This window comes from Triturus cristatus, chromosome 4_2 (assembly GCF_964204655.1).
Source record: "Triturus cristatus chromosome 4_2, aTriCri1.1, whole genome shotgun sequence".
NCBI lineage: Eukaryota > Metazoa > Chordata > Amphibia > Caudata > Salamandridae > Triturus > Triturus cristatus.
Window position 1 is genome coordinate 202,866,328 of NC_140586.1, and position 1,133,259 is coordinate 203,999,586.

At 48.9% G+C, this 1,133,259-nt stretch overlaps 2 protein-coding genes across 10 annotated transcripts; one reads left to right on the forward strand and one right to left on the reverse strand.

Annotated features, from left to right (window-relative positions):
• The first annotated feature begins 434,103 nt into the window (after positions 1-434,103).
• Positions 434,104-823,405, forward strand: LOC146833388 (single-pass membrane and coiled-coil domain-containing protein 3-like). Of its 8 annotated transcripts, XM_085601195.1 has the most exons (5): positions 434,113-434,197; positions 484,504-484,599; positions 491,854-491,955; positions 794,447-794,818; positions 822,300-823,405. In XM_085601195.1, the coding sequence occupies exons 4-5, from the start codon at positions 794,450-794,452 to the stop codon at positions 822,396-822,398; spliced, it is 468 nt and encodes a 155-aa protein (XP_085457321.1). In that variant the 5' UTR covers positions 434,113-434,197; positions 484,504-484,599; positions 491,854-491,955; positions 794,447-794,449; the 3' UTR covers positions 822,399-823,405. The 8 variants fall into 8 exon arrangements, 2 of the variants coding, with proteins under 2 accessions (XP_085457320.1, XP_085457321.1); XM_085601194.1 differs by lacking the exon at positions 822,300-823,405 and having other exon boundaries at positions 434,104-434,197; positions 794,447-795,993; XR_014960579.1 differs by lacking the exon at positions 794,447-794,818 and having other exon boundaries at positions 434,158-434,197.
• Positions 778,952-974,811, reverse strand: LOC146833389 (uncharacterized). Of its 2 annotated transcripts, XM_085601191.1 has the most exons (5): positions 974,740-974,811; positions 972,770-972,937; positions 950,809-950,958; positions 781,697-781,967; positions 778,952-780,870 (listed from the first exon to the last, which is right to left on the reverse strand). In XM_085601191.1, the coding sequence occupies exons 4-5, from the start codon at positions 781,827-781,829 to the stop codon at positions 780,107-780,109; spliced, it is 897 nt and encodes a 298-aa protein (XP_085457317.1). In that variant the 5' UTR covers positions 781,830-781,967; positions 950,809-950,958; positions 972,770-972,937; positions 974,740-974,811; the 3' UTR covers positions 778,952-780,106. The 2 variants fall into 2 exon arrangements, with proteins under 2 accessions (XP_085457317.1, XP_085457318.1); XM_085601192.1 differs by lacking the exon at positions 950,809-950,958.
• Between the last annotated feature and the right edge of the window lie 158,448 nt (positions 974,812-1,133,259).

Sequence of the window (1,133,259 nt, forward strand, 5' to 3'; positions counted from 1 at the left end):
TGGCGTAGTGAGCACGGGACCCACGTCTGGGCATACCCATCCCACTTAGGGCGAAAAGTGTTACAACAAACAAATGATGGACGGAATGCTGACAATGCAGACATTCTCCCCCAGTCAAGAGATCTGAGTTAAATCCATCGTTCTTTTGCCCACTACGCCACCCCAGTTCAGACATGGCCATATGCAAATCAGTCTTGACCCTGTGCCTCATGGGAACAGTCCAGCCCGAACTGCCAAGCCATGTCTTCCCTGGACCGGAATCAAGCATCCTAGGACCGGTTTCTGGCTATCAGCCGTCATCAGCCAGGATAGCTTGACTCCAGTGGCGTAGTGAGCACGGGACCCACGTCTGGGCATACCCATCCCACTTAGGGCGAAAAGCGTTACAACAAACAAATGATGGACGGAATGCTGACAATGCAGACATTCTCCCCCAGTCAAGAGATCTGAGTTAAATCCATCGTTCTTTTGCCCACTACGCCACCCCAGTTCAGACATGGCCATATGCAAATCAGTCTTGACCCTGTGCCTCATGGGAACGGTCCAGCCCGAACTGCCAAGCCATGTCTTCCCTGGACCGGAATCAAGCATCCTAGGACCGGTTTCTGGCTACCAGCCGTCATCAGCCAGGATAGCTTGACTCCAGTGGCGTAGTGAGCACGGGACCCACGTCTGGGCATACCCATCCCACTTAGGGCGAAAAGCGTTACAACAAACAAATGATGGACGGAATGCTGACATTGCAGACATTCTCCCCCAGTCAAGAGATCTGAGTTAAATCCATCGTTCTTTTGCCCACTACGCCACCCCAGTTCAGACATGGCCACATGCAAATCAGTCTTGACCCTGTGCCTCATGGGAACAGTCCAGCCCGAACTGCCAAGCCATGTCTTCCCTGGACCGGAATCAAGCATCCTAGGACCGGTTTCTGGCTATCAGCCGTCATCAGCCAGGATAGCTTGACTCCAGTGGCGTAGTGAGCACGGGACCCACGTCTGGGCATACCCATCCCACTTAGGGCGAAAAGCGTTACAACAAACAAATGATGGACGGAATGCTGACAATGCAGACATTCTCCCCCAGTCAAGAGATCTGAGTTAAATCCATCGTTCTTTTGCCCACTACGCCACCCCAGTTCAGACATGGCCATATGCAAATCAGTCTTGACCCTGTGCCTCATGGGAACAGTCCAGCTCGAACTGCCAAGCCATGTCTTCCCTGGACCGGAATCAAGCATCCTAGGACCGGTTTCTGGCTATCAGCCGTCATCAGCCAGGATAGCTTGACTCCAGTGGCGTAGTGAGCACGGGACCCACGTCGGGACATACCCATCCCACTTAGGGCGAAAAGCGTTACAACAAACAAATGATGGACGGAATGCTGACATTGCAGACATTCTCCCCCAGTCAAGAGATCTGAGTTAAATCCATCGTTCTTTTGCCCACTACGCCACCCCAGTTCAGACATGGCCATATGCAAATCAGTCTTGACCCCGTGCCTCATGGGAACAGTCCAGCCCGAACTGCCAAGCCTTGTCTTCCCTGGACCGGAATCAAGCATCCTAGGACCGGTTTCTGGCTATCAGCTGTCATCAGCCAGGATAGCTTGACTCCAGTGGCGTAGTGAGTACGGGACCCACGTCTGGGCATACCCATCCCACTTAGGGCGAAAAGTGTTACAACAAACAAATGATGGACGGAATGCTAACAATGCAGACATTCTCCCCCAGTCAAGAGATCTGAGTTAAATCCATCGTTCTTTTGCCCACTACGCCACCCCAGTTCAGACATGGCCATATGCAAATCAGTCTTGACCCTGTGCCTCATGGGAACAGTCCAGCCCGAACTGCCAAGCCATGTCTTCCCTGGACCGGAATCAAGCATCCTAGGACCGGTTTCTGGCTATCAGCCGTCATCAGCCAGTATAGCTTGACTCCAGTGGCGTAGTGAGCACGGGACCCACGTCTGGGCATACCCATCCCACTTAGGGCGAAAAGCGTTACAACAAACAAATGATGGACGGAATGCTGACAATGCAGACATTCTCCCCCAGTCAAGAGATCTGAGTTAAATCCATCGTTCTTTTGCCCACTACGCCACCCCAGATCAGACATGGCCATATGCAAATCAGTCTTGACCCTGTGCCTCATGGGAACAGTCCAGCCCGAACTGCCAAGCCATGTCTTCCCTGGACCGGAATCAAGCATCCTAGGACCGGTTTCTGGCTATCAGCCGTCATCAGCCAGGATATCTTGACTCCAGTGGCGTAGTGAGCACGGGACCCACGTCTGGGCATACCCATCCCACTTAGGGCGAAAAGCGTTACAACAAACAAATGATGGACGGAATGCTGACAATGCAGACATTCTCCCCAGTCAAGAGATCTGAGTTAAATCCATCGTTCTTTTGCCCACTACGCCACCCCAGTTCAGACATGGCCATATGCAAATCAGTCTTGACCCTGTGCCTCATGGGAACAGTCCAGCCCGAACTGCCAAGCCATGTCTTCCCTGGACCGGAATCAAGCATCCTAGGACCGGTTTCTGGCTATCAGCCGTCATCAGCCAGGATAGCTTGACTCCAGTGGCGTAGTGAGCACGGGACCCACGTCTGGGCATACCCATCCCACTTAGGGCGAAAAGCGTTACAACAAACAAATGATGGACGGAATGCTGACAATGCAGACATTCTCCCCCAGTCAAGAGATCTGAGTTAAATCCATCATTCTTTTGCCCACTACGCCACCCCAGTTCAGACATGGCCATATGCAAATCAGTCTTGACCCTGTGCCTCATGGGAACAGTCCAGCCCGAACTGCCAAGCCATGTCTTCCCTGGACCGGAATCAAGCATCCTAGGACCGGTTTCTGGCTATCAGCCGTCATCAGCCAGGATAGCTTGACTCCAGTGGCGTAGTGAGCACGGGACCCACGTCTGGGCATACCCATCCCACTTAGGGCGAAAAGCGTTACAACAAACAAATGATGAACGGAATGCTGACAATGCAGACATTCTCCCCCAGTCAAGAGATCTGAGTTAAATCCATCGTTCTTTTGCCCACTACGCCACCCCAGTTCAGACAAGGCCATATGCAAATCAGTCTTGACCCTGTGCCTCATGGGAACAGTCCAGCCCGAACTGCCAAGCCATGTCATCCCTGGACCGGAATCAAGCATCCTAGGACCGGTTTCTGGCTATCAGCCGTCATCAGCCAGGATAGCTTGACTCCAGTGACGTAGTGAGCACGGGACCCACGTCTGGGCATACCCATCCCACTTAGGGCGAAAAGTGTTACAACAAACAAATGATGGACGGAATGCTGACAATGCAGACATTCTCCCCCAGTCAAGAGATCTGAGTTAAATCCATCGTTCTTTTGCCCACTACGCCACCCCAGTTCAGATATTGGCCATATGCAAATCAGTCTTGACCCTGTGCCTCATGGGAACAGTCCAGCCCGAACTGCCAAGCCATGTCTTCCCTGGACCGGAATCAAGCATCCTAGGACCGGTTTCTGGCTATCAGCCGTCATCAGCCAGGATAGCTTGACTCCAGTGGCGTAGTGAGCACGCGACCCACGTCTGGGCATACCCATCCCACTTAGGGCGAAAAGCGTTACAACAAACAAATGATGGACGGAATGCTGACAATGCAGACATTCTCCCCCAGTCAAGAGATCTGAGTTAAATCCATCGTTCTTTTGCCCACTACGCCACCCCAGTTCAGACATGGCCATATGCAAATCAGTCTTGACCCTGTGCCTCATGGGAACAGTCCAGCCCGAACTGCCAAGCCATGTCTTCCCTGGACCGTAATCAAGCATCCTAGGACCGGTTTCTGGCTATCAGCCGTCATCAGCCAGGATAGCTTGACTCCAGTGGCGTAGTGAGCACGGGACCCACGTCTGGGCATACCCATCCCACTTAGGGCGAAAAGCGTTACAACAAACAAATGATGGACGGAATGCTGACAATGCAGACATTCTCCCCCAGTCAAGAGATCTGAGTTAAATCCATCGTTCTTTTGCCCACTACGCCACCCCAGTTCAGACATGGCCATATGCAAATCAGTCTTGACCCTGTGCCTCATGGGAACAGTCCAGCCCGAACTGCCAAGCCATGTCTTCCCTGGACCGGAATCAAGCATCCTAGGACCGGTTTCTGGCTATCAGCCGTCATCAGCCAGGATAGCTTGACTCCAGTGGCGTAGTGAGCACGGGACCCACGTCTGGGCATACCCATCCCACTTAGGGCGAAAAGCGTTACAACAAACAAATGATGGACGGAATGCTGACAATGCAGACATTCTCCCCCAGTCAAGAGATCTGAGTTAAATCCATTGTTCTTTTGCCCACTACGCCACCCCAGTTCAGACATGGCCATATGCAAATCAGTCTTGACCCAGTGCCTCATGGGAACAGTCCAGCCCGAACTGCCAAGCCATGTCTTCCCTGGACCGGAATCAAGCATCCTAGGACCGGTTTCTGGCTATCAGCCGTCATCAGCCAGGATAGCTTGACTCCAGTGGCGTAGTAAGCACGGGACCCACGTCTGGGCATACCCATCCCACTTAGGGCGAAAAGCGTTACAACAAACAAATGATGGACGGAATGCTGACAATGCAGACATTCTCCCCCAGTCAAGAGATCTGAGTTAAATCCATCGTTCTTTTGCCCACTATGCCACCCCAGTTCAGACATGGCCATATGCAAATCAGTCTTGACCCTGTGCCTCATGGGAACAGTCCAGCCCGAACTGCCAAGCCATGTCTTCCCTGGACCGGAATCAAGCATCCTAGGACCGGTTTCTGGCTATCAGCCGTCATCAGCCAGGATAGCTTGACTCCAGTGGCGTAGTGAGCACGGGACCCACGTCTGGGCATACCCATCCCACTTAGGGCGAAAAGCGTTACAACAAACAATTGATGGACGGAATGCTGACAATGCAGACATTCTCCCCCAGTCAAGAGATCTGATTTAAATCCATTGTTCTTTTGCCCACTACGCCACCCCAGTTCAGACATGGCCATATGCAAATCAGTCTTGACCCTGTGCCTCATGGGAACAGTCCAGCCCGAACTGCCAAGCCATGTCTTCCCTGGACCGGAATCAAGCATCCATGGACTGGTTTCTGGCTATCAGCCGTCATCAGCCAGGATAGCTTGACTACAGTGGCGTAGTGAGCACGGGACCCACGTCTGGGCATACCCATTCACTTAGGGCGAAAAGCGTTACAACAAACAAATGATGGACGGAATGCTGACATTGCAGACATTCTCCCCCAGTCAAGAGATCTGAGTTAAATCCATCGTTCTTTTGCCCACTACGCCACCCCAGTTCAGACATGGCCATATGCAAATCAGTCTTGACCCTGTGCCTCATGGGAACAGTCCAGCCCGAACTGCCAAGCCATGTCTTCCCTGGACCGGAATCAAGCATCCTAGGACCGGTTTCTGGCTATCAGCCGTCATCAGCCAGGATAGCTTGACTCCAGTGGCGTAGTGAGCACGGGACCCACGTCTGGGCATACCCATCCCACTTAGGACGAAAAGCGTTACAACAAACAAATGATGGACGGAATGCTGACAATGCAGACATTCTCCCCCAGTCAAGAGATCTGAGTTAAATCCATCGTTCTTTTGCCCACTACGCCACCCCAGTTCAGACATGGCCATATGCAAATCAGTCTTGACCCTGTGCCTCATGGGAACAGTCCAGCCCGAACTGCCAAGCCATGTCTTCCCTGGACCGGAATCAAGCATCCTAGGACCGGTTTCTGGCTATCAGCCGTCATCAGCCAGGATAGCTTGACTCCAGTGGCGTAGTGAGCACGGGACCCACGTCTGGGCATACCCATCCCACTTAGGGCGAAAAGCGTTACAACAAACAAATGATGGACGGAATGCTGACAATGCAGACATTCTCCCCCAGTCAAGAGATCTGAGTTAAATCCATCGTTCTTTTGCCCACTACGCCACCCCAGTTCAGACATGGCCATATGCAAATCAGTCTTGACCCTGTGCCTCATGGGAACAGTCCAGCCCGAACTGCCAAGCCATGTCTTCCCTGGACCGGAATCAAGCATCCTAGGAACGGTTTTTGGCTATCAGCCGTCATCAGCCAGGATAGCTTGACTCCAGTGGCGTAGTGGGCACGGGACCCACGTCTGGGCATACCCATCCCACTTAGGGCGAAAAGCGTTACAACAAACAAATGATGGACGGAATGCTGACAATGCAGACATTCACCCCCATTCAAGAGATCTGAGTTAAATCCATCGTTCTTTTGCCCACTACGCCACCCCAGTTCAGACATGGCCATATGCAAATCAGTCTTGACCCTGTGCCTCATGGGAACAGTCCAGCCCGAACTGCCAAGCCATGTCTTCCCTGGACCGGAATCAAGCATCCTAGGACCGGTTTCTGGCTATCAGCCGTCATCAGCCAGGATAGCTTGACTCCAGTGGCGTAGTGAGCACGGGACCCACGTCTGGGCATACCCATCCCACTTAGGGCGAAAAGCGTTACAACAAACAAATGATGGACGGAATGCTGACAATGCAGACATTCTCCCCCAGTCAAGAGATCTGAGTTAAATCCATCATTCTTTTGCCCACTACGCCACCCCAGTTCAGACATGGCCATATGCAAATCAGTCTTGACCCTGTGCCTCATGGGAACAGTCCAGCCCGAACTGCCAAGCCATGTCTTCCCTGGACCGGAATCAAGCATCCTAGGACCGGTTTCTGGCTATCAGCCGTCATCAGCCAGGATAGCTTGACTCCAGTGGCGTAGTGAGCACGGGACCCACGTCTGGGCATACCCATCCCAATTAGGGCGAAAAGCGTCACAACAAACAAATGATGGACGGAATGCTGACAATGCAGACATTCTCCCCCAGTCAAGAGATCTGAGTTAAATCCATCGTTCTTTTGCCCACTACGCCACCCCAGTTCAGACATGGCCATATGCAAATCAGTCTTGACCCTGTGCCTCATGGGAACAGTCCAGCCCGAACTGCCAAGCCATGTCTTCCCTGGACCGGAATCAAGCATCCTAGGACCGGTTTCTGGCTATCAGCCGTCATCAGCCAGGATAGCTTGACTCCAGTGGCGTAGTGAGCACGGGACCCACGTCTGGGCATACCCATCCCACTTAGGGCGAAAAGTGTTACAACAAACAAATGATGGACGGAATGCTGACAATGCAGACATTCTCCCCCAGTCAAGAGATCTGAGTTAAATCCATCATTCTTTTGCCCACTACGCCACCCCAGTTCAGATATTGGCCATATGCAAATCAGTCTTGACCCTGTGCCTCATGGGAACAGTCCAGCCCGAACTGCCAAGCCATGTCTTCCCTGGACCGGAATCAAGCATCCTAGGACCGGTTTCTGGCTCTCAGCCGTCATCAGCCAGGATAGCTCGACTCCAGTGGCGTAGTGAGCACGGGACCCACGTCTAGGCATACCCATCCCACTTAGGGCGAAAAGCGTTACAACAAACAAATGATGGACGGAATGCTGACAATGCAGACATTCTCCCCCAGTCAAGAGATCTGAGTTAAATCCATCGTTCTTTTGCCCACTACGCCACCCCAGTTCAGACATGGCCATATGCAAATCAGTCTTGACCCTGTGCCTCACGGGAACAGTCCAGCCTGAACTGCCAAGCCATGTCTTCCCTGGACCGGAATCAAGCATCCTAGGACCGGTGTCTGGCTATCAGCCGTCATCAGCCAGGATAGCTTGACTCCAGTGGCGTAGTGAGCACGGGACCCACGTCTGGGCATACCCATCCCACGTAGGGCGAAAAGCGTTACAACAAACAAATGATGGACGGAATGCTGACAATGCAGACATTCTCCCCCAGTCAAGAGATCTGAGTTAAATCCATCGTTCTTTTGCCCACTACGCCACCCCAGTTCAGACATGGCCATATGCAAATCAGTCTTGACCCTGTGCCTCATGGGAACAGTCCAGCCCGAACTGCCAAGCCATGTCTTCCCTGGACCGGAATCAAGCATCCTAGGACCGGTTTCTGGCTATCAGCCGTCATCAGCCAGGATAGCTTGACTCCAGTGGCGTAGTGAGCACGGGACCCACGTCTGGGCATACATATCCCACTTAGGGCGAAAAGCGTTACAACAAACAAATGATGGATGGAATGCTGACAATGCAGATATTCTCCCCCAGTCAAGAGATCTGAGTTAAATCCATCGTTCTTTTGCCCACTACGCCACCCCAGTTCAGACATGGCCATATGCAAATCAGTCTTGACCTTGTGCCTCATGGGAACAGTCCAGCCCGAACTGCCAAGCCATGTCTTCCCTGGACCGGAATCAAGCATCCTAGGACCGGTTTCTGGCTATCAGCCGTCATCAGCCAGGATAGCTTGACTCCAGTGGCGTAGTGAGCACGGGACCCACGTCTGGGCATACCCATCCCACTTAGGGAGAAACGCGTTACAACAAACAATTGATGGACGGAATGCTGACAATTCAGACATTCTCACCCAGTCAAGAGATCTGATTTAAATCCATCGTTCTTTTGCCCACTACGCCACCCCAGTTCAGACATGGCCATATCCAAATCAGTCTTGACCCTGTGCCTCATGGGAACAGTCCAGCCCGAACTGCCAAGCCATGTCTTCCCTGGACCGGAATCAAGCATCCTAGGACCGGTTTCTGGCTATCAGCCGTCATCAGCCAGGATAGCTTGACTACAGTGGCGTAGTGAGCACGGGACCCACGTCTGGGCATACCCATCCCACTTAGGGCGAAAAGCGTTACAACAAACAAATGATGGACGGAATGCTGACATTGCAGACATTCTCCCCCAGTCAAGAGATCTGAGTTAAATCCATCGTTCTTTTGCCCACTACGCCACCCCAGTTCAGACATGGCCATATGCAAATCAGTCTTGACCCTGTGCCTCATGGGAACAGTCCAGCCCGAACTGCCAAGCCATGTCTTCCCTGGACCGGAATCAAGCATACTAGGACCGGTTTCTGGCTATCACCCGTCATCAGCCAGGATAGCTTGACTCCAGTGGCGTAGTGAGCACGGGACCCACGTCTGGGCATACCCATCCCACTTAGGGCGAAAAGCGTTACAACAAACAAATGATGGACGGAATGCTGACAATGCAGACATTCTCCCCCAGTCAAGAGATCTGAGTTAAATCCATCGTTCTTTTGCCCACTACGCCACCCCAGTTCAGACATGACCATATGCAAATCGGTCTTGACCCTGTGCCTCATGGGAACAGTCCAGCCCGAACTGCCAAGCCATGTCTTCCCTGGACCGGAATCAAGCATCCTAGGACCGGTTTCTGGCTATCAGCCGTCATCAGCCAGGATAGCTTGACTCCAGTGGCGTAGTGAGCACGGGACCCACGTCTGGGCATACCCATCCCACTTAGGGCGAAAAGCGTTACAACAAACAAATGATGGACGGAATGCTGACAATGCAGACATTCTCCCCCAGTCAAGAGATCTGAGTTAAATCCATCGTTCTTTTGCCCACTACGCAACCCCAGTTCAGACATGGCCATATGCAAATCAGTCTTGACCTGTACCTCATGGGAACAGTCCAGCCCGAACTGCCAAGCCATGTCTTCCCTGGACTGGAATCAAGCATCCTAGGACCGGTTTCTGGCTATCAGCCGTCATCAGCCAGGATAGCTTGACGCCAGTGGCGTAGTGAGCACGGGACCCACGTGTGGGCATACCCATCCCACTTAGGGCGAAAAGCGTTACAACAAACAAATGATGGACGGAATGCTGACAATGCAGACATTCTCCCCCAGTCAAGAGATCTGAGTTAAATCCATCGTTCTTTTGCCCACTACGCCATCCCAGTTCAGACATGGCCATATGCAAATCAGTCTTGACCCTGTGCCTCATGGGAACAGTCCAGCCCGAACTGCCAAGCCATGTCTTCCCTGGACCGGAATCAAGCATCCTAGGACCGGTTTCTGGCTATCAGCCGTCATCAGCCAGGATAGCTTGACTACAGTGGCGTAGTGAGCACGGGACCCACGTCTGGGCATACCCATCCCACTTAGGGCGAAAAGCGTTACAACAAACAAATGATGGACGGAATGCTGACAATGCAGACATTCTCCCCCAGTCAAGAGATCTGAGTTAAATCCATCGTTCTATTGCCCACTACGCCACCCCAGTTCAGACATGGCCATATGCAAATCAGTCTTGACCCTGAGCCTCATGAGAACAGTCCAGCCCGAACTGCCAAGCCATGTCTTCCCTGGACCGGAATCAAGCATCCTAGGACCGGTTTCTGGCTATCAGCCGTCATCAGCCAGGATAGCTTGACTCCAGTGGCGTAGTGAGCACGGGACCCACGTCTGGGCATACCCATCCCACTTAGGGCGAAAAGCGTTACAACAAACAAATGATGGACGGAATGCTGACAATGCAGACATTCTCCCCCAGTCAAGAGATCTGAGTTAAATCCATCGTTCTTTTGCCCACTACACCACCCCAGTTCAGACATGGCCATATGCAAATCAGTCTTGACCCTGTGCCTCATGGGAACAGTCCAGCCCGAACTGCCAAGCCATGTCTTCCCTGGACCGGAATCAAGCATCCTAGGACCGGTTTCTGGCTATCAGCCGTCATCAGCCAGGATAGCTTGACTCCAGTGGCGTAGTGAGCACGGGACCCACGTCTGGGCATACCCATCCCACTTAGGGCGAAAAGCGTTACAACAAACAAATGATGGACGGAATGCTGACAATGCAGACATTCTCCCCCAGTCAAGAGATCTGAGTTAAATCCATCGTTCTTTTGCCCACTACGCCACCCCAGTTCAGACATGGCCATATGCAAATCAGTCTTGACCCTGTGCCTCATGGGAACAGTCCAGCCCGAACTGCCAAGCCATGTCTTCCCTGGACCGGAATCAAGCATCCTAGGACCGGTTTCTGGCTATCAGCCAGGATAGCTTGACTCCAGTGCCGTAGTGAGCACGGGACCCACGTCTGGGCATACCCATCCCACTTAGGGCGAAAAGCGTTACAACAAACAAATGATGGACGGAATGCTGACAATGCAGACATTCTCCCCCAGTCAAGAGATCTGAGTTAAATCCATCGTTCTTTTGCCCACTACGCCACCCCAGTTCAGACATGGCCATATGCAAATCAGTCTTGACCCTGTGCCTCATGGGAACAGTCCAGCCCGAACTGCCAAGCCATGTCTTCCCTGGACCGGAATCAAGCATCCTAGGACCGGTTTCTGGCTATCAGCCGTCATCAGCCAGGATAGCTTGACTCCAGTGGCGTAGTGAGCACGGGACCCACGTCTGGGCATACTCATCCCACTTAGGGCGAAAAGCGTTACAACAAACAAATGATGGACGGAATGCTGACAATGCAGACATTCTCCCCCAGTCAAGAGATCTGAGTTAAATCCATCGTTCTTTTGCCCACTACGCCACCCCAGTTCAGACATGGCCATATGCAAATCAGTCTTGACCCTGTGCCTCATGGGAACAGTCCAGCCCGAACTGCCAAGCCATGTCTTCCCTGGACCGGAATCAAGCATCCTAGGACCGGTTTCTGGCTATCAGCCGTCATCAGCCAGGATAGCTTGACTCCAGTGGCGTAGTAAGCACGGGACCCACGTCTGGGCATACCCATCCCACTTAGGGCGAAAAGCGTTACAACAAACAAATGATGGACGGAATGCTGACAATGCAGACATTCTCCCCCAGTCAAGAGATCTGAGTTAAATCCATCGTTCTTTTGCCCACTACGCCACCCCAGTTCAGACATGGCCATATGCAAATCAGTCTTGACCCTGTGCCTCATGGGAACAGTCCAGCCCGAACTGCCAAGCCATGTCTTCCCTGGACCGGAATCAAGCATCCTAGGACCGGTTTCTGGCTATCAGCCGTCATCAGCCAGGATAGCTTGACTCCAGTGGCGTAGTGAGCACGGGACCCACGTCTGGGCATACCCATCCCACTTAGGGCGAAAAGCGTTACAACAAACAATTGATGGACGGAATGCTGACAATGCAGACATTCTCCCCCAGTCAAGAGATCTGATTTAAATCCATCGTTCTTTTGCCCACTACGCCACCCCAGTTCAGACATGGCCATATGCAAATCAGTCTTGACCCTGTGCCTCATGGGAACAGTCCAGCCCGAACTGCCAAGCCATGTCTTCCCTGGACCGGAATCAAGCATCCATGGACTGGTTTCTGGCTATCAGCCGTCATCAGCCAGGATAGCTTGACTACAGTGGCGTAGTGAGCACGGGACCCACGTCTGGGCATACCCATTCACTTAGGGCGAAAAGCGTTACAACAAACAAATGATGGACGGAATGCTGACATTGCAGACATTCTCCCCCAGTCAAGAGATCTGAGTTAAATCCATCGTTCTTTTGCCCACTACGCCACCCCAGTTCAGACATGGCCATATGCAAATCAGTCTTGACCCTGTGCCTCATGGGAACAGTCCAGCCCGAACTGCCAAGCCATGTCTTCCCTGGACCGGAATCAAGCATCCTAGGACCGGTTTCTGGCTATCAGCCGTCATCAGCCAGGATAGCTTGACTCCAGTGGCGTAGTGAGCACGGGACCCACGTCTGGGCATACCCATCCCACTTAGGGCGAAAAGCGTTACAACAAACAAATGATGGACGGAATGCTGACAATGCAGACATTCTCCCCCAGTCAAGAGATCTGAGTTAAATCCATCGTTCTTTTGCCCACTACGCCACCCCAGTTCAGACATGGCCATATGCAAATCAGTCTTGACCCTGTGCCTCATGGGAACAGTCCAGCCCGAACTGCCAAGCCATGTCTTCCCTGGACCGGAATCAAGCATCCTAGGACCGGTTTCTGGCTATCAGCCGTCATCAGCCAGGATAGCTTGACTCCAGTGGCGTAGTGAGCACGGGACCCACGTCTGGGCATACCCATCCCACTTAGGGCGAAAAGCGTTACAACAAACAAATGATGGACGGAATGCTGACAATGCAGACATTCTCCCCCAGTCAAGAGATCTGAGTTAAATCCATCGTTCTTTTGCCCACTACGCCACCCCAGTTCAGACATGGCCATATGCAAATCAGTCTTGACCCTGTGCCTCATGGGAACAGTCCAGCACGAACTGCCAAGCCATGTCTTCCCTGGACCGGAATCAAGCATCCTAGGAACGGTTTTTGGCTATCAGCCGTCATCAGCCAGGATAGCTTGACTCCAGTGGCGTAGTGAGCACGGGACCCACGTCTGGGCATACCCATCCCACTTAGGGCGAAAAGCGTTACGACACACAAATGATGGACGGAATGCTGACAATGCAGACATTCACCCCCAGTCAAGAGATCTGAGTTAAATCCATCGTTCTTTTGCCCACTACGCCACCCCAGTTCAGACATGGCCATATGCAAATCAGTCTTGACCCTGTGCCTCATGGGAACAGTCCAGCCCGAACTGCCAAGCCATGTCTTCCCTGGACCGGAATCAAGCATCCTAGGACCGGTTTCTGGCTATCAGCCGTCATCAGCCAGGATAGCTTGACTCCAGTGGCGTAGTGAGCACGGGACCCACGTCTGGGCATACCCATCCCACTTAGGGCGAAAAGCGTTACAACAAACAAATGATGGACGGAATGCTGACAATGCAGACATTCTCCCCCAGTCAAGAGATCTGAGTTAAATCCATCATTCTTTTGCCCACTACGCCACCCCAGTTCAGACATGGCCATATGCAAATCAGTCTTGACCCTGTGCCTCATGGGAACAGTCCAGCCCGAACTGCCAAGCCATGTCCTCCCTGGACCGGAATCAAGCATCCTAGGACCGGTTTCTGGCTATCAGCCGTCATCAGCCAGGATAGCTTGACTCCAGTGGCGTAGTGAGCACGGGACCCACGTCTGGGCATACCCATCCCAATTAGGGCGAAAAGCGTTACAACAAACAAATGATGGACGGAATGCTGACAATGCAGACATTCTCCCCCAGTCAAGAGATCTGAGTTAAATCCATCGTTCTTTTGCCCACTACGCCACCCCAGTTCAGACATGGCCATATGCAAATCAGTCTTGACCCTGTGCCTCATGGGAACAGTCCAGCCCGAACTGCCAAGCCATGTATTCCCTGGACCGGAATCAAGCATCCTAGGACCGGTTTCTGGCTATCAGCCGTCATCAGCCAGGATAGCTTGACTCCAGTGGCGTAGTGAGCACGGGACCCACGTCTGGGCATACCCATCCCACTTAGGGCGAAAAGTGTTACAACAAACAAATGATGGACGGAATGCTGACAATGCAGACATTCTCCCCCAGTCAAGAGATCTGAGTTAAATCCATCATTCTTTTGCCCACTACGCCACCCCAGTTCAGATATTGGCCATATGCAAATCAGTCTTGACCCTGTGCCTCATGGGAACAGTCCAGCTCGAACTGCCAAGCCATGTCTTCCCTGGACCGGAATCAAGCATCCTAGGACCGGTTTCTGGCTCTCAGCCGTCATCAGCCAGGATAGCTTGACTCCAGTGGCGTAGTGAGCACGGGACCCACGTCTGGGCATACCCATCCCACTTAGGGCGAAAAGCGTTACAACAAACAAATGATGGACGGAATGCTGACAATGCAGACATTCTCCCCCAGTCAAGAGATCTGAGTTAAATCCATCGTTCTTTTGCCCACTACGCCACCCCAGTTCAGACATGGCCATATGCAAATCAGTCTTGACCCTGTGCCTCATGGGAACAGTCCAGCCCGAACTGCCAAGCCATGTCTTCCCTGGACCGGAATCAAGCATCCTAGGACCGGTTTCTGGCTATCAGCCGTCATCAGCCAGGATAGCTTGACTCCAGTGGCGTAGTGAGCACGGGACCCACGTCTGGGCATACCCATCCCACTTAGGGCGAAAAGCGTTACAACAAACAAATGATGGACGGAATGCTGACAATGCAGACATTCTCCCCCAGTCAAGAGATCTGAGTTAAATCCATCGTTACTTTGCCCACTACGCCACCCCAGTTCAGACATGGCCATATGCAAATCAGTCTTGACCCTGTGCCTCATGGGAACAGTCCAGCCCGAACTGCCAAGCCATGTCTTCCCTGGACCGGAATCAAGCATCCTAGGACCGGTTTCTGGCTATCAGCCGTCATCAGCCAGGATAGCTTGACTCCAGTGGCGTAGTGAGCACGGGACCCACGTCTGGGCATACCCATCCCACTTAGGGCGAAAAGCGTTACAACAAACAAATGATGGATGGTATGCTGACAATGCAGATATTCTCCCCCAGTCAAGAGATCTGAGTTAAATCCATCGTTCTTTTGCCCACTACGCCACCCCAGTTCAGACATGGCCATATGCAAATCAGTCTTGACCCTGTGCCTCATGGGAACAGTCCAGCCCGAACTGCCAAGCCATGTCTTCCCTGGACCGGAATCAAGCATCCTAGGACCGGTTTCTGGCTATCAGCCGTCATCAGCCAGGATAGCTTGACTCCAGTGGCGTAGTGAGCACGGGACCCACGTCTGGGCATACCCATCCCACTTAGGGCAAAAAGTGTTACAACAAACAAATGATGGACGGAATGCTGACAATGCAGACATTCTCCCCCAGTCAAGAGATCTGAGTTAAATCCATCATTCTTTTGCCCACTACGCCACCCCAGTTCAGATATTGGCCATATGCAAATCAGTCTTGACCCTGTGCCTCATGGGAACAGTCCAGCCCGAACTGCCAAGCCATGTCTTCCCTGGACCGGAATCAAGCATCCTAGGACCGGTTTCTGGCTCTCAGCCGTCATCAGCCAGGATAGCTTGACTCCAGTGGCGTAGTGAGCACGGGACCCACGTCTGGGCATACCCATCCCACTTAGGGCGAAAAGCGTTACAACAAACAAATGATGGACGGAATGCTGACAATGCAGACATTCTCCCCCAGTCAAGAGATCTGAGATAAATCCATCGTTACTTTGCCCACTACGCCACCCCAGTTCAGACATGGCCATATGCAAATCAGTCTTGACCCTGTGCCTCATGGGAACAGTCCAGCCCGAACTGCCAAGCCATGTCTTCCCTGGACCGGAATCAAGCATCCTAGGACCGGTTTCTGGCTATCAGCCATCATCAGCCAGGATAGCTTGACTCCAGTGGCGTAGTGAGCACGGGACCCACGTCTGGGCATACCCATCCCACTTAGGGCGAAAAGCGTTACAACAAACAAATGATGGATGGAATGCTGACAATGCAGATATTCTCCCCCAGTCAAGAGATCTGAGTTAAATCCATCGTTCTTTTGCCCACTACGCCACCCCAGTTCAGACATGGCCATATGCAAATCAGTCTTGACCCTGTGCCTCATGGGAACAGTCCAGCCCGAACTGCCAAGCCATGTCTTCCCTGGACCGGAATCAAGCATCCTAGGACCGGTTTCTGGCTATCAGCCGTCATCAGCCAGGATAGGTTGACTCCAGTGGCGTAGTGAGCACGGGACCCACGTCTGGGCATACCCATCCCACTTAGGGAGAAAAGCGTTACAACAAACAATTGATGGATGGAATGCTGACAATTCAGACATTCTCACCCAGTCAAGAGATCTGATTTAAATCCATCGTTCTTTTGCCCACTACGCCACCCCAGTTCAGACATGGCCATATCCAAATCAGTCTTGACCCTGTGCCTCATGGGAACAGTCCAGCCCGAACTGCCAAGCCATGTCTTCCCTGGACCGGAATCAAGCATCCTAGGACCGGTTTCTGGCTATCAGCCGTCATCAGCCAGGATAGCTTGACTCCAGTGGCGTAGTGAGCACGGGACCCACGTCTGGGCATACCCATCCCACTTAGGGCGAAAAGCGTTACAACAAACAATTGATGGACGGAATGCTGACAATGCAGACATTCTCCCCCAGTCAAGAGATCTGATTTAAATCCATCGTTCTTTTGCCCACTACGCCACCCCAGTTCAGACATGGCCATATGCAAATCAGTCTTGACCCTGTGCCTCATGGGAACAGTCCAGCCCGAACTGCAAAGCCATGTCTTCCCTGGACCGGAATCAAGCATCCTAGGACCGGTTTCTGGCTATCAGCCGTCATCAGCCAGGATAGCTTGACTCCAGTGGCGGAGTGAGCACTGGACCCACGTCTGGGCATACCCATCCCACTTAGTGCGAAAAGCGTTACAACAAACAAATGATGGACGGAATGCTGACAATGCAGACATTCTCCCCCAGTCAAGAGATCTGAGTTAAATCCATCGTTCTTTTGCCCACTACGCCACCCCAGTTCAGACATGGCCATATGCAAATCAGTCTTGACCCTGTGCCTCATGGGAACAGTCCAGCCCGAACTGCCAAGCCATGTCTTCCCTGGACCGGAATCAAGCATTCTAGGACCGGTTTCTGGCTATCAGCCGTCATCAGCCGCGATAGCTTGACTCCAGTGGCGTAGTGAGCACGGGACCCACGTCTGGGCATACCCATCCCACTTAGGGCGAAAAGCTTTACAACAAACAATTGATGGACGGAATGCTGACAATGCAGACATTCTCCCCCAGTCAAGAGATCTGAATTAAAACCATCGTTCTTTTGCCCACTACGCCACCCCAGTTCAGATATGGCCATATGCAAATCAGTCTTGACCCTGTGCCTCATGGGAACAGTCCAGCCCGAACTGCCAAGCCATGTCTTCCCTGGACCGGAATCAAGCATCCTAGGACCGGTTTCTGGCTATCAGCCGTCATCAGCCAGAATAGCTTGACTCCAGTGGCGTAGTGAGCACGGGACCCACGTCTGGGCATACCCATCCCACTTAGGGCGAAAAGCGTTACAACAAACAATTGATGGATGGAATGCTGACAATGCAGACATTCTCCCCCAGTCAAGAGATCTGATTTAAATCCATCGTTCTATTGCACACTACGCCACCCCAGTTCAGACATGGCCATATGCAAATCAGTCTTGACCCTGTGCCTCATGGGAACAGTCCAGCCCGAACTGCCAAGCCATGTCTTCCCTGGACCGGAATCAAGCATCCTAGGACCGGTTTCTGGCTATCAGCCGTCATCAGCCAGGATAGCTTGACTCCAGTGGCGTAGTGAGCACGGGACCCACGTCTGGGCATACCCATCCCACTTAGGGCGAAAAGCGTTACAACAAACAAATGATGGACGGAATGCTGACAATGCAGACATTCTCCCCCAGTCAAGAGATCTGAGATAAATCCATCGTTCTTTTGCCCACTACGCAACCCCAGTTCAGACATGGCCATATGCAAATCAGTCTTGACCCTGTGCCTCATGGGAACAGTCCAGCCCGAACTGCCAAGCCATGTCTTCCCTGGACCGGAATCAAGCATCCTAGGACCGGTTTCTGGCTATCAGCCGTCATCAGCCAGGATAGCTTGACTCCAGTGGCGTAGTGAGCACGGGACCCACGTGTGGGCATACCCATCCCACTTAGGGCGAAAAGCATTACAACAAACAAATGATGGACGGAATGCTGACAATGCAGACATTCTCCCCCAGTCAAGAGATCTGAGTTAAATCCATCGTTCTTTTGCCCACTACGCCACCCCAGTTCAGACATGGCCATATGCAAATCAGTCTTGACCCTGTGCCTCATGGGAACAGTCCAGCCCGAACTGCCAAGCCATGTCTTCCCTGGACCGGAATCAAGCATCCTAGGACCGGTTTCTGGCTATCAGCCGTCATCAGCCAGAATAGCTTGACTCCAGTGGCGTAGTGAGCACGGGACCCACGTCTGGGCATACCCATCCCACTTAGGACGAAAAGCGTTACAACAAACAATTGATGGATGGAATGCTGACAATGCAGACATTCTCCCCCAGTCAAGAGATCTGATTTAAATCCATCGTTCTATTGCACACTACGCCACCCCAGTTCAGACATGGCCATATGCAAATCAGTCTTGACCCTGTGCCTCATGGGAACAGTCCAGCCCGAACTGCCAAGCCATGTCTTCCCTGGACCGGAATCAAGCATCCTAGGACCGGTTTCTGGCTATCAGCCGTCATCAGCCAGGATAGCTTGACTCCAGTGGCGTAGTGAGCACGGGACCCACGTCTGGGCATACCCATCCCACTTAGGGCGAAAAGCGTTACAACAAACAAATGATGGACGGAATGCTGACAATGCAGACATTCTCCCCCAGTCAAGAGATCTGAGATAAATCCATCGTTCTTTTGCCCACTACGCAACCCCAGTTCAGACATGGCCATATGCAAATCAGCCTTGACCCTGTGCCTCATGGGAACAGTCCAGCCCGAACTGCCAAGCCATGTCTTCCCTGGACCGGAATCAAGCATCCTAGGACCGGTTTCTGGCTATCAGCCGTCATCAGCCAGGATAGCTTGACTCCAGTGGCGTAGTGAGCACGGGACCCACGTGTGGGCATACCCATCCCACTTAGGGCGAAAAGCATTACAACAAACAAATGATGGACGGAATGCTGACAATGCAGACATTCTCCCCCAGTCAAGAGATCTGAGTTAAATCCATCGTTCTTTTGCCCACTACGCCACCCCAGTTCAGACATGGCCATATGCAAATCAGTCTTGACCCTGTGCCTCATGGGAACAGTCCAGCCCGAACTGCCAAGCCATGTCTTCCCTGGACCGGAATCAAGCATCCTAGGACCGGTTTCTGGCTATCAGCCGTCATCAGCCAGGATAGCTTGACTCCAGTGGCGTAGTGAGCACGGGACCCACGTCTGGGCATACCCATCCCACTTAGGGCGAAAAGCGTTACAACAAACAAATGATGGACGGAATGCTGACAATGCAGACATTCTCCCCCAGTCAAGAGATCTGAGTTAAATCCATCATTCTTTTGCCCACTACGCCACCCCAGTTCAGACATGGCCATATGCAAATCAGTCTGACCCTGTGCCTCATGGTAACAGTCCAGCCCGAACTGCCAAGCCATGTCTTCCCTGGACCGGAATCAAGCATCCTAGGACCGGTTTCTGGCTATCAGCCGTCATCAGCCAGGATAGCTTGACTCCAGTGGCGTAGTGAGCACGGGACCCACGTCTGGGCATACCCATCCCAATTAGGGCGAAAAGCGTTACAACAAACAAATGATGGACGGAATGCTGACAATGCAGACATTCTCCCCCAGTCAAGAGATCTGAGTTAAATCCATCGTTCTTTTGCCCACTACGCCACCCCAGTTCAGACATGGCCATATGCAAATCAGTCTTGACCCTGTGCCTCATGGGAACAGTCCAGCCCGAACTGCCAAGCCATGTCTTCCCTGGACCGGAATCAAGCATCCTAGGACCAGTTTCTGGCTATCAGCCGTCATCAGCCAGGATAGCTTGACTCCAGTGGCGTAGTGAGCACGGGACCCACGTCTGGGCATACCCATCCCACTTAGGGCGAAAAGTGTTACAACAAACAAATGATGGACGGAATGCTGACAATGCAGACATTCTCCCCCAGTCAAGAGATCTGAGTTAAATCCATCATTCTTTTGCCCACTACGCCACCCCAGTTCAGACATGGCCATATGCAAATCAGTCTTGACCCTGTGCCTCATGGGAACAGTCCAGCCCGAACTGCCAAGCCATGTCCTCCCTGGACCGGAATCAAGCATCCTAGGACCGGTTTCTGGCTATCAGCCGTCATCAGCCAGGATAGCTTGACTCCAGTGGCGTAGTGAGCACGGGACCCACGTCTGGGCATACCCATCCCAATTAGGGCGAAAAGCGTTACAACAAACAAATGATGGACGGAATGCTGACAATGCAGACATTCTCCCCCAGTCAAGAGATCTGAGTTAAATCCATCGTTCTTTTGCCCACTACGCCACCCCAGTTCAGACATGGCCATATGCAAATCAGTCTTGACCCTGTGCCTCATGGGAACAGTCCAGCCCGAACTGCCAAGCCATGTCTTCCCTGGACCGGAATCAAGCATCCTAGGACCGGTTTCTGGCTATCAGCCGTCATCAGCCAGGATAGCTTGACTCCAGTGGCGTAGTGAGCACGGGACCCACGTCTGGGCATACCCATCCCACTTAGGGCGAAAAGTGTTACAACAAACAAATGATGGACGGAATGCTGACAATGCAGACATTCTCCCCCAGTCAAGAGATCTGAGTTAAATCCATCATTCTTTTGCCCACTACGCCACCCCAGTTCAGATATTGGCCATATGCAAATCAGTCTTGACCCTGTGCCTCATGGGAACAGTCCAGCCCGAACTGCCAAGCCATGTCTTCCCTGGACCGGAATCAAGCATCCTAGGACCGGTTTCTGGCTCTCAGCCGTCATCAGCCAGGATAGCTTGACTCCAGTGGCGTAGTGAGCACGGGACCCACGTCTGGGCATACCCATCCCACTTAGGGCGAAAAGCGTTACAACAAACAAATGATGGACGGAATGCTGACAATGCAGACATTCTCCCCCAGTCAAGAGATCTGAGTTAAATCCATCGTTCTTTTGCCCACTACGCCACCCCAGTTCAGACATGGCCATATGCAAATCAGTCTTGACCCTGTGCCTCATGGGAACAGTCCAGCCCGAACTGCCAAGCCATGTCTTCCCTGGACCGGAATCAAGCATCCTAGGACCGGTTTCTGGCTATCAGCCGTCATCAGCCAGGATAGCTTGACTCCAGTGGCGTAGTGAGCACGGGACCCACGTCTGGGCATACCCATCCCACTTAGGGCGAAAAGCGTTACAACAAACAAATGATGGACGGAATGCTGACAATGCAGACATTCTCCCCCAGTCAAGAGATCTGAGTTAAATCCATCGTTACTTTGCCCACTACGCCACCCCAGTTCAGACATGGCCATATGCAAATCAGTCTTGACCCTGTGCCTCATGGGAACAGTCCAGCCCGAACTGCCAAGCCATGTCTTCCCTGGACCGGAATCAAGCATCCTAGGACCGGTTTCTGGCTATCAGCCGTCATCAGCCAGGATAGCTTGACTCCAGTGGCGTAGTGAGCACGGGACCCACGTCTGGGCATACCCATCCCACTTAGGGCGAAAAGCGTTACAACAAACAAATGATGGATGGAATGCTGACAATGCAGATATTCTCCCCCAGTCAAGAGATCTGAGTTAAATCCATCGTTCTTTTGCCCACTATGCCACCCCAGTTCAGACATGGCCATATGCAAATCAGTCTTGACCCTGTGCCTCATGGGAACAGTCCAGCCCAAACTGCCAAGCCATGTCTTCCCTGGACCGGAATCAAGCATCCTAGGACCGGTTTCTGGCTATCAGCCGTCATCAGCCAGGATAGCTTGACTCCAGTGGCGTAGTGAGCACGGGACCCACGTCTGGGCATACCCATCCCACTTAGGGAGAAAAGCGTTACAACAAACAATTGATGGACGGAATGCTGACAATTCAGACATTCTCACCCAGTCAAGAGATCTGATTTAAATCCATCGTTCTTTTGCCCACTACGCCACCCCAGTTCAGACATGGCCATATCCAAATCAGTCTTGACCCTGTGCCTCATGGGAACAGTCCAGCCCGAACTGCCAAGCCATGTCTTCCCTGGACCGGAATCAAGCATCCTAGGACCGGTTTCTGGCTATCAGCTGTCATCAGCCAGGATAGCTTGACTACAGTGGCGTAGTGAGCACGGGACCCACGTCTGGGCATACCCATCCCACTTAGGGCGAAAAGCGTTACAACAAACAAATGATGGACGGAATGCTGACATGGCAGACATTCTCCCCCAGTCAAGAGATCTGAGTTAAATCCATCGTTCTTTTGCCCACTACGCCACCCCAGTTCAGACATGGCCATATGCAAATCAGTCTTGACCCTGTGCCTCATGGGAACAGTCCAGCCCGAACTGCCAAGCCATGTCTTCCCTGGACCGGAATCAAGCATCCTAGGACCGGTTTCTGGCTATCAGCCGTCATCAGCCAGGATAGCTTGACTCCAGTGGCGTAGTGAGCACGGGACCCACGTCTGGGCATACCCATCCCACTTAGGGCGAAAAGCGGTACAACAAACAAATGATGGACGGAATGCTGACAATGCAGACATTCTCCCCCAGTCAAGAGATCTGAGTTAAATCCATCGTTCTTTTGCCCACTACGCCACCCCAGTTCAGACATGGCCATATGCAAATCGGTCTTGACCCTGTGCCTCATGGGAACAGTCCAGCCCGAACTGCCAAACCATGTCTTCCCTGGACCGGAATCAAGCATCCTAGGACCGGTTTCTGGCTATCAGCCGTCATCAGCCAGGATAGCTTGACTCCAGTGGCGTAGTGAGCACGGGACCCACGTCTGGGCATACCCATCCCACTTAGGGCGAAAAGCGTTACAACAAACAAATGATGGACGGAATGCTGACAATGCAGACATTCTCCCCCAGTCAAGAGATCTGAGTTAAATCCATCGTTCTTTTGCCCACTACGCCACCCCAGTTCAGACATGGCCATATGCAAATCAGTCTTGACCCTGTGCCTCATGGGAACAGTCCAGCCCGAACTGCCAAGCCATGTCTTCCCTGGACCGGAATCAAGCATCCTAGGACCGGTTTCTGGCTATCAGCCGTCATCAGCCAGGATAGCTTGACTCCAGTGGCGTAGTGAGCACGGGACCCACGTCTGGGCATACCCATCCCACTTAGGGAGAAAAGCGTTACAACAAACAATTGATGGACGGAATGCTGACAATTCAGACATTCTCACCCAGTCAAGAGATCTGATTTAAATCCATCGTTCTTTTGCCCACTACGCCACCCCAGTTCAGACATGGCCATATCCAAATCAGTCTTGACCCTGTGCCTCATGGGAACAGTCCAGCCCGAACTGCCAAGCCATGTCTTCCCTGGACCGGAATCAAGCATCCTAGGACCGGTTTCTGGCTATCAGCTGTCATCAGCCAGGATAGCTTGACTACAGTGGCGTAGTGAGCACGGGACCCACGTCTGGGCATACCCATCCCACTTAGGGCGAAAAGCGTTACAACAAACAAATGATGGACGGAATGCTGACATGGCAGACATTCTCCCCCAGTCAAGAGATCTGAGTTAAATCCATCGTTCTTTTGCCCACTACGCCACCCCAGTTCAGACATGGCCATATGCAAATCAGTCTTGACCCTGTGCCTCATGGGAACAGTCCAGCCCGAACTGCCAAGCCATGTCTTCCCTGGACCGGAATCAAGCATCCTAGGACCGGTTTCTGGCTATCAGCCGTCATCAGCCAGGATAGCTTGACTCCAGTGGCGTAGTGAGCACGGGACCCACGTCTGGGCATACCCATCCCACTTAGGGCGAAAAGCGGTACAACAAACAAATGATGGACGGAATGCTGACAATGCAGACATTCTCCCCCAGTCAAGAGATCTGAGTTAAATCCATCGTTCTTTTGCCCACTACGCCACCCCAGTTCAGACATGGCCATATGCAAATCGGTCTTGACCCTGTGCCTCATGGGAACAGTCCAGCCCGAACTGCCAAACCATGTCTTCCCTGGACCGGAATCAAGCATCCTAGGACCGGTTTCTGGCTATCAGCCGTCATCAGCCAGGATAGCTTGACTCCAGTGGCGTAGTGAGCACGGGACCCACGTCTGGGCATACCCATCCCACTTAGGGCGAAAAGCGTTACAACAAACAAATGATGGACGGAATGCTGACAATGCAGACATTCTCCCCCAGTCAAGAGATCTGAGTTAAATCCATCGTTCTTTTGCCCACTACGCAACCCCAGTTCAGACATGGCCATATGCAAATCAGTCTTGACCCTGTGCCTCATGGGAACAGTCCAGCCCGAACTGCCAAGCCATGTCTTCCCTGGACCGGAATCAAGCATCCTAGGACCGGTTTCTGGCTATCAGCCGTCATCAGCCAGGATAGCTTGACGCCAGTGGCGTAGTGAGCACGGGACCCACGTGTGGGCATACCCATCCCACTTAGGGCGAAAAGCGTTACAACAAACAAATGATGGACGGAATGCTGACAATGCAGACATTCTCCCCCAGTCAAGAGATCTGAGTTAAATCCATCGTTCTTTTGCCCACTACGCCACCCCAGTTCAGACATGGCCATATGCAAATCAGTCTTGACCCTGTGCCTCATGGGAACAGTCCAGCCCGAACTGCCAAGCCATGTCTTCCCTGGACCGGAATCAAGCATCCTAGGACCGGTTTCTGGCTATCAGCCGTCATCAGCCAGGATAGCTTGACTACAGTGGCGTAGTGAGCACGGGACCCACGTCTGGGCATACCCATCCCACTTAGGGCGAAAAGCGTTACAACAAACAAATGATGGACGGAATGCTGACAATGCAGACATTCTCCCCCAGTCAAGAGATCTGAGTTAAATCCATCGTTCTTTTGCCCACTACGCCACCCCAGTTCAGACATGGCCATATGCAAATCAGTCTTGACCCTGTGCCTCATGGGAACAGTCCAGCCCGAACTGCCAAGCCATGTCTTCCCTGGACCGGAATCAAGCATCCTAGGACCGGTTTCTGGCTATCAGCCGTCATCAGCCAGGATAGCTTGACTCCAGTGGCGTAGTGAGCACGGGACCCACGTCTGGGCATACCCATCCCACTTAGGGCGAAAAGCGTTACAACAAACAAATGATGGACGGAATGCTGACAATGCAGACATTCTCCCCCAGTCAAGAGATCTGAGTTAAATCCATCGTTCTTTTGCCCACTACGCCACCCCAGTTCAGACATGGCCATATGCAAATCAGTCTTGACCCTGTGCCTCATGGGAACAGTCCAGCCCGAACTGCCAAGCCATGTCTTCCCTGGACCGGAATCAAGCATCCTAGGACCAGTTTCTGGCTATCAGCCGTCATCAGCCAGGATAGCTTGACTCCAGTGGCGTAGTGAGCACGGGACCCACGTCTGGGCATACCCATCCCACTTAGGGCGAAAAGTGTTACAACAAACAAATGATGGACGGAATGCTGACAATGCAGACATTCTCCCCCAGTCAAGAGATCTGAGTTAAATCCATCATTCTTTTGCCCACTACGCCACCCCAGTTCAGACATGGCCATATGCAAATCAGTCTTGACCCTGTGCCTCATGGGAACAGTCCAGCCCGAACTGCCAAGCCATGTCCTCCCTGGACCGGAATCAAGCATCCTAGGACCGGTTTCTGGCTATCAGCCGTCATCAGCCAGGATAGCTTGACTCCAGTGGCGTAGTGAGCACGGGACCTACGTCTGGGCATAACCATCCCAATTAGGGCGAAAAGCGTTACAACAAACAAATGATGGACGGAATGCTGACAATGCAGACATTCTCCCCCAGTCAAGAGATCTGAGTTAAATCCATCGTTCTTTTGCCCACTACGCCACCCCAGTTCAGACATGGCCATATGCAAATCAGTCTTGACCCTGTGCCTCATGGGAACAGTCCAGCCCGAACTGCCAAGCCATGTCTTCCCTGGACCGGAATCAAGCATCCTAGGACCGGTTTCTGGCTATCAGCCGTCATCAGCCAGGATAGCTTGACTCCAGTGGCGTAGTGAGCACGGGACCCACGTCTGGGCATACCCATCCCACTTAGGGCGAAAAGTGTTACAACAAACAAATGATGGACGGAATGCTGACAATGCAGACATTCTCCCCCAGTCAAGAGATCTGAGTTAAATCCATCATTCTTTTGCCCACTACGCCACCCCAGTTCAGATATTGGCCATATGCAAATCAGTCTTGACCCTGTGCCTCATGGGAACAGTCCAGCCCGAACTGCCAAGCCATGTCTTCCCTGGACCGGAATCAAGCATCCTAGGACCGGTTTCTGGCTCTCAGCCGTCATCAGCCAGGATAGCTTGACTCCAGTGGCGTAGTGAGCACGGGACCCACGTCTGGGCATACCCATCCCACTTAGGGCGAAAAGCGTTACAACAAACAAATGATGGACGGAATGCTGACAATGCAGACATTCTCCCCCAGTCAAGAGATCTGAGTTAAATCCATCGTTCTTTTGCCCACTACGCCACCCCAGTTCAGACATGGCCATATGCAAATCAGTCTTGACCCTGTGCCTCATGGGAACAGTCCAGCCCGAACTGCCAAGCCATGTCTTCCCTGGACCGGAATCAAGCATCCTAGGACCGGTTTCTGGCTATCAGCCGTCATCAGCCAGGATAGCTTGACTCCAGTGGCGTAGTGAGCACGGGACCCACGTCTGGGCATACCCATCCCACTTAGGGCGAAAAGCGTTACAACAAACAAATGATGGACGGAATGCTGACAATGCAGACATTCTCCCCCAGTCAAGAGATCTGAGTTAAATCCATCGTTACTTTGCCCACTACGCCACCCCAGTTCAGACATGGCCATATGCAAATCAGTCTTGACCCTGTGCCTCATGGGAACAGTCCAGCCCGAACTGCCAAGCCATGTCTTCCCTGGACCGGAATCAAGCATCCTAGGACCGGTTTCTGGCTATCAGCCGTCATCAGCCAGGATAGCTTGACTCCAGTGGCGTAGTGAGCACGGGACCCACGTCTGGGCATACCCATCCCACTTAGGGCGAAAAGCGTTACAACAAACAAATGATGGATGGAATGCTGACAATGCAGATATTCTCCCCCAGTCAAGAGATCTGAGTTAAATCCATCGTTCTTTTGCCCACTACGCCACCCCAGTTCAGACATGGCCATATGCAAATCAGTCTTGACCCTGTGCCTCATGGGAACAGTCCAGCCCGAACTGCCAAGCCATGTCTTCCCTGGACCGGAATCAAGCATCCTAGGACCGGTTTCTGGCTATCAGCCGTCATCAGCCAGGATAGCTTGACTCCAGTGGCGTAGTGAGCACGGGACCCACGTCTGGGCATACCCATCCCACTTAGGGAGAAAAGCGTTACAACAAACAATTGATGGACGGAATGCTGACAATTCAGACATTCTCACCCAGTCAAGAGATCTGATTTAAATCCATCGTTCTTTTGCCCACTACGCCACCCCAGTTCAGACATGGCCATATCCAAATCAGTCTTGACCCTGTGCCTCATGGGAACAGTCCAGCCCGAACTGCCAAGCCATGTCTTCCCTGGACCGGAATCAAGCATCCTAGGACCGGTTTCTGGCTATCAGCCGTCATCAGCCAGGATAGCTTGACTACAGTGGCGTAGTGAGCACGGGACCCACGTCTGGGCATACCCATCCCACTTAGGGCGAAAAGCGTTACAACAAACAAATGATGGACGGAATGCTGACATGGCAGACATTCTCCCCCAGTCAAGAGATCTGAGTTAAATCCATCATTCTTTTGCCCACTACGCCACCCCAGTTCAGACATGGCCATATGCAAATCAGTCTTGACCCTGTGCCTCATGGGAACAGTCCAGCCCGAACTGCCAAGCCATGTCTTACCTGGACCGGAATCAAGCATCCTAGGACCGGTTTCTGGCTATCAGCCGTCATCAGCCAGGATAGCTTGACTCCAGTGGCGTAGTGAGCACGGGACCCACGTCTGGGCATACCCATCCCACTTAGGGCGAAAAGCGGTACAACAAACAAATGATGGACGGAATGCTGACAATGCAGACATTCTCCCCCAGTCAAGAGATCTGAGTTAAATCCATCATTCTTTTGCCCACTACGCCACCCCAGTTCAGACATGGCCATATGCAAATCAGTCTTGACCCTGTGCCTCATGGGAACAGTCCAGCCCGAACTGCCAAGCCATGTCTTCCCTGGACCGGAATCAAGCATCCTAGGACCGGTTTCTGGCTATCAGCCGTCATCAGCCAGGATAGCTTGACTACAGTGGCGTAGTGAGCACGGGACCCACGTCCGGGCATACCCATCCCACTTAGGGCGAAAAGCGGTACAACAAACAAATGATGGACGGAATGCTGACAATGCAGACATTCTCCCCCAGTCAAGAGATCTGAGTTAAATCCATCGTTCTTTTGCCCACTACGCCACCCCAGTTCAGACATGGCCATATGCAAATCAGTCTTGACCCTGTGCCTCATGGGAACAGTCCAGCCCGAACTGCCAAACCATGTCTTCCCTGGACCGGAATCAAGCATCCTAGGACCGGTTTCTGGCTATCAGCCGTCATCAGCCAGGATAGCTTGACTCCAGTGGCGTAGTGAGCACAGGACCCACGTCTGGGCATACCCATCCCACTTAGGGCGAAAAGCGTTACAACAAACAAATGATGGACGGAATGCTGACAATGCAGACATTCTCCCCCAGTCAAGAGATCTGAGTTAAATCCATCGTTCTTTTGCCCACTACGCAACCCCAGTTCAGACATGGCCATATGCAAATCAGTCTTGACCCTGTGCCTCATGGGAACAGTCCAGCCCGAACTGCCAAGCCATGTCTTCCCTGGACCGGAATCAAGCATCCTAGGACCGGTTTCTGGCTATCAGCCGTCATCAGCCAGGATAGCTTGACGCCAGTGGCGTAGTGAGCACGGGACCCACGTGTGGGCATACCCATCCCACTTAGGGCGAAAAGCGTTACAACAAACAAATGATGGACGGAATGCTGACAATGCAGACATTCTCCCCCAGTCAAGAGATCTGAGTTAAATCCATCGTTCTTTTGCCCACTACGCCACCCCAGTTCAGACATGGCCATATGCAAATCAGTCTTGACCCTGTGCCTCATGGGAACAGTCCAGCCCGAACTGCCAAGCCATGTCTTCCCTGGACCGGAATCAAGCATTCTAGGACCGGTTTCTGGCTATCAGCCGTCATCAGCCAGGATAGCTTGACTACAGTGGCGTAGTGAGCACGGGACCCACGTCTGGGCATACCCATCCCACTTAGGGCAAAAAGCGTTACAACAAACAAATGATGGACGGAATGCTGACAATGCAGACATTCTCCCCCAGTCAAGAGATCTGAGTTAAATCCATCGTTCTTTTGCCCACTACGCCACCCCAGTTCAGACATGGCCATATGCAAATCAGTCTTGACCCTGTGCCTCATGGGAACAGTCCAGCCCGAACTGCCAAGCCATGTCTTCCCTGGACCGGAATCAAGCATCCTAGGACCGGTTTCTGGCTATCAGCCATCATCAGCCAGGATAGCTTGACTCCAGTGGCGTAGTGAGCACGGGACCCACGTCTGGGCATACCCATCCCACTTAGGGCGAAAAGCGTTACAACAAACAAATGATGGACGGAATGCTGACAATGCAGACATTCTCCCCCAGTCAAGAGATCTGAGTTAAATCCATCGTTCTTTTGCCCACTACGCCACCCCAGTTCAGACATGGCCATATGCAAATCAGTCTTGACCCTGTGCCTCATGGGAACAGTCAAGCCCGAACTGCCAAGCCATGTCTTCCCTGGACCGGAATCAAGCATCCTAGGACCGGTTTCTGGCTATCAGCCGTCATCAGCCAGGATAGCTTGACTCCAGTGGCGTAGTGAGCACGGGACCCATGTCTGGGCATACCCATCCCACTTAGGGCGAAAAGCGTTACAACAAACAAATGATGGACGGAATGCTGACAATGCAGACATTCTACCCCAGTCAAGAGATCTGAGTTAAATCCATCGTTCTTTTGCCCACTACGCAACCCCAGTTCAGACATGGCCATATGCAAATCAAACTTGACCCTGTGCCTCATGGGAACAGTCCAGCCCGAACTGCCAAGCCATGTCTTCCCTGGACCGGAATCAAGCATCCTAGGACCGGTTTCTGGCTATCAGCCGTCATCAGCCAGGATAGCTTGACTCCAGTGGCGTAGTGAGCACGGGACCCACGTGTGGGCATACCCATCCCACTTAGGGCGAAAAGCGTTACAACAAACAAATGATGGACGGAATGCTGACAATGCAGACATTCTCCCCCAGTCAAGAGATCTGAGTTAAATCCATCATTCTTTTGCCCACTACGCCACCCCAGTTCAGACATGGCCATATGCAAATCAGTCTTGACCCTGTGCCTCATGGGAACAGTCCAGCCCGAACTGCCAAGCCATGTCTTCCCTGGACCGGAATCAAGCATCCTAGGACCGGTTTCTGGCTATCAGCCGTCATCAGCCAGGATAGCTTGACTACAGTGGCGTAGTGAGCACGGGACCCACGTCTGGGCATACCCATCCCACTTAGGGCGAAAAGCGTTACAACAAACAAATGATGGACGGAATGCTGACAATGCAGACATTCTCCCCCAGTCAAGAGATCTGAGTTAAATCCATCGTTCTTTTGCCCACTACGCCACCCCAGTTCAGACATGGCCATATGCAAATCAGTCTTGACCCTGTGCCTCATGGGAACAGTCCAGCCCGAACTGCCAAGCCATGTCTTCCCTGGACCGGAATCAAGCATCCTAGGACCGGTTTCTGGCTATCAGCCGTCATCAGCCAGGATAGCTTGACTCCAGTGGCGTAGTGAGCACGGGACCCACGTCTGGGCATACCCATCCCACTTAGGGCGAAAAGCGTTACAACAAACAATTGATGGACGGAATGCTGACAATGCAGACATTCTCCCCCAGTCAAGAGATCTGATTTAAATCCATCGTTCTTTTGCCCACTACGCCACCCCAGTTCAGACATGGCCATATGCAAATCAGTCTTGACCCTGTGCCTCATGGGAACAGTCCAGCCCGAACTGCCAAGCCATGTCTTCCCTGGACCGGAATCAAGCATCCTAGGACCGGTTTCTGGCTATCAGCCGTCATCAGCCAGGATAGCTTGACTACAGTGGCGTAGTGAGCACGGGACCCACGTCTGGGCATACCCATCCCACTTAGGGCGAAAAGCGTTACAACAAACAAATGATGGACGGAATGCTGACAATGCAGACATTCTCCCCCAGTCAAGAGATCTGAGTTAAATCCATCGTTCTTTTGCCCACTACGCCACCCCAGTTCAGACATGGCCATATGCAAATCAGTCTTGACCCTGTGCCTCATGGGAACAGTCCAGCCCGAACTGCCAAGCCATGTCTTCCCTGGACCGGAATCAAGCATCCTAGGACCGGTTTCTGGCTATCAGCCGTCATCAGCCAGGATAGCTTGACTACAGTGGCGTAGTGAGCACGGGACCCACATCTGGGGATACCCATCCCACTTAGGGCGAAAAGCGTTACAACAAACAAATGATGGACGGAATGCTGACAATGCAGACATTCTCCCCCAGTCAAGAGATCTGAGTTAAATCCATCGTTCTTTTGCCCACTACGCCACCCCATTTCAGACATGGCCATATGCAAATCAGTCTTGACCCTGTGCCTCATGGGAACAGTCCAGCCCGAACTGCCAAGCCATGTCTTCCCTGGACCGGAATCAAGCATCCTAGGACCGGTTTCTGGCTATCAGCCGTCATCAGCCAGGATATCTTGACTCCAGTGGCGTAGTGAGCACGGGACCCACGTCTGGGCATACCCATCCCACTTAGGACGAAAAGCGTTACAACAAACAAATGATGGACGGAATGCTGACAATGCAGACATTCTCCCCCAGTCAAGAGATCTGAGTTAAATCCATCGTTCTTTTGCCCACTACGCCACCCCAGTTCAGACATGGCCATATGCAAATCAGTCTTGACCCTGTGCCTCATGGGAACAGTCCAGCCCGAACTGCCAAGCCATGTCTTCCCTGGACCGGAATCAAGCATCCTAGGACCGGTTTCTGGCTATCAGCCGTCATCAGCCAGGATAGCTTGACTCCAGTGGCGTAGTGAGCACGGGACCCACGTCTGGGCATACCCATCCCACTTAGGGCGAAAAGCGTTACAACAAACAATTGATGGACGGAATGCTGACAATGCAGACATTCTCCCCCAGTCAAGAGATCTGATTTAAATCCATCGTTCTTTTGCCCACTACGCCACCCCAGTTCAGACATGGCCATATGCAAATCAGTCTTGACCCTGTGCCTCATGGGAACAGTCCAGCCCGAACTGCCAAGCCATGTCTTCCCTGGACCGGAATCGAGCATCCTAGGACCGGTTTCTGGCTATCAGCCGTCATCAGCCAGGATAGCTTGACTACAGTGGCGTAGTGAGCACGGGACCCACGTCTGGGCATACCCATCCCACTTAGGGCGAAAAGCGTTACAACAAACAAATGATGGACGGAATGCTGACATTGCAGACATTCTCCCCCAGTCAAGAGATCTGAGTTAAATCCATCGTTCTTTTGCCCACTACGCCACCCCAGTTCAGACATGGCCATATGCAAATCAGTCTTGACCCTGTGCCTCATGGGAACAGTCCAGCCCGAACTGCCAAGCCATGTCTTCCCTGGACCGGAATCAAGCATCCTAGGACCGGTTTCTGGCTATCAGCCGTCATCAGCCAGGATAGCTTGACTCCAGTGGCGGAGTGAGCACTGGACCCACGTCTGGGCATACCCATCCCACTTAGGGCGAAAAGCGTTACAACAAACAAATGATGGACGGAATGCTGACAATGCAGACATTCTCCCCCAGTCAAGAGATCTGAGTTAAATCCATCGTTCTTTTGCCCACTACGCCACCCCAGTTCAGACATGGCCATATGCAAATCAGTCTTGACCCTGTGCCTCATGGGAACAGTCCAGCCCGAACTGCCAAGCCATGTCTTCCCTGGACCGGAATCAAGCATTCTAGGACCGGTTTCTGGCTATCAGCCGTCATCAGCCGCGATAGCTTGACTCCAGTGGCGTAGTGAGCACGGGACCCACGTCTGGGCATACCCATCCCACTTAGGGCGAAAAGCTTTACAACAAACAATTGATGGACGGAATGCTGACAATGCAGACATTCTCCCCCAGTCAAGAGATCTGAATTAAAACCATCGTTCTTTTGCCCACTACGCCACCCCAGTTCAGATATGGCCATATGCAAATCAGTCTTGACCCTGTGCCTCATGGGAACAGTCCAGCCCGAACTGCCAAGCCATGCCTTCCCTGGACCGGAATCAAGCATCCTAGGACCGGTTTCTGGCTATCAGCCGTCATCAGCCAGAATAGCTTGACTCCAGTGGCGTAGTGAGCACGGGACCCACGTCTGGGCATACCCATCCCACTTAGGGCGAAAAGCGTTACAACAAACAATTGATGGATGGAATGCTGACAATGCAGACATTCTCCCCCAGTCAAGAGATCTGATTTAAATCCATCGTTCTATTGCACACTACGCCACCCCAGTTCAGACATGGCCATATGCAAATCAGTCTTGACCCTGTGCCTCATGGGAACAGTCCAGCCCGAACTGCCAAGCCATGTCTTCCCTGGACCGGAATCAAGCATCCTAGGACCGGTTTCTGGCTATCAGCCGTCATCAGCCAGGATAGCTTGACTCCAGTGGCGTAGTGAGCACGGGACCCACGTCTGGGCATACCCATCCCACTTAGGGCGAAAAGCGTTACAACAAACAAATGATGGACGGAATGCTGACAATGCAGACATTCTCCCCCAGTCAAGAGATCTGAGATAAATCCATCGTTCTTTTGCCCACTACGCAACCCCAGTTCAGACATGGCCATATGCAAATCAGTCTTGACCCTGTGCCTCATGGGAACAGTCCAGCCCGAACTGCCAAGCCATGTCTTCCCTGGACCGGAATCAAGCATCCTAGGACCGGTTTCTGGCTATCAGCCGTCATCAGCCAGGATAGCTTGACTCCAGTGGCGTAGTGAGCACGGGACCCACGTGTGGGCATACCCATCCCACTTAGGGCGAAAAGCATTACAACAAACAAATGATGGACGGAATGCTGACAATGCAGACATTCTCCCCCAGTCAAGAGATCTGAGTTAAATCCATCGTTCTTTTGCCCACTACGCCACCCCAGTTCAGACATGGCCATATGCAAATCAGTCTTGACCCTGTGCCTCATGGGAACAGTCCAGCCCGAACTGCCAAGCCATGTCTTCCCTGGACCGGAATCAAGCATCCTAGGACCGGTTTCTGGCTATCAGCCGTCATCAGCCAGGATAGCTTGACTCCAGTGGGGTAGTGAGCACGGGACCCACGTCTGGGCATACCCATCCCACTTAGGGCGAAAAGCGTTACAACAAACAAATGATGGACGGAATGCTGACAATGCAGACATTCTCCCCCAGTCAAGAGATCTGAGTTAAATCCATCATTCTTTTGCCCACTACGCCACCCCAGTTCAGACATGGCCATATGCAAATCAGTCTTGACCCTGTGCCTCATGGTAACAGTCCAGCCCGAACTGCCAAGCCATGTCTTCCCTGGACCGGAATCAAGCATCCTAGGACCGGTTTCTGGCTATCAGCCGTCATCAGCCAGGATAGCTTGACTCCAGTGGCGTAGTGAGCACGGGACCCACGTCTGGGCATACCCATCCCAATTAGGGCGAAAAGCGTTACAACAAACAAATGATGGACGGAATGCTGACAATGCAGACATTCTCCCCCAGTCAAGAGATCTGAGTTAAATCCATCGTTCTTTTGCCCACTACGCCACCCCAGTTCAGACATGGCCATATGCAAATCAGTCTTGACCCTGTGCCTCATGGGAACAGTCCAGCCCGAACTGCCAAGCCATGTCTTCCCTGGACCGGAATCAAGCATCCTAGGACCAGTTTCTGGCTATCAGCCGTCATCAGCCAGGATAGCTTGACTCCAGTGGCGTAGTGAGCACGGGACCCACGTCTGGGCATACCCATCCCACTTAGGGCGAAAAGTGTTACAACAAACAAATGATGGACGGAATGCTGACAATGCAGACATTCTCCCCCAGTCAAGAGATCTGAGTTAAATCCATCATTCTTTTGCCCACTACGCCACCCCAGTTCAGACATGGCCATATGCAAATCAGTCTTGACCCTGTGCCTCATGGGAACAGTCCAGCCCGAACTGCCAAGCCATGTCCTCCCTGGACCGGAATCAAGCATCCTAGGACCGGTTTCTGGCTATCAGCCGTCATCAGCCAGGATAGCTTGACTCCAGTGGCGTAGTGAGCACGGGACCCACGTCTGGGCATACCCATCCCAATTAGGGCGAAAAGCGTTACAACAAACAAATGATGGACGGAATGCTGACAATGCAGACATTCTCCCCCAGTCAAGAGATCTGAGTTAAATCCATCGTTCTTTTGCCCACTACGCCACCCCAGTTCAGACATGGCCATATGCAAATCAGTCTTGACCCTGTGCCTCATGGGAACAGTCCAGCCCGAACTGCCAAGCCATGTCTTCCCTGGACCGGAATCAAGCATCCTAGGACCGGTTTCTGGCTATCAGCCGTCATCAGCCAGGATAGCTTGACTCCAGTGGCGTAGTGAGCACGGGACCCACGTCTGGGCATACCCATCCCACTTAGGGCGAAAAGTGTTACAACAAACAAATGATGGACGGAATGCTGACAATGCAGACATTCTCCCCCAGTCAAGAGATCTGAGTTAAATCCATCATTCTTTTGCCCACTACGCCACCCCAGTTCAGATATTGGCCATATGCAAATCAGTCTTGACCCTGTGCCTCATGGGAACAGTCCAGCCCGAACTGCCAAGCCATGTCTTCCCTGGACCGGAATCAAGCATCCTAGGACCGGTTTCTGGCTCTCAGCCGTCATCAGCCAGGATAGCTTGACTCCAGTGGCGTAGTGAGCACGGGACCCACGTCTGGGCATACCCATCCCACTTAGGGCGAAAAGCGTTACAACAAACAAATGATGGACGGAATGCTGACAATGCAGACATTCTCCCCCAGTCAAGAGATCTGAGTTAAATCCATCGTTCTTTTGCCCACTACGCCACCCCAGTTCAGACATGGCCATATGCAAATCAGTCTTGACCCTGTGCCTCATGGGAACAGTCCAGCCCGAACTGCCAAGCCATGTCTTCCCTGGACCGGAATCAAGCATCCTAGGACCGGTTTCTGGCTATCAGCCGTCATCAGCCAGGATAGCTTGACTCCAGTGGCGTAGTGAGCACGGGACCCACGTCTGGGCATACCCATCCCACTTAGGGCGAAAAGCGTTACAACAAACAAATGATGGACGGAATGCTGACAATGCAGACATTCTCCCCCAGTCAAGAGATCTGAGTTAAATCCATCGTTACTTTGCCCACTACGCCACCCCAGTTCAGACATGGCCATATGCAAATCAGTCTTGACCCTGTGCCTCATGGGAACAGTCCAGCCCGAACTGCCAAGCCATGTCTTCCCTGGACCGGAATCAAGCATCCTAGGACCGGTTTCTGGCTATCAGCCGTCATCAGCCAGGATAGCTTGACTCCAGTGGCGTAGTGAGCACGGGACCTACGTCTGGGCATACCCATCCCACTTAGGGCGAAAAGCGTTACAACAAACAAATGATGGATGGAATGCTGACAATGCAGATATTCTCCCCCAGTCAAGAGATCTGAGTTAAATCCATCGTTCTTTTGCCCACTACGCCACCCCAGTTCAGACATGGCCATATGCAAATCAGTCTTGACCCTGTGCCTCATGGGAACAGTCCAGCCCGAACTGCCAAGCCATGTCTTCCCTGGACCGGAATCAAGCATCCTAGGACCGGTTTCTGGCTATCAGCCGTCATCAGCCAGGATAGCTTGACTCCAGTGGCGTAGTGAGCACGGGACCCACGTCTGGGCATACCCATCCCACTTAGGGAGAAAAGCGTTACAACAAACAATTGATGGACGGAATGCTGACAATTCAGACATTCTCACCCAGTCAAGAGATCTGATTTAAATCCATCGTTCTTTTGCCCACTACGCCACCCCAGTTCAGACATGGCCATATCCAAATCAGTCTTGACCCTGTGCCTCATGGGAACAGTCCAGCCCGAACTGCCAAGCCATGTCTTCCCTGGACCGGAATCAAGCATCCTAGGACCGGTTTCTGGCTATCAGCCGTCATCAGCCAGGATAGCTTGACTACAGTGGCGTAGTGAGCACGGGACCCACGTCTGGGCATACCCATCCCACTTAGGGCGAAAAGCGTTACAACAAACAAATGATGGACGGAATGCTGACATGGCAGACATTCTCCCCCAGTCAAGAGATCTGAGTTAAATCCATCGTTCTTTTGCCCACTACGCCACCCCAGTTCAGACATGGCCATATGCAAATCAGTCTTGACCCTGTGCCTCATGGGAACAGTCCAGCCCGAACTGCCAAGCCATGTCTTCCCTGGACCGGAATCAAGCATCCTAGGACCGGTTTCTGGCTATCAGCCGTCATCAGCCAGGATAGCTTGACTCCAGTGGCGTAGTGAGCACGGGACCCACGTCTGGGCATACCCATCCCACTTAGGGCGAAAAGCGGTACAACAAACAAATGATGGACGGAATGCTGACAATGCAGACATTCTCCCCCAGTCAAGAGATCTGAGTTAAATCCATCGTTCTTTTGCCCACTACGCCACCCCAGTTCAGACATGGCCATATGCAAATCGGTCTTGACCCTGTGCCTCATGGGAACAGTCCAGCCCGAACTGCCAAACCATGTCTTCCCTGGACCGGAATCAAGCATCCTAGGACCGGTTTCTGGCTATCAGCCGTCATCAGCCAGGATAGCTTGACTCCAGTGGCGTAGTGAGCACGGGACCCACGTCTGGGCATACCCATCCCACTTAGGGCGAAAAGCGTTACAACAAACAAATGATGGACGGAATGCTGACAATGCAGACATTCTCCCCCAGTCAAGAGATCTGAGTTAAATCCATCGTTCTTTTGCCCACTACGCCACCCCAGTTCAGACATGGCCATATGCAAATCAGTCTTGACCCTGTGCCTCATGGGAACAGTCCAGCCCGAACTGCCAAGCCATGTCTTCCCTGGACCGGAATCAAGCATCCTAGGACCGGTTTCTGGCTATCAGCCGTCATCAGCCAGGATAGCTTGACTCCAGTGGCGTAGTGAGCACGGGACCCACGTCTGGGCATACCCATCCCACTTAGGGTGAAAAGTGTTACAACAAACAAATGATGGACGGAATGCTGACAATGCAGACATTCTCCCCCAGTCAAGAGATCTGAGTTAAATCCATCATTCTTTTGCCCACTACGCCACCCCAGTTCAGATATTGGCCATATGCAAATCAGTCTTGACCCTGTGCCTCATGGGAACAGTCCAGCCCGAACTGCCAAGCCATGTCTTCCCTGGACCGGAATCAAGCATCCTAGGACCGGTTTCTGGCTCTCAGCCGTCATCAGCCAGGATAGCTTGACTCCAGTGGCGTAGTGAGCACGGGACCCACGTCTGGGCATACCCATCCCACTTAGGGCGAAAAGCGTTAAAACAAACAAATGATGGACGGAATGCTGACAATGCAGACATTCTCCCCCAGTCAAGAGATCTGAGTTAAATCCATCGTTACTTTGCCCACTACGCCACCCCAGTTCAGACATGGCCATATGCAAATCAGTCTTGACCCTGTGCCTCATGGGAACAGTCCAGCCCGAACTGCCAAGCCATGTCTTCCATGGACCGGAATCAAGCATCCTAGGACCGGTTTCTGGCTATCAGCCGTCATCAGCCAGGATAGCTTGACTCCAGTGGCGTAGTGAGCACGGGACCCACGTCTGGGCATACCCATCCCACTTAGGGCGAAAAGCGTTACAACAAACAAATGATGGATGGAATGCTGACAATGCAGATATTCTCCCCCAGTCAAGAGATCTGAGTTAAATCCATTGTTCTTTTGCCCACTACGCCACCCCAGTTCAGACATGGCCATATGCAAATCAGTCTTGACCCTGTGCCTCATGGGAACAGTCCAGCCCGAACTGCCAAGCCATGTCTTCCCTGGACCGGAATCAAGCATCCTAGGACCGGTTTCTGGCTATCAGCCGTCATCAGCCAGGATAGCTTGACTCCAGTGGCGTAGTGAGCACGGGACCCACGTCTGGGCATACCCATCCCACTTAGGGAGAAAAGCGTTACAACAAACAATTGATGGACGGAATGCTGAGAATTCAGACATTCTCACCCAGTCAAGAGATCTGATTTAAATCCATCGTTCTTTTGCCCACTACGCCACCCCAGTTCAGACATGGCCATATCCAAATCAGTCTTGACCCTGTGCCTCATGGGAACAGTCCAGCCCGAACTGCCAAGCCATGTCTTCCCTGGACCGGAATCAAGCATCCTAGGACCGGTTTCTGGCTATCAGCCGTCATCAGCCAGGATAGCTTGACTACAGTGGCGTAGTGAGCACGGGACCCACGTCTGGGCATACCCATCCCACTTAGGGCGAAAAGCGTTACAACAAACAAATGATGGACGGAATGCTGACATGGCAGACATTCTCCCCCAGTCAAGAGATCTGAGTTAAATCCATCGTTCTTTTGCCCACTACGCCACCCCAGTTCAGACATGGCCATATGCAAATCAGTCTTGACCCTGTGCCTCATGGGAACAGTCCAGCCCGAACTGCCAAGCCATGTCTTCCCTGGACCGGAATCAAGCATCCTAGGACCGGTTTCTGGCTATCAGCCGTCATCAGCCAGGATAGCTTGACTCCAGTGGCGTAGTGAGCACGGGACCCACGTCTGGGCATACCCATCCCACTTAGGGCGAAAAGCGTTACAACAAACAAATGATGGACGGAATGCTGACAATGCAGACATTCTCCCCCAGTCAAGAGATCTGAGTTAAATCCATCGTTCTTTTGCCCACTACGCCACCCCAGTTCAGACATGGCCATATGCAAATCGGTCTTGACCCTGTGCCTCATGGGAACAGTCCAGCCCGAACTGCCAAACCATGTCTTCCCTGGACCGGAATCAAGCATCCTAGGACCGGTTTCTGGCTATCAGCCGTCATCAGCCAGGATAGCTTGACTCCAGTGGCGTAGTGAGCACGGGACCCACGTCTGGGCATACCCATCCCACTTAGGGCGAAAAGCGTTACAACAAACAAATGATGGACGGAATGCTGACAATGCAGACATTCTCCCCCAGTCAAGAGATCTGAGTTAAATCCATCGTTCTTTTGCCCACTACGCAACCCCAGTTCAGACATGGCCATATGCAAATCAGTCTTGACCCTGTGCCTCTTGGGAACAGTCCAGCCCGAACTGCCAAGCCATGTCTTCCCTGGACCGGAATCAAGCATCCTAGGACCGGTTTCTGGCTATCAGCCATCATCAGCCAGGATAGCTTGACGCCAGTGGCGTAGTGAGCACGGGACCCACGTGTGGGCATACCCATCCCACTTAGGGCGAAAAGCGTTACAACAAACAAATGATGGACGGAATGCTGACAATGCAGACATTCTCCCCCAGTCAAGAGATCTGAGTTAAATCCATCGTTCTTTTGCCCACTACGCCACCCCAGTTCAGACATGGCCATATGCAAATCAGTCTTGACCCTGTGCCTCATGGGAACAGTCCAGCCCGAACTGCCAAGCCATGTCTTCCCTGGACCGGAATCAAGCATCCTAGGACCGGTTTCTGGCTATCAGCCGTCATCAGCCAGGATAGCTTGACTACAGTGGCGTAGTGAGCACGGGACCCACGTCTGGGCATACCCATCCCACTTAGGGCGAAAAGCGTTACAACAAACAAATGATGGACGGAATGCTGACAATGCAGACATTCTCCCCCAGTCAAGAGATCTGAGTTAAATCCATCGTTCTTTTGCCCACTACGCCACCCCAGTTCAGACATGGCCATATGCAAATCAGTCTTGACCCTGTGCCTCATGGGAACAGTCCAGCCCGAACTGCCAAGCCATGTCTTCCCTGGACCGGAATCAAGCATCCTAGGACCGGTTTCTGGCTATCAGCCGTCATCAGCCAGGATAGCTTGACTCCAGTGGCGTAGTGAGCACGGGACCCACGTCTGGGCATACCCATCCCACTTAGGGCGAAAAGCGTTACAACAAACAAATGATGGACGGAATGCTGACAATGCAGACATTCTCCCCCAGTCAAGAGATCTGAGTTAAATCCATCGTTACTTTGCCCACTACGCCACCCCAGTTCAGACATGGCCATATGCAAATCAGTCTTGACCCTGTGCCTCATGGGAACAGTCCAGCCCGAACTGCCAAGCCATGTCTTCCCTGGACCGGAATCAAGCATCCTAGGACCGGTTTCTGGCTATCAGCCGTCATCAGCCAGGATAGCTTGACTCCAGTGGCGTAGTGAGCACGGGACCTACGTCTGGGCATACCCATCCCACTTAGGGCGAAAAGCGTTACAACAAACAAATGATGGATGGAATGCTGACAATGCAGATATTCTCCCCCAGTCAAGAGATCTGAGTTAAATCCATCGTTCTTTTGCCCACTACGCCACCCCAGTTCAGACATGGCCATATGCAAATCAGTCTTGACCCTGTGCCTCATGGGAACAGTCCAGCCCGAACTGCCAAGCCATGTCTTCCCTGGACCGGAATCAAGCATCCTAGGACCGGTTTCTGGCTATCAGCCGTCATCAGCCAGGATAGCTTGACTCCAGTGGCGTAGTGAGCACGGGACCCACGTCTGGGCATACCCATCCCACTTAGGGAGAAAAGCGTTACAACAAACAATTGATGGACGGAATGCTGACAATTCAGACATTCTCACCCAGTCAAGAGATCTGATTTAAATCCATCGTTCTTTTGCCCACTACGCCACCCCAGTTCAGACATGGCCATATCCAAATCAGTCTTGACCCTGTGCCTCATGGGAACAGTCCAGCCCGAACTGCCAAGCCATGTCTTCCCTGGACCGGAATCAAGCATCCTAGGACCGGTTTCTGGCTATCAGCCGTCATCAGCCAGGATAGCTTGACTACAGTGGCGTAGTGAGCACGGGACCCACGTCTGGGCATACCCATCCCACTTAGGGCGAAAAGCGTTACAACAAACAAATGATGGACGGAATGCTGACATGGCAGACATTCTCCCCCAGTCAAGAGATCTGAGTTAAATCCATCGTTCTTTTGCCCACTACGCCACCCCAGTTCAGACATGGCCATATGCAAATCAGTCTTGACCCTGTGCCTCATGGGAACAGTCCAGCCCGAACTGCCAAGCCATGTCTTCCCTGGACCGGAATCAAGCATCCTAGGACCGGTTTCTGGCTATCAGCCGTCATCAGCCAGGATAGCTTGACTCCAGTGGCGTAGTGAGCACGGGACCCACGTCTGGGCATACCCATCCCACTTAGGGCGAAAAGCGGTACAACAAACAAATGATGGACGGAATGCTGACAATGCAGACATTCTCCCCCAGTCAAGAGATCTGAGTTAAATCCATCGTTCTTTTGCCCACTACGCCACCCCAGTTCAGACATGGCCATATGCAAATCGGTCTTGACCCTGTGCCTCATGGGAACAGTCCAGCCCGAACTGCCAAACCATGTCTTCCCTGGACCGGAATCAAGCATCCTAGGACCGGTTTCTGGCTATCAGCCGTCATCAGCCAGGATAGCTTGACTCCAGTGGCGTAGTGAGCACGGGACCCACGTCTGGGCATACCCATCCCACTTAGGGCGAAAAGCGTTACAACAAACAAATGATGGACGGAATGCTGACAATGCAGACATTCTCCCCCAGTCAAGAGATCTGAGTTAAATCCATCGTTCTTTTGCCCACTACGCCACCCCAGTTCAGACATGGCCATATGCAAATCAGTCTTGACCCTGTGCCTCATGGGAACAGTCCAGCCCGAACTGCCAAGCCATGTCTTCCCTGGACCGGAATCAAGCATCCTAGGACCGGTTTCTGGCTATCAGCCGTCATCAGCCAGGATAGCTTGACTCCAGTGGCGTAGTGAGCACGGGACCCACGTCTGGGCATACCCATCCCACTTAGGGTGAAAAGTGTTACAACAAACAAATGATGGACGGAATGCTGACAATGCAGACATTCTCCCCCAGTCAAGAGATCTGAGTTAAATCCATCATTCTTTTGCCCACTACGCCACCCCAGTTCAGATATTGGCCATATGCAAATCAGTCTTGACCCTGTGCCTCATGGGAACAGTCCAGCCCGAACTGCCAAGCCATGTCTTCCCTGGACCGGAATCAAGCATCCTAGGACCGGTTTCTGGCTCTCAGCCGTCATCAGCCAGGATAGCTTGACTCCAGTGGCGTAGTGAGCACGGGACCCACGTCTGGGCATACCCATCCCACTTAGGGCGAAAAGCGTTACAACAAACAAATGATGGACGGAATGCTGACAATGCAGACATTCTCCCCCAGTCAAGAGATCTGAGTTAAATCCATCGTTACTTTGCCCACTACGCCACCCCAGTTCAGACATGGCCATATGCAAATCAGTCTTGACCCTGTGCCTCATGGGAACAGTCCAGCCCGAACTGCCAAGCCATGTCTTCCCTGGACCGGAATCAAGCATCCTAGGACCGGTTTCTGGCTATCAGCCGTCATCAGCCAGGATAGCTTGACTCCAGTGGCGTAGTGAGCACGGGACCCACGTCTGGGCATACCCATCCCACTTAGGGCGAAAAGCGTTACAACAAACAAATGATGGATGGAATGCTGACAATGCAGATATTCTCCCCCAGTCAAGAGATCTGAGTTAAATCCATTGTTCTTTTGCCCACTACGCCACCCCAGTTCAGACATGGCCATATGCAAATCAGTCTTGACCCTGTGCCTCATGGGAACAGTCCAGCCCGAACTGCCAAGCCATGTCTTCCCTGGACCGGAATCAAGCATCCTAGGACCGGTTTCTGGCTATCAGCCGTCATCAGCCAGGATAGCTTGACTCCAGTGGCGTAGTGAGCACGGGACCCACGTCTGGGCATACCCATCCCACTTAGGGAGAAAAGCGTTACAACAAACAATTGATGGACGGAATGCTGAGAATTCAGACATTCTCACCCAGTCAAGAGATCTGATTTAAATCCATCGTTCTTTTGCCCACTACGCCACCCCAGTTCAGACATGGCCATATCCAAATCAGTCTTGACCCTGTGCCTCATGGGAACAGTCCAGCCCGAACTGCCAAGCCATGTCTTCCCTGGACCGGAATCAAGCATCCTAGGACCGGTTTCTGGCTATCAGCCGTCATCAGCCAGGATAGCTTGACTACAGTGGCGTAGTGAGCACGGGACCCACGTCTGGGCATACCCATCCCACTTAGGGCGAAAAGCGTTACAACAAACAAATGATGGACGGAATGCTGACATGGCAGACATTCTCCCCCAGTCAAGAGATCTGAGTTAAATCCATCGTTCTTTTGCCCACTACGCCACCCCAGTTCAGACATGGCCATATGCAAATCAGTCTTGACCCTGTGCCTCATGGGAACAGTCCAGCCCGAACTGCCAAGCCATGTCTTCCCTGGACCGGAATCAAGCATCCTAGGACCGGTTTCTGGCTATCAGCCGTCATCAGCCAGGATAGCTTGACTCCAGTGGCGTAGTGAGCACGGGACCCACGTCTGGGCATACCCATCCCACTTAGGGCGAAAAGCGTTACAACAAACAAATGATGGACGGAATGCTGACAATGCAGACATTCTCCCCCAGTCAAGAGATCTGAGTTAAATCCATCGTTCTTTTGCCCACTACGCCACCCCAGTTCAGACATGGCCATATGCAAATCGGTCTTGACCCTGTGCCTCATGGGAACAGTCCAGCCCGAACTGCCAAACCATGTCTTCCCTGGACCGGAATCAAGCATCCTAGGACCGGTTTCTGGCTATCAGCCGTCATCAGCCAGGATAGCTTGACTCCAGTGGCGTAGTGAGCACGGGACCCACGTCTGGGCATACCCATCCCACTTAGGGCGAAAAGCGTTACAACAAACAAATGATGGACGGAATGCTGACAATGCAGACATTCTCCCCCAGTCAAGAGATCTGAGTTAAATCCATCGTTCTTTTGCCCACTACGCAACCCCAGTTCAGACATGGCCATATGCAAATCAGTCTTGACCCTGTGCCTCATGGGAACAGTCCAGCCCGAACTGCCAAGCCATGTCTTCCCTGGACCGGAATCAAGCATCCTAGGACCGGTTTCTGGCTATCAGCCATCATCAGCCAGGATAGCTTGACGCCAGTGGCGTAGTGAGCACGGGACCCACGTGTGGGCATACCCATCCCACTTAGGGCGAAAAGCGTTACAACAAACAAATGATGGACGGAATGCTGACAATGCAGACATTCTCCCCCAGTCAAGAGATCTGAGTTAAATCCATCGTTCTTTTGCCCACTACGCCACCCCAGTTCAGACATGGCCATATGCAAATCAGTCTTGACCCTGTGCCTCATGGGAACAGTCCAGCCCGAACTGCCAAGCCATGTCTTCCCTGGACCGGAATCAAGCATCCTAGGACCGGTTTCTGGCTATCAGCCGTCATCAGCCAGGATAGCTTGACTACAGTGGCGTAGTGAGCACGGGACCCACGTCTGGGCATACCCATCCCACTTAGGGCGAAAAGCGTTACAACAAACAAATGATGGACGGAATGCTGACAATGCAGACATTCTCCCCCAGTCAAGAGATCTGAGTTAAATCCATCGTTCTTTTGCCCACTACGCCACCCCAGTTCAGACATGGCCATATGCAAATCAGTCTTGACCCTGTGCCTCATGGGAACAGTCCAGCCCGAACTGCCAAGCCATGTCTTCCCTGGACCGGAATCAAGCATCCTAGGACCGGTTTCTGGCTATCAGCCGTCATCAGCCAGGATAGCTTGACTCCAGTGGCGTAGTGAGCACGGGACCCACGTCTGGGCATACCCATCCCACTTAGGGCGAAAAGCGTTACAACAAACAAATGATGGACGGAATGCTGACAATGCAGACATTCTCCCCCAGTCAAGAGATCTGAGTTAAATCCATCGTTCTTTTGCCCACTACGCCACCCCAGTTCAGACATGGCCATATGCAAATCAGTCTTGACCCTGTGCCTCATGGGAACAGTCCAGCCCGAACTGCCAAGCCATGTCTTCCCTGGACCGGAATCAAGCATCCTAGGACCAGTTTCTGGCTATCAGCCGTCATCAGCCAGGATAGCTTGACTCCAGTGGCGTAGTGAGCACGGGACCCACGTCTGGGCATACCCATCCCACTTAGGGCGAAAAGTGTTACAACAAACAAATGATGGACGGAATGCTGACAATGCAGACATTCTCCCCCAGTCAAGAGATCTGAGTTAAATCCATCATTCTTTTGCCCACTACGCCACCCCAGTTCAGACATGGCCATATGCAAATCAGTCTTGACCCTGTGCCTCATGGGAACAGTCCAGCCCGAACTGCCAAGCCATGTCCTCCCTGGACCGGAATCAAGCATCCTAGGACCGGTTTCTGGCTATCAGCCGTCATCAGCCAGGATAGCTTGACTCCAGTGGCGTAGTGAGCACGGGACCCACGTCTGGGCATACCCATCCCAATTAGGGCGAAAAGCGTTACAACAAACAAATGATGGACGGAATGCTGACAATGCAGACATTCTCCCCCAGTCAAGAGATCTGAGTTAAATCCATCGTTCTTTTGCCCACTACGCCACCCCAGTTCAGACATGGCCATATGCAAATCAGTCTTGACCCTGTGCCTCATGGGAACAGTCCAGCCCGAACTGCCAAGCCATGTCTTCCCTGGACCGGAATCAAGCATCCTAGGACCGGTTTCTGGCTATCAGCCGTCATCAGCCAGGATAGCTTGACTCCAGTGGCGTAGTGAGCACGGGACCCACGTCTGGGCATACCCATCCCACTTAGGGCGAAAAGTGTTACAACAAACAAATGATGGACGGAATGCTGACAATGCAGACATTCTCCCCCAGTCAAGAGATCTGAGTTAAATCCATCATTCTTTTGCCCACTACGCCACCCCAGTTCAGATATTGGCCATATGCAAATCAGTCTTGACCCTGTGCCTCATGGGAACAGTCCAGCCCGAACTGCCAAGCCATGTCTTCCCTGGACCGGAATCAAGCATCCTAGGACCGGTTTCTGGCTCTCAGCCGTCATCAGCCAGGATAGCTTGACTCCAGTGGCGTAGTGAGCACGGGACCCACGTCTGGGCATACCCATCCCACTTAGGGCGAAAAGCGTTACAACAAACAAATGATGGACGGAATGCTGACAATGCAGACATTCTCCCCCAGTCAAGAGATCTGAGTTAAATCCATCGTTCTTTTGCCCACTACGCCACCCCAGTTCAGACATGGCCATATGCAAATCAGTCTTGACCCTGTGCCTCATGGGAACAGTCCAGCCCGAACTGCCAAGCCATGTCTTCCCTGGACCGGAATCAAGCATCCTAGGACCGGTTTCTGGCTATCAGCCGTCATCAGCCAGGATAGCTTGACTCCAGTGGCGTAGTGAGCACGGGACCCACGTCTGGGCATACCCATCCCACTTAGGGCGAAAAGTGTTACAACAAACAAATGATGGACGGAATGCTGACAATGCAGACATTCTCCCCCAGTCAAGAGATCTGAGTTAAATCCATCATTCTTTTGCCCACTACGCCACCCCAGTTCAGACATGGCCATATGCAAATCAGTCTTGACCCTGTGCCTCATGGGAACAGTCCAGCCCGAACTGCCAAGCCATGTCCTCCCTGGACCGGAATCAAGCATCCTAGGACCGGTTTCTGGCTATCAGCCGTCATCAGCCAGGATAGCTTGACTCCAGTGGCGTAGTGAGCACGGGACCCACGTCTGGGCATACCCATCCCAATTAGGGCGAAAAGCGTTACAACAAACAAATGATGGACGGAATGCTGACAATGCAGACATTCTCCCCCAGTCAAGAGATCTGAGTTAAATCCATCGTTCTTTTGCCCACTACGCCACCCCAGTTCAGACATGGCCATATGCAAATCAGTCTTGACCCTGTGCCTCATGGGAACAGTCCAGCCCGAACTGCCAAGCCATGTCTTCCCTGGACCGGAATCAAGCATCCTAGGACCGGTTTCTGGCTATCAGCCGTCATCAGCCAGGATAGCTTGACTCCAGTGGCGTAGTGAGCACGGGACCCACGTCTGGGCATACCCATCCCACTTAGGGCGAAAAGTGTTACAACAAACAAATGATGGACGGAATGCTGACAATGCAGACATTCTCCCCCAGTCAAGAGATCTGAGTTAAATCCATCATTCTTTTGCCCACTACGCCACCCCAGTTCAGATATTGGCCATATGCAAATCAGTCTTGACCCTGTGCCTCATGGGAACAGTCCAGCCCGAACTGCCAAGCCATGTCTTCCCTGGACCGGAATCAAGCATCCTAGGACCGGTTTCTGGCTCTCAGCCGTCATCAGCCAGGATAGCTTGACTCCAGTGGCGTAGTGAGCACGGGACCCACGTCTGGGCATACCCATCCCACTTAGGGCGAAAAGCGTTACAACAAACAAATGATGGACGGAATGCTGACAATGCAGACATTCTCCCCCAGTCAAGAGATCTGAGTTAAATCCATCGTTCTTTTGCCCACTACGCCACCCCAGTTCAGACATGGCCATATGCAAATCAGTCTTGACCCTGTGCCTCATGGGAACAGTCCAGCCCGAACTGCCAAGCCATGTCTTCCCTGGACCGGAATCAAGCATCCTAGGACCGGTTTCTGGCTATCAGCCGTCATCAGCCAGGATAGCTTGACTCCAGTGGCGTAGTGAGCACGGGACCCACGTCTGGGCATACCCATCCCACTTAGGGCGAAAAGCGTTACAACAAACAAATGATGGACGGAATGCTGACAATGCAGACATTCTCCCCCAGTCAAGAGATCTGAGTTAAATCCATCGTTACTTTGCCCACTACGCCACCCCAGTTCAGACATGGCCATATGCAAATCAGTCTTGACCCTGTGCCTCATGGGAACAGTCCAGCCCGAACTGCCAAGCCATGTCTTCCCTGGACCGGAATCAAGCATCCTAGGACCGGTTTCTGGCTATCAGCCGTCATCAGCCAGGATAGCTTGACTCCAGTGGCGTAGTGAGCACGGGACCCACGTCTGGGCATACCCATCCCACTTAGGGCGAAAAGCGTTACAACAAACAAATGATGGATGGAATGCTGACAATGCAGATATTCTCCCCCAGTCAAGAGATCTGAGTTAAATCCATCGTTCTTTTGCCCACTACGCCACCCCAGTTCAGACATGGCCATATGCAAATCAGTCTTGACCCTGTGCCTCATGGGAACAGTCCAGCCCGAACTGCCAAGCCATGTCTTCCCTGGACCGGAATCAAGCATCCTAGGACCGGTTTCTGGCTATCAGCCGTCATCAGCCAGGATAGCTTGAATCCAGTGGCGTAGTGAGCACGGGACCCACGTCTGGGCATACCCATCCCACTTAGGGAGAAAAGCGTTACAACAAACAATTGATGGACGGAATGCTGACAATTCAGACATTCTCACCCAGTCAAGAGATCTGATTTAAATCCATCGTTCTTTTGCCCACTACGCCACCCCAGTTCAGACATGGCCATATCCAAATCAGTCTTGACCCTGTGCCTCATGGGAACAGTCCAGCCCGAACTGCCAAGCCATGTCTTCCCTGGACCGGAATCAAGCATCCTAGGACCGGTTTCTGGCTATCAGCCGTCATCAGCCAGGATAGCTTGACTACAGTGGCGTAGTGAGCACGGGACCCACGTCTGGGCATACCCATCCCACTTAGGGCGAAAAGCGTTACAACAAACAAATGATGGACGGAATGCTGACATGGCAGACATTCTCCCCCAGTCAAGAGATCTGAGTTAAATCCATCATTCTTTTGCCCACTACGCCACCCCAGTTCAGACTTGGCCATATGCAAATCAGTCTTGACCCTGTGCCTCATGGGAACAGTCCAGCCCGAACTGCCAAGCCATGTCTTCCCTGGACCGGAATCAAGCATCCTAGGACCGGTTTCTGGCTATCAGCCGTCATCAGCCAGGATAGCTTGACTCCAGTGGCGTAGTGAGCACGGGACCCACGTCTGGGCATACCCATCCCACTTAGGGCGAAAATCGGTACAACAAACAAATGATGGACGGAATGCTGACAATGCAGACATTCTCCCCCAGTCAAGAGATCTGAGTTAAATCCATCGTTCTTTTGTCCACTACGCCACCCCAGTTCAGACATGGCCATATGCAAATCGGTCTTGACCCTGTGCCTCATGGGAACAGTCCAGCCCGAACTGCCAAACCATGTCTTCCCTGGACCGGAATCAAGCATCCTAGGACCGGTTTCTGGCTATCAGCCGTCATCAGCCAGGATAGCTTGACTCCAGTGGCGTAGTGAGCACGGGACCCACGTCTGGGCATACCCATCCCACTTAGGGCGAAAAGCGGTACAACAAACAAATGATGGACGGAATGCTGACAATGCAGACATTCTCCCCCAGTCAAGAGATCTGAGTTAAATCCATCGTTCTTTTGCCCACTACGCCACCCCAGTTCAGACATGGCCATATGCAAATCGGTCTTGACCCTGTGCCTCATGGGAACAGTCCAGCCCGAACTGCCAAACCATGTCTTCCCTGGACCGGAATCAAGCATCCTAGGACCGGTTTCTGGCTATCAGCCGTCATCAGCCAGGATAGCTTGACTCCAGTGGCGTAGTGAGCACGGGACCCACGTCTGGGCATACCCATCCCACTTAGGGCGAAAAGCGTTACAACAAACAAATGATGGACGGAATGCTGACAATGCAGACATTCTCCCCCAGTCAAGAGATCTGAGTTAAATCCATCGTTCTTTTGCCCACTACGCAACCCCAGTTCAGACATGGCCATATGCAAATCAGTCTTGACCCTGTGCCTCATGGGAACAGTCCAGCCAGAACTGCCAAGCCATGTCTTCCCTGGACCGGAATCAAGCATCCTAGGACCGGTTTCTGGCTATCAGCCGTCATCAGCCAGGATAGCTTGACGCCAGTGGCGTAGTGAGCACGGGACCCACGTGTGGGCATACCCATCCCACTTAGGGCGAAAAGCGTTACAACAAACAAATGATGGACGGAATGCTGACAATGCAGACATTCTCCCCCAGTCAAGAGATCTGAGTTAAATCCATCGTTCTTTTGCCCACTACGCCACCCCAGTTCAGACATGGCCATATGCAAATCAGTCTTTACCCTGTGCCTCATGGGAACAGTCCAGCCCGAACTGCCAAGCCATGTCTTCCCTGGACCGGAATCAAGCATCCTAGGACCGGTTTCTGGCTATCAGCCGTCATCAGCCAGGATAGCTTGACTACAGTGGCGTAGTGAGCACGGGACCCACGTCTGGGCATACCCATCCCACTTAGGGCGAAAAGCGTTACAACAAACAAATGATGGACGGAATGCTGACAATGCAGACATTCTCCCCCAGTCAAGAGATCTGAGTTAAATCCATCGTTCTTTTGCCCACTACGCCACCCCAGTTCAGACATGGCCATATGCAAATCAGTCTTGACCCTGTGCCTCATGGGAACAGTCCAGCCCGAACTGCCAAGCCATGTCTTCCCTGGACCGGAATCAAGCATCCTAGGACCGGTTTCTGGCTATCAGCCGTCATCAGCCAGGATAGCTTGACTCCAGTGGCGTAGTGAGCACGGGACCCACGTCTGGGCATACCCATCCCACTTAGGGCGAAAAGCGTTACAACAAACAAATGATGGACGGAATGCTGACAATGCAGACATCCTCCCCCAGTCAAGAGATCTGAGTTAAATCCATCGTTCTTTTGCCCACTACGCCACCCCAGTTCAGACATCGCCATATGCAAATCAGTCTTGACCCTGTGCCTCATGGGAACAGTCCAGCCCGAACTGCCAAGCCATGTCTTCCCTGGACCGGAATCAAGCATCCTAGGACCGGTTTCTGGCTATCAGCCGTCATCAGCCAGGATAGCTTGACTCCAGTGGCGTAGTGAGCACGGGACCCATGTCTGGGCATACCCATCCCACTTAGGGCGAAAAGCGTTACAACAAACAAATGATGGACGGAATGCTGACAATGCAGACATTCTACCCCAGTCAAGAGATCTGAGTTAAATCCATCGTTCTTTTGCCCACTACGCAACCCCAGTTCAGACATGGCCATATGCAAATCAGTCTTGACCCTGTGCCTCATGGGAACAGTCCAGCCCGAACTGCCAAGCCATGTCTTCCCTGGACCGGAATCAAGCATCCTAGGACCGGTTTCTGGCTATCAGCCGTCATCAGCCAGGATAGCTTGACTCCAGTGGCGTAGTGAGCACGGGACCCACGTGTGGGCATACCCATTCCACTTAGGGCGAAAAGCGTTACAACAAACAAATGATGGACGGAATGCTGACAATGCAGACATTCTCCCCCAGTCAAGAGATCTGAGTTAAATCCATCGTTCTTTTGCCCACTACGCCACCCCAGTTCAGACATGGCCATATGCAAATCAGTCTTGACCCTGTGCCTCATGGGAACAGTCCAGCCCGAACTGCCAAGCCATGTCTTCCCTGGACCGGAATCAAGCATCCTAGGACCGGTTTCTGGCTATCAGCCGTCATCAGCCAGGATAGCTTGACTACAGTGGCGTAGTGAGCACGGGACCCACGTCTGGGCATACCCATCCCACTTAGGGCGAAAAGCGTTACAACAAACAAATGATGGACGGAATGCTGACAATGCAGACATTCTCCCCCAGTCAAGAGATCTGAGTTAAATCCATCGTTCTTTTGCCCACTACGCCACCCCAGTTCAGACATGGCCATATGCAAATCAGTCTTGACCCTGTGCCTCATGGGAACAGTCCAGCCCGAACTGCCAAGCCATGTCTTCCCTGGACCGGAATCAAGCATCCTAGGACCGGTTTCTGGCTATCAGCCGTCATCAGCCAGGATAGCTTGACTCCAGTGGCGTAGTGAGCACAGGACCCACGTCTGGGCATACCCATCCCACTTAGGACGAAAAGCGTTACAACAAACAAATGATGGACGGAATGCTGACAATGCAGACATTCTCCTCCAGTTAAGAGATCTGAGTTAAATCCATCGTTCTTTTGCCCACTACGCCACCCCAGTTCAGACAAGGCCATATGCAAATCAGTCTTGACCCTGTGCCTCATGGGAACAGTCCAGCCCGAACTGCCAAGCCATGTCATCCCTGGACCGGAATCAAGCATCCTAGGACCGGTTTCTGGCTATCAGCCGTCATCAGCCAGGATAGCTTGACTCCAGTGACGTAGTGAGCACGGGACCCACGTCTGGGCATACCCATCCCACTTAGGGCGAAAAGTGTTACAACAAACAAATGATGGACGGAATGCTGACAATGCAGACATTCTCCCCCAGTCAAGAGATCTGAGTTAAATCCATCGTTCTTTTGCCCACTACGCCACCCCAGTTCAGATATTGGCCATATGCAAATCAGTCTTGACCCTGTGCCTCATGGGAACAGTCCAGCCCGAACTGCCAAGCCATGTCTTCCCTGGACCGGAATCAAGCATCCTAGGACCGGTTTCTGGCTATCAGCCGTCATCAGCCAGGATAGCTTGACTCCAGTGGCGTAGTGAGCACGCGACCCACGTCTGGGCATACCCATCCCACTTAGGGCGAAAAGCGTTACAACAAACAAATGATGGACGGAATGCTGACAATGCAGACATTCTCCCCCAGTCAAGAGATCTGAGTTAAATCCATCGTTCTTTTGCCCACTACGCCACCCCAGTTCAGACATGGCCATATGCAAATCAGTCTTGACCCTGTGCCTCATGGGAACAGTCCAGCCCGAACTGCCAAGCCATGTCTTCCCTGGACCGTAATCAAGCATCCTAGGACCGGTTTCTGGCTATCAGCCATCATCAGCCAGGATAGCTTGACTCCAGTGGCGTAGTGAGCACGGGACCCACGTCTGGGCATACCCATCCCACTTAGGGCGAAAAGCGTTACAACAAACAAATGATGGACGGAATGCTGACAATGCAGACATTCTCCCCCAGTCAAGAGATCTGAGTTAAATCCATCGTTCTTTTGCCCACTACGCCACCCCAGTTCAGACATGGCCATATGCAAATCAGTCTTGACCCTGTGCCTCATGGGAACAGTCCAGCCCGAACTGCCAAGCCATGTCTTCCCTGGACCGGAATCAAGCATCCTAGGACCGGTTTCTGGCTATCAGCCGTCATCAGCCAGGATAGCTTGACTCCAGTGGCGTAGTGAGCACGGGACCCACGTCTGGGCATACCCATCCCACTTAGGGCGAAAAGCGTTACAACAAACAAATGATGGACGGAATGCTGACAATGCAGACATTCTCCCCCAGTCAAGAGATCTGAGTTAAATCCATTGTTCTTTTGCCCACTACGCCACCCCAGTTCAGACATGGCCATATGCAAATCAGTCTTGACCCTGTGCCTCATGGGAACAGTCCAGCCCGAACTGCCAAGCCATGTCTTCCCTGGACCGGAATCAAGCATCCTAGGACCGGTTTCTGGCTATCAGCCGTCATCAGCCAGGATAGCTTGACTCCAGTGGCGTAGTAAGCACGGGACCCACGTCTGGGCATACCCATCCCACTTAGGGCGAAAAGCGTTACAACAAACAAATGATGGACGGAATGCTGACAATGCAGACATTCTCCCCCAGTCAAGAGATCTGAGTTAAATCCATCGTTCTTTTGCCCACTATGCCACCCCAGTTCAGACATGGCCATATGCAAATCAGTCTTGACCCTGTGCCTCATGGGAACAGTCCAGCCCGAACTGCCAAGCCATGTCTTCCCTGGACCGGAATCAAGCATCCTAGGACTGGTTTCTGGCTATCAGCCGTCATCAGCCAGGATAGCTTGACTCCAGTGGCGTAGTGAGCACGGGACCCACGTCTGGGCATACCCATCCCACTTAGGGCGAAAAGCGTTACAACAAACAATTGATGGACGGAATGCTGACAATGCAGACATTCTCCCCCAGTCAAGAGATCTGATTTAAATCCATTGTTCTTTTGCCCACTACGCCACCCCAGTTCAGACATGGCCATATGCAAATCAGTCTTGACCCTGTGCCTCATGGGAACAGTCCAGCCCGAACTGCCAAGCCATGTCTTCCCTGGACCGGAATCAAGCATCCATGGACCGGTTTCTGGCTATCAGCCGTCATCAGCCAGGATAGCTTGACTCCAGTGGCGTAGTGAGCACGGGACCCACGTCTGGGCATACCCATTCACTTAGGACGAAAAGCGTTACAACAAACAAATGATGGACGGAATGCTGACAATGCAGACATTCTCCCCCAGTCAAGAGATCTGAGTTAAATCCATCGTTCTTTTGCCCACTACGCCACCCCAGTTCAGACATGGCCATATGCAAATCAGTCTTGACCCTGTGCCTCATGGGAACAGTCCAGCCCGAACTGCCAAGCCATGTCTTCCCTGGACCGGAATCAAGCATCCTAGGACCGGTTTCTGGCTATCAGCCGTCATCAGCCAGGATAGCTTGACTCCAGTGGCGTAGTGAGCACGGGACCCACGTCTGGGCATACCCATCCCACTTAGGGCGAAAAGCGTTACAACAAACAAATGATGGACGGAATGCTGACAATGCAGACATTCTCCCCCAGTCAAGAGATCTGAGTTAAATCCATTGTTCTTTTGCCCACTACGCCACCCCAGTTCAGACATGGCCATATGCAAATCAGTCTTGACCCTGTGCCTCATGGGAACAGTCCAGCCCGAACTGCCAAGCCATGTCTTCCCTGGACCGGAATCAAGCATCCTAGGACCGGTTTCTGGCTATCAGCCGTCATCAGCCAGGATAGCTTGACTCCAGTGGCGTAGTAAGCACGGGACCCACGTCTGGGCATACCCATCCCACTTAGGGCGAAAAGCGTTACAACAAACAAATGATGGACGGAATGCTGACAATGCAGACATTCTCCCCCAGTCAAGAGATCTGAGTTAAATCCATCGTTCTTTTGCCCACTATGCCACCCCAGTTCAGACATGGCCATATGCAAATCAGTCTTGACCCTGTGCCTCATGGGAACAGTCCAGCCCGAACTGCCAAGCCATGTCTTCCCTGGACCGGAATCAAGCATCCTAGGACTGGTTTCTGGCTATCAGCCGTCATCAGCCAGGATAGCTTGACTCCAGTGGCGTAGTGAGCACGGGACCCACGTCTGGGCATACCCATCCCACTTAGGGCGAAAAGCGTTACAACAAACAATTGATGGACGGAATGCTGACAATGCAGACATTCTCCCCCAGTCAAGAGATCTGATTTAAATCCATTGTTCTTTTGCCCACTACGCCACCCCAGTTCAGACATGGCCATATGCAAATCAGTCTTGACCCTGTGCCTCATGGGAACAGTCCAGCCCGAACTGCCAAGCCATGTCTTCCCTGGACCGGAATCAAGCATCCATGGACCGGTTTCTGGCTATCAGCCGTCATCAGCCAGGATAGCTTGACTCCAGTGGCGTAGTGAGCACGGGACCCACGTCTGGGCATACCCATTCACTTAGGACGAAAAGCGTTACAACAAACAAATGATGGACGGAATGCTGACAATGCAGACATTCTCCCCCAGTCAAGAGATCTGAGTTAAATCCATCGTTCTTTTGCCCACTACGCCACCCCAGTTCAGACATGGCCATATGCAAATCAGTCTTGACCCTGTGCCTCATGGGAACAGTCCAGCCCGAACTGCCAAGCCATGTCTTCCCTGGACCGGAATCAAGCATCCTAGGACTGGTTTCTGGCTATCAGCCGTCATCAGCCAGGATAGCTTGACTCCAGTGGCGTAGTGAGCACGGGACCCACGTCTGGGCATACCCATCCCACTTAGGGCGAAAAGCGTTACAACAAACAAATGATGGACGGAATGCTGACAATGCAGACATTCTCCCCCAGTCAAGAGATCTGAGTTAAATCCATCGTTCTTTTGCCCACTACGCCACCCCAGTTCAGACATGGCCATATGCAAATCAGTCTTGACCCTGTGCCTCATGGGAACAGTCCAGCCCGAACTGCCAAGCCATGTCTTCCCTGGACCGGAATCAAGCATCCTAGGAACGGTTTTTGGCTATCAGCCGTCATCAGCCAGGATAGCTTGACTCCAGTGGCGTAGTGAGCACGGGACCCACGTCTGGGCATACCCATCCCACTTAGGGCGAAAAGCGTTACAACAAACAAATGATGGACGGAATGCTGACAATGCAGACATTCACCCCCAGTCAAGAGATCTGAGTTAAATCCATCGTTCTTTTGCCCACTACGCCACCCCAGTTCAGACATGGCCATATGCAAATCAGTCTTGACCCTGTGCCTCATGGGAACAGTCCAGCCCGAACTGCCAAGCCATGTCTTCCCTGGACCGGAATCAAGCATCCTAGGACCGGTTTCTGGCTATCAGCCGTCATCAGCCAGGATAGCTTGACTCCAGTGGCGTAGTGAGCACGGGACCCACGTCTGGGCATACCCATCCCACTTAGGGCGAAAAGCGTTACAACAAACAAATGATGGACGGAATGCTGACAATGCAGACATTCTCCCCCAGTCAAGAGATCTGAGTTAAATCCATCATTCTTTTGCCCACTACGCCACCCCAGTTCAGACATGGCCATATGCAAATCAGTCTTGACCCTGTGCCTCATGGGAACAGTCCAGCCCGAACTGCCAAGCCATGTCTTCCCTGGACCGGAATCAAGCATCCTAGGACCGGTTTCTGGCTATCAGCCGTCATCAGCCAGGATAGCTTGACTCCAGTGGCGTAGTGAGCACGGGACCCACGTCTGGGCATACCCATCCCAATTAGGGCGAAAAGCGTTACAACAAACAAATGATGGACGGAATGCTGACAATGCAGACATTCTCCCCCAGTCAAGAGATCTGAGTTAAATCCATCGTTCTTTTGCCCACTACGCCACCCCAGTTCAGACATGGCCATATGCAAATCAGTCTTGACCCTGTGCCTCATGGGAACAGTCCAGCCCGAACTGCCAAGCCATGTCTTCCCTGGACCGGAATCAAGCATCCTAGGACCGGTTTCTGGCTATCAGCCGTCATCAGCCAGGATAGCTTGACTCCAGTGGCGTAGTGAGCATGGGACCCACGTCTGGGCATACCCATCCCACTTAGGGCGAAAAGTGTTACAACAAACAAATGATGGACGGAATGCTGACAATGCAGACATTCTCCCCCAGTCAAGAGATCTGAGTTAAATCCATCATTCTTTTGCCCACTACGCCACCCCAGTTCAGATATTGGCCATATGCAAATCAGTCTTGACCCTGTGCCTCATGGGAACAGTCCAGCCCGAACTGCCAAGCCATGTCTTCCCTGGACCGGAATCAAGCATCCTAGGACCGGTTTCTGGCTCTCAGCCGTCATCAGCCAGGATAGCTCGACTCCAGTGGCGTAGTGAGCACGGGACCCACGTCTGGGCATACCCATCCCACTTAGGGCGAAAAGCGTTACAACAAACAAATGATGGACGGAATGCTGACAATGCAGACATTCTCCCCCAGTCAAGAGATCTGAGTTAAATCCATCGTTCTTTTGCCCACTACGCCACCCCAGTTCAGACATGGCCATATGCAAATCAGTCTTGACCCTGTGCCTCATGGGAACAGTCCAGCCCGAACTGCCAAGCCATGTCTTCCCTGGACCGGAATCAAGCATCCTAGGACCGGTTTCTGGCTATCAGCCGTCATCAGCCAGGATAGCTTGACTCCAGTGGCGTAGTGAGCACGGGACCCACGTCTGGGCATACCCATCCCACTTAGGGCGAAAAGCGTTACAACAAACAAATGATGGACGGAATGCTGACAATGCAGACATTCTCCCCCAGTCAAGAGATCTGAGTTAAATCCATCCTTCTTTTGCCCACTACGCCACCCCAGTTCAGACATGGCCATATGCAAATCAGTCTTGACCCTGTGCCTCATGGGAACAGTCCAGCCCGAACTGCCAAGCCATGTCTTCCCTGGACCGGAATCAAGCATCCTAGGACCGGTTTCTGGCTATCAGCCGTCATCAGCCAGGATAGCTTGACTCCAGTGGCGTAGTGAGCACGGGACCCACGTCTGGGCATACATATCCCACTTAGGGCGAAAAGCGTTACAACAAACAAATGATGGATGGAATGCTGACAATGCAGATATTCTCCCCCAGTCAAGAGATCTGAGTTAAATCCATCGTTCTTTTGCCCACTACGCCACCCCAGTTCAGACATGGCCATATGCAAATCAGTCTTGACCTTGTGCCTCATGGGAACAGTCCAGCCCGAACTGCCAAGCCATGTCTTCCCTGGACCGGAATCAAGCATCCTAGGACCGGTTTCTGGCTATCAGCCGTCATCAGCCAGGATAGCTTGACTCCAGTGGCGTAGTGAGCACGGGACCCACGTCTGGGCATACCCATCCCACTTAGGGAGAAACGCGTTACAACAAACAATTGATGGACGGAATGCTGACAATTCAGACATTCTCACCCAGTCAAGAGATCTGATTTAAATCCATCGTTCTTTTGCCCACTACGCCACCCCAGTTCAGACATGGCCATATCCAAATCAGTCTTGACCCTGTGCCTCATGGGAACAGTCCAGCCCGAACTGCCAAGCCATGTCTTCCCTGGACCGGAATCAAGCATCCTAGGACCGGTTTCTGGCTATCAGCCGTCATCAGCCAGGATAGCTTGACTACAGTGGCGTAGTGAGCACGGGACCCACGTCTGGGCATACCCATCCCACTTAGGGCGAAAAGCGTTACAACAAACAAATGATGGACGGAATGCTGACATTGCAGACATTCTCCCCCAGTCAAGAGATCTGAGTTAAATCCATCGTTCTTTTGCCCACTACGCCACCCCAGTTCAGACATGGCCATATGCAAATCAGTCTTGACCCTGTGCCTCATGGGAACAGTCCAGCCCGAACTGCCAAGCCATGTCTTCCCTGGACCGGAATCAAGCATCCTAGGACCGGTTTCTGGCTATCAGCCGTCATCAGCCAGGATAGCTTGACTCCAGTGGCGTAGTGAGCACGGTACCCACGTCTGGGCATACCCATCCCACTTAGGGCGAAAAGCGTTACAACAAACAAATGATGGACGGAATGCTGACAATGCAGACATTCTCCCCCAGTCAAGAGATCTGAGTTAAATCCATCGTTCTTTTGCCCACTACGCAACCCCAGTTCAGACATGGCCATATGCAAATCAGTCTTGACCTGTACCTCATGGGAACAGTCCAGCCCGAACTGCCAAGCCATGTCTTCCCTGGACCGGAATCAAGCATCCTAGGACCGGTTTCTGGCTATCAGCCGTCATCAGCCAGGATAGCTTGACGCCAGTGGCGTAGTGAGCACGGGACCCACGTGTGGGCATACCCATCCCACTTAGGGCGAAAAGCGTTACAACAAACAAATGATGGACGGAATGCTGACAATGCAGACATTCTCCCCCAGTCAAGAGATCTGAGTTAAATCCATCGTTCTTTTGCCCACTACGCCACCCCAGTTCAGACATGGCCATATGCAAATCAGTCTTGACCCTGTGCCTCATGGGAACAGTCCAGCCCGAACTGCCAAGCCATGTCTTCCCTGGACCGGAATCAAGCATCCTAGGACCGGTTTCTGGCTATCAGCCGTCATCAGCCAGGATAGCTTGACTACAGTGGCGTAGTGAGCACGGGACCCACGTCTGGGCATACCCATCCCACTTAGGGCGAAAAGTGTTACAACAAACAAATGATGGACGGAATGCTGACAATGCAGACATTCTCCCCCAGTCAAGAGATCTGAGTTAAATCCATCGTTCTATTGCCCACTACGCCACCCCAGTTCAGACATGGCCATATGCAAATCAGTCTTGACCCTGTGCCTCATGAGAACAGTCCAGCCCGAACTGCCAAGCCATGTCTTCCCTGGACCGGAATCAAGCATCCTAGGACCGGTTTCTGGCTATCAGCCGTCATCAGCCAGGATAGCTTGACTCCAGTGGCGTAGTGAGCACGGGACCCACGTCTGGGCATACCCATCCCACTTAGGGCGAAAAGCGTTACAACAAACAAATGATGGACGGAATGCTGACAATGCAGACATTCTCCCCCAGTCAAGAGATCTGAGTTAAATCCATCGTTCTTTTGCCCACTACACCACCCCAGTTCAGACCGGGCCATATGCAAATCAGTCTTGACCCTGTGCCTCATGGGAACAGTCCAGCCCGAACTGCCAAGCCATGTCTTCCCTGGACCGGAATCAAGCATCCTAGGACCGGTTTCTGGCTATCAGCCGTCATCAGCCAGGATAGCTTGACTCCAGTGGCGTAGTGAGCACGGGACCCACGTCTGGGCATACCCATCCCACTTAGGACGAAAAGCGTTACAACAAACAAATGATGGACGGAATGCTGACAATGCAGACATTCTCCTCCAGTCAAGAGATCTGAGTTAAATCCATCGTTCTTTTGCCCACTACGCCACCCCAGTTCAGACAAGGCCATATGCAAATCAGTCTTGACCCTGTGCCTCATGGGAACAGTCCAGCCCGAACTGCCAAGCCATGTCATCCCTGGACCGGAATCAAGCATCCTAGGACCGGTTTCTGGCTATCAGCCGTCATCAGCCAGGATAGCTTGACTCCAGTGACGTAGTGAGCACGGGACCCACGTCAGGGCATACCCATCCCACTTAGGGCGAAAAGTGTTACAACAAACAAATGATGGACGGAATGCTGACAATGCAGACATTCTCCCCCAGTCAAGAGATCTGAGTTAAATCCATCGTTCTTTTGCCCACTACGCCACCCCAGTTCAGATATTGGCCATATGCAAATCAGTCTTGACCCTGTGCCTCATGGGAACAGTCCAGCCCGAACTGCCAAGCCATGTCTTCCCTGGACCGGAATCAAGCATCCTAGGACCGGTTTCTGGCTATCAGCCGTCATCAGCCAGGATAGCTTGACTCCAGTGGCGTAGTGAGCACGCGACCCACGTCTGGGCATACCCATCCCACTTAGGGCGAAAAGCGTTACAACAAACAAATGATGGACGGAATGCTGACAATGCAGACATTCTCCCCCAGTCAAGAGATCTGAGTTAAATCCATCGTTCTTTTGCCCACTACGCCACCCCAGTTCAGACATGGCCATATGCAAATCAGTCTTGACCCTGTGCCTCATGGGAACAGTCCAGCCCGAACTGCCAAGCCATGTCTTCCCTGGACCGTAATCAAGCATCCTAGGACCGGTTTCTGGCTATCAGCCATCATCAGCCAGGATAGCTTGACTCCAGTGGCGTAGTGAGCACGGGACCCACGTCTGGGCATACCCATCCCACTTAGGGCGAAAAGCGTTACAACAAACAAATGATGGACGGAATGCTGACAATGCAGACATTCTCCCCCAGTCAAGAGATCTGAGTTAAATCCATCGTTCTTTTGCCCACTACGCCACCCCAGTTCAGACATGGCCATATGCAAATCAGTCTTGACCCTGTGCCTCATGGGAACAGTCCAGCCCGAACTGCCAAGCCATGTCTTCCCTGGACCGGAATCAAGCATCCTAGGACCGGTTTCTGGCTATCAGCCGTCATCAGCCAGGATAGCTTGACTCCAGTGGCGTAGTGAGCACGGGACCCACGTCTGGGCATACCCATCCCACTTAGGGCGAAAAGCGTTACAACAAACAAATGATGGACGGAATGCTGACAATGCAGACATTCTCCCCCAGTCAAGAGATCTGAGTTAAATCCATTGTTCTTTTGCCCACTACGCCACCCCAGTTCAGACATGGCCATATGCAAATCAGTCTTGACCCTGTGCCTCATGGGAACAGTCCAGCCCGAACTGCCAAGCCATGTCTTCCCTGGACCGGAATCAAGCATCCTAGGACCGGTTTCTGGCTATCAGCCGTCATCAGCCAGGATAGCTTGACTCCAGTGGCGTAGTAAGCACGGGACCCACGTCTGGGCATACCCATCCCACTTAGGGCGAAAAGCGTTACAACAAACAAATGATGGACGGAATGCTGACAATGCAGACATTCTCCCCCAGTCAAGAGATCTGAGTTAAATCCATCGTTCTTTTGCCCACTATGCCACCCCAGTTCAGACATGGCCATATGCAAATCAGTCTTGACCCTGTGCCTCATGGGAACAGTCCAGCCCGAACTGCCAAGCCATGTCTTCCCTGGACCGGAATCAAGCATCCTAGGACCGGTTTCTGGCTATCAGCCGTCATCAGCCAGGATAGCTTGACTCCAGTGGCGTAGTGAGCACGGGACCCACGTCTGGGCATACCCATCCCACTTAGGGCGAAAAGCGTTACAACAAACAATTGATGGACGGAATGCTGACAATGCAGACATTCTCCCCCAGTCAAGAGATCTGATTTAAATCCATTGTTCTTTTGCCCACTACGCCACCCCAGTTCAGACATGGCCATATGCAAATCAGTCTTGACCCTGTGCCTCATGGGAACAGTCCAGCCCGAACTGCCAAGCCATGTCTTCCCTGGACCGGAATCAAGCATCCATGGACTGGTTTCTGGCTATCAGCCGTCATCAGCCAGGATAGCTTGACTACAGTGGCGTAGTGAGCACGGGACCCACGTCTGGGCATACCCATTCACTTAGGGCGAAAAGCGTTACAACAAACAAATGATGGACGGAATGCTGACATTGCAGACATTCTCCCCCAGTCAAGAGATCTGAGTTAAATCCATCGTTCTTTTGCCCACTACGCCACCCCAGTTCAGACATGGCCATATGCAAATCAGTCTTGACCCTGTGCCTCATGGGAACAGTCCAGCCCGAACTGCCAAGCCATGTCTTCCCTGGACCGGAATCAAGCATCCTAGGACCGGTTTCTGGCTATCAGCCGTCATCAGCCAGGATAGCTTGACTCCAGTGGCGTAGTGAGCACGGGACCCACGTCTGGGCATACCCATCCCACTTAGGACGAAAAGCGTTACAACAAACAAATGATGGACGGAATGCTGACAATGCAGACATTCTCCCCCAGTCAAGAGATCTGAGTTAAATCCATCGTTCTTTTGCCCACTACGCCACCCCAGTTCAGACATGGCCATATGCAAATCAGTCTTGACCCTGTGCCTCATGGGAACAGTCCAGCCCGAACTGCCAAGCCATGTCTTCCCTGGACCGGAATCAAGCATCCTAGGACCGGTTTCTGGCTATCAGCCGTCATCAGCCAGGATAGCTTGACTCCAGTGGCGTAGTGAGCACGGGACCCACGTCTGGGCATACCCATCCCACTTAGGGCGAAAAGCGTTACAACAAACAAATGATGGACGGAATGCTGACAATGCAGACATTCTCCCCCAGTCAAGAGATCTGAGTTAAATCCATCGTTCTTTTGCCCACTACGCCACCCCAGTTCAGACATGGCCATATGCAAATCAGTCTTGACCCTGTGCCTCATGGGAACAGTCCAGCCCGAACTGCCAAGCCATGTCTTCCCTGGACCGGAATCAAGCATCCTAGGAACGGTTTTTGGCTATCAGCCGTCATCAGCCAGGATAGCTTGACTCCAGTGGCGTAGTGAGCACGGGACCCACGTCTGGGCATACCCATCCCACTTAGGGCGAAAAGCGTTACAACAAACAAATGATGGACGGAATGCTGACAATGCAGACATTCACCCCCAGTCAAGAGATCTGAGTTAAATCCATCGTTCTTTTGCCCACTACGCCACCCCAGTTCAGACATGGCCATATGCAAATCAGTCTTGACCCTGTGCCTCATGGGAACAGTCCAGCCCGAACTGCCAAGCCATGTCTTCCCTGGACCGGAATCAAGCATCCTAGGACCGGTTTCTGGCTATCAGCCGTCATCAGCCAGGATAGCTTGACTCCAGTGGCGTAGTGAGCACGGGACCCACGTCTGGGCATACCCATCCCACTTAGGGCGAAAAGCGTTACAACAAACAAATGATGGACGGAATGCTGACAATGCAGACATTCTCCCCCAGTCAAGAGATCTGAGTTAAATCCATCATTCTTTTGCCCACTACGCCACCCCAGTTCAGACATGGCCATATGCAAATCAGTCTTGACCCTGTGCCTCATGGGAACAGTCCAGCCCGAACTGCCAAGCCATGTCTTCCCTGGACCGGAATCAAGCATCCTAGGACCGGTTTCTGGCTATCAGCCGTCATCAGCCAGGATAGCTTGACTCCAGTGGCGTAGTGAGCACGGGACCCACGTCTGGGCATACCCATCCCAATTAGGGCGAAAAGCGTTACAACAAACAAATGATGGACGGAATGCTGACAATGCAGACATTCTCCCCCAGTCAAGAGATCTGAGTTAAATCCATCGTTCTTTTGCCCACTACGCCACCCCAGTTCAGACATGGCCATATGCAAATCAGTCTTGACCCTGTGCCTCATGGGAACAGTCCAGCCCGAACTGCCAAGCCATGTCTTCCCTGGACCGGAATCAAGCATCCTAGGACCGGTTTCTGGCTATCAGCCGTCATCAGCCAGGATAGCTTGACTCCAGTGGCGTAGTGAGCAGGGGACCCACGTCTGGGCATACCCATCCCACTTAGGGCGAAAAGTGTTACAACAAACAAATGATGGACGGAATGCTGACAATGCAGACATTCTCCCCCAGTCAAGAGATCTGAGTTAAATCCATCATTCTTTTGCCCACTACGCCACCCCAGTTCAGATATTGGCCATATGCAAATCAGTCTTGACCCTGTGCCTCATGGGAACAGTCCAGCCCGAACTGCCAAGCCATGTCTTCCCTGGACCGGAATCAAGCATCCTAGGACCGGTTTCTGGCTCTCAGCCGTCATCAGCCAGGATAGCTCGACTCCAGTGGCGTAGTGAGCACGGGACCCACGTCTGGGCATACCCATCCCACTTAGGGCGAAAAGCGTTACAACAAACAAATGATGGACGGAATGCTGACAATGCAGACATTCTCCCCCAGTCAAGAGATCTGAGTTAAATCCATCGTTCTTTTGCCCACTACGCCACCCCAGTTCAGACATGGCCATATGCAAATCAGTCTTGACCCTGTGCCTCATGGGAACAGTCCAGCCCGAACTGCCAAGCCATGTCTTCCCTGGACCGGAATCAAGCATCCTAGGACCGGTTTCTGGCTATCAGCCGTCATCAGCCAGGATAGCTTGACTCCAGTGGCGTAGTGAGCACGGGACCCACGTCTGGGCATACCCATCCCACTTAGGGCGAAAAGCGTTACAACAAACAAATGATGGACGGAATGCTGACAATGCAGACATTCTCCCCCAGTCAAGAGATCTGAGTTAAATCCATTGTTCTTTTGCCCACTACGCCACCCCAGTTCAGACATGGCCATATGCAAATCAGTCTTGACCCTGTGCCTCATGGGAACAGTCCAGCCCGAACTGCCAAGCCATGTCTTCCCTGGACCGGAATCAAGCATCCTAGGACCGGTTTCTGGCTATCAGCCGTCATCAGCCAGGATAGCTTGACTCCAGTGGCGTAGTGAGCACGGGACCCACGTCTGGGCATACATATCCCACTTAGGGCGAAAAGCGTTACAACAAACAAATGATGGATGGAATGCTGACAATGCAGATATTCTCCCCCAGTCAAGAGATCTGAGTTAAATCCATCGTTCTTTTGCCCACTACGCCACCCCAGTTCAGACATGGCCATATGCAAATCAGTCTTGACCTTGTGCCTCATGGGAACAGTCCAGCCCGAACTGCCAAGCCATGTCTTCCCTGGACCGGAATCAAGCATCCTAGGACCGGTTTCTGGCTATCAGCCGTCATCAGCCAGGATAGCTTGACTCCAGTGGCGTAGTGAGCACGGGACCCACGTCTGGGCATACCCATCCCACTTAGGGAGAAACGCGTTACAACAAACAATTGATGGACGGAATGCTGACAATTCAGACATTCTCACCCAGTCAAGAGATCTGATTTAAATCCATCGTTCTTTTGCCCACTACGCCACCCCAGTTCAGACATGGCCATATCCAAATCAGTCTTGACCCTGTGCCTCATGGGAACAGTCCAGCCCGAACTGCCAAGCCATGTCTTCCCTGGACCGGAATCAAGCATCCTAGGACCGGTTTCTGGCTATCAGCCGTCATCAGCCAGGATAGCTTGACTACAGTGGCGTAGTGAGCACGGGACCCACGTCTGGGCATACCCATCCCACTTAGGGCGAAAAGCGTTACAACAAACAAATGATGGACGGAATGCTGACATTGCAGACATTCTCCCCCAGTCAAGAGATCTGAGTTAAATCCATCGTTCTTTTGCCCACTACGCCACCCCAGTTCAGACATGGCCATATGCAAATCAGTCTTGACCCTGTGCCTCATGGGAACAGTCCAGCCCGAACTGCCAAGCCATGTCTTCCCTGGACCGGAATCAAGCATCCTAGGACCGGTTTCTGGCTATCAGCCGTCATCAGCCAGGATAGCTTGACTCCAGTGGCGTAGTGAGCACGGGACCCACGTCTGGGCATACCCATCCCACTTAGGGCGAAAAGCGTTACAACAAACAAATGATGGACGGAATGCTGACAATGCAGACATTCTCCCCCAGTCAAGAGATCTGAGTTAAATCCATCGTTCTTTTGCCCACTACGCCACCCCAGTTCAGACATGACCATATGCAAATCGGTCTTGACCCTGTGCCTCATGGGAACAGTCCAGCCCGAACTGCCAAGCCATGTCTTCCCTGGACCGGAATCAAGCATCCTAGGACCGGTTTCTGGCTATCAGCCGTCATCAGCCAGAATAGCTTGACTCCAGTGGCGTAGTGAGCACGGGACCCACGTCTGGGCATACCCATCCCACTTAGGGCGAAAAGCGTTACAACAAACAAATGATGGACGGAATGCTGACAATGCAGACATTCTCCCCCAGTCAAGAGATCTGAGTTAAATCCATCGTTCTTTTGCCCACTACGCAACCCCAGTTCAGACATGGCCATATGCAAATCAGTCTTGACCTGTACCTCATGGGAACAGTCCAGCCCGAACTGCCAAGCCATGTCTTCCCTGGACCGGAATCAAGCATCCTAGGACCGGTTTCTGGCTATCAGCCGTCATCAGCCAGGATAGCTTGACGCCAGTGGCGTAGTGAGCACGGGACCCACGTGTGGGCATACCCATCCCACTTAGGGCGAAAAGCGTTACAACAAACAAATGATGGACGGAATGCTGACAATGCAGACATTCTCCCCCAGTCAAGAGATCTGAGTTAAATCCATCGTTCTTTTGCCCACTACGCCACCCCAGTTCAGACATGGCCATATGCAAATCAGTCTTGACCCTGTGCCTCATGGGAACAGTCCAGCCCGAACTGCCAAGCCATGTCTTCCCTGGACCGGAATCAAGCATCCTAGGACCGGTTTCTGGCTATCAGCCGTCATCAGCCAGGATAGCTTGACTACAGTGGCGTAGTGAGCACGGGACCCACGTCTGGGCATACCCATCCCACTTAGGGCGAAAAGTGTTACAACAAACAAATGATGGACGGAATGCTGACAATGCAGACATTCTCCCCCAGTCAAGAGATCTGAGTTAAATCCATCGTTCTATTGCCCACTACGCCACCCCAGTTCAGACATGGCCATATGCAAATCAGTCTTGACCCTGTGCCTCATGAGAACAGTCCAGCCCGAACTGCCAAGCCATGTCTTCCCTGGACCGGAATCAAGCATCCTAGGACCGGTTTCTGGCTATCAGCCGTCATCAGCCAGGATAGCTTGACTCCAGTGGCGTAGTGAGCACGGGACCCACGTCTGGGCATACCCATCCCACTTAGGGCGAAAAGCGTTACAACAAACAAATGATGGACGGAATGCTGACAATGCAGACATTCTCCCCCAGTCAAGAGATCTGAGTTAAATCCATCGTTCTTTTGCCCACTACACCACCCCAGTTCAGACCGGGCCATATGCAAATCAGTCTTGACCCTGTGCCTCATGGGAACAGTCCAGCCCGAACTGCCAAGCCATGTCTTCCCTGGACCGGAATCAAGCATCCTAGGACCGGTTTCTGGCTATCAGCCGTCATCAGCCAGGATAGCTTGACTCCAGTGGCGTAGTGAGCACGGGACCCACGTCTGGGCATACCCATCCCACTTAGGGCGAAAAGCGTTACAACAAACAAATGATGGACGGAATGCTGACAATGCAGACATTCTCCCCCAGTCAAGAGATCTGAGTTAAATCCATCGTTCTTTTGCCCACTACGCCACCCCAGTTCAGACATGGCCATATGCAAATCAGTCTTGACGCTGTGCCTCATGGGAACAGTCCAGCCCGAACTGCCAAGCCATGTCTTCCCTGGACCGGAATCAAGCATCCTAGGACCGGTTTCTGGCTATCAGCCGTCATCAGCCAGGATAGCTTGACTCCAGTGACGTAGTGAGCACGGGACCCACGTCTGGGCATACCCATCCCACTTAGGGCGAAAAGTGTTACAACAAACAAATGATGGACAGAATGCTGACAATGCAGACATTCTCCCCCAGTCAAGAGATCTGAGTTAAATCCATCGTTCTTTTGCCCACTACGCCACCCCAGTTCAGATATTGGCCATATGCAAATCAGTCTTGACCCTGTGCCTCATGGGAACAGTCCAGCCCGAACTGCCAAGCCATGTCTTCCCTGGACCGGAATCAAGCATCCTAGGACCGGTTTCTGGCTATCAGCCGTCATCAGCCAGGATAGCTTGACTCCAGTGGCGTAGTGAGCACGCGACCCACGTCTGGGCATACCCATCCCACTTAGGGCGAAAAGCGTTACAACAAACAAATGATGGACGGAATGCTGACAATGCAGACATTCTCCCCCAGTCAAGAGATCTGAGTTAAATCCATCGTTCTTTTGCCCACTACGCCACCCCAGTTCAGACATGGCCATATGCAAATCAGTCTTGACCCTGTGCCTCATGGGAACAGTCCAGCCCGAACTGCCAAGCCATGTCTTCCCTGGACCGGAATCAAGCATCCTAGGACCGGTTTCTGGCTATCAGCCAGGATAGCTTGACTCCAGTGCCGTAGTGAGCACGGGACCCACGTCTGGGCATACCCATCCCACTTAGGGCGAAAAGCGTTACAACAAACAAATGATGGACGGAATGCTGACAATGCAGACATTCTCCCCCAGTCAAGAGATCTGAGTTAAATCCATCGTTCTTTTGCCCACTACGCCACCCCAGTTCAGACATGGCCATATGCAAATCAGTCTTGACCCTGTGCCTCATGGGAACAGTCCAGCCCGAACTGCCAAGCCATGTCTTCCCTGGACCGGAATCAAGCATCCTAGGACCGGTTTCTGGCTATCAGCCGTCATCAGCCAGGATAGCTTGACTCCAGTGGCGTAGTGAGCACGGGACCCACGTCTGGGCATACTCATCCCACTTAGGGCGAAAAGCGTTACAACAAACAAATGATGGACGGAATGCTGACAATGCAGACATTCTCCCCCAGTCAAGAGATCTGAGTTAAATCCATCGTTCTTTTGCCCACTACGCCACCCCAGTTCAGACATGGCCATATGCAAATCAGTCTTGACCCTGTGCCTCATGGGAACAGTCCAGCCCGAACTGCCAAGCCATGTCTTCCCTGGACCGGAATCAAGCATCCTAGGACCGGTTTCTGGCTATCAGCCGTCATCAGCCAGGATAGCTTGACTCCAGTGGCGTAGTGAGCACGGGACCCACGTCTGGGCATACCCATCCCACTTAGGGCGAAAAGCGTTACAACAAACAATTGATGGACGGAATGCTGACAATGCAGACATTCTCCCCCAGTCAAGAGATCTGATTTAAATCCATCGTTCTTTTGCCCACTACGCCACCCCAGTTCAGACATGGCCATATGCAAATCAGTCTTGACCCTGTGCCTCATGGGAACAGTCCAGCCCGAACTGCCAAGCCATGTCTTCCCTGGACCGGAATCAAGCATCCATGGACTGGTTTCTGGCTATCAGCCGTCATCAGCCAGGATAGCTTGACTACAGTGGCGTAGTGAGCACGGGACCCACGTCTGGGCATACCCATTCACTTAGGGCGAAAAGCGTTACAACAAACAAATGATGGACGGAATGCTGACATTGCAGACATTCTCCCCCAGTCAAGAGATCTGAGTTAAATCCATCGTTCTTTTGCCCACTACGCCACCCCAGTTCAGACATGGCCATATGCAAATCAGTCTTGACCCTGTGCCTCATGGGAACAGTCCAGCCCGAACTGCCAAGCCATGTCTTCCCTGGACCGGAATCAAGCATCCTAGGACCGGTTTCTGGCTATCAGCCGTCATCAGCCAGGATAGCTTGACTCCAGTGGCGTAGTGAGCACGGGACCCACGTCTGGGCATACCCATCCCACTTAGGGCGAAAAGCGTTACAACAAACAAATGATGGACGGAATGCTGACAATGCAGACATTCTCCCCCAGTCAAGAGATCTGAGTTAAATCCATCGTTCTTTTGCCCACTACGCCACCCCAGTTCAGACATGGCCATATGCAAATCAGTCTTGACCCTGTGCCTCATGGGAACAGTCCAGCCCGAACTGCCAAGCCATGTCTTCCCTGGACCGGAATCAAGCATCCTAGGACCGGTTTCTGGCTATCAGCCGTCATCAGCCAGGATAGCTTGACTCCAGTGGCGTAGTGAGCACGGGACCCACGTCTGGGCATACCCATCCCACTTAGGGCGAAAAGCGTTACAACAAACAAATGATGGACGGAATGCTGACAATGCAGACATTCTCCCCCAGTCAAGAGATCTGAGTTAAATCCATCGTTCTTTTGCCCACTACGCCACCCCAGTTCAGACATGGCCATATGCAAATCAGTCTTGACCCTGTGCCTCATGGGAACAGTCCAGCACGAACTGCCAAGCCATGTCTTCCCTGGACCGGAATCAAGCATCCTAGGAACGGTTTTTGGCTATCAGCCGTCATCAGCCAGGATAGCTTGACTCCAGTGGCGTAGTGAGCACGGGACCCACGTCTGGGCATACCCATCCCACTTAGGGCGAAAAGCGTTACGACAAACAAATGATGGACGGAATGCTGACAATGCAGACATTCACCCCCAGTCAAGAGATCTGAGTTAAATCAATCGTTCTTTTGCCCACTACGCCACCCCAGTTCAGACATGGCCATATGCAAATCAGTCTTGACCCTGTGCCTCATGGGAACAGTCCAGCCCGAACTGCCAAGCCATGTCTTCCCTGGACCGGAATCAAGCATCCTAGGACCGGTTTCTGGCTATCAGCCGTCATCAGCCAGGATAGCTTGACTCCAGTGGCGTAGTGAGCACGGGACCCACGTCTGGGCATACCCATCCCACTTAGGGAGAAAAGCGTTACAACAAACAAATGATGGACGGAATGCTGACAATGCAGACATTCTCCCCCAGTCAAGAGATCTGAGTTAAATCCATCGTTCTTTTGCCCACTACGCCACCCCAGTTCAGACATGGCCATATGCAAATCAGTCTTGACCCTGTGCCTCAAGGGAACAGTCCAGCCCGAACTGCCAAGCCATGTCTTCCCTGGACCGGAATCAAGCATCCTAGGACCGGTTTCTGGCTATCAGCCGTCATCAGCCAGGATAGCTTGACTCCAGTGGCGTAGTGAGCACGGGACCCACGTCTGGGCATACCCATCCCACTTAGGGCGAAAAGTGTTACAACAAACAAATGATGGACGGAATGCTGACAATGCAGACATTCTCCCCCAGTCAAGAGATCTGAGTTAAATCCATCATTCTTTTGCCCACTACGCCACCCCAGTTCAGATATTGGCCATATGCAAATCAGTCTTGACCCTGTGCCTCATGGGAACAGTCCAGCCCGAACTGCCAAGCCATGTCTTCCCTGGACCGGAATCAAGCATCCTAGGACCGGTTTCTGGCTCTCAGCCGTCATCAGCCAGGATAGCTTGACTCCAGTGGCGTAGTGAGCACGGGACCCACGTCTGGGCATACCCATCCCACTTAGGGCGAAAAGCGTTACAACAAACAAATGATGGACGGAATGCTGACAATGCAGACATTCTCCCCCAGTCAAGAGATCTGAGTTAAATCCATCGTTCTTTTGCCCACTACGCCACCCCAGTTCAGACATGGCCATATGCAAATCAGTCTTGACCCTGTGCCTCATGGGAACAGTCCAGCCCGAACTGCCAAGCCATGTCTTCCCTGGACCGGAATCAAGCATCCTAGGACCGGTTTCTGGCTATCAGCCGTCATCAGCCAGGATAGCTTGACTCCAGTGGCGTAGTGAGCACGGGACCCACGTCTGGGCATACCCATCCCACTTAGGGCGAAAAGCGTTACAACAAACAAATGATGGACGGAATGCTGACAATGCAGACATTCTCCCCCAGTCAAGAGATCTGAGTTAAATCCATCGTTACTTTGCCCACTACGCCACCCCAGTTCAGACATGGCCATATGCAAATCAGTCTTGACCCTGTGCCTCATGGGAACAGTCCAGCCCGAACTGCCAAGCCATGTCTTCCCTGGACCGGAATCAAGCATCCTAGGACCGGTTTCTGGCTATCAGCCGTCATCAGCCAGGATAGCTTGACTCCAGTGGCGTAGTGAGCACGGGACCCACGTCTGGGCATACCCATCCCACTTAGGGCGAAAAGCGTTACAACAAACAAATGATGGATGGAATGCTGACAATGCAGATATTCTCCCCCAGTCAAGAGATCTGAGTTAAATCCATCGTTCTTTTGCCCACTACGCCACCCCAGTTCAGACATGGCCATATGCAAATCAGTCTTGACCCTGTGCCTCATGGGAACAGTCCAGCCCGAACTGCCAAGCCATGTCTTCCCTGGACCGGAATCAAGCATCCTAGGACCGGTTTCTGGCTATCAGCCGTCATCAGCCAGGATAGCTTGACTCCAGTGGCGTAGTGAGCACGGGACCCACGTCTGGGCATACCCATCCCACTTAGGGAGAAAAGCGTTACAACAAACAATTGATGGACGGAATGCTGACAATTCAGACATTCTCACCCAGTCAAGAGATCTGATTTAAATCCATCGTTCTTTTGCCCACTACGCCACCCCAGTTCAGACATGGCCATATCCAAATCAGTCTTGACCCTGTGCCTCATGGGAACAGTCCAGCCCGAACTGCCAAGCCATGTCTTCCCTGGACCGGAATCAAGCATCCTAGGACCGGTTTCTGGCTATCAGCCGTCATCAGCCAGGATAGCTTGACTACAGTGGCGTAGTGAGCACGGGACCCACGTCTGGGCATACCCATCCCACTTAGGGCGAAAAGCGTTACAACAAACAAATGATGGACGGAATGCTGACATGGCAGACATTCTCCCCCAGTCAAGAGATCTGAGTTAAATCCATCGTTCTTTTGCCCACTACGCCACCCCAGTTCAGACATGGCCATATGCAAATCAGTCTTGACCCTGTGCCTCATGGGAACAGTCCAGCCCGAACTGCCAAGCCATGTCCTCCCTGGACCGGAATCAAGCATCCTAGGACCGGTTTCTGGCTATCAGCCGTCATCAGCCAGGATAGCTTGACTCCAGTGGCGTAGTGAGCACGGGACCCACGTCTGGGCATACCCATCCCAATTAGGGCGAAAAGCGTTACAACAAACAAATGATGGACGGAATGCTGACAATGCAGACATTCTCCCCCAGTCAAGAGATCTGAGTTAAATCCATCGTTCTTTTGCCCACTACGCCACCCCAGTTCAGACATGGCCATATGCAAATCAGTCTTGACCCTGTGCCTCATGGGAACAGTCCAGCCCGAACTGCCAAGCCATGTCTTCCCTGGACCGGAATCAAGCATCCTAGGACCGGTTTCTGGCTATCAGCCGTCATCAGCCAGGATAGCTTGACTCCAGTGGCGTAGTGAGCACGGGACCCACGTCTGGGCATACCCATCCCACTTAGGGCAAAAAGTGTTACAACAAACAAATGATGGACGGAATGCTGACAATGCAGACATTCTCCCCCAGTCAAGAGATCTGAGTTAAATCCATCATTCTTTTGCCCACTACGCCACCCCAGTTCAGATATTGGCCATATGCAAATCAGTCTTGACCCTGTGCCTCATGGGAACAGTCCAGCCCGAACTGCCAAGCCATGTCTTCCCTGGACCGGAATCAAGCATCCTAGGACCGGTTTCTGGCTCTCAGCCGTCATCAGCCAGGATAGCTTGACTCCAGTGGCGTAGTGAGCACGGGACCCACGTCGGGGCATACCCATCCCACTTAGGGCGAAAAGCGTTACAACAAACAAATGATGGACGGAATGCTGACAATGCAGACATTCTCCCCCAGTCAAGAGATCTGAGTTAAATCCATCGTTACTTTGCCCACTACGCCACCCCAGTTCAGACATGGCCATATGCAAATCAGTCTTGACCCTGTGCCTCATGGGAACAGTCCAGCCCGAACTGCCAAGCCATGTCTTCCCTGGACCGGAATCAAGCATCCTAGGACCGGTTTCTGGCTATCAGCCGTCATCAGCCAGGATAGCTTGACTCCAGTGGCGTAGTGAGCACGGGACCCACGTCTGGGCATACCCATCCCACTTAGGGCGAAAAGCGTTACAACAAACAAATGATGGATGGAATGCTGACAATGCAGATATTCTCCCCCAGTCAAGAGATCTGAGTTAAATCCATCGTTCTTTTGCCCACTACGCCACCCCAGTTCAGACATGGCCATATGCAAATCAGTCTTGACCCTGTGCCTCATGGGAACAGTCCAGCCTGAACTGCCAAGCCATGTCTTCCCTGGACCGGAATCAAGCATCCTAGGACCGGTTTCTGGCTATCAGCCGTCATCAGCCAGGATAGCTTGACTACAGTGGCGTAGTGAGCACGGGACCCACGTCTGGGCATACCCATCCCACTTAGGGCGAAAAGCGTTACAACAAACAAATGATGGACGGAATGCTGACATTGCAGACATTCTCCCCCAGTCAAGAGATCTGAGTTAAATCCATCGTTCTTTTGCCCACTACGCCACCCCAGTTCAGACATGGCCATATGCAAATCAGTCTTGACCCTGTGCCTCATGGGAACAGTCCAGCCCGAACTGCCAAGCCATGTCTTCCCTGGACCGGAATCAAGCATCCTAGGACCGGTTTCTGGCTATCAGCCGCCATCAGCCAGGATAGCTTGACTCCAGTGGCGTAGTGAGCACGGGACCCACGTCTGGGCATACCCATCCCACTTAGGGCGAAAAGCGTTACAACAAACAAATGATGGACGGAATGCTGACAATGCAGACATTCTCCCCCAGTCAAGAGATCTGAGTTAAATCCATCGTTCTTTTGCCCACTACGCCACCCCAGTTCAGACATGACCATATGCAAATCGGTCTTGACCCTGTGCCTCATGGGAACAGTCCAGCCCGAACTGCCAAGCCATGTCTTCCCTGGACCGGAATCAAGCATCCTAGGACCGGTTTCTGGCTATCAGCCGTCATCAGCCAGGATAGCTTGACTCCAGTGGCGTAGTGAGCACGGGACCCACGTCTGGGCATACCCATCCCACTTAGGGCGAAAAGCGTTACAACAAACAAATGATGGACGGAATGCTGACAATGCAGACATTCTCCCCCAGTCAAGAGATCTGAGTTAAATCCATCGTTCTTTTGCCCACTACGCAACCCCAGTTCAGACATGGCCATATGCAAATCAGTCTTGACCTGTACCTCATGGGAACAGTCCAGCCCGAACTGCCAAGCCATGTCTTCCCTGGACCGGAATCAAGCATCCTAGGACCGGTTTCTGGCTATCAGCCGTCATCAGCCAGGATAGCTTGACGCCCGTGGCGTAGTGAGCACGGGACCCACGTGTGGGCATACCCATCCCACTTAGGGCGAAAAGCGTTACAACAAACAAATGATGGACGGAATGCTGACAATGCAGACATTCTCCCCCAGTCAAGAGATCTGAGTTAAATCCATCGTTCTTTTGCCCACTACGCCACCCCAGTTCAGACATGGCCATATGCAAATCAGTCTTGACCCTGTGCCTCATGGGAACAGTCCAGCCCGAACTGCCAAGCCATGTCTTCCCTGGACCGGAATCAAGCATCCTAGGACCGGTTTCTGGCTATCAGCCGTCATCAGCCAGGATAGCTTGACTACAGTGGCGTAGTGAGCACGGGACCCACGTCTGGGCATACCCATCCCACTTAGGGCGAAAAGTGTTACAACAAACAAATGATGGACGGAATGCTGACAATGCAGACATTCTCCCCCAGTCAAGAGATCTGAGTTAAATCCATCGTTCTATTGCCCACTACGCCACCCCAGTTCAGACATGGCCATATGCAAATCAGTCTTGACCCTGTGCCTCATGAGAACAGTCCAGCCCGAACTGCCAAGCCATGTCTTCCCTGGACCGGAATCAAGCATCCTAGGACCGGTTTCTGGCTATCAGCCGTCATCAGCCAGGATAGCTTGACTCCAGTGGCGTAGTGAGCACGGGACCCACGTCTGGGCATACCCATCCCACTTAGGGCGAAAAGCGTTACAACAAACAAATGATGGACGGAATGCTGACAATGCAGACATTCTCCCCCAGTCAAGAGATCTGAGTTAAATCCATCGTTCTTTTGCCCACTACACCACCCCAGTTCAGACCGGGCCATATGCAAATCAGTCTTGACCCTGTGCCTCATGGGAACAGTCCAGCCCGAACTGCCAAGCCATGTCTTCCCTGGACCGGAATCAAGCATCCTAGGACCGGTTTCTGGCTATCAGCCGTCATCAGCCAGGATAGCTTGACTCCAGTGGCGTAGTGAGCACGGGACCCACGTCTGGGCATACCCATCCCACTTAGGGCGAAAAGCGTTACAACAAACAAATGATGGACGGAATGCTGACAATGCAGACATTCTCCCCCAGTCAAGAGATCTGAGTTAAATCCATCGTTACTTTGCCCACTACGCCACCCCAGTTCAGACATGGCCATATGCAAATCAGTCTTGACCCTGTGCCTCATGGGAACAGTCCAGCCCGAACTGCCAAGCCATGTCTTCCCTGGACCGGAATCAAGCATCCTAGGACCGGTTTCTGGCTATCAGCCGTCATCAGCCAGGATAGCTTGACTCCAGTGGCGTAGTGAGCACGGGACCCACGTCTGGGCATACCCATCCCACTTAGGGCGAAAAGCGTTACAACAAACAAATGATGGATGGAATGCTGACAATGCAGATATTCTCCCCCAGTCAAGAGATCTGAGTTAAATCCATCGTTCTTTTGCCCACTACGCCACCCCAGTTCAGACATGGCCATATGCAAATCAGTCTTGACCCTGTGCCTCATGGGAACAGTCCAGCCTGAACTGCCAAGCCATGTCTTCCCTGGACCGGAATCAAGCATCCTAGGACCGGTTTCTGGCTATCAGCCGTCATCAGCCAGGATAGCTTGACTACAGTGGCGTAGTGAGCACGGGACCCACGTCTGGGCATACCCATCCCACTTAGGGCGAAAAGCGTTACAACAAACAAATGATGGACGGAATGCTGACATTGCAGACATTCTCCCCCAGTCAAGAGATCTGAGTTAAATCCATCGTTCTTTTGCCCACTACGCCACCCCAGTTCAGACATGGCCATATGCAAATCAGTCTTGACCCTGTGCCTCATGGGAACAGTCCAGCCCGAACTGCCAAGCCATGTCTTCCTTGGACCGGAATCAAGCATCCTAGGACCGGTTTCTGGCTATCAGCCGCCATCAGCCAGGATAGCTTGACTCCAGTGGCGTAGTGAGCACGGGACCCACGTCTGGGCATACCCATCCCACTTAGGGCGAAAAGCGTTACAACAAACAAATGATGGACGGAATGCTGACAATGCAGACATTCTCCCCCAGTCAAGAGATCTGAGTTAAATCCATCGTTCTTTTGCCCACTACGCCACCCCAGTTCAGACATGACCATATGCAAATCGGTCTTGACCCTGTGCCTCATGGGAACAGTCCAGCCCGAACTGCCAAGCCATGTCTTCCCTGGACCGGAATCAAGCATCCTAGGACCGGTTTCTGGCTATCAGCCGTCATCAGCCAGGATAGCTTGACTCCAGTGGCGTAGTGAGCACGGGACCCACGTCTGGGCATACCCATCCCACTTAGGGCGAAAAGCGTTACAACAAACAAATGATGGACGGAATGCTGACAATGCAGACATTCTCCCCCAGTCAAGAGATCTGAGTTAAATCCATCGTTCTTTTGCCCACTACGCAACCCCAGTTCAGACATGGCCATATGCAAATCAGTCTTGACCTGTACCTCATGGGAACAGTCCAGCCCGAACTGCCAAGCCATGTCTTCCCTGGACCGGAATCAAGCATCCTAGGACCCGTTTCTGGCTATCAGCCGTCATCAGCCAGGATAGCTTGACGCCCGTGGCGTAGTGAGCACGGGACCCACGTGTGGGCATACCCATCCCACTTAGGGCGAAAAGCGTTACAACAAACAAATGATGGACGGAATGCTGACAATGCAGACATTCTCCCCCAGTCAAGAGATCTGAGTTAAATCCATCGTTCTTTTGCCCACTACGCCACCCCAGTTCAGACATGGCCATATGCAAATCAGTCTTGACCCTGTGCCTCATGGGAACAGTCCAGCCCGAACTGCCAAGCCATGTCTTCCCTGGACCGGAATCAAGCATCCTAGGACCGGTTTCTGGCTATCAGCAGTCATCAGCCAGGATAGCTTGACTACAGTGGCGTAGTGAGCACGGGACCCACGTCTGGGCATACCCATCCCACTTAGGGCGAAAAGTGTTACAACAAACAAATGATGGACGGAATGCTGACAATGCAGACATTCTCCCCCAGTCAAGAGATCTGAGTTAAATCCATCATTCTATTGCCCACTACGCCACCCCAGTTCAGACATGGCCATATGCAAATCAGTCTTGACCCTGTGCCTCATGAGAACAGTCCAGCCCGAACTGCCAAGCCATGTCTTCCCTGGACCGGAATCAAGCATCCTAGGACCGGTTTCTGGCTATCAGCCGTCATCAGCCAGGATAGCTTGACTCCAGTGGCGTAGTGAGCACGGGACCCACGTCTGGGCATACCCATCCCACTTAGGGCGAAAAGCGTTACAACAAACAAATGATGGACGGAATGCTGACAATGCAGACATTCTCCCCCAGTCAAGAGATCTGAGTTAAATCCATCGTTCTTTTGCCCACTACACCACCCCAGTTCAGACCGGGCCATATGCAAATCAGTCTTGACCCTGTGCCTCATGGGAACAGTCCAGCCCGAACTGCCAAGCCATGTCTTCCCTGGACCGGAATCAAGCATCCTAGGACCGGTTTCTGGCTATCAGCCGTCATCAGCCAGGATAGCTTGACTCCAGTGGCGTAGTGAGCACGGGACCCACGTCTGGGCATACCCATCCCACTTAGGGCGAAAAGCGTTACAACAAACAAATGATGGACGGAATGCTGACAATGCAGACATTCTCCCCCAGTCAAGAGATCTGAGTTAAATCCATCGTTCTTTTGCCCACTACGCCACCCCAGTTCAGACATGGCCATATGCAAATCAGTCTTGACGCTGTGCCTCATGGGAACAGTCCAGCCCGAACTGCCAAGCCATGTCTTCCCTGGACCGGAATCAAGCATCCTAGGACCGGTTTCTGGCTATCAGCCGTCATCAGCCAGGATAGCTTGACTCCAGTGACGTAGTGAGCACGGGACCCAGGTCTGGGCATACCCATCCCACTTAGGGCGAAAAGTGTTACAACAAACAAATGATGGACAGAATGCTGACAATGCAGACATTCTCCCCCAGTCAAGAGATCTGAGTTAAATCCATCGTTCTTTTGCCCACTACGCCACCCCAGTTCAGATATTGGCCATATGCAAATCAGTCTTGACCCTGTGCCTCATGGGAACAGTCCAGCCCGAACTGCCAAGCCATGTCTTCCCTGGACCGGAATCAAGCATCCTAGGACCGGTTTCTGGCTATCAGCCGTCATCAGCCAGGATAGCTTGACTCCAGTGGCGTAGTGAGCACGCGACCCACGTCTGGGCATACCCATCCCACTTAGGGCGAAAAGCGTTACAACAAACAAATGATGGACGGAATGCTGACAATGCAGACATTCTCCCCCAGTCAAGAGATCTGAGTTAAATCCATCGTTCTTTTGCCCACTACGCCACCCCAGTTCAGACATGGCCATATGCAAATCAGTCTTGACCCTGTGCCTCATGGGAACAGTCCAGCCCGAACTGCCAAGCCATGTCTTCCCTGGACCGGAATCAAGCATCCTAGGACCGGTTTCTGGCTATCAGCCAGGATAGCTTGACTCCAGTGCCGTAGTGAGCACGGGACCCACGTCTGGGCATACCCATCCCACTTAGGGCGAAAAGCGTTACAACAAACAAATGATGGACGGAATGCTGACAATGCAGACATTCTCCCCCAGTCAAGAGATCTGAGTTAAATTCATCGTTCTTTTGCCCACTACGCCACCCCAGTTCAGACATGGCCATATGCAAATCAGTCTTGACCCTGTGCCTCATGGGAACAGTCCAGCCCGAACTGCCAAGCCATGTCTTCCCTGGACCGGAATCAAGCATCCTAGGACCGGTTTCTGGCTATCAGCCGTCATCAGCCAGGATAGCTTGACTCCAGTGGCGTAGTGAGCACGGGACCCACGTCTGGGCATACTCATCCCACTTAGGGCGAAAAGCGTTACAACAAACAAATGATGGACGGAATGCTGACAATGCAGACATTCTCCCCCAGTCAAGAGATCTGAGTTAAATCCATCGTTCTTTTGCCCACTACGCCACCCCAGTTCAGACATGGCCATATGCAAATCAGTCTTGACCCTGTGCCTCATGGGAACAGTCCAGCCCGAACTGCCAAGCCATGTCTTCCCTGGACCGGAATCAAGCATCCTAGGACCGGTTTCTGGCTATCAGCCGTCATCAGCCAGGATAGCTTGACTCCAGTGGCGTAGTAAGCACGGGACCCACGTCTGGGCATACCCATCCCACTTAGGGCGAAAAGCGTTACAACAAACAAATGATGGACGGAATGCTGACAATGCAGACATTCTCCCCCAGTCAAGAGATCTGAGTTAAATCCATCGTTCTTTTGCCCACTACGCCACCCCAGTTCAGACATGGCCATATGCAAATCAGTCTTGACCCTGTGCCTCATGGGAACAGTCCAGCCCGAACTGCCAAGCCATGTCTTCCCTGGACCGGAATCAAGCATCCTAGGACCGGTTTCTGGCTATCAGCCGTCATCAGCCAGGATAGCTTGACTCCAGTGGCGTAGTGAGCACGGGACCCACGTCTGGGCATACCCATCCCACTTAGGGCGAAAAGCGTTACAACAAACAATTGATGGACGGAATGCTGACAATGCAGACATTCTCCCCCAGTCAAGAGATCTGATTTAAATCCATCGTTCTTTTGCCCACTACGCCACCCCAGTTCAGACATGGCCATATGCAAATCAGTCTTGACCCTGTGCCTCATGGGAACAGTCCAGCCCGAACTGCCAAGCCATGTCTTCCCTGGACCGGAATCAAGCATCCATGGACTGGTTTCTGGCTATCAGCCGTCATCAGCCAGGATAGCTTGACTACAGTGGCGTAGTGAGCACGGGACCCACGTCTGGGCATACCCATTCACTTAGGGCGAAAAGCGTTACAACAAACAAATGATGGACGGAATGCTGACATTGCAGACATTCTCCCCCAGTCAAGAGATCTGAGTTAAATCCATCGTTCTTTTGCCCACTACGCCACCCCAGTTCAGACATGGCCATATGCAAATCAGTCTTGACCCTGTGCCTCATGGGAACAGTCCAGCCCGAACTGCCAAGCCATGTCTTCCCTGGACCGGAATCAAGCATCCTAGGACCGGTTTCTGGCTATCAGCCGTCATCAGCCAGGATAGCTTGACTCCAGTGGCGTAGTGAGAACGGGACCCACGTCTGGGCATACCCATCCCACTTAGGGCGAAAAGCGTTACAACAAACAAATGATGGACGGAATGCTGACAATGCAGACATTCTCCCCCAGTCAAGAGATCTGAGTTAAATCCATCGTTCTTTTGCCCACTACGCCACCCCAGTTCAGACATGGCCATATGCAAATCAGTCTTGACCCTGTGCCTCATGGGAACAGTCCAGCCCGAACTGCCAAGCCATGTCTTCCCTGGACCGGAATCAAGCATCCTAGGACCGGTTTCTGGCTATCAGCCGTCATCAGCCAGGATAGCTTGACTCCAGTGGCGTAGTGAGCACGGGACCCACGTCTGGGCATACCCATCCCACTTAGGGCGAAAAGCGTTACAACAAACAAATGATGGACGGAATGCTGACAATGCAGACATTCTCCCCCAGTCAAGAGATCTGAGTTAAATCCATCGTTCTTTTTCCCACTACGCCACCCCAGTTCAGACATGGCCATATGCAAATCAGTCTTGACCCTGTGCCTCATGGGAACAGTCCAGCACGAACTGCCAAGCCATGTCTTCCCTGGACCGGAATCAAGCATCCTAGGAACGGTTTTTGGCTATCAGCCGTCATCAGCCAGGATAGCTTGACTCCAGTGGCGTAGTGAGCACGGGACCCACGTCTGGGCATACCCATCCCACTTAGGGCGAAAAGCGTTACGACAAACAAATGATGGACGGAATGCTGACAATGCAGACATTCACCCCCAGTCAAGAGATCTGAGTTAAATCCATCGTTCTTTTGCCCACTACGCCACCCCAGTTCAGACATGGCCATATGCAAATCAGTCTTGACCCTGTGCCTCATGGGAACAGTCCAGCCCGAACTGCCAAGCCATGTCTTCCCTGGACCGGAATCAAGCATCCTAGGACCGGTTTCTGGCTATCAGCCGTCATCAGCCAGGATAGCTTGACTCCAGTGGCGTAGTGAGCACGGGACCCACGTCTGGGCATACCCATCCCACTTAGGGCGAAAAGCGTTACAACAAACAAATGATGGACGGAATGCTGACAATGCAGACATTCTCCCCCAGTCAAGAGATCTGAGTTAAATCCATCGTTCTTTTGCCCACTACGCCACCCCAGTTCAGACATGGCCATATGCAAATCAGTCTTGACCCTGTGCCTCATGGGAACAGTCCAGCCCGAACTGCCAAGCCATGTCTTCCCTGGACCGGAATCAAGCATCCTAGGACCGGTTTCTGGCTATCAGCCGTCATCAGCCAGGATAGCTTGACTCCAGTGGCGTAGTGAGCACGGGACCCACGTCTGGGCATACCCATCCCACTTAGGGCGAAAAGTGTTACAACAAACAAATGATGGACGGAATGCTGACAATGCAGACATTCTCCCCCAGTCAAGAGATCTGAGTTAAATCCATCATTCTTTTGCCCACTACGCCACCCCAGTTCAGATATTGGCCATATGCAAATCAGTCTTGACCCTGTGCCTCATGGGAACAGTCCAGCCCGAACTGCCAAGCCATGTCTTCCCTGGACCGGAATCAAGCATCCTAGGACCGGTTTCTGGCTCTCAGCCGTCATCAGCCAGGATAGCTTGACTCCAGTGGCGTAGTGAGCACGGGACCCACGTCTGGGCATACCCATCCCACTTAGGGCGAAAAGCGTTACAACAAACAAATGATGGACGGAATGCTGACAATGCAGACATTCTCCCCCAGTCAAGAGATCTGAGTTAAATCCATCGTTCTTTTGCCCACTACGCCACCCCAGTTCAGACATGGCCATATGCAAATCAGTCTTGACCCTGTGCCTCATGGGAACAGTCCAGCCCGAACTGCCAAGCCATGTCTTCCCTGGACCGGAATCAAGCATCCTAGGACCGGTTTCTGGCTATCAGCCGTCATCAGCCAGGATAGCTTGACTCCAGTGGCGTAGTGAGCACGGGACCCACGTCTGGGCATACCCATCCCACTTAGGGCGAAAAGCGTTACAACAAACAAATGATGGACGGAATGCTGACAATGCAGACATTCTCCCCCAGTCAAGAGATCTGAGTTAAATCCATCGTTCTTTTGCCCACTACACCACCCCAGTTCAGACCGGGCCATATGCAAATCAGTCTTGACCCTGTGCCTCATGGGAACAGTCCAGCCCGAACTGCCAAGCCATGTCTTCCCTGGACCGGAATCAAGCATCCTAGGACCGGTTTCTGGCTATCAGCCGTCATCAGCCAGGATAGCTTGACTCCAGTGGCGTAGTGAGCACGGGACCCACGTCTGGGCATACCCATCCCACTTAGGGCGAAAAGCGTTACAACAAACAAATGATGGACGGAATGCTGACAATGCAGACATTCTCCCCCAGTCAAGAGATCTGAGTTAAATCCATCGTTCTTTTGCCCACTACGCCACCCCAGTTCAGACATGGCCATATGCAAATCAGTCTTGACGCTGTGCCTCATGGGAACAGTCCAGCCCGAACTGCCAAGCCATGTCTTCCCTGGACCGGAATCAAGCATCCTAGGACCGGTTTCTGGCTATCAGCCGTCATCAGCCAGGATAGCTTGACTCCAGTGACGTAGTGAGCACGGGACCCAGGTCTGGGCATACCCATCCCACTTAGGGCGAAAAGTGTTACAACAAACAAATGATGGACAGAATGCTGACAATGCAGACATTCTCCCCCAGTCAAGAGATCTGATTTAAATCCATCGTTCTTTTGCCCACTACGCCACCCCAGTTCAGACATGGCCATATCCAAATCAGTCTTGACCCTGTGCCTCATGGGAACAGTCCAGCCCGAACTGCCAAGCCATGTCTTCCCTGGACCGGAATCAAGCATCCTAGGACCGGTTTCTGGCTATCAGCCGTCATCAGCCAGGATAGCTTGACTACAGTGGCGTAGTGAGCACGGGACCCACGTCTGGGCATACCCATCCCACTTAGGGCGAAAAGCGTTACAACAAACAAATGATGGACGGAATGCTGACATGGCAGACATTCTCCCCCAGTCAAGAGATCTGAGTTAAATCCATCGTTCTTTTGCCCACTACGCCACCCCAGTTCAGACATGGCCATATGCAAATCAGTCTTGACCCTGTGCCTCATGGGAACAGTCCAGCCCGAACTGCCAAGCCATGTCCTCCCTGGACCGGAATCAAGCATCCTAGGACCGGTTTCTGGCTATCAGCCGTCATCAGCCAGGATAGCTTGACTCCAGTGGCGTAGTGAGCACGGGACCCACGTCTGGGCATACCCATCCCAATTAGGGCGAAAAGCGTTACAACAAACAAATGATGGACGGAATGCTGACAATGCAGACATTCTCCCCCAGTCAAGAGATCTGAGTTAAATCCATCGTTCTTTTGCCCACTACGCCACCCCAGTTCAGACATGGCCATATGCAAATCAGTCTTGACCCTGTGCCTCATGGGAACAGTCCAGCCCGAACTGCCAAGCCATGTCTTCCCTGGACCGGAATCAAGCATCCTAGGACCGGTTTCTGGCTATCAGCCGTCATCAGCCAGGATAGCTTGACTCCAGTGGCGTAGTGAGCACGGGACCCACGTCTGGGCATACCCATCCCACTTAGGGCAAAAAGTGTTACAACAAACAAATGATGGACGGAATGCTGACAATGCAGACATTCTCCCCCAGTCAAGAGATCTGAGTTAAATCCATCATTCTTTTGCCCACTACGCCACCCCAGTTCAGATATTGGCCATATGCAAATCAGTCTTGACCCTGTGCCTCATGGGAACAGTCCAGCCCGAACTGCCAAGCCATGTCTTCCCTGGACCGGAATCAAGCATCCTAGGACCGGTTTCTGGCTCTCAGCCGTCATCAGCCAGGATAGCTTGACTCCAGTGGCGTAGTGAGCACGGGACCCACGTCGGGGCATACCCATCCCACTTAGGGCGAAAAGCGTTACAACAAACAAATGATGGACGGAATGCTGACAATGCAGACATTCTCCCCCAGTCAAGAGATCTGAGTTAAATCCATCGTTACTTTGCCCACTACGCCACCCCAGTTCAGACATGGCCATATGCAAATCAGTCTTGACCCTGTGCCTCATGGGAACAGTCCAGCCCGAACTGCCAAGCCATGTCTTCCCTGGACCGGAATCAAGCATCCTAGGACCGGTTTCTGGCTATCAGCCGTCATCAGCCAGGATAGCTTGACTCCAGTGGCGTAGTGAGCACGGGACCCACGTCTGGGCATACCCATCCCACTTAGGGCGAAAAGCGTTACAACAAACAAATGATGGATGGAATGCTGACAATGCAGATATTCTCCCCCAGTCAAGAGATCTGAGTTAAATCCATCGTTCTTTTGCCCACTACGCCACCCCAGTTCAGACATGGCCATATGCAAATCAGTCTTGACCCTGTGCCTCATGGGAACAGTCCAGCCTGAACTGCCAAGCCATGTCTTCCCTGGACCGGAATCAAGCATCCTAGGACCGGTTTCTGGCTATCAGCCGTCATCAGCCAGGATAGCTTGACTACAGTGGCGTAGTGAGCACGGGACCCACGTCTGGGCATACCCATCCCACTTAGGGCGAAAAGCGTTACAACAAACAAATGATGGACGGAATGCTGACATTGCAGACATTCTCCCCCAGTCAAGAGATCTGAGTTAAATCCATCGTTCTTTTGCCCACTACGCCACCCCAGTTCAGACATGGCCATATGCAAATCAGTCTTGACCCTGTGCCTCATGGGAACAGTCCAGCCCGAACTGCCAAGCCATGTCTTCCCTGGACCGGAATCAAGCATCCTAGGACCGGTTTCTGGCTATCAGCCGCCATCAGCCAGGATAGCTTGACTCCAGTGGCGTAGTGAGCACGGGACCCACGTCTGGGCATACCCATCCCACTTAGGGCGAAAAGCGTTACAACAAACAAATGATGGACGGAATGCTGACAATGCAGACATTCTCCCCCAGTCAAGAGATCTGAGTTAAATCCATCGTTCTTTTGCCCACTACGCCACCCCAGTTCAGACATGACCATATGCAAATCGGTCTTGACCCTGTGCCTCATGGGAACAGTCCAGCCCGAACTGCCAAGCCATGTCTTCCCTGGACCGGAATCAAGCATCCTAGGACCGGTTTCTGGCTATCAGCCGTCATCAGCCAGGATAGCTTGACTCCAGTGGCGTAGTGAGCACGGGACCCACGTCTGGGCATACCCATCCCACTTAGGGCGAAAAGCGTTACAACAAACAAATGATGGACGGAATGCTGACAATGCAGACATTCTCCCCCAGTCAAGAGATCTGAGTTAAATCCATCGTTCTTTTGCCCACTACGCAACCCCAGTTCAGACATGGCCATATGCAAATCAGTCTTGACCTGTACCTCATGGGAACAGTCCAGCCCGAACTGCCAAGCCATGTCTTCCCTGGACCGGAATCAAGCATCCTAGGACCCGTTTCTGGCTATCAGCCGTCATCAGCCAGGATAGCTTGACGCCCGTGGCGTAGTGAGCACGGGACCCACGTGTGGGCATACCCATCCCACTTAGGGCGAAAAGCGTTACAACAAACAAATGATGGACGGAATGCTGACAATGCAGACATTCTCCCCCAGTCAAGAGATCTGAGTTAAATCCATCGTTCTTTTGCCCACTACGCCACCCCAGTTCAGACATGGCCATATGCAAATCAGTCTTGACCCTGTGCCTCATGGGAACAGTCCAGCCCGAACTGCCAAGCCATGTCTTCCCTGGACCGGAATCAAGCATCCTAGGACCGGTTTCTGGCTATCAGCCGTCATCAGCCAGGATAGCTTGACTACAGTGGCGTAGTGAGCACGGGACCCACGTCTGGGCATACCCATCCCACTTAGGGCGAAAAGTGTTACAACAAACAAATGATGGACGGAATGCTGACAATGCAGACATTCTCCCCCAGTCAAGAGATCTGAGTTAAATCCATCGTTCTATTGCCCACTACGCCACCCCAGTTCAGACATGGCCATATGCAAATCAGTCTTGACCCTGTGCCTCATGAGAACAGTCCAGCCCGAACTGCCAAGCCATGTCTTCCCTGGACCGGAATCAAGCATCCTAGGACCGGTTTCTGGCTATCAGCCGTCATCAGCCAGGATAGCTTGACTCCAGTGGCGTAGTGAGCACGGGACCCACGTCTGGGCATACCCATCCCACTTAGGGCGAAAAGCGTTACAACAAACAAATGATGGACGGAATGCTGACAATGCAGACATTCTCCCCCAGTCAAGAGATCTGAGTTAAATCCATCGTTCTTTTGCCCACTACACCACCCCAGTTCAGACCGGGCCATATGCAAATCAGTCTTGACCCTGTGCCTCATGGGAACAGTCCAGCCCGAACTGCCAAGCCATGTCTTCCCTGGACCGGAATCAAGCATCCTAGGACCGGTTTCTGGCTATCAGCCGTCATCAGCCAGGATAGCTTGACTCCAGTGGCGTAGTGAGCACGGGACCCACGTCTGGGCATACCCATCCCACTTAGGGCGAAAAGCGTTACAACAAACAAATGATGGACGGAATGCTGACAATGCAGACATTCTCCCCCAGTCAAGAGATCTGAGTTAAATCCATCGTTACTTTGCCCACTACGCCACCCCAGTTCAGACATGGCCATATGCAAATCAGTCTTGACCCTGTGCCTCATGGGAACAGTCCTGCCCGAACTGCCAAGCCATGTCTTCCCTGGACCGGAATCAAGCATCCTAGGACCGGTTTCTGGCTATCAGCCGTCATCAGCCAGGATAGCTTGACTCCAGTGGCGTAGTGAGCACGGGACCCACGTCTGGGCATACCCATCCCACTTAGGGCGAAAAGCGTTACAACAAACAAATGATGGATGGAATGCTGACAATGCAGATATTCTCCCCCAGTCAAGAGATCTGAGTTAAATCCATCGTTCTTTTGCCCACTACGCCACCCCAGTTCAGACATGGCCATATGCAAATCAGTCTTGACCCTGTGCCTCATGGGAACAGTCCAGCCTGAACTGCCAAGCCATGTCTTCCCTGGACCGGAATCAAGCATCCTAGGACCGGTTTCTGGCTATCAGCCGTCATCAGCCAGGATAGCTTGACTACAGTGGCGTAGTGAGCACGGGACCCACGTCTGGGCATACCCATCCCACTTAGGGCGAAAAGCGTTACAACAAACAAATGATGGACGGAATGCTGACATTGCAGACATTCTCCCCCAGTCAAGAGATCTGAGTTAAATCCATCGTTCTTTTGCCCACTACGCCACCCCAGTTCAGACATGGCCATATGCAAATCAGTCTTGACCCTGTGCCTCATGGGAACAGTCCAGCCCGAACTGCCAAGCCATGTCTTCCCTGGACCGGAATCAAGCATCCTAGGACCGGTTTCTGGCTATCAGCCGCCATCAGCCAGGATAGCTTGACTCCAGTGGCGTAGTGAGCACGGGACCCACGTCTGGGCATACCCATCCCACTTAGGGCGAAAAGCGTTACAACAAACAAATGATGGACGGAATGCTGACAATGCAGACATTCTCCCCCAGTCAAGAGATCTGAGTTAAATCCATCGTTCTTTTGCCCACTACGCCACCCCAGTTCAGACATGACCATATGCAAATCGGTCTTGACCCTGTGCCTCATGGGAACAGTCCAGCCCGAACTGCCAAGCCATGTCTTCCCTGGACCGGAATCAAGCATCCTAGGACCGGTTTCTGGCTATCAGCCGTCATCAGCCAGGATAGCTTGACTCCAGTGGCGTAGTGAGCACGGGACCCACGTCTGGGCATACCCATCCCACTTAGGGCGAAAAGCGTTACAACAAACAAATGATGGACGGAATGCTGACAATGCAGACATTCTCCCCCAGTCAAGAGATCTGAGTTAAATCCATCGTTCTTTTGCCCACTACGCAACCCCAGTTCAGACATGGCCATATGCAAATCAGTCTTGACCTGTACCTCATGGGAACAGTCCAGCCCGAACTGCCAAGCCATGTCTTCCCTGGACCGGAATCAAGCATCCTAGGACCCGTTTCTGGCTATCAGCCGTCATCAGCCAGGATAGCTTGACGCCCGTGGCGTAGTGAGCACGGGACCCACGTGTGGGCATACCCATCCCACTTAGGGCGAAAAGCGTTACAACAAACAAATGATGGACGGAATGCTGACAATGCAGACATTCTCCCCCAGTCAAGAGATCTGAGTTAAATCCATCGTTCTTTTGCCCACTACGCCACCCCAGTTCAGACATGGCCATATGCAAATCAGTCTTGACCCTGTGCCTCATGGGAACAGTCCAGCCCGAACTGCCAAGCCATGTCTTCCCTGGACCGGAATCAAGCATCCTAGGACCGGTTTCTGGCTATCAGCCGTCATCAGCCAGGATAGCTTGACTACAGTGGCGTAGTGAGCACGGGACCCACGTCTGGGCATACCCATCCCACTTAGGGCGAAAAGTGTTACAACAAACAAATGATGGACGGAATGCTGACAATGCAGACATTCTCCCCCAGTCAAGAGATCTGAGTTAAATCCATCATTCTATTGCCCACTACGCCACCCCAGTTCAGACATGGCCATATGCAAATCAGTCTTGACCCTGTGCCTCATGAGAACAGTCCAGCCCGAACTGCCAAGCCATGTCTTCCCTGGACCGGAATCAAGCATCCTAGGACCGGTTTCTGGCTATCAGCCGTCATCAGCCAGGATAGCTTGACTCCAGTGGCGTAGTGAGCACGGGACCCACGTCTGGGCATACCCATCCCACTTAGGGCGAAAAGCGTTACAACAAACAAATGATGGACGGAATGCTGACAATGCAGACATTCTCCCCCAGTCAAGAGATCTGAGTTAAATCCATCGTTCTTTTGCCCACTACACCACCCCAGTTCAGACCGGGCCATATGCAAATCAGTCTTGACCCTGTGCCTCATGGGAACAGTCCAGCCCGAACTGCCAAGCCATGTCTTCCCTGGACCGGAATCAAGCATCCTAGGACCGGTTTCTGGCTATCAGCCGTCATCAGCCAGGATAGCTTGACTCCAGTGGCGTAGTGAGCACGGGACCCACGTCTGGGCATACCCATCCCACTTAGGGCGAAAAGCGTTACAACAAACAAATGATGGACGGAATGCTGACAATGCAGACATTCTCCCCCAGTCAAGAGATCTGAGTTAAATCCATCGTTCTTTTGCCCACTACGCCACCCCAGTTCAGACATGGCCATATGCAAATCAGTCTTGACGCTGTGCCTCATGGGAACAGTCCAGCCCGAACTGCCAAGCCATGTCTTCCCTGGACCGGAATCAAGCATCCTAGGACCGGTTTCTGGCTATCAGCCGTCATCAGCCAGGATAGCTTGACTCCAGTGACGTAGTGAGCACGGGACCCAGGTCTGGGCATACCCATCCCACTTAGGGCGAAAAGTGTTACAACAAACAAATGATGGACAGAATGCTGACAATGCAGACATTCTCCCCCAGTCAAGAGATCTGAGTTAAATCCATCGTTCTTTTGCCCACTACGCCACCCCAGTTCAGATATTGGCCATATGCAAATCAGTCTTGACCCTGTGCCTCATGGGAACAGTCCAGCCCGAACTGCCAAGCCATGTCTTCCCTGGACCGGAATCAAGCATCCTAGGACCGGTTTCTGGCTATCAGCCGTCATCAGCCAGGATAGCTTGACTCCAGTGGCGTAGTGAGCACGCGACCCACGTCTGGGCATACCCATCCCACTTAGGGCGAAAAGCGTTACAACAAACAAATGATGGACGGAATGCTGACAATGCAGACATTCTCCCCCAGTCAAGAGATCTGAGTTAAATCCATCGTTCTTTTGCCCACTACGCCACCCCAGTTCAGACATGGCCATATGCAAATCAGTCTTGACCCTGTGCCTCATGGGAACAGTCCAGCCCGAACTGCCAAGCCATGTCTTCCCTGGACCGGAATCAAGCATCCTAGGACCGGTTTCTGGCTATCAGCCAGGATAGCTTGACTCCAGTGCCGTAGTGAGCACGGGACCCACGTCTGGGCATACCCATCCCACTTAGGGCGAAAAGCGTTACAACAAACAAATGATGGACGGAATGTTGACAATGCAGACATTCTCCCCCAGTCAAGAGATCTGAGTTAAATTCATCGTTCTTTTGCCCACTACGCCACCCCAGTTCAGACATGGCCATATGCAAATCAGTCTTGACCCTGTGCCTCATGGGAACAGTCCAGCCCGAACTGCCAAGCCATGTCTTCCCTGGACCGGAATCAAGCATCCTAGGACCGGTTTCTGGCTATCAGCCGTCATCAGCCAGGATAGCTTGACTCCAGTGGCGTAGTGAGCACGGGACCCACGTCTGGGCATACTCATCCCACTTAGGGCGAAAAGCGTTACAACAAACAAATGATGGACGGAATGCTGACAATGCAGACATTCTCCCCCAGTCAAGAGATCTGAGTTAAATCCATCGTTCTTTTGCCCACTACGCCACCCCAGTTCAGACATGGCCATATGCAAATCAGTCTTGACCCTGTGCCTCATGGGAACAGTCCAGCCCGAACTGCCAAGCCATGTCTTCCCTGGACCGGAATCAAGCATCCTAGGACCGGTTTCTGGCTATCAGCCGTCATCAGCCAGGATAGCTTGACTCCAGTGGCGTAGTAAGCACGGGACCCACGTCTGGGCATACCCATCCCACTTAGGGCGAAAAGCGTTACAACAAACAAATGATGGACGGAATGCTGACAATGCAGACATTCTCCCCCAGTCAAGAGATCTGAGTTAAATCCATCGTTCTTTTGCCCACTACGCCACCCCAGTTCAGACATGGCCATATGCAAATCAGTCTTGACCCTGTGCCTCATGGGAACAGTCCAGCCCGAACTGCCAAGCCATGTCTTCCCTGGACCGGAATCAAGCATCCTAGGACCGGTTTCTGGCTATCAGCCGTCATCAGCCAGGATAGCTTGACTCCAGTGGCGTAGTGAGCACGGGACCCACGTCTGGGCATACCCATCCCACTTAGGGCGAAAAGCGTTACAACAAACAATTGATGGACGGAATGCTGACAATGCAGACATTCTCCCCCAGTCAAGAGATCTGATTTAAATCCATCGTTCTTTTGCCCACTACGCCACCCCAGTTCAGACATGGCCATATGCAAATCAGTCTTGACCCTGTGCCTCATGGGAACAGTCCAGCCCGAACTGCCAAGCCATGTCTTCCCTGGACCGGAATCAAGCATCCATGGACTGGTTTCTGGCTATCAGCCGTCATCAGCCAGGATAGCTTGACTACAGTGGCGTAGTGAGCACGGGACCCACGTCTGGGCATACCCATTCACTTAGGGCGAAAAGCGTTACAACAAACAAATGATGGACGGAATGCTGACATTGCAGACATTCTCCCCCAGTCAAGAGATCTGAGTTAAATCCATCGTTCTTTTGCCCACTACGCCACCCCAGTTCAGACATGGCCATATGCAAATCAGTCTTGACCCTGTGCCTCATGGGAACAGTCCAGCCCGAACTGCCAAGCCATGTCTTCCCTGGACCGGAATCAAGCATCCTAGGACCGGTTTCTGGCTATCAGCCGTCATCAGCCAGGATAGCTTGACTCCAGTGGCGTAGTGAGAACGGGACCCACGTCTGGGCATACCCATCCCACTTAGGGCGAAAAGCGTTACAACAAACAAATGATGGACGGAATGCTGACAATGCAGACATTCTCCCCCAGTCAAGAGATCTGAGTTAAATCCATCGTTCTTTTGCCCACTACGCCACCCCAGTTCAGACATGGCCATATGCAAATCAGTCTTGACCCTGTGCCTCATGGGAACAGTCCAGCCCGAACTGCCAAGCCATGTCTTCCCTGGACCGGAATCAAGCATCCTAGGACCGGTTTCTGGCTATCAGCCGTCATCAGCCAGGATAGCTTGACTCCAGTGGCGTAGTGAGCACGGGACCCACGTCTGGGCATACCCATCCCACTTAGGGCGAAAAGCGTTACAACAAACAAATGATGGACGGAATGCTGACAATGCAGACATTCTCCCCCAGTCAAGAGATCTGAGTTAAATCCATCGTTCTTTTTCCCACTACGCCACCCCAGTTCAGACATGGCCATATGCAAATCAGTCTTGACCCTGTGCCTCATGGGAACAGTCCAGCACGAACTGCCAAGCCATGTCTTCCCTGGACCGGAATCAAGCATCCTAGGAACGGTTTTTGGCTATCAGCCGTCATCAGCCAGGATAGCTTGACTCCAGTGGCGTAGTGAGCACGGGACCCACGTCTGGGCATACCCATCCCACTTAGGGCGAAAAGCGTTACGACAAACAAATGATGGACGGAATGCTGACAATGCAGACATTCACCCCCAGTCAAGAGATCTGAGTTAAATCCATCGTTCTTTTGCCCACTACGCCACCCCAGTTCAGACATGGCCATATGCAAATCAGTCTTGACCCTGTGCCTCATGGGAACAGTCCAGCCCGAACTGCCAAGCCATGTCTTCCCTGGACCGGAATCAAGCATCCTAGGACCGGTTTCTGGCTATCAGCCGTCATCAGCCAGGATAGCTTGACTCCAGTGGCGTAGTGAGCACGGGACCCACGTCTGGGCATACCCATCCCACTTAGGGCGAAAAGCGTTACAACAAACAAATGATGGACGGAATGCTGACAATGCAGACATTCTCCCCCAGTCAAGAGATCTGAGTTAAATCCATCGTTCTTTTGCCCACTACGCCACCCCAGTTCAGACATGGCCATATGCAAATCAGTCTTGACCCTGTGCCTCATGGGAACAGTCCAGCCCGAACTGCCAAGCCATGTCTTCCCTGGACCGGAATCAAGCATCCTAGGACCGGTTTCTGGCTATCAGCCGTCATCAGCCAGGATAGCTTGACTCCAGTGGCGTAGTGAGCACGGGACCCACGTCTGGGCATACCCATCCCACTTAGGGCGAAAAGTGTTACAACAAACAAATGATGGACGGAATGCTGACAATGCAGACATTCTCCCCCAGTCAAGAGATCTGAGTTAAATCCATCATTCTTTTGCCCACTACGCCACCCCAGTTCAGATATTGGCCATATGCAAATCAGTCTTGACCCTGTGCCTCATGGGAACAGTCCAGCCCGAACTGCCAAGCCATGTCTTCCCTGGACCGGAATCAAGCATCCTAGGACCGGTTTCTGGCTCTCAGCCGTCATCAGCCAGGATAGCTTGACTCCAGTGGCGTAGTGAGCACGGGACCCACGTCTGGGCATACCCATCCCACTTAGGGCGAAAAGCGTTACAACAAACAAATGATGGACGGAATGCTGACATGGCAGACATTCTCCCCCAGTCAAGAGATCTGAGTTAAATCCATCGTTCTTTTGCCCACTACGCCACCCCAGTTCAGACATGGCCATATGCAAATCAGTCTTGACCCTGTGCCTCATGGGAACAGTCCAGCCCGAACTGCCAAGCCATGTCTTCCCTGGACCGGAATCAAGCATCCTAGGACCGGTTTCTGGCTATCAGCCGTCATCAGCCAGGATAGCTTGACTCCAGTGGCGTAGTGAGCACGGGACCCACGTCTGGGCATACCCATCCCACTTAGGGCGAAAAGCGTTACAACAAACAAATGATGGACGGAATGCTGACAATGCAGACATTCTCCCCCAGTCAAGAGATCTGAGTTAAATCCATCGTTCTTTTGCCCACTACACCACCCCAGTTCAGACCGGGCCATATGCAAATCAGTCTTGACCCTGTGCCTCATGGGAACAGTCCAGCCCGAACTGCCAAGCCATGTCTTCCCTGGACCGGAATCAAGCATCCTAGGACCGGTTTCTGGCTATCAGCCGTCATCAGCCAGGATAGCTTGACTCCAGTGGCGTAGTGAGCACGGGACCCACGTCTGGGCATACCCATCCCACTTAGGGCGAAAAGCGTTACAACAAACAAATGATGGACGGAATGCTGACAATGCAGACATTCTCCCCCAGTCAAGAGATCTGAGTTAAATCCATCGTTCTTTTGCCCACTACGCCACCCCAGTTCAGACATGGCCATATGCAAATCAGTCTTGACGCTGTGCCTCATGGGAACAGTCCAGCCCGAACTGCCAAGCCATGTCTTCCCTGGACCGGAATCAAGCATCCTAGGACCGGTTTCTGGCTATCAGCCGTCATCAGCCAGGATAGCTTGACTCCAGTGACGTAGTGAGCACGGGACCCAGGTCTGGGCATACCCATCCCACTTAGGGCGAAAAGTGTTACAACAAACAAATGATGGACAGAATGCTGACAATGCAGACATTCTCCCCCAGTCAAGAGATCTGAGTTAAATCCATCGTTCTTTTGCCCACTACGCCACCCCAGTTCAGATATTGGCCATATGCAAATCAGTCTTGACCCTGTGCCTCATGGGAACAGTCCAGCCCGAACTGCCAAGCCATGTCTTCCCTGGACCGGAATCAAGCATCCTAGGACCGGTTTCTGGCTATCAGCCGTCATCAGCCAGGATAGCTTGACTCCAGTGGCGTAGTGAGCACGCGACCCACGTCTGGGCATACCCATCCCACTTAGGGCGAAAAGCGTTACAACAAACAAATGATGGACGGAATGCTGACAATGCAGACATTCTCCCCCAGTCAAGAGATCTGAGTTAAATCCATCGTTCTTTTGCCCACTACGCCACCCCAGTTCAGACATGGCCATATGCAAATCAGTCTTGACCCTGTGCCTCATGGGAACAGTCCAGCCCGAACTGCCAAGCCATGTCTTCCCTGGACCGGAATCAAGCATCCTAGGACCGGTTTCTGGCTATCAGCCAGGATAGCTTGACTCCAGTGCCGTAGTGAGCACGGGACCCACGTCTGGGCATACCCATCCCACTTAGGGCGAAAAGCGTTACAACAAACAAATGATGGACGGAATGCTGACAATGCAGACATTCTCCCCCAGTCAAGAGATCTGAGTTAAATCCATCGTTCTTTTGCCCACTACGCAACCCCAGTTCAGACATGGCCATATGCAAATCAGTCTTGACCTGTACCTCATGGGAACAGTCCAGCCCGAACTGCCAAGCCATGTCTTCCCTGGACCGGAATCAAGCATCCTAGGACCCGTTTCTGGCTATCAGCCGTCATCAGCCAGGATAGCTTGACGCCCGTGGCGTAGTGAGCACGGGACCCACGTGTGGGCATACCCATCCCACTTAGGGCGAAAAGCGTTACAACAAACAAATGATGGACGGAATGCTGACAATGCAGACATTCTCCCCCAGTCAAGAGATCTGAGTTAAATCCATCGTTCTTTTGCCCACTACGCCACCCCAGTTCAGACATGGCCATATGCAAATCAGTCTTGACCCTGTGCCTCATGGGAACAGTCCAGCCCGAACTGCCAAGCCATGTCTTCCCTGGACCGGAATCAAGCATCCTAGGACCGGTTTCTGGCTATCAGCCGTCATCAGCCAGGATAGCTTGACTACAGTGGCGTAGTGAGCACGGGACCCACGTCTGGGCATACCCATCCCACTTAGGGCGAAAAGTGTTACAACAAACAAATGATGGACGGAATGCTGACAATGCAGACATTCTCCCCCAGTCAAGAGATCTGAGTTAAATCCATCATTCTATTGCCCACTACGCCACCCCAGTTCAGACATGGCCATATGCAAATCAGTCTTGACCCTGTGCCTCATGAGAACAGTCCAGCCCGAACTGCCAAGCCATGTCTTCCCTGGACCGGAATCAAGCATCCTAGGACCGGTTTCTGGCTATCAGCCGTCATCAGCCAGGATAGCTTGACTCCAGTGGCGTAGTGAGCACGGGACCCACGTCTGGGCATACCCATCCCACTTAGGGCGAAAAGCGTTACAACAAACAAATGATGGACGGAATGCTGACAATGCAGACATTCTCCCCCAGTCAAGAGATCTGAGTTAAATCCATCGTTCTTTTGCCCACTACACCACCCCAGTTCAGACCGGGCCATATGCAAATCAGTCTTGACCCTGTGCCTCATGGGAACAGTCCAGCCCGAACTGCCAAGCCATGTCTTCCCTGGACCGGAATCAAGCATCCTAGGACCGGTTTCTGGCTATCAGCCGTCATCAGCCAGGATAGCTTGACTCCAGTGGCGTAGTGAGCACGGGACCCACGTCTGGGCATACCCATCCCACTTAGGGCGAAAAGCGTTACAACAAACAAATGATGGACGGAATGCTGACAATGCAGACATTCTCCCCCAGTCAAGAGATCTGAGTTAAATCCATCGTTCTTTTGCCCACTACGCCACCCCAGTTCAGACATGGCCATATGCAAATCAGTCTTGACGCTGTGCCTCATGGGAACAGTCCAGCCCGAACTGCCAAGCCATGTCTTCCCTGGACCGGAATCAAGCATCCTAGGACCGGTTTCTGGCTATCAGCCGTCATCAGCCAGGATAGCTTGACTCCAGTGACGTAGTGAGCACGGGACCCAGGTCTGGGCATACCCATCCCACTTAGGGCGAAAAGTGTTACAACAAACAAATGATGGACAGAATGCTGACAATGCAGACATTCTCCCCCAGTCAAGAGATCTGAGTTAAATCCATCGTTCTTTTGCCCACTACGCCACCCCAGTTCAGATATTGGCCATATGCAAATCAGTCTTGACCCTGTGCCTCATGGGAACAGTCCAGCCCGAACTGCCAAGCCATGTCTTCCCTGGACCGGAATCAAGCATCCTAGGACCGGTTTCTGGCTATCAGCCGTCATCAGCCAGGATAGCTTGACTCCAGTGGCGTAGTGAGCACGCGACCCACGTCTGGGCATACCCATCCCACTTAGGGCGAAAAGCGTTACAACAAACAAATGATGGACGGAATGCTGACAATGCAGACATTCTCCCCCAGTCAAGAGATCTGAGTTAAATCCATCGTTCTTTTGCCCACTACGCCACCCCAGTTCAGACATGGCCATATGCAAATCAGTCTTGACCCTGTGCCTCATGGGAACAGTCCAGCCCGAACTGCCAAGCCATGTCTTCCCTGGACCGGAATCAAGCATCCTAGGACCGGTTTCTGGCTATCAGCCAGGATAGCTTGACTCCAGTGCCGTAGTGAGCACGGGACCCACGTCTGGGCATACCCATCCCACTTAGGGCGAAAAGCGTTACAACAAACAAATGATGGACGGAATGCTGACAATGCAGACATTCTCCCCCAGTCAAGAGATCTGAGTTAAATTCATCGTTCTTTTGCCCACTACGCCACCCCAGTTCAGACATGGCCATATGCAAATCAGTCTTGACCCTGTGCCTCATGGGAACAGTCCAGCCCGAACTGCCAAGCCATGTCTTCCCTGGACCGGAATCAAGCATCCTAGGACCGGTTTCTGGCTATCAGCCGTCATCAGCCAGGATAGCTTGACTCCAGTGGCGTAGTGAGCACGGGACCCACGTCTGGGCATACTCATCCCACTTAGGGCGAAAAGCGTTACAACAAACAAATGATGGACGGAATGCTGACAATGCAGACATTCTCCCCCAGTCAAGAGATCTGAGTTAAATCCATCGTTCTTTTGCCCACTACGCCACCCCAGTTCAGACATGGCCATATGCAAATCAGTCTTGACCCTGTGCCTCATGGGAACAGTCCAGCCCGAACTGCCAAGCCATGTCTTCCCTGGACCGGAATCAAGCATCCTAGGACCGGTTTCTGGCTATCAGCCGTCATCAGCCAGGATAGCTTGACTCCAGTGGCGTAGTAAGCACGGGACCCACGTCTGGGCATACCCATCCCACTTAGGGCGAAAAGCGTTACAACAAACAAATGATGGACGGAATGCTGACAATGCAGACATTCTCCCCCAGTCAAGAGATCTGAGTTAAATCCATCGTTCTTTTGCCCACTACGCCACCCCAGTTCAGACATGGCCATATGCAAATCAGTCTTGACCCTGTGCCTCATGGGAACAGTCCAGCCCGAACTGCCAAGCCATGTCTTCCCTGGACCGGAATCAAGCATCCTAGGACCGGTTTCTGGCTATCAGCCGTCATCAGCCAGGATAGCTTGACTCCAGTGGCGTAGTGAGCACGGGACCCACGTCTGGGCATACCCATCCCACTTAGGGCGAAAAGCGTTACAACAAACAATTGATGGACGGAATGCTGACAATGCAGACATTCTCCCCCAGTCAAGAGATCTGATTTAAATCCATCGTTCTTTTGCCCACTACGCCACCCCAGTTCAGACATGGCCATATGCAAATCAGTCTTGACCCTGTGCCTCATGGGAACAGTCCAGCCCGAACTGCCAAGCCATGTCTTCCCTGGACCGGAATCAAGCATCCATGGACTGGTTTCTGGCTATCAGCCGTCATCAGCCAGGATAGCTTGACTACAGTGGCGTAGTGAGCACGGGACCCACGTCTGGGCATACCCATTCACTTAGGGCGAAAAGCGTTACAACAAACAAATGATGGACGGAATGCTGACATTGCAGACATTCTCCCCCAGTCAAGAGATCTGAGTTAAATCCATCGTTCTTTTGCCCACTACGCCACCCCAGTTCAGACATGGCCATATGCAAATCAGTCTTGACCCTGTGCCTCATGGGAACAGTCCAGCCCGAACTGCCAAGCCATGTCTTCCCTGGACCGGAATCAAGCATCCTAGGACCGGTTTCTGGCTATCAGCCGTCATCAGCCAGGATAGCTTGACTCCAGTGGCGTAGTGAGAACGGGACCCACGTCTGGGCATACCCATCCCACTTAGGGCGAAAAGCGTTACAACAAACAAATGATGGACGGAATGCTGACAATGCAGACATTCTCCCCCAGTCAAGAGATCTGAGTTAAATCCATCGTTCTTTTGCCCACTACGCCACCCCAGTTCAGACATGGCCATATGCAAATCAGTCTTGACCCTGTGCCTCATGGGAACAGTCCAGCCCGAACTGCCAAGCCATGTCTTCCCTGGACCGGAATCAAGCATCCTAGGACCGGTTTCTGGCTATCAGCCGTCATCAGCCAGGATAGCTTGACTCCAGTGGCGTAGTGAGCACGGGACCCACGTCTGGGCATACCCATCCCACTTAGGGCGAAAAGCGTTACAACAAACAAATGATGGACGGAATGCTGACAATGCAGACATTCTCCCCCAGTCAAGAGATCTGAGTTAAATCCATCGTTCTTTTTCCCACTACGCCACCCCAGTTCAGACATGGCCATATGCAAATCAGTCTTGACCCTGTGCCTCATGGGAACAGTCCAGCACGAACTGCCAAGCCATGTCTTCCCTGGACCGGAATCAAGCATCCTAGGAACGGTTTTTGGCTATCAGCCGTCATCAGCCAGGATAGCTTGACTCCAGTGGCGTAGTGAGCACGGGACCCACGTCTGGGCATACCCATCCCACTTAGGGCGAAAAGCGTTACGACAAACAAATGATGGACGGAATGCTGACAATGCAGACATTCACCCCCAGTCAAGAGATCTGAGTTAAATCCATCGTTCTTTTGCCCACTACGCCACCCCAGTTCAGACATGGCCATATGCAAATCAGTCTTGACCCTGTGCCTCATGGGAACAGTCCAGCCCGAACTGCCAAGCCATGTCTTCCCTGGACCGGAATCAAGCATCCTAGGACCGGTTTCTGGCTATCAGCCGTCATCAGCCAGGATAGCTTGACTCCAGTGGCGTAGTGAGCACGGGACCCACGTCTGGGCATACCCATCCCACTTAGGGCGAAAAGCGTTACAACAAACAAATGATGGACGGAATGCTGACAATGCAGACATTCTCCCCCAGTCAAGAGATCTGAGTTAAATCCATCGTTCTTTTGCCCACTACGCCACCCCAGTTCAGACATGGCCATATGCAAATCAGTCTTGACCCTGTGCCTCATGGGAACAGTCCAGCCCGAACTGCCAAGCCATGTCTTCCCTGGACCGGAATCAAGCATCCTAGGACCGGTTTCTGGCTATCAGCCGTCATCAGCCAGGATAGCTTGACTCCAGTGGCGTAGTGAGCACGGGACCCACGTCTGGGCATACCCATCCCACTTAGGGCGAAAAGTGTTACAACAAACAAATGATGGACGGAATGCTGACAATGCAGACATTCTCCCCCAGTCAAGAGATCTGAGTTAAATCCATCATTCTTTTGCCCACTACGCCACCCCAGTTCAGATATTGGCCATATGCAAATCAGTCTTGACCCTGTGCCTCATGGGAACAGTCCAGCCCGAACTGCCAAGCCATGTCTTCCCTGGACCGGAATCAAGCATCCTAGGACCGGTTTCTGGCTCTCAGCCGTCATCAGCCAGGATAGCTTGACTCCAGTGGCGTAGTGAGCACGGGACCCACGTCTGGGCATACCCATCCCACTTAGGGCGAAAAGCGTTACAACAAACAAATGATGGACGGAATGCTGACAATGCAGACATTCTCCCCCAGTCAAGAGATCTGAGTTAAATCCATCGTTCTTTTGCCCACTACGCCACCCCAGTTCAGACATGGCCATATGCAAATCAGTCTTGACCCTGTGCCTCATGGGAACAGTCCAGCCCGAACTGCCAAGCCATGTCTTCCCTGGACCGGAATCAAGCATCCTAGGACCGGTTTCTGGCTATCAGCCGTCATCAGCCAGGATAGCTTGACTCCAGTGGCGTAGTGAGCACGGGACCCACGTCTGGGCATACCCATCCCACTTAGGGCGAAAAGCGTTACAACAAACAAATGATGGACGGAATGCTGACAATGCAGACATTCTCCCCCAGTCAAGAGATCTGAGTTAAATCCATCGTTCTTTTGCCCACTACACCACCCCAGTTCAGACCGGGCCATATGCAAATCAGTCTTGACCCTGTGCCTCATGGGAACAGTCCAGCCCGAACTGCCAAGCCATGTCTTCCCTGGACCGGAATCAAGCATCCTAGGACCGGTTTCTGGCTATCAGCCGTCATCAGCCAGGATAGCTTGACTCCAGTGGCGTAGTGAGCACGGGACCCACGTCTGGGCATACCCATCCCACTTAGGGCGAAAAGCGTTACAACAAACAAATGATGGACGGAATGCTGACAATGCAGACATTCTCCCCCAGTCAAGAGATCTGAGTTAAATCCATCGTTCTTTTGCCCACTACGCCACCCCAGTTCAGACATGGCCATATGCAAATCAGTCTTGACGCTGTGCCTCATGGGAACAGTCCAGCCCGAACTGCCAAGCCATGTCTTCCCTGGACCGGAATCAAGCATCCTAGGACCGGTTTCTGGCTATCAGCCGTCATCAGCCAGGATAGCTTGACTCCAGTGACGTAGTGAGCACGGGACCCAGGTCTGGGCATACCCATCCCACTTAGGGCGAAAAGTGTTACAACAAACAAATGATGGACAGAATGCTGACAATGCAGACATTCTCCCCCAGTCAAGAGATCTGAGTTAAATCCATCGTTCTTTTGCCCACTACGCCACCCCAGTTCAGATATTGGCCATATGCAAATCAGTCTTGACCCTGTGCCTCATGGGAACAGTCCAGCCCGAACTGCCAAGCCATGTCTTCCCTGGACCGGAATCAAGCATCCTAGGACCGGTTTCTGGCTATCAGCCGTCATCAGCCAGGATAGCTTGACTCCAGTGGCGTAGTGAGCACGCGACCCACGTCTGGGCATACCCATCCCACTTAGGGCGAAAAGCGTTACAACAAACAAATGATGGACGGAATGCTGACAATGCAGACATTCTCCCCCAGTCAAGAGATCTGAGTTAAATCCATCGTTCTTTTGCCCACTACGCCACCCCAGTTCAGACATGGCCATATGCAAATCAGTCTTGACCCTGTGCCTCATGGGAACAGTCCAGCCCGAACTGCCAAGCCATGTCTTCCCTGGACCGGAATCAAGCATCCTAGGACCGGTTTCTGGCTATCAGCCAGGATAGCTTGACTCCAGTGCCGTAGTGAGCACGGGACCCACGTCTGGGCATACCCATCCCACTTAGGGCGAAAAGCGTTACAACAAACAAATGATGGACGGAATGCTGACAATGCAGACATTCTCCCCCAGTCAAGAGATCTGAGTTAAATTCATCGTTCTTTTGCCCACTACGCCACCCCAGTTCAGACATGGCCATATGCAAATCAGTCTTGACCCTGTGCCTCATGGGAACAGTCCAGCCCGAACTGCCAAGCCATGTCTTCCCTGGACCGGAATCAAGCATCCTAGGACCGGTTTCTGGCTATCAGCCGTCATCAGCCAGGATAGCTTGACTCCAGTGGCGTAGTGAGCACGGGACCCACGTCTGGGCATACTCATCCCACTTAGGGCGAAAAGCGTTACAACAAACAAATGATGGACGGAATGCTGACAATGCAGACATTCTCCCCCAGTCAAGAGATCTGAGTTAAATCCATCGTTCTTTTGCCCACTACGCCACCCCAGTTCAGACATGGCCATATGCAAATCAGTCTTGACCCTGTGCCTCATGGGAACAGTCCAGCCCGAACTGCCAAGCCATGTCTTCCCTGGACCGGAATCAAGCATCCTAGGACCGGTTTCTGGCTATCAGCCGTCATCAGCCAGGATAGCTTGACTCCAGTGGCGTAGTAAGCACGGGACCCACGTCTGGGCATACCCATCCCACTTAGGGCGAAAAGCGTTACAACAAACAAATGATGGACGGAATGCTGACAATGCAGACATTCTCCCCCAGTCAAGAGATCTGAGTTAAATCCATCGTTCTTTTGCCCACTACGCCACCCCAGTTCAGACATGGCCATATGCAAATCAGTCTTGACCCTGTGCCTCATGGGAACAGTCCAGCCCGAACTGCCAAGCCATGTCTTCCCTGGACCGGAATCAAGCATCCTAGGACCGGTTTCTGGCTATCAGCCGTCATCAGCCAGGATAGCTTGACTCCAGTGGCGTAGTGAGCACGGGACCCACGTCTGGGCATACCCATCCCACTTAGGGCGAAAAGCGTTACAACAAACAATTGATGGACGGAATGCTGACAATGCAGACATTCTCCCCCAGTCAAGAGATCTGATTTAAATCCATCGTTCTTTTGCCCACTACGCCACCCCAGTTCAGACATGGCCATATGCAAATCAGTCTTGACCCTGTGCCTCATGGGAACAGTCCAGCCCGAACTGCCAAGCCATGTCTTCCCTGGACCGGAATCAAGCATCCATGGACTGGTTTCTGGCTATCAGCCGTCATCAGCCAGGATAGCTTGACTACAGTGGCGTAGTGAGCACGGGACCCACGTCTGGGCATACCCATTCACTTAGGGCGAAAAGCGTTACAACAAACAAATGATGGACGGAATGCTGACATTGCAGACATTCTCCCCCAGTCAAGAGATCTGAGTTAAATCCATCGTTCTTTTGCCCACTACGCCACCCCAGTTCAGACATGGCCATATGCAAATCAGTCTTGACCCTGTGCCTCATGGGAACAGTCCAGCCCGAACTGCCAAGCCATGTCTTCCCTGGACCGGAATCAAGCATCCTAGGACCGGTTTCTGGCTATCAGCCGTCATCAGCCAGGATAGCTTGACTCCAGTGGCGTAGTGAGCACGGGACCCACGTCTGGGCATACCCATCCCACTTAGGGCGAAAAGCGTTACAACAAACAAATGATGGACGGAATGCTGACAATGCAGACATTCTCCCCCAGTCAAGAGATCTGAGTTAAATCCATCGTTCTTTTGCCCACTACGCCACCCCAGTTCAGACATGGCCATATGCAAATCAGTCTTGACCCTGTGCCTCATGGGAACAGTCCAGCCCGAACTGCCAAGCCATGTCTTCCCTGGACCGGAATCAAGCATCCTAGGACCGGTTTCTGGCTATCAGCCGTCATCAGCCAGGATAGCTTGACTCCAGTGGCGTAGTGAGCACGGGACCCACGTCTGGGCATACCCATCCCACTTAGGGCGAAAAGCGTTACAACAAACAAATGATGGACGGAATGCTGACAATGCAGACATTCTCCCCCAGTCAAGAGATCTGAGTGAAATCCATCGTTCTTTTGCCCACTACGCCACCCCAGTTCAGACATGGCCATATGCAAATCAGTCTTGACCCTGTGCCTCATGGGAACAGTCCAGCACGAACTGCCAAGCCATGTCTTCCCTGGACCGGAATCAAGCATCCTAGGAACGGTTTTTGGCTATCAGCCGTCATCAGCCAGGATAGCTTGACTCCAGTGGCGTAGTGAGCACGGGACCCACGTCTGGGCATACCCATCCCACTTAGGGCGAAAAGCGTTACGACAAACAAATGATGGACGGAATGCTGACAATGCAGACATTCACCCCCAGTCAAGAGATCTGAGTTAAATCCATCGTTCTTTTGCCCACTACGCCACCCCAGTTCAGACATGGCCATATGCAAATCAGTCTTGACCCTGTGCCTCATGGGAACAGTCCAGCCCGAACTGCCAAGCCATGTCTTCCCTGGACCGGAATCAAGCATCCTAGGACCGGTTTCTGGCTATCAGCCGTCATCAGCCAGGATAGCTTGACTCCAGTGGCGTAGTGAGCACGGGACCCACGTCTGGGCATACCCATCCCACTTAGGGCGAAAAGCGTTACAACAAACAAATGATGGACGGAATGCTGACAATGCAGACATTCTCCCCCAGTCAAGAGATCTGAGTTAAATCCATCGTTCTTTTGCCCACTACGCCACCCCAGTTCAGACATGGCCATATGCAAATCAGTCTTGACCCTGTGCCTCATGGGAACAGTCCAGCCCGAACTGCCAAGCCATGTCTTCCCTGGACCGGAATCAAGCATCCTAGGACCGGTTTCTGGCTATCAGCCGTCATCAGCCAGGATAGCTTGACTCCAGTGGCGTAGTGAGCACGGGACCCACGTCTGGGCATACCCATCCCACTTAGGGCGAAAAGTGTTACAACAAACAAATGATGGACGGAATGCTGACAATGCAGACATTCTCCCCCAGTCAAGAGATCTGAGTTAAATCCATCATTCTTTTGCCCACTACGCCACCCCAGTTCAGATATTGGCCATATGCAAATCAGTCTTGACCCTGTGCCTCATGGGAACAGTCCAGCCCGAACTGCCAAGCCATGTCTTCCCTGGACCGGAATCAAGCATCCTAGGACCGGTTTCTGGCTCTCAGCCGTCATCAGCCAGGATAGCTTGACTCCAGTGGCGTAGTGAGCACGGGACCCACGTCTGGGCATACCCATCCCACTTAGGGCGAAAAGCGTTACAACAAACAAATGATGGACGGAATGCTGACAATGCAGACATTCTCCCCCAGTCAAGAGATCTGAGTTAAATCCATCGTTCTTTTGCCCACTACGCCACCCCAGTTCAGACATGGCCATATGCAAATCAGTCTTGACCCTGTGCCTCATGGGAACAGTCCAGCCCGAACTGCCAAGCCATGTCTTCCCTGGACCGGAATCAAGCCTCCTAGGACCGGTTTCTGGCTATCAGCCGTCATCAGCCAGGATAGCTTGACTCCAGTGGCGTAGTGAGCACGGGACCCACGTCTGGGCATACCCATCCCACTTAGGGCGAAAAGCGTTACAACAAACAAATGATGGACGGAATGCTGACAATGCAGACATTCTCCCCCAGTCAAGAGATCTGAGTTAAATCCATCGTTACTTTGCCCACTACGCCACCCCAGTTCAGACATGGCCATATGCAAATCAGTCTTGACCCTGTGCCTCATGGGAACAGTCCAGCCCGAACTGCCAAGCCATGTCTTCCCTGGACCGGAATCAAGCATCCTAGGACCGGTTTCTGGCTATCAGCCGTCATCAGCCAGGATAGCTTGACTCCAGTGGCGTAGTGAGCACGGGACCCACGTCTGGGCATACCCATCCCACTTAGGGCGAAAAGCGTTACAACAAACAAATGATGGATGGAATGCTGACAATGCAGATATTCTCCCCCAGTCAAGAGATCTGAGTTAAATCCATCGTTCTTTTGCCCACTACGCCACCCCAGTTCAGACATGGCCATATGCAAATCAGTCTTGACCCTGTGCCTCATGGGAACAGTCCAGCCCGAACTGCCAAGCCATGTCTTCCCTGGACCGGAATCAAGCATCCTAGGACCGGTTTCTGGCTATCAGCCGTCATCAGCCAGGATAGCTTGACTCCAGTGGCGTAGTGAGCACGGGACCCACGTCTGGGCATACCCATCCCACTTAGGGAGAAAAGCGTTACAACAAACAATTGATGGACGGAATGCTGACAATTCAGACATTCTCACCCAGTCAAGAGATCTGATTTAAATCCATTGTTCTTTTGCCCACTACGCCACCCCAGTTCAGACATGGCCATATCCAAATCAGTCTTGACCCTGTGCCTCATGGGAACAGTCCAGCCCGAACTGCCAAGCCATGTCTTCCCTGGACCGGAATCAAGCATCCTAGGACCGGTTTCTGGCTATCAGCCGTCATCAGCCAGGATAGCTTGACTACAGTGGCGTAGTGAGCACGGGACCCACGTCTGGGCATACCCATCCCACTTAGGGCGAAAAGCGTTACAACAAACAAATGATGGACGGAATGCTGACATGGCAGACATTCTCCCCCAGTCAAGAGATCTGAGTTAAATCCATCGTTCTTTTGCCCACTACGCCACCCCAGTTCAGACATGGCCATATGCAAATCAGTCTTGACCCTGTGCCTCATGGGAACAGTCCAGCCCGAACTGCCAAGCCATGTCCTCCCTGGACCGGAATCAAGCATCCTAGGACCGGTTTCTGGCTATCAGCCGTCATCAGCCAGGATAGCTTGACTCCAGTGGCGTAGTGAGCACGGGACCCACGTCTGGGCATACCCATCCCACTTAGGGCAAAAAGTGTTACAACAAACAAATGATGGACGGAATGCTGACAATGCAGACATTCTCCCCCAGTCAAGAGATCTGAGTTAAATCCATCATTCTTTTGCCCACTACGCCACCCCAGTTCAGATATTGGCCATATGCAAATCAGTCTTGACCCTGTGCCTCATGGGAACAGTCCAGCCCGAACTGCCAAGCCATGTCTTCCCTGGACCGGAATCAAGCATCCTAGGACCGGTTTCTGGCTCTCAGCCGTCATCAGCCAGGATAGCTTGACTCCAGTGGCGTAGTGAGCACGGGACCCACGTCGGGGCATACCCATCCCACTTAGGGCGAAAAGCGTTACAACAAACAAATGATGGACGGAATGCTGACAATGCAGACATTCTCCCCCAGTCAAGAGATCTGAGTTAAATCCATCGTTACTTTGCCCACTACGCCACCCCAGTTCAGACATGGCCATATGCAAATCAGTCTTGACCCTGTGCCTCATGGGAACAGTCCAGCCCGAACTGCCAAGCCATGTCTTCCCTGGACCGGAATCAAGCATCCTAGGACCGGTTTCTGGCTATCAGCCGTCATCAGCCAGGATAGCTTGACTCCAGTGGCGTAGTGAGCACGGGACCCACGTCTGGGCATACCCATCCCACTTAGGGCGAAAAGCGTTACAACAAACAAATGATGGACGGAATGCTGACAATGCAGACATTCTCCCCCAGTCAAGAGATCTGAGTGAAATCCATCGTTCTTTTGCCCACTACGCCACCCCAGTTCAGACATGGCCATATGCAAATCAGTCTTGACCCTGTGCCTCATGGGAACAGTCCAGCACGAACTGCCAAGCCATGTCTTCCCTGGACCGGAATCAAGCATCCTAGGAACGGTTTTTGGCTATCAGCCGTCATCAGCCAGGATAGCTTGACTCCAGTGGCGTAGTGAGCACGGGACCCACGTCTGGGCATACCCATCCCACTTAGGGCGAAAAGCGTTACGACAAACAAATGATGGACGGAATGCTGACAATGCAGACATTCACCCCCAGTCAAGAGATCTGAGTTAAATCCATCGTTCTTTTGCCCACTACGCCACCCCAGTTCAGACATGGCCATATGCAAATCAGTCTTGACCCTGTGCCTCATGGGAACAGTCCAGCCCGAACTGCCAAGCCATGTCTTCCCTGGACCGGAATCAAGCATCCTAGGACCGGTTTCTGGCTATCAGCCGTCATCAGCCAGGATAGCTTGACTCCAGTGGCGTAGTGAGCACGGGACCCACGTCTGGGCATACCCATCCCACTTAGGGCGAAAAGCGTTACAACAAACAAATGATGGACGGAATGCTGACAATGCAGACATTCTCCCCCAGTCAAGAGATCTGAGTTAAATCCATCGTTCTTTTGCCCACTACGCCACCCCAGTTCAGACATGGCCATATGCAAATCAGTCTTGACCCTGTGCCTCATGGGAACAGTCCAGCCCGAACTGCCAAGCCATGTCTTCCCTGGACCGGAATCAAGCATCCTAGGACCGGTTTCTGGCTATCAGCCGTCATCAGCCAGGATAGCTTGACTCCAGTGGCGTAGTGAGCACGGGACCCACGTCTGGGCATACCCATCCCACTTAGGGCGAAAAGTGTTACAACAAACAAATGATGGACGGAATGCTGACAATGCAGACATTCTCCCCCAGTCAAGAGATCTGAGTTAAATCCATCATTCTTTTGCCCACTACGCCACCCCAGTTCAGATATTGGCCATATGCAAATCAGTCTTGACCCTGTGCCTCATGGGAACAGTCCAGCCCGAACTGCCAAGCCATGTCTTCCCTGGACCGGAATCAAGCATCCTAGGACCGGTTTCTGGCTCTCAGCCGTCATCAGCCAGGATAGCTTGACTCCAGTGGCGTAGTGAGCACGGGACCCACGTCTGGGCATACCCATCCCACTTAGGGCGAAAAGCGTTACAACAAACAAATGATGGACGGAATGCTGACAATGCAGACATTCTCCCCCAGTCAAGAGATCTGAGTTAAATCCATCGTTCTTTTGCCCACTACGCCACCCCAGTTCAGACATGGCCATATGCAAATCAGTCTTGACCCTGTGCCTCATGGGAACAGTCCAGCCCGAACTGCCAAGCCATGTCTTCCCTGGACCGGAATCAAGCCTCCTAGGACCGGTTTCTGGCTATCAGCCGTCATCAGCCAGGATAGCTTGACTCCAGTGGCGTAGTGAGCACGGGACCCACGTCTGGGCATACCCATCCCACTTAGGGCGAAAAGCGTTACAACAAACAAATGATGGACGGAATGCTGACAATGCAGACATTCTCCCCCAGTCAAGAGATCTGAGTTAAATCCATCGTTACTTTGCCCACTACGCCACCCCAGTTCAGACATGGCCATATGCAAATCAGTCTTGACCCTGTGCCTCATGGGAACAGTCCAGCCCGAACTGCCAAGCCATGTCTTCCCTGGACCGGAATCAAGCATCCTAGGACCGGTTTCTGGCTATCAGCCGTCATCAGCCAGGATAGCTTGACTCCAGTGGCGTAGTGAGCACGGGACCCACGTCTGGGCATACCCATCCCACTTAGGGCGAAAAGCGTTACAACAAACAAATGATGGATGGAATGCTGACAATGCAGATATTCTCCCCCAGTCAAGAGATCTGAGTTAAATCCATCGTTCTTTTGCCCACTACGCCACCCCAGTTCAGACATGGCCATATGCAAATCAGTCTTGACCCTGTGCCTCATGGGAACAGTCCAGCCCGAACTGCCAAGCCATGTCTTCCCTGGACCGGAATCAAGCATCCTAGGACCGGTTTCTGGCTATCAGCCGTCATCAGCCAGGATAGCTTGACTCCAGTGGCGTAGTGAGCACGGGACCCACGTCTGGGCATACCCATCCCACTTAGGGAGAAAAGCGTTACAACAAACAATTGATGGACGGAATGCTGACAATTCAGACATTCTCACCCAGTCAAGAGATCTGATTTAAATCCATTGTTCTTTTGCCCACTACGCCACCCCAGTTCAGACATGGCCATATCCAAATCAGTCTTGACCCTGTGCCTCATGGGAACAGTCCAGCCCGAACTGCCAAGCCATGTCTTCCCTGGACCGGAATCAAGCATCCTAGGACCGGTTTCTGGCTATCAGCCGTCATCAGCCAGGATAGCTTGACTACAGTGGCGTAGTGAGCACGGGACCCACGTCTGGGCATACCCATCCCACTTAGGGCGAAAAGCGTTACAACAAACAAATGATGGACGGAATGCTGACATGGCAGACATTCTCCCCCAGTCAAGAGATCTGAGTTAAATCCATCGTTCTTTTGCCCACTACGCCACCCCAGTTCAGACATGGCCATATGCAAATCAGTCTTGACCCTGTGCCTCATGGGAACAGTCCAGCCCGAACTGCCAAGCCATGTCCTCCCTGGACCGGAATCAAGCATCCTAGGACCGGTTTCTGGCTATCAGCCGTCATCAGCCAGGATAGCTTGACTCCAGTGGCGTAGTGAGCACGGGACCCACGTCTGGGCATACCCATCCCACTTAGGGCAAAAAGTGTTACAACAAACAAATGATGGACGGAATGCTGACAATGCAGACATTCTCCCCCAGTCAAGAGATCTGAGTTAAATCCATCATTCTTTTGCCCACTACGCCACCCCAGTTCAGATATTGGCCATATGCAAATCAGTCTTGACCCTGTGCCTCATGGGAACAGTCCAGCCCGAACTGCCAAGCCATGTCTTCCCTGGACCGGAATCAAGCATCCTAGGACCGGTTTCTGGCTCTCAGCCGTCATCAGCCAGGATAGCTTGACTCCAGTGGCGTAGTGAGCACGGGACCCACGTCGGGGCATACCCATCCCACTTAGGGCGAAAAGCGTTACAACAAACAAATGATGGACGGAATGCTGACAATGCAGACATTCTCCCCCAGTCAAGAGATCTGAGTTAAATCCATCGTTACTTTGCCCACTACGCCACCCCAGTTCAGACATGGCCATATGCAAATCAGTCTTGACCCTGTGCCTCATGGGAACAGTCCAGCCCGAACTGCCAAGCCATGTCTTCCCTGGACCGGAATCAAGCATCCTAGGACCGGTTTCTGGCTATCAGCCGTCATCAGCCAGGATAGCTTGACTCCAGTGGCGTAGTGAGCACGGGACCCACGTCTGGGCATACCCATCCCACTTAGGGCGAAAAGCGTTACACCAAACAAATGATGGATGGAATGCTGACAATGCAGATATTCTCCCCCAGTCAAGAGATCTGAGTTAAATCCATCGTTCTTTTGCCCACTACGCCACCCCAGTTCAGACATGGCCATATGCAAATCAGTCTTGACCCTGTGCCTCATGGGAACAGTCCAGCCCGAACTGCCAAGCCATGTCTTCCCTGGACCGGAATCAAGCATCCTAGGACCGGTTTCTGGCTATCAGCCGTCATCAGCCAGGATAGCTTGACTCCAGTGGCGTAGTGAGCACGGGACCCACGTCTGGGCATACCCATCCCACTTAGGGAGAAAAGCGTTACAACAAACAATTGATGGACGGAATGCTGACAATTCAGACATTCTCACCCAGTCAAGAGATCTGATTTAAATCCATCGTTCTTTTGCCCACTACGCCACCCCAGTTCAGACATGGCCATATCCAAATCAGTCTTGACCCTGTGCCTCATGGGAACAGTCCAGCCCGAACTGCCAAGCCATGTCTTCCCTGGACCGGAATCAAGCATCCTAGGACCGGTTTCTGGCTATCAGCCGTCATCAGCCAGGATAGCTTGACTACAGTGGCGTAGTGAGCACGGGACCCACGTCTGGGCATACCCATCCCACTTAGGGCGAAAAGCGTTACAACAAACAAATGATGGACGGAATGCTGACATGGCAGACATTCTCCCCCAGTCAAGAGATCTGAGTTAAATCCATCGTTCTTTTGCCCACTACGCCACCCCAGTTCAGACATGGCCATATGCAAATCAGTCTTGACCCTGTGCCTCATGGGAACAGTCCAGCCCGAACTGCCAAGCCATGTCTTCCCTGGACCGGAATCAAGCATCCTAGGACCGGTTTCTGGCTATCAGCCGTCATCAGCCAGGATAGCTTGACTCCAGTGGCGTAGTGAGCACGGGACCCACGTCTGGGCATACCCATCCCACTTAGGGCGAAAAGCGGTACAACAAACAAATGATGGACGGAATGCTGACAATGCAGACATTCTCCCCCAGTCAAGAGATCTGAGTTAAATCCATCGTTCTTTTGCCCACTACGCCACCCCAGTTCAGACATGGCCATATGCAAATCGGTCTTGACCCTGTGCCTCATGGGAACAGTCCAGCCCGAACTGCCAAGCCATGTCTTCCCTGGACCGGAATCAAGCATCCTAGGACCGGTTTCTGGCTATCAGCCGTCATCAGCCAGGATAGCTTGACTCCAGTGGCGTAGTGAGCACGGGACCCACGTCTGGGCATACCCATCCCACTTAGGGCGAAAAGCGTTACAACAAACAAATGATGGACGGAATGCTGACAATGCAGACATTCTCCCCCAGTCAAGAGATCTGAGTTAAATCCATCGTTCTTTTGCCCACTACGCAACCCCAGTTCAGACATGGCCATATGCAAATCAGTCTTGACCCTGTGCCTCATGGGAACAGTCCAGCCCGAACTGCCAAGCCATGTCTTCCCTGGACCGGAATCAAGCATCCTAGGACCGGTTTCTGGCTATCAGCCGTCATCAGCCAGGATAGCTTGACGCCAGTGGCGTAGTGAGCACGGGACCCACGTGTGGGCATACCCATCCCACTTAGGGCGAAAAGCGTTACAACAAACAAATGATGGACGGAATGCTGACAATGCAGACATTCTCCCCCAGTCAAGAGATCTGAGTTAAATCCATCGTTCTTTTGCCCACTACGCCACCCCAGTTCAGACATGGCCATATGCAAATCAGTCTTGACCCTGTGCCTCATGGGAACAGTCCAGCCCGAACTGCCAAGCCATGTCTTCCCTGGACCGGAATCAAGCATCCTAGGACCGGTTTCTGGCTATCAGCCGTCATCAGCCAGGATAGCTTGACTACAGTGGCGTAGTGAGCACGGGACCCACGTCTGGGCATACCCATCCCACTTAGGGCGAAAAGCGTTACAACAAACAAATGATGGACGGAATGCTGACAATGCAGACATTCTCCCCCAGTCAAGAGATCTGAGTTAAATCCATCGTTCTTTTGCCCACTACGCCACCCCAGTTCAGACATGGCCATATGCAAATCAGTCTTGACCCTGTGCCTCATGGGAACAGTCCAGCCCGAACTGCCAAGCCATGTCTTCCCTGGACCGGAATCAAGCATCCTAGGACCGGTTTCTGGCTATCAGCCGTCAACAGCCAGGATAGCTTGACTCCAGTGGCGTAGTGAGCACGGGACCCACGTCTGGGCATACCCATCCCACTTAGGGCGAAAAGCGTTACAACAAACAAATGATGGACGGAATGCTGACAATGCAGACATTCTCCCCCAGTCAAGAGATCTGAGTTAAATCCATCGTTCTTTTGCCCACTACGCCACCCCAGTTCAGACATGGCCATATGCAAATCAGTCTTGACCCTGTGCCTCATGGGAACAGTCCAGCCCGAACTGCCAAGCCATGTCTTCCCTGGACCGGAATCAAGCATCCTAGGACCGGTTTCTGGCTATCAGCCGTCATCAGCCAGGATAGCTTGACTCCAGTGGCGTAGTGAGCACGGGACCCATGTCTGGGCATACCCATCCCACTTAGGGCGAAAAGCGTTACAACAAACAAATGATGGACGGAATGCTGACAATGCAGACATTCTCCCCCAGTCAAGAGATCTGAGTTAAATCCATCGTTCTTTTGCCCACTACGCAACCCCAGATCAGACATGGCCATATGCAAATCAGTCTTGACCCTGTGCCTCATGGGAACAGTCCAGCCCGAACTGCCAAGCCATGTCTTCCCTGGACCGGAATCAAGCATCCTAGGACCCGTTTCTGGCTATCAGCCGTCATCAGCCAGGATAGCTTGACTCCAGTGGCGTAGTGAGCACGGGACCCACGTCTGGGCATACCCATCCCACTTAGGGCGAAAAGCGTTACAACAAACAAATGATGGACGGAATGCTGACAATGCAGACATTCTCCCCCAGTCAAGAGATCTGAGTTAAATCCATCGTTCTTTTGCCCACTACGCCACCCCAGTTCAGACATGGCCATATGCAAATCAGTCTTGACCCTGTGCCTCATGGGAACAGTCCAGCCCGAACTGCCAAGCCATGTCTTCCCTGGACCGGAATCAAGCATCCTAGGACCGGTTTCTGGCTATCAGCCGTCATCAGCCAGGATAGCTTGACTCCAGTGGCGTAGTGAGCACGGGACCCACGTCTGGGCATACCCATCCCACTTAGGACGAAAAGCGTTACAACAAACAAATGATGGACGGAATGCTGACAATGCAGACATTCTCCCCCAGTCAAGAGATCTGAGTTAAATCCATCGTTCTTTTGCCCACTACGCCACCCCAGTTCAGACATGGCCATATGCAAATCAGTCTTGACCCTGTGCCTCATGGGAACAGTCCAGCCCGAACTGCCAAGCCATGTCTTCCCTGGACCGGAATCAAGCATCCTAGGACCGGTTTCTGGCTATCAGCCGTCATCAGCCAGGATAGCTTGACTCCAGTGGCGTAGTGAGCACGGGACCCACGTCTGGGCATACCCATCCCACTTAGGGCGAAAAGCGTTACAACAAACAATTGATGGACGGAATGCTGACAATGCAGACATTCTCCCCCAGTCAAGAGATCTGATTTAAATCCATCGTTCTTTTGCCCACTACGCCACCCCAGTTCAGACATGGCCATATGCAAATCAGTCTTGACCCTGTGCCTCATGGGAACAGTCCAGCCCGAACTGCCAAGCCATGTCTTCCCTGGACCGGAATCAAGCATCCTAGAACCGCTTTCTGGCTATCAGCCGTCATCAGCCAGGATAGCTTGACTCCAGTGGCGGAGTGAGCACTGGACCCACGTCTGGGCATACCCATCCCACTTAGGGCGAAAAGCGTTACAACAAACAAATGATGGACGGAATGCTGACAATGCAGACATTCTCCCCCAGTCAAGAGATCTGAGTTAAATCCATCGTTCTTTTGCCCACTACGCCACCCCAGTTCAGACATGGCCATATGCAAATCAGTCTTGACCCTGTGCCTCATGGGAACAGTCCAGCCCGAACTGCCAAGCCATGTCTTCCCTGGACCGGAATCAAGCATTCTAGGACCGGTTTCTGGCTATCAGCCGTCATCAGCCGCGATAGCTTGACTCCAGTGGCGTAGTGAGCACGGGCCCCACGTCTGGGCATACCCATCCCACTTAGGGCGAAAAGCTTTACAACAAACAATTGATGGACGGAATGCTGACAATGCAGACATTCTCCCCCAGTCAAGAGATCTGAATTAAAACCATCGTTCTTTTGCCCACTACGCCACCCCAGTTCAGATATGGCCATATGCAAATCAGTCTTGACCCTGTGCCTCATGGGAACAGTCCAGCCCGAACTGCCAAGCCATGTCTTCCCTGGACCGGAATCAAGCATCCTAGGACCGGTTTCTGGCTATCAGCCGTCATCAGCCAGAATAGCTTGACTCCAGTGGCGTAGTGAGCACGGGACCCACGTCTGGGCATACCCATCCCACTTAGGGCGAAAAGCGTTACAACAAACAATTGATGGATGGAATGCTGACAATGCAGACATTCTCCCCCAGTCAAGAGATCTGATTTAAATCCATCGTTCTATTGCACACTACGCCACCCCAGTTCAGACATGGCCATATGCAAATCAGTCTTGACCCTGTGCCTCATGGGAACAGTCCAGCCCGAACTGCCAAGCCATGTCTTCCCTGGACCGGAATCAAGCATCCTAGGACCGGTTTCTGGCTATCAGCCGTCATCAGCCAGGATAGCTTGACTCCAGTGGCGTAGTGAGCACGGGACCCACGTCTGGGCATACCCATCCCACTTAGGGCGAAAAGCGTTACAACAAACAAATGATGGACGGAATGCTGACAATGCAGACATTCTCCCCCAGTCAAGAGATCTGAGATAAATCCATCGTTCTTTTGCCCACTACGCAACCCCAGTTCAGACATGGCCATATGCAAATCAGTCTTGACCCTGTGCCTCATGGGAACAGTCCAGCCCGAACTGCCAAGCCATGTCTTCCCTGGACCGGAATCAAGCATCCTAGGACCGGTTTCTGGCTATCAGCCGTCATCAGCCAGGATAGCTTGACTCCAGTGGCGTAGTGAGCACAGGACCCACGTGTGGGCATACCCATCCCACTTAGGGCGAAAAGCATTACAACAAACAAATGATGGACGGAATGCTGACAATGCAGACATTCTCCCCCAGTCAAGAGATCTGAGTTAAATCCATCGTTCTTTTGCCCACTACGCCACCCCAGTTCAGACATGGCCATATGCAAATCAGTCTTGACCCTGTGCCTCATGGGAACAGTCCAGCCCGAACTGCCAAGCCATGTCTTCCCTGGACCGGAATCAAGCATCCTAGGACCGGTTTCTGGCTATCAGCCGTCATCAGCCAGGATAGCTTGACTCCAGTGGCGTAGTGAGCACGGGACCCACGTCTGGGCATACCCATCCCACTTAGGGCGAAAAGCGTTACAACAAACAAATGATGGACGGAATGCTGACAATGCAGACATTCTCCCCCAGTCAAGAGATCTGAGTTAAATCCATCATTCTTTTGCCCACTACGCCACCCCAGTTCAGACATGGCCATATGCAAATCAGTCTTGACCCTGTGCCTCATGGTAACAGTCCAGCCCGAACTGCCAAGCCATGTCTTCCCTGGACCGGAATCAAGCATCCTAGGACCGGTTTCTGGCTATCAGCCGTCATCAGCCAGGATAGCTTGACTCCAGTGGCGTAGTGAGCACGGGACCCACGTCTGGGCATACCCATCCCAATTAGGGCGAAAAGCGTTACAACAAACAAATGATGGACGGAATGCTGACAATGCAGACATTCTCCCCCAGTCAAGAGATCTGAGTTAAATCCATCGTTCTTTTGCCCACTACGCCACCCCAGTTCAGACATGGCCATATGCAAATCAGTCTTGACCCTGTGCCTCATGGGAACAGTCCAGCCCGAACTGCCAAGCCATGTCTTCCCTGGACCGGAATCAAGCATCCTAGGACCAGTTTCTGGCTATCAGCCGTCATCAGCCAGGATAGCTTGACTCCAGTGGCGTAGTGAGCACGGGACCCACGTCTGGGCATACCCATCCCACTTAGGGCGAAAAGTGTTACAACAAACAAATGATGGACGGAATGCTGACAATGCAGACATTCTCCCCCAGTCAAGAGATCTGAGTTAAATCCATCATTCTTTTGCCCACTACGCCACCCCAGTTCAGACATGGCCATATGCAAATCAGTCTTGACCCTGTGCCTCATGGGAACAGTCCAGCCCGAACTGCCAAGCCATGTCCTCCCTGGACCGGAATCAAGCATCCTAGGACCGGTTTCTGGCTATCAGCCGTCATCAGCCAGGATAGCTTGACTCCAGTGGCGTAGTGAGCACGGGACCCACGTCTGGGCATACCCATCCCAATTAGGGCGAAAAGCGTTACAACAAACAAATGATGGACGGAATGCTGACAATGCAGACATTCTCCCCCAGTCAAGAGATCTGAGTTAAATCCATCGTTCTTTTGCCCACTACGCCACCCCAGTTCAGACATGGCCATATGCAAATCAGTCTTGACCCTGTGCCTCATGGGAACAGTCCAGCCCGAACTGCCAAGCCATGTCTTCCCTGGACCGGAATCAAGCATCCTAGGACCGGTTTCTGGCTATCAGCCGTCATCAGCCAGGATAGCTTGACTCCAGTGGCGTAGTGAGCACGGGACCCACGTCTGGGCATACCCATCCCACTTAGGGCGAAAAGTGTTACAACAAACAAATGATGGACGGAATGCTGACAATGCAGACATTCTCCCCCAGTCAAGAGATCTGAGTTAAATCCATCATTCTTTTGCCCACTACGCCACCCCAGTTCAGATATTGGCCATATGCAAATCAGTCTTGACCCTGTGCCTCATGGGAACAGTCCAGCCCGAACTGCCAAGCCATGTCTTCCCTGGACCGGAATCAAGCATCCTAGGACCGGTTTCTGGCTCTCAGCCGTCATCAGCCAGGATAGCTTGACTCCAGTGGCGTAGTGAGCACGGGACCCACGTCTGGGCATACCCATCCCACTTAGGGCGAAAAGCGTTACAACAAACAAATGATGGACGGAATGCTGACAATGCAGACATTCTCCCCCAGTCAAGAGATCTGAGTTAAATCCATCGTTCTTTTGCCCACTACGCCACCCCAGTTCAGACATGGCCATATGCAAATCAGTCTTGACCCTGTGCCTCATGGGAACAGTCCAGCCCGAACTGCCAAGCCATGTCTTCCCTGGACCGGAATCAAGCATCCTAGGACCGGTTTCTGGCTATCAGCCGTCATCAGCCAGGATAGCTTGACTCCAGTGGCGTAGTGAGCACGGGACCCACGTCTGGGCATACCCATCCCACTTAGGGCGAAAAGCGTTACAACAAACAAATGATGGACGGAATGCTGACAATGCAGACATTCTCCCCCAGTCAAGAGATCTGAGTTAAATCCATCGTTACTTTGCCCACTACGCCACCCCAGTTCAGACATGGCCATATGCAAATCAGTCTTGACCCTGTGCCTCATGGGAACAGTCCAGCCCGAACTGCCAAGCCATGTCTTCCCTGGACCGGAATCAAGCATCCTAGGACCGGTTTCTGGCTATCAGCCGTCATCAGCCAGGATAGCTTGACTCCAGTGGCGTAGTGAGCACGGGACCCACGTCTGGGCATACCCATCCCACTTAGGGCGAAAAGCGTTACAACAAACAAATGATCGATGGAATGCTGACAATGCAGATATTCTCCCCCAGTCAAGAGATCTGAGTTAAATCCATCGTTCTTTTGCCCACTACGCCACCCCAGTTCAGACATGGCCATATGCAAATCAGTCTTGACCCTGTGCCTCATGGGAACAGTCCAGCCCGAACTGCCAAGCCATGTCTTCCCTGGACCGGAATCAAGCATCCTAGGACCGGTTTCTGGCTATCAGCCGTCATCAGCCAGGATAGCTTGACTCCAGTGGCGTAGTGAGCACGGGACCCACGTCTGGGCATACCCATCCCACTTAGGGAGAAAAGCGTTACAACAAACAATTGATGGACGGAATGCTGACAATTCAGACATTCTCACCCAGTCAAGAGATCTGATTTAAATCCATCGTTCTTTTGCCCACTACGCCACCCCAGTTCAGACATGGCCATATCCAAATCAGTCTTGACCCTGTGCCTCATGGGAACAGTCCAGCCCGAACTGCCAAGCCATGTCTTCCCTGGACCGGAATCAAGCATCCTAGGACCGGTTTCTGGCTATCAGCTGTCATCAGCCAGGATAGCTTGACTACAGTGGCGTAGTGAGCACGGGACCCACGTCTGGGCATACCCATCCCACTTAGGGCGAAAAGCGTTACAACAAACAAATGATGGACGGAATGCTGACATGGCAGACATTCTCCCCCAGTCAAGAGATCTGAGTTAAATCCATCGTTCTTTTGCCCACTACGCCACCCCAGTTCAGACATGGCCATATGCAAATCAGTCTTGACCCTGTGCCTCATGGGAACAGTCCAGCCCGAACTGCCAAGCCATGTCTTCCCTGGACCGGAATCAAGCATCCTAGGACCGGTTTCTGGCTATCAGCCGTCATCAGCCAGGATAGCTTGACTCCAGTGGCGTAGTGAGCACGGGACCCACGTCTGGGCATACCCATCCCACTTAGGGCGAAAAGTGTTACAACAAACAAATGATGGACGGAATGCTGACAATGCAGACATTCTCCCCCAGTCAAGAGATCTGAGTTAAATCCATCATTCTTTTGCTCACTACGCCACCCCAGTTCAGACATGGCCATATGCAAATCAGTCTTGACCCTGTGCCTCATGGGAACAGTTCAGCCCGAACTGCCAAGCCATGTCCTCCCTGGACCGGAATCAAGCATCCTAGGACCGGTTTCTGGCTATCAGCCGTCATCAGCCAGGATAGCTTGACTCCAGTGGCGTAGTGAGCACGGGACCCACGTCTGGGCATACCCATCCCAATTAGGGCGAAAAGCGTTACAACAAACAAATGATGGACGGAATGCTGACAATGCAGACATTCTCCCCCAGTCAAGAGATCTGAGTTAAATCCATCGTTCTTTTGCCCACTACGCCACCCCAGTTCAGACATGGCCATATGCAAATCAGTCTTGACCCTGTGCCTCATGGGAACAGTCCAGCCCGAACTGCCAAGCCATGTCTTCCCTGGACCGGAATCAAGCATCCTAGGACCGGTTTCTGGCTATCAGCCGTCATCAGCCAGGATAGCTTGACTCCAGTGGCGTAGTGAGCACGGGACCCACGTCTGGGCATACCCATCCCACTTAGGGCGAAAAGTGTTACAACAAACAAATGATGGACGGAATGCTGACAATGCAGACATTCTCCCCCAGTCAAGAGATCTGAGTTAAATCCATCATTCTTTTGCCCACTACGCCACCCCAGTTCAGATATTGGCCATATGCAAATCAGTCTTGACCCTGTGCCTCATGGGAACAGTCCAGCCCGAACTGCCAAGCCATGTCTTCCCTGGACCGGAATCAAGCATCCTAGGACCGGTTTCTGGCTCTCAGCCGTCATCAGCCAGGATAGCTTGACTCCAGTGGCGTAGTGAGCACGGGACCCACGTCTGGGCATACCCATCCCACTTAGGGCGAAAAGCGTTACAACAAACAAATGATGGACGGAATGCTGACAATGCAGACATTCTCCCCCAGTCAAGAGATCTGAGTTAAATCCATCGTTCTTTTGCCCACTACGCCACCCCAGTTCAGACATGGCCATATGCAAATCAGTCTTGACCCTGTGCCTCATGGGAACAGTCCAGCCCGAACTGCCAAGCCATGTCTTCCCTGGACCGGAATCAAGCATCCTAGGACCGGTTTCTGGCTATCAGCCGTCATCAGCCAGGATAGCTTGACTCCAGTGGCGTAGTGAGCACGGGACCCACGTCTGGGCATACCCATCCCACTTAGGGCGAAAAGCGTTACAACAAACAAATGATGGACGGAATGCTGACAATGCAGACATTCTCCCCCAGTCAAGAGATCTGAGTTAAATCCATCGTTACTTTGCCCACTACGCCACCCCAGTTCAGACATGGCCATATGCAAATCAGTCTTGACCCTGTGCCTCATGGGAACAGTCCAGCCCGAACTGCCAAGCCATGTCTTCCCTGGACCGGAATCAAGCATCCTAGGACCGGTTTCTGGCTATCAGCCGTCATCAGCCAGGATAGCTTGACTCCAGTGGCGTAGTGAGCACGGGACCCACGTCTGGGCATACCCATCCCACTTAGGGCGAAAAGCGTTACAACAAACAAATGATGGATGGAATGCTGACAATGCAGATATTCTCCCCCAGTCAAGAGATCTGAGTTAAATCCATCGTTCTTTTGCCCACTACGCCACCCCAGTTCAGACATGGCCATATGCAAATCAGTCTTGACCCTGTGCCTCATGGGAACAGTCCAGCCGAACTGCCAAGCCATGTCTTCCCTGGACCGGAATCAAGCATCCTAGGACCGGTTTCTGGCTATCAGCCGTCATCAGCCAGGATAGCTTGACTCCAGTGGCGTAGTGAGCACGGGACCCACGTCTGGGCATACCCATCCCACTTAGGGAGAAAAGCGTTACAACAAACAATTGATGGACGGAATGCTGACAATTCAGACATTCTCACCCAGTCAAGAGATCTGATTTAAATCCATCGTTCTTTTGCCCACTACGCCACCCCAGTTCAGACATGGCCATATCCAAATCAGTCTTGACCCTGTGCCTCATGGGAACAGTCCAGCCCGAACTGCCAAGCCATGTCTTCCCTGGACCGGAATCAAGCATCCTAGGACCGGTTTCTGGCTATCAGCCGTCATCAGCCAGGATAGCTTGACTACAGTGGCGTAGTGAGCACGGGACCCACGTCTGGGCATACCCATCCCACTTAGGGCGAAAAGCGTTACAACAAACAAATGATGGACGGAATGCTGACATGGCAGACATTCTCCCCCAGTCAAGAGATCTGAGTTAAATCCATCATTCTTTTGCCCACTACGCCACCCCAGTTCAGACATGGCCATATGCAAATCAGTCTTGACCCTGTGCCTCATGGGAACAGTCCAGCCCGAACTGCCAAGCCATGTCTTCCCTGGACCGGAATCAAGCATCCTAGGACCGGTTTCTGGCTATCAGCCGTCATCAGCCAGGATAGCTTGACTCCAGTGGCGTAGTGAGCACGGGACCCACGTCTGGGCATACCCATCCCACTTAGGGCGAAAAGCGGTACAACAAACAAATGATGGACGGAATGCTGACAATGAAGACATTCTCCCCCAGTCAAGAGATCTGAGTTAAATCCATCGTTCTTTTGCCCACTACGCCACCCCAGTTCAGACATGGCCATATGCAAATCGGTCTTGACCCTGTGCCTCATGGGAACAGTCCAGCCCGAACTGCCAAACCATGTCTTCCCTGGACCGGAATCAAGCATCCTAGGACCGGTTTCTGGCTATCAGCCGTCATCAGCCAGGATAGCTTGACTCCAGTGGCGTAGTGAGCACGGGACCCACGTCTGGGCATACCCATCCCACTTAGGGCGAAAAGCGGTACAACAAACAAATGATGGACGGAATGCTGACAATGCAGACATTCTCCCCCAGTCAAGAGATCTGAGTTAAATCCATCGTTCTTTTGCCCACTACGCCACCCCAGTTCAGACATGGCCATATGCAAATCGGTCTTGACCCTGTGCCTCATGGGAACAGTCCAGCCCGAACTGCCAAACCATGTCTTCCCTGGACCGGAATCAAGCATCCTAGGACCGGTTTCTGGCTATCAGCCGTCATCAGCCAGGATAGCTTGACTCCAGTGGCGTAGTGAGCACGGGACCCACGTCTGGGCATACCCATCCCACTTAGGGCGAAAAGCGTTACAACAAACAAATGATGGACGGAATGCTGACAATGCAGACATTCTCCCCCAGTCAAGAGATCTGAGTTAAATCCATCGTTCTTTTGCCCACTACGCAACCCCAGTTCAGACATGGCCATATGCAAATCAGTCTTGACCCTGTGCCTCATGGGAACAGTCCAGCCCGAACTGCCAAGCCATGTCTTCCCTGGACCGGAATCAAGCATCCTAGGACCGGTTTCTGGCTATCAGCCGTCATCAGCCAGGATAGCTTGACGCCAGTGGCGTAGTGAGCACGGGACCCACGTGTGGGCATACCCATCCCACTTAGGGCGAAAAGCGTTACAACAAACAAATGATGGACGGAATGCTGACAATGCAGACATTCTCCCCCAGTCAAGAGATCTGAGTTAAATCCATCGTTCTTTTGCCCACTACGCCACCCCAGTTCAGACATGGCCATATGCAAATCAGTCTTGACCCTGTGCCTCATGGGAACAGTCCAGCCCGAACTGCCAAGCCATGTCTTCCCTGGACCGGAATCAAGCATTCTAGGACCGGTTTCTGGCTATCAGCCGTCATCAGCCAGGATAGCTTGACTACAGTGGCGTAGTGAGCACGGGACCCACGTCTGGGCATACCCATCCCACTTAGGGCGAAAAGCGTTACAACAAACAAATGATGGACGGAATGCTGACAATGCAGACATTCTCCCCCAGTCAAGAGATCTGAGTTAAATCCATCGTTCTTTTGCCCACTACGCCACCCCAGTTCAGACATGGCCATATGCAAATCAGTCTTGACCCTGTGCCTCATGGGAACAGTCCAGCCCGAACTGCCAAGCCATGTCTTCCCTGGACCGGAATCAAGCATCCTAGGACCGGTTTCTGGCTATCAGCCGTCATCAGCCAGGATAGCTTGACTCCAGTGGCGTAGTGAGCACGGGACCCACGTCTGGGCATACCCATCCCACTTAGGGCGAAAAGCGTTACAACAAACAAATGATGGACGGAATGCTGACAATGCAGACATTCTCCCCCAGTCAAGAGATCTGAGTTAAATCCATCGTTCTTTTGCCCACTACGCCACCCCAGTTCAGACATGGCCATATGCAAATCAGTCTTGACCCTGTGCCTCATGGGAACAGTCCAGCCCGAACTGCCAAGCCATGTCTTCCCTGGACCGGAATCAAGCATCCTAGGACCGGTTTCTGGCTATCAGCCGTCATCAGCCAGGATAGCTTGACTCCAGTGGCGTAGTGAGCACGGGACCCATGTCTGGGCATACCCATCCCACTTAGGGCGAAAAGCGTTACAACAAACAAATGATGGACGGAATGCTGACAATGCAGACATTCTACCCCAGTCAAGAGATCTGAGTTAAATCCATCGTTCTTTTGCCCACTACGCAACCCCAGTTCAGACATGGCCATATGCAAATCAGTCTTGACCCTGTGCCTCATGGGAACAGTCCAGCCCGAACTGCCAAGCCATGTCTTCCCTGGACCGGAATCAAGCATCCTAGGACCGGTTTCTGGCTATCAGCCGTCATCAGCCAGGATAGCTTGACTCCAGTGGCGTAGTGAGCACGGGACCCACGTGTGGGCATACCCATCCCACTTAGGGCGAAAAGCGTTACAACAAACAAATGATGGACGGAATGCTGACAATGCAGACATTCTCCCCCAGTCAAGAGGTCTGAGTTAAATCCATCGTTCTTTTGCCCACTACGCCACCCCAGTTCAGACATGGCCATATGCAAATCAGTCTTGACCCTGTGCCTCATGGGAACAGTCCAGCCCGAACTGCCAAGCCATGTCTTCCCTGGACCGGAATCAAGCATCCTAGGACCGGTTTCTGGCTATCAGCCGTCATCAGCCAGGATAGCTTGACTCCAGTGGCGTAGTGAGCACGGGACCCACGTCTGGGCATACCCATCCCACTTAGGACGAAAAGCGTTACAACAAACAAATGATGGACGGAATGCTGACAATGCAGACATTCTCCCCCAGTCAAGAGATCTGAGTTAAATCCATCGTTCTTTTTCCCACTACGCCACCCCAGTTCAGACATGGCCATATGCAAATCAGTCTTGACCCTGTGCCTCATGGGAACAGTCCAGCCCGAACTGCCAAGCCATGTCTTCCCTGGACCGGAATCAAGCATCCTAGGACCGGTTTCTGGCTATCAGCCGTCATCAGCCAGGATAGCTTGACTCCAGTGGCGTAGTGAGCACGGGACCCACGTCTGGGCATACCCATCCCACTTAGGGCGAAAAGCGTTACAACAAACAATTGATGGACGGAATGCTGACAATGCAGACATTCTCCCCCAGTCAAGAGATCTGATTTAAATCCATTGTTCTTTTGCCCACTACGCCACCCCAGTTCAGACATGGCCATATGCAAATCAGTCTTGACCCTGTGCCTCATGGGAACAGTCCAGCCCGAACTGCCAAGCCATGTCTTCCCTGGACCGGAATCAAGCATCCTAGGACCGGTTTCTGGCTATCAGCCGTCATCAGCCAGGATAGCTTGACTACAGTGGCGTAGTGAGCACGGGACCCACGTCTGGGCATACCCATCCCACTTAGGGCGAAAAGCGTTACAACAAACAAATGATGGACGGAATGCTGACATGGCAGACATTCTCCCCCAGTCAAGAGATCTGAGTTAAATCCATCGTTCTTTTGCCCACTACGCCACCCCAGTTCAGACATGGCCATATGCAAATCAGTCTTGACCCTGTGCCTCATGGGAACAGTCCAGCCCGAACTGCCAAGCCATGTCTTCCCTGGACCGGAATCAAGCATCCTAGGACCGGTTTCTGGCTATCAGCCGTCATCAGCCAGGATAGCTTGACTACAGTGGCGTAGTGAGCACGGGACCCACGTCTGGGGATACCCATCCCACTTAGGGCGAAAAGCGTTACAACAAACAAATGATGGACGGAATGCTGACAATGCAGACATTCTCCCCCAGTCAAGAGATCTGAGTTAAATCCATCGTTCTTTTGCCCACTACGCCACCCCAGTTCAGACATGGCCATATGCAAATCAGTCTTGACCCTGTGCCTCATGGGAACAGTCCAGCCCGAACTGCCAAGCCATGTCTTCCCTGGACCGGAATCAAGCATCCTAGGACCGGTTTCTGGCTATCAGCCGTCATCAGCCAGGATATCTTGACTCCAGTGGCGTAGTGAGCACGGGACCCACGTCTGGGCATACCCATCCCACTTAGGACGAAAAGCGTTACAACAAACAAATGATGGACGGAATGCTGACAATGCAGACATTCTCCCCCAGTCAAGAGATCTGAGTTAAATCCATCGTTCTTTTGCCCACTACGCCACCCCAGTTCAGACATGGCCATATGCAAATCAGTCTTGACCCTGTGCCTCAAAGGAACAGTCCAGCCCGAACTGCCAAGCCATGTCTTCCCTGGACCGGAATCAAGCATCCTAGGACCGGTTTCTGGCTATCAGCCGTCATCAGCCAGGAAAGCTTGACTCCAGTGGCGTAGTGAGCACGGGACCCACGTCTGGGCATACCCATCCCACTTAGGGCGAAAAGCGTTACAACAAACAATTGATGGACGGAATGCTGACAATGCAGACATTCTCCCCCAGTCAAGAGATCTGATTTAAATCCATCGTTCTTTTGCCCACTACGCCACCCCAGTTCAGACATGGCCATATGCAAAGCAGTCTTGACCCTGTGCCTCATGGGAACAGTCCAGCCCGAACTGCCAAGCCATGTCTTCCCTGGACCGGAATCGAGCATCCTAGGACCGGTTTCTGGCTATCAGCCGTCATCAGCCAGGATAGCTTGACTACAGTGGCGTAGTGAGCACGGGACCCACGTCCGGGCATACCCATCCCACTTAGGGCGAAAAGCGTTACAACAAACAAATGATGGACGGAATGCTGACATTGCAGACATTCTCCCCCAGTCAAGAGATCTGAGTTAAATCCATCGTTCTTTTGCCCACTACGCCACCCCAGTTCAGACATGGCCATATGCAAATCAGTCTTGACCCTGTGCCTCATGGGAACAGTCCAGCCCGAACTGCCAAGCCATGTCTTCCCTGGACCGGAATCAAGCATCCTAGGACCGGTTTCTGGCTATCAGCCGTCATCAGCCAGGATAGCTTGACTCCAGTGGCGGAGTGAGCACTGGACCCACGTCTGGGCATACCCATCCCACTTAGGGCGAAAAGCGTTACAACAAACAAATGATGGACGGAATGCTGACAATGCAGACATTCTCCCCCAGTCAAGAGATCTGAGTTAAATCCATCGTTCTTTTGCCCACTACGCCACCCCAGTTCAGACATGGCCATATGCAAATCAGTCTTGACCCTGTGCCTCATGGGAACAGTCCAGCCCGAACTGCCAAGCCATGTCTTCCCTGGACCGGAATCAAGCATTCTAGGACCGGTTTCTGGCTATCAGCCGTCATCAGCCGCGATAGCTTGACTCCAGTGGCGTAGTGAGCACGGGACCCACGTCTGGGCATACCCATCCCACTTAGGGCGAAAAGCTTTACAACAAACAATTGATGGACGGAATGCTGACAATGCAGACATTCTCCCCCAGTCAAGAGATCTGAATTAAAACCATCGTTCTTTTGCCCACTACGCCACCCCAGTTCAGATATGGCCATATGCAAATCAGTCTTGACCCTGTGCCTCATGGGAACAGTCCAGCCCGAACTGCCAAGCCATGTCTTCCCTGGACCGGAATCAAGCATCCTAGGACCGGTTTCTGGCTATCAGCCGTCATCAGCCAGAATAGCTTGACTCCAGTGGCGTAGTGAGCACGGGACCCACGTCTGGGCATACCCATCCCACTTAGGGCGAAAAGCGTTACAACAAACAATTGATGGATGGAATGCTGACAATGCAGACATTCTCCCCCAGTCAAGAGATCTGATTTAAATCCATCGTTCTATTGCACACTACGCCACCCCAGTTCAGACATGGCCATATGCAAATCAGTCTTGACCCTGTGCCTCATGGGAACAGTCCAGCCCGAACTGCCAAGCCATGTCTTCCCTGGACCGGAATCAAGCATCCTAGGACCGGTTTCTGGCTATCAGCCGTCATCAGCCAGGATAGCTTGACTCCAGTGGCGTAGTGAGCACGGGACCCACGTCTGGGCATACCCATCCCACTTAGGGCGAAAAGCGTTACAACAAACAAATGATGGACGGAATGCTGACAATGCAGACATTCTCCCCCAGTCAAGAGATCTGAGATAAATCCATCGTTCTTTTGCCCACTACGCAACCCCAGTTCAGACATGGCCATATGCAAATCAGTCTTGACCCTGTGCCTCATGGGAACAGTCCAGCCCGAACTGCCAAGCCATGTCTTCCCTGGACCGGAATCAAGCATCCTAGGACCGGTTTCTGGCTATCAGCCGTCATCAGCCAGGATAGCTTGACTCCAGTGGCGTAGTGAGCACGGGACCCACGTGTGGGCATACCCATCCCACTTAGGGCGAAAAGCATTACAACAAACAAATGATGGACGGAATGCTGACAATGCAGACATTCTCCCCCAGTCAAGAGATCTGAGTTAAATCCATCGTTCTTTTGCCCACTACGCCACCCCAGTTCAGACATGGCCATATGCAAATCAGTCTTGACCCTGTGCCTCATGGGAACAGTCCAGCCCGAACTGCCAAGCCATGTCTTCCCTGGACCGGAATCAAGCATCCTAGGACCGGTTTCTGGCTATCAGCCGTCATCAGCCAGGATAGCTTGACTCCAGTGGCGTAGTGAGCACGGGACCCACGTCTGGGCATACCCATCCCACTTAGGGCGAAAAGCGTTACAACAAACAAATGATGGACGGAATGCTGACAATGCAGACATTCTCCCCCAGTCAAGAGATCTGAGTTAAATCCATCATTCTTTTGCCCACTACGCCACCCCAGTTCAGACATGGCCATATGCAAATCAGTCTTGACCCGGTGCCTCATGGGAACAGTCCAGCCCGAACTGCCAAGCCATGTCTTCCCTGGACCGGAATCAAGCATCCTAGGACCGGTTTCTGGCTATCAGCCGTCATCAGCCAGGATAGCTTGACTCCAGTGGCGTAGTGAGCACGGGACCCACGTCTGGGCATACCCATCCCAATTAGGGCGAAAAGCGTTACAACAAACAAATGATGGACGGAATGCTGACAATGCAGACATTCTCCCCCAGTCAAGAGATCTGAGTTAAATCCATCGTTCTTTTGCCCACTACGCCACCCCAGTTCAGACATGGCCATATGCAAATCAGTCTTGACCCTGTGCCTCATGGGAACAGTCCAGCCCGAACTGCCAAGCCATGTCTTCCCTGGACCGGAATCAAGCATCCTAGGACCAGTTTCTGGCTATCAGCCGTCATCAGCCAGGATAGCTTGACTCCAGTGGCGTAGTGAGCACGGGACCCACGTCTGGGCATACCCATCCCACTTAGGGCGAAAAGTGTTACAACAAACAAATGATGGACGGAATGCTGACAATGCAGACATTCTCCCCCAGTCAAGAGATCTGAGTTAAATCCATCATTCTTTTGCCCACTACGCCACCCCAGTTCAGACATGGCCATATGCAAATCAGTCTTGACCCTGTGCCTCATGGGAACAGTCCAGCCCGAACTGCCAAGCCATGTCCTCCCTGGACCGGAATCAAGCATCCTAGGACCGGTTTCTGGCTATCAGCCGTCATCAGCCAGGATAGCTTGACTCCAGTGGCGTAGTGAGCACGGGACCCACGTCTGGGCATACCCATCCCAATTAGGGCGAAAAGCGTTACAACAAACAAATGATGGACGGAATGCTGACAATGCAGACATTCTCCCCCAGTCAAGAGATCTGAGTTAAATCCATCGTTCTTTTGCCCCCTACGCCACCCCAGTTCAGACATGGCCATATGCAAATCAGTCTTGACCCTGTGCCTCATGGGAACAGTCCAGCCCGAACTGCCAAGCCATGTCTTCCCTGGACCGGAATCAAGCATCCTAGGACCGGTTTCTGGCTATCAGCCGTCATCAGCCAGGATAGCTTGACTCCAGTGGCGTAGTGAGCACGGGACCCACGTCTGGGCATACCCATCCCACTTAGGGCGAAAAGTGTTACAACAAACAAATGATGGACGGAATGCTGACAATGCAGACATTCTCCCCCAGTCAAGAGATCTGAGTTAAATCCATCATTCTTTTGCCCACTACGCCACCCCAGTTCAGATATTGGCCATATGCAAATCAGTCTTGACCCTGTGCCTCATGGGAACAGTCCAGCCCGAACTGCCAAGCCATGTCTTCCCTGGACCGGAATCAAGCATCCTAGGACCGGTTTCTGGCTCTCAGCCGTCATCAGCCAGGATAGCTTGACTCCAGTGGCGTAGTGAGCACGGGACCCACGTCTGGGCATACCCATCCCACTTAGGGCGAAAAGCGTTACAACAAACAAATGATGGACGGAATGCTGACAATGCAGACATTCTCCCCCAGTCAAGAGATCTGAGTTAAATCCATCGTTCTTTTGCCCACTACGCCACCCCAGTTCAGACATGGCCATATGCAAATCAGTCTTGACCCTGTGCCTCATGGGAACAGTCCAGCCCGAACTGCCAAGCCATGTCTTCCCTGGACCGGAATCAAGCATCCTAGGACCGGTTTCTGGCTATCAGCCGTCATCAGCCAGGATAGCTTGACTCCAGTGGCGTAGTGAGCACGGGACCCACGTCCGGGCATACCCATCCCACTTAGGGCGAAAAGCGTTACAACAAACAAATGATGGACGGAATGCTGACAATGCAGACATTCTCCCCCAGTCAAGAGATCTGAGTTAAATCCATCGTTACTTTGCCCACTACGCCACCCCAGTTCAGACATGGCCATATGCAAATCAGTCTTGACCCTGTGCCTCATGGGAACAGTCCAGCCCGAACTGCCAAGCCATGTCTTCCCTGGACCGGAATCAAGCATCCTAGGACCGGTTTCTGGCTATCAGCCGTCATCAGCCAGGATAGCTTGACTCCAGTGGCGTAGTGAGCACGGGACCCACGTCTGGGCATACCCATCCCACTTAGGGCGAAAAGCGTTACAACAAACAAATGATGGATGGAATGCTGACAATGCAGATATTCTCCCCCAGTCAAGAGATCTGAGTTAAATCCATCGTTCTTTTGCCCACTACGCCACCCCAGTTCAGACATGGCCATATGCAAATCAGTCTTGACCCTGTGCCTCATGGGAACAGTCCAGCCCGAACTGCCAAGCCATGTCTTCCCTGGACCGGAATCAAGCATCCTAGGACCGGTTTCTGGCTATCAGCCGTCATCAGCCAGGATAGCTTGACTCCAGTGGCGTAGTGAGCACGGGACCCACGTCTGGGCATACCCATCCCACTTAGGGAGAAAAGCGTTACAACAAACAATTGATGGACGGAATGCTGACAATTCAGACATTCTCACCCAGTCAAGAGATCTGATTTAAATCCATCGTTCTTTTGCCCACTACGCCACCCCAGTTCAGACATGGCCATATCCAAATCAGTCTTGACCCTGTGCCTCATGGGAACAGTCCAGCCCGAACTGCCAAGCCATGTCTTCCCTGGACCGGAATCAAGCATCCTAGGACCGGTTTCTGGCTATCAGCCGTCATCAGCCAGGATAGCTTGACTACAGTGGCGTAGTGAGCACGGGACCCACGTCTGGGCATACCCATCCCACTTAGGGCGAAAAGCGTTACAACAAACAAATGATGGACGGAATGCTGACATGGCAGACATTCTCCCCCAGTCAAGAGATCTGAGTTAAATCCATCGTTCTTTTGCCCACTACGCCACCCCAGTTCAGACATGGCCATATGCAAATCAGTCTTGACCCTGTGCCTCATGGGAACAGTCCAGCCCGAACTGCCAAGCCATGTCTTCCCTGGACCGGAATCAAGCATCCTAGGACCGGTTTCTGGCTATCAGCCGTCATCAGCCAGGATAGCTTGACTCCAGTGGCGTAGTGAGCACGGAACCCACGTCTGGGCATACCCATCCCACTTAGGGCGAAAAGCGGTACAACAAACAAATGATGGACGGAATGCTGACAATGCAGACATTCTCCCCCAGTCAAGAGATCTGAGTTAAATCCATCGTTCTTTTGCCCACTACGCCACCCCAGTTCAGACATGGCCATATGCAAATCGGTCTTGACCCTGTGCCTCATGGGAACAGTCCAGCCCGAACTGCCAAACCATGTCTTCCCTGGACCGGAATCAAGCATCCTAGGACCGGTTTCTGGCTATCAGCCGTCATCAGCCAGGATAGCTTGACTCCAGTGGCGTAGTGAGCACGGGACCCACGTCTGGGCATACCCATCCCACTTAGGGCGAAAAGCGTTACAACAAACAAATGATGGACGGAATGCTGACAATGCAGACATTCTCCCCCAGTCAAGAGATCTGAGTTAAATCCATCGTTCTTTTGCCCACTACGCCACCCCAGTTCAGACATGGCCATATGCAAATCAGTCTTGACCCTGTGCCTCATGGGAACAGTCCAGCCCGAACTGCCAAGCCATGTCTTCCCTGGACCGGAATCAAGCATCCTAGGACCGGTTTCTGGCTATCAGCCGTCATCAGCCAGGATAGCTTGACTCCAGTGGCGTAGTGAGCACGGGACCCACGTCTGGGCATACCCATCCCACTTAGGGTGAAAAGTGTTACAACAAACAAATGATGGACGGAATGCTGACAATGCAGACATTCTCCCCCAGTCAAGAGATCTGAGTTAAATCCATCATTCTTTTGCCCACTACGCCACCCCAGTTCAGATATTGGCCATATGCAAATCAGTCTTGACCCTGTGCCTCATGGGAACAGTCCAGCCCGAACTGCCAAGCCATGTCTTCCCTGGACCGGAATCAAGCATCCTAGGACCGGTTTCTGGCTCTCAGCCGTCATCAGCCAGGATAGCTTGACTCCAGTGGCGTAGTGAGCACGGGACCCACGTCTGGGCATACCCATCCCACTTAGGGCGAAAAGCGTTACAACAAACAAATGATGGACGGAATGCTGACAATGCAGACATTCTCCCCCAGTCAAGAGATCTGAGTTAAATCCATCGTTCTTTTGCCCACTACGCCACCCCAGTTCAGACATGGCCATATGCAAATCAGTCTTGACCCTGTGCCTCATGGGAACAGTCCAGCCCGAACTGCCAAGCCATGTCTTCCCTGGACCGGAATCAAGCATCCTAGGACCGGTTTCTGGCTATCAGCCGTCATCAGCCAGGATAGCTTGACTCCAGTGGCGTAGTGAGCACGGGACCCACGTCTGGGCATACCCATCCCACTTAGGGCGAAAAGCGTTACAACAAACAAATGATGGACGGAATGCTGACAATGCAGACATTCTCCCCCAGTCAAGAGATCTGAGTTAAATCCATCGTTACTTTGCCCACTACGCCACCCCAGTTCAGACATGGCCATATGCAAATCAGTCTTGACCCTGTGCCTCATGGGAACAGTCCAGCCCGAACTGCCAAGCCATGTCTTCCCTGGACCGGAATCAAGCATCCTAGGACCGGTTTCTGGCTATCAGCCGTCATCAGCCAGGATAGCTTGACTCCAGTGGCGTAGTGAGCACGGGACCCATGTCTGGGCATACCCATCCCACTTAGGGCGAAAAGCGTTACAACAAACAAATGATGGATGGAATGCTGACAATGCAGATATTCTCCCCCAGTCAAGAGATCTGAGTTAAATCCATCGTTCTTTTGCCCACTACGCCACCCCAGTTCAGACATGGCCATATGCAAATCAGTCTTGACCCTGTGCCTCATGGGAACAGTCCAGCCCGAACTGCCAAGCCATGTCTTCCCTGGACCGGAATCAAGCATCCTAGGACCGGTTTCTGGCTATCAGCCGTCATCAGCCAGGATAGCTTGACTCCAGTGGCGTAGTGAGCACGGGACCCACGTCTGGGCATACCCATCCCACTTAGGGAGAAAAGCGTTACAACAAACAATTGATGGACGGAATGCTGACAATTCAGACATTCTCACCCAGTCAAGAGATCTGATTTAAATCCATCGTTCTTTTGCCCACTACGCCACCCCAGTTCAGACATGGCCATATCCAAATCAGTCTTGACCCTGTGCCTCATGGGAACAGTCCAGCCCGAACTGCCAAGCCATGTCTTCCCTGGACCGGAATCAAGCATCCTAGGACCGGTTTCTGGCTATCAGCCGTCATCAGGTCAGGATAGCTTGACTACAGTGGCGTAGTGAGCACGGGACCCACGTCTGGGCATACCCATCCCACTTAGGGCGAAAAGCGTTACAACAAACAAATGATGGACGGAATGCTGACATGGCAGACATTCTCCCCCAGTCAAGAGATCTGAGTTAAATCCATCGTTCTTTTGCCCACTACGCCACCCCAGTTCAGACATGGCCATATGCAAATCAGTCTTGACCCTGTGCCTCATGGGAACAGTCCAGCCCGAACTGCCAAGCCATGTCTTCCCTGGACCGGAATCAAGCATCCTAGGACCGGTTTCTGGCTATCAGCCGTCATCAGCCAGGATAGCTTGACTCCAGTGGCGTAGTGAGCACGGGGCCCACGTCTGGGCATACCCATCCCACTTAGGGCGAAAAGCGGTACAACAAACAAATGATGGACGGAATGCTGACAATGCAGACATTCTCCCCCAGTCAAGAGATCTGAGTTAAATCCATCGTTCTTTTGCCCACTACGCCACCCCAGTTCAGACATGGCCATATGCAAATCGGTCTTGACCCTGTGCCTCATGGGAACAGTCCAGCCCGAACTGCCAAACCATGTCTTCCCTGGACCGGAATCAAGCATCCTAGGACCGGTTTCTGGCTATCAGCCGTCATCAGCCAGGATAGCTTGACTCCAGTGGCGTAGTGAGCACGGGACCCACGTCTGGGCATACCCATCCCACTTAGGGCGAAAAGCGTTACAACAAACAAATGATGGACGGAATGCTGACAATGCAGACATTCTCCCCCAGTCAAGAGATCTGAGTTAAATCCATCGTTCTTTTGCCCACTACGCAACCCCAGTTCAGATATGGCCATATGCAAATCAGTCTTGACCCTGTGCCTCATGGGAACAGTTCAGCCCGAACTGCCAAGCCATGTCTTCCCTGGACCGGAATCAAGCATCCTAGGACCGGTTTCTGGCTATCAGCCGTCATCAGCCAGGATAGCTTGACGCCAGTGGCGTAGTGAGCACGGGACCCACGTGTGGGCATACCCATCCCACTTAGGGCGAAAAGCGTTACAACAAACAAATGATGGACGGAATGCTGACAATGCAGACATTCTCCCCCAGTCAAGAGATCTGAGTTAAATCCATCGTTCTTTTGCCCACTACGCCACCCCAGTTCAGACATGGCCATATGCAAATCAGTCTTGACCCTGTGCCTCATGGGAACAGTCCAGCCCGAACTGCCAAGCCATGTCTTCCCTGGACCGGAATCAAGCATCCTAGGACCGGTTTCTGGCTATCAGCCGTCATCAGCCAGGATAGCTTGACTACAGTGGCGTAGTGAGCACGGGACCCACGTCTGGGCATACCCATCCCACTTAGGGCGAAAAGCGTTACAACAAACAAATGATGGACGGAATGCTGACAATGCAGACATTCTCCCCCAGTCAAGAGATCTGAGTTAAATCCATCGTTCTTTTGCCCACTACGCCACCCCAGTTCAGACATGGCCATATGCAAATCAGTCTTGACCCTGTGCCTCATGGGAACAGTCCAGCCCGAACTGCCAAGCCATGTCTTCCCTGGACCGGAATCAAGCATCCTAGGACCGGTTTCTGGCTATCAGCCGTCATCAGCCAGGATAGCTTGACTCCAGTGGCGTAGTGAGCACGGGACCCACGTCTGGGCATACCCATCCCACTTAGGGCGAAAAGCGTTACAACAAACAAATGATGGATGGAATGCTGACAATGCAGATATTCTCCCCCAGTCAAGAGATCTGAGTTAAATCCATCGTTCTTTTGCCCACTACGCCACCCCAGTTCAGACATGGCCATATGCAAATCAGTCTTGACCCTGTGCCTCATGGGAACAGTCCAGCCCGAACTGCCAAGCCATGTCTTCCCTGGACCGGAATCAAGCATCCTAGGACCGGTTTCTGGCTATCAGCCGTCATCAGCCAGGATAGCTTGACTCCAGTGGCGTAGTGAGCACGGGACCCACGTCTGGGCATACCCATCCCACTTAGGGAGAAAAGCGTTACAACAAACAATTGATGGACGGAATGCTGACAATTCAGACATTCTCACCCAGTCAAGAGATCTGATTTAAATCCATCGTTCTTTTGCCCACTACGCCACCCCAGTTCAGACATGGCCATATCCAAATCAGTCTTGACCCAGTGCCTCATGGGAACAGTCCAGCCCGAACTGCCAAGCCATGTCTTCCCTGGACCGGAATCAAGCATCCTAGGACCGGTTTCTGGCCATCAGCCGTCATCAGCCAGGATAGCTTGACTACAGTGGCGTAGTGAGCACGGGACCCACGTCTGGGCATACCCATCCCACTTAGGGCGAAAAGCGTTACAACAAACAAATGATGGACGGAATGCTGACATGGCAGACATTCTCCCCCAGTCAAGAGATCTGAGTTAAATCCATCGTTCTTTTGCCCACTACGCCACCCCAGTTCAGACATGGCCATATGCAAATCAGTCTTGACCCTGTGCCTCATGGGAACAGTCCAGCCCGAACTGCCAAGCCATGTCTTCCCTGGACCGGAATCAAGCATCCTAGGACCGGTTTCTGGCTATCAGCCGTCATCAGCCAGGATAGCTTGACTCCAGTGGCGTAGTGAGCACGGGGCCCACGTCTGGGCATACCCATCCCACTTAGGGCGAAAAGCGGTACAACAAACAAATGATGGACGGAATGCTGACAATGCAGACATTCTCCCCCAGTCAAGAGATCTGAGTTAAATCCATCGTTCTTTTGCCCACTACGCCACCCCAGTTCAGACATGGCCATATGCAAATCGGTCTTGACCCTGTGCCTCATGGGAACAGTCCAGCCCGAACTGCCAAACCATGTCTTCCCTGGACCGGAATCAAGCATCCTAGGACCGGTTTCTGGCTATCAGCCGTCATCAGCCAGGATAGCTTGACTCCAGTGGCGTAGTGAGCACGGGACCCACGTCTGGGCATACCCATCCCACTTAGGGCGAAAAGCGTTACAACAAACAAATGATGGACGGAATGCTGACAATGCAGACATTCTCCCCCAGTCAAGAGATCTGAGTTAAATCCATCGTTCTTTTGCCCACTACGCAACCCCAGTTCAGACATGGCCATATGCAAATCAGTCTTGACCCTGTGCCTCATGGGAACAGTCCAGCCCGAACTGCCAAGCCATGTCTTCCCTGGACCGGAATCAAGCATCCTAGGACCGGTTTCTGGCTATCAGCCGTCATCAGCCAGGATAGCTTGACGCCAGTGGCGTAGTGAGCACGGGACCCACGTGTGGGCATACCCATCCCACTTAGGGCGAAAAGCGTTACAACAAACAAATGATGGACGGAATGCTGACAATGCAGACATTCTCCCCCAGTCAAGAGATCTGAGTTAAATCCATCGTTCTTTTGCCCACTACGCCACCCCAGTTCAGACATGGCCATATGCAAATCAGTCTTGACCCTGTGCCTCATGGGAACAGTCCAGCCCGAACTGCCAAGCCATGTCTTCCCTGGACCGGAATCAAGCATCCTAGGACCGGTTTCTGGCTATCAGCCGTCATCAGCCAGGATAGCTTGACTACAGTGGCGTAGTGAGCACGGGACCCACGTCTGGGCATACCCATCCCACTTAGGGCGAAAAGCGTTACAACAAACAAATGATGGACGGAATGCTGACAATGCAGACATTCTCCCCCAGTCAAGAGATCTGAGTTAAATCCATCGTTCTTTTGCCCACTACGCCACCCCAGTTCAGACATGGCCATATGCAAATCAGTCTTGACCCTGTGCCTCATGGGAACAGTCCAGCCCGAACTGCCAAGCCATGTCTTCCCTGGACCGGAATCAAGCATCCTAGGACCGGTTTCTGGCTATCAGCCGTCATCAGCCAGGATAGCTTGACTCCAGTGGCGTAGTGAGCACGGGACCCACGTCTGGGCATACCCATCCCACTTAGGGCGAAAAGCGTTACAACAAACAAATGATGGACGGAATGCTGACAATGCAGACATTCTCCCCCAGTCAAGAGATCTGAGTTAAATCCATCATTCTTTTGCCCACTACGCCACCCCAGTTCAGATATTGGCCATATGCAAATCAGTCTTGACCCTGTGCCTCATGGGAACAGTCCAGCCCGAACTGCCAAGCCATGTCTTCCCTGGACCGGAATCAAGCATCCTAGGACCGGTTTCTGGCTCTCAGCGGTCATCAGCCAGGATAGCTTGACTCCAGTGGCGTAGTGAGCACGGGACCCACGTCTGGGCATACCCATCCCACTTAGGGCGAAAAGTGTTACAACAAACAAATGATGGACGGAATGCTGACAATGCAGACATTCTCCCCCAGTCAAGAGATCTGAGTTAAATCCATCGTTCTTTTGCCCACTACGCCACCCCAGTTCAGACATGGCCATATGCAAATCAGTCTTGACCCTGTGCCTCATGGGAACAGTCCAGCCCGAACTGCCAAGCCATGTCTTCCCTGGACCGGAATCAAGCATCCTAGGACCGGTTTCTGGCTATCAGCCGTCATCAGCCAGGATAGCTTGACTCCAGTGGCGTAGTGAGCACGGGACCCACGTCTGGGCATACCCATCCCACTTAGGGCGAAAAGCGTTACAACAAACAAATGATGGACGGAATGCTGACAATGCAGACATTCTCCCCCAGTCAAGAGATCTGAGTTAAATCCATCGTTACTTTGCCCACTACGCCACCCCAGTTCAGACATGGCCATATGCAAATCAGTCTTGACCCTGTGCCTCATGGGAACAGTCCAGCCCGAACTGCCAAGCCATGTCTTCCCTGGACCGGAATCAAGCATCCTAGGACCGGTTTCTGGCTATCAGCCGTCATCAGCCAGGATAGCTTGACTCCAGTGGCGTAGTGAGCACGGGACCCACGTCTGGGCATACCCATCCCACTTAGGGCGAAAAGCGTTACAACAAACAAATGATGGATGGAATGCTGACAATGCAGATATTCTCCCCCAGTCAAGAGATCTGAGTTAAATCCATCGTTCTTTTGCCCACTACGCCACCCCAGTTCAGACATGGCCATATGCAAATCAGTCTCGACCCTGTGCCTCATGGGAACAGTCCAGCCCGAACTGCCAAGCCATGTCTTCCCTGGACCGGAATCAAGCATCCTAGGACCGGTTTCTGGCTATCAGCCGTCATCAGCCAGGATAGCTTGACTCCAGTGGCGTAGTGAGCACGGGACCCACGTCTGGGCATACCCATCCCACTTAGGGAGAAAAGCGTTACAACAAACAATTGATGGACGGAATGCTGACAATTCAGACATTCTCACCCAGTCAAGAGATCTGATTTAAATCCATCGTTCTTTTGCCCACTACGCCACCCCAGTTCAGACATGGCCATATCCAAATCAGTCTTGACCCTGTGCCTCATGGGAACAGTCCAGCCCGAACTGCCAAGCCATGTCTTCCCTGGACCGGAATCAAGCATCCTAGGACCGGTTTCTGGCTATCAGCCGTCATCAGCCAGGATAGCTTGACTACAGTGGCGTAGTGAGCACGGGACCCACGTCTGGGCATACCCATCCCACTTAGGGCGAAAAGCGTTACAACAAACAAATGATGGACGGAATGCTGACATGGCAGACATTCTCCCCCAGTCAAGAGATCTGAGTTAAATCTATCGTTCTTTTGCCCACTACGCCACCCCAGTTCAGACATGGCCATATGCAAATCAGTCTTGACCCTGTGCCTCATGGGAACAGTCCAGCCCGAACTGCCAAACCATGTCTTCCCTGGACCGGAATCAAGCATCCTAGGACCGGTTTCTGGCTATCAGCCGTCATCAGCCAGGATAGCTTGACTCCAGTGGCGTAGTGAGCACGGGACCCACGTCTGGGCATACCCATCCCACTTAGGGCGAAAAGCGTTACAACAAACAAATGATGGACGGAATGCTGACAATGCAGACATTCTCCCCCAGTCAAGAGATCTGAGTTAAATCCATCGTTCTTTTGCCCACTACGCCACCCCAGTTCAGACATGGCCATATGCAAATCAGTCTTGACCCTGTGCCTCATGGGAACAGTCCAGCCCGAACTGCCAAGCCATGTCTTCCCTGGACCGGAATCAAGCATCCTAGGACCGGTTTCTGGCTATCAGCCGTCATCAGCCAGGATAGCTTGACTCCAGTGGCGTAGTGAGCACGGGACCCACGTCTGGGCATACCCATCCCACTTAGGGCGAAAAGCGTTACAACAAACAAATGATGGACGGAATGCTGACAATGCAGACATTCTCCCCCAGTCAAGAGATCTGAGTTAAATCCATCGTTCTTTTGCCCACTACGCCACCCCAGTTCAGACATGGCCATATGCAAATCAGTCTTGACCCTGTGCCTCATGGGAACAGTCCAGCCCGAACTGCCAAGCCATGTCTTCCCTGGACCGGAATCAAGCATCCTAGGACCAGTTTCTGGCTATCAGCCGTCATCAGCCAGGATAGCTTGACTCCAGTGGCGTAGTGAGCACGGGACCCACGTCTGGGCATACCCATCCCACTTAGGGCGAAAAGTGTTACAACAAACAAATGATGGACGGAATGCTGACAATGCAGACATTCTCCCCCAGTCAAGAGATCTGAGTTAAATCCATCATTCTTTTGCCCACTACGCCACCCCAGTTCAGACATGGCCATATGCAAATCAGTCTTGACCCTGTGCCTCATGGGAACAGTCCAGCCCAAACTGCCAAGCCATGTCCTCCCTGGACCGGAATCAAGCATCCTAGGACCGGTTTCTGGCTATCAGCCGTCATTAGCCAGGATAGCTTGACTCCAGTGGCGTAGTGAGCACGGGACCCACGTCTGGGCATACCCATCCCAATTAGGGCGAAAAGCGTTACAACAAACAAATGATGGACGGAATGCTGACAATGCAGACATTCTCCCCCAGTCAAGAGATCTGAGTTAAATCCATCGTTCTTTTGCCCACTACGCCACCCCAGTTCAGACATGGCCATATGCAAATCAGTCTTGACCCTGTGCCTCATGGGAACAGTCCAGCCCGAACTGCCAAGCCATGTCTTCCCTGGACCGGAATCAAGCATCCTAGGACCGGTTTCTGGCTATCAGCCGTCATCAGCCAGGATAGCTTGACTCCAGTGGCGTAGTGAGCACGGGACCCACGTCTGGGCATACCCATCCCACTTAGGGCGAAAAGTGTTACAACAAACAAATGATGGACGGAATGCTGACAATGCAGACATTCTCCCCCAGTCAAGAGATCTGAGTTAAATCCATCGTTCTTTTGCCCACTACGCCACCCCAGTTCAGACATGGCCATATGCAAATCAGTCTTGACCCTGTGCCTCATGGGAACAGTCCAGCCCGAACTGCCAAGCCATGTCTTCCCTGGACCGGAATCAAGCATCCTAGGACCGGTTTCTGGCTATCAGCCGTCATCAGCCAGGATAGCTTGACTCCAGTGGCGTAGTGAGCACGGGACCCACGTCTGGGCATACCCATCCCACTTAGGGCGAAAAGCGTTACAACAAACAAATGATGGACGGAATGCTGACAATGCAGACATTCTCCCCCAGTCAAGAGATCTGAGTTAAATCCATCGTTCTTTTGCCCACTACGCCACCCCAGTTCAGACATGGCCATATGCAAATCAGTCTTGACCCTGTGCCTCATGGGAACAGTCCAGCCCGAACTGCCAAGCCATGTCTTCCCTGGACCGGAATCAAGCATCCTAGGACCAGTTTCTGGCTATCAGCCGTCATCAGCCAGGATAGCTTGACTCCAGTGGCGTAGTGAGCACGGGACCCACGTCTGGGCATACCCATCCCACTTAGGGCGAAAAGTGTTACAACAAACAAATGATGGACGGAATGCTGACAATGCAGACATTCTCCCCCAGTCAAGAGATCTGAGTTAAATCCATCATTCTTTTGCCCACTACGCCACCCCAGTTCAGACATGGCCATATGCAAATCAGTCTTGACCCTGTGCCTCATGGGAACAGTCCAGCCCGAACTGCCAAGCCATGTCCTCCCTGGACCGGAATCAAGCATCCTAGGACCGGTTTCTGGCTATCAGCCGTCATCAGCCAGGATAGCTTGACTCCAGTGGCGTAGTGAGCACGGGACCCACGTCTGGGCATACCCATCCCAATTAGGGCGAAAAGCGTTACAACAAACAAATGATGGACGGAATGCTGACAATGCAGACATTCTCCCCCAGTCAAGAGATCTGAGTTAAATCCATCGTTCTTTTGCCCACTACGCCACCCCAGTTCAGACATGGCCATATGCAAATCAGTCTTGACCCTGTGCCTCATGGGAACAGTCCAGCCCGAACTGCCAAGCCATGTCTTCCCTGGACCGGAATCAAGCATCCTAGGACCGGTTTCTGGCTATCAGCTGTCATCAGCCAGGATAGCTTGACTCCAGTGGCGTAGTGAGCACGGGACCCACGTCTGGGCATACCCATCCCACTTAGGGCGAAAAGTGTTACAACAAACAAATGATGGACGGAATGCTGACAATGCAGACATTCTCCCCCAGTCAAGAGATCTGAGTTAAATCCATCATTCTTTTGCCCACTACGCCACCCCAGTTCAGATATTGGCCATATGCAAATCAGTCTTGACCCTGTGCCTCATGGGAACAGTCCAGCCCGAACTGCCAAGCCATGTCTTCCCTGGACCGGAATCAAGCATCCTAGGACCGGTTTCTGGCTCTCAGCCGTCATCAGCCAGGATAGCTTGACTCCAGTGGCGTAGTGAGCACGGGACCCACGTCTGGGCATACCCATCCCACTTAGGGCGAAAAGCGTTACAACAAACAAATGATGGACGGAATGCTGACAATGCAGACATTCTCCCCCAGTCAAGAGATCTGAGTTAAATCCATCGTTCTTTTGCCCACTACGCCACCCCAGTTCAGACATGGCCATATGCAAATCAGTCTTGACCCTGTGCCTCATGGGAACAGTCCAGCCCGAACTGCCAAGCCATGTCTTCCCTGGACCGGAATCAAGCATCCTAGGACCGGTTTCTGGCTATCAGCCGTCATCAGCCAGGATAGCTTGACTCCAGTGGCGTAGTGAGCACGGGACCCACGTCTGGGCATACCCATCCCACTTAGGGCGAAAAGCGTTACAACAAACAAATGATGGACGGAATGCTGACAATGCAGACATTCTCCCCCAGTCAAGAGATCTGAGTTAAATCCATCGTTACTTTGCCCACTACGCCACCCCAGTTCAGACATGGCCATATGCAAATCAGTCTTGACCCTGTGCCTCATGGGAACAGTCCAGCCCGAACTGCCAAGCCATGTCTTCCCTGGACCGGAATCAAGCATCCTAGGACCGGTTTCTGGCTATCAGCCGTCATCAGCCAGGATAGCTTGACTCCAGTGGCGTAGTGAGCACGGGACCCACGTCTGGGCATACCCATCCCACTTAGGGCGAAAAGCGTTAAAACAAACAAATGATGCATGGAATGCTGACAATGCAGATATTCTCCCCCAGTCAAGAGATCTGAGTTAAATCCATCGTTCTTTTGCCCACTACGCCACCCCAGTTCAGACATGGCCATATGCAAATCAGTCTTGACCCTGTGCCTCATGGGAACAGTCCAGCCCGAACTGCCAAGCCATGTCTTCCCTGGACCGGAATCAAGCATCCTAGGACCGGTTTCTGGCTATCAGCCGTCATCAGCCAGGATAGCTTGACTCCAGTGGCGTAGTGAGCACGGGACCCACGTCTGGGCATACCCATCCCACTTAGGGAGAAAAGTGTTACAACAAACAATTGATGGACGGAATGCTGACAATTCAGACATTCTCACCCAGTCAAGAGATCTGATTTAAATCCATCGTTCTTTTGCCCACTACGCCACCCCAGTTCAGACATGGCCATATCCAAATCAGTCTTGACCCTGTGCCTCATGGGAACAGTCCAGCCCGAACTGCCAAGCCATGTCTTCCCTGGACCGGAATCAAGCATCCTAGGACCGGTTTCTGGCTATCAGCCGTCATCAGCCAGGATAGCTTGACTACAGTGGCGTAGTGAGCACGGGACCCACGTCTGGGCATACCCATCCCACTTAGGGCGAAAAGCGTTACAACAAACAAATGATGGACGGAATGCTGACATGGCAGACATTCTCCCCCAGTCAAGAGATCTGAGTTAAATCCATCATTCTTTTGCCCACTACGCCACCCCAGTTCAGACATGGCCATATGCAAATCAGTCTTGACCCTGTGCCTCATGGGAACAGTCCAGCCCGAACTGCCAAGCCATGTCTTCCCTGGACCGGAATCAAGCATCCTAGGACCGGTTTCTGGCTATCAGCCGTCATCAGCCAGGATAGCTTGACTCCAGTGGCGTAGTGAGCACGGGACCCACGTCTGGGCATACCCATCCCACTTAGGGCGAAAAGCGGTACAACAAACAAATGATGGACGGAATGCTGACAATGCAGACATTCTCCCCCAGTCAAGAGATCTGAGTTAAATCCATCGTTCTTTTGCCCACTACGCCACCCCAGTTCAGACATGGCCATATGCAAATCGGTCTTGACCCTGTGCCTCATGGGAACAGTCCAGCCCGAACTGCCAAACCATGTCTTCCCTGGACCGGAATCAAGCATCCTAGGACCGGTTTCTGGCTATCAGCCGTCATCAGCCAGGATAGCTTGACTCCAGTGGCGTAGTGAGCACGGGACCCACGTCTGGGCATACCCATCCCACTTAGGGCGAAAAGCGGTACAACAAACAAATGATGGACGGAATGCTGACAATGCAGACATTCTCCCCCAGTCAAGAGATCTGAGTTAAATCCATCGTTCTTTTGCCCACTACGCCACCCCAGTTCAGACATGGCCATATGCAAATCTGTCTTGACCCTGTGCCTCATGGGAACAGTCCAGCCCGAACTGCCTAACCATGTCTTCCCTGGACCGGAATCAAGCATCCTAGGACCGGTTTCTGGCTATCAGCCGTCATCAGCCAGGATAGCTTGACTACAGTGGCGTAGTGAGCACGGGACCCACGTCTGGGCATACCCATCCCACTTAGGGCGAAAAGCGTTACAACAAACAAATGATGGACGGAATGCTGACAATGCAGACATTCTCCCCCAGTCAAGAGATCTGAGTTAAATCCATCGTTCTTTTGCCCACTACGCAACCCCAGTTCAGACATGGCCATATGCAAATCAGTCTTGACCCTGTGCCTCATGGGAACAGTCCAGCCCGAACTGCCAAGCCATGTCTTCCCTGGACCGGAATCAAGCATCCTAGGACCGGTTTCTGGCTATCAGCCGTCATCAGCCAGGATAGCTTGACGCCAGTGGCGTAGTGAGCACGGGACCCACGTGTGGGCATACCCATCCCACTTAGGGCGAAAAGCGTTACAACAAACAAATGATGGACGGAATGCTGACAATGCAGACATTCTCCCCCAGTCAAGAGATCTGAGTTAAATCCATCGTTCTTTTGCCCACTACGCCACCCCAGTTCAGACATGGCCATATGCAAATCAGTCTTGACCCTGTGCCTCATGGGAACAGTCCAGCCCGAACTGCCAAGCCATGTCTTCCCTGGACCGGAATCAAGCATCCTAGGACCGGTTTCTGGCTATCAGCCGTCATCAGCCAGGATAGCTTGACTACAGTGGCGTAGTGAGCACGGGACCCACGTCTGGGCATACCCATCCCACTTAGGGCGAAAAGCGTTACAACAAACAAATGATGGACGGAATGCTGACAATGCAGACATTCTCCCCCAGTCAAGAGATCTGAGTTAAATCCATCGTTCTTTTGCCCACTACGCCACCCCAGTTCAGACATGGCCATATGCAAATCAGTCTTGACCCTGTGCCTCATGGGAACAGTCCAGCCCGAACTGCCAAGCCATGTCTTCCCTGGACCGGAATCAAGCATCCTAGGACCGGTTTCTGGCTATCAGCCGTCATCAGCCAGGATAGCTTGACTCCAGTGGCGTAGTGAGCACGGGACCCACGTCTGGGCATACCCATCCCACTTAGGGCGAAAAGCGTTACAACAAACAAATGATGGACGGAATGCTGACAATGCAGACATTCTCCCCCAGTCAAGAGATCTGAGTTAAATCCATCGTTCTTTTGCCCACTACGCCACCCCAGTTCAGACATCGCCATATGCAAATCAGTCTTGACCCTGTGCCTCATGGGAACAGTCCAGCCCGAACTGCCAAGCCATGTCTTCCCTGGACCGGAATCAAGCATCCTAGGACCGGTTTCTGGCTATCAGCCGTCATCAGCCAGGATAGCTTGACTCCAGTGGCGTAGTGAGCACGGGACCCATGTCTGGGCATACCCATCCCACTTAGGGCGAAAAGCGTTACAACAAACAAATGATGGACGGAATGCTGACAATGCAGACATTCTACCCCAGTCAAGAGATCTGAGTTAAATCCATCGTTCTTTTGCCCACTACGCAACCCCAGTTCAGACATGGCCATATGCAAATCAGTCTTGACCCTGTGCCTCATGGGAACAGTCCAGCCCGAACTGCCAAGCCATGTCTTCCCTGGACCGGAATCAAGCATCCTAGGACCGGTTTCTGGCTATCAGCCGTCATCAGCCAGGATAGCTTGACTCCAGTGGCGTAGTGAGCACGGGACCCACGTGTGGGCATACCCATCCCACTTAGGGCGAAAAGCGTTACAACAAACAAATGATGGACGGAATGCTGACAATGCAGACATTCTCCCCCAGTCAAGAGATCTGAGTTAAATCCATCGTTCTTTTGCCCACTACGCCACCCCAGTTCAGACATGGCCATATGCAAATCAGTCTTGACCCTGTGCCTCATGGGAACAGTCCAGCCCGAACTGCCAAGCCATGTCTTCCCTGGACCGGAATCAAGCATCCTAGGACCGGTTTCTGGCTATCAGCCGTCATCAGCCAGGATAGCTTGACTACAGTGGCCTAGTGAGCACGGGACCCACGTCTGGGCATACCCATCCCACTTAGGGCGAAAAGCGTTACAACAAACAAATGATGGACGGAATGCTGACAATGCAGACATTCTCCCCCAGTCAAGAGATCTGAGTTAAATCCATCGTTCTTTTGCCCACTACGCCACCCCAGTTCAGACATGGCCATATGCAAATCAGTCTTGACCCTGTGCCTCATGGGAACAGTCCAGCCCGAACTGCCAAGCCATGTCTTCCCTGGACCGGAATCAAGCATCCTAGGACCGGTTTCTGGCTATCAGCCGTCATCAGCCAGGATAGCTTGACTCCAGTGGCGTAGTGAGCACGGGACCCACGTCTGGGCATACCCATCCCACTTAGGACGAAAAGCGTTACAACAAACAAATGATGGACGGAATGCTGACAATGCAGACATTCTCCCCCAGTCAAGAGATCTGAGTTAAATCCATCGTTCTTTTGCCCACTACGCCACCCCAGTTCAGACATGGCCATATGCAAATCAGTCTTGACCCTGTGCCTCATGGGAACAGTCCAGCCCGAACTGCCAAGCCATGTCTTCCCTGGACCGGAATCAAGCATCCTAGGACCGGTTTCTGGCTATCAGCCGTCATCAGCCAGGATAGCTTGACTCCAGTGGCGTAGTGAGCACGGGACCCACGTCTGGGCATACCCATCCCACTTAGGGCGAAAAGCGTTACAACAAACAATTGATGGACGGAATGCTGACAATGCAGACATTCTCCCCCAGTCAAGAGATCTGATTTAAATCCATCGTTCTTTTGCCCACTACGCCACCCCAGTTCAGACATGGCCATATGCAAATCAGTCTTGACCCTGTGCCTCATGGGAACAGTCCAGCCCGAACTGCCAAGCCATGTCTTCCCTGGACCGGAATCAAGCATCCTAGGACCGGTTTCTGGCTATCAGCCGTCATCAGCCAGGATAGCTTGACTACAGTGGCGTAGTGAGCACGGGACCCACGTCTGGGCATACCCATCCCACTTAGGGCGAAAAGCGTTATAACAAACAAATGATGGACGGAATGCTGACAATGCAGACATTCTCCCCCAGTCAAGAGATCTGAGTTAAATCCATCGTTCTTTTGCCCACTACGCCACCCCAGTTCAGACATGGCCATATGCAAATCAGTCTTGACCCTGTGCCTCATGGGAACAGTCCAGCCCGAACTGCCAAGCCATGTCTTCCCTGGACCGGAATCAAGCATCCTAGGACCGGTTTCTGGCTATCAGCCGTCATCAGCCAGGATAGCTTGACTCCAGTGGCGTAGTGAGCACGGGACCCACGTGTGGGCATACCCATCCCACTTAGGGCGAAAAGCATTACAACAAACAAATGATAGACGGAATGCTGACAATGCAGACATTCTCCCCCAGTCAAGAGATCTGAGTTAAATCCATCGTTCTTTTGCCCACTACGCCACCCCAGTTCAGACATGGCCATATGCAAATCAGTCTTGACCCTGTGCCTCATGGGAACAGTCCAGCCCGAACTGCCAAGCCATGTCTTCGCTGGACCGGAATCAAGCATCCTAGGACCGGTTTCTGGCTATCAGCCGTCATCAGCCAGGATAGCTTGACTCCAGTGGCGTAGTGAGCACGGGACCCACGTCTGGGCATACCCATCCCACTTAGGGCGAAAAGCGTTACAACAAACAAATGATGGACGGAATGCTGACAATGCAGACATTCTCCCCCAGTCAAGAGATCTGAGTTAAATCCATCATTCTTTTGCCCACTACGCCACCCCAGTTCAGACATGGCCATATGCAAATCAGTCTTGACCCTGTGCCTCATGGTAACAGTCCAGCCCGAACTGCCAAGCCATGTCTTCCCTGGACCGGAATCAAGCATCCTAGGACCGGTTTCTGGCTATCAGCCGTCATCAGCCAGGATAGCTTGACTCCAGTGGCGTAGTGAGCACGGGACCCACGTCTGGGCATACCCATCCCAATTAGGGCGAAAAGCGTTACAACAAACAAATGATGGACGGAATGCTGACAATGCAGACATTCTCCCCCAGTCAAGAGATCTGAGTTAAATCCATCGTTCTTTTGCCCACTACGCCACCCCAGTTCAGACATGGCCATATGCAAATCAGTCTTGACCCTGTGCCTCATGGGAACAGTCCAGCCCGAACTGCCAAGCCATGTCTTCCCTGGACCGGAATCAAGCATCCTAGGACCAGTTTCTGGCTATCAGCCGTCATCAGCCAGGATAGCTTGACTCCAGTGGCGTAGTGAGCACGGGACCCACGTCTGGGCATACCCATCCCACTTAGGGCGAAAAGTGTTACAACAAACAAATGATGGACGGAATGCTGACAATGCAGACATTCTCCCCCAGTCAAGAGATCTGAGTTAAATCCATCATTCTTTTGCCCACTACGCCACCCCAGTTCAGACATGGCCATATGCAAATCAGTCTTGACCCTGTGCCTCATGGGAACAGTCCAGCCCGAACTGCCAAGCCATGTCCTCCCTGGACCGGAATCAAGCATCCTAGGACCGGTTTCTGGCTATCAGCCGTCATCAGCCAGGATAGCTTGACTCCAGTGGCGTAGTGAGCACGGGACCCACGTCTGGGCATACCCATCCCAATTAGGGCGAAAAGCGTTACAACAAACAAATGATGGACGGAATGCTGACAATGCAGACATTCTCCCCCAGTCAAGAGATCTGAGTTAAATCCATCGTTCTTTTGCCCACTACGCCACCCCAGTTCAGACATGGCCATATGCAAATCAGTCTTGACCCTGTGCCTCATGGGAACAGTCCAGCCCGAACTGCCAAGCCATGTCTTCCCTGGACCGGAATCAAGCATCCTAGGACCGGTTTCTGGCTATCAGCCGTCATCAGCCAGGATAGCTTGACTCCAGTGGCGTAGTGAGCACGGGACCCACGTCTGGGCATACCCATCCCACTTAGGGCGAAAAGTGTTACAACAAACAAATGATGGACGGAATGCTGACAATGCAGACATTCTCCCCCAGTCAAGAGATCTGAGTTAAATCCATCATTCTTTTGCCCACTACGCCACCCCAGTTCAGATATTGGCCATATGCAAATCAGTCTTGACCCTGTGCCTCATGGGAACAGTCCAGCCCGAACTGCCAAGCCATGTCTTCCCTGGACCGGAATAAAGCATCCTAGGACCGGTTTCTGGCTCTCAGCCGTCATCAGCCAGGATAGCTTGACTCCAGTGGCGTAGTGAGCACGGGACCCACGTCTGGGCATACCCATCCCACTTAGGGCGAAAAGCGTTACAACAAACAAATGATGGACGGAATGCTGACAATGCAGACATTCTCCCCCAGTCAAGAGATCTGAGTTAAATCCATCGTTCTTTTGCCCACTACGCCACCCCAGTTCAGACATGGCCATATGCAAATCAGTCTTGACCCTGTGCCTCATGGGAACAGTCCAGCCCGAACTGCCAAGCCATGTCTTCCCTGGACCGGAATCAAGCATCCTAGGACCGGTTTCTGGCTATCAGCCGTCATCAGCCAGGATAGCTTGACTCCAGTGGCGTAGTGAGCACGGGACCCACGTCTGGGCATACCCATCCCACTTAGGGCGAAAAGCGTTACAACAAACAAATGATGGACGGAATGCTGACAATGCAGACATTCTCCCCCAGTCAAGAGATCTGAGTTAAATCCATCGTTACTTTGCCCACTACGCCACCCCAGTTCAGACATGGCCATATGCAAATCAGTCTTGACCCTGTGCCTCATGGGAACAGTCCAGCCCGAACTGCCAAGCCATGTCTTCCCTGGACCGGAATCAAGCATCCTAGGACCGGTTTCTGGCTATCAGCCGTCATCAGCCAGGATAGCTTGACTCCAGTGGCGTAGTGAGCACGGGACCCACGTCTGGGCATACCCATCCCACTTAGGGCGAAAAGCGTTACAACAAACAAATGATGGATGGAATGCTGACAATGCAGATATTCTCTCCCAGTCAAGAGATCTGAGTTAAATCCATCGTTCTTTTGCCCACTACGCCACCCCAGTTCAGACATGGCCATATGCAAATCAGTCTTGACCCTGTGCCTCATGGGAACAGTCCAGCCCGAACTGCCAAGCCATGTCTTCCCTGGACCGGAATCAAGCATCCTAGGACCGGTTTCTGGCTATCAGCCGTCATCAGCCAGGATAGCTTGACTCCAGTGGCGTAGTGAGCACGGGACCCACGTCTGGGCATACCCATCCCACTTAGGGAGAAAAGCGTTACAACAAACAATTGATGGACGGAATGCTGACAATTCAGACATTCTCACCCAGTCAAGAGATCTGATTTAAATCCATCGTTCTTTTGCCCACTACGCCACCCCAGTTCAGACATGGCCATATCCAAATCAGTCTTGACCCTGTGCCTCATGGGAACAGTCCAGCCCGAACTGCCAAGCCATGTCTTCCCTGGACCGGAATCAAGCATCCTAGGACCGGTTTCTGGCTATCAGCCGTCATCAGCCAGGATAGCTTGACTACAGTGGCGTAGTGAGCACGGGACCCACGTCTGGGCATACCCATCCCACTTAGGGCGAAAAGCGTTACAACAAACAAATGATGGACGGAATGCTGACATGGCAGACATTCTCCCCCAGTCAAGAGATCTGAGTTAAATCCATCGTTCTTTTGCCCACTACGCCACCCCAGTTCAGACATGGCCATATGCAAATTAGTCTTGACCCTGTGCCTCATGGGAACAGTCCAGCCCGAACTGCCAAGCCATGTCTTCCCTGGACCGGAATCAAGCATCCTAGGACCGGTTTCTGGCTATCAGCCGTCATCAGCCAGGATAGCTTGACTCCAGTGGCGTAGTGAGCACGGGACCCACGTCTGGGCATACCCATCCCACTTAGGGCGAAAAGCGGTACAACAAACAAATGATGGACGGAATGCTGACAATGCAGACATTCTCCCCCAGTCAAGAGATCTGAGTTAAATCCATCGTTCTTTTGCCCACTACGCCACCCCAGTTCAGACATGGCCATATGCAAATCGGTCTTGACCCTGTGCCTCATGGGAACAGTCCAGCCCGAACTGCCAAACCATGTCTTCCCTGGACCGGAATCAAGCATCCTAGGACCGGTTTCTGGCTATCAGCCGTCATCAGCCAGGATAGCTTGACTCCAGTGGCGTAGTGAGCACGGGACCCACGTCTGGGCATACCCATCCCACTTAGGGCGAAAAGCGTTACAACAAACAAATGATGGACGGAATGCTGACAATGCAGACATTCTCCCCCAGTCAAGAGATCTGAGTTAAATCCATCGTTCTTTTGCCCACTACGCAACCCCAGTTCAGACATGGCCATATGCAAATCAGTCTTGACCCTGTGCCTCATGGGAACAGTCCAGCCCGAACTGCCAAGCCATGTCTTCCCTGGACCGGAATCAAGCATCCTAGGACCGGTTTCTGGCTATCAGCCGTTATCAGCCAGGATAGCTTGACGCCAGTGGCGTAGTGAGCACGGGACCCACGTGTGGGCATACCCCTCCCACTTAGGGCGAAAAGCGTTACAACAAACAAATGATGGACGGAATGCTGACAATGCAGACATTCTCCCCCAGTCAAGAGATCTGAGTTAAATCCATCGTTCTTTTGCCCACTACGCCACCCCAGTTCAGACATGGCCATATGCAAATCAGTCTTGACCCTGTGCCTCATGGGAACAGTCCAGCCCGAACTGCCAAGCCATGTCTTCCCTGGACCGGAATCAAGCATCCTAGGACCGGTTTCTGGCTATCAGCCGTCATCAGCCAGGATAGCTTGACTACAGTGGCGTAGTGAGCACGGGACCCACGTCTGGGCATACCCATCCCACTTAGGGCGAAAAGCGTTACAACAAACAAATGATGGACGGAATGCTGACAATGCAGACATTCTCCCCCAGTCAAGAGATCTGAGTTAAATCCATCGTTCTTTTGCCCACTACGCCACCCCAGTTCAGACATGGCCATATGCAAATCAGTCTTGACCCTGTGCCTCATGGGAACAGTCCAGCCCGAACTGCCAAGCCATGTCTTCCCTGGACCGGAATCAAGCATCCTAGGACCGGTTTCTGGCTATCAGCCGTCATCAGCCAGGATAGCTTGACTCCAGTGGCGTAGTGAGCACGGGACCCACGTCTGGGCATACCCATCCCACTTAGGGCGAAAAGCGTTACAACAAACAAATGATGGACGGAATGCTGACAATGCAGACATTCTCCCCCAGTCAAGAGATCTGAGTTAAATCCATCGTTCTTTTGCCCACTACGCCACCCCAGTTCAGACATGGCCATATGCAAATCAGTCTTGACCCTGTGCCTCATGGGAACAGTCCAGCCCGAACTGCCAAGCCATGTCTTCCCTGGACCGGAATCAAGCATCCTAGGACCGGTTTCTGGCTATCAGCCGTCATCAGCCAGGATAGCTTGACTCCAGTGGCGTAGTGAGCACGGGACCCATGTCTGGGCATACCCATCCCACTTAGGGCGAAAAGCGTTACAACAAACAAATGATGGACGGAATGCTGACAATGCAGACATTCTACCCCAGTCAAGAGATCTGAGTTAAATCCATCGTTCTTTTGCCCACTACGCAACCCCAGTTCAGACATGGCCATATGCAAATCAGTCTTGACCCTGTGCCTCATGGGAACAGTCCAGCCCGAACTGCCAAGCCATGTCTTCCCTGGACCGGAATCAAGCATCCTAGGACCGGTTTCTGGCTATCAGCCGTCATCAGCCAGGATAGCTTGACTCCAGTGACGTAGTGAGCACGGGACCCACGTGTGGGCATACCCATCCCACTTAGGGCGAAAAGCGTTACAACAAACAAATGATGGACGGAATGCTGACAATGCAGACATTCTCCCCCAGTCAAGAGATCTGAGTTAAATCCATCGTTCTTTTGCCCACTACGCCACCCCAGTTCAGACATGGCCATAAGCAAATCAGTCTTGACCCTGTGCCTCATGGGAACAGTCCAGCCCGAACTGCCAAGCCATGTCTTCCCTGGACCGGAATCAAGCATCCTAGGACCGGTTTCTGGCTATCAGCCGTCATCAGCCAGGATAGCTTGACTACAGTGGCGTAGTGAGCACGGGACCCACGTCTGGGCATACCCATCCCACTTAGGGCGAAAAGCGTTACAACAAACAAATGATGGACGGAATGCTGACAATGCAGACATTCTCCCCCAGTCAAGAGATCTGAGTTAAATCCATCGTTCTTTTGCCCACTACGCCACCCCAGTTCAGACATGGCCATATGCAAATCAGTCTTGACCCTGTGCCTCATGGGAACAGTCCAGCCCGAACTGCCAAGCCATGTCTTCCCTGGACCGGAATCAAGCATCCTAGGACCGGTTTCTGGCTATCAGCCGTCATCAGCCAGGATAGCTTGACTCCAGTGGCGTAGTGAGCACGGGACCCACGTCTGGGCATACCCATCCCACTTAGGGCGAAAAGCGTTACAACAAACAATTGATGGACGGAATGCTGACAATGCAGACATTCTCCCCCAGTCAAGAGATCTGATTTAAATCCATCGTTCTTTTGCCCACTACGCCACCCCAGTTCAGACATGGCCATATGCAAATCAGTCTTGACCCTGTGCCTCATGGGAACAGTCCAGCCCGAACTGCCAAGCCATGTCTTCCCTGGACCGGAATCAAGCATCCTAGGACCGGTTTCTGGCTATCAGCCGTCATCAGCCAGGATAGCTTGACTACAGTGGCGTAGTGAGCACGGGACCCACGTCTGGGCATACCCATCCCACTTAGGGCGAAAAGCGTTACAACAAACAAATGATGGACGGAATGCTGACAATGCAGACATTCTCCCCCAGTCAAGAGATCTGAGTTAAATCCATCGTTCTTTTGCCCACTACGCCACCCCAGTTCAGACATGGCCATATGCAAATCAGTCTTGACCCTGTGCCTCATGGGAACAGTCCAGCCCGAACTGCCAAGCCATGTCTTCCCTGGACCGGAATCAAGCATCCTAGGACCGGTTTCTGGCTATCAGCCGTCATCAGCCAGGATAGCTTGACTCCAGTGGCGTAGTGAGCACGGGACCCACGTCTGGGCATACCCATCCCACTTAGGGCGAAAAGCGTTACAACAAACAATTGATGGACGGAATGCTGACAATGCAGACATTCTCCCCCAGTCAAGAGATCTGATTTAAATCCATCGTTCTTTTGCCCACTACGCCACCCCAGTTCAGACATGGCCATATGCAAATCAGTCTTGACCCTGTGCCTCATGGGAACAGTCCAGCCCGAACTGCCAAGCCATGTCTTCCCTGGACCGGAATCAAGCATCCTAGGACCGGTTTCTGGCTATCAGCCGTCATCAGCCAGGATAGCTTGACTACAGTGGCGTAGTGAGCACGGGACCCACGTCTGGGCATACCCATCCCACTTAGGGCGAAAAGCGTTACAACAAACAAATGATGGACGGAATGCTGACATTGCAGACATTCTCCCCCAGTCAAGAGATCTGAGTTAAATCCATCGTTCTTTTGCCCACTACGCCACCCCAGTTCAGACATGGCCATATGCAAATCAGTCTTGACCCTGTGCCTCATGGGAACAGTCCAGCCCGAACTGCCAAGCCATGTCTTCCCTGGACCGGAATCAAGCATCCTAGGACCGGTTTCTGGCTATCAGCCGTCATCAGCCAGGATAGCTTGACTCCAGTGGCGTAGTGAGCACGGGACCCACGTCTGGGCATACCCATCCCACTTAGGGCGAAAAGCGTTACAACAAACAAATGATGGATGGAATGCTGACAATGCAGATATTCTCCCCCAGTCAAGAGATCTGAGTTAAATCCATCGTTCTTTTGCCCACTACGCCACCCCAGTTCAGACATGGCCATATGCAAATCAGTCTTGACCCTGTGCCTCATGGGAACAGTCCAGCCCGAACTGCCAAGCCATGTCTTCCCTGGACCGGAATCAAGCATCCTAGGACCGGTTTCTGGCTATCAGCCGTCATCAGCCAGGATAGCTTGACTCCAGTGGCGTAGTGAGCACGGGACCCACGTCTGGGCATACCCATCCCACTTAGGGAGAAAAGCGTTACAACAAACAATTGATGGACGGAATGCTGACAATTCAGACATTCTCACCCAGTCAAGAGATCTGATTTAAATCCATCGTTCTTTTGCCCACTACGCCACCCCAGTTCAGACATGGCCATATCCAAATCAGTCTTGACCCTGTGCCTCATGGGAACAGTCCAGCCCGAACTGCCAAGCCATGTCTTCCCTGGACCGGAATCAAGCATCCTAGGACCGGTTTCTGGCTATCAGCCGTCATCAGCCAGGATAGCTTGACTACAGTGGCGTAGTGAGCACGGGACCCACGTCTGGGCATACCCATCCCACTTAGGGCGAAAAGCGTTACAACAAACAAATGATGGACGGAATGCTGACATGGCAGACATTCTCCCCCAGTCAAGAGATCTGAGTTAAATCCATCGTTCTTTTGCCCACTACGCCACCCCAGTTCAGACATGGCCATATGCAAATCAGTCTTGACCCTGTGCCTCATGGGAACAGTCCAGCCCGAACTGCCAAGCCATGTCTTCCCTGGACCGGAATCAAGCATCCTAGGACCGGTTTCTGGCTATCAGCCGTCATCAGCCAGGATAGCTTGACTCCAGTGGCGTAGTGAGCACGGGACCCACGTCTGGGCATACCCATCCCACTTAGGGAGAAAAGCGTTACAACAAACAATTGATGGACGGAATGCTGACAATTCAGACATTCTCCCCCAGTCAAGAGATCTGAGTTAAATCCATCGTTCTTTTGCCCACTACGCCACCCCAGTTCAGACATGGCCATATGCAAATCAGTCTTGACCCTGTGCCTCATGGGAACAGTCCAGCCCGAACTGCCAAGCCATGTCTTCCCTGGACCGGAATCAAGCATCCTAGGACCGGTTTCTGGCTATCAGCCGTCATCAGCCAGGATAGCTTGACTCCAGTGGCGTAGTGAGCATGGGACCCACGTCTGGGCATACCCATCCCACTTAGGGCGAAAAGTGGTACAACAAACAAATGATGGACGGAATGCTGACAATGCAGACATTCTCCCCCAGTCAAGAGATCTGAGTTAAATCCATCGTTCTTTTGCCCACTACGCCACCCCAGTTCAGACATGGCCATATGCAAATCGGTCTTGACCCTGTGCCTCATGGGAACAGTCCAGCCCGAACTGCCAAACCATGTCTTCCCTGGACCGGAATCAAGCATCCTAGGACCGGTTTCTGGCTATCAGCCGTCATCAGCCAGGATAGCTTGACTCCAGTGGCGTAGTGAGCACGGGACCCACGTCTGGGCATACCCATCCCACTTAGGGCGAAAAGCGTTACAACAAACAAATGATGGACGGAATGCTGACAATGCAGACATTCTCCCCCAGTCAAGAGATCTGAGTTAAATCCATCGTTCTTTTGCCCACTACGCAACCCCAGTTCAGACATGGCCATATGCAAATCAGTCTTGACCCTGTGCCTCATGGGAACAGTCCAGCCCGAACTGCCAAGCCATGTCTTCCCTGGACCGGAATCAAGCATCCTAGGACCGGTTTCTGGCTATCAGCCGTTATCAGCCAGGATAGCTTGACGCCAGTGGCGTAGTGAGCACGGGACCCACGTGTGGGCATACCCATCCCACTTAGGGCGAAAAGCGTTACAACAAACAAATGATGGACGGAATGCTGACAATGCAGACATTCTCCCCCAGTCAAGAGATCTGAGTTAAATCCATCGTTCTTTTGCCCACTACGCCACCCCAGTTCAGACATGGCCATATGCAAATCAGTCTTGACCCTGTGCCTCATGGGAACAGTCCAGCCCGAACTGCCAAGCCATGTCTTCCCTGGACCGGAATCAAGCATCCTAGGACCGGTTTCTGGCTATCAGCCGTCATCAGCCAGGATAGCTTGACTACAGTGGCGTAGTGAGCACGGGACCCACGTCTGGGCATACCCATCCCACTTAGGGCGAAAAGCGTTACAACAAACAAATGATGGACGGAATGCTGACAATGCAGACATTCTCCCCCAGTCAAGAGATCTGAGTTAAATCCATCGTTCTTTTGCCCACTACGCCACCCCAGTTCAGACATGGCCATATGCAAATCAGTCTTGACCCTGTGCCTCATGGGAACAGTCCAGCCCGAACTGCCAAGCCATGTCTTCCCTGGACCGGAATCAAGCATCCTAGGACCGGTTTCTGGCTATCAGCCGTCATCAGCCAGGATAGCTTGACTCCAGTGGCGTAGTGAGCACGGGACCCACGTCTGGGCATACCCATCCCACTTAGGGCGAAAAGCGTTACAACAAACAAATGATGGACGGAATGCTGACAATGCAGACATTCTCCCCCAGTCAAGAGATCTGAGTTAAATCCATCGTTCTTTTGCCCACTACGCCACCCCAGTTCAGACATGGCCATATGCAAATCAGTCTTGACCCTGTGCCTCATGGGAACAGTCCAGCCCGAACTGCCAAGCCATGTCTTCCCTGGACCGGAATCAAGCATCCTAGGACCGGTTTCTGGTTATCAGCCGTCATCAGCCAGGATAGCTTGACTCCAGTGGCGTAGTGAGCACGGGACCCACGTGTGGGCATACCCATCCCACTTAGGGCGAAAAGCGTTACAACAAACAAATGATGGACGGAATGCTGACAATGCAGACATTCTCCCCCAGTCAAGAGATCTGAGTTAAATCCATCGTTCTTTTGCCCACTACGCCACCCCAGTTCAGACATGGCCATATGCAAATCAGTCTTGACCCTGTGCCTCATGGGAACAGTCCAGCCCGAACTGCCAAGCCATGTCTTCCCTGGACCGGAATCAAGCATCCTAGGACCGGTTTCTGGCTATCAGCCGTCATCAGCCAGGATAGCTTGACTACAGTGGCGTAGTGAGCACGGGACCCACGTCTGGGCATACCCATCCCACTTAGGGCGAAAAGCGTTACAACAAACAAATGATGGACGGAATGCTGACAATGCAGACATTCTCCCCCAGTCAAGAGATCTGAGTTAAATCCATCGTTCTTTTGCCCACTACGCCACCCCAGTTCAGACATGGCCATATGCAAATCAGTCTTGACCCTGTGCCTCATGGGAACAGTCCAGCCCGAACTGCCAAGCCATGTCTTCCCTGGACCGGAATCAAGCATCCTAGGACCGGTTTCTGGCTATCAGCCGTCATCAGCCAGGATAGCTTGACTCCAGTGGCGTAGTGAGCACGGGACCCACGTCTGGGCATACCCATCCCACTTAGGACGAAAAGCGTTACAACAAACAAATGATGGACGGAATGCTGACAATGCAGACATTCTCCCCCAGTCAAGAGATCTGAGTTAAATCCATCGTTCTTTTGCCCACTACGCCACCCCAGTTCAGACATGGCCATATGCAAATCAGTCTTGACCCTGTGCCTCATGGGAACAGTCCAGCCCGAACTGCCAAGCCATGTCTTCCCTGGACCGGAATCAAGCATCCTAGGACCGGTTTCTGGCTATCAGCCGTCATCAGCCAGGATAGCTTGACTACAGTGGCGTAGTGAGCACGGGACCCACGTCTGGGCATACCCATCCCACTTAGGGCGAAAAGCGTTACAACAAACAAATGATGGACGGAATGCTGACAATGCAGACATTCTCCCCCAGTCAAGAGATCTGAGTTAAATCCATCGTTCTTTTGCCCACTACGCAACCCCAGTTCAGACATGGCCATATGCAAATCAGTCTTGACCCTGTGCCTCATGGGAACAGTCCAGCCCGAACTGCCAAGCCATGTCTTCCCTGGACCGGAATCAAGCATCCTAGGACCGGTTTCTGGCTATCAGCCGTTATCAGCCAGGATAGCTTGACGCCAGTGGCGTAGTGAGCACGGGACCCACGTGTGGGCATACCCATCCCACTTAGGGCGAAAAGCGTTACAACAAACAAATGATGGACGGAATGCTGACAATGCAGACATTCTCCCCCAGTCAAGAGATCTGAGTTAAATCCATCGTTCTTTTGCCCACTACGCCACCCCAGTTCAGACATGGCCATATGCAAATCAGTCTTGACCCTGTGCCTCATGGGAACAGTCCAGCCCGAACTGCCAAGCCATGTCTTCCCTGGACCGGAATCAAGCATCCTAGGACCGGTTTCTGGCTATCAGCCGTCATCAGCCAGGATAGCTTGACTACAGTGGCGTAGTGAGCACGGGACCCACGTCTGGGCATACCCATCCCACTTAGGGCGAAAAGCGTTACAACAAACAAATGATGGACGGAATGCTGACAATGCAGACATTCTCCCCCAGTCAAGAGATCTGAGTTAAATCCATCGTTCTTTGGCCCACTACGCCACCCCAGTTCAGACATGGCCATATGCAAATCAGTCTTGACCCTGTGCCTCATGGGAACAGTCCAGCCCGAACTGCCAAGCCATGTCTTCCCTGGACCGGAATCAAGCATCCTAGGACCGGTTTCTGGCTATCAGCCGTCATCAGCCAGGATAGCTTGACTCCAGTGGCGTAGTGAGCACGGGACCCACGTCTGGGCATACCCATCCCACTTAGGGCGAAAAGCGTTACAACAAACAAATGATGGACGGAATGCTGACAATGCAGACATTCTCCCCCAGTCAAGAGATCTGAGTTAAATCCATCGTTCTTTTGCCCACTACGCCACCCCAGTTCAGACATGGCCATATGCAAATCAGTCTTGACCCTGTGCCTCATGGGAACAGTCCAGCCCGAACTGCCAAGCCATGTCTTCCCTGGACCGGAATCAAGCATCCTAGGACCGGTTTCTGGCTATCAGCCGTCATCAGCCAGGATAGCTTGACTCCAGTGGCGTAGTGAGCACGGGACCCATGTCTGGGCATACCCATCCCACTTAGGGCGAAAAGCGTTACAACAAACAAATGATGGACGGAATGCTGACAATGCAGACATTCTACCCCAGTCAAGAGATCTGAGTTAAATCCATCGTTCTTTTGCCCACTACGCAACCCCAGTTCAGACATGGCCATATGCAAATCAGTCTTGACCCTGTGCCTCATGGGAACAGTCCAGCCCGAACTGCCAAGCCATGTCTTCCCTGGACCGGAATCAAGCATCCTAGGACCAGTTTCTGGCTATCAGCCGTCATCAGCCAGGATAGCTTGACTCCAGTGGCGTAGTGAGCACGGGACCCACGTGTGGGCATACCCATCCCACTTAGGGCAAAAAGCGTTACAACAAACAAATGATGGACGGAATGCTGACAATGCAGACATTCTCCCCCAGTCAAGAGATCTGAGTTAAATCCATCGTTCTTTTGCCCACTACGCCACCCCAGTTCAGACATGGCCATATGCAAATCAGTCTTGACCCTGTGCCTCATGGGAACAGTCCAGCCCGAACTGCCAAGCCATGTCTTCCCTGGACCGGAATCAAGCATCCTAGGACCGGTTTCTGGCTATCAGCCGTCATCAGCCAGGATAGCTTGACTACAGTGGCGTAGTGAGCACGGGACCCACGTCTGGGCATACCCATCCCACTTAGGGCGAAAAGCGTTACAACAAACAAATGATGGACGGAATGCTGACAATGCAGACATTCTCCCCCAGTCAAGAGATCTGAGTTAAATCCATCGTTCTTTTGCCCACTACGCCACCCCAGTTCAGACATGGCCATATGCAAATCAGTCTTGACCCTGTGCCTCATGGGAACAGTCCAGCCCGAACTGCCAAGCCATGTCTTCCCTGGACCGGAATCAAGCATCCTAGGACCGGTTTCTGGCTATCAGCCGTCATCAGCCAGGATAGCTTGACTCCAGTGGCGTAGTGAGCACGGGACCCACGTCTGGGCATACCCATCCCACTTAGGACGAAAAGCGTTACAACAAACAAATGATGGACGGAATGCTGACAATGCAGACATTCTCCCCCAGTCAAGAGATCTGAGTTAAATCCATCGTTCTTTTGCCCACTACGCCACCCCAGTTCAGACATGGCCATATGCAAATCAGTCTTGACCCTGTGCCTCATGGGAACAGTCCAGCCCGAACTGCCAAGCCATGTCTTCCCTGGACCGGAATCAAGCATCCTAGGACCGGTTTCTTGCTATCAGCCGTCATCAGCCAGGATAGCTTGACTCCAGTGGCGTAGTGAGCACGGGACCCACGTCTGGGCATACCCATCCCACTTAGGGCGAAAAGCGTTACAACAAACAATTGATGGACGGAATGCTGACAATGCAGACATTCTCCCCCAGTCAAGAGATCTGATTTAAATCCATCGTTCTTTTGCCCACTACGCCACCCCAGTTCAGACATGGCCATATGCAAATCAGTCTTGACCCTGTGCCTCATGGGAACAGTCCAGCCCGAACTGCCAAGCCATGTCTTCCCTGGACCGGAATCAAGCATCCTAGGACCGGTTTCTGGCTATCAGCCGTCATCAGCCAGGATAGCTTGACTACAGTGGCGTAGTGAGCACAGGACCTACGTCTGGGCATACCCATCCCACTTAGGGTGAAAAGCGTTACAACAAACAAATGATGGACGGAATGCTGACATTGCAGACATTCTCCCCCAGTCAAGAGATCTGAGTTAAATCCATCGTTCTTTTGCCCACTACGCCACCCCAGTTCAGACATGGCCATATGCAAATCAGTCTTGACCCTGTGCCTCATGGGAACAGTCCAGCCCGAACTGCCAAGCCATGTCTTCCCTGGACCGGAATCAAGCATCCTAGGACCGGTTTCTGGCTATCAGCCGTCATCAGCCAGGATAGCTTGACTCCAGTGGCGTAGTGAGCACGGGACCCACGTCTGGGCATACCCATCCCAATTAGGGCGAAAAGCGTTACAACAAACAAATGATGGACGGAATGCTGACAATGCAGACATTCTCCCCCAGTCAAGAGATCTGAGTTAAATCCATCGTTCTTTTGCCCACTACGCCACCCCAGTTCAGACATGGCCATATGCAAATCAGTCTTGACCCTGTGCCTCATGGGAACAGTCCAGCCCGAACTGCCAAGCCATGTCTTCCCTGGACCGGAATCAAGCATCCTAGGACCAGTTTCTGGCTATCAGCCGTCATCAGCCAGGATAGCTTGACTCCAGTGGCGTAGTGAGCACGGGACCCACGTCTGGGCATACCCATCCCACTTAGGGCGAAAAGTGTTACAACAAACAAATGATGGACGGAATGCTGACAATGCAGACATTCTTCCCCAGTCAAGAGATCTGATTTAAATCCATCGTTCTATTGCACACTACGCCACCCCAGTTCAGACATGGCCATATGCAAATCAGTCTTGACCCTGTGCCTCATGGGAACAGTCCAGCCCGAACTGCCAAGCCATGTCTTCCCTGGACCGGAATCAAGCATCCTAGGACCGGTTTCTGGCTATCAGCCGTCATCAGCCAGGATAGCTTGACTCCAGTGGTGTAGTGAGCACGGGACCCACGTCTGGGCATACCCATCCCACTTAGGGCGAAAAGCGTTACAACAAACAAATGATGGACGGAATGCTGACAATGCAGACATTCTCCCCCAGTCAAGAGATCTGAGTTAAATCCATCGTTCTTTTGCCCACTACGCAACCCCAGTTCAGACATGGCCATATGCAAATCAGTCTTGACCCTGTGCCTCATGGGAACAGTCCAGCCCGAACTGCCAAGCCATGTCTTCCCTGGACCGGAATCAAGCATCCTAGGACCGGTTTCTGGCTATCAGCCGTCATCAGCCAGGATAGCTTGACTACAGTGGCGTAGTGAGCACGGGACCCACGTCTGGGCATACCCATCCCACTAAGGGCGAAAAGCGTTACAACAAACAAATGATGGACGGAATGCTGACATGGCAGACATTCTCCCCCAGTCAAGAGATCTGAGTTAAATCCATCGTTCTTTTGCCCACTACGCCACCCCAGTTCAGACATGGCCATATGCAAATCAGTCTTGACCCTGTGCCTCATGGGAACAGTCCAGCCCGAACTGCCAAGCCATGTCTTCCCTGGACCGGAATCAAGCATCCTAGGACCGGTTTCTGGCTATCAGCCGTCATCAGCCAGGATAGCTTGACTCCAGTGGCGTAGTGAGCACGGGACCCACGTCTGGGCATACCCATCCCACTTAGGGAGAAAAGCGTTACAACAAACAATTGATGGACGGAATGCTGACAATTCAGACATTCTCACCCAGTCAAGAGATCTGATTTAAATCCATTGTTCTTTTGCCCACTACGCCACCCCAGTTCAGACATGGCCATATCCAAATCAGTCTTGACCCTGTGCCTCATGGGAACAGTCCAGCCCGAACTGCCAAGCCATGTCTTCCCTGGACCGGAATCAAGCATCCTAGGACCGGTTTCTGGCTATCAGCCGTCATCAGCCAGGATAGCTTGACTACAGTGGCGTAGTGAGCACGGGACCCACGTCTGGGCATACCCATCCCACTTAGGGCGAAAAGCGTTACAACAAACAAATGATGGACGGAATGCTGACATGGCAGACATTCTCCCCCAGTCAAGAGATCTGAGTTAAATCCATCGTTCTTTTGCCCACTACGCCACCCCAGTTCAGACATGGCCATATGCAAATCAGTCTTGACCCTGTGCCTCATGGGAACAGTCCAGCCCGAACTGCCAACCATGTCTTCCCTGGACCGGAATCAAGCATCCTAGGACCGGTTTCTGGCTATCAGCCGTCATCAGCCAGGATAGCTTGACTCCAGTGGCGTAGTGAGCATGGGACCCACGTCTGGGCATACCCATCCCACTTAGGGCGAAAAGCGGTACAACAAACAAATGATGGACGGAATGCTGACAATGCAGACATTCTCCCCCAGTCAAGAGATCTGAGTTAAATCCATCGTTCTTTTGCCCACTACGCCACCCCAGTTCAGACATGGCCATATGCAAATCGGTCTTGACCCTGTGCCTCATGGGAACAGTCCAGCCCGAACTGCCAAACCATGTCTTCCCTGGACCGGAATCAAGCATCCTAGGACCGGTTTCTGGCTATCAGCCGTCATCAGCCAGGATAGCTTGACTCCAGTGGCGTAGTGAGCACGGGACCCACGTCTGGGCATACCCATCCCACTTAGGGCGAAAAGCGTTACAACAAACAAATGATGGACGGAATGCTGACAATGCAGACATTCTCCCCCAGTCAAGAGATCTGAGTTAAATCCATCGTTCTTTTGCCCACTACGCAACCCCAGTTTAGACATGGCCATATGCAAATCAGTCTTGACCCTGTGCCTCATGGGAACAGTCCAGCCCGAACTGCCAAGCCATGTCTTCCCTGGACCGGAATCAAGCATCCTAGGACCGGTTTCTGGCTATCAGCCGTTATCAGCCAGGATAGCTTGACGCCAGTGGCGTAGTGAGCACGGGACCCACGTGTGGGCATACCCATCCCACTTAGGGCGAAAAGCGTTACAACAAACAAATGATGGACGGAATGCTGACAATGCAGACATTCTCCCCCAGTCAAGAGATCTGAGTTAAATCCATCGTTCTTTTGCCCACTACGCCACCCCAGTTCAGACATGGCCATATGCAAATCAGTCTTGACCCTGTGCCTCATGGGAACAGTCCAGCCCGAACTGCCAAGCCATGTCTTCCCTGGACCGGAATCAAGCATCCTAGGACCGGTTTCTGGCTATCAGCCGTCATCAGCCAGGATAGCTTGACTACAGTGGCGTAGTGAGCACGGGACCCACGTCTGGGCATACCCATCCCACTTAGGGCGAAAAGCGTTACAACAAACAAATGATGGACGGAATGCTGACAATGCAGACATTCTCCCCCAGTCAAGAGATCTGAGTTAAATCCATCGTTCTTTTGCCCACTACGCCACCCCAGTTCAGACATGGCCATATGCAAATCAGTCTTGACCCTGTGCCTCATGGGAACAGTCCAGCCCGAACTGCCAAGCCATGTCTTCCCTGGACCGGAATCAAGCATCCTAGGACCGGTTTCTGGCTATCAGCCGTCATCAGCCAGGATAGCTTGACTCCAGTGGCGTAGTGAGCACGGGACCCACGTCTGGGCATACCCATCCCACTTAGGGCGAAAAGCGTTACAACAAACAAATGATGGACGGAATGCTGACAATGCAGACATTCTCCCCCAGTCAAGAGATCTGAGTTAAATCCATCGTTCTTTTGCCCACTACGCCACCCCAGTTCAGACATGGCCATATGCAAATCAGTCTTGACCCTGTGCCTCATGGGAACAGTCCAGCCCGAACTGCCAAGCCATGTCTTCCCTGGACCGGAATCAAGCATCCTAGGACCGGTTTCTGGCTATCAGCCGTCATCAGCCAGGATAGCTTGACTCCAGTGGCGTAGTGAGCACGGGACCCATGTCTGGGCATACCCATCCCACTTAGGGCGAAAAGCGTTACAACAAACAAATGATGGACGGAATGCTGACAATGCAGACATTCTACCCCAGTCAAGAGATCTGAGTTAAATCCATCGTTCTTTTGCCCACTACGCAACCCCAGTTCAGACATGGCCATATGCAAATCAGTCTTGACCCTGTGCCTCATGGGAACAGTCCAGCCCGAACTGCCAAGCCATGTCTTCCCTGGACCGGAATCAAGCATCCTAGGACCGGTTTCTGGCTATCAGCCGTCATCAGCCAGGATAGCTTGACTCCAGTGGCGTAGTGAGCACGGGACCCACGTGTGGGCATACCCATCCCACTTAGGGCGAAAAGCGTTACAACAAACAAATGATGGACGGAATGCTGACAATGCAGACATTCTCCCCCAGTCAAGAGATCTGAGTTAAATCCATCGTTCTTTTGCCCACTACGCCACCCCAGTTCAGACATGGCCATATGCAAATCAGTCTTGACCCTGTGCCTCATGGGAACAGTCCAGCCCGAACTGCCAAGCCATGTCTTCCCTGGACCGGAATCAAGCATCCTAGGACCGGTTTCTGGCTATCAGCCGTCATCAGCCAGGATAGCTTGACTACAGTGGCGTAGTGAGCACGGGACCCACGTCTGGGCATACCCATCCCACTTAGGGCGAAAAGCGTTACAACAAACAAATGATGGACGGAATGCTGACAATGCAGACATTCTCCCCCAGTCAAGAGATCTGAGTTAAATCCATCGTTCTTTTGCCCACTACGCCACCCCAGTTCAGACATGGCCATATGCAAATCAGTCTTGACCCTGTGCCTCATGGGAACAGTCCAGCCCGAACTGCCAAGCCATGTCTTCCCTGGACCGGAATCAAGCATCCTAGGACCGGTTTCTGGCTATCAGCCGTCATCAGCCAGGATAGCTTGACTCCAGTGGCGTAGTGAGCACGGGACCCACGTCTGGGCATACCCATCCCACTTAGGACGAAAAGCGTTACAACAAACAAATGATGGACGGAATGCTGACAATGCAGACATTCTCCCCCAGTCAAGAGATCTGATTTAAATCCATCGTTCTTTTGCCCACTACGCCACCCCAGTTCAGACATGGCCATATGCAAATCAGTCTTGACCCTGTGCCTCATGGGAACAGTCCAGCCCGAACTGCCAAGCCATGTCTTCCCTGGACCGGAATGAAGCATCCTAGAACCGGTTTCTGGCTATCAGCCGTCATCAGCCAGGATAGCTTGACTACAGTGGCGTAGTGAGCACGGGACCCACGTCTGGGCATACCCATCCCACTTAGGGCGAAAAGCGTTACAACAAACAAATGATGGACGGAATGCTGACATTGCAGACATTCTCCCCCAGTCAAGAGATCTGAGTTAAATCCATCGTTCTTTTGCCCACTACGCCACCCCAGTTCAGACATGGCCATATGCAAATCAGTCTTGACCCTGTGCCTCATGGGAACAGTCCAGCCCGAACTGCCAAACCATGTCTTCCCTGGACCGGAATCAAGCATCCTAGGACCGGTTTCTGGCTATCAGCCGTCATCAGCCAGGATAGCTTGACTCCAGTGGCGTAGTGAGCACGGGACCCACGTCTGGGCATACCCATCCCACTTAGGGCGAAAAGCGTTACAACAAACAAATGATGGACGGAATGCTGACAATGCAGACATTCTCCCCCAGTCAAGAGATCTGAGTTAAATCCATCGTTCTTTTGCCCACTACGCAACCCCAGTTTAGACATGGCCATATGCAAATCAGTCTTGACCCTGTGCCTCATGGGAACAGTCCAGCCCGAACTGCCAAGCCATGTCTTCCCTGGACCGGAATCAAGCATCCTAGGACCGGTTTCTGGCTATCAGCCGTTATCAGCCAGGATAGCTTGACGCCAGTGGCGTAGTGAGCACGGGACCCACGTGTGGGCATACCCATCCCACTTAGGGCGAAAAGCGTTACAACAAACAAATGATGGACGGAATGCTGACAATGCAGACATTCTCCCCCAGTCAAGAGATCTGAGTTAAATCCATCGTTCTTTTGCCCACTACGCCACCCCAGTTCAGACATGGCCATATGCAAATCAGTCTTGACCCTGTGCCTCATGGGAACAGTCCAGCCCGAACTGCCAAGCCATGTCTTCCCTGGACCGGAATCAAGCATCCTAGGACCGGTTTCTGGCTATCAGCCGTCATCAGCCAGGATAGCTTGACTACAGTGGCGTAGTGAGCACGGGACCCACGTCTGGGCATACCCATCCCACTTAGGGCGAAAAGCGTTACAACAAACAAATGATGGACGGAATGCTGACAATGCAGACATTCTCCCCCAGTCAAGAGATCTGAGTTAAATCCATCGTTCTTTTGCCCACTACGCCACCCCAGTTCAGACATGGCCATATGCAAATCAGTCTTGACCCTGTGCCTCATGGGAACAGTCCAGCCCGAACTGCCAAGCCATGTCTTCCCTGGACCGGAATCAAGCATCCTAGGACCGGTTTCTGGCTATCAGCCGTCATCAGCCAGGATAGCTTGACTCCAGTGGCGTAGTGAGCACGGGACCCACGTCTGGGCATACCCATCCCACTTAGGGCGAAAAGCGTTACAACAAACAAATGATGGACGGAATGCTGACAATGCAGACATTCTCCCCCAGTCAAGAGATCTGAGTTAAATCCATCGTTCTTTTGCCCACTACGCCACCCCAGTTCAGACATGGCCATATGCAAATCAGTCTTGACCCTGTGCCTCATGGGAACAGTCCAGCCCGAACTGCCAAGCCATGTCTTCCCTGGACCGGAATCAAGCATCCTAGGACCGGTTTCTGGCTATCAGCCGTCATCAGCCAGGATAGCTTGACTCCAGTGGAGTAGTGAGCACGGGACCCATGTCTGGGCATACCCATCCCACTTAGGGCGAAAAGCGTTACAACAAACAAATGATGGACGGAATGCTGACAATGCAGACATTCTACCCCAGTCAAGAGATCTGAGTTAAATCCATCGTTCTTTTGCCCACTACGCAACCCCAGTTCAGACATGGCCATATGCAAATCAGTCTTGACCCTGTGCCTCATGGGAACAGTCCAGCCCGAACTGCCAAGCCATGTCTTCCCTGGACCGGAATCAAGCATCCTAGGACCGGTTTCTGGCTATCAGCCGTCATCAGCCAGGATAGCTTGACTCCAGTGGCGTAGTGAGCACGGGACCCACGTGTGGGCATACCCATCCCACTTAGGGCGAAAAGCGTTACAACAAACAAATGATGGACGGAATGCTGACAATGCAGACATTCTCCCCCAGTCAAGAGATCTGAGTTAAATCCATCGTTCTTTTGCCCACTACGCCACCCCAGTTCAGACATGGCCATATGCAAATCAGTCTTGACCCTGTGCCTCATGGGAACAGTCCAGCCCGAACTGCCAAGCCATGTCTTCCCTGGACCGGAATCAAGCATCCTAGGACCGGTTTCTGGCTATCAGCCGTCATCAGCCAGGATAGCTTGACTACAGTGGCGTAGTGAGCACGGGACCCACGTCTGGGCATACCCATCCCACTTAGGGCGAAAAGCGTTACAACAAACAAATGATGGACGGAATGCTGACAATGCAGACATTCTCCCCCAGTCAAGAGATCTGAGTTAAATCCATCGTTCTTTTGCCCACTACGCCACCCCAGTTCAGACATGGCCATATGCAAATCAGTCTTGACCCTGTGCCTCATGGGAACAGTCCAGCCCGAACTGCCAAGCCATGTCTTCCCTGGACCGGAATCAAGCATCCTAGGACCGGTTTCTGGCTATCAGCCGTCATCAGCCAGGATAGCTTGACTCCAGTGGCGTAGTGAGCACGGGACCCACGTCTGGGCATACCCATCCCACTTAGGACGAAAAGCGTTACAACAAACAAATGATGGACGGAATGCTGACAATGCAGACATTCTCCCCCAGTCAAGAGATCTGATTTAAATCCATCGTTCTTTTGCCCACTACGCCACCCCAGTTCAGACATGGCCATATGCAAATCAGTCTTGACCCTGTGCCTCATGGGAACAGTCCAGCCCGAACTGCCAAGCCATGTCTTCCCTGGACCGGAATCAAGCATCCTAGGACCGGTTTCTGGCTATCAGCCGTCATCAGCCAGGATAGCTTGACTACAGTGGCGTAGTGAGCACGGGACCCACGTCTGGGCATACCCATCCCACTTAGGGCGAAAAGCGTTACAACAAACAAATGATGGACGGAATGCTGACATTGCAGACATTCTCCCCCAGTCAAGAGATCTGAGTTAAATCCATCGTTCTTTTGCCCACTACGCCACCCCAGTTCAGACATGGCCATATGCAAATCAGTCTTGACCCTGTGCCTCATGGGAACAGTCCAGCCCGAACTGCCAAGCCATGTCTTCCCTGGACCGGAATCAAGCATCCTAGGACCGGTTTCTGGCTATCAGCCGTCATCAGCCAGGATAGCTTGACTCCAGTGGCGTAGTGAGCACGGGACCCACGTCTGGGCATACCCATCCCAATTAGGGCGAAAAGCGTTACAACAAACAAATGATGGACGGAATGCTGACAATGCAGACATTCTCCCCCAGTCAAGAGATCTGAGTTAAATCCATCGTTCTTTTGCCCACTACGCCACCCCATTTCAGACATGGCCATATGCAAATCAGTCTTGACCCTGTGCCTCATGGGAACAGTCCAGCCCGAACTGCCAAGCCATGTCTTCCCTGGACCGGAATCAAGCATCCTAGGACCAGTTTCTGGCTATCAGCCGTCATCAGCCAGGATAGCTTGACTCCAGTGGCGTAGTGAGCACGGGACCCACGTCTGGGCATACCCATCCCACTTAGGGCGAAAAGTGTTACAACAAACAAATGATGGACGGAATGCTGACAATGCAGACATTCTTCCCCAGTCAAGAGATCTGATTTAAATCCATCGTTCTATTGCACACTACGCCACCCCAGTTCAGACATGGCCATATGCAAATCAGTCTTGACCCTGTGCCTCATGGGAACAGTCCAGCCCGAACTGCCAAGCCATGTCTTCCCTGGACCGGAATCAAGCATCCTAGGACCGGTTTCTGGCTATCAGCCGTCATCAGCCAGGATAGCTTGACTCCAGTGGTGTAGTGAGCACGGGACCCACGTCTGGGCATACCCATCCCACTTAGGGCGAAAAGCGTTACAACAAACAAATGATGGACGGAATGCTGACAATGCAGACATTCTCCCCCAGTCAAGAGATCTGAGTTAAATCCATCGTTCTTTTGCCCACTACGCAACCCCAGTTCAGACATGGCCATATGCAAATCAGTCTTGACCCTGTGCCTCATGGGAACAGTCCAGCCCGAACTGCCAAGCCATGTCTTCCCTGGACCGGAATCAAGCATCCTAGGACCGGTTTCTGGCTATCAGCCGTCATCAGCCAGGATAGCTTGACTCCAGTGGCGTAGTGAGCACGGGACCCACGTGTGGGCATACCCATCCCACTTAGGGCGAAAAGCATTACAACAAACAAATGATGGACGGAATGCTGACAATGCAGACATTCTCCCCCAGTCAAGAGATCTGAGTTAAATCCATCGTTCTTTTGCCCACTACGCCACCCCAGTTCAGACATGGCCATATGCAAATCAGTCTTGACCCTGTGCCTCATGGGAACAGTCCAGCCCGAACTGCCAAGCCATGTCTTCCCTGGACCGGAATCAAGCATCCTAGGACCGGTTTCTGGCTATCAGCCGTCATCAGCCAGGATAGCTTGACTCCAGTGGCGTAGTGAGCACGGGACCCACGTCTGGGCATACCCATCCCACTTAGGGCGAAAAGCGTTACAACAAACAAATGATGGACGGAATGCTGACAATGCAGACATTCTCCCCCAGTCAAGAGATCTGAGTTAAATCCATCATTCTTTTGCCCACTACGCCACCCCAGTTCAGACATGGCCATATGCAAATCAGTCTTGACCCTGTGCCTCATGGTAACAGTCCAGCCCGAACTGCCAAGCCATGTCTTCCCTGGACCGGAATCAAGCATCCTAGGACCGGTTTCTGGCTATCAGCCGTCATCAGCCAGGATAGCTTGACTCCAGTGGCGTAGTGAGCACGGGACCCACGTCTGGGCATACCCATCCCAATTAGGGCGAAAAGCGTTACAACAAACAAATGATGGACGGAATGCTGACAATGCAGACATTCTCCCCCAGTCAAGAGATCTGAGTTAAATCCATCGTTCTTTTGCCCACTACGCCACCCCAGTTCAGACATGGCCATATGCAAATCAGTCTTGACCCTGTGCCTCATGGGAACAGTCCAGCCCGAACTGCCAAGCCATGTCTTCCCTGGACCGGAATCAAGCATCCTAGGACCAGTTTCTGGCTATCAGCCGTCATCAGCCAGGATAGCTTGACTCCAGTGGCGTAGTGAGCACGGGACCCACGTCTGGGCATACCCATCCCACTTAGGGCGAAAAGTGTTACAACAAACAAATGATGGACGGAATGCTGACAATGCAGACATTCTCCCCCAGTCAAGAGATCTGAGTTAAATCCATCATTCTTTTGCCCACTACGCCACCCCAGTTCAGACATGGCCATATGCAAATCAGTCTTGACCCTGTGCCTCATGGGAACAGTCCAGCCCGAACTGCCAAGCCATGTCCTCCCTGGACCGGAATCAAGCATCCTAGGACCGGTTTCTGGCTATCAGCCGTCATCAGCCAGGATAGCTTGACTCCAGTGGCGTAGTGAGCACGGGACCCACGTCTGGGCATACCCATCCCAATTAGGGCGAAAAGCGTTACAACAAACAAATGATGGACGGAATGCTGACAATGCAGACATTCTCCCCCAGTCAAGAGATCTGAGTTAAATCCATCGTTCTTTTGCCCACTACGCCACCCCAGTTCAGACATGGCCATATGCAAATCAGTCTTGACCCTGTGCCTCATGGGAACAGTCCAGCCCGAACTGCCAAGCCATGTCTTCCCTGGACCGGAATCAAGCATCCTAGGACCGGTTTCTGGCTATCAGCCGTCATCAGCCAGGATAGCTTGACTCCAGTGGCGTAGTGAGCACGGGACCCACGTCTGGGCATACCCATCCCACTTAGGGCGAAAAGTGTTACAACAAACAAATGATGGACGGAATGCTGACAATGCAGACATTCTCCCCCAGTCAAGAGATCTGATTTAAATCCATCGTTCTTTTGCCCACTACGCCACCCCAGTTCAGACATGGCCATATGCAAATCAGTCTTGACCCTGTGCCTCATGGGAACAGTCCAGCCCGAACTGCCAAGCCATGTCTTCCCTGGACCGGAATCAAGCATCCTAGGACCGGTTTCTGGCTATCAGCCGTCATCAGCCAGGATAGCTTGACTACAGTGGCGTAGTGAGCACGGGACCCACGTCTGGGCATACCCATCCCACTTAGGGCGAAAAGCGTTACAACAAACAAATGATGGACGGAATGCTGACATTGCAGACATTCTCCCCCAGTCAAGAGATCTGAGTTAAATCCATCGTTCTTTTGCCCACTACGCCACCCCAGTTCAGACATGGCCATATGCAAATCAGTCTTGACCCTGTGCCTCATGGGAACAGTCCAGCCCGAACTGCCAAGCCATGTCTTCCCTGGACCGGAATCAAGCATCCTAGGACCGGTTTCTGGCTATCAGCCGTCATCAGCCAGGATAGCTTGACTCCAGTGGCGTAGTGAGCACGGGACCCACGTCTGGGCATACCCATCCCAATTAGGGCGAAAAGCGTTACAACAAACAAATGATGGACGGAATGCTGACAATGCAGACATTCTCCCCCAGTCAAGAGATCTGAGTTAAATCCATCGTTCTTTTGCCCACTACGCCACCCCATTTCAGACATGGCCATATGCAAATCAGTCTTGACCCTGTGCCTCATGGGAACAGTCCAGCCCGAACTGCCAAGCCATGTCTTCCCTGGACCGGAATCAAGCATCCTAGGACCAGTTTCTGGCTATCAGCCGTCATCAGCCAGGATAGCTTGACTCCAGTGGCGTAGTGAGCACGGGACCCACGTCTGGGCATACCCATCCCACTTAGGGCGAAAAGTGTTACAACAAACAAATGATGGACGGAATGCTGACAATGCAGACATTCTTCCCCAGTCAAGAGATCTGATTTAAATCCATCGTTCTATTGCACACTACGCCACCCCAGTTCAGACATGGCCATATGCAAATCAGTCTTGACCCTGTGCCTCATGGGAACAGTCCAGCCCGAACTGCCAAGCCATGTCTTCCCTGGACCGGAATCAAGCATCCTAGGACCGGTTTCTGGCTATCAGCCGTCATCAGCCAGGATAGCTTGACTCCAGTGGTGTAGTGAGCACGGGACCCACGTCTGGGCATACCCATCCCACTTAGGGCGAAAAGCGTTACAACAAACAAATGATGGACGGAATGCTGACAATGCAGACATTCTCCCCCAGTCAAGAGATCTGAGTTAAATCCATCGTTCTTTTGCCCACTACGCAACCCCAGTTCAGACATGGCCATATGCAAATCAGTCTTGACCCTGTGCCTCATGGGAACAGTCCAGCCCGAACTGCCAAGCCATGTCTTCCCTGGACCGGAATCAAGCATCCTAGGACCGGTTTCTGGCTATCAGCCGTCATCAGCCAGGATAGCTTGACTCCAGTGGCGTAGTGAGCACGGGACCCACGTGTGGGCATACCCATCCCACTTAGGGCGAAAAGCATTACAACAAACAAATGATGGACGGAATGCTGACAATGCAGACATTCTCCCCCAGTCAAGAGATCTGAGTTAAATCCATCGTTCTTTTGCCCACTACGCCACCCCAGTTCAGACATGGCCATATGCAAATCAGTCTTGACCCTGTGCCTCATGGGAACAGTCCAGCCCGAACTGCCAAGCCATGTCTTCCCTGGACCGGAATCAAGCATCCTAGGACCGGTTTCTGGCTATCAGCCGTCATCAGCCAGGATAGCTTGACTCCAGTGGCGTAGTGAGCACGGGACCCACGTCTGGGCATACCCATCCCACTTAGGGCGAAAAGCGTTACAACAAACAAATGATGGACGGAATGCTGACAATGCAGACATTCTCCCCCAGTCAAGAGATCTGAGTTAAATCCATCATTCTTTTGCCCACTACGCCACCCCAGTTCAGACATGGCCATATGCAAATCAGTCTTGACCCTGTGCCTCATGGTAACAGTCCAGCCCGAACTGCCAAGCCATGTCTTCCCTGGACCGGAATCAAGCATCCTAGGACCGGTTTCTGGCTATCAGCCGTCATCAGCCAGGATAGCTTGACTCCAGTGGCGTAGTGAGCACGGGACCCACGTCTGGGCATACCCATCCCAATTAGGGCGAAAAGCGTTACAACAAACAAATGATGGACGGAATGCTGACAATGCAGACATTCTCCCCCAGTCAAGAGATCTGAGTTAAATCCATCGTTCTTTTGCCCACTACGCCACCCCAGTTCAGACATGGCCATATGCAAATCAGTCTTGACCCTGTGCCTCATGGGAACAGTCCAGCCCGAACTGCCAAGCCATGTCTTCCCTGGACCGGAATCAAGCATCCTAGGACCAGTTTCTGGCTATCAGCCGTCATCAGCCAGGATAGCTTGACTCCAGTGGCGTAGTGAGCACGGGACCCACGTCTGGGCATACCCATCCCACTTAGGGCGAAAAGTGTTACAACAAACAAATGATGGACGGAATGCTGACAATGCAGACATTCTCCCCCAGTCAAGAGATCTGAGTTAAATCCATCATTCTTTTGCCCACTACGCCACCCCAGTTCAGACATGGCCATATGCAAATCAGTCTTGACCCTGTGCCTCATGGGAACAGTCCAGCCCGAACTGCCAAGCCATGTCCTCCCTGGACCGGAATCAAGCATCCTAGGACCGGTTTCTGGCTATCAGCCGTCATCAGCCAGGATAGCTTGACTCCAGTGGCGTAGTGAGCACGGGACCCACGTCTGGGCATACCCATCCCAATTAGGGCGAAAAGCGTTACAACAAACAAATGATGGACGGAATGCTGACAATGCAGACATTCTCCCCCAGTCAAGAGATCTGAGTTAAATCCATCGTTCTTTTGCCCACTACGCCACCCCAGTTCAGACATGGCCATATGCAAATCAGTCTTGACCCTGTGCCTCATGGGAACAGTCCAGCCCGAACTGCCAAGCCATGTCTTCCCTGGACCGGAATCAAGCATCCTAGGACCGGTTTCTGGCTATCAGCCGTCATCAGCCAGGATAGCTTGACTCCAGTGGCGTAGTGAGCACGGGACCCACGTCTGGGCATACCCATCCCACTTAGGGCGAAAAGTGTTACAACAAACAAATGATGGACGGAATGCTGACAATGCAGACATTCTCCCCCAGTCAAGAGATCTGAGTTAAATCCATCATTCTTTTGCCCAATACGCCACCCCAGTTCAGATATTGGCCATATGCAAATCAGTCTTGACCCTGTGCCTCATGGGAACAGTCCAGCCCGAACTGCCAAGCCATGTCTTCCCTGGACCGGAATCAAGCATCCTAGGACCGGTTTCTGGCTCTCAGCCGTCATCAGCCAGGATAGCTTGACTCCAGTGGCGTAGTGAGCACGGGACCCACGTCTGGGCATACCCATCCCACTTAGGGCGAAAAGCGTTACAACAAACAAATGATGGATGGAATGCTGACAATGCAGACATTCTCCCCCAGTCAAGAGATCTGAGTTAAATCCATCGTTCTTTTGCCCACTACGCCACCCCAGTTCAGACATGGCCATATGCAAATCAGTCTTGACCCTGTGCCTCATGGGAACAGTCCAGCCCGAACTGCCAAGCCATGTCTTCCCTGGACCGGAATCAAGCATCCTAGGACCGGTTTCTGGCTATCAGCCGTCATCAGCCAGGATAGCTTGACTCCAGTGGCGTAGTGAGCACGGGACCCACGTCTGGGCATACCCATCCCACTTAGGGCGAAAAGCGTTACAACAAACAAATGATGGACGGAATGCTGACAATGCAGACATTCTCCCCCAGTCAAGAGATCTGAGTTAAATCCATCGTTACTTTGCCCACTACGCCACCCCAGTTCAGACATGGCCATATGCAAATCAGTCTTGACCCTGTGCCTCATGGGAACAGTCCAGCCCGAACTGCCAAGCCATGTCTTCCCTGGACCGGAATCAAGCATCCTAGGACCGGTTTCTGGCTATCAGCCGTCATCAGCCAGGATAGCTTGACTCCAGTGGCGTAGTGAGCACGGGACCCACGTCTGGGCATACCCATCCCACTTAGGGCGAAAAGCGTTACAACAAACAAATGATGGATGGAATGCTGACAATGCAGATATTCTCCCCCAGTCAAGAGATCTGAGTTAAATCCATCGTTCTTTTGCCCACTACGCCACCCCAGTTCAGACATGGCCATATGCAAATCAGTCTTGACCCTGTGCCTCATGGGAACAGTCCAGCCCGAACTGCCAAGCCATGTCTTCCCTGGACCGGAATCAAGCATCCTAGGACCGGTTTCTGGCTATCAGCCGTCATCAGCCAGGATAGCTTGACTCCAGTGGCGTAGTGAGCACGGGACCCACGTCTGGGCATACCCATCCCACTTAGGGCGAAAAGTGTTACAACAAACAAATGATGGACGGAATGCTGACAATGCAGACATTCTCCCCCAGTCAAGAGATCTGAGTTAAATCCATCATTCTTTTGCTCACTACGCCACCCCAGTTCAGACATGGCCATATGCAAATCAGTCTTGACCCTGTGCCTCATGGGAACAGTCCAGCCCGAACTGCCAAGCCATGTCCTCCCTGGACCGGAATCAAGCATCCTAGGACCGGTTTCTGGCTATCAGCCGTCATCAGCCAGGATAGCTTGACTCCAGTGGCGTAGTGAGCACGGGACCCACGTCTGGGCATACCCATCCCAATTAGGGCGAAAAGCGTTACAACAAACAAATGATGGACGGAATGCTGACAATGCAGACATTCTCCCCCAGTCAAGAGATCTGAGTTAAATCCATCATTCTTTTGCCCACTACGCCACCCCAGTTCAGACATGGCCATATGCAAATCAGTCTTGACCCTGTGCCTCATGGGAACAGTCCAGCCCGAACTGCCAAGCCATGTCTTCCCTGGACCGGAATCAAGCATCCTAGGACCGGTTTCTGGCTATCAGCCGTCATCAGCCAGGATAGCTTGACTCCAGTGGCGTAGTGAGCACGGGACCCACGTCTGGGCATACCCATCCCACTTAGGGCGAAAAGTGTTACAACAAACAAATGATGGACGGAATGCTGACAATGCAGACATTCTCCCCCAGTCAAGAGATCTGAGTTAAATCCATCATTCTTTTGCCCACTACGCCACCCCAGTTCAGATATTGGCCATATGCAAATCAGTCTTGACCCTGTGCCTCATGGGAACAGTCCAGCCCGAACTGCCAAGCCATGTCTTCCCTGGACCGGAATCAAGCATCCTAGGACCGGTTTCTGGCTCTCAGCCGTCATCAGCCAGGATAGCTTGACTCCAGTGGCGTAGTGAGCACGGGACCCACGTCTGGGCATACCCATCCCACTTAGGGCGAAAAGCGTTACAACAAACAAATGATGGATGGAATGCTGACAATGCAGACATTCTCCCCCAGTCAAGAGATCTGAGTTAAATCCATCGTTCTTTTGCCCACTACGCCACCCCAGTTCAGACATGGCCATATGCAAATCAGTCTTGACCCTGTGCCTCATGGGAACAGTCCAGCCCGAACTGCCAAGCCATGTCTTCCCTGGACCGGAATCAAGCATCCTAGGACCGGTTTCTGGCTATCAGCCGTCATCAGCCAGGATAGCTTGACTCCAGTGGCGTAGTGAGCACGGGACCCACGTCTGGGCATACCCATCCCACTTAGGGCGAAAAGCGTTACAACAAACAAATGATGGACGGAATGCTGACAATGCAGACATTCTCCCCCAGTCAAGAGATCTGAGTTAAATCCATCGTTACTTTGCCCACTACGCCACCCCAGTTCAGACATGGCCATATGCAAATCAGTCTTGACCCTGTGCCTCATGGGAACAGTCCAGCCCGAACTGCCAAGCCATGTCTTCCCTGGACCGGAATCAAGCATCCTAGGACCGGTTTCTGGCTATCAGCCGTCATCAGCCAGGATAGCTTGACTCCAGTGGCGTAGTGAGCACGGGACCCACGTCTGGGCATACCCATCCCACTTAGGGCGAAAAGCGTTACAACAAACAAATGATGGATGGAATGCTGACAATGCAGATATTCTCCCCCAGTCAAGAGATCTGAGTTAAATCCATCGTTCTTTTGCCCACTACGCCACCCCAGTTCAGACATGGCCATATGCAAATCAGTCTTGACCCTGTGCCTCATGGGAACAGTCCAGCCCGAACTGCCAAGCCATGTCTTCCCTGGACCGGAATCAAGCATCCTAGGACCGGTTTCTGGCTATCAGCCGTCATCAGCCAGGATAGCTTGACTCCAGTGGCGTAGTGAGCACGGGACCCACGTCTGGGCATACCCATCCCACTTAGGGAGAAAAGCGTTACAACAAACAATTGATGGACGGAATGCTGACAATTCAGACATTCTCACCCAGTCAAGAGATCTGATTTAAATCCATCGTTCTTTTGCCCACTACGCCACCCCAGTTCAGACATGGCCATATCCAAATCAGTCTTGACCCTGTGCCTCATGGGAACAGTCCAGCCCGAACTGCCAAGCCATGTCTTCCCTGGACCGGAATCAAGCATCCTAGGACCGGTTTCTGGCTATCAGCCGTCATCAGCCAGGATAGCTTGACTACAGTGGCGTAGTGAGCACGGGACCCACGTCTGGGCATACCCATCCCACTTAGGGCGAAAAGCGTTACAACAAACAAATGATGGACGGAATGCTGACATGGCAGACATTCTCCCCCAGTCAAGAGATCTGAGTTAAATCCATCGTTCTTTTGCCCACTACGCCACCCCAGTTCAGACATGGCCATATGCAAATCAGTCTTGACCCTGTGCCTCATGGGAACAGTCCAGCCCGAACTGCCAAGCCATGTCTTCCCTGGACCGGAATCAAGCATCCTAGGACCGGTTTCTGGCTATCAGCCGTCATCAGCCAGGATAGCTTGACTCCAGTGGCGTAGTGAGCACGGGACCCACATCTGGGCATACCCATCCCACTTAGGGCGAAAAGCGGTACAACAAACAAATGATGGACGGAATGCTGACAATGCAGACATTCTCCCCCAGTCAAGAGATCTGAGTTAAATCCATCGTTCTTTTGCCCATTACGCCACCCCAGTTCAGACATGGCCATATGCAAATCGGTCTTGACCCTGTGCCTCATGGGAACAGTCCAGCCCGAACTGCCAAACCATGTCTTCCCTGGACCGGAATCAAGCATCCTAGGACCGGTTTCTGGCTATCAGCCGTCATCAGCCAGGATAGCTTGACTCCAGTGGCGTAGTGAGCACGGGACCCACGTCTGGGCATACCCATCCCACTTAGGGCGAAAAGCGTTACAACAAACAAATGATGGACGGAATGCTGACAATGCAGACATTCTCCCCCAGTCAAGAGATCTGAGTTAAATCCATCGTTCGTTTGCCCACTACGCAACCCCAGTTCAGACATGGCCATATGCAAATCAGTCTTGACCCTGTGCCTCATGGGAACAGTCCAGCCCGAACTGCCAAGCCATGTCTTCCCTGGACCGGAATCAAGCATCCTAAGACCGGTTTCTGGCTATCAGCCGTCATCAGCCAGGATAGCTTGACGCCAGTGGCGTAGTGAGCACGGGACCCACGTGTGGGCATACCCATCCCACTTAGGGCGAAAAGCGTTACAACAAACAAATGATGGACGGAATGCTGACAATGCAGACATTCTCCCCCAGTCAAGAGATCTGAGTTAAATCCATCGTTCTTTTGCCCACTACGCCACCCCAGTTCAGACATGGCCATATGCAAATCAGTCTTGACCCTGTGCCTCATGGGAACAGTCCAGCCCGAACTGCCAAGCCATGTCTTCCCTGGACCGGAATCAAGCATCCTAGGACCGGTTTCTGGCTATCAGCCGTCATCAGCCAGGATAGCTTGACTACAGTGGCGTAGTGAGCACGGGACCCACGTCTGGGCATACCCATCCCACTTAGGGCGAAAAGCGTTACAACAAACAAATGATGGACGGAATGCTGACAATGCAGACATTCTCTCCCAGTCAAGAGATCTGAGTTAAATCCATCGTTCTTTTGCCCACTACGCCACCCCAGTTCAGACATGGCCATATGCAAATCAGTCTTGACCCTGTGCCTCATGGGAACAGTCCAGCCCGAACTGCCAAGCCATGTCTTCCCTGGACCGGAATCAAGCATCCTAGGACCGGTTTCTGGCTATCAGCCGTCATCAGCCAGGATAGCTTGACTCCAGTGGCGTAGTGAGCACGGGACCCACGTCTGGGCATACCCATCCCACTTAGGGCGAAAAGCGTTACAACAAACAAATGATGGACGGAATGCTGACAATGCAGACATTCTCCCCCAGTCAAGAGATCTGAGTTAAATCCATCGTTCTTTTGCCCACTACGCCACCCCAGTTCAGACATGGCCATATGCAAATCAGTCTTGACCCTGTGCCTCATGGGAACAGTCCAGCCCGAACTGCCAAGCCATGTCTTCCCTGGACCGGAATCAAGCATCCTAGGACCGGTTTCTGGCTATCAGCCGTCATCAGCCAGGATAGCTTGACTCCAGTGGCGTAGTGAGCACGGGACCCATGTCTGGGCATACCCATCCCACTTAGGGCGAAAAGCGTTACAACAAACCAATGATGGACGGAATGCTGACAATGCAGACATTCTACCCCAGTCAAGAGATCTGAGTTAAATCCATCGTTCTTTTGCCCACTACGCAACCCCAGTTCAGACATGGCCATATGCAAATCAGTCTTGACCCTGTGCCTCATGGGAACAGTCCAGCCCGAACTGCCAAGCCATGTCTTCCCTGGACCGGAATCAAGCATCCTAGGACCGGTTTCTGGCTATCAGCCGTCATCAGCCAGGATAGCTTGACTCCAGTGGCGTAGTGAGCACGGGACCCACGTGTGGGCATACCCATCCCACTTAGGGCGAAAAGCGTTACAACAAACAAATGATGGACGGAATGCTGACAATGCAGACATTCTCCCCCAGTCAAGAGATCTGAGTTAAATCCATCGTTCTTTTGCCCACTACGCCACCCCAGTTCAGACATGGCCATATCCAAATCAGTCTTGACCCTGTGCCTCATGGGAACAGTCCAGCCCGAACTGCCAAGCCATGTCTTCCCTGGACCGGAATCAAGCATCCTAGGACCGGTTTCTGGCTATCAGCCGTCATCAGCCAGGATAGCTTGACTACAGTGGCGTAGTGAGCACGGGACCCACGTCTGGGCATACCCATCCCACTTAGGGCGAAAAGCGTTACAACAAACAAATGATGGACGGAATGCTGACAATGCAGACATTCTCCCCCAGTCAAGAGATCTGAGTTAAATCCATCGTTCTTTTGCCCACTACGCCACCCCAGTTCAGACATGGCCATATGCAAATCAGTCTTGACCCTGTGCCTCATGGGAACAGTCCAGCCCGAACTGCCAAGCCATGTCTTCCCTGGACCGGAATCAAGCATCCTAGGACCGGTTTCTAGCTATCAGCCGTCATCAGCCAGGATAGCTTGACTCCAGTGGCGTAGTGAGCACGGGACCCACGTCTGGGCATACCCATCCCACTTAGGACGAAAAGCGTTACAACAAACAAATGATGGACGGAATGCTGACAATGCAGACATTCTCCCCCAGTCAAGAGATCTGAGTTAAATCCATCGTTCTTTTGCCCACTACGCCACCCCATTTCAGACATGGCCATATGCAAATCAGTCTTGACCCTGTGCCTCATGGGAACAGTCCAGCCCGAACTGCCAAGCCATGTCTTCCCTGGACCGGAATCAAGCATCCTAGGACCGGTTTCTGGCTATCAGCCGTCATCAGCCAGGATAGCTTGACTCCAGTGGCGTAGTGAGCACGGGACCCACGTCTGGGCATACCCATCCCACTTAGGGCGAAAAGCGTTACAACAAACAATTGATGGACGGAATGCTGACAATGCAGACATTCTCCCCCAGTCAAGAGATCTGATTTAAATCCATCGTTCTTTTGCCCACTACGCCACCCCAGTTCAGACATGGCCATATGCAAATCAGTCTTGACCCTGTGCCTCATGGGAACAGTGTGAGAAAGTGCCATCTTTCTTGCATGGTATGCCCCCACTTTTTGCTAAATTGCTGAATGTACTTCGATTGAGTGTACCCTGGGTTCCTGCCAATCAGGTGCCCAGGGCCTATGTTCCTTCCTTAAACCACACAAACTCCAAATTGGCAAACCCTAGCCACATGTCAGCCCCTAGTAAATGGTACCCTAGGTACCCAGGGCCTTGTGACCAGGGAAGGCCTCTAAGGGCTGCAGCACTCATTGTGCCACCCTCAGAGGCCCTGTACCCTTACACACACACACTGCCCTTGCAGGCTGAGTGTCTGGGTGCAGGACAAAACAAAGAGTCGACATGGCACACATCACTGTGTACCATGCCCATCACCTACACTGCCAAGGCATATGTCAGCCACCCCTCTAGCTGGGTGCATTACGCCTATGGTGTGGGCACAGGAGCAGGAGCCCTGTGCCCCTACAGTACCCGGGTCCATTCCTGGGCACTGTAAGTGCAGTGCTGTCATTTAAGAATACATGGTGCTGAGAGCTTGTCAAACACGAGCTCCACAGCACCATATTGGCAACACTGAAGCCTGGGAAGTTTGGTATCAAACTTCTCAGCACATTGAACCCACACTGATGCCAGTGTAGGATTTAATGTACTAAGCAACCCAGAGGGCATCTTAGAAGAGGCCCCCTTACAGCTAACTTGCAATCCACGTCTGCTCTGAGGCTGCCCAGGCTGCCACACAGCAGACACGTTGCTGGACCCCTGGGTGGGAGAGCCCCTGCTCTCCCGGGCCTGCAACAATGCACATCCTGGGTGAGGTGAGAAATCTCCTCCCCCAGGATGAGCAAAGGGAAGCTTCAAAGGCATGCCGCCAGTTGGAGTTTCCCCAGGCCACTGCAACCCCCCACTCTGGCGGGAAGCTTGGCCGGAAACCCCATACAAGGACAGGGGATGTGCCAGCCTGCCCACCCCACCCCTCAGGTGGGGGAGGCGAGGTGAAGCACATCTCCGGGCTCTCGCCATCTTGAAGATGGGAGGCCCTACCCTATCAGGATTAGGCTACTGCCCCCCTCCCACAGGAGAGAGGCAGGATAGGGGGTGTACCCACCCCAGGACAAGGACCCATTGGTCCCTGGCCTTCACCTACCTGTAACGCCCCTAAATCTAGTATTTAGGGGCCCCCTGAACCTTCCTTCCTCAGATTCCAGATAGAAAAACGACAAGAAGAGCAAGAAGAACAAAGACCTGCCCTGCAGCTGCTAAAAAGAGAAGAAGACACCAACTGCTTTGGCCCCAGCCCTACCGGCCTGTCGACTCTCGAACCTGCACCAGCGCGGCATCCCACGTGGCCAGCAACCTCACCAACCCCGGAGGACCTGGCTACCCTTTAGCTCTAAGCCCCTGGGACTCCCACGAGTAGAGGCTCTACTCAAGAAACCTACTTGCTATCCCTGGCACCAGCCCGGGACCGCGGACCCAACACACTCTGCACCAGCCAAGCCTGGCCAGTGCCGGAGTGGACAAAGACCCCGAGGACGACCCCACGGCGACTGTGACCCAGAGTCCGGCACCCAAGGACCCCCCTCGACATCCCGGAAGAAGCCTGCAGCCTCAGAACCAAGTGCCACCCCAGCCGCGATCAACCAGAGGGTAAGATTCCCGACGTCAAAAGGCACCCCTGCACCCGGCGCCCTGCGACCCCCTGTGCCCAATCCCGGGGTACCCACCTAACCTACAACTACCCAACTTACCTCTCGAAGTGGTGGTGGCACCTGAAACATCCTCGTCCCCGAGCCTGCAGCCTCTTTCCAAACCGGAACATTCCCATTGATTTCCATTGAGCGCCCTAAGGCTCAAAAGCACCCTGCACCCAGCCGCCCGAGTGGCCCTGGCAGTGCCCTCTCTACTCTAACCTACTTCCCCACTTGCCCTGAGTAAGTGACCAGGAGCTCAGCTCCCACAGCCGCGTGGCTTGCCAGACAGCAGCCACCAACCGAGGCCCCCCTATCCCTCATAGGATAACATTGGGCCCAACTCTCTCTGCACCCGGCCGTCCTGAAACCGCTGAGGGTGAACCAACTGTACCTACCTGACACTGGGGGACCCCTGAGTCCATGCCCGGAATTTCAACACTACCAGTCGAGTACTTACCCTTAAACCGCTAACTTCATTTTCCTCATAGGGTAACATTGACTGGCTTTTTCTTCAAAAATCTTCTAAGTGTGAACTTTTCAAAACTGCAAAAATTCACCAAAAATCAGCCAAGTGACAAAAACGAATTTACTCACCTGCTCCTAGGTGAGCTCCCAGTGCTGGATCTTGGTGCCCAGCCCTGACTCTGAAAAGTGTTCACAACTATACTTACTTCTAACTCATTTTTCTCCCATAGGAAACCATTGTCTGCTTTTCTGTGAAATTTCTTCTAAGTGTCTACTTTTGCAAATTTGAAATATTCTTTTAAAATCGTACCATTTCTGCAAACGAAATTACTTACCTGCTTTTGATAAGGACCCCAGTCCTGGGTCTAGGCACCCAGTCCTGGATTACTAAAGTAACGATAAAGTACTCTACCTGCAATTTGAATTTCTTGCCATAGAGATCCATTGAATGTTTTCTGTGAAATATTTTCTAAGTGCTAACTTTTGAAATAGCTAAATATTATCTAAAATTCATTACAGTTATTAAGTCGACTTTCATCACTTGATTCTGAATACTGACCCCAGGCTGGTTCTAGGATCCAGACCTGGAATTCCAAAAGTAATCTGAAAAGTAATTTATTACAAATAACCTGAATTTACCATTGAGCTCAATGCATTGTTATGTTTAGGAAATAGGATTGTTTATTGCAACCAACTGTGACTGTTTTACAAATTTATTGCTTGAAACAAAAGTATTTATATTCAACCTCTCATTCTGAGAAAGTATATTTTTACCCCCTTGTGGTTCTAAAAATAAAACAAGCATATATTTTATATATACAAATCATTGGCCTAGAGTTCAGTTATTGAGTGTGTGAAACCATTTGCTGACTGAGTGTGTACAATAAATGCTTTACACTGTCCTCTGGTACTGCCTTACTGCTCGACCAAGCTACCACTTTTGAGAGTAAGGTCATACCTAACTTTGACCTCTATCAGCCTCTGGGGGACTGTGGACTCTGTACACCCTGTACCTATTAGGGAACAGTATATACAGAGCCACTTTCTCACATTGGTGGATCAGCGGTGGGATACAAACTTGCATTTGTTGGACTACTTGGTTACCATCTGATCACACGACAGAACTCTTAAAAATTGCCTTTAGAATTCTGATTGGTTTTTCCAAAATTACTAAAAGTCTTGCTAGGGCCTTGCTTAAGTCCCATTAGAATTTTAGAAAAATAAAAGTCACTATAGTCAGGGTAGAGGGTTAGAACTGTCAGGTTAGAATGTCTCAAACAAACCCAGCTATTAGTGATAATAATAACATGGACCTGGTGGAGGAGCTCGACCTCACACCTTACTTACACTTGTCTTTCAAGGAATTGAGGTCCTTATGTAAACTCAAAAATTTACAAATGGGTCAGCATCCATCCAAACAAGGGCTCCAGGAGCTCCTGGCTGAGTATGCTAAAGACCACCCATCTGAACATGGTGATGGCCAGTCAGATGAGGAAAGGGAAACAGGGGAGGAGGACAGCAACCTCCCCATACTATTCCCTAGGGAGGAGATGGCACCCATACCCTCCAACTCAAGACATAGCATCTGGGCACCTAGAGACCACACAGGTGGCTCTGGTCCCAGAGACAACACTGGGGGACCCCCCAGTGAAGAGGACAGCCTTGTGAGGCTGGCCAAAAGAATAGATCTAGAGTCCAGGCTGCTGGCTCTAGAAAAGGAAAGGAGAGAGATGGGTTTAGCACCCATCAATGGTGGCAGCAATAATAAAAACAAGGATAGGGAGGAAACTTCTGACCTTAAAATCCCCAAAGGGATTGTCCCTAAATTTGAGGAAGGTGATGATATCACCAAATGGTTCACAGCCTTTGAGAGGGCTTGTGATATCAGGAAAGTAAAGAAACCTCTCTGGGGGGCACTCCTGTGGGAACTGTTCTCTGGTAACTGCAGGGGCAGGCTTCTGACCCTCTCTGGGCCAGAAGCAGGATCCTATGACCTCATGAAGAAAGCTCTGATTGAGGGATTTGGATTCACCACTGAGGAGTATAGAATTAGGTTCAGGGGGGCTCACAAAACCCAGACCCAGTCCTGGATTGATTTTGTAGATTTCTCAGTGAAGACACTGGATGGTTGGTTAGCTGGACATGGTGTGCAGGATTTTACTGGATTGTACAATTTATTCATGAAGGAACATATTTTGAGTAACTGCACAAATGAAAAGTTGCATCAGCATTTGGTAGACCTAGGTCTAATTTCTCCCCAAGAATTGGGAAAGAAGGCGGACCACTGGGTCAAGACTAGGGTGACCAAGACAACCACTGGGGGTGACCAAAAGAAGGTGGTCACAAAACCTCCCCAGGGGAAAGGTGGTGAGAATCCCCAAGATAAAAAGTCTGAGTCTTCCAAAGGGCCCCAAAAACCTGTTCAGGTGGGTGGGACCCAAACTACTCACTATGTGCCCCAACCATATAGGGGGAAGAACTTTGATCCCTTAAAGGCCTTTTGTAATACCTGTAAGAAGCAGGGACACCTAACTGTATCTTGCCCCCAAACCAAAGCCCCTAAGGCACCCAGTACAGCCACTCCTGGGGCAGCAAGTATACAAATGGGATCAGAGGTGTACCCTGAGCAAATCTGGGAACACACTGAAGCAAGTTTAGTCTCCTTGGGAGAAGTGGAGTTTGCCACTGTGGCTGTGTGGCCCCCCAACTTGAAGAAATACTTACAGTACCCCTGGGTGAATGGAACTAGGGTAGAAGCTCTGAGGGATACAGGTGCCAGTGTCACTATGGTGAAAGACACACTGGTTTCCCCTGAGCAATACTTGATTGGGAAGTCTTACCCAGTCACCAACGCTGACAGTGTCACCACTAGTCATCCCATGGCCATGGTAACATTAGGCTGGGGGGGGGGTTACTGGCCTGAAACAGGTAGTGGTCTCTCCAAAGTTGCCAGCTGCATGTCTGCTTGGAAATGATCTGGAAACCTCAGCCTGGGCTGAGGTTGAGTTAAAGGCCCATGCAGCCATGCTGGGCATCCCTGAATTGGTGTGTGTGCAAACCAGAGCACAGAGCAAGAGGAAGGGCGAAAAAGTAGGTTTGGAGCCTGGACTAATGGCCCAACCAACCAAGAGGAAGGACAAGAAGACTGGGGGACCAGCTTCTGTACAGCCAAACACTCAGAACCCCTCTCCCCCTGGAGAGGATGTAGATACCTCTGAGGGAACTGAGTCCATGGAGCTTGACCCTTACCAGGTTGAACTCTTGGGCCCAGGGGGACCCTCTAGGGAAGAGCTGTGCCAGGGTCAGGGAGACTGTCCCACTCTTGAAAGCCTGAGACAACAAGCTGCTTCAGAAGCCAGGGGAGATGTCAGTGGTACCCACAGAGCTTATTGGGAAGAGGGATTACTGTATGCTGAGGCAAGAGACCCCACTCCTGGAGCCACCAGGAGGGTGGTAGTGCCACAGAAGTACAGGGAGTTCCTCCTAACTTTGGCTCATGACATCCCCCTAGCTGGACATCTGGGGCAATCCAAAACTTGGGAAAGGTTAGTGAGTCACTTTTACTGGCCCCAGATGCACCAAAAGGTGAAGGAGTTTGTCAGCTCCTGTGTTACCTGTCAGGCCAGTGGCAAGACAGGTGGCCACCCAAAGGCCCCCCTCATTCCACTACCAGTGGTGGGGGTCCCCTTTAAAAGGGTAGGTGTGGACATTGTGGGTCCACTCGAACCTCCCACAGCCTCAGGGAACAAATTCATTCTAGTAGTAGTGGATCATGCTACTAGGTACCCTGAAGCAATTCCACTTAGGACTACTACAGCTCTTGCAGTAGCCAAGGCCCTCCTGGGTGTCTTCACCAGGGTGGGTTTTCCTAAGGAGGTGGTTTCAGACAGAGGTTCCAACTTCATGTCTGCTTACCTAACACACATGTGGAAAGAGTGTGGAGTGCAGTACAAGTTTACTACACCCTACCACCCACAAACCAATGGCCTTGTTGAGAGGTTCAACAAGACATTGAAAGGTATGATCATGGGACTCCCTGAGAAACTCAAAAGGAGGTGGGATGTCCTATTACCATGCTTGCTTTTCGCCTACAGGGGAGTGCCACAGAAGGGAGTAGGTTTCTCACCCTTTGAACTTCTGTTTGGTCATCCTGTAAGGGGACCACTGTGTCTTGTAAAGGAGGGCTGGGAGAGGCCTCTCCAAGAACCCAAACAGGACATAGTGGACTGTGTGCTTGGCCTAAGGTCCAGAATGGCTGAGTATATGGAAAAAGCATCCAAGAACCTTGAGGCCAGCCAGGAGCTCCAGAAGCACTGGTATGACCAAAAAGCTGCACTGGTTGAATTTCAACCAGGGCAACAGGTGTGGGTTTTGGAGCCAGTGGCACCAAGGGCTCTCCAAGACAAATGGAGTGGCCCTTACCCTATCCTAGAGAGAAAGAGTGAGGTCACCTATCTAGTTGACCTGGGCACTAGCAGGACACCCAAAAGGGTCATCCATGTGAACCGCCTTAAACTCTACAATGATAGGGCTGACATCACCATGCTGATGGTGACTGATGAAGAACAGGAAGCAGAGAGTGAGCCACTCCCTGACCTCCTATCCTACAGCCCAAAAGATGGGTCAGTAGATGGTGTGATTTTCTCAGACACCCTCTCTGCCCAACAGCAGACTGACTGCAAGCAAGTCTTGCAACAATATGCTAGCCTCTTTTCCCTGACCCCTGGTCTGACAAGCTGGTGTACCCATGATGTGGACACTGGTGACAGTGCACCTGTCAAGAACAAAATCTATCGACAGTCAGATCAAGTCAAGGAAAGCATCAAAGCTGAGGTCAGCAAGATGCTGGAGTTAGGGGTCATTGAGCCTTCAGAGAGCCCCTGGGCTAGCCCAGTGGTTCTGGTCCCCAAACCTCATCAACAGGGTGAAAAGAGAGAGATGAGGTTCTGTGTGGACTATAGAGGGCTCAACTCTGTCACCAAGACAGATGCTCACCCTATCCCAAGAGCAGATGAACTGATAGACAAATTGGGGGCTGCCAAATTTCTCAGTACCTTTGACTTAACTGCAGGGTACTGGCAGATTGGCATGGCCCCAGGAGCAAAAGAAAAGACAGCATTCTCCACCCCTGATGGGCATTATCAGTTTACTGTGATGCCCTTTGGGTTAAAGAATGCCCCTGCCACCTTCCAGAGGTTGGTGAACCATGTCCTGACTGGGTTGGAGTCCTTTAGTGCAGCTTATCTTGATGATATTGCTGTCTTTAGCTCCACCTGGCAGGATCACCTGATCCACCTTGGGAAGGTTTTAGAGGCTCTGCAGAGTGCAGGTCTCACTATCAAAGCATCCAAATGCCAGATAGGGCAGGGCACTGTGGTGTACTTGGGCCACCTTGTAGGTGGAGGCCAGGTACAGCCCTTACAACCCAAAATCCAGGCCATCATGGACTGGATAGCTCCAACAACCCAGACCCAAGTCAGGGCATTCCTTGGCTTGACTGGGTACTACAGGAGGTTTGTGAAGGGGTATGGGTCCATTGTGACCCCTCTCACAGAACTCACCTCCAAGAAAATGCCCAAGAAAGTTAACTGGACAGTTAGTTGTCAAAAGGCTTTTGACACCCTAAAAGAAGCAATGTGCTCAGCACCAATTCTAAAAGCTCCAGATTATGCCAAGCAGTTCAAAGTGCAGACTGATGCCTCTGAGCTAGGGATAGGAGCGGTCCTATCCCAGACCAATGATGAAGGCCAAGACCAACCTGTTGCTTTTATAAGCAGAAGACTACTCCCTAGAGAGCAGCGTTGGAGTGCCATTGAGAGGGAGGCCTTTGCTGTGGTTTGGTCCCTGAAGAAGCTGAGGCCATACTTGTTTGGCACTCACTTCCTAGTTCAAACTGACCACAGACCTCTCAGATGGCTAATGCAGATGAAAGGGGAAAATCCAAAACTACTGAGGTGGTCCATCTCCCTACAGGGAATGGACTTTGAAGTGGAACACAGACCAGGGACTGCCCATGCCAATGCAGATGGACTTTCCAGGTTCTTCCACTTAGACAATGAAGACTCCATAGGACAAGGTTAGTCTCATCACCTTTCGTTTGGGGGGGGGGGTTGTGTGAGAAAGTGCCATCTTTCTTGCATGGTATGCCCCCACTTTTTGCTAAATTGCTGAATGTACTTCGATTGAGTGTACCCTGGGTTCCTGCCAATCAGGTGCCCAGGGCCTATGTTCCTTCCTTAAACCACACAAACTCCAAATTGGCAAACCCTAGCCACATGTCAGCCCCTAGTAAATGGTACCCTAGGTACCCAGGGCCTTGTGACCAGGGAAGGCCTCTAAGGGCTGCAGCACTCATTGTGCCACCCTCAGAGGCCCTGTACCCTTACACACACACACTGCCCTTGCAGGCTGAGTGTCTGGGTGCAGGACAAAACAAAGAGTCGACATGGCACACATCACTGTGTACCATGCCCATCACCTACACTGCCAAGGCATATGTCAGCCACCCCTCTAGCTGGGTGCATTACGCCTATGGTGTGGGCACAGGAGCAGGAGCCCTGTGCCCCTACAGTACCCGGGTCCATTCCTGGGCACTGTAAGTGCAGTGCTGTCATTTAAGAATACATGGTGCTGAGAGCTTGTCAAACACGAGCTCCACAGCACCATATTGGCAACACTGAAGCCTGGGAAGTTTGGTATCAAACTTCTCAGCACATTGAACCCACACTGATGCCAGTGTAGGATTTAATGTACTAAGCAACCCAGAGGGCATCTTAGAAGAGGCCCCCTTACAGCTAACTTGCAATCCACGTCTGCTCTGAGGCTGCCCAGGCTGCCACACAGCAGACACGTTGCTGGACCCCTGGGTGGGAGAGCCCCTGCTCTCCCGGGCCTGCAACAATGCACATCCTGGGTGAGGTGAGAAATCTCCTCCCCCAGGATGAGCAAAGGGAAGCTTCAAAGGCATGCCGCCAGTTGGAGTTTCCCCAGGCCACTGCAACCCCCCACTCTGGCGGGAAGCTTGGCCGGAAACCCCATACAAGGACAGGGGATGTGCCAGCCTGCCCACCCCACCCCTCAGGTGGGGGAGGCGAGGTGAAGCACATCTCCGGGCTCTCGCCATCTTGAAGATGGGAGGCCCTACCCTATCAGGATTAGGCTACTGCCCCCCTCCCACAGGAGAGAGGCAGGATAGGGGGTGTACCCACCCCAGGACAAGGACCCATTGGTCCCTGGCCTTCACCTACCTGTAACGCCCCTAAATCTAGTATTTAGGGGCCCCCTGAACCTTCCTTCCTCAGATTCCAGATAGAAAAACGACAAGAAGAGCAAGAAGAACAAAGACCTGCCCTGCAGCTGCTAAAAAGAGAAGAAGACACCAACTGCTTTGGCCCCAGCCCTACCGGCCTGTCGACTCTCGAACCTGCACCAGCGCGGCATCCCACGTGGCCAGCAACCTCACCAACCCCGGAGGACCTGGCTACCCTTTAGCTCTAAGCCCCTGGGACTCCCACGAGTAGAGGCTCTACTCAAGAAACCTACTTGCTATCCCTGGCACCAGCCCGGGACCGCGGACCCAACACACTCTGCACCAGCCAAGCCTGGCCAGTGCCGGAGTGGACAAAGACCCCGAGGACGACCCCACGGCGACTGTGACCCAGAGTCCGGCACCCAAGGACCCCCCTCGACATCCCGGAAGAAGCCTGCAGCCTCAGAACCAAGTGCCACCCCAGCCGCGATCAACCAGAGGGTAAGATTCCCGACGTCAAAAGGCACCCCTGCACCCGGCGCCCTGCGACCCCCTGTGCCCAATCCCGGGGTACCCACCTAACCTACAACTACCCAACTTACCTCTCGAAGTGGTGGTGGCACCTGAAACATCCTCGTCCCCGAGCCTGCAGCCTCTTTCCAAACCGGAACATTCCCATTGATTTCCATTGAGCGCCCTAAGGCTCAAAAGCACCCTGCACCCAGCCGCCCGAGTGGCCCTGGCAGTGCCCTCTCTACTCTAACCTACTTCCCCACTTGCCCTGAGTAAGTGACCAGGAGCTCAGCTCCCACAGCCGCGTGGCTTGCCAGACAGCAGCCACCAACCGAGGCCCCCCTATCCCTCATAGGATAACATTGGGCCCAACTCTCTCTGCACCCGGCCGTCCTGAAACCGCTGAGGGTGAACCAACTGTACCTACCTGACACTGGGGGACCCCTGAGTCCATGCCCGGAATTTCAACACTACCAGTCGAGTACTTACCCTTAAACCGCTAACTTCATTTTCCTCATAGGGTAACATTGACTGGCTTTTTCTTCAAAAATCTTCTAAGTGTGAACTTTTCAAAACTGCAAAAATTCACCAAAAATCAGCCAAGTGACAAAAACGAATTTACTCACCTGCTCCTAGGTGAGCTCCCAGTGCTGGATCTTGGTGCCCAGCCCTGACTCTGAAAAGTGTTCACAACTATACTTACTTCTAACTCATTTTTCTCCCATAGGAAACCATTGTCTGCTTTTCTGTGAAATTTCTTCTAAGTGTCTACTTTTGCAAATTTGAAATATTCTTTTAAAATCGTACCATTTCTGCAAACGAAATTACTTACCTGCTTTTGATAAGGACCCCAGTCCTGGGTCTAGGCACCCAGTCCTGGATTACTAAAGTAACGATAAAGTACTCTACCTGCAATTTGAATTTCTTGCCATAGAGATCCATTGAATGTTTTCTGTGAAATATTTTCTAAGTGCTAACTTTTGAAATAGCTAAATATTATCTAAAATTCATTACAGTTATTAAGTCGACTTTCATCACTTGATTCTGAATACTGACCCCAGGCTGGTTCTAGGATCCAGACCTGGAATTCCAAAAGTAATCTGAAAAGTAATTTATTACAAATAACCTGAATTTACCATTGAGCTCAATGCATTGTTATGTTTAGGAAATAGGATTGTTTATTGCAACCAACTGTGACTGTTTTACAAATTTATTGCTTGAAACAAAAGTATTTATATTCAACCTCTCATTCTGAGAAAGTATATTTTTACCCCCTTGTGGTTCTAAAAATAAAACAAGCATATATTTTATATATACAAATCATTGGCCTAGAGTTCAGTTATTGAGTGTGTGAAACCATTTGCTGACTGAGTGTGTACAATAAATGCTTTACACTGTCCTCTGGTACTGCCTTACTGCTCGACCAAGCTACCACTTTTGAGAGTAAGGTCATACCTAACTTTGACCTCTATCAGCCTCTGGGGGACTGTGGACTCTGTACACCCTGTACCTATTAGGGAACAGTATATACAGAGCCACTTTCTCACAAACAGTCCAGCCCGAACTGCCAAGCCATGTCTTCCCTGGACCGGAATCAAGCATCCTAGGACCGGTTTCTGACTGTCAGCCGTCATCAGCCAGGATAGCTTGACTACAGTGGCGTAGTGAGCACGGGACCCACGTCTGGGCATACCCATCCCACTTAGGGCGAAAAGCGTTACAACAAACAAATGATGGACGGAATGCTGACATTGCAGACATTCTCCCCCAGTCAAGAGATCTGAGTTAAATCCATCGTTCTTTTGCCCACTACGCCACCCCAGTTCAGACATGGCCATATGCAAATCAGTCTTGACCCTGTGCCTCATGGGAACAGTCCAGCCCGAACTGCCAAGCCATGTCTTCCCTGGACCGGAATCAAGCATCCTAGGACCGGTTTCTGGCTATCAGCCGTCATCAGCCAGGATAGCTTGACTCCAGTGGCGTAGTGAGCACGGGACCCACGTCTGGGCATACCCATCCCAATTAGGGCGAAAAGCGTTACAACAAACAAATGATGGACGGAATGCTGACAATGCAGACATTCTCCCCCAGTCAAGAGATCTGAGTTAAATCCATCGTTCTTTTGCCCACTACGCCACCCCAGTTCAGACATGGCCATATGCAAATCAGTCTTGACCCTGTGCCTCATGGGAACAGTCCAGCCCGAACTGCCAAGCCATGTCTTCCCTGGACCGGAATCAAGCATCCTAGGACCAGTTTCTGGCTATCAGCCGTCATCAGCCAGGATAGCTTGACTCCAGTGGCGTAGTGAGCACGGGACCCACGTCTGGGCATACCCATCCCACTTAGGGCGAAAAGTGTTACAACAAACAAATGATGGACGGAATGCTGACAATGCAGACATTCTCCCCCAGTCAAGAGATCTGAGTTAAATCCATCATTCTTTTGCCCACTACGCCACCCCAGTTCAGACATGGCCATATGCAAATCAGTCTTGACCCTGTGCCTCATGGGAACAGTCCAGCCCGAACTGCCAAGCCATGTCTTCCCTGGACCGGAATCAAGCATCCTAGGACCGGTTTCTGGCTATCAGCCGTCATCAGCCAGGATAGCTTGACTCCAGTGGCGTAGTGAGCACGGGACCCACGTCTGGGCATACCCATCCCACTTAGGGCGAAAAGTGTTACAACAAACAAATGATGGACGGAATGCTGACAATGCAGACATTCTCCCCCAGTCAAGAGATCTGAGTTAAATCCATCATTCTTTTGCCCACTACGCCACCCCAGTTCAGATATTGGCCATATGCAAATCAGTCTTGACCCTGTGCCTCATGGGAACAGTCCAGCCCGAACTGCCAAGCCATGTCTTCCCTGGACCGGAATCAAGCATCCTAGGACCGGTTTCTGGCTCTCAGCCGTCATCAGCCAGGATAGCTTGACTCCAGTGGCGTAGTGAGCACGGGACCCACGTCTGGGCATACCCATCCCACTTAGGGCGAAAAGCGTTACAACAAACAAATGATGGATGGAATGCTGACAATGCAGACATTCTCCCCCAGTCAAGAGATCTGAGTTAAATCCATCGTTCTTTTGCCCACTACGCCACCCCAGTTCAGACATGGCCATATGCAAATCAGTCTTGACCCTGTGCCTCATGGGAACAGTCCAGCCCGAACTGCCAAGCCATGTCTTCCCTGGACCGGAATCAAGCATCCTAGGACCGGTTTCTGGCTATCAGCCGTCATCAGCCAGGATAGCTTGACTCCAGTGGCGTAGTGAGCACGGGACCCACGTCTGGGCATACCCATCCCACTTAGGGCGAAAAGCATTACAACAAACAAATGATGGATGGAATGCTGACAATGCAGATATTCTCCCCCAGTCAAGAGATCTGAGTTAAATCCATCGTTCTTTTGCCCACTACGCCACCCCAGTTCAGACATGGCCATATGCAAATCAGTCTTGACCCTGTGCCTCATGGGAACAGTCCAGCCCGAACTGCCAAGCCATGTCTTCCCTGGACCGGAATCAAGCATCCTAGGACCGGTTTCTGGCTATCAGCCGTCATCAGCCAGGATAGCTTGACTCCAGTGGCGTAGTGAGCACGGGACCCACGTCTGGGCATACCCATCCCACTTAGGGAGAAAAGCGTTACAACAAACAATTGATGGACGGAATGCTGACAATTCAGACATTCTCACCCAGTCAAGAGATCTGATTTAAATCCATCGTTCTTTTGCCCACTACGCCACCCCAGTTCAGACATGGCCATATCCAAATCAGTCTTGACCCTGTGCCTCATGGGAACAGTCCAGCCCGAACTGCCAAGCCATGTCTTCCCTGGACCGGAATCAAGCATCCTAGGACCGGTTTCTGGCTATCAGCCGTCATCAGCCAGGATAGCTTGACTACAGTGGCGTAGTGAGCACGGGACCCACGTCTGGGCATACCCATCCCACTTAGGGCGAAAAGCGTTACAACAAACAAATGATGGACGGAATGCTGACATGGCAGACATTCTCCCCCAGTCAAGAGATCTGAGTTAAATCCATCGTTCTTTTGCCCACTACGCCACCCCAGTTCAGACATGGCCATATGCAAATCAGTCTTGACCCTGTGCCTCATGGGAACAGTCCAGCCCGAACTGCCAAGCCATGTCTTCCCTGGACCGGAATCAAGCATCCTAGGACCGGTTTCTGGCTATCAGCCGTCATCAGCCAGGATAGCTTGACTCCAGTGGCGTAGTGAGCACGGGACCCACATCTGGGCATACCCATCCCACTTAGGGCGAAAAGCGGTACAACAAACAAATGATGGACGGAATGCTGACAATGCAGACATTCTCCCCCAGTCAAGAGATCTGAGTTAAATCCATCGTTCTTTTGCCCATTACGCCACCCCAGTTCAGACATGGCCATATGCAAATCGGTCTTGACCCTGTGCCTCATGGGAACAGTCCAGCCCGAACTGCCAAACCATGTCTTCCCTGGACCGGAATCAAGCATCCTAGGACCGGTTTCTGGCTATCAGCCGTCATCAGCCAGGATAGCTTGACTCCAGTGGCGTAGTGAGCACGGGACCCACGTCTGGGCATACCCATCCCACTTAGGGCGAAAAGCGTTACAACAAACAAATGATGGACGGAATGCTGACAATGCAGACATTCTCCCCCAGTCAAGAGATCTGAGTTAAATCCATCGTTCGTTTGCCCACTACGCAACCCCAGTTCAGACATGGCCATATGCAAATCAGTCTTGACCCTGTGCCTCATGGGAACAGTCCAGCCCAAACTGCCAAGCCATGTCTTCCCTGGACCGGAATCAAGCATCCTAAGACCGGTTTCTGGCTATCAGCCGTCATCAGCCAGGATAGCTTGACGCCAGTGGCGTAGTGAGCACGGGACCCACGTGTGGGCATACCCATCCCACTTAGGGCGAAAAGCGTTACAACAAACAAATGATGGACGGAATGCTGACAATGCAGACATTCTCCCCCAGTCAAGAGATCTGAGTTAAATCCATCGTTCTTTTGCCCACTACGCCACCCCAGTTCAGACATGGCCATATGCAAATCAGTCTTGACCCTGTGCCTCATGGGAACAGTCCAGCCCGAACTGCCAAGCCATGTCTTCCCTGGACCGGAATCAAGCATCCTAGGACCGGTTTCTGGCTATCAGCCGTCATCAGCCAGGATAGCTTGACTACAGTGGCGTAGTGAGCACGGGACCCACGTCTGGGCATACCCATCCCACTTAGGGCGAAAAGCGTTACAACAAACAAATGATGGACGGAATGCTGACAATGCAGACATTCTCTCCCAGTCAAGAGATCTGAGTTAAATCCATCGTTCTTTTGCCCACTACGCCACCCCAGTTCAGACATGGCCATATGCAAATCAGTCTTAACCCTGTGCCTCATGGGAACAGTCCAGCCCGAACTGCCAAGCCATGTCTTCCCTGGACCGGAATCAAGCATCCTAGGACCGGTTTCTGGCTATCAGCCGTCATCAGCCAGGATAGCTTGACTCCAGTGGCGTAGTGAGCACGGGACCCACGTCTGGGCATACCCATCCCACTTAGGGCGAAAAGCGTTACAACAAACAAATGATGGACGGAATGCTGACAATGCAGACATTCTCCCCCAGTCAAGAGATCTGAGTTAAATCCATCGTTCTTTTGCCCACTACGCCACCCCAGTTCAGACATGGCCATATGCAAATCAGTCTTGACCCTGTGCCTCATGGGAACAGTCCAGCCCGAACTGCCAAGCCATGTCTTCCCTGGACCGGAATCAAGCATCCTAGGACCGGTTTCTGGCTATCAGCCGTCATCAGCCAGGATAGCTTGACTCCAGTGGCGTAGTGAGCACGGGACCCATGTCTGGGCATACCCATCCCACTTAGGGCGAAAAGCGTTACAACAAACCAATGATGGACGGAATGCTGACAATGCAGACATTCTACCCCAGTCAAGAGATCTGAGTTAAATCCATCGTTCTTTTGCCCACTACGCAACCCCAGTTCAGACATGGCCATATGCAAATCAGTCTTGACCCTGTGCCTCATGGGAACAGTCCAGCCCGAACTGCCAAGCCATGTCTTCCCTGGACCGGAATCAAGCATCCTAGGACCGGTTTCTGGCTATCAGCCGTCATCAGCCAGGATAGCTTGACTCCAGTGGCGTAGTGAGCACGGGACCCACGTGTGGGCATACCCATCCCACTTAGGGCGAAAAGCGTTACAACAAACAAATGATGGACGGAATGCTGACAATGCAGACATTCTCCCCCAGTCAAGAGATCTGAGTTAAATCCATCGTTCTTTTGCCCACTACGCCACCCCAGTTCAGACATGGCCATATGCAAATCAGTCTTGACCCTGTGCCTCATGGGAACAGTCCAGCCCGAACTGCCAAGCCATGTCTTCCCTGGACCGGAATCAAGCATCCTAGGACCGGTTTCTGGCTATCAGCCGTCATCAGCCAGGATAGCTTGACTACAGTGGCGTAGTGAGCACGGGACCCACGTCTGGGCATACCCATCCCACTTAGGGCGAAAAGCGTTACAACAAACAAATGATGGACGGAATGCTGACAATGCAGACATTCTCCCCCAGTCAAGAGATCTGAGTTAAATCCATCGTTCTTTTGCCCACTACGCCACCCCAGTTCAGACATGGCCATATGCAAATCAGTCTTGACCCTGTGCCTCATGGGAACAGTCCAGCCCGAACTGCCAAGCCATGTCTTCCCTGGACCGGAATCAAGCATCCTAGGACCGGTTTCTAGCTATCAGCCGTCATCAGCCAGGATAGCTTGACTCCAGTGGCGTAGTGAGCACGGGACCCACGTCTGGGCATACCCATCCCACTTAGGATGAAAAGCGTTACAACAAACAAATGATGGACGGAATGCTGACAATGCAGACATTCTCCCCCAGTCAAGAGATCTGAGTTAAATCCATCGTTCTTTTGCCCACTACGCCACCCCATTTCAGACATGGCCATATGCAAATCAGTCTTGACCCTGTGCCTCATGGGAACAGTCCAGCCCGAACTGCCAAGCCATGTCTTCCCTGGACCGGAATCAAGCATCCTAGGACCGGTTTCTGGCTATCAGCCGTCATCAGCCAGGATAGCTTGACTCCAGTGGCGTAGTGAGCACGGGACCCACGTCTGGGCATACCCATCCCACTTAGGGCGAAAAGCGTTACAACAAACAATTGATGGACGGAATGCTGACAATGCAGACATTCTCCCCCAGTCAAGAGATCTGATTTAAATCCATCGTTCTTTTGCCCACTACGCCACCCCAGTTCAGACATGGCCATATGCAAATCAGTCTTGACCCTGTGCCTCATGGGAACAGTCCAGCCCGAACTGCCAAGCCATGACTTCCCTGGACCGGAATCAAGCATCCTAGGACCGGTTTCTGGCTGTCAGCCGTCATCAGCCAGGATAGCTTGACTACAGTGGCGTAGTGAGCACGGGACCCACGTCTGGGCATACCCATCCCACTTAGGGCGAAAAGCGTTACAACAAACAAATGATGGATGGAATGCTGACATTGCAGACATTCTCCCCCAGTCAAGAGATCTGAGTTAAATCCATCGTTCTTTTGCCCACTACGCCACCCCAGTTCAGACATGGCCATATGCAAATCAGTCTTGACCCTGTGCCTCATGGGAACAGTCCAGCCCGAACTGCCAAGCCATGTCTTCCCTGGACCGGAATCAAGCATCCTAGGACCGGTTTCTGGCTATCAGCCGTCATCAGCCAGGATAGCTTGACTCCAGTGGCGTAGTGAGCACGGGACCCACGTCTGGGCATACCCATCCCAATTAGGGCGAAAAGCGTTACAACAAACAAATGATGGACGGAATGCTGACAATGCAGACATTCTCCCCCAGTCAAGAGATCTGAGTTAAATCCATCGTTCTTTTGCCCACTACGCCACCCCAGTTCAGACATGGCCATATGCAAATCAGTCTTGACCCTGTGCCTCATGGGAACAGTCCAGCCCGAACTGCCAAGCCATGTCTTCCCTGGACCGGAATCAAGCATCCTAGGACCAGTTTCTGGCTATCAGCCGTCATCAGCCAGGATAGCTTGACTCCAGTGGCGTAGTGAGCACGGGACCCACGTCTGGGCATACCCATCCCACTTAGGGCGAAAAGTGTTACAACAAACAAATGATGGACGGAATGCTGACAATGCAGACATTCTCCCCCAGTCAAGAGATCTGAGTTAAATCCATCATTCTTTTGCCCACTACGCCACCCCAGTTCAGACATGGCCATATGCAAATCAGTCTTGACCCTGTGCCTCATGGGAACAGTCCAGCCCGAACTGCCAAGCCATGTCTTCCCTGGACCGGAATCAAGCATCCTAGGACCGGTTTCTGGCTATCAGCCGTCATCAGCCAGGATAGCTTGACTCCAGTGGCGTAGTGAGCACGGGACCCACGTCTGGGCATACCCATCCCACTTAGGGCGAAAAGCGTTACAACAAACAATTGATGGACGGAATGCTGACAATGCAGACATTCTCCCCCAGTCAAGAGATCTGATTTAAATCCATCGTTCTTTTGCCCACTACGCCACCCCAGTTCAGACATGGCCATATGCAAATCAGTCTTGACCCTGTGCCTCATGGGAACAGTCCAGCCCGAACTGCCAAGCCATGTCTTCCCTGGACCGGAATCAAGCATCCTAGGACCGGTTTCTGGCTATCAGCCGTCATCAGCCAGGATAGCTTGACTACAGTGGCGTAGTGAGCACGGGACCCACGTCTGGGCATACCCATCCCACTTAGGGCGAAAAGCGTTACAACAAACAAATGATGGACGGAATGCTGACAATGCAGACATTCTCCCCCAGTCAAGAGATCTGAGTTAAATCCATCGTTCTTTTGCCCACTACGCCACCCCAGTTCAGACATGGCCATATGCAAATCAGTCTTGACCCTGTGCCTCATGGGAACAGTCCAGCCCGAACTGCCAAGCCATGTCTTCCCTGGACCGGAATCAAGCATCCTAGGACCGGTTTCTGGCTATCAGCCGTCATCAGCCAGGATAGCTTGACTACAGTGGCGTAGTGAGCACGGGACCCACGTCTGGGCATACCCATCCCACTTAGGGCGAAAAGCGTTACAACAAACAAATGATGGACGGAATGCTGACAATGCAGACATTCTCTCCCAGTCAAGAGATCTGAGTTAAATCCATCGTTCTTTTGCCCACTACGCCACCCCAGTTCAGACATGGCCATATGCAAATCAGTCTTGACCCTGTGCCTCATGGGAACAGTCCAGCCCGAACTGCCAAGCCATGTCTTCCCTGGACCGGAATCAAGCATCCTAGGACCGGTTTCTGGCTATCAGCCGTCATCAGCCAGGATAGCTTGACTCCAGTGGCGTAGTGAGCACGGGACCCACGTCTGGGCATACCCATCCCACTTAGGGCGAAAAGCGTTACAACAAACAAATGATGGACGGAATGCTGACAATGCAGACATTCTCCCCCAGTCAAGAGATCTGAGTTAAATCCATCGTTCTTTTGCCCACTACGCCACCCCAGTTCAGACATGGCCATATGCAAATCAGTCTTGACCCTGTGCCTCATGGGAACAGTCCAGCCCGAACTGCCAAGCCATGTCTTCCCTGGACCGGAATCAAGCATCCTAGGACCGGTTTCTGGCTATCAGCCGTCATCAGCCAGGATAGCTTGACTCCAGTGGCGTAGTGAGCACGGGACCCATGTCTGGGCATACCCATCCCACTTAGGGCGAAAAGCGTTACAACAAACCAATGATGGACGGAATGCTGACAATGCAGACATTCTACCCCAGTCAAGAGATCTGAGTTAAATCCATCGTTCTTTTGCCCACTACGCAACCCCAGTTCAGACATGGCCATATGCAAATCAGTCTTGACCCTGTGCCTCATGGGAACAGTCCAGCCCGAACTGCCAAGCCATGTCTTCCCTGGACCGGAATCAAGCATCCTAGGACCGGTTTCTGGCTATCAGCCGTCATCAGCCAGGATAGCTTGACTCCAGTGGCGTAGTGAGCACGGGACCCACGTGTGGGCATACCCATCCCACTTAGGGCGAAAAGCGTTACAACAAACAAATGATGGACGGAATGCTGACAATGCAGACATTCTCCCCCAGTCAAGAGATCTGAGTTAAATCCATCGTTCTTTTGCCCACTACGCCACCCCAGTTCAGACATGGCCATATGCAAATCAGTCTTGACCCTGTGCCTCATGGGAACAGTCCAGCCCGAACTGCCAAGCCATGTCTTCCCTGGACCGGAATCAAGCATCCTAGGACCGGTTTCTGGCTATCAGCCGTCATCAGCCAGGATAGCTTGACTACAGTGGCGTAGTGAGCACGGGACCCACGTCTGGGCATACCCATCCCACTTAGGGCGAAAAGCGTTACAACAAACAAATGATGGACGGAATGCTGACAATGCAGACATTCTCCCCCAGTCAAGAGATCTGAGTTAAATCCATCGTTCTTTTGCCCACTACGCCACCCCAGTTCAGACATGGCCATATGCAAATCAGTCTTGACCCTGTGCCTCATGGGAACAGTCCAGCCCGAACTGCCAAGCCATGTCTTCCCTGGACCGGAATCAAGCATCCTAGGACCGGTTTCTAGCTATCAGCCGTCATCAGCCAGGATAGCTTGACTCCAGTGGCGTAGTGAGCACGGGACCCACGTCTGGGCATACCCATCCCACTTAGGACGAAAAGCGTTACAACAAACAAATGATGGACGGAATGCTGACAATGCAGACATTCTCCCCCAGTCAAGAGATCTGAGTTAAATCCATCGTTCTTTTGCCCACTACGCCACCCCATTTCAGACATGGCCATATGCAAATCAGTCTTGACCCTGTGCCTCATGGGAACAGTCCAGCCCGAACTGCCAAGCCATGTCTTCCCTGGACCGGAATCAAGCATCCTAGGACCGGTTTCTGGCTATCAGCCGTCATCAGCCAGGATAGCTTGACTCCAGTGGCGTAGTGAGCACGGGACCCACGTCTGGGCATACCCATCCCACTTAGGGCGAAAAGCGTTACAACAAACAATTGATGGACGGAATGCTGACAATGCAGACATTCTCCCCCAGTCAAGAGATCTGATTTAAATCCATCGTTCTTTTGCCCACTACGCCACCCCAGTTCAGACATGGCCATATGCAAATCAGTCTTGACCCTGTGCCTCATGGGAACAGTCCAGCCCGAACTGCCAAGCCATGTCTTCCCTGGACCGGAATCAAGCATCCTAGGACCGGTTTCTGGCTGTCAGCCGTCATCAGCCAGGATAGCTTGACTACAGTGGCGTAGTGAGCACGGGACCCACGTCTGGGCATACCCATCCCACTTAGGGCGAAAAGCGTTACAACAAACAAATGATGGACGGAATGCTGACATTGCAGACATTCTCCCCCAGTCAAGAGATCTGAGTTAAATCCATCGTTCTTTTGCCCACTACGCCACCCCAGTTCAGACATGGCCATATGCAAATCAGTCTTGACCCTGTGCCTCATGGGAACAGTCCAGCCCGAACTGCCAAGCCATGTCTTCCCTGGACCGGAATCAAGCATCCTAGGACCGGTTTCTGGCTATCAGCCGTCATCAGCCAGGATAGCTTGACTCCAGTGGCGTAGTGAGCACGGGACCCACGTCTGGGCATACCCATCCCAATTAGGGCGAAAAGCGTTACAACAAACAAATGATGGACGGAATGCTGACAATGCAGACATTCTCCCCCAGTCAAGAGATCTGAGTTAAATCCATCGTTCTTTTGCCCACTACGCCACCCCAGTTCAGACATGGCCATATGCAAATCAGTCTTGACCCTGTGCCTCATGGGAACAGTCCAGCCCGAACTGCCAAGCCATGTCTTCCCTGGACCGGAATCAAGCATCCTAGGACCAGTTTCTGGCTATCAGCCGTCATCAGCCAGGATAGCTTGACTCCAGTGGCGTAGTGAGCACGGGACCCACGTCTGGGCATACCCATCCCACTTAGGGCGAAAAGTGTTACAACAAACAAATGATGGACGGAATGCTGACAATGCAGACATTCTCCCCCAGTCAAGAGATCTGAGTTAAATCCATCATTCTTTTGCCCACTACGCCACCCCAGTTCAGACATGGCCATATGCAAATCAGTCTTGACCCTGTGCCTCATGGGAACAGTCCAGCCCGAACTGCCAAGCCATGTCTTCCCTGGACCGGAATCAAGCATCCTAGGACCGGTTTCTGGCTATCAGCCGTCATCAGCCAGGATAGCTTGACTCCAGTGGCGTAGTGAGCACGGGACCCACGTCTGGGCATACCCATCCCACTTAGGGCGAAAAGCGTTACAACAAACAATTGATGGACGGAATGCTGACAATGCAGACATTCTCCCCCAGTCAAGAGATCTGATTTAAATCCATCGTTCTTTTGCCCACTACGCCACCCCAGTTCAGACATGGCCATATGCAAATCAGTCTTGACCCTGTGCCTCATGGGAACAGTCCAGCCCGAACTGCCAAGCCATGTCTTCCCTGGACCGGAATCAAGCATCCTAGGACCGGTTTCTGGCTATCAGCCGTCATCAGCCAGGATAGCTTGACTACAGTGGCGTAGTGAGCACGGGACCCACGTCTGGGCATACCCATCCCACTTAGGGCGAAAAGCGTTACAACAAACAAATGATGGACGGAATGCTGACATTGCAGACATTCTCCCCCAGTCAAGAGATCTGAGTTAAATCCATCGTTCTTTTGCCCACTACGCCACCCCAGTTCAGACATGGCCATATGCAAATCAGTCTTGACCCTGTGCCTCATGGGAACAGTCCAGCCCGAACTGCCAAGCCATGTCTTCCCTGGACCGGAATCAAGCATCCTAGGACCGGTTTCTGGCTATCAGCCGTCATCAGCCAGGATAGCTTGACTCCAGTGGCGTAGTGAGCACGGGACCCACGTCTGGGCATACCCATCCCAATTAGGGCGAAAAGCGTTACAACAAACAAATGATGGACGGAATGCTGACAATGCAGACATTCTCCCCCAGTCAAGAGATCTGAGTTAAATCCATCGTTCTTTTGCCCACTACGCCACCCCAGTTCAGACATGGCCATATGCAAATCAGTCTTGACCCTGTGCCTCATGGGAACAGTCCAGCCCGAACTGCCAAGCCATGTCTTCCCTGGACCGGAATCAAGCATCCTAGGACCGGTTTCTGGCTATCAGCCGTCATCAGCCAGGATAGCTTGACTCCAGTGGCGTAGTGAGCACGGGACCCACGTCTGGGCATACCCATCCCACTTAGGGCGAAAAGTGTTACAACAAACAAATGATGGACGGAATGCTGACAATGCAGACATTCTCCCCCAGTCAAGAGATCTGAGTTAAATCCATCATTCTTTTGCCCACTACGCCACCCCAGTTCAGATATTGGCCATATGCAAATCAGTCTTGACCCTGTGCCTCATGGGAACAGTCCAGCCCGAACTGCCAAGCCATGTCTTCCCTGGACCGGAATCAAGCATCCTAGGACCGGTTTCTGGCTCTCAGCCGTCATCAGCCAGGATAGCTTGACTCCAGTGGCATAGTGAGCACGGGACCCACGTCTGGGCATACCCATCCCACTTAGGGCGAAAAGCGTTACAACAAACAAATGATGGACGGAATGCTGACAATGCAGACATTCTCCCCCAGTCAAGAGATCTGAGTTAAATCCATCGTTCTTTTGCCCACTACGCCACCCCAGTTCAGACATGGCCATATGCAAATCAGTCTTGACCCTGTGCCTCATGGGAACAGTCCAGCCCGAACTGCCAAGCCATGTCTTCCCTGGACCGGAATCAAGCATCCTAGGACCGGTTTCTGGCTATCAGCCGTCATCAGCCAGGATAGCTTGACTCCAGTGGCGTAGTGAGCACGGGACCCACGTCTGGGCATACCCATCCCACTTAGGGCGAAAAGCGTTACAACAAACAAATGATGGACGGAATGCTGACAATGCAGACATTCTCCCCCAGTCAAGAGATCTGAGTTAAATCCATCGTTACTTTGCCCACTACGCCACCCCAGTTCAGACATGGCCATATGCAAATCAGTCTTGACCCTGTGCCTCATGGAAACAGTCCAGCCCGAACTGCCAAGCCATGTCTTCCCTGGACCGAAATCAAGCATCCTAGGACCGGTTTCTGGCTATCAGCCGTCATCAGCCAGGATAGCTTGACTCCAGTGGCGTAGTGAGCACGGGACCCACGTCTGGGCATACCCATCCCACTTAGGGCGAAAAGCGTTACAACAAACAAATGATGGATGGAATGCTGACAATGCAGATATTCTCCCCCAGTCAAGAGATCTGAGTTAAATCCATCGTTCTTTTGCCCACTACGCCACCCCAGTTCAGACATGGCCATATGCAAATCAGTCTTGACCCTGTGCCTCATGGGAACAGTCCAGCCCGAACTGCCAAGCCATGTCTTCCCTGGACCGGAATCAAGCATCCTAGGACCGGTTTCTGGCTATCAGCCGTCATCAGCCAGGATAGCTTGACTCCAGTGGCGTAGTGAGCACGGGACCCACGTCTGGGCATACCCATCCCACTTAGGGAGAAAAGCGTTACAACAAACAATTGATGGACGGAATGCTGACAATTCAGACATTCTCACCCAGTCAAGAGATCTGATTTAAATCCATCGTTCTTTTGCCCACTACGCCACCCCAGTTCAGACATGGCCATATCCAAATCAGTCTTGACCCTGTGCCTCATGGGAACAGTCCAGCCCGAACTGCCAAGCCATGTCTTCCCTGGACCGGAATCAACCATCCTAGGACCGGTTTCTGGCTATCAGCCGTCATCAGCCAGGATAGCTTGAATACAGTGGCGTAGTGAGCACGGGACCCACGTCTGGGCATACCCATCCCACTTAGGGCGAAAAGCGTTACAACAAACAAATGATGGACGGAATGCTGACATGGCAGACATTCTCCCCCAGTCAAGAGATCTGAGTTAAATCCATCGTTCTTTTGCCCACTACGCCACCCCAGTTCAGACATGGCCATATGCAAATCAGTCTTGACCCTGTGCCTCATGGGAACAGTCCAGCCCGAACTGTCAAGCCATGTCTTCCCTGGACCGGAATCAAGCATCCTAGGACCGGTTTCTGGCTATCAGCCGTCATCAGCCAGGATAGCTTGACTCCAGTGGCGTAGTGAGCACGGGGCCCACGTCTGGGCATACCCATCCCACTTAGGGCGAAAAGCGGTACAACAAACAAATGATGGACGGAATGCTGACAATGCAGACATTCTCCCCCAGTCAAGAGATCTGAGTTAAATCCATTGTTCTTTTGCCCACTACGCCACCCCAGTTCAGACATGGCCATATGCAAATCGGTCTTGACCCTGTGCCTCATGGGAACAGTCCAGCCCGAACTGCCAAGCCATGTCTTCCCTGGACCGGAATCAAGCATCCTAGGACCGGTTTCTGGCTATCAGCCGTCATCAGCCAGGATAGCTTGACTCCAGTGGCGTAGTGAGCACGGGACCCACGTCTGGGCATACCCATCCCACTTAGGGCGAAAAGCGTTACAACAAACAAATGATGGACGGAATGCTAACAATGCAGACATTCTCCCCCAGTCAAGAGATCTGAGTTAAATCCATCGTTCTTTTGCCCACTACGCAACCCCAGTTCAGACATGGCCATATGCAAATCAGTCTTGACCCTGTGCCTCATGGGAACAGTCCAGCCCGAACTGCCAAGCCATGTCTTCCCTGGACCGGAATCAAGCATTCTAGGACCGGTTTCTGGCTATCAGCCGTCATCAGCCAGGATAGCTTGACGCCAGTGGCGTAGTGAGCACGGGACCCACGTGTGGGCATACCCATCCCACTTAGGGCGAAAAGCGTTACAACAAACAAATGATGGACGGAATGCTGACAATGCAGACATTCTCCCCCAGTCAAGAGATCTGAGTTAAATCCATCGTTCTTTTGCCCACTACGCCACCCAGTTCAGACATGGCCATATGCAAATCAGTCTTGACCCTGTGCCTCATGGGAACAGTCCAGCCCGAACTGCCAAGCCATGTCTTCCCTGGACCGGAATCAAGCATCCTAGGACCGGTTTCTGGCTATCAGCCGTCATCAGCCAGGATAGCTTGACTACAGTGGCGTAGTGAGCACGGGACCCACGTCTGGGCATACCCATCCCACTTAGGGCGAAAAGCGTTACAACAAACAAATGATGGACAGAATGCTGACAATGCAGACATTCTCCCCCAGTCAAGAGATCTGAGTTAAATCCATCGTTCTTTTGCCCACTACGCCACCCCAGTTCAGACATGGCCATATGCAAATCAGTCTTGACCCTGTGCCTCATGGGAACAGTCCAGCCCGAACTGCCAAGCCATGTCTTCCCTGGACCGGAATCAAGCATCCTAGGACCGGTTTCTGGCTATCAGCCGTCATCAGCCAGGATAGCTTGACTCCAGTGGCGTAGTGAGCACGGACCCACGTCTGGGCATACCCATCCTACTTAGGGCGAAAAGCGTTACAACAAACAAATGATGGACGGAATGCTGACAATGCAGACATTCTCCCCCAGTCAAGAGATCTGAGTTAAATCCATCGTTCTTTTCCCCACTACGCCACCCCAGTTCAGACATGGCCATATGCAAATCAGTCTTGACCCTGTGCCTCATGGGAACAGTCCAGCCCGAACTGCCAAGCCATGTCTTCCCTGGACCGGAATCAAGCATCCTAGGACCGGTTTCTGGCTATCAGCCGTCATCAGCCAGGATAGCTTGACTCCAGTGGCGTAGTGAGCACGGGACCCATGTCTGGGCATACCCATCCCACTTAGGGCGAAAAGCGTTACAACAAACAAATGATGGACGGAATGCTGACAATGCAGACATTCTCCCCCAGTCAAGAGATCTGAGTTAAATCCATCGTTCTTTTGCCCACTAAGCAACCCCAGTTCAGACATGGCCATATGCAAATCAGTCTTGACCCTGTGCCTCATGGGAACAGTCCAGCCCGAACTGCCAAGCCATGTCTTCCCTGGACCGGAATCAAGCATCCTAGGACCGGTTTCTGGCTATCAGCCGTCATCAGCCAGGATAGCTTGACTCCAGTGGCGTAGTGAGCACGGGACCCACGTGTGGGCATACCCATCCCACTTAGGGCGAAAAGCGTTACAACAAACAAATGATGGACGGAATGCTGACAATGCAGACATTCTCCCCCAGTCAAGAGATCTGAGTTAAATCCATCGTTCTTTTGCCCACTACGCCACCCCAGTTCAGACATGGCCATATGCAAATCAGTCTTGACCCTGTGCCTCATGGGAACAGTCCAGCCCGAACTGCCAAGCCATGTCTTCCCTGGACCGGAATCAAGCATCCTAGGACCGGTTTCTGGCTATCAGCCGTCATCAGCCAGGATAGCTTGACTACAGTGGCGTAGTGAGCACGGGACCCACATCTGGGCATACCCATCCCACTTAGGGCGAAAAGCGTTACAACAAACAAATGATGGACGGAATGCTGACAATGCAGACATTCTCCCCCAGTCAAGAGATCTGAGTTAAATCCATCGTTCTTTTGCCCACTACGCCACCCCAGTTCAGACATGGCCATATGCAAATCAGTCTTGACCCTGTGCCTCATGGGAACAGTCCAGCCCGAACTGCCAAGCCATGTCTTCCCTGGACCGGAATCAAGCATCCTAGGACCGGTTTCTGGCTATCAGCCGTCATCAGCCAGGATAGCTTGACTCCAGTGGCGTAGTGAGCACGGGACCCACGTCTGGGCATACCCATCCCACTTAGGACGAAAAGCGTTACAACAAACAAATGATGGACGGAATGCTGACAATGCAGACATTCTCCCCCAGTCAAGATATCTGAGTTAAATCCATCGTTCTTTTGCCCACTACGCCACCCCAGTTCAGACATGGCCATATGCAAATCAGTCTTGACCCTGTGCCTCATGGGAACAGTCCAGCCCGAACTGCCAAGCCATGTCTTCCCTGGACCGGAATCAAGCATCCTAGGACCGGTTTCTGGCTATCAGCCGTCATCAGCCAGGATAGCTTGACTCCAGTGGCGTAGTGAGCACGGGACCCACGTCTGGGCATACCCATCCCACTTAGGGCGAAAAGCGTTACAACAAACAATTGATGGACGGAATGCTGACAATGCAGACATTCTCCCCCAGTCAAGAGATCTGATTTAAATCCATCGTTCTTTTGCCCACTACGCCACCCCAGTTCAGACATGGCCATATGCAAATCAGTCTTGACCCTGTGCCTCATGGGAACAGTCCAGCCCGAACTGCCAAGCCATGTCTTCCCTGGACCGGAATCAAGCATCCTAGGACCGGTTTCTGGCTATCAGCCGTCATCAGCCAGGATAGCTTGACTACAGTGGCGTAGTGAGCACGGGACCCACGTCTGGGCATACCCATCCCACTTAGGGCGAAAAGCGTTACAACAAACAAATGATGGACGGAATGCTGACATTGCAGACATTCTCCCCCAGTCAAGAGATCTGAGTTAAATCCATCGTTCTTTTGCCCACTACGCCACCCCAGTTCAGACATGGCCATATGCAAATCAGTCTTGACCCTGTGCCTCATGGGAACAGTCCAGCCCGAACTGCCAAGCCATGTCTTCCCTGGACCGGAATCAAGCATCCTAGGACCGGTTTCTGGCTATCAGCCGTCATCAGCCAGGATAGCTTGACTCCAGTGGCGGAGTGAGCACTGGACCCACGTCTGGGCATACCCATCCCACTTAGGACGAAAAGCGTTACAACAAACAAATGATGGACGGAATAGTGACAATGCAGACATTCTCCCCCAGTCAAGAGATCTGAGTTAAATCCATCGTTCTTTTGCCCACTACGCCACCCCAGTTCAGACATGGCCATATGCAAATCAGTCTTGACCCTGTGCCTCATGGGAACAGTCCAGCCCGAACTGCCAAGCCATGTCTTCCCTGGACCGGAATCAAGCATTCTAGGACCGGTTTCTGGCTATCAGCCGTCATCAGCCGCGATAGCTTGACTCCAGTGGCGTAGTGAGCACGGGACCCACGTCTGGGCATACCCATCCCACTTAGGGCGAAAAGCGTTACAACAAACAATTGATGGACGGAATGCTGACAATGCAGACATTCTCCCCCAGTCAAGAGATCTGAATTAAAACCATCGTTCTTTTGCCCACTACGCCACCCCAGTTCAGATATGGCCATATGCAAATCAGTCTTGACCCTGTGCCTCATGGGAACAGTCCAGCCCGAACTGCCAAGCCATGTCTTCCCTGGACCGGAATCAAGCATCCTAGGACCGGTTTCTGGCTATCAGCCGTCATCAGCCAGAATAGCTTGACTCCAGTGGCGTAGTGAGCACGGGACCCACGTCTGGGCATACTCATCCCACTTAGGGCGAAAAGCGTTACAACAAACAATTGATGGATGGAATGCTGACAATGCAGACATTCTCCCCCAGTCAAGAGATCTGATTTAAATCCATCGTTCTATTGCCCACTACGCCACCCCAGTTCAGACATGGCCATATGCAAATCAGTCTTGACCCTGTGCCTCATGGGAACAGTCCAGCCCGAACTGCCAAGCCATGTCTTCCCTGGACCGGAATCAAGCATCCTAGGACCGGTTTCTGGCTATCAGCCGTCATCAGCCAGGATAGCTTGACTCCAGTGGCGTAGTGAGCACGGGACCCACGTCTGGGCATACCCATCCCACTTAGGGCGAAAAGCGTTACAACAAACAAATGATGGACGGAATGCTGACAATGCAGACATTCTCCCCCAGTCAAGAGATCTGAGTTAAATCCATCGTTCTTTTGCCCACTACGCAACCCCAGTTCAGACATGGCCATATGCAAATCAGTCTTGACCCTGTGCCTCATGGGAACAGTCCAGCCCGAACTGCCAAGCCATGTCTTCCCTGGACCGGAATCAAGCATCCTAGGACCGGTTTCTGGCTATCAGCCGTCATCAGCCAGGATAGCTTGACTCCAGTGGCGTAGTGAGCACGGGACCCACGTGTGGGCATACCCATCCCACTTAGGGCGAAAAGCATTACAACAAACAAATGATGGACGGAATGCTGACAATGCAGACATTCTCCCCCAGTCAAGAGATCTGAGTTAAATCCATCGTTCTTTTGCCCACTACGCCACCCCAGTTCAGACATGGCCATATGCAAATCAGTCTTGACCCTGTGCCTCATGGGAACAGTCCAGCCTGAACTGCCAAGCCATGTCTTCCCTGGACCGGAATCAAGCATCCTAGGACCGGTTTCTGGCTATCAGCCGTCATCAGCCAGGATAGCTTGACTCCAGTGGCGTAGTGAGCACGGGACCCACGTCTGGGCATACCCATCCCACTTAGGGCGAAAAGCGTTACAACAAACAAATGATAGACGGAATTCTGACAATGCAGACATTCTCCCCCAGTCAAGAGATCTGAGTTAAATCCATCATTCTTTTGCCCACTACGCCACCCCAGTTCAGACATGGCCATATGCAAATCAGTCTTGACCCTGTGCCTCATGGTAACAGTCCAGCCCGAACTGCCAAGCCATGTCTTCCCTGGACCGGAATCAAGCATCCTAGGACCGGTTTCTGGCTATCAGCCGTCATCAGCCAGGATAGCTTGACTCCAGTGGCGTAGTGAGCACGGGACCCACGTCTGGGCATACCCATCCCAATTAGGGCGAAAAGCGTTACAACAAACAAATGATGGACGGAATGCTGACAATGCAGACATTCTCCCCCAGTCAAGAGATCTGAGTTAAATCCATCGTTCTTTTGCCCACTACGCCACCCCAGTTCAGACATGGCCATATGCAAATCAGTCTTGACCCTGTGCCTCATGGGAACAGTCCAGCCCGAACTGCCAAGCCATGTCTTCCCTGGACCGGAATCAAGCATCCTAGGACCGGTTTCTGGCTATCAGCCGTCATCAGCCAGGATAGCTTGACTCCAGTGGCGTAGTGAGCACGGGACCCACGTCTGGGCATACCCATCCCACTTAGGGCGAAAAGTGTTACAACAAACAAATGATGGACGGAATGCTGACAATGCAGACATTCTCCCCCAGTCAAGAGATCTGAGTTAAATCCATCATTCTTTTGCCCACTACGCCACCCCAGTTCAGATATTGGCCATATGCAAATCAGTCTTGACCCTGTGCCTCATGGGAACAGTCCAGCCCGAACTGCCAAGCCATGTCTTCCCTGGACCGGAATCAAGCATCCTAGGACCGGTTTCTGGCTCTCAGCCGTCATCAGCCAGGATAGCTTGACTCCAGTGGCGTAGTGAGCACGGGACCCACGTCTGGGCATACCCATCCCACTTAGGGCGAAAAGCGTTACAACAAACAAATGATGGACGGAATGCTGACAATGCAGACATTCTCCCCCAGTCAAGAGATCTGAGTTAAATCCATCGTTCTTTTGCCCACTACGCCACCCCAGTTCAGACATGGCCATATGCAAATCAGTCTTGACCCTGTGCCTCATGGGAACAGTCCAGCCCGAACTGCCAAGCCATGTCTTCCCTGGACCGGAATCAAGCATCCTAGGACCGGTTTCTGGCTATCAGCCGTCATCAGGCAGGATAGCTTGACTCCAGTGGCGTAGTGAGCACGGGACCCACGTCTGGGCATACCCATCCCACTTAGGGCGAAAAGCGTTACAACAAACAAATGATGGACGGAATGCTGACAATGCAGACATTCTCCCCCAGTCAAGAGATCTGAGTTAAATCCATCGTTCTTTTGCCCACTAAGCAACCCCAGTTCAGACATGGCCATATGCAAATCAGTCTTGACCCTGTGCCTCATGGGAACAGTCCAGCCCGAACTGCCAAGCCATGTCTTCCCTGGACCGGAATCAAGCATCCTAGGACCGGTTTCTGGCTATCAGCCGTCATCAGCCAGGATAGCTTGACTCCAGTGGCGTAGTGAGCACGGGACCCACGTGTGGGCATACCCATCCCACTTAGGGCGAAAAGCGTTACAACAAACAAATGATGGACGGAATGCTGACAATGCAGACATTCTCCCCCAGTCAAGAGATCTGAGTTAAATCCATCGTTCTTTTGCCCACTACGCCACCCCAGTTCAGACATGGCCATATGCAAATCAGTCTTGACCCTGTGCCTCATGGGAACAGTCCAGCCCGAACTGCCAAGCCATGTCTTCCCTGGACCGGAATCAAGCATCCTAGGACCGGTTTCTGGCTATCAGCCGTCATTAGCCAGGATAGCTTGACTACAGTGGCGTAGTGAGCACGGGACCCACGTCTGGGCATACCCATCCCACTTAGGGCGAAAAGCGTTACAACAAACAAATGATGGACGGAATGCTGACAATGCAGACATTCTCCCCCAGTCAAGAGATCTGAGTTAAATCCATCGTTCTTTTGCCCACTACGCCACCCCAGTTCAGACATGGCCATATGCAAATCAGTCTTGACCCTGTGCCTCATGGGAACAGTCCAGCCCGAACTGCCAAGCCATGTCTTCCCTGGACCGGAATCAAGCATCCTAGGACCGGTTTCTGGCTATCAGCCGTCATCAGCCAGGATAGCTTGACTCCAGTGGCGTAGTGAGCACGGGACCCACGTCTGGGCATACCCATCCCACTTAGGACGAAAAGCGTTACAACAAACAAATGATGGACGGAATGCTGACAATGCAGACATTCTCCCCCAGTCAAGAGATCTGAGTTAAATCCATCGTTCTTTTGCCCACTACGCCACCCCAGTTCAGACATGGCCATATGCAAATCAGTCTTGACCCTGTGCCTCATGGGAACAGTCCAGCCCGAACTGCCAAGCCATGTCTTCCCTGGACCGGAATCAAGCATCCTAGGACCGGTTTCTGGCTATCAGCCGTCATCAGCCAGGATAGCTTGACTCCAGTGGCGTAGTGAGCACGGGACCCACGTCTGGGCATACCCATCCCACTTAGGGCGAAAAGCGTTACAACAAACAATTGATGGACGGAATGCTGACAATGCAGACATTCTCCCCCAGTCAAGAGATCTGATTTAAATCCATCGTTCTTTTGCCCACTACGCCACCCCAGTTCAGACATGGCCATATGCAAATCAGTCTTGACCCTGTGCCTCATGGGAACAGTCCAGCCCGAACTGCCAAGCCATGTCTTCCCTGGACCGGAATCAAGCATCCTAGGACCGGTTTCTGGCTATCAGCCGTCATCAGCCAGGATAGCTTGACTACAGTGGCGTAGTGAGCACGGGACCCACGTCTGGGCATACCCATCCCACTTAGGGCGAAAAGCGTTACAACAAACAAATGATGGACGGAATGCTGACATTGCAGACATTCTCCCCCAGTCAAGAGATCTGAGTTAAATCCATCGTTCTTTTGCCCACTACGCCACCCCAGTTCAGACATGGCCATATGCAAATCAGTCTTGACCCTGTGCCTCATGGGAACAGTCCAGCCCGAACTGCCAAGCCATGTCTTCCCTGGACCGGAATCAAGCATCCTAGGACCGGTTTCTGGCTATCAGCCGTCATCAGCCAGGATAGCTTGACTCCAGTGGCGGAGTGAGCACTGGACCCACGTCTGGGCATACCCATCCCACTTAGGACGAAAAGCGTTACAACAAACAAATGATGGACGGAATGCTGACAATGCAGACATTCTCCCCCAGTCAAGAGATCTGAGTTAAATCCATCGTTCTTTTGCCCACTACGCCACCCCAGTTCAGACATGGCCATATGCAAATCAGTCTTGACCCTGTGCCTCATGGGAACAGTCCAGCCCGAACTGCCAAGCCATGTCTTCCCTGGACCGGAATCAAGCATTCTAGGACCGGTTTCTGGCTATCAGCCGTCATCAGCCGCGATAGCTTGACTCCAGTGGCGTAGTGAGCACGGGACCCACGTCTGGGCATACCCATCCCACTTAGGGCGAAAAGCGTTACAACAAACAATTGATGGACGGAATGCTGACAATGCAGACATTCTCCCCCAGTCAAGAGATCTGAATTAAAACCATCGTTCTTTTGCCCACTACGCCACCCCAGTTCAGATATGGCCATATGCAAATCAGTCTTGACCCTGTGCCTCATGGGAACAGTCCAGCCCGAACTGCCAAGCCATGTCTTCCCTGGACCGGAATCAAGCATCCTAGGACCGGTTTCTGGCTATCAGCCGTCATCAGCCAGAATAGCTTGACTCCAGAGGCGTAGTGAGCACGGGACCCACGTCTGGGCATACTCATCCCACTTAGGGCGAAAAGCGTTACAACAAACAATTGATGGATGGAATGCTGACAATGCAGACATTCTCCCCCAGTCAAGAGATCTGATTTAAATCCATCGTTCTATTGCCCACTACGCCACCCCAGTTCAGACATGGCCATATGCAAATCAGTCTTGACCCTGTGCCTCATGGGAACAGTCCAGCCCGAACTGCCAAGCCATGTCTTCCCTGGACCGGAATCAAGCATCCTAGGACCGGTTTCTGGCTATCAGCCGTCATCAGCCAGGATAGCTTGACTCCAGTGGTGTAGTGAGCACGGGACCCACGTCTGGGCATACCCATCCCACTTAGGGCGAAAAGCGTTACAACAAACAAATGATGGACGGAATGCTGACAATGCAGACATTCTCCCCCAGTCAAGAGATCTGAGTTAAATCCATCGTTCTTTTGCCCACTACGCAACCCCAGTTCAGACATGGCCATATGCAAATCAGTCTTGACCCTGTGCCTCATGGGAACAGTCCAGCCCGAACTGCCAAGCCATGTCTTCCCTGGACCGGAATCAAGCATCCTAGGACCGGTTTCTGGCTATCAGCCGTCATCAGCCAGGATAGCTTGACTCCAGTGGCGTAGTGAGCACGGGACCCACGTGTGGGCATACCCATCCCACTTAGGGCGAAAAGCATTACAACAAACAAATGATGGACGGAATGCTGACAATGCAGACATTCTCCCCCAGTCAAGAGATCTGAAATAAATCCATCGTTCTTTTGCCCACTACGCCACCCCAGTTCAGACATGGCCATATGCAAATCAGTCTTGACCCTGTGCCTCATGGGAACAGTCCAGCCCGAACTGCCAAGCCATGTCTTCCCTGGACCGGAATCAAGCATCCTAGGACCGGTTTCTGGCTATCAGCCGTCATCAGCCAGGATAGCTTGACTCCAGTGGCGTAGTGAGCACGGGACCCACGTCTGGGCATACCCATCCCACTTAGGGCGAAAAGCGTTACAACAAACAAATGATGGACGGAATTCTGACAATGCAGACATTCTCCCCCAGTCAAGAGATCTGAGTTAAATCCATCATTCTTTTGCCCACTACGCCACCCCAGTTCAGACATGGCCATATGCAAATCAGTCTTGACCCTGTGCCTCATGGTAACAGTCCAGCCCGAACTGCCAAGCCATGTCTTCCCTGGACCGGAATCAAGCATCCTAGGACCGGTTTCTGGCTATCAGCCGTCATCAGCCAGGATAGCTTGACTCCAGTGGCGTAGTGAGCACGGGACCCACGTCTGGGCATACCCATCCCAATTAGGGCGAAAAGCGTTACAACAAACAAATGATGGACGGAATGCTGACAATGCAGACATTCTCCCCCAGTCAAGAGATCTGAGTTAAATCCATCGTTCTTTTGCCCACTACGCCACCCCAGTTCAGACATGGCCATATGCAAATCAGTCTTGACCCTGTGCCTCATGGGAACAGTCCAGCCCGAACTGCCAAGCCATGTCTTCCCTGGACCGGAATCAAGCATCCTAGGACCGGTTTCTGGCTATCAGCCGTCATCAGCCAGGATAGCTTGACTCCAGAGGCGTAGTGAGCACGGGACCCACGTCTGGGCATACCCATCCCACTTAGGGCGAAAAGTGTTACAACAAACAAATGATGGACGGAATGCTGACAATGCAGACATTCTCCCCCAGTCAAGAGATCTGAGTTAAATCCATCATTCTTTTGCCCACTACGCCACCCCAGTTCAGATATTGGCCATATGCAAATCAGTCTTGACCCTGTGCCTCATGGGAACAGTCCAGCCCGAACTGCCAAGCCATGTCTTCCCTGGACCGGAATCAAGCATCCTAGGACCGGTTTCTGGCTCTCAGCCGTCATCAGCCAGGATAGCTTGACTCCAGTGGCGTAGTGAGCACGGGACCCACGTCTGGGCATACCCATCCCACTTAGGGCGAAAAGCGTTACAACAAACAAATGATGGACGGAATGCTGACAATGCAGACATTCTCCCCCAGTCAAGAGATCTGAGTTAAATCCATCGTTCTTTTGCCCACTACGCCACCCCAGTTCAGACATGGCCATATGCAAATCAGTCTTGACCCTGTGCCTCATGGGAACAGTCCAGCCCGAACTGCCAAGCCATGTCTTCCCTGGACCGGAATCAAGCATCCTAGGACCGGTTTCTGGCTATCAGCCGTCATCAGGCAGGATAGCTTGACTCCAGTGGCGTAGTGAGCACGGGACCCACGTCTGGGCATACCCATCCCACTTAGGGCGAAAAGCGTTACAACAAACAAATGATGGACGGAATGCTGACAATGCAGACATTCTCCCCCAGTCAAGAGATCTGAGTTAAATCCATCGTTCTTTTGCCCACTACGCCACCCCAGTTCAGACATGGCCATATGCAAATCAGTCTTGACCCTGTGCCTCATGGGAACAGTCCAGCCCGAACTGCCAAGCCATGTCTTTCCTGGACCGGAATCAAGCATCCTACGACCGGTTTCTGGCTATTAGCCGTCATCAGCCAGGATAGCTTGACTCCAGTGGCGTAGTGAGCACGGCGCCCACGTCTGGGCATACCCATCCCACTTAGGGCGAAAAGCGTTACAACAAACAAATGATGGATGGAATGCTGACAATGCAGATATTCTCCCCCAGTCAAGAGATCTGAGTTAAATCCATCGTTCTTTTGCCCACTACGCCACCCCAGTTCAGACATGGTCATATGCAAATCAGTCTTGACCCTGTGCCTCATGGGAACAGTCCAGCCCGAACTGCCAAGCCATGTCTTCCCTGGACCGGAATCAAGCATCCTAGGACCGGTTTCTGGCTATCAGCCGTCATCAGCCAGGATAGCTTGACTCCAGTGGCGTAGTGAGCACGGGACCCACGTCTGGGCATACCCATCCCACTTAGGGAGAAAAGCGTTACAACAAACAATTGATGGACGGAATGCTGACAATTCAGACATTCTCACCCAGTCAAGAGATCTGATTTAAATCCATCGTTCTTTTGCCCACTACGCCACCCCAGTTCAGACATGGCCATATCCAAATCAGTCTTGACCCTGTGCCTCATGGGAACAGTCCAGCCCGAACTGCCAAGCCATGTCTTCCCTGGACCGGAATCAAGCATCCTAGGACCGGTTTCTGGCTATCAGCCGTCATCAGCCAGGATAGCTTGACTACAGTGGCGTAGTGAGCACGGGACCCACGTCTGGGCATACCCATCCCACTTAGGGCGAAAAGCGTTACAACAAACAAATGATGGACGGAATGCTGACATTGCAGACATTCTCCCCCAGTCAAGAGATCTGAGTTAAATCCATCGTTCTTTTGCCCACTACGCCACCCAGTTCAGACATGGCCATATGCAAATCAGTCTTGACCCTGTGCCTCATGGGAACAGTCCAGCCCGAACTGCCAAGCCATGTCTTCCCTGGACCGGAATCAAGCATCCTAGGACCGGTTTCTGGCTATCAGCCGTCATCAGCCAGGATAGCTTGACTCCAGTGGCGTAGTGAGCACGGGACCCACGTCTGGGCATACCCATCCCACTTAGGGCGAAAAGCGTTACAACAAACAAATGATGGACGGAATGCTGACAATGCAGACATTCTCCCCCAGTCAAGAGATCTGAGTTAAATCCATCGTTCTTTTGCCCACTACGCCACCCCAGTTCAGACATGGCCATATGCAAATCGGTCTTGACCCTGTGCCTCATGGGAACAGTCCAGCCCGAACTGCCAAGCCATGTCTTCCCTGGACCGGAATCAAGCATCCTAGGACCGGTTTCTGGCTATCAGCCGTCATCAGCCAGGACAGCTTGACTCCAGTGGCGTAGTGAGCACGGGACCCACGTCTGGGCATACCCATCCCACTTAGGGCGAAAAGCGTTACAACAAACAAATGATGGACGGAATGCTGACAATGCAGACATTCTCCCCCAGTCAAGAGATCTGAGTTAAATCCATCGTTCTTTTGCCTACTACGCAACCCCAGTTCAGACATGGCCATATGCAAATCAGTCTTGACCCTGTGCCTCATGGGAACAGTCCAGCCCGAACTGCCAAGCCATGTCTTCCCTGGACCGGAATCAAGCATCCTAGGACCGGTTTCTGGCTATCAGCCGTCATCAGCCAGGATAGCTTGACGCCAGTGGCGTAGTGAGCACGGGACCCACGTGTGGGCATACCCATCCCACTTAGGGCGAAAAGCGTTACAACAAACAAATGATGAACGGAATGCTGACAATGCAGACATTCTCCCCCAGTCAAGAGATCTGAGTTAAATCCATCGTTCTTTTGCCCACTACGCCACCCCAGTTCAGACATGGCCATATGCAAATCAGTCTTGACCCTGTGCCTCATGGGAACAGTCCAGCCCGAACTGCCAAGCCATGTCTTCCCTGGACCGGAATCAAGCATCCTAGGACCGGTTTCTGGCTATCAGCCGTCATCAGCCAGGATAGCTTGACTACAGTGGCGTAGTGAGCACGGGACCCACGTCTGGGCATACCCATCCCACTTAGGGCGAAAAGCGTTACAACAAACAAATGATGGACGGGATGCTGACAATGCAGACATTCTCCCCCAGTCAAGAGATCTGAGTTAAATCCATCGTTCTTTTGCCCACTACGCCACCCAAGTTCAGACATGGTCATATGCAAATCAGTCTTGACCCTGTGCCTCATGGGAACAGTCCAGCCTGAACTGCCAAGCCATGTCTTCCCTGGACTGGAATCAAGCATCCTAGGACCGGTTTCTGGCTATCAGCCGTCATCAGCCAGGATAGCTTGACTCCAGTGGCGTAGTGAGCACGGGACCCACGTCTGGGCATACCCATCCCACTTAGGGCGAAAAGCGTTACAACAAACAAATGATGGACGGAATGCTGACAATGCAGACATTCTCCCCCAGTCAAGAGATCTGAGTTAAATCCATCGTTCTTTTGCCCACTACGCCACCCCAGTTCAGACATGGCCATATGCAAATCAGTCTTGACCCTGTGCCTCATGGGAACAGTCCAGCCCGAACTGCCAAGCCATGTCTTCCCTGGACCGGAATCAAGCATCCTAGGACCGGTTTCTGGCTATCAGCCGTCATCAGCCAGGATAGCTTGACTCCAGTGGCGTAGTGAGCACGGGACCCACGTCTGGGCATACCCATCCCACTTAGGGCGAAAAGCGTTACAACAAACAAATGATGGACGGAATGCTGACAATGCAGACATTCTCCCCCAGTCAAGAGATCTGAGTTAAATCCATCGTTCTTTTGCCCACTACGCAACCCCAGTTCAGACATGGCCATATGCAAATCAGTCTTGACCCTGTGCCTCATGGGAACAGTCCAGCCCGAACTGCCAAGCCATGTCTTCCCTGGACCGGAATCAAGCATCCTAGGACCGGTTTCTGGCTATCAGCCGTCATCAGCCAGGATAGCTTGACTCCAGTGGCGTAGTGAGCACGGGACCCACGTGTGGGCATACCCATCCCACTTAGGGCGAAAAGCGTTACAACAAACAAATGATGGACGGAATGCTGACAATGCAGACATTCTCCCCCAGTCAAGAGATCTGAGTTAAATCCATCGTTCTTTTGCCCACTACGCCACCCCAGTTCAGACATGGCCATATGCAAATCAGTCTTGACCCTGTGCCTCATGGGAACAGTCCAGCCCGAACTGCCAAGCCATGTCTTCCCTGGACCGGAATCAAGCATCCTAGGACCGGTTTCTGGCTATCAGCCGTCATCAGCCAGGATAGCTTGACTACAGTGGCGTAGTGAGCACGGGACCCACGTCTGGGCATACCCATCCCACTTAGGGCGAAAAGCGTTACAACAAACAAATGATGGACGGAATGCTGACAATGCAGACATTCTCCCCCAGTCAAGAGATCTGAGTTAAATCCATCGTTCTTTTGCCCACTACGCCACCCCAGTTCAGACATGGCCATATGCAAATCAGTCTTGACCCTGTGCCTCATGGGAACAGTCCAGCCCGAACTGCCAAGCCATGTCTTCCCTGGACCGGAATCAAGCATCCTAGGACCGGTTTCTGGCTATCAGCCGTCATCAGCCAGGATAGCTTGACTCCAGTGGCGTAGTGAGCACGGGACCCACGTCTGGGCATACCCATCCCACTTAGGGCGAAAAGCGTTACAACAAACAAATGATGGACGGAATGCTGACAATGCAGACATTCTCCCCCAGTCAAGAGATCTGAGTTAAATCCATCGTTCTTTTGCACACTACGCCACCCCAGTTCAGACATGGCCATATGCAAATCAGTCTTGACCCTGTGCCTCATGGGAACAGTCCAGCCCGAACTGCCAAGCCATGTCTTCCCTGGACCGGAATCAAGCATCCTAGGACCGGTTTCTGGCTATCAGCCGTCATCAGCCAGGATAGCTTGACTCCAGTGGCGTAGTGAGCACGGGACCCACGTCTGGGCATACCCATCCCACTTAGGGCGAAAAGCGTTACAACAAACAATTGATGGACGGAATGCTGACAATGCAGACATTCTCCCCCAGTCAAGAGATCTGATTTAAATCCATCGTTCTTTTGCCCACTACGCCACCCCAGTTCAGACATGGCCATATGCAAATCAGTCTTGACCCTGTGCCTCATGGGAACAGTCCAGCCCGAACTGCCAAGCCATGTCTTCCCTGGACCGGAATCAAGCATCCTAGGACCGGTTTCTGGCTATCAGCCGTCATCAGCCAGGATAGCTTGACTACAGTGGCGTAGTGAGCACGGGACCCACGTCTGGGCATACCCATCCCACTTAGGGCGAAAAGCGTTACAACAAACAAATGATGGACGGAATGCTGACATTGCAGACATTCTCCCCCAGTCAAGAGATCTGAGTTAAATCCATCGTTCTTTTGCCCACTACGCCACCCCAGTTCAGACATGGCCATATGCAAATCAGTCTTGACCCTGTGCCTCATGGGAACAGTCCAGCCCGAACTGCCAAGCCATGTCTTCCCTGGACCGGAATCAAGCATCCTAGGACCGGTTTCTGGCTATCAGCCGTCATCAGCCAGGATAGCTTGACTCCAGTGGCGGAGTGAGCACTGGACCCACGTCTGGGCATACCCATCCCACTTAGGGCGAAAAGCGTTACAACAAACAAATGATGGACGGAATGCTGACAATGCAGACATTCTCCCCCAGTCAAGAGATCTGAGTTAAATCCATCGTTCTTTTGCCCACTACGCCACCCCAGTTCAGACATGGCCATATGCAAATCAGTCTTGACCCTGTGCCTCATGGGAACAGTCCAGCCCGAACTGCCAAGCCATGTCTTCCCTGGACCGGAATCAAGCATTCTAGGACCGGTTTCTGGCTATCAGCCGTCATCAGCCAGGATAGCTTGACTCCAGTGGCGTAGTGAGCACGGGACCCACGTCTGGGCATACCCATCCCACTTAGGGCGAAAAGCGTTACAACAAACAATTGATGGACGGAATGCTGACAATGCAGACATTCTCCCCCAGTCAAGAGATCTGAATTAAAACCATCGTTCTTTTGCCCACTACGCCACCCCAGTTCAGATATGGCCATATGCAAATCAGTCTTGACCCTGTGCCTCATGGGAACAGTCCAGCCCGAACTGCCAAGCCATGTCTTCCCTGGACCGGAATCAAGCATCCTAGGACCGGTTTCTGGCTATCAGCCGTCATCAGCCAGAATAGCTTGACTCCAGTGGCGTAGTGAGCACGGGACCCACGTCTGGGCATACCCATCCCACTTAGGGCGAAAAGCGTTACAACAAACAATTGATGGATGGAATGCTGACAATGCAGACATTCTCCCCCAGTCAAGAGATCTGATTTAAATCCATCGTTCTATTGCCCACTACGCCACCCCAGTTCAGACATGGCCATATGCAAATCAGTCTTGACCCTGTGCCTCATGGGAACAGTCCAGCCCGAACTGCCAAGCCATGTCTTCCCTGGACCGGAATCAAGCATCCTAGGACCGTTTTCTGGCTATCAGCCGTCATCAGCCAGGATAGCTTGACTCCAGTGGCGTAGTGAGCACGGGACCCACGTCTGGGCATACCCATCCCACTTAGGGCGAAAAGCGTTACAACAAACAAATGATGGACGGAATGCTGACAATGCAGACATTCTCCCCCAGTCAAGAGATCTGAGTTAAATCCATCGTTCTTTTGCCCACTACGCCACCCCAGTTCAGACATGGCCATATGCAAATCAGTCTTGACCCTGTGCCTCATGGGAACAGTCCAGCCCGAACTGCCAAGCCATGTCTTCCCTGGACCGGAATCAAGCATCCTAGGACCGGTTTCTGGCTATCAGCCGTCATCAGCCAGGATAGCTTGACTACAGTGGCGTAGTGAGCACGGGACCCACGTCTGGGCATACCCATCCCACTTAGGGCGAAAAGCGTTACAACAAACAAATGATGGACGGAATGCTGACAATGCAGACATTCTCCCCCAGTCAAGAGATCTGAGTTAAATCCATCGTTCTTTTGCCCACTACGCCACCCCAGTTCAGACATGGCCATATGCAAATCAGTCTTGACCCTGTGCCTCATGGGAACAGTCCAGCCCGAACTGCCAAGCCATGTCTTCCCTGGACCGGAATCAAGCATCCTAGGACCGGTTTCTGGCTATCAGCCGTCATCAGCCAGGATAGCTTGACTCCAGTGGCGTAGTGAGCACGGGACCCACGTCTGGGCATACCCATCCCACTTAGGGCGAAAAGCGTTACAACAAACAAATGATGGACGGAATGCTGACAATGCAGACATTCTCCCCCAGTCAAGAGATCTGAGTTAAATCCATCGTTCTTTTGCCCACTACGCCACCCCAGTTCAGACATGGCCATATGCAAATCAGTCTTGACCCTGTGCCTCATGGGAACAGTCCAGCCCGAACTGCCAAGCCATGTCTTCCCTGGACCGGAATCAAGCATCCTAGGACCGGTTTCTGGCTATCAGCCGTCATCAGCCAGGATAGCTTGACTCCAGTGGCGTAGTGAGCACGGGACCCACGTCTGGGCATACCCATCCCACTTAGGGCGAAAAGCGTTACAACAAACAATTGATGGACGGAATGCTGACAATGCAGACATTCTCCCCCAGTCAAGAGATCTGATTTAAATCCATCGTTCTTTTGCCCACTACGCCACCCCAGTTCAGACATGGCCATATGCAAATCAGTCTTGACCCTGTGCCTCATGGGAACAGTCCAGCCCGAACTGCCAAGCCATGTCTTCCCTGGACCGGAATCAAGCATCCTAGGACCGGTTTCTGGCTATCAGCCGTCATTAGCCAGGATAGCTTGACTACAGTGGCGTAGTGAGCACGGGACCCACGTCTGGGCATACCCATCCCACTTAGGGCGAAAAGCGTTACAACAAACAAATGATGGACGGAATGCTGACATTGCAGACATTCTCCCCCAGTCAAGAGATCTGAGTTAAATCCATCGTTCTTTTGCCCACTACGCCACCCCAGTTCAGACATGGCCATATGCAAATCAGTCTTGACCCTGTGCCTCATGGGAACAGTCCAGCCCGAACTGCCAAGCCATGTCTTCCCTGGACCGGAATCAAGCATCCTAGGACCGGTTTCTGGCTATCAGCCGTCATCAGCCAGGATAGCTTGACTCCAGTGGCGGAGTGAGCACTGGACCCACGTCTGGGCATACCCATCCCACTTAGGGCGAAAAGCGTTACAACAAACAAATGATGGACGGAATGCTGACAATGCAGACATTCTCCCCCAGTCAAGAGATCTGAGTTAAATCCATCGTTCTTTTGCCCACTACGCCACCCCAGTTCAGACATGGCCATATGCAAATCAGTCTTGACCCTGTGCCTCATGGGAACAGTCCAGCCCGAACTGCCAAGCCATGTCTTCCCTGGACCGGAATCAAGCATCCTAGGACCGGTTTCTGGCTATCAGCCGTCATCAGCCAGGATAGCTTGACTCCAGTGGCGTAGTGAGCACGGGACCCACGTCTGGGCATACCCATCCCACTTAGGGCGAAAAGCGTTACAACAAACAATTGATGGACGGAATGCTGACAATGCAGACATTCTCCCCCAGTCAAGAGATCTGAATTAAAACCATCGTTCTTTTGCCCACTACGCCACCCCAGTTCAGATATGGCCATATGCAAATCAGTCTTGACCCTGTGCCTCATGGGAACAGTCCAGCCCGAACTGCCAAGCCATGTCTTCCCTGGACCGGAATCAAGCATCCTAGGACCGGTTTCTGGCTTTCAGCCGTCATAAGCCAGAATAGCTTGACTCCAGTGGCGTAGTGAGCACGGGACCCACGTCTGGGCATACCCATCCAACTTAGGGCGAAAAGCGTTACAACAAACAATTGATGGACGGAATGCTGACAATGCAGACATTCTCCCCCAGTCAAGAGATCTGATTTAAATCCATCGTTCTATTGCCCACTACGCCACCCCAGTTCAGACATGGCCATATGCAAATCAGTCTTGACCCTGTGCCTCATGGGAACAGACAACCCCGAACTGCCAAGCCATGTCTTCCCTGGACCGGAATCAAGCATCCTAGGACCGGTTTCTGGCTATCAGCCGCCATCAGCCAGGATAGCTTGACTACAGTGGCGTAGTGAGCACGGGACCCACGTCTGGGCATACCCATCCCACTTAGGGCGAAAAGCGTTACAACAAACAAATGATGGACGGAATGCTGACATTGCAGACATTCTCCCCCAGTCAAGAGATCTGAGTTAAATCCATCGTTCTTTTGCCCACTACGCCACCCCAGTTCAGACATGGCCATATGCAAATCAGTCTTGACCCTGTGCCTCATGGGAACAGTCCAGCCCGAACTGCCAAGCCATGTCTTCCCTGGACCGGAATCAAGCATCCTAGGACCGGTTTCTGGCTATCAGCCATCATCAGCCAGGATAGCTTGACTCCAGTGGCGTAGTGAGCACGGGACTCACGTCTGGGCATACCCATCCCACTTAGGGCGAAAAGCGTTACAACAAACAAATGATGGACGGAATGCTGACAATGCAGACATTCTCCCCCAGTCAAGAGATCTGAGTTAAATCCATCGTTCTTTTGCCCACTACGCCACCCCAGTTCAGACATGGCCATATGCAAATCAGTCTTGACCCTGTGCCTCATGGGAACAGTCCAGCCCGAACTGCCAAGCCATGTCTTCCCTGGACCGGAATCAAGCATCCTAGGACCGGTTTCTGGCTATCAGCCGTCATCAGCCAGGATAGCTTGACTCCAGTGGCGAAGTGAGCACGGGACCCACGTCTGGGCATACCCATCCCACTTAGGGCGAAAAGCGTTACAACAAACAAATGATGGACGGAATGCTGACAATGCAGACATTCTCCCCCAGTCAAGAGATCTGAGTTAAATCCATGGTTCTTTTGCCCACTACGCCACCCCAGTTCAGACATGGCCATATGCAAATCAGTCTTGACGCTGTGCCTCATGGGAACAGTCCAGCCCGAACTGCCAAGCCATGTCTTCCCTGGACCGGAATCAAGCATCCTAGGACCGGTTTCTGGCTATCAGCCGTCATCAGCCAGGATAGCTTGACTCCAGTGGCGTAGTGAGCACGGGACCCACGTCTGGGCATACCCATCCCACTTAGGGCGAAAAGCGTTACAACAAACAAATGATGGACGGAATGCTGACAATGCAGACATTCTCCCCCAGTCAAGAGATCTGAGTTAAATCCATCGTTCTTTTGCCCACTACGCCACCCCAGTTCAGACATGGCCATATGCAAATCAGTCTTGACCCTGTGCCTCATGGGAACAGTCCAGCCCGAACTGCCAAGCCATGTCTTCCCTGGACCGGAATCAAGCATCCTAGGACCGGTTTCTGGCTATCAGCCGTCATCAGCCAAGATAGCTTGACTCCAGTGGCGTAGTGAGCACGGGACCCACGTCTGGGCATACCCATCCCACTTAGGGCGAAACGCGTTATAACAAACAAATGATGGACGGAATGCTGACAATGCAGACATTCTCCCCCAGTCAAGAGATCTGAGTTAAATCCATCGTTCTTTTGCCCACTACGCCACCCCAGTTCAGACATGGCCATATGCAAATCAGTCTTGACCCTGTGCCTCATGGGAACAGTCCAGCCCGAACTGCCAAGCCATGTCTTCCCTGGACCGAAATCAAGCATCCTAGGACCGGTTTCTGGCTATCAGCCGTCATCAGCCAGGATAGCTTGACTCCAGTGACGTAGTGAGCACGGGACCCACTTCTGGGCATACCCATCCCACTTAGGGCGAAAAGTGTTACAACAAACAAATGATGGGCGGAATGCTGACAATGCAGACATTCTCCCCCAGTCAAGAGATCTGATTTAAATCCATCGTTCTTTTGCCCACTACGCCACCCCAGTTCAGACATGGCCATATGCAAATCAGTCTTGACCCTGTGCCTCATGGGAACAGTCCAGCCCGAACTGCCAAGCCATGTCTTCCCTGGACCGGAATCAAGCATCCTAGGACCGGTTTCTGGCTATCAGCCGTCATCAGCCAGGATAGCTTGACTCCAGCGGCGTAGTGAGCACGGGACCCACGTCTGGGCATACCCATCCCACTTAGGGCGAAAAGCGTTACAACAAACAATTGATGGACGGAATGCTGACAATGCAGACATTCTCCCCCAGTCAAGAGATCTGATTTAAATCCATCGTTCTTTTGCCCACTACGCCACCCCAGTTCAGACATGGCCATATGCAAATCAGTCTTGACCCTGTGCCTCATGGGAACAGTCCAGCCCGAACTGCCAAGCCATGTCTTCCCTGGACCGGAATCAAGCATCCATGGACTGGTTTCTGGCTATCAGCCGTCATCAGCCAGGATAGCTTGACTACAGTGGCGTAGTGAGCACGGGACCCACGTCTGGGCATACCCATTCACTTAGGGCGAAAAGCGTTACAACAAACAAATGATGGACGGAATGCTGACATTGCAGACATTCTCCCCCAGTCAAGAGATCTGAGTTAAATCCATCGTTCTTTTGCCCACTACGCCACCCCAGTTCAGACATGGCCATATGCAAATCAGTCTTGACCCTGTGCCTCATGAGAACAGTCCAGCCCGAACTGCCAAGCCATGTCTTCCCTGGACCGGAATCAAGCATCCTAGGACCGGTTTCTGGCTATCAGCCGTCATCAGCCAGGATAGCTTGACTCCAGTGGCGTAGTGAGCACGGGACCCACGTCTGGGCATACCCATCCCACTTAGGGCGAAAAGCGTTACAACAAACAAATGATGGACGGAATGCTGACAATGCAGACATTCTCCCCCAGTCAAGAGATCTGAGTTAAATCCATCGTTCTTTTGCCCACTACGCCACCCCAGTTCAGACATGGCCATATGCAAATCAGTCTTGACCCTGTGCCTCATGGGAACAGTCCAGCCCGAACTGCCAAGCCATGTCTTCCCTGGACCGGAATCAAGCATCCTAGGACCGGTTTCTGGCTATCAGCCGTCATCAGCCAGGATAGCTTGAATCCAGTGGCGTAGTGAGCACGGGACCCACGTCTGGGCATACCCATCCCACTTAGGGCGAAAAGCGTTACAACAAACAAATGATGGACGGAATGCTGACAATGCAGACATTCTCCCCCAGTCAAGAGATCTGAGTTAAATCCATCGTTCTTTTGCCCACTACGCCACCCCAGTTCAGACATGGCCATATGCAAATCAGTCTTGACCCTGTGCCTCATGGGAACAGTCCAGCCCGAACTGCCAAGCCATGTCTTCCCTGGACCGGAATCAAGCATCCTAGGAACGGTTTTTGGCTATCAGCCGTCATCAGCCAGGATAGCTTGACTCCAGTGGCGTAGTGAGCACGGGACCCACGTCTGGGCATACCCATCCCACTTAGGGCGAAAAGCGTTACGACAAACAAATGATGGACGGAATGCTGACAATGCAGACATTCACCCCCAGTCAAGAGATCTGAGTTAAATCCATCGTTCTTTTGCCCACTACGCCACCCCAGTTCAGACATGGCCATATGCAAATCAGTCTTGACCCTGTGCCTCATGGGAACAGTCCAGCCCGAACTGCCAAGCCATGTCTTCCCTGGACCGGAATCAAGCATCCATGGACTGGTTTCTGGCTATCAGCCGTCATCAGCCAGGATAGCTTGACTACAGTGGCGTAGTGAGCACGGGACCCACGTCTGGGCATACCCATTCACTTAGGGCGAAAAGCGTTACAACAAACAAATGATGGACGGAATGCTGACATTGCAGACATTCTCCCCCAGTCCAGAGATCTGAGTTAAATCCATCATTCTTTTGCCCACTACGCCACCCCAGTTCAGACATGGCCATATGCAAATCAGTCTTGACCCTGTGCCTCATGGGAACAGTCCAGCCCGAACTGCCAAGCCATGTCTTCCCTGGACCGGAATCAAGCATCCTAGGAACGGTTTTTGGCTATCAGCCGTCATCAGCCAGGATAGCTTGACTCCAGTGGCGTGGTGAGCACGGGACCCACGTCTGGGCATACCCATCCCACTTAGGGCGAAAAGCATTACGACAAACAAATGATGGACGGAATGCTGACAATGCAGACATTCACCCCCAGTCAAGAGATCTGAGTTAAATCCATCGTTCTTTTGCCCACTACGCCACCCCAGTTCAGACATGGCCATATGCAAATCAGTCTTGACCCTGTGCCTCATGGGAACAGTCCAGCCCGAACTGCCAAGCCATGTCTTCCCTGGACCGGAATCAAGCATCCTAGGACCGGTTTCTGGCTATCAGCCGTCATCAGCCAGGATAGCTTGACTCCAGTGGCGTAGTGAGCACGGGACCCACGTCTGGGCATACCCATCCCACTTAGGGCGAAAAGTGTTACAACAAACAAATGATGGACGGAATGCTGACAATGCAGACATTCTCCCCCAGTCAAGAGATCTGAGTTAAATCCATCATTCTTTTGCCCACTACGCCACCCCAGTTCAGATATTGGCCATATGCAAATCAGTCTTGACCCTGTGCCTCATGGGAACAGTCCAGCCCGAACTGCCAAGCCATGTCTTCCCTGGACCGGAATCAAGCATCCTAGGACCGGTTTCTGGCTATCAGCCGTCATCAGCCAGGATAGCTTGACTCCAGTGGCGTAGTGAGCACGGGACCCACGTCTGGGCATACCCATCCCACTTAGGGCGAAAAGCGTTACAACAAACAAATGATGGACGGAATGCTGACAATGCAGACATTCTCCCCCAGTCAAGAGATCTGAGTTAAATCCATCGTTCTTTTGCCCACTACGCCACCCCAGTTCAGACATGGCCATATGCAAATCAGTCTTGACCCTGTGCCTCATGGGAACAGTCCAGCCCGAACTGCCAAGCCATGTCTTCCCTGGACCGGAATCAAGCATCCTAGGACCGGTTTCTGGCTATCAGCCGTCATCAGCCAGGATAGCTTGACTCCAGTGGCGTAGTGAGCACGGGACCCACGTCTGGGCATACCCATCCCACTTAGGGCGAAAAGCGTTACAACAAACAAATGATGGACGGAATGCTGACAATGCAGACATTCTCCCCCAGTCAAGAGATCTGAGTTAAATCCATCATTCTTTTGCCCACTACGCCACCCCAGTTCAGACATGGCCATATGCAAATCAGTCTTGACCCTGTGCCTCATGGGAACAGTCCAGCCCGAACTGCCAAGCCATGTCTTCCCTGGACCGGAATCAAGCATCCTAGGACCGGTTTCTGGCTATCAGCCATCATCAGCCAGGATAGCTTGACTCCAGTGGCGTAGTGAGCACGGGACCCACGTCTGGGCATACCCATCCCAATTAGGGCGAAAAGCGTTACAACAAACAAATGATGGACGGAATGCTGACAATGCAGACATTCTCCCCCAGTCAAGAGATCTGAGTTAAATCCATCGTTCTTTTGCCCACTACGCCACCCCAGTTCAGACATGGCCATATGCAAATCAGTCTTGACCCTGTGCCTCATGGGAACAGTCCAGCCCGAACTGCCAAGCCATGTCTTCCCTGGACCGGAATCAAGCATCCTAGGACCGGTTTCTGGCTATCAGCCGTCATCAGCCAGGATAGCTTGACTCCAGTGGCGTAGTGAGCACGGGACCCACGTCTGGGCATACCCATCCCACTTAGGGCGAAAAGTGTTACAACAAACAAATGATGGACGGAATGCTGACAATGCAGACATTTTCCCCCAGTCAAGAGATCTGAGTTAAATCCATCATTCTTTTGCCCACTACGCCACCCCAGTTCAGATATTGGCCATATGCAAATCAGTCTTGACCCTGTGCCTCATGGGAACAGTCCAGCCCGAACTGCCAAGCCATGTCTTCCCTGGACCGGAATCAAGCATCCTAGGACCGGTTTCTGGCTCTCAGCCGTCATCAGCCAGGATAGCTTGACTCCAGTGGCGTAGTGAGCACGGGACCCACGTCTGGGCATACCCATCCAACTTAGGGCGAAAAGCGTTACAACAAACAAATGATGGACGGAATGCTGACAATGTAGACATTCTCCCCCAGTCAAGAGATCTGAGTTAAATCCATCGTTCTTTTGCCCACTACGCCACCCCAGTTCAGACATGGCCATATGCAAATCAGTCTTGACCCTGTGCCTCATGGGAACAGTCCAGCCCGAACTGCCAAGCCATGTCTTCCCTGGACCGGAATCAAGCATCCTAGGACCGGTTTCTGGCTATCAGCCGTCATCAGCCAGGATAGCTTGACTCCAGTGGCGTAGTGAGCACGGGACCCACGTCTGGGCATACCCATCCCACTTAGGGCGAAAAGCGTTACAACAAACAAATGATGGACGGAATGCTGACAATGCAGACATTCTCCCCCAGTCAAGAGATCTGAGTTAAATCCATCGTTCTTTTGCCCACTACGCCACCCCAGTTCAGACATGGCCATATGCAAATCAGTCTTGACCCTGTGCCTCATGGGAACAGTCCAGCCCGAACTGCCAAGCCATGTCTTCCCTGGACCGGAATCAAGCATCCTAGGACCGGTTTCTGGCTATCAGCCGTCATCAGCCAGGATAGCTTGACTCCAGTGGCGTAGTGAGCACGGGACCCACGTCTGGGCATACCCATCCCACTTAGGGCGAAAAGCGTTACAACAAACAAATGATGGATGGAATGCTGACAATGCAGACATTCTCCCCCAGTCAAGAGATCTGAGTTAAATCCATCGTTCTTTTGCCCACTACGCCACCCCAGTTCAGACATGGCCATATGCAAATCAGTCTTGACCCTGTGCCTCATGGGAACAGTCCAGCCCGAACTGCCAAGCCATGTCTTCACTGGACCGGAATCAAGTATCCTAGGACCGGTTTCTGGCTATCAGCCGTCATCAGCCAGGATAGCTTGACTCCAGTGGCGTAGTGAGCTCGGGACCCACGTCTGGGCATACCCATCCCACTTAGGGAGAAAAGCGTTACAACAAACAATTGATGGACGGAATGCTGACAATTCAGACATTCTCACCCAGTCAAGAGATCTGATTTAAATCCATCGTTCTTTTGCCCACTACGCCACCCCAGTTCAGACATGGCCATATGCAAATCAGTCTTGACCCTGTGCCTCATGGGAACAGTCCAGCCCGAACTGCAAAGCCATGTCTTCCCTGGACCGGAATCAAGCATCCTAGGACCGGTTTCTGGCTATCAGCCGTCATCAGCCAGGATAGCTTGACTACAGTGGCGTAGTGAGCACGGGACCCACGTCTGGGCATACCCATCCCACTTAGGGCGAAAAGCGTTACAACAAACAAATGATGGATGGAATGCTGACATTGCAGACATTCTCCCCCAGTCAAGAGATCTGAGTTAAATCCATCGTTCTTTTGCCCACTACGCCACCCCAGTTCAGACATGGCCATATGCAAATCAGTCTTGACCCTGTGCCTCATGGGAACAGTCCAGCCCGAACTGCCAAGCCATGTCTTCCCTGGACCGGAATCAAGCATCCTAGGACCGGTTTCTGGCTATCAGCCGTCATCAGCCAGGATAGCTTGACTCCAGTGGCGCAGTGAGCACGGGACCCACGTCTGGGCATACCCATCCCACTTAGGGCGAAAAGCGTTACAACAAACAAATGATGGACGGAATGCTGACAATGCAGACATTCTCCCCCAGTCAAGAGATCTGAGTTAAATCCATCGTTCTTTTGCCCACTACGCCACCCCAGTGCAGACATGGCCATATGCAAATCAGTCTTGACCCTGTGCCTCATGGGAACAGTCCAGCCCGAACTGCCAAGCCATGTCTTCCCTGGACCGGAATCAAGCATCCTAGGACCGGTTTCTGGCTATCAGCCGTCATCAGCCAGGATAGCTTGACTCCAGTGGCGTAGTGAGCACGGGACCCACGTCTGGGCATACCCATCCCACTTAGGGCGAAAAGCGTTACAACAAACAAATGATGGACGGAATGCTGACAATGCAGACATTCTCCCCCAGTCAAGAGATCTGAGTTAAATCCATCGTTCTTTTGCCCACTACGCAACCCCAGTTCAGACATGGCCATATGCAAATCAGTCTTGACCCTGTGCCTCATGGGAACAGTCCAGCCCGAACTGCCAAGCCATGTCTTCCCTGGACCGGAATCAAGCATCCTAGAACCGGTTTCTGGCTATCAGCCGTCATCAGCCAGGATAGCTTGACGCCAGTGGCATAGTGAGCACGGGACCCACGTGTGGGCATACCCATCCCACTTAGGGCGAAAAGCGTTACAACAAACAAATGATGGACGGAATGCTGACAATGCAGACATTCTCCCCCAGTCAAGAGATCTGAGTTAAATCCATCGTTCTTTTGCCCACTACGCCACCCCAGTTCAGACATGGCCATATGCAAATCAGTCTTGACCCTGTGCCTCATGGGAACAGTCCAGCCCGAACTGCCAAGCCATGTCTTCCCTGGACCGGAATCAAGCATCCTAGGACCGGTTTCTGGCTATCAGCCGTCATCAGCCAGGATAGCTTGACTACAGTGGCGTAGTGAGCACGGGACCCACGTCTGGGCATACCCATCCCACTTAGGGCGAAAAGCGTTACAACAAACAAATGATGGACGGAATGCTGACAATGCAGACATTCTCCCCCAGTCAAGAGATCTGAGTTAAATCCATCGTTCTTTTGCCCACTACGCCACCCCAGTTCAGACATGGCCATATGCAAATCAGTCTTGACCCTGTGCCTCATGGGAACAGTCCAGCCCGAACTGCCAAGCCATGTCTTCCCTGGACCGGAATCAAGCATCCTAGGACCGGTTTCTGGCTATCAGCCGTCATCAGCCAGGATAGTTTGACTCCAGTGGCGTAGTGAGCACGGGACCCACGTCTGGGCATACCCATCCCACTTAGGGCGAAAAGTGTTACAACAAACAAATGATGGACGGAATGCTGACAATGCAGACATTCTCCCCCAGTCAAGAGATCTGAGTTAAATCCATCATTCTTTTGCCCACTACGCCACCCCAGTTCAGATATTGGCCATATGCAAATCAGTCTTGACCCTGTGCCTCATGGGAACAGTCCAGCCCGAACTGCCAAGCCATGTCTTCCCTGGACCGGAATCAAGCATCCTAGGACCGGTTTCTGGCTCTCAGCTGTCATCAGCCAGGATAGCTTGACTCCAGTGGCGTAGTGAGCACGGGACCCACGTCTGGGCATACCCATCCCACTTAGGGCGAAAAGCGTTACAACAAACAAATGATGGACGGAATGCTGACAATGCAGACATTCTCCCCCAGTCAAGAGATCTGAGTTAAATCCATCGTTCTTTTGCCCACTACGCCACCCCAGTTCAGACATGGCCATATGCAAATCAGTCTTGACCCTGTGCCTCATGGGAACAGTCCAGCCCGAACTGCCAAGCCATGTCTTCCCTGGACCGGAATCAAGCATCCTAGGACCGGTTTCTGGCTATCAGCCGTCATCAGCCAGGATAGCTTGACTCCAGTGGCGTAGTGAGCACGGGACCCACATCTGGGCATACCCATCCCACTTAGGGCGAAAAGCGTTACAACAAACAAATGATGGACGGAATGCTGACAATGCAGACATTCTCCCCCAGTCAAGAGATCTGAGTTAAATCCATCGTTCTTTTGCCCACTACGCCACCCCAGTTCAGACATGGCCATATGCAAATCAGTCTTGACCCTGTGCCTCATGGGAACAGTCCAGCCCGAACTGCCAAGCCATGTCTTCCCTGGACCGGAATCAAGCATCCTAGGACCGGTTTCTGGCTCTCAGCCGTCATCAGCCAGGATAGCTTGACTCCAGTGGCGTAGTGAGCACGGGACCCACGTCTGGGCATACCCATCCCACTTAGGGCGAAAAGCGTTACAACAAACAAATGATGGATGGAATGCTGACAATGCAGACATTCTCCCCCAGTCAAGAGATCTGAGTTAAATCCATCGTTCTTTTGCCCACTACGCCACCCCAGTTCAGACATGGCCATATGCAAATCAGTCTTGACCCTGTGCCTCATGGGAACAGTCCAGCCCGAACTGCCAAGCCATGTCTTCACTGGACCGGAATCAAGCATCCTAGGACCGGTTTCTGGCTATCAGCTGTCATCAGCCAGGATAGCTTGACTCCAGTGGTGTAGTGAGCTCGGGACCCACGTCTGGGCATACCCATCCCACTTAGGGAGAAAAGCGTTACAACAAACAATTGATGGACGGAATGCTGACAATTCAGACATTCTCACCCAGTCAAGAGATCTGATTTAAATCCATCGTTCTTTTGCCCACTACGCCACCCCAGTTCAGACATGGCCATATGCAAATCAGTCTTGACCCTGTGCCTCATGGGAACAGTGCAGCCCGAACTGCAAAGCCATGTCTTCCCTGGACCGGAATCAAGCATCCTAGGACCGGTTTCTGGCTATCAGCCGTCATCAGCCAGGATAGCTTGACTACAGTGGCGTAGTGAGCACGGGACCCACGTCTGGGCATACCCATCCCACTTAGGGCGAAAAGCGTTACAACAAACAAATGATGGACGGAATGCTGACATTGCAGAAATTCTCCCCCAGTCAAGAGATCTGAGTTAAATCCATCGTTCTTTTGCCCACTACGCCACCCCAGTTCAGACATGGCCATATGCAAATCAGTCTTGACCCTGTGCCTCATGGGAACAGTCCAGCCCGAACTGCCAAGCCATGTCTTCCCTGGACCGGAATCAAGCATCCTAGGACCGGTTTCTGGCTATCAGCCGTCATCAGCCAGGATAGCTTGACTCCAGTGGCGTAGTGAGCACGGGACCCACGTCTGGGCATACCCATCCCACTTAGGGCGAAAAGCGTTACAACAAACAAATGATGGACGGAATGCTGACAATGCAGACATTCTCCCCCAGTCAAGAGATCTGAGTTAAATCCATCGTTCTTTTGCCCACTACGCCACCCCAGTGCAGACATGGCCATATGCAAATCAGTCTTGACCCTGTGCCTCATGGGAACAGTCCAGCCCGAACTGCCAAGCCATGTCTTCCCTGGACCGGAATCAAGCATCCTAGGACCGGTTTCTGGCTATCAGCCGTCATCAGCCAGGATAGCTTGACTCCAGTGGCGTAGTGAGCACGGGACCCACGTCTGGGCATACCCATCCCACTTAGGGCGAAAAGCGTTACAACAAACAAATGATGGACGGAATGCTGACAATGCAGACATTCTCCCCCAGTCAAGAGATCTGAGTTAAATCCATCGTTCTTTTGCCCACTACGCAACCCCAGTTCAGACATGGCCATATGCAAATCAGTCTTGACCCTGTGCCTCATGGGAACAGTCCAGCCCGAACTGCCAAGCCATGTCTTCCCTGGACCGGAATCAAGCATCCTAGGAACGGTTTTTGGCTATCAGCCGTCATCAGCCAGGATAGCTTGACTCCAGTGGCGTAGTGAGCACGGGACCCACGTCTGGGCATACCCATCCCACTTAGGGCGAAAAGCGTTACGACAAACAAATGATGGACGGAATGCTGACAATGCAGACATTCACCCCCAGTCAAGAGATCTGAGTTAAATCCATCGTTCTTTTGCCCACTACGCCACCCCAGTTCAGACATGGCCATATGCAAATCAGTCTTGACCCTGTGCCTCATGGGAACAGTCCAGCCCGAACTGCCAAGCCATGTCTTCCCTGGACCGGAATCAAGCATCCTAGGACCGGTTTCTGGCTATCAGCCGTCATCAGCCCGGATAGCTTGACTCCAGTGGCGTAGTGAGCACGGGACCCACGTCTGGGCATACCCATCCCACTTAGGGCGAAAAGTGTTACAACAAACAAATGATGGACGGAATGCTGACAATGCAGACATTCTCCCCCAGTCAAGAGATCTGAGTTAAATCCATCATTCTTTTGCCCACTACGCCACCCCAGTTCAGATATTGGCCATATGCAAATCAGTCTTGACCCTGTGCCTCATGGGAACAGTCCAGCCCGAACTGCCAAGCCATGTCTTCCCTGGACCGGAATCAAGCATCCTAGGACCGGTTTCTGGCTCTCAGCCGTCATCAGCCAGGATAGCTTGACTCCAGTGGCGTAGTGAGCACGGGACCCACGTCTGGGCATACCCATCCCACTTAGGGCGAAAAGCGTTACAACAAACAAATGATGGACGGAATGCTGACAATGCAGACATTCTCCCCCAGTCAAGAGATCTGAGTTAAATCCATCGTTCTTTTGCCCACTACGCCACCCCAGTTCAGACATGGCCATATGCAAATCAGTCTTGACCCTGTGCCTCATGGGAACAGTCCAGCCCGAACTGCCAAGCCATGTCTTCCCTGGACCGGAATCAAGCATCCTAGGACCGGTTTCTGGCTATCAGCCGTCATCAGCCAGGATAGCTTGACTCCAGTGGCGTAGTGAGCACGGGACCCACGTCTGGGCATACCCATCCCACTTAGGGCGAAAAGCGTTACAACAAACAAATGATGGACGGAATGCTGACAATGCAGACATTCTCCCCCAGTCAAGAGATCTGAGTTAAATCCATCATTCTTTTGCCCACTACGCCACCCCAGTTCAGACATGGCCATATGCAAATCAGTCTTGACCCTGTGCCTCATGGGAACAGTCCAGCCCGAACTGCCAAGCCATGTCTTCCCTGGACCGGAATCAAGCATCCTAGGACCGGTTTCTGGCTATCAGCCGTCATCAGCCAGGATAGCTTGACTCCAGTGGCGTAGTGAGCACGGGACCCACGTCTGGGCATACCCATCCCAATTAGGGCGAAAAGCGTTACAACAAACAAATGATGGACGGAATGCTGACAATGCAGACATTCTCCCCCAGTCAAGAGATCTGAGTTAAATCCATCGTTCTTTTGCCCACTACGCCACCCCAGTTCAGACATGGCCATATGCAAATCAGTCTTGACCCTGTGCCTCATGGGAACAGTCCAGCCCGAACTGCCAAGCCATGTCTTCCCTGGACCGGAATCAAGCATCCTAGGACCGGTTTCTGGCTATCAGCCGTCATCAGCCAGGATAGCTTGACTCCAGTGGCGTAGTGAGCACGGGACCCACGTCTGGGCATACCCATCCCACTTAGGGCGAAAAGTGTTACAACAAACAAATGATGGACGGAATGCTGACAATGCAGACATTCTCCCCCAGTCAAGAGATCTGAGTTAAATCCATCATTCTTTTGCCCACTACGCCACCCCAGTTCAGATATTGGCCATATGCAAATCAGTCTTGACCCTGTGCCTCATGGGAACAGTCCAGCCCGAACTGCCAAGCCATGTCTTCCCTGGACCGGAATCAAGCATCCTAGGACCGGTTTCTGGCTCTCAGCCGTCATCAGCCAGGATAGCTTGACTCCAGTGGCGTAGTGAGCACGGGACCCACGTCTGGGCATACCCATCCCACTTAGGGCGAAAAGCGTTACAACAAACAAATGATGGACGGAATGCTGACAATGCAGACATTCTCCCCCAGTCAAGAGATCTGAGTTAAATCCATCGTTCTTTTGCCCACTACGCCACCCCAGTTCAGACATGGCCATATGCAAATCAGTCTTGACCCTGTGCCTCATGGGAACAGTCCAGCCCGAACTGCCAAGCCATGTCTTCCCTGGACCGGAATCAAGCATCCTAGGACCGGTTTCTGGCTATCAGCCGTCATCAGCCAGGATAGCTTGACTCCAGTGGCGTAGTGAGCACGGGACCCACGTCTGGGCATACCCATCCCACTTAGGGCGAAAAGCGTTACAACAAACAAATGATGGACGGAATGCTGACAATGCAGACATTCTCCCCCAGTCAAGAGATCTGAGTTAAATCCATCGTTCTTTTGCCCACTACGCCACCCCAGTTCAGACATGGCCATATGCAAATCAGTCTTGACCCTGTGCCTCATGGGAACAGTCCAGCCCGAACTGCCAAGCCATGTCTTCCCTGGACCGGAATCAAGCATCCTAGGACCGGTTTCTGGCTATCAGCCGTCATCAGCCAGGATAGCTTGACTCCAGTGGCGTAGTGAGCACGGGACCCACGTCTGGGCATACCCATCCCACTTAGGGCAAAAAGCGTTACAACAAACAAATGATGGATGGAATGCTGACAATGCAGACATTCTCCCCCAGTCAAGAGATCTGAGTTAAATCCATCGTTCTTTTGCCCACTACGCCACCCCAGTTCAGACATGGCCATATGCAAATCAGTCTTGACCCTGTGCCTCATGGGAACAGTCCAGCCCGAACTGCCAAGCCATGTCTTCACTGGACCGGAATCAAGCATCCTAGGACCGGTTTCTGGCTATCAGCCGTCATCAGCCAGGATAGCTTGACTCCAGTGGCGTAGTGAGCTCGGGACCCACGTCTGGGCATACCCATCCCACTTAGGGAGAAAAGCGTTACAACAAACAATTGATGGACGGAATGCTGACAATTCAGACATTCTCACCCAGTCAAGAGATCTGATTTAAATCCATCGTTCTTTTGCCCACTACGCCACCCCAGTTCAGACATGGCCATATGCAAATCAGTCTTGACCCTGTGCCTCATGGGAACAGTCCAGCCCGAACTGCAAAGCCATGTCTTCCCTGGACCGGAATCAAGCATCCTAGGACCGGTTTCTGGCTATCAGCCGTCATCAGCCAGGATAGCTTGACTACAGTGGCGTAGTGAGCACGGGACCCACGTCTGGGCATACCCATCCCACTTAGGGCGAAAAGCGTTACAACAAACAAATGATGGACGGAATGCTGACATTGCAGACATTCTCCCCCAGTCAAGAGATCTGAGTTAAATCCATCGTTCTTTTGCCCACTACGCCACCCCAGTTCAGACATGGCCATATGCAAATCAGTCTTGACCCTGTGCCTCATGGGAACAGTCCAGCCCGAACTGCCAAGCCATGTCTTCCCTGGACCGGAATCAAGCATCCTAGGACCGGTTTCTGGCTATCAGCCGTCATCAGCCAGGATAGCTTGACTCCAGTGGCGTAGTGAGCACGGGACCCACGTCTGGGCATACCCATCCCACTTAGGGCGAAAAGCGTTACAACAAACAAATGATGGACGGAATGCTGACAATGCAGACATTCTCCCCCAGTCAAGAGATCTGAGTTAAATCCATCGTTCTTTTGCCCACTACGCCACCCCAGTGCAGACATGGCCATATGCAAATCAGTCTTGACCCTGTGCCTCATGGGAACAGTCCAGCCCGAACTGCCAAGCCATGTCTTCCCTGGACCGGAATCAAGCATCCTAGGACCGGTTTCTGGCTATCAGCCGTCATCAGCCAGGATAGCTTGACTCCAGTGGCGTAGTGAGCACGGGACCCACGTCTGGGCATACCCATCCCACTTAGGGCGAAAAGCGTTACAACAAACAAATGATGGACGGAATGCTGACAATGCAGACATTCTCCCCCAGTCAAGAGATCTGAGTTAAATCCATCGTTCTTTTGCCCACTACGCAACCCCAGTTCAGACATGGCCATATGCAAATCAGTCTTGACCCTGTGCCTCATGGGAACAGTCCAGCCCGAACTGCCAAGCCATGTCTTCCCTGGACCGGAATCAAGCATCCTAGAACCGGTTTCTGGCTATCAGCCGTCATCAGCCAGGATAGCTTGACGCCAGTGGCGTAGTGAGCACGGGACCCACGTGTGGGCATACCCATCCCACTTAGGGCGAAAAGCGTTACAACAAACAAATGATGGACGGAATGCTGACAATGCAGACATTCTCCCCCAGTCAAGAGATCTGAGTTAAATCCATCGTTCTTTTGCCCACTACGCCACCCCAGTTCAGACATGGCCATATGCAAATCAGTCTTGACCCTGTGCCTCATGGGAACAGTCCAGCCCGAACTGCCAAGCCATGTCTTCCCTGGACCGGAATCAAGCATCCTAGGACCGGTTTCTGGCTATCAGCCGTCATCAGCCAGGATAGCTTGACTACAGTGGCGTAGTGAGCACGGGACCCACGTCTGGGCATACCCATCCCACTTAGGGCGAAAAGCGTTACAACAAACAAATGATGGACGGAATGCTGACAATGCAGACATTCTCCCCCAGTCAAGAGATCTGAGTTAAATCCATCGTTCTTTTGCCCACTACGCCACCCCAGTTCAGACATGGCCATATGCAAATCAGTCTTGACCCTGTGCCTCATGGGAACAGTCCAGCCCAAACTGCCAAGCCATGTCTTCCCTGGACCGGAATCAAGCATCCTAGGACCGGTTTCTGGCTATCAGCCGTCATCAGCCAGGATAGCTTGACTCCAGTGGCGTAGTGAGCACGGGACCCACGTCTGGGCATACCCATCCCACTTAGGGCGAAAAGTGTTACAACAAACAAATGATGGACGGAATGCTGACAATGCAGACATTCTCCCCCAGTCAAGACATCTGAGTTAAATCCATCATTCTTTTGCCCACTACGCCACCCCAGTTCAGATATTGGCCATGTGCAAATCAGTCTTGACCCTGTGCCTCATGGGAACAGTCCAGCCCGAACTGCCAAGCCATGTCTTCCCTGGACCGGAATCAAGCATCCTAGGACCGGTTTCTGGCTCTCAGCCGTCATCAGCCAGGATAGCTTGACTCCAGTGGCGTAGTGAGCACGGGACCCACGTCTGGGCATACCCATCCCACTTAGGGCGAAAAGCGTTACAACAAACAAATGATGGACGGAATGCTGACAATGCAGACATTCTCCCCCAGTCAAGAGATCTGAGTTAAATCCATCGTTCTTTTGCCCACTACGCCACCCCAGTTCAGACATGGCCATATGCAAATCAGTCTTGACCCTGTGCCTCATGGGAACAGTCCAGCCCGAACTGCCAAGCCATGTCTTCCCTGGACCGGAATCAAGCATCCTAGGACCGGTTTCTGGCTATCAGCCGTCATCAGCCAGGATAGCTTGACTCCAGTGGCGTAGTGAGCACGGGACCCACGTCTGGGCATACCCATCCCACTTAGGGCGAAAAGCGTTACAACAAACAAATGATGGATGGAATGCTGACAATGCAGACATTCTCCCCCAGTCAAGAGATCTGAGTTAAATCCATCGTTCTTTTGCCCACTACGCCATCCCAGTTCAGACATGGCCATATGCAAATCAGTCTTGACCCTGTGCCTCATGGGAACAGTCCAGCCCGAACTGCCAAGCCATGTCTTCACTGGACCGGAATCAAGCATCCTAGGACCGGTTTCTGGCTATCAGCCGTCATCAGCCAGGATAGCTTGACTCCAGTGGCGTAGTGAGCACGGGACCCACATCTGGGCATACCCATCCCACTTAGGGCGAAAAGCGTTACAACAAACAAATGATGGACGGAATGCTGACAATGCAGACATTCTCCCCCAGTCAAGAGATCTGAGTTAAATCCATCATTCTTTTGCCCACTACGCCACCCCAGTTCAGATATTGGCCATATGCAAATCAGTCTTGACCCTGTGCCTCATGGGAACAGTCCAGCCCGAACTGCCAAGCCATGTCTTCCCTGGACCGGAATCAAGCATCCTAGGACCGGTTTCTGGCTCTCAGCCGTCATCAGCCAGGATAGCTTGACTCCAGTGGCGTAGTGAGCACGGGACCCACGTCTGGGCATACCCATCCCACTTAAGGCGAAAAGCGTTACAACAAACAAATGATGGACGGAATGCTGACAATGCAGACATTCTCCCCCAGTCAAGAGATCTGAGTTAAATCCATCGTTCTTTTGCCCACTACGCCACCCCAGTTCAGACATGGCCATATGCAAATCAGTCTTGACCCTGTGCCTCATGGGAACAGTCCAGCCCGAACTGCCAAGCCATGTCTTCCCTGGACCGGAATCAAGCATCCTAGGACCGGTTTCTGGCTATCAGCCGTCATCAGCCAGGATAGCTTGACTCCAGTGGCGTAGTGAGCACGGGACCCACGTCTGGGCATACCCATCCCACTTAGGGCGAAAAGCGTTACAACAAACAAATGATGGATGGAATGCTGACAATGCAGACATTCTCCCCCAGTCAAGAGATCTGAGTTAAATCCATCGTTCTTTTGCCCACTACGCCACCCCAGTTCAGACATGGCCATATGCAAATCAGTCTTGACCCTGTGCCTCATGGGAACAGTCCAGCCCGAACTGCCAAGCCATGTCTTCACTGGACCGGAATCAAGCATCCTAGGACCGGTTTCTGGCTATCAGCCGTCATCAGCCAGGATAGCTTGACTCCAGTGGCGTAGTGAGCTCGGGACCCACGTCTGGGCATACCCATCCCACTTAGGGAGAAAAGCGTTACAACAAACAATTGATGGACGGAATGCTGACAATTCAGACATTCTCACCCAGTCAAGAGATCTGATTTAAATCCATCGTTCTTTTGCCCACTACGCCACCCCAGTTCAGACATGGCCATATGCAAATCAGTCTTGACCCTGTGCCTCATGGGAACAGTGCAGCCCGAACTGCAAAGCCATGTATTCCCTGGACCGGAATCAAGCATCCTAGGACCGGTTTCTGGCTATCAGCCGTCATCAGCCAGGATAGCTTGACTACAGTGGCGTAGTGAGCACGGGACCCACGTCTGGGCATACCCATCCCACTTAGGGCGAAAAGCGTTACAACAAACAAATGATGGACGGAATGCTGACATTGCAGACATTCTCCCCCAGTCAAGAGATCTGAGTTAAATCCATCGTTCTTTTGCCCACTACGCCACCCCAGTTCAGACATGGCCATATGCAAATCAGTCTTGACCCTGTGCCTCATGGGAACAGTCCAGCCCGAACTGCCAAGCCATGTCTTCCCTGGACCGGAATCAAGCATCCTAGGACCGGTTTCTGTCTATCAGCCGTCATCAGCCAGGATAGCTTGACTCCAGTGGCGTAGTGAGCACGGGACCCACGTCTGGGCATACCCATCCCACTTAGGGCGAAAAGCGTTACAACAAACAAATGATGGACGGAATGCTGACAATGCAGACATTCTCCCCCAGTCAAGAGATCTGAGTTAAATCCATCGTTCTTTTGCCCACTACGCCACCCCAGTGCAGACATGGCCATATGCAAATCAGTCTTGACCCTGTGCCTCATGGGAACAGTCCAGCCCGAACTGCCAAGCCATGTCTTCCCTGGACCGGAATCAAGCATCCTAGGACCGGTTTCTGGCTATCAGCCGTCATCAGCCAGGATAGCTTGACTCCAGTGGCGTAGTGAGCACGGGACCCACGTCTGGGCATACCCATCCCACTTAGGGCGAAAAGCGTTACAACAAACAAATGATGGACGGAATGCTGACAATGCAGACATTCTCCCCCAGTCAAGAGATCTGAGTTAAATCCATCGTTCTTTTGCCCACTACGCAACCCCAGTTCAGACATGGCCATATGCAAATCAGTCTTGACCCTGTGCCTCATGGGAACAGTCCAGCCCGAACTGCCAAGCCATGTCTTCCCTGGACCGGAATCAAGCATCCTAGAACCGGTTTCTGGCTATCAGCCGTCATCAGCCAGGATAGCTTGACGCCAGTGGCGTAGTGAGCACGGGACCCACGTGTGGGCATACCCATCCCACTTAGGGCGAAAAGTGTTACAACAAACAAATGATGGACGGAATGCTGACAATGCAGACATTCTCCCCCAGTCAAGAGATCTGAGTTAAATCCATCGTTCTTTTGCCCACTACGCCACCCCAGTTCAGACATGGCCATATGCAAATCAGTCTTGACCCTGTGCCTCATGGGAACAGTCCAGCCCGAACTGCCAAGCCATGTCTTCCCTGGACCGGAATCAAGCATCCTAGGACCGGTTTCTGGCTATCAGCCGTCATCAGCCAGGATAGCTTGACTACAGTGGCGTAGTGAGCACGGGACCCACGTCTGGGCATACCCATCCCACTTAGGGCGAAAAGCGTTACAACAAACAAATGATGGACGGAATGCTGACAATGCAGACATTCTCCCCCAGTCAAGAGATCTGAGTTAAATCCATCGTTCTTTTGCCCACTACGCCACCCCAGTTCAGACATGGCCATATGCAAATCAGTCTTGACCCTGTGCCTCATGGGAACAGTCCAGCCCGAACTGCCAAGCCATGTCTTCCCTGGACCGGAATCAAGCATCCTAGGACCGGTTTCTGGCTATCAGCCGTCATCAGCCAGGATAGCTTGACTCCAGTGGCGTAGTGAGCACGGGACCCACGTCTGGGCATACCCATCCCACTTAGGGCGAAAAGCGTTACAACAAACAAATGATGGACGGAATGCTGACAATGCAGACATTCTCCCCAGTCAAGAGATCTGAGTTAAATCCATCGTTCTTTTGCCCACTACGCCACCCCAGTTCAGACATGGCCATATGCAAATCAGTCTTGACCCTGTGCCTCATGGGAACAGTCCAGCCCGAACTGCCAAGCCATGTCTTCCCTGGACCGGAATCAAGCATCCTAGGACCGGTTTCTGGCTATCAGCCGTCATCAGCCAGGATAGCTTGACTCCAGTGGCGTAGTGAGCACGGGACCCACGTCTGGGCATACCCATCCCACTTAGGGCAAAAAGCGTTACAACAAACAAATGATGGACGGAATGCTGACAATGCAGACATTCTCCCCCAGTCAAGAGATCTGAGTTAAATCCATCGTTCTTTTCCCCACTACGCCACCCCAGTTCAGACATGGCCATATGCAAATCAGTCTTGACCCTGTGCCTCATGGGAACAGTCCAGCCCGAACTGCCAAGCCATGTCTTCCCTGGACCGGAATCAAGCATCCTAGGACCGGTTTCTGGCTATCAGCCGTCATCAGCCAGGACAGCTTGACTCCAGTGGCGTAGTGAGCACGGGACCCACGTCTGGGCATACCCATCCCACTTAGGGCGAAAAGCGTTACAACAAACAAATGATGGACGGAATGCTGACAATGCAGACATTCTCCCCCAGTCAAGAGATCTGAGTTAAATCCATCGTTCTTTTGCCCACTACGCAACCCCAGTTCAGACATGGCCATATGCAAATCAGTCTTGACCCTGTGCCTCATGGGAACAGTCCAGCCCGAACTGCCAAGCCATGTCTTCCCTGGACCGGAATCAAGCATCCTAGGACCGGTTTCAGGCTATCAGCCGTCATCAGCCAGGATAGCTTGACTCCAGTGGCGTAGTGAGCACGGGACCCACGTGTGGGCATACCCATCCCACTTAGGGCGAAAAGCGTTACAACAAACAAATGATTGACGGAATGCTGACAATGCAGACATTCTCCCCCAGTCAAGAGATCTGAGTTAAATCCATCGTTCTTTTGCCCACTACGCCACCCCAGTTCAGACATGGCCATATGCAAATCAGTCTTGACCCTGTGCCTCATGGGAACAGTCCAGCCCGAACTGCCAAGCCATGTCTTCCCTGGACCGGAATCAAGCATCCTAGGACCGGTTTCTGGCTATCAGCCGTCATCAGCCAGGATAGCTTGACTACAGTGGCGTAGTGAGCACGGGACCCACGTCTGGGCATACCCATCCCACTTAGGGCGAAAAGCGTTACAACAAACAAATGATGGACGGAATGCTGACAATGCAGACATTCTCCCCCAGTCAAGAGATCTGAGTTAAATCCATCGTTCTTTTGCCCACTACGCCACCCTAGTTCAGACATGGCCATATGCAAATCAGTCTTGACCCTGTGCCTCATGGGAACAGTCCAGCCCGAACTGCCAAGCCATGTCTTCCCTGGACCGGAATCAAGCATCCTAGGACCGGTTTCTGGCTATCAGCCGTCATCAGCCAGGATAGCTGGACTCCAGTGGCGTAGTGAGCACGGGACCCACGTCTGGGCATACCCATCCCACTTAGGGCGAAAAGCGTTACAACAAACAAATGATGGACGGAATGCTGACAATGCAGACATTCTCCCCCAGTCAAGAGATCTGAGTTAAATCCATCGTTCTTTTGCCCACTACGCCACCCCAGTTCAGACATGGCCATATGCAAATCAGTCTTGACCCTGTGCCTCATGGGAACAGTCCAGCCCGAACTGCCAAGCCATGTCTTCCCTGGACCGGAATCAAGCATCCTAGGACCGGTTTCTGGCTATCAGCCGTCATCAGCCAGGATAGCTTGACTCCAGTGGCGTAGTGAGCACGGGACCCACGTCTGGGCATACCCATCCCACTTAGGGTGAAAAGCGTTACAACAAACAATTGATGGACGGAATGCTGACAATGCAGACATTCTCCCCCAGTCAAGAGATCTGATTTAAATCCATCGTTCTTTTGCCCACTACGCCACCCCAGTTCAGACATGGCCATATGCAAATCAGTCTTGACCCTGTGCCTCATGGGAACAGTCCAGCCCGAACTGCCAAGCCATGTCTTCCCTGGACCGGAATCAAGCATCCTAGGACCGGTTTCTGGCTATCAGCCGTCATCAGCCAGGATAGCTTGACTACAGTGGCGTAGTGAGCACGGGACCCACGTCTGGGCATACCCATCCCACTTAGGGCGAAAAGCGTTACAACAAACAAATGATGGACGGAATGCTGACATTGCAGACATTCTCCCCCAGTCAAGAGATCTGAGTTAAATCCATCGTTCTTTTGCCCACTACGCCACCCCAGTTCAGACATGGCCATATGCAAATCAGTCTTGACCCTGTGCCTCATGGGAACAGTCCAGCCCGAACTGCCAAGCCATGTCTTCCCTAGACCGGAATCAAGCATCCTAGGACCGGTTTCTGGCTATCAGCCGTCATCAGCCAGGATAGCTTGACTCCAGTGGCGGAGTGAGCACTGGACCCACGTCTGGGCATACCCATCCCACTTAGGGCGAAAAGCGTTACAACAAACAAATGATGGACGGAATGCTGACAATGCAGACATTCTCCCCCAGTCAAGAGATCTGAGTTAAATCCATCGTTCTTTTGCCCACTACGCCACCCCAGTTTAGACATGGCCATATGCAAATCAGTCTTGACCCTGTGCCTCATGGGAACAGTCCAGCCCGAACTGCCAAGCCATGTCTTCCCTGGACCGGAATCAAGCATCCTAGGACCGGTTTCTTGCTATCAGCCGTCATCAGCCAGGATAGCTTGACTCCAGTGGCGTAGTGAGCACGGGACCCACGTCTGGGCATACCCATCCCACTTAGGGCGAAAAGCGTTACAACAAACAATTGATGGACGGAATGCTGACAATGCAGACATTCTCCCCCAGTCAAGAGATCTGAATTAAAACCATCGTTCTTTTGCCCACTACGCCACCCCAGTTCAGACATGGCCATATGCAAATCAGTCTTGACCCTGTGCCTCATGGGAACAGTCCAGCCCGAACTGCCAAGCCATGTCTTCCCTGGACCGGAATCAAGCATCCTAGGACCGGTTTCTGGCTATCAGCCGTCATCAGCCAGAATAGCTAGACTCCAGTGGCGTAGTGAGCACGGGACCCACATCTGGGCATACCCATCCCACTTAGGGCGAAAAGCGTTACAACAAACAATTGATGGACGCAATGCTGACAATGCAGACATTCTCCCCCAGTCAAGAGATCTGATTTAAATCCATCGTTCTATTGCCCACTACGCCACCCCAGTTCAGACATGGCCATATGCAAATCAGTCTTGACCCTGTGCCTCATGGGAACAGACAAGCCCGAACTGCCAAGCCATGTCTTCCCTGGACCGGAATCAAGCATCCTAGGACCGGTTTCTGGCTATCAGCCATCATCAGCCAGGATAGCTTGACTCCAGTGGCGTAGTGAGTACGGGACCCACGTCTGGGCATACCCATCCCACTTAGGGCGAAAAGCGTTACAACAAACAAATGATGGACGGAATGCTGACAATGCAGACATTCTCCCCCAGTCAAGAGATCTGAGTTAAATCCATCGTTCTTTTGCCCACTACGCCACCCCAGTTCAGACATGGCCATATGCAAATCAGTCTTGACCCTGTGCCTCATGGGAACAGTCCAGCCCGAACTGCCAAGCCATGTCTTCCCTGGACCGGAATCAAGCATCCTAGGACCGGTTTCTGGCTATCAGCCGTCATCAGCCAGGATAGCTTGACTCCAGTGGCGTAGTGAGCACGGGACCCACGTCTGGGCATACCCATCCCACTTAGGGCGAAAAGCGTTACAACAAACAAATGATGGACGGAATGCTGACAATGCAGACATTCTCCCCCAGTCAAGAGATCTGAGTTAAATCCATGGTTCTTTTGCCCACTACGCCACCCCAGTTCAGACATGGCCATATGCAAATCAGTCTTGACCCTGTGCCTCATGGGAACAGTCCAGCCCGAACTGCCAAGCCATGTCTTCCCTGGACCGGAATCAAGCATCCTAGGACCGGTTTCTGGCTATCAGCCGTCATCAGCCAGGATAGCTTGACTCCAGTGGCGTAGTGAGCACGGGACCCACGTCTGGGCATACCCATCCCACTTAGGGCGAAAAGCGTTACAACAAACAAATGATGGATGGAATGCTGACAATGCAGACATTCTCCCCCAGTCAAGAGATCTGAGTTAAATCCATCGTTCTTTTGCCCACTACGCCACCCCAGTTCAGACATGGCCATATGCAAATCAGTCTTGACCCTGTGCCTCATGGGAACAGTCCAGCCCGAACTGCCAAGCCATGTCTTCACTGGACCGGAATCAAGCATCCTAGGACCGGTTTCTGGCTATCAGCCGTCATCAGCCAGGATAGCTTGACTCCAGTGGCGTAGTGAGCTCGGGACCCACGTCTGGGCATACCCATCCCACTTAGGGAGAAAAGCGTTACAACAAACAATTGATGGCCGGAATGCTGACAATTCAGACATTCTCACCCAGTCAAGAGATCTGATTTAAATCCATCGTTCTTTTGCCCACTACGCCACCCCAGTTCAGACATGGCCATATGTAAATCAGTCTTGACCCTGTGCCTCATGGGAACAGTCCAGCCCGAACTGCAAAGCCATGTCTTCCCTGGACCGGAATCAAGCATCCTAGGACCGGTTTCTGGCTATCAGCCGTCATCAGCCAGGATAGCTTGACTACAGTGGCGTAGTGAGCACGGGACCCACGTCTGGGCATACCCATCCCACTTAGGGCGAAAAGCGTTACAACAAACAAATGATGGACGGAATGCTGACATTGCAGACATTCTCCCCCAGTCAAGAGATCTGAGTTAAATCCATCGTTCTTTTGCCCACTACGCCACCCCAGTTCAGACATGGCCATATGCAAATCAGTCTTGACCCTGTGCCTCATGGGAACAGTCCAGCCCGAACTGCCAAGCCATGTCTTCCCTGGACCGGAATCAAGCATCCTAGGACCGGTTTCTGGCTATCAGCCGTCATCAGCCAGGATAGCTTGACTCCAGTGGCGTAGTGAGCACGGGACCCACGTCTGGGCATACCCATCCCACTTAGGGCGAAAAGCGTTACAACAAACAAATGATGGACGGAATGCTGACAATGCAGACATTCTCCCCCAGTCAAGAGATCTGAGTTAAATCCATCGTTCTTTTGCCCACTACGCAACCCCAGTTCAGACATGGCCATATGCAAATCAGTCTTGACCCTGTGCCTCATGGGAACAGTCCAGCCCGAACTGCCAAGCCATGTCTTCCCTGGATCGGAATCAAGCATCCTAGAACCGGTTTCTGGCTATCAGCCATCATCAGCCAGGATAGCTTGACGCCAGTGGCGTAGTGAGCACGGGACCCACGTGTGGGCATACCCATCCCACTTAGGGCGAAAAGCGTTACAACAAACAAATGATGGACGGAATGCTGACAATGCAGACATTCTCCCCCAGTCAAGAGATCTGAGTGAAATCCATCGTTCTTTTGCCCACTACGCCACCCCAGTTCAGACATGGCCATATGCAAATCAGTCTTGACCCTGTGCCTCATGGGAACAGTCCAGCCCGAACTGCCAAGCCATGTCTTCCCTGGACCGGAATCAAGCATCCTAGGACCGGTTTCTGGCTATCAGCCGTCATCAGCCAGGATAGCTTGACTACAGTGGCGTAGTGAGCACGGGACCCACGTCTGGGCATACCCATCCCACTTAGGGCAAAAAGCGTTACAACAAACAAATGATGGACGGAATGCTGACAATGCAGACATTCTCCCCCAGTCAAGAGATCTGAGTTAAATCCATCGTTCTTTTGCCCACTACGCCACCCCAGTTCAGACATGGCCATATGCAAATCAGTCTTGACCCTGTGCCTCATGGGAACAGTCCAGCCTGAACTGCCAAGCCATGTCTTCCCTGGACCGGAATCAAGCATCCTAGGACCGGTTTCTGGCTATCAGCCGTCATCAGCCAGGATAGCTTGACTCCAGTGGCGTAGTGAGCACGGGACCCACGTCTGGGCATACCCATCCCACTTAGGGCGAAAAGTGTTACAACAAACAAATGATGGACGGAATGCTGACAATGCAGACATTCTCCCCCAGTCAAGAGATCTGAGTTAAATCCATCATTCTTTTGCCCACTACGCCACCCCAGTTCAGATATTGGCCATATGCAAATCAGTCTTGACCCTGTGCCTCATGGGAACAGTCCAGCCCGAACTGCCAAGCCATGTCTTCCCTGGACCGGAATCAAGCATCCTAGGACCGGTTTCTGGCTCTCAGCCGTCATCAGCCAGGATAGCTTGACTCCAGTGGCGTAGTGAGCACGGGACCCACGTCTGGGCATACCCATCCCACTTAGGGCGAAAAGCGTTACAACAAACAAATGATGGACGGAATGCTGACAATGCAGACATTCTCCCCCAGTCAAGAGATCTGAGTTAAATCCATCGTTCTTTTGCCCGCTACGCCACCCCAGTTCAGACATGGCCATATGCAAATCAGTCTTGACCCTGTGCCTCATGGGAACAGTCCAGCCCGAACTGCCAAGCCATGTCTTCCCTGGACCGGAATCAAGCATCCTAGGACCGGTTTCTGGCTATCAGCCGTCATCAGCCAGGATAGCTTGACTCCAGTGGCGTAGTGAGCACGGGACCCACGTCTGGGCATACCCATCCCACTTAGGGCGAAAAGCGTTACAACAAACAAATGATGGACGGAATGCTGACAATGCAGACATTCTCCCCCAGTCAAGAGATCTGAGTTAAATCCATCGTTCTTTTGCCCACTACGCCACCCCGGTTCAGACATGGCCATATGCAAATCAGTCTTGACCCTGTGCCTCATGGGAACAGTCCAGCCCGAACTGCCAAGCCATGTCTTCCCTGGACCGGAATCAAGCATCCTAGGACCGGTTTCTGGCTATCAGCCGTCATCAGCCAGGATAGCTTGACTCCAGTGGCGTAGTGAGCACGGGACCCACGTCTGGGCATACCCATCCCACTTAGGGCGAAAAGCGTTACAACAAACAAATGATGGATGGAATGCTGACAATGCAGACATTCTCCCCCAGTCAAGAGATCTGAGTTAAATCCATCGTTCTTTTGCCCACTACGCCACCCCAGTTCAGACATGGCCATATGCAAATCAGTCTTGACCCTGTGCCTCATGGGAACAGTCCAGCCCGAACTGCCAAGCCATGTCTTCACTGGACCGGAATCAAGCATCCTAGGACCGGTTTCTGGCTATCAGCCGTCATCAGCCAGGATAGCTTGACTCCAGTGGCGTAGTGAGCTCGGGACCCACGTCTGGCCATACCCATCCCACTTAGGGAGAAAAGCGTTACAACAAACAATTGATGGACGGAATGCTGACAATTCAGACATTCTCACCCAGTCAAGAGATCTGATTTAAATCCATCGTTCTTTTGCCCACTACGCCACCCCAGTTCAGACATGGCCATATGCAAATCAGTCTTGACCCTGTGCCTCATGGGAACAGTCCAGCCCGAACTGCAAAGCCATGTCTTCCCTGGACCGGAATCAAGCATCCTAGGACCGGTTTCTGGCTATCACCCGTCATCAGCCAGGATAGCTTGACTACAGTGGCGTAGTGAGCACGGGACCCACGTCTGGGCATACCCATCCCACTTAGGGCGAAAAGCGTTACAACAAACAAATGATGGACGGAATGCTGACATTGCAGACATTCTCCCCCAGTCAAGAGATCTGAGTTAAATCCATCGTTCTTTTGCCCACTACGCCACCCCAGTTCAGACATGGCCATATGCAAATCAGTCTTGACCCTGTGCCTCATGGGAACAGTCCAGCCCGAACTGCCAAGCCATGTCTTCCCTGGACCGGAATCAAGCATCCTAGGACCGGTTTCTGGCTATCAGCCGTCATCAGCCAGGATAGCTTGACTCCAGTGGCGTAGTGAGCACGGGACCCACGTCTGGGCATACCCATCCCACTTAGGGCGAAAAGCGTTACAACAAACAAATGATGGACGGAATGCTGACAATGCAGACATTCTCCCCCAGTCAAGAGATCTGAGTTAAATCCATCGTTCTTTTGCCCACTATGCCACCCCAGTGCAGACATGGCCATATGCAAATCAGTCTTGACCCTGTGCCTCATGGGAACAGTCCAGCCCGAACTGCCAAGCCATGTCTTCCCTGGACCGGAATCAAGCATCCTAGGACCGGTTTCTGGCTATCAGCCGTCATCAGCCAGGATAGCTTGACTCCAGTGGCGTAGTGAGCACGGGACCCACGTCTGGGCATACCCATCCCACTTAGGGCGAAAAGCGTTACAACAAACAAATGATGGATGGAATGCTGACAATGCAGACATTCTCCCCCAGTCAAGAGATCTGAGTTAAATCCATCGTTCTTTTGCCCACTACGCCACCCCAGTTCAGACATGGCCATATGCAAATCAGTCTTGACCCTGTGCCTCATGGGAACAGTCCAGCCCGAACTGCCAAGCCATGTCTTCACTGGACCGGAATCAAGCATCCTAGGACCGGTTTCTGGCTATCAGCCGTCATCAGCCAGGATAGCTTGACTCCAGGGGCGTAGTGAGCTCGGGACCCACGTCTGGCCATACCCATCCCACTTAGGGAGAAAAGCGTTACAACAAACAATTGATGGACGGAATGCTGACAATTCAGACATTCTCACCCAGTCAAGAGATCTGATTTAAATCCATCGTTCTTTTGCCCACTACGCCACCCCAGTTCAGACATGGCCATATGCAAATCAGTCTTGACCCTGTGCCTCATGGGAACAGTCCAGCCCGAACTGCAAAGCCATGTCTTCCCTGGACCGGAATCAAGCATCCTAGGACCGGTTTCTGGCTATCACCCGTCATCAGCCAGGATAGCTTGACTACAGTGGCGTAGTGAGCACGGGACCCACGTCTGGGCATACCCATCCCACTTAGGGCGAAAAGCGTTACAACAAACAAATGATGGACGGAATGCTGACATTGCAGACATTCTCCCCCAGTCAAGAGATCTGAGTTAAATCCATCGTTCTTTTGCCCACTACGCCACCCCAGTTCAGACATGGCCATATGCAAATCAGTCTTGACCCTGTGCCTCATGGGAACAGTCCAGCCCGAACTGCCAAGCCATGTCTTCCCTGGACCGGAATCAAGCATCCTAGGACCGGTTTCTGGCTATCAGCCGTCATCAGCCAGGATAGCTTGACTCCAGTGGCGTAGTGAGCACGGGACCCACGTCTGGGCATACCCATCCCACTTAGGGCGAAAAGCGTTACAACAAACAAATGATGGACGGAATGCTGACAATGCAGACATTCTCCCCCAGTCAAGAGATCTGAGTTAAATCCATCGTTCTTTTGCCCACTATGCCACCCCAGTGCAGACATGGCCATATGCAAATCAGTCTTGACCCTGTGCCTCATGGGAACAGTCCAGCCCGAACTGCCAAGCCATGTCTTCCCTGGACCGGAATCAAGCATCCTAGGACCGGTTTCTGGCTATCACCCGTCATCAGCCAGGATAGCTTGACTACAGTGGCGTAGTGAGCACGGGACCCACGTCTGGGCATACCCATCCCACTTAGGGCGAAAAGCGTTACAACAAACAAATGATGGACGGAATGCTGACAATGCAGACATTCTCCCCCAGTCAAGAGATCTGAGTTAAATCCATCGTTCTTTTGCCCACTACGCCACCCCAGTTCAGACATGGCCATATGCAAATCAGTCTTGACCCTGTGCCTCATGGGAACAGTCCAGCCCGAACTGCCAAGCCATGTCTTCCCTGGACCGGAATCAAGCATCCTAGGACCGGTTTCTGGCTATCAGCCGTCATCAGCCAGGATAGCTTGACTCCAGTGGCGTAGTGAGCACGGGACCCACGTCTGGGCATACCCATCCCACTTAGGGCGAAAAGCGTTACAACAAACAAATGATGGACGGAATGCTGACAATGCAGACATTCTCCCCCAGTCAAGAGATCTGAGTTAAATCCATGGTTCTTTTGCCCACTACGCCACCCCAGTTCAGACATGGCCATATGCAAATCAGTCTTGACCCTGTGCCTCATGGGAACAGTCCAGCCCGAACTGCCAAGCCATGTCTTCCCTGGACCGGAATCAAGCATCCTAGGACCGGTTTCTGGCTATCAGCCGTCATCAGCCAGGATAGCTTGACTCCAGTGGCGTAGTGAGCACGGGACCCACGTCTGGGCATACCCATCCCACTTAGGGCGAAAAGCGTTACAACAAACAAATGATGGATGGAATGCTGACAATGCAGACATTCTCCCCCAGTCAAGAGATCTGAGGTAAATCCATCGTTCTTTTGCCCACTACGCCACCCCAGTTCAGACATGGCCATATGCAAATCAGTCTTGACCCTGTGCCTCATGGGAACAGTCCAGCCCGAACTGCCAAGCCATGTCTTCACTGGACCGGAATCAAGCATCCTAGGACCGGTTTCTGGCTATCAGCCGTCATCAGCCAGGATAGCTTGACTCCAGTGGCGTAGTGAGCTCGGGACCCACGTCTGGGCATACCCATCCCACTTAGGGAGAAAAGCGTTACAACAAACAATTGATGGACGGAATGCTGACAATTCAGACATTCTCACCCAGTCAAGAGATCTGATTTAAATCCATCGTTCTTTTGCCCACTACGCCACCCCAGTTCAGACATGGCCATATGTAAATCAGTCTTGACCCTGTGCCTCATGGGAACAGTCCAGCCCGAACTGCCAAGCCATGTCTTCCCTGGACCGGAATCAAGCATCCTAGGACCGGTTTCTGGCTATCAGCCGTCATCAGCCAGGATAGCTTGACTACAGTGGCGTAGTGAGCACGGGACCCACGTCTGGGCATACCCATCCCACTTAGGGCGAAAAGCGTTACAACAAACAAATGATGGACGGAATGCTGACATTGCAGACATTCTCCCCAGTCAAGAGATCTGAGTTAAATCCATCGTTCTTTTGCCCACTACGCCACCCCAGTTCAGACATGGCCATATGCAAATCAGTCTTGACCCTGTGCCTCATGGGAACAGTCCAGCCCGAACTGCCAAGCCATGTCTTCCCTGGACCGGAATCAAGCATCCTAGGACCGGTTTCTGGCTATCAGCCGTCATCAGCCAGGATAGCTTGACTCCAGTGGCGTAGTGAGCACGGGTCCCACGTCTGGGCATACCCATCCCACTTAGGGCGAAAAGCGTTACAACAAACAAATGATGGACGGAATGCTGACAATGCAGACATTCTCCCCCAGTCAAGAGATCTGAGTTAAATCCATCGTTCTTTTGCCCACTACGCCACCCCAGTGCAGACATGGCCATATGCAAATCAGTCTTGACCCTGTGCCTCATGGGAACAGTCCAGCCCGAACTGCCAAGCCATGTCTTCCCTGGACCGGAATCAAGCATCCTAGGACCGGTTTCTGGCTATCAGCCGTCATCAGCCAGGATAGCTTGACTCCAGTGGCGTAGTGAGCACGGGACCCACGTCTGGGCATACCCATCCCACTTAGGGCGAAAAGCGTTACAACAAACAAATGATGGACGGAATGCTGACAATGCAGACATTCTCCCCCAGTCAAGAGATCTGAGTTAAATCCATCGTTCTTTTGCCCACTACGCAACCCCAGTTCAGACATGGCCATATGCAAATCAGTCTTGACCCTGTGCCTCATGGGAACAGTCCAGCCCGAACTGCCAAGCCATGTCTTCCCTGGACCGGAATCAAGCATCCTAGGAACGGTTTTTGGCTATCAGCCGTCATCAGCCAGGATAGCTTGACTCCAGTGGCGTAGTGAGCACGGGACCCACGTCTGGGCATACCCATCCCACTTAGGGCGAAAAGCGTTACGACAAACAAATGATGGACGGAATGCTGACAATGCAGACATTCACCCCCAGTCAAGAGATCTGAGTTAAATCCATCGTTCTTTTGCCCACTACGCCACCCCAGTTCAGACATGGCCATATGCAAATCAGTCTTGACCCTGTGCCTCATGGGAACAGTCCAGCCCGAACTGCCAAGCCATGTCTTCCCTGGACCGGAATCAAGCATCCTAGGACCGGTTTCTGGCTATCAGCCGTCATCAGCCCGGATAGCTTGACTCCAGTGGCGTAGTGAGCACGGGACCCACGTCTGGGCATACCCATCCCACTTAGGGCGAAAAGTGTTACAACAAACAAATGATGGACGGAATGCTGACAATGCAGACATTCTCCCCCAGTCAAGAGATCTGAGTTAAATCCATCATTCTTTTGCCCACTACGCCACCCCAGTTCAGATATTGGCCATATGCAAATCAGTCTTGACCCTGTGCCTCATGGGAACAGTCCAGCCCGAACTGCCAAGCCATGTCTTCCCTGGACCGGAATCAAGCATCCTAGGACCGGTTTCTGGCTCTCAGCCGTCATCAGCCAGGATAGCTTGACTCCAGTGGCGTAGTGAGCACGGGACCCACGTCTGGGCATACCCATCCCACTTAGGGCGAAAAGCGTTACAACAAACAAATGATGGACGGAATGCTGACAATGCAGACATTCTCCCCCAGTCAAGAGATCTGAGTTAAATCCATCGTTCTTTTGCCCACTACGCCACCCCAGTTCAGACATGGCCATATGCAAATCAGTCTTGACCCTGTGCCTCATGGGAACAGTCCAGCCCGAACTGCCAAGCCATGTCTTCCCTGGACCGGAATCAAGCATCCTAGGACCGGTTTCTGGCTATCAGCCGTCATCAGCCAGGATAGCTTGACTCCAGTGGCGTAGTGAGCACGGGACCCACGTCTGGGCATACCCATCCCACTTAGGGCGAAAAGCGTTACAACAAACAAATGATGGACGGAATGCTGACAATGCAGACATTCTCCCCCAGTCAAGAGATCTGAGTTAAATCCATCATTCTTTTGCCCACTACGCCACCCCAGTTCAGACATGGCCATATGCAAATCAGTCTTGACCCTGTGCCTCATGGGAACAGTCCAGCCCGAACTGCCAAGCCATGTCTTCCCTGGACCGGAATCAAGCATCCTAGGACCGGTTTCTGGCTATCAGCCGTCATCAGCCAGGATAGCTTGACTCCAGTGGCGTAGTGAGCACGGGACCCACGTCTGGGCATACCCATCCCACTTAGGGCGAAAAGCGTTACAACAAACAAATGATGGACGGAATGCTGACAATGCAGACATTCTCCCCCAGTCAAGAGATCTGAGTTAAATCCATCGTTCTTTTGCCCACTACGCCACCCCAGTTCAGACATGGCCATATGCAAATCAGTCTTGACCCTGTGCCTCATGGGAACAGTCCAGCCCGAACTGCCAAGCCATGTCTTCCCTGGACCGGAATCAAGCATCCTAGGACCGGTTTCTGGCTATCAGCCGTCATCAGCCAGGATAGCTTGACTCCAGTGGCGTAGTGAGCACGGGACCCACGTCTGGGCATACCCATCCCACTTAGGGCGAAAAGTGTTACAACAAACAAATGATGGACGGAATGCTGACAATGCAGACATTCTCCCCCAGTCAAGAGATCTGAGTTAAATCCATCATTCTTTTGCCCACTACGCCACCCCAGTTCAGATATTGGCCATATGCAAATCAGTCTTGACCCTGTGCCTCATGGGAACAGTCCAGCCCGAACTGCCAAGCCATGTCTTCCCTGGACCGGAATCAAGCATCCTAGGACCGGTTTCTGGCTCTCAGCCGTCATCAGCCAGGATAGCTTGACTCCAGTGGCGTAGTGAGCACGGGACCCACGTCTGGGCATACCCATCCCACTTAGGGCGAAAAGCGTTACAACAAACAAATGATGGACGGAATGCTGACAATGCAGACATTCTCCCCCAGTCAAGAGATCTGAGTTAAATCCATCGTTCTTTTGCCCACTACGCCACCCCAGTTCAGACATGGCCATATGCAAATCAGTCTTGACCCTGTGCCTCATGGGAACAGTCCAGCCCGAACTGCCAAGCCATGTCTTCCCTGGACCGGAATCAAGCATCCTAGGACCGGTTTCTGGCTATCAGCCGTCATCAGCCAGGATAGCTTGACTCCAGTGGCGTAGTGAGCACGGGACCCACGTCTGGGCATACCCATCCCACTTAGGGCGAAAAGCGTTACAACAAACAAATGATGGACGGAATGCTGACAATGCAGACATTCTCCCCCAGTCAAGAGATCTGAGTTAAATCCATCGTTCTTTTGCCCACTACGCCACCCCAGTTCAGACATGGCCATATGCAAATCAGTCTTGACCCTGTGCCTCATGGGAACAGTCCAGCCCGAACTGCCAAGCCATGTCTTCCCTGGACCGGAATCAAGCATCCTAGGACCGGTTTCTGGCTATCAGCCGTCATCAGCCAGGATAGCTTGACTCCAGTGGCGTAGTGAGCACGGGACCCACGTCTGGGCATACCCATCCCACTTAGGGCAAAAAGCGTTACAACAAACAAATGATGGATGGAATGCTGACAATGCAGACATTCTCCCCCAGTCAAGAGATCTGAGTTAAATCCATCGTTCTTTTGCCCACTACGCCACCCCAGTTCAGACATGGCCATATGCAAATCAGTCTTGACCCTGTGCCTCATGGGAACAGTCCAGCCCGAACTGCCAAGCCATGTCTTCACTGGACCGGAATCAAGCATCCTAGGACCGGTTTCTGGCTATCAGCCGTCATCAGCCAGGATAGCTTGACTCCAGTGGCGTAGTGAGCTCGGGACCCACGTCTGGGCATACCCATCCCACTTAGGGAGAAAAGCGTTACAACAAACAATTGATGGACGGAATGCTGACAATTCAGACATTCTCACCCAGTCAAGAGATCTGATTTAAATCCATCGTTCTTTTGCCCACTACGCCACCCCAGTTCAGACATGGCCATATGCAAATCAGTCTTGACCCTGTGCCTCATGGGAACAGTCCAGCCCGAACTGCAAAGCCATGTCTTCCCTGGACCGGAATCAAGCATCCTAGGACCGGTTTCTGGCTATCAGCCGTCATCAGCCAGGATAGCTTGACTACAGTGGCGTAGTGAGCACGGGACCCACGTCTGGGCATACCCATCCCACTTAGGGCGAAAAGCGTTACAACAAACAAATGATGGACGGAATGCTGACATTGCAGACATTCTCCCCCAGTCAAGAGATCTGAGTTAAATCCATCGTTCTTTTGCCCACTACGCCACCCCAGTTCAGACATGGCCATATGCAAATCAGTCTTGACCCTGTGCCTCATGGGAACAGTCCAGCCCGAACTGCCAAGCCATGTCTTCCCTGGACCGGAATCAAGCATCCTAGGACCGGTTTCTGGCTATCAGCCGTCATCAGCCAGGATAGCTTGACTCCAGTGGCGTAGTGAGCACGGGACCCACGTCTGGGCATACCCATCCCACTTAGGGCGAAAAGCGTTACAACAAACAAATGATGGACGGAATGCTGACAATGCAGACATTCTCCCCCAGTCAAGAGATCTGAGTTAAATCCATCGTTCTTTTGCCCACTACGCCACCCCAGTGCAGACATGGCCATATGCAAATCAGTCTTGACCCTGTGCCTCATGGGAACAGTCCAGCCCGAACTGCCAAGCCATGTCTTCCCTGGACCGGAATCAAGCATCCTAGGACCGGTTTCTGGCTATCAGCCGTCATCAGCCAGGATAGCTTGACTCCAGTGGCGTAGTGAGCACGGGACCCACGTCTGGGCATACCCATCCCACTTAGGGCGAAAAGCGTTACAACAAACAAATGATGGACGGAATGCTGACAATGCAGACATTCTCCCCCAGTCAAGAGATCTGAGTTAAATCCATCGTTCTTTTGCCCACTACGCAACCCCAGTTCAGACATGGCCATATGCAAATCAGTCTTGACCCTGTGCCTCATGGGAACAGTCCAGCCCGAACTGCCAAGCCATGTCTTCCCTGGACCGGAATCAAGCATCCTAGAACCGGTTTCTGGCTATCAGCCGTCATCAGCCAGGATAGCTTGACGCCAGTGGCGTAGTGAGCACGGGACCCACGTGTGGGCATACCCATCCCACTTAGGGCGAAAAGCGTTACAACAAACAAATGATGGACGGAATGCTGACAATGCAGACATTCTCCCCCAGTCAAGAGATCTGAGTTAAATCCATCGTTCTTTTGCCCACTACGCCACCCCAGTTCAGACATGGCCATATGCAAATCAGTCTTGACCCTGTGCCTCATGGGAACAGTCCAGCCCGAACTGCCAAGCCATGTCTTCCCTGGACCGGAATCAAGCATCCTAGGACCGGTTTCTGGCTATCAGCCGTCATCAGCCAGGATAGCTTGACTACAGTGGCGTAGTGAGCACGGGACCCACGTCTGGGCATACCCATCCCACTTAGGGCGAAAAGCGTTACAACAAACAAATGATGGACGGAATGCTGACAATGCAGACATTCTCCCCCAGTCAAGAGATCTGAGTTAAATCCATCGTTCTTTTGCCCACTACGCCACCCCAGTTCAGACATGGCCATATGCAAATCAGTCTTGACCCTGTGCCTCATGGGAACAGTCCAGCCCAAACTGCCAAGCCATGTCTTCCCTGGACCGGAATCAAGCATCCTAGGACCGGTTTCTGGCTATCAGCCGTCATCAGCCAGGATAGCTTGACTCCAGTGGCGTAGTGAGCACGGGACCCACGTCTGGGCATACCCATCCCACTTAGGGCGAAAAGTGTTACAACAAACAAATGATGGACGGAATGCTGACAATGCAGACATTCTCCCCCAGTCAAGACATCTGAGTTAAATCCATCATTCTTTTGCCCACTACGCCACCCCAGTTCAGATATTGGCCATGTGCAAATCAGTCTTGACCCTGTGCCTCATGGGAACAGTCCAGCCCGAACTGCCAAGCCATGTCTTCCCTGGACCGGAATCAAGCATCCTAGGACCGGTTTCTGGCTCTCAGCCGTCATCAGCCAGGATAGCTTGACTCCAGTGGCGTAGTGAGCACGGGACCCACGTCTGGGCATACCCATCCCACTTAGGGCGAAAAGCGTTACAACAAACAAATGATGGACGGAATGCTGACAATGCAGACATTCTCCCCCAGTCAAGAGATCTGAGTTAAATCCATCGTTCTTTTGCCCACTACGCCACCCCAGTTCAGACATGGCCATATGCAAATCAGTCTTGACCCTGTGCCTCATGGGAACAGTCCAGCCCGAACTGCCAAGCCATGTCTTCCCTGGACCGGAATCAAGCATCCTAGGACCGGTTTCTGGCTATCAGCCGTCATCAGCCAGGATAGCTTGACTCCAGTGGCGTAGTGAGCACGGGACCCACGTCTGGGCATACCCATCCCACTTAGGGCGAAAAGCGTTACAACAAACAAATGATGGATGGAATGCTGACAATGCAGACATTCTCCCCCAGTCAAGAGATCTGAGTTAAATCCATCGTTCTTTTGCCCACTACGCCATCCCAGTTCAGACATGGCCATATGCAAATCAGTCTTGACCCTGTGCCTCATGGGAACAGTCCAGCCCGAACTGCCAAGCCATGTCTTCACTGGACCGGAATCAAGCATCCTAGGACCGGTTTCTGGCTATCAGCCGTCATCAGCCAGGATAGCTTGACTCCAGTGGCGTAGTGAGCACGGGACCCACATCTGGGCATACCCATCCCACTTAGGGCGAAAAGCGTTACAACAAACAAATGATGGACGGAATGCTGACAATGCAGACATTCTCCCCCAGTCAAGAGATCTGAGTTAAATCCATCATTCTTTTGCCCACTACGCCACCCCAGTTCAGATATTGGCCATATGCAAATCAGTCTTGACCCTGTGCCTCATGGGAACAGTCCAGCCCGAACTGCCAAGCCATGTCTTCCCTGGACCGGAATCAAGCATCCTAGGACCGGTTTCTGGCTCTCAGCCGTCATCAGCCAGGATAGCTTGACTCCAGTGGCGTAGTGAGCACGGGACCCACGTCTGGGCATACCCATCCCACTTAAGGCGAAAAGCGTTACAACAAACAAATGATGGACGGAATGCTGACAATGCAGACATTCTCCCCCAGTCAAGAGATCTGAGTTAAATCCATCGTTCTTTTGCCCACTACGCCACCCCAGTTCAGACATGGCCATATGCAAATCAGTCTTGACCCTGTGCCTCATGGGAACAGTCCAGCCCGAACTGCCAAGCCATGTCTTCCCTGGACCGGAATCAAGCATCCTAGGACCGGTTTCTGGCTATCAGCCGTCATCAGCCAGGATAGCTTGACTCCAGTGGCGTAGTGAGCACGGGACCCACGTCTGGGCATACCCATCCCACTTAGGGCGAAAAGCGTTACAACAAACAAATGATGGATGGAATGCTGACAATGCAGACATTCTCCCCCAGTCAAGAGATCTGAGTTAAATCCATCGTTCTTTTGCCCACTACGCCACCCCAGTTCAGACATGGCCATATGCAAATCAGTCTTGACCCTGTGCCTCATGGGAACAGTCCAGCCCGAACTGCCAAGCCATGTCTTCACTGGACCGGAATCAAGCATCCTAGGACCGGTTTCTGGCTATCAGCCGTCATCAGCCAGGATAGCTTGACTCCAGTGGCGTAGTGAGCTCGGGACCCACGTCTGGGCATACCCATCCCACTTAGGGAGAAAAGCGTTACAACAAACAATTGATGGACGGAATGCTGACAATTCAGACATTCTCACCCAGTCAAGAGATCTGATTTAAATCCATCGTTCTTTTGCCCACTACGCCACCCCAGTTCAGACATGGCCATATGCAAATCAGTCTTGACCCTGTGCCTCATGGGAACAGTGCAGCCCGAACTGCAAAGCCATGTATTCCCTGGACCGGAATCAAGCATCCTAGGACCGGTTTCTGGCTATCAGCCGTCATCAGCCAGGATAGCTTGACTACAGTGGCGTAGTGAGCACGGGACCCACGTCTGGGCATACCCATCCCACTTAGGGCGAAAAGCGTTACAACAAACAAATGATGGACGGAATGCTGACATTGCAGACATTCTCCCCCAGTCAAGAGATCTGAGTTAAATCCATCGTTCTTTTGCCCACTACGCCACCCCAGTTCAGACATGGCCATATGCAAATCAGTCTTGACCCTGTGCCTCATGGGAACAGTCCAGCCCGAACTGCCAAGCCATGTCTTCCCTGGACCGGAATCAAGCATCCTAGGACCGGTTTCTGTCTATCAGCCGTCATCAGCCAGGATAGCTTGACTCCAGTGGCGTAGTGAGCACGGGACCCACGTCTGGGCATACCCATCCCACTTAGGGCGAAAAGCGTTACAACAAACAAATGATGGACGGAATGCTGACAATGCAGACATTCTCCCCCAGTCAAGAGATCTGAGTTAAATCCATCGTTCTTTTGCCCACTACGCCACCCCAGTGCAGACATGGCCATATGCAAATCAGTCTTGACCCTGTGCCTCATGGGAACAGTCCAGCCCGAACTGCCAAGCCATGTCTTCCCTGGACCGGAATCAAGCATCCTAGGACCGGTTTCTGGCTATCAGCCGTCATCAGCCAGGATAGCTTGACTCCAGTGGCGTAGTGAGCACGGGACCCACGTCTGGGCATACCCATCCCACTTAGGGCGAAAAGCGTTACAACAAACAAATGATGGACGGAATGCTGACAATGCAGACATTCTCCCCCAGTCAAGAGATCTGAGTTAAATCCATCGTTCTTTTGCCCACTACGCAACCCCAGTTCAGACATGGCCATATGCAAATCAGTCTTGACCCTGTGCCTCATGGGAACAGTCCAGCCCGAACTGCCAAGCCATGTCTTCCCTGGACCGGAATCAAGCATCCTAGAACCGGTTTCTGGCTATCAGCCGTCATCAGCCAGGATAGCTTGACGCCAGTGGCGTAGTGAGCACGGGACCCACGTGTGGGCATACCCATCCCACTTAGGGCGAAAAGTGTTACAACAAACAAATGATGGACGGAATGCTGACAATGCAGACATTCTCCCCCAGTCAAGAGATCTGAGTTAAATCCATCGTTCTTTTGCCCACTACGCCACCCCAGTTCAGACATGGCCATATGCAAATCAGTCTTGACCCTGTGCCTCATGGGAACAGTCCAGCCCGAACTGCCAAGCCATGTCTTCCCTGGACCGGAATCAAGCATCCTAGGACCGGTTTCTGGCTATCAGCCGTCATCAGCCAGGATAGCTTGACTACAGTGGCGTAGTGAGCACGGGACCCACGTCTGGGCATACCCATCCCACTTAGGGCGAAAAGCGTTACAACAAACAAATGATGGACGGAATGCTGACAATGCAGACATTCTCCCCCAGTCAAGAGATCTGAGTTAAATCCATCGTTCTTTTGCCCACTACGCCACCCCAGTTCAGACATGGCCATATGCAAATCAGTCTTGACCCTGTGCCTCATGGGAACAGTCCAGCCCGAACTGCCAAGCCATGTCTTCCCTGGACCGGAATCAAGCATCCTAGGACCGGTTTCTGGCTATCAGCCGTCATCAGCCAGGATAGCTTGACTCCAGTGGCGTAGTGAGCACGGGACCCACGTCTGGGCATACCCATCCCACTTAGGGCGAAAAGCGTTACAACAAACAAATGATGGACGGAATGCTGACAATGCAGACATTCTCCCCAGTCAAGAGATCTGAGTTAAATCCATCGTTCTTTTGCCCACTACGCCACCCCAGTTCAGACATGGCCATATGCAAATCAGTCTTGACCCTGTGCCTCATGGGAACAGTCCAGCCCGAACTGCCAAGCCATGTCTTCCCTGGACCGGAATCAAGCATCCTAGGACCGGTTTCTGGCTATCAGCCGTCATCAGCCAGGATAGCTTGACTCCAGTGGCGTAGTGAGCACGGGACCCACGTCTGGGCATACCCATCCCACTTAGGGCAAAAAGCGTTACAACAAACAAATGATGGACGGAATGCTGACAATGCAGACATTCTCCCCCAGTCAAGAGATCTGAGTTAAATCCATCGTTCTTTTCCCCACTACGCCACCCCAGTTCAGACATGGCCATATGCAAATCAGTCTTGACCCTGTGCCTCATGGGAACAGTCCAGCCCGAACTGCCAAGCCATGTCTTCCCTGGACCGGAATCAAGCATCCTAGGACCGGTTTCTGGCTATCAGCCGTCATCAGCCAGGACAGCTTGACTCCAGTGGCGTAGTGAGCACGGGACCCACGTCTGGGCATACCCATCCCACTTAGGGCGAAAAGCGTTACAACAAACAAATGATGGACGGAATGCTGACAATGCAGACATTCTCCCCCAGTCAAGAGATCTGAGTTAAATCCATCGTTCTTTTGCCCACTACGCAACCCCAGTTCAGACATGGCCATATGCAAATCAGTCTTGACCCTGTGCCTCATGGGAACAGTCCAGCCCGAACTGCCAAGCCATGTCTTCCCTGGACCGGAATCAAGCATCCTAGGACCGGTTTCAGGCTATCAGCCGTCATCAGCCAGGATAGCTTGACTCCAGTGGCGTAGTGAGCACGGGACCCACGTGTGGGCATACCCATCCCACTTAGGGCGAAAAGCGTTACAACAAACAAATGATTGACGGAATGCTGACAATGCAGACATTCTCCCCCAGTCAAGAGATCTGAGTTAAATCCATCGTTCTTTTGCCCACTACGCCACCCCAGTTCAGACATGGCCATATGCAAATCAGTCTTGACCCTGTGCCTCATGGGAACAGTCCAGCCCGAACTGCCAAGCCATGTCTTCCCTGGACCGGAATCAAGCATCCTAGGACCGGTTTCTGGCTATCAGCCGTCATCAGCCAGGATAGCTTGACTACAGTGGCGTAGTGAGCACGGGACCCACGTCTGGGCATACCCATCCCACTTAGGGCGAAAAGCGTTACAACAAACAAATGATGGACGGAATGCTGACAATGCAGACATTCTCCCCCAGTCAAGAGATCTGAGTTAAATCCATCGTTCTTTTGCCCACTACGCCACCCTAGTTCAGACATGGCCATATGCAAATCAGTCTTGACCCTGTGCCTCATGGGAACAGTCCAGCCCGAACTGCCAAGCCATGTCTTCCCTGGACCGGAATCAAGCATCCTAGGACCGGTTTCTGGCTATCAGCCGTCATCAGCCAGGATAGCTGGACTCCAGTGGCGTAGTGAGCACGGGACCCACGTCTGGGCATACCCATCCCACTTAGGGCGAAAAGCGTTACAACAAACAAATGATGGACGGAATGCTGACAATGCAGACATTCTCCCCCAGTCAAGAGATCTGAGTTAAATCCATCGTTCTTTTGCCCACTACGCCACCCCAGTTCAGACATGGCCATATGCAAATCAGTCTTGACCCTGTGCCTCATGGGAACAGTCCAGCCCGAACTGCCAAGCCATGTCTTCCCTGGACCGGAATCAAGCATCCTAGGACCGGTTTCTGGCTATCAGCCGTCATCAGCCAGGATAGCTTGACTCCAGTGGCGTAGTGAGCACGGGACCCACGTCTGGGCATACCCATCCCACTTAGGGTGAAAAGCGTTACAACAAACAATTGATGGACGGAATGCTGACAATGCAGACATTCTCCCCCAGTCAAGAGATCTGATTTAAATCCATCGTTCTTTTGCCCACTACGCCACCCCAGTTCAGACATGGCCATATGCAAATCAGTCTTGACCCTGTGCCTCATGGGAACAGTCCAGCCCGAACTGCCAAGCCATGTCTTCCCTGGACCGGAATCAAGCATCCTAGGACCGGTTTCTGGCTATCAGCCGTCATCAGCCAGGATAGCTTGACTACAGTGGCGTAGTGAGCACGGGACCCACGTCTGGGCATACCCATCCCACTTAGGGCGAAAAGCGTTACAACAAACAAATGATGGACGGAATGCTGACATTGCAGACATTCTCCCCCAGTCAAGAGATCTGAGTTAAATCCATCGTTCTTTTGCCCACTACGCCACCCCAGTTCAGACATGGCCATATGCAAATCAGTCTTGACCCTGTGCCTCATGGGAACAGTCCAGCCCGAACTGCCAAGCCATGTCTTCCCTAGACCGGAATCAAGCATCCTAGGACCGGTTTCTGGCTATCAGCCGTCATCAGCCAGGATAGCTTGACTCCAGTGGCGGAGTGAGCACTGGACCCACGTCTGGGCATACCCATCCCACTTAGGGCGAAAAGCGTTACAACAAACAAATGATGGACGGAATGCTGACAATGCAGACATTCTCCCCCAGTCAAGAGATCTGAGTTAAATCCATCGTTCTTTTGCCCACTACGCCACCCCAGTTTAGACATGGCCATATGCAAATCAGTCTTGACCCTGTGCCTCATGGGAACAGTCCAGCCCGAACTGCCAAGCCATGTCTTCCCTGGACCGGAATCAAGCATCCTAGGACCGGTTTCTTGCTATCAGCCGTCATCAGCCAGGATAGCTTGACTCCAGTGGCGTAGTGAGCACGGGACCCACGTCTGGGCATACCCATCCCACTTAGGGCGAAAAGCGTTACAACAAACAATTGATGGACGGAATGCTGACAATGCAGACATTCTCCCCCAGTCAAGAGATCTGAATTAAAACCATCGTTCTTTTGCCCACTACGCCACCCCAGTTCAGACATGGCCATATGCAAATCAGTCTTGACCCTGTGCCTCATGGGAACAGTCCAGCCCGAACTGCCAAGCCATGTCTTCCCTGGACCGGAATCAAGCATCCTAGGACCGGTTTCTGGCTATCAGCCGTCATCAGCCAGAATAGCTAGACTCCAGTGGCGTAGTGAGCACGGGACCCACATCTGGGCATACCCATCCCACTTAGGGCGAAAAGCGTTACAACAAACAATTGATGGACGCAATGCTGACAATGCAGACATTCTCCCCCAGTCAAGAGATCTGATTTAAATCCATCGTTCTATTGCCCACTACGCCACCCCAGTTCAGACATGGCCATATGCAAATCAGTCTTGACCCTGTGCCTCATGGGAACAGACAAGCCCGAACTGCCAAGCCATGTCTTCCCTGGACCGGAATCAAGCATCCTAGGACCGGTTTCTGGCTATCAGCCATCATCAGCCAGGATAGCTTGACTCCAGTGGCGTAGTGAGTACGGGACCCACGTCTGGGCATACCCATCCCACTTAGGGCGAAAAGCGTTACAACAAACAAATGATGGACGGAATGCTGACAATGCAGACATTCTCCCCCAGTCAAGAGATCTGAGTTAAATCCATCGTTCTTTTGCCCACTACGCCACCCCAGTTCAGACATGGCCATATGCAAATCAGTCTTGACCCTGTGCCTCATGGGAACAGTCCAGCCCGAACTGCCAAGCCATGTCTTCCCTGGACCGGAATCAAGCATCCTAGGACCGGTTTCTGGCTATCAGCCGTCATCAGCCAGGATAGCTTGACTCCAGTGGCGTAGTGAGCACGGGACCCACGTCTGGGCATACCCATCCCACTTAGGGCGAAAAGCGTTACAACAAACAAATGATGGACGGAATGCTGACAATGCAGACATTCTCCCCCAGTCAAGAGATCTGAGTTAAATCCATGGTTCTTTTGCCCACTACGCCACCCCAGTTCAGACATGGCCATATGCAAATCAGTCTTGACCCTGTGCCTCATGGGAACAGTCCAGCCCGAACTGCCAAGCCATGTCTTCCCTGGACCGGAATCAAGCATCCTAGGACCGGTTTCTGGCTATCAGCCGTCATCAGCCAGGATAGCTTGACTCCAGTGGCGTAGTGAGCACGGGACCCACGTCTGGGCATACCCATCCCACTTAGGGCGAAAAGCGTTACAACAAACAAATGATGGATGGAATGCTGACAATGCAGACATTCTCCCCCAGTCAAGAGATCTGAGTTAAATCCATCGTTCTTTTGCCCACTACGCCACCCCAGTTCAGACATGGCCATATGCAAATCAGTCTTGACCCTGTGCCTCATGGGAACAGTCCAGCCCGAACTGCCAAGCCATGTCTTCACTGGACCGGAATCAAGCATCCTAGGACCGGTTTCTGGCTATCAGCCGTCATCAGCCAGGATAGCTTGACTCCAGTGGCGTAGTGAGCTCGGGACCCACGTCTGGGCATACCCATCCCACTTAGGGAGAAAAGCGTTACAACAAACAATTGATGGCCGGAATGCTGACAATTCAGACATTCTCACCCAGTCAAGAGATCTGATTTAAATCCATCGTTCTTTTGCCCACTACGCCACCCCAGTTCAGACATGGCCATATGTAAATCAGTCTTGACCCTGTGCCTCATGGGAACAGTCCAGCCCGAACTGCAAAGCCATGTCTTCCCTGGACCGGAATCAAGCATCCTAGGACCGGTTTCTGGCTATCAGCCGTCATCAGCCAGGATAGCTTGACTACAGTGGCGTAGTGAGCACGGGACCCACGTCTGGGCATACCCATCCCACTTAGGGCGAAAAGCGTTACAACAAACAAATGATGGACGGAATGCTGACATTGCAGACATTCTCCCCCAGTCAAGAGATCTGAGTTAAATCCATCGTTCTTTTGCCCACTACGCCACCCCAGTTCAGACATGGCCATATGCAAATCAGTCTTGACCCTGTGCCTCATGGGAACAGTCCAGCCCGAACTGCCAAGCCATGTCTTCCCTGGACCGGAATCAAGCATCCTAGGACCGGTTTCTGGCTATCAGCCGTCATCAGCCAGGATAGCTTGACTCCAGTGGCGTAGTGAGCACGGGACCCACGTCTGGGCATACCCATCCCACTTAGGGCGAAAAGCGTTACAACAAACAAATGATGGACGGAATGCTGACAATGCAGACATTCTCCCCCAGTCAAGAGATCTGAGTTAAATCCATCGTTCTTTTGCCCACTACGCAACCCCAGTTCAGACATGGCCATATGCAAATCAGTCTTGACCCTGTGCCTCATGGGAACAGTCCAGCCCGAACTGCCAAGCCATGTCTTCCCTGGATCGGAATCAAGCATCCTAGAACCGGTTTCTGGCTATCAGCCATCATCAGCCAGGATAGCTTGACGCCAGTGGCGTAGTGAGCACGGGACCCACGTGTGGGCATACCCATCCCACTTAGGGCGAAAAGCGTTACAACAAACAAATGATGGACGGAATGCTGACAATGCAGACATTCTCCCCCAGTCAAGAGATCTGAGTGAAATCCATCGTTCTTTTGCCCACTACGCCACCCCAGTTCAGACATGGCCATATGCAAATCAGTCTTGACCCTGTGCCTCATGGGAACAGTCCAGCCCGAACTGCCAAGCCATGTCTTCCCTGGACCGGAATCAAGCATCCTAGGACCGGTTTCTGGCTATCAGCCGTCATCAGCCAGGATAGCTTGACTACAGTGGCGTAGTGAGCACGGGACCCACGTCTGGGCATACCCATCCCACTTAGGGCAAAAAGCGTTACAACAAACAAATGATGGACGGAATGCTGACAATGCAGACATTCTCCCCCAGTCAAGAGATCTGAGTTAAATCCATCGTTCTTTTGCCCACTACGCCACCCCAGTTCAGACATGGCCATATGCAAATCAGTCTTGACCCTGTGCCTCATGGGAACAGTCCAGCCTGAACTGCCAAGCCATGTCTTCCCTGGACCGGAATCAAGCATCCTAGGACCGGTTTCTGGCTATCAGCCGTCATCAGCCAGGATAGCTTGACTCCAGTGGCGTAGTGAGCACGGGACCCACGTCTGGGCATACCCATCCCACTTAGGGCGAAAAGTGTTACAACAAACAAATGATGGACGGAATGCTGACAATGCAGACATTCTCCCCCAGTCAAGAGATCTGAGTTAAATCCATCATTCTTTTGCCCACTACGCCACCCCAGTTCAGATATTGGCCATATGCAAATCAGTCTTGACCCTGTGCCTCATGGGAACAGTCCAGCCCGAACTGCCAAGCCATGTCTTCCCTGGACCGGAATCAAGCATCCTAGGACCGGTTTCTGGCTCTCAGCCGTCATCAGCCAGGATAGCTTGACTCCAGTGGCGTAGTGAGCACGGGACCCACGTCTGGGCATACCCATCCCACTTAGGGCGAAAAGCGTTACAACAAACAAATGATGGACGGAATGCTGACAATGCAGACATTCTCCCCCAGTCAAGAGATCTGAGTTAAATCCATCGTTCTTTTGCCCGCTACGCCACCCCAGTTCAGACATGGCCATATGCAAATCAGTCTTGACCCTGTGCCTCATGGGAACAGTCCAGCCCGAACTGCCAAGCCATGTCTTCCCTGGACCGGAATCAAGCATCCTAGGACCGGTTTCTGGCTATCAGCCGTCATCAGCCAGGATAGCTTGACTCCAGTGGCGTAGTGAGCACGGGACCCACGTCTGGGCATACCCATCCCACTTAGGGCGAAAAGCGTTACAACAAACAAATGATGGACGGAATGCTGACAATGCAGACATTCTCCCCCAGTCAAGAGATCTGAGTTAAATCCATCGTTCTTTTGCCCACTACGCCACCCCGGTTCAGACATGGCCATATGCAAATCAGTCTTGACCCTGTGCCTCATGGGAACAGTCCAGCCCGAACTGCCAAGCCATGTCTTCCCTGGACCGGAATCAAGCATCCTAGGACCGGTTTCTGGCTATCAGCCGTCATCAGCCAGGATAGCTTGACTCCAGTGGCGTAGTGAGCACGGGACCCACGTCTGGGCATACCCATCCCACTTAGGGCGAAAAGCGTTACAACAAACAAATGATGGATGGAATGCTGACAATGCAGACATTCTCCCCCAGTCAAGAGATCTGAGTTAAATCCATCGTTCTTTTGCCCACTACGCCACCCCAGTTCAGACATGGCCATATGCAAATCAGTCTTGACCCTGTGCCTCATGGGAACAGTCCAGCCCGAACTGCCAAGCCATGTCTTCACTGGACCGGAATCAAGCATCCTAGGACCGGTTTCTGGCTATCAGCCGTCATCAGCCAGGATAGCTTGACTCCAGTGGCGTAGTGAGCTCGGGACCCACGTCTGGCCATACCCATCCCACTTAGGGAGAAAAGCGTTACAACAAACAATTGATGGACGGAATGCTGACAATTCAGACATTCTCACCCAGTCAAGAGATCTGATTTAAATCCATCGTTCTTTTGCCCACTACGCCACCCCAGTTCAGACATGGCCATATGCAAATCAGTCTTGACCCTGTGCCTCATGGGAACAGTCCAGCCCGAACTGCAAAGCCATGTCTTCCCTGGACCGGAATCAAGCATCCTAGGACCGGTTTCTGGCTATCACCCGTCATCAGCCAGGATAGCTTGACTACAGTGGCGTAGTGAGCACGGGACCCACGTCTGGGCATACCCATCCCACTTAGGGCGAAAAGCGTTACAACAAACAAATGATGGACGGAATGCTGACATTGCAGACATTCTCCCCCAGTCAAGAGATCTGAGTTAAATCCATCGTTCTTTTGCCCACTACGCCACCCCAGTTCAGACATGGCCATATGCAAATCAGTCTTGACCCTGTGCCTCATGGGAACAGTCCAGCCCGAACTGCCAAGCCATGTCTTCCCTGGACCGGAATCAAGCATCCTAGGACCGGTTTCTGGCTATCAGCCGTCATCAGCCAGGATAGCTTGACTCCAGTGGCGTAGTGAGCACGGGACCCACGTCTGGGCATACCCATCCCACTTAGGGCGAAAAGCGTTACAACAAACAAATGATGGACGGAATGCTGACAATGCAGACATTCTCCCCCAGTCAAGAGATCTGAGTTAAATCCATCGTTCTTTTGCCCACTATGCCACCCCAGTGCAGACATGGCCATATGCAAATCAGTCTTGACCCTGTGCCTCATGGGAACAGTCCAGCCCGAACTGCCAAGCCATGTCTTCCCTGGACCGGAATCAAGCATCCTAGGACCGGTTTCTGGCTATCAGCCGTCATCAGCCAGGATAGCTTGACTCCAGTGGCGTAGTGAGCACGGGACCCACGTCTGGGCATACCCATCCCACTTAGGGCGAAAAGCGTTACAACAAACAAATGATGGATGGAATGCTGACAATGCAGACATTCTCCCCCAGTCAAGAGATCTGAGTTAAATCCATCGTTCTTTTGCCCACTACGCCACCCCAGTTCAGACATGGCCATATGCAAATCAGTCTTGACCCTGTGCCTCATGGGAACAGTCCAGCCCGAACTGCCAAGCCATGTCTTCACTGGACCGGAATCAAGCATCCTAGGACCGGTTTCTGGCTATCAGCCGTCATCAGCCAGGATAGCTTGACTCCAGGGGCGTAGTGAGCTCGGGACCCACGTCTGGCCATACCCATCCCACTTAGGGAGAAAAGCGTTACAACAAACAATTGATGGACGGAATGCTGACAATTCAGACATTCTCACCCAGTCAAGAGATCTGATTTAAATCCATCGTTCTTTTGCCCACTACGCCACCCCAGTTCAGACATGGCCATATGCAAATCAGTCTTGACCCTGTGCCTCATGGGAACAGTCCAGCCCGAACTGCAAAGCCATGTCTTCCCTGGACCGGAATCAAGCATCCTAGGACCGGTTTCTGGCTATCACCCGTCATCAGCCAGGATAGCTTGACTACAGTGGCGTAGTGAGCACGGGACCCACGTCTGGGCATACCCATCCCACTTAGGGCGAAAAGCGTTACAACAAACAAATGATGGACGGAATGCTGACATTGCAGACATTCTCCCCCAGTCAAGAGATCTGAGTTAAATCCATCGTTCTTTTGCCCACTACGCCACCCCAGTTCAGACATGGCCATATGCAAATCAGTCTTGACCCTGTGCCTCATGGGAACAGTCCAGCCCGAACTGCCAAGCCATGTCTTCCCTGGACCGGAATCAAGCATCCTAGGACCGGTTTCTGGCTATCAGCCGTCATCAGCCAGGATAGCTTGACTCCAGTGGCGTAGTGAGCACGGGACCCACGTCTGGGCATACCCATCCCACTTAGGGCGAAAAGCGTTACAACAAACAAATGATGGACGGAATGCTGACAATGCAGACATTCTCCCCCAGTCAAGAGATCTGAGTTAAATCCATCGTTCTTTTGCCCACTATGCCACCCCAGTGCAGACATGGCCATATGCAAATCAGTCTTGACCCTGTGCCTCATGGGAACAGTCCAGCCCGAACTGCCAAGCCATGTCTTCCCTGGACCGGAATCAAGCATCCTAGGACCGGTTTCTGGCTATCACCCGTCATCAGCCAGGATAGCTTGACTACAGTGGCGTAGTGAGCACGGGACCCACGTCTGGGCATACCCATCCCACTTAGGGCGAAAAGCGTTACAACAAACAAATGATGGACGGAATGCTGACAATGCAGACATTCTCCCCCAGTCAAGAGATCTGAGTTAAATCCATCGTTCTTTTGCCCACTACGCCACCCCAGTTCAGACATGGCCATATGCAAATCAGTCTTGACCCTGTGCCTCATGGGAACAGTCCAGCCCGAACTGCCAAGCCATGTCTTCCCTGGACCGGAATCAAGCATCCTAGGACCGGTTTCTGGCTATCAGCCGTCATCAGCCAGGATAGCTTGACTCCAGTGGCGTAGTGAGCACGGGACCCACGTCTGGGCATACCCATCCCACTTAGGGCGAAAAGCGTTACAACAAACAAATGATGGACGGAATGCTGACAATGCAGACATTCTCCCCCAGTCAAGAGATCTGAGTTAAATCCATGGTTCTTTTGCCCACTACGCCACCCCAGTTCAGACATGGCCATATGCAAATCAGTCTTGACCCTGTGCCTCATGGGAACAGTCCAGCCCGAACTGCCAAGCCATGTCTTCCCTGGACCGGAATCAAGCATCCTAGGACCGGTTTCTGGCTATCAGCCGTCATCAGCCAGGATAGCTTGACTCCAGTGGCGTAGTGAGCACGGGACCCACGTCTGGGCATACCCATCCCACTTAGGGCGAAAAGCGTTACAACAAACAAATGATGGATGGAATGCTGACAATGCAGACATTCTCCCCCAGTCAAGAGATCTGAGGTAAATCCATCGTTCTTTTGCCCACTACGCCACCCCAGTTCAGACATGGCCATATGCAAATCAGTCTTGACCCTGTGCCTCATGGGAACAGTCCAGCCCGAACTGCCAAGCCATGTCTTCACTGGACCGGAATCAAGCATCCTAGGACCGGTTTCTGGCTATCAGCCGTCATCAGCCAGGATAGCTTGACTCCAGTGGCGTAGTGAGCTCGGGACCCACGTCTGGGCATACCCATCCCACTTAGGGAGAAAAGCGTTACAACAAACAATTGATGGACGGAATGCTGACAATTCAGACATTCTCACCCAGTCAAGAGATCTGATTTAAATCCATCGTTCTTTTGCCCACTACGCCACCCCAGTTCAGACATGGCCATATGTAAATCAGTCTTGACCCTGTGCCTCATGGGAACAGTCCAGCCCGAACTGCCAAGCCATGTCTTCCCTGGACCGGAATCAAGCATCCTAGGACCGGTTTCTGGCTATCAGCCGTCATCAGCCAGGATAGCTTGACTACAGTGGCGTAGTGAGCACGGGACCCACGTCTGGGCATACCCATCCCACTTAGGGCGAAAAGCGTTACAACAAACAAATGATGGACGGAATGCTGACATTGCAGACATTCTCCCCCAGTCAAGAGATCTGAGTTAAATCCATCGTTCTTTTGCCCACTACGCCACCCCAGTTCAGACATGGCCATATGCAAATCAGTCTTGACCCTGTGCCTCATGGGAACAGTCCAGCCCGAACTGCCAAGCCATGTCTTCCCTGGACCGGAATCAAGCATCCTAGGACCGGTTTCTGGCTATCAGCCGTCATCAGCCAGGATAGCTTGACTCCAGTGGCGTAGTGAGCACGGGTCCCACGTCTGGGCATACCCATCCCACTTAGGGCGAAAAGCGTTACAACAAACAAATGATGGACGGAATGCTGACAATGCAGACATTCTCCCCCAGTCAAGAGATCTGAGTTAAATCCATCGTTCTTTTGCCCACTACGCCACCCCAGTGCAGACATGGCCATATGCAAATCAGTCTTGACCCTGTGCCTCATGGGAACAGTCCAGCCCGAACTGCCAAGCCATGTCTTCCCTGGACCGGAATCAAGCATCCTAGGACCGGTTTCTGGCTATCAGCCGTCATCAGCCAGGATAGCTTGACTCCAGTGGCGTAGTGAGCACGGGACCCACGTCTGGGCATACCCATCCCACTTAGGGCGAAAAGCGTTACAACAAACAAATGATGGACGGAATGCTGACAATGCAGACATTCTCCCCCAGTCAAGAGATCTGAGTTAAATCCATCGTTCTTTTGCCCACTACGCAACCCCAGTTCAGACATGGCCATATGCAAATCAGTCTTGACCCTGTGCCTCATGGGAACAGTCCAGCCCGAACTGCCAAGCCATGTCTTCCCTGGACCGGAATCAAGCATCCTAGGAACGGTTTTTGGCTATCAGCCGTCATCAGCCAGGATAGCTTGACTCCAGTGGCGTAGTGAGCACGGGACCCACGTCTGGGCATACCCATCCCACTTAGGGCGAAAAGCGTTACGACAAACAAATGATGGACGGAATGCTGACAATGCAGACATTCACCCCCAGTCAAGAGATCTGAGTTAAATCCATCGTTCTTTTGCCCACTACGCCACCCCAGTTCAGACATGGCCATATGCAAATCAGTCTTGACCCTGTGCCTCATGGGAACAGTCCAGCCCGAACTGCCAAGCCATGTCTTCCCTGGACCGGAATCAAGCATCCTAGGACCGGTTTCTGGCTATCAGCCGTCATCAGCCCGGATAGCTTGACTCCAGTGGCGTAGTGAGCACGGGACCCACGTCTGGGCATACCCATCCCACTTAGGGCGAAAAGTGTTACAACAAACAAATGATGGACGGAATGCTGACAATGCAGACATTCTCCCCCAGTCAAGAGATCTGAGTTAAATCCATCATTCTTTTGCCCACTACGCCACCCCAGTTCAGATATTGGCCATATGCAAATCAGTCTTGACCCTGTGCCTCATGGGAACAGTCCAGCCCGAACTGCCAAGCCATGTCTTCCCTGGACCGGAATCAAGCATCCTAGGACCGGTTTCTGGCTCTCAGCCGTCATCAGCCAGGATAGCTTGACTCCAGTGGCGTAGTGAGCACGGGACCCACGTCTGGGCATACCCATCCCACTTAGGGCGAAAAGCGTTACAACAAACAAATGATGGACGGAATGCTGACAATGCAGACATTCTCCCCCAGTCAAGAGATCTGAGTTAAATCCATCGTTCTTTTGCCCACTACGCCACCCCAGTTCAGACATGGCCATATGCAAATCAGTCTTGACCCTGTGCCTCATGGGAACAGTCCAGCCCGAACTGCCAAGCCATGTCTTCCCTGGACCGGAATCAAGCATCCTAGGACCGGTTTCTGGCTATCAGCCGTCATCAGCCAGGATAGCTTGACTCCAGTGGCGTAGTGAGCACGGGACCCACGTCTGGGCATACCCATCCCACTTAGGGCGAAAAGCGTTACAACAAACAAATGATGGACGGAATGCTGACAATGCAGACATTCTCCCCCAGTCAAGAGATCTGAGTTAAATCCATCATTCTTTTGCCCACTACGCCACCCCAGTTCAGACATGGCCATATGCAAATCAGTCTTGACCCTGTGCCTCATGGGAACAGTCCAGCCCGAACTGCCAAGCCATGTCTTCCCTGGACCGGAATCAAGCATCCTAGGACCGGTTTCTGGCTATCAGCCGTCATCAGCCAGGATAGCTTGACTCCAGTGGCGTAGTGAGCACGGGACCCACGTCTGGGCATACCCATCCCAATTAGGGCGAAAAGCGTTACAACAAACAAATGATGGACGGAATGCTGACAATGCAGACATTCTCCCCCAGTCAAGAGATCTGAGTTAAATCCATCGTTCTTTTGCCCACTACGCCACCCCAGTTCAGACATGGCCATATGCAAATCAGTCTTGACCCTGTGCCTCATGGGAACAGTCCAGCCCGAACTGCCAAGCCATGTCTTCCCTGGACCGGAATCAAGCATCCTAGGACCGGTTTCTGGCTATCAGCCGTCATCAGCCAGGATAGCTTGACTCCAGTGGCGTAGTGAGCACGGGACCCACGTCTGGGCATACCCATCCCACTTAGGGCGAAAAGTGTTACAACAAACAAATGATGGACGGAATGCTGACAATGCAGACATTCTCCCCCAGTCAAGAGATCTGAGTTAAATCCATCATTCTTTTGCCCACTACGCCACCCCAGTTCAGATATTGGCCATATGCAAATCAGTCTTGACCCTGTGCCTCATGGGAACAGTCCAGCCCGAACTGCCAAGCCATGTCTTCCCTGGACCGGAATCAAGCATCCTAGGACCGGTTTCTGGCTCTCAGCCGTCATCAGCCAGGATAGCTTGACTCCAGTGGCGTAGTGAGCACGGGACCCACGTCTGGGCATACCCATCCCACTTAGGGCGAAAAGCGTTACAACAAACAAATGATGGACGGAATGCTGACAATGCAGACATTCTCCCCCAGTCAAGAGATCTGAGTTAAATCCATCGTTCTTTTGCCCACTACGCCACCCCAGTTCAGACATGGCCATATGCAAATCAGTCTTGACCCTGTGCCTCATGGGAACAGTCCAGCCCGAACTGCCAAGCCATGTCTTCCCTGGACCGGAATCAAGCATCCTAGGACCGGTTTCTGGCTATCAGCCGTCATCAGCCAGGATAGCTTGACTCCAGTGGCGTAGTGAGCACGGGACCCACGTCTGGGCATACCCATCCCACTTAGGGCGAAAAGCGTTACAACAAACAAATGATGGACGGAATGCTGACAATGCAGACATTCTCCCCCAGTCAAGAGATCTGAGTTAAATCCATCGTTCTTTTGCCCACTACGCCACCCCAGTTCAGACATGGCCATATGCAAATCAGTCTTGACCCTGTGCCTCATGGGAACAGTCCAGCCCGAACTGCCAAGCCATGTCTTCCCTGGACCGGAATCAAGCATCCTAGGACCGGTTTCTGGCTATCAGCCGTCATCAGCCAGGATAGCTTGACTCCAGTGGCGTAGTGAGCACGGGACCCACGTCTGGGCATACCCATCCCACTTAGGGCAAAAAGCGTTACAACAAACAAATGATGGATGGAATGCTGACAATGCAGACATTCTCCCCCAGTCAAGAGATCTGAGTTAAATCCATCGTTCTTTTGCCCACTACGCCACCCCAGTTCAGACATGGCCATATGCAAATCAGTCTTGACCCTGTGCCTCATGGGAACAGTCCAGCCCGAACTGCCAAGCCATGTCTTCACTGGACCGGAATCAAGCATCCTAGGACCGGTTTCTGGCTATCAGCCGTCATCAGCCAGGATAGCTTGACTCCAGTGGCGTAGTGAGCTCGGGACCCACGTCTGGGCATACCCATCCCACTTAGGGAGAAAAGCGTTACAACAAACAATTGATGGACGGAATGCTGACAATTCAGACATTCTCACCCAGTCAAGAGATCTGATTTAAATCCATCGTTCTTTTGCCCACTACGCCACCCCAGTTCAGACATGGCCATATGCAAATCAGTCTTGACCCTGTGCCTCATGGGAACAGTCCAGCCCGAACTGCAAAGCCATGTCTTCCCTGGACCGGAATCAAGCATCCTAGGACCGGTTTCTGGCTATCAGCCGTCATCAGCCAGGATAGCTTGACTACAGTGGCGTAGTGAGCACGGGACCCACGTCTGGGCATACCCATCCCACTTAGGGCGAAAAGCGTTACAACAAACAAATGATGGACGGAATGCTGACATTGCAGACATTCTCCCCCAGTCAAGAGATCTGAGTTAAATCCATCGTTCTTTTGCCCACTACGCCACCCCAGTTCAGACATGGCCATATGCAAATCAGTCTTGACCCTGTGCCTCATGGGAACAGTCCAGCCCGAACTGCCAAGCCATGTCTTCCCTGGACCGGAATCAAGCATCCTAGGACCGGTTTCTGGCTATCAGCCGTCATCAGCCAGGATAGCTTGACTCCAGTGGCGTAGTGAGCACGGGACCCACGTCTGGGCATACCCATCCCACTTAGGGCGAAAAGCGTTACAACAAACAAATGATGGACGGAATGCTGACAATGCAGACATTCTCCCCCAGTCAAGAGATCTGAGTTAAATCCATCGTTCTTTTGCCCACTACGCCACCCCAGTGCAGACATGGCCATATGCAAATCAGTCTTGACCCTGTGCCTCATGGGAACAGTCCAGCCCGAACTGCCAAGCCATGTCTTCCCTGGACCGGAATCAAGCATCCTAGGACCGGTTTCTGGCTATCAGCCGTCATCAGCCAGGATAGCTTGACTCCAGTGGCGTAGTGAGCACGGGACCCACGTCTGGGCATACCCATCCCACTTAGGGCGAAAAGCGTTACAACAAACAAATGATGGACGGAATGCTGACAATGCAGACATTCTCCCCCAGTCAAGAGATCTGAGTTAAATCCATCGTTCTTTTGCCCACTACGCAACCCCAGTTCAGACATGGCCATATGCAAATCAGTCTTGACCCTGTGCCTCATGGGAACAGTCCAGCCCGAACTGCCAAGCCATGTCTTCCCTGGACCGGAATCAAGCATCCTAGAACCGGTTTCTGGCTATCAGCCGTCATCAGCCAGGATAGCTTGACGCCAGTGGCGTAGTGAGCACGGGACCCACGTGTGGGCATACCCATCCCACTTAGGGCGAAAAGCGTTACAACAAACAAATGATGGACGGAATGCTGACAATGCAGACATTCTCCCCCAGTCAAGAGATCTGAGTTAAATCCATCGTTCTTTTGCCCACTACGCCACCCCAGTTCAGACATGGCCATATGCAAATCAGTCTTGACCCTGTGCCTCATGGGAACAGTCCAGCCCGAACTGCCAAGCCATGTCTTCCCTGGACCGGAATCAAGCATCCTAGGACCGGTTTCTGGCTATCAGCCGTCATCAGCCAGGATAGCTTGACTACAGTGGCGTAGTGAGCACGGGACCCACGTCTGGGCATACCCATCCCACTTAGGGCGAAAAGCGTTACAACAAACAAATGATGGACGGAATGCTGACAATGCAGACATTCTCCCCCAGTCAAGAGATCTGAGTTAAATCCATCGTTCTTTTGCCCACTACGCCACCCCAGTTCAGACATGGCCATATGCAAATCAGTCTTGACCCTGTGCCTCATGGGAACAGTCCAGCCCAAACTGCCAAGCCATGTCTTCCCTGGACCGGAATCAAGCATCCTAGGACCGGTTTCTGGCTATCAGCCGTCATCAGCCAGGATAGCTTGACTCCAGTGGCGTAGTGAGCACGGGACCCACGTCTGGGCATACCCATCCCACTTAGGGCGAAAAGTGTTACAACAAACAAATGATGGACGGAATGCTGACAATGCAGACATTCTCCCCCAGTCAAGACATCTGAGTTAAATCCATCATTCTTTTGCCCACTACGCCACCCCAGTTCAGATATTGGCCATGTGCAAATCAGTCTTGACCCTGTGCCTCATGGGAACAGTCCAGCCCGAACTGCCAAGCCATGTCTTCCCTGGACCGGAATCAAGCATCCTAGGACCGGTTTCTGGCTCTCAGCCGTCATCAGCCAGGATAGCTTGACTCCAGTGGCGTAGTGAGCACGGGACCCACGTCTGGGCATACCCATCCCACTTAGGGCGAAAAGCGTTACAACAAACAAATGATGGACGGAATGCTGACAATGCAGACATTCTCCCCCAGTCAAGAGATCTGAGTTAAATCCATCGTTCTTTTGCCCACTACGCCACCCCAGTTCAGACATGGCCATATGCAAATCAGTCTTGACCCTGTGCCTCATGGGAACAGTCCAGCCCGAACTGCCAAGCCATGTCTTCCCTGGACCGGAATCAAGCATCCTAGGACCGGTTTCTGGCTATCAGCCGTCATCAGCCAGGATAGCTTGACTCCAGTGGCGTAGTGAGCACGGGACCCACGTCTGGGCATACCCATCCCACTTAGGGCGAAAAGCGTTACAACAAACAAATGATGGATGGAATGCTGACAATGCAGACATTCTCCCCCAGTCAAGAGATCTGAGTTAAATCCATCGTTCTTTTGCCCACTACGCCATCCCAGTTCAGACATGGCCATATGCAAATCAGTCTTGACCCTGTGCCTCATGGGAACAGTCCAGCCCGAACTGCCAAGCCATGTCTTCACTGGACCGGAATCAAGCATCCTAGGACCGGTTTCTGGCTATCAGCCGTCATCAGCCAGGATAGCTTGACTCCAGTGGCGTAGTGAGCACGGGACCCACATCTGGGCATACCCATCCCACTTAGGGCGAAAAGCGTTACAACAAACAAATGATGGACGGAATGCTGACAATGCAGACATTCTCCCCCAGTCAAGAGATCTGAGTTAAATCCATCATTCTTTTGCCCACTACGCCACCCCAGTTCAGATATTGGCCATATGCAAATCAGTCTTGACCCTGTGCCTCATGGGAACAGTCCAGCCCGAACTGCCAAGCCATGTCTTCCCTGGACCGGAATCAAGCATCCTAGGACCGGTTTCTGGCTCTCAGCCGTCATCAGCCAGGATAGCTTGACTCCAGTGGCGTAGTGAGCACGGGACCCACGTCTGGGCATACCCATCCCACTTAAGGCGAAAAGCGTTACAACAAACAAATGATGGACGGAATGCTGACAATGCAGACATTCTCCCCCAGTCAAGAGATCTGAGTTAAATCCATCGTTCTTTTGCCCACTACGCCACCCCAGTTCAGACATGGCCATATGCAAATCAGTCTTGACCCTGTGCCTCATGGGAACAGTCCAGCCCGAACTGCCAAGCCATGTCTTCCCTGGACCGGAATCAAGCATCCTAGGACCGGTTTCTGGCTATCAGCCGTCATCAGCCAGGATAGCTTGACTCCAGTGGCGTAGTGAGCACGGGACCCACGTCTGGGCATACCCATCCCACTTAGGGCGAAAAGCGTTACAACAAACAAATGATGGATGGAATGCTGACAATGCAGACATTCTCCCCCAGTCAAGAGATCTGAGTTAAATCCATCGTTCTTTTGCCCACTACGCCACCCCAGTTCAGACATGGCCATATGCAAATCAGTCTTGACCCTGTGCCTCATGGGAACAGTCCAGCCCGAACTGCCAAGCCATGTCTTCACTGGACCGGAATCAAGCATCCTAGGACCGGTTTCTGGCTATCAGCCGTCATCAGCCAGGATAGCTTGACTCCAGTGGCGTAGTGAGCTCGGGACCCACGTCTGGGCATACCCATCCCACTTAGGGAGAAAAGCGTTACAACAAACAATTGATGGACGGAATGCTGACAATTCAGACATTCTCACCCAGTCAAGAGATCTGATTTAAATCCATCGTTCTTTTGCCCACTACGCCACCCCAGTTCAGACATGGCCATATGCAAATCAGTCTTGACCCTGTGCCTCATGGGAACAGTGCAGCCCGAACTGCAAAGCCATGTATTCCCTGGACCGGAATCAAGCATCCTAGGACCGGTTTCTGGCTATCAGCCGTCATCAGCCAGGATAGCTTGACTACAGTGGCGTAGTGAGCACGGGACCCACGTCTGGGCATACCCATCCCACTTAGGGCGAAAAGCGTTACAACAAACAAATGATGGACGGAATGCTGACATTGCAGACATTCTCCCCCAGTCAAGAGATCTGAGTTAAATCCATCGTTCTTTTGCCCACTACGCCACCCCAGTTCAGACATGGCCATATGCAAATCAGTCTTGACCCTGTGCCTCATGGGAACAGTCCAGCCCGAACTGCCAAGCCATGTCTTCCCTGGACCGGAATCAAGCATCCTAGGACCGGTTTCTGTCTATCAGCCGTCATCAGCCAGGATAGCTTGACTCCAGTGGCGTAGTGAGCACGGGACCCACGTCTGGGCATACCCATCCCACTTAGGGCGAAAAGCGTTACAACAAACAAATGATGGACGGAATGCTGACAATGCAGACATTCTCCCCCAGTCAAGAGATCTGAGTTAAATCCATCGTTCTTTTGCCCACTACGCCACCCCAGTGCAGACATGGCCATATGCAAATCAGTCTTGACCCTGTGCCTCATGGGAACAGTCCAGCCCGAACTGCCAAGCCATGTCTTCCCTGGACCGGAATCAAGCATCCTAGGACCGGTTTCTGGCTATCAGCCGTCATCAGCCAGGATAGCTTGACTCCAGTGGCGTAGTGAGCACGGGACCCACGTCTGGGCATACCCATCCCACTTAGGGCGAAAAGCGTTACAACAAACAAATGATGGACGGAATGCTGACAATGCAGACATTCTCCCCCAGTCAAGAGATCTGAGTTAAATCCATCGTTCTTTTGCCCACTACGCAACCCCAGTTCAGACATGGCCATATGCAAATCAGTCTTGACCCTGTGCCTCATGGGAACAGTCCAGCCCGAACTGCCAAGCCATGTCTTCCCTGGACCGGAATCAAGCATCCTAGAACCGGTTTCTGGCTATCAGCCGTCATCAGCCAGGATAGCTTGACGCCAGTGGCGTAGTGAGCACGGGACCCACGTGTGGGCATACCCATCCCACTTAGGGCGAAAAGTGTTACAACAAACAAATGATGGACGGAATGCTGACAATGCAGACATTCTCCCCCAGTCAAGAGATCTGAGTTAAATCCATCGTTCTTTTGCCCACTACGCCACCCCAGTTCAGACATGGCCATATGCAAATCAGTCTTGACCCTGTGCCTCATGGGAACAGTCCAGCCCGAACTGCCAAGCCATGTCTTCCCTGGACCGGAATCAAGCATCCTAGGACCGGTTTCTGGCTATCAGCCGTCATCAGCCAGGATAGCTTGACTACAGTGGCGTAGTGAGCACGGGACCCACGTCTGGGCATACCCATCCCACTTAGGGCGAAAAGCGTTACAACAAACAAATGATGGACGGAATGCTGACAATGCAGACATTCTCCCCCAGTCAAGAGATCTGAGTTAAATCCATCGTTCTTTTGCCCACTACGCCACCCCAGTTCAGACATGGCCATATGCAAATCAGTCTTGACCCTGTGCCTCATGGGAACAGTCCAGCCCGAACTGCCAAGCCATGTCTTCCCTGGACCGGAATCAAGCATCCTAGGACCGGTTTCTGGCTATCAGCCGTCATCAGCCAGGATAGCTTGACTCCAGTGGCGTAGTGAGCACGGGACCCACGTCTGGGCATACCCATCCCACTTAGGGCGAAAAGCGTTACAACAAACAAATGATGGACGGAATGCTGACAATGCAGACATTCTCCCCAGTCAAGAGATCTGAGTTAAATCCATCGTTCTTTTGCCCACTACGCCACCCCAGTTCAGACATGGCCATATGCAAATCAGTCTTGACCCTGTGCCTCATGGGAACAGTCCAGCCCGAACTGCCAAGCCATGTCTTCCCTGGACCGGAATCAAGCATCCTAGGACCGGTTTCTGGCTATCAGCCGTCATCAGCCAGGATAGCTTGACTCCAGTGGCGTAGTGAGCACGGGACCCACGTCTGGGCATACCCATCCCACTTAGGGCAAAAAGCGTTACAACAAACAAATGATGGACGGAATGCTGACAATGCAGACATTCTCCCCCAGTCAAGAGATCTGAGTTAAATCCATCGTTCTTTTCCCCACTACGCCACCCCAGTTCAGACATGGCCATATGCAAATCAGTCTTGACCCTGTGCCTCATGGGAACAGTCCAGCCCGAACTGCCAAGCCATGTCTTCCCTGGACCGGAATCAAGCATCCTAGGACCGGTTTCTGGCTATCAGCCGTCATCAGCCAGGACAGCTTGACTCCAGTGGCGTAGTGAGCACGGGACCCACGTCTGGGCATACCCATCCCACTTAGGGCGAAAAGCGTTACAACAAACAAATGATGGACGGAATGCTGACAATGCAGACATTCTCCCCCAGTCAAGAGATCTGAGTTAAATCCATCGTTCTTTTGCCCACTACGCAACCCCAGTTCAGACATGGCCATATGCAAATCAGTCTTGACCCTGTGCCTCATGGGAACAGTCCAGCCCGAACTGCCAAGCCATGTCTTCCCTGGACCGGAATCAAGCATCCTAGGACCGGTTTCAGGCTATCAGCCGTCATCAGCCAGGATAGCTTGACTCCAGTGGCGTAGTGAGCACGGGACCCACGTGTGGGCATACCCATCCCACTTAGGGCGAAAAGCGTTACAACAAACAAATGATTGACGGAATGCTGACAATGCAGACATTCTCCCCCAGTCAAGAGATCTGAGTTAAATCCATCGTTCTTTTGCCCACTACGCCACCCCAGTTCAGACATGGCCATATGCAAATCAGTCTTGACCCTGTGCCTCATGGGAACAGTCCAGCCCGAACTGCCAAGCCATGTCTTCCCTGGACCGGAATCAAGCATCCTAGGACCGGTTTCTGGCTATCAGCCGTCATCAGCCAGGATAGCTTGACTACAGTGGCGTAGTGAGCACGGGACCCACGTCTGGGCATACCCATCCCACTTAGGGCGAAAAGCGTTACAACAAACAAATGATGGACGGAATGCTGACAATGCAGACATTCTCCCCCAGTCAAGAGATCTGAGTTAAATCCATCGTTCTTTTGCCCACTACGCCACCCTAGTTCAGACATGGCCATATGCAAATCAGTCTTGACCCTGTGCCTCATGGGAACAGTCCAGCCCGAACTGCCAAGCCATGTCTTCCCTGGACCGGAATCAAGCATCCTAGGACCGGTTTCTGGCTATCAGCCGTCATCAGCCAGGATAGCTGGACTCCAGTGGCGTAGTGAGCACGGGACCCACGTCTGGGCATACCCATCCCACTTAGGGCGAAAAGCGTTACAACAAACAAATGATGGACGGAATGCTGACAATGCAGACATTCTCCCCCAGTCAAGAGATCTGAGTTAAATCCATCGTTCTTTTGCCCACTACGCCACCCCAGTTCAGACATGGCCATATGCAAATCAGTCTTGACCCTGTGCCTCATGGGAACAGTCCAGCCCGAACTGCCAAGCCATGTCTTCCCTGGACCGGAATCAAGCATCCTAGGACCGGTTTCTGGCTATCAGCCGTCATCAGCCAGGATAGCTTGACTCCAGTGGCGTAGTGAGCACGGGACCCACGTCTGGGCATACCCATCCCACTTAGGGTGAAAAGCGTTACAACAAACAATTGATGGACGGAATGCTGACAATGCAGACATTCTCCCCCAGTCAAGAGATCTGATTTAAATCCATCGTTCTTTTGCCCACTACGCCACCCCAGTTCAGACATGGCCATATGCAAATCAGTCTTGACCCTGTGCCTCATGGGAACAGTCCAGCCCGAACTGCCAAGCCATGTCTTCCCTGGACCGGAATCAAGCATCCTAGGACCGGTTTCTGGCTATCAGCCGTCATCAGCCAGGATAGCTTGACTACAGTGGCGTAGTGAGCACGGGACCCACGTCTGGGCATACCCATCCCACTTAGGGCGAAAAGCGTTACAACAAACAAATGATGGACGGAATGCTGACATTGCAGACATTCTCCCCCAGTCAAGAGATCTGAGTTAAATCCATCGTTCTTTTGCCCACTACGCCACCCCAGTTCAGACATGGCCATATGCAAATCAGTCTTGACCCTGTGCCTCATGGGAACAGTCCAGCCCGAACTGCCAAGCCATGTCTTCCCTAGACCGGAATCAAGCATCCTAGGACCGGTTTCTGGCTATCAGCCGTCATCAGCCAGGATAGCTTGACTCCAGTGGCGGAGTGAGCACTGGACCCACGTCTGGGCATACCCATCCCACTTAGGGCGAAAAGCGTTACAACAAACAAATGATGGACGGAATGCTGACAATGCAGACATTCTCCCCCAGTCAAGAGATCTGAGTTAAATCCATCGTTCTTTTGCCCACTACGCCACCCCAGTTTAGACATGGCCATATGCAAATCAGTCTTGACCCTGTGCCTCATGGGAACAGTCCAGCCCGAACTGCCAAGCCATGTCTTCCCTGGACCGGAATCAAGCATCCTAGGACCGGTTTCTTGCTATCAGCCGTCATCAGCCAGGATAGCTTGACTCCAGTGGCGTAGTGAGCACGGGACCCACGTCTGGGCATACCCATCCCACTTAGGGCGAAAAGCGTTACAACAAACAATTGATGGACGGAATGCTGACAATGCAGACATTCTCCCCCAGTCAAGAGATCTGAATTAAAACCATCGTTCTTTTGCCCACTACGCCACCCCAGTTCAGACATGGCCATATGCAAATCAGTCTTGACCCTGTGCCTCATGGGAACAGTCCAGCCCGAACTGCCAAGCCATGTCTTCCCTGGACCGGAATCAAGCATCCTAGGACCGGTTTCTGGCTATCAGCCGTCATCAGCCAGAATAGCTAGACTCCAGTGGCGTAGTGAGCACGGGACCCACATCTGGGCATACCCATCCCACTTAGGGCGAAAAGCGTTACAACAAACAATTGATGGACGCAATGCTGACAATGCAGACATTCTCCCCCAGTCAAGAGATCTGATTTAAATCCATCGTTCTATTGCCCACTACGCCACCCCAGTTCAGACATGGCCATATGCAAATCAGTCTTGACCCTGTGCCTCATGGGAACAGACAAGCCCGAACTGCCAAGCCATGTCTTCCCTGGACCGGAATCAAGCATCCTAGGACCGGTTTCTGGCTATCAGCCATCATCAGCCAGGATAGCTTGACTCCAGTGGCGTAGTGAGTACGGGACCCACGTCTGGGCATACCCATCCCACTTAGGGCGAAAAGCGTTACAACAAACAAATGATGGACGGAATGCTGACAATGCAGACATTCTCCCCCAGTCAAGAGATCTGAGTTAAATCCATCGTTCTTTTGCCCACTACGCCACCCCAGTTCAGACATGGCCATATGCAAATCAGTCTTGACCCTGTGCCTCATGGGAACAGTCCAGCCCGAACTGCCAAGCCATGTCTTCCCTGGACCGGAATCAAGCATCCTAGGACCGGTTTCTGGCTATCAGCCGTCATCAGCCAGGATAGCTTGACTCCAGTGGCGTAGTGAGCACGGGACCCACGTCTGGGCATACCCATCCCACTTAGGGCGAAAAGCGTTACAACAAACAAATGATGGACGGAATGCTGACAATGCAGACATTCTCCCCCAGTCAAGAGATCTGAGTTAAATCCATGGTTCTTTTGCCCACTACGCCACCCCAGTTCAGACATGGCCATATGCAAATCAGTCTTGACCCTGTGCCTCATGGGAACAGTCCAGCCCGAACTGCCAAGCCATGTCTTCCCTGGACCGGAATCAAGCATCCTAGGACCGGTTTCTGGCTATCAGCCGTCATCAGCCAGGATAGCTTGACTCCAGTGGCGTAGTGAGCACGGGACCCACGTCTGGGCATACCCATCCCACTTAGGGCGAAAAGCGTTACAACAAACAAATGATGGATGGAATGCTGACAATGCAGACATTCTCCCCCAGTCAAGAGATCTGAGTTAAATCCATCGTTCTTTTGCCCACTACGCCACCCCAGTTCAGACATGGCCATATGCAAATCAGTCTTGACCCTGTGCCTCATGGGAACAGTCCAGCCCGAACTGCCAAGCCATGTCTTCACTGGACCGGAATCAAGCATCCTAGGACCGGTTTCTGGCTATCAGCCGTCATCAGCCAGGATAGCTTGACTCCAGTGGCGTAGTGAGCTCGGGACCCACGTCTGGGCATACCCATCCCACTTAGGGAGAAAAGCGTTACAACAAACAATTGATGGCCGGAATGCTGACAATTCAGACATTCTCACCCAGTCAAGAGATCTGATTTAAATCCATCGTTCTTTTGCCCACTACGCCACCCCAGTTCAGACATGGCCATATGTAAATCAGTCTTGACCCTGTGCCTCATGGGAACAGTCCAGCCCGAACTGCAAAGCCATGTCTTCCCTGGACCGGAATCAAGCATCCTAGGACCGGTTTCTGGCTATCAGCCGTCATCAGCCAGGATAGCTTGACTACAGTGGCGTAGTGAGCACGGGACCCACGTCTGGGCATACCCATCCCACTTAGGGCGAAAAGCGTTACAACAAACAAATGATGGACGGAATGCTGACATTGCAGACATTCTCCCCCAGTCAAGAGATCTGAGTTAAATCCATCGTTCTTTTGCCCACTACGCCACCCCAGTTCAGACATGGCCATATGCAAATCAGTCTTGACCCTGTGCCTCATGGGAACAGTCCAGCCCGAACTGCCAAGCCATGTCTTCCCTGGACCGGAATCAAGCATCCTAGGACCGGTTTCTGGCTATCAGCCGTCATCAGCCAGGATAGCTTGACTCCAGTGGCGTAGTGAGCACGGGACCCACGTCTGGGCATACCCATCCCACTTAGGGCGAAAAGCGTTACAACAAACAAATGATGGACGGAATGCTGACAATGCAGACATTCTCCCCCAGTCAAGAGATCTGAGTTAAATCCATCGTTCTTTTGCCCACTACGCAACCCCAGTTCAGACATGGCCATATGCAAATCAGTCTTGACCCTGTGCCTCATGGGAACAGTCCAGCCCGAACTGCCAAGCCATGTCTTCCCTGGATCGGAATCAAGCATCCTAGAACCGGTTTCTGGCTATCAGCCATCATCAGCCAGGATAGCTTGACGCCAGTGGCGTAGTGAGCACGGGACCCACGTGTGGGCATACCCATCCCACTTAGGGCGAAAAGCGTTACAACAAACAAATGATGGACGGAATGCTGACAATGCAGACATTCTCCCCCAGTCAAGAGATCTGAGTGAAATCCATCGTTCTTTTGCCCACTACGCCACCCCAGTTCAGACATGGCCATATGCAAATCAGTCTTGACCCTGTGCCTCATGGGAACAGTCCAGCCCGAACTGCCAAGCCATGTCTTCCCTGGACCGGAATCAAGCATCCTAGGACCGGTTTCTGGCTATCAGCCGTCATCAGCCAGGATAGCTTGACTACAGTGGCGTAGTGAGCACGGGACCCACGTCTGGGCATACCCATCCCACTTAGGGCAAAAAGCGTTACAACAAACAAATGATGGACGGAATGCTGACAATGCAGACATTCTCCCCCAGTCAAGAGATCTGAGTTAAATCCATCGTTCTTTTGCCCACTACGCCACCCCAGTTCAGACATGGCCATATGCAAATCAGTCTTGACCCTGTGCCTCATGGGAACAGTCCAGCCTGAACTGCCAAGCCATGTCTTCCCTGGACCGGAATCAAGCATCCTAGGACCGGTTTCTGGCTATCAGCCGTCATCAGCCAGGATAGCTTGACTCCAGTGGCGTAGTGAGCACGGGACCCACGTCTGGGCATACCCATCCCACTTAGGGCGAAAAGTGTTACAACAAACAAATGATGGACGGAATGCTGACAATGCAGACATTCTCCCCCAGTCAAGAGATCTGAGTTAAATCCATCATTCTTTTGCCCACTACGCCACCCCAGTTCAGATATTGGCCATATGCAAATCAGTCTTGACCCTGTGCCTCATGGGAACAGTCCAGCCCGAACTGCCAAGCCATGTCTTCCCTGGACCGGAATCAAGCATCCTAGGACCGGTTTCTGGCTCTCAGCCGTCATCAGCCAGGATAGCTTGACTCCAGTGGCGTAGTGAGCACGGGACCCACGTCTGGGCATACCCATCCCACTTAGGGCGAAAAGCGTTACAACAAACAAATGATGGACGGAATGCTGACAATGCAGACATTCTCCCCCAGTCAAGAGATCTGAGTTAAATCCATCGTTCTTTTGCCCGCTACGCCACCCCAGTTCAGACATGGCCATATGCAAATCAGTCTTGACCCTGTGCCTCATGGGAACAGTCCAGCCCGAACTGCCAAGCCATGTCTTCCCTGGACCGGAATCAAGCATCCTAGGACCGGTTTCTGGCTATCAGCCGTCATCAGCCAGGATAGCTTGACTCCAGTGGCGTAGTGAGCACGGGACCCACGTCTGGGCATACCCATCCCACTTAGGGCGAAAAGCGTTACAACAAACAAATGATGGACGGAATGCTGACAATGCAGACATTCTCCCCCAGTCAAGAGATCTGAGTTAAATCCATCGTTCTTTTGCCCACTACGCCACCCCGGTTCAGACATGGCCATATGCAAATCAGTCTTGACCCTGTGCCTCATGGGAACAGTCCAGCCCGAACTGCCAAGCCATGTCTTCCCTGGACCGGAATCAAGCATCCTAGGACCGGTTTCTGGCTATCAGCCGTCATCAGCCAGGATAGCTTGACTCCAGTGGCGTAGTGAGCACGGGACCCACGTCTGGGCATACCCATCCCACTTAGGGCGAAAAGCGTTACAACAAACAAATGATGGATGGAATGCTGACAATGCAGACATTCTCCCCCAGTCAAGAGATCTGAGTTAAATCCATCGTTCTTTTGCCCACTACGCCACCCCAGTTCAGACATGGCCATATGCAAATCAGTCTTGACCCTGTGCCTCATGGGAACAGTCCAGCCCGAACTGCCAAGCCATGTCTTCACTGGACCGGAATCAAGCATCCTAGGACCGGTTTCTGGCTATCAGCCGTCATCAGCCAGGATAGCTTGACTCCAGTGGCGTAGTGAGCTCGGGACCCACGTCTGGCCATACCCATCCCACTTAGGGAGAAAAGCGTTACAACAAACAATTGATGGACGGAATGCTGACAATTCAGACATTCTCACCCAGTCAAGAGATCTGATTTAAATCCATCGTTCTTTTGCCCACTACGCCACCCCAGTTCAGACATGGCCATATGCAAATCAGTCTTGACCCTGTGCCTCATGGGAACAGTCCAGCCCGAACTGCAAAGCCATGTCTTCCCTGGACCGGAATCAAGCATCCTAGGACCGGTTTCTGGCTATCACCCGTCATCAGCCAGGATAGCTTGACTACAGTGGCGTAGTGAGCACGGGACCCACGTCTGGGCATACCCATCCCACTTAGGGCGAAAAGCGTTACAACAAACAAATGATGGACGGAATGCTGACATTGCAGACATTCTCCCCCAGTCAAGAGATCTGAGTTAAATCCATCGTTCTTTTGCCCACTACGCCACCCCAGTTCAGACATGGCCATATGCAAATCAGTCTTGACCCTGTGCCTCATGGGAACAGTCCAGCCCGAACTGCCAAGCCATGTCTTCCCTGGACCGGAATCAAGCATCCTAGGACCGGTTTCTGGCTATCAGCCGTCATCAGCCAGGATAGCTTGACTCCAGTGGCGTAGTGAGCACGGGACCCACGTCTGGGCATACCCATCCCACTTAGGGCGAAAAGCGTTACAACAAACAAATGATGGACGGAATGCTGACAATGCAGACATTCTCCCCCAGTCAAGAGATCTGAGTTAAATCCATCGTTCTTTTGCCCACTATGCCACCCCAGTGCAGACATGGCCATATGCAAATCAGTCTTGACCCTGTGCCTCATGGGAACAGTCCAGCCCGAACTGCCAAGCCATGTCTTCCCTGGACCGGAATCAAGCATCCTAGGACCGGTTTCTGGCTATCAGCCGTCATCAGCCAGGATAGCTTGACTCCAGTGGCGTAGTGAGCACGGGACCCACGTCTGGGCATACCCATCCCACTTAGGGCGAAAAGCGTTACAACAAACAAATGATGGATGGAATGCTGACAATGCAGACATTCTCCCCCAGTCAAGAGATCTGAGTTAAATCCATCGTTCTTTTGCCCACTACGCCACCCCAGTTCAGACATGGCCATATGCAAATCAGTCTTGACCCTGTGCCTCATGGGAACAGTCCAGCCCGAACTGCCAAGCCATGTCTTCACTGGACCGGAATCAAGCATCCTAGGACCGGTTTCTGGCTATCAGCCGTCATCAGCCAGGATAGCTTGACTCCAGGGGCGTAGTGAGCTCGGGACCCACGTCTGGCCATACCCATCCCACTTAGGGAGAAAAGCGTTACAACAAACAATTGATGGACGGAATGCTGACAATTCAGACATTCTCACCCAGTCAAGAGATCTGATTTAAATCCATCGTTCTTTTGCCCACTACGCCACCCCAGTTCAGACATGGCCATATGCAAATCAGTCTTGACCCTGTGCCTCATGGGAACAGTCCAGCCCGAACTGCAAAGCCATGTCTTCCCTGGACCGGAATCAAGCATCCTAGGACCGGTTTCTGGCTATCACCCGTCATCAGCCAGGATAGCTTGACTACAGTGGCGTAGTGAGCACGGGACCCACGTCTGGGCATACCCATCCCACTTAGGGCGAAAAGCGTTACAACAAACAAATGATGGACGGAATGCTGACATTGCAGACATTCTCCCCCAGTCAAGAGATCTGAGTTAAATCCATCGTTCTTTTGCCCACTACGCCACCCCAGTTCAGACATGGCCATATGCAAATCAGTCTTGACCCTGTGCCTCATGGGAACAGTCCAGCCCGAACTGCCAAGCCATGTCTTCCCTGGACCGGAATCAAGCATCCTAGGACCGGTTTCTGGCTATCAGCCGTCATCAGCCAGGATAGCTTGACTCCAGTGGCGTAGTGAGCACGGGACCCACGTCTGGGCATACCCATCCCACTTAGGGCGAAAAGCGTTACAACAAACAAATGATGGACGGAATGCTGACAATGCAGACATTCTCCCCCAGTCAAGAGATCTGAGTTAAATCCATCGTTCTTTTGCCCACTATGCCACCCCAGTGCAGACATGGCCATATGCAAATCAGTCTTGACCCTGTGCCTCATGGGAACAGTCCAGCCCGAACTGCCAAGCCATGTCTTCCCTGGACCGGAATCAAGCATCCTAGGACCGGTTTCTGGCTATCACCCGTCATCAGCCAGGATAGCTTGACTACAGTGGCGTAGTGAGCACGGGACCCACGTCTGGGCATACCCATCCCACTTAGGGCGAAAAGCGTTACAACAAACAAATGATGGACGGAATGCTGACAATGCAGACATTCTCCCCCAGTCAAGAGATCTGAGTTAAATCCATCGTTCTTTTGCCCACTACGCCACCCCAGTTCAGACATGGCCATATGCAAATCAGTCTTGACCCTGTGCCTCATGGGAACAGTCCAGCCCGAACTGCCAAGCCATGTCTTCCCTGGACCGGAATCAAGCATCCTAGGACCGGTTTCTGGCTATCAGCCGTCATCAGCCAGGATAGCTTGACTCCAGTGGCGTAGTGAGCACGGGACCCACGTCTGGGCATACCCATCCCACTTAGGGCGAAAAGCGTTACAACAAACAAATGATGGACGGAATGCTGACAATGCAGACATTCTCCCCCAGTCAAGAGATCTGAGTTAAATCCATGGTTCTTTTGCCCACTACGCCACCCCAGTTCAGACATGGCCATATGCAAATCAGTCTTGACCCTGTGCCTCATGGGAACAGTCCAGCCCGAACTGCCAAGCCATGTCTTCCCTGGACCGGAATCAAGCATCCTAGGACCGGTTTCTGGCTATCAGCCGTCATCAGCCAGGATAGCTTGACTCCAGTGGCGTAGTGAGCACGGGACCCACGTCTGGGCATACCCATCCCACTTAGGGCGAAAAGCGTTACAACAAACAAATGATGGATGGAATGCTGACAATGCAGACATTCTCCCCCAGTCAAGAGATCTGAGGTAAATCCATCGTTCTTTTGCCCACTACGCCACCCCAGTTCAGACATGGCCATATGCAAATCAGTCTTGACCCTGTGCCTCATGGGAACAGTCCAGCCCGAACTGCCAAGCCATGTCTTCACTGGACCGGAATCAAGCATCCTAGGACCGGTTTCTGGCTATCAGCCGTCATCAGCCAGGATAGCTTGACTCCAGTGGCGTAGTGAGCTCGGGACCCACGTCTGGGCATACCCATCCCACTTAGGGAGAAAAGCGTTACAACAAACAATTGATGGACGGAATGCTGACAATTCAGACATTCTCACCCAGTCAAGAGATCTGATTTAAATCCATCGTTCTTTTGCCCACTACGCCACCCCAGTTCAGACATGGCCATATGTAAATCAGTCTTGACCCTGTGCCTCATGGGAACAGTCCAGCCCGAACTGCCAAGCCATGTCTTCCCTGGACCGGAATCAAGCATCCTAGGACCGGTTTCTGGCTATCAGCCGTCATCAGCCAGGATAGCTTGACTACAGTGGCGTAGTGAGCACGGGACCCACGTCTGGGCATACCCATCCCACTTAGGGCGAAAAGCGTTACAGCAAACAAATGATGGACGGAATGCTGACATTGCAGACATTCTCCCCCAGTCAAGAGATCTGAGTTAAATCCATCGTTCTTTTGCCCACTACGCCACCCCAGTTCAGACATGGCCATATGCAAATCAGTCTTGACCCTGTGCCTCATGGGAACAGTCCAGCCCGAACTGCCAAGCCATGTCTTCCCTGGACCGGAATCAAGCATCCTAGGACCGGTTTCTGGCTATCAGCCGTCATCAGCCAGGATAGCTTGACTCCAGTGGCGTAGTGAGCACGGGTCCCACGTCTGGGCATACCCATCCCACTTAGGGCGAAAAGCGTTACAACAAACAAATGATGGACGGAATGCTGACAATGCAGACATTCTCCCCCAGTCAAGAGATCTGAGTTAAATCCATCGTTCTTTTGCCCACTACGCCACCCCAGTGCAGACATGGCCATATGCAAATCAGTCTTGACCCTGTGCCTCATGGGAACAGTCCAGCCCGAACTGCCAAGCCATGTCTTCCCTGGACCGGAATCAAGCATCCTAGGACCGGTTTCTGGCTATCAGCCGTCATCAGCCAGGATAGCTTGACTCCAGTGGCGTAGTGAGCACGGGACCCACGTCTGGGCATACCCATCCCACTTAGGGCGAAAAGCGTTACAACAAACAAATGATGGACGGAATGCTGACAATGCAGACATTCTCCCCCAGTCAAGAGATCTGAGTTAAATCCATCGTTCTTTTGCCCACTACGCAACCCCAGTTCAGACATGGCCATATGCAAATCAGTCTTGACCCTGTGCCTCATGGGAACAGTCCAGCCCGAACTGCCAAGCCATGTCTTCCCTGGACCGGAATCAAGCATCCTAGAACCGGTTTCTGGCTATCAGCCGTCATCAGCCAGGATAGCTTGACGCCAGTGGCGTAGTGAGCACGGGACCCACGTGTGGGCATACCCATCCCACTTAGGGCGAAAAGCGTTACAACAAACAAATGATGGACGGAATGCTGACAATGCAGACATTCTCCCCCAGTCAAGAGATCTGAGTTAAATCCATCGTTCTTTTGCCCACTACGCCACCCCAGTTCAGACATGGCCATATGCAAATCAGTCTTGACCCTGTGCCTCATGGGAACAGTCCAGCCCGAACTGCCAAGCCATGTCTTCCCTGGACCGGAATCAAGCATCCTAGGACCGGTTTCTGGCTATCAGCCGTCATCAGCCAGGATAGCTTGACTACAGTGGCGTAGTGAGCACGGGACCCACGTCTGGGCATACCCATCCCACTTAGGGCGAAAAGCGTTACAACAAACAAATGATGGACGGAATGCTGACAATGCAGACATTCTCCCCCAGTCAAGAGATCTGAGTTAAATCCATCGTTCTTTTGCCCACTACGCCACCCCAGTTCAGACATGGCCATATGCAAATCAGTCTTGACCCTGTGCCTCATGGGAACAGTCCAGCCCGAACTGCCAAGCCATGTCTTCCCTGGACCGGAATCAAGCATCCTAGGACCGGTTTCTGGCTATCAGCCGTCATCAGCCAGGATAGCTTGACTCCAGTGGCGTAGTGAGCACGGGACCCACGTCTGGGCATACCCATCCCACTTAGGGCGAAAAGTGTTACAACAAACAAATGATGGACGGAATGCTGACAATGCAGACATTCTCCCCCAGTCAAGAGATCTGAGTTAAATCCATCATTCTTTTGCCCACTACGCCACCCCAGTTCAGATATTGGCCATATGCAAATCAGTCTTGACCCTGTGCCTCATGGGAACAGTCCAGCCCGAACTGCCAAGCCATGTCTTCCCTGGACCGGAATCAAGCATCCTAGGACCGGTTTCTGGATCTCAGCCGTCATCAGCCAGGATAGCTTGACTCCAGTGGCGTAGTGAGCACGGGACCCACGTCTGGGCATACCCATCCCACTTAGGGCGAAAAGCGTTACAACAAACAAATGATGGACGGAATGCTGACAATGCAGACATTCTCCCCCAGTCAAGAGATCTGAGTTAAATCCATCGTTCTTTTGCCCGCTACGCCACCCCAGTTCAGACATGGCCATATGCAAATCAGTCTTGACCCTGTGCCTCATGGGAACAGTCCAGCCCGAACTGCCAAGCCATGTCTTCCCTGGACCGGAATCAAGCATCCTAGGACCGGTTTCTGGCTATCAGCCGTCATCAGCCAGGATAGCTTGACTCCAGTGGCGTAGTGAGCACGGGACCCACGTCTGGGCATACCCATCCCACTTAGGGCGAAAAGCGTTACAACAAACAAATGATGGACGGAATGCTGACAATGCAGACATTCTCCCCCAGTCAAGAGATCTGAGTTAAATCCATCGTTCTTTTGCCCACTACGCCACCCCGGTTCAGACATGGCCATATGCAAATCAGTCTTGACCCTGTGCCTCATGGGAACAGTCCAGCCCGAACTGCCAAGCCATGTCTTCCCTGGACCGGAATCAAGCATCCTAGGACCGGTTTCTGGCTATCAGCCGTCATCAGCCAGGATAGCTTGACTCCAGTGGCGTAGTGAGCACGGGACCCACGTCTGGGCATACCCATCCCACTTAGGGCGAAAAGCGTTACAACAAACAAATGATGGATGGAATGCTGACAATGCAGACATTCTCCCCCAGTCAAGAGATCTGAGTTAAATCCATCAATCTTTTGCCCACTACGCCACCCCAGTTCAGACATGGCCATATGCAAATCAGTCTTGACCCTGTGCCTCATGGGAACAGTCCAGCCCGAACTGCCAAGCCATGTCTTCACTGGACCGGAATCAAGCATCCTAGGACCGGTTTCTGGCTATCAGCCGTCATCAGCCAGGATAGCTTGACTCCAGTGGCGTAGTGAGCTCGGGACCCACGTCTGGCCATACCCATCCCACTTAGGGAGAAAAGCGTTACAACAAACAATTGATGGACGGAATGCTGACAATTCAGACATTCTCACCCAGTCAAGAGATCTGATTTAAATCCATCGTTCTTTTGCCCACTACGCCACCCCAGTTCAGACATGGCCATATGCAAATCAGTCTTGACCCTGTGCCTCATGGGAACAGTCCAGCCCGAACTGCAAAGCCATGTCTTCCCTGGACCGGAATCAAGCATCCTAGGACCGGTTTCTGGCTATCACCCGTCATCAGCCAGGATAGCTTGACTACAGTGGCGTAGTGAGCACGGGACCCACGTCTGGGCATACCCATCCCACTTAGGGCGAAAAGCGTTACAACAAACAAATGATGGACGGAATGCTGACATTGCAGACATTCTCCCCCAGTCAAGAGATCTGAGTTAAATCCATCGTTCTTTTGCCCACTACGCCACCCCAGTTCAGACATGGCCATATGCAAATCAGTCTTGACCCTGTGCCTCATGGGAACAGTCCAGCCCGAACTGCCAAGCCATGTCTTCCCTGGACCGGAATCAAGCATCCTAGGACCGGTTTCTGGCTATCAGCCGTCATCAGCCAGGATAGCTTGACTCCAGTGGCGTAGTGAGCACGGGACCCACGTCTGGGCATACCCATCCCACTTAGGGCAAAAAGCGTTACAACAAACAAATGATGGACGGAATGCTGACAATGCAGACATTCTCCCCCAGTCAAGAGATCTGAGTTAAATCCATCGTTCTTTTGCCCACTATGCCACCCCAGTGCAGACATGGCCATATGCAAATCAGTCTTGACCCTGTGCCTCATGGGAACAGTCCAGCCCGAACTGCCAAGCCATGTCTTCCCTGGACCGGAATCAAGCATCCTAGGACCGGTTTCTGGCTATCAGCCGTCATCAGCCAGGATAGCTTGACTCCAGTGGCGTAGTGAGCACGGGACCCACGTCTGGGCATACCCATCCCACTTAGGGCGAAAAGCGTTACAACAAACAAATGATGGACGGAATGCTGACAATGCAGACATTCTCCCCCAGTCAAGAGATCTGAGTTAAATCCATCGTTCTTTTGCCCACTACGCAACCCCAGTTCAGACATGGCCATATGCAAATCAGTCTTGACCCTGTGCCTCATGGGAACAGTCCAGCCCGAACTGCCAAGCCATGTCTTCCCTGGACCGGAATCAAGCATCCTAGAACCGGTTTCTGGCTATCAGCCGTCATCAGCCAGGATAGCTTGACGCCAGTGGCGTAGTGAGCACGGGACCCACGTGTGGGCATACCCATCCCACTTAGGGCGAAAAGCGTTACAACAAACAAATGATGGACGGAATGCTGACAATGCAGACATTCTCCCCCAGTCAAGAGATCTGAGTTAAATCCATCGTTCTTTTGCCCACTATGCCACCCCAGTTCAGACATGGCCATATGCAAATCAGTCTTGACCCTGTGCCTCATGGGAACAGTCCAGCCCGAACTGCCAAGCCATGTCTTCCCTGGACCGGAATCAAGCATCCTAGGACCGGTTTCTGGCTATCAGCCGTCATCAGCCAGGATAGCTTGACTACAGTGGCGTAGTGAGCACGGGATCCACGTCTGGGCATACCCATCCCTCTTAGGGCGAAAAGCGTTACAACAAACAAATGATGGACGGAATGCTTACAATGCAGACATTCTCCCCCAGTCAAGAGATCTGAGTTAAATCCATCGTTCTTTTGCCCACTACGCCACCCCAGTTCAGACATGGCCATATGCAAATCAGTCTTGACCCTGTGCCTCATGGGAACAGTCCAGCCCGAACTGCCAAGCCATGTCTTCCCTGGACCGGAATCAAGCATCCTAGGACCGGTTTCTGGCTATCAGCCGTCATCAGCCAGGATAGCTTGACTCCAGTGGCGTAGTGAGCACGGGACCCACGTCTGGGCATACCCATCCCACTTAGGGCGAAAAGCGTTACAACAAACAAATGATGGACGGAATGCTGACAATGCAGACATTCTCCCCCAGTCAAGAGATCTGAGTTAAATCCATCGTTCTTTTGCCCACTACGCCACCCCAGTTCAGACATGGCCATATGCAAATCAGTCTTGACCCTGTGCCTCATGGGAACAGTCCAGCCCGAACTGCCAAGCCATGTCTTCCCTGGACCGGAATCAAGCATCCTAGGACCGGTTTCTGGCTATCAGCCGTCATCAGCCAGGATAGCTTGACTCCAGTGGCGTAGTGAGCACGGGACCCACGTCTGGGCATACCCATCCCACTTAGGGCAAAAAGCGTTACAACAAACAAATGATGGACGGAATGCTGACAATGCAGACATTCTCCCCCAGTCAAGAGATCTGAGTTAAATCCATCGTTCTTTTCCCCACTACGCCACCCCAGTTCAGACATGGCCATATGCAAATCCGTCTTGACCCTGTGCCTCATGGGAACAGTCCAGCCCGAACTGCCAAGCCATGTCTTCCCTGGACCGGAATCAAGCATCCTAGGACCGGTTTCTGGCTATCAGCCGTCATCAGCCAGGATAGCTTGACTCCAGTGGCGTAGTGAGCACGGGACCCACGTCTGGGCATACCCATCCCACTTAGGGCGAAAAGCGTTACAACAAACAAATGATGGACGGAATGCTGACAATGCAGACATTCTCCCCCAGTCAAGAGATCTGAGTTAAATCCATCGTTCTTTTGCCCACTACGCAACCCCAGTTCAGACATGGCCATATGCAAATCAGTCTTGACCCTGTGCCTCATGGGAACAGTCCAGCCCGAACTGCCAAGCCATGTCTTCCCTGGACCGGAATCAAGCATCCTAGGACCGGTTTCAGGCTATCAGCCGTCATCAGCCAGGATAGCTTGACTCCAGTGGCGTAGTGAGCACGGGACCCACGTGTGGGCATACCCATCCCACTTAGGGCGAAAAGCGTTACAACAAACAAATGATTGACGGAATGCTGACAATGCAGACATTCTCCCCCAGTCAAGAGATCTGAGTTAAATCCATCGTTCTTTTGCCCACTACGCCACCCCAGTTCAGACATGGCCATATGCAAATCAGTCTTGACCCTGTGCCTCATGGGAACAGTCCAGCCCGAACTGCCAAGCCATGTCTTCCCTGGACTGGAATCAAGCATCCGAGGACCGGTTTCTGGCTATCAGCCGTCATCAGCCAGGATAGCTTGACTACAGTGGCGTAGTGAGCACGGGACCCACGTCTGGGCATACCCATCCCACTTAGGGCGAAAAGCGTTACAACAAACAAATGATGGACGGAATGCTGACAATGCAGACATTCTCCCCCAGTCAAGAGATCTGAGTTAAATCCATCGTTCTTTTGCCCACTACGCCACCCCAGTTCAGACATGGCCATATGCAAATCAGTCTTGACCCTGTGCCTCATGGGAACAGTCCAGCCCGAACTGCCAAGCCATGTCTTCCCTGGACCGGAATCAAGCATCCTAGGACCGGTTTTTGGCTATCAGCCGTCATCAGCCAGGATAGCTGGACTCCAGTGGCGTAGTGAGCACGGGACCCACGTCTGGGCATACCCATCCCACTTAGGGCGAAAAGCGTTACAACAAACAAATGATGGACGGAATGCTGACAATGCAGACATTCTCCCCCAGTCAAGAGATCTGAGTTAAATCCATCGTTCTTTTGCCCACTACGCCACCCCAGTTCAGACATGGCCATATGCAAATCAGTCTTGACCCTGTGCCTCATGGGAACAGTCCAGCCCGAACTGCCAAGCCATGTCTTCCCTGGACCGGAATCAAGCATCCTAGGACCGGTTTCTGGCTATCAGCCGTCATCAGCCAGGATAGCTTGACTCCAGTGGCGTAGTGAGCACGGGACCCACGTCTGGGCATACCCATCCCACTTAGGGCGAAAAGCGTTACAACAAACAATTGATGGACGGAATGCTGACAATGCAGACATTCTCCCCCAGTCAAGAGATCTGATTTAAATCCATCGTTCTTTTGCCCACTACGCCACCCCAGTTCAGACATGGCCATATGCAAATCAGTCTTGACCCTGTGCCTCATGGGAACAGTCCAGCCCGAACTGCCAAGCCATGTCTTCCCTGGACCGGAATCAAGCATCCTAGGACCGGTTTCTGGCTATCAGCCGTCATCAGCCAGGATAGCTTGACTACAGTGGCGTAGTGAGCACGGGACCCACGTCTGGGCATACCCATCCCACTTAGGGCGAAAAGCGTTACAACAAACAAATGATGGACGGAATGCTGACATTGCAGACATTCTCCCCCAGTCAAGAGATATGAGTTAAATCCATCGTTCTTTTGCCCACTACGCCACCCCAGTTCAGACATGGCCATATGCAAATCAGTCTTGACCCTGTGCCTCATGGGAACAGTCCAGCCCGAACTGCCAAGCCATGTCTTCCCTGGACCGGAATCAAGCATCCTAGGACCGGTTTCTGGCTATCAGCCGTCATCAGCCAGGATAGCTTGACTCCAGTGGCGGAGTGAGCACTGGACCCACGTCTGGGCATACCCATCCCACTTAGGGCGAAAAGCGTTACAACAAACAAATGATGGACGGAATGCTGACAATGCAGACATTCTCCCCCAGTCAAGAGATCTGAGTTAAATCCATCGTTCTTTTGCCCACTACGCCACCCCAGTTTAGACATGGCCATATGCAAATCAGTCTTGACCCTGTGCCTCATGGGAACAGTCCAGCACGAACTGCCAAGCCATGTCTTCCCTGGACCGGAATCAAGCATCCTAGGACCGGTTTCTGGCTATCAGCCGTCATCAGCCAGGAAAGCTTGACTCCAGTGGCGTAGTGAGCACGGGACCCACGTCTGGGCATACCCATCCCACTTAGGGCGAAAAGCGTTACAACAAACAATTGATGGACGGAATGCTGACAATGCAGACATTCTCCCCCAGTCAAGAGATCTGAATTAAAACCATCGTTCTTTTGCCCACTACGCCACCCCAGTTCAGACATGGCCATATGCAAATCAGTCTTGACCCTGTGCCTCATGGGAACAGTCCAGCCCGAACTGCCAAGCCATGTCTTCCCTGGACCGGAATCAAGCATCCTAGGACCGGTTTCTGGCTATCAGCCGTCATCAGCCAGAATAGCTTGACTCCAGTGGCGTAGTGAGCACGGGACCCACGTCTGGGCATACCCATCCCACTTAGGGCGAAAAGCGTTACAACAAACAATTGATGGACGGAATGCTGACAATGCAGACATTCTCCCCCAGTCAAGAGATCTGATTTAAATCCATCGTTCTATTGCCCACTACGCCACCCCAGTTCAGACATGGCCATATGCAAATCAGTCTTGACCCTGTGCCTCATGGGAACAGACAAGCCCGAACTGCCAAGCCATGTCTTCCCTGGACCGGAATCAAGCATCCTAGGACCGGTTTCTGGCTATCAGCCATCATCAGCCAGGATAGCTTGACTCCAGTGGCGTAGTGAGCACGGGACCCACGTCTGGGCATACCCATCCCACTTAGGGCGAAAAGCGTTACAACAAACAAATGATGGACGGAATGCTGACAATGCAGACATTCTCCCCCAGTCAAGAGATCTGAGTTAAATCCATCGTTCTTTTGCCCACTACACCACCCCAGTTCAGACATGGCCATATGCAAATCAGTCTTGACCCTGTGCCTCATGGGAACAGTCCAGCCCGAACTGCCAAGCCATGTCTTCCCTGGACCGGAATCAAGCATCCTAGGACCGGTTTCTGGCTATCAGCCGTCATCAGCCAGGATAGCTTGACTCCAGTGGCGTAGTGAGCACGGGACCCACGTCTGGGCATACCCATCCCACTTAGGGCGAAAAGCGTTACAACAAACAAATGATGGACGGAATGCTGACAATGCAGACATTCTCCCCCAGTCAAGAGATCTGAGTTAAATCCATGGTTCTTTTGCCCACTACGCCACCTCAGTTCAGACATGGCCATATGCAAATCAGTCTTGACGCTGTGCCTCATGGGAACAGTCCAGCCCGAACTGCCAAGCCATGTCTTCCCTGGACCGGAATCAAGCATCCTAGGACCGGTTTCTGGCTATCAGCCGTCATCAGCCAGGATAGCTTGACTCCAGTGGCGTAGTTAGCACGGGACCCACGTCTGGGCATACCCATCCCACTTAGGGCGAAAAGCGTTACAACAAACAAATGATGGACGGAATGCTGACAATGCAGACATTCTCCCCCAGTCAAGAGATCTGAGTTAAATCCATCGTTCTTTTGCCCACTACGCCACCCCAGTTCAGACATGGCCATATGCAAATCAGTCTTGACCCTGTGCCTCATGGGAACAGTCCAGCCCGAACTGCCAAGCCATGTCTTCCCTGGACCGGAATCAAGCATCCTAGGACCGGTTTCTGGCTATCAGCCGTCATCAGCCAAGATAGCTTGACTCCAGTGGCGTAGTGAGCACGGGACCCACGTCTGGGCATACCCATCCCACTTAGGGCGAAAAGCGTTACAACAAACAAATGATGGACGGAATGCTGACAATGCAGACATTCTCCCCCAGTCAAGAGATCTGAGTTAAATCCATCGTTCTTTTGCCCACTACGCCACCCCAGTTCAGACATGGCCATATGCAAATCAGTCTTGACCCTGTGCCTCATGGGAACAGTCCAGCCCGAACTGCCAAGCCATGTCTTCCCTGGACCGGAATCAAGCATCCTAGGACCGGTTTCTGGCTATCAGCCGTCATCAGCCAGGATAGCTTGACTCCAGTGGCGTAGTGAGCACGGGACCCACGTCTGGGCATACCCATCCCACTTAGGGCGAAAAGCGTTACAACAAACAATTGATGGACGGAATGCTGACAATGCAGACATTCTCCCCCAGTCAAGAGATCTGATTTAAATCCATCGTTCTATTGCCCACTACGCCACCCCAGTTCAGACATGGCCATATGCAAATCTGTCTTGACCCTGTGCCTCATGGGAACAGACAAGCCCGAACTGCCAAGCCATGTCTTCCCTGGACCGGAATCAAGCATCCTAGGACCGGTTTCTGGCTATCAGCCGTCATCAGCCAGGATAGCTTGACTACAGTGGCGTAGTGAGCACGGGACCCACGTCTGGGCATACCCATCCCACTTAGGGCGAAAAGCGTTACAACAAACAAATGATGGACGGAATGCTGACATTGCAGACATTCTCCCCCAGTCAAGAGATCTGAGTTAAATCCATCGTTCTTTTGCCCACTACGCCACCCCAGTTCAGACATGGCCATATGCAAATCAGTCTTGACCCTGTGCCTCATGGGAACAGTCCAGCCCGAACTGCCAAGCCATGTCTTCCCTGGACCGGAATCAAGCATCCTAGGACCGGTTTCTGGCTATCAGCCATCATCAGCCAGGATAGCTTGACTCCAGTGGCGTAGTGAGCACGGGACCCACGTCTGGGCATACCCATCCCACTTAGGGCGAAAAGCGTTACAACAAACAAATGATGGACGGAATGCTGACAATGCAGACATTCTCCCCCAGTCAAGAGATCTGAGTTAAATCCATCGTTCTTTTGCCCACTACGCCACCCCAGTTCAGACATGGCCATATGCAAATCAGTCTTGACCCTGTGCCTCATGGGAACAGTCCAGCCCGAACTGCCAAGCCATGTCTTCCCTGGACCGGAATCAAGCATCCTAGGACCGGTTTCTGGCTATCAGCCGTCATCAGCCAGGATAGCTTGACTCCAGTGGCGTAGTGAGCACGGGACCCACGTCTGGGCATACCCATCCCACTTAGGGCGAAAAGCGTTACAACAAACAAATGATGGACGGAATGCTGACAATGCAGACATTCTCCCCCAGTCAAGAGATCTGAGTTAAATCCATGGTTCTTTTGCCCACTACGCCACCCCAGTTCAGACATGGCCATATGCAAATCAGTCTTGACGCTGTGCCTCATGGGAACAGTCCAGCCCGAACTGCCAAGCCATGTCTTCCCTGGACCGGAATCAAGCATCCTAGGACCGGTTTCTGGCTATCAGCCGTCATCAGCCAGGATAGCTTGACTCCAGTGGCGTAGTGAGCACGGGACCCACGTCTGGGCATACCCATCCCACTTAGGGCGAAAAGCGTTACAACAAACAAATGATGGACGGAATGCTGACAATGCAGACATTCTCCCCCAGTCAAGAGATCTGAGTTAAATCCATCGTTCTTTTGCCCACTACGCCACCCCAGTTCAGACATGGCCATATGCAAATCAGTCTTGACCCTGTGCCTCATGGGAACAGTACAGCCCGAACTGCCAAGCCATGTCGTCCCTGGACCGGAATCAAGCATCCTAGGACCGGTTTCTGGCTATCAGCCGTCATCAGCCAAGATAGCTTGACTCCAGTGGCGTAGTGAGCACGGGACCCACGTCTGGGCATACCCATCCCACTTAGGGCGAAAAGCGTTACAACAAACAAATGATGGACGGAATGCTGACAATGCAGACATTCTCCCCCAGTCAAGAGATCTGAGTTAAATCCATCGTTCTTTTGCCCACTACGCCACCCCAGTTCAGACATGGCCATATGCAAATCAGTCTTGACCCTGTGCCTCATGGGAACAGTCCAGCCCGATCTGCCAAGCCATGTCTTCCCTGGACCGGAATCAAGCATCCTAGGACCGGTTTCTGGCTATCAGCCGTCATCAGCCAGGATAGCTTGACTCCAGTGGCGTAGTGAGCACGGGACCCACGTCTGGGCATACCCATCCCACTTAGGGCGAAAAGCGTTACAACAAACAATTGATGGACGGAATGCTGACAATGCAGACATTCTCCCCCAGTCAAGAGATCTGATTTAAATCCATCGTTCTTTTGCCCACTACGCCACCCCAGTTCAGACATTGCCATATGCAAATCAGTCTTGACCCTGTGCCTCATGGGAACAGTCCAGCCCGAACTGCCAAGCCATGTCTTCCCTGGACCGGAATCAAGCATCCTAGGACCGGTTTCTGGCTATCAGCCGTCATCAGCCAGGATAGCTTGACTACAGAGGCGTAGTGAGCACGGGACCCACGTCTCGGCATACCCATCCCACTTAGGGCGAAAAGTGTTACAACAAACAAATGATGGACGGAATGCTAACATTGCAGACATTCTCCCCCAGTCAAGAGATCTGAGTTAAATCCATCGTTCTTTTGCCCACTACGCCACCCCAGTTCAGACATGGCCATATGCAAATCAGTCTTGACCCTGTGCCTCATGGGAACAGTCCAGCCCGAACTGCCAAGCCATGTCTTCCCTGGACCGGAATCAAGCATCCTAGGACCGGTTTCTGGCTATCAGCCGTCATCAGCCAGGATAGCTTGACTCCAGTGGCGTAGTGAGCACGGGACCCACGTCTGGGCATACCCATGCCACTTAGGGCGAAAAGCGTTACAACAAACAAATGATGGACGGAATGCTGACAATGCAGACATTCTCCCCCAGTCAAGAGATCTGAGTTAAATCCATCGTTCTTTTGCCCACTACGCCACCCCAGTTCAGACATGGCCATATGCAAATCAGTCTTGACCCTGTGCCTCATGGGAACAGACAAGCCGGAACTGCCAAACCCTGTCTTCCCTGGACCGGAATCAAGCATCCTAGGACCGGTTTCTGGCTATCAGCAGTCATCAGCCAGGATAGCTTGACTCCAGTGGCGTAGTGAGCACGGGACCCACGTCTGGGCATACCCATCCCACTTAGGGCGAAAAGCGTTACAACAAACAAATGATGGACGGAATGCTGACATTGCAGACATTCTCCCCCAGTCAAGAGATCTGAGTTAAATCCATCGTTCTTTTGCCCACTACGCCACCCCAGTTCAGACATGGCCATATGCAAATCAGTCTTGACGCTGTGCCTCATGGGAACAGTCCAGCCCGAACTGCCAAGCCATGTCTTCCCTGGACCGGAATCAAGCATCCTAGGACCGGTTTCTGGCTATCAGCCATCATCAGCCAGGATAGCTTGACTCCAGTGGCGTAGTGAGCACGGGACCCACGTCTGGGCATACCCATCCCACTTAGGGCGAAAAGCGTTACAACAAACAAATGATGGACGGAATGCTGACAATGCAGACATTCTCCCCCAGTCAAGAGATCTGAGTTAAATCCATCGTTCTTTTGCCCACTACGCCACCCCAGTTCAGACATGGCCATATGCAAATCAGTCTTGACCCTGTGCCTCATGGGAACAGTCCAGCCCGAACTGCCAAGCCATGTCTTCCCTGGACCGGAATCAAGCATCCTAGGACCGGTTTCTGGCTATCAGCCGTCATCAGCCAGGATAGCTTGACTCCAGTGGCGTAGTGAGCACGGGACCCACGTCTGGGCATACCCATCCCACTTAGGGCGAAAAGCGTTACAACAAACAAATGATGGACGGAATGCTGACAATGCAGACATTCTCCCCCAGTCAAGAGATCTGAGTTAAATCCATGGTTCTTTTGCCCACTACGCCACCCCAGTTCAGACATGGCCATATGCAAATCAGTCTTGACGCTGTGCCTCATGGGAACAGTCCAGCCCGAACTGCCAAGCCATGTCTTCCCTGGACCGGAATCAAGCATCCTAGGACCGGTTTCTGGCTATCAGCCGTCATCAGCCAGGATAGCTTGACTCCAGTGGCGTAGTGAGCACGGGACCCACGTCTGGGCATACCCATCCCACTTAGGGCGAAAAGCGTTACAACAAACAAATGATGGACGGAATGCTGACAATGCAGACATTCTCCCCCAGTCAAGAGATCTGAGTTAAATCCATCGTTCTTTTGCCCACTACGCCACCCCAGTTCAGACATAGCCATATGCAAATCAGTCTTGACCCTGTGCCTCATGGGAACAGTCCAGCCCGAACTGCCAAGCCATGTCTTCCCTGGACCGGAATCAAGCATCCTAGGACCGGTTTCTGGCTATCAGCCGTCATCAGCCAAGATAGCTTGACTCCAGTGGCGTAGTGAGCACGGGACCCACGTCTGGGCATACCCATCCCACTTAGGGCGAAAAGCGTTACAACAAACAAATGATGGACGGAATGCTGACAATGCAGACATTCTCCCCCAGTCAAGAGATCTGAGTTAAATCCATCGTTCTTTTGCCCACTACGCCACCCCAGTTCAGACATGGCCATATGCAAATCAGTCTTGACCCTGTGCCTCATGGGAACAGTCCAGCCCGAACTGCCAAGCCATGTCTTCCCTGGACCGGAATCAAGCATCCTAGGACCGGTTTCTGGCTATCAGCCGTCATCAGCCAGGATAGCTTGACTCCAGTGGCGTAGTGAGCACGGGACCCACGTCTGGGCATACCCATCCCACTTAGGGCGAAAAGCGTTACAACAAACAATTGATGGACGGAATGCTGACAATGCAGACATTCTCCCCCAGTCAAGAGATCTGATTTAAATCCATCGTTCTTTTGCCCACTACGCCACCCCAGTTCAGACATTGCCATATGCAAATCAGTCTTGACCCTGTGCCTCATGGGAACAGTCCAGCCCGAACTGCCAAGCCATGTCTTCCCTGGACCGGAATCAAGCATCCTAGGACCGGTTTCTGGCTATCAGCCATCATCAGCCAGGATAGCTTGACTACAGAGGCGTAGTGAGCACGGGACCCACGTCTCGGCATACCCATCCCACTTAGGGCGAAAAGTGTTACAACAAACAAATGATGGACGGAATGCTGACAATGCAGACATTCTCCCCCAGTCAAGAGATCTGAGTTAAATCCATCGTTCTTTTGCCCACTACGCCACCCCAGTTCAGACATGGCCATATGCAAATCAGTCTTGACCCTGTGCCTCATGGGAACAGACAAGCCGGAACTGCCAAACCCTGTCTTCCCTGGACCGGAATCAAGCATCCTAGGACCGGTTTCTGGCTATCAGCCGTCATCAGCCAGGATAGCTTGACTCCAGTGGCGTAGTGAGCACGGGACCCACGTCTGGGCATACCCATCCCACTTAGGGCGAAAAGCGTTACAACAAACAAATGATGGACGGAATGCTGACATTGCAGACATTCTCCCCCAGTCAAGAGATCTGAGTTAAATCCATCGTTCTTTTGCCCACTACGCCACCCCAGTTCAGACATGGCCATATGCAAATCAGTCTTGACGCTGTGCCTCATGGGAACAGTCCAGCCCGAACTGCCAAGCCATGTCTTCCCTGGACCGGAATCAAGCATCCTAGGACCGGTTTCTGGCTATCAGCCATCATCAGCCAGGATAGCTTGACTCCAGTGGCGTAGTGAGCACGGGACCCACGTCTGGGCATACCCATCCCACTTAGGGCGAAAAGCGTTACAACAAACAAATGATGGACGGAATGCTGACAATGCAGACATTCTCCCCCAGTCAAGAGATCTGAGTTAAATCCATCGTTCTTTTGCCCACTACGCCACCCCAGTTCAGACATGGCCATATGCAAATCAGTCTTGACCCTGTGCCTCATGGGAACAGTCCAGCCCGAACTGCCAAGCCATGTCTTCCCTGGACCGGAATCAAGCATCCTAGGACCGGTTTCTGGCTATCAGCCGTCATCAGCCAGGATAGCTTGACTCCAGTGGCGTAGTGAGCACGGGACCCACGTCTGGGCATACCCATCCCACTTAGGGCGAAAAGCGTTACAACAAACAAATGATGGACGGAATGCTGACAATGCAGACATTCTCCCCCAGTCAAGAGATCTGAGTTAAATCCATGGTTCTTTTGCCCACTACGCCACCCCAGTTCAGACATGGCCATATGCAAATCAGTCTTGACGCTGTGCCTCATGGGAACAGTCCAGCCCGAACTGCCAAGCCATGTCTTCCCTGGACCGGAATCAAGCATCCTAGGACCGGTTTCTGGCTATCAGCCGTCATCAGCCAGGATAGCTTGACTCCAGTGGCGTAGTGAGCACGGGACCCACGTCTGGGCATACCCATCCCACTTAGGGCGAAAAGCGTTACAACAAACAAATGATGGACGGAATGCTGACAATGCAGACATTCTCCCCCAGTCAAGAGATCTGAGTTAAATCCATCGTTCTTTTGCCCACTACGCCACCCCAGTTCAGACATAGCCATATGCAAATCAGTCTTGACCCTGTGCCTCATGGGAACAGTCCAGCCCGAACTGCCAAGCCATGTCTTCCCTGGACCGGAATCAAGCATCCTAGGACCGGTTTCTGGCTATCAGCCGTCATCAGCCAAGATAGCTTGACTCCAGTGGCGTAGTGAGCACGGGACCCACGTCTGGGCATACCCATCCCACTTAGGGCGAAAAGCGTTACAACAAACAAATGATGGACGGAATGCTGACAATGCAGACATTCTCCCCCAGTCAAGAGATCTGAGTTAAATCCATCGTTCTTTTGCCCACTACGCCACCCCAGTTCAGACATGGCCATATGCAAATCAGTCTTGACCCTGTGCCTCATGGGAACAGTCCAGCCCGAACTGCCAAGCCATGTCTTCCCTGGACCGGAATCAAGCATCCTAGGACCGGTTTCTGGCTATCAGCCGTCATCAGCCAGGATAGCTTGACTCCAGTGGCGTAGTGAGCACGGGACCCACGTCTGGGCATACCCATCCCACTTAGGGCGAAAAGCGTTACAACAAACAATTGATGGACGGAATGCTGACAATGCAGACATTCTCCCCCAGTTAAGAGATCTGATTTAAATCCATCGTTCTATTGCCCACTACGCCACCCCAGTTCAGACATGGCCATATGCAAATCTGTCTTGACCCTGTGCCTCATGGGAACAGACAAGCCCGAACTGCCAAGCCATGTCTTCCCTGGACCGGAATCAAGCATCCTAGGACCGGTTTCTGGCTATCAGCCGTCATCAGCCAGGATAGCTTGACTACAGTGGCGTAGTGAGCACGGGACCCACGTCTGGGCATACCCATCCCACTTAGGGCGAAAAGTGTTACAACAAACAAATGATGGACGGAATGCTGACATTGCAGACATTCTCCCCCAGTCAAGAGATCTGAGTTAAATCCATCGTTCTTTTGCCCACTACGCCACCCCAGTTCAGACATGGCCATATGCAAATCAGTCTTGACCCTGTGCCTCATGGGAACAGTCCAGCCCGAACTGCCAAGCCATGTCTTCCCTGGACCGGAATCAAGCATCCTAGGACCGGTTTCTGGCTATCAGCCATCATCAGCCAGGATAGCTTGACTCCAGTGGCGTAGTGAGCACGGGACCCATGTCTGGGCATACCCATCCCACTTAGGGCGAAAAGCGTTACAACAAACAAATGATGGACGGAATGCTGACAATGCAGACATTCTCCCCCAGTCAAGAGATCTGAGTTAAATCCATCGTTCTTTTGCCCACTACGCCACCCCAGTTCAGACATGGCCATATGCAAATCAGTCTTGACCCTGTGCCTCATGGGAACAGTCCAGCCCGAACTGCCAAGCCATGTCTTCCCTGGACCGGAATCAAGCATCCTAGGACCGGTTTCTGGCTATCAGCCGTCATCAGCCAGGATAGCTTGACTCCAGTGGCGTAGTGAGCACGGGACCCACGTCTGCGCATACCCTTCCCACTTAGGGCGAAAAGCGTTACAACAAACAATTGATGGACGGAATGCTGACAATGCAGACATTCTCCCCCAGTCAAGAGATCTGATTTAAATCCATCGTTCTTTTGCCCACTACGCCACCCCAGTTCAGACATGGCCATATGCAAATCAGTCTTGACCCTGTGCCTCATGGGAACAGTCCAGCCCGAACTGCCAAGCCATGTCTTCCCTGGACCGGAATCAAGCATCCTAGGACCGGTTTCTGGCTATCAGCCGTCATCAGCCAGGATAGCTTGACTACAGTGGCGTAGTGAGCACGGGACCCACGTCTGGGCATACCCATCCCACTTAGGGCGAAAAGCGTTACAACAAACAAATGATGGACGGAATGCTGACATTGCAGACATTCTCCCCCAGTCAAGAGATCTGAGTTAAATCCATCGTTCTTTTGCCCACTACGCCACCCCAGTTCAGACATGGCCATATGCAAATCAGTCTTGACCCTGTGCCTCATGGGAACAGTCCAGCCCGAACTGCCAAGCCATGTCTTCCCTGGACCGGAATCAAGCATCCTAGGACCGGTTTCTGGCTATCAGCCGTCATCAGCCAGGATAGCTTGACTCCAGTGGCGGAGTGAGCACTGGACCCACGTCTGGGCATACCCATCCCACTTAGGGCGAAAAGCGTTACAACAAACAAATGATGGACGGAATGCTGACAATGCAGACATTCTCCCCCAGTCAAGAGATCTGAGTTAAATCCATCGTTCTTTTGCCCACTACGCCACCCCAGTTTAGACATGGCCATATGCAAATCAGTCTTGACCCTGTGCCTCATGGGAACAGTCCAGCCCGAACTGCCAAGCCATGTCTTCCCTGGACCGGAATCAAGCATCCTAGGACCGGTTTCTGGCTATCAGCCGTCATCAGCCAGGATAGCTTGACTCCAGTGGCGTAGTGAGCACGGGACCCACGTCTGGGCATACCCATCCCACTTAGGGCGAAAAGCGTTACAACAAACAATTGATGGACGGAATGCTTACAATGCAGACATTCTCCCCCAGTCAAGAGATCTGAATTAAAACCATCGTTCTTTTGCCCACTACGCCACCCCAGTTCAGACATGGCCATATGCAAATCAGTCTTGACCCTGTGCCTCATGGGAACAGTCCAGCCCGAACTGCCAAGCCATGTCTTCCCTGGACCGGAATCAAGCATCCTAGGACCGGTTTCTGGCTATCAGCCGTCATCAGCCAGAATAGCTTGACTCCAGTGGCGTAGTGAGCACGGGACCCACGTCTGGGCATACCCATCCCACTTAGGGCGAAAAGCGTTACAACAAACAATTGATGGACGGAATGCTGACAATGCAGACATTCTCCCCCAGTCAAGAGATCTGATTTAAATCCATCGTTCTATTGCCCACTACGCCACCCCAGTTCAGACATGGCCATATGCAAATCAGTCTTGACAATGTGCCTCATGGGAACAGACAAGCCCGAACTGCCAAGCCATGTCTTCCCTGGACCGGAATCAAGCATCCTAGGACCGGTTTCTGGCTATCAGCCATCATCAGCCAGGATAGCTTGACTCCAGTGGCGTAGTGAGCACGGGACCCACGTCTGGGCATACCCATCCCACTTAGGGCGAAAAGCGTTACAACAAACAAATGATGGACGGAATGCTGACAATGCAGACATTCTCCCCCAGTCAAGAGATCTGAGTTAAATCCATCGTTCTTTTGCCCACTACGCCACCCCAGTTCAGACATGGCCATATGCAAATCAGTCTTGACCCTGTGCCTCATGGGAACAGTCCAGCCCGAACTGCCAAGCCATGTCTTCCCTGGACCGGAATCAAGCATCCTAGGACCGGTTTCTGGCTATCAGCCGTCATCAGCCAGGATAGCTTGACTCCAGTGGCGTAGTGAGCACGGGACCCACGTCTGGGCATACCCATCCCACTTAGGGCGAAAAGCGTTACAACAAACAAATGATGGACGGAATGCTGACAATGCAGACATTCTCCCCCAGTCAAGAGATCTGAGTTAAATCCATCGTTCTTTTGCCCACTACGCCACCCCAGTTCAGACATGGCCATATGCAAATCAGTCTTGACCCTGTGCCTCATGGGAACAGTCCAGCCCGAACTGCCAAGCCATGTCTTCCCTGGACCGGAATCAAGCATCCTAGGACCGGTTTCTGGCTATCAGCCGTCATCAGCCAGGATAGCTTGACTCCAGTGGCGTAGTGAGCACGGGACCCACATCTGGGCATACCCATCCCACTTAGGGCGAAAAGCGTTACAACAAACAAATGATGGATGGAATGCTGACAATGCAGACATTCTCCCCCAGTCAAGAGATCTGAGTTAAATCCATCGTTCTTTTGCCCACTACGCCACCCCAGTTCAGACATGGCCATATGCAAATCAGTCTTGACCCTGTGCCTCATGGGAACAGTCCAGCCCGAACTGCCAAGCCATGTCTTCACTGGACCGGAATCAAGCATCCTAGGACCGGTTTCTGGCTATCAGCCGTCATCAGCCAGGATAGCTTGACTCCAGTGGCGTAGTGAGCTCAGGACCCACGTCTGGGCATACCCATCCCACTTAGGGAGAAAAGCGTTACAACAAACAATTGATGGACGGAATGCTGACAATTCAGACATTCTCACCCAGTCAAGAGATCTGATTTAAATCCATCGTTCTTTTGCCCACTACGCCACCCCAGTTCAGACATGGCCATATGTAAATCAGTCTTGACCCTGTGCCTCATGGGAACAGTCCAGCCCGAACTGCAAAGCCATGTCTTCCCTGGACCGGAATCAAGCATCCTAGGACCGGTTTCTGGCTATCAGCCGTCATCAGCCAGGATAGCTTGACTACAGTGGCGTAGTGAGCACGGGACCCACGTCTGGGCATACCCATCCCACTTAGGGCGAAAAGCGTTACAACAAACAAATGATGGACGGAATGCTGACATTGCAGACATTCTCCCCCAGTCAAGAGATCTGAGTTAAATCCATCGTTCTTTTGCCCACTACGCCACCCCAGTTCAGACATGGCCATATGCAAATCAGTCTTGACCCTGTGCCTCATGGGAACAGTCCAGCCCGAACTGCCAAGCCATGTCTTCCCTGGACCGGAATCAAGCATCCTAGGACCGGTTTCTGGCTATCAGCCGTCATCAGCCAGGATAGCTTGACTCCAGTGGCGTAGTGAGCACGGGACCCACGTCTGGGCATACCCATCCCACTTAGGGCGAAAAGCGTTACAACAAACAAATGATGGACGGAATGCTGACAATGCAGACATTCTCCCCCAGTCAAGAGATCTGAGTTAAATCCATCGTTCTTTTGCCCACTACGCCACCCCAGTGCAGACATGGCCATATGCAAATCAGTCTTGACCCTGTGCCTCATGGGAACAGTCCAGCCCGAACTGCCAAGCCATGTCTTCCCTGGACCGGAATCAAGCATCCTAGGACCGGTTTCTGGCTATCAGCCGTCATCAGCCAGGATAGCTTGACTCCAGTGGCGTAGTGAGCACGGGACCCACGTCTGGGCATACCCATCCCACTTAGGGCGAAAAGCGTTACAACAAACAAATGATGGACGGAATGCTGACAATGCAGACATTCTCCCCCAGTCAAGAGATCTGAGTTAAATCCATCGTTCTTTTGCCCACTACGCAACCCCAGTTCAGACATGGCCATATGCAAATCAGTCTTGACCCTGTGCCTCATGGGAACAGTCCAGCCCGAACTGCCAAGCCATGTCTTCCCTGGACCGGAATCAAGCATCCTAGAACCGGTTTCTGGCTATCAGCCGTCATCAGCCAGGATAGCTTGACGCCAGTGGCGTAGTGAGCACGGGACCCACGTGTGGGCATACCCATCCCACTTAGGGCGAAAAGCGTTACAACAAACAAATGATGGACGGAATGCTGACAATGCAGACATTCTCCCCCAGTCAAGAGATCTGAGTTAAATCCATCGTTCTTTTGCCCACTACGCCACCCCAGTTCAGACATGGCCATATGCAAATCAGTCTTGACCCTGTGCCTCATGGGAACAGTCCCGCCCGAACTGCCAAGCCATGTCTTCCCTGGACCGGAATCAAGCATCCTAGGACCGGTTTCTGGCTATCAGCCGTCATCAGCCAGGATAGCTTGACTACAGTGGCGTAGTGAGCACGGGACCCACGTCTGGGCATACCCATCCCACTTAGGGCGAAAAGCGTTACAACAAACAAATGATGGACGGAATGCTGACAATGCAGACATTCTCCCCCAGTCAAGAGATCTGAGTTAAATCCATCGTTCTTTTGCCCACTACGCCACCCCAGTTCAGACATGGCCATATGCAAATCAGTCTTGACCCTGTGCCTCATGGGAACAGTCCAGCCCGAACTGCCAAGCCATGTCTTCCCTGGACCGGAATCAAGCATCCTAGGACCGGTTTCTGGCTATCAGCCGTCATCAGCCAGGATAGCTTGACTCCAGTGGCGTAGTGAGCACGGGACCCACGTCTGGGCATACCCATCCCACTTAGGGCGAAAAGTGTTACAACAAACAAATGATGGACGGAATGCTGACAATGCAGACATTCTCCCCCAGTCAAGAGATCTGAGTTAAATCCATCATTCTTTTGCCCACTACGCCACCCCAGTTCAGATATTGGCCATATGCAAATCAGTCTTGACCCTGTGCCTCATGGGAACAGTCCAGCCCGAACTGCCAAGCCATGTCTTCCCTGGACCGGAATCAAGCATCCTAGGACCGGTTTCTGGCTCTCAGCCGTCATCAGCCAGGATAGCTTGACTCCAGTGGCGTAGTGAGCACGGGACCCACGTCTGGGCATACCCATCCCACTTAGGGCGAAAAGCGTTACAACAAACAAATGATGGACGGAATGCTGACAATGCAGACATTCTCCCCCAGTCAAGAGATCTGAGTTAAATCCATCGTTCTTTTGCCCACTACGCCACCCCAGTTCAGACATGGCCATATGCAAATCAGTCTTGACCCTGTGCCTCATGGGAACAGTCCAGCCCGAACTGCCAAGCCATGTCTTCCCTGGACCGGAATCAAGCATCCTAGGACCGGTTTCTGGCTATCAGCCGTCATCAGCCAGGATAGCTTGACTCCAGTGGCGTAGTGAGCACGGGACCCACATCTGGGCATACCCATCCCACTTAGGGCGAAAAGCGTTACAACAAACAAATGATGGATGGAATGCTGACAATGCAGACATTCTCCCCCAGTCAAGAGATCTGAGTTAAATCCATCGTTCTTTTGCCCACTACGCCACCCCGGTTCAGACATGGCCACATGCAAATCAGTCTTGACCCTGTGCCTCATGGGAACAGTCCAGCCCGAACTGCCAAGCCATGTCTTCCCTGGACCGGAATCAAGCATCCTAGGACCGGTTTCTGGCTATCAGCCGTCATCAGCCAGGATAGCTTGACTCCAGTGGCGTAGTGAGCACGGGACCCACGTCTGGGCATACCCATCCCACTTAGGGCGAAAAGCGTTACAACAAACAAATGATGGATGGAATGCTGACAATGCAGACTTTCTCCCCCAGTCAAGAGATCTGAGTTAAATCCATCGTTCTTTTGCCCACTACGCCACCCCAGTTCAGACATGGCCATATGCAAATCAGTCTTGACCCTGTGCCTCATGGGAACAGTCCAGCCCAAACTGCCAAGCCATGTCTTCACTGGACCGGAATCAAGCATCCTAGGACCGGTTTCTGGCTATCAGCCGTCATCAGCCAGGATAGCTTGACTCCAGTGGCGTAGTGAGCTCGGGACCCACGTCTGGGCATACCCATCGCACTTAGGGAGAAAAGCGTTACAACAAACAATTGATGGACGGAATGCTGACAATTCAGACATTCTCACCCAGTCAAGAGATCTGATTTAAATCCATCGTTCTTTTGCCCACTACGCCACCCCAGTTCAGACATGGCCATATGCAAATCAGTCTTGACCCTGTGCCTCATGGGAACAGTCCAGCCCGAACTGCCAAGCCATGTCTTCCCTGGACCGGAATCAAGCATCCTAGGACCGGTTTCTGGCTATCAGCCATCATCAGCCAGGATAGCTTGACTCCAGTGGCGTAGTGAGCACGGGACCCACGTCTGGGCATACCCATCCCACTTAGGGCGAAAAGCGTTACAACAAACAAATGATGGACGGAATGCTGACAATGCAGACATTCTCCCCCAGTCAAGAGATCTGAGTTAAATCCATCGTTCTTTTGCCCACTACGCCACCCCAGTGCAGACATGGCCATATGCAAATCAGTCTTGACCCTGTGCCTCATGGGAACAGTCCAGCCCGAACTGCCAAGCCATGTCTTCCCTGGACCGGAATCAAGCATCCTAGGACCGGTTTCTGGCTATCAGCCGTCATCAGCCAGGATAGCTTGACTCCAGTGGCGTAGTGAGCACGGGACCCACGTCTGGGCATACCCATCCCACTTAGGGCGAAAAGCGTTACAACAAACAAATGATGGACGGAATGCTGACAATGCAGACATTCTCCCCCAGTCAAGAGATCTGAGTTAAATCCATCGTTCTTTTGCCCACTACGCAACCCCAGTTCAGACATGGCCATATGCAAATCAGTCTTGACCCTGTGCCTCATGGGAACAGTCCAGCCCGAACTGCCAAGCCATGTCTTCCCTGGACCGGAATCAAGCATCCTAGAACCGGTTTCTGGCTATCAGCCGTCATCAGCCAGGATAGCTTGACGCCAGTGGCGTAGTGAGCACGGGACCCACGTGTGGGCATACCCATCCCACTTAGGGCGAAAAGCGTTACAACAAACAAATGATGGACGGAATGCTGACAATGCAGGCATTCTCCCCCAGTCAAGAGATCTGAGTTAAATCCATCGTTCTTTTGCCCACTACGCCACCCCAGTTCAGACATGGCCATATGCAAATCAGTCTTGACCCTGTGCCTCATGGGAACAGTCCAGCCCGAACTGCCAAGCCATGTCTTCCCTGGACCGGAATCAAGCATCCTAGGACCGGTTTCTGGCTATCAGCCGTCATCAGCCAGGATAGCTTGACTACAGTGGCGTAGTGAGCACGGGACCCACGTCTGGGCATACCCATCCCTCTTAGGGCGAAAAGCGTTACAACAAACAAATGATGGACGGAATGCTGACAATGCAGACATTCTCCCCCAGTCAAGAGATCTGAGTTAAATCCATCGTTCTTTTGCCCACTACGCCACCCCAGTTCAGACATGGCCATATGCAAATCAGTCTTGACCCTGTGCCTCATGGGAACAGTCCAGCCCGAACTGCCAAGCCATGTCTTCCCTGGACCGGAATCAAGCATCCTAGGACCGGTTTCTGGCTATCAGCCATCATCAGCCAGGATAGCTTGACTCCAGTGGCGTAGTGAGCACGGGACCCATGTCTGGGCATACCCATCCCACTTAGGGCGAAAAGCGTTACAACAAACAAATGATGGACGGAATGCTGACAATGCAGACATTCTCCCCCAGTCAAGAGATCTGAGTTAAATCCATCGTTCTTTTGCCCACTACGCCACCCCAGTTCAGACATGGCCATATGCAAATCAGTCTTGACCCTGTGCCTCATGGGAACAGTCCAGCCCGAACTGCCAAGCCATGTCTTCCCTGGACCGGAATCAAGCATCCTAGGACCGGTTTCTGGCTATCAGCCGTCATCAGCCAGGATAGCTTGACTCCAGTGGCGTAGTGAGCACGGGACCCACGTCTGCGCATACCCTTCCCACTTAGGGCGAAAAGCGTTACAACAAACAATTGATGGACGGAATGCTGACAATGCAGACATTCTCCCCCAGTCAAGAGATCTGATTTAAATCCATCGTTCTTTTGCCCACTACGCCACCCCAGTTCAGACATGGCCATATGCAAATCAGTCTTGACCCTGTGCCTCATGGGAACAGTCCAGCCCGAACTGCCAAGCCATGTCTTCCCTGGACCGGAATCAAGCATCCTAGGACCGGTTTCTGGCTATCAGCCGTCATCAGCCAGGATAGCTTGACTACAGTGGCGTAGTGAGCACGGGACCCACGTCTGGGCATACCCATCCCACTTAGGGCGAAAAGCGTTACAACAAACAAATGATGGACGGAATGCTGACATTGCAGACATTCTCCCCCAGTCAAGAGATCTGAGTTAAATCCATCGTTCTTTTGCCCACTACGCCACCCCAGTTCAGACATGGCCATATGCAAATCAGTCTTGACCCTGTGCCTCATGGGAACAGTCCAGCCCGAACTGCCAAGCCATGTCTTCCCTGGACCGGAATCAAGCATCCTAGGACCGGTTTCTGGCTATCAGCCGTCATCAGCCAGGATAGCTTGACTCCAGTGGCGGAGTGAGCACTGGACCCACGTCTGGGCATACCCATCCCACTTAGGGCGAAAAGCGTTACAACAAACAAATGATGGACGGAATGCTGACAATGCAGACATTCTCCCCCAGTCAAGAGATCTGAGTTAAATCCATCGTTCTTTTGCCCACTACGCCACCCCAGTTTAGACATGGCCATATGCAAATCAGTCTTGACCCTGTGCCTCATGGGAACAGTCCAGCCCGAACTGCCAAGCCATGTCTTCCCTGGACCGGAATCAAGCATCCTAGGACCGGTTTCTGGCTATCAGCCGTCATCAGCCAGGATAGCTTGACTCCAGTGGCGTAGTGAGCACGGGACCCACGTCTGGGCATACCCATCCCACTTAGGGCGAAAAGCGTTACAACAAACAATTGATGGACGGAATGCTTACAATGCAGACATTCTCCCCCAGTCAAGAGATCTGAATTAAAACCATCGTTCTTTTGCCCACTACGCCACCCCAGTTCAGACATGGCCATATGCAAATCAGTCTTGACCCTGTGCCTCATGGGAACAGTCCAGCCCGAACTGCCAAGCCATGTCTTCCCTGGACCGGAATCAAGCATCCTAGGACCGGTTTCTGGCTATCAGCCGTCATCAGCCAGAATAGCTTGACTCCAGTGGCGTAGTGAGCACGGGACCCACGTCTGGGCATACCCATCCCACTTAGGGCGAAAAGCGTTACAACAAACAATTGATGGACGGAATGCTGACAATGCAGACATTCTCCCCCAGTCAAGAGATCTGATTTAAATCCATCGTTCTATTGCCCACTACGCCACCCCAGTTCAGACATGGCCATATGCAAATCAGTCTTGACAATGTGCCTCATGGGAACAGACAAGCCCGAACTGCCAAGCCATGTCTTCCCTGGACCGGAATCAAGCATCCTAGGACCGGTTTCTGGCTATCAGCCATCATCAGCCAGGATAGCTTGACTCCAGTGGCGTAGTGAGCACGGGACCCACGTCTGGGCATACCCATCCCACTTAGGGCGAAAAGCGTTACAACAAACAAATGATGGACGGAATGCTGACAATGCAGACATTCTCCCCCAGTCAAGAGATCTGAGTTAAATCCATCGTTCTTTTGCCCACTACGCCACCCCAGTTCAGACATGGCCATATGCAAATCAGTCTTGACCCTGTGCCTCATGGGAACAGTCCAGCCCGAACTGCCAAGCCATGTCTTCCCTGGACCGGAATCAAGCATCCTAGGACCGGTTTCTGGCTATCAGCCGTCATCAGCCAGGATAGCTTGACTCCAGTGGCGTAGTGAGCACGGGACCCACGTCTGGGCATACCCATCCCACTTAGGGCGAAAAGCGTTACAACAAACAAATGATGGACGGAATGCTGACAATGCAGACATTCTCCCCCAGTCAAGAGATCTGAGTTAAATCCATCGTTCTTTTGCCCACTACGCCACCCCAGTTCAGACATGGCCATATGCAAATCAGTCTTGACCCTGTGCCTCATGGGAACAGTCCAGCCCGAACTGCCAAGCCATGTCTTCCCTGGACCGGAATCAAGCATCCTAGGACCGGTTTCTGGCTATCAGCCGTCATCAGCCAGGATAGCTTGACTCCAGTGGCGTAGTGAGCACGGGACCCACATCTGGGCATACCCATCCCACTTAGGGCGAAAAGCGTTACAACAAACAAATGATGGATGGAATGCTGACAATGCAGACATTCTCCCCCAGTCAAGAGATCTGAGTTAAATCCATCGTTCTTTTGCCCACTACGCCACCCCAGTTCAGACATGGCCATATGCAAATCAGTCTTGACCCTGTGCCTCATGGGAACAGTCCAGCCCGAACTGCCAAGCCATGTCTTCACTGGACCGGAATCAAGCATCCTAGGACCGGTTTCTGGCTATCAGCCGTCATCAGCCAGGATAGCTTGACTCCAGTGGCGTAGTGAGCTCAGGACCCACGTCTGGGCATACCCATCCCACTTAGGGAGAAAAGCGTTACAACAAACAATTGATGGACGGAATGCTGACAATTCAGACATTCTCACCCAGTCAAGAGATCTGATTTAAATCCATCGTTCTTTTGCCCACTACGCCACCCCAGTTCAGACATGGCCATATGTAAATCAGTCTTGACCCTGTGCCTCATGGGAACAGTCCAGCCCGAACTGCAAAGCCATGTCTTCCCTGGACCGGAATCAAGCATCCTAGGACCGGTTTCTGGCTATCAGCCGTCATCAGCCAGGATAGCTTGACTACAGTGGCGTAGTGAGCACGGGACCCACGTCTGGGCATACCCATCCCACTTAGGGCGAAAAGCGTTACAACAAACAAATGATGGACGGAATGCTGACATTGCAGACATTCTCCCCCAGTCAAGAGATCTGAGTTAAATCCATCGTTCTTTTGCCCACTACGCCACCCCAGTTCAGACATGGCCATATGCAAATCAGTCTTGACCCTGTGCCTCATGGGAACAGTCCAGCCCGAACTGCCAAGCCATGTCTTCCCTGGACCGGAATCAAGCATCCTAGGACCGGTTTCTGGCTATCAGCCGTCATCAGCCAGGATAGCTTGACTCCAGTGGCGTAGTGAGCACGGGACCCACGTCTGGGCATACCCATCCCACTTAGGGCGAAAAGCGTTACAACAAACAAATGATGGACGGAATGCTGACAATGCAGACATTCTCCCCCAGTCAAGAGATCTGAGTTAAATCCATCGTTCTTTTGCCCACTACGCCACCCCAGTGCAGACATGGCCATATGCAAATCAGTCTTGACCCTGTGCCTCATGGGAACAGTCCAGCCCGAACTGCCAAGCCATGTCTTCCCTGGACCGGAATCAAGCATCCTAGGACCGGTTTCTGGCTATCAGCCGTCATCAGCCAGGATAGCTTGACTCCAGTGGCGTAGTGAGCACGGGACCCACGTCTGGGCATACCCATCCCACTTAGGGCGAAAAGCGTTACAACAAACAAATGATGGACGGAATGCTGACAATGCAGACATTCTCCCCCAGTCAAGAGATCTGAGTTAAATCCATCGTTCTTTTGCCCACTACGCAACCCCAGTTCAGACATGGCCATATGCAAATCAGTCTTGACCCTGTGCCTCATGGGAACAGTCCAGCCCGAACTGCCAAGCCATGTCTTCCCTGGACCGGAATCAAGCATCCTAGAACCGGTTTCTGGCTATCAGCCGTCATCAGCCAGGATAGCTTGACGCCAGTGGCGTAGTGAGCACGGGACCCACGTGTGGGCATACCCATCCCACTTAGGGCGAAAAGCGTTACAACAAACAAATGATGGACGGAATGCTGACAATGCAGACATTCTCCCCCAGTCAAGAGATCTGAGTTAAATCCATCGTTCTTTTGCCCACTACGCCACCCCAGTTCAGACATGGCCATATGCAAATCAGTCTTGACCCTGTGCCTCATGGGAACAGTCCCGCCCGAACTGCCAAGCCATGTCTTCCCTGGACCGGAATCAAGCATCCTAGGACCGGTTTCTGGCTATCAGCCGTCATCAGCCAGGATAGCTTGACTACAGTGGCGTAGTGAGCACGGGACCCACGTCTGGGCATACCCATCCCACTTAGGGCGAAAAGCGTTACAACAAACAAATGATGGACGGAATGCTGACAATGCAGACATTCTCCCCCAGTCAAGAGATCTGAGTTAAATCCATCGTTCTTTTGCCCACTACGCCACCCCAGTTCAGACATGGCCATATGCAAATCAGTCTTGACCCTGTGCCTCATGGGAACAGTCCAGCCCGAACTGCCAAGCCATGTCTTCCCTGGACCGGAATCAAGCATCCTAGGACCGGTTTCTGGCTATCAGCCGTCATCAGCCAGGATAGCTTGACTCCAGTGGCGTAGTGAGCACGGGACCCACGTCTGGGCATACCCATCCCACTTAGGGCGAAAAGTGTTACAACAAACAAATGATGGACGGAATGCTGACAATGCAGACATTCTCCCCCAGTCAAGAGATCTGAGTTAAATCCATCATTCTTTTGCCCACTACGCCACCCCAGTTCAGATATTGGCCATATGCAAATCAGTCTTGACCCTGTGCCTCATGGGAACAGTCCAGCCCGAACTGCCAAGCCATGTCTTCCCTGGACCGGAATCAAGCATCCTAGGACCGGTTTCTGGCTCTCAGCCGTCATCAGCCAGGATAGCTTGACTCCAGTGGCGTAGTGAGCACGGGACCCACGTCTGGGCATACCCATCCCACTTAGGGCGAAAAGCGTTACAACAAACAAATGATGGACGGAATGCTGACAATGCAGACATTCTCCCCCAGTCAAGAGATCTGAGTTAAATCCATCGTTCTTTTGCCCACTACGCCACCCCAGTTCAGACATTGCCATATGCAAATCAGTCTTGACCCTGTGCCTCATGGGAACAGTCCAGCCCGAACTGCCAAGCCATGTCTTCCCTGGACCGGAATCAAGCATCCTAGGACCGGTTTCTGGCTATCAGCCGTCATCAGCCAGGATAGCTTGACTCCAGTGGCGTAGTGAGCACGGGACCCACGTCTGGGCATACCCATCCCACTTAGGGCGAAAAGCGTTACAACAAACAAATGATGGACGGAATGCTGACAATGCAGACATTCTCCCCCAGTCAAGAGATCTGAGTTAAATCCATCGTTCTTTTGCCCACTACGCCACCCCGGTTCAGACATGGCCATATGCAAATCAGTCTTGACCCTGTGCCTCATGGGAACAGTCCAGCCCGAACTGCCAAGCCATGTCTTCCCTGGACCGGAATCAAGCATCCTAGGACCGGTTTCTGGCTATCAGCCGTCATCAGCCAGGATAGCTTGACTCCAGTGGCGTAGTGAGCACGGGACCCACGTCTGGGCATACCCATCCCACTTAGGGCGAAAAGCGTTACAACAAACAAATGATGGATGGAATGCTGACAATGCAGACTTTCTCCCCCAGTCAAGAGATCTGAGTTAAATCCATCGTTCTTTTGCCCACTACGCCACCCCAGTTCAGACATGGCCATATGCAAATCAGTCTTGACCCTGTGCCTCATGGGAACAGTCCAGCCCAAACTGCCAAGCCATGTCTTCACTGGACCGGAATCAAGCATCCTAGGACCGGTTTCTGGCTATCAGCCGTCATCAGCCAGGATAGCTTGACTCCAGTGGCGTAGTGAGCTCGGGACCCACGTCTGGGCATACCCATCGCACTTAGGGAGAAAAGCGTTACAACAAACAATTGATGGACGGAATGCTGACAATTCAGACATTCTCACCCAGTCAAGAGATCTGATTTAAATCCATCGTTCTTTTGCCCACTACGCCACCCCAGTTCAGACATGGCCATATGCAAATCAGTCTTGACCCTGTGCCTCATGGGAACAGTCCAGCCCGAACTGCCAAGCCATGTCTTCCCTGGACCGGAATCAAGCATCCTAGGACCGGTTTCTGGCTATCAGCCATCATCAGCCAGGATAGCTTGACTCCAGTGGCGTAGTGAGCACGGGACCCACGTCTGGGCATACCCATCCCACTTAGGGCGAAAAGCGTTACAACAAACAAATGATGGACGGAATGCTGACAATGCAGACATTCTCCCCCAGTCAAGAGATCTGAGTTAAATCCATCGTTCTTTTGCCCACTACGCCACCCCAGTGCAGACATGGCCATATGCAAATCAGTCTTGACCCTGTGCCTCATGGGAACAGTCCAGCCCGAACTGCCAAGCCATGTCTTCCCTGGACCGGAATCAAGCATCCTAGGACCGGTTTCTGGCTATCAGCCGTCATCAGCCAGGATAGCTTGACTCCAGTGGCGTAGTGAGCACGGGACCCACGTCTGGGCATACCCATCCCACTTAGGGCGAAAAGCGTTACAACAAACAAATGATGGACGGAATGCTGACAATGCAGACATTCTCCCCCAGTCAAGAGATCTGAGTTAAATCCATCGTTCTTTTGCCCACTACGCAACCCCAGTTCAGACATGGCCATATGCAAATCAGTCTTGACCCTGTGCCTCATGGGAACAGTCCAGCCCGAACTGCCAAGCCATGTCTTCCCTGGACCGGAATCAAGCATCCTAGAACCGGTTTCTGGCTATCAGCCGTCATCAGCCAGGATAGCTTGACGCCAGTGGCGTAGTGAGCACGGGACCCACGTGTGGGCATACCCATCCCACTTAGGGCGAAAAGCGTTACAACAAACAAATGATGGACGGAATGCTGACAATGCAGACATTCTCCCCCAGTCAAGAGATCTGAGTTAAATCCATCGTTCTTTTGCCCACTACGCCACCCCAGTTCAGACATGGCCATATGCAAATCAGTCTTGACCCTGTGCCTCATGGGAACAGTCCAGCCCGAACTGCCAAGCCATGTCTTCCCTGGACCGGAATCAAGCATCCTAGGACCGGTTTCTGGCTATCAGCCGTCATCAGCCAGGATAGCTTGACTACAGTGGCGTAGTGAGCACGGGACCCACGTCTGGGCATACCCATCCCTCTTAGGGCGAAAAGCGTTACAACAAACAAATGATGGACGGAATGCTGACAATGCAGACATTCTCCCCCAGTCAAGAGATCTGAGTTAAATCCATCGTTCTTTTGCCCACTACGCCACCCCAGTTCAGACATGGCCATATGCAAATCAGTCTTGACCCTGTGCCTCATGGGAACAGTCCAGCCCGAACTGCCAAGCCATGTCTTCCCTGGACCGGAATCAAGCATCCTAGGACCGGTTTCTGGCTATCAGCCGTCATCAGCCAGGATAGCTTGACTCCAGTGGCGTAGTGAGCACGGGACCCACGTCTGGGCATACCCATCCCACTTAGGGCAAAAAGCGTTACAACAAACAAATGATGGACGGAATGCTGACAATGCAGACATTCTCCCCCAGTCAAGAGATCTGAGTTAAATCCATCGTTCTTTTCCCCACTACGCCACCCCAGTTCAGACATGGCCATATGCAAATCAGTCTTGACCCTGTGCCTCATGGGAACAGTCCAGCCCGAACTGCCAAGCCATGTCTTCCCTGGACCGGAATCAAGCATCCTAGGACCGGTTTCTGGCTATCAGCCGTCATCAGCCAGGATAGCTTGACTCCAGTGGCGTAGTGAGCACGGGACCCACGTCTGGGCATACCCATCCCACTTAGGGCGAAAAGCGTTACAACAAACAAATGATGGACGGAATGCTGACAATGCAGACATTCTCCCCCAGTCAAGAGATCTGAGTTAAATCCATCGTTCTTTTGCCCACTACGCCACCCCAGTTCAGACATGGCCATATGCAAATCAGTCTTGACCCTGTGCCTCATGGGAACAGTCCAGCCCGAACTGCCAAGCCATGTCTTCCCTGGACCGGAATCAAGCATCCTAGGACCGGTTTCTGGCTATCAGCCGTCATCAGCCAGGATAGCTTGACTCCAGTGGCGTAGTGAGCACGGGACCCACGTCTGGGCATACCCATCCCACTTAGGGCGAAAAGCGTTACAACAAACAATTGATGGACGGAATGCTGACAATGCAGACATTCTCCCCCAGTCAAGAGATCTGATTTAAATCCATCGTTCTTTTGCCCACTACGCCACCCCAGTTCAGACATGGCCATATGCAAATCAGTCTTGACCCTGTGCCTCATGGGAACAGTCCAGCCCGAACTGCCAAGCCATGTCTTCCCTGGACCGGAATCAAGCATCCTAGGACCGGTTTCTTGCTATCAGCCGTCATCAGCCAGGATAGCTTGACTACAGTGGCGTAGTGAGCACGGGACCCACGTCTGGGCATACCCATCCCACTTAGGGCAAAAAGCGTTACAACAAACAAATGATGGACGGAATGCTGACATTGCAGACATTCTCCCCCAGTCAAGAGATATGAGTTAAATCCATTGTTCTTTTGCCCACTACGCCACCCCAGTTCAGACATGGCCATATGCAAATCAGTCTTGACCCTGTGCCTCATGGGAACAGTCCAGCCCGAACTGCCAAGCCATGTCTTCCCTGGACCGGAATCAAGCATCCTAGGACCGGTTTCTGGCTATCAGCCGTCATCAGCCAGGATAGCTTGACTCCAGTGGCGGAGTGAGCACTGGACCCACGTCTGGGCATACCCATCCCACTTAGGGCGAAAAGCGTTACAACAAACAAATGATGGACGGAATGCTGACAATGCAGACATTCTCCCCCAGTCAAGAGATCTGAGTTAAATCCATCGTTCTTTTGCCCACTACGCCACCCCAGTTTAGACATGGCCATATGCAAATCAGTCTTGACCCTGTGCCTCATGGGAACAGTCCAGCCCGAACTGCCAAGCCATGTCTTCCCTGGACCGGAATCAAGCATCCTAGGACCGGTTTCTGGCTATCAGCCGTCATCAGCGAGGAAAGCTTGACTCCAGTGGCGTAGTGAGCACGGGACCCACGTCTGGGCATACCCATCCCACTTAGGGCGAAAAGCGTTACAACAAACAATTGATGGACGGAATGCTGACAATGCAGACATTCTCCCCCAGTCAAGAGATCTGAATTAAAACCATCGTTCTTTTGCCCACTACGCCACCCCAGTTCAGACATGGCCATATGCAAATCAGTCTTGACCCTGTGCCTCATGGGAACAGTCCAGCCCGAACTGCCAAGCCATGTCTTCCCTGGACCGGAATCAAGCATCCTAGGACCGGTTTCTGGCTATCAGCCGTCATCAGCCAGAATAGCTTGACTCCAGTGGCGTAGTGAGCACGGGACCCACGTCTGGGCATACCCATCCCACTTAGGGCGAAAAGCGTTACAACAAACAATTGATGGACGGAATGCTGACAATGCAGACATTCTCCCCCAGTCAAGAGATCTGATTTAAATCCATCGTTCTATTGCCCACTACGCCACCCCAGTTCAGACATGGCCATATGCAAATCAGTCTTGACCCTGTGCCTCATGGGAACAGACAAGCCCGAACTGCCAAGACATGTCTTCCCTGGACCGGAATCAAGCATCCTAGGACCGGTTTCTGGCTATCAGCCCTCATCAGCCAGGATAGCTTGACTCCAGTGGCGTAGTGAGCACGGGACCCACGTCTGGGCATACCCATCCCACTTAGGGCGAAAAGCGTTACAACAAACAAATGATGGACGGAATGCTGACAATGCAGACATTCTCCCCCAGTCAAGAGATCTGAGTTAAATCCATCGTTCTTTTGCCCACTACACCACCCCAGTTCAGACATGGCCATATGCAAATCAGTCTTGACCCTGTGCCTCATGGGAACAGTCCAGCCCGAACTGCCAAGCCATGTCTTCCCTGGACCGGAATCAAGCATCCTAGGACCGGTTTCTGGCTATCAGCCGTCATCAGCCAGGATAGCTTGACTCCAGTGGCGTAATGAGCACGGGACCCACGTCTGGGCATACCCATCCCACTTAGGGCGAAAAGCGTTACAACAAACAAATGATGGACGGAATGCTGACAATGCAGACATTCTCCCCCAGTCAAGAGATCTGAGTTAAATCCATGGTTCTTTTGCCCAGTACGCCACCCCAGTTCAGACATGGCCATATGCAAATCAGTCTTGACGCTGTGCCTCATGGGAACAGTCCAGCCCGAACTGCCAAGCCATGTCTTCCCTGGACCGGAATCAAGCATCCTAGGACCGGTTTCTGGCTATCAGCCGTCATCAGCCAGGATAGCTTGACTCCAGTGGCGTAGTGAGCACGGGACCCACGTCTGGGCATACCCATCCCACTTAGGGCGAAAAGCGTTACAACAAACAAATGATGGACGGAATGCTGACAATGCAGACATTCTCCCCCAGTCAAGAGATCTGAGTTAAATCCATCGTTCTTTTGCCCACTACGCCACCCCAGTTCAGACATGGCCATATGCAAATCAGTCTTGACCCTGTGCCTCATGGGAACAGTCCAGCCCGAACTGCCAAGCCATGTCTTCCCTGGACCGGAATCAAGCATCCTAGGACCGGTTTCTGGCTATCAGCCATCATCAGCCAAGATAGCTTGACTCCAGTGGCGTAGTGAGCACGGGACCCACGTCTGGGCATACCCATCCCACTTAGGGCGAAAAGCGTTACAACAAACAAATGATGGACGGAATGCTGACAATGCAGACATTCTCCCCCAGTCAAGAGATCTGAGTTAAATCCATCGTTCTTTTGCCCACTACGCCACCCCAGTTCAGACATGGCCATATGCAAATCAGTCTTGACCCTGTGCCTCATGGGAACAGTCCAGCCCGAACTGCCAAGCCATGTCTTCCCTGGACCGGAATCAAGCATCCTAGGACCGGTTTCTGGCTATCAGCCGTCATCAGCCAGGATAGCTTGACTCCAGTGGCGTAGTGAGCACGGGACCCACGTCTGGGCATACCCATCCCACTTAGGGCGAAAAGCGTTACAACAAACAATTGATGGACGGAATGCTGACAATGCAGACATTCTCCCCCAGTCAAGAGATCTGATTTAAATCCATCGTTCTATTGCCCACTACGCCACCCCAGTTCAGACATGGCCATATGCAAATCTGTCTTGACCCTGTGCCTCATGGGAACAGACAAGCCCGAACTGCCAAGCCATGTCTTCCCTGGACCGGAATCAAGCATCCTAGGACCGGTTTCTGGCTATCAGCCGTCATCAGCCAGGATAGCTTGACTACAGTGGCGTAGTGAGCACGGGACCCACGTCTGGGCATACCCATCCCACTTAGGGCGAAAAGCGTTACAACAAACAAATGATGGACGGAATGCTGACATTGCAGACTTTCTCCCCCAGTCAAGAGATCTGAGTTAAATCCATCGTTCTTTTGCCCACTACGCCACCCCAGTTCAGACATGGCCATATGCAAATCAGTCTTGACCCTGTGCCTCATGGGAACAGTCCAGCCCGAACTGCCAAGCCATGTCTTCCCTGGACCGGAATCAAGCATCCTAGGACCGGTTTCTGGCTATCAGCCATCATCAGCCAGGATAGCTTGACTCCAGTGGCGTAGTGAGCACGGGACCCACGTCTGGGCATACCCATCCCACTTAGGGCGAAAAGCGTTACAACAAACAAATGATGGACGGAATGCTGACAATGCAGACATTCTCCCCCAGTCAAGAGATCTGAGTTAAATCCATCGTTCTTTTGCCCACTACGCCACCCCAGTTCAGACATGGCCATATGCAAATCAGTCTTGACCCTGTGCCTCATGGGAACAGTCCAGCCCGAACTGCCAAGCCATGTCTTCCCTGGACTGGAATCAAGCATCCTAGGACCGGTTTCTGGCTATCAGCCGTCATCAGCCAGGATAGCTTGACTCCAGTGGCGTAGTGAGCACGGGACCCACGTCTGGGCATACCCATCCCACTTAGGGCGAAAAGCGTTACAACAAACAAATGATGGACGGAATGCTGACAATGCAGACATTCTCCCCCAGTCAAGAGATCTGAGTTAAATCCATGGTTCTTTTGCCCACTACGCCACCCCAGTTCAGACATGGCCATATGCAAATCAGTCTTGACGCTGTGCCTCATGGGAACAGTCCAGCCCGAACTGCCAAGCCATGTCGTCCCTGGACCGGAATCAAGCATCCTAGGACCGGTTTCTGGCTATCAGCCGTCATCAGCCAAGATAGCTTGACTCCAGTGGCGTAGTGAGCACGGGACCCACGTCTGGGCATACCCATCCCACTTAGGGCGAAAAGCGTTACAACAAACAAATGATGGACGGAATGCTGACAATGCAGACATTCTCCCCCAGTCAAGAGATCTGATTTAAATCCATCGTTCTTTTGCCCACTACGCCACCCCAGTTCAGACATTGCCATATGCAAATCAGTCTTGACCCTGTGCCTCATGGGAACAGTCCAGCCCGAACTGCCAAGCCATGTCTTCCCTGGACCGGAATCAAGCATCCTAGGACCGGTTTCTGGCTATCAGCCGTCATCAGCCAGGATAGCTTGACTACAGTGGCGTAGTGAGCACGGGACCCACGTCTCGGCATACCCATCCCACTTAGGGCGAAAAGCGTTACAACAAACAAATGATGGACGGAATGCTAACATTGCAGACATTCTCCCCCAGTCAAGAGATCTGAGTTAAATCCATCGTTCTTTTGCCCACTACGCCACCCCAGTTCAGACATGGCCATATGCAAATCAGTCTTGACCCTGTGCCTCATGGGAACAGTCCAGCCCGAACTGCCAAGCCATGTCTTCCCTGGACCGGAATCAAGCATCCTAGGACCGGTTTCTGGCTATCAGCCGTCATCAGCCAGGATAGCTTGACTCCAGTGGCGTAGTGAGCACGGGACCCACGTCTGGGCATACCCATGCCACTTAGGGCGAAAAGCGTTACAACAAACAAATGATGGACGGAATGCTGACAATGCAGACATTCTCCCTCAGTCAAGAGATCTGAGTTAAATCCATCGTTCTTTTGCCCACTACGCCACCCCAGTTCAGACATGGCCATATGCAAATCAGTCTTGACCCTGTGCCTCATGGGAACAGTCCAGCCCGAACTGCCAAGCCATGTCCTCCCTGGACCGGAATCAAGCATCCTAGGACCGGTTTCTGGCTATCAGCCGTCATCAGCCAGGATAGCTTGACTCCAGTGGCGTAGTGAGCACGGGACCCACGTCTGGGCATACCCATCCCACTTAGGGCGAAAAGCGTTACAACAAACAATTGATGGACGGAATGCTGACAATGCAGACATTCTCCCCCAGTCAAGAGATCTGATTTAAATCCATCGTTCTATTGCCCACTACGCCACCCCATTTCAGACATGGCCATATGCAAATCAGTCTTGACCCTGTGCCTCATGGGAACAGACAAGCCGGAACTGCCAAACCCTGTCTTCCCTGGACCGGAATCAAGCATCCTAGGACCGGTTTCTGGCTATCAGCCGTCATCAGCCAGGATAGCTTGACTCCAGTGGCGTAGTGAGCACGGGACCCACGTCTGGGCATACCCATCCCACTTAGGGCGAAAAGCATTACAACAAACAAATGATTGACGGAATGCTGACATTGCAGACATTCTCCCCCAGTCAAGAGATCTGAGAAAAATCCATCGTTCTTTTGCCCACTACGCCACCCCAGTTCAGACATGGCCATATGCAAATCAGTCTTGACGCTGTGCCTCATGGGAACAGTCCAGCCCGAACTGCCAAGCCATGTCTTCCCTGGACCGGAATCAAGCATCCTAGGACCGGTTTCTGGCTATCAGCCATCATCAGCCAGGATAGCTTGACTCCAGTGGCGTAGTGAGCACGGGACCCACGTCTGGGCATACCCATCCCACTTAGGGCGAAAAGCGTTACAACGAACAAATGATGGACGGAATGCTGACAATGCAGACATTCTCCCCCAGTCAAGAGATCTGAGTTAAATCCATCGTTCTTTTGCCCACTACGCCACCCCAGTTCAGACATGGCCATATGCAAATCAGTCTTGACCCTGTGCCTCATGGGAACAGTCCAGCCCGAACTGCCAAGCCATGTCTTCCCTGGACCGGAATCAAGCATCCTAGGACCGGTTTCTGGCTATCAGCCATCATCAGCCAGGATAGCTTGACTCCAGTGGCGTAGTGAGCACGGGACCCACGTCTGGGCATACCCATCCCACTTAGGGCGAAAAGCGTTACAACAAACAAATGATGGACGGAATGCTGACAATGCAGACATTCTCCCCCAGTCAAGAGATCTGAGTTAAATCCATCGTTCTTTTGCCCACTACGCCACCCCAGTTCAGACATGGCCATATGCAAATCAGTCTTGACCCTGTGCCTCATGGGAACAGTCCAGCCCGAACTGCCAAGCCATGTCTTCCCTGGACTGGAATCAAGCATCCTAGGACCGGTTTCTGGCTATCAGCCGTCATCAGCCAGGATAGCTTGACTCCAGTGGCGTAGTGAGCACGGGACCCACGTCTGGGCATACCCATCCCACTTAGGGCGAAAAGCGTTACAACAAACAAATGATGGACGGAATGCTGACAATGCAGACATTCTCCCCCAGTCAAGAGATCTGAGTTAAATCCATGGTTCTTTTGCCCACTACGCCACCCCAGTTCAGACATGGCCATATGCAAATCAGTCTTGACGCTGTGCCTCATGGGAACAGTCCAGCCCGAACTGCCAAGCCATGTCTTCCCTGGACCGGAATCAAGCATCCTAGGACCGGTTTCTGGCTATCAGCCGTCATCAGCCAGGATAGCTTGACTCCAGTGGCGTAGTGAGCACGGGACCCACGTCTGGGCATACCCATCCCACTTAGGGCGAAAAGCGTTACAACAAACAAATGATGGACGGAATGCTGACAATGCAGACATTCTCCCCCAGTCAAGAGATCTGAGTTAAATCCATCGTTCTTTTGCCCACTACGCCACCCCAGTTCAGACATGGCCATATGCAAATCAGTCTTGACCCTGTGCCTCATGGGAACAGTACAGCCCGAACTGCCAAGCCATGTCGTCCCTGGACCGGAATCAAGCATCCTAGGACCGGTTTCTGGCTATCAGCCGTCATCAGCCAAGATAGCTTGACTCCAGTGGCGTAGTGAGCACGGGACCCACGTCTGGGCATACCCATCCCACTTAGGGCGAAAAGCGTTACAACAAACAAATGATGGACGGAATGCTGACAATGCAGACATTCTCCCCCAGTCAAGAGATCTGAGTTAAATCCATCGTTCTTTTGCCCACTACGCCACCCCAGTTTAGACATGGCCATATGCAAATCAGTCTTGACCCTGTGCCTCATGGGAACAGTCCAGCCCGAACTGCCAAGCCATGTCTTCCCTGGACCGGAATCAAGCATCCTAGGACCGGTTTCTGGCTATCAGCCGTCATCAGCCAGGAAAGCTTGACTCCAGTGGCGTAGTGAGCACGGGACCCACGTCTGGGCATACCCATCCCACTTAGGGCGAAAAGCGTTACAACAAACAATTGATGGACGGAATGCTGACAATGCAGACATTCTCCCCCAGTCAAGAGATCTGAATTAAAACCATCGTTCTTTTGCCCACTACGCCACCCCAGTTCAGACATGGACATATGCAAATCAGTCTTGACCCTGTGCCTCATGGGAACAGTCCAGCCCGAACTGCCAAGCCATGTCTTCCCTGGACCGGAATCAAGCATCCTAGGACCGGTTTCTGGCTATCAGCCGTCATCAGCCAGAATAGCTTGACTCCAGTGGCGTAGTGAGCACGGGACCCACGTCTGGGCATACCCATCCCACTTAGGGCGAAAAGCGTTACAACAAACAATTGATGGACGGAATGCTGACAATGCAGACATTCTCCCCCAGTCAAGAGATCTGATTTAAATCCATCGTTCTATTGCCCACTACGCCACCCCAGTTCAGACATGGCCATATGCAAATCAGTCTTGACCCTGTGCCTCATGGGAACAGACAAGCCCGAACTGCCAAGCCATGTCTTCCCTGGACCGGAATCAAGCATCCTAGGACCGGTTTCTGGCTATCAGCCATCATCAGCCAGGATAGCTTGACTCCAGTGGCGTAGTGAGCACGGGACCCACGTCTGGGCATACCCATCCCACTTAGGGCGAAAAGCGTTACAACAAACAAATGATGGACGGAATGCTGACAATGCAGACATTCTCCCCCAGTCAAGAGATCTGAGTTAAATCCATCGTTCTTTTGCCCACTACACCACCCCAGTTCAGACATGGCCATATGCAAATCAGTCTTGACCCTGTGCCTCATGGGAACAGTCCAGCCCGAACTGCCAAGCCATGTCTTCCCTGGACCGGAATCAAGCATCCTAGGACCGGTTTCTGGCTATCAGCCGTCATCAGCCAGGATAGCTTGACTCCAGTGGCGTAATGAGCACGGGACCCACGTCTGGGCATACCCATCCCACTTAGGGCGAAAAGCGTTACAACAAACAAATGATGGACGGAATGCTGACAATGCAGACATTCTCCCCCAGTCAAGAGATCTGAGTTAAATCCATGGTTCTTTTGCCCACTACGCCACCCCAGTTCAGACATGGCCATATGCAAATCAGTCTTGACGCTGTGCCTCATGGGAACAGTCCAGCCCGAACTGCCAAGCCATGTCTTCCCTGGACCGGAATCAAGCATCCTAGGACCGGTTTCTGGCTATCAGCCGTCATCAGCCAGGATAGCTTGACTCCAGTGGCGTAGTGAGCACGGGACCCACGTCTGGGCATACCCATCCCACTTAGGGCGAAAAGCGTTACAACAAACAAATGATGGACGGAATGCTGACAATGCAGACATTCTCCCCCAGTCAAGAGATCTGAGTTAAATCCATCGTTCTTTTGCCCACTACGCCACCCCAGTTCAGACATGGCCATATGCAAATCAGTCTTGACCCTGTGCCTCATGGGAACAGTCCAGCCCGAACTGCCAAGCCATGTCTTCCCTGGACCGGAATCAAGCATCCTAGGACCGGTTTCTGGCTATCAGCCATCATCAGCCAAGATAGCTTGACTCCAGTGGCGTAGTGAGCACGGGACCCACGTCTGGGCATACCCATCCCACTTAGGGCGAAAAGCGTTACAACAAACAAATGATGGACGGAATGCTGACAATGCAGACATTCTCCCCCAGTCAAGAGATCTGAGTTAAATCCATCGTTCTTTTGCCCACTACGCCACCCCAGTTCAGACATGGCCATATGCAAATCAGTCTTGACCCTGTGCCTCATGGGAACAGTCCAGCCCGAATTGCCAAGCCATGTCTTCCCTGGACCGGAATCAAGCATCCTAGGACCGGTTTCTGGCTATCAGCCGTCATCAGCCAGGATAGCTTGACTCCAGTGGCGTAGTGAGCACGGGACCCACGTCTGGGCATACCCATCCCACTTAGGGCGAAAAGCGTTACAACAAACAATTGATGGACGGAATGCTGACAATGCAGACATTCTCCCCCAGTCAAGAGATCTGATTTAAATCCATCGTTCTATTGCCCACTACGCCACCCCAGTTCAGACATGGCCATATGCAAATCTGTCTTGACCCTGTGCCTCATGGGAACAGACAAGCCCGAACTGCCAAGCCATGTCTTCCCTGGACCGGAATCAAGCATCCTAGGACCGGTTTCTGGCTATCAGCCGTCATCAGCCAGGATAGCTTGACTACAGTGGCGTAGTGAGCACGGGACCCACGTCTGGGCATACCCATCCCACTTAGGGCGAAAAGCGTTACAACAAACAAATGATGGACGGAATGCTGACATTGCAGACATTCTCCCCCAGTCAAGAGATCTGAGTTAAATCCATCGTTCTTTTGCCCACTACGCCACCCCAGTTCAGACATGGCCATATGCAAATCAGTCTTGACCCTGTGCCTCATGGGAACAGTCCAGCCCGAACTGCCAAGCCATGTCTTCCCTGGACCGGAATCAAGCATCCTAGGACCGGTTTCTGGCTATCAGCCATCATCAGCCAGGATAGCTTGACTCCAGTGGCGTAGTGAGCACGGGACCCACGTCTGGGCATACCCATCCCACTTAGGGCGAAAAGCGTTACAACAAACAAATGATGGACGGAATGCTGACAATGCAGACATTCTCCCCCAGTCAAGAGATCTGAGTTAAATCCATCGTTCTTTTGCCCACTACGCCACCCCAGTTCAGACATGGCCATATGCAAATCAGTCTTGACCCTGTGCCTCATGGGAACAGTCCAGCCCGAACTGCCAAGCCATGTCTTCCCTGGACTGGAATTAAGCATCCTAGGACCGGTTTCTGGCTATCAGCCGTCATCAGCCAGGATAGCTTGACTCCAGTGGCGTAGTGAGCACGGGACCCACGTCTGGGCATACCCATCCCACTTAGGGCGAAAAGCGTTACAACAAACAAATGATGGACGGAATGCTGACAATGCAGACATTCTCCCCCAGTCAAGAGATCTGAGTTAAATCCATGGTTCTTTTGCCCACTACGCCACCCCAGTTCAGACATGGCCATATGCAAATCAGTCTTGACGCTGTGCCTCATGGGAACAGTCCAGCCCGAACTGCCAAGCCATGTCTTCCCTGGACCGGAATCAAGCATCCTAGGACCGGTTTCTGGCTATCAGCCGTCATCAGCCAGGATAGCTTGACTCCAGTGGCGTAGTGAGCACGGGACCCACGTCTGGGCATACCCATCCCACTTAGGGCGAAAAGCGTTACAACAAACAAATGATGGACGGAATGCTGACAATGCAGACATTCTCCCCCAGTCAAGAGATCTGAGTTAAATCCATCGTTCTTTTGCCCACTACGCCACCCCAGTTCAGACATGGCCATATGCAAATCAGTCTTGACCCTGTGCCTCATGGGAACAGTACAGCCCGAACTGCCAAGCCATGTCGTCCCTGGACCGGAATCAAGCATCCTAGGACCGGTTTCTGGCTATCAGCCGTCATCAGCCAAGATAGCTTGACTCCAGTGGCGTAGTGAGCACGGGACCCACGTCTGGGCATACCCATCCCACTTAGGGCGAAAAGCGTTACAACAAACAAATGATGGACGGAATGCTGACAATGCAGACATTCTCCCCCAGTCAAGAGATCTGATTTAAATCCATCGTTCTTTTGCCCACTACGCCACCCCAGTTCAGACATTGCCATATGCAAATCAGTCTTGACCCTGTGCCTCATGGGAACAGTCCAGCCCGAACTGCCAAGCCATGTCTTCCCTGGACCGGAATCAAGCATCCTAGGACCGGTTTCTGGCTATCAGCCGTCATCAGCCAGGATAGCTTGACTACAGTGGCGTAGTGAGCACGGGACCCACGTCTCGGCATACCCATCCCACTTAGGGCGAAAAGCGTTACAACAAACAAATGATGGACGGAATGCTAACATTGCAGACATTCTCCCCCAGTCAAGAGATCTGAGTTAAATCCATCGTTCTTTTGCCCACTACGCCACCCCAGTTCAGACATGGCCATATGCAAATCAGTCTTGACTCTGTGCCTCATGGGAACAGTCCAGCCCGAACTGCCAAGCCATGTCTTCCCTGGACCGGAATCAAGCATCCTAGGACCGGTTTCTGGCTATCAGCCGTCATCAGCCAGGATAGCTTGACTCCAGTGGCGTAGTGAGCACGGGACCCACGTCTGGGCATACCCATCCCACTTAGGGCGAAAAGCGTTACAACAAACAATTGATGGACGGAATGCTGACAATGCAGACATTCTCCCCCAGTCAAGAGATCTGATTTAAATCCATCGTTCTATTGCCCACTACGCCACCCCATTTCAGACATGGCCATATGCAAATCAGTCTTGACCCTGTGCCTCATGGGAACAGACAAGCCGGAACTGCCAAACCCTGTCTTCCCTGGACCGGAATCAAGCATCCTAGGACCGGTTTCTGGCTATCAGCCGTCATCAGCCAGGATAGCTTGACTCCAGTGGCGTAGTGAGCACGGGACCCACGTCTGGGCATACCCATCCCACTTAGGGCGAAAAGCGTTACAACAAACAAATGATGGACGGAATGCTGACATTGCAGACATTCTCCCCCAGTCAAGAGATCTGAGTTAAATCCATCGTTCTTTTGCCCACTACGCCACCCCAGTTCAGACATGGCCATATGCAAATCAGTCTTGACGCTGTGCCTCATGGGAACAGTCCAGCCCGAACTGCCAAGCCATGTCTTCCCTGGACCGGAATCAAGCATCCTAGGACCGGTTTCTGGCTATCAGCCATCATCAGCCAGGATAGCTTGACTCCAGTGGCGTAGTGAGCACGGGACCCACGTCTGGGCATACCCATCCCACTTAGGGCGAAAAGCGTTACAACAAACAAATGATGGACGGAATGCTGACAATGCAGACGTTCTCCCCCAGTCAAGAGATCTGAGTTAAATCCATCGTTCTTTTGCCCACTACGCCACCCCAGTTCAGACATGGCCATATGCAAATCAGTCTTGACCCTGTGCCTCATGGGAACAGTCCAGCCCGAACTGCCAAGCCATGTCTTCCCTGGACCGGAATCAAGCATCCTAGGACCGGTTTCTGGCTATCAGCCATCATCAGCCAGGATAGCTTGACTCCAGTGGCGTAGTGAGCACGGGACCCACGTCTGGGCATACCCATCCCACTTAGGGCGAAAAGCGTTACAACAAACAAATGATGGACGGAATGCTGACAATGCAGACATTCTCCCCCAGTCAAGAGATCTGAGTTAAATCCATCGTTCTTTTGCCCACTACGCCACCCCAGTTCAGACATGGCCATATGCAAATCAGTCTTGACCCTGTGCCTCATGGGAACAGTCCAGCCCGAACTGCCAAGCCATGTCTTCCCTGGACTGGAATCAAGCATCCTAGGACCGGTTTCTGGCTATCAGCCGTCATCAGCCAGGATAGCTTGACTCCAGTGGCGTAGTGAGCACGGGACCCACGTCTGGGCATACCCATCCCACTTAGGGCGAAAAGCGTTACAACAAACAAATGATGGACGGAATGCTGACAATGCAGACATTCTCCCCCAGTCAAGAGATCTGAGTTAAATCCATGGTTCTTTTGCCCACTACGCCACCCCAGTTCAGACATGGCCATATGCAAATCAGTCTTGACGCTGTGCCTCATGGGAACAGTCCAGCCCGAACTGCCAAGCCATGTCTTCCCTGGACCGGAATCAAGCATCCTAGGACCGGTTTCTGGCTATCAGCCGTCATCAGCCAGGATAGCTTGACTCCAGTGGCGTAGTGAGCACGGGACCCACGTCTGGGCATACCCATCCCACTTAGGGCGAAAAGCGTTACAACAAACAAATGATGGACGGAATGCTGACAATGCAGACATTCTCCCCCAGTCAAGAGATCTGAGTTAAATCCATCGTTCTTTTGCCCACTACGCCACCCCAGTTCAGACATGGCCATATGCAAATCAGTCTTGACCCTGTGCCTCATGGGAACAGTACAGCCCGAACTGCCAAGCCATGTCGTCCCTGGACCGGAATCAAGCATCCTAGGACCGGTTTCTGGCTATCAGCCGTCATCAGCCAAGATAGCTTGACTCCAGTGGCGTAGTGAGCACGGGACCCACGTCTGGGCATACCCATCCCACTTAGGGCGAAAAGCGTTACAACAAACAAATGATGGACGGAATGCTGACAATGCAGACATTCTCCCCCAGTCAAGAGATCTGATTTAAATCCATCGTTCTTTTGCCCACTACGCCACCCCAGTTCAGACATTGCCATATGCAAATCAGTCTTGACCCTGTGCCTCATGGGAACAGTCCAGCCCGAACTGCCAAGCCATGTCTTCCCTGGACCGGAATCAAGCATCCTAGGACCGGTTTCTGGCTATCAGCCGTCATCAGCCAGGATAGCTTGACTACAGTGGCGTAGTGAGCACGGGACCCACGTCTCGGCATACCCATCCCACTTAGGGCGAAAAGCGTTACAACAAACAAATGATGGACGGAATGCTAACATTGCAGACATTCTCCCCCAGTCAAGAGATCTGAGTTAAATCCATCGTTCTTTTGCCCACTACGCCACCCCAGTTCAGACATGGCCATATGCAAATCAGTCTTGACCCTGTGCCTCATGGGAACAGTCCAGCCCGAACTGCCAAGCCATGTCTTCCCTGGACCGGAATCAAGCATCCTAGGACCGGTTTCTGGCTATCAGCCGTCATCAGCCAGGATAGCTTGACTCCAGTGGCGTAGTGAGCACGGGACCCACGTCTGGGCATACCCATGCCACTTAGGGCGAAAAGCGTTACAACAAACAAATGATGGACGGAATGCTGACAATGCAGACATTCTCCCCCAGTCAAGAGATCTGAGTTAAATCCATCGTTCTTTTGCCCACTACGCCACCTCAGTTCAGACATGGCCATATGCAAATCAGTCTTGACCCTGTGCCTCATGGGAACAGTCCAGCCCGAACTGCCAAGCCATGTCCTCCCTGGACCGGAATCAAGCATCCTAGGACCGGTTTCTGGCTATCAGCCGTCATCAGCCAGGATAGCTTGACTCCAGTGGCGTAGTGAGCACGGGACCCACGTCTGGGCATACCCATCCCACTTAGGGCGAAAAGCGTTACAACAAACAATTGATGGACGGAATGCTGACAATGCAGACATTCTCCCCCAGTCAAGAGATCTGATTTAAATTCATCGTTCTATTGCCCACTACGCCACCCCATTTCAGACATGGCCATATGCAAATCAGTCTTGACCCTGTGCCTCATGGGAACAGACAAGCCGGAACTGCCAAACCCTGTCTTCCCTGGACCGGAATCAAGCATCCTAGGACCGGTTTCTGGCTATCAGCCGTCATCAGCCAGGATAGCTTGACTCCAGTGGCGTAGTGAGCACGGGACCCACGTCTGGGCATACCCATCCCACTTAGGGCGAAAAGCGTTACAACAAACAAATGATGGACGGAATGCTGACATTGCAGACATTCTCCCCCAGTCAAGAGATCTGAGTTAAATCCATCGTTCTTTTGCCCACTACGCCACCCCAGTTCAAACATGGCCATATGCAAATCAGTCTTGACGCTGTGCCTCATGGGAACAGTCCAGCCCGAACTGCCAAGCCATGTCTTCCCTGGACCGGAATCAAGCATCCTAGGACCGGTTTCTGGCTATCAGCCATCATCAGCCAGGATAGCTTGACTCCAGTGGCGTAGTGAGCACGGGACCCACGTCTGGGCATACCCATCCCACTTAGGGCGAAAAGCGTTACAACAAACAAATGATGGACGGAATGCTGACAATGCAGACATTCTCCCCCAGTCAAGAGATCTGAGTTAAATCCATCGTTCTTTTGCCCACTACGCCACCCCAGTTCAGACATGGCCATATGCAAATCAGTCTTGACCCTGTGCCTCATGGGAACAGTCCAGCCCGAACTGCCAAGCCATGTCTTCCCTGGACCGGAATCAAGCATCCTAGGACCGGTTTCTGGCTGTCAGCCGTCATCAGCCAGGATAGCTTGACTCCAGTGGCGTAGTGAGCACGGGACCCACGTCTGGGCATACCCATCCCACTTAGGGCGAAAAGCGTTACAACAAACAATTGATGGACGGAATGCTGACAATGCAGACATTCTCCCCCAGTTAAGAGATCTGATTTAAATCCATCGTTCTATTGCCCACTACGCCACCCCAGTTCAGACATGGCCATATGCAAATCTGTCTTGACCCTGTGCCTCATGGGAACAGACAAGCCCGAACTGCCAAGCCATGTCTTCCCTGGACCGGAATCAAGCATCCTAGGACCGGTTTCTGGCTATCAGCCGTCATCAGCCAGGATAGCTTGACTACAGTGGCGTAGTGAGCACGGGACCCACGTCTGGGCATACCCATCCCACTTAGGGCGAAAAGTGTTACAACAAACAAATGATGGACGGAATGCTGACATTGCAGACATTCTCCCCCAGTCAAGAGATCTGAGTTAAATCCATCGTTCTTTTGCCCACTACGCCACCCCAGTTCAGACATGGCCATATGCAAATCAGTCTTGACCCTGTACCTCATGGGAACAGTCCAGCCCGAACTGCCAAGCCATGTCTTCCCTGGACCGGAATCAAGCATCCTAGGACCGGTTTCTGGCTATCAGCCATCATCAGCCAGGATAGCTTGACTCCAGTGGCGTAGTGAGCACGGGACCCACGTCTGGGCATACCCATCCCACTTAGGGCGAAAAGCGTTACAACAAACAAATGATGGAGGGAATGCTGAAAATGCAGACATTCTCCCCCAGTCAAGAGATCTGAGTTAAATCCATCGTTCTTTTGCCCACTACGCCACCCCAGTTCAGACATGGCCATATGCAAATCAGTCTTGACCCTGTGCCTCATGGGAACAGTCCAGCCCGAACTGCCAAGCCATGTCTTCCCTGGACCGGAATCAAGCATCCTAGGACCGGTTTCTGGCTATCAGCCGTCATCAGCCAGGATAGCTGGACTCCAGTGGCGTAGTGAGCACGGGACCCACGTCTGGGCATACCCATCCCACTTAGGGCGAAAAGCGTTACAACAAACAAATGATGGACGGAATGCTGACAATGCAGACATTCTCCCCCAGTCAAGAGATCTGAGTTAAATCCATCGTTCTTTTGCCCACTACGCCACCCCAGTTCAGACATGGCCATATGCAAATCAGTCTTGACCCTGTGCCTCATGGGAACAGTCCAGCCCGAACTGCCAAGCCATGTCTTCCCTGGACCGGAATCAAGCATCCTAGGACCGGTTTCTGGCTATCAGCCGTCATCAGCCAGGATAGCTTGACTCCAGTGGCGTAGTGAGCACGGGACCCACGTCTGGGCATACCCATCCCACTTAGGGCGAAAAGCGTTACAACAAACAATTGATGGACGGAATGCTGACAATGCAGACATTCTCCCCCAGTCAAGAGATCTGATTTAAATCCATCGTTCTTTTGCCCACTACGCCACCCCAGTTCAGACATGGCCATATGCAAATCAGTCTTGACCCTGTGCCTCATGGGAACAGTCCAGCCCGAACTGCCAAGCCATGTCTTCCCTGGACCGGAATCAAGCATCCTAGGACCGGTTTCTGGCTATCAGCCGTCATCAGCCAGGATAGCTTGACTACAGTGGCGTAGTGAGCACGGGACCCACGTCTGGGCATACCCATCCCACTTAGGGCGAAAAGCGTTACAACAAACAAATGATGGACGGAATGCTGACATTGCAGACATTCTCCCCCAGTCAAGAGATCTGAGTTAAATCCATCGTTCTTTTGCCCACTACGCCACCCCAGTTCAGACATGGCCATATGCAAATCAGTCTTGACCCTGTGCCTCATGAGAACAGTCCAGCCCGAACTGCCAAGCCATGTCTTCCCTGGACCGGAATCAAGCATCCTAGGACCGGTTTCTGGCTATCAGCCGTCATCAGCCAGGATAGCTTGACTCCAGTGGCGGAGTGAGCACTGGACCCACGTCTGGGCATACCCATCCCACTTAGGGCGAAAAGCGTTACAACAAACAAATGATGGACGGAATGCTGACAATGCAGACATTCTCCCCCAGTCAAGAGATCTGAGTTAAATCCATCGTTCTTTTGCCCACTACGCCACCCCAGTTCAGACATGGCCATATGCAAATCAGTCTTGACCCTGTGCCTCATGGGAACAGACAAGCCCGAACTGCCAAGCCATGTCTTCCCTGGACCGGAATCAAGCATCCTAGGACCGGTTTCTGGCTATCAGCCATCATCAGCCAGGATAGCTTGACTCCAGTGGCGTAGTGAGCACGGGACCCACGTCTGGGCATACCCATCCCACTTAGGGCGAAAAGCGTTACAACAAACAAATGATGGACGGAATGCTGACAATGCAGACATTCTCCCCCAGTCAAGAGATCTGAGTTAAATCCATCGTTCTTTTGCCCACTACGCCACCCCAGTTCAGACATGGCCATATGCAAATCAGTCTTGACCCTGTGCCTCATGGGAACAGTCCAGCCCGAACTGCCAAGCCATGTCTTCCCTGGACCGGAATCAAGCATCCTAGGACCGGTTTCTGGCTATCAGCCGTCATCAGCCAGGATAGCTTGACTCCAGTGGCGTAGTGAGCACGGGACCCACGTCTGGGCATACCCATCCCACTTAGGGCGAAAAGCGTTACAACAAACAAATGATGGACGGAATGCTGACAATGCAGACATTCTCCCCCAGTCAAGAGATCTGAGTTAAATCCATGGTTCTTTTGCCCACTACGCCACCCCAGTTCAGACATGGCCATATGCAAATCAGTCTTGACCCTGTGCCTCATGGGAACAGTACAGCCCGAACTGCCAAGCCATGTCGTCCCTGGACCGGAATCAAGCATCCTAGGACCGGTTTCTGGCTATCAGCCGTCATCAGCCAAGATAGCTTGACTCCAGTGGCGTAGTGAGCACGGGACCCACGTCTGGGCATACCCATCCCACTTAGGGCGAAAAGCGTTACAACAAACAAATGATGGACGGAATGCTGACAATGCAGACATTCTCCCCCAGTCAAGAGATCTGAGTTAAATCCATCGTTCTTTTGCCCACTACGCCACCCCAGTTCAGACATGGCCATATGCAAATCAGTCTTGACCCTGTGCCTCATGGGAACAGTCCAGCCCGATCTGCCAAGCCATGTCTTCCCTGGACCGGAATCAAGCATCCTAGGACCGGTTTCTGGCTATCAGCCGTCATCAGCCAGGATAGCTTGACTCCAGTGGTGTAGTGAGCACGGGACCCACGTCTGGGCATACCCATCCCACTTAGGGCGAAAAGCGTTACAACAAACAATTGATGGACGGAATGCTGACAATGCAGACATTCTCCCCCAGTCAAGAGATCTGATTTAAATCCATCGTTCTTTTGCCCACTACGCCACCCCAGTTCAGACATTGCCATATGCAAATCAGTCTTGACCCTGTGCCTCATGGGAACAGTCCAGCCCGAACTGCCAAGCCATGTCTTCCCTGGACCGGAATCAAGCATCCTAGGACCGGTTTCTGGCTATCAGCCGTCATCAGCCAGGATAGCTTGACTACAGTGGCGTAGTGAGCACGGGACCCACGTCTGGGCATACCCATCCCACTTAGGGCGAAAAGCGTTACAACAAACAAATGATGGACGGAATGCTAACATTGCAGACATTCTCCCCCAGTCAAGAGATCTGAGTTAAATCCATCGTTCTTTTGCCCACTACGCCACCCCAGTTCAGACATGGCCATATGCAAATCAGTCTTGACCCTGTGCCTCATGGGAACAGTCCAGCCCGAACTGCCAAGCCATGTCTTCCCTGGACCGGAATCAAGCATCCTAGGACCGGTTTCTGGCTATCAGCCGTCATCAGCCAGGATAGCTTGACTCCAGTGGCGTAGTGAGCACGGGACCCACGTCTGGGCATACCCATGCCACTTAGGGCGAAAAGCGTTACAACAAACAAATGATGGACGGAATGCTGACAATGCAGACATTCTCCCCCAGTCAAGAGATCTGAGTTAAATCCATCGTTCTTTTGCCCACTACGCCACCCCAGTTCAGACATGGCCATATGCAAATCAGTCTTGACCCTGTGCCTCATGGGAACAGTCCAGCCCGAACTGCCAAGCCATGTCCTCCCTGGACCGGAATCAAGCATCCTAGGACCGGTTTCTGGCTATCAGCCGTCATCAGCCAGGATAGCTTGACTCCAGTGGCGTAGTGAGCACGGGACCCACGTCTGGGCATACCCATCCCACTTAGGGCGAAAAGCGTTACAACAAACAAATGATGGACGGAATGCTGACATTGCAGACATTCTCCCCCAGTCAAGAGATCTGAGTTAAATCCATCGTTCTTTTGCCCACTACGCCACCCCAGTTCAGACATGGCCATATGCAAATCAGTCTTGACGCTGTGCCTCATGGGAACAGTCCAGCCCGAACTGCCAAGCCATGTCTTCCCTGGACCGGAATCAAGCATCCTAGGACCGGTTTCTGGCTATCAGCCATCATCAGCCAGGATAGCTTGACTCCAGTGGCGTAGTGAGCACGGGACCCACGTCTGGGCATACCCATCCCACTTAGGGCGAAAAGCGTTACAACAAACAAATGATGGACGGAATGCTGACAATGCAGACATTCTCCCCCAGTCAAGAGATCTGAGTTAAATCCATCGTTCTTTTGCCCACTACGCCACCCCAGTTCAGACATGGCCATATGCAAATCAGTCTTGACCCTGTGCCTCATGGGAACAGTCCAGCCCGAACTGCCAAGCCATGTCTTCCCTGGACCGGAATCAAGCATCCTAGGACCGGTTTCTGGCTATCAGCCGTCATCAGCCAGGATAGCTTGACTCCAGTGGCGTAGTGAGCACGGGACCCACGTCTGGGCATACCCATCCCACTTAGGGCGAAAAGCGTTACAACAAACAAATGATGGACGGAATGCTGACAATGCAGACATTCTCCCCCAGTCAAGAGATCTGAGTTAAATCCATGGTTCTTTTGCCCACTACGCCACCCCAGTTCAGACATGGCCATATGCAAATCAGTCTTGACGCTGTGCCTCATGGGAACAGTCCAGCCCGAACTGCCAAGCCATGTCTTCCCTGGACCGGAATCAAGCATCCTAGGACCGGTTTCTGGCTATCAGCCGTCATCAGCCAGGATAGCTTGACTCCAGTGGCGTAGTGAGCACGGGACCCACGTCTGGGCATACCCATCCCACTTAGGGCGAAAAGCGTTACAACAAACAAATGATGGACGGAATGCTGACAATGCAGACATTCTCCCCCAGTCAAGAGATCTGAGTTAAATCCATCGTTCTTTTGCCCACTACGCCACCCCAGTTCAGACATAGCCATATGCAAATCAGTCTTGACCCTGTGCCTCATGGGAACAGTCCAGCCCGAACTGCCAAGCCATGTCTTCCCTGGACCGGAATCAAGCATCCTAGGACCGGTTTCTGGCTATCAGCCGTCATCAGCCAAGATAGCTTGACTCCAGTGGCGTAGTGAGCACGGGACCCACGTCTGGGCATACCCATCCCACTTAGGGCGAAAAGCGTTACAACAAACAAATGATGGACGGAATGCTGACAATGCAGACATTCTCCCCCAGTCAAGAGATCTGAGTTAAATCCATCGTTCTTTTGCCCACTACGCCACCCCAGTTCAGACATGGCCATATGCAAATCAGTCTTGACCCTGTGCCTCATGGGAACAGTCCAGCCCGAACTGCCAAGCCATGTCTTCCCTGGACCGGAATCAAGCATCCTAGGACCGGTTTCTGGCTGTCAGCCGTCATCAGCCAGGATAGCTTGACTCCAGTGGCGTAGTGAGCACGGGACCCACGTCTGGGCATACCCATCCCACTTAGGGCGAAAAGCGTTACAACAAACAATTGATGGACGGAATGCTGACAATGCAGACATTCTCCCCCAGTTAAGAGATCTGATTTAAATCCATCGTTCTATTGCCCACTACGCCACCCCAGTTCAGACATGGCCATATGCAAATCTGTCTTGACCCTGTGCCTCATGGGAACAGACAAGCCCGAACTGCCAAGCCATGTCTTCCCTGGACCGGAATCAAGCATCCTAGGACCGGTTTCTGGCTATCAGCCGTCATCAGCCAGGATAGCTTGACTACAGTGGCGTAGTGAGCACGGGACCCACGTCTGGGCATACCCATCCCACTTAGGGCGAAAAGTGTTACAACAAACAAATGATGGACGGAATGCTGACATTGCAGACATTCTCCCCCAGTCAAGAGATCTGAGTTAAATCCATCGTTCTTTTGCCCACTACGCCACCCCAGTTCAGACATGGCCATATGCAAATCAGTCTTGACCCTGTACCTCATGGGAACAGTCCAGCCCGAACTGCCAAGCCATGTCTTCCCTGGACCGGAATCAAGCATCCTAGGACCGGTTTCTGGCTATCAGCCATCATCAGCCAGGATAGCTTGACTCCAGTGGCGTAGTGAGCACGGGACCCACGTCTGGGCATACCCATCCCACTTAGGGCGAAAAGCGTTACAACAAACAAATGATGGAGGAAATGCTGAAAATGCAGACATTCTCCCCCAGTCAAGAGATCTGAGTTAAATCCATGGTTCTTTTGCCCACTACGCCACCCCAGTTCAGACATGGCCATATGCAAATCAGTCTTGACCCTGTGCCTCATGGGAACAGTCCAGCCCGAACTGCCAAGCCATGTCTTCCCTGGACCGGAATCAAGCATCCTAGGACCGGTTTCTGGCTATCAGCCGTCATCAGCCAGGATAGCTGGACTCCAGTGGCGTAGTGAGCACGGGACCCACGTCTGGGCATACCCATCCCACTTAGGGCGAAAAGCGTTACAACAAACAAATGATGGACGGAATGCTGACAATGCAGACATTCTCCCCCAGTCAAGAGATCTGAGTTAAATCCATCTTTCTTTTGCCCACTACGCCACCCCAGTTCAGACATGGCCATATGCAAATCAGTCTTGACCCTGTGCCTCATGGGAACAGTCCAGCCCGAACTGCCAAGCCATGTCTTCCCTGGACCGGAATCAAGCATCCTAGGACCGGTTTCTGGCTATCAGCCGTCATCAGCCAGGATAGCTTGACTCCAGTGGCGTAGTGAGCACGGGACCCACGTCTGGGCATACCCATCCCACTTAGGGCGAAAAGCGTTACAACAAACAATTGATGGACGGAATGCTGACAATGCAGACATTCTCCCCCAGTCAAGAGATCTGATTTAAATCCATCGTTCTTTTGCCCACTACGCCACCCCAGTTCAGACATGGCCATATGCAAATCAGTCTTGACCCTGTGCCTCATGGGAACAGTCCAGCCCGAACTGCCAAGCCATGTCTTCCCTGGACCGGAATCAAGCATCCTAGGACCGGTTTCTGGCTATCAGCCGTCATCAGCCAGGATAGCTTGACTACAGTGGCGTAGTGAGCACGGGACCCACGTCTGGGCATACCCATCCCACTTAGGGCGAAAAGCGTTACAACAAACAAATGATGGACGGAATGCTGACATTGCAGACATTCTCCCCCAGTCAAGAGATCTGAGTTAAATCCATCGTTCTTTTGCCCACTACGCCACCCCAGTTCAGACATGGCCATATGCAAATCAGTCTTGACCCTGTGCCTCATGAGAACAGTCCAGCCCGAACTGCCAAGCCATGTCTTCCCTGGACCGGAATCAAGCATCCTAGGACCGGTTTCTGGCTATCAGCCGTCATCAGCCAGGATAGCTTGACTCCAGTGGCGGAGTGAGCACTGGACCCACGTCTGGGCATACCCATCCCACTTAGGGCGAAAAGCGTTACAACAAACAAATGATGGACGGAATGCTGACAATGCAGACATTCTCCCCCAGTCAAGAGATCTGAGTTAAATCCATCGTTCTTTTGCCCACTACGCCACCCCAGTTCAGACATGGCCATATGCAAATCAGTCTTGACCCTGTGCCTCATGGGAACAGACAAGCCCGAACTGCCAAGCCATGTCTTCCCTGGACCGGAATCAAGCATCCTAGGACCGGTTTCTGGCTATCAGCCATCATCAGCCAGGATAGCTTGACTCCAGTGGCGTAGTGAGCACGGGACCCACGTCTGGGCATACCCATCCCACTTAGGGCGAAAAGCGTTACAACAAACAAATGATGGACGGAATGCTGACAATGCAGACATTCTCCCCCAGTCAAGAGATCTGAGTTAAATCCATCGTTCTTTTGCCCACTACGCCACCCCAGTTCAGACATGGCCATATGCAAATCAGTCTTGACCCTGTGCCTCATGGGAACAGTCCAGCCCGAACTGCCAAGCCATGTCTTCCCTGGACCGGAATCAAGCATCCTAGGACCGGTTTCTGGCTATCAGCCGTCATCAGCCAGGATAGCTTGACTCCAGTGGCGTAGTGAGCACGGGACCCACGTCTGGGCATACCCATCCCACTTAGGGCGAAAAGCGTTACAACAAACAAATGATGGACGGAATGCTGACAATGCAGACATTCTCCCCCAGTCAAGAGATCTGAGTTAAATCCATGGTTCTTTTGCCCACTACGCCACCCCAGTTCAGACATGGCCATATGCAAATCAGTCTTGACCCTGTGCCTCATGGGAACAGTACAGCCCGAACTGCCAAGCCATGTCGTCCCTGGACCGGAATCAAGCATCCTAGGACCGGTTTCTGGCTATCAGCCGTCATCAGCCAAGATAGCTTGACTCCAGTGGCGTAGTGAGCACGGGACCCACGTCTGGGCATACCCATCCCACTTAGGGCGAAAAGCGTTACAACAAACAAATGATGGACGGAATGCTGACAATGCAGACATTCTCCCCCAGTCAAGAGATCTGAGTTAAATCCATCGTTCTTTTGCCCACTACGCCACCCCAGTTCAGACATGGCCATATGCAAATCAGTCTTGACCCTGTGCCTCATGGGAACAGTCCAGCCCGATCTGCCAAGCCATGTCTTCCCTGGACCGGAATCAAGCATCCTAGGACCGGTTTCTGGCTATCAGCCGTCATCAGCCAGGATAGCTTGACTCCAGTGGTGTAGTGAGCACGGGACCCACGTCTGGGCATACCCATCCCACTTAGGGCGAAAAGCGTTACAACAAACAATTGATGGACGGAATGCTGACAATGCAGACATTCTCCCCCAGTCAAGAGATCTGATTTAAATCCATCGTTCTTTTGCCCACTACGCCACCCCAGTTCAGACATTGCCATATGCAAATCAGTCTTGACCCTGTGCCTCATGGGAACAGTCCAGCCCGAACTGCCAAGCCATGTCTTCCCTGGACCGGAATCAAGCATCCTAGGACCGGTTTCTGGCTATCAGCCGTCATCAGCCAGGATAGCTTGACTACAGTGGCGTAGTGAGCACGGGACCCACGTCTGGGCATACCCATCCCACTTAGGGCGAAAAGCGTTACAACAAACAAATGATGGACGGAATGCTAACATTGCAGACATTCTCCCCCAGTCAAGAGATCTGAGTTAAATCCATCGTTCTTTTGCCCACTACGCCACCCCAGTTCAGACATGGCCATATGCAAATCAGTCTTGACCCTGTGCCTCATGGGAACAGTCCAGCCCGAACTGCCAAGCCATGTCTTCCCTGGACCGGAATCAAGCATCCTAGGACCGGTTTCTGGCTATCAGCCGTCATCAGCCAGGATAGCTTGACTCCAGTGGCGTAGTGAGCACGGGACCCACGTCTGGGCATACCCATGCCACTTAGGGCGAAAAGCGTTACAACAAACAAATGATGGACGGAATGCTGACAATGCAGACATTCTCCCCCAGTCAAGAGATCTGAGTTAAATCCATCGTTCTTTTGCCCACTACGCCACCCCAGTTCAGACATGGCCATATGCAAATCAGTCTTGACCCTGTGCCTCATGGGAACAGTCCAGCCCGAACTGCCAAGCCATGTCCTCCCTGGACCGGAATCAAGCATCCTAGGACCGGTTTCTGGCTATCAGCCGTCATCAGCCAGGATAGCTTGACTCCAGTGGCGTAGTGAGCACGGGACCCACGTCTGGGCATACCCATCCCACTTAGGGCGAAAAGCGTTACAACAAACAAATGATGGACGGAATGCTGACATTGCAGACATTCTCCCCCAGTCAAGAGATCTGAGTTAAATCCATCGTTCTTTTGCCCACTACGCCACCCCAGTTCAGACATGGCCATATGCAAATCAGTCTTGACGCTGTGCCTCATGGGAACAGTCCAGCCCGAACTGCCAAGCCATGTCTTCCCTGGACCGGAATCAAGCATCCTAGGACCGGTTTCTGGCTATCAGCCATCATCAGCCAGGATAGCTTGACTCCAGTGGCGTAGTGAGCACGGGACCCACGTCTGGGCATACCCATCCCACTTAGGGCGAAAAGCGTTACAACAAACAAATGATGGACGGAATGCTGACAATGCAGACATTCTCCCCCAGTCAAGAGATCTGAGTTAAATCCATCGTTCTTTTGCCCACTACGCCACCCCAGTTCAGATATGGCCATATGCAAATCAGTCTTGACCCTGTGCCTCATGGGAACAGTCCAGCCCGAACTGCCAAGCCATGTCTTCCCTGGACCGGAATCAAGCATCCTAGGACCGGTTTCTGGCTATCAGCCGTCATCAGCCAGGATAGCTTGACTCCAGTGGCGTAGTGAGCACGGGACCCACGTCTGGGCATACCCATCCCACTTAGGGCGAAAAGCGTTACAACAAACAAATGATGGACGGAATGCTGACAATGCAGACATTCTCCCCCAGTCAAGAGATCTGAGTTAAATCCATGGTTCTTTTGCCCACTACGCCACCCCAGTTCAGACATGGCCATATGCAAATCAGTCTTGACGCTGTGCCTCATGGGAACAGTCCAGCCCGAACTGCCAAGCCATGTCTTCCCTGGACCGGAATCAAGCATCCTAGGACCGGTTTCTGGCTATCAGCCGTCATCAGCCAGGATAGCTTGACTCCAGTGGCGTAGTGAGCACGGGACCCACGTCTGGGCATACCCATCCCACTTAGGGCGAAAAGCGTTACAACAAACAAATGATGGACGGAATGCTGACAATGCAGACATTCTCCCCCAGTCAAGAGATCTGAGTTAAATCCATCGTTCTTTTGCCCACTACGCCACCCCAGTTCAGACATAGCCATATGCAAATCAGTCTTGACCCTGTGCCTCATGGGAACAGTCCAGCCCGAACTGCCAAGCCATGTCTTCCCTGGACCGGAATCAAGCATCCTAGGACCGGTTTCTGGCTATCAGCCGTCATCAGCCAAGATAGCTTGACTCCAGTGGCGTAGTGAGCACGGGACCCACGTCTGGGCATACCCATCCCACTTAGGGCGAAAAGCGTTACAACAAACAAATGATGGACGGAATGCTGACAATGCAGACATTCTCCCCCAGTCAAGAGATCTGAGTTAAATCCATCGTTCTTTTGCCCACTACGCCACCCCAGTTCAGACATGGCCATATGCAAATCAGTCTTGACCCTGTGCCTCATGGGAACAGTCCAGCCCGAACTGCCAAGCCATGTCTTCCCTGGACCGGAATCAAGCATCCTAGGACCGGTTTCTGGCTATCAGCCGTCATCAGCCAGGATAGCTTGACTCCAGTGGCGTAGTGAGCACGGGACCCACGTCTGGGCATACCCATCCCACTTAGAGCGAAAAGCGTTACAACAAACAAATGATGGACGGAATGCTGACATTGCAGACATTCTCCCCCAGTCAAGAGATCTGAGTTAAATCCATCGTTCTTTTGCCCACTACGCCACCCCAGTTCAGACATGGCCATATGCAAATCAGTCTTGACCCTGTGCCTCATGGGAACAGTCCAGCCCGAACTGCCAAGCCATGTCTTCCCTGGACCGGAATCAAGCATCCTAGGACCGGTTTCTGGCTATCAGCCATCATCAGCCAGGATAGCTTGACTCCAGTGGCGTAGTGAGCACGGGACCCACGTCTGGGCATACCCATCCCACTTAGGGCGAAAAGCGTTACAACAAACAAATGATGGACGGAATGCTGACAATGCAGACATTCTCCCCCAGTCAAGAGATCTGAGTTAAATCCATCGTTCTTTTGCCCACTACGCCACCCCAGTTCAGACATGGCCATATGCAAATCAGTCTTGACCCTGTGCCTCATGGGAACAGTCCAGCCCGAACTGCCAAGCCATGTCTTCCCTGGACCGGAATCAAGCATCCTAGGACCGGTTTCTGGCTATCAGCCGTCATCAGCCAGGATAGCTTGACTCCAGTGGCGTAGTGAGCACGGGACCCACGTCTGGGCATACCCATCCCACTTAGGGCGAAAAGCGTTACAACAAACAAATGATGGACGGAATGCTGACAATGCAGACATTCTCACCCAGTCAAGAGATCTGAGTTAAATCCATGGTTCTTTTGCCCACTATGCCACCCCAGTTCAGACATGGCCATATGCAAATCAGTCTTGACGCTGTGCCTCATGGGAAAAGTCCAGCCCGAACTGCCAAGCCATGTCTTCCCTGGACCGGAATCAAGCATCCTAGGACCGGTTTCTGGCTATCAGCCGTCATCAGCCAGGATAGCTTGACTCCAGTGGCGTAGTGAGCACGGGACCCACGTCTGGGCATACCCATCCCACTTAGGGCGAAAAGCGTTACAACAAACAAATGATGGACGGAATGCTGACAATGCAGACATTCTCCCCCAGTCAAGAGATCTGAGTTAAATCCATCGTTCTTTTGCCCACTACGCCACCCCAGTTCAGACATGGCCATATGCAAATCAGTCTTGACCCTGTGCCTCATGGGAACAGTCCAACACGAACTGCCAAGCCATGTCTTCCCTGGAACAGAATCAAGCATCCTAGGACCGGTTTCTGGCTATCAGCCGTCATCGGCCAAGATAGCTTGACTCCAGTGGCGTAGTGAGCACGGGACCCACGTCTGGGCATACCCATCCCACTTAGGGCGAAAAGCGTTACAACAAACAAATGATGGACGGAATGCTGACAATGCAGACATTCTCCCTCAGTCAAGAGATCTGAGTTAAATCCATCGTTCTTTTGCCCACTACGCCACCCCAGTTCAGACATGGCCATATGCAAATCAGTCTTGACCCTGTGCCTCATGGGAACAGTCCAGCCCGAACTGCCAAGCCATGTCTTCCCTGGACCGGAATCAAGCATCCTAGGACCGGTTTCTGGCTATCAGCCGTCATCAGCCAGGATAGCTTGACTCCAGTGGCGTAGTGAGCACGGGACCCACGTCTGGGCATACCCATCCCACTTAGGGCGAAAAGCGTTACAACAAACAATTGATGGACGGAATGCTGACAATGCAGACATTCTCCCCCAGTCAAGAGATCTGATTTAAATCCATCCTTCTTTTGCCCACTACGCCACCCCAGTTCAGACATGGCCATATGCAAATCAGTCTTGACCCTGTGCCTCATGGGAACAGTCCAGCCCGAACTGCCAAGCCATGTCTTCCCTGGACCGGAATCAAGCATCCTAGGACCGGTTTCTGGCTATCAGCCGTCATCAGCCAGGATAGCTTGACTACAGTGGCGTAGTGAGCACGGGACCCACGTCTGGGTATACCCATCCCACTTAGGGCGAAAAGCGTTACAACAAACAAATGATGGACGGAATGCTAACATTGCAGACATTCTCCCCCAGTCAAGAGATCTGAGTTAAATCCATCGTTCTTTTGCCCACTACGCCACCCCAGTTCAGACATGGCCATATGCAAATCAGTCTTGACCCTGTGCCTCATGGGAACAGTCCAGCCCGAACTGCCAAGCCATGTCTTCCCTGGACCGGAATCAAGCATCCTAGGACCGGTTTCTGGCTATCAGCCGTCATCAGCCAGGATAGCTTGACTCCAGTGGCGTAGTGAGCACGGGACCCACGTCTGGGCATACCCATCCCACTTAGGGCGAAAAGCGTTACAACAAACAAATGATGGACGGAATGCTGACAATGCAGTCATTCTCCCCCAGTCAAGAGATCTGAGTTAAATCCATCGTTCTTTTGGCCACTACGCCACCCCAGTTCAGACATGGCCATATGCAAATCAGTCTTGACCCTGTGCCTCATGGGAACAGTCCAGCCCGAACTGCCAAGCCATGTCTTCCCTGGACCGGAATCAAGCATCCTAGGACCGGTTTCTGGCTATCAGCCGTCATCAGCCAGGATAGCTTGACTCCAGTGGCGTAGTGAGCACGGGACCCACGTCTGGGCATACCCATCCCACTTAGGGCGAAAAGCGTTACAACAAACAAATGATGGACGGAATGCTGACAATGCAGACATTCTTCCCCAGTCAAGAGATCTGAGTTAAATCCATCGTTCTTTTGCCCACTACGCCACCCCAGTTCAGACATGGCCATATGCAAATCAGTCTTGACCCTGTGCCTCATGGGAACAGTCCAGCCCGAACTGCCAAGCCATGTCTTCCCTGGACCGGAATCAAGCATCCTAGGACCGGTTTCTGGCTATCAGCCGTCATCAGCCAGGATAGCTTGACTCCAGTGGCGTAGTGAGCACGGGACCCACGTCTGGGCATACCCATCCCACTTAGGGCAAAAAGCGTTACAACAAACAAATGATGGAGGGAATGCTGAAAATGCAGACATTCTCCCCCAGTCAAGAGATCTGAGTTAAATCCATCGTTCTTTTGCCCACTACGCCACCCCAGTTCAGACATGGCCATATGCAAATCAGTCTTGACCCTGTGCCTCATGGGAACAGTCCAGCCCGAACTGCCAAGCCATGTCTTCCCTGGACCGGAATCAAGCATCCTAGGACCGGTTTCTGGCTATCAGCCGTCATCAGCCAGGATAGCTGGACTCCAGTGGCGTAGTGAGCACGGGACCCACGTCTGGGCATACCCATCCCACTTAGGGCGAAAAGCGTTACAACAAACAAATGATGGACGGAATGCTGACAATGCAGACATTCTCCCCCAGTCAAGAGATCTGAGTTAAATCCATCTTTCTTTTGCCCACTACGCCACCCCAGTTCAGACATGGCCATATGCAAATCAGTCTTGACCCTGTGCCTCATGGGAACAGTCCAGCCCGAACTGCCAAGCCATGTCTTCCCTGGACCGGAATCAAGCATCCTAGGACCGGTTTCTGGCTATCAGCCGTCATCAGCCAGGATAGCTTGACTCCAGTGGCGTAGTGAGCACGGGACCCACGTCTGGGCATACCCATCCCACTTAGGGCGAAAAGCGTTACAACAAACAATTGATGGACGGAATGCTGACAATGCAGACATTCTCCCCCAGTCAAGAGATCTGATTTAAATCCATCGTTCTTTTGCCCACTACGCCACCCCAGTTCAGACATGGCCATATGCAAATCAGTCTTGACCCTGTGCCTCATGGGAACAGTCCAGCCCGAACTGCCAAGCCATGTCTTCCCTGGACCGGAATCAAGCATCCTAGGACCGGTTTCTGGCTATCAGCCGTCATCAGCCAGGATAGCTTGACTACAGTGGCGTAGTGAGCACGGGACCCACGTCTGGGCATACCCATCCCACTTAGGGCGAAAAGCGTTACAACAAACAAATGATGGACGGAATGCTGACATTGCAGACATTCTCCCCCAGTCAAGAGATCTGAGTTAAATCCATCGTTCTTTTGCCCACTACGCCACCCCAGTTCAGACATGGCCATATGCAAATCAGTCTTGACCCTGTGCCTCATGAGAACAGTCCAGCCCGAACTGCCAAGCCATGTCTTCCCTGGACCGGAATCAAGCATCCTAGGACCGGTTTCTGGCTATCAGCCGTCATCAGCCAGGATAGCTTGACTCCAGTGGCGGAGTGAGCACTGGACCCACGTCTGGGCATACCCATCCCACTTAGGGCGAAAAGCGTTACAACAAACAAATGATGGACGGAATGCTGACAATGCAGACATTCTCCCCCAGTCAAGAGATCTGAGTTAAATCCATCGTTCTTTTGCCCACTACGCCACCCCAGTTCAGACATGGCCATATGCAAATCAGTCTTGACCCTGTGCCTCATGGGAACAGACAAGCCCGAACTGCCAAGCCATGTCTTCCCTGGACCGGAATCAAGCATCCTAGGACCGGTTTCTGGCTATCAGCCATCATCAGCCAGGATAGCTTGACTCCAGTGGCGTAGTGAGCACGGGACCCACGTCTGGGCATACCCATCCCACTTAGGGCGAAAAGCGTTACAACAAACAAATGATGGACGGAATGCTGACAATGCAGACATTCTCCCCCAGTCAAGAGATCTGAGTTAAATCCATCGTTCTTTTGCCCACTACGCCACCCCAGTTCAGACATGGCCATATGCAAATCAGTCTTGACCCTGTGCCTCATGGGAACAGTCCAGCCCGAACTGCCAAGCCATGTCTTCCCTGGACCGGAATCAAGCATCCTAGGACCGGTTTCTGGCTATCAGCCGTCATCAGCCAGGATAGCTTGACTCCAGTGGCGTAGTGAGCACGGGACCCACGTCTGGGCATACCCATCCCACTTAGGGCGAAAAGCGTTACAACAAACAAATGATGGACGGAATGCTGACAATGCAGACATTCTCCCCCAGTCAAGAGATCTGAGTTAAATCCATGGTTCTTTTGCCCACTACGCCACCCCAGTTCAGACATGGCCATATGCAAATCAGTCTTGACCCTGTGCCTCATGGGAACAGTACAGCCCGAACTGCCAAGCCATGTCGTCCCTGGACCGGAATCAAGCATCCTAGGACCGGTTTCTGGCTATCAGCCGTCATCAGCCAAGATAGCTTGACTCCAGTGGCGTAGTGAGCACGGGACCCACGTCTGGGCATACCCATCCCACTTAGGGCGAAAAGCGTTACAACAAACAAATGATGGACGGAATGCTGACAATGCAGACATTCTCCCCCAGTCAAGAGATCTGAGTTAAATCCATCGTTCTTTTGCCCACTACGCCACCCCAGTTCAGACATGGCCATATGCAAATCAGTCTTGACCCTGTGCCTCATGGGAACAGTCCAGCCCGATCTGCCAAGCCATGTCTTCCCTGGACCGGAATCAAGCATCCTAGGACCGGTTTCTGGCTATCAGCCGTCATCAGCCAGGATAGCTTGACTCCAGTGGTGTAGTGAGCACGGGACCCACGTCTGGGCATACCCATCCCACTTAGGGCGAAAAGCGTTACAACAAACAATTGATGGACGGAATGCTGACAATGCAGACATTCTCCCCCAGTCAAGAGATCTGATTTAAATCCATCGTTCTTTTGCCCACTACGCCACCCCAGTTCAGACATTGCCATATGCAAATCAGTCTTGACCCTGTGCCTCATGGGAACAGTCCAGCCCGAACTGCCAAGCCATGTCTTCCCTGGACCGGAATCAAGCATCCTAGGACCGGTTTCTGGCTATCAGCCGTCATCAGCCAGGATAGCTTGACTACAGTGGCGTAGTGAGCACGGGACCCACGTCTGGGCATACCCATCCCACTTAGGGCGAAAAGCGTTACAACAAACAAATGATGGACGGAATGCTAACATTGCAGACATTCTCCCCCAGTCAAGAGATCTGAGTTAAATCCATCGTTCTTTTGCCCACTACGCCACCCCAGTTCAGACATGGCCATATGCAAATCAGTCTTGACCCTGTGCCTCATGGGAACAGTCCAGCCCGAACTGCCAAGCCATGTCTTCCCTGGACCGGAATCAAGCATCCTAGGACCGGTTTCTGGCTATCAGCCGTCATCAGCCAGGATAGCTTGACTCCAGTGGCGTAGTGAGCACGGGACCCACGTCTGGGCATACCCATGCCACTTAGGGCGAAAAGCGTTACAACAAACAAATGATGGACGGAATGCTGACAATGCAGACATTCTCCCCCAGTCAAGAGATCTGAGTTAAATCCATCGTTCTTTTGCCCACTACGCCACCCCAGTTCAGACATGGCCATATGCAAATCAGTCTTGACCCTGTGCCTCATGGGAACAGTCCAGCCCGAACTGCCAAGCCATGTCCTCCCTGGACCGGAATCAAGCATCCTAGGACCGGTTTCTGGCTATCAGCCGTCATCAGCCAGGATAGCTTGACTCCAGTGGCGTAGTGAGCACGGGACCCACGTCTGGGCATACCCATCCCACTTAGGGCGAAAAGCGTTACAACAAACAAATGATGGACGGAATGCTGACATTGCAGACATTCTCCCCCAGTCAAGAGATCTGAGTTAAATCCATCGTTCTTTTGCCCACTACGCCACCCCAGTTCAGACATGGCCATATGCAAATCAGTCTTGACGCTGTGCCTCATGGGAACAGTCCAGCCCGAACTGCCAAGCCATGTCTTCCCTGGACCGGAATCAAGCATCCTAGGACCGGTTTCTGGCTATCAGCCATCATCAGCCAGGATAGCTTGACTCCAGTGGCGTAGTGAGCACGGGACCCACGTCTGGGCATACCCATCCCACTTAGGGCGAAAAGCGTTACAACAAACAAATGATGGACGGAATGCTGACAATGCAGACATTCTCCCCCAGTCAAGAGATCTGAGTTAAATCCATCGTTCTTTTGCCCACTACGCCACCCCAGTTCAGACATGGCCATATGCAAATCAGTCTTGACCCTGTGCCTCATGGGAACAGTCCAGCCCGAACTGCCAAGCCATGTCTTCCCTGGACCGGAATCAAGCATCCTAGGACCGGTTTCTGGCTATCAGCCGTCATCAGCCAGGATAGCTTGACTCCAGTGGCGTAGTGAGCACGGGACCCACGTCTGGGCATACCCATCCCACTTAGGGCGAAAAGCGTTACAACAAACAAATGATGGACGGAATGCTGACAATGCAGACATTCTCCCCCAGTCAAGAGATCTGAGTTAAATCCATGGTTCTTTTGCCCACTACGCCACCCCAGTTCAGACATGGCCATATGCAAATCAGTCTTGACGCTGTGCCTCATGGGAACAGTCCAGCCCGAACTGCCAAGCCATGTCTTCCCTGGACCGGAATCAAGCATCCTAGGACCGGTTTCTGGCTATCAGCCGTCATCAGCCAGGATAGCTTGACTCCAGTGGCGTAGTGAGCACGGGACCCACGTCTGGGCATACCCATCCCACTTAGGGCGAAAAGCGTTACAACAAACAAATGATGGACGGAATGCTGACAATGCAGACATTCTCCCCCAGTCAAGAGATCTGAGTTAAATCCATCGTTCTTTTGCCCACTACGCCACCCCAGTTCAGACATAGCCATATGCAAATCAGTCTTGACCCTGTGCCTCATGGGAACAGTCCAGCCCGAACTGCCAAGCCATGTCTTCCCTGGACCGGAATCAAGCATCCTAGGACCGGTTTCTGGCTATCAGCCGTCATCAGCCAAGATAGCTTGACTCCAGTGGCGTAGTGAGCACGGGACCCACGTCTGGGCATACCCATCCCACTTAGGGCGAAAAGCGTTACAACAAACAAATGATGGACGGAATGCTGACAATGCAGACATTCTCCCCCAGTCAAGAGATCTGAGTTAAATCCATCGTTCTTTTGCCCACTACGCCACCCCAGTTCAGACATGGCCATATGCAAATCAGTCTTGACCCTGTGCCTCATGGGAACAGTCCAGCCCGAACTGCCAAGCCATGTCTTCCCTGGACCGGAATCAAGCATCCTAGGACCGGTTTCTGGCTATCAGCCGTCATCAGCCAGGATAGCTTGACTCCAGTGGCGTAGTGAGCACGGGACCCACGTCTGGGCATACCCATCCCACTTAGAGCGAAAAGCGTTACAACAAACAAATGATGGACGGAATGCTGACATTGCAGACATTCTCCCCCAGTCAAGAGATCTGAGTTAAATCCATCGTTCTTTTGCCCACTACGCCACCCCAGTTCAGACATGGCCATATGCAAATCAGTCTTGACCCTGTGCCTCATGGGAACAGTCCAGCCCGAACTGCCAAGCCATGTCTTCCCTGGACCGGAATCAAGCATCCTAGGACCGGTTTCTGGCTATCAGCCATCATCAGCCAGGATAGCTTGACTCCAGTGGCGTAGTGAGCACGGGACCCACGTCTGGGCATACCCATCCCACTTAGGGCGAAAAGCGTTACAACAAACAAATGATGGACGGAATGCTGACAATGCAGACATTCTCCCCCAGTCAAGAGATCTGAGTTAAATCCATCGTTCTTTTGCCCACTACGCCACCCCAGTTCAGACATGGCCATATGCAAATCAGTCTTGACCCTGTGCCTCATGGGAACAGTCCAGCCCGAACTGCCAAGCCATGTCTTCCCTGGACCGGAATCAAGCATCCTAGGACCGGTTTCTGGCTATCAGCCGTCATCAGCCAGGATAGCTTGACTCCAGTGGCGTAGTGAGCACGGGACCCACGTCTGGGCATACCCATCCCACTTAGGGCGAAAAGCGTTACAACAAACAAATGATGGACGGAATGCTGACAATGCAGACATTCTCACCCAGTCAAGAGATCTGAGTTAAATCCATGGTTCTTTTGCCCACTATGCCACCCCAGTTCAGACATGGCCATATGCAAATCAGTCTTGACGCTGTGCCTCATGGGAAAAGTCCAGCCCGAACTGCCAAGCCATGTCTTCCCTGGACCGGAATCAAGCATCCTAGGACCGGTTTCTGGCTATCAGCCGTCATCAGCCAGGATAGCTTGACTCCAGTGGCGTAGTGAGCACGGGACCCACGTCTGGGCATACCCATCCCACTTAGGGCGAAAAGCGTTACAACAAACAAATGATGGACGGAATGCTGACAATGCAGACATTCTCCCCCAGTCAAGAGATCTGAGTTAAATCCATCGTTCTTTTGCCCACTACGCCACCCCAGTTCAGACATGGCCATATGCAAATCAGTCTTGACCCTGTGCCTCATGGGAACAGTCCAACACGAACTGCCAAGCCATGTCTTCCCTGGAACAGAATCAAGCATCCTAGGACCGGTTTCTGGCTATCAGCCGTCATCAGCCAAGATAGCTTGACTCCAGTGGCGTAGTGAGCACGGGACCCACGTCTGGGCATACCCATCCCACTTAGGGCGAAAAGCGTTACAACAAACAAATGATGGACGGAATGCTGACAATGCAGACATTCTCCCTCAGTCAAGAGATCTGAGTTAAATCCATCGTTCTTTTGCCCACTACGCCACCCCAGTTCAGACATGGCCATATGCAAATCAGTCTTGACCCTGTGCCTCATGGGAACAGTCCAGCCCGAACTGCCAAGCCATGTCTTCCCTGGACCGGAATCAAGCATCCTAGGACCGGTTTCTGGCTATCAGCCGTCATCAGCCAGGATAGCTTGACTCCAGTGGCGTAGTGAGCACGGGACCCACGTCTGGGCATACCCATCCCACTTAGGGCGAAAAGCGTTACAACAAACAATTGATGGACGGAATGCTGACAATGCAGACATTCTCCCCCAGTCAAGAGATCTGATTTAAATCCATCCTTCTTTTGCCCACTACGCCACCCCAGTTCAGACATGGCCATATGCAAATCAGTCTTGACCCTGTGCCTCATGGGAACAGTCCAGCCCGAACTGCCAAGCCATGTCTTCCCTGGACCGGAATCAAGCATCCTAGGACCGGTTTCTGGCTATCAGCCGTCATCAGCCAGGATAGCTTGACTACAGTGGCGTAGTGAGCACGGGACCCACGTCTGGGTATACCCATCCCACTTAGGGCGAAAAGCGTTACAACAAACAAATGATGGACGGAATGCTAACATTGCAGACATTCTCCCCCAGTCAAGAGATCTGAGTTAAATCCATCGTTCTTTTGCCCACTACGCCACCCCAGTTCAGACATGGCCATATGCAAATCAGTCTTGACCCTGTGCCTCATGGGAACAGTCCAGCCCGAACTGCCAAGCCATGTCTTCCCTGGACCGGAATCAAGCATCCTAGGACCGGTTTCTGGCTATCAGCCGTCATCAGCCAGGATAGCTTGACTCCAGTGGCGTAGTGAGCACGGGACCCACGTCTGGGCATACCCATCCCACTTAGGGCGAAAAGCGTTACAACAAACAAATGATGGACGGAATGCTGACAATGCAGTCATTCTCCCCCAGTCAAGAGATCTGAGTTAAATCCATCGTTCTTTTGGCCACTACGCCACCCCAGTTCAGACATGGCCATATGCAAATCAGTCTTGACCCTGTGCCTCATGGGAACAGTCCAGCCCGAACTGCCAAGCCATGTCTTCCCTGGACCGGAATCAAGCATCCTAGGACCGGTTTCTGGCTATCAGCCGTCATCAGCCAGGATAGCTTGACTCCAGTGGCGTAGTGAGCACGGGACCCACGTCTGGGCATACCCATCCCACTTAGGGCGAAAAGCGTTACAACAAACAAATGATGGACGGAATGCTGACAATGCAGACATTCTTCCCCAGTCAAGAGATCTGAGTTAAATCCATCGTTCTTTTGCCCACTACGCCACCCCAGTTCAGACATGGCCATATGCAAATCAGTCTTGACCCTGTGCCTCATGGGAACAGTCCAGCCCGAACTGCCAAGCCATGTCTTCCCTGGACCGGAATCAAGCATCCTAGGACCGGTTTCTGGCTATCAGCCGTCATCAGCCAGGATAGCTTGACTCCAGTGGCGTAGTGAGCACGGGACCCACGTCTGGGCATACCCATCCCACTTAGGGCGAAAAGCGTTACAACAAACAAATGATGGACGGAATGCTGACAATGCAGACATTCTCCCCCAGTCAAGAGATCTGAGTTAAATCCATCATTCTTTTGCCCACTACGCCACCCCAGTTCAGACATGGCCATATGCAAATCAGTCTTGACCCTGTGCCTCATGGGAACAGTCCAGCCCGAACTGCCAAGCCATGTCTTCCCTGGACCGGAATCAAGCATCCTAGGACCGGTTTCTGGCTATCAGCCGTCATCAGCCAGGATAGCTTGACTCCAGTGGCGTAGTGAGCACGGGACCCTCGTCTGGGCATACCCATCCCACTTAGGGCGAAAAGCGTTACAACAAACAAATGATGGACGGAATGCTGACAATGCAGACATTCTCCCCCAGTCAAGAGATCTGAGTTAAATCCATCGTTCTTTTGCCCACTACGCCACCCCAGTTCAGACATGGCCATATGCAAATCAGTCTTGACCCTGTGCCTCATGGGAACAGTCCAGCCCGAACTGCCAAGCCATGTCTTCCCTGCACCGGAATCAAGCATCCTAGGACCGGTTTCTGGCTATCAGCCGTCATCAGCCAGAATAGCTTGACTCCAGTGGCGTAGTGAGCACGGGACCCACGTCTGGGCATACCCATCCCACTTAGGGCGAAAAGTGTTACAACAAACAAATGATGGACGGAATGCTGACAATGCAGACATTCTCCCCCAGTCAAGAGATCTGAGTTAAATCCATCGTTCTTTTGCCCACTACGCCACCCCAGTTCAGATATTGGCCATATGCAAATCAGTCTTGACCCTGTGCCTCATGGGAACAGTCCAGCCCGAACTGCCAAGCCATGTCTTCCCTGGACCGGAATCAAGCATCCTAGGCCCGGTTTTTGGCTATCAGCCGTCATCAGCCAGGATAGCTTGACTCCAGTGGCCTAGTGAGCACGGGACCCACGTCTGGGCATACCCATCCCACTTAGGGCGAAAAGCGTTACAACAAACAAATGATGGACGGAATGCTGACAATGCAGACATTCTCCCCCAGTCAAGAGATCTGAGTTAAATCCATCGTTCTTTTGCCCACTACGCCACCCCAGTTCAGACATGGCCATATGCAAATCAGTCTTGACCCTGTGCCTCATGGGAACAGTCCAGCCCGAACTGCCAAGCCATGTCTTCCCTGGACCAGAATCAAGCATCCTAGGACCGGTTTCTGGCTATCAGCCGTCATCAGCCAGGATAGCTTGACTCCAGTGGCGTAGTGAGCACGGGACCCACGTCTGGGCATACCCATCCCACTTAGGGCGAAAAGCGTTACAACAAACAAATGATGGACGGAATGCTGACAATGCAGACATTCTCCCCCAGTCAAGAGATCTGAGTTAAATCCATCATTCTTTTGCCCACTACGCCACCCCAGTTCAGACATGGCCATATGCAAATCAGTCTTGACCCTGTGCCTCATGGGAACAGTCCAGCCCGGACTGCCAAGCCATGTCTTCCCTGGACCGGAATCAAGCATCCTAGGACCGGTTTCTGGCTATCAGCCGTCATCAGCCAGGATAGCTTGACTCCAGTGGCGTAGTGAGCACGGGACCCACGTCTGGGCATACCCATGCCACTTAGGGCGAAAAGCGTTACAACAAACAAATGATGGACGGAATGCTGACAATGCAGACATTCTCCCCCAGTCAAGAGATCTGAGTTAAATCCATCGTTCTTTTGCCCACTACGCCACCTCAGTTCAGACATGGCCATATGCAAATCAGTCTTGACCCTGTGCCTCATGGGAACAGTCCAGCCCGAACTGCCAAGCCATGTCCTCCCTGGACCGGAATCAAGCATCCTAGGACCGGTTTCTGGCTATCAGCCGTCATCAGCCAGGATAGCTTGACTCCAGTGGCGTAGTGAGCACGGGACCCACGTCTGGGCATACCCATCCCACTTAGGGCGAAAAGCGTTACAACAAACAATTGATGGACGGAATGCTGACAATGCAGACATTCTCCCCCAGTCAAGAGATCTGATTTAAATCCATCGTTCTATTGCCCACTACGCCACCCCATTTCAGACATGGCCATATGCAAATCAGTCTTGACCCTGTGCCTCATGGGAACAGACAAGCCGGAACTGCCAAACCCTGTCTTCCCTGGACCGGAATCAAGCATCCTAGGACCGGTTTCTGGCTATCAGCCGTCATCAGCCAGGATAGCTTGACTCCAGTGGCGTAGTGAGCACGGGACCCACGTCTGGGCATACCCATCCCACTTAGGGCGAAAAGCGTTACAACAAACAAATGATGGACGGAATGCTGACATTGCAGACATTCTCCCCCAGTCAAGAGATCTGAGTTAAATCCAACGTTCTTTTGCCCACTACGCCACCCCAGTTCAGACATGGCCATATGCAAATCAGTCTTGACGCTGTGCCTCATGGGAACAGTCCAGCCCGAACTGCCAAGCCATGTCTTCCCTGGACCGGAATCAAGCATCCTAGGACCGGTTTCTGGCTATCAGCCATCATCAGCCAGGATAGCTTGACTCCAGTGGCGTAGTGAGCACGGGACCCACGTCTGGGCATACCCATCCCACTTAGGGCGAAAAGCGTTACAACAAACAAATGATGGACGGAATGCTGACAATGCAGACATTCTCCCCCAGTCAAGAGATCTGAGTTAAATCCATCGTTCTTTTGCCCACTACGCCACCCCAGTTCAGACATGGCCATATGCAAATCAGTCTTGACCCTGTGCCTCATGGGAACAGTCCAGCCCGAACTGCCAAGCCATGTCTTCCCTGGACCGGAATCAAGCATCCTAGGACCGGTTTCTGGCTATCAGCCGTCATCAGCCAGGATAGCTTGACTCCAGTGGCGTAGTGAGCACGGGACCCACGTCTGGGCATACCCATCCCACTTAGGGCGAAAAGCGTTACAACAAACAATTGATGGACGGAATGCTGACAATGCAGACATTCTCCCCCAGTTAAGAGATCTGATTTAAATCCATCGTTCTATTGCCCACTACGCCACCCCAGTTCAGACATGGCCATATGCAAATCTGTCTTGACCCTGTGCCTCATGGGAACAGACAAGCCCGAACTGCCAAGCCATGTCTTCCCTGGACCGGAATCAAGCATCCTAGGACCGGTTTCTGGCTATCAGCCGTCATCAGCCAGGATAGCTTGACTACAGTGGCGTAGTGAGCACGGGACCCACGTCTGGGCATACCCATCCCACTTAGGGCGAAAAGTGTTACAACAAACAAATGATGGACGGAATGCTGACATTGCAGACATTCTCCCCCAGTCAAGAGATCTGAGTTAAATCCATCGTTCTTTTGCCCACTACGCCACCCCAGTTCAGACATGGCCATATGCAAATCAGTCTTGACCCTGTGCCTCATGGGAACAGTCCAGCCCGAACTGCCAAGCCATGTCTTCCCTGGACCGGAATCAAGCATCCTAGGACCGGTTTCTGGCTATCAGCCATCATCAGCCAGGATAGCTTGACTCCAGTGGCGTAGTGAGCACGGGACCCACGTCTGGGCATACCCATCCCACTTAGGGCGAAAAGCGTTACAACAAACAAATGATGGAGGGAATGCTGAAAATGCAGACATTCTCCCCCAGTCAAGAGATCTGAGTTAAATCCATCGTTCTTTTGCCCACTACGCCACCCCAGTTCAGACATGGCCATATGCAAATCAGTCTTGACCCTGTGCCTCATGGGAACAGTCCAGCCCGAACTGCCAAGCCATGTCTTCCCTGGACCGGAATCAAGCATCCTAGGACCGGTTTCTGGCTATCAGCCGTCATCAGCCAGGATAGCTGGACTCCAGTGGCGTAGTGAGCACGGGACCCACGTCTGGGCATACCCATCCCACTTAGGGCGAAAAGCGTTACAACAAACAAATGATGGACGGAATGCTGACAATGCAGACATTCTCCCCCAGTCAAGAGATCTGAGTTAAATCCATCGTTCTTTTGCCCACTACGCCACCCCAGTTCAGACATGGCCATATGCAAATCAGTCTTGACCCTGTGCCTCATGGGAACAGTCCAGCCCGAACTGCCAAGCCATGTCTTCCCTGGACCGGAATCAAGCATCCTAGGACCGGTTTCTGGCTATCAGCCGTCATCAGCCAGGATAGCTTGACTCCAGTGGCGTAGTGAGCACGGGACCCACGTCTGGGCATACCCATCCCACTTAGGGCGAAAAGCGTTACAACAAACAATTGATGGACGGAATGCTGACAATGCAGACATTCTCCCCCAGTCAAGAGATCTGATTTAAATCCATCGTTCTTTTGCCCACTACGCCACCCCAGTTCAGACATGGCCATATGCAAATCAGTCTTGACCCTGTGCCTCATGGGAACAGTCCAGCCCGAACTGCCAAGCCATGTCTTCCATGGACCGGAATCAAGCATCCTAGGACCGGTTTCTGGCTATCAGCCGTCATCAGCCAGGATAGCTTGACTACAGTGGCGTAGTGAGCACGGGACCCACGTCTGGGCATACCCATCCCACTTAGGGCGAAAAGCGTTACAACAAACAAATGATGGACGGAATGCTGACATTGCAGACATTCTCCCCCAGTCAAGAGATCTGAGTTAAATCCATCGTTCTTTTGCCCACTACGCCACCCCAGTTCAGACATGGCCATATGCAAATCAGTCTTGACCCTGTGCCTCATGAGAACAGTCCAGCCCGAACTGCCAAGCCATGTCTTCCCTGGACCGGAATCAAGCATCCTAGGACCGGTTTCTGGCTATCAGCCGTCATCAGCCAGGATAGCTTGACTCCAGTGGCGGAGTGAGCACTGGACCCACGTCTGGGCATACCCATCCCACTTAGGGCGAAAAGCGTTACAACAAACAAATGATGGACGGAATGCTGACAATGCAGACATTCTCCCCCAGTCAAGAGATCTGAGTTAAATCCATCGTTCTTTTGCCCACTACGCCACCCCAGTTCAGACATGGCCATATGCAAATCAGTCTTGACCCTGTGCCTCATGGGAACAGACAAGCCCGAACTGCCAAGCCATGTCTTCCCTGGACCGGAATCAAGCATCCTAGGACCGGTTTCTGGCTATCAGCCATCATCAGCCAGGATAGCTTGACTCCAGTGGCGTAGTGAGCACGGGACCCACGTCTGGGCATACCCATCCCACTTAGGGCGAAAAGCGTTACAACAAACAAATGATGGACGGAATGCTGACAATGCAGACATTCTCCCCCAGTCAAGAGATCTGAGTTAAATCCATCGTTCTTTTGCCCACTACGCCACCCCAGTTCAGACATGGCCATATGCAAATCAGTCTTGACCCTGTGCCTCATGGGAACAGTCCAGCCCGAACTGCCAAGCCATGTCTTCCCTGGACCGGAATCAAGCATCCTAGGACCGGTTTCTGGCTATCAGCCGTCATCAGCCAGGATAGCTTGACTCCAGTGGCGTAGTGAGCACGGGACCCACGTCTGGGCATACCCATCCCACTTAGGGCGAAAAGCGTTACAACAAACAAATGATGGACGGAATGCTGACAATGCAGACATTCTCCCCCAGTCAAGAGATCTGAGTTAAATCCATGGTTCTTTTGCCCACTACGCCCCCCCAGTTCAGACATGGCCATATGCAAATCAGTCTTGACGCTGAGCCTCATGGGAACAGTCCAGCCCGAACTGCCAAGCCATGTCTTCCCTGGACCGGAATCAAGCATCCTAGGACCGGTTTCTGGCTATCAGCCGTCATCAGCCAGGATAGCTTGACTCCAGTGGCGTAGTGAGCACGGGACCCACGTCTGGGCATACCCATCCCACTTAGGGCGAAAAGCGTTACAACAAACAAATGATGGACGGAATGCTGACAATGCAGACATTCTCCCCCAGTCAAGAGATCTGAGTTAAATCCATCGTTCTTTTGCCCACTACGCCACCCCAGTTCAGACATGGCCATATGCAAATCAGTCTTGACCCTGTGCCTCATGGGAACAGTCCAGCCCGAACTGCCAAGCCATGTCTTCCCTGGACCGGAATCAAGCATCCTAGGACCGGTTTCTGGCTATCAGCCGTCATCAGCCAAGATAGCTTGACTCCAGTGGCGTAGTGAGCACGGGACCCACGTCTGGGCATACCCATCCCACTTAGGGCGAAAAGCGTTACAACAAACAAATGATGGACGGAATGCTGACAATGCAGACATTCTCCCCCAGTCAAGAGATCTGAGTTAAATCCATCGTTCTTTTGCCCACTACGCCACCCCAGTTCAGACATGGCCATATGCAAATCAGTCTTGACCCTGTGCCTCATGGGAACAGTCCAGCCCGAACTGCCAAGCCATGTCTTCCCTGGACCGGAATCAAGCATCCTAGGACCGGTTTCTGGCTATCAGCCGTCATCAGCCAGGATAGCTTGACTCCAGTGGCGTAGTGAGCACGGGACCCACGTCTGGGCATACCCATCCCACTTAGGGCGAAAAGCGTTACAACAAACAATTGATGGACGGAATGCTGACAATGCAGACATTCTCCCCCAGTCAAGAGATCTGATTTAAATCCATCGTTCTATTGCCCACTACGCCACCCCAGTTCAGACATGGCCATATGCAAATCTGTCTTGACCCTGTGCCTCATGGGAACAGACAAGCCCGAACTGCCAAGCCATGTCTTCCCTGGACCGGAATCAAGCATCCTAGGACCGGTTTCTGGCTATCAGCCGTCATTAGCCAGGATAGCTTGACTACAGTGGCGTAGTGAGCACGGGACCCACGTCTGGGCATACCCATCCCACTTAGGGCGAAAAGCGTTACAACAAACAAATGATGGACGGAATGCTGACATTGCAGACATTCTCCCCCAGTCAAGAGATCTGAGTTAAATCCATCGTTCTTTTGCCCACTACGCCACCCCAGTTCAGACATGGCCATATGCAAATCAGTCTTGACCCTGTGCCTCATGGGAACAGTCCAGCCCGAACTGCCAAGCCATGTCTTCCCTGGACCGGAATCAAGCATCCTAGGACCGGTTTCTGGCTATCAGCCATCATCAGCCAGGATAGCTTGACTCCAGTGGCGTAGTGAGCACGGGACCCACGTCTGGGCATACCCATCCCACTTAGGGCGAAAAGCGTTACAACAAACAAATGATGGACGGAATGCTGACAATGCAGACATTCTCCCCCAGTCAAGAGATCTGAGTTAAATCCATCGTTCTTTTGCCCACTATGCCACCCCAGTTCAGACATGGCCATATGCAAATCAGTCTTGACCCTGTGCCTCATGGGAACAGTCCAGCCCGAACTGCCAAGCCATGTCTTCCCTGGACCGGAATCAAGCATCCTAGGACCGGTTTCTGGCTATCAGCCGTCATCAGCCAGGATAGCTTGACTCCAGTGGCGTAGTGAGCACGGGACCCACGTCTGGGCATACCCATCCCACTTAGGGCGAAAAGCGTTACAACAAACAAATGATGGACGGAATGCTGACAATGCAGACATTCTCCCCCAGTCAAGAGATCTGAGTTAAATCCATGGTTCTTTTGCCCACTACGCCACCCCAGTTCAGACATGGCCATATGCAAATCAGTCTTGACCCTGTGCCTCATGGGAACAGTACAGCCCGAACTGCCAAGCCATGTCGTCCCTGGACCGGAATCAAGCATCCTAGGACCGGTTTCTGGCTATCAGCCGTCATCAGCCAAGATAGCTTGACTCCAGTGGCGTAGTGAGCACGGGACCCACGTCTGGGCATACCCATCCCACTTAGGGCGAAAAGCGTTACAACAAACAAATGATGGACGGAATGCTGACAATGCAGACATTCTCCCCCAGTCAAGAGATCTGAGTTAAATCCATGGTTCTTTTGCCCACTACGCCCCCCCAGTTCAGACATGGCCATATGCAAATCAGTCTTGACGCTGTGCCTCATGGGAACAGTCCAGCCCGAACTGCCAAGCCATGTCTTCCCTGGACCGGAATCAAGCATCCTAGGACCGGTTTCTGGCTATCAGCCGTCATCAGCCAGGATAGCTTGACTCCAGTGGCGTAGTGAGCACGGGACCCACGTCTGGGCATACCCATCCCACTTAGGGCGAAAAGCGTTACAACAAACAAATGATGGACGGAATGCTGACAATGCAGACATTCTCCCCCAGTCAAGAGATCTGAGTTAAATCCATCGTTCTTTTGCCCACTACGCCACCCCAGTTCAGACATGGCCATATGCAAATCAGTCTTGACCCTGTGCCTCATGGGAACAGTCCAGCCCGAACTGCCAAGCCATGTCTTCCCTGGACCGGAATTAAGCATCCTAGGACCGGTTTCTGGCTATCAGCCGTCATCAGCCAAGATAGCTTGACTCCAGTGGCGTAGTGAGCACGGGACCCACGTCTGGGCATACCCATCCCACTTAGGGCGAAAAGCGTTACAACAAACAAATGATGGACGGAATGCTGACAATGCAGACATTCTCCCCCAGTCAAGAGATCTGAGTTAAATCCATCGTTCTTTTGCCCACTACGCCACCCCAGTTCAGACATGGCCATATGCAAATCAGTCTTGACCCTGTGCCTCATGGGAACAGTCCAGCCCGAACTGCCAAGCCATGTCTTCCCTGGACCGGAATCAAGCATCCTAGGACCGGTTTCTGGCTATCAGCCGTCATCAGCCAGGATAGCTTGACTCCAGTGGCGTAGTGAGCACGGGACCCACGTCTGGGCATACCCATCCCACTTAGGGCGAAAAGCGTTACAACAAACAATTGATGGACGGAATGCTGACAATGCAGACATTCTCCCCCAGTCAAGAGATCTGATTTAAATCCATCGTTCTATTGCCCACTACGCCACCCCAGTTCAGACATGGCCATATGCAAATCTGTCTTGACCCTGTGCCTCATGGGAACAGACAAGCCCGAACTGCCAAGCCATGTCTTCCCTGGACCGGAATCAAGCATCCTAGGACCGGTTTCTGGCTATCAGCCGTCATTAGCCAGGATAGCTTGACTACAGTGGCGTAGTGAGCACGGGACCCACGTCTGGGCATACCCATCCCACTTAGGGCGAAAAGCGTTACAACAAACAAATGATGGACGGAATGCTGACATTGCAGACATTCTCCCCCAGTCAAGAGATCTGAGTTAAATCCATCGTTCTTTTGCCCACTACGCCACCCCAGTTCAGACATGGCCATATGCAAATCAGTCTTGACCCTGTGCCTCATGGGAACAGTCCAGCCCGAACTGCCAAGCCATGTCTTCCCTGGACCGGAATCAAGCATCCTAGGACCGGTTTCTGGCTATCAGCCATCATCAGCCAGGATAGCTTGACTCCAGTGGCGTAGTGAGCACGGGACCCACGTCTGGGCATACCCATCCCACTTAGGGCGAAAAGCGTTACAACAAACAAATGATGGACGGAATGCTGACAATGCAGACATTCTCCCCCAGTCAAGAGATCTGAGTTAAATCCATCGTTCTTTTGCCCACTATGCCACCCCAGTTCAGACATGGCCATATGCAAATCAGTCTTGACCCTGTGCCTCATGGGAACAGTCCAGCCCGAACTGCCAAGCCATGTCTTCCCTGGACCGGAATCAAGCATCCTAGGACCGGTTTCTGGCTATCAGCCGTCATCAGCCAGGATAGCTTGACTCCAGTGGCGTAGTGAGCACGGGACCCACGTCTGGGCATACCCATCCCACTTAGGGCGAAAAGCGTTACAACAAACAAATGATGGACGGAATGCTGACAATGCAGACATTCTCCCCCAGTCAAGAGATCTGAGTTAAATCCATGGTTCTTTTGCCCACTACGCCACCCCAGTTCAGACATGGCCATATGCAAATCAGTCTTGACCCTGTGCCTCATGGGAACAGTACAGCCCGAACTGCCAAGCCATGTCGTCCCTGGACCGGAATCAAGCATCCTAGGACCGGTTTCTGGCTATCAGCCGTCATCAGCCAAGATAGCTTGACTCCAGTGGCGTAGTGAGCACGGGACCCACGTCTGGGCATACCCATCCCACTTAGGGCGAAAAGCGTTACAACAAACAAATGATGGACGGAATGCTGACAATGCAGACATTCTCCCCCAGTCAAGAGATCTGAGTTAAATCCATCGTTCTTTTGCCCACTACGCCACCCCAGTTCAGACATGGCCATATGCAAATCAGTCTTGACCCTGTGCCTCATGGGAACAGTCCAGCCCGATCTGCCAAGCCATGTCTTCCCTGGACCGGAATCAAGCATCCTAGGACCGGTTTCTGGCTATCAGCCGTCATCAGCCAGGATAGCTTGACTCCAGTGGTGTAGTGAGCACGGGACCCACGTCTGGGCATACCCATCCCACTTAGGGCGAAAAGCGTTACAACAAACAATTGATGGACGGAATGCTGACAATGCAGACATTCTCCCCCAGTCAAGAGATCTGATTTAAATCCATCGTTCTTTTGCCCACTACGCCACCCCAGTTCAGACATTGCCATATGCAAATCAGTCTTGACCCTGTGCCTCATGGGAACAGTCCAGCCCGAACTGCCAAGCCATGTCTTCCCTGGACCGGAATCAAGCATCCTAGGACCGGTTTCTGGCTATCAGCCGTCATCAGCCAGGATAGCTTGACTACAGTGGCGTAGTGAGCACGGGACCCACGTCTGGGCATACCCATCCCACTTAGGGCGAAAAGCGTTACAACAAACAAATGATGGACGGAATGCTAACATTGCAGACATTCTCCCCCAGTCAAGAGATCTGAGTTAAATCCATCGTTCTTTTGCCCACTACGCCACCCCAGTTCAGACATGGCCATATGCAAATCAGTCTTGACCCTGTGCCTCATGGGAACAGTCCAGCCCGAACTGCCAAGCCATGTCTTCCCTGGACCGGAATCAAGCATCCTAGGACCGGTTTCTGGCTATCAGCCGTCATCAGCCAGGATAGCTTGACTCCAGTGGCGTAGTGAGCACGGGACCCACGTCTGGGCATACCCATGCCACTTAGGGCGAAAAGCGTTACAACAAACAAATGATGGACGGAATGCTGACAATGCAGACATTCTCCCCCAGTCAAGAGATCTGAGTTAAATCCATCGTTCTTTTGCCCACTACGCCACCCCAGTTCAGACATGGCCATATGCAAATCAGTCTTGACCCTGTGCCTCATGGGAACAGTCCAGCCCGAACTGCCAAGCCATGTCCTCCCTGGACCGGAATCAAGCATCCTAGGACCGGTTTCTGGCTATCAGCCGTCATCAGCCAGGATAGCTTGACTCCAGTGGCGTAGTGAGCACGGGACCCACGTCTGGGCATACCCATCCCACTTAGGGCGAAAAGCGTTACAACAAACAAATGATGGACGGAATGCTGACATTGCAGACATTCTCCCCCAGTCAAGAGATCTGAGTTAAATCCATCGTTCTTTTGCCCACTACGCCACCCCAGTTCAGACATGGCCATATGCAAATCAGTCTTGACGCTGTGCCTCATGGGAACAGTCCAGCCCGAACTGCCAAGCCATGTCTTCCCTGGACCGGAATCAAGCATCCTAGGACCGGTTTCTGGCTATCAGCCATCATCAGCCAGGATAGCTTGACTCCAGTGGCGTAGTGAGCACGGGACCCACGTCTGGGCATACCCATCCCACTTAGGGCGAAAAGCGTTACAACAAACAAATGATGGACGGAATGCTGACAATGCAGACATTCTCCCCCAGTCAAGAGATCTGAGTTAAATCCATCGTTCTTTTGCCCACTACGCCACCCCAGTTCAGACATGGCCATATGCAAATCAGTCTTGACCCTGTGCCTCATGGGAACAGTCCAGCCCGAACTGCCAAGCCATGTCTTCCCTGGACCGGAATCAAGCATCCTAGGACCGGTTTCTGGCTATCAGCCGTCATCAGCCAGGATAGCTTGACTCCAGTGGCGTAGTGAGCACGGGACCCACGTCTGGGCATACCCATCCCACTTAGGGCGAAAAGCGTTACAACAAACAAATGATGGACGGAATGCTGACAATGCAGACATTCTCCCCCAGTCAAGAGATCTGAGTTAAATCCATGGTTCTTTTGCCCACTACGCCACCCCAGTTCAGACATGGCCATATGCAAATCAGTCTTGACGCTGTGCCTCATGGGAACAGTCCAGCCCGAACTGCCAAGCCATGTCTTCCCTGGACCGGAATCAAGCATCCTAGGACCGGTTTCTGGCTATCAGCCGTCATCAGCCAGGATAGCTTGACTCCAGTGGCGTAGTGAGCACGGGACCCACGTCTGGGCATACCCATCCCACTTAGGGCGAAAAGCGTTACAACAAACAAATGATGGACGGAATGCTGACAATGCAGACATTCTCCCCCAGTCAAGAGATCTGAGTTAAATCCATCGTTCTTTTGCCCACTACGCCACCCCAGTTCAGACATAGCCATATGCAAATCAGTCTTGACCCTGTGCCTCATGGGAACAGTCCAGCCCGAACTGCCAAGCCATGTCTTCCCTGGACCGGAATCAAGCATCCTAGGACCGGTTTCTGGCTATCAGCCGTCATCAGCCAAGATAGCTTGACTCCAGTGGCGTAGTGAGCACGGGACCCACGTCTGGGCATACCCATCCCACTTAGGGCGAAAAGCGTTACAACAAACAAATGATGGACGGAATGCTGACAATGCAGACAGTCTCCCCCAGTCAAGAGATCTGAGTTAAATCCATCGTTCTTTTGCCCACTACGCCACCCCAGTTCAGACATGGCCATATGCAAATCAGTCTTGACCCTGTGCCTCATGGGAACAGTCCAGCCCGAACTGCCAAGCCATGTCTTCCCTGGACCGGAATCAAGCATCCTAGGACCGGTTTCTGGCTACCAGCCGTCATCAGCCAGGATAGCTTGACTCCAGTGGCGTAGTGAGCACGGGACCCACGTCTGGGCATACCCATCCCACTTAGAGCGAAAAGCGTTACAACAAACAAATGATGGACGGAATGCTGACATTGCAGACATTCTCCCCCAGTCAAGAGATCTGAGTTAAATCCATCGTTCTTTTGCCCACTACGCCACCCCAGTTCAGACATGGCCATATGCAAATCAGTCTTGACCCTGTGCCTCATGGGAACAGTCCAGCCCGAACTGCCAAGCCATGTCTTCCCTGGACCGGAATCAAGCATCCTAGGACCGGTTTCTGGCTATCAGCCATCATCAGCCAGGATAGCTTGACTCCAGTGGCGTAGTGAGCACGGGACCCACGTCTGGGCATACCCATCCCACTTAGGGCGAAAAGCGTTACAACAAACAAATGATGGACGGAATGCTGACAATGCAGACATTCTCCCCCAGTCAAGAGATCTGAGTTAAATCCATCGTTCTTTTGCCCACTACGCCACCCCAGTTCAGACATGGCCATATGCAAATCAGTCTTGACCCTGTGCCTCATGGGAACAGTCCAGCCCGAACTGCCAAGCCATGTCTTCCCTGGACCGGAATCAAGCATCCTAGGACCGGTTTCTGGCTATCAGCCGTCATCAGCCAGGATAGCTTGACTCCAGTGGCGTAGTGAGCACGGGACCCACGTCTGGGCATACCCATCCCACTTAGGGCGAAAAGCGTTACAACAAACAAATGATGGACGGAATGCTGACAATGCAGACATTCTCACCCAGTCAAGAGATCTGAGTTAAATCCATGGTTCTTTTGCCCACTATGCCACCCCAGTTCAGACATGGCCATATGCAAATCAGTCTTGACGCTGTGCCTCATGGGAAAAGTCCAGCCCGAACTGCCAAGCCATGTCTTCCCTGGACCGGAATCAAGCATCCTAGGACCGGTTTCTGGCTATCAGCCGTCATCAGCCAGGATAGCTTGACTCCAGTGGCGTAGTGAGCACGGGACCCACGTCTGGGCATACCCATCCCACTTAGGGCGAAAAGCGTTACAACAAACAAATGATGGACGGAATGCTGACAATGCAGACATTCTCCCCCAGTCAAGAGATCTGAGTTAAATCCATCGTTCTTTTGCCCACTACGCCACCCCAGTTCAGACATGGCCATATGCAAATCAGTCTTGACCCTGTGCCTCATGGGAACAGTCCAACACGAACTGCCAAGCCATGTCTTCCCTGGAACGGAATCAAGCATCCTAGGACCGGTTTCTGGCTATCAGCCGTCATCAGCCAAGATAGCTTGACTCCAGTGGCGTAGTGAGCACGGGACCCACGTCTGGGCATACCCATCCCACTTAGGGCGAAAAGCGTTACAACAAACGAATGATGGACGGAATGCTGACAATGCAGACATTCTCCCTCAGTCAAGAGATCTGAGTTAAATCCATCGTTCTTTTGCCCACTACGCCACCCCAGTTCAGACATGGCCATATGCAAATCAGTCTTGACCCTGTGCCTCATGGGAACAGTCCAGCCCGAACTGCCAAGCCATGTCTTCCCTGGACCGGAATCAAGCATCCTAGGACCGGTTTCTGGCTATCAGCCGTCATCAGCCAGGATAGCTTGACTCCAGTGGCGTAGTGAGCACGGGACCCACGTCTGGGCATACCCATCCCACTTAGGGCGAAAAGCGTTACAACAAACAATTGATGGACGGAATGCTGACAATGCAGACATTCTCCCCCAGTCAAGAGATCTGATTTAAATCCATCCTTCTTTTGCCCACTACGCCACCCCAGTTCAGACATGGCCATATGCAAATCAGTCTTGACCCTGTGCCTCATGGGAACAGTCCAGCCCGAACTGCCAAGCCATGTCTTCCCTGGACCGGAATCAAGCATCCTAGGACCGGTTTCTGGCTATCAGCCGTCATCAGCCAGGATAGCTTGACTACAGTGGCGTAGTGAGCACGGGACCCACGTCTGGGTATACCCATCCCACTTAGGGCGAAAAGCGTTACAACAAACAAATGATGGACGGAATGCTAACATTGCAGACATTCTCCCCCAGTCAAGAGATCTGAGTTAAATCCATCGTTCTTTTGCCCACTACGCCACCCCAGTTCAGACATGGCCATATGCAAATCAGTCTTGACCCTGTGCCTCATGGGAACAGTCCAGCCCGAACTGCCAAGCCATGTCTTCCCTGGACCGGAATCAAGCATCCTAGGACCGGTTTCTGGCTATCAGCCGTCATCAGCCAGGATAGCTTGACTCCAGTGGCGTAGTGAGCACGGGACCCACGTCTGGGCATACCCATCCCACTTAGGGCGAAAAGCGTTACAACAAACAAATGATGGACGGAATGCTGACAATGCAGACATTCTCCCCCAGTCAAGAGATCTGAGTTAAATCCATCGTTCTTTTGGCCACTACGCCACCCCAGTTCAGACATGGCCATATGCAAATCAGTCTTGACCCTGTGCCTCATGGGAACAGTCCAGCCCGAACTGCCAAGCCATGTCTTCCCTGGACCGGAATCAAGCATCCTAGGACCGGTTTCTGGCTATCAGCCGTCATCAGCCAGGATAGCTTGACTCCAGTGGCGTAGTGAGCACGGGACCCACGTCTGGGCATACCCATCCCACTTAGGGCGAAAAGCGTTACAACAAACAAATGATGGACGGAATGCTGACAATGCAGACATTCTCCCCCAGTCAAGAGATCTGAGTTAAATCCATCATTCTTTTGCCCACTACGCCACCCCAGTTCAGACATGGCCATATGCAAATCAGTCTTGACCCTGTGCCTCATGGGAACAGTCCAGCCCGAACTGCCAAGCCATGTCTTCCCTGGACCGGAATCAAGCATCCTAGGACCGGTTTCTGGCTATCAGCCGTCATCAGCCAGGATAGCTTGACTCCAGTGGCGTAGTGAGCACGGGACCCACGTCTGGGCATACCCATCCCACTTAGGGCGAAAAGCGTTACAACAAACAAATGATGGACGGAATGCTGACAATGCAGACATTCTCCCCCAGTCAAGAGATCTGAGTTAAATCCATCGTTCTTTTGCCCACTACGCCACCCCAGTTCAGACATGGCCATATGCAAATCAGTCTTGACCCTGTGCCTCATGGGAACAGTCCAGCCCGAACTGCCAAGCCATGTCTTCCCTGCACCGGAATCAAGCATCCTAGGACCGGTTTCTGGCTATCAGCCGTCATCAGCCAGAATAGCTTGACTCCAGTGGCGTAGTGAGCACGGGACCCACGTCTGGGCATACCCATCCCACTTAGGGCGAAAAGTGTTACAACAAACAAATGATGGACGGAATGCTGACAATGCAGACATTCTCCCCCAGTCAAGAGATCTGAGTTAAATCCATCGTTCTTTTGCCCACTACGCCACCCCAGTTCAGATATTGGCCATATGCAAATCAGTCTTGACCCTGTGCCTCATGGGAACAGTCCAGCCCGAACTGCCAAGCCATGTCTTCCCTGGACCGGAATCAAGCATCCTAGGCCCGGTTTTTGGCTATCAGCCGTCATCAGCCAGGATAGCTTGACTCCAGTGGCCTAGTGAGCACGGGACCCACGTCTGGGCATACCCATCCCACTTAGGGCGAAAAGCGTTACAACAAACAAATGATGGACGGAATGCTGACAATGCAGACATTCTCCCCCAGTCAAGAGATCTGAGTTAAATCCATCGTTCTTTTGCCCACTACGCCACCCCAGTTCAGACATGGCCATATGCAAATCAGTCTTGACCCTGTGCCTCATGGGAACAGTCCAGCCCGAACTGCCAAGCCATGTCTTCCCTGGACCAGAATCAAGCATCCTAGGACCGGTTTCTGGCTATCAGCCGTCATCAGCCAGGATAGCTTGACTCCAGTGGCGTAGTGAGCACGGGACCCACGTCTGGGCATACCCATCCCACTTAGGGCGAAAAGCGTTACAACAATCAAATGATGGACGGAATGCTGACAATGCAGACATTCTCCCCCAGTCAAGAGATCTGAGTTAAATCCATCATTCTTTTGCCCACTACGCCACCCCAGTTCAGACATGGCCATATGCAAATCAGTCTTGACCCTGTGCCTCATGGGAACAGTCCAGCCCGGACTGCCAAGCCATGTCTTCCCTGGACCGGAATCAAGCATCCTAGGACCGGTTTCTGGCTATCAGCCGTCATCAGCCAGGATAGCTTGACTCCAGTGGCGTAGTGAGCACGGGACCCACGTCTGGGCATACCCATCCCACTTAGGGCGAAAAGCGTTACAACAAACAAATGATGGACGGAATGCTGACAATGCAGAGATTCTCCCCCAGTCAAGAGATCTGAGTTAAATCCATCGTTCTTTTGCCCACTACGCCACCCCAGTTCAGACATGGCCATATGCAAATCAGTCTTGACCCTGTGCCTCATGGGAACAGTCCAGCCCGAACTGCCAAGCCATGTCTTCCCTGGACCGGAATCAAGCATCCTAGGACCGGTTTCTGGCTATCAGCCGTCATCAGCCAGGATAGCTTGACTCCAGTGGCGTAGTGAGCACGGGACCCACGTCTGGGCATACCCATCCCACTTAGGGCGAAAAGCGTTACAACAAACAATTGATGGACGGAATGCTGACAATGCAGACATTCTCCCCCAGTCAAGAGATCTGATTTAAATCCATCGTTCTTTTGCCCACTACGCCACCCCAGTTCAGACATGGCCATATGCAAATCAGTCTTGACCCTGTGCCTCATGGGAACAGTCCAGCCCGAACTGCCAAGCCATGTCTTCCCTGGACGGAAACAAGCATCCTAGGACCGGTTTCTGGCTATCAGCCGTCATCAGCCAGGATAGCTTGACTACAGTGGCGTAGTGAGCACGGGACCCACGTCTGGGCATACCCATCCCACTTAGGGCGAAAAGCGTTACAACAAACAAATGATGGACGGAATGCTGACATTGCAGACATTCTCCCCCAGTCAAGAGATCTGAGTTAAATCCATCGTTCTTTTGCCCACTACGCCACCCCAGTTCAGACATGGCCATATGCAAATCAGTCTTGACCCTGTGCCTCATGGGAACAGTCCAGCCCGAACTGCCAAGCCATGTCTTCCCTGGACCGGAATCAAGCATCCTAGGACCGGTTTCTGGCTATCAGCCGTCATCAGCCAGGATAGCTTGACTCCAGTGGCGTAGTGAGCACGGGACCCACGTCTGGGCATACCCATCCCACTTAGGGCGAAAAGCGTTACAACAAACAAATGATGGACGGAATGCTGACAATGCAGACATTCTCCCCCAGTCAAGAGATCTGAGTTAAATCCATCGTTCTTTTGCCCACTACGCCACCCCAGTTCAGACATGGCCATATGCAAATCAGTCTTGACCCTGTGCCTCATGGGAACTTTCCAGCCCGAACTGCCAAGCCATGTCTTCACTGGACCGGAATCAAGCATCCTAGGACCGGTTTCTGGCTATCAGCCGTCATCAGCCAGGATAGCTTGACTCCAGTGGCGTAGTGAGCACGGGACCCACGTCTGGGCATACCCATCCCACTTAGGGCGAAAAGCGTTACAACAAACAAATGATGGACGGAATGCTGACAATGCAGACATTCTCCCCCAGTCAAGAGATCTGAGTTAAATCCATCGTTCTTTTGCCCACTACGCCACCCCAGTTCAGACATGGCCATATGCAAATCAGTCTTGACCCTGTGCCTCATGGGAACAGTCCAGCCCGAACTGCCAAGCCATGTCTTCCCTGGACCGGAATCAAGCATCCTAGGACCGGTTTCTGGCTATCAGCCGTCATCAGCCAGGATAGCTAGACTGCAGTGGCGTAGTGAGCACGGGACCCACGTCTGGGCATACCCATCCCACTTAGGGCGAAAAGCGTTACAACAAACAAATGATGTACGGAATGCTGACAATGCAGACATTTTCCCCCAGTCAAGAGATCTGAGTTAAATCCATCGTTCTTTTGCCCACTACGCCACCCCAGTTCAGACATGGCCATATGCAAATCAGTCTTGACCCTGTGCCTCATGGGAACAGTCCAGCCCGAACTGCCAAGCCATGTCTTCCCTGGACCGGAATCAAGCATCCTAGGACCGGTTTCTGGCTATCAGCCGTCATCAGCCAGGATAGCTTGACTCCAGTGGCGTAGTGAGCACGGGACCCACGTCTGGGCATACCCATCCCACTTAGGGCGAAAAGCGTTACAACAAACAAATGATGGACGGAATGCTGACAATGCAGACATTCTCCCCCAGTCAAGAGATCTGAGTTAAATCCATCGTTCTTTTGCCCACTACGCCACCCCAGTTCAGACATGGCCATATGCAAATCAGTCTTGACCCTGTGCCTCATGGGAACAGTCCAGCCCGAACTGCCAAGCCATGTCTTCCCTGGACCGGAATCAAGCATCTGTCGTACTTTGGTATTTGGGACCACGTAGAAGACAGGGCCCTACCCCTGTTTATTCATGTCTTAGCAAACCGCGATTGGTCAATGCTGTATTTACAAGCGCTTTGCATAACGTCCCATTGCCAAATGCACTATGTATACGTTATTATACATTGACTCCGTGGGTTCCATCTTGGAGCGGTGGCCATCTTGTCATTGCCCTCACATAGACAAACACATTATAAGCAAGTACGGGCCTTTAGAATACATGTACTTTCTGCTTGACTTCTCCATGACCTGGGCAGCTGGTCTCCGCTGCCCCAGGTCAGTCCGGTCTCACGAGCTCCCCTTCCTCCGGCCACCTGTGATTAGCATCAGGGCTTGACACACCATAAAGTCCTTTCATCGCACACAAGCCTCCGGCTAATCACTTTCGCACCTGCTTGTTCCTGCTTTATGGCCTGTTTCTTAAAACAGGAGATGCTCATGTTTATTGGGGTCAGATGTGGGATCTGAGCCTTGCTGGGTAAATAATTGCGGGCTGGCTGAACTGAAATGTGAGATTGCAATCATGACTCTGCTTGTTCTTTGAAGTAAAATATGTGAAAGACCAACTGCAAGAGAAGGGCGGTGTTGCCCAGATTCTGTATAAAAAAGGAAACTGGTTTCTGTTCTGGAGACTGCCTCATTCAGTTGCTAAGGCTTCTGTGCGACGTAGTCTCACTCATTTGAGTTTAATAAAGATGTCTTTTCATATTTCAGCTTCTGTTGCCAAGTTCTTTGTGATATTATCAAGATATGCAGAATTTTATAATACCACACCAGGAAGTACTCGAAGTCATAGGGTGCTACCCCTAGCACCTCTGGAGTCTCAAAAATTGGAGTACTTCAGTTTGGCGCCCGACAGCGCGGCATCAATACAAGTGACTATCTGGAGCAGCGATCTTGTCAGAGGACAGAAATCTACTGGGAAGAACAGGACAGAAATCCACTAAGCAGGTACTACTCTGAGCACCGAGGTTCTGGGGGATTCTTTCTCTCTGCAGCCCAGTATATCTCTGATCTTTCTGACTTTGACTCTCCAAAAGATGTCACTCCCGATTAGAACCCTTTTTGGCGTGGGTATTATAAAAGACGTTTGGTTATGTAGAACTTGACAATTAGAATTTGGATAACCTTTTGATTATTAAGAATAAGAATTAAGTATAAGTGGGTCGCTCCCAGTCCTTTGGTTCTTTGGGTCTTTAATTTGGTTATTGCAATTACCAAAACCGAGGGTCTCGCATATTTGCGAGTTTATTGGTAGAGATAAACCCTTGAAGTTTGAAGCTAGATTAGTGAGCTATAAGATGCCTGATCTTAGCAAATTTGGAAATGTAGCTTTTGGTTTGTATAGGTTTGGATATGCGAATTGCAATTTGTGTAGGCAGGTAATGAGGAGATATTTCTCCATTTGGTTTGGATTATAATACTTGCGTTTTCCGCAGTATTTTTGGCATGCCTGTTTGTAAGCTCACATGGAAAAATGTGTTGCTTTTTGTTTTGAAAGGTACCATAGTGTGGGAAATATCTAAATAGGTTAGATTTAAAAACATATTTCTTCCTTGGTGATTTTGTATCCCCAGGGAATTAAAATATGACATAATACAAAACAAGGATCCTTCGTTCTGCGCAGTTTCACGAATGAAGATATGCACAACGATTTTGTGTGGTGTTCTGCTAGGCAGAGCTAGTGAATTGAGCGCATTCACTACTTCTTGGACATGCATCTGTCTGTGGGGCTGTTCATGCAGCCTTTTGGAACACTATTGAAAAGCGTTGCTTGTAAATATGACCTACAACCAGTATTTGCAAATGGTTTGTTTCAAGTATAGTCTGTGAGCTGTTCTTTCTTTCTGTCATGCGTATTGATTTGTAAGTCAACTGTGTGTTTAAATGTCTGTGGTTTTTTTATCATTAGTGCAACTTCTGTAAGTAAATTGCGACGGCGCTATTTATGAAAAATGGCTAAAGCGCGCTGTGTTGTCTGTTTACCCCCTTTCTGTTTATGTCTGAAATGAGCTCAATATGTGTTTGTGGGTCTTCTGATGTTTCCAGTCTGTTAAGTAGTTTGCTGGTTAATTAATATCAAGTAGAAACTTAAAACAAAAATCCAGAAATAAACAATGTGATATGCTACAATAGCTATGTGTTGCTCTTTAATTTATAGAATGAGCAATTGTGCACATATACAAAACTGCCGTTAAATGCTTAAAGGATAAAATTAGAAACACATTCGATAGATATAAATCAGGCCCCAAAAACGAAATTATCTATTTTTGCAAAAGTAAATAAATTTACAGCATTTTCCTTAGATGCATTATATTAGATGTTCACAGGCAAACTTTTCAGCTGCAGTATATTTGATAGAAATGTTCATTCAGCCAGCACCTTCCCAGTTGAACACGGGTGAAATTTGGCAGAACCGTCTTTTTAAATGAAAGTGGCGCAAAAATGTGACGCGTTTCAAATTGGGCTTATGCGCTTAGGCTTGTGAGTTAAATGTGTCCAAAATGATAGGCAAGGGATGCGGCTTGTTTTTTATACATGGAATTATCACAAAAACGAATAATTGGGATTTTTTAAAATAAAATTATTAATCATGGGAAAAATTATTTTAAAAAATAAGTGCTTTTCAAAATCGTTTTTTGATATTTATAAAGCTTAATACTCATACTATGACCTCCTAGCATTAAACTTTTATTTAAGTTGTGTTGCATCACTAAAATGACAAGCATTCGCGCGTACAATTTTCCCTTGGCGCAGGCGCAAACAAGCTCATTTTTATACAGTATAAGTTATTATTTCCAATGCCTGACTCATGGGTTATGTAATAGACATTCTGGTAATGCATATTATGCAAGAAAATTGTAGGATATTCATTTTTTAATGCTTAGAATATCAAAGTCGAATTTGGGTAAAAAAGACTGCTTCAATTGCATTTTCTTTCATCCAGAGTACTGTTTGAAGTGTCCCAGGCTTCAGTAAATGCATACGTTTAGGTTTTGATATATATTTACAGGTTGTGCCTTCTTATGATTCAATGAGTCAATGTGCCAGTACAAAGGCTTGTTTTAATATCAGGGTTGAAGGTTCTAACTTTAGCTGTGTCTGTCACGAGATTACTGAACACGCTATGAAAAACAAGACCTTTTTAAAAAACTTGGGGAAATTAAATAAAATATGGTGTCGCAACCCGCAACTATTTGATGTTAATAAAAAACGGCCTTAATGGAGTCAGCACCCACATAGAGAAAGAGAAATGGAGAATTGTTTTTTGATGAAGGAAATAGAGGATGTTTGTGAGCAGGTACGTGATGAAGTCAGTAATGATAGAGGGGTGGAGAAATGTAGAATTACGGTTATAGGAACTAGGTAATACGTAGGAAGGAGAAGAACAATTGGGAAAATACAATGCCGTGGAGGGAAGAGAGATGATGAAGGGGAGTAATAAAGACATGAAGAGTAGCATGAGGAAGGTTGTATTGACGAAGGGAATAAAGAGGAATATGGTACCGGTTTGAGTAAGTACCAGGGGAAAGATGAGATTGCAGGTTCTAGCAGTAGGGGTGAAAATATTGTAATTACCTGGCGGGAGGCACTGAGTTTCATATGCTAATATGAAAGCGACAAACAGAGCTTGAATAAAGGCAAATGACTAAATGATGAAGAAAATATCAAAGCTCATTGCAAATGCAATTCACAGTGCCAGTGGACTGGGGCAGAAAGCGGTTCCAATTGCTGGAGTTCAGTCTAACTTTAGCTGGGCCTACTGAGAAGGTTATTCATTTAAGGTTGATGAAATGTGTACCATTGCATAGGATTGCAACAAGCATTTATTCTAAAAACTGGTATGCGTGTCATTAAGTTTTGTGAATTATTCACAGTACATGTAGTTTAACAATCTGGGAATAGGGATAATTTTTTAGCGCCTAAAAAGGAGAAATTATTTTTCAACATAGAGCGAATTATTGCAAGTTAGGAGGAATTAGGAAGGTCTTCTGGCTTTGACGAATTCAGAGTGTCAGAAGCAGGGGGTTGGGAGCTGCAGAGGCTGGCTCGGTCAGGCTGCTGAGATGCTATCTTTAGTGTAAACAATGAGTAGGCTGCCACGTTGACTTTTATGACCTTTTAAATTAGGGCCTTGCCTCTGTGGAATGCAGAATGACCTTGCTACACGGGCCTCTAAAGGTGGGGTTTCTGGTTTCTCCATAGCATCACTAAAACTGAAGAACTTAATTCCAAAGGGAAAATATAGCAAAGGGGTTTTATTTGAAAGTCCAAACATCATGTTAAATGCTTTGCTGATACATTGGTGCTCTAAAAAAGAAAATAGAATGATGCCTGCTATAGTTGCTCTTATTTAACAGAAGACGAAGTGTTGCATTAAGTCTTAGACAGAAAACAAGATGCAGCCTTTTTCTAAAATTTCTTTAAGGCTACATGCCTACGTGAGAATGAATTGCCAATTAAGACTTCTTTTTCACAGTGGAAATTGTAGGTGCCAAATTACTATGGAGTGTCAGTGTAACGATTTTTTTATTTCTAGAAATGTAAAACTTAAGTGGCTGGATGTTGAAAGGACTGACAAGAGGGTAACAGTTAAGTAATGCAATTTATTTTTGTGTATTTGGTTCTATCATGAATTGTTCTTGCTGGTCCTGTATGTTAGAAGAGAAACAGTAAAGTTATATTTGACAGCAGATTTCCATTCCCTGGTGATCTACTGTCAAAAAGGAGGGTAAGTATTTTAAACCTGACAAATTAAACGGGCCCAAATATTGGGTTTTGGGCTGCAGTTTTACAGTGCATAAAGTACATGACATGGTGTTTGTGTGTCACCGCTTATTACATATGCTATTGTTTTGTCTATGCTTTTTGTGCTTGATATACAGCAAGTATATCTGATGGCTTTGATGTTTTGTGCGTTTTTATTATTTTTTGCATGTTTTCGTTGTTTTTGTTGCTGCTTTTTATACTATTACAAGTTTACCTGTGTTGTGAAGGGGATGGTCATGACGATGCCCATCGCTACGCAACAGTTGGTTGAACTTGTTCTGGTTACTAAATTCCACAGCTAATGATATTTCATGCTGTGAACATGAGAGGCAACACTTCACCAGTGCATGTCTAAATTGGCTATAATGGTATTACAGAAAACTAAAAGAGATCTACAGGATCAAAGTGTGTCACCTGTCACCTGTCACGTTACTGCCCTTCCCTTAAAGGAACAGGCAGCCCTACATTTATGTATCCTTGATTGGACCTAAGGATGAAATTATAGATCTGTGACTCAAGGTGGCTTAATTTTTATATTACATTAGGTAATGGTGTCCTGTCTCCTAAGTAGCATATGGCCTTTGCTTCTTAAAAGGAAACTAGGTTTTCATTTTTCCCTGCAGAAGGAACTGGAACATTACCTAAGATTACCGTATATGGTATAGTCGCCAGCGGTAGAGTTAAAACGTATGTGACTTTGGCCTTTTGTGTATCACCCGTACTCTTGGTGATGTCACATGCCTGACTACTAAATTCTTGTCCTTCCTATAGATTTTTATTTTTTATTGCTTTTGTTTCTTCCCTGCCCAATGTCGCATTATGCTTAGTGATTGGGGATTTTAGTTGTGTCCTAGTTCCAATTACCTTTTCCGTATTCCTTTCACCAGTCAGCCCATTTATTATTGTAGGTGTATTGTTCAGGTACATACTTCCAGACCGCAGTGATGCACCAGGAACCCCCATATTATGTACAATTCCCTTTTGCATGACCAGACTGGTTTCCAAGAATTTTCCTTAGGCCTGCTGCAATGTTTTCCAGCCTGACTGTCAGGGTAGCGATAGACTGGCTAACTGACTCAATATTATAGTAAGACAAGTTTTCCATACCAATAGGGGATATCTTGCGTTTACCCTTTTGAACACGACAAATTTTCAATGTCTATTTTTAATGTGGTTTTTACCCTTCTTGTTCCTGCTGCTTTAATTTTTGGTGGGATCAGATGTGTTCTAATCATGCAAATATCAGGACCCTCTAGTTCTTGTCTTTTGTTTTCATATCTGACTATTAGCCTGTGTATTGCCTAGTGCACCTGATATGAAAGGTTTCTACATGCCTATGATAATCTGTACCATGTGATTTCTCTATTGAAATGTCCTAGATAAGGAATTTAGAAACACTTATATGTAATCATTCAGGAAAAAAATGTGTGTTTGCCCTATTAGACAATGCCACCATATGTGAAGACATCCATTTTAGATAGAATTCTCGTGTAGTTATCTACCCTTAGATGATGAAGGCTCTCACACGGAAACCCAATTGAAAAACTTAGAGGCACTGTTTTGCCTACTGCCTTTTTTTATTTGTATTGCTTCCTAAGAAAGACAGTGTATTCTGGACCAAAATTGTCCCATGGCGTGTGGCCACTCCTTTGAAGGACCGCAGGCCACCTGTTTACAGTCCCCTTGTTATACAACGAACTGGTTAAAGCATCACGCTTGCTTCGTCATAAGGCGTTCAACATCAGAAAAGATGGAGGAGCTGGTTTTGCCACAGAACCAGAATTTCAGTACACAAGAGCGCCTGTCATGTGCTGGTAACCTCTGACAGTGTGCAGTCCCTTGAGCCCCTTGGCCTGAGTTTTTGGCCACACATACCCCCTCTTTTCCTTTGCTTCAATGGAAGTGCAGTGCACCGGCGGATCCAAGATTGACAGAAGGCACTACATTCCAGTGCCCATGAAAGAGCAGCCTGAGCGTCCTCTGACACCGAATGATGAGTGTTGGATCCTGAGAATGGTCCCGGGTCTGCACAAGATGATCTGTGCCCATGACCAATGAAGAGCATATTATTTGTAGTGTCTGCAGCAGAGGAAAGACACAGGTGCACTGCCTTGAAACATTGAGACCGTGAGCTGTGAGTGTTTGCCAGGACGGCACTCCAACTGAGCAGTACTTTCTTTTCTCATGAAAGGCTTGAATGAAGAGGCCCATGCAAAAGAAAACAACAGAAGAAGATTTGATGGACAATAGAAGCCTGCCAGAGAGGCTTTTTGAACGGACTCTGGGCATAGGTGGTTTCACGAGAGGTTTCCGTGTGATTGTATAGACTAGGTGTTAGAAGACTGTTTGTTTTGCTGGCATTGTCTAGTATAAGCAGAATAAAATCCATTTTCTGTGGAAAGGTGCCCCCTTTTCACCTCAGAGCATTGATGAGGGTCACCACTGTTTCACCTGAACATAAAAATTATTGTTTCATTTGTAATAGTGGTTACTACTTTCTCCCGTTGTCTCTATGTTTTCTAGTGTTTTTTAAACATGACGTTGTCATTTATGGGTGGGATTGTTTTTCTCTACCCAATTGACTTCTGCACCCGCTTCTCAACCTATGTCTTTTCCCACTACTGTTTCTTTGCACTCTTTTTCACCCTTTTCCTGAACATGAGCAGGTTAAAAGATCAGAATTCGTAAGCAATTCTTCTATACAGCTTCTGCATCGACACTAGTTAGTAGTAAACATCACTAATTGTTGGGGGTGTGATCTTATGCCACCTAGATAGAGGTATTCCTTATTTTGTCCTGCCATATGTGGCTTTTGTGCTACTACATGTGTCCCGTGAGAGTCGCTAAGTAATAGGATGATGCTACAGCAACATCTCCATGACTTCATGTCTGTAGACCTGGACTAAGATCAGTATGAGTATAGTGATTGCCTATGTAAGGGCAAAAGGAGGGTCTGTCGTACTTTGGTATTTGGGACCACGTAGAAGACAGGGCCCTACCCCTGTTTATTCATGTCTTAGCAAACCGCGATTGGTCAATGCGGTATTTACAAGCGCTTTGCATAACGTCCCATTGCCAAATGCACTATGTATACGTTATTATACATTGACTCCGTGGGTTCCATCTTGGAGCGGTGGCCATCTTGTCATTGCCCTCACATAGACAAACACATTATAAGCAAGTACGGGCCTTTAGAATACATGTACTTTCTGCTTGACTTCTCCATGACCTGGGCAGCTGGTCTCCGCTGCCCCAGGTCAGTCCGGTCTCACGAGCTCCCCTTCCTCCGGCCACCTGTGATTAGCATCAGGGCTTGACACACCATAAAGTCCTTTCATCGCACACAAGCCTCCGGCTAATCACTTTCGCACCTGCTTGTTCCTGCTTTATGGCCTGTTTCTTAAAACAGGAGATGCTCATGTTTATTGGGGTCAGATGTGGGATCTGAGCCTTGCTGGGTAAATAATTGCGGGCTGGCTGAACTGAAATGTGAGATTGCAATCATGACTCTGCTTGTTCTTTGAAGTAAAATATGTGAAAGACCAACTGCAAGAGAAGGGCGGTGTTGCCCAGATTCTGTATAAAAAAGGAAACTGGTTTCTGTTCTGGAGACTGCCTCATTCAGTTGCTAAGGCTTCTGTGCGACGTAGTCTCACTCATTTGAGTTTAATAAAGATGTCTTTTCATATTTCAGCTTCTGTTGCCAAGTTCTTTGTGATATTATCAAGATATGCAGAATTTTATAATACCACATCAGGAAGTACTCGAAGTCATAGGGTGCTACCCCTAGCACCTCTGGAGTCTCAAAAATTGGAGTACTTCACATCCTAGGACCGGTTTCTGGCTATCAGTCGTCATCAGCCAGGATAGCTTGACTCCAGTGGCGTAGTGAGCACGGGACCCACGTCTGGGCATACCCATCCCACTTAGGGCGAAAAGCGTTACAACAAACAAATGATGGACGGAATGCTGACAATGCAGACATTCTCCCCCAGTCAAGAGATCTGAGTTAAATCCATCGTTCTTTTGCCCACTACGCCACCCCAGTTCAGACATGGCCATATGCAAATCAGTCTTGACCCTGTGCCTCATGGGAACAGTCCAGCCCGAACTGCCAAGCCATGTCTTCCCTGGACCGGAATCAAGCATCCTAGGACCGGTTTCTGGCTATCAGCCGTCATCAGCCAGGATAGCTTGACTCCAGTGGCGTAGTGAGCACGGGACCCACGTCTGGGCATACCCATCCCACTTAGGGCGAAAAGCGTTACAACAAACAATTGATAGACGGAATGCTGACAATGCAGACATTCTCCCCCAGACAAGAGATCTGATTTAAATCCATCGTTCTTTTGCCCACTACGCCACCCCAGTTCAGACATGGCCATATGCAAATCAGTCTTGACCCTGTGCCTCATGGGAACAGTCCAGCCCGAACTGCCAAGCCATGTCTTTCCTGGACCGGAATCAAGCATCCTAGGACCGGTTTCTGGCTATCAGCCGTCATCAGCCAGGATAGCTTGACTACAGTGGCGTAGTGAGCACGGGACCCACGTCTGGGCATACCCATCCCACTTAGGGCGAAAAGCGTTACAACAAACAAATGATGGACGGAATGCTGACATTGCAGACATTCTCCCCCAGTCAAGAGATCTGAGTTAAATCCATCGTTCTTTTGCCCACTACGCCACCCCAGTTCAGACATGGCCATATGCAAATCAGTCTTGACCCTGTGCCTCATGGGAACAGTCCAGCCCGAACTGCCAAGCCATGTCTTCCCTGGACCGGAATCAAGCATCCGAGGACCGGTTTCTGGCTATCAGCCGTCATCAGCCAGGATAGCTTGACTCCAGTGGCGTAGTGAGCACGGGACCCACGTCTGGGCATACCCATCCCACTTAGGGCGAAAAGCGTTACAACAAACAAATGATGGACGGAATGCTGACAATGCAGACATTCTCCCCCAGTCAAGAGATCTGTGTTAAATCCATCGTTCTTTTGCCCACTACGCCACCCCAGTTCAGACATGGCCATATGCAAATCAGTCTTAACCCTGTGCCTCATGGGAACAGTCCAGCCCGAACTGCCAAGCCATGTCTTCCCTGGACCGGAATCAAGCATCCTAGGACCGGTTTCTGGCTATCAGCCGTCATCAGCCAGGATAGCTTGACTCCAGTGGCGTAGTGAGCACGGGACCCACGTCTGGGCATACCCATCCCACTTAGGGCGAAAAGCGTTACAACAAACAAATGATGGACGGAATGCTGACAATGCAGACATTCTCCCCCAGTCAAGAGATCTGAGTTAAATCCATCGTTCTTTTGCCCACTACGCCACCCCAGTTCAGACATGGCCATATGCAAATCAGTCTTGACCCTGTGCCTCATGGGAACAGTCCAGCCCGAACTGCCAAGCCATGTCTTCCCTGGACCGGAATCAAGCATCCTAGGACCGGTTTCTGGCTATCAGCCGTCATCAGCCAGGATAGCTTGACTCCAGTGGCGTAGTGAGCACGGGACCCATGTCTGGGCATACCCATCCCACTTAGGGCGAAAAGCGTTACAACAAACAAATGATGGACGGAATGCTGACAATGCAGACATTCTCCCCCAGTCAAGAGATCTGAGTTAAATCCATCGTTCTTTTGCCCACTACGCCACCCCAGTTCAGACATGGCCATATGCAAATCAGTCTTGACCCTGTGCCTCATGGGAACAGTCCAGCCCGAACTGCGAAGCCATGTCTTCCCTGGACCGGAATCAAGCATCCTAGGACCGGTTTCTGGCTATCAGCCGTCATCAGCCAGGATCGCTTGACTCCAGTGGCGTAGTGAGCATGGGACCCACGTCTGGGCATACCCATCCCACTTAGGGCGAAAAGCGTTACAACAAACAAATGATGGACGGAATGCTGACATTGCAGACATTCTCCCCCAGTCAAGAGGTCTGAGTTAAATCCATCGTTCTTTTGCCCACTACGCCACCCCAGTTCAGACATGGCCATATGCAAATCAGTCTTGACCCTGTGCCTCATGGGAACAGTCCAGCCCGAACTGCCAAGCCATGTCTTCCCTGGACCGGAATCAAGCATCCTAGGACCAGTTTCTGGCTATCAGCCGTCATCAGCCAGGATAGCTTGACTCCAGTGGCGTAGTGAGCACGGGACCCACGTCTGGGCATACCCATCCCACTTAGGGCGAAAAGCGTCAGATGACGTTGAGGTTGGTGTTTCAGGCTGTGATTCCTCAAGCAGACTCCTGTCCCTCTCCGAGGCTCAGGTCACATCAGTGTCACTGTGCTCGTGTGTAGCAGTCGTGCTTGATGCCTCACCACTGGTGTCCGTCCCCTGTCCTTCCGTGCCCACAGGAGATGCTGCAAGAGATAGAGACGTAGGGTCAGTTTAGTGGCATCAACACAACCATCATATGCAAGCAAAGCACTAAACAAGATGATGATATCCTCATATTGCACACCACACTGTGCAGTAACATTGTTCAACCGCAATTCAAAACTCGAATTTTGCGTGACATCATTCAAACATGGCATAAGAGAGCCATGTGATGACCACACAGCCAAATAGCCTGCCGGTGGCTCCATTTAACCAGACACACAAATCATTCTGTGCACACCTAGGGCCCTGAGGGGGGCAAAGATTTACCTCCAAACGTGTTGCTACTGTCACATCTGGAGGGAGCAGAAGGGGACAACACAGATACAGACTCCAACATAACAGTCCACAATGGCCATGAACTCATGCTATCCACCATGTCGTTCTTTGGGGCACAACTACAGTTGCACATTGGTGTCAGATGTCTAGTCCTCACAATTCTGACGTCAGGCAATGCACACATTGAGGAAAGCATACTCAGATGATGCACACTGCTGTTCCCTTCCATGGGATGTCCCTGAATACCCCAATGCAGGCGATGCCAGAAGGTCACGACTCAGAATGCAATGTCAAGGGCCATTACTCCAATGACATGAGAAAGTACAGGTAGGGCAAATGCATGACAGCTGCACACAACACAGAGGCCACTTACAAGTCACTGCAGCACACTACCAACATCACAGAGCCCAGCACTGGCCCAGGCTTGGAACACATGCAGCCACTCACAACCAAAGTCACCCTTCCCAGAATACTCACCCCCAGCTTGCTGGTGATGCTCCTTCAAATGTGTATCCAGCTCAGGCTGTGTCACAGCTAAGATGCGGGCCATTAGTGGTGTCATGCTCCTGCGCGCCAACCTGCCAGTCCGAGGGAGCAGCCCCAGCATCATCTCTGCCACGTTCTTGCTCAGCCAGCAGATTTCATTCCACATCTTGTGGCAGTGTGTGTGCCGTTGGTTGGAGACACCCAGAGCCCAGATCTTGCATGCAATGGCCCTCCACACGGCCTTACGCTTGTGGACTTTGAGCTGCAGGCATGGGAGACAAGAGGGAGAAAATCAGTGACACAGTGTTATGTACCACTATCTCTCAGTACAGGTGCATGATACTAACTCAGCCCAACTTCACAGACATGTCAAGCAGAGACAATTCTGCACCTCATATGGCACATTAACATGGCAGAATCATATGTAAATGCATGCAGGCATGAGGGTGGACACAGAACCTGCCCATCTACGCCAGTGCTTTCAGTTTCATTCTGAGTAGAAGGGATGGTGGGCACTTTTTATAGGGTGGGCTGTGACGCGGGAGGGAGGGGAGGGGAGGTACTATTTAACAGAATCCCTCTTTCTATTGGCTGTTTCTGCAGACCCGACCTTGCAGCAGAGACAGGTAGAGGAACATCTATATTCAGCTTTGGCTAATGTTGCGGGGGTGGGGGGCTGTGGAGACGATCAAAGGCATTAAATGTAACCGGCTACTGTATCTTTCTCTTCCGCTTCTTAGACAGGCATTTAGTCTCTCACCCTGATCCTTTCACACTCGTTTACGGTTTCAGTCCTTCCCTCCCTACCCATCTGCTCACCGCAACTCTGCCTGCCCACTTCTTATGCCATTAGCACTTCGCTTCTCACCTTCCCACCTTGTACCTCTACTGACGATTAATAGGTCTCTTTTCCTCACTGTTCCTTGGTTCAGCACAGTCTCTCTCTGTCTTCACCCTCTCACTGCATTCACCACAGGCACTCTTCGGAATTCTTCTCAGCTTGCACTTTTATTCCGACCAGGCATTTATTTCTGTCTCCTCCCCAGCTTACCCCACATTCGCTATAGATTCTGTCGAACCCCTTCTGTCCCTGCGTTGAGCACAAGCACCGCTATCCCTTCTCACCCTGTCTCTTACCTCAGGCACACTTTCACCGAACATAGATGCATATAAGCGCCAGTCGGTTGTGAGATTGAAGGCAGAAGGCCTATGTCTGATGCTGTGGTGTGAGCCGTTTTCCCAAAAAATGTCTATTATTATTGCCGCGGGGGAGGACGTCGAGGGAGGAGAGAGTTTCCCGACCTCCCCCTAAACCTAAGAAGAGGAGGGAGGGTGCAAATTACAATGGGATAGAGAGACGAGACAAAAAGAAGAATTAAGGGGAGCAGGAGGGAACAGAGCAGGGACATACTCATACTCAGGACTTGAAGTGGGCCGGGTCCTGCCGGTGCTGAGCACCGGCAGTTTTTAAAAGGGGGTGTCGAACTGGGTCCCTATCTGGCTCCGTTGTATGCCTTGGCACAGCCGGTCCAGTTTTTAGGTCTCACACATAGCGGTGCAGTGCGTAACACTGCTCACTCAGCACGAGACATTTAGTAGGGGAAAATGGGCTTTCAGACACTGACCTAGGAATCGCACACGCTTGTGCGTGTGCTTTTCCTTTTGTGCCACGTGATTGGGCTTTGCGTGCATGTATTTCACTAAGACGGCACGCAATTGGCAAAGGCGGTCGCGTTGCTCCGCCCATGGCCTATTGGTGTCTATTAAGCGCACCGCTGGCCATGTGTTTTCAATTATCGTGCCCAGGCACGGGCGCGATAATTGAAACCACATGGCCGGCGGTGGCGCGCGCATGCAGCACTCACGGGCTTCTTCTTTGTTGGATCCATTTCACAGGGAAGCAAGTAAATAAAAGAACCGCTGACGTCTTGTGTGCTTCTTGTTGCTTAAGCACTCAGGCAGCGGTTGTGTTTTCCAGCTGTCCCCCTCTTGTTGAGTTTTACATGACAGTCTTCATTTTATGTTAAGGCGCTTGGCGTGAAATTCCAGCATGCAGTCTGGCTGACTCCTGGAGTGCAGGTTAGATTGAAGACTAGATTTGTGTACACCTCTAAGTGGCTAGCATCGCAGAAAGGACACAGTGAACTCGGATTGCAGAATCGCCCTCTGACACAGGCTGCAAAGTTCAGGGTGAGCAAGTATTTCACTCGGGTCACACGAAGGCGCTGCTATTCATGGGCCAGGGCTGCCCAGCTGCGTGACCGCAAGCTGCACACCATGCATTATGGGTGAGTGTCTGAAAGTACTGAAAGTTAACCTATTATAGTAAAGCTTCCCTAATCACGCAGTGTCTAATTTTTAACCTAGGATCAATGCTTTGTGCATAGATAACCTTATATAATTAAATTACCTTAAATTGCTTGGTACAGTGACTCTTAAAGTCCTACATGTCAAGTTACATGCAGTTTACTGGTGCCATCCGCATTCAAATTTCAATACCCCCCAAACTGCAGATTCTCCTAGCCAGTGATGAAAGAAAGTCCTAATTTTGTTAACGATAAATGAGGCAAATAATATGCAATCAGCAAATTGCTGATTCTATTAGACAATTAGTTATGGAAAGTCCTGGTTTCTTGTTTTGCAAAAATGTACTCGTCTCTGGCTTCTAGGCACGTTAATTAAATATATTGTCACCGCTTTTTTCCTGCGCCTAGATGAGTGTAGCACTTCCCTCCGAGTACATTGACTCACTAGGAATCACGTTGTGTGGCTTTCACTCTCGCCTCGCAAGGGTTACTTCATTGCTAAGATACCGTGCAGCTCGTTTCACCACCGCCTGATTTTTTTTCCTGTTAGCATTTATTCTGAGACTGATTTGTCATAATGAACCGAGCCGCGTGCCTTAATGAAGGAGGCGCGCGCCAGAGCATTTTTTGGGAGCCCTGATTTGATCCTCTGTGACCCCGGGGAACTGGTTCACAAGTTCTCTCCTGGAGTGTTTTTTTTATTCAGTGTAAACAGAAGCGGGGCTGATGGGAGCACGTGCGACGTCCACGGACTCCCTTGCCACGCGTCGCAGATGGAGGATGCAGACAGATGCCTAGCACTGAGGCTATAAATAGCCAGAGCCTTGGCTTCACTTGAGTGCGCGCTACTGCTGATGGGGAAAGGGAGATCCGACAGGCCACGACATTATGCACACTTTAAGATAGTGACGTGATTGTATTTGATGACACCTGTGAACTCACCAACATCAAGTTGGATTTAACGCAGGAGGGTGGGTGTGTTCAAGCAGTAGCTAGCCAGCGTGTCCTGGGCTCTGGTGCAAGGAATGAAACGTGCTCCTGGCCACTGTGGGAGATGAGAATTACAGCAATGAACAGTGGGCCCCTCGGGCCTCTGTGGCCAGTGTCACTTCATCTTCTGCACCAATGGAAGCCACGCCCCTGCATTCAAAAGAAAATATGTTCCATATGTTTAAAGCAGTATTAGCTCAAATTGATCCAGGAAGACGGGTCCCAGAGCAAATTTGTACAATAGTCCCTGCAAGGTAAATTATTGTAATTTAGATCCGTTACATATACATTGTATGGCTATCCTGAACATTTGCCAGCAACAACAAGGTGGCCTAGATCTGCCCTTTAAAGAGGCATGGAAGCTAATTTAGCAGACCTGCGGTTCTTTTGGACAATTTTTGTTAAAGGGATGCTAAATCCTCACCCACTAGTGTGGCATCATCATCGTCAGGTTTCCGCTCCTCACTGCAAATCTGGCTGGTATCTGGGATGGCTTCACCTGTATGGAGCTCTTAGTGTCTTATGCCGGGATCGGGAAAGGTGTCGAAATGCCAGTCAGGAAAAGTAAGAGGGTGTGTAGGACGTCAGAAGAGAAGGACCAATACAGATGCCGTAATGGGCCACTACAGGTGAATATCAGGGGTCTGCAAAGCCATGTATTTTTTTCCCTTATGTCCTACTAGTTGACCCATGCAGCGCCGATGGCTTGTTACAGCGGCAGATGCGGAGACAGCTCACGTTCCTTCGTGCTGCCAGTGGGGTTAGGGGGCAGCCTGCCAGGCCTGGCACCCTTCGGCCTCAGCCTCTGGCGCTGAAGCAGCGTGGGGCAGCCCTGGGGGCTCTGGCAGTCTGCACCTTGAACTGTCTGTGCCTCCCTGACAAAGCCACGCTAAAACACTGAGGGTGCGAGGGCACTGCCGCTGGCACATTTGGTGCCACCAGGCCCCAGTACCCTATCGCTCTAGCGCCATACATCAGGCTGGGTGGTCGCTGGAGGCACTCTGGTGATGGATAGTTCATTGAATGTGGGGGTTCTCCGGGCCCTGTCTACGCTCCCAACGAAAACACAGCAGTGCAGGCCTCGTGTTTACTGACTAAACCGCAACCATGCCAGCTCTCGTGTTCAGAAGGAAGGCTGCTTGGGCACACATATCGATAGTTTGCCATGTTTTTTGATTCTGTACTGGTCGAAGGCGGCAGAGCATCACTTTGCAGGAGCTGGGCGGGGGCCAGATGACGGAGACCTGCGTTTCCTTTGTTTCCCTGGTTTTCTATTTTAACATGTCGCCTTTCAGCCACTTTAGAGCATTATGCATACAATAGAGTGAAATAAAGGTAGGTGCACTTACGGGTCTGCTTATGTGTCACCTACGAGGTGAGCTTGGCAGAGTAGCTATGGAATTAACATTACCCCTCCCCCGCCCCTCGCAGTTCGCACCACAGCCCTCTAAATTCACACTCAGTGCTGGAAAAATAGAAGAATTTGACAAACAGTTTACACCAAATAAGGGAATTTATTTTTTAACAATGATTTGGTAAAAATGGTCTCTGACCAACAGGCCTACACCCAAAGAAGCCTAAAAGCATCCAAAAATATATAGATAATTCATAAGAAATTGTGGGGCATATCAACAACAACCGGCGATAATTATCGCTGAGCGCACTTAGCGCCAGGATAATTATCGCCGGCTAGCGCCGATTTTTATCGCTGAGATAGCGTGCTATTAGCAACGCTCATCTCATCAGCGATAAAAATCCAAGCGCTAACTGGCTAACGTGAGATTATCGCTGGAAACCCAGCGATAATCTCACGTTAGCTAGTTGATAGGGACTCACAAACTTAGCCATGATATCCTCCTTCCATAGGATATCATGGCTAAATCAGAAAAATACCAGACGTAAAAAAGCAGCGCTAACCGCGGTTAGCGCTGCTTTTTTTGTCTCTAACAGGGTTAGCGATATTCTTGATAATAGGAGAAATGTCGCTTAGCGACATTTCTCCTATTATTTTACTCTGGAACGCCCCCTTTGCATCTCATTAGAGATGCAAGGGGAAGCGTAGAGTAAAAGGGTGCTAACATGCAAATGTGCGTGTTAGCACCCTGTTGTTATTAGGGCGCTAGTTTTATCTCTGCTTTTTGGGCTTTTAAAGCCAAAAAAGCAGAGATAAAGCCCTTGTTGATATGCCACTGTGACTGTATTGCCCCCACCACTCGTTTTGACACTTCCGCGGGCATTGAAGGTGTGGTCATTGTGTGACCCCGGTTAAAAGGTTAAGCACTCTTTGTAGCTTTTTTTTAAATGAAACATATATGAACACCCAAAAACCTTCGTCAAGTCCAGTGCACAGGAACAGGATATGGCTATTTAATGTCACTCTATAGCGCCACAATGCCTGGATCACTTTTGAGCTGCAGGGGCAGGATTCTTAGATGGATGCATATATCTATGTTGGGGCTGGGGGCAATCACCTCTGGGGTTAAAGAAGTAAGTAAACAAACACGGTAGCTGTTTAGCCTCCACGCTGAAGCGTCAGCCGTGCTAAGGTGAATTTTAAACTGCACCAAATTTACATTAAAGAAAACAAGTTATAAAATGCATGAGCCAGGATTCTGCAAGTTTCAATTATGTCGTGTATTAATGTATGTGGTATGGTGGAGGACAGACGCGTCCGTGGGCATTCATTGTTAACATGTCGTATTCATTGCCACTGCCGTTGCTCAAAGGAGGGCAGGTAAGCTTGTAATGTGGCATGCGCCCCAACGCACGCTCAACAATAAAATGTAGGCTTACCTTCAAAACACACAGCACACTAACGCATGCATGCTATTTAAGTACTTACACAAGATGTTAAGGGAATACCAGGGTTTAAAGCAATACATAACTTGGAAAGCTTCCCCTGGGACCCCCTTTTGCCATCTGGGTCCTTGCATGTGCGTCCTCCAGGGACGATGTTTACTCAGTGCAGTGTGCCACAAACATCATGTTTGCATTTAATAAACTCTCTTAGAGACTATTAAAACAAACACGAGATATTTATATACAGCACACAGGCTTGTCACACCCTTTTTAGAAACCTCCAGTTTTTTCATCCCACTTAAAGCCCTGACCCTCCCAATTGCATGCACAGAAGTTTGTGGGATACAAGTTCGGTAGCACCCTCCTTTGGTTTATGTACGCAGACTGGCATCGAAGCCCTCGGGCACCCTCACCCTTGCTGCAAAGTCAGGAATTCTTGGCACCTTTCACGTGTACATATACATAGTCTCCCAACACTAGCGTCCCGCTGCGTGCCCACCCCTGTTTGCATGCACACAGGATGTGGGGATCTGGCACGAGGGTACATGCACAGAGACAGGCAGCAGAACCCCCTCCCTACTCTTCCCCATGCTTACACACACTGTAAAATCGTTTCTTAGTGGTACATTTTATGTGCACATGTACAGTGGATTATTGTCAGTGGTTACAGTGGAAACACAGACCTCTTCCACATCTTGTTTGGTTCTGGAATTTCCTGTCATTCACAAATTAACATCCCCCATCCCTGTAGCTCCCACCGTACGCACACACCCCTCACACACGTCTATGTGCTTGCCACATTTATGCTGCACAAAAGCCCTCAAATGTAGTTTTGTGATGATAAACTGTTTATTTCATATAAATGAGGTTTATTTCATTACACGGCGTCATTAGCAATTAGTGGCGTCACTGATCTATCTAGGTTAGGAGAACACAAATAAGAGTAATAGAGCGTAGACATTCTATGAACACATTTGCTTCTTTGCGCTTGGGCCTAGTAGCAACAAAATATGATGGTGTTTGCGGTCCGGAGGCTAAAAGCTGTAATGACATTGCGGGCTCCTAACACTGTACATAAGCTCCCATGTGACATGGTCTGTCTGAGTGATCATATCTCCTCTCACGTGCACAGCCTTTCCATGTCCTCCATTCACCTTGAAGTCTCTCTCCTGGCCTCCTCACACTGCACACACCCCATGCTCTCTTTCGCTCTCTCCACATGCCCCCGTTCCACCCATTATCTTACTACACGCCCCCTGCACAGTTTTCCAAAGCTCCTCACATGGTCATGGTCTGACATAGTCTGTACATGAGCTCAAATAATCTTACATCTTTTCTGCACAAGCCTCAAGTGCATATTTGTAAATTAGTAATATTGTGTCAACAGACCATGATAAACTTCATACTTTTTTAATATCCAGGATCACCTTCCTCATCCTCAGCATCCTTTCACCTCAGCGTCAGTGCAGCATCACCACCTCAGCATCAATGCAGCACCAGCACTGCATCACACATCATTACCTCAGCACCAGCATCTCCTCAGCATCACTCAACTCCACCACAGCACCACCTAAGTATCACCACAGCACCTCCTCTGGATCAGCGCACCACCACCAGCACAGTACCAACTCAGCACCAGCGCAGCCTCACCCCAACACCAGCGCAGTACCACCTCAAAACCAACTCAGCACCAAAGTAGCACCACTTCAGCGTTAGTGCAGCACCATCTCAGCACTACCTCAGCATCAGTGCAGCGTCACTGCCTCAGCATCAGCGCAGCACCAGTACAGCATTACTCAGCACCACCACAGCATCTCCCAGCACCTCCTCACCACCAGCACAGCACCAGCGCAGCACCACCTCAACATCAGTACAGCACCACCTCTGCATCAGTGCACAACCAACAGTGGTGTCCCACCTCAGCAGCAACACCAACTCAGTACCACCTGAGCACCAGCTCAGCACCCCCTGAGCACCAGCGCAATACCACAACATCCCTCAGCACCACCACAGCATCACTTAGCGTCACTAAGAACCCCTTCCGTATCACTCAGAATCATCTGAGCATCAGCACAGCACCACCTCCACATCACACAGCCCCACCTGAGCATCAGTACAGGACCACCTCCTCATCAGTGCGCCAACATTAGTGCAGCACCAACTCAGCATCAGCACAGCACCAACTCAACATCACTCATCACCACCTAAGCACTAGCACAGCACCACCTGTGCACCACCTGTGCACCACTCAGCACCACCTTAGCATTGCACACCACCTCAGTATCACTCAGCACCACCTGAGCACCACTCAGCACCACCTGAGCACCACTCAGCACCACCTGACCACCAGTAGAGCACCACCTCCTCATCAGTGCGCCAACACTAGCGAAGCACCAACTCAGCATCAGCACAGCACCTACTCATCATCACTCACCACCACCTAAGCACCAGCACAGCACCACCTGAGCACCACCAAAGCATCACTCAGCACCACCTCAGCATCACTCACCACCACCTCAGTATCACTCAGCACCACCTGAAGTTCATTCAGCACTTCATGTACAAACTACCTATCATTCTCTATCTACTCTGTGCAGCTCTCGCCTCTATCTATTCACCTTGTCACATCATTCCACTACACAAATACGCTACACACCACACAATTCCACAACGAACAAGTCCAATTCAACCACTACAAACTATATACATTCACTCCACTCCAACCCAAAACACATACATACAAAATATTGTCATTTACAATGCCAATAGCTCTAACTCTCACAAATGCGAGACCTATTGCATTGCAAATGCTTGATCTACTAACGATAGCGTTGTGGTGAGCATGCCCAGAAGGTTGTAAACAGGAGATGTATGCATGCTCACTACCTGACTAATGTAGAGAGCTCAAAGATGGAACTGTAATGAAGTCTGAGCCCCCCTCCATATTGGTCTTTTTGGCAAGACGGGCCTTACATGTGAGTTTCTTTGCTTCAGTCCTACTAGCCCTTCAGTGTAGCAAACTCTGTAGCGGCCTTCCTGGCCTTTCGGGGACATTGTCTGCTGTGGTCCTTAAATAAATTTAAAAAGACGAACGAACGATGAAAGTAGGAAACACAGACCTCTCTACGTCACTCAGGATGAAAGGAGAGGCTCGTGATGGAGAAACAAAGGTGAGGTGAGCCCCCCATGGAGAGGCAGATGAGGTGGTGTGAGAGGGTACAAGAAAGTGAGACAGAGTAAGGGAGATAGGAGTACACGCAGAGATAGCAGGGGAGTAGCAAAAACAGTTATATCACCAAGAGGACGGGAGAGACTGAAGGAGACAGGCAGAGGACAGAGCCCACCAGATAGCAACAGGGAAGTAAATAACGAGCCGGGCTAAAAGAAACATAGGAAGAGTAACAGACTAGTGAAGGGACTAGAAAGTACTGAAAGACAGTAACAGAGAAGTAACACAAGTAAGTTCCTACGCCATTTTATTATACTTTGCTGAGTGAGAACTCATGATTTCCTTAAGCACGAAATGCTAGGCCCCACGATTTAAGCCACGCCCCTAATTGTGTTGGTCACACCCCTTTAACAGGTTTGTCACGCCCCTTTTAGAGACACCCCAGTTTTTTCATCCCATTTAACGCCCTGCTCATACTCACCAACATTCTAAAACCAATAGAACGCGGGTATTAAAACATGATAATGTGTGTAATGATGACGTCACAGGAAGATTACATGGCCTGATCTTTAATCTGACCGTGACATCATAGATAAGACCTTACACAAGTGACCTAGATCAGTCTGGATGAAAATACTGCGGCCTTTTGATACAGAGGATGTCGCCGGGGGTTTGGCATTCTGTGCTAAACTGGTAGAGATGCCCCACTGCTCTACAGAAATATGGCATACGAGGAGGACTGCCATCCGGTGTGCCCTCTTAGAGCCCTCTCGTTGCTTTGGAACCCTGCATGGCCCCATGCGTCCCCCTTCCACACTCAAGGACAGTATCTCGTGCTGTAATTTGCGGTTATTTTACGAGTAGAGAGGAGGAGGAGAAAGACTACTATGAAAAAGACAGCAAAAGAAGGGAGAAGAAGAGAAAGGTGTAGGGAGAGACGGGGTAGGAAGAGGAGACGAGAGGAGGAAGAGAAAGGGAGGTAGTGAGCACAGCCGAGACAAAAGAGGAGCTAGAATGAGGTAGAGTGAAGAGGAGATGGTGGGAGAATAAGGAGAGAAAGCGAGTAAAGCTCGAAAAAGGAGAGAAGAAGTGGGATTTGGAGGGTGATAGTAAGGAGGGTGCAGAGAAAGAAAGAGCAAAAGTAAATCAAATATATTGATAGAGAGTGGCGGAGGGGGATTGAGAAAACGATGAGAGCAGAAGAGATGAAGAAAGGAGATGTAGAAAGAGCGATTTCCCAGCATATACTTACAAGAATGTGAACAAGGTTGTCGGGAGGAGGAGATAAAGAAAAGATAAGGACGAGAGTCATCAGTAACAGGGAGAACCGAGGAAGGAGGAAGAAGACGAGGGTAGGAGAGAAAGGAGGCGAGGGTGTGAAGGGAGAGGAGGAAAGCGTAATCGGATGATCTGTAGATATCAAGTTAGATAAAAGATGGGGGGAGTGAGGAAGCAAGAATTGGGGAAGTGGATAGAGGAAAGAGGTTAGGAGGACGAGGCAAGCGCAACTGAAGAGGGAGAAGGGAACAAGGAAACAAGCATTTGCAATGCAATAGGTCTTGCATTTGCTAGAGTTTGAGCAATTGGCAGTAGAAATTGCAATGCATTTTATTTATGTGTTTTGATAACCTGCAAGTGGTACGTAAACATGCACTTTGTACTCACAGTTGTTGCTTATGAGAAGCAAGGCTGGCAGTAACTGTGCCTCTTTTACTGCCAGCCTTGCTTCTCGGAAGCAAGGACCATAATTACAACGTGGGAGTTCATGCACCGCTTGCAGGTTTTCAAAACACATAAATAAAATGCATTGCAATTTACAATGCCAATTGCTCAAACTTTCACAAATGGGAGACCTATTGCATTGCAAATGCTTGTTTTGCTTGACATGCCATTCCAGTTTAGATCCAGCCATATGCAAATCAGTCTTGACCCTGCTCCCCATGGGATCAGTCCAGCTTGAACTGCCAGGCCAGATCCTACGTTCTAAACCTGTGTGGACTATTGACGTGGTGTTTGTGTTACTGTGTGTGATGCCTGACTGCTCTGTGCCAAGCTACCAGCGGGTGAGCACTGGTCATCTTTTACTGTGTATCTAGCTTACCCTGACTAGGATTGTGGTCCCTACTTGGACAGGGTACATACCTCTGCCAACTAGAGACCCAATTTCTAACAGCAACCAGCAGCTCTCTTTCTCCTAGCACTCACTGTAAGTGGGTGGAGTTTATTCATATGATATTTACTTATAATCTCCTTTCTCTTTTGACCCATTTCTGACTACCCTAGTGCAGAAAGAAGTGGCAAACAATTAGCAAGTTGTTGATCTCTGGATGAAGGGATCTTTCATCAAAATAGTTCACACATTTCTTCCCATGAGTAACTGTGCAACATTGAGGAGCCATAAAACACGATTCATCTTTTCAACATGTAAACAAGATTGCAGACTGGAAGAGAAAAGCTGCCTGTATTAGGCATGTTCCAATTGGTTATTCACAATTATATCACAAAATACAATTTGTAATAACATTCTTGTCCTCCTTCTCCACCATGATTATTATAATAAATTGATTGAAATTATTTTGCTGTGGATGAACGGTTCAGTGTCCTAGGCACCCATGCTATTTACATTTTCTGAGGTCATGTGGGGATGTGTCAGGGGCCCGGCTTCTGCTGTGGAGATGTCCTGGTTGAGGGTAAAGCTGATCAGCTTTACAGCTAATGAGGCAAAAGCAGGCCTTCCACATCTGTTTTCTCACCAAGGTACAGAAGGGAATCAACTGACATCTGATCAATGTTTGCCCGAGATATGTGTATACACTGCCTGTCAAGGATTGCAAAGGTGTGTCTGCGGAACACAAATCCTCCTCCTCTGTAGTGTCATCATTTCCAGGATGCTTGGCCCAATAAATGTGACTTGCATGAAGTTTCCTGAGGTGTCAAGAGTTGCTGTACATTTGTGAGTATTCATGCTGCTTATGGCAAATAGGAATGGATAACAATGAGGACGGTACAGCGATATAAAATTACAGAGATGGGGCCAGGACAGCGTGTCAAGGGAATAATGTAAGGGATTTACATTGTTACTCCTTGTGTTGTCATAGTACTGCTGTGCGACACTTTCCCAGTGTGTATCAGATGAGCACCACATGCCATGGGCCAAAGGGTAGCAGGATGGTCAAATTGGGGGATTTTGCAATTCTGCCCAAGAGTTTGTCTTCCAGAACTGTGAGCATTAGTAATTTGTCAAATTGCATACGAAAGCCTCATTTTGGAGTCCTATATTATTCCCGATTTGAGTGCAAAGCGGAGTTTATGCCCTAATCTGGATTGCTACTGGCGCAGTAATACCACACGTTTCTCCACATGAATTACAGTATGTAAAACCAGGCAGAAATGTGTTAAGAAAACCCCACACGCTCCCAGGTCCAATTCTGCAGCTTGGTTTAGGGGAAACCAGGCTTTGTTAGTGAGTTATTCCACAAACCGAGGCGTGAAACTCGAACTATGCAGAAATACCACACCAGGTAAATACCACATCTATTAGTTGCAATATTTACCTGGTGCAGTATTACTAGGGTCCATAGTCTATTGGCGCAGTGCTGAGTGAGCACAGCATTTTGTGAATGTGCCTATTGCACTTGGGCAGATGAGGTTACCCATAACTCCTTTGGACTCACAAGCAAGTCAACCACCGTGTTGTTCGTCTGTCTGCACACTTACCACAGCAGGGCCTAAACCACTGCAACAGAAAGCACATTCAGAAATATTTTAATACAATTTGGAAAAGTCATGCTCACCCTCCACTCACCAGCTGTGCACAGAACCTCTGATCCACCCATATAAAATGCTGGAAATAAATACAGTGCCCAGGCAACCTTTTCTTTCAGGAAAGGATGCAAAAATACCGCTTTTGCTTCAGCAAATCTTGGGTTGTTTTCTGCTGTGTCAATGCAGCTTGTTGTGCTCCCCTCGGGTCTTTGCACTCCGCTTTCTATGTACATGCTTCATCTTGTTTCCCTGCTGTTTTTCCTGTTTTTCACCACTTTTGTGATATAAATTGCCATGCTTCGCCTTCGGGGACTGGGCATTCTTTAGAAAACATTTTATTAAGCAACTAAAAAGCAGGTTTGAGCAAGACGAGAGGGCTTATACTTAAAAGAAAACACGCGAAAGGAAGGCACCTGCATGAAAACAGAGCGAGACTGAATTGAGAGGAGTGCTGGCTGCTTTCTGAATATAATACTCAGTCCACCAGAGACCTGACTGGAACAAGGTTGGCTGTTTTTTGTTTCATGATTTCACTACGGTATAAAATGTCATGGCCTTCGTTCATAAACCCAATACACTGGAAATGTTACTTTGAATTCACCAGCCTTTTCACCACAGTGTAGGCGGATGTGCACTAGTGCATGTTGGTATTCCCAGAGAGATTATTTATGTGCTCGCTATAAGTGTGCACGGATTTTTTTCTTCCTAACTTCAAATATCTTTCACAAAAAAAAACTCAGCAAAAATACGTTAGTGTGGAGAAAATGGGGTTTCGCGTGAAAATTCGAAGTTTTGCAAACATTTTATGGGAGTGTAGTATAAGTCACAAGTGAGGAAAAGTTAAGCAAGGTATGTCCTTATGCGCAAAATGCTCTCAGGTTATAGATGCTACCCGGTTTCAGAGTACTCATGACAAAACCCTAAAAAATGTATGCACATTCGAGTTAGAAGCGCAACTTGTATGCCGAGTACGTGCAAGAAAAAGCTATCCAAGATCTATGCTTATGTACAAAATGCTCACACATTACTGGCAGGTGCCGCAATTATACCAAAAGTAAACAAATAGATGTTTTTTTCTATTTCTTTACTTTTGGTATAATCGCAGCACCCATGCTTTACTTATAACATTAAAAGTAAAGCGCAGGTGCCGCGATTATACCAAAAGTAAAGAAATAGAAAAAAAAATCTATTTCTTTAATTTTGGTATAGTTGCGGCACGCGCGCTTTACTTTTACTGTTAAAAGTAAAGCGCGGGTGCCGCGATTCAACAACTAGTGGTGCACACGCACCACAGAGGAGGGGGGGCGGAGGGAGCGCGGCAGGCGCACCACAGAGGAGCGGGGGCAAAGGCATGCCCATTCCCACCAGTGGCCAGCACGCGCGCTGCTGCACGTTCTGGCCACCGGTGGGAATGGGTGGAGCAGAGGCGGGACATGCGCCCGCCTTTGGCCAATCGCGTGCCGTTAAAAAAAAAAGAAAAAAACACGCGGAAGCCAATTACACACGGGGAAAGCAAACCCACTCGCACGAGCGTGTGGGTAGCTTTCTGAAGCCCTATCTAGAGGTCTCGCTGCGCAAGCACGGCTGCGCAATGCAACGCTAGGCACGAGACCTAAAAAGGAAAGCGGGTTCACACACAGGCAACAAAGGAGGAGGGAAAGGAAAGAAGCGTGTGGTCGGACAATGAAAGAAGTAAGTCAGAAAGAAACCCCTGCGACATCTAGGAACAAAGAAGTATGAGCTGGGAATCAACAATCACAGAGTCAGCATGACTTTTTCCTCTTGTATCCTGTACAACACCTTTACTGTCGCATAACCCTCTGAGTTGCACCTGACCCTGTAGGGAGAACAGGATTGTCTTTTCAGAGCGTTTGATCGCACAGCAGGAGAGCCGCCGCTCTTAAACATCGACTGCAGGATATATCCCCCTCTAAAAGTGCACCAACTGAAACAGCTAAATCAGAGCTAACGGAAACAACACATGGCACCAGTGGTGCAGGAACAATCTTCAGAGTGTGGGTGCTTGCATCGCCAAAGTTGTAGGGACAAAAAAAACCAAGCGTCCCACAAAGAAAAAGTCTAGCAAATGAGCCACGCCAGCTCAGCAGGAGAATGCTAAGGGGTGGAAGGTAGCCAGTGGGGCATTCTGGAGCACGCTGTTGCAAATATATTACTGAAGCATGGTGTGGTAGCACCTTATCATTTACAGAAAGCCCTTTTTCCAATGAAATAGTATAATTATAACACATTTTTTTCCTTTAATCCATGTGACTCACCAGATTACGCTGCTGTGAACCATGTAAAAAAGACATTGACAAAGCCAATAGATCTCGCAAAGGTGAAACCTGTTGGCTTTGTCGCCAGTGCTTGTTTGGTCTGGCTTCAGACATCTGTTGAGATTTGGCAGAGACCATGTTACCGATACACCTTCAGACACTCACATGTATATAAATAATACATATGTTACAGAAGAGTGAGTATTTGGACAGCGCCCTTCAGTCACTGGCTGTTGGCACTTCTTATTCATCGTCAAAGACTTTAGGGGTTATTACGATGGCGGGCGTACTTGAGTCCACCTGCCATCGTAGCGGGAATTGGGACTGCCTGACTGTAAGGCATCGGTCCCGCACCACATATCACAATGTGACCACCACCATGGCGGGCGCATCCTGCAATTTAACATTGCGGCAGGTGCTGCTGGCTGCAGCACCCGCCACACTGCTAAATAGCTATGTTGTGCATTTCCCTGCACAACGTGGCAGGCACCACGTGGTGCCTGCCACCGTGTGCATGGAAATGGCATGGTACCCCCCCCCCCCCAGTGCACAACGACCTCCCCATAACACAAGGGGTCCCACTATGGGCCCCGAATCCGTTTCCGCCTGTCCTCTCCTGGCGGGATGACTGCCGCGAAAAGACCTGCGGAAAGAGATATCGTACTCCCTACCACCACAATGTTGCCTATGTTTTTGTTCCGCAAGGTGGCGGAAAAGGACCGCCTTGTGGAAGCGTGGTGGGCAGTCTTTGCGACCACCACGCTTCCCTAAAAATTTCCCCCACCATCATAATATGGCGGGGGAAAATTGCTGCCAGATGGCCCGCCACCGCACTGCTTGCGGTGGTGGGCCCTCTGCCATTGTAATGACCCCCTTTATTTGGTATTTTTTCCACACTAAAAGTACAAAAACACATCAAGGAATACAGATCCAATGAATAAAAAACAGAAATACAATAAAAAACATAAAAAGCACTCTTAACATCAAGTCTCACGCAAATTACAGATTCGTCCCTATAAGAGAGTGCTTGTGCTGGATCTCGGGAGTAAGCTAACTAGGACCCAAACCTACAAATGTAGGTATCTAGAGCCATTATAATTCATGAAGTAAACTAACAATAGGTTCGAGAGAGAGACCAGTACTCATAACAATAAAAACTACATAGAAAAAATACAGTATAACAACAGTGTCAAAATAGAAAAAAAACATTAAACAGACATTGCCAATAATTAGTTAAAAAACAAAGCTTCAGGCAATGTCAATTTTAAGGAGGGGTTCAGGCCTTCACTTTACATCTGATACACCAACTTCAGTAGAGATATTTGGACACTGCACAGACAATTCTCGTTGGACTCTGTGTACAGGAGCAGTAGGGCATCCTTATGGTTAATACAAACAAGATGAGGGTGGAGGCTATAAATAACGCACCTGACAGATGAATAGTGTTTTAGTTTAGAAGTCTTATAGTGCTACGAACCAAGGAGCACTCCCCTCTACGCTCCTCAACCAGGAACAAGTCCTATCACAAATTTAAACACAAAAGGGTTCAGCACTATTCAAGAGAGTCAATAAATGTATGAAAGGATGTCCAAAACGAGGACCACAATTCTCCTAGCCCGAGTTGGAATAAAAGATTTTTAACATAGGTAAGCCATTTGATTTTGCCAAATGCAACGGAGGAGACTACATCCTCGAAGGAACTATACTAGTTATCCAGGTCTGCTAAGTACTTAAGCCTTTGGCAGAACATTAATGGTCTAAGTTGGGCCTTATGCATCCTAGGATTTAAGCGCAGGTCGTGTCTTAGTGTAATCAAAGGGGTATTAGTTGGGAGATTGGTTAAGGCTCTTACAAACATATCCTCAGCCACCCCCAGCTGGGCCAGGTTTACGCTGCCCTAAACTTCAACCCAACACAGTGCACTACCCTCAACCTTTGCTTGGCACATCTTTACAGCAGGAGCTATGCGCCTGGCTTGCGAGGCCCTAAACAATCGTAAGATAGCAGCAGAATGCTGAGTAATGTTCAGGCTACTTCTCTAAACCTGGGGCTATTAAGACTTTGATCTGGTTAGCTTGATCCCCAAGTAGACAAACTCAGTGATCCTCTCCAGCGGACTGCCTTCCAAAGTTATCAAGCACCTAAAAGACTTATGCAGGCTGATGACCATAAACTTAGTTTTGGAATGGTTGATCAGCAACCCATGCTAGCTGCAAAAAGCAGCAAACTTGTCCATTACAAGTTGGAGGCCACCCAGGGTATTTGACATCAGAAGGGTGTAATCAGCCAATATTAAGAGTGGAATCTTGCGACCCTCCAGTCGGGGGGCATCATTTTTGATGTCCTCGAAGTGAAGGGCCACATCATTCAATTATAGAAAGAATGATGTCGGGCAAGGACACACCCCCCTGTTGGACTCCTTTTTGAATAGGTATTCGTTCGTTGAGATCCCCTACCCGTCCAACTTGAGCAAACGTGTCTTCATGTAGACAACTTAGAACATCCAGAAAGTCATGTGGTACCCCTTTATTCTTAGACCTCCCAGAGCTTTCCATGCTGGAGAAGGTCAAAAGCAGATGTTAGGTCTACAAAGAACAGGTCCAGGTGAGCTCTTTGAAGGAGGACTGTCTTCCAGTAAATTAATAGGAACATAAAACCTGGTCAATTGTACTGACCCCTTTTCAAAACCCCACCTACAAGGGGGAGACGGCCTGCTGGTCCTCCATCCAACCTTCCAGATTCCCTAAAATTTGCCTCACAAAGGCCTTTTGGGTCACATCAGTGAGGCTGATTGGCCTATAATAAGGGCTCCTGATTTTATGGTATTTATTTTTTTGACATTTCTGTCTGTATTTATCCATATTTATTTTTGTCAACTTTATCTGTATTTATCCATATTTATTATGGGTTTTGTGAAAAAAATAAAGCTGAAACTGGCATATTTCCACATTTATCTAACCAATAAATATGCAGTCATGCTTGAATGCCTGCCAGGTTTCAGTGATATGAACACCTGCAGAAGATAAATCAATGCACTTATATGAAAAAATGCACATTTCCATTTCGGCCTTGTGCATATCTACTGCTGTGTAAGCCTCTTTACTAAAGTCCCCCTTTTTTTTTACCCCCTTACCTATAAACCCACACATTTATTGGCCTGGCAGTGATGGCAAAGTGTATGTAGAATTACTCTAAAAGCACCCAAATTCCGTTTTTATCCACATTTAAAAATAAATACAGAGAAGATAATAAATGGTTTTCTGTCTGTATTTATCTGTAAAAATCAGTAAGAATGGAAAACAGGGAAACTTACCTATAATTTAAAAGAGAGTCCCTCAGGCCCTATTTATGAATGGGGACAATCTCGGCTGCCTTACAGCTACTGAGGATACTGGCCCGTTGGAGGATGCAGTTAGAGAGCATATTGTAATATGAAGCCCAGCTATCAGCATCTGTGAGAAATAAGTCACCTGGGATGCCATCGGGCCCTGCCGCTTTGCTCTTTGCTGTGGCTTTTAATGCACTAACATTCTCGCTCCGCTCTAACGTAAGAAGCCCAGGTGGAGATACATTATCCACCCTTTGCTTGGAAGTTCTATCAACATCTGCCCCCTGTTTGTAGAGGTACTGGAAGTGGGAGTACCAAACCTTGAGACAAATGGAGTCAGCCAAGAGTTTAGCTGGTTGTTGATCACCATTGGCTACTACCTTCCATAATTTCAAGTTGTCATTATGCGCGGCAGCTGCATATAAATGTCCCCAAATATTTATCTCACAATCTTCATAGGCTCTTATTTGAGTCAGCTTGTATTCCCTCCTTTTAGCCCAAATCAAGTTGGAGTCTCCACAGGTAAGAGCTACACGGAGCTCATCTTTCTTATCGTTACAAGCTTTATTATACCCGGTGTGCTCGGACATATAGGGCAATGGCGGGCAGGGCCAAACCAGCACACAAAGCACTCCCCAAGCAACTTAAAAGGGTCCTCGATAAACTTTACAATGTTTGAGTACCACAGTTCACGCCTATTCTGAGTTTAGATTGACTTTTCTAGTTCCAGAGCAGTATCCCCTAAGGCTTGGGTCATGTGGTCTCTGATGTCTAAGTTTGCTGCTACTTTGTTTCGTTTGATTCTTTACTTATCATTTGAGGGCAGCATATTTGTTCTTAAAGATACTGGCACGTTCACCCTGAGGTTAAATAAGTCTTTTAGGGAATAATGGAGGGCATTATGATCGCTACCATCCCTGCCCAGTATCTTCAAATCTGCCAGGTTGCCCCACAGCTGCAAAAACATTAAGAAATAGTAAATTCTACTTGTATGACCTAAACGATTGAAGGTATAGGCCACATGAGGATCAGAGCTGTGCGTCCATTGCAGGCCTTCAAGCCACATGATAGGGTAAATGACATGAGCTGATAAGCAGCACTTGTCCAGCGTTTCACTGGATTAGTAATAAGTGTAGGGATTCCCCATGCATCATCTTCCTCACTAACAGGGAACCACACCCTTAAAAAGGTAGGAAGTGGGTAATTAATCAATAGGTGGTAGGACTGCTGCAAAGGACTGCTACAAAAGTGGATGCCTACCACCTAAATCGATAGGGTTGGCAAGCATGCCTACTTATCAAGAGTGCAGTAGGTTTAGTGGCACCAGGGGGAGAGGAGTCTGATGCTCTTTAATTACAACTTTCTTTTATCACCGAAACAGGTGCCAATGGGGATGCATTTTCCTCGCTTGCATTTGAACTCATGGAACCCTTGCTACAAATGAGAAGATGAAGACAATTGAGGGGAGAGCAGAAGGGGTGAAAGAAAGGGATAAGGCATGGAGAGGAACATGGGAAAGAAGAAACTGGAAGAGGCGACCAAAGTGAAAGTGGAAAGAGGATTTAGCCTGAGAGCAGAGGAGACTGAAAAGAGAGATAGAGGAGGGACACAGAGAAACGCTGGGGGAGCGGGAAGAATATGGGAGAAGACCACTTAATTTTATGTCTTGCGTAAAGACAGCTATAACTTTTAAGAGATCTTATTTCACCACTACATACACACACACAAACATATAGTGCAGAAAAACGAGCTTTTAGCTAGGCTCCATTCAGGCACTGGCTGTCGTCAGTTTCTATAAGATGCCATTAGCTGAGAGGGTTTTCTTTAAAGCTGTGGCATTTCGTGGGAGATTACATTGGGCCACTCTGTGTAGCCTCTGTACCTTCTGTCACCCACTATCCCTTTCTCTGTATGCCTCCATCTCCACAACCCACCTCACGCAGGATGATGCCCACACTGTCCTCCCCATATTTGGTGCTCGCTGAGCCATATGGGCTGTGGATAGTAAATTACAACAAGCTCAAATATAGGAACCAAAACAGAGTATATTGATCTCCGTGACCTGTGCTTGTTGCTTACAGGCACCTCAAGGTGGAAATCTGACTTTGGTTTGTGGAGAAGGACTAGACCAACATCTACATTATTTAGTTCCAAGTATGCATTCTCATATTGTTAAAATTACTTATTGTTTTTTGAGGATCTGTGAAATATATTATGCCTGACTGGGCTTTATTTAAACCCTCATTTTGTTCGTCCTGGTGTGGAAGACAGTGTAACCAATCACGCGGACTCTTTGTAGTTCAGCTAGTATTTGGGCACTGAGCAGACTCGGTTACAGGAGATCCTTCCCTCATATTTGTAAAGATGCCTCAGAAAAGGAGGGACTTTCTCTTGTGATTCTCAGAAACATATTCCAATACACGCAAGAATGATAAGAGTTGAACCGTGTCTAAATGCAAGCTCACACATTTTATAACATTGCAGACATGCAGGGGATAGTTTGTAATTCTGATGGCTTTTTTTAAGCCATTGTATGTAAGTGCAGCAGCAGCAGTTTCAAACGTATACACCCTTATCTGTTATTACCAGCAGAGAACACAGGCAGACAAACAGTGCTTGGTGTGTGAAAGTGGGTCATAAGTACTTTCCATATGTGTTGAAGAGGTTAAGGCAAGTGTTGCGTTAGGACTATGTTTCCATGAAAGTATTTTTTCTGTTGGGTGTTTTGCAGGTCTGTTCCGCTAGCCTGAAGACGAATGACTGAATGATCACAGGGGCTCAGCTGTCAATGGCTCAGCAGGTCCTGTGGCACTTACCCTGGCTGGCCTGAAGGACTATTATCTGGGGTGGGTAACTACCCATCTCAAGGATTATTCACACCACTTGTCAGGGTAAGCTCTCAAAGCCACTAAACTGACTTGAGCTACACTCCTGGATCGTTGTATGACGGAACAACGAAATCCCTAACCCCGCATGCCTAAACAATGTAGTCTGAACAACGACTGCGTCTTAACCATGCATTGCTTTACCACGCATGCCTTTACCACAAATTTTCATGGTAAAAGCATGCATGGTAAAGGGGTATGCGTGGCTAAGGTCGCCACCCCCCCACCGCCCTAAGACACAAACTCCCCCGCCCCATCCTACACTGAGCTGCAAATACCCCTACCCCCTCCCAACCCCACGCCCTAATGCCTACATCCCTGTCCCTTAACCTGACCCTGTCGCCCCTGCCCTAATGCCTAAAACCCTGTCCCTTAACCTTGGCCCTTAACCTGGCCCTGGCCAGCCCTGACCCAGCCCTAAGAACTGCCCTGCCCTCCCCTAAGCCCTAACAACTACCCCAACCACTGATTCTCCTCCCCTGCCCTGAGGCCTATTACCCTAACCCCTAATTTTAATAAACTACCCAACACTCCCCCAGCCCTAAAAACTACTTTGACCCCCTAGCCCTAAAAACTACTCCTGACCCCTCCAGCCCTGAAAATGGCCCCTAGCCTCCAGCCCCGAAAACTAGCCCCACCCCCACAGCCCTGACAACTAGCCCCAATCCCCCAGCCCTGAAAACTACCTCCAACCCTCCAGCCCTTTAGACTAGCCCCGACCCCCCAACCCAGAAAGCTACCCCTGACCTACCCCCAGCCCAAGAAAACAACCCTCGATCAACCCCCAGCCCAGAAAACTACCCGACCCCCCGCCAACAAAGCTACCCCCGACTAACCCCCCAGCCCACCAAACTACCCCGACCCACCCCCAGCTCCTCTTAAAACAACCCTAACCGGTCCCCCAGCCCACAAAACAACCCCCACGCCCCCAGCCCACAAAAGTACACCATCCCAGCCCCACTTACCTCACCAAGGATCTCTCCCTCCTTCCCGCTTCTGTCCCTCCGAAGCTAGACTGCCCCTGACCCACACCCAGCCCACAAAACAACCCCGGCTCACATCTCAGGCCCACTTAAAACAACTCCGACCCCCCCCGCCCACAAAACCTTCCCAATCCATCTCCAGCCCACAAAACATTCCCGACCTACCCCACCCCAGTCCACAAAGCAACCCCAACCCCACCAGCCCATAAAACAACCTCTGACCCAGCCCCCCAGCCCCACTTGAAACAATCCCGACCCAGCCCCCATCCCACAGAAGTACCCCGACCCACCCCCAGCCCCACTTACCTCACTGCAAATCTCTCCCTGCTTCCTGCTTCTGTCTGCCCGCAAGCCCTAACACGCAATGCCTTAACCACTCACATGTAGATATAAAAATCGCAAACTCAATTAGAAAAATAAAGCACAGTTAAATATATAAAAGGATGCCAAAAAGCCAAAAATCCAGTAAGGGGAACCAGAGATATGTATTTTTAAAGATTTAAGTGCAATTAGAACCAAAAATAACAAAGTGGTGGCGGTAGTCAGTGGTCACAGTACACTGGGATGTGGGAGCAATTTCAGACCAACCACAAGGGAGCACATGTTCGATACGCCAACTAGGTTCAACCCATTCAGAGGTTTTACCTTTCGGCTTAGTCTAAAAAATGGAATTCGATATCCCTCAGCAGGTCAAGGCAGCAGGTTGTATCCAAAGAAGTCTTTGAAGATAGACGTTGCACAAGGTCCCACTGAAGCTGTTGGTTTCGGCGGAAAAAGCTCAGAATTTAGAATTTCGTGCCCAGTGAACCTTCTCTCTGGCCGTATACTTCAAAGGCCTTGCCCGGTCTAGATTTCTACCTTCAGCCTTTCAGAGCTCAGAATCCTTCAGCGGGACAAGGCAGCAGGATATATTCGGCTATGGGTTCCATGAGGCCCGATACCTTCTCACTGACAGCCCACTAAATTAGATTTGCTATTGTGGGTAAACCTGATTTCTTAGCCCAGAGAGGTTGCGCCATGGGCGGATAGTCTTGGGTTGTTCATTCTGCTCCTCTGGAGGTCTTGAAGTCCCAAAAATTTCTAAGACTCAGGTTTTCAAGGGTGGAAGGAGAAGTACATTTAGATACAGCCAAAGGTACCAGTCCCTTAGGAAAAGTACTTGGGGTCAATACTCACTCCAGCAGAGGCCAGCAGCAGGGTCCAGATTAGGCCCAGTTGGTACCGGTCAGCAGGGCACTTCAGAGAAAAGGCCTCATGTAGCTTGTTGAAGCCATGTAGTTACACAGGTCAGCCAACTGACCATTCCAGTTTACTTCTTTGTCATGGGTACAAGTGGGAGCCGGCCTACTCCTGTGAGTCTCCTCTCAGTTCACAGACAGCATATACAGCAGGTCCAGCCATCTTCTCTTCTTCCACAGGTCCAGAAAGTATCCTGAAGAGGGTGCCTGTGAATGCCACATTTATGCACCAGCGAGAGGGTAGGGTGACTCCTGGCTCCTTCCTAACTAGTGGGGTAAATGTTTCCAGTGGTAATCCTAACCACTGTTGCATTAGTTCCTGTTTGCCCTTCGGGAAACAATCCCTCAGTGCCTCTCACTCAAAATAAAATTTGGGGAAACCCGGCTCTCCTAGCGCAGAGCCTGTATGCTCAGCCAGAGGTCTGGACAGAATAAAGAGCAGTCCTCTCCTCTGTGGTCACTCTCAACCAGTTCTGAGGGCTGCCCCACCCATTCCCTACAGGGACCCATTCAACCCCTTCTTTGCAACCACATGACGGTAAGCAGTTTCCTTGTTTTAGTTCTGGTCCATGTTACCCTTGCTGCTCCACTAAATTATCACTATTTCCATACTTTGCTGAATGAGGTCTCTGATTTGTATATGATAACTTTTGAAGAACAAATAGTACATTGTTAATTCTGTTTTCTGTGTGTGCTCTAGAAAGGGCAGTATATATAATTTTTCAAAATGTCTAGAAGAATTTTGCTTACGGTGTCTAGGCTTAATGTTGCACAAAAAATCTGGGGGGTTGGTACTCACTCCAACAGAGGCCAGATGCAGAGTCCAGTTCATTGTGACCAGCTGGGTAGTTAGTTATTCGTCTGGGTTTGGGGTCAACCCGGGAAGAGAGACAAAAGGAGGCAGGCCTAGGAGTGAGCCTCATCTGCCAGTATAAAAGTAGGCAAACTTTGAATATCAGGAAGGGGCTGGGCACAGCCAGAGTCAACCCAGTCAAGTGAGGAGTCCCCCTCCCCACACCCTGAGCCGTTTGCCCACTGTCAGCAGGAACTGCCAAGGGGACCCAGACAGGCTCTAGAGAGCTTGGGCAGAAAAACAACAACTTTTTAAAAGTGCCCTTTTCAAAATAGTTCAACAAAATTAGACTTCAGCATGAAATCCTATTTAAATGAGTCTTTCAGCCATTTGCCTTGTTGCTCCCAAACTGAACCCAGCACTTGTTAAATATAATGGTGTTCGCCTCAGGGAGGGCCAGCATTGCCACCGTGAAAAATGACTATGGAGGTTTTTCACTGCTAGGACATGTAAAACATTAAATATACATATCCTACTTTTTAAATACCATGCCCTCTGCCCGATGAGCATTTAGGGCCTACCGTAGAGATGCCTTATAAGCATTCAAAGGGAAGGTTTGGACCTGGCAAAAAGTTTACTTGTCAGGTTGAAATGGTAGTTTTTAACTGCACGCCCCAGCTGCAGTCGCAGATCTGGAGACATGTTTTACAGGGCTGCTGTAGTGAGTGGTACAATGAGAGCTGCGGCCCACTAGTAGCATTTAAATTACTGGCCCTGGGCACATGTAATACCATATACTAGGGACTTACACGTAATTTAAATGTGCCAATGAGGTGTATATCAACTTTACCATGTTTGGAAGGGAGAGTACGTGCACTTTACCACTGGTTAGCACGGGCAACGTACACAGAGATCTAATACCAACAATAATGGTTTCAGCAACAGAAGGCAACACTCTGGGGGGACCATGCAGAAGAGCAAACGCCCAACAGCTGGTCTGACCCGTCAGTGTATGCTGAGCCTGACCCCATGCACATGAAATCAGGCCAGCGGGCTAATGTCAGAAGGCAGAATGAGAATGGGCTGCTTCCCTCCGACTGTCACAGCATGAGGTGTACCTGCTCTCTGACTCCCTACAAGTGTGACAGAGTCTGCAAGGAGCTGCTGATGGGAAGCCATTAGCACTTACTTGCAGGGGACTGCAGCAGGGGACAGGGCTGGAGCATCGGGTGGTGGGGTTGGTGAGGGACAGTGAGGGAGCTCCTCAGTTTATTTTTGTCCTCATCCACTCAATGCAAGCAGCGGAAACCAATTAAGTCTCTGCTCTTCTCCTTTGTCTGCCAGATGTCATTTACTACAGTCAACAGGGACAGGTGGTGGCCTTAGTTGACTTTGAAACAGGTAAGTCGGGTTCAAGTCTCAGCATCAGTTTGACATCCTGCTATTCTGGGGTAATTACTTAATCTAGATGCACCTAAAAAACATAATATGACCCTCTGTAATGTTATCTGGTGCTCATGTAAAGCGCTCCAATGCCTCTGGGGCTAGTTATAGTTCAGGCTATATGAAACTGCATGTAAGGAAAGTGACACTATTTTTGTTTATTTTTGCATTCACACTAGCATCATACCCTTTCCCAGAACGTACAGTAATGCTAGCCGCAAGTAAAACAAAAAACACAGGTGCACCTTTCACCAGTCTCTGGACATTGGAGGGCGTCTCTTAAGTGCTGCAGAAAATAAAATGAATATCCTAAAAAAGGAGTGTGAAAGGGCAGTTTAGGTCTGTGCCATATCAGTGAACATTAATCAAAACATCCACAGCAAACGTATGGATAAAAAACACAATTAAAAGTGAGTTCCTGGTATTATTGATAATTCTGTGCTTCTAAAGTATATTTTTGTCATTGGAATGTTAATTCCCTATTTATGTACTGGTCCTATAGGCTTAAAAATACTTTTGTTACCTTCAGTATCCTAACTAAGCAGTGTATTATGGAAGGTTGCGTCCTGAGAATGTGGACGTGTTTTTCGTGTTATTAAGGCTGCCTGGCCGAATTGTGACCCCACTCCAACCCTGGCGCCTCGTGGAATTTGTGGTGGGCCCGTTTACTGCAAATGTTTCGATTTTTTGTAAATGCGCCAGTGCTTTCAGTTTCATTCTGAGTAGAATGAGTGGCGGGCACTTTTTACAGGGTCTGCTGTGACGCGGGAGGGAGGGGAGGGGAGGAAAGGGACTATTTAACAGAATCCTTCGCTCTATCGGCTCTTTCTGCAGACCCGACCTTGCAGCAGAGACAGGTAGAGGAACATCTACATCCAGCTTCGGCTAATGGGGGCGGGGGGGCTGTGGGGACGTTCAAAGGCATTAAATGTAACCGGCTGCTGTATTTCCTCTTCCGCTTCTCAGACAGGCATTTAGTCTCTCACCCTGACCCTTTCACACTCGTTTACGGTTTCAGTCCTTCCCTCCCTGCCCATCTACTCACCGCAACTCTGCCTGCCCACTTCTTCCGCCACTGGCACTTCGGTTCTTACCTTCATCTTGTACTCCATTGACGAATAATAGGTCTCTTTTCTTCACTGTTCCTAGGTTCAGCACAGTCTCTCTCTGTCTTCACCCTCTCACTGCATTCACCACAGGCACTCGGTCGGAATTCTTCTCACCTTGTACTTTTATTCCGACCAGACCAAGCATTTATTTCTGTCTCCTCCCCAGGTTGCCCCACACTCGCTACAGATTCTGTCCACCCCCTTTGTAAAGCGCTCTGATACCTACGGGTCAAGCTTATATAAAACTTTTGAAATAAAAAAATAAAATAAAATAAATTATTGCCGCTGGGGAGGAAGTCAAGGGAGGAGAGAGTAGAGCTTCCCGACCTCCCGCCAAACCTAAGAAGAGGAGGGAGGGTGCAAAGTACAATGGGATAGAGAGACGAAACAAAAAGAGGAATTAAGGGGAGCAGGAGGGAACAGAGCAGGAAAGTACTCATACTCAGGACTTAAAGTGGGCCGGGTCCTGCCGGTGCTGAGCACCGGCAGTTTTTAAAAGGGGGTGTCGAACTGGGTCCCTATCTGGCTCTATTTTCATGCCTTGGCACAACCGTCCGTGAGGATCCTTTTTACGGACGCCTTTTGTCCGTAATTTTGGGCATTGCAGGGAACAGCGCTGTTCCCTGCATGAAGCCTCAGCCCCCTGATGGGGCCGCCTCGCACTCCTCCTGGAGCACAAGAGCAGCCCCACCCCGCCCATGGTCATTCTGTAAGCGGCTGATTGCCACATACAGAATGACAATGGGGCATTCTGGGCTGCAAAGTATATTGCCGGCCTCCTACAACCTCTGTCCAGGGCAGGGCATTCTGTCAGACAGAAGACTTCCTGAGAGGTGGGGGAAAGGGGTGCGCTGGGGGGGGGGGGGGAGTTGTTTCTTGGCGTTTCCAGAATAATTGTGTTTTCACTCGGGAGGCCTCTCAGGCTGCCAGCAATTTTGAGAATATTAGAGAGGTAAATCGGAGAGTTAGTTTGGATTGTGTTGTAGGCAGGAGTTGTTTCAATTTTATTCTAGACATTAGACAATGTAACTAGATGAGGCTTGCAGTGACATTACTGAATTTAATTGAAAATGGGATAAGTGGAGTGTAGAGCAGTTTTCAGTGGGAGGAGTTTGGATTGGGTGATGCCCAATAGAGTGCTCCCTTAATTATCTAAATGCAGACGTTGCTGAATAAACTAGTAAACATTACTGGCATCTCAGGTTTAATCCTCTGCTGTGAACGCATCTAATCCTGCAGTTCATGCACTTGTTCTCACCTCTAGAACAAGCATTTGCAATGCAATAGGTCTCGCATTATAAAAGTGTGAGCATCTGGCATTGCTAATAATAATGCAACACTATCTATTGGCTTTGTAAATGATAAATAAATGCCATTATGTGTTTGTTTTATAAAATAGCTTAAAAAAGGCATTGTCATGAACAATGCCAATAGCTTAAACTTTTACAAATGCGAGACCTATTGCATTGCAATCGCTTGTTGTTACTGATGGCCGGCAATATCTGCCCCCTGTAACAAAATCGACAGAAACCGGCCCCGGCAAACATATTGGCCGCACCCCCCTACCTCCCATCGTGGGCTGGCCGAGCAGCTTACCGGGGGCGGTTTTGGTTCCCAGCCCTGCATGCTGGTGCTGTTAATAAATACAAAACGTTGCTATTATGCACATTACCTTGATTTTAAACCCAAAAATACATCTTTCACACAGTAGTATATAGATGTGCTTTAAAACCAGCTGAAGATACAGAAATTGTTTCTTATGTGCTATATGTCTGTCCCTTTTTATTTCACACTTTTTGTCAAACTGGCATTGTGAAAGCCAACAAATCTATGTATAGTATACTGATATGTATGTTTTCCAGGCCTGTTTTTGCATGCTTTAGTCACAAAAATGCAAAGAGAAAAACACAGGTATGGACCTGCTGCTAACAACTTACATGAGATCCCTGCTTCATGTGCTAATTTTAAATTAGTCTGTGCATTATGAAAATGAGAACTATCACAAAGGGGCTTGATAAAAAATGTATTCTCAGATGTCCCACGGTTGGAAAGTTTATGTGAGTAAAACCACGACTTGGATGGAGGTTTATAGACCATGCACTCGATATTGCATAGTTACAGCCCAGGATGCATTTAACACCCTAAAAATATACCTTACACACATAAATAAGTAACGTTCTAAGTTGCTGTACGCCAGGAAGTTGGTGGGTCACTTTTAATTTTTGGGGAGTTTTATGTAGCGCAAGCTGGACCCGAAGGTATCGGAGCTCTAGTTATATTACAGCAAGACACATCCATGTATTTTGTATTCACTGGCAGAATAAGTGGTTTGCCTAGAAATGTTGAGGCGGCGCGAGACTGGACTTAGTTCCCCATCTTCAATGTTGTCACCTCTGTCCGTTATGACACATCGTCTCACCTCTTATTTTAAACCCTGACAATGCAGTGATTTCGGTAAATATAGGGAGATGGTTTAGTAAGAGTAGTAACTACATGCATATTTAGTATCACTGGTATCTTTTTTGGGACACCTTTTATGTGCCTGATTTTATTTCATGTTGACGGATGATTCTTCACGCATACCAGGAAGAATTAACACGTGTTTATGGACCTGGAATGAAATTTAAGATTTTGTTTTTTCCACAGGAAATAATCACCGTTTTACAACGTGGAGACAACCTAGGTCTCAACTAGGTCTGAACTCCTCGTTTCTTACCTGATAGCAAAGCCGTTATTCTAGTTCTGCTAGCTGTTCAGGTTGAGCAGGTTTTTGCTGCCATGAAGAGGCTGGAATGCGCTTTGCGAGCTTAAGCTTTTTTTCCCGCCTGAATAGTGGAGTATGGGAGCTGTGAAGGAGATTTAAGGTACAGCCAGTAGAAGTCAGCAGCTGCGCTAAATCAAAGAAGCATTGTTACCACTGTGCTGCTCAAAATATGGAAGGGCGGTGTCCTAGTTTACCGCGTTTGATGTTTTGGACAGCACAGTGCTAACAAGGCCGGTTTATTTTAGCCAAACTGTGTTAAAATTTACAAGCATTGTTAGCACCGTGCTGCTCAAACCATTAAGTACGGTATCGGAAAAGAGGGTGCCAAAGGATTGAGGTGGACCACTGCTGCTGAGGCCGTGTGCGCTCCGAGGGAGGCGAGGCACTTCAACAAACTGCGACAAAATAAGCAAGCATTGTTTGCAACGTGCTGTCCAAAACATGAAGCACGGTGTCATAGAAGCGCGTGCTGTGCTGATATATGAAGTGAGTGAAGCAAGACTAGTAAGCATCAAAGATAGGGAGAGTTATTATCCTCTGCCAGACTGCCTCGAACCCAGTTTGCAAATCCTTGGGCGTAAAAGGATTTGCCGAGGCTTTTTCCTGAAAGGGCTCCAAAGTGTGCATTTTTAAACAGACTTGTGATAACAAAACTCTTAAGTATATGCAAGTAGCCCGAGACTCTTTCGTATTGGAACACCGAACTGGAAAATAAAACAGTCTTGGTGTAGGAAGGCTTCTACAGACATGCGAGTATTATGTTATAGCTTGTCCTTAATTAGCAAAGTGCCGCAAATCCCTTTAATGACGTGAGCGATGGCCTGTGTTTTCTGGCATTCCCAATCTCTGAGATCTGTAGTGGCTGTGGGGGGGAAAAGGGGAGGGGAGGGGAGGAGCGAAGGACAAGAGTGGAGTTTCGGGGAGGGAGAGATTACATGTGAAGTTACAGGCACGTTTAATTACGTAGAGCCCATCTCTCAGGTTAGTGGACAGCCTAATCCCCATGGGGTAAAAGATTGCCTTCTCTTGTGTGCTGAGTAAACACACCGTGTTTACATCTGCTTAATGGTTACATTCCACTGGAACACAGTTGCAGAAAGACACCTTCCTTTCTAAAGCTGGATTCATGTTACTTTTGTTTTTTATGTGAGGTATTTTGTTCCGCGATGAACTGCTATTTGGCTTTATTTTATATTGAACCGATGATTCTAAAATGTATCTGTCATATCAACAAATAATTAAAAACATGTACATTTAAAGAACGCGAGACTGGTAGTTGCATCATGTCCCTGTCTTGTTTTACTTGCAAGCTTTACACATTTGTGCAAGCACCTCATTCGATTAGCCTACACTGAAATAGGATCTGCTCCAGTAGTGCCGAGAAACTCGACTATCAATCAAACAGGTTCTAATCATTTACAGGACAAATGCACAAATAACATGAGCATATACTGTATTCGCCACTGAATACAACTAAACATTTCACTGTAAAGTGGCTCTGCGTTAGTCATACCTTTGTTTCCCTGAACTCACTCCCTGGAATTTCTTATTTTATTTCCATCAACCAACTCCAGTCGGCTAATATTTTTAGGAACATTTATAGGTATTTAAAAACATGGGGTCTTTAAAATAATCTAGCAGAAAAACGTTATTTGCTTTTACAAAATATACCTACTGCATTCCTTTATAGGCACATTAAGACCAGCCCACGCTGTGTATATATAATTTGTGGTTTGGAGAACATTACATTTGTAGTTTGCGGAAAACTGGCTAAATTAGCATGCGATTTACTGATATGCTCCTTTCTCTCACCAAACGTCTAATTAGAGAAAGTTCCAGGATTATTTACTCTTGCAATTTTAAACTCTGACTGATTCTTTCTCAATGGCAACTTTTGATCCTTCTCAGATCGGATCGATTCACAAGGCTGTGGGAAGAGAGAGGGGGAGGGGAGCTTAGAGGCGTTGGAGTTAGTTCATCTGCCCTGCCACAAATAAAGAGCACGCAGCACGCTGAGAACAAAACCGCTGCCAAAATGTGCGCCATTTAGAATTATTTTTAACAAAATATATGCGAAAAAGAGTGTTTCTAAATGGACTTATTTCGCCTCTGTTCCTCTGTAATACGCCCAAACAACAGTATGCCATGTGCCAAAGTGTTCCACTAACAAAAAAGTCAAATCTTGTCGCGCATTCACACCGACAGGACGTAACGCAGAGCCCTGCAGCCCCTACGAAGGAGGGGGCCTCCACGCTTTACGGAAGCATAGTCTATGGTTACTGGTGACATGTGAGGCCCCTCATCATCTTCAGCAGGGGTGGGGGTGGCCCATCATTTTGTGTAGCGCTACTGCTGGTATTGTGTTTAACGTCACTCTGTATTGATGTTAAAGTGCGTTCTACCAGTGTGAGGGAGGCTCTATGCAAAAAAAAATAAGAATTACTGAGTCAATAGATGATAAAAGGAAAGTCCTGTGATATTATTGTCCATTAATAGTGTCAGTGAATTAAGCCGTCCTCCTCGCTGAATGAGGTTAACTGAGACAACACTAGGGGGCTGTGCCAGGAACCACGTGCTGGCTCCAACCACGCTACTCACAAGACATTCTGTTCCCAACCTTATGAAAAAAACATTTTTGAGGGAGTGGCGTGTTTTGAGAAATCTTGCCCAGGGGAATCCATCCGTAATAGCTTGTCAAATGGTAGAGCAGCCTCCGTTTTTGAGTGTGAGAACATAAACAGGACTGGCTGTTGTTAGTCGTTAGAGTGGGCTGCAGAGGCCAATGAACGCAAGCTGCAAGTAGAAGATTGTGACCTTGCAGCCAGCCACGTGACCCGCGCCTTTGTAGTGTTACACTGAAGTGTAGTCCCCCCCCCCACTGAACTGCAATTAGAAGTACTTAGCTGTTTAACAACGAAGTGCCGCTTTCGTTCTATTCCTCTTCATTTTTCTTTTCTTCAAAGACGTACCTGCAATATAACCTGTGCTTCTGTAGCCGAGCTGCATTTGGAAGAAATTCAACACTGACGCGCCTCGACTGCCTATTAAGACGAGAGGAATTGTTTATCCAAGTGGTTAATCAAAATAAAATTACTTGGAAACAAACTGAGGCATTTAAGGGCAGCGTTTAAAACAAGCGACCGCGAAAGTGAAAGTGATCGCGATCGCGATCAAACATCAAAGCGGCCGCAAACGAGTGCTTTCAGGCTGCCAAATGGTGCGCGCGCCCGGGGCACATGCACTGTAGTTGGCGGCCTGAAATGCACTCGTTTGCACTTCCAAAACTCGTTTACTATAAGTCTCGCCAGAGCAGCGCTAAAGCGCTGTCTCAGGCGAGACCTAAAAACGACAGATGCTGATGAGACTCAATGGAATGATGATTTTTTTAATAGTTCAAATGTCTAGGAACTGCCATGTGATATGTGTTTTTGGCCCTTCGACGATAGATGTCACCATGATAAAGTTGCTGTAAGGAACAAAACGTGTTAACAAGAATGATTTCTGTTCTTTTTTCTTTTTTTTAATATATTGAGTCTATCGAATAAAGCATTATACTATTGAATGAAGATCGATTTCGCCATAATTTGTGAATCCAAGGAGAGTTATTGATTATCTCTTCTCTCTTAACATTTCACTGAATGCCGAGGACTTATAGTACATTGTGAAGTTTTGAGTATGCCACCCCACTAGAATATTTTATTCTGAGCCATCCAGGTTTGAATGTTTACAAGTACGGAATGGAGCCAGGTCAAGCAGTGATGAGGTTTTTACGGTGTATTTAGGTTGCTCTGGAAATCGTCTAGCGCCCTGGAACATTAGTCCATGTATTGACCAGTTCTGTTACCAGCATTTGCACCCTTCTACCATTTGTGGTGCACTGTACTTTAGGATCGTACTAATCTTTCCATACAGTTGTGGAATTTTGTCCGATGCGTTGTGTTAGTAAAGCTTTGTCCAGTCTCTTGTGAAATCATTTTTTATATTGGTTAGCGTGAAAAATAAAAGGTGAGACGGGGGCTTTAAGGTACACTGTGTGCATGGTTGCACGTGCCAGAGGATACGTTTATTTCATTCCACTGGGGTCAAAGGCTATTAGGGTGACAGTCTCGCCATTTTAGAACTGATGCATTTTCAATATCAAAGGAAGCCATGATTGCTGCTTTTTTGTTTTATGAAACTAACAACCATTGACAAAGCCAATAATTCTGGCTTGTTTCAGGTGTAACGTTACTTGTTGTGTTATATGGATACAATGACAGAAGACGCAAAATACCAGTCAGGCGGTACACAATACTAAGCACAGATTTTTAGCTTAGGTGTTTAAAGCCGCGCCCTTAATTACATCAAACATCCACTTTGGAAAAAACCCCCAGTTTTTTCATCCCACTTAAAGCCCTGGAAACAACACCATGTCACAGTCACCTCATGGCCTGGCGCTGTGCATCATGCATGAGTCATGACTCAGATTGCCTATGCTCAAGGGCATAGTGAACCCTTCCCCGCCCCAACCCTTGCTTTAGGAACTAGAGCAAGAGTAACGTTCTTGATGGGTCTCTTCTGTCTGCAACTCTGGATGAGTGAGTGGAAGGATGGATAAGACAAAATGTAAAAAGATAGATGTATGGGTGGAAGGGTAGAAGGATGAGTAAAAGGGTGGATGGATGAGTGAAAGGATGGAGGGATGAGTTAAAGGGTGAGTGACTGGGTGGATGGATGAGTAAAATGATGGATGGATTGATGAATTGATAAGTGAAAGGATGAATGAATGGACCGATGAGTGAAAGGGTGGATGTAAGGATGGAGGAAGGAGTGAGTGAAAGGGAGGGTAGATGGACAAAAGGATGGGTAGATGAGTGAAAGGGTGGATGGATGACTGATAGTGTCAATGGATGGATTCATGAGTGGATGAGTAGATGGATGGGTGGAAGGAAGGATGGCTAAGTGAAAGGGTCGATGGAGAGAGAAAGGGAGGATGGATTGATAACTGAAAGGGTTAATGGGTGGATGGATGAATGACTGGGTAGATGGATGAGTAAGTGAAAGGATGGCTGGATGGGTGAAAGGCTAAAAGGCTGGATGGATGAGTGGAAGAGTGGATTGATGAGTGTACCGATGGATAGGGTGAAAGGGTGGATGGATGGAAAATTAATGGATGAGTGAAAGGGTGGATGGAGGGATGGATGAGTGAAATGATGGATGGAAGGATACATGATGGATAGGTTTGCAAATGGTTGAATATGTTTGGATATGGATGGGCTTAATTATATACTAGTGCACAACCTCCTCTTATGTGTCTGTAAAATTTACCTTTTGCCCCCAAGTTTTGTCCTAAATTTTGACCTTCTGTCCTGAATTTTTGTCCTGAATTTTGACCCTTTTGTCCTGAATTTTTACACTCACCGTCCTGAATTTGGACCCATGCCAGTTGGTCACCCTAACGGTAGCGTTTTTTTTTTTTTGCAGAGTTTTATATAGCGCAAACTTGACCCGAATCCAATCAGGTATCAGAGCGCTTTACATAGCACCAGTTTCGTTACATGAGGACACACATACATGTTTTTTGTTAGGCACGGGGAGATTAAGTGATTTTTGTCCAGAATCACAGGATGTTCAGCGTCGTTACCGAGATTCGAACCCAGTTCCTTAGGTCCGAGGTCGAGCGCCCTAGCCGTTTGGGTGAGCATGCCCACAAAGTTGTAAACAGGAGATGTGCGCATGCTCACTTCTTACTAATGTAGAGAGCTCAAAGATGGAACTGTAATGAAGTCTGAGGGCCCCTCCATATTGGTCTTTTGGCAAGACGGGCCTTGCATGTGAGTTTCTTTGCTTCAGTCCGCCTAGCCCTTCCGTGTAGTAAACGCTGTAGCGGCCTTCCTGGCCTTTCGGGGACATTGTCTGCCCTGGTCCTTAAATAAATTAAAAAAAGATGAACGAACGATGAAAGTAGGAGAAACAGACCTCTCTACGTCACTCAGGATGAAAGGAGAGGCTCGTGACGGAGAAACAAAAATTGGGCAGCCACCTACAAAGGCATGAGCGGGGCCGGGCGAATGCTGTCAATAGATGAAGGGAAGAGCACACGGGAAGGTGAGCCCCCCCATGGAGAGGCAGATGGGCGGAGGGGGGGGGAGGGGGTGAGAGGGTACAAGAAAGTGAGACAGAATAAGGGAGATAGGAGTACACGCAGAGATAGCAGGGGAGTAGCAAAAACAGTAATATCACCAAGAGAACAGGAGAGACTAAGGAGACAGGCAGAGGACAGAGCCCACCAGATAGCAACAGGGAAGTAAATAACGGGCCGGGCTAAAAGAAACATAGGAAAAGTAACAGAGAGTACTGAAAGACAGTAACAGAGAAGTAACACAAGTAAGTTCCTACGCTGTGATTTTTTTTTGTTGCTATTTTATTATCCTTTGCTGAGAGAGAACTCGTGATTTCCTTAAGCACGAAATGCTAGGTCCCACGATTTTTCCACGCCCCTAATTGTGTTGGTCACACCCCTTTAACAGGCTTGTCACGCCCCTTTTAGAGACACCCCAGTTTTTTCATCCCATTTAAAGCCCTGCTCATACTCAACAACATTCTAAAGCCAATAGAACGCTGGTATTAAAACATGATAATGTGAGTAATGATGACGTCACAGGCAGATTACATGGCCTGATCTTTAATCTGACTGTGACATCATAGATAAGGCCTTACACAAGTGACCTAGATCAGTCTGGAGGAAAATACTGTGGCCTTTTGATACAGAGGATATCGCCGGGGGTTTGGCTTTCTGTACTAAACTGGTAGCGATGTCCCACTGCATTACAGAAATATGGCATACGAGGAGGACTGCCATCCTGTGTGCCTTCTTAGAGCCCCCTCGTTGCTTTGGAACCCTGCATGGCCCCAGGCGTCCCCCTTCCACACACAAGGACAGTATCTCGTGCTGTAATTTATGGTTATTTTACGAGTTGAGAGGAGAAGGAGGAGAAAGACTACTATGAAAAAGACAGCAAAAGAAGGAAGAAGAAAAGAAAGGCGTAGGGAGAGACTGGGTAGGAAGAGGAGACAAGAGGAGGAAGAGAAAGGGAGGTAGTGAGCGCAGCGGAGACAAAAGAGGAGTTAGAATGAGGTAGAGGGAAGAGGAGATGGTGGGAGAATAAGGAGAAAAAGCGAGTAAAGCTGGAAAAAGGAGAGAAATAGCAAAAGTAAATCAAATATATTGATAGAGAATGGCGGAGAGGGATTGAGAAAACAATGAGAGCAGAAGAGATGGGCAAAGGAGTTGTAGAAAGAATGATTTCCCATCGTATACTTACAAGAATGTGAACAAGGTTGTCGGGAGGAGGAGATAGAGAAAAGATAAGGACGAGAGTCATCAGTAACGGAGAACCGAAGAAGGAGGAAGAAGACGAGAATGGGAGAGAAAGGAGGCAAGGGTGTGAAGGGAGTGGAGGAAAGGGAAATTGGATGATTTGTAGATATCAAGTTAGATAAAAGATGGGGGGAGTGAGGAAGAAAGAATTAGGGAAGTGGCTAGAGGAAAGACGTTAGGAGGACGAGGCAAGCACAACTTAGGAGGGAGAAGGGAACAAGGAAAAAAGGAAAGAGGGTTCACACACAGGCAACAAAGGAGGAGGGAAAGGAAAGAAGCGTGTGGTCGGACAATGAAAGAAGTAAGTCAGAAAGAAACCCCTGCGACATCTAGGAACAAAGTGTGAGCTGGGAATCAACAGTCACTGAATCAGCATGACTTTCTCCTCTTGTATCCTGTACAACACCTTTACTGTCACATTACCCTCTAGAGTGTGGGTGCTTGCAACAGTGTTGCATCACCGAAGTTGTAGGGACTAGAAAAACACAAGCGTCCTACAAAGAACAAGTCTAGCAAATGAGCCACGCAAGCAAAGCAGGAGAGTGGAAAGGGGTGGTAGGTAGCCAGTGATGCTTTCTGGAGAACGCTGTTGCAAATGTTTTACTAAAGCATGGTGTGGTAGCACCTTATCATTTACAGAAAGCACTTTTTCCAATGAAATGGTATAGTTAGAACACATTTTTTTCCTTTAATCCATGTGACACACCAGATAAAGCTGCTGTGAACCATGTAAAAAAGACATTGACAAAGCCAATAGATCTCGCAAACGTAAAACATGTTGGCTTTGCCAGTGCTTATTTGGCCTAGCTTGAGACATCTGTTGAGATTTGGCAGAGACCTTGTTACCGATACACCTTCAGACACTCACATGTATATAAATAATACATTTGTCACAGAAGAGTGAGCATTTGGACAGCGTCCTTCAGTCACTGGCTGTTGGCACTTCTTATTCATCATCAAAGACTTTAGGGGTTATTACGATGGTGGGCGTACTTGAGTCCCCCCGCCATCGTAGCAGGGATTGGGACTGCCCGCCTGTAAGGCGGTGGTCCCGCACCACATATCACAATGCGACCACCACCATGACGGGCGCATCCAGCAGTTTAACATTGTGGCGTGTGCTGCTGGCTGCAGCACCCGCCACTCTGCTAAATAGCCATGTTGTGCATTTCCCTGCACAACGTGGCAGGCACCACGCGGTGCCTGCCACCTTGTGCATGGAAATGACATGGTACCCCCCCAGTGCACAATGACCTCCCCACAACACAAGGGGGTCCCGCTATGGACCTCCGAATCTGTTTCCGGCTGTCTTTTTGTGGTGGAATGACTGCCGCGAAAAGACCTGCGGTAAGGGAAATCGTTATCCCTACTGCCGCAATTTTGCCCTATGTTTTGGTTCCGCAAGGTTCGTGGAAAAGGACCGCTTTGCGGAACCGTGGCGGGAATTCTTTGCAATCGCCACGCTTCCCTAAAGATTCCCCACCATCATAATATGGCGGGGGTAAAATTGCTGTCACATGGCGGGGGGGCCACCACCGCACGGCTTGCGGTGGTGGGCCCTCTGCCATTGTAATGACCTCCTTTATTCGGTATTTTTTCGACGCTAAAAGTACAAAAACACCTCAAGGAATACAGATCCAATGAATAAAAAACAGAAATACAATAAAAAATATAAAAAGCACTCTTAACATTTGGGTGCCGATCACGATCCGTTAAAAAAAATCCTCGTACGACTCATATCCGGTCTTTTTACCGTACGAATCGTACAAGTGCCGTACAAACTGCCAATCACGATTCGCATGGTAAAAAGTCCATACGAATCGCATTGGGAATTATTCCCCACACGTCCTCGGGTCGGAAAATGTGTCCGACACGTCCCCGGACGATTTACCGTACAAATGTGAAAAGTGAAGTCCGACCGCGGAATCACGATCCATCCCGTGCGTCCGATGTTACAACCGTATGGAAAAAACACCGTCCGCACCGAACTCCCATAGCAACCATGGAGACATGTGCCCGCATACGCGCCCAACACCCCCCCAGCCCTCCTATGTACGAGTCGAATCCCCACCCGTGTATGTACACCCGTGTATGTACGAGACGTACCCCCACCTGTGAATGTATGGAGCATACCCCCACCCCAACAGTGTAAGTACGACCCGTACCCTCACCCGCACACGTATGGAGCGTACCCCCCACCCCAACAGTGTAAGTATGACCCGTACCCTCACCCGCATACGTATGGAGCGTACCCCCCACCCCAACAGTGTAAGTACGACCCGTACCCTCACCCGCGTACGTATGGAGCGTACCCCCCACCCCAACAGTGTATGTACGACCCGTACCCTCACCTGCGTATGCATGGAGCGTACCCCCACCCCAACCGTGTATGTACGGACCGTACCCCCACCCCAACCGTGTATGTACGATCCGTACCCTCACCCGCGTACGTATGGAGCGTACCCCCCACCCCAACAGTGTAAGTACGACCCGTACCCTCACCCGCGTACGTATGGAGCGTACCCCCCACCCCAACCGTGTATGTACGGACCCTACCCCCACCCCAACCTTGTATGTATGACCCGTACCCTCAGCCGCGTATGTATGGAGCGTACCCCCACCCCAACAGTGTGAGTACGACCCGTACCCTCACCCGCGGACGTATGGAGCGTACCCCCCACCCCGACAGTGTATGTACGACCCGTACCCTCACCCGCATATGCATGGAGCGTACCCCCACCCCAACCGTGTATGTACGGACCCTACCTCCACCCCAACTGTGTATGTACGGACCGTACCCCCACCCCAACCTTGTATGTATGACGCGTACCCCCACCCGCGTATGCATGGAGCGTACCCCCACCCCAACAGTGTAAGTACGACCCGTACCCTCACCCGCGTACGTATGGAGCGTACCCCCCACCCCAACCGTGTATGTACGGACCCTACCCCCACCCCAACCTTGTATGTACGACCCATACCCTCAGCCGCGTATGTATGGAGCGTACCCCCACCCCAACAGTGTAAGTATGACCCGTACCCTCACCGCGGACGTATGGAGCGTACCCCCCACCCCGACAGTGTATGTACGACCCGTACCCTCACCCGCGTATGCATGGAGCGTACCCCCACCCCAACCGTGTATGTACGGACCCTACCTCCACCCCAACTGTGTATGTACGACCCGTACCCTCACCCGCATATGTATGGAGCGTACCCCCACCCCAACAGTGTAAGTACGACCCGTACCCTCACCCGCGTACGTATGGAGCGTACCCCCCACCCCGACAGTGTATGTACGACCCGTACCCTCACCCGCGTATGCATGGAGCGTACCCCCACCCCAACCGTGTATGTACGGACACTACCCCCACCCGTGTATGTATGACCCGTACCCTCACCCGCGTACGTATGGAGCGTACCCCCACCCCAACCGTGTATGTACGGACCCTACCCCCACCCCAACCTTGTATGTACGACCCGTACCCTCACCCGCGTATGTATGGAGCGTACCCCCACCCCAACCGTGTATGTACGGACCGTACCCCCACCCCAACCTTGTATGTACGACGCGTACCCCCACCCGCGTATGCATGGAGCGTACCCCCACCCCAACATTCTAAGTACGGAGCGCACCCCAGGCCCCAACATCACCACCTTCACACAACATCGCGCATGTACGAGTCGTACCAAGCCAGACACAAGGACAGCACTGTACAACAAAATGGCCCATGTACACACCGTACACACGCTAAAAACGCACGTACACAACCAGGACAAAGCAAAACAACACAAGAATACACCATTCGAATGGCACAAAGCCACAAAACATGCCCAACAAGCACAAAAACAACACATTCACTGACCTGCAACTGCCAAAATCCCAAACAGAGGCCCAAAACACAACCACCCCTTATAACACACCCACCCAAACTTCAAACACAGCCACACCCACCAATGGACCAATAAAAAGGGCCCACACACACAAACCATGAGCCTTTGCAACAGACTCACTGCTGCCAGACCCCACAGACAACCTACAGCACCATACTAGAACCTTTACTACACCTTACACTTGCACACCTTCACACACACACCTTCACAAACACCCCCTCATCACATTCACACACACACCTGCACAACCACACCCACACACCCACAACCATCCACACACCCCCCCCACCATCCACACCCACACCCCTCACCATGCCCACTAACAAGAATCCAAAGTTCACTAGCCGAGAGTTGGAGGTCCTTGTCGATGAAATCCTCAGAGTTGAGCCACACCTCTTTGGAACATTGGTCAGACAGACCAGCATTTCAGAAAAAACAGCCATGTGGCAGACGATCGTCGATGCTGTGAATGCTGTTGCGGACACCAGAAGGACCAGGCATGAATGCCAAGCCAGGTGATACGATCTGCGGAGGAGGGTCCGAGCCAAAATGACCGACGAACACAACCAGGCCAACGTCACTGGAGGAGGGCCGCCCCGCAGACGCGTAGAATACCATCCCTGGGAGGAGAGGGTGATGGCCATACTGCCGGTGGTGGCAGTGGACGGATTAGAAGGACTCCGAGACCCGGGTGAGTACACAAACAACTCACCTCACATGGGGGGAACGTCATCCACAACCAAACTCACAAACAGGCACGCAACCACCCCAAGCTATCGCATGACTCAACCACACTCCATGAACACGCACATGCCACTGGCACCACCATGCCCCATGCACCCAGCTGGACAATGCCAAGTCACAGGCCACAGAAAACACCAACACAAGACACGGTAAGCCGGATGGCGGGAGTGTGGGCCCCAAAAATCACATAGTGCAAATCAGAAGCAGACAACAATGCCCCCTGCCCATATGGCCTAGGTCACAGCCAGACAAACAGTGTGTCCCCACACAGGAAAGACTTGCCAGCAAATGGCGGACGCCTTGCATCAACACATGGGGGTGACTGCACGTTCTTGCACATGACAGCAGCTAATGAACAGCCAACACTGTGAAAGAGTGGCAGCACACACCACCACAGCAGCAGTGCAGACACAGACACTACACCCAATGGGTGCCTGGAGATCAGAAACAAACTCACATCAACAATCCAAGGGCCATTCAAAGATCTGCTAACAGTGTGTGCCCAGGAAGCTGGGCTGAGGTGACAGAGGGTGACACACAGAGGGAGGGAGAGGGGGACAGAGAGGGAGGGAGACACAGGGAGACGGACAGAGGGAGGAGGCTGACACACAGAGGGAGGGAGAGGGGGACAGAGAGGGAGGGAGACACAGGGAGACGGACAGAGGGAGGAGGCTGACACACAGGGAGGGAGAGGGGGACATAGAGGGAGGGAGATACAGGGAGACGGACAGAGGGAGGAGGCTGACACACAGAGGGAGGGAGAGGGGGACAGAGAGGGAGGGAGACACAGGGAGACGGACAGAGGGAGGAGGCTGACACACAGGGAGGGAGAGGGGGACAGAGAGGGAGGGAGACACAGGGAGACGGACAGAGGGAGGAGGCTGACACACAGAGGGAGGGAGAGGGGGACAGAGAGGGAGCGAGAAAGGGACACACAGGGAGACCAATTCAGCCTTGGGGGGTGTGGGAATGTCTGCTCGTCAGCAGGTGGACTGCGTGCATGTAGACAAGGGTGGCCAGTGCCAGAACGCCCCCTCTTCTCCATGGCAAAACACAGGGCCATGTCACAACCTGTGCACGAGCACAACGCCAGCTACCTGCATCATATAAGTGTGTGGAACAACTCCATGTGCCCGCGTACAGTGCTACACGGAAGGCGCCAATGCATGGCTCGCCACACCTGCCCACTCCACTGCTGACTGCAGTCACAATTGATGCAGCAAGTAAGACTGTGCCACACATATGTAAAGTCGCAAAAGCTGTGGCCAAGGGACATACCCATGCACAAGTGCACTGTGAGTGGAATGCAAGACATATCCAAATTCCCAGAGGAAATGTGCCAACTTAGAAACCAATGAAACATGGATGTTGCATGGAACAAAATTAACATTGTCTCTCTCACACACAGGTCAACGTCGTGGATCACCCCCCAACACTGGGGGGGAAGACTCACAGGACCCGGCTCGGCGGGACGACGGACCCACCGGCAGCGTCGACTCTCACCACTCTGTGGACGAACCCGACCAGACCAACCTGGCCCCTCTGGTGTCCAACCACCTGCAGCACCTGCGTCAGGTACAACTGGGCCAACCACCACCCCCACTCCTGCCACATCCCAGGAGACACCCAGGATCCCTGCCCCACCACCACAATGCAGCCAGACTGGCCAGGAGGGGCACGGTGTACAGGGCACCCAGGAGGAGGCAGGCGACAACGCCAATGCCACCCCTCAGGGGTCCCGGAGACCCGATGTGTCCACAAGGGCAGGCCAGGTGCAAGTGGGCAGGGGTGGTGGGAGTGGAGGACGGCGGAGGCGCGAGCCTGACCTGTTGGCTGGGGAACCGGTATATTCCCATGTCCGAAACATCCTGGACACATACCGGCAGGACACCACGGGCATGGCCCAGGTTGTGTCCACCCTCAACGAGATGAAGGGGACCCTCGATGAGATCAAGACCCAGCAGGCCCAGCAACATGCGGAGCAACATGCCTGTCTACTGCGACACCAACGGCGGATGGAGGACAGACAGGCTGAGCTCGTGACGGTGTTCACGGGAATTCACAGTACACTCCGTCGGATAGCCGACAACATGGGCAACCCTCCCTGTGCCATCAGGCGTAGAACATCACCACCCACAGGGAGGGATCAGGAGGAGGAGGAGGAGACATCCGACGGAGCATCCCAAACATCGTCACGGCCTGCTTCTGAGGGTCCCCGCAGGAGGGCGGGTCGTCCACGGAAAAGACCGTGAGGGTCGGCGCAACAGCACCATCTCCCAGGACACCTGGCCTGACACCTGGCCCACTGGAGCAACAGCAGCACAGCAGCAAAAGACATTCTCTGCCACATGGACTTGCTGGTCACTGTCTGACCAATGTTGACAAAGACTGTGGCATGGACTCTGAGGATTTCAAATGGCAAGGACACCAACTCCCCTAGTGAACTTTGGATTCCACACACCCGGAAAGCCCCTCATGTCATACCCCCCCCCCCCCCCCCCGGTACCCCAACCAAAATAAAAAGTTACACCATAAAGAGAAGATGCCTACCTTTTGCATTATTACCTTACATGTGTCTTGTGAAGTCTAACCATGCCTGAGTTCTCATTTGACTTCAACCATCCACACCCTGGGGCCTGAGTCTGGCACAGGACACACATGGGTCACATTGTATTAGGCAAGACAGACATGGAGCACCATACACACCCGTGATGGGCCCAACCAGCTGAGGGGGTGGCCGCACAACTGTGCCGACAGACATATTGAGTACAGCGACAGCCATGCGCAGAGGTCAGGGATCATGTGGAGTGTCCTGTGGGGCACCCAGGTATGTGTGGACAGGTGGCAGAACCATGTCCTGCAAGCTTGAGTCAGGTGGATGCAGAGAATGGTGGCCTGGCCAACGTTTGATGCATGGGGATGGCACATGTCACAATACACACACAGTCATGGACATCATGCACAATACACAGTCTAATCCCACACAAACAGCTTGCATCTTGCTACTCTACACATAGACACATAGCCACTATCACGGAAAACCATGCCAGACATGCCGGATGCACCGTGGCAACACACCAGCATTGACTGAGAAGAGGCACCTTGGAGGCATAGGGACACCTTTATTAGTCATGTATTCGGGATTGCAGAGGCAACTCGGAGTATACATGAACGGGTCATGTGGAGTAACATGTGGGTCCAACACTGGAACCCCCCTCCTGCAGCACAAATGCGTGATAGCCATGGAACTGGCACACAAGTGTCGGCTAACAGCTAATCACCCCCTGCTGCTCACGTATAGACTGCCATACACCATTGATCCGCTGATGTGGAAGTCCCACACCATGTCAAGCCAATGCAAACCTTATGTGTCCGAGGGCAGTGTAACACACATTGATGCCATCATCACAATCCACAATCCCATCACTGATGACTGTCAACAAGTCTGACCATCTATTCAGGTGTACACAGCTGCATGTCCTGTGTCCCATGGTGATGCGACATGTCTGCAGAGGAACCAAACATCGACAGGGGCAGTGTGCATACATCGTAAACAACTGCCACACCCAATACACCCCTGGTGCATCCCTTACCCTAAGGAGACTTCCAAACGTGTCCGTGCGTGTAACGCTGAGTCAGCACACGATGACGTGTCCATGAGGAATAGCAGTGCCACAACAATGCAACCAGCAGACGGCATGCGCAAGTACCTGGGGATGAGAGACACACAAGAAGTCAGCCACAAAAAGCACAGCCACTTGCATGTGCATGAACTCGACACATGTAAGGATGACAACATGCTAGGTCACAATTATGACTGGGGAAATACACTCATCACTGGCACCATCACTCCAGTGACACATCCACACACACCTCTGACTCACGTGCCATACATGCAGATGGACACACACATCGCAACACATGGCACACTGGTACTCACCACTAAGCAAAGAAGTCGCGTATGAGCCGACTCCGGATGTCCTCTTGCAGAACCACATCATCCACATCACTAGCCCCATTGCCAAGACCTTCGTCCTCCACGGGTGGATGGTCCTGATCATCTTGATCCAGGATGAGTGGCACAGCTTTCTCAACTGCCATGTTGTGCAGCATGCAGCAGACCATGAAGATTTTGCAGACCTTCGCCGGGGCATATGGGAGGGCGCCGCCGGTCTTGTGGAGGCATCTGAATCGGAGGCCAAATGTCCTCTCTATCACTCGCCTTGTCCGGCCATGGGCGGTGTTGTAGCGGAGCTGGGCCGGCGTGATGGGGTTGCGGAGAGGTGTGATCAGCCATGGCATGTTGGGATAGCCAGCGTCCCCTACATGGAAAACACATGGACATAAGTAGGACAGGAGAAGCGGTCGTGCTGGAAGTCTACGCAAAATACAGGACAGACAGAGTGTACCCACCAACAACACATGCTCGTTCGTTGCGCAGCTGCGTCATCATTTCAGGCACCCTGCTACGCCTCATGATGTAGGCATCGTGTGCTGATCCTGGAAAACGAGCACAGACATGTGAAATCACCATGTTGGACAGACACACCACAAGGGCATTGATGGAGTGGTAGTGCTTGCGATTCCTGTACGCTACCTCCTGTGCCTGTGGTGGTACCAAAGCCACATGTGTCCCATCTATGGACCCAATGACATGGGGCATCCCTCCCAGGGCATAGAATCCACGCTTGACACCAGTCAACATTTCAGGGGTTGGGAAATGGATGAACTCATCCAGGTGAAGCAACATGGCCTCTAAGAAATCATGCAGCACACGGCAGAACATGCTCTGGGACATGCCACCAACATGAGCTATGGTATTTTGAAAGGTACCCGTGGCAAGAAAATGTAGGGCTGCTATTACCTTCAGCTTGGGTGTCAGTGCCGTAGGATACCTGTGCAGCGGTTGCAGGTGTGGTGCCAGCCTCGCCGTCAACTCCAGAATCAACGGTTGGGGGAAGCGGTAGCACCGGATACAGTAATTCTCCCGTATGTCAGCCAAGTCCGGAATTGCTCGGGGAAGAGGCGGCGCTCTGCAGTAATTTGGAAGTGACAAGGAAGAGTGAGTGCACTACAACAACAATTTTTTTGGTGCTGAGCACATGTTAATCTGTCAATGCACATATGCGACATACGGAGTCAGGTATGTGCCACATGCCCTGGACACGTATGGCTGCCAGGTGACACTCCTACCAAGACCCACCTACACACGGAGATTGTGAACCTCCACATGCCATGGCATGGGATTAGCTGTGTCCCAGTGTAAGTGAACAGCCAGACGCAAAACAGGAGTGACATACATCCACACATCAGCAGAAGTAGGATGTCGATTGCAGAGACTGGTAGCGGAACACTAGAGCCACAGGTCACATGACATTACACTAGGACAGCCCACACACCTTGCCATGAAGGTGTACATGTAATGACTCAACACACATTCATAGAGAGGATGCAGACATGTCCTTGTTACGCTACTCCGTGTCCCATGCATACATACGCACCTCACATCCGATACCACATGTGGCCTGGTGTGCGGAACAGTGTGCCATGTCCATCTACACACAGACACATGTTGGTTGCTGCAACAGCTGATGCTTTTGAGGGAGCTCCAACATCAAACAAATGGGAACCCCCCACACATACATGACATAGTCACATCGTGCACCGTGGGTAGTGACATGTCTGGTGTGGTAACCCCTGTAGCGGGCATCAGGGGACACTTGCGTGTGTTGTTGACCGTGCCATGCAAGTGACGCTCATCCCAAGTGTGCAGTACGACATGCACACATGTCAAAGAAGTTAAGGGCATGCCTGGCACACATTGCACCATCACACATAACATCTGTACACGTCTCATCATACATCTGGTGCCTTCTCGACTCAAGAGTGTGGTGCCACATCACAGCCTTTCACACCTGTGCCCCACACATGTAGTACTGCCCAGACAATGCCTTGATGTCCATCCATGGACAAGTATGTCGGCCTATTCCTTCCTGTGTGCTGCCTGTCACCACTGTGATGTGTGAAAGGCAGCGTACTTTCGCTAAGAGGGCCTGTGTACGTTCCCTATCACTATGGGAGTGCTGCCGTATGTGTACCCATAGTGATAGTGAGTGTACGCACGCGTGTACGGTCCGTATCACTATGGGAACGTATACGCGAGAACACCCATAGTGAAAGTGAGCGTACAGGCGTGTACGGTCCGTACCACTATGAGTACGCATACGCGAGAACACCCATAGTGAAAGTGAGCATACAGGCGTGTGTACGGTCCGTATCACTATGGGTGTTCTCGCGTATGCGTACTCATAGTGATAGTGAGCGTACAGGCGTGTGTACGGTCCGTATCACTATGGGTGTTCTCGCGTATGCGTACTCATAGTGATAGTGAGCGTACAGGCGTGTGTACGGTCCGTATCACTATGGGTGTTCTTGCGTAGGCGTACTCATAGTGATAGTAAGCGTACAGGCGTGTGTACGGTCCGTATCACTATGGGTGTTCTCGCGTAGGCGTACTCATAGTGGTACGGACCGTACACACGCCTGTACGCTCACTATCACTATGAGTACGCATACGCGAGAACACCCATAGTGATACGGACCGTACACACGCCTGTACGCTCACTATCACTATGGGTGTTCTCGCGTATGCGTACTCATAGTGGTACGGACCGTACACACGCCTGTACGCTCACTATCACTGAGTACGCATACGCGAGAACACCCATAGTGATACGGACCGTACACACGCCTGTACGCTCACTATCACTATGGGTGTTCTCGCGTATGCGTACTCATAGTGGTACGGACCGTACACACGCCTGTACGGGCTGTTGATATGCATTTGGGGTGCCCTAGGGCCCCGGGACGCACCGTACCTGTGTGTGAAGCTCCAAATTACATAGGGGACACATGAGGGACAAGTATAAAGGCCTACATGCATGCTGGTTGTCATGGAGACCAAGTTTAAAGTTTGAATTTTTTTAAGCAGGTGCACAGCAGTAGTCAGTTTGAATGAATCTACTTTGTTGCAATGTGGTTCTGGAGTTGACATCATGCTCAAGAAAAAAACACAATAAGAACCCACTGACTGTGCTAAGTTTGAAGGGATTGGAGGAAACATAGGATGCAAATGTGAGTGAGCAATCACTCTGTACTCCTGTGCATGAAACAGGCCAGCAAGGCAGATATAAGGCATCCAGGTCCCATGAGGGAGCACTTGCCTGCACATCTTTGTATTCGACGACCCAGCTGCTGCTACTGATTCCCTGGAACCATGTCAAGGTCTGTTGAGAGGTCACAGCCTTTCACCCTGGAGGAGAACCTGGCTTTGCTGGATGTGATCCTCCCACAGTACCTCCTGCTGTATGGGCGACCAGGGTATCAGGTGAGTGCAGAGTCCACTAGCACAGACTGTGTCCCTTTTTTGTGAGTGTGACTTCTGCCATTGTGTCCAGGTGTGACACACATGCTATGTACTGTAGGGGGGGTCCCAGGGGGGGAATGCCTGATGTCTCTCCAGCCAGAGCATGCTGTGGTGCATGTCTGCCGTCCTCACTTGCATTGTGTTTACTGTGACAATCACTGCATGGTGCATGCCACATTCTGCCTGTCTTGTCCTCCTGGGAATGTAGCCTCTACAGTCCTCATGTGGTTATGTGGTCAGCCCAGTGTGACAGGTGACTGTACCCACAGATGTGTGTTAGTTCTGTGTACCTGTGCTGAGAGTGTCCACATGATGTGTTCATACCCTGGACATCGGTGTGTGTGTAAGTCCCCTGTCATGTGGGTGGGTGCATATGTGGAGTGTAGCACCCGGGCTGCATGAGGGATGGATATACCCTGCCCATCTGATGTGAGCAGGGAGCAGTGCTGTGTGTCTGACGTGCAGAGCCAGCCCCACACCTGTGAGCCCCCCCCGTCTAGTGGCACATGTGCAGAGTGAGGTTTGTCGCTGCATTTGGCAATGGCAGGTGAATGTCCTGTGCCTGTGTGTGTCTGTGTACTCTGCTGCGGTAGCGTCAGTGGCCTGTGGCATGTGACTGCTTAGAGGTGCTGCACATTATCCTGGTGTAGCTTGTGATGCACAGTGTGAGCCTGGATCATTGATTGTGTAGTTGCCCTCATTCCACCTGTGTACTTTCAATGGCACGTACTGCTTTTGCCCTTCCCCAGAGGATCATGTCCCTATGACAAAGGTGCAATGCGTTGGATGCATACTATGCCTTGTTGTAAACAGCAAATTTGTTCTAATATGTCTCTCTGTGACATGTGCCTGGTGTATTGATGTAGTGTCACTTGTTCATCCTCACAGGTAGGCGCCACTGCCAAGAAGCAGATATGGCTGACCGCCGTCAGTGCCGTGAGGAGTGCGGATGGTCGCAAGCGGCGCCTGGCCCAGTTGAGGAAACGCTGGCAGGATATCCGGTGCTGGACGTGGAGGATCGCACGGGTCCTGCTGGGGGGACTCACCTGAGACCCATAAGAACCGCGGGTGCCGCCGTCTGACCCACATCCACAAGCGTGTGCTGGCGGTGGTATTTACAGACTTGGAGAGGCGCTTACAGGAGAAGCAGCAGCAGGAAGGGGGTAGGTACATGTGTGTTTGTTGTGTGTCACCAGCATTTGTAAGTGCACAGTTGCATGGATACACAGCCAGGGTTTAAAGGTGCTGTGCAGATCCTGTTACCCACAGTATAGCGGTGCTCTCCTGTCTCCCTTCCCCTCCTTGCAATGTGTTCCCTGGTCTGTGTGTAGTCACTCCTTCACAAGGTAATGTAGGCTGGCGCTTTCTCCACGTGAACTATGCCTGTAGCATCATGTGTGGGGGTGGTGTGTAACAGGTTTTGGGACCTTGCCTGTGCCCTGTCCAGTTCAGTACATGTGGGTTCCATGTCAGTTGGCACTGATGCTGAGTCCAGACATGGGAGTTAGTCTCTCAAGTGTCATGCCTTACAGCGCGCATGTCCTATGTTGTGGCCTGTGACATGATGTGCATGAGTGTGCGATACGCATAGTGCAGGGATGGTGGCGTGTGTTGCAGTCATTCCCATTCAGGACCATGGAGTTGTGTGGCCACTACTGTCCCCTGGGGCATATTTTCATAGGTGTCATGTGTGTCATCACAAAACGTGGACACTCTCAGTGTCTACAGCATAGGTTGTGCTCTGTGCCATTGTCCCCTGGCACCATGTATATTGACGTGAAATGTAGTACAAGTGTCCACTGTACAGCCTGACCTGATTTTCCTTGTTCATACTCACAGTGGCCAGTGCCTGTGTGTCTTGTTACAATCATCTGATGATGGCCATTTGTACATGATTATTTGGACAGGCGCACCTTGGGTATTTGGCGTCCAATCTTGCATTTATGCAGCCCCTGTGTATTTCACCCAGACTAAGAGATGTAAGTGCCACCTGTGTCTCAACAAATTGTCTCATGTAGGGGGTGGTTGGTGCGGGCCAAGCCTACATGTCAAAACCAGAATTCTCCTTGCTAGGTCTGGCCAGTGTGTGATGTTTGTCTGGACATACACTCAAGGTGCAGTGAGCCAGTCATGGTGGGCATGTTTTCAGTATTACCTATGCAGCATGTGCCTCAAGTTCATGGATATGGTCCCTGCTCATCCCTCTTTTCGGCACCGCTGTGTGGTGCAGATGCAGTGCTGGATTGTCCCCAGGGCCTGGCTCCTTTGTCAAACTCCATTTCATGTCATTTGCTATTGTGTCATGCTCTCCATGGATTTTCAGTGGCATGGTGGGTCAACCAACTGTGTGTTGCATGCCCTACATCTGTACCTTGTTTTGTAGATGTTACTGATCTTTCTTTGCAGGCTATGCACTGTAACCTATGTAGATTGGACTCATGTGACATATGTATACAGGTGTGTGATTAATTGCTGTCTCTTCACCTTGCCCACTGCATCGTCGGGGGACACGGAGGGAGACATGAGCACAGACGGAGCGGAGGGACCGAGCACCAGTGCCAGCGTTGACATCGTGGCTGGCACATTGAGTGGTACTGAGGCGGAGGAGAGTGAGGCCGAGGACCTGTCCACTGGCACGACAGAATATGAAGCTGACGGGTCCGAGGATGATCTCTCCGAGTGGGCGGAGGCTGCACCAGCAGCTGACAGCGGCACAACATCTCACCCCGCCCCCTCCATTGCCATCAGCCGCCTCCCACTTGCTCGTGTCCCTTCCCAGCGTGCCCGGTCACCACATGTCTCCTTCCTGCCAGGCACCGCACCCCCTGCCCCTGTCTCCACTGCTGCCGCCAATGCCGAGTCTGTGGACATCCAGCGGCAGTTGCAGGTTGGTCAGGCTGCGATCCTTAATGTCCTCCATGGCCACAGCCAAGTGCTGAACAACATGGAGGCATACTTGGAGGGCATTTTTTCATCGCAGGCTGACCAACGCAACTTGCTGAGGTCCATTGACTCCACACTGACTGCAGCAGTGGGTCTCCTGCAGCGCTACGTCCAACCCCCTACCCCTGACCCATCCACACTTCCCACTCCCATGCCTGTCCCACGTACTGCCAGACGTCAGCATGCACCCACCACTACAGACACAGGCACCACACCAGCAGGGAAGGTCATACGCACACCTCCTGGCACGCACACACAGGGTGAAGTAGGCACACCCACTGGGTCGGGGGGAAAACGTAAGTCACGCAGCCAGAGTGGGAGTCCGCATTCCACCAAATCCACTCCCTCCAAATCCCCTCCCCCCAGCTCTCCTGGCCACATATCCGGCAAGGACTCCTTCATGGCCGCTCTGTCCCTGAGCCCCACTGTGACACCACCCCGCAAGCGGTCAAGGGAGTCCCCGGTCAGGGTGGTTGAGTCCCCCCCCTGTCCACACCCTCCCCCAGTGGCGCTGCGACCCATCCCTCCGCCCCCGCCCCACCCCTCCTTGGGGCCTGTGGTTCCTTCGGGTGCAGGGGAGTCTCTGGAGGACCTTGCTAAGGTGTGCAGCGACATCCTGGCCTCCGCCTTTGGCCCTGCCCCACCCCCTGTGGTGGAGTCCTCCATCCCTGCACCCACGACGCCTACCCTTCGCCCTCATGTCCCTGTGGTGCCTGGTCCTTCCTCCCCCACATGATGCCCTCCCCGCTGTGGAAGACGAAGGAGTCTGACTGTGCAGGCAAGCTCGGGGACACGCGTCCCACTGTGTCCCCCATCCAGCTGTGACTCAAGGACTGCCCTATGGGCTTTGTAAATATTGAACTTTATCCACACACACTTTATTTGGAAATGCTGAATAAAGCCTTTTTTCCCCTTAGAACACTACTGCTTTTGTGGTGTTGCTGTTGGTGGGGCTGCTACATGATTTTGGGTGGTGATCATGTGTTGGGTGTGTGGGAAATGTAGTAGTGTGCTGGTCATAGGGGGTACCCTGGTATCTGTGTGCCATCACAAGGTGTTAGCTAGGTTTCTCTGTTCATGTAAGCAGTTACTGCATGGTGACATTGTCCCAAGGTGTATTCCTTCCTCTGTGTACCCTGACATCTTCCCTGCAGGGTGTTCCCAATATTTTGCGCTGAGCTGTGTCTACATTAGCTGGGTGTGTGACGGACCCCTTCAACTTTGGCCATGCATGCAGAGCGATGTCTCCACCTGCATCATTCGTGGCATCCTTGGTGATCACTGTACTTGTGTATGTAGTCTGTTGACATGACTTCATGTGGACATGTTCCCTTTTAGGCTGTATGCATGTGTGTACTCCCAGCCTCGCACACATGTGTTACATGTACTGCAGGGTCTTTGTGCACCTGACTGACAATTGTGGCAATTGGATCTGTGGGTACTCCACCCTTTTATTTTCCATGGGCACTGCTGGGGGCCTCTGCACCCACCCCTCCTGTCTCTGGGCACTGCTGGGAGGACTCTGCACCCACCCCTCCTGTGTCTGGGCACTGCTGGGAGGACTCTGCACCCACTCTCCTGTCTATGGGCACTGCTGGGAGGACTCTGCACCCACCCCTCCTGTGTCTGGGCACTGCTGGGAGTGATAGGCACCCACCCCTCCTGTCTCTGGGCACTGCTGGGAGTGATAGGCACCCACCCCTCCTGTCTCTGGGCACTGCTGGGAGGACTCTGCACCCACCCCTCCTGTGTCTGGGCACTGCTGGGAGTGATAGGCACCCACCCCTCCTGTCTCTGGGCACTGCTGGGAGTGATAGGCACTCACCCCTCCTGTCTCTGGGCACTGCTGGGAGGACTCTGCACCCACCCCTCCTGTGTCTGGGCACTGCTGGGAGTGATAGGCACCCACCCCTCCTGTCTCTGGGCACTGCTGGGAGGAGTCTGCACCCACCCCTCCTGTGTCTGGTCACTGCTGGGAGTGATAGGCACCCACCCCTCCTGTCTCTGGGCACTGCTGGGAGGACTCTGCACCCACCCCTCCTGTGTCTGGGCACTGCTGGGAGGACTCTGCACCCACCCCTCCTGTGTCTGGGCACTGCTGGGAGGACTCTGCACCCACCCCTCCTGTGTCTGGGCACTGCTGGGAGTGATAGGCACCCACCCCTCCTGTCTCTGGGCACTGCTGGGAGGACTCTGCACACACCCCTCCTGTGTCTGGGCACAGCTGGGAGGACTCTGCACACACCCCTCCTGTGTCTGGGCACTGCTGGGAGGACTCTGCACCCACCCCTCCTGTGTCTGGGCACTGCTGGGAGGACTCTGCATCCACCCCTCCTGTGTCTGGGCACTGCTGGGAGGAGTCTGCACCCACCCCTCCTGTGTCTGGGCACTGCTGGGAGTGATAGGCACCCACCCCTCCTGTCTCTGGGCACTGCTGGGAGTGATAGGCACCCACCCCTCCTGTCTCTGGGCACTGCTGGGAGGACTCTGCACCCACCCCTCCTGTGTCTGGGCACTGCTGGGAGTGATAGGCACCCACCCCTCCTGTCTCTGGGCACTGCTGGGAGGACTCTGCACCCACCCCTCCTGTCTCTGGGCACTGCTGGGAGTGATAGGCACCCACCCCTCCTGTCTCTGGGCACTCCTGGGAGGACTCTGCACCCACCCCTCCTGTGTCTGGGCACTGCTGGGAGTGATAGGCACCCACCCCTCCTGTCTCTGGGCACTGCTGGGAGGACTCTGCACCCACCCCTCCTGTGTCTGGGCACTGCTGGGAGTGATAGGCACCCACCCCTCCTATGTCTGGGCACGGCTGGGAGGACTCTGCACCCACCCCTCCTGTCTCTGGGCACTGCTGGGAGGACTCTGCACCCACCCCTCCTATTTCAGGATATGTACGCTTAGAACATACACGGGTGTGGGTTCGCTCCATGCATACGAGGTGGGGGTAGTGTCCGTACATACACGGTTGGGGTGGGGGTACAGTCCGTACATACACGGTTGGGGTGGGGGTACGCTCCATGCATACGCGGGTGAGGGTACGGGTCGTACTTACACTGTTGGGGTGGGGGTACGCTCCATACGTCCGCGGGTGAGGGTACGGGTCGTACTTACACTGTTGGGGTGGGGGTACGCTCCATACGTCTGCGGGTGAGGGTACGTGTCGTACTTACACTGTTGGGGTGGGGGTACGCTCCATACATACGCGGGTGAGGGTACGGGTCGTACATACAAGGTTGGGGTGGGGGTAGGGTCCGTACATACACGGTTGGGGTGGGGGTACGCTCCATACATCCGCGGGTGAGGGTACGGGTCGTACTTACACTATTGGGGTGGGGGTACGCTCCATACGTCCGCGGGTGAGGGTACGGGTCGTACTTACACTGTTGGGGTGGGGGTACGCTCCATGCATACGCGGGTGGGGGTACGTGTCGTACTTACACTGTTGGGGTGGGGGTACGGTCCGTACATACACTGTTGGGGTGGGGGTACGGGTCGTACTTACACTGTTGCGGTTGGGGGTACGCTCCATGCATACGGGGGTGGGGGTACGGTCCGTACATATGCGTCCACACGCTATGTGATGCTTGTGCGGGCCGTACCCAGGCCTTTGCCACGTGGGTACAGCCGTCCCGCCATTGTTGGGATGACGTAGGTGTGGGCGGGGTACGACTCGTACCCACGCTCTTAAGGCGTGGGTACGGGACGTACCTGTATTGTTGTGTTGCCGGTTCGCGTCGTCAAGCACTTCCGTTGTGGCGGACGCTGGCTTTGCTGGACACGCCCCCACCCCCTCGTAGTGACCAGGGCCTGGGGGTCAGGTATGTCCAGGGCATGTGTGCTGTGTGACTTTGGTGGGGGTTTTGTGGCCTGCCCCTGGTCCTGCCCTTTCCCCCCTCCCTTTGTTGTTCTGACCTTCTGCGGCGTCTGCGTCCGAACCTGTAGAGGAGGTCGACTGCTATGAGGGCCGGGATGACACGTAGGTTCGGGTCCATGTCTGTCCGTCGCGTACAGGTACTCCTTGTTCGCGTCGTCCTGATTTCCCGGCAGTTTTTGGCTGCCGGAAAATATTCACCGTGCAGGATGACGTCGGTGCGAATCGTGATTCCTGGTTCGTGAATGGCAGGCTGCGTGCGTCCCGACGTCACGTCGGCGCTTTTCCGGATCACATTTGTATGTTTATTTTCGTCGGTCGGGGTTTTGTACGATTCGTACGGAAATGGTGTTTCCGTGCGAATCGTAATTCCATGTTTGTATATTTTTACAACCGGGTACGCGTCGGACGGAGAATATGCTCCGTCCGACGGTTCGTACCCGGTTTTTACCGGATCGTGATCGGCACCCAAGTCTCACGCAAATTACAGTTTCGTCCCTTTAAGAAAGTGCTTAAAATCATGAAATAAAATGCTTGTGCTGGATCTCGGGAGTAAGCTAACTAGGACCCAAACCTACAAATGTAACTAGAGTCATTATATATCATGAAGTAAACTAACAATAGGTTCTAGAGAGAGACCATTACTCGTAAAAATAAAAACTACATAGAAAAAATACAATATAACAGTGTCAAAATAGAAAAAAAACATTAACATACATTGCCAAAAATTAGTTAAAAAACAAAGTTTCAGGCAATATCAATTTTAAGAAGGGGTTCAGGCCTTCACTTTACATCATATACACCAACTTCAGTAGAGATATTTGGACACTGCACAGACGATTCTCGTTGGACTCTGTACAGGAGCAGTAGGGCATCCTTATGGTGTCTGCAGCCCAGTTGTTTACATAAAGGGATAATCCAGGTTTTTCTGGGCCGCGCATAGAAGGAACAAAAGAAAATGTAATTTGTCAATGGTTCCTTAGCCTGCTGACATGTTGGACATATAGCACCCATGCAGGAGCAGGGGTTCCATTTTGCTGGAAGTGGCAATAGTGGGAGGGTGCCATATCGAAATTTGAGGTACATTTGCCTAGAGGCTGTCAAGTTTATGTAATCTAAAATGGACTCAAAAGCTGTATCAATCTTAAAATCTAAAAAATTGCCAATAAGAGACCCCTCTGGGACGTTCCTTATTTCAGCAACATGCATATACTCCCTTAAAGCCTTCTTGAGGGAGGTGGTAGAGGGCGAGGACCACAATTCTCCTAGCCTGAGTTGGAATAAAAGATTTTTAACATAGGTAGGCCATTTGATTTTGCCAAATGCAACAGAGGAGACTGCATCCTCGAAGGAACTGTAATAGTCCTCCAGGTCTGGCAAGTACTTAAGCCTTTGGCAGAACAATAATGGCCTAAGTTGGGCCTTATGCATCCTAGGATTTAAGCCCAGGTCGCGTCTTAGTGGAATCAAGGGGGTATTAGTTGGGAGATTGGTTAAGGCTCTTATAAACATCTCCTCAGCCACCCCCAGCTGGGCCAGGTTTACGCTGCCCTAAACTTCAGCCCCACTCAGTGCACTACCCTCAACCTTTGCTTGGCACATCTTTACAGCAGGAGCTATGCGCCTGGCTTGCGAGGCCCTAAACAATCGTAAGATAGCAGCAGAATGCTGAGTAATGTTCAGGCTACTTCTCTCAACCTGGGGCGATTAAGACTTTGATCTGGTTAGCTTGATCCCCAAGTAGACAAACTCAGTGACCCTCTCTAGCGGACTGCCTTCCAAAGTTATCAAGCACCTAAAAGACTTATGCAGGCTGATGACCATAAACTTAGTTTTGGAATGATTAATCACCAAACCATGCTAGCTGCAAAAAGCAACAAACTTGTCCATTACAAGCTGAAGGCCACCCGGGATATTTGACATCAGAAGGGTATCATCAGCGAATATTAAGAGTGGAATCTTGCGACCCTCCAGTCGGGGGGCATCATTTTGGATGTCCTCGAAGTGAAGGGCCACATCATTCAAATATAGAAAGAATAATGTCGGGCAAGGACACACATCCCTGTTGGACTCCTTTTTGAATAGGTATTCGTTCGTTGAGATCCCCTCCCCCTCCAACTTGAGCAAACGTGTCTTCATGTAGACAAATTAGAACATCCAGGAAGTCATGTGGTACCCCATTATTCTTAGACCTCCCAGAGCTTTCCATGCGGGACAAGGTCAAAAGCAGATGTTGGGTCTACAAAAAACAGGTATAGGTGTGCTCTTTGAAGGAGGACTGTCTTCCAGTAAATTAATAGGAACCTAAAACCTGGTCATTTGTACTGACCGCTTTTCAAAACCCCACCTACAAGGGGGAGACGGCCTGAGGGTCCTCCATCCAGCCTTCCAGATTCCCTAAAATTTGCCTCACAAAGGCCTTTTGGGTCACATCAGTGAGGCTGATTGGCCTAAAATAAGGGCTCCCGGTTTTATGGTATTTATTTTTTTGATATTTCCGTCTGTATTTATCCATATTTATTATGGGTGTTGTGAAAAAAATAAAGCTGAAACTGGCATATTTCCACATTTATTCAACCAATATATATGCAGTCATGCTTGAATGCTTGCCAGGTTTCAGTGATATGAAGACCCGCAGAAGATAAATCAATGCATTTATATAAAAAAATGCACTTTTCCATTTTGGCCTTGTGCATATCTACTGCTTTGTAAGCCTCTTTACTAAAATTCCTTTTTTACCTTACCCCCTTACCTATAAACCCACACATTTATTGGCCTGGCAGTCATTGCAAGGTGTGTTTAGAATTACTCTAAAAGCACCCACATTCAGTTTTTATCCTCATTTAAAAATAAATACAGAGAAGATAATAAATGGTTTTCTGTCTGTATTTATCTGAAAAAATCAGTAAGAATGGAAAACAGGGAAACTTACCTATAATTTAAAAGAGAGTCCCTCAGGCCCTATTTATGAATGGGGACAATCTCGGCTGCCTTACAGCTACTGAGGATACTGGCCCGTTGGAGGATGCAGTTAGAGAGCATATTGTAATTTGAAGCCCAGCTAACAGCATCTGTGAGAAATAAGTCACCTGGGATGCCATCGGGCCCTGCCGCTTTGCTCTTTGCTGTGGCTTTTAATGCACTAACATTCTCGCTCCGCTCTAACGTAAGAAGCCCAGGTGGAGATAAATTATCCACCCTTTGCTTGGAAGTTCTATCAACATCTGCCCCCTGTTTGTAGAGGTACTGGAAGTGGGAGTACCAAACCTTGGGACAAATGGAGTCAGCCAAGAGTTTAGCTGGTTGTTGATCACCATTGGCTACTACCTTCCATAATTTCAAGTTGTCATTATGCGCGGCAGCTGCATATAAATGTCCCCAAATATTTATCTCACAATCTTCATGGGCTCTTATTTGAGTCAGCTTGTATTCCCTCCTTTTAGCCCAAATCAAGTTGGAGTCTCCACGGGCAAGAGCTACACGGAGCTCATCTTTCTTATTGTTACAAGCTTTATTATACCCGGTGTGCTCTGACATATAGGGCGAGGGCGGGCAGGGCCAAAATGGCACACAAAGCACTCCCCAAGCAACTTAAAAGGGTCCTCGATAAACTTTACAATGTTTGAGTACCACAGTTCATGGCTACTCTGAGCTGAGATTGACTTTTCTAGTTCCAGAGCAGTATCCCCTAAGGCTTGGGTCATGTGGTCTCTGATGTCTAAGTTTGCTGCTACTTTGTTTCGTTTGATTCTACACTTATCATTTGAGGGCAGCATATTTGTTCTCAAAGATACTGGCACATTCACCCTGAGGTTAAATAAGTCTTTTAGGGAACAATGGAGGGCATTATGATCGCTACCATCCCTGCCCAGTATCTTCAAATCTGCCAGGTTGCCCCACAGCTGCAAAAACATTAAGAAATAGTAAATTCTACATGTATGACCTAGACGATTGAAGGTATAGGCCACATGAGGATCAGAGCCTTCAAGCCACATGATAGGGTAAATGACATGAGCTGATAAGCAGCCCTTGTCCAGCGTTTCACTGGATTAGTATTAAGTGTAGGGATTTCCCATGCATCATCTTCCTCACTAACAGGGAACCACACCCCATGTCCATCAGTTCGTATTTTGTGTTGAAGTCGCCGGCAATGCTAAGAATATCTTGTGGGTCAAGGGCGGCCCGTGCATGCTAAGATCACCTATGACCTGAGTCTCCCCCCCTCCTCCCGCAACCTGATTGTACACATTATGGATGTAATAGGAACGCGTGTCGGCCCGGGTGATAGATATGCCCAGGATGTCTTGTAAAATCAAAGGCAACATAGAAATGTTGTCATCAAGGGCCAATTTAACCCAAATAAGGAGGCGGCCTGAACGGCAGCCCCTCCCTATAGAAAAGGCAGGTATGTGGTATATTATATAACCAGCTCTATGCAGAGTGTCTCGAGACCAGGTTTACTGCAGGAGGCACAGGTCAAATGCAGCAATAACAATCCCCCAATTCGGATCCCTTAATTTGGACTTGATCCATGCTATTTTGAGGTCTCGGCCTGGCGTCTGAGCGCGCTCCTTGCCTGCGAGAGGTATGGTAAACACTAGAAAGAAGGGGACTTAAATCCACGCCCTGTGTCCGAATCGGTTATGATTCACTCGCGTCCTGATTTATGTTTTAATTGTCGCTTTCAATTGGTTGGACGTCATTGTGTTACCGCCCTTGCAGTTTTTTAAGCCCGCCCTTCGTGACAAGCGCATCTGTTTTCACTCAGCCCAGATGCAAATACAAGTGGCTGAATGAAAACAGATATCCGATTGGCCGCACTCTGCTAGTCCTACCAGCGTGTTACCCCAAAGAATTGTGGTCCATGAAGTAGCGTCGGCGGGTACGCCTATGCCAAAGTTTAAAATGAAAATAAGTGTCGCGTTAGCCATCCCTGGACACGTGTTTCGAGGTAGTTGCCTCTCGTCAGCAGGGAGTAGGTATGTGTGTAGGGTTGCTGCGTAGGCTGCCCAAAAATATTCTCAGGTAAAGTACCGCTCAAGGCGCGCAGGTGCGTAGCCATAGGCTCGTCAGCCCCACCGGCTCAAGGGAGCCTGAATGTAAACAAAAATCCGATTGGCCTGACTATTTTCTCTACTGAGGAGGAAAGTTATCCCGAAACCCGAGCCATGTCTCGGGCGATATTTTAAAACCCGGGACATGTATCGGGTCTAGAGATCATCAACAAGTACTCACTTGCACCCACTGGGGTGAACCACTCAAGAAACTTCATGTACCAGCTTCCCTTGGGGCGACCCGGATGAGAAGCTAGCGGAGTGCGGTCCACTGCGTTTGTTTATAAAATGGCTCCTTCGAGCTTTGAGCTGACGAGCTCCTGGACGATGCACCTGCGTGCCTGTGCGGGCACTGAGGCCCTTGACGGTTGCTTGGCGGCTCTCTCTTCTACCCCTGACTATTTTCTCTACTGAGGAGGGAAGTTATCCCGAAACCCGAGCCATGTCTCGGGCGATATTTTAAAACCCGGGACATGTATCGGGTCTAGAGATCATCAACAAGTACTCACTTGCACCCACTGGGGTGAACCACTCAAGAAACTTCATGTACAAGCTTCCCTTGGGGCGACCCGGAGGAGGAGCTAGCGGAGTGCGGTCCATTGCGTTTGTTTATAAAATGGCTCCTTCGAGCTTTGAGCTGACGAGCTCCTGGACGACGCACCTGCGTGCCTGTGCGGGCACTGAGGCCCTTGACGGTTGCTTGGCGGCTCTCTCTTCTACCCCTGACTATTTTCTCTACTGAGGAGGGAAGTTATCCTGAAACCCGAGCCATGTCTCGGCCGATATTTTAAAACCCGGGACATGTATCGGGTCTAGAGATCATCAACAAGTACTCACTTGCACCCACTGGGGTGAACCACTCAAGAAACTTCATGTACCAGCTTCCCTTGGGGCGACCCGGAGGAGGAGCTAGCGGAGTGCGGTCCATTGCGTTTGTTTATAAAATGGCTCCTTCGAGCTTTGAGCTGACGAGCTCCTGAACGACGCACCTGCGTGCCTGTGCGGGCACTGAGGCCCTTGACGGTTGCTTGGCGGCTCTCTCTTCTACCCCTGACTATTTTCTCTACTGAGGAGGGAAGTTATCCCGAAACCCGAGCCATGTCTCGGGCGATATTTTAAAACCCGGGACATGTATCGGGTCTAGAGATCATCAACAAGTACTCACTTGCACCCACTGGGGTGAACCACTCAAGAAACTTCATGTACCAGCTTCCCTGGGGGCGACCCGGAGGAGGAGCTAGCGGAGTGCGGTCCATTGCGTTTGTTTATAAAATTGCTCCTTCGAGCTTTGAGCTGACGAGCTCCTGGACGACGCACCTGCGTGCCTGTGCGGGCACTGAGGCCCTTGACGGTTGCTTGGCGCCTCTCTCTTCTACCCCTGACTATTTTCTCTACTGAGGAGGGAAGTTATCCCAAAACCCGAGCCATGTCTCGGGCGATATTTTAAAACCCGGGACATGTATCGGGTCTAGAGATCATCAACAAGTACTCACTTGCACCCACTGGGGTGAACCACTCAAGAAACTTCATGTACCAGCTTCCCTTGGGGCGACCCGGAGGAGGAGCTAGCGGAGTGCGGTCCAGTGCGTTTGTTTATAAAATGGCTCCTTCGAGCTTTGAGCTGATGAGCTCCTGGACGACGCACCTGCGTGCCTGTGCGGGCACTGAGGCCCTTGACGGTTGCTTGGCGGCTCTCTCTTCTACCCCTGACTATTTTCTCTACTGAGGAGGGAAGTTATCCCGAAACCCGAGCCATGTCTCGGGCGATATTTTAAAACCCGGGACATGTATCGGGTCTAGAGATCATCAACAAGTACTCACTTGCACCCACTGGGGTGAACCACTCAAGAAACTTCATGTACCAGCTTCCCTTGGGGCGACCCGGATGAGAAGCTAGCGGAGTGCGGTCCACTGCGTTTGTTTATAAAATGGCTCCTTCGAGCTTTGAGCTGACGAGCTCCTGGATGATGCACCTGCGTGCCTGTGCGGGCACTGAGGCCCTTGACGGTTGCTTGGCGGCTCTCTCTTCTACCCCTGACTATTTTCTCTACTGAGGAGGGAAGTTATCCCGAAACCCGAGCCATGTCTCGGGTGATATTTTAAAACCCGGGACATGTATCGGGTCTAGAGATCATCAACAAGTACTCACTTGCACCCACTGGGGTGAACCACTCAAGAAACTTCATGTACCAGCTTCCCTTGGGGCGACCCGGAGGAGGAGCTAGCGGAGTGCGGTCCATTGCGTTTGTTTATAAAATGGCTCCTTCGAGCTTTGAGCTGACGAGCTCCTGGACGACGCACCTGCGTGCCTGTGCGGGCACTGAGGCCCTTGACGGTTGCTTGGCGGCTCTCTCTTCTACCCCTGACTATTTTCTCTACTGAGGAGGGAAGTTATCCTGAAACCCGAGCCATGTCTCGGCCGATATTTTAAAACCCGGGACATGTATCGGGTCTAGAGATCATCAACAAGTACTCACTTGCACCCACTGGGGTGAACCACTCAAGAAACTTCATGTACCAGCTTCCCTTGGGGCGACCCGGAGGAGGAGCTAGCGGAGTGCGGTCCATTGCGTTTGTTTATAAAATGGCTCCTTCGAGCTTTGAGCTGACGAGCTCCTGAACGACGCACCTGCGTGCCTGTGCGGGCACTGAGGCCCTTGACGGTTGCTTGGCGGCTCTCTCTTCTACCCCTGACTATTTTCTCTACTGAGGAGGGAAGTTATCCCGAAACCCGAGCCATGTCTCGGGCGATATTTTAAAACCCGGGACATGTATCGGGTCTAGAGATCATCAACAAGTACTCACTTGCACCCACTGGGGTGAACCACTCAAGAAACTTCATGTACCAGCTTCCCTGGGGGCGACCCGGAGGAGGAGCTAGCGGAGTGCGGTCCATTGCGTTTGTTTATAAAATTGCTCCTTCGAGCTTTGAGCTGACGAGCTCCTGGACGACGCACCTGCGTGCCTGTGCGGGTACTGAGGCCCTTGACGGTTGCTTGGCGCCTCTCTCTTCTACCCCTGACTATTTTCTCTACTGAGGAGGGAAGTTATCCCAAAACCCGAGCCATGTCTCGGGCGATATTTTAAAACCCGGGACATGTATCGGGTCTAGAGATCATCAACAAGTACTCACTTGCACCCACTGGGGTGAACCACTCAAGAAACTTCATGTACCAGCTTCCCTTGGGGCGACCCGGAGGAGGAGCTAGCGGAGTGCGGTCCAGTGCGTTTGTTTATAAAATGGCTCCTTCGAGCTTTGAGCTGATGAGCTCCTGGACGACGCACCTGCGTGCCTGTGCGGGCACTGAGGCCCTTGACGGTTGCTTGGCGGCTCTCTCTTCTACCCCTGACTATTTTCTCTACTGAGGAGGGAAGTTATCCCGAAACCCGAGCCATGTCTCGGGCGATATTTTAAAACCCGGGACATGTATCGGGTCTAGAGATCATCAACAAGTACTCACTTGCACCAACTGGGGTGAACCACTCAAGAAACTTCATGTACCAGCTTCCCTTGGGGCGACCCGGAGGAGGAGCTAGCGGAGTGCGGTCCATTGCGTTTGTTTATAAAATGGCTCCTTCGAGCTTTGAGCTGACGAGCTCCTGGACGACGCACCTGCGTGCCTGTGCGGGCACTGAGGCCCTTGACGGTTGCTTGGTGGCTCTCTCTTCTGCCCCTGACTATTTTCTTTACTGAGGAGGGAAGTTATCCCGAAACCCGAGCCATGTCTCGGGCGATATTTTAAAACCCGGGACATGTATCGGGTCTAGAGATCATCAACAAGTACTCACTTGCACCCACTGGGGTGAACCACTCAAGAAACTTCATGTACCAGCTTCCCTTGGGGCGACCCGGAGGAGGAGCTAGCGGAGTGCGGTACATTGAGTTTGTTTATAGAATGAAAACAGATGGCGACCTTGTGCAAACACAGCACGCAGTCTCGCTTCCCTCCGAGCCTCTGTGGTGAGATCACCTCCTGCCCATCCTCCTCCCCAGCCCACCCAAGCTCTGCTGCCTCCCGGGCTCATTTGGAAAGTAAACAATGAGTACGTTGCTGCAGCTAGTTATTGCGACGTGTAATTGATACACAGCATTAAAGTGCCATTGAAAGAATGCATTCACGTACTGTATCAGTTATACAGATTGTTTTCTACTTTTTTCAACATTCGAACGCTTTATTTCACAGAAATGCAGAACGAGTAAAATTAGATTTGTGGAATTAAATATATTTTAGGCGAGAATGTGACCGTACAATTGAGTTACTTCCTGGACTCAAGCAGTGACATCTAGATTAGAGTGATGCAAAGCTGTTCACTGTAACATCTGAAGCAAGCAAGAAACTGCTTATGGTTGCAGTAACAGTCACACTCTACCCAATTTCCTTTACCTGTGTGTGTTCTTTCATTGAATGAATATTATTAAAGACTGAATAAAAGCTGTGCATCAGCATTAACTCTGAGCAGTCAAAATGGCCGTTTGGATTGTTAACTGATGGACTTTGAAAAGATAGGAAATTGTTTACTGTATTCAACATGGAAGACATGATGGATAAGGTACCAAGGTAAGTAAGGAGAGAAAAACGAGGGCCCTAGGATTGCTTACCTGCATACCTGCAAAAATTAGCTTATCACTCGTAATTAGAGATTAATACTGCATCAAAAAAAATTGCAGAACAGACATCTAAATACAAGTAGTTTCCTGCATGAGAATACAAGGAGTTTTATCCGGCTTGCCACCCTCTCAAAAAGTACCAAGTTTTTACACTGTCCAGGCCCAGATGTATCTATATACTGGTCACAAAAAGCATTCTCTTTTACAACCAGTGGTGAATTTTGCGAACTATTCATAAGGTAGGTCACAAATGACACCTCACTCTAGTTGGTGGCAATCTCAAGCACGGTGGCCTACAAGGGTCAGCAGCCCACTATGTATGTGATTGCTTTGAAATAGAGGTTTTTTTATACAACAGCCTAATTTCCTTACAGGATAAAACGGCTATTAAAAAAAAAAAAAGCATATTCTTTGAGAGTTAACACTGGTCCTCCGGAATCATTTTCAACAATTCACAAAGGAGAACAGGTCCAAAGGGACCTCCTTCCCTTTTACTAATATGTTACCATCCAGACTTGGGAGTTAATAAACTTTCAATGTTTTGCACCTGGAATTCTGGTGGAAAACCATTGAGACAGCTGGCACAAATTTGGTATTTGGAAGGGACACCCACAACACACCGCTTCTAAATACTGAATCAATATCCAGCGGCAGTCTCAATTTAGGGATCAGTAAAGCTTTATCAACTTCTTAAATGGGATTGGTACAAGTATCTTCAACCACAAAAAAAATTCTGTACATCAGGCCCCATGTTCAGTAACCTCCACATGTACAGATGCAGGAATTAGCAGCATCTTTGGAACTTTGGCTGAAGAGCAGCAGTTGTATGTTCCAGAAATGGCTGAAGAAATGGATTCAGTGGCCTGTTTTTAGGTCGAGCCTAGCGGCTCCGCACATTCGCTGCTCGCTCTGTGAGGCATGCTGGAGTAAAGTATGCTGTGGAAGCCTCACCTACTCTCCTCCCATATTTTTCATTGGCTAGTGTCATTGTCCTTGGTAAAAGCTGGCTTCCGATAGATTATGAGGCTTGTTAGTCCCTCCTTGTTACCGCCTTGTTGCTGTTTGTTACCTCCCATGAGGACTGGATCTTTTACTTGTGGTGTTGCACAGTCTCTTTCATAAGTCTGTAAGTACTTTTTTCTTTAATCATCTTCCTTATTCCACCCATGACATTTCAGCAGGCCCTCTGGTTTTACTAATGTATATATTTAAATTAAAGCGCATCCGCTTTAACTATAGCGGCTGTGTTTAATTATTTATTTACTTAACGCTGGCCGCTTACATAATGTAGTTATTAAAATTGTAGGCGTTTGCTTTAACTATAGCAGACACGCTAATTATTTATTTACCTAACGCTGGCCACTTTCGTAATGTATTTATTACAATTATAGCGCGTCTGCTTTAACTATAGCGGACACGCTTATTTTTTTTAAATTAAGAGTGCAGTCCACTTTCGTTAGGGCAGAGCAGGGGGGGCACAACGTTATAACATTTGCAATGTAATAGGACTCGCATTTACAAGCGTTCAAGCTATTGTCATTTTAAATGACAATGCCGTTTATGTTTTTAAAACCAAAACATAAATAAAAGGCATTGTCATTTACAATGCCAATAGCTCAAATTCGCGTAAATGCGAGACCTATTGCATTGCGAATGCTTGTTATTAGTTGCCTTTGGCTGGGAGGGCTGCTTTAAAGCAGTGGCATTTCGTAGAAGGTTACATGGGGCTTTAAGAATTCCCCTGTGGGAACCTATCCCCTGCATGTCTGCGCCATCCCTCACAGCATGCATGGGACCATCTTTGGGAGCAAAAAAGGAAATTGGCAAAGCCAGTAAGCGCTCGGTACCAAAAGAAAGACATATTGGGTTTGCCAGTGCTTGTTGGTTATTTGAGTGGGTGAAATGTGACAGCCAGAAATGTAAAGGATGTGATAGTAGGCGATTTCAGTTAACTGGCATTTTCTCATGTAGGTCCATCGTCAGTGTTTGCCAGTTTCCTTTGGTGTAGCACACCTCACTACTCACCCTTATTTGAAAACTGTCACCAGCATTGGAATTGTCTCACCTCTCTCAAAAGGCCCAATGCTTTCCTTAGACTTTAGTAAGTGTTGGAAATGGCCCTTTTGCAGGGTTATCCCTATACTTTTTGCTTGTTCCTCCTATTTTGTCCTGACCTGTTTGTTTTGGTTTTAGGACTCTGGGCACTTTCCCACTGCCAATCAGTGCTAAAGTGCATATGCTCTCTGTGTAAACTGTGTTATGGATTGGTGTGTCCACGATTGGCCTATTTGATTTCTGTGTCAGAACCTAGTAAAGTGCACTGTGGGTGCCAGGGCCTATAAATCAAATGCCCGTGGTGGGCTGCAGCACTGGATTGTGCCACCCACGCAAACGGCCTGTAAAGTGTAACTCTGGCCTGCCATTGCAGAGCCTGTGTGCAGCCTGGAGCTGCCATGTCGACTTGGCAAGTGCACACAAATTCCAAGTCCCTAAACCTTCCCTTTTCTACATGTTAGTCACCCCTAAGGTAGGCCCAAGGTACCCCTGTGGGCAGGGTGCATTGTATGTGAAAGGTAGGACATGCCCTGGTGTGTGTGGCATGACCTGGTAGTGAATTACAGCCTACTTCGTCTTTCACTATTGCAAGACTACCTGTTCCTCATAGGCCAGAATGGGCAGTTTGATTATAACATCCTATAATCCTAAGTGACCCAGGGAACATGGTAGAAAGTCGACTTTAGTATGCCTGAACTCAGAATGATAAAATACATCTTTTAGTGAAGTTGGTTTTAACATTCTGTGTTTGAAAATACTGTGAGAAGTTGGCCGGGTATATGCTGTCCGCTAGTTATAGTGGGCACCCTGTACCAGTCCAAAGAACCCTTATTGATAGGTTAAAGACAACCTTTATTGAAAGCTATCCTAGTGGTAGCTATGGAGAGCAGCCTTCAGGCTAAGTCTTGAAGGAATGTAAAGCAGCTTGTTTTACCAGTCTATAATCTCTTGAATGACCAAATGAAATGAGAACCACACCGGTATATATATACAAAATAGGTACATATATAAAATATATGTATTTATTATTAAATACACCCTACTAGTCTCTTTATGAGGCTAGAGGTCAAAGCACATATGTTACAATAAAAATATCACAGTAAATTAGCACAATATATACGATAGGTCCCGGGGGGGGGGGGGACTGAACCATATACTATCAAAGTGGTATGAGAACCACGATTTGACTAGACACAGTGAATTGCTGGGACTCTACGGAACCACCCAAGGTAGTGACACAGACGACCTACGGGGGACGCGTGCAGTTTGAACACAGGCATGAGCCCGTATTATGCTATGGGAAAGTCGCGGTTGGAAAATTAGAAGTTAAAGACACTTAGAGCTGGCCTAGGAACAAACCTTTTGGACTTGGATGGTTCTAGGGCCAACACCCACGGGAGCACCGGAGTACTCGTGTTACCTAACCCAGGGAAGCCGGGTGCATAGGTGTCAAATGGTGTCGGGCGTCTTCATCGATTACAATGGCGAAATGCTGCAAAGTGCTGCTGCCGTGAAAAGAAGTGTCCGAAGAGATCCAAGCCTGGATCAAAGATGTGAAGAACCTGAAAGCAGAGGGGACAGAGTCTGGGTCACTAGCCAGTGACCAGATGCACGGTAGACAAATTCCCACCGATGTTGGGTGCTTCAGGTGCAAAGAGGTGAAGCTTGACTCTTCAGCCACGAGGACAAGGAGGGGTCGACGATGACTAGGAGCTGGATTCGAGCTGTCCCACTAAGGATGTCGAGTGCTGTAGTGTCGGTGCCCGGATTGGACACAACAAGCCTTGGCAACAGCAAACCACGCAGGAAGAGGAAAGATGCTTCGGTGCGGACCAGCAAGGACATGGAGACTCTCCAAGCGATGGAGAGTCAGGGTACGTCTGGAGCAACTGGTAAGCCCAATTAAAGTTAAGGGACCCACCAGTCGACACACTAGGGATCGCGAAGGGACCTTGAGAGAAAACACAGAGGGCCAGCTCACGTAACACTTGTGGAGTGGAAGCGGGCAATCTTCAGTGCAAATGCTGCTCGGGGTCAGGGCTACAAGTAACCCAAAGCTCAGCTGCAGGAGTCGCTGGTAAGCTGATGCTTCTGCAAATGGTCGCGGTGCCCTCGGGTTGCACGGTCTTCCACGAGGGATACAGGCCTCAGACTTGCTGAGTGGACAGATCGACCTCAGAGACCACGGGAACCCACCTCCTGTGTTGCAAAATTCTTTGGAGTTCGGCGGGAGCTTCGGAGATGCAAAATGGACAGATGCGTTTTTGGTGCCTGCCAAGCAGGGGAGTAACTCCTTTACTCCAAGGGAGATTCTTCTGTCATCTGGCGTTGTGCAGATCATCGAAGTTCCCGGATTCAGTTTCAGAGTTTTGTCCAGGGATATCTAAAGTCTTGTTGCCAGGGGTTCCTATCTTATACCCAACGAAGGGGTTGGACTAACTCTGGGGACCCACCTATGGGAGGGTTTGGAAAGAGGGGTTGCTACACCCATTTCCTTTGTCCAGTTTTGGACCAGAGCAGGGGCTGGTAGCCCCTGCAACCCATTTGAGCTGGACTATGCACAGGCACACCAAATGTGCCCCCAGTGCAGACTTCAGAGCACTTCTGGAGTGCACCCACCCAGCCCTAATACACTTAACGCCTGTCTGGGAGGTGGTGACACCTCCCTGTGACAGGAAACCTATTGTCCAGGCCTCCCCTGCTGAAGTTTCCTCCAGCAGCAGGAGGGCAGACTCATGTCTGTGGCTGGCAGCATCCATTTTGTGATGCCAGGGCTCTGTTAGCTGGTACCGGGTATACCGGTGTTGTCCTGTCTCTCCCTCTAGAAGGGTGGGATCATACTCCCACACCAGTTACTGTTACATGTTTCCGTGCAGCCATCCCAAAGTTAGCATTTACTGTTTAGTTTTAATGCACTTAAGAGTATATGGTTTGGCTGCATCACAAACAACCCCGGAATAAAGGTTCCGAAGGCTGCAAAGGGGCTATGCTCATGCATGGGCACCCTCTCACATAAAAACCAGCACCCTGCCTTCAGGATTAGTAAGGCCTGCCATCGGGGTGACTGATAGGTTTATATGTGCAGTGATATTGAGAGATATAGTGAACCTATATCTCAGTAAGGGGTGCATGCAATACCTTACCCAGGCTGCAGTAGCAGTCCTGTGGTGTCATTTTGGAAGGCTTCCCAGGGGTGGCATAATACATGCTGCAGCCCCTGGTAGGCCTCTGGGGTACCTATGCCCTGGGTACATAGTATACCATATGCAAGGGACTTATAAGGGTACCCCAGAATCCAATCTGGAGTGTACCTAAAGTACTGGTAATCAATTTGGAGAGGAAGCAGCTAGGCTGGGGTCCTGGTTAGCAGGGCCCCAGCCAGACTAAAGTCGAAAAACAGTGAAACATCAGCAAAAAGTGGGGTAACTATAAGAAGCAGATCCTACTCTCCTACAAATACCACTTTTAGAAAGTAGGTATTTTCTTACCTAATGATCCAGCCTGCCTCTGCTAGCTTGTGTATTGTCTGTCTGGTTTGTGAGTGACAGGGGTTGGGGGAGACTCCAGGTGAGTCAGCACAGGGCTGAATAGACCTATCTGCACATAGATGGGTGGGAGTAGTAGCACCTGGGTCTGTGCCTGCCTTCCACAATGCTGGCTCCACCTCCTGTGGTGCGTCTGATGACCCTGGCCAACACTGACAAGGAAAGAAGGTGCACACTGGCAGAATGCACTCATAACTGGTTTGAACTAGGTACAGGACCCTCTGCCTTCAGAGGACAAAGGATTTGCTAATATAAATATTGGGGCCCAGACCCCAGAACTTTAGATTACTTTTGAACTAAGGAACCTGCCAGGAAGAAGAACCGGAAAAGCTGGAGAAGTAGTACTGCCCCTATGCTGCATGTTGTGGGGTTGGCCTGCAGTGGCTGCTTCTGTATTGGGTAGGGAAAGGACTGGACTGTGCTCTCATCATTCTGCATTAGAGTTTTCTCCAAGGGCTTGAAGTAGAGCTTGCCTCCTGTTGGAAGTCTTAGGGATAGAAAAGACTTCAAAGAACTCTCTTGGGATCAAGAAGACTGCCAAGAAGAAGAGCTGGAGAAGCTGTGAGGAGGAACTACTACTTTGCTGTGTGCTTTGCTGTGTTGGCCTGCAGTGGCTGCTTCTGTCTTGGGCAGTGAAAGGACTGGACTGAACTTTCTGCAATCTACTTGTGTGAGTTTCTCCAAGGGCTTGAGGGTAGAGCTTGCCCCCTGTTCAAGAAGTCTCCGGAACAGCAAAGACTTCAAGCCCGACGCCGACTTATGACGCCGCTGCCGACTCTGTGTTCTGAAGGCACCGCAGAGGGCACCGCCGCAATGCCGCACCACGACCCTGGTTTCACTAACGACGCCTGCTGATGCCGCCACCGAGCCACTGCTCGCACCGTGACCAATGGGCACCGCACCGCCTCGCGACGATGCCTTGGTATCATCGACGAAGTCGCTCCACGCCGCTGCTTGCACCATGGTTCGAGGGCACCGCTCGTAAAGTTACACGACGCACCACCCTCATCCTGCACTGCAGCCTTGGCCTACCGACGCCGGTGCCATCGACTCCAGTTCTTCAGCCGACTACAGCGCTTCAGCAATGCCAACGCCGCTGCTGCACCGTGACCTGCCAGCACCGTGACGAGCACCACCTTCATCTCACACCGTGACCCTGGTCTCACCGACGCCATCTGATGCCGCCACCGAGCCGCTGCTCTCACTGCGACCTGAGGGCACTGCACGCCGCACCGCTGCACTTTGCACCGAAGCACCCGATGCCTGCCGACGCCAGCGCTCCTGACTCCATCAGAAAGGAGATCGACCTGCAACGCCCTCTTACCATGTTCCTGCATTCTTCACAGGCTCTCTGTCTCTCATAACCCTGCCTCTGTATCTATCCTTCACAGTGCACTTCTCACGTGTTCTCTGTTGTTGCTCTCTCCCTCTGTCCCCGTATTCTTTACAGGGCCTCTGTCTCTGCATTCTTCGAGGTTTCTCTCCCTCTGTTCTATATCGCCCTGTGCCTCCTTTTATCATAGGTTGATTATCTCTTTTCCAGAGTGGGTTTTTCAATCCTTAAATCGTGCCTCCCATAGACTAGTATGGTCTAACCAGTAAGAGAATCATCTTCTCCTTTCTATGTGCCCTGAGCAGATTAAAGTTACAATAATACCATAGATCTGAAGTCAACGTTTACTCCAAGAAGGAGTTTTTTGTGACTGTGTCCCTTGGGCACTAATTCCAAGTATTTATTTCCTCTGATAGTCGGACGTGGCAATGGAAGGGGTGGCATTAACACCTCCTTTGAGTTCCTTGACTGGGAACATTCCAAAATCCCACCACAGAATCAGAAGCCCAGACCTTTTACCCTATTTCCTTTCTTGCCCTCTGATGCCGGACATCAGTATGGAAGATGCACCGGAGCTTCACGAGCGAGATAGACCTTTACTGAGTCCAGCTAACTGCACCCTTACCACCCACCCACCCCCAGAATCCGTGTATATGTTTCAATGGTTAGTAAGAGACTGTGGTCTTTGGGAGGTCCCTCTCGTTGTTAGTGTATAAGTATCTGCTCACGTCTCTTGCTGTCAGTGTATATGTCTTTAACGTTGGTGGAGGCCAATCTGGAAGCTATGCAGATACAACTTGTCTAATGGGCTTACTTTTGCTTAGTACTTGTTTTATAGGGAGTTCATACCTAGAACCATCTTAACAGTGCTTGATCTATGAGGGGCAATGTATTGCGCTGAAGCATTTAGATCTGGGGGCATGGTAATTAATCTTGTGATTTAGGGATATCAATAAAGTTAATTTACCTATACAAGATTTTAATTGTGATCTTGGTGTGAACTGAGAACATTGGCCATGACAGAATTCATGTTATTATTAAGGTGGCATCACCAATGTGAATGTGGATTTTAAAATGGTGGGAAGATGGTTTAAAGAACCACACAATTAAAGAGTCTGTGTGGTACCCTTTCAACATTTTTAGGTCGAGCTTGGGAAGCGCATACGCTGCTCTGCGAGCCATGCTGTATTAGAGTATGGAGTTGAAGCTCCGCCCACTCCGCACACAATTTTCATTGGCTTGTGTTATCGTCGTTCGTAAATACTGGCTTCTGATTAGTTAATAGGCTTGTTGGTCCCTCCTCAGTACCACCCTGTCTTCATTTGTAACCTCCCATGAGGACTGGCCCTTTTACTTAGGTTGCTACACGGTATGTCTTATTTGGTCTGTAACTACTATTTTCTTTAATGAGTTTCTGGTATGCAGGCACGACGTGCTTTCCTGCACTGTGCTTTCCTGCAACAATCATTGCGCCATGCGCGCTTTCACTTTTATTTAGTACACATGATTTGTTTATGCCTACATGGGTCACCTTAGCGAGATCTGCGATTTGTTCACACTTTATCTATAAAATAGGCGGTCGCACGCCTTTATTTTCTTCTGCATGGCACAGCATATTTTATCCAGCTGTAATCCTGTAAGGTGAGTGCGATTTTGTGCTGTCGTGGTTAGCATGGTGCTCTCATAGCCAAAAGTAGAAAAACGCTAAGGTAGCCATCTAAATTATGAAATTCAGATTTAAAAAAGCTTGTGAGGTCAGTTACATGGCACATTCCGAGTTCTGATGTCGTTTGATTTCCTCCCTCCTGCCTCTTAACTCTGATTGCAATCATTAGCTCAGCGGAACCCGCCCCCCTCCTCAGCTGCACGCTCCCCATCCCGAAGAGTTTCCCCGACTGGACCTCCTTCAAGCACCTATGTTAGAATACATTCCCTCACTCGCACAGCCTCCTTGCCTAACTGGAAAGCGCTCTGCCAGCAGCACGGGTCCACCATTTGTTCTGACTTTGTTTCCCTTTTGCCCGGTCAAAGTATCATGATAAAAAACAGTCTGCGTCCCTATAAATGACTGTCGATGCACATCACTTTCAATCAGTCATCGGCAGATGAACTGGTACAATAATTGTAACCAGTATTTTTTTAATTTGTTCAACTCATCAATAAAATACAAAATAAAGAATGAAGGGAACCTGAAACAAGCATTTGGAATGCAATAGGTCTTGCATTTCTGAGAGTTTAAGCTATTAGTATTGTAAATGACAATGCCTTTTATTTATGTTTTAATAACCAACACATAAATAGAAGCCCTTGTCATTTACAATGCCAATAGCTCAAACTCGCGTAAATGCGAGACCTATTGCATTGCAGATGCTTGTTCCTTTTTTTTCTGGCTCCTCTTCACAGCACACATCTGATCATAAAACTGTTACATGGGCATGTTGCTTTTTAGTACACTGGAACAAGTAATTGAGAGTTCCTATGAGTAAAATTCACCCCCGCTAGACCTACAGAGAGTAAATTCATGGATAGGGAACAATTAAAATCACTGAAGCTGGGAGTTATCTAAACTGTGTGGGGTTCTCAGTGCTAGAATGTTGAGAGAAGACAATGTTGACTGTTCTCAAAAGCGCCCTGTGTGGTGATTTGGAGGCAAAGCCACCTGTTGTGTGGAATAGTTGATCTAAGAAGGATATAGCAATTTCCTTGGTAACATTCCTTCTCTTAGTCATCTGTGGATTTGGTTATGTTTTAGGAATGAGTAAGAGACCACACTTTCACTGTCACACTTTTTCTACAGTATAAAAAGGTTCTTCTTTGGCTGTCGGTGTATATGTTTGAGTGGTGAGTAATTCTCTCCTCTCTTCTGTCAGTGCATATGTTTGAGTGGTGAGTAATTCTCTCCTCTCTTCTGTCAGTGTATATGTTTGAGTGGTGCGTAATAGTCTCCTCTCTTCTGGCAGTGTATATGTTTGAGTGGTGCGTAATAGTCTCCTCTCTTGCTGTCAGCGTATTTGTTTGACTGGTGTGTAATTGTCTCCTCTTGAGTGGTGAGTAACTCTCTCCTCTCGACTGTTAGTGTATATTTTGAGTGGTGAGAAATAGTCTCCTCCCTTGCTGTCATTGTATATGTTTGAGTGGTGAGTAATAGTCTCCTCTCTTGCTGGCAGTGTATATGTTTGAGTGGTGAGTAATAGTCTCCTCTCTTGCTGGCGGTGTACATGTTTGAGTGGTGAGTAATAGTCTCCTCTCTTCTGGCAGTGTATATGTTTGAGTGGTGAGTAATAGTCTCCTCTCTTGCTGGCAGTGTATATGTTTGAGTGGTTCGTAATAGTCTCCTCTCATGCTGGCAGTGTACATGTTTGAGTGGTGAGTAATAGTCTCCTCTCTTCTGGCAGTGTATATGTTTGAGTGGTGAGTAATAGTCTCCTCTCTTGCTGGCAGTGTATATGTTTGAGTGGTTCGTAATAGTCTCCTCTCATGCTGTCAGTGTACATGTTTGAGTGGTGAGTAATAGTCTCCTCTCTTCTGGCAGTGTATATGTTTGAGTCGTGAGTAATAGTCTCCTCTCTTGCTGTCAGTGTACATGTTTGAGTGGTGAGTAATATACTCTCTTCTGGCAGTGTATGTTTGAGTGGTGAGTAATAGTCTCCTCTCTTGTTGTCAGTGTACATGTTTGAGTGGTGAGTAATAGTCTCCTCTCTTCTGGCAGTGTATATGTTTGAGTCGTGAGTAATAGTCTCCTCTCTTGCTGTCAGTGTACATGTTTGAGTGGTGAGTAATAGTCTACTCTCTTCTGGCAGTGTATGTTTGAGTGGTGAGTAATAGTCTCCTCTCTTGCTGTCAGTGTATATGTTTGAGTGGTGGGTAATAGTCTCCTCTCTTGTTGTCAGTGTATATGTTTGAGTGGTGCGTAATAGTCTCCTCTCATGCTCTCAATGTACATGTTTGAGTGGTCCATAATAGTCTCCTCTCTTGCTGTCAGTGTATATGTTTGAGTGGTTCGTAATAGTCTCCTCTCTTGCTGTCGGTGTACATGTTTGAGTGGTGAGTAATAGTCTCCTCTCTTGCTGTCGGTGTACATGTTTGAGTGGTGAGTAATAGTCTCCTCTCATGCTGTCAGTGTATATGTTTGAGTCGTGAGTAATAGTCTCCTCTCTTGCTGTCAGTGTAAATATTTGAGTGGTGCGTAATAGTCTCCACTCTTGCTGGCAGTGTATATTTAATGGTTATTGAGAAGCGACTTTAAACTCCACCCCTCCTACCATTATTAACTCATTTCGGCATCCTGCTCACCTCATGATATTGCCTGTTTTCTTCACAATCCTGTCTGCATTCTGCTAGTAGCTCCTCTAGTGCTGCCATCACCTGGTTGTGTTAATGAAGGGCACATACTGTGCTGGCTCCTGAGCTGGGGTCATGACTGTGGAGATCTAATTTCTATTTCTGCTTTCAGGATTAACCAGTGCCCGACTACTGACAATTCTGTCCCAGCTGAGGGGTCCAGCATCCTTCCTAACGTCCACCCAGGAAGCTTGGTGCAAACTGCAAGGTAACTTGTGGAAATTCCCAAAGGAAAATTGTAGGCATACAATCTAACAACAAAATCCCAGGAGAGTAAATGTAAACGTAGTGCTTGCAGTGAGTGTCCATGCCTGAAACACAAATGAGGTCTGCAGTGGCGCCTTAAAACTCTTCCAGATATATGTGTAGGTGAAGAATGTGCATTACTAACAAGCTACTTTCAAGGACGCTTTCTGGAACAGACTTGCAGTATCAGAGACAACTGTAGAGGAGCAAAAGCAAAAACAATATTAATAATGCTGTAGTTGTTGGTCCCACCCGGCTACTTCCTGGTACACAAACCTCTGAGGCAGAGACCTTTATAAAGCTGATGTGGAAAGGGAGCAGATAGTACTGCATTTACTGCTATTTGGAAGATAGGCTGTCTGGGCAGAAACCTTTATAGAGGAGATGATGAAAAGTAAAACAGATTAGTGCAGATACAGCCTATGGCAAACACAAGTGCAAATTCCTAACTACAAACCCTTGAGGATCCTCTGTCAGGCAGATCATTTTGCAGGGATGAAGAAAGGAATGCTGAGCTTAGAAGCAACCTGTGCTCTACCTGCAGACAAGCCCCAGAGCAAAGGTTTTTGAAGAGAAGACAAAAGGGAGACACGTTAAGTGCAGCTTACCCCTCTGCTCTGTTTGGCAGGCTCCCTTGGCAAGATCTGTGCAGAGGCAAAAAAGGGAGAACATCCTGTGCACAGATATCCATATGTACATGTCCTAGTAGACACACCAAATGGCTGAGATTGTTTTGCAGAGATGAGGCCAGGAAGAATGCCCCGGGTGCGGATCCTACCTGTGTGCTTAGTAGTAGACAGGTGCCAAGGTAGACAGGCTCTTTAGAGGAGATGTAAAGAGGGAAAACACTCTGGGTAGAGATTCTACTTTTTAGGTCTCGCCTGGCGTAGGCTGCGCGCATGCTCAGTCTCCCTGGCGAGATTTAAAGAGATGTAGGTATTTTCTGTAAGGGGCATTAAGCCCCGCCCCTCTTTTCCATTGGCTGGCGTCACCGTTTATGCTAAACGGTGGCCAGCCATTGGAAAAGAGGTGTCGGTGACGTATTTGCTTGGCTTTCTGAGCCGTCCCATTTGGACGGCCTGGCCTGCTTTGCGTTAGTCGCAAAAGGTTTCTTATCTTTATGGGGCCAAACACATGGCCCCATAAAGACAAACCTTTTCCCAGGCGAGGCCGTCCAAGTAGAACGGCAGAAAAAGCCCAGCGAATACGTCATGGCGTGCGCTTGTTACAATAGCGATCCCGAAAGCGATGTTTACAAACAGCTACTGGAGGGCAGCACAAGGCAGAAGACGCGAACCAGCGCTGCTCCTGGAGTTGTAAAAGATTATCTCCGCAGCTAGAAGGGATTATGTTACGTTCAAAAACCATGCGCAAAAAAATTCCATCACGGCTGAATGAAAAATATCATTTGATGGCCAGAGTTTGGAATGCAAGGAAGGGACAATTACAGGGATGTGGACGAGGATTTATAAAAGATCAAAGCAAAATGAGAGAAGAAGCGTGAAGCATCTTGAAGCAGCCTGCGTAGCGGGTGCTAGAGAACCTCTCCGGGATGCGCTTAGAGTGAACCCCTGATGGTGCTAAACAACAGCGACCCCCCCCCCAGCCTCCACTGCAGCGGGCTGTTCTAGGAAATGTCCTCTGATAAGAGCAGGCAGGAGTGCATTATTGCCTTGCGTCTATCATCTTCCCTCTCTCCCGTCGCTGCTCGTGACCCCGCACCCCCTTCTATCTGGTAAATAATCCGTGAACTCTTTTCACTTTCAGAACTGGCAGCAGATGTCTTTCATTAGTCTGTCCAAACCTGCCATTGTGTGCCATCAATGCTGCGGCAGTCCTGGAGAAATGTGTCATGAGTGCTTTTGTGTGTGCGTCTGTGCGTGTATGAGGGGGTGTGTGCGGACCCACGTGTGTGTGTGCGCCTGTGCGTGTATCAAAGACTGTGTTCACATTTGTGTGTGCTTGTGCATGTCTGTGCGTGTGATGGTGTGTGCATGTACTTGGGTGTTTTTGTACTAGAGCATGTGATTCTATGTGTGCTTGTGCGTGCAGATGTTTCTGGATGTGTGCTTATGTCTGCGTGTAATGGTGTGTGCATGTACTTGAGTGTTTTTGTACTAGAGCATGGGATTGTATGTGTGCTTGTGCGTGTGGATGTTTCTGTATGCGTACTTTTATGCGCCCTTCTGTTCGCGTATGAGAGTGTGTGCGCACATTTGTGTGTGCTTGTGCATGTCTGTGCGTGTGATGGTGTGTGTGTGTGTGTACTTGTGTTTATGTCCTTGGGTGTTTTTGTTCTGGAGCATGTGATTGTAAGTGTGCTTGTGATTTTGGTAGTTTCTGTATGTGTGCTTGTGTGTGTGTGCGTCCGTGCGTTTATGAGAGTGTGAGCACATTTGTGTGTCCTGCATCCCTCCCACCCCATCTAGCTCCTTGGGTCTGCCTTATAGCTTGCAACCCGGTAGCCGCCTGCTGAAGCCCGATTCCTGAGATCCAGTGAACATCTGTTTTGGTTTGTGCCCTTATTCCCAGAGTGCATCTGTGCACTGTTCAGCCCGTAATTGTCAACTTTTCTTTGCAATTCCCTGATGGTGCTAAACAACAGCGACCACCCAGCCTCCACTGCAGCGGGGATGTTCTAGGAAATGTCCTCTGATAAGAGCAGGCAGGAGTGCATTATTGCCTTGCGTCTATCAGCTTCCCTCTCTCCCGTCGCTGCTCTTGACTCCGCGCCCCCTTCTATCTGGTAAATAATCCGAGAACTCTTTTCACTTTCGGAACCGGCAGCAGATGTCTTTCATTAGTCTGTCCAAACCTGCCATTGTGTGCCATCAATGCTGCGGCAGTCCTGGAGAAATGTGTCATGAGTGCTTTTGTGTGTGCGTCTGCGTGTATGAGGGGGTGTGTGCGGTATCACGTGTGTGTGTGCGCGCCTGTGCGTGTATCAAAGACTGTGTTCACATTTGTGTGTGCTTGTGCATGTCTGCGTGTGCATATACTTGGGTGTTTTTTTACTAGAGCATGTGATTCTATGTGTGCTTGTGCGTGCAGATGTTTCTGTATGTGTGCTTATGTCTGTGCGTGTAATGGTGTGTGCATGTACTTGAGTGTTTTTGTACTAGAGCATGGGATTGTATGTGTGCTTGTGGATATTTCTGTATGCGTACTTGTGTGCGCGCTTCTGTTCGCGTATGAGTGTGTGCGCACATTTGTGTGTGCTTGTGCATGTCTGTGCGTGTGATAGTGTGTGTGTGTGTGTGTGCATGTACTTGTGTTTATGTCCTTGGGTGTTTTTGTTCTGGAGCATGTGATTGTAAGTGTGCTTGTGTTTTTGGTAGTTTCTGTATGTGTGCTTGTGTGTGTGTGCGTCTGTGCGTGTATGAGAGTGTGAGCGCATTTGTGTGTCCTGCATCCCTCGTTTGCGAGAGTTTGAGCTATTGGCATGGTAAATGACAATGCTTTTTATTTATGTGTTTTGAAAATATGCAAGCAGTGTTTATAGTCCTTGCTTACAAGAAGCAAGGCTGGCAGTAACTGCACTTCTTTTACTGCCAGCCTTGCTTCTATAAGTACAAAGTGCGTATTTACACACCGTTTGCAAGTTTTCAAAACACATAAATAAATGGCGTTGTCAATTACAATGCCAATAGCTCAAACTCTCGCAAATGCGAGACCTATTGCATTGTAAATGCTTGTTCTTTAACTGATACCTGATAAACATGGCATAACGGCAAGACATTAACAGAGATGAGGAAAGGGAGAATGACAGGGGTACAGTCCCCATCTGTGACCTCCTGATAGGCCCAACAGCAGAAACAATGAGGAAAGGAAGAAAGTTCCAGGTGGAGATCCCACCTTTGCACATCCTCACTGGTCCCAAGGTAGAGACAGTTGCAGAACTGAAAAAAGGGAAAACACACCTGGTGCAGATCCAGTTTGGCGCCTCCTGATAGACCCATAGGGCAGTTGTGTAAGATAATATTGAGCACAAAATGTCAGGATACACAATTATCGCAGAAAATATATTGAGGGCAAAAATAACGACTTTACCTACTGGTAATGTAAACCACTAGAATATTGACTACAAAAAAAATTGTGGACCAAAATATCTACATAACATAGGTAAGCATATGTATTAACAATATTGTAACTTTAAACAAAATGAAATGAATAGTTACATTTTAAACTATTTAAATAAAATTGTAATATGAAAGCATGAAAGCATAATTGAATAACTTTTATAGAATTTGAATGCATTCAAATACATGTAACTTTAATATAACTTTAAAATAAGTGAATAAAACAAAAATGACACTGTGAATTCATAAAACATTTAGTAAATGTAAAAAGGTACATAATAATAAAAAAATACAATATTAATTATTTACAATATATAATAAAATGCAATATGACCATATATAAGTAATTTAAAAAAAGATACATTATAAAATATACTGTGTAGTTAGGAAAGCATTCTAAATACATGAAAAAAATTAGTTACTAAAACTAATCAACATTTTCCAAGCACACAAACACATAAAAACTAAACAATAAAAAAAAATAAAACAACACGAAGCAACTATAAACCAATCAAACACCCCTATGTATATACAATCATACAAGTATTGGAAAAAATGTTATGTACATTTTGTAGGCGAGTAATTAAATGTGGTAATCTAAATCCAATCTAATAAACGTTGGGGAAAATTAATTGATGGGGGTGCGAAGCAAAACATGGGGGCCGATTATGATGCGACCCGGAAAGGCTCTGACCGTCGGTTGGAGCCTTTCCGGGCCGCATATCGGTTTAATTTCCAACTGCCACATTACAATGCTGGCGGTTGAAAATTTAACCAGTCGGTCATTCCGGCTGTCTTCCGACAGGCTCAAGGAGCCTGTTGGCCAGTCAGATGCCGGCCCATAATCTCAAAGGGCGGCCTTTCTTATGATACTCGGTCTCAGGCAGGCTTTCCATGTCAGGCTTTCCGACACGGAAAGCCTGTCAGAGAGCGAGTATGGGGGCCCCTACGGGGCCCTCTTGACTCTGAGGCCTCCGGTTGGGGGCAGAAGGGGGCACCTTTGTACCCCCTGTTAATATCTGCACCCCGTGGCAAGCACCTTGCGGTACCTGCCACAGGGTGCAGGGATTAACACCACCTCCCATTTCCCTATGGGAGCATGTATTGCAGCCGGTTTACAGCCATAATACATGCTCCCATAGGGAAATGTCACAATGCGACCGAACACTGTTCGTTGCTTCCTAATCAGGAAGTCGGGACTGCCGACCGGGGTCGGCCGGTCCCAGTTCTGGCACCCGACATCGTAATAGGCCCCTCTATTCTTCAAATACCAGTCCAACAAACACTGGGAAAAGTACATAAACAAAAGGGGGCGGGGGTCCAGAGCTGCTATTCTAACTCCAATTTAACAAATTCTGGGGAAACGCATACATTGAGGGGTTCAGATTTACTATTTTATCTTCAGTCTAAAAAACACTGAGGAAAGTGCGTATGTGGGGGTTTGAGGAGAGACTGTTAGATTTCCCATTCAAACCTTAGTCTAAAAAATTTGGCGAAGGTGCATACATTGGAGTGGTGGCCAGATTTACTATTCTAACTATATTCACATAAACATAGGTTAAAGTAAAAACATCGAAGGGGGCAAATTTACTGTTTTAACTCAGTCTAATAAACATTGGGTAAAGCGCATACAGGGGATGATTCAGCTCTTATATTCTAGCTCGAGTTTAACAAACATTGGGAAAGTGCATATATTTGAAATATCCCTTAGAAAATTGAAAATTAAAATAATATTCATAAAAATTTTATGAAAGATTTCCTTAAGTTGTTTTAAATCAAAAGTAAAAAATAATTAAAACATAAGAAATATTTTTTTCAATTCTAAAAATAGTCAAGATTAAAAACATGTCTTATTTTGCCTTTGAAATGTAACAAAGTCCCCCGAAAAAACAACTACCAGAAAAAAATATACATTACAATTACACTTTTGCAAATTATAAATTTACAATAATATACATAATAAACTAAAAACATAAAACAATACATTAGTACATATATACAATAATAATATACAGTACAACACACATTAAAAAAACGAAATTGAACTGAGCAATTGTTACTCTTCAATTTTATAACAGAAAAACAGTTAAAAAAAAACAGTATACTTTCAATAGTTTGGTCTACAATTCTTTTGTAGTCACAATAATTTGCCCACAATATTATGGTCAAATTATATTTTTGAGTCTATATTAAGGTGAAATGCTCTTGTAGCTAAAACATTTCCCAGGTTGAGGAAAAGAGAACTATGTTGGTGCAGATCCTATATGTGTGCTTCCAGTTAGTTATTCTCCATGGCAGATACTGTTACAGAAATGAGAAAACGAAGAACACCCCGAGTACAGATTTTGCATGTGCACTTATTAAGATAACATTAGGGAGAGCATGTTCTGTGCTGATCATTCATGTGCGCTTTTTAGTAGATATATCCCAAGGCAGAGACTTTTGCGCAGAGAACAGGGAGAGCACCCTAGGTGTAGTGATATACAGGCTCCATGAAAGACACTTTTGCAGAGATGAAGAAAATTAGACCGCCCTGGGTGCAATTTCCACCTGCATAGGCTCCGATGGCAGAGATGAGGCTGTGTCTATGAGTTAATTTTGGCTATTATATTTTAATTGTATGCGAAACTGGGTTATTAACTAGGGGGAGACCAAAGCTTGAGCTCTCCATGTTTCATGTGGCCTTGGGGAACAATGTTTCTTTTTCTCACTTTGGGACCGCCACGCTTTTCCTGGCGGTCCAGAATCGAAAAAAAAACATCTGACCATCTGCTACAAATAGGGCAGATGGTCTGATGTACTTACACTGACATCCCAAATTCTTTCAGGGTATCAGTATAAAGCATTTGGCTGCATAGTCGGTGGGGACACTACTGGTGGAAGCATGAATATGTGCCTAAGTCTAAATAGAGTTAGCAGACTTTCAGATTGGCAAACAAGGCACTCCACCGCATTTCTGGAGGACTTCATTGTCTGACAAACTCTGAACGATGCACTAACTTCAAAACTCTGCTTGCTTCCTGATACCAACTCCTATAAGAATGCCATCATGTTATAGAAAGGAATCTACTCTGCTGTTTCCTGAGGTTGGGTCCACCATGGTGTGGTGTAGGTCTAATATGTATTTCTGGTTTCAGGATTAACCAGTGAAAAACAGCTGGCAGTTCTCCTTCACCTTCAGGACAGGGGTCCAGGATCCTTCCCATCGTCCACACCGAAAGCTTGGAGAAAACTGCAAGGTAACCTGGGGAACTCCCAAATTAACATTGTGGACAGAACATTTTCTAACAAAATTCCAGTATATTCACTGTAATCCTAGTGCATGCAGTGGGTGCCTATGACTGAAGTGAAAGTGAGCCATGTAATTGCACTTTTTACATTTCTTTTATCCAAGTGTTAGTGAAGAAACCCATTAGCAACAACACTACTTCCAATCATGCTTTCTACTAGGCAGACTTCCAGTAGCAGAGACAACTATAAAGAATGAAAAGCAAATTAAAAGCACTGTGGGTGGAGGGCGCACCTAGTAAACACATCATCAGAGAAACTTGTAATGAAGAGGAGGAAACAAGCACATACTGCTGCAGATCTCACTTGCTTACTTCCTGTTAGATAGATTGATTGCAAGTTGTATTTCTTCAAAGAAGTCACATGGTCTCAGTGGCTCCTACTCTGCTCATTAATGTGCATAACTCCATTGTCAGATTGCTTTTCTCACCCATCAGGTTCAGACCTCAGAGACTGTTGCTATCCGTCCAGTTCTTAGAAGACTCTTCAACACTGCTTACTTTTTACGGCACCTAATAATAAATATGCACTTGAAATCATGGAATGGACACCCTTCAGAAGATGCTGGCAGTGCCATTCTAAATACCCCAGGGCTGATATCCACCCTGTCTTCAATCTTTGTCTATCACCAGAACACGACGAAATCCAGTGCGGCGACTCCTCGGGCTCCGCAAGAAAACTCTGTACCAGCGACAAGACGTATGGTGGGCTCGCAGCAAAATGTCTAAGTCCTCCTCAGAAATGCCAGACATCTTCTGTGAGGCTGACACACTCCCCTCCGAAGAAGAGGAATCAGGTGAGTCACCCGACCTCCCAGCATGCCAACCCTGTCCCGAGATCATTGTCTCTGACGTCTTGGAACCAGAGGAGGAAGAACTTCCAGAAGAAGACGAGGAGCCCAAGGACGTTTCATCCACCTTGGTCAGCTCCGGTCCTCCTTAGAAAACCAACCCTCGTATAAGTACTCTCCATAGCCAAGCGTCTCACTGAGCCCAGAAATGGCCTAACATCGTAGCCGAGCTCAGCCTCTACGGAGGATGGGCAACAGGCCCTGTGACTAAGTCTCTTCCACCTTCAGGTGCACCACCGCCCTTGAATGCTGGTCGACACCGAACTAATGGCCGGGGAAAGATCCTTCCAGGAGTCTTGACCCTCAGCAAGCCTTAAGTCCGAGGATGTCTGTCGGCGCCAACACTTCAAAGCTGGCTCCACCATCAAGGCTAAAACCATCATTGGTGCCGAAGCCGCTGCCATCGACTCTGAAAACACAGTCAACTCCAAAACCATCCACTCACAAGACCGGGGAAAGCCCAATCCTCAAGAGGTTCTTGCAGGACCTGGACGAGAGACCAAGGTGGGACGTCATCCACCCAGAAGTGTAGGCTTCCTTTTAAAGAATGTCTTCCACCGAACACTTCTGTGTCCTTAAAGAGGCCTAAGGACAAAGCACCCACTTCTCTCTTCCATCACCCCCGCCTTCAACTTCACCTCCACCTCCTCCACCACCACCAGCTCCTCGCCGAAAACCCGCTATCGCGAGCGGGATCCGCCATGAAGAGAAACTAACAGAAAGGCAGGTCACAGGATTCCAAGGAAGCTGGAACGACTAGCACCGAGCAGCAGACTAGACAGGTTATATCCTATTTCCCCGCATCAGCTGACCTCCGTTGCTGCTTCCTGAGAATACCCCAGCGGATGCTGGGTAATGTTGTTTGCTGACGACATGCTTCCCAGTCACACAGTGATAGTTGAAGAAGGAAAGAGTGTGCCTGTATGTCCCTTGATGCTTACCCCCAGCCACGGCCATGATAGGTAGTCACACCTTGTATAGAGAAAAAGTATAAGCCTGCACCCTCAGACCCACTTTACATCTGAGGTCATGTCCCAACAGGCTCTCTGGTTGTCACCTCTGCTAGAAAAAGGGCAGCAACCCAGGCCTTGGGTGACAAAGAGAGGAAGCAAAGTGATGGTGCAAGGAAAAAAGTTGAGGTGAGTGCAGCAACGCATAGACGCATCCCCAATTCTATAGCCCTCCTCTCCTGGTGTGATAGAGCTCACTGGGGAGAAATGGAAGGTCTCCTACAGCACTTCCCTGATAAATAACGTAAAAGGGGGGAGGAACTTTTGAAGAAAGAAATGACCTCTACAATACTACAATCAGGTGTGACTTGGATTCTGTGGATACAGCATCCAAGGCAATGAACACCTCAATCATTCTTCAGCGACACTCCTGGCTTCGTGCCTTTGGCTCCAAGCCAAAGATGCAACTTGTCAACTTGTCATTCAGTGGGGAATACCTGGTCAGACGACGGGTTGACGACATGCTTGAGAAAATTAAGATGGACACTGAGATGATGGGTGCCCTCCAGGTCCCTTCCGGCAGGGGTTCTCTTAAGAAGCAGCAGGCTAGAAGTGGGTCCAAGGGCACTTCCCCAGAAGCAACCCTGTCCACCATTGTTTTCAGCAAGAGGGAGGCAGAAGTTTTTCACTGGGCTCCTTTAGGGAGAATAGCTCCAAAGACCAAGGCAGAGGCCCTCCCAGTAAGTGAGCCTCTACCTCTAAGAATTGACATTCCCTGCATCCCCCCTTCACACTATTCCTGTCAGGGGAGACTTCAAGAATGTCTTCCCTACTAGAAGGAAATCACCACAGACCAATGGGTCCTGTCCATTATAGAGCATGGCTACTGCCATGAGTTCTTTTCAACCTCACCAAACATCCCACCTCGCATCCACCTTAGCTACAAACATCCCATGTTACTGCAAGAGGAGGTTTAGGTGCATATACTCAAAGGAGTCATCTGCTGCATCAAGGTGACTTCATAGCCACACTGGACCTGAAGGACGCCTAATTTCACATCCCTATTCATCCAGATCATTGATGCCACCTCTGCTTCATGGTAAGTGGTCAACACTACCAGTCCAAGTGGCTGCACTTCGCAGTCACCACAGCTCCAAGGGTCTTCACAAGGTGTTTAGCAGCGATAGCTGCTCACCTCAAGAGGTGAGAAACTCATGCCTTCCCCAATTTAGATGACTGGCCTGATTAGGGCACAAGTAGACAGGAATGTCTAGCCCGTACCCTGGCCACACTCTCCCTCCTCCTTTCCAGGAGCTCCATAAAATCTCATTTGGCACCACTTCAAGTCCAGCACTTCCTAGGGTCAGTCCTAAACGCAGTTGTGTGCAAAGCTGAACCCAGCCCCAGAGGGTGCACACATTACAATAGATTCTACCTTTGTTTTAGCCACTCTGTGTGCATAGTAATGCACTTTCTAGGAATGATGGCCTCATCCATTGCTTTAGTGTCCCAAGCCAGCCTGCATATGCACCCGCTTAAAGAGTGCCTATCAAGATGGTCACAAGTGCAGGGTCAGTTAGAGGATCTAAAGTTGATACAAGCCAGCACCCATCTCTTTCTGCAGGTGTGCAATAGCTGCAATCTGTTGTGGGGTGGACCCTTAGCAGTCACAGTTAAGCAAGTGACCATCACCACAGACTCCTCTCTAGTCCACTGGGGGGTACACCTCAAAAACATGACAGCCTATGATCTGTGACCACCTCACTAGCGTGACCTCTACATAAATTACCTGGAGCTGTTAGCCATTCACCTATTCCTCAAAGCCTTTCTCTATAAGATCAAGGCCTTATAGTCCTTGTACGCTCAAACAATATGACCATCATGTTCTATCTTCAAGAACAAGGAGGCAAACACTCTCCTCAACTGCCTTTCCTAGCTTAGGGAATTTGGCGCTGGGCCACCCATCACCAAGGTCATCTCCTAGCAGAGCGTGTTCTGGGAGTGGACAATGACTCTGCAGACCTTCTCACGAGGATGCTGCAAAACGTCCGCGAATGGAAACTCCACCCAGACATCGTAATCTCTTACTGTAAGAGATGTCACACCTCATGTATAGACCTTTCTCCACTTATGAAAACACAAAATGCTCAAACTTTGCTGGCAGGTTTCCCCAACTCCAGACATTGGGCAATGCTCTGTGGATAAACTGATCAGGGGTCTTTGCCTATGCTTTTCCACCTCTCCCACTGATATACTATGTGTTCAAGAAGCTCAGGCAAACATCTCCCACCCTCATCTTGGGGGCTCCAGCCTGGGCCAGACAACCATTGTTCTCAACCCTTCTAGAAATTTATATTGCTCCTCATGAGAAGCTCCCTAACAGACCGGACCTACTCACAAAACACCTCAGCAAAGTAAGACACCTAAACGCTTGTACGACGGTACAACGCAGGCAATTACTTTGCATGCCTTTTGACATGCATTTTTTTAGCACATATGTTTTTGCCACGAATATGCATTTAAAACACTTTCCAATACCACACATTGTTTTTAGATTTAAAAACAATGTATTTGTGGGGGGAGACCCCCACCCCCCAACTTACCTTAAATGCGTGGTATTGGCATGCGTTGTAAATGCATATTCGTGGTAAACATATGCGTGCTAAAAAATGCGTTGTAAAGGCACAACAAGGTAAAAACCTTGTGTAAAGGCTGTTTCCCCACCTAGACTGCAGACAGCTCACCTTGGTGATTTGGCTCCTGAGGTCCTAGAGCTTGATTTCCTTGGTCTTCCTCAAAAGTGCATGAACATACTCCGAGAAGCCCGTAGGCCCACTGGATGCACCTGCCATGCTACTGAGTGGAAGCGTTTTGTTCACTATTGTATTCCAAACCACATAAATCCTCTTACAACTAATGCAAGACATTATTTGTTACCTCCTACACTTACAAAAGACAGCGTTAGCCTGCACCTCAGTTTCGCTACACTTAGCCGCCATTGATGCATACATCCAGCAAAGGGATCACTCTTCCTTCTTCAAAATCCCAGTAATCCAAGCCTTTTTGAAGGGCATTAAACTTATCATTCCCCCAAGGGTACCCCTAATACCAGTCTGGAATCTCAATATTGCCCTTATCAGACTAATGGGGCCTCCTTTTGAGCCATTGCATTCATGCCCTTTGCAGTTCCTCTCTTATGAAGTGGCCTTCCTAGTAGCCATTACGTCTCTTAGCCATATCAGTGAACTAAAGGCCTTCGCACTTCAGTTACCTTTTTCCCAGGTACATACCAACAGGGTTGTTCTTAGAATCAAACCCAAATTCTTACCTAAGGCCTTCTCCCGCTTCCACCTTGATCAAACTATAGAGCTCCTAGTATTTTCCAATGGCCCAACTCACACTGGATGTCAAGTGTGCTCTTCTTATGTATCATTTAGATAGGACCAAATCCTTCCATAAAACGCAGCAACTCTTTGTAAGCTTCTCACAGTTTCATAAAGGTCATGCTATTTCTAACACAAGAATTACCAGGTGGATTGTTAAATGCATCCAAAACGTTTACACAAAAGCTAAAAGAAACCTACCTTTCCACCTCAAGCCACCCGCAAATAGGACGCTACTATGGCTTTTCTGAGGGAACATACCCACAGTGGAAATTTGTAAGACTGCCACATGGACCGCTCCACACAGTTTCAAAACATTATTGTGTGGACATTCTTGCAAGGAAGCAAGCCAGGGATGTCAAACTTCTAGGACCCTGTTTCAGAACTTTGCACCATCCACTGGCTAGTCACCACTTAAGAGGAGTACTGCTTTACAGTCAATGTATAACATGTGCATCTACGGCCACACATGCTATCAACAGATTATGCTACTTATCTTGTAAGCATGTGTTTGTTGCATGTGGTGCTGTAGATTCCCATACGCCCACCCTCCTTCCCGAAAGTCAATGTTTGTTACAGATATTTTTCTCTTTAATATTATATACGAGGCATATGAGCTGCAGATTACACACTTTTGCATAGCTCGCCATCTGGTGTTGGGCCCGGATGTTTGCAGTTTGTTTTTCCTCTTGGAAAGTCTTTGGAAGTCACGAGGTCGGTGACTCCTCCCTTGGTTCGTATTGCGCATGGGCTTCGGCTCCATCCTCAGATTGTTTTTTTCCGCCATCGGGCTCGGATGTAATACTTTGCGCTCCGGTTCCAAACATTCCAGTTCGATGATCGAAGCGGAATCCTCGCTCTTCGCGGTATTGTTTAGATCCTAATCTCCTCAATCACCTTCTCTTCGACACACCTTCGATTCCAGTCATCGACGGCGGCCTTCGGACCTATCCAGGCTCCGGTCCCGGCTGATGGAAAGAACTCCATTCAAGAAGTGCCCTCGATGTGGGTCCAAATTCCCCCACACCGATCTTCATGAGGTGTGCAACCTCTGCCTCTCCCCTGAACACGAGGCTCGAGACTGTCCCGCCTGCAAGTCTTTTAGATCCAAAAAGACTATTAGAGATCGAAGGGCCAGACGAAAAATGGCGCACTCCTCGACTTCCGTTCCAGTCGACATCTTCGGGGACGACGTCGATGCTCCGGGACAGCAGCACACCGAAGAGGATCTAGTCAGTGCTTCCGAAGCAGACAACTCTGATGTGGAGGACATCACCCCGACGCAGAGGGTCGTGAGTAAAATACCCCCTCCCACACCCGCGCCGACACCCAAAAAGGCTTCGGTCACGCCTTCGCCTCCGGGCCTAGGCAAGACCAAAGACACTGCTTCGAACACCCCACCTTCGGGCCCGGTGAAGAAGCCTAATAAGCCTTCCGGCGGCTCGGGCTCGAGCCAGCCTGCCACCGGTGCCGATAGACACACTTCGGCACCGAAGAAGAGATCGGCCTCTACCTCGACACCGAGCTCCGCACCAAAGCCCTCGGTGTCGAAACCCAGCCTCTCAGTGCCGACCAAACATCATAAGGCCCTCGGCACCGACACTCCCGCGCCGAAGCCTGTCTCGGCGCCGACCAAAAAGTCGGAGGTTCCAAAAAAGCACGGCACAGACAAGCCTAAAAAGCCATCGGCCCCGAAAACTTCGGCGCCGACGGAACAGCCAGTGTCGCAAGAACTATTTACACCGGATCCTCTGCAGAAGACACTTACCAAGGATCCAAAAACTGGACATTTGGCACTCTCTTCTAAAAAGAGACATTTGGACAAACCAGCTCCACCTCCAAAGAGGAAAGACTGTGCTACCTCCCCTTTCAGAGTGCCTTCCCCACCTCCTCCACCCTCTCCACCTCTGCCCCCTCCGCCTTCTCCACCCCTGCCTCTTCGCTCTCCGACCCCGTCTCCAGACCATGATGATCAGGGGGACCCTTACTACGACCCAGCAGATGTGCCACAAGACCCCACCCCTACAGGGTCCCCAGACCCATGGGATGATTATAATAATCCAGACATTCCAGATGTCCCACAAGATGACCTTTATCCATCCAGGCCATCTCCGCCATCGGGGTAGAGCTACACACTGACCCAGTAGAGGAAGATTTCCTCCTAGACACCTTTGATACTGCACATAGGTCTACTTCCATACTACCTATGCTCAAAGGGGTAATAAAACATGCGCCAGAGGTTTTTAAAGACCCAGTCAGGGCTAGGGTCCTCAACCCACGCATAGAGAAGAAGTACAAAGCTGCCCCCACAGATCCTGCCTACATCAAAGGGCCAGCGCCACTGGATTCCCTAGTGGTATCCACTGCAAGGAAAAGATCAAATTCCCAGGCGTCAGGCGAAGCACCACCGCCTGACAAAGAGTCAAAGCTCCTGGACGCGTCAGGAAAACGCACTGCGTCACAGGCAGCCAATATATGGCGTATCGCCAACACTCAAGCGCTATTGGCCAGATACGACAGAGCGCATTATGATGAACTAGAAACCATCATGCACCATCTCCCAGAAAAATGCAATAATAGGGCCAATGAATTAATTCAAGAGGGTAAGACCATAACTAACACCTCTATACGCTGTGCCTTAGATGCAGCAGACACAGCCTCCAGGACCATTAACACTAGTGTCCTCCGCCGTCGCCACGCTTGGCTGAGAGTTTCAGGCTTTAAACCTGAGGTACAAGCCTCCATATTAAACCATCCCTTTGATCAACAACATCTATTCGGTCCAAAGGTAGATGAGGCCCTCGAGAAGATGAAAAAAGGCACAGATACGGCGAAATCTATGGGAGCCCTGCAGTCACACCCTCCTAGGCGCTCCTTTCGCCGCTCTTCCTTTCGGGGCACGGGCAGAGGCTACTCCTCAGATAGCGCGTCCACGTCCTACAAATCCCCTGCTCAATCCACCTTCACAAGGGGTTATCAAAGAGGCGGATATAGAGGCAATAACAATAAAGGCAAAACAAATACCGCCCGCTCTGCCACACCGCCTACCCAATGACTTCCCCCTGCTCCCTCCAGACCATCCCACTCCGGTCGGGGGCAGGCTACAAAATTTCCTTCACGTCCTGGGAGACCATCACCTCAGACAACTGGGTGACCCAAATTATTCGTTCAGGGTACTGCCTAGAATTGACATCTACCCCCCCAAACATTCCACCCAGGCAACGCCCAATGTCACAAGAACATTCCACGTTACTAAAACAGGAGATAATCTCCCTCCTACAAAAACAGGCTATAGAACAAGTCCCCGCCAGTCAACAAAATTTAGGAGTATACTCCCTATATTTTCTGATACCAAAAAGAGACGAGACTCTACGACCTATCTTAGATCTCCGGCCTCTAAACACATACATACATTCGGACCATTTTCACATGGTAACACTTCAGCAGGTACTTCCGCTTCTCTCCCAGAACGACTTTCTCACCACACTGGACTTGAAAGACGCATACTTTCACATTCCGGTACATCATGCTCACAGAAAGTATCTCAGATTTGTAGTGGACGGGCAACACTACCAGTTCAAGGTTCTCCCATTCGGGGTCACAACAGCACCAAGGGTATTCACCAAGTGCTTAGCAGTAGTGGCGGCACACCTCAGAAGACAGCACATCCACGTCTTCCCATATTTGGACGACTGGCTAATAAAAGCCGCGTCCTACAACCAATGTGTACATCACACCGCCACTACAATCCAACTACTTCACCAGCTAGGCTTCACGGTGAACCACCAAAAGTCCTACCTAATACCATCCCACACAAAGCAATACCTCGGTGCCACCATAGACACCTCAAAAGCCATAGCCTACCCCAATCCTGCCAGGATTGCAAGCATTCAGGCTTTGCGTCAAAGATTCTTACCTCAACACTCTCTCCCAGCAAGAGTGTTTATGCAGCTAATAGGGATGATGGCCTCTTGCATTTTCATAGTGCCTCATGCAAGACTCCAGATGCGTCCACTCCAAGAGTGCTTAGCACGCCAATGGAACCAGGCCCAGGGCCAACTGACAGATCTGGTGTTGGTTGACGGTCGCACCCATCGCTCTCTGCAGTGGTGGAACACCATTAATCTTTCCAGAGGTCGACCGTTCCTGGACCCGGTTCCACAAGTAATCCTAACAACGGACGCATCACTCTCCGGCTGGGGAGCTCATCTACTACACCTCACAGTGCAGGGCACATGGACGCCGCAACAAAAGTTCTGTAGTAGGGGATCTCTGTGTATAGTCATAATCTAGTGAATAGTCCCGCCCATGTGCGGGGACCCCGGAGCAATAAAAAATAATCTCTTAAGGTGTCAAATCATGCAGACCTGCATCCACCTGTAAGAGAGAATTTAATTTAAAGACAGATAATGCAGCCTATATCCACAGGCTACACTGTCCAGTACTTCAACTAGAAAATTCCACCAACATCCACAAACAGCACTGCCTGTCCAGCTTTTCTCCACAAGGGAAAAAACCCTGCCTCTACCAGCAAAAGCCTCTGGAATGATAGAGAGGAAGGAATAGACAGACAAGCCCCATAGGCTGCCATTATGTGGCTCAGAACAGGATACTGTGCCTTTAAGAAAACTTTCCAGAACCTTCCCAGAATGCACAGCAGGTCCTTTTTACTTTCAGTTCTTTTTTCCGGCCCCTGCTAGCAGGACCCTGGAGCATTGAGATCTCCCTTTTCAAGGGTTATTTGTTACTTTTCAAGTGATTTAGAAGTGTTAGTAAAGTCCTTTCCTTCTGGTGTTGTCAGCATGCCTGGCTTGTTTGACAAGTGTCCTGATTGTGAAAGGAAAAAGGCTAAGTCAGACCCACACAGGGTGTGCATCGTCTGCCTTCCCCAGTCCCACGTGCCTGAGGAGTGTGAGATCTGCCGCTCTTTTTCAGCCAGGACCCTGAGAGAGAGGATGAAGATCAGGCTCCAGGTCCTGGAGGACAGAAGGCTGAAGGCACGAGGTGGGTCTGGAGGGGCTGATTCTGCCCATGCTGAGGCCTCTGGGGGGCTCCCCAGGGGCAGGAAGACCAGCAAGCGTCCCCACTCCCCGTCGACGTCGAAGGAGTCGACGGCGGTGTCGAGAGGAATGACTACGGTCTGTTCGCCATCTCCCCAGGGCTCTGGGGAGAAGCGGCATCAACGATCGGCGTCGAAGGAGCTGAACAGGCCGGCGTCGACGACATCGGCATCTTCTGCGACGATGCCGTCGACGTCAAGCCATCGGCATCGAGATCAGGCCCGGCGTCGGCGCTCGCCGTCGAGGGGAGAGCGCCGATCGCCGTCTGCGAAGAGAAGAAGGTCGCCGTCGAGGCGATCGACGTCACGTAGATCGACGTCACGTAGATCGACGTCACGTAGATCGACGTCACGTAGATCGACGTCATGTAGATCGACGTCACGGAGATCGACGTCAAGACGATCGACGTCAAGACGATTGCTGTCGAGGAGATCGACGTCAAGACGATTGCCGTCAAGACGATTGCCGTCGAGACGATCGACGTCGAGACGATCGACGTCGAGAAGAAGATCGACGTCGAGGAGATCGACGTCGAGGATCGACGTCACGAAGGTCGACGTCGAGGAGGCGGTTGACGTCGAGGAGGCGGTCGACGTCGAGACGGCGCAGGGGGAGCCCTGATGCCAGGAGAAAGAGGGGAATGGAGTCGCCGGGATCGGGGTACTCCGTGGTGTATACACCTCCTCGGAACCCTACGCCATCGCCACCTCCGCCACCACCACCACGACCACCGACTCCTCCTCCACCACCACCGCCACCACCACCGCCACCACCGCCTGTGTCACCACCTCCGCCTCCCCCTCCTCGCTCTATACCACCTCGCACCCCGTTGGGGCCGCCTGCAGTTCCGCCGAGGTCGGTCTCCCTGCCCAGGTATCCGACTCCGCCGCAGGGGACGCCGAGGCCGCGACATCCACGGTCGCCGGGCCCGGCTAGACTGGCGGACAGGCCAAAGCCGAGGAGGTCGCGCTCCCGCTCCGTCAGGAGGAGAAGGTCGCGGAGCCATAGGAGGTCGTCGTCGTCGACATCAGGACGGCGCCATAGGAGGCACAGGTCCAGGTCATGCACACGGTCCTCGGCCAGGGATTTCTCACCGACGCTGTCGGACTCACCGGGGACTAGGGTGTATCCTGTGGACGATCTAGTCTCCTTCCAGGAGGTGCTGCTGAGGGGGGCAGCCAAGTTGGGAATCACGGTGACGGTGCCGACACCCACGACGTCCGTGATATTCGAGACTCTACACAAAAAAAACACCTGTCTCGCCCCCTGCTGCCTCTAGTGCCGGGACTGGTGGAGCCCGCGTTGGAGTTGTTCCTCACTCCCGCGGTGACGAAATCCGCCCCCTCGCGGCTCCTGAAAAAGTATCGGGCCCCGGACTCGGACCCTGCTTTTTTAAGGATGGACCCGAAGCCGGACTCTGTCATCGTGACGGCGGCGAGGAAACAGCATGCGACCGCACCTTCATCGACGGTTCCACCCGACAAGGAAAGCCGCTGGCTGGACTCGGCGGGCAGGAAGGTGTGTGGGACCGCGTCTACCACCATGAAGACGGCGAGTGCGGGGGCGCTGTTGGGGCGTTACGACCGGGCCCTGTGGGAGTCCCTCCAACAGTATGCGGACTTGCTGCCCCGGGACAGGAAGGAGGACTTCCTGGAGACGGTGCGAGAGGGTATGCTGGTTTCGAACCAGGTCATCAGTGCGGCAGCGGATGTCTCCTTGTTGGCGGTGCACTCCTACTGTCATGGCGTCCACCAGAGGCGTCACTCTTGGTTGCGCCTGACGTCGCTCAAGCCAGAGGCTCAGCACAGAGTAGCCAATCTGCCCTTCTCGGGGGAGACCCTGTTTGGTAAACATGCGGATGATGAAATGGCCCGCATGAAGGTGGAGGCGGAGAACCTGACGGCTGTCGGGTTGGAGAAGGCCGAGAATAAGAAGCGCCCGTTCCAGAGACGGTTCGGGTCTATGGGCAGAGGGCGTGGGCAGGGTTCGGGACAGCAGCAGGACCAACAGCAGCAGTTCCGGAAACCCTTCCAGAAATGCCAGAGGGGTAGAGGAGGCCAGCAGGCCGCTACTACTACCAAGGGCCCGGCCGGGTCTCGGCCCTGAGCGACTACTTCCCCTGAAACCGTTACCCACTCAAGTGGGGGGAAGCATTCAATTTTTTCCGGCAGAGTGGAGAAAAATTACTCAAGACAAGTGGGTGCTGAATATTGTTTGCAATGGATACAGTCTTTGGTTTATCAGCCCGCCTCCAGCGATTCCGCCGGTAAGCTCTCAGTTTCAGCTGCCAGAGCTCCAGGCGGAGGCAGACATATTGTTCAGAAAAAAGGCGGTAGAAGAGGTACCTCTGTCTCAAAGGGGAAGAGGTCTGTACTCTCGGTTCTTCCTCGTTCGCAAGAAGGACAAGAACGAGTTCAGGCCCATTCTGGATTTGCGACAGGCAAACAAATGGATTCGCAGAGAGAAGTTTTGCATGCTATCGTTGCATCAGATTTACCCTCAGTTGCAACGGGGAGACTGGCTCTGTGCCATAGATCTACAGGATGCGTACTTCCATGTGCCCATTGCACGGAAGCACAGGAAGTTCCTGCGATTCCAAGTCGGCGCCAATCACTACCAATACACAGTGCTGCCGTTCGGGCTAAAGTCTGCGCCCAGGACCTTCTCGAAGTGCATGGCGGTGGTGGCGGCACACCTGCGGAAGAACAAGGTGTTTGTCTACCCGTACCTGGACGATTGGTTGATCAAGGCCTCATCCTTCTCGGAAGCGCAAGCACACTTCCGGTGGACGTGCGTCCTCTTGCACAAGTTGGGGTTACACGTCAACATGTCCAAATCGGTCCCGACTCCGGTCCAGTGCATTCAGTACTTGGGAGCCTCCATCGATATGAGGTCAGCAAGCGTGTCTCCTTCGGAGGAGAGACGGTTATCACTCCTTCGGAAGGCTCAGGACCTCAGGACTGCTCCATCGACGACGGTGAGGAAGGTGTCTTCACTGCTGGGATCGATGGCCTCCTGTATCTTCCTCACGCCTCACGCACGGCTGCACATGAGACCACTGCAGGAGTGCTTGGAGGATCAATGGGATCAGAAGACAGGTTCTTGGGACGACAAGATACGGCTGTATCTACATGCTCTTCAGTCTCTGAAGTGGTGGTGTTCGGCGGAGAACCTCCTCAAGGGGGTTCCCTTCCACAAGGACATTCCCGCGAAGAGTGTCGTGACGGATGCGTCTCTCCAAGGCTGGGGAGCGCATTCTGGGGAATTGCAGATTCAAGGAAAGTGGTCCCAGTTGGAGTCGACGTACCACATCAATTTCCTGGAACTCAGAGCTGTCTTCCTGGCGTTGAAGGCCTTCCTTCCGTCCTTCCAGACCAACTCGCTGCTGATACAGACGGACAATACAACCACTATGTATTACCTCAACAAGCAGGGGGGGTCGAGATCACGCACTCTGTCGCAGGAGGCGCAGGCGATCTGGCACTGGCTTCTGGCCCGAGGACTGACGATTACGGGCACACGCATCTGCCAGGGGTGCAGAATGTTCAGGCGGACGCACTGAGCAGACTGATTCAGGAAAACCACGAATGGGTCATAAACGACGAAGTACTAGGAGAAGTCTTCGCAAGGTGGGGGACTCCAGACGTAGATCTGTTTGCCACCGCCGAAAACAGCAAATGCCTAGACTTCGCATCCAGGTACTACCAGCGGGGGACGCTGGGGAATGCGCTATGGATCGACTGGTCGAACAGCTTTCTGTACGCTTTTCCACCCATTCCCCTGATTCCGGCGGTGCTCATCAAACTGTCCCAGTCAGGGGCTCGGATGATCCTGATTGCTCCGGAATGGCCCAGACAGTGGTGGTTCACGGACCTACTTCATCGGTCTCTCCTTCCTCACATACGGCTGCCGTGCAGGCCGGACCTTCTCACGAAGTTCGGGGGGCAGATGGTGCACCCCAACCTCTCGTCTTTGAGTTTGGCGGCATGGCTCCTGAGATAGTGCAATATGGCCATTTGCATCTACCAGAAGATTGTATGGACATACTGAAGGAGTCTAAACGGCCTTCCACTAGGACGTCCTATGCCTACAAGTGGAAGAGGTTCTGTATCTGGTGCAAGTCCAAGAGCTTTGACCCTACGACATGTAAGGAAGATGTAATCCTTCCATATCTTTTACATTTGGCGCAGTCCGGCCTTAATTTCCATTCCATTAAGGTTCATCTGGCTGCTTTGACTGCTTACAGGAAATGCCCTTCACAGACTTCCTTCTTTCAGATCCCTGTGGTCAAGGATTTTTTGGAAGGCTTGAAGAAAGTGTTTCCTCCTGTCAGACTTCCCTCGCCTTCCTGGGACTTGAATGTGGTGCTGTCCAGACTGATGAAGGAGCCTTTTGAACCCATTCACAAGGCTTCGTTGCAGCACCTATCCTGGAAGGCGGCGTTCCTAGTGGCCATTACATCGGCCCGCAGGGTGAGTGAACTTCAGGCATTATGTTGTCAAGAACCTTATACTGTATTTCACGCTGCTAAGGTTGTTATGCGTACTCGCCCTAAATTTCTTCCTAAGGTTATCTCTGATTTTCATGTCAACCAGACCATAACTTTACCTACGTTCTTTCAGAATCCCTCTTCGCCAGCGGAAAGGTCTCTCCATTCCCTGGATGTTCGGAGGGTGTTGAAATTTTATCTTGATAAGACCAAGGATATTCGAAGGTCAGACCAATTGTTTATTAATTATGGATCAGTCAGGACCGGTCTCGCGACCTCTAAGCAGTCCATCTCTCGGTGGATTGTGTCCTGCATACAATTGTGTTATCAAAAGGCTAATAAGACCTTAGGGGGTAAACCTAAGGCTCATTCCACCAGGGGCAAAGCGGCCACGACTGCTTTGCTGCGTAATGTTCCGATTGCAGAAATATGCAAGGCGGCCACTTGGAAGTCGGTCCATACCTTTGCTGCGCATTACTGTCTGGACGTGGATGCCAGGGCAGATGCTCAGGTTGGGCAGGCTTCGCTGCGAAATCTGTTCGCACAGTAGTGGTATTGTCTTGTATCTTCTCCACCGCAGTTTTTGTGTGGGGATGGGCTTGCCATTCTATTCACTAGATTATGACTATACACAGCGATCCCCTACTACAGAAGGAGTAGTTTCTTTTCTGTAACTCCAGTTCTGTAGTAGGGGTATCTCTGTGATAGTCATAAGCGCCCGCCCTCCTCCCCGGTGGAGAGATGATTATTCATATAAGGAATGCTACAGGTCTGGCGTGCTACGCCTTCAAAAAGAACTGAAAGTAAAAGGGACCTGCTGTGCATTCTGGGATACTGGGAAAGTTCTGGAAAGTTTTCTTAAAGGCACAGTATCCTGTTCTGAGCCACATAATGGCAGCCTATGGGGCTTGTCTGTCCATTCCTTCCTCTCTATCATTCCAGAGGCTTTTGCTGGTAGAGGCAGGGTTTTTTCCCTTGTGGAGAAAAGCTGGACAGGCAGTGCTGTTTGTGGATGTTGGTGGAATTTTCTATTTGAAGTACTGGACAGTGTAGCCTGTGGATATAGGCTGCATTATCTGTCTTTAAATTAAATTCTCTCTTAAAGGTGGATGCAGGTCTGCATGATTTGACACCTTAAGAGATTATTTTTTATTGCTCCGGGGTCCCCGCACATGGGCGGGACTATTCACTAGATTATGACTATCACAGAGATACCCCTACTACAGAACTGGAGTTACAGAAAAGAAACTACTCCTTACTCCACATCAACCATCTTAAGTTATTGGCAATCTTTCTACCCCTAAAATCCTTTCAGACACAGGTTCTAAGGCAAAGCACAGACAACATGACAACATGACGGCCATGTGCTACATTAAAAAACAAGGCGGCACACACTCTCCACAGCTCTCTCAACTAGCACAGAGCATATGGAGATGGGCAATTCCACACAAAATCTTTCTCCTAGCCCAACATGTCCCAGGAGTCCAAAACATCATGGCAGATCTGCTCAGCAGACAGACGCAGCAGATCCACGAGTGGGAACTTCACCCGCAGGTTCTTCACCCGTTCTTTCAGATGTGGGGGCATCCACACATAGACCTCTTCGCCACCCACGAAACCAAAAAATGCCCAAGCTTCGCCGCCAGATACCCACACCCATTGTCCAAAGGCAATGCGATATGGATGAACTGGTCAGGCAAATTTGCGTACGCCTTTCCACCTCTCCCACTAATTCCATTAGTGGTGCGAAAGCTACAGCAGCACTCCCTCACACTGATCCTAGTAGCTCCAACATGGGCCAGACAACCGTGGTACACCAAGCTGCTGGAACTCTCGGTAGTGCCACACCAAAAGTTACACCTCTCACCATGCCTCCTCACCCAAAACCATGGAGAGATCAGACACCCGGACCCAGCTCAGCTCAACCTTGCGATATGGCTCCTGAGATCCTAGAATTCGGATACCTTAACCTTCCCCCTGACTGTATGAACGTCATCAGAGAAGCTAGACGCCCTACCACTAGAGCCTGCTGCGCTGCAAAGTGGAAAAGATTTGTTGTTTATTGCCATAACAACACAATCAACCCTCTAGACGTATCTATACAGCACATCATATGCTACCTTCTCCATCTACAAAGGTGTAACCTTGCATACACATCCATTCGGCTACACCTCGCAGCAATTGCCGCTTACCTACAAAACAGACAGCACCTATCACTTTTCAGAGTGCCTGCCATTAAAGCCTTTATGGAAGGCCTCAAACGAATAATTCCCCCCAGAGTACCACCCTCACCTGTGTGGAACTTAAATATAGTTCTCACAAGGCTAATGGGACCGCCTTTCGAACCCTTGCATAAATGTGAACTGCAATTTCTCACATGGAAAACAGCTTTCCTTGTAGCCATCACTTCCCTTAGAAGGGTCAGTGAGATACAAGCACTTACTATACTAGAAACTTTTCTACAAATGCACCCCAACAAGGTTGTCCTCCGTACCAACCCAAAATTCCTACCCAAAGTCATTTCACCCTTTCATCTAAACCAATCGGTAGAATTACCGTTTTTTTTCTCGCAACCGCAAACTGTTGCAGAAAGGGCTCTACACACACTGGATGTTAAAAGGGCCTTACTTTACTATATCCAGAGGACACAACCTTTCAGAAAGACAAAACAACTGTTTGTCTCTTTCTCTCCACCACATAAAGGCAACCCCATCTCTAAATCAGGGATAGCTAGGTGGATTGTAAAATGCATACAAATTTGCTACCATAAAGCAAAACGCACGCTATCTGTTCCCCCTAAAGCCCACTCTACAAGAAAGATAGGGGCTTCTATGGCTTTTCTAGGGAACATCCCATTAGATGATATCTGCAAAGCAGCTACATGGTCAACACCGCACACTTTCACTAAACATTATTGTGCAGATGTGCAAACCAAGCAACAAGCTAGTGTGGGCCAGGCTGTACTAAAAACACTATTTCAAACCACTGCAACAGATACCGGTGGTCCCCGCTAGGGTTGGGAACTGCTATATAGTCTATGCAAAAGTGTGTAATCTGCAGCTCATATGCCTCGAACGGAATATGCTACTTACCAGTATGCATCTGTTCTTGGCATGTAGAGCTGCAGATCTACACACGCCCACCGCCTCCCCGGCTACTTGTATCTGTTCCAGTCTATCTTATTTAGATACAACACACATGGGTTTCTTCACTGTTATTACTACGCTCCATCTTTCCCTGTTGGCGAAAAACAATCTGAGGATGGAGCCGAAGCCCATGCGCAATACGAACCAAGGGAGGAGTCACCGACCTCGTGACTTCCAAAGACTTTCCAAGAGGAAAAACAAACTGCAAACATCCGGGCCCAACACCAGATGGCGATCTATGCAAAAGTGTGTAGATCTGCAGCTCTACATGCCAAGAACAGATGCATACTGGTAAGTAGCATATTCCTTTCCCCCAACACGCATGGTCATTAGTTTTTTTTATACTTACAGCTCCATTCCTATTCACAAATTGGGCAAAAAACAATCTAACAATGGAGTCAGTGCCCATGTGCATCCATGACTAAAGGAGGAATCACCAAAACCACGTGACTCAAAAGATTTCTGCGAAGATAAGAATTTGCAATCATCCTAGTCCAACACTAGATGGCAGGAGTGTACAGAGAGTGTGAATCTACAGCACTACATGCAAAACAAACAGATGCTTACAGGGTAAGTAACATATTTCATATATGTATATATATATATATATATATATATATGTCATGTCATGTGAACAAGGCTCGATGAGCTGAAACGCGTCATGGCGACAAGAGGAGTAAACTATATCTTCTAAAGCACTTACGTTGGGTCTGTGTCCAAGTTTGTTCGGTGAAGACATTTACTGGATCTGGAAAGCAAGTAATATATATATTTATATTTATACACTCCACTGTTATAGTAAACACATAAGATTTCCCTCCCACAGTATTTTTCTGTGTGCCATGACATGTTTTGGCTGTAGACCTCAGTCTTGTTCAATAAATATGTATATTTATATTACCTACTGTTGGTCGCCAGTAGGTAGTTATAGTTGGGACCTAGTTTCCATTGGAAGAGAGGTTATATTTGTTGCTAAGAACTTTAGGGCCGATGGATGAATCTTCACGTAATATTCTAAACTAGTTTGACAGTCATTTCAGCTGCTGTCTGGAAAGTTTTGTTGTGAATCGTCAAGCGGGGCCCGAGAAAAAGGGGGCAGTCCCAAAATATGTTTTTCCCATGCAATTTCCCACAGGGATTTTAGACACAATTACAGCCGGAACTGCTGAACAGGCTTATACCACATTTAGCAGAAAGCTAGCTCTTGGTCCAGAAAGAGTGCCTTTTAGCAATTTGGTGTAAATCTGTTCAGTAGTTTTGGAGTTATTAAAGCAAAAAGACTAATGTATATCTAGAGTCGTGGATGTGGATCCACGGATCCATGCACCAACAGCAATGCTGTGATGTCTGGCCGCAATCTGAGAGGAAAGTTGAGGCTGCCATTTTGTACATTTGGACTCGGTCCCAGGAGGGAAAATAAAAATTAAAAGTGATAGAAGTGGTAAGGGTAGAGGTACTCTGATCCCATGGGGCTGATGGAGAGGTCTGTTAGGGACCCCTCATGGGCAAACAAATTGTCCAAAACCAGTTTTTGGAGCATACAAAGATCTGTGATCCACTGTGGCACTCAACGTGACCCCTGTGTGCTCCACAGCAGATCCAGACCCCAATTTAAAAAATACATACACCCACTCACAGACCCACATACCTATTCACACAATCACACTCTAACTTACACAGCAACACACCCACTGACACAGCCATACAGGCACTCACACACTAACTCACAGATCCACAAAACTGCTCACAGACGCAAACAGCCACTCACATGCCTCCTCTGCCACCCACACAGCCACTAACACCCACACACCCACTCTCACACTCATACAGCTACTCACACACCCACACAGTCTCTCACACAACCACACATAGGCAGTGATACACTTCTAGAAATTTCAATAGCATATGTTTGCATTAAATGTCTTGTTGTTTTAGTATTAAGTGTGTGAAATATAGCTGGTAGACCCTTCATTTGTCCGAGTATTCGCGATGAATCCACTGAGCCATAAAATGAATTTAAAAAACAGAAAGACTTGGTACATTGCCTTTATGGAAAGACTACATAAGTTGTCTAATTTAAATTTGTATTTTTATTTTTCAAATATATAACAAGAATGAATATGTGAATAAAATCTATTTATAAACTTGGGAAAATGTATATTAGTAAATTGAACTTATGGGTCAAATTTCAGTACAATTTATATTTTTAAAAATGGTGCACTTCACTAAAAACCAAAGGTTACAGGGATGTTATAGTTAGGGAATAGCAAAATAAAAAGACAGAAATTCACTGAAAAAAACAAAGGTTACAAGGATGTTATAGTTAGGAATTTTCTTTAAAAAAACCTTTGACATTCTCTGAAAAAACACAAAGATTATGGGGACGTTATAATTTGGTTCAGATTTTACACATACAAAACCATAGAAATTCAGCAGTTATAGTTACCTGAGCTAACTCTATCTTACGCACCCACACAGCCACTCACACACCCACTCACAGAATCACTTACACACCCACACAACCACTCACATAACCATACAGCCACTCACTCACCCACTCACACCCCCACTTACGCACCTATACAAGCACTCACACACCAACTCATGCAGCCATTCACACACCCACTCACAGGCCCACAAAACCACTCATACACCCACACATACACCCACACAGCACTTGCATATCCACTCACATACCCGCTCAAACAGCCAATGACTCACCCATACAGCCACTTACACACCCAGTCAATCACTCACCCATACAGTCAAGCACACACCGACTCACCCACCCATGCAGCCAGACAAAGCCATTCACTCACCCATACAACCACTGACACACACTCACTAATACAGCCATTTACATGGCCACTCACTCACCCACACAGCTACTCCCACACACACTTATACACTTGTACAGTCACTCACACACCCATGCAGCCACTCAAACACCCACTTACACACAGGTATATATATGTTCGAGGCATGTGGGCTGCTGAATTCATATCTGTGCATAGATCGCCGCCTAGTGTTGGGTCCGGATGTTTGCACGTTGTTGTCCTGGAAGAGTCTTCGAAGTATCCTGGGATAGGTGACTCCTCCCCTGGACTACAGTGCGCATGGGCATCCTCTCCATCCTCAGATTGTTTTTTTCCGCCATTGGGTTCGGATGTGCTTATCTTGACTCAAGTTAGGAAAAACTTTTTACAAGCCAAAAGGCCTTTAGTTCGCGTCGGTATCCCGATCGGTATCAATAGTTATTTGTTAGTTTACTAACTTCAAGAACAACTTTTTCGCATCATACCCGACCATCGACCCGACATCGACGATGTAATCGAGGACACCATTCAAGCGGTGTCCTGTATGCAACGCGAAATATCCCCATGTCGACGTCCACCCGGTGTGCAACAAATGCCTTTCACCGGATCACGACGAGTCCACATGTATGGCCTGTGCCCGATTCCGATCCAAGAAGACTCTCCGGAATCGACGAGCAGCGAGACTTGAAGCGCAGCAAGCGGCACCGGCCCCGGCCAACATCTTCAGCGCCGAGGACGAAGAGGTCGAAGACGTGGAAAACCTACCCTCCAGCCCCGCTTCCGAACACGACTCCGGATCGGAAGACATCGAAGACCGACTCTTTCACAGAGACGAAGCCGACACCGAGGTAGGAGACTACAATGAGGCCTTAGGGGCCGAAGAGAGTAGCTCCGGTGACAAGCAAGGCCTACCCGTACAGACTGAGGATATCCCGATGCATCAGTCTATGGCATCAAAGACAAAGCCGCCCTCCAGGACACGTCAGGCTCCGAGCCGAAAAAAGCTCAAAAAGCTTCTCCGGCACCGGCCAACATCACTTTTGGCCTGCCGCCGTCCACGGCCCCAAAACTATTCGAAATCAGAACACGTGTCACCCACACCAGGATCACACCTGCCGAACGCTCTCCTGTGGAGACGTCACCATCGCACATCATCGATGCCGACACCGGCAGAATGATGCTCCACAAGAGGAGAATAAATTCCTAGCCAGCTTTGGACTCCTACCGGATCCCGCTAAAGAAAAAGCTGCCAGTGGATTCGGAACCAGTTCTTTACGAACCTCTCCATACCTCTTACCAACATCCACTGTCCTTCTCTCCAACACACTCCGAAACCGACGTTTTGGAGGACTGCATGGGTGACCACGTCCCCTACCCCGGAGAGATGGACCCTCCAGGCCAACAGGACCCTGACCAGGCTTGGGATGACCCTGTAGACCCGGGTGCACCTATGGATACACAGGACACGCAGCTATATGGCGCAAAAACGTCTCCCACAGAGGACACTGCCGCATTCAACGCCCTCATTGAACGCGCTGCGGCCAATCATGGTGTGCAACTCCACTCTGACACCATCGAGGACGATTTTCTCATGGATACTTTCGCATCCTCAGAAAGGAATATCAAAACTCTACCCATGTTGAAAGGTGTCCTCAAACCAGCAAAGGACATTTTCAAAGAACCCACCAGGGCAAGAGTAATAAACCCCAGGATCGACAAGAAATACAGGTCGGCGCCTGGGGACCCTACCTACATTAGAGGCCAGTTGCCTCTGGATTCCATAGTAGTCGCGAACGCTCGCAAACGGGCGCACTCGCAGACAACAGGGGATGCTCCTCCCCCGGACAAAGAGTCCAAGGTGCTAGAGACCTCCGGCAAATGGGTTGCAGCCCAAGCAGCTAACATATGGCGTATTGCCAATACTCGGGCGCTCCTAGCTTGCTACGATCGCGCACATTATGACACATTAGAAACATTACTCCAACATCTCCCTGACCAGTACAAAGAGGGAGCAGAGATCCTCATCAGGGAGGGACAACTCCTCACGAACGCATCCATTAAGTGTGCACTGGATGCCGCAGATACAGCTGCCAGAGCCATAAACACTAGCGTCATGTTACGACGACACGCCTGGTTACGAATCTCCGGATTCAAACCTGAGGTACAAAATAATATCCTCAACCAGCCGGTCAACCCCGACTACTTATTCGGGCCAGAGGTTGACACCACCCTAGAAAAAATAAAAAAGGACACAGACACTGCAAAGTCCATGGGGGCTCTCCAAACGCAGACCTTTCGGAGCGGCTCCTTTCGTCGCCCCGGAAATAGAGGAGCAGGTAGAAGACAGGGGTCACAGCAAACCTACAACAAAGGAAACACACAAAGTTCCTACGATAAAAACACCCGGGGTGGATATCGTGGCTCAAGCACAAAAGGCAGAGGACGCGGATATGGCAACACCAGGTCCTCCCCCAAGAACAAACAGTGACGCCCTCTCCCTTCCTCCCGACCACATTACACCTGTCGGGGGAAGGCTACAAAAGTTCCTGTCCACGTGGAACTCCATCACCACGGACAGGTGGGTCAAAGATATTATCAAACACGGTTACTGCCTAGAATTAACCTCCACTCCACCCACAATACCGCCAAAACACCGTCCTATGTCCTCAGAGCACTTCACGCTATTACAGCAGGAAGTGCTAAGTATGCTACAAAAAGGCGCAATAGAGGTCGTACCCGTCCACGAGCAAGGTATGGGGGTGTACTCCCTGTACTTTTTAATACCAAAAAAGGACGGGTCGCTCAGACCTATACTAGACCTGAGACCCCTTAACCGCTACATTCTCTCTGAGCATTTCCACATGCTCACCCTGCAACAAGTCCTACCACTGCTCAAACAGGGAGACTTCCTAGCCACGCTAGACCTCAAAGATGCGTATTTCCACACACCCATTCACCCATCACACAGGAAATATCTCAGGTTCACTATTCAAGGGCAGCACTACCAATTCAAGGTTCTTCCCTTCGGCGTGACAACAGCGCCCAGAGTTTTCACAAAGTGCCTGGCTACTGTGGCCGCACATTTACGGAGGCAACACATTCATGTCTACCCCTACCTGGACGACTGGCTTGTTCAAGCAAAGTCAGCCCAGCAATGTGCCAGCCACATGTCCCGCACCATTCACCTTCTTCACAGTCTGGGGATCTCACCAAATTACCCAAAATCCCATCTCCAACCCGCACACGTACAACAGTACCTAGGTGCGACCATAGACACTCTGGCGGCCACAGCTCAGCCGAATTTAGTGAGAATCAACAGCATGCAAATGCTGATTTCCAAGTTCAAACCCCAACACTCCCTTCCCGCGCGAGTGTTCATGCAGTTGATAGGCATGATGGCCTCCTGCATTTTCATAGTCCCACACGCGAGACTACATATGCGCCCGCTTCAGGAGTGCTTAGCACGTCAATGGAATCAGGCTCAAGGGCAACTAAAAGACCTAGTGTTGGTGAGCGGTCGGGCATACAACTCTCTGCATTGGTGGAATCCACAAAACCTTTGCAAGGGCTGACCGTTCCAAGAGCCTGTTCCACAAATAATACTGACAGCGGACGCGTCTCTCCAGGGATGGGGAGCTCATGTACTCAATTACACAGTGCAGGGACTATGGACAACACAACAAAAGAAGATGCACATCAACCTTCTAGAACTGATGGCAATCTTCCTGGCTATGAAAGCATTCAAAGTACACTTGTGCAACAAAGTCGTGTTGACCCGGACGGACAACATGACCGCCATGTACTACATACAGAAGCAGGGAGGAACACACTCTCCACAGTTGTCTCATCTGGCTCAGAGCATGTGGAAGTGGGCCATTCAGAGGAACATGTTCCTCATGGCGGAACACCTCCCCGGCAAGGACAACCAGATGGCGGATCTGCTCAGCAGACACAGCCACCAGATGCACGAGTGAGAGTTACACCCATCAGTACTCCAGCCGTACTTCCAGCAGTGGGGTCACCCAGACATAGACCTATTCGCCACAAGCGAAAACGCAAAATGCCAAAGCTGTGCCGCCAGGTTCCCACATCCGCAGTCGCAGGGCAATGCGATATGGATGAACTGGTCCGGCAGATTTGCGTACGCTTTTCCCCCAGCACCACTGATACCGCTGGTGGCACGCAAACTCAGACAACACTCACTGACACTCGTCCTGGTTGCTCCAACGTGGGCACGCCAGCCATGGTACACCACCTTTCTCGAACTTTCCATGGTGCCGCATCAAAGGCTGCGGATCAAACCCGCGCATTTGACGCAGAACCATGGAGAGATTCAGCACCCAGATCCGCAACAGCTGAACCTGGCAATCTGGCTCCTGAAGTCCTAGAGTTTGGCTACTTAAACCTGCCACCTGACTGTATGGACATCATTAAGGAGGCCAGGAGACCCACTACCAGAGCTTGCTATGCAGCCAAATGGACAAGATTCGTCATTTATTGCAATAATAATGACATTAACCCGCTAGACGCATCCATCCAAAACATAATTTGTTACCTCTTACACCTATACCGATGCAATCTGGCATACACCTCAATACGTGTCCATTTGACCGCAATATCAGCCTATCTCCAGAACAGGCAGCACCTCTCTTTATTCAGAGTGCCGGCCATCAAAGCATTCTTGGAAGGACTCAAACGAGTAATTCCTCCAAGCCACCCACCAGCTCCAATGTGGAAGCTCAACTTGGTCCTCACACGACTGATCGGTCCACCCTTCGAACCTCTACACTCATGCGAGATTCAATTCCTCACCTGGAAAGTAGCTTTCCTAGTAGCAATCACTTCTTTGAGGAGAGTTAGTGAACTCCAGGCACTAACCGTTCAAGAGCCATTTATACAGGTTCACGCCAACAGGGTCGTACTACGTACCAACCCCAAATTCATGCCCAAGGTGATATCGCAGTTCCACATGAATCAAACTATTGAACTGCCCGTTTTCTTTCAAAACCCACAAACTGTCGCAGAAAGAGCACTCCATACACTAGATGTAAAGAGAGCCCTCATGTACTATATCGACAGGACTAAGGTCTTTAGGAAGACTAAACAACTTTTCGTTGCCTTTGCCCCACACCACAAAGGTAACGCTATCTCCAAAGCAGGTATAGCCAGATGGATCGTTAAATGTATTCAAATTTGCTACCAAAAAGCTAAACGCACATTAACGATTCCCCCACGAGCCCACTCAACACGTAAGTTAGGGGCCTCCATGGCTTTCCTGGGAAACATTCCTTTACATGATATATGTAGAGCAGCCACCTGGTCCACTACACACATTTACCAAACACTATTGTGTAGATGTGCAATCAAAACAGCAGGCAGCTGTAGGACAGGCTGTTCTCAAAACTCTTTTTCAGACCGCTGCAGCTGGCACTGGTAGCCGCCGCTAATAGGAGGTACTGCTATGTATTCTATGCACAGATATGAATTCAGCAGCCCACATGCCTCGAACTGAATATGCTATTTACCAGTATGCATCTGTTCTTGGCATGTAGGGCTGCTGACATTCATATCGCCCTCCCTCCTCCCCGGCGCCTGTAGCAGCTGCAGCTCTCAGAATTACTGTAAGCATGGTCGTCACTTTCTGTATCTACTCCATCACTGCCACAATGGCGAAAAACAATCTGAGGATGGAGAGGATGCCCATGCGCACTGTAGTCCAGGGGAGGAGTCACCTATCCCAGGATACTTCGAAGACTCTTCCAGGACCACAACGTGCAAACATCCGGACCCAACACTAGGCGGCGATCTATGCACAGATATGAATGTCAGCAGCCCTACATGCCAAGAACAGATGCATACTGGTAAGTAACATATTCAATATGTGAAAATTTCATTGTCAATGTAACATTTTGAACCAAAAAAAACACAGAAATTCACCAGTTATAGTTAGCAGAGCTAACTTTAACTTGCGCCCCTGCTATGCACTGCTTATGTCCTCACATATTACATCACTTATGGCATGTTCTATAACATAATGTTCCAGGCATGTGAGCTTTAGATCACTTGCTTTGCATACTCCTGCCATCTAGTGTTTGGTCCGGATGTTTGCAAGTTGTTTTTCTTTGAAGACGTCTTTCCAGTCACGAGGTTGGTGACTCCTCTTTTTGGTGATAATGCGCATGGGCATCGGCTCGATTGTTAGATTGCTTTTTTCCGCCATCGGGTTCGGACGTGAATTGCTGTGCTCCGGTTCGACACCGTTTCTCGGGTTTCCCTCGGTGCGCAATACACTCGCCCTCGACGGTATTGTTTTCGATCGCGCATTACATTCTCCGTGTATCGTGTTTACTGAAAATCCCTCTTTCAATTGGGTAGCTTGTGGAAGGCCGTTAGGCCTACCCGCGCCCGTCGGCCTCACAGTAGGTGGAACGGACTCCACTTAAATTCTGCCCTCAGTGCCATGTAAAATTCCTGCGCACCGACTCACACGAAGTGCTTATCTCCGGAGCACAAAGAAGAGGACTGTGACGCGTGTAAGGCTTTCCAATCGAAGAAGACGCTTTGCGACCGTCGGGCTCGATGTCGCGACATGCAGAGCCAACACACTGGTTCCATTCCGAACTTCTTCGGAGAAGATTCGAAACAGAAGACTGAAAATGCCATGAGAAAAGAGGAAGAACAAGAGCCTAGCTTTGTCTCCGAATATGGCTCCCATGTGGACGAAGACATCCCGCAAGGGCGCTGCGTACTGTGAGTACTGATCCTCCCTTGCCCCAAAGGTCATCTCAGCCCAAAAAGAAGGCTCCGGTCCAACCCCTGCCCGCGGGCCACGGTCGGTACCGAAAAGATGTTTCCGATGCCCCGCCTTCTGGCTCGGCACCGAAACACACCCCAAAGCCTTCCGGCGTCGAACTGAGGCGTTCGAAATCAGACACCGAGCCGAAACTTTCAGAATCGAAGTCGGGCTCAGCTCCACCCCTTCAACGCCGAAAAAGTCTTCGGATCCGAAATCCTCAGCATCCAAAACACCGGCACCGAAACCTTCAGCTCCAAAACAAACAGATGTGCCGATTCCATCAAAAGACCATTGTTTCGATGTTCCGCCATCAAAACCGGTTCCGAAACAGAGAGAAATCTGCATTCATCCCACAACTGGACATTTTACCACCAAAGTGACACTCAAACGTAAACCTGAGACTGACTGAAGAAGCTTACCACATTCCTTTAAAAAGGAAACATGTGGGTACTAACCCTTCTCCTCCTCCATCACCTTTTCCTCCTGAGTCTTGACCATTGCTAATTTCACCTGCTGACTCACCACCATCATATACACCTGATGATGGGGCTGGGGAGAATGATCCAAAACATCCAGACCCCTGGACAGATTATAACACTAATTCGCCCACATGTAACAATCCTGATCTGTACCCTACTAAGCCTTCTCCAACAGATGACAGTGTAGGATATATAGAAGTAGAGCTGCTAATTACCATGGGGTCCAGTTACATAATGATCCCTAGAAGAAGTTTTCCTTTTCAAAACACTTAGTAGTTCCCAAAAATCCTCGCACACACTACCCATGCTCAAGGGTATGCTTAGACATGTGGATGACATTTTGAATGATCCTGTGCGGGCATGTATCCTCACCTCTAAGGTAGGCAAAAAATATAAATCTGCTTTATCAGATCCAGATTACATCAGGGGGCAGTTACCATTAGATTCTTTAGTCATTTCTAATGCACGAAAAAGGGCTAATTCCCAAACATCAGGAGATGCTCCACCCCCAGACAAGGTGTCTAAGTTACTAGACGCCTTGGGAAAAAGATTAGCCTCCCAAGCTGCAAACATTTGGCCCATTTCCAGTACCCAAGCACTTTTAGCCAGGTACAATAGGGCGCATTGGGATGAAATGGAGCAATTGCTCCAATTTCTGCCTGATGAGCACAAGTCCAAAGCGCAGGACCTAGTGCGGGAGGGACAGCTCATCTCGAACAATTCCATCAGATGCACTTTAGATGCGGCTGACACTGCGGCTAGAGCCATCAACACCAACGTTCTATTAAGAAGGCATGCCTGGTTACGCATTTCAGGTTTTAAACCAGAGGTTCAAGCTTCTATCCTTAACACACCCTTTGACAAGAAGCACCCCTTTGGCCCGGTAGTAGACTCATCATTAAAAAAGATGTAAAAGGAAACAGAGGTGGCGAAATCTATGGGAGCCCTTCAGTCATCTTCAGGATGTGGTTCCTTTTGGTGCTCCTTCTATTGTGGAGGGTCCAAGAACACGTCCTCAGACACTGCCTCCATACGCAACAATCAGCCCTCAGCTTCTAAGGGTTTCTTCAGAGGGGGGTACAGAGGCAACAATGGCAAGGGTAGAGATAGAGGTTCCAACACACATGCCTCCCCCTCCAACACCAAACAGTGACTTGCCTACACTCTCCCCCGACCATTTAACACCTGTCGGGGGTCGTCTTTCACAATTCCTGGCCGTCTGGCAGTCATTAACTACAGACAAATGGGTACTGGGAATTATCCGTTCTGGTTATTGCCTGGAGTTTTTTGATAAAGTAACTGGGCCCCTGCTAACCTGATACAAAGCCCATGCAGGGAATGAACTAATGGGAAAAGAGAAAACACCGGGCACAGTGTAGGTGACAAGCTTGTTACCTGTCAACTCCAAAATCAACAAAATTGCTTCTAGCTATACATCATACATACATACATATATCAAGGAAAGATTAAAGAAACATAATAGAACAAACGCTTTGTGTGTTTTTGTGCTTTTTTTGAATTATTATGATATATAAATATTTTTGTTTTGCTTTCTTGTTTTTCAATAAATTAATTTCTCTGTGTGAACATATACATTTACAATAATCAATGAGTAATTATAATACCAAAATACATACAAATTCTATCCCTGATAAGTCTTGATATGTTTTAATATATATTGTAAACTTCTGCAGCTGCTATTATTTTCTCATTTTCTGAATTTGATCTAAATAATGAGGACTAAACATTACAAGAAAGCGATTGAATATTTAAAAAAAGAGAACAGTTCATACCTATCAAAACATAATTATTTCTCTGCAAGCAGTTGATAGGCATTAGACATTTCAAGAAAACAATGTATACATATCATAACATGATTATTTCTCTACAGGCGGTTGGTAGACACAACGCGTTTCGGCTAAGCCTTCGTCAGGGACCCGCTCAAGGTTGTATACTATATGCAAGAAATAATTACAAAAAATTAAAAACCACTGTTATAAATAGGAGTCAACATGGCAATCAATACTTATTTACAAATTTGAATATCAATATACAAATAATCATTACAATAAGATCTAGTTTAAGGCCTCCAAACCGAACTAAGGCAACCACTCGTATGTTGGGAGCACTACATATCCAGGGGGTAATAAAATGCTTAAAGTGTTGCCTGGCCAATTTAAGCTTATACTCTCTTCCATATAGAGTTTATTCCAAAAATTGTTTAAACATGAATGGAATTACAATCTGTATGCCTACCTCTTATATCTTTGGAAGTTAACGCTATCCGTTCGAACCAAGTGCATCAATATCTATCGTGTTTCAAGGTCATCTATATTTGATAGAAACAGGAATATAATTAAATAATCCAAAAAGGCCCTGTGCGTGTTGGAAGATCTACACAAGCAGTCTTGTTGATGAGCATATTTTATATACCTGTTAAGATTCTAATCTCTGATCAGCAATATGGGTCAAGTGAATAATGATCACTAGTTCTCTCCGTATGTTTTCCAGGTTACCATTCAGTAATACCACCGACTAATAGAAACAAAAGTAAAAATATGGTAAAAAAGAAAAAGTATGCCTTTAAACCATACATTTTGGATTGTAGCTGATCCCGGTAACAACATATGCTAGCAGCAAACATATTTTACAGATTAGACTAAGGTTGATTCAGAGTTATCTGTTTCATGTATTCTGACTATGGCTCGATTTATATGGAGCCTATCGTTAGACTTGGGTATTATGACCAATTTTTGTATTGATTGAGGTTACAATATAATTAAAATTAGATCTTTAGACTAACCTCGAATTTACTAATATTGAGTGGACATCAGTTTATCAGCGTGTTTTATTTATAATTGGGGAATTCTAAGATGGCGCGAATTTAGTTGGCATATAGTAATCTCTTAATAGTCCTATATCCATGTCAATGATCAAGTTAGCTTGCGTCTAGTCGACGTACTTATAAGGACTAAGATGGCCGCTACATGGTTAGTTGCGGATTCAAATAAGAACGCGGAATTAACGCAAGTGTAGGTATGTAACCTCTGGTTGTCTGACGATATTATCAGAGAATAACGGGTTTAAGTAAGGGTTAAGGCTAGATACTGTTAGAGAATAAAATATACTTGCAGTTGAACATAATGTCAACATTCATTATGGATGAGTATCTGGCACTCGCTATTTGTTTGAATCTTAGACACGACTTACAAATAGTGGTAACAAATTTAAGACCTTAAGTAGTCTAAATCTTTGTGTGGTATTAGTTTGGATAAACCTCTACTAATAACGAGTAAAGATGAGATATGGATTGTATTCAGTGTTCATACACATAAAACTCGGGTGGTTTACAAATTTTGGTGTGCAAGTTGTTTACTTTCTACAAATTAGCAAGGAGTATAGATTGATATATTAGTGCGTTTATCATAATTGAGCATGGCTAAAATGGCGCCCACATGGAAAACATATACGGGTTAATAAATAGTAATATGTTTATGTTATTGACCAGGTTGTGTTGTGTCAAGTCGACATATATAAAAGGCCCTAGATGGCCGAAAATAAGAAAGTACCCAATCTCGGTCAGAACGTATAATCAACGTGAATACAGGTATGCACACTCTAATGTATTGGTGTATAAATATCAGCCAATGGTGTGAACACCAGTTAAAACCAGAAACCAAGAATAAATAGCATGAACCTGACGATTCAGATTAGGGTAATTTTTAGGATGGAACAGTAGTGATTTATGTGATACTTGCTATCCCCAGAATTGACATTAAAAATATATACACGTTCAAGTTCGCTCAATCCTGGCGAACTTTTAGCGTGATGCTCGATGGTTTAAATAATATTTAATCGAGTATATACACCCTTCAGGAGTATATAAGAATGGGTGCTCATTTGATGAGTGTAACAAAGCGACATTACAGTAAATAAATAGATTTATCCTTGAGACCGAGGGTACACAAATTTGCAACGTACCATCTCGAAACAACTTAAGGGACATGACCTTGTAGACAATCTACCAAACAAGACAAATCCATATATCTTTGCAAATTACCCTCAATACCTGTATGTTATTGATTTATTCATATTCCCTATGTTTAGGGTTATTGATACCACACCTCATTTGAAGAAGGGGGAGAAAGTGTGACCTTCCACCATTTTAATAACCATATACCATGCTGAAATCCAATCATTTTAGAAAGTGAGTATTTATGGTATCCAGTTATAAGAAATCCCATTGATGAAATAGTATCCTTAATAATATATGCGTATTGACGCAGTATTATGTATGGTTTAAAGACATACTTTTTCTTTTTTACCATATTTTTACTTTTGTTTCTATTAGTCGGTGCTATTACTGAATGGTAACCTGGAAAAAATACGGAGAGAACTAGTGATCATTATTCACTATATTGCCGATCAGAGATTAGAATCTTAACAGGTATATGAAATATGCTCATCAACAAGACTGCTTGTGTAGATCTTCCAACACGCACAGGGCCTTTTTGGATTATTTAATTATATTCCTGTTTCTATCAAATATAGATGACATTGAAACACGATTGATATTGATGCACTTGGTTCGAACGGATAGCTTTAACTTCCAAAGATATAAGAGGTAGGCATACAGATTGTAATTCCATTCATGTTTAAACAATTTTTGGAATAAACTCTATATGGAAGAGAGTATAATCTTAAATTGGCCAGGCAACACTTTAAGCATTTTATTACCCCCTGGATATGTAGTGCTCCCAACATACGAGTGGTTGCCTTAGTTTGGTTTGGAGGCCTTAAACTAGATCTTATTGTAATGATTATTTGTATATTGATATTCAAATTTGTAAATAAGTATTGATTGCCATGTTGACTCCTAATTCTAACAGTGGTTTTTAATTTTTTGTAATTATTTCTTGCATATAGTATACAACCTTGAGCGAGTCCCTGGCGAAGGCTTAGCCGAAACGCGTTGTGTCTACCAACTGCCTGTAGAGAAATAATCATGTTATGATATGTATACATTGTTTTCTTGAAATGTCTAATGTTTATCAACTGCTTGCAGAGAAATAATTATGTTTTGATAGGTATGAACTGTTCTCTTTTTTTAAATATTCAATCGCTTTCTTGTAATGTTTAGTCCTCATTATTTAGATCAAATTCAGAAAATGAGAAAATAATAGCAGCTACAGAAGTTTACTATATATATTAAAACATATCGACTTATCAAGGATACAATTTGTATGTATATTGGTATTATAATTACTCATTGATTATTGTAAAAGTATATGTTCACACATAGAAATTAATTTATTGAAAAATAAGAAAGCAAAACAAAAATATTTATATATCATAATAATTTTAAAAAAGCACAAAAACACACAAAAGCGTTTGTTCTATTATGTTTCTTTAATCTTTCCTTGATATATTTATGTATGTATGATGTATAGCTAGAAGCAATTTTGTTGAATTTGGAGTTGACAGGTAACAAGCTTGTCACCTACACTGTGTCCGGTGTTTTCTCTTATCCAATTAGTGCCTGGAGTTTACCAACAAACCTCCAAATATTCCTCCAAGTTCACAGAAACTGTCACCAAACCACTTAAATACCCTCAAACAAGAGGTTCATTCTCTCCTTCTAAAAGGAGCTATAGAGCCTGTACCACCACAATACCACGGGTCGGGCGTACTCCTTTTACTTTCTCATACCCAAGAAGGACGGTTCTCTCAGGCCTATCTTGGACCTCAGATAATTAAATCATTACATACAATCAGACCATTTTCACATGGTAACACTTCAACAAGTGCTCCCACTCCTACAACAGGGCAACTTTGTCTACTCCAGACTTAAAGGACGCCTACTTCCATATTCCAATACATCCCGCTCATCGCAAATTTCTCAGATTTGTGGTAGCGGGGCATCATCACCAGTTCAAAGTACTCCTGTTCGGAGTTACAACAGCTCCAAGAGTCTTTACAAAGTGTCTGGCAGTGGTCGCTGCTCACCTAAGAAGACAACACATTCATGTCTTCCCCTACTTGGGCGACTGGCTCATCAATGCCAGTACGTATCCAAAGTGTCTCCAACACACTCACAGGACAATGCAGTTACTACACCAACTGAGATTCACAGTCATGTGTTGAAATCGTATCTTCAACCTTCCAACACTCAAAACTATCTAGGAGCCACTTTAGATACTCGAAGGGCTCTAGCCTTCCCCAATGCAGCCAGAATTTGCAATATTCAGGCTCTAGTTCTCCTCTTTCAGCCCACTCACTCACTACCAGCTTCAGAGTATATGCAACTGCTGGGAATGATGGCCTCTTGCATCATGATTGTTCCCCATGCCAGGCTTCACATGCGTCCCCTCAGGAATGCTTAGCAAGTCAGTGGAACCAATCACAGGGTCTTTTAATTGATCTAATATTGATAAGCGGCCGTACTTATCGCTCTCTGCAGTGGTGGAACCCACAGAGTGTATCAAAAGGACGGCCCTTCATAGACCCAGTTCCACAGACAATGCTAACAGCAGACGCGTCCCTCACTGGTTGGGGGGCTCATCTTCAACATCACACAGTGCAAGGACTGTGGAGTCAACAGCAAAAAACTCTCCACATAAATCATTTAGAGTTTCTAGCACTCAAATCATTTCAGACTTACCTGGTCGGCAAAGCTGTTCTAGTCCGTACCAACAACATGACAGCTATGGATTATATACAAAAACAGGGGGGACACACTCTCTCCAACTGTCACGCTTGGCTCAAGACATTTGGAAGTGGGCCATTCACCATAAAATCTATCTCCTAGCAGAACACCTCCCTGGAGTGAACAATAGATTGCTGATCTTCTCAGCAGATAAGAGACAGCAAATTCACGAATGGGGACTTCACCCTCAAGTTCTCCTCCCATACTTTCAAAGTTGGGGAGTCCCTCAAATAGATCTTTTTGCCACACACCAAAACGCAAATTGCCCAAACTTCGCCTCCACGTACCCACACCCGCTCTCCAAAGGCAATGCACTATGGATGAACTGGTCCAGGATTTTTGTTTACGCTTTTCCGCCTCTCCCACTCATTCCATAAGTAGTTTGAAAGCTCAGGCAAACATCCCTCACACTGATCCTAGTAGCTCCCACATGGGCCCGTCAACCTTTGTTCACAACCCTGTTGGAGCTGTCCCTAGTTCTACATCAAAAACAGCACCTCACATCCAGTCTCTTCACACAGAGCCATGGAGAAATCAGACACCCAGATCCCAAACAACTGAACCTCGCGATCTGGCTCCTGAAGTCCTAGAGTTTGGCTATCTAAATCTCCCACCAGACTGTATGAACATCATTAGAGAAGCCAGAAGGCCTACCACAAGAGCATGTTATGCAGCTAGATGGAAACGTTTTGTTATCTATTGCCATAATAACAACATCAATCCTCTTGATGCTTCAGTACAAAATATCATTTGTTATTTGTTACACTTGCAGCAGTCGGGCTAGCCTACACATCTATCCGACTACATCTCACTGCAATAGCTGCATAATTACAAAATAGGCAACACTTATCTCTTTTTAGAGTGCCAGTAATCAAAGCTTTCATGGAAGGACTTAAAAGAGTTATCCCACCAAGACTTCTACCTGCCCCAGTGTGTAATCTTAACATAGTCCTTACACAATTAACGGGGCCACCTTTTGAACCCAAGCATAAATGTGAACTGCGGTTTCTCTCCTGGAAAATCGCTTTCCTCATTGCAATCACTTCACTGAGGAGAGTGGGTGAACTACAGGCACTAACTATAGAAGAACCTTTTTTCCAACTTCACAGAGACAAAGTGGTCCTTCGTACTAACCCCACGTTTCTACCTAAAGTAGTTTCTGCCTTTCACATCAATCAGTCGGTTGAGTTACCTGTATTCTTTCCTCAACCTGATTCAGTGGCAGAACAAGCTCTACACGCCTTAGATGTTCGAAGAGCCCTTTTATATTACATTGAAGGAACAAGATCATTTTGTAAAACTAAACAACTTTTCGTTGCTTTTGCTCCACCACACAAGGGCAATCCCGTATCCAAGTCAGGTATTGCCAGATGGATTGTTAAATGCATTCAAATTTGTTATGCAACAGCAAACACAACTTTAACAATACCCCCTAGAACGCATTCCACTCTCAAAATAGGGGCTACTATGGTTTTCTTAGGAAACATCCCCATAGTTAACATTTGTAAAGCTGCAACATGGTCTACACCGCACACATTCACCAACCACTATTGTGTAGATGTGTTAGCGAGACAACACGCTAATGTGGGAAAGGCAGTGCTTAGAACACTCTTTCAGACAACTCAAACAGCTACAGGTTAGCTACCACTTTAGAAGAATACTGTTGTATATAATCTATGCAAAGCATGTGATCTTCAGCTCACATGCCTTGAGCGGATTATGTTACCTACTTAGTAAGCATCTGTTCTCGGCATGTAGAGCTGTAGATTCACATGCACCCACCCGCCTCCCTGGGTACCTGTATCTGTTGCATTTCTCTGTCTCTTACTCAAGTCAAAGTCAAAATTAACTTTATTTGGCTGATTATAGCCATAAAAGTACAAATAACAAAACAGGACAGATCAATCTACAAACATATAATACATAGATGTAAAATCAGTTAAGATCCCCCGTTTTGTGATCCATAGACAAACATAAAAAGAAAAAAAAATCATAGGACAATTAATGTTCTTTATAAAGTTCTGCTCAACACGAAATTCATTATCTGACGCTCCCATAAGAAACAATAAAATAAAATACACGCCATTGAGTAATGTGACAATTCATCCAAAAATGAGCACACCTCAGGGATCCATAACAGGGAAAATGGTGACATAAATGAGAATACAGCCCACCTTCACATAATTAGGCCTGGGAGTAAATAAATAAATAAGATAAAATTAGCCCAACCTACACTTGTTCATATTTACATTTAAAAACAAGAAATTCATATCAAATAAAACTAACACATACCAAAAAAAGGTTTTTACATAACATGATTCAAAGCCATGTCCACAGAACACCTCATAGGTGACCTATTCCTATACCTAATTGCTCCAGTTAGGAAACTTGCAACCCCAAAGCAGACCATAGGTGATGCTAGCATTTGTAAGTATACCAGCGCCGGCCTAACTTGTTCAAAATTACAACCTTTAAGCAAAGGGAAGATACATTTTCTGCGCAGTGAATTGTAATATGCACAGAAAAAAATTGTATGAAGAGTGTCCTGGTCCGAGAAGTTGTCACAAGGGCAGGGATTTAATGGTACTTCTTTAAAATACCCTTTAGGAAAAGCAAGAAGCCAGGGAACCATATTCAACCTAAATCTCGTCAAAACGAAGAGATGATACGGTTTATTTATGTAAAGTAAATAAGGTTGCATCTGTTGACCCAGGCTCTCATACATATGCATGGACATCTCTATTCTTTACTTACTAACTCCATTCTTACGATCTGTGGGAAAACAATCTAACAATGGAGTCGATGCCCATGCGCACTATCACCGAAAGGAGGAGACACCTACCTCGTGACTGGAAAGATGTCTTCAAAGAAAAACAACTTGCAAACATCTGGACCCAACACTAGACGGCAGGAGAATGCAAAGCATGTGAATCTACAGCTCTACATGCCAAGAACAGATGCTTACTGGGTAAGTAACATTATCCTTAGTACATCATTGGTGACATCACTGGTGACATCATCCAATGGGTGTATTTGTTTGTTTCATACTTTACATAGTGGCGGGTACGTATACTACTTCTGTGCCTAATTTTGTATAGTTTCTTTTGTGCTAATGAGTGTGATATCAAAATTGGAATTGTATTTAAATAGCACTTACTAACCCTGGCGGGCCGTTGATGCGCTTTACAGCGAGTAGCACGCTACTCTGGAACCCAAAGGATTAGTGGTGGATTGGTATAGGAAAATATAAGTTGTGAATTTGAGCAGTGGACATGTGAATCTGTTGGTTTGATTGAATTGGCAAAAAGGAGGGATAGAAGAGGGAAGAGTATAGAATGTGGTATTTGGGAGATCATAGTAGTAAAATGAAGTTTGGGGTGAGTCAAGGAGGGATTGAGGCGGGAAGAGTCCAGAAAGGCTTTTTAGGGAGATCATAGTGGTAGAATGAGAAATGGGATGAGTCATAGAGTGGAGGTAGAGGGTATATTGAGAGAGGTATAGAGCTAGACAGAGTAGTGCATTAGAGGTAGTTGAAGGCTTTTTTTTTTACAGTAGGAGTAAATTTATAAACATATAGATACATAACTACCTAGAAAGGGTATGCATGTATAAGGAAAATCATAAAGACATATAAAGTTGTATAAGTTCCATATGTGCATGTAAGAATAGATAGTTAGAAACTACGATTTTCTGTAGGTAAAACTAATTTATTTGTGTACTTTTATACATATATTTTTATATTTATTTTATTTTTATAGTTTCCTCAATATTTCAATAGCGAAGAACATATAGATACAATTGTTATGATCATTTTACATATTGTGATTGGTAAGTTAAAAAAAATTCAAATCAAATAACTTATATGAAACCTATGCAGTGACCTGTATGCATTTTTTCTTTTAATATAAACGCATTCGTTTACAGGTACAGACAATCACATGGTGTATGCAATATTTCCAATGATATATGTATTGTGCCAATTACATCTTCACAAAGTTCAGTTATTTTTCTATATCTAAAAGCCAGTGAGTCACGTACACCTGGAGTCTGTGTCTTAGGTTATATGTACTCAAGAGAGTTACTCGTACCCATCTGCAAAGATATATATTTATTTACAATGAACTAATCACATCTAACAAACTTAAATAACCATTTTGGTGGTGTGTCTCCCAGTGTCTCTCGATCTTGCGGCCGTCCTATGTGCATTTGTCAGGGGATATGGGGTTAAGCTTGAAAGTCCTACCTAATATATGTGGTATTGGTGTGCCCGGGGTGTGGTGGGGAGAGGCCATTCCAATGAGGGGGGTTTCAACTCAGATATGGTTCCCTCGCTACATCCCGTTCAATCATGCTCGTCAGTTGATCATGCTAACCCAGAGTTATCTTCCTGTTGGTCCAATACCTCTTCCTCTCTTTCTTCATCAGGTTCATGCCTTGTCTCCCACTCTCTCAGGACCTCCGTCCTAAGCTCTGCCAATGGGCGTCCTCGGATTACCCTTGCATCCTCCTTCAGCAATGCTCTCTGTTCTGTTTTAGCCCAAATGTCAACACTATTCTCCCATATCTCAATCAGTGGATTTGTGTGTGTTTTCCAGTGTTGGGCTATTTGTCTTCTCACCAGGACCAATGCCACGTCAATGAATCTGTTGACTATATTTTGGGCCTTCGGTCTGGGAAATAAGAGAAGCAATCCAACCTCAATTGTGTTCGGGAGAGTGCGGGACCTGTCAGCATGTTAAACATAAAATAATGTGCATATATATTTTTTAGCCCTCAGTAATATATACATTTGTTAAGCAGACCTAAAGAATATCTACATATGTTTAAACCATAGTAGTATAAATATTTGTACAAGAATTGTACTTTTCTAAATACATACAAATCACTTTATATGTTTACATGCACAGTCATATGCTGTGTTTCATTCAGTATGTTAGTCATGTAAAAAAGAGGCAACTCTTGAGTAGTCTTCTGAAGATAGGATGGTTCTCCATGGAGCTTTTGTTTGGGGGTAATGAATTCCATAGTTTGACTGCTTGAACTGAGAAAGATAGACCACCCTTGTTTATTTTCTTGTATGCTGGGATTTTGAGGCGAAGTTCCAATCTGAAGCGGCGGTTCCTTTGTTGTATGTATTTGATGATTTTGTTCCTGATTGAAAGTGGTCCTGTTCCTTGTCTTGCTTTGTGGGTGATTCAAAGCAGCTTGAAGGTGGATCTTCTGGCAGCCGGTAACCAATGTATGGTCCTCAAGGCAGGGAAGATGTGGCATTGTGGCTTTACATGTAGGAGTAGTCTGGCAGTTTTCAATTTTTTGTAGTCTTTTCATAGTTGATAACGATGAGCTGTGTTATAGGCAATTGACTTAATAAGGTTTAGACAGTGCCAGAGAGATATTAGCTTTGAACTAGTGTGGGAATCATAAGTGGGGAAAGATGCCTTTCAGAGTTTACATTGCAATGTAGCTTTATCTTGGTAACTTGTCCACCTAGGTATTCACTGATACTTTAGAGTCCATGGTAATGCCAAGGTTTCTTACTTACTTAAATACTTTAGGAGGTGATTCCAGATCATCAGGCCAGGCACAGAGTGGGTCATAATTTTTCCAGTTGCCATATGAGTATTTCAGTTTTGGAAGCATTCAATTTGAGATGGATCCATGTCACCCACTGATCAACTAAAGATTTCTGATTTTCTAATGTCTTTGGGGCTTTCCATTTTAAGAAGTATTTGTGTGGCATCTGCATAGTTATAACATGTGACCTGAAATTCATTGATAATTCCTGGTAATGACTTCATGTAGACGTTAAAACGCATGGGTGAGATGATAGAGCCTTGAGGGACCGCTGCTTTTGTGAAGCACGGTTTGGATGAGAAAGTCGGAGTATGGATGACATTTGTTCTGCTTTGAAGGTAGGATGTAATCCAGTCGAGAGCAGTCCCCTCTATGCCAACTTCGTAGAGTGTTTGGATTAGAGTGTCATGTTCAACTGGGTCCAAAGCAGCTGAAATTTCAAGAAAACTAGTGCAGCAACCCTTTTCTGGTCTATTGTGTTCTTAAGGTCATCCCAGATGGCGATGAGGATAGATTCTGTGCATCTTCATGGACTGAATCCTGTTTGGAAGTTGGAAAGTATAGAGTTATGTTCAATTAATTGTGACAGCTGGGTGAATGCTGCTCTTTCTATCACTTTGCCCAGGAAAAGTCCATTTATAATCAGTCTGTAGATGTAGATGTTTGAGTCATGCAGGTACAGGTTTGTTTTCTTTGTATGCCTTTTTTTACGTCTTGTGGAAAGCTTCCTTTAGTTTAAGAATTATTGATGATTCTTCTTACTGGTGTGGCAGCAGAGGTAGTTTATAAAATGTTCTTGAAATTTGTGGTGGACAAGGGTTAGAAGAGCAGCCATGGGGACTGTTTGCATTGACAAGATCCATAGATTGACTTGGTGATAGTTGTTTGAAGGAATGTAGACGTTGGCTTAGCCTACACTGGGAGGGGATTGTTGGAAATTGGTTGGTGCTAGTGGTTTTCTTTTGTTTTAAATAGTAGTCCAGCATATCTACTTCGGTTGTGTAATGATTTGCCAGTTTGTCAGTAAATTCTTGGGTAATGAGTTGAGTTACCTGTGTGCATTTAGGTTTACAAGATTTTGTGAGAATTTGATCAATTTCTTTATTTGCACTTTAAGCATTTTGAATTCTGTGCGAATAGTACCATTTTTAGATTGTTGACTTGTATTCTGTTAAGTTTGTGTAGGTGAAGTTTGTCTTGGTTACAATTTATTTTGAGCCAGTGTGATGAAGCTTTGAAATTTATTGTTTTAGCTTTTTTAGTTTTGCATTTCTCCAGGATGCTAATTTTCTTTTGTCCTGTTTTGTTTTTCTTAGTGGTATTGAGATATCAAAAGCTTCCTTAAGCCATTCAAAGTTTTTGAATGGAATTTATTGTGTCTAGATCTGCGTTGGATGGTAGATGGCATAGATCAGAGTGGTGCATACTAGAGTGGCATAAAGTGTAGTGGTGCATAGAGCAGTGGAGAAGAGTAGAGTGACAGATAGTGCAGTGGCATAGAGTGGTGCAGAGTGGAGTGGGGTAGAGTGCAGTGATGCAGAGTAGAGTGGTGTAGAGTGCATTGGCATAGAGTGCAGTAGTGCAGAGTAGAGCGGTGTAGAGTTTAGTGGCTGTGAGCCGAGAGTCGTAGAGTGCAGTGATGTAGAGTGCATTGGTGTAGAGTACAGTGGTGCAGAGTAGAGGGCAGTGGCGTAGAGGGCAGTGGCGTAGATGGCAGTGGCGTAGAGTAGATTATTTCAGAGTAGAGTGAAGTGGCATAGAGTGAAGTGGTCCAGGGTAGAGTGTAGTGGCATTGAGTCTAATAGCGTAGAGTAAACTGGTGTAGAGTGCAGTGGTGCAGAATAGATTAGAGTGGTGTACAGTGGATTGGCAATGAATACAGGCACGTAGATTTGAGTGTTACAGAGTAAAGTGCATCGGCAAATAGTGTGCATAGAGTGTATTGGCATAGAGTGCAGTGTTGCAGAGTTGTGTAGAGTGAAGTTGTGCTGAGTAGATTGGAGTGGCTTAGACTGAAGTGGTGTAGAGTGTAGTGGTGCAGATTGCAGTGACGTGGAGTGCTGTTAAGTGGAGAAGTGCATAGTAGAGTGCAGTGGCGTAGAGTGGAGTATGCATGGTGTGGTAGCTCACTGCCATTGCAGATAATACATTTTCAAATGAAATGACCATTACGTTTGCACTGACATACAGCTTTACTAATAGAACTATACAGCGCACAACCGATAATGCATGGAAATGGCATCATCTAGTGTATTGACATATTAAAGTATTTTTTTCCAACACAGTTCAGAAATAACAAAAATGTGCTTCATTTGTGCATTCAAAATTCTGAGGTATTCTGAAATACCTGCACAGTTAATTTATATGTTGTTGTGGGCTAGAAAGAAAAACCCTTTCCTAAACCCAGTATCCAGCAAAATTGTCATATAAAGCCTCTCACTTTGAAGTCTGAGAAAGAAAAGTGAACACCAGCTCCCTCAGAAGACAGCCTGACATTTGACCTCTGCCTATTAGGGCACAGCAAATGTGTAAGGATAAGAACAAGATTTACAGGCCTGTTTACAGAAAGGAGCACTCCTGTAAGTGTACAAAGGGATTGATGTGAAAAGGCTTTGCTCCTTGGGAGGGATGAACTCCCCCTGGACAGCCTAAAACAAATAAAGACAGCAAACAGAAATCCAGCAATTGTGAGACATAAACCACAAGTCCAATGGTAAGCAACTGGTGGAATGCATTCCAAGGGTGGCTTTCAGAATGTCCCCAAGATGTCATTAGGCTTCGACCTATAAAAGAGCAATTGACAATCAACCATTTCATTTGCTTTACTTTACTGTCATCAAAACATGCTGTTGGATTTACTGCCTTTTTATTCACATAGTAAAGACATGCTTGCTTTCTTAAACAGGCAATAAAAATATTGGCCATCCGTCAAAAGCATCTATTATTCAATACTTCACTGTGCATCCTTTTTAGGTTCACCATATACAATGCAAACTTCGTCGTCTAACACATTTTGATAACTCTTCTTTAAGGGTACAGTTTATCTATACTATTCAGTCTTTTCAGCCAACCGCCCTACTCCGGTATTCATATTGTGGTAGCCCAAGATGTTGCATCATCATGAGATTTTTTTTTACAATGGGAGGGGCAAAACACACAAGTTCGCCCAACAATTACCAAACACTTCCCCTAAAGAAAAAGCCAGAGATATTCGCCTTGCCGATGATGGTTTAAAGATCAACCTATTTATGGCCATGTATCGGACAGATTAGGCATTCCCTTGACGTGGTCCACACTACACCAGTGGAACCAGCTGTTATCCAGGTCTACTGCCAAGAGACCATAATTCTGCTTAAAACATTTCATTGGTTTGTTATCTCTGGCCTTCTATCCTACTGTAGTCCACATGCTTGAACTCCGGGCAACCGAACGTATGTGCCTCCAAATGCACCCCTAGTTATGCATTCACACACTCATTACAGCAGAACTTCATTATCCTCGTTCATTAACGCTGTCCAAACACAATTTATTTCATGGCCAACAGGCTCCTAGGCAGGATCCAGAAGACCTGCCTCCCTGAAGTATATAATGGAAGAGAACAAATTGGATACATTGTAAAGGTTGAGCTACAAGCTAGGAATAAATCCATTTCAACTGAAGACAAATAAGGACCTGCCGGTTGATGTGGCACCTCCTCATAATGGACAACTCCAGCTAGATGAGGAATTGCAAACTAGTGTTGGCCGTAACAATTCAAATCGGTATATTGTGCACGAGTCATACATGTGCAACCATCTTCAGTAAAATCAACAGTACAAATATCTGTTAATAGGCAGACAGACACGCCTAGATTAATAAAGGCTAGTAGCTCCCATCTTCCTTAGACTACCACCAAACAATCTTAAAAAGAAGGATACTCAACTACATTAATATCTGCCTACATCCGTAAGGCATCACAAAATATATTAAAAATCCTAGAAATACGTTACGAAAAACGATAATTTCTGAAATGATCGCACTTTACATTCTTCGAAGTGTTGCATATTTTTTAATTCAATTATTTTTTTCCAAAGACAAGTTATCATGGGGCATCTCAACATCTCTTGGGCATTTCAAACTAGGGTTGGCAGTAACAATTCAAATCGGTATATTGCGCACGAGTCATACATGTGCAACCATCTTCAGTAAAAACAACAGTACAAATATATGTTAATAGGCAAACAGACACACCTAGATTAATACAGGCTAGTAGCTCCCATCTTCCTTAGACTTCCACCAAACAATATTAAAAAGTAGCATACACAACTACATTAATATCTGCCAGCAACTTCTAAATCCCTTAGGCATCACAAAATATATTAAAAATCCTAGAATTACATTACACAATTTGACAATTCATGAAATGATCTCACTCAAAGTTCTTCAAGGTATTGCATATTTTTGATTTCAATTTTTTTTTTTCAAAAACAAGTTATCGTGGCACATCAAAACATTTGCCAACGAGTATAACATGTTCCCAAGCAACATCTTACATTTTTGTATACTATTTGTAGGACGCTGGCTTTTAATGTAGTGAGCAAACGTAAGGGCACACAATGCAAAAGGTCCAGATGAGCCTCATTGGTTTACAGGGCTACTTTAATAATCCCAACTGCTCTATTTGCGGTAGTGTGGTCGAGCAGCTTAGGTTTATCAGAGGGGAGTGTTAAGCATTTGTTGTACACACACCGTCAATAATAAATGGTTCACACACTGATAAAAAAGTCTGAGACCAATTTATAAAAATAAAGTATATGTTTATATAAATTTAGACACCAGGATCTTTTGAATACCTTTTGTAAATTCTGAGATATCAATTTTAAAAGGAATGCAAAAATAATTCAAATAATGGTTTTGAGGCGTGAGCCTCGAACTCTACAGTGTTAACCTATGGGAGGAAAAACACATGTAGCAAAGCAATACTTGCAGTTGAAGTTCAGAGGCCAAGGTCCAAAGTACCAACAGCAGCTTAGGTTTATCAGTCCTGGGGTGTCCTGGTGCAGAAGTGCTGGTCAAGTTGGCAGTCTTGAGTGATACAGAGTTGAAGTATAAAGGGACCAGAGTAAAAGAGGCTGCAATGGGGGACTTGCGGACAAGTCCAGCAGAACCCAATAGGGGGTGCAGGTTGTGGGGACCACTAGGCCAGGGGGATGCAGTCAAAGGTTGGGGACATGGACTGGGTGCTCGGGTGCAGGGGAGCTTGGCTGGCTGACCACTAGCGTTTGATGCCCTCACGGATGTCTGGAGATCTGCAGTGGGAGGAAAAACATAAAACAGCAGGGACACTGGTCGTGGATCGCATCTCTTCTGAAGTCCCTGGATGTGCAGGTGCATTCCCAAGGTGGTGGTGTCTGGACTGGACAAATAGCAAACCTTGGCTGGTGCAAGTGCACCGGTTCTCAGGGTATGGGTGCAGGGGGGCTCCTGGAAGGTCTAGCATCTCAAAACATGGCAGAGAGATGGGGCTGACCCCCTAGAACCACAAAAACATACTCCTGAAGTGTTGCTCCCTCCGTGGGCCCAATGGCCAATAGCATGGTGAACCGGGAAGATGTGGTCGGAGCCTGCAGATGCAAGGGGATGGCTCCTCTACCCCAAGGGAGATGCTAGATGGTTTTCAAAGTGTTGGGCAGTCCTCCAAGCATTAATGAGGAGGGCCAGCCACAGGACGAGTCCAGTCTTTGCAATTGTGAAGGAGCAAGCAGCATGGCAGGGTTTGGTGCAAGTTTCTTTGCAGGGCATTGGTTCTTTTTCCTTCTTCTGTTCCCAGGTAGTCAAATCTGTCGGTATGGTGTCAAGGGGTGCCCTAAAGACTCAATTTAGGCGTGTTTATTTGAGTACGAAGTAGTAGCCAATGGACTACCTACCACTGGGGTGACTAAACTCTCTATATGACCACTTCCTGTGAGGAGTGGGCATAGCCTTGACCCAGAAGTCTCTATTTCACCAAAAACCAAGATGGTGAAGCCCTTCTCTGGCTGTTCACTTCAGGTAGCCCACCGTAGGGGTGTGGCTAGCCTGTAAGTGGAACACGCCTCCTGCCAAATGGGCCCCAGGGCAGAAGTGTGGCGTTCCCTAGTTCTGGATGGAAGCCAGGGTTGCATGTCAAAGGCGGCAGAAGCTTTGAAGCCTCTGGCCTTGATATGCTAAATTGCTAGCCATTCTGCTGGAGGAGGTGAGAACACATTCTGCCGATCAGGTGTTGTTCCTGGCTTCTGAGAGCGCAGGCTCTCCCTTTCAGGTGGCCAGAAACCCGTCTGTAGTGGGAGGCTGAAAGGCCACACTAAAAGACTGTTAGGACCACAGGGGACACCTCTGAGGTGCCCCCTGGGTACAAGTCATAATAAATCTCATACTGGCATCAGAACATATTTATTAAGACGAGGTGTTTGATAACAAGCACACTTATTTTCAGTGAAGTCACCATGTAGCTGGGTAACTTGTAATGACCAGTGCCCAATAGATGTTCTCAAGATGGCTTCCTGAACACTTGTAATGTCTATTAGTGGAACTAGGCATCACAGGAGCATATCTGCTCAGGTAGATGTGCCCTCACATGTAATATAATGCACCGTACCCTAGGGCGCCAAGGCCTGCTGTAGGAGTGACTTACATATAGTACATGCAATGTTTGTGGGCATTGCACTGTTGTTTTTTCGGAATGGTTTGCACAATTTCACGCATCTTGCAATGGCAGAATGGGTCCCTTTATGTGGCATAATACATGCTGCAGACATTACGGAGCCTCTTAGTACTCATGCCCTGGGTACCAAGGGAACCATTTTCAAGGGACTTACAAGGGTGTTAAAGTCCTTGCCAATTTGGTTACAATTAAGCATTTTTGTAGTATTTAGGGAATGAGAACTGGCGCTGTGGCCTGGTTAGCAGTGACTCAGTGCACTTCCAATGAAGAACATCTGTATCAGTGGGCAAAAAGTGGGGGTGACCATGTCAAAAGACGTTAACTCAAAGTATTGTTCAAAAGAAGAGAATAAATCATTGAACATAGATGTGATTCAGTCAACCAAACAAAAAGTTTGCTCCTAATGGGTTACAGATTTGTAGAGCAATTGCGCTCCTTATGAATGTTTGTGTACAGGACTATCACTTTGTCCACTTGATAATTGATGAGCTGTGTCCAGTACGTTGGACACCAGTAGTTTAGTTTTGCTAAAATGATTGCTACAGGGCCTTAATAGGCCTCTGGTCCCCTTTCCCTAGGGCCTCTGTTTATTATAGGTGAGTACCCCTTTTGGTGGGAGATTTTTTAAATGCTCTTGTCGGGCAGGAGCAGACTCATGTTTCTCTGCACGGGCTAACGCAGGCAGGGAAGCTACTGCATCCTGGGGTTCGGCTTCCTGGCACACAGTAAATGAGTCGCCCCGGGGATGGGGTCCCTGAGTATTTTAAAGGCTCAGAGAGGGGGCCCTACACTGTTTTTACTGTTTTCAGCCACTGGGATTGGGTCCCTGGGTCCTATTCAGACTCAGGGAGGGGTGCTGCATGCCCCCCTTTTTTATGTTTTCGGCCTCAATAATTGTGTTTCCAGAGCCTAACAAGGATCAGGGAGAGAGGCCGTGCGCCCCCTCCCCTTAATTGATATACCTGGCCCAGGAGCATGTGGTCCCCTGGGCCCAAAGTGGGCTCGGGGAGGGGGGGCATGCTTAGGCTTCCCCATACATTTTTTTTTTTAAATGGCTGCCATGTTTTTTCTTTGCCCCAATCCCGCCGGAGCCCTGCATGATCGCGGAAAACAGTGCAGATTTATTTTTTTGTGCCCCATGTGGGTATCCCTGCCCTCCCATAATATATATATTTTTAAACTACAGGACAGGGGACTAAGTCCCCGAGTCCTGTAATGGCTGTGCAGTCAACATATTCTCATGTTGCTGACAGCCAATCAAAGCACTCCTTCCGTGGGAGTCTAACTCCTGCAGGAGATAATTGGCCCAAGGTTAAAAAAAAAAGCTCCCTGGACCAATCAGAACGCTCTATTTTTGACCCAACCACCAAGAGAAACAAATATTTTTTACCATTAAATTCCTTAACATTATTGAAATGATTTATAACAAATCGCAAAAAGCACAATGTTTGGACTATCTAGCTTCCAGACAGATTTGGTGTAATTCTGATCATCAGTTTTTTTGCAGTTGTGCTTCTTAAAGAAGTTTATGGCAAATGCATGGGAATTTTTGTGTTTTGGGGGCCCCCTTTTTTCTTGCCCCCCCCCCCACTTGATGAATCACCCCAAACTTTTCCATGCACAAACTAGGTGTTAGACCTGGCACCATTGGCGTGGGTCTCCCTTCCATTTTTTGCTGTTGCCTCGTGTGTTTTGCTGGTGTTAGCTGCTCAGAGCACTGTGCCACGGCCAACCATTGCCACAGTGCAAGTGCTCCCTGTGTAAATTGCTATATTGATTGGATTCCATGATTGGCTTATTTGGTTTACTGTCAGACCCTAGTACAGTGCACCAGGAGTGCCCAGGGCTTGTAAATCCAAATGCTGCTTGTGGGCTTGCAGCACTGGTTGTGCCATCCACAGAAGCAGCCTTGTAAAGTGTGTCTAAGGTCTGCCATTGCAGAGCCTGCATGCAGTCTGGTACTGTCATGCTGAGTGCACCCACGTGCCAGTCCCTAAACCTTCCCTTAACTTCATATTAGTCACCCCTATGGTAGGCCCAAGGGCAGGGTGCATTGTAAGTATAAGGTAGGACAAGCCCTGGTGGGTGTGGCATGTCCTAATAGTGAATTACAGCCATTTTCGTTTTTCACTATTGCAAGGCTACCTATTCTCCATAGGCCAGAATGGGCTGTTAGAATTATTACATTCTATAATCCTAGCAGACTCAGAGAACATGGTAGAAATTCGAGTTTAGTATGCCTGAACTCAGAATAATAAAATACATCTTTCAGTAAAGGTTATTTTAATATTCTGTGTTTGCGAATGCCACTTTTAGAAAGTTGGTATCTGCTTGCCTAACCATTTCAGCCCGCCTCTGCTAGGATGTGTATCTGAAAGGTGGAGTACGCTTCGCCCATCCGCGTCGTATTGGCCGCCTCGCACCGCGCTTAAAGACTGAAAGGCGCCAGCTCCCAAGGTACGCTCGTACACCGCAACGTAAAGAGATCGCACCGCACCAGGCACCGTCCCCTCAAACAACGCGGCTCTGAGTTCCAAACGACCCGCACTGAGGACGTCTACGAGCCATAGCTCGCATCGTGACAGGAGGACATCGCCGCGTACAACGCTTTCTTTTGCATCGGCCCGTTCGTGCCGGACACATCAAACTAAGGTACTGTGAACGACTCGCACTGCATTTGCGTGCGCATCGGACCGGAGCGTCCGCTGCGCCGGTTAGACTCTTTTGGGCATTTTCATCACCGTGAGAGCCAGACAAAGGGTTAAAGCGCACAGAACTCTAAGATAAGCATTTTTAAACCAGAACTCTTTATGGCTGACAGTATTGTGGATTATTTTTGTCATTATGTGGTCTTGTGCTAAGTCTTACATAAAAGCTAAACTATTTTTGATATAATATGAGTGTGGTGTCCATTTGTGGTGTTGTCACTAAGTTACTGTATGTGGTCACAAATGCTTAACCTACAACGCCTCTGAAATAAGCCTTGACTGCTCGCGCCAAGCTACCTAGAGGGTGAGCAGGGGTTATTTTGAGAGGGTAATCCCCTTGTCCTGACTAAAGGAGAGGGTCCCTGCTTGTCACAAGTACCTACCTGTGCCAACCAGAGACCCCCCAAATCTAACACTAGGCAAAAAAAGCACTTTTAAAAAAAAGTTTTCCGAAGATTTTTCAAATGGTGCCAAGGTCATAAGCAAAACAAAAAAGGCGTTTCCTGTAGAAACGTTGACCTAACTATAACTACTGAGTGGTGACTGCTATTGGGTAAAAAGTGTTAATTTACTTGCCTATAACTTTCGTGTCAAATCTTCACAAAATTTTCCAAAACAAGTGTGCCACTAGATCTTATTGCGTTTAAAGAAGAACAAGGGGACCCAATTAAGTAGGCAAGGACCTTGGGTAACAATTTTTAAAGAGGACAATGGTCCTTGTTGCAAGGAAGTTCGAGCAAAGCAATGAATATATCACAGAATCAGCTCTATATGGTTTCTATCCAGCCAGATAGTATGATTTAATAAAGCTTAATAATAGGTGTCAAAACAAAACAAACAATGTACAGTGGGATACAGTCCTGTATCCAATGAGGATACAGTCCTGTATCCAATGACATAAAAGCAAAGCAAAAGACAAATTCAGGTAAAACAAAGGAGTGTTTGTTGTATGATAAGAGCAATGAAACAAGCGTGATAACTAACAAAACCGTTACACATTGTATATAAATAGTTAGTGTAAGCGGTATTTGAGCGGTCGACGACGTTTCGATCCCATTTACATAAATACCGGGATCATCATCAGGACAAAAAATGCTGTTTGCCTTAGCATCATGAAAATATTAACAACTATATACATAGTAGAGAGCATAATGAAGGTGATGCACTGAGACCTACGCAAGGTGAAAAGAACGAATTGTCTAAGCGACTGAGGTGGTGAAGATTAAAAGCGAGGGGATGTGAGAGTAGCGCATCCATGGGGGTTTATGAACCATAATTAATATTAGTTGTGCTGCCCATTGTCAATGCGGGGTGGCGCCGCGCTGGAGAGAGTGGTTGAGAATGCTTAAGGCTGATCGTGATAACTGAATTGCTACATTCGTAATGCTAAATGAGAGTGAAGATAACCGGTCTCAGCGGGAGTGATGGGATCGCAGGGTATTCGGTATCGACAAGCCGGTGAAAAGAGCCGTTCCTAGGGAAGAGGTATTAAGTGAGCAGGGATAAAACTGGGTACACAGAGGAGCCGGTAACACGTGGTTCTGGACCTGAAAAAGGAAGGTGATTTTAGCAAGAGCCTATGTAGGAGTTGGAGTGAACGGGACAAAAAGGGCTTACTCCAGACCTTACCTTGAAAGGATGGTTACTAGAAGGTGCCAGTGGCGTGGGGGTTGTGGTGGTGAAACTATGCAGTTGAGCACAGTGGTTCACGAGGTGGCCGATAAAGGCAATGAATATTACCTGTAAGGAAAAGGGACCTTGTTGGTAATCTAATTGTGGACGTGGGCCGTAGGATTAGTACGAAGTACGTGCAGCCCTTACCTAGTTATCCGTTGTGGTTGCGGTGCCGGGTGGCAAGGGGTCCTGAGGCGGTGAAATACCGTCTTGAATAAGCTCAGTGGCTCAATGATTAACCTAGGGGGGAACGTAAGCTAAGCCCGTTTAAATATCGCGGGAGGTCATAAATTGGAGCGAACGCTAGAATGCGCGTCATGACCGAGGCGGCCATATTGGATGTAGGGCGCCCGAAGGATTAAGAGTGATTAACCTGCGACGAGGAGTGAGAGCATGCGGGCTGTGAGGAAACCCTGGGTACATGTGCGCATTTGTGATTAACCAATATGAGGTTTACCGGTGCAGATAAAGTCGAAGTTGGTATAAGGTTAAGTGTAAAAAGGGAGTTTGAAAATAAAGGGGAGAGTAAGCATGGAAATAAGCGAGTTATTGCATGAATAGGAATTTTGAGAGATATGATATTAACAAAAAATTACATGCAATTAGAGCGACAAAATGACCATAGAATTAAAAAGAGTTACTACATGAATTGGAATTTGAAACAAGATGTTCGAGGCATATGAGCAGCAGATCACACACTGAGGATAAGATCGCCATCTGGTGTTGGGCTCGGATGATTGCAGGTTGTTGTTGTCTTCGGAAGAAGCCTTTGGTCACGAGGTTGGTGACTCCTCCCCTGGACAACAGTGCGCATGGGCATCCACTCCATCGGCAGATTGTTTTTTTCCGCCATTGGGTTCGGATGAACTTTTTTCCGCTCCAGCAGAAAACTTCCAGCAATCGATTTAACTCTTTAATCTACATTCCATCGACGTCGACATCAACTCGGACCGGTTCCGGAAGCGGCTGATGGACAGGACACCCTTCAAAAAATGCCCCCAGTGTGGAGCGAAGTTCCCCCACAGTGACCACCACGAGGTTTGCAACCTCTGCCTGTCGCCGGAACACAACGAGTCCACCTGTCCAGCTTGTTCCGCTTTCCGTTCGAAGAAGACCCTCCGGGACCGAAGAGCTCGACGCCATATTATGGCCAAACCAGCTCCAGAACCGGAGGACATCTTTGCTCAAGATGTTCCCGAAGACGACACCGAAGATCTCGAGATCGTGTCCGAGGCCGACGATTCCGATGACCTCATCACTCCAGGGCAGCGTGTGAGTACCACCCCCCCTGCCCCTGCCCCATCCAAAAAAGCATTGGTCAAGACTCCGCCAGCTGGGCCCAGTCGCGACCGGAAATCCTCTTCAGAAGCCCCGCCCTCGGGCCCGGCTCCGAAGACATCTAAGCCTGTGGGTGGCTCGGGCTCGAGCAAACCTCACCTGATTGTGCCTTTAACACCCTCGGCACCCAAACACCCACTGTCGGCACCGAAACAGGCTCCAAGACCGAAATCTCCTTCGGCACAGAAACGTTCCTCGGCACCGAAGTCTCCACCGGCACCGAGACGTTCTTCAACATCGATGCCTGAAAGTCCATCGGCACCGAAACCTCAGTCGGCACCGAAAACTCAGTCGGCACCGAAAACTCAGTCGGCACCGAAAACTCAGTCGACACCGAAAACTCAGTCGACACCGAAAACTCAGTCGGCTCCGAAAAATCCATCGGACCCGAAAAAATCATCGGCGCCGAAAACTGCGTCCCCGCCGAAAAAAGCTCATAAAGACCCGAAGCGGACATCACAGACACCACCTTCGGAGCCAGATGAACTTTTTCGACCAGATCCTACTCAGAAGCGGATCTACATCAATCCTAACACGGGACATGTGACTGCCATCCCATATAAAAAGCGGAAGCTGGACACTACACCTCCCCCAGCTCCCATACGGAAAAAGGACTGTGCTACTTCACCACTTCGTCCTTCCTCTCCTGTTTTACCTCCTAACCCGTCCCCCCCTCCTCCTCCTGATTCTCCTTTACCTTTACCTTTACCATCTCCCTATCATTCACCTCCTCCACAGGATGATAATGATGACTTAGGGGGAGGGGCGGACCCTGATTTATTTAATGATCCTGTTGATCCAAACGACCCTTTTACGTTCCCAGACCCAGCACCCATGGATGACTGGTCTTATCCTATACCTGACATGCCTGACCCCACTACCTACCCCTCCAAGCCCTCCCCTCCTGATGACCACCTAGGGTTCGGCCAACTTATAAATAGGGCAGCAACATTCCATGGCGTTACAATGCACACAGACGCCCTTGAAGAGGACTTTCTCCTTGATACCTTTGAGCAGTCACAAAAGACTGTTCACATACTGCCCATGATCAAAGGGGTTATAAAGCATGCTACTGAAGTCTTTAAGGACCCTGTTCGAGCTAGGGTTCTCAACCCACGCATCGAAAAAAAGTACCGACCAGCCCCGCAAGACCCTGCATACATTAAGGCCCAGCTCCCTTTAGACTCCCTAGTCGTATCAAATGCCAGGAAGCGCGCTAACTCACAGACAACTGGAGAAACGCCTCCCCCAGACAAAGAGTCTAAGCTTTTAGAAGCCTCGGGCAAACGGGTCGCCGCGCAGGCGGCTAACCATTGGCGTATTGCGAATACCCAGGCCCTGTTAGCCAGGTACGATAGAGCGCATTATGACCAACTTGAGGACCTTATGCAACATCTGCCTGAACCTTTTAAGTCCCAGGCCTCTGACCTCATCCAAGAAGGCAAATTAATATCTAATGCCTCCATTAAATGCGCCTTAGATGCAGCAGACACTGTTTCTAGAGCGGTCAATACTAGCGTCTTACTCAGACGACATGCCTGGCTCCGTATTTCCGGTTTTAAACCGGAGGTTCAAACCGCAATTCTAGCTCAACCTTTCAACCAAGAGCAGCTATTTGGCCCTGCAGTGGATACTGCATTAGAAAAAATGAAAAAGGATAATGAAACTGCCAAGTCTATGGGAGCACTGCAGTCTCATCAAAACCGGGGTTCCTTTCGTCGCTCCTTTTATAGAGGAGGCTCCAAAAACACATCAACTGAGACCACGTCCACCTTTAAAAATTCTGGACAAACATCCCCTAACAGAGGTTATTTCCGGGGAGGTTATAGGGGAAACAATAACAAAGGTCGAGGGCGGGGCAACAACAACAACACCCGCACCTCACCAGCCACCAAACAGTGACTTGCCACCACTCCCCCCAGACCATTCCACTCCGGTCGGGGGGCGACTCCAACAATTCCTGCCTGTCTGGACTTCCATCACCACAGACAGGTGGGTAAGACAAATTATCCAGTCTGGCTACTGCCTCGAACTCATACAATCCCCCCCAAACATACCGCCCAAACAACGTCCAATGTCCTCGCATCATCTCTCTCTCCTCAAACAAGAAGTTCAATCCCTGTTACAAAAACATGCGATAGAACCAGTCCCCCTTCAACATCAGGGAAAAGGGGTATATTCTCTATACTTCCTCATTCCCAAAAAGGACAAAACACTAAGGCCCATACTGGATCTCAGACTACTAAACCAGTATATACATTCGGATCATTTTCACATGACCACTCTCCAACAAGTCCTCCCACTTTTACAACAGGGAGACTTCCTCGCCACATTGGACCTCAAGGACGCATACTTTCACATCCCTATGCATCCCGCTCACAGAAAATAGCTACGATTTGTGGTAGATGGGCAACACTATCAATTTACAGTTCTCCCATTCGGAGTAACAACAGCACCCAGAGTGTTCACCAAGTGCCTAGCAGTCGTGGCAGCGCATCTCAGAAGACAACAGATCCATGTCTTCCCCTATCTGGACGATTGGCTCATAAAAGCCAATACATACCAAAAATGCGTTCTCCACACTCATCGCACGATTCAAACACTCCACGATTTGGGATTCACTATCAACTACCCCAAATCCCACCTACAACCTTCCCACTTACATCAGTATCTAGGAGCAACCATAGATACATCCAAAGCCATTGCCTATCCCAGCACAGCCAGGATAGCCAGTATACAAAATCTCATCTCTCAATTTCAAACTCATCCATCTCTTCCAGCAAGAGTGTTCATGCAGCTCCTAGGCATGATGGCGTCATGCATCTCCATAGTCCCACACGCACGACTTCAAATGCGTCCCTTACAGGAATGCTTAGCACAACAGTGGAACCAAGCTCACGGACAACTTACCGATCTGGTGTTGGTGGACAGTCGCTCACTTCGATCACTGAAATGGTGGAACACCATCAACCTGTCCAAAGGGAGACCGTTCTTAGAGCCTCTTCCACAAGTTGTGCTAACTACAGACGCATCTCTCACGGGGTGGGGAGCCCACCTCCTTCACCATACCACTCAGGGCAGATGGACCAGCCAACACAAACTGCTCCACATCAACCACCTGGAACTCTTAGCAGTGTTCCTAGCACTAAAATCCTTTCAAATTCACCTAAAGAACAAAACTGTCCTCATACGCACAGACAACATGACGACAATGTATTATATACAGAAACAGGGAGGGACACACTCTCTCCAACTGTCCCAACTGGCACAGCAAATCTGGAGATGGGCAATTCCCCAAAACATCTACCTGTTAGCAGAACATCTCCCAGGGATCCACAATCAAGTGGCCGACCTCCTAAGTCGCCACACACAACAGATCCACGAATGGGAACTACACCCCAAGGTTCTACTCCCCTTCTTCCAAAAGTGGGGACAACCAGACATAGACCTGTTCGCCACTCCCGAAAACACAAAATGCCCAACCTTCGCCGCCAGGTTTCCACACCCACAGTCGAAGGGCAATGCCCTATGGATGAACTGGTCAGGCAGATTTGCGTACGCCTTTCCGCCTCTCCCACTAGTTCCATTTGTGGTACGCAAACTGAAACAACAGTCACTAACACTAATACTAGTGGCTCCCACTTGGGCACGTCAACCGTGGTTCACCACACTTCTGGAACTATCTTTAGTTCCACATCAAAAGCTACGCCTCTCCCCAGATCTATTAACCCAGAACCATGGAGAAATCAGACACCCAGATCCTCAAACACTGAACCTAGCGATCTGGCTCCTGAGGTCCTAGAGTTCGGTTACCTCAATCTCCCTCCAGACTGTATGAATATCATAAAGGAAGCCAGACGACCTACTACTAGAGCGTGTTATGCCGCTAAATGGAAACGATTTGCCATCTACTGCGCTAATAATGACATACATCCATTGGATGCTTCCATCCAAAACATCATTTGCTATCTACTACACTTGCAAAGATGCAATCTAGCGTATTCCTCTATACGTTTACACCTAGCAGCCTTGGCAGCCTACTTGCAAAATAAACAACACCTGTCCCTTTTTAAGGTACCAGCCATCAAAGCGTTTATGGAAGGTCTCAAAAGAATTCTTCCCCCAAGATTGCCACCTGCACCAGTGTGGAATATCAATGTGGTTCTAACAAGACTCATGGGTCCCCCATTTGAACCTATGCACAAATGTGAATTGCAATTCCTAACATGGAAGGTAGCCTTCCTTATCGCAATCACTTCCCTGCGCAGAGTAAGTGAAATACAAGCCCTTACACTTGAGGAACCTTTCTTACAACTACACCGTAACAAAGTGGTTCTTAGGACAAACCCTAAATTTCTTCCAAAAGTGATTTCCCCTTTCCACCTTAACCAATCAGTAGAACTACCGGTCTTCTTCCCAAATCCAGACTCGGTAGCTGAAAGGGCCCTACATACCTTAGATGTTAAAAGAGCCTTGCTTTATTACATCGACAGGACAAAACCTTTTCGAAAGACAAAACAACTCTTTGTTGCTTTCGCGCCACCACACAAAGGCAACCCGATCTCCAAATCAGGAATAGCCCGGTGGATAGTTAAATGCATCCAAATATGCTACCTCAAGGCTAAACGTACACTTACAGTTCCCCCTAGGGCGCACTCCACGCGTAAAATAGGGGCTTCTATGGCCTTCTTAGGCAATATTCCCTTAGAAGACATTTGCAAGGCAGCCACATGGTCTACCACGCATACCTTCACTAAACACTATTGTGTTGACGTGCAGGCAAAACAACAGGCCTCCGTGGGCCAGGCTGTCCTAAAAACTTTATTTCAAGCTGCTGCAACGGATACAGGCGACCACCGCTAAGGGGAGCACTGCTGTATAATCTATCCTCAGTGTGTGATCTGCAGCTCATATGCCTCGAACGGAATATGCTACTTACCAGTATGCATCTGTTCTTGGCATGTAGAGCTGCAGAGTCACACACGCCCGCCCGCCTCCCCGGGACCTGTATCTGTTCCAGCATCCGTCTTACTTAGACACTACACATGGACATCCTTTCTTTCTTTTCTATATACTCCATCTTTTCCCATCATGGCGAAAAACAATCTGCCGATGGAGTGGATGCCCATGCGCACTGTTGTCCAGGGGAGGAGTCACCAACCTCGTGACCAAAGGCTTCTTCCGAAGACAACAACAACCTGCAATCATCCGAGCCCAACACCAGATGGCGATCTTATCCTCAGTGTGTGACTCTGCAGCTCTACATGCCAAGAACAGATGCATACTGGTAAGTAGCATATTCCTTTAGCAACACTTTTTAAAAGAAAAACATGTTCTTCACACATTAAGGTTTTGTGAAAGTACTTTCACTATTAATGAAGGAAAGAAGTCTAAAAAACAGATTGGCATTGCGGAGGGTCAGAGTAGAGTTGTCCAGTCCTCATTTCTGTTCAGTCCGTTGTTTATGCTCAGAGTACGCAAAATCCATTTTAATTCCTCCTTGTTTAGTAAGCTGCCAATGTCTGCGCCTCTTGGCGGGGGCTTTATCTGGCTGATGATCGTCCGTTTGATGTCATCTTCGTCGGAGAAATGTTCAACAAGGGGTGCATTAGGCGTTTTACACCGAATACGGCTGCGGTGCTGGCATATCATGAGTCGGGCTTTCTGTGTCGTTTGTCCTATATAGATTTTTTGGCAAGGACATTGAATTACATAAATCACATTACATGAATTACAATTGGTGAAGATTTTTGAAGTAATCTTGACATTATTGAATGTGAATTCAGTACCTTCAATAGTGAAAACACAGACACTACAACTACCACATTTAGTGTGTCCTAGGATGGGGTTGAAGCCCCATAGTGCAGTTAATGTGGCTGCTGGCTTGGAGGTAGGAAGTGCGGCTCTGACCAAATGATCCTTTATGTTGCGACTTTTGCGAAAGCAAACAATGGGCGATTCATGTTCAATGTGCCTTCATTTAGTAATGTCCAATGTTTGAGGACAGATTTCCGTATGGCATTAGAAACAGGTGACAAAGTGGTCACACATACCATACGATCTTGGTCGGTTTTGTTTTCGGGAGAAAGGAGGACATCTCTGGGGCAATACCATGCTCTTTTGAGTGCATTGCGTACCAGATGTCTGGGGTAGCCATGAGTTTGGAGTTTGGATGAAAGTACAGAGGCTTCACGAAAATAGTCTTCCTTATGAAAACAATTCCTCCTGATGCGTAGGAATTGTGAGTACTGGAGGGAGTCTCTTAGGGCACGTGGATGGTTGCTATCATATTTAAGCAAGGTGTTTCTTTCTGTTGGCTTCCTGCATAGACTGGTAATCAGTTCACCATTAAAGTGATGAATGGTGAGATCCAAAAATGGTATAGAAGATCTACTGTGTGTGAGAGTGAAGGTCAACCCCTGACAATTGTTGTTAAGCCAGTGTAGGAACTGATTGAGACTCTCTACTGTGGAGTACCAAAGTAAAAAAATATCATCTATGTACAGTTTCCATAAAGTAATGCCTGACTGAAAGGGATTGTGGCTGGTGAGGATTTTGGATATTTCCAACTGGTCCTTGAACAATATGGCAAAATTTGGTGCGAAAACCGCGCCCATGGATGTGCCCTTTACCTGCTGATAAAATTAGTTGTCTTCACTCTCATTTAGCATCACGAATGTAGCAATTCACTTATCACGATCAGCCTTAAGCATTCTCAACCACTCTCTCCAGCACGGCGCCACCCCGCATTGACAATGGGCAGCCCAACTAATATTAATAATGGTTCATAAACCCCCATGGATGCGCTACTCTCACATCCCCTCGCTTTTAATCTTCACCACCTCAATCGCTAAGACAATTCGCTCTTTTCACCTTGCGTAGGTCTCAGTGCATTACCTTCATTATGCTTAATTGGGAAGTCTTCCCACACTAATTTCCATACTTCTTTTTTCTCCATTTTTTTCCCTTCTCTACTATGTATATAGTTGTTAAAATTTTCATGATGCTCAGGCAAACAGCATTTTTTGTCCTGATGATGATCCCGGTATTTATGTAAATGGGATCGAAACGTCGTCGACCGCTCAAATACCGTGCACACAAACTATTTATATACCATGTGTAACTGTTTTGTTAGTTATCACGCTTGTTTCATTGCTCTTATCATACAACAAGCACTCCTTTGTTTTGCCTGAATTTGTCTTTTGCTTTTTTGTACTCTGACACCTTGTCACTACTTGCTTTGCTTTTATGTAATTGGATACAGGACTGTATCCTCATTGGATACAGGACTGTATCCCACTGTACATTGTTTTGTTTTGACACCTATTATTAAGCTTGATTAAATCGTACTATCCGGCTGGATAGAAACCATATAGAGCTGATTCTGTTGTATATTCATTGCTTTGCTCGAACTTCCTTGCAACAAGGACCATTGTCCTCTTTAAAAACTAGATCTTATTGTGCATAGAAAGTTTCAGGGTGACCCGTCAAGCGGGTGGCGAGAAAAAGAGGGGGTCAAAAAAGTGAGTTAATTCCCATAAGGATTTTGAACACGACTACAGCCCAAACCTTTGAATGGAATTACACCAAATTTGACAGAAATCTAGATCTTGGTCCAGAAAGAGTGCTTTTTGTTCTTTGATGTCAATCTGTTCAGTAGTTTTAGAGTTATTATTAGAAAAACAAATTTGTATATCTAGGGACTCGACCCGATCTCATGCAGAGATCTGATTGTCTGCCAACAAGGAAAAACGTTAATAAAAAACAGAAGGGTCAGGATAGGAATACACTGACCCCCTAGGCCTGGTGCTAGGATCCCCCAGGGACCCTACCAGGGCCCAAAACATTTTTAAAATATTTTTGCTGCAAAAAGTCGCAAAGGAATTGCAAATTTGTGGCAAGTATTTTAAAAAAAAAAACAATCACTGTCTCCAGCGCTTATTTCACTATCAACCTCCAGGTGGGCCAGGTCCTGGGGGCATCCGTATTATAAAGAAAAGGGGAGGGTGCGCATGCGGCCCCCCCCCCTCCCCATGGGCAGTTTAAGCCCCAGGAACCACCACCTAAATAAAAGGAGGGGGGTCATGCTGCCACCCCTCCTGTTGCCTTTAAAGGCCCCGTGGACCACCACCTTCCCAGGTCTTGAATATAGATTAGGAGGGGGGCCGCGCGGACCCCCCTCGTAGGGCTCATAAGAGCCCCGGGGACTGCCACCTCACGAAGGCTTCAATAGCAAAATGAAGGGGGCAGCGCAGACCCACTTCCTTGGTCCAGGAGGGCCCAGGTAACCACCACCTCCGTGGGGCCAAACATTTAAGCGAAAAGGGGAGGGGGACCATCCGGCCCATTTTCAGCCCCGGGGACTGCCAACTCCCCGGACCAGGCCCTTGTAACATAAAGTAGGGGGCCACCTGGCTCCCCCCTCCTGGAGCCACTAATGGCACTGGGGACAACCACCCCACAGGGCCAGCTTCCTATATCCTGAGGTGCAGACCCTTGGGAGATAGCAGTATGCTTTCACAAATGAGAGAAAACTTTATTTATGCTCCCAATGGGTGGGAGCAGCAAAACTGTTCGCTGGGAGTGGAATTTTCATCTGTTTTCCTGCCTGCTGTCTAGCGGCAGGAAAACAGATGAAAAAACTGCTCCCACATGCAGGGGGCAGCATTTATGGCTGCTCCCTACGTGTGTGAGCAATGCCGGCCTCCGCTGCAGGCTGGGAGCCGGCAGGGACCATGGGGGAATTGAGATTCCCTCCCACGGTCATCAATGTAGCACACAAGGTGCCATAGGTGGGCTCCAGGGCACCAAGGATAAAGAGGCCTGGCCCCAAGGGATGCAGTCGCCGGGGCCGAAATTGGCCCAGATAGGGGGGCCGTGTAGTCCACCTCCCCTTCAGGAAACTGCTTGGGCAAGGCAAAGCAAGAGTGCTTCCTCTCTTATTCCCATCAAACGAGCTGAAATCTATAATTGAGGATAATACATCATTGATTTATTGGAGTGCAATCTGATCTGGGGTGACTGTGATGAGTGGTTTCTTTAGCTTGTCTCCTGGTGAGAGCAGAGTCCCTGGTTCTCCCTTACCTAGAGTATGCAAATGCTGAAAACCATCTACAAGCTCCCGTTTTAATTTGTAGTATGGAAAGGTCTTCCCGCTTTTCCCACGCTGATGGACAGTTTACCAAAAGGCCCGAGTGAGTTTCTCGCTGATTTTGGTGACGCTTTTTTTGATGTAGAGGAATACGATGACATCTCCACCAAACAAAGAAGCACTTATTTCATATATTTAAGAGGAAGTACCTCTGTTTGGTGGAGATTCACCTCTTTGTAGTTTCATCATCTTCTCTTGATGAGGATTCATGTTATCACAGATTTGTGAATGAAAACGCTGCAGGAACAATCACATTTTTGAAATTACATGCGCAGAATGTCCCTAGAGACATGACCTCCTGGTCCATTACGCAGATGTAGTATAGAATATGCACTAAACATATACCCAACGAGCTAGCACTTTCTAATTAACCAGTAGAAAGTACTCCAGTTGGGTAGAAATTTTTCAGAAACACTGTGGGCTCTTCAGGAAAAAATGTAGGCTTTATTCTCGCCCTGATGCTCATTTCACAGAAATTTAACCTCAACGGAAAGCACTTGCAAATCGAAATATAGTAGGTACCCCAGTTGAAGCTCCACTTCAGTAAAGCACTATCAATCATAACATTTTGGGCTTGGCAAAGGCAAAGCAAGTGTGTTTCCTCTTGTATTCCACGTTGAAAAACAGAATGAGATCCTTAATGGAGGTGAATTCATTGTTGATCTGTTGGAGTGGAATCTGATCTGTGGTGACTGTGACGAGTGGTTTCTTTCTTGTCGTCTCCTGGTGAGAGCAGAGTCCATTGTTCTCCCTTTTAAATACCCTAAGTATGCAAATGCCCAAAATCCATAGCACCACTCACACCCACTCTCACACACCCATACAGCCATATATAAACTTACAATTCCCACTCTAGTCTGCAACAGTTCGGAAAGCATTAGACACCGGAGGAGTAAAATTTACTATTCCCAATCCAGTCTGTGCAACAGTAAGGAAAGTGTTGGACACCCAAGGGGTACATTTGAATATTCCCACTCCAACTTGTGCAACAATAGGGAAAGCGTTGAACCCCGATGGGGTAAAATTTACTATTCCCACTCCAGTCTGTGCAACAGTAGGGAAAGCACTGCCAATCAGTGAGGTCACTGACCATCCGCATCACAAAAGGCAACTGCTGTTGTCTGTTTATCCCTTACGGATATGCAGACTGTCAAAACCGGGGAAGGGAGGTGAAGAACTAAGTACAAGGAGTCCCAGACGGTGGTCCGTCCTTTCTTAAAACAACTTCGGATGGAAGGGTATCCAAAGATATTGGAGAAGACGCCTCACTCACTTATCGTGACATGCTTCATCATTGGCATCTTTCCACACCCAAGTACGATGGTACTACCTGGGCGGACTCAACCAATGGTGTTATGGGAGTTCTTGTATAAAAATATTGACTGGTCATGCAGGTAAGCAGATGGGTGATGTTAAAAATACCTACAGGTATACCCAAACCATGCGTTTATTCGGAGGGTACCTGGGGTATGAGATAAAATCGTGTCTGAATGGGGTTTATTTTAAATTCAATTGGTTCAATTATACCCTCTTTAAAGTGCAACATTTTTCAGCCCTCAACCTGAGCCCTCATGGGTCTGGGGCCTTCTTCAGGGCTGGAATATCTACTCCTGGGTATCCCTGCTCTATGTTCAGCACGATTATCATGCAAAATGAGGCCTAATGCGCTCACCTATGTAAAATATATAAATTCATGTGTAATAATATGTTCGAGGCATATGAGCTGCAGATCACACACTGAGGATAAGATCGCCATCTGGTGTTGGGCTCGGATGATTGCAGGTTGTTGTTGTCTTCGGAAGAAGCCTTTGGTCACGAGGTTGGTGACTCCTCCCCTGGACAACAGTGCGCATGGGCATCCACTCCATCGGCAGATTGTTTTTTTCCGCCATTGGGTTCGGATGAACTTTTTTCCGCTCCAGCAGAAAACTTCCAGCAATCGATTTAACTCTTTAATCTTCATTCCATCGACGTCGACATCAACTCGGACCGGTTCCGGAAGCGGCTGATGGACAGGACACCCTTCAAAAAATGCCCCCAGTGTGGAGCGAAGTTCCCCCACAGTGACCACCACGAGGTTTGCAACCTCTGCCTGTCGCCGGAACACAACGAGTCCACCTGTCCAGCTTGTTCCGCTTTCCGTTCGAAGAAGACCCTCCGGGACCGAAGAGCTCGACGCCATATTATGGCCAAACCAGCTCCAGAACCGGAGGACATCTTTGCTCAAGATGTTCCCGAAGACGACACCGAAGATCTCGAGATCGTGTCCGAGGCCGACGATTCCGATGACCTCATCACTCCAGGGCAGCGTGTGAGTACCACCACCCCTGCCCCTGCCCCATCCAAAAAAGCATTGGTCAAGACTCCGCCAGCTGGGCCCAGTCGCGACCGGAAATCCTCTTCAGAAGCCCCGCCCTCGGGCCCGGCTCCGAAGACATCTAAGCCTGTGGGTGGCTCGGGCTCGAGCAAACCTCACCTGATTGTGCCTTTAACACCCTCGGCACCCAAACACCCACTGTCGGCACCGAAACAGGCTCCAAGACCGAAATCTCCTTCGGCACAGAAACGTTCCTCGGCACCGAAGTCTCCGCCGGCACCGAGACGTTCTTCAACATCGATGCCTGAAAGTCCATCGGCACCAAAAACTCAGTCGGCACCGAAAACTCAGTCGGCACCAAAAACTCAGTCGGCACCGAAAACTCAGTCGACACCGAAAACTCAGTCGACACCGAAAACTCAGTCGGCTCCGAAAAATCCATCGGACCCGAAAAAATCATCGGCGCCGAAAACTGCGTCCCCGCCGAAAAAAGCTCATAAAGACCCGAAGCGGACATCACAGACACCACCTTCGGAGCCAGATGAACTTTTTCGACCAGATCCTACTCAGAAGCGGATCTACATCAATCCTAACACGGGACATGTGACTGCCATCCCATATAAAAAGCGGAAGCTGGACACTACACCTCCCCCAGCTCCCATACGGAAAAAGGACTGTGCTACTTCACCACTTCGTCCTTCCTCTCCTGTTTTACCTCCTAACCCGTCCCCCCCTCCTCCTCCTGATTCTCCTTTACCTTTACCTTTACCATCTCCCTATCATTCACCTCCTCCACAGGATGATAATGATGACTTAGGGGGAGGGGCGGACCCTGATTTATTTAATGATCCTGTTGATCCAAACGACCCTTTTACGTTCCCAGACCCAGAACCCATGGATGACTGGTCTTATCCTCTACCTGACATGCCTGACCCCACTACCTACCCCTCCAAGCCCTCCCCTCCTGATGACCACCTAGGGTTCGGCCAACTTATAAATAGGGCAGCAACATTCCACGGCGTTACAATGCACACAGACGCCCTTGAAGAGGACTTTCTCCTTGATACCTTTGAGCAGTCACAAAAGACTGTTCACATACTGCCCATGATCAAAGGGGTTATAAAGCATGCTACTGAAGTCTTTAAGGACCCTGTTCGAGCTAGGGTTCTCAACCCACGCATCGAAAAAAAGTACCGACCAGCCCCGCAAGACCCTGCATACATTAAGGCCCAGCTCCCTTTAGACTCCCTAGTCGTATCAAATGCCAGGAAGCGCGCTAACTCACAGACAACTGGAGAAACGCCTCCCCCAGACAAAGAGTCTAAGCTTTTAGAAGCCTCGGGCAAACGGGTCGCCGCGCAGGCGGCTAACCATTGGCGTATTGCGAATACCCAGGCCCTGTTAGCCAGGTATGATAGAGCGCATTATGACCAACTTGAGGACCTTATGCAACATCTGCCTGAACCTTTTAAGTCCCAGGCCTCTGACCTCATCCAAGAAGGCAAATTAATATCTAATGCCTCCATTAAATGCGCCTTAGATGCAGCAGACACTGCTTCTAGAGCGGTCAATACTAGCGTCTTACTCAGACGACATGCCTGGCTCCGTATTTCCGGTTTTAAACCGGAGGTTCAAACCGCAATTCTAGCTCAACCTTTCAACCAAGAGCAGCTATTTGGCCCTGCAGTGGATACTGCATTAGAAAAAATGAAAAAGGATAATGAAACTGCCAAGTCTATGGGAGCACTGCAGTCTCATCAAAACCGGGGTTCCTTTCGTCGCTCCTTTTATAGAGGAGGCTCCAAAAACACATCAACTGAGACCACGTCCACCTTTAAAAATTCTGGACAAACATCCCCTAACAGAGGTTATTTCCGGGGAGGTTATAGGGGAAACAATAACAAAGGTCGAGGGCGGGGCAACAACAACAACACCCGCACCTCACCAGCCACCAAACAGTGACTTGCCACCACTCCCCCCAGACCATTCCACTCCGGTCGGGGGGCGACTCCAACAATTCCTGCCTGTCTGGACTTCCATCACCACAGACAGGTGGGTAAGACAAATTATCCAGTCTGGCTACTGCCTCGAACTCATACAATCCCCCCCAAACATACCGCCCAAACAACGTCCAATGTCCTCGCATCATCTCTCTCTCCTCAAACAAGAAGTTCAATCCCTGTTACAAAAACATGCGATAGAACCAGTCCCCCTTCAACATCAGGGAAAAGGGGTATATTCTCTATACTTCCTCATTCCCAAAAAGGACAAAACACTAAGGCCCATACTGGATCTCAGACTACTAAACCAGTATATACATTCGGATCATTTTCACATGACCACTCTCCAACAAGTCCTCCCACTTTTACAACAGGGAGACTTCCTCGCCACATTGGACCTCAAGGACGCATACCTTCACATCCCTATGCATCCCGCTCACAGAAAATATCTACGATTTGTGGTAGATGGACAACACTATCAATTTACAGTTCTCCCATTCGGAGTAACAACAGCACCCAGAGTGTTCACCAAGTGCCTAGCAGTCGTGGCAGCGCATCTCAGAAGACAACAGATCCATGTCTTCCCCTATCTGGACGATTGGCTCATAAAAGCCAATACATACCAAAAATGCGTTCTCCACACTCATCGCACAATTCAAACTCTCCACGATTTGGGATTCACTATCAACTACCCCAAATCCCACCTACAACCTTCCCACTTACATCAGTATCTAGGAGCAACCATAGATACATCCAAAGCCATTGCCTATCCCAGCACAGCCAGGATAGCCAGTATACAAAATCTCATCTCTCAATTTCAAACTCATCCATCTCTTCCAGCAAGAGTGTTCATGCAGCTCCTAGGCATGATGGCGTCATGCATCTCCATAGTCCCACACGCACGACTTCAAATGCGTCCCTTACAGGAATGCTTAGCACAACAGTGGAACCAAGCTCACGGACAACTTACCGATCTGGTGTTGGTGGACAGTCGCTCACTTCGATCACTGAAATGGTGGAACACCATCAACCTGTCCAAAGGGAGACCGTTCTTAGAGCCTCTTCCACAAGTTGTGCTAACTACAGACGCATCTCTCACGGGGTGGGGAGCCCACCTCCTTCACCATACCACTCAGGGCAGATGGACCAGCCAACAAAAACTGCTCCACATCAACCACCTGGAACTCTTAGCAGTGTTCCTAGCACTAAAATCCTTTCAAATTCACCTAAAGAACAAAACTGTCCTCATACGCACAGACAACATGACGACAATGTATTATATACAGAAACAGGGAGGGACACACTCTCTCCAACTGTCCCAACTGGCACAGCAAATCTGGAGATGGGCAATTCCCCAAAACATCTACCTGTTAGCAGAACATCTCCCAGGGATCCACAATCAAGTGGCCGACCTCCTAAGTCGCCACACACAACAGATCCACGAATGGGAACTACACCCCAAGGTTCTACTCCCCTTCTTCCAAAAGTGGGGACAACCAGACATAGACCTGTTCGCCACTCCCGAAAACACAAAATGCCCAACCTTCGCCGCCAGGTTTCCACACCCACAGTCGAAGGGCAATGCCCTATGGATGAACTGGTCAGGCAGATTTGCGTACGCCTTTCCGCCTCTCCCACTAGTTCCATTTGTGGTACGCAAACTGAAACAACAGTCACTAACACTAATACTAGTGGCTCCCACTTGGGCACGTCAACCGTGGTTCACCACACTTCTGGAACTATCTTTAGTTCCACATCAAAAGCTACGCCTCTCCCCGGATCTATTAACCCAGAACCATGGAGAAATCAGACACCCAGATCCTCAAACACTGAACCTAGCGATCTGGCTCCTGAGGTCCTAGAGTTCGGTTACCTCAATCTCCCTCCAGACTGTATGAATATCATAAAGGAAGCCAGACGACCTACTACTAGAGCGTGTTATGCCGCTAAATGGAAACGATTTGCCATCTACTGCGCTAACAATGACATACATCCATTGGATGCTTCCATCCAAAACATCATTTGCTATCTACTACACTTGCAAAGATGCAATCTAGCGTATTCCTCTATACGTTTACACCTAGCAGCCTTGGCAGCCTACTTGCAAAATAGGCAACACCTGTCCCTTTTTAAGGTACCAGCCATCAAAGCGTTTATGGAAGGTCTCAAAAGAATTCTTCCCCCAAGATTGCCACCTGCACCAGTGTGGAATCTCAATGTGGTTCTAACAAGACTCATGGGTCCCCCATTTGAACCTATGCACAAATGTGAATTGCAATTCCTAACATGGAAGGTAGCCTTCCTTATCGCAATCACTTCCCTGCGCAGAGTAAGTGAAATACAAGCCCTTACACTTGAGGAACCTTTCTTACAACTACACCGTAACAAAGTGGTTCTTAGGACAAACCCTAAATTTCTTCCAAAAGTGATTTCCCCTTTCCACCTTAACCAATCAGTAGAACTACCGGTCTTCTTCCCAAATCCAGACTCGGTAGCTGAAAGGGCCCTACATACCTTAGATGTTAAAAGAGCCTTGCTTTATTACATCGACAGGACAAAACCTTTTCGAAAGACAAAACAACTCTTTGTTGCTTTCGCGCCACCACACAAAGGCAACCCGATCTCCAAATCAGGAATAGCCCGGTGGATAGTTAAATGCATCCAAATATGCTACCTCAAGGCTAAACGTACACTTACAGTTCCCCTTAGGGCGCACTCCACGCGTAAAATAGGGGCTTCTATGGCCTTCTTAGGCAATATTCCCTTAGAAGACATTTGCAAGGCAGCCACATGGTCTACCACGCATACCTTCACTAAACACTATTGTGTTGACGTGCAGGCCAAACAACAGGCCTCCGTGGGCCAGGCTGTCCTAAAAACTTTATTTCAAGCTGCTGCAACGGATACAGGCGACCACCGCTAAGGGGAGCACTGCTGTATAATCTATCCTCAGTGTGTGATCTGCAGCTCATATGCCTCGAACGGAATATGCTACTTACCAGTATGCATCTGTTCTTGGCATGTAGAGCTGCAGAGTCACACACGCCCGCCCGCCTCCCCGGGACCTGTATCTGTTCCAGCATCCGTCTTACTTAGACATTACACATGGACATCCTTTCTTTCTTTTCTATATACTCCATCTTTTCCCATCATGGCGAAAAACAATCTGCCGATGGAGTGGATGCCCATGCGCACTGTTGTCCAGGGGAGGAGTCACCAACCTCGTGACCAAAGGCTTCTTCCGAAGACAACAACAACCTGCAATCATCCGAGCCCAACACCAGATGGCGATCTTATCCTCAGTGTGTGACTCTGCAGCTCTACATGCCAAGAACAGATGCATACTGGTAAGTAGCATATTCCTAATTCTGTCTGGTTTGGGACCCAATTGAAAAAATATTACAATTGCTGTTTTTAATAGTCAATAAAAATACAGTCCGATTGTAAAGTTAGATTTTTAATAAATATTTAGGTAGAGTAACTTTTAGACACTCTTTTCCTGCCTGAAGCTCTTAAAATTGTGCACTCTGGGACGGTTTGCAAGTAAGGCAAACAGGAGAACTCTTCCCCTTTAGTTAAGGAGGGACCAGGATTCACCCCCATTCACTGATTACTGAACTGTGCAAAAATGAACCTGACCACCATCCCCTCAGAACTCTGGACCTGCGGAAGACCAGGTGAGGGGCGCGACCTGTTGTTTCAGACCTGTGAGGAGACCTGAAGGGCTGGACTTGCTCCCACATGTACCCAACCTAAATATGTGGACTACAAGGGTCAGTTGGCTGACGTCTTGTGGGGCAACAGGGAAACAACAAGCTGCAAGAGACCTTTTCCTGAAGTGACCAGTGACGAGCTGCAGTGACAAGTTGCTACTGGAAGAAGACTGGGCCCAGCAGGTGAACTTTGCTGGAGTGAGTCCTGACCTATGAGAACTGTCCCTGAGGTCCTGCGAACCTCAGTTGTTCCCAGAAGGACTTATACTGAAATATCTGAAAAATATGGGCTTGGAAGTTTGGTCCCGGTTCTCTGGAGGACTGGAAGTACAACATGTTTTCTAAGTCAAAATACCCAAGGTGCAATCTTGCTGGCAAACAAAATCAGGTTGGGCCTGCTCAAATCTTTTTGCCGCCTGAAAACCCAGTTCAGCCTGAGTCACTAAATCTCATCAGTCTCTGAAAAGGGATTATAAAAAGGGGAGCTTGAGTCTCCCAAATGATGAAATCGTCAACTAGTCGAACTGTGGTTGTACATCAGAATGGAGAAGCTCAGTACGACTGCTGCCTTTTGTGACCAGGACTGGGGACCAAGCTCTGCTAGTCGCTCTGCTGGGTGAGGGGACATCACCCAGGAGAATCAAGACCACTTGCTCTGGAGTTGTAGGAAAAAATCTGACTGCCTGCCAAGACTAGAGGACCCTGTGAGGAGGAGAAGATGGCCTGGAGGGAGCGGGATCCAATAAGAATCCTATTGAGTTAACCCATTAAGCAAAGTGTGAGATTCACAGTCCAGTCAGAACTGCAGCACTGATCGGCCTGTCAGCCACTGGACCACTCAAGTGGCCTGTCACACTAATCGGACTGTCTGCTGCTCAAATCGGTGACCCTATATGCCATGTGGGGCCACTGCCAAGAATTAGGACAGTAGCCCTGGTGTATGGCTGTGACTGAAGAAGACCATCACCCTTTGCAGTGCTGTGACCTGAGAGGGCCAACACCCTATATGTTGCTCTTCACGACACCCGTATGTCAGGTGGGGCTGCAGAGAAGTGACAGGGCATATCTCTTGTGTGGTGTATGATAGTGAAGCGTAGTGGGTTGCGACTTGTGCCACCAGAACATTTACTTTGCTATTGGAGAGAAAAAGTCACCTGAGCCCTGCAGTCCGGATCAGGAGGACCTACCCCTCAACTGGAAAAGCGCAGTGAATATGTAGTCACCTTGGCTGCTTTTAACAAGGCTACTAATTCGTGGCACCTGCTCACATCTAACGCCAAATCGCAGAATGGCTCCAGGCCGCTGATGCGCTCCCGGGACTTTTGTATTGCAGTACCAGTGGAAGTGGGTGAGACTGATCACCGGGCTGCAGTTCCCCTGAGGGAACCTGCTCTGACTATAGGACAGAGATACTTAAGGCCTGATTTCAATCTCGGCGGACGGGTTATTCAATCACAATGGTTTGGATAATGCGTTTTTGTTTTTAAAATAATGTATAGTACTTGAACCCCGGGCCGAGGATCACAAGTGACATACATCATTACATTTACTCCTTTTCAATGTTTTGAAGCTCAGAAGGAGAAAACAAAATAGTGTAAGCCCCGCCAATGCACCTGAAGCTTGAACTGGTACAGATAAACACATTCCAATAACTTTGTAGAAATGTTAACATTAATGCAAACGCATTATGCATGCCCTAAATGTCCTACTGTCTTTGAAATGGAAAATAGCGCTCTTATCCATTAAGAACTGAGGCAAGGAAAGCACTTCAGGCATGTGAATTCACTTACTCTTTTGTCATCTTTCAAATTTAGTACTATTGTGCAAGGAGGTATGACTTTTCTAATTTGTAATTGATTTACTTGGATTTTAAGGTCCTGAATAGCTTTCTCCAACATTTGTATTTGAGCTGCAGACTGTTAATAGTGAGCCAGTAGTTCTGATGAATTCCATGTATGGAACTGGCTTGCAATACAAAGAAAAACATTAGAAGAACAGTGATACTTATCAGGCATGTTCTGGTCTCGAAGGCTACCTTCTAACAGCACTCCAGAGACTCTAATGTAGTGGTTACAGAGACCATGCAGGCTTCGAAAAATCTACTCTCCCACTCGCATTGGTGAGTCAGATTTTATCAGGTCAAGCTATTTTTAATACACTAGTCCATTCTGCAAAGGAACTTAAGCTGGAAAGAAACAGATGTTCTGTTCCTTCAGAAATTGAATGAGCAATAAGGATGCCATTAAATCTTGTTTTTATCGTGACACATTCGCTGTCTGTTCAAGGAAAGAGGTCAAATATCAGTTTGTCTTTTTACTAATTGCAGCTTGAAAAATTGAGTTTATTTTTCTTTCTCTTACTACAGTTAGAGGTTTTTGTCAAGTGAGCTGTCTGAAGATGTCAGTGTTCTTTCTAATGCATAACATTCAAATAGCTTGTAAAACAATAGTACAACTATTTCAAAATATACCTGGAATTATGAAAGCACATTTATTTATAATTAACTCTTTCCGTGCTCATGACGGAACCACGCCGTCATGAGCCACGGTTGCCGTGTGCTCATGACGGAGTGGTTCCGTCATGCTGCGGCCGTTGGCGGCCGCGCCGCCCACGCGGCGCTAATTCCCCGCCTGTGCGGGCGATTAGCGCTGTGGGCGGAGTCATGACGGAACCACTCCGTCATGAGCACAGCCCAACCGTGGCTCATGACGGAGTGGCTCCGTCATGAGCACCGCGCCACCGCGCTGCCCCCCCGCACCCCCCAGCGCTGCGGCGGAATTTCCGCCGCAGCGAAGGGGTTAAGAAGTGTGATGCAAACAAAGATTTGAAAAGGAGCAAAACAAATCAGAACACTGTACTTGGTGGCGTGCATATGACACATATTTGCAAAAACTCGATTTCCAAACATTATTGTTTGTACACCATATAGCTTTATGAGTAAAACCGAATGTTAGTGGGGCATTTTGTAGTCATTTCAATGTAAAATGCAAATGATAGTGTGCCAGCACTTCATGCATTAGTTCTGTTTTTAGGTCTCGCCTGGCGTTGAAGCGCGCATGCGCTCTTTTCCTGCGAGAGCTATAGTCATCAAGGCAGTTTCAAGAAGGGGACTTGAAGCCCCGCCCCTCATTTTCATTGGGTAGTGTCAGCATTTATGTTAAACGCTGGCTTCCCATTGAAAAGGAGGGTTTTCGGTTGCCGCCCTTACGCCTTTTGGTCTGGCCCATCCGGACTGGCTCGTCTGCTTTGCGGCTGTTGCAAAGCAATTTTTTATCTTTAGGAGGCGTGTTAGATACACACTCCGTGAGAGCCAGTTTGGATGGGCCGTCTCAAAAGGAGACAGGGCGGCGTATGTTTATTTGTGCATCGAGCTTTCACTTTAAAGTGACAGTGCGTTGCAAAAATAAACAGCGGCTGCCTGGCGAGCGCTTGTGTATCTTTGTTTTCTGCCTCCCTGAAGCTCCCTCCCTGTCCGTCGGAAGCAGTCACCTGAATCTGTCTGCTGCTCCCATGTTCACCTCCTTTCCCTTCTCCTTGCAGCTTGACCAACCATCTATTAGCTCTCCCTCATCTATTTTTCTCTCTTGCCCGGTATCAGTTGGGTGCCTCGCTGCCTGTTATCCCCGGTACCCGCTGTATCCCATCCGAGGTAACACTGCACCGCCTGAGCCCTAACCCCGCCAAACAGATCTCTTGTGCTACCATGCATCTAGGTGAAATTCTTGTCCCCACCCCCACAATTATGTCTGGTTCATTTGCCCCGACTCACCAATTGTATACTCTTCCTCGTCTAGTACAGCACCTATGCTCAGCAAGTCAGTTCTTTTTTCATCTTTACAGTATGTGTGCCCGATTTTTCATTTTCCTTCACTATATGTCTGCAGCCCGTACACTAATTTCAGTTCTGGCTCCTCACCCTATCTGTTTTCCTTTGGAGTACGCGTGGCTTATATTTCCTCTTTACTCCCTCGGTACTTCCTTGATGGAAATGTTGCTATTACTTTCTTTGATATAATTCAATGCCTATGATTAAGTTCCAATATGCACAACTATGTAGAAGGAAATTTGAGAAAATAAGGAGCGCTCTTGATGCTATAGGCTGAAGGGTAATGGATAGGAATCCTTCCGTGATTGCATGTTACTATATACTACAATGTGGAACATGTACTGCGTAAAACCTTGAGTGGTATTAAAAATACCACCCCCTTACCCTAGGTGTGCGGAGGGACCCCAGCCTTTGTTTTGAACCGGATTTCATCTTTCCTTCTTTGCGTGTACCAGCTGCCCGCTCTGCATTGTGATTGCAGGCATGCCGTAGCATTCGGTTGTAGAAGGGCGGTGCAAGGCATGGCGATATTTCTGTTACGGTACACCTGGCTTTCTCTAAACACAGCTCTCTTGCAGCAAGGGCGTCACGTGGGGTTAGATTTCGCAATTTCCGGTGGTGTTCTCAGCAGCTAACGCTGTGCACAGTGCTGAGAATTAATCGCCATCTGTGTCAGTTCGTGACCGCGCTGTCGTAAGCTTGTGTGCACATTGTGTGAACTCCAGCTCAAGATTAAACCATGTAAGAATGTGGGTGTTCCTTTTCCCCCTTTTGTGCCACAATTCCTGAAGTTCCGGAAGTACTATTGTGTCATCTTTTGATCGTGAGGTGAGGCTGAGCAGCCTGAGAACACAGGGATGGCGTGGCGAAATCTTCCATAAATGCCACATGATTTGTATTTACTGTAAAATGTGTGCTTCTTTTATTTAAATAATGTTATTTTCTGCTGACGCTGATAGTGCCACATGTTCTTGTGTATCCTGAGTGCATTTTGTTTTTACCTCACAGTATGTGTGTTGGGCGCTTGGCAGGTAAGAATGCCCCTCCGAAATAGGGTTTTTGTAAATGTGCTTCGAAGGTGAACTCAGGGTAGTGAGCTGTGGGCGCACATGGCAGTGTATGGAACGCCTTTTGCAACAGTTCAAGCAAATGTTTGGTAGAAAGAGCACCACTGAAGCCTCTTCCCACGAGATCTCGTTAAGTTTGGCTGGAGGGGCAGCAGGATACCTATTGTTACCAATACTTAAACATCTACACAGTGGGCTTATGATAATCCCCAGAGGAATATTACTCTCACCTCATGCTGTCGGTTCTTAGTGTATCATTTTGCCTACTATGGAGTGCTTGCATTAAAGTGTAGACGCCAGGGGTGCAGTAATGAGAGCACATTGGAAAATTCTGTTTTGAGCGAGAACTCGTGTTTTCACAGAGATCTGAATTTACCCTTTGTCTTGTAATCAGTGTTCTTAGACCTGTTCAAGTCATCGCTAATGTGCAGTTATCGAGGACGAGGAGGCCGCTTTAGACGTATGTATGGATTCTAAGTTGTAATGAATGCATGTGTCTTTTCACTAGGGGACATGCTGGTATAGCTGCCGGATTCTACTGTACACATTTATGTTATTCATGCAGAGCACTGTGCACGCTTTGAATGAATTATCTAATGTGTAGATAAACAACTGCCCCCAAAGGCTTCCGGGCGCTAGCCAAATCACTCACAGCACTATAAGATCAACGTTCACACTGTAGTGAACCAGCCAGGTCAGTAGGTCATTAGTCATTAGCTTCCTAAAGTGGTTTTCTGGCTTAACTGGCGAGTGACAAGAGGAAGATCACTCCATGCTTCAGCCGCTCAGTAGGAGAATGACCCTCTTCCCTTTTTTAGGTCTCGCCTGAGACAGCGCTTTAGCGCTGCTCTGGCGAGACTTATAGTAAGCACTTTTGGAAGTGCAAACGAGTGCTTTCAGGCCGCCAACTACTGTGCATGTGTGCCGGGTGCGCGCACCATTTGGCAGCCTGAAAGCACTCGTCTTTCACTTTCGCCTGTCACACAGCCGATCACTTACATTTCGAGGGCGCTTTGATGTTTTCAGTGAGCCGCGCGGCCACTGAGGACATCAAAGCGCCCGTGAACACCATTTGCCACCCCCACTTCTTCAGCCAACTTACTCGCCATGTCTGCTCTGGATTCTTGTGCCTCTTTTTGTAACTCAGGAGCAGTAACATTGTCGTGGTGTCACTAGGGCTTCAAGTGGATGCTTTTTCAATATTATATACAAGCCACAGTTACTGCTAATTTATCTTATGCAACTAACAACGATTGACAAAGCCAATAGTCCTAACTTGTTGTAGGTATCATGTTACTTGTTGTGTGTAGCTGTAAACACGTAGCTACAGCCGCCCACCTAGTGCTTAATTTGTAACAAATAAGTGCTGGTGTTTTAATGAGGCAGAAGCTTTACACTTTATACTTTTTTTTAATTTTGCGTAACACAGAGGACATCAACTGAAATTTAATAGTGGCTTGGCTACAGCCACTTTCCCAGTGCTTAATTTGTAACAGAAGAGGTGCCGGGGCTCTGATTAGGTGGCAACTTTACACAGCATGTTGTTTTGTTTAGCCTGCCTAACACAGAGCACACAAACCGGAAAAATGGGGAGGGGATGTTCTTTAAAGGCCACTACTGCTAACTTACGAGTTTTGAAACCAGGTTTTAATGTCTGAATATGCTTAATAGCCTGTGATTGTGGACAAATTAGTTGATATTTCTATAGACACAAACATAAATATGACCTAAAGTGGAGCTACGTTATTATTTTATTTGTGTGTAGCTGCAAACACGTAGCTACAGCCACCCTCCTAGTGCTTAATTTGTAACAAAGGAAGTGCCGGTGTTTTGATGAGGCAGCAGCTTTACACTGTATATGTCTTTATTTAGTTTGCGTAACACAGAGCATATAAACTAAAATTCAATAGTGTCTTGGCTACAGCCACTTTCCTAGTGCTTAATTTGTAACCAAAGAGGTGCCGGGGCTTTTATCATGTTGAAGCTTTACAGAGCATGTTTGAATGGTTAGCCTGCCTAACACAGAGCACAGAAACCCTACAAATGGGGAGGACATGTTGTTTAAAGGCCAAAACTGCTACATGCCACACACTGATGCACGCCACACACTGCTGCACGCCACACACTGTTGCATGCCGCTGCACACCACACACTGCTGCACGCCACACACTGCTGCACGCGTAACACTGCTACACGCCACACACTGCTGCACGACACACACTGCTGCACGCCACACACTACTGCATGCCACACACTGCTGCATGCCACACACTGCTGCACGCCACACACTGCTGCACGCCACACACTGCTGCACGCCACACACTGCTGCATGCCGCCACACACTGCTGCACGCCACACACTGCTGCACGCCACACCCTGCTGCACACCGCACACTGCTGCAACCGTGACACTGCTACATGCCACACACTGCTGCACGCCACACACTGCTGCACGCCACACACTGCTGCACGCCACACACTGCTGCACGCCACACACTGCTGCACGCCACACACTGATGCACGCCACACACTTCTGCACGCCACACACTGCTGCATGCCGCTGCACGCCACACACTGCTGCACGCCACACACTGCTGCATGCCGCACACTGCTGCATGCCGCACAATGCTGCACACCGCACACTGCTACACGAAACACTGCTGCAGGCCACACACACTGCTGCATGCCACACACTGCTGCATGCCGCCACACACTGCTGCATGCCGCCACACACTGCTGCATGCCGCCACACACTGCTGCATGCCGCCACACACTGCTGCATGCCACCACACACTGCTGCACGCCACACACTGCTGCACGCCACACACTGCTGCACGCCACACACTGCTGCATGCCACATACTGCTGCATGCCGCACACTGCTGCAACCGTGACACTGCTACATGCCACACACTGATGCACGCCACACACTGCTGCATGCCACACACTGCTGCACGCCACACACTGCTGCATGCCGCTGCACGCCACACACTGCTGCACGCCACACACTGCTGCACTCCACACACTGCTGCACGCCACACACTGCTGCACGCCACACTCTGATGCACGCCACACACTTCTGCACGCCACACACTGCTGCATGCCGCTGCACGCCACACACTGCTGCACGCCACACACTGCTGCACGCCGCACACTGCTGCATGCCGCACAATGCTGCACACCGCACACTGCTACACGAAACACTGCTGCAGGCCACACACTGCAGCACGCCACACACTGCTGCACGCCACACACTGCTGCATGCCGCTGCACGTCTCACACTGCTGCACGTCTCACACTGCTGCACGCCGCACACTGCTGCACGCCGCACACTGCTGCACGCCGCACACTACTGCACGCCGCACACTGCTGCACGCCACACACTGCAGCACGCCACACACTGCAGCACGCCACACACTGCTGCAAGCCACACACTGCTGCATGACGCTGCAAGCCACACACTGCTGCCCGCCGCACACTGCTGCCCGCCGCACACTGCTGCCCGCCGCACACTGCTGCACGCCGCACACTGCCCACATCTGCTGCACGCCGCACAATGCTGCACGCCGCACACTGCTGCACTCCCCACACTGCTTTTATGCGAGTTTATGCTACTGACATTGTAAATGACAATGCCTTTTGTTTGTTTTAAGACCAAAACATAAATAAAAGGAATTGTAATTTTACAATGCCAATAGCTCAAACTCTTATAATTGCGAGACCTATTGCATTGCAAATGCTTGTTTACCATGTGATCATTGGGATTTTTACTAATAGCGCTCTACCCTTCTGTAGCTCAAACATGTTTCTTATTCAGCAGTGCACTTGGCAACAGCTTGAGTGGACTATTGTAGTTTCTCAATATTGATGGATTTTTTTTATTGAGCAGTGTATGGTATACAAATAGAAGCTTCAATAAACACATTTCATCCCTGATGACATTTCTAGTCCATAGATCAGTAGAATTAATTGAATGAATGAATGAAATAGCATTTATAGAGCGCATGGTCACCCGGAGGCATCCCAGCGCTAGGGTCGAACTGCAGTAGGCTAAGGTAATCAGTGTGGAAAGAGCCAGGTCTTGAGCCTCTTACGAAAAATGGAGTGGTCTGATTCTTTTCGCAAATGCAGCGGCAGGGAATTCCAGAGTTTGGAAGCATTGTAGGAGAAAAGCCTGCTGCCGCTTCTGGAACTACTAATTCTGGGAACAGACACCAAATGAAGATCATTTGAGCGTAACTGTCTATGGGATTTGTGGGGTCGGACAAAAGATGAAATAATATCAGGTCCCTTACCCTCAAGCATCTTGTGGGTGGTGCACAGAGCTTTGAAATAGACCCTTTCCTGAATAGGAAGCCAATGTAGGGATCTAAGGGCAAGTTTAGCTGATTGACGGCTGGGGACGCCCTCAAGAATACGAGTGGCACAATTTTCCATCATTTGAAGTTTTTTAAGAACCGCAACGGGGGCACCGAGATAAAGAGCATTACCATAGTCCAGGCGAGATAAAATGAGTGCCTGGGCTATAAGCTTCCTTGCTAGAGGGGGAAGCAGTGGCACCACTTTGCACAACAGTTTTAAAATGCCAAAACAAGAGGCAACTGCCTTCCTGGCTTGTATCTTAAAGTTAAGCTCAGAGTCAAGCCAGAAACCCAAAATCTTTATTTCAGATTTGGGGACCGGCGGAGGACCCATACATGCTGGCCAGATGGAAACCACCTCGTGGGTGGAGGGATTACTGAGCAGCATAAGTTCGGTTTTGTCACCGTTCAATTTAAGATGGGAATGGCACACCCATCTCATCACCTCCTCTAGGCAGGGGCCAAGGCAGGTTGAAGCGCCACTTTTATGATTGAATGCCACCACTAATTGGGTGTCGTCGGCATACGTATTTATATGCACCCCCAAATGGCAAGACAATCCCTGCAAGTTAAAAAGAGTGGGGCTCAGGGAAGACCCCTGAGGCACTCCACAATGCAGAGGTCTAGGACTAGAAATGGCCTCACCCTCAAAAACCTGGTAAGATCTCTCCTCCAGAAAGGAGCATAACCAGTCCAGCGCTGTTCCTGTTACACCCAGCTCCTTAAGTCGGTGGATTAAGATGCGGTGATGTACCGTAGTGAATGCCGCGCTGAGGTCTAACAGTATCACGGCTCAGGCGCCCCCTGCATCGAGAATTCATCTTGAGTCCTCAACGACAGCCAGTAAGGCAGTCTCAGTCCCTTGCAAGGGGCGGAATCCGGTTTGAGTTGGATGTAGGAGCTTACCTACTTCCAGATGTTTAGAGAGAGCCATGTTGACAGACTTCTCAGCAATTTTGCTAACCCAAGGTAGAAGTGAGATGGGGCGATAGTTAGCAAGACAGTCTGGATCTAAGCCGGGCTTCTTCAATAGTGCTTTTACCAACGCCTTCTTCAATGATGAAGGGACCATTCCAGAAGACAGAGAGGAGTTAATCATGTATATAAGAAATGGGCCAACCGAACCGACTACGGATCTCAGAATTTTAGGGGGAACAGGATCTCGAGGTGATCCACTTTTAACCAGGGAGGAAATGGTAAGGAATGTGTCTTTGTTCAAGGGAGGAAATGCTTCCAATAGGTGAGTCTCCCTCGTGGCAGAAGTTGCTTCTGAGAAGGAGTTTAAGTCAGGTTTGGCGAACAAAACTCTGATAGATTGAATTTTGTTATGAAAATAGTCCAGAAGCTCATTACAACGTTCATCAGTAGGCTCAAGAGTGTCAGGGGCAGCTGAACCTTGTGTAAGTTCCTTGACAATACAGAAGGTTTCACGGGAAGAATTTGCTGCACAAGAAATGTTTTCGCCATAATAACAGGGTTGGGCTTTTTTAATTTCCATCTTATAAACTTTGATAGTGTCTCTATATTCCTTTTTCCTAGAGGGAGAGAAGTCTTTCCTCCACACTCTCTCTGCCTTTTTACAAATCTGTTTTAGTTTTCTTAGCGGAGGAGTGTACCAAGGAGATATATTGGGGCCTACCTTCACTATATAAGGCTTTTTAGGGAGAACTATATCTAGAGTAGCTTCCGTCCAGTGATTAAATTGGTCGTTGGCTGCTTTTGGGTTTGAATTAATTAAGGGTACACTGCCATCTGAGGCGAAAGCCCATTCTTCTAGCTGCATCACAAAACAGCACCTACAATTCAGGTCACATATTAACCATAAGAGCAATATCATTAATTAACATTATAGTGCTCAGTCACAGCTAAACTCATTTTGTAGTGAAACAGATGAATAGAGTGCTTTCACTTTCTTAAAGGGGGAATATTAAAGAAATGAAAAAAGTGATTTGTGCTAAAAAGTCTAAACTCAGACCAGCCTTATATAAATTGTAATGTTGAGACTGTGTCCCTATTTAAAGTGCAATGGTACCATGAAGAAAATATAACCTTCAGTCTCAACGACTTCACTTCGAAATATCTATAAAAACACAACTTTAAGATTCCTGGACAGACTAGTTAACAAAGTGAATTGTGCTCAGAACATTCGAAAGCCCTCCATATTGCAATTGGTGGAATATATGCATTTTTTTGTTTGTATACATATTCTGAACTGAATTGTGTGTGACATGAGGTATTTTGCCATTATCATACACACAGAAAGCAGCGATCTGGTGGGTACCCAAGACCCATCGCGGGGCAAACCTCGCTATATCTTAATGCGTGGGCTGGTTGTCTTTGGTCTCCAGTGATTTTACATGTGAGATAACCAGTAGTGACTCGGACCGCTTTAAGTCTCTTTGGGTTATGTAAGAGGTCAGCAGGGATGAAAGCAGATGTTACCTTATCCCTCCCTACAAACCAGTACCAGAGGGATTACTGGAACACTCACTCACACTGCACCGAAGGATAGAACGCAAGCTCCCATCACAACCCATAAATCCATATAACTAAAACAATCTACATCAGAATGATTTACAGTTACCAAAGGCTGAGCTCTACGAAATACAAAATTCAACATAAATGGAAAAAATAAATATTGCATCACATCAGACTAAAAATGTTCCATCCATCCTTATGCACGTTGTGCATGATACACGCATGTTCATTTTGATGTGTGTGCTAATATTGTATTAACAAAAGGGGGAGGACAGAAGGGCTTTTACAAGAGGTCCAGCATACATGCCCCGGGTAGACTATATTTAGAAAGGGTATGCAGTTCCTTAAGGGGATGGTTTGTTAGTGAGGTCAATTCTCAAATCTGTCGATATTGATTGGACTCAAAGAACCTATAGGTAGGGAAGGGGAGTTCCCATATTCAGAACTAATGCCCTCACACACCCAGCAAGCTAGATGTCATGCTTCATCATCTGGGCCTGCTCCTCGTCGGGCCGGCGGTGCAATGCCCGACGGGCACCCGTGAAGGGGCTCTTTAGTGGAGATCTTTTGTTCCTTGCCGTTGAGTGCGTGGGTGTGAGTGGCGTGAAGGAGAGTAGATGAGTAGAGTGAGTTAAAAAAGGTTGGATAGTCTGTTGAATGTGTTTATTTAGGACAGCTGTCCACCTCATTAAAAAGTAAGAGGAAGGGGCGTGTCCAAGATGGCGACGGAGTAGGACGTGTTTTAAGTCCCTCCACTGCCGCGATTGCTTAGCTTCGAATAAGCTTCCTCCCGGAGCCCTCCTGACCGCTTTGGAGCTTGGGCGGAACCTCCGGTGGCCCGGGAGGTACTCCGCTGCTGGCGGCGGTCCCGCTGACGAAACGGGGGCCGCCTGGTGATGGCGAGGCCTGTGGCGGAGCCGGAAAGCGCAAGCCGGGGAGCTCGAGTTGAGCCGCGGCTGGAGGCGGAGCCCTCTATGGCGGTGTGGTGACTACCTCGCTGACGGCGGGGTACGGACCGACACGCGCCGCAGAAGACCTGGCACCCCTGCGAGAGTGGAATGATCGGCTGAGCCTCCGGGAGCCCACACACCGCGAACACTGACTGGGCTCGGTGGATGGCCGATCGGCTGCACCACGCTCCTAGCGAGAGACCTGGGCCCCTCTGGGCCTCGCGGCCTACACGAGGCGGCGCCCGGGGGACACCTGCCTGGATCTGCGTGGCTCCCGAGGTGAGGGGCTGGCAATTGACCCGGCGGTAGCCTGAACGAGGGCTGGAACCAACTCCCCCCCCCCCCCCCCCCCCCCCCCGCCCCGGAGTGGGACGCTTCGGGCGCTGGAATCACGAGGCTGCGACGGTAAGGCGCTCAGACCGGGGTGGAGGAGGAGCCATAGGGGACCCGTGGCGTGCTCGGACCTCGAGGGACTCTCGTCGGTGTCCTGCCGGAGAGCTCCTTTGCGCTTTGCCCCCAGCTTTAAGGCCCGGGTCCTGCTGACTGATGGCGCGGGGGAGCCTGGGGCTGGGATTCCTGGAATGACCCCGAATCGTGCAGCCAGATAGAGCTAGTGCCGGGAGGCCAATGAAGAGAATGAGGGCGCCCTGAACAGTAGCCCTACGCACCACAGTGTACCAGTGGAGAGCCCAGGCGCGTCGGGAACCGCCGACCCGAGCAGGAGTGAGCACGGCCAACGCAGGCGATCTGGGTTGGAGTGGCCTGGAGGAGAGTCCATAGCCCTGGTGGTGGCGTGGAGCGACAGAGAGGGGAACGCTCCGTGGGGTGGATCCCCTGGGTGACCGTCCACATCCTCGATTGGCCAGACGCATCTGTTGCAGGTGATCTGGGTGCGGTGGTCAGTGGGCAGTCTATACCGGCCCTCATAGCGCCGGGGGACCTGTGGAGGGAGGCCAGCCCGGCGGGACACAGTCGGACGCACGGTGTCGCTACCTACCTGAGAGCCTACGAGCTCGGTTGCCATCGTCCTGAGCGCGATGTCCAACAAATCCTGCAGGGGAAGGTCCGGCAAAGAGGGGTCGCAAAGAAGTGCACAGCCGCCGACACCTCCCGGACCGAGCGTCTCCCCCCCGGCAGCGAGATGATGAAGCGCCGGCTACTAAGGCCTTTATGCTAGAGCTCTTTTCTGCGATCAAGGAGGACATCTCGGAACTCCGTTCCCAGCTCACCTCGGATCTCAAGGAGGTGAGGAGAGAGGTGGATGGCATCGGCGAACGGGTGGCGACGGTGGAGGAACACGATTTGGGGCTGGCGGAGGATGTGCATCAGCTCCAACAGGATGTGCTGCGGCTGACGGAGCAGAACCTGGACCTCCAGGCCCATGCGGAGGACCTAGAAAACCGGTCCCGCCGGAACAACATCTGCATTCGAGCGGTTCCCTGGGATGGTGAGGCCGGAGATCTGCGTGGCTACGTGGAAGCCCTCTTCCTACGGATTCTTGACGAAGATGAACTACGGGAGGTCAAAATGGACAGGGTTCATAGAGTGGGTCTGCCGAGGGGTGCGGGGGCTCCCCCTCCGGACATCCTGGTCTGTGTTCAGGACTTTCAGCTCAAGGAGCGTATCCTTCAGAAAGCGAGGGCTATCGCCGATCTGCGGTTCAGAGAGCACCGTCCCCAACTGTTTCAGGATCTGGCGGCGTCGACGCTCCAGAAGAGGCGCGCCTTTAAACCGGTGACTACCTTCCTACGCGATCAAGCGGTGGCGTATTCCCGGGGCCATCCCTTTCGCCTCATCTTTCGGTGGCAAAATAGACTGGTTCAGCTCAGTTCCTTGCAGGCTGCCAAAGATCTCCTTGGATTGAACAGCACGGCCCCCTCTCCGCGGAAAGGCCGATCACCATCGCGGCGCCGACGGCGCTCCTCCTCCTGGCATAGAGTGGGGCGACCTACAGCGCAGAATAGACCTGATCCCACGGCCAGCCAGCGAGAGAGAAGCGGGGCAGTGGCCTCAGTGGTAAATGTGACGGTGGTCCCACCACAGGACAGCTCATCAGCGGCTTGAGGGCCGACGGGAGGCTGCCTAGCTATGGAGGGACACCCCCCCTCCATGCAGGTACCGTGGGTGACTATGTACTTTTGGGGAAGACGCCCCGGGCTGAAGAGCAGATGGAACACTGACTGTTACCTGGGAGTCTGCTCTCGGAGGGTCTCAACACTGGCCCTCACAGGGGACCTCTGGGTTCTAGGGTACCTTTTTCTCTGGGGTTTGTTTGCTCTGGTGGTTTGGGAGGGGGGCGTTTTGTTGGGTTTTTGTTGGGACGTGTTTCAGAGAGGGACGGAGGGGAGGGGGGGAACGGGGCGGGGGGGGGGACCGGTGGTGGTAGCTTGCGACTGTTGGAATGTGTGATGTATGACTGGCAGCTGGCGGGGGCTTTGAGAGGGGGATGGGGTGGAGGGTGGGGGGATGTCTGGGGCCTCGAGAGGAAGTTATTGGCACACTTGCGGGGACCTTTAGCACTAGGCGCTGCGGATGGGAGAGGGTCAGATGTTGGGTGGCGAGTTGCCTGAGGTGTTTTGTGTGGGAAAGGCGGGTGGAGATAGGCGGGGTGCGGTGTGAACTATGCCTGTTGCCTTAGGGACTTGGAATGTACAGGGACTGAACTCCCCCCAGAAACGCCAGAAGGTCTGGAAGTACATCCTAGATCACCACCTAGATGTGGTTGGACTGCAGGAGACCCACCTGGCCCGGAGGGATGAGTCCCGATTGAAACATAAGCAATTCCCCCTTATCTATCGATCCTCGGCGTCCTCTAAGCATCGGGGGGTGGCTCTGTTGATCCGCTCGACACTTCAGTTTCAGCCATTGGGGGTTCGGAGCGATAGGGAGGGCCGGTGGGTTGCTGTCAAGGGGGTGCTGCTCGGTAAGACTTGCTCATTTCTGGTGATATACGCTCCCAATGCGGGGCAAAATAGGTTCCTTCTAGAGTTGTTGCGCACTGTGGAGGATTTTGTGGAGGGGGCCCTTTTCATACTGGGAGACTTCAACCTGGTCTGGGATAAGGACTTAGATAGTTCGCATCGACAAAGAGCGGGGACTGGTCTCTTCTCCGACGAACTGCGTCTGAGGTTTGACGAACTGGGTCTGGTGGATGGCTGGCGCTCCTTGCACCCCCTGTCTCGAGATTACACTTTTTTCTCTCATGTCCATCACTCTTATTCCCGGCTGGACCATATTTTTTTTAGTCAATCCCTCCGGGGATCCCTAAGAGAGGCCAAGATCTTTCCTCTCTCTGTCTCGGACCACGGGCTTTTAGCGTTGGGACTATGCTGGGCGCCGGAGGGGAATGCACCGCGTAGGTGGTACTTCCCGGCCTCCCTGGTGCGCGATGCGCCCTCTTGCACGAAGCTCCGTCAAGCGATTCGGGAGTTCTTCGATCTCAACCCTGTGCAAGATACCTCGATCTTCAATACGTGGGACGCCTTCAAGGCGTCAATGAGAGGTAGTTGCCTGGCCCTTAATGCGGCTCTCAATCGATTGCGGAGGACTGAGCGGGAGGCCTTGGAGAGGGAACTCTCTGCGCTAGAGTCGGCTCATAAGGCCAAGCCCTCCAGACAGACGATGCGGCCGCTGACTGCCCTTAGGGGCAGACTCCGAGCCCACTATAATAACAGAGCGGAGTTTACCCTCCTGAGGCTCCGCCATCTCTCCTACGCTCAGGGGAATAAGGTGTGGAAGCACCTGGCTCGCCAACTTCGCCGTAAACGGGAGAGGGAGTATGTGGGGGGCATACGAGATGCGACAGGCGGGCTGAGGCACTGTGACGATGCGAAGGCAGAGCTCTTCGGGGAGTACTATGCGCAGTTATACTCGGGCAGCCCCTTGGACCCCGTCGCTCAAATGAACTACCTGAACGCGCTCCCGCTACCTCGTGTATCTAGCGACTGGAATGAGCGACTCTCCGCTCCCATCTCCCGAGAAGAGGTGCTAACCGCCATTAAGTCCTTGAAGCCACACAAGACGCCTGGGGCAGATGGGTTTACGGCCCTCTTCTACCAGACCTTTGCCGCTGATATTAGTGACTTCTTAGTCCTGCTGTTCAATGCTATGGCCGATTCGGGGGTCTCCTCGGCCTCAATGGCAGAGGCAGTCATCTCCATTATCCCCAAGCCGGGGAAGGACCCCTCTGTATGTTCGTCATACAGGCCGATAGCCTCTATCGACGCCAAACTATACTCTTCGATCCTTGCAGCTAGGATGCAGGATCTGATGCCGGTACTTATCCATCCTGACAAATCGGGCTTTATTAAGGGGCGTCAAGCGCATGATAACATCAGAAGGGTGATCCACCTCATCGAGAAGGCCAACCGCTTCAATATCCCAGCGGTGTTGCTCGGCCTCGACGCCGAGAAGGCCTTCTGGCAATTTCTTTTCCGTACTCTGGCAGCGTTTGGGTTTTCGGACCGGTTCTTGACCATGCTTAAGGCCAACTATAGCAATCCCCGGTCGCGAGTCATGGTCAACGGTCATTTCTCAGCTTTTTTCTCGCACTCGCGAGGCACGCGGCAGGGATGCCCCCTCTCCCCATTGTTCTTTGCCCTAAGTATTGAGCCTCTGGCGTTGACGATCCGAGAGAACCCGGACATACAGGGCCTGCCGTTCGCGGGCGAACAACACAAGATCTCCTTATTTACGGACGATGTCTTGCTTTCCTTGGCCGACCCTGAACACTCCCTCTCTCAGATCCAGGGGGCGTTGGCGCGTTTCGAAGCAGTAGCGGGGTTCAAGGTGAACTACGACAAATCTTACATCCTTAACCTCACACTTTCCACAACAGAGGTGGACAGCCTCCGCTTGCTGTCGCCACTACCGTGGACCCACTCCTCATTACTTTATTTGGGGGTCCGCCTCACCCCCACGATAGGGAAACTATACTCGGCCAATTTCCCCCCTCTTCTGGCCTCGATCCAGGCTGATCTACATCATTGGAAGCCATTATTCATCTCATGGCTAGGACGCATCCATGCGATCAAAATGACGCTTCTCCCGAAGTTCTTATATCTGTTTCAGGCCCTTCCTATTGTCTTAGACGGTGACTTTTTCCGACGTATACAAACCCTTATGCTCCGCTTCGTGTGGCAGGGGGGACGGGCTAGATTCTCTTTTGCCACTCTTCGGCGCCCCCGGGGAGAGGGGGGGGGGGGGTGGGAATACCAGACCTGCGCCTCTACTATAAGGCGGCACAATTGAGGGTGTTAGTGGAATGGACTCAGCCCACCTCGGAGAAACACTGGCTACATATGGATAGAAGTGTGACGGGGCGAACGATATGGGAATTGGTGTGGAGGTCTAGGGGGGGACAGACCCCGGAACGCGTACATCAGCACACCCACTGGTACCACCCTGAAGGTTTGGGACTCGGTGTCTGGAGATGAGAGATGGACCACGTTCCCGTCGCCCTTTACACCCATACACTTCAATCCGACATTTCCCCCGGCGCAGCGGGAGGGGCCCTTCGATGCCTGGCGAGAGGGGGGATGCCTTGCCCTCACGCATCTATTTAATGCCCATGCCCCGTTGACGTTTGCCAATTGCAGGCGGGACTACGGGGTCCCCCACTCAGAGCAGTTTCGTCACGCTCAAATGCTGCACTGGGCGCTATCACCGTCCGTTCGGGAAGCGACGACTCGGCCGCCTACCCCCTTTGAGGTCTTTCTGTCCCGCTTCACGTCCATGCGCGGGGCCATCTCCTTTATTTATAGTCACCTCTTAGCCACAGCTATCTCCCCGAGACCGCGGTACATGGGCCTCTGGGAGGACCTTGTCGGTCGCGCCATCACGAATGACGAGTGGTCCCGCCTATGGAAGGATATGCACCAACATAATCACTCGGTGGAATTAAGGGAGGCGCACCTCAAAACCATGTTGGATTGGTACCTCTCACCCGCCAAGCTGCACCGCATATTTCCTGCCTCCTCGGATAGATGCTGGAGGGGCTGTGGCTTACTGGGGGATTTTCGCCATATATGGTGGGACTGTCCGATCATCCGTCCCTACTGGGAGGAGATCTTGTCCCACATTAAAGAGATCCTGGGGTACCCGATCGCGGATTCCCTAGCTCACGTGTTGCTGGCCCTTCGCGATCCACTCCTTGAGCATCAAACACGAGCAGACAAAAAGATTCTCTGGCTTTGCATAGAAGCGGGCAAGATCACCCTGGCGGCAGCCTGGAAGAAGAGGGAAGCCCCGGCAATCTCCTTGTGGCATGCGAGGTTGTGGAAGTTGTTGAGCACGGAGCGGATGGCGGATATTTTCCTGGGCAATTTTAAGAATTTCATTTTCAGTTGGGGACCATTAGTCCGCTTTCTATCCACGGGTTTACCGGCTGCGGTGGCCCCACCCTCGCTCCGAGCCCTTCATTTGTTTCAGATCTGAGGGTCCGCGGTCGTCTGTAGTCAGTATGCCTGAGAGCTACCACCACTGGGGGGGAGGGGGGTGGGTTGTGGTTAGAGGGGTTTCTACTTAGGGTTTATAGTGTTTTGCATGGATGGCGGGGGGGGCTGGTAGTGCGGGGGGGGGGAGAGAGACACCGGGGGCTCGATCTAAGCCATGCTTTCACAACTGAAGTGAGCTGAACTTCGCTATTAACTTTGAGTATGGGGCCGTGACTTGGTCCCTTAGGCCCCGTAGGGTTTGAGGACTGTCGGGCCTAGAGAGCTAACACTCTTGAACTTTTTGCTCACTGCGGCCTCCCCCCCATATATGGTGTACCCCCTGCGTGGGAAGTTGTGCGCGGCTGGCGCTGTTTATCATTTTGTTTCTAACAATTTAAATAAAAATTTTACAAACAAAAAAAAAAAAAAGATTAGAGGAAGATGGACAGTTAGTGTGACTTGTATTTGTCTCTAACTGTCTCCTACTCTAGTGGTGCTAATATTGTGCCTTTTGCAGGGATCGTAGTCCAACAGGACAAAGGTTTCAATCCTAGGAGGGATATCACAGTTTTTCGTCCTTCTGAGATTGATTACATGAACTCACTGAGTTGACTGACAGGGATGCTTATTAATGTAGTGGTACAAAGTCTACGGTAACAAGTGCTATATGCATCGCATATTATTACATGTTTGTTAAATGAAAATAAGTTAAGACCACTAGGGGATTCGAAGGCTACTTAAAAAGAATAGCTCGTAATTAGTGGTAAAAAGTGTTTTTATAACACGAGAGCTCTATGGAACTACCATAACTGTTCCTTAATTATGACTGGTGTGATGTTTTATGTTATGGAATACAGGTGATTATTCAAGACGATTTAATGACTAATGATTAATGACTAATGACTTTATAGCATTATTATGTATTCATTTCTTCCAAACCATCCTAACTGATGCATGTGAGTACCTTTGAGAAATCCTTTTTATTTATAAGTGTTCTAGCCTATCCCTAATGTATTATTAACTCACACTGAAATGAGAGCTCCTTGAGTACTGTTGTTAGGGAGTGCTTAGTACAGGGATGTTCAGTCTCAAGTTTTCCTCCATATTTGTTTAGTGGAGTGCAGGTGCATGCACTATTGCATTTTTTCCTGAATTAATACAGCTTCTTTTATAGTCCATTCATGTTTAATTGACTCTTGTAAACTGATGTTCCGTGGATACTGTATAAATGTATATTTGTTTCTGGAAATTTGCATTCATTGGCCTGAATGTACATTTATTGATCTGAATGTTCATTCATTGGTCTTAAATGTACATTCATTGGTGTGGTTGCACATTTGAAGGTTAAAATGTACTTCATTAGTTCACATTTGTATTGGTTGGAAGGATTCTATATGTACACAGCAAAAGATTCATTAGATTAATTTGCATCAACAAGATTCAGTGGGTCTGTTATCTTCTGCACACCACAATACAGCGATTTATTTCATGAGATCCTTCCTGCCTAGGCTGGAAGGTAAACACTTTCTACAAATAAGCATTGAAAATTCAATATGTCTCGCCTTTGACTAAGTTAAAGCCATTTGCTTTGATAATGGTATTGTATAGCAAAGCAAATGGCTTTAACTTAATAAAAGTCGAGACCTATTGCATTTTTAATGCTTGTTATTAAAAGTGATAAAGTGATAGTTTTTAAACATGATGTGAGAAACATTCCGGCCCCCGCCCTGATGACAATGCGGTAATGAACTGTGAGGCAAGTCAGGGGTCATGTCTATTCTAGATGTGGCTAGATTTGTATTTTATATGAAGCAAATGTTTAATTTATTAAATCAAACAAAGAGTTTTTTGTGCAGCAGACCTACAGAGCTCGCATATTTCAAGGTGCTCTCATACGTGATAATGAAGAAACCGGTGGCTCAGTGAATTACAATTCTTGCCCTTGATCACATCATTTGAAACCTGTTTATGGGTCAAGAGCATTACAATTAAATGGAATAGATTATTTAAGGCACTAGACCTGCAGGTCTAGTAACATCATTATTATTTTATGAGTCTTCGTCTGCCCAGTCACACGCAACTAGCAACAATTCAGCTAGCTGGTCTTGGGAACTCACAGATAGGGGCCACTGCACAATTTCAAATTGTAAATCCGTTAATTTTTCCAACAGTTCTGCATATTAATTTGTGGCTCTAATGGTAAGCATTTGTATGGGAAGAGGTTTCCAAATTTTATTCGGGTCCCTTTTCTTATGGCAAGCCTCTTTCAACTCCTGGAATAAATTATACTGATGCTTGCGCCACTCTCACACTGTAGTAGCCATATCGAAAATTAGACAATGAGGCCGTCATGATGGATAAGAAATAAGGGTCATCATATTTCTGAGGCCAGACAAGACCGTGTGTCATACAGTAGGGAACGTCTACACTTTCTTGGAACACTGATTGTAGAGAGATTGATGAGCATTTATTAACTCGCGATAAGCAGCCTGAAGTATGTTGCACAATGTATCCTTATGCGTTATATGCTAGAAATCACAGATTGCAAGCTTTTTATGGGATAATTGAGAAAATACATTAGCTGGATTTAAATCTGGCACCCTAACATACGATGGGGGTCTATTTGGTTCCACATAATCACCTCTATGCTGGCCTTCCTGAATTCTGTACGGATCGATGTATCAATTTCCTCTTTTTGTCACATTTCTTTGCAGTTTTGAAAGTCTCTATTAATGATATGAACAGTGTGCAATATTTTAAGAAAATGAGCCAATATTAATGGACCAGCAGCTAACTTACCCTGCAGTTTAAACAATTGCTTAGACTCGCATCAAGATGGTATAGACAGTTCTCTGAATTATTCCCAGAGCTCATACCCAACAATCAAAATGGTTGTACAAAATAGGGGAAAGATACACAGTACACATGATAAAGATACAGGGCTGCACAAGGTTAATAGTCAGATACAACACAACACCAAGTCAGACAAAAACAGCATGACATTACCTAACAATGAAACATACTTCTAGTCCATCAGGAGACACACATTCATTCTTCACAAGTAGGAAGTATAGATGTAAAGAATAGGCGCTAGAGCAGTGTGATCTCAAATAGGGATCCACATCGTTGCCACACAAAAATGAGGCAGAACAACAGAAAACAGGTTAGCAATAATGTTTATGATGTTAGAGACACAGCCAACTCTGGCTTTCAAAGTGAATACGCCCTTAGGAACATTCAGAATCACTCTGATACATCAGCAACCAGGACATAGACTGGTGGACCTCCTTTCATCCCACTTTTTCATCCACATATATTCTAAAACTGGCCCTAAACTGGTGTGCTTATCCTACCTGTTTAATAAATGCATAACATTAATCCATACACTAGTCATAAATGAATAGCTGTATAACAGTCAATTCATATTTAACTGTGCATTGTCTGTACGTACAACCACATTCCTGTATTGCCCAATCTGGCGTTTTAAACTGCTGTTATACCCACACCTTATCTGTGTCCAACTTGAACCATAGTTACAAATTGGTTCCCCTGACCCAAAACCCTGTAGACACTGCTAGCAAAACACATTTTTATACACCTGGACACTATGCGAGCCCTCGTCTGTGCAGTCAGCAGACCCTCTGGCCATGAACTATTTCAGTGGGGCACTTTCTGCCCTGCGCAACTCACATGAAACATTTCTACATCATAATCATGAAAGCATGCTTTTCTATCGCTGCATGCTACTGTTTTACACCCCCTCATGTGACCACATAACTTATTTACAGCTGGGTGTCCTTCTACTCGCTAAAGTCCACCCCCTCTGGTCACCACATAAACATATATATACAGCCTGGTTTTCTGCTTAACGAGGCATGCCTGCCCTATGTGGTGACAACCTATATACAGTGGGCAACCTAAAACAGGAGCATATAGAAAATAGCAACTATGTGGCCACTTCACATATATACATCAGCATCCTATTGCAGGAATGTAAAATAGTAAGATAGGCTATGTGTGATCACACATAACACTTCAATACATCAACCACTGCAATATTTACACAAAGCAAAACGGGCACTAAAAAGAATGTATCCTTATCTAAAGTCCAAGTTAGACTCAAACTGCCAATTTAAACAGCAGGAAATAATGAAATCGTGAAGCGGGGAGAAACTAACCTGTGGTGAGGTAGAGAGCAGGCAGAAATCACTGCCTGGGACCACTGTCTGCCATAAAAAATATTTTTAGAGCCAGTCACAAAGTTGAAGGGGTCCCCTGGACACCCCTACCTGTTTGTGAGTGATTTACCACCCTTCTGTGAAGTATGGTAAACTGCGACTGTTTTGCGATCAAAACAGTCCTACGTGGCCTTTGAGGTCGCTATGAGGAAGGGAACGCCCCTTCCTAATAGCGAGTCGAAAATCCTATTTAGCGAGTCGCAAATAAATTGTGACTCGCTAAATAGGGTTTGTACATGGCCCTGTAGGTTTTTGCATGCGCAAACAGGTCGCAAACCCGTTTGCGCATACAAAAACGGGTCGTACATCTGGGCCTCTGACCATAAAGTGACTTGTGCCTAAATCAAAGAGGCCCATTATGCAAATTGTGCGACAATAAGAGCAAAACATATGTTAAAATATCGATATTAATAGTACATTCCAGTTATATTGGCCATTACATGCAATCTTCATAACACCTTCACATATGCAAAGGTCTCAATAAAAATATACAGGATTAAATTCATATAGAATACAATTAAAAACTGTGAAAACAATCATTGTAAAGTAAATGAGTAAAATATCTGTGAGAAGGTAAAAAAAAACCTCCACACAGAATTTCCCTTGTCAATTGTATACTTATTCGAGAGTACCATGCAATGTGAGCTTCAATTTTCTTCAGTATTCCATATTCGAGTAACTAGACAATATGATCATTTACCTACGATATTCCCCAGTCTCACAGCCGTAGCGATGAATTTATGTCATTTCACATGTGTACTCACTATTAAGAAGCTGGAGATACTAAAGCGCCAGCCTACTTTTTCTAATGTTCAGTACCCGTAATAGTGGGATAATACAATCTTTCTTTGGTTTAGAATAAATCTAACAAAAAAAGAAAAAAATTTAACATATTTTGAATTGAGGTACAATTACATGGACAAGGATCTAAAAGGCAATCAGAATATACTTTCCTCGCATAAGAGACCAAGAAAATGTGCGATGCTAAACCTAAATCAAGATAACACCTTTTAGAGTGGCTATGGGGAAACAGAAGGTAAAGTTCAACTCTTTCAGTGGTGACCAAGGGTAAATATTCCTACACTCTCCTCCTACACCACTCCCTGTGGTTCCCTTGTAACCTTAATAGAGCTAAAAGGTCCCGCTTTAGCTGAGTTTTTGGAAACGCTGCTATAAGTTGCAGATTAGAAAAAAAGTCTACTGTCCCCATTAGCTCAAGATGCTTTCGAACATAGCTAAACCAAGGTATTTTGAGCATGTGTCCAAGGTCTAAACAATCCTGTATTATTGCGCGGTTGAGTACAGGTTCCGCTTTTGTCCAAATGGATCGCCAAAGCATGACAGTGGCAGTTTAAATACGATGTATTGAAGGGACCATTCCTAGTTCCATATGGCATATAATGGCTGGGAAGCTAGAAGGAACTGTCAGAAGCCTTCTAAGAAAGATGTTTTCTATTGTCTGCAGGGGTGAGATATTAAAAGTACCCGATACTCCAGCCCCATTCATACTGGTAGACCAACATCGCGCAGCCTAGATGTTAATAAGTGCTGGTTTAGAGCCCAATTTCTTTACAAACCTGTATAAGGCCTCAAGGATTTGGTGAAAACACCCTTTTCTGAGTTCTATTAGGTGGTGCCAGGAACCCTTTTGGTCAAATTGAACATCTAAGTAGGAGAATGTAGTTACATAAAGCAGCTTATCATCATCAACAAAACACGGTTTTAGAGGCGAACGAGATTTCCCGGCCACCATTACATATACATAGTAAATGAGAGCCAGTTGCTTGGCAAAACAATAGGAGTTTCTACTCATTTATCCAATCATTAATCAGAATAAGATTCTTAGCTATATATGGGTATTGATCTCTGAAATCAGCAGGAAAAGCATAGCAACAGCTTGCTGTGTACCCTTGTGACCTGAACATGAATACAAAATCCCACGCAACCTGCATTTCTTCTCTAGTAGCTAAAAGTGCTCATTGGGCTGACCAGAGCCAAGTAAATGTAAGAAAAAATGCACTTGTTGCCTTAACATATTTCTTTATTTTTGTTGATACTTTTAATACATTTTTTATACAAAGTCCATTATGGTTCTGCCGAAGGTGGCGAGTGATCCAGAGGAGTGGTAGAAAAGACTGGCAGTCAGGGGGTAGTTGGTGGTGATGAGGAGTTTGAAGGGTAAATGCTCCATGTTTCAAGTGGTACTTTCCGAAGTGGTGGTGCATTGAACACATTCTTTGAAAACAGTAGTGAATCCACCTCCAAATATGTTTGTTCTCTCCTGTCTTGTGATCCTGTCACTGGGGGGGGATTGCTGTGATGATGATGGGACAAACAAGGGAGACAGCTAGGTTTCGGTCAGGAAAGCAGGACCTATAAGCAGTTGAGCAGCAGACTTCAAATGTTGGTGATATGTTTAGTCAGAGAGCGAGTGTGGAGGAGTAGCAGGGAGGGGTGCGGTGTAGTGGGGTTCGGGTGTGTTTGTGTTCTGTTGAAAGCGTTGGATGTGAGGTGCAGTGGGGGAAGGAGGTGGGCATGGAAATGGCAGGTGGTGCAGCAATATGCACTATCGGAGTTAGGGGGGTGCTGCAGCAGCTCTGGGTGATGCAATCAAGGCTCAAGGCATGGAAGTTCACAATGGAGTAGCGACGAGGGGTGGTAGGAGACCCAGGGGTCTTAAATATTGTTGGGTGCAGGCAGGGAGTTGACGGTGCAGATTGATTTGCCTTTCACGTGCCTTTGGTGAACCAGCATCACGTCTATGCTGCAGCCACCATTAAGTGAAGACAATTTTAGTGGGAATCCGGTGAGGCCATTTCCTATACAGAAGGATGATGTGAAATCCAGTGATGTCACTTCTTGTGCTGGTAGATGAATGGACATCCAGTAATGTCACTTTCTGTTCAGATGGATGTTGGGAAATGAAACCTCTTGCTTTGCTTCTCTTCTTTCAAAGACAGTTTTTTGGGTAACCAGGGAAGTACTTTCCTGTGCAAACGGTTGATGGAAAATCCACTGACATCACAGATGGATGATGGGAAATGAGCATTTTGTTTGGCTTCTTGTTATTAATGATAGTTTTAGATGGGAAATCAGTGATGTCACTTCCTGTGCATATGCATTGATGTTAAGTGAATTCCCTTGCTTGGCTTCTCTTCTTTTAAAGACAGTTTTGACAAAACCAGGAATGTAACTTCCTGTGAAAAAAGATGATCAGAAATCCAGTGATGTAACCTCCTGTGCAAATGGATGATGGGAAATCCAGTAACGTCACTTCCTGTGCAGATAGATGATGGAAATTGGTCTCTTGCTTGGCTTCTTACTTTAAAGATAGTTTTGGCGGGAAAACAGTAACGTCACTGCCTATGCAGGTGGATGATGGAAATTCAATAGTCTAATTTCCTGTGTAGACGGATGATGGGAAATCCTGTAATGTCACTTCCTGTGCAGAAGTTCACTTTTTTTAGGTGACTTTCTGTTCACTTCCACTCCTACCCATGCAACCATTCTTCTACTTCCATGTCTGCTCTGTTCTGTGAACCCTCTAGTCCCATTTGTGTAAGAGCCTTGTTGCTTGGGGACTGCTTTACCCGTCTGTGTGCAGCTCTCATTCTGTTAATAACGTTTTTTAAATCTTTTGAGTCTCTCCTTTCACAAGAGTACTTAGTACAAGCCTGCATACTTCTTAGACCAGCACCTTGTTTTATCAACTGACATTTCTTTACAGCTAAGAGGTCAAAATTGTGTTTTGGTCTTGTTGCACATAGTTTTTTCCCTACTACTCCTATCTATACTTACAGTAAACATTAACAACCATGACAGTTGCCAACATGTTTTTGTGTGCCACACCTAAAGAAAATATAAAACAAATATTAAGGTTGAAGGAAATGCAAGCATTGGCAGAACCAACAATGCATTTAATTTGCCTGGTCTTTGCTTCCGTTAGCACTTCAATCCCTGATTTATTAGCTTTGCCAATGCTTGTTTAATTTACAACTCCAAGATGGGCATCTGCCATCTTTGAATGGTAAATTAAAACACAATGGCTGGTGCATCATTGCACATACACGTGCTGTGAATTGATGCTGGGGTCACTGCTGCGGCATGAGGTCTATGCTCACATGCATATTGATTGGCTTGGCGTGTATGCCTCACTCTTTTTAAAGAATACGTCAACTGGAATTAGCCACTGAACCACCAGTGTTTATCTTTGAGATTTATATAGCACATAGCATCCCCGTGCTAAAAACCAGTCCTAAGGGGGAACTGGGGTTTGAGTTAAAACAACCAGGTTTTTAATTGTTGTTTAAAAACAGCCTTCTGATGAACCTAGTTGGATGTGCAGAGTAGGGCTGTTCCAGAATTTGGGGACCAAGTATCTGAAGGAAACACCTTCTCGTCTGGCCAGCCTGATTAGCAAGCTGGTAGCAAGATGGAGGTTGCCAGATCGGAGTGAACAGACTGGCATATAGGGATAACCAAATGTTTGTGATACTGGAGACCAGTGTTGGCAAGGGTATTCCAAGTTAAACAGAGGACTTTTAATTTGGTCCTATTGGCAATCTGAAGAATATGTAGAGCTTTAAGAGGTGTAGAGATGGAGTGGTGTCTGGAAACATGAAGAATAATGTGGGTGGCCGGATTCTGGACAACTGGAGGCAGCTGAGTAAGGTATGGAAAGCACCTAAATAGAGTACATTGCCATAGTCCAGGTGAGAGATTGAAATTGCCTGAGTTACGGTTTTCTGGGTGGGAAGAGGAAGGCTTTTCTTAAGGCATCATAAGAGTTTGATCTGATGGTCCATTGGGAGCTTTTGTTCAAGCCAGCAACCAAGGTTTTTCACTGCCATCTAAGAAGTAGGCAAAGGTCTGAGTGAATCAGGCCATTAACCTGAAGACCACAAGTTGGGCTGGTTGCTACCTACCATTACTTTCATTTTCCCATAATTCAGCTTGAAGCTGTTGAGGCCCTTCCCTGCCACTGCTGCCACACAGTTGCAGGTGTGTTAATTTGCCTGTTCACCATGAACTGATCAAAGAGATAACCCAGAAAAATGGCCAGTTGCTGTTGCAGCAAGATTGCTAGAAAATGCTGTGACAATAACTGGCTTAATCCAAAGATTCACTATGGAATCTTTGAAAGCATCTATCTGTGGAACCAAAATAGCCTCTATCAAAGGGCTGTGGGTCAAGTAGCTTTTACCTTGTTCTGCTACCTTGCTGTTTACTAGCGAGGAACATTCCAGTTCTCCCTAGATCCAGCACTCTACAGCAAATGCACATGGGCTTCATACTCCAGGTTGAGTAAATGAGACCGTCGAGTTCATCACACAAAGTAGATTTTTCTAATCCACTGACATCCCTCAGATAATTGAATTGTTTGGGGATTTCTTTTCTACGATAGAGAAGCATGCCTTCTGTATGTCTTCTTATTCCCTTTATTTATCTGTCACCTGCTCCTGGTCAACGCACGGTGAAGTCTATGTTAGTAGGTGTAAATTGTCGATAGTGGAAATCTTGACCCTATTGTGGCCTTTTCGGCACCATTACATTTTTCTCCAGTGTTACATCAAATTCCTTTCTTGGCATGATCAGGACCCATGGACCCATAGTAGATGACTCCCATGGTACAGTAATCAAATCAGATTGTCTAGTCAATCAGCTTGAAGGCTTCACAAAAGGACAGCATGGTGGTATATCAGCTCTTCCCTGACTAGCAACGGTGGTGGGAGTTTGCTTGACCATTTTGTCCTTTTTCTTTATAAACGTAGCCCTTCTAATGCTTTGAAATTGGCCAAGCTCAATTTCGGCCTCCCTACAGCCATGTGTTAAAAATGTGAAATACTACTAGGGGCATATTCTCAAGGACTTATCTCTGAGTTATCGGCACTTTAGCGCAGCAAAAGTGGCAAAAGAATTATCGCCCCATTCTTAAGGTGGTGCAAACTGCCGATATCGTCAGTTTTCCAGCGATAGCTTCCGCAAAAAACATCGCCACGGATGAGAGCGACAACTAAAGCTAATGATATGTAGAGTAAACGTTCCCGTGCAAAAAAACACGAAAACACCACTTTGCGATATTCCCAACGACCAGCCAGATCTGCGATCCAAAAACAGGCGATAAGGTGCGTTAGCAGCAGGGATTTTACACCTGCCTTTTACTGGTGTTAAGCAGGACGACTACCTGCAGTATGAAAGGGAGTCCTGCCCAGAGCTATATCTGAAGAACACATGTCATGGAGACACTGATCATGCAGCTCGGAGACCCAAGAGGGTCACAACACCCACTGCCACCACCTCATTCCCCCCGGTCCCACCCCCCCCCCCCGACTACCACCGAGGCAGCGCAGAATAGGACAGCGACACAAAAGCAGAATGTGGGGAGAGGTGGGAACCAAGTATGTGTGAAGGACGCAAGTCACCCATGAATAAGAATGCACACAATGCCAAGTGTGGCGGTGATGTGCTGGATAGACCTCAGTATGCAGAGCACAGACCTGTCCATGTGGACATCTACTGCAGGTGCTTGTAGTGTTGTGGACAGTGGACGCAACCATGTTACCTCAGGCAGTAGGGAAGACCTCGGTAATTTAGCTGTGGCCACCCCCCCCCCCCCCTCCCTCCCCCCTGGAAGCATAACCAGAGTGGGCTGGTCCTGTGTACACTAGTCCAGCGCAGGAGTGTGAATAAATAGGCTGGGCCCTCACCCTGCCACCGCCGGCCTCCTCGACACAGGCACCCAGAGAAACCAGCGGCACAGCACCGCAGAGTTATGTCTGTGCTGACTACTGCCTTCAACCTACACTGCGGTCAGCAGGGCTCACAATTCAGATCGAGTCGCGATTGAAGATGACACAGTCCAGTAGGCAACAGACATTGCTACCAATTCGGCCTTCCCAGACTACGCATCATCGCAGGCTGCGCACCCTCTGAGCGCTTCAGGTGCCACTAACTCTGTGCACAACAAGTCAACGCCACGTGGCCTTATTGAGGCAGAATTCATTAGGCAAAAGACATTGCTCCCAGTGCGGCATGCCTGGATGACCATCATCGCTGGCTGCGCACTCCCTGAGCGCTTCAGGTGCCACTAACTCTGTGCACCACAAGTCAATGTCACATGGCTGTGGGCCCCTGCTGACCTCTGTGCACCACAAGTCAATGTCACATGGCTGTGGGCCCCTGCTGACCTCTGCCTCCGGCCTACACTGCGGTCAGCAGGGCTCACACACATCCAATCCATTCCTGACCTTCACGGGCGACGCATCCTCGCTGGCTGCACACCCCATGAGCGCTTCAGGTGCCACTAACTCTGCACCACAAGTCAACGCCAAGTGGCTGTGGGCCCCTGCTGACCTCTGCCTCCGGCCTACACTTCGGTCAGCAGGGCTCACACACATCCAATCCATTCCTGACCTTCACGGGCGACGCATCATCTCAGGCTGCGCACCCGCTGTGCGCCACAGGTGCCACTAACTCTGTGCACTACAACCCATGGACCCTTTATGATTGAGTTACGTACTGTGGACGCAACAATGTCACCTCAGGTAGTGTGGAAGACCTGGGACGATGATGATGAATATGAGGCAGGTGTAACACACCCCACTGCAGCTGCAGCAGGAATATCCCAAAGGGACACAATCATTGACAATTTCTTCGCATGAGCACGCTCAGCTCTGGCGCCCGTACCTCAGTGCACTACAAGTCATAGCCCCTTCTGATCGAATATTGGGTGACCTCTGTACTTGCTCCGGCTACCTCCATGATGCTTCGCAGTTGTTTGTGTTATGTTAGTGTTTTCTGTTTCCTCTTTAATAGGGATCACTGTTCAATTTGTTGCCAGCACCAACCACTCCCTGAGGGCTGGCTCACACTCACCCCACACCTATCCAGCACAGGCGTCTCTGGATATGTGATCTGGTAATAAAAAGGGGCCGGGTGCACGTGCCAGTAGCCAGTTCCACTACCTATCCAAGTGTGTCCGTGTGGTCATTACGTATAAATGATGCCCCGGGCCCTCCCACATTGCATTGTGCTGTGGACAGCGGACGCAACCATGTCACTTCAGGCAGTGAGTAAGAGCTTGGACATGTAGCTAAGTCCCCCCCCCCCTCCTGTAAGCGACATTGTTGCAATGTAGCATGCACCGGGAGGGCGGGCTCGCACGAACGGAGTAATAAAGGAGCGCAAGACTGCTCGGGGTCCAGGATCATACATGCCAAGTTTTGTGTGTATCTGTATTGCCGCACCATGAGCCAAATGCCTAGCCACATTAGCAGTGCCAGTTCAGCCAGGCATGTACTCTACATGAGTGTCCACCCTATCCTTACCATAGGCCTACACTCACGTGGCACACTCACGTGGTCCACCACCTTCAACAGCCAACATCACCGTGTCGTTGTCAGGCTTGTGGACATGTGCAGACAGGCATGACAATACTGTGCCATAGGAGTGCAAGTGATGCAATCACGCAGCGCACATAAGGAAATGGGTTCGGGGGAGGGAGGAGCAGCTGTGAGGCAACTTAACACACAGTGATGCCGCTCATATGCCACTTGCAAGACATGTCAAGCATGAATCCCAAAGTTGCACACATCCCAAACCCCACCCCCAACAAGCCACATTACATTTCCTGAATGCAAGCAGATGACAAACTAACACTAGGGATGAAAGCTCCTTTGTTTGAACTATCAGGCGGGAGCACATCTGCACCTCCGACGTCGGAATTGCATGTGCCAGGCACGCCCTGACAGATACCATAGCAGCTGATGACGACTTCCACACTACGCACAGCCCGACGAAGGAACAACGTATACACACCCCACAGACAGAAGTCCTTGCTCGAAGTTATCTTGCATGGGATGGCCTTCACACTTACTCCCACACCATCCCAGGTGTACAACCGTTGCACACTAAAACAACTCATTGATCTGAGCTGTGGCATTTCATCCACAGAACTGGCGCAGGTCAGAACAGTGCCGCTTGAACCAGAGCCACTGACGCAATTTCAGAACATCTCAGACATATGCACAACCCCTGCCTTGTGGAACTGTACCGTGTATGTATGCTGCATTTACTGGGGGCAACGACCTCATGTTGGAAATATTAGCCTACGAATCTGCAATTGCTTTCATGGACGAGTAACTACGTACCTGCAGCCACAACAGATTGGAACACATTGCACATGTCCGACACCTTGTTGCATTTAGGAGATCTGGTCACATATCCCACGACAACAGTGGACATGGCTGCATTCAACCTGGACTCCAAATACATGAGTGGACAACAACGTGGCTTAACACACACCTGTGAAAGGTGAGGCACTCCCCTGGAGTGTACAGCGGTGCTTGGCAACGTTCCTCATTCTGACATACTGCTGCATTGGTCTGCATGTTGTGGCACTTATCTTGCCCGTACGGATACGCAAATGCTAATAAAGTCTACGCACCTTCACTTGTATTCAACTGTGATGTGTGTTGATTTGAATGACAATGTGTGTCTCAATGCCTATCTGGGTCTCGGCCATACCTGCACTTTGATAGCATTACCCAGGGAGTACCTTTTTGTGGAGTCACTGTCTCTACATTCATCCATACTTGCATTCTTGATTGATCATGGCCATGACACATCTGTGAATTGGAATGTTTTATTCACATTCAGTGGAGTGTTGAAGCTGGACCATCACAGGGCCATGCACACCCCACTTTACATTGTTGGCCCGTGGAGGGCCAGCCAGAGTCCTTTCGGGATTGACAAGTTCATAGGGAGTGGAAGACCACAGTTCGCAGTGTGATTGTTGTGTCATTGGTAACCAAACCAAATATGGCAGTCCATGTCGAGGTCCAAGGTGAGTGTCGCTCAGTGTATAGGGGGACAGTGGGAGGTGTTATTCCAGGGCATGATGCAGAGGGCAGAACCAGGCTGAACTCGGCCATGTGACGGAGATGAATGCTACCACTTCATTCTTACCACAAAGCCAGATTCATCATCATCTTCGTCCTCTGATGTGTCAGGTGCCTCACATGCGGGTGGTGGTGTTTTGTCTGCATCACTGTGTGGCAGTGACACATCAGGGGCCGGAGCTGGAATGTCTGCCACACTGTGTGGCACTGACACTTCAGGGGAGGAGATGTGGATGGAGTGGTAGCACCAGCATCCATCTGCACCAGGCCTTGTGGTGGCAATGCCATGACGAGGATCTGCATCTCGCTGGTGTGCAGCCGTGGCAGCCATTTGTGAGGCTTGCATCCGCTCCATGTTCTCCATGATCATTCGCATGTGACGCAACTTCTTGCTGACATCGCTGGGGCCACTCTGACTAGACAGTTGTTCTTGGCTCAGAGTCACGACTCCAGCGTGGTCAGCCATGACTTGTTGTAGAGCAAGGAGCGAACAGTGGGTGACCATTAGGGACTGTGTGTGGTCCCTGATGGGACTTAGACACTCACCTATGGCATCTTGTTTGGCTGCCATGAGGTCATGCCCAACCTGCAGCTGGTCCGACATCTCCTCCTGGCACCCTAACACACTGCATTGGAAGGCCATCGTTGGTCGTGGGGGTCCTGGGAGACAGCCATGGTGGTGGGTGCTTCCTGCTGTGTGGTCTGTGCAGGGGGTGGGGTCTCATGGATGCAGATGGGCTGCCCTGCTCCTGGAGGTAGGGTGCCGGAGCTGTTCCTGAACTGTTGGAGTGCGTCGATGTAGATGTTAGGGAGGTCCTCTTCATCATCAGTGCTGAGTTTTTGGGTCTGCTCTGGATTCTCCCTCTGCAATGTGAAGGGGAAATGCAGATTGACATTTCAAGTTTACTGTCAGACTGCATGGCAACATTGTGACTGTTTATGAGGAGACGCCTATTTGAAGCGGGACACTTGGCATTTCTACGCCATCAGGGGTTGTAGTTGTACATTGTCATCTCACAGTTTCCTGTAATGCCAAATGTGAATGGCCATGTTCTTAACACAAGCGGAAGCAGTTGTGTCCTCTGTTCTGTTGTGAAAGTGTTGCAGTTTGTACCACATTGTTGTCAATGTTGGGGTGCTCTGCATCTTAGGTGTGTGTGCTGCATTGTGGGTGAGTTGCCCCTTCGGCTCTGATTTGGCTGGCTCTTATCCCTTTCAGGCGGTGTGCCTTTCACTTCTGTGCTCATAGAGTTCTGAGATGTTGCAGACTTGCGTAAATTGGGCTCTTTGTCGGAGTTGTGATTCTTGGGCATGGTTTGTCCGCCGATGTGCTATACTTGCGCATGTGTGCTATTGTGCCCATCTACCTCCGTCCCCCCAGTCTCTGGTCGTTACCCACCCTGTTGCTGTTGGCTCTGGTCATGTTGTGCAGTGTCCGGTACCCCAACTCCTGCCACCATCTCCCCAATGATGGTCCCAGGCTGGTCCTCCGTAGGGGTTATGGGGTTCTGGTTGTCCTCTGTACTTGCTCCGGCTACCTCCATGGTGCTTCGCAGTTGTATGTGTTTTGTTTGTGATTTTTGTTGCTGCTTTTAAAGTGATTTTTCCCGCCTGACTTGTATGACTTGTATGACTTGAAGGCATTTTATCGCAGTTGGCCCCATTACAAATTTTTTCACGTTTGGGTTTAGATTTTTATCGCCGTCCTGGTGATTTTAACGCGGACATTTGACGCGTTATCTGGAGACTATCGCATGTTACCGCCGTGTTGTGAATAGGACGTTAACACAGAGTTATTTTCCCGCGATAGACGGCGAAATGAAAGATTACTTAAACCAATTTTGGCGATGAATTTCGCACGTTCTTGAGAATATCCCCCCAAGTAGCTTTAAAGTGTTTATTCCAAGAAATGCAGCACAGCAACAAGGCGCAGCAGGCCAGCAATGAGAACCAGTGCAACTGACTGAAATGCTTGGCAGCAGCCTCAAGGTTCCAGATGGAATTGGAACATACATTGTAAGATGCATATAACAATGAAAGAGAGAAGGGGACAGTGAGAGAAAACAAGCATAGAAAATGCAAATACAACATACCTCCCCTTTTCTAAAACGGAAATGATGAAGATGGAACACACCAAAGTTATCTAATGAACTCAGACAACCTTTGGGGAAAACATCTAATGCGATCTGACTCTTTGACCCTAGACTCAATTGTGTCATCACAACAATTGTGAGATTCAAAAGATGAGCTTGGCATGCAACTTTGATTGGATCTCACATCAGAATTTACATTCCTGAAAATTGGAAACTCTATCGTGTCACCCACCTACTTGAAGTATTTCGCATTTTTAACAGTAGGGGAGAGAGCGCTGTGGGGCATATTAGAACCAGAAAGACATTTGGCAACACGTCTAACGTTCCACAACTTACCATCTTGTGTGATGACATTGTTATCAAAGACAAATCTTCTTTGCTTTGGTGAATCGATCCGAGCATTTGCTAGTTAAACTAGGCTTCTTAATTCTGACCCAGTCACCAATCTTAAAACTATGTGATTTAGTTTTCCACTTATTGTAATACCATTTTTTAGTTTTGAGTTGCTTGGCTTCCACCCTATGCACAGCACCAGTCATCATATCATCAGAAAAAGTATTGCTCCGGCACTTCTCCATGAACCACCAAGGACAAATTTTGAAAACAGGGTCTCTTGCTTTTAGAAGGCGGAAAGGACTAATCTCCGTTGTGGTATGGGGTGTGATTCTATATAACCACAGTCTCTCCTTCAAAGAGTTTCTCCAATCGCCTCCCAACCTGACTACATCAGACACTTAACCCTTCAAAACTCTATTAAAGCATTCTACTAAACCATTTTCACGTGGTTCATATATTGAGGTAGTTTGATGTCTAATGTTGTGACATTTCAGGAAACTTTCCATTTCTATGGAGGTAAGTTGTACACCATTATCAGTCACGAGGACTGAGGGACAACCCTCCCTAGCTAATACCTCTTAAAAAAATTCTATGACCATGTTGGTGGTGGAACTCAACACCAATTTTACCTCTGGCAACTTTGAGTGATAATCCACAAGTACATACGCATAGCGTGAGTCATGTTGTAAACACATGAAAGGTCCAGATATGTCAAAAGCCAACTTTTTCCAAGGTTCATCTGGCCACTTTGAATTCTTAAACGGAGGAACATTTAGAGTCATCATTTTTTCACTACTCATGCATACATCAGATTCGCTGACAGTGCGATCAACCATGTGATCCAACCCTGGCCACCAAATGTAATTTCTGACTAATCTTTTCATGGCAGACATGCCAGGGTGAGATTTCTGTGCCAGCTCTAAAATTAACTTTTGAACTCCAAAAGATGGCACACATTTCCCATTTTTATACATAAGCTCTCCCTCTAACTCTAATTCATCTGCAACTTTGAACATGGGCAAAACATCGGCAGACAAGTACTTTTTTATCTGGCCAACCTTTTAGAATATATTCTTTAATGGTCTACCATAAAAGGTCTTCCCTTTCACTGTGTCTCCAGGACTGTTCAGAAATACCCTCAAAATCTCCAGACACAACATCTTGAATGGAGGTAACTACCTCAGAGGCATCAAAAGTGTCAGAACTGTTAGACTGACATGGAAGGCGAGACATGAAATCCGCCATAACATTTTGCTTACCAGGTAAAAATTCCATTTTAAAACAATAGTCTTGCAGCCTGGAAGTAAACCTTGTAATAGGGGCAGTGGAATTCCACCCACCACCTGGGGATAAAATGTTGACCAGAGGCTTGTGGTCGGTTCTCAAAATGGATTTGCTACCCCAGACATAATTACGATAATGCTCAACAGCTCCTACACAGGCCAGGAATTCCTTCTCAATCACAGCATATCTATGTTCCGTTCCATTTAAAGTGCGAGAAGCAAAACATACGTCCCATTTGTCTTTTCCCACATCTCTGTGATAAAGCTACTCCAATTCCATAGAGGCACGCATCAACGGTATTGACACATTACTTGTTCAAGCAGAAAGGCTTCAGAGTGGGAGCTCTAAGGATATCACTTTTGATAGACTCAAAAGCTTGTTGTTCTTCTTTCCATTCAAAAGTGCTTTTGTGTCTTGACAATTTGCTTAACTTAAAGGTTCCATCTAAGATGCAAAATTGCTTACAAACTTGCTATAGTATTCGCACATACCTGCGGAGGATAACAATTGTTCTTTGTTAGTAGGGAAGGGTGCATTGACAATTCTATCTACGTTGGATTGCTTAGAAATCACACCATCACCAGTTAATGTGTGTCCTAAGTACTCCACCGTAGTTTTGAACAATTTACACTTGATGGCTTTAAGAGTCAAGCCACTCTTTCTTTATCTTTCACAAACTTCCATCAAATGCACAAGGTTCTCCTCTTCTCTGTTAGAAAATATTAAAATGTCATCATGGAAGCACTTTGCAAATTTCTCCACATCTCTAAAAATTTTGAACATCACTCTTTGAAATACGGAGGCTGCAGACGCTAGACCAAACGACATCCTAATATATTGGTATAAGCCTTGTGGGTTGATGAAGGCCGTCAGCATTTTTGAATCCTCAGTGAGAGTAATCTGGTGGTACACCAATCTTAAATCTAATGTAGAAAATACTTTGGCACCCTCTAGCATGGCGACAACCTCGAAAATATTAGGGAGAGGGTGGCAATCTACAACAATAGCAGCGTTTAATACCCTAAGATCGACACAGACTCTCAATTTTTATCGGGTTTTCGTACCAAAACAATGGGAGAAACCCATTCAGCTGAATCAATCAGTTCAATGATACCCTCAGTGACCAATTCATTTAGCATATTCTTCAACTCCTCTCTAACATTGATGGGCACACCCCTCAATAATTGTTTTACAGGTATGGCGTCATTTTTTAGTTTAATTTTGTGTGAATATTCTTTTAGTTTACCCAAAACATCTGAAAAAACATCTTCATATATTTCTTTTTACAAAGTTTTCTTTTCCATCACAACTTATGACTGCAATATTTTCTACTTTTGTGTTTTCATCCAACATTACAGGTTCACAGGAATGGGGATTAAGGATAATACCTAACTTCCAGTGGTCCCTCCATCCTAAGACATTTACGCCCTTGTCAGCAATGTAAAGCTTGATAGCCGTTATTCTTGTTTTGAAACAAATGTTAACCTCGAAATACCCTTCCATATCAATTCTGGAGCCATTATAACTCTCTGCAATGATATCAGGTGGCAATATTTTCTTCAAATCTAAAACATTATAAGTTTCCATGTGAAGCACTTTTTAGAGTTAATGGTCCAAGGAAAACCAGAATCCGTCATGAGTTCTAAGTTTACACCTGCAACCACAACAATGCACATGGAAGGATTCTTACAGTGCTTAAGATCAGGGTCATTCACATTAGGGATTACTTCTGAAACAGAAACCACAAAACCTTTACCTTCCTCCATACCGGCACCACATTCACACTTAGATACCATATCACATATCTCCGAAGTGCAAGACACTTTACCACGTGTAGGTAATACATTTCTCCTCAGGTCCTTACAAACAGAGGAACAATTACCAATCCTCCCACACTTCCTACATTCTCTGTTCAATGCAGGACACCCTCCATAGGTTGCCATGTGTGTTCTGCTGCCACACATATAACATGCACCAGATTTCTCATTTCTATCAAGTCTCTTAAATCCCCCATAGTTATTAAAGCGAGAGGTATTAAATCCTGAAGATGATGCTTCATTACACTGTGCGTCCGATTGTTGGACCGCACATATTTCTTCACTTAGTTCCGATTTACTATTCGCATTCCTCACAGTTTGCATCCACTTCTCTGATTGTTCTAAAGTCTTGGCTGTATATATCGCTTCAGCAAGCTTCGGATCACCCAAGACCCATAGTTGTTCCTGTGTTTTTTTACTTTTAACATGCACAATTATCTGGTCTCTGATCATTTCGTCGCACATATTACCAAAATTGCACTGCAAACTCAAGGATCTCAATGCAGTCAAAAACTAATCAAAATATTAATTTTCATTTTTTACCCTAGTGTAAAATATGTATCTGTTGAGGGCAATGTTAGTGATGGGTTTCAATCTTTGATCCATCCTTTGTAAGGCCTCTTTGTACACATTGTTACCATCCCTTTCACCTTGTACAGAAGGAATTTGAGGCAAAGCTCCAAAGACGACTTGGCCTTCAGAGCCCAAACAGTGCAGAAATATCCTTTTTTTCCTGTCTGCCCCCATTCGTTCCCCATCAATAGCTTTCATGTAGCTGATAAATTCCTCTTTCCACCTAGTTCAAGGGATCAGAGGATCTCGCTTGGTTTGTAAGAACTTGTCTGGAGGATCAAATTGTATTGTAGATGACAGAAGTACTTATTTATCTTCAGTTATCCTGGAAGTACTTGAAATTTAAGCGGAACAGCAAAACCCAAGTTGCTGTGACTTCAGTTATTGCTAAATCGCTCAAAGTTGGTTGCCAGGTACAGGGAAATAGCACTTTTAATCTTGCCCCTTAAATGGAACATTTCTCAGAGGTACAGCGCGCTATCCCAGCGGGTAGAAACACATCGCCTGTCACTTACTTGTATTATTTATGCGGGTTGTCCTTCTTGTGTGAATTGTAGATTAGACGGTTTTGTTTTGGTTTATAAATAGTGCAAAACTAAGAGATTAGTCCGTACGGGTGTTGCAATGGATACCATGATGTTTCAAAATGGCCGCCACGCAACGCGCTACGTCTCTGCGCAGTGTGCGTGACGCACCTTCACACAGTGACCAGCGAATGCAGAGAGGAGAAGTTTACTGGAATCCTGCGTCAGACTTCCCTCGCGTCACTGGCGTCTCGTTCCACACGTATTTACCTTTAAAGTTGAGAGACACTTGCTCGTGTGTTCCTCGCTCTTTTCCAGCCCCGCTTCCTCTGTCCCTGCACCATGTCAGTACTGACAACACTCCCTCTATCTAGCATTGCTCTGGTCTGCTGTGACCTTCCCCAGCACCTGCCCCACAGCGCTCTCTCCCCTACTTTTAAAAATGCGAAATACTCTAAGTAGGTGGGTGACACGATAGAGTTTCCAATTTTCAGGAATGTAAATTCTGATGTGAGATCCAAATCACAGTTGCATGCCAAGCTCATCTTCTGAATCTCACAATTGTTGTGATGACACAGTTGCGTCTAGGGTCAAAGAGTCAGATAGCATTAGACGTTTTCCCCAGAGGTTGTCTGAGTTCATTAGATAACTTTGGTGTGTTCCATCTTCATCCTTTCTGTTTTGGAAAAGAGGAGGTATGACTTTTGGTAGCCAGGGATGGATCGCATGGTTGATCACACTGTCAGGCAATGTGATGTATACATGAGTAGTGAAAAAATGATGACTCTAAATGTTCCTCCGTTAAGAAATTAAAAGTGGCCAGATGAATCGAGTTCCACCACCAACATGGTCATAGAATTTTTTAAAGAGGTATTTGCTAGGGAGGGCTGTCCCTCAGTCCTCGTGACTGATAATGGTGTGGAAGTTAAGTATTATCCTTAATCCCCGTTCCTCTAAACCTGTAATGTTAGATGAAAACACAAAAGTAGAAAATATCGCAGTCATAAGTTGTGATGAAAAGGAAACTTTGTAAAAGAAAAATATAAAGATGTTTTTTCAGATGTTTTGGGTAAACAAAAAAAAATTCGAACGAAATTAAACTCAAACATGACGCCATACATGTAAAACAAAAATTGAGGGGTGTGCCGATCAATGTTAGTGAGGAGTTGAAGAATAGGCTAAATGAATTAGTCACTGAGGGTATCATTGAACCGATTGATTCAGCCGAATGGGTTTCTCCCATTGTTTTGGTACGTAAACCCGATAAAAAATTAAGAGTCTGTGTGGATCTTAGGGCATTAAACGCTGCTATTGTTGTAGATTGCCACCCTCTCCCTAATAATAATGAGGTTGTCACCATGCTAGAGGGTGCCAAGGTATTTTCTACATTAGATTTAAGTTCAGCGTACCACCAGATTACTCTCACTGAGTATTCAAAAATGCTCACGGCCTTTATCACCCCACAAGACTTATACCAATATAATAGGATGCCGTTTGGTCTAGCGCCTCCGTATTTCAAAGAGTAATGTTTATCATTTTTAGAGATGTGGACAAATTTGTAAAGTGCTTCCAAGATGACATTTTAATATTTTCTAACAGTGAAGAGGAGCACCTTGTGCATTTGATGGATGTTTTTGAAAGATTAAGAAAGAGTGGCTTCACTCTTGAAGCCAATAAGTGTATATTGTTCAAAACTGCAGTGGAGTACTTGGGACACACATTAACTGGTGATGGTGTGATTCCTAAGCAATCCAACGTAGATGGAATTGTCAATGCACCCTTCCCTACTAACAAAGGACAATTGTTATCCTTCACAGGTGTGTGCGAATACTATAGTTAGTTTGTAAGTAATTTTGCATCTAAGATGGAACCTTTAAGGAAATTGTTAAGATACAAAAGCACTTTTGAATGGAAAGAAGAACAACAAGCTTTTTAGTCTATCAAAAGTGATATCCTTAGAGCTCCCACTCTCAAGCCTTTCTGCTTGAACAAGGAATGTGTCATCACCGTTGATGCAAGCCTCTATGGAATTAGAGGAGTGTTATCACAGAGGTGTGGGAAAGATGAATGGAACGTATGTTTTGCTTCTCGCATTTTGAATGAAACGAAACATAGATATGCCGTGATTAAGAAGGAACTCCTGGCCTGTGTGTGGGCTATAGAGCATTATCATAATTATGTCTGGTAATTTGTTTTGAGAACGGACCACAAGCCGCTTTTCAACATTTTATCCCCAGGTGGTGGATGGAATTCCACTGCCCGTATTGCGAGGCTTACTTCCAGGCTGCAGGAGTATTGTTTTAAAATGGAATTTGTACCTGGTAAGAAAAATGTTATGGCCAATTTCATGTCAGTCTAACAGTTCTGATACTCTTGATGACTCTGTGGTAGTTACCTCCATTCAAGATGTTGTGTGTGGAGATTTTGAGGATATTTCTGAAGAGTCCTAGAGACACAGTGAAAGGGAAGACCTTTTATGGCAGACCATTAAAGAATATGTTCTAAAAGGTTGACCAGATAAAAAGTACTTGTCTGCCGAAGTGTTTCCCATGGTTAAAGTTGCAGATGAATTAGAGGTAGAGGGAGAACTTATGTATAAAAATGGGAAATGTGTGCCACCTTTCGGAGTTCAAAAGTTAATTTTAGAGCTAGCACACAAATCTCAGCCTGGCATGTCTGCCATGAAAAGTTTAGACAGAAATTACTTTTGGTGGCCAGGGTTAGATCGCACTGTCAAGGAATGTGATGTATGCATGAGTGGTGAAAAAATGATAACTTTAAATGTTCCTCCGTTAAAGAATTCAAAGTGGCCAGGTGAACCTTGGAAAAAGTTGGCTTTTTACATATCTGGACCTTTCATGTGTTCACCACATGACTCACGCTATGCAGTTGTACTCGTGGATTATCACTCAAAGTGGCCAGAGGTCAAATGTGTGTCGAGTTCCACCACCAATATGGTCATAGAATTTTTTAAAGAGGTATTTGCTAGGGAGGGTTTTCCCTAGTCCTCGTGACTGATAATGGTGTACAACGTACCTCCACAGAAATGGAAAGTTTCCTGAAATGTCGCAACATTAGACAAACTACCTCAATGTATGAACCACATGAAAATGGTTTACTAGAATGCTTTAATAGAGTTTGGAAGGATTATCTGTCTGATGTATTCAGGTTGGGAGGAGATTGGAGAAGCTATTCAAGGGAGAGACTGTGGTTATATAGAATCACAACCCATACCACAACAGAGATCAGTCCTTTCCCATTTTTATACATACGTTCTCCCTCTAACACTAATTCATCTGCATCTTTGAACATGGTCAAAACTTCGGCAGACAAGTACTTTTTATCTGGCCAACCTTTTAGAATATATTCTTTAATTGTCTGCCATAAAAGGTCTTCATCCCATCCTTGTCGCCACTTGTTAAAAATGTGAAATACTCTAAGTAGCTTTAAAGTGTTTATTCCAAGAAATGCAGCACAGCAACAAGGCACAGCAGGCCAGCAATGAGAACCAGTGCAACTGACTCAAATGCTTGGCAGCAGCCTCAAGGTTCCAGATGGAATTGGAACATACATTGTAAGATGCATATAATAATGAAAGAGGGAAGGGGACAGTGAGATAAAACAAGCATAGAAAATGCAAATACAACACCATGGAAGAGCTTCATCACCAGTTCCACATTCACCAAATCCTTGCACCACAACGGATCAGTGGATTGAAGAGGAAGGATTTATTTTTAAAAAGACTCCCAAGGTGGGATTTGGTGCACCATTCCCATGTGGTGGCCAAGGGTACCAAGAATGTCTTTTCACCAAAAGTTGGTGTCTTAAAGAGCTTGACACTCTTTGGGAAAGAGACAGTCTCTTTCTGATTTAATTGTTTTTCATGTCAGCAATCCCGATGTGTGTAGATGGGAGATTCGATCCATAACATGAAGAAATTGTATTGCTGCTCATTGAGGAGTGAGACTGTCCCCAATGAGTAAATAAGTCTCATGGCCATTGGGGCCCACTAAATCCCTTAAAACGGGCCTAGAACACCTTTGTCTCTTGAATATGCCAGTAATACTAAAGAAGTCTTTCAGCGGTAGCCTGCATGACCAGTCCACAAATACCAAACAATATGCCCATGGAGACTACTTTTGAAATCTATGAATCCTAAAGGTGGATGCTCATTTTGAGAGAGACCTATGAAATCCAATTCAATGAGCCAAACATGCATGACCAATATTGTGATGGTCCATTGTCTTTGGCTTGAAAAATGACTAAGACAATAGGCCAACTCTAACAAATACAGTATGGGGTGTCATCATTAAATTGTCAATGCAATCTCTAGAACATATGTAGTGCTAACCAATGACATAGGGTAGATTGGCTGTAAAGGACAATAATATCAATTAGAAGTTTGTTCACACTAATATGTGGTGAGAACCTTTAACCAAAACATGGAAGAAAACCTGCCCTCAAGCACCTAACTCAGTTTTCTGTCTTCAGAAAGTAGTTTCTAGCATTCAAAATGCAGTTTTTCCATATACAAAGTGAGAAATTCTTTGGTTGCCTAATGCCTTTGGAGATCACTGTATCTTGCCTACTCATTAACGCAGACAATCTCTCAGCTAGTTTTGAAGATTATCTCTGGTTTCTTTTGCAGCATCACAGCTCTCAACCTGAAAATGGAGCCACCAGAGAATTCCTCGTTGGAGGTCTATGCGTGTAACATAATTAATGCCCTAGGATGGACTGTTGCTCCTGGATGGCTCATTTATCGCTGTGTGAAGTGCTATTACTTACCAAGCAAGGAGAAGGAAAGAGAGAGGCTGGTGCGGGCGAGTCAGACACTGTACGATTCCATGCACAGACTTGAGTTCAGCACCAACAGAGCTTCTCATATCCTTCATCAGCACCTGAATATGGGTCCTCCCAGAGTAGAGGTTAACGACTCCCTCAGCGTCAAGGAAAACCTTGATCACCTTGTCATTACCTTGCAAGAGATCCACTCAACTACAGAAAATATGGACAGACACGTCCGTAAAAATTTGGCTCAGGCGCTGTATGATAAGTTGATGCCCAATAGGTCCTCCCTGCAGGAGAAGCATACCATCATCAGCAACTTTCAGGCGACTACCATGGGAATTTTCGGGAGTGTCAGTGGCCCACTTGTCTCCGTTCTGTTGAAAAGAAGCAACATCCCAGATGTCCTTGAGAGAGCCCTAAGTCAAATAGAATCATCCCCAGTGTTGTCTCTTCATGTTCAAGACCTGCTTCGTGGCAGTGACGACATTGCAAGGGCCATCCAAAATGAGAGCGCCACTTGGCCTCATCTGACCCGGTATAAAATAATAACTAGAGTGCTCTTATGGGACAGAAGACCTCTGACGTTAGCAGCAGATCACGTAAACAGAGTAGCAGAAGTGTTGAGACCACTCTCCGAGGACATACAGTTCCTGATTAACGAAGTGGAGAGTTACATTAGCCTAGTTACTGACAGACACGACTAGGTAACAGAGGGACACTATTAACATAATTTCCAACTGGCAAATTAAACACAGTTTGTGAAACATAGGGGCTCCTAATGTGGTAATTTCAAAATACAATTACCTCTTTATTAAATGTAATTTTTAAGCTTAAAACACAACTTTATGCTCTAATGTTAAAACAATACAGTGTAAAAATAAACAGAAATAAAGGGAAATGTTATTAAACGGTTTCAATGTGATCAAAGCACATGTGTGAAATGAGTAGGAGTTTTGGTGCCTCGTGCTTTCTTAATTACAGACTGGGTGGCTTTTTCCTACACCTGCGCAGGTAACCTGTCAGACTCCTTGCATTCCCTATTTGTTAGTGTACAGGTGACCGAGTTGAAGACACTGCATCACCAGACTCCTACCTGAGTTTCTGTGACTGACTACCTAGTGCTCCGCAATACTTCCTGTGATTACCTCATGGCCTAATGCGCTGGGGAAGGTGTGCAGAACATCTAACAACATTAACTCTCCAATAGAGGCATATAACAGCAGGTTACTTACCTTAGAATTATCCCCAGGCATCAGACTGATCTGGACTTTTTTCATGAGCAGTGCACTTGTACACCTATAGGTGGCATTGTTCGGATCAGTGTGGCACTGTCCGCGGCAGAAGTGACGTGCGCCGTGCTTATATAGTCACCACCCCAGCGCACTGATGTCACTTCTTTCCACACCAGTCAGCGCAGATCTGGAGAAAGATGCCCCTAGTCATTTTTTGACTGACTTTTTTCAGCTTTATGTCGAAGACTTTTTCAGACTTTGTCTCCTGGTGTGGCAGGATGTCCATGAGGACAGCTGGATTCAAGCCCTGGGGTGCCTATCACTGGCAAATGTTGGTGGCAGACCTGCACCTTGTCTGTCTCTGGTGCCTCAAGTGCAACCACGATGCCAAGACCTGCTTTGACAGTCATGCCATGCATCTCGAGGCCTTGACTGAGCAGTCCCTCAAGCTCCTTGCCTCCTGATGAGCGAAACCGCAATGGTCTCAATTCCGGTTAAGAGGAAGGCCCCGGGACCATTTGCGTAGCATATCCAGGACATCGCATTCTAGGTCATCTGGGCATACTGGTAAGTCCCACAAACACAAGAAGACCAAGACATCACAGAGGTCTTCGACTTTGCCCCGCCTGTCGAAGTCATCCGGGGCAAGATGTGGGAGCGTTGGCACTCGAGGCCTGGCTCCATGGTTAAGCCTGCCGCTCGCTGCCCTTGACTGTGGGACGCCTTGGAGTTTGTTCTCTCCCTACCGGACCTACCTGTTTGCCTGGGACGCTGCGCTGATCTTGCTGAGGCCGCCAGAGGGGTTCTAACAGCCGGGACTGCGAGGACCAGGGTGCTTGTCACTCGCTTCACCCAGCACACCTGCCTCCTCTTCCCGGCCCCGCCTCCATCTCCTTCATTACTGCTCGCGGTCCGCGGGAGCCGCTCGCTGCCCTTGACTGTGGGACGCCTTGGAGTTTGTTCTCTCCCTACCGGACCTACCTGTTTGCCTGGGACGCTGCGCTGATCTTGCTGAGGCCGCCAGAGGGGTTCTAACAGCCGGGACTGCGAGGACCAGGGTGCTTGTCACTCGCTTCACCCAGCACACCTGCCTCCTCTTCCCGGCCCCGCCTCCATCTCCTTCATTACTGCTCGCGGCCCCCGCTCCGCGGGAGCCGCTCGCTGCCCTTGACTGTGGGACGCCTTGGAGTTTGTTCTCTCCCTACCGGACCTACCTGTTTGCCTGGGACGCTGCGCTGATCTTGCTGAGGCCGCCAGAGGGGTTCTAACAGCCGGGACTGCGAGGACCAGGGTGCTTGTCACTCGCTTCACCCAGCTCACCTGCCTCCTCTTCCCGGCCTCGCCCCCTTTCAGACCTCCCATCTGCTATAAGCTTCCCGCTCATACGCGCTAGCGGGACGCGCGCGGGACGCAGCCCGGGGCGAAGACCGGGCAAAGAGCGGGCCGTTTGAGGCCGTTCGAGACAGTAAGAGACAGGACTGGACATCCCCCTGGGTGAGTGCTCTGTGCTAAAGGTTATATTTATTAGCCATTGGTGTTCAGAGCAGGCACACCGTAACCTGCCTGAGAACCGACTGGACCCCTTTTTCACTGCCTCACTCCAGACAAAGGATTCGCCAGGGGATAGGTCTGAGTTCTGTTTATTATATCATTTTGTCACGTACAGCTGGCCATGGCTGCAAGGGAAACTAGGAGTACTGCCGCAAGGTGTGGAGCTCAAACACTTTCCACTCTGGGGACTATGGACAATTTTATTATAAGGGCCAATTCTGTACTAGATAAGGAAATTACGACACTTGAGAGGAGACTTTCACAGGGTCTAGCTGCATCGAAACGCTCCTCTCTGGGGGCTATTGCTAGGGCTATATCACCTATTCAGCAGGGTCCTTCGGAGAATTCCAGGGATCTGAGCTCAACACCTCCACTAACAGGGCTTGTCGGAGATGCACAACCTCTAACCAACATTGTTAGCCCCGACACTCAAGGTGTTTCCCAAAGCCCCCTCCTTGTCCCCTCTACCCAACCTCCGCAAGGCCCTGCACTTAGGTATAAGACCCCTGAGCTAGGTCAACGTGAAGGTGCAATTAAGAAAAGGAAACAATGTACAGGGGGTTCGAGGGGGGGAAATCCAAAATCCCAAAGCATGATAAAATTCAATTTACACGGAACATGAGCAAGGGTCAAGGGAGGAATCCCCAGGTATACAACACCAAACTGAGGGCAGAAGCTACCCCCATACTGTCAAGTAGTCCCTCCGCAATTTCCAACGCTGACGGGGAAGTGCAACTGGGGGATAGAGACCTGAGTTTCATCACAGAATCCTTGATGGACCTCCTTGAAGCCAGATTAACACGGCTAGAGGTCAGACTAAGTGATATTGAGGAAGGTATAAACACTATTCAGCAAACCTTTATGGAATCTACCCGTGGGCTAGGGAAACAAGAGGGGAGGCTGACTAGATTAGAGGATTTAATGAAAGACCTGGTAAAGGGTGTAGGGACACTCAAGGTACCCCAAAACAGCAGTGGTACCTGCTCGAAGTGCGTAGCAAGGGGAGATTTAGCTCCCGCAACATCATCTACCCACCCAACGAATCCACTTAGTTCAGCCACTACCCTACCAATTACATCTGGTTCCAGCAATTCAGTCCCAAGCAACTACATACCACGGGGTATTCCAAACCCTTCCTCACTACTCCCCCCGTCTACACCTCTTAGGGGGGACACCACCAGCAAAACCCCTGTGACAGCAACACCTGCTATCCAGCTGCAGGAACCAAATCCCCTGGTAAATCTGCCAAAGGGACCTAATCTATATCCTAGGGAGCAAACTATGCAACCTCTAATGAAGGTCCATGATTCTAACTTCGCCAGGAGCCCACCACATTTACCTCCAGGTGCCGCTCCCTATGTGGTAGTCCTCACTGGTGTCCCTGAGCTTGCTGAGGGCTCCAATGAGACTGCCACTTCTATTAAAAACAAGACCATAGATTGGCTCAATAAATTTAGGCCGCTTCCCCCAGGTATGCACAATGAGGTCATTCTGGCAAGACGGGTTCCGTGGGTAGGTGAGACAGTCAAAAGGGGCTCAGGGGACTGCGTCTTGGTTAATTTTAGAGACCCAAGAACAGTTGCTTACATCTGTAATTGGGTCGGGGGCTCCCCACATACCACAATACAGACACTCCCCCTATCGGCCTTCTACCCTAACAGATTAGAGCGGTCTGCGGGGGAAGGCGATGAGGGTTGGACATGGGTGGGCCCGAGAAAGTTCAACCAAGGGAGAAGAGTCCTCCCCTACGGGGATCCCTGGGGTGTAAACAGATGGAACTAACCAACCCTGGGTCCGAATGGGGTCCCATTCACTCACTTTAACAGATTTGATTGCCTTGATGCTGTGGATTGACGGTATTATTCTAAAGGGGAGCTTACTGTCTGTCCACTCTCTGGGGATGAGAGGAAAACAGGGGCGGGCGGGTACTTATTAAGGAAGGTCTCCATGCCACGGGCTATCCCAGCCAGCGAACACTCTACCACTGAGGATTCGGCCCCTCCCGGGTCAGATCCAACTATTCCCGCTGAGATTGTCACTAATATAGATAAGGATCTGAGATTTCTAGAAATCCTTTCCTGGAACATTGCGGGGTTACCCAACAAACTAGATTGTTGTGAATGGGAAGACTTCATCAAAAACTATGATATATGTATGTTTCAGGAGACATGGGCCAGAGAGAACCATTGTTATGCTGGGTTTGCAACTTTCAATGTTCTAGCCACATGGGGTGGGAAGGGACGTCCGTCTGGTGGCCTGTCAATATGGGTTGGTTCCCATCTCGGCTGCAAGGCAGAGATTGTAGAAACAAACTCTTTGGATATTTTGTGCGTGGCCCTGAGTTGGCCCACTGGGATGGGTCTAACATTGGTAAACGTATATTCAAGATCGGTTGGAGTAGCGAGCACCTCAGGGACAATGGAGGATCTGGCTACTTTTCTTGAGTCTGTTTCTAGTTCAGCAACACTCCTTGTAGGAGGTGATTTTAATACTCAGTATGAACCACTCCCGGCATATTTAGACGGGGTCAGCAGTGAGGAGGACGATCTCTGGGACATTCCAATCATTGGGGGCCCCCCGGTCAGGGCATGTTCACCACTTGTATCCCAAATAACATCTATAACCCTTGCAAACTCAGTCAGAGCTTGCAATGGCAGGTTCAAAGGTGACATACCACCGCGACCAACTTTTAACAGACCAGGCCACGAGTCCCGGATAGATTACATACTAACTAGATTACAGGACTGGAAACTAGTTAAAGAATTTAAAATAGTCCCTAGGCCGGATAGCGACCACAATGGCCTGTCCCTCTCCCTAGCAGCCGATGGATTCCTTTACCCTGCTGTGTTAGAAAACAACGCAGTGGCGACAAGTTTAACTATATCTATTAACAGGCGAAGAATAAGGTGGGAAAAACTTCTGGAAAAACCAAATCGCATCCAGGCGATTTATAAGTTAGTGGTCCCAGCCCTCGAGAAGGTGGGTAGGCTACTCCCACAACTGCCTTCGCCCGATGGTTGCCGCTCTTTGGGGGATATTCATCTGTCCCTGTGTAAAAATCTTGCTGAGGTATTGAACCCAGTGGTTCGGCAGGGGAAAGTGAGAAGGGAAAAAGCATCTTGGTTCAATGCTAGTTGCAGGAAAGCCAAGGCAGACCTCCTTCAGGCACTTAAAAATAGGGAGGTCCAATCGGCTATTACGGAGAGGCGGGCAGCTTATAAGTTGCTCCTCGAAAACGCCAAAATAGATTGGGACTGGGAGAACTGGTCAGAAATGGCAATAGCTCTCAAAGTCAGAGACTCCAGGAAGTTCTGGCAAATAGTGAAATATGGCTCTGTTGAGCCTGCTCTGGCTGTAGAGGCTAATATTGCGCCCGTAGTGTGGGAGGAACACTTTTCTTCCCTCTACAGTGTAGCAGGTCTGGATCACCTGGGAACCGAGGTTGGAGAGATTGCGTCCTTAATCAGTGGCAATTCTCCCATTTTGGAAGATTTTACCTTAAAGGATCTGGAAATGGCGATTGTTCGCCTTACCTCGGGAAAAGCGCCAGGACTTGATAAGATCCCAGGAGACCTTCTAAAACATGAGGTCAGAATCTGGGCCCCCTACTTCCTCGTACTCTTCAATGCCATCGTCCACGGTATGCCGATCCCCTCTACTTGGCTGGGGGCAGAGATTGTCCCCATATTCAAAAAGGGTTCACCTCTGCTCCCGGCCAACTATAGACCGATCAGCCTGATAGACGTCCCACAGAAGCTTTTTGCAAGGCTTTTGTTGGATCGCCTTTCGGATTGGATCGAAGACAGGGAAATCTTGAGCCCTCTCCAGGCTGGGTTTAGACAAAAGGTTTCTACCGTGGACCAGGTCTTTAGGCTTTCCCTCATATACTGGAAAACAATACAGCTGGAGGGTGGCAGCCTCTATACTGTGTTTGTGGACCTGAGGGCGGCCTTTGACCTGGTTCCACGAGGCAAGTTGTGGGAAGTGCTGGCCAGAATGGGGGTACCGAGCGCCTTACTGTCGATGATCATCTGACTACATACCAACACCTACGCTCAAGTGAGGTGTGGTAAGCAGGGCGCTCTATCTAATAAGTTTCCCGTTGGCAGAGGGGTAAGACAGGGGTGCGTACTCGCACCGACCCTGTTCTGCCTCTTTGTCAACGGGGTCATTGACCACCTCAATGGGATCCCTAATTCCGATGTCCCCAAGTTGGCAGGGAGGAGGGTACCGGCAATTATGTTTGCGGATGATACCCTCCTCCTCTCCAAGTCACCGATGGGAATCCAGCGTGTTCTGGACGGCTTTGTGGACTTCTGCAGAGAGCATGGACTGGAGATTAACACCACGAAGACCAAATTTATGGCCTTCAACCCCCCGACTAGATTCCACTGCATCCCTTGCATTGGAAATAATACGCTAGAAAGGGTTAACACCTTCGAATATCTTGGTGTAACCCTTAACGAGAAAATGGGGTGGGGTCCGCATCAGGAGAAAGCAAAGCTAAAACTAGTTCAACACGCGGGCGGGATACTGAGGTTGATGGGGAAGAACAGGTCCACTCTCAAACCTATAGGCCCTCCACTCCACATCTACAGGGCCCAAGCTAGAGGAGCCGTTACTTATGGCAGTGAACTATGGGGCCATAAAGTCTCGTCTTCTCTGACAAAGGAGGAGAACAGGTTCCTTAGGTGCTTAGTAGCCCTCCCGGCAAGCACACCCCTAGTGCCATTAAGACTTGACCTAGGTATTAGACCCCTGGAAGAAGATCTGGCGCTCCGCCCTCTTATCTACTGGCGCAGATTGTGGACGGTGCCCGAATTGATCCACTATAGGCAGGGCTTGCAGGAAGTCCTTAGCCTTCCGAATTCGGGGAATATTAGCTGGCTTAGATTTGTAAGGAGTAGTCTGATGGGCTTAGGCCTTGATACCTTATGGAATGATCCTCTCGAGGCTTGCCCAAGGCTCTTAAAAAAGGCCCTCACCAAAATCTATTATGATTCCAAGGCGCCTGCATTGCTCCCCTACAAAACCCCTGGGACACTTACGGAGCAATTTATTTGCATAAAAAATGTTTATAGCCTAGAACCAGCCTTGGATAATATATATCCGGTACAAATAAGGAAGTTCTTGCAATGGAGGCATGGGTCCCTGCCAATCCGTGCATTTACTAGCCGCTGGATTGAGTCCGCCCCCACCACTTGCCCGGCCTGCAGAATAAGTGATGAAACCGAATTACATGTTATATTCTTCTGTCCGGTCTACAGCGAGGTGCGGAGAAAATGGATTGTCCCCATTTGTAGGAATTTGGGTTTCACTAGGTGCAATGAAGCCTTTAGAATTTTGAAGAGTGAAATGGCTCCCCACATTGTGTTTGCTGTGGCCAAATTTCTGGGGGCTTTCTGGCAAATAAGGAGACGGTACTTGAAAATGCTTACTTGATTTATCTGTACTGCCTCAAATTGTATGTGTTTGCTAATGAGTGGCTATATAGATGTCTTGGTTCTAAATGTCTTAAATATTTCAATTATCTTTTAATCCATTCCATGCATGTTTCTTTTTAAACATTTTAACAGTACTACAATTGTACAATTTTTTATACCTTTTATGGAGATTTTCTCCGAAATAAAGTTATATTGACTTGACTTGACTTGGTTAAGCCTGCGCCTAAAATCATTTGAGTGCATTCCAGAGTTTTCAGGAGCCTGCCCAACTCTTGAGTGTTACCATGCACCTCATAGTTGGGCGGTCTGTCCCCTCTGGAGCACCAATGGGCTTGGGAGCGGCCCCTTCTGCTTTTCTGCCAGTGGGTTCGCGTTTGGCACCAGTCACACCCCTTGGATTCACAGACGGATACAGAGCCACCTCAACCTTCCCTGGCACCGGCTCCAACTGCTGACGCCGCCCACCTGCAGCACCGTCCCCATTCTTATCCCCGACTCCGACACAGAGCTGGATAGGCATCGTCCGGCGCCGACTGGAGAAATTCTGTCCTGGGCGGTGACGATGCTTTATTCCTATGGGCTAGAGCTCGGGAGCAATGGGAGGTGCTGCAGGTCCCTTATGAATACCAGCCTCTTGATGTCACTGAGGACACCTGGTGTGAGGAATTGGCAGAGGCCAGTGGACTGGACCCACCCCAGATACTGGCTTGCTCTCTCCTACTTGTGTGGCTACGGAGGAGATAGCTTTTTTAATTTGCTATGGTCGTGTGAAGGGCAGCCGAAGTCTTGGACCTTCATTTGCCCTCTGTGGCTGTCAAGACGAACATCTTGATAGAGGTGCTTCAGGCAGTAGTCACCCCTTCAGAACTGCTTCTCGCATTTTAATGAAGCCCTTACGGACGTCCTACTCTGGGCCTAGTCCAAGCACTGCACATCGGCTCCTGTGAATAGGACTATTGTCTGCCACAACCGCCCTACCCCAGGGTACCCCAATTTCCTCAGCTAAAACTCCACCCCAGAGAGCTTGGTGGTCTAAACATCCACTCACAAAGTAAATTCTGACACATTCAATACCACTCTACTGGTCAGGGAATTCAAGAGGCTGGACACATTGAAAAAGAAGATGTTTTTGTCTGCCAGCCTGGCACTGCGGACGTTGAACACCGCTTCCCCTTTGGACCAATACTCCACTCATTTTGGGACTTGGTTAGGCAGGTACTGCCAATGGTCCTAAAGGAGGCCCAGGGCATACTCTTCCAAGCTATTGCTGGTGGGAGGGACCCATCTAAGTTCATCATCAGTGTGGGCTGGATACAACCGACTCACTGGACAGAGCGGTTTCATCACCGGTGGCCCTTAGGTGCCACGCCTGGTTAAACACCACTAGCTTTTCGGGGGATGTCCCAGCCTCACTCGTGGACATACTCTTTGATGGCTCCCTTCTGTTCAGAGACAAGGTAGACTCAGTGCAGGATTGCTTCAAAGACAGCAGAGCTATGTCCAGGTCCTTGGGCCTTCCTATAGCCTCTCGCCAACCCCAGTCCACCTTTCGCTCCTTTTGTGGCTATGCAAGGGGTTCTCAACTGAGCCTCTACCCACCCAGCCATCACGGCATGCAACCTTCCCAGCCCATGCGTGGCCAAGAACGCAACTCGCACATACATTGTGGGTCAGGTTCACCACCACCCCTCCTAGCTGGAGCCTCAAAGCCTCTTTAGTTTGCCCTCCAAACATCATGGGCATTTAGTGGAAGGCAGGAAATGCCATCACCTGCACCACTGGAAGTCTATAGCATCCGACCTCCGGGTTCTCCAGATTGTTCAAAGTGGCTACTCCCTCCTCTTCATGACTGCACCTCCACCCATGCCACTCACTTGCAACATGTTAATGGAGGACCACACCTCTTTACTCCGCCAGAAAGTGGCGGCTCTTTTAGCCAAAGGAGCCATAGAGAGAGTGCCAACATCAGAAGTAGGCTATGGTCATTATTCCCACTACTTTCTGGTGCCCAAGAAGGGCGGAGGCCTCCGTCCTATGCTAGACCTGCGCCCTGTCAATTTCTTCCTGAAAAAGGAGAAATTCTAAATGCTCACACTTTCCCGGGTGACTGGATGGTAGCGTTGTACTTGCAGAATGCATGCTTTCAATATTCCTATACTGCCGCGGTTCATAGTGGGCCACAAGCACTTTCAGTTTGCCGTGCCCCCCTTTTGCCACCGTAAGACCTCTGACCTCCTGATCAGTGAAACTACTCTCCCCTCACCCAGCTCTGTCATTGCGCCACTGCTCCCAGCACCTTTCTGGTTCAGGGAGGTGTTTGAGACCCTCCACCCACAGGCTCCTGCCTGCGCCTCATCCCTGGTGGTCCAGTGGGAGAGCCTTGGCCTCTGTTTTTTTCTGGTTTGGTCTGTCTGTGCCTCTGTTGTCTGTCTGTGCCTCGTTTGTGCCCTTCTTGTGCTTCTTTCTCTTTGTGCCTGTCCCTCCGTTGTTTGTCTGTGCCTCATTTGTGTCTTTTTTGTGCTTTTACTCTTTGTGCCTTTATTGTGCCTTTTTGTCTCTTTGGTGCCTCTTTTTCAATGTTTCTGCCCTGTTTACCGGTTCGCTCCTTGTCTTGCTGTGGCAGCCCCTCCCCCCAGAGTGTTCCCGCCTCCCAGCTGCTCCCCGACCCCTACTCAATGGGGGCAGCTGTGCAGCTGCGCCAAAGGCAAGCCCATCAGCGCCCGGCCGCGACTATCGCCAGGGACCCTGGTCCTCCGACCACCCACCGCTATGACCCAGCAACCCTCCACACACTTAATCCCGGATGAAACAACAACTGTCAGCTGTCGTGGCCGAACACCATCCATGGCCAGTTCTCCTGCTGACACTGCCGCTGCACCTTCACCCACCTCCGGACCCCCACAGCTACCTCCAACCCACCGGACCCCCGCAAGACCAAATCCCTGAGCTGCATCCTCCTCAACGTATGCTCCCTACACAGACACGCAGTAGAAATCTGGGACCTCCTCAACACTCTCTCGTCCGACGTTGCCTTCCTCACAAAGACCTGGACCAACACCAGCTCCACACCCGACATCACAACCGCCATCCCTGATGGATACAAGATCCAGATGAAGGACTGCCCCAACAACCCTGGAGGTGGACTCACCATGATGCACAAAAACTCCCTCTAACTCACAACAGCCAGCACAAACGACTCCTCGTCTCCCATGGAACTCCTCCACTTTACATGGAACCCTCACCTACAGACCTCCCGGAGCACGTGCCACGTTCACCACTACCATCGCAGACCTCATTGCGCACCACACCCTCGCCTCCACAGACACGCACTGCTCGGAGACCTGAATTTCCAACTCGACAACCTCCGCGACCCCAACTCCACCGCCCTCCTTGACAACCTTGCCAACGTCGGACTGAAACAGCTCACCACCACCCCCACTTACAAGACAGGGCACAACCTCAACCCCATCTTCGCAGGAGGAAACATTTGCTTCAGCCATTCCATGCAACCCCTCTGGACTGACCACCACTGCGTCCACTTCTCCTCTTCAAAACCCACCGCACACATGTCGACAACACGCCCCCACGCAGGAATGGAGCAAGATCACCGAAGAGCACCTCAACTCTGCCCTCAACCGTACTTCTCCACCCAGCCTGACCGACGCCAACTCTGCAGCCAATGAACCCCACAGATGGATCACTGACTGGGCGAACATGCTCGTCCCCCTCCAGAACTCCGACAGACAACGCACCACAAAAGCCACTTAGTACACCACGGACCTCCGGGAATCCAAGCGCATGTGCCGACGACTGGAGAAAGCATGAACAGCAAAACCTCAGAAGCTTGCACCACCTACAAGTCCGCCATCATAGAACACCACCAACTCATCAGGTCCACGAAGAGGAACTTCATCCAGGACAGAATCCTCTCCAACTCCCGCAACTCTAAGGAACTCTTCAGCATCATACAGGAATTCACCATACCCCCCAGCGAAACCTCTGAAGTCAGTTCCTCCCAGGACCTCTGCAACAAACTCAGCACCAACACTACACCCACAACCGGCAACGCCACCCAGCCTACCATCTCCGCCTGGACCGCTGTCACCACAGAAGACACCGTGAAGACCATGAGGAGCATACACTCAGGAGACCCCACTGATCCCTGCCCGCCGTACATCTTCCACAGAGCTGCCGCTGCCATAGCACCCGAACAATGACGTACAATCAACTACACCCTTGATATAGGCACCTTCCCAGATGACTGGAAGCACGCAGAAGTCAAACCCCTCCTCAAGAAGTCCTCCGCAGACCCGACAGACCTCAAGAACTACAGACCCATCTCTTTCCTCCCCTTCGCAGTCAAAGTCACGTAGAAGATCGGCATCAACCAGCTCACGAATTTCAAAGAATCTAACTCGATCCTCTACACTTCCCAATCCGGATTCCGCAGCAACCACAGCACCGAGACTGCCCTCCTAGCCGCCACGGATGACATCTGCACTCTCCTTGACCAAAGACACACTGCAGCCCTCATTCTACTAGACCGCTCAGCAGCCTTCGACACCGTCTCCCACCGCACACTAGCTGCCAGACTCCATTACGCCGGCATACAGGGAACTGCCCTTGACTGGATCCGCTCCTTCCTCATCGGCTGAACTCAAAGAATCAGACTCCCGCCCTTCCTCAGCAAACCCACAGAGATCAGCCACGGAGTACCCCAAGGATCCTCACTCAGCCACACACTCTTCAACATCTACATGGCCCCTCTCGCTACCATCGTCAAAAAACACAGATCAGCATAGTATCCTACGCCGATGATACCCAGCTCATCTTCTCCCTCACCAAGGAACCCGACATCACCAGACACAGTTTCCAGGAAGGAATGAAGGATGTCGCATCCTGGATGAGCAGCAGCTGCCTGAAGCTCAACTCGGAGAAAACAGAAGTGCAAGTCCTCGGATCCATCCCGCGTGGGACAACACCTGGTGGCCCACCGCCCTCTGCAACCCTCCCTCAACCTCGGCATCATACTCGACTCCTCACTCACCATGAACTGCCAGATCAATGCCGTATCTTCCACTTGTATTCTCCGCAAGACCTTCAAATGGATCCCCCCCCCGAATCCAGAAAGACCGTTACCCACGCACTCATAACCAGTAGACTGGACTACAGGAATGCCCTCTACGTCGGAATCAATAAATCTCTACTCCTCAAACTTCAGACCATCCAGAACGCCGCAGCCAGACTCTTCCTTGGCATCCCATGACAAAACCATATCACCCAGCACCTACGAGACCTCCACTGTCTCCCCATTGAAAAGAGAGTGACTTCAAGCTGCTCACTCACACCTAGAAATCCCTCCACAACACCGGACCCCAATACCTCAACAAAAGAATCTCCTTCTCCGCACCGAAGAGAAACCTCTGCTCCACCCACCTTGCCCTGGCCGAAATCCCTCACATCCGCAGAGCCAGAACAGGAGGAAAAGCCTTCTACATTGCGGCTGAGACCTGGAATTAAATCCCCCTCAGAATCGGATGAACCCCCACACTGCAAGCATTCAGGAATAGCCTCAAGAGCTGGCTCTTCGGATGGGACGGAGCTGCATTGAAACCCCCCAACCTTCCCCCCAGTGCCTTGAGGCCCTCACAGGTGAGTAGTGCGCTTAACAAATACCTGATTGATTGATCGCCTCTCAGGTGTTCACCAAGGTGATGGTGGTAGTTTCAGCTTATCTGTGGAGATCGGGGGTACCAGTCTTTCCTTATCCTAACAACTGCTGTTGAAGGCAGGCTCGTCCAGGCAGTCATTTCTCACCTCCAGACTATGGCAAACCTGCACTCGCTGGGGTTCTCTATCAACCATCCAAAGTCACACCTGATCCCGTGTCAGACGCTCTCTTTGATCAGAGCTGTATGACACCGTGCAGTTTCAGTCTTATCCTCCTGAGCAGCAAGTCTGGTATATTCTGGCTATTATACCAATATTTAAGCCTCAATCCTGGGTTTTGGTGAGACTGACTCTGAGGCTGCTGGGTTAGGGTGCCCAGAATTTTTAAACCAAAAACCGGGACATTTCACTAAAATACAAGGACTACAATTTTACTTAAACCGAGCGCACAGAATGACAGTGAATTAAGGGGCATATTTACAAGGGCTTTATCTCCGCTTTTTTGACTTACAAAGCCAAAAAAGCGGAGATAAAACCAGTGCCCTATTTACAAGAGGGTGCTAGCATGCATAATCGCATGTTAGCACCCTTTTCCCCAACGCCTCACTTTGCATCTCCAATGAGATGCAAAGTGGGCATTACTGGGCGTTTCCAAGATGGACTACCTTGCAAATATCGCTGATGTTTACATCGCGATTTTTACAAGGCAGCCCACATGATTTTAGCACACATTAGATTTTGGCGAAAACTGCCGTTTTCGCCAAAACCTAACGTCTGCTAAAATCCTGACTTAGCCATCCCTAACTTAGGGGGTGGATTATGCTGATACGACCCTGTGGGTCGTATCAGCAAGGTTATCGCCCTTTTGCCGGGGAACATCGCTGGAAAACAAGTGATGTTCCCTGCAAAAGGGCGATAACCTCGCTATCTCTGGAATTTTTATCGCCCTGGAATAACGCGTTGTTAATAACACGCAACCAGGGCGATAAATACCAGAGATAGCCTGCGATAATATAAATATCGCTAAGCACGGCCAGCGATAATTATCGCTGGCCATTGTTAATATGCCCCTAAGTGAGTAAGAATTAAGTGAGTAAGAGCAATTTATTTTTAAAGCCAGTAGCATGCCTGTTAATTATTTTGCTTTCTTATAACAGCTGCTAACTATTCCTGCTTTGCAAAACATAAAAATACACCCACCACCGTTTTCAGTCAACCCTCTCTAAAAACCGGAACATGAGTAAAATTTTCCAAAATCTGCCAGGACAGCTGGTAAAAAACAAGCATTAAAAATGCAATAGGTCTCGCCTTTTATTAAGTTAAAGCCATTTGGTTTGCTATACAATACCATTAGCAAAGCAAATGGCTTTAACTTAATCAAAGGCGAGACCTCCAAGGCTGGGCCCAACACTCCAGGCGAGGCGTGACACAACTGTACACAATAATCCAGGGGTTGGTCCACACAACACAACTGCAGGGAGTATCTTCTATGTGGGCACAGTGAAGCCAACAGGCTCCCAGGGCCTGGTACATTACTCCAGATGTGGTTTTCACAAGTGAACAGGGTACTCCAGATGTGGTTTTCACAAGTTAACAAGGAACTCCAGATGGTAGGGTAGTTAAGAGGAAACTGCACCCTCCGCTCAGTTATGGCTGTACCCTCAGGTCTCAAGATCGGCTCTGTCAGGATCAAATCAGCCTTTCATCTTCATGAGGCGGATCACACGTCTGCCGTTCCCACTTTGAAATCTGTGTGTGACCTTGGGGCCGCCGGTTTTAATCTCTGCAGATTCACTCAGCGTTTCATCCTTCCGAGGGCGTTTAAAGGACTACCATTGAGTTGGGCAACTATAAATATCTGTTATTCAGCGCTAAAACTCCTCAGTGGGCGGGCGAGCGTTTAAGAAGTACAAACGTGCTATTAATTTAGGAACTGGCACGGAAGCGCTGAGAAGCATGTACATTCTGTGGAAGGTGCTACTTTAATACACGTTGCTGTGAATATATGAAACTACTTTCTTCCCCACAACAGGTACCTGTAAAAGATCTCGGGCCTCAACTGGAGGAAGTAAATTTCTAAATTGTAACAAACAGTACAATAAGGTACATACAGGGGCCCTTGGCTGTGAAAACACTACATAGGGCCAAGAATCTGCACTTCATTTCATTGAAGGCGTCTTTCAAATGTGGCGCGTGTTCACTGCCTCAGAGTGTCTTTTCACTCTTTCAGTTGCAGGCGGGAGGCAGCTGGTTTGTCAGAACACCTCCAACTCCTGGAGAGCTGGGGCAGAGTCAGTCACGGGCGTTTCTACAGTCTGACTTCTGCACAGAGGTCCAGATGTGTTGCAAACTGAAAATATCCAGAAGTGTCGAATATAGATCGCGATGGAGGGGTCGGTGGGGAGAGGGGGTAAGATTGCCTTTCATTTTTCCTGGCTATCCACAGAAAAAAAATGTACATATAAAGGAAAACAGTTTAGATTAGCCTACATATCTGACACATGGCCTATCTTGTGGGTCTGCGCTAAACACCCGTAAAATAACTTTCAGTTTTGCTAATGAGCGATCGCAGGCAGTGGAAGGTGGAACCGTTTGCCCACGATCACAGGGTGTGTCTACGCGTGGCACCGGGATTGGAGACCAGATCACCTGATGCTGATTTCCCAGGGGATGTGTAATCAGCCGGTCTCGGCTCCACAGCCGGTCTGAGAGTCGGGCACCCACCTTTAGTGCTACCATTCCCTCGGGTTGTCCCCGTCTTTCACCAGGAGCTGCGGATTCCGCCACTAGTCCCTTCTGGGGTCCCCCTCGGCTCCCTCCCGGTCCAGGAAGTGTGTGTGTGGAGCTCGCTGTGCTGCAGCTCTGCTCGTGGGAGCGCAGCAGACTTCCAAAGCCTGGGTCTAACGAGAGCCAAGGCTGGGCCTCTCTGCTGTCCTACCCCGAACTCCCCATAAATTATTCAGAGGGAGAGGAGGGGGACGGAACGGGCCGATGGCGTATCAACACGCAGGACTGGGAAGAGGCGAGGGAGCCCTGCAAAACACACACCCCAGCCTGGCTGGAGAGAACTCTGCAAAACACACACCCCGGCCCGGCTGGAGAGAACTCTGCAAAACACACACCCCGGCCCGGCTGGAGAGAACACAGCCGCTGCAGAACCGTTTAGTAGTGAAAATGTGAAACAGCATGCAGCCCTTAACTCTCTTCTGCCCAGAAAAACACTTGAAATGTTTCAATGAAAACTCAGTGGGATAATGTGCCCGCAGCAGAATTCTTCAGTTTAATGCTAGAATTGTGGAGCAGCAGCTGATACACCCCTGCCTTGCTCCTTGTTATTCTCAGCACTGTCCCATAAGCTGCGCAAGTCAGCACTTAAAACACGCGTTGATGTAAAGGCAACAAAGGCAACCACGCTGAGGCCCGAATGTAAAGCATAATCTAATACACAATAATACTATAACCATAAATAGTACAAACGTTCTTACGAAAAAAACTAGTCCCCACATGCAGTAAACTACTTGGAGCACACAGGCTTTCGTAGACCGTTAAAGATACATTAAGCAGACCACACATGAGGCTGTCTATAAAACGCAAGGTCCAGCAGTTACTGACGGCCACAATGTGGAAATGAGGCAACTCTCTGACCGGTGACCCCTCCCGACTCCGCCTCTTCTCTACAAAATGGCGGTGGATGTATGGGCCCTAGTCCTTTCTAGAAGGGGGTGGATACAGGCGGCCCCGGTGGCTTAGGGGAGGTGTAGGGTGGTTTAGGGGAGCTGTGAGCAGCCCACGAGGAGAACTGTCATTGACTGGGTTTGTACAGGGGTGGTAGAGTCTAGACCCCTTCTTTAAACAACACTTTGCGGACCCTCACGTTAAAGGAATACACAGGCACAATGACTCCCCGCCACTGTCGTAGCCGGAGACTGGATCCCTTCCACACAGACCATTGCGGAGGGCCAAGAGGGTGACACTGGCCCGCTGGGAGGACGGCCGGTGCAAGTAGCGATTGCACAATGCAAACCGCGCAGATTGTCTATGGGTGAGCGGGGAGCTGAACTGACCTTATTACGCTTGCACCTCCTCCCCAAATTAACAGGAGAATCTGCCTCCCTCCCCCGACCCCTTCCCAATCCCATTAACTGTCTGAAGGGGGCGCCAGCCACAGTCACAGACCTCTCACTGAGGAGGCACTACGACGTTAGCGGGGGAGACGGGGTGTCTTCGCCTCTGTAGCGTGGGGGCAGTTTATCTTTCAGCACTGCTGCTCCAGGTTCCTTCGCCGCTCTCAGGCCTCCTCCTACGTCCTCCGAAGTGAAACCAAAGCTCCCGAAAGGCCCAGGTGTAATCAGTTATTAGAGGGCATCTTGTGTGCGTTGGGCTTAAACAAAGTCAGCTGCGTGTTTAAACACGCGCTCGCCATGACTTATTTGCTCTGCTTTCTCGCCTGCTAAAAGGTATCTTGTCTTTATGGGGCCATGTGTTTGGCCCCATAAAGATAAGAAACCTTTTGTGATGAACGCAAAGCAGGCGAGGCCGTCCAAATGGGACTGCCGAAAAAGCCGAGCGAATACGTCACAATGAGCTCTTTTCCAATGGCTGGCCATCGTTTAGCATAAACGGTGACACCAGCCAATGGAAAAGAGGGGCGGGGCTTAATGCCGCTTACAGAAAATACCCAGATCATTAAATCTCGCCAGCGAGACTGCGCATGCGCGCAGCCTACGCCAGGCGAGACCTAACCAGGATTTGCCGGGCAAATCTGGGACGTCTGGTCACCCTATGCAGGGCCTCATGACCTTTTGCATCCTGCTTGTGACATATGCCCTTTGGCATATGCGGGTTCTGCAGTGGGACCTGAAGTTTGGCAGCATAGACATCTTCTCAATTCCCATACTATGCATATATCCCAACATCTAGTGGTGGGAATTGGAAAGTGCTACTTGTTTTTTCTTTTTTGTATGGGTGTTTGTGAAACCATACACTTTGGTTTGGGTTACAACCTCCTTTGTGTGTGTGCAAGCTCTCAGATTATTTTTTCCGCCATAAATATTGAAGGTGCCTTGCAAAACGAGAGAGATGCAAGAAAGGAAGCCCACCAGAAACATCAAGGGACATAGGTGGTATGAAGGAAGGTTGTGCGAGGGGGTAATCTTGAGCAAAGCAGCTTGTTTGTCGCTGCTCACATTATTCCTCATGCAACAAGGCAAGTCCATTTTACCTGCTTTTTTTAATACTCTCACGTGGTACTTGTATAAGGTTATTCAGGGAGCTGATGCTTCATCCGAAAATCATGAAGGACGAGGTAAGAATTTGCTTGTTATTATATTATAGGAGCTGGAAGACGGGTTAACTGTTCCAGGCATGAGCACAAAAGTTTTAAAAACGCATAAAAAACTGATTTAACGAATTCTGTAAAAATAAGCATATTTAACGTGCCTATGCTTACTGCAATGTTCTGGTACACACTGCGTATGCTGCTTTATATTGCTTTGGAACGCACTTAAAGCTTTTTATAAGTGCATTTAAAAAACATCGCTTCTTCCATTCCCTATGTTGTTTCTTGAGAATGTTTACTTATTTCCTAGTCTTTCTTTAGTTCAAACATCTTTGAAGGCTTACTTCAAATATGTGCTCTATGCTTAAAAATGTTTAACACTGCAGAGATAAAATAACAGGAAGTTTTGTTTTTGCTGAAAAAGAAATTTTAGGGATCTCTTTAACAATATTCAGCACAACCGGGTTTCCCAAGCATCTAACATTAATGCTTAAAAAACATTAAATAATGCACCAAATATGGCTCATATCTGGCTGCGATAGAAGCTGTTTTTTCACGGGCATTAAATACGTAGGCACAAGACAAATTCAGCACTGGCCCATATGTAGCTCAGATCTGGGAGGCTTCTGGCCAGGGGGTGTGGAGATCATAGAAAACCTCTTCATGTCGGACAAGCATGGGGGCTTGACACCTGGGGCGTATTATAGAAAGTGCCCGGGGGCACAACGGGCATGTGCGCCTGCTTTACGCCCGTGGTACTTTGGCATTACAGAAAGGGCCGCAGACGTGTGTACGGTACTTTCTGTAATACATATAGCACTGGTACACACATATATCGCCAGCGCTATCACCACAGGGTGTTCCCTCATTTGCATGGGAGATGTAGCCCCATGCAAATGAGGGAATCCCTTTGCCTCTACACCAGCGCCATATTATAGAAAAGGGTGCAGAGGCAAAGAAGCTGCCAGGAGGTGCACTGTCAGTGCGCCCCCTGATAGCAGCCCTCTTGAAGGGGGACGTGGGTTCTATGGAACCCCCCTGCAGGTGGGTGCAGTCACTCCACCTACAAGGGGACCCATGGATTGGGTTGCCAGCTGCACAGTGGAACACAGAGCGGCATTGAAGTAGCCGCTCGATATTTCACTTATATGCACTGCCCCGAGGGCAGCATGAGTTTGCTGTTGCCCTGGATGCAGCGCATTTGATGTAATATGGACTTTCCTTGTTAGTGCCAAGCGTACTTTTTAAAAGGTGCACCCGGCACTAACAAGGGAAATGTGCCCCATTGCATAATACAGCCCCAGGAAAGCTCCGAGCAAGTAATTGCAAGCATTGTAAAATGGCCTTCATGTCAAGCACAAATACCTCATACATCATATGTTTATCTCCAGAAAGCGCATGCCTTAGCTGCCCAAGAAAGAAGGACTGGATGGCAGAATTATGGTCCCAGTAAAAGACAAGCTTTGGCAAAGCCAATAGGTCTCTCTTATGGCTTTGCCAATATATTTTAGCCTGCGCCAATGATGTGCTCTGTATAGTGTAGGTGCTGTTCATGCACATGGTTTGAGTGGTTTGTATTCACTTCATAAAGGAGCCCAGGATATACCATACCTACAAAGATAGAGGTGGGTCCAACATCCCTTCGGGTAACAATTACAGTCATCAAGAAAATGATCTATGCTTACCCTTAAAGCTATAACATCTGAAGCTTGGGTCACTGTTGATTCCATGGCCAAGCAAGGGTGCAATGAGCCCTAATGCAAGTTTGAAAAAAGAGCCAGCCCCCTATCCCATGGTTCAGAAGTTTAAAAAAAACAGCCATGATTGGGATGCAGTCGGCCCCTCAGACCCCTGGTGCCACATCACCTGCTGCACTTCGGATAGCTGCGCTCCTGCACTGACTTGGTACTATCCAGAAAGTAGATATGGGATTCCGAACAATTTGACCAAAGTACCAGACGAGGTGGTTTTTTAAAGGGAAGCTCTCAAATCTAGTATTGTTTCTGGAGTGAGCAGGAGTCATCTGAGAATTCTTCAAAACAGAAATCCCATTCATTCATAAAGTGCCTGGAGACAATAGCATCCTTCTGTGAGACACGTTTGTAGAGCTAGGTTATTTCTCAGCTTAGAGGCTAGTAAAAGAGCTACATGAAATAATGCATCCACTGTAGAAATAATATGGTCCAAATTCAGCCATTCATCCTTCAGAGGTCGATTAAATGAGTTCCACTGAGTTTGGTAATATTTAAAATGTGTCATCAGTGCCTACATACCAAACAAATGGGTGGATGGCGCAATGTAAGTATAGTAATTTTATTATTTTGTCTGGCAAAACCGTACATAAGTTTCCTCAGCAATACTTTTTCCGGACCAACTAAACATAATTCTATATCAAAAGAGGTATCTTTGGTGTATATATTCCTTGCACTTGCTGTACTTTCAAATTTAAAAAAGAGCGAAATATTTCACAATTCCCAAGTCTTGCATGGTGAACTCACCCTGCAGCTGGTGAAACAAGATGCAAACGGCACCAAGTGGTGAAAACATTAGGTGAAATGAGCAACACTAAACAAAAGGTGCAGTCTCTGAAGTGTGGCGGCAGATGTGTCACTGAGCTTTGACAAGGCCAAGGCGGCGACACAAGCTACAGTAGGGACCCCGGGAGAGGACTGCGGCAACCTGCGGCAGATGAAAAGAGAGAACAACAAAAGAGAAGAAGTATCGTGAGAAGCCAAACAACGAAGGGGCAGAAAGGATTGGTTTACAGACTCTATGGTCAGAGATCAAACGATAGCAACACAAGTAGCCTTCAAGTGACAAGGTGCTAATTGTTTGTCCCACTGATGGGAGATGGGAGGAAGGAATAGGAGGCCTGCTATAATTATTGTCCTTCAATATGTGTGAGAGAATTGGCGAGGGGCACTTACTGCAGCTCTGCTACCGCCGTGCAGAAAACATGCCTGCAGTGGGGTTGCCTGTTTCTGGGCTTTCATCGGAAAGTTATCTTTATACATCACAAAGGAGGAGGTCGCCAAAGTGCGACATACTTGCACACACAGACAACAGCATAACCACGCCAAGCTGTCTCTTGAAAATCAAGAGACCGGAGTCTCGGCCTCTAATTAGGCTGTGGGCACCCTCTCAGTTTAGAAAATCTATGCACCCAACATGACAGCCAGGGAAGGGAGTTAGCGGTTCCTATTGCGGAGCAGTAAAATCATACATATAGACGGTCACACCCCTTGTAAAACGTGAATAAGGACTGTAACAGTGCCTCACCTGTTAGAGACGCCAGGTGAGAGATGAATACTGGACTTTTGTGATATCCAATCCCTGACCATTAAGCTCGAACTTAAGGTCGATGATGTGCAGCTCGGTGATCTTTTTCGGTCTCGCCTAGCGTTGTAGTGCATGCACTGCTCGCTCTGCGAGGCATATTATAGTAGGGACAGATGTGGAAGTGCCGTACAAGCCCCGCCCATATTTTTCATTGGCTGACGTCATTGTCCATGGTAAATGCTGACTTCCGATTGAGAATGAGGCTTCTTAGTCCCTCCTTGTTACCACCCTGTCTCCTTTTGTGACCGCCCATCAGGACTGGATCTTTTACCTTTGGCGTTACACTGTCTCCTTCATTAGTCAGTAAGCACTATGTGTTTTTCAGTTAGTCTGCTTTTCTGGCTGCCAGGGTAGGTTAACCTAACTTAACCAGCCAGTATAGTGGGAAAGGTTTGAAGGTCCGAACAGCTGTTCACCGGATGAAAGCTGCCTCGCAAAAGAAACAACCACTAGAAAGTAAAAGTATGCGGAAACGACCTCGCGCCTGTGAGGTTCATTATTATTCGAGTTTCACATGAAACTGAAGCCGGACCTGGCCCTTGGTGATTGTACAGAGAACAGGCTCCCTTGGAATGAAAACCTATGTAAAGCAATCAGTCGGTGAGATAGCTCAGTGGACAAACGCATCATCTGTAGATGCTTGTATGTCTACGGATTTGAGTCCAAACAGATTCATTCAGACGTGCCTCTGAGTTCAATAAAATAAGTACCACCCAGTTTGGTGCTACTTGTACATGTTACTTCTTTCAAATGTTTAAACTATAGGTATAGTAGCATTTAAATCTTATAGCAAACATAGCTGCAATGGTCACATCACTGGTCGTCATTAAAACAAACACAAGTTTATTAAAAAAATGTTTTAATAGAAATGCTTAAATGCACGCAACCAGTTTGAAATACAGTTACTATCGTATAATTGCATTTACAGCTGCCAAGGGTACTATCAGGTTCAGCGCAGTAACTCATAATCCATACTGTAATATTACTTGTTTGATTATAACATCATCCAAGTTGCAATATATTTCTCAGCTTGATGAACAAGCATTGGCATAGCCAATAGGTCTCGCTTTTGGGACCTTATAAGTATTTAGTTAGGCAGCACAATATCCTTGGTGCATGGCCAAACACTTATAAGGTCCCAAAGGCGAGACCTATTGGCTATGCCAATGCTTGTTTTTAATATGGCCTTTATTTATCAGCCAACGGTCATTCGGGCAGATGTAGAACACATTTTGAAATATTTTCTTCTAGCATTTACTGCTTAAAGTACGTGCTTATAAGGGGGAAATATATCGACTTAAGGTGATATTTCTAATTTATGTACCAGGCCAGCAGGACATTATAATACTGGTCACGCCCTTATAAAACCAATCAGGTGGCCACTGTATTCTTAGCTGTTGTCAAACGTTGGCAAGTGTATTTTCGACATTCAATCTAGCCATGTCACGTGAGTAGTGAGGAATTGTGAGTTATTATAATAATTTTACGTTTAATTGAGGAGGTCTTATTCTTTCATTGAGGTCTTCTTGTGACACCATTGATTTCAAGTCCTCTGACGTCATCAGGTATGTTATCTATGTTAGTGTTTTAGCATTGCAGCCATGAAATCCTTAAAACTGTTATCTCTGGTGAGAGAATGAAAATAAACGTTGTGTCCCTTCTGTGATGCAGCGCGGAACCTGGGAAACAGAATCAGGACAAAACCCCGTACCAAATATCCTCCCTTCGTCACGGACCAAATATTACATTAACACATTCACTCCTACAATCATTAGTGGGGCCCATAACACCAACATTCACACTTCACTTCTCACTGGCCTGCACTTTCAGGAGAGATGAATGTTCCAAGCGCTGACATGAGAGGAATACCTTATAACCTATAGAGAGAAATTTATTTACACATTTATACACTAATATTCTTACCCTTACAGATCTCAATCCTAAACATCAAGATACTCCTCCCACGTGATCAATGGATCATTTAGTTGGATTAGTAAGGTGATTTAGGCCAGCTAAAACACGTTTAATATCTTGATCTTTACCTCCCTCAATAAATGACAAAACGCATTTTCTTGTTAATCAATATTTGTTTATCTAATTATCGCAAGGATTGAGTTTCATCTAGTAAATTTATTAGACTTCACGCAAATCACAAAACACCATATTTACCTAATCTGGCTATTTGTCGTCCTCTAAGTCATCAAATTTAGTCGTCAATCAGTCGGATTTCGAAGGTTCTTCATGCAGCACGCTACAGTCCCAAAAACGGTCAAGGACCAGAGAAGTGCAAGCATCTATCAGTGCCCATAGATTTTAGGAAGTCCTCAATTCTTCAAAGAAATGGGCAGCAATTCAGTCTGTCAAAGATTCAGGAACGCAGCCGTCATGTAGCGTCACCGTCGTCTCCGTCAGCAAAAGGAAAAGCACGCAAAGTAGAAGTTGAAGTTTTTTCTCTCTATTCTACCATCATTTTTATAATAAAAGTAATGTCAAGATGATACATTTTACAAAATTTGGGCTTATCCCATTGGTCAGTTGGGGTCGTTCGGTGAGGATTCACACAGTTCAGGAGGTTATGTCATTATACACGATCCATCCGGTTCCTTGTGTCTGTCCATTGTTAGTGTACTTGGCGGGCTTCCCACTGTGACCTTGCTTGAGCACATCAAGACTAGGGTCATGTCGAGGCCACAGAAACGTGTTGTAGCGCAGGCGCACTTCGCCCGAAACCTCGTGGAATGGTGGCCATCACGTCAGTTTACGTCGACGGCCATCTTTACTTTAGGCCCAAAGGACAACTTAAGCGTAACAAACACAAAAGAGTAATTAATACATAGAAATAATGAATAAAATGTTAAACCCTCACTAATTCCCCTATGTGCTTGTAATTATCTAGCATATAGCGACATTTAAAGCGTTCAAATTCACCCATTGATGTCATCTGGTGCGACAATACGAAAATGTCACAAAAGCAACATATATCATGCGATATTCTATTTTCTAGTGTTAGTATGCGTACGTATGTTAATTACACATTTTTAGCCATGCAGAATGCAAATCCCACGTATATTTCATACATTAGTAATGTTGATTAAACTTCATGCAAACACATTAATAATATTATAATTAATAGATTATTCTAATTAGTATAAACATGCAGAATAGGGGGGGTATACAACATTTTGTACTACCCGCTCCATCAACAGAAGTGCTCCCCTGGGGCACTATTGAGAGACTATTTCGGTCCCTTTAACTTGAGTCAGCAGTAATACTTCGCTCACCCTTAGAAGTCCCCCGGGGTAACCAGTGAGTGGTTATTCTGGGGCCGTGCGCGGCTTTATGAATGAAGCCAGGGTTATTCTAATGAGGTATACCTGGTCGAGCAGTAGGTGCTCGGATGAGGCTGTTTAACAGTAATACGGGGGCATGGTCACGATAATAGAGTGGGAGGAGTTTGCGTGAGACTTTGAATCTTTTCAAATAATGGAGAACATGGCAGCAGAGGGAGTGATAGAAGAGGAGGCAGCGAGATGGGGACATAGGTGGAAAGGAAGAGTCAGAGGAAAGTAGGGGCGCACACATGAGAGCGGGAAAGAGACTGCGGGGGAGGGAGACGCGGGAGGTGGGTGGGGAAGGAAGTGGGCAGCAGGTGGGTAGGTGAGAAGGGTGGGGGAGATGGTTTGCATGTAAATTAAGCATTGGCCACGAGGCAGTAAAAGTAACGCTGCGCGGCCGTAAAAGCGAAAGTCATCGCGATCGCTCTGAAAGCGAAAGTGATCGCGATGACCAGCTAAAGCACGAGTTTTCAAAGTGCTGCTGAAGGCTAGCGGTTCGCGCATGCACGCTCGCGTGAACGCAAGCGCCAGGCCAGCCAGCAGCACTTTGAAAACTCACCTCCAAAATGTCTCTCCGAGCCAGCGCATGCGCTGGTCTCAGCGAGACCTAAAAATGTTAATGAACATTTTTCCAAAATGCAAATATAGGCCTCTGTATCGGACACACTGTGATGTGTGTAAGCACTGCGGGTTCTAAAGTAATTGGTGCAGTCGTGTTTTTCCCCAGACTAAAAGCAGTTGTATGGAGCTCTTTATGCATAACTACGTACAACACAGCATCACTACATTGTTTCACTGCAAAATATTCTTTTATGTTGCTGGCACGAGTTTTCATAACATGAACAGACCGCGTTGTATTTTAAATGTCTAATTTGTCTGATATTTACAGGTAAATAGTTCTCTTAGAAGCATTTTCTCACATGGGTTTGCTCAGTTTATGGATGAAGTGTTGCTGCATCTGACGACGAGGCGCTAAGGCGTGACCAAGGGGACGCCAGCCAATCCATGGCAGGACTGCAGACATGCGGGGAAATCCTGTAGTTGTAAGGGAGGGGTTCAAACCGGTCTCCCTCGGCAGTGAATACATGAATGTTTGTTACTAAACAGCTGAACATTCGACATTTGGAACACGACTCTAAGACAGCACGACGAGGAAGTTCTATATCTTTCTGCTCTTAGCCATTAAACTACTGTAATATCGATGTACGGACAGCACTTCCATCACCGGCCTGTCCTTAGAAGTCAGAAAAGAGCATTGGACTTATTTGTTATTAAATAATAAAAACAGAAATAGCAGCGCATGCTCTCGGATATTACTTTGATGTACTTTGATATTTACTTGATCAGCAATGCTGGATTGTAATTCACTGAGTTAACGTTCCTTTGAAATGCGGTCACATGTTTGGCATAGCGCGGCTGAAGGAACTGTCGAGTCACAGGATCCCCAGCAGGACTTCCCATCACACGTCTGTGCGGCAGAGGCCGGAAGGAATCCGGATGGTACTATATCCTGTGAAATTTCATACTGAGATTACATTTGTGGTCTAGGATTAATTGTATATATAGCTGCGCCTGGAATGCAGCGTATGCCAGTAAAAAATTATGCTAGCGAATCAATCATGTGGGTGACAGACAACACATGTAGCTGACCTTTAATTGTGCTTTGCACGTCGGTATTTTAAGACCTTAAATATTATTTTAAGACCTTATTTATTGCTAATGCCAAGCAGGCATTTTTCTAGTTGACTGCAAACACTTGTTTCATGTGGTCGTCCTCCTTTCTTGTGGTTTGAATGCTGTATTTGGCGAAAACAAGACTGTCCTATAGGGACATTCTCCTCTCCCTCTTATTAGAATAATACCTTAAAACCACAACCGGCAAACAGAGTAACTCGAAACTCAAGCGAGCCAATCAATGGCTGAATTGAGCTGACCCCGTGTTCCATGCAGAAGTAATACATGGCTGGCAGTGAACAGACCTAGGTGTAAAGGAAGAGTCAGAGGAAAGTAGGGGCACACACATGAGAGCGGGAAAGAGACTGCGGGGGAGGGAGACGCGGGAGGTGGGTGGAGAAGGAAGTGGGCAGCAGGTGGGTAGGTGAGAAGGGTGGGGGAGATGGTTTGCATGTAAAACAAGCATTGGCCGCGTGGCAGTAAAAGTAACGCTGCGCGGCCGTAAAAGCGAAAGTCATCGCTCTGAAAGCGAAAGTGATCGCGATGACGCGCTAAAGCACGAGTTTTCAAAGTGCTGCTGAAGGCTAGCGGTTCGCGCGTGATTGCAAGCGCTAGGCCAGCCAGCAGCACTTTGAAAACTCACCTCCAAAATGTCTCTCCGAGCCAGCGCATGCGCTGGGCTCAGCGAGACCTAAAAATAGCACACAGAAAAGTCACTAAAAACGAATTTTGATTATCAGAAAACAGATCACACTTGAAGAGGGCTCCCTGGAAGCGTCCAGTCCCAGGCAGAACGCACCTTGTTGTCACCTCCCAGGCCCCGCCTGGACCGGCAGGTGCTGTTTGCCAGGAAAATGAGTGATTTGTTAGGAGGCCTGGCCGTGTCTCCTGCCTCGGGTCATTACCTTGCTGCTTTCTCACCTGCCCCCGCTGCACGAGCTCCACTTGTGCCTACGCCTACCGACAACGTGTGGGCACAGGGCGTCACCGCTCTACACCTCACCTGGTGGTGTGACCAGGCTATTTTTTTACCTGTACTCCGTGGATTTCCTCACAACTGCATGGCTTAGCAAACCCTGCCCCGCAGGGGCGCTGCACACTTACCACAAGATGTAGAAGAACACAAGGAGGGTGCGTCAAGGGAGAGCCGGGACAGCTGGGTTGTGAGACACACTTGTGTGTGTCGCCAGGTGAACTCTGGTGATGGAAGAGAATGGGGAAGGTTCAGGCAGAGGGAATAGCTTGAGGAGTAAGAAGGGCAGAGATAATGGAGACGAAAAGAATAGGAAAAATACACAAATTTAACATCTGGTGTCTGGCGACATCCTGCGTAGACAGATTAAACAGTTGTTACAAGCCAGTATAGACAGATTGCATAAAGCTCTCCAAAAGGAAGGTATGGTCAAATGAACTTGTTCAAGACTTCAGTGGACCTTGGCGAGCGGGGTAGATGACATTCATTGTTTCACTAAATGTAATTTATGCCCCTTGAAAATAAATCTGTTCTCCCCTTTAGGTATGACCCGCATTTCCACATACCACAGATTGCTGCTCGATTTTTCAGCCAAATTGGCTCTCGTTATGAGTGGCCTCTTCATTCCAATGCAGCGTCGGATTGGTAACGGTCTTTTTCTGAGGGGCCGGCATCTGAATTCCAGCTGTGGGCTGCTTTTTTGAGAAGCCTGGGGGGCAGATTTGGGTGGGGTCTGTGTTGTTCGATGCCACCAGCGGCCCAGTGGGACCCTGAGTGGCCTTTCTGGAGGCAGATGGACGTCCATTACCTCCCTTTTTATCCCAACGGGCAGAGGTGTCACTCCATTTCTCTCGCTGGGCCGGCCCCATTAATGTATGCATACTGAGCGGGGGCAGGGGGGTTGAGCAGAAGTGGCCTCACTTGTTTTCAGGTGTGTTTCACCAGTGTAAACTAATTGGTGCATTTTGTTTAAACCTCGCACCCCCATTTTCAATAACATTTCGCCAAAGCAGTGTTTTGCGTAAAGGCAATATGCAAATGGGGGCCCACTTTCTTTTTAGCGTGCCCGGGCCGATTTTTAATCCCAATCCAACCCTGTTCCAATGGGACCCTTAACAGTATTTACCTACTAGCCCATTAGTAATGAAGAGATTTGAGGAAACACTCCAGATCACTTGCTAACAAACCAAATCTCTGGATGAAACTGTGGCCGAAAATGAGGAATTACTCGGGGATTCAATCACTCAGTTTGGGTTTGTAAAGCGCGGCTACTCACCCGTGAGGGTCTCAAGGAACTGTGTGTGTGTGTGTGGGAGGGGAGCAGCGATCAAATAAGTGCTTGGACCCGTAATTACTGATTCCAATTGATTCCTAATTTTTTAGTGGACCCTCATAGTTCAACTAGTAATGGGCCAGATTCTTACCACCTCCGGAGTTACAGGTGCCCCCGCTATTAGTAAATAGGAGTGGGGAAATCTGTCTGTCCTTGGTCTGCATTCCAGTCAGGATAACTTGATAAGAGCTCCTCCTGTGATATCCCATATATAGTATTGTTACGTCTGGAAGCCGTTATCATGTGGTCTTTCTTATACGTATGTTGCAAGAATTAGAGGCTTTCCAAGCTAGTGATTTGGGTTTATTTTTATCCGGCAACGCTCACTCTTCACCCAATAATGATCATTTTACAGATTTAGTAAAGAAGACTAATCTCGACCACATGTTTGGGCGTGGCACCCCAAACCATTATGATCGTTCACAACAAAAAAAAAAAGGCAAGACAGCTTCAATGTGGGAGACTGATCTCAACTAGATTATGGGTCGTGGCGATCCCAAAAGATGCGCAAACCGACTCCTTCCAGGGAGACTGATCTGTACACCATAATGGGGCAGGCAACTCTTGAAATGCGTTTGACCGCAACCCCATAATGTGCCACATAGGGTCGGCAACTGGGTTTGACCGCAAGCTGTAAATACGCCACAAACGGTGGTGGAATAACATCCCTCCACCACATAAAACACATGCACCCACACACACAGTGAACGATCATCACCTCAATGCATGCACATGCATATTACATAGCAAAGCTTACTGGGGCCACACTTCAGGGTCCCTCACAACATCTGGCCCTCCAACCAGGGCCTTTTGTGCAACATACTCTATTCCTCGCAATGCAAACTCAGTTCTTCACCAGGTTGCTTTTACGTTACACCACATATAAACCTACATAAAGGCAAAGTAGAAAGTTTACAAGGAGCACCTTTCAAACTGTCCTGCTCAGTAATATATGCATGCAGAGTCAGGACAGCACATGCTCAGTGGTTACAGTATCTCACCCATGTCCATTGTCAGTGGGGTAGACAATGCAAGTAAAGGCATACATTCAAAGGGCTCCTCTCCAAATAGTTTTGTCCCAAATCTTACTTTGCAGAGTCGAAATTATGAGTAACCTTGACCCAGAGAGTGGTTGTTACTATTTCGTAGTCTACTCTTCGACACGCACCGCATAAACTGTTTTTTCAACTCCACTTAGGCTGGCCCAGGAACCAGTTTAACATATATGCATACTTTACAGATTTGAACTTGGCAAATACCCAACTCCAACTATGACCATAACAAGGGATGCAATCAACACACGATGGAGAGCATACATCAATCACAACAAGCATTGGCATAGCCAATAGGTCTCGCCTTTGGGACCTTATAAGTGCTTAGCCATGCAACCGTTGATGTTGTGCTGCTTAACTAAATACTTATAAGGTCCCAAAAGCGAGACCTGTTGGCTATGCCAATGCTTGTTGGAATAGAAATATGTCAGAAAAATATGGCATTTGCAACTAATGTGTTTCTTTCTTTTTTGGATCCATTTCACAGGGGAACAAATAAAGGAAAGAGGATAAGAGCTGTTTGTTGAAGCCATGGTTTTTAGCACGTGAGCAGGAGCGAGATAGAAAGGAAGAAAGAGAGAAAGTGAGAAAGAGAGTGAGAGAGAGAGGAGGGAGAGAGAGAGAGAGCGAGGGGGAGAGAGAGAGAGAGAGAGAGAGCGAGAGAGAGAGAGCGAAGGGGAGAGATAGAGAGAGAGAGAGGGAGGGAGAGAGAGGGAGAGAGAGGAGAGAGAGAGAGAGAGAGAGAGAGGGGGAGAGAGAGAGAGAGCGAGAGGAGGGAGGGAGAGAGAGAGAGAGAGAGAGAGAATGAGAATGGCTGGGAGCCGCCGAGCAGACGGAACCCTGTAGAGAGGTGGGAGATGCGTATGGTGAGGGGTTGAGTTTATCATATTTAGAAGGGGGACCCTACACTGTGGTGAGAAAGATTAATCCATGCGATCGGTTGGTTTTATTGCGATTGGACCAAAGACGAGCCACCGTAAACGTTTTCCACTGTACACATCAACAAGGTACGGTGGTACTTCCAGAAATAGTGCACTTTCCCAGCGGGGAAATTAATGTTGTTCAAAGAAAGACGAGAAAACCAAAGCAGCACTTCACTAGAAAAACTCTTATAAGTGGCACTAGTGTGAGTTTGTGAATAAAACCAACCTGCCCTCTTTGCCACCACTCTGTCTTGGTTTATTTAGTGTTTTTCGTATTTTAAACCTTTTTTTTCTCTGCGTGCTGAGGCTGCACTTTCAAATAGAAAAATATCTGACAAAGACGACATTTGCAGCCTAAGTGTTGTTTTTTGGATACATTTCACATCGCAACAAATGAAGGAGAGGAAAGAGGGGGTAGGAGTCATAGTTTTCAACTAGTGAAGAGGAGCGAGACAGAAAGAGAGGGATAACAGAAAGAGAGAGGGGTGGAGGGCAGCAGCAGAGCAGGAGAAGTGAATACTGTTCAAAGAACTTTGCAAAGTAGTGCTAATGTTTTTGGTTGTGAATAAAACCAATCTGGCCAATTTTCGTGTTTTGAACCATTTTTTTTTCTCCTCTCTATTCCGAGGCTCCACTTTGGAATAGAAAACATCTCAGAAAAAGACAACATTTGCAGCCAAAGTCTGTGTTTCTTTTTTGGATCCATTTCACAGGGGTACAGGTCGAGGAAAGAGAGGGTAAGAGCCGTTTGTTGGATTCATGGTGTTCAGCAAGTGAGCCAGAGAGCAAACCTAATGCCGTCAGATGTCCTCGTTGTAAAATGTAAGCGCGGCGAGTTGCTGCTTCGGAACTGGAGCTCATGTGAGGAGCTCTAATACCTTCCGTGGGTGTTTGTGCTACAACTATAAAATAAATAACAGCAAATCGGTGCCCCCGTTAGCATGCGTAGATACTGAAACGCTCCCAACTGTGCACCCCGAATTGCAAAGTAAAATGAAACACTCCTTGATATTAGTGCACAGAGCAGTCGCGCTGAATATAAAACAAATGTCCTTGTTGTAAATGTTAGCACAGTGAGCTGACATTTTTGGAACTGGTGCGTACGTACATGGTCCGTGACTGGCTACCCTCCCCTCCCAGCTTTCCACACCACCTTGACGAATTGACATAAGCAAATTATCTTTGGAAGGCGGGGGGTCAGGGACCCCCCGGCCGTATTTATTATATAAAACAATAAAAAGATGAATATCAACATTACATCAGTTATGCAAGAATAAGCAAAATTCATGACATTAGATTTACAGTATCATAAACAAATTTCAAAGGCTAACCTTAACAAATGTCTAATACAGCGTGTTTCCTAACCGAATCTAACATCCTGCCTGAATTTTGCATTCTAACATATCTGGCCGGACGGCAAGGTCGCTAACCGGTGTCAAGTCCTACTAACCACGCCCTTACCTAGAGGTGCGCATGCGCGACAGGGGACCGCCTACCCCGTCTGCATCGTGAACTCCATTTAACCAACAAGGAGGGCCCTTACACTTTGCGTCGTATGCTGACGTCATGGTGTATGTGCGGGGTGGCTACCAGCCTAAGGAAAGCGTGACTCCCTCCCCTGCATTTTTTGCAGCTAGCGGATATTCCTGCCCCTGAAGTTCTAGGGGGGACCAGTGGCCCCTCCCCCTGGGCCGCCCCCTCCATGGATGGTGACGCCCCCCTTAGGACCTTAAATTGCTGCTCACCGATCATGACCTTACCGCCACAGGCCAGCATTGTTTCCCGACGATCTGGCCCCCCCACAACTCCTGCCTAAAGGTCATCCTTACCTCAGAGAGCCCTTCAACCAAGCTAGGATATTATCACACCATATTCTATTCCCAGCCTCCGTAAAATGGACCCCATCCTGTAAGTACAAATCCTCCCCCCAAATAGCCCCATGTGGGATGGTCTGTAAGTGAGAGTTTCGGAATAGTTTTTCTAACTTGGTATTGATCCTCTTTACCGAGTGATTCAATGCCCTGACAGACTCACCCCCACGCCACTGCAGCCGCGGTATCAGCTGAGACCAGACTACCGTGCAATCAGGGCACACCCTCCTTACCCAACCCGCTGCTGAAATGATCTCTTCCAGGAGGACCCTCCTACCCAGTCTAGCGAGGTCATTCCCCCCCAAATGAAGAATCACCACCGCCGGTGGGGCTGTATGTTGGGCGACCAACTCAGCAAAGAATCCCCTAAACTGACTGAGGCAGAGACCCCCCCTCCCAAAGAAAGAGATGGACCAACCTTCGTGCTCTAGCTCCCTTCTACCCTTGCCTGCAAAAAAGACAGTTTTAGCACGATTGACATAAGAATGACCAACAATCCAAACCCTGCCTGACCGCGTCCTGTGTTCCTGACTGTTCACACCTCGATGAGTCGCCGATGAATCCTGATGATGACTCGAAGCGAGCTCTCCGCCTGCGTCACAGAGCGAAGGAACTGCAAAACCAGAAAAGAAAAACCTGATGTCAGTAATACCCTAGGTACTTTACAACATGTGTACCCGCACATATCGTTTGTAGCAGTTGGAATTGGGTGACCATCTCCCAATTCTTCTAACACTGTTAACATGTAAACCCCTTGCGATTGCCTCAGTGGCTGCACCTATCCTAAAGGAGTGTGTGCCAAATTCCTTCGGGTCAAGGCCCACCCTGGCAATAGTCAACTCCATGACTCTTCTGAACTGATATTTGGTTAGAGGGGTGCCGTCCGCGTGTAATAGAAGTGGCCCACCCAACAGTGCACCTCGCTGCTTGATGAAAGTCTCCACGTGGTGTACCGGGCAGCAAGGATTGAACCTTGCCCTGTGCAGTACCAGAGTCTCCCCCCGGGACTCCTGATCAGTTTTCGATCTCCTAATCGTCACCCACAATGTGTCCCTGAATTGTTGTGTTCAGGAATTGGATACCCCCCTGCCTATCTGCCTTAGAGGTTGCCACCAACTCGCTCAGCCTCAACGCCCCATAAAAGGCTAATGTAAACGCTGCCTTAAACAATTGTATCTCCCAGCCCGAGCTACAGACGTCATGCAATGCAGGCAGTAATGCCGTCATCCTCTCCAAACCTATTGGTTTCCTAGTGTCAGTCGTGCTGCCCTGTAAGCGGCGCCAACCCCTCAGACCCTTCCGCACCGCAAAGTTGTTAGTCGGATCTTTCACCCCTTCGCCTGTGCGTAAAAGGAGACAGCTGCCCTATGTCTGTTAGCTGTGGCCACTGAGCAACCCTCGTGATGCAAACTACCCAGATAATCCGTAAAGCTATTTTCCAGAGCCCATTTGGATTCCCAGTCGCGCCCCAAGAAAATGCAATATGAACCAAACGCCCCTTCATAAGCTGTCCGTGTCTTGGGAGCTAAGCTAGCAGCCACGAGGTCCGGTAATTTGGGGCACCAATCTGCCAGAGTGCGGACGGGAAGTGAGTCGGTGTAGGCTCTGCTGTTGGAAGATGTTCCCTGAATACCTGCATTTTTTGGCGAGAGAGTGCATCAGCTGCATTATTGAGGACACCTGGTACATGTTTTGCCCTAAATATAACATTCAATAGCAAGCATCTCAACACAATCTCCTTCAAGAGGCGGAGTATGAACTTACAGCGTGCGGCTTGCTGATTGATGCACTCCACCACCGTCATGTTGTCTGACCAGAATATTACCGATTTGTTACGCAAGAGGTCAGGCCAGACCATTAATGCAACCCAAATGGGGAACAGCTCCAGAAAACCAATGTTGGTTGTCAACTCACTGCACACCCATTCGTCCGGCCACCTGTGGGTGACCCACTTGTTCCCAAGGATGGCACCAAACCCAACACTCCCAGCAGCGTCAGTCCATAAACCTAACTCTGCTGAAGTAATGGGGGGGCCGGACCACACAACCCTGCCGTTGAAGTCCTCCAGGAATGCCATCCATATCCGCATGTCCTGGCGTACCTCAAGCGATAGTCTAGTGCGGTGGTGTTTCTCGCGCAGGCCCCTCATAGCCTGCGCAATTGAGCGAGAAAAGGGGCGAGCCATTGGTATCACCCTCAACGCGAAATTCAACTGGCCCACTGTCTCCTGAAGCTGTTGTAACGAGACCTTCTCTTTGGCCAGGCATGCGCGTAATGCCGCCTTGAATTTACATACCTTCTCCTTTGGGAGCCTGAAACAACCCTCCACAGAGTCTATTTCAATGCCCAGAAATTCTAAGCAAGTAGCTGGCCCCACTGTCTTCCCCAGCGCCAGCGGGACCCCAAAAGCCTGCATGAGCACGCAAAATTCCTCCAATGCCCGTGCACACTTCTGAGACCCAGCCGCACCCAGGAAGAGAAAGTCATCCAGGTAGTGCATGACCTGCTGATGCCCGGTTGCCTGCCTCATTACCCATTCCAAGAAGGAACTGAACGTCTCAAAATAGGCACATGAGATCGAACAACCCATGGGCATGCATTTGTCCATGTAATACTTCCCATCAAACTTGAACCCCAAAAGGTGGTGATCCTCCTGATGCACAGGGAGAAGACGAAATGCAGACTCTATGTCAGACTTGGCCATCAATGCCCCTGGACCCAGGCCCCTAAGCAAGACTACCGCGTGATCAAAAGAGGCATATTTTACGCTGCAGACATTCTCATCTATGGCATCATTCAAGGATGCCCCCCTTGGGGCTGAGAGATTATGAATGAGTCTATATTCGCCTTTCTCTTTCTTAGGGACCACACCCAGTGGGGAACAAACAAAGTTGGGCGCTGGCACCACGTCAAAAGGACCTGCTAGCCTACCCAGGCGTAATTCTTTTTCAATTTTTGAAGCCACTACCCCTGGGTTATGTTTTACAGACAGTTGGTTCCTGCACTCAGTCTTACCTGTGTACCCTCCCGCCGGTATCCTGAAACCCCAAGAAAATCCCTCCTGAAGTAATTTAGCCGCCGCGTGATCTGGGTATCTGTTCAGCCAGGGATTCATTGCCATGACGTCAATGGGAGTGTGCGATACTAAACCCTCCTCTAGCCTATTCATGTTTCCTTCTCCCCCTGGAGCCCTGGTTGCCACCCTTAAATCTGCAGGAAGTCTCTGGGTGTGAGGGGTGCCCGCACAATGAACAGGCGTGCTTGAACTTACATGTGCCCGCTGCCCTAGTGCAGGACCGTTTGTTGAAATCCCAACATACGCCCTTTTTCTCCCCCCAACCCTTGCCCTTTCCGGGAACCTCACCTCCCTGCGCATGCCGAAAGGGCTGTTGTGGCTTGGCCGGGTATATTTTCTGAGAAGTGGTTGCCCCCATCGCAGCTGCCCCCCCAGATATCTGGTTGTACCATGACAAGGAATCCACCACATCCCACGCTAGAGAAGGATTGAATTCCTTAGCCTTCCTGAATGAAATGTCATACTCTTTCCACCCATTCCCCACTTGTGTCTCGCTCCACATGGCAATCCTGCTCTGGTAGCAGGCCATTTCAGCTTGTAAATTGGGCGACCTTTCAGCTGTAATGGCACTAAACACGGAAAAGGCCCTCATCCAGTTAACAAATGTCTCCTCAACCCTGAACTTAACCAACTCTGTTCTCCATTCACTGGGCAACATCCATTCCTTTTGTGGCTTTGCGTATTCCAGTTCCCTATTATCGAGCAGCAAGGAGAAAATGTTGACATATTTGCCCGCCCAGATCATCTCTTTCACAGCCTGAGACACATGTTGCCCCAAATTCTCCTTCCTTGACGGTATAGCACCATCTTTAAGTAATGGCAAAGCCACCTCCTTACCATTGTCAATACCTTGCGACGTCGCCCCCATCCTTCTTCGCCGTTTGCCCGCTGGTAGAACCTGTTGGGGGAGTAAGTGGTGCCAATGGTGCCCCTTCCCCCGCCCTGGCCAACTTAATCATCTCAACCAGTTTCAATGCTTCGGCTGAATGATCCTGAGAGGATGGCAATACCCCCCCCAACTGCAACCAGGGCAAAACAGCGGCTATCTGGGATGCCAATTCCACCGGGACAACATTGTTCGGGGCTGTTGGAACCCCAACGGGAGCAATGCTCACAGGGGTGGCAGGAGGGATGACCACGACAGGGGCGACCGGCAAAGCTGGAATAACCGGGGCTGGCCCCGCCGGTGCCAACGGGGGCATAGCGGGGGCATCCTTAGGTACTCCCCCTGGCAAACCCTCCCCGTCAGTTGTATGCTTGGGTGTCACGCGCGCAGTTTTCTTCGACTTGCCCCTCTTAGGCGGGGTGACAAACTCCCCTCTAGGCAGTGGTGGGTTGACTATCCTTTTTGGCCTGCCTTGTGGACCCGGCGGCCCGTCCAACCTCTGATTAATCTCTGCCACATTCCTACCCAACTCATCCACCTTACCCAAACGCCTATCAATCGCCGTCATCCTGCGCATCATAGCCTGCATCATCTGCTCCATGCGGGAACTCCTATTAACTCGTGCCCCCGGCATATTTCGACAATCGTAATGCAAACTAGACCTAGCCAAACACCGGCGATTGTACCTTTTTTTTTAGATGTAGGATGTAAAGAGGGCCGTAAGCACCAAGCAACTGTGACCGCAAAACACACCAAGCTAGTCTTAGCGTGTGGGCGAGCACCAACCCCTTGTAGGAAGGTCTCAAGCCCCGCGGCCCTCCAGAAGCAATGAAATGCAGGCCCGCCTCACTCCCCTTACCTCCGACGACCCGCGTGTCCTCAGCCCGTTGCTGCGCTCTGCCGTGTTCTGTTGTCCGCAACCGGAAAGGAGCCCCAGAGTCAAGCTTCCTATGAAAAAACACAATTTACTAGCCTGGACAAACACTTTGCACGATCAATCCCTGTAACTGAAACCAACTCGTAGCGATCAACGAACCCCTTCACAGATCCACAATTCACAGCAATATTCATTAATTACTCCAAAACTGGGTTAATTGTTCAAATACCAGCAGCCTATGAGCACTGGTCAGGAGAAAACACCTCAAAAACACTTCAAACCAATTATAAATCCACCATCCCGAGAAAACACCACTTCAAACAAATGAGAAATCAAGCTTTTACTATTTGGTCTCCCCTCCAGTGGCTGCCCTGCTGTATCCTGCTTCGCACAATTCGAGCAAAACCGGTTCAATAACTCTCCGTGTAGCTCAATTGCCTGCAGCTCCTCTCCCCGCTGGACCGGCCCCCGCTCCCACACCTTACCGAGTTTTTCAGCACTTCACGCTTGCCCAGTCCTAATTGGCACCTGCAGCGCTCCCCTCGGTGACTTTTATCAGGCTCGATCTAAAACGCCCGCAGCCGGATTCCTGCTAGTCTGCCAGCACCGATCTCGATCCTCCCTGCTTCCTCCGTGCACACCCGACGCCAATGGCTGCTGTATCCTGCACCGATGGCTGCTGTATCCTGCACGCACCAAACCCACGATCTGAAAAAGCAAAGAAAATAATTAATCCGCCCCGAGCGTGGGGCACACGGCAGACGCGGGGAGCGAGCCAGGAGCAAGAGGGCGCCCCCCCCCCGCTCCCCGCGCCTTATAAAGGAGGCAGCCAACGCACTGGGGGCCCGCACCCCGATCGTCCCGCCCCCCCCCTGCCCCAGAAGCCGAATGTCTGCTTCCGGGTCAGTCAAAGTCATCGACCAATCGGTGTTGGGGGAGCGCCGCGTGCGTCATCGCCCCGCGACACACCCCCAACACCGAAAGGCCGGGGGAGGGGGGCGCCGCACCGCCATGTGGGCGTGGGGGCCGAGTGGCCCCCACTTTATAAAGTGCTCCGTTAACTTCCGGTCGTAAAGGTTGTGCCATATGAGACAACTGGCAGGGTAAAGGATAAAAATTAAAGGATAAATAATAAAGGACTGGAAGCCAGGTAACATGTATTTGTTACTCAGTATAGTGCCAAAAATGGAATACTGCGTTATTTCCAAGTGTTGAACAGAGGGCCATATTCTCGAGTGAGTTGCAAAAGCTTAAAAAAGGCCTTTCTCTCGAATGGAGTGCAACTTCGCATTTGTAAGATTTAAACCTGTCAACGAGAAACTCAAGCCTATTTTCAAACCCGCAAGACAATTAAGTCTTGTAAAATGCTCAAAGCAGGGCTTCTGTGTTGCCGCTGACAGATAAACGGGCCGGATTTAGATAGACAAACTTTAAAGATACGTGTTTGGCTCCTCAAAATGTCACCGAGATTTGGTCACATAACAAGATGTGTTGTATACATCGCTTTACCGAGCACACACTGTATTAGATCCAAAAAGGGAAAAGATGTTTTAATCTAATGGAAGAATAAGTGATACAATATGTAAGGCGCAATTGCCTCGCCGCATTAGTGGAGGATTAGGTATCACTCGGCAAAGAGGGGACCGAAGCATGCTTTTAAGCCCGTGAGCCAGATATGGTTATGTAAGCACACGGGCGAGGCTTGCTGGTTGGGGTTATACATCTAAGCGCAGACTAAGGGGCAGTGAGTAACGAGAAGGGAGGGGGGAATGCCAGCAACAGAGGAGCCCGCGAAAGTGAAAGTGATCGTGATTACTATCGCTATGGAGGAAAGACACATGGCGCTGCGCGCGTGCACGTTCACGTGCACTGTAGCTTTAGGCCACGGCAGCACTTTGAAAAGCCCAGATATAAAATGTCTCTTCGAGCCTTTGGCTCGCGAGACCTAAAAACTATGGGTCCCACAGAAACAGTAAAGCGCATGCATCGACTACAACTCACGATGATCTTCCTAGCACAGAAGACCTTCCAAACCCACTTAAGGGGCAGAACGGTGGTGACCCAAAACTGGCATAGTGGCCTTTGTTTCACAAGTCGTAAACATATTTCACAAGAGATATATAAGTTAATGCCTATATATGTACATATAGACATATTTGGTATATAAGTGGATCGTACACACTGAGCAGGGGAATATATACATTTATATATTTATATGTATTTTTAGGAGTGCAAACTAAAGTTCCCTGATAGCAACCGGCACCGGCTTACTTTACAAAGACATTGTCCATATAATAAGGTGAAACACAGCTTATATTGGAGATTCACACATTAAACATGTATAAGTAACATAATCTTACAATAATTTCCATGTTACAGCAAAAACAAAAACATGGAAAAGTAAGGGCTGACTAGAAAACATCAGCAGCATGCACATAGCTTATGGTCACTACCAAAAGCAGGCACCAAAGAAAAAATACACACATACATAAAACAACCAGGCACCCAGTAAACCTTAAACCATACCTACACAAAACATTAAGGTTTGGCCCATTACATCACCAAAACTATGAACAGTTTTTGGCTAATTAAACAACATGCTAGTGGTTGGTAACGTGAAATCAGGGGCCTCTAAATACCCACATACAACTATAAAGCTAATTAAAAGAGCACACACAGAAAAAAATAACCAAATTGCACCTTAGTCTGAATAAATATGTATGAGCCAAGGGAATTTAAGAATTTCCACAAAACATTCGGTTAACTACTAGCCAGTAACTGCAAAATAAAGGGTTTTGGGTCACATATATAGATATTTACTCACACTTACATATGCAGATATGTATAGGGAGTGTGTATGTATGTATGTACATTTCTGTATGTGTGGACATATAGATGCTATGTACACAGTGGACAACACATGCTCTCTCAAAGAGAACAAGTGGTAGACCAATGTGATCAATGCATAGTATGGGAATCTACAAGACGTCAGTGCTGCAAAAGAAACTAGTTAGTTACCTGTTACAATAGTTTTGCAGCTTGACTCTTCTAGATTCAGGTACGATCCTCCCACCTTTCTGTTGAAGAAAAAACATTAGAATGAATAAAATAAATCAATCAATGAAATAAAGGTGCAATGGTAATTTAAAAAAAAAGAAACTCAGGACCCCACCATGGTACTTAAGTACTTTATAAAGACAAACTAATACCAAAAAGTGCTACATGCATCCTCTTATAATAGCAGACGATTTTTTCTTAAGATGTCACATGTATTCAACTACATAGTTCATAACTCAAGATTTAAATAATAGCAGATTTGTAAACAAAGCATAAGAAAACTATTCTTTGGATAGTGGTCCAAAAATATGTATACCCTTACATATGCGGAACACACAACAAGCACCGATTTAAAAATAAAATAAAAATATGTATATGTATGTATGTATACACATATATTAAAAAAACTTCTTGTTGGTCAACAAGTGACCCTGCACTCTCAGAACAATAAAAACATAAAATTTATATAATGCTTATTCAACAGGCATATGCAATCCCAAGGCATAAAAAATTATCTGAGAGCTTGCACACACACAAAGGGGGTTGCAGCCCAAACCAAAAGAATCTGGTTTCACAAACACCCATTTAAAAAACAGAAACAAGTAGCACTTTCAGACTCCAACCGCTAGATGGTGGTATATATGCATAGTATGTGAATTTGGAAGAGTCAAGCTGCAAAACAATTGTTACAAGTAAGTAACTAGTTTCCTCCAGTGGGCGCAGCATCAGTGGGATCCCCCTGACATGGTCCAGATCTTCGAAGGCACTGCAAAAGATCTGCTGTGGTGGCTGACGAACCATGAATGGGTCAACGGCATGCTCCTCTCCCTTACCCAACCAGATCTGACATTAGTGACAGATGCGTCACTCCTGGGATAGGGCAGCCATCCGGGAGAGGCGGAGATCAGAGGACTATGATCTTCAGTGGAATCCAGACTTCACATAAATGTGTTGGAGGTCTGTGCGATCCAATTCGCATTCAAATCTTGTCTACCCTCCATCACAAAAAGGCGAGTGCAGATCTTCACGGACAACACTACTGCCATGTGGTACTATAACAACCAGGGCGAGGTGGGGTCGTGGACCCCCTGGCAAGATGCTCCGTGCCTCTGAACATGCCTGGAATATCACAGCATATCCCTGGTGTTTCAGCACCTGGCGGGCTCTATGAACGCCAGAGCAGATGAACTCAGCTGAAGATGCCTAGCGGATCATGGATGGAGTCTCCATCCAGAGGTGGTGCAAGGTCTCTTTCAACAGTGGAAAGACTTGATTAGACCTCTTTGCCACCACCAAGAATGTGCAATACCAGCAGTTCTGCATGCAGCAGCTTCCAAGGTGGCTCTTGCTGTGAGATGCTTTTCACACGCCTCTGCCTCCTATACACCTTTCCGCCCATACCACTCCTGCCCAGAGTTCTAAGGAAGATCAGGAATGACTGGGCCCAAGTCATCATTGTGTTTCCAGACACGGCTTGGACAGTCTGGTATCCTGAGCTGTTAAGCATGTCTATCAATCCTCCGATCAGTCTGCCCCTGATCCCCTTTAGCTGGGAAGGGTTCTCTACCCGAAACTGTCAGCGCTCCACCTTCATGTGTAGAGATTGAGCAGCGGCAGTTGACAGCTTTCGACCTTCCGCGAGAAGTCTTTGATGTTGGTTTAGCTACTCGTCGTCTCTCCACCAAGACAGTATATGCCGGTCTTTGGAAAGAATTTGTGGCATGGTGTACAGAGAAGTTGGTTGACCCCTATTTCACAGGCTTTTTTGTTTATCCTTGCCCTGGCCTAGCAGGGCTCGACATTGAGCACTTTAAGAGGGTTGTTTATCTTCCAACTCCACCTTTCTGCGGCGGCCACAGCAGCTTTCTCTCGTCAAATCCCCTATCATAAATAGATTTCTTAAAGGTCTGCAGCAGATGCTTCCCCCAGCTCCCTTTGTTATGCCTCAATGGAACCTTAACTTACTTTTCTAATGTGCTCTCCCTTTGAGCTGCTTCTCTCTTGTCCTCTTAGGCATCTCACCATCAAGACAGCCTTTCTGGTAGAAAATATATCTGCCCAGAGGGTCAGTGAACAGCAGGCACTGTCTTCTCAGCCTCCCTACATCTCCTTTTTCCCAGAAAAACTGGTCATTCAGACTTGAGCATTCTTCTTGGCTAAGCTAGTCACCCCATTCCACGTAGGCCAGTCCATCACTTTGCTTACCTTTTGTGCTCTGCCTCATGTCTCTAAGGAAGTGGAAAGATTCCAGTAGCTGCACCCAAAAAGAGTGTTGTCATTCTGTCTTGACTGTACGCTACCGTTCCGGGTGGAGGATCAATTCTTTGTGGGTTATATGGGAGCCAAGAAAGGGTAGACTATGCAGAAACTAACCAAATCCTGATGGATTGCGCTCTTCATTAAGATTTGCTATGCACTAGCCAGAAAGTAACCCCCAGAGGGCTAGCATACGCATTCCACTAGAGCCAAGGTGGGACCCCAGCTTTAACACACAGAGTTCCAATCCTGGACATCTGCCAGGCAGCAACGTAGGACTCATTGCACAAGTTCACCAAGCACTACTGTCTGAACAGTCAGGTCCATCAGGAAGGTCACTTTGCCCATTTGGTCCTGAAGGACTTTGTGGTCCATCTGGTTTGCAGACCCTTCTCCAGGGAGGTATTGCTTGAGTATCTATTCTAAGGTTAGGAATCTGCAGTTAGAAGTCTCTATCAGATCAACGAGTTACTTACCTTCGGTAACGCATTATCTGATAAAGGCTCTATCTAGCCGCAAATTCCTTACCAGCCTACCCATCTGCTATGCTCTGCGAACAGATTTCTAGGTACATGGCTGCTCCCATTTCAGTGCCATAGTTTCACACACCAGTGGTCAGTGTTCTTCGTGGCTCCGTGCTCCTGTTGTGGAAAGTCTTGAAAAGAAACTGACGTCAGCACACTGCAGTGGCGTCTATATAGGCACTGCCCACGCCACTTACAGCACTGACGACAATGCCGATGACACTATGCAGAGCTGAATGATGCCACCTACCAGCACGCAGGGGTACTACTCAAGAAACATTTCCAGATCCACTGTGACGCCTGTGGAAATAATTCTAAAAGTCTCTACAAATAAGGTGTTACCAAAGTAAGTAACTTGTTCTTCAGACACTGACCAGATATAGCACCAGGGGTAGTACTGTTGTTTCATCTGATGATGGCCATGCCCGGTTCCCTTCTGTCACCTTTCTGTCTTCTGTGGGTTCTTGCTTTCCATCTCCGAGACCTGTTGTGTGTCCCAAATTTACTTCTGTTTATACATTTCCAGTCAAGCAATTTTTTCCCCACTATTTCCTCTCCTGTCCAAACACAAATGTTCACATTCACGGATGGGCAAAGATCGGCTGATGGCTTGCAGGGCACAGTTACAAGTGTGCTTTGCATTGCCTAGGGAGTGCAGAAACGTCATGCAGTGCGTAACTAAGTGTATGCACCTCATGGCTGAGGTTAAGCAGAGTGTGGCAATGGTGTGTAAAGCGTAGTTAAGGTTGTGTCTAGCATGTATATGATATACATAGTATGCTAGGAGCTGTGTAGAGCAAGCTTGAGAATGTGCTCAGTGTTGACTGCACATGTTGAGCACGTGCCAAGTGTGCCTGCATATGGTATGAGAATGGTTTAGCATAGGCTGATTATAGCTGAGTTTGCACTCCACGAAGGAAGATATTGTTAGGCTTGGCAAGTGCAGCTGCCTTATACTGAGATGGCATTTCAGTGTGATTACTATGTGTTATGTTATGTTATTTGGATTTGTAAAGTTCAGCTGATCACCCACGAGGGTATCTAGGCGCTGAGTACAGCAAGGGCCCAAGAGTGAGGATGGATGGAATCATGCCTGTTTTTTTCTGAAAAAGCCAGGTCTTGAGCTTCTTTCGGAAGTCTATGAGGGAGAGGGCGGTTCAGAGCTGGAGCGGGAGGTTGTTCCAGGATTTGGCTGCAATGTGTCAGAAGGATCGTCTTCACATCATTTCTTCTTTTTACAAGGGCTGCATGCGGTAGGCTTACCAAAGGAGTCTGGTGGGTTGGCAGAAGTTGAGGCGGTGGTTGAGTTACGCTGGTCAGATTTTATGGAGTGCTTTGTAGGTGTGCGTGAGCAGCTTGAATTCGCATCTTTCCTGGACTGGGAGCCAGTGGAGTGCGTTGAGGTGTGGCAAGATGTAGGGGTTACGTGGAATGTCCAACATGAGTCTGGCAGGATCGTTCTGGGTGCTTTGGAGTCAGCATAGTGCTCCAGTGTAGAGGTTGCTTCCATAGTTGAGTCTTCTTGTGATAAGAGTCTGGGTGAACATTCTTCTTGTGCTCATGGGGATCCATTTGAAAGTCTTACGTAGCATCCGCATGATGTGGGATATTTATGTTTGCAGATCATAGTTGACAATATGTAAAATGTGGGTCATTGTTTCTCAAGCATTACTGTGATCAGTGGAGGGGATTTCTTGTGCTCTGAGCTTTCTTGGGGTGTTCATAATGATGGTGCTCTGAGCATGGCAGTATGTGAGTGAGACCAAGAATGTTTAGGTCTGGATGAGAGTGTGAGAAGTATGGTTCAGGGTGCACAGAGTCTATATGCTGTGAGTAGGCGGAGTGTGCACAATGGCTTCCGTGTTGTGCAGGACATGACTGAAAGTTTGCAAGGCAGCTGAGAATGTCCAGTGCTTGAATAACACAATTCAGAAAAGCTGAGTGCGCTGTAAGGGGTCATAAATATGCCTTGTCGGGCATGGTTGATAGTTTGTAGAGTATTGTTAAGCATGGTTTAGGTCACAAATGGTGGCCGACCCAGTGCTATGTCTCCTGGACCACATTATTGTGGGGTATTTAATGTTGTCTGTCACCAAAAAGTTCTTTGTCTCTAACACTGCCTAACAAAATAATCCTTTGACCAGTCAGAATCAAATCAGCCAGCTGTATTGAATTAATGATTAAGGCAGCACTGCTCTCTTTGCAATTGAATACTTCCAATATCCAGAGCCAGATTTACTAAACAATCATGCAAGTAAAGTTGCTGCACTGCGTTGTGTTCCATGAGCAGGAGAGAGCAGAACAGCGCCATGTCTACTAAGATGTGGTGCTGTTCTGCTCTCTCCCTGCGCTGGCTCACTTTTGGCTGCCATGTGCCAGTGTAGACACCCTTGCTCCATAGTGCACCTTCTTTAGACCGGTCTATGCTGAAATAGTCTAATAAGGAAACAGAAATGTGGGTAATACGCGCCATGCTATTAATTAAACTCCAATTTTAATCATAGCAATTAGGAGAAATATTATTCTAGCTGAACTACTACAACAAACTCTGCATGTTAGAAGGATTTACAATTAGTGGATTAGAACATTTCAAGTTAGGTGCCCGTGGTGCATCAAATGTAGCTGGCCTCCATATTTAAAAGTGTCCAGTGTGTCGGTGGACATTTTTCTCAGAAGAATCAATGACGTTGTTGGGTGATGCTGATAAGGAAGAAAAAATCATGGTATTAGGACTGCCATTCCATGCTTGTATGGTGGTCTTATTGTTACTAATGTTGTTTCTAGTTTTAATTTTTCTTTATTGAAATTTACATAAATAAAAACCATAGACCAAGTTGTACAAAATGTTGCTTAAGAAGAAAACTGAATGAACACGTCAATGTCATCATAATTGTCCCTTCAGCAACAGTAAATAGAATGATTCATAAAAATATATTTTTATTTTCATTAACCCAAAGAGAAAAATAATAATGTAGCAAACCCCATGAGTGAAGGAGCTAAATTTGAGAAGTGTATTAAAAGGGAGGGAGAATGGCAGGAATGGATGTGCAAACTGAAAGCGGAAGAGAGGAAAGGGAGGAAAGGACCAGAACTCAAGAAGCCATGGGGCTGAACTCATACAATGTATAACACAATATCTCTTAACAAATATCAACTTAGAAAATATTTCACCCAGAGACGCGTCACACTTAAGTTGCATACAAGAAGAATCATGCAGTGTCCACTTCATAAGATTAAGCCTCCTACCATTGCAACTATAATTGAGATTGAACTTGTCTAGCCCTTCATATCCCTTAAGAGGCGGCAATGCACGTTATCAGACTAGTAGCACACAACACTCTGGGACAGTGACTGACTGAACGGGTGTTGTATTTGTAATGAGGCCCATGCTGAAGGTGTGTAGATGTTATGAATCAGTGACAGTAAGTGAAGGAGTCTTTGTCAGTGCACTGCCCCAAAAGTTATTGAAAATTGGCTGTGTGGCCTCTGTGTGGCAAAACATAAAGGTTGTAAGTCAGAAATAGGAGACAGAAGTGGAAGAGGGGTTCTCTCTGCTTCCAAATATAATACTACGCAAATCAAAAAGAGTGTACCATGCAGGTCTTGATACCAGAGTCTCGCAAGGATTGTCTCGGAAACCCTCAGCCACCGTTTACAACCAGTGGTGTAGATAAACCCACTGAAGTGATATAGTGAGCAGCATCACAATCTCATCTCCCACCTGGGTACTCAGTCCTCCAGGTAAGTAACGTCTCCATCAGGAGGGAGATTGTCTGGATGAAGATGATGGTGGGATCAGTGCAAAAAAGATAAAATTACACTCCTATACCTGTGAAAGTGATTTTTATGTGAAAGGCGGTAAGGGGTAAGATCTTAAAATCTGGTCTACATGTTTCCGCCATAGGAACCTCTGTGAGTCAGTTGGCCTTCATCAAGACCTCATGAATCAGATCCCTGTATTTGTTGATACTGATGAGGTACTCGTGGAAGTATATTAACTTACGGGTCTCGGTTACAAGCATGATTGTTGCCTATAACCTGAGGGAAAAAGGAAATCAATACATGGAAATGCTTTGACAAGATCTCATTTCGCCTCTGAGTACCTCTTTCTTAACCCGATGTGTGATTTGATTTAAATGCACCTACAGCCAGACAGTGCAGGTTATGTGATGAATATACTTCGGAATCATCTTAATCTATTTTTCAAAACGTGTTAATCAGTCTCTTATTTAGAGGTGGTGAAGTATGATAATGGGGAAGTCTTGGGGTGGTTTTTGGCAACAGTTAGAAAATGTAGGGCGAGTTTAAAACAGGGGTAAAAATGGTTTCAAAACAGAGAACTCATACCCAGTGCAGTGTACGTTCCCACTGCTGATGTCTCTGGCGGATGCATGGTGAGAAGCTGCATCATGTGGCTCATGATGAGGAGCCGTATCATGACCCGATGATGACGCTGCTCACTATATCACTCCAGTAGAAATTATATAAACTACCGGCTGTAAATAGTGATTGAGGGTTTCCGAGAAAATCCTTGCGAGACTCTGATATCAAGATCGGTGTGGTTCACTCTTTTTGATTTGTGTAAAACATAAAGCTTGCCACTGTATTTTTATTTTTATTTTTACTGAATTATACAAACAGGCTTCAATGCCCACTGTCAGTATTTCTTTGAGCAGCGTTTGAAGTTGTCTCTGAGATGTTTGAAGTTCTCTCTTCCTGTATTGGGTTTTGATGCTATCGTTTGGGAGGACCAGTGCTACATTTTACCATCCACCTGTAAAGGCATAAGAGGGCTGTTTTCAAAATGGGGTTCCAGGAATCAGGGTTACTCAGAAAGACTTTAAAAAAAATATGTTGCCAAGAGAAGCCATCAGATCCGCTTGGCCGCTGGTCAGATCACGAGTTACCCAAAATTAATTCTCTTCTTGTCTGACAGTCTCTTTCCTGTATGTATGAGCTGAAAGAAATCTTTCAACCCCTTCATTTTGTTCTTTCCCTCAATATTCCATATCCCGCAATCTGCAGTGTTGCAACACCATCATCCCATACCAAAGGTCCTGCCCGAGTCTGGTGTGGATGCTGATCCTCCCCCAGTCCTCCAGGCTATTTTCTCATACAGCCTGTCTTCTATCCTACAGGGCCCCACCAACCCCTGTTAGTATAGTACCTTCTGTTACCACATGTGACCTCCCATCGGTTGAGCAATGCTGCAGGCTGATAGCACACAAGGGTACATCAGCAGATCCCCGGTGTCACTGTTGCTACTTCCTGCTGTTTGCCACCTTGCTAGCATCTCGGGATCCATAGGGGAGAGGTCCTCCATCTACTTACTTCTTGTTAACTATGGACCCCTGGTCAAAGGGACATCAGCCGAATCCTGGTTAGTTGTCTTTTCACAGTGAGACTTGGCCTATGGCACATAGCCAGCTGAAGTTCAGGCTTGGCATATGGAGCCTAGAGGCAAATGAGTTGTGCTTGCTGCCAGGCTCCACTGCCACCGGTGTTATTTCTGAAGATAGATCACCCAAGAGGAGGGGTATCTTCAGAAATACCTTAACTGATGTTCCCCACTCATTGTGAGTTTTGTTCTGCCTGTGCTGGGTTGGGGGTCTGAGAGCTAGGAGACAAGTGGGGAACATTTGAGGAATATTTCAGTCTGGGTCACCATGACTTACAAGGTGGATCTCGCCAGAAGGGATGCCAGTGACAATAATGTTGGAGAGGCCACCCCACATTAAGAGGCCATTTTCTCCAGCATCAGGTCCTCCAAAAGTTAGTCCCTAAATGTAGAGTCAAGAGGGCTCCACCTTCATGGTCTATGTCTTCTCAAATACTTGAGCATGAGCCAGTGGAACAGAGAGGAGAGTAGGCAGGATACTGTCAATATTTGGTAGATGACCCAGTATTCGGAAAAAATATTTTTTTAAAAAATATTGAGATGCAGAAATATCGAGTTGTAAATGTCTTGAGGAGGAGCACCACACAGTCTGAAAGCAGAGTACCTCATCACACATAGAGGACCTGGGGGCAGACCTTCCCCAGTGTCTGGACATACCACCAGTCCCCATTGGATACGGTAAGAAATGGAAGCACCAAGAGAGACCTTATTCTATGCTACCCTCTCCCTATATTCGCCTACAGTAATCATGTTTGGATTTTGCCCCAAAACTGGAGGCACACCCTACTAGGTAGTGCGTGGCCGTTGAATGCCTGTTTGGAGGGAGAGGAGTTGGTGCTGGTCCCCCTAGTGGAACTGTGGAAGTTTGGGGGATCTATTCTGATACTGGCAGTCCATCTCTTTAGAGCTCAGTCCTCTTTTGAGCCTCCTTTTGGAGTCCGGCCTCAGTGGTCGAAAGCTCCATTGTAGAGATATTGTACTAATTTGAGTCATCTGACTAAGAGCTTCTTGGTGTTTTTTTTTAGTATGTGTGTAAATCTTTATTGTGTACAGTAAGTTAAAATCATTACAGCTACTTAAAACAAGAAAAGAAAAAGAATATACTAACAATTATAAAATCTCAAATCAGTACATGATGCTTTCTCCAAAACGCACGTTGCAAAAGTAAGCAAGGCAGTCATTTTGTGGTAACAAAACTCAAATGCGGCGTTTAAGTAGACAACAAAAGGGTGCATATGCAAACGTACTAACAATGTCAAATCTCAAATCAAGACAATGTTTTCTCCAATTGCCCAAGTAAAAAGGACAGTCACATTGTTGTAACAAAATTCAAATTGCACGTTTAAGTTAACAGTAAAGTGCGTGTGCAAAGTAGATAATAGCAGCATTGAATTATGTTTAGAAGTGGCTGTCGCACATAAAAAGCACAAATTGTGTTCAAAGATATACAAATATTAAAAAGCCCTAGCAATTCAGAAGACACTCACCAGTAGACGCATTGTGGTGACAGGGCTGGCAGACAAATACAACAAAATATCGGTGCGTGAGCTCAGTTTGTCCGAACTAAAAGACTGGTTATGGCTGTGGTTTGGCTATGTGAGGCGCACTTATACGAACTATCCACTCATTTTTGCCTGACATTCAGGTCACTGACAGTGCTACTAGTTCACAAGACTCATTGAGTGTCAAAGTTCAGGTTGAGTATGCGTATCCTATCCCTCGTCACAAGCAGGTACTTATCTGTAGTCACATTTCTGGGCCTTGGGTCACGGGCAATCTCCCTATCCTTCATTCATGGTATTTTGTCCTCATTTTGTTGTACCCTCCTCCCACTGTTCATTGTTACATCAAATAGCACGTATTAATAGCCACATCCATAACGCATCGGCACCACTACCATCTACTCGTTTACCTTTGTGGTCCTATCTGGTTTTATCCATGTGATGTCATAATAGCCTCATCCCGCTTTCGCCATCATGGCTATTGACAATGTTTCTGTTAGACTAATACGCACCAGCAAGTTACTTGTACAGATCTTTTGATCTTTGCAATGTAATGTATGGAAATATAAATGCTAATAAAAAGATTTAAACAAAAAAAAGTTCAGGTTGAGTACGCAGTTGCGAGTATGAATAGGTTAAACCTATACCTTAGAAAAAACTGCTTGTGCAAACAGTTATGTCTGAAAATGGGCTTGACATGTTTTTCAGTGGTGGGGCTATGGAAACCACATTATCTAATTTACGGAAAATGCTAGTGAACTCATAAGAGCTGTCCACCCATATTTACCTGACACCGAGGCCACTGACAAATTTTAAACAGTGATCACTGGCTCTAAAGTGCTTGTGCAATTATTTAAAAAAAAAAAAAAACTGCTGGTGGTTCAGTAGAGGGAACTGTCCGCCCCAGATACCTCATGCTCTGGATGCCCACACATATTGCTAGGTGCACTAAAAGCCTCACTATTTTTCAAATATCAGAGTGAGTGCAAAAAGCGTTTGTCGATGAAGACTTTACAGTAGGCTAAACTAACATTTTAGTGTAGCGAAAGTGCATATGCAAAACATTCCATTGTGGTTGCTGATGGTGACAGAGGGGTCGTTTCATCCGCGACTTTATGACTGACTTTAGTGGGGGGACTATCATATGTTTGTTGTACTCTGGCTTACGAACTTGTCTGCTGTGGGTTTGGGAGATGAAGTTTGTCAGCCGGATGTTTAAACGAGTGCTATTGAAGTTAAGTGAGATGATTATAGCTTGCCTGTGTGTACAGGCTCCCAAAGTGTTCCATTCATGCTTTTATCAGGTTTTCTGTCCGGCCAGCAGTGTGGGACATAGACACGTTCGAGGCATGTGGGCTGCTGAATTCATATCTGTGCATAGATCGCCGCCTAGTGTTGGGTCCGGATGATTGCACATTGTTGTCCTGGAAGAGTCTTCGAAGTATCACGAGATAGGTGGCTCCTCCCCTGGACTACAGTGCGCATGGGCATCCTCTCCATCCTCAGATTGTTTTTTTCCGGCATTATGTTCGGATGTGCTTATCTTAGCTCAAGTTAGGAAAATTCAGTTTCAGGCCAAAAGGCCTTTAGTCTGCGTCGGTACTGTTCCCGTTCGGTGTCGACTAGTTTCTTTAGTGCTTTAGCACCTTCTTCCAACTTTCGGATCCGCTTGGTCCGAACATCAAACTTCGGTCGACAATGGAATCGAGGACTCCATTCAAAAGGTGTCCTTTATGCCACGCAAAATACCCACACATCGACGTCCACCCAGTATGCAATAAATGTCTCTCACCGGATCACGATGAGTCAAAATGTATGGCCTGTGCCCGGTTCCGCTCCAAGAAGACTCTCCGGAATCGACGGGCAGCGAGATTGGAGGCGCACCGAAGACGCCGAGAGCGTGGAAGACGTAGACTCCAGCCCCGCTTCCGAACACGATTCCCGATCGGAAGACGACGACGAGGTGATCTTTCAGAGAGAAGAAGTCGTCGAAGAGGTAGGAGACTACGATGAGGCCTTTGGGGCCGAGGAAGATAGCTCCTCTGAAGAGCTAGGCCCACCCGTCGATACGGAGGCCGAAAAACTACGTCGTCATGAGGCTCCGGTCAAGGGATCGCCTTCGGGCCTTACCCGAGATCAATCTCACAGTTCTTCGGCCCCGCCTTCGGACCCGGCCTCGAACATTTCCAAGGAGCCATTATTACCAAAAACGACTGGGTTCGCAAACCCGAAACCATCCATCGCACCAGTTCTGTCAAAACCGAAAGTGAAACTGGTTGTGATCAGCTCGAAGGCCTCGAAGCCCTCCACTCCTTCGACGCCGACAAAAGTCATCGGCTCCGACCGCGTACAAAGGGATTTCGGTGCCGAGCTCATCACAGCGGATACAGTTACCGAGCCGAAGAGGAAAGCCCTCGGGCCCCACAAGGCACCTCGGCCTCTGGCACCGAAAACGTCGGCCCCAACCACCAAAGTTAAGGTGGCCACCCCGTCTACGTCTAAAACACCGGCGCCTGATAAGTCATCGACTACGTCGGGCGTCGATACCTCCCTCCGGATCGATGACCCCCTTCCTGCAAAACTTTCGGGGTCGGCTTCGACGCCTACCTCCAAGGTGCCAACAGGCTCCAAAGAGCCGTCTGTGTTCACCGTTCAACAGGTCTCGGCATCGTTGCAACGCATCACAGAACGGGCAGCCCTCCAATCTTCGTCGGGTCCCGACACGCACAGGACCTCAAAAGCACCCTCGGCGCCGACCAACATCACGTTTGGGTTGCCACCGCCCACGGCACCGAAACTATTCGAGATTCGGACACTTGTCCTCCACACACGGTCTACATCCACTGGTCAAACAGAGCTCGAGCCTTCACAGCCACGATTTATCGACGCCAACACTGGGAGGTTGATGCTCCGCAAGCGGAAAATCACACCGGACACACTGGAGAGGGGAGTGGACTCCTACAAAATTCCTCTCAAACACAAGTTGCCAGCGGGGTCGGAACCAGTGCTACATGAACAATTCCAACCCTTCCATCACAATCCGCAGTCCTTTTCTCCTACGCCTTCCGATGCGGACGCTGTAGAGGACTATGTGGGGGATGATACCATCTACCCTGGGGATGTCGATCCTGATGAGCACCTGCAAGACCCGGATCAGGCATGGGATGACCCCACCGACCAGGGTACCGCTCCACATACTCAGGATACGCAGCTTTATAACATAAAAACATCTCCCACAGAAGACACTGCTGCCTTTAATGCCCTAATCGAACGGGCTGCTGCTAATCATGGAGTAGAACTCCATTCTGACGCCATCGAGGAAGACTTCTTGCTTGACACTTTCGCCTCTTCCGAAAGAACTGTCAAAACTCTGCCCATGTTAAAAGGAGTTCTCAAACCTGCCAAAGACATTTTCAAAGAAACCACAAGAGCACGGGTGTTAAACCCCAGGATTGAAAAAAATACAAGCCTGCACCCGGAGACCCTGTATACATTCGGGGTCAGTTACCTTTGGACTCCATGGTGGTTGCTAATGCTCGCAAGAGAGCCCACTCACAAACAACAGGTGATGCTCCTCCCCCAGACAAGGAGTCCAAAGTGCTGGAAACATCGGGCAAACGAATTGCGGCCCAAGCAGCAAACATCTTGCGTATTGCCAACACACAGGCACTCGTGGCCCGTTATGACAGGTCCCACTACGACACACTAGAATCATTACTCCAACATCTGCCAGATGACTATAAAGAGTCAGCAGAGCTACTCATCAGAGAGGGACAACTCCTCACCAATGCATCCATAAAGTGCGCACTTGATGCAGCCGACACAGCGGCTAGGGCTATCAACACAAGCGTCATGTTGAGACGGCATGCATGGTTAAGAATCTCAGGCTTCAAGCCGGAGATTCAAAACAATATCCTACATCTACCAGTCAACACATACTATTTATTTGGCCCTGACGTTGACACTACCCTCGAGAAAATTAAAAAAGACACTGACACTGCGAAATCAATGGGGGCTCTGCAGACGCAACAGTTTCGTAGTGGCTCCTTTCGTCGCCCCAGAAATAGAGGAGCAGCTAGAGGTCAGGGGCCACAGCAGCAATACACCAAAGGTGGCACACAAAGTACCTATGATAAAACCAACAGAGGTGGATATCGTGGTTCCAGCACCAAGGGCAGAGGACGTGGTTATGGCAACACCAGGTCCTCCCCTAAAAACAAACAGTGACGCCCTCTCCCCGCCCCCCGACCACATAACACCTGTTGGGGGGAGACTCCAACTGTTCCTCTCCACGTGGAAAACCATCACCACAGACAGGTGGGTCAGGGACATCATCCAGCACGGGTACTGTCTAGAATTAACGTCCACTCCACCCAATATACCGCCAAAGCACCGTCCTATGTCCGTAGAGCACTTGGCATTATTGCAGCAGGAGGTGCTAGGTATGCTGCAAAAAGGTGCAATAGAGGTCGTGCCCATCGACCAGCAGGGGACAGGGGTGTACTCTCTGTACTTCTTAATCCCAAAAAAGGACGGCTCGCTAAGACCTATACTAGACCTGCGACCCCTCAACCAATACATTCTCTCAGAGCATTTCCATATGCTCACCCTACAGCAGGTTCTCCCACTACTCAGTCAGGGAGACTTCCTAGCCACACTGGACCTAAAAGATGCGTACTTCCACATACCCATACACCCTTCACACAGAAAGTACCCCAGGTTCACTATTCAAGGGCATCACTATCAGTTCAAAGTTCTGCCCATCGGAGTAACAACAGCACCCAGGGTCTTTACCAAGTGCCTAGCGACAGTGGCAGCACATCTACGAAGACAACACATTCACGTTTTCCCTTATCTGGACTGGTTCAGGCAAAGTCAGCCCACCAGTGCGCCAGCCACATGTCCCACACCATTCACCTTCTTCACAGTCTGGGATTCTCACTAAATTACCCAAAATCACATCTCCAACCTGCACACGTACAACAGTACCTAGGCGCCACCATAAACACTCTGGCGGCCACAGCTCAGCCAACTTTAGTGAGAATCAACAGCATGCAACTGCTGATCTCAAAATTCAAACCTCAACACTCCCTTCCTGCACGAGTGTTCATGCAGTTGATAGGCATGATGGCCTCCTGCATTTTCATAGTCCCGCACGCGAGACTACATATGCGCCCGCTTCAGGAGTGCTTAGCACGTCAATGGAATCAGGCTCACGGGCAATTAAAAGACCTAGTGTTCGTGAGCGGTCGGGCATACAACTCTCTGCATTGGTGGAATCCACAAAACCTTTGCAAGGGCCGACCGTTCCAGGAGCCTATTCCACAAATAATACTGACGGCGGACGCCTCTCTCCAGGGATGGGGAGCTCATGTACTCCATTACACAGTGCAGGGACTATGGACAACACAGCAGAAGAAGATGCACATCAACCTTCTGGAACTGATGGCGATCTTCCTGGCCATGAAGGCATTCAAAGTACACTTGTGCAACAAAGTCGTGTTGATCCGGACGGACAACATGACTGTCATGTACTACATACAGAAGCAGGGAGGAACACACTCTCCACAGTTGTCTCATCTGGCTCAGAGCATGTGGAAGTGGGCCATCCAGAGGAACATATTCCTCATGGCGGAACACCTCCCCGGCAAGGGCAACCAGATGGCGGATCTGCTCAGCAGACACAGCCACCAAATGCACAAGTGGGAGCTGCATCCATCAGTACTCAAACCGTACTTCCAACAGTGGGGTCATCCAGAGAGACCTATTCGCCACAAGGGAAAACGCAAAATGCCAAAGCTTTGCCGCCAGGTTCCCACATCCACAGTCGAGGGGCAATGCGATATGGATGAACTGGTCAGGCAGATTTGCGAACTCTTTTCCCCCAGCACCATTAATACCGCTAGTGGCACGCAAACTACGGCAACACTCGATGACGCTCATCCTGGTTGCTCCAACGTGGGCACGCCAGCCATGGTACACCACGTTTCTAGAACTCTCCGTGGTACCGCATCAAAGACTGCGGCTAACAGCCAAGCTTTTAACGCAGAGCCATGGCGAGATTCAGCACCAAGATCCGCAACAGTTGATCCTGGCGATCTGGCTCCTGAGGTCTTAGAGTTTGGCTACCTCAACTTGTCTCCAGAATGTATGAATATCATCAAAGAGGCATGGAGACCCACAACCAGAGCATGCTATGCGGCTAAATGGAAAAGGTTTGTCATTTATTGTACCAATAATGACATCAATCCGCTGGATGCATCAACTCAAAACATTATCTGTTATCTGTTACATTTATACAGATGCAATCTAGCGTATAATTCCATCCGTATACATTTAACCGCACTGGCAGCTTACCTTCAAAACCGGCAGCACCTTTCACTGTTCAGAGTGCCTGCCATCAAAGCTTTCCTGGAAGGACTCAAAAGAGTCATTCCTCCTAGACACCCACCTTCGCCAGTCTGGAACCTCAATGTGGTCCTCACCAGACTAATGGGGCCACCTTTTGAACCTCTACACTCCTGTGAGATTCAATTTCTTACCTGGAAGGTGGCTTTCCTAGTGGCCATTACCTCACTAAGAAGAGTTAGTGAACTCCAGGCACTAACCATTCAAGAGCCATTTATACAGGTTCATGCAAACAGGGTCGTCCTACGCACCAACCCTACATTTATGCCCAAGGTAATATCGAAGTTCCATTTGAACCAATCTATTGAACTGCCAGTGTTTTACCCTAATCCTGAGAATGTAGCAGAAAGAATGCTCCACACACTTGATGTCAAACGAGCTCTCATGTACTATATTGACAGAACACAAACCTTCAGAAAGACAAAACAACTGTTAGTTGCCTTTTCTCCACAGCACAAAGGCAGCCCCATTTCCAAAGCAGGAATAGCTAGATGGATCGTTAAGTGTATACAGATTTGCTATCACAAAGCTAAACGCACACTAACGATTCCTCCAAGAGCCCACTCCACACGAAAGTTAGGGGCCTCCATGGCTTTCCTGGGAAATATTTCTTTAGAGGAGATATGTAGAGCAGCCACATGGTCCACTACACATACCTTCACAAAAGACTACTGTGTTGTTGTACACTCAAGACAGCAGGCAGCTGTAGGACAGGCTGTTCTCAAAACTCTTTTTCAGACTGCTGCAGCTGGCACAGGTAGCCGCCGCTAATGGAGGAACTGCTATATATTCTATGCACAGATATGAATTCAGCAGCCCACATGCCTCGAACTGAATATGCTACTTACCAGTATGCATCTGTTCTTGGCATGTAGGGCTGCTGACATTCATATCGCCCACCCTCCTCCCCGGCGCCTGTAGCGGCTGCAGCACTCAGAATTACTGTATAGCATGGTCATCACTTACTATATCTACTCCATCACTGCCACAATGGCGAAAAACAATCTGAGGATGGAGAGGATGCCCATGCGCACTGTAGTCCAGGGAAGGAGCCACCTATCTCGTGATACTTCGAAGACTCTTCCAGGACAACAATGTGCAATCATCCGGACCCAACACTAGGCGGCGATCTATGCACAGATATGAATGTCAGCAGCCCTACATGCCAAAAATAGATGCATACTGGTAAGTAGCATATTCAATAACATGCTTGAGGAATTCCTCGCACTGCCCACAGCCCCTACAGATTGTACTTTCCCAATGTGGGTTTGGCAAACCCTTTACTACTCCTCTTTCATCTGCAGGTGTTGCCTTCATGCCATCCTTGATCCTGTGCTCCTTATCAGTCTTTGATGCTTTAAGTGTGAAGCATCAAAGACTGGTCAGGAAGACCATCCAGCCCTTCTGCATCAAGTTCCTGTGCAGCACCTATCCACTCTGGTGCATCTCCTTCCATCTCTCGTGCAGCTCATACCTTCTCTGGTGCAGCTCCTACCTTCTCTGGTGCAGGTCCTATCTTCTCTGGTGCCGCTCCTACCTTCTCTGGTGGAGCTCTTACCTTCTCTGGTGCAGCTCCTACCTTCTCTGATGGAGCTCCTACCTTATCTGGTGCAGCTCCTACCATCTCGGGTGCAACTCCTACCATCTCTGGTCCAGCTCCTACCTTCTCTGGTGGAGCTCCTACCATCTCTGGTGCAGCTCCTACCATCTCTGGTCCAGCACCCACCATCTCTGGTGCAGCTCCTACCTTCTCTGGTGCATCTCCTACCTTCTCTGGTGCAGCTCCTACCTTCTCTGGTGGAGCTCCTACCTTCTCTGGTGCAGCTCCTATCTTCTCTGGTGCAGCTCCTACCATCTCTGGTGCAGCTCCCATCATCTTCAAAGCCAATGGACAGCTCGAGGCAGTAGTTCCCCCTTTTCAACGGCCACCTCCTCTTCCTCTCTACCAGCTGGTTACTTCCTGGGTCTCGGCTTATCCAGAAGGGACAATTCTCTTGTGGATCTTTTCTTAGTCCCCCTCCTTACAAGAAAGCTTAGGGGCATATTTACAAGGAAGTAGCGGAGCGCGGTGTTAGCCTACTTGGCTTAATGCTGCGCTCTGCCACTTCTGAAACGCAGGGCTGCACCAGAGATACAGTACATCCTTGCGTTTCCCCCTCACTGGCACTAATTTAGCTGCCTAGCGCCAACGCAGGCACCCATGCGCCACAGTGGAAGGGGTGCCTACGTTGAGGGAAATGATTTAATGATTGTTTATGTGCAGGAAGCTGTCCCTTCCTGCACAAATGAGCAACCAAGATGAGTCCCACTGTGTTGGAATTGGCTATCTTCCCAGTATCCTTTATAGTTTAAGGAAAAAAAAATGTTTTCTTAAAATAATCCTCACCTACCAAGGTGTCCCATGGTGGCATGCTTCATCATAGGGTTCTTCCTACCCCGCTGCGAGGGTCGATTAGTGGTTAAAAAATACCTGGCTTAATGAAAACTAAATATTTATTCAGTCCTATAGCTGGTATTGTTAAAAGTGGGGAAAGGAGCAACACATGTTTAGGTGTGTTTGTCTCACGGTTGACATGTTTCAAGCCATTACCCCAAGGCTTTTCTTCAGGAACATGACATTGATCCATGTACCACTCCTATGAGTGACACCAACTAGATCTTCTTATTAAAAATGAAAGGACATATAAGTACAATACAATACCCAATCGGTATTTTTTTCTGGAAAGATCTGGAAAGATAGGACTTATCGTTATTGCTTACATTTCATTAAAGATAATTGAGGTTAACTAGAAAACACATCACCATATGCGGAAAAAACGATGATTGTGGTGAAAATCTGATCGTCTGTTGTCTATAGAATGTGATTGGTATGCAAGAAAGTTGTAGATAAGGTCTCAAAAACATACATTTTAATAGACGAAATCTGGCCCCATGAGCTCAACGGGGGAAGGGGCGCATGTAGTCACACACTGGAAAGATCAAAAAGTAAACAAGGCTTTTACGTTCAGTATTTTTAAAGAAACTTCCCAATATAAGACAAAAAAGGGAAGAAATGCTCATTGTCAAAGGGGCTCTTCTATGCCGTACTCATATTATCAAAGCTACTCCCTTGCCCTGCATACTTTGCCTGTCCACAGCTCCTATGATAACCCTTCCAGTGGAGTCGGACCTGTTAGATGACAGGCGGCTCAGCGTTAGCATCTGCATGCGCGAGAAAGCTAGACCACTCACTTGCGCAAGATGGCCACCCTCCAATGGCACCACTTTCTGGTTGCACGGCGCCTGGTGATGTCGGTCCGCACCTGTACTTCGGGGCTGTGGGGAGAATCTGTTTTAAAAGGAATACATGTCCAGATAGTGAAAAAAGGTTTCCCTTCGGGAAATGTTTGTTGAAAAAAAAGGTAATGAAAAAAGTTATGAAAAAAAGGGGGCGATACTTCTGTGCATTATACCATAGATTTGCTATGAATAGGAACAAAGGATGGTAAAGATATTTATATATAGAAAAGGTTAATACTTGTGCTAGACCAAGAAGATTCTTCTGAGCCTGGTACCTCTGGATACCTATGAGATTTCACTGCGCCACTTCTACGACTTCACTGCATCAAATCCTTGCACCTGCTTCAAGCAGGCGTAAGGGTTGAGGCCGGGCTTCTCACATGGGACTCACGCATGGGTAATAGCACATTGCTGGAATTGCCTCCGTTTTCTGACACACTCCAGCAATGCGTCATTACTGCATCAATAGGTACGTCAGGATTCCTGATGTGTGCAGACTCTTAAATAGACCTGAGAATTGCAGAAGAAGCATTCTCCGGTCTCAGGGCTCTTGAAAATGGAGTACCAGTCTTCAGAGAGCAGTCCATTGTTTTGTGTCTGAGAACCCCACCCTCTCAGTCTGTGGCAGTAACTTCTCTGAAAGGAAAATTACATCCCTGCACATAAGCAAGGATGCCAAGTTCCTACCATTCCAGCGGTCACTCCCTGAGATAGGCGAACACAAACACCTTCATGGGCAGCTTTTGCCTATTCTCTAGTATACCTTTATTGGGACATCTCCTTACTCCCATGTTATGCCCAGGAAGAGAAGTGTCAAAGAAGCTGTGAATCCAAAGCTGCTTATTTCCTGAGACATCATCAAAACTACCACCAGGACCTTGAACTCTTTTGGTCATGTGATGTTGTGGCTTAAGTACCTGTACCAGAAGCCAGAGATACAGGAAAAAACGTCATTTATCTCAAGTTTAGTGTAAAAAGGCCGGTTAAATATGTTTGTGGATAAGGAACTTCAGCAGTTCAAGCGAGGCACATTCACTGAGTGCCATCCAAGCGTAATACCCACATTTTAACCCCTCTCTTCCACCAAGCGAAGTACTTCCAGACTTTCGATGCATGCTAGGCAGACCTTTCAATCCCAGAGCCTAGCTGGAGGCTCCTCATGAAAATTGCAAAGATTATTTGGTTCAGAGGGAAGTACAAGCCTGCTCCCCCAGCATAGGCAACAGCCAAAAGTACTAACACAAAACAGAGAGTATGAGAGTTTACATAAGGCTTTCACACATCCTCTCAAGTAACAAAAACTACTACACCAAAGAATCTGAAAGACCAGATCTTCCTTCCTAATTGTCTATGGTACCACATCCTACAGAAATATTAATATTGTTAAGAAAAAACACTTCATCCACCAAATGGTGGCATGCTTCATCATTGGTGTTTTTCTCACCTTGGGAGGACAATGCGACCAGGATGGGCTCAACCCTTAACGGGAGCTCTTAAATATTAGATTTTCTGGACAGTTCTGGGGGTCCAGCTAATGTATAAAGATGGTTATGCGTATACCCTAAATGTCTTAATTTGTTTAGTACCCATACCATGATTAAAATCTAAACCATGGATGCAAAATGGGAATCCAATGTTTCCTGCATCCTCATTTTGCCAACATGTTACTGCCGATTCTAAAACATGCCTAATAGGTCACTCTGCCTTCTTCAGGGCAACTAGACCTCCCTACCTATATTCACCCTGTTCTAAGGGAACAGTTAACATAAGGAGGCATATGTTTTTCTACTTTAATGTGTTTCAAAACCTGTAGGATGCCACTCCACTTTATGCCACTCCACTCTACACTTTCCACTCTATGCCACTTCATTTTATGTTACTTCACTATATGCCAGTAAACTCTAAGATAATCCTCTGTACGCCGCTCTAAGCTACTCCACACTGCACTCTCTACTCTACTTTATTATGCTGTATGCCACTCTATTTTATGGCACTCCTGTCTACGCCACTTCACTGTTCACCCCTCCACTGTACACTACTCCACTGTACACTATTTCAGTGTACGCAACTCCACTCTACAACACTACATTGTGCACTTCAGTTTACACCACTGAACTATTCACTGTACACCATTGCACTCTATGCCACTCCTCTGTACTCGACTGCAGTATACGCCACTCCTTTCTACCACTATACACCAGTCCACTCTACACTATTCAACGTTACACCGATAAACTGTCCCTCACTCCACTCTAAGCCAGTCCACTCTACACCACTCCTCTGTACTCCACTCCACTCTACATTGTTCCACTGTAGGTCAATCTGCTCTACTACACTCCACTGTACGTCAGTGCAGTGCACGCCATTCTAGTATATGCTAGTCCACTCTATGGCCCTGCACTGAACAACACTCCACTCTATACCATTCCCCTGCCACTCCAGTGTACCTAATTCCACTCTACTCTACTCCCCCCCACTCTACGACACAATATACCGTCCGAAAGGACACTTGACAACACTATCCTCCACTGTACGGTATCACACTCTACTCTACAATAGTAAACTGTACGATAAGAAAAAACATCTTTATTACAAATTTTAAAACCATTTAAATTTCATGAAAAAAACCAAAAGTTAAAGATGTTATAATTAAGAAACCTTCATGTTCAAGGCATGTGTGCTGTAGATACACATGCTTTGCATACTCCTGCCATCTAGTGATGGGTCCATATGTTTGCAAGTTGTTTTTCTTCGAAGAAGTCTTTCAACTCACAAGGTAAGGTGACCCCTCCTTTCGGTGATACTGCGCATGGGCATCGACTCCATTGTTAGATTGTTTTTTTCCGCCATCGGGTTCGGACGTGTATTGCTGCGCTCCGGTTCAAAACCGTTCTTCGGGTTCCCCTCAGTGTGCAATCCACTACCCTGGACGGTATTTCCCACTTCTCAGCGTTTTGATTCGGTCAACAAAAACTCCAATTTCAAATGAAGTTTCTTTGGCAGCCTTCAGGCCTAACCGCGTCGGTCCAGCTCTTCATCGATAGAACAGACTCAGTTCAAATTCTATCCTCTGTGCCAGACCAAGTACCCGCTCACTGACTCGCACCAAATGTGTAACTTGTACTTGTTTCTAGAGCACAGAGAAAAGACTGCGACGTGTGCAAATCGATTGGGTCGAAGAAAACTCTCCGCGATCATCGGGCTCTATGTCGGGAGATGCAGCGCCAACACGTCGATGACACGCCGGATATCTTCAGTGAAGATTCCGAGAAAGGTGACCTCGAGCCCTCAGTGGCTGAGGAAGAAGAGGCCTTCTCCATGTTGGACTCAGATTCAGAGATGGAGATAGACATCGACGTCCACAATGTGCTGCAGGGACAGGGTGACATGAGTACAGAAGACCCCTTGCCCCGTCCACCCACCCCCAAAAAATCTAAGGCTTCGGCACTGAGACGATGTTTCTGACGCTTCGCCTCCCGGCTCGGCACTGAAACATGTAGTCAAGCGTTTTGGCTCAGGATCAAGTCGGCTGAAATCCACCTCAGAGCCAAAACCTTCCGGTTCCAAGCACAAAGCCGGTTTGGAGCCGAAACCCTCCACGCCGAAAAAGAAACAGCCTTCGGAGCCGAAACGGTCCGTACCGAAAAGCCATTCAATCTCGGCCCGAAACTTTCGGCTCTGAAAACCAAAAATGTGCCTTCAGCACCTTCAGATCTAAAAATAGACATTGTTCCATACAAATCCGATCCTAAGCAAAAGAAACTGTACATTAATCCTGATACAGGACATATTCACACCAAGCCACCTTCTAAGCACAATGTTCCCGAGGACGACAGTCATTACAAAATCCCTTTAAAAAAGAAAAATTTTGGTACCAGCCCTTTTCATTCACCACTGCCAACTCCACCCTCCTCTCCACTTCTAGATCCTTTGCACATCACACCTCATGATTCTCCACTATCTCGCCTTGAGGGAAACAATATTGATGAGGGAGACAAACACTTACCAGGGGATCCATAGACTAATTATGCAATTGACCCTCCATTGGATAACGATCCAGACCTTTACCCTGCCAAACCATCTCCACCTGATGACAAAGAATCTTATCAAGGGCCGCACAATACCATGGGGTGGTACTCCACAAGGAATCTTTAAAAGAGGATTTTTTATTTAAGACACTAGGATCAGCACACAGGTCGAGCCAAACACTCCCTGTGCTCAAAGGAATGATGAGGCACGCAGACGAAATTATTAAAGACCATGTACGTGCACGAATCTTGACTCCTAGAGTCGACAAAAAAATACAAATCTTCCCCAACAGATCCGGTATTTATTAAAGGCCAGTTACCACTTGACTCCTTGGTAGTATCCAATGCCCGCAAGCGAGCTAATTCCCAAACCTTGGGGGATGCTCTCCCCAAGATAAAGAATCAAAATTCATTAATGCTTCTGGCAAACGCATAGCTGCTAAGCTGCCAATCACTGGTGTATTGCCAACACTCAGGGCCTTTTAGTCAGGTATGACAGGGCGCACTGGGACAAAATGGAGCAATTGCTACAATATCTCCAAGATGAGCATAAAGCTAAAGCCCAAGACTTGGTCCAAGAAGGAAAATTAACTTCCAACTCTACCATAAGGTGTGCTCTAGATGCTGCTGACACCGCAGCTAGCGAGATCAACACTAGCATCCTACTCAGAAGGCATGCTTGGTTAAGGATCTCCAGTTTTAAACCCGAAGCCCAACAATTTATTTTTAATACACCATTTGACAAAGAAAATCGTTTTGGCCCTGAGGTAGATCAAGTGCTCCAAAAAATAAAAAAGGACACTGAGGTAGCAAAATCCATGGGAGCGCTTTAGTCTCCTTTAAACAGGGGCTCCTTTTGGTGCTCCTTTTAGCTCTCCTTTTACAGGGGAGGGTCCAATTCAACACCCTCAGACCAAAACACTTCCTCGTACAAGGGTAACAACCAATCCTCTTCCTCAAGAGGCTTTTTCAGAGGAGGGTATATAGGAAACAACTCTAAGGGCAGGGGTAAGGGCACCAAACCCATAACTCCCCTTCCCCTAATAAGTAATGACTTTCCCACGCTTCCCCCGACTATTCCACACCTGTCGGGGGAAGACTTCAACAGTTACTCCCCATTTGGCAATCTGTAACAACTGACAAATTGGTACATGGAATTATCCAACATGGTTATTGCCTGGAGCTTATCGCCAATCCTCCAAACATTCCACCTGACCACTTGCTGTTGCTCGAACAAGAAGTGCTATGTCTCCTACTAAAAGGAGCCAAAGAGCCAGTTCCACTTCAGTACCAAGGTTCAGGGGTCTACTCTCTCTACTTTCTAATCTCCAAAAGAACAGCTCGAAGCGCGGAGAGAAGATGGCCACGTAGTGAGTGAGCTCCGTCACCCTTCTTAGCCCCTGTCTATCCTGAGGGACTATCCGGTACACAGATTGCCAGTTCTCGGCATCGGAGCACCAGCGGAGCCCAACCTGCTTGCCCCGGCTCCGCGATCGTGTCTGCAGCCTGAGATCTGATGCCTCGGAGAGCTGCGGCCTGGGGCGGAGCCTAAAGCCGGGACCCACAGTAGATTGTCCCGCCGTGGAGGTGCCTTGGCTGACCCGGGGTGGCGCTACGAATCGGGGAGCAGCTGCGGTCATCTTTGCGGCCGGAGCGCCCGGTGAGCTGCTGAGATCTGTGGCGGTGGCGGCTTGGGTGCCCCGCCAGCATACCTGAGAGCCCCCACGCCCTCTGCAAGAATCATCGAAGGCAGTTTAACGCGCCGGCCGCACTGCACTAAAATGGCGGCGGCGCGTCTTCACCACTGAAAGTTATCCTGCTGATTGCCGCATCAAAGTGATGGCTGTATTTCCCAGTCTGCCGAAAATTGCCCAGTGACCCTGGGACAGCAGCACTCCCGACCTGAGGTATGTCGGACTGGTGTGCTGAATAACACGCAGTACACTGCGGTAGGCGCGCCAGCCGCGAAACAAGGGTGAGCGGCGGAGCGACCTCGGAGGTGAGGTTTCCCATCGGCTGGAATCCTGACATCACTCGACAGCTGGGGGAGACCAGATTTCGTGTGCAGTACAGGCACCACGAAGCTCTAGGGATCCTGCTACCCTGAACATGTGTCTCGCCTTCCAGTGGTGCCTCGCAGCGGCATGAACCCCATCACCACTTACCAGCAGCGGGTGGCCACACCATCTGTGCGGAGCGGTTTCCCTGGTGATCTAGGGGTCCCCCTACCCTGAACGCCTGGTGCCCCCTGCAAAGTCTTGCCGGTTGGGGTCCTGGGGCCGGAATGTCCGGTTTATGCAATCCTGAGTCAGAGTGTGCCTCGCCATCCTCGGCAATAGCTTTCCAGCTTGTCCTTTCTACTGCAGCCCAAGAGGGGTGAAATTTTGGAAGCGGCCGCAGGGACCCCTACACCTGCAGGACTCGGAACTGAGTTCCGGATCAGGGGCGAGTCGAAGTTGGGTTGGAGCCGGGGACGGTTGTTTGTTGTGGTGCCCCCGTCCTGCACCTCAAACCTGCCCAATATTCGCCTAGAACGCAACAATGGAGCGCGTGAAGGGATCCGGGTCTCGGAACAAAAACCAATTCAATCCAACAAGCTGGACCGATACACGGTCTCTAAAGAAACACAGCGGGGTCAATTGCCAGACGAAACTACAAGTGGTAGCCCGGGGGACGAGGAACAGGAAATTTCCCTCAAAGACGTCATGGAAGCCATCTCTGGTGTTAAGACCTCCTTGGAGCATAAAATGGACACTATGGCCATTGACATAAACCTTATCAGGGCGGATATGGGGAAACTGAATGAAAAAGTCAAACAGGTGGAAATAACAGCTGCCAGCCTGGTGGGAGACATCGCGTGTCTACAAAAGGAGGTCAGAGACCTCCAGGACTCTCGTACTTCTACAGAGCTTAAGCTGGATGACTATGAAGGCCGCCTTCGTCGAAACAGCCTCCGCATCCTAGGAGTTCCCGAGAAGTCGGAAGGGCAACCCCCAGGCCTCTTTGTTGAGGAACTCATTCTCAACCATTTGAAACCCAAAGGCCTCAGTAAATTTTTTGTGATCGAGCGAGCCCACAGGGTACCGGGCGGCCGAACCAAATCGGGCGCTCCCCAGCTGCCCATGTTGGCTCGGGTCTTAAACTTCCGAGATAGAGACGTTATCCTCCAAAGCTCCAGGGCTGGCGCCCCTCTCCGCTATGAGTTAGCGGATATCTCCTTCTTCCCGGACTATACTCAAAGAGTACAGAGGCAAAGGAGGACATTCCTATCGGTGAAGCGAGACCTGAGAGATAAAGGCATAAAATACTCGATGCTATTTCCAGCACGCCTCCGGGTCGAGGCCGACGGAAAAGTGTGATTTTTTGACCAGCCGGAAGCAGTGGCGGAGTGGATTGAGAATAGGGGTGCAGGGAGCCCAACAGATCGTGGAGCCAGGGACACAACAGGCGCTCGGCCGCCCTGATGAAGGAATCTCCATGCAGGCAACTTTCTATAGATATACAAATACAATGAAACAGTGGGGCGGGCTGTGTGGGAGGGGAATGGCAACTGCGCTTCACTCAAAGAGACTGGTAAATTTCTAATGTTTTCAGGTCATTATGGCAATTGATGGTGTAACAAAGTGCCAGTCTGGGGCAGGGGTACAGAGCCCGCTATTTTCCCCCTGTTTTTCTTCCTTTGAATTTAGTTAGGGCGACAGGCACTCTGCAAGTTTTTAATGGACAGTTCAGAGCCCAGAGTGCGGGCAGCAGGGAGTGGGGATGTTGGGATGGGGTTTTGAGTTGGATGGTTTGGTGTTTTTTGTTTATGATCGGCACAGTACATGAGTGTTTCGGCGAAAGTCCTAATGCAAGGGTTACCGCAGGGGATTGTTGGCGTGTCCATGGTCATGCCAGAGATGATGGGGGATAGGGGTGTAGGGATCCGGAACTGGAGCATTGGTGAGTCAGGGGATAATAGCAAACGGAGTTTTGTCCTCCAATATATTGAGTATCTCTACAATGATGGGGGATAGAGAGGTTAAAGTTCTAAGTTGTAATGTGAACGGGTTAGGGAATAAAATTAAGCGACGTATAGTACTCCAACATATTAAGAAGCATTCCCTGGATGTGGTCCTACTGCAGGAAACGCACTTAGTTGGCAATACCTGGAAAGCAATGCACAGGGGAGGGTACAAAATGATTGCTCATGCGGGATGTACGTCAGGTTCTAGGGGTGTGGGCATAATGATGAAAAACACTTTCCCTCTAGCAGTGAATTCCACATGGACAGATGATTGTGGCAGATATGTTGGTGTCACCGGGATGTGGGAAGGCCGCTTGATCACTTTTATGTCAGTCTATGTTCCTCCGGGTCTTCAGAGTACCACGTTTACCGATCTGGGTACGGTCCTGCTCACGGTGCCTGAGGGACTTCTGATGCTAGGGGGCAACTTTAACGCAGTAGTCTCTGGGGAGTTGGATAGGTTTCCTCCCTGGGAAATGGGGTGGGCTACCCGCTGGCTACCTGATTTTCTAGAAGCCATGGGTCTAGTGGATAGCTGGAGACTTTACCACCCAGATCAGATGCAATACACCTTTCACTCTGGAGCTCATCACAGCCTCTCCAGGCTAGACTACTGTCTAGTACCCGCTGCACAAGCCACCTATATACATACTATTAGCCACTTAGCCAGAGGCATTTCTGATCCCTTCCCACTTTGGATCCAACTCCTTCTGAGCCCAGGATCGTCGGGAAGACTGGCCCCAATTAACCCCTGGTACCTGCGGAACCCTAAGATCCGTAAAGGCCTTCTCAAGACTATAGACGAATACTTCACCAATAATGTGGGTTCAGTGAATTCCACCCAGTCTTTATGGGAAGCATTTAAAACGGTAATCCGTGGGCAGGCTTTATCGCTTATTTCTGGCTCAAAGAAAGATAAACAAAAAGACGTTATTGAAATTGAGACGGAAATTTATAGTCTTGAGGACGAACTGGAACGCTGGACAAGCTTCATCTACTAAGCTTAAAGCAACATGACTACAAAATGCTCGTCACGGATAGGGCCAAGGCTCTTAGCAGAGAGCAGCAGGGCAGGCTCTACGATTTGGGAGATAAAGCCAGGAAATTAATTGCCTGGGTGGACAGGAAGGAATGGGCAAGCCGCCTAGTTTCGGAGCTTAGAATAGAGGGAGATATCCTACTCACGGAACCACAGGAGATAGTGGACAGATTTGCAGAATACTTTCAAACAGTATACACTACCATATCCCCCCGCTCAGAGGTAGATTCGCATGAACTGCTTCGCGATATCAAGTTCCCTTGTCTCTCCCCTGACAACTGAAAATATATGGATAGTCCCCTGACAAAGGATGAGATCGCCCAGGCAATTCGCTCCTTAAACTCTGGGAAAGCACTAGGCCCAAACGGGCTCCCCAGATAAACTTGCCCCCCACTTAAAGTCCATGTTTGAGGAGTCTAGAGAGGCAGGGGTGTTACCCCGGGAACAGTGGCTGGCCAGCATTGTCACCATCCACAAAGAGGGAAAGGTCGCGACGGATTGTGCCTCATACAGGCCCATTTCGCTTTTGAATGCAGAGCCCAAAATTTTGGCCAAACTTTCAGCTAATCGATTGATGAAGGTGATCACAACCCTAATACACCCCGATCAGTCTGGCTTTTTGCCCCATAGAAACACCGCCCTTAACCTGCGTAGAGTTCACGGGGTAATAGATAGAGCCCGCACCCTTCAAGAACCTGCGGTGATTGTATCATTAGACGCGACTATGGCGTTTGACACCGTGGAGTAGCCCTACCTGTGGGCAGTTCTGGCTAAATTTGGGTTTGGTCCGGAATGTATCCAATGGGTACGTCTGCTGTACTCCGCACCCCTAGCACAAGTGGTGATGAACAGGAAGGTGTCAGCCTCATTCCCGCTTAGTCGTGGGACGCGTCAGGGCTGCCTGCTGTCCCCCCTTCTTTTTGCCCTGGCCCTGAAACCCCTTGCGGCGTGGATTCGTTGGGATCCAATGATGCGAGGACTGAGGTGGTCCCTCGGGTGGGAAGATCGTATATCCTTAGACGCCGGTGACATCTTGCTCTATTCGGCCTCTCCGCAGAAATCCCTAATTGTATTTCTCGATATTCTGGCAGTCTTTGGGAGGTTCTCGGGACTCTCCATTAATTGGGGGAAATCCCTGCTATTTGCTCTTAGTGGGAACCCTCCTGTTCCTCCCCGAGGTTGACGGATACAAATCAATGACAGGGGGTTTAAATATTTGGGGATCTTTGTTTCCCTTGACCCTTCAGTTCGATATGCTTGCAACCTGCTCCCCCCCTCCAAAAACTCAAGAGTGACATTGCCAATTGGAGGAAGCTCCCCATCTCACTCCTGGGTAGGGCCGTCCTTTTCAAAATGATGGCCCTGCCCAGATTCCTATACGTCCTGCAAAATACATTAGATGTCGTTCCAGCATCCTATTTCAGGGAAATTGAGGGCCTACAAAGAGACCTACTGTGGGACGGAAGACCTCAAATCGCACTAAACAAGCTAACGTTAAACTGGTATGATGGGGGCATTAGCCTCCCGGATATCAGGAAGTACTACTGGGCCTCCCAATTGGCAGCTATTAACCATGGCATGTTCGGCCGCATAGACGATCCGGGTTACACCATGGATAAATGAATCCTACCGGGTGGGAACTACAATAGAGCTCTTTATTCCTGTCTGAAAGATTTCAATTATCAGGCCCCACAAAACATTCAGTTCAAATTTGGCATGACGCCACGAACTCCCTGGGATGGAGAAACAAGTTAACTTTAGCCACACCTCTGTGGGACTCAGAGAAGCTGGGCGATCTCAGGAAAACGAAGGGTTTTGACAGGATCTTATTGGAATTTCTGCTATCAAAGATATGTGGGGGAAGGGTGAGATCAAGACCTTCCGGGAACTTCAAACTGAATACGAGCTGGCAGACGCGGAGAGGTTCCGCTATATGCAGGTTCGTCATTCGCTCCAGTCCGCGTTACCTAAAGAGACAGTTCCCCCGGAGGCCTCCCCGCTAGAGGACAGGGTTCTGGGTGGTCTACTTCCCGAGAGAACGATTTCTTTAATATACAAAAAGTTGATCAACCATATGGCGGATCCTCTTCAGTCACTGAGAGACAAATTGGGTGCAAGACGGGATAGAAATGGATGACGAGGACTGGCAGTCGGCGATATCCTCTCCCAAAGTAGTGGCGATTCCAGCGCGATTACGGAATTTCTGCTATCAAAGATATGTGGGGGAAGGGTGAGATCAAGACCTTCCGGGAACTTCAAACTGAATACGAGCTGGCAGACGCGGAGAGGTTCCGCTATATGCAGGTTCGTCATTCGCTCCAGTCCGCGTTACCTAAAGAGACAGTTCCCCCGGAGGCCTCCCCGCTAGAGGACAGGGTTCTGGGTGGTCTACTTCCCGAGAGAACGATTTCTTTAATATACAAAAAGTTGATCAACCATATGGCGGATCCTCTTCAGTCACTGAGAGACAAATTGGGTGCAAGACGGGATAGAAATGGATGACGAGGACTGGCAGTCGGCGATATCCTCTCCCAAAGTAGTGGCGATTCCAGCGCGATTACGGCTAGTTCAATTAAAAATCCTTTACAGAATATATCTATCAGGCCCCGATTGGTGAGCATGGGGTGGGCTGACACAGGAGAATGCAGGAGACAATGTGGACTTATCGGCACCTATATGCACACTATCTGGTAACTTTCATATATTAGCTCATATTGGCTTCAGATACACGACATAATCGGTAAGGTGTTACACATCACTCTCCGACCGGAGGCACGGAGATGCCTTCTAAACATATGGGAGCCTACAGATTTGAATACATCGCAGACTCAGTGGGCCACTCTAGGATTTATATTAGCTAAACGTAACATTGCTCAGCTATGGGAGCAGCACGCCCGCCCACCCTAGAGGACTGGGAAAGAAATCTCGGCTGGTGCATGTTCAGAGAAAAAACAGTGTATCTAGCAAGGGGATGTCCCAAGAAGTGGTCGCGAGTCTGGGGCCAGTGAAGTGACTATAGAGGGGAGATTTGTGCACCACCCTGTAACGATAGGAAGACCCTGACTCCCCGTAACGTTCCTTGATATTGTAATGAATGTATGTCCCTCCGACTGTGTGAAATGTACTAGTTGACCCGCCCGATCCTCTGTAATGTATGATTTGCCGATGTTTGTTAATAAAAAGAATTATAAAAAAAAATAAAAAAAGAACAGCTCATTAAGACCTATTCTGGATCTCAGATAGTTGAACCAATACATACTGTCAAAGCACTTTCACATGGTAACCCTTCAACAGGTATTTCCACTTTTACAGCAGGGCGATTTTATGTCTACTGTAGACGTAAAAGACGCATATTTTCTCATTCCAATTCATCCAACTCTTCGCAAATATCTCAGATTTGTCATAGCAGGCAAACATTACCAGTTCAAAGTACTTCCGTTTGGAGTCACCACTGCTCCCAGAGTATTTACCAAATGTCTGGCAGTAGTAGCAGCTCATCTCAGAAGACAACGTATTCATGTCTTCCCATATTAGATGACTGGCTATCAAAGCCAGCACTTACCAAAACTTTCTGCAATACACTCAGATCACAATAGACCTGCTTCATCAATTGGGCTTCATGGTCAATGCACAGAAATCTCACCGGCGTCTTTCACAGATGCAGTCTTATCTAGGAGCCACTATCAACACTCTCAACGCTCTAGCCTTTCCCAATGGAGCCAGAATTCACAACATTCAGTCTATGATACTACAGTTTCAACCCAACCAGACATTACCAGCCAGAGTTTTCATGCAACTGCTAGGAATGATGGCGTCTTGATTAGCAGTCGGACCCCATGCAAGGCTTCACATGCGTCCCCTACAAGAGAGCTTATCAAGTCAGTGGAATCAGTAGCAGGGTCAGTTAACCGATCTAGTCTTGGTAGACGGCCGCACCCATCGCTCTCTGAGGTGGAACCCATAAAATTTATCGAAAGGGCGGCCCTTCATAGACCCTATTCCACAGATCGTGCTAAAAGCAGACGCATCTCTCTCTGGTTGGGGTACCCATCTCCAAGATTACACAATCCAGGGTCTGTGGGGGGAAAAATCACAAAACTCTCCACATCAACTATCTAGAATTTCTGGCAGTGTTCCTAGCACTCAAAGCTTTTCAAACAAACCTCATACGCAAACCTGCCTAGTCCACACAGACAACATGAGAGCAATGTACTAGTTACAAACACAGGGAGGGACACAGTCTCGCCAACTGTCACGCCTCTCTCAAAACATTTGGAACTGGGCAATACATCACAGGATCTATCTCCTGGCGGAACATTTTCCAGGGGTAAATAATCAGATTGCTGACCTCCAGCAGAAAGAGGCAGCAAATTCACAAGTGGGAACTTCATCACCAAGTTCTCCATCCATACTTCCAACAATGGTGATTTCCACAAATAAACCTGTTCGCCATAGTAGACAACACAAAATGCTCAAACTTTGCATCCAGATTCCCACACCTTCTATCCAAAGGCAATGCCCTATGGATGAATTGGTCAGGGATATTTACCTACCCTTTAACACCTCTCCCACTACTTCCGTTACTGGTTCGGAAACTCTGGCAAACATCCCTCACACTGATTATAGTAGCCCTCACATGGGCTCGTCAACCTTGGTACACCACCCTGTTAGAACTGTCAGTGGTTCCAAATCAAAAACTATATCTCACCTCCAGTCTCCTCACTCGGAGCCATGGAGAAATCAGACATCCAAATCCCAAGGAGCTCAACCTAGCGATGTGGCTCCTGAAGTCATAGAGTTGGTTATTTAAATTTACCACCACAATGTATGACTATTTTGAATGAAGCACGAAAGCCTACTACCAGAGCTTGCTATGGAATGAAGGAAGCTCGCTCGGTATATTCTATACCAAAATGAGGTATAGTGTGCACAGAGTCTAGTGGAACCCCAAAGGTAGGCAGAGGTAAAAGTAGATGGCACCTTACTCTCTATTTGTGGTAGTGTGGGCGAGCAGTAAGGCTTTTTCAGAGGGTAGTGTTGAGCATTTGTTGTATACACTCAGGCAGCAAATGATGTCACGCACTCAAAGACTGAACTCAGACCAATCTGTTTGTATAAAAAATATTTAGTTATATTTATTTTCTAGAACCAAGCAAGCCTGGTACAGGTAAGTGTAAATGGTACTTTTCAAGGCAGGTTGAACAATACAAGCAAGCTGAATGAAAATGACTTTGTTAAAGGTTTGTAAACACTTTAAATACATTTAAAATTACTGTTTGATTACTTTTGATTACTTTACAGATTACTTTATGGATTACTTTTTCTACTCACTGTGATATGCCCAGATATCACACTGGGACATTTCGTAGAGAAAAAGTAAGTAAAGCAGTTTTTGGTTATTTGCAGTTTTTCAATGTTTCATACAAAACCAGCTCCACACAAAACAATTTTCAAGGACAAACAGTCAATGGATTTATATGGAGAAAAATAAAGTTAATGGTTTGCAGGTAAGTACACGTTTGTGGGAGTTGGTATTCTGAGGTTAGACCAAGGGTTTCCCCAGGGTCAAGGATGTACTCTCGAAGCACCCTCAGCAGCACTAGGGCGGCCAGGTGCAGAATGCTGAGGCCCAATGTAATCCAACGGCGGATTGGGGGCCTCCGGTTGGTGGCTGCTCACGAGCAGGCCACATGGTTGTGGGAGCAAAGTTCCTGGTGTTAGGCTCAAGGCAAAGGGGGATCCGAGTTAGCACCCAAAGTACACCCGCAGTGGCGTAGGGGCGGCTGGGTGCAGGGTGCTGATTTAGCGTCAGGTTCCCTGTTGATTTCAATGGGGATTCTCCGGATGCAATAAAGACTGCAGGCTCAGAGATGAAGATCTTCTGGAGGTGGCCATCGGGAGGAGAGGTAAGTTGGGATTCCTGGGGATGCTGGGCCACCGTCGGTTGGGCCACCAAAGGCCGTGGGACGTCGGGTGCAGGGTGTCTTTAGTCATCGGGTTTTCTTACCAGCTCCAGTCGGGGGGATCCTCCAGAAAGAGGCTGCAGGCTTCGCTTGGAGATTCGAGGCAGGTCAGAGATCACCAGATCTCAGGTCAGGATTGCCGGGGAGACCTCCTCGTGGTGTTGGGCCACTCGGGCAATAGGGGACGGGTGCAGAGTGGTGCAGACTCACGGATTTGGCCGGAGCCTGAGTCTGTGGGTGAGCAAATCCGGTGATCACGGGAGACAAAGTCTTTCTTGTGGAAGGCAGTGCATGTCCTTGGGGTTCTTGAGGTTGCTGGCTGCAGGACACACCGGGATTTCGCTGGAGCAGGTTCGAGCTGGGGACAGGCAGGTAGGGACGTGGCCAAGTCAGTGAGCGTGCTTCTCTTCTTAGTTTCAGCACGGCTCTTTGGTCCTTCTTCTTATCTTCTTCTTGGTCGGTTCTTGTCTGAGGAGGCAGGGTTCAGGGTTGCCTCTAAATACTAGATTCAGGGATGTTACAGGTAGGTAAAGGTTGGGACTAATGGGTCCCTTCCTTGGGGTGGATACATCTCCTATTATGCCACCCTCCAGTGAGAGGGGGGCATATGCCTCACTCTGGTTGGCTGGGTCCCCCATCTGCATGATGGCGGGGTCTGAGAGTTGTGCTTCACCTCGCCTCCCCCACCTGAGGAGTGGGGTTGGCAAAGGTGGGCAACCTCCCTTCCTCACTTGGTTTTCCCGCCGACTCTCCTGCCCAAACTGGGGGTCAGAACCGGTGGGGGCCAGTTCCTGGAAGCAGCAAAGGCCTAGGGTAGCTCACAAAGGCGGCAAGCCTTTGGAACTTCCCCTTCGTGGACCCTGCCCATCCTGGGGGAGGCGGCTTGGCACCTCGTTCCAGGATGTGCATTGTTTCAGACCCCCGAGAGCAGCAGGCTCTCGACCCAGGGGCCCAGAAACATGTCTGGTGGTGGCAGCGGGTGAGCAGCCACTCAGTCTTGACACAAGTGTTACGTCGTTTTTCAGGGGGTATCTCTAAGATGCCCTCTGTGTGCATTTTTCATTAAATCCCACGCTGGCATCAGTGTGGGTTTAATGTGCTGAGAAGTTTTATACCAAACTTCCCAGTTTTCAGTAAAGCCATCATGGTGCTGTGGAGTTCGTAATGACAAATTCCAAGCACCATGTACTCTTAATGGCAGTACTGCACTTACAATGTCTAAGAATTGGCTTAAACACTGTAGGGGTACAGGGCTTATGCACCTGTACCCTCACCACTGGGTTAGTGCACCCAGCTAGTGGAGTGGCTGACCTTTGCCAGGGTAGTGGGTTGTAGGCATGGCACACAGGGATGTGTGCCATGTTGACTCTTCACTTTGTTCTGCACCAAAACACGCAGCCTGCAAAGGCAGTGTGCGTGTGTGTAGATGTACAGGGCCCCAAAGGGTGGCACAATAAGTGTTGCAGCCCTTAGAGGCCTTCCCTGGCCACAGTGCCCTTGGTACCTATGATACCATTTACAAGTGACTGACCTGTGGCAAAGAGTGCCGATTGGGTTTTTTCTTAATGCAGTTTTAGGTTAAGAACATAGACCCTGTGTACCTGTTTGGCAGGAACCGAGGGCAAACTCAGTCAAAGTACATCAATAGTTTAGCAAAAAGTGAGGGTAACCATGCAAAAAGTGGGGGCGCATACTTGCATGCAGCGAAATGGAAAAGATTTCTTGTCTATCGTAATAACAACAAGATCAATCCTCTAGATGCTTCTGTACAAATAATTATCTGTTACCTGTTGCACTTACAACAAACTGGGTTGGGTTACACATCTATTCGTTTACACCCTGCAGCAGTAGCTGCATATTTGCAAAGCTGACAACATTTATCTCTATTCAAAATTTCTGTAATCAAAGTTTTCATGGAAGGCTTGAAAAGAGTAATACCAACAAGAGTTCCACCCGCACCAGTGTGGAATCTTAACATTGTCCTTACAAGACTTATGGGTTTGCCTTTTGAACCCTTACATAATTGCCTTCTACAATTCCTTTCATGGGAAGTTGCTTTCCTCATTGCCATCTCTTCATTGAGGAGAGTTGGTGAGTTAAGGGCATTAACTTTAGAAGAACCATTCTTTCAACTCCACAAAGATAGAGTTGTTCTTTGCACCAATCCAACAATCCTTCCCAAAGTGGTTTCTGCTTTTCATGTTAACCAATCAATTGAGTTACCTGACGCAGTGGAAAACGAACTCGCCACACGCTAGACATTAGAAGAGCCTTATTGTATTACATAGAAAGAACCAAGGATTTTCGCAAAACAAAACAATTGTTTGTTGCATTTGCTCCACTTCACAAAGGCAATCCCATCTCAAAATCGGGCATTTCAAGATAAATAGTTAAATGCAGTCAAACATGCTATGCAAAGAGAACTTTAACCACACCCCCTAGAGCACATTCTACACGCAAAATAGGGGCTACTATCACCTTCTTAGGCAAGATTCCTCTAGCTGACATCTGTAAAGCAGCTATATGGTCTACACCACACACATTTACCAAACACTACTATATGGATGTGTTAGCACAACAACAGGCTAATGTGAGTCAAGCAGTGCTTAAGACACTATTTCAGACAACTGCAACACCTACAGGTTAGCCACCGCTAGAGGAGCATACTGCTTTATAGTCTATGCAAAGCATGTGTATCTACAGCACACATGCCTCAAACGGATAATGTTACTTATCCAGTAAGCATCTTTTCTTGGCATGTAGAGCTGAAGATTCACATGCGCCCACTCGCCTCCCCGGGCACCTGTAGTTGTTGCAGTTCTTCTTATTAACATACATATGCATGAACATCTCTAGTCTACACTTACGTTCTCCATTCTCACCCTCTTGCGGGAACACTATCTAACAATGGAGTCGATAAAGTAAAAGTAAACATGTCTGATCTGTTGATAGCTAATACATCCAAGAAAACGAACCAGGATGGCCCAGCCAGGATGATCATACACTTCAATGGAAAGTCAGTAGACATTGTGCAGATCTTTAAAAAGAACTGGCACATTCTTTAAACAGATAATGTCTTGAAAAACAACCCTCTCACACGTTCCCAGATACCGTATAAAAGATGTCAATCCTTAAGTGACCATTTAATACATAGTCACTATGATGCAACCCCCTCCACGACGAAGACAATCACAGGCTTCCATCCCTGCATGTGTTGCAAGGCGTGCAAATATAGTTGCAAAGTTACCAACTATAAAGGTAGACCAGGGGATCCTAGGCCACCCAGAACGATTAATCAACTTCTGAACTGTAACTTGGAATACACCGTGTACTGTTTAGAATGTCCCTGTCCCAAACGCTACATAGGTAGCACAATACATCCTATTAAAAAACACATCCTTGAACACATGCAAGCAATTACCAAAAAGGATGTAACTTATCCTGTGGCTCGTAATTTTGAGACCTTCCATTGGAGCAATCGAGACCTCCGGAAATGTTATTGTATTGCTCAAATACAGAAAAACGAAAGGAGAGGGAATAGAGTAAAAATAAATGCGCATCTTGGAGTCAAGATACATTATAGACCTCCAAACAAAAGCCCCCGTAAGGTTCAATACCGATGAGGAGATGTGGGTACATTTAGAGTAAGAAGAGATATTATACACCAGTCCCCCTAAATTGTAAAATCTAAAACCTAAAGTTAAAATCTGAGACTGTGTTAGAACCTACAGCCGCACCTCTGCCCCGAGTGACACGATTGCCCATTAAGGGCTTAATAATACAAAAACATGGGCGACATTTTGATGAAATGTGTGTGTGTATATGTGTATGTATATATATATATATATATATATATATATATATATATATATATATATATATAAAAACAGGTTGCCCAAGAAGAGAGGCTCACACTCGAGAGGGTTGACACACACTTGCTGCCGGCGGTGGTGTAACAGCATGGACCACACCCGCCCTCTGACTTGCCATACGCGTTTCGGGCGTGAATTCCGCCCTTGTTCACTGGCTACACAAAAGGAGGAGAAGACTTCATTTCCCGCACCTGTATATATTGCACGTTGTTAAGTCCCGCCCATGTGGGCTGTGGCAAGGCATGCTGGTATTTGAAGTTCCTGCCCACAAACATTGCAAGGTGCTTACCCCAGTGGGCGTCTTGATGCTCCCAAAGTTCAAATGTCTACCCCAGTGGGTGGGGTGATGTGATCACATTACTGCAACATCTCCAATATGTACCAACAGCTCAGGCCCCTCTCGTTCAAATCACCGCTCTGATGCTGAGCAGTGTCGATCCGCCAGAGCCAGCGGCGGGGCCTCCCAGCGACCGGACGGAGCTGTTGGTACATATTGGAGATGTTGCAGTAATGTGATCACATCACCCCACCCACTGGGGTAGACATTTGAACTTTGGGAGCATCAAGACGCCCACTGGGGTAAGCACCTTGCAATGTTTGTGGGCAGGAACTTCAAATACCAGCATGCCTTGCCACAGCCCACATGGGCGGGACTTAACAACGTGCAATAAATACAGGTGCGGATAATGAAGTCTTGTCCTCCTTTTGTGTAGCCAGTGAACAAGGGCGGAATTCACGCCCGAAACGCGTATGGCAAGTCAGAGGGCGGGTGTGGTCCATGCTGTTACACCACCGCCGACAGCAAGTGTGTGTCAACCCTCTCGAGTGTGAGCCTCTCTTCTTGGGCAACCTGTTTCTAAATATTACGCGACTCGTCCGGTCGCTGGGAGGCCCCGCCGCTGGCTCTGGCGGATCGACACTGCTCAGCATCAGAGCGGTGATTTGAACGAGAGGGGCCTGAGCTGTTGGTACATATTGGAGATGTTGCAGTAATGTGATCACATCACCCCACCCACTGGGGTAGACATTTGAACTTTGGGAGCATCAAGACGCCCACTGGGGTAAGCACCTTGCAATGTTTGTGGGCAGGAACTTCAAATACCAGCATGCCTTGCCACAGCCCACATGGGCGGGACTTAACAACGTGCAATAAATACAGGTGCGGATAATGAAGTCTTGTCCTCCTTTTGTGTAGCCAGTGAACAAGGGCGGAATTCACGCCCGAAACGCGTATGGCAAGTCAGAGGGCGGGTGTGGTCCATGCTGTTACACCACCGCCGGCAGCAAGTGTGTGTCAACCCTCTCGAGTGTGAGCCTCTCTTCTTGGGCAACCTGTTTCTAAATATTACGCGACTCGTCCGGTCGCTGGGAGGCCCCGCCGCTGGCTCTAGCGGATCGACACTGCTCAGCATCAGAGCGGTGATTTGAACGAGAGGGGCCTGAGCTGTTGGTACATATTGGAGATGTTGCAGTAATATGATCACATCACCCCACCCACTGGGGTGGACATTTGAACTTTGGGAGCATCAAGATGCCCACTGGGGTAAGCACCTTGCAATGTTTGTGGGCAGGAACTTCAAATACCAGCATGCCTTGCCACAGCCCACATGGGCGGGACTTAATAACGTACAATAAATACAGGTGCGGATAATGAAGTCTTGTCCTCCTTTTGTGTAGCCAGTGAACAAGGGCGGAATTTACGCCCGAAACGCGTATGGCAAGTCAGAGGGCGGGTGTGGTCCATGCTGTTACACCACCGCCGGCAGCAAGAGTGTGTCAACCCTCTCGAGTGTGAGCCTCTCTTCTTGGGCAACCTGTTTCTAAATATTACGCGACTCGTCCGGTCGCTGGGAGGCCCCGCCGCTGGTTCTGGCGGATCGACACTGCTCAGCATCAGAGCGGTGATTTGAACGAGAGGGGCCTGAGCTGTTGGTACATATTGGAGATGTTGCAGTAATGTGATCACATCACCCCACCCACTGGGGTAGACATTTGAACTTTGGGAGCATCAAGACGCCCACTGGGGTAAGCACCTTGCAATGTTTGTGGGCAGGAACTTCAAATACCAGCATGTCTTGCCACAGCCCACATGGGCAGGACTTAACAACGTGCAATAAATACAGGTGCGGATAATGAAGTTTTGTCCTCCTTTTGTGTAGCCAGTGAACAAGGGCGGAATTCACGCCCGAAACGCGTATGGCAAGTCAGAGGGCGGGTGTGGTCCATGCTGTAACACCACCGCCGGCAGCAAGTGTGTGTCAACCCTCTCGAGTGTGAGCCTCTCTTCTTGGGCAACCTGTTTCTAAATATTACGCGACTCGTCTGGTCGCTGGGAGGCCCCGCCGCTGGCTCTGGCGGATCGACACTGCTCAGCATCAGAGTGGTGATTTGAACGAGAGGGGCCTGAGCTGTTGGTACATATTGGAGATGTTGCAGTAATGTGATCACATCACCCCACCCACTGGGGTAGACATTTGAACTTTGGGAGCATCAAGACGTCTACTGGGGTAAGCACCTTGCAATGTTTGTGGGCAGGAACTTCAAATACCAGCATGCCTTGCCACAGCCCACATGGGCGGGACTTAACAACGTGCAATAAATACAGGTGCGGATAATGAAGTCTTGTCCTCCTTTTGTGTAACCAGTGAACAAGGGTGGAATTCACGCCCGAAACGCGTATGGCAAGTCAGAGGGCGGGTGTGGTCCATGCTGTTACACCACCGCCGGCAGCAAGTGTGTGTCAACCCTCTCGAGTGTGAGCCTCTCTTCTTGGGCAACCTGTTTCTAAATATTACGCGACTCGTCCGGTCGCTGGGAGGCCCCGCCGCTGGCTCTGGCGGATCGACACTGCTCAGCATCAGAGCGGTGATTTGAACGAGAGGGGCCTGAGCTGTTGGTACATATTGGAGATGTTGCAGTAATGTGATCACATCACCCCACCCACTGGGGTAGACATTTGAACTTTGGGAGCATCAAGACGCCCACTGGGGTAAGCACCTTGCAATGTTTGTGGGCAGGAACTTCAAATACCAGCATGCCTTGCCACAGCCCACATGGGCGGGACTTAACAACGTGCAATAAATACAGGTGCGGATAATGAAGTCTTGTCCTCCTTTTGTGTAGCCAGTGAACAAGGGCGGAATTCACGCCCGAAACGCGTATGGCAAGTCAGAGGGCGGGTGTGGTCCATGCTGTTACACCACCGCCGGCAGCAAGTGTGTGTCAACCCTCTCGAGTGTGAGCCTCTCTTCTTGGGCAACCTGTTTCTAAATATATATATATAAATACATATATTCTTAAAAGGAAACACATTTACTATGTATATATATCATATTCAATGATAATTATTAATAATGGACTAATACCTTTGTTCATTTGTGTTCGCAAAATGTTTTATTACTCTCCCGAATTATCTGCTTTTATGAGGGAATTTGTCACAAGTAAAAAACATGGGTTGATCCACGATTTACTTGTTTATGTTTAAAACACGTTATAAGATGGCCACCATGAAATCAGGTAATTAACCTTGACTTAAAGACCATCTTTTCTTTTTATGCATTGCACATGATACATTGTTCGACTTAAATGTTTCCGTATTAACATAGAAAACTGACATAGAGGAAGGCGCAAGCCGAAACGCATCTGTCAGTGCAGGGGGATCTGCACATTAAAGCACTTTGTCTTGACAAAACTTCCGTGTGTGCTCTCAATTTCTGGCATCCGAAGATCATCGCCTTTGTACTTTCATATATATATGTTCGAGGCATATGAGCTGCAGATTACACACTGTGCATAGATCACCATCTAGTGTTGGGCCCGGATGTTTGCAGTTGTTTTTCCTCTTGGAAAGTCTTTGGAAGTCACGAGGTATGTGACTCCTCCTTTGGATCAAATTGCGCATGGGCTTTGGCTCCATCCTCAGATTGTATTTTTTTCCGCCATCGGGTTCGGATGTAATCTTCGCGCTCCGGTTCCGAACAGTTTCCAGTTCTTCTTTCGGCGCGCAATCCTTCCCCCCCTTTCGCAGTTTTGTTTTCGATCGGGATCTCCACACTCGACGCGGCCCTCATCGATCCAAGTCTTCGATTCCAGTCGTTGACGAGGGCCTTCGGGCCTACCCAAGCTCCGGTCCTGGCTGATGGAAAGGACTCCATTCAAAAAGTGTCCTCAATGTGGGTCCAAATTTTCCCACACCGATCTCCATGAGGTATGCAACCTCTACCTCTCCCCTGAACACGAGGCTCGAGACTGTCCGGCGTGCAAATCCTTCCGGTCCAAGAAAACCATTCGAGACCGAAGGGCGAGAAGAACCATGGCACACTCGTCTACAGCGATCCCAGACGACATCTTCGGAGAAGGCGTCGACGCTCCAGAAGGACAGCACACCGAAGAGGGCCTCGTCAGCGCCTCCGAGGCCGATGACTCAGATGTCGAGAACATCACTCCGGCACAGAGGGTCGTGAGTACCAACATCCACCCCCACCCCACACCCTCGACGGCATCCAAAAAGGCTTCAGTCACACCTTCGCCCTCGGGCCTAGGCACAACCAAGGACATTGCTTCCCACACCGCACCTTCGGGCCCCGTAAAGAAGCCTATCAAGCCTTCCGGCGGCTCGGGCTCGAGCCAGCCTACTGTCGGTGCCGAGAAACACTCCTCCGCACCAACGCCGAAAAAGAAAATGGCCTCCTCCTCGGCACCGAGCTCCGCACCGAAGCACTCGGCGCCGAAAACAAGCACCGGCTCCTCGGTACCGACACCGTCCCCGGAACCGAGCAAAAAACACAAAGCCATCGACACCCACACCTCAAAGCCGAAAGTCATCTCGGAGCCGAGTAAGCCAGCCATTCCGCAGTCGCACAGTTCAAAACAACGAACTGATGCAGACTCCAAGACTAAAAAACCTACGGCCCGACACTTTCGGCGCCGACGGATCGGCAAATCACTGAAGAACTATTTAGGCCTGATCCATTACAAAAAACACAGGTCAAGGACCCGAAGACTGGACATTTGATGCTCAGCATCAAAAAGAGACCGCTGGACAAGCTCCACCTCCAAATTGGAAAGACTTTGCTACCTCCCCTTTGAGAATATCTTCACCCCCCCCTCCACCTCCAGCTCCTCCACCTCCTCCTTCACCTCCCCCACCTCATCATTCCCCCACACCCTCTCCGGATGATGATGATGATGATGTCTATGATGACACGGGACGAGCCCAATGACCAACCCACAGGGGACCCCACTCCTACAGGCTCCCCAGACCCATGGGACGACTATAACATTCCAGACATCCCTAATGTCCCGCAGGATGATCTCTACCCTTCGAGACCACCCCCCCCCCGGAAGACTCAATGGGGTTTAACCAACTACACCAGAGGGCTGCACACTACCACGGTGTGGATCTCCATACTGACCCCGTGGAGGAGGACTTCCTCCTAGACACCTTCGACACAACGCACTGGGCCACTGCCATCCTGCCCATGCTCAAAGGCGTTATCAAGCACGCGCCGGAGGTCTTTAAAGACCCGGTCAGAGCCAGGGTCATCAACCCTCGCATCGACAAAAAATATTAGGCCGCCCCTACAGACCCCACCTACATCAGAGGGCCAGCACCACTAGATTCCCTAGTAGTGTCCATTGCAAGAAAGCGTGCAAACTCCCAGGCATCAGGCGAGGCACCACCACCTGATAAGGAGTCCAAACTCCTGGACGCATCAGGCAAGCGCACTGCATCCCAGGCTGCCAACTTATGGCGCATCGCTAACACACAAGCGCGTTTGGAAAGATATGACAGGGCGCATTATGATGAATTAGAAGCCATAATGCAACACCTCCCTGACAAATATAAAAATAGAGCCAATGAGCTAATCCAGGAGGGTAAAACCATCACCAACACCTCCATTCGCTGTGCCCTAGACGCAGCTGACACCGCCTCTAGGGCCATTAACACCAGCGTCCTCCTCCGTCGCCATGCCTGGCTACGAATTTCAGGTTTCAAACCAGAGGTGCAAGCTTCCATCCTGAACCACCCCTTTGACCAGGAACATCTGTTCGGCCCAAAAGTTGATGAGGCCCTAGAAAAAATGAAGAAAGACACCGATTCGGCGAAGTCTATGGGAGCCTTACAATTGCACCCTCCCAGGCGCTCCTTTTGCCGTTCTTCCTTTCGAAGCACCTCCAGAGGCTACTCATCTGACACCGCTTCTACTTCCTATAAAGCCCCTACCCAATCCACCTTTACAAGGGGTTACCAAAGAGGCGGCTACAGGGGCAACAATAATAAAGGCAGAGGCAAGACAAACACCTCCCGCTCTGTCTCCACCCCTACCCAATGACTTCCCTCCATTCCCCCCAGACCATCCCACTCCGGTCGGGGCAGACTCCACAATTTCCTTCCTGTATGGACTACCATCACCTCAGACAAATGGGTAACGCAAATAATTCAGTCAGGCTACTGCCTCGAACTAACATCTACCCCCTCAAACATTCCACCCAAACAACGCCCAATGTCACAGGAACATTTAGCACTACTAAAGCAAGAGGTAATCTCCCTCCTACAGAAGAGTGCGATAGAACAAGTTCCTACCCACCAACAAAATATAGAAGTCTACTCCCTATATTTTCTCATAACAAAACAGGGATGACACTCTAAGGCCCGTCCTAGACCTCAGACAACTAAATCACTATATACACTCAGACCATTTTCACATGGTCACACTCCAGCAGGTACTTCCACTGCTCTCCCAAAACGACTTCCTGGCCACCTTAGACCTCAAGGACGCCTATTTCCACATTCCTGTTCCCAACGCTCACAGGAAGTTTCTCAGATTTATAGTGGACGGTCAACACTATCAATTCAAGGTGCTCCCCTTGGGAGCCAACGCAGCACCAAGGGTGTTTACCAAGTGCCTAGCTGTAGTGGCAGCACACCTGCGAAGACAACACATGCATGTCTTCCCATATCTAGACGACTGGCTCATAAAGGCCAACTCATACAACCAGTGTGTACAACACACTCACACCACTATCCAACTACTTCATGAACTGGGCTTCACAGTAAATCACATGAAGTCCCATCTCCAACCATCCCACGTAAAACAATACCTCGGTGCCACCATAGACACCGCAAAAGCGTTAGCCTATCCCAGTCCTGCCAGGATAGCAAGCATTCAGGCTCTCCGCGCCAAATTTCAGCCAGAACACTCTCTTCCAGCTGGAGTGTTCATGCAACTTATAGGGATGATGGCCTCTTGCATATTCATAGTGCCTCATACAAGACTCCAGATGCGTCCTCTCCAAGAGTGCTTAGCGCGCCAATGGAACCAGGCCCAGGGTCAATTGACAGATCTGGTGTTGGTAGACGGTCGTGCCCATCGCTCTCTGCAGTGGTGGACCACCACAATCCTTTCCAAAGGACGACCGTTCCTGGAACCGGTTCCTCAAATAGTACTGACAACGGACGCATCGCTCTCCGTCTGGGGAGCTCACATACTACATCACACCATGCAGGACAGGTGGATACCTCAACAAAAGTTGCTCCACATCAACCATCTAGAGTTACTAGCCATATTCTTAGCCCTAAAGGCCTTTCAAACGCATGTCTCAGGCAAGGCCGTCTTAGTCCGCACCGACAACATGACAGCCATTTACTATATACAAAAACAAGGCGGCACACACTCTCCTCAGCTCTCTCACCTAGCACAGAGCATATGGAGATGGGCCATACCCCAAAAAATCTTTCTCCTAGCCCAACATGTCCCAGGAGTCCAAAACACTATGGCGGATCTGCTGAGCAGACAAACTCAACAGATCCACGAGTGGGAACTCCATCCACAAGTTCTTCACCCGCACTTTCAAATGTGGGGGCATCCACAGATAGACCTCTTCGCCACCCACGAAAATGCAAAATGCCCAAGCTTCGCCGCCAGATATCCACACCCATTGTCCAAAGGCAATGCGATATGGATGAACTGGTCAGGCAGATTTGCGTACGCTTTTCCGCCTCTCCCACTCATTCCATTAGTGGTGCGCAAACTACAAAAACACTCCCTCACTCTCATTCTAGTATCTCCAACTTGGGCCAGACAACTGTGGTACACCACACTGCTGGAACTATCTGTAGTACTGCACCAAAAATTACACCTCTCTCCACACCTCTTAACCCAGAACCATGGAGAGATCAGGCACCCGGACCCAGCTCAGCTCAAACTTGCGATCTGGCTCCTGAAATCTCAGAATTCGGTTACCTGAATCTTCCCCCTGACTGTTTGAACTTCATTAAAGAAGCTAGACGTCCTACCACTAGAGCTTGCTACGCAGCCAAGTGGAAAAGTTTTGTGATCTATTGTCACAACAGTAACTTCAATCCCCTAGATGTGTCCATTCAACACATCATAGGCTATTTACTACACCTACAAAGATGCAATATAGCCTACACGTCTATTAGACTGCACCTTGCAGCCATAGCAGCTTATCTACAAAACAGGCAACATCTATCTCTCTTTAGAGTACCTGCCATAAAAGCCTTCATGGAAGGCCTCAAAACAATAATTCCCCCAAGAGTGCCACCCTCACCGGTGTGGAACCTAAACATCGTTCTCACCAGACTAATGGGGCCTCCCTTTGAACCTCTACACAAATGTGAACTTCAATTCCTAACATGAAAAACTGCCTTTCTTGTAGCCATCACTTCTCTCAGGAGAGTAAGCGAGATAAGCACTTACCATTCAAGAACCCTTTCTGTAAATGCACCATAACAAAGTGGTTCTCCGTACTAATCCAAAATTCCTCCCTAAAGTCATTTCTCCCTTTCACCTAAACCAATCTGTGGAACTACCCGTATTCTTCTCGCAACCACAAACCGTTGCAGAAAGAGCTCTCCACACATTAGATGTCAAACGAGCCTTACTCTACTACATCGAGAGAACACAACCCTTTCGTAAGACAAAATAACTGTTTGTTTCCTTCTCACCACCACATAAAGGCAACCCCATCTCCAAATCTGGGATAGCTAGGTGGATTGTCAAATGCATTCAGATTTGCTACCACAAGGCAAAACGAACACTATCTGTTCCACCTAAAGCCCACTCTACACGTAAGATAGGGGCTTCCATGGCATTCTTAGGGAACATCCCCTTAGATGATATCTGCAAAGCAGCTACATGGTCAACACCGCACACTTTCACTAAACACTATTGTGTAGATGTGCAAACTAAGCAACAAGCTAGTGTGGGCAAGGCTGTACTCAAAACATTGTTTCAAACCACTGCAACAGATACTGATGGTCGCCGCTAAGGATGGGTACTGCTATATAATCTATGCACAGTGTGTAATCTGCAGCTCATATGCCTCGAACAGCAAATGCTACTTGCCAGTATGCATTCTTGGCATGTGGAGCTGCAGATCTACACACGCCCACCCGCCTTCCCGGCTACCTTTATCTGTTCCAGTTTATCTTATTTAGATACAACACACATGGGCATCTTCACTGTTTATTACTACGCTCCATCATTTCCCTGCTGGCGAAAAACAATCTGAGGATGGAGCCGAAGCCTATTCGCAGTATGATCCACAGGAGGAGTCACATACCTCGTGACTTCCAAAGACTTTCCAAGAGGAAAAACAACTGCAAACATCCGGGCCCAACACCAGATGGCGATCTATGCACAGTGTGTAGATCTGCAGCTGTACATGTCAAGAACAGATGCAAACTGGTAAGTAGCATTTGCTATATATATATATATATATATATATATATATATCTCATCCACCAATTTGTTCGTGGTGACGCGCTCTTCACACAGAGGGTGCCGGTGTCGAGGGCGAACTTCCCCTCGTAAATTATTTCTCACCAAATATCCACCAAAAGATTTCACCTCACACCAAGGGAATCTTCATTAAACTTTTATTTTCAGGCATGCAAATTAACCCACAACCACCACCTACGCGTTTCAACCCTGCAGGGTCTTGTTCGCCAGTACAGTGCTCCTTCATGAGGCATTCTGGAGTACCGTACTGGTCGAGCTGGGCAGTATTTATCATCAGAACTGGTCAATCATTTCTCTAGAATGGTTCAAATTCTGCAGACTGCTCAAATCAGATGTAGCATAGCCACACCATGATTAGCATGTGCCAGGGCCATGAACAAAAATAGCCTTTTGTGGGCTGGTTGCAACTCGCCCAGTGCAGATTTACATTGGGCTCGGCAAGTAGGCCACATCCTTTGTAGATGTAGATCAGGCAGGACGAACAACTTAAGGGAGGCTGGAAAATGAAGAGCGACAAGCTTCAAAGAGAAGAGACCCTAACAGACCCACCCACAAGAAAACTGTAACCCACTACAATCTAATCCAGGTTGGGAAAGGAAAGCCGAAAGAGTGGGCTTCAAGGTTAGCAATGACCTGGACTTCCTCTTACAAAAGTCGTCCACCTTTTTAGTTTGCTTCACACACATGGGATTCAACATCTACGCTGTACTCTAGCCCAGGGTCCTCCAAAGTCGGTCCTGGAGGGCCGGATCCATGCCAGATGTTTAGCAAATCCCCTTTTAGATAAAAGTAGTTATTTTAAAAATCTGGCATGGATCCGGCCCTCCAGGACCAACTTTAGAGAACCATGCTGTAGCCAGAACGCAGTTTTTCCACTAAACCCACAGCATACACAATATTTAAATTCACTATCTAGACATTTCCCACATGTATGGAAGTGAAAGATCTGTTTAAGGCAGACTGCCAGAAACTTTTACAAGTGGGAGGTGAGTAGGGGTATCCCCCCTGAAGCAGACAGGTAAAAATAGATTAGCAATACGAAGTCACAGTTCGTTTTCATATGGATGCCCTCAGTGCACTTACTTGATTTTCAGGCTCACTAGGGTATCAAAAATCTCAAGAGAGTATGGAAAGCATGGTCTCCAGTGACATGGAGCGTGCTTTCATCCCAACATGCAAAGAACAGTCATTAAAGACGTTTCTGCATACATCCCATATCATGGTAAGCTATTGCTCCTTAATAACATCCAATTGAACATGCCATACAGATTCTGCCAAGATGGTATGCCTTTACCCCAACAAGGAAGAAACAACATGCCTCGACAACAAACTCAAAGCCCTTTCATGGACCACCCCATTAACAACATTTTTTGAGTTATTCTGTAGCACATTAAAAAAATGGATTATCCATGATCCTGTGGAAGCTTTAAATTCTATTTACAAGCCCACACATGAAAATAACTCATTGTGCATGGCTGTGCGCAATGGAGGCTAGGTGCAGCATGCCCAATACAAGTGCTAAAGCCCAGTCTGCACAGCCTTCCACCATGTGCATCAGGGGTGGGCACAGACCCTGATTGCATGCTCTCCACCCAGGCTGTAGAACATGCTCAGTGCGTATGACTGTTTGGCCTGCCCGAGACGACCGACCAGACATTCATGTGAACTTAAAAGAGTGCCACCACTGTTCATGTTACGTCCAGCCCTGCTCCGCCCCTAACTAGCTGATACACAGACGGAAAAATAAAATGATAATAACATTCGCTATTATTTTATTTTTCTTTATTCAACTGCTCACAGAGCAGTGGGGTAATGCTCCTCTGCCTTATAGGAGGAGCCGCCCCTGATGGCAACTTTTTGGGCACGATCGGTATCAATGAGCATGATGAATATTTATTAATGCTCTAAGGTGCGCCTCAGAAACATGAACCAAATACGGTCTCCACATATTTCTTGAGTTACCTTGCCCAGTTATGTTAATTTATTTTTTATTGTCCTGGGATTCTGCTCTGCTTTGAGTTCCTCCATTGATCATGCCTTGATTTAAAGCAGATAAAAGAGACACTCAACTCTATTACAAAATCAAATCACCCACTGACATCCTACATCTCAACGCCACACTGAGCAAGATACAATCTTGGTTTAACTCCAGCCACTTAAAGCTGAACCCCAACAAAACCGAAATAATACTGGTTCGAGGCATGTGAGCTGTAGATCACATGACTTGCATACTCCTTCCATCTAGTGTTGGGTCCGGGTGTTTGCAAGTTGTTTTTCTTCAAAGACGTCTTTCCAGTCACAAGGTAGGTAACTCCTCCTTTCCATGATAGTGTACATCGACATTGACTCCATTGTTAGAATGTTTTTTCACACCATCGCTTTCGCAAATGAATTGCTGCACTCTGGTTCGACACCGTTTCTCAGTTTCCCCTCAGTGCGCAATCCACTTACCCTCAACGGTATTGTTTTTGATTGTGTATTTCCATTTATTGGCGTATCGTATTTAATACAAAAACTCTTTTCGATAGGGAAACTTGTGGAAGGCCGTCGGGCCTACCCGCGTCGGTCCTCCTCGCAGTTGATGGATTGGACTCAATTGAAATGATGCCCTCTGTACCATGCAAAGTTCCCGCGCACCGACTCACACAAAGTGTGCAACTTGTGCTTATCTCTTGAGCACAACGAACAGAACTGCGATGCAGGTAAAGCTTTTGACTTGAAAAAAACACTCCGCGACCATCGGGCTCGACGTCGCGACATGCAGAGCCAGAACACCGGATCCATTCCGGACCTGAGAAGAATCCGAACAATAGACTGGTGATGCCATAGGGGCCGAGGAAGAACAAGAGGAGCCTATCTCCATCTCCTCGTCCGGCTCCGATGTGGACAAAGACATCCCGCAAGGTCAGCATATCGTGAGTACCAATTCTCCCTTGCCTCAAAGTCCAACTCAGCCCAAGAACAGGCTCCGGTCCTACCTCTGCCTTTGGGCCGTGGTCAGCACAGAGAACATGTTTCCAACGCCCCGCCTTCGGGCACGGCACCGAAACACACGTCAAAACCTTCCGGATCGGGATCGAGCTGTCCACACTCGGGTACCGAGCCGAAATCTTTGGGGTCGAAACCAAAACCTGTCTCAGGCTCAACTCCTTCGATGCCGAAACCGTCTTCGGAACCGAAATCTTCAGCACCCAAGACACCGGCACTGAAAACCTTGGCACTGAAACATAAAGATGCCCCGATACCACCAAAGGAGTCCCATTTCGACGTCCCACCTTCAAAACCCCACCCAAAACAAAAGGAACTTTACATTAATCCAAAAACTGGACATATTGTGACCAAATTGCCACTTAAACACAATCTGAATCAGAGGAAGCCTATCACATTCCTTTAAAAAGGAAATATGTTGGTACTAACCCTTCTCCTCCTCCGTCACCTCCTTCCCCACAAACACAGCATTTGCTAATTACTCCTACTAAATAGCCACAACCACATACATCTGATGATCAGGATGATGGGGATGGGGGCAATGATCCTTCACCTGTAGACCCCTGAAAGGATTATAATACAAACTCTCCCACAGATAATGATCCTGACCTTTATCCTACTAAACCTTCTCCACCAGATGACAACGTAGGTTACATAGAGCTACTAAGCAGAGCTGCTGAATATCATGGGGCACAATTACAAAAAGAATCCCTAGAGGAGTATTTCCGTTTTGAAACCCTTAGTAGTTCCCAAAGATCCACACACACATACAATCCCCATGCTCAAGGGCATGTTAAGACATGTGAATGACATATTTAAGGATCCTGTTCGTGCACGCATTCTCACCCCAGGATAGACAAAAAATATAAACCTGCACCTTCAGACCCAGTTCATCAAGGGCCAGTTACCTTTAGACTCATTAGTGGTTTCTAATGCCCGTAACCGGCCAATTCTCAGACGTCAGGAGATGCTCCACCTCTGGACAAAGAGTCTAAGCTGATAGACGGCTCTGAGAAGAGAGTAGCCTCCCAAGCTGCAAATTACTGGTGCATTGCTAATACCCAAGCCCTTTTAGCCAGGTACGATAGGGCACATTGGGACGAAGTGGAGCAACTGCTCCAATTCTTGCCTGATGAGCATAAGTCCAAAGCCCAAGACCTGTGCTAGAGGGAAAGCTCATCTATAATTCTTCCATTAGCTGTGCGTTAAATGGCACTGATACTGCGGCTAGAGCCGTCAGTACCAGTATGCTACTAAGAAGATATGCATGGTTAAGAATGTCAGGATTTAAACTAGAAGTTCAAGCTTCTAGTCTTAACACTCCATTTGACAAACAACACCTTTAAATCCTTTAGTAGACACGTCTTTAGAGGAAATGAAGAAGGACACAGACGTGGCAAAGTCTATGGGAGCCCTACAGTCCCCTCTTAGTCGTGGTTCCTTTCGGCGCACCCTCTGTCATGGGGGGTCTAAGAATATCTCCTCAGACACTGCCTCTACACCATACAAAGGCAACAATCAGCCCTCTGCTTCCAAGGGTTTCTTTAGAGGAGACTACAGAGGCAACAATGGCAACGGTAGAGGTTCCAACACACGCACCTCCCCCCTCAAATAACAAACAGTGACTTGCCTAACTCTCCCCCAATCATTCCAAACCTGTCGGGGGACATCTTTCACTATTCCTATCCGTCAGACAATCAATAACTACAAACAAATAGGTACTAGGAATTATCCGTTCTGGTTATTGTCTGGAGCTTACCAACAATCCTCCAAACATTCCTCCACGTTCACACAAAATGTCCCCAGACCATTTACACCTCCTCAAACAAGAGGTTCAGTCTCTCCTTTTGAAGGGAGCCATAGCGCCCGTACCACTAAAATATCAGGGGTCGGGCGTATACTCCCTGTACTTTCTGATACCCAATAAGGACAGTTCTCTCAGACCTTTTTTAGACCTCCGAGAATTAAATCTTTACATACAATCAGATCATTTTCACATGGTGGCGCTTCAACATGTGCTCCCACTTCTACAGCAGGGTGGCTTTATGTCAACTCTAGACTTTAAGGACGCATATTTCCACATTCCAATACATCCCTCTCGTGGCAAATTTCTCAGATTTGTGGTACTGGGGCAGCATTACTAGTTCAAAGTACCCCCATTCGAAGCCACCACTGCTCCCAGAGTATTTACAAAATGTCTGGCAGTAGTCGCAAAGGGGAAGACACGCTCTGGATTGTCTGCCGCTCCCTCGCTGAAGTCCGTGACATCGTTGGACCCTCGAGGAACCACGGAGCCAGTAATTTAGATGAAAGTCGGTGGAGCAAGGAAACAGCCTGCAGAGAGCTCCATAACCCAGACGAAGAATGCGGAAGAAAGAAAGGGCAAAGATGGGGCTCCGCCCCAGGAACACGCAAACGAGCTCTCCGTCCTGGTACTGCTGAGAGCGGCACCAGGAGCAAAGCGTGCCGCAGTACAGCAACCACAAGGAGAAGCTGGAGTAGGTGAGCGGTGTCAAGGGGGCAGCAATAAGACAAGTGTGGACGATAATGCAACTGACTGTAGGGGACCCGAGACTGAACTAGCAATAAGTAATGAAGCAGCTGCTATCTGTTTACATTCTATGTCAGGGGGTGATTGTGGGAATGTGGCAGATGGGTCCGGGGGACATCAGTTAAAGCAGATAGAGGGTATGGAAGCAGTACTTAAGGAAACGATTTCGGAAACCATCCCTCTATACCCCCAACAGGGAAATGCCCAGATCAAAAATCAAACCGCCTCCTCAAATCACAGTGAACAAGATATGGAAGGCAATGACTGCTTCTTCTCCCTTTTAGATGGGGTCTGGTCGGTGTCAGGTTCAGGGTCAGACTCACTAGGTGACTCAAGCGAGGAGGCTTGAGACATCGACAAAAGAGACCCGACAGCCACAATGCGTAAAGCGGTAAGATGAGCTAACCACTGTAACCTGCATTAAAAAAATCTAAAATGGGATCATTCAGGGGTTGAGCTACTCAGCAGTATTACAACACCATCCCCCCAAGTTGACATTACATCCCCCTCAATACTCCCAACCCTAGACACTGTTCTGCAATGCATACTCTCCCACCGTGAAGAGACCCACCAAGATAGTAGGCGAGTACAAACAGCCATGCAGAAGATTCAAGGGGCTGTAAGAAAAGTTGCAAAGTCGTGTACTAGAATCAACGAGCGCTTGACAACCCTTGAAACTAGAACAGAGGCCCTGGAGAATGACCTGGCAGACACACGAACAAACACTGTGGCACATGATGCACAATTGACTGACATACAATGGAAGCTGGAGGACCAAGAAAATCGGCAACCCCGAAATTATCTGCGGGTTTTGGGAATTCCGGAGGGAAAGGAAGGGTCAGATGCCCGGTCATATATGGTTGATATGCTGGCCAAGACACTCCCGGATTTGGAAGGATGGAATTGGGCGCTGGAAGTGCAGAGGACACACCGGGTTCCATTCAACCTTAAGCAACCAGTGGGATCAGATGCGAAACCCCTCGCTATTTTGGTTTGTTTTGGTAACTTTCTTTTGCGACAGTCTATTCATGAAAAGGCCAGGCCAACAGCGAAGCGAAACTAGGGTGACTATTTTTTTTTCATTCAGCCGGACTTCTGCCACTTCATGGTAGAGCGACAATGGCGTTTACGCCAGATGATAAAACCTTTTTAAGATCGGGGGGGCAAGTCTTCTTGTTGTATCCTGCTCGTTTGAAAGTAATTAAGGGCGATCACACTCAATGTTTTACTTCAGAGGTGAAGGCCATGGAGTACCTGGAGGGTTGGGATTTGAAGTCTTAGATAGATAAATGCATTAGTGGGGGTGAATATGAAGTATGAAAATTCAAGGGGAGGGTATGTTCATCAATTTGCTCGCCTTATATAGGTGGATATCATCCTGTCCAATTCCTCTTAAACTGTTATCTATCTTGGGCTCTTTCTCTTTTATCCTTCTCTTTTGTTTAAAATGATTCGGGTGAGAGGCTTTTTTCTGCCTAAAGCTGCCATGAAATTGGATATATTGATAAGGGAGCAGCAACCATCGCTATAGACTGAGATCAGTCTGGATGCCTTTCAACAGGGATAGGGTGGTGGAGGGCATCAAGGGCACGGTGGGGTGGAGGAGGGGTGGGTGGGAGAGGGAACTGGGGGTGCAAGGGAGGTTGAGTTTTTAAGGGTGTTGGGCACAGGGAAGGGAGGGTGAAATACGGAGAGAGTACAAACTAGTGATTCGAGAAACAGAATCGATCAAGAAAGAGGGGGAAAGGTGAGAGAATGATCTAGGCTGATAAAATCATATTATGTAAATGGGTAAAAAAGGTATTTGCTCAATCAATATCGGGGGCCTGAATGACCAAATAAAACGTATTAGGGTTGCAGAGGCTTTAAGAACACAGAAAGCTGATATAATATGTCAACAAGAAACGCATATTCCCTGGGGGAAGCGGGACATTCTAATTATTAAAGGATATTCCCTCGTAGCATGTTCTACCCAAACTTCGACTATAAGAGGGGTAGCGATTCATGTAAGGAATAGTATTGGCCCAGCTAAACATGTTTTGGAGGATAAATGGGGGAGATGGGCTATCGCACTGCTTCCCGTAGGACTGACAGTTTGCACAATATACGGATCGAATCAGGACGATCCGCAAATCTTTAACAATCTAGATATTGAGTTAACATTATGGCCAGTCCCACTAATAATATGTGGAGATATGAATATCAACTATTTGGCAAGTAGAGACCGAACTCAAAGATATCTGGGAAGAAAACAACATGTCCATAAGGCTTTATCCGCCCTGATGACCTGTCATGATCTGACGGATGTATAGGTGGCAAAACACCCTGCCGACCCAGGATACACTTACTTCTCAAGCCCTCATAAGAAGTACGTCAGATTGGACTACTTTCTGGTCTCTTCTTCCCTGCTTACAGGGGTGGCAAAAAGGAAATTACCAACATTGTTATCTGATCATAGCCCACTAATTATGGATCTAGTATTTCAAGGCACGGACCATGCCAAAGCAAATGGACATTTGATAGAACATTATTGACCAATGAGCGGTATGTAAAGTATATTACACAGTGGGTGATAGAATATTTGGAGATGAATCACTATAGTTCATCACGATGTATAGTCTGCGATAGTTTCAAGGCGGGCCTTTGGGGGGAAACAGTTTGTTTTGTAGGTAATGCCAGGAAGCAAAAGAAAGATAAAATTAACGCTTTGATCGAAGGTCTAGCAGAATTGAAAAACGAGCACACCCTTGCTATTAGGCAAAAACAGGAAGCTGTTGAGGCGTCACTACGGCATGAAATAGCGGTAGCAAAAGCTGATATTAATAGCTTTTACAGCAAGAAGGGGGCGGGTAGTCGGTAGGCAAGATGCTGGCTTCATGCACTAAACAGAGGGGTGCTAGGAATAATATAACTGAAGTTAAACGACAGGATGGTGCACCGGTCACAGACTTAAAGAACATTATCAAGGTCTTCAAGAGGTTTTATCAAGATTTATACCTGCAAGATAATCTTGATCCTATCTTACCCAGCGAAAAATGAAACAGTTATGGAGAATCAACTTAGGGTAAGCGAAGAAATCAGGCAGAAGATGGAAAGAGAGATCACAACAGAAGAGGTTTTTTTTTTTTAAATTGTTTTTATTCGTCAACAAACACATATATTGCCGGCCCCTGTAGCCCCAGAGGTATCGGCCCAAGCAGCACACTAATCATGACATTGACAGTTTTATCATAATAGGATACTTGGAATGCATTTCAGATGAAAAACCAATTCCCCAACTCTCCCCTTCACCTCCCGACTCCCTCCCCCCGACCGCACCGCACTGTATCCAACCAACGACACCGTGTATGAGCATAAGCCGGACAGATCCCTCCCCAGTCCCTGCATGCAACCCCCCCCCCCTCCGGGGGAAGCTAGATGAGCCCCTCCTCCCGCTCCACTGGAACTGGCTCCAGGGGGAGACCCCTATAGTCCGCCCACCGCTTTAATACCTTGTAGTGTTTACGGGGGCACCCCCTGGCTGCAAAAATGGGGAGCTCCAGGCCCATATTAAAATTCAAGCCCCTCTTCCACACATTCAGCGAGGGGGCAGTCGGCGCCTTCAATGCCCGAGCGATATCCCTCTTGGCCAGCGTGAGACCTAGCAGCAATAAGTGTCTCTTTTATATATTGCCACCAATACCTTCCATAATATGCAGGAGTGTCAGCTTGGGGTCCGCAGGAAGATCCCAACACAATACTTCGGATAGACATGCCAACACCCCTCTCCAAAACCTGGACAATGACCCACAAAGCCACACCGTATGGAAGAAGGAACCCTCCTCCCGTCCACAGCGGAGACACTCCGGAGAGACAATCAAGCCTGCCCGCCACAGCCTCTGCCGGGTAAAGTAAGCCCTATACAGATATTTAAATAGTATAAGTCGGAGTCGGATAGCTATTGCCGTCCCCTGAGGCGAGGCCAGTGCATCCGTCCAGTCCGTCTCATCGAGGGGCCCAACATCGTCCTCCCATTGCCCCTGAAGCCGCTGGAGCGAAGGGGCGCTGTGGATAACAAGCGAGCAATATATCTTGAAGATTTTCTTTTCTTGGAGGTCTCCCATAAAAAGCTTCACTTCCACTGGGCTAAAAGCCGCTATGGAGTCTAATCCTACCAGACTGGGGGAGAGTGCGTGGCGAAACTGTAGATATCTATAGAACTGCGTCCGTGGCATGCTGAACTCCTGTTGGAGATCCAGGAAGGACTTCAGAACACACCCACGCACCACATCGCCTATGGTGGAGATGCCAATCCGATCCCACCCCTCAAACCCTGACAGGGCCGCCAACTGCGGTAGTCGCCCATTGTGCCACAATGGGGTCTCCCGCGTGAGCACGCCCCACGACCCAATGCGCATCAGCGCCTGGTGCCAAATTCGAAAAACTACCTGCGTCACCGGTGGTAAACGCGCCCGAAGTACGGCAGAGTAAAGCAAGGTGTGAAGTGTGTGTGGGGCCATGAGCCGCTGCTCCACAGCGTACGCCGGGTCTCCCCCCCTCCCATACCACCACTCGTTCAGAACCAGCAGGTGGGGTTCTGCAGCTGATACAGAAGGCGGGGGAGAGCCACCATTTTAAAAATCGCAGACCGGCCAAAGATAGTGAGCGGCATGCAAGTCCACAATTTAATGTCCCGGCAAACCCGCTCCCACACAGGCACCACGTTTCGCCCCCAGGAGATCGCCGGAGTAGGTGATAAGAATACCCCTAGATACTGTAGCCCCCCCTCCGCCATCCACACCGAGGACGCCCACTCCTGCACCGGAGTCGGACCCCCAAGTACCCATAGTGTGGACTTCCGGGGAATCATAAAGAGACCCGACGTCTCACCGAATATCTGCATGATACGGAGCAGCCGGGGCCCCGTTCGGTCGAGATCCGTCAGGAAAAAGAGGACATCATCCGCGTACAGGGCTATCCGATCGGCCAGGCCAGTTTCCCACTCAAATCCGGAGATCTGCGCGTCCATTCGCACCCACACCGCCAGCGGCTCCATGGCCAAAGCAAACAGATACGGGGACAGGGGACACCCCTGGCGTGTCCCACGCCGTACGGGGAACGGCAATGAGGACGCCCCCGCCACCCTGACCGAGGCCGTATTCTCCGTATAGAGAAGCCGCACATAGGACAGGAACCACGGCCCGAAATTCAAACGCTGCAGAAGCAGGAACAAATAACGCCAACTAAGGGAATCGAACGCCCTATCCATATCCGCTTACAATAGGGCTGCCGGGACCCCCAGCCGCTGCACTTCAGCGACCGCCACGTGGGCCCGCCGGATGTTATGTCGCGTGGCACGGGAGGGCATGAACCCCGCCTGGTCCGGATGGACCAGCGAGGCAATATGTGGCAGGAGGCGATTGGCCAAAGCTTTCGCCAAAATTTTAGCCTCCACATTGAGGAGGGAAATCGGACGATACGAGGCGTGCTCCTCCGGGGCCCTACCCGGCTTGTGGAACACTACAATCTCAGCGTGCCTCCAGTCTCGGGGCAACAACCCACACTCTCGGGCCTCCCCCACCACTGCCGTATAATGTGGGCCTAATTGTAGAAAATACTTCATAAAAAACTCGCTCGGTAACCCATTCGGGCCCGGAGCCTTGCCCGGGTTCAGGCCACCCAGCGCCTCCCCCAATTCTTCCACCGTCGTCAGAAGGTCCAATGCCGTCCGTGCCGTTTCGGATAACACCGTGACCGGGTGATCGCTCCACGGCCGTTGCCGTGAGGGTTTCACAGGGACCATAGAGACCCGCATAGTAGGTAGCAAAACTATTGGCTAGCGCCCCCGGGTCCACTATGGGCGCTCCCCCAGGATCCACGATCCCTGGGAGGTCCTGAGCATGATACATCCCCTGGCACAGCCTATGCAGCATTGCACCTGACTTGTCACCCCACTGGTACACTCGACTCCTAGTGGCTAGCCACACCTGGCGTGCCTCATCTAGCAGCAGGCAACCATACGTCCGCTGCGCATAAAGTAACTGCCGGCAATGTGCCTCACCCCCATCCTCCCGGCCGCTACTCTCCAGCTCCAGAACCTCAGCCTCCGCTCGAACCAACCCGCCGCACAGAAGATGTAGTCTAGCCGGGAGAAGGAGCCATGCACCGCCGACAAATATGTGTAAGCACTAGCCGTTCCATGACACCGCCTCCAGGCATCCACCCATGCCAGACCACCTACCAGCGCGTGAAGTTTCGTCTGTCCACCCCCCCTCTCTCCCCGCCCCCAGATAAGCGGTCCCTAGAGAGATCCATCACATCATTCCATGCCCCTCCTATGATCCCCGGGACTTCTGGGATGTCCGCCCAGCGGGCCATGAGCTGCTCCGCAAATGACCAGGACAAGGGGGGGGGGGCGTACACACTTCCAAACACCATCCTCTCCGACCCAATCCGACCCAATACAAAAACATACCTCCCATACGTGTCCGCCCATGTCTGAGAATGCACAAAAGAGACCCGTTTGTGAACCAAGATACCCACACCCCTGGAACCCTGAACAAACCCCGCATGAAACACTTGTGTGTACCCGTAGCGATGTAGGCATAGCACCTTCGTCCCCAATAGGTGTGTCTCCTGTAGGAGTAACACGTCCGCCGATGCCCTCTTCACGTACTGCAGGATCGCCCCTCTCTTGATCTTATCGAGGGCACCCCGAACATTCCAGATCAACACTTTAATGGTAGCTAATCGCCCACTTATCCCCTGGGAATCTGTCGCCATAGGAAACATATCCAAAACATAGCAGCCACTCAGGGACTCCGGCATCCGCCCACGCCCAGCTCTGTACTAAGGTGCGGTCAACCCCTAAACTAAAACCCCAACATCCCAACAGTCCCCCCACCCCATACCTCACAAACATGGAAGTACCTGTCGCGGTGAGAAACTGTCCCAGGCCCAAACCGTGAACCTCAGTAGATCTCAACCAATGGATCCCCAACGTGCCCTCCACCACCAAGTCCCAAAGACCCCGCCCGCAACTGGCTACGGCGGTGATCGCCCCCAACATCTGTCCCCCGGACCAAGGCAGCCCCCTGCATCCAGGAGAATGAAGCAGTCGACGGCATGTCCACACCACGGATACCAAGAAGACTCACACCCAAGGAACTCCCGGGCCCTCAGGACCCAACCGGCGGATGACCTGCCTCCGGGCCAGCCCCACGCCGGGCCCCCCCCTGACTTATGCCGACGGCGGGATCTGGAACGCCGCTGCTTCTTAGCCAGAGTCCCTGCCGCCTCAGTCTGGGATGAGTCCGATTCTCTACCAGGAGATGTATGAGGACGCAGTTTTACTGTCTCATCTGTCCATTTGAAAACGTCCTCTGGCGATTCGAAGAACAATGTTCGGGACTCATATACGACCCTCAAGCGCGCTGGATAGAGAAAAGCGTAGGATAAATGAAGCTCTCGCAACCTGGCCTTGGCCGCTAGGAAAGACCGCCGCTGCTGTTGGACCATACGTGTATAGTCCGGGAATACAAGTATGCAGGAGTTTTCGAATTGCAGAGGCTCCCTCTCCCTGGCCTGGCGGAGGATGACATCCCTGTCGTGGTAGTTCAGGAGATTAGCGATAATCGGCCGAGGACGGGCTCCCACCGGCGGCCTCTGGACCAGGGCCCGGTGTGCCCTCTCCACTACAAAGCATCGGGACAGCGATTCAGCCGGGAGCCAGCCCTCCAGCCACTGGGAGAGGAAGCGCTCCATGTTGTTCCCCTCGCAGCCCTCCGGAAACCCCACAAAGCGCAAGTTATTCCTGCGGGCCCGCCCTTCTGCATCCTCGACCATGCCCGCCAGGCCCCGCTGGGTCGACTCTAGGGCCGCAACCTGCTTCCTCAGCGTCGCAACCTCATCCTCCACGCTCGACACCCTGGTTTCAGTTTCTGTGATGCGGGTCACCGCATTGCGCAGGTCTTGACGCAGCAACATTACGTCCGAACCAACTGCCCCAATCTTGGCATCCAGCATGTCCCGGGACTGCGTTATAGCTGCTAGGAGGGCCTTATTATCCGGCACTACCCCCGAAGGGCCCCCGTCCCCGCCAGGCCCGGGCCCGTGAATTTATCGATAGGCCCCTGCTTCGCCGCTCCTCCACCAGGTTTGTCTCTGGTCATCGTCGCAGATCAGTGTTTCAAGGCCATCGCCGTATGGTGTCCCCCGGGCCCAACTGTAGATCTTCTCTCCCCCCTATGTGACTACCTCCAGGATAGTGTCCCCGTCACCCGTCCTCCACCTCAGCCATCCATGGGATATCACAGGGGCCGGGGCCCAGCCGGTCCTACGGCACCCAGCCCGCGCCGGACCAGGCGCAGTCTCTGCCAAATATGGGGGCCCCCCCCCCCTGGCGCCGCCTCTCCAACGATGTCTCGGGCAAACACAACGTCCACTGCAGCCCAGCCAGCCAGGTCAAACGTGCCCCGCCGCCACCGAAATCCAACAGGCCACAGCCGCTCACCAGCCGGGCCGGGCGGCCGCCCCGCAGCCCTCGCCGCTCCCCACCAGACACCTCACTCCCCCGCGGCCCGAACCGGCCGCTGAACCCCCAGGGACCACCATCTCACTCAGGGGAGGGGGGGAGAAAGAGAAAGACCAGCCTCAGTACAACGGGGACCAGGGCGCCACCTCACCTCAGGGCCGGGACACGCAGCGCGCCTCACTATCTCGTGGGCCCCTCCAGGCCGGGACGCCCAGGCTACCTCCACCGGGTCTCCTCAGGCGGGGCCAAGTCGTCACTCCACCGTCAGCCCCACAGCATCACCGTCTGGCCGCCACCTCCGCAGCAATCGTCACCCGGCCACCCCGCGGCTCACAGAGGACCCAGGCCGTCGGGAGCGCTTCAAGCGCCGCCGCTGCTCGTCAGCTGTGACTGCCCGCTGGCAGGGCGCCTCAACTCCGGGGGCAAGGATAAATCGTCGGATAATCGTTACGGGCGGGCGGGAGCCGGCTTAAGATGCGTCCGCCATCTTGGCTCACCAAGCCACGCCCCACAACAGAAGAGGTTTTACTAGCCCTACAGTCCATGGCCCCAGGAAAAGCGGCTGGACCCGATAGAATACCTTTGAAGTTCTATAAAGCTATTCAGGAGGAAATAGCTCCATTACTTCTGGACCTGTTTCTTGGAGTACAATACAGTGGGGTCCTCCCGGAATCCTGGCAAGGAGCAGATATTGTGATCTTTCTAAAAAAAGGGGAAGCCCCCTGACAACCCTGCAACTTATCGGCTCATATCCCTCATCAATGTGGATACCAAATTTGACTCCAAAACTCTTGCGACTCGATTAGGGGGGATCATAGCCCATCTAGTCTCACCATGGCAACATGGTTTTATTCCGGGAAGAGGCACAACAGACCAGATCGGATGTGCTATAGCCTTATTTGATATAACTGAGGTAACAGGAGAGAAGATGGCTATGATCCTCCTAGATGCAGAGAAGGCATTCGACCGAGTATCATGGAATTATTTATGGGCTATTATGGCACAGAGAGGGTTTGGGCCAGGCTTCATAACAGCTGTACGGGCTATGTATTTTAGACCGTATGCGAGACTACTTATAATGGGCCAAGAGTCAAGTCGTATCAATGTTTCTAGGGGGACAAGACAGGGCTGTCCTTGCTCTCCCATTCTATTTGCCCTATATATTGATATTTTTATCCACAAATTCTTCAAGACCAGACAATTAAACCAGTCTGTTGTAACGGTTTTGAATTTAAGATAATGGCTTATGCCGATGACCTGGCGGTAGTGCCCACAGATCCAGAAAAAGCAATAATTCTAATACAGAAACTGGCTGGCGAATATGGCCGGAAATCAGGCTACTTACTGAACATGGGCAAACGCAGATTATATGTAACTCTAAAACTCCCTGAAATGATCCCGAAGGCAGGATGTAGTAGTCTACCTTGGGATAAAGATCAGTAGCAATGTAGATTCTATTTGGAAAATAAATATGTCGTCCATGATAAATAATATCAGCATGGATCTACGATTTATAGATAGACTTCATCTTTCACTTATAGGAAGATGTAATGTACTCAAAATGGCCCTCTTTCCTAAGATGCTATATATGTTCAGATCTATCCCGTTGAAAATCGAAGACCTACTTTTAAAGAAACTGGACTCTATTTTTAGAAACTTTATCTGGAGATACGCAAAAATTCGACATTCCCTCAAATTTTTAACACTACCACAAGATCGTGGTGGCTGGTCAGCCCCTAATCTTAGATTCCATTACTTCGCCACCTTCTTGCAACAGATGACATTTGTGGCCTCATTAGGAAACGGACATATTACAGCTAGGAACCAAGAGGTAAATATAGGCACTCCTTCCATATACATGTTGGCCAAAGGGAAGGCAGAGCAGGGAGTACTCCTTCGACAAGTGGAGGCCAGCTATTACAAGAAGACACGGTTTAAGGCGATTATTACAATCTGGAAAATCTGGAGCAAAATGGTAGGACTCATGCAAATTCAGAAGTATAATAGATACACACACTTGTGGCAATCCTCTCTGTTTCGCACAACAATGTATGATAATGTTGGTAGGCAATGGGAGGGAAAGGGTATTTCTAAGATTGGAGATTTATTTTCAGTTGATAAGAGGCTTTCATTCCGTGATCTGAAGCAAAGATATGGCATAATGGTTGGGACGTATTTTAAATATAAGCAGATCACCAGTTTTTTAAATCAAATAAGCAAGGAAAAGATCTCCACAAACAGAATCGTTCTAATGGAGGCCATGTCTCACTCCCAGATAAGAATTAAACATATAAATAAAATATTAATAGATACACTTCCCGACTATCTGGAAGCAGTAGAAACCAAACGGGCCACCAAATTGGGAAACCCAGATGCTGATCTTTACCAGTCAGTCTCATTAGGTAAGGGGACATTTCTCTCAGCCAATCTAAAAGCCCAACATTATTACACCATCTTCGATCTCTATTTTACTCCTGCAAAGCTTTGCCGTTGGGGAAAAAGAGGGGATGACAACTGTCCTTGATGGGATCAAGGACCCACGGACATAATATGCATGTTTTATGGGTGTGAGAAATTAGGACCTTTAAAACAGGGAATTGAGGAATTTCTTTCAGCAGCACTAGGGGGCATAGTCTGTATAACCCCTACATGATGATATTAGGATACAATGAGAAGGCACAACATGATGTACAGAAGAATAAGTTTGTTTTTGTCACAGTAGCTGTGACTCTGCTACGTATTGCTACACAATGGAAGGATGTTGATCCACCTACATATTACGTCTGGCTGGGTCGTCTGTTAGCCATATATAATCTTGAAAGGTCATTGTATAATTGAAAAGGCCTGTGTGCTAGCAGTAGAGGCAGGAAAATCCAATGAACAAATGGTTCACAAGGCATAATGCAGGGAGGGACTGGTTGGCCCAGGCTGGAGAACTCATGGAATTGGGCAGTACTCTTCTGTCTTCCTAGTCTCTTATACTTTCTATTTCTCTTTGTATTGCTCTTCTGCACTCTACCATCCACTGTGTTCTGACAAATCATGTTATTGCAGATGTCATAAGTGTTGTTATCAATGCTGTGATTTCACATGCAATAACTTATTTAATATGCAAAGGTACAGCTAGTGCATGGAGAAGGAGCGAGTTATAGATTATGTAGTGTGGCAAGTGAGGTAACAAGACTATGAGGAGGTGCTCTACTTATAGTAATATGAATGTGGTGCATAAATTATAAATGTAAGTTATGGCTATGACTTATAATAATTAGAAAGTGGTGCGTAAGTTATAAATGTATGTTATAACTATAACTTTATAATTTCTAATGTTTGTGTACTTTTTGGTTTTGTATACAAATAAGAAACAAAGTTTACCTAATTATAACTTATCCTCAACCTTTGGAGTTTTTCATGGAATATTATATATTTATATATTGTGCTTGTCTTTCTGTCCAGAAAGTAACTTTGGATACTGTAACACTTGAATAGATGTCTATAAATTTATTAGGAAAATCAAATTAGGAAAATACTTCACCATAAAAAACAACTTAGAGCATGACGCAAAAAACAAACAAGAGCGCAACATCAACACAGCACAAATACAAGGACTGCAAGTCAAGGATATGTCACTTGTTCAGACCTTACATGCCCTAGGTGAAGAAAACATCTCTATTAACAACACACAAGAGATAGCTGAGGCAGAAGGAATCAACTTAGCCAAGCCTGGGCACAGTCCGTTTAAGCCAGTTTCGACCTTTGTCCCCACAATGCCACGAGATGCGATCGACATCTATCATGATCGCATCACAGAGGAGCTAAAGAAATTACAACGTAAAATCAAAGCACAACACATCTCACCTAAACAACACATTAAAAAATATGCTGATATAATGAATACATTGAAAAAGAACAATACCATTGTCATCAACAAGTCAGACAAAGGGGGTAACGTTGTGCTATGGGATAAGAAAGACTATATAAAGGAGACATATTGACATCTTAATGATGGAACGTGCTACAGTAAAATAAACATGGCGCTAGTGAGGGGTATACAAAAGAACTACAAAGATGAACTGAGCAGTTAGAGGAAAAAAGGCCTTATTTCAAGGGACAGGTTTATGTTTCTAAATAAAGATTTTCCAGTTTTATCAAACAGATATTTCATACCAAAGGTGCATAAAGACGAATTGCCAATTTCAGGGAGACCCATTGTTTCAGCGATAAATAGCACCTTTGAGAACACATCGAAATATGTGGATTTTTACCTCAAAGACTTTGTGATAAATTTACCAACATACATTAAGGACACTACCGACTTCTAGTTCCAACTGAGTAACTTGGAGTGGTCACATGAGTAAATTTTTCTTACCGTGGATATTACCGCTTTGTATACTAGCATTGCCCATCCAGATGGATTAAGAGCTGTAGAACACTTTTTGGGCAAGAGACCAATTGAAATGTACTGCCATAGTCGAATGCTAATCAAAATGATACATTGGTGTTTACACAATAATGTGTTTATGTTTGATAATGCAGTATTTCAGCAACTAACAGGAGTGGCTATGGGGGCATGTTTCTCCCCCAGCTACGCTTGTCTTCTTGTGGGCTGGTGGGAGGAGCATGTCCTCAGGTCACAGCATGCCTCATTGTGGTCTATGCATCTAGTAAAATACTAGCGGTATATCGATTATATTTTTGTTGAATGGCGGGGGACAAAAGAGCAGGCCTCCAGTTTTGTGGAAAAAATCAATGATAACAGTCTCAATTTGCACTTTACTGCCAACATAGATGCGACAATTGCCAATTTCCTGGATATTACGGTCCAAGTGGTACATGGTAGAGTAGAGACTTCCCTATACAGAAAGCCCACTTCGGGTAACACAGTGTTACATGCTGGTAGTTTTCACCCACAGCACACGATATCCAGTATTCCATATGGGGAGTTTCTCCGCATACATAGGGTTCGAGGCATGTGGGTTGCTGAATTCATATCTGTGCATAGATCGCCGCCTAGTGTTGGGTCCGGATGATTGCACATTGTTGTCCTGGAAGAGTCTTCGAAGTATCACGAGATAGGTGGCTCCTCCCCTGGACTACAGTGCGCATGGGCATCCTCTCCATTCTCAGATTGTTTTTTTCTGCCATTGGGTTTGGATGTGCTTATCTTAGCTCAAGTTAGGAAAAACTTTATTTAGACTTTAGATATCGTTGGTATCGTTTGCGTTCGGTATCAATAGATTATTTTATTCACCTTTATCGGATCGAGTTCGGTCCGAACATCAATCAACGTTCGAGGATGGAATCGAGGACTCCCTTCAAGAGATGTCCTCTATGTCACGCCAAATATCCACACGTCGGTGTCCACCCGGTGTGTAACAAATGTTTATCACCGGATCATGATGAAACCAAGTGTATGGCCTGCGCCTGGTTCCGGTCCAAGAAGACACTTCGGAATCGACGAGCGGCTCGATTGAAGGCCAAAAAATCGCCTACCCCGGTTAACATATTCGGTACCGAGGATGAAGATGTCGAGAGCGTCAAAGAAGTAGAACAATTTGACGCCGTTGGAGAGCGGGATGTTCGGGAACAATCGGACCCTGCTTCGGAGCATGACTCCCAATATGACGATGAAGACGAGGAGATCTTCGAGGAAGAAGACGTCGTCGACGAGGTAGGAGACGACAATGAGGCCCTTGGGGCCGAGGAAGATAGCTCAGGCGAGGAGCTAGGCCAATCCGTCGATGCGGAGGCCGAGGGACATAGTCTCCATAAAGCTCAGGTCGAGGGTTCGCCTAAGGGCCTTACCCAAGATCGGTCGGATCGTTCTACAGCCCCGCCTGAAGGCCCGGCTTCGAACATTGCAAAGGAGCCAGAAATATCTAAAAAGACTGGAGTCGATCCCGCGAAATCGAAACCGAAAGCTGCACCGGTCAAATCGAAACTGAAAGTGCAACTGGTCCTGGTCGGATCGAAGGCATCGAAACCTTCCAATCCGTCAACACAAAAGAAGGACATTGGAGCCGAACAATCTAAGAAGGACTTCGGTACCGAGAAACCAAAAAAGGACTTCGGCACCGAGAAACAAACGAAGGCCCTCGGTCCCGAGAAGACGCAGAGGCCTATGGCACCGAAGGTTGAGGCGCCGAAGACCAAAGTCAAGGTGGTCGATCCGACTACATCAACACCGAGGGGTGCTGAGACTGCAAAGATACCCAATCAACAAAGCGTCGATTTGAAACTTCGGATCGAAGCCCCTACGACAGGAAAGAAACCGGAGACCACGTCGAGGCCTGTCGGATCAAAAGCACCGTCGACATCCATGTTAAAGCAGGTATCAGGGTCCCTAAAGCGCATCAGGGAACGGGACACTCTCGAACCGAAACAAGGCCCCGAACCAAAGAAGGTCGCCAAGGCTCCCTCGACGCCGGCACCGATCACGTTTGGATTGCCACCACCGGGGACACCTAAGATGGTCGAACTTAGGAAGAGTATCGAGCAACCAAAAACAGCGTCGACTGGAAGAACAGATGTCGAAGACTCACAGGAGCAGTTTATCGACGTAGAAACTGGTAGACTGCTGTTCCGCAAGCGCAAAATTGTCCCAGTAAACACTTTGGAGTCATACAAAATTCCACTCAAAAAGAAAATGGCGTCAGGTTCCACACCAGTGCTTGTGGAACCTTACCAAACATATAATCAGGAACCACAATACTTTTCTCCCACACACTCGGAGGCGGATGCAGGAGAAGGCTATGATGAGTATACCTCTTATCCTATGGATAATGACCCTGATGAACAACAGCAGGACCAGGATCAAGCATGGGGAGACCCTAATGACCCAGGAGACACACAAAATGCTCCTGACACTAATGTTTATAATATAAAACCATCTCCCGCTGAAGATACTGCTGCTTTTAACGCCCTCATTGAAAGAGCAGCTGCCAATCACGGAGTGGAACTTCATTCTGACTCTGTGGAAGAGGATTTCTTGGTGGACACGTTCTCAACATCAGAAAGAACGGTCAAGACTCTACCAATGCTAAAAGGGGTTATTAAACAGGCTAATGACATCTTTAAGGAGCCAACCAGAACACGGGTATTAAACCCAAGAATAGAAAAAAAATACAGACCAGCCCCAGGAGACCCAATGTACATTAAGGGTCAATTGCCATTGGACTCAATGGTCGTTTCTAATGCTCGCAAAAGAGCAAACTCGCAGACTACGGGTGATGCTCCTCCTCCGCACAAGGAGTCCAAAGTGCTTGAAACATCGGGAAAAAGGGTGGCAGCACAAGCAGCAAACATCTGGCGCCTTGCCAACACCTAGGCACTCCTAGCCAGATACAACAGGTCCCACTACGATACCCTAGAAACACTGATAGAACACCTACCAGATGACTACAAAGAGGGAGCGGAGCTCCTCATCAGAGAGGGACAACTCATTACAAATGCGTCCATCAAATGCGCACTAGATGCAGCTGACACTGCAGCAAGGGCAATCAACACTAGTGTGATGTTAAGGAGGCACGCATGGTTAAGAATATCAGGTTTCAAACCTGACATTCAAACTAATATCTTGCATCAACCAGTCAACCCAGACTTTTTATTTGGCCCAGAAGTTGACACCACACTAGAAAAGATTAAAAAGGACACTGAAACTGCAAAATCTATGGGGGCTCTACAATCGCAGCAGTTTCGGAGTGGCTCCTTTTGTCGCCCCAGGAATACAGGAGCAGCTAGAGGTCAGGGGTCCCAGCAGCCGTACAATAAAGGAGGTACCCAGAGTACCTATAATAAGAACAATAGGGGTGGATACCGTGGACCCAGCACCAAAGGCAGAGGCAAAGGAAACAACAACACCAGGTCCTCCGCCAATAACAAACAGTGACGTCTTGTCACTGCCCCCGACCACATAACACCGGTCGGGGGGAGACTACAACAGTTCCTGCCGGTCTGGAGATCCATCACCACAGACAGGTGGGTCACAGACATTGTCCAGCACGGTTATTGTCTAGAATTAACATCCAATCCACCCAACATACCACCAAGACACCGTCCTATGTCCGCAGAGCACTTGACATTATTGCAGCAGGAAGTACTAAGTATGCTGCAAAAAGGAGCCATAGAGCTCGTGCCTGTAAAACAACAAGGGTCAGGGGTGTACTCTCTGTACTTCTTAATCCCAAAAAAGGACGGGTCTCTCAGACCTATACTGGACCTAAGACCTCTCAACCGATACATTCTGTCAGAGCATTTTCATATGCTCACCCTCCAGCAGGTTCTGCCGTTACTCAGTCAGGGAGACTTCCTAGCAACACTAGATTTGAAGGATGCGTATTTCCACACACAGGAAATATCTCAGGTTCACTATTCAGGATCAACATTATCAGTTCAAAGTCCTCCCCTTCGGAGTAACAACAGCGCCCAGGGTCTTTACCAAGTGCCTGGCAACAGTGGCTGCACACTTGCGGAGACAGCACATTCACGTCTTCCCTTACCTGGACGACTGGCTTGTTCAGGCAAAGTCAGCCCAGCAGTGTGCCAGCCACATGTCCCACACCATTCACCTTCTTCACAGTCTGGGATTCTCACTAAATTATCCAAAATCACATCTTCAACCCGCCCACGTACGGCAGTACCTGGGCGCCACCATAAACACTCTAGCAGCCAAAGCTCAGCCAAATTTAGTGAGGATCAACAGCATACAACTGCTGATAAACAAATTCAGACCTCAACACTCCCTTCCAGCGCGAGTGTTCATGCAGTTGATAGGCATGATGGCCTCCTGCATCTTCATAGTCCCGCACGCGAGACTACATATGCGCCCGCTTCAGGAGTGCTTGGCACGTCAATGGAATCAGGCTCAGGGACAGTTGAAGGACCTAGTGTTGGTGAGCGGTCGGGCATACAACTCTCTGCATTGGTGGAATCCACAAAACCTTTGCAAGGGCCGACCGTTCCAAGAGCCTGTTCCACAAATAATACTGACGGCGGACGCCTCTCTCCAGGGATGGAAAGCTCATGTACTCAATTACACAGTGCAGGGACTATGGACGACACAGCAAAAGAAGATGCACATCAACCTTCTGGAACTGATGGCAATCTTCCTAGCCATGAAGGCATTCAAAGTACACTTGTGCAACAAAGTCGTGTACATCCGGACGGACAACAAGACTGCCATGTACTACATACAGAAGCAGGGAGGAACACACTCTCCACAGTTGTCTCATCTGGCTCAGAGCATGTGGAAGTGGGCCATTCAGAGGAACATGTTCCTCATGGCGGAACACCTCCCAGGCAAAGACAACCAGATGGCGGATCTGCTCAGCAGACACAGCCACCAAATACACGAGTGGGAGCTACATCCATCAGTACTCCAACCATACTTCCAGCAGTGGGGTCATCCAGAGATAGACCTATTTGCCACAAGGGAAAACGCAAAATGCCGAGGCTTTGCCGCCAGGTTCCCGCATCCACAGTCGCAGGGCAATGCGATATGGATGAACTGGTCAGGCAGATTTGCGTACGCTTTTCCCCCAGCGCCATTAATACCGCTAGTGGCACACAAACTGAGGCAACACTCAATGACACTCATCCTGGTTGCTCCAACGTGGGCACGCCAGCCATGGTACACCACGTTTCTAGAACTTTCCGTGGTGCCGCATCAAAGGCTGCGGCTAACACCCACACTTTTAACGCAGAACCATGGCGAAATTCAGCACCCAGATCCGCAACAGCTGAACCTGGCGATCTGGCACCTGAAGTCTTAGAGTTTGGCTACCTGAACCTGCCTCCTGAATGTATGAATATCATCAAGGAGGCCAGGAGACCCACGGCCAGAGCTTGCTATGCGGCTAAATGGAAAAGATTTGTCATTTACTGCAAAAACAATGACATTAATCTGCTGGATGCATCCATTCAAAACATAATCTGTTACCTATTACACTTATACCGATGCAATCTGGCATACAGCTCCATACGTATACATCTAACCGCGATAGCAGCCTATCTTCAGAACAGGCAGCACCTCTCTTTATTCAGAGTGCCTGCCGTCAAAGCCTTTTTAGAGGGACTCAAAAGAGTGATTCCTCCACGACACCCGCCAGCACCAGTGTGGAACCTGAATGTGGTCCTCACCAGATTAATGGGTCCATCTTTTGAACCTCTACATTCATGTGAGCTTCAATTCCTCACCTGGAAAGTAGCTTTCTTAGTGGCAATCACTTCATTAAGAAGAGTTAGTGAACTCCAGGCACTAACCATTCAAGAGCCATTCATACAGGTTCACGCAAACAAAGTTGTACTACGTACGAACCCCACATTCATGCCTAAAGTAATAACGCAGTTCCACATAAATCAGACTATTGAACTGCCTGTTTTCTTTCCAAATCCAGAATCTGTCGCAGAGAGGATGCTCCATACACTAGATGTAAAAAGGGCCCTCATGTACTACATAGACAGAACAAAAGATTTTAGGAAAACAAAACAACTGTTCGTTGCTTTTTCTCCACAACACAAGGGCAACGCCATTTCCAAAGCGGGGATAGCCAGATGGATCGTTAAATGTATTCAAAATTGCTATGACAAAGCTAAACGCACATTAACTATTCCTCCCAGAGCCCACTCAACACGTAAGTTAGGGGCGTCCATGGCTTTCCTAGGGAACATTCCTTTAGAGGCAATATGTAAAGCAGCCACATGGTCCACTATACATACATTTACCAAACACTACTGTGTAGATGTACACTCACAACAGCAGGCAGCTGTAGGACAGGCTGTTCTCAAAACTCTTTTTCAGACTGCTGCAGCTGGCACAGGCAGCCGCTTCTAATAAAGGGACTGCTATCTAATCTATGCACAGATATGAATTCAGCAGCCCACATGCCTTGAACCGAATATGCTACTTACCAGTATGCATCTGTACTTGGCATGTAGGGCTGCTGACATTCATATCGCCCACCCTCCTCCCCGGCGCCTGTAGCGGCTGCAGCACTCAGAATTACTGTATAGCATGGTCATCACTTACTATATCTACTCCATCACTGCCACAATGGCGAAAAACAATCTGAGGATGGAGAGGATGCCCATGCGCACTGTAGTCCAGGGGAGGAGCCACCTATCTCATGATACTTCGAAGACTCTTCCAGGACAACAATGTGCAATCATCCGGACCCAACACTAGGCGGCGATCTATGCACAGATATGAATGTCAGCAGCCCTACATGCCAAGAACAGATGCATACTGGTAAGTAGCATATTCGGCATGCAGCACACCAGAAGCCCGAACATATCATCAAATGGAGGTCAAAAAGAGACTTGTGGCAAGGGGGTACCAGTCCAAGAAATTGGAAGTGGCCTTGAGGGAGGCGAATGCAAAAGATCGAGCAGCTCTACTTGACCCCAACAGGCATGTGGATGCAGTAATAGCAGAACCAAGCGAAATCCCATGCAATGACAATATTGAATTGAGACTGATTACAGGCAATAGCAGACAGGCTAAATGCATAAAAACCATCATTAGAAAACAAAGGCCCATTGTCCTCACCGACCCGACACTGAAAAAGGGTGTCCCGAGAACTCCCACCGTTACTTTCAGAAGAGCCTATTCGATGCGTAACGACCTAGTGAGGAATAGCTCTGAAACTAACAAGATGGACAATTGATTGTCCCCAAGAAAGGGATTCTTCAAGTTCAGCTCATGCCGGGCCTGCAAGTTTGGCAGTAATACTGCCACATATTTGACACCCTTTTCAGATAGACCTTTCGCACTCAGAGAACACTACACTTGTAGAACTGACTACGCAGTTTATGTGTTAAAGTGTAGCTGTAATTTATGCTACGTGGGTAGCACTAAACGGCAAATGTATGTCCGTATTTTACAACACTTACGTGCGATAGTGAACTCCGACCCAGCCTACCCAGTCGCCAGGCATTTTAAAGCAATTCATAACAACAATTTGAATTGTTTATAATATTTTGTTATTGATGCGGTGCCACACAACAAACGGGGAGGCAATAGGGAGAAAAAGTTGCGCCAGCTCGAATCAAGATACATTGTCGAGCTGAACACAAAGACCCCTATGGGCTTGAATATCGGAGAAGATTTACACAACTTTCTGTGAGAGGTGAAAACACCTTTGTGTCATTTATGATTATTACCTGGGAGGAACTGCCTGTGGTATTAGAAGAAGAGGTTGTGACTTACCAATATCCTCATACCAACTAGGATTTTAAACACTTAAGGGGTCCATTAGGATGTAGGGCGGTGGGACCACCGCTGCGCTGGCGGGCAGAAAAATGCCTTTTTCCATCCGCTAGCAGCGGACATCACGGCCGCCATTAATATGGTCAAACATAGGCCAATTTCCAACCGCCGCAGTGCGTCGCGCACCGCCATCAAAGTGCGCCTGCCACCGCGGCGGTGCGAGCCAATGGAGACCCTCCCCTCCGCTGTGCAGAATGACGTCCGCCCTGCTCCACAAATTAGGATGACTCAAGCAAGCAGACGCACCGCAGCAGAGACACCGTCCAACCAGAGACGGCGGAAACTCAACAGCGGAGCGCGAAACCAGAGTACCGGTCCACTCCACCCGGACACGACCGCAATGGACCCTGCCCTACACGTCTTTCCGGTGCTTTACCTGCTACATCACCAGGAACTCATGGACCGACGCAGGTAAGTAATAAGACAACACACAACCCACGACCGGACACAGGGTCCAAATCCACATCAGACACCCTAGAGGGGACAAGGACACATCCACAAGGGCCCCCACACATCACCCACCTGCCACAAAGTCACCCCGCTGCATCCTGGACACACATCTACCGCCACCATGCATCAATGTCCCGGTCACGTCTTTGCTGTGGCGAACACAAGCAAATGCATGCGCACAATGCAGAAGGCAGGGCCAGTGCCAGGCATGGGCAGGGCACAAAGACCACAGGGACACACCCACTCCCACCACACACTAGCACACCCCATGAAGGCACACGCCATGTGCCCCCCCTGTGCACCCCATGCACAACTACAAGCCAGGGCAATCCATACCCTGCACCACACAACAAACAATCATGGAGACACACAATGCAGGAGTGGCTGCACAGGAACACACAGCACAGTAGCACAGGGCCAGGGAAACACACACTACACCACACTCAGGGACACATAGATGAGGACAAGCAACAAACGAACACACACAAGGAATCAACATCCAAATGGACACACAGCCTGCACAGTCACACATACATACCACAGACTGACACACACATACACACCCCACATGCCAACAGCAATGGATCACAACAAAGTGGGCTGCACACAAATGGAAGGCCATGGAGCCACACGACAAGCATGTGTACATCACATCAACACAAGGAACAGAGCACAACACCCTCACACCATCAAAGCACACATGGCTGGCACAGTCAGTGAAATCAAACCACAGACAGCTCAGTGCAACAACACAGATAAACAGCAAGGCAAACCATGTATAGGCACAAGGATGAAAGGAAGGCCCTGAAGTCAAACTGGGAACAGCCACACATCCATACAACTACTTCACAGGAGTACACCAGCAGCACTACACACTGGGACCATCTACACACCTCAGGACTGACAAACACCAGTAAGAATCTACACACATACCCCCCTTGCACCAGCAGAACACAACACCAGTGCCAAACACACTGAAGGCTGGCAAAACTTGACAGGCAATACACACACAAACAACCACACACCCTGGGCTCAGCCACAAACATCACACACACACACACACACAGGGATTCCACCACAAATGTGGAAACTAATACAACAGACAAACACATAACTCAACTGAAACACACACAGAGCCACAACAACAACAACAGACATGCCCTGTGCAGCTAAACTGGGGAAAGGCAATTGGAGCACAGACACAACAGGAGTGCACAACCTCATCACTCTGGAACAATGCACAGACAACATACCACAACACACACAAGAAGTGCACCATCACAGAACAACACAGCCACATCAAACAAACAACAGATGCACAGGCAGAACAATCACATAGCAAACACAGCAGGATATCAGGGGATGCCCACCAGGCAATCACAAGGCAACATACACACACAGCACTGCATGCACAACAAGCTGTGTGTGCACAGCAAGCATACCAGCCACACACAGACATCAGTGACAGAACGGCAACCCACACAACACCATACAGCACAGCACAAAGACAACAGTACACCCAGGAAGTGAAGCAATAACACAGCCAACACACATACATCCAACACAACACCCAATAGATGCACAGGTTTGGGACACAAATATGGAAACAACTTGACCACAGGACAGGGCAGCACACACAGTTGGACTGCATAGCAGACCATGACTGACAAACAGCACAAGAACATCACACATGACCCATTGGGGAAATGCACTGAGTGACACATTGACCCTGGACAAAGAACTGCACCACAAAGCACAGTTGCACAAATGAAGTCATGGGGAGCCACACACACATACAAACCAAGGGGACAGCTGACACCAAAGTGAAGTGTACTGCATGTCAGTAGGGGACATGGCAGGAGTGTACCATACACAAAGAGAGGGAGTGCAGACCCACAATGGGTAGGCAGTTGAAGCACAGATAGGGAATGGCATGGCAACACACACAACATGCCACACTGGAGGCAAGAAGGCACCATGGGACAGCAAGGCATGAGAAAACACAACCACAATGGCAGTGTGGAGCAGAAGGTCTGCACAGACCCCACAAACAGCCACCAGACACATGGATGTGTAACAAAACACAACACTGAATTGCCAGTAACACCCTCTGCATACTCACAAGTGACAAAAACAAGTAGGAGTCAGACAGAACTGCAGGGACACACCAACACAGTGCACAACATACAACTCACACATGGGCATACAACCACATCCACAGAAATGAACAATCAAAACAACAGGCACACAACACCTGGGTGACATGTGTGTATTTGACAGAACAGAGGCATGTACACATCAACACTCCCCACAAACTCACCCCTTCACACTGCACACTACCTGGCCATCCAAGAGCACACATGGAAAGTAAGCCATGGGACTAGGGTGACTGGCCATCACAAGATGACCACACACATACACCACTGGGCACACATATAAGAAGAACACACACATGATGACCCTGGACAACCTGCCTGCAATACTGTGTGCAGAAACCCACCCTGTGCCGACAGTGCCCCCCAACCTGACATGTGTACAATAGAGCCAACATGAACTAATTAAGTAAATGACGACAAACCATTCGAAATTGACACCCTTGCCACCACAAGCATCTGTGCCAAGAAAAACTGAAGACCCTGTCACCCCTGAAAAAAAGAGAGCAAGTGAGCCCAAACATAGACCATGTTGAAGTGGCACACAGACCCTGTGGCACAGTAAACCATTTACACACAGCAAAATAACTTTATTCAGTAAGGACACTGACAAAATAGACAACTGGAGCACCTGTCTTTATTCACAAATTGCACAGATAGGCACCATCAAAAGAGAAGAGTAAGGCACAAAATGCAGAGCATGTCCATGAGAAGCTGCACAGGCAAGGGCAAAACAGCAGTGAACAGCAAGGCCAGTGGCCAGGGCAGAGTGCAGAGCATGTCCATGAGAAGCTGCACAGGCAAGGGCAAAACAGCAGTGAACGGCAAGGCCAGTGGCCAGGGCAGAGTGCAGAGCATGTCCATGAGAAGCTGCACAGGCAAGGGCAAAACAGCAGTGAATGGCAAGGCCAGTGGGCATGACAAACAGCAGACTGAGTCCATGAGAAGCTGCACAGGAAATGTGTGCGACTGTACCTTTCCATGTTCAGCAACACAGTCAGGGGGAACACTGTGCAGTACAGGCCCACCTGTGTGAGACACAGGTGTGTGAGGGTGACTAACACTCAGACTTAGCTGTCAGGTGGACTGGGAGCTGGCTATGTCTCGGGGACTGTCGGGGCACTTAAAGGGGGAAAGAACGGAACAGCTAAGGTAGAGCTATCAGTGGCTTGGCAAGCTGGAGGGCTGCTTGGACCAGGTGCTGTAGTGGCACCTGGAGGTGGAGTCATGCAGACGGGAGTCACGGTGTGACTGGGAGATTGTGGAGGGGTGCCCTTCTACTTCTTGGGGATCCTAAATGGCTTGCCTGACTTGGGATCAATGGGAATTGGTGTGGGCACAACAGGCACACACACCACCACTGCTGCAGCAGGTGCAGGCGCTGGCAGCCCCTCTGGTGATGTGCTGGACCCAGCGGAATGCTTTTCCTTGCTTCACCTCTGCCCCCCCTTTCCCTGTTTACTAGGTGTTACCCCTACAGTGCCCTCCGGCCCCTGCTTCACTTGGCTTGGAATGGGAGTCGAGGTGGTTGGTGATACTGCCTTTGAGCCCTTCCTAGGTGTACCCTTGGCATGCACAACCTCTTTGGTGGGCACAGACACTGTACAATTATCTTTACAAGATGCTTTAGGGGCAAGAGAGTCCTTGGATGGGGTTGCCACTGAGGCATGTGTCCCTGAGGTCTGCTGCTTTGCTAATTGTCCACTGGTTTTGCCTGACGGGCTTTTCTCCCTGCGCTCTGGGGTGCCTTTGGTCTTCTGTGGGGATGGTGTCTGCGCACGGGACCTTTTGGGTTGCTGCTGCTGTGTGCTCCGTGTACTGTATCGTGACTTTGATGTATGTGGACGGTGGTCACTATCGTCAGACGTGGCCACTGCCTGGGGGGGAGGGACAAAGGGACTGGAGCTGGACTTTGAGAATGTGCCTGTTGCAGGGCAGACGTCACTGTTGATGATAAAGCCTGGACTGTCCGGTGCAGCCCACCCACATCGGAATGTGTGTCCTCCATGAAAGCAACCACCTGGGTCAATTTCTTGTCGTGGTCAATGAAGGCATTGAGGAGAGCTGTTTGGCCTACACACAACTGGCGCAAAAGGTCCACAGACTCAGCACTGATTGCAGCAGGGGGACAGGGGCAGCAGTGCCAGGGGTGAAGGACACTCTTTCACTCTTACTGAGGCAGACACAGGCAGCACCAGAGGAAGTGGCTGGGAGGGTGGGCAATGGTCGCTGTGTGGTGGAAGTCGATGCAGAGTCCCCGTTCCCTGTGCCCTCCAACAAGGATGCATCCCCGCTGGCATCGGATGATCTGGTGCTTTGCGTCTCAGGCTGGGACTCCTCCAGCAGACTCCTGTCCCCCTCTGATGCGCTGGTGACATCTGTATCACCAGGCTCCTGGGCAGCTGTGGTGCTAGTTTCACCCCCACTGGTGTCCTTCTCCTGTCCCTCCGTAACCACAGGTGATTCTGCATGGGAGAGAGAGATGTAGGATCAGGTCAGTCGCAAAAACAGAACAAACATGCAAGCAATGCATGACAAAAGTAGAGCAAATCTACATGTTGCACACCACCCTGTGCAATCACATCGTGCCAACTCACTACATAGACTCAATCAGTGCGTGGAAACTGAAAACTCGGGCATGAGTGAGCCATGTGATGACCACACAGCTTGTGGCTCTGTTCAAACAGACACACAACTAGTTCTGAGCACATCTAGGGACATGATGGGGGCACAATACTTGTTGCCAATGACAGAACTGAATGGAACAGGAGGGGACAGCACAGACCCAGACTACAACATGACAGTCCACAATAGACATTAACCCATGCCACCCACCATGTCGTACCTTGAGGACAATAGAATGCTGCACATTGCTGTAAGATGTCTAGCCCTCCCCAATATGGGTGCATGCAATGGACGCATTGATGTACGCACAGTCAGATTGGGCACACTGCTGTTCCCTCCCTTGGGATTCCCAAGACTACACCAATGCAGAAGAAACCTGAAGAGCACAACTCAGAATGTAATGTGAAGGCACAGCATCCAAATCTACCTTGCAAGTACAGGTAGGGCAAATGCATGCCACAGGCACCCTGGCCAGAAGCCACTTACATGCCACAATATTAGATAAGGGTCAAACCCAATATACCCTTGAGGGCTTGGGCAAATAAATGCGGAAAGGTAAATATGCCAACAAGGGGTTTTGTTTTAGAGTGATCTATTATTTATAAATTTCAATGATTTGAATCAATAAACATGTTAAGATGAAATAACACCACTGTGAAATCAATCCAATGATCTAAACATCATAAATCTATAATGACAACAACACACACGGGGGTTCTTTTTGTGATTTAAACACAATGATTTTTATAGTTTCATCCAAAGTAAAAAGAGTACAAAAGAGACATAAATTAAAGCAATATATCATGAAAACAAGGGACGAGATTAAGTCCTCATTTCATCTGAATAAACACATCTATTCCTGATTAGTTTGAACAGAGATAAAACTCTTTTTGAGCATATAATCTACTGTACATAACAGATAAACTGGAATTAGATGGTAAAGTCGACGTTTCGGTCTTGGGTGGTGTCAATCCGTCAGACCATCTTCAGGACAATAATTGCATAAAAGAAGACTCCTAAACAAACATAATGCAAATAGTTACATAGATGTGAACATTTTTCGCGCTAACAAATTTATGTACAAAGTCTAGAACACAAACTCCAACCCGTGTGCGAGAAATAAAGTTGTCAATATTGTTTGTCAAAAGAATCGGAGTGTATTATGTAATCATTCACCTATATGTCTTCTATATCATTTTAACTTCGTTTATAAATCACAATCGCAGTAATAGTGCTGTTAGTCATTGTAGGAACCTAATTTTCTGCTGTGCCATCAATAATATATGTAGTTATTTAAAAATAGATTACTTGATGTGATTTATAAACGAAGTTAAAATGATATAGAAGACATATAGGTGAATGATTACATAATACACTCCGATTCATTTCTATTACACAGCAATAAAACTACGGCAGGATTGACTCCCGTATTAGTACGAATTGGCAGTTGCAGGTGCCAAGTACTTCATGGTAGGATATGATTCACTATCTCTTTGACACAATATTATAACTTTTTAATTAAATACTGAATTTTGGTTTTCTTCATTTGCAGTGTAAATATCTTCACGATTTTAATCAAAGTCACGTGAGAACGCTATTGAGACCTCTAAGTAAGCATGGTCACCTATAAAAAATCATGTGTTTCTATAGAAAGCAATTATTCTAAATGAATTATTGGTAAATAGCTTTTTTCAACATTAGATGATTGATATAGCTCAGATTCTTTTGATAAATAATATTGACAACTTTATTTCTCGCACACGGGTTGGAGTTTGTGTTCTAGACTTTGTACATAAATTTGTTAGCGCGAAAAATGTTCACATCTATGTGACTATTTGCATTATGTTTGTTTAGGAGTCTTCTTTTATGCAATTATTGTCCTGAAGATGGTCTGACGGATTGACACCACCCAAGACCGAAACGTCGACTTTACCATCTAATTCCAGTTTATCTGTTATGTACAGTAGATTATATGCTCAAAAAGAGTTTTATCTCTGTTCAAACTAATCAGGAATAGATGTGTTTATTCAGATGAAATGAGGACTTAATCTCGTCCCTTGTTTTCATGATATATTGCTTTAATTTATGTCTCTTTTGTACTCTTTTTACTTTGGATGAAACTATAAAAATCATTGTGTTTAAATCACAAAAAGAACCCCCGTGTGTGTTGTTGTCATTATAGATTTATGATGTTTAGATCATTGGATTGATTTCACAGTGGTGTTATTTCATCTTAACATGTTTATTGATTCAAATCATTGAAATTTATAAATAATAGATCACTCTAAAACAAAACCCCTTGTTGGCATATTTACCTTTCCACTTACATGCCACAGCATCACACTACCAACATCACATAGGCCAGCGCTGGCACAGGCTCTGTACACATGCAGCCAATCCCAGCCAAAGTCAGACTCCCCAAATGCTCACCCCTGGCTTGCTGCTGATGCTCCTTCAAACGTGCATCCTGCTCAGGCTGTGTCACCGCCAAGATGCGCCCCATTAGTGGTGTCATGCTCTGCCGTGCCAGACGCCCATTGAGAGGAAGCAGCGCCAGGGTCATCTCCGCCACATTCTTTGCCAGCCGGCTGATGTCGTCCCATCTCTTGAGGCAGTGGGTGCGCCGTCGGTTTGAGACCCCCAGGGCTCGCACCTTTGCTGCAATGGCCCTCCACACGGCCTTACGCTGGTGTACCTTGAGCTGCAGGCATGGGAGACAAGAGGGAGAAATGATCAGGGACAGTGCCATGTACCATCATCTATCAGTATGGCAGCAAGGTACAACATCATCACATATCTAACGATAGGTCAATCAGAGACTATAGTACAGCCCACATGGGACCCCTGCATGGGAAAAGCTGATGTTAAAGCATGCAGGTGTGAGGGGGAACACAGTCACTGCACATCTCACACACATGCTGGATGCCAGCACTGAAACACCCATATAGCCTGCCCACATCTCCAGTCCATTGTTTGTTTGAGCAACACATACATCACATGTCAACCTGTGTTTGTGGGTGGACTCACTGTGTCCAAGACTGCGCAGCCATCAATGTCCCTGTCTTGTGAATATTTGAATGTGTCATGGTGGTCACATGGATGGACATGAGATCACAAATCCAATATGTCAATCACAAGGGCAGTTGTGTGCAAACCACAGTGCTGAGATGGACCATAGCTGGAGTGATATGTGACAAGACTGATGTCATACTCTGTAAGTCGAGTGAGTTGTCCTTGTCTTTGTAGGCGGGGACTGTGCAGGCCAGCTGGGCTCACACTGAGATGTACTACAGGGGCACACACAGACATCCAGCAAAGCAATCACGGTCCTGACTACAGCATGAACAACCTTCTGTGTCACTGTATGGCTGACAACACAACACGGGTCACTCATACATACATGTGCAGGGAGGGAAAGCTGTGGCATTGGGTACACACACCCTCCCACTGGAGACAGCATGTCAGGCAGTGCATAACACTACACCACACTCCCAGGCACATACTGCATCAGTCCACTACATGTGTGGCCCCCCTGCCCTACCACACCACTGTTGAAGACTTACCACAACATTTGGGGCACCATATAGCCTTGGATACTGTGTGAGCAACTCGTCCACCAGGACCTCCAGCTCCTCGCTCGTGAAGGGACTGACACGGATCTTCTCTGTCCTTGCCATCAATGTAGACATAAGACAACAGCAGGGAATTTGGTGGCGAGGGTTCCCAGGCAGCAGTCCCTGGAGGCAGCAGCAGGTGAGGGGGTCTCAGGCAGCAGTTCCTGGAGGCAGCAGCAGGTGAGGGGTCTCAGGCAGCAGTCCCTGGAGGCAGCAGCAGCTTAGGGGTCTCAGGCAGCAGTCCCTGGAGGCAGCAGCAGGTGAGGGGTCTCAGGCAGCAGTCCCTGGAGGCAGCAGCAGGTGAGGGCTCTCAGGCAGCAGTCCCTGGAGCCAGCAGCAGGTGAGGGGTCTCAGGCAGCAGGCTCTGTGAGCAGTGGCAATGTGAGGCTCACTCCCACATATATAGCCCCCTGGGGTCGTTTCAAAGGTGCCAAGTTGCAGCAATTGGTGGTCCAGGTCTGCCTCTTTCAAATACATCCAATGACCGCATCCACGGTGGCGGAGCACGCCTACCGTAATCTTCAAAATTGCATCATGCCACCGCTATCGAGCTTCGCATTGGCTCTAGGGCGAACTCCATGGCGGTGTAACACTGCAGGTCACCGGTGTGCGCTACCACGATTTTAGTGGCGGGGCATGCAAACCGCCATTTCCACATGTCTCCATGCCTATGACTACCGCACTTGTGTGAATGGGGGTGCCGGTGACACACCGCCAGGGCCAGACGGTAGCTACCGCGATATGGGTGCCATACAATGGTGATGGCCATCTGTCAGACATCAACATTGCACAGTGCCAACATGTTCAATGGCACATCATTGTGCACACGATGCCAAAGATCAGTTTACTCCACTGATGGCTACACATGCCATGTTTGTGTGTGTGTAACACAGATTTGCCTGTACCCATTCACATGTCACTTAAGGATTTGATGTTGGTGTAGGCAGGACAGTGTAGTCCTGGACTGTACAATGTGTGCAAATGTCAATGTGTTGAGGTCCAGTGACAATCACAGCAATGCTCGTATCAATGAATGTTGATCTATCTAGCATTGCCTCTCATGTCTGCTCATGCACACATTCATCATTCCAGCGCCAACTGTGGTCATTGTGTGGTGGATGTGTGCCAGGTTGTAATGACGCATTAAGGTGTGACCGGTACAGCAGCTAGGTATGCGGCAGTGGTTTTGATTAGTTACACATATGCTGGGTGCTAGACTCCCAGGCGTGCACATGTGTACTGTGGCCATATCCCTATGTACATTCACATTGCCAAAGGTGGTGTTTGAGGTACTTGTCTTGTGTAAGTTGACACGTGTGCCCTTTGTGTAGCTGAAGCTGTCCCTCCATGTAAGCTGGTCTGTTAGTCACTATAGATGTTAGTCATTGTTGTCATTGTGTCATCCAGAACGTGATATGCTGTGCACATCTCATGATGTATTGCATTGACATGTGTCCACTATCATCTCCAATAGGAGGAGGCCAAATTTGACTCGTCACTTGACGGTGCTGGAGGACATGGAGGATGTAACGCTCATACGCAAATGCTGCCTGGACAGAGCCACCCTGAAAACCCTTTGTGATCTGTTGGAGCCCCACCTGCAGCCACGCAGGACATATCCAACAGCTTTCACCCCTACTTATAAGGTGATGGCAGCCCTGCATTTTTTTTGCCACGGGATCATTCCAGGAGACTGTGGCCAGCGCTGGTGGGATGTCACTACCGATGTTCAGCATGGTGCTGCGTCATGTACTGTCCGCCATGATGCTATACAAGGACAGATACATCCATTTCCCCAGGGGTGCTCAATTGCCAGCAGTGAAGGGAGACTTCTATCCCCTTGGACACATCCCCAATGTTGCTGGTGCCATTGATTGCACCCATGTCGCTCTTGTGCCACCACAGGCAAGTGAGCACATTTACCGCAATCGCAAGCATTACCACTCCATCAATGTGCAGGTGGTGTGCCTGGCAGATATGACCATCTCGCAGGTGTGTGCCAAATTCTCAGGCTCGGCCCACGACTCCTACATCCTGCGGTACAGCATTGTGCCCCAGCTGATGGCTAATCTTCTTCCAGAGCGTACATGGATTGTGGATGAGTATGCCTAGTCGTGTGGCGTGCTGTGTGTGTGTGACCTGCTGCCCTGAGCCTCTGCGACGGTGCAATGTCTATTTGTGTTTGTCATACCTAGGTGACTCTGCATATCCCAACCGTCCCTGGTTGCTGAGCCCACTGCGGAATCCCAGGTCCCCGGCTGAAGTCCGCTACAATGAGGCCCATGGGAGGACACGTCATGTGGTGGAGCGTACTTTTGGCCTGCTCAAGTCACGTTTCCGGTGCCTGGACAAGACCAAAGGTGCACTGGCATACTCGCCCGGGAAGGTGTGTCAGATTGTTGTGGCATGATGCATGCTCCACAACCTAGTCATTCGCAAGGAGATTCCCCTGCTCCTGGATGATGGTGAGGACCCAAGGCCCCAGCCTGCAAACCAAGCCGTGTCCAGTGACTTCACTTGACGGTGGGTGTCAATGTGCAACATACCCATTGTCTGATGATATTGCTTTTGTCGTGAAGGGGCATGTGAGAATTGTAGCATCAGCCAGTTGTAGACTCAGTGGTGGTTGTAAATGTTTCTAGGACATGTCATTTGGGATCATCAACAGGACGTGTATGTTGACACTTGGTGGCCATTGTGACATGTGCATGTTGGGTTATTCTGGTGTTAGGGCTTGTGTGATGTCTGTGATGCCACACCCAGACCAGTGTCAGTTGTTCTGTTGTGTTTCCCTAGGTGCCTTCGACTTCTCCTTGTCTACATACAGCCCATCCTCATGGTACATTGTGATCATGTTGAAGACTGTACACCCTGCAATAAAGACGGATCAGACACAACAACATGTGTGTGAGGATATTTTATTTACTATGGTGAGATGCAAGGGGGGTGTACATTTCCATTGGGTGGGAGCAGTGAGTTGACAGTCATGGTAGATGAGATGGTCGAGGAGTCAGCACATTGCTGTGGTGACCCAGTCCAACAGACAGATGCCATTCACAAGGCAGTTCGGGAAAGACAGTCCAAAGAGTCAATGCAGTGGTGGAGAGGGTTGCCATCATGGCTGGCTCCGTGACTGGTGTCTGGCAGGTGCTTGGCCTCCAGATACTCCCAGGGTCTTCTTGGGACGACCCCTTCATCGTTTGGCAAGGGGGGCCCTGCTGCAGGGCCAGTGGGGTCTAAAGACTCACCCCTCTCTGTGGGCGCAGGGGAGGATGGTGAACTGTCATTGTGCAGCCCACCAGAGGGAGGCGGAGGTGTTGTCTGGGGTGCAGGCCTGTCCCTCAATACCGCCACTTGCTGGCCCAAGAGGTCCACGATATGTCCCATGCGGCTGTCAATGGACCTCATCAGCAGGATGAGCTTGTGCAACAAATCGTCCGACCGGCCCGTTCGTCCTTGGGCCTGTTCGTATGCACCCAGGACTCTGGTGATGTGTTCCAGGGAGTGGGTCCCAGCCTCCTGGTGTCCCTGGGTGACCCTGCCCCTCCCACCTGCCCTGCTGCACGGACCTGTTGCCTCACCACTGTGGGCACCCGCATCCTCTCCCTGCCCTCCTCCATGGGTGGTGTGTGCTGGGCATCCTCTGGGACAGGGAGGGTGTTGCAGGCAGCACTGGTGGTGGTGGTGGTGGTGGTGGTGTTGGTGGTGGCGGTGGCTGCACAGGCTCTGACAGCAGGGGTCTGCTGTGGAGTTGTTGTTGCAACAGATGTGGGGGGGACGCCGGGGTCCTGGGACCTGTTGCTCTCTGGCACACCAGATGGGCCGGCCTCGAGCACATCGTCCACGGAATCCTGGAAGTCAACATCCGAGAGTCCTTGTACCGGGGGGGGGGATACTGGCTCTGCAGGTTGCTGGTGTTGTACTCTGCAGTGAGTTCTTGGTCACCTGTGGGTCAGATGTGAAATGGTCATTGCAGTACACCCGGCAAGCTTTGTGTTAGCTGTGTGTCATTCACTTTTTGTTCACTGCACAGTTGACATATCATCACTTTGTTGACTATGTGCAGTACTGTGCTTCCTGACATGATGAAGCGGTACAAGCATTACTTGTCCATGGTGCGAGGTGTCAAGGCATACCATGCAAAGCGTGCACTATTGAGGTTTACAGGGACTCGTTACCATCTAGGCTCTGGCACAACATGTGTTTAATTGTGGACTCATAGTTTATTTGTCTGGCCTAGCAGACGTTACATCTGGCCATGGACTGGCCATTGTCATCTCCTGCATCCCTTTGTCCTGTCATGTGCATATCTTGATTTGTGCCACCACACATGCTTTCATATTTTTCTAATGGTCATTGTTGCACTTGCCCATGGTGATACACATGTAACTAGTTGCTGTGCATGAATGTGCCCAGGCTTTCTTCTGCTTGTGCATTGGTGTGTCACACTTTGGTGGTTGTGACAGTTTCCTTAGCTTACCTGTGTGCACAGTGTGCTTGGCAATGGGGTAGGTATGCCTCTTTGTGCAATGAGAGGAATGGTGTTGTCATATGGCACCATTTAATTTGTGAAAAATTGGTGGGTGCACGTACTGGCTACCTACCTGTGAGTATTTTTGGTGTACTGCAATGGCTTCCAACTGCTCCTGGGTAGGGCGGGGGAGGGCTCGATCCTGCTGAGGTGTGGTACAGAGTGAATATTGGGAGTAGTAGTGCAGCCCTCACAGACACAAACACCATCCCAGGGAAGATGGCTACCTACCTGTAAGTTTGATGTGGGATGTGTAATGGCTGACACATGCTTCTGGGTGGGGTAGTGGGAGGGCTCAATCCGGCTGAGGTGTGGGACAGGGGGCATGGTGGGAGTAGTGGTGCAGCCCCCCATGCCCCCCCCCCCCCAGACACCCTCATTGTGAAGATGGCTACCTGCCTGTAAGTTTTTTTGGTGTACTGCAATGGCTTCCAACTGCTCCTGGGTGGGGTGGGGGAGGGCTACATCCTGCTGAGGTGTGGGACAGAGTGAATGTTGGGAGTAGTAGTGCAGCCCTTGCAGACACAAACACCATCCCAGGGAAGATGTCTACGTACCTGTAAGTTTGATGAGGGCTGTGTAATGGCTGACACATGCTCCTGGGTGGGATGGGGGAGCGCTCTATCCTGCTGAGGTGTTGACCAGGGTGCCTGGGGGTTGTTGTAGTGCTGTCTGCCTGTACACATGCCCCCATGGTTTTGTTGTTAGCTATGTTTGGGGTGAATGGGAGTGGGTGAATGTTGGGTCTGTGAGCCATGTTTTTGTGAGTGTGTGGTGCAGATGGATGGTATGTGTCCTAGGTGGTGTAGCTTTGTAGTTGTGCAAGGCAGTACATTGCAGAGTGGCGATAGTCATTTATTTGTACATACCAGCCTCCACTGCCCCGGCTACTCCTGTGAGACTCTCTGGATGCAGTATGACAAGGACCTTCTCCTCCCATTATGTGAATGGTTTTGGTGGAATGGGAGGGCCACCTCCTGTCCTCTGAGCCAGCTCACGGTTCTTGCTCCTCCACTCCTTGACCACCCTCTTCAGATCATGCCGACGCTGCATGATCTCCTTTTTTGATCTTGGGGTGGTCCCTACTGCATTGACCCTTTGACCTATCCTAGCCCACATTTGTGTCCTTGTGGCTAAGGGTGTCTGTTGGACCAGGGTACCAAAAAGCTGTGGTTCCACTCTGACTATCTCATCTACCATGACCTTCAACTCACTCTCAGTGAATTTGGGCATTTTATGTGTGGCCATGGTGTGTGGTGTGCAAAGTGATTATGGGTGCAGGAGTGTGAGTGGTGGTTGTGGTTGTGCTGTGTATGGTGTGTGTTGTGCAGGGGGGTTAGTTGTGCTGGTGTGGAGGTGGTGGTGGTGCTGTGTGTGGTGTGGCTGGTGATGCTGTGTCCTTTGCCTCTCCTGACAGCTGGCTCTCCTGTCAGCTGGGGTATGTGTCCCTTCTCGCCTGGACTTTTGCAAGGGATTGTGGTCAGGGAAGGGGCTGGTTTTATACTCAGCTATGTGGGTGTGTCCAATTGGTGTGTTGCTGACAGGTGTGTTGTTGTGGGAATTGTTTTTTTTGTTTTGCCATGTGGTTGTGTCATTGGGGTGTGTTTTGTGTATTTGTGAGGCATGTGTAGTTTTCTGTGTGCACTTTTTGGCCTTCTTGTTGGGTTTTGGCTTTGTCCGCCATATTTTAGACGGTTCGTCCGCCACGGTGGCTTTGCTTCAGCTCTTCCACTGGCTCTTGCATTCATCCCATTGTGCGACCGCGGCGGTCGGAGATGGCGGTACGTACTGCAGGACCGTCGGGGATATACTAATTTCCGGGGCGGTGTCGCCGCTATACTTGCGGCGGGTTGTTGTTTTTCCGCTGCAGTTCCAACCGCCGCGGACGGATTTTGGCCATCTCCGCCCGCTACGGGTGGTTATTCTTGGCCTCGTACCGCCGCAGTCGGATTTGTTTGGCGGTTAATGCTAATTTGGACGCCGGTTTTCCCACGGGGCCGGCGGGCGGTTGTTTTCTGCTTCCACGGCGGTCGTGGTGTTTTTCCGCCCTCCATCCTAATGGACCTCTATGTTAGGATTTTAACATCCATGAATGAATAAGCCAATAACATATTGCCAGGAATTTGAATAGTGTCAGGGGGCTTCTTGGTCACTATCTCCTTTGTGGACGCACAGTGTTTACAGCTGTCCTAGGGTAAACCGATGAGATTTTTTATATGGTATAGGTACCTGTAATACATACTTGTGATCATCGGCGCACTAGGAGGATGTGAATGTGTATATTACAATATAGAACTATGAACTGCCGTCATATGATATCAATTTTTACCTTTATATTTGCACACTTTGCACAAGAACAAAACTGCACATCTATGCACTTTACACACTTCAGGACTCAGACTGGCACTGGCACTTTTGGTATAGAGCAGCTACAGTATTTGCACTATGACATATATTGCCCAATTAGCGTATTTGTACATAGTAGAAGCATTCTTAGCACAATCAGAGTATTTGCACATTTCAAGAACCCTTTTGCCAAATTGCATTTTGCACATATTTATGAACATTGTAAAGTATATATTTTTACCCATCGTCAATACTATAATGTGTATGCGATTTGCACAATCGGCGTATTGGCACATTTCGAGAATCCTTTTGTCAAATTGCATTTTGCACATATGTATATGAACATTGTACAGTATATATTTTTACCTATCGTTAATACTATATTGTGTATGTGATTTATGAACTGAAATTTGCACTATGCACTTTCATATATAAAATCATGCACGAAAAGAAGGTAACGATGTGGAAAAGACAGCACAATATGGAAATGCATGTGAATATAGCTAGATGCATTAGGGATGGCAAATAAGAAGATAATGGTTGTTTAATGATACCAAGCTGGTTGTGCGCACAATCTATATATGTATATACAATAGGTATAATTGGGTCACGATTTGATACATTGTAGAGGAAGATGTTTGTTCTGTTGGATGCTGGATGGCACAGTATTTTCTCTATGTCTATCAGTGCTGAATGCATCATTGTAAGCGCCACTTTCCCTTTAAATTTCCGTCTCTGATATCTGTTTGTCATGTGATCAAGGACACCGTCTTGTGTCCAAAACGCATAAGAGACAGCACGGTTCGAATTCACCAAATAAATAAGAATCTGGCACCCGCTATATATTGAGTCTGTGTACCTGCTTGTACATGCATGCACTTGGGAGCCTTTCATCGGGTGCACAAATATATATATATATATATATATATATATTTTTTTTTTTCTCAAAGCACCCTCGATTCGAAAACGCACTCGAATCCAGCTAATTATTGGCTCTGCAGCATCTCTTCACTTAGAGTCAAAGCAGCCTTACGCGTTTCGGGGCTTCAATCCCCTTGTTCACAGGCATCCATGCAGAGGTACGTCACCCTTGCGTTTAAATAGGCGCGCTTTAACATGCAACTTGATTCATTCATTTGCGCTGCATGCTGGGATAGGCAGTCCTTGAATAATCAGACGTTGGTACTTTTAATTAAAGCGCCTACACATTAATAATCACCTTAGTAGGTCCGTTTCCTTCCACACAGTCTTTCATTTAAAACACCCTCTAGTGGGCCTCCAATATGAAGGATGATGTTTTTCCACGCCAGCTGGTTTCCCAATGGAGACTGTTGAACAGTTCCTTTGTCTCCGTGGCCCCCAGGCATAAGGGGTCGTGCGATTTCACGGCCGGATGACCGCAATACTATTTTTTTCTCAAAGCACCCTCGATTCGAAAACGCACTCGAATCCAGCTAATTATTGGCTCTGCAGCATCTCTTCACTTAGAGTCAAAGCAGCCTTACGCGTTTCGGGGCTTCAATCCCCTTGTTCACAGGCATCCATGCAGAGGTACGTCATCCTTGCGTTTAAATAGGCGCGCTTTAACATGCAACTTGATTCATTCATTTGCGCTGCATGCTGGGATAGGCAGTCCTTGAATAATCAGACGTTGGTACTTTTAATTAAAGCGTCTACACATTAATAATCACCTTAGTAGGTCCGTTTCCTTCCACACAGTCTTTCATTTAAAACACCCTCTAGTGGGCCTCCAATATGAAGGATGATGTTTTTCCACGCCAGCTGGTTTCCCAATGGAGACTGTTGAACAGTTCCTTTGTCTCCGTGGCCCCCAGGCATAAGGGGTGGTGCGATTTCACGGCCGGATGACCGCAATATTATTTTTTTCTCAAAGCACCCTCGATTCGAAAACGCACTCGAATCCAGCTAATTATTGGCTCTGCAGCATCTCTTCACTTAGAGTCAAAGCAGCCTTACGCGTTTCGGGGCTTCAATCCCCTTGTTCACAGGCATCCATGCAGAGGTACGTCATCCTTGCGTTTAAATAGGCGCGCTTTAACATGCAACTTGATTCATTCATTTGCGCTGCATGCTGGGATAGGCAGTCCTTGAATAATCAGACGTTGGTACTTTTAATTAAAGCGCCTACACATTAATAATCACCTTAGTAGGTCCGTTTCCTTCCACACAGTCTTTCATTTAAAACACCCTCTAGTGGGCCTCCAATATGAAGGATGATGTTTTTCCACGCCAGCTGGTTTCCCAATGGAGACTGTTGAACAGTTCCTTTGTCTCCGTGGCCCCCAGGCATAAGGGGTGGTGCGATTTCACGGCTGGATGACCGCAATATTATTTTTTTCTCAAAGCACCCTCGATTCGAAAACGCACTCGAATCCAGCTAATTATTGACTCTGCAGCATCTCTTCACTTAGAGTCAAAGCAGCCTTACGCGTTTCGGGGCTTCAATCCCCTTGTTCACAGGCATCCATGCAGAGGTACGTCATCCTTGCGTTTAAATAGGCGCGCTTTAACATGCAACTTGATTCATTCATTTGCGCTGCATGCTGGGATAGGCAGTCCTTGAATAATCAGACGTTGGTACTTTTAATTAAAGCGCCTACACATTAATAATCACCTTAGTAGGTCCGTTTCCTTCCACACAGTCTTTCATTTAAAACACCCTCTAGTGGGCCTCCAATATGAAGGATGATGTTTTTCCACGCCAGCTGGTTTCCCAATGGAGACTGTTGAACAGTTCCTTTGTCTCCGTGGCCCCCAGGCATAAGGGGTGGTGCGATTTCACGGCCGGATGACCGCAATATTATTTTTTTCTCTCAAAGCACCCTCGATTCGAAAACGCACTCGAATCCAGCTAATTATTGGCTCTGCAGCATCTCTTCACTTAGAGTCAAAGCAGCCTTACGCGTTTCGGGGCTTCAATCCCCTTGTTCACAGGCATCCATGCAGAGGTACGTCATCCTTGCGTTTAAATAGGCGCGCTTTAACATGCAACTTGATTCATTCATTTGCGCTGCATGCTGGGATAGGCAGTCCTTGAATAATCAGACGTTGGTACTTTTAATTAAAGCGCCTACACATTAATAATCACCTTAGTAGGTCCGTTTCCTTCCACACAGTCTTTCATTTAAAACACCCTCTAGTGGGCCTCCAATATGAAGGATGATGTTTTTCCACGCCAGCTGGTTTCCCAATGGAGACTGTTGAACAGTTCCTTTGTCTCCGTGGCCCCCAGGCATAAGGGGTGGTGCGATTTCACGGCCGGCTGACCGCAATATTATTTTTTTCTCAAAGCACCCTCGATTCGAAAACGCACTGGAATCCAGCTAATTATTGGCTCTGCAGCATCTCTTCACTTAGAGTCAAAGCAGCCTTACGCGTTTCGGGGCTTCAATCCCCTTGTTCACAGGCATCCATGCAGAGGTACGTCATCCTTGCGAAATCGCACCACCCCTTATGCCTGGGGGCCACGGAGACAAAGGAACTGTTCAACAGTCTCCATTGGGAAAGCAGCTGCCGTGGAAAAACATCATCCTTCATATTGGAGGCCCACTAGAGGGTGTTTTAAATGAAAGACTGTGTGGAAGGAAACGGACCTACTAAGGTGATTATTAATGTGTAGGCGCTTTAATTAAAAGTACCAACGTCTGATTATTCAAGGACTGCCTATCCCAGCATGCAGCGCAAATGAATGAATCAAGTTGCATGTTAAAGCGCGCCTATTTAAACGCAAGGATGACGTACCTCTGCATGGATGCCTGTGAACAAGGGGATTGAAGCCCCGAAACGCGTAAGGCTGTTTTGACTCTAAGTGAAGAGATGCTGCAGAGCCAATAATTAGCTGGATTCGAGTGCGTTTTCGAATCGAGGGTGCTTTGAGGAAAAAAAAAAAATATATATATATATATATATATATATATATTACCTACTGGCGGTCGCCAGTAGGTAGTTATAGTTAGGACCACGTTTCCATAGGAAATCCGCAACATTCTATTTTGAATAACTTTGGCGCCGGTTGACGAATCCTCGTGAATTTTTCAAAATAGGTGGGGCGCTACGCTCCGCTCCTACCCTGAAAGTCTCGGGGGGATTCGTCAAGCGGGGGCTGAGATAAAAGGGGGGTCCCAAAACGCGTTTTTCCCATGCATTTTTCCATAGGACCTTTAGACACAGCTACAGCCCGAACGGCTGAACAGAATTACTTGAAATTTGGCAGAGAGGTAGTCCTCAGGTCAAGGAAGTGCCTTTTGTAGGTTTGGTGTAAATCTGTTCAGTAGATTCTGAGAAAATAGCCTTTAAATCAATATATATATCTGAGCCAGCTTACGGTGCGCTTACGGTGCGCTTACCGTACGCGTACGGTGGCGAGTGCGATTCTGATTGGCCCTTAGATCTTAGTAAACATTCGAATCGGTCGAAACCAGGAAGCGGCGGCCGCCATTTTCTCTCTCGCACTCTGATAGGGGGTTGAAAAACAAAGTGCAAATCATGTAAAGGGGCTGTTTACACAGCTCCCAAGCACCTAGCCATGTCGAGGGAGTCCCCAACGATCCCCCAAGTGAAAAAAGGCAATTTTAATTTTTTCGAAAATTTCGCCGATTACGCTTACCATACGCGTACGGTAAGAAATAATAATAAAAAAAAAGATATCCACATTCTCCCCACCCCGTGTGCAAAAGGTGCCCGAAGGGCACCTTTTGTGCATGGCTCATCAGAGATAAACAAAACCTATATTTTACCTGTCACAACGATGCTCATCATATGACCTCCATGTGCGCACAGTGCGCGAAGCGCATCGTGCGTTCATGGCCCATCTAGCGTAACGTGGGCACGCGGTGCGCGAAGCGCACCGCGTGCTCACTGTGCGCGCTTGGTGCGCGAAGCGCACCTGCGCGCACCGAATGAACTGCGTTAAGTGGGCGCGCACGCCACAAATGGCGTAAAGTAACTTAGCATTTAAAAAAACGTACAAATTCACTGAAAAAACCATAGGTTTCACACACGTTATAGTTAGGAATTAGCATTTAAAAAACCTTGCAAATTCACTGAAAAAACCATAGGTTTCACACATGTTATAGTTAGCTGGACATTTTACTGATAAAAAACCAATGAAATTCCCCCGTTATAGTTACTGTAGGCAACTATAACTCACGCGACCGTAATCCTCTGCTGATGACATATGTGTCTTTATGAAAAAAAAATATTTGTAATATATGTATAGCTAAAATTTAATGGAAGAAGACATGGGCAAATAAGTGTCTAAATACAGTATTAGCATCAGCAGAGGATTGCGGTCGCGTGAGTTATAGTTGCCTACAGTAACTATAACGGGGGAATTTCATTGGTTTTTTATCAGTAAAATGTCCAGCTAACTATAACATGTGTGAAACCTATGGTTTTTTCAGTGAATTTGCAAGGTTTTTTAAATGCTAATTCCTAACTATAACGTGTGTGAAACCTATGGTTTTTTCAGTGAATATATATATATATATATATTCACTGAAAAAACCATAGGTTTCACACATGTTATAGTTAGCGGAAATTTTACTGATAAAAAACCAATGAAATTGCCCCGTTATAGTTAGTGCTGGCAACTATAACTCACGCGACCGCAATCCTCTGCTGATGCTAATACTGTATTTAGACACTTATTTGCCCATGTCTTCTTCCATACATTTTTAGCTATACATATATTACAAATATTTTTTTTTATAAAGACACATATGTCATCAGCAGAAGATTGCGGTCGCGTGAGTTATAGTTGCCAGCACTAACTATAACGGGGCAATTTCATTGGTTTTTTATCAGTAAAATTTCCGCTAACTATAACATGTGTGAAACCTATGGTTTTTTCAGTGAATTTGCAAGGTTTTTTAAATGCTAATTCCTAACTATAACGTGTGTGAAACCTATGGTTTTTTCAGTGAATTTGTACGTTTTTTTAAATGCTAAGTTACTTTACGCCATTCGAGGCGTGCGCGCCCACTTAACGCAGTTCGTTCCGTGCACGGTTTTTAGCAACTTTAATAAGCCCTGTACATTTGGTGGCCTTCGGCCACCAAAAGCACAGGGGGTGGGGTCAATGTGGATAGTGTTTTTTTTATTTAGATTTTATAAATTCATGTTGCCAAAATTTAGTTTTTTTTCACAGGTCTAATAAGCCCTGTACATTTGGTGGCCTGCGGCCACCAAAAGCACAGGGGGTGGGGTAAGTGTGGATAGTGTTTTTTTTTTATTTTTTTTTTTTAACCGTACGCGTACGGTAAGCGTACGGTAAGCGTACTCGCCGAAATTGCCGAAAAAAAAAAAAAACGTTTTTGCTCTTGGGGGATGTTTGGGGACTCCCTCAACATGACTGTGTGGGAGGGAGTTGTCAAAACAGCCCCGCAACATGTTTTTGGGCATCATGTTTGATAAATAACACTCAGTGCGAGAGACAAAATGGCGGACGCCGCTTCCTGGTTTCGGCCGATTCGAATGTTTACTAAGATCTAAGAGCCAATCAGAATCGCGCTCGCGCACGCCACCGTACGCGTACGGTAAGCGTACGGTAAGCGTACCGTAAGCGGGCTCAGATATATATATTGATTTAAAGGCTATTTTCTCAGAATCTACTGAACAGATTTACACCAAACCTACAAAAGGCACTTCCTTGACCTAGGGACTACCTCTCTGCCAAATTTCTAGTAATTCTGTTCAGCCGTTCGGGCTGTAGCTCTGTCTAAAGGTCCTATGGAAAAATGCATGGGAAAAACGCGTTTTGGGACCCCCCTTTTATCTCAGCCCCCGCTTGACGAATCTCCCCGAGACTTTCAGGGTAGGAGCGGAGCGTAGCGCCCCACCTATTTTGAGAAATTCGCGAGGATTCATCGACCGGCGCCAAAGTTATTCAAAATAGAATGTTGCGGATTTCCTATGGAAAAGGGGTCCTAACTATAACTACCTACTGGCGACCGCCAGTAGGTAATATATATATATTCACTGAAAAAACCATAGGTTTCACACACGTTATAGTTAGGAATTAGTATTTAAAAAACCTTGCAAATTCACTGAAAAAACATAGGTTTCACACATGTTATAGTTAGCTGGACATTTCACTCGTACAAAACCATTGAAATTCCACCGTTATTGTTAGTTCAGCTAACTATAACTCGCGCACCCGCAATCCACTGCTGATGATGTCACATATTACATCACTCATGACATGGTAAGTGACATCACTCATGACATCACTGATGACATCTCAAATGACATCACTGATGACATCATCCAGTGGATATGTGTCTTTCTGAAAAATAAATATTTTTTATATATGTATATCTAAAGGTTAATGGAAGAATAAATGAGTAAATAAGTGTCTAAATGGATGTTTTTTTTTGTAAAAATTAATTGTATAACTGACTTATTAACAGTATCTTAGTGAATACAAGTATTAGTGAGTAATGTTTAAATATTTAAATATCTGTATCAGTGTCTCACTTTGTGTATAAGTGGCTGCATGGGTTGGTTAGTAGCTACATGAGTGTGTATATGGGTTATTAGTTCGTTTTTAGAGTATCAGTATGAGTGTCTGTATGGTTCAGTGGGGGGTGTTACTTAGCGTATAGATGCATGAATGAGTGACTCACTGTTTGTATGTGTTTTGAAGACAGTATGTGAGCAGGGCGGTATGGGTGGATGAGTGTGTGCATGGGTGAGTAAGAGAGTGAATGACTGTCTCAATAGTGTCTTTATGAGTAAGTGCATATGTTTTAAACTAGTATATGTGAGTATTGATGTATATAAGTGAGGATATATGAGAGTGAAAGATTGGAAGAGTTCCTGTATGAATAAGTATGTGTTTCTATAAGTGATTGTTTAAGAGAGTAAGTATTTGTACGTTTCTGTAAAAGTAAGTGTAGTGGTGTGTGAATAGCTGTATATGCAAGTAAATGGATGTTTATTTGCATGTGTGAGTATGTGTGTGAGTAACTTTATGTATGAGTGTAGGTGTGTAACAGGATTTATAGGTGTATGAGTACATATGATGACTGAGAACATGTATGAGTGACTATATAGAAGTGTTGATGAATGAGTGGATGCGTATGTAGATTTTGGAATTACTGAATAGATTGTTCTAACTGGTATTGGTATCTCTATACTTTTCAAAACTTTAGTTTGTATTTTTCAATGTGTGTATCAAAGTTTATATTAGGATAAGAGGAGGTCTGCCACTCTTACACAAGGATGATGTCATCAGTGATGTCATTTGAGATGTCATCAGTGATGTCATGAGTGATGTCACTGACCATGTCATGAGTGATGTAATATGTGACGTCATCAGCAGTGGATTGCGGGCGCGCGAGTTATAGTTAGCTGAACTAACTATAACGGGGGAATTTCAATGGTTTTGTACGAGTGGAATGTCCAGCTAACTATAACATGTGTGAAACCTATGGTTTTTTCAGTGAATTTGCAAGGTTTTCTAAATGCTAATTCCTAACTATAACGTGTGTGAAACCTATGGTTTTTTCAGTGAATTTGCAAGGTTTTTTAAATGCTATTTCCTAACTATAACGTGTGTGAAACCTATGGTTTTTTCAGTGAATTTCAAAGGTTTTTAAATGCTAATTTATGAATGTATTATTATATTTTTTATATATTTATTTTACAATAAGCTACCTATGTATATAGTTATAGATTGACTGTATCCTGTAATATGGAATGGCTCAGCTCTTTTTTTTTTTTATTTGGATAAAGTTGAACAGCATAGTTAATATAAACTTATAAACAGTTTAATTTTTTTTTTTTTTTTTTTTAGGGATTTTTGACCGTGCAAAATAAAAAGCATTTTTTTTTTGCTCTTGTGGGTCCTTTTGTGACCCTGTGACAAAGCCTAGGGCGTTAGGAAGTGTCTTCCGTTACTTGTTTTCACATTCTCAACTTTTCTCTTTGGCTATCTTCTGCCATGTTGGTGCGCGCACGGTGCGCGCACGGAGTGCGCATGCGTGCGTGCTCCGTGCGCGCATGCGTGCGTCGTGCGTGCTCCGTGCGCGCATGCATGTGTCGTGCGTGCTCTGTGCGCTCGTGCTCCGTGCGCGCTTGCGTGCGTGCTTCATGCTCGCGTGCTCTATACGCGCATGCGCACATGCTCTGTACGCGCATGCGAGCGTGCTCCATGTGCCCGTGCTCCGTGCACGCTTGCTTACGTCATGCGTGCTCCGCACGGCAAGTCATGTGATTACGAAACAACACTTTTCATTGGTTCATAGTATTTTCACTTTCAGAATCTTCCAACATCACAACCATTCCCGTACTATTTCTTCTGATTTCCTGGGAGAAGGAGCTGAACAGCTTTTCTAGTACTCCAGTACTTGAAAATGGCAGAGCAGCAGTCATCTTCTGGGAGTGAGGAGGAGACCTTTGTTCCACCAAGGCAGAGGAAACAAAAAGACTCATTTATCTGGAATAAGGGCCAGAAAAAGGTGAATGCTCCTAAAGTCACCTGCACTGTTTGTGAAGTTGTCTTATCTAGAGGAGACCCTAAAAAAATACTCTTTTAGTATTTACTCCATGATAAGACACTTCAAAACAGTGCATCCTGTAGCTTACGCTCGGGAGTGTACTTTAGCTGCAAGAGACAACCCTCCAGCAGCTCAGCCGAGCACATCTCCTGCGCCGTCAGCTTCACTTTCTTCTCGACCTCTGGATATGCACCCTCTGTTGCAGAGGGTTCATATACGGTGCAATGAGTGCAATGCTCTTCTCTGTTATGGTGGGAGCAGTATTACCCTAATAGAGGAGAAGATACAGCAGCACACATGCTGCACCCCATAATTTTTTTCATTTTTTTTCTTTTTGTTCCTCTGTTCCTCAATTAACACAACGGCTCTTTTTAGAGCCACCTAACATCTAAACACTTAAACTTGATTTTTAATTCTATTTTTTTTACAATTTTTTTTCCGCCGTGCGCGCATTGTGCGCGCACGGTACGCGCACCCCGCGATTTTTTGAAAAAAAATATAACGTTTTTTTCACCCTTCGGGATGCTTCAGGGACCCCCTGACAATGGCTAGGGGGTCAGAAACTCCCTACCCTGCCCCCATTTCACGTTCTCCACCTTTCTTTTAAATAGAAACACACATTTCTATTGGTTGCAAATTTCAACCCTTTCCAAATGATTCCTACCCCCAACATGACTTCTGCCTGCTAGCATAGCAACAGATCATGGAACACTGGTGTGAGCAGAGAGGTCAGAAGTTCAGCACACAATGGGGCAGATTTACAAGCCCCTTGCACCACTTTTGCGTCACTTTTAACATGGAAAAAGTGACGCAAAAGTGGAGCAAGGGTCTTGTAAATCTGCCACAATGTTTCTAATCCAAAGAGCAAGATTGCTTGACTTTTCAAACCTAACAGCAAATCCAAAGTAATGTTCTGTGGGAACACATTTTTCTGAACCAATACAAAACATGCTTGTAAAAATGTAAACATACAGCCTAGTTTTTAGTGTTGAATGGTCTGAAACAGCCAATTAGTTCTTTTTATTAAAAAAAAGTATGTAAGCCTACATTTTACAACTATCTTTCATTTCATATTGCCATTCTACTGAAAGACACCTTCTGAGTGCATCCAGGTCTCCTCCTCACTCCCTGAAGTAGACTGCTGTTCTGCTATTTTCAAGTAAAATTGATAGCTGTTCAGCTCCTTGTCCCAGGAAATAAGAAGAAATAGTGAGGGGAGTGGCAAGGCATTTATAGAGGAGACTGTGTACATTTCACAGATGAAGGGAACAGAAGATTCTGGAAGAGAAACTAGTATGAACCAAGGCTTCTGAGTGCATCCAGATCTCCTCCTCACTCCCTGAAGTAGACTGCTGTTCTGCCATTTTCAAGTAAAATTGATACCTGTTCAGCTCCTTGTCCCAGAAAATAAGAAGAAATAGTGAGGGGAGTACATTTCACAGATGAAGGGAACAGAGGCTTCCTCTTGAACTTTAGACTCTGCATCGGTACTTACATATAGGTACCAAAAAACACTCAATTAACACAACGGCTCGTTTTAGAGCCAACCAACATCTAAACACTCAAACACAACGGCTCTTTTTAGAGCCAACCAACATCTAAACACTTAAACTTGATTTTTAATTCTATTTTTTTTACGGGTATGAGGATTAGAAAAGGGGGTAAGGGAAAGTGAGAGATGGAGAGTAAGGGGATGGAGGGATTTAGGAAACTGGAGTGAGAGAAAGGGAGTCAGGATTTCAATGAGCAAAGCAGAGTGAGGGAGAGTGAAGGAAAGAATGCGAAAAGATGAAGGGGTGTGAGATACAGACAGGAGGAAGTGAAGTAGGAGAATGGGAGTGACTATGAGTAAAGGATAGTGCAGTTAGGGAAGGTGATGGAAGGAGAATGACGGAGAAGGTTAAAAAATTAACATAGATGGAAAATGAGTAATGGAGAGAGGAGGAGTGGTAGAAACAGAGCGGCAGATTTATAACAAACTAACGCAGCATGGTGCAGCAAGTAATTTTTCTGCGCCGTGCTGCGTTAGTTTCGAAGCACAGAGATGCGACATATTTACAAGAATATGTCGCATCTCTATGCTTCCCCTATGCTGGCGCACAAACTGCAGCCATGCACCGGCGCAGGCTCCCTTGCACCATGGTGCAAGGATGCCTGCGTGGTGGGGAGATTGTTATTGTGCAGGAAGGGACACCTTCCTGCACAAAAACAATCACAAGAGGCTTTTTCCTCTTTCAATGTGTGCTGTAGCATGCAGCACGTACTGAAAGAGGAAAAAACGAGGAGAAATGAAAACATTTCTCCTCGTTGTGCCTCGCTACGCCACCTCTAGGGTGGCGTAGCATTCACACACAACTCCAGAGTTATGATTTCTCGTAAATCTGGAGATGTGTCTAGTTCTATGGGTGTTGCGTGGGAACACCCACAACAACACCCATGGACGCCCCTTCAACGCACATTGCTGCATGTGAAGTGGCTGTATTTACAAGGAGAGGAAAAGTCACGCAGGGTGGCTTTTCCTCTCCTTGTAAATATGGAGGAGCCCCTGTGCCACCAGTACGTTATGAAAAGTGACGTAGTGGTGGCGCAGGGGGCTTGTAAATCTGCCCCAGAGATGTTAAGGAAATTAAGGGTAAGACAGACAAAGGGAGAGAGACAGAAACAGACAGAGAGCAAGGAACTGAGAAGGAGTAAGGCAGTTAGAATGACTGAGACATATGTAGACAGGGAGAGAAACATGGTTGAAAAAATAGTGATGGAGGCAGTAAACCCAGGGGAGTAGTAGAGAAGGAGTGAGGGAGTTACGAAAGAGCAGTAAAGGAAGGAGAGAGAAGGAAGGGGAATGAGAAAAGCAGAGTGAAGAGAAGTGAAGAAAAGGAAGCATGAAAGTGAAGGGGTGAGAAATACAGATATTTTAAACTTACCTGACCAACAAAATAACTTAATTAGAAATAAATGGGTTTTTTTAATTGCAAGAAAAATGGATTCAATTTCCTAAATTTTCTTTCTAGATCTGAAAAAAAGAAAAAAAGTATTAATATTCAACAATACATTTTAGAAAACAGTACATATATTTTCATATTTTACAAAGTAATTTTTTGCCCTTTTTTTGCTGTTTTCAGAATATATTGAATTTCACTGAAAATAGTGATATCAATTGTATTCATCACTTAACAGCGGGCAAATAAATAAACAATCTGAAAGATTGTTTAAAAAAGCCCTGAACGTATCCTCAGTAAAACATACCTTGATAGAAATGTAACATATATATTAAAAATATCTTCTAAGAACAATAACTATTTGCAATAAATAACGTCTGTAAATTCTGTTGCTTAAGCACATGCACCAAAATAATATCTGTCAAAGAAGTCCACAATAGAAACATTTACCTTTCCATGAGGCCAAATGGTAATTTTTAAATCCTTTTTAAGTGAAATATCCAATGTTAATCCTATAAAATTGAAACAATGGTTTCTTCAGATGCTGCAATTTGTATCTAAAATTTTGGTTTTAGAAAAATTAAGTAACAATTTGGTAATTCTGCAGGCAAACGTTGCTTGAAAATCAATTGAGAATCATTACAAAGTGTCCAGCCTTTTTCACATTTTAGATACACTGTGTAATGACCACAAGTTATAGAAGGTCAATCATGTAAAATTATTGCAACTGCAACAAAAGTTTTTCCTGATATTGATAATTGATTTCCTACAACCTTCTTTATTAAAGTGTCCAATTTTGTTCCATCAGCTCTACAACGTTGTATCATTAAAATTACATACTGTCCATATTTCTTTAAAAATAACGTTGATAACATTTCTGATTTACATTGAGAACATTCCATGTTGTGATTTGCATCTTTAACTAATTTACTAAAAGTTAAAGTATGAACCTTTCAGAATCAACATTAGTGCTGCATGTGTTCATACAGTTTTCACAACAATGTTCCCATTTATAAGAGAGACCAAATATATTTTCTATTTCTACCTCTTCATCTTCCAGTACCATAAGCAGATACATTAAGAATTCCTGTGCATCTTGCTAGACATTTTGTGTAAACTGTGTACATCCAGAACATACATCTAAAAGATTTCTAACATCAGAAGCACTTTCTATTTTAGTTTTATCATTACTCAGCTTCTCATAAAGGAAACTCAGCAGAGAACATAATCTTTTTTCATGATTTAGTATTATCTGCTCTTGCAAACTTTCAAGATAAAATACATTATTCAGCACTACATTAGCGTAGCAGTTGACACCAGAGCTATTTTCAAAATGACAACCAACAACCTCTTCAACATTGTCCTTTTTCTTTTTGCTTGCAATCACATCACTCTCTTTTTGTTTACTCTTCTGTAATCCTCATTACAGATATTCTCAATTCTCCTTTTCCGACAAACAACACGTTTTTCAAACACAGGATACTGACCTAAATGAGGAGCATAGCTTCTTCTTAATCTATTATACTCCTTTACACAATTTGCATCAGCATTAACTTTTGAGTCATCAAAGTCTATCATGAATAAACCAGATATTTTTTTCACTCGTGACAAAGCAACATATGCCATACCTTCTTTAAACACACTAGTTCCAATGTTTACAAAAGCACTATCTACAGTTAATCCTTGAGATTTGTGAATAGTTACAGCATATGCTAGAGAAAACGGAAACTGCTTCCTACGTACATATGTCTTTCACAAGCAAAAAACGAACTGAACAATGACTAATGTCTTTAACCTCTTCAATCTGATCAAATTTTATTTTTAAAAATTCAATTCCATCTTTTTTCTGGTAATTAACAAAACCCACAACTTTACCCATAGCTCCATTCACTAAACCTTTTTCTACATTCAAATTACGTTTTAAAATTATTCGACAGTTCATACATACATAAAGATTCTTTACTAAACCAGCTGTTTTCGATATGTTTTTCTCTAGAGAATCCAATTTAGTTGTCAATTTGCTTGTCAATATAATAGTTATTCCTTCATGCTGTATTTTATCTACAGCTTCCATTTTTATAATCTCTTCATTTTCCAATTTCAAAAGTTCTTCATTGAATATAGAGCATTCATGTAGTGTTGGCATTAAGCAGATTACAGTATTTTTTTCACCAATTTTCATGTATATTTTCTCTGGAACTATTTGTTCTGTTGGAAACAAATTACATAGCAATCAACTCTGTAAAGCTTTTCTGCCATGTTCTGTGAGTAGTCCAATTCTGATATCTTTGAGAATACTTGCATAATCATCATCATTTGCTTGCCGCATATTGGTAATGAGTTCTTTGTACTCAAAGTATGACCAAATATTCACATTACCTATACTTCCTAATGACTTATTCGTGTCTTCATGTGCAAGAGTATTAAATACTGGTTGTCCTTTAACTGGAGTGAGCTGCAGTAGATCCCCAAAAACTATAACATGTTTTCCTCCAAATAACACGTCATAGTCTGTCTTTAGAATTTGCTGCATTCTTAAATGCAAAAAGGCAAGCATTAAGTTTGATACCATGCTTACCTCATCAATAATGAGAACTTTCATTTTCTTCAATACTCTTGAAACTTCAAAACATGCTTCTCCTGTTAGCTTGTGGTATTGTATTTTGTTCTCATGCTCTACTGGTAACATTAGCAAACGATGTAAGGTAATTCCTTTTATGTTATATGCTGCTAACCCAGTTGGAGCAGTAACAACACAAGACAAAGTTGAATCAGTTTTTTTCTGTAGGTAGCTTCTAATTACTTTAATTAAGAAACGTTTTCCTTATCCAGCTTGTCCACTCACATACATTCTGATTGGTTCAAATGATGTGCATGAGCACTCTTTATTTTCATGTAGTAATCCATGATCAATTTGTTGTTGTTCATCATTCAGTTGTTGTTCCAAATTTGATAAGTTTATTAAATCTTCCTGAGCTTGATTCATAGCTGTTTCCACTTCAGTCATGGCTATTGCAGCTTCACTTTCTACGATTGGTTGTCCTAGAGGATCTTGACTGAGCGTCCCAGAACTTTGACTGTCTTTAGAACTGTCTCTAGCTACTTCAGCTGCAATTGTAGCTTCTTGTTCAATTTCTTCATTTAACATTTGTACATAAGTTGGTAAAGTACTGCATTCTATGCTATCTTTGCATGCATTAAAGGAATCTTCATAGCTCTGAAAATCTCCAAGTAATTCATCCTCTGAACGCCATGGTTTAAACAACTGTAAAAGTGCTAAGTAGTAAAATTCCTTTTTGTCAGTAGTGTCGCAACTCAGCTTTCTGTGATTAATCAAACTTCCTTTTGTTTGTTTCACCAAACATCCTTCCTCACCAATGACTTTATATTTTCCATTGTTGATGTCTTCTGTGGCATTCCGTTTAAAAATGTAGTTCTGCAGCACTTCATAGAGACACATGTTCTTAAGATGATGACTTCTGTTTGGGTAATATGTGTCCAACATGTTTGTTTTTAAAATGTCTGTAGTTTCTGGTTCGTTCTCTGCTAAACATTCAGTTTCTCGAATAGATTTCAGTACCCGATTTCGCATTCCTGCAAGGCCTAAACTTACCCAAATTATTCCTCTGGATTTGGAGTACAGACTTGCAGATGATAACCTATCTGAGCATTCGTATGACCCAATTTCTCGATGCGATAACATCTTTAAACTGAAACTGTATAGCTTTTTACTGACAGTCTTCTCGTGAGAAATCTCTTCCCACATTTCTTTCAATTCCGTTTTCTCAGATTTAGTGATGTAAGATGTGACATACCGAGCAACAGCAATAGAATTGTCACCTACATACTGAATATCCATGTTAGCATTCCACCTGGATAAAATGACTGGGTTCTAGTCATTTATATATTTTGACTCTTCTTTTCTTCTTAGGTTGTAGGTATTTTTCGGAGATTTTCTTGTAATAGTATGTCGCACAGCTGACATAAAACTGTTTACTCTTCCTTTTGAAAGAACAGGTCGTGGAAATCCAAATCGACATTTTGTGTAGAATTTATCTTTACTCTTGTACTTTCGTCGACAGTATTTTCCACACCGATGACTTTGGAAACGTAAAACTTGCTCTTTTAAGTTTTTTTCTTCTGTGCTTTTAGGTATAGCACATGTTGCATATTCTTCAATGAAAGATAAAACTGCATCATCAGAATCTGTTCCAAATTTTGGGGCATCCTTGATCCACAACAGCATATGAATATGAGGAGCACCTCTTGCTTGGTACTCTTTTCTCCAAAAGAAATCCACAACTTCTCCAAGAGGTGGATTTTTTTTATTGCAGAAGAAGGACATCATAGCCTCAAATCTATGATTGAAATATCTGCAAACATTAACCGGATCCAATGAGCACAATTCTCCTGCTGTCTTGTATTGGATGTTTTCAATATTTGAATTTGCCTCTCGAAGAAAATCCAGTAAATCATCCCAAGCGTACTCAGCACAGCTTAGGGTAAGGAACCATGTAGGAGTTCCTAAATTCCGTAACATACATTTCAATTCTCCATGGCGTCGGTACCAATATTCATTAGTCCCACGCAGACAAGCCATCAGATTAATCAATTGAGATTCCAAATGATCATCTCGCTGTTGCACTTTGTTCATAAAATCCTTTGCAGACACATTATGTAGATGTACTCCAGTTTTTAAAATGTGATTTACTGCATAAGATAGTGCAGACAAGTCACTTTCAAATAAAAGATGGAACAAATAAGGAATACTCTGACGAAATCTTGGATCTTCTGCATATAATCTTGTAGTCCGATACTCAGAAGCAGGAATCTGTACTGGACGTTCATCATATCGTCCACCTTTTCCTGTAGGAAACAGCTGGGGAAAACAACGAGCTTCCAAGCTCTCCTCCCATACACTCATGGGAGTTCCTTTTGCTTTTTTCATCTGAAACAGATCAATAGTGTTTCCCATAACTTCTTTAGAATGAAGAGGATGTATGCTGAAATGTTCATAAATTTCTTCTTCTTTTGACTCATCCACTTTTTCAATTTGCCCAGTTGGTATTCCTGTGTCTGCTAGTAAAACTTCTTCATCTTCATCCATATAAATTGATTCATACCATTTATTATTTCTTTTCAAATATAAATTTGCTCTTTGTACTTTTCGTACATCTACTAGCTCCTGCCAAATTTTCTTATTCTTTGTAGGTACACCATTAACCAGAATAACTAATGGTTCAGTTTCCAAACTATCTGCATCAATTGTTTCAATATTTTTTTTCAAATCTAATGGCAAATAGACAACTCTTCCTTTTAAACCTCTTTGTAAATCTGAAGGAGGTAATTTACCTGTTTTGGGCTCCATACGAACTATAGTCTAAAACGGATGTACACATTGAATGAGTATAGACTCATACGTATTTAAATCAGAAAGTTCTGCAGGAATATCAACCAATTCTAAATTATTATGTACAGCTCTAGCTGGCATTTTATTTTCTTCTAACTTATTATAACAGTATTTACAAATACGCTGATCTTCACCCAAATCAAAACAATTTTCCAGAAATAAATATGCAGCAAAATCCTTCCACTCATAATTATTTTCTTTTTCACTTTTTTTATAGAGATCAACATTCCTTGTTTGAGTTTTATAATGGCTTCTCCGGCTACAAATACAAGTAATATTTGGTCTTTCATTAGAGATGATAGTAAATTTTGTCATTTGATCTTCAAAATTTTTACTAACAGTGAGTTCTACATTCTCTTCCACATTTTCCTCAATAACTGTGTCAATTCCTGCACTTTCTTGTTCTGGACCAAAGTAACAAAACTGAATATCATCAGTAACCTTCTCTACATCTGATACAGATCCACGGAACAAAGCAGTATTCAACTCATTTGACTTTAGTGCTGGACTTTTAGCAGAATACAATCTTCTCACAAACTTTCTCATTTCAGTATGATGTACTGCCAGCATCCTAAAATGGTTAAAAACACTTTGACAAACTTTCCTAGAAAGACAAGCCAGAGAATGTCCTTGCAAACCAGTATTCTTTCTCACTCTGCATGGATCTAGTCTTTGAAGCATCTTAATCTTCTGTTTAACACTTTTTTAATAAATTCTCTTAGAAAGTCACGTAATTTAACAATAGATTCTTGTCGTACAGTACAAATACTACTACAATTCCAAGTTTACACTGGGGCTTTAGGACGTTTCCCCATAACCTCATCAGCTAACACTTCTTCCTCATTTCTTGGAACCCTCTTCTCCTTTTCCATTACACAACCATCTTTAACTTCATAAGCTCGACCACTGGTGTCAACTGCATACAGCAAACTATTACTTTGAAGATAACTCTCTTCATTAAAAAATGGTTCAGTACTTGAACTATGCTTCCATTCTCCTAAGAACACTTTACAAAAGTTATTTTTTTTCACTACTCTTTTCCTTTTGGACTTCATTACATTGACTAATTTATCTAATGTATGGATCCTGTTCAAAATTAAAATGAATAGTTTTCTTTTTAATTCCAAAGCCTTTGCAACAATTGATTCAATATGTTTCTTTTTCATATAAAATTTGGCTTTCTTCCTATATTTTTTCACATCCTTTAGCAAATTGAACATCACTCTTCTCTGAAACATTTTTCTACGAATGTTTTTAAAATCTGTTTTTCTTTTTAAGTCATTCTTTCTTGCTTCTGATTGTACATTAGCATTTAGGGCCTCATGTAGGTAGCCAAATACCGGTCGGTAACGGCCGATTTTCGGTAATTATACCGTTACCGACCGGTATTTTGGCTTTTGAGATGTAGGGGGAGAATTTCTGTATTCGGAATTTACCGAACCGGTAAAATTACCGAATCGGTTAAATTTCCGATTCGGTAATTTTACCGATTCGGTAAATTCCGAATACAGAAATCAGATGTAGGGGGACTGTGTGGTGTGTGTGGGGATTCGTTATTTACCACCAACTAATAGTTGGTGGTAAATGACGAATATGTGTGTAAATGCAATATTTTGCCCGTAGATGTGTGCAATGTGGCAGACACACATGCCCTCAGGGCATGTATGTGTGCCACATGTGCACACATGGCCGAATCAGGGGTGCAACAGGGTGTCAATGTGACACCCTGCCACCCTTGCATGTGCTCCCCCATTACCGAATCGGTATTTACCGATTCGGTAATGAGGCATACCTTCCCATCAATGGGAAGGTATGCCTCATTACCGATTCGGTAAATACCGATTCGGTAATTACCGAATTATTCCGAATCGGTAATATTTACCGACCAATTACCTACATAGCATTTACCACTTCATAAATACCGAATCGGTATGATTCGGTATTTATGAAGTGGTAAATGCCAGCCCACCTACATAAGGCCCTTAGTATTTTCTTTCTATTGTCTTGTTGTTTTCTACTTGAAACCCTATTTGCAGTGGATATATTTTAAAATTTTTTTTCTTTGTTTGAGGATATTTTTAAAAAAATCCTTTGTCTGCTTACCAGAAGACTTTTTCTTTTTCCCAACATGAGGTTCTTCAACTAATTTTTGTTGTCCAGTTGTCTTCAAATATAGATGTTGTTGCTGTTCTTTTCTCTTTCTTGATTTTATAGGCGTGTTTAATTTATATTAGTGTTAATCAGCAATACCTGAAAGAAACAAAAAAAAAATACCTTTATGTATTTAAATATATTACTATATTTTTTTTAGCTTTTCAAATCCTATCATATGAGCTGTCCCTTTCCTACGACTGCAAGTCTTACAGAACAACAGCAACACAAATTAAATCTCTGACATCAATTCCTGTGTGCAGACAGACTCATGGTGTGATTCTAGGCAGAAAACGATATTTGATTGGCAATTTCAAAGCACATTTACTACTGTGGTAGAGCAAGTGATAATTACTGTAACAGCCTGACACATTTTCCTTATAGTTTGGAGAGGCAGAAAAGAGCACATGTCCTAACAGCTACTTGAGACCATGAGCATCTGTTACCTGGGTGAGTGATTAGACTAAAGCAAAGGAAATGAGCCTTGCTAACGTTGAATGTGTTAGCGTTACACACTGCTATCTTGTGAGACCGGCCTCGTGGCGTGGACCCTCCCGACCAGTAAGCAACCCCTGCAACCACACCTGATCCCCCGGTATCACAGACTTCCGGCCACCATGGCCCAATAAACCCGATGGCCGGCCGTGGCCCCAGCAAAACCTAGACACTACCGCGCATGCCCGGCCAAGGGAGAGAGAAACCCCCAAGCAAGACCGGGAGGCGCCGTCTCTGTCACACCTCTGATCTCCTCCCCAAGGAGGGTTACGATCGACCACCAGGCCCCTGGTGAGCGGGCGCCTCGCATGCTGGGTGTCTGGAGTCCCTCCCAGACCAACCTGAACAGATCAAAGAGCCGAGCGGCAGGAAGTCCCAACACACCGCCCCCAGGCACCAAGACCCCTCTCTGCTAGGACTCCGGACTTCAAAGAGGAGGGGGAGTATAACTTGGGGTGCTGAAGGGACAGGCGGCAGAGAAGACCTGGACCGACGAGAGCCCTGCTGACCTGGTCGCGGCTCGACAGACCTCTGAAACCAAGGACGCTACCTGACCCGAACTCTGAACCAACTGAGCCCTGCTGACGCCGTTGCGGCTCCCCGAACTCTGAACCATCTGAGCCCTGCTGACGCCGTCGCGGCTCCCCGAACTCTGAACCAACTGAGCCCTGCTGACGCCGTCGCGGCTCCCCGAACTCTGAAACATCTGAGCCCTGCTGACGCCGTCGCGGCTCCCCGAACTCTGAACCATCTCAGCCCTGCTGACGCCGTCGCGGCTCCCCGAACTCTGAACCATCTGAGCCCTGCTGACGCCGTCGCAGCTCCCGAGAACCTGAACCCACCTGTGCCTGCTGAGAGACTCGCGGCGCTCTTATCCTGAAGGACCGGCAGGGATTGCCGAGTGAACCCAAATCCCCCAGTTCGAGGATTGAGAGCTGTGCGAAGGATATTCCGCAGAGACACTGAACTTAAAGACTGTCCCGCTACCCCCATACCCCCTCACGAAACCACCGACGTTGTGATATTGATCCAACAGCTGTATCACGGATCATAAAGATCCCCAGAAACTAGAGATAAAGTATACTGTCTTACTAAGAACTACTGTGTGGTGTCCCTCTATCGAATAGTGTAAGCTCAGCGTGTACGATCCTACGAACGAGACCCTTCAAGGAAGGGCCTCCCCGCCAGTGCTCGGCCTAACTCTGGGAGAGGTGGGTCAAAGGGTGGTCAGGAACGTATTCCGAAGCCTCCCGGAGAACGCCCTTCCAACATTTGGTGGCAGACGACGGGATCCGAGCCGACACCTTGAGATCGTACAGTAAACGGCTGACGCACTACCAAATGGAGATGGAAGGAGAAAACGCCATGAGTGCCGCAGGGACCAACACAAAGCCCGACGTTCCGAGAGGACTGGTTGGAAGATTATACGCATCGAGAACTAAAACAGTTCTGCAAAGACCTTGGAATCGCTACCACCGGATTAAGCACCAAAGAAGATTTCCAGGAAGCGTTGAGGACCTGGGTCGAGGCTGGAGCTTCCCTGCCCTAAACCGAAGGAGGCGCCCAGGAAAGAGAGCCGCCAAACGAACCACGAAGCATCCCGGTAAGGAGCAATGCCCCAGAGGGGGGCCTATCCCCGGAAGAACTAGCGGACCGAGAGAGGGGCCGCAGCCACGAACTAGAACTAGCCAAACTAAAAATAGAGGGAGAGCTAAAATTGGCCGAAAAAAAGTTAGCCGTAGAACAATTACGCCTACAAGGGGAACTCGGGGAAAAGAAGCGCCAGCGGGAACACGAAGAAAAAAAACTTCAACTAGAACATGAACGCAGCCTAAAAGAGATCGAACTCAAGGTCAAGAGTGAGGAGTCCAGAACCACGGGAAACCAACCGACCTCCCCCGCAGTGGAACCAAAGGTCCACATCCCCAAGGATGTGGTGAAGGAATACTACAAGAACGATGACATCCAGCAGTGGTTCAAGGCCTACGAAGTCGCCATGACCTCCCACCGAGTTCCACAGAAGGATTGGGGGGCTGGCTTGTGGGGCCGGTTCCTGAGCGAGGGGAGAGATACCCTGCTGGACCTGCCCTCCACAGTGCTGAATTACTACAGCCACATTAAAGAGGCCCTATTAGCCAGATATGGACTCACCCCGAGATGTACAGGCAAACGGTTTCGAGACTGCAAAAAAAATACCCGGTACTACGTGGGTCGAATACGTGAACTTTTACAGCAGGGCCTTGGACGGGTGGATCAAGGGCAGCAAGGTCTCCACCTTTGAGGAACTGTTGGACCTGATAGCATGGGAACACTTGTCTGCAAATTGCTTTGTGGAGCTATGCCAGCACCTCCTGGACAGCAAGCTCACTGATCCTCGGAAACTGCCTGTTGAAGCTGACCGATGGGTGAACACCCGGGCCTCCCGGGGCCCCGTGGGAGACTACGGCCTCCACAGTCAGGGACCCCCCCGCCAGAGGGGCGGAGGGAACCAAGGCAGACAGAGGGAATCCCAGGTGGGCCCCCAGCATAGTCCCCCCAGAAACCAACCCCCGCACTTTCCAGTCGAGGCTCTCCGCGACACCGGGGCGAGTGTCACGGCGGTCTACTGCCACCTGATCTCCGACGACCAGATCCTGCCCGACGCCTTCTGTCCAGTCATATCCTCGGACAACTCCGAGAGCCTCTGCCGGATGGCCCTGGTACCCTTCGAATGGGGGGGAGTCACTGGTAAATTGAGAGTGGCCGTCCGAACCTCCCAACCAGTAGACTGCCTCCTAGGCAACGACCTCGAGAGCTCCTTGTGGGGACAAGTGGAACGAAGAGCCCATCTGGAGATAATGGGCCTACCCGAATGGGTATGCGCCACCACGCGCTCCATGTCTGCCCGATCGCCTTCCCTCGAGGGAGTTGAGGCCTTACCCCTGAACCCAGTCGCCGTCCCCGAGGACCGGGACGCACTACCCGAACCCGACGACCCTCTCCCGGAAGGAGAACCCGTTCCCAATGACGGATCAGTGAATCCAGACCCCGAACAACTGACCGAGCTAGGGGACCTACCCGAGATGGCCCATTGGCACTGCGAGGGGGGCCCCTCCCGAGAAGAATTCTGCAAGGAACAAGCCACCTGTCCTTCCCTCATTGGACCCCGACAGCAGGCCGACGCCCAGGCCGCAGGCGACCAGTCCGGAACCCACTGGGTATATTGGGAAAACGGCCTCATGTACAGCGAACAGAAGTCGGCCGAGCTGGGATCGGCCCGGGTACTGGTGGTACCCCTGCGCTTCCGAGGTTTCCTCCTAGGCCTAGCCCATGATGTACCCCTGGCAGGACACTTAGGCCAAGACAAAACCTATCATCGCCTGGTTACCCACTTCTATTGGCCCAAAATGCGAGCTAATGTAGAGGCCCACTGCAAGTCCTGTCTCTCGTGCTAGGCCAGCGGAAAAAGTGGTGGGAAGAGCATGGCTCCACTACAACCCTTCCCCGTTGTTAGTACCTCCTTGAAGCGGGTGGGGATCGACATCGTGGGACCCATGGATCCCAGGACCGCCCAGGGCCACAGGTTCATCCTCGTCCTGGTGGACCATGCCACCCGCTACCCAGAGGCCATTTCCCTCCGCACCGTGACGGCCCCGTGGTGGGCCGGGCCTTGATGGGAATCTTCTCCCGCGTGGGGTTCCCTCGCGAAGTCGTGAGTGATCGTGGCACAAACTTTATCTCCAAGTACATGAGGTCCTTATGGCAACAATGCGGGGTGTCATACAAATTCACCACCCCATACCACCCCCAAGGCAATGGCCTAGTCGAACGATTTAACCGGCATCTAAAGGGAATGATCATGGGCCTTGAAGAACCCCTTAGCCGGAAATAGGACGTCCTCCTCCCTTGCCTCCTGTTCGCCTACCGGGAAGTCCCCCAAAAATCCCTGGGGTTCAGCCCATTCGAATTACTCTACGGACACCCCGTCCGGGGACCCCTGAGCCTGGTCAAAGAGGGCTGGAAACGGCTCCCCGAGGAGCCCCTCCCGATGTATTCTGCTATATCCTGGCGCTCCGCAACCAGACCCGGAAGTTCCGGGAGCTCGCCGAGGCAAACCTCGAGGCTAGCCAAGAAGAGATGAAGCGCTGGTATGACCAGAACGCCACGCTAGTCGAGTTTCAGCCGGGCCAACAGGTCTGGGTAATGGCCCCGGTGAAACCCTGCACCCTCCAAGACAAATGGACTGGACCCTTCAAAGTGGTCGAGCGGAAGAGTCAAGTCACGTATCTAGTTGACTTTCAGTCTCCTCGGAACCCCCTCCGGGTCCTCCACGTGAACCGCCTCAAACCCCACTTCGTGAGGACCGAGTTAAGTTTGCTCCTGGCCACCGACGATGGGACTGAAGAAGACACAGAGCCCCTTCCGGACTCCCTGTGTGCTAAGGAGAAAGATGGCTCTGTAGACGGGGTGAGACTGTCGTCCACCCTCACCCCCCAGCAGTCTGATGACTGCCGCCAGCTATTGAGACAATTCACAGACCTCTTCTCCCTCACCCCTAGGGTCACCGACTGGTGTGTCCTCGACGTAGACACCGGGGACAGCCCGCCGGTAAGACACCGAGCCTACCGAGTCCCTGACCGGGTACTGATGGCCCTGCGCCAGGCAGGCCTAACCATCAAAGCCAGCAAGTGTCAAATTGGACAGGGCTCAGTGATCTATCTGGGACACCAGGTGGGAAGCGGGCAGGTTGCCCCCCTCCAGCCGAAGATTGACGCCATCTTGTCCTGGGAACCCCCCATGACCCAGACGGAAGTCCAGGCCATCCTAGGCCTCACCGGTTACTACCGGAGGTTTATTAAAAACTATGGCAGCATCGCAGGCCCCCTCACAGAGTTAACCTCCAAAAAGCACCCGAAGAAAGTACAGTGGACTCCCTCGTGCCAAGAAGCGTTCGACGCCTTGAAAGCCGCTATATGTACTGCTCCGGTACTCAAGGCCCCCGACTACTCTCAGGAATTTGTGGTCCAGACGGACGCTTCGGAGCACGGCATCGGGGCAGTCCTCTCACAGTTCAACGACAAAGGCATAGATCAGCCCATGGCCTTCATCAGCCGAAGGTTACTACCTCGGGAACGACGGCAGAGAAGACCTGGACCGACGAGAGCACCATTGAAAGAGAGACCTTCGCAGTAGTCTGGGCCCTCAAGAAGCTACGGCCCTACTTGTTCGGAACCCACTTCCGAGTTCAAACGGATCATCGACCCTTACGGTGGCTGATGCAAATGAGAGGAGAAAACCCCAAACTGCTACGATGGTCAATCTCCCTCCAGGGGATGGACTTCACTGTGGAGCATCGCCCTGGGACTGACCACGCCAACGCTGACGGCCTGTCCCGATTCTTCCGCTTCAGCGAGGAGAACCCCCAAGTGGATGGGTAGTTCTCCCCGCCTTTCAGCTGGGGGGCACGTGTGAGACCGGCCTCGTGGCGTGGACCCTCCCGACCAGTAAGCAACCCCTGCAACCACACCTGATCCCCCGGTATCACAGACTTCCGGCCACCATGGCCCAATAAACCCGATGGCCGGCCGGGGCCCCAGCAAAACCTAGACACTACCGTGCATGCCCGGCCAAGGGAGAGAGAAACCCCCAAGCAAGACCGGGAGGCGCCGTCTCTGTCACACCTCTGATCTCCTCCCCAAGGAGGGTTTCGATCGACCCCCAGGCCCCCGGTGAGCGGGCGCCTCGCATGCTGGGTGTCTGGAGTCCCTCCCAGACCAACCTGAACAGATCAAAGAGCCGAGCGGGAGGAAATCTCAACACACCGCCCCCAGGCACCAAGACCCCCCTCTGTGAGGACTCCGGACTTCAAAGAGGAGGGGGAGTATATTAAGGGGTGCTGAAGGGACAGGCGGCAGAGAAGACCTGGACCGACGAGAACCCTGCTGACCTGGTCGCGGCTCGACCGACCTCTGAAACCAAGGACGCTACCTGACCCGAACTCTGAACCATCTGAGCCCTGCTGACGCCGTCGCGGCTCCCCGAACTCTGAACCATCTGAGCCCTGCTGACGCTGTCGCGGCTCCCCGAACTCTGACCCATCTGAGCCCTGCTGACGCCGTCACGGCTCCCCGAACTCTGAACCATCTGAGCCCTGCTGACGCCGTCGCGGCTCCCCGAACTCTGAACCATCTGAGCCCTGCTGACGCCATCGCGGCTCCCCGAACTCTGAACCATCTGAGCCCTGCTGACGCCGTCGCGGCTCCCGAGAACCTGAACCCACCTGTGCCTGCTGAGAGACTCACGGCGCTCCTATCCTGAAGGACCGGCAGGGATTGCCGAGTGAACCCAAAGCCCCCAGCTCGAGGATTGAGAGCTGTGCGAAGGATATTCCGCAGAGACACTGAACTTAAAGACTGTCCCGCTACCCCCATATCCCCTCACGAAACCGCTGACGTTGTGATATTGATCAAACAGCTGTATCACGGATCATAAAGATCCCCAGAAATTAGAGATAAAGTATACTGTCTTACTAAGAACTACTGTGTGGTGTCCCTCTATCGAATAGTGTAAGCTCAGCGTGTACGATCCTAGGAACGAGACCCTTCCAGGAAGGGCCTCCCCACCAGTGCTCGGCCTAACTCTGGGAGAGGTGGGTCAAAGGGTGGTCAGGAACGTATTCCGAATCCTCCCGGAGAACGCCCTTCCAACATATCTGAAATACCACACAGTGCTGAATAGTAAGCATGGGAGTGCAGGAGAAGCAGCTGCCTGTTTGCTAAGAGTGTGTTTCTGGAGACTGCGTATTGTCAGGTGCAAGAGAGATCTGCATGGACGCTTGCACAACTGCATGAAGACTGCAGAGATGTATGTAAGAGTACAGTTGTGGTAAGGGTTAATTGGAGTTTTGAACATGTAGGAACTACCTCACCCATTGCAGGAGTGGAAGGAAAATCTACCATGTTGATTTCAAATGTGTTAGCATTTGCCTCTCATTTATGAGCTATTGATTTGTGCTGAATGCTAACCATCACAGTTCAAGAAAACAAGCTGCCCCTTTCCTGCGAGTGCAAGTCTTACAGAACAACAGCAACACAAATTAAATCTCTGACATCAATTCCTGTGTGCACACAGACTCATGGTGTGATTCTAGGCAGAAAACGATATTTGATTGACAATTTCAAAACACATTTACTACTGTGGTACAGTAAGTGATAATTACTGTAACAGCCTGACACATTTTCCTTATAGTTTAGAGAGGCAGAAAAGAGCACATGTCCTAACAGCTACTTGAGACAATCAGCATGTGGAACCTGGGTGAGTGATTAGACTAGAGCAAAGGAAATGAGCCTTGGTGACGTTGAATGTGTTAGTGTTACACACTGCTATCTGAAATACCACACAGTGCTGAATAGTAAGCATGGGAGTGCAGGAGAAGCAGCTGCCTGTGTGCTAAGAGTGTGTTTCTGGAGACTGTGTATTGTCAGGGGCAAGAGAAATCTGCATGGACGCTTGCACAACTGCATGAAGACTGCAGAGATGTATGTAAGAGTACATGTGTGGTAAGGGTTAATTGGAGTTTAGAACATGTAGGAACTACCTCACCCATTGCAAGAGTGGAAGGAAAATCTACCATGTTGATTTCAAATGTGTTAGTATTTGCCTCTCATTTGTGAGATAGTGATTTGTACTGAATGCTAACCATCACAGTTCAAGAAAACAAGCTGCCCTTTTCCTGCGAGTGCAAGTCTTACAGAACAACAGCAACACAAATTAAATCTCTGACATCAATTCCTGTGTGCACACAGACTCATGGTGTAATTCTAGGCAGAAAACGATATTTGATTGGCAATTTCAAAACACATTTACTACTGTGGTACAGTAAGTGATAATTACTGTAACAGCCTGACACATTTTCCTTATAGTTTAGAGAGGCAGAAAAGAGCACATGTCCTAACAGCTACTTGAGACCATCAGCATGTGGAACCTGGGTGAGTGATTAGACTAGAGCAAAGGAAATGAGCCTTGGTGACGTTGAATGTGTTAGCGTTACACACTGCTATCTGAAATACCACACAGTGCTGAATAATAAGCATGGGAGTGCAGGGGAAGCAGCTGCCTGTGTGCTAAGAGTGTGTTTCTGGAGACTGTGTATTGTCAGGTGCAAGAGAGATCTGCATGGACGCTTGCTCAACTGCATGAAGACTGCAGAGATGTATGTAAGAGTACATGTGTGGTAAGGATTAATTGGAGTTTTGAACATGTAGGAACTACCTCACCCATTGCAGGAGTGGAAGGAAAATCTACCATGTTGATTTCAAATGTGTTAGCATTTGCCTCTCATTTGTGAGATAGTGATTTGTGTTGAATGCTAACCATCCCAGTTCAAGAAAACAAGCTGCCCCTTTCCTGCGAGTACAAGTCTTACAGAACAACAGCAACACGAATTAAATCTCTGACATCAATTCATGTGTGCAGACAGACTCATGGTGTGATTCTAGGCACAAAACAGTATTCCTGGGTGATACCAGTACACCTTAACTTATGGTGAAGACATACTCCATATTATCTTACAAGTTCAAGGCAGTTAAATATCTTCCAAAACATAAAATGTAAAACACAACTTTAAAAGAAGAAACACATTTCTATTATTTATATCAAAATGCACCACATACATCCCCTCTCAAATTCATAACTCACCTTTAAAAGTAGTTAGTTGAGAAAGAAATGTGGCACTCACACAGCAGATTATCAGAGCCAGAATCTCTGAGCTGTACTCCTCTCACCAGAACCAGTAAATGGCAAAGTTTCCCTCTCTTTTTTCACACATATACATGTTAACTTCAAAACACAATGCTTCCCACATTTTTTCAAATGGAAACACACATTTTTATTGGTTGAAAATTTCAACCCTTTCCAAATGATTCCTACCCCCAACATGACTTCTACCTGCTAGCATAGCAACAGGTCATGGACCACTGGTGTGAGCAGAGAGGTCAGAAGTTCAGCACACAATGTTTCTAATCCAAAGAGCAAGAGTGCTTGACTTTTCAAACCTAACAGCAAATCCAAACTAATGTTCTCTGGGAACACATTTTTCTGAACCAATACAAAACATGCTTTTAAAAATGTAAACATACAGCCTAGTTTTTAGTGTAGAATGGTCTGAAACAGCCAATGAGTTCTTTTTATTAAAAAAAAAGTATGTAAGCCTCCATTTTACAACTATCTTTCTTTTCATATTGCCATTCTACTGAAAGACACCTTCTGAGTGCATCCAGATCTCCTTGAAAGATGTTCACAGTGTGGATTGTAGGTCATAGCTATGTCTTCTGGAGTGAAAAGTATGCAGAATAAAGAGGTATTGTGAAAGACCTTGCTTTGCCAAATGTAGACATTAAATGGATTGGTCAGAGAGGGTTAAAGTGGCACCAATTAATGCCTTTGGTGGAATCCTTTCTACTTCTCCCACAGCCTAACCTTATAATTGTGCACTGTGGTGGAAATGACCTAGGCACATTAACTGGGGTAGGTCTGGAAATGCTTGTTAAGGACACCTTTGTGCAATTGATATCACTTTTTCCACAAACTACCTTTGTATATTCTAATATATGCCAAAGGCAAAAGTGGAACTGGTCCAACCAACATTGTCCGTAGATTGACAAAGCAAGAAAGCACGTCAATAAGTCTGTTTCTGCTTTCCTCAGAGACTATGGTATGGGTTCTATATACCACAACAACTTGCGTTACAACATGCAAGTCATTTATAGAGGAAACGGTCTATATTTCGCAGATAAAGGGAACAGAGTCTTCCTCTTGAACTTTAGACTGTGCATCGGTACTTAATTGTAGGTACCAAAAAACACTCAATGAACACAACGGCTTTTTAGAGCCACCTAACATCTAAACACTTAAACTTGATTTTTAATTCTATTTTTTTTTTTAATTTTTCTTCCGCCGTGCGCGCACGGTGCGTGCACCCCGCGTTTTTTTAAAAAAAAAATAAAATGATTTTTTCACCCTTCGGGATCCTTCACGGACCCCCTGACAAAGGCTAGGGGGTCAGAAACTCTCTACCCTGCCCCCTTTTGACGTTTTCCACCTTTTTTTTTCAGTGCGACACACAAAATGGCGTCTGACACTTCCTGATTTCGACCGATTCGAATGTTGACTGACATCTAACCACCAATCAGAATTACGCTCGCGCACGGCACCTTGCGTGCACGGTGCGCGCACGGTGCGCGCCTATAGATATTTATGTACTTTTAACTTCAATTTTCTCAGGAACTACTGAACAGATTGACACTATATATGCAAAAGGCACATGCCTGACCTGAAGACTACCTCTTTGCCAAATTTCAAGTAATTCTGTTCAGCCGTTCGGGCTGTACCTTTGACTAAAGGTCCTATGGGAAAATGCATGGGGAAAAGGCGTTTTGGGACCCCCTTTTTTCTCGGCCCCTGCTTGTCGAATCACCCCGAGACTTTCAGGGTAGGAGCTGAGCGGAGCGCCCCATTAGTTTTGAAAATTTCACGAGGATTCGTCAACCGACGCCAAAGTTATTCAAAATAGAATTTTCAGATTTCCTATGGAAACTCGGTCCTAACTATAACTATCTACTGGCGACCGCCAGTAGATAATATATATAATGTTAAAATAATTGATATATAAATGTGTATATGTATATTATTATTTTTTAAAATTGTGTAACCTTTTGTAATAAATAAAATTTGGTGTGCCCCACTAAGAACGAACAATGACTATCCAGATTAACAGAACTTCTTTCCTCCTAGAGGCAAATCAATACTCCTTTTTGTTAAATTCCACTTTAACACCATCAAGTGTCTGCTCAGTGTACAAGGTGCACTGAAATTACAAATTAAATTGGACAGTTCAGTGGCTGACAAGCAGATGTGAAAAGGTTCGCTTACAGTGGCCCTGCTGTGCCATAAACAGCAAGCCTCTTTCAAACAGACAGACAATAATGAACTGTTTATAACCTCTAGTATTACTTCTAATGAAAGTAAATGCCACCATTTCATACCAAGATCAATCTAAAGCTAAGTGAATTAAAAAATGTTTTCAAACATTTAGGGGCCCATTAGGATGTCGGTTGGTGGCATCACCGCGTTGCTGGCGGTGCGGAAAAAAGCTATGTTCCAGGCATATGAGCTGCAGATTACACACTATGCATAGATCGCCATCTGGTGTTGGGCCCGGTTGTTTGCACTTGTTTGTCTTGGAAAGTCTTTGGAAGTCATGAGGTATGTGACTCCTCCTTTGGATCATAGTGCGCATGGGCATCGGCTCCATCCTCAGATTGTTTTTTTCCGCCATCGGGCTCGGATGTGTTCTCTCGTTCCAGTTTGGAACCGTTAACGGTTTTTCTCTTTCGACGCGCAATCCTTCCCTTATTGACGGTATTGTTTTGATCACGTTTTCCAATCCACGTGACCCTTCAACTTCGAAGTCTTCGATTCCGGTCATCGAAGAAGGCCTTCGGGCCTACCTGGGCCTCATCTCCGGCTCTGGAAAGGACGCCATACAAAAAGTGTCCTCGATGTGGGTTGAAGATTCCCCACACCGACCTGCATGAGGTGTGTAACCTCTGCCTCTCCCCGGAGCACGAGGCCAGAGACTGTCCAGCTTGCGCCTCCTTCCGCTCCAAGAAGACGATCCGGGACCGACGAGCTAGAAGAACAATGTCTCGCTCGTCATCTTCGATCCCCGCCGACATCTTCCAGGAAGGTGTCGATGTTCCGGAGCAAAGTCGGTACGAAGGAGGCATCATCAGCGCCTCCGAAGCAGATGACTCCGACGTCGAGGACATCACTCCAGCTCAGAGGGCCATGAGTATAGAAGTCGCCCCGACCCAAACCCCCGCGACACTATCAAAAAAGGCTTCGGTACCACCTTCACCTTCGGGCCCAGGTGCACACCGAGACACTGCTTCCCATGCCCCGCCTTCGGGCCCGGTAAACTTTAGGTGACTTGGACTCGAGTCAGCCTACACTCGGTGCCGAAAAACATACTCAGGCAACGAAAAAGAAGACGTCCTTTTCCTCATTCACGCCGACTGCTGCTTCGACATCTAAGCACTCGGCGTTGAAGGCTAGTATCGGTTCCTCGGCAACGACAACACCCTCAGAGCCGAGCTAAAAATGCCCTCCAAATGGCCCCGACTTCCATTCTTCGAAGCCAAAGACCTCGGAACCGAAATAACAACAACAGGTTCCATCGGACAAAGACACTACAAAACTGCACGGTTCCAAATCTAGAACCGCTACCAAGTCAACACCGAAAAAACTTACGGCACCGAAGTCGTCGACTCCGAAGGATCCTAAGACTGGTCACTTAATGCTTAGTATCAAGAAAAGACCCCTAGAAGCGCCTGCACCAGCACCACCACCGAAAAAGAGAGACTTTGCTACCTCTCCATTAGGGATCCACACCGCTCTTCTACACCATCACCTACCCCAGTAGATGATGATAATGACAACACCTCAGATGACGCAGGGAGAGGTCTGGATGATCAACCCCTAGGGGATCCTACCCCTACTGGCTCCCCAGACCCTGGGATGATTACAGTGTCCCAGACGTCCCTTACACCCCACAAGATGACATCTACCCCTCCAGGCCTTCCCCTCCTGAGGACAATATCACTTCAACCAGCGCCTCCACAGAGCTGCCCAGTACCACGGGGTTGCCCTTCATACAGACCCAGTAGAGAAAGATGTTGTCATGGACACTTTTGACACCCCACAAAGGTCCACCTCAATTTTACCCATGCTTAAAGGGGTCATTAAGCATGCACCAGAGATCTTTAACGACCCCGTCAGGGCTCGAGTCATCAACCTGAGAATAGAAAAAAAATATAAAGCTGCTCCTACTGATGCAGCATACATTAAGGGCCCCGCATCACTAGACTCCTGGGTAGTCTCTAATGCAAGGAAGAGAGCCAATTCCCAAACATCAGGTGACGCACCACCACCAGATAAGGAATCTAAACTCCTGGACGCCTCTGGCAAATGCACAGCGTCACAGGCAGCAAACATATGGCGCATTGCTAATACCCAAGCGCTCTTAGCCAGGTATGACAGGGCACATTATGATGAACTTGAGTCCATAATGCATCACCTCCATGCCAGGTATAAAAACAAGGCCAATGAACTAATACAGGAAGGTAAAAACATCACTAACCCCTCCATCCGTTGTGCCTGTGGCAGATACCGCCTCAAGGGCAATAAACACCAGTGTCCTTTTGTGTAGGCATGCCTGGTTACGCATCTCAGGTTTTAAACCTGAAGTCCAGAGTTCCATACTCAATCATCCATTCGATGAGCAACACCTATTTGGCCCCAATGTGGATGTATCACTTGAAAAAATGAAAAAGGATACAAACACAGCCAAATCTATGGGAGCCTTGCAGTCGTAAGCTCCCAGATGGTCCTTTCATCGCTCATCCTTCAGAAGCACCCACAGAGGCTACTCCTCTGATAGCCACTCCACTTCTTACAAGGCTCCCACCCAATCCACCTTTACTAGAGGTTACCAAAGGGGTGGTTACAGGGGAAACAACAGCAAGGGCAGAGTCAAAAATACCAACTCCCACTCTGCCTCCACCCCCACCCCATGACTTCCCTCCACTTCCCCCAGACCATTCCACTCCAGTCGGGGGAAGACTCCACCAATTCCTCCCTGCCTGGGCAAACATCACTTCAGACAGGTGGGTGCAACAGATAATTCAATCAGGCTACTGTCTCCAACTAACATCTACCCCCCCCCAAACATATCACCCAAACAGCATCCAATGTCACAAGAACATCTGTTACTGCTAAAGCAGGAGGTGATCTCCCTCCTACAAAAAATGCAATAGAACCAGTTCCCCTGCACCAACAAAACAAGGGAGATTACTCCCTCTAATTTCTCATACCAAAAAAGGATGGCTCTCTCAGGCCTATTTTAGACCTCAGACCCCTAAACCTATACATACACTCAGACCATTTCCACATGGTCACACTTCAGCAGGTCCTATCTCTGCTTTCACAGTGCGACTTCCTTACTACCCTAGACCTCAAGGATGCCTATTTCCACATTCCCATTCCCAGCGCTCGCAGAAAATATCTCAGATTCGTAGTGGACGGTCAGCACTATCAATTCAAAGTACTCCCTTTCTGAGTCACCACAGCACCAAGAGTGTTTACCAAGTGCCTAGCGTTAGTGGCAGCACATCTAAGAAGACAGTAAATCCACGTCTTCCCATATTTAGACGACTGGCTCATAAAAGCCAGCTCATACAATCAGTGTGTACAACACACTCGCGCCACTATTCAACAACTTCACGACCTGGGGTTCACAATAAACCACGCCAAGTCCTAGCTGCAACCGTCCCACACGCAACACTACCTCGGTGCCACAATCGACACCTCAAGAGCGCTAGTCTATCCCAGTCCCGCCAGGATAGCAAGCATACAAGCTCTTCTCACCAAATTCCAACCGCAACACTCTCTTCCAGCTCGAGTGTTCATGCAACTCATAGGGATGATGCCCTCTTGCATATTCATAGTGCCTCATGCAAGACTTCAGATGCATCCTCTCCAAGAGTGCTTAGCACGCCAATGGAACCAGGCTCAATGTCAACTAACATCTGGTGTTGGTAGACGGTCGTACCCATCGCTCTCTGCAGTGGTGGAACACCAAGAAGCTTTCCAAAGGGCGACCGTTCCTAGAGCCGATCCTTCAAATAGTTCTGACGTCAAACGCATCGCTCTCCAGCTGGGGAGCTCACCTACTACATCACACAATGCGGGGCAGGTGGACACCTCAACAAAAGTTACTCCACATCAACCACCTGGAGTTACTAGCCATATTCCTAGCCTTAAAAGCATTTCAAAAACACATATCAGGCAAAGCTGTCTTAGTCCGCACCGACAACATGACAGCCATGTATTATATACAAAAACAAGGTGGGACAGACTCTCTGCAGCTCTCTCAGCTCGCACAGAGCATATGGAGGTGGGCTATACCTCAAAATATCTTTCTCCTATCCCAACATGTCCCAGGAGTCCAAAACACAATAGCCGATCTGTTGAGCCGTCAAACACAACAAATCCACGAGTGGGAACTTCATCCACAAGTTCTTCAACCGTTTTTTCAGATGTGGGGGCAACCACAGATAGACCTCTTCACCACCCAAGAAAACGCCAAATGCCCAAGCTTCGCCGCCAGGTGTCCTCACCCATTGTCCAAAGGCAATGCGATATGGAAGAACTGGTCAGGCAGATTTGCGTACGCTTTTCCGCCTCTCCCACTCATTTCTCTAGTGGTGCGCAAACTACAGCAACACTCCTTAAAGCTCATACTAGTTGCTCCAACTTTGGCCAGACAACCATGGTACACCACATTGCTGGAACTCTCTGTAGTTCCGCACCAAAAATTACACCTCTCTCCATGCCTCTTAACACAGAACCATGGAGAGATCCAACACCCAGACTCAGCTCAGCTCAACCTAGCGATCTGGCTCCTGAAGTTCTAGAATTCGGTTACCTTAACCTTCCTCCTGACTGTATGGACGTCATTAAAGAAGCTAGACGGCCTACCACTAGAGCATGTTATGCAGCCAAGTGGAAACGATTTGTAGTATACTGTCACAACAACAACAACACTGATCCCCTAGATGTGTCTATCCAACACATCATAGGCTACTTACTACACCTCCAAAGGTGCAACTTAGCCTACACGTCTATCAGACTGCATCTTGCTGCTATAGGAGCATATCTACAAAATAGACAACATCTCTCACTTTTCAGAGTACCTGCCATAAAGGCCTTTATGGAGGGACTCAAAAGAATAATTCCCCCCAGAGTACCACCTTCGCCTGTGTGGAATTTAAACATCGTTCTCACAAGACTAATGGGGCCTCCATTTGAACCTCTACATAAATGTGAGCTACAATTCTTAACATGGGAAACTGCTTTCCTAGTAGCCATTACTTCTCTACGAAGAGTTAGCGAACTGCAAGCACTAACCATTCAGGAACCCTTTCTGCAGATGCATCATAATAAGGTTGTTCGCCAAACTAATCCTAAATTCCTCCCTAAAGTCATGTCTCCCTTCCACCTCAATCATTCTGTGGAGCTGCCTGTATTCTTCTCGCAGCCACAAACAGTCGCAGAAAGAGCTCTTCACACCTTAGATGTCAAAAGAGCATGGCTGTACTACATAGAAAGAACAAAACCTTTTCCTAAGACCAAACAACTATTTGTGTCTTTCTCACCACTACACAAGGGCAACCCCATATCCAAATCTGGGATAGCTAGGTGGATTGTCAAATGCGTACAAATTTGTTACCACAAAGCAAAACGTACATTATCTGTTCCTCCTAAAGCCCACTCTACACAATAGATAGGGGCTTCAATTACATTTTTAGGGAACATTCCCTCAGACGATACCTGCAGAGCAGCTACATGGTCTACACCGCATACATTCACAAAACATTATTGTGTCGATGTGCAAACTAAACAACAAGCTAGTGTGGGGCAGGCTGTACTCAAAACACTATTTCAAACTACTGCAACAGATACTGGTGGTCGCTGCTAGGAGGGGATACTGCTATACACTCTATGCATAGTGTGTAATCTGCAGCTCATATGCCTCGAACAGAATATGCTACTTACCAGTGTGCATCTGTTCTTGGCATGTAGAGCTGCAGATGTACACACGCCCACCCGCCTCACCGGCTACCTTTATCTGTTCCAGTATCTTACTAGTATTATCTTATCTTACTTAGATACAGCATACATGGTCATCTTTCCTGTTTCTTACAAAGCTCCATCATTTCCCCACTGGCGAAAAACAATGTGAGGATGGAGCCGATGCCCATGCGCACTATGATCCAAAGGAGGAGTCACATACCTTGTGACTTCCAAAGACTTTCCAAGACAAAAACTAGTGCAAACATCCGGGCCCAACACCAGATGGCGATCTATGCATAGTGTGTAGATCTGCAGCTCTACATGCCAAGAACAGATGCATACTGGTAAGTAGCATATTCCTTTCCGTCCACGAGCAGCAGCCCTCACATCCGCTATATTAATATGGACAATCATAGGCCATTTCCCGACTGCCACGGGGCGACGCGCACCGCCATCAAAGTGCGCCCGCCACGGTGGCGGTGGGAGCCAATGGAGACTCACCGCCGTGCCGAATGGTGTCCGCCCGCTCCACAAATTAGGATGACTGAAACAAGCAGACGCACCGCAGCGGAGGTACCGCCCAACCAGAGACTGCGGAAGCTCGACAGCGGAGCGCGAAACCAGAGTCCCGGTCGTGACGGCCATGGACCCAGCTCTACACGTCTTTCCAGTGCTGTACTTGCTACATCACCAGGAACTCATGGATCGCCGCAGATGCCGCTGCAGGTATGCAACAACACAACACACAACACACGTGCAGACACGGTCAAAAACCACATCAGACACCCTAGGGGGGACAGGGACACATCCACAAGGGCACACATCACCCACCTGCCACAAAGTCACCCCTCTGCATCCTGGACACAGCTACCGCCACCATGCAGCAATGTCCCGTTCACATCACTGCAGCGGCGAATACAAGGGAATACATGCGTACAATGCAGAAGGCAGGGCCAGCGCCAGGCATGGGCAGGGCACAAAGACCACAGGGCCACACCTCCACCCACCACACACTAGCACACCCCCTGAAGGCACATGCCATGGGCCCCTTCTGTGCACCCCATGCACAACAACAAGCCAGATCAATACACACCCTGCACCACACAACAAACAAACATAAAGACACACTGCAGGAGTGGCTGGACAGGAACACACAATACACAGCACAGTAGCACAGGGCCAGGGAAACACACACACCACCACAACACCACACTCAGGGCAATAAAAATGAGGACAAGCACCAAATGAACACATACAAGGAATTAACATCCAAATGGACACACAGCCTACCAAGTCACACATACATACCACAGACTGACACACAGACACATACACACCCCACATGCCAACAGCAATGGAGCACAACAAATAGAAACCCAAAGTGGACTGCACACAAATGGAAGGCAATGGAGACACACAACAATCATGTGTACATCACATCAACACAAGGAACAGAGAACAACACCCTCACACCATCAAAGCACACATGGCTGCCACAGTGAGTGACCTCAAACCACAGACAGCTCAGTGCAACAACTTAGGGAGATAGCAAGGCAAACCACGTATAGGCACAAGGATGAAAGGAAGGCCCTGACGTCAAACTGAACAGCCACACATCCATACAACTACTTCACAGGAGTACACCAGCAGCACTACACACAGGGCCCATCTACACACCTCAGGACTGACAAACACCAGTAGGAATCTACACGCATTCCCCCTCACACCAGCAGCACACAACACCAGTGCCAAGCACACTGAAGGCTGGCAATACTTGCCAGTCAATACACACACAAACAACCACACACCCTAGAGTCAGCCGTAAACATCACACACACACACAGGGATGCCACCACAAATGTCGAAACAAATACAACAGACTAACACATAACCCAACAGAAACACACACAGAGCGACAACAACAACAGACATGCCCTGTGCAGCTAAACTGGGGAAAGGCAATGGGAGCACAGACACAACAGGAGTGCACAACCTCATCACTTAGCAACAATGCACAGACAACATACCACAACACACAAAACGTGCACCATCACAGAACAACACAGCCACATCAAACAAACAACAGATGCACAGGCAGAACAATCACATAGCAAACACAGCAGGACATCAGGTGATGCCCACCAGGCAATCACAAGGCAACATACACACACAGCACTGCATGCACAATAAGCTGTGTGTGCACAGCAAGCATACCAGCCACACACAGACATCAGTGACAGAACAGCAACCCACACAACACCATACAGCACAGCACAAAGACAACAGCACACCCAGGAAGTGAAGCAATAACACAGCCAACACACATACATCCAACACAACACCCAACAGAAGCACAAGTCTGGGACACAAAGGTGGAAGCAACTTGACCAGAGGACTGGGCAGCACACACAGTTGAACTGCATAGGAGCAACCATGACTGACAAACAGCACCGAACATCACACATGACCCATTGGGGAAATGCCCTGAGTGACACATTGGCCATGGCCAAAGAACTGCACCACAAAGCACAGTGTCACAAATGAAGTCATGGGGAGGAACACACACATTTAAACCAAGGGGACAGCTGACACCAAAGTGAAGTGTACTGCATGTCAGTAGGGGACATGACAGGAGTGTACCATACACAAAGAGAGGGAGTGCAGACCAACAATGGGTAGGAAGCTGAAGCACAGAAAGGGGATGGAATGACAACACACACAACATGCCACACTGAAGGCAAGAAGGCACCATGTGACAGCAATGCATGAGAAAACACAACCACAATGGCAGTGTGAAGCAGCAGGTCTGCACAGTCTCCACAAACAGCAACAAGACACATGGATGTGCAACAAAACACAACACTGACTTGCCAGTAACACTGTCTGCATACTCACAAGTGACAAAAACAACAAGTAGGAGTCAGACAGAACTGCAAGGACACACCAACACACTGCACAGTGCGCAACATACAACTCGCACATGGGCATACAACCACATCCACAGGGCTTAACAATCAAAACAACAGGCACACAACTCCTGGGTGACACGTGTGTATTTGACAGTGCAGAGGCATGTACACATCAACACTCCCTACAAATTCACCCCCTTCACACTGCACACTACCTGGCAATCCAAGAGCACAAATGGAAAGTAAGCCATGGGACTAGGATGACTGGCCATCACAAGATGACTACACACATATACCACTAGGCACACATAAAGGCAGAACATGCATACATGATGACCCTGGCCAGCCTGCCTGCAATACTGTGTGCAGAAACCCCCCTGCGCTGGCAGTGCCCCCAACCTGACATGTGTACAATATAGCCAACATAAACTACTTAAGTAAATGACTACTGCTATCCATTGTAAATTGACACCATTGGCCACACAAGTTTCTGGGTCAAGAAGAACTGAAGACCCTGTCACCCCTGAAAACAAAGAGAGTAAGTGAGCCCAAAAATTGACTATGTTTAAGTGGCACACAGACCATGTGGCACAGTAAACCATTTACACACAGCAAAAAACTTTATTCAGTAAGGACACTGACAAAATAGACAACAGTAGGAACTGTCTTTATTCACATATTGCACAGATAGGTACCATGAGAAGAGCAAGGCTCAAGATGCAGAGAATGGTCATGAGAAGCTGCACAGGCAGGAGGCACACAGCAGTGAACAACAAGGCCAGTGGGCAGGACAAAGTGCTGAGTGAGTCCATGAGAAGCTGCACAGGCAGGGGCAAAACAGCAAGGCCAGTGGCTAGTCCGAGGTGTAGAGTGAGTCCATGAGAAGCTGCACAGGCAGGGGGCACACAGCAGTGAACGACAAGGCCAGTGGGCAGGACAAACTACAGAGTGAGTCCATGAGAAGCTGCACAGGCAGGGGCAAAACAGCAAGGTCAGTGGCCAGTCCAAGGTGCAGATTGAGTCCATGAAAAGCTGCAAAGGCAGGGGGCACACAGCAGTGAATGACAAGGCCATTGGGCAGGACAAAGTACAGAGTGAGTCCCTGAGAAGCTGCACAGGGAATGTGTGCCACTACCATTCCATGTTCAGCAACACAGTCAGGGGCAACAATGTGCAGTACAGGCCCACCTGTGTGAGAGACAGGTGTGTGAGGGTGACAACCACTCAGAATTGGCTGTCAGGTGGACTGGGAGCTGGCTGTGTCTCGGGGACTGTCTGGGCACTTGACTGGGGAGAGAGCGAAACAGCTGAGGTTGAGCTATCAGTGGCTTGGCAAGCTGGAGGGCTGCTTGGACCAGGTGCTGTAGTGGCACGTGGAGGTGGAATCGTGCAGACGGGAGACTCAGTGTGGCTGGGAGATTGTGGAGGGGTGCCCTTCCAATTCTTGGGGATCCTAAATGGCTTGACTGACTGTGGATCAATGGGAAGTGGTGTGGGCACAGCAGGCACACTCACCACCACAGCTGCAGCAGGTGCAGGCACTTGCAGCCCCTCTGGTGATGTGCTGGACCCAGCGGAACACTTTTCCTGGCTTCGCCTCTGCCCCCCCTTCCCCTGTTTACTAGGTGTTACCCCTACAGTGCCCTCCGGCCCCTGCTTCACTGGGCTTGGAATGGGAGACGAGGTGGTTGGTGATTCTGCCTTGGAGCCCTTCTTAGGTGTACCCTTGGCATGCACCACCTCCTTGGTGGGCACAGACACTGTATGCTTCTCTTTGCACGATGCTTTAGGGGCAGGAGAGTCCTTGGATGGGGATGCCACTGAGGCATGTGTGCCTGAGGTCTGCTGCTTTGCTTTTTGTCAACTGGTGTCGCCTGACGGGCTTTTCTCCCTGCGCTCTGGGGTGGCTTTGGTCAACTGTGGGGATGGTGTCTGCGCCCGGGACCGCTTGGGTTGCTGCTGCTGTGTGCTTCGTGTGCTGTATCGTGACTTTGACGTATGTGGACCGTGGTCACTATCGTCAGACTTGGCCACTACCAGGGTGGTGGACAAAGGGACCGAAGCTGGACTGTGAGTATGTGCCTGTTGCAGGGCAGACGTCGCTGTTGATGACAAAGCCTGGACTGTCCGGTGCAGCCAACCCACGTCTGAATGTATGCCCTCCATGAAAGCAACAACCTGGGCCAATTTCTTGTCGTGGTCAATGAAGGCATTGAGGAGAGCTGTCTGGCCTACACACAGCTGGAGCAAAAGGTCCACAGACTCAGCACTGATGGCAGCAGGGGGGACAGGGGCAGCGGTGCCAGGGGTGAAGGACACTCTTCCCCTCTTACTGAAGCGGACACGGGCAGCACCAGAGGAAGTGGCTGGGAAGGTGGGCACTGGCCGCTGTGTGGTGGAAGGCAATGAAGAGTCCCCGTTCCCTGTGCCCGCCAACATGGATGCATCGCCGCTGGCATCGGGTGATGTGGTGCTTTGCGTCTCAGGCTGGGATTCCTCCAGCAGACTCCTGTCCCCCTCTGAGGCACTGGTGACATCTGTCTCGCTGGGCTCCTGTGCAGCTGTTGTGCTAGTTTCACCCCCACTGGTGTCCGTCTCCTGTCCATCCGTGACCACAGGTGATGCTGCATGAGAGAGAGAGAGAGAGAATGTAGGGTCAGGTCAGTGACAGCAACAGAACAAACATATGCAAGCAATGCATCGCAAAAGATTACCAAATCTACATGTTGCACACCACCCTGTGCAATCACATCGTGCCAACTCACTATATTGACTCAAGCAGTGTGTGGAAACTGGAAACTCAGGCAGGAGTGAGCCATGTGATGACCACACAGCACAACACCCTGCTTGTGGCTCTGTTCAAACAGACACAACTAGCTCTGAGCACACCTAGGGACATGATGGGGGCACACTACTTGTTGCCAATGACAGAACTGAATGGAACAGGAGGGGACAGCACAGACCCAGACAACAACATGACAGTCCACAATGGACATTAGCCCATGCCACCCACCATGTCGTACCTTGGGGACAATAAAATTGTGCACATTGTTGTCAGATGTGTAGGCCTCCCCAATCTGGGTGCATGCAATGGACACATTGATGAATGCACAGTCAGATCGGGCACACTGCTGTTCCCTCCCATGGGAACCCCAAGACTACCCCAATGCAGAAGAAACCTGAAGAGCACAACTCTGAATGTAATGTGAAGGCACAGCATCCAAATCACCTTTGTAAGTACAGGTACGGCAAATGCATGCCACCGACACCCAGGCCAGCAGCCACTTACATGCAACAGCATCACACTACCAACATCACATAGGCCAGCGCTGGCACAGGCTCTGTACACATTCTCTTTCAATTGAGGAACAACAGGTAACACTCCTCTTGGTAGTCTATCTGTACACATGCAGCCACTCCCAGCCAAAGTCAGACTCCCCAAATGCTCACCCCTGGCTTGCTGCTGATGCTCCTTCAAATGTGCATCCAGCTCAGGCTGTATCACCGCCAAGATGCGCCCCAATAGTGGTGTCATGCTGCGCCATGCCAAACGCCCAGTGCGAGGAAGCAGCCCCAAGGTCATCTCCGCCACATTCTTTGCCAGCCGGCTGATGTCGTCCCATCTCTTGTTTCAGTAGGTGCGCCATCCGTTTGAGAAACCCATAGCTTGCACCTTCGCTGCAATGGCCCTCCACACGGCCTTACGCTGGTGTACCTTGAGCTGCAGGCATGGGAGACGAGGGGGAAATGATCAGTGACACAGTGCCATGTACCGACATCTATCAGTATAGCAGCAAGATACAAAATCATTACATATCCAACGATATGTCAATCAGAGACTATAGTACAGTTCACATGGGACACCTGCATGGGAAAAGCTGATGTTAAAGCATGCAGGTGTGAGGGGGAACACAGTCCCTGCACATCTCACACACATGCAGGATGCCAGCACTGAAACACCTATGTAGCCTGCCCACATCTCCAGTCCATTGTTGGCTTGAGCAACACATACATCACATGTTAACCTGTGTTTGGGGGTGGACTCACTGTGTCCAAGACTGCGCAGTCATCAATGTCCCTGTCCTGTGAATAGATGAATGTGTCATGGTGGTCACATTGAGGGACATGATCTCACAAATACAAAATGCCATTCACAAGGGCAGATGTGTGCAAAATACAGTGCTGAGATGGCCGATAGCTGGAGTGCAATGTGAAAAGACTGATCCCACTGGAGACAGCATGCCAGGCAGTGCATGACACAACCCCACACTCCCAGGCACATACTGCATCAGTCCAACTACACGTGTGGCCCCCCTGCCCTACCCCATCACTGTTGAAGACTTACCACGACATTTGGGGCATCATATAGCCTTGGGTACTGTGTGAGCACCTCGTCCACCAGGACCTCCAGCTCCTCGCTCGTGAAGGGACAGGCACGGCTCTTCTCTGTCCTTGCCATCACTGTGGACATGAGACAACAGCGGCAGATTTGGGTGGTGAAGGGTCTCAGGCAGCAGTCCCTGGACGCAGCAGCAGGTGTGGGGTCTTAGGCAGCAGTCCCTGGAGGCAGCAGCAGGTGAGGGGTCTCTGGCAGCATGCTCTGGGAGCAGCAGCAGGTGAGGGGTCTCAGGCAGCAGGCTCTGAGAGCAGTGGAAATGTGAGGCTCACTCCCACACATATATAGCCCCCTGGGGTTGTTTCAAAGATGCCAAGCTGCAGCAATTGGTGGTCCAGGTCTGCCTCTTTCAAATGCAATCATGGCTCCCATTGGCTGTAAGGGCATGCTCCATGGCGGTGACACAACGCTGGGGCCCGGGCTGCGCTACCGTGATGTTGCATCTTTAAAATGCAGCCAATGTCCGCCTCCGTGGTGGCGGAGCACGCCTACCGCGATCTTCAAAATTGCATCATGCCACCGCAATCATGGCTCCCATTGGCTGTAGGGGCATGCTCCATGGCGGTGACACAATGCTGGGGTCCGGGGTGTGCTACCGCGATGGTGCATCTTTCAAATGCAGCCAATGCGCCCCTCCGCGGTGGCGGAGCACGCCTACCGCGATCTTCAAAATTGCATCATGCCACCGCTATCGAGCTTCGCGTTGGCTCTACGGCAAGCTCCATGGCGGTGACACACCGCAGGGGCCCGGTGTGCGCTACTGCGATTTTAGCGGCGAAGCATGCCAACCGTCATTTCCACATGTCTCCATGCCTATCAGTAACGCACTTGTGTGAATGGGGGTGCTGGTGACACACCGCCGGGGCCAGGCGGTAGCTACTGCGATGTAGGTGCCATACATTGACACGAGGCTCCACCATTCAGGTGGCGTAGCATGCCAACCGCCATTTTCACATGTCTCCATGCCTATCAGTACCGCAGTTGTGTGAATGAGGGTACTGGTGACACACCGCAGGGGCCAGGCGGTAGCTACCGCGATATGGATAGCGGAGCATGCCCCCCACCATTTGGGCATGTCTCCATGCCTATCACTGCTGCACTTGTGTGAATGGGGGGTGCTGGTGACACACCGCTGGGGCCAGGCGGTAGCTACTGCGATATGGGTGCCATACATTGACACGAGGCATCCCGATTCAGGCGGCGGAGCATGCCCACCGCCATTTCCACATGTCTCCATGCCTATCACTACCGCACTTGTGTGAATGAGGGTGCTGGTGACACACCGCAGGGGCCAGGTGGGAGCTTCTGCGATTTGAGTGCCATACATTGACACGAGGCTCCGCCATTCATGCGGCAGAGCTTGCCAACCGCCATTTCCACATGTCTCCATGCCTATCAGTACCGCAGTTGTGTGAATGAGGGTACTGGTGACACACCGCAGGGGCCAGGCGGTAGCTTCCGCGATTTGGGTGCCATACAATCGCAATGGCCATCTGTCAAACATCAACATGGTCAATGGAACATCATCGTGCACACGATGGCAATGTTCCATTTACTCCACTGATGGCTACACATGCCATGTTTGTGTGTGTGTTTCCTAGATTGGCCTGTACCCACTCACATGTCACTGATGGATTTGATGTTGGTGTAGGCAGGACAGTGTTGTTCTGGACTCTACAATGTGTACACATGTCCATGTGTTGAGGTGCAGTGACAATCACAGCGATGCTCGTCTCAATGAATAATGAACTATGTTGCATTGCCTCTCATGTCTGCTCATGCACACATTCGTCATTCCAGCGCCGACTGTGGTCAATGTGTTGTGGATGTGTGCCAGGTTGTAATGACGCATTGAGGTGTGACAGGTAAAGCAGCTAGGTATGAGACAGTGGGTTTGATTAGTTACACATATGCTGGATGCTATACTCCCAGGCGTGCCCATTTGAAATGTGGCCGTATCCCTATGTGCATTCACACTGACCAAGGTGGTGTTTGAGGTACTTGTCTTGTGTAAGTTGACAGGTGTGGCCTTTGTGTACATGAAGGTGTCTCTACATGTGAGCTGGTCTGTTAGTCAAGATTGATGTCAGTCATTGTTGTTGTTGAGTCATCCAGAAAGTGATGTGCTGAGCACATCTCATGATGTATTGCATTGACATGTGTTCACTATCATCTCCAATAGGAAGAGGCCAAATTTGATTTGTCACTTGACGGTGCTGGAGGACATAAAGGATGTTGCGATCATACGGAAATGCCACCTGGACAGAGCCACCCTGACAACCCTTTGTGATCTGTTGGAGCCCCACCTGCAGCCTCGCAGGACATATCCAACAGCTTTCACCCCTACTTATAAGGTGATGGCGGCCCTGCATTTTTTTGCCACAGGATCATTCCAGCACATGGTGGCCAGCGCAGGTGGGATGTCACAACCAATGTTCAGCATGGTGCTGCGTAATGTACTGTCCGCCATGATGCTATACAAGGACAGATACATCCATTTCCCCCGGGGTGCTGAATTGCCAGCTGTGAAGGGAGACTTCTATCCCCTTGGACACATCCCCAATGTTGTTGGTGCCATTGATTGCACCCATGTCAGGCTTGTGCCACCACAGGCAAGTGAGCACATTTACCGCAATCGCAAGCATTACCACTCCATCAATGTGCAGATGGGGTGCCTGGCATTTTTGACCATCACCCACGTGTGTGCCAAATGCCCAGGCTCTGCCCATGACTCCTACATCCTGTGGAACAGCATTGTGCCCCAGCTGATGGCTAATCTGCTTCCCGAGCGTGCATGGATTGTGGGTGAGTATGCCTAGTCGTGTGGCGTGCTGGGTGTGTGACCTGCTGCCCTCAGCCTCTGCGACATTGCAATGTCTATTTGTGTTTGTCATACCTAGCTGACTAAATATACCAACCGTCCCTGGTTGCTGAGCCCACTACGGAATCTCAGGACACTGGCTAAAGTCCACTACAATGAGGCCCGTGGAAGGACACGTCATGTGGTGGAGCGTACTTTTGGTCTGCGCAAGTCACGTTTCCGCTGCCTGGACAAGACCGGAGGTGCACTGGCATACTCGCCCGGGAAGGTGTCAGATTGTAGTGGCATGCTGCATGCTCCATGACCTAGCCATTCGCAAGGAGATTCCCCTGCTCCTGGATGATGGTGAGGACCGCAGGCCCCAGCCTGAAAACAAGTCGTGTCCAGTGATGAGGACAGTGGAGAGGAGGAAGGTGTTGACCTGCATGAACAGCTCATCACCCGCTACTTCACTTGAAGGTGGGTGTCAATGTGCAACATACCCATTGTCTGCTGATATTGCTGTGGTCGTGAAGGGGCATGTGAGAATTGTAGCAGCAGCCAGTTGTAGACTCAGCGGTGTTTGGCAATGTTTCTGGGACAGGTCATTTGGGAACATCTACAGGACATATATGTTGACACTTGTTGCCCATTGTGACATGTTCATGTTGGGTTATCCTGATGGTAGGGGTTGTGTGATGTCTGTGATGCCACACCCAGACCAGTGAAAGTAGTTATGTTGTGTTCCCCTAGGTGCCTTCGACTTCTCCTTGCCTATATACAGCCCATGCTCCTGGTACATTTTGAGCATGTTGAAGACTGTACATCCTGCAATAAAGACGGAGCAGACACAACAACATGTGTGTAAGGATATTTTATTTGCAATGGTGAGATGCGAGGGGGGGTGTACATTAACATTGGGGGGTGTGGTGGAGCAGTGAGTTGACAGTTGTGGTAGATGAGATAATCCGAGTAGTCACCACATTGATGTGGTGACGCAGTCCAACAGACAGATGCCATTCACAAGGCAGCGTGGGGAAGGACAATCCAAAAAGTCAATGCAGTGGTGGAGAGGGTTGAGATCATGGCTGGCTCCGTGACTGGTGTCTGGCAGGTGCTTGGCCTCCAGATACTCCCAGGGTCTTCTTGGGATGGCCCCTTCGTCATTTGGCAGGGGGGGGCCTGCTACAGGTCCAGTGGGGTCTGAGGACTCACCCCTCTCTGTGGGTGCAGGGGAGGATGGTGAACTGTCATCGTGCGGCCTACCAGAGGGAGGTGGAGGTGTTGTCTGTGGTGCATGCCTGTCCCTTAGTACCACCACTTGCTGGCCAAAGAGGTCCACGATTTGTCCCATGCGGGTATCGATGGACCTCATCACCAGGAGCTCGTGCAACAGTTCGTCCCTGGTCCTGTTCATATGCGCCCAGGACTCTGGTGATGTGTTTCAGGGATTGGGTCTCATCCTCTTGGAGTCCATGGGTGACCCTGTCCCTCCCACCTGCCCTGCTGCCACGGACCTGTTGCCTCACTACTGTGGGCACCCGCATCCTCTCCCTGCCCTCCTCCGTTGGTGGTGTGTGCTGGTCATCCTCAAGACAGGGAGGGTATTGCAGGCAGCACTGGTGGTGGTGGTGGTTGCCGCACAGGCCGTGACAGCAGGGGTGTGCTGTGAAGTTGTTGTTGGCGCAGGTGTGGTGGGGGGGACGCTGGGGTCCTGGGACCTGTTGCTCCCTGGCACACCAGATGGGCCGGCTTCGAGCTCATCATCCATCGAATCCTGGGAGTCAACATCCGAGAGACCATGTACCGGGCGGGGGGAGACTGGCTCTGCAGGTTGCTGGTGTTGTCCTCTGCAGTGAGTTCTTGGTCACCAATGGGTCAGATGGGAAATTGTCATTGTAGTGCACCCAAGAAGCTTTGTGTTATCTGTGTGTAATTCACTTTTTGTACACTGCACAATTGACAGATCATCACATTGTTTACTATGTGCACTACTGTGCTTCCTGACATGATGCAGTGGTACAGGCATTACTTGTCCATGGTGTGAGGTGTCAAGGCATACCATGCGACCCGTGCACAATTAAGGATTACAGGGACTTGTTGCCATCTAGGGCCTGGCACAACGTGTTTAATTGAGAACTCATTGTTTATTTGTCTGACCTGGGAGATGTCACATCTGGCCATGGACTGGCCATTGTCATCTCCTGAATACCTTTCTCCTGTCATGTGCATATCTTGATTTGTACCACCACATATGCTTTCATATGTTTCGAATGGTCCTTGTTGCACTTGCTCCATGGCCATGCACATTTAAATAGATGCTGTGCATGATTGTGCCCTGACTTTCTTTTACTTGTGCATTGGTGTGCCACACTTTGGTAGCTGTGACAGTTTCCTTAGCTTACCAGTGTGCACACTGTGCTTGGCAATGGGGTAGGTATGCCTCTTTGTGCAATGAGAGGGCTGGTGTTGTCATATGGCACCATTTAATTTGTGATGAATGGGTGGGTGCACGTACTGGCTACTTACCTGTAATGTGCCCACATTTGGGTTTGTTATGTCACACATGTGTGTGTGCGTGGTGGCGACTTACATCCTGCTCAGTGGGGTCACGGTCCAGAATCATATGTCTACCTACCTGCAAGTTTGTTTGGTGTACTGCAATGGCTTCCAACTGCTTCTGGGTGGGGGAGTGCTCCATCCTGCTCTGGTGTGGGGCAGAGGGAATGTTGGGAGTAGTAGTGCAGGCCTCCCACACCCAGACACCCTCACTGTGAAGATGGCTACCTACCTGTTTGTTTGATGAGGGTGATGTAATGGCTTCCAACTGCTTCTGGGTAAGGGAGGGCTCCATCCTGCTGAGGGGGAGCAGGCTGCATGGTGGGAGTAGTGGTACAGACCTTCCACCCACAAACACCCTCACTGTGAAGATGGCTACCTACCTGTAAGTTTGTTTGGTGTACTGCAATTGCTTCCAACTACTTCTGGGTGGGGGAGTGCTCCATCCTGCTCAGGTGTGGGACAGAGGGAATGTTGGGAGTAGTAGTGCAGGCCTCCAACACCCAGACACCCTGACTGTGAAGATGGCTACCTACCTGTTAGTTTGATGAGGGTAATGTTATGGCTGACACATGCTTCTGGGTGGGGTGGGGGGAGGGAGCCATCTTGCTAGGCTGTGGGACTGGGGGCATGGTGGGAGTAGTGGTGCAGGCCTCCCACCCCCAGACACCCTCCCAGAGAAGATGGCTACCTACCTGTTAGTTTGATGAGGGTGATGTAATGGCTTCCAACTGCTTCTGGGTGGGGGAGTGCTCCATCCTGCTCAGGTGTGGGACAGAGGGAATTTTGGGAGTAGTAGTGCAGGCCTCACACATCCAGACACCCTCACTGTGAAGATGGCTACCTACCTGTAAGTTTGTTTGGTGTACTGTGCTGGCTTCCAACTGCTTTTGGGTGGGGGTGTGCTCCATCCTGTTCAGGTGTGGGACAGAGGGAATGTTGGGAGTAGTAGTGCAGGCCTCCCACACCCAGACACCCTCACTGTGAAGATGGCTACCTACCTGTAAGTTTGTTTGGTGTACTGTGCTGGCTTCCAACTGCTACGGGTGGGGGAGTGCTCCATCCTGCTCAGGTGTGGGACAGAGGGACTGTTGAGAGTAGTAGTGCATGCCTCCCACACCCAGACACCTTCACTGTGAAGATGGCTACCTACCTGTAAGTTTTTTGGGTGCACTGTGCTGGCTTCCAACTGCTTTTGGGTGGGGGAGTGCTCCATCCTGCTCGGTGTGGGCAGAGGGAATGTTGGGAGTAGTAGTGCAGGCCTCCCATACCCAGACACCCTCACTGTGAAGATGGCTACCTACCTGTAAGTTTGATGAGGGTAATGTAATGGCTGACACATGCTTCTGGGTGGGGTGGGTGGAGGTCTCCATCTTGCTGATGCTGTGGGACAAGTGGGCCTGGTGGGAGTTGTAGTGCTGTCTGCCTGTACACATGCCCCCGTGGTAATGTTGGTAGCTATGTTTGGGGTGAGTGGGAGTGGGTGAATGTTGGATCTGTGAGACATGTTTTTGTGAGTGTGTGGTGCAGATGGATGGAATTTGTCCCAGGTGGTGTAGCTTTGTAGTTGTGCAAGACAGTACATAGTAGAGTGGTGGTAGTCATTTGTTTGTACTTACCAGTCTCCACTCCCCCGCTCCCCCGGCTACTCCTGTGAGACTCTCCGGATGCAGTATGGCAAGCACCTTCTCCTCCCATGGTCTGAATGGTTTTTGTGGAATGGGAGGGCCACCACCAGTCCTCTGAGCCAGCTCACGGTTCTTGCTCCTCCTATCCTTGACAACCCTCTTCAGATCATTCCACCGCTTCATGATCTCCTTTTTTGATCTTGGGGTGGTCCCTACTGCATTGACCCTTTGGACTATCCTTGCCCACATTTGTGTCCTTGTGGCTAATGGTGTCTGTTGGACCAGGTTACCAAACAGCTGTGGTTCCACTCTGACTATCTCATCTACCATGACTGTCAGCTCACTCTCGGTGAATTTGGCCATTTTCTGTGTGACCATGGTGTGTGGTGTGCAACGTGGTTGTGGGTGCAGGAGTGTGAGTGGTGTTTGTGGTTTTGATGTGTATGGTGTGTGTTTTGCAGGGGGGTTAGTCGTGCAGGTGTGGAAGTGGTGGTGGTGCTGTGTGTGGTGTGGCTAGTGATGTTGTGTCTTTTGCCTCTCCTGTCAGCTGGGGTATGTGTCCCTTCTCTCCTGGAGAATTGCAAAGGATTGTGGTCAAGGAAGGGGCTGGTTTTATACTCAGCTCTGTGGGTGTGTCCAATTCGGGTGTTGCTGTCAGGTGTGTTTTCCTGGGATTTGTATATTTCTTTTTGCCATGTGGTTGTGTCATTGGGGTATGTTTTGTGTATTTGGGGGCCATGGCTAGTTTTCTGTGTGTACTTTGTGGCCTTCTTGTGGGTTTTTTGCTTCGTCCGCCATATTTTTTACGGATCGTCCGCAGCGGTGGATGTGCTTCAGCTCTTCCGCTGGCTCTCCCATTCATTCCATTGTGCGACCGCGGCGGTCGGAGACAACGGTATGTGCCGTGGGACCGTTGCAGATATCCTAATTTCCTGTGCGGTGTCTCCGCTATACTTGCGGCGGGTTGGTGTTTTTCCGCCGCGATTCCGACCGCCGCGTACGGATTTTGTCCATCTCTGCCCGCTACGGGTGGTTTTTCTTGGCCCCGTTCCGCCGCGGTCTGTATTTTTTAGCGGTTGATCCTAATTTGGCCGCCGGTTTCCCCACGGTGCCAGTGGGCGGTTGTTTTCCGCTTCCATGGCGGTCGGAGTGCTTTTCTGATCGCCATTCTAATAGACCCCTAAGTCTTTGTAGCCCAATCACTCCACTTCATTACAACTAAATGAAGGATGGATATCAAGAAAGCTTTTTTCTGCGGATATTTGGAGACTCCTGTGTCCACTATTTAGGGAATATGCCAGATCTTGTAAATCTAATATTAACTGTGGCTTAACTGATGTGAATACTTTTCATGTACGTAGAGGAATGACTTGACACCTGAAGAACTGCTGTTCATAGTCACGTTTTTACAGTGCTAGGGTGCCCACTGGACTAGGAACTGTGGCAAGTGTGGAGATTACCCATCACTGGGGCATGGACCGGATGTTTAAACTGTTCCCTCTCTGTTACCATCAACAAATTTGGAAGCAGCTTTTAGCTCCTTGATCAGTGCTCTGACCCAGGTCGGGGGTGGCCAAGGGAATGCTCAGTGCTCCACAGAGGCGCACACAGGCCACCCTGCAACATGAGTGTGTCACAGACAAAGGAGGATCACAAATCAACAGCATAAGAGACAACTCCACCTGGGTCCTGTATGACGCAGGCAGATGTTCTCTCCACACAGATGCTGGGTGGCCGCTTGCCCTGATGTGGTGCAGCCCTTATGTCATCTTCCACTGGTCCTCACAGTCTGCTGGCTTATTCCCAGCTAGTGCTACTCTATGGGGGCACTGTAGTGTGTCCTCTCAAAGCTGGCAGGCTTGTTCTCCTCCAAAGGCAGCACAGCAGAGCTTCCAGTAGGATTCTTGGCCCAGACTTGATGCTAATATGACTGAGTTGCTATAGTCAGGCATACTGAGAGCCCTTAACTGGCTACCGTTTGAAGCCAGAATTCATCTAAAAATCGCTTGTATGACGCTCAAGGCCCTCTACCACAACGCCCCACTAGCTCAGAAACTGGTGCTCTCTGCGGGCAGCAGAGCCTCCAGGAGTGCCAAGACACTTCTCCTACAACCTCAACGATTTGCCAAGAAAAAAGGCGTATAACTGGTCCTTCTCTGGTATGGCTCCGAGGATATGGAACGCTTTGCCCAGTGAAACAAGAATGAACCCTTCCAGTGCCTCCTTCAAAAGAGAAGTGAAAGCTATCCTCATGGCTAAATTCACGTGAACTCTATGACTATTCCCTGTATTTTTTTGTATTGGTTGTGTCTTTGTATACTATATCTTGCCTTCTTATGACTTGTAAAGCGCTCTGATACTCGCAAGAGTCTTGTTCGTGCTATATAAAACCTTCAAAATAAATAAATAAATACTCTGTCTTTGGAATTCAGTTCTTCATAGCTGTCTCCTTCATGAAGCATTCTGGAGCCCTGTACTGGTTGAGCTAGGCAGTATTTATCATCAGAACTGGTCAATCTTTTCTCTAGAACAGTTCAAATTCTGCAGACTCCTCCGATCAAATCCAGCATGGCCACACCATGATCTGCACGTGCCAGGGACGTGAACAAAAAAATCCTTTTGTGGGCTGGTTGCAACTCGCCCAGTGCAGATTTGCATTGGGCTCAGCGAAAAGGCCCCTAGACCACATCCTTTGTAGATGTAGATCAGGCAGGACAAACAGCTGAAGTGAGGCTGGAAAATGAAGAGCGACAAGCTTCAAAGAGAAGAGGCCCTGACAGACCCACCCGCAAGAAAACTGTATCACAGAACAGTCTAACCCTGGTTGGGAAAGGAAAGCCGAAAGAGTGGCCTAAAAGGTTAGCATTGATTTGGACTTCCTCTTACAAAGTCTTCCACCTTCTTCTTATTTTGCTTCACACACATGAGATTCAACATCTACGCTGTACTCTAGCCAGGGTTCACCAAAGTCGGTCCTGGAGGGCCGAATCTATGCCAGATGTTTAGCAAATCCCTGTTTAGATAAATGTAGGTATTTTAAAAATCTGGCATGGATCCGGCCCTCCAGGACCAACTTTAGAGAACCATGCTGTAGCCAGATCCCACAGTTTTTCCACTAAACTCACAGCATACACAATATTTACATTCACTATCTAGACATTTCCCACATGTATGGAAGTGAAAGACCTGTTTAAGGCAGACTGCCAGAAATTATGCAGATGGGAGGTTAGTAGGGGTATCTCCCCTGAAGCAGACAGGTAAAAATAGATTAGCAATACGAAGTCTCAGTTTGTTTTCATAGGGATGGCCACAGTGTGCTTGCTTGATTTTCAGGCTCACTAGGGTATCAAAAACCTCTAGATATAGTATGGGAAGCATGGTCTCCAGTGACATGTAGCGTGCTTTCAGCCCAACATGCAAAGAACAGTCATTAAAGACGTTTCTGCATGCATCCCAGATCATGATAAGCTATTGATCCTCAATAACACCCAGTTCAACATGCCATACTGGTTCTGCTAAGGCGTGCCTTTACCCCAGCAATGAAGAAACAGTATGCCTGGACAACAAACTCAAAGCCCTTTTATGGACCAACCCATTCATCAAAAAATGTTGATTTATTCTGTAGTACATTTAAAAAATATATATATTCATTTGCCATGGTCCTGTGGAAACTTTAAATACCATTTGCTAGCCCAAATGTGACCATAAATCATTGTGCATGGCCCTTGGCTGTGTGCAATGGAGGCTAGGAGCAGCAGGCCCAATCAGAAGTGCTCTAACCCACTCTGCACAGCCTTCGACCATGTGCACCAGGGGAGGGCATAGACCCTGATTGTGTGGACATAAGCCACTGCCCCATATCCTTGAATTATCTGCTGGTCAGTACGCTAAATGTTTCTCACATCGATCCGTGAATCCTCTTTTAAAAAAAACATAAATACACTGTCCGTGGAATGCAAGGGCCCTTGTGTGGCTATAGCCCTTGGCTTTCAGCTTCATGCAGTGGGAGGTTGAGTGTAGGGTGCAGCCTTCGCCTGTGGCAGCCTTGTTCACCTCAGTCTCCATCTGAACATCACCCACAGTGCATGGCCATCGGTCTTTTGCAGTGGATGCTGAATACACGGCCTGGCCTTGGGGGAAAATGTGTGTCCAGACCAATGTCGACATAACCGATGGTATAGGCAAAGAGCTTGGAGGGTAGGGAAGCCATTTGGGCACGCCCTACGCCCAGACCCATGTGCCCTCATGTGCTGCTCATCACCAACACAGTTGGGAGCCTCCGGCTTAACACTAGAACACTGATCAACCTCCAGCCAATCACCCATAGAGCGGGAAACCTCCTGCATAATAGTAACATACTACACAACGTCCAGCCGATTACCAACAAAGTGGGAAACCTACCTACCATCACCAACACATTGAGAATCCGCCTTCTGAACACTAATAAACTAGGCTCCTGCCCATCACCAACACATCCCTCAACATCCAGTCCTTTGCTAACTTAGGGGAAACCTTCTCACAAACAACTGTTTAGGGGAAACCTCCTGTCCGGCCTACTACCCCACTGATTCCCGTCCCTTCAGCCTGCGATGAGTAGGTCCAAGTGGCACATTCTAAAAGATTCAGAAGTGGTCAGTCCTGGCTTCTTCACAGGTATCACAGTGGGGGGTTGGGGAGGGGTCACTCACTCTAGTCTCCTGGGGTAGTAAACAAGTGTGGTGAGAAGTGCTTGTTCTGGTCTCTTGAGGTTTGGTTGGTGACAGAGGCTTGCATATTTGTTTCTTTTGTACTTTCACAAGTCTCTTTGCATTTCCCAGGACATGTCCTTCTCTGACCAATTCTACCCCGACAATCCCAAGAGACCGGAGGAGCCGATCCGCTCACACCAGGACATTCTGAACTGTGTAAAGAGCAACTTCAAATATGCCAACATCCTGAGCGATCTAGTAAACAAACACTACGACAAGAAACTGCAACACATCGAGATACGTGTGGACCGCACCTTGAAGGATATGAGCGAGCTGCTCATGTCTCGCCTGAGTGACATCCAGACGATCCTACAGAGGTTCGACCAAGATCTGAAGGAGAAGCTGCACCCGGAGGAGTACAAGAAGCTTCGGGATGCCAAGGAGTTCTCTGATGATGCAATCTACGGAATTGTCAAGAAAGTAATGTGTGTGGTTGACTGGGTGAGTGTTGGACCAGGGACCATAGTGCTGGCCTTCAGGTTCATACCAAAGCTGGCCGAATTGCTCCCCAGATTTGCCGCCATCACTTCAAGGATCTCATGTTCAACTTTGGCCCTTTTGGATTTTGGAGTGTTATACGTAGGAGTCTACGACGTCTTTAGTGCTATCATGGGGGAAGATGAAAGAGGGAAGCATAATAAGGCACTTGTGAAGTACAAAGGACTGCTCGCGTACATAGAACCGGTGTCAGAACAGTTCGTGAGGGCCGTTTATCAAATCGAAGCAATCTTGGATGACCGTAAAAAGTTTATCCCAACATAAGTGAGGGTCACATCCGTGGGTGATGCATTGCTCATAAAGCAAGTTTCCCTAAATTTATAGTAGATCAGAAATGGACAATCTGCTGGCAGACTCCCCCTGCCCCAGAACTCACTCTGTCCGCAACCCACCACCACTGTCTCTGTCCACAACCCACCACCACTGTCTCTGTCCACAACCCACCACCACTGTCTCTGTCCACAACCCACCCTCACTGTCTCTGTCCGCAACCCACCACCACTGTCTCTGTCCACAATCCACCCCCACTGTCTCTGTCCGCAACCCACCACCACTGTCTATGTCCACAACCCACCACCACTGTCTCTGTCCACAACCCACCACCACTGTCTCTGTCCACAACCCACCCCCACTGTCTCTGTCTGCAACCCACCACCACTGTCTCTGTCCGCAACCCACCACCACTGTCTCTGTCTGCAACCCACCCCCACTGTCTCTGTCCGCAACCCACCGCCACTGTCTCTGTCCGCAACCCACCACCATTGTCTCTGTCCGCAACCCACCACCACTGTCTCTGTCCACCACCACTGTCTCTGTCCACAACCCACCACCACTGTCTCTGTCCGCAACCCACCACCATGTTAGGAGTATTCCAGGTGCCTCAGCTGCTGCTGGTAAACACTCTCCCTTCAGCAATTCTAGCAAGGGGCCTGGGATCGAATCCAATCTACCATAAATAACAGCAGATCATTCACCAGATCTAGACAGTGTCACTTGTCACCATGTCTGACGGTATTGCCAAGAAAACAACAATGGGTGTGGCTCTAATCAGTAAGGCTGAGCCCTTTTAGCAACAAAAACAAACCAACTGCCAATACTGATCATTAGTGATAAATACCAAGTTTACAAGGCGTAGGAACAAAAGATCAATACAAACCGTCACTATTTAATAGTGTTTATTCCAAAAAGGTTTTTTACTTTATATTTTTTCAATTATCTCTCTAAACCTTTATATACAACAAACAAGACACCACTATAAACATATACCAAGTTTTTTGAAAAATAATAAGTTTTTTTTTAAATGAAGATTTTTTAACCACATCACACTCATACATTACTCTCAAACAATGTCTGACAATCATACCACAAACCACATTCATCATCCAACAAACATCCTACAACAACTCGGGTGCCAATTCCTTAGGTCCTTGACACAATTACCTACTTAATGGACCCAAGAACTACAACCAAACAAAGGCAAAATATCTATAACAAATAGTTGTGCGGCCTTTAAATCTCGCCTCAGTATCACGAATGAAGAACTCAATTGTTTTTTAGGGGAAAGCACAACAAAAAAGACGTTTTTAACAATCCAGTTGTTTGGTGTTAAATAGAAGGTCTACGCGTTTCGAACCCACTCAATTACAGGGGTTCTCTTCAGGACCACGACACTGTAGGGTAAAGACAAAAACAATACAAAACTTTAATTCTTAGAAGAATGACCAATTCGCTAGCGCACACTACTCGCTTTGTAAACCTCAGGAAAAACCTCTTACCTATTCAAATCCCACCAAATGAGGAAAATATCAATAGTTTCTAATGCAACTGCAAAACAATAAAAGAAAGAAGGGGGGGGGGAAAGGAAAGAAAATAGACAGGAAAACGTTCTGTCATTATCAAGTTCCAAGTCATGAACTAGAAAGTAAATAAATCCCCTTGAGGAAGGACACTTACTTCTATCGATTGCCAGATGTATTACCATCAACACATGCTGTTGGCAAAAACTTTTTCAAGTAATAGCTTTTTCTTATCGCCCAGAGCTGAAAAAGAAGTAGCAACAGATATAGTCTTCCAAGTTCGTGTAAAGATTTCCAATGTGTATAATAGTTTGCCCCAATGTCAACATACCTGGAAAGATGTTGAGACACGGTGTCTTGTCGGCATTTTTTGGCGTGTTTTTTAGGAGTTCCATTATTCCTGAAACAAACATGGAGAGTCTCATCGGAGCGGCTCGTCACACACATAAAATCGAGGTTAATAATAATTGGAGCTCAATTTACCTGGGAAAGAGATTGTTCCATTTTACTCGCGAACAAATCGCGTGTTCGTCTGATTTCAAAAAACGATATCTGGGACGAACTCCATTAGTGCTTAAATGCGTAACCACTTGCGTCGTATCATGTGGTCCGCACTTGCTTGTGGGAAATGTATTCCATGCTTCAACTAAATGCATGAAAAAGCACAAAGGCCGCTTAAATAATTTTTCTAATCCAAAGGCTGGTTTAATCCACTCACAGTATACCACGCAGTCCACATAGCTCATTCGTCTAGTTTCGCGAACCAATACAGACCCAATTGGCACTTGCGTGCATCTCCGTTGGCGTCGTATCATGTGATCAGCACAGCATTCTGGGTCATGTATTCCAAGCGATTAAACCAGTGATTACCATATATTGGTATCCCCCATGTTTGGAGGTTGAACTCCCTTTATACAATTAACAAAGAACCTAAAGGATGGTTAATCTATCCACAGCCGTGATATCAATACCTGCTTGCTTGTAGATGTATTTGCCTCGTATTGAATACAAATTCGCTGGGATTAGTTGGTATAGATAAAAATAATGCTAGCCAAAATTGACAATATGATGATATCTCTAATCATTGTGAACCCACAAGAGGACACCTAAATTGTTTGCGTAACTGCAACTGCTGGAAAGGTGGAAACATCATCTACTAACGTTTCTACAGTTTATATATTTCAGAAAGTTCGTTTAAACCTGAAACCGCAGTGTCAAATTTTAAAATAAGCATTGCTTCACGCTGAGCCAATTTTTGTTCCATATCTCCACCTCTAGGGTCTCGTTCTATTTTTGAAATAATCGTCCATTGTAAGTCTCTCTCTGTGTGTGATTTTTTGTTCCAATGGTTAACTAATGGGGCAGTCTCCACATTCTTCCTGATGACTGAAAATGATACTTTTGCTTATAGTGAAGATCACATCAAAAAATTGATGAGTGCACCACCCTTGCTCGCCTCAGCCTCTTTAAGTGTGACAGCGAAAACAAAAAACGAATCAGATAAACTAGTACGCCTAAAGAAAAAACAAATTAGAACAGATTTACATGGTCATTTCTTGCTGGAACATTTAAAGGCAGGTACAATTCCTGGAGAACTCCAAATACGTAATATACCAGTAATTTTTACTGACGATCCACTTTATAAAAAGGGATATAGCTGTATTGAAACCAAATGCAGTAGGGACCTTATGGTCCTTACTGTTGAAACAGCACTTAGGATTTCACAACAACAACTGGATGAAATAGCAGCTTTGGAAACAGATATCAAGAATAATCAAACAATTACAGATTCAAAAACCTTGTTGGAAAAAGTTGAAAAGGAAATCTTGGAGTTTAAAGATTATACTATTAATCAAAAAGGAAACCAGTTTGAGAAAGATAAAAGGAATTTTTCCCTTGACACTGTGTATCCATACTTGCAGGCAGATTTCTACAGTAGAGCAGAATCACGTAGATATTTACCAGAATATCAAGGGAGATCAAAGAAGCAGTTCATTACATTTTCTGACACTTCATCTTCGTCAGAAGGTGAAACAGACAGTAGCGAAGGACGTCCTAATACGAATAAGAGATGGAATGCCCAACAACAACAGCTCCCATTCTTTTTTAGGAAGAGGCCAACAAAGATCCAGAGGAAGGAACAGATTCAACAATCAACCTTGGGAGATGATTACACGGAGGCAACATTACCAAAATTAACTCCATCCCCTATTTTCAATCTTTCTGGACATGTTATCACTAAGGCAGAAGAGAGTATTTTGGAAAAAGGACTGACCTTTGTCCCTACAAAAAATACAGATTTCATAAAAATGAAAACGTAAACCATTTAATTCTGCCGAAAAATTTGTCTAAAAACATTTTTCATTGAAAATGAATTGGCAATCTCGAATGAAGTTACAGGACTTCGCAAAAAATCTACATTTTGCCCTCCAGGCAACAAGATACCAAAAGAAGTAATGTTATTTGAAAAAACTGTACTTTCTGCTATTTCGGACATGGAAAAAAAGACCAAATATGTGAAACATAATATCACAAAGGTATAGTGAGAAGCTATTAATTCATTAAAGAATGATCCATCGGTGATCATAAAACAGGCAGACAAAGGGGGCTCGATTGTGGTCTGAGGGACCCCAGAATACACATCAGAGGCACTTAAACAACTAAATGATCCAGTTTGTTATAAACGTATTTCGAAAGATCCGATGGTTGAACTGCAAGGACACCTCTTTTCCATTCTAAAAATTGGCTTTGAACAAGGATTTTTGGGTCAAAAAGAATATAATCTTCTGCAAAATAAACATCCTCGAATTCCAGTTTTTTATGTTTTACCCAAAGTACATCAAAACGAGACTTGCCCCCCAGGCAGCCCGATAGTTTCAGGTTGCAATTCTTTGATTGAGCCAATTTCAAAATACTTTGGTTTTTTTTTTTAAAGGTTTTCTGACTGATGTTCCAACATACCTTCAAGACACCACAGATTTCATCAATAAACTAGAAGGAGTCATTTTCGAAAATAACAAAGATATAATGGTGACACTAGATGTCACATCATTATATACTCAGATTCCACAGGATGAAACATTGGCTGTCCTGTCATTTATTCTGGAAAAAAGAGTAAAACCAGTTAGGGTTCCAACAGATTTTATTCTTGAATTGGCTGCCTTTGCATTAAAAAAGAATTATTTTACATTTGGGAGTGAATTCTTTTACCAGACAAAAGGAGTAGCGATGGGATGTCCCTTCGCTCCAGAATTGGCCGTGTTGTTTATGGCAATGTATGAAGAAAAGTATGTATATAATAACAATCCTTCGAAACAGTTTGTAACAACTTGGATGAGTTTCATAGACGACATCTTCATGGTATGGTCAGGAAGTTTGGAACAACTGAACCAGTTTTTTGATTGGCTCAATCAACGAACTTTAGATATCAAATTCAGTATCAACCATTCATTTAACAGAATGCCTTTTCTGGACGTTGAAGTTAATCCAGCTGAAGGAGGTCTAGTTATAACATTATACAAGAAAGCTACAGACCGAAATAAGGCTCTTCTGTTTTCAAGTAACCATCCAAGAAGTTTGAAAGAGAACTTACCGTATGGACAGTTTTTAAGAATTCGTCATAACTGTTTTTACAAGGAAGAATATACCATACATGCCAATAAATGGTGAGATCAGCCATGAAGAGAGCATGGTGGACCCCAAGAGAGACACTATTAATTAAAAAAGAAAAAAATCCAATGCAAAGACAAGTTTTTGTGACTACTTTTTGTCCAAACTCCAATCTTTAAAAAAAAGTGATCAACCAGAACTGGCATCTGGTGAAAAATTTGGATCCATCTTTTTCAAGTGTCCCTTTATTCGCTTTCAAAAAAGAAAGGAGTATATCCAATCACATAGTGAGGGCAGCTTTAAAGAAAGATCCCAAACCAACCCTAAGGGAATTGATGGGTTTAACACCTGCGATAGGCCACCATAAATGTGGCACATATACATGTTGCGAACAGACAATTGAAGGAGAACTTTTCTCACACAATGGAATTTATTGGAAGCACAATGCATTCATAAATTGTAAGACCAAATATGTGATCTATGGGATTACATGCCCATGTTTGATGTTATACATAGGCAAAACAAACCAGGAGGTACGCCAAAGAATAACACAACATAAATCCTGCATCAGGAAGAATGTGGAGACTGCCCCATTAGTTAACCATTGGAACAAAAAATCACACACAGAGAGAGACATCCAGTGGACGAATATTTCAAAAATAGAACGAGACCCTAGAGGTGGAGATATGGAACAAAAATTGGCTCAATGTGAAGCAATGCTTATTGTAAAATTTGACACAGCGGTTTCTGGTGTAAACAAACTTTCTGAAATATATAAACTGTAGAAACGTTAGTAGATGACGTTTCCACCTTTCCAGCAGCTGCAGTTATGCAAACAATTTAGGTGTCCTCTTGTGGGTTCACAATGATTAGAGATATCATCATATTGCCAATTTTGGCTAGCATTATTTTTATCTATCCCAACTAATCCCAGCAAAATTTTATTCAATACAAGGCAAATACATCTACACGCAAGCAGGTATTGATATCAAAGGTTTGGATATATTAACCATCCTTTAGGTTCTTTGTTAATTGTATAAAGGGAGTTCAACCTCCAAACATGGGGGATACCAATATATGGTAATCACAAGTTTAATCGTTTGGAATACATGACCCAGAATGCTGTGCTGATCACATGATGCGACGCCAACGGAGATGCATGCAAGTGGCAATTGGGTCCGTATCGCTTCACGAAACTAGACGAATTAGCTATGTGGACTGCGTGGTATACTGTGAGTGAATTAAACCAGCCTTTGGATTAGAAAAATTATTTAAGCGGCCTTTGTGCTTTTTCATGCATTTAGTTGAAGCATGGAATACATTTCCCACAAGCCAGTGTGGACCACATGTTACGAAGAAAGCGGTTACGCATTTAAGCACTAATCGAGTTCAGACGAACACGCGATTTGTTCACGAGTTAAATGGAACAATCTCTTTCTCAGGTAAATTGAGCTCCAATTATTATTAACCTCGATTTTACGTTTGTGACGAGCCGCTCCAATGGGACTCTCCAAGTTTGTTTCAGGAATAAGGGAACTCCTAAAAAACACACCAAAAAACGCCGACAAGACACCGTGTCTCGACATCTTTCCAGGTATGTTGACATTGGGGCCAACTATTATACACATTGGAAATCTTTACACGAACTTGGAAGATTATAGCTGTTGCTACTTCTTTTTCAGCCCTGGGCGATAAGAAAAAGCTATTACTTGTAAAAGTTTTTGCCAACATCATGTGTTGATGGTAATACGTCTGGCAATCGATAGAAGTAAGTGTCCTTCCTCAAGGGGATTTATTTACTTTCTAATTCACGACTTGGAACTTGATAATGACAGAACGTTTTCCTGTCTATTTTCTTTCCTTTCCCCCCTTCTTTCTTTTATTGTTTTGCAGTTGCATTAGAAACTATTGATATTTTCCTCATTTGGTGGGATTTGAATAGGTAAGAGGTTTTTCCTGAGGTTTACAAAGCTAGTAGTGTGCGCTAGCGAATTAGTCATTCTTCTAAGAATTAAAGTTTTGTATTGTTTTTGTCTTTACCCTACAGTGTCGTGGTCCTGAAGAGAACCCCTGTAATTGAGTGGGTTCGAAACGAGTAGACCTTTTATTTTACCCCAAACTATTCAATTGTTAAAAACTTCTTTTTTGTTGTACTTTCCCCTAAAAAACAATTGAATTCTTCATTTGTGATACTGAGGCGAGATTTAAAGGCCGCACAACTATTTGTTATAGATATTTTGCCTTTGTTTGGTTGTATTTCTTAGGTCCATTTAGTAGGTAATTGTGTCAAGGACCTAAGGAATTGGCACGCTAGTTGTTGTAGGATGTTTGTTGGATGATGAATGTGGTTTGTGGTATGATTGTCAGACATTGTTTGAGAGTAATGTATGAGTGTGATGTGGTTAAAAAAATCTTCATTTTTTTAAAAACATCATTTTTCAAAAAACTTGGTATATGTTTATAGTGGTGTCTTGTTTGTTGTATATAAAGGTTTAGAGAGATAATTGAAAAAATATAAAGTAAAAAATCTTTTTAGAATAAACACTATTAAATAGTGACGGTTTGTATTGATCTTTTGTTCTTGCGCCGTGTAAACTTGGTATTTATCACTAATGATCAGTATTGGCAGTTGGTTAGTTTTCGTTGACGGTATTGCCGCTACAAAAAAACGCCATGAAAAGCGTGTCTGAGCCTCATGAAATTGTAAATCTTTGCCTAACTTTCTGGGTAAGTCCCCAGCATGCAGGGGTTTAACTATCAGCAGTGCAGCAGGTGCCGTGGCACTGGGATCCTAGAGGCAGAAAGATCCCACTGAAACCTTATTAGTAAAGTATTTTGGCAGTGCTTAACTTGCGCCGGTGTTTTGCAGTGCCTAGCGCCAGCACTTAATTGCTAACACCTGGGCTTACTTATGACAGTCCATCACATGGCGCTATCTATTTTTGTACAGAGCACACCAGGTTAACAATGAAATACACAACTTGAAAAATAATTCTCCAGCGTCCAGGCCATTCCCACTGCTTTGGGTGCCCTGGAATTGTTCAAACTGTCCCATTTATTGGAGTGTTGTGTTTAGTAGAGAGCGTTTAAACCGGCACATGGCAGTGATGTCAGTTCCAGTTGTTAGGACAATCTACAGTACCCTCTTGAGCAATTATTTACAAATTAAGCACAAATTATTTGACTAAACCAGCAGCCTGTCTGCACTGGGGTCCATCGCACTCCTGCTACACAACTGCCAACATGCCAGGCGTAATAGAGAGGAAGGCAGTGACAGTGCTTTGTGGGCGAGTTCTACTGCCAACATTTATTGGTAGAAATTCACTAGCACTGACAGTCATTGGTTGATTTTTCGCAATAACTTCTCTCTCTCAAATGTCCCCCTTATACACCTTGGACCATCTCTCCTTCGCATTAGAAAACAGTAAAAAGACCAGTTGAATCATTGTATTTAACTCTGCATTTAATGATTGCCCCCCTGAATCTCTGTACCCCAAACTAAAATAGCTAAGTAGAAGATAATAATAGTATGCAAATTATATATTTAATTGGGAAAGTGAATGAACAATTATCCATAACAGCAAGTGAAAACATACATGCTTATGCCATGCCATTGAATATAACGTGGCCCAATAAAACTTTGAACAATACAATAATAAACTTACATAAGTCAATAAGCTCTGTGCACAAGTCAAATTATTTGTTATTGCCATAGCGCAGCCTTTATAATGTGAAAAAGATTGATTACAATGAATGGCAGTAGAAAGCAGTTCTCCTAATACTCACAAGGCCTGTTCATAATACTATTATCACGCTGAACAGATTTAAATCTTTGTGTGCTGGTTTGGGTTTCAAAGCAGCCTTTGAAGCCAATTTTGGTGGCTGAGTCTACTAAGGCATCCACTTCAGAGAAGTATTTTCAAACCCATGGCCCAGGTTCAAAGCCCAGTGGGTTCACTCAGCCTTTCATCTTTCTGAGGTGGTGACCTTGCGGTTTAGATATACATGTTATGTTAAAACTTTCAACCAGTAAACAGCATGACAAAACCATACCATATATTCTATTGATCTAGAAGAAGGAAGAAGTAAACTAAAAGGACTTCCTGTAGTACTATGTTAACTAGAAACGTATTCTTAAGTCGAATAGCCCAAACCCTTTTGTGATGGGAGTGTGGTAAGACTGGACGGTAAGACTGGACTGTGAGAAGGAACACAATGTCTGAGAGTAATGAAGATTACTGGTGTGTAACGTGAATCTGCATCCAGGCCTCAGGACCTTGCCTGCTGCATTATATTACAATAAGCATACCCGGATATCCACGTCATAATCACTGCACGCCAAGTGATTTGTTTAATCTAAACAGTGGTTACAACTGAGTTCAATGCATATGAACCAAAATATCCCAAACAAATACAGAAAAGTGATAGGTAGAACAGCTCGCACCTGTCCCTAATAGTACATTTGGTGGACATACAGACATAATTGATTGAGAGATGTGTGTTGAGAAACTGCTTCATTAAAATTGTACAAGAGAACATGTCAGCAGGCGGTCCTTCGGCATTGCAACTGTATTTGGTCCTGCTTTCTATCTCCCTGTGTATTATGTAACCAAGCCAATGTATCGTACTGTACTCATAACTTGACTATGTCAGTATCGTATTTGTGTTATATTAACCAAAAAGCAAAAAACTAAATAAAAAATAGTACATTTGGTGAACACCCTAAATGTTATCTGCCGCTTTTAGATACCTCTGCAATTCAGATAAACATAAATTCATAAATATAACGGTGCACCCAAAAAATGAGGAAAACATCCAATCAAAGTATCAGAAGTTATTGTCTCTTCTTTATTTCATGCCCTAAAGATTTTAATTTTCTCTCTGTTCTTATTTGAATTAATGCAGCCTCAGCCAACGCATTTAGTTCATGTGAGTGTCCTTCTTCAGGAAATACTTGTTCAAAGACCACAATAGTTTATTGGTAAATCCAGGGGCTAATTATTATTCCAAATGAGGCAATACCTCATAATCTCCTCTTCATTCTGCCCCATAAGAGGCTTGTTAACTACAGTTCTCGTGTTCAAGATTAGGTTTCCCACATCATGGACACCCGAATCCATTTTCCACCCAACACCTTGATTATTCTTGTTTTTTAGGTCTCGCCTAGCGAACGCAGCGCATGTGCTGCATCGCCTTGGCGAGACTATTGTTGTGGCTTTTGCTAGCGAAGGGAGACAAACCATGTGCGCGCACAGACAGGCGATGTGCACGCGCATGGCGTCTATTCTCTGCAAGCAGATAAGAAAAGTGTTCACGAAGAAGACGAGCCGCGGCGCACAGGCATTCCAAGGGCGCCTGTTCCGAACACTTCCCTTTCCTCTTATCTGATGGGCCGTCACACGCGTCTTCTGTTTCCTCCCTCCCCTCGCTACTCTACCCCTACCCCACTCTCTCTGCTGTTCCTCCCCCTCCCTCCAGCTGTGTAGGGCGCAACGGCGACAGCTTGTCCACTCCCTCTTCATTCAGAGAAAACTCGGCCCGGAAAAGGAGTATTTTCTGGACACTTAAAAGGTAAAACACAAATTACCGTGTATTTGTCAGCACAGGAGGCCTTTCACAGGGCAACGTCTAATTGAAAGCTTGTCATCATTAAAACTACCCCGACCTAGAGAATTCTATCAAAGGAGTGTTTGTTTTCAGAAGGGAGCGTTTTAATAGGAACTGAAGGCTGCTCCGCTGGCGCTAATTAGGACTTTGGTGCCTCTGCACCATTCATCACCATCGGTCAATGGATGAGCGGCCAGCAGCCATTTTATAACAACCAAACTGTGCCAAGCAGATGTTTCCTGTGCCAGTGTGGACACATCGCTCAGAGGGGGTGGGCTGACAACTTTTTGTACTACTACACAGCCATAGCAAGAAGTTAGGGCGATGTATGCTGAATTCCAGCACAAATTCTCTACAGACCCAGCCTGGGTTCAGAATGGTAAAGAGAATGGAATGCGTAATTCTCACCACTCGGCTCTCAAAGTGTTTCCTAAATTGCTCTGTGGGGCTTGTGACAGAAATGGCTCGAACAATACTGCTAATTGGAAGACTGCTTCATGGGAGAGGGGAGGAGATGCAAGGGGTGTCAATGCCGTCAAGAGAATGTCGAAAACAAAGAAACTTCCAAAAATGTTTAAATGTTTCCAAGTTCGACATGTTTCGGATAAGTACAAATGCAGGGCTATATATAGCTGGTCTTTGATGTGCGATGCTCTCTGTTGTGCAGTCCGTGTGAGCTACGGCCATTTCAATGCCTCGTCGGGGGTAGTAAGCGCTATATAAATACAATTACAATATTTTAAATGTCACGTTTATTTAGCAGTTTAGCACCACCTCCGGAGGAAAGTATTCCTGTATGATGGCATGTTTGCAAACTGGATTGTACTAAACAGCAATGACTGTTAGCCATTAACACTCAGCGAATATGTCTTGACAAAGAGGTGAAACTTCTACACGTGACAACTTGAACCTCAATAGGGTAAAGGTTTTGTGGCATATTATCAGCATGCATATTTAGTGTTTAGAAACCTTAGCAAGTCAGTATGAGTGCAATAAGAAAACAGTAACTTAAACTAGATTCACCGCTTGTTGAAAGGGCCAGTCTGACAACCACTGGAATACAAATGTCACATTAATTAACTGAGAAAGGACAACACAGGTGGTGATTGTTCAGGCTTTCCAGTACGAGATAGATCATCCTTCTCAGACACTGTCTGATCTACAGACAGGGACTGTGCACACCTGAAGCAAAAATGATCTGTGAACTACACAAAAGAGTGATTTTGTAACCAGTCCCTGCCACTGAACTTCCAAGCCACCATGTAAAGTGGCTGTGCAGATGTACCACCACCAGTGATCTTTCACTCCAGATGTTTATTCTGCTGGTCAACCTAACCACTCACTTGCAGTGCACCAAAAAATTGGTTGTGCGGACTTCTGCAACAATGACCTTTCAAACCACCTTATATGTGTGCTGTCCATGACTCCCACAACACTGACCCCTCACTGCAACGCAGACAGTATTTATGCAGTCCTTGCCACTAGTGACCTATCAATCTACCTCAGACTGATGTTGTGCAGGCTTTTCACAGCAATGATCAGTCAATTCACCTCAGACATTGATTGTGCATGCCTTCAAGAGCACTGACATGTGAATCCACTTCTGCAGAAAGACAACATTAACTTTAGAATGAGCTTGGACAAATAGCAGTAAGCAGGGCATGAGCGCAGGGTGCGGATTTTTAATGTGTCCTTAGTTGACAGTGACATAGGAAAGTTAAGTTCTAGCTGTAACCAAGCAAATTTGTGAAACAGGTCACACTTCTGCTCCATGGGACAGAGAGCAGGTCAGACTGCACACGCAATGCGTACTGCGCCTGCCTACAAGGAATGTTAACAGGGTCAAGGGTCATCTCGGGATCCAGGAATCTTAGGAACCTAACTAGTGGAATTCCTCAATCTAAGCAGGACCGCTCAACGTGTCAGTAAGAAGAGAAGTAATTTAGGGCAGTGTGGTTCAGATTTCATACACCGGTATAAGGCTAACTTTACCCCCAAAAAATTGTTTTTTCCTAACGTGTATAAATAGTGGGGCGCAGACCTTCCTTGAAACCAAGCAGGCTTTAACCAGCTCTTTAAATGTACTGCGGATTCTGTTACTTCTTTTTGGGACGTCCTAATCATAATAAGAAAACATTCCGCCAGCCAATGAGGCTTTAGCTAATGAGGCATTTTGACTGACAGCCCTATAAAGCTTGTATTAAGCTTTGAGGCGGACGTGTTAAGGGACTTCGAGTTGGCTAGTCTGACTGGGTTTCTAGATGCTCAATGGGTTTGAATCAATTAATAAACCAGCTTTGTAGCGTTGTCCTGAACTACCAGTATCATATGTTAGGACAGTGGATGGTAATAGTATGTAAAGTGCATTGACATAGTTAAGTCTTGTGCAGATACAGCCTGACAGATCAGTCTTGTTCCAAAAGAGATATATTCTCCGTCAATCCTTGGAATATAAGACAAGCATCTGCAATGCAATAGATCGCGCATTTACGCAAGTTTGAGCTATTGGCATTGTAAATGACAACTTCTTCTATTTATGTTTTAAAAACAAAAATAAAAGGCATTGTCATTATAATAACAATAGCTCAAACTCGCGTAAATGCGAGACCTATTGCATTGCAAATGCTGGTTTGGTTTTGGTAATCGAGGTCTGTCTGGCGTGGGACACAAATTCGGGTGTTCATGATGGTGTATATATAACCCGGAACACGAAGATTGTGAAGGGAAGTATTAATTAACAGAACCATTAATTTTACAAGGCACTATTTCGGCAGAGCGAAGAGGAGATTATGAGTTTTTACCTCATTTGGAATAATAATTTGCTCCTGAATTTGCCAATGAACTGTTGTGGTCTTTGAACTAGTATGCCCAGATGAAGTTCACTCTCATGAATGAAACGTGGTGGCTGAGGCTGGATTAATTCAAATAAGAACAGAGAGAAAATAACAGTCTTTGGGACTTGAAATAAAGAAGAGACAAGAACATTCGATACTTTGATTGAACTTTGTATTAATTTTTGGGTGCACCACTATATTTATGAACCCATATGATCCAAAAGTTGATGAAATCTCTCCGACAACCTGAAGTTGATAATGACTCATGCATGGATGAGAAGTAGACCAAGTTGCAGCATTACAAATGTCAGACATTGCAGAACTTTTAAAGGCTGCCAATTACAGGGACAGAAGATCTTCCCTGTCTTTCATATGCCTCTGGAATGGTTTGGTTTTACCACCTACTCAAAGCTGATCAATCTGTGACATGACAAACTAAAAGTGATAAACAAAAAAATCCCCATTCGTAAGTGCAGACCTCCTGGTTAAGCAGATAGACAAAGCCTTTGAACATCCAGTGTGTTAGAAGGTGACCTCAGAGGAGCCCGGAGGGGGTCCTGACTACCCTGAGCCCCACCCTCGAGGTATCGTAGCCGGGCACTGGCGGGAGACTCCCCAGGGGGAGGAATCTCGTATCTAGGACCGTACACTTGGCACCACACGACAAAGAGACACCACACCGTGAGTTCTCAGGAATAAATCTTTATCAGATCGGATTTGTAGGATCTTTATGATCAGCACTGCAAATATGTACAAGTAGCACTCGGGCTCAAAGAGTCTCGGAAAGGGTAGGGGGTAGCGGGACAGTCTTTGGAGATATGGATCAAAATGCAGGGGCGTACCCGGCGCACAGCTCACAATCCTCGAGCTGGGGGGATACGCTGTCGTCGTTGGGGTCCGGCGGGACCGGGAGAGTCTGTAGGAGCCGCGAGTCACTCAGCAGCGCTCAAGCACAAGTTCGGAGGTCTTACGATCTTCAGGGAGCCGCGAGTCACTCAGCAGGGCTCAAGCACAAAGTCGGAGGTCTTACGATCTTCAGGGAGCCGCGAGTCACTCAGCAGGGCTCAAGCACAAAGTCGCAGGTCTTACGATCTTCAGGGAGCCGCGAGTCACTCAGCAGGGCTCAAGCACAAAGTCGGAGGTCTTACAATCTTCAGGGAGCCGCGAGTCACTCAGCAGAGCTCAGATGTTTCCAAGGTCCAGTGGAGCCGCGACCACGTCAGCAAGGCTCTCGTCGTTCCAGAGTCGAATCTGCCGGATAGTCCCAGAGCACCCCTTGTTATAGGTCGACCCCTCTTTGATGTCCGGAGTCTGTGCAGGCAGGGGTCTTGTCACCTGGGGGTCGCTTGTCGGGGTTTCCTGCCATTGTCTTTTGATCCTTTCAGGGCTGGGTCGGGAGGAGTCCCAGACACCCAGCAGGCGTGGAGCCAGCCCTCAGGGAGGCCGGCGGGCCGATCGAAACCCATCGTCCCAGGGGAGCTCAGAGGTGCGATGGAAACTGCTCCTCCCTTTCTCATCCCATGGGAGCGCGGTGTCCTCCAGCCGGAGTGGCGCCTCTAGGCCAGGGTCGCGCTGGGGCCGGGCGGCCATCTTGGTGCATGAAGTGGGCACGCGGGCCCGGTGTGGCCGAAAGGAGAGAGGCCACGGACGGGGGAGTCCGGGTCGGGTGTGTGCGTGTTCTGGTGGGAAGGACAGGCTAGGCCGTGTGCTCGGGGGCTGCATGAGGTGCATGGGTCAGGGCGTGTGGCGCGGGGACAGGGATGGCCATGCCACAAGGCCGGGTCTAACACAGTGCATGGAGTTTCTCTTCCTCTGGCGAAGAAATAGACAGAAAGAATGCTGGTAAAACGTGGGGGCATATTAACAAGGGCTTTATCTCCGCTTTTTTGGCTTTAAAAGCCAAAGAAGCGGAGATAAAAATATCGGCTTATCAACAACAGGGTGCTAACATGCAAAATCGCATGTTAACACCCTTTTTCACTACGCTTTCCTTTGCATCTCTAATGAGATGCAAAGTGGGCATTCCAGAGCAAAATAACAGGAGAAATGTCGCTAAGCGACATTTCTCCTATTATCAAGCTTCACGCTAACCCTGTTAGAGACAAAAAAAAGCAGCGCTAACCACAGTTAACGCTGCTTTCTTACGTCTGCTAATTTTCAGACTTGTAGTTTTATCGCTGCATTACCAGCGATAACCTCCCAAAATGCTGCTATCGCTGGATTTTTTATCGCCTAGGCGGTTAGCGTTGTTAATAACGTGATAACCAGGCGATATTATCCAGCAATAGCGGGCATTAAAAAAATTAACGCTAAGCACCCTTAGCGTTAATTTTCCCTGTTCCTTGTTAATATGCCCCCAAATCTTTAAAAAGAAGAAAAGCAAACGGAACCTTAGGTACAAAAACAGGACTTTGATGTAAAGACAGTTTATCTGAAAATAACCCCCAAAATGTTTCAGAAATTAACAGCCCACCCAACTCTCCAATTCTTCTGCTTGAGGATAATGCCATTAAAAACAGAACATTATAAAAAAAAAAGAAATGTATGCTCTACCGATTGCAGTACCTCAAAAGGGAGGAATTGAAATTTCCAAAGCACCAGATGCAAATCCCAAAATGGAACTGGTCAATGGATTACAGGCTTATCAAAAAGAAACTTCTCAGAAGTCTTGGTGCTAAATGCGAAACAGAATCCATCTTTGGACCTTGGAAGGCCCGATTTATGGCCCTCTGTGCACACAAAGTGGAAACAGCAAGACTCCCAAAGAACCCATCCCTTAAAAATCCAATACTTTTGAAGGATCACAAGACACAGATTACAGATTTTTTTAAACAGTCCCATTATCAAAACTTCACCAATGATGAAAGTATGATAATACGGTAGAGGGACGTCTAGACTGTTGAATGCAGCATGCTACCACTGCTGAACACCATAAGGTTTGGAGATTAATTTACCTGAGTGAAACATCCCCAGACACAGGCAGAACAGAGATGACTGTGGTAGCTCCAGGGCTCTAAGCTGGGATGAACGTTTTGTAAAAACCCAATGCGGCTGAACCGACCATTGCAGAAGGCGAGGATATGGGGGGCGAAAGGTCCAACATGGAACCAGTAACACTACCTTCGTAGAAGACTCCTGAGTTTTCTTTAAAACCCTTTGGGTCAAAGGGATTGGGGAAATGTGTAGAGAAGTCCATATGGCTCTGGAATGGAAAGAGAGTTAAGCTCTAAAGTTTCTGGCAAAGAACTTGTGAGCAGAACTTTGGCAGCTTGTCATTCTCCCTGCAGGCAAACAGGTCACTACTCTGGAACCAGAATATCAGAGATATTTCATGCAAGAGGGATAGAGAAGCAAAGAGTTACAGATGAGGAGGAGACCCTGCTCAGATGGTTTACAGGCCCATTCCCCTTTCCCAGAAAAAATACTGTAGACAGATATAGGATATTGATTATAGCCCACTGACAAAACTCCTGTGCTAGAATAAATAACTTCCGAAGCTTTGTTCCTCCATGATGATTGAGATATGCTTAAACCGCACAAGTATGTATTCTGATCCTTATGGTTTGAGCCTAAAGGATCAGAGACAATTGGAAAAAACTGTTTTTAACACTTTACCGTTGGATGAAATTCTTGGCTAGAAACAATCCTAAAACCTTTGACCAGTTTGATTTTCAAATGTCACCTCCGCCCAAACCTAGACCATTGACATCTGCTGTCACCATTCAATGAAGAACCCCTGTTCAGATTGTCTAGAATGAACAACCACTGCAGAGACTGGCACATGTCCTATGCCACCAGTTCTCTGCAGTCGTAATCTTGAGATCTCAGAACCCTGTGTTAAAGGGGTGATTCACCAAAGGATGTAGATGTAGTCTGGGCCGTGGTACAGTGGTCAATTTTGATGCCATGTGGTTTTGCACTCTCATCCACTGCTGGTTTCACTGACAAAATATCGACCCTCAAAATATCCCCATACAAAAATTCATTACAAAAAAATCAATGTAAAAAATATCGACATCGTATACTTATAACAGTAAGGGGCCGATTCCGATCCGGGTCGGATGGGCACCGAACGCGATCCGGCTGGAAAAACTACGAACCGTACTCGTGTTTTCCGGCTGACTCGTACAGCTGTACGAGCGAGCAAGTACGATGCGAGCTACGTGAGATTCACCGACTGAGTCGTTTCCGGGTCCGAACCGTTCCGCACGTCTCGGTCGGAAGCTAAACGTGGCATGCAATGGATGCGATTTACAACCGTGCCAGTACGATGCACGCGTCGGACAGCCTGTGGAAGCCGGAGTGTCTGGCTCCCAAAAGCTCCCGGAGTCGGACTTCGGGTGTCCGGGTCAGACCCCCTGACACCCACAGCCCTACGACTCGGACACAGGGGGAGACCTATGGGTCTTCCCAACACAGGCATGTACGGCGCGGATGGCACCGACGCGTACCCACTATAGGGGGCGCACTTGTTCGAGACGTACCCATTCAGTCAATGGGAGCGCATGTACGCGTCGTACGACCGGCTCCCATTGACTTCTATGGGAGTCCAACCGAACCGAGTCCGACAGCATACGGCCGCATCGTACTCGCTCGGTCGGACTGTAGGGGTCTGGCTCGGTCGGAAAACACTCCGGATCCGACTCGGTCGGAGTGCTTTCCGACCCGGATCGGAATCAGCCCCTAAGTAGAAAAATATCAGGGGAAAAATACTGATGCCATTAATATAGTTGAATTAAATATAGATTTGTAAATATATATAAAATAAATTAATACATATTAAATATATTAAACTAACAATAATTTTAAAAAAATTAAAAGAGACTTGGATGAACGCCTCTTCAGCACCCGACATAGCCATAGCCATCCCGGACAGCTACAAGATCACCCGCATGTACCGAAATAACAAACCAGGAAGAGGAATTGCCATTGTCCACAGGAACACCATCAGAATCTCGACCAACACCGAAGACTCCCTCAGCATGGCCGAACACCTACACTTCCAGATCCACGTTAATCACAACACCACACTCAGAGGAACCCTCATCTACAGACCCCTGGGACCCCGACCGCAGTTCAGCGACTTCATCAACGACCTCATCAGCACGCACGCCCTCGCCTCCACAGACTACATTCTCTTCGGAGACCTGAACTTCCACCTCGAGAACACAAACTATAGCAACACCACAACCTTGATCGACAACCTCACCAACTTCAGACTCAAACAGCTTGTCACAACACCCACCCAAACCACTGGACACACCCTCAACCCCATCTTCTCCGCCAGCAACCACGTCACCTTCAGCCACACCACCAACTCCACTGGACTGACCACCACTGCATCCACTTCTCCTTCGAGAAACACACCACGCACAACCAACCACAACGAATCCCACACCGCAGCTGGAACAAAGTCACCGAAGGTTAGCTCATCACCTTCCTCGTCCGAGGCCCTCCATCCAAGCCCTCGGTTACCAATGCAGCGACCTACAACTTCAGACAATGGATCGACGACTGCGCCATCACTCTCGCCCCGATCAGAAAACCCTCCAGCAGGCGCACCGACACAAGAGCCATCTGGTTCAACGCCGACCTCCAGACTTCCAAGCAAACCTGCCGAAGACTCGAGAAGCAGTGGCGCCATGACCAGACACCAGACAACCACGCAGCCCTTAAGAACGCCAGACGCAAGCACCACCAACTCATCCGATCCACCAAAAGGACCTCCTTCAAGGAGCGCATCGACAACAACACACACAGCAGCAAAGAGCTCTTCAACATCGTGAAAGAACTCGCCACCCCCAGCTCCAGCTCCAACGACATCCCGCTGTCGCAAGAACTCTGCGACTCCCTGGCCACCTTCTTCCACCTCTATATCGCAGACATCCACAACAGCTTCGACACCTATGACAGACGCCGACACCCCAGACTCAACGCCCACCAAACACACCGCCCTCCTGCTCTCCTGGAACAACCTCAACGGCAAAGACACCATCAAAATCATGAACATCATCCACTCCGGCTCTCCTTCAGACCCCTGCCCCACCACATCTTCAACAAAGCAAGCTCCATCATCGCACCCAACTCCAGAAGATCATCAACAGCTCCTTCAAGACCGCTACCTTCCCGGAGAGCTGGAAACACGCTGAGATCAACGCCATACTCAAGAAACCCAAGGCGGATCCACAGGACCTCAAGAACTCTCGACCCATCTCCCTGCCACCATTCCCGGCAAAAGTAATTGAGAAGACCGCCAACAGACAACTGACCCACTTCCTTTAGGAGAACAACATCCTGGACTCCGACTTCCAAAGCAATCACAGCACCGAAACCGCCCTCATCACCCCCATCGATGACATATGGGCCCTGCTGGACAATGGCGAAACCGCGGCCCTCATCCTCCTCGAACACTCAGCCGCCTTCAACACTGTCTGCCACCACACCCTGCGCACACGCCTCCACAAAGCAGGAATCTGCGACAAAACCCTGAACTGGATCACCTCCATCCTCACCTGCAGAACCCAGAGAGTCCGCCTCCCCCCATTGCGTTCGGAAGCCACCACAGTCACCTGCGGCTTACCCCAAGGATCATCCCTCAGCCCGACCCTTTCTAACATCTACATGGCACCTCTCACCAACATCATCCGAGCGCACCACCTCAACATCATCTCGTTCGCCGACGACACCCAGCTGATCCTCTAACCTCACCAAGGACCCGGCTACCGCCAAATCCAACCCCCACGAGGAAATGAAGGCCGTCGCAGAGTGGATGAAGACCAGCCGCCTTAAACTGAACTTGGACAAGATGCAGGTCCTCATCCTCGGCTCTACCCCCTCCGCGTGGGATGACTCCTGGTGGCCGGCCATGCTGGGAATGGCCCAAACACCCACCAACCACACTCGCAACCTGGGGTTCATCCTGGACTCGATGCTCTCTCTGACCCAGCAAGTCAATGCGGTCTCCTCCTGCTTCAACACCCTCCGCATGCTCCGCAAGATCTACAGATGGATCCCCACCGAAACCAGAAGGACAGTCACCCAGGCCCTCGTCAGAAGCAGGCTGGACTACGACAACGCCCTCTACGTGGGAAACACGTTCAAACTCTAGAAAAGACTTCAACGCATTCAAAAAGCCTCCGCATGCCTCATCCTTGGAATCCCTCACCACAACCACATCACCGCCCACCTGAGAGACCTGCACTGGCTCCCGATCAACAAGAGGATCACCTTCAAGCTCCTCATCTACGCTCACAAAACACTCCACAACGTACCTCAATGAATGTCTCATCTTCTACACCCCGAAACGCAAGCTTCGCTCCGCGGACCTCGCCCTCACCACCGTCCCACGCATCCGCTGAATGACCACCGGCGGCAGATTATTCTCCCACCTCGCCACCAAGAAATGCACACCCCCCCCACCCACCTGCTACAAACCCAGGACCTGCTGACCTTCAGGAAACTTCTCAAGACCTGACTGTTCAATCAGTAGATGCTGCTCCCCACCCTATAGTGCCTTGAGACCCTCACAGGTGAGTAGCACGCTTTACAAATGTTTGATTGATGATTGATTGATTGATTTTAACAAATATTACAAATAAATGTAATTTAAAAAAATTAAACCCATATATAATAAATAGATATTAATATAATAATATATATATTTACAAAAAAGTTATTAAACAAATCATTTTAATTTATATAATTCATTTTATAATTTAAAAATAATATAAAAACAAATGTATATATATATATAAATATCTCTCTATATATATATATATATATATATACAACAACTCGCCTTCACTTTCTTTCGGTAGAAACAAACGAGCGCAGACCCAGTAATTCTTGTGCTTAATTTATTTAGCCATTTCCCCCCATTATGCGTTTCGGGCGATCCCGCCCTTGATCACATGACAACTCATAGGCTAGTGACCGCACTATTTAAAGTGCAAGTGCAAGTGGCAACAATTAATGGACATAAAAGAAACATTGCAATATAGCGAAGAAGTACTATAATCAGTGCAATACTCACATAAATGTAAACATCACAGTTTGCCATTCTTTACATATATCATAAAATCAATAATATACAAGGATCATATTTTCACATATGTCCCAAGATCCTGATATTTGCATAAATGCAGAATAAGTTCGCGTTTCATTATGTCCAGATTTAATATTTGACTAAAAGTGCTTATCCAAATAAAATATATATATATATATATATATATATATATATATATGTATATATATCAGCAACCAAATTCCTCTCTTGAAAGAAAAGAACAGAGCCACACCGGATCACAGGGATTAATGTCCTTTTTAATTAAGTAGAGGTGAGCGGCATGACGCGTTTCAGCGTGGATCACCTTTCTCAAATGCCTTATAGTTGTTCCACTCGCTGTCACTTAATTCATAGAGCACCTCACAGTGGATTAGTGGAGGCATTCTGTCCGGCAGAAGAAGGTAGATCATTCCGAATTCGGTGCTTCGAGCTCACGTTGCAGACATACACTAGTCAGTACATACCCAAGTGGGCGGGGTCTGAAGCGTCACTTCAACAGCCTAGATTCACAGTTGGAAAAGGGGGGGGAACACAAATCCCGGTCTTTCGTCCAGCTGCTTTCTGCCACAGCATGCCGGGACACCACCATCCCAAGTAAGTATTGGCATCAATGTAAAATTACACCCCAGAGGATAACTGGCTAGCATCTTGCTGCGGCATGAGGTGGTTCGGCGTTTCCCAAACGCTGAAAAAAATCCAAAAATTGCCTCTGATACGCCGAACTCTTGAGGACGGGGGCTCGAGGTGCTAGTGGCCACACCAAATATCAGCAACCAAATTCCTCTCTTGAAAGAAAAGAACAGAGCCACACCGGATCACAGGGATTAATGTCCTTTTTAATTAAATAGAGGTGAGCGGCATGACGCGTTTCAGCGTGGATCGCCTTTCTCAAATGCATTATAGTTGTTCCACTCGCTGTCATTTAATTTATAAAGCACTTCACAGTGGATTAGTGGAAGCACTCTGTCCGGCAGAAGAAGGTAGATTGTTCCGAACTCGGTGCTCCGAGCTCACGTTGCAGACACACACTAGTCAGTACATACCCAAGTGGGCGAAGTCTGCAGCGTCACTTCAACAGCCTGGATTCACAGTTGGAAAAGAGGGGGGGACACAAATCCCGGTCCTTCATCGAGCCGCTTTCTGCCACAGCATGCCGGGACACCAACATCCCAAGTAAGTATTGGCATCAATGTAAAATCACACCCCAGAGGATAACTGGCTAGCATCTTGCTGCGGCATGTGGTGGTTCGGCGTTTCCCAAACGCTGAGAAAAATCTAAAAATTGCCACTGATACGCCGAACTCTTGAGGACGGGGGCTCGAGGTGCTAGTGGCCGCACCAAATATCAGCAACCAAATTCCTTTCTTAAAAAAAAAGAACAGAGCCACACCGGATCATAGGGATTAGTGTCCTTTATAATTAAGTAGAGGTGAGCGACATGACGCGTTTCAGCGTGGATCGCCTTTCTCAAATGCCTTAAAGTTGTACCACTCGCTGTCACTTAATATATAGAGCGCCTCACATATATATATATATATATAAACACGCAGTTTCTCCTTCATACAAGAAAATTCCAGGGCACTCAGGGCTGCTTTGTAGATTTATATTAAGGGATTCCGGGCCCCATCCAGGACCGCCGCACTTACAAGCTCCTTAACTTCCGGATTGTGGCGGTGAGCAAATATATATATATACACAATTAACATATAATATATTTTTTCAAATAAACCGTTATAATTAAATAAAAATATTAAACAACTTAAAATCCTGTACATTTAGTAAAAATTATGTTACACATTAAAAATATTAATAATTAAAAATGTAATAATATTAAATAACCAAAAACATAATGCACTGCAATTTATACCAAACTACGCAAACTATTAATATAAATATATAAAAATGTTACCACTCCCACGTCACACAACGCCAAAATAATAAAACTGGTTAAAATTTACAAATCCCACTCCAATAAGTACAACAGTAGGGAAAGTGTTAGGTAGCGGAGGGATAAAATGTACTATTCCCACTCCACTCAGTACAACAGTAGGTAAAGTGTTGGATTGCGGAGGGGTAAAATTTACTATTCCCATGCCAATAAGTGCAATAGTAGGCAAAGTGTTGGATAGTGGAGGGGTAAAATTTACTATTCCCACTCCAGTCAGTACAACAGTAGGGAAAGTGTTGGATAGCAGAGGAGTAAAATTTACTATTCCCACTCCAGTAAGTGCAACAGTAGGAAAAGTGTTGAAATGCGGAGGGGGAAAATTTACTATTCCCACTCCAATAAATGCAACAGTAGGGAAAGTGCTGGATAGCGGAGGGGTAATATTTACTATTCCCACTCCAGTCAGGTCAACATTAAAAACAATCAAAATATCTTCAACAAATTAAAATTATTTTAAAGGTAAAGTAAATTATATGAACAAAATAAAATAAAAATATATTTAATATGAAAGATTTAAAAAAAATAAAAACATTACAATGTTAAATACATATCACAAACACCTACAATTGTTCATACAAATAACTATTTTTATTTAGAAATTGTTTATTACAAAAACATTAATTATTACATAAATGTAGTTATTTCCCACCCTATAACACCACAAAACCCACAACCTGCATCTAAATAAATATATATTAACACTATTAATATAAATATTCATCAACAAACTAATTTTCATTATTTAAACATTAATTAAACATCAGGGGCCAATTCTGATCCAGGTCGGAAGGGCACCAAACGCGATCCGGCCGGAAAAACTGCGAGCCGTACGCGTGTTTTCCTCCCGACTCGTACAGGTGTACGAGCGAGCAAGTACAATGCGAGCTACGTGAAATTCACGGACCGAGTCGTTTCCGTGTCCGAACTGCTCTGTACGTCTCGGTCGTAAGCTAACCGTAGCGTGCAATGAATGCGATTTACAACCGAGCCAGTACGATGCACGCGTCGGACAGCCGGTGCGAGCCGGAGTGTCCGGCTCGCAAAACGTCCGGGTGGTTGCCTTTGGGGTCCGCGTCGGACCCCCTATAACCCGCAGTCCTACGACTCAGTCACGGGGGAGACCCAAGGGTCCCCCAACACAGGCATGTACGGTGCGGATGGCACCGACGCATACCCACTGTAGGGGGCGCCCTTGTGCAAGACATACCCATTCAGTCAATGGACGCCCATGCTCTGTTTGAGCCCCCCTAAGCAAGATGTTTTGAAGTCGGGCACCCCCTTCAAAACTTTATGACAAGAATTAGGGGAGCGGGAGGGATGTGGTTGAGCGCAGGGACGGGGGGTTACGAGATAATGTCATGGTACTCTTTTCCTGGGTGTAGTCCTCGCGTAGTATTTGCATCTTTCAAGCCTACGTTTGTGTTTATACTTGGGCGACTGTGTAATGGCTACAGACACGCAGGTAAGGAGCTCAGCAGGATATTACAGACTGCTCCACACTTTTCTCTGTTGCAGACCCCATCTGGTGCCAGTGTGGTTCAAGGCTATCCCTGATGCAGCCAGTCACGCTTCACCTTTTCCTCCTCGACCCTGGTCTGGTTTACAGTGTCTCCTCTGATACATCTAATATACTGGTTCATTACTATGTTGCTCAGGCGCGCAGCACCCATTGGGCTAAACGGGCTTCAAGCCCCCCCCCCCCCCCCCACCCACCCCTCGAGTGTATCAGCCCAGGCAGAGACAGCTTCCCGGCTGCCAGCCGTACCGGAGTACTTCACAGGTCTTTAAAAGACCATTCACTTGTTAACCAGGCTTTGTTGTTTTTCACCCCTTCTTAGAGCCCCTGCATCTACACTCTGCCTATGCCTGGAAGAGTTAGGACCCCCCCCACCCCCGCCCCGAAAAGTTTAGCAGCCCCCACTCCCCACGCCCCGAAATGTAGGTCTAGTTGCGCCTCTGTGAGGAATAGGAATATTGCAACCATTACTTAAGGACAGGACGATTTATTTCCTTGATGTCTCGGAGAGACATCAATGCTTGTATTACTGCAAAATGCCACAGAGTGGCACTGCAGGCTTTGTTGTTGCGATTGATAGCTGAAACCCTTCAAACTCGGTTTTCTTCTATTCTAGGGCTTTAAACTGTAGGCCAGCGGTTCTTAACCTCTTCGCTTCTATGGACTCCAATTAATGGCTACTGCAAACTAGGTGCCCCCACTCGAGCAATTTCAACTATTTGAACTTCGAAACAATACACACAAATAACAGAAGCAAGTCTTCAATAAACTGAAATACAAATTATGAAATATATTTTTGTAATTTACAAACAAAAAAATATAAAAAAAACTCGAGTTTTTATTTAGTTGGGAAGGTTCGAGTTTTTCTAAATGTTGTTTTATTTCTATCATTCACCTGCACATTTCTGGATTTCCCACTGCATATAAAGTGACAGCACCGGTTTCCCACCATCTTTATAGGAAGAAGCCAGTCAAGGGAACTTCATTACCCATATGCACAAAAAATCACATTTCTAAATTTGTGTCGGTTTGTTGTGCAATCCAGCCCCTGCCACGTCATTTCCCTCCACTCCTAGCACTACACCAAAACCCTGCCCGGCACCACACAGCATGCAAATGGCAGAGTCTGGTAAGTTAAATGCCCGTTTATTGCCTTTGGATCTAACCTCGTTATTTATCACTGACAGGATAGCTGTATGTCTTTTGTCACACATCCCTATTATCACCATGCTCAAGGTGTAATGCTAATGTTTTTATACTTAAAAATGTTTAACACGATTGAACTTTAGCTTGCCAATGAAAGGGTAGTACTATAACATATCTGTCAGCCCTTATCTTAACTTGCAGGAGAGCAGTCCTTGTGGATCTCAAAATGAGAATTGAAACCAAAATAATAGTATCTTCTTATATGATTTATGCTGATTTTCTTCACTATGTATGCCTCTCTTTTGTGTCCGCTTCTGTAATACGACAGCCCCTGATGTTCACATTAAGAACCTCTATAATAATGACATCTGGGGACAAGCTGGTGGCAGCTATTAGGCCCTTTGCTATTTATCAGTCATTCAGGTAAGTCTGGGAGCATCTGATCTTAACTTCTGCATCTCATCATTAGTCCTTTCAGTAACTCATTTATCTCAAATACTTAAATATTTCAATTATTAAAATTAGTTTTCCTTTTGTTAGTTTTCCTTTCTTGTATGTATCTTAAACGCGTCAGCATTTGTGGTCATGATGGCTTTTATAGATCGACTATATCCATTGGTCATCAATCCTATCTCTAACACTAACTACAAGGACACAGGTTCCGCAGCTGACCTCACGCAGGCTCTCCAGAAAACAAATCTCTGAAGGTGGAGCTGGTGAGCTCACATTTTTGAGATATATTAATTTCATTCACAGATCAACTCTTAATTTCATATGAGTCTTTATGCTCACGTGGTGCCAACTTTATTATTTATTTGCAGGACAATGTATAGAAAAGTGCTTGAAATTTAGGCAATAAACTGGATTTGATGTCCTTTGCCTGTTGACATCTTCTTCTTTTAGGTAATGGGGACATTGCGCAACACAATAATGCTGAACCATGTACATGACGGCAGGCAACTAAAGGGGAGAATTCAAATCTCCTCCAAGCAATCGACATGAAGAGGAGGAGGATGAACAAGACCTGACAGGTGAAAAAGAGGAGGACCTACAGTAGGAAGAGTTCATTGTTGCTTCCACATAGATCATCTTCAAGAAGGGCACAGAGCAACAGTCTTCCTCCTTAATAGCTTCTGAGAATTGTCAGTCCCCAGCTAAGCAGCCATGGATGCTAGTTCCACCTATGCAACACGCCTCCACACAGTCCACAACTAATGGGTACCTCAGCACAATCTCCTACCCACTGCTCCCATGAAGGTGCTAACTCTGGTCTTCTCTCAGTCATACGAGGGAGAGAACACTCTTAGTGAAAAGCAAGTATCCCCCATTCATCAATCTTCCCCAAGAACGACCTCATGCTAGACAACCTGCTGGCCATGTCAGACGACCACACTTGCTGGGTGAGAGGAGGTTGGCATGGCCTAGTTCTGCTCTCTAGGAGGATCAGTTTCTCCAACAACAGGCTAATGTGTTTGAAGTTATTCATGCAATGGGGGCTACTCTCCTTGAGATAGCTGCCTCCATTAAAGGACTTCTTCAGATCATTGACAAGGAGACCCGTGCCATGGATAACATTGCAAAATGTTACCAAGACATGGCAAAGATGCACCAAGAACATTTCCAAACTTTTAGGGAAGTGCATATAAGGTCACATGCCTTGGCCATGAGGATGATAGAGGCAATAAGCAAGAAATGCCAATGTCACTCTTCACTGCCAACACATGCAGGAAATTCTACAGAAGCACCTCAACTTAGGAGGGACACGCCACTTGCCAACCTCTGCCATAGCCACCTGCGCCACCTACACCACCTCCACCACCTCAGCCTCCAGCACCGACGACTCAACCAGCACCAACTCAACCATCAACAGAAGCTCAGCCTTAATCAATTTTACCTTTGTAGATGTAGTAGTAGGAGAACCCCCAAAAAATAACTGAACATTTATAAAAAATAATAGCTACTGCATGCACTGTAACCATTTTTGAGGCACACATTCTGTACACTTTTTGGATAACATGGAGTCTTAAAGCAAAGGGGGTGTGGTGTTTGTACTGGCACTTTCTGGTTGGCTGGGGCGATGCCCCAGCCAGGCTGAACCTACCACTCCCGTCAGGGGCGGGTGATTACAGTCAGTCAGTCAAAAGCTTTTATTTCGGTATAATATCATAAAAATACATAAATAATTCTGTACAATAAAACATGATTAAATCAACATTAAGTAGAGTGTAATCCATGAAAGCATTAAAATTTTTATACTAAAAAAATTGCACAGAAAAATTAGAACAAATTAATTCCACAGGGAGCAAATTTGTTAGAGCTGTGACCAAAGCCCAAAGTGATCTCACTACACCACAAGATTCTATAGTGACAATGATAGTAATACTGGAATCAAGAGGGTTGTGGGGCAGAAGGCATTTTTTTGAACCTGGTGAACCACATAGAAAGGAGATATTTGGCCATCGCAAACACTATCAATGGGGTGGTATCGTACTTCAAAATTCTAAACACTACCTGGTAGTCCCTAAGGCCCCTCGACTTACAGAGCTGAATGATCCACTTCTTCCTAGCCTTGATATAAAGGGGGCAAAAAAGAACGACATGCATCTCTGTTTCACGAGTATCAGTACATACAGGACACGTGCTTGATCGATCAGATACTTTAGACCATCTGCATGTAAAAGCCCTCAGAGGTAGCGAGCTGTGTCGAAACTGAATGTAGAGTTTCTTTGCCAAGGGGGGTTGGATAACATCCATGAAGGTTTCGTACTGGGGGCTGAACTTAATGTCCAGGAAGGTGTCAGTGAGCCTACCCAGAGAAGAATGTAATAAAATTTCCTTCCGATACAAATACAGGGCCTCACTCAAAGATTTCTTAGATAGTGTGCGGCTTGTCTCTTCCGGGGCGGACCAAAGGTCCCCCTTCCCTATGGAATAACAAAGGGTCTTAACATAAGTTAACCAAGGGATTTTTTCCAGTTTTCCCCTTGCCAGTATGTCACCCAGGTCGTGCCTATAGCTTGCAAGCTCGGGTGTTGACCAGAGTCGTCTCCAGAACAGGAGAGGGCGATTCAGGGCAATTTCTTCTATAGGAACTAAACCTAAATCCCATCTCAATGGAATTAAGGGGGTGCTTGCAAGTAATTTCAGCAGTCGCCTGATAAAGGAATTCTCAATTACCGATAAAGAAGCAGGAGTAGAATGCCCCCAAAGCTCAGCGCCATATAGCGCGCCCCCTCTTGCTTGGGATTTGTAGATTTCCATGGGGGGGCCCAGAGGTTTGGAGGAAGTGTTATTAAATACCTTCAGTAAACCCCCCACTGATTGTGCTAGCTTCAGGTTTGCCTTCACCATATGAGACCCCCATTTCATTTTGTCATTGAGGGTCACCCCCAAGTAATCAAAGGTAGAGACCCTATCTAACTCTACATCTCCCATCTTGGGGTGGGGACAGTTGATTGACTTGGAGCTGAAAACCATAAATTTTGTTTTAGATAGGTTCATTTCCAGATCCCTTTTTTTGCAGAAAGAGCAAAAGGCCTCCAATGTACGCTGGACGCCCATGAAAGATTTAGATAACAAGAGCGTGTCATCCGCGAACATTAGGGCCGGTATCCTACGCCCCGCAAGGATAGGGGAATCCAAATTAGCGGCGCGCAGGAGATGCTCAATCATCCCATTAATAAAAAGGGAGAAAAGGGTGGGGGCCAGGACACAACCCTGCCGCACACCCTTTTCAACCGGAAATGGCCCTGAAATTTCCCCACATCTCCCAAATCTCACCCTTGCATAAGTGCCTTGGTGTAGGCGTTTGAATAGATGACAAAGGTAGGGGGGAACACCCATCTCTAATAACAGAATCCATAATTTTTCCCTTTGGACCGTATCAAATGCGGACCGAAGGTCCACAAAGATCAAGTAGAGATTACCAGCACCCATGCTGACTGTCTTCCAGTGGATCAACTGAAGCCTAAACAATTGGTCAATGGTAGAGACCTTTGCTCGAAACCCTGCCTGGAGCGAGGTTAGAATTTGATGGTCCTCCATCCAGGACTGCAGCCTTGTTAAAAGGACTCGGGCAAACAGCTTCTGTAAGACGTCAATCAAACTTATGGGGCGATAATTGGCTGGGTCCAGGGGGGAAGATTTTTTATGAATGGGTATAATTTCTGCTCCCAACCAGGTATCCGGGATCTCAAGGCCCTGCAAAATGGCATTGAAGTATACCAAAATGTAGGGGGCCCAAATTTTTAATTCACTTCTAAACAGATCACCAGGGATCCTGTCAAGCCCCGGAGCCTTCCCTACAGCTAAGGTGCTATGGGCCAACTCTATTTCTGAGAGGGAGAAAGATCGACTCACAGAATCTTCTTGGTCCATCTGATTCATTAGAATAACATTAGGCGGGGTTACCAGATCAGATCCTCCCCTAAGGTCACTAAGAGAATATAGGGGTTTAAAGTGGGCGAGCCAGACCTCCTCACTGAGGTTGGGAATGATAGCGGGGCTGCAAGCTACCGTACCAGTTCGAACAATGTTCCAGAAGGCCCTCGAGTCATGATCTGCTAGTGCTTGTTTCATGTTTTGCCACCTGAGATCCTCCCACTCAGATTTTGCCTCCTTAATCAGATTTTTATAAAAGGCCCTCGCAGCCTGGATACTAGACAGTGTACCATTTTTTATCTCCTTAATCAGGGCAGTCTTGGCCAGCCTACAGGAACCATTGTACCAATGCTCAGGCCTTGGGGCCCTTGGCCTTGAGACAGATGCACTGTAAAAAAAAACAACCAGACCGCCGAGGAGTTCCTTATGAATGTTTTGGAAATCTAGGAGATGGTTCTGCTCAATATCCCCATTGGGGCTCAATAGGAGGGAAACCGCCTCCAGGGAGCGAGTGACACTGCTGGAGCAGAGTTTTCTGTTTGAAAATTCGTTGGTTTTTGAAGCTCTGGTATGTCTATTTGTCATATTAATTTATTAATTACTAATAATTAATTATTTGTCTTGTGCAAGTGTGTTTATATTAATCAATCCGTTTGTCCTAATAAGAGAGAGTTACACGTGGGTACGCATAAATGTGCTGTTTAATAATAACGTGCGTGTTTTCATGTTTAAACGTTGCTATGTGCTGTTTATTTTTGAGCACAAAACGCTTTTCGAATTAATGCTTTTCTATGTTGCAAGTGCTAGATAGATACATACACATAAGGGTATTAGTGGGGTTAACACTGTTTAATCACTATGCTGTGGTAACGTTGTTCTTGTTTCTTTTAATTAAGATGGTCTATTGTGGCCTATGGTGGCCTAGTCAAAGATGGCCGATTTTGTAAGCCTGGCCTTGATTTGAAAGTGGAAAACCGTGATGGGAGAGAGCCCTGCTGAATATGGTCCTGAAGTCAGCTGACCACAGTCCTTGCTTGCCTTGCTAAAATTTCTGTGAGGACAGCAGCAGCCTGGGTAATCTTCAAGTGAAATGGAACGTCCTTGGCAGCCTTGGGAAACAAAGGAGCCTTAGAGAAAGACTCTGAACTATGGTATCATTGCCGAGGAGAAGTAGAACTAACAAGATACATTTATGTTTCTTGGTTCCTGTTCCGTAGTCTTTATTTTGTGATTTTTCCTGAGCGGAGATTTTCAAATGTAGCGATGTTACATCCTTTCCTTCTCGCTCTGCTCAACGGTCCAGCGGACATTACAACTTTTCTATGTATCTTTCCTTTGTTCGATTTATTATAAAAATTGTTAGCCTAGAGAGGGTTCTCCCCACCCACTTGCCATTTGCCTTTGCCGCGTACCGAATCTGCGTTGCTGAGGATTGATGCTGAAGGGACTTCGTCTTGAGAGACTTTTACCGAGAGACTGGTCCTGACCCGTTCTGACATTTAGCTAGAATAGGTAACTATGAGAAAAATGATTTATTCTGATTGATTTCCATTTGACTAATTTTAGTTAAAGCAATATAACTTGAACATGGTGTTGGATATTATTTCTTGTCAATTATTGAGTATCCTATTTTGATTATTATTGTATAGATTGTTTAGATTATGTTTAAGGGCAGTCTCAATAACCAGATCTTATCGACCCCGATATAGATGCAGGGTGACTAGGAGTTTTCTTTCCACAGGTTTATTGTTGGTAGAGTATTTGAGCGTATGTTAGTGAAATGGGCCCTAGCGTATGATGAATGTATGTGCGTGTAACTGTGAGATTACTCTATCTGTGGTAGTGGGAATATTATACACACCCTGATCTCTATCAATTTCCTGGTAGCAGAGTAGGATGGTTATTGATGATTGTCTTGATCTGATAAGATTGCTTGTACATTAGCTTATTGATTATTGATTATTGGTTGATGTTGGTATATGTACTAATACTATATGTTGGAGTCGTAATGTTGAGTTATATGTAGTGCTTCTGGAACTTGGGAGCTGGTAGCAGTTCCGTAGTAGGGCAGAGGGAAGTATATGCTGCTCTCGGGAAAGACGGAATTGTAAGGAATAACGTGTGACAATTGAAGTTGCGCGTCACATTGTCTGGGTTCGGAATCAGTGACATTGTCGTATGTTACTATTAGATATTTCTGGTATATAAGGAGTGTGTATGATAGTGAAGGTTATCTGTGAAACTCTGGTCTTAAGTCCCAGGGATCCGTAAGGATTACCGTTAAAGCTTATCGCGGGAGAAGTAATAGGTATTCTCTGAGCTTGTTTGAGAAACTGGGCAGAGGAAAGCTGTTTAGTTGATGTATGTTATAATTCTGTAGTGGGACAGATTGTTCGCTGTTCACGGGAAGCAGGATTCTGTGTGTATGTACTATATTTTTCTTGTATGAATGTGCGTAAATGTATATACATATTTAATTGATTGTAAGACTCTTTGGACAAGTCCTAGAGGAAACAGTTAAGAGATGTATGAAAGTTTGTTGACTCTTGAGAAATAGATTCTCTTTTACTATTCTGTGGTTAGCGAAGCAGACAATGGAGATGTTTTTATGTTGTAACTAATAGATTTTGTAGAAATTTGACACGAAGTCTACTGAAAAGATTTTGTAAAGGAGGGGTAGACGAGTGACAGAAGACAGGAGACAAGCGACTGCAGCGACTGTTGACGTCAGAAAGACCACGCTCTGATTGGATAGTGGATCAGAATAGTGTTCGCGCTAGGATTGGTGCGTTGGTGTGAGCCGCGCAAGGATTGGAAGAGCTATTTAGTGACGTAGACGCTCCAGGATTGGTGCGTTGGTGTGAGTCGCGCTGTTATTGGTTGAAAATTCGTATTGTATATTTATAATACGGAAAGAGTAGAGAGTTTTTGGTAAACGCTAAAATGTATTACCAAGAAGAGAAAAAGAAGAAAACATTCTTTGGTAAAATTAAAAAGTGGTTTAACAAGGATAAAGATGTTAAAACGAGAGAGGGTGAGTTGTTACCTCCAACGAAAACACCTGCATCCTTCATGGCTGCAAGATATGGGTTTCATACCTGTATATGGTTGGAGAATTGGGTTAGGTATACTAAAGAAGATGGTGTTCTAGCATTTCCAGAACATGGTTCATTTAATCTGGCCGTGTTGAGAAATTTACGGGAAAAGATGTTATGTCTAGACCCGAAACCAAGACCTACGCAGTTCGAGGCTTTAGTGGAATGGGAAGAGGAAGTACATGAGCGAGAAAAACAGAGATCTGGAGGGTACTACAGGTATATGTTTGGGAGGAGACATGATCGTGAGACTCATCATGATCGAATGAAAAGGTGGCGAGATGTTAGTATGTCAGAGGGATTATATCCGATGAGAACAGTTGAAGGAAGAGCAGAAAGGGTTCCTGAGTCAGAAATGAGAAAATATGGAGTTAATGAGTATGAGGATGAGGTCTTGAATGACATGATTTACAAGAGACCACCTCCATATAGACCAGAACCGGATAAGAGTACACCAGTTGTTTCTCCGATAAGGGATACAGTTTGTGTCAGTGAGACAGAAAATGAGACACCTGAGTTAAGAAGTGATCACTACCTTGATGAGAATGCCAGACAATTAGCCAGAACTACAACAGAGCTGACTGAGAAAATTAGGGAATTAACGAAAAATCTGGAAGCTGTTACGGTGCCTGTAACTATAGGTCCGGTTATGCCTGTGTTTGACAAACAGAGGACAGGTGAAAATGGACTGGTGATTCCATATGTTGGGAATAATTTGACAAATTCAGTTGGTCCTTCAGGAGATTCAGGTAAAAGAGCAGAAAGAACTGACCTGAGACAATCAAGACATGACATATGTAGTGAAATACTGGATGCTAGTGAAGCTAGTTGTTCAGGGATGCCAATTTTAGAACCGCAGAAGAGAGTGGTTCCAGTAAAAAAAACTGCTGAAATAACAGTTGAAGATTTGAATGATTGGATGAAAGTTCTACAGAAAAAGGATAAAGATTCACAAGTAATTGACGTGGCTAGGTTACGTGTAGAACTAGAAGAGCTTGTTACAGGAACAGTTCCAACAGAAATTCTGAAGAGTCATCATGATGGTGAGGTAATGTTTATGTGCAAGAACATTACCTGGAGAGCAAGAAATACACATGACAGGCTAAGAGCAATAGCGAATGAGCAGGGAGTTGACATTGATAAAGTGAAAGCTTTACAAAAAACTTACAGGATGGATTTTACAGAGAAGGATATTGAAAATTTGAATGCTACTGGTAGAACAGGACAGATTAAGGAAATGGTAGCATTATTGCGAAGATGGGGTGATGTAGAAAAGTGGAAGGATAGGTGGTATAAGAAAAGAGAGGAAGCTGAAGATAGAACAACTTATTCAGCATTTCCAGTGAGAGAAAAAGAGAAACCAGTGGATAATTATCCTATGAGAGAAATACCTGGAGGAGGATATGTACATGCTCCATGGACCAGACAGGATATTTTATCATTCACGAATGATTTCCCTCGATTGAGAGAAAAGCCCGTCGAGTGGTATAGGCAGGTAGATAGGTTTGTGAAATTGTCAAAAGTGCTGTGGGTTGACCTGAATAGTCTGTTTGATATAATTGTTCCAGCAGACTTGTGGACTGAGTGTAAAATAGTTGTGAGTTGGCCTACTGAGGAATATCCAAGAGACCCAAGAACAGGGGCACCAGATCCAGAGGTAATGAGAAAGTATGATCAGGTGATGGTATACCTGAAGAGTAAAGTTCCTGCAAAAGAGACAGACTGGGTAAAGATAGATCGAACACAACAGGAAGCGAAAGAATCAGTTCATGCTTTTTACGAGAGGCTGATACTGGCATTTAAACAATTCAGTGGAGATGAACACCTGGGTGACAAGGATTTGAGTCATTTTGTATACAGATTTGTATATGGCCTTAGACCTGAAATTGGTGAGAGAATTCGTGAGCATACAGTGGATTGGCAGAGTAAGAAAGTAGATGAGATTCTGAGACATGCGAAATACTTTAGTGATGAAATTGAAGCAAAACAAAGAAAGCTGAAAGAGAAAGCAATGTGGGCACAAGTGAAAGTTGCGGAAAGACAGGAAGCACAGTTAGTGGAACAGGCGAATAATCCAGGAAACAATGCAGGGAATAGACCTAGATATGCAGGGAAAGGAAAAGGAAGTCTTGAGGAAGCGAAAAAAAAGTTTCCCTGTCACAACTGTGGCCAATTGGGGCATTGGAGATCGGAGTGTCCTAATCCACCATTAGTGAGTAATGAGAATAAATCCTTAAATCAACAGGTGCAGAATGAAGGAAATAATCAACAGCAGCAACAACAGAAAGTTGTGAGACAGCAGAGTCAAGAGCCAAAACCGCCCTTGCCGCAGAATAGAGGGTTACAAAAGTATAATCAGGATTCAGGATTCTACAATGATGAACAGGTAAACAAACCAAGACGTTCAAACAAGGTACAACAGTACTTGTTAAAGAGTGAAGGGAGTGAATCTGAGGGTGATTATTGACGGTGCCGAGGAGAGGAAGAAGAGTGCATACTTGGTGCAACTCTAGAAATAGACCAGGCAGGACCATTTGTGGATGGGAAAATAAATGAGGAGAGTGTTACTTTTTTAGTAGACACAGGTGCGACAAGATCAACTGTCAGGTCAACAGATGTTAGAAATCTTCCTCTCTCGGATGAAGCAATCCAAGTAGTTGGTGTAGCCAATACGCAAATCAGAACACGTCTTACTGAACCAGTAAGAGTACAGATAGGGAAATTTTCAGACATGCACAGATTCATTGTCTGTGACACGAGTCCAGTGAACCTGTTAGGTAGGGACTTGTTGTGCAAGATGAACTGCACAATTTTTTGTACACCGGATGGAATAGCCTTTGAGACACCAGATGAGAATGTTTTGTACCGAGTGACTCTAGAGAATAGAGAACGTGAGTTAATTGGTGCATTTGCTGTGTTTAATCCGGAGGATTTGCCTCGAGAGCTGAGAGACACAGTGAAAAGGACAGTTTGGGATTTTACTGGAGAGGATGTGGGATTGATGAATAATGTAGATCCAGTGAAAATTGCAGTGAAAGAGGGAATTACATATCCTAACATTCCTCAATACAAAATGACACCAGAAATAATTGAAGGAATAACTCCTATAATTGAGAAAATGATTCAGCAGGGAGACCTGAGAGAACTACTGAGTAGTCCGTGTAATTCACCGATAATGGGACTGAAAAAGCCTAATGGGAAATTTAGGATCGTACAGGATTTGAGAAAAGTTAATCAAATTGTGGTGGCATGTTGTCCTATCGTGCCAAATCCATCAGTGATCCTGTACCAAATTCCACATGATGCTGAGTGGTATACAGTAATTGATTTGTGTCATGCGTTCTTTTCAATTCCATTACATCATGATAGCCAGCCGATTTTTGCATTTAGGTTTGGCCAGCGTATTTTAGCATGGTGTCGTATCCCACAGGGGTATACAGAGAGTCCTTCGATATTCAATCAGTTATTGAAGAAATCGTTGGAGAGTTTGATCATGCCTGAGAGCTCAGTATTAGTGCAGTATATTGATGACCTACTTGTGGCATCAAAAACACGTGAAGCTTGTGAAGTAGATACCATAGCTTTACTGAATCATCTGGCAGATGGAGGGTTAAAGGTATCTCCAGCCAAATTGCAATTTTGCAAGAAAGAGGTGCATTATCTTGGACACAATATTGAAAAGGGTCTGAGAAAAGTGACGGATGACAGGATCAGAATAATCAGAGAAATGAAAGCCCCAAAAACTCAGAGAGAAGTGAGAATGTTCCTGGGTATGGTGGGTTATTGTCGTCAGTGGATAATTAATTTTTCTTTGATAGCAAAGCCACTGATTAAACTGACAAAAAGTGAGATGACAGACCCATTGGATCTAGATGCAGAACAAATGGCAGCATTTGAAGAGCTCAAAAGTAAAATGTGTGAGGCTCCAGCTTTGGGTATGCCTGACTACGAAAAGGAGTTTGAGTTGTACTGCAGTGAGAGAAATGGATGTGCACTTTCAGTGTTAATTCAGAAGCATGGATTACTGAGAAGGCCTATTGCGTACTTCTCATCGACACTTGACCCTGTAGCTGTGGGTTTACCAGGTTGTCTGAAATCTGTGGCTGCAACATGCAGAAGTCTGGAACAAAGTGAGGGAATCATAATGGGATATCCTGTAAGGGTATTCGAACCTCACAATGTGGCAATTCTTTTGACAAGAAGCAGAACCCAGTACATGTCACATAGTCGGTTGACTAAATATGAAAAAGTGATTCTGGGAGCATCAAATGTGACTCTTGAAAGATGTGTGAATGTGAATCCAGCGACACTTTTGCCGGATATTGAAAACGTGGGTGTAAAGATGGAAGATGATCATGATTGTTTGGATGTGCTTGAGTACTGTACAAAACCGAGACCAGATATAAGGGATCTTCCCTTGCATGAGAGTGATCATGTGTTGTTTGTGGATGGATCATGCCTGAGAAATGATGATGGTGTGTTATGTGCAGCATATGCGGTGTGCAAAGTTTCAGAGGTCATGGAAGCATCACCATTGAAAGGAGTGAAAGTTGCTGAATTGATGGCATTGACAAAAGCTTGCGAAATTGGGAAAGATTTGAGGACAACTGTGATGACTGATAGTCAGTATGGATTTGGAGTTGTGCATGATTTTGGCCAGCTTTGGCTACAAAGAGGTTTCTTGACATCGAGTGGAACTCCGATAAAGAATGCTGAAATGATTGGTAAATTGCTTGAGGCGATACAGCCGCCTAAGGAGTTAGCAGTTGTAAAATGTGCTGCCCATGGACAAGGAGAGGATTTTATCACGGTTGGAAACCGTTACGCAAATGATGTTGCGCAATACTGCGCCAAAACAAATCAGTCCATTAATCGGGACAAAGAGGGGGAAATGTCTTTTCTCTCTGTGATGTTTACTAATGTCTTAGAAACATGGGATGAAGTGAAACAGTTGCAAGATGAGGCAGGAGAGGAAGAGAAAAAAGATTGGATTAAGGCAGGATGTGCTCCAAGAGAAACAGACCATGTTTGGGTCTACAGAGATGGCAGACCAGTAATGCCTAACTCCATTTTGTCGTCAATGGCAAGAATGTATCATGGCCAGGGACATTAGGGGAGGGATGCGATGGTTAGGTCATTTAAACAAACCTGGTACAATGCAAAGTTCAGGACAATTGCAGAAAGCATCTGTCAAAGGTGTTTGGTTTGTCAGCAATTTAACACTGGGAAAAAGACAGTGGTGAGTTTGGGAACAATAGGCAGAGAAGGAGGTCCTTTTACAAGAATGCAGATTGATTTCATTGAAATGCCCCAAGTAAACAGACTGAGGTATGTTCTAGTGGTAGTCTGTTTGTTTTCAAGGTGGGTGGAAGCTTACCCGACTAGAAGAAATTATGGAATAACAATGGCAAAGTTACTGTTAAGGGAGTTGATTCCTAGGTACGGGTTTCCAGTAACAGTTGAGTCTGATAGAGGTGGACACTTTCAAAATGAACTCATGGGTTTGATTTGTGAAGCATTGAAAATACAGCAGAAGCTTCATTGTGCATACCGACCAGAGGCTTCTGGTGTGGTTGAGCAGATTAATGGCACAATCAAGAACAGGATTGGAAAAATGTGCTTAGCCACTGGCATGAAATGGCCAGATGTTTTACCTCTAGTGCTGATGACTATTAGATCTACTCCAGATAGAACTACTGGCTTGAGTCCGCACGAAATAATCATGGGATGTGCAATGCGCCATGCATTTGTGCCTGTCAATAAGTTGGTGACAATAACTGATGACATGATTTTGGATTACTGTAAAGGCCTGGCTGACGCAGTTCATTCTGTGTTTCACCAGGTTGGAGAAGAAGCTACCACACTTGAGAAGAAGCAAGCCCATGATCTGAGTCCAGGAGACTGGGTGAGGATTAAGGTACACAGAAGAAGAAATTGCTTGGTTCCAAGGTGGGGAAGGCCGAGACAAGTTATTCTGACTACGACAACTGCAGTAAAGTGTGCTGGAGTGAAACACTGGGTACATGCAAGTCATACTCTGAGAGTTCCAAACCCAAAAGAAGGGACTGGTAAAGAGTATTTTGAAGAGTCAGATTCCAGTGATGATGAAGATACAGAATCAGTGGGGAAAGAAGTAGGAAAAGCTTCGAATGAACCACTGCGAGTATCAGAGAAAAGATCAGATTCTGTAAGAGAGCCTGAAGTTTCAAAAAGCAGTGAAGGAAAAAGAAAAGAAAAGAGAAATTTCACAGAGACTACTCCTGAATCAGAAGAGGAGGAGATTGAGGAACCACTTGAGATTATACTTGAAGAAGTAGGGTCAGAAGAAGATAGAGAGGGACAGATTGCGGAAGACCCCCGAGGAGGTGTAGGGAACATTCTTGATGAGCTAGGTGAAGGGACAAGTAGACAGCAAGAAGATTGCGTGTCGGAGACTCGAGGAGGGACAGAAGTAGGGAAATCTCAAACAGTGGTGAAAGAATCTGTGGAAAAGAAGAAAACTGCTAGAAAACGAAAACAGAAGGCACTTGAAACAGAATTGGATGATGAGAATGAACAAACAGAGGGTCGAGTTCTGAGAAAGAGAACTTGGATTGGAGAACGAAATGAAGAAATAAAGCCGAAAAAGGTGATAAAAGGAGATCGTTGGCCTAACAACAGAGTTAAGAGGCTGAGATACAGAATAATAAGAGCAAATACATCAAAAGCTGAACAGGTGAATGAAGTATCGAGTCAAAGTTCAAAAGCTGAAGGAGAAGAATCAAAGGAATCAAAAGAACCAGTAGAAATAAAAAGAGTAAGAAGACCCAACCAAAAGTACAGATCACCGGAATGGTCTTATGTGGCACTGTCTGAAGAAGGAAAAGAAGAAACAGTGACTCGAGATAATCCGGAAGAGATCTTGAGAGAAGTGGTTGAGGAAGATACTGGTGAAATTCTGAAAGTACTCTTGACTGACATTGGAGAAGAGTCAAGTACTGAGGATTTTGATGTTGGAGATCTAATACAATTTGATGTTGAAGAAATTGAAGTGAAGAATGACAAGTATCCAAACTGAATAAAGGAAGGATTCACTTGGATTAAGTGAACGAAAGGATCTTTTGGAAAGACTGAAGAAAAATTTGAAAAGAATTGTTGAAGAATTTAAGAGTTCCAATTTCAGTAGTGGAGTAGTAGAGGCTAAATTAAAGTAGTAAAATGGCTAACATAAAGGATAATAGAAATAGATGTGCCTTCTTTAAAAGGTGGTGTAGAATGTGCTGCTGCTGTACTGGATTATTAATGCTTCTATGGGGTGTTTTAGTTTTATTAGTTACTTTTAGAGTTGAGTTTGAGATGCATACAGAGAATGTGACAAATGAAGAGGAGAATTCGCAAAAAGTAGTTCCGACAAATACCGCTGGAGGGTTTCTTTTGGTGAATACGGAATTAAGTGCTGTACGTGCCATGTCTATGCAAAATCGACTTGCCCTTGATATTCTATTAGCCAAGGAGGGTGGAGTCTGTGGAATGCTGAAAGTTCAACATTGTTGCACTTACATTCCATACGAAAGCAAAGACCTGAAGGTCTATATCAAAAATATTACTGATTTGCATGAAGAATTAGTACCACTTGAAGCTGAGAATTTATGGACTAAAATAGCTAATAAAATGATAGCTGTTAAAGATTTTATTGCAAAAATAGGTAGTACTATTATAGGTAGAATATTGTTTCCTTTAACTTGTATAATTATTGCTTTACTGATACTGAGATTAGTGTGTGTGTGTTGTAAAAACAGGGGAGGGAGAAAGAAACTGAATAAAGAGAAGAAAAACAAGAGGTTGAAAAGAGAACCGCAAGAAATTGAATTGGAAGAATTAAGGGAGAGTGTTTACTTAGAAACAAAGAGGGATGATGAAAGAGTGACTGGTGTGTAATGTTGTGTAAGGGGAAAAAGACATTTCCGATTTCTCCTAAAATGGGATTACATTTTCACAAATTTTTTTTTTTTTGGGGTTTATTTGGTGATAAAATCACCAAAGGGGGGATTGCTGGAGCAGAGTTTTCTGTTTGAAAATTCGTTGGTTTTTGAAGCTCTGGTATGTCTATTTGTCATATTAATTTATTAATTACTAATAATTAATTATTTGTCTTGTGCAAGTGTGTTTATATTAATCAATCCGTTTGTCCTAATAAGAGAGAGTTACACGTGGGTACGCATAAATGTGCTGTTTAATAATAACGTGCGTGTTTTCATGTTTAAACGTTGCTATGTGCTGTTTATTTTTTAGCACAAAACGCTTTTCGAATTAATGCTTTTCTATGTTGCAAGTGCTAGATAGATACATACACATAAGGGTATTAGTGGGGTTAACACTGTTTAATCACTATGCTGTGGTAACGTTGTTCTTGTTTCTTTTAATTAAGATGGTCTATTGTGGCCTATGGTGGCCTAGTCAAAGATGGCCGATTTTGTAAGCCTGGCCTCGATTTGAAAGTGGAAAACCGTGATGGGAGAGAGCCCTGCTGAATATGGTCCTGAAGTCAGCTGACCACAGTCCTTGCTTGCCTTGCTAAAATTTCCGTGAGGACAGCAGCAGCCTGGGTAATCTTCAAGTGAAATGGAACGTCCTTGGCAGCCTTGGGAAACAAAGGAGCCTTAGAGAAAGACTCTGAACTATGGTATCATTGCCGAGGAGAAGTAGAACTAACAAGATACATTTATGTTTCTTGGTTCCTGTTCCGTAGTCTTTATTTTGTGATTTTTCCTGAGCGGAGATTTTCAAATGTAGCGATGTTACATCCTTTCCTTCTCGCTCTGCTCAGCGGTCCAGCGGACATTACAACTTTTCTATGTATCTTTCCTTTGTTCGATTTATTATAAAAATTGTTAGCCTAGAGAGGGTTCTCCCCACCCACTTGCCACTTGCCATTTGCCTTTGCCGCGTACCGAATCTGCGTTGCTGAGGATTGATGCTGAAGGGACTTCGTCTTGAGAGACTTTTACCGAGAGACTGGTCCTGACCCGTTCTGACATTTAGCTAGAATAGGTAACTATGAGAAAAATGATTTATTCTGATTGATTTCCATTTGACTAATTTTAGATAAAGCAATATAACTTGAACATGGTGTTGGATATTATTTCTTGTCAATTATTGAGTATCCTATTTTGATTATTATTGTATAGATTGTTTAGATTATGTTTAAGGGCAGTCTCAATAACCAGATCTTATCGACCCCGATATAGATGCAGGGTGACTAGGAGTTTTCTTTCCACAGGTTTATTTTTGGTAGAGTATTTGAGCGTATGTTAGTGAAATGGGCCCTAGCCTATGATGAATGTATGTGCGTGTAACTGTGAGATTACTCTATCTGTGGTAGTGGGAATATTATACACACCCTGATCTCTATCAACACTACTATAAAAAGCTGCAAGCTTTATTTCATCGGTCACAACCCTTGCCCACCTAATCCGTCTACCTCCTGCAGCTAGGACCAAGTTCTCGCTATTAGGTGGTGTCAGGCCGTGTGGGCCTGCACTACCACCAATATTATTTACCAATTCCAATGACAATAAGTTATGATCGCTATCGACCCGCGGAATAACAGAAAATGCTGCTAAATAGCCCCAAAATTCCACGTTCACCAGAATATAGTCGATAGTCGAAAAACTCCCGGGTCTATTGAAGGTGAAAACTCCCGGTACATCAGGGCACAGTCTACCATTGCAGGCCCTCAAGGAATGTGCAATGGCTAGCTTATTGATCTCGAGGGCTAGTGGGAGAAGACGCTTGGCCGGGTAGATGGTAGGATCTGGGATTTTATAATTTTCGTCCTCATCGCAAGTAGGAGAAGGGATCCCAGGGAGGGGTTCATAGTGACAGTTAAAATCCGCACCTAATAGTTTGTGGGACGCAGGGGAAAGGGAGTGTAGTACCTCATCTAAAGCCCCCAAAATCGACAAACCCAGCTGTACCGGATAAGGACGCAGATAGACATTTAGTACTACCAGCGAGTATCCGGCAGGGAAGGTAAGTAGCAGGCACAAGATATCAGGGGACTTTGTGTCTATAGACTTTGCAGAGCAACCTAAATGAGTTGCAACCCAAATAGCTAACCCCCCCGAGGGTCTGCCCCTGGTGCCTTGGACCGCGGGAGTAAAAAAAGCTGCGTAACCCACCCTCACTGGGCTGTACCGAAGCCAAGTTTCTTGAAATAGACAAATATCAAAATTGTCCATTAACTCTCCCCACTCAGGGTCAGAGAGTTTGGACTCCAGTCCAGCCACATTCCAGGACCCTACTAGTGGTCTACGTGAGGGTGTACGACAGGAACTGGCCACCAAGGGGAGAAAAGTAGGGGACTCATGGGGAGCAGTATGTTCAGGGGGGCACAACTCAGGGTGTCCTTCCGTAGAACTGTTATTCAGATGGAAAAAAAAGGAGGGAGTGAGTCCTCTCCCAATACCAGGTGCGGCCAAGGAGAGATCCATCACCACACCATGGTCCTCTCTACCAGGGTTCCCCTCCGTGTGCATGTGCCTTCCCTTGATATGCCTCCGGGATGATGGTCAATCCACGGAACCAAGCACATCAAAACGGTTGGCAACCGGGATATTAAAATAGGAATTATGAGATGCTTGGTGAGAGTATGGAAGTTCCACAGGGTTCAGGACATTGGGATGGGAATAAAAATACCCCAAATGAGAAGTATCAATGGAACCAAGTTTAAACTTCCCACCCAGATCCAGTATGTGTCCCACTACTCTGGGGTCCCTAAAATTAATCAAAACACAATCCCCACTGATGTCCTTTGGACGAGTCCCTAGCCAGCTAACCCTGCGAACAAACAGGATTTCCCCTCTGCCAACTCCATTCAATGGTCTATTTTTAGACAACCAATGGGTGACTTTGTTTTTTAGTTCATGGTAAGTTTCCCCCTTAGCATTAGATAAAGGAGGAACTCCTGTAAGCACAATCACATACGGAGCTGACTCGGGGGGAGCTGTACAAGTGGAGAGGGATCAGCCAGGTTCCAAGAGGCTAAGTTCCCACCCATATTAGGAAGAGGCCTACCCCCACCAGAGCTCCGTGAGCTATGATCCTTATTACTCTGGAGCTGATCACAAGCTGATGAAACAATAGAGACTCGGGGGACGTTCAGGGGTATAGGGGGACCAACAAAAAGCGGAGGGGCTATTAGTGGCGTCACAAGTGGCTGTGCTGAAGTAGAGGGAGTGGGGAGTGAGCGGGAACTAGGCTGTCCCTGAGGAGTAGGATTGTTAATCATAGCTTGGGTGCTAATACCTTCCGTACAGTGAGAGTTGTGCAGTGGAACATGGTTGGCTGCTGCTTCCCAATACCTTTGGTATTGATAAGGGATACCAACCTGTCTATTTTAGATGACAGGGTTTTTAGGAGAAGGTTTAGGGAATGATCTATATGCGACTGTAGATCTATTAGTAGAGTAGGAGCCCAGACCGGTGGATTAGAAATAGGAGGGTGTTGAGCCAGGACTGAAGGGGCAGGCCCAGCTGCAGGAGGGGCAGAATTTAAAGTCCTTTTTTTAGTTTTCTGTTTATTTTTCTTTAACTTTGCCTGCTTCTTGGGGGCCACTATAGAAACAAAGGAGGATGATAATGGACCAACTTCCGACAGCTCAGGCTCATCTAAAATCACCTGTGCACAAGGTAAATGGGTAAAAGATGGCAGCATAGATGACATAGCTTCCATATCCACATGGTATGTGGACATATCAGCCGAACCGTCGTGTGGGGGTGCCATAGTAAATGCAGGAGTAATGGACAGCCGTCTTTCCGTGTTTTCAATGGCTGTAGCAACCACCCCAATTGTTTTCTGCAGCATTTTATCTATCGCTGTCAGACTTGGGAGCGGGGGATTCGAGTTGGCTAGTTGTCTAGTCATAGGACGACTCGAAGAGGGTTTAGTGTGTTTCCCCATAACTCGGGTGGAAGCTAACAAGCTGGTGCAGTACTGATAGAAACCCCTATAAAAACAATAGCTAAATACTGAGCAATCAAATATAAAAAGATAAAACACTCTATGTATAGCTTATGGCTGAATACTATAAAACAAATAAAAGACACGACTCATTAAAGTCCAGACTAACCCAGAGTTCACGACCAAGAGATGTTGCCCGACCCGGCCTCCTCCGGCCCCGGACGGCCACAGACGGTCCCGCCCTTGTCCCGGGCTTCTCCCGGCGCCGCCCGCGTGCGGTCCCGCGATGCAGAGGGCGGAGATGTTTTTAAGGCGCCTTCGGGCGCGAAATGCCGCTTCCGGGATCACAGGCAGAGGGCAAAGGAGCCTGGGGGATGTAGTCTTGGTGTACCCGTCTCGGTACTAGCGCCACACACACCACCACCGTGGCGAGAGGGAAAAAAGTCACACAGCCGCCTGCCCTCGCAAACCGCCAACAGGTAAGGGCAGCGCCTCCAGCAGGTGTCTGCAAATGGTTCAGGAGCCCCGCTCAGGCGGGGATGTTTTTAAGGCGCCTTCGGGCGCGAAATGCCGCTTCCGGGATCACAGGCAGAGGGCAAAGGAGCCTGGGGGATGTAGTCTTGGTGTACCCGTCTCGGTACTAGCGCCACACACACCACCACCGTGGCGAGAGGGAAAAAAGTCACACAGCCGCCTGCCCTCGCAAACCGCCAACAGGTAAGGGCAGCGCCTCCAGCAGGTGGCACACACCTTTGGGTAGCTTGGCATTGAGCAGTCAGGCTTATCTCAGAGGCAATGTGTAAAGCATTAGCACAGCACTCACTCACGACAAATACACTGAGCGTCACAAAAGAGACTTCACCCATGATGTATGTAAGTAACGTTTGTATTTGACACACACAATAATCAACACAATATGAACATCATATATTTTGGGGCATAAATCACACTCAGAAATATTACTAGCAGTACCAGGCCCAACCATGTTGAAATGACATCAATAATATGCACCCTTGGGACAACTCCTATCCTAACGCCCCTCTAGCACCGTTTTGTGGTGCAACACGTTGTCAACCCCAGGCCCACCCCAGCAATTCTTACAATTCAATTCCTCACAGTTATAGGGTGCACCCCTGGTCACAACAATATCAGAAGTATATACATACAAGGAATTATAACACTGGAGACCATGCAGGTAAAAACAATGTCAACTGTAGTGTTCTTCTGGCAAGAAATCAATGTGTTAGGCAACACTGCCGGCCAGTGTTGTGAATCGCAGGCGGTCCAGAGACTGTCATTCCCACACACTCCTTTCGCACCTAAACGAGGTGCAACAGATATTAGGCAGGTCCATACGGAAGGCGCTTGCACACATACGCACTCAGGATCATAATGCTGTGCCACTGATACTCAGCAGGTCAAGTGATAGCACACTGCAGACCCCGTGGCCCGAGCCTCCCTCCACCCACCAGCTCACCGGACTGTCCCACGCCCACAGATGGAAGATAACCAACCGTCACCCCAGGTTCTAGGCCGCACACGGCTAGAGTCACACTTAGTCAAGGTCCCAGGGAGGCAGGTAGGGGTAGGTAGCAGGTCTAATTAGGAGGCAGTCATCAAATGGGGGCTTGGCAGCCACTCGAGAAGGTCACTCACAGGATGTGGAGCAGAAGTGGGCTGAGGGCAATAGTCAGTCACTCAAAAGGGTTCCACAAGGGCCTTCCGGCACCAGTCCAGTCCTGCGAAACACAGAGGGGTCACCCAGTCTCTTGACCCACTTCAGATCACTGTTGGAAGTCTTCCTTCAACCCAGTCATTCACTTTCACTACTTAAGCCCGAGCCAGGCAACACTACCTGACAACACAATGTCGGCGGGGGCCATGTGAGGAGAGGGCAGTTGGTCCGCAGCGCTGAGGGCCAAAAAGGGAACAATCAATGAATGGGAAATGAAGCAGGAGAGCCTCTCAGAAGAAGGAGGCATCCCGTCAGGTACACGTCGATCAGAGTGGCACCCAGGCCATCCAGGCACAACATCTGGTGTGCGCTGATGTGGGTCGGACCAGACTTTTTCAGTTACACACAACTAGGAGTTGCAAATTCCGTACCTCCCTGGAAATAAGGTACATTGTCTGGTGCACGTTGATATGCGTCACACCAGACAATTCCAGTCACACACACAGGCTGCGTCTCACGAGGTAGAATAAGGCATTATGTTATGCCCCGGTCTCCGAGGGTCGCATCCTCAGAATTGGACTCTATAAACATGCAGTCGGTGTGTCTCACAAGAGAAATGTGGCACAACCGACGAAGTGGGCCACGCTGGATCCCGAAACTGGTGAATCCGCTCACCACCAACAAGATGCTTATGTGTGTTGAGGTCCCCAGGACGCAGGGGCCACATGCCTTAGAAACAGGAATGATTTCTGGGGCTCCGCACAAGGCAATCCAGTCTCCAGGCAGAATTCTTAGTTCCACACACATGCTGCACTACCAGTTGGGATCCAGCAGACGATGTGGGCCCTTAAGAGGGCACCGTGCTCCAGGTGTCACGTGTAGATAGTGTGGGTCCCTCGTAGGAGATCTTTGATGTCCCTGAGACCTCCGAAAGAACAGGGGGCAAGCCAACAAGCCCTTGGAGAGCACACTTCAGGGTACTACACAGCAACAGGTAGTCAGCCCAGGCCAGCCACTATTCAGGAAGGGTGCACGATCCCTTTCAACGGCAATAATCCTCTTTGTGCACAAGAGATTCCTCTGGCAGTGTGCACCACGCAGTCCAAGGTTCTCTGATCCCATGTCCCCACAAGTGTATCTCTGCCCTGCTGAAGGTTGGCACCAGTAGTTATACTGTAGAGTGCCTTTGAAGCGGGAGGTGGTTCAGAGGGTTTCTCTTTGAACCACATATGTCTCCCCTAAATTTCAGTCCTATCTTTAGTAGGGCCATGATCTGGCTCCCAGAGACCAAGTGTCAAAACCTCTACCTCCAATCTATACAGCCTGGCCCTCAAATGGCAGAGGTCTGTTGTTCCAGTTGCATGCACAAGGTTTTATAGCTGTTGATGGAGAATGCCCAGATGTGCTCCCCCAGACTCCAGTGTGGACCCAAGTCAAGCTAAAAGGAACACAAAGAGTTTTAGAGCAGAGAAATGCCCACTTTCTAGGAGAGGCATTACTAAGCTACTAATGACAAAACCACCTTTACCTAGAGGAAAGGGTTTGTCATTGTGAATTCAATGATGGGATACACAATGAGGCTGCTCCATTGCAATTCACTATTGCAGCTTGAAGTAATTTCAATCATTTCCCCATGTTAGCCTATGGGAAGAGCAGACCTAATAGGTAGTGAAACCACACTTAGTTATTCCTCCTACCTGGGCAGGGAACACCCAGGTGTACCTGCCCGGCCTTTCACTTACTACTCACTTCACCCCTTAAGACGTACCTTTGGGGTGCTCTAGTGGCAGTGAAAGGTCATCTCAGGATGGTTAGTGATTTAGAAAGGCCAGCCTGAGCAGAAGCCCAATTCCGCCTACACAGACCTGTAATGGAAGGTTGGAGCCATGTTTAGAAACACCATAGGGGCAAGTGCGCACACCAGCCTGCAATGGCAGGCTGAACACATGCTCAAGCACATCTTGGGTGCAAGTGTGCAGACCAGCCTGCTTTGGCACGCTGAAAACATGTTTAAGCCCATCATTGGTGCAAGTGTGCAGACCGGCCTGCAATAGCAGGCTAGTGACCTGTTTCACAAACATCAGGTAAGCACCACTTCCTAACATGGGTAGGAAGGGTGCATGCACCTTCACACTGCATTTACAGTGGGAAAGTGCCCAAGGCACTAAGGCCACAACAAGAGAATCAGCAAAACCCAGAAGGTCTCCCATGGGGAGAGCCAACGCCCTAGGTAGGGAAAACCCACATCGGGGTTCTTCCCTACCCAGGCAGCGAACACGCAGGTGTACCTACCAAGCCACTCACCTACGCCAAGCTCCACCCCTCAGGACATACCCTAGGGCGACTCTGTTGGTAGTGAAAGGCCCCCTCAGGATTAGCTAATGAGTGAGAAAGGCCATCCCCAGCATGATACATGTTCGACAGGCTATTCCAGGGCGTCCCACTACTAGCCAGCGAAGTACCCGCCCTGGGTATGTGGTGTATCTTTTTACAGGGCACTGACAGGTACGACATCTAAACCAATCAAGTAAGCACCCTTTCCTGGCATGTGTTAGAAGGGCACATACACTTTCCCACTGCCGTACAGTAGGAAAGTGCCCATAGTCCTAAGGTTATGTAAAGAGAGTCTGCAAAAACCAGGAGGACAAAAAGCAAAACGTTTTAGGGAAACCCCTCCTAAGAAGGGCCTTGTCCAACAGTGGACAAACATTAAAAACATGTCAGAAAATGTCAAGGGGCGTTAGTGGGCAAGATGGCGTCCACGCGCTGGACGTGTGAGTAAGTGGCTCCTGAGGTGCTCACCTATCCTCTATCTTTTTTCCTGTAGCGGATGGGAAGAGGGAGTACTGCACGAAATGAAAAGAACATTGCTTAAAAGCCTAAATGGTAAAATAGTTGTGAGTAGGCTTGTTAACGTGAGGCTTGGAAAAGACAGGCCGACCCTGGGCTCCATGAGGCCTGGAAAAGGTACGCTTACCTGCGGAGCACACCGGCGGAGGCTGAGGATCTGAGTGGCGTGCTGCTTGCGGGCTGCAGTTTGCGGAGGAATAGAGTCGGCGGTGCTGGCGGGCTGCTGGGCCTGGCGGCAGAGGCGGAGGACTGGTGGGGCGAGGACAGCGGGACAGCGCTGCTCAAAAGCTTATGACGGGTGACGGCGTGGCAGCAGTTCGCAAGCAGCCCGCAAGCAAGGAACGTACCTGTTGCAGTGGTGAAGGATCTGGCAGGTGCAGAGTATTAGCAAAATCAGGGAGACTCTAGCCTGGCACTTTGGAGCAGGGAACAGACGAGTTTCTTTTGGGAAGATCCGAATGGTGTGCCGCAGAGGCGGAAGACCGGCAAGGTGAAGGCGAAGACAGCGGGGCAGTGCTATATTGCTATACATTGCTATATTGCAGGTTTCTGGTGTGCTGTTGTGCCAAACTGCAGAGGCTGTGGACCGGCAAGGCGAAGACAGCGGGGCAGCGCTGTTCGTAGGTTTTTGGCGGGTGACTGCGTGAATACAGCGTGAAACCAGGAAAGTATAAAACACACCTGTGGTAGAGGAGAATGAAATGGGCAGGCCTCTGACTGCGTTTATTGTGGATACTCCTGGTGTTATGAAGTAAGTGCATGTTGACTATTAGCACTGGTCTGAGATTGTAATAACAGTATACGATATGCCGCCCAAAAAGTGGCCCGCGGTGGGAAGACTAGAGCTGCTGGTGAAGCCTCTGCAGGGAGTAGAGCAGCACTTGCGGGGCTCAGTGCGAGAGAGGCAGCAGGAGGAGATTTGGATAATATCAAGCAAGGAGAGGAGCAAGACCTGGTGATTAAAAAAGTGCCCAGATTTTCCAGGCGGCAACCAGTAAAAAGTCATTGATGTTGCAGGGGTCTAAAAGTACAGTAGACAAACAAGGAACAGGAGGAGTTAGTAAAGATGTTAAAGCTGCTGAGCAGGAGAATGCTATGACAGGAGAAGACGGTACGCAGACCCTAACAGCACATGAACAGCCTGATATCGAGAGTATTGATGAGACAGCAGTAATGATAAGATCCCATGAGGATAATGGGGCGTCTGAATTATCAGTGACTGGAGTAACTAATGATGGGACTGATAGTAAGGAAAGCGACTCAGGGGAGAAATTCTTCTCTTTGTCTGAACCTTCGGACATGTCAGATGACGAGGGTGAGCAAACATAAAGATGGTTCTCTTCAGGGGTCACTAATAAGTGTTGGCAGCGACCCGAATAGCATCACATTGGAGGAGGAAAATTTGGACCTGCTCACGGTGCGGACGCAAATAACATCCCAGGAAGGAGGGATAGGCTTAGAAGCAATGAAGACCCCTCAGTGGGACTTGTCCTTAGCAGGTACAATGACCCCAGAAGGTGTGGAACTTCTCGGTCAAGCAGTAGGAGGGGAAATTGAAAAACCTGATGGTGAAATTTCTTTGGAATCAATTTATAGATGTATGCTAGATCACAGGGTGGAAACACGGTCAGAAAATGTGAAAACTCATATGGCCTGCTGCAAGCTTCAAAACACGGTTAGAAGATTAGCCAAAACTTGTAATGACTTTACAGATAGAATGGTGGAAGCGGAGGCGTGAATTTCTGCGCTTGAAGATCAAATGGAGGCACAGAAAGGTATTACAGAAGCTATGTATGCCAATAAAGATGATGTGCAGATCAAGCTTGTGAATATGGAAAATAAGCTTCGTAGAAATAATCTTAGAATTTTGGGTGTGCCTGAGGGGCTGGAGGGACAAGGCGTCCGGAAGTTTGTGGTGGAAATGTTTGAAGAGGCTTTTCCTGAACTGAAGGAATAGAATTGGGCTGTAGAAGTGCAAAGGGCACACAGATTCCCTTTGAAGCAACGGGTAGCGAAGGGAGGACAGTCTGAACAGAGACCACGGGCGATTTTGATTTCCTTGAACAATTTTCTGGCTCAACAGGCGTTATATGATTTGGCACGACCCGATAAGAAGAGGATGGGAAAGGGGACACCATTTTTTGTCAGACCGGACTATTGTCATTATACTGTAGAGAAAAGGTGGCAGTTGCGTCAATTGATTACCCCCTTTTAGGCAAAGGGTGCACAAGTTGTTTTTTTAAAATCCTGCCACACTTAAGGTTCTATGTAAGGGGCAAACACGATTTTTCACTTCAGAGATTCAAGCTAAAGACTATTTGCAGACTCTTTGATGAGATCTTTGGTTTTGTAACATGTGCTCTTTCTTTTCATCTATTATTCTTGGTTAAAATGTGACTTGAGGGTGGAGGTGGGTTTTTTTTGGTCTTTAAGAGAAGGAAGTATTTCTGTATAAGGTAGTAAATACTCTGGGCGAATTTAATTGGAACAAGGTATATGACAGGGTATAGGTGACCACTGGGTAGTTTACTCACCGTGCATCACAAGGGGCTATCCGCCCTATTGCCTGAGAATTGGGGAAAGGGTGGAGGGAGGGGGAGGGGTCAGTAGGGGGCACGAGGGTGTGGCGTGAGGGAAGTGGGGTGGGGCACGGGGAAGGGAAGGGGAATCGGGGGTTTATTAAAAAATAGAAAATCAATCCATAGCATAGCAATACTTGCCAATATAAATTATGTACAATTTTGTGAAGCCAAGATCAGCAGGAAGCAAGTCAAATTAGGCAAGATATATTTGATTAATGATGGCTAGTGGGGTACATATATGTTCATTTAATGTATGTGGCCTAAATAACAACAACAAGCGACGAAGGGTAGCTGCAGATTTGCGCTTAATGAAACCGGATATTGTGTGTATACAAGAGACACATATACCTTGGGTAAAACGCAAGGTGATAGAAGAGTTAGGATATACTCTTCTTGCAGCGACTAGGCAAACTATTACCAATAGGGGTGTTGCAGTCTTGGCAAGAGGGGGAATTAGTGGGACTGGAAGGATAATGACAGACAACTACGGAAGATGGGCGATTGTGGAATGTATCATAGGGGGTATTAAGAGTACAATTTGTACAGTTTATGGGTCAAATTTCGATCAAGCTGCTATATTGGAGACCTTGAATGTAGAGTTGGCTTTGTGGGCTACCCCCCTGATCTTGTGTAGGGATTTTAATATTCATATAGATGGACAAGCTGTAGATGATAATAAATATTTGGGTCGGAAACCAAAAGTGTTTAGAGCCTTAAAGCAGCTGCTGAAGGATCTGGGCTAGTCGATGTATGGACGATTTTAAACAATTCAGACCCAGGCTATTCTTTTTATTCATACCCCCATCACAAATTGGTGAGACTTGATTATAAATTTATGGCTAGGGCATATATTGTTAGAGCAAAAATGCAGGTATGGCCTAGGATAATGGCAGATCATGGCCCGTTATTGTTAGATTTGAACAGCTTTAGTAAGAAAAGGGTTGGAAGGTCATTTACGTTTAACAGGAAATTATTGATGGATGAAGCATTTATTGATCATATGCTCATTTGAGCTCTGCAATTTTTGGAGGTGAACAGGGGATCTTCCTCTTGCCCAATAGTATGGGATGCGCTTAAAGCAGGAATACGTGGAGAAGTATTTAGTTATGGTTTGGCCAAGCAGAAGCAAGGACAAATTCTGATACAACAACTTTTGGGGAATCTAAGGAATGCGGAGCAAGAATTGTTTCAGGGGATCATGCAGGGACTAGAGGGTAAGGAAGTACATACTAAGATTGCTTGCTGTAAAGCTAAAATAAATGTGATATGGTGTAAGGAAATTGCCCATCAATATAAGATTTATAAACAGGATATATATGAATATGGAGAAGCTATGGGTCGATACCTGGCACAGAGGTTGAGAGTAAGGCAATCTTCACAGAAAATACTTACCATGTTAGATGTAGCCGGCAACACGGTCGAAACAGTGGAAGGTATGTTGGGGGTGTTTTATGATTTCTATCAAGATCTATATACGCAGGATGATGTTGATGAGCATGAGATTGAGAAGTTTTGCCAACAAATGGATGTCTGTAGGCTAAGCCACGAAGAGCAAGGGATATTAGATGTCACTATAACTATGGAGGAGTTGGAGGAGGCAATGGGGTCCTTGGCGAATGGTAAAGCTGCAGGGACAGATAAATTACCACTGGAGGTGTATCGGTCGCTCTTTCAAGTTTTGAAAATAGATATGTTGAATACATTTCTAGTGGCTGAAGTTGGGAATTCGCCTCCTTCTTGGAATGAGGCCAATATAGTGGTGTTTAAAAAAAAGGATAGGCCCCCAAACTTGCCAGGAGCATGCAGGCCAATCTCTCTATTAAATGCAGATGGTAAAATATATGCGAAGATACTTGCCAATAGGGTGGCGCGAGTAATTACGCTGCTGGTATCCATACATCAGCATGGATTCATACCAGGCAGAAGCACGGTTAACCACATAAATAGAGTGGTTACTCTTATAGATTATGTCAATGTAAGACAGGAGAGGTTTGGGGTGATTTTTCTTGACGCAGAAAAAGCATTTGATCGTGTTTCATGGTCATTTTTATGGGCTATTATGCAGAAGATAGGGTTTGGACAAGGATATATTAAGGGCTATTTAGAGTATGTATAGGGCACCTCGAGCGAGGATATGTGTGATGGGTAAGGAATCAGAGCAAGTTCACATTACTAGGGGAACAAGACAGGGATGTCCCTGCTCCCTGCTCTTGTTCGCTTTATACATCAATCCATTTTTAGGTCTCGCCTACGCAGTCCGCATGCGATGCAAAGGAAAGAGACCTTTAGTCATCGGCACAGCTTTGCGGGCAAAAACGTGCATGCGTGCACGTCTGGCGATTCCCTTGCGGGAGCGAGCGGCGCCATATGGTAGCAATTATCGTGCTCGCTCCCGCAAGGGAAACGCTGCCTGCTCTCAGCCGCACTCCCCCCATCCCCTACATGCGCGAGGCACGCGCACTTGTTTTTTTTACTTTGAACGGGGGCTGTAGGTGCGTGTGTTACGTCCCAGCTTCCAAAGTGCCATTGATGCGCCGTATGATTCTGAGCAGGTAAAGGGGTGCTATCCTTGCAGACGCTTTCGAGTGTCACCAGTGTCCAAACAGTCGTCATTCCATTCCCCATGTTGTCGTACAGTAAAACAGCATAACGGTGCTCTCAATCCCGGCTCGCCTCAGAGGAACAGTGAGAGTCTAAGCAGGAAAGTAGCCGGAGCACCGGCACTGGAACCTTAATCAGTCACCACAGTTCAATGCACGTTTCAGTAAACAACTTCAGTGTTACCCTCTGCAGAATTATGGCAACGCATACTTTTAGTCACGACTTGATTCTTGACTCCTACTGTGATCTTGGCCTGTTCTCGTTTTTTTTACCACACATATACTTCTCTGGTAGTGGGGAAAACACAGCGTTCAGAAGAAATAAAGATCATGTTCGCCAGGCCGAAAAGAGCAATTTAGGAACACGACAACACGTCACAGAAACGCATCATGGTTATGTGGTTACATCACAACCACGCACCGCGCGCTCATGCAGTAATGTGAATGCAACGTGCTCCATACAGTCAGAAGCGCATGCACATTCACGCAGGCAGACGCGTAGGCGCCCGCGCACATTCACGCAGGCAGACGCAGAGGCGTAACACATGCTCCTACAGTGCAAAGGGGCACCTATCTTGAGCGGGTGGGGTTTCAGACTCAGTGGAATCCCAGAGGCAGCTCATCATATTGTATGTCAGAGATATGTATTGGTCTTGGGCTGAATGGGGTGGGGCTCATGAAGGTTTGGGAGTCCCCCCTGCGCTGCAGGGGCCTGCATTGCGCACCTGACACTGACAAACATTTCCACACACGCTTCCAATGCACTCCCACAAACGCCACGGCCTTCTGCGCACACCCGCACATACCTGCACACACCCGCAGACACCTGCACATTTCAGGCACCCCTGACCTTTCCCAGGCAGCTGAAAGGAGATTAAGCAGAGATTCCAGTCTCGTGGGTTCAGGGGGAGGCGAGATCCCGCCTGGCAGGTTCCTCTCAGTGAGGCCCACAATCTCACTGAGGAATGCAGTTCTGCACAGGTGCACACCCTGCCCCCCCCCACCCGCCCCTCCATGCTGGTGCACTCATCTGACCTCGGTGTACAGGCCCAGCTGCTCTTATCTGTAGGAAGGGGGGGCGGTGTAGACGGGCCTACAGGGCTTTATCTGTAGGACTGAGTCCACTGGAATGGACTCTCGGGGGCCTTATCAGCTGAGGAAAGACAGGCCAAGGGCTTCCCTGGTGGTCTGGACTTTCAAGAAGCGGGCAGACTGGACCTGACCGAGATAACGTAACTCAGTGAGTTCAGTTTCATTACTGAGGGCCATGTCTATCCTGCAGCTTTAAAACCTGCAGGACCTCTTCAGCCTTTCCTCCTTCTGAGGTCCCCAAAGTGGGTACCACTAAACTCGGTAAGCACACCTATTTTTTTTAATAGCCTAGTAGGAAATGCTATGTAAAAACAAGTGCTTTTAGTCTTATTTTCCTATTTACTTTTGATCTTCTTCTCTTTTGTTCTTTTTTTCCCATATTCCCTTTAATGCTGCAATCTTTCTTTAACCACATCTTTTACCTCTGTCTCTGTTTTGGTATTTTCTGTTGCAAATGCTTTCTTTGGATTTGAGTCTTCTTTTTCTCTCACTTATGAAGCCGCATCATTGATTTGATTTTTTTTCCCTTGCGCTTATTTCTTTCTCTCTTAATCTTTATTTCCTTTCTTGCTCATTTTTTTGTTCTTCTTTACTTTCCCGTTCTTCCTTCCTCGAGTCTCTCTTCTGTTTTGCATACTTTTAATTTTTTATGTAGTATTTCCATTTTTTTACCTAGCTTCCTATTGTTTTCTTTTTCTTAATTGTTCTAATGCCCTCTCTCTGTATTTTCATTTTGTTTTCTTTCATTATTTGTCCTTGCAGTCACTTTTTTATGCATCCCTTTTCTTTCCAGCTCCACTTTTGTTTCCATCTTTCAATTTCCTCCTAGACTCTATCCATCTTTATCTTATTTCTTTTTCCATGCTCTTTTTTTGTTTGCTTCTCTTTCCCTTCCTTATTGTTCTTTGGTTGCTTCTTATTTTTTAGTCTTTCACGTCCCACTCATCTTTGTCTCTCTTCTCCCATTTTCTTTCTCTATATTTGTAAACATGTTCTTGATTATTTCTTCATCTTTCTCTCCATTTTTATTAGTCATTCAGCAGCCTACCGATTGCGTACTAAAGAACAAAGTTAAGGTACTCTTCAGGAAGTCTGGAAGGGTGCTGCTCCCACGCTCTATCACAATAAATTCAGAGTGATGTACCCACTCTAGTGCAGTTATACGATTTATGCAGTTCCAATCATGTGCCCAAATACTTGTGTTGCTTTGTTCACTTTCATCTTATTGTCATCTTCTCCTTACTTTGTCCCGTCTATCATATGCCCAAATACTTGTGTTGCTTTGTTCACTTTCATCTTATTGTCATCTTCTCCTTGCTTTGTCTCGTCTTTCATGTGATCTTCTTTCTTCTATCTTTACTTTTTATCTCACTCCCTCCAAATGTCCTTTCATCTCCTTTCTCCTACTTTAACTTTTACTTCTTTCCTGTTTTACTCTCATCCACTGCTTTCCATCTTTACTTTCATTTCTTTCCTTCCAGCTTTACCTTCACCCCATTACTTTCTTCCACCTTTACTTTCATCCTCTGCTTCTATCTTTGCTTTTATCACATTGAAACCTTTTCCACGCCCTCTCTCCCTGTGGCTCTCATGTTTTTTAGATCTGACTGACAGTGCAGCTGTCCACCAGACTCGGTATTCTTTAAATTATAACAGTGTAGTCTCTGGCTCCACCCAAAAGAGTAATTCACTTTCACCTGATGTTAGTTATTGGCTATTTTGTGTATCATTCTGCTTCTCGTGAATTGTTTGCATTACTACTTTACATCTCAAATTACACTTAACCATGACACACTAGACTCTTTATCTCATAGATGCATTGTTTACAGTAAGCAATAGTTTCTGTTTTGAGTTTTTACTGCAGCAGACTTTTTTAATGTATTAGTCAGGATTCAAAATGCAAACCAGGTCAATTGGCTTTGCCGCTGCTTGTTATTTTTGCTATCTTCATAAGTTCATATTATGTCTTTAATATGTTTGCCTCCTTTAGCATCAATGACAAAGACACAGCTCTGACATGACATGCTCCGGAAGCAGTGCTTCCTTTGTAAAAAAAAAAAAAAAAATGCCATGGCCCTCGTTACGAGGCCACTGCAGCTTACATCACTCATTGCCCCACCAGCGCTGTCACTACCAACACAACTACAAACCATCACACTCCTATAAGTGCTTCAATTCAGGCAAATGAATGGCTTAGGAGGCACATTTTAGTCAGTTTAGTGTATGTTTAATTAATAAACAACTGTTGTTGTGCTCATCCCTAAGTTAGCTAAACAGCACCACTATGTGGCTGACTGTAATAAGCTCTGGTGTTTACAATTAAGTGCCCTTCCTAAGCACCGGCTCAAATTAAGCTTTGTCTGAAAATGTTTTTTATAATCTTCAATCTGGAAACCTCGCAGTTAACAGCACAGCTAAGAGTGGCCAAGCATACAAATTAAATCAGCCCAGTTGCATCTTCTGGGCCTGCAGAGCACAGCACACATAACAAGCCTTAAGTCTTCGTCGTCACTACTGGAATACGGTGGCTCCAGCCCGATCCGGCAGATATTATAGAGCCAGATGCGAGATCCAGGCGTGACCCAATTTAATATTAGCACACCCCAATCTTAATGTGTCCCGGTGCTGTGTGTGACCTCCAGGACAGATGTTGCAGCACCTTCAGGAATTCCAGAATTCATTTAAAGCTTTGCCTGGCACACTTAAAAGTCTAACACTGTCTGCATTTATATGACAAGCAGCTCCTATATCTTCAAAAGTTGTAGAGGCACAACCCAAGATTTGAAAGTGTCTTCTGTCACTTTCAAACTCTGTGCATTTAAAAAGATTTGGTCTTTGCAAGCCATACGAGAATGAATGCAAGATGTATCTGCCAGTGCAATTCCACTAATATTAATTTAGTGTGTGCTTAGTAATAAGTGTTAATAGATACACTAATTGAATCATTTTAACAATATTAGAATAAAGACTGATTGAGGATAAATATGACAAAGTTCTAAACTTATGCCTTGATCTGTGATGTAGGTGCATAACTCGCTCACCTGTAACACCACAGTTGTGTCTTAGGGCATGCCAATAACACAAGGATCTCTGAAACAAAAGCATTAACCCACTGTGCTAACCTACATAGAATATGAATCTGTTACTTGCACGCGGTGCCCTGAAACAAGCACATAAACCACTGGTGTGATTTTATGATGCTTCTCTCGAGTGACCAGAGAGTACACACATATCTCTTCAGCAAGTGCATTAACCACCAAAGTTATCTTAATGTTGCTATACCTGGAAACCTTCTGGATAAATATATATTTCTGCAGCAGGTCACTTAACCCTGGTGTTTTCAGTGTGTGAATCCTGCATGTGTTCAGTATCCCTACAGAACAAGCATTGGCATAGCCAATAGGTCTCGCCTTTGGGACCTTATAAGGGTTTAGTTATCCAGTACAATATCCTTGGTGCAACAACATCAAGTGTTGCATGGCTAAGCACTTATAAGGTCCCAAAGGCGAGACCTATTGGCTATGTCAATGCTTCTTGATTATGCTGGAACAGAGTGAAATAATTAGGTCTATGAGTTGTGGGGGATATCAGGTGCGCATATTAGCCTATGCAGATGACGTAGCAGTAGCTTCATCAGACCCAGCGCAAGCAATAACGGAGATAGAAAAACTTGCTGTAAAATTTGGTGCAGTCTCTGGCTATAAACTAAACTCTACTAAAACGCAGATAGTGTGTACCAATATGGCTTGTCCGGGAGAGACACGGGTAACCGATGAAGTCGGTTACTTAGGTATCAAAATTAGAATGTCCCTGCAAGATTTGATAGCGGTAAACTGGGGAAATATAGTTTTTCGGATTAAACAGCAGCTTGACCAGCTCGATTGTTTAAATCTTACGCTGGTGGGGAGATCTAACGTGCTTAAGATGATTGTCCTTCCTAAAGTTTTGTACTATTTTGTGGTGGTACCGCTTGAGTTGACGAAACTGCAATTACAGAGGGTACAATCTATATGTGATAGGTTCCTATGGGGACAAAGGAAAGCGAGGCTCTCTCTTAAATTTATGATGTTACCACATGATAGGGGGGGTGGTCGGTTCCTAATTTCTCTTTTTATTATTATGTGAGTTTACTTAAAAATATTCGGATTTTGTTGACAGGAGAGGATGTGCCAGCTGCAGAAATACCATCCATATATCAGTTGTTGTTAGGGGCAGAAGCCAGAAATGAGTTAGTAAAATTTTATGAACCAAGTTATTTAAAAAAAAAAAACAAGATTCAAGGTATTGATCAGAGTATACAAGGTTTGGAGATTAATACGCAAAAGGTTAAACATTCCACAAGCTAGTTATTATACAATTGTTAAATTCAGTATCTAAATTCCCCACTATCTTTTGGGATTATAGGATGTTGTGTTGGAGGGCCAAGGGGATTAGACAGTTAGGAGACTTATATGAGGGGGGAGTATTAGCCTCATTTTCAGGGCTAGTTGAAAGATATGGACTTCAACAAAGAGAATTTTTTTAATATTTGGAAATTCGTGATTTTCTATTTAAACAGCACATGCACGAGGGGATAATTAGGGTTCCGATAGTTGAGGCAATTAGAAGACGGGATAGGATAGAGGTTTTATATGCTATGTTAATTGATTTGCAACCAGATGATTTAGCTTCTCAATATGGTAAATGGAGTGTAAGACTTGGGAAGGAAGGCGAGTATATGCAGAGATCAATTGATACTGCAGCGGAAATTTTGATGTCAGCAAATTCGAAAACACAACACTTAAAGACTATATTCGATTTGTATTATACCCCGGATAAGATGAAGAAGTGGGGGAGGGGCTAACGATGGGAAGTGTTTTAGATGTGATATGGATAGAGCAGGTATCGTGCATGTGTTTGATGATTGAATCTCGCTCACCCAATTAAAAATACAAATAGATTTGTTCTTGTCCGAAATTATGGGGATACCATTCCATATGACAAAAGGAGTTATGCTATTTGGGATTGGGGGAGACCTTCTAAGTGGCCAACCGGCATATAAGTTTAGATACATGATAATTATTGCAGCCGCGGTTGCAAGGTTATGTTTGGCTTCATGTTGGTTACAGAGGGAGGCCCCTTTGTTTGAGATGGGGAGGGCCAAATTCTATAATATATTTAATTTGGAATATAGTCTTTATTGTTTGAAATCATCTAAACTGAGAAAATTGGGCATTCAGATATGGGCCTCAATGATAGAACATATGACCTAACTGTTTGATCATAGTACATGAATATGTAATGGTTATCTTTAATTGTTCTTCTAGAAGGGATAACTTGCTTATTTGAAGAAAATGTCAAGGGAAGCACTCTAGAAAGAGGAAAAGCGAAGTCCATAGCCCATAAATAGTCCTCAGTCCCAAATTATAACATATTCATTCTCCCTAGCCAAAGTGGGTGTTCGAATCATCTTCTTGGCTTGGGAGCAAACTTCCCTAACCATCCTCACTCTCTGTCCAAAACTTTGGCAGTGGCAGGACCAGACACCCCAGGGAAGAAGGAAACACAAGAGTAGCAGGGGAAGCAGGTATCACAGAAAAACTGGGAGATGTGACATCAGGGCGTGCGGTTGGTTGGATAGGCAGACATGAGTAATCCCTGCTATGAATGAGGTCATGAGGCCACATAAAGTTCAAAGATGTCAGTGAGCTCTTGGAGTATCCGGATCTCTCCAACTAAACCTTGGATATCCAGAGAGATTACTCCCTGCACCTCTGTGACTGGCCTGACAGCTTCCTTGAGTGTAGCCAAGGACACACATTTTGGGGGAAGGAAGTGGGCTGCCCAAGAGGCCAGTGGGGTAGCAGAGCATAATGATCTCAAGGGATTTCAGCTCAAACTTCTTTTTTCAACAAAAGTATGATGGAAACATCATCGCCCAAAATGCAGTTTGGAACATTCCAGAACAGACAGCCCTGATAGTAAGACAAATGGATAGTCAAGGTATTTGTCTTGCCTCCCTGTCAACAGCCTCAAGCTTGAAAGTATTAAACGCACGATTCATGGGGGACAAGCCCTCGGCTTGGGCACACATCTCATCAGAATCCACAACTGTAATGGGTTATTCAGCTGTCTCTCTGACACTCTTCAAACACATAGGGGACTATAGAATACAAGAGAATGAAGAGAGTAACCACAATCCACAGACAAACTGCACCTGCATTCAACAGCCAACATTTTAATTTCAGACTCAAACACAGAACCTCTAAAGAGGTTAAGCTGGCATACACAGTCTCAGGATGACATTTTCAAACAAATTGCATAAACCTGCTGAACGAATGTCAATTCACCCCGCATAATGACATAAACACCCGTGAGCAGTAATGTGGGGTGCTGCTGGCAATGTACAGCAGACAGAAGGTGGCCTCTCACCTTATAGCCTACAGAAAGAGAAAATCACAATGGATGACAAAACAGCTTGTTGTGCTAAAGAGAGCACTAAATAGAGAGTATTGATTATTAAATTACGATCATTCCATAAAGCACCACAAGAGATTTTGATAAAACAGCGACAAGGCTACGAAAGGACAGTTTGGACGACCAAAAAACATCCCTTTGATGAGTTTTTGGTAAAGGTGTTCCACACCTGCAAAAGCAGAAACTTTAAAGTGTTTTGGAAAATAATCAATGAGATAGACAAGGATTATTCTACCATATACAATGCAAACATAAGTAAGCGGTCTTGGGTACTTGACCTGAGAAAACACTATTCTATCACTTCCAGGGGCGGCTCTTCTGTAATGGCGGAGGAGCGTTGCCCCACTGCCCATGCCAGCAGACGATAAATAAAATGATAATAACACAATGTTATTATCATTTAATTTGCTGTCTGAGCCCCGCAATACAATAAGTATAGGACATGGCAGGGAGGGGGAGTAGTGTGGACTCATAAGTTCGCATGTGTGTTTGGCCGGCCGTCCTAGGCTGGCCAAACACACATGCACACTTATGTTTCTCCAACCCGCTGTGTTACACAGCCGGGTTGGAGAAAAGCCACAGGCTCCAATGCACCATCTGAGCAGCAAACGAGGCAGCTCAGACCAATCCTGCCGCTGCTCTCATGTGAGAGCTGCAACTGGATTGGGTGTGGAGCATGTGTCCTTAGGGCCCATACCCTTCTGTCCGACGAGAGCAGCAGCGAGGCAGGCGTCAGTGGGAGCGGAGTAGAAGGTAAGTCTTTTTAATTTTTTTTACTTATATTTTATTTCTCCCCCTCACCCCAACCCACTGCTCTCTCCACCCGCGGCAGCCCTACCACTTTAGGTAGGCGGCCGCTGCCACTGATCATTTCAGTAGGATCCATTTGAAAGGGAATGTGTAAACCAGCTACTCCTCTGCCCGAAATCCAAAAGCACCCAGCAGTATCCATCAAGATATTAGGGACAGGTGAAAGAATGAATAACCAGAGCAAAGTAGAAACCAGCAGAACACACATGCCCCTTCCCCTGCCACCACAAACCCTCTGATAGAACTCCAAAAACTGTCTGACCCTAAGGCCAATAAGTAGGAGCAAAGAATATGAGGTGGGGCAAACAGGCATGGAATAAGGCAGGACCCCATCATGACTAGGTCTGAGATAATCAACAGTCATCAGGGGATAGCAGACCAAAGAACATGTCCCACTGAAGCCATTATAAAGAAAAGTTGAGTAGATGCGGTCCCAGGCCTTCCATCTGCAGTCTTTAAAATACACCCATAGTTTTGGGCAGAAAAACTTGATATGTTGTATAGTGTGTGCTGATGGGGATCAATTGTCCACCCAATCTTCAAAGGGGGTGATGGAAGCAATCCTGCCAATTATAAGCTGATAGCTTTGCTTGACGTAGAATCCAAGTACTATTTGGATTAGCCGGATAGTACAAGACCTTCTAGCATGGGTAGACAGGCTGGAACTTATTCCACGGAACCAAACAGGATTTTGCAGCAGGCAGGGAACACTTTCAAATCTGGCAGCACTAGCCCTCTTTATGGAAAACACCTTCAGCGTAAAATCAGGGCTTTGCGCTTCTTTCATCGACTTCAAGGCGGAATTTGATAGGGCCCCCGGGTATCTGCTATGGCAGAAACTAAGCAGTTATAGGATGTTACCAAACATTCTGAGAGCCATTCGACTTTTGTACACCAAAACGGGGTTAGTGTGAAGATAGAAGACAGATCCAAGCTCTCTCAGAAAATGTACACCTCTGTCTGCTTGAAGCAGGGGTGTATATATCTCAAGCCTGTCAAGAGAGCTGGACATCATAAATGCACATCCTCTCAAACATGGGGGCCACCCCGTCATACACATCTTATATGCTGACGACCTGCTTCTAATGAGCAAGACTTCAGTGAGCCTGCAGTGTCTCCTAGATGCTATTCAATGCTTTGCAAAGCAGAATAAACTTGAAAACCCAGACGAAAACCAAAGCACTGAAGTTTAGCTAGAAATTAAACATCCCCAGATCATGAAACATCAATGGATTCCGGCTATCCACCGAATGACAATATAAATACCTCGGAATGCCATTCGACTTTAGGGGCACTTTGTGCCACACTTTGAAGTAATACAACCAAAAGTTGCATCCCTGACCTTAGGATTTTATACCCTCTCCAGATCCCTGCAAAGCCTCCATCCTAAGAACTGCTTCAGAAGGTAATGGTGGTGAAGTTGTTAGATTCACTCACTGCAAAATCCTATCGGTCTGCATTTAAGTAAGCCTGGGCAGAGTTCACGGAGTTCCACGTGACAAAAAATCAGTGTGAACGGCATTTTGCACAGTGCAAGAGGGCGCTACTTGTTTCTGCTGCTCGAGTAGAAATTCTACTCGAGCGGCAGCTTCCTCAACATGAACGGAAGGTTTCTCAACGCGAACGGTAGTGACTGTCAGCGACACCAGCATTGAGAAATCTCGCAGAGAAGTGGTCTTGCGTTGGATTTTCTTCGCTCACCAACTTACCATTGGTGAGCAGGAGAAAGGAAAAACTTCACCCGGCAGAGCGGAGTTTTTCAGAACTCTACGAGCTCCTCAGAACGCGGCATGTGAAAAACTCCACAAACGGAGCAGAGTTCACCGTCCAGGCTTATATTTAAGCTCCCAAGATACACATCGCAGGCACAATAGCGCCCGGAGTTTGGCCTAATGAAATATAGGCCACAAAAAGTGCCTTTTTCAAGATGTGCCATAAATTCAGATTGGCCAAAGAAAACACATTGGCTGCGTGTGTCTGGTTTGAAATAAACAAACAAAATTCGAGTTTATCTCTGGACAAACTGCAGTCATTACAAGCCAGCAATTTATGGAACATCCCTGTGCCAACCTGCAAATTTAAAAATCGCCTTAACAGCATGGCCAGGATCCTCTCTTTGCAAGAAGATAAAGTGACCTTGGTGAAGAGGGCTCATGCCTGCAAGCTATGAACAGCTATATAACTGTAAAACTTTGGCAACTGTTACTCATACAGCACAAAGCTCAAGCTACTGTGACTAAAGTTAGGAGTTCAACGAACATTGAACAATTGAACATCGAGAAGAACCTGTACAAAAACAGCAGAGGTGTCAGAATGCAGACTATGAGGCGTGGGAAAAAAGACAATGATATATGTTCTCTGCATCTGCCCAGCCATACTCTGGTTGCAGAAAGATGCTGCGTGGGGTATTTAAACAAGCCACAATTCGAACTTGTAGTCAAGCCCTTATTGTGGCCCTAAAGCCAGAATACAGCCGGCTAAATACATGGCTGGTGAGGTTCCTCACTACATTTGAAGCCAGTGTAACGGCCAATGTGCGGCAAAGTAATTCATAAACATGGCACACAGCACATCTCTGACTAAGGATCAGATGTATCAATCAGTTTTCCGATTGCAAATAGCCCGATTCATAGAATCAGGCCGTTTGCGCCAGGAAAAATGCATTTTTGCATGCATCATTTCCAAATTGTTATTCGGTAACATGTTACTGAATCGCAGAATGGAATTGCAAATACATACCGCTTCGGTATTAGGAAGGTGCGTCCCTTCCTAATACCGAACTGCAGTGATATGTAAGAATGTTTCGCGACGGAAATGGAGTCGCTCAACATTTGCATTTTACCACCTACTTCAAGTAGGTGGTAACCCTTTTGCAAATGGGAAGGGGTCCACAGGGGACCCCTTCCCCTTTATGAATGTTCGTAAAAACTTTTATAAGAGCAGGCAGTGGTCCCACGGACCACTACCTACTTTTAAAAAATGAAAAGAAAACTTTTCATTTTTTTTTTTTAAATACATCTCGTTTTCCTTTAAGGAAAATGGGCTGCATTTAAAACAAGCATTGGCATAGCCAACAGGTCTCGCCTTTGGGAGCTTATAAGTGTTTAGCCAGAGTTATTGGCTTTGCCAATGTCTTTTAGTTATGTTGTAGAGCAGCGAGACTGCAGTGCAGCATGTTGAACAGTTGCCAAGTGAGCTCTTCTCGTAGGAAGAACTCCGATACTAACGTAGGAAAGGCTCACTGCCACCACTCACAGCGAGGGGGGCGATTCGGGCTAGGAAGGCTGGGATTCAGGCTAGGAAGGGTGCCTTCCAGGGTCCACAACAGATAGCAGAGCTTTGTCCAGTAAGGGTTGTGCGTAGTAGACACAACAAAACTCCTGGCTAGGCCAGAGCGGAACCTCACCAATGTCAAAGGAGGGTAGGTTCCTAGCTAGGAATTGTTTCTGCCAGTGAGCTCCAGCAGTGTAACTTCTGGACAAAACTTGACACACAAATTAAGCACAGTCCTGACTAAGAAGGATCCCCTCATGCTGCTCATAATGAGCCCACTGGTGGCTAATGATCTATTTTGGCAGCCTTCTATTTTTCAGGAAGAACTTTCTTCAACTGCCCAGGACAGGCACATTGGAGGTACCAAAAGAAGTGGTGCTCCGAGCCAGCAAGTATTATTCCTAACTGCCCAATGCCCACAGGCAAAAACCCACGTGACCATGAGATAGGGTGACCCAAACCATGAGTCATTGAAAAAACATAGAAGTAGGACTACAATTGGTACGGCCCAGGATTGAAGAATGACTTAACTGATAGCATTGATTAATAATGAAAGCACAGATAAGCACTAAAGGGAATTAAATGCTACATTTAAACACAGTACTGTCGGTGTTAAGTAAATCGAGGTCTGTTTGGGACTGCTACTTAATTCTGCTCTGAAACACAATAGAACGTGTCTCCCTCTGTGTACCGTTGACCCTCTCTAAAAACCTTTTTTTTTGCTAAATGCAAAAAAAAAAAATGACAGCCCACATGTTGAAAAAAATTGTAGTATACGAGCAACTTGAGAGCGCCTGGTCACCCTACCATGAGAGGGGGTTCTAGCCTCCAAAATTGAGCACACCCCTTGATAGAAATGCCTCCCCATAACCCAATGTCCAGGGGCAGGCAAGAAGGGTTCATTCACTGCACTCACACACAGCAACCATACTAGTGGGTGTGGTTTTTCTTTACTCCTCGGCAACTTCAACTGGAAACTGGGGAGCAGGCACAAGTGATTTGGTCCCGGATTTGATTACAAAAACAAACGGCACACAGGGCATTTCCATGAAACAGGTTCTTCCTGAGGGATGTAATGTGACCTACATTACAGATGTGGAATAAACCTCACAAGGCAAATTGTCAGCCTCGGAGAACAAATGCGCACTTTTAAACTTAAAATATGCTGATTTCATTGTGAAACGAACACTTCTGGCAAGATAGCACAGTGCCAGACAAACTGGCAAGAGGAAGTCTCCTAGTGCAGTGCTTTCAGCAGGGCTGCTTCACTGACTCACCCTGAGAGCGCACTCCAAAGCAGGAATGCCTGCGACAATGCGCAGGAGCGTGTGAGACCTCCGGGGTTCCGTCGGTCGGAGCTCTCCATCTGTTTGATCCCCCTTCTTTTGTGTGCGCAAATCATCATGCATACAAAAGGGAGAGGAGGAGGTATGAGGGAGGTGAACAGAAAGACAACAGGAGGGGCGAGAGTAAAGGCAATATGCCGCTGACCGCGGCCCCCGCAGGGGGCCACTAGAGCGGTCGGCGCCCTAGTGTCGCCTGGGCACCGGTCACCCCTCCAGCCCCCCCCCCCCCCTCCTGGGGGGCGGGGACTCCGGACGGTGTCCCCCTCCTCTTTCCTGCCCGGAAGTGACGCGACGGGTGTCACTTCTGGGGCTCCTCTGGGCGTAGGGGAGGCTATATAGCCCTCCCCCACCATGCCGGCGACCTCTTGTCGCTTCGCACGCCGCATGGCTGCTGCGTGCCTCGCGGTCTTCCTCCAGCAGCCGCTGCGGACCACTCCTCCGAGCCTTGGAGGTCGCTTCGCGCGCCGCATTTTATGCAGCCTTGATGCCGTTTCCGACGTGTCACTGGGAGCTGCTTTTGCGCGGTGAGTGATGATTCCGCCCCCCACCCCACGAGGCTGGGCCCGGCAGCGGACATTCGCCAGTGGGGAGGGAAGGACAGCTCCCAGGGGGCTACGGCTGCGGCACCCCTCCCCTGGTCGAGGTCAGCACTGTGCTGACCAGGGAAGGCGCATAGAGTGGAGGCCCGTAGTGTGGTAAGGGCCGGGACCCGGTATGATTTGGGCCCTTGGGTTCTGCGGGGTTTCTTGGTGAGTGACCCTGATGCCTGCTGGCCCTTCTGCTTTGGTGTGGGCGCTGCTCAGCTAGCCGTGGGTTGCGGGGCTCGTCCGGGGATCCGGCGCCTCAGGGAAATCGCAGCAGCTTCAGGGCGGGGGCCGAACATGCTGGGGGTGTCGTACAGGTTCTCATGCTGTGGGGCATTCCCATTGGGGGGAAGGCTGGCTGCATGGCCCCTTTCAAGTTACCTCACCGGGGCCCGCGTGGGCATGCGGTGAGGTGCAGGCATCATGCAGGCTACCCCCACTCTTGTCCGAGTGGCTATGCCCCGGCCCGCGGGTGGCCAGTCACGGGTGGCCTGCAGCTCACCTTGGCCCGTGTGGGCCTGCGGCAAGGTGCGGGCCGTGTGCAGGCTCCTTCCGCTTTTGCCCGGTGTCGCTTGGGCTCCGTAACGCGGGGGTCAGTTGTGAGGTGCGTGCCTGTCAAGATCCTCCCGCGTTTGCCTGGTTTTCCCTCCTGCAGGAGGGGCGGCGGCAGGGCCTCCACCCGTGGGTGAGAGGAAGTCAGGTCAGCCGTAATATTTTGTATATTTATTGTACTCACCGGGGCTCTCTGGTGGGTAAAGAGCGAGGCGAGGGGAGCCCCTCGCTGTTCCCGGTCCCTTTCCAAGTCTTGGCTGGGGGAAGTGACTCCTTCGCGGAATTTCCTATCCTCGGCTTCGGAAAAGTGATCACGTTGATCCCATCTTGGGTGGAGTATAGCGGCCCGTGCTGCTGCGACCCCTGGCCGCTAACAGACTGCAGCTGGGGGAGCCTAGGCCCAGGACTGAGGGGGGGGGGGGACTGCGGCGACCGGGCTCTCTCCGAGTCCTCCTTTACCCGGGCGTTGTGGTGCCGGGTTGGTGCCGGTGGATCCGGGGAGGCTTGGGGAGGGCGGCGAGCGCGTGGCTCCCCCTTCCCCCGTGCAATGCTCACTGGCACCCACCGCGCAGTCTCCTGTTGCCTCAGTTTCCCTGGTGCGAGCTCCTCGGCCATCGTGGGTGCAGGAGTAGAACTAGGCTCGGGAGGGGCATGGTTGCTGCGCCGTGTCCCCGGACACGTTGGTGAAATGCCCCCCGCTGGTTTGCTTGGTCTCCAAATGGAGGCATGGGTTCTAATTAAACACTGACATAACTATTTACCGTGGGAGGCACGTCGGTGTCGCCGGGAAAGGGGGTCCCGTTGCGCTTTCCACACCCTCCCCATCACGCAAGATAGGGGCATTGCGGCCTGGTTTCCCGAGAAAGCGGGGCTGCCTGCATGCTGGCCAGGCCAAAAACGGGACCTGCAGGCCCCTTTTTTAACGCCTCACGGGCAGGAACGGCACAGCGCTCGGGGTCTCCCCACTGCCTGGCGGTACTTGCTCATGAGTACTTGTGAAGTGGGTTCCGGCCGCACTTGCACAAGAGTGAGACCGAGTGGCGGCACTGCAGGATTCTCGGTGTGGTTTACCACCATCCTCGCCGAGGCATCACGCCTGCCAGCGGTGTCGTGTTCCTTGGTCGGAAGTACCGCGACGTCATGCAGAGCGAAGAGTCACGGGTAACACAATGTCAGTAGTTTTATTGTGCCACTTGCCTTGGGAAGTACTTTGAATTGCGCTGAATAATGTGAGAGCTAAAGAGACAGAGGTCCCATTTTCAGTTTTCTTGTTTCTGTTCAGTCATTATGAAATCAGGGGACCGACTAACAATGAAAGGCAGCGGCCACCAAACTATCAAACCTCACATGGTAGGCCTACGCTCAACTCCTGATATCTGAGATATGTGTATAGCGATTGCGTAAAGCTGTTACACCACATCTAGGTGCCAAATTTCCTTTTATTGTACACAATTCAATATGCTTCCGTGCCGTACCGGCAGACCACGAGACACAGCAAGGAACTGTGAAGTGAAATTGATTTGGTGCCATGGCAGGACATTTAGTTTCACGGAGTAGCATCGCAGTTGAGGCTTTTTGGCTTTGCTTTATAGCATGCTGTTTAATATCCTCCTTTAAGCTCCCCCCCCCCCCTCTCCGTCCCACCTCGCGGGGATGCCCGCGCGGGACTTACTCTGCCCCTGCTGCACACCCTGTGGTCCGGCCCCACAGGAGGCCCGCCGGCCTCCGTGCTAGTCTGTGCAGCTGTGTTTGTGGCCCGAAGCGGTGGCAGAGTTGAGAGGAATTTCAGCCGGCCTCTCCCCGATCAGGTGACCCCAACTCCGGCGCGCGGTGAGCGGGCTGGCTGTGCTTCGCATCCCCAAGCAAAGAGGTTGACTTCAGGTGCATAGTACCGAATCGAGGTGTCCGTCCGTGATCTGGTTCGGCCAGAGGTGTCGGTACACACATGTGCGGCCTGTGGGTCACGAGTTCGAGCCCCGATGGGCCAAGGTAGAATTGCACCCCACCAGCCACATCGCACCGTGCGCACGCTCACAGATGTGGCCCCGGCGGCCTGGGGGGGGGGGGGGGTGCAGCGAGCGGCGCTATGCAGAGGACTTCATCCAGCGAGCCAGCATGCGGGGAGATTGCCAGCAGAGCCCTTGGGCCCTCCCCGGCCCCACAGACAAGCTGCTTTCGCCCCAGCTTTACCATGCTGGGGCGGCTTCGGAAGTGCGGGGTGCCCGGTTCAGTGAACCACGGCAACCTCGGTTGAATAGTCACGGTGTGGCGGGAGGCAAGGTCGAGGCAGCTGGGTGATATTAATCTCCACCGAACCTATGCCATGAGTGGATCCCAACAGGGCCTATTCAGACTCGCATCTTGCGGAAGGCTGTAGGGAGGGACTATGTTGGGTAACCGTTACGCACCGGAATTAGACCCTGTGGGTGTATGTTGCGGCGAGGCCGGCTGTGCTCTGATGCGCCGGGAGTTACGATGAGGCGCACATGGCGGGTGGTGACCTCTCCTTGCTAATAGCCTGCGGCCTGCCGGATAACCGTATTACTGGGACGCACGAGTCAGGCAGCCCCGACACCCCATGTCGAGTGCTCCCCCGACAAACGCAGCGCTAGGCCTGCACACCCTGCCAGCTACTTAGCCGTAGCAAATGGCGAGGCGAGTTTTCAGCACGCAGACGCAGCAATGGGCGTTCAGATCATTGAGATCTTGGGGCGCACATGGCTGCTCGCAGGCACCGGAGGCAACAAGCTCCATACCGCCTGTTACGATGGTGAAGGTGCGGGGTCACTGTAGGAGAGTAGGGTCTGCAATCCTATGATCACCCCGATTTTTTGCTTTTGCTTCATTGGTTTACGACTTTCTCCGGCTGTGGGCCTGCCAATCAGACCCACAGCCTAGCTGTTCTCTCTCGAAATTAACACACATGTACATTAGGTGCATCCACTAATTGGAACTGGGCCGCCTTGTCAGTCCCTGTCTCAGCATACCACAGGTATCCAGGGCATCGGTGTACCCAGGGCCTACCAGGGGCTGAAGCATGTATTATGCCACCCCTGGAATGGCCGCCCAAATCTGACACAACTGGCTGCACGACAGCTGGGGCCACGTGGTGTAATCACCCGTTGCTGTAGGTGTAGTATTCCTACACCTAAACCCTAAAATGGACACATGGATTCCTATCAGTCACTCCTATAGCAGGCCTTATCAATCCTGAAGGCAGAGTGCCGGGAATCATGTGGGACGGTGCTCTGGCGCGAGCTGAGCCCGTCGACGGCTTGCGGAACCAAGTCCTAATAGCCGTTCCATGGTGACGCGGGCCAACTACTTTTAATGCATTATAATCCTTGCGGTTATTTGCTAACTTTGGCATCACATCACCTACACATGTCGAGTAAGGTGTCATACGAATGGGAATACGAACCCCTCGCCAGTCCTGGCGACGGGGTTAGCATTCCCCCCTTTTAGAGGGACACGACATGGAAGTAACCTTGAACCCCGGTTAAAGTTGACTCAAGCCTCAGCATCACAAAATGGATGCTGCCACCAGACACAAGTCTGACCTCCTGCTGCTGGGGGACCTTCCAGCAAGGGGAGCTTGGACAAAGGGTTTCCTGTCGAGGGCGGTGTTAGCACCATCCCAGACAGGGTTTGTGTATCCCAGGTAGGCAGGGCTGAAAGGAAGGTGATTGCAAGTGGCACCCCGGTGCTCACTATGCATAGCCCGGCTCAAACCAGTTTCGGGGGCACACCAGCCCCTGAGCTGGCGCGAAGCCGGACAAAGGATAGGGGTGTAACCACCCCCCTCCTGGCTCCACCCATAGGTAGAACCTAGTCACGGGCCAGCCCCTTTTCTTAGAATAAAGGTAGGAGCGAGTCCCCTTCCCAAATTGGATAATCAGATAATCGGATAACTCCGAATCACGAACCACTTTCCACGAAAGGAACTCTTGACTATTTCTGAAGACTCTCCCTTGTGGCTAAGGAGTAGCCACCCTGCACCAGCAGGCACCACCTAAGCGCTTGCGGTTTGCTGTACGTCTCCTACGGATCAAGACTGCCCAGCTCGACGAGACCCGAGTTCCCCGCCATCTCTGACCTTTTACCTACCTCATCAGCCCAGCTGAGAGTCGTAGGTGTGACGAGACCTGCGGGACCGGCTATCTTCAGAACCTGCACGACGCTTATCTAGCACGCCCACCGAGGGACCCTCGAGTGAGTGCACCTAGGGTTTGAGAAGCCCTAAAACCCCGAGCAGCTCCAGCATCGAAGTCTGTCTCCCCAGCATCCACGAGATCTGCGTGGGGGCCCTTCCGCTTCTTGCTGTTCCCCGCGTTGTCCGACCACTTGCCGACCGGCTTGTGGCCCTCTTCACGACGCTCCAAGATTATTTGCATCACCGGTCTGGTTGCTCCAGACTGGCTCTTGCTCCCCTTCAACAGAGGAGTACCACGGACCCTCCTGGTCCACTCCCGACGCCATCTGGACTCCCCCGCTTGGGTTGCCACTGCCAAGATCCGCTGCCCCTTCCTGGGCCCAGCATCATCGACAGCAGACACCTTCGTGGGACAGCTCGCCCTCCATCCTGGTCGCCGCCGCGCCTCCTGGTCCGAGGAACAGCCGAGTCCGACGTCACCCACTCACCTGGTCGAGGTGACTTCAGCCGGTACCCCCCCTGGTACCCACACGATCGCTGGCTAGCGGTTGAGAACTGAGTCCCCTCTGCTTTCAGGTTTCCTTCATCACCGATCCCGGCTTGGATCGCTCTGAACATCGTCACTGGTCGCCTGCCAGCAACTTCTTCTTTCAGGCTCCTGAGACTACACGAGGACTCCCGACATCTTGCCGAACTTCACGCAGCCGCAGCCTCCGGGCTAGGTAACTCGAGCATCTCGGTGCTCCATCGCAGGTTCGCTCTACAAGTGTCCAGTTCCTTTTTCGTTTAGTCCCACTGATCGGAACACTCCGGAATCAGTACCTCCAGACTCTAACCATTCGCATTTCACTGTTAGTGTAGATGGTTTCTCGTGCCCCTCGGGCATTTGTGTAAATTGTGCAACTGAAGTATTTTCCTAAGAGTTTTGTAGTGTGCTTAGCTCCCTGACTCATAAAGAGCCAGGGTAGTCTTGTTATAAATAAATATCCTTTTATTTTCATAACAACTTGTGTGGAGTCCTTTCACTTGGTGTTCAAGGGGTATATGTGATGGTAAACAGCTGGCTTAACACGCCCTCTAGAGTTTAGCCTAAGACTGCTCGTATCCACGCTACTAGGATAGCTGGTCTATAAGGTTGACTTACAACCAATCATCAATAAGGGTCGTTTGGAATGATACACAGTGATCACTAGAATAGTGAGCACTACATATCAGGCCAACTTCTCACATTGGTGAGCAGCGGTTGGGATTTGAGCTTGCTGTTGTTTTACCACACACGTATCCTAAGAATATCGCAGTGAAAGATCACATAAGTACCCAGGTACATATAACTTAACTTAGAATACTCCGAGTTCTACTGAGCCGGCTGTTGTAGTGTAACAGGGCTTAGCACACCCTGACTACAACTCTTAGCAAGGGATCTGTAGGTAAACCCATAGTGTAGGTAGGTGCAACACTTACACCCTACTAGAAAAGCATGTCGGTCCACGGAGAGTCTGCAGGGACTCCCTTAGTGGTCAGTGACCCTCCACAGGTCGTGTCACGATATGCAACTCTTAGCTTCAAGGAGATGAGACAACTGTGTGCCTCCAGGAAGCTAAACCAGGGTTCTAACCCTACCATCGCAATACTGATAGGTCTCTTAGAGGCGTACGATGCTAGGAGGTCCTCTAACCCAGGTCCCCCCAGTGCAGATGGGAACATGCCTCCCTTAGAGGGAACCCTCGGTGACCCAGACCTCGACCTCCACACAGAGGAGGAGGACGAGGACGAGTTATCGGGAGACGAGGCAGACAAAGGTCCAGTGGTAGTCGGCAAGCTTACAAGGACCAACTTAAGCAGGCATGAGAATGGAACTGGGGGAGCCCCGGGCCCACGCTCAAGCAGGCTTAACCTTGGGAACGGACGAGCTAGGTCTCTCTCCAGAGGCTCTGGCAGATCGGTTCATACACATGTCTCTCAGGTACCTTCTCAGAGAGGAATGACTTCCCCTCAGAGGAGGGAGCATGAAGCGAAAATGCGGGAGGTCAATCTGAGGATCGAGCGGGAAGAACTTGCCCTCGCCAAAGAAAGACTTGCCTTGGCCCGAGAGCAGAAATTAAGTGGGTTAGACCCCACTGGTGGCAGCATTCTCAATAGAGAGAAAGACAGGGGTATAGACACTAGACACCTGAGTAAAATAGTGCCCCCCTTTAAACAAGGGGACGACATCCACAAGTGGATAACTGCCTTGGAGAGGGCCTGCACTGTCCAGTGCGTCCCCCCAAGTCAGTGGGCAGCTATACTGTGGCTTTCCTTTGAAGGTAAAGGAAGGGACAAGCTCCTCACTACAAGAGCTGAGGATGCTAACAACTACCAAGTCCTGAAGAACACACTGATTGATGGGTTCGGCTTAACCACGGAACAGTACCGGGTGCTGTTCCGGGACACCCAGAAAATTCAGTCTCAGGATTGGGCTGACTTTGTCGATTGTGCCACTAAGGCTTTGGAAGGCTGGTTGCTGGGTAGCAAGGTTACTGATTACACAGGATTGTACAATCTTATCATGCGAGAACAGATTTTAAACAACTGTCAGAACCAATTGTTGCATCAGCACCTTGTCGACTCGGATTTGACCTCTCCCCAAGAATTGGGAAAGAAGGCAGACAGATGGGTCAGAACAAGGGTCAAGCAGAACCAGAATCAGAACCAGGGTGGTCAGAAGAAAGCAGACCAAAAGGGTAACAAGAACGAACAAAATGACCAGAAGTCTTCGACAGGTCCCCAACAAACCAAAGAGGGTGGGGGTCAGGCTTCACAGAAGAAGAAGACTCAAGAAGGCCAGTCAAAAAGGTGGTGCCAATACTGTAAAAGTAAGACTCACTGGTTTAGTGAGTGCACCAAGAAAGGAGGGCAAACTCCTGCCACTGCAGCCCCTAAGGCACCTGCGCCCCCTAGTACAGTCAGCAGTGGTAGTGCGCCTCCCAAGGCATTAGTTGGGTTAAACTTGGGAACCGAGGGGAGTGACGACTTAGTCGGCACGCTCACTCAGGCCGTCCTTGTCTGTACAGGGGATATGGATATGTCCCCTGATGCCAGTCCCAATACATTGGGCAAATACAGACAGACACCTTTGATAAATGGAAAAGTGGCTCAGGCCTACAGGGACACGTGCCAGTGTTACCATGGTGACGCCTAACTTCGTGGACCCTGGACAGATCATGCTAGGTACCAGTTACCTAGTGACCAATGCCAGCAACGTCACTACCAATCACAGTATGGCAGTTGTTGATTTCTCCTGGGGAGGGGTAAGTGGCCCGAAAAAGGTTGTGGTTAGTTCAGACCTCCCCGTAGAATGTCTGTTGGGCAATGATTTGGAAACGTCACAATGGTCAGAAGTGGAGCAGAGGACTCACATGGAGATGTTAGGCTTGCCAGCACATGTCCTTGCTGTGACCAGGTCACGGGCCAAAAGATGCCCCACTGAACAGGTGCTGGATCCTGGAAGAACGGACCAGACACCTTCCAAGAAAAGGAGCAGTAAGGGTAAGGCTTCGCCTTCCCCCTTGCCCCAGGTCGTGGATCAAGTCTCCGAGGAGGCTGACATTAAAGAACTGAGGGAAACTGAGCCGCAAGAGCTTGAACCTGGTCAGGTTGAGTTTCTGGGCTCAGGGGGACCCTCCAGGGAAGACCTGGGGAAGGCCCAGTTAGACTGCCCCTCACTTGAACCCCTCAGACAGCAGGCCGCTGCTGAGGCTGCAGGGAACGCCACAGGTACCCACAAAGTGTACTGGGACGATGGACTCCTGTACTCCGAGGCAAGAGACCCCAAACCTGGTGCGACCAGGAGGCTGGTCATCCCCTTGTCTCTGAGAGGTTTCCTTCTCACCTTGGCCCACGAGATTCCCCTTGCAGGTCACTTAGGCCAGAATAAGACTTGGGACAGAATTGTTCCACACTTTCACTGGCCCCACATGTCCGAAGATACGAAGGAGTTTTGCCGCTCCTGTGTCACTTGCCAAGCCAGTGGTAAGTCAGGTGGCACGACAAAGGCCCCCCTCATACCACTACCAGTGGTGGGGGTACCCTTTGAACGGGTGGGGATCGACATTGTCGGACCAATGGAACCCCAGACAGCATCAGGGCACAAGTTTATACTGGTGGTGGTGGACCACGCCACCAGGTATCCTGAAGCTATTCCCCTTAGGACCACTACAGCACCTGTGGTGGCACGGGCCCTACTTGGAGTGTTCTCCAGAGTGGGCTTCCCTAAGGAGGTCGTCTCAGACAGAGGTGCAAACTTCATGTCGGGATATCTGACTGCTATGTGGAAGGAATGTGGTGTCAACTACAAGTTCACCACACCCTATCACCCGCAATGCAATGGGCTTGTTGAGAGATTCAACAGGACCCTAAAAGGGATGATTCACGGACTACCTGAAAAGCTTCGGCGGAGATGGGATGTCCTGATACCCTGCCTCTTGTTCGCCTACAGAGAGGTCCCGCAGAAGGGGGTTGGCTACAGCCCTTTTGAGCTTCTGTTCGGACATCCTGTAAGGGGACCCCTTTGTTTGGTAAAGGAAGGATGGGAGAGACCTCTCAGAAAGCCGGCATCAAACATTGTGGACTATGTGCTCGGTCTCCGCTCGCGGATGGCGGAGTACATGGAAAAGGCGTCTAAAAACCTGGAGGCGAGCCAAGAATTACAGAAAGCTTGGCACGACCAAAAGGCTGTCCTGACTGTGTACCAGCCTGGACAGAAGGTGTGGGTGCTGGAGCCAGTGGCCCCAGCAGCACTCAAAGACAAATGGTCTGGGCCCCACACGATCATTGAGCAAAAGGGAGAGGTCACCTACTTGGTAGACCTGGGAACTCCCCGGAGCCCCCACAGGGTGCTCCATGTAAACAGGCTCAAGACATATGTCGACAGGGAGGGCATGGGCTTGCTCATGGCCACAGATGAGGGACAGGAGGAGGAGAGTGACCCTCTCCCAGACCTGCTCTCTCAGAACCCTGACGATGGATCAGTAGATGGTGTTGTCTTTTGCGGCAGCCTCTCTGGACATCAACAAGAGGATTGTAAACAGGTTCTTCACTCCTTTCGACATATGTTCTCTCTGACACCCAGTCAGACCAAGTGGTGTACCCATGAGGTCGACACTGGGGACAGTCTGCCCGTAAAGAGTAAAATCTATCGGCAACCTGATCATGTCAGAGACTGCATCAAGACAGAGGTGCAGAAAAAGTTGGAGCTGGGAGTCATTGAACCCTCGGACAGCCCCTGGGCTAGTCCCGTAGTGCTCGTGCCGAAACCTCACACCCAGGGCGGTAAGAAAGAGATGAGGTTTTGCGTGGACTACAGAGGCCTCAATGCGGTCACTAAGACTGACGCCCACCCGATACCAAGAGCAGACGAACTTATCGACCGGTTGGCCTCGGCCAACTACTTAAGTACGTTTGACCTGACAGCTGGGTATTGGCAAATCAGGTTAGCTGAGGAGGCCAAGCCCAAAACAGCATTTTCTACCCCGGGTGGGCATTATCAGTTCGTGGTAATGCCCTTTGGTTTGAAAAATGCACCTGCCACCTTCCAAAGGCTGGTGAATCGAGTTCTCACTGGGTTGGACGACTTTTGTGCGGCGTATCTGGACGATATCGCTGTCTTTAGCTCCACCTGGGAGGATCACCTGGTCCACCTGAGGAAAGTGTTAGAGGCCCTGCAGAAGGCAGGCCTCACTATCAAGGCCACCAAGTGCCAGATAGGGCAGACACAGGTTGTATACCTGGGCCACCTTGTAGGTGGAGGCCAGGTTCAACCATTGGAGAGCAAAATACAGGCCATCCAGGACTGGGCTCCTCCAACCACCCAGACTCAGGTTCGAGCTTTCTTGGGCCTGACTGGTTATTACCGGAAATTTGTCAGAAATTATGGATCCATTGTGACCCCGCTAAACGACCTGACAAGTAGAAAGATGCCAAAAAAAGTTCAGTGGACAGCAAGCTGTCAGAAGGCATTCGATGACCTAAAGCAGGCCATGTGCACAGCACCTATCCTAAAGAGTCCAGACTACTCCAAACCATTCATTGTCCAAACAGACGCTTCGGAGCTGGGTGTGGGAGCTGTTCTATCGCAACTGAATTTTGATGGTCATGACCAGCCCATAGCTTTTATTAGCAGGAGGCTGACCCCCAGAGAGAAGAATTGGTCAGCTATTGAGAGGGAGGCCTTTGCTGTGGTTTGGGCCCTGAAGAAGTTGAGGCCATACTTGTTTGGCACTCACTTCAAGATTCAGACCGACCATAAGCCCCTCTTGTGGCTAAATCAAATGAAGGGTGAAAACCCCAAACTACTTAGGTGGTCCATTTCCCTACAGGGGATGGACTTCACAGTGGAGCATAGACCTGGCACTGATCATGGCAATGCAGATGGGCTCTCCAGGTATTTCCACTTAGAGCAAGAAGACTCACCTGGTCAAGGTTAGCTTATTGTCCCAAAGTTTGGGGGGGGGTCATGTAGGAGAGTAGGGTCTGCAATCCTATGATCACCCCGATTTTTTGCTTTTGCTTCATTGGTTTACGACTTTCTCCGGCTGTGGGCCTGCCAATCAGACCCACAGCCTAGCTGTTCTCTCTCGAAATTAACACACATGTACATTAGGTGCATCCACTAATTGGAACTGGGCCGCCTTGTCAGTCCCTGTCTCAGCATACCACAGGTATCCAGGGCATCGGTGTACCCAGGGCCTACCAGGGGCTGAAGCATGTATTATGCCACCCCTGGAATGGCCGCCCAAATCTGACACAACTGGCTGCACGACAGCTGGGGCCACGTGGTGTAATCACCCGTTGCTGTAGGTGTAGTATTCCTACACCTAAACCCTAAAATGGACACATGGATTCCTATCAGTCACTCCTATAGCAGGCCTTATCAATCCTGAAGGCAGAGTGCCGGGAATCATGTGGGACGGTGCTCTGGCGCGAGCTGAGCCCGTCGACGGCTTGCGGAACCAAGTCCTAATAGCCGTTCCATGGTGACGCGGGCCAACTACTTTTAATGCATTATAATCCTTGCGGTTATTTGCTAACTTTGGCATCACATCACCTACACATGTCGAGTAAGGTGTCATACGAATGGGAATACGAACCCCTCGCCAGTCCTGGCGACGGGGTTAGCATTCCCCCCTTTTAGAGGGACACGACATGGAAGTAACCTTGAACCCCGGTTAAAGTTGACTCAAGCCTCAGCATCACAAAATGGATGCTGCCACCAGACACAAGTCTGACCTCCTGCTGCTGGGGGACCTTCCAGCAAGGGGAGCTTGGACAAAGGGTTTCCTGTCGAGGGCGGTGTTAGCACCATCCCAGACAGGGTTTGTGTATCCCAGGTAGGCAGGGCTGAAAGGAAGGTGATTGCAAGTGGCACCCCGGTGCTCACTGTGCATAGCCCGGCTCAAACCTTTCGGGGGCACACCAGCCCCTGAGCTGGCGCGAAGCCGGACAAAGGATAGGGGTGTAACCACCCCCCTCCTGGCTCCACCCATAGGTAGAACCTAGTCACGGGCCAGCCCCTTTTCTTAGAATAAAGGTAGGAGCGAGTCCCCTTCCCAAATTGGATAATCAGATAATCGGATAACTCCGAATCACGAACCACTTTCCACGAAAGGAACTCTTGACTATTTCTGAAGACTCTCCCTTGTGGCTAAGGAGTAGCCACCCTGCACCAGCAGGCACCACCTAAGCGCTTGCGGTTTGCTGTACGTCTCCTACGGATCAAGACTGCCCAGCTCGACGAGACCCGAGTTCCCCGCCATCTCTGACCTTTTACCTACCTCATCAGCCCAGCTGAGAGTCGTAGGTGTGACGAGACCTGCGGGACCGGCTATCTTCAGAACCTGCACGACGCTTATCTAGCACGCCCACCGAGGGACCCTCGAGTGAGTGCACCTAGGGTTTGAGAAGCCCTAAAACCCCGAGCAGCTCCAGCATCGAAGTCTGTCTCCCCAGCATCCACGAGATCTGCGTGGGGGCCCTTCCGCTTCTTGCTGTTCCCCGCGTTGTCCGACCACTTGCCGACCGGCTTGTGGCCCTCTTCACGACGCTCCAAGATTATTTGCATCACCGGTCTGGTTGCTCCAGACTGGCTCTTGCTCCCCTTCAACAGAGGAGTACCACGGACCCTCCTGGTCCACTCCCGACGCCATCTGGACTCCCCCGCTTGGGTTGCCACTGCCAAGATCCGCTGCCCCTTCCTGGGCCCAGCATCATCGACAGCAGACACCTTCGTGGGACAGCTCGCCCTCCATCCTGGTCGCCGCCGCGCCTCCTGGTCCGAGGAACAGCCGAGTCCGACGTCACCCACTCACCTGGTCGAGGTGACTTCAGCCGGTACCCCCCCTGGTACCCACACGATCGCTGGCTAGCGGTTGAGAACTGAGTCCCCTCTGCTTTCAGGTTTCCTTCATCACCGATCCCGGCTTGGATCGCTCTGAACATCGTCACTGGTCGCCTGCCAGCAACTTCTTCTTTCAGGCTCCTGAGACTACACGAGGACTCCCGACATCTTGCCGAACTTCACGCAGCCGCAGCCTCCGGGCTAGGTAACTCGAGCATCTCGGTGCTCCATCGCAGGTTCGCTCTACAAGTGTCCAGTTCCTTTTTCGTTTAGTCCCACTGATCGGAACACTCCGGAATCAGTACCTCCAGACTCTAACCATTCGCATTTCACTGTTAGTGTAGATGGTTTCTCGTGCCCCTCGGGCATTTGTGTAAATTGTGCAACTGAAGTATTTTCCTAAGAGTTTTGTAGTGTGCTTAGCTCCCTGACTCATAAAGAGCCAGGGTAGTCTTGTTATAAATAAATATCCTTTTATTTTCATAACAACTTGTGTGGAGTCATTTCACTTGGTGTTCAAGGGGTATATGTGATGGTAAACAGCTGGCTTAACACGCCCTCTAGAGTTTAGCCTAAGACTGCTCGTATCCACGCTACTAGGATAGCTGGTCTATAAGGTTGACTTACAACCAATCATCAATAAGGGTCGTTTGGAATGATACACAGTGATCACTAGAATAGTGAGCACTACATATCAGGCCAACTTCTCACAGTCACGGCACAGGGAGGCCCACACCTGCCGCTCCAATGTTGACCGGCAAGCTGGACATAACACAGCAGGGGCATTTACAGTCACAAATTTGAGAAATTTAGCTCTTATGTGTGAAAATTCTTGGGGCGCAAATCTAGCACACAATTTGCAGTCACTGCAACAATGCCCAACAGCCTGGAATCCTAAGCAAACCACTCAACCTCCCCGTGCCTTACAATATGTAAGGTCCTCAGGTTACGGAACTGGTGCTCATGTAGAGTGCTGCTCGGTGACCCGACGCCTCGGGTCGCAGATCGCGCCATAAAATAACTCTTTGTAGAATTTAAGAAAACAAATAGTCGTAGTCCAGCCCTGTGGGATACTAAGATCCAGTGACCCAGCTGCCCACAGGAAAGGCAGAGCTAGCACACAGTGGATACATGCTACCGATAACATGCAGGGGTTTTTATGGTTCCAGTCAGGGACCTTAAAGTATGCTGCAATTTTGCACTGGCCATTCGCCAAAGTGCAAAGTGAGACTAAAGGCAGCTACGTTGGCTCTGGTGCGTTTAACAGGGCATTTTAAGGTTTGAGGCAGGAATGCCTACTTGCGTACTACAGCACAGGCGGTAGTATTAGCAGCTGCCCTTGGTAAACACTTAATTGAGGGCCCCTGTTTGGGAGCAGCGTTGGTTTTGATAAAGCCTAGCACCCCTTTTATGCCCACCTAAGGGAAGGTACTGACAGTACACTGGCACACCCTTCCAATTTCTAAAAATGAGTTTGCATACAATATTCAGGGTGGTGGCGCGTTTTCAACATGGTTACACAGCAGCAGCTCACTATTACTACAGAAATAATAGGTGACCCTCCCACTTAGCATACAGGAGGTTCTGTTTACCAGTGAAACCTGCTAGTGATGGTAATTGGGAACACATGGCCTAAGCAGCGCAGGGGGAAGCTGTGCAGGTAGGCATACCGGGGTCGTTAAAGTGAAGCGCTGTGGGTCAGTATTGAGACCATTGACGTTAGTTTGCTCCCACAGGTGAGAGGATCGAACAGAAACCAGTTCTAGGTTGGCACCAATGGGATAAAGGACTGCGTCCTTTGCAGGCACAAGGAGTGGGTAACCAGCGGGTGGCTATAGACAATTAGGGGGCCATCCACGATGGGGGTAATTCAAAGGGTGGTCCAAGCAGACTGTTACAATTAAAGAAAGCTAAGTAGTCCATATGATGTGGTCCAAGATCTAGCTGTATTCTTCAGTTAGGATCCACAACAGGTACAGATTAAGCCTTGATTAATATCCTTGAATGCCCCACCAGGAGCAGCCTCCCTGCTGCTCAGCCCATCTCACCAACTGATCTTTCCTACCACTCAAACACACTCAACATTCCGATGACATCACACAGACTGAGCAGCAAGGCAAGGACAGCAACAGAGAGTAGATGCATTATAAACTTCCTAGATTACAACACATCCCCCCCTCATCAAATTAATGAAAATATGAACATGCAAAAACAATGTACTATAGTGCAAATTGTGAAGATAGTAAAATGCAAAAACAAAGTACATTATGCAACAAGGCCAAATAAATAAACTGTGCGAAGATAGAAAAACACACATCCCAAAAACCAATGACCTTCAAGTAAAAACTTGAAAAGATTAACATTGCTGACAACAAATCAAGATGATAAAAAGATAAACAATATCTACGCGTGCGCTCCCATGACGCACAGACCAACCAATCACACCAAGTAACCTATTAAGGGTACAACCAGACATACGTCTGAGAAGGCTTAGGAGTCTTCTAACGTGCATACTGATAACACGCAGTCCAACACCTCACACGAGGTACCACTAACCCAAAGGTAAAACCAGACAGTAAAGTCTGAGAAGCCATGACAAAGGTCTTCTAACGTGCACATCCACCACGCACAGGCCAACACTTCACACAAGTAACCAACACTCATGGGTAAAACCAGACAGGTAAGTCCGAGAAGCCTTAGTAAGGATCTTCTAACGTGCGCACCCATAACACACAGACCGACACCTCACACGAGGCAACCACCAACTCATGGGTAAAACCAGACAGGCAAGTCTGAGAAGACTTAGTCTTCTTACGTGCGCACCCATAACACACAGACCGAGACCTCACTCGAGGTAACCATTAACAAATGGTAAAACCAGACAGGTAAGTCTGAGAAGACTCAAATTAAGAATCTTCTGACGTGCGTACTCAAACACACAGACCAACACCTCACACGAGGTAAAGTTTAATTAAACACACACTATACACTCTTTCTCCCTCTTATCCATACAAACACACAACACAAACAACCCTCATAACCATCAACTCACAGGACCGGGAACACAAGACACCACCCCTACATCACCCATTTACGCACTACAGTGCAGTAGCATTTGCAGGACTTAGAAGGTAACACAAACACCCCCCCCTCTTCTGCACCTATAAGACTACAACTGCACACACCTAACACCATAAGCCAGCGATGCCATACAAAAAAACACATTTACTTATTACTCCAATATATCAATCAGAGAACATAGTAAGACTTCATAAGCATGAGAAATAACTAAGAGAGTATAAATATGGCATTAGATATAAAGCATAACACAGACTTCGCATGAGAACAGTGAATCAAAACAGTCAAAAAATGACCGGTGAGCGGCTTTGCACGCGTGGTTTCGAATCCCATCCTCGTCGCCAGTATTACAATTAAAGAAAGCTAAGTAGTCCATATGATGTGGTCCAAGATCTAGCTTTATTCTTCAGTTAGGATCCACAACAGGTACAGATTAAGCCTTGATTAATATCCTTGAATGCCCCACCAGGAGCAGCCTCCCTGCTGCTCAGCCCATCTCACCAACTGATCTTTCCTACCACTCAAACACACTCAACATTCCGATGACATCACACAGACTGAGCAGCAAGGCAAGGACAGCAACAGAGAGTAGATGCATTATAAACTTCCTAGATTACAACACAGACTCATGCATCATAGGTTTAAAGCATTCAAGAAGGATATTAAGGGACCAATTTGAACATGCCCCGCCACCCTAAAGGCGTCGATTGTTCTCAGGACTGCAGCTTTGCGAGTACAAACTCCTGGAGCTGCCCCGGTCCACTGGTCTTCGGTTAATAAGCTGTCATGGCTGCAGCTCCAAGGTTTTCAATTTCTGTTAGGTTCAGGGATAGCTCTCCACCAGCCAGGTCACATGACCGCAGATTATGCGAAGGCAGGTAATGAAAGCACCTTATGTTAGTCAGCGCCGGATACCACTGGGCGAAGGTATTCAATTAGTCAGAAGTGGAAATGTGAAAAATGTTGTTCCCACCAGCACAGGAGCTTTATGATCTGGTGCTGTCATTCGCCAGGCTGGGAAGATGTGGTTAGAGCACGACTGCCCACAACTACCTGTACAGCTGGCTTTCCTATTTCAGAAGAAGCAAGTGTTGAGTATGTACTCTCTGTCCTCTTATCCAAGTACGTGGCTAACTTCTTGGCATGTTGGGATACTGTAGCAAAAGGGTTATGGGACACATAGGCTGGGTGAGGGACGTACTCGAAATCTGTTCTTATGCCCAGGGTCTGCCTGCCTTGCCACTGGTTTAACAGCCCTTTAGTGGGAAGTAGAATTGCACTCTCACTCTGGTAGTTACAACCCAAAGAGAGGCGCTGCGAAACGCTGAGCGGCATCCGGCACGAGGGCCTTATTCAAACATCGGCTGGCACCAAATAGACGAATACCATGTACTTGGGCGGGGCATCCCTCTGCAACCATGGGTAGGTTTTGGGTCGCCCCAGTAAGACATAATTACCCGCGCTTTAGTAAGGACAGCAGGCGGGTGGTGGTCGTGCCATCTAACAGGGGTACTGCGGCGTATAAAAGTTAGTAAACGCTGCGTTAGAGCCTATTGGCAACAGGGTATCAATCTCCTGGCATTACCTTTATTCTGGAAAAGGGCAAGTTGTTGCACAGAAGGTTCCCCGTCGGTCTCCTACAGGCTTGCCTGCCCCCTGGGTTCTCCTGATAGGGGCTGAAGATTGGAAGGGGCACCTTCGGTGAACAGTATCACTAACACGGGGATAGTCAACGCCGGGCTATATATACCATGAAGTGCATGATTACTACTTTGGTTTTCCATAAGTTTTGGGGGTCAAACTAGGTTGGAGCTTTAAATCCACAGTCCTTAGGAAGCACTTAGCATTCCGCCAATCCAAGTAAGGGCAGTTGGCGATAGATCAGTAACAGCAAGGCGGGTAACAGACACCGGCTGGTCAGGCCTCTCGCTAAGTAGATAGGTGGAATATATATGTCTCTGGGCCTTACAGCGGGGTGGAGGCGGTCCCATCGCAGGGTACGCACAGGTGAAAACGGTGTGCTTCTCTAGGTTCTCATGAACAATACGGTTTGTGGTAGCACACTAAGCTAGTGGTTAGTCTGGGCCGCATTTACACAGCCCAGTAGGAGCACTTCAGCTGGGGGGGAGCCAGGCCCATTTAGAGGCACGCCTAGGGGGAAATGCGGGGCTCCCTATGGTTCCCATGACCTAGGCGGTGCGTGGCATCGCCTGCACCAAATGTTAGGCACCATAGTACAGACAGTGCGCCCTGTATTGAATCAGACAGATTCTCCATGCGGGTATGCCTAGGGGGCTCCACCAGAGGGAGCTGAGCGGGCAAAATTCCCTACAGGGAGAAGGGTGCAGGGCAAGTGCTGGAGGGCAGCCTTGCTCATTGTCGCAGTACGCTTAGTCATGGACATTCCTGTGCGCCTTCATTTGGCATGCACAAGGACTGTTCAAAGGGTCAAGTATAATTCTCCTTGCCATAATAGCCAAAGTAGGCAGGCGGGCCTGGGAGTATCACCTAGCAAGTGGGCTGCTGTCCCATAGTGGGCAGGCTGGTGTTCAGACACACTCGGCGCTAGAAGGACGGCAGCTAGGTGAGATCAGCAAATAGATGGGGCTTTGTGAGCCTGGGAGTCGGCATCGCCCCCGCCCAAACTTGGCTCGGGGCTGAGGCAACTGAAGCAGTGGAACTTTCCCTCATGGGGGTGGATAGTTCTTGGCACAACTTCCCAGGCCTAACGGGTCTTTTGTTTCATCAGACACTATCTGCCCCAGGCTAGCGTCAAGGGCTTTGGGGTATAGATGGGGCCATCTATAACCAGAGGGATGGTTCTCTTTCATCTAGATTGTAGGAAGCTCTAGACAGGAGAGGTGGCAGGTAAGACTAAAGCTGCTTTGGTGGGGGGGCTCTGGCGGGGACGGTGGCCGCCTCCAGAGCTGTGGCGGAGTTACAGGGCAATCTGGAAGCAGGCCGGTACCAAGGGTACCTCTGCGCAGCACCATAGGGGGTGCCAGAGCCAAATCCGAGGAGCCTCATGGGAGGGTCCCGGATGCCGTGTCGGCGCCCCGCTAGTCCTTCGGGCGGTTGTGGGCCTGAACAACTGGGGGGTTTGCTATGCTACGCTCCGCCCCGGGAAGGGGCGTGAGTAGAAGTTACCAGCGGTCACGTGATCCTGGAAGAGAATCACTTGGACGGCAGCATAGACGGGGTTCGCCCCAGTGCTGCCCGGCTCATCAGGAGGGCAGGCGGCCCAGTTGGTTGCCTGCCCTTGGATCGCCCGTAAGATAACCCACCTATTACATAACGGTGTATGTAATAAACCTGCAGCATTTTGTACCCAATAAAACAGTCTGAGTGTGTGTTATTATTGGGTAATGTATTTTGTTGGAGGGGAGACTGAGGGGTGCCAATGGCGATACTATGAGAAGGGTAGAAAACAAACACAAATCATCACACTTTACAAAAGGGAGAGGAGGCAGGGTGAGGGAGGTGGTAAACAGACATCTGGAGGGGGCGGGAGTAAAGGCAACACGACTAGAGTAACGCTTACACTGAGAGCAGATCAGAAATATGCGTAAACGTTAAAGAGACAAGCAGCGTCGTGCAAAAGATGTTATTAGCCAGTTAGGTGGGAAAATCCACAGACCTTTCCGTCGACGCACACACCGCTGGAATCAGAAGAGGAAACATCTCGAGCTCGCAAGCGGAATTATTGTTTTTAATCAGTAAAAATTTGGAAATATGCCTGTGTGAGGAAGGCAAGAGTGAGGCGGGAAGGTGTGCAGCAGGAAGCTAACGGAGCCAAGAGTGGGTGTAGCGAGGTGGGAGCTAGGGAAAACTTAGAATGGTGTGGGGAAGGAGAGAAGAAAATGGAGTACAGTGAGGGTGTGTGGGAGGAGGAATGGAAGACGGGGAGTATAAAAAGAAAGGAAGCGTGAGCCAGGAAGTAGGGAGGCGAATGCGCGCTTGGGTTATTCCAACCTAAAGGAAGGTGTGAATATGGTGCAGCATTGAGCAAAGTGGGAGAATGGTCTGTTTACAGAGCGAGAAACTGTAAGGTGGGTGAGTGCAGGGCATGAAAGCTGCAAACAGTGGGCCAGAAGGGAGGAAGGAATGTCTGCAGAGAAGCATCAAGAATGCAAGAGAGCGGGCTAAGAGAAATAGGACAACTAGGAAGAGAGGCCTTTTCTCATATTCTTATCTAACCAGAACAGAGCTTGGTGTGCCAGTCTAGGCAACATACACCCCATAGCCCACTCTGCCCTCTCGCTCTTAGGGCCGGTCCACATTCGGCTCACCTGTATACCGCCTGCTGTCCCATCTGCCTCTTAACTCGGAGAACGAGAGGGACCTGTCCCTTTCACAACAAGAATTCACTCTCCAACCCTAGGAGAGTGAGATCTAATTCACAGGGCCGCCGTTTAGCAGTCTTTCTCTCAAAGTACCCTTTGCCCCCCTGGCTTCAGTTAAGGTGAGATTTTTTTTCTTCATGCTTAAAAATATGCCTAATTTGTGTTCCCTGTGTTGTTATATTGCAGGCGTTTTTATAGCTCAGCCTTCTCCACTTACTTTGCCTCTTGGAGCTTTGGCCAGACATCGCCTGCTGCCCTGCAGGAGAGGGAGGGGTTGTTTTCTCTAACCACTTTGGTGTGTGGTTAGGTGGCCTGAAGGGTGGGCATTTCCTTACAGAGATATTCCACACGGGGTTATTTGTGCACAGTGGTTGTCAGTGAGGGGGGGCTGAACTAGCCTTGCGTCCTTGCCCCCTTGCCCCATGACGCTCCTCTCGCATGCAACGAGGGTGCTGCCCTCGACTCATGACTGTGTATAGTTTGAATGAGAAAATAATACTGTGGTGGCTCAGCTAGATGTTAGGTATGTTTAGGGATTCTGCAGGCAACTCCTTGGTCCTAGTGACCGAGGAGTTCTTCGTGTCTGTGTTCCCACCTGTATTCTTTGTTGTGCTTAGTTCTAAAGCGTGCACGAAGCAGAGAAAGCCACGGGGGAGATCCCTGCAGGCGTCTTCCTCTTCGCTTGCTCTAGTGACAAACCATTGAGGCAGTCAGGGTGCCGCCTCCTCTCTTCGTGAGCCAGAAGATTCCACCCAGCGCACGTGAGAAAATGATTCTACTGTCTTTGACATGACACCTGCACCTGGCCAAAGACTCTCCACCTAGGTGACACCTGGGCACACGGAGGAGGATGCAGAAAGCACAACTGAAAGACGTAGTGAACAGAGGGAGAATTCCTGCCACTACTTATAATTAACAGAGGACGAAGGGGGAGGGGACAGGGGGTACACGTTCCATGTAAACCTAATCTGTCGAAGGAGACCAATAACGAATCGAACCCAGCGACAAACTGACTGTCACATACGGAGGAAAAAAGCAGGCGGTACGCCGACTTTGTGGCACACAGAAGCAGCCCCAAAACTACAAACTGAAAGAAACAGGGTATCTGGAATTGCCTATATGACAACGTCACCCAGAATCTGCTGAGAGGAGAACGGCAAGGAGCCATTTATAGAGAGATAGTGGCTCAAACAGGCACAACAAGTTGTATCAAACCTGTGAGGTGGGAACTAAAGGCAACCGCAAAAGGGACTTAATGGACAAATGAACAGAAAACGCAAAACGCGGTACGGCTGCGACGAAGAGTGTAGAACATGACTGAAAGAGGAGAGAGGGTTGCCAAGATGTGTAAAGACACGTCCGTTAGAGATGACCAAAAGACAAAGTATTAACAATTCTCCCACCATAAAGGAGAGGTACCTTGTTGCTCTCAATGTTCAAAACTAGGATTGCCGGTGCCACGCTGCTGGTTAATGGGCCAGGGTTATCTCGTAACAACTGATGCCCGTGACTTCGCCAGCCCTCCCGGAAACAAGCGCGCGCCTCGCGCTCAAAGTAAAAAAAAAAAAAAAAGTTGGATGAGAGACAGCAGGGGGAGGGGAGAGAGGAGGGAGCCTGCGCCTGTTTTCCTTGTGGGAGCGAGCAGGAACCATCTGTTAATTACAAACAGATGGTTTGAAAGCTCGCTCCCGCAAGGGAATCGCCAAACGTGCATGCGTTGCCATTCAAAGCAATGCAATGCGTGCACGTTTTTGACTGCAAAACAGAATCGATTTCTAAAGGTCTTTTTCCTAAGCAGCGCTTGCGCGCTGCGTAGGCGAGACCTAAAAACGATTGCTTTATTTAAAAGCAGTCACAGACATGGTGGTCTGCTGACCCTAGCAGGCCACCATCCCTGTGATTGTAGCGATTCCTAATGGGTCGCAAATTGCGACCTACCTCAATAATATTTATGAGGAAGGTCAATTTGTGAGCCGCTAGGAATCACTTAAAGAAACTCTATAAGTTTCATAAATTAGGAATGGCAATTTCCTAATTTCGATACACAGAGAATCGCAATTAGGTAATTGCTATTCCCAATATTGATACACCTGATGCTGTCTTTTATCCCAAGCTGAAATAAACAGTGCCACCAACTCCTCAGAACAACATTCCAGGCCAATACATGCTGGCTAAGCACTGATACTTTAGCACTAACTCTTTAGCAAACTTTGTACAGTTCCCATCCTGGGCCGTTTAGGTACCATCTTCATAGATCCTGCACTTTTGCATATTTTGCACAGCACCCATTTTGGGTTGTTCAGGTACTGGTTTCACAGTATGATGGTCCAGCTTTACAGGTGTTGGCTTAATGAATTTAAGGATAAATTGTGATTAATATCATAGGCTTTACCTAGACATTATGTTCTGTAGCAAATTTTGCACTTTTTTACATTGAGCTGTTCAACTGCTGGTACATAGGAACCAATGACTCATTGTGTCCAAATTCATGGTTTAAAATGGAAGCACAGGCACTTTGTCTAGCCTTGCACTATATGAAAACCTCCTGATGCAAATCAGTCCAATGCTGGATTCAGAAAAGATGGTCTATTTTGAGGTATAGTAGTCGCATTGCTCTAATATTGTACAAGTGTAATGGTTGTATTCTTCATGTTTTATTTTACACAAATGTAATGATTTTTATTAACTATGCGCATTGGTAATAACATTTGATTTGATATAATTTGATTAAAAAATGCAGTGTTTGTAAGGGTAATGTGTGTGTATTGTGCTGTAGTGATGTTTGAGTACGTTAGAGAGTCCACACCCAGTTACGCATGTAGGCCCTGTGTGAGGTGTTTATACTTACCAATGAGCAACTTGTCACTGAAATCCCCTACAACCGAGCATCGTGCAAAAGGTGACTGTAAGAAGATGTAGCTGTCTTTTGTGCTTCTAGCAAAGGCAGCCTGGGCATCAGTGATGCAGCCCCTGGCATTGCAGACAGCTTGCATGTTGATGGGTTGCCCTCTGTGTCTGCTGCAGAAAAGGTGTGCTGTGGGGCAGGTATGGGGGGACGTAATTGTCCAAATTTGATTCTGTGGAATTCCACAGATTTACATTAAAATTCAGCAAGATTCTGAAGAATTCCACAATGGGGCGGAGTGGGAATTTGGCACTATTTTCTTAGCGCAAAATGTACACTTGCGTCCAAAAATGGATACGAGGATCTATTTTGCTCTGAGAAATAGCGCAGCCAAATACTAAATGCACTGCAGAGCATACCCCTCAGCACCCTTACATACTCTGCAGTAATCACTGTAGAGTATGTATGGGTGCCGAGGGGTTTGCACTGTAGTGCATACCCTTTGGTGCCCTTGCACACTCTGCTGCAGTGATTACTGCAGAGTATGTAAGGGCGCTGAGGGGTATGCACAGCACTGCAGTAATCACTGTAGACTATGTAAGTGTGTTGAGGGGTTTGCACTGTAGTGCATACCCTTTGGTGCCCTTGCACACTCGGCAGTGATTACTGCAGAGTATGTAAGGGCGCCGAGGGGTATGCACAGCACTGCAGTAATCACTGTAGACTATGTAAGGGTGCCGAGGGGTTTGCACTGTAGTGCATACCCTTTGGTGCCCTTGCACACTCTGCAGTGATTACTGCAGAGTATGTAAGGGCGCCGAGGGGTATGCACAGCACTGCAGTAATCACAATAGACTATGTAAGGGTGCCGAGGGGTTTGCACTGTAGTGCATAACCTTTGGTGCCCTTGCACACTCTGCTGCAGTGATTACTACAGAGTATGTAAGGGCGCTGAGGGGTATGCACTAGGGGTGGGCGGAATTTGCGGAATTAACCTTCGCAAATTATCGCGAGAATGTTTAAAATTATCGCAAACAAGCAGAAATATCGCGAAGATGCGGAAGTTTTTTTCCGGCATGTTCGCGAGATTTTCTGCATGGTTGCGGGTCGCCAACTTACCCATGTGGTTGCTTGCGGGCGCGGCCATCTTGTTTTGAGTTGTTCTCGCGGTGCATGATCGCGAGAAGAAAGACGTGATCGCGCGACGCATGACGTCACTGCGGGCGCGAACTGTCGCGAGACAGCGCAAATGGCTAAAAACAATACAACATCTCATGGAGAACGCGACCGGATCAAGAAAACTTGTCGGCGAACGCAGGGATTCAGGTAAGGCGATCGCGCGCGCGCGAGAATGTATCATTTTACAGCGCGAGCAAGAAACAAATTATCGCCAAGCTGCGGAAACCGGAATTTTTGACATTTTCGCGCTCTCCGCGGAGCGCAAAAATGTCAAATTATCGCAATTTCCGCGAACGGAACGAAATTTTTGCCCAGGCCTAGTATGCACAGCACTGCAGTAATCACTGTAGACTATGTAAGTGTGTTGAGGGGTTTGCACTGTAGTGCATACCCTTTGGTGCCCTTGCACACTCGGCAGTGATTACTGCAGAGTATGTAAGGGCGCCGAGGGGTATGCACAGCACTGCAGTAATCACTGTAGACTATGTAAGGGTGCCGAGGGGTTTGCACTGTAGTGCATACCCTTTGGTGCCCTTGCACACTCTGCAGTGATTACTGCAGAGTATGTAAGGGCGCCGAGGGGTATGCACAGCACTGCAGTAATCACAATAGACTATGTAAGGGTGCCGAGGGGTTTGCACTGTAGTGCATAACCTTTGGTGCCCTTGCACACTCTGCAGTGATTACTGCAGAGTAGGTAAGGGTGCCGAGGGGTATGCACAGCAGTGCAGCCAGTGGGTTTTAAACATGGCCAGAAGAGGGAGCTGTGCCTCTATGTTTAAAAGTCACTGCAGATTAAAGTTTCATCTGCAGTGGTTTTTAAACATAGAGGGACTGCTCCCTTTCTAGCCCTGTTAAAAAACACAAGCACTGCAGATCAGTTCTGTAGGTAGAGAAGGGGAATTTATTAGCAATTCAAATTCCTCCAATTTGACCAGTGGTGAAAATCCACCCACCCCTAATAGTGAACTGGTCAAAGTGCCTTGTGGGTGCAGTCAATGGCACCTAGCACAAGAGATATTTTGCCAAAGGTATAGAATTCCCTGACCACCCTTTTTAGGTCTCGCCTGCGAACGCAGCGCGGAGCGCTGCTTTCGGCGAGATCTATTGTTGCTGACTTGCCTCGGAAGGGGGACAGGAGATGTGCACGCACAGGCTTTTGGCGGATTTGAGTTGGTGTACGCGCCTACAGCCACGCGGCGTGCACATCTCCTGTCCCCCTTCCCTCGCAAGCCAGCATGCAGTTTCGCTTTCGTCCTCACCAGCCTCCTGTAATTCACGCACGTACAGACAGACACGCGACGTGCACATCTCGTGTTCCACTTCCAAGGCAAGTCATTAATTTTGTGCCATCATACTCACTGTTGCCACTGATCCTTTGAACATTTGCGCTGCAGATCTGGACGATGCTGTTAAAATCTCGGGACGGGGAGCGCTGCGGGCCCAAGTGCCTGTACATGGTGGCGGTAGTGCGTCTGCTTTTTCTCGCTGCTGTGAAGGCTTCCCAAGTGCTACCTCCTTCGATCCAATACGGCGATCTGACGTGCCCCGGTACTGCTCCCAAGCCCTCTCCACTGCTCCGGACTGCACCCTAGCGTTAAGTCCGCTATAGTCGGGTCTCTGAACGTGCCCCAGCTATCAGCTGCGTACCCAAACACCCATACCACGCATGCGCCACACGCTGAGCAAGGCACGCTGATGGGAAATGGCCATAGTCCCCATAATTAGATTCACTGCCTCTCTTGCCTCGGTCATCGCATTGCTCCGTGCGAGCTCTCCTACACCCATTCCCATCCTGCCAGACTTATTTGAGTTAAAACTGCACATTTCTTCATTTTTATCTCGAAAGAGACACAGAGAGCAGCTGATACAATTCCTTTGCTTTTAGCTCCATGCTCACTGCTCCAAATTTCCCTCGTTTTCAGCTCCATGTAGAATAAAGGCCGGCGAGCTGTGGGCAATGCTGCTAGTTTAGACACCAATTGCCGTGAGTCATTGGGCGAAACAGCCTAGGAGGCGGGAACAGACGGACAAGGTTGGTTTCAGGAGAGCCCTTATCCAGTTTATTTTAACTAACTTTATTGAACACTTGAGAGTAACCAGAAGACGGTCAAACTAATTCATTCAAGCGTAGTGAAAATCTGAACGTATTATTTAAAAGAATAATGAAAGAATGTTGGCTCGAAGTCTGAAAATTAGATGATCGGACTTTAGAAGTGTGCAAGGGTGCATTATAATGTTCAATGGTGCTGTGGCTGCTTGCAATAAGGAAGAGGATGTGGCGAAGCGGCCAGGTTCTAGGTTTCCAGTCTCGGCCTCGGATCAATATTCTGTGATTCTGGGCAAATTACCTAATCTCGCTGTGCCTACAAAAATGAATGCGTTCATGTGTAATGTTACCGGTGCTTTTGTAAATCCCTCAAATTCCTTCTGGTTGAGTTTGTGCTATACAAATCTGGAATAAAAAAATTGAATTTATACACAACTGTTCTGTTTCTGAAGTTCAATTATTTCCTGCTCCCCCCTCTCTTCTCCTTAGTGTGTTTCATGTCTCTCTGCAGCTGTGTGCTCTGCTGGGCAGTGTCTGGAGTCCTATCTCTGGCACGCTCAAACTCTTCACAGGTCTTTAAAGACCAAGTACTGTGGATTTTTTAAAATTTGGGTTTTCATTAAAATGTTAGCTGTGCAAGGAACACCCTCCTACCAGCTTTCAACGTTAGGCAGAGCTGTTAAAAAAATACTGTTTACATTTTCGGAACTGGTAGTCTGTTTTTTAGCTCCAGCCTGAGCTAGCCACACGTGTGCCCGCTCCTGCACCATAGTAAACGTTGTGTCCTGTCACCCATCACTCTCTGACAATCTCTCCCCTACACCACCCACATTTTAAAACAATCATTTACAATCCAATAGGTCTCGCATTTACGCTACTTTAAGCTATTGGCATTGTAAATGACTGCCTTTTATTTGTTTTAAAAACGAAAACACAAATAAAAGGCATTGTCATTTGCAATGTCAATAGCTCAAACTTGCGTGAATGCGAGACCTATTGCATTGCAAATGCTTGTTCTTTCTGTCACTGACTGTGGCATGGTGATAAACCGATGCACTCTTCAGTTGATGTATCTCAGTAACTGATGCAAACAACTAGACTGGCTTGTCTGTGACATTCCAACATCGTCAGAGGTCCAGTAGTGTGAAAAGGAGTGCAGCCAGTATTTTGATACAAGTAGGTATAGCCTGGCAGTGGGCTGTAGGTGACTCAAGCTCCTGCTCCCTGTCTGCAACCAGGTCAAGGATTACTTTAGGTGAAAAGCTGTATCTGGCAATGACTGCTTCCCTGGACATGCCTAAGATGTCGATCCTTTGCCAGTAAAACCCCTCTCTCCTCCTCCTCAAATAAGTATTGCTCAAAATGTAAGGGGCATATCAACAAGGCGAGGCGATAGAATTATCGCCGCTTTAGCGTCCGTTTTCGGATGAAAAGCGGCGATAATTTTATCGCTTTATCAGCAAGGTCACTCTCTAATGAGATGCAAAGTGGGCGTTCCTTCCCAAAATAACTGGAGAAATGTCGCTAACCGACATTTCTCCAATTATCAATGGGCACGCTAACAAGCATAGCGATAAGAAAAGTAGCGCTAACCTTGGTTATCGCTACTTTCCTTATGCCTGCTTTTAGTTTGACTTAGCCATGATATCCAATGGAAGGTGGATATCATGGTTAAGTATGTCCTACCCTATCAACAAGCTATCGCCAAATGTCGTGCGATTATCCCTGAATTTCCAGCGATAATCGGACATTTGGCAGCTTGCACCAGGAATTTTATCGCTTTTGAGATAAGCGTTGCTGATAGCACGCTATCTCAGTGATAAAATTCAGCGATAGCCGGCAACAATTATCCTAGCGCTAAGTGCGCTTAGCGATAATGATCGCCGGTTGTTGCTGATATGCCCCTAAGTTCCTTTGTTATGTGGTCAGCCTAGCTGTGATTGTTAGATATTAAATGTGTTTCAGCTGTAGATGGGTGGTGGAGTTCAGAAAAATTACTCCTTTCATTACCATATGTGTTATTAGTGCTGTAAAACGTGTTATATACATTTACACCATCTGCTCTTCTGGTAAAAATAAAAAATACCCTTGTCCTAACATTAAACTGGATTGGCTTTTCGGAAAAAATTAAATAAATATGTTTTTCAAAAATATTTTCACCTAGACATAAAATTCTACAGGATGTGCTTTTGATAATATAAATATGTTGGATAATAAAAACATTAATAAGTACTTTACACTAAAAAATCTAATAAAACGAAAACAAATATTTTCCCATATATTTCTATAGGTAATTGTTGGCTCCATTATATTCTGTGGGAATGTTTTTCTGTCCCAGTGGGTGGCCATGTGTGGTGCTGACCTTACTTCAAGGCGGAGCTAGAGTACATTTACTAGTTCGGTGTTAGCTCCCTTTTGCCTGTAGTAACTTTAGAAGTGCAGTTTGTGAATATCAATGGTCTTACTCTTTTATGTGTGGGTCTTTGTCCCTCCCTAAACCCCTCCTTACTCTTCCCTAAACGCCTCCTATTCTGTAGTAAGTATGCCCATTTTTCAGCCACTCCCTCTGTCTCTCTCAAATTTACTACAAACAAATGTTTGCATATCTGTGCCTAGATCTCTGCAGTCCAGCGGAAATCTCTGCACAGAAAAGATATTTGTGAATAGCTTTTTGTCGCACATGAGTAGTTCTATTTTAGTGACACTAAGGAGTATATTTACAAGGAGTTAACGCCACTAGAACATCACTTTTTCAGATGTTCTAGTGGCGTTAACTCCTCTGCCTTATCTGCAAGGCGGCGTTAAGCCACTTAATGTGGCTTAACGCCGCCTTGTAAATAATGCTCCTATTCATGCATAACTTAGCGTAAAAGGGGCATGCAATGGGTGTTGCAGTGGGCGTTCCACCGCAACACCCATTGCTTTTTTATACTGCCCCATATTTCAAGCTACGGGGCAGCGCCAAAAATACCACCAGGGAATACCTGGTCTTAAGCAGGGGATATATTTAGCTCTTTCCACATGTGCTACGCTCTGCAGCACACATAGGTAAAGCAAATCGCCTGTTAAGATTGTTTATGTGCAGGAAGGTGTACCTTCCTGCACATAAGCAATTACCCATGCAGTGCAGATATCCTAGCAAAATGGCGTTAGGGTGCCTGCACTGGCGCTGGGCAGCTTTTTTAACGCCAGGGCTATAAGCAACGCAGGGGTGCACAGAATTCTTGTGAATACAGCGTATCCCTGCATTTTGAAACTGTTAAAGCATGGCGTTACCAATTTTGGCGTAACACCTCGGTCCGCAAGTTTCTTGTAAATATACCTCTTACCTTAGTACATCAAGCAGTTAATGAATAGCCCCAGTGTGTTTTTCCCACTGTGTTTTCCTTAATAGGGGAAACATTTCAGGTTTTTATACCTTTTGTTCATGTAAGTGAAAAAAATCAAGCTAGAATAATACATTAGCCAGTGTGATTGCACAGACCTCTTTTTCAGATGATATTTAAAATGAGTAGTAAACTGGGAATATCAGGGAAATCAACAGTAAAACCGGCCCACCTGGCCATAAAACTGTCCCACAGCTGCTAACAAAGCGGCCCATACAATGATCTGTGAAACCAGCCCTTCGGGCACTGCCTGATTGCCCTATAGGCCAGTCCAACCCTTCCTATAGACCTATAGAAGTGAGCTTCACTGAGCATATCTTGGGGCGGGCCAGTGTGTTTAGAAAATAATAAATTGTTTCCAGTGCCTTGAGCTTAGAAGCAGGGCATTGGAACTCCAGTGTGAACTAATGACAGTGTTTTTGTATTTGCCCACTGCGGCTGAATCCACAGACCTTGCATTATAATGTTCCTTTGATACTATTTCATCAGCCTGTGCCCGCGAAGACCACGTACATGCCAACAGACCCGATTCAAGCAGAAGACTCACGATTTTTTAAGCCCATAATGGCATTCTTTTAGGTGTCTCCCACATAAAATCTCATCCTCTTCAATGTAAGCCAATGGGGAAAATCAATTTGCCCAATGTGGGGCCATATTATCAAGGAACGGCGATAACATTATCGCGGCTTTAGCGGCAGGAAACTACCGTTAAAGCGGCGATAATGGGCTTGATAATATTCCCTTATGAATTCCCATAGAAGCCCATGTTCACACCAGAACCTGGGCTTCTATGGGAATTCACAAGGGCATATTATCAAGCCCATTATCGCCGCTTTAGCAGCAGTTTCCTGCAGCTAAAGCAGCGATAATGTTAGCGCCGTTCATTGATAATATGGCCCATGGTTTCCAAATTGTCCCTCTTACCACGCTCCAAATGTTGGCATGTATTAGACCATCACAGTGAGATTGTAGCTCGGGCCATATTATCGAATTTGATTCCATGGAATGCGTTCTTGCAAGCCCAGTGCTGGTAAAAACAGATAGGTTGCACGGTTTGTAAGCTGAGATTTGTATGGTCAGACAAATGCTTAATTTGTAAAAGGATGAGCGCCGTACCCAGGGCTGTGTGCTCAGAAGCCTGCAGTCGGGGCTATTAAATATTGACTCGCTGAATCCCAAGGCTGCGCCGTAGTCCTAAATCCACTTTATGCCTCTTTTTCACTAACAGACCCCCCTTTATCTCTCTCTTGCACGTTCCTGCTTTCTCGCTTTATGACGTTTTTTTCTGTATTCTTCTCTCTCTGTCTTTCTGTTGTGTCTTTTACCCTTTGCTGCTCTCGTAAGCGTGTGATGGGGAAAAGCAAGTGCCGCTCCCCAACAAGGAGCTCAAATGAAGCACTTTGCTCAGTTTCTCATTAAATCAATGATGAAAGCATTCCCAAATAATTATTTTCTGCAAATCGAAAAATTAACAAGCATTTGCAATGCAATCGGTTTCGCATTTACAAGCGTTTGAGCTCTTGGCATTGTAAATGACAATGCCTTTTATTTATGAGTAGTTCTAAAAAAGATAAATAAAAGGCATTGTCATTTACAATGCCAATAGCTTAAACTCTCATAAATGCGAGACCTATTGTATTGCAAATGCATTCAGCACCGGTGCTATAAAGATGTTTAAAAAAAAGCATTAGGAGAGAGCATGCCCTGCCTGCAACAGCAGGCAGGAGAAAGGTATTTGAGAAAATAGTGCCCGGAGTGCAAATTGTCATTCGTGTGCAGTGGAGAGAGGCCCTGGCTGAGGACTGCTGTGACGCGCATGACAAGGACAGCCAGCATAGGGCTGTGTATAAATCAGATAGTATGCACCACTAGACAGTAGGGATAGAACTGCCAGAACTCCTTCAGAAGCAAACATCCTACAAATGGAATGGCATTTGTAGCAGACGACCCTTCACAACATAATATTAGAGCAATATATCACAATAGTACAAGCAGAATGGTCAGCAGTCAGCCTAACACACCTCTGGTGGTTTGATGGTTCCTATGCAACCGGTTGACAGGGCTCAGTTTGGATATGAACTTTGTACATGTGGAATGCCCTTACTTCTGATACGTCATGAGATCTCCCTACCGCTAGAATGTGCTGGAGGAAGTACAAAGTTCTTTGTAAATTAGTGAAAGCAGTTGTGCAATCCTACAGCCTTGTACAAGTTGTCCTCTGATGTCATCACCAGCATCCAGTTGCATGCTCCCTGGCCCCGGCAATCTGACATGAAATACATCCTTTGACTCTTTTGTTTTGTTTGATTTCCATAGCTGAAACTTTTGTTAGTGGCTTGAAGTGTGTGTTGCCGGCTAACACTGTAGCATAAGTGGTCCTTGTGTCGGGCAGCAACCTGAATAAGTTGGACACTTTGCCTCCTGCTGTGTGTGATAGCAGTAAATATCTGACCCTATTATCAGACTAATCTGTGTCTTTCGGTAGTTCTTGAATTGCGCCACCCAGTGTCGTTAGAAAGGGAGTCAAGCTGGGACTCTTTGGGCCAGATCCTGTGTTTTAACAGACCCCGCTCTTCTATCTTTAAATAATGAAACAGAAGACCTGACCCATTCCTTCTTGCTGTAGTTAGTTTGGCAACACAACTAAATGGTACCAAATGCTGTGTTTGATCCTTCCATACCATACATTCCTCGTTAATTACTAGTTGGTTCCTGGATCAACAAAGGAGAGTCCTGCAAACCCCACAAAACCTGGCCTACGCGTCACCTGGGTGTTAGCATCAAATGCTGTCCTGCCATGTCAAGGCGCTGGATTTTGTTATTGTCTGTGATTTTTTTTTGATTGCGCTTTTTAAATGCAACTTTTAATCTTGGCACAGGGTGAGCTGCTTTAGTATGTTCGATTGAGTTTACATTCTATTCCTTTACTGTGATGGGGTTTTCCTTTGCAAGCATCACCATGGAGCAACCAGCTGGTGGTTTATGTCAGCTTGGCCTACGGTGACGCGCCAGCTGGTACTTTTCTTCTTGTGCGAGGGCCGTGTGGAAGGGTCGCTGCTCCATCTCGGATTGCTCAGTGTTTATTTGGTTGCTTTCTTGCCTCTCGGAGATGGGACACAAATTGTGCCCTTGTCGGCCATTTGTAAAGTGCAAGGAGCTAGGTCACCGCACGTGCTGGTCTAGGCAAGCCTAACAGAACACACGTACAGGTGAATCGCTCAAAGGCATCTTACAAGCTCATTTGTTAAGCTGTGTAACACCTGAAGCTCAAATTATCAGTGCATAAGTGAACAGGGGTTGACGCTTGTGGGTCATACCAAGTTGCCATGGTCATGAAGGTGCAGGATATGGCGCCTCTCAGCCTGCCCCATGCAGCACAAAGTGTTCTGTGACTGAATCATACAGTGTCGGACTTGGACAAAATATAGGCCCGGGCAGCAAAACAAAGGCGCACCCCATAGTGAATTAGAAAGCAAAAAAAAGTGTCCCTGCTTGTAAATTGGGGCAGTTTTCAACTTGTAAGGACACCCTGTTAATGTGTTTTGAAAGGATAGAAGAGTGCATGGATTTAAATTGCAGCAGACAATGCTTGTTTTAATATCAGGGAAATCAATGGTACAAACTGACCCAGCAGACCATAAAACTGGCCCACAAACAGCCCAAAATCGGGCACACACTGATCTGTCAGACCAGCTCATCCTGCACTATCTGATCGCTCTATAGACCAGTCGCACCCTAGCTGCTTATTAAGAAGCATTGTCTTCTTTGAGGCACAGATAGAGGGCTCTTGCCCAGGGTAAAGGGCGCAAGAGGCAGAGACCTCCTACACCTACTACGGGGCATATCAGCAACAACAGGCGATAAATATTGCTAAGCGCAGTTAGCACTAGGATAATTATCGCCGGCTACCGTGGATTTTTATCGCTGAGATAGCGTGCTATTAGCAACGCTTATCTCAAAAGCGATAAAAATCCTCACGCTAACTGCCTAACGTGAGATTATCGCTGGAAACCCAGCGATAATCTCACGCAATGTGGCGTTAGCTTGTTGATAGGGACTCACAAACTTAGCCATGATATCCTCCTTCCATAGGATATCATGGCTAAGTCAGTCCTGAAGCAGGCGTAGGGAAAGTAGCGATAACAGGGGTTATCGCTACTTTTCCTGACGCTATGCTTCATAGCGTGGGGCTTGATGATAGGAGAAATGTCGCATAGTGACATTTCTCCTGTCATGTCAGGTCAGGAACGCCCACTTTGCATCTCATTAGAGATGCAAAGCTGGGCGTTAAGATTTCGTATGCTAAAGCAAGGTTTCACGCGTTAGCGTGACCTTGCTAATTAGACGATACAATTATCGCCGCTTTTCAGCCGAAAACGGCCGCAAAAGCGGCGATAATGTTCTATCGCCTCGTTGTTGATATGCCCCTATTTTCCTTTCATTCGTGGAATTTCTGTCTTTCTACTGAGATAAAACATTTACCCTGGACATAAAATACCCTCTTCGTGCCGCCCGCATGATCATTCTCTACTTAGTTGCTGCAAGACAGGCTGTCAGTCTGCCACGGCTCTGCTATGAAGAAACGCACCACGCAACGCTAAAACTCTCGCTAAGATACAGGCACGTCACAGAGATACTGGCCAGAGTCCAAACACAATATTTGAATAGCAACTGACTGAGAAAGAAGGAAGTGAGACGTGTACTATTTTACTGTAGAAGAGTGAGAGTTGGCGTCTCTCGGCTGCACGATTCCAGGCTGCTCTATTTCTCCTGAAACCACACGCCAGCATTCATACATGACTTCCACTTTAATATCATGACGTCCTTTGCCTCCTCCATACTGAGCAAAACATGATTGGCTGCAAGGCTGAGCCCTGCTAACTGTGAATAAAGTTAAAAAAAACAGTAAATTACTCAAAAATAATATGCATGAAATTGTTCGATCTATGCCTGGCAGTGCAGGTTAATCTGAAATGTTCTACACCTGTCACAATTATGCACTGACTCCACATTATGTAAAATCATCCAGCACATTATTAAAACATTGAATTGAAGACATCCAAACCCAGCATATTGGTCAGAGTAATACATTAACGAGAGTTACCGAACTGTCACCATCTATGCTCAACTACACTAGAGCCAGCGTCTGCCCTTTCCCCACATTCTCTGTCTCCGTCACATTTAAACCAGCCCACACACTTAACGCTCCAGTGACCTGCAAGAGGTAAGATGCTCTGCAGGGGCGAAACCTAAAAAGGATTCAGTGTAATTAATGCAACGTATTACCAAAAATAGCCACAAGGTGGCACCCAACACCTGTTAGAATGATATATTTAAACGGCCATTGAGAAAGTGGTCGCCAAAAAACAGAACTGTAGTGCAAAAATCTATGAAGCGCTTCCTGCCACAGGTGTTGCCCTGAACCTGTTCGGTACTACTGGGAAAGACCCAGAGCCAGCCTTTGCTAAGCTTGTGCCCTGGGCGTGGGCGGAGATAAATTTGGCGCCCTTGCTGATGGTAGTGAATTAAATGAGGCAGCAGGGGGTCCCTTTTGTGTTCACTGGTCAATACCTGGATAAGCAGGGACTGGCCCCTGAATGCAAACACCCTCGGACCTCCCCCAGCTCACCTAAAAAACTGATAGCTTTGCTGCCTCACACAGGTGATGGTTTTGTTGATGTGTGCCAGCAAGGGCCAGAGGCTGAAATGAGGACAAGGAAGGGGCTAAAGGGGTGTTACAAAACAATGATAATGAAGGACTAAAACCACTTTAAACTGGAAAATCAGACAGAAACGAACAGACAGGGACAAAGGCAATGCAGGTGCAAGATGAGTAGGGAGCTGTTGTTGACATAACCTTAATGCCCACAGCTCCACGGCCCCTCAGGAAATTGGCGCCCTGGACCCAGCTCGCCTATGCTAAAGGCCGGCCCTGGTAAGGCACAGTGTTATCTTAATAATTTTTGGGTACATGGGCAGGACATATTTTGGGTCCCCCTGTTTATAACAACTTTTAGGTATATTCTCAAGAACGTGCAATAATCATTGCCAAAAAAAGCCAACGCATGTTTTCATATCGCCGTCCATCGTGGGAAAATAACTTAGTGTTAACGTCATATTCTCAACACTGCGGTAACATGCGATAGTCTCCTGATAACGCGTCAAATGTCCGCAATAACATTACCAGGATGGCGATAAAAATCTAAACCCGAACGAGAAAAAAAAACGCGATGGGCCCAACTGCGATTCAAAAATCAGCGATAAGCTGCGCCAGCCTGCAAGTGCCACAAGTCAGTTGGCCAAAATCACTATAAAAGCGGCAACCAAAAACACAAACAAATTCAAACAACTGCGAAGCACCATGGAGGTATCCGGTGCAAGTACAGAGGACAACCAGAACCCCACAAACCACACGGAGGACCAGCCTGGGAACATCATTGGGGAGATGGTGGCAGGAGTTGGGGGACCGGACACTGCACAACATGACCTGAGCCAACAGCAACAGAGTGAGTAACGACCAGGGACTGGGGGGACGGGGAGAGAATGGGAACAATGGCACACATTCACAAGTAATTATAGCACATCTGCGGACAAACCATGCCCAAGAGTCACAACTCCGACTAAGGGCCCAATTTACCCAAGTCTGCAACATCTCAGCACTGCATAAGCACAGAAGTGAAAGGCACACCGCCTGAAAGGGATAAGGGCCAGCTAAATCAGAGCCGATGGGGCAACTCACCCACAATGCAGCACACACACATAAGATGCAGAGCACCCCAACATTGACAACAATGTGGTACAAACTGCAACACTTTCACAACAGAGGACACAACTGCTGCCGCTTGTGTGTAGAAAATGGCCATTCGCATTTGGCATAGCCAGAAACTGTGAGATGACAATGTACAAGTACAACCTCACATCCCTGATGGTGTAGAAATGCCAAGTGTCCCGCTTCAAATAGGCGTCTCCTCATACACAGTCACAATGTACATTGCCATGCAGTCTGACAGCAAACTTGTACAATGCGTGAAAATACATGTTAACACAATGTCAATCTGCATTTCCCTTCACATTGCAGAGGGAGAATCAACACCTCCTGCAGAGCAGACCCAACAACTCAGCACTGATGATGAAGAGGACCTCCCCAACATCTACACCAACGCATCAACAGCTCAGGGACAGCTCCGGCACCCCACCTCCAGGAGCAGGGCAGTCCAGCTGCATCCATGAGACCCCACCCCCTGCACAGGCCACACAGCAGGAAGCACCCACCACCACGGCTGTCTCCCAGGACCCCCACGACCAACTCATGGCCTTCAAACGCCGTGTGTTAGGGTGCCAGGAGGAGATGTCTGACCAGCTGCGGGTGGGATTTGACCTCATGACAGCCAAACTAGATGCCATACGTGGGTGTCTAAGTCCCATCAGGGACCACTCACAGTCCCTAACGGACACCCACTGTCCGCTCCTTGCTCTACAACAAGCCATGGCTGACATCGCTGGAGTCATGACTCTGTGCCAAGAACAACTGTCTAGTCAGAGTGGCCCCAGCGATGTCATCCGTGAGTTGGGACACATAAGGAGAATGATGGAGAGCATGGAGCGGATGCTTACCACGGCTGCACACCAGTGATATGTAGCTGTGATCTTCCATGCCCTGCAGATCCTCGTCATGGCATTGCCACCACAAGGCCTGGCGCAGATGGATGCTGGTGCTACTACTACATCCACATCTCCTCCCCCTGAAGTGTCAGTGCCACACAGTGTGGCAGATTTCCCACCTCTGTCCCCTGATGTGTCACTGCCACACAGTGATGCAGACAGAGCACCACCACCCGCATGTGAGGCACCTGACACATCAGAGGATGAAGATGATGATGAACTTGGCTTTGTGGCTAGAATTAAGTGGTAGCATTCATCTCTGCCATATGGCCGTGTTCAGCTTGGTCTGCCCTCTGCATCATGCCCTGGAATAACACCTCCCACTGTTCCCCTATACTCTGAGCGACACTCACCTTGGACCTCGACATGGACTGCCATATTTGGTTTGGTTACCAATGACACAGCAATCACACTGCGGACTGTAGTCTTCCACTCCCTATGAACTTGTCAATCCTGAAAGGACTCTGGCGGCCCTCCACGGGCCAACAATGTAAAGTGGGGTTTGCATGGCCCTGTGATGGTCCAGCTTCAACACTCCACTGAATGTGAATAAAACATTCCAATTCACACAGGTGTGTCCTGGCCATGATCAATCAAGAATTAAAGTATGGATGAATGTTGGGACAGTGATTCCACAAAAGAGGTAACAAGTCAACAAGTCAAATAATGCTTTATTCGAGTAATTACTCATAAAAGCAGGACAAACACTCATAGTTAAAATGCAGTTAAAATACAATCGATTAAAATCAAATAATACAATATTAAATCAACTAAGGTACATTCATTTGCAGACAATTTCCCATAATACCTGTTTAACAAAAAATATGATAAAATACAGATACATCTTAAAAATTTAGCCAACGTATAAAACTAATTATCTAAAATTAATTAATGATAATATCCATGGGAAGCATTTTCAAACAGAGAATAGTTAAATAACTAGCAGTCTCTGCCTGATCGTCCATGCCCATCCCATATATTTAGCGGTGGCAATTAATATCCAAGTAACTGGGCTTGTGCATATAATACGCAGAGCAACAGAGCTGCAGGTAGTCCCAAGATTCCTGCACATAGGTGATAACCAAACACGTCTTGGCTCACAATAAGCCTGACAGACGAACAGAAAATGGCCAAGAGTTTCTTTCCCCTGCCCGCATACCGGACAAGAGTCACACCCCCCTTCTACCCATTTTGATGTGAAGGACCTTATGGGAAGAGCTCCCACTCGCACCTGAAAAAGGAGCTTTCTGTCTCCCAGCTTTGTAATAATGTCCCAATAGGGTTCCAAAGAGGGATATAATTTGACTTCCAGAAAGCCAGCAGTCAGGGACCCAGTACTAGCTTTACTCAGACTCCTGTGCACAACATATTCCCAAAATATATTTTTTATGACAGATTTAGCAGGAAAGGTTACACCAGCTGGGTCTGCCCATAATGAGGTTAGCCCAAGCTCAATCAATGATGCTTTTAATGAGTTAAGCCATCCGATCTTATGGAAACGGTCAGCCTTAATAACATCAATAAACCCTTCCGCATAATGAGAAAGCTCTGGAGTTGTCCAGAGCCTTCGCCAATACAATATTGGGCGGAGTCTAGCTAGGTCCTCCCTGGGTAATGCTATCAATGCGCATATATGGCCGTGACCCGGATAGGCATTGAGACACACATTGTCATTCAAATCAACATTCATCACAATTGAATACAAGTGAAGGTGCGTAGACTTTATTAGCAAATGCGTGTCAGTACGGGCAAGGTAAGTGCCACAACATGCAGACCAATGCAGCAGTATGTCAGAATGAGGAACGTTGCCAAGTGCCGCTGTCTACTCCGGGGAAGTGCCCCACCTTTCACAGGTGTGTGTTAATCCGCGTTGTTGTCGTGGGATATGTGTCCAGATCTCCAAGATGCAACAAGGTGCCGGGACATGTGCAATGTGTTCCAATCTGTTGTGGCTGCAGGTACGTAGTTACTCGTCCATGAAAGCGATTGCAGCTTCGTATGCTAACATTTCCAACATGAGGTCGTCGTCGACTTCATCAAACAGGACGGCAAGGCGATCCATTAGCAGGTCCGGACAGATGTGCTGCGTCCACCCCCTTACACCAATTAGCACTACAGCCCAATAGGGGAGCGGTTCAATGTGGTCACTGCACACGAGGATTTGTGCAATCTCCCAGGTCCAGCTGCCAGCATGTATGCCAAGTATCAAGGCATCCCATAAACGGGTATCATGGTGACACTCCTGGTCGTGGGCCAACAGGTGGCGCACACACATGTCAAAATCGCAGTTTCGCTACTGTCCTGTTGGATAGACAGACATCCATGGACCACTCGAACATGCACGATCGACAATGCAAAGCAGGCTGAACGCAGGTGACGTTGGCAAGGCGGAAGCTTAGCTGGTAACTGATCCACAGTTCGGGCTGGACTGTTCCTATTGGGCGCAGGGTCAAGACTGATTTGCATATGGCTGGGTCCAAACTGGAATGGCATGGTAAGCACAAATACGAAGGATTTAGGCCCAGATCTCTGTACTGGGGTGAATGTATGACATTGTTCTGCATTCTGTCCATTAATTGTTCTTTTTGCATTTGTCACCCTGAGTAGGACGGGTATGCCCAGGTGTGGGTCCCGTGCTCTCCATGCCACTGGAGTCAAGCTATCCTGGCTGATGAGGGCTGAAAGCCCGAAACCGGTCCTAGGAGGCTTGTTTCCAGTCTAGGGAGGACCTGGCTTGGCAGTTCGGGCTGGACTGTTCCCATTGGGCGCAGGGTCAAGACTGATTTGCATATGGCTGAGTCCAAACTGGAATGGCATGGTGAGCAAAAAACAATGGATTTAGGCCCAGATCTCTGTACTGGGGTGAATGTATGACATTGTCCTGCATTCTATTAATTAATTGTTCTTTTTGCATTTGTCACCCCGAGTGGGACGTGTATGCCCAGACGTGGGTCCCGTGCTCTCCATGCCACTGGAGTCAAGCTATCCTGGCTGATGAGGGCTGAAAGCCCTAAACCGGTCCTAGGATGCTTGTTTCCAGTATAGGGAGGACCTGGCCTGGCAGTTCGGGCTGGACTGTTCCCATTGGGCGCAGGGTCATGACTGATTTGCATTTGGCTGGGTCCAAACTGGAGTTGCATGGTGAGCAAAAAACAATGGATTTAGGCCCATATCTCTGTATTGGGGTGAATGTATGACATTGTTCTGCATTCTGTCCATTAATTGTTCTTTTTGCATTTGTCACCCTGAGTGGGACGGGTATGCCCAGACGTGGGTCCCGTGCTCTCCATGCCACTGGAGTCAAGCTATCCTGGCTGATGAGGGCTGAAAGCCGGAAACCGGTCCTAGGATGCTTGTTTCCAGTCCAGGGAGGACCTGACCTGGCAGTTCGGGCTGGACTGTTCCCATTGGGCGCAGGGTCAAGACGGATTTGTATATGGCCGAGTCCATACTGGAATGGCATGGTTAGCAAAAAAACGATGGATTTAGGCCCAGATCTCTGTACTGGGGTGAATGTATGACATTGTTCTGCATTCTGTCTGTTAATTGTTCTTTTTGCAGCATTGCCAATGCCAGTGCCCCCAGTAAATGCAACATTCGTGCACAGTACAGGTCCACGTGACAGGAGTTATGCATGCGTCTGGGATGTTCAGCCATTGCGTTAGTGGCTCTTGTTGAAGTGGCACTATTCTGACCTCCGCCAGTTCTGTGGATGAAATGCCACATCTCAGATTAATGAGTTGTTTTAGTGTGCACCGGTTGTACGCCTAGGATGTTGTGGGAGTAAGTGTAAAGGCCATTCCATGCAAGATAACTTCGAGAAAGGACTCCTGTGTGTGGGGTGTGTATACGTTGGTCTCTCGTCTGGCTGTGCATAGTGTGGGAGTCGGCATCAGCTGTCGTAGTATCTGTCAGGGGTTGCCGGGCACATGCAATTCCGAGGTCGGAGGTGCAGATGTGCTTCCGCCTGATAGTTCAGACAAAGGAGCTTCCATCCCTAGTTTGTAATCTGCTTGCATTCATGAAATGTGAAGTGGCTTGTTGGCGGTGGGCTGGGATGAGTGCGACTTTTTGGATTCACTATTGACATGACTTGCATGTGGCATATGAGCGTCATCACTGTGTTACGTTGCCTCACAGCTGCTCCTCCCTCCCCCCGAACCCATTTACTTATGTGCGCTGCGCGATTGCATCACTTGCACTCCTACAGCACAGTATTGTCATGCCTGTCTGCGCATGTCCACAAGCCTGACAACAACACTGTGATGTTGGCCGTTGAAGGTGGTGGGCCACGTTAGTGTAGGCCTATGTTAAGGATAGGGCGGACACAGATGTAGAATACATGCCTGGCTGAACTGGTGCTGCTAATGTGGCTAGGCATTTTGCTCATGCTGCGGCAATACAGATACACACAACACTTGGCATGTATGATGCTGGACCCCGAGTGGTCTTGCGCTCCTTCATTACTCCGTTCGGGTGAGCCCGCCCTCTGGGTGAATGCTACATTGCAGCATTGTCGCTTACAGGGGGGGGGGGGGACTTAGCTGCATGCCCAAGCTATTACCCACTGTGTGAGGTGACAAGGTTGCATCATCTGTCCACAGCACAATGTAATGTGGTGGGGCCCAGGGCCATCATTCATGCATAATGACCACACGGACACACTTGGGTAGATAGTGGAACTGGCTGCGGGCACATGCGCCCAGCCCCTTTTTATCACCAGGATCACATATCCAGTGACACCTGTGCTGGATGGGTGTGGAGTGAGTGTGAGCCAGCCCTCAGGGAGTGGTTGGTGCTGGCAACAACTTCAACAGTGATCACTATTAAAGCGGAAACTGAAAACACCAACATAACACAAACAACTGCGAAGCATCATGGTGGTAGCCGGAGCAAGTACAGAGGTCACCCAATATTCAATCAGAAGGGGCCATGACTTGTGGTGCACTGAGATAGGGGCACCAGAGCTGAGCGTGCTCATGTGAAGAAATTGTCAATGACTGTGTCCCTTCGGGATATTCCTGCTGCAGCTGCAGTGGGGTGTGTTACACCTGCCTCATCATCATCATCATCGTCCCAGGAATTCCACACGGCCTGAGGTGACATTGTTGTGTCAACAGTCCACAGCACGTAACTCAATCATAAAGGGTCCATGAGTTGTGGTGCACAGAGTTAGTGGCACCTGTGGCGCTCAGCGGGTGCCCAGCCTGATGCGTCATTCGGGAGGGCCGCACTGGGAGCAATGTCTTTTGCCTACTGAATTCTGCATCAATAGGGCCACGTGGCATTGAATTGTGGTGCACAGAGTTAGTGGCACCTGTGACGCTCAGCGGGTGTGCAGCCAGCGATGATGCGTCATCCGGGCAGGCCGAACTGAGAGCAATGTCTTTTGCCTACTGGGCTCTCCCATCAATAAATCAAGTCTCAATTTAAAGTGTGGGCCCTGCTGACCGCAGTGTAGGCCGGAGGCAGAGGTCAGCACAGACATAACTCCGTGGTGCTGTGCCGCTGGGGGCCTGTGTCATGGATGCTAGCGATCGGCTGAGGAGGTCGGTGGTCACGCGGTGGCCTCGTGGCACGGTGAGGGATGCCGCCCTGGCAGACGCGTTGGCCATCCAGGAAGTGAACCACGCCCAGAGCCCCGGCCTACTTATTCATACTCCTACGCTGTGCTGGTGTACGCCGGACCAGCCCACTCCGCTTACGCTTACAGGGGGGGGGGACACAGTTTCATGACTGATGTCTTCCTCACTGTCTGAGGTAATATGGTTGCGTCCACTGTCCACAATACTACATACACCAGCAGTATATGTCCACATGGACAGGTCTGTGCTCTGCATACTGAGGTCTGTCGAGCACATCACCGCCACACTTGGCAATGTGTGCATTCTTATTCATGGGTGACTTGCCTCCTTCACACATACTTGGTTCCCACCTCTCCCCACAATCTGCTATTGTGTGGCTGAGGGGCCATGCCGTTTTCGGAACATCTACTGTCCTGTTCTGCGCTGCCTCGGTGGTAGTTGGGGGAGGAGTCCGGGAGAGCTGGGGGTGGTGGCGGTGGGTGTTGTGGCCCTCTCGGGTCTCCGAACTGCATGATCAGTGGCTCCATGACATGTGTTGGTCTTCAGATGTGGCTCTGGGCTGGGCTCCCTTTCATACTGCAGGTAGTCGTCCTGCTTTACACCAGTAAAAGGCAGGTGTTAAATCCCTGCTGCTAACGCACCTTATCACCTGTTTTTGGATCGTATCGCAGGTCTGGCTGATCGTTAAGAATATCGTGAAGTGGTGTTTTCGTACATTTTTGCACGGAAACGCCTATTCTGCATATCATTAGCGTTAGTTGTCGCTCTCATCCGTGGCGATGTTTTCTGCAGCAGCTATCACTGGAAAACTGGCGATATGGGCAGTTTGCACCAGCTTGAGAATGGTGCGAAAACTCTATCGCCACTTTTGCCGCGCTAAAGTGCCAAAAAATCGGCGATAAGTCCTTGAGAATATGCCTGTTTTAATTTTATGACCCATGTTTGTGCTAACTTAAGCAAAAAACAATTTAAATATGTATTTTCCCATAACCCCACAAATTCTTAAGATGAAGCTAGGCAGAGCGAGACAGAGGTAGAGGTGGGCAGCGAGAAGAAGAGAGGTTCAGATATATTCAGAGGTGAGCCAGAGATGGATAAAGTTTTCTTTCCCAGGGGGGCTTAGAAGGTGGGGCCCTGGGCAATTGCCCATGCCTTAAAACATCTCTGGAAGACATAAGAGTCTATCCAGCTTACTATAAATAATTGAGAGAATTTCTGATTATATGGTATGTTTATAGTGTCTATGGAAAAGGCAGAAGCATTTTTCAAACCTTTTATAGCGAAAGTCAGAATATTCAATGATACATAATGAGTACCCTTTATTCCTAAACATATATAAAAGATACAAGAGGGCATTTTTGTGAAGAGGATGCAATGAAAGAAAAATAAATTATTTTCCATTTTAATTAAGTGAAACTTTCACAAAATGTTGTCTAAAAAGAGACAGCCCTACCTGTCACGAATAAGGCATGGAGCCAGAACTGTCTACAATTATTAATCAATTTATCAAAAAACATGGGTAACTAATGCTTTTGGACAGGCTTAACACCAACTAATCTGTAAAAATTTGTACTAACCCCACCTTTAAAAAAAAAGCCTCTTAAAACCTGGAAATTATTCAACATTATCGCCCAAGAGGTGGTCTCTCTTAGGTGTCAAAACATTTTGGAAATGATAGCTGCATCACCATGACAGGCCTTACTAGCCAATCACCAGTGGTTGGGCGGCCATCAATTAGGTCTTAGAATAGAAGCAGGGCAGTTCTTGTTTCACTACCGGATGCTGTTTTAGCTGCTGCTGAAGCAGGAGAATTGTCACTGCTAATACCCCTCAATCATTCCAAAAAATGACCTTTGATCTTTTGCTCTATTGGCTCAGAGTGCTGCTGCTCTGTCGTTCAATCACATTATTCCCCGTTGATCTTTTAATATTTTATATCATTAAATCTTTTAGTTTAGACGTTTCAGTATGCTCCTTAAAATACACTCTCCTACTTTCAGGCCCAAAGTATTTACACGTTTTAAGAACAAATATACTCCCGTGGAACAGAACCTCGTGATCGAGGGCGTTCAGCAACAAACACACATCCATTTCACTTTGCACCTCATTACGTGAATAACCCGTAAAAGCACGGCCACACAACAAATACTTACTTACTGAGGGAGCAGCAGTGTATTAATTATCCCAGCTCACCTGGTGACGCCACCGAGCCCCAGGACCACCTGTAGTAACACAGTAGTAGCAGCAACAGTAGTAGCAGCAGCAGCTCAGGGTGGGACCAGTTAAGCAAAACAAACCTTTACATCCGAGGACTTCCTCCAAACAACACAACCGGGATCTGGTCAAACTGTTCCGGCCGTAAGTACTTTTCCCCCCCCAATGTAAACAACAGTTAAATCTTAATTCATTTCTAATGTGTGTAAATTGGGTTATAAACTCACACAGAAACGTACGTCAAAACATTAGTGAAATAAATCAGTTTAGTTATTCAACCCTAGGATACATGTTTTTAAACTGGTCACTACACTTATGTAACATAATTTACATTTTTGCAAACAGATTTTCCAGTTTCAGTTGATCAGGGAGATGTTTAGTTGGCGTTTAATCGCGTGAGTGCATTTGTAGCCCAAAACGCTGGTTTTGATTTAAGTAGCTACGGACTATCTGGTATTTCCTTTCGCAAAAATATGTTTTCTGAAGCTGCCAAGGGAATTTTCTTTGTGGGATGTTTCTGAGTTTCTTTCCGTGCCGGTCAGTGGAAAAGTGCTGTGCCGTGCCACTTGTGTGCATAGACTACTGGCGAAACTCATTAAAGAGCGCAGTTACGATTACTTAAAGTCAAGTTTTGAAGAATGCCGCTGCCCGCGTCCCACGCAGGGGGACATCAGCAGGGCAGCCTTCTAGTGGCCGCCCGTCGGAGCCTCCCCCCTTGCTCCGCCTCGCGTGAGGCCGCACCTCGGGGAGGGGAGGCCCCCAATGGGATTGTCCGGGGAGGCGTGCCACTAGGGTGGGCGAGGCTAGCCCCCCTTTTTAGGCGCCTCACCCCCTCTGATCTTCCTCTGCTTCCGGCGCGCTCCTCCTGGCCACGCGCATTTGCCGCCGCCACCGGGGTCGTTGTCGGGGTCGTCGTCGTCGCCGCCGCCAGTCATTACGGTATGTCCATGCTCTTGCCTCCCCCCGGCCCCGTCCCTGGGTTAAGCCCGGGTAGTACAGGGGCCCTGTGGTCGGATACCACGGGGGGGGGGGGGGCGGAGGTGGTCACGCGTGGTCGGAAGCGGCAGGGTGGCGGTCAGTTGCGGGACAGGGGCAGATGTAGCGACGCAGCAGGGTTAGGGGCGAGTTACGAACGCCTTAGGACGGTCGCCTATCCTGGCGTCGGGTTTGGCAGGAGCCCGTTGTTTTTGGGTAAAACTTGGTGGGAGCGAGAGCCGGTGTACGGAGCAGCTATCGGCACCCATGACTTCTGCTTGCCAGCGGCAGGGCCCCCTTTGGGAATAGGAGTTGGCCTAACAGCTAGGGCGCTCGACCGCGGACCTGGGGAACTAGGTTCGAGTCTTGGCAATGACGCTGAACATCCTGCGATTCTCGGCAAATCACTTAATCTCCCCGTTCCTCTTCCTGATTGACAGATTAAATGGGGAGTGCTCGGAAAGAAGTCTGTCAGCATATATAGTGCGTAAAAAGCATTCCGCCTTCATGTCGAGCATTTTTTCCACCCCCATTTATCAAGAAGCAGTGAGGAGCCGGGCAGCGTCCGAATACCTCATCCTAGGCGGGGGGGGGGGGGGGGGGGAGAGACTAGAAACGCACGGAACAGGCATTATTCCCGGTGAAAGTGAATAGTTGACAGGGTAAAAGCACTAAGGAACTTTCCCTTTGTTTAAAATGTTCCGGTATGCGTGTGTTCGGAGCCCAAGTATTCCGTTACCTTTGAATAAGATCTCTATGGCGCACAGTGGGTTAGATGGCGTCCGAATGTTCCTTCCGCCTGATGCCGGTCGCTCCTCCTGGTCTTGCGTCGGGTTTCGAGAGCCGGTGGACGGAGCTCTGGGAGAGCTCAGGCTTTGCATGTATGAAGGCCCCGGGTTCGGCTCTCGGCATCTCCAGATTTCTGCTTGCTTGGCTTGGTTGGGATGTGGACCCGTTTTATTTGTCGGGCGTAGTTATGGACTTAGCCCGATTACTGGGGGCCCCTTGTGGTGCGGGGGAAATGGCGCGAAAGGGTTGCGTAAGTTTGTAAGGCCCAAGTACCTGAATATGTAATGTAAATACGGGCCATGTACAGAGCCCCGTGGCCGCGCCCACACCCGGTGTTTCTGGGCAAATCACTTAACCCCCCGTGCCGGAATGCGTAATGTAAATACGATGCAATGTACAGCACCCCAGGACCTGCGTGTCGAGATCCCGTGGGCGGTGTGGTCCGCTGGCTGCACCGCCGACTCGGTACAGGGAACCAGGGTTCGAGCCTCGTTGCCCAGTCAGCTGGGAGCCTTTTCCTTCTGCAGCATCAGCTTCCGGTCACCGGGTTTTGTTTTCATAGATCCTGCAATCGTAGTGGTATCGATCCGTGATTGGTGGGTGGGCACGTGATGGGGCGCGCCCTGCTCTGCTACAGGACTAAACAAGTTTAACATATGGAAGAGATCGGTTCCATAAACTACAATATAGCATAGTGTTCCCATGTCTATGGGAATCCTCCCAGCAACTTCTAATGAGTCCATAGTGTCGCGGTAATGACAAAAGGCCCTGCGAAATTTTATTGACACAGTATAATTCCGGTAATTAAGCGTTATGCTTGTTCGCTGCAAAATCAGAGTGCAGGGGCCCAGGACACAACACGAGCTGCCAGAATTCAAGCAGCTGTTGTGTGCAGCTGTTATACCTCGTAAGCGCTAACCTTCCCCGGGCCGCTCCTAGCTCTACAATAGCCCGCCAGGCGCACCTCGGGACCAAGAAGTTATTTCCAGTTGGAAACTGCATAGTCTGAACGGTGGAATTCGGGGTCCCTCGTATACTCGGTGCTCCTTGCCTCCTAGAACAAAGTGTGCACCGCTGTGTAATTTGTTTCAGTCATGGCTCAGGGTTGGTCCCCCACCCCCTTCCTTGATAATAGTGGTACATACATATACAGTACCCATCACCACTACACAACCACGTGTTGTCTGGAAGGCACCCATTGAGGACTTTACATAACGATAATGACTGTTTTCTTTTGTCATGACATGTTTTATAGAGACAATTTCATTAGATATGACTAAATCATGAAAGATATATTAGGTGCGTTTTGGCAATTCCAGGCCTCACATAAATGTCAAGATAACTCGTGTGATTCGTTATCTTCCTGGAGAAAGATCAAGAATTTGTATAGTGGAGGTTTTGACTTCGGTGTAGTTAGTGCAGAGGGTTAAATATGCCCGCTGCAAAGAACGTGTGCCAAGTAGATTTCAGAGTGCGTATGATGTAAATAGGTCAGCAGGTTACTGTTTTCAAAGGAGGCATCCTTTTGTTACTTGCAATGTATATCTTAAAGCCCTAAGTCAACAGTGAGCTACGAACGCTCATCCTAGAGCTGCATACACACCACTAAGCATACATTATTAGAATATTGATTAGTGTTGCAAAGAGGGTTAATTTGGCTAGAAATCGACTGTGCTTGTGCTTCTCCACACCAACCAACCTTAAACTATACTGCCTGCCAGTAGGGATGACATGAGTCTCCTACGCATTGAGTCCTTTGGCTCAGGTAACCTTTCCTATACACTGATTCAAATGCATATGATTGATTGGCTCGGCGGAATTTGTGTGAGATGCAAAGTTCTCGGGCACACCCTACACTGGTAGGAGTGGCGCTATATAACTAATTAAATGCATCTGAGAGTGTGGTTATGGAAACTTGGTCAACTGTTAAAGGGGGCTAGTGAGGGAATCTGTGGTGGAGGCGGCATTGGGGGGGGGCGCCAACAACATTCTTGCACAGGGCACCACCATCGCCAAGGCCGGCATCGCCGTTTACCGCGAGAATGCGTGAGTTCTACAACACTTTTAGTGGCGTGCTAAGTTACATTAATCATAACCAGCATAGCGCAGGATACAAACCAAATTATTTCCGGCAACTAAGAATAATTTTCTAGGGATACCCAATGAAACTTGTTTATCGGGCAGAAAATAACAGATTTCAAACTTTACCTACTGAAACTTATGCTTTCCCTGCACAACTAGCTAGTGCATGGCCCATTACTATATGCTGGAGAGAACCAGGCCCGAAGTCTCAGCGCCTTATCAATATGCAGTGATTCTGGGAAAATCACTTAATCTCCCCGTGCCTAATAAGAAAAGAGTGCGTCCCTGGTGTAGCGTTATTTGGTGCGCAGGTAAAGCGCACAAACACTGATACCTTTCTGGTCATGCAGCACTACCATAAACTGACAATTTAACTTGAAGGCTGTTTAATTCCTGAAAGCCGTGAACTGGATGCCACCATCACTATTCACACTATCGCCCCCAAGCTTTCCTTCCATTCCTGGCTTCATGTTGAACATGCATGGCTTTGATATTTCTAACGTACCCTTTGCCAGCCACTCGCGATTTTAATAAGGAAGTAGGCCTGGCTGATGGTGAATAAGATAGTCACATGAGATCAAATATTGGTTAAATGTTTGGATTCGGAATACTGATTTATTATTGTGAGTTCCACGCTTAGGTCAAGTGATGCTGCTGCCTTTCATCTTTGGCCTTGCTATTCGGAAACAGCTGGTGTAATGTTTTCTTCAACTCGCACTCATATTGGCAGCTTAGTCAATTCAGGAAAGCCAGCAGCCTGATCTGTTTTGAGACAAGCGGAAGGCCTGGGGTTTGTGTGTCATACATACCTTCCGTAAAGTTATTCTCACGAAGTTATGTGTCCCGAGCGGGGCAACAGGATAAGGGAGGGTATATATATATATATATATATATATATATATATGTTCTCTTGGTAGCAGGAGTACAAATGACAAAGGTATAGCCTAAATCCCAGTCTCAACCATAATGCAATGGTCAGCTTGTAGAAAGTTGTAACACGGAAATTGATCTACCAACGTTATTATTGTGAGTTCCACGCTAGAGTTAAGAGATGCTGCTGTCTTTCATCTTGCATTCGAAAACAGCTGGTGTAATGTTTCTTTCAAATCACAGTCACAGTGGCAGCTTAGTCCATACAGACAAGTCAGCAGCCTAAGCTGTTTTGAGACAAGCTGAAGGCCGGGGTCTGTGTGTCTTACATAACATCTTGAAGGTATTTATTAGTACTAGTTCCACGCTTGACATTAAAGGACATTGTGTGCTGGAAACTGAGGAGCGGGTCCATTTTAGTAAGCGCAAGGAGGTGTAAATATTTTGTGTCACTCACAGATGCCCTGTGTTGGGTGGATGATATCTGAGAGCTGTACTCCTTCGAAAAGGACATTGCCTAATAGTCAAGCCAATGGCACATCAAGTGGTTATGGTGAGAATCCCGAAAGTAATTTGGTTTTGGAATAAAAAAATAAATAAAAAAATACTGCTCTCTTTATCCATTCTACGATATGAATGTGGCGACGTGAAGGGTTCACCTTGGCCACGTCACGACCCCATGATTAAACTACATGTGGTGTTCCCCAGGGATCCTGTAAATGGAAACACTTTGGGGGGTCAAGGTTTTTCACACTAGGTCCCAGATAGTTGAACCTCCAGAGATTAGGTCCTGCACAGACACCATGACCTCCCGCACACTCCTAAACATGGCTAGTCAGACAGGTAAATGAGTAACATACCACCCTAACCGGTTTCAGAGTAGCGCCAGGAAAGCAATCTGATACATGTGCCCTACAAATTTAGTATACCATGACATAACAAAGGTGGGATTGGATTTCATAATCTTTCAGGGGAGGAACATAATGCGTCTGGGCCCTACTGAGAGATTCGAAAACAGAGCTGTTGGAGCCACACAGGATGTTCGACAAGGTGACATACTGTTGAAATAAACAATTGTAAAAAAGAAATTAATGTTGAAATTATTTCAACTGAAGTCAACAAGTTTAACGATATTTTGGACTAATAGTTCTGGTACAAGGTGAAATTGCAGTGCAAGTTGTTTCAGTCAATAACATTAACTAGCAACATCATATAACGAACATTACACGAAACGGTAAATATTTTCAGTGCCTGTTAAAAAGACATTTGCACATCTGTTCCCGATTGTTGTGGTTAGCATTAGGTTTTGAATTTTATAACTGAATTTTGAAGCGATGGAAAAACTGTCTGCCAGTCACCTCGCTTCCTGCCTGTGATTAGTTCCTACCTGGCGATGGGGGCGGGGCTCTGCTGACACCTTGTATTCTGAGACTCTCACAATGAGGAATGAATGGTTTGCTGCTACACAGCGCGTGCGCCGTTTCAATCCGCGTTGCCTGCGAACATGGTGACGGGCTGAAGGCAGCCTCAGGCTGAAGATCACCATGATAGGTGCAGCTCAAAAGTTCTTTGAGTGATTTCTAGCTGCTCAAACTCAGCCCCAGAGCAACAATCAGATAGCACATGAAAGGGTAGAGCAAACATTCACCTCAATCAAGTACAGGGAACATGAAAAGTCAACTTCAATGCTGCACCAAGTGACATTGCTGTGCACCAAATCACTGGAAATGTATGCAAAGTGGGCGTAACCAGGCGCGTACAACACAAAGTGAAATAAACATCACAGCAAACTGAAATATACCAACCTCATAAATTGTAGCAATACTTAGCATTGGTGCAAACAGTACAAACCACCCACCAAACGAAAACACGTGCAAACAAATGGAACAATCGGAGGCATTTAGAAGTCACCTATAAACACCCCTCCCCCTTTCACCAAGCAACCAACATTGAAAGACATAATAGGGTGGCCCAGTGTTAGGACTGAGCCCCACTGCTCTTGTCATATCCATGTTACTCCCAAGCCCATTGCAGGCAGCACATACACTCACCCACATTGACATGCCATGGGTGGCAGCAGGTAGCTGGAGAAGTAATGAGGGGTACAATGGAGAGTCTGGCTTTTATGAGAGGTGGCCAGTGGTCAAAGTGGGGGGGGGGGGGGATCGGAGGGGCACGGCATGCCCATACTTTTTAAATTTTAGAAAAACAGTTCCCCTACTTTGGTGACGGAAAGTGGGGTACGGTGCGTATATACACGCTGAAGGGGTACTGGTCGTGTACGCACCGTACAAGCACCATACCCCAAAATCGCTTGTGTACGCACTGTACCCCAAAATTGCGTATGTACGGTGCGTACATGCGCGATGTTTGGAGTACGCTCCATACACACGCCTCGCATGTGGGGGGACCCCTGTACGCCTCTTACCCCTATACGACCCATACCCCGGTACGAGTCGTACCCCCAGAACGAGTCATACCAGGGTACGAGGCGTATAGGGGTTCGCTTCATAGCCCGGTACGAGTCGTTCCCCGTATATAGGCCATTTTCCATACAAATCGCATGCTGACAACCCGGTACGCATCGTACTTGACGGGTTGGACAGCCTTTTTACAAACTGTATGGTCTTTTTTACAAGTCCGTGTCGTACAGCTTTTCCCGATCCGATTTGTAAGGATAGGGCCGATCTGTATGTATTTTTCCCATACGAATCGTACTACACGGGTTGGAAGGGACTTGTACGATTTGTATGGAAAAAAATACGGATCCGATTTGTATGTAAAATAAAAGTCCAGGATCAGAATCGGCCCCCTTGTGTGAAATTAAAACCGTCCCAGGACGGTTAACTGTGAGAGCGGAAAAACGTCAGCAGAAGTGTGAGGCAGGGAGTCCCATGTGCTGTGAATCCAAGGGAGGGGCAGACAGCTAACCAAGCCTTCCTGCAAGGGTACCTGCTTCCCTGAAAGAAATGCAAATACACGCAACTGGTCAATCTACAAATGTAAAGGGTGCTTGGTAGCCAGTATTGGCTTCAATTGATGGAATCACTCGAAGCTTCCTGATGATACACATGTATTCTTTTTGAGAGGTATTGCAAGCGAGCTACCAGCTAAAGCTGTTAAGTGTGTTCTTTTAAAATACAGTTACCAAAAAAAACCTTGTTTCCTTTTTTTTTATTGAGATCCATTCAAATTTACAAATTCATCCATATAACACAGTACCAATATCTAGTAATGCACTTTAGATCAATAAATACAGCATAGCAGTAAAAACAATACACAGTCAGCATAAAACCCAAAGTAACATTGAACTAAAAATCATAAGAGACCCGATATAGTACCAATTCTCATTTTACAGACCCCCAGGATATTGCGGCATGGATAAGGAAATTTAGCGGCACAAATATGGAAATTTAGCGGCACAAATGTGGCAATTTAGCGGCATTTGTGCAGCACTTTATTTTACTCATGATCATTCATTTTCAGAAGGAAATTAATGGAAACTGTTTTAGCAGAGTATTCACTTTGAAATAGGCATGTTTAAAGTGTCCGCAGCTCTACAGAACCACAGCTCCAGTCCTAACCACGTAGGAGGGAGCTGTATTTCTAAATGTAATTTTTTAAGTAGACCTCTCAGAGTGGAGTCTAGTTTCCATGAGTTCATCCAAAGCAGTCTAGGACCAGCTATTGAAGCCTCAAACGATGCTGCGGTTGCCCACAAGCTATCAAATGTGACATCCGAGATTAATTTGAGTACCAGTTTCATGTTTGGTAGAATATTAGTGGGGGTGCACTGCTCTGCGAGACTTGCTGTACTGAGTATGGAATAGAAGACCCGCCCACTCTTGTGTCATTGTCCTTCGTAAATGACGGCTTCTGATTCGTAAATAGGCTGTTAGTCCCTCTTTAGTACCTCATTGTCTTCATTTGTAACCTCCCATGGTGACTGGCCCTTTTACTTCGGTTGTTGCAGATTTTGGGGGGAGGGGGTAGGGGGAGATGCAGAGCAGGAGTGGTAACTTTCACAGGCTGAGACTGGGATTTCTAAGATGGAGGGATGCTCCAGCCTCATCCCCTCCCACAAAAAGGCTTGTAGCTTTAGGATGGAATCATCCCTGCAACGCTGGCAGCCTTGCACCATGGTGCAAGCGTGCTTGCTTAGGCAGTAAATTGTGTGGCAGCGCAGGGGAAAGCACAGGATTGTGTCAAATTGTTGCAAATATGATGCATCCCTGTTCTTTTAAAATCACGCAGCCCGGCGGAGTAAAATGAATTTCGGCGCCATGCTACATCCTTTTGTTGTAAATGAGGCCCTAGATTTTAATATTTAAATGGACAGAAGTGTGAGTGGATTATGGCCTATGTCTGAAGTGTTTTGTGGGGTGTGCATGTTACTGAAAACTACTCAATATGTTTTGTAAACAAGTGCGTAGCTGCTCCTGCTCATGACATTACCTAATGTATTTGTAGTTGGGTTTAATTACAGTTCACATTACATAAAATATCGGGCCAGGAACTTGTCCAGAGATGAATGGTGCTAGCCTTGCCAGGTGCACAGCCTAGGCCACATTTTTGCATACCTGGACCAATTTATAGTCCCAATCCGACCCTAGAAATCTGTAGGCAGTGTCAAGGTCAAAGATTCATATCTCTTTGAGGATAACCCAGCTTTTCATCCTTCTCATGTTTTCAAAATGAGTGCCAGTTATGTGGGCAATAACAACACCTATTTTTTACTTTGATAATTACAGCGAGATTGCTTTGTTAATGGCTCATGATACTGGTACTTTAAAAACTGCTAAATACCTTTGTGCTTACTGATTTCAGTTATTATCCTTATAAATGAAGGCCCTGTTATCAAGTAATGTCTCCATAGCTCAGTCTACTTCATATGCTGTCACTGCCATGCATTTTTAAAACGTGGGTGTACATATATACACCTTTAATCATGTAGTCTGTGGCCCTGGTTCCATTCGAAAGTCCATAACTGTAAATGTTTTCAAACATGGTGAAACAGACTCGAATTCCTCTTAGAATGATCTGCAGCGTAATTATTTAAGTAACCACTTGATGAAGATATACTACTGTGTAATGCATTTTAGCTTGTTCAAGGGCTCGGTGGAAAAGAGACTGGCCTCATTTAACATTGGCTGTATAGAAGATCGATAGCAATGCAAATGTATTTATAACAACGAAAATGGTCACCTTCCACCCCAATTAAACTTTGCATCGATTTTTACAAAGGAAACAGTATCTATTATGGAAAGAAGTCCTACGGATTACCATCAAATTATTTTCCCACATTTAAAATATCACATTTACCATATTTCGCGGGCAGTTTTGTAAAAATCGTGGGATTTTTACAAAGCTGCTGATTTCGCGATTTTGTTGCAAATAGTGAAATCCTGGAGGGTCTGTTCAAGAGCAACTAAAGTGTCTATGATGCATTAAATTGCAAATCGGAATAGAGTATACAGATATACCAGCAGATGGAGCTTCTGATAGTATTTCATCACAAAAAGAGTGACTAAAGTGTCTATAATGCATTAAAGTGCACATCAGAATAAAGTATCCAAATATAACAACATATGAAGAGTCTGATAGTATTTCATCATATTAGCAGTACGTTAAAATTTGAGCTCACTTTCGTATTTAGTAGAAATATGATTCCCATACTTTTTCAAATTTCCTAATCCCCCGTTTCACATTGCAAACAACCGTTCACTATTTCTGACCTACTTCATTTTCCAGACCCACTCACACTTTGGAGGTAATTTGGATGGTGAAAGGACCGCCACCGCAGGGCCAGCGGTGGCAACCGCCGGCCATGCAGTAGCGGTCCTAACGCCATCAAACAGATTTTTCCCACCACCAGATTAGGATGGCGATGGGAACTTGACTGCGTCCCCAGCGAACGCAAAGACCGTCCGCCACCAGCAATTGTTCCGGTTGCCTGGTGGACGGTGCAGAGTGCCCAAAATGGTGGCAGAGCCTAGCAGGCACCGTCCACCAGATTAGGATACATGCAAAAACCACAGTTTCCATGGCGGCGATGCCGCCATGGAAAGGCATGCAGAGTTTTGATACGGGGGCCCGTTGCAGGCCCCCCTTGTGTTTGGGGGGGAGGTGGGGTGCACTTGGGGGTAACCATGGTACCCCCCAACAAGTCACTGCACCAAGTAGCAGGCACCATGTTGAAATGCGGAATGCGACCGCCAGGGTAGCGATCACATCCTGATTCCCTGTGAAGGGGGGAGAATGAGAGACTGCTGCTAGTCAAATTGCTGCTTTCGCTACCTTGTTTAATATTTTAACATACTTCATGCTATTTTGCACATGTTGAATTGTTGAATTGCACTGTATTTAAAACTGCTGAAATTGACCCGATCCTGTAGCGCGGAGCCCATTTTAGAGTGGGATCACTCTGATTGGGTTAGCGCTCTAGACCGTAAAAACGCCCACTACAAAACGCGCCACGGCGCGACCGCACTCGCTGTGAAGGGGGGAGAATGAGAGACTGCTGCTAGTCAAATTGCTGCTTTCGCTACCTTTTTTAATATTTTAACATACTTCATGCTATTTTGCACATGTTGAATTGTTGAATTGCACTGTATTTAAAACTGCTGAAATTGACCCGATCCCGTAGCGCGGAGCCCATTTTAGAGTGGGATCACTCTGATTGGGTTAGCGCTCTAGACCGTAAAAACGCCCACTACAAAACACGCCACGGCGCGACCGCACTCGCTGTGAAGGGGGGAGAATGAGAGACTGCTGCTAGTCAAATTGCTGCTTTCGCTACCTTTTTTAATATTTTAACATACTTCATGCTATTTTGCACATGTTGAATTGTTGAATTGCACTGTATTTAAAACTGCTGAAATTGACCCGATCCTGTAGCGCGGAGCCCATTTTAGAGTGGGATCACTCTGATTGGGTTAGCGCTCTAGACCGTAAAAACGCCCACTACAAAACGCGCCACGGCGCGACCGCACTCGCTGTGAAGGGGGGAGAATGAGAGACTGCTGCTAGTCAAATTGCTGCTTTCGCTACCTTTTTTAACATTTTAACATACTTCATGCTATTTTGCACATGTTGAATTGTTGAATTGCACTGTATTTAAAACTGCTGAAATTGACCCGATCCCGTAGCGCGGAGCCCATTTTAGAGTGGGATCACTCTGATTGGGTTAGCGCTCTAGACCGTAAAAACGCCCACTACAAAACGCGCCACGGCGCGACCGCGCAGCGGACGCGCACAGCCGGCGCGCCTAAGGCAAGCCTGTCTGCGCCCGTCCGCGCCAAGACCGCGACCAGCGCCGTGGGCCATATGCGAGGTACAATAATAACCTATTCACGGGATGAACTCAAGTCACTAAACACTGGTAAGTGCCCGTTGCCAGTCCCATTGCTTGATCATGATACAGTTGGCCCCAATTGCTGCTCAACATGTGGCCTAAAAACATCCTTCTATCCATCTACGTGCATCACTAATACTATGTGCAATATTTTTACTAGTCAGTTGGCCTCCCGCACATATTGCGCTGATGCTCCTCCACCCCACCCAACCTTTAGCAATACCGCAGTCAGCACAAACGAGCTTAACTGCGTTCTACTCAATACAAGGTCCATGTCTAAACACAAATACGAATTAGAGAATCTTATATCTTCAACTACTCCAGACCTGATTTTCCTTACAGAAACATGGTCATCGGTCTCCTCCGCGCCAGATTGGCAAATAGCAATCCCCCTAGGCTACTCACTGGCGCAAGTAGACAGGACCTCAACGGTTGGAGGAGGTATTGCGCTTATCTATCGCTCTCATTTACAAATTGTCTCTAAAAAAGAATCCACTTTAGAGGCTGAAGCTATGTCATTTATTGTAAAACTCAATAATTATGAACTTTTGTCCGGTCTTCTGGAATATAGACCCCCTGGAGCAAGAGCTCCCTTTACCAAATCCCTCCAGACCTTCTTAGAATCCTGCTTTGACACCGCAACATTCACGGTCCTGGGCGATTTTAACTTTCATTTAGATGACCCCAATAACTTTGAGTCATCTAATTTAATCGACAACTTGGCAGGTTTCGGCCTGCGGCAAATTATATCACGGCCCACCCACGTAGCGGGGCATACACTTGATGGAATCTTCACAAATAATCAAAAGATTGAGGTGAAAGACATATTACCGGTCCCCTGGTCAGACCATTCAGTAATATATTTTAAAGTGAATCTATCCTTGTCTACAAAGAGACGGAAAATTCGCTCTCGGCTGACAAATACCCGCCCATGGAAGGACATAAAAAATGAGGAACTGGCCGATATTCTGATAAACTGCCCTCCCCATGTGGAGAACAGTGATGAAGGGGCCACTAATTTTGATTCCTGGATCCACGAGGCCATTGATAAATTAGCCCCTGTGAAACCCATTCAATCCAAAAAACGATTACTCACATCGCCTTGGTATACAGCTGAGCTTAAGCGTGCTAAAATTAAATGTAGGCGGCAGGAACGCATATGGAGACTAGACTACAGTCCCATATCAAAGAAGGAATACAATTTCACTCTGGAAAAATACAAATCATTAATTAAACAAGCCAAAGTGACATACTTCACCAATAAAATCCAAGAGGCAAAAAACTCATCCAAGGAACTTTTCAAAATAGTCACAACTTTAATTAAGAGCCCTAATGACACTATTTTCTGTCCTGATCAAAACTTTGTGGACAATCTTGCCATCTTCTTTCAACGTAAGATTCAAGATGTCTACAATGAACTTCAGAAGCTACAGACAGAACCTGACAAAGACACAGGCAAACCCCTAGAGGAATGTCCCTCGCCAAATGGTCTGTCCAAATTCTCATCTTTCAGCGTAAAACAGGTCAATGACGCGTTACTTCAAATAAAGTCAGGCTCTCCCCTAGATCCTTGCCCTTCCTACATATACCATCTGGCCCCCATGGAGATAAGTGCCTCGCTGGCTCCCCTGCTTAATAAAATCACCAGCTCAGGTGTCTTTCCGTCAAGTTGGAAAAAGGCCTGTATCAGGCCTATTTTAAAGAAGTCTTCACTTGACCCACAGGATACCAAACATTATCGCCCCATATCCTGTCTCCCTTTTCCTTCCAAAGTTTTAGAGAAAATGATTAACCAGGAGCTGATGCAATTTATTGACTCCAACAACCTACTGGATGTAACACAACACGGTTTTAGATCACGCCACTCCACAGAATCAGCCTTAATTATGGCCGTGGAGGAAATCCGTAGAGTCATGGACAGTGGAGGCAGGGCCACTCTTGTCCTTCTTGATTTAACAGCTGCTTTCGACACTGTTAACCATGAAGTGTTGCTGGATAGATTGAACGAAACAGGTATTAAAGATTTTGCTCTGGCGCTGCTGCGCTCTTTCCTTGATTCAAGATCACAGCAGATTCACTGGGAGGGACTTCAATCTGCTGAACTCTCTCTCCCCTGTGGTGTTCCCCAGGGATCAGCACTATCCCCTACGTTGTTCAACCTATATGTCATGCCATTGGCTAACCTAATTAGAAACAACGGCCTAAAATTAGTGTCATATGCTGATGACACCCAGTTGGTGGTGTCCTTGACACAAAGGTGCCGATCACGATCCGGTAAAAAATTCCCCCGTGCGACTCGTATCGGGTCTTTTTACCGTACGAATCGTACAAGTGCCGTACGAACTGGCAATCACGATTCGCATGGTAAAAAGTCCATACGAACCGCACTGGGAATCATTCCCCACACATCCCTGGGTCGGAAAATGTGTCCGACACGTCCTCGGACGATTTACCTTACAAACGTGAAAAGCAAAGTCCGACCGAGGAATCACGATCCATCCCGTGCGTCCGAGCGTACAACCGTATGGAAAAAACACCGTCCGCACCGAACACCTATAACAACCATGGAGACATGTGCCCGCATACGCGCCCAACACTCCCCCCAGCCCCCGTACGTCCGACACGTACCCCCCGTATATGTATACCCCCACCCGTCTAGGTACACCCCAGTACGTTCCAGTCGTACCCCCACCCCAGTACGTGTCGTACCACCGTCAATGTACACCCCCCACCCCTGTACGTGTCGTACCACCGTCTATGTACACCCCAGTACGTTCCAGTCGTACCCCCACCCCAGTACGTGTCGTACCACCGTGAACCTACACCCCAGTACGTTCGAGCCCCACCCCCACCCCAGTACGTGTCATACCCCCCGTGTACCTACACCCCAGTACGTTCCAGTCGTACCCCCACCACAGTACGTGTCATACCCCCCGTGTACCTACACCCCAGTACGTTCCAGTCGTACCCCCACCCCAGTACGTGTCGTACCACTGTGAACCTACACCCCAGTACGTTCGAGCCCCACCCCCACCCCAGTACGTGTCATACCCCCCGTGTACCTACACCCCAGTACGTTCCAGTCGTACCCCCACCCCAGTACGTGTCGTACCCCCGTGTACCTACACCCCAGTACGTTCCAGTCGTACCCCCACCCCAGTACGTGTCATACCCCCCGTGTACCTACACCCCAGTACGTTCCAGTCGTACCCCCACCCCAGTACGTGTCGTACCACCGTCAGTGTACACCCCCCCACCCCTGTACGTGTCGTACCACCGTCAATGTACACCCCCCCACCCCTGTACGTGTCGTACCACCGTCTATGTACACCCCAGTACGTTCCAGTCGTACCCCCACCCCAGTACGTGTCGTACCACCGTGAACCTACACCCCAGTACGTTCGAGCCCCACCCCAGTACGTGTCATACCCCCCGTGTACCTACACCCCAGTACGTTCCAGTCGTACCCCCACCCCAGTACGTGTCATACCCCCGTGTACCTACACCCCAGTACGTTCCAGTCGTACCCCCACCCCAGTACGTGTCGTACCACCGTGAACCTACACCCCAGTACGTTCGAGCCCCACCCCCACCCCAGTACGTGTCATACCCCCCGTGTACCTACACCCCAGTACGTTCCAGTCGTACCCCCACCCCAGTACGTGTCGTACCCCCGTGTACCTACACCCCAGTACGTTCCAGTCGTACCCCCACCCCAGTACGTGTCGTACCCCCCGTGTACCTACACCCCAGTACATTCCAGTCGTACCCCCACCCCAGTACGTGTCGTACCACCGTCAATGTACACCCCCCCACCCCTGTACGTGTCGTACCACCGTGTACCTACACCCCAGTACGTTCCAGTCGTACCCCCACCCCAGTACGTGTCGTACCACCGTGAACCTACACCCCAGTACGTTCGAGCCCCACCCCCACCCCAGTACGTGTCATAGCCCCGTGTACCTACACCCCAGTACGTTCCAGTCGTACCCCCACCCCAGTACGTGTCATACCCTCCGTGTACCTACACCCCAGTACGTTCCAGTCGTACCCCCACCCCAGTACGTGTCGTACCACCGTCAATGTACACCCCACCACCCCTGTACGTGTCGTACCACCGTCTATGTACACCCCAGTACATTCCAGTCGTACCCCCACCCCAGTACGTGTCATACCCCCCGTGTACCTACACCCCAGTACGTTCCAGTCGTACCCCCACCCCAGTACGTGTCGTACCCCCGTGTACCTACACCCCAGTACGTTCCAGTCGTACCCCCACCCCAGTACGTGTCGTACCCCCCGTGTACCTACACCCCAGTACGTTCCAGTCGTACCCCCACCCCAGTACGTGTCATAGCCCCGTCTACCTACACCCCAGTACGTTCCAGTCGTACCCCCACCCCAGTACGTGTCGTACCACCGTCAATGTACACCCCCCCACCCCTGTACGTGTCGTACCACCGTCTATGTACACCCCAGTAGTTCCTGGCGCACCCCCAACACAACCTCCTAAGTACGGAGCGCACCCCATGCCCCAACATCACAACCGCATGTACGAGTCGTACAAAGCCACACACAAGGACATCATCGTACAACCAAATGGCCCATGTACACACCGTACACACGCTCAAAACGCACGTACACAACCAGGACAAAACAAAACAACACAAGAATACACCATTCGAAAGGCACAAAGCCACTAAACATGGCCAACAACCACTAAAATAACACAATCACTGACCTGCAACTGCCAAAAACAAACAGAGGCCCAATACACCACCACTCCTTATAACACACCCACCCAAACTTCAAACACTGCCACACCCACCCATGGACCAATAAAAAGGGCCCACACACACAAACCATGAGCCTTTGCAACAGACTCACTGCTGCCAGACACCACAGAACCAGACTACAAGCCACACCACACCTTACACTTGCACACCTTCACACGACCACCCTCACAAACACCCTCTCATCACATTCACACACACACACAACCATCCACACCCCCCCCAACATCCACACACCCCCCACACCCACACCCACACCATCCCCACCCACACCCCTCACCATGCCCACTACCAAGAATCCAAAGTTCAGTCACCGAGAGTTGGAGGTCCTTGTTGATCAAATCCTCAGAGTCGAGCCACAGATCTTTGGAACATTGGTCAGAAGCACCAGCCTGGCAGCCAAAACAGCCATGTGGCAGACCATCGTCGATGCTGTGAATGCCGTTGCGGACACCAGGAGGACCAAGCAGGATTGCCAGAACAGGTGGTACGATCTGCGGAGGAGGGTCAGAGCCAAGAGGCAGGAGGAACACGACCAGGCCAACGCCACCGGAGGAGGGCCCTCCCGCAGAGCCGTACAGTACCATCCCTGGGAGGAGAGGGTGATGGCCATACTGCCGGTGGAGGCAGTTGAAGGATTAGAAGGACTCCGAGACCCGGGTGAGTACACAAACAACGCACCTCACATGGGGGGAACTGCAACCACAACCAAAATTACTAACAGGCACGCAACCACCACAAGCCATCGCATGACTCAACCACACTCCATGAGCAGGCACATGCCACTGCTGCCACCATGCCCCATGCACCCAGCTGGACAATGTCAAGTCACAGGCCACAGAAGACAACAACACATGACACGGTAACCCGGATGGCGGGAGGCTGGGCACCAAAAATCACATAGTGCGACTCCAAAGCAGACAACAATGCCCTCTGCCCATATGGCCTAGGTCACAGCCAGACAAACAGTGTGTCCCAACACAGGAATGACTTGCCAGCAAATGGCGGACGCCTTGCATCAACACATGGGAGTGAAGGCACTGGTTTGCACATGACGGCAGCTAATGAACAGCCAACATTGTGAAAGAGTGGCAGCACACACCACCACAGCAGCAGCGCACAGACACACATCACACCAAATGGGTGCCTGGAGATCAGAAACAAACTCACATCAACAAGCCAAGGGCCACTCAAAGATCTGCTAACAGTCTGTGCCCAGGAAGCTGGGCCGAGGTGACAGAGGGGGACACACAGAGGGAGGGAAAGGGGGACAGAGAAGGAGGGAGAGGGGGACAGAGAGGGAGGGAGACGGACAGAGGGAGGAGGCTGACACACAGAGGGAGGGAGAGGGGTACAGAGAAGGAGGGAGAGGGGGACAGAGAGGGAGGGAGACGGACAGAGGGAGGAGGCTGACACACAGAGGGAGGGAGAGGGGGACAGAGAGGGAGGGAGAGGGGGACAGAGAGGGAGGGTGACACAGGAAGACGGACAGAGGGAGGAGGCTGACACACAGAGGGAGGGAGAGGGGGACAGAGAGGGAGGGAGAGGGGGACAGAGAGGGGGACAGAGGGGGACAGAGAAGGAGGGAGACACAGGGAGAGCAAATCAGTCCTTTGGTGTGTGGGAATGTCTGCTCGTCAGCAGGTGGACTGCGTGCATGTAGACAAGGGTGGCCAGTGCCAGAACCCCCCCTCTTCATCATGGCAAAACGCAGGGCCATGTCACAACCTGTACACGAGCACAAGAACAGCTACCTGCATCATATAAGTGTGTGGATCCACTCCATGTGCACATGTACAGTGCTACAAGGAAGGCGCAAATGCATGGCTCGCCACACCTGCACACTCCACTGCTGACTGCAGTCACACTTGACGCAGCAAGTAAGACTGTGCCACACATAGTTAAAGGGGCCAAATTGGTGCCTAAGGGACACACCCACGCACAAGTGCACTGTGTTGGACAAGCCCCAGCCCCCCAGGCGCGGCCCACGAGAATCACCCGCACCCCGTCTCCCGACGGAACTCCTGCCCTCGGACCTCCCTGTAGCACGGGCCCAAGCCACCACCGGCTCCCTCGGCCGGGTCAAGCCGCCATCTTGGGCCCTGCGCCACGAGGCCGCGTGGCCTCCCCCCGACCCTCACCCTGGGCCTGGCCGGCCCCGACATCCCGGCACCACCATCCACCCAGGAGGTGAGCGGATCACTTGGCAGGTCAATGGGAGGACGAAGTGCCAAGGACTCTCCCCCGCCAGGTGACGATCGCCTCCAGCTCCCCCAGGCACCGGCTCCACCCCCCCGCTGGGTGTCTGGACACCTTCATCCCGGACCCTCCGACCCCCAAGTGCGAGGGTCCGGACATCAAAGGGCACCTGCCCTATAACTGGAGCAGCTGCGGAGCAGGAAGGCAGTTGTATCCTGGAGTCGAGAGACACCGAGAGAACTCAGCCTTGACGGACTACTGGCGCTGCCGTAGCCCTATCTTGTGATCTATCGTCCTGCCTGCTGGCGCTGCCGCGGCCTTCTGCAACATCCATCCTCGTCGGGACCTGCTGGCGCTGCCGCGGGCCGTTGTAACGACCATCTTCACCGGGACCTGCTGGCGCTGCCGCGGACCGTACATCGACCATCTTCTCTGGGACCTGCTGGCGCTGCCGCGGCCCGTGTATCGACCATCTTCACTGGGACCTGCTGGCGCTGCCGCGGCCCGTACCAGCTAGACCACCTAAGCTCGAGGATTGTGAGCTACCCACCACACCACCTCAACTACCAGACTGGTAACCAGACTGTCCCGCTACCCCCTTTCCCATCTTGAGAGACTTGAATCGAGGGGACCCCTGAGTCCAGACCTCCTTGTACCTTTTCATCGTACCTTAAGAAGTGCTTATAAAGAACGCTAACTCATCTCCTTGTGTGGTATCTGTCTGTGGGGGGGAAGTTATTTGTCTGTACGATCGCTGGAGACGGCTCTCCCCGGAGACCTCTCCCCTTATCCTCGGCCGACCCTCCCGGTCCGTCTAACATTGGTGGCCAGCGGCGCGATCCGAATCAACGCGTAATCGTACAGAGAGTAGCTCACCCCACGACAAAACCACGATGTCAGCTAAAGATAGCGGTTCCACTGAAAAGTTCCAAATGGATAAGTTGGAAGAGTATAACCACCGCGAACTTAAACAATTCTGCATGGAACTAGGCATTGCTACCACCGGCCTGAGTACCAAAGAGGATTTGAAGCGCGCCCTTGAGTCGTGGGCAGAAACTGGGATCACCGGATCCTCCGACCAAAACAGTGTCGCACCACAGGGGAACGCCACGGCTCCCGAGGAGAGGGGAACGGGCCTCTCGCAGGAGGAGATCCAGGAAAGAGAAAGGACCAGATTACACGAGTTGGAAATGGCACGACTCAAGATGGACGGTGAACTAAAGTTGGCCGAGCAGAAACTAAATCTAGAGCATCTGCGGCTCCGAGAGGAGCGAGAAGAAAAACAGAGACAGAGAGAGCTTGAGGAAAAAAGAATAACACTCGAACACGAACGCAAACTGGCGGAAATAGAACTTCGGAAACAGAATAAAGAGACGGGGGTGCCTGAGCGGCCGCACACCCCAGGGGCAACCGAGAAAAAAGTCCACATCCCCAAGGATGTTGTCCGAGAGTATGTCCGAGAAGACGACATACAACAGTGGTTCAAAGCCTACGAGATCGCCATGACCTCCCACCGGATCGACCGGAGTGATTGGGGAGCTGGACTATGGGGGAGGTTCGTCAACGAAGGTCGCGATGCCCTGTTGCAGCTTCCAGATCACCAAATGTCGTCCTACGACCACATGAAGGCTGCCCTCCTCACCCGCTATGGCCTCACACCCGAGATGTACCGCCAGAGGTTCAGAGATTGCACCCGGATCCCGGGTACAACTTGGGTGGAGTACGTAAACTATTTCAGCAGAGCCTTCGAGGGGTGGATCAAGGGGAGCCATGTAACGACCTACGAACAACTCTTTAACCTCATGGTATGGGAACACCTGTCGAACAACTGCTTCGTCGAGCTCAGGCAGCACCTCCTCGACAGTAAATTGACCGACCCCCGGCAGCTCGCCGCTGAAGCTGACCGATGGGAGAGCACCCGAGTGGGCCGGAGAGGACCGCACGAGCAGAACCGAAGCAACCAAGGCCAGCACCGTCCTCGGGGAGGAGGAGGAGGCCAGGGGCGAGGGAGAGACACCCTCCCGGCAACACCCGTGGCCAGCATCCCGCCCCCGGCCGGCCGGGGAAACCCCCCGATGCGTCCAGGGTTCCGAGCCAATGTCACGTGCCACCGATGCCAGCGAGTCGGCCATTACGCCAATGACCCGAGCTGCCCGCAGAACCAAACACCCAAGCCCCGCCAGGTAGCTGCCGCCGCCCTGGGAGAAGAACGACTGTCAGAGGAACAGGAAGAGTATGAGCCGGCCCAGCAAGAGTGGGAACCGGCCGCCATGGTTCTAGCGTGCCTAGGGGGAAAAGACATAGTCCCGCGGGCTCCCCTACCCGCCAACACCAGGAAATACGGTCAGTGGGTGACCATTAATGGGCATCGGGCCGAGGCCTTACGTGACACAGGCGCCAGTGTGACGGCCGTCCGCTGTCACCTGGTGAAACCCGAGCAGATCCTGCCGAACATTCTCTGCCCCGTCCGCTCAGCTGACAATTCCGAAAGTCTGTGTCAAATGGCCTGCGTCCCCTTCAAATGGGGAGGGGTCTCCGGCCTGTTGAAAGTGACGGTCCGGGATGATGCCCCCGTGGACTGCCTCCTGGGGAATGACCTTGAGAGTTCCCAATGGGCCACCGTCGAGAGAAGAGAGCACCTGGGGATGCTGGGCCTCACGGACTGGGCCTGTGTAACCACCCGGTCCAGGGCAGCCCGTGCCGTTCCCCGACCAGAAGAACCGGAATGGCCAGCACCTCCGCCCCCGGTCGCCCCAGTAGAAGACAACGATGAGGCCAACCCCCCGGAGCCAACGACCGAAGGGGACGCGCACCTCCAGGACGTCCCCGGCCTGGCTCAGTGGCGTCAAGAAGGGGGGCCCACCCAAGAACAGTTCCGCCAGGAGCAAAAGACTTGCCCCTCCCTCGAGGGACTCCGCCAACAAGCCAGCGCCCAGAGCGCAGGGGACTCCACCGGAACTCACTGGGTCTACTGGGAGAACGACCTGCTATACAGCGAACAGAGGATCGCAGAGCTAGGGGCCGGTCGAGTACTGGTGGTACCTCTCCGCTTCAGAAACTTCCTGCTCAATCTGGCCCACGATGTCCCCCTGGCTGGACACCTGGGCCAAGACAAAACTTACAGTCGCCTAGTGACCCACTTTTTCTGGCCGAAGATGCGGAACGACGTCCTGAACCACTGCCGGTCCTGCCCCACGTGCCAGGCCAGCGGGAAGAGTGGCCGTAAGCTGAAGGCCCCTCTACAACCCTTCCCGGTGGTCACCACCCCGTTTGAGAGGGTAGGAATAGACATTGTGGGGCCCCTGGACCCCCGCACGGCACAAGGACATAGGTTCATCCTAGTACTGGTGGATCACGCCACCCGCTACCCCGAGGCGGTGCCTCTACGAACAGTAACAGCTCCGGTGGTTGGCCGAGCCCTAATGGGGATCTTCTCCCGGGTGGGCTTCCCCCGAGAAGTCGTCAGCGACCGAGGCACGAACTTCATCTCCAAATACATGAAGTCCCTCTGGCAACAGTGCGGGGTCACCTACCGATTCACGACCCCCTATCACCCCCAAGGGAACGGACTAGTGGAGCGATTCAACCGCACTCTCAAGGGAATGATTGGGGGATTGGAAGAGCCCCTCCGTCGCCAGTGGGATGTACTACTCCGGTGCCTCCTCTTCGCCTACCGGGAAGTTCCCCAGAAGTCCCTCGGTTTTAGCCCCTTCGAACTCCTGTACGGGCACCCTGTGCGAGGGCCCCTCAGCCTAGTCAAAGAAGGTTGGGAGATGGCCCCCCTAAAGACCCCTCCAGACGTCTTCAAGTACCTCCTGGCCCTACGTAATCAGACCCGGCGCTTCAGGGAGATGGCCAAGGCGAACCTCGAGGCCAGCCAGGAAGACATGAAGAGATGGTATGATCACAATGCCTCCTCCGTCGAGTTCGAACCTGGACAACAAGTGTGGGTGATGTCCCCCACCGAACCATGTGCCTTGCAAGATAAGTGGACGGGGCCCTTCAAGGTGGTCGAGCGCAAAAGTCCCGTCACTTACCTCATCGACATGGGGACCACCCGGAACCCCCTTCGGGACCTCCACACCAACCGACTCAAACCACACTTTGTGCGCTCAGAACTCAGCCTCCTGATGGCTACAGACAGTGGGGCGGAAGAAGACTCCGAGCCTCTCCCTGATCTCCTGAAGACTCAGGAGAAAGAAGGTTCCGTGGACGGGGTCCGGCTCTCCGATGCCCTCACCCCAGAGCAACGCCAGGGCTGCCGGGACCTCCTGCTGCGGTTCGCTTCACTGTTCTCCCTCACTCCCGGGGTCACCCCTTGGTGCTTGCACGACGTAGACACCGGGGACAGTCCCCCTGTCCGGCACCGGGCCTACCGCGTACCAGATCGGGTACGGGCCTGCATACAAGAGGAAGTGGCCAAAATGCTCACGATCGGGGTCATCGAGCCCTCGGACAGTCCCTGGGCCAGTCCAGTTGTATTGGTCCCCAAAGCCGCTGCCCCCGGCACCACACCTGAACTGAGATTCTGCGTCGACTACCGGGGCTTGAACGCTGTCACCCGAACCGACGCTCATCCTATCCCCAGAGCGGATGAATTGATCGACCGGCTGGGGGCCGCCCGCTACCTCAGTATCTTCGACCTAACAGCGGGCTACTGGCAGATCGGTCTCACACCCCGAGCTCAAGAACGATCCGCCTTCTCTACCCCCGATGGCCACTACCACTTCAAGGTCATGCCCTTTGGCATGAAGAACGCCCCCGCTACATTTCAACGTCTTGTGAACCAGGTCTTGGCGGGGCTCGAAGAGTTCAGCGCTGCCTACCTGGACGATATCGCTGTATACAGCCGCCACTGGTCCGACCACCTCCTCCACCTCCAGGAGGTCCTACAGGCCCTCCAGCGGGCCGGCCTCACGATTAAGGCCGGCAAATGCCAAATTGGTCAAGGGTCCGTGACCTACCTGGGGCACCAGGTGGAGAGCGGGCTGGTGGCCCCACTGCAACTTAAGATTGCTGCCATCCAGTCCTGGCAGCCCCCCGTCACTCAGACCGAAGTCCGAGCCTTCTTGGGGCTCACCGGCTACTACCGGCGGTTTGTGAGGGACTACGGCAGCATTGTGGGGCCCCTCACGGGTCTCACGTCCAAGAACCAACCAAAGCGGATTAACTGGACCCCCGATTGTCAAGAGGCCTTCGAAAAGCTGAAGGCCGCCCTGTGCACCGCCCCTGTGCTCCAGGCCCCCGATTACAGTCGGGAATTCGTAGTACAGACAGACGCCTCCGACCACAGCATCGGAGCGGTTCTTTCCCAAGTGAACCCCGAGGGTCATGACCAGCCGGTGGCCTTCATCAGCCGACGTCTCCTGGGCCGAGAACAGCGCTGGAGCACCATCGAGAGGGAGGCCTTCGCAGTGGTGTGGGCCCTCAAAAAGCTCCGGCCATCTCTCTTCGGTACCCACTTCCGGGTACAAACCGACCATAGACCCCTGCAGTGGCTGATGCAGATGCGGGGGGAAAACCCAAAACTATTGCGCTGGTCCATCTCCCTGCAGGGAATGGACTTCACCGTGGAGCACCGACCAGGCCAAGACCACGCCAACGCAGATGGCCTGTCCCGCTTCTTCCGCCTCGACGAAGAGAGTCCCCAAGGAGATGGGTGACTCTCCCCGCCTTCAGCTGGGGGGGACGCATGTTGGACAGGCCACACGAAGGGCTTGCGCCCTCCCCGCATGACAGGGCCCAAGCCCCAGCCCCCCAGGCGCGGCCCACGAGAATCACCCGCACCCCGTCTCCCGACGGAACTCCTGCCCTCGGACCTCCCTGTAGCACGGGCCCAAGCCACCACCGGCTCCCTCGGCCGGGTCAAGCCGCCATCTTGGGCCCTGCGCCACGAGGCCGCGTGGCCTCCCCCCGACCCTCACCCTGGGCCTGGCCGGCCCCGACATCCCGGCACCACCATCCACCCAGGAGGTGAGCGGATCACTTGGCAGGTCAATGGGAGGACGAAGTGCCAAGGACTCTCCCCCGCCAGGTGACGATCGCCTCCAGCTCCCCCAGGCACCGGCTCCACTCCCCCGCTGGGTGTCTGGACACCTTCATCCCGGACCCTCCGACCCCCAAGTGCGAGGGTCCGGACATCAAAGGGCACCTGCCCTATAACTGGAGCAGCTGCGGAGCAGGAAGGCAGTTGTATCCTGGAGTCAAGAGACACCGAGAGAACTCAGCCTTGACGGACTACTGGCGCTGCCGTAGCCCTATCTTGTGATCTATCGTCCTGCCTGCTGGCGCTGCCGCGGCCTTCTGCAACATCCATCCTCGTCGGGACCTGCTGGCGCTGCCGCGGCCCGTTGTAACGACCATCTTCACCGGGACCTGCTGGCGCTGCCGCGGACCGTACATCGACCATCTTCTCTGGGACCTGCTGGCGCTGCCGCGGCCCGTGTATCGACCATCTTCACTGGGACCTGCTGGCGCTGCCGCGGCCCGTACCAGCTAGACCACCTAAGCTCGAGGATTGTGAGCTACCCACCACACCACCTCAACTACCAGACTGGTAACCAGACTGTCCCGCTACCCCCTTTCCCATCTTTAGAGACTTGAATCGAGGGGACCCCTGAGTCCAGACCTCCTTGTACCTTTTCATCGTACCTTAAGAAGTGCTTATAAAGAACGCTAACTCATCTCCTTGTGTGGTATCTGTCTGTGGGGGGGAAGTTATTTGTCTGTACGATCGCTGGAGACGGCTCTCCCCGGAGACCTCTCCCCTTATCCTCGGCCGACCCTCCCGGTCCGTCTAACACACTGTGAGTGGAATGCAAGACAGATCCTAATTCCAAGAGGAAATGTGCCAACTTTGAAACGGATGAAACATGGATGTTGCATGGACCAAAATTAACATTGTCTCTCTCACACACAGGTCAACGTCGTGCTGCACCCCCCAACACTGGGGGGGAACACTCACAGGACCCGGATCTGCAGGAGACCGATCCCACCGGCAGCGACCACTCTCACCACTCTGCGGACGACCCCGACCGACCTGGCCCCTCTGGTGTCCAACCACCTGCAGCACCTGCGTCAGGTACAACCGTGCCAACCACCACCCCCACTCCTGCCACATCCCAGGAGACACCCAGGATCCCTGCCCCAACACCACAATGCAGCCAGGCTCGCCAGGAGGGACACGGTGTCCCGGGCACCCAGGAGGAGGCAGGCGACAACGCCAATGCCACCCCTCAGGGGTCCCGGAGACCCGATGTGCCCACAAGTGCAGGCCAGGCGCAAGTGGGCAGGGGTGGTGGGAGTGGAGGACGGCGGAGGCGCGAGCCTGACCAGTTGGCTGGGGATCCGGTATTTTCCCATGTCCGTAACATCCTGGACTCATACCGGCAGGACACCACGGGCATGGCCCAGGTTGTGTCCGTCCTCGAGGGGATCAAGGTCCAGCAGGCCCAGCAACATGCGGAGCTAATAGCCTATCTACTGGTACACCAACGGAGGATGGAGGACAGACAGGCTGAGCAAGTGACGGCGTTCCAGGGGATTCACGCTACACTCCGTCGGATGGCCGACACCATGGCCGACCCTCCCTGTGCCAGAAGGCGGAGAACATCACCACCCACAGGGAGGGATCAGGAGGAGGAGGAGGAAACATCCGACGGAGCATCCCAGACGTCGTCACGGCCTGCTGGTGATGTTCCCCGCAGGAGGCCGGGTCGTCCACGGAAAGGACCGTGAGGGTGGCTGCTACATCACCATCTCCCAGGACACCTGGCCTGGCACCTGGCCCACTGGAGCAACAGCATCACAGCATCAAGAGACATTCTCTGCCACATGGCCCTGCTGGTCACTGGCTGACCAATGTTGACAAAGACTGTGGCATGGACTCTGAGGATTTCCAATGGCAAGGACACCAACTCCCCTACTGAACTTTGGATTCCCTAATCCCGGAAAGCCCCTCACTTTGTCCCCCCCCCCCCAATAATAAATCACACTATTAAGAGTAGATGCCTGCTGATAGCATTATTACCTAACATGTGTCTTGTAAAGTCCAAACATGCCTGAGTCATCTGTTCTCTTCAACCATCCACACCCTGGGGCCTGAGTCTGGCACAGGACACATGGGTCACAGTTTATTAGGCAAGACAGACATGGAGCACCATACACACCCGTGATGGGCCCAACCAGCTGAGGGGGTGGCCGAACAACCGTGCTGACAGACACATTGAGTACAGCAACAGTCATGCGCAGAGGTCAGGGATCCTGGCCAGTGTCCTGGGGGGCACCCAGGTATGTGTAGACAGGTGGCAGAACCATGTCCTGCAAGCTTGAGTCCGGTGGATGCAGAGAATGGGGTCATGGACAACGTTGGATGCATGGGGATGGCACATGTCACAATACCCACACAGTCATGGACATCATGCCCAATACACAGTCTCAGCACACACACACAGCTTGCATCTTGCCACTCGACACATTGACACATAGCCACAATCAGGGAATACCATGCCAGACATGCAGGATGCACCGTGCCAACACACCAGCATTGACTGAGAAGAGGCACCTTGGAGGCATAGGGACACCTTTATTAGTCATGTTTTTGGGATTGCAGAGGCAACTTGAAGTACACATGAACACATCATGTGGAGTAACATGTGGGTCCAACACTGGCACCCCCCTTCTGCAGCACAAATGCGTGATAGCCATGGTACTGGCACACAAGCGTCGGCTAACAGCTAAATACCCCCTGCTGCTCACGGAGAGCCTGCCACACACCATAGATCCGCTGATGTGGAAGTCCCACGCCATGTCAAGCCAATGTTAACCGTATGTGTCCGAGGGCAGTGTCACACACATTGATGCCATCATCACAATCCACTATCCCATCACTGATGACTGACAACCAGGCAGCCCATCTATTCAGGTGTACCCAGCTGCATGTTGTGTCCCATGGGGATGCCACATGTCTGCAGAGGAACCAAACCCCGACCGGGGCAGTGTGCACACATCGTGAACAACTGCCACACCCAATACACCCCAGATGCATCCCTTACCCCATGGAGACTTCCAAACGTGTCCGTGCCTGTAACGCTGAGTCAGCCCACAATGCCATGTCCATGAGGAATAGCAGTGCCACAACAATGCAACCAGAAGATGGCATGCGCAGGTACCTGGGGAAGAGAGACACACAAGAAGTCAGCCACAAAAAGCACAGCCACTTGCATGTGCATTGACTCGACACATGTATGGATGACAACATGCTAGGTCACAATTATGAGTGGGGAAATACTACCATCACTGCCACCATCACTCCAGTGACACACCCACACACACCTCTGACTCACGTGCCATACATGCAGGTGGAGACACACATCACAACACATGCCACACGGGGACCAAGGCGTGCACACTCAGACACTGGTACTCACCACTAAGCAAAGAAGTCGCGTATGAGCCGAGTCCGGATGTCCTCTTGCGGCTCCACATCATCCACATCACTGGCCCCATTGCCAAGCCCTTCGTCCTCCACGGGTGGATGGTCCTCGTCATGTTGATTCAGGATGAGTGGCACAGCTCTTTCAACTGCCATGTTGTGCAGCATGCAGCAGACCATGAAGATCTTGCAGACCTTTGCCGGGGCATAAGGGAGTGCGCCGCCGGTCTTGTGGAGGCACCGGAATCGGCTCTTCAGCATGCCAAACGTCCTCTCTATCACTCGCCTTGTCCGGCCATTGGCGGTGTTGTAGCGGAGCTGGGCCGGCGTGATGGGGTTGCGGAGAGGTGTGAGCAGCCAAGGCATGTTGGGATAGCCAGCGTCCCCTACATGGAAAGCACATGGATATCGTTAGAACTGGCGAAGCGGTCGTGCTGCTCGGCCAAACAGAATACAGGACAGACAGACTGTACCCACCAACAAAACATGCCCGTTCGTTGCGCAGCTGCATCATCATATCAGGCATCCCGCTACGCCTCATGATGTAGGCATCGTGTGCTGATCCTGGGAAACGAGCACAGACATGTGAAATCACCATGTTGGACAGACACACCACAAGGGCATTGATGGAGTGGTAGTGCTTCCGATTTCGGTACGCCACCTCCCGTGCGTGTGGTGGTACCAAAGCTACATGTGTCCCATCTATGGACCCAATGACATGGGGCATCCCTCCCAGGGCATAGAATCCACGCTTGACCTCTGTCATCTGTTCAGGGGTTGGGAACTTGATGAAGTCATCCAGGTGAATCAACATGGCCTCTAAGAAATCATGCAGCACACCGCTGAACATGCTCTGGGACATGCCACCAACATGAGCTATGGTATATTGAAAGGTACCCGTGGCAAGGAAATGTAGGGCAGCCATTACCTTCAGCTGGGGTGTCAGTGCCGTGGGATACCTGTGCAGCGGTTGCAGGTGTGGTGTCAGTCTCGCCGTCAACTCCAGAATCAACGGTTGGGTGAAGCGGTAGAGCCGGATGCTGTCATTCTCCTGCATGGCAGCCAAGTCTGGAATTATCCGGGCAAGAGGCGGTGCTCTGCAGTAATGAGGAAGTGACAAGGAAGAGTGAGTGCACTACGACAACAATTCATATGTACTGAGCACATGTTAATCTGTCAATACACATATGCTACATATGGAGTCAGGTATGTGCTACATGCCCAGGACACGTATGGATGCAAGGTGACACTCCTTCCAAGACCCAGCTACACACGGTGATTGAGAACCTCCCCATGCCACGCCATGGGAATAGCTGTGTCCCAGTGCAAGTGAACAGCCCGACGCAAGACAGGAGTGACATACACCCACACATCAGCAGAAGTGGGATGCCGATTGCAGAGACTGGTAGCGGAACACTGGAGCCACAGGTCACATGACATTACACTAGTCCAGCCCACACACCTTGCCATGAAGGTGCACATGTCATGACTCACCACACATTCCTTGTGAGGATGCTGACATGGCCTTGTCACGCTACTCCGTGTCCCATGCATACATGTGCACCTCACATCCGATAACACATGTGGCATGGTGTGCGGAACAGTGTGCAATGACAATCTACACACAGACACATGTTGGTTGCTGCAACGGCTGCAGCTTTTGAGGGTGCTACAACATCAACCTGATGTAAATCCCGGACACATAAATGACATAGTCACATTGTGCACTGTGGGTAGTGACAAGTCATGTGTCATGACCCCTGTACCGGGCATCATGGGACACTTCCGTGTGTTGGTGTCCGTGCCATGCCAGTGACGCTCACCCCAAGTGCGCAGTCCGACATGCACACATGTCAAAGGAGTCAAGGGCATGCCTGGCACACATTGCACCCTCACACAGTACACCTGTACACATCTCATCATACATCTGGTGCCTTCTCCACTCAGGAGGCAAGTTCCACATCACAGCCTGTCACACCTGTGCCCCACACATGTAGTAATGCACAGACGATGCCTTGATGTCCATTCCTGGACAAGTATGTCCATCCATGGACAAGTATGTCCGCCCTATTCCTACCTGTGTGTCGCCTATCACCACAGTGATGTGTAAAAACCGCCGTACTGCTGCTAAGAGGGCCTGTGTATGTTCCCAAATCACTGTGGGAGTGCTGCCGTATGTGTACCCATCGTGATGGCGAGCGTACAGGCATTTGTACGGTCCGTACCACTACGAGTACGCATACGCGTGCAGACCCATAGTGATAGGGCCGTACACACGCATGTACGCTCACTATCACTATGGGTCTGCACGCGTATGCGTACCCATAGTGGTACGGACCGTACACACGCATGTACGCTCACTATCACTATGGGTCTGCACGCGTATGCGTACCCGTAGTGGTACGGACCGTACACACGCATGTACGCTCACTATCACTATGGGTCTGCACGCGTATGCGTACCCGTAGTGGTACGGACCGTACACTCGCATGTACGCTCACTATCACTACAAGTACGCATACGCGTGCAGACCCATAGTGATAGTGAGCGTACATGCGTGTGTACGGTCCGTACCACTACGGGTACGCATACGCGTGCAGACCCATAGTGATAGTGAGCGTACATGCGTGTGTACGGTCCGTACCACTACGGGTACGCATACGCGTGCAGACCCATAGTGATAGTGAGCGTACATGCGTGTGTACGGTCCGTACCACTACGGGTACGCATACGCGTGCAGACCCATAGTGATAGTGAACGTAGGCATGCATGTACGGGCCGTTGCCATGCATTTGGGGTGCCCTAGGGCCCCGAAACGCACCGTACCTGTGTGTGATTCTCCAAATTACATAGGGGACAAGTATTAAGGCCTACATGCATGCTGGTTGTCATGGAGACCAAGTTCAAATTTCGAAATTGTTCTGGAAGGTGCACAGCAGAAGTCAGTTGGAATTCTTCTACTTTGTTGCAATGTGTTTGTGGGGCTGACATCATGCAGGAGAATGAAACCGATAGAGAACCCACAGACTGCTAGGTTTGAAGGGATTGGTGGAAACATAGGATGCAAATGTGAGTGACCAATCACTCTGTACTCCTGTGCATGAGACTGGGCAGAAGGGCACATATAAGGCAGCCAGGTCCCATGAGGGAGTACTTGCCTGCACATCTTTGCATTTGTCGACCAAGCTGCTGCTACTGATTCCCTGGAACCATGTCAAGGGCTGTGGAGAGGACACAGCCATTCACCCTGGAGGAGAACATGGCTCTGCTGGATGTGATCCTCCCACTGTACTCCATGCTGTATGGGCGACCAGGGTATCAGGTGAGTGCATAGGCCACTGCCACAGACTGTCCCTATGTTGTGACTGTGACTTCAGGCATTGTGTCCTGGTGGGACACACATGCCATGTACTGTAGGGGGGGTCCCAGGGGGGGGATGCCTGATGTCTCCCAGCAGTGCCCTGATACAGGAGGGGTGTGTGCCTATCACTACCAGCAGTGCCCTGAGACAGGAGGGGTGTGTGCTTATCACTACCAGCAGTGCCCTGAGACAGGAGGGGTGTGTGCCTATCACTACCAGCAGTGCCCTGATACAGGAGGGGTGTGTGCCTATCACTACCAGCAGTGCCCTGATACAGGAGGGGTGTGTGCCTATCACTACCAGCAGTGCCCTGAGACAGGAGGGGTGTGTGCCTATCACTACCAGCAGTGCCCTGATACAGGAGGGGTGTGTGCCTATCACTACCAGCAGTGCCCTGATACAGGAGGGGTGTGTGCCTATCACTACCAGCAGTGCCCTGAGACAGGAGGGGTGTGTGCCTATCACTACCAGCAGTGCCCTGATACAGGAGGGGTGTGTGCCTATCACTACCAGCAGTGCCCTGAGACAGGAGGGGTGTGTGCCTATCACTACCAGCAGTGCCCTGAGACAGGAGGGGTGTGTGCCTATCACTACCAGCAGTGCCCTGAGACAGGAGGGGTGTGTGCCTATCACTACCAGCAGTGCCCTGAGACAGGAGGGGTGGGTGTGATGCACAGTGTGAGCCTTGATCATTGATTGTGACATTGCCATCATTCCACCTGTGTACCCACTATGGCACGTACTGCCTTTTCCCTCACCAGAGGATGATGTCCCTATGACAAAGGTGCAATGCGTTGGCTGCATGACATGCCTTGTTGTAACCAGCTATTTTGTTCTCATATGTCTCTCTGTGACATGTGGCTGGTGTATTGATGTGGTGTCACTTGTTCTTCCTCACAGGTAGGCGCCACTGCCAAGGAGCAGATCTGGCTGACCGCCGTCAGTGCCGTGAGGGGTGTGGATGGTCGGAGGCGGAGCCTGTCCCAGGTGAGGAAACGCTGGCAGGATATCCGGTGCTGGACGCGGAGGATTGCACGGCTCCTGCTGGGGGACTCACCTGAGAGCCACAAGAACCGCGGCCGCCGCCGTCTGAGCCACCTCCACAGGCGTGTGCTGCCGGTGGTCTTTCCAGACCTGGAGAGGCGCTTACAGGCGATGCAGCAGCCGGAAGGGGGTAGGTACATGTGCGTTTGTTGTGTGTCACCGGCATTTGTAAGGGCACAGTGGCATGAATTCACTGGCAGGGTTTAAAGGTGCTGTGCAGATCCAGTTTGCCCCAGTATAGCGCTGCGCCCCTGCCACCCTTCCCCTCCTTGCAATGTGTTCCCTGGTCTGTGTGTAGTCACTCCTTCACAAGGTAATGTAGGCTGGCGCTTTGTCCACGAGAACAATGACTGTAGCATCATGTCTGGGGGTGGTGTGTAACAGGTTGTGGGACCTTGCCTGTGCACTGTCAAGTTCACTGCATGTGGGTTCCATGTCAGTTGGCACTGATGCTGACTCCGGACATGGGAGTTGGTCTCTCATGTGTCATGCCTCACAGCGCGCATGTCCTATGTAGTGGCCTGTGACATGATGTGCATGAGTGTGCGATACGCATAGTGCAGGGATGGTGACGTGTGTAGCAGTCATTACCATTCAGTAGCATGTAGTTGCGTGCCCACTACTGTCCCCTGGGGCACCTTATCCTCAGTGTTGTATGTGTCATCATCAACGTGGACACTCTCACTGTCTACAGCGTAGGTTGTGCTCTGTGCCATTGTCCCCTGTCACCATGTATATAGACGTGCTATTATGTACAGGTGTCCACTGTGCAGCCTGACCTGATTGTCCTTCTTCATACTCACAGTTGCCAGTGCCTGTGTGTCTTGTCATACTCATCTGAGGATGGGCACTGGTACCTCATTATTTGTACAGGCGCACCTTGGCTGTTTGGCGTCCAATCTTGCTTTTTGCCTGCCCCTGTGTTTATCACCCAGACTATGAGATGTTGGTGCCACCTGTGTCTCAACAATTTGCCTCGTGTGGGGGTTTGTTGGGGCGGGCAATGCCTATGTGTCAAATCCGGATTTCTACTTGCTGGGTCTGGCCAGTGTGTGATGTTACTGGACACACACGCAAGGTGCAGTGACCGAGTCATGTTGGGCATGTTTGCAGCATTACCTATGCAGCATGTGTCTCAAGTTCATGGATATGGTCCCTGGTCATCGGTATTTTCGCCAATGCTGTGTGGTGCAGATGCAGTGCTGGATTGTCCCCAGGGCCTGGGTGCTATGTCAGACTCCGTTTCCTGTCTTTAGCTATTGTCTCATGCTCTCCATGGTATTTCAGTGGCATGGTGGCTCAACCTACTGTGTGTTTCATGCCCTACATCGGTACCTTGTTTTGAAGATGTTAGGGATCTTCCTTTTCAGGCTATGCAATGTTACCTATGTCGATTGGACTCATGTGACTGATGTGTACAGCTGTCTGATTAATTTATGTCTCTCCACCCTGCCCACAGCATCGTCGGGGGACACAGAGGGAGACATGGACACAGGCAAGGCGGAGGGACCGAGCACCAGTGCCAGCCGTGACATCGGGGCTGGTACATCGAGTGGGACAGAGGTGGAGGATAGTGCTGCCGAGGACCTGTCGACTGGCACGTCAGAATACGAAGCTGACAGGTCCGAGGAGGAGTTCTCCGAGTGGGCGGTGGCTGCACCAGCAGCTGACAGCGGAACAACACCTTGCACCGCCCCCTCAGTTCCCATCAGCCGCCTCCCACTTGCTCGTGTCCCTTCCCAGCGTGCCCGGTCACCGCATGTCTCCTTCCGGCCAGGCACCGCACCCCCTGCCCCTGTCTCCACTGCTGCCGCCAATGCTGAGTCTGTGGACATCCAGCGGCAACTGCAGGTTGGTCAGGCTGCGATCCTTAATGTCCTCCATGCCCACGGGAAAACCCTCACCAACATCGAGGCATTCTTGGAGGGCATTCATTCTTCGCAGGCTGACCAACGCAACTTGCTGAGGTCCATAGACTCCACACTGACTGCAGCAGTGGGTCTCCTGCAGCGCGACCTCCCCCCACCTACCCCTGCCCCATCCACACTTCCCACTTCCATGCCTGTCCCACGTACACCCAGACGTCGGCATGCACCCACCACAACAGACACAGGCACCACACCAGCAGGGAAGGTCCACCGCACTCCTCCTGACACGCACACACAGGGTGAGATAGGCACACCCACTGGGTCGGGGGGCAAACGTGTGACACGCAGCCAGAGTGGGAGTCCGCATTCCACACAATCCACTCCCTCCAAATCCCCTCCCCTCAGCTCTCCTGGCCACATCTCCCCCAAGGACTCCTTCATGGCCGCTCTGTCCCTGAGCCCCACAGTTCCACCACCACGCAAGCGGTCAAGGAAATCCTCGGTCAGGGTGGTTGAGTCTCCCCCCCTGTCTCCACCCTCCCCCGGTGGCGCTGCAACCCATCCCTCTGACCCCCCCCCCCTCCTTGGGGCCTGAGGTCACTTCGGGTGCAGGGGACTCCCTGGAGGACCTTGCTAAGGTGTGTAGTGCCATCCTGGCCTCCGCCTTTGGCCATGACACACCCCCTGTGGTTGAGTCCTCCATCCCTGCACCCACAACGCCGCCCCTTTGCCCTGATGTCCCTGCGGTGCCTGTTGCTTCCCCCCCCCCCCCTGATGCCCTCACCAGTATGGAAGACGATGCCATTTGACTGTGCAGGCAAGGTAGGGGACACACATCCCACTGTGTCCCCCATCCAGCTGGGAATCATTGACTGCCCTATGGCCTTTGTTAAAATTGAACTGCCTGCGATCCACGGACATTGTGCTCATGCTGAATAAAGCTTAATTTTGTTTTCAGTATCACACTCCTGCTATGGTGGTATTGGCGTTGGTGGGGCTGCTACATTGTTTTGGGTGGTGTTTAAGGCTTTGGGTGTGTGGGATTTGTAGTAGTGTTCTGCTCATTGGGGCGACCCTGGGATCTGTGTGCCATCACAAGGTGTTGGCTAACTTCCTTAGGTCATGTCAGCAGTTACTGCATGGTTCAATTGTCCCAGGGTGTATTCCTTCCTCTGTGTACCCAGATTTCTTCCCTGCAGGGTGTTCACAATGTTTAGCGCAGAGCTGTGTCTACATGAGCTGTGTGTGTGACGGAGCCCTTCTACTTTGGCCATGCATGCATGGCCATGTCTCCACCTGCAACAATCGTGGCATCCTTGGTTATCACTGTACTTGTGTGTGGAGTCTGTTGACATGTTGACTGGTGGTCCTTGTTCGCGTCGTCCTGATTTCCCGGCAGTTTTTGGCTGCCGCAAAATATTCACCGTGCGGGGTGACGTCGGTGCGAATCGTGATTCCTGGGTCGTGAATGGCTGGCTGCGAGCGTCCCGACGTCAGGTCGGCGCTTTCCCGGATCGCATTGGTAGGTGTTTTTTTGTTCGGTCGGGCTTTTTTACGATTCGTACGGTAATGGTGTACCCGTGCGAATCGTAATTCCTTGTTTGTAACAAATGACGACCGGGTACGCGTCGGGCGGAGATTGTGCTCCGTCCGACGGTTCGTACCCGGTTTTTGCCGGATCGTGATCGGCACCAAACTGTTGAAGTCACTGCGGAGAGATTCAGAAGCTGTCTTTCCAGGGTAATGAGATGGATGAGTTCAAACTTCCTTAAACTTAACACCGAAAAGACGGAGGTATTGGAATTCGGTCAAAAACCATCCATCTGGAATAACCTCTGGTGGCCTCTAGAGGCGGGCGCTTGTCCTGTTCCTGCACAAAAAGTCAAGAACTTAGGCGTTCTGGTGGATAAAGATCTCTCATTAACTCACCAAGTCAACCAGGTCACCTCTGCGTGTTTCCTGATGATCAAAATTCTTCGCAAAATTCTGCCTTTTATCCCTCCGCCCCTAAGGAAAACTGTAGTAGGAGCTCTGGTCCTATCCCGCATAGACTACTGTAATGCACTATACTCTGGGATTGGTGAGCGACAGCTCCAAAAACTCCAATCTCTGCAGAATGCGGCTGTAAGAGTACTACTGGATCTCCCAAAGCATCATCCCACTTCAGCATGTATGAAGAAGCTGCATTGGCTCCCTGTACGTAACCGTATTCAATTCAAGATCCTGTGCCTAGTGCACAAAGCAGTCCATGGTGGAGGTGCAGATGACATAAAAACGCTATTTCCTCGTTATGTTCCAAGTCGTACTCTTAGATCCACTAATACGGGTCTAGTCAGCATCTCCAAATTTAAAAGGGCCCGTTGTGGAGGCAAGGCCTTTTCTTTCCAGGCAGCAAGCTTATGGAACAGATTACCAACCGAATTACGGTTGACAACAAGTAAGACTCTGTTTAGAAAGTCCGTGAAAACCTGGCTATTCACCAAGCCGTAGTTCTTCTCCACACACCTCTCTTCAGCTCAGCGCCAAGACGCCTCGGCATAAGTGCGCTTAATAAATACTTCAGTCAGTCATTCCCGGTGCAGGACCGCTGCATGTCTGGTGACCGATCCACACACCGCGGGGATGGCGGGCGGACTCAGGTCTGCCCGCCATCCTAATAAGCCCCTTGGTTGGTATCTGACTTGATCGCCATCTTTGAGGCAGCAGCGACCAGGCAACCGCCATTGCGATATATATTTATTTAACCCATTTATCAGATAGACAAAGGGAAGGATCATAACCCAGTTTAATTAGATATTCGGCCTCCAAATGTCAGAAAATATCATTCTAAAACTCCTGAATTGAGGGGCACTGTGTGATGATATGAGTCCAGTTAGCTGTCGACTGATTTGAACAGCGAAAATACTGACTAGATTGGTTAGGATAAACCAGGGATAAAAATTGTGGGGTTCTATATGGCATCCATGTGCTAAAAAATAGTATCCGGCGACAATTAGCTCCCCGTAACTGACTAAAATGAAGTTTATTCACTTCGGTCCACATTCTCGCTGTTACCTCCAGTCCTTCATGCTTTTCCCGTTTTGTTATTGCTTTCTGAACGAGGTCCAGACCTTTGGTAGGGGCCAAAAGTTTTTTCCACTCCCCGGGTTTCCTATGAACACCTTCTTCACATAGCGCGAGCACCACATTTTTACACTCATTAATCTGCGTCAGATCCAGATTACTACGAAATTTGTAGAGCATTCTGTAGGACCCAAGAAGAAGGAAATCATTTTGAATTAAAACATGCATTTCGGAAATACTGAGCCACCTATCAATCGCAATAAAGTCTGAGATTTTCCCAAGTCCGGCCTTGGCCCATTTTTTAATGATTTCAGACAATTCTCTAATCCCGAATACCAAAGTAAGTTCAGATAAGGGGGTTGAAATATTAATAACTGGGATTGTATATCTTCTATAAAATCCTGAGGTTTGCGAAGAAACCACTGCATGCACTTATAGTGAACTAGTTTTGGTGATTTCGTGATTTTTAATGGACTACACATCTGGTGCTCAATACATATTAAGCTCATGAAATAATTCACGGATATTCCTGTATGTGGTTCTGATTTGAACCTGGACATGTATTGTTTGAAGTATGCAAAAAAATAATCCCTAAGATTAGGGAACGCTAACCCCCTCTTCTCCAATTCCTCGTATAAAGTGCTTAGTGCAATTTGGGGGGCTTTTTTTCCCCAAAGAAAGGACGTAAACACGGACGATCACTGACAGAATATCGACAACAACAATATCGACATACAGAAACATCGGGACATAAATATCGCTGTCAAAAATATCGACCTCCTATCTTTATAATGGTAAGTACAAAAATATTGAGAATGAAAATATCGTTGTAAAATATATAATTGTACAAAATATCGTTTTTTTAATATGTATAAAAAATAATGTAAAATAAATTAAATAATAAATGTAACTTTAAAAAAAGATTTAGATTAATTTGTAAATGTTAACAATTATAAGTAATACATTTAATTAAAAAAATAAACATGCATATATAAAATGCAATATATATATATTTACTTGAAAAAATGATAATAATTTTAATTAATTTTAAAATGTTATAAATATATTAAAAATTATAAATAAATATACATACATACACCCGCAAAATAAAAATTATTAATAAAAAATATACTATACATTAAAATATTTCATATTTTTTAACCCTACATTTTGTATTACATTGAGGGCAACAGTAGAGAAAGTGTTGGAGAGCGGAGGGGTAAAAATTACTTTTCCCTCTCCAGCAAGTGCAACAGTAGGGAAACTGTTGAATAGCGGAGAGGTAAAAATTACTATTCCCACTCCAGCGAATGCAACAGTAGAAAAAGTGTTGGATAGCAGATAGGTAAAAAATACTATTCCCACTCCAGGAAATACAACAGTGGGGAAAGTGTTGGATAGCGGATAGGTAAAAATTACTATTCCCACTCCAGCGAGTGTAACACTAGGGAAAGTGTCAGATAGCGAAGGATAGCGGAGAGGTAAAAATTAGTATATCCACTCCAGTGAATACAATAGTAAGGAAAGTGTTGGATAGAGGAGGGGAATAATGTACTATTCCCACTCCAATGAGTGCAACAGTAGGGAAAGTGCTGCATAGCGGAGGGGAAAAAATTACTATTCCCACTCCAGCGAGTGCAACAGTAGGTAAAGTGTTGGATAGCGGAGGGGTAAAAATTACTATTCCCACTCCAACGAGTGCAACAGTAGGGAATGTGTTGGTTAGCGGAGGAGTCAAAATTACTATTCCCACTCCAGCTAGTGCAACAGTAGGGAAAATGTTGGATAACAGAGGGGAAAAAAATACTATTCCCACTCCTGCAAGAGCAACAGTAGAGAAAGTTTTTGATAGCGGAGGGGAAAAAATTACTATTCCCACTCCAATGAGTGCAACAGTAGGGAACATGTTGGATAGCGGAGGAGTAAAACTTACTATTCCCACTCCAGATAGTGCAACAGTAGGGAAAGTGTTAAAAAAAATATTAAATTACATACGAAGATTAATGTAAAAAAAATTGAAAATAATTTGCAAACAAATAAATAATTTGTAATAGAAACTATTTATAATCAAAAACATTAACTATTAGATAAATATAATATGTTTTACCTACCCTATAAAACCACACAATTTACAACACACATCTATTTAAAAAGAAAAAGTGTACCTCCATAACTAACACAATTTATTATCAATTAAACAAATATTATTAATTAAAAAACACATTAAAACAGATACAAATGAGTGCACTAACCAAACGTTAATCTAATAGAACCAAAATCAACAAACAAAATAAAAATAAAAAATTACCAAAAATATTTATGAGGTAATAAATTACTATTAATGATCAAGTATGATTAAATAATTTAAACTGAATTACTTTCCACCCTCTACCCCAATAAACACCACAACACACACCTAAAAATAATTACACAATTTCCATAACTAATTTTACATTAATAAATAGCAATTAACCACAAATCATTAATTAACTTTAAAAAATGTACTTCCCGCCATTTTCCACTATAAACGCCAAAATTCACACATCAAATTAATTACACAATTGGCATATTTAAATTGTAATGAATTCATTTGCATTAATTAACAAATAATTCATTTATAAAGGAATTACCTCACACCCTATTCCCCCATAAACCCCACCACCCATTTCTAAAAACATGACACAATTAACATAATTATTGACAATTAATTAATTAATAACAATTAAGAAGCTAATTATAACTAATTACTAATCAATTAATTCCTACAATGAACATTAAAAAATATATATATTATATTAAAAAATATTAATAAATATATTACAATTAAATTACTTTCCATCCTACTCCCCTATCAACCCACAACCCGCTCCTAAAAAAAACGACACAAATAACATATTCCCGATTAATTAATAATAATTAACAACCAATTAATAAATAATGAATCACAAATGTAACAGGTAACCGTATAAAATATTAAATAAATAAATATTAATTAGTAAAAAATAATAATAATTTAATTAAATTACTTCCCACCCTATTCCCCTATAAACCCACAACCCGCTCCTAAAAAAAATGACACAGCTAACATATTTACTAATTAATTAATCAAAATTAACAGTCAATTATTAACTAATTAATAATAAACTAATTCCCACAATTAGCACTATAAAATATAAATTAAATAAATACTAATAAATACAAACTCATATTTAATTTATTATAATTAAATTACCTCCCACCCTATTCCCCTATAAACCCACAACCCGCTACGGAACTAAAACGCAAAATTTTATTAAAATAAAATTAATAACTACTAAAAAATTAACACATATATTAAAAACAAAAGCAATACTTAGAGCACATACATTTAAAATACATACTAAAATACATAACGCTAACTAAAAAAATTATAATTTTAACAACGATATTTTTGCAAACGATATTAGTGAGTTCGATATTTAAAAAAACTATATTTCTTACCTTAAACTCAATTTTCTTGACCACGATATTCTTGCTGTCGATATTTCTGTGTCTCGATATTTCAAACTTGATATTAGTGCAAGTCAACATTTCCAACTCGATATTCTGACTCTATGCCAAACATGGACTTCAGCTTACCGAAGAAAGGTGCTGTTAAAACACACGGAATAGCAGAGAATAAGAAATTGAACAGCAGGAGAATAGACATCTTAATCAGCAAAACCCTCCCCATAATAGTTAACGGGAGAGAGTTCCAGCGGAGCAATAAATCCTGTACTTTTAAAAGCAGCAGAGAGAAATTTAAATCATATAAGTCAGAGATTCGTGACGAAAAATTAGTTCCCAAGTATATGTTTGGTTGAGAATTTACGCATGAAACTATATCAGTATGGAAGATGTCTGACTTGCATCCCCACTGGAATATTTATTTTCTTTTGATTAATTGTATACCCACCAAGAGCTTCAAATTGTGCGAAGATCTCAAAGACCTTGGCTTGAACCTCCTTATCACAGTCAAGGATTAGCATAATATTGTTGACGTATAATTGTAGTTTCCCCATAGTTGGTAGAGGGGGGGTGAATATCTGTGTTATCTCCTATGACAATAGCCAGAGGCTCAATAAAAAAAGCAAATAAAACAGGAGACAGCGGGCATCCTTGTCTGGTCCCTCGTTTAGCGCTAACTTGTCCTACCTCTGAGGTATTAACAATAATGCTGGCTTCTGCATTGGGAAACATTCTCTGAATCAACCTTGTGATCTGGGGGGGTATACCGAACCTGGACAACATACGGAATAAAGTCCCCCAGACCACAAGGTCAAACGCCTTCTCTGCATCCAACAGGAGAACCAGGGCCGGTATTTTCTTGGTCTCGAAGTAGTCTAATGCTTCGGCTAAATAATGCGTATTTGTCCCGAGCTGTCTCCCTGTGATAAAACCATTTTGATCAGAATGGATCAGATTTGGTGCTATTATGTTAAATCTATTGGCTAAAAGATTTGTAATAATTTTGTAGTCAGAGTTCAAAAGTGTGATTGAGCGATATGAGTTGGGATCTTCACCGTCCTTCCCCTTTTTTAAAAAGATGACTACATTCCCTTTTTGAAATAATGCTGGTATCGGGCCTCCCACTAGCATTAATATTGGCAACCAGTAGAAAATATTCTAATAAACCCCCGGAGAATGCTTTAAAAAAGTCCGCCGGTAGACCATCCAGTCCCCAGGCTTTACCATTCGGGAGGTTCCTTATAACTTCCCCCACTCCTTCTTTAGAAAAGGGGTGCATCATATTAACCTTTTCAGTCTCGGAGAGTACCAGGATGTTCTGTTCCCAAAGGAACATCTCCTGAGACGCATTATTGATTGGTTGTTTTTGACCATAGATGTGCCTTTAGTGTTGCTGCATTGCATCCCCTATGTTTGACAGATCCTCACTTTGGATACTGGAAACAGGGCATTTCAAAGTGTTTATCCTATTACTTGTGACCTGCTCCCGAGCCTGCCATGCAAGAAACTTCCCTGTAAAATTACTTTCTTCATATACCTTTTTCATATAGGTACGGTTCGAGGTTTCACATTTCAAATAATATACCTTGCTTAGGGGTCTATTAGGATGGCGGATGGATGGCCGGCGGCGGACAGCCGCCCGCGATCGCAACCCAGAAAGCCGCCGGTCCCATAAGCATGGCGGTGATGACCGGGGCGGAGAGATTTTCTGCCCGCCACTTTTCCGGCGGTAGAAGTCCGCACGCCTGGCTAGCGAGTGGAACTGAACCACCAAAATGGTGCCGGTGCAGAGCCAGGCTTCGCCGGCATGATTATGATTCCGGCGGTAGCCAGCCTTTCCGCGGCGGTGGGACCGCCATGGATAGGCATGCGGAAAATGTTTCCGGGGGCCCATTGTGTGGGGGGGTGTGGGTGCACTGGGGGGGTGGGTACCCCCATAACTGTCCCTGTACCAGGTGGCAGGCACTGTGCATTGCCTGCCACGCATTGCAGGGATATGCACAACATGCTTTTTGGACATCGCAGTGGTGCTGCTGGCAGCAGCAACCGCCGCAATGTTAAATGCCGTGATCCGACCACCGCGGTCGGATTTCGACTGCGGAGCATACAAATGGGACAGACGGTTATGCCGCGGTCCTAGTGGAAGGTGTTTTCCCGCTACCATGGTGGTCGGAGTGATTTTCGACCGCCATCCTAATGACCCCCTAAGTGCCCATTTAGCCTGATCAAGCTTTCGTTGATTGAGAACCGAAGGACTTCTAAGTAAGGTATCATGGCACCAATGAAAATTCTCTTCTAAAATTTGCTTTTGTTCTTTATCTTTTTTAAAACTTTCCGCATCCTTACCTATAGCTAGCCCACGAATATATGCCTTAAGGGAATCCCAGACAATATAAGGAGGAGCCGTCCCGTGGTTTATTGCAAGAAATTACTTTATCGCTGTTTTAATCAATCAATCAAAGCTTTATTTCGACATGTAATGTCATAAAAGCACAGTACTATAAAAACACAATTACATAAAAAGGATGCATTTAAAACATGTCATAAAAGGATCTAGTTGCCTAATACACAATAAATATTTAAAAAATATATTAAACTTAGCAGCTTTGATATAAGAAGAAAAAATTAACTGGGACTAATTAGCCTCTGCCTGATCAGCCATGCCCAACCTAAGAATTTGGCCACCCCGCAAATTATAGTAGTGTTTGTTGTCGATTTAAGGATTCTCAGGGCAGCAAAACAGTCCCTTGTCCCTAGCTGCAGGCAGACAGGCCTAAGCCATTTCATTCTTGGAGGCGCATAAGCTGGACAAACAAAAAGAAAATGAGAAATGTTTTCGGCAGCACCAGGGCAGTTTAGGCAATCCAGGAGGGTCTTGTGCGGGGGATTCCACTTGCTAGTTCTTTCGCGGAGGGGAAGGGTCCCAAACCTAAACTGGATAAAAAGTGATCTGTCCTTGGGCTTCGTAATGAAGTCCAGGTAAGGTTCTAAAAAAGGCACGAGCTTATGTTGACGAAATGCCTCTGTCAGCCTACCAAGATTGGGATCACTTTGCTCCAGGGCATCCACCCATGCCCAATATGCTCTTTTAATTGCCTCCTTCGATATTGGTGTCCCCAGAACCCGGTCATATGCGAGACCTGTTGCGACCAAGAGCTTTTTGATGTTTGTCAGCCACTCAATTTTGTGAGCTCCTTGCAAATTCATGACCTCCCTGAGGCCATCGGCATAGTTAGAGAGCTCAGGGGTACGCCACAGCCGCGCCCAGTATAACAAAGGGCGGAGGGTGACTAGATCTCTAATGGAGCGCCTACCAAGGTCGCTCAATAGAGGTTTAGTCGGGGTGCCCCTCGGGAGTGATACAAGGTCTCTAAAAAACTTGTTTTCATTGGTCACTAGGGTATCTACGCAGCAAAAGCCCCATAGTTCTGGGCCATAAAAGGCGCTGCCTACCGCCTTTGCAGCGTAAATGTCCAAAACTGGAGCAATGGGTTTGGTAGTAGAGGTAACAACCATGTGGTTTTTGAGAAGCCGTCCTGCGGCCTGGTGAGGGTCCGGGTGCCCGTGACGGTGTCCATTGGGCCAAGGGAGGCTCCCCAGACCTGGCTGGGATCAGAAGCGGGGACCGGGCCAGGTGGGTGGGTGGCTGGCTAAGTCCTTTCCACTGCGTAGTAGCAGTTTGGAAAGGCGCGCAATTCCTTTCCCAGGCTTCCTGTTACCCGTCTGTGGTTAAGTACCATTTTATCAATATGGGGCTGCCACTTGAGCCTATCTGTGACTCTAATCCCCAAATAATCAAACTCCTTGACACGCTCAAGTGGTTTTCCATTTAGGGTCAGGGTGGATCGAAAGGATCTAGTAGGGTTGAAGTAGAGGAGTTTGGTTTTAGAAGTATTGATGACAAGGCCTCTCAGCTCACAGAACAAAGAGAAGCGATCTAGAAGCTTCCGTAGTCCTGCTGGTGTTTTTGAAATTAGAAGCGTGTCGTCCGCAAAAAGAAGGGCGAGGACTTTATCACCCGCCAATATGGGGACATCAGCTTCGACTTCGAGCAAGTAAGAGACTACGCCATTCACAAAAAGTGTGAAGAGAGAGGAGGAGCCTAGCGCTTGACCAAGATGGCCGCGTGAGCTCTGAGCTCCCGAGACCCTCGCGCCCTCCGTCGACTATCCTGTCTCTAATCCTGTCGGTATGCATGGCATCGTGTGGATGACCTGTCAGGGAGGCGATTGATGCTATCCGCGGTCGGATCGCCCACCGGGAACCGGACTTATGCCTGGCGGAAGTTTGCGGCCTACCTCCGAGGGATGCCAGGAGCTAGAGTTGGCAGGATGCCCGACTTCTAGTTGAACAACAACGGCCAGGCGAGGTGTGAACTGTCGGACGGAGGTCCCCGTCCTTTCACTTTCGCTTTCTCTCCCTTTGTCAGCCCTGCCCCTGGAGAGCTCTTGGTGGCTTTATTACCCTATGTACGCTCTGCAGGCTACTCTGGTGGCCCACTGCAGAACTGATCACCCCTGATTCCTTCCATTGAGAGGGACCCGTCTTATCTGAACCGACCTGCCTGGTACCAACCATGTCGGGCAAAGCAGAGGTGGATCGGCTGAAGCCTAAGTCTACCAGGCGGGGAGCCTATACCCAAGTCAATAGTATGGACCGCTATGCTCTGCAGAAGGGATCACCGAGTGGGTCGAGCCAGTCGCCGGATACCCAGAAGGAGGCCTCGCCTTTGGCCCCGGAGCTCTCACTACAGGATGTCATGGGCGCGCTCGAAGGGATGCAGACCTCGATTGGGAGACAGTTTGATGCCCTGGCGCATAAGGTGGATGCCATCTTGGTGGATGTTAACCTGATCCGTGCGGACTTGGGCAAAACGAATGAACGGGTTAGGACCCTGGACCTCAAGACCACGGGCCTCACCGATGATGTCACGGAACTGCAGATCGAGGTTCGTAAGCTGAGGACCGAGAGTGATCTCGCCGCCCGCCGGCTGGAGGATTTTGAGAGCCGGGCCAGGCGCAACAACGTGCGCGTCATCGGGGTCCCGGAGTCCTCGGATGAGGCTTCGGTTGACCTGCTTGTCGAGGACTTGGTGCTTAATCATCTGAAGCCCAAGGGTCTTGGAAAGTTCTTTGCGGTTGAAAGGGCCCATAGAGTGCCGGGTGGGAGGCCCAAGGTGGGTGCCCCACCGAGGCCGATCGTCGCTCGGCTCTTTCATTTTCGAGATCGGGACGCTATCCTGCAAGCATCGAGGGTGACGGGCCCGGTCCCCTTCCGGGACGCGTCGGTGAATTTCTACCCGGACTTCACCCAGCAGGTGCAGAGGCAGAGACAGGGCTTTCTGGGGGTGAAGAGGCGGCTTCGGGAGAGGGATCTGAAGTATGCCATGCTCTTCCCTGCCAGACTACGTGTGGTGCACGAAGATCGGACATTTTTCTTTGACTCTCCTGTTATGGCCGATGAATGGCTGGACGCTTTGCCCCGACGACGGACGGGGGAGGACATTGCCGAGGATGGGGACAGTGGCCGGGATGGGCAGGGCTGATTTTTCGGAGCCGGTCTGATTCGATTTGGCTATATTTGAAGACTTGAATAGAGTGCAGTCAATGCGGAGGGCGGCGGGAGGACGAGGGGTGCTCTTTTCCTCCCTTAGGGTACTTTTTGTAGATTTTTGGGGTTTTTGTAGGGCGACAGGCACACTGCAAGTTGGGGGGGCTTTGTAAGCTGCCGCAGGGGTGCAGGGTGGGGGGGGTTTCTGGGATTTTGGGTTTGTTGTTGGGGGGTTTATTTCTGCAAGGCATGATGATTCTTTCCAGGACTGTTCCATGGTGGCTCTTCGGGAGTGGGGTGGGCCTCTTTACGTTTGAGGATGGGGGGTAGGGGTTTAAGTGTTATAAGCTGGAATGTTAATGGAACGTTAATGGTTTGGGGGATCGCATTAAGCGTGGGATTGTTTTGCAATTCTTGAAACGGTCAATGCCGGATGTTGCCTTGCTGCAGGAGACGCACCTTATTGGTAATACGTGCTATGCTAAATTCATAGCACATTCGGGATTCTCCTCTGGGTCCAGGGGTGTGGGCATCCTAGTCAGAGCCTCGCTACCATTTGAGGTGGACTCCACCATTGTTGATGATAGGGGGAGGTTTGTGGCGGTGGCGGGGCGGTGGGAAGGAAGAACTTTGGTTTTAGTTTCGGTTTATGTCCCGCCGGCCCTGCAGGCCTCCACGTTCACAGATCTGGGTAGGGCCCTGCTGGATCTCCCGGGGGGTATGCTTGTGGTGGGAGGTGATTTCAACGCTGTTGGCTCTGGCCTGCTGGATAGATGCCCGCCCAGAGACACAGGGGGGGCTCAGAGGTGGCTCCCAGACTTCCTAAACACGCTTGGCCTGATAGACTGCTGGAGGCTCCGGCACCCAACACAGAACCAATACACGTTCCATTCCGGGGCACATGGTAGTCTCTCCAGGATTGATTACCTACTCACTCTGGCTGCGCATGCCTCATTGGTCTCCGAGGCGAGGCACATGGCGCGTGGTATATCTGACCACTCGCCAGTTTGGATCCGGCTGGATCTGGGTCGGGAGGGAGGCGGAAGGGTGGCCCCTATCAACCCGTGGTATTTCCGCGACCCCAAGATGCGCAGCGCGCTGGTAAAGAAAGTAGATAATTTTTTCAAGGATAATCAGGGATCCGTGGACTCGGCAGTGTCGCTGTGGGAAGCATTTAAGACCGTGCTCCGAGGGGAAGCCCTCTCCCTAGTAGTAGCTGCCAAGCGGCGGAGAGATGGCGAGGTTCTGCAGGTTGAGGAGGAGATCGCGGCTCTGGAGGGAGCGCTGGAGGAGGAGGTTACAGAGTCCTCACTGCATGAGCTTTGCTTGAAGCAAGCTGAGTATAAGGATCTGGTGACGAACGCCGCTAAGACCCTCAGTAGGGAGCAGCAGGGCCGATTGTATGATGTTGGTGACAAGGCAGGGAAACTCCTGGCTTGGCTGGACAAAAAAGAACGGGTCAATAGAGTTGTGCCAGAGTTGACGGGAGAGAGGGGAGAGGCGATTGTGGAACCTGAGAGGATTGTACAGTGTTTCTCGGAATATTTCTGTAGGGTCTATGCCTCAGTGTCGGATAGGCCGCCCGAGGACTCGTCTGACCTCCTCCGTGATATCGAGTTGCCCTGTCTCTCCGACATAGATAGGGAAGATCTAGATGGTGACATAACGGTTGACGAGGTGGCGGGGGCTATCCGCGCGTTAAACTCGGGTAAGGCCTCGGGACCGAACGGTTTGCCGGTCGATTTGTACAAGTTATTTCCGGATAGGGTCGCCCCTCACCTGCGCGCCATGTTTATGGAGGCGCGGGGGAGTGGGACCCTCCCGTTGGACCAGCGACTGGCGACGATCGTGGTTATACACAAAGAGGGCAAACCCAGAGATAAGTGCGCCTCATATAGGCCTATCTCACTTCTTAACGCAGAGCCGAAAATTCTGGCTAAAATCCTGGCGACCCGATTAATTAGGGTACTCGGTGACTTGGTCCACCCGGATCAATCCGGCTTCATCCCGCACCGAAACACAGCGTTAAATCTTCGGCGCCTTCATGGCGTAATCGCCAGGGCGGACACACTGCGTGAACCGGCTATTGTGGCGTCTCTTGACGCCACGATGGCATTCGACACGGTGGAATGGGCATATTTGTGGGCCGTACTGACCAAGTTCGGCTTTGGCCACGGTTTTGTGAGTTGGGTGAGGTTGCTGTATGAGGGGCCACTTGCGAGTGTGGTTGTGAATGGTCGTGCGTCGACTCCGTTTCAGCTTGGGAGGGGTACCAGGCAGGGTTGTCCCCTGTCGCCTTTGTTGTTCGCCCTCGCCCTTGAACCGCTGGCTGCGTGGATACGTTGGCACCCGGATATACGGGGCCTTAGATGGTCGCCTGAACACGAGGACCGTATTTCGCTCTATGCCGATGATATCCTGCTGTATCTTGCCTCACCCAAGAAATCACTTATAGTGGTCTGTGACGTACTCACATCTTTTGGTAGGAACTCGGGTCTTGTTATCAACTGGAGTAAATCATATTTGTATGTTCTTAGTGGCGAGGTTCCCCCGATCCCTAGAACATGTTCGATACAGGTCGCTCAGCAGGGCTTCGTGTATTTGGGGATCTTTATCTCCATGGACTCTGCGGTGCGATATGAGAAGAACCTGCTCCACCCCCTGGCACGCCTGAGGCGGGATGTTGAAGGCTGGCGGAGGCTGCCGCTCTCCCTCGTCGGGCGTGCGGCCCTGTTCAAAATGATGTCGCTTCCCCGCTTCCTCTACGCACTGCAGAATACTTTGGACTGGGTTCCGGCCAAATACTTTCGGGAGGTCGAAGGCCTCCAACGAACGTTGCTTTGGGATGGGCGGCCGCAAATAGCTATTGCAAAGTTGACGCTTCCATGGTACGACGGGGGCATTGCGCTCCCAGACATCCGACGGTACTATTGGGCCACCCAGCTGAGTGCGATTAACCATGGGTTTTATGGCCCTGCTCTCAGCCCTGGGTATGCCATGGACAGGTGGTTGCTGCGTGGTGGTAACTATTACAGGGCGTTGTATTCGCGGTCCTTGGACTCGTCCCTCACGGGGCCCACTGCTGTGGCGGTGCGAGTGTGGAAGATGGCAACTGACTCGCTGGGCTGGAAGGATAGGCTCACCCTTGCTACCCCGCTATTTGAATCTGAGAGAATGGGTAGGCTTTGGCACACAAAAGGCTTTGACAAATGGGACTTGATCGGCATCTCCAGGGTCGGAGATGTCCTGATTAAGGGGAGGGTGAAGTCCTTTGAAGAGTTGCAGAAGGAGTATGAGCTGGGGCCATCTGAGTTTTTCCGCTATATTCAGGTGCGTCACGCCCTCCGATCAGTCCTCATAGAGGGTGAGAAGGTGCCTGAGTCCTCTCCTTTGGAGGACCGGGTCCTTGATGGCCATATGCCCGAGAGCACGATCTCGCTCATCTATAAGAAACTGATCAACGTCCGGGCGGATATGCTTCTGGGGTTGAGGGACCAGTGGGCTAGGGATGGCCTTGAGTTGGATGACGAGGATTGGCAGTCTGCTGTTTCATCTCCTAAGGAGGTAGCGATCCCGTCGCGTCTGAGGCTGGTGCAGCTTAAAATACTGCATCGAGTGTATGTGACGGGGCCAAGGCTGGTTCACATGGGATTCTCGGAGGACGGCCTATGCAGGAGGGGTTGTGGTATGGTGGGTACTTTCCTGCATATCATTTGGGAATGTGGTGTCATCACGGAATTTTGGAGGAGAATCCATGCAGTGATGGAGGAGGTGACGGGCATTGCTATGCAGCCGGAAGCGCGGTGTTGTCTACTGAAAGTCTGGGGGCCCACTGATCATAATGCGGCGCAGACCCAATGGGTGACTCTGGGCAACATGGTTGCTAAGAGAGATATCGCGCGAATGTGGGGCTCTGCGGGGCCCCCCACATTGACCTCGTGGAAAGAAAATATGGACTGGAGTATGTTAAGGGAAAAGACGGTCTATTGCGCTAGAGGCCGCCCCAGGAAGTGGCACGCCATATGGGGGCGGTGGAATCAATACAGGGGGGGAATATGTCTTGCCCCGGATCTGGATCCTCCCGAGGAACAGCTTTCCTCCTAACCTTCTTTCCAGCCCAGTATGGTTTATGGACTTTTTGGCCTCTACAGTCCCTCTTCTTCCTCTTTACTTTGTACTGTAACTGTTAGATGAGTGGGGTACGACCTCCCCTGGGGGGCTCATCATGGGCTTTCAGTGTTCTTGCCTTGCTGGGGTTTGTTGTGCGTTTTTGTGTTTAATTCAAATTGAACCTTTGCACTTCTCCTTTCATGGTACTGGGGACGCATCTCTGTTTCTATATATCGATGCTGCCGAACCTCCGGGTTGTCGGCTGAATAGCTGTGTCCTGACTTTTGAAAATAAAGGTTTTAAAAAAAAAAAAAAAAAAAAAGTGTGAAGAGCGTAGGTGCCAACACACAGCCTTGGCGAACCCCTCTGTTCACCGGAATTTTATCGTTTTTTTGTTCCTGAGTTCCCCATCTGCTGCGAGCAAAATTGTTATCATGCATCCGAATGAGAAGGTTCAAGATGGAAGAGGGGATCCCCAGCTCCTCCAAAATCAGCCACAGGCGATCACGGGGAACCAGGTCAAAGGCGGTCTTAAGATCAATGAACGCCAGATATAAGGCGCCCTTACCAATAGTGACCACCTTCCAGTAGAGGAGCACTAGCCTGAATGCTTGGTCGATTGTGCTAGTACAGGCCCTAAAGCCTGCCTGGAACTTGGTCATGATGCCATTTTCGTCCACCCAGGAGTGGATCCTCTCCAGGAGGACCCTGCCGACAAATTTCTGACCTGAGTCTATAAGACTAATTGGGCGGTAGTTCGCTGGGTCACCCCTTGAACCCTTTTTGAAGATGGGGATTACTTCAGCTCCCCTCCAAGACTCAGGCACCGGAGAGCCATCCAAGAGAGTGTTAATAAAGATCGCAAAAAACGTTGCCCATCCGTCAACATTAGCTTTATATAGGTCACCCGGAATACCGTCTGGTCCCGGGGCCTTTGCGGAAACAATTTTATTGATGGCGATCTCAACCTCTTTCTTCTCGATCTTATCGAATGAAAAATGGTCAGTGGGAGTAGCTGTGGACCTCAAATGGATGCAGTGATCCTCCACAGGCCCCGCCCCTACATATAGGTTCCTGAAATGGTCAAACCATTCCCTGTCCGTGATATGGTTGGGAATTTGGTCCTGATCATGCATAGAAGATTTTCTCAGTATGGACCAGAAGAGCTCGCCATTTTTTGAGTGGCTTGCGGATTTTAAGGAATCCCAACGTTGCTCATCCCAATCCTTCCTTGCAGAAACAAGTGCCTTTCTGTAGAGCAGCCTCGCTTCCCTGACCTCACCTGGATTGTTAGATTTAATTGCGAGGATCAGGGTGTTTTTTTTTAGTCTGCAGTCCTTGTTAAACCACTTGTTTTCTGGCTTAATTTTTGGTGTTGTTTTTTTCCTGTGGTCGAGGAACAGGGTACCAATCGAATCCATAGTTTCCTCGAAGGTTTTGGTATAACCAGGCGTATCGTTGGATACCATGGAAAGCCTGGCGGTATAATCCACAAGTATTTTTTCCAGAGCAGCAAGTTTTGTGTTGGACAGGACGAATTTGGACCACCTGAGGAATCTGTTGCAATTAGAGGGGTGGAGTATCTTAGTGAGCATCTGCATTCCATGTGGGGAGGTTTGATCTTGTCTATGCCACAACTCCCGCATGCTAAGTGATAAAGGGTTATGGTCGCTGCTGATTGAAGGTGTTATTATCATATCAGCAACACATTTCCAACCTCTCCTGTCAATCAAAATATAATCGATTCTGCTTTGACAGGCGACCCTATTGAAGGTGTTAGCACCCCCCGGGTCAGAGGCTGTGCGCCCATTCGCTGCTCTTAGGCCGAATTCTAATGCTAGGGCATTTAGTTGGATCACGACCGGGGACCATCTTTTTACGGGGTTAAGAGATAGTAAAGGAATACCCCATCTAGTGTCCTCGTCGTGTGTTCCCAGGATATCATTTATAGCAAGTGGTTCAAAAGAGCAGTTGAGATCGCCAGCAACAAGTAAAAGAGAGTCAGGAGGGCAAGTGGAGAGCATGCCTGAAAGGGATGTGATGGTAGGAGACTTGGCGCCCCCTGGGGTTCCACGAGCATAGACATTGAAAAGTTCCCAAGAATGGCCATTCTTTGGGCCTTTAATGGTGAGTCTCATTATGTCTGGCGTAGAGCAACTATTATGTATAATCCTGAGGTTAAGGTCTGCCCTGACCCAAACCATAAGTCCGCCAGAAGGGCGGCCACGCCCGATTGAGATTGCTGGCTCAAAGAAGCAACAAAACCCTGTCTTATACAATGGCTCGACACTCCAGGTTTCCTGGAACATGCATATGTCGTGTTCCTCAATTAATTCGCTCCAATCTAAAAGAGTGAGCTTACTACGTAGACCTGCCACGTTCCAGGAAACAAGCTTGATATAAGTGGGGAGGTTTTCCCGAGGAGTGGGGGCACTTGGGGGGGGATCTTGATAGTGATCATGGCTGAAGGTAGGCCTCCAAGGTGGATCTATTGGGGTAGGTGAGTCCGGACCTAGATTTTCTAATGGTGTAGTGGGGCCTGGTGTACAGCAACCTAGGGGAGTAAGGGAGGTGATTGGTGTACCTTCATTACCCTGTAGTCAGTCAACAGCCTCTAGGCTGCTGTAACGATTTTCCGTGGGGACAGGATCTAACGTCAGTATAGGTGTGGGCCAACTCCCCTGTGAAAAACCCCTCCTGTTCCGGTGGACATACGTCCACGCTTCCATAAAGTGACCAGGGGGGTAAAAATAAGCCAAGGGGAGAGCTTTAATAAATGATCCTGTGCTAGGGTATCTCCAATTACAGATGTGCTCAACGATTTTGGGATCGTTGAAATTAATGAGGATACAGTCCCCCTTTATATTCTTTGCCAGATGGCCCACCCATGGGACCCTTCTTACCGTAAGTATTTTACTACTTTTATACATTGGCAGTGGTCTATTTTTGTTAAGCCAGTGGATCACCCTGTTCCTCAGAGTTGTGGGGGACTCAACTTCGTTTTTGCCCAGTTCTGGAGCCCCTGCTAAGATGACAACATATGGGGCAGTTTCAGGTGGTAAATTAGGGATATTTGCCCTACTTGGGGACATGGGTGTTGGAGTCCTGGCAACCTCTTTTAGCTGGATTGTACTAGGGTGTCTGGGGTTTCTATGGGCAGGCACCAAAGTAGACTCATTAATTACAGTCGCTAGTTGGCATTCAGAGGGGACTACTGGGTGAATTAGGGGGACCGCCAGGTCCTTTTCTGCTCTACTATTGGCTGGCGCGTTCAGTACCCCTGGTCTCAAAATATTATTTTGGATGTTGGTCAGGACCCCAAGGCTGCATTCAATCCTGGAAAGGTGCTGTTCAATTTTAAGTATTCTATCCTCCACAGGATGAAGCAAAAGCCTGATTGCATCAAGGATATCATGTATACTCGATAGATCTGGGGTCCCTCCCTTGTCTGCTTCACTTAGCCCCCCTGCGACATCCTGACACAATGTTCTAATGGGTGAAGAGTATGGTTGAAGAGTAGCCTTATCTGGCGAAGCCATCTGTAAAGGCTGCTTGGGAACAAATGGGTTTTTTTTCAATAAGCCAATGTGGTTTGTTGTTTTTTGCTTTTTTTTAGTGATCTTGCCCTTCCCACCATTAGAAGATGGACACCCTGGTTTGATTTTAGGGATTGCCCCAGGGTTTCGTGCGCGCAGCTGCCTAGTACCAAGCTCTGGAACAGTACTAGTAGGAGACGGTAGCAGTCGGGGAGAGACTAGCAAAGAGTCAAAGGGCAAAGACTGATCCTCCAAAGAGACAACAGCAACTGTTCCACTGGATGGCAAGTCCTGGGTAATAAGATCCACATCAGATCGAGTAGTGGTAGCGTGATTGGAATTATGCTGTTCAGGAGAGCGCACGTTGGCGAGGTAGCCCATAGAGGACCTCCTAGCTGCTGAGAGGTCCTGCGAAACACGACGTTCCAGGAGCATAATTTCTTTGTCGATGACACAATTGACCTTAGTGACAAATTGGTCCATCGTTCCAGTAAGGTATTCGTTGGCCGCTCTGCTTTTGGGGTCTTTAGGTGGCATAACGAGGGTCAAGAGGGCGGTTAGCAGAGGAAGGCCAAGCACAGCAGTAGTAAACAAGTAGCCGATCACATATACTAAAATAACAATAAACCTTGCAATCGACCCAGTAGAATACAAAAACAACAGTACCTTAGGACGAGCGCTGAGAGTGTGACGGTTTTAGGGGGGATTGCCCAGCCCAGTCTGCTCCGGTCAGTGACGGGCAAGGACGGGCACGCCCTTGGCCCGGACTTCGCCCGGGCACTGCCCGCGCGCGTCCCGCGCTGCGGTGGCACCCGGCGGCTTTTGTGCTGTTCCGGCCGGCCGAGGTGACGTCACCCGCAGCGCCGGGAGCGTGGAATGCAGGGTAGTGTAGTTTCGTCTGGGCCGTTCCCCTCACGGCGTCGGTGCAATAGAAGGAATAACCAGGATTCCCCCGCTGGCGGTAGCTTTCCCCTCACAACGGGTCAAGGTAGGATGGACAAAGTGATTTCCAGCGTTTAAGGCGCGTCCCGCGCTGCGGTGGCACCCGGCGGCTTTTATGCTGTTCCGGCCGGCCGAGGTGACATCACCCGCAGCGCCAGGAGCGTGGAATGCTGGGTAGTGTAGTTTCGTCTGGTCCGTTCCCCTCACGGCGACGGTGCAATAGAAGGAATAACCAGGATTCCCCCGCTGACAGTAGCTTTCCCCTCACAACGGGTCAAGGTAGGATGGACAAAGTGATTTCCAGCGTTTAAGGCGCTGTTTTACAGAATAGCGCCCAGCTTTCTTCAAGTAAACACTGTCAATTAAGAGCCCATCTCTTGGTTTGCACTAAGATTTTACCTAACTCAACCTCTAAAATAATCATTGCATGATCCAAAAATCCTTTAGGCAAGATTCTCTGATTACTAAAATGTAGGGTCTTGGATATAAGAAAAAAGTCATCCAGAAAGATCGCAGTACCCCGATGTGTTGCCTGGGAAGAGGAGAAGCCCCGATATGATGCCCAGGATCTAAACATGGGGAATTCCACTAACTTCCCCACCGGTATATGAGTTTCTTGGATTAGAATTACAGATGGATTGTCTGTCTTAATCCACGATTAAATGGCTGCATTTTCTTTTTGTTATTGAGCCTATTAACATTGAAGGAGACCACCTTTAGAATTTCCCTTTTATCCATTAGAATGATATACTATTTAACCATAGAGGGTCTCAAATATAAAGTGAGACTTTAGGACAAATAAGTCCTCCAATATACCTGACCTGCACATTCACAAGTGAAGTTCAGATAGTACAATTTAAGTTTGGCTTTGGATTTTAGAAATGGATCTCTTTTCCCTCTTACTTCCCATTCCCACTCACCACCTTCACTCTACCACACCCATGTCCTCCCTGCCCTCCCCGGAAGCCGCAGAGAGTGGTCCACCATCCCCGCTCACACCTGACAGGCTTACCCCCTTCCCCGAAACTGGCCCCTTGCCAGGAGCTATCAGCCTACCCATTCCATCTCCCCACACACCAGGACGTGAAAAGAGAAAGACCCAAATGATGCCCGAGGAAAATTTGAGAAAGAGGGAGAAATAAGGGGGAGAGAGGGAGAAAAAAGACAAAGAGATATGCAAATAATCATAGAATCAATTTGAAAGCCCCGAGCTTAGGAATTAAGACTTGTTAGAAATGTACTGCAACAGCTCCTGGGCTCCAGGGACATTGCAGAATACATGAAATCTTCCTTTTACAAGCACTTCAGTTTACTTTGCTGTGCAATCATTGCCTGTGCCCCCTGTTCCTTGAACAGATGCAGCATATTGACAAATTCTTTCCCTCTTTTGGCTGCGGATTCGGACATATTTGGGAAGATACAACATAATGAAACTTCCAGTGAGGTGAACTGTCGCTGCTTAAGCGCCTTGGCTTGAATTTGTTCTTTCTCCCGATAATCTCTGAAGTTGACCAATATCGTCCGAGGGAATTTGGTGTTAGGAAGGAGATGTTCCGGAACGCCGTGGGCCCTCGTAAGAGTCAAATCCCCATTGTATTCTGGGAGGATGTTTATTTAAATAAAAGATTCGACCCATTAGAGCACGGGTACTCATATAAGGCCCGCGGGCCACCAGCGGCCCGGCAAGCCTTCCTTGGCGGCCCACGGACCTTGCAGACATCATACTTGTGTTTTTTTCATATTGCCAGTTGCAGCAGCGCGGAGCTATGGGGGGCCGGGCGATTCTTTTAAAGAACATTCACTTGTTAATGAGGCTTTGTTGTATTTCACCTCTTCTTAGCGCCCCTGCATCTCCACTCTGATTGAGTGGAGATGCAGGGGAGCTAAGAAGAGGTGAAATACAACAAAGCCTCATTAACAAGTGAATGGTCTTTAAAAGACCTGTGAAGTACTTGGGTGCTGCGGCTGTGTGTGTTCCCGGGAAGCTGTCTCAGCGCGGGGTGAGGTGACAGAGGGTGACGAGGACAGCAGGGTGAGGTGACGGAGGGCAGCAGGGAGTGAGAGCAGCGGGCGAGGTGACAGCGGGAGGAAGACAGAGTGCGACAGAGGGAGGAAGACGGAGGGAGAGAGAGAGAGGGAAAGGGGGAAGACAGAGAGAGGGAGACAGAGAGAGGGAGAGGCAGAGAGAGAAGGAGACAGACAGGGAGACAGAGACAGGGAGACAGAGGGAGAGGGAGGGAGACAGAGGGAGAGGGAGGGAGACAGAGGGAGAGGGAGGGAGGGAGACAGAAGGAGACAGAGAGAGAGAGAGGGAGACAGAGTGAGACAGAGAGAGAGAGGGAGGGAGACAGAGAGAAAGGGAGACAAACAGTGATTGAGACAGAGAGAGAGAGGGAGGGAGACGGAGAAAGAGAGAGGGAAGGAGAGAGAGGGAGAGGGAGGGAGACAGAGAGGGAGGGAGGGAGACAGAGAGAGAGGGAGACAAACAGAGTGAGTGAGACAGAGGGAGACAGAGAGGGAGGGATACAGAGAGGAGGGAGGGAGACAGAGAAAAGGAGACGAACAGAGTGAGTGAGACAGAAGGAGAGAGAGAGTGATAGAGAGAGGGAGGGAGATGGAGAGAGAGAGGGAGGGAGACGGAGAGAGAAAGGGAGGGAGACGGAGAGAAAGGGAGACAAACAGAGTGAGTGAGACAGAGGGAGAGAGTGAGAGAGATAGAGAGAGGGAGGGAGACGGAGAGAGAGAGGGAGGGAGAGAGAGGGAGACAGAGGGAGGGAGGGAGACATACGGAGGGAGACAGACGGAGAGAGGGAGGGAGAGAGAGAGAGGGAGGGAGACAGAGAGAGAGAGGGAGGGAGACAGAGAGAGAGACAGAGGAAGGGAGACAGAGGGAGATGGAGACAGAGGGAGGGAGACGGAGAGAGAGGGAGGGATAGGGAGGGAGGGAGGGAGACAGAGAGATAGAGGGAGGGAGACAGAGAGAGAGGGAGGGAGACAGAGAGAGAGAGAGGGAGGGAGACAGAGAGGGAGGGAGACAGAGAGAAAGGGAGACAAACAGTGAGTGAGACAGAGAGAAAGAGAGAGAGATAGAGAGAGGGTGGGAGAGAGAGAGGGAGACAGAGGGAGGGAGACAGACAGAGACAGACAAGAGGGAGTGAGACAGAGACAGAGAGAGAGGGAGACAGAGAGGGAGGGAGACAGAGAGAGAGGGAGGGAAACAGAGAGAAAGGGAGACAAACAGAGTGAGGGAGACAGAGGGAGAGAGAGAGAGATAGAGAGAGGGAGGGAGATGGAGAGAGACAGGGAGAGTGATAGAGAGAGGGAGAGAGAGAGAGGGAGGGAGGGAGACGGAGAGGGAGGGAGGGAGACAGAGCAAGAGAGATAGATAGATAGATAGATAGATAGATAGATAGATAGATAGATAGATAGATAGATAGATAGATAGATAGATAGATAGATAGATAGATAGATAGATAGATAGATAGATAGATAGATAGATAGATAGATAGATAGATAGATAGATAGATAGAGATGTGTGAATGCCGGGTCTGGTGGCTCAGTGGACGAAGGCGTCCGCCGCAGGGGCCTGTAATCAACCTCATGGTCATAGTTTTTTTTTGTTGCTCTAGCCCTGCCCCCTTCCCCACTGCCCCCGCCCCCACCGGTGCGGCCTCAGCCACAAACCAGACTGTAAATTTGGCCCCCGAGAGAAAGTTTGTGAGTACCCATGCATTAGAGTGTCTGCTGGCCCTCAAGACCCTCCGGAATACCAAGAATACAAAGATTAGAGCATCTAGAATGATTCTCCAATTCCTCCAATTTATATTTCATTGTGGATTTTTGGCTCTGGAAAGCAGCTACCTTATCTTTCATGATGACAACCTCATCCTTCATCTGCGATATTCTTGCTTCTGCCTCATTAAGTCGCATCGGGGTCCAGGCCATAGTATCTTCGATTTTTGTAAGCCGGGCATGTATAGCTGCATTCTTCACCGTTTGAGAGGCTTTAAGTTCCCTAATCTCCTCCAAAATTAGATTGAGCCGGCTCTTGGCATCCCATTGTAGAGTAAAGGGTATGTGGACCTGAGAGGGGCCCTCCTGAATTGATTCAGTCCCGGATTTAGTTTGTGCTACTAGTGCATCAGCGCTTACGATCACTGCCTGCCCTGTGATTTCCACCACGGCTGTTCCCAATGGCCTCTGTGAGAGAGACTCCAAAGATTGTGACAAAAGTTGCGATGAAGCATTACTGTCGCCCCTGGGCAGCATGCTCTCCATTGAACCAGGGCACTGTTCAACTGCCAATGGAACGCTCTCCAACACATCTACGCCAGGTGTTGAGCCGGATTTAGCCGTAAAAAATAAGGCGTATTTTTTAAGTTCCTTGGATTTCCCAGCCTCAGCATCATACATTGAGTTAGCCTCCTCTGATTCTTCTCCAGGTATTTGTACAGCTTCCCCCCCTGCAGAATCACTAACAGTGGGACTAAGACTCATATCCAAGTCAGCTGAGGCACCCCCTGACAGTTTTTCTGAGAAAGCTCTGAGGCGGCCAACCTATACTCCGGATTTTCAGTAGGCATTACTATGTCTTTCCGCGAGAATGCAGCACAATTTTACTGGGCTACTGCTTTCCCTACTCGCCTTTTGACCCTCTGAGCCAGGACTGGAGAATCGAGATGGGTTGCGGCAGAACCTTTAGAGAAATTTTGCATGTTGAAAGTTCCTCCAGTGAATTTTTACTTTCACTCTCTCAATTCTTCCTCACCTCTACTCCTCCTCCCACACAACTTGAGGATTAATCACTAATCAAAGTCACAACTGAAATTGTATACTGCTTGCTGCACTTGCAGAGATTGTAGGAGTTCAAAATGAAAAAAGTGTGATATTGTTGCACATAGAACGCCCCCCCAGCGACCCTTTACTAGGTAGCGCCGAAGCCCTTTACCAGGCCCAGCAGCAGACTGCATGCACATAACCTCAGGCGAGAAACATGGTGGTCTATGAAGGCAAAGAGACACAGCTCGTATGTAACTGATCTGCTATGGTTCTGGGAGGCTGCACAGCCGGTTGAGGAATCTCTCAGCATTCACTTGAACCACAGTAAACAAGGTTTCTCCCAGCGTACTCAGCCGACAGCCTGCATCACCGTAACCCTTGCTTCCTGATGACACAAATGTATTCTTTTTGAGGGGTATTAAAGGGAGCTACCGGCTAAGCTGTGAAGCGTGTGCTTTTAAAAGACAGTTATAAGAAAAGAAATTGCATTACGTACAGTCTGCAAAAAATCTATATTTTGAATAGACTTTTTATCTTAGACCTTGTTGTGCATTTTGTAGCAGACTATCTTATACTGTGTGTAATGCAACTTTAAAATAATGACTTACATGTTCACTGTACTTTCTGCCACAGGCTGGGACCTCATAGCACTAAAACATACTCAAGTCACTATTCTCCACTGCACCAACCAGGATTCTGTTCTGTGGCTCTCTGGTACAGTGCATTAACTGATAGAGGTTTCATAAGGGATGACAGTGCATTTCCCACGGATTAACGTAACTTGCCATTCATTTTTATTTAAGCTGTGTGCTTTTTTATATGTAGTTACCTGAAGGTGAAAGACCGAAAAAAGTTACTCAATATTTTTCTATCCATGCCGCCAAACTCACTCACCCCCCCCTTGCGCACAGCATCACAGTTCCCATGCTATTTTTTAATGCACTTCGACCACTGGTGGTGGCCATCCACACAGCGAGAGGCTCCCAGACACACGATGCAAGGCAAGGAGCTGGAGCCCTCCAACAAGCAAGGCCCACTTATTTAGTGCAATTCCACCTGGTGGGGCCACCACTCTTCTCCCATGCACCCAGGCAAGGAAAGGCCTGTAAAAAGGCACAGCGACAGAGGGGCGGTGTCTCAGGAACTTTCTCAGTACTAGATACGACCGGCTAGACTGTCCCATTGCCCAGACATGCTCCCGTCTCCTGCTCTTGTTGCTTAGGAACTTAGATGTTTGTACTGACCTTGTGCAAGTTCATGCCTTATTCTCCTTCCTCCACAGTGACAGTTATCTTGGTTCTTGTTCCACCCTACTTTGCACCCCTCTCCTGCCCCTTTCTGGACTTACTCTTTTTTATTGGGGTTTTCAATAATCAACAATATACACATTGACTGGTAATGGATTACATAGTGTTTTCTTGGGTGTCCATGTGACAGCTGCAGTATAGGGGAGGATGAGGGGCCTCTGCGTGCGGCCAGGGGCGGGGAGGGGGTGGTCTGGGAATGCCACTAAATCACACTGGCGGCCCAACAATAGCGTGTGTGGACCTTGGGGCACATTTACAAAAAAATGCCGGAGCACAACGCTGTGCCAAATTAAGCAGTGCCACGCTCCGAGATTTTTAAATCACTGGGATGCGCCATATTCACAAGAATACGACGCACCCCTGTGTTTCCGTTAGTGCTGGTACGAAAAAAGCTGCCTAGCGCCAGAGCAGGCACACTGCTGCCATGTTGCAAGGGTGCCTGCGCTGCTGGGACGATAGTTTATGTGCAGGAAGGGACACTTTACTGCACACAAACAATCAATAATAGCAATTTGCACCTTCTATGCATGCTGCAGAATGCAGCACACATGGAATGAGCAATAAACAAGGAGAAATTAATAATATCTCCTCGTATCACCATTCTATTTCATGGCGTTAGTTTTGGGCGCTGCCTCAGCCTTGTAAATCTGGGGCAGCGTCAAAAAGTAATGGGTGTTGTGGTGGAATCCCACAACAACACTCATTGCACGCCCCTTTGCCGCAGAGGAAGGTGGCAAAAAGGGGCATATTTACAAGGTGGCGGTAAGCCACGCAAATTGGCTTAGCGCCACCTTCTAAACATTGAAAATGGTGCAGCACCATCAGAGCGTCAAAAAAAGTGACGTTCCGGTGGCGATGAGGGCTTGTAAATATGCCCCCTTGAGTCAAGGGAGGAACCGCATTGAGAGAGGGCTGGGAAGGGGGTCAGAGCCTGGATGCTGCTCAATGCGGGGTTTAGATGGTGTCCGGGCGTAGGGCTTAGTTATTCTGACAGTGGCAAGGCTAGGAGAAGAGAGAGGGAGGGGGGGTGGGGTCTTTCTGGACTTGCTCTTGATCCAGTGAAGGTATCTTAGTGAATGGGACAGGGATCTCCTCTGAATCCACTCTCTTGTACTTGTGTTCCCCATTTCTGTAAAGTTGCTCCTGGGGATACTGATTATCAGCAGCAGTGAATTCTGGATCAAGTAGCCCACTTGGGGAGCATAGCAACGGAGGTCATGGGTATGAAGTTCCAAGAGCATAGACTCACAGAGTGCCATAAGGACATCTTACTGATTTTCGCTATTGTATCATTACAGCTCCCTTGGTATCACTGCTGTTTCTCTACCCATGGGTGGGACCCTTTGCTGTCTAGTCTGAGAAGAACTGGTCTCTTTTGGGTATAGAGAGCTGCCTCTGTGCGTCCACTCACGAGGGTACATCTGTCTTCAGCAGACAGAATCAGATACCCAGGCAGTGACTGCTGCAACTGGCCAGAAATGACCCCATCAGTCGGCCTAGAATAAAGTTACTTCCTATCTGGGGTGGAAGGGGAAGTCACAACAGAAACTCTGTTTTGGGAAGGGAACGTGCTGAAAGAAGTGTGTAAATTACAGAAGTTTGCACGTTGGGAGCTTTTTGAAATCACTAAAATTAGTAATGTGGTGGAAGGGAGAAATATTAAGACCTTTGTGGGTCTGCAGATGGAGTATGAGGTATCACAGACACAGGATATAAATACATGCAACTCACCTTATGTTCATTAGTACGGACATGCTGCGGTTTGATGGTGCCCATCAGCATACCCAGTACATCTGACCTCTCTGGGGTAAAGGGTGGCCTCCTTTGTTCCGGGTCTAGGCTTCCCGCCACTCACTGTGTTAACCGCTGCAGTTGTCCCGCCAGGTAGTATGCCTCCATCTACGTAATGCATATAATGTAAATAGGTCAGTGGGTTACTGCTTCTGTAAGAGAGCTCCTTATGTTACTTGTTGTTTATAAGGCAAAATCCTAATATAGAACATTGAGCTATTAACTGTCACCCTAGAGCTGTTGCAAACTGCAAGGTACATGTTAGAGCTACATATTTTTTTGCCCAGTCTTTCATTATCCTAATCTTGTGAAAACGATTCATTTGAGTAGAAAACACTTCTTATTATGAAAGAGAACCCTTAACAATGATGTTGCATTTTAAATTCTGAATTTGTGCCTTTCCTGAATGAGAACGTTAATTATATTGCCTACCAGTATCAATGACATGCCACTCCTACACTTTACCTTGTAGTACTGTCTGATGTAACATTTCCTATACACTGATTTACACACATATGATTGTCTCTGTGCAATGTGTGTGTGGTATAACGTGCTCTGACACCTTACACTGGTATGAGTGGTGTTATACAACTAAATGGATCTGAGAGACAGTGGTTATGGAGACCTGAGAAGCACTGCTAAAGGGTGCTAGTGAGGGAATCCGTGGCAGAGGTGGTCTTTGGGGGGCACCAACAGACATTGTCGCACAGGGCACCACCAGCACTAAAGCCGGCCCTGTCCTCCAGCACCTACTTGTTTTCTCAACCACATAAACAAACACTTGGCACTTATCCAATATAAAGAAACACGTTTCGTAATTTCGAAAGCCGTGCCTCGTCGTCCCTCTACGAGAGTGTACTCATTCTGGAAGGAGTTACTATTACTCGTATGAGGCATTATTATACTTTACAGAAAGAACACATTTCACAACACGATAGAGTTCTAGAATGAAGAGGGACTCTGGAAATATAGATCAAATTGTAATGGTAGCCAGTGAAGCACTTGCTTAATAAGAGCTGCAGAACGGTGCCCTCCGGTGGATCATACACTAAGGGCAGGCCAGCGAGGCCTGTACCCGGGAGGGTTCCAAGGCCGAGAGGGGCAGGCCAGCTGGCGCCTGTCCTCAGGAGCGCTTTATGTGCCGCTGTTAGATAACACTCAATGGACATCACTCCCACAGCCATACACCCACTTTTAAATGAAATGCTGCTGGTCAGTGATAACTAACATTTTCAACAACAGAAAAACACAGAAAGCAGCAGCAGGCAAGTAGGCAATTCACTTGTGTGGTTGGCAATTCACATGTGTGCCAATGGTGAAAGCATTAGCAAACATTCTTTTGTTCAGTCCAGGGAATATTCAATCCTAAACAGTGTGTCCCACAGCCACCCATTTGATTTTACAGCCCCCTTTCAGCCCCACTGCGAAAGAACAATGGATAAGATAACCACTCTGCAGACCCTCCCCCCACATACCCCTGCTCTGATGACTTCCAAACTTCCAAAGCAGCTCACGCTGGTTCCTGGTGACAAAAGCTCCCGTGATTGATTCCGTTCAGTGCTTGTTAAAGGTGTGGCAGAGGTATCAGTGGAGGGATTAAGAAAGCGCTGCCTGGGTTGAAGTCAGGTCCCATGAGTACCGGTACTCTCTTCATTCTAGGCAAAGTGCCTGTACTCAAGGGGAGAAAATGAAAAAGTGCCGGTACTCATTACCGGTGAGTACCGGCCCATTTAAAGCACTGGTATGCAGGCAATCAGTGATACTAACTTCACCTTCACAAATAAAGTAGTCATATTCCCGGGGAGTACACATGATTCATACATTCATCAATAGCGGCCACTACTAAGCGTGGGTGGTGGGGCGGGGGGAGCAGAGGGGAGAATGAAACAAATAAAAAGAAACTGACTTACCTGGGTGCCGCCGGGTGCTGCCGCCTCTGCTCCATCTCCTCTGCGCTGCAACAGGAAGCTCCCAGAATCACCTGTCCAATCACAACGCTGCCTGAAACAGCGTTGTGATTGGTCTGAGCGCAGTGGATCAGTGCTCAGACAGGGGCTTGGAGGCTTTGCATGTTCCCCACCAGGCTGTGTAATGCAGCCTGGCGGGAAGATGCCCCTTTTGGGCTGGTCAAACCGACATACGCACTTTAGAGTGTGCCTTACACTCTTCCCCTGCCCCCTGCCCCCTGCACTGGCCAGACACCCCACGCAGCAGGAAGGAAAACTAAAACGATAATAACACTAGTTAGTATCGTCTTAGTTTTCCTTTTTACACTGTTCGCAGAGCAGTGAGACGATGCACCCCCGCCTTAGCGCAGAAGCCGCCCCTGACATTTACAAACAGTGTTTTGAAAATGGTGTTGCTGATGGCACACTCGGACACAGCACCCGTGAGCACTTGTAGTTTCACAAGCAGCATGTTTAATATGCATTTATTCCCCCTCATAGGTGACCACGGTTACACTTCATAAGCGTGGCTAATTAAACCATAAAACCATCGAATGAGTGCACAAGAAGCATGCAACACTACACAAACAGGAAAACGCACAGCACCACTGAGAAGTGTTTTGGTGTTCTTAAATCCTCACTCAGAAGCATAGACCTGTCTGAGGGTAGACTGTTGTATGGACCAAAATGATTATGTGCATTATTGTTGTGTGTTGCTTTTTATACGAGATAGAACTACAAGGTGGAAGGTGACTTGATGAAATATTATCCAGTGATTTGCAACATCACAACGATGACATCAAAACAGATCACAACAGTGACAGAGACTCCCAGAATGGAACGATGACTAGACCCAAAAACAAATCACACCCAAGATTTTTTTACTTGTGGGCCGTTTAAAGATGCTGTACATTTCAACATCTCTAATCTGAAGCTACCAAGCATACACATGTTGATAAGTGTACCACCCAGACATGATATCAAGATGAGTGACAGATAAATATAGCCGCATGTTTCTGCTAAACTTGCATAGATCTATCAAAACACAGGTCAGACATAGAAATTACACCACATGTATCATTAATCAGCTGAAGAGTCACCAAACAATACTTCATTAGAAACAAACACACTGTCAGACATCCAACCTGTATTCCCTTTGTTACAGGATGATGAGATTTTCTTCCTTTTCTGTGGCCACAGTGATGTCTTGAAGCTAACAAACGGAGACTGTTGTCTCACTCAAGTCTTGAAACACAACAGGGAGAGTGGAAGAGGGATTCAGTGGGGCTCATTCACAAAGGTAAACATAAACATGAGTAAATTTACACAGGTAAATTTACATTTACACTTCTGAGTAAATTTTTTACTTTTGACTATTCACCATTTCCAAGTATAAACGTACTCAAAAGTACAGACTTGCATATTACTGCCCCCAGGAACCAGGGGGTTGAACCTATTTAAAACTGTTAAGTTACTACTAGTATCTTTACGACCATATTTTACGATTCTGTACACTGGAGTGAGATCTCAGCCACTGGGAGGGAGATCTCCGCCTGTGGGGCAGAGATCCCCACCAGCGGGGTGGAGATTCCACCGACAGTAAAATATTTCCATTTGTTTACTGTGTATAAAAAAATAATAAATGTTATATTTTTGAATTAATAACAATTTTTTACAATTATATAACATGTATTTAAAAATAACATATTTTTAAATGATAAAAACTAAGAAATGCATTATTATACTTGAAATATACGTATGATATTTTAACATAGATCTACATATATATGTATGTATATAATATATGTTTGCACTGAAAAAACAAAAGGTTATAGGGACGTTATAGTTAGGATCAGACTTCACTTGTACAAAACCATTGAAATTCAGCAGTTATAGTTACCTTAGCTAACTCTAATTTACGGGTAGACAATGCACTGGCTATGACTTCACATAATACATCACTCATGACATGGTCAGTGACATCGTTGATGGCATCTCAAATGACAACACTCATGACATCATCCAGTGAGTGAAATGGTTTGTAAATGTTTCTGAGACAAAGATATATAAAAGCTACTGCATAAGTTAAATGAATATTGTGAGAAGTTGGCCTGGCATATACTGGTCACTAGTTAAAGTGGCCACCTTGTACCAGTCCAATTCGACTCTTATGGTAGATAGGTTTAAGACAGCCTTTTAAAGAAAGCTATCCTAGTGGTAGCTGTGGAGAGCAGCCTTCAGGCTAAGTCTCTAGAGGAATGTAAAGCAGCTTGTTTTACCTTATAATATCTTGAATTACCAAATGAAAGGACACCACACAAGTATATATATAAAATATATATGTATTTATTTCTAACACACTCTACTAATCTCTTTATGAGATTAGAAGTCAGGAACATATGCAAAAATCAACAGTTCACAACAAGTTAAGCACTTATATGGCTGGGGCCCTAGGGGCGTACCAGACCATATACTAAACAAGAGGTATAAGAATATCAACTTGAGAAGGGACAAGGCCTAGGGCCTTCAGAAGCGCTGGGGCCTCACTAATCCACCCAAGGCAGGTAAGCAAAGGACCCACGGGAGACGCATGCAGTGTGAGAACACAGCCGCGGATCCCAATAGACTTCAATGGAGCAAGTCGCGGTTGGAATTTTAAAGTTTTAGGATACTTCAGGAGAGTCTACAAGCAAGTCACTTACAGGGTAAGTAGTTCTAGAGCCAACACACACAGGAGTACCGTAGTTCTGGAGTTACCTCACCCAGGGAAGCCGGGTGCATAGGTGTCTTTTGGTGTCGGGTCGCGGCGTTGTTTTCAATGGGAGCCAAAGAAGACTTGCTGCTTGTGAAGACAGGAGAAGTGTCCGGTGGAATCCAAGGATGGATTCAGAAGAAAGAAGGCCTGAAAGCAGAGGAGACAGTGTTCAAAGTCACTTGCCAGTGAGGATGGATGCCCACAGTCGTCGGGTGATTTCAGGTGATCATGGGTGTCTTGACTCTTCAGCCACGAGGTCCAGGAGGTGTCGGCGACAACCAGGAGCTGGATTTGGCGTGTCCCACAACGTCTACAGCTTACTGCGGTGTCGGCACTCGGATTGGAGCCAACAAGCCTTGGTAACAGCAAGTCTTGTGGAAAAAGTAAAAAGTCAGCGGTGGAGACCAGCAAGGTCTGCGGGACTCACCCAGCGAAGGTAAGTCAGGGCAGGCCTGGAGCAGCCAGGGGAGCCCTTTGGTTCTGTAGGAAAGTATTCAGGGGACCCACAAGCCAGCTGGCAAACGATTGCGAAGACGCCTCGGGAAGATTCACTTCACTGGAGCCCACGGTCATTCGGGACAAGGTAGGCCTCTGATCTTCAGCAGAAATCCTGCTGGAGGCTTGGACCACATGTGGTCAAATGCACAAGTTCGTAGAGCGTCGTGAAGGGATTGCACTCAACAATAGTGCACGGTACCCGGGTATTGCTGTTCCTCGTCACTCGTGGGGTCCACTTGCCTCAGCATCGCTGGGGACTCACGATGGCCGTAAAGAAGTCAGGAAATCCACTTCTGGGGCTGCAGGGACTTCAGACTCTGGCGGAGCGGGAAAGTTTGCGGCTGTTGATGCAAAATTTTGGTGCCTGCCAAGCAGGGGAGTCACTCCTTGACTCCAAGAGAGATTCTTCAGTCTTCCAAAGGTAGTGGAACGTCAAAGGTCCAAGATTCTTCTTCAGAGCGTCGTCCAGGCATATCTAGTTTGCAATGGCAAGGGTTCCCTAACTTATACTAGAAGGAAGGGAGGGACTAGCTCTATGACCCCACCTATGGGAGGATCAGGGGAGTGGGTGGCTACACCCACTTCCCTTTGTCCAGTTTCACGCCAGAGCAGGGGCAGGTAGCCCCTGAACCGGTTTGAGCTGGCAGATGCACAGAGGAGCCTACTGCTCCCCCAATGCAGGACTTCAAAGCACTCTAGGAGTGCACCCACCCAGCCCCAATACACTAAATCCTGTCTGGAAGGGGCTTACACCTCCCTGTGACAGGATTCCTATTGTTGGGCCTCCTCCACTGCGAGTTTCGGTCAGCAGCAGGAGGGCAGCTCAGTGTCTGTGCTGGTGGCATCCATTTTGTGATGCCAGGGCTCTTTCAGGAATCTACTGTGTTTCCACAGTGGGTACATGTCTATCCCTCTAGAAGGGTGGGATCATACTCCCACACCAGTTACTGGTGTGGGGGTATGATTCCAAAGCGTTTGACACCAAACACAACATGTTTTGATACGGTGTTTCTTGGAAGACTTGGTCCTGTGAGGCTGTGGCTGTATTTCCCTGCATCTTTCCTGCCGACCTCGCAGCACCCGCTCCGCGGGTGCTGCTTCGTGATCTGGGGCAGAGGCACTTTGGACGGCTAGAAGGAGCCGAGTTCCGTGGGCTCCTACAGGAAGCTTGCATCAGGGCTGCGAGCGTTGCAGGGACTCCATCTCCCAGGAGCCCCTGCCTGACCTAGAGACATCACCTGGTCCACTCTCCCTGTTGCTCCGCCCACAGCCCGTAATCCTCCCTACTTATTGGATACAGCATCCCGCTGTGCGGGAGCGTCGCCGGGCGAAGCCCGTGCCAAGGGCGGGCCCGTTTGTGCCCGTTCGTGACCGATCTTGTCCAGTCCGGGCCCCCCCTCTTGCTTCTGCTGCCACATTTTGCTACATTTTGCTATCTCTAGCGTGGGGAGATGTCTTGTCGTGAAACCAGGAGCAAGTCATCCCTAGCTGGAGCGGGCATTTCTGGAGGTATGGAGAAATTTTTGATTAGAGCTAATACCCTCCTTGACACTGAAATAAACGTTCTTGAGAAGCGTTTATCAAAGGAATTATCGGCCTTCAAAAGATCTTCCCTTGGTACTTTGGCTAATGCTAAAACCCCCGAACGACCTACAGAGTCTACTAACAATGCTGCGATGGGCCCTTTCTCAACATCTACTGTGACCAACTTGGCGTCACTTGATCTGGATATTTTGGTTAACGAAATTCTCCCAGAAATTGATATGGTCCTTGATACTAATGTGCCCACTCCCTCAGACTCCGTTGTCACTTGTGATACTATACTAAATGGAGTTATTGAAGGGGTCGCAACTAAATGTAAAAGGCCGTATAACTTGAAACCTGGTGGCAAATCTAAAACAGCCAAACATAAACATGATAACACCAACCCCACATCCGGTCTTTCTCAACACATACCTAGTTTGGACCTCTCTTTAGAAACTTTGGGAGCCCTCTTCAAATCCCTTTTATTCCCCTTAGAGTCTAAATTGGAACGCATAGAACTCCGTCTTACCAACATTGAGAAAACCTCTGCTGCTATATTAGCTACTAGATCCCCCAAGCCCAATACTTCTTCCAACCCCCAAATCACTCTTACTAACCTAGGTAATCTAGGCCCCCCCTTAGTGAATGATGCCGCTCCCCCTTTGCGTCCCCCAACGGGCAATCTAGCCCCGATTCAAAATAGCAACTCTAACATTCCCCCTTTGCTACCTGCAGGTCCAGTTCAATCTATGACCACTACTAACGGGGCCACAACTAATGGCCACATAGCTTCCCCACCCCCTGATAAGATTGTCCCTAGACCATGTAGGCCTGACCTGCCCCCTGAAGCTAACCGCTTCATGGTAGTCCTGGCCGGTGTTCCTCCCTTAGAAGTTGGAGAAGCCGAGAATTTTCAATCTCTTAAAAATAAAGTCATTAAATGGCTGAACTGGAATAGACCCCTCCCGGCCCACCTTCATAATGAAATCATCTTGGTTAGAAGGGTACCTTGGCTGGGTAAAACCAGAAAGACTATAATCGGGGACTGTATCATGGTGAGCTTTAGAGACCCCAGAACAGTCTCGCACATATGTGCCGGGTTTAATAGATCCTTCGATTCCACCATCCAGACGCTGCCAGTGTCTTTTTTCTTTACCCCTATCCACTTGCACCATGATCAAGGCCGAGATAATTGGACGAGGGTTGAGCGGAGGGGTAGATTCCGTGGGTATGAAGCAAGACCGGCCCTGTTGTCTCCTGAGACTCCTTTCTGTGATTTTAACAGATTTAATTGTCTTAACGGTTTAGATGGAGTAGACTGACTATCCACATTATATTTCCCATTTTGCATCCCCCCTGCTACTGGTAATAGTTTAATAGCAGTTATGGGTAAAAGTATATCTATCGATCCAGCCCCCGTAATGCCCCTCACTCCTACCCCTGCACATGTACTTTCCCAGGGAGTTGACCCCTCTGCCCCACCCCACCTTCTTGTATCTACGGTCTCCCCTGTTGTTATCAGGCCATCACTGGGATTTTCTAGTGTACCGGAGGTTATTGAACTCGCTCCATGTACCCCCGGCTTCAAATTTGCTAGCTGGAATGTTGCTGGCTGGAGCCGGCAAAAGTCGTCCTTGGGCTGGAACGAAATTCTTTCCCAGTTTGATGTCTTATGTTTACAAGAGACCTGGGTAACAACTGATATCATCCTTGATGGATTTGTGTCATATAACAACCCGGCACAAAGGTCCAATATGGGCAGGGCTAAAGGGGGGCTAGTAACTCTACTTCCTGTGAACCTCCCTGTTCGTGTGAAATCGCACCAGACTGTGGGTTTTCACTCGCAAATTTTAAGCATGGAACATAAAAGGGGCCATGTAACCCTGCTGATTAACCACTATAACAATTTGTTTGATGCTACAAATACCTCAGTTTTGGATGAGTTGGATGTAGCAGTGAGAAACATCGGCAAAGGCATCCATAAACCTCTTGATATCATCTGGGGAGGGGATTTTAATATTCGTACTTGCCCCCACTCTTTCACCAAAGTTTGCGGGTACGACGGGGATAATGGGGAAAACCGGGCACATTTTATACACTCACCATATGGCGACTCCCTCAACTCCTTTATGCTTAAACTGGATCTATTGATACATTCCCCGGCTGCAGACCATGAGGGTAACCGTGTACCGACTTTTGTAGGAATGAACTCGGCTTCTGTTATTGACCATTTATTAGTTTCTGTTCATATTGTCCCATTTTGTATGGTTCCTATTGTTGTAGATTTTGGAAGTAGCGACCATAATGCCATCACCATGTCGATTTCCATTTGGGGGTTTCCGGTTAACATCCAGCGTATGATAGTAGAAGACTTAACCCCCTGTAGGCAGAATGGTATTCGTATCAAATGGCGTGTGGATAATTCCGAGAAGCTGCAGCATAAAATTGTAGCAATGGGGTCTGTAGCGATACTCAAATGTTTGGACTCAGAGGCTTCCCCCCAGTGCATTATAGCTGATTTTGTGGAAATGGGTACCATCATAAAAAGATCCCTCACCATTACCAAAGGCTTAACGAAGAAAGCAGCTACCGGTTGGTTTGATAATGCGTGTACCAAATCCCTCCAAGAACTTAAGCGGGCACTTTCTAAACAACCCAGAGACAGGGAGGCCATTATATACCTCAGGCTGTTATACAAAAAGCACCTAACACGTAGAAAACAAGAGCTAAGGGAGCTTGCCTGGGACGATTTGACTAAAGCAGCAGTATTGCGTGACAGTAAGCTCTTTTGCAATACGGTCAATAGCCCTTTTCTTGTAAAGGAAGATTTCCCTATATTATCAGCACAGGTTAGCGATGATAATTGGGTATTATATTTTACAGAAATCTTTGACTTGGCTAGGGAGGACTGTGCTAGCCTTTCTACCGCCCTGTATGAACCTAAGCTATCCCTGGGTATTACCCTTCAAGAGGTGGAAATGGCCATCAGCCAGAGCAAAGGGGGGAAGGCACCGGGACCAGATGGGGTCCCGGTTGACCTGTATAAATCCAACCCGGCACTTTGGAGCCCGCTCCTGACCCAGGTGTTCAACGCATCAGTTAGGGATAGTACACCATCCACCTGGAGTGAATCCATAATTCTACCGATCTATAAGAAGGGAGATAGAGGAGAGGCTAAGAACTACCGCCCTATCTCCCTTCTGGATTCCTCACTCAAGATTATGAGCAGGGTCCTACTGGTGTGACTGGAGGAATGGGCGGAGGAAAATAAAATTCTAGCTGAATCTCAATATGGCTTCCGTAAGGGTCTTGGGACAACTGAGCAGTGTATTAATCTCGATCTTATCATCGGGAAATACACTAAAGCGAAACAGGGCTCTTTATTTCTCTGTTTCGCTGACCTCTCAAGTGCCTTTGACCTAGTGGATCATACTTTGTTATGGTCCACTATATTGGAAATGGGAGCCCCCCCAGCAATGATATATTTCCTGGCCAGACTTTATAATAAGCTATCAGCCCAGATCCGCTTTGGCCAGGCCGGGGAATGTACCAGGAAAATCAGGGTCAAATCAGGCATAAGGCAAGGCTGTGTGTTGGCCCCGTTGCTTTTCTCCCTTTTTATAAACTCCATGGAGTCCGAATTGAAGAGGGTACATGCAGATTCCCCACAGGTTGGTGGTCACCCTGTCCCGGTCCTGCTATATGCAGATGACACGGTTCTACTCTCGCGTACTCCGAATGGACTCCAAAACTTTATGAATTATTTTTACGACTTTATCAAGGGGAGAAAACTAAAAATAAATAACTCTAAGACCCTCATTATGGCCTGCGGGAAACGGATGAAACGTTCTAAACCATTTCATTTTAATAATCATAGAATTGAGGTAGTGGACAAATTCTGTTATCTTGGCATAACTTTTAATAATAGAGGAACTTGGGCACCTGAGATTTTAAATGTGAATGCCAAGATGGGCAAAAGCTCCTCTCGAGTATTCCGCTTTGCATCCAAATTAGGCAGTCGTCGCATCCCTGACATGTTAAACATCTATAGGTATAGATGTGTATCTATTGCCTTATACGGTTCAGGTATATAGGGCTACTGTAAACACAGGGATCTACAAGTTACAGAGAACCAGTTCCTTAAAAGACTCCTTTGCCTTCCCTCCTCGGCATCTACTGAACTAAGTCATAGAGAGGTGGGCCTTGATTATCTTACAGATCTAACGGGATTGAGACCTCTTATTGCTTGGAGGTCAATTTGGGCTAAGGATTAGACAGGATTTACCAGACAAATCATTTTAGACTTTCTACGGTTGGATAATGTCCGTAAGATCCCCTGGTTAAATTATGTTTCATCTTCCTACAGTGAAATTTTTAATCTTGACATTTTTGATGAGCCCTTGAGCGCTGTCACTATACCTAAAAAGGAGCTTAAAAACGTGTTTCTAGGGACCAAATCTAACCTGCGTAGTGTTCAATGTAGCCTCTCGTCAACCCATGTTTTTTACCACTCTAACATGTCGGTTGTCTCGGGCTTGCCTATGTATTTAAAAGCCATTACCAAACAATCTCACCAGTTTGTTCTCACTAGGTTGAGATTAGGCATTGCCCATAACCTGGTGGCCTTTCCACAGATGAAAATTTATAGCCCAACACCTTGCCCTTGTGACGGCTCAACTAAGCAAAGCACATTGCACTTTATGCTTATTTGCCCTTTTTATCTGCATCTTCGTCTTTACTATCTCAAACCTGTTTTTAAGAAATACTTTGTGTTCACTACTGCCCAAGCGATGAAATTGTTATTTGGACTTGATATGTTGGACATTTGTTTTTTCACCGCTACCTTTATATTAAAAGCTGTCTCCCATAGGAAAAGCCTGGTGTTCTAACCGTGGTTTTTCTAAAAACATTAGATTGTCTGGCCGACATACTTGATGCCATTTAAGCTGCTTCGTTTACTGTAATATCTGATGCATGTTCTGTATTTTATTCTGTATTTTACCAATGTATGCTTTTATGATTGTTATTTAATAATCGAATAAAGCTTTGAAATTTGATACAGTCATCTCAGAGTTAGCATTTACCACGAGGTTATAATGCACTTAAGAGTATATGGTTTAACCGTATCCACAAACAGCTACAGAGAATAGACTCTGAGTGCTGCAGAGGGGCCCTGCTCAGGCAGAGGCACCCCCTCACATGGAGACCAAGCACCCTGCCCTCAGGATTGATAGGGCCTGCCTTAGGGGTGACTGATAGGTTTATATGTGTGTGTAAGGTGAGATATAGGGAACCTATATCTCAGTGAGGAGTGCTAACACTACCTCACCCAGGCTACAGTAGCAGGCCTGTGGTGTCAGATTTAGTCTGCTTCCCAGGGGTGGCATAATACATGCTTCAACCTCTGGTAGGCCTGTGAAGTACCTCTGCCCTTGGTACCTAAGGTACCATATACTAGGGGCTCATAAGGTACCACGGTGTCCAATCACTAGTGCATCTAATATACACTCCAAGTTGTTTAGAGAGAACAGAGAGGCTGGGGCCCTGATTAGCAGGGGCCCAGCCAGACTATAGCCAGAAACCAGTGTTAACATCAGAAAAAAAGTGTGGGCAACATAAGTGCAGATCCTACTCTCCTACAAATATTCTTTCTAAACCAGTAATAAGTGATACTGTCTCTAACATATGTCATTTCAGTTGGTCTGTGACAGTCTGTATCAGTTTGGGAGTGGGTGACTGAGTGCTTTATGTGTGTGAGTGGATGTATCAGTGATTGAGTTTGGCTTTATGGGTGAGTGAGTGGCTGTCTTAGTGGTTTTATGGGTGGGGGAGTGCATGAGTGGCTGTTTGGTGACCGAGTAGGTGTGTGAGTTGCTAAATAGGTGGGTAAGTGGGTGTGTTAATGGCTGTATGGGTAAGTTGGTGGCTGTTTGAATAGATGTATGGGTAAGTGATTGTGTGTGAGTGGCTATTTTGCACAGTCTTGTTTTGTGTGACTGGGTGTATAGGTGAGTGAGTGGGTATGTGACTGCTTGTATGGATGTGTGAATGGGTAAGTAAATGGTTAACTGAATAAGTCAATGAATGTGTGTGTAGCTGTATGGGTAAGAGTGACTGTGTTAGTAGCTGTATAGGTGAGTGAGTGCTAGTGTGAGTGGTTGTGTGGGTGAGTGAGTGATTCTGTGAGTGGTTGTATTAGTTAATAAGTGCTCTGAGTGGTTCTATGGGTGAGAGAATGCAAGTATGAGTGGCTGTATGGGTGGGTGATTTGGCTGTGTTAGTGGCTGTATGAGTGAGTGAGTGGGTGTGTGTGAGTCATTGACTAGATTTGTGAGTGGATATGTGAGTGGTTGTGTGGGTTTGTGAGTGGACGTATGAGAGGTTGTATGGGGGTGTGAGTGGCTGTGTGAGGGGTTCTGTGGATGATGTCATCAGTGATGTAATTTGCGATGTCATCAGTGATGTCGCTGACCATGTCATGAGTGATGTAATATATCAGGTCATAAACAGTGCATGCGGGAACGTAAGTTATAGTTAGCTCAGGTAATTCCAACTGCTGAATTGCAATAATTTTGTACGAGTGAAATCTGAGCTTAACTATAATGTCCCTGTAACCTCTGGGGCTCATTAAGATGGCGGGTGATGGCACATCCGTGGTGCTGGCGGTGGCGGAAAATGTCTTTTTCCGCACTCCAGCAGCGGTCCTCGCGCCCGCCATATTACAATGGGCAAACATAGCCCATTTTCCGTCTGCTATGGAGTTACGTGACCCGCCAGAAATTTGCACCCGCCACCGCGGCGGAGGCAGCCAATAAAGACACACCACCGTGCAGAATGATGTCCCGTCCACTGTACAAATCACGATGCCGCGAACAGCCCATCACACCGCAGCAGAGTATCCACCCACCCAGAGATGGCGGAAGCACGACAGCGGAGCGCGAAACCAGACTCCCGGTCCCCTCCACCCGGTCCTGACCACAATGGATCCAGTTCTTCAAGCCTTTCCGCTGCAGTACCTCATCTACTACCAGCAAAAAATTCACCATCACGGACTACGCTGCAGGTACGCAAATACACAACTCCACACACAACCACAACACACAACTCCTGTGCTGACATACAGTTCCTGTCCACTTCAGAGACTCTGGTGGGGACAGGAACATATCCCCCAGTGTACCCACACATATCCTACCTGTCAGAAACTCACCTCTCTGCATCTGGGTAACCCATCAACCACGAAATCATTGCAATGTCCCGGTTGCGTCATCGCAGCGGTGAAGATGCAGGAAAACCTGGACACAATGTAGTAGGCAGAGCCTGCGCCAGGCATGGGCAGTCTGCCAAGATTCACAGGGCTCCACCTTCACCTTTCCCACATTACGCTTCCCACACCCATTTGGGAACATGCTGTGTGCTCCTCCTGTGCCCCCCCTGCACAATTAATCTGCCAGGTGTAGCCGGACCTTGCACCTCACACATCAAAGGACAAGGGAGACTGACTGGGAAGGTGGGGGTGAAGAGGAACACTCTGCACAGAAGCTCAGGGGCTGGACAACCTTCCTCCTCACACCAACCTTCCACTCATGTATGATTACAAAATGAACACGAACACTGCCTATGAACATCCACTGAACTGTACACACTGCCTGTCAACTCACTCACAAACACCCAACACTGATACCCAGCCACATACTCATACCATAGGTCAGCAGCAATGGAGGACAATAAATGGGCCAGCCAAAAGTGAAGTGGACAGTGCTGGAAAACCATGGAGTAAGCCACATAGCATCTGTACATCACATACAAGAGAAGGAACATATCACACCACCCTTAGGCCATCAAATCAGACATGGGTGGCACAGTGAGTGAAATTAAACCAAAGTGACCTCTGTGCAACAACTCAGGGAAACATCAAGACAAGCCATGCCTAGGCATAGGAATGATAGGAAGTGTCTGAAGTCATACAGTGACCAGCCACACATCTATGTCAACTTACTTGACATGTGTATGTCATCAGTACAACACACATGGCTCATTGTCATACTCCCGGACTGTCAAATACAAGTAGGCCCTTCACACATACCCCTCCTCTACCCACCTCACATCTGCAGCACTCAACACCTGTGAGAAACACACATAATGGTCAAAATGATGTTCTGTGAGTTCAATGACATCCACTCACACTCCCTGTGGTGCATCCACAAATATCATACTCACACTCAGGTATGCCTGAACCAATGCTGACACAAAAACAATAGCCAAACACAAAGCTCACAAACAACATCCACAGAAGTCCAACAAGCCCTGACATGTGCAGCGAAACAATGGAAAGGCAATGTGGCCCTAGACAACACAGGAATACTCAACATTGGCACTCAGGGCCAATGCACAGACACCATACACCAACACAAACAAGAATTGCATCATCAAAAGCCAATCATGAACTCTAACTGGGATCAATGGGACAATCATCTAGCACAGACAGAGACACCATACCACTCATCAAGTGAACATGGTGTCATAGTGTACCACACGCATGCTCATGCAGAATCCTGATAAGTGACAGGTCAAAAATAGTTGGAAAAACCACCAATGTGCCCTCAAAACAAGCTCAGGAACAAGAATCCACCTTGCTGCATGTGACAGACACACAAGTAATGCACACTACACTTGCAACACACATCTGAATGTATCATACAGCAACAACTACTCACATAGAATGTCATGCAAATAGAACATTACACACACATAGCATCTGTCAGTAGAAAGAGCAGACAGAGGCCAAACACTGCATACATCCACAACAAAAACACAACAGATGCATATACCAATCCATCACATTGCAAACTCAGCTGGACATCAGGGGGATGCACACTGGGGAAGTACAAGGCAACATACAATGACAGCACTGCATGCACACCAACCAAACCAGTAGCACACATATCTGAGTGCCACACCATGAACTCCCACAACACAAATCATCACAGCACATAGAGAACATCACATTCAGGAAGAGTAGCCGTACCTCAACAAACACACATACAGCTTAACCATCACCCACAGATGCACAACTAAGGGAAACCCAGGGGCAAACAACATGACCAGCGGACTGTGCTGCTCAAACATATGCACTGCACATGAGCAACCATCAATCAATCAACCAATCAGGTGCTCGTTAAGCGCGACTACTCACCCGTAAGGGTCTCAAGGATCTGGGGGGGGAGGTTTGCAGGTTCCAGTCCATGAAGGAGGGGGTCTGTCGAAGAGCCAGGTTTTTAGGTTTCTTGCGAAGATGGGGAGCGATGTTGTGTGTCTGAGGTGGAGCGGAAGGTCGTTCCAGGCTCTGGCCACAAGGAACGAGAAGGAGCAGCCTCCTGATCAGGTCTTTTGGTGTGGGGGACCACGGCGTAGGAGAGCTTGGCTGATCGTAGGGACCTTTGGGTTGCGTGGAATTTGAGTCAGCTGTTCAGGTATGCTGGTCCGGTGTCGTGGAGGGCCTTGCGAGCGTGGGTGAGCATCTTGAAGGTGACTCTAGCTTCGATGGGGAGCCAGTGGAGTGTGCGCAAGTGCTGGGAGATGTGGCAGTGTCTTGGCAGGTTGAGGACCAGTCTTGCAGCGGTGTTTTGGATGTTCTGTAGCTTGCGGGTGAGGTTTTTGTTTATTCCGGCATAGAGTGTGTTGCCGTAATCGAGTCTGCTGGTGACCAGGGCGTGAGTGACGGTCTTTCTGTGTTCAAGGGGGATCCATTTGAAGGTCTTACGTAGGAGGTGGAGGGTGTGGAAGCAGGAGGACAAGATGGAGTTGATCTGGCGGTCCATTTGTGCTCTGAGTCCAGGATGATTCCCATGTTTCATGCATGGTCTGTGGGAGTGGGCGGGCTTCCGAGGGCAGGGGGCCACCAGGTGTCGTTCAAGGCGTCGGGGTATGGGCCCATGATGAGTACTTCTGTTTTGTTGGTGTTTAATTGTTGGCAGCTGTTTTTCATCAATTTGGTGAAGGCTTCCATGCCTTCTCGAAAGTTGTGTCTGGCGTTGTTGGGTTTGTTGGATAGGGAGAGGATGAGTTGGGTGTCATCTGCATATGACACAATGTTGAGTCCGTAGGTTCTGATGATGGGGCGAGTGGAGCCATGTAGACATTGAAGAGCGTAGGGCTGAGGGAGGACCCCTGGGGGACTCCGCAGGTGGTTGGTGTAGGGTCTGAGAGGAAAGGGGGGAGTCTGACGCGCTGAGTTCTGCCGGAGAGGAAGGAGCGGATCCAGTCAAGGGCCTTGTCTTTGATCCCTGCATCATGGAGTCTGCTTATTAGGGTGCGGTGAGAGACTGTGTCGAACGCCGCTGAGAGGTCGAGGAGGATGAGGGCTGCTGTTTCTCCTTTGTCCAGTAGGGTGCGGATATTGTCTGTTGCGGAGAGGAGTGCGGTTTCCATACTGTGTTTTTTTCTGAAGCCAGATTGGGAGGAGTCGCGGATGTTGTGCTCTTCGATGAATGTGGCGAGTTGGCTGTTGCTGGCTTTCTTGATGACTTGCGCTGGGAACGGGAGCAGGGAGATGGGTCTGTAGTTTTTTAGGTTGGTGGGGTCCGCTGAGGGTTTCTTCAAGAGGGGGTTGATCTCGGCGTGTTTCCAGTCATCGGGGAACGAGGCGGTTGCCAGGGAGCGATTGATGGTGTGGCAGAGCATGAGTGTGATGGTGTCGGTGGCTCTGTTGAAAATGTGGTGGGGGCAGGGGTCCGTGAGGGCCCCGGAGTATATTGACTTCATTGTCTTCAATGTGTCTTTGGTGGTGAGGGCTGTCCAGTTGTCGATCGCTGGCTTCAGGGTGTCGGGGGTGGCAGGTGAGGGTTCAGTATGTTGGTTGTCTTCATCGAAGTTTTCATAGATGCTCTTGATTTTGCGGTGGAAAAAGGTGCTGAGTTTGTCGCAGAGGTCTTGTGAGGGAGGGATGTCGGTGGACTCGCTGGTGGGTTGGGCGAACTCCTTGATGATATTAAAGAGTTCTTTGCTGTTTGTGCATGAGTGGAGATTCTGTCTTCAATTACTTTTTTCCTAATTTTTCTGATGAGTTGGTGGTGGGCGTTGGTGGTGGCTCTGAGGTTGTTGTGGGTTTCTGTGGATTTAGTGTTCCTCCAGGCCTTTTCGAGGCGGCGGCAAGTGCGTCTGGACTCTCTAAGTTCGGTGGTAAACCATCTAGCTTTCTTGGCGTGGGTGTTGTTATTTTTCTTAAGGGAGGCTATGGTGTTGGCGCTGTCGGAGATCCATCTGTGCAGGTTTCGGGCTGTGGTGTTGGAGTCATCGTTTTCCGCAATGGTTGGGGTGGAGTTGCTGAGTAATGAGGTTAGCTGGTCGTCAGTGATTCTGGTCCAGTTTCTTCGTGGGAGCAGGTGCTGGTGTCTGTGGATGGTGGGTGTTCTGACGGTGAAGTGGACGCATCGATGGTCAGTCCATGAGAGTACGGTGGTGTGGCTGAAGATGATGGTGTTTCCTGTTGTGAAGAGGGGGTCGAGGGTGTGTCCTGCTGAGTGCGTGGGTTCGGTCACGATCTGGTGGAGTCCAATGTTGTGGAGGTTGTTCAGGAGGGATGTGGTGCTGAGGTCCAGTTGGTTGTCGAGGTGGAAGTTGAGGTCTCCCAGTAGGGTGTAGTTGGTGGACACGATGGCATGCTGGGAGATAATGTCCGTGATGGAGTTGGCGAAAAGTCAACGGGGTCCAGGAGGTCGGTAGATGAGGGTTCCTCGGAGGGTGGAGGTAGGGCTGGCCAGTATCTTGAAGTGAAGGTGTTCCATCAGGTCTGTGGGCCCGTCGGGGAGTGTGCTCAGGCAGAGGGTGGATTTGTGGACGATGGCGATTCCTCCTCCTGGGCGGGTGGGGCGGTCCTTCCTGCAGATCTTGTGGTGACAGCTGAAAGGTCCACGGGTGTTGGCTGGTAATGCTAGCTTGCAGTTGTTGTTGCGGCGTGGGTTGAGAGCATGGAGTGCCGCTGGGTCGTAGCGTTGACGGTACAGAGATCAAGGGTTCCTGGTGCTGGTCGCGGTCGGGTCATGGACGGGCGCAGATGGCTTGCCTTTGGCGCAGCCGCCATTAAGTAGGGGTCGGGGATGGCTGGACAGCTGGGAGGTGGGAGCGGGGAGGGGAGCTGGATTGGGCCGGTCGCGCTGGTCGTGCTGGGGGGAGGAGCCGCGAGATCAGCAGCGGCGGGGAAAAACAGGCGGAAAAAGGCAAAAGGAAAAAGGCAAAAAGAGAGGGAAAAATGCAAATGAGGCAGCAAAAGTACAAGAAGAGTGGAGGAAAGACACAGAGGACACAGAAGGGGAGTGAAAGGGGGCAATTGAGATGAGGGTAAAAACGAGTGAAAACGAAGGAAAGACACAGAAGGAGAGTGAAGGGGGAGCTTGAAATGAGGAGAAAACGTGTGAAAATGGAGGAAAGACACAGAAGGAGAGTGAAGGGGGGATAGAAATGAGGGAAAAAATGAGGGAAAAAGGAGAGAAAAAGCAAAACACCAACACTCAAGAGTGCAGGGGCTTGGGGGAAGGCCTTACTTAATGGTGGAGCTGCGAGGGAAGGAGAGCAATTTCACTGACAATGGTCTTGCTCCCATGACAGCAAAACAGCAGAAGGAAATAACACATAACTAATTGAGAAACTGTCCTGAGTGTCTCATTAGTCCTGTACACAGTTCAGCCTCACACAGCATAGTGTCACACTATGAAGCGGTGGGGAGGCTCACACACTGGCAGCCATGGGGTGGAAGACATGAGATTGAAGGGGTGTGTACGTCAGTAGTGGACAGGTGAGGAGTGTACAGTAAACAAACACATAGAGGAGTTACTCACAATGTGTAGGCATCAGAAGCACATATAGGGGATGGCATGACTCCACATACCACATTCCATACTGGAGCCAAAAATGGGTCAAGTGACAGAAATGCATGAGAAAACTCACAAATAATGTCAGTGTAGCTGAGTAGGTCTGCACAGTGAGCACAAACAGTAACAACACACATAGCTGATCAACAAAACACAACACAGACTTGGCAGTTACACACTCTGCATACTCACAACTGGCAGCAATAACAAGTAGGTGTCACCCAGGAGTGCAAGGTTACACTGCACAGTGCCCAACCTACAACTCCTACATGTGCCCGCAAATCTGAAGCACATGGCAGACAATTGAAACAAACAGGCACTCATTAACTGGATCATACATGTGTGCAGGTGGCATTGCAGGGGCACACACACATCAACACTACTGACAATGGCAGCCCATTCACACTGTATGACCACTCAAGTTCATATATTCAAATGTACCCATGTGACTAGGAAGACAGGCCTACACAAGATTACCACACATCAACACTGCTGTTCACACATCAAGAAAGATCACATAGATATGATGAACCTCGGCCACCCCACAAGTAATCATGTGGATAGAATTCACCTCTGTTGTGGTATTGTATCCTAACATGACATGTGTCCAATTTAGCAAACCTGACCATAGAGTGATTAGGATAAGAGTAGATCATCACAAACAACCATCATTGCACCCTCAAGCCTCAGAGTCAAGAAGAACTAAAGTTCCCGTCACCTCTGGCAAACTCTGAAAAAGTAAAACAAGCAATTGGCAATGTTAACGTGGTATACAGAGCATGTGTCACATGAAGCCATACCCATACATAAAACATTTTATTTAGCAAGGACATAGACAAAGCAGAGAGCAGGAGTAACTGTCTTTATTACATATTACCCAGATAGGCATCAAAAGTAGAAAACAGCAAGGCCATTGGCCAGTCCATAGTGCAAAGTATGTACATGTGTGCATTAGAAACTGCACAGGGAATGGACATCCAAAGTGACAATCAGCAAGGCCATTGGCCAGTCCATAGCTCTAAGTATGTACATGTGTGCATGAGAAACTGCAGAGGGAATGGGCATCCAAATTGACAAACAGCAAGGACATTGGCCAGCCCATAGTGCAAAGTATGTACATGTGTGCATGAGAAACTGCACAGGGAATGGGCATCCAAAGTGACAAACAGCAAGGCCATTGGCCAGTCCATAGTGCAAAGTTTGTACATGTGTGCATGAGAAACTGCACAGGGAATGGGTAACACGGTACACTGCCATGGGAATCATCACAGCTCAGGGGATACCAATGGGCAGTCCAGGCAACGCTGTGGGAGAGATGGGTTCGGGAGGGGGACTTTGCCTCAGACTTGGCTGTCAGTTGAACTGGGAGGTGGCTGATTGTCGGGGCCAGTTGAGGGACTGGACCTGGGAGAGAGAGGACCAGCTGAGGATTGCCTCCTTGTTAGTATGCTCCAGTCTAGTACCTTTTTGTCTTGGACAATCTGATCTCTAATAGTCATTGTACACAACAGTGCCTGAGGGTGCGTTGATGGCAATTGTGTTTCTACTGCGTAGTAAGTGGGTCTCAATGCTACACTTGCCTCCTATCTTCTAGCCCTGGTTAATCTGGCTCTAATTGGTGCTTTTACACCGGAATGAATCCGTGGGTGTGCGGCTAGTAATTAGCAGCTCACTGCCCAGCCCAACCTAATCCTAGAACATTCTCCCTCTGGGTACACATCTAACCCCTGGATACGTCCCTGACCAGACTCTTGGCTTCCCTGTGCCCCCTATGGTTGGCGCACACCTATGCCCAGTTTATTGGCGTATCTAGTCTTCCTGGGTGAGGAGACATGGCGGGTGCGGGTTTTGGAATGCTTTCCAAATCATATATCCTCCGAACCTTTCAAAAAATGCTGCAAAAAATGTCAAACATAGACTACTTAAAACTCATCCTGGAACTATTATTTTAGACCCCGTCTTCCCCATTAACAAGGGCATCGCCATAAATGATCTCATGTTCTACACTAAACGACACGCTCAATGGCGGAAGGCCATTTACTCTCTTCTCAAGATCTCCTCTTCCCTTAAAACTCCTCACAGTCTCAGAGTGACCGTTGAGCCCTCCCCGGCCTTTATAGCTGAAGCCACCATCTCACTTTACAAGAACGGAACCATCCTTATCCAAGCCTCTGACCGCAATCTAATGTTGTTTGACAACTTTTTCCCCATCATCTTGAAGACAGGGGATAACTTCAGTGTCGCTCCCCATAGAGGGGCTAGCCCTGCAAGGGTTCCCCAGTCCGTGCAAATTCTATCTCCTGCCTCTTCATCACCAGAGGCCAACCTGACATCTGTTCGAAAGGGCCCCCCTCTAGCTACCTCTACTCAGAATAACAATTCCACCACACTGCACGTTGTGAATGCTAGGGTTCCCCATACTGTGCAAATTCTATCTCAAGCCTCTTCACCACCAGCGGCCAACCTGACTTCTGTTCCGATCGGCCCCCCCCTCTAGCTGCCTCTTTTCTGAATAACAATTCCACCACACTGCCCGCTGTTAATGAGCTGCGAATGCACAGCCATCATGAGAGTCTACATGCTCCCCCCACACACGGTTTGCTGGCTCTAACTTCCCTAGTTCCACTGCTCACAACGCTGCCCGGATTCTCTCCATGATCCCGTCCCTCAGCTCTACCCGCAATCCCGACCTGGCCGCATATGCTGGCAACGGTCACCTGCTGTCCGTCCCCTCCTCCACTATCCCACACATCCCTCCAAGCACGTAGTTCCTTTTCCCAGAATCCCTTGCCTTGGGGCCCATTCACTCGCCACCGGCCCCTCTTGTCCCTTCCCCCACTACCTATCCTCAGCCGCAGGGTCCCTGGGACCTAGCCTCACTTCCCCATTCACACACCTCATTGGAAGACAGACTTAACGAGATTGCACTCTGTCTTCAAAAACTTAAGGCTGATATTCGTAGCCTATCACACATCACTGAGGGTCTATCAGTTGATTCCAGATTAAGCCGCTCCCCTATGACCAATCTCCATCTATGCTCGCGCCCTGACTGCGGTTGTACCTGGTGCCTTTCCCCCACCCATCCTAGGCGAACCACATCCCACTCCACCCACACACCCCATAGTTGGGCCTCCACTCTGCACCCTAATGACCCCACTCGCCCCCCCAGATGTAGATTCTCCTTGTCTGAGAGTGATATTCAATCTCTCCTACTGTCTTATGATCTGCCACTGCGTTCCACCCCATCTAATTCGCATCTAATTGAATCAATCCCCACTGATCCCTTCAGGGAATCTAAGCCAAATACAAGAACTTTAAATATGAACAACCTCACGATAGTCAACCCCACGCTACCCCCATAAACGGACAGCCCTGTTAGCCTCAAATGTGCGCTCCTAAACTGCATATCGGCTGTTAAACACGCTGCAGATATTGCCAATCGCATCCTTGTCCAAGAACTTGACCTTTTAATGCTGACGGAAACTTGGCTAAATGACTCAGCAGCTCCTATCCTGGACCTTTTAATGCCTCCCAACTTTGATATCATTAGGTTGGATAGAACTAGTGGTCAAAGGGGAGGCATTGCATGCCTACATCGTAGTAATCTAACAGTGAAAGTCATTCATGCCGACCTCCTGCCGTCTTGTGAATATCTATGCATTGAAGTCACTGGGGGCAACAATCACACATGCAAACTGCATACGTTATACCACCCCCCTCGTGACAACCTTCCCTTCACAGAACAGATCATGGATATTATTTCATCTAATGCGGATTTCCAGGGCACTCAGATCTTCCTGGGAGACTTCAACCTCCACTGGAATGATATGAACGATGTGAATGTTAACAGCCTCAAATCCTTCCTACTTGACCTTAACCTTAACCTTACCCAATTATGTGACAGCCCTACGCATAACAAAGGAGCCACACTAGGTCTGGTCATTGGTAAGCCCAATTCTCTCCTCCTGGAGTCGATCCATGTGACTGGACGGATCACTACTGCATCACCTTCCTCATCCTTGAATCATTAAGAGCAAGCAGATCCCAACCTAAGAACCCAAAACAGTTAAAAAGATGTTCAAGGAACATCAACTCGCAAGACCTGATGGTGCTCTGTGATAGCATCTTGCCAACCCCTTTGAACATCTCGGATGTCCATGACCTGACGGTCCACTATAACCACGCAATGCTTAATGTACTTGACTCAGTAGCACCACTTCAGCTTAAACGAGTGTCCTCTAAATGCTCCAAACCATGGTTCAATGATAGTCTTAATGCTGAAAAAAGAAATCTAAGACTTGCAGAAAGGAAATGGCGATCGCATCCCTCCCTTGAACATCTTTGTCACTTGAAATCCTTGCGAAGCACTTACAATAAACACATCAGATGCTCGAAGGCCACCTTCTTCAGAACTCAACTAGATCAAGCAAAAAAAGTCCCAAAAAACTGTTCGAACTCATCAAGTCCCAAGCTAACAATCCTCCTAACTCTCCTCTCCGGGTCAAGGGACACTCCCGAACTGTGAAGAATTCGCTGTTTTCTTCACTGATAAGTCTACTAAGATTGAGATGGAATTAAGCTTTGCCCGTGATCTCCTCCCGAGTGGTCCTCTGAATACCCTACGCCCTTCAGAGTCGACTAGCACTGACGCTTCACAGCCCTTCCTTCCCAAAAATAATGCATCTTGGAGTCTGTTCCAAACCGTGGATGAACCCACTATAAGCAAAATGCTGGTGACATTGAAACCTTCCAATCACTACAACGACCCTTTGCCATCAAATCTGTTCCCGGAAGTGAGATCCTCCTTACTAACACTCTGGACGACGATCGTCAATGCTTCTCTTATGCAAGGTGCTATTCCGGAATGCCTTCAATCAGGTCAAGTGACCTCGATCATAAAGAAACCAAATGCTGATCCCACGGACCTTCTTAACTTTCGCCCAATCACCAAAATCCCCACCTTAGCAAAACTCCTAGAGAAATGTGTGCTCACCCAACTTTGTCATCACATCCACCACTTCCAGCTCCTGGACCAATGCCAATCTGGTTTTCGCCCAGGTCATAGTATGGAGTCTGCGCTAATACACATCGTGGATGATGCGCTTAGAATGCTGGATCACAATGAAGCGTGCCTATTGATCCTTCTTGACCTCTCGTCAGCATTTGATACTGTCAAACACAATCACCTAATTTACCTCCTGGAACATACGATGGGGCTGTCTGGACTGGTTTTAAACTGGTTCTCTTCGTTCCTCCACAACAGATCCCAAAGCTTCAAGGTGAACCACTCCTTGTCACATCCTGCACCGTTCACCTTGGTGGTTCCCCCAAGGATCAGCACTGTCTCCCACGCTCTTTAACCTGTTCATGGAGCCTCTGACAGAAATTCTAAAATCATCCAGCTTTCATTATCATATGTACGCGGATCATACCCAACTATCTCTGAAGATCGCCTCCCCCGAAGACATTTAGTCCCTCAACTCAGTCCTGCTGGAAACACAAAGTTGGTTGACAATTCTTACTGATCTCACCCCACAACCAATCCCCTGTCATGGAGCAATGGCTGAATCAACTGACTGCTCTTAACTGTAGACCGCACCGCGTGGACTCTGCATCTTCTCTGGGTATCCTTCTGGACAAAAGCCTGAACATGCAGAAGCACATCAGTTCCCTCGCCAAAGGAGCGAACTTCCAACTCAGCATACTCAGGAAACTCAAACCCTTTCTCCCTGCTCATGACCTAAAGGTTGCAGTACAAGCATTAGTGATTTCAAAGCTGGACAATGGTAGTGCGACACTTTGTGGCCTGCCTAGAGTGAGGACGGCTCCTCTTAGGGCTTCCCTAAACTCCGCTGCTAGGCTCTTAACTGGCCCAAAAAAATTTCACCACATCTCTCCAGGCTTGCGGGACCTGAATTGGCTTCCATATGATGGTCGGATACAGTTAAAAATTGCATGCATGGCTCACAAGGCCATCCACTTCAAGACCCCACTGTACCTTGCTTGGAAACTGGAGCTCTCCTGCGGTTCTAGAGCCTCCAGAAGTGCCAGCACACTTTTGCTAAAACCACAAAATGTCAAGAAAAAAAAGACCTATAACTGAACCTTCTCACGGATGGCTCCGAGGATCTGGAACTTTCTTCCTCCCGAAATTAGGGTGAACCCCTCCACTGTCTTCTTCAAAAAAGAAGTCAAAGGACTCTTGATGAAGAAATTTCTTCCATAGCATGGCTCCTTCATTTGGTTCTGGGTCCATACCTGTTGGCCCTGGCCCAGCCACCTGGTTCACGAGTTTCTTGGGCAATTCTAGATTGTGACCTTGTCGCGCTGTCGATTCTGTTGTGTAACCTTCATGATGCAGAATCTGTAAAGCGCTCTGATACCCTCGGTGGTCATGTTTGCGCTGTATAAAACTTTCAAAATACATAAATAAATAAGGTAGAGGCATCAGTGGCTGTGGGAGCCGGAGGTCTGCTTGGACCGGGTGGCATGGGGAGGCGAGACATGCTGCGTGAGACACAGTGTGTGAGGGTGAATCTGTAGGGCTGCCTCTCCACTTCTTGGGGATTCGATAGGTAAGAATTGTCTTGGTAGGTGTAGGAAGTGGGGTGGGCACACCAGTCTCACTCTCCACCAAAGGTGCATCAGGTGCAGGTGGATCTCCCTGTGGGGATTTGCTGGATCTGGTGGTACACTTGGGCTGGCCTTGCCTTTACCCCTCCTTCCCCTGTTGACCAGGTGAACCCCCACACATTGCTCTCCTGTCCCAGCTTCACAGGGGTGTGGGTGGGAGTTGAAGTTGTGGGTGACTCTGCCTTAGAGAGCTGTTTGTGCAGACTCTTTGCAGGCACCGGCTTCACAGCAGGCAGGGCAACTGTTTGTTTGTCTTTGGGAGCAGGTGTGGGGACGGAAGTGTCCTTTGATGTGGGTGATTTGGATGCAGGTAAGCCTGAGGCCTGCTTCTTGGCCTGATGCCCCTGAGTGTCATGTGAAGGGCTTTTGCCTTATTATTATTATTATTATTATTATGTGTGTTCTTATATAGCGCTCAACTTGCGCTCCTGTGTGCCTGTTTTTAGGTCGAGCCTAGCGCAGCGCGCATGCGCTGCTCTAGGAGAGGGCCTCTTGGAATCACTCCAGGCTTTCTTAAAGCTCGTGCGTGTGGTTGTCATATTATATTGGCCTTTGCGTGTGGCTTTCAAAAATGAAAGCACGCAAATGGCCAAAGGCGGGTGCATATCCCGCCTTTTCTCTAAACGTTTACTCCCATGGCCTTTGGGTCTCGGGGGCGAGCAGCAGCGTGCCGGGTGCCAGCTGAATTCCTACATTCCTGGTTCATGTTACTCATTAACCCAGCGCGGTCGCTTTCACTTTTGCGACGGCGTTTGATTTCAGTGCCATAAACAAATGTGGGGCTATCTCGGCGCCTTTCTGATCTTGCATTTTGCTCCCCCCTCCCCAATAACACTGTACTTTACACACCTGGAGGGGAGCTGTGCGAACACTGATACTTGTCAAGGGTGGCGCCTGGTACCAGACAAGCTAACTTCTGAGAGGATTTTCCTCCACAGCGCACAACTTTTCCTACTGTTGCTGCCTGCTCTTAAAAGAAGAAAATAGACTTGTGCCGAGTCCTAAGTACCCGCTCGACTTTTATCATTCACTGAGCTCTTGTTTCTGTTTACAGTCTTTGGTGAGGCCCAGTAAACTATGGTATTGTGCATGTTGACTGCACAGGAGAGATTTACCAGGATCGGCACAGAAGACAACAGCCCCAAAGCAGCAGTTCCTCGTGCGAGCCCGGCTAGTTCATAGTGAATATTAATGCCTCGGCTTTTTTTCTTCTCCCAAGCCAGTTCTTAACAATACATCCCCCGCTCCCCCAACCCCTCCCCCCTTCGCTCCCCACCCCCCACGCTGCTGTACACGGCAGCTCTCATCCTCACTTTCTCAGCACCCTTCTCTCCCGTGTCTAACAGATGACATCCTTCCAAGGAGACACGGACCCTCTATCGTTTCACAGTATCCCCCAGCCAGTTAGCCCCCCCAAAGCAGTCCTAGGCTTTCCCACCCGAGCACCAGGATTATGGGGTCCCCTCCCCTTTTGTCCCCTTCCACCCCTGCCAGGACAAAAGCAGCGGCTACTCAGCCAAACCAAGTGCGAGTGGCACAGTTGGCGGGGTGCACCTGCCTGTCCCAAGTTGTGAGTCAGTTGCTGGCCATGCACGACGGGGGTGAAAAGACACCCCTATCATCACCCTGAGGGGGGCTAGAACAGGGTACCACGCATCAGATCACCCCAGATGTTAGAATTAAATATTAAATGTATCAATGTATATAGTGTGCGGTTGTACAATGTGCGGAAACCACAATACTTTTGCACCATTGGTTTGTGTGGAGGAGGGGGGCTTTCTTAACCCCCATCACTCTCCTCATCTCTGCCCCCTGCAGCCTGTCTCTCTCACCTCGGTGGCCCTGGCACAACTCCTGCACGCTCACTCACTATCACGTCCTTTCACTCATATTTTTTTCACCTCTTTCTCACTCTTTGTTTATTCCCCCTTCTTTCCTCCCTCCTTTCCCTCTTTCTTGGTCCTCTCACTTCACATCACGCTAAACAAATAACTTTTGTTACTTCAGTGTTTTCTTCCCGTTTTGTTTCATGCCATGCTTGCTCCTCCCGCCCCACTTTCTGTGTCTTGCCTTCTCTCGCCCATGTTCTCTTTCCTCCCTTCTTTTGTGGGTCTTCCGAGGCCTGTCTCTCCTTTCTGTCATTACTTTTAAGTTCCTTTCTTTGTCTTTTTTCCGCTTTTCATTTTTTTTTCTTTTTTTTTCTTTAATCCCCTACCTATTGAGTCCAAGTTACACTTTTTTGCTGTCATTGTATTTGTATTGCCGTCCTTGTGTTAATCCTTGTTACATCTTCTTTGGCAGCGATTGCTCTATTATAAGATCCCAAAGGCAGTGAATCAGAGGGAGTGAATGTTGGATCTGTGAGACATGTATTGTGGAGAGTGTGGTGCACATGAATGCATTTGTGTCTAGACCCTCGGTCTAGGTCCACTCTCTCCCCGCAGCTCCACTGTGCCGTCTCTTGCCTCCAGACCCCGACCTCCTCCATGGGAGGTTTGAGGCTGCTGCCCGGTCCTGCGCCTGCTGCCTGGTCCAACTGGGACCAGACTGCCTGCAACCACCGTAACCTTTCTCAGCCATTTTTTTTCTTAATTTTTTCCCTGTTGTGCCACTGTTATTGTGCCCATCTGTGTCTTGCTCTAATTCCACCACTGTTTTTATTTTCTCACGCCTGCCTGCTCCTGTGGCCCTCCCCACTAGAATTCTCCCCCGGGAATTCCCCCCTGGAATTCCCCGCTCCCGCCTTCCAGCCTCTCCTCCCTCCCACCTCCCCTATTTAATGGCGGCCACTGCGCTATCGCACAGCGGGCGTGCCGCCGGCACGCCAAAGGTGCACCAAAGGCAAGCCCGTCTGTGCCCGTCCGTGATCTGACCGCAGCCAGCACCAGGAACCCTGAACCTCCCACTACCCATCGCTATGACACCACCACCCTCCACGCACTCAACCCTGGAAGACTTAGAGAATGCCAACAGGCCTCGCTGAACACGACCCAAGCCAGTTCTCCTGCCTCCACTGCTGCCAGACCCTCACCGCCACCCCGGCCTCCAACACCGCCAACGCCAGCACCGGCGACACCCTAAAATGCATCCTCCTCAACGTACGCTCAGTACACAAACGCCATGGAAATCTGGAACCTACTCGGCTCTCTCTCGCCTGACATCGCCTTCTTCACAGAGACCTGGACCAACGCACCCTCCGCCCCCGACATCAGCACCGCCATCCCAGGCGGATACAAAATCCAGAGGAAAGACTGCCCCAACTACGCAGGAGGGGGCCTCGCCATCATCCACAAGAGCACCCTCCGCCTCACCACCTCCAGCGAAACCTTCCCCTCCGCCGAACACCTGCGCTTCCAGATCCAGACCACCCCCAAAGCCACACTCCGAGGAACCCTCATCTACAGACCCCCCGGCACCCGAATACCCTTCGCCACCACCATCACCAACTTCATCACACCCCATGCCATTACCTCAACAAACAACATACTCATTGGAGACCTGAACTTCCAACACGACAACCCCAGCGACCTCAACTCCACTATCCTACGTGACAACCTCGCCAGCATCGGACTTAAACAACTCATCAACACACCGACCCACAGAGCAGGACACACCCTCGACCCCATTTTCGCTGCAGGAAACAGCGTCCAATTCAGCCACACAACGCAGCCGCCATGGACCGACCACCACTGCGTACACTTCACCATCAACAAACCCAAGGCACCCAAACCAGCCCCACGCCCACCACGGAGGAACTGGAGCAAGGTTACCGATGAGCAACCTAACTCCACCCTCACCAGAGACAACCACACCTGGCCACCCGACGCATACGACACAGCCAGAGAACTCCACACTTGGATCTCCAACTGCACAGACGAGCTCGCCCACTACGCAACCCCGACAGACAACACCCCAGGAAAGCTGCCTGGTTCACCACCCCTCTCCAAGAAGCCAGACGCACCTGCAGATGGCTGGAGAAGAACTGAAGAAACACCAAGACAACCGAAAACCACACCACCTACAAGGACGCCATGACAGACTACCACAACCAGATCAGAGCCACCAAGAGGAACTTCATCCACAACAAAATCCTGGCCAACTCCACCAACTCCAAGGAACTTTTCAGTGTCATTCAAGAATTCACCAACCCACGCAGCAAAGACACAGACATCACCCCATCCCAAGACCTCTGCGACAAGCTTGGAACCTATTTCCACCTCAAGATAAAAAACCTCTACGACAACTTCATCGACCATCCACCAGGCACCAAAGGTGGCCCCCCACCCCCCAGAAACACCAGCCAGCCCACCATCTCCAACTGTACACCGAACACGGCCGAAGACACTGCCTCAACCATGAAATGCGTTCACACTGGGGCCCCACCGACCCCTGCCCCCCTCACATCTACCACAGAGCCGCAGACGCAATCGCACCCGAACTACAACGCACCATCAACACCACCTTCAAAACAGGCACCTTCCCAGATGACTGGAAGCGCGCAGAGGTCAGACCCCTGCTCAAGAAGCCCACAGCTGACCCCACCAACCTCAAGAACTATCGGCCCATCTCCCTCCTCCCCTTCGCAGCCAAAGTTGCAGAGAAAACAGTCAACAGGAAACGGACACGATTTATTGAAGAGAGCGCCGTCCTCGACCTGTCCCAATCTGGATTCCGAAGCAACCACAGCACAGAGACAGCCCTACTCGCCGCCACAGACGACATCCGCACCCTCCTGGACCAAGGCCACTCCGCAGCCCTCATCCTACTCAACCTATCAGCGGCCTTCGACACCGTCTCCCAACACACACTAGTCGCCAGACTACATGACGCAGGCATACAATGAACAGCCGTGGACTGGATTTGAACATTCCTCACCGGAAGAAGCCAAAGGATCAGACCCCCACCCTTGCTCTCCGACCCCATGAAAATCACCTGCGGAGTCCCACAGGGTTCATCACTGAGCCCCACCCTCTTCAACATCTACATGGCCCCCATCGCAGCCATCGTCCGACAACACGGCCTCAACATCGTACCCTACGCCGATGACACCCAGCTCATCCTCTCCCTCACCAAAGACCCCAACACTGCCAAACTCAACTTCTAAAAAAGTAATGCAAGACGTCGCAGTCTGGATGACCAACAGCTGCCTGAAGCTCAACGCCGAGAAGACAGAAGTCCTCGTCCTTGGTACCACCCCTTCTGCATTGGACAGCAGCTGATGGCTGACCGCACTCGGAAGCCCACCTACCCCCCCAGACCATGCCAAGAACTTCGGCATCATACACGACTCATCACTCACCATGAACCGACAGGTCAATGCCGTCACCTCCAGCTGCTTCAACACCCTCCGCATCCTCCGCAAGACCTTCAAGTGGATCCCCCCTAAGTCTAGGAAGACAGTCACCCACGCACTCATCACCAGCAGACTGGACTTAGGAAACGCACTGTATGCCGGCATCAACAAGTCCCTACTCCGCAAACTCCAGACAATACAGAACACCGCCGCCAGACTCGTCCTTGGCATCCCCCGTCACAAACACATCAGCCAACACCTACGCAGTCTCCACTGGCTCCCCGTGGAGAAAAGAGTCATTTTCAAAATCCTCACTCACGCCCTCAAATGCCTACACAACAACGGATCCAAATACCTCAATGACAGAATCAACTTCCACGTGCCCAAAAGAAACCTCCGATCTTCCAACCTCGCACTGACCGAAACCCCGTGCATCCACAGAGCCAGAGCAGATGGAAGATCCTTCTCTCACATTGCAGCCAAGACCTGGAACGAGCTACCGGCAGACATCAGATGCGCCCCCTCCCTGAACACCTTCAGGAAGACCCTCAAGAACTGGCTCTTCGGCTAAACAGATCTGCAGACCCCCCTCAGCGCCTTGAGACCCTCACGGGTGAGTAGCGTGCTTACAATTCCCTCATTGATTGATTGATTGCTCATTGATTGATTGATTGAAGAAGTGTGGCTTTGTAGTTGTGCAGGACAGCACATAGCAGTGTAATGTTAGACATGTGTTGGTACTTACCAGCCTCCACCGGCTATTCCTGTGAGACTCTCTGCATGCAGTGTTGCAAGCACCTTCTCCTCCCATTCGGTGAATGTTCGTAGTGGAATGGGAGGGCCACCGCCAGTCATCTGAACCAGCTTAAGCTTCTTGTTGTTCCTCTCTTTCACCTTGCTCTTGAGGTCATTCCACCGCTTCCTGATCTCCTTCTGGGAGCGTGGGATGGTCCCTAATGCATTGACCTTGTTGGCTATCCTTGCCCACATTGGATTTCTAGTGGCTTGTGGTGTCTGTTGGACCAGGCTTCCAAACAAATGGGGTTCTACTCACCTCATCTACCATCACTGACAACCTCATTGTCAGTGAATTTGGGCATTTTCTTCTGTGACATAGTGTGTGATGTGCAAATGGGTTAAAGGTGCAGGTGTGAAGGTGGTGGTGGTGATATATGTGGTGTGTGTTGTTGTGATGTGTGCAGATTTGCCTCTCCTGTGGGATTGGGCACTTCAGTTGTGGAGTAGTGCAAAGGATTCTGGTCAGGGAAGGGGCTGGTTTTATACTCAGCTATGTTAGTGGGTCAAAATGGAGTATTCCTGTCAGGTGTGTTGTGTGGGTTGACCTGGGATTTGTATTTTTTAGTTGCCATGGGGATGTGTCATTGGAGTGTGTGTAAGTGTTTTTTGAGGCTGAGCCAGTTTAATGGCCACACTTGGTAGCATTGTTGTGTGTTTTTTTGTCAACCGCCATTACTGTTCAGGAGCGACCGCGGCGGTCGGAATACAACAGCCCCTCCGCCGACTCTCCCATTCACCAATAGTTGAGATCGCGGCAGTCGGAAACAGCTGATCGTTCTGCTGTCACAGTAATGGTATCCTAATTTAACGTGCGGTCAATTAGCTGGCCATGTGGTGGTTTTGGGTCTTTCCGCAGCAAATCCGACCACCCCCGGCGGTCTTTTGTGGAATCCGTCTGCCACGGTTGGATTTTTTTGGCAGTTTATCCTACTCTCACTGCCGGTTTTCCCGCGGCACCTGCGGATGGCTATTTCCGCTACCACGGTGGTTGGAATGGTTTTGCGACCGCCATCCTGATCGACCCCTCTGTTTTTTTCAGTGAATTTTTAAGGTGTTTTTTTAATTCTAATTTCTAAGTGTAACGTCCCAGTGATCTTTGCTTTATTTCAGTAAATTTCTACGGGTTATAAACGTTTTAATCCTAACTGTAACCTGTCACCTTTGAGAGTCGGCGTGTGAGTGCCTGTATGGGTCTGTTAGTGCTAGTATGAGTGTCTGTGTGGGGCTGTGAGTGTGTATGTGAATGTGTGAGTGAGTGTGTGTGTGTCTGTGAGTGGTCCAGTGAGTACCTGCGTGATTCTGTTAGTGGGTTTGTGAGTGTCTGTGTGAGTGTTTGAATGGGTGTGTGAGTACCTGTGCAGGCCTGTGAGTGGGTCTGTGAGTGCCTGCATGGGTCTGTGAGTGGATGGGTGAGTGCCTGTGTATGTCTGTGAGTGGGTGTGTAAATGGTGCTATGCCTTTTGGGCATTTGCATACTTAAGGTATTTAAAAGGGAGAACCATGGACTTTGCTGTCATCAGGAGACAACAAAAAAGAAATGAATTATCACGGTCACTACACATCAGATTGTGCTCCAACAGATCAACGAATAATCTATCTCCATTAAGAATTTCATATTGTTTTTCAATGTAGAATACGAGAGGAAACACACTTGGTTTGCCGTCCCCAAGCCCAAGAAGTTAGGATCGTTTGTGCTTTACTGACGTGGAGCTTCAACTGGGGCACCTACTATGTTTATATTTGTAAGTGGTTCCCGTTAAGGTTTAACTTCTGTGAAATCAGCACCAGGGCCAGAACCAAGCCTCATTTTTTCCAAGAAGACTCCCCAGTTTTGCTGAAAACGTCTACCCAACTGGAGTACATTCATTTGGTTAATTAGTAAGTGCTACCTCGTTGGGTAAATGTCTCATATATATTCTACACTACAGCTGCATAAAGGATCCCTAGGTGTGCATGTAATTTCGGCAATGTGATTGTTCCTCGAGCGTCTTCATCCACAAATCTGTGACAGCGTGTATCCTCGTCAATAGAAGACGACGAGTCTACAAAGAGGTGAGTCTCCACCAAACAAGGGACTTCTCCGTGACTAAATGAAGTAAGTGCTTCTTTGCTTGGTGAAGATGTCCTCATATTCCTCTGCATTAATAACACATCACCAAAATTGCTGGGAAATGCAATCAAGAGCCTTTTGTTGAGCTGTCTATCAATGTGGGAAAAGGCTGGAAGATATTTGCATACTACTAAGAAAAATGAGACGTAGCCAAAAGGGTAGAGCTTGCAGATGATTTTTGACATTTGCGTACTCAAGGTAATTAAAAGAGAGAATCATGGACTCTACTCTCACCAGGAGACAATAAGAAAGAAACCACTCATCACAGTCACTACAGATCGGATGTTGCTCCAATAGAGAAATTATGAATGCACCACCATTAAGGATTTAATTTTGCTTTCGACGTGGAATACAAGAGGAAACACACTTGCTTTGCCTTTTCCAAGCCCAAGAAGTTCGTATTGTTTGTGCTTTACTGAAGTGGAGCTTCAACTGGGGCACCTACTATGTTTATATTTGTATGTGCTTCCCGTTGAGGTTTAATTTCTGTGAAATCAGCACCAGGGCCAAAATCAAACCACATTTTGTCCAAGAAGAGTCCCCAGTTGTGCCGAACATGTTTACCCAACTGGAGTTCTTTCATTTGGTTAATTAGTAAGTGCTACCTCGTTGGGTAATTGTCTCGTGCATATTCTACACTACAGCTGCGTAAAAAACCATGAGATGTGCATGTAATTTCAGCAATGTGATTGTTACTCGAGCATCTTCATCCACATACCTGTGAATCCTTGTCAAGAGAAGACGACGAGACAACAAAGAGATGAATATCCATTTTAATTCTAAAGTCCTGGAGAGGTGGCGGTACCGGGACTCCCTTCAGCCCATGGAGGAGGGTCCGCGCAGCCCCCCTCCATTTCAATGATAAAGCCCTGGGAAGGTGGAGGTCCCCAGAGCTCAACAGAGCAATAGGAGGGGAGACCTCTGCGCTCCCCTACTTTTTTACAGCATGCCACCGGGACCTGGTCCATAAGGTAGGTATATTATAAACAAGCGCGGGAGACCATGCTTGTTTTTTTTTCTTTTCACCAACTTCACAAATCAATTGTGATTTGTGTTAATTTTTTATTTAAAAAAATGTTTTTTGCTATGGTGGGATCCCAGGGGACCCCAGGACCAAGGGTCAGGGTACATTGCTACTCTGCCTCTTTTTTTCTTTTTTTTACAATTTTTGGGGGGGACTTGGAAGAAGCCGATTCCCAAGATGGCTGACAATTATTCCTGGTTGAGGTGTTGGCAGCCAATCAGATTTCAGCACAGGGACTATCGGATTATTGAAGGATCTGCCCTCCTATATATACAAATTTGGTTTTCCGTTAGTTTCTCAAAACCTAAGGAATGGATTTACACCAAATAACAAAAAGCGTGCTTTTGGTGCCAAGAGTTAACTTCCTGCCAAATTTAGTGTAATTCTGTCCAGTGGTTCGGGCTGTAATCGTGTCCAAAATCCCTATGGAAATTAACATAGGAAACCCACTTTTTAACCCCCCCCCCCCTTTTTTCTCGGCCCCTGCTTGACAGATCACCCCAACACTTTCCATAAACAACTAGAATGACGGGAACACTTTTTGGGGGAAAGTTTTATGAAGATTCATGAAACGGCACCAAAGATATAGGCAAGTAAAAAATGTTTTTCCTAAGGAAACATGGTCCTGACTATACCTTCCTATTAGCGACCGCCAGTAGGTTTAATATATATATATATATATATATATATATATATATATATATATATATATATATATATATATATATATATATAGCAACAAATACTGGTGAAAGGTTGGTTTATTCAGTCTTTACAGCACCACCAATTTCCTCCTAACATTTCGGCCTCCTGGCCTTGCTTACAGGTGGGAGACATGACGTTCAAGGCGCCATTGTGCTCATGTGGTGCTTTTAAAGTTCGTAAAGTCACGTGGCTGCATATAAACAATACAACTCCCAAAGTGCACCACTCATATTATTAATATGCAAACTGGAAGTCCTCATAGTAATTAATATCGACCTTTTAAGTTTGTACCTTAAAAGTAGTGCGCTGTTGTTGGTGTGGAATAGTGCAGTCAGGGCAGCCAGGTGAGTATTCTTCGTTGCACATTGCTTCGTTTTTTTAAAAGTCTGTAAAAAAAGTCCATTTCACCAGCACGATCAAAGAATGAAAAAATACAATTTTGAATCCCTTCCAAACGCACATAGTTGATTTCGCCCATTGGCATCTCCTAAGTATGATATGATGGGCTGCTCCATGCTCATGTTTAAGAGGCTGCCCTGAAGGATCGGGCTCCAGTAACTGGAGATGCTGTGTACCGTAATTTACGAGGAGCATGACCCACGAACGCACCCAGTCTACTTAGGAGATGCCAATGGGTGAAGTCAACTGTGTGCGTTTGGAAGGGACTTCCAGTTTGCATATTAATAATACGAGTGGTGCACTTTGGGAGTTGTATTGTTTATATGCAGCCACGTGAGCACAATGGTGCCTTGAACGTCATGTCTCCCACCTGTGAGCAAGGCCAGGAGGCTGAAACTTTAGGAGGAAATTGGGGGTATGCGGTGGTGCTGTAAAGACTGAATAAACCAACCTTTCACCAGTATTGGGCCTCTGTTTCGTTGCTATAAATATGATGGGCTGCTCCATGCTCATGTTTAAGAGGCTGCTCTGAAGGATCGGGGGCTCTGGTAACTGGAGATGCTGTGTGTCATATATATACGGGTGCCACCATGTGGAAGTGGTTCCACATGTCAGTAAGAGTGCACATGTTGCCTGTAGGTGGACTTTGGAGCTGGAATATATGGAAGCAAGTCGCACCACCAACAGGGATCCCGGGCATCGCCGACAACCACTGTCGACAGTCGTCATTACTGGTGGAGCTACGGCCATTCGACCAGCTCCTGCGTCGAGTGCTGCGGAACCTTGGGGTTTGACGAGGGCCCCCCCCAGAGGCGACTCTGTCAACAGCGCAACATGCTATGGCACTTGGAATCTGCAGTGTGAATCAGAGAGGGACGGTAAATATTTACCTGGAACTGTAAAACAACTGTGGTTTTTGGGGGTTATGCCTATGTGAAGGTCGGTGGGAATGTGATGACCAGGTATCCCACCCCCCCGCTTGAACACTCTCGGACTTCAAATCCCATAATACATCTCAGGGGAAGGAACACCTTTTCCGAGGAAATGAGTCCTCTTTTAATGCCTAGCAGCAAGAACCAATGAAATTACTTCTACCTGTTTAAATTTCCATCAGGACAGGTTGCGCTGTCTTTAAACAAGCAGAGGAAGGCAGAACGCCGAAACGCGTCCTTGTAATGAAAGAGTCTTCAAAGGGGTCCCATGAGTGCAGCGTGTTTCTTTTTTGGAAACGTGAGATTTATTTAAATGTGGACCCACTTGCACATGGTTGCACCCGTCAGTAAGAGTTCACATGTTGCCTGTAAGCGGACTTTGGAGCTGGAATAAATGGAGGCAAGTCGCACCACCAACAGGGATCCCGGGCACCGCCGACGACTTCTGTCGACAGTCATCATTACTGGTGGAGCTACAGCCATTCGACCAGCTCCTGCGTCGAGTGCTGCGGAACCTTGGGGTTTGACGAGGGCCCCCCCCAGAGGAGACTCTGTCAACTGCGCAACATGCAATGGCGCTTGGAATCTACATTGTGCATCAGAGAGGGACGGTAAATATTTACCTGGAACTGTGAAACAACTGTGTTTTTTTGGGGTTATGCCTATGTGAAGGCCGGTGGGAATGTGATGACCAGGTATCCCCCCTCCCCCGAACACTCTCGGACTTCAAATCCCATAAAACATCTCAGGGGAAGGAACATCTTTTCCGAGGAAATGAGTCCACTTTTGATGCCTAGCAGCAAGAACCAATTAAATTACTTCTACCTGTTTAAATTTCCATCAGGACAGGTTGCGCTGTCTTTAAGCAAGCAGAGGAAGGCAGAACGCCGAAACGCGTCCTTGTAATTAAAGAGTCTTCAAAGGGGTCCCGTGAGTGCAGCGTGTTTCTTTTTTGGAAACGTGAGCTTTTATATATATATATACTTTTCGGCTCCTGGGCACTCTTGGGCGGTGCGTCAGAGGTACGGCAAAGCCAAGCCGTTAAACTATTTATACTTTTTCGCACAGTGCTTCCTCGCACACTCACGAATTAGGAGACGGTTATACAGCGATGAATGCAATTCGATTTTAATTAGATTTCAGCATGCCAGTTGTGCAACTCTACGCGTTTCGGTCTCTACGGAGACCTTGTTCACGAGACTGAAAACAGGAACCATCATTTTTTTTTTTTTTTTCAAAATATAAGCCACACATTTCAGTAATTACGTCATTTCCTGTTGCAGGCAGCTAAGCATTCTGGTTTTTGTAGTTTTTTATAATTTATCAAACCAATAACACAAACTTATTAACACATTGTAAAGAGAGGTATATGTGAATTCTAACATACCACTTCAAATTGTACATCTCAAAATATTCGACATGTCCTTAATTATACCTGATGTTAATCTATATACTGCGCGTATATAAGCAGTGATCGCACTCTCATCCACTAAAGCTTTATTCATTAATATAAAGAATTTTGGATTTTTAGATTTGTAGAAGTAAACAAGGCCCCAAGGCGATAATGAAGTAAGTTCATAATAATTGACAGATGGATTGAGTTAACACAATCGGGAGCCGAGAAAAATGGGGGGTCCCAAAACACATTTTCTTTATGTTAATTTCCATAGGAAACTTTAGACACGGCTACAGTCCGAACTGCTGAACGGAAATACTCAAAATTTGGCAAAAAGGTGGTTCTTGGTTCAGGAAGCACTCTTTTTGTTAAATGGTGTATATCCGTTCACTAGTTCCTGAGAAATTCAAAAACATTTCTCAGATATACACGGTGGGATGCAAATCCTCCCGATCCTGCGTCTTCAATCTGATTGGCTGCCAACACTTTAAACCAGGAAGTGTTGGCAGCCATCTTGTGACTCCGTAGAACCGAGCCACAAGAGAAAAGGTTAAAAAAAGTGAGAAAATACGAAAAGGGTTCAGGGTAGAAACACCCTGACCCGCCGGAACCCCAGGGCCAAAAAAAGCATTTTTAAAAATTTTCAGCTGGATTCATGGTGGTTCCGCAAATCCTGCCAACATTTTTTTATAAACAAAACATTAGCTCCCGCGCTTCCTTACCTTTAGGCCCTAGGGTCGGCCACGTCCTGGGGCAATGTTAAAAGAGATGCGAGGGCCCCATATACCCCAGGGACCGCCACTTCCCTGGGGCTTATACATTGAATGCGGGGGGCTATAAAGCCCCGGGGACTGCCACCTCCCCAGAGCTATATTGATAAAAAATGCATGGGGGCTCCTGCCCGCCCACGCAGCCCTGGGGACCGGCCCTCCCAGGGGCTATGTTTAAAAATAAAGTGGGTGGGGCCCCAAACGCCCCACACAGCTCCGGGACCCACCACCTCCCTGGTGCTTAAATACTGTTGGAGGGGAGCCACGTGGCCCCCCCCTCGCAGAGCCGTAAATGTCCCTGGGGAGCACCACTCCCCAGGGCCGGCTCCAGCAATGTCCCAGGGTGCCCAACTCCCTGCTCCCACCATCCCATAGCAAACAAGTGTACTTTCCTCTCACTTGTTCAAACAGGAACACTTTGCTTTTTACCCCCAAGGAGCTGCATCTTAGGCAGCTCCCTGAGGGTAAAAAGCAGTGCTGGCTCCCGCAGGAGCCGTCCGGGACCGCATGGGCTTCAGGCTCCACCCATGATCCCAAAGGAGATGGCCATGCTCTTGGGATGGGGTCCCCGGGACCGAAAATGGCCAGGTAGGGGGACACTTGGCCTCTCTCCCTTTAAACCCCCCAAAAAGAAAAAAAATGGCTAAGCCCTGGGAAATGGGGTACCCGGGGCCGAAATCGGCCTGGGAAGGGTGGTCGTACGCCCCTCCACCCCTTTTGAAAATACAGACAAAGGCCCAACCCCAGGGGATGGAGTCCCTGGGGCATATATCAGCCTCAGGAGGGGGGCAACGCAGCCCTCCTCCCGTTTTATTGTGAGTAAAAAATAAAAAATGGCTGAGGCCCCGGGGAATGGGGTCCCCAGGGCCCAAAAGGATAAAGGGAAGAGGGGCCACACAGCCCCCTTCCTAAAATAGCACCAACAAAAAATGAAGCCAGCAACGCGCCGGAGGCCCAGCCCCTTTCTCAACTACTCTGCAAATGCGCCTCCTGGCACACTCTTGATTGGGGGATGAAGTCCCCTTCATTCCTGAGGATCCTTAGGGGCCAACCAGCCAACCTGTTACCTCCAGTAAGCCACACTCAATGGGATTGCTGAGAGGTGTTCAAAGACCATGCCCCTTTTTCTACTACTCTGCAAATGCGCCTCTCGGCGCACTGCTGGTAGGGCAATGAGTGCCTCCTGACTAAAGGGAATTTCATCCCCCAAATAGTAGTGCGCCAGGAGGCGCATTTGCAGAGTGGTAGAGAAAGGGGGTGATGCCTCTGATGACCTCTCAGAAATCCCACTGTGTGGAGTTTACTGGAGGTAACAGGTGGCTAGTTGGCCCAGATGAACCATCACAAGCCAAGGGGAATTCATCCCCCAACCAAGAGCGCGCCAGGAGGTGCATGTGCCGAGTGGTGGTGAAAGGAGGTGTGGCCTGCTCTCAGAACTCAGTAATCCATCTGTATGGGACTTACTGGAGGTGATAGGAGGGGTAGTTGGCCCCCAAGGACGTCCTTGGGGGGCAACTACCCCTCCTGTTACCACCAATAGGCCCCACACAGCAGGATTGCTGAGAAGTTGTCAAAGACAACGCCCCTTTTCTCCACCACTCTGCAAACGTGACTGCTAGTTAAAAAAGCTTAGAAATTCACTGAAAAAAGAAAGGTTTCAGGGACGTTATAGTTAGGAATGAAGATTTTAAAAAAGCTTAGAAATTCACTGGAAAAAAAAAAGGTTTCAGGAAAGTTCTAGTTAAGCTGACATTTCACTTGCACAAAACCAGATAAATTAAGCAGTGTGCGACCAATCTGGTTTAACTTTATATTCAGGCTCCCTTGAGCCGGTGGAGTCGACGGACTCATGGTTACGCACCTGCGCGCTACGAGAGGTACTAGACCTGATAACGATTTTAGCAGCTTACACAGCAACCCCACACATTTTCCTACTCCCTGCTGACGAGAGGCAACTACCTCGAAACACGTGTCCAGGGATGGCACACGCCACGCATACTTGCATTCACACTCGAGCATAGGTGTATCCGCCGACGCTGACCTTCAGGGACCATTTTCATTGGGAGAACACGCCTGGTAGGTGTAGCAGTGTGCGACCAATCTGGTTTAACTTTATATTCAGGCTCCCTTGAGCCGGTGGAGTCGACGGACTCATGGTTACGCACCTGCGCGCTACGAGAGGTACTAGACCTGATAACGATTTTAGCAGCTTACACAGCAACCCCACACATTTTCCTACTCCCTGCTGACGAGAGGCAACTACCTCGAAACACGTGTCCAGGGATGGCACACGCCACGCATACTTGCATTCACACTCGAGCATAGGTGTATCCGCCGACGCTGACCTTCAGGGACCATTTTCATTGGGAGAACACGCCTGGTAGGTGTAGCAGTGTGCGACCAATCTGGTTTAACTTTATATTCAGGCTCCCTTGAGCCGGTGGAGTCGACGGACTCATGGTTACGCACCTGCGCGCTACGAGAGGTACTAGACCTGATAACGATTTTAGCAGCTTACACAGCAACCCCACACATTTTCCTACTCCCTGCTGACGAGAGGCAACTACCTCGAAACACGTGTCCAGGGATGGCACACGCCACGCATACTTGCATTCACACTCGAGCATAGATGTATCCGCCGACGCTGACCTTCAGGGACCATTTTCATTGGGAGAACACGCCTGGTAGGTGTAGCAGTGTGCGACCAATCTGGTTTAACTTTATATTCAGGCTCCCTTGAGCCGGTGGAGTCGACGGACTCATGGTTACGCACCTGCGCGCTACGAGAGGTACTAGACCATATAACGATTTTAGCAGCTTACACAGCAACCCCACACATTTTCCTACTCCCTGCTGACGAGAGGCAACTACCTCGAAACACGTGTCCAGGGATGGCACACGCCACGCATACTTGCATTCACACTCGAGCATAGGTGTATCCGCCGACGCTGACCTTCAGGGACCATTTTCATTGGGAGAACACGCCTGGTAGGTGTAGCAGTGTGCGACCAATCTGGTTTAACTTTATATTCAGGCTCCCTTGAGCCGGTGGAGTCGACGGACTCATGGTTACGCACCTGCGCGCTACGAGAGGTACTAGACCTGATAACGATTTTAGCAGCTTACACAGCAACCCCACACATTTTCCTACTCCCTGCTGACGAGAGGCAACTACCTCGAAACACGTGTCCAGGGATGGCACACGCCACGCATACTTGCATTCACACTCGAGCATAGGTGTATCCGCCGACGCTGACCTTCAGGGACCATTTTCATTGGGAGAACACGCCTGGTAGGTGTAGCAGTGTGCGACCAATCTGGTTTAACCAGATAAATTAAGCCATTATAGTTACCGGAGCTAACTATAGCTCGCGCCCCCTCAATGCACTGCTTATGACCTCACATATTACATCACATCACTGATGACATCATCCACAGAAACTCTGACGCGCCCACTCATGCCCCATATATATATATATATATATATATATATATATATATATATATATATATATATAATCTCCAAATTGCCAGAAAGCTTTAGGAAGGAACACACAGCTCACCGTCCCTCCAGACTTCTATTATGCACTCGCCACCAGTTTCCCGGTTTTCATTTCATTTTGCCAACGCGTTTCAAGTCACACAGACTCTTCTTCATGGGCTGTTTTCAAATGAAGTACTGACTCGTTTTCCGTTTGTTTGCCTCTTTTATTTGATATATGGCCCCCTAGTGGGCCTGGCTCACGCTGTTTTGGCCGATTTGCATATTGGGAAACATAGTCCTGGAAACGAGTTTCAATTATCCCTAAGTGGGTGTACTCTTCATTTGATATAAAAACAATTGTTCCTCCTTATTGTAAGGTCCAGTCACTTAGTGCGACAATATGTATGTGTGTGTGTATATATATCCAAATCCACAATTTTCTCACTGCAGCCACTGGCCCTGGAGGCAGCGGTGCGCGTTTGGACATGAGCTCTGAATAGAACACTAAATTCACTCTTTTCCTGGCTTTCGGAACAAAGAAAAAGTGCACTCCAGTATAGCTTGCGCGTGAAATTTAATCCAATAATCCATGGTATATGCAAGAAAAGCACAACTCCCAACGCGTTCCAGTGATTAAGTTGCCTTAGTCACAGATGGGTTGCTTTCTCGCAGTGAGTGGTTAAAAGGAAAATCATACATCATCAAGGTAGCAGTGTAAACATAAATGAAGGGCTAACATGTGGGAGAACCTTTTGTGGTGACGCTCGCCATGTTGGAATGTTACCCATTGCATAGTTAGTAATTACAACACTTATTGCACAAATTATACACAAGAGTCACTGATAATCATTGTGTAAAATACAACATTAGCTCACAACAAACAGCACATGATATACACATGTAAAAAGAATGTATTCATAATTTCTATCAGTGTTTATGCAAGCCATACAATACTGTGAGGTACTTTGCTGATCGGAAGCGGCACAAGAGAAAATGAGGAATTACAGCCTTATGGAAGAAGGGTATATCCGAGGGAAATATAAGTTCAATTATATCAAAATTAGCACCAGTGGCAATAACTATTAGTTGTATACCCCATGTTACTGCGATTCTCTACTCTCACGCACTGTGAGTCAAAGTGCTCCCGAGAACCTACAAAGGCACTACTCATACATGACTAGAATAACCAATGTGTCCGATACCCCTCATTCAGTCCATACATATAGCGTGGCTGAGCCAAAAACCACGGTCACTTGGTTCCTCCCATGAGGTTTCCAGGTCAGAGTTGAAACATACAGCGCAACGCCCAAGTGGGCCAGAGTTGAATCATACACAGTAATGCCCAAGTGGGCCAAAATTATGCTGACCCCATGGACATTCTACATTCAATGAAATGAACAAAACAAAATAAATAAAATAAAATGAAATAATATTGCCCAGGTGTTTGGGTCAGCTACACCCCAATGAGGGGGTGGGGCAGTGGGGGGGGGGGGGTAGTGGACCACACAAACCTCTATACCAGATTATTTTTTTAACTAGCATGGGAAGTAAATAGAAGTTCCAATCTATAAACTTAAAACCTCTACAATTAAATGTCCACAGACCAGAATGATGCTGAATTGCCATATGATCAGCTAAATAGCTCCAATCTCACCAACTATTCTCCGATACACAAGTGGACCAACCTTCCACTCGCAGTCTCCACCGCCCGGTGTACCTAAGGGTAGCCCTGTATGAACATTTATTTTGCAAATAAAGTGACAAAAAAAGTATAAATGACAGAAGAGAGAAGCAGAAAATGAATAAAATGCAGAGAATGCATAGAGAAGGAGACAACAATGAAGAAATAGCCTGCTAAAATACATTAAAATCATGAATAACTTTACAAGTACAGCAGACCACTCTAAAATTGGTACAACATGACATATTAGTATTGATAGACAAGACATCTTATCCAAAATGAACATGATATATTTATATGTAAACCAAGTAGAAATAAACTATAGGTAATTTTCAAGTTTAGGTGGCAAGAAGACCCTTTATATTGCTATTTCGAGCCGGTTCTGGTGGCTTAGTGGACTAATGCCTCCATTGCAGCGCCCTGGCTTTGACCTCATGGTCACAGGTTCAAATCCGGGCAGATCCACCCAGCCTTTCATCCTTCTGAGCTTGATCAAATGAGTACTGGTTGGGTAGCAATAAACATCTGTTATTCTCTGCCAAGATACTCTTGAGTGAACATGCGCTTTACAAATCCGGAGGTTATGTTTATGTTAAATGGAACAACCTACAACACCAGTGGCACTGAATCTGCTCACCTCAAATGTCTGTTATTCTAGCAGAGTTTTAACCATAGGAATAGCACAATAACATACATGCAGAGCTAGAAAGGGAAAAAACCTTTTGCCATTTTAACAACTTCGGGGCATATTATCAAGCACAGCGTTAAAATTATCGCCGCTTTAGCGGCAGAAAACTGCCGCTAAAGCGGCGATAATGGGCTTGGTAATATGCCGCAGAGAATTCCAATAGAAGCCCATGTTCACACCAGAACGTGGGCTTCTATGGGAATTCTCAACGCCGTTTCTTGATAATATTCCCCAAAGTATTTAAGCCTAGGATTAGGAGAGTGTCATCCAGGCTGAGCTGAAAAATGACAATAGCCTTTTACCACTCCATGCGCAGTATTGCATTTTAGGATTGTAAAATACCATTCAAGTCAACCTGGAATGAATAAAATCAGCCCCTAACACTCCAGGTCTGAGGTTGAATACATTTACTACTATTTTCAGACCTTTTTAGCTATAATAGATTTAGAAGTGCAGTTTCTGTTTAGCAGTGGTCTTACCCTTTTGTGGGTGATGGCCTGACCATCCCTAGACCATCTTATTAGCCTTCCCTTTACCAATCCTGGCTCCTTTATAACCCATTTCTATTTTATAGAAAGTACACCCCAATATTCAACCACTCCCACTGGTCCCTCCCACCTTACTACTAAGGACCTGACTATGACTGGGTCGTGCGTACACCCATGTTTACGCACGGGTGGGAATTACAAGCTTTGTTTTATTTAACACATCCCATAATTATTGGATGCGTTAAATAACTCAACCTTCGTTAAATTTCATCAAGTCAAATCTGCTGAAATTTAACATGGGAATTGTAAGGTATTTAGTGTATTATGTGGATTTTGGTGTGTCAAGCACTAAAATCCATGTGGTATTCCTCACAAACTCGTAATAGATGATAATTTACCGCACATGATAAATAACGTATCCCGTGGTATTGTTATTTATTGCGTGTGATAAATAAAACCTAAACTCGTAATCAGGCTCTAAGTAGCAAACTTACATTTGTGGAGATCTCCCCGCAGAAGCGATAAGAGAGCTGGAGGAAGAGATCTCCACTCGTAGGTTTGTGAATAGCATTTTGTAGTACTTTAGTAGTACTATTGTAGTATCAATAATTGTACTACAAAATACTGATTGCGCTTCCAATACCTCAGTGATGACCTGTAGAGCCAAGGTTATGTTTGCCCAGGACACATATTGCATATGCTAGACTGCTTATCTTCCATCTCAAAGTCCCAAGAGACTTCTTGAAGTCAGTCGACATGTGACCAATAGCATTTGTTGTGTCATCTATTATTTTGTCCACAGTGTTTCCCAGCCCAGCAGACATGTCGTCAACTGACTTCTAAGTGATATTCTGAGCTGATTTGTCCACCAGAGCTTCCTTGATGTTCGGCAAGCCATCCTGCATTCCCATCATGAAGGCGTTATGGTACTTTGCCTGCCCAGCCAGTACACTCAAGGGCTCTAAGTTAGTTAGAAGGGCTTTCAAATGTCTGCAAATGCATGGTAGGCCATCTACGACAGCAATGCCTTTATGTCTAGCAATGAATTATCCTGTTTTCATAGATGGTGGTATATTTTGTAAACATCCTTAAAGGTATCAATTTTGGGGCTTTAGCTTTACCAGCAGCTGACATAGCTATTAATTTTTAATTGGGTCCTTATGCCATGGGAGCTTTTGTCTGCTCCTGTAGACTTCATATATTTTCCAGCAGCAATGTCTATGTCGTCGTCATAATTTTCATGAGTCCATTGTTGGCCATGGTATATCTTGTCTTCGGAGGTTTGTGTGCCACTGTTTGCCATAGTGGCTTCACCTACACAGAAGGTAAGCAATACATTATGGTAATTACTATTTTATCAAGCATCTCATAATTGACAACGTATATATACAGGTATGACATGTCATGAAATAACTTGTAAATGGTTCACTCTGGCAAGACCATGGGACATCCTCCATACCAATGTGTGACATGTTGCATGTAATGTATTAGATTGACATACACCTATTACGGTGCACCACAAAGCGTAGTTCTTGTATGTCGCTCCACATAGTGTAGTCTTTTATGACACACTACAAGCATGGGTTGCAATGTATGTATTTTTCTTGTTGAAGGTGTGTGCTGATTTTTCATGTCATTATTACACTTAGCCCCTTTGTGCAAGTGGAAAGATTTCTACATTGTTGATGTGTGCCTCACTTATACCTGCATTACTGTCCCATTGTGACACTTAGACATTTTTATGTCTGTCACTTCTACAGTCCAGATAATTATCATATCTGTACCCTTCTCCTCAATCCATTTTCCACTAGTAATTATGGCCTTCTGTATTTACTTTTTTCTCAACTCCCCTTCCTAATGTTTGTTATCCTTGCATTTCCCTGTGTTTTCTATATTTCCTATTTCTGCAGCTAACTTTCTCCTGTCTGAAGCAGAACCTTGGAGTGAAGATTGATAATCTATTATCCATGAAAAGCTATATAAATCAGATAACCAGTACCTGTTACAGAATAATGCGCAGCTTAAAGCAAAATCTTTCAAACGATTCCAATTGAATCAAGGAAACCACTTATCCAGGGACTAATTATAAGTAAGATCGACTATGGAAATGCCCTGTTGGCCTCCATCAATGAGGAGTTCTACTCCAGACTCCAAGTCTTGCAGAATACTGCTGCCAGGCTGGTACTAAACCCCCCATCGAGATCTCCATCTGCATCCAGTCTGAAGACCCTTCACTAGCTTCCCACCAGGAAGCAAATCTGCTTCAAGGTCCTCTGACTGGGTCAAAAGAACATGTACAGAAACGGGCCAAGCTGCTTTACTAAAAAACTCAACTGGTATCAGCCTAATAGGACGCTTAGGTCAAGTACCAAATTTCTCCTTACCCCTCGTAGAATCCGTACCGTCAGGAATGACGGCAGATCTTACTTCTTCCTGGCACCTGCTTTTTGGAATAAACTTCCATCACAGCTCCGCTCTATCATAGACCATAAGCTATTCTGCGGGGAATCAAAACGTGGCTATTTGATCACCTATAACGGCCGCCCCGTCTAACTGACCTTTTGCCCTAGAGGAGTTGTATGCTAGCGCCATGAGACCCTTGGGTGATATGTGCACTGAATACATCTCTTTGACTTGACTTGAAGCTTTCTTCTGCTTCCTTTTAAGTAAGCTTTCTCTGGCTCCTCTTTTACATATCTTATGTACTATTGATGAGATAACAGATTTTTGGGAACGTGAGGAGAATCGCAGGCCCAACTAATCACCAAACATGGATCCCTATTGTCCAGCTGCCGTGGCTGGAGTTCTGCCCAGCAACAGGCAGCCAGAGTCGTGAGGGTGGCGGGTAGCATCCATTTTGTACTACATGTGCACTTTTAAATTGGTGTCTAAAATCTGCCGCTTTTACCATATAGCTCCTCTAGCAGGGGGGAATCATGCCCTCACTCCCATGGTTGGATTGGAGGTATGATTCCTACATGTTTGACACCAAACACGACATGGTTCTGTGCAGCCACTCTCAAGTTATCACGCTATCGCGATTACTTATAATGCGGTTAAGAGTATATGGTATGGCTGCACTACAAACAACCCAGCAATAGTTTTAGGAAGGTTGCAGAGGGGCCCTACTCAGGTAAGGGTTCCCCCTCACACATATCTCAGCACCCTGCCTTGTAGGATTAGCAAGGCCTGCCTTAGGGGTGACCTATGAGGATATATGGGTTGTATTAAGTGGGAGACAGGATACCTATATCCCTGTAAGGGGTGCAAGCACCACCTTACCCAGACTACAGTAGTGGTCTGGTGGTGTCAGTTTGTATGGCTGTCACAGGGGTGGCACAATAAGTGCTGCAGCCCCTGGTATGCCTCTGAGGGACCCATGTCCTGGGTACCTAGGGTACCATCTACAAGGGGCTGATAGGGTGTCCTCAGTATCCAATTGGTATGTACCTAGGGTACTCACATCAGTTTAGAGAGGAAGCAGGTAGGCTGGGGTCCTGGATAGCAGGGCCACAGCCTGGCTAGAGTCAGAAAACAGTCAAAACATCGGCAAAAAGTTGGGGGCAACTATGCAGTCGATGCCACTCTCCTACAGTAGCGTTATCCCTCAATTAGAAGAAAAAAGTTTTTGGTTCACTACCTTGTTTTAAAATGTTGTCAACCAAACCTCCCAAAGTGATACTTTCAATAGAAGATACAGATAGCTGATCTTATTTTTGTGAGGTATTGCTGTTGTACCATGTACAGAATATTTACTTGGGTGGCTACTCTGGTATCTAAAATGGGTGCATTAGGTTTTTGTCTAGGCACACAGAAAACCAGTGCCGCTGCCAGCGCCGGCTATCCAGAGAAAGTGGTACAAAAGGGGGTGGTGATTGACGGAGCATCAGAACCAATCAAACACTCACACCCAGTCAACAGATCCGGGTTTGATCCATCACCGTTCTTTAGCCCACTCTGCCACCCCAGTTAAGACATGGCCATATGCAAATCAGTCTGACCCTGTGCCTCATGGGAACAGTCCAGCCCGAACTGCCAAGCCATGCCTTCCCTGGACCGGAAAAAGCTTCCTAGGACCGGTTTCTGGCATTTCAGCCGTCTTCAGCCAGGCTTGCTTGAATCCAGTGGCAAAGTGAGCAAGGGACTCACGTCTGAGCATACCCTGCCAACTTATGGCGAACAAAGCGGTACAAAAGGGGGTGGTGATGGACGGAGCATCAGAACCAATCAAACACTCACACCCAGTCAACAGATCCGGGTTTGATCCATCACCGTTCTTTAGCCCACTCTGCCACCCCAGTTCAGACATGGCCATATGCAAATCAGTCTGACCCTGTGCCTCATGGGAACAGTCCAGCCCGAACCGCCAAGCCATGCCTTCCCTGGACCGGAAACAAGCTTCCTAGGACCGGTTTTTGGCATTTCAGCCGTCTTCAGCCAGGCTTGCTTGAATCCAGTGGCAAAGTGAGCAAGGGACTCACGTCTGAGCATACCCTGCCAACTTATGGCGAACAAAGCGGTACAAAAGGGGGTGGTGATGGACGGAGCATCAGAACCAATCAAACACTCACACCCAGTCAACAGATCCGGGTTTGATCCATCACCGTTCTTTAGCCCACTCTGCCACCCCAGTTCAGACATGGCCATATGCAAATCAGTCTGACCCTGTGCCTCATGGGAACAGTCCAGCCCGAACTGCCAAGCCATGCCTTCCCTGGACCGGAAACAAGCTTCCTAGGACCGGTTTCTGGCATTTCAGCCGTCTTCAGCCAGGCTTGCTTGAATCCAGTGGCAAAGTGAGCAAGGGACTCACGTCTGAGCATACCCTGCCAACTTATGGCGAACAAAGCGGTACAAAAGGGGGTGGTGATGGACGGAGCATCAGAACCAATCAAACACTCACACCCACGACGGAGCCGACCGGGGTGGTTGATTTGGCGGGACACTGATCCCTGGAGTCGTAGCCTACTTGGCACGCCCACCACTCGGTTCACGAGCTCATGAGGTTACTTATCTCCTTTTAACAAGTTAATAGGACTATGTAAGACCTATTAAGGCATTACGATATCGTGGAGGCTAGTTACTTCCTTATACATATCATTTTTCTCACAATTTTTGTTATTAACACAACACAGTTAGTGGCAGGAAGGGATCCTTAAGGTCCTGACGAAGAAGCATGGGGAAGCTTCGAAACATTTCGACACCACTAGGAGATATAGCTCATTGAGGCTTACACCCTCCTTACCCCACCTTTTAATAATACCAGCTCGACCGGCAGAATAAATTTTCCTAGACCTAAGAGCCAGGTATTTTTTAATTCACCCTTTATTCACTCCTGACCCTTCCTCTCACACCCCCGCATCACACATAGCTGTCTCACCAACAACAGTGCTCCCGCGTAAACGTAGGTCGTAGCACGCCCTGTCCCGTAGAGGGGCAGGAAGACCCCTATGATGAAGCATGACACCAAGGGCCCTTTTGGTGTGTGAGGGGTATTTAAAGAACTAATGTGTATTCTCCACGACCGTGGGATACATATTGAGTAATCGAGTGATCTCTTATACTCGTGGGTGGATCCCTTTGTTTATGTACATATGCAAATCAGTCTGACCCTGTGCCTCATGGGAACAGTCCAGCCCGAACTGACAAGCCATGCCTTCCCTGGACCGGAAACAAGCTTCCTAGGACCGGTTTCTGGCATTTCAGCCGTCTTCAGCCAGGCTTGCTTGAATCCAGTGGCAAAGTGAGCAAGGGACTCACGTCTGAGCATACCCAGCCAACTTATGGCGAACAAAGCGGTACAAAAGGGGGTGGTGATGGACGGAGCATCAGAACCAATCAAACACTCACACCCAGTCAACAGATCCGGGTTTGATCCATCACCGTTCTTTAGCCCACTCTGCCACCCCAGTTCAGACATGGCCATATGCAAATCAGTCTGACCCTGTGCCTCATGGGAACAGTCCAGCCCGAACTGCCAAGCCATGCCTTCCCTGGACCGGAAACAAGCTTCCTAGGACCGGTTTCTGGCATTTCAGCCGTCTTCAGACAGGCTTGCTTGAATCCAGTGGCAAAGTGAGCAAGGGACTCACGTCTGAGCATACCCTGCCAATTTATGGCGAACAAAGCGGTACAAAAGGGGGTGGTGATGGACGGAGCATCCAGAGAAGGCAGAGCAGGCACAGATGGTCAAGGCAGGGGGAGCAGTCCCAGTGGTGGCAGGGACAAGTGGTTAGTCACCTTGCCTTCTTATTGGCAATACTGCATTTGTTAAACGAGGCAGATATCCCGCCCATCACCTCCCGGCCCACGGCATTTCGCCACCTAAAAGTCCAGTGTGGTTTAATTCGGGGCTGTAGTGTAGGCAATGAAATCTGTGTCTACTTCAGTTAAAAACACAGCATGAAGAATGCAATGCATACAAATCAAAGACAAGGTGTGTTTCCCAATGCCCACTCAGTCATCTACTAGTACTTGATGTCATCATTCATTTGTCCCAGCCTACCTAAAATTGTAAATTCCATCTCAACATGTGCTACATTTTTCTGCTCAAGTGACTTATATTTTATTACTGATTTTCGATTCCAATTTTTTCCTTCAGTCAGCCAATGTGACTAAGCAAAAGCATAGTACATGATCAGTGACACCCAACCATTCCATAGCTCAACCTCTACCTAGCCGAATCCCTAGAACTTATGGTGGAGCAGGTAAAATGAACATTTTTGTATACCCTCTCTATTTTGCATGAAAATGCTAATTACGTAATCATTCTAAATATTAAACTGTATTAACTGTTTGGAGTGATATTATTAACCAGCCTATGCACCTTGATAAACACAAGATACACGTGGTACTAAAAAGCTAAATGCATGGCTAATAAGTCTAATGATTAACTGTGATACGCAAACTAATTGTAGGATGTGTTGAAATAGAAAATTGCATGATTTATGTTGCTTTTGTGATGGTTTGTGCTCCTGGTATTGCGCAATAGTGAGTATAATTGCTTTAAATGTTACTATGAGCTAGGCAAATACTAATATATATTGGGATTAGTGTGGGTTTAAACATTATAATCTTTGTTTCCATATATTAATTCTTTTTATGTTTATCTTTGCTTAAGTTGGCGTTCGGGCCTACTAGGCCGCAGTATTCAAAATGGAGTTCGGAAGTGGCCACCGTCGTTTGAGCGCGATGTCAACTGCGCAGACTCGGATGGCTCTGAAGATCTCCAGGTGACCTCCAACCGTAAAACTACGTGTTCCTTGTCAAGGACAGGAACGTGGAGGAGTGCCAGGGCCCAACCAGTGTAAATGACTGAAAACAATGGTAACCTGTACCCGGAGGTCTACATGTTGTTACTTCAAAACTTTTGCTTGAGAACCCGAGGAAAACTTACAAATTCGTGAGATGTCATGCTCTGTTCCATGGGAAACAAAAACTCTTGGGAAAGTCACTACTTCTTGCAAATTCAGGGGGGATTCAGCCAATTAGGATAGTTCTGCTTTTAGAATTTGTTGCATATTTGGTCTAGAAGGAGGGGGGAAAAAAGTATAAAAGGGGGGGATATTTAGTAGAGAAAAGTCGGTCCCGTGTTTCTCCATTGGTGACTGTCGGTGTGGAGGTCGATTTGATAGCGCGATTGCCTGGTCCCTTGACCACCTTTGGGACCGTGTCGTGCTGAGCGAAAGGACTTTTCCTGGACTTATGTGGATTTTAACCTGCATCTGATTGAACAATTTTACCAGAGGGGATTTTGATGTATGCAGGGCTGACGAGAGTGCTGGAAATTGGTCACCGATGTCAAAAATTTAGGTAAATATAATTGTATGTAAATTTGTGCCAGAGATATTCATTGAAAATTCCGATTGATTAAAATTCTGACTATGCCAATGAAAGTGAATTAATTAGATAAACCAAGCATTGATTAACAAAAAATGAGTCTGTGATTCTTTAATAAGATATTGATTGATCAAAGGTTCCGAAGCTTTCAAATGTGTTTTAGCTGGTTCTAAATCACCATCAACCAGTCCAACTAATTGATCCATCGACCAAGTGGTGGAGTGCCTTGATGTTAAAATTAGGATTCTATAGGTACTAGTGTATATGATGTATATAATGTAAAGATTTTCCTCCAATAGGTAACAAGGTACCCCACATGTACTGCGCCCCTTTTCCTCCTGTGTGCAGATAAAAAGGAAGACGTATGAGTGTTGGCGTTATGGCCCCCACCAATGAATGTGTGTGTGAATGAATTAGTGCGACGTCGGATCTGTGACGCAGAGAGGATATGTAAATTTTCCCCTTTTCTGCTGGAGCACTTTTCTGGTAGCAGATTGATGGATTTATTGCATTGGTTTGGTGATTATTGATTATTGGTTATTGGATATGGATGATTGATTGATTATTGATTTATGTTCTAACACTCTATGTTGAATCGTTTGCGTTTTATGTTGTTTTTGAAGACTTCCGGGATGTAGGAAACGTGTGGCAAGTGAAGTCACACGGTGTATTGTCTGGTTGCCCTGTAGGTACACGGAGAAATGTGTGGCAAGTGAAGTCGCACAACGCATTGTCTGGTTCAGAGTTGGTAACATCGTTGTGTGTTATTGTTAGGGACATTTCTGTGTGAAAGTACGTGAGTGCAATGGCAACAGGTTCTCTCTTGAAACTCTGGCCTTAATTCTCAGGAGCAGTGTAGTCTCCACATGTGTTTTATCCCCAGAGAAACGGTTAGCCTTTTTGCTTGTTAGAAGGGTAAGGTAGAGGGAAGTGCTACTTTATCGGCAAAACTGAATAATTCTGTGGTAGGGTAGAGGTAAGCGCTGTCTACTGGAAATACAGAATTCTTGTGCAAATGAATAAAACTATATCTTTGGTTTAGCAAAACAGGCAATGGTGGTGTTTTTATGTCGTTACTAACAGATTTTGATTGAAGAAAACGTAAGAAAAGTTTGTCGATAGAATTTGTAAAGGAGAGGTCAGCAAAAGTAGGAGTAGCGAGAAAAGCTGACGTCAGGGAGATCGCGCTGGGATTGGCCAGCTGTAGGGAAACAAAGCATTCCCGGATTGGTGCAGAGGTGTAAGCCGCGCTGGGAGTGGAGAATTTCTAGTGTGACGTAGACGCACAGGATTGGTGTGTTAGTGTGAGTCGCGCTAGGATTGGAAGATTACAGAGTGACATAGCCGCTCTGGATTGGTGCGTTAGTGTGAGTCGCGCTGGGATTGGACAACAGACAAAACAGTCGTAGAAAAGTGATTTGAGAAGTCTAGTGATTCAGGACTAAGGAAAAGTAAATAATGATGTATTACGATCCACCGGAGAAGGAAAAGTCATGGTTTGGGAAAATCAAAAGCTTATTTAAAAAGGATATGCCAATTGTGACTAGGGAAGGACAGATACTTCCTCCACCGAAATCGCCTGCATCCTTTATGGTAGCGAAATATGGATACCATACATGTATTTGGCTAGACAATTGGGCAAATTATACAAAAGAAGATGGAGTCTTAGCATTTCCAAAAAGTGGTTCGTTTAAGGAACTTAAGAGAAAGAATGATGAAGCTATAACCAAGACCCAGACCTACTCAATTTGAAGCTTTGACAGAGTGGGAGGAAGAGATGTATGAAAGAGAATGACATCGGAGTGGTAGAAGGTATAATTACATGTTTGGTAGACCGTGTGGGCAGGAAAGTCATGATGACAGGATGAGGAGATGGCGGAGTGCAAACATGACTGATGGGATGTTTCCATTGAAAAATATTGAAGAGACAAGTGGCAGAAACTGTACTGAGAAGAGAAACAATACAGGGTTGGAAAGTTATAAGTACGGTGTGAATGAGTCGGAGGATGATGTGCTAGAGGACATGTTTTATAAAAATCCTCCCCCGTATCAACCAAATTCTACGTTGCTGACGCTGAGTGCGCCAGTAAAAAAATCCTGCGAAATAAACGTTTTGAGCAAACTCCACCTGATTTAGGGAAAAATAATCCCTTTAGAGACTCTGAAATAGAACAGCCTGTTAGGACTGAAAATGAAAATTCCGCTGAACTAGCTAACTACTTTGGAACTAACTGAGAAAATTAGGGAGTTAACTAAAAACATGGAAGCCGTAACTGTACCTGTAACTATAGGGCCAGTGATGCCTGTTTTTGATAACCAGAAGGATAGTGAACATTGTTTAACAGTTCCCTACCATAGTAATAAACAAATTGAGACAGAAAGAAGTGGATCCGGAGAAAATGCATGGGGAAAATTGGTAGGAAAATCGGGCTTAAGTACACCCAAAAATTTGACGATGAATCAGAGTCCCGCAAGTAAGACACTGATGACTACAGAATCAGCACCTGAGACCCCAGAGAGAAATACGGAGCGAATAAGAAATGAAACAATCCCTGTAGGTCCCACTTCTGATGAATTGAGCGATTGGTTAAGGAGTTTACAGCGAAAAGATACAGAACCTCAACCTTTAGATGTGGCAAAATTAAAGGTAACATTGGAGGAATTAATAGTAGGGACTATTCCGACTGAAAAATTAAAGGCATATCAAGATGAAGAGCTAATGTTTCTGTGCAAGAGTATAACTTGGAGAGCGAGGAGTTTGCATGAAAAACTAGAAGAGACAGCAAGTGAAATGGGTATAGACTTTGAGAAAATAAGATAATTGCAGAAGCCATATAGAGTAGATTTCTCTGAAAAAGATATTGAAAATCTGAATACTGCAGGTAGATTGACTCAAATTAAAGAATTGATTGCCTTGGTGAGAAAATGGGGTGACGTAGACAGATGGAAAAATAGGTGGTTTTGGAAGAGAGAGGACACAACAGATAAGACCTTTTCGGCATTTCCGGTAAGAGAAAAGGAGATGGTAGTCACGTAATGTCCTATGAGGGAGATTCCAGGAGGAGGTTATGTACATGTTCCTTGGGCTAGACAGGACATTGTGTCATTTACTAATGATTTTCACAGGCTCAGAGAAAAGCCTGTGGAATGGTATCGACAGGTGGAAAGGTCTGTTAAATTATCCAAAGTATTGTGGATTGATTTGAATGGACTCTTCAATATCATTGTACCTGCAGATTTATGGTCAGAATGTAAAATTACGGTAGGTTGGCCCACTCAAGAATACCCTAGGGATCCTAAAACCGGAGCCCTTGATCCAGAGGTAATGAGAAAGTATGAACAGGTAATTACTTTTCTGAAAAACAAAGTACCACCAAAAGAAACTGATTGGGTAAAAATTGATAGGACTCACCAAGAAGTTAAGGAATCCGTCCATGCCTATTATGAAAGGTTGCTGTTAGCCTTTAAGCAATACAGTGGTGATGAGAAATTGAGTGAGAAGGATTTAAGTCATTTTGTATATCGATTTGTTTATGGTTTAAGACCTGAAGTAAATACCGTGGATTGGCAAAATAGAAAGATAGATGAAGTATTGAGACATGCAAAATATTTTAGTGATGAAATTGAAGCAAAACAACGCAAGCTGAAAGAGAAGGCCATGTGGGCACAGGTTAAGGTAGCGGAGAGACAAGAAGCCCAGCTGATTGAACAGGCAAATGGCATGGGCCAAGTGAGACAAAAACCTAACATTGGGAAGGGAAATGGACAAATTAGCTTAGACGAAGTAAAAAAGAAATGGCCATGTCATAATTGCGGAAAATTAGGGCATTGGAAATCCGAGTGTAAATTACCCCCGAGTGCTAATGGCGATAATGCATCATTGAATCCACAGGTGCAGAATGAGGTGAGTTGTCAACCGCCGCGACAGCAGCAGGTTGATGCCCAACAGTGTCAGGTGCCAAAGCCACCTTTTCCACAGAGCTTAAATCCTCAGAGATACAGTAATGAGACAGGATTCTACAACGAGGAACAGGTAACAAAGCTACCACACGCTAGTGCCGTTTCGCAGTATTGGCTGCAGCGCGATGAGAGTGAGTCAGAAGAGGGTTATTGACGGTGCCCAGGAGAGGAAGGGGAGTGCGTACTTGGCGCAACTCTAGAAGTAGACCAGACAGGACCTTTTGTGGACGAAAAGATAAATAATGAGAACATTACTTTCCTAGTAGATACTGGTGCTACTCGTTCAACTGTTAGATCAGCTGACATTAAGAATCTTCCTCTCTCGGGTGACACAATCCAAGTACTTGGAGTCTCAAATAGACAGATAAAAACTTATCTTACTGAGCCTGTGAAAGTCAAAATAGGGACATTTACCGACATGCATCGTTTTGTTGTATGCGATACTAGCCCTGTGAATCTGTTAGGGAGAGATTTGTTGTGTAAGATGAATTGTACGATTTTCTGTACTCCTGATGGAATAGCTTTTGAAAATCCTGATGAGGATGTACTGTATAGAATGACAATGGCAAATCTGGAACCCGAAATTGCTGAGGCATTTGCTGTATTTGACCCAGAGGAACTGCCTCAGGAATTAAAGAAAACGGTGAGATCTGAGGTGTGGAATTTCATGGGAGAAGATATGGGATTGATGAAAAGAGTAGACCCTGTGAAATAACAGTAAAAGAAGGAGTAAGCTACCCAAATATTCCCCAGTATAAGTTGACACCAGAAATAATTGCAGGAGTGACTCCTGTAATTGACAAAATGATTGAGCAAGGGATCTTGAGAGAAATAATGAGTAGTCCGTGTAATTCGCCAATTATGGGTTTAAAGAAGCCTAACAGAACTTTAAGAATAGTGCAAGATTTGAGAAAGGTGAATAAAATTGTTGTATCCTGTTGTCCCATTGTACCAAATCCTTCAGTGATTTTATATCAGATTCCCCACGATGCAGAATGGTACACAGTCATTGACCTGTGTCAAGCTTTCTTTTCTATCCCATTGGACCCTGACAGCCAACAGATTTTTGCGTTCCGGTTCGGCGAACGTACTTTGGCATGGTGCCGAATCCCACAGGGGTATATGGAAAGTCCCTCGATATTCAATGAGATATTAAAGAAATCTTTGGAAGATTTAAAATTGCCTGAAAGTTTAGTTCTAGTGCAATACATCGATGACCTACTGGTGGCATCGAAAACACGAGAAGCATGTGTGGTGGACACAGTTGCATTGTTTAATCATTTGGCAGATGGAGGACTTAAGTTATCCCCATCGAAATGACAATTTTGTAAGAAGGAGGTACAATACTTAGGTCATAAGATTGAGAAAGGCCTGAGGAAAGTGACCGCAGACAGGATCAGAATAATAAAGGGAATGAGAGCACCAATGACTCAAAGAGAGGTGAGAATGTTTCTTGGAATGGTGGGGTATTGTCGTCAGTGGATCAGCAATTTCTCGCTGATTGCAAAACCTCTGGTACGTTTAACAAAGAGTGATGTAAAAGACCCCCTTGAACTGAACAAAGAGGAGATGAAGGCATTTAGACAATTGAGAGACGGTTTGTGTGAAGCACCGGCACTAGGAATGCCTGACTATGAGAAGGAGTTTGAGCTCTATTGCAGTGAGAGAGATGGGTGTGCACTCTCTGTGTTAGTACAAAAACATGGAAAACTGAGACGACCAATTGCATACTTCTCAGCAGTACTAGATCCTGTAGCTGCAGCGTTGCCTGGTTGTTTGAAAGCAGTGGCTGCTACCTGTAAGAGTTTGGAACAGAGTGAAGGAATCGTGATGGCATATCCTGTGAGAGTTTTTGTACCCCACGATGTTGCGATCCTTTTAATAAGGAGCCGTACGCAGTTTATGACGCACAGTCGTCTAACTAAATATGTAAAAGTCATTCTGGGTGCTACGAATGTGAGCCTTGTGAGGTGTCTTAATGTAAATCCCTCAACGTTGTTGCCTAATGCTGTGAATGTGAAGGATGACGTGGATCACGATTGTTTGGAAGTGCCTGATTTTTGCACTAAGCCCCGACCAGATATAAAAGATGTGCCTCTGAACGAAAGTGACTATGTGATGTTTGTGGATGGGTCATGTCTGAGAACGGAAGAAGGAATCTTGAGTGCGGCATCTGCGGTCTGTACTGTAGCGGCTGTATTGGAAGAGTCTTGCCTGAAAGGAGTGAGATCATCTCAGGTTGCTGAATTGTTTGCGTTAACAAGAGCATGCAAGTTGGGAAAGAATCTGCGAGTCACTGTGATTACTGATAGTCAGTATGGATTTGGAGTGGTGCATGATTTTGAGCAGATCTGGTCCCAAAGAGGGTTCTTAACGTCAAGTGGAACTCCTATAAGGAATGCAGAACAGCCCTGGGCGTAGTGGGCGTAGTGAGGCTACGTGAAGCAATACGGAGTGGGGGCAAATCTACGCCCACCCGCACACTTCGCGTAACCCCACTATGCGCCACCCGCCTCCCTCCCGCCCTCATTTTACAATTACTAGAAACATTAGATGTGCATTCGTGAGGGAGAAGCTATCCAGGAAGCAATAAGATGGAGCCCCGGGACACGGCAGCTCAGGTAAGTAATTTTTCTTTATCTAATGTTTGTAATAATTGTAAAATGAGGGCGGGAGGGAGGCGGGTGGCGGGCAACTCTGCTTCGCCGCGGGGTGTGCGCAGTCTGCCCCTGCTACGCCTACTTTGAGCAGCGCGAAGTGGGCATTACTACGCACACTCCGTGGACGGAGTGGAGCACTGCGCCCACCCTTAATGCAGAAGTGGTTGGCAAGTTGCTTGAGGCAATACAGCTGCCTAAGCAAATTGCAGTGGTGAAATGCGCAGCCCACTCAAGGGGTACTGACTATGTGTCAGCTGGGAACTAATTTGCGAATTATATGGCGCAGTACAGTGTGCGAAACAAAAATTCAGTAAATCGAAATCGGGAAAAGGAAATTAACTCATGTCCCTTACTTTTTACTAGCACTGTGAATACTTGGGAAGAAGTGAGACAGTTACAGGAAGAGGCAGGAGAAGAGGAAAGGAAACAGTGGATAAAATCAGGATGTGAGACAGACAGAGTTTGGGTTTATCGGGATGGAAGACCAGTATTGCCTGATAGCATGATCTCTACCATGGCACGGATGTACCATGGACAAGCACATGTGGGTAGGGATGCCATGATCAAACTTTTCAAACATACGTGGTATAATGCCAAGTTCCGACTTGTAGCTGAGAGCCTTTGCCAAAGATGTCTTATATGTCAGCAGTATAATCCAGTAAGGAAACAGTGGTGAGTTTGGGAACCATAGGACAGGAGGGAGGTCCTTTCACAAGAATGCAAGTTGATTTCATTGAAATGCCCCCATGTAATCGGCTAAGATATGTTCTAGTAGTTGTTTGTCTGTTTTCACATTGGGTGGAAGCGTACCCGACTAGAAGGAGTGATGGGGTCACAGTAACAAAACTCCTATTGAGAGAATTCATTCCTAGGTTTGGTTTTCCAGTGACGATTGAATCAGAGAGAGGAAAGCATTTTCAGAATGAAATAATAAAATTGATTTGTGAAGCATTGAATGTACAACAGAAACTGCATTGTGCCTATCGTCCAGAGGCTTCTGGAGCAGTGGAACAAATGAATGGCACCATTCAAAACAGAGTGGGGAAAATGTGTTTGGCCACAGGTTTAAAATGGCCTGATGTCTTGCCTCTAGTGCTCATGACTATTAGATCGATTCCTGATTGGAATACTGGCTTGAGCCCCCATGAAATTGTTATGGGTAGAGCGATGAGACATGTTTTCATTCCTGTCAACAAACTACTGCCTATATCTGATGACTTCGTGTTGGATTATTGCAAGGGGTTGGCTGATTCCGTTCATTCTGTGTTTCATCAGGTTGGATCGGATGCAACCACCCTTGAAAAGGAGCAAGCTCATGATTTAAGTCCTGGAGACTGGGTAAGGATTAAAGTGCATAGAAGGAGGAATTGCCTGGTCCCGCGGTGGGGAAAAACACGTCAAGTGATTCTGACCACGACGACTGCTGTAAGGTGTGCCAGAGTAAAGAATTGGATTCATGCAAGCCATACTCTTCGAATCCCTAGTCCTGTAAATAGACCTGAGGAAGAGTATTTGGGAGAGTCTGATACCAGTACGGAATCAGCACCAGAAGAAACAAGAATGAGACAAACTCCAAAAAGAGGAGAATTAGATTCGAGCCAAGTTATAGAGCCAGAAAATTTACCGTTAAGGAGGCGACTGGAAATTTCCGATACTAGCTCCGAATTAGACACTGAACAGGTGGGGCTACACGGAAAGATAAAAGAAACCCTTGAGGAAACTGAAAAAGAGGTTCTTGATAAAGAAGCACCACATACAAGCACAAGAGAAATTCCACCTGAGGTCATAGAAGTAGAAGGTGAGGAATTAGATACAGAGAGTGAGGGTAAGACTATTGCGGAAGACCCCCGAGGAGGTGTAGGGAAAAAACACATCCAGGTAGAAGAAGGGACAGTTAGTCAGCAGGAAGATTGTGTGGATGAATCACGTGGAGGGAAAATTGTAAATAGGGAACCTGAGGTCCTGAAGGAGAAATCAAAAAAAGATAAAAGTCACATTGATACAGAATCGGAGGGAAGTGAAGAAGAAGGCCAACAAGGACGAGTTTTGATGAAGAGAGCTTGGAAAGCAGAGCGAGGTGAGAAGGGAAATAAATTGAAACGACCGTCAAAGGAAGAAATTTGGCCCAATAAAATAAAAAGACTAAGATACCGACTGACGAGAGTAAAATCATCTAAAGCTGAACAGGTGAATGAAGTGTCTAGTCAAGAAAAATCAGAAAACACTGATCAGACACACTTGAAGACAGAAAAGAGAATCAAGAAACCAAACCAAAAGTACGAGTCACCGGAATGGACGTATGTGGCACTTCCTGATGTACAAGAGGAAGCAGACAGCCAAGAAAGTCTAGGAGTGACTGTACCGGAAGTGGTTGAAGAAGAAGACGATTCGGAAATCCTGAGAGTTATCTTATCTGATATCAGAGAAGAGACGGATGATCAGGAAGTTCTGAACCAAGACTACGAAAACAAGGACAAAGACGATTACATGCCAAATTGAAGTGACAAGAGAAAAATGCAGAGTGATTGAAATACTGGATGAGACATATAACTGAAAGAACCAAGTAGGCGCTTAGAGCCTTGGGTTTAGACAAAATTTGAGTTGTGAATAAAAGAGGCTAAGTCAAAAGACACTGATCATTTCAGAAATGGCAAACACAGAGGGTGGAAAACCTACATGTGGGTTTCTCCGAAGATGGTGCAAGGTGTGTTGTTGTTGTACATGATTATTAATGCTTCTATGGATCGTATTAGCGATAATAATTTCATTTAGAGTAACATTTGAAAAGATAGGAAATCACACTGAGAAAAAGACTAATAGAGAAGAGGTTTATGGTACTCATGCGACTAAAAAGGTAGATAGAACTGACTTACATAAGGATAGGTCTATAACTGATTTTTCTAATAACGGTTTTTCAAAGTTATTGAATGAATATGTAAAGACTATGGATGTTAGAGATTGCTATGTTTGTATGCAGTTACCAGCATCGCTGTCAGAAGGTGTTACCTATCACCACCTTCCTGTGACATATGGAATAATGTGTAGTGTATTAGCAAGTTTGTTCGATAAAACAGGGAAATACTAATTACGTAATCATTCTAAATATTAACCTGTATTAACTGTTTGGAGTGGTATTATTAACCAACCTATGCACCTTGATAATCACAATTGCGACATGGTGAGTATTATTGCTTTAAATGTTGCTATGAGCTAGGCAAATACTAATATATATTGGGATTAGTGTGGGTTTAAACATTAGAATCTTTGTTTCCATATATTAATTACTTTTATGTTTATCTTTGCTTAAGTTGGCGTTCGGGCCTACTAGGCCGCAGTATTCAAAATGGAGTTCGGAAGTGGCCACCGTCATTTGAGTGCGATGTCAACTGCGCAGACTCGGATGGCTCTGAAGATCTCCAGGTGACCTCCAACCGTAAAGCTACATGTTCCTTGTCAAGGATAGGAATGTGGAGGAGTGCCAGGACCCAGCCAGTGTGAATGACTGAAAACAATGGTGACCTGTACCCGGAGGTCTACATGTTGTTACTTCGGAACTTTTGCTTGAGAACCCGAGGAAAACTTACAAATTCGGGTGATGTCATGCTCTGTTCCATGGGAAACAAAAACTCTTGGGAAAGTCACCACTTCTTGCAAATTCAGGGAGGATTCAGCCAATCAGGATAGTTCTACTTTTAGAATTTGTTGCATATTTGGTCTAGAACAAAGGGGGAAAAAGTATAAAAGAGGGGGATATTTAGTAGAGAAAAGTCGGTACCGTGTTACTCCATTGGTGACTGCCGGTGTGGAGTTCCATTTGATAGCGCGATTGCCTGGTCACTTGACCACCTTTGGGACCGTGTCGTGCTGTGCGAAAGGACTTTTCCCGGACTTATGTGAGTTTTAACCTGCATCCGATTGAACGATTTTACCAGAGGGGATTTTGATTTATGCAGGACTGATGAGAGTTCTGGAAATTGGTCACTGATGTCAAAAATGTAGGTAATTGTATGTAAATTTGTGACAAAGATATTCATTGAGAATTCCGATTGAATAAAATTCTGACTATGCCAATGAAAGTGAATTAATTAGATAAACCAAGCATTGATTAACAAAAAATGAGTCCGTGATTCTTTAATAAGATATTGATTGATCAAAGGTTCCGAAGCTTTCAAATGCGTTTTAGCTGGTTCTAAATCACCATCAACCAGTCCAACTAATTGGTCCATCGACCAAGTGGTGGAGTGCCTTTATGTTAAAGTTAGCATTCTATAGGTACTAGTGTATATGATGTATATAATGTAAAGATTTTCCTCCAATAGGTAACAAGGTACCCACATGTCCAGCACCCCTTTTCTTCCTGTGTGCAGATAAAAAGGAAGACGTATGAGTGTTGGTGTTATGGGCCCCACCAATGAATGTGTGTGTGAATGAATTAGTGCGACATCGGATCTGTGACGCAGAGAGGATATGTAAATTTGCCCCTTTTCCGCATGAGCACTTACATTCCTGTAGACTAACTTTCCCCACTGCCAAGTGAAGATATAATTATTAAATCATTTTTTTGTGGAGGCGTGGGTGTAATTTGGGACTAAGGACTTGATTTAGAATTTGGGGATGGGATACTCTGTGACAAATGTAATATATCCCGTTTGCTTTACTAAAGTGTATCATTTATATTCTATGCACTGTCTACTGTAATACGGCGGAATGGATCAATGTTATCCGCCCCATGTGTGAAGGAGTATCCCATTTGCCACACTCTGTTAGCCCTTAAGTTTGGACTCAGGGTAATATTGAAGAAGGAGTAGGAGAAGAGCAGGGCCATTAGAATTAATGACAATAAGATAATATTAATAACATGCCATTACAGCTGCCCCAAAAACATGCTACAGATTAGCAGAACTGCCAGCATGACTCCATTATTAGTACACGTATAGCCAAGTAATTGTGAAGCATGTATGCACTGTAATCATTAATGGCAGCTAATTCCTTTATTCACACACATAAAGTGTTGCTTCAGTTTCACTGTGAAATCCTTTAAACTAAAATCATGTCCTGCTTCAGTGACATTATAGACAGTATAAACAAGTGTTTGCGCTGAGCATCACTATTCGTGTTTTTTTTCTTTCTCGATATAGCTACTCCTGCTTCTGGCCAGGAATCCTCCTGGAGGAAAATAGCCACCTGGCTGCGAGGCCAAAAGTTGGGGGCCTTAGCTATAGAATACAGTGAGCTGATGACCTTGGAGTAGGAAGAGGAGAAGGCATGGGGCTCCAGTCCCCTGGGTCACGAGCCTGGCATGCCTCTAACCTAGCCACACTACTACTGCTGCTGCCTGCAGCCGGGGGTTCACTGCTGCCGGGAACATCATGAGCTCCCCCCCCCCCCCCCCCCCCCTCATCGTCATCTTCTGGCCACATCCTATGTGAGCTAGCGCTCCTTAGACAAAGGCAACAAATCCTCACATGGGAGGCAGCAGATATATAAAAAAAAGGCATCTATGCCCTCAAAGTCCTTTTTTATTGAACATTTTGTTTTGGTGGGAGGGCCTGTTGTGGGTGGAGAGGCTGGGAAGCGGGGTTTGGGGAAAGGGTCTAAGGGACATTTGGGGTTATTGCTTGGAGAGAGGGGTGAGCCTGTTATGGGTGGAGATGGTGGGTGCAAAAAAGTAAGGGCCTCATTTATGAGACTCCTTGTGCCTCCGGAATGTCACTTTTTGTGACGTTCCATGGCGCAGAAGCCTGCATGATATTTATCAGGCAGCACTAAGCCACTATTTTTGGCTTAATGCTGCCTGATAAATATCAGTCCCTTTAACACAGTGTTCTGTGTTAAAGGGGCGTGCAATGGTTGTTGCTGGGGGCGTTCCCAAGCAACATCCGTGGCCTTTTGACACTGCCCCAGATTTCTGAAAAATCGTAAATCTGAGGCAGTGCCAAAAGCTTACACTTCCCCAGGGAGGCGTAAGGGAGGCGCAACAAGGAGAAATATATTTATTTGTTCTCGTTTTTCTTTTTTCAATGTGTGATGCATTCTGCAGCACACCTAGAAAGAGGAAAAAGCCTCTTGCGATTATTTTTGTATTTCCCTTCCAGTACAAAAATAATCACCCCCGCAACGCAGGCACCCTTGCACCATGGTGCAAAGGTGCCTGCGTTGGCGCACAGCAGCCCATTGTGCGCCGGCGCAGGGGAAAAAGACAGGAATGCGCCGTATCTTATAGATACGTTACAACAAACAAATGATGGACGGAATGCTGACAATGCATACATTCTCCCCCAGTCAAGAGATCTGGGTTAAATCCATCGTTCTTTTGCCCACTACACCACCCCAGTTTAGACATGGCCATATGCAAATCAGTCTTGACCCTGTGCCGCATGGGAACAGTCCAGCCCGAACTGCCAAGCCATGTCTTCCCTGGACCAGAATCAAGCATCCTAGGACCGGTTTCTGGCTATCAGCCGTCATCAGCCAGGATAGCTTGACTCCAGTGGCGTAGTGAGCACGGGTCCCACGTCTGGGAATACCCATCCCACTTAGGGCGAAACGCGTTACAACAAACAAATGATGGACGGAATGCTGACAATGCATACATTCTCCCCCAGTCAAGAGATCTGGGTTAAATCCATCGTTCTTTTGCCCACTACACCACCCCAGTTTAGACATGGCCATATGCAAATCAGTCTTGACCCTGTGCCGCATGGGAACAGTCCAGCCCGAACTGCCAAGCCATGTCTTCCCTGGACCAGAATCAAGCATCCTAGGACCGGTTTCTGGCTATCAGCCGTCATCAGCCATGATAGCTTGACTCCAGTGGCGTAGTGAGCACGGGTCCCACGTCTGGGAATACCCATCCCACTTAGGGCGAAAAGCGTTACAACAAACAAATGATGGACGGAATGCTGACAATGCATACATTCTCCCCCAGTCAAGAGATCTGGGTTAAATCCATCGTTCTTTTGCCCACTACACCACCCCAGTTTAGACATGGCCATATGCAAATCAGTCTTGACCCTGTGCCGCATGGGAACAGTCCAGCCCGAACTGCCAAGCCATGTCTTCCCTGGACCAGAATCAAGCATCCTGTCCATCAATTGTTTATTTTGCATTTGTCACCCCGAGTGGGAAGGGTATGCTCAGACGTGAGTCCCTTGCTCTCCATGCCACTGGAATCAAGCTATCCTGGCTGACGAGGGCTGAAAACCCGAAACCGGTCCTAGGATGCTTGTTTCCAGTCCAGGGAGGACCTGGCTTGGCAGTTCGACTGGACTGTTCCCATGGGGCACAGGGTCAAGACTGATTTGCATATGGCTGGGTTCAAACTGGAATGGCATGGTGAGCAAAAAAATGATGGATTTAGGCCCAGATCTCTGTACTGGGGTGAATGTATGACATTGTTCTGCATTCTGTCCATCAATTGTTTATTTTGCATTTGTCACCCCGAGTGGGAAGGGTATGCTCAGACGTGAGTCCCTTGCTCTCCATGCCACTGGAATCAAGCTATCCTGGCTGACGAGGGCTGAAAGCCCGAAACCGGTCCTAGGATGCTTGTTTCCAGTCCAGGGAGGACCTGGCTTGGCAGTTCGGGCTGGACTGTTCCCATGGGGCACAGGGTCAAGACTGATTTGCATATGGCTGGGTTAAAACTGGAATGGCATGGTGAGCAAAAAAAAGATGGATTTAGGCCCAGATCTCTGTACTGGGGTGAATGTATGACATTGTTCTGCATTCTGTCCATCAATTGTTTATTTTGCATTTGTCACCCCGAGTGGGAAGGGTATGCTCAGACGTGAGTCCCTTGCTCTCCATGCCACTGGAATCAAGCTATCCTGGCTGACGAGGGCTGAAAGCCCGAAACCGGTCCTAGGATGCTTGTTTCCAGTCCAGGGAGGACCTGGCTTGGCAGTTCGGGCTGGACTGTTCCCATGGGGCACAGGGTCAAGACTGATTTGCATATGGCTGGGTTCAAACTGGAATGGCATGGTGAGCAAAAAAATGATGGATTTAGGCCCAGATCTCTGTACTGGGGTGAATGTATGACATTGTTCTGCATTCTGTCCATCAATTGTTTATTTTGCATTTGTCACCCCGAGTGGGAAGGGTATGCTCAGACGTGAGTCCCTTGCTCTCCATGCCACTGGAATCAAGCTATCCTGGCTGACGAGGGCTGAAAGCCCGAAACCGGTCCTAGGATGCTTGTTTCCAGTCCAGGGAGGACCTGGCTTGGCAGTTCGGGCTGGACTGTTCCCATGGGGCACAGGGTCAAGACTGATTTGCATATGGCTGGGTTCAAACTGGAATGGCATGGTGAGTAAAAAAATGATGGATTTAGGCCCAGATCTCTGTACTGGGGTGAATGTATGACATTGTTCTGCATTCTGTCCATCAATTGTTTATTTTGCATTTGTCACCCCGAGTGGGAAGGGTATGCTCAGACGTGAGTCCCTTGATCTCCATGCCACTGGAATCAAGCTATCCTGGCTGACGAGGGCTGAAAGCCCGAAACCGGTCCTAGGATGCTTGTTTCCAGTCCAGGGAGGACCTGGCTTGGCAGTTCGGGCTGGACTGTTCCCATGGGGCACAGGGTCAAGACTGATTTGCATATGGCTGGCTTCAAACTGGAATGGCATGGTGAGCAAAAAAATGATGGATTTAGGCCCAGATCTCTGTACTGGGGTGAATGTATGACATTGTTCTGCATTCTGTCCATCAATTGTTTATTTTGCATTTGTCACCCCGAGTGGGAAGGGTATGCTCAGACGTGAGTCCCTTGCTCTCCATGCCACTGGAATCAAGCTATCCTGGCTGACGAGGGCTGAAAGCCCGAAACCGGTCCTAGGATGCTTGTTTCCAGTCCAGGGAGGACCTGGCTTGGCAGTTCGGGCTGGACTGTTCCCATGGGGCACAGGGTCAAGACTGATTTGCATATGGCTGGGTTCAAACTGGAATGGCATGGTGAGCAAAAAAATGATGGATTTAGGCCTAGATCTCTGTACTGGGGTGAATGTATGACATTGTTCTGCATTCTGTCCATCAATTGTTTATTTTGAATTTGTCACCCCGAGTGGGAAGGGTATGCTCAGACGTGAGTCCCTTGCTCTCCATGCCACTGGAATCAAGCTATCCTGGCTGACGAGGGCTGAAAGCCCGAAACCGGTCCTAGGATGCTTGTTTCCAGTCCAGGGAGGACCTGGCTTGGCAGTTCGGGCTGGACTGTTCCCATGGGGCACAGGGTCAAGACTGATTTGCATATGGCTGGGTTCAAACTGGAATGGCATGGTGAGCAAAAAAATGATGGATTTAGGCCCAGATCTCTGTACTGGGGTGAATGTATGACATTGTTCTGCATTCTGTCCATCAATTGTTTATTTTGCATTTGTCACCCCGAGTGGGAAGGGTATGCTCAGACGTGAGTCCCTTGCTCTCCATGCCACTGGAATCAAGCTATCCTGGCTGACGAGGGCTGAAAGCCCGAAACCGGTCCTAGGATGCTTGTTTCCAGTCCAGGGAGGACCTGGCTTGGCAGTTCGGGCTGGACTGTTCCCATGGGGCACAGGGTCAAGACTGATTTGCATATGGCTGGGTTCAAACTGGAATGGCATGGTGAGCAAAAAAATGATGGATTTAGGCCCAGATCTCTGTACTGGGGTGAATGTATGACATTGTTCTGCATTCTGTCCATCAATTGTTTATTTTGCATTTGTCATCCCGAGTGGGAAGGGTATGCTCAGACGTGAGTCCCTTGCTCTCCATGCCACTGGCATCAAGCTATCCTGGCTGACGAGGGCTGAAAGCCCGAAACCGGTCCTAGGATGCTTGTTTCCAGTCCAGGGAGGACCTGGCTTGGCAGTTCGGGCTGGACTGTTCCCATGGGGCACAGGGTCAAGACTGATTTGCATATGGTTGGGTTCAAACTGGAATGGCATGGTGAGCAAAAAAATGATGGATTTAGGCCCAGATCTCTGTACTGGGGTGAATGTATGACATTGTTCTGCATTCTGTCCATCAATTGTTTATTTTGTATCTTATAGATACGGCGCAATCCGGCCCTTTTCTTTTGTCATAGGGAAGCGCAGCAGGAAGGTCTGCTGCAATGCCCTACGGCAAAACCTCATAAATGAGGCCCTTAATGTCAAAATTGTAGAGTCAAGCTAAGCTTCATGATGGAGGAGGATCAAGAGGGCAGAACATAGGCTGGTGCAGTCGTGTTCTATTAAATGAGAAGTGAGAACAATCTTTTACCATCAATCCCAGACAAGTAACTGCATATACCTGGCTGATCAATCTCACAAATGTCAATAATGTTTAGCTGTCAATCAATCAATCAATCAATCATGGGTTTTTTAAAGCGCGACTACTCACCCTAAGGGTCTCAAGGCGCTGGTGGGGAGGGGTGGTGCAGGTTCCAGTCCGTCAAGGAGGGGGGTCTGTCGAAGAGCCAGGTCTTGAGGTTACTCGTGAAGATAGGGAGCGATGTTGTCTGCCTGAGGTGGAGCGGTAGGGCGTTCCATGCACTGGCCGCAAGGAAGGAGAAAGAGCGGCCTCCTGATCTGGTCTTTCTGGTGCGGGGTACCGTGGCGTAGGAGAGCTGGGCTGATGGTAGGGTTCATTGAGGTGCGTGGAAGTCGATGAATCTGTTGAGGTATGGTGTGGGTGACGGTTTTTCTGTGCTCGAGGGGGATCCATTTGAAGGTCCTACGTACGAGGCAGAGGATGTGGAAGCAGGAGGATGTGACGGAGTTGATCTGGCGGTCCATTTTGAGCTCGGAGTCTAGGAGGATTCCAAGGTTGCGTGCGTGGTCTGTGGGGGCGGGTGGGCTGCCGCGAGGGTGGTGGGCCACCAAGTGTCGTTCCAGGCGTCGGAAGTGGGCCCATGATGAGTGCTTCTGTTTTGTCAGTGTTGAGTTGTAATCAGCTGCTTTTCATCCATTTGGCGACAGCTTCCATGCCTTCTTGGAAGTTGTGTTTGGCTGCGTTGGCTCGTTTGACAGGGAGAGGATTAGTTGAGTGTTGATGGAGCAAGGACTCGTAAAAGAGACTTGCTCAAGAGCAATTCCCTCATAATAATTTGTAATCTGTATTAATTTGTGTGTCGGTGAAATTAATTTGCAAAAACATTTATACGTTTAGCAAAGTGAAGCTTGCATATGTGTTTTCATTAACAAGTAACCCGAGTCTAATCCAAAATGGCTGCTAAAACGCGGGAACTCTACTGCGCATGCATTAACTACATCTACGTCGTGTGACGTCTTTCTTCACTTGGAGGGAAATTTCAGCTTCTGCGCAGTACGCACTTAAATGGCCGCTTTGAAGCTCACATGCTACGCATCTGCACCGCTAAAACGAATGTGTGTTATTTTCTTAACTACTAATGCGGGTAGATCATTTATAAGTACATGGGATTAGAGTAGAAGTAGGTGGTATTCAGTGAAATCATTTATTTCTGTGATTAATATGTTTCTTTTTTACCTTTCTAATAGTTCGTAATATGGGCCGGGGTTGGCTAACAGAAGTTTGTGTACCATGTGATCCGCTCATGCGTGCAAGGAGAAGGGAGAGAACGCAATGAAGTTTCGTTTGGAGGAAGTCCAAGGCCGCGACCTGTCACAGAGCTTGAGAAGCAAAATCAATGTCCTGTTAAAGGAAGAAAGTTACAACAAATGTATACAATTTATGAAGATAACTGTGTAAAAGCTGGAGGGAAAAATAAAGATATTGAATAAATAATGAAGGGGTGGGATCTTTAACAATAGTATAATGAAAATAATGTAAGTTTTTATGTGGTGTGATGATCAACCCCCTTCCCCGTCCAATCAGAATTAGTGGCCACATAATATTTGAAACATTAAGGGGTGGAACATGGGAAAAGAAAGGTATAATAGACGTAGGCTTACTTAATCTTAGACGGAGAGAACATTCGATTGCAGACCGAATCGCTGTCCAAAGAGGTCGTGGGGTGGGCAGCTGATCGAATTTAGAAGAAGATCGCGGAAAAATCTTGAGGAGGAAATAGAGTGCCAGAGGGGGGAGCGACGCAGGCGTTGGAGCTAGAGAGGTCATCTCTCCTGTCCTAAATCCTGTCCTAAACCTGTCCTGAAGTCTTGGTCACCAATCTGTCCGGGAACTCTTTCCCAACTCCTTGGCCAAGGGGTTCGGTTTTCACACTTAGGTAACTATATAGTCGTGATTTATCTTGTACTGCTCTCTCTGTCCTCTTTTTATGAAACACTGTCATTATGATACTCAAATTTTAATTGATGTAATAGATTTATGAACGTCCTCCTTGAAATCGTGATAAATGAGCTATGCTACTTGTATTTGATTCACATGAATAATTTTAGATCAATTCGAAAAAATGTGTCCTGAGTCTGTGATTATTTCAGGTAAAATGCAAGGTTAAGTCAGAATTTATAATCATATTATCCTCAACTAGGTTAACAAACAAGGTCCAACGACAAAGTAAATACTCTTTGATTAGTGTGTATGTATGGGCCCAGGTGAGTATTTGGTGTTTGAGTACTTGTTGCTAGTAGCCCGCTGGATCAGTTTTCTGCTAGTGAGAGGATAGTTGTTTTTAACTAGCTGGATAATAAATATTTTTCTATTGTTGAAGTTTGGATATACGTTTTAACACATCTGTTAAGACGTTGTCTTATGTTGTCTAGAAATCACTGGGGAAAAATAGAAGATGGTAAATGGAAGCTATACTGCAGTGAGGTTACTCATTGGTTGGGAAATAATACTGAAAAGTTAAGTAGGACTGTCAGTATTAGTTAGGGACTATTTTTCTGTGTGTGCGTGATTGACAGCAAAGGGTTCGCTGGTGAAATTTTAGTGTTATATCACCTAGAAAGGGTAACACTGAAGGAGTAACAGGTTCTTCTGAGCTTAAATGAAGAGTAAAGTGGAGAGTTTTGCCCGTAGTGTATGTATAGTAAACGGAAGAGTTTACTCGGTGTGGAAAATTCTATCCTTTTGGTTTAGTGGGACAAACAGAGTAGCGAATGTTTTTATGTTGTTATTAATTAATTTTGAAGAAAAATGCTGAGTAAAAAAGGATTACCCTTTCTTTTGTGAAGGGAGGGTCAGTTACTGGAGTAACACTGACATCACAAGTGCCGTGCCGGGATTGGTTGAAACAGCAGGCGTGGAGTGAGCTTGTAAAGGAGGGGTCAGTAGTAAGGAGTAATACTGACGTCACAAGAGCCGTGCAAGGAGCAATATATAGGTCACAGAAGTGCCGTGCTAGGATTGGACTAAAGTAAGAGTAAGTCAGAAATTGATTGGTTGACAAAATAGAAGCCACAGAGGTAGTGGACAGTGGAAACTGTATGTGGAGACGTGATACGACATTAATAGGGAGTCGCCCAGATAGAAGATATTTCGGTTTTGCAAGATATAATTTTATAAACAGACCTTTACCTAAAATGTACGGAGAAAAGAGAAAAATGATGTTCTTACAAAAGATTAAAAATTATTTTAAGAAGGATAAGCCCATTAAGACTAGAGAAGGAATTCTTATTCCACCACCAAAAATACCCGCATAATTAATGATGATGGAGAGAGGTGACCATACCTGTGTGTGGTTAGAAAATTGGATAGAATATACAAAGGATGATGGGATATTAGCTTTCCCAGAGCATGGTACATTTAATGGAAGAATACTTCAAAATTTAAGAATGAGGATGAATAAATTAGTACCCAGACCCAGATTGCTACAGTATGGAGCATTAGAGACAGAAGCTTTTGTACGCGATAGGTCCAGAATTACTAGAAATTATAGAGGATTCTTTCCTAGACATTTGGGAGAATCACGCAAAGGACAGATGAAACAGTGGAGACAATCAATGATTACAGAGGGATTGAATACAGTATTAATGGCAGATGGACAGTCAGGGAGTAAATGTAAAGAGAAAACTAAGCACCTGACAGGTTTCAGAGAATCAGAAGATGAATTTATGGAAGACATGATAACAAAGAACCCCCCACCAAATCGAGAAGGTTTTAATGGATGTACCCCAAGCGCACCCGCAAGTTTTGCATAATCCACCAGTTAATAGGATACTTCAGAATAAGGAAAGAGAGGCATTAGACAAAAACAGAGCAGAATTAATACAGAAAATAACCCAATTGAATATGCACCGTGAAGCATTGACCATACCAGTAACAATTGGTCCTGTTCTTTCTTTATATGGAGACAAAGCGAACTGTCAAAATCAACCAGTTATGTCAACGCCAACAACTCTAGAAAAGAAATTTTAAGAACTGATGATCACTTCAGTGAATGTGATTCTGTAATTTCTTTAATGGATTTGCCCATACGAGAAGCAGTAAATATCACCCCCAGAAGAGAAACACCTAGTTGTTCAAAATAAGTAAATATAGTAACTATATTTACTTATTTATTACTTAGGAACTAGAAGTGCCACAGTAGTAACACCAGAAGATTTAGAAAGATGGGCACAGGGGATAAACAAGCAAAGTGCACCCCCAAAGATTGTGGATATTCACAAACTTAAAATAGAATTAGAAGAAATAATAGCTGGAAATGTGGGAGTAGACAGGTTATACACCTACAGTGAAGAAGAACTATTGTTCATATGTAGAAGCATAACTAGAAACGTGAAAACATTTCATGAAAAATTGACAGAATTGGCCTCAGAAATGGGAATTGAAATCAGGAGATCAAAGGTACTGCAAGCACCATATAGAGCAGAATTCACTGACAAGGATCTAGAAAGTATGAATGCATCAGGTAGAAAATTGCAAGTAAAAGAATTAATGACTATTCTCCAAAATGAGGAGACTTAGATAGATGGAAGACAAGGTGGACAAAGAAAAAGGAGGAAGCACAGGCAAATCGGATGACATCTGATAATTCATCAGGTAAAGCAGAAAGATTGTGCCCAATGAGAGAGGTTCCTAGAGGAGGTTATGTGCATGTCCCTTGGAGTAGACAAGATATTTTGTCATTTACAAATGATTTTCCTAGGTTGAGAGAGAAACCAGTTGAGTGGTACAAACAGGTCGAGAGGTTTGTAAAGGTTTCGAAGGTCTTGCTGAAAGATTTGGATGGGCTTTTTGACATAGTGGTACCTGCTGATCTATGGACAGAATGTAAAATTATGGTTGATTGGCCTAGTGAAGAGTACCCCAGAGATCCAAAAACAGGAGCCCCAGCTGATGATGTGATGAAGAAATATCATCAGGTGATTACTTTCTTGAAAGGGAAGATTCCGCCAAAGGAAGCAGACTGGGTAAAAATAGACAGAACCACTCAAGAAATGAATGAGACTGTGCATGCGTATTATGAACGCCTGTTGCAAGTATTTACACCGTATAGCAGGTTTGAAGAAATTGGAGAGAAAAATATGAGTCAATTTGTGTATCGGTTTGTGTATGGTTAAAAACCAGAAATTTGTCAAATGATCCAAAGACGCATATTGTGTTGGCAGGGAAGGCCCATTGATGACATTTTAAAGTATGCTAAGTATTGTGGGGATGATATTGAGGAAAGACACAAGAAACTGCAAGAAAAGGTGATGTGGGCACAAGTGAAAATGGCAAAGTGACAGGGAATTAACTTAGGCAATCAGTCAGATAATCAAGGACAAGAAACTGGTTCAAATAATGATACAGGGAATGGAGGAAAGACAAAGGGATGAATGAGCAGAGAAGAGGCAAAGAAGAGGTTTCCATGTCACGGGTGCGGGAAGTTAGGGCATTGGAAGAACGAGTGTAAGAAAATTCAGAATAATAATGGCCCAAATCAAAATTTAAATCCACAGACACAGAATGAGGGGTTAATAACTCAGCAACAACAGGTTGTTAATCAACAGTCAGTTACCAACTGCCCCTATACAGAATGATGTGAGCAGATCAAGGCACGGTGCAGACATCGGATTTCAAGGAAGAAGTGGTAAGAATGATTTTGTGACCTCACAATTTCTTTTACAGAATGAGTTTGAAGATACTAATGAACAATGACGGTGCCTAAGAGATGGGGAGAAGGAGTGCGTACTTGGCGCATCCTTACCGGTAGATCAGTCAGGTCCATATGTTGAGGGGAAAGTAAAAGGTAATGATATCACTTTTCTATTGGACACTGGTGCTACCCATTCTACTGTAAGAACAGCAGACATCCCAGACCTCCCTCTCTCTGGAGAAGCTATCCAAGTGGCAGGTGTTGCGAATCAAAAGATCAGAATCCCAATTACGGAACCAATGGAAGTAAAAATGGTAACTTCCGAGAGATGCACCAATTTGTGGTGTGTGACTCTAGTCCAGAAAACTTACTCGGAAGAGATTTACTGTGCAAAATGAACTGCACAATTTTCTGCATACTGGATGATTTTGCCATTCAGACCCCTGACGAAGACCTTGTTTATAAAATCATGATAGCCAAACAAGAAACTGAAATAGATTAAATGTTCTCGTTAATAACGAAAGATGAATTACAGGAAGAATTGAAGACTACAGTGAATCCAGAGGTTTGGGATTTCACAGGAAAAGAAGTGGGGTTGATGGCAAACGTAGACCCAGTAAAAGTGACTGTAAAAGAAGGTGCAGTCTATCCAAATACCAGACAATACAAAATGAGTGCAGAAGTAAAAGCAGAAGTAGCTTCTGAAATTGACCGATTGATTAAACAAGGCATATTGAAAGAAATAATGAGCAGTCCTTGTAATTCACCTATAATTGGCACTAAAAAGCCTAGCGGGAAATATAGGATTGTACAGGATTTAAAAAAGATCAATAAAATTGTTGTCCCTTGTTGTCCTGTGGTACCAAATACAGCAGTGATTTTATATCAAATACCATGGAATGCCGGTTGGTTCACAGTAATTGACTTATGCCAAGCATTTTTCTCAATCCCATTACACCCAGATAGTCAGTACTTATTTTCTTTTAAATTTAAAGACCATATTTTAGTCTGGAATCGTGTCCCTCAAGGGTACACAGAAAGTTCCTCCATATTCAATCAGATTTTTAAAAAGTGTCTAGAGAAGTTAGTTATGCGTAGAAATTCAGTCCTTGTCCAGTACATTGATGATTTATTGGTGGCATCTAAAACACAAGATGATTGTGTCACTGATTCAATAGCATTACTAATTCATTTGGCAGAAGGTGGACACAAAGTATCACCAGAAAAACTGCAATTTTGTCAAACAGGAGTAAAATATTTGGGACATCAGATTGAAAGAGGAGTAAGGAAAGTAACCCCTGAAAGGATAAAGATAATAAAACGAATGCACTTGCCCAGAACACAAAGAGAGATCAGAATGTTTCTTGGAGTGGTGGGATATTGTTAGCAATGGATTGTGGGATTTTCACTGTTGGCAAAACCCCTAATACAGCTAACACAGAAAAGAGCAAAGGACCCAGGAGAATGGGATGATGAAGGTGTAAAAGCATTTGTCACACTTCGGAATTCCCTATGTGAAGCACCTGCTCTAGGCATGCCTGATTATACTAAGGAGTTTGCCTTATTCTGTTGCGAAAGAGAAAATCGTGCACTTTCAGTTTTAACACAAAGACATGGGCTGAGCAGACGTCCAGTAGCGTATTTTTCTGCTACACTGGACCCGGTAGCTTCAGCGTTGCCGGGTTGCTTGAAAGCAGTAGCTGTAACTTGCTTGAGTATTGAACAAAGTCAGTCCATAGTGATGGGCTATCCCGTAAAATTGTATGTTCCCCATTCAGTCGAAATTCTTTTAACAAGGACTCGAACACAACATCTTACACCTAGTCAGATGACTAAATAAGAGAGAATAATTTTAGGAGCGGAAAATGTGATAGTGATTAGGTGCACCATAGTGAATCCAGCAACCTTGTTGCCAGACTCACGTTGTGAAGAAGTGAGGGACGACTCTGAGCATGATTGCTTGGATGTGACAGAACTGTGCACCAAGCCTCGCCCTGACATACGGGATGAACCACTCAAGGAACCTGATCATGAACTGTTTGTTGACGGTTCATGCCTAAGGCTTGAAGATGGAGGTTTAAGTGCTGCTTATGCCGTCTGTAAATTGACCGGAATAGTCGAAGCATCCTGCTTACCTGCAGTCAAATCTGCACAAATAGCCGAATTGATAGCTTTGATCAAAGCCTGCAAAATTGGGAAAAATTGGAAAGTGACCATATTTCCTGATAGTCAACATGGTTACGGGGTTGTGCATGATTTTGGCCAACTCTGGATGCAGAGGGATTTCATGACTTCTTCAGGATCCCCAATCGGATGTATGATGTAACAACGCGTACCATTACAACGCGGTATGTTACATCGCGGTTTTAACAACGCAAGTCGTTACATCGACTTGCGTTGGAGGGCGCTGGACATAGGAATAGTGTGAATTACTATTCCAACTCCAGTCTACGTACAGTAGGGAAGGTGTTGGAAAGTAATTCACACTATTCCTCATCCTACAGCGCCCTCCAGTGCAAGTCGGTGTAACGACTTGCGTTGTTAAAACCACGATGTAACCATACCGCGTTGTAATGGTTGCGTGGTAAAGGATGTTTCCCTCCCCAATCAAAAACAGAAAATATGTGAAAGAATTGTTGGAGGCAATACAATTACCAAAAGAATTGGCAGTGGTAAAATATGCTGCTCACCAGTCAGGAAATGACTGTGTGGTAGCCAGAAATAGATATGCAGACCAAGTTGCTCAATATTGTGCTAAAAACAGAGTGGCAGTAAACAGAAAAATTGAAATAATGGGAATCAGCTGCCAACTTATGCTATGTTCAGCTCCAGAAACTTGGGACGAAGTAAGACAATTACAGGATGAAGTGGAGGAGAGTGAAAGGGAGGTCTGGATTAAGATAGGCTGTACCAGAAGAGCAGATGATGAGGTGTGGATTTACACAGATGGCAGACCAGTTATGCCAGATTGCATGATATCACAAATGGCCAGAATGTATCATGGAGACACACACATAGGCAGAGATGCCATGATTAGACTTTTCAGACAAAATTGGTATAACCCAAGGTTTAGGACCATCGCAGAAAGTCTTTGTCAGCGGTGCTTAATTTGTCAACAAAATAATTCTGGCATAAAACAGTTATGGGAGAATTGGAAAAGCTGAAGGTCCATTTGTAAGGTTACAATTAGACTTCATACAGTTACCACCAAGCAGAGGTCTGAAATACGTACTAGTCATAGTGTGTTTATTTTCACAGAGGGTGGAGGCTTACCCTACAAGACAAAATGACAGTATGACAGTTGCAAAATTGTTGTTACTGGAGCTTATACCTCGTTTCAGTTTCCCAGTAACTTTGGAATCAGATAGAGGAACTCGCTTTAATAATGATGTAATTCGAATGACCTGTTAAGCATTCAAAATTGAACAAAAATTGCACTGTGCATACCGCCCAGAGGCTTCTGGACTGATTGAACAAATGAATGGCACAATTAAATCAAGATTGACCAAAATGTGTGCATCAACATCACTGGAATGGCCAGATGCGTTGCCACTTGTTCTGATGGGACTCAGAAGCATTCCTGATAGAAATACAGGATTGAGTCCCCATGAGATAATCATGGGAAGAGCAATGAGGCAAGCCCATGTACCAGGTCATAAGCTGCTGAATATAACTGATGATATGGTTCTAGATTATTGCAAAGGATTGGCTGACTTGGTGCGTTCTGTCTCCCACCAGGTTGGAGAAGACGCAGTTACCAGGCAGCCTGATCAAGCACATGATCTGAATCCCGGAGACTGGGTGGTAGTGAAGAATCACACCAGAGAAACATGTTTATCACCCAGGTGGGATGAACCTCGTCAGGTTATATTGGTTACAAATACAGCAGTGAAATGTGCAGGTTTACCTAACTGCCAGCCATACTAAGAGAGTACCATACCCTGATGACGAAAATCCTCAAATAACCCAAACAGTTGAGGAAGCTGCTGAAGGTTGTGCAGCTAAAGAATCCCAATTGGTAGATTCTGAAGTAGCTGACGGAGAACAACCGAGCACCAGTCAGGATTGGATACCAGTGGTTGACATACTAAACGTTTTTTATCTAAACAAGAAGAGCTAGATTAGACAAAATTAGAGAGGATCAGACAGGTGAGGAAGAACAAGCTCAGGATAGGGAGATTGAAATTGTTGGAGAACCTGAGCAGGTACAGTTAAGGAGAGAAAATTGCGCACAAACAGACCATGATTTAATCAGGTTTGAGCAGGGACAGGCAGGTTTAGAAGAAAACGTTCAGGCTGCAGAAAAACAAGGAGCAATAAGCCCTGAACAGGACCAGTTAGGACAAGGAGAACACGTTTAGGGAGAAGAAAAGGAACAAGTAAATGCAGAACCTGAACAGGGTCAGGTAGCAGAAGAACACGTTCAGGCAAATAAAGAAACAACAATAAAACCTGAACAACAGCAGATAGAAAGGGAATCTGAAGACGGAGATAATCAAATTGTGCCACAAATTAATGAAAATAAAAGAGCTCTCAAAAGAGACCAAGAGAGTGATAGTGCAGTATAAACTAAAAAGTACAGGAAAGATAACTGGCCAAGAATTATAAAAAGGCTAAAATATTGTATAGTCACTAGAAGTGAAGAGCCAGAACAGGTAAATGAAATCACTAGTCCATCTGAACAAGTAAGTGGAAGTGTAAAACGCAAAAGCACAAGATTAAGAGTTCTGAATAATAAATTCAAAGGACCTGAATGGACTTATGTGATTCTTGAGGACTTTGAGAATCTATATTTGAATGAAGAAAGTGATGAGGAATTAGATACAGAGCAAATTTATGAAAGAGAAGTGAGACCTCCTTGAAAATAATCAAAAGAATATTAAGAAAAGAAGTTAAATCTTCTTAGTCTAAAATGGCTGGAGACAGAGCTTCTGAGAGACAGAAACGAAATTGTATAAAGACATGTTGTAGAATTGTATATACAATATAGTAATATTAGTCATAATATGGCTATTTCTAACAATAGCCATTCCTTACATTTTATTGACAGATAAGAAAAATGACACAGACACTAATGGAAAGGTGGCTAACATGAAAGGAGATAAAGTAGAATTAGAAACATCAGATGAGACAGATTTCCATCACGCAGTAACAGATAATGATACATCACTAAATGTATTTACAAAGTTGTTATTTCAATATGTAGACACTATGGAGATTAGTGATTGTTATGTTTGTATGAAGTTACCTGCATCAGTAGCTGAAGGTGTAACATACCACCATTTACCATTAACATATGGAATTTCATGTAGTGTACTGACCAGTTTATTTTATAAAACAGGAAAACTTCAATATTATTATTCAAACTTAGGTGTGATTTTTCCAGAAATTCCTATTTGGAAGAATATGAATCCTGTACTTAGAAGTCAAGATGTACAGTTTATGGGTGAATTTTTTCTTAACAATGAAGTCAATAGACATAACAAAGGCGCACACTAACAATGTAACTTGTTCATAACATGAAGAAGAGAAAGTATTTTTGAATTTAGTAGAAGAAAGGAGACAGGACTTCCAAAGAAAGGTTTCTGAACATAAAACTCATATTCCACCATGGGCTGAGAAGAAGGGTATTTACACAGCTGGCAGGAGTCATGCTGCAATGGCCTTAGATTTTGTAAAAACAGGGAAGATCTGCCTCCATAGGTTGAAAACCGACTATAGCAATGTATTTATTGGTTCCAGTGAGTGTGAACATAAATTCTTGATTCTTGGGGGTTGGGGACTAAAAGGAGGTACAGACTCAGTTTTAAAAGGAGTAAACTATGTGTGTGGGAACAAAGCTTACTTTAGGCTACCTGCACGGTGGTATGGGAGTTGCTACTTTGGAATTGTTTTTCCAAAAGTGTACCATGTAAAATGAATCACTGGAAGCAATGAAAACAGTAGAGAATTAACACGTAGAAAAAGAGCTAGTTTTTCAGAAATTGTAGGTGACATATTTAGTGCATTGATACCTTAAGTGGGAGTGATTCTAAACACACACGGAATTTGTAAACTGTCTACAGTAGTTGATCGTCTATCGACAGATACTGCTGGAGGTTTTCGGATGATCAATACAGAAATGGTTGCGATCAGGTCTATGGTAATGCAAAATCGACTTGCTCTTGAGATATTATTAGCAAAGGAGGGCGGAGTGTGTAAAATGTTGAAAATGCAACACTGTTGTACTTATATTCCGGATAGAAGTACGTAAATTGGAAGTTATATAAAGAATATTACTACACTTGAAAAATAATTAAAACCACTGGAAGTTGACAGTGTATGGGAAAGACTAACAAAAAGTAAACCATACCAATATAGGGAAAGGACTTATAAGTAAAATGTTATTACCATTAGTTGGTATAACAATAATAGTATTGACAGTAATGACCTGGTGCAAGTGTTGTAGAAAGAAAAGATCGTATGTAATAAATGAGAAGGGCAAAAAGAGAAAATACGATGAGATTCAGTTAGAAGAATTGAAAAGTGAACTATATAAAAAGATGAAAGGTTTATAGGAGACAGACGAAAAAGAAAGTGATAAGAATGAAAAAGGAATAGAAATATGCTAAGGTTGGCATCTGGTTATGATAGGTAATTTTGATGGCTCAGAATCGCCATCAGAGAGGCGATTGATGGAGCAAGGACTCGTAAAAGAGACTTGCTGGGAAGCAATTCCCTCATAATAATTTGTAATCTGTATTAATTTGTGTGTCGTGTGAAATTAATCTGCAAAAACATTTATACATTTAGCAGAGTGAAGCTTGCATATGTGTTTTCATTAACAAGTAACCCGAGTCTAATCCAAAATGGCTGCTAAAACGCGGGAACTCTACTGCGCATGCGTTAACTACATCTACGTAGTGTGACGTCTTTCTTTGCTTGAAGGGAAATTTTAGCTTCTGCGCAGTACGCACTAAAATGGCCGCTTTGAAGTTCAGATGCTACGCATCTGCACCGCTAAAACTAATGTGTGTTATTTACTTAACTGCTAATGCGGGGAGAGCATTTATAAATAAATGGGATTAGAGTAGAAGTAGGCGGTATACAGTGAAATCATTTATTTTGGTAATTAATATGTTTCTTTTTTACCTTTCCAATAGTTCGTAATATGGGCCGGGGTTGGCTAACAGAAGTTTTTGTACCACGTAATCCGCGCATGCGTGCGAGGAGAAGGGAGAGAAAGCAATGAAGTCACTTTGGAGGAAGTCCAAGGCCGCGACCTGTCACACAGCTTGAGAAGCAAAATCAATGTCCTGTTAAAGGAAGAAAGTTACAACAAATGTATACAATTTATAAAGATAACTGTGTAGAAGCAGTGGGAAAAATAAAGATATTGAATAAAGAATGAAGGGGTGGGATCTTTAACAATGGTATATTGAAAATAATGTAAGTTTGTATGTGGTGTGATGATCAACCCCCTTCCCCGTACAATCAGAATTAATGGCCATATAATATTTGAAACATTAAGGGGTGGAACATGGGAAAAGAAAGGTATAATAGATGTAGGCTTAGTTAATTAGTTAGTCGGAGAAGGAGAGAACATTTGATTGCAGACCGAATCACTGTCCGAAGAGGTTGTGGGGTGTGGGGTGGGCAGCTGATCGAATTTAGAAGAAGATTGCAGAAGAATCTCGAGGAAATAGAGTGCCAGAGAGGGGAGCGACGCAGCCGTCGAAGCTAGAGAGGTCATCTATCCTGTCCTGAATCCTGTCCTAAACCTGTCCTGAAGTCTTGGTCACCAATCTCTCCGGGGACCCTTTCCCAACTCCTTGGCCAAGGGGTTTGGTTTTCACACTTAGGTAACTATATGGTTGTGATTTATCTTGTACTCCTCTCTCTGTCCTCTTTTTCTGAGACCCTGTCATTGTGATACTCAAATTTTAAGAGATTTATGAACTTCCTCCTTGACATCGTGATAAATGAGCTATGCTAATTGTATTAGATTCACATGAATAATTGTAGATAAATTCTTAAAATTTCTCCTGAGTCTGTGATTATTTCAGGTAAAATGCAAGGTTAAGTCAGAATTTATAATCATATTATCCTCAACTACGTGAACAAACAAGGTCCAAAGACAAAGTAAATACTCTTCGATTAGTAAATAGGTAGGTTATAAGAACAAATAGCTAAACCTAAATAAAGAGTACAACTGACCCCCCAGCGGTGTTCACAAGCTAGTGTGTATGTATGGGCCCAGGTGAGTATATGGTGTCTGAGTACTTATTGCTGGTAGCCTGCTGGATCAGTGTCGTTGGCGTATGAAACAATGTGGAGTCCGTAGGTTCTGATGATGGGGGCAGGGGGAGCCATGTAGACATTTGTGAGAAGTTGGCCTGGTATATGCTGTTCACTAGTTAAAGTGGACACCTTACACCAGTACAATTCGACTCTTATGGTAGTAGGTTTAAGACAACCTTTTAAAGAAAGCTATCCTAGTGGTAGCTGTGGAGAGCAGCCTTCAGGCTAAGTCATTAGAGGAATGCAAAGAAGCTTGTTTTACCTTATAATCTCTTGAATTACTAAATGAAAGGATACCACACAGGTATATATATAAAATATATATGTATTTATTACTAACAACTCTCTGCTAATCTCTTTATGAGATTAGAAGTCAGGAACATATGCACAAATCAACATTTCACAATAAGTTAAGCACAAATATTGCTGGGGCCTTAGGGGCGTACCAGACCATATACTAAAAAAGAGACTTAGAGATAGTGACTTGCGAGGTGACAAGGCCTAGGGCCTTCAGAAGCGCTGGGGCCTCACGAAACCACCCAAGGCAGGTATGTAAAGGACCCACTGGAGATGCATGCAGTTTGAGAACACAGCCGCAAATCCCTCTTGACTTCAATGGAGCAAGTCGTGATTGGAAATTTAGAGTCTAAGGATACTTCGGGAGAGTCTACAAGCAAGTCACTTACAGGGTAAGTAGTTCTAGAGCCAACATCCACAGGAGCACTGTAGTGCTGGAGTTACCTCACCCAGGGAAGCCGGGTGCATAGATGTCTTTGGTGTCGGGTCGCGGCGTCGTTTTCAATGGGAGCCAAAGAAGACTTGCTGCTTGTGAAGACAGGAGAAGTGTCCGGTGGAATCCAAGGCTGGATTCAGAAGAAGGAAGACCTGAAAGCAGAGGGGACAGTGTTCAAAGTCACTTGGCAGTGACCCGGGGCAAGGAAGATGGATGCCCACAGTCATTGGGTGATTTCAGGTGATCCATGGGTGTCTTGACTCTTCAGCCACGGGGTCCAGGAGGCATCGACGACAACCAGGAGATGGATTCAGCATGTCTGCAGCTTACTGCGGTGTCGGTGACCAGATTGGAGCCAACAAGCCTTGATAACAGCAAATCTCGTGGAAAGGATAAAACGTCAGCGGTGCAGACCAGCAAGGTCTGAGGGACTCACCCAGCAAGGGTAAGTCAGGGCAGGTCTGGAGCAATCAGAGGAGCCCTTTGGAACTGTAGAAAAGTCTTCTGGGGACCCACAAGCCAACCGGCAAGGGATTGCAAAGATGCCTCAGGAGGATTCACTCAACAGGGGCCCACGGTCACTTGGGATGGGGTAGGCCTCTCATCTTTGGAGGGATTCCTGCTGGAGGCATGGACCACACGTGGTCCAATGCACAAGTTCGTAGAATGTCGTGAAGGGGTTGCACTCGAAAATAGTGCACGGTACCCAGGCATTGCGGTTCCTCGTCTCTCGTGGGGTCCACTTGCCTCAGCATCACTGGGGACTCACGATGGCCTTGGAGAAGTCAGGAAATCCTCTTCCTGGGCTGCAGGGACTTCGGACTTCGGACTCCGGCGGGAGCGGGGAAGTTTGCGACCATTGTTTGCAAGATTGGGTGCCTGCCAAGCAGGGGAGTCACTCCTTGACTCCAAGGGAGATTCTTCCATCTTCCAGAGGTAATGGAACGTCGAAGGTCCAGGATTCGTCTTCAGAGCGTCATCCAGGGGTATCTAGTTTGCAATGGCAAGGGTTCCCTAACTTATGCTGAAAGGAAAGGAGGGACTAGATCTATAACCCCACCTATGGGAGGGTCAGGGGAGTGGGTGGCTACACCTGCTTCCCTTTGTCCAGTTACGCGCCAGAGCAGGGGCAGGTAGCCCCTGAGCTGGTTTGAACTGGTGTATGCACAGAGGAGCCTACTGCTCCCCCAGTGCAGGTCTTCAAAGCACTCTAGGAGTGCACCCACCCAGCCCCACTACACTAAACCCTGCCTGGGAGGTGGTCACACCTCCCTGTGACAGGATACCTATTGTTGGGCCTCCTCCACTGCGAGTTTCGGTCATCAGCAGGAGGGCAGCCCAGTGTCTGTGACTGGTGGCATCCATTTTGTGATGCCAGGGCTGTTCAGGATTCTACTGCGTTTCCACAGTAGGTACATGTCTATCCCTCTAGAAGGGTGGGATCATACTCCCACACCAGTTACTGGTGTGGGGGTATGATTCCAAAGCATTTAACACCAAACACGACATGTTTTGATGCAGCCATTCCAAAGTTAGCATTAACCACGAGGTTATAATGCACTTAAGAGTATATGGTTTGACCGCATTCACAAACAGCCCCAGAGAATGCACTCTGAGAGCTGCAGAGGGGCCCTGCTCAGGCAGAGGCACCCCCTCACATGGAAACCAAGCACCCTGCCCTCAGGATTGATAGGGCCTGCCTTAGGGGTGACTGATAGGTTTAAATGTGTGTGCAGGAGAGATATAGTGAACCTATATCTCAGTGAGGAGTGCTAACACTACCTCACCCAGGCTGCAGTAGCAGGCCTGTGGTGTCAGATTTAGTCTGCTTCCCAGGGGTGGCATAATACATGGTTCAGCCCCTGGTAGGCCTGTGAAGTACCTATGCCCTTGGTACCTAAGGTACCATATACTAGGGACTCATAAGGCACCACAGCATCCAATCACAAGTGCACCTAATATGCACTCCATGTTGTTTAGAGAGAACAGAGAGGCTGGGGCCCTGATTAGCAGGGTCCCAGCCAGACTATAGCCAGAAACCAGTGTAAACATCAGAAAAAACGTGGGGGCAACATAAGAGGCAGATCCTACTCTCCTACAACATTGAAGAGTGGTGGGCTGAGGGAGGATCCCTGGGGGACTCCGCAGGTGATTGGTGTAGGGTCCGAGAAGAAAGGGGGGAGTCTGACCCTTTGCATTCTGCCGGAGAGGAAGGAGTAGATCCAGTTGAGGGCCTTATCCCGGATACCTGCGTCGTGGAGTCTGCGTATTCGGTTGCGGTGGGATACCATGTAAAAGGCCGCTGAGAGGGCGAGGAGGATGAGGGCTACTGTTTCTCCTTTGTCCAGTAGGAAGCGGATGTCGTCTGTTGCGCCGAGGAGGGCGGTTTCTGTGCTGTGGTTTTTTTCTGAAGGCGGATTGTAACGGGTCGAAGATGTTGTGTTCTTCGATGAAGGTGGCAAGTTGGCTGTTGAGGGCTTTCTCGATTACTTTCGCTGGGAACGGGAGCAGGGAGATGGATCTGTAGTTTTTGAGGTCGGTGGGGTCTGCTGAGGGCTTCTTCAGGAGGGGGTTGATCTCGGCGTGTTTCCAGCCGGCGGGGAAGGAGGCGTTCGCCAGGGAGCGGTGGATGGTGTGGCGAAGCATGGGTGCGATGGTGTTGGCGGCTCTGTTGAAGATGTGGTGGGGGCAGGGGTCCATGGGGGCCTCTGAGTAGATTGACTTCAGTGTCTTCGGTGGTGAGGGTAGTCCCGCTGTCGATCCTTGGCTTTAAAGCATCATGGGTGGTTGCTGGGGGTTCCGTGTGTTGGTTGTCTTCGTCGAAGTAGTCGTACATGTTCTTGATTTTGCAGTGGAAGAAGGCGCTGACTTTGTTGCAGAGGTCTTGTGAGGGGGGAATGTCAGTTGACTCGCTGGCGGGTTGGGTGAACTCCTTTGTGAAGTTGAAGAGTTCTTTGCTGTTGTGTGAATGTGTGGAGATCCTGTCTTCAATTGCAGCTTTCCTTGTGTTTCTGATGAGCTGGTGGTGGGCGGTGGTAGCGGCTTTGAAGTTGTTGTGGGCTTCTGTGGAATTGGAGCTTATCCAGGTCTTCTCAAGGTGGTGGCAGGTGCGCCTGGACTCTCGGAGTTTGGGGGTAAACCATTTGACCTTCTTGGTGGGTGCATTGTTGTTCTTCTTGAGAGCGCCATGGTGTTGACGCTGTCAGTGATCCATCTGTGTAGAGTGTGGTGGTGTGGCTGAAAGTTTTGGAATTTCCTGTTGTGAAGAGAGGGTCGAGGGTGTGTCCCGCTGAGTGCCGGGTTTCGGTCACGATCTGCCGAAGTCCAATGTGTCAAGGTTGCCTAGGAGGGATACGGTTTTGGGGTCTAGTTGGTTTTCGAGGTGGAAGTTGAGGTCTCCCAGGAGAGTGTAGTTGGTGGATGCGATGGCATGCAGGGAGATGATGTCCGTGATGGAGTCGGCAAAAGGTCCACTGTGTGTTTATCATTGTGAAATGTGTACGGTGACAATTCCCCTAGACCCCAGACGACAACCATTTAGTGAGAGGGTGACACGAGAGCAAGCCCACTACACAGCATTTTCCTAATCAACACACTTCTCTCCAGTCCACAGGAGTAGGCTTTTTGCTGCTTCCCATTGAAGTAGATAGGCATTGTTCCTAACTTCCTTCTTCTGGCTGTTGTGGTAGTCATGTCCCAACTTCCGATTCAAATGAGATAGACCTGTAGTGTTGCTGAACAAGAAAAGCAAAAGAATTTAAGCGTTTTGCGTAGTTTTGTTGACTAAACTTACTGGTCTCTGAAGAACCCAAAAGAAAAGAAGTACAGTAAAGGAGTCGACCATGTAATTAATTACAGTGAAATGTGAAAGCAAGGCAATCATTCAAGCAGAATCATCCCCTGCGCAAATTAAAGGAGTTCGAAGCCTAGGACTTCTTGGGCATCTCTACGATAGGTGACATCCTGGAAAGGGGCAAAATTAAACCATGGCCCATAATAAGTCAGGATTATGGGCTACACAGATCCCAATTCATTAATTATGCACAGTTGCGCCATGCATGGCAGGCAGAGGGCATACCGTGCATGGACTTACCTGAATACGCTCCATTAGAGGGGAGACTGCTACAGGAGGAGCTTGTAGAGAAGGATGTCTCTTTCACGTACAAAACCATAAACAACAACATACCAGACAAACTCTGTAGGTTACGGGAGAAATGGGAGAAGGACGTGGGACCATTAGATGATGTTGATTGGGAGCAGCCTTAATGCACACCAGGGAGATAGCCATCAAAGCCAGGCTGCGCCTTGTCCAATATAATATTCGACACAGGATATACTACGACAGGGAGAAATTACACAAGATGGGCAGGTTGGAGATACCACACTGTCTTAACTGTAGAGATGTTAAGGGCGATTTCTATCACACAATATGGGCTTGCTCCGCTATAAAAGCCTATTGGGAGGCTATAATTAGAGTGTTGGGGATGATACTGGGGGTGTCGCTACCAGTCGACCCTGGCTTTGTCCTCCTGGGGATCCCGAGCGAAGTTAACATTAATAGGGCCCAATTACTTTTCACCTCTCTGGGTCTGGCTGTGGCCAAGTGAGATGTGGTCAGAAGATGGGGAGTGGAGGAGATCCCATGATACAGGAAATGACAAGGGGCATGGCCCTTTCTATGGCTGCTGAAAGTACTACATATGTGAACAGGGGCTGCCCCAGAAAATTCTATAAAGTCTGGGGTCTATGTAGACCGTTACTATGGGTTAGATCTCTGGGACACTGCTCATGAATCAACACCAATGACCATTTGTGATGTCGACACTGTTGAGAACAGCCGTCCTCCATAGTCTGGAGTATACTATGATGTCCTTGTTTCTGGCCTCGGAAGTGAAGATAGGTTTTACAGAACGTCAACATTTGTTTGTTTTTTTAAATTCTTTTTATTAACCCATTTCGACTGAGACCCATCAACGTCAACATTATTTATTAACTTTAACACAGAACATCAGGGATATTGGGATTCTGTCATTGGTGGCTCTGTTTCATGCGACTGAAGTTACGGTTTTGATATCTGTATGTACTTGTCATCTACAAAATAGAAAGATTTATAAAACAAATTAATTACAACAACACCCTCCCAGCCACCACATGAATCATCAATCACTCAATATATCACTCATTGGTGAAATAGTTACCTGTTCAAAGCATGGTGCACATTTGTATAGTGTATGTATGTTCCCAAGGGCAGTCTTGTATAATTAATGAATATCTTTAGTAGCAGTCGAGCTAGTGAATGAAGAAAAGTAGGATAGGGATGGGAGGCATTGTTGTCTTCATGTCCTTTAAGTGAATGATGGCTTCTTGTGTGCACACTGGTCCACTCCATACATACATGTGATGTGACTAAATGGGGCTGCTCAAGTCGGACACCAAATACCTAAATGTTCTTCTCTCTATTTCGTTTTCAAAAGCAGTTTGATCATATACATGCAAGTTCTGTTGTGGGCTCCTTAGGGCAGTAGAGTTCATCCAGGGGGTTCACCCAGAAGTCCATCAGCTAACACATTTGAGTCTGACCAATTGCCCTTATCCTCCTCCTGTGCTGTTTCAGCAGCAGTGTAATCTTGTGGTATGAAGTTCTGGTTTGTTTTAATCCTGGTCAATCTCTCCCCATTTTGAGGTGAGAGACTGGTCCTTCAGACTGCAATAATTACGCTAGTGTCACTGAACCCATGTTCAGAAGACAAACTGGCTATTGCCACCCTGCTCTGAATCTGCTCATTGTTGCTTCTTCCCATACCAATAGACCAATGGGTTTTGATCCAGGTTGACCTCTTTTGGGTCATCCAAATAGTCTTGAACCATGCTCTGAATGGTCATTGGTGCTGCGACTTGCCCGACTTCTGTTGCGTTTGCACTTGACTTAAGCCCTGCCACTAGAAATCAAGGGGCATATCAGCAAGGGCCGGCGATAATTATCGCTAAGCGCACTTAGCGCTAGGATAATTATCGCCGGCTATCATGGAATTTTATCGCTGAGATAGCGTGCTATCAGCAACGCTTATCTCAAAAGCGATAAAATTCCTCGCACTAACAGCCAAAAGTGAGATTATCGCTGAAAATCCAGCGATAATCTCACACATTTTGGCGTTAGTTTGCTGATAAGGCAGGGCATACTTAGCCATTATATCCACCTTACATTGGATATAATGGCTAAATCAGGGTGAAAGCAGGCGTAAGGAAAGTAGCGTTAACTGTGGTTAACGCTACTTTTCTAATCGCTATGCCTGTTAGCATTTCCCTTGATAATTGGAGAAGTGTCGGTTAGCAACATTTCTCCAGTTATTTTGGGACGGAACGCCCACTTTGCATCTCATTAGAGATGCAAAGGTGGGCGTTATGGGAAAGGGAGCTAAAGCAAGGAATCACGCGTTAGCGTGACCTTGATGATTAAGCGATAAAATTATCGCTGCTTTTCGTCTGAAAATGGACGCTAAAGCGGCGATAATTTGTCATCGCCAGCTTGCTGATATGCCCCCAAGTCATTGCAGAAGTTAGGTTGAATTCTTCTGTTGCTCTTGCTGCTGGTGATGATTGTGCTAGCTGTGAGACAACAGCACTGCCCTCTCTGGAGTTTGAAGGCTGGACGCCAGAACTTCTGCCTGGGACTCTAAGTTCTCTCAGTTGATTGATGATCCAAGTCTTATAAAGTGAAACATCCCCTTCTGAAAAAGGAATGAAAAAAACTGTCTTTTTTTTTGCTGTGGACCATGTGTTGTGGCACATATGTACTCTTTGGAATACAGGATCACTCTTTTCAGCCATGGGTTAACAGCCATACGAAGGATTAAGCTCCGAACCAACTTACATGCGGCTTCGTTCACACCCGCGACCTTTGCGCTAACTTTTTCAACTGGTCCTGTAGCAGATGCAACAAAGGGGTTGTTTGGCACATCTTACTGTCTTCCTTGCTGACTTTCCATGTAGAAACCATAAAAGGAGGTAGCATATATGTCAGGCATTTGAACAGTCTCCATTAGCCCACCTCCATGGTTATGTTTTTCTCCTCTTTGAAAGACATAGTCAGTGAGCGGTCTATACTGCTCAAACAGACATTGTAACATGTAGTAGGTCGAGTTTCAACACGTTGGCACTTCCTGTTTGAGGGCTTTAACCATCAATCTATTAGCATGCTGAATGATTCTCAGCTGCTTATAGGCTTTCTAAGAATTACTGAAATGAGTGCCGATTCTTCAGCAGGTGGCCAGTATGTTGCTGACTATGTCATCTTTTTTGGGAAAGTCCTGCACAATCAGGCTGATGCAATGCACCAAACAAAGGACCCTGAAACATCTGACACCTGCCATGGTCTTGACTATATTACTCCATTGTCCACGGCAGTAAATCCCTTTCTGAGACTCTGGGTTGAAACAATTACAAAATCTTGCTGTTAAACTCTTCCAAGATGTTTACTCCTTTGTAGGATTTCTCCTTGGTGAACATAGCTACTGTTACATGCCGCCAAATGCCCTAAAGTTGTATTCAGTGCTGAGACCTGCAGATAGCTGTTTCCTAACTACCGCAAAAGAGGTCCAGTGTGCAGTGATACACATGCAATCAGTTGCTTGATAACTGGTCCACGTGTTTGCTGTTAGGTGGATAGTGTGAACAGCACTCTGATGCATAGCTTAGCCAACAAATTGCAGCACCTCATGGCAGAGTGATGGAACAGCAAGTCTGGCAAACAACTCTGGCAAAATAGGTCCAGCTGGAAAAACATCCATTTCAGGCAGATGGTTGCCTCAAATTAAAAAAATCCCAATAATTTCCCAAAAATAAAGCGAGGAGGTCCAGTGCTAACATTTCAGCCAGTTTTCATTGTACAAGCGTGCGTTGGTTGGTTGCGTTCATAGGGCCTCTCCTGCCTAAACATGCCCGTAATAGTAACTTGGATTTTTGTCTTTTGTGGTGCCCCTGACACAGGCGACGTCCGGAAAAAACCAGGAGGTGGAAGACTCCATATGCGGCTTTCGGTAATCACTGTATGTGGCAGTGCCTGCATCTGAGTCTTGTGTCATTTGGACGTTGCTGATGTGGGTGATGCTGGCCCACTACAGAGGACCCTCATTGCAGCAGGGCTGCTTTGTATTAGACTGTCATCCTCTTCTCCCTCATGACCACCTGCTTCTTCTATCACTGTGAACTGAGCTGCTTTCCCTCTGTCATCACCACCAGCTACCTTTTTAAGGTGCTCATCCCATCGGATTGCCTGATTTTTTTTCACGTGGAATGTTTGGCCTCCAGTACCATAGTCTGAACCTGGCTTGTCTCGATGAACACCTGTGGGGCAAATGGAGCATATTACAATGCTATCCTTCTGCTTGTTAATTGTAAAGAAGTCTCAAACTAGGGGGCACTGCCAATGCCTGAAGAACTGGAGGAAGGTGGGTGTGTTGTTTGCCTCTCTGTTGGGTATACTTTGACTGTGGTAGTGGTGGATTCAGGTCACGGCGGGTGTCTTACAACATGGAAGCTGATGGTGGTGGTCGTGGTGGTGGAACCACATCTTTCTGAGCAGATTTAATAGAAGGGTTACTCAGTATCCTCTAAGCCACCCTCCACACTGATAATCCCTTGCTCGTTGTCATCACTGTCAATTTCCATAATTCTAAAGCTTTCAGAAACTTTCCTTTTTCCTTGTCTTTTGGAGGGGTCTCTGACTTGGCTGGGGTTGTAGGAGAGTAGGATCTGCACTTACATTGCCCCCACTTTTTTTCTGATGTATACACTGGTTTCTGGCTATGGTCTGCCTGGGTCCCTGCTAATCAGGGCCCCAGCCTCTCTGTTCTCTCTAAACGACTTGGTGTGCATATTAGATGCACTAGTGATTGGATACTGTGGTACCTTATGAGCCCCTAGTATATGGTACCTTAGGTACCTAGGGCATAGGCACTTCACAGGCCTACCAGGGGCTGAAGCATGTATTATGCCACCCCTGGGAAGCTGGACAAAGGGAAGTGGGTGTAACCACTCCCTACCCTGACCCTCCCAGAGGAGTGGTCATAGAGGTAGTCCCTCCCCTATCTTCAGTATAAGATAGCAAACTTTGCCATTGCAAAGCAGATAACCCTGGACGACGCTTTACAAGAAGAATCCTGGCACTTCAACATTCCACTACCTTTGGAAGACTGAAGAATCTCCCTTGGAGTCAAGGAGTGACTCCCCTGCTTGGCAGGCACCAAAAACTCTCATCAATGGTCACAAACTTTCCCGCTCCCGCCGGAGTCCGAAGTCCCTGCAGCCCCAGAAGTAGATTTCCTGACTTCTCATCGGCCATTGTGAGTCCCCAGCAAAGCTGAGGCGAGTGGACCCCACGAGTGACGAGGAACAGCAAAACTCAGGTACCGTGCACTATTGTCAAGTGCAACCCCTTCACGACGTTCTACGAACTTGTGCTTTGGACCATTTAGTGCCAAAGCCTCCAGCAGGTTTTGCAGCAAAAATCAGTGGCCTACCCCATCCCGAGTGACCGTGGGCTCCTGTGAAGCATTTCCTGAAGAGGCGTCTTTGCGATCCCTTGCAAGTTGGCTTGTGGGTCCCCTGAAGACTTTCTTATCAATTCAAAGGGCTCCCCTGGTTGCTCCAAGCCTGTCCTCACTTACCCTTGCTGGGTGAGTCCCTCAGACCTTGCTGGTCTGCACCATTGACTTTCTTCACTCTACACGAGACTTGCAGTTACCAAGGCTTGTTGGCTCCAATCTGGTTGCCGATACCGCAGTCAGCTGCAGACGTTGTGAGACAATCGGAATCCAGCTGCTGGTCATCGTCGATCCCTCCTGGACCTCGTGAGCGAAGAGTCAAAACACCATTGATGACCTGAAATCACCCGACATCTGTGGTCATCCATCTTCCAGGCAACCGGTCACTGGCAAGTGACTTTGAACACTGTCCCTTCAATTTTCAGGTCATCTGCATCTCGAATCCACCCTTGGATTCACCGCACACTTCTTCAGTCGACGCAAGCAGCAAGTCTTCTTTGGTCTCCATAGAAAACAGTGACGCGACCCGACACCAAAAGACACCTATTCACCCGGATTCCCTGGGTGAGGTAACTCGTGCACTCCAGTGCCCTAGTGTGTGTTGGCCCTCAAAATACTTACCTTGTAAGTGGCTTGCTTGTAGACTTCCTCAAAGTACCCTAAAACTTTAAAAATCAAACCACGAATTGCTCCATTATAATCAATAGGGAACCCGCGGCTGTGTTCACACACTGCACCCGTTTCCCGTGGGCCTACTACTTACCTGCTTTCATTGCAGTGGTGAAGCCCCAGTGATTCTACAGGCCCTAGGCCTTGTCATTTTGCAAGTCGACTTTCTTATACCATTTTTTTAGTATATGGTCTGGTACGCCCCTAGGGCTCCAGCCATATTTGTGCTTAACTTATTGAGAAACGTTGAATTTTGAATGTGTATCTGGCTTCTAATCTCATAAAGAGATTAGTAGAGTGTGTCTAGAAATAAATAAATATATATTTGATATATATATATATACCTGTGTGGTGTCCTTTCATTTGGTAATTCAAGAGATTATAAGGTAAAACAAGCTGCTTTACATTCCTCTGAGACTTAGCCTGATGGCTGCTCTCCACAGCTACCACTAGGATTGCTTTCTTTAAAAGGTTGTCTTAAACCTATCTATCATAAGAGTCGAATTGGAGTGGTGCAAGGTGGCCACTATAACTAGTGACCAGCATATGCCAGGCCAACTTCTCATATTGATGGGCAGTGTGTGGGATTCCAGCTTACCATTGTTTTACCAGAAAATCTCTATTTGAATAACTAACTGAAAACCACTAAAGGTACTCAAGGTACATATAAAGTCAAGCTTAGTATCAATAAGTTCTACTGAACTTAGAGCTGTTTGTGAAGGGATAGCACACCCTTGCTACAGCTCACGCTAGGTTCAGTAGGCCACAAACTAGTGTAGGTAGTACAACACTGCACAACACTAGAATGTCCTTAAAAGGTGGAGCCAGTGGGTCCACCCAGCCTCAGTACAAAGACATGACCTACTCTGACTTGAAGGCCATGTGTGTTGAAAGACACCTGAAGCTAGGACGGAGTCCCTCAGCCATACACCTGATAGATCTGTTAATAGCAGATGACCTTAGGTCAGCTCTAGGAGCTGACAGGTCTGAACCAGGGGATGGGTCAATTACAGTGTCTGAGTCTGATGATGAAAATCAGGATGACCAGGACTCTGTGGTTGAAGGGCCAGAGCCACAAGGATCTGAACAGGACAGAGGAATTCTCCCTAAGAGAGTTGGCAGAGTGGAAGAGAGGCCTAGGTCCCTATCAAGGCGGTCTAACCACTCATATCACTCTGACAAGGATTCTGTCCATCAGAGGAACTCATACTTACATAGAGAGACCTCCTCTGAAAGAAGGTACAAGATGCTCCAGTATGAGGAAGCTAGGCTTGCCCTCAGAACCAAGCAATTGGCCTTAGATAGAGAAGCCTTTGAGCTCCAGAGAGCTTCTGGAAAAGAGGGGTTAGATACCCCTGGTGGCAGCAACAGTGTCCCTAGAGGTAGAGAATATATTCCAGACCATAGGAACCTGTCCAAGGTTGACCTCCCTACCAGAGTGGGGATAATATCCACAAATGAATAACTGCTATGGAGAGGGCCTGTAAAGTTCAAGAGGTCCCCCAGAAACAGTGGGCAGCAATCTTGTGGCTCTCCTTTTCTGATAAAGGTAGAGACAAGCTCCTCACTGTTAGAGAAGAGGATGCTAATGACGATGAAGCCCTGAAGAGTGCATTAATAGATGGGTTTGGCTTAACCACTGAACAGTAGAGGTTGAAGTTCAGAGATACCCAGACAGCACAGACTCAGGATTGGACTGACGTTGTTGATTGTGCAACCAAGGCTCTAGAAGGTTGGCTGGTTGGTAGTAGGGTTACTGATTTTAAGGGATTGTATAATCTTATCATGAGAGAACAGATCCTTAATATTTGCCAAAAACAGTTGTTGCATCAGTACCTGGTGGACTCTGATCTGACCTCTCCCCAAGAATTGGGAAAGAAGGCAGACAAATGGGTCAGAACCAGGGTGAGGCAGAAAACCCAGAACCAAGGGAGTGAAAACAAGAAGCAAGATCCTAAAGGCTCAGATAAAGGTGGGGATAAGGCAAAAGACCAGAAGTCTTCACAAGGGCCCCAAAAATCTGCATCTGGTGGGGATTCACAGTCTACAAAGGGAAAAGGCCAAAAGAAGCCCTGGTGCAAATTCTGTAAACAGAAAGGACACTGGACTTCTGATTGTACCAAGTCCAAAGACCAAACCACCACCACTCCAGCCCCTAAGGCAACTGTTCCCCCTAGTGTAGTCATTGGTGGAGGTGGTAACCAGAATAAGGGTGGAGTAGGGTTGACCCTGGGTTCTGATGTGGACTCTGGCCTAGTCAGAGTACCAACACAAGCATTGCTAGTTTGTGAGGGAGAACTTGATATGTCCTTCCTAGTGAGCCCCAGTAATCTGGGCAAGTACAAACAGCAGTCTATAATAAATGGCAAACAGGCTTTGGCATTCAGGGACACAGGTGCTAGTGTCACTATGGTGGCAGAGGATCTAGTGGACCCTCACAGATCATCCTGGGTGAAATGTACCAGGTTACCAAGGCAAGCAATGTCAGGACCAACCATAGTCTGGCAGTTGTGAATTTCTCCTGGGGAGGGGTAACTGGCCTCAAAAAGGTAGTAGTCAGTGCAGACCTCCCTGTCGAATGTTTGTTGGGCAATGATCTGGAGACTTCAGCCTGGTCTGAAGTGGAATTATGGACTCATGCTGAGATGTTGGGCATACCTGCAGAGGTATTTGCTGTGACCAGGTCACAGGCCAAAATGCATAAAGCTGAACCAGCTCTGGATCCTGAAACTATGGACCAGATGCTACCCAAGAGGAGGAGCAGTAGGGTTAAGGCTGTGCCTTCCCCACTGTCTCAGATCTCAGATTCCCTCCTGAGGGAGGAGAAGCAGAGCCTGAAGAAGGAACTGCCCCAGAGGAACTTGAGCCTGGTCAGGTTGAGTTCTTGGGGGCAGGGGGACCTTCCAGGGAAGATCTGAGTAAGGAGCAACAGTGCTGCCCCTCTCTTGAACCCCTCAGACAGCAAGCTGCTGCTGAGGCTGCTGGGAGTGCTAGTAGGTCCCATCAAGTTTATTGGGATGAGGGATTCCTATATTCTGAGGCTAGAGATCCCACCCCTGGAGCCACCAAGAGGTTGGTAATACCTCAGATGTTTAGAGGGTTCCTCTTGACCCTAGCACATGACATCCCATTGGCAGGACACTTGGGCCAAAACAAGACCTGGGACAGGCTTGTCCCTCATTTTCATTGGCCACACATGTCTGAGGACACCAAGGAGTTGTGTCGCTCCTGTGTCACTTGCCAAGCCAGTGGCAAGTCAGGTGGCACAACAAAGGCCCCCCTGATACCACTACCTGTGGTGGGGGTTCCCTTTGAAAGGGTAGGGATTGACATTGTTGGTCCCCTTGACCCTCCACCTGCATCTGGGCACAGATTTATACTGGTGGTAGTGTATCATGCCACCAGGTATCCAGAAGCTATACCCCTAAGGACTACCACAGCCCCTGTGGTAGCAAGAGCCCTCGTTGGAGTTTTCTCCAGAGTGGGTTTCCCTAAGGAGGTCATATCTGACAGAGGTACAAACTTTATGTCAGGATATTTAAAAGCAATGTGGAAGGAGTTTGGTGTCAATTATAAATGCACTACTCCCTATCACCCACAATGCAATGGGTTAGTTGAGAGATTCAACAAAACCCTAAAGGGAATGATTAAAGGCCTCCCAGAAAAGCTTAGGCGAAAATGGGACCTTTTACTTCCCTGCCTTCTGTTTGCATACAGGGAGGTCCCACAGAAGAGGGTTGGCTACAGCCCTTTTGAACTTCTGTTTGGGCACCCTGTCAGAGGACCCTTATGTCTGGTGAAGGAGGGATGGGAGATACCTCTCAAACCTCCCAAACAGGATGTGATGGACTATGTACTTGCTCTCTGCTCCCGGATGGCAGAGTACATGAAGAAGGCAATTAAAAACCTTGAGGCTAGCCAAGAATTACAATAAGCTTGGCATGACCAAAAGGCTGTCCTGACTGTTTATCAGCCAGGCCAGAAAGTGTGGGTATTGGAGCCTGTGGCCCCAGCAGCTCTCCAGGACAAATGGAGTGGCCCCCATACCATTGTTGAGAAAAAGGGAGAAGTCACCTACTTGGTGGATCTTGGAACTCCCAGGAGCCCCCTTAGGTTGCTCCATTTCAGCATACTTAAGCCATATGTGGACAGGGCTGACATGGGCTTGCTCATGGCAACTGATGAGGACCAGGAGGAGGAGAGTGACCCTCTCCCTGACCTGCTCTCACAGAACCCTGATGATGGGTCAGTTGATGGTGTTGCTTTGGCAAGCAGCCTCACTGATCATCAGCAAACTGAATGCAGACAAGTTCTGCAACAGTTTAGACATATGTTTAGCCTGACCCCAAGTCAGACTTCCTGGTGCACCCATGAGGAGGACACTGGAGACAGTCTGCCTGTCAAGAATAAAATCAACAGGCAACCTGACCATGTCAGGGTTTGTATCAGGACTGAAGTCCATAAAATGTTGGAACTAGGTTTTATTGAGCCTTCAGATAGCCCTTGTGCTAGTCCAGTAGTCCTTGTGCCTAAACCTCATACCCAGGGTGGTAAGAAAGAAATTAGGTTTTGTGTTGACTACAGAGGCCTCGATGCAGTCACCAGGACTGATGTCTATCCAATTCCAAGGGCAGATGAACTAATAGATACTTTGGCTGCAGCCAAGTACCTCAGTACATTTGACCTAACAGCTGGCTACTGGAAAATCAAGTTAGCTGATGATGCAAAGGCAAAAACAGTATTTTCAACCCCTGGTGGGCACTATCACTTTGTGGTAATGCCCTTTGGTTTGAAAAATGCATCTGCCACTTTTCAGAGGTTGGTGAATAAAGTTCTGACTGGTATGGAAACCTATTGCTCAGCTTATCTTGATGATATTGCTCTCTTTAGTTCCACCTGGCAGGATCACCTGGTCCACCTCATAAATGTTTTGGAGTCCCTCCAAAAAGCAGGCCTTACTATCAAGGCCACCAAGTGCCAGATAGAGCAGAGTCAGGTTGTGTACCTGGGCCACCTTGTAGGTGGAGGCCAGGTTCAACCATTGCAGAGCAAAATCCAAACCATCATGGAATGGGTAGCTCCAACAACCCAAACACAGGTTAGAGCCTTTTTAGGCCTGACTGGGTACTATAGGAGGTGTGTTAAGGGATATGGATCTATAGTGACCCCCTTAAATGATCTGACCTCTAAGAAAATGCCAAAAGAGGTTCAGTGGAGTGGACAGCTAGCTGTCAAAAGGCATTTGATGACCTCAAGCAGGCAATGTGCACTGCCCCCATCTTGCAGAGTCCTGATTAGAAAAAGAAGTTCATTGTTCAAACAGATGCTTCAGAGCTGGGTGTGGGAGCTGTACTGTCTCAACTTAATGATGAAGGTCAAGACCAGCCAGTAGCTTTCATAAGCAGAAGGCTGACCCCTAGAGAGAAACGTTGGTCAGCTATAGAGAGGGAGGCCTTTGCTGTGGTGTGGGCCCTGAAGAAGCTGAGGCCATACTTGTTTGGCACTCACTTCATAGTTCAGACTGACCACAAGCCCCTCCTATGGCTGAAACAGATGAAAGGTGAAAATCCTAAACATTTAAGGTGGTCCATTTCCCTACAGGGGATGGACTATACAGTGGAACGTAGACCTGGGACCCAACATGCCAATGCAGATGGACTCTCAAGGTATTTCCACATAGAACATGAAGACTCAACTGGTCAAGGTTAGTTTAATGTCCCTGCGTTTGGGGGAGGGGGTTGTGTAGGAGAGTAGGATCTGCACTTATGTTGCCCCCACTTTTTTTCTGATGTATACACTGGTTTCTGGCTATAGTCTGGCTGGGTCCCTGCTAATCAGGGCCCCAGCCTCTCTGTTCTCTCTAAACGACTTGGTGTGCATATTAGATGCACTAGTGATTGGATACTGTGGTACCTTATGAGCCCCTAGTATAGGGTACATTAGGCACTTCACAGGCCTACCAGGGGCTGAAGCATGTATTATGCCACCCCTGAAGCAGACTCAATCTGACACCACAGGCCTGCTACTGCAGCCTGTGTGAGGTAGTGTTAGCACTCCTCACTGAGATATAGGTTTCTATATCTCACCATACACACACATATAAACCTATCAGACACCCCTATGGCAGGCCCTATCAATCCTGAGAGCAGGGTGCTTGGTTTACAATGTGAGGGGGTGCCTCTGCATGAGCAGGTCCCCTCTGCAGCTACCAGAGTCTATTCTCTATGGCTGTTCGTGGATGCGGTTAAACCATATATTCTTAAGTGCATTATAATGCTAACTTTGGAATGACTGCATCAAAACATGTCGTGTTTGGTGTCAAACAACTTGGAATCATACCCCCACATCAGTCAATGATGTGGGAGCACGATCCCACCCTTCTAGAGGGGACGACATGTACCCACTGTAGTAAAACGACAGAAATCCTATAGAGCCCTGGCATCACAAAATGGATGCCACCAGCACAGACACTGGGCTGCCCTCCTGCTGCTGACTGAAACTCGCAGTGGAGGAGGCCCAACAAAAGGCATCCTGTCACAGGGAGGTGTCACCACCTTCCAGACAGGATTTAGTGTATTGGAGCTGGGTGGGTGCACTCCTAGAGTGCTTTGAAGTCCTGCACTAGGGGAGCAGCAGGCTCCTCTGTGCATATGCCAGCTCAAACCGGTCCAGAGGCTACCTGTCCCTGCTCTGGCGTGAAACTGGACAAAGGGAAGTGGGTGTAGCCACCCCCTACCCTGACCCTCCCAGAGGAGTGGTCATAGAGCTAGTCCCTCCCCTATCTTCAGTATAAGATAGCAAACTTTGCCATTGCAAAGCAGATAACCCTGGACGACGCTTTACAAGAAGAATCCTGGCCCTTCGACGTTCCACTACCTTTGGAAGACTGAAGAATCTCCCTTGGAGTCAAGGAGTGACTCCCCTGCTTGGCAGGCACCAAAAGCTCTCATCAACGGTCGCCAACTTTCACGCTCCCGCCGGAGTACGAAGTCCCTGCACCCCCGGAAGTAGATTTCCTGACTTCTCATCGGCCATTGTGAGTCCCCAGCAAAGCTGAGGTGAGTGGACCCCACGAGTGACGAGAAACAGCAAAACTCGGGTACCGTGCACTATTGTCAAGTGCAACCCCTTCACGATGTTCTACAAACTTGTGCTTTGTACCATTTGTGGCCCAAGCCTCCAGCAGGTTCTGCAGCGAAAATCAGAGGCCTACCCCGTCCCGAGTGACCGTGGGCTCCTGTGAAGCATTTCCTGAAGAGGCATCTTTGTGATCCCTTGCCTGTTGGCTTGTGGGTCCCCCGAAAACTTTATCGACTCAAAGGGCTCCCCTGGTTGCTACAGGTCTACCATCATATACTGTTGCTGGGTGAGTCCCTCAGACCTTGCTGGTCTGCACCATCGACTTTCTTCACTTTACACAAGACTTGCAGTTGCCAAGGCTTGTTGGCTCCAATCCGGTTGCCGACACCGCAGTCGGCTTCAGACGCGTGGGACACTCCGAATCCAGCTGTTGGTCATCGTCGATCCCTCCTGGACCTCGTGAGCGAAGAGTCAAAACACCATGGACGACCTGAAATCACCCGACATCTGTGGTTATCCATCTTCCTGGCCACCGGTCACTGGCAAGTGACTTTGAACACTGTCCCTTCAATTTTCAGGTCATCTGCATCTCGAATCCACCCTTGGATTCCACCGGACACTTCTTCAGTCGACGCAAGCAGCAAGTCTTCTTTGGTCTCCATACAAAACAGTGACGCGACCCGACACCAAAAGACACCTATGTACCCGGATTCCCTGGGTGAGGTAACTCGTGCACTCCAGTGCCCTAGTGTGTGTTGGCCCTCGAAATATTTACCTTTTAAGTGGCTTGCTTGTAGACTTCCTCGAAGTACCCTAAAACTTTAAAAATCAAACCGCGACTTGCTCTTTTATAATCAATAGGGAACCCGCGGCTGTGTTCACACAATGCACGCGTCTCCCGTGGAATTACTACTAACCTGCTTTCACTGCAGTGGTGAAGCCCCAGCGATTCTACAGGCCCTAGGCCTTATCATTTTGCAAGTCGACTTTCTTATACCATTTTTTTAGTATATGGTCTGGTACGCCCCTGGGGCTCCAGCCATATTTGTGCTTAACTTATTGAGAAACGTTGAATTTTAAATGTGTATCTGACTTCTAATCTCATAAAGAGATTAGTAGAGTGTGTCTAGAAATAAATACATATATATATTTGATATATATACCTGTGTGGTGTCCTTTCATTTGGTAATTCAAGAGATTATAAGGTAAAACAAGCTGCTTTTCATTCCTCTGAGACTTAGCCTGAAGGCTGCTCTCCACAGCTACCACTAGGATAGCTTTCTTTAAAAGGTTGTCTTAAACCTATCTACCATAAGAGTCGAATTGGACTGGTGCAAGGTGGCCACTATAACTAGTGACCAGCATATGCCTGGCCAACTTCTCACAGGGGTCTAATCTATGTCCAGATCATCAGAAAGGGGACTTGGAGAAGATGGTGGAGTACCCCATATTTTGCTTGCTGGAGATTGTGAACCCAAAGGTTGAATAGCAACATCTTGCTTGGCAGGAAGCTCAACCTCCTGTTCTGCTCCTGCTACTGGCAGAACTGTTGCTGACTGTGGCTCCTGATAGCCACTTTGCCGTGACAACTGGGCACTTTGCGGCTGAGACAAATCCAGTTCAAACTCACTGCTCATTATCGTGACTGCAGTGGCTGCATCGCTGAGAGACATGAACTTAGGCTTAGCCTTAGGTTGAGGTGATGTAGTTGATGAGGGAGTGCTGTTCCTACCCTTTTGCTGTGAGACACCTATGCCAGGCAGGGGGTGCAAGGGTAAAGGGAATAATCCTTAAAAAAATAATTGCTGGTGTGCGCCTCTGAGACACCTATGGCAGGCAGGGGGTGCAGGAGAAAATAAAATAATCCTTAAATAAGTATTGCAGTTGTGCGCCTATGAGACACCTATGACAGGCAGGGGGAGCAGGGGAAACTGGAATAATCCTTGAAACAATTATTGCTGGTGTGAGCCTATGCCTATTGTAATTGTAATTGTAAAAATATTTATAGAGCGCATGGTTACCAAAGGCATCCCCGCCTATGACACACCAATGGCAGGCAGAGGGTGCAAAGAAAAACAAATAAAAGAGAAAATAAGTTGCAGGTGTCTCCCTAGGGGCAATGAGAAATCCTATAGGATGCAAGGAGATGAGGGGAAAATGGAAAAAATGCATTAAAAAGTTACAACACCGTGATACAATCAAATAAGGGAAAAAAGAAAAAATGAACAAAAAACAAAAAGGCATAGTCCTCTTCTATAAATGTCCCTAGAAAATGGCTTTGAAAAGTGGAAGAAAAGGATTTACAAACTGGCTACACAAATTGGCCACAGGCCACATGTTCAGAACAACAAGCAAGAAGGCATAGAGAACAAAGAACACATGGATGCCTATGGCGAAAGCACACTGGCTACACTAAACGGATGCCCTACCACGTGGCATGGAGAACAAAGTAGGCCTAGAACAAAGACAAAATGTCGGCCTATGGCAAACACACACACACTGGCCACACAAAAATTGCCACCTGGCCATGAAAGAAAGGAGGCATGGTAAAAGAAACACTACCCTTAATTCAGTAAACCAAAAAAAAACATTTTAAAATTCCCCCACTAAAAACATCTTAAAGCATCAAAAATTACCTCACAAAAAGGCCATCCATAAATCAATAAATGTTTTTATAAAAACGTATTGCACAGAAATGTTTTTATAATATGTAAACCCAATGCCTATTGCTGGCTGGCCGTGGGCCATGGCAGACTATACCCAGACAGTAAAATGAGCAAAATATTGCAAAATTCACAAATGACACACAATAAAGTAGAGAAAAACTGCTTTACAACCAGGCACCCAGCTCTACCCAAACAGGCAAACTTTTAGCCATAAAAAGGCAAATGCAAAATAGACTTCTAGTGCAACTCCAAGCCACCCACAATCAGATTAAAAAATGAAAGGAAAAAAAAGGGTAAAGAAATACTGATGCATGCCCTCTATCAAACAACAAACTTATCCAAACTTTTTTTAACTTACTTGAATACACACAAACAAATCCTTAACATCCAATGGTATATGCAGTAGGGATTGAAGACAAAGAGATTGATTCTTTCCCCTTCAAATCCAAATGAAAAGTGACCAAGGGAAGGACAAGGCACTGGGAGGAGGCTTCTGGACAGGTAGAGGAAGTTGGAGTCTCTGTAGCACTTCCTTCCGGATGGAAAAAAAAGTAAAAACATTTTTTTAAATGTGTTTTGTGCTAATAAAACTGTTTGAACCATCCATTTGAGTAGAAAAGTACTCCAAAAAGTATTTAGTCGTTTTTTTTCTGCTTCTCGAGATTTCTTTGAAGTTGTTTGAATGTTTGGGCTGATTAGAATTTTTTTTTCTGAGGTGACTAGTACCACAAATAAAAAGACCATATCATTTTGGAAGAATAATTAGCTCTGGACTTTTTTACAGAAGAGTTTTTAGGCCTGTGCGCAAATTCCTCTCCCACTAATACCTTATTCATTTTAGCTCTAGCCTCAGGTTTGTTGAAAAATCTATGGGTGCCCAATATTCACATGAAAGTGCCCTGAAAATACAGTTGTACCAATTTGCCCCTAGACAAATAAGCATTGGCAAAGACCAATAGGTCTTGTCTCTGTGAGATTTATTGTCTTCGCTAATGTTTTTTAGCTATGTTGCAAATGGCTCAAAGTAGTGTATAAAAGCTATATGACACAGCCAGCATTGTCCACGTTATAGCAGTTTTTCTTCATTTTCAGTTATGTTACACTGAAACTAGCGCTGCTGTATGATATGTCTAAAAAACATTGACAAAGCCAATAGATTTCGCATAGAGGAGATGTCTTGGCTTTGGTCTTGATATGGAATGTCATATGGTAAGTTATAAGAATACATATCGTATTTACAACCGTTGAAGTACAAATGCTATAGAATGCCCTTGCCAAGGTGTTAGTGTGTCCAGATTCAGAAGCATTTTAGGACCATACCAAAACTGGGAAAAATGTGCCATATAAATCTGCTGAACATAAGTTGTAGGTAAACAGAAAAGTCCAATAGGTTACAGCTTTTATTACTGTGATGCTGTAGGCTATGTGTTACTTTGGGTGACATTCTTACAAAAGAATCAAAAAATCACTCCTGGCTGCTTATTTAGTGGTAGAATATAGCCATAATCGGTGTTCAGTGGGGTTCCTAGACATTTGGCCCCTGAGACACTGCACCTGCTGCACCATTCACATCATGACCCTAGTTTCTGCAAGGGAACTGCACTTGTCACTGCTTGTTTAAAAGTAAAATATAGCAATAATCAGTGTTCAGTGGGTTTCCTAGACCATTGACCCCTGTGACACTGCACCTGCTGCACCATTCGAATCATGACCCTAGTTCCTGCAAGAGAACTGCACTTGTCAATGCTTGTTTAAAAGTAAAATACAGCAATAATCAGTGTTCAGTGCTTTTTCTACAGCTTTTGACTTCTGTGCCACTGCACCAATTGCAACATGCAAATCATGACCCTAGTGCCTGTAAGGTCACTGCACTTGTGACTTTGTTTAAAAGTAAAATATAGCAATAATCGATGTTCAATGGGTTTCCTGCAGCTTTTGACCCCTGTGCCACTGCACCTGTTGCACCATTCAAATCATGAACCTAGTGCCTGAAAGGTAATTACACTTTTGACTGCTTGTTTTGAAGCAGCATATAGCAATAATCGGTGTTCAGTGGGTTTCCTAGAGCTTTCGGCCCCTGTGTCACTGCACTTGCTGCATCCATTCGGATCATGACCCTAGTGCCTGTAAGGTAATTCCACGTGGCTGCTTGTTACGTACTAAAATATAGCAATATTCATGTTTAGTGGGCTGTCAAGAACTTTTGACAACTGCACCACAACACCTGCTGCACCATTCAAACCATGACCCTAGTGCCTGCAAGGTAATTCCACGTGGCTGCTTGTTTAGTAGGAAAATATAGCAATATTCGTGTTTAGTGGGTCTTCATGAACTTTTGACAACTGCACCACTGCTCCTGCAGCACCATTTAAACCATGACCCTTGTGCCTGCAAGGTAATTGCATCTGTGACTACTTTTTTATTGGCGAAATATAGCAATAATCTGTGTTCAGTGGGTTTCCTAGTTGTTTTGCCCACTTTGCCACTGCACCTGTTGCACCATTCAAATCATGGCCGTAGGGCCCGCAAGAGCAAATTAGGAATCATTTTATATCCAGTAAAATATGTGTTCTGATAAAGGCTCAATTGCAGATGGAATACATAATTATTGTGTAGCTAAAAATAAACATAAAAGCTTTCATAAAAAGTGCATTTAAACTTGTCCAACTCTCCAAAATGACTTGCCACAGATGTCATAATAAAGCATATGCTTAATGCATCAAAGTGAATACAAGTAAAAAGCAAGCATTGTTAGATTGTGTTACAATGTTGCTGGCTCTTTCCTGTGAAAAGATCTTATCCTGTGCTAGACAGTGAATGGGCCATAAACAAAGTAAAATTGCCAAAGATCACCATATGTTAGGCTTACGCTGAGACAGAAATACGATTTTGTACTTTGTTCCTAAAAAGGCAGTTTCAGAAATTAAATGGTCTCACTAAAGAAGAGGAATTTTGCAAAAAACATGCAAATGTTTTGTGCAGATATAGAACGAGATACCTATTGAGATGGCTATGTCTGAAATAAAATTTTAAAAAAGGGCACAAAGAGGCTCCATGGAGAAAGTGCACTGCATTCCTCTTTCCTATAAATCCTCTCACTTTGAAGTCAGTCAAAAGCAAAATAAACACCAGGCTTCCATGAAAACACAGCTTGACATTTGACCTTGGTCTTTGAATGCCCAGCAACTGTGACGAGATAAGACCAATATTTAACACTTAGCATGCGTCGGACGGCCCCTGGCCATCCGACGTCACGGTGGGCATGTGTGTCTGATGGCTGGGGGCCGTCCGATTTGTGCAAGTGTGGAATTCGCCCACACTGCTGGGGAATTTCCTGCCGCGTTAAAAGGGTTAAAGGCCTGTTTAGTCCTGAAAAACGAGTTTGTGGAAGAATACTGTAAACACAGCTTTAGCATGGGGAGGTACAAACTCAAGCTGCATAGCCTAAAGAAAATAAAGCCAGCAAATCAAATGCTAGAAAGCCAGAGCACAAACCACAAAGCCAGTAGCAAGCCACGGGCGGAATGCATTCCCAGGTCAGCTTTCTGAAACTCCCCATGATGCTTTCCACATACCAGATAGCTATAATCTGTGTTCAGTGGGTTTCCTAGATACCTATTGAGATGGCTATGTCTGAAATAAAATTTTAAAAAAGGGCACAAAGAGGCTCCATAGAGAAAGTGCACTGCATTCCTCTTTCCTATAAATCCTCTCACTTTGAAGTCAGTCAAAAGCCAAATAAACACCAGGCTTCCACGAAAACACAGCTTGACATTTGACCTTGGTCTTTGAATGCCCAGCAACTGTGACGAGATAAGACCAAGATTTAACCCGTTGCTTGCGTCGGACGGCCCCTGGCCGTCCGATGTCACCGTGGGCATGTGCGTCGGACGGCCAAGGGCCGTCCAATTTGCGCACGCGTGGAGTTTGCCCGCACTCTGGGGGAATTTCCAACCGAGTTAAAAGGGTTAAAGGCCTGTTTAGTCCTGAAAAACGAGTTTGTGGAAGAATACTGTAAACACAGCTTTAGCATGGGGAGGTACAAACTCAAGCTACATAGCCTAAAGAAAATAAAGCCAGCAAATCAAAAGTTAGAAAGCCGGAGCACAAACCACAAAGCCAGTAGCAAGCCACGGGCGGAATGCATTCTCAGGTCAGCTTTCTGAAAGTCCCCATGATGTTTTCCACATACCAGATAGCTGAGCTGTTTGGTAGACGGTGACCTAAAAAGTCACCTGTGAGGTGCTTCAGTGTGCAAATCATTAAAGACATCCTTTAAGTCCCTTTGCTCACCTGGACTTCCATTCGCCTGTCACTACATCCACCAATCACCTAGCCAGTTAGTAAACCGTGAATCATTTATGCCTTCAATCCTTCTTTCTTTCAAACGTTTAGTTCTTATTCTTTGTCTTCCATCATTTTATGTCTTCATCCATTCACTTCTTGGTTCATTCTGTACCTCTTGCATTCATTGGTATAAAATTGAAATCATTCATTAAGAGCAAGAAGTATCGTATACCTTGGCAGTAACCATATATGAACACTAGAGAGCGCCATTAAACCAAAAACAGGCTTTATAGTTCCCTTTCACGCCAAGAAATTGAAGTAAAGATGGTTTTCTGAAGCGCACAAACAAAAGCTGTGGTGACAACGTTATCACGTGCCCACGCTGCTGTATTCTTGTGCAACACCCCTGAGTCAATCGTGCCTTAGAGGCGACAGGCTCTCAAATTGTGTGACAAGCCCAAGGGCTACTTAGCAATGAGGGTTTCACGGTGTGCATTCCTCGTGAGCCCAACACCTATTGAGCCACAGAATTCCGGGGGGGGGGGAGGGGGAAGGGGGGCTTGCAAAGTGCATGGAGGGGGCCCTTCACATTCCGGACCTAGTCAGGTGCTCTCAGGTCCACCCCTACACAGTTCCGGAGGGGGCCCTGTGGTTATCGCCCCCCCCCCCCACACACACTGCTGCGCAGGGTTGGATTGGGATTCAAAATCGCCCGGGCACCCTAAAAAACAAGCATTGAAAATGCTATAGGTCTCGCCCTCGTTTAAGTTAAAGCAATTCTGTTTGTAATTAGGTGGCTTTTTAGCTTTGCTTTTATTAGTGTCTTTCAAACTTTCATGTACATAACATGGATATGTATGCATATATGTATATGTATGCATGCATTTATATTTGCATTTATGTAGATATTCAGATGTATATATATGTTTTGCACATAATATCATTGCAATTTGCACTTTAACCTGCGCATTTTGCACAATAAGCATTTGCACCTTATTATTGTTCATGTATTTGTACACCCTCATACTAATGTATAATGACAAGCAAATCAAGAATATTCCAATTATAAACAGGACATTTTTTCCATATCGTTCAGCACCAATTATCACGTGATCTCAAAATGCTGTATAAAAGGATATTCAGTAAGGTTGTTACTCTATGTGATCAAGGCCACTTGGTGGCCGAGACGCGTAATGACATGCCACGCCGTTACTAACTTCTGAATAAATCTCTGTGGAGCACGTCTGGTGTCCGTGTGCTTTTCCTCCTCGCCCGCTGGGAAGTGGAAGGATGCGCTTGGTATTTATATCATTTTGTTGGTAGTGGGACTGCTACCTTTTCACGGATCCCCTCGGCGACAACGGGCCGACACCTTCAGCCATCTTCAGAACGTATTTTCGTGTACGGAATTCGGTGTCGGCTCCCCGTGCTGACTACAAATCCCAGAAGGACCTTGATGATGTGCTGCCGGATGTTGCTCTTGCAGCATTTCCCGACGGCCCCCTCAAGGCAAGCTGAATTGTGAATGAACACGGGTGCCGAGGTAGTGTTTCTCTATCCTTTCAGTCCAAGTGAGGTTCGGACTGTAAAAGAAGTTATCGTTAGTGCGGCGCAAGCATGTCCAGTAATGCCCAACGAGAACGTGAGGCGGAGGCTGAAGAACTATTCAGGAATCTGAGTGCGACAGCCACAAAACGAGTTGATGATGGTAAGAACACGGCTATAGATCCTAACCCTGACTTAAGAACTTTATTAAAAACGCTTGAAAAACACCAAAAAAGCGAAATGATGAAGTGGTGGGAAGAAATATCGCTAACCAAATATGAGGAAGCTGGCCGAGTCCCACGTGGTCTAAGAATCATGTTAGCACCCAATTTCGAAAATATTAATCCTGAAATGCTTGCTGAATGGGCTGACAACAACCTCAGCGCCTCCATGAATGCGGTTAGGATCCTAATTAAATATGCCAGAATCGATCGGAACACACTTCTCAAACAAATTGAAGAAATCAATGGCCAACTCAATCAACGACCCGAAACAGAGGAAATTCGGAAACAAAGAAAAGAAATTGATGACAGAATCAAGAGGCAGCAGGAAAGAATTAAGCTAAGAAAAATACGCAAATTCACCAGAGACAAAGAAGACTACGAATTGGGACAGATTTTCACATTTGCACGCCGTTATGATAACGCAAGGAAAAAGCGTTCCGACATATTGACCACCACCATACGAAGTGTACCAACGACGAGTGAAAATCCCACGACGGTCAGATCAGATACATCAGATTCGGTTTCATTGACCAGCGGGAGTGAAGGGGAAGAAATGGACCGTATGAATTCAAATACGATGTCAAGCATACTGCAACCGGGAGAGGAATTGAATTTTTTGGCCGAGGACCGCCGTCAGACCCTGAGACCGCAGAATCCACAAACATCCGCAGGGTCAGGCGCAACAAGAAACGGAGCGCCAGAAGAAAAGCCCGTAACATCAAAAGGCAGAAAAGCGCAATGGCGGCGACGAAGATGAAAGACTCAAAGAATTCTAAACATTCAAGCAACAGTAAGACCATAGTCAATCTCTCGAATATCGCTCTCACAGCTGCTGAAGAGAACATCTTATCTTTGGGCCTCTCCTACTGTGCAAACAACAATTTTAATTACTGTAAGACTAGGGTAGATATGTTCAGCTTTGTGAGGAAATTGAAATTGAAGAAATTCTTCACTATTAAAGGCGGAAACAAACAACATGCTGCGACAGGCAATACAGCCTTTACTGCCGATTACAATCTGGAAGCATCGGATGCTCAATTGCTCCTCACCATGGCTGAACTCAACAATCCTGAGGCCAATTCCGCCAATGAGCCAAAAGACACACGGCCTACACAGGAAAGGCTTTTAACCCTCATAAATACAGACTCATGTGCTGGCCTTAGTCCATTCAAAGGGAAATCGAGCTTTACACCTATGATGCCCAAAGACGCTGTGGATATATTCCAAGAGATGGTCACCAATGACTTAAAAAATCTCTACAAGGCAATCAGTCACAAGAAGGCCAAAATTAATCAACAGGAGTCACAGTATAAAAAACTTATGACAAAACTCAATAACAACTCAGGTCTGATAATTTGCACGTCCGACAAAGGAGGAAACGTAGTTGTTTGGCCCAAGAATGAATATGAGTCTGAAGCAAGAAGGCAGCTTTCCGACAGTAACTGCTATGAAAAAATAAACATAAAGCGTTACAATGCTGCCAAAGAATCCCTAAAGAGAATGTTACACTCATACAAGAGACAGGGTTTGATTTCTAACAGCGAATTCAACTTCTTGCACAATGAATTCCCCACAATCCCCTCGCTGCGTCTCATACCGAAAATTCACAAAGCCACAAGGCCGGTACCTGGCAGACCCATCATTTCCGCCATCAACAGCATCAGTGAGAACACTAGTAGGTATGTGGACTATTTTTTACAGCCATTAGTTAAGAACTTATCCACCTACATTAGAGACACTAGTGATTTCATTAGAAAGTTGAGCAATATTGAATGGCAATCAGGGTTTCTGCTAGTGACTCTTGACATCGAGTCACTATATACAAGCATCGAACATGTCACGGGTTTAGCTGCCACCAAACACTATCTGGACCGCAGACCGATCAAATTTCATAACCATAATGTTATGCTTTTGGAATTAATTGAATGGGCTCTGTGCAATAATCATTTTATGTTTGGTAACGACCTGTATTCCCAAAAGAGGGGAGTCGCCATGGGAGCTTGCTTCTCCCCCAGTTATGCCTGTCTTCATGTTGGCTGGTGGGAGGAGCAGGTTCTCATGGGGACACATGCGGAAATATTCAACTCCCAGATTGTCACATGGCTCAGGTTTATTGATGATGTTTTTATGGTCTGGAATGGGGATTTTTCTAGTGTAATGAATTTTATTGAGATTTTAAATAATAATACTTTTAATCTCAAATTCACGTTGCACATAGATCACTATTCAGTTGAGTTCCTTGATACTAGAGTCATGATCATTGACAACAAAATTGAGACAACCCTATACAGAAAACCCACTGCTGGCAATTATATTCTGCACGCCAGCAGTGCTCATCCGCAGCACCTCATAAGAAGTATCCCCTATGGGGAACTCCTCCGCATAAAGCGTATTTGTAGTACATCAGAGGAGAGAACAAAATGCTCGGAGGAGGCTATAACAAGGATGAAGGAAAGAGGGTACACTGAGAGGACCCTGAGGGAGGCCTATGATAAAGTACAAATCATGCCCAGAGACACTTTATTAATTGACAAATCAAGTATCCCTATTACCAATGAACCTGATCTGGCGGTGGATGATCCAATTTTGGACGCACCACGCTTAATTACAACCTACAATAAGCAACACCACAGAATAAGGGCCATTGTTTCAAAAAATTGGCCCATTCTACTTACAGATGGTGTACTGGCCCCAATGCTACCTCCCAAATCTGTGATTACATTCAGAAGGGCTAAAACGATGAAGGGAGAACTCATGGGATCCAACAGGGACAAACCCGCTAATAGTACGTGGCTTAAACCAAAAAATGGATTTTTTAAATGTACAAGCTGCAGGGCATGCAAATTCGGTCAGAACACCACTGAATACCTTGTTCCCTTTAGCCCCATCACAAGACAAATTAAGGGCCACTACACATGTAGGTCAGAATTCGTGGTATATGTCCTAAACTGCTCGTGCGGATTAAACTATATAGGCAGCACAAAACTCCAAGCCTATATCAGGATCCTTCAGCACTTAAGAGCCATTGTCAATAATGACTCTAGCTAACCTGTAGCGCAACATTTTTAAAAATACCATAACAATGACCTGAATTGTCTTAAGTACTTTGTTATTGACAATATTCCTGCACAACGCAGAGGGGGCAATAGAGAAAAATCTTTAAGACAGCTCGAAACAAGGTATATCCTTGAGTTCGACAGCAAGGCCCCTACAGGACTCAACAACACTGAGGATTTGTATAACTGCATTTGACAACAATTACATCATCCTTGCGCGAACATACACACATTTTTTCAGGGTCGAATCTGAGAATGGAAAACAAGATATCCATCAACATTTTATGTGTATGGTTAGCTGTTCCTTGATTTTAGTCTTTCCATGCTCTTGCAATTTTAACCACATATAGTTGGAAAAACAGAGTATAACATTATTTATTACTGTTCAAATATTGTAATATGGGCTTATGATTGATGAATCATTCACTTACTTATAAATGCGTATTTGTTCTTTGTTTTTTTCTCTTTTTTCTGTCTTGTATTTCTGTCATTTTCCCTTATCCTATTGCTCTATTCACAATTTTCTTTTGGTTGTCGCACACATTTTTACTGGTGCCGATGTTTGTAGCATCACCAATGGATGATCCACCCAATTTGGCCTTTTCAAAATCTACAAGCCACCATATGTCTGGGAACGTCGCGATTGAAGAAATTCATATTATCATTTGCTCCTATGCAAAAGACGCTCATTGAACCAGTCCCTGTATTTGGAAATTGGATTTTGAATTTGGACTTATTTGATGTTTACTCCATGGCACTCCAAGAATTTCCATTGTTAAATACATAATGGTTCTTTCTCGTGTTCTCCTATTCCGTTATTTTGTCACATTTTGCACTTATTTATATTTCTTTTGAAAATTAAGATTCATATGAACGATATATTGTTATTTGGTTTTTATTTGCTTGTCAATTATAGGATGGATATGTAATACTCTGTACTCATGAACATTTTTGAATTAGGTTGACATTCTTTGCTCTGCTGATCAATGTTTATATAATTATTGCGTATTTTGCACAAGAACATCTTGGTATTTTAATCTATAGGCGATCAGATATGAAGGTTTTATTAAATGTATTTTGTACTTTCAAATATTTTATATAGCTATCCCCTATATATAATTATATACCACATGCGAATATTTGTATTTAGCACCTTGCAGCATGTTTTGCACATAATATCATTGCAATTTGCACTTTACCCTGCGCATTTTGCACAATAAGCATTTGCACCTTATTATTGTTCATGTATTTGTACACCCTCATACTAATGTATAATGACAAGCAAATCAAGAATATTCCAATTATAAACAGGACATTTTTTCCATATCGTTCAGCACCAATTATCACGTGATCTCAAAATGCTGTATAAAAGGATATTCAGTAAGGTTGTTACTCTATGTGATCAAGGCCACTTGGTGGCCGAAACGCGTAATGACATGCCACGCCGTTACTAACTTCTGAATAAATCTCTGTGGAGCACGTCTGGTGTCCGTGTGCTTTTCCTCCTCGCCCGCTGGGAAGTGGAAGGATGCGCTTGGTATTTATATCATTTTGTTGGTAGTGGGACTGCTACCTTTTCACGGATCCCCTCGGCGACAACGGGCCGACACCTTCAGCCATCTTCAGAACGTATTTTCGTGTACGGAATTCGGTGTCGGCTCCCCGTGCTGACTACAAATCCCAGAAGGACCTTGATGATGTGCTGCCGGATGTTGCTCTTGCAGCATTTCCCGACGGCCCCCTCAAGGCAAGCTGAATTGTGAATGAACACGGGTGCCGAGGTAGTGTTTCTCTATCCTTTCAGTCCAAGTGAGGTTCGGACTGTAAAAGAAGTTATCGTTAGTGCGGCGCAAGCATGTCCAGTAATGCCCAACGAGAACGCGAGGCGGAGGCTGAAGAACTATTCAGGAATCTGAGTGCGACAGCCACAAAACGAGTTGATGATGGTAAGAACACGGCTATAGATCCTAACCCTGACTTAAGAACTTTATTAAAAACGCTTGAAAAACACCAAAAAAGCGAAATGATGAAGTGGTGGGAAGAAATATCGCTAACCAAATATGAGGAAGCTGGCCGAGTCCCACGTGGTCTAAGAATCATGTTAGCACCCAATTTCGAAAATATTAATCCTGAAATGCTTGCTGAATGGGCTGACAACAACCTCAGCGCCTCCATGAATGCGGTTAGGATCCTAATTAAATATGCCAGAATCGATCGGAACACACTTCTCAAACAAATTGAAGAAATCAATGGCCAACTCAATCAACGACCCGAAACAGAGGAAATTCGGAAACAAAGAAAAGAAATTGATGACAGAATCAAGAGGCAGCAGGAAAGAATTAAGCTAAGAAAAATACGCAAATTCACCAGAGACAAAGAAGACTACGAATTGGGACAGATTTTCACATTTGCACGCCGTTATGATAACGCAAGGAAAAAGCGTTCCGACATATTGACCACCACCATACGAAGTGTACCAACGACGAGTGAAAATCCCACGACGGTCAGATCAGATACATCAGATTCGGTTTCATTGACCAGCGGGAGTGAAGGGGAAGAAATGGACCGTATGAATTCAAATACGATGTCAAGCATACTGCAACCGGGAGAGGAATTGAATTTTTGGGCCGAGGACCGCCGTCAGACCCTGAGACCGCGGAATCCACAAACATCCGCAGGGTCAGGCGCAACAAGAAACGGAGCGCCAGAAGAAAAGCCCGGAACATCAAAAGGCAGAAAAGCGCAATGGCGGCGACGAAGATGAAAGACTCAAAGAATTCTAAACATTCAAGCAACAGTAAGACCATAGTCAATCTCTCGAATATCGCTCTCACAGCTGCTGAAGAGAACATCTTATCTTTGGGCCTCTCCTACTGTGCAAACAACAATTTTAATTACTGTAAGACTAGGGTAGATATGTTCAGCTTTGTGAGGAAATTGAAATTGAAGAAATTCTTCACTATTAAAGGCGGAAACAAACAACATGCTGCGACAGGCAATACAGCCTTTACTGCCGATTACAATCTGGAAGTATCGGATGCTCAATTGCTCCTCACCATGGCTGAACTCAACAATCTTGAGGCCAATTCCGCCAATGAGCCAAAAGACACACGGCCTACACAGGAAAGGCTTTTAACCCTCATAAATACAGACTCATGTGCTGGCCTTAGTCCATTCAAAGGGAAATCGAGCTTTACACCTATGATGCCCAAAGACGCTGTGGATATATTCCAAGAGATGGTCACCAATGACTTAAAAAATCTCTACAAGGCAATCAGTCACAAGAAGGCCAAAATTAATCAACAGGAGTCACAGTATAAAAAACTTATGACAAAACTCAATAACAACTCAGGTCTGATAATTTGCACGTCCGACAAAGGAGGAAACGTAGTTGTTTGGCCCAAGAATGAATATGAGTCTGAAGCAAGAAGGCAGCTTTCCGACAGTAACTGCTATGAAAAAATAAACATAAAGCGTTACAATGCTGCCAAAGAATCCCTAAAGAGAATGTTACACTCATACAAGAGACAGGGTTTGATTTCTAACAGCGAATTCAACTTCTTGCACAATGAATTCCCCACAATCCCCTCGCTGCGTCTCATACCGAAAATTCACAAAGCCACAAGGCCGGTACCTGGCAGACCCATCATTTCCGCCATCAACAGCATCAGTGAGAACACTAGTAGGTATGTGGACTATTTTTTACAGCCATTAGTTAAGAACTTATCCACCTACATTAGAGACACTAGTGATTTCATTAGAAAGTTGAGCAATATTGAATGGCAATCAGGGTTTCTGCTAGTGACTCTTGACATCGAGTCACTATATACAAGCATCGAACATGTCACGGGTTTAGCTGCCACCAAACACTATCTGGACCGCAGACCGATCAAATTTCATAACCATAATGTTATGCTTTTGGAATTAATTGAATGGGCTCTGTGCAATAATCATTTTATGTTTGGTAACGACCTGTATTCCCAAAAGAGGGGAGTCGCCATGGGAGCTTGCTTCTCCCCCAGTTATGCCTGTCTTCATGTTGGCTGGTGGGAGGAGCAGGTTCTCATGGGGACACATGCGGAAATATTCAACTCCCAGATTGTCACATGGCTCAGGTTTATTGATGATGTTTTTATGGTCTGGAATGGGGATTTTTCTAGCGTAATGAATTTTATTGAGATTTTAAATAATAATACTTTTAATCTCAAATTCACGTTGCACATAGATCACAATTCAGTTGAGTTCCTTGATACTAGAGTCATGATCATTGACAACAAAATTGAGACAACCCTATACAGAAAACCCACTGCTGGCAATTCTATTCTGCACGCCAGCAGTGCTCATCCGCAGCACCTCATAAGAAGTATCCCCTATGGGGAACTCCTCCGCATAAAGCGTATTTGTAGTACATCAGAGGAGAGAACAAAATGCTCGGAGGAGGCTATAACAAGGATGAAGGAAAGAGGGTACACTGAGAGGACCCTGAGGGAGGCCTATGATAAAGTACAAATCATGCCCAGAGACACTTTATTAATTGACAAATCAAGCATCCCTATTACCAATGAACCTGATCTGGCGGTGGATGATCCAATTTTGGACGCACCACGCTTAATTACAACCTACAATAAGCAACACCACAGAATAAGGGCCATTGTTTCAAAAAATTGGCCCATTCTACTTACAGATGGTGTACTGGCCCCAATGCTACCTCCCAAACCTGTGATTACATTCAGAAGGGCTAAAACGATGAAGGGAGAACTCATGGGATCCAACAGGGACAAACCCGCTAATAGTACGTGGCTTAAACCAAAAAATGGATTTTTTAAATGTACAAGCTGCAGGGCATGCAAATTCGGTCAGAACACCACTGAATACCTTGTTCCCTTTAGCCCCATCACAAGACAAATTAAGGGCCACTACACATGTAGGTCAGAATTCGTGGTATATGTCCTAAACTGCTCGTGCGGATTAAACTATATAGGCAGCACAAAACTCCAAGCCTATATCAGGATCCTTCAGCACTTAAGAGCCATTGTCAATAATGACTCTAGCTAACCTGTAGCGCGACATTTTTAAAAATACCATAACAATGACCTGAATTGTCTTAAGTACTTTGTTATTGACAATATTCCTGCACAACGCAGAGGGGGCAATAGAGAAAAATCTTTAAGACAGCTCGAAACAAGGTATATCCTTGAGTTCGACAGCAAGGCCCCTACAGGACTCAACAACACTGAGGATTTGTATAACTGCATTTGACAACAATTACATCATCCTTGCGCGAACATACACACATTCTTTCAGGGTCGAATCTGAGAATGTAAAACAAGATATCCATCAACATTTTATGTGTATGGTTAGCCGTTCCTTGATTTTAGTCTTTCCATGCTCTTGCAATTTTAACCACATATAGTTGGAAAAACAGAGTATAACATTATTTATTACTGTTCAAATATTGTAATATGGGCTTATGATTTATGAATCATTCACTTACTTATAAATGCGTATTTGTTCTTTGTTTTTTTCTCTTTTTTCTGTCTTGTATTTCTGTCATTTTCCCTTATCCTATTGCTCTATTCACAATTTTCTTTTGGTTGTCGCACACATTTTTACTGGTGCCGATGTTTGTAGCATCACCAATGGATGATCCACCCAATTTGGCCTTTTCAAAATCTACAAGCCACCATATGTCTGGGAACGTCGCGATTGAAGAAATTCATATTATCATTTGCTCCTATGCAAAAGACGCTCATTGAACCAGTCCCTGTATTTGGAAATTGGATTTTGAATTTGGACTTATTTGATGTTTACTCCATGGCACTCCAAGAATTTCCATTGTTAAATACATAATGGTTCTTTCTCGTGTTCTCCTATTCCGTTATTTTGTCACATTTTGCACTTATTTATATTTCTTTTGAAAATTAAGATTCATATGAACGATATATTGTTATTTGGTTTTTATTTGCTTGTCAATTATAGGATGGATATGTAATACTCTGTACTCATGAACATTTTTGAATTAGGTTGACATTCTTTGCTCTGCTGATCAATGTTGATATAATTATTGCGTATTTTGCACAAGAACATCTTGGTATTTTAATCTATAGGCGATCAGATATGAAGGTTTTATTAAATGTATTTTGTACTTTCAAATATTTTATATAGCTATCCCCTATATATAATTATATACCACATGCGAATATTTGTATTTAGCACCTTGCAGCATGTTTTGCACATAATATCATTGCAATTTGCACTTTAACCTGCGCATTTTGCACAATAAGCATTTGCACCTTATTATTGTTCATGTATTTGTACACCCTCATACTAATGTATAATGACAAGCAAATCAAGAATATTCCAATTATAAACAGGACATTTTTTCCATATCGTTCAGCACTAATTATCACGTGATCTCAAAATGCTGTATAAAAGGATATTCAGTAAGGTTGTTACTCTATGTGATCAAGGCCACTTGGTGGCCGAAACGCGTAATGACATGCCACGCCGTTACTAACTTCTGAATAAATCTCTGTGGAGCACGTCTGGTGTCCGTGTGCTTTTCCTCCTCGCCCGCTGGGAAGTGGAAGGATGCGCTTGGTATTTATATGTTTATATATGTATACATATATGCAAATGCATATGCATATATATACATACATATATATATATATATATATATATATATATATATATATATATATATATATATATATACATATATATATATATATGTGCATATGTGTGCGCGTAGAGAGGTAGAGGTAGAAAGTAGAGAGTAGTAGAGAGAGAGGCAGAGAGAGAAGTAGAGCTAGAGGTAGCGTGAGAGGTAGAGAGAGGTAAGAGGTAGAGAGCAGAGAGTGAGTAGTAGAGAGTGAGTAGTAGAGAGTAGAGTGAGTAGTAGAGAGTAGTAGAGAGTGAGTAATAGAGAGTGAGTAGTAGTAGGTAGTCGTGAGTAGAGTGAGTAGTAGAGAGTGGTAGAGAGTAGTACAGAGTGAGTAAAGAATAGAGAGTAGTAGAGAGTGAGTAGTAGAGTGATTAGTAGAGAGTAGTAGAGTGAGTAGCAGACAGTGAGTAGTAGACAGTGAGTAGAGAATAGTAGAGTGAGTAGTAGAGAGTGAGTAGACAGTAGTAGAGAGTGATTAGTAGAGAGTAGTAGAGAGTGAGTGGTAGAGAGTAGTAGAGAATGAGTAGAGAGTAGAGTAGTAGAGAGTGAGTAGTAGAGAGTAGTAGAGAGTGAGTAATAGAGAGTAGTGAGTAGTAGAGAGTGAGTAGTAGAGAGTAATACAGAGTGAGTAGTAGAGAGTGAGTAGAGAGTACTAGATAGTAGTAGAGAGTGAGTAGTAGAGAGTGAGTAGTAGAGAGTAGTAGAGTGAGTAGAGAGTAGAGCAGTAGAGAGTAGTAGAGAGTGAGCAGTAGAGAGTAGTAGAGAGTGAGTAGTAGAGAGTGAGTAGTAGAGAGTAGCAGAGAGCGAGTAGTAGAGAGTAGTAGAGTAGTAGAGAGCGAGTAGAGTAGTAGAGAGTGAGTAGTAGAGAGTGAGTAGTAGAGAGTGATTAGTAGAGAGTAGAGAGGGGCAATTTGAATTATTTGCAGGCACTTGTTGGAGGCGCAGTCCTTACCTGCTGGCTGTGTTACGAGGGCTGGAGGCTGCGTGACCTTTTCCCCTCTCGCCGCTGTGGTGCTGTGTGTGGCCGAGACTACATCCCCCAGGCTCCTTTGCCCTCTGCCTGTGATCCCGGAAGCGGCATTTCGCGCCCGAAGGCGCTTTAAAAACGACTCCGCCCTCGGCAGAGCGGGCAATTTGAATTATTTGCAGGCACTTGTTGGAGGCGCAGTCCTTACCTGCTGGCTGTGTTACGAGGGCTGGCGGCTGCTTGACCTTTTCCCCTCTCGCCGCTGTGGTGCTGTGTGTGGCCGAGACTACATCCCCCAGGCTCCTTTGCCTGTGATCCCGGAAGCGGTATTTCGCGCCCGAAGGCGCTTTAAAAACGACTCCGCCCTCCGCATCGCGGGACCGCGCGCGGGCGGCGCCGGGAGAAGCCCGGGACAAGGGCGGGACCGTCTGTGGCCGTCCGGGGCCGAAGGAGGCCGGGCTGGGCCACCCCCCTGACTTCTACCGTATGTTGGCGTTAGTTATAAAGGTACTGTGACTATTTCCAGAGGTCGCGAATTATCCCATGCTACCTATGCCCTATACATGAGGCGGACCGAAATTTTCTGCTTAAGGTTGCCTGTGCAGGGTGTGCAGTTGCCCGTGTAAGACGTTCACGACGGCCCCTGATTTTATGGTTAACTCCTAACCTGTTTTGTTCTTTCTTTTTTGTTTCCTTATTATTGTATGTATTATTACAGGGTTAATTTTAATTCTGCTATATAGATATTGTTGTGTGTCTACATAGCTGGACTCATTTCATTATAAGTGCTTTGTAATTGGCCGTGTTTTCTTGCTGTATATATTTTAACATTCGGTAACATGTCCAGGTCCACAGGGACATCTAGGCCTTCTATTTCTACGCTTGATAACTATTTAGTCAAGGTCGTAGATAAGATCAACAAGGAACGCAGATTATCCCTGGGTTTGATTAGTAATGAAGGCCCTGAATGCCTGAGCCATCTAGTTTCTGTTGACATTCATTCCCCCGAGGACTGTCAGGCACAGACTCATACAGACTCTCCAATGAGGACTGATATATGTGTTATTGAACCAACTCAGGTTTCTCCACTCGACACTGATCCTCCCGAAGTTTTTGAGATCAGTAGGTCTCCTAAGGTTGCCGCAGGTTCGACCCCTGTGGCCCCTAAAATGCATAGAGTGTTAAGATCAGGGACGCACTTTAATAGAACTGCACCGCCTAAAAAGCCAGTTCGTAAAAGTAAGAAGATTGTGGTCTCTGATCCTAAGAAAGGCACATCTGATCAAACCTGTTCTAATAATACCGTTAATACCAGCCAAATGATATTGGCCCCAGATCAGCTTGAGTTGTTAATTGGTATTATTGATAGTAGGTTTGGCAAAATTATCACACCTCTTTTAGACAAACTGGAGGCTGTGTCGAGGGAAATGAACAGATTAAGTGAACTGGTGCAATCACGACTGATCCCCTTAAATAGTTCCCATCCGCACACTACGGCTGGTGCTACAGTGGGGCTAGTCGGTAATAGGGTACTACACTCCAAGGAAGTATCCGATATTGGGCAGACCCGCGCTGATACCATCAGTCCCCTACAATCTGTAAACGGGACTAATTTAGTTAACGAGAGGCAGGGGCATGTTGGTAATATAATACAACCTACTTCTCGGGATATATCCACTGTGATTTCATCTAAGCCTCCCTGTCCTAATAACATTCCCGATAATGTAGCTATCCAAGTTAAGGGGACTGCGGCAAGGTCTGCTGGTAGGGGGAATTTTAATTTTAATAACCCAGGTCTACCCCAACCCAATTTTCCACCCGATTGTGCACCATATGTGGCAGTATTAACTAATGTGCCACCTATTAGAGAGGACGGCCTCTATTGCCACACTGAATCTCACGACTCTCTCAAAAATAAAACTGTGGCATGGCTCAATCGTGAATGTGGCTTTCCTGTGGCTCTGGCGGATCAAATTTTGTCCACCACCAGAACACATTGGATTGGAATGTCCCCTAAAGTTATCTCTGGTGATTGTATTATTATTAATTTTGGTAATCCCCATCTTGCCACGACAGCCCTGATCCATGCTTCGTCCCACCCCAACACCGGCCAGGGTATCTCACTCCGCCCTCTGGGGTATTTCTATAGCCATCATATGGAACACCTTCCAGTGCATCAGGGGGGTGCAAGATTGAGGAGAGAAGAGATGTCTAGTTGGATAAACAGTCCCCAGATTCTTACTGCCAATCGATTTCAATGTCTGAGTGGGCTGGGTCAAAATGATTGACAGGAGACGGATGAAGCACTAGAGTTAAATAAAAATTCTCCCACTATGGATAAAACGGCCGTTCCCATCATAAACACGGAATTTTGTACGGAGGAGGAGGTAACCCCTCAGGAAAGTGGCATAATAGGTTATCCGGCATTAGACGGAGAGTTCTGTAATATTGCCACACCCGTACTGGCCAATAATATTACTGATCCAGGGATGGACGTATATGGTCTATCCGGTTGCTATATTGTAAGCTGGAACATCGCCGGAATTAGATCTAAAACTGAGAGTCTAGGGTGGCTCGAATTTTTAAATCTCTTCGATATAATTTGTTTGCAGGAAACATGGTGCACCGATTTTAATGGACTTTGTGGTTTTAACTCTTACCAGTTACCTGCGCTGGGGTCGGTATCAGGAAGAGCAAAGGGGGGCTTACTTGTCTCGATCTCAGTTAAAGCCCCCTTGTCAGTTATTAAATATATCCCTGTTGGGAATAACTCACAAATTTTATGGTTGCATATAAATGGAGGCAGAAATATCCTTTTAATCAATTTTTATAATAATTACTTTACAGATTTTAGGGACCAACCTGTTAAGGATCTTACCAATGCATTGGAGGATCTCCTTAGGGACACAAATGAAGTTTTTGATTTGCTTATGGCTGGGGATTTTAACATTACTACATGCCCCTTCTCAGAGACCAATGTATGTGGGCTGGTGGATGGTCAAGAGGACGGGTTTCTACATTTCCCACATAATTATTATGGAGATGCCTTAAATAAGTTCCTTGCATCATTTAACATGTATATTATGGAAAACGAAAAAAACGCCAAGGGGGAGATTTGCCCTACCTTTATAGGTCGGGGTTCGAATTCAGTTATAGATTTTATTTGTATTTCCCCGGGCCTAGAGGCCTGGATTATGGCCCCTAAAACAATAGATATCCAACTTAGCGACCATAATTGCCTGGTAGTAAAGGCCATGTTGTGGGAAAATGCTGATGCTCATACCCCGGCCCGCATTATTAATTGTATTGAGGCCGAGCGCCCCAATGGAATAAGACTCAGATGGAAGGGAGATAAGGCCGACATTATGTCGGATTCTATTATATCCAGCTGTCTGGCAGATATTACTATGATCCTAGAAGGTAAAATTGGTACTTTTTGCTCTATTGAGCATTTTATCAGTATTAATGCGGTCATCAACTCTAAATTTACTTCCACATGCAAACACAAGGAGGACAGATTACGGGGATGGTTTAATTCTACCTGTACCCAGGCACTGAAGCAGTTGAAATCTGCCTTAGCTGTCAAACCTAGAGATAAGGGTCTGGTTGTAGATTTAAGAGGTAAATATAAAGAAACCCTTAATCAGAGGAAAATAGAACTTCGTCAGGAGGCATGGGACAATTTGACTATGGCAGCCGAATTGAAGAATTGTTCCTTGTTCTGGAAAACTGTTAATTCTCCTTTTCTTAAAAATGATAATATTCTGGAACTTACCTCCAATGTTTTACAGACAGAATGGGTTTCGCATTTCTCTAAAATCTTTCAATCAGATGTTGTTCCCATTGTTTCAGAGAACAGTTGGCCGCATTTACCTTTAGATTTTACGGTTCAAGAGGTTTTAGTCAGTATACGGGAAAGTAAAGGGGGTAAAGCACAAGGCCCGGATGGGGTACCAATTGATGTGTACAAACTGGTCCCGGAAATATGGGGGCCTCTGCTTACAAATACTTTTAATGCAGCAGTTAACAGTGAAGTGCCCCCAACTTGGGAAGAATCTATTCTAGTCCCAATTTTTAAGAAGGGCAATCGAGGGGAAGCCAAAAACTATCGACCAATCTCCCTGTTAGATTCCTCAGTAAAAATTTTGAGCCGAGTTCTCTTGGTAAGACTGGAGGAATGGGTGGAAGAACACGGTATTTTGGCCGAGAGCCAGTTTGGTTTCAGGAAGGGCCGTGGCACGATTGAGCAGTGTCTAAACTTAGAACTGCTCATCGGCAAATATACCTTGGCCAAGACGGGCACTATTTATCTCTGCTTTGCGGATTTAAGCAGTGCATTTGATCTGGTGGATCATGGTATTCTCTGGGCAAAGTTGTTGGAAATGGGGGCCCCAGAGGGTATCATTTTCTTTTTAGCACGTCTATACACCAAACTGAGAGCTTGTGTCCGATATGGGCCACAAGGTGAATGTACACCCATGTTCAAGATTGGTCGTGGAATACGTCAGGGTTGTGTTCTAGCCCCATTGCTTTTTATACTTTTTATTAACGAAATGGATTCTTTCCTTAAATCCCTGACTGTGGACGCCCCCAAAATCAATAATGAATATATCCCAGTATTACTTTATGCGGATGATGCGGTTTTAATTTCTCGCACACCATATGGTCTCCAAAAGCTATTGGATGGTTTTATGCAGTTTATCAAAGGTAGAAAGTTAGTTTTAAATAAAACTAAAACTTTTACTATGGAATATGGGCGTAGACCAGGAAAGAAACAGCCCGCCTTCTTTATAGAGGGCCATAAGGTTCAGGCAGTTGACAATTTTTCCTACTTGGGGGTTACATTCTCAAATAATAATTCCTGGGTTAATGAACATAAGAATGTACGGTCTAAAATGGCCAGGAGTGCTTATGGAATTTTTACTATGGCAAGTAAATTAGGAGATAGACGGGTAAAGGACATGCTTAAAATATTTCAATCACGGTGTGTTTCTATTGCCCTATACGGAGCTGGTATATGGGGCTACGCCCCGGCAGGATCTCTCCAGGTTGAGGAGAATATATTTTTAAAGAAACTTTTGTGCCTACCAAGCTCTGTGTCCAATGCCTTAGTGCATAATCAATTGGGTATGCATTTTCTCTCCGACTTGATTTCATTAAGACCACTGCTTTTATGGCGTTCAATATGGATCAAAGACGAGACGTCTTTGTGTAGAGCCATTATTTCGGATTGTCTTGCCTTGGATTATTACAGAAAGATCCCATGGTTGAAGTATGTTATCGATAATTTTAGAGAGAATTTTAACATCGATATTATTCTGGATCACCATGGGGTAGATGCGGTATCCAAATCCCATCTTAAACAATGTAATTTAAATCAGATTGCCATTAAGAGACATTATAGCAGTTCTAATCTCTCATCCTATGTTCTTTACCAGGATCTAAATAAAGTTACGGGTTTTCAACCCTATTTGTCTCAAGTAACCTGGAAGGCACATCGGTTTGTGTTAATTAGACTTAGAATGGGAGTAGTCCACAACCTTGTTGCCTTCCCCTCTTTGAGCAAACATCCAGACGGCCCATGTCCCTGTGATAACTGTACCCCACAAAGTACCATGCATTTTCTTTTACTCTGTAAATTGTATAAATTCATCCAAATAGCTTACCTAAAACCCCTGTTTGTTAAGTATGGGGTTAGATCGCTAAAAGACTGTATGAGTTTACTTTTTAACTTGCATTATCCGGATGTATGTTTTTATACTGCTACTTTCCTACTTAAATCTATTAATGTCAGGAAAAGTATGCTTTTTTAAACACTTAGTTGCTGATCAATTTTTCTGTCTCTGTATTCAACTTTGTGTATATGCCATTTTTATGTTGTTTAACGTGTGCTTTTATGAACTTGTTTTATGTTCGAATAAAGCCTTATGAAATGAAATGAAAATGAGTAGTAGAGAGTGAGTAGAGAGTAGAGTAGTACAGAGTAGTAGAGAGTGAGTAGTAGAGAGTGATCAGTAGAGAGTACAGAGTAGTAGAGAGTGAGAGGTAGAGAGTGAGTAGTAGAGAGTGAGTAGTAGAGAGTGAGTAGTAGAGAGTAGTAGAGTGAGTAGAGAGTAGAGTAGTAGAGAGTAGTAGAGAGTGGAGTAGTAGAGAGTAGTAGATAGTGAGTAGTAGAGAGTAGTAGAGAGTGAGTAGTAGAGAGTAGTAGAGTGAGTAGAGAGTAGAGTAGTAGAGAGGGAGTAGTAGAGTAGTAGAAAGTGATTAGTAGAGAGTAGTAGAGAGTGAGTAGAGAGTGAGTAGAGAGTAGTAGAGAGTGAGTAGTAGAGAGTAGTAGCATGAGTAGTAGAGAGTGAGTAGTAGAGAGTGGTAGAGAGTGAGTAGTAGAGAGTAGTAGAGAGTGAGTAGTAGGGAGTAGTAGTGAGGAGTAGAGAGTAGTAGAGTGAGTAGAGAGTAGTAGAGAGTGAGTAGTATAGAGTAATAGAGTGTGAGTAATAGAGAGTGAGTAGAGAGCAGTAGAGAGTAGTAGAGAGTGGCAGTGTCTCACAAACAGTGTCTCACACACACACAGTGTCTCACACACAGTGTCTCTCACACACACAGTCTCTCTCACACACACACAATCTCTCTCACACACAGTCTCTCTCTCACACACACAATCTCTCTCACACACAGTCTCTCTCACACACACAGTCTCACACACACAGTCTCACACACACAGTCTCTCACACACACACACACAGTCTCACACACACACAGTCTCTCTCACACACAGTCAGTCTCACACACACACAAGCTCACACACACACTCTCCCACACAGTCTCACACACACACACAGTCTCACACACAGTCTCACACATACAGTCTCACACACACAGTGTCACACACAGTGTCTCACACACAGAGTCTCACACACACACAGTATCACAGTCTCACGCACACACACAGTGTCTCACACACACACAGTCTCTCATACACACGGTCTCCCACACACACAGTCTCTCACACACAGTCTCTCACACACAGTCTCACACACACAGTCTCTCACACACACAGTCGAACACACACAGTGTCTCACACACAGTCTCACACACAGTCTCTCACACAGTCTCTCACACACAGTCTCTCACACAGTCACACAGTCTCACACACACAGTCTCTCACACACAGTCTCTCACACACAGCCACACAGTCTCACACACACAATCTCACACAGTCTCACACACACAGTCTCACACACACACACAGTCTTGCACATGAAACAGTGAAGAGCAGACTCAAAACCAAAGGTGGGGACTATCAACATCCAAGGACGGTCGTGAACACTATGAACATCCAAGGACGGTCGTGCAGCCAGAGGCAACACCTGTGGAGGTCCATCAACAGCCAAGGACTGCCAGCAACAGGTAATATATGTGGGGCCAAAAGTAGGCACCTTCTGTGAACAGAGAATTTAAGTTATGGGAGAGTCAGCCAGACATAACAATGACAAACTTTCACACCTCACTAATATGCGGATGACATTTAAATTAACAGTCTCTGTACAAAGTAAATTTAAAAAAAACACCAAAACTGGGTAAAATCTGCAACCATGGCCAGCTTCTTTCTGTGTGCCCATTTCCCCCCACCCGGTTCCGATTTGCACCAAACAGGGCTGGTATGCGCCTGTCCGTGTAAACTAACAATCAAGGCCGTCCTGCCAGTGTCTCAATCTATTTTAGGGAATAGAAATACTAGAACAAGGTTGGTACTTGAGTTGAGGATGAGAGCACACCACGCCAATTTGCGCCACATTTGTCGTCTCCACAAAATGCCATATCAGTGTTGTGTCATGCTATATAGATGTGTGTACTGCACATAGTGTTTAAGAGGCTTGGCAGGCCGTGTTTTTGCCATACTACGGTCTTCTCTGTATTCACAACCTTTTCCGCAGAAAAAAAAAAAAATCATAACTTGCTGACTCGCCAGTCTGTGCGATTATTAATGCAACAAATCCTCGGCGCGAATGAGAAACATCTCCAAACCCCGCAAAAGCTTCACCCACTACCTCTCACACGAGCTTCCTGACGAAACCCCAGCCACAATTCCAGGAAACGCAGAAAAAAAGCGCTCCGAAAGCGAAAGAGGATCGCGCTGGAGCTTGTCTTTATGGGGCCATGTGTTTGAAACACATGGCCCCATAAAGATAAGAAACCTTTTCCGACCCACGGAAAGCAGGTGAGCCCGTCCAAGTGGGCCGTCTGAAAAAGCCAAAGGGAGGCAACATGGAAAGCTCTTTTCCAATGGCTGGCCACCGTTTAGCATAAATGTGATGCCAGCCAATGGAAAAGAGGGGCAGGGCTTTAAGCCGTTTACTGAAACTACTCAAAAACATTAAATCTCGCCGAGCGTGCTACGCATGTTCGAAGCCACACTAGCCGAGACCTAAAAAGTAGCCACATTTGCATATTGCCTTTCCTCAACACACTGCTTCGGCGAAATGTTATAAAACAAGCATTTGCAATGCAATAGGTCTCTCATTAGTTAGAGTTAGAGCTTTTGGCGTTGCAAATAATAATGCAACACCAATAGCTGTAATTTTTAGTAATGCGAGTACGTAGTTGGTAAACAAAAGATATGTGATTACGAACTAGGCCATAGAGACATCACATAAAAAACACAAGGGCCCTATTTCTCCTGGGAATTTTACTAGTAAAGAGAAGAAGGTGCTGCAGTTACAGAGGTAAGGTGAGGGGGCTCAGGGGGCAGTGGAGAGATATGTGGGGCAGCTGGCAGGGTATGTTGAGGGGGCCGGTAGTACTGAAGGCACGGCATGTAGACAGGGGGGCATCGCGCCCCCCCCTTTTAAAAGTACTAACAATTTCATTAAGATTATGAAACAGGAGAATTTACGGTAGAGGCTCGAATATCAATTAATATTTGGATGAAGTCAACTGATATTCAATTAAATCTGATTATTCATGTAGTGCGGCATGCTGTAGCCCCCGAGTTGTTTGCATGTTGGGGAGTTGTGGTGCACCCATTCAGACGGCCATATTGGATTTGAAGATTTATACCTGCCTAATGAAAAAATAATCTTAATATTTATGGTTTGTGCTGCTGCTGCACTGTGTGAGTTGAGGGGGAGGAGTGGGGTGGGTTGGGTGAGCAGTGGGTCTTGGGAGGAGTGAGGGGCAGCTGAGCAGGGAGAAGGGGGTGAGAGGGATGGGGGGGCAGCCAGTTGGGTATGCTGTGTGGCCGGTGGGGGTGGGAGCGCAGGGGGGGGCGCAACGCGGGTCACGGTGCCATCAAGTGGATGTGGGGGCTCCTCAGGAGGTGGTGGAGTTTGTAATTGGCTCCGTGGACGGAGGACGGGACAGGGCGGAGGAACGATTTGCATAGCCCTCTCGTGGGTGAGGAAAGGAGGTGAGCTAGGGATGACTGTTGGTTTGTTCGTCTTAGTGCTGTGCCGTCAGAGGTGGCTGGCTGGTGCTGGTCTCCCCGAATGCAGGGGTCACGGGCGCATGGCTGGCGGTGGGAGCAAAGACACGGTTGGTATGTGCATGTGGCAAGGAGAGGTCATCGTTCACGTGTGGTTGGTGGGAGCGATACGCCATCATGAGGACCTTTGCCTTCATGGGGACCTCTGCGTTCATGGGGATCCCCTGCGTTCGTGGACATTTCTGCAGCGACTTTGGCGGCTCCACGTGGGACGTCCTAGATTGTCCGCGGCCGCGTGGAGGCGGGGAGGGGTATGGTGGGCATTTTGGTGCTACGCTGTAGAGGTGGAGGGTATTTGTGAGGGGGCAGGGAGTGGTGCACAGTTGGAGTGGTGGGTGGGGAGGAGGGGGGATGCGAGGGGGTCCTTAGCTGGGGGCTGCCGATTTTGGATCGGGGAATGAGGTTTGATATCGGTGTTGATCGACATCCTGCGATCTTGGGCTGATTGAGTTTGGAGCGAGGTATGGGGTTGGGCTGATTGCCAGTGTCCCAGCGTACTTGCAATGAGGAGTTTGGCCTGGGGGTGACGTGGACGCGTGAGTGGGGGGCAGCAAACGTGGAGGGGCATGGGGGCCCTCGTTCCAGAAAGAGGAGTTGTTTGGTAGTGGTGCTCATCCAGGGCTGGTGCTCCGGTGCAACGATTGTGGAGGACCCTCCTCCCAGACACAGTTGCATTTTCCTTCTGGGCAATCTCCCTCTGCTAGAGGCTTGGTAGTTCGAGAGAGCTTGGGGTGGTCATCTTGTGTCCCCTTGACGTTGCGGCATACAAGCTGCCTGCATCCGCATTATTGTTGTGCACGTTCGGTCACAGACAGGACAGGGGTGTGATCACCACTGCCTCACCACCACATTGGCCTACCGGCAGGTTAACAGTGGGGCCATGACGTGGCATGCATACTCCCAGGGGCACACACGGCTTGCAGAGCTCGCGGAGGGCCTGCAATGCGAGTTACACACGGGCTGGACGTTCACAGATTGTGTGCGTGGTTGGCGAGTCACGTTTAGCATAACCAGATTACGGGAGTTGTGCGCCAGGGGAGGCTCATTTTATGTGGCAGATAAAAGCTTTGGGGCATGGACACAGATGCAGTGCAGAGCTTTGGTCGAATAAATAGACCTTGGAGGTGTGGTGGTTTGGGTTTAGATCAACATGGTTTAATCCCGGACAGACTGCTGGAATTTGTAGAGGTGCCACAGGGGAGAATATTAGGGTCTGGTGTGACACAATAAGTGCTCAAGGAAGCGCATTGTTGCCGGAGTCGGGTGGTGGGGTGAGGGAGAGGGACGCGAGGTGTCCCTGTGTTGCGCGGCAGCAGTCAGTTGGCCATGTACATTACGGGGCATCGCGGGCTTGTGAGTGTGTGGGCACAAAATATGGATGAAATTTGAATATATCCCCTGCCCTGTAGCTGTAAGCTAAGACAGCCCCCTTCACCTGATGCCGGTAGTTGCTGCTTCGGTAGCATGGTGGTCCTGATGTGCTCCATGACGGGACTCCGTTGCTGCAGCACCCGGGTTGTTGTGGTGATTGCCATGAGCGTGCACATCTGCTGTCCGGGTGCAAGCTGAGATCGACAGAGAGGAGAAGAGAGACGACATGAGCATGCACATCTGCTGTCCGCAGGCGATCTCAGCTTGCGCACGAAGAGACGCTGTGAGCGTGCACAACGGCTGTCCCCCTTCGGAGGCAAACCCACAACAATAGATCTCGCCAAGGCATGCAGCGCATGCGCTGCGTCGCTAGGCGAGACCTAAAAAAAAGGGGGGTAAAAAAAAATGCATGGATTAGTTTACACCAGTGAAACACACCTGAAAACAAGTGAGGCCACTTCTGCTCAGGCCCCCTGCCTCGCTCAGTATGCATACATTAATGGGCCGGCCCAGCAAGAGAAAGGTAGTGACACCTCTGCCTTTGCTAAACGGGGGTAATGAGCGCTCATCTGCCTCCAGAAAGGCCACTCAGGCACCCACTGGGTCTCCGAACAACAGCGACACTGCCCAAATCGGCCCCCCAGACTGCTAAAAAAAGCAGCCCAGAGCTGGGACTCTGACACCGGGCCCTCGGGCATTGCCCGAGTGCCCATGTTACCAATCCGACACTGCTGCTGCGCCACAGCCGCAGATGAAACTCGGTCTTCATCCTCATGTTAATTTCTTAAACCCACACATTTCTAGATGTGAGAGGCAAGTGTGTTCATGCCAGATACCTAGAGCCATCTTGTAATGGAGGTAGAAGCTCTTTAATTCTGTGCCGTGCCCACTCAGCAGTCCCGCCTGCATCCCTGGGCCTCCCTGTGGCGTAACAAACGTTTATGGGGCCCCCCTGCAATGTACACAGTGGGGACCCACTCCAGAATTTATCCGGAGCACTCAGACCTGAATACTGTGCTGAGGGTGCCCCGTGCAGCTGGGAGGCACCCCTGCTCCGCAGGGGATGCTGGGGCCTGTGTTACGCCCCTGGGGCGTCCCTCAGAGGCCTGCAAGCCACAGAAAATTCAATAAACATGGGGCGACCCAGTGTCCCTCAGAACCTGGGTATGGATATGTGAACAAAAAACAATGGTTCTGTCGGGTGTAAAAACTATTTCTTATACAGATGATCAATTTACGAAGTTATTTTCTACAATCCTCAAATGTTCATATCTGAGCAGTTCTGACATATGGAACACACAGAAACACAAAAGCAACACAGGTTGATGGGTATTATGTTATTTTATATAAATTGCATCATTTATATATACCCAAACATTTGTAAAAAGCTGTCAAACACAAGGTGAAATTTAAGGTGATACATGTTCAAGTGATATATTGTGCTCAGTGATAAAGTTTGGTGCGTATTATGTACAAAGTGATTAAAATATGTACAAGGGAAAAAAAGGGAGAAGGCCAGAATAGAGCGGAAAAAACAATGACTTTGCTGCTTTATACAAATTAATCTTTTACACGCAAAGCCTTGATCTGGACCAAGAAATATCGTCAACGTTTCAACCCAAACTATGCACTACTGAGTATTCAATGCGTGTCTTTATCAGGACAAAGGTGGGGGGAGAGGGACGACAGCCTGCGAATAAGAAAGGAGCGTGAATTAGGTGTGTTCCATACCTATTCCAAAATTAGTCCTATGATAGGCGAGTTTGAGCGGTGGCAAGAACTCACCTTCGGATACCCAGTTGAGCATCAGTAGCACATAAGGATCGAGTATGTGCGATCGTGGCCCCGTCGTGGCAATTCTAAGAGCAAGGGAAAAGGAAAGAGCGGGATTGAAATTAAAAATTAAAAATTCCCGCTAAGACCTGTCAATGATTGGCGGTCCAACAAGCACCGGCCCAACTATTACAAACCCATCGTGTTTGTGGCTCTAATGGTCAAAACTCACCAAGTCATAATGTCGGCATGATGGCGGGAGCGATAGTTAATAGACCCGCTTTTCGGCAATGCTTGCTCGTATTTGAAAAAGCGCACTATGGTGCTTGTCTGAAGTGATGTGATGGATGAATCAAAGGTTGATTCTGTTGAGAAAGAACAGGGAGGGTGATTTAGACTTGCCCCACTCGTTCAGGCATTTAAACTTAACCCACTCATACTAGTTCATGCAAAGAGTCCACTCGCAAGTGCTTACCTAAAGTAGTTTCTTTAAGCACTTTGGATTATTTGTGGCGATCAGGCATAAGTCCTGGCAAGATGCTGCGATTCGTCAGTGAGCCTCCGTGTTAGTGGCAGACCACAGATAAAGCTGCCATAACATACACAACGTACGCGTGCACGTAGCGCTAAGGCGAGCAGCAGCTAGATGCTAGCAAGCCTGGTTGCTAGGTAACCTATTCTCTGCTGTCGATAAGCGATTGTGGGCCGTGTAGATTACGTGAAGAACGATGTCTCTCAGAAACCCCGCATGAATAGAAACATGTGAGCGCTTGGTCAATCACAAAGTGGCGCGCATAGAAGAGTCCGATACAGTTCTATACTGGGGGAAGGTGGGAGGCACAGTTTTATAAAATGGAAAATGTGCAGTCGGTTTATACATTGGTGCACAGCTATAAAATATGCAGCATCACATGGATGTTGATTACTGACTGATTGCATGTAAATTTGTTGTGATTATACCTGCTCATGCAGCCATATAAACTTGTATTGCATGTTACATCTTTATACATTGTGGCATTCTGCATTCATGCTTGAGACACTTAGGTGTTATAATTAGCCCATTTATCTTGAAGTCTACATGAAACCAAACGTTTGTAGCACCACATGTTTGTCAATGGAGCGAATGCAAAGACTGTTAAAACATTATGCACCGACAGATTACAGTTGTTGTTGTACCAGGTGCTCATAAAAATCACGTCTGTCAATGGTTCGAATACAAAGACTGTTAAAACATTATTCACAGACAGATTACAGTTGTTGTTGTACCGGGTGCTCATGCAACATTAAACTCATATAATGCATGATACATATACAATCTGAAATTATGCATGCATGCTTAAGCCACTTATGTGTTATAATTGGCCCATTTGTCTTGAGGTCTCCTCTAGCTCATTTAGTCCCTCCATTATAGTATTAAGAGAATGGATCCACATACATTCCTTGAATTTGAGGACCACTGATACAGATCCTCCTCTCGGATGGGGACAGATTTTCTCAATTACCCACCATTGTATGCTCTCTGGGGGATGGTTATGTGTCACAAAGTGATCAACTAAAGGAGCTCTCTGTACCTTGCACCTCACTCTACTCATGTGTTGTAATATTCTTGCCTTTCCTTTCTGAGTAGTCTGACCCACATAGAGTAGATCACACGGACAACGGATGGTGTATATCACGTTAGTGTTGTTGCAATTGAAAAATGCGGCAACTTGTGTGTTCTATTGTTGTGTGTGAAGGTGGATCCTTCAATGTTCAGGGGGCACGCTTTACATTGGCCACATTTATGATGTCCAGTTATTTTCGTTAGGCCCAGTTAGCCCCTGAGATCCAGTGGTTTGGTGGGTTCAAGGTACGCTTTGACCACGTTGTCTTTGATATTCCTGCCCCTCTTAAAGGCAAAAATAGGATCTTCTGTTGTATTGAGTTCGCTAGCAACCAGATTCCAATACTTTTTCACTATCTTTTTTATATAATTGCTTTTGGTATTGAATGTTGTCACACAAACAATGTTTTCAGTCTGTGTTGGTTTTTGTTTTACCTGCAGTAAGTAGCTGGTCACAGGGACAGTACCAAGTACATTTGCGGGTCCGTTTCAGCAATCCTGTCGGGTACCCTTACTCTTTCAGACGAATAGTGAGTGTTAGAAGGTGGTTCTGACACTATGGGCCACCCGGATATTTTGCTTTTTGAGCACCTAATTAGTGAGCTTTTTCTGTGGGGAGCCTCATAAGTTGGGACTCACCCACAATGAACTCAGGATGTAAGAGACTGCATGAGGATCTTACTGGTGTCCCCCTGGCTTGACCAGGCCTTTGCGCAGCTGCTGGAGTAAGTGACACCGGGCTGGTTACATGCAGACACAGGTGTACATGCGTGTGCACACGTGTAGGGGCTGCGCAGGGGAGAATCCTAGCGTGCGCAGTCCAGGAGCAGCTACAGAGTGAATGGTGTGGCAGGACTTATGCAGAATTGGGTGGTGACATGGAATAGGCTTTATACACTAGGAAGAAACATGCCAGGGAAAGTCAGTGTGGTTTACTGTTTTTCACTTCATTATTCCCCTAATGGGAGCGTGGAGCCCATGGGCTAGAGTAACTTCCATAAGGCCTACAGATTCCAGACACGCACTAAAGTCCACTGTAGCGGATGTGACAAGAAGTATTCTGCAGAGTCCAAAGTCATATTTGTTCTGATTTTGGGTCATACAGAACTGTCATATTTCTCTGAGCCAACCATAATCAGACCCTTGCTGAGGGCTGACCTATGCAGGATGGATTGATAACCTTTCTTCCACAAGCTAAGGCCTCCTCTCCAGGAAGAGAAGATGGGTGGGGCAACAGGCTCATCCATCACTGGGTGTCAGGCACCAGGCTGCACCCATGTGGCCAGAGACCCTGGACGACGCCATTTTGAACAAACCCAAAGGCTGGACAAGAAGGAGGGAGCATGGGGCAGGGAAGTGATGTGTCGCTGTTTGATAGGACCAACAGAGACTTCCTGCCAGCCCCCTACTCAATTTTTTAAAAGTGCTTGCACAGGAAGAGAAGCTCTCTCTGGGGTGTGGTCTGCTGAGGCGGAAGGTGCTGGAGCCTGGCAATGGGCAGTTGGAAGGCGAGACCCCCTGACTGCCCCCCAGGGCCCTAACAGCACCAGAAGACCGGTGAGCAGAAGCAGGGGCCTCTGCGCAGGGAGCAGAGAGGCCCTGGAGGAGAGCCAGGCAAAAGGCTGGTGCAGGGAGCCAGTGAAGACCGCTCCCTGCAGAATGCACCCTCTTGGAGATCCGGAGGGCAAAGGAGAGTGCTCTCCGTGGCTGGGGTGCGCCACCGGGAGCAAGAAGACGTGAAAATGGGGCAGATCGGACCACTAGGGGCTGAGATATGGCCCCCGGAAGGTAGGCGACCTTTGACCCCTAAGAAGATCGACGATGAAGCACGTGGAGCTTCGCCGCCGGTCTCAGAGATGCCCCCAGGTTGGGTCAGGCCCCGGGGGCTGCCCCCAAGGAGAAGGGAAGCCGGGAAGCACCGTCGCGCTCCCCGTGAAGGTGCCCAGAGGGACAACTCACCTGGAGGTCTGGGTGGGACTGGGCCCCCCCACCAGCGCAGCTCTGCCCGGCCCAGCGGGAGAGCTGCTCATTAAATATGCACGGAAAGGAGCTTAAGCGCCCAATAATGCTTTGCAAGGCATGGGGGAAACATCGTTTTGGTGCTTGTGGTGGCCCCAGGAGAACGGGGTTACCGCCAAATTTGTGCAAAGGTGCTGGGCGAGCTGCTGGTGAAGCGCTGTCTCACACCAGCACAAAGAAAAAAGTCCCACCCTAAGTGTCTTGGGGATTTAAAAGAACCAGCCCCTCAAGGGCTCAGCCAGCAGTTAACACCTTCTGGGCTGGAACTTTTGATCTACAGCTGAGGGTGTATTGCGAAGTGCATCATGGAGTGAAGAGCTGAGTTGGGGATGTCTGGAGAAGGGCATACCCAGGAGGTGAAGAGGTGTAATTGCACTGAAATGCTTTCACCAATGGTTATTTCTTTTAGGGGGACTGATGTTCACGTGTTTAATGTGATGTGCTGGTGTAAGGTGATGTCATAGGCCAAGTGGGGTTATGTTGCCAGCATTCCTGCTAGGGTGTCTGGCTGTATATGCGTAATCTTGTGATTTCATCTGAGATGCCTTTAGGGGCTGTAATTGCAATGTATTCTAATGATCCACAACTGTGCTGAGTACGTCATTCTAAAGTGTGCTTAAACATGTATTCTTGCTGCTGCACTTAGGTGTAGACCCCAGACTGCTAGCCCTTAAGATGTAGAGGTGCATACTTTATGGTCAGTTGGAGATGCTCAGTCAGGGTTATGTGTCACCAAGGCAGGGGTACCCATTTTTAATGCTTGTTGAGGTAATGGGGTGGTGCCAGTGCACAGGGCCCACGCCCCAGGTTATGTTCAACTAATTGCATTGGGGGCAAGATGATGTGCATACTTGGGAGTGGTAGTACTAGACCCCACCCCCCATGGGAGGGGTGGAGATGTTATGCACTGTCACAAAGTAATTCCATCAGCTTATGAATATTTGTAAATTGGCGCATAGTATTGAGTAGTGTGTCTGTTTAATAAATGCACTCTTACTTTTATAAAGCAAAGTACAGACTCCACAATCAATTATTGAGTGTTATTTCTGCGCACCTGCACATTGCGATTACTAGCCCACACCACCTCCCTCGAGTAAGCCTCAGGCTGCTCTGCAACGCTACCATCTGGAGAGTCAGGCGCTACACTTGGGTGTTTGGTTCCCAGTGAAGGACAAATGTAGTCATGTTATTTGTGCAGGCCTCGCAGATGCTGCCTCGTTTTCCAACAGTGAGGGTTTACGTTTCTTTGAAGAAGTCTGTCCTTCCTGTGCAATTCATCCTGAGTCTGAGGTCCTTGAGATCGTTTTCAGTGCCCAACCAAATCATTATGACGTTGTCTATCGAGAATTTCCACACTGCAGTCTGCTTTATGTATATATCATGGCTATACAGATGTTCCTCCTCATAGTCATCCATGAAGATATTGGCCAGGCATGGTGCGTAAGTGGCACCCATCGCAACGCCCTTGCACTGGTAATAAAATTGATTCTTGAAGACGAAATAGTTCTTCTTCATCGCAATTTCCAACAGAGCAATCAGGAAGGCAGTTGGTATCCAATGTGGTCTGGGGCGTTCGTCCAATGTGTCTCTCACCACGTCTAGTGCCTTCCCCTGAGAGACATCGTTCTTCACGTAATCTACACGACCCACGAGCGCCTATCGACAGCAGAGAATCGGTTGCTTAGCAACCAGGCTTGCTAGCATCTAGCTGCTGCTCGCCTTAGCACTACGTGCATGCGTACGTTGTATACGTTATGGCAGCCTTATCTGTGGTCTGCCACTAACACAGAGGCTCACTGACGAATCGCAGCATCTTGCCAGGACCTATACCTGACATCGCCACAAATAATCCGAAGTGTTTAAAGAAACTACTTTAGGTAAGCACTTGCGAGTGGACTCTTTGCATGAACTAGTATGAGTGGGTTAAGTTTAAATACCTGAACGAGTGGGGCAAGTCTAAATCCCCCTCCCGGTTCTTTCTCAACAGAATCAACCTTTGATTCACCCATCACATCACTTCAGACAAGCGCGTGAGTGCACTTTTTCAAATACGAGCAAGCATTGCCGAAAAACGGGTCTATTAATTATCGCTCTCGCCATCACGCCGACATTATGACTTGGTGAGTTTTGACCATTAGAGCCACAAACACGATGGGTTTGTAATAGTTGGGCAGGTGCTTGTTGGACCACCAATCATAGGCAGGTCTTAGCAGGAATTTTTAATTTTTAATTTCAATCCCGCTCTTTCCTTTTCCCTTGCTCTTAGAATTGCCATGATGGGGCCACGATCGCACATACTCGATCCTTATGTGCTACTGATGCTTAACTCGTAGGTGAGTTCTTGCCACCGCTCAAACTTGCCTATCATAGGACTAATTTTGGAGTAGGTATGGAACACACCTAATTCACGCTCCTCTCTTATTCGCAGGCTGTCGTCCCTCTTCCCCCACCTTTGTCCCGATGAAGACCCGCATTGATTACTCAGTAGTGCATAGTTTGGGGTGAAACTTCGACGATATTTCTTGTTCCAGATCAAGGCTTTGCGTGTTAAAGATTAATTTGTATAAAGCAGCAAAGTCATTGTTTTTCTGCTCTATTCTGGCCTTCTCCCCTTTTTTCCCTTGTACATATTTTAATCACTTTGTACATAATACGCACCAAATTTAGCACTGAGCACAATATGTCACTTGAACACGTATCACCTTAAATTTCACCTTGTGTTTGACAGCTTTTTACAAATGTTTGGGTATATATAAATGATGCAATTTATATAAAGTAACATAATACCCATCAACCTGTGTTGCTTTTGTGTTTTTGCGTGTTCCATATGTCAGAACTGCTCAGATATGAACATTTGAGGATTGTAGAAAATAACTTAGTAAATTGATCATCTGTATAACAAATCGTTTTTACACCCGCCAGAACCATTGTTTTTAGTTTACATATGCAAGCCACAGAAGCGACAGTCTCTGTGTCCATGAACCACTTGACTGGGCTACTGCAAGATGAACTTACTGGGCCCGCCCACTCTCATTCCAATTTACATTGCCAAGACGTGATCTCCTTCTGAAAGAAATCCTATGGTAGCCAGAGTCCAGTGTGCAGTGGGTCAGTGGTCATGTGTTCCAGCCTGCAAGACGGATGTGAGGTACACAACATCCATGAGCCAGGCGCAGCTCACGGGGTTAAATAAAAGGGGAGGAACCGCACGTGGTCATATGTGTATTTACTGTCCCTATCTATTTTACCTTATCCAGTCCCTGCATTCACTGGGCCGGTCGTATCTTGGCCCCTCGGACATTACACAGTGAACTTCTGGCCCTTCTCAGGATCCCATCTGTCGACTCTCCTCCAGATTTAGCACTTCTTTCAAAAATAGGATTATCCTTTAGCATCTATGTCTATTCTGGCCCTAAATGACGAACTTCTGCCCAAAGCTTGGCACCAAAAATGACCTCTTAGACATAAGAGGATCTGATCTCTGGAGGGCATGGGGGGGCAGGACCTAGCAGGTAACCTCCTCCTGTTTGCCCTTTTAGTGGCAACAATGCCAAAGATAGTGCCATGCTCCTCATTGGTCCATGCGAGGTTGCTTTAGGGAATGGGCAGGAGCTATAGGCATCTCTTTCTGTCTGGAAATCTGCTCTACAGGTTAAACTACAATCCATCTCAGAAGTTAGCAACATCAAAATGGCATTGCAGGCAATCATCTTCAACATCTGCAGCTTTTCCTACCACGTCATGAAGGTTTAGTCACTAAGTTCTAGGGGTAGGAAAAGTGAGATGATACATCTTTTGACCCCAGGTGATACAACCGAGTTGACTCCTTGTGCATCTTTACCTCTGAACAGCCTCCTGTATGGAGCTGAGAGGGTAGCAGAAGAGCGGAGCGGTAAGGACAGGAGGTAAACACAGTTCTTAGAGCCTGGTTAGGTTCATTTCCTACCGCTAACTCTAGGATTTCGGAGGCCAGGTATAGCAAGGGCAGTATCGAACTTATCCAACTCTTCAAAATGAGTTGCCACAGATGATGTAAATAAAGCATATACTTAATACATCAAAGTGAAACTAAGTGAAAGGCAAGCATTGTTAAATTGTGTTGCAATTTGAATTGCCCAATATCCCCATATGTTAAGCTTAGGCTGAGACTGAAATGTGGTTTTGTACTTTGTTCCTAAAAATGCAGTTTCAGAAATTGAATGGACTCACCAAAAAAAAGAATTTTGCAAAAAACATGCAAATGTTTGTGCAGATGAAGAACGAAATACCTATTGAGATGGAGATGTCTAAACTAAAATAAAAAAGGGCACAAGCAGGCTCCATGGAGAAAGTGCACTGCATTCCTCTATCCTATAAACCCTCTCCCTTTGAAGTCAGTCAAAAGCAAAATAAACACCAGGCTCCCACAAAAGCACAGCTTGATATTTGACCCCGTCTTTGAATGCCCGGCACATGTGCTGAGATAAGACCAAGATTTAAAGGCCAGTTTATTACAGAAAACGAGTTTGTGGAAGTATCCTGTAAACATGGTTCTTGCATGGGGAGGTACAAACTCAAGCTGCACAGCCTAAAGCAAATAAAGCCAGAAAATCAAAAGCTAGAAACCATGAGTTACAAACCCAATAGCAAGCCACACGTGGAATGCAATTCCAGGTCAGCTTTCTGAACGTCCCCAAGATGTCTTTTGCATACCAGGTGGTGACCTAAACAGTCACCTGTGAGGTGATTCAGTGTGCAAAGCGTTAAAGACATCTTTTCAGTCCGTTTGCTCACCTGGACTTCCATTCGCCTGTCAATCCATCCACCAATCACCTAGCCAGTTAGTAAACCGTGAATCATTTATGACTTCAATCCTTCTTTCAAAACGTTTTTTTCTTATTTTATCGATCAATCATTCCTTCCTTCATCCATTCACTTCTTGGTTCATTCTGTCCCTCTTGCATTCATTCATTGGTTTAGAAACGGAATCATTTATAAAGGGCAAGAAGTATCGTATACCTTGGTAGTAACCGTGTATGAACACTAGAGAGCGCCATTAAACCCAAAACAGGCTTTATAGTTCCCTTTCACGCCAAGAAATTGAAGAAAATATGGTTTTCTGAAGCGCACAAACAAAAGCTGTGGTGGCAACGTTATCACGTGCCCACGCTGCTGTATTCTTGTGCAACATGTCGGAGACAAGACAGGCTCTCGATCTTTGTGCCAACCACAAGGGCTACTTAGCCATGAGGGTTACAGGGTGTGCATTCCGTGCCAGACTCAAGAGCTCCAAACCTATTGAGCCACAGAATTCGAGGGGGGCTTGCAAAGTGCATGGAGGGGGCCCTTCAGGTTCCGGACCCAGTCAGGAGCTCTCATGTCCGCCCCTGCACAGTTCCGGAGGTCCCCCGCTTTACCCCTCTTCTCTCCCCCCCCCCCCCCTCCCCCAGGACTCATGCCTGAATTTAGAAGGTAAATGGTCGGTACGGTGCAACCACGCTAAGGAATGGAGGCAATAAATCCATTCCCACCGCCCTGATTCAATGGTTATAATATAACGAATGTGTGTCGGAATCATACATATTGATAATGATAATGCCTGACGTGTTATTGCCTGTCGTTGTAGGGTGACCCACCGTCCGTAATTTTCACGGACTGCCCGTAAATTAGCCCTAACGTCCGTTGTCCGTGATAGGTGTGTTAACGGACGGCATGTGTCCGTAATTTTAGCCTCTCCACTAAAAAACAAAAGTCGATTCCCCCACTTGTGATTCCCCAGCTGGAGGGAGGGAGGGTCATATTAACAAGGGCTTTATCTCCGCTTTTTTGGCTTTAAAAGCCAAAGAAGTGGAGATAAAAATATCGCCCTATCAACAACAGGGTGCTAACATGCAAAATCGCATGTTAGCACCCTTTTTCACTACGCTTCCCTTTGCATCTCTGAGATGCAAAGTGAGCGTTCCAGAGCAAAATAATAGGAGAAATGTCGCTAAGCGACATTTCTCCCATTATCAAGCTTCACGCTAACCCTGTTAAAGACAAAAAAAGCAGCGCTAACCACGGTTAACGCTGCTTTTTTACGTCTGCTAATTTTCAGACTTAGCCATGTAATCCAATGGGAGGTGGATTACATGGCTAAATCCACCATGGGCTATCAACAAGGATATCCCTATCCTTGTAGTTTTATCACTGCATTACCAGCGATAACCTCCCAAAATGCCGCTATCGCTGGATTTTTTATCGCCTAGGCGGTTAGCATTGTTAATAACGCCATAACCAGGCGATATTATCCAGCGATAGCGGGCGTTAAAAAAATTCACGCTAAGCGCCTTTAGCGTTAATTTTCCCTGTTCCTTGTTAATATGCCCCGGAGTCTCCTGTGCTACATCCCGGAGAACGGGTCAGACGGCTATGAATAAAGGAGCCTTCTAGCCAGAGTGCCTGCTTCCCCAAAGAAACGCACATTTGGGCAATTAGCAAATGTTAAGGCTGTTTTGGAGCCGGTATTTCCTTGCATTGATGGGGTCACTTGAAACTTCCTGATAACAGGCATTATCTGTCATGCGCGGGCCTATAACTTTGAGATGGCTTTGAACTGTAGTGGGCCCTGTATCCAGTGTCTAATATTGGTGAAATATTCACAGGTAAAACCAGTGGTGGCTCGCAGTGGGAGTGCTGTGGGGCGGTGAGGCGGGGCGGGGGAGGGGCAGGGTGGAGGGGTAGTGAAGTTGGACATACAACGGCCAGGAGTAAAGTAAAATACTTACTTTACTCCTGGCTGTCGTATGTCCGACTTCACTACCCCCCACTTCCCCTCCCCTCCCCTCCCCCGCCTCACCGCCCCCAGCACTCCCACTGCGAGCCACCACTGGGTAAAACAGATTTTCCACAAGACCGCGCTGCTTGTCTTCTCCCTATCCTCAGAAGTGCCAGCCATTCACTCTCTGATGGACAATAAGAGAGGGCGTCTTGAAAAGTTGTGGCTTATCACTGCAAGGTTTCCTACATTTTGTGTGAAATGCCTAGTCACACCGGCCCAGTGACACATAAAAATGGAAATACATTTCTTTTAAATCACTCTCGGTAACAGACGTTCCGCCAGTTATTTGTGTTGGGTGCAATTGTTTTTTCCTCTGAAGTACAGATATGGCGTAAGTGCACGATGCAGAAACATTAATCGTCACCTTTGCTGAACCTCCTCACGCGCTGTTTTTGCTTCACCGACCATTTCTTTATTGGCTCCTAACGACGAGGTCTGTGGAGTTACAACACCTGAGAGGCAGCCTGCAAGACAGCCCTTCCTTTGATTTAATCACTGAGATGGCTCGAATGACCGGCTGACGAACAAATGGAGTCGATTACACCATAGTGAATGTATATTACTATGTAGAAAATAGTAAATAAATGCATTGACAGAATAGTGAGGTGTGGCCTCTCCTTCGATGTGTCTGTAAAACTGACCTTTTGTCCTGAGTTTTTGTCCTGCATTTTGACCCTTTGTCCTCAATTTTAGTTCTGAATTTTTGTTCTGAATTTTGACCCTTTGTTCTGAATTTTTGTTCTGAATTTTTTAAGTCATGTCCAGAATTTGTCTCCGTGTCAGTTGGACACCCTATGGCGTTGTAATGACGTCAGTGTAATGCCCTTTGTCATTGTTTCGCTCTCGGTAGAAAGGATTTTCCTTTACAAGCGTTCGTCAAAAGTGACGTTTCCCAATATAACATCACAGGCCTATGTGTACGCCACACGTTTCCCCTGTGGCGGTCTCTTGGTGCTATTGTGGGGTGACCAGACGTCCCGGTTTTCCCCGGACGGTCCCCATTTTTGGAGAAGTGTCCCGACACTTTTCTCCAAGTCAATGAAATGTCCGGGTTTTTAAACAGTGTCCGGGTTAAACATACAGATGTCCCGGTTTTTCATTTGTTTCGGTTGGTTGAGCATGCGTGTGCATGCTCTCCTTGCACTGATCAAGGCGTGACGTTAGGTGAGCGTTGTAGCAGGAAGGGAAATCCTTTGAAGAGAGACACTTTCTCTCGGGATTTCCCTTCTCTTTGTACAACGCAGCGCCACCTACGTCATGCCAGCCATCGGCCCTGGCGTTCTGATTGGCCTTGGACTTCTATGGTGCCTTGTGAAACTGCTAAACATGGACAGTCTAATGTAAATGTGAGTGCATGTCCATTTAAAAAAAAATATGCCTCTCATACCGATGCGACCCTGAAACTGAATGAAAAATCAGCGAGCAGGGTCTGGAAACTCTTTGTGGGACTTCAATGACAGTGCGAAGTGCTAAAAGTAAGTGACTGGGATTGTTTTGAAACGCCATAATTTTGAAAGCACATGCAATTACTAATTTTCCAATCAAGGCTACAACAAACGGAATGATGGATGTGGAAATAACTAAATGTGAAAGAGGTGTATACACATTGAACTATTCAAAATGTTAGCAGTTGGCGAGTTGGATTTATGTGTGCACTCTCTTTATGTAAGAATTATAAATGCAACAGTTCTGTTGCCTCAAGAAAGGAAAAAGAAAAGGAAATAAAGTGAAATACTTGTTTTCATATTAGTAATTGCAACAAGGTGAAATAACAATATAATATAATAACCACGAGTCCCAGAATGCCCCTGAGAGTATAAAATACAGCAGCACGCACTTGTAATTGAAAACAGACTACCATCAACAAGGCTACAATGGCTGAAACACATTGGTGGAATTTGTGCAATGCTGTTTGCTCATTAAAGTACATGATAATATGAGCTTCCGGGAGTGCAGCGTCCTTCTTTTTGTTTGTAAATACTCTGGGATACTGGTCATATCTCAACGCTTGCACCAGCAGATAATGCGCGTCGGTATGACCAATTTGCTTTGGGAATATATATATCTATATCAGTGCACTCGTTCACTTCCTCGCGGAGAAAACAAAAGAGCACAAACTCCTCTTCAATTGTGCGATTTTCTTTATTGTTCACATTATATATATATATATATACTTATTTGATACGAAAACATACTTGGAATTTCAAGGCAAGGGTGGTCACCAACTATAGCAAATGTTGAGGCAAAGTCTGTTTAAATGGAATTAATGGTTACAGCCAATAAAAGACCTCTGATTTGTCGTCTGTAATGCTTCATCTCGGTCTGTGGAGGGAGCTGTCATTATAGTCCTTTTTCTATGTCCATGGCAGCTGTCAAATAGTCCTACTTTTATGTCGATGGTTACTGCAAACCGTAGTCCTACTTCTATGTCTATGACCTGTCCCCGTTTTTTGTTTTGAGAATCTGGTCACCCTATGCTATTGACAGATTGATATATTGTTACTCATGTTATCAACTTCAGGAGGATGAAACACTAAACAGGTCCGCTGGGATTCAAACTTATGACCATGGGAACCCTCTGCACTCCCATTCAACTGGTGATTGTAGAGGGCCCGGTTACTGGGGGTCAGAGGCGCAACTAGAGCCAAATTTCGGGGGGGCTAAGACAAGATTTTGGGGGGGGCTGAATCTTTTAAACCATAGGCAGAGTGGAGCTGCAGGGGCTCTTAGAAGGGGTGAAACAACAGCGAGGCCTCATTGCCATGCAAATGGTCTTTTAAAGACCTGTGAAGTGCTCGGGTGCGGCTGTGTGTGCGCTGGGAAGCTGTCTCATTCCGGGCTGCCACACACGACGGGGGGGGCTGAAGCCCTGTGAGTCCAATGGGTGTTGCGCGCCTGCTGGGGGAGTGGTCTCCATTAACACTGCATACCGGCAGCACTGAGGACAATCACCAGGCATATTTTATTTATATCTTCCGGCCGTCAGATTGCATGTGTGGCCCCTAAACGTACGTAGTGGCCGGGTGGCTCACTACAGTGATCACCAAAAGGAACTACCCTCCATCACTCAGCACAAAGCACCTTGGAGTCCTGTCCCACGCAGACTTGTCTATTGAGCCTCAAGTCAATGCTGTTGCTAAAAACATCGTCGACCAGCTGAGCCGCGTGCGAGAGACCCTCTCCCCACAGCTCCTGTCACTCTGGGTCGCCCTGGTCCTTGCCGTGGCATTGTGTCGCTTCGACTGCTGCAACAGCGTCCGCGCTCTGCCACCTGCCGAGACATTCAACAAACTACAAAAGGCCCAGCTCCGCGCCGCCCACATCTTCTTCGGCCTGAAATGCTCCAACGACATCACCCCTGCCTTGAAGTCACTGAACTGGCGCCCGATCAAGGGACGGGTGGAATCCGAAACCCTCTGCATAATTCAAACAGCACTGCGTGGTCGCTTGCTTACTGCAGGGCCTCATTCACCACAAAAGCACACTGTTATGTAGGAACAGTGGGGCAACCGGGGAAATGAGGGCCCCGGCCACAGGGAGGGGGGCTGTAGCTGGCCCGGAGGAGGGGCATACCAACGTCACTTGTCACACTGGTGCTGCTTGAAAATGTGCGCTCTTTTCCCAGGTCAGCTGTGAAACCGAGGTTGGTGCCTATTGGCTGTCACAGGTCAGCGGGTCATCTGGGTGGCCGGCAGGGGCCCAGAGAGGAGCATTTAAGCTGTTCTCATGATACCCACATCACTTTCTGGTTTGCTGTGAACGTGCCGACGGTTGACGCACCCTCGCTGCCCACAGCCAAGCTTCTTGAACCCGCCCACACATTCGTATGCTGATTATCAGTTGTGGGGGAGATGGGGGTGCCAGTGGGCAGTGGATCGTCTTTAGTTGATCGTTTTGTGAGTCTTTGAAGGGCTTTAAGTGGGCCGGGTCTCACCGGTGCTGAGCATCAGCAGTTTTTTAAAGGGGCCCTCGAAACGGGTCTGTTTTGTGCCCTGGCCAGGGCCGGACTGTCCATAGTGGGGACTGGGTGGGGGCCAGTTTTGGGCCCCTAGGGGCCGTTTTTGCAGCATAGCTGCAACATCGGTACCTGTAACAAAATCGTCCGAAACCGGCACTGGCAAAAAGCTCGGCTGCACCCCCAAACCCACGGAGGCCGGTCAAGCACTGGGCAAGAGAGGGTTATGGTTCCAAGTCCAGCGATGGCACAGGTTGCCCGTTCTTTCCAGACTGCAGTGACAGCAGGCACACCGATGTGCGTGTGCTCACACTGCTCCCTAGTGGAGAACTTACGCATGACGTCACCCCAGGTGAGCGTTGTAGGGGAAGGGGAATCCTTTAAAGAGAGTCCTTTTTTAGGTCTCGCCTGACCCAGCGCATGCGCTGGTCTGGCGAGACTTATTGAGAGGGCTCCAAAAAGTGCTACCAGGCCAGCCTAGAGCTACAGTGTATGTGCGCGGGCGCGCGCGCCGCGCTTTACCGCAATTACTGTCACTTTTGCGGCCGCTTTGAAGTTTGATCGCGATGGCGATCACTCACTTTCGCGGCCGCACGGCCGCTTGGCATAGTCGATAGGTCTCGCTTTTGGGACCTTATAAGTATTTAGTTATGCAACTGTTGCATGGCTAAACACTTATAAGGTCCCAAAGGCGAGACCTATTGGCTATGCCAATGCTTGTTCTATGGATTTCCCTTCTCTTTTTGAAACTCAGGAGCAGCAACATTGTTGTGGTGTCACAAGGGCTTTAAGTGGAAGCTTTCTCAATATTATATACAAGCCATAGTTACTGCTTATTTATCTTATGCAACTAACAACTATTGACAAAGCCAATAGTCCTGACTTGTTGTAGGTAAATGTTACTTGTTGTGTCATATATCAATGACAGAAACAGCAAAATACAAGTTGGGCTGCACACTGTGCTAAGCACAGATTTTTAGCTTACGTGTTTTTAAGCCACGCCCTTAATTAAGTTGAGCAGTCCCAAAATTCCTATAGGGAGCTTTTTCAGATAGTCAAATCATTGACTTCCTTAGAACAAATCTCTGTGACAATCCCTCCCTCAGCTACCTACTGTGATCAGGTTACACTCTATTTTCTTGAGAAGATAGACACCACCTACACATCCTTTCCTGAGAGTGCTTGGAACTTTCAGTTCCCCCATCCGATCAGCTACCAATCACTCTATCTGGAGTTCTCCTTAGTCTAAAACCCATATTGGTGGCTGAGACTCACCTTCTTTTCTCCAAAGTGAAATCTGGATCTTCACTTGACCCAGCTTCCCCCGCCATACTTGAACGGGGCAGGGATGTTATTGCCCCCTTGCTCTGCGACCTACTAAATCTATCCTTCTCTGCTGGCCGTGTTCCTTCTGATTGGAAACACACCATGGTAGTTCCGCTCCTAAAGAAACCTTCATTAGATTCCTCTAAACCTGAGAATTGGAGACCTATATCCCTGGTGCCTTTCTTTGCTAAAGTCGCCAAAAAATGTGTCAACCAACAACTGAGGAATTCTGTGGAAGAGAAGGAACGGCTACATGAGTCTCAGTCCGGATTTAGGCCACTCTTCAGCACAGAATCTGCACTCTTATTTGCTTCAGTGTCACTGCATCTCACTGCTGATGAGGGCAAGACAGCTGCCTTAGTATGCTTGATTTAGGTGCAGCTTTCGCCACAGTGTCCCATGGTCTGTTATTAGAACAGCTATGGAAATTCAGGCTGGAGGGCTCTGCGATGGGCTGGATTGCTCATTTTCTGCAAGGTTGTACATTTGAGGTCTCCCAACAGCCCTATACCTCCAAGATACTACCTTTGCAGCAGGGAATACCACAAGGCTCTTCCCTGAACCCAACCTTATTTAATTTGTATATGCGTCCCCTTGCTGAAGACATCGAGCCCCATGGTGTCTAAACAATATCCTATGCTGATGACACCCAATTGATTATAACCCTGGTGCAGGACAATAGCAAAGCCATGGAGGATTTTAAGGCATGTCTGGTGGACCTAGCTTAATGGATGAACTTTAGGTGCCTTAGAGTCAATGCAGGTCAAACTGAAATCTTGGTGGCAGGAAAACAACCCTCCATATGGTCCACTGCCTGGTGGCCGGACGAACTTGGTCCTATGCCCATTCCCAAACCAAAGGTGAAAAACCTTGTCATTTGGTTTGATTCCACCTCATCTTTTGAAGACCAGATTTTGGCCCTTGTTGGTACCTATTTTGGAACACTTAAATTGAGTCAGAAAATCCTAGGGCTTCCGCCTGATCCCATCTAAAAGAATGGTAATCCAAGCACTAGTAGTATTACGCATTGATTACTGTAATGTGCTATATTTAGGGTTCTCTAAGAGCAGGCTGAAAATGCTCCAAAGGGTGCAAAATGCTGCGACACGACTAATTAAACATCGCTAGACACACATCTATTAACACAGCTCTTGCAAAACTTCATTGGCTTCCTGTTAAGGAGAACATTTATTTCAAAGCTCTATGTTTTGTACATAGAATCCTCAATCAGAATGGGCCCGCTATCTTTTCCCCCTGATTAAACTATATCTGCCAAGTCGATGTCTGAGATCATCAGGATCTGTTCTGACAGCGATCCCGAAGATTCGTAGAATACGTCTAGGTGGCAGCTCTTTCAGTTTCTTGGCTGCCAAACTCTGGAATCGGTTACCGCTTAATCTCAGATTAGAACCCGAAATCCTCTCCAGGAAACATTCGGAAGCCTGGTTCTTCAGAAAATCCATATCTCATTAGTCTTTTAGCGGGCCCTCTTACCAGGCTTGCAGCTAGAATTCAGCGCAGGGACACTCTGAATTGGAGTAATCATGCGCTCTATAAATCTCTAATATAACATAGTATGACACGGGGTGGGCATAGCCCTCTTGCCCTTAGATAGGAAGAGTAACAGGTGACGTAGAATCAATTTATTTTTTCAGTTTTATATACTGTGAACAATGCAGAGAGGCTGACAGAGCATTTTGAATAAAAGTAAGTGCAATGTGTATATAGGGATTGCGGTTTCCAAATTGTGATTCTTACCGAATTTCAATTAGGAATTCGCAATTCCTAATGTAGGAAAACCTACAAGCCTGAAATAGCGATTCCAAGCGGGTCACAAATCAGCCTACCTCATGAATATTAATGAGATATGTTACAGTTAGCAACTTATTAGGAACTGCAGGCATCACAGGGATGGTGGACTGCTGGGGTCACCAGACCACCATGTCTGTGATTGCTTTTTAGTAAACCAGTTTTTTTTTAGTTTTTTTAGAGGCAGCCGTTTTCTTTAAAGGAAAATTGGATGGTTTTCAAAAAATCCAAATGTTACATTTAAGTTACATTTTTTAAGAGCAGGCAGTGGTCCTTGCCTGCTCTTAAAAAAAATTTGTTTCAACATTCTCAAAGGGGAAGGGGTCCCATGCAGACCCCTTCCCATTTGCAAATGGTTATCATCACCTTTGAGGTATCCGTAAAAAATGAATGTTTTGCAACCATAATTCAGTCGCAAAACTTTCATACACGTACTGCAATTCGGTATTTGGAAGGGGCGTCCTAAACACACCCATTCAAAACACCAAATCACAAAGGGGAGACGTGAGGGCGCACCGGGTCCAAATGGTATTCCCCCAAACTTGTTCAAACAAGAGACGAATACTGGGACGTTGTTTTCAGACCAATGTATGAAAAAATTCTACAATCCTCAACAATCCCACCATCCTGGAGGGGAGCAATCATTTCCCCAATCTACACAAAAGAAGACAGGAATGACCCAAGAAGTTACCGGCTCGTAGCCCTACTCGATAACGAGGCTAAATACTTTGCGGGCCTCTTTCTCCAGGAGCTAACATCTTGGGTGGAAGATATAAAAGCAATTCCATACAATCAAACCGGCTTCTGCAAAAATATGGGGACGACCACTAACATACTAGCCCTATCTCTTTTGATCGACTCTTCACTTGCAGCAAAACAACCTCTATATCTGTGCTATATTGACTATAGCTCTGCTTTCGATCACGTCAATAGAAATCTCCTGTGGCAAAAACTAAAAAAGCTGAAAATCCTCCCGCTGCTGTTAAACCAACTAATTATACTTCATAGTGACACCTGGGTGCAGGTCAAACTAGGTGCAGGGGAATTTCTAACTAGGAAGATCCCTACAAGCACAGGGGTAAAACAAGGATGCGTGCCTGCTCCAACACTATTTAATCTTTTCATGGCTGAACTGTCAATCTTGCTGAACGAAAGTAACTCGCACTCACCCAAGTTAGGGGGCACTCAGCTGTCCAATTTATTCTATGAGGACGACTTGGTGCTCATCAGCCGGGCCTGCAGCGGCTACTGGACATTACATCCCGATATTCTACAACAAACAAGCTCAGAATCAACCAAGAAAAATCTAAAGTCATGTGTATCGGCACCCACAAAATGAGAATAATGAACAATCGGTTCTTGGACCCAAAGAAGCGGGATGTTGTAAACGAATATAGATACTTGGGAGTCATCTTAGACTCCAAAGGCAGCTTCAAGCCACAATGCGAGGCCATAAAAAAGAGAGGATTAATGTCCGCGGTATCTCTAAGAAACTTAAAAAACAAGATCGCTGGTTCAAACCACGTCCCCCTAATAAAGGTGATTCAGGCAAAACTGATTCCATCAATCACTTACGGCAGTGAAGCGATGAGAGGAAGGGACGTTGAATCGGTAGATGGCGCGGTAGCAAAAGCACTGCGCATGATCTTTGGCTTGCCGGGGTACACATCACTTGCGCAGATGAGGCTCGAATTTGGGCTTGCAAAGGAAGAGCTGGCACACAAAGGAGCATATTTAAAAAGCTGGCACAAAATAAGCAGGGGAGAAGCAAAAACACTCAGCGCTCTCCTGTGGAAGGAACTGCAAGCTAAAGAAAACTGCCCAGCAAGGCTTTACCTGGAGGACGCAATCAAACGGTTGGGGCTGCGTCAATTATGGGATCTCCCAGGGCCTTTGGCGGGCTTTAAAAAAGCAGTAAATAACATTGTCAGAAAAGAATCTCTCTTGCAGGACAAAGCCTCTCTGGCGGAGCGAGCACACGTCTGGTTTACTATACAATCTTACACCAAACTACAGCCCCAAACATAAACCCAGACCAGCTTCACTAAAAAGACAAAAGAGAAGTTCTTGAAATTGCGCCTAGGACTATTTCCCTCCGCAAATCATTTGGCCCCTTGGCTGAGCCCCTCAACACCAGCTAATTGCCGCATCTGTGGTAATGGCAAAGAAAATATTGTACACCTTATCACCATCTGCAAGGACCTACTACAAGAACGCCGGACCCTTCTGAGACCATCATTCAATAAAAACCGGATAAGGTCATGCAGGCAAGCAGTACTGGCATGCTTCTCTGGCGATGAAATACAATTAAGTTGCCGGTTGGTAAAATACCTTGAAGCTGTAGAAACTCACCTTAATAAAGTGAGAGAAGAAACAGAAAAAGCCAAATAGATCTGGCTGCAGAGCAGAAACTAGCGCTAAAATCTTCATGAAGAAGGCTCCGTCCCGCATTAGCGGAAAAGAAGAAAGGACAGTGACGGAACCCAGAGCAATCTTTGCACCCTAGGAGCCAAAGTAACCGGACGGCAACAAGGGACTAGTTGGATCTTGGTGCTCATTGAGCTTGACTGCTATAAACTTCAAAATGGTCAGAGTTCAAGAACCGAACAACTACGACTTAGATGCCTCTCTGAAACTTTTCATTTTTAAAGCAATTAATTGGTTGTGTTTTTCCAAGGGCCTTATTGGGATTCCCTTTTCCTTCTCTTCACACTCTACTGCTCGCTCTCTTTGTAGTACAGGTGGCAATTCTCTCTTGGGCTGGATTAAGTAAGCATAAGTCACGCGGAAGATCATCTCTTGTGGCCCTGGCACATTAAGGGCTTTAATAATTAGGTAGATGTGAATGGGAATGTAAGTTAGCCCAGCCTATGCAGAGGGCCAACCCTTGCAAAGTTTTTATTGGCAGAACAGAACCGAGTTAGTTCTTAGGCCAACCTTATACTCTACTTATATTTTAGTCGTTTTAGCCTGAGTACTTTTTAATAGTAGTTCTTACTCACTGTCTGCCATCGTATTAGTGCTGATTCGAAACATGAAACAGTTTCAAGTGATGATAGTTTGTAATGGTTTTAATTAACTGTACAATAAAGTATTACCAAATACCAAACAGCTAAACAAAAATTTTGATTGGGTAACATGTTAACAAATCGGAATTGGTGCTTTGCGCATATGAAAAGGCATTTTTGTGGTCAGAATCGGTTTGTTTCCGACCACAAAAATGCTTTTGTACAAATGATTCCTAAGTGTGCTTACACAGAGCAATTGGCAGGTCACATCCTCGCATGTCTGTTCCTTTTCCTACTCTTGGTCTGGATTATCAGTCCCCAGGCACAGTTTTGTATTTCAGTTTGTGGTGCATCAGAGGGGACAGCGTGCAGCTCTTTAATCAACATTCCCACAGTGGTTGGGAGATGCATCGATCCTGCTGGTGTTGGATTCCATCCTCGTTGCTTGAAACCAGCGGCCGGGGCAGCAGTGATAAGCGTTTGTCTAGACAAGAGAGTAGCCAGAAAATTAAAATACTCCCCGCTTTGAACCAAACCTTTACTGACAAACAGAGAGCAAAGGCTGAACCGTGCTTCACCCTTTCATCCACCCATCGATTTATCCGTCTTTCATGTTTCCATGTTTTCATCTTTGCAACCTTCCATACATCCATCGTTTCATCCCACCATCCATTCTTTTACCCATCCACCCCCTTTCACTTTTAACTCTTTCGTCTGTTCATCGTCCATTAACCCATCCATCCCTCCTCCCATCCTTAGTTTCACCATTCCCTTCACACATTCCACCACCCATCCACTTCTCTATTCTTTCATTGTTTTAACCCTTGTATTTAGGTATCTATCTAGAAATCAGTCCGACCCCAGTCTTCCATCCAAGTTCTGATGCATCCTTTCATCAATGGACCCATCGACATCCATCCATCCCTCCATACATTATTCCGTTCTTTGTTCTTTCCACCCTTCCTTTCTCACACCCTCCTGTTAACCCATGGTCAGTGACTGGCTACCGCCCTCCCCCTATGACCACACCACCCCCGGACACAGCACCCAGACGTGGTATCTTTGGAAGGCGGGGGGTCGCGAAACCCCCCGGCCGTATTTATTAAGTACAAAAACAATAAATTTCAAATTTGCATGATAAACGGTTATACAAAATTCAGCAGGACATTAGATACATAATTGTCAACAGGTGTGAGTGTCTATCCTTAACAAAGACTCTAATACAAATTGTTTCCTAACCGAATCTAACATCCTCCTCTGCAATTTTGTATACTAACATTTCTGGGCCATATGGCAAGGTCGCTAACCGGTGTCAGGTCCTACTAGCTGCGCCTCCCCTACAGGTGTGCGCATGCGCAGCCGGGCCCGGTAATTACCCGGTCCACGCCGTGAACTTCATTTACCCACTAAAGGAGGGCCCTTACTCTGCGCCATCCGGTGACGTCATGAGTATGCGCGCGCGGGGTGGCTACCAGCCTAAGGAAAGCGTTACTCCCCAACCCGCGCCCCTTTGAAGCACCAGTTACCTTGCCCCTGAAGTTCTAGGAGGGGCCAATGGCCCCTCCCCCTGGGCGGGCACCTCCGTAGGATGATGCCCGCCCCCTCAGACCTTCAAATAGTTGCTCACCGGTCATGACCTTACCGCATGCCCCTCATACCTAATAAATACGACGACCTAAGGGAGAAAATTCTAAAGGACAACTACACTGACTAAAAACACAGGTCATGTACAACATCTTAAAGCTACTAGGGAAAGAAAAGGCCTAAACACGACTGCAACAGTTTACACATAATCAAAATTAATCGCTACCTAGGGAGAAAAAGGGCTACAAAAAGCATAGTCAAAACATAACCGCACAATACCATATTGATCACTACAATGGGAGAAAAAGTCCTAACAGAACAACCTCATCAGAAACTAACATTTCATGACAATTACCCGCGCCCAAATGCCCGCTAGTTGGGCTAACAACACATCAACCACATACTCCAGGGATGGTGGGTGGGGAAAAGTTAACTGCCCCGAGCGCCGGGGCACGTCCTATGTGGGGGAGCGTCCAGGGAACAAGGGGGTCACCTGGGCGCCCCCCACCGCTTTATCCCCCCCCCAGTGGCCCGCCCCCCTCCCTTCCGACCCGGATGTCGATTAACGACATCCGGGTCATCCAGGCAGCCAATCGGCGGTAGGGCGCGCCCACTAGTGACGCGCCCCACCACCGAGTAGTCCGGGGGGAGGTCGCCGCACCGCCATGCAGGCGGGGGGGCCAAAAGCCCCCCCTTTCCACATGGTCAGTGACTGGCTACCGCCCTCCCCCTATGACCACACCACCCCCGGACACAGCACCCAGACGTGGTATCTTTGGAAGGCGGGGGGTCGCGAAACCCCCCGGCCGTATTTATTAAGTACAAAAACAATAAATTTCAAATTTGCATGATAAACGGTTATACAAAATTCAGCAGGACATTAGATACATAATTGTCAACAGGTGTGAGTGTCTATCCTTAACAAAGACTCTAATACAAATTGTTTCCTAACCGAATCTAACATCCTCCTCTGCAATTTTGTATACTAACATTTCTGGGCCATATGGCAAGGTCGCTAACCGGTGTCAGGTCCTACTAGCTGCGCCTCCCCTACAGGTGTGCGCATGCGCAGCCGGGCCCGGTAATTACCCGGTCCACGCCGTGAACTTCATTTACCCACTAAAGGAGGGCCCTTACTCTGCGCCATCCGGTGACGTCATGAGTATGCGCGCGCGGGGTGGCTACCAGCCTAAGGAAAGCGTGACTCCCCAACCCGCGCCCCTTTGAAGCACCAGTTACCTTGCCCCTGAAGTTCTAGGAGGGGCCAATGGCCCCTCCCCCTGGGCGGGCACCTCCGTAGGATGATGCCCGCCCCCTCAGACCTTCAAATAGTTGCTCACCGGTCATGACCTTACCGCCACGGGCCAGCATTGTTAACCGACGATCTGGCCTCCCCCTCTACCCAGACATAAACCAGGAGCGCGCCTATTTTTTTAAAAACCCCTCCAACCAGGCCCAGACATTATTAGACCACAGGACATTAGCTGCCTCGGTCAAGTGCACCCCGTCCCTCAAGTAAAAATGCTCGCCCCAGATACACCCATGTGGAATCGTCTGCAACTGGGGGGTCCGAAATAATTTGTCCAACTGTGTGTTGACCCTCCGTACCGAGTGATTCAATGCCCTGACCGAGACCCCCCCTCGCCACTGCCACCGAGGAATAAGTTGCGACCAAACTACTGTGGAACCCGGGCAAGCCCTGGCCACCCACCCCGCAGTGGAAATGATCTCCTCAATGAGCACGCGCCTCCCCAATTTTGCCAAATCATTCTCCCCCAGGTGAAGTATCACCACTGACGGGGGGGGCCGCTGCTGAGCTAAGATTCCCTGAAAGAAACTCCGAAATTGGCTAAGGCATAAACCCCCCCTCCCGAAGAATGAGATATCCAACCCCTTTTGCGCTGCGCTCATCCTACGGTCTCCTGAAAGAAAAACATGTTCCGCGCGCCTAACATAAGAATGGCCCACAATCCAAGTCACCAGCTTCTTGTGTCCTCCGTGCTGTGCCGATGTCGACCGTTGTCGCCCGGTGACGAGTTCCTCCCCTGCGTGACAGGTTTGAGAAACTGTAAACAAAAGAAACATACAGGGCGTGAGCACCATCATGTCACAACATGTCAATTCGTACATAACTCTTGTAACGTTCAGACGACCATCTTCCCAGTGTCTTCACACTCTCCACTGAGAGACCCCTCGCCACTGCCTCGGTTGCTGCCCCAATCCTAAACGAATGGGTGCCAAATTCCTTTGGATCGAACCCTGCCCGACTGACCGTTAGCTCCAAAACTCGCTTAAACTGGTACCTAGTCAATGGTGTACCATCGGCGTGACACAGCAATGTGTCCCCCGCCGTGCACTCCCGCTGCCTACAGAAAGCCTCCACGTGGGAAACCGGGCAGCAGGGGTTGGCCCGCGCCCGATGGAGCACTATGGTGTGACCCCGAGAGTCCTGATCGGTTTTTGATTTCTGAATTGTTATTCGCATAACGTCTTCCCTGATCTCAACCCCGGCCCACTGTATTCCCCCCACTTTATCAGTTTTTGACCCAGCAACTAACTCCCCAACCCTCAAAGCCCCATAAAAGGCCAGGGAAAATGCCGCCTTGAACAAGATAACCTCCCACTGGGAGCTACAAACCGTTTGCAGTGCCCCCAATAAAGCCGTCAGCCGTGCCAATCCAATGGGCCTTCTCCTATCGCCCCGGTAACCCTGTACGCGGCGCCAACCCCTCACTGCTTTGCGCACCAGAAATGTGTTAGTGGGATCCCGCATACCCCTACTCTGCGCAAAGAAGGAGATTGCCGCCCTATGTCTGGTCGCGGTCGCAACTGAGCGCCCTTCCTTGTGCATTGATTCTAGGTAAGCTGCGAAGCTGTCCTCCTGCGCCCACCTAGCCTCCCATTCCCGCCCCAAGAAAGCCCGATAAGACAAAAACGCCCCTTCGTAAGCTGTCTTGGTCCTGGGGGCTAAGCTAGCGACCACGAGGTCCTGTAATCTGGGGCACCAATCTGCCAGAGTACTGCCGGGAATTGCGCCGGCTGGGGATCTGCCGCCGGAAGGTGTTCCCTGAAAACCTGCATTTTAAAGCGAGAAAGGGAGTCAGCTGCATTATTGAGGACGCCAGGGACATGCTTGGCTCTGAAAATTACATTCCATTTTAAGCATTGCAACACAATCTCCTTCAGTAAGCGGAGTATGAATGGACAGCGTGCCCCCTGCTGATTTATGCATTCCACCACCGTCATGTTATCCGACCAGAACACCACGGATTGGTTGCGCAAGTGTTCCGGCCAGACCATCAACGCTACCCATATCGGAAAAAGCTCGAGAAAGCCAATGTTGGTAGTCAGACCCTGTGTCCTCCATTCCGCTGGCCACCGCTGGGCGACCCACCTGGTACCCAAAATGGCGCCGAAGCCGGTACTCCCAGCAGCGTCCGTCCATAGGCCCAATTCCGCCGATGTGGAGGGAGGACCCGGCCACACTACTCTGCCATTAAAATCCTCCAGAAATGCCATCCAAATGAGCATATCCTGGCGAACCTCAGATGACAACCTCGTGTGGTGGTGTTTCTCCCGTAGTCCTCTCATTGCTTGGGCAATAGAGCGTGAAAA

What these genes read in the sequence shown, in the direction of transcription:
- LOC146833389 (XM_085601192.1), bottom strand. Translation starts at nt 781,829, where the DNA reads ATGACCTTGGGGCTGCTTCCTCGCACTGGGCGTTTGGCATGGCGCAGC. An exon ending in GCATCAGCAGCAAGCCAGGG is followed by an intron (nt 780,871 to 781,696) that starts GTGAGCATTTGG and finishes TCTCTCATGCAG; the next exon opens with CATCACCTGTGGTCACGGAT.
- LOC146833388 (XM_085601194.1), top strand. Translation starts at nt 794,450, where the DNA reads ATGTCCTTCTCTGACCAATTCTACCCCGACAATCCCAAGAGACCGGAG.